The 1,153,433-nt window shown below is 43.0% G+C and overlaps 2 protein-coding genes across 2 annotated transcripts in view; one reads left to right on the top strand and one right to left on the bottom strand.

Annotated features, from left to right (window-relative positions):
• LOC126471551 (uncharacterized) overlaps positions 1 to 396,458 on the top strand; it is a 1,058,515-nt gene extending 662,057 nt beyond the window's left edge. Inside the window, exons 4-5 of the mRNA XM_050099778.1 lie at positions 140,754 to 140,815; positions 396,165 to 396,458. Of these exons, the coding sequence (XP_049955735.1) occupies positions 140,754 to 140,815; positions 396,165 to 396,298 (196 nt within the window). The 3' untranslated portion in view covers positions 396,299 to 396,458. The remainder of the gene's footprint in view (positions 1 to 140,753; positions 140,816 to 396,164) is intronic.
• A 258,458-nt stretch (positions 396,459 to 654,916) lies between these two features.
• LOC126471550 (trimethyllysine dioxygenase, mitochondrial) lies at positions 654,917 to 1,152,158 on the bottom strand. The gene is made up of 8 exons (XM_050099777.1): positions 1,152,049 to 1,152,158; positions 1,028,447 to 1,028,603; positions 967,119 to 967,212; positions 955,104 to 955,219; positions 940,699 to 940,919; positions 917,074 to 917,249; positions 845,257 to 845,481; positions 654,917 to 655,275 (listed from the first exon to the last, which is right to left on the bottom strand). Exons 1-8 carry the CDS (start codon positions 1,152,049 to 1,152,051, stop codon positions 655,008 to 655,010), a joined length of 1,260 nt encoding a protein of 419 aa, XP_049955734.1. The 5' UTR covers positions 1,152,052 to 1,152,158; the 3' UTR covers positions 654,917 to 655,007.
• Positions 1,152,159 to 1,153,433: the final 1,275 nt, after the last annotated feature.

The raw sequence follows: 1,153,433 nt of genomic DNA, 5'->3' as shown, positions 1-1,153,433 counted from the left end.
CAACATCCAATTTATGACCAAGCGCTCGTATCAGGAACGACGTTTCACAGGTGCGGTAAAACCTTTTAAACATCAAAACTGCTTCGAATTGTCATAGAACTTTAGGAGACCATATATTGTCTCAAAATCTCATGTTACAAAAATATTTAATTTTGCCTAAAGATTGCTGGAATTATTTACCTCACGGAGTTAGTTAACTAATATTCTAATCAGTATGGTAGTGATTTTGAAATGTCACTTGCTGTAATAAAATTTAGTTTACAAGCGTTAAGCACTGTCTCATATTTAATGACGCGTTTTCTAGTATTTGCAGCGCAGTAGTGTTGATTTACATCTGGACTGATTACCTGAAAGAAGTGTGTTCTCTAGCGATCTCTAATTATATCCATTTTGTACGGTTAAATGACTGTACTGCAAAGAGATTAGAGGAAATGCAAGGCAGCTACTTTATGTGAGCTGCATGCAAATCAGGCGAAACGAAATTCAGGTCATTGGGATACCTTCGCGTATGATAGTACATTGACGTCACGTAAAGTACATATTCCATTTCCGGTGTAGTGAGTTATGTTTAAAGTTTGCTGACAGCACTAAAGATTGCGTTTAAAGTTCGCTGACAGAACTAAAGATCGAACTGGTTCTACTATAGTACTTAAGTTTAAATTACAGTAGTAAATAATGACATTGATAGCGCCAAAGATTAAATTTACTGTACAACAGTACTTGTTCAAAATGGTTCAAATGGCTCTGAGCACTATGGGACTCAACTGCTGAGGTCATTAGTCCCCTAGAACTTAGAACTAGTTAAACCTAACTAACCTAAGGACATCACAAACATCGATGCCCGAGGCAGGATTCGAACCTGCGACCGTAGCGGTCTTGCGGTTCCAGACTGCAGCGCCTTTAACAGTACTTGTATCGTCCATGGTATAGTGTATTCAAAGATAATTTACAACTATTGAAAACGAAAGTTATATTCTAATCGCCTCTTTTACGGCGGTGTTTATATACATCTCGTAACTGTTCATACCGACTGAACTTTCAAAATTGGAAATATCTGTCAAAAAATACATATTTAAAAGTGCCTTTATAAATATGCAATCAAAATTGACGTCAAGTATTGTATTTTGGTTGCTTATCTACAGCCCGTCATCAAATAACAGGAAGAATCCATGGAAATTAAGTTCATTATGTTCATTTATTGAATTTTGCTGGATTTTCTTCTTTTCTACGAAAATTTCCAATTACTCCGAAACACTTAGCAGAGGAACTTTATCTGCCGTAAGGGTGACTGTTCATACGATCTCGATTCTCAAGTAATGTATGTTTAGTTGTTCTCAAATTTTCATCCAATGCTGTACAATTTGAATAAAACTTGAAATGTTCGTTATAACGTACTCGTATTTTAAGCGCTCTTCCAGACTGGCCCATGTACGTGGTGTGACAAGTTTTCAGAAACATAGATTTAACAGTCGCCCCTCTTGCAGTCAGTGCCTTCTCTACACAAACAACTGTTGTTTATAAATACCCAAACACGTTCCAGCACCGTTGTGCCATTATCAGTTCCGTAAAATGTAAACATGTTTCAAGTAATAAGTATTCTAACGAAATTAGTCCTAATAGCAGTATGTGTCTATTGTGGTTATGGCTCTAACTTTTTATACATTGTTGGGTACTGTAACGCCTTCTTTATGTTACTGGGTAGCTGTAGCTTGTCATCCGCAACTTAATGAAGTTATTCTGAGTTTGGTTGTCGAGTTAACAAATGCTGCATGTACAAACGTAGTTTCTGTAGCACGAAAATATTTGGCGACTGTGTTTTGCTATCACTAACACTAAAATTCTGACTAGTGTTTCCAACGTGTTGGACTGAATCAAAAGAGGTAACTTTCAAGGAAGAGTGCCTGCACAAGTTTCCGTTCCACATCCTATAGAAATAATTTTCAAAGCCCTTGGAGGCCATAAAAACAACTGGACGTCATCCTGCTTGTGGCAACAGTATTGTCTGTCCTGTTGAGTTGCATCTGCAGAGCTACTGCCAGATCCTTCAACGATTTCCGATGTGGTATTGGAGTAACGCCAAGACGGAAGGGGACAAGTGTGTGCGGATATTGGGAATAATTAACTTCCAAGGAGATTAAAAAGTGCTGGGACTTATTCTTTAAATTTCAAACAAAGGTTTTGTACCTATATGAAAAATGAAGGTATAACCCCATCCAGGTTCGCGATGACAGTGTCGATATATCCAGATCCGGTACTTACGGAATGATGGAAGTTATCGGCTTTAAAATGGTATAGCTACAGGAGGACATTACCGAAGAGACTTCTTGTACCCGCCGGCCGGGGTGGCCGACCGGTTCTAGGCGCAGCAGTCTGGAACCGCACGACCGCTACGGTCGCAGGTTCGAATCCTGCCTTGGGCATTGATGTGTGTGATGTCCTTAGGTTAGTTAGGTTTAAGTAGTTCTAAGTTCTAAGGACGGATGACCACAGCTGTTAAGTCCCATAGTGCTCAGAGCCATTTGTCCTTAGGTTAGTTAGGTTTAAGTACGAGGGGCGTTCAGAAAGTAAGCTCCGATCGGTCGCGAAATGAATACGACTATGAAAATCCGACAAAGCTTTGCACAGATGTGTTGGATAGTGTCTCTAGTATAACCCCAGTTAGCATCACGTCGCTCTTCTCATTTCTGAGCTCGCAGTGAGTGCGTAAAGATGTGTAGAAAATAGTGTCTCCCGCCAAGTACGAGGGCCTGGTGAGAAATTTCGCCTGAAGCTATGCAGCTAACATTACATAACTGTCGTGCTGTTTCGTCTTCACGACAATTCTCAGCCGCATTCTGCAGGGGCAATGAAGATGCTCCTGCATCGTTTTCAAATGGAAATGTGAGATGTGAGATTACCCACAATACAGTCCGCAATTGTCTCCCCCTGAGTTTCATCTCTGGTCACATGAACCGCTGTCTTTGAAGACAACATTTTGACACAGACAACGAGGTGTAGGCCAGCGTGGAGAATTGGCGGAAAGCACTGGCGGCTGCCTTCTATGATGAGGCTATTGAAAATTTGGTACAACGCTATGACAAAAGTCTAAGTCAGAACGGCGACTACGTAGAGAAGTAGCTGAAAGGTGTAGCTAATTGTTACAAGTAAAACATTTCCGATGTTCACTGTGGTTTCAATTTGACAATCAATCGGAGCCTACTTTCTGAACAGGCCTCGTAGTTCTAAGTTGTAGGGGACTGATGACCTTACAAGTTAAGTCCCATAGTGCTCAGCGCCATTTGAACTTCTTTTACCCACAAGGATTAGAATAACGGGCTCATGACTGAATGCTGTCGCACCCTGGAAAGAACTTGTTTTCAAGACAACTTTTCATTGCTACACAAAACGTCTTCGTGTCTCTTAAACAACGTTCAAACCACTTCAGTGGACGATATAAAAATTGCGAAATGTACGTCAAAATTGACAGAATAAGTTGAAAATAATCTCTAGCAATGCCATTAAAAGTAATTACTATGATAGTATTTCAGGAGGGAAGGTCAACATCCTGAAAGGTGACGAAAATGACAAATCCTTAGAGAAATTTCTTGAAGGATATCAATTTGTTGTAATGGTTGTTATAGCAAATATTAAACCATCATGATATTGTTCACTACTACGTAGTTTCAACTTTCTCAAGTTTCTGCAATATATATATCAGTCATAACGTAATTAAAATACACTGCCTAAAGGATCCATTGGTTATTTAGTCAACATAATGAAAAGAGAACTTACAGAGTGCAACTCGTGAAATGCATACATTTGGGTTGTTGTCAAAGCACTACTCTATGTCAACCAATTTTAGAAGCAGATCGTAGTTGACATGACCTACAGTAAAATAAACACGAAATAAATAAAGTTAAACACGGTAAGTAAACCTGTAGGAAGCTTAATGTGGTGATCGTAGTAGCTGAATGCTACTACTATTAACTCGGCACAACCATCCATGTCAGCAGAAAAATGTTTCCGTGTTATAGTTCTTAAACGTAGGTCGAGTACAAACTTGCTAATTAACACTTGTTTGATGGAGCCGCACTACAATGGAAATATGGCAACATAATAAGAAATCGCCAAAAACATTTATTAAAATTATTTTACGAAGTGTTGCTTAACTTTCCTGTAGTTTTATGTGAGTAAATGATCTCCTAAACGTAATAAAATGAAATACAAATAACTTTGCTGTCTCTTGACAGTCTATAATATTGTCCTTATGACTGAATTCAGTTACGCAGACACTCTGTTACCTGTCCTAGAGCTTCATAAATAGCAACTGTTCAGTCGGAATGTAGTCTTCAGAGTACTGTACTACCCTGACTGCAGGCACTGAACTGAACATTGTAATTGCTGGCATGGAACTGCCTGAGACTTCGTTGCATGTGGTGTTTTGGTGCCTGTCAGTGGAAGGATTTTTATGTTCATCAGTACAAGGCGGCAGCAATGTTATCGGCAGTTAACAGTGAGCGCTCTTTGTGACGGCTGTCCACACTGTCGGCAGACGTGCAGGATGCACCGAAGTAGATGGCGCAGAAGCAGGAAGAGGTCAAGGTTTGTGAGGGCCATCTGGAGGCTGCTGCATAGAATTGAGAGATGCCAGGCGAGTGGTTGTGTCTGTGTAGTGGAGACTTCTCGCGGTATTTCTTGTGTACCTGAGACTTGGTACACAACAGACATTACACAATAAAATATTTAACTGTAAACCATTTAACTACATTATGGGACATAAGAATTATAGGCATAACACTGGATTTTACGAAAACAATCGTTACGCACAATGATAAAAAATGCAAGGGAGTACTGAACTATGACAGCGAAACCTCATTGCTGACTGCTCAGGGATTGTTCTGAACAGAAGGTTATGCTCTATGTAACTGACAATATAATAAAGGGAAAAGAAGAAATATTTTTTCTTTGTTGTGTGTGTGACGTTCATAAGATGTTCACTGTACATATACCTTAACATACTGTAGAAATAGCTAATGTTCCGAATATTAACATTTTTGTAACAGCCATTTACACAGAATGATATAATGGGATCTATGACAAGATACCACACAACTTCTCACCTTTCTTCTTATAAACCGATAAGAAGAATCCAGATAAAATTATAAACAACATTAGTTAACTGTGACAAAATATTCATAACACAGTTTATTTTGTTTTACATATTGTTGTAGTAAAAGATTCAACACAACTCCATGAGCCATCCCCTGGCTTCCTTTTAATCAACAGCAATCATGAAGGTACCTCTGAATGACAATGAAAAATACGAAGTTAAAAGGTTTGTGTGTCTTTTGGCGGGGGGGGGGGGGGGGGAGCGGATGGGATGATGGGATGGACGTTTATGCTCTTATCCACATGAAGCTCTTCATTACTTATGCATTGACACAGATTAAAAAGTTAATATGTGACTATTCATGCTAAACACCAGTACATTGATGGTTTAATTCAAACAGTAGGAGTCAATGCTTCAACTGCCATCGTTCAAGAATTTTACCATCGCCATTGACCCTATTTCGACTAAAATATTGAAAAAGAAATCCTTTCTACTATATTTCTAACATTTCTCCAGATAAAACTTATTATAAATAGGCCTATTTAGTATCATTAAGAAATACTTCTATTTTCCTATTTATTTCCATGTGTTACTTATTATTATTGGTGTCAGTCTACAAACTGAAAATAATTCATAATGCCGTGTGAGCTACAGGAAAAAGTTTTTGTCTTGTTTCACAAAACTTTATTTTAGTACCACCTAGGTTTTTGGTAGTCAGCACATTATCCAGAACACAGCTTATTCCAAAGACGGCACCCAGCAAAGATGTATTCATCTCAAATCCCTTAATTTATCACGTCTCAACTTAAGCCATAAATGTAATCTTTGTTGAATATTTTAATTATGGAACAGTTATCGTATTGTACAGCCTCATAACATTCATTAGGGTAACATTTACTCTGTTACTGAACATATACTGCAACAGTGCTATGTACACAGTAACTGTGATGTTGGTTATGTAAATGGGTATTTGCTTAGTTAGTTATTAATGTTTGATAACCCCAGGGTTCCAAAACTGTTATCAGCTACGATCGTATATTGAATTTACATTATGTAAATGAGGTGATTAACTAAATTGAGTCACTGTAGTAAACGTGATTTAGAGGTCAGGACATGGCCCTCACTGTGACAGTGAATAAGCTAATGGCAAATCAGGATGGAGCGCCATCTCCCCATCTGAATATGGGCTGCAGGTGTGGTGGTGACTGGAATTGTACAACAAACATTCAGTAAAACATCCCTCGTTATAACTGTCTTTTATTTGTGTCAGTTACTGGATGGAGCCACAGTTGGAGAGAAGGTTATTGGCCTCGCTGACACAGGTTGGTGTTTCACCGACCTAGCAGGCAACGTGTGTGGGGACCACAGCAGCTGACGTCCGTGAAGCCAGTGAAGGCTGCCACAAGGACTGAACTGCCGGCCCTGGGTGACTGTGGTCGCTGCGCGTCCTCGGCTGCTCTGTGGCCACATTGACAGCAGATCAGGACAGCCAGTGTTTAAACCATGATGCCTGGAATGACGGAAGATGATGGTGTGCACCCACCCTTGGTGATAGTCAGCGACAATGTACGTCCATACAGCCTGGTTGACAGCAATGGTGCAACCAGGCAGCAAGCTGGTCCAGTCTTGAGCTCACAGCCCACCATGGAGGTGGCCAGCAACAGAAGGAGGTCATTTAACAGGTGATCCAGTGGAATTGAGGCACCAAGTTGACTGCATGCAGACCTCAGCTCAGAAGGGGGCCTGTGGCTACTGGCAGCAGCGTCCATGGATGGTGGCTGGTTGTGTCATCCCGTGCTGCAAGTGGTCTGTGTTTTGTAGTCATCGGGTGGAACAGACTGTGTCGCACAGCATACCGTACAAACCTGAATACTACTGTTTAACGAATACCTTAGGTTGAGGGTCTGATGTGTGTGTGTGTGGGGGGGGGGGGGAGGGAGGGGGGGGGTACATGTGTGAGCCAGTTAGTTTTTATTTCTCCAGCAGCAGTGCTCTTAGCATGGGACTCATATCAGGCTGGAGCTTTATGGTGTCGCCACTAGGAGTCACAACTCCATTTTCTCCATTTTCTTTGGTGTTATTGATCGGTGGGTTCCTCTGGTGCTCTACTGGACCAGTAAGATATTTCAACTTCGTCTTTCGGAGGTGCCAGATGGTGTATTCTCCTTTGTCAGCGTCCTGAATGGGCGGTATTTCATTCTGGATACGCCTTCTTGCGCAGTACTGCCTGAACTTTAGGCTGACGATCACGTTTATGACGTCATTCTATTGATTGATATGTAACAGTTCACTGCCCCAGAGAAGCCGTGGTGCAACTACTGTGATACACACCTTTCTTTCTTTCTTTAATAACCAATATTTCTAAACGAATCAACTTTACACCCTTTCCCTTTATCTTCAGGACATCTACATCTATTACACATAAGTGCTTCTGGTATATGAACACTTTTTGTTTCAACTGACTTTGTCCATTACCTCGTGCAGTATTGATACTTACTCGTGGAAAACTCTGTTTAGGGAGATTGACTGTTAGACATTAGCACTTGAGCTATAGTTCTGTATAATTTATGATTTCTGAAAGATACAACCATTGACATGTGACGTACAGAATCAATAAACGAAGTTCTATGTTCTGTGTTGCAAATTTCTATTTTTCTTAAAAAACTGAATTTTTTTATCTGTGATATGCAGAGAATTTCAGAATAAAAAGAAAGACAGATACTGTTGCAAGACAATTTTCATGCTGAAATAACTCTGATTTACCCTCAATTTACTGTAAGCATTAGTGTTTGTAGGATTTTCATCTCCTAACGTCTACGAGCGACCGTCCTGAAAAGCACGCAAAAGAAGCAACGGCAGTCTCACAACCTGGAGTGCCTGCTGGCATTTGTGTATTAAACAGCTCCACGCACTATGGTTTATTCACACCAGGCAACGAATTGGTCCGAATGAAACTCACAAGAGGAGCAATTTTTCATAAGCCTGAGCCCTTTCACCGAGCAGGTCTGTACTGGAACGTTTGTGAAAGCGTAAAATCTATATTACCTCATCCACCTGCGCTCTGGATGAAAACGTGAATTTGCCTGACCGCCCGTGTAAATAACAAAATAGGAATTCATTTGAAAAGGGATCGGACAATTAACTATAGAACACGAATTTATGAAATTATCTGTGCAAGTACTGTAAAAATTATATTTATTGTCTCAAGTGATTTGATGGACTATTTATCAATTTTAAATGCATTCTCTGCGTTACTAAAACGTAGAGATGTGAAAAGAACTGTGTTGTGTTCATACACAAATCTTTAAAAGTTGCAAGGCATCCCAGGTATGCTCAATAACGTTCATTTCTCGGGACTTTGGTGGCCAGCGGAAGTATTTAAACTCGGAGGGAGTGCTCCTGGAGCCACGCTGTAGCAATTCTGGACGTGTAGGGTTTTGAATTCTCTCGCTGGAACTGCCCAAGTCCGTCAGAATGCACAATGGACACGAATGGATGCTTGTGATCAGACAGGATGTTTACGTACCTGTCACTTGTCAGAGTCGTATCTAGACATATCAGGGAGCCCATATCACTCCAACTGCACATGCCCCACATTACAGAGCCTCCACCAACTTGAACAGTCCCTGCTCACATGCCGGGTCCATGGATTCATGACGTTTTCTCCATACCTGTACACGTCCATTCGCTCGGCCGGCCGCTGTGACCGAGCGATTCTAGGGGATCCAGTCCGGAACCACGCTGCTGCTACGGTCACAGGTTCGAATCCTGCCTCGGGCATGGATGTGTGTGATGTCCTTAGGTTAGTTAGGTTTAAGTAGTTCTAAGTCTATGGGACTGATGACCTCAGATGTTAAGTCCCATAGGGCTCCGAGCCATTTCAACCATTCCCTCGATACAATTTGGAACGAGACTCGTCCGACTAGGCAACATATTCCAGTCAACAGTCCAATGTCGGTGTTAACGGGCCCAGGCGAGGCGTAAATCCTTGTGTCGTGCAGTCATCAAGGGTACATCAGTGGGCCTTCAGGCCCGAAAGCCCATATCGATTATGTTTCGTTGAATGGTTCGGTAGCTGACACTTGCTGATCGTTCATCATTGAAATCTGCAGCAATTTGCGGAAGGGTTGCTCTCCTGTCACATTGAACGATTCTCTTCAGTCGTCGTTGGTCCCGTTCTTGCAAGATCTTTTTCCGGCCACAGCGATGTCGGAGATTTGATGTTTTATCGGATTCCTGACATTCACGGTACACTCGTGAAATGGTCGTAAGGGAAAATCGCCACTTCATCGCTATCCCAACTACATCACCACTTTCAAACTCACTTAAATCTTGATAATCTGCCATTAAAGCAACAGTAACTGATCTAACAACTGCTCCAAATACTTGTTTTATATATGCGTTGCCGACAGCAGCACTTATTCTTCCTGTTTACATATCTCTGTTCTTGAATACGCCTATACCAGTTTCTTTGGCGCTTCAGTGTATTAGAAATTTATAGTTATTTATTAATTTAATCGTATGGCTAGGGCCGCCCGTCGGGCAGGATGTTCACCGGGTGCCGGTCTGTCAATTTGGCGCCACTTCGGCGACCTGCAGTCGATGAGGATGATAGGATGATGATGAGGACAACACAACACCCAGCCCCAGGGCGGGGAAAATTCCCCAACCGAGCCGGGAATCAAACCCGGGCCCAGAGGATTGACAATCCGTCACCCTGACCGTTCAGCTACCGGGGCAGACACAAGTTTATAGTGAAAACTGTATACAAGACTTGGTGTAATCACGAGGAATACTTACTGTAGTTTGGGGATAAACTTTGTGATCTGAAGTATCCGGTTACCTATTGGTGGACACTAACATGGAGTGCGTCACCCTTCGCGTTCATGGCGGCTTGAACTCTTCTGGGGAGTCTTTCAATGAGGTTTCTGAATGTCTGTGCAGTAATGGTAGCCCATTACTCAAGGACCGAAACCAGGGAAGGTAGTGATGTTAGACGCTAGGATGTAGAGGGAAAGCGACGTTCAAACTGATCGCAAAGATGTGTCATTGGGCTCAGGTCGGGTCCCTGGCCAGGCAACGCCATATTAGGTACGTTACTGACCACAAGCCACTGCCTCACAAATGCTGCATTGTGACAGGGTGCACTGCCATACTGATATAAAATCGCCTACGATGGTTTCCTGTTCTCTATACAGTACACAATATTGTAAAATGTGACCATATCCTTCCGCACTTAACATTTTCTTAACGGCAATAAGAGGACCACACCCTAATGACGAAGCACACTCGCATACGATAACACCACTTCCAGCGTACTTAAGTGTTGACACTACAAATAATGGAAAGTAACGTTCTCCAGGCATTCCTCAAACTCAAACTCTTCCAACGGATTGACACAGGGAATAGCGTGACTCATCACTCCAGATCACTCGTTTCCAATCATGTACTGTCCATTGTCGCCAAGGCGCTGCTGTCATGGACTGTGCGGCTGATCCCGGCGGAAATTCGAGTCCTCCCTCGGGCATGGGTGTGTGTGTTTGTCCTTAGGATAATTTAGGTTAAGTAGTGTGTAAGCTTAGGGACTGATGACCTTAGCAGTTAAGTCCCATAAGATTTCACACACACACATCATTGTCGCCGCTCTTTACACCAGCTCAAACGTGCTCATCATTGCTAGCTATTGTAGCTTATGAGGAACTGTTAGACCAATATATCCCATTGCCGCGAGGAGTGGCCGCGTGATTTGAGGCGCCATGTTACGGATTGCGCGGCACCTGTCGACGGAGGTTCGAGCGCTCCCTCGGGCATGGGTGTGTGTGTTGGTTGGTTCAAATGACTGAGCACTATAGGACTTAACATCTAAGGTCACCAGTCCCCTAGAACTTAGAACTACTTAAACCTAACTAACCTAAGGACATCACACACATCCATGCCCGAGGCAGGATTCGAACCTGCGACCGCAGCGGTCACGCGGTTCCAGACTGTAGCGCCTAGAACCCCTCGGCCACACCGGCCTGCTGTGTGTGTTGTCCTTAGCATAATTTAGTTTAAGTAGTGTGTAAGTCTAGGGGCCGATGATGTCAGCAGTTTGGTACCTTAGGAATTCACACACACACAATATATCCCATTCTTTTTAACCCTCAAAGTACAAGTAGTTTGCTAACTGGACTGCTGGTAGCAGTTTGAAACTCTCACGTGATTTCTTCCGCTGATATCATGCGATTTTTTACACGCAATCTCTGAAATCCTCGACGCTCTCTACTTGGGCAGCTTTGGACGGATTTAGATGTCCCTAATGGATTCATTACTCAGGTAACGACAAACCTGTGTTCCACGTTCGAATTCACTGAGGTCTCCCGACAACAAATTCTGTGATTACTGCTTCTGCACTGAAATGATAATACTCCCCATCCCCTTTCATACTGGCGGGTCTGCCTCTCGTGATACCTGGTGGTCAATTTCGCATTACATTGGAGAGTCCGGATGCTTTAGATCAGATAATTTATTTTTACTACTAAAAACTGTGTCTTTTAGTTGAGCTAACGATTACCTTGAATCGAAGCGTTTACTTGGAGGTCCTGGACAGTGACATTCTGACTTTTTACCTTATATTAACGACAACCGTAACATTACCAGCCTTGTCCTCTGATATAACAGCTGTGAATACCACTGTGCTAAAATTGTGACTGTGACTGTGTGGCAACAAGAATCCTACATGTGGACCGGCAAGTAAGTTTATCCATTGCGAACGCCATCGAAATTACAGAGGACACTCTAGAACAATAGCAATATTGCGTCCCAGAACATGTAGTGCTTTTCACCAATGTAGAACTGGTGTTACCTGTGGGACGCAATCTACGTTGCCGACATCGGGGTGCTCTTCTGAAATAGGACTCACCCACCACAACATTCATAACGGATAAGAAATGGAGAAAGAATCTCCTTGGTTGATTAGGAATTTGGTAATGTCAGTATTGTCGACTATAAAGGAGTAGTGCTGCAGACAGATTCTGTACAAGTTGCAAGCTATTACTTTGTGGTTACACTTTTATTGAGCTGTATCAGTGGTCCCATGTCACTCCACCTGCACACGCCCCACACCGTTACAGAGGCTCCACCAGCTTTTACAGTCCCCTGCTGACATGCAGCGTCTATGGATTCATGAATCCTACATACCCGTACACGTCCATCCGTCAATGCAATTTGAAACGAGACTCATCCGACCAGGCAACGTGTTTCCAGCCGTGAACAGACCAATGTCGGTGTTGACAGGCCCAGGTGAGACGTAAAGCTTTGTGTCGTGCAGTCATCAAGGGTACACGAGTGGGCCTCCAGCTCCGAGAGCCCATATCGATAATTTTTCGTTGAATGGTTCGCACGCTGACACTTTCTGATGGCCCAGCACTGAAATCTGCAACAATCTGCGGAAGGGTTGTACTTCTGTCACGTTGAACGAATCTCTCCGGTCGTCGACGGTCCCGTTCTTGCAGGATGTTTTTCCAGCGGCAGCGATGTCGGAGATTTGATGTTTTACCGGATTCTTGATATTCACGCTACACTCGTGAAATGGTCTTACACGAAAATAACACTTCATCGTTACCTCGGGGATGCTGTGTCCCATCGCTCGTGCGTCGACTGTAACACCTTGTTCAAATTCACTGAAATCTTAATAACCTGCCCTTGTAGCAGCAGTAACCGGTCGAACATCTGCGCCAGACACTTTTTGTCTTATAATGGAGTTGGCGACAGCAGCGCCGTATTCTACCTGTTTACCTATCTCTGTATTTGAATACGCATGCCTATACCAGTTTCTTTGGCGCTAGAGTGTATAACTTGGTTCTTTCACTTTCCAAAATCCTGAAGAATTACTCGTCAAGACAGAGACAGGCATTCTCTGTTCAATACAATCACAAGAAATGTACAATAACTACTTATCTCGTAGTTGTTATGTGTACAGAGTCTTTCCAGTGGCTTCTCATGGCTGAACAAAACAAGTCTTCATCGCTGCTGCAGCGGCGCCGCCGCTCCGTACGCTGACTGCTCTGTACTGCAACTGATTAGTGAACCCTCTCCTTTTATATCCGTCATTATGGAATTGGTTCCACACCTTCTTCCCATGTGACCTCAATATTGTCTGGGCTTTTTCGTTAAAGAGAAACATCTGATTCTCTAACACATTTTAACGTCTATTTTTTATTGCTACTCCATCATCCGTCTCTCTCGAATGCCTTTCTTAGATGACCACATCGCCATATCTTTCCATTATTCTTAATGTTATTCTATTTACTTCTGGGGTTTGCACTACTGTCGCCCTTACAGAAATTGAACGAAAGCAGTTCCTTGTTCCATTTTCATCAAATAGCTTTATGTACAAATACTTACAACAATTACTTTTTGCACAGAGTAGAAATACAATAATAAAAATAATCAAAATTATGCTTGGGTAAGTGGCAATGAAATAAGTTTGGACCCTCTTTTCCCGTTCTAATTCGAGTTATTCTTTATCTATGAAGCTTGTGAATGTCTATCTCCTTGGGTATTACGTAAAGCCACCAGATAGTTCTTAAACTAGTCCATAGACTTCTATCTAAGGAAATCATTTTCTTTATGCAATTATTAGGGATGTGACCTTCCTGTAACAATTTCATTTCATAATCTTCTTGGCTGTACACTGAGCTTAACCTAAGGATTTGTTTACATATACTCGTTTGCTTGCCCATTTCTTTACATTTCAGTAGATCCAGTGAGAGCTCAGCATACAGTTTCTTAGAACTCTATTAATTACTCCTTCTGTGGTTGTATATGTGCATATTGGTCAGCACCAGAGCTTAATTTAATGGGTAACGGTAACATTTTATACAGAGTGAATTCCTTGTTTTTAATTAGAAGTATACTAATGACATAACCTAATGCATCAATGGTTAAGAGGACTTCAGACACCGTGACTTTTAATAATATATAACCATACTTTTCTAGTATCTTTGGTTTCTTTTATTTTTTCTTCTCTCTTGCATCCTAGCTTAGTATTGAGATATATAGTCGTCGTAATTGTAACCTACTGTAGCTGTCTCCTTTTGTACTATTCCTGGTACACTTACGTTTCTCCCGAACCGTAACTCAGATGCGGTATACCCTGTGCTACTACGTGGTGTAGTATTGAATACAAAAGTACTGTAAGGAATCCACTTACTGTGATCCTTCTTTATAAAGTGTAATAAAGTAAAATATTCTACTAAAGTTCTATCTGTTCTTTCTAACTCTCTGTTCATTTGAGGATATAACTCGGCATTCTGTAGTTTCTTTATCCTTAAGCACTTGTAGATTCTATTAAATATTTGACTTAGGAAATTCGACCCTTGGCCTGTCAGTAATACTGAGGGAATACCATATCTCAATACAAATTCTTCTACGAACTTGTTGTAGATTTTATCTGCGTCTTGTCTTTAACTGAACTACTACTGCAAACTCACATCAGTCGCCGTGGAAAATCAGAATATACGGGTTGCCTTTTGTCGTTAGGTCTAACGGACCTACAATGTCTAAATAGCATTTGTCAGATACATTTTCTGCCGCATCCGTAACCACTAAGGACGTTTTGGTCTTACCCTGTGCAGATTTATTCCGTCGGCTTTCATCACACGATAGGATGTACCCCTCCACATCTCTTTTCATTCCTTTCTACGTACTGCATCATTTTACATGCCCCAGAGTTCGGCAGATCTCTTTATGTCCACCTTGTGGATTGTCATGCAGTTCTTTCAACATTTCGGCCTTCTGTTCCACACTGAATTCTACGCTGTCTTTGCCTAGCTCGTCATTCTCGTCTACCATTCTTATTGGTTCTTCGTTTTCTCTCACATGTGCCTCTCGGTTAAGTTGTACATTTTGCTTAGTGCATCTGCATTTGTATTTAATTGACCGGGCTTATACAGGGTGGTCAATTCATAGTGACCGGGCAAAATATCTCACGCAATAAGCATCAAACGAAAAAACTACAGAGAACGAAACTCATCTAACTTGAAGGGGGAAACCAGATGGCGTTATGGTTGGCCCGCTAGATGGCGCTACCATAGGTCAAACGGATATCAACTGCGTTTTTTAAAATAGGAACTCCCATTTTTTATTACATATTCGTGTAGTACATAAGGAAATATGAATATTTTAGTTGGACCACTTTTTTCGATTTGTGATAGATGGCGCTGTAATTGTCACAAACGTATAAGTACATGGTATCATGTAACATTCCGCCAGTGCGGACGGTATTTGCTTCGTGATATATTACCTGTGTTAAAAAGGACTATTTAGCAATTGCGGAAAAGGTCGATATTGTGTTGATGTATGGCTATTGTGATCAAAATGCCCAACAAGCGTGTGCTATGTATGCTGCTCGGTATCCTGGATGACATCATCCAAGTGCCCGGACCGTTCGCCAGATAGTTACGTTATTTAAGGGAACAGGAAGTGTTCAGCAACATGTGAAACGTCAGCCACGACCTGCAACAAATGATGATGCCCAAGTAGGCTAATCCGCACATCAGTACCAGACAAATTGCGCGAGAATTGGGAATCTCAGATGCTGTGGCCTTCTCCACCAGACATCACGGCGCCTAGAGTATCAGCAACCAAACTGACACCCTGCAGCCGCAGGTTGCCCACTTCGCAGGCACACCAAAGCACTACACAACCGACAGGCAATATTGATGAACGGCCACAACAACAACAACAACACAGCAAAGACACCAGCGGCCACCAGGAGCCGCTACTAGCCCACATAAACATAAGGAAGAGATCGCTGCAGATCCCGGAACTATTTTCACGTAGCTCGCATGCGGTTGAAGCGGTATTGAGTAGCATATTTCATGACAGGTGGATAGGTCGTCGAAGCACCATACCATGGCCAGCACGTTCACCAGATCTGACGTCCCAGGATTTCTTTCTGTGGGGAAAGTTGAAGGATATTTGCTATCGTGATCCGCCGACAATGCCTCACAACATGCGTCAGCGCATTGTCAATTCATGTGCGAACATTATGGAAGGCGAACTACTCGCTGTTGAGAGGAATGTCGTTACACGTATTGCCAAATGTATTGAGGTTGATGGACATCATTTTGAGCATTTATTGCATTAATGTGGTATTTACAGGTAATAATGCTGTAATAGCATGCGTTCTCAGAAATGATAAGTTCACAAAGGTATATGTATCACATTGGAACAAGCGAAATAAAATGTTCAAACGTACCTACGTTCTGTATTTTAATTTAAAAAACCTACCTGTTACCAACTGTTCGTCTATAATTGTGAGCCATATGTTTGTGACTGTTACAGCGACATCTATCACAAAGCGAAAAAAGTGGTTCAACTAAGACATTCATATTTCTTTATGCACTACACGAATATGTAATAAAAATGGGGGTTCCTATTTAAAAAACGCATGTTATATCTGTTTGGCCTATGGCAGCGCCATCTAGTGGGCCAACCATAGCGCCATCTGGTTTCCCCCTTCAAGCTGGACGAGTTTCGTTCTCTGTAGTTTTTTCGTTTGACGCTTTTTTCGCGAGATATTTGGCCCGGTCACGATCAATGGACCACCCTGTATTTGATCTCATAGGAATATCATTCTAATTTCAGTCTCCATTTTAATAAACACGATGATGGAGCTTAACACTAAAAATCCACGTTAATGGTTTGTGATCTGTAACTATTGTGAAGTTTCTTCCAAATACACATGGTCAGAATTGTTTTGTTGGCCACACTAAAGCTAAACACTTTAGTTTTGTTGCTAAGTAATTTCTCTCTGTCTTATTCTATGACCCGGAACAGTATTCTATTGGGAAGTTGCACCCAACCTTACCTTTTGATAATACTGTGAGTATTGCGGTTCCACTAGCACCAGAGGTAATAATAAATGATAATAAATGATAATAAATAATGAATAAGTCAGGGTACAGCAAAAGGGAGGATTGATTAATTTTGTTTTTAATTCCGCAAATACTTCACTATCTTCCCCATCCACACTTTTCATTGTCCTTTAGCAAGTTATGCAAAGGAGTTGCAATTTTTCTGAAATCCTTGATAGGCTTGCGATAGTAGCCTACCAGCCAGAGATATTATTTTAATTTTTTCTTTGTCATTGGCTCTGGGAATTTCTTCGCCTTGTACTCCACTATCTGTTATTTTATGTCCAAACAATATCACTTTCTTCCTTAAAAATTCGCATTTCTCTGGCAGGAACTTCAGTATGTGTTTCCTTAGGTGGTCAAAGATCTGTCTTAATTTATAATTGTGTTCCCGCTACGAGCTTCCACAGCAGATGATGTTATCGTGATATGCTAAGCATTTTGTTCCTTGCAACGCTGCCAGCGCCTTGTTCATTAGTCTCTGGAATGTACTAGGTGCCTCTCTTAATCTCAGTATGTACTAGGTGCCCCTCTTCATCTCACACGCATCCTTTTGTACTTTCAGTGCTGATAGCGCTAAACGTTGTTTCCTCCCTCTCTTGTGGATCCACTTGCTAAATCCATTGTGGAAAAATACTTTAATTTTACCAGTTGGTCCAGAATTTTCCATATCTCTGGACTGGGAATGCCTCCCCTACTAAAATCTCGTTTACCTTCACCTAAATCTTCATCATACTTCCCAAGCCACCTAGTGGTGTGTGGCGGTAGGTACTTTCCGTACCACCATCTGATCCCTCCAACCCTGTTCCACTCGCGAATAGTGCCTGGGAAAAATGATTGTCGGTAAGCCTCTGTATTGGCTCTAATTTCTCGAATTTTCACCTCGTGGAAAATACGCGAGATGTATGGAAAAGTAATATGTTGTTTGACTCCACCTGAAAAGTGCTGTCCCGAAATTTCAATAGTAAATCTCTCCGTGATGCACAACGTCTCTCTTGTAACGTCTGCGAGTGGAGTTTGTTTAGCATCTCCGTAACGCTCTCTAACCAGCTAAACGATCCTGTGACGAAACGCGCCCCTCTTCGTTGGATCTTCTCTATCTCCTCTATCATCTCTATCTTATAGTGATCCCAGATTGATGAACAATACTCAAGAATCGGGCGAACAAGCGCCTTATAAGCCACTTCCTCCGTGGATGAGCTACATTTCTTTAAGATTCTTCTGATGAATCTGAGTCTTGTGTCTGCTTTGCCTACTATCTGTTTCATGTGGTCATTCCACTTAAGGTCGCTGTGGATATTTACGCCTAGATATTTTACGGCAGACGCTGTCTCCAGCTGTTTGTCATCAATAGTGTAGCTATGTGTGCGCAGTATGTTACTTTTATTTACGTTCTGGGTCAACTGCCAGAGTCTGGACCATTCATCAATTCTCTGCAAATTCTTACTATCTTCTGGCGTTGATACTTTGGTATAAACAACTGCATCATCTGCGAATAACCTTTAAGAGCATCCGACGATTTCTATTATACCATTTATATATATTGCGAACAGCAACGGTCCTATCACACATCCCTGTGGTACTCCGGATATTACCTTTACATCTGTCGATTAAGTTCCGTTAAGAGCAACGTGTTGAGTTCTGTCTGCAAGAAAGTCTTGAATCTAATGGCAGATCTGCTCTCATACTCCGTAGGCTCGTATTTTTCTCATTAAAAGGGCAGTGCGGGACGGATTCAAATGTCTTACTGAAATCAAGAAACACGGCATCAGCCTGAGCGCCGTTGTTCACTGCGCTGTGGATCTCATGGAGATACAGAGCGAGCTGAGTTTCACAGGATCTCTGTTTGCGGAATTCATGTCGATTTTAAAGAGGAGCTGTTCATTTTCCAAGAACGTCATAATTCTTGAGCATAAAACATGTTCCATAATTCTACAACAGATTGACGTCAACGATTTAGGTCTATAATTATGTGGATCTGTCTTATGGCTTTTCTTGAAAACGGGAATGACCTGCTCTTTTTTCCAGTCGTTAGGTACCTTTCGTTGCTCAGGCGATCTACGATAAAATACTGCTAGAAGGGGAACAAGTTCTTTCGCTTAATCTTTATAGAATCTTATAGGTATCTCATCTGGTGCTGAAGCTTTTCCACTACTGAGCGATTGTAGCTGCTTCTCAATTCCGCGATCGGTTATCTCAATATCTGCCATTTCGATGATCGCACGACGATTGAAAGGAGGGGCGGTGTTACGATCTTCCGCGGTGCAACAACTTCGGAAGACCGAATTCAGTATTTCGGCCTTCTGTCTGTTATCTTCCGTTTCCGTGCCGGTGTGGTCGCTGAGAGAATGAATAGATGATTTTGACCCATCCTATTTACTGATTTTACATAGGACCAAAATCTATTAGGGCTTACACTCAGGTCGGTTGACAACGTCTTACTTTCGAAATCATTGAACGCTTCTCTCATTTCTCTCCTTACGCTCATTTTCGCTTCGTTCAGCTTTTGTTTGTCAGCTTGGTTTTTACTTCTCTTGAATCTGAGATGAAGTGCTCTTTGTTTACGTAGCGCTTTTCTAACACGGCTATTGAACCATGGTGGATCTTTCCCATCCCTTAATACCTTATTCGGAACATACTTGTCTAGGGCATATTGAACGATGCCTTAGAATTTTTTTCCATTTGTTCTCCACATCTTCGTCCTCATCACAGAATATTTGATGCTGACAGCTGAGATATTCTGAAATTTGTATCCTGTCACCCTTGCTGAGCAAATATACCTTCCTACCTCGCTTAACATTCCTTGTAGGACCTGTCGTCATAGACGCTGTCACAGCCTTACGATCACTGATATCTTCCTCTACGTTAACTGATTCGATAAGTTCAGGTCTGTTTGTTGCCAGGAGGTCTAAGACGTTACCCTAACGAGTTGGTTCTCTATATGCTCAAGGTAATTTTCGGACAAAACATCCAGCACAATGCCACACGATTCCCTGTCTCTGGCTCCAGTTTTGATGGCATAACATCCCAATCTATACATGGCAAGTTGAAGTCACCCCCTATTACAACGACATGACCAGGAAAATTACTAATGATATTCTGCAAACTGTCTGAAGCGCTCTAGAACTACAGATCCTGACCCAGGTGGTCTACGAAGCAGCCGATCACCATTTTTGACCGTTCTTTGATACTCAATTTCACCCAGATTAATTCACATTCGGGATCCGTGATAACCTCGCTAGATTTTATCGAATTTTTTACTGCGATAAACACGCCGACACCATTGGCGACTAACCTATCCTTACGATAAATATTCCAGTCTGAACTTTGGATTTCGTTGTCATTGACGTCTGGCTTCAACCAGCTGTTCCCAATACTATCTGTGCATTATAACCTTCAATAAGCGATACTAATTCAGGGACCTTTCCTTGGATGCTCCTGCAGTTTACTAAAATCACACAGTTTTTTTTCTGTTTCTGATCTGCGAGGTCCTAGATTTTCTGAGGACGCCGTGGCTGATTTAACAGGCAAATCGTGTTTGCTCCCAAGGGAGGGGTCCTCTAACCTAAAAAAAGCCCCATGTGCGCACCACACGTACTCTGCCACCCGAGTAGCCGCTTTCTGAGTGTAGTGAACACCTGACCCATTAACGAAAACCCTACAATTTTGCACCCGATAGCGGAGGTCAAGAAATTCGCATCCGATACCGTCACAGAGCCGTCTGAGCCTCTGGTTTAGACCTTTCACTCTGCTCCAAACCAGAGGACCGTGATCAATCCTGGGTACGATAATACCAATACACAACTTAGCTTGCACCCCGCGTGCGTTGCTAAAGTGCGCGTCATTTATGTTGGCGGCCGAGTTTAAGTTCGTTCTGCGCATCTGACGTCACAAAACACAATCAGCCAATGAACAGAGAACGACGTTGCCAGATCTCGACAGCAGTGCAGAGCATGGACGAGTGTCTTCAGTTTTAGAAACGTTCAGTCATAAATAAAGTAATAGAACAAAAGCAATGTCTTGATAGCTGACTTTCTTGTATAGAAAGTTTGGAAAAAGCATTGTTTGTACGAATTGCTTCATATTCTATTAATTAATTAAACCAAACAAGCAATAAGACTCCTAATTCAGGCGATAGCAAGGAAAGGTGTTTGTATCAATCTCACGAACCGCTTTTTCGCAATAAAGAACAGCGGTAATTGTTTATTTCCTATTGTACTTCGACGAAGCGTGAGTAATTCATAGTCATACCAACAGTGTTTGTCAGTATTTTGCGTGACCCGTTACAGTCCTCGTGGCGTGGTCTAGATAGTCGAATTGCGTTAGCGCAACGGATAAGGTGTTGGGCCACTACGCGAAAGGTTGTGAGTTCAAACCTTGTGCGGTGCTTAATATTTTCATTATTCAAAATAATATCGAAGTGCCTTATTTCACGAATTATATTCGTTTGAATGCAATTTTTTTGAAATTTCTAGTGCTTTGTCTCTTCACTAACCCTTTCGCTGCTGCAGACACGTGCTCCCCGCATTCCACGCTGTGTGCGATTTTGTCATCACTGTACTGCTCGCCTGTGCAGACACGTGGTGTTCCCACTGCTTTGATACACTTATCATTCGATTTCACAAAAACTATTTGGCCCAAAAATTTGATTTTTACAAGTCTTCTTGACTGATGATACCTTTCCCCCATAAATGACTTAATTTTGTATCGATGGTCAACACAGTTATTATGCAGCATTAAATGTAGTAAACCATTGCACGAAATTTTGAAGAGTTTGCAGAGGTAGAAGTCCATAGCGTATATTTTCCGTATGGTCGATTTTAGTTGCCACAATGTTGAGAATGAAATGTGGACAAGATACCTAAATTTCATATAAAATTTACTGTATAACAATAGCTCACTTAATTTAAGTGCCACATAGGTGTCGTATGTAATATTGAGAAATATTCCGTCTTTCGCGACTGTAATAAAAGTTTTATTTACAACGGACGCGTTTGGCTTTATTTTAAAGCACTTCAATCAATGAAAACCGAGCGAGGTGGCGCAGTGGTTAGCACACTGGACTCGCATTCGGGAGGACGACGGTTCAATCTCGTCTCCAGCCATCCTGATTTAGGTTTTCCGTGATTTCCCTAAATCGTTTCAGGTAAATGCCGGGATGGTTCATTTGAAAGGGCACGGCCGATTTCCTTCCCAATCCTTCCCTAACCCGAGCTTGCGCTCCGTCTCTAATGACCTCGTTGTCGACGGGACGTTAAACACTAACCACCACCACTACCACCATCAGTGAAAGGTATGGCACATACACAATGGTACTCATGTTCTCTTTCTTATTTTTGTTCCACAGTCGCAGTTTTACCAATGGTACTGAAATATATTCCTCTTCTGCAACTGTAATAAGCGACTTATTTGGACCAGACGCGTTTCTCTCTTTTGAAGCATCTTCAGTGGACAGTACTTTGTCTCCTCCACTGCCAAATCACCTTTCGTAGTTTTGTGCTGCAGTAACACAATATTCAACGTTTGTGTTGGCTGATCAGTGTTTTAGCAAATAAATGATGTTCGTGTGTGCCACACACAAAAATTATATTTGACATAGCTCAGAGCACTTCACTGATAGACGGTATATTCAAGTCCTAATGTTTTTGTAAATCCACAGTTTTTTTAATGTATTTTGTCTACTTCCTTTTGATTGATTGAAGTGCTTTAAAATAAAGCCAAACATGCTCAGTGTATATAAAACTTTTGTTACAGTCGTGGAAGACGGAATATTTCTCAATGTTACATACGACACCTTTGTGGTACTTAAATGAGATATTGTTATACAGTAAATTTAATATGAAATTTAGGTATCTTGTCCACATTTCATTCTCAACTAAAATCGACCATACGGAAAGTTTACTATATGGACTTTTACCTCTGCAAACTCTTCAAAATTTCGTGCAATGGTTTACTATATTTAATGCTGCATAATAACTGCGTTGAACATCGAAACAAAATTAAGTCATTTATGGGGGGAAGGTATCAGTCAAGAAGATGTGTAAAAATCAAATTTTTGGGCCAAATAGTTTTTGTGGAATCGAATGATAAGGGTGTCAAAGCAGTCGGAACACGATGTGTCTGCACAGGCGAGCAGTGCAGTGACAAAATCGCGCACGGCGCGGATTGCAGGGAGCACGTCCTTGTAGCAGCGAAAGTGTTAATGCGGCCGTGGTGGCTTTACTTCATGAACTGCTCGCTCTCCCTAAACGTAAGCTTGCGAACTATGCTATACTATGTTGCTGCTTCTATTGGCACGTGTGTCGCGTGCAACTGGCAACGCAGCAATCTCCCGCGTCTGGGCGGGCATGCGCGAGCCGCCAAGATAAAAGAATTGAACTATAGTTGCCTTCACCAAATCAGCCAGCCGCCGAAAGGAGCCAAGGATGGCCTCAGAACCCAATCGGCAGGCGTTATTCGTGCCGACTTGTGCCACTACATGCAGCCGGTTGCACCCACTGCGCTCGATAGCCGCCGGCAGGGCCTCCTCCACATCACGGATGAGACCTCCCGGCAAACATACCGAATGCACACTGGAACCCTTTCTCGCCTTGCCTGCTATCTCCCTGAGGGGCTCCATCACCAACATTGGAGCTCCCAATGACTAGCATACTCACGCTCTGTACTTGTTCGAACTGGGCAGGAAAATCGACCGCTGGCTCAACAGGAGAGGCATACCGTGCTGACTCAGAGTTATCATCAACACTGGGAAGCACGTCGTACCTGTTGCTACGACGTAGGGAGCCAGCCGCACGGCCTGATCCCTCATTCACCTTCCGCCCAGTGACACGCGAACCCACAACTGTCTGGCACCCACTCTGGAGTGAGGACGGACCGGTCAGATGTGTATCGGAAGCTGCAGTGGCGTCCGGGCCACCAGGGGATTCCAGTGACACCAAAGGTGTCGCAGGTCTCGTCATTGGCGCCCTGACGTCACCGCAACTTCGAGCATTACCTAGAAGCTTGTCGACGGTAGCCAACGCAGCTTCCAGCTGTTGACGGACGGCAGGCACTTTCCTTGTGTCCGTTCACAACAATCACAGTCCCTAGCCATATCGTACGGTGAATAAAATAGATATAAGGTCACAAGTGGCGCTACTGAGTTTGAAAATATACCAAAGAAGAATAAAGCAACAGTAAAAGTTGGTGTGCAGATTTCTCACAGAACTCTGAGACCGCTAACTATAAAACAGAAATAAATTTCTCTACAGGGTAAATTTACACTAGGATGCCGCCCTACACCAGGATATTCACAAGACTTACGCAAGAAAACAAAAACTACGATTAAGTTTCTAACCACTAGTCTACACTGTAAAATACAAACGTACAGTTCACTTCTTTGCAGAAGCACGTAAACAAGAAACAATAATTGACAGTTTATCACACAAGTGCTGCTGCTCTGCTGCGCGTCCTCTCGGCTCGGCGGTTGCCGCTACACTGATACGATAATCGATCACCAACCTATACTTCGGTCTTCCACTGGCACCTACATTCTTCGGAATTAATATAGATGCGTTCCAGGGACTTTGGCTATCGATTATAGTATCACAAGCCACCATTTTTTCTATTTTCTCCCTTAAGATCTGTCTCTTTGAATCTGGTATCCTATAGAACCACACATTCACTACTTTGCCGTTGTGTTGAGGTGATATTGGGAGAGTGGGTTCACTGTCTCTGAAAAATCTTCACCCTTTAAGTGAAACACATCGCAATATGTACTACAGAATTTCTCTAACTCTTTTGTTTCTCCTCCTCGTTTAAATGTTAGGTTCGCAACGCGTCTCTCACCTGCGCTGTGCGAATTTTGTAGCCTTGTGCCCGTTTTGGCGTTTCTCTCCTGATGGTTGATTCCCTGAAAAAGTTTTCATTGATTAACTACATAGAACTAATTGTTGCACTCGACCTATTCGTGTTTACCATACTGATAATACATTTGCCCTGTATGTTCCATACTAATGCTTCCGGTATGTATACAGCCTTCATTACTTTCTGTTTCGGCACTGTTACTTCTTTGCCTTCTGGAATCCTGTCGTGACCTCCTAATCTGATTCTCATTACTTTTTCTTCCCTGGGTCCTCCCGTTTGTCTGCGATGGCGACTTTCACATTTTGACGTGTGTCCTTCTTGGTGCCCTCCCTTCGCTGGACGATTGTTTTCTTCCTTTATTTCCACACACAGATCCTTGTCCTTTTAAATTTCCGTGGCCTTGTTTCTGTTCATGTAACTCCGTTGTCGAATCCTTATCTGACTGAGCAATTGCCTATGTTACTATCAGTCGCTGTAGTCCCTTGTTTTCGGGTATTGTCTCTAACTGAGTGTCATACCTATTCACATTTGATCGTATAATAATCAGTAATGGCTCCTTGTTTTAGTAGGAAATCCCTGTCTGTAAAACAGTTGTATGGGACTTATGTTCCCTTTCATAACACATGAAACATGTGTTGTCCTAACACATTTCCAGCTATTTGTAATTGCAGCTTCACTGTATCTAGCGTACTCATTGTGCCCTGTGTTACTTATTTTAATCTTCGTACCTTTCCCGATCTAAAAGTAGTTCAATGCTGCTTCTTCGAGTAAACTGATGTATGCTCCGATCTCTATTAAAAATTTCAGTTCCTTGCCAAATTCGTTGCTCTTGGTAGTCATCACATCATTTTCAGCCTTGCAGCCATTAACCTTATCTTATGCCATCGGGCGGTGGCTACGCGTGATTGCAGCCCGTACCAGATCCTTAGTTTCCCGGCAGTTCTCCTGGGATATTTCCGTGTTTTTCTCGACGTTAGGATTCTGCATTTCCGTATTTATTGCAGATATAACATTAGGGAGGTCGACAATCCTGTGCCCTATGCCCACGCCTATGGCATTTCATACATATTATAATCTCGGTACATTTGGCATCGGTATGCCCGTTCTCATCACAGTGATAATAAAAATCCTGAAATTGTGAATGCGCAACTTCACTCCTGACGTCATGGTGAGGTCCATCTTAGCAACAGCGACACCATGCAGCGCGGTACAGATGGGCCCAATAACATGCCGAATGGACCGCTCAGGATTGGCATCACGTTCTCTACACCGATGAGTGTCGTTAATTTCAACCAAACAATCGTCGGAGACGTGTTTGGAGGCAACCCGGTCAGGCTGAACGCCTTAGACACACTGTCCAGCGAGTGCGGCAAGATGAAGGTTCCCCGCTGTTTTGGAGTGGCTTTATGTGGGGCCGATGTACGGCGCAGGTGGCCATGGAAGGCGCCGTAACGGCTGTACGATATGGGAGTGCCATCCTCCGACCGATAGTGCAACCATATCGGCAGCTTATTGGCGAGGCATTCGTCCTCACGGATGACAATTCGAGCCTCCATCGTGCACATCTTGTGAATGACTTCCTTCAGGCTGACGACATCACTCGACTAGAGTGGGCAACATGATCTCCAAACATCTATCGAACATCCCTGGGATAGACTGAAATGTCTGTTTATGGACGACGTGACCCACCAACCACTCTGAGGAATCTACGTCGAATGGCATTTGAGGAGTGGGACAATCTGGACCAGTAGTGCCTTGATGAACTTGTGGATAGTATGCCACGACGAATACAGGCATGTATCAATGCAACAGGACGTGCTACTGGGTACTAGAGGTACCGGTGTGTACAGCAATCTGGACCACCACCTCTGAATGTCTCGCTGTATGGTGGTACAACATGCAATGTGAGGTTTTCATGAGCAATAAAAAGGGCGGAAATGATGTGTATGTTGCTCTCTATTCCAATTTTCTGTACAGACTCCGGAACTCTCGTACCCGAGGTGATACAAAACTTTTTTTGATGTGTGTATTTGAGGCAGTCTGTCCTTGATACATAGACCTCTTTCTCCCTCGCATTGTTACGTTGTCAGTGCTGGGGGTCCAGCAGATCAGTAGTTACTCATCATCACTTGTTTCTGTGGCTGGACGCCTGTCCTGAAACAATGACGCTAATTTGAAGAATTTCGCGTACACGGTCTGCCTCGTAATATATTTAATATTGTTCTGTGTTTATTCGTGTTACTGGTGTTTGTGTATTGCGGTTTTGTGATAGAAATGCACTTCCTGACGCCACAACAACTCACAATCCTAAAGGAAAGAAAATCATTTTCGCCTTCCATCTAATGATTGTGGCTATCGCAACGTGTATCAGGTTACATGAAGTTTCAAGATTGATGCAGAATTATTTATTTTTTCATGCTAGTTAACAGTCGCACCCTTAAAACATAGTTCATAATGGATGCAACTGACAGACATTTACTCTAGTTTTTGAAAGTTTTGTCTGATCTCCACTGCGTGTATTTGTGTTTGAAGCGTTTCGATTTTGTATTTTTAAAATGAAGACGGAGAATTGGACCCACATTTGGTTGAATTAACACGGGTAAGTATACACTACCTAAAGTCTACTGACTGGTCTACATCAGTGTCATTAAACGTTATTCGGGTGCGTGGTGCGATTCGCATCTCACCTCTCGTTCAGCTCTTGCAACTTAATTTTCTGGATATTGCACTATACTCGTACAAGCTGATCACGTAACTTTGTACAAGAACAAAACTAAAAAACCATTAACTAAATGTTACAAATAGTTTCAACTTAGTGTAGCACAAAGATAAATAATAGCGTGCTTCACTCAAATTAACGCTTGATATCCTTTCAGTAACATGGTGAAACAAACTGTGTTTAAAACGTGATTGGTAACTGAATCAGTATCTGCAAATTTTCCTCGTCTCTCACGTAATGGAAAGCTACGCTCTGCTGTAACCACGTTCTACGTCGTTCAACACAATGTAAGCTGTGACTTCCTCCTATCTGCTAGCTTACCGTAATGTAAACATACGAAAGCGGTTTCTCGAGAACGTAAAAGCTCGCTTTATCTTGAAGTGATATATGTCGATTCACATAGACATCACCATCTTTAAGCCGTCTGAAGATAAAGCAGACTGAACAGAATCATTTTGTGTTTTCTGACTTATCACCCAAGAGGCCAAATGTGCAGTTCTGCAAGTAAAATACACAGTCCCAAATTTAGCTTTGAAATGCGTGGCTTAATAGCCCGACGAATAGAATCTGACGATTCACTACAGTTTATATGGATTTTTCCTTTGTTGGCTGGAGCAGTTTTATATTTATTTATTCGATTTTAAATTTCCTCCTCACGGATACTGGACCAGCAGATATCAGGTTGCCACTATTCAACTGTTCGGCAATAAAAGTAAAATCAAATAAATTAATTTTGTTGAAAGAGAATTTATGATAAGATGGTGATAAGAATTCTTCTGCTCTGTGGGGAGGCTAATGATCGAGCCACTTGCTACGTGTAGGTTATGAATTTGAATGAGGAGTGTACTGGAGAGGATACCATACAAAAAATGATCTGGGATGTATATGGAGGTAGCATCTGATAACTGAGACGTAGGAATCAGAAGATAAGTAGGATTGTAGTTAGACAGAAAGAGTGGGGCCGTGGAGCCTACTTCTAGAATCAACAGGTGCGATATGCTACAGTTTACAAGATGGGTGAATATCAGTTGTTATCGTCTGGCATAGCGAACAAGTTAAATTCGTTTGGAGAAACGACGTGGAGTGATCGGAGATAAGGGGCAGGAAAAATGCGCTGATGCAAGCGCTGAAGCAGCAGATCTAGGATCCCAACGACGGTGAAGAGAGTTCTGTGTTGCGACTGAAGTGTGCATAACTATAGAACACAGCATTGTCTTCTAGGAGTTTAAGGCGGTGTGAAAATTTTGACTTGCTACAGCGTACAGATGGAAGGAGGCAGTCAGATTTGAAAAAGAAACAAAAGTGTACATCGTTCAAAAATTTTGACGGAACGCTATAGCTAGGAAGTAGTGGAGGTATTACAATACTTATAAATTGGGGGCATTTGGATCTTGTTTATAGAAATGATAGTCTTGGGATTTTGTACCAACGTTCGACCAGTTAGTAGTTTTATTAAACTATGGGTTCTCGTTTGGATGTCCACTTGATTACTGACTGGAGGCTGGCTCACCTGTCCTCAAACTTGAGATTTTACCTACTTTTCTCCACTGACAGCTGATGTGTCTACCTGACCAGTGGACTGAAATTTCAAGTTGACCGAGTAATATTTCTACGGTTTTCTAGTGTTGTGGTTACTTCTTAGGCCGGTTGCCAATTATTAGATAAAGATGTTGTGCACAGAATATGCAGATGGTTTTTCCTACAATTATTGACAGGCTTTTTGTAAACTTGATGGAGAATTATTATTGTTTACACCAGCAGACGATATTGTTTCGGTAGAATTGAAGAATGGTTCGGCGGAGTGAAAGATGGGATGTACGCAGTGATGGCGCTTTCATACTCTTATTGCAGCAGGTGCGCATGATACGGGAGGGGGGAGTGCGGTCGTAAATGTCTGTTGTATATTGCAGATAAAGGAGCTGTGCTAGTTCTAGTCCTTACGGTACGCCTTCAGTTAGATGGATACTTGTGAGTGTACACAAGTGAAGATTGAACGTAACTCCAAAATACCTCACATAATCTTAAGTTTTTTGAATATCTAGTGTAAGAAGGTGGCGAGTTTGTAGGTTGACATATCCGCTGTCAGTGGAGCAAAGTACGTAAAATCTCAAGTGGATACCATATGGTGGTGAGATTCAGTCTCTGGGGTGGCACAATCTTCCGATAGCCAAGCAAAGCAGTCATGTGACCCACACGTTCTTGTGAAATGCCGATTGTGCTTGCAATTTCTCTCTGAGTGATACGACGATCGTCCTGAATCAATCTGTCAACATTTTGCTTGTGAACTCGCTGGTTGCTGTCACAGGACGTCCCACTATTTCCTTTGTCACTCCGGTCAGATGTTTCCGCATCAACATCTTTAGATTTATTCACCCGACGACGCACAGTATGCGAGCTAACATCCAAAAGATGTTCGGGCTCACATGCGATTCCTCTTCGTCGAAATGTCTTGGCTCAAAAGCGTCTAGGGGTTGAACCGCACGTGTCGCGTTACACGCCCTAAATTTGGCACTTGTGACCCTTTGGTTAATTTGTCTGGCTGATGGCAAGTTAGCGAAATACAAAGTTAACATAACATATAATAACAGTAACAGTAATATCAAGGAACTAAATTAACGCCGGCCGAAGTGACCGTGCGGTTAAAGGCGCTGCAGTCTGGAACCGCAAGACCGCTACGGTCGCAGGTTCGAATCCTGCCTCGGGCATGGATGTTTGTGATGTCCTTAGGTTAGTTAGGTTTAACTAGTTCTAAGTTCTAGGGGACTAATGACCTCAGCAGTTGAGTCCCATAGTGCTCAGAGCCATTTGAACCATTTTTGAACTAAATTAACGACCCACAAATGATGTAGGCCACACAGTAGCGATTTGGTTAGAATAATGTTTATTCAGAAAGCAAATTAATAGCGAAAGTGGTCGTATTTAGAGTTACTGTTTCACTCGAACATATATCCATTTAACACAGTTCGATCATTCACAATCTCATCGCGAAATACAAGTTATCTACGCATAAAGTTTAAGTTCACACCAGGCGGGTGGCTGCTCACCGCTCAGAGGCAAAGTCCCACGATACCACACAACGCGAAATTTTCTAAGGCGTTTCACTTCCTAACTGCCTAAAGACCGACTGCCCGCTTTCGCATCTCAATCAGAACTGTACCCTTTGGTGTCTCCAGCCGAACTGTCCGGTTTCGCGTCGGTACCATCACTTAATAATGATAACTTTCTATATAGAAGTAAATATTGCTAAAAATGAGAGAAACAAGTTTGGAAAACATAAAGAAGTTCACTTATTTTCTACAAGATAAACAGCATTGGACTAGCAACTGAGCAAAACTGGTTGCAAGTAGTAAGAAATGGTTCAGATGGCTCTGAGCACTGCACTATGGGACTTAACATCTGAGGTCATCAGTCCCCTAGAGCTTAGAACTACTTAAACCTAAGTAACCTAAGGACATCACACGCATCCATGCCCGAGGCAAGATTCGAACCTGCGATCATAGTGGTCGCGCGATTCCAGACTGAAGTGCCTAGAACCGCTCGGCCACACCGGCCTGCCAAGTAGTAAGAGTGTAAGTACACATTACATCGTGTGATCTGACTGGTATATTTAATCTGTTCGTGGTGCAAAGTGCATCGCTCCGAGTTATGAGTGAGGGGAGCAGCTGATGTGTCAATGTATTCGTGAGCATCCAGGGTTCCAAACGCACTCACCAGGTTTGGTATGACCTGTCCTTACCACTTACCATGCACGGTTAGCTCTGACAAGTTTGAAGTGCATGTGAACCCAGGCAGTAACAGGTAAGGAGATCTCAGACATTACAACATTTAGACATCAGAATAATAGCTGTTAACCATGACCTACAATAAGCCTTTGAGGGACGGATAACCACTACTTTACATCAAACAAACGAACTATTACGTGAACTTATTTTTTTATTACAATAATCATCATACATAGTGGGTTCACATCGCATATTTGGCAATGAAGGAAAAATTAACCAAGAAAATATTATAGAACGTAACTTTAAGCAAGTTAAACACGAAAATTTACCAAAACCGTTCTTACACTAACGTAATCTCATGAGAAGGAAATACAAAGGTAATTTCAAGCAAACCGAGCATCAGAAAATTTACCCCAAAAATATTACAGTGACAGTGTTATAAAATCACATAATCGATTATACACTGATTACTGTATTGTCCCCCCCACGAACCATGGACCTCGCCGTTGGTGGGGAGGCTTGTGTGCCTCAGCGATACAGATGGCCGCACCGTAGGTGCAACCACAACGGAGGGGTATCTGTTGAGAGGCCAGACAAACGTGTGATTCCTGAAGAGGGGCAGCAGCCTTTTCAGTAGTTGCAGGGGCAACAGTCTGGATGATTGACTGATCTGGCCTTGCAACACTAACTAAAACGGCCTTGCTGCGCTGGTACTGCGAACGGCTGAAAGCAAGGGGAAACCAGAGCCGTAATTTTTCCCGAGGGCATGCAGCTTTACTGTATGGTTAAATGATGATGGCGTCCTCTTGGGTAAAATGTTCCGGAGGTAAAATAGTCCCCCATTCGGATCTCCGGGTGGGGACTACTCAGGAGGAAGTCGTTATCAGGAGAAAGAAAACTGGCGTTCTACGGATCGGAGCGTGGAATGTCAGATCCCTTAACCGGGCAGGTAGGTTAGAAAATTTAAAAAGGGAAATGGATAGGTTGAAGTTAGATATAGTGGAAATTAGTGAAGTTCGGTGGCAGGAGGTACAAGACTTTTGGTCAGGTGAATACAGGGTTATAAATACAAAATCAAATAGGGGTAATGCAGGAGTAGGTTTAATAATGAATAAAAAAATAGGAGTGCGGGTAAGCTACTACTAACAGCATAGTGAACGCATTATTGTGGCCAAGATAGACACGAAGCCCATGCCTACTACAGTAGTACAAGTTTATATGCCAACTACCGCTGCAGATGATGAAGAAATTGATGAAATGTATGATGAGATAAAAGAAATTATTCAGGTAGTGAAGGGAGACTAAAATTTAATAGTCATGTGTAACTGGAATGCGACAGTAGGAAAAGGGAGAGAAGGAAACATAGTGGATGAATATGGATTGGGGGAGAGAAATGAAAGAGGAAGCCGTTTGGTAGAATTTTGCACAGAGCAAAACTTAATCATAGCTAACACTTGGTTCAAGAATCATGAAAGAAGGTTGTATACATGGAAGAATCCTGGAGATACTAGAAGGTATCAGATAGATTATATAATGGTAAGACAGAGATATAGGAACCAGGTTTTAAATTGTAAGATATTTCCAGGGGCAGATGTGGACTCTGACCACAATCTATTGGTTATGAACTGTAGATTAAAAGTGAAGAAACTGCAAAAAGGTGGGAATTTAAGGAGATGGGACCAGGATAAACTGACTAAACCAGAGGTTGTACAGAGTTTCAGGGAGAGCATAAGGGAACAATTGACAGGAATTGGGGAAAGAAATACAGTAGAATAAGAATGGGCAGCTCTGAGGGATGAAGTAGTGAGGGCAGCAGAGGATCAAGTAGGTAAAAAGACGAGGGCTAGTAGAAATCCTTCGGTAACAGAAGAAATATTGAATTTAATTGATGAAAGGAGAAAATATAAAAACGCAGTAAATGAATCAGGCAAAAGGGAATACGAACGTCTCAAAAATGAGATCGACAGGAAGTGCAAAATAGCTAAGCAGGGATGGCTAGAGGACAAATGTAAGGATGTAGAGGCTTATCTCACTAGGGGTAAGATACATACTACCTACAGGAAAATTAAAGAGACCTTTGAAGAAAAGAGAGCCACTTGTATGAACATCAAGAGCTCAGATGGAAACCCAGTTCTAATCAAAGAAGGGAAAGCAGAAAGGTGGAAGCAGTATATAGAGGGTCTATACAAGGGCGATGTACTTGAGGACAATATTATGGAAATGGAAGAGGATGTAGATGAAGATTAAATGGGAGATACGATACTGCGTGAAGAGTTTGACAGAGCACTGAAAGACTTGAGTCGAAACAATGCCCCGGGAGTAGACAATATTCCATTGGAACTACTGACGGCCTTGGGGGAGCCAGTCCTGACAAAACTCTACCATCTGGTGAGCAAGATGCATGAGACAGGCGAAATACCCTCAGACTTCAAGAAGAATATAGTAATTCCAATCCCAAAATAAGCAGGTGTTGACAGATGTGAAAATTACCGAACTATCAGTTTAATAAGTCACAGCTACAAAATACTAACGCGAATTCTTTACAGACGAATGGAAAAGTTGGCAGAAGCCGACCTCGGCGAAGATCAGTTTGGATTCCGCAGAAATGTTGGAACACGTGAGGCAATACTGACCCTACGACTTATCTTAGAAAATAGATTAAGGAAAGGCAAACCTACACTTCTAGCATTTGTAGACTTAGAGAAAGCTTTTGACAATGTTGACTAGGATACTCTCTTTCAAATTATAAGGGTGGCAGGGGTAAAATACAGGGAGCGAAAGGCTATTTACAATTTGTACAGAAACCAGATGGCAGTTATAAGAGTCGAGGGGCATGAAAGGGAAGCAGCGGTTGGGAAGGGAGTGAGACAGGGTTGTAGCCTATCCCCGATGTTATTCAATCTGTATATTGAGCAAGCACTAAAGGAAACAAAACAAAAATTCGGAGTAGGTATTAAAGTCCATGGAGAAGAAATAAAAACGTTGAGGTTCGCCGATGACATTGTAATTCTGTCAGAGACAGCAAAGGACTTGGAAGAGCAGTTAAACGGAATGGACAGTGTCTTGAAAGGAGGATATAAGATGAACATCAACAAAAGTAAAACGAGAATAATGGAATGTAGTCAAATTAAATCGGCTGATGCTGAGGGAATTAGATTAGGAAATGAGACACTTAAAGTAGCAAAGGAGTTTTGCTATTTCTGGAGCAAAATAACTGATGATGGTCGAAGTAGAGAGGATATAAAATGTAGGCTGGCAGTGGCAAGGAAAGCGTTTCTGAAGAAGAGGAATTTGTTAACATCGAGTATAGATTTAAGTGTCAGGAAGTCGTTTCTGAAAGTATTTGTATGGAGTGGAGCCATGTATGGAAGTGAAACATGGACAATAAATAGTTTGGACAAGAAGAGAATAGAAGCTTTCGAAATGTGGTGCTACGTAAGAATGCTGAAGATTAGGTGGGTAGATCACATAACTAATGAGGAGGTATTGAATAGAATTGGGAAGAAGAGGAGTTTGAGGCACAACTTGACAAGAAGAAGGGACCGTTTGGTAGGACATGTTCTGAGGCATCAAGGGATCACAAATTTAGCATTGGAGGGCAGCGTGGAGGGTAAAAATCGTAGAGGGAGACCAAGAGATGAATACACTAAGCAGATTCAGAAGGATGTAGGTTGCAGTAAGTACTGGGAGATGAAGAGGCTTGCACAGGATAGAGTAGTATGGAGAGCTGCATCAAACCAGTCTCAGGACTGAAGACAACAACAACAACAACAACAACTGTATTGTAGCTGGATAATGCCGTCTATCTGCCGAATGCCTCCCTCGAATTTAAGCCTGAAGAACAAACGCGCAATATGTGCTTGATAAGGACATGAGGGAATGAGAAAAACTACGTAAATCAATTTCAATCTAGACGAGGTCTGAAGTGAACACACCCTACTGACTCCGACACTTAGCGCCTGAGCAACGCAGTATTTACCTTGCGGAGACTGTGGCGATAAGGGTGGCTGTGGTTGCCTGTGGCGTGTTCTGGCGGCCGATATGTCGACGTCTTGCTAACCTGAATGCCTAGCAGTTCTACTCAGGCTGTGACTGGATGTACAGTCGTAAACTGCCCACAGTTTTTGTGAGGTGAAAAACTATGTTTTTCCGTGGCTAAATCAGCTCGCTGTGTCCACTCACTAAGGCTGAGCGACATGCACACTGTTGTCCTCAAATATTCCGCAGAGCTTAACTAATACAGCTCGTTGCTTGTAATACCCAATGCAGTGATATTACAGGATATCAGAGCATCGTGAACACACACAGGTGTTCACAGCACAATGTCTATTCCGGAGCCATGACAGAGTGGGATGCACTAAGTCCAGCACACGGCCCTTCTAGGAAGAGATTGTCCTCCTACTTACGCATTCGTAATTGCCTATATAGTTGCAGCCTGTCCCCACCGTTTTGTGGGTTCGCCTGCTGCCACAACTAGTTTCGGCCAATGAGCGCTTTGGCTGCGACATTTGTCGTTTCTTTGCCTAGTGGGGTTTCAGAAACGAACTGGAGCCTATGTTAGTTTCGCCCAGTCCAATGGCTTTCATCTTGTAACAAGCTCAGTCCAATCACGAGTTATCCACGTGAACATCATGTATCGTCCTCACCAATATCAAACGATTTTGGAATGTTTACCAACATACTAGTTACCCACACTGTTGTCCTTCATTCTGCATCTCAAAAAAGACCTTCCACTGCGTTCCTGAGTCCATTCTTAAGCTGAAAGGCTTGCGCAGAGCAGGTGTTGGTCTCATGCCCTATACTTGTTACTGTCACTTTCTGTGTTCTTACGTTTCCGCGTAAATGAAAGGGCTGTGTTCTTCTTTGAGACCAACCAAATGTGTCCTGTGCTGCGTTAAAATGTTTACTTTAGAACAGGTGTGAGTCAGAAGACTCACTCAACTGTGACTCACTGTTGTGCGGTTATCTCTGCTGAAAATGCCGGAAGCGGTCCAGTCCGCGTGTGGCATCCCCGATTGATCTTCCGCAGCGACAGTGCGCTGATTTATGACTTTCGCAAGTTGAGTTCCATGTTTCTGTGCCCGGGTCGGCTGTGAAGCGTCGCTTACACTTCAGTCATCTGCTACAGAAATGCTACTTGTCTATCAACATGCAAATTAGGTGAATTTTGTTAGTACAGAGTTCATGTGAGTCAGATATGAATTAATTACTCTCCTTACTATGCAAATAACGTGATTCTAAGGAAAATAATGGCTTGTTCGGTATCAAATTCATAGGCTTGATGAGTAGAATCGATTTCTTGACATAAAAATTCTGTTAGATGATAAAAATTATCCTGCCATCGTAAATGGTCAATGTTGGGATTACCAGAAGCAGTGAAAATGTCTTGGGCCATCAGGCGAAAAGATTGGCTTCATTTAATTTTTGATAAAGGGGTAAGTAAGATGGTGGAAAGCTTTGTATCAATTGTCTGATCTAGAGGACTGTGTTCTATCGATTTTAGTGCTTGTCTGTCGCCAATTATTGTGTGTTTGGCCTTGAATAAATTATGGATGTCTCTGTAACTGTCGTAAGTACATTAGTATTGTCCAGTCATTGAAGCAGAGGAAGAGCATTAGAGCTGGTGGGTTTTTCTCACTATTTCAAGGGCTCATGAATCCATTGAGAGTATCAGTTGGAGCACATGAGACGAATAATTGTACATGTAACAGCACCTACAATTTTCTTTGACCTGCGTCTGCAACAGTCCCATTATAACACATCAGACATCCCTGGAGTAACAGGTCATACTCTTTACAGAAGGACTGACCTCACTGAGAGCTGAAGCTGGTGACGTCATTTTTGTTGTTGTTGTTGTCATGGTATTTAAAAGAGGCTTAATGCAGTTCTCCATGGTAATCTACCCTGCGCAAATCACGTTATCTCTGCGTAACTACTGCAAACTACAGCCACTTATACCTGTTTAACGTAGTCAAACCAGAGAGTTACAAATGTTTTATAAAACTGGAGCAGATAAGTTTTGTCTGTTCATGGGAACAAATGAACGATCTACACTGCATAAAATTATTAAAGTGTCACATTTTTAAAACCCCATAATTGCCTTCCTTTGCGAGGCGGAGGCTGAAATTTGTCTGAAAGTTGGCTACAACCTTACTCTGTAATGGTGCAAAACCATGGCACCCTGGAAAGCCACCCTCGGTCTTCGCGACATTTCAAACAGCAACGTGAAATGAAATGTCTTGTGGTTATGAGCTCCCGTCAGTGACGACACATGAGCAAAAACGCCAGAACTTGTAAGATAATGTAAGGGTTAAGGTGGGTTAATGATATCACATTGGCACCAAATTACACCACAGTTTTGTCCAACGTTAGCGTGTTCCACTCACAAGATGGGAGGTCTCCACACCCCCATTTATTAACATTCCACCGCTCCCTTTGACGCCTCTTCGATGAGATCAGAACCGTGATTCGCAGCATTGAAAACGGGAGGTGATTTTACGAGTAGCCGAGGAAACCATTTAGGACGCATTGCCACTCTCAATGTCAATGAAACCACCTCTGGCCATCGAGCGATGGTTTTCATAAATTTCGCCGTCTAAAATGACTGTTCGAAATTCGATGATCAACGGAACGATGTTCTTGACAACGTTCGATACTGCTGACTCATACTCCTCTCTACCATTTAGAGTATAGCTCGACTGCAATTTTTTTTTTTTTTTCTGGCACGCAAAGTGGAAGCACTAGGGTCTGTTCAAAAGTATTCGACGAAATTTGAACGTAATCCAAAGCAGTGAGGGGTGTTTATGCTTTTTCCAGCCCAGCGCTCCTGTAGAGACATCGATCATAGGAGATGGGGGGGGGGGGGGGTAGCACCATTCACACATCCACGAAAAAAACAGCAAAAGATCCCTCTGAGACACCCCAGTTTGGCAACACACTCGGTGCCGCCCACTCACTTTTATTGAGCACTTTAAATCTACCTGTCAGAGACTTCAACACCGATTCTGCTGAATGGCACTCCGATGCTCCTCTAACCTCAGCTTGGGGGTATGTGGAATGTAAGCGGTGTTGAAAGGGTTGCCTGCCTTCAGGCACCAGAGCAGCAACACAGCGCCACTCAGCTGAATGGGTGTAGAAGTCTCTGTTAAGGCACATTTTTAAAGTGCTCAACAAAGGTGCATGGGTGGCAACAAGGGTGTTCCTGAACTGGAGGGTCTTAGAAGGAATGTTTGCCATTCTTTTCACTCATTTGTCAATGTGACAAAGTCCCCCTCCGCTCCCCCCCCCCCCCATCTGTCGTGATCATGCTTCACCCTCTGCTGCTTACGATCACGTACAAATTTCGTCAAATGGTTGTGAATGGTCTCCAGTGGTTCCACTCTATATACCAGAGCCAAAACTGTGGTTGCGCCACACTCCAAAGGTGTCGTATCACGTTCAGTGACGTTGCAGCCACACAGTGTTCTTTGAGAAGGGTTGAATCGTCCAGGGGGGAGGGGGGAAGTGGGGGTAGTCAGCAGTGTCGCGTACACTGTCAATAGCACCGTCCTGTTCTTCACTGCACTTTGAACTGGGGTTTTCGACCGCGAAATGTGAAGGATTCAGTACCCCAAGCAAAGGAGTGGTATCACTGATGCTCATTATACCACCGCCCGACGTCTTTTCGTGTCGATTCTGAGTGTCGGTGAGTCTGAAATGTTTTCCTTGGCCACCCTTAAGAAAACCGTGGGCATTCAACGCTGTGCGTCGTGGTTTTGGCTTCTACATCGACATCTACGTGATTACTCTGCTATTCACAATAAAGTGCCTGGCAGAGGGTTCAATGCACCACCTCCATAGCAGAGGCGACAAAAGAAGGGATGAAATGTGGGTAAGAGGTGGTGTGACGACTTTCCCATCGTGTAAAACGTCCACGGTGGTGTTGGGTATATTTGTGGCAAAATTTGGTGCCAATGTCACATCATTAACCCACCTTAAAACTCGCATGGACTGAGCTCTGTCCTATTTTCGTATGTGTCGACACACTTTTCACGATTGCAGAGGAAGGTTCTAGGCACCTTACACCCAAATATAAAACTTCTGCGTTTCAATGGGAGACAATTACGGCGTATCAGAAAAGGAGCCCTTTAATTATGTGGCACAGTGTACTTTAGTACATACAATCCATCCAAAAAAATTTCAAGACTGATTTAATTCCTGGCGTTGTATAAGCTACGTCAACGCATTAACTACGGTGATAGACTCAACTAAGAACTGTAAACAACGGATGAGCATTCAACGAGTCAGTTGTGAGCACGCAGTGATCAGCAGTGGGCGTGCTGTCACAATGTGTCGCCGCTTTTGTGTCAGAAATCGCAATGGAGCAACATCCCTAATCAAGTGTTCGAGGCGTTCTCTAGAATGTTCTGAGGAAGAGGAAAGTGTGTGCAATGTTTGCCCCACACTCCTCGACATCCAAACAAAAACATCGACGCATGGACGACTGCAGCAACTTCATGGACGCGAGAAACGCGGACAGTTCTTTCCTAGGGAAAATCGCCACGGGTAGCAAGACGTATTCTAAAATCCACCGCGAAAAAGTGCAGAAATTCACATGATGGCTCAGCAGTTTGACGACAAAACAAACATTCAAGCCAAATCCGTCACGGGAGTTGAACAATGTCCCAAAGAAAGACTTTTGTGACAGTTTCACATGGTTGTAGGAACGTTCTGCTAGTAGCAATCAAGTGAGGGGGGTGAGGGGTGGAAGACTATGTAGAACACCTGAAGGTTAAAATAACAATCTTAACTATTATCTCCTTTTTTTTCTTTTTACTAGCCCAGTATCGAAATGTTTTGGAGTGATGATTATGAAGCGCTTTGAGGTAACGACTTCTGATATTCCTCAGCTGTAGTACGGAAGTACATTACTGGTTGTAACCAAGGTCCAGATATATAACTGAAACTTTAAAAATTAAAATGTTCACACGCAGTCTGATAACTGGAAGGTTAAACAGACAACAACAATGATTAAAAACAAGGAATGTGGATTTTTTTTTGGAAACTGAAAACTCACTTCAATACCAATTGTTCCAACGCCCCCTTGTTAAGCGCGCTTGGAGTATCTTTCCTAGAAGACAGGAAGAACAACTAAAATTTGAAAAATCATCCACAAGTAAAGAGCACCGAATGTACTTCCTACACATCGCTGAACAAAATACTATATAGACAACTACAGCGAACAACACCACACTTCAACTACACCGGAGGAGACACTGGTTTCTTGTTGAAGGCAACGATACAGAACAATACCTACCCTATAATAGAGACAAGAGAGTGACGAACGTAAAAAGTATTATAGGTTACTTAAAGAACGAAGGAAACATCTATGAGGGGTACCCGCACATTACAGTTTGTAGAATAGCCGCCTCATTAGGGTCCAGCAGTATCAATGTATGAATGTTGAAATATCGTGTCCTGACCGCACATGGAAATAATTATGGACGTATCAGAAGTGTAAGAGACAGAAAACCTGGCAGCTGACCAAGCATTTCAAAACTTTTCCTGCGCAACTGGTGGCGGCAGCACTGTCTTACCTGCTTGGATAGAATTTGACCTTCACAGGTTTAAGGAGAAGAATTAAAGGAATTTCCTTCCATGTGTTAGGAAAATGTTCTGTTACTCATATTAAGTAAAAAAGTGGAGGAGGAGGTCCTCGGCACTAAGTTGCTACAATATGTTGCAATGATTTTGTGATAACCTAGTATCATATGAAGTGCTGCAGATAATACTGAACTCAGCCCTCGATTTGGGACTGAAATCTCCACTAAGCAGTCGTTCAGTAGTGGAGGTAGAGTATGACTTGGCTGCTGGTGGTGGTGGTGGAGGAGGAGGAGAAGCTTCAAGTGAAATAACATTCCTTGGTGTATGCAGAGTCTCACTAGTTTGCTAGAGTAATTCCATATTTTATTACAAGACCACCGCCAACCTTTCTCAACAATTCTTTTGATGAGAACTCAAACATCTATTATTTTAGTGTAACTGTTAATTGAGTTCAGGAACTGACTCACTGAACGCCCTTGTCGTAAATGTTGGACGTCATTTTGCTTATGACCTTCCGAACGGTTGTGGGATTCTGTACATATATTCTGCACGTGATTCTTCTAAAAGCAATGCACCTGACCTTATTTGCAGGCCGGCACTTACTCGCTGCAACATTTTACAGTGGATTTTGTTCTGAAGAATTTGGCGTGAATACATTTGCATTATGATGCGATCCAGAAATTTCTGGATGCTGTCCCAATGTTCAAAACGCCATAACCCATATTGCATGCATTTTATTTTTCTGAGCACTCACCTGGGTGGCTTACTTTAGGAAATAACTTGATCTTCTAAATCTTCTATGTGGTATCTTGAGTACGGGTCATCGACGTCTTCCTCTGCGCGATTGCGCCGTCGCTTGTGTGTGTGTGTGTGTGTGTGTGTGTGTGTGTGTGTGTGTGTGTGCGGGCACGCGAAAGATGAGAATTATAAGAACAGCGATACTATGCTGAATGTCCAGAAGGCACAGATCTTAAGACAATAAAGGGCTTCTGACAACCCGAGCTAGGGGCATATAATATTGGATTTCTGCAGCACACAACACGTACTACAATCCCCATGCAAGAGCAACGGGTTAGGGAGCTGTGTGATAAGTTTGTGGAGAACTTCATTGTCTTGAGTGTCATTATGCGGCAGGTGAAGGAAACACACCACACTGGCCGGCGACATTGAGGAGATACAGAGACAGGAACTGTCGATGACATGCATCACTCAGGCCGCCTAAGGGCTACTACTGCAGTGGATAACCGCTATCTACGCATTATGGCTCGGAGAAACCCTGACAGCTACGTCACCATGTGGAAGAATGCTTTTCGTGCAGCCACAGGACGTCGTGTTACGACTAAAACTGTGCGCAATAGGCTGCATGGTGCGCAACTTCACTCCCGACGTCATTGGTGAGGTCCACCTTTGCAACCACGACACCATGCAGCGCGGTACAGACGGGGCCAACAACATGCCGAATCAACCACTCAGGTTTGGCATCACTTTCTCTTCACCGATGAGTGTCGCATATGCCTCCAACCAGACAATCGTCGGAGACATGTTTCGAGGCAACCCGGTCAGGCTAAACGCCTTAGACACACTGTCCAGTGAGTGCAGCAAGATGAAAAGTTCCCTGCTGTTTTGGGGTGGCATTATGTGGGGGCGACGTACGCCTCTGGTGCTCATGGAAGGCGTCGTAACGGTTGTACAATACGTGAATGCCATCCTCCGACCGATAGTGAAACCATATCGGCAGCATATTGGGGAGGCATTCGTCTTCGTGGACGGCAATTCGCGATCCCATCGTGCACACCTTGTGAATGACTTCCTTCAAGATAATGACATTGCTCGACTAGAGTGGCCAGCATGTTCTCCAGACATGAACCCTATCGAACATCCCTGGGATGGATTGAAAAGGGCTGTTTATGGACAACATGACCCATTAATCACTCTGAGGGATGTACGCCGAATCGCCTTTGAGGAATGGGATAATCTGGACCAACAGTGCCTTGATGAACTTGCGGATAGTATGCCACGACGAATACAGACATGCATAAATGCAAAAGGACGTGCTATTGGGTATTAGAGGTACCGGTGTGTACATCAATTTGGACCACCACCTCTGAAGGTGTCGCTGAATTGTAGTACAACATGCAGTGTGTGGTTTTCATGAGCAATAAAAGGAGCGAAAATGATGTTTATGTTGACCTCTATTCCAATTTTCTGTACAGATTCCGGAACTCTCGGAACTGGGGTGATGCAAAACTTTTTTTGATGTGTGTATAAGGCTACACTCCCTGTCATTCTGAAAACAGCTCGTCTCTCCCTAGATTCCCCAGCAAATGTCTCCAATATAGCACAACGAACAAAAGCAAAAGGCTGTCTCTCACCAGTAGAGAAGCTAGACTGAAGTTATGTAAGTCGAAGGACATGAAAGGGAAGCAGTAGATGCGATGCGAGTGAGACAGGATTGTAGACTCTCCCCCTGATTATTCGGTTATTCAGTCTGCACATTGAGCAAACTGCAAACAATCCAGACATATTATAAAAATGGATGTATGAACGTGTGTGTGTGTGTGTGTGTGTGTGTGTGTGTGTGTCAAATTTCCTCCTAAATCACTGGATCGATTTCAACCAAACTTGGGACACAAAACCCTTATTGTCAGACAACAATTGCTGTGGGGGTAAGAACTACCTACCTATCACAGATCAGGTGATACGACGTCATAAACAATGAGATGCCTTGTAGACTGCCGCATCACGCATAGTTTCTACATTTATTGCATCATTGCTACTAACTTCACTCGCAACACTTTTTGTGGCCGGTAGTCATATATGTCGCTGAATATGTCCAGAAAATTATAGCAGTATATGACACATAGATGAGGAGATATGATGTCGTAAACACTGAGATGTGCAAAAAGACTGCCGCGTCATGAACGACGTTTAAATTTATAACTTGTTTGCAACTAGCTCTATTCGCAAGATATTTCGTATACAGTTTCCACATATGCCATTGATGTGTGTACACAAATATGTCACTGCACGACACAAAGCTAAAAAGATATGACGTAATCAACACGGAGATGAGTAAAAAGAAGGTCATATCGTGCATGAAGTTTTAACACATTTATTCTTTGCTAAAAAGACATTCGCACAGTCGAGTCGAGTTAAAGAAATCCCTGACACCTTTCTGCGCTTTTGACAGCTTTCAACTGTGAAGCGCAAACGGCTGTAGGCGAAAACAATAGCCGTCTATAGACCTATGAAGTGGCGTTACCATAGAGACGTTTTCAAAACTACGTTGTAAAACGCGAAGCAGCTGCGGCTAGCGTACAGAATCTGTTCAGAATACTGTAGTTATTCATTTGCACATTATGCATATTTCTTTGTATGACTGTTGCATAATTTCAAAGATGTTTTCACGAATAAATGTAAATGAGATGTTTTTGATATTACTCTAGAAATCCAGTTCATCTTTTGTTTTCGTTTCTCACAGAATTGATAAAGCTGTACGGCTTCCATGTACACTCCTGGAAATTGAAATAAGAACACCGTGAATTCATTGTCCCAGGAAGGGGAAACTTTATTGACACATTCCTGGGGTCAGATACATCACATGATCACACTGACAGAACCACAGGCACATAGACACAGGCAACAGAGCATGCACAATGTCGGCACTAGTACAGTGTATATCCACCTTTCGCAGCAATGCAGGCTGCAATTCTCCCATGGAGACGATCGTAGAGATGCTGGATGTAGTCCTGTGGAACGGCTTGCCATGCCATTTCCACCTGGCGCCTCTGTTGGACCAGCGTTCGTGCTGGACGTGCAGACCGCGTGAGACGACGCTTCATCCAGTCCCAAACATGCTCAATGGGGGACAGATCCGGAGATCTTGCTGGCCAGGGTAGTTGACTTACACCTTCTAGAGCACCTTGGGTGGCACGGGATACATGCGGACGTGCATTGTCCTGTTGTAACAGCAAGTTCCCTTGCCGGTCTAGGAATGGTAGAACGATGGGTTCGATGACGGTTTGGATGTACCGTGCACTATTCAGTGTCCCCTCGACGATCACCAGTGGAGTACGGCCAGTGTAGGAGATCGCTCCCCACACCATGATGCCGGGTGTTGGTCCTGTGTGCCTCGGTCGTATGCAGTCCTGATTGTGGCGCTCACCTGCACGGCGCCAAACACGCATACGACCATCATTGGCACCAAGGCAGAAGCGACTCTCATCGCTGAAGACGACACGTCTCCATTCGTCCCTCCATTCACGCCTGTCGCGACACCACTGGATGCGGGTTGCACGATGTTGGGGCTTGAGCGGAAGACGGCCTAACGGTGTGCGGGACCGTAGCCCAGCTTCATGGAGACGGTTGCGAATGGTCCTCGCCGATACCCCAGGAGCAACAGTGTCCCTAATTTGCTGGGAAGTGGCGGTGCGGTCCCCTACGGCACTGCGTAGGATCCTACGGTCTTGGCGTGCATCCGTGCGTCGCTGCGGTCCGGTCCCAGGTCGACGGGCACGTGCACCTTCCGCCGACCACTGGCGACAACATCGATGTACTGTGGAGACCTCACGCCCCACGTGTTGAGCAATTCGGCGGTACGTCCACCCGGCCTCCCGCATGCCCACTATACGCCCTCGCTCAAAGTCCGTCAACTGCACATACGGTTCACGTCCACGCTGTCGCGGCATGCTACCAGTGTTAAAGACTGCGATGGAGCTCCGTATGCCACGGCAAACTGGCTGACACTGACGGCGGCGGTGCACAAATGCTGCGCAGCTAGCGCCATTCGACGGCCAACAACCGCGGTTCCTGGTGTGTCCGCTGTGCCGTGCGTGTGATCATTGCTTGTACAGCCCTCTCGCAGTGTCCGGAGCAAGTATGGTGGGTCTGACACACCGGTGTCAATGTGTTCTTTTTTCCATTTCCAGGAGTGTATAAGACAAATTCAACATACACACTCACTCACTCATTCACTTATACAGATGATAAAGACAGAAAGCAATTCTGGGAGCACAAAATGTAGATAATGTACATAAGATTAGATATTCATTGGAATAATTGATACTTCAATGTAATTGCGTACCACTGAATGGGGACAAACCAGAAGTACAAAACTAATTTACATATAACTGAGCGCGACAGCACGAAAGACAAGTTTAATAGTATGGAACGAATTTAACAGAGACGTTTCATAACAACTGATGTCCCGTGAATAAGACTGTGCAGGGAATGTACTTGTCACGGCAGGCATTACCAAGCAGTCTTTCAAAAAAAGAAGAAAAAGAAGGAAGGAAAAAGACGAAGGACATAATAACAGCCCAAAAACTAGATATGATATGAATAAATTAGCTAAACAGGCAATAAACATTAAAAAAGATAAATAGTAATCTGAAGCTAAATTGCGTTTGTTTGCATGGCCACCTTCCGCGGCAGCTGTTAAAATCTGTTACTATTGATTATCCGTTTTGAGCTGACTGGAATTTAATTAAAATGAATTATACCGAACTTGTTTCACTTTTATTTATAAAGCATCTTCCCTTGGTTATTCTGCAAATTGGACACATACGTTTGTACACTTTTGATTAGTTTAGGTTAAAAACAGCGCTTTGTTTATAAAGTTGGTGTGCAAGATACTTATGGTGTTTCTATACATGTTCTGTTCCTTCCCTCCTTGCTAGCATCGATCGTCGAAAGACTTCGATTCACATTTGCACGTGGCAGTTTTTGACATTCCGCAGTATTTCTTGCTCTGTATTATTTACACGTCAGTTTTGTAAACTGTTTCTCATTCCGCACAGTAACAGTATTTATGTCTGTTCGTGTTTTTCGTTCACATTGTGAGTGTTGAAAACCTGTGAAACTACTGTGTGTGTGTATGTGTATGTGTATGTGTATGTGTGTGTGTGTGTGTGTGTGTGAGTGTGTGTGTGTGTGTGTGTGTGTGTGTGTAAATTTGTGAAATTTTCTTGTGTTAGGCAGAGACGTGAGACGAGTGTTGGTGGGCTGATAAGTTTCGTTTTTTGGGGAGGGGGGGGGGGGAGATGGACCTGGGCGGTGATTATAGGACAGAATCTGGGAGGAGATGCTAGTGTTAAATGGAGCCTGTGGTTATATGTTTATTTTTAGAGTTATATTAAGTGGTCTGTCAGTTTAAGGAGTGTATGGTTGGCAAATTGGTCTGATTATTTATGAGTTGTTTCTTTTCTGTTATGGTTTTTTGGATGTTGTAGTTTCCTTGTAACTTGATGAGATGCTTTTTGTTGTTGTTTACCCTTATGATTTCCACGGCTGTGTCTCTGGTTGTAATTTTATGCTGGTATTGATATAAATGTTCTGCAGAAGTTGAATGATTTGTCCTATACTTTCCTGCTCTTAAATGTTCTTTGTATGTGGTGTCAAATGTACTTTTGGTTTGAACTATGTGTCCACCATGACATGTATTGCATTTCAGTTGGTATATTCCTGATTTCTGATATAGATCAGTTTTTTCCTATTGGTTTTGGGAAGCATTTCTGAATTGAATTGTTGGTTTGGTGGACTATTTTTATGCCTTGTTTTCTGAAAATAATGGATATTCTGTGTGCGTATTTGTGGTTGTATGTCATTGTGTATCATCTTATAGTTTCTGTTTCTTTCACACTTTGTGTAGTTCATGTTCTTGTATTTTGTGTACTTGTTTATGTGTGGTTTTGTTATTGTGTTGATGATAGTTGGGTGTTTGTTATTCTGTTTCTTGGTTTTCTTGTCCAGCTTTGTTACTAAGTTTTCTTTGTATCCATTGTTTGACGGTATTTGTATTTCTTTTTTGTAATTGCCTGTATCTAATGGTGCTGTGTTTAGTCTGTGGAGCATGTATCTAAGTGCTGCTTGCTTTTGAGAACTGGTGTGTTGTGATGTCTCATGTATAACTATGTCTGCTGTTGTCGTTTTTCGGCATATTTCAAATGTATATTGGTTGTCCAAGAAATTTCTCTCTTTCTCTATTGTAAAACGTATCTTATCACGAACAGAATTTATGTTTGTGTGTAACTGGTCAATTTTATTCCATGGTTCATCTATCAGGCACAAGATGTCATCCATGTATCTAATCCAGTATATGATGTTGTACCTGTTTGGCACTATTTTGTTAAATATAATCCGTTCTGCATGGTTCATAAATATGTTTTCTATGTTTCCAGACGATAGGGATCCCATTGGTAATCCTTCACTTTGTAAACAGAATTCATTATTGAACTGAAAATAGTTCTGTTCTATTATTAGCTCTAGAAGCCTGACTGTTTCTTTGATATATTCATATGGATGTGTACTTTGTGTCTTAACGTTTTGTCCTACAATGTTTATTGTTTCAGTTACTGGTATACTGGAATACATACTCTCTATATCAAATGATAGGAAGTTGGCTGTGTACGTCTTTTATGTACTGAATCAATAGTCTGATCTTTCTTATAATTCTGTCCTTTTGTAATTTGTAGTTTTCTGATAAGATTTTCATCATGTATCTTGCAAGTGGGTAAGTGGGAGCGTTTCTGTAATTCACAATACCTTTGACAGGGAGATCTTTCTTGTGTAGCTTTGGTTGGTATCGGAGGAAAGGTGCACTGGCATTTTTATAGCCATTTTCATTTTTTATTGTTTGCTGTTGTATGTTCAAAGTCTTTCAGAGTGTTTCTCAACTTCGTTTGGAATCTGTTAGTTGGAACTCATTTTAGTTTTGTAATTTTATTTTTTTGTGATGAACTCTTGTTTCTCCTTATCCATGAGACCCACCGTGTTTCCTTTATCTTCCCTTGTGATGATGGTGTTGTGTTTCTGTATTTTCTTTCTAAGTTTTGTCAGTGTTCTGGAATCTGTATTGTTTTTGTTTCCTCCGTTTTCCTTCATCTGTGTTATTATGTTTTTGATTTCATTACTGACTAGCTCTCTCATCAGATCAATGTTTATCTCACTTGTTTCGTTTTGTTTTTCTGTGTGAGAATGCTTTCTGATTCAACTACGAGGTTTTCTACATATTTTTCATCTATTTTTGAGCTGACGTTGAGTTTCAGACCTTTCTCGAGAAGTTTTATTTCTGTAAGCAAAACAGTGTCGCATTTTGTTGAAAATGTTTTAAAAAAAGGTTTTTAGCCCTTGACGTAGGGTTTCATATTCCTAGAAATGTCTAAATGTCTTCTTCAGGAGGAGCAGGTCTTGTTACATCACATGGTGGTAAATTACATTAGCTGAAGCCGAGCGGCTCTTGTCTTATATAAACTTGTTGTAAAAACCAGAAATGTCACATGCCATGGCTTAAGACAGCAGCCAGATTACAGTTAGCGTACGTCGGAACAAACGCATAAATGTATTCGCCCACTGGTAAAGGCTCTTCTCCACATAAAATTATAACAGGAATCGAAGGATAAAATATTTGCGTAACTTAAGTATACATCATGTCAGAGATATTTCTGGTTTTTTTAACAGTTTTATATGTGACAAGAGCATCACGGCTTCAGCTAATGTAATTTACCACCATGTGATGTAACAAGGCCGACTCCTTCTGAAGAAGATATTTTTAGGAATATCAAGGCCTAACAAACCATTGTTTTGCAACTGGTTGGATAATTTTTTCAACCTCTTCAGATTTATACAGTTGCTGATTCGCTGCCATGTTTAAGAAAAAAAAGGATCAGATAATAAGTAAAGTTTAACATATATCTTGGCCTTACCCAAAGTACCAATAAATCGACAAACATGGATAACATATAATTATTTCGATGAAACATTAAATTTGATGTCTATGTCATCATCACTTTTACAGAAAATTTGCACATACGTTTTGATTACGTAGCAAGGAAATGAGCAATACTTATACACTCTTTGCACTCTCAGTCATCGCACTGAATTGGAGTCCGAAGCAAGAGGATCGCGTCATTTTGGCAGTTCATGAAGTATACACTCAGTTGCTGTGTGCGATCTCACAACTTCCGCCGCTTCCGTCATCAATCATGCAACTCGTGGCCGCGTGGGGCGCCTCCTCCGTGCGTCGTCAGTGACGTCGAATTGTAGTGCACCTTAGATCGTCTATGGTATCTCTCCGCAAGGGAGACATGAACTGGCTCTTCTGTGTGTCGCCCTCGGCAGCACAGACATCGATCGAGGTGCAACCGCCCATTGACATAAGTCGCCGCTGAGCAGCACGCCCCCTTGGCACAGAGCGAGCCAAATTTGGGTAGTCGTGTCCGCCAGCTGACATCCCCTATCGCGGACACGGGCTAGGCCGTAGGCCTCGGCTCGGCACGTAGCCACGTACCTGAAGTCTGCCGTCATCGTTCGGTACTTGAAGCATTGGTGGGCCAAGCGGCACCCTCGTGCAGGTCTGCTTTTCTCGCCACTGGACGGACCTGTCTACTATTAGCGCACCTGGAATGGAAGGGTCGTCGTACAAATGTTTATCAATGGGTGAATTGTTATCTGGAGCATGATTAGCAAACAGAAAGTGGGGGAAGTTAGTCTCTGCGGAAATTGAAGTCTACCCTAAGTTTCCTGTGCCATAAAATTTTACTGGGTCGCCACCTAACTAATTAAAATTGGAAAAATTTAATATAAGAGCTGAATTAATCACTGAACTGGTAAACATAACTAACGTGTTAATATTAATAGGTGAACATATGGAACGAACATACGGGAACAATTTAAGCTCAAACGATAAATAAAATAATTCAGAGCAAGCAGAATCTTAAGCCTCAACGAAAAAAAAAAAAGAAAAAAAAGAACCAGGCAGAAGTCTACAAATATAAGGACTGGCTTTTACGCATCAGATACGCCAGGTGGGATGTATTAAAAATATTCTTACAAAAAGGGATGGGTTTGTCTGAGAAACGGTCATTACAGATTAACATAGTTTATTAAAATAAAACATCATATTAAAAACTCACAAATTAGTTCTAACCTATGATATGTCATTGCCTGTAACTTAGTTAATTAACTCACTTGTATTATAATATTAAGTGCTGAGGTACATTGCAGTGATAAATGAAAAGGAAATCTTAGGCGTGCATGGAAAAAATTCACACAACATACACGATTCACACACAGAGGTACAGAAATAAAAAGAATTTTGCCCGTCACAATAATTCAAAGTCTCAGAGGTTCATCCCTGTCGCTATGATTGTGTTACTGTGAATACGAATACTATGGAATGCTTTCCCAAAAATGAATTTATCTGCATCACCTGGCACATGAAACTAAGTTATCCTGGCGTGAAACACCCGCAAATGTCATGAATTTTCATGAACAAAGAAAAATTACTAAGACTCGTAAAAACTTCAAGAACACAAATGTAAACTGTATTGGCACAAACAGCAATAAAATATCACGCGGAATTAAGAACAAAACTTATTCAAGATGGTACTGAAATTACACATGCTTCAATCACCACCACGTGATATGAAAAAAGCTACACACTCTTAAACCTCAAACGAAAGGAAAGATAGAAGAAATAAAAACACACACACATAAGCGCGCTCGCACGCAAAAAAAGTTCACACATACATTCCATTTAAAAGAGAAGTCAGAAAACTGAATTTTAAACCTATGCTGGCGTAACAAACTTCTTACACTACGTATTCTGCTTACACAAAGCGAGGACTGGAAAAACTTACTACTTACAGAAAAATATACTCGTGACTACGCTCTGAAAAATATAAGAATTCGACTACCGAACTTGAAAATTCACTGGCAGATGAAACACACCATCACATCTTAACACACTCACCATCGCCAAGGCGCTCTTAGAGATACCGTCTTCACTCACCGAAGGTCCAGTCCCGAGTGATGAGAGCCCCAGGAAGCCGGAAGAGACCAGATGGTTCCTTTCCACCACCAAATTAACTACTGTCGAATGAGATCCGAAAGGTTACAATTGTCTTTGCCTTGACTGAGATAGCTACGTTGGCTACACTGTTGCTGCCACAACAGACAGCCAGATGCTGTACTTCTTCTATATAGAAGACGAATTCAACATACACGCACACTCATTCTTTCATACAGCTGATAAACAAAGGCAGGAAATTTGGAGGGACAAAATGAAGGCAATGTACATAGGATTAGATGCTTACAGGAAAAATTGACACCTTAATGAAATTTTGTACCACTGAATGGGAACAATCTCGAAGTACAAAACTAAATTACAAATAACTGAGCGTGACAGTACGAAATACAAGTTAAATGGTATGAAACGAATATAACAGAGACGTTTCAACATAGCTTAGTTACATTCGGTAGATGCTTGGATTTCACTTAATTTTTCATTTGCTTTGTCTTTTACTTTGAGTGCAGTGAAAAGGCTTTTTGTTGTTTATCTAGATGTTGATGGAATTTCCCCGGGTACTGGGGCAATTCCGCGATACACTTGGAGTAATGACAAAACCTTCAAACCTAGTGAAATATTGGAAAATTTAATAAAACGAAACTTTTAGGAAAAATTAGTTCAATATGGACATTAAATTGTGGTAAAATTTACTGCTTACAACTATTATCAATTATTTCAGTGAAAAAATGTTAAATTGTTTTCTCAAGCGACCTATCAAAAATCATAAAACGTAATTGTCTGAAGAGTCAGCGCCACCTCATTCGGAGAATGCCCATTTTCCCCACCGTTTACAACTGAGTCTAAGTTCACCAAAACCGTATTCTCCAGAAACAAGAATTAGCTCATCATCTATAGGTCTTATGTAGAAATCATATTTACTATTGTCACATAAGGCTTGTCAGTCCCAATCCATCCATCAGGTTTAATTACGCAGTTGTACCTCCTTGTTTTGTTTGACTTCGAAAGGACAACGCTTTTTGTTTGTTTTTTCTTTTTTGCCACATTTTTCGTTTTAGTATGCTGAGAGGACTTTTTTAAATTCTTTTTTACGTCTATAAGATTTCTTGCTGCTTTTCTGGCAGCTAATTCTTTCTAAATAATTTATCATCTTTTCATTAGATTCACTATCTTAATGAACCGGTTTCATAGGAGTGGAAGTTAGAATAACTGAACGACCACATCTTTTCTTTCTGAAGACATTCCAGAGCAACTAGAAGCTCCAAGTTAGACATCAACGTTGTACAAACCAATCCCTTCAGCTTTCAGTCGACTGTTGTGCGTCTTATAAGCAGGTTCTCAAATGAGAGTTATTTAAGTTAGGATTAAAATCTGCAGATACATCAACAGAGTTGGAACGACTGAACTTTTCATCATCTAGGTCATCAATCGCCAAAGACTCTGCTGCTTGAGATGGTGCAATGTCACTTTCTTTGAATTTACTTGCATTTACTGGGAAGATTACAGTGCTTTCAAATCCAGAAACTCCATTTTCAGTAGCTGGCACGTTTATAGATGCAACATCGAAACTGTGAGCAATATTGTATGATGTTATCTTCCTGTAGATATCTGATTACATAAATTTGACACACTCCCTGTTGAAAGCGTTTTACAGAGGACCGAGAAATGTGACATCAAGTGATTGTATTTCGTGGGATGTATTAGGAGAAATATATCATGTGAATCTCTTATCGTTGACAAAACATAAACGAATCTAGAGATGTGTCGCTAGCATGAGTGTGAAGTAATTGCAGAATTGACACCTGTTCTGATGGTTTCACGGATTTACCAAAATGTTTTAAATCAAGAAACTGGTTTTCATCGGATCAGCCATTGTGTGAACATCTAACAGCGCACCTTATGATCCATCTTTCTCGAGTAAGTGAGTCATCCTGTTCTAGGAAAAATGAACATCGGCGGTGCACACTGCCCATAAACACTTACAGTGCACAAAGCTGTGATATTGCGGTCTCTTTCCCAGTCCGTTAAATCTCTAACTTGTTTCTGACTTTTAGGCAATAACACACGACTTATCCTCTGGGCTGATGAAATACCAGCTTCAGTCGTACTGAATTATGGATATTTTAGATACATTTTGATCCATCACTGAACTTAGGTTCTTGAAGAAACGGTCGACATCCTTTTCACTGAAGCTAGTCACTCTGCTAATGCTGGTCACAGATGGTTTACATAATGATATTCCGAGATTTTTGTGCTGAAATCCCTATATACAGGGTGTTAAAAAAAGGTACGGCCAAACTTTCAGGAAACATTCCTCACACACAAAGAAAGAAAGTATGTTATGTGGACATGTGGCCGGAAACGCTTACTTTCTATGTTATAGCTCATTTTATTACTTCTCTTCAAATTACATTAATCATGGAATGGAAACACACAGCAACAGAACGTACCAGCGTGACTTCAAACACTTTGTTACAGGAAATGTTCAAAATGTCCTCCGTTAGCGAGGATACATGCATCCACCCTCCGTCGCATGGAATGCCTGATGCGCTGATACAGCCGTGGAGAATGGCGTATTGTATCACCGCCGTCCACAATACGAGCACGAAGAGTCTCTACATTTGGTACCGGGGTTGCGTAGACAAGAGCTTTCAAATGCCCCATAAATGAAAGTCAAGAGGGTTGAGGTCAGGAGAGCGTGGAGGCTATGGAATTGGTCCGCCTCTACCAATCCATCGGTCACCGAACCTGTTGTTGAGAAGCGTACGAACACTTCGACTGAAATGTGCAGGATTGTGCTTGAACCACATGTTGTGTCGTACTTGTAAAGGCACATGGTCTGGCAGCACAGGTAGAGTATTCCGTTTGAAATCATGATAACGTGCTCCATTGAGCGTAGGTGGAAGGACATGGGACCCAATCAAGACATCACCAACAATGCCTGCCCAAACGTTCACAGAAAATCTGTGTTGATGACGTGATTGCACAATTGTGTGCGTATTCTGTCAGCCCACACATGTTGATTGTGAAAATTTACAATTTGATCACGTTGGAATGAAGCCTCATCCGTAAAGAGAACATTTGCACTGAAATGAGGATTGACACATTGTTGGATGAACCATTCGCAGAAGTGTACCCGTGGAGGCCAATCAGCTGTTGATAGTGCCTGCACACGCTGTACATGGTACGGAAACAACTGGTTCTCCCGTAGCACTCTCCATACAGTGACGTGGTCAACGTTACCTTGTACAGCAACAACTTCTCTTACGCTGACATTAGGGTTATCGTCAACTGCACGAAGAATTGCCTCGTCCATTGCAGGTGTCCTCGTCGTTATAGGTCTTCCCCAGTCGCGAGTCATAGGCTGGAATGTTCCGTGCTCCCTAAGACGCCGATAAATTTCTTCGAATGTCTTCCCGTCGGGACACCTTCGTTCTGGAAATCTGTCTCGATACAAACGTACCTCGCCACGGCTATTGCCCCGTGCTAATCCATACATCAAATGGGCATCTGCCAACTCCGCATTCGTAAACATTGCACTGACTGCAAAACCACGTTCGTGATGAACACTAACCTGTTGATGCTACGTACTGATGTGCTTGATGCTAGTACTGTAGGGCAATGAGTCGCATGTAAACACAAGCACCGAAGTCAACATTACCTTCCTTCAATTGGGCCAACTGGCGGTGAATCGAGGAAGTACAGTACATACGGACGAAACTGAAAAGAGCTCTAACATGGAAATTAAGCCTTTCCGGACACATGTCCCCATAACATATTTTCTCTATTTGTGTGTGAGGAATGTTTCCTGAAAGTTTGGCCGTACCTTTTTGTAACACCCTGCAGATTCTTCTCCCCGCATTTCGGTATCTCGATTGAACGCATGCTCCTTGTAGTTCTCTTGCCAAACCGCATTTTCATTGATAGCGCCTTAACAAATGTTAGTCAGCTCAGTGACTCATTTCGTCAGTTATGCTTCCTGTTCTTTGCTAAAAATCGAATATGTACTGTAACACCCACATCTCTGGTCAGGAGGCCAGTGGGAGTCGAGATTGGAAGGTGAGGGGGTGACGTTACAGTGTGTTGAAGGCCGAACCTCTAGGGCTGGAGAGTGTTTCATTCTTACGCCCGAAGGTGCCAGAAAAACAGCGTTTCTGAAATAAAAGTTTATGAACGTGTTTGCTAAAATGAATATTGTCTTTCTAGTGCTCAGAAAACAGACCGGGCTGCTCGCCCAAGCGTCGCGAGAAGTGTAGAACGCAGCACCGAAACAGCTTGTGCAGTGTGCGGCAGGTCAGACACCGGTGATGCAGTGCGGTGGAGGTAGCGGGACTCCGTTTAGCGGCCCACGGGTGCGCCACGATAAACTCGCAGCTCCCAGTGCACTCGGAGAGATACGCGCGCTTTGACCTGTACCCACTGCGTCTTCCGGATGGTGGTTGCCGTGCAGGCGGAATCCCGAGGGTTCCTCAGCACACGCGACGTACAGACAGGAAACCCGTACGCGTATAGCCCTGGAGGGGACACTCAGGTGCCTACCCAGCCCGTAGGAGACCGTAGCTTGCAGTGAGTCAGCTACACCCTTCACTAGAGGAGGGCCCTTCTGTAAGTCACGGCTGTGACCTATGAGGTGTGACGACGAGGAGCCACAAAGTGCACACACAGCCGGCGGGTTGCAGTAGCCTGTCTGAAGTCTGTCATTACGTTGTGATCGGTGATGCGGAAGGAATAAACAGGCACACTGAGGACGAGCTGTCCGAAACAGAGGTTTTTAAAGCCAGATATCATGTCATTATAACAGGTTAGGCAGTCACTTGCTCTCGTTTAAACAGAGGTGTTATTTATCCTCTCCGCACCGTGGTGTATCAAGCACGGATGCTTTTTTTTGCTTCTGCATTTGTCATCAGTACTAGCACATCTTGGACCGGCGGAAGACGAATGTTGGATGTTATTACTCTGTACTATAGAATTTGCTAACAGGAAACAAAGGGTGTCAGTGCAAGGGAATAGAGAATTAAGTCATCAGTCATCATCACAATGGGAAAAAATTACATGTGGTGTCCCACAAGGATCCATCTTAGGGCCATTACTTTTTCTTGTGTACATTAATGATCTCTCATCAGTTACACTGCCAGAAGCAGAGTTCATTTTGTTTGCAGATGACACAAGTATTGCAATAAATAGTATGTCGAGTGTAGTTCTAGAAAGATCTGCTAATGATTTTTCATGGATATTAATAAATGGTTTAAAGCCAACTCACTGACATTAAACTTCGAAAAGACTCACTATATGCAATTCAGAACCTGTAAGAGGTTTCCACCCAGCATATGCATAAAGTATGAAGAAGAGCATATAGAAGAGGTTGACAGTCTTAAATTCCTGGGATTACAACTTGATAATAAATTCAGTTGGGAGGAACACACCACAGAACTGCAGAAACGCCTTAACAAATCTGTATTTGCAATTCGAGTGTTAGCTGACATAGGCGATATAAAAATGAAAAAGCTTGCACACTTTGCCTACTTTCATTCCATAATGTCATATGGTATAATACACTCCTGGAAATGGAAAAAAGAACACATTGACACCGGTGTGTCAGACCCACCATACTTGCTCCGGACACTGCGAGAGGGCTGTACAAGCAATGATCACACGCACGGCACAGCGGACACACCTGGAACCGCGGTGTTGGCCGTCGAATGGCGCTAGCTGCGCAGCATTTGTGCACCGCCGCCGTCAGTGTCAGCCAGTTTGCCGTGGCATACGGAACTCCATCGCAGTCTTTAACACTGGTAGCATGCCGTGACAGCGTGGACGTGAACCGTATGTGCAGTTGACGGACTTTGAGCGAGGGCGTATAGTGGGCATGCGGGAGGCCGGGTGGACGTACCGCCGAATTGCTCAACACGTGGGGCGTGAGGTCTCCACAGTACATCGATGTTGTCGCCAGTGGTCGGCGGAAGGTGCACGTGCCCGTCGACCTGGGACTGGACCGCAGCGACGCACGGATGCACGCCAAGACCGTAGGATCCTACGCAGTGCCGTAGGGGACCGCACCGCCACTTCCCAGCAAATTAGGGACACTGTTGCTCTTGGGGTATCGGCGAGGACCATTCGCAACCGTCTCCATGAAGCTGGGCTACGGTCCCGCACACCGTTAGGACGTCTTCCGCTCACGCCTCAACATCGTGCAGCCCGCCTCCAGTGGTGTCGCGACAGGCGTGAATGGAGGGGCGAATGGAGACGTGTCGTCTTCAGCGATGAGAGTCGCTTCTGCCTTGGTGCCAATGATGGTCGTATGCGTGTTTGGCGCCGTGCAGGTGAGCGCCACAATCAGGACTGCATACGACCGAGGCACACAGGGCCAACACCCGGCATTATGGTGTGGGGAGCGATCTCCTACACTGGCCGTACACCACTGGTGATCGTCGAGGGGACACTGAATAGTGCACGGTACATCCAAAACGTCATCGAACCCATCGTTCTACCATTCCTAGACCGGCAAGGGAACTTGCTGTTCCAACAGGACAATGCACGTCCGCATGTATCCCGTGCCACCCAACGTGCTCTAGAAGGTGTAAGTCAACTACCCTGGCCAGCAAGATCTCCGGATCTGTCCCCAATTGAGCATGTTTGGGACTGGATGAAGCGTCGTCTCACGCGGTCTGCACGTCCAGCACGAACGCTGGTCCAACTGAGGCGCCAGGTGGAAATGGCATGGCAAGCCGTTCCACAGGACTACATCCAGCATCTCTACGATCGTCTCCATGAGAGAATAGCAGACTGCATTGCTGCGAAAGGTGGATATACACTGTACTAGTGCCGACATTGTGCATGCTCTGTTGCCTGTGTCTATGTGCCTGTGGTTCTGTCAGTGTGATCATGTGATGTATCTAACCCCAGGAATGTGTCAATAAAGTTTCCCCTTCCTGGGACAATGAATTCACGGTGTTCTTATTTCAATTTCCAGGAGTGTATTTTGAGGTAACTCTTCAAGTCAAACAAAAGTTTTCAGAGTCCAAAAGCGTGTAATACGTATTATTTATGGAATAAATTCACGGACGTCTTGTAGAAACCTCTTCAAAGAACTGGGTGTACTAACTACTGCCTCTCAGTATATTTACTCCTTATTGAAATTTGTCCTAAGTAATATATCTCTTTTTCCAACAAACAGCTCAGTTCATAAATACAATACCAGGCATAAAAATGATCTGCACAAGGACTTAAAAGCACTTACTTTAGTTCAAAAAGGGGTCCACTACTCAGGAACACTCATCTTCAATAATTTGCCAGCAAACATAAAAAATTTAGTTACAAATAAAGATCAGTTTAAAAGGAGTCTGAAAGACTTACTAGTGGCCAACTCCTACTCCATTGACGAATTTTTTAATAGAAACAAATGATGTATTGTATATATTCATACTATTAGTACTGTTATTTCAGCTTAAAAAAATTGACATGTTCCACATCCACGAGGATCTCCTCAGCACGGATCTATGGAACGAAAAACTAACCTAATCTAATCTAATCTGCAGGACGACGTTCTGCGTGCCGTCACACTGCACCGTTTGAGCCCCTCGCTATATCTCTACTTGTTGTGTATCAATGAGGTAGGCCACTGCCCGGTTTTTGCAGTACTGCACTCTTCACGTGCCCTAGATTACGGCTGTGACACACGATCTGAATTGGACTGGTTCTTTTACCGTATGTGGCGAGCAGGAGCTTCGAAAATTTATTAGTGCACGCAGAAGCAGGGTTGTTGTGCAACACTGCCAGTATTAGGATTCAAAGTGTTGTTGGTCTTCAATCTACCTTAAAGATAAAACCTAGGTATTTTAAATACCAAGGCAACACTTTTACCTGATTCTTCTTCAGCAACCCGTTGTATAGCAACCTGCAGCTCTCCAGTTCGCCTTCTCTATTGTCTCTTTTCGTACACGAGCACCTGAAACTCTATGAAAATTGAAAATTGTAGAAGAATAGCGACACTAAGACTTGTGGTTATGCCGCCACTTCTCGACGATGGTAAGGTAACCTCATTTTAGTGGGGCGGCATTACCCCTACTTGCAAACGAAGCGAACAATGGTAACCTACATCGAATAAGAAACAGAACTAATGACATTAACGTGTAGCTAAATAAACCTACTACACATATACCCTCACATGTTTACTATCAAGGCAATATTTATATACTTGTATAGTTTGGACGCAAAAAAAGTGAAATCTTCAAGAAAAACTATAACTGATTCCACGGACTAAACCATTTCTTACTCAAGTATGGATGCTACAGAGAGTGTTTTTGGCATTGTCCACTAGCTTCCAGCACTTGTCAAGGGAATATCTGACTGAAGACCTGAGCTATAAATCAGACGGAAGAATAACTTCAAATGGCGCTATTAATTCGGTCTTCCCTATACTTTTCAGTCCACCTCGTTTAATGGAATGCGTTTTGCAGTTTGACAAAAGGGTAGACGCTAACTCGAATGAGGACTTGCGGTCCGTATTAGCTTATGACGAAGAAAGAGTGATAAGATTTTGTGTACTATCTGGACTCTTAATAAAGTTTTTAGACTGCAGGTTTTCGTGTGTTCCGCCCCCATTTTTCGAGTAAGGATCATCCAATTCCACGCCTTTGCTCACATACTTTAAGCGTTCCTCTCACCTCGTCACAAGTTATGAAACTTGACCTAGTACATCATCTAGGACGGACATAAGGACACACACACAGACACACACACACACACACACACACACACACACACACACACACACACACACACAGACGGACACAGATGAGCCAAAACATTATGACCACTGCCCACAGCGATAATGAATGCTCTGGTTGCACTGCAGCTGCGTGACGTATTAAGGAAAATGTATAAGCAGAGCAGAGACGAATGTCAAACAATTTTAGTAACGATGACGCCCGCAAATGGGGAAATACACTGACATAGGAGACTCTGACAAACGGCAGATTGTTATGACCCGTCGCTTGCCAATGCGCATCTCGAAAATAGCGAAGCTGGTTGGCTGTTTTGCACGTTACCCCTGATACGTCTGTGAAAGTACGTAAGCATCCTGTCTGATCACGTTCATCCATTCATGTTCATTGTGCATTCCGACGGACTTGACAATTCCAGCAGGATAACGCGACACCCCACACGTCCAGAATTGATACGGAGTGCTCCAGGAACACTCTTCTGAGCTTAAACACTTCCGCTGGCCGCCAGACTCCCCGAACACGATCGTTATTGAGCATACATAGGATGCCTTGCAACGTGCTGTTCAGAAGAGATCTCAACACCCTCGTGCTCTTACGGATTTATGAATAGTCCTGCAGGATCCGTGGTGTCGGTTCGCTCCGGCACTACTCCAGCCATTAGTAGAGTCCATGCCACATCGTGTTGCGGCATTTTTGCGTGCTCGCGAGGTTCCTATACGATATTAGGCAGGTGTGCCAGTTTCTTTGGGGGGTCGCCGAGCGGTTCTAAGCGCTACAGTCTGAAACCGCGCGACAGCTACTGTCGCAGGTTCGAATCCTGCCTCGGGCTTGGATGTGTGTGATGTCCTTAGGTTAGTTAGGTTTAAGTAGTTCTAGGTTCTAGGGGACTGACGACCTTAGAAGTTAAGTCCCATAGTGCTCAGAGCCATTTGATTTGAGTTTCTTTGGCTCTTCAGTGTATTACAATAAGTAATTGATTAGCAAAATATATAGATTCTATTATTAGTATGTAGTATATTTTGTACTTACAGTTTGTGAAGAAAGTAATGATGTGAACTACAATGATGATGGTGGTGATGATGATGATGATGATGATGATGATGATTATGTCCCGCCGGCCTTTCTGGTCGAGCGGTTCTACGCGCTTCAGTCCTGAATCACGCTGCTGCTACTGTCGCAGGGTCGAATCCTGCCTTGGACATGGATGTGTGTGATGTTCTTAGGTTAGTTAGGTTTAAGTAGTTCTAGGTCTAGGGGACTGATAACCTCAGATGTTAAGTCCTATACTGGTTAGAGCCATTTGAACCATTTGATTATGTCGCTGGTGGTGCAATAATAAGTTACTACAGCAAGTATTCTGGCTTTTTATAACACTCCACTGTGCCGAGTGAGCATAAAATCATTACCAAACATTGGTCATCAATTTCTATGTTGTTTTTGATGCACCAACATATTACGGGTTTCCCATAATCGCAAGGAACATGAACTTTGAGGAATCCAAGCTCCAAGATGCCCGTATAATCAAGAAAACTCAATCTTTGCAGCAAGGAACAGACAAACGTATTCTTCATCCCTGTGCCACAATTTTGGAATAAAAATGTTTTTTCACTCTTTAAGGTGCGAGTAGGAACAATGTAGGTGCGCCTTACACAGCTCAGGACTAGTCGGCAGTTGCCTGTAGCCTCTCTTATAAGATAGCGTTCAGCTGAATTCTGTCTCAAGACACTGCTCCCTGTTATGTGTCCAGACGCTGCAGTTAAGTGAACTGTTTCCACACTTTTGCAGCCATCTATTTCAACTGATGCAGTGTTTTCAAATGCAGCTTCAGTTGAGCCATTGTTTACTTCAAGCAATAATCGTTGCTTTGCGAAACTCATCCTTCTGAACACGCAGCCTCCTTTACACTGGAGCCAGTGAGCATTTGCTCTCACATCGGAGGTATTGGCTACCATTTACCTGTAAAGCGTCTACGCTACGGGAAATGCAAGAGAACACAAGGTAATGAGCATGACTTACGAACGCTGCAACGCGCACACAACTCGTGTCAAAAACGACAATAGCACTTGTAGAGATAGCAGACAAAAGCTTTTACTGCTAGCGCTGAAACAGGTAGGATGTGATTTTCCTTTAACGCTTCGTTGAAGACCGACAGCCGGCACAACAGTAGCGCATCTGAACCGGACATGGCAGAAGTGTTCACTAACACTCGCTTACCATTTACTCCAGAGAGAATTCTCTTTCGCTGATGCTTATACACTTGCGTAAAACAGGCTTTAGAATTCGAACTCTGAGTAATCCTTGCGCTCTGTGCAATATCTGTGTGACTCATTAATATGGAATTCGTGCACTATGTATATAACTCGTTATCTCTAGCTAATAAATCTCAATGTTTAGGAACCGGTTTGTTCCAGTTTGCCTCCACTATTTTTCCATAAAATAATATTTAATGCACCGTGCCACCTCTGCTCGAGGCTTGGCATAACGAACGACTGGTGGTATCCTTGCTAGCAGCAACTGAGTGTGCTTAATTCTGGTGTGTTATCACCACACACCTTAAACAGTAGTAGTTAAGTAATTTCTTACTGCAAAACTGTGGCACCGAGGTGCATAGTATGCTTACTTGTTTACTGTTGCTTGAATTATGAAAGAGAAAAGTCATTGAAGAGAAGGATCTCCTTTCGCAACATGTCTGGAACTCGGCATTTCACACGAGATAAGAATGTCCACGCACAGGCTTCGATTCAGCAGGAACTGACACATGAACTGAGAAACTTTGGGGATATTCGGAACTACTAGGAGGTATCCGGAAATAATCACCTGGGAGGTTAGCTCATAAAAGCAAAGCTTCAACTCGAGGAAGACACTGATGTTGTATCATCGTAGTCACCAACATCATTTTTCTTCAAGAACTCGTGTGCAACGAAAAAGTGTAAGTCTGACAAATATACATTTTGCTACTAACAATCTCAAATCTTTAACTTAGTGATGGCATTTATTGACCGGATATCCCCTTTTGGGTTCGGCCTCCGTATTGCAAGTCTTTTTAGTTGACGCCGCTTCGGCGACTTGCTTGTCAATAATGGTGAAAATGATGGACGCACAACACCCAGTCCCCTGCCGGGAATCGAACCTGGGCCCCCTTGCGTGGGAGGCGGTAACGCTACCGCTGCGCTACGGAGGCGGACAACTTACTGATTATTTGTGGTTGTGTTTTTGAATGTTGCTGTTTCTACAAGTAGCTGGAGGGAGTAGAGTCGTATCCAGGAAAAATGCTTAAAATTCAGCATGCGCAAAGCAAAGAAGAAAATAGTCTGTAGCCGAGATATGTTTCTCATTCAATATTACACAGTCTAGAAGAAGTAATGTATTGAGAAGTGGAGGATAAGATGGCACCTGCACTATATGATCAAAAGTAACCGGACACCTGGCTAAAAATGACTTACAAGTTCGTGGCGCACTCCATCGGTAATGCTGGAATTCAATATGGTGTTGGCCAACCCTTAGCCTTGATGACAGCTTCCACTCTCGCAGGCATACGATCAATAAGGTGTTGGACGGTTTCTTGGGGAATGGCACCCCATTCTGCAAGGAGAGCTGCACTGAGGAGAGGTATCAATGTCGGTCGGTGACGCCTGGCACGAAGTCGGCGTTCCAAAACATCCCAGAGGTGTTCTACAGGATTCAGGTTAGGACTCTGAGCAGGTCAGTCCTTTAAAGGAATGTTATTGTCGTGTAACCACTCCGCCAGACGCCGTGCATTATGAACAGGTGCTCGATTGTGTTGAACGATGCAGTCGCCATCCCCGAATTGCTCTTCAACGGTGGGAAGCAAGTAGGTGGTTAAAACATCAACGTAGGCCTGTGCTGTGATGGTGCCACGCAAAACAACAAGGCGTGCAAGCCCCCCTCCGTGAGAAACTCGTCCACACCATGACACCACCGCCTCCAAATTTTCCAAGCTGGCAGATAACGTTCACCGGGCATTCGCCATACCCACACCCTGCCATCGGATCGCCACATTGTGTATCGTGATTGGTTACCCCACAAAACGTATTTCCACTGTTCAATCGTCCAATGTTTATGCTCTTTACACCAAGGGAGGGGTCGTTTGGCATTTACCGGCGTGATGTGTGGCTTATGAGCAGCCGCTCGACCAGGAAATCCAAGTTTTCTCACCTCCCGCCTAACTGTCATAGTACTTGCAGTGGATCCTTATGCAGCCTGGAATTCCTGTGTGATGGTCTGGATAGATGTCTGCCTATTACACATTACGATGGTCTTCAACTGTCGTCGATCTCTGTCACTCAACAGATGTCGTCGGCCTGTACGCCTTTGTGCTGTACGTGTCCCTCCACGTTTCCACTTCACCATCACATCGGAATCAGTGGACCTAGGGATGTTTAGGAGTGGGAAATTTCACGTACAGTCGTATGACACAAGTGAGACTCAATCACCCGAACACGTTCTAAGTCTGCGAGTTACGCGGAGCGTCCCATTCTGCTCTCTCACGACGTCCAGTGACTTCTGAGGTCACTGATATGGAGTACCTGGCAGTAGGTGGCAGCACATGCACCTAATATGAAAAGGTATGTATTTTGGGGTGTCCGGATACTTTTGATCACATAGAGTAGTGTCTAGTGCCCCGCCTCATTGAGCAGCAGAGAATCAACAAGTAGTACAGGAGACTCTGTGAGCAACAGCAGAGAATCTGCCATGGTTGACTCTGTCGGTAGGCTGGACTTCATCGAATAACCCGTTAATATTGTTTTAATGGGTGAACCGACACCAAAACACACAAAATTAGATGATCTTGATTGGTCTGGTGTCTAGTCTGGACTTAGGATTCAAACAGCTGGAGGTGTGATAGAAAACGGACTTGATTTTAAGGAGCCTAGACATTTATTGGCTGCCTGGTTTCAGGTTTTTGAGAACAGACTTTGTATGACTGACCAACCTCCTAAAATACATTCAGCCTGAAATTTTCTCTTGCCTAATTTAGGAAAAACAAATGCATTTCAGTACAAGAAATACGAGTTTAATGCCACGTGAAATAAATAACAACTGGTAAGCGAGTAATGTCATTCTCAAGCTGTTAAAGAAATCTGAGACTTTTCGAAGAGAGATAATGGGTGAGCATTGAAGCAAACTGTTAAACTGCATGTCAATATGAATAAAAACGACGGGTATTACACAGGAGTATACACGAAACTGCCCACAGTTATAGCAAAAAGAAAAGCAGCAATAAAGATTAAGTCAAAGAATAATGATTGTTTTAAGTGGTCAGCTCTAGCAGATTTCAATCCCATAAATTAGAATGCACAGTGTGAGTTTAATTATTGGCCACGTTTTAAGAAATTAAACTTTGCCAACACGAAGTTCCATGTAGAGCTGTAACATATTCACATTTTCGAGAAACAAAATGAAAACGGCATCCAATGTTCTGATCATGAATGGACCGTGGTGAATGACAAGAGAGATGAGAAAAAACATTGAACAGCGTTGTGAGATACAAACAAATCTATTAATGTTGTGAGACTGTAATACAGATATGTACCATTTTTATGGCATAAAACACCTTTCGATGTAAGCGCCTAGAAGCGCTGCTCCTTCTCATAAGTATACTGTAGCATGTGAGCGATGTCTGTGTGATTTTTATTCTAAACGAAGTTTCATGCATAGTCAATTGATTGCGCACAGTTTAAACCTGTCAACCTTATATTGCCTAGTGGAAAGAACGAGTAAGTAAAATTTACAAACTTCAGCAACAAGCTGAGGCCGCCTTTTGTAATTTATGCTGATACGAAATGCATGTTGGAACCAGTTGCTAGATGCAGTCGTAGTAGTACTGGTTCATATTCAGTTCAAGTACATTTTAATAAACCATCTAGCATTGTCTACTACATTCCATGTGGCTATAGTAAGGAATATTCTGATTATATATGCTAAAATTTTTATCATGCTCATTTTTATAAGGGGGAATGCGCTGGATACTTTACGAAGTAGTTATTGTAAGCTTTTATAAATAGAATCGTAAAATAATGAGTTGTCACTTAAAATATATGTCTAATTTGCATATCTGTTAATAATCAAGTGCTGGTCCATTTATTAGACTTTATGTAAAACTGTGCAGTAACAGTGGGGAAATGCAAGTTTTCGTTGACTCAAGCAGTTTCGTTTTCAAGCATTCTGATTGGTTCTGGGAAGTGGGGAAGGATATATGGGCTGTTGGAAAGACCCTTTGTGTGGGGAGTCTGGAGAGGAGACATGGTGTGATATCTGGCTGAACGATTCAGATGTAGATGAAGTGCCGGCCGTTGTGGCCGAGCGGTTCTAGGTGCTTCAGTCTGGAACTGCGCGGCCGCTAAGGTCGCAGGTTCGAATCCTGCCTCGGGCATGGATGTGTGTGATGTCCTTAGGTTAGTTAGGTTTCAGTAGTTCTAAGTTCTAGGGGACTGGTGACCTCAGATGTTAAGTCCCATACTGCTCAGAGCCATTTGAACCATTTTGTAGATGAAGTGTTGAGTTCTAAGTGGCAATTGGTCGCAAATACTTGAACTTTTGCCCATACAGATACAGGATTTAGTCCCAGAGACTCTGTTTTTGGACCATGGATGTTTAGTTAGCCTATGGTGACTGTGCTACTACTCAATTTATGTACGAACGCCAACTTTACGGCTTTTGGGAATCATTATTTTCGTTGCATATTTAAATGAAACTCTGTAGAAACACCATTTTAGCTGTTTTGATGTTTTCTCTGATTGAATAAATCAGTACATACAGCTAAAATCGTTTGTTGTCGCCTACATCAGTTATTAACTTGCATTCTATCCTTTTTCATTTTCTATTATTATTTCCACATGTTTTAAATTGTGTTACTCAATCATTCGGATTACATGCCATTTTTGGGCAATTGGACTGCAGTATCGCTGATAAACTACAAGATAGCAGTAAAATATACTGCTGGGCATGAAAGCAGATGTGTACAGCTCGACCCTATGACTACATCGAGCCACATTTCTTATTGGAGTCATACATCGCCCAAGTACCATTCACAAAAGGTACGTTACACAGTGAAGTGACGAGGCCAGAGGGACAAGATGGAGACGTTTTCCCACGAAGAGGTGAGCTGCAATGGGCTCAGACTGATGGATCATTAGACACAGTCGGTATAGAGTACAGCGTGTAGAGGGTGCTCAATGGAACTACTCCGACTAATGAACCAGCAGCAAAAGTGGCGTAGATCCTAGAGTGTACAGTAGATTCAGTGGAAGAACTCCAATTGGGGAAGCACTGGGCATGGTTGGTGTAAACCCTGGAGTGTGAAATGACTGCAGAGTAGGCCAGTGGCGACCTGAATACTCGTCCAACGAAATGATACTGGCTGAGGCACGTAACTAACGGAAACAAGGTAATGCAACGATGGCATGGCTGTTTGCAGCGATTTTTATGCCTCTGGTGCCGAGGTTGGCGCCAATGATACTTGGCGGCTGTAAATTACCCAGTGCATGTATATGTTGCTGCAGATTGTTTCTGAGCTCCAGGGGAAATGACATTGGCAGGCCACAGTTCTACCAACCCAACGTACACAACTATATGGTTTGTGCCCTAATTTGGCAGAACATCCCGCATCCCTTCCTATCCAAGGGAAGAGATCTGTTAGCCATCTCGAAGAAGACATGGCCACCAAAGGGAGGAGATGCCCCAGAGTTGGGGAGGCAGTCCCTGGAATGGGTGCTCATGCTTGTGACAGTGGAGATCTGGAGCCAGGGAGTGTTGCCCAAAGATAGGTGGCCACAGCAGATCCATATTGCTGAGATGAGAACTGTTACAAGGATATCAGAAAAAGAAGACATTCCATCCAATCGTTTTGGATGGTTGACCCAGCTGTACCTGTTGTGGTCCAGGTTTGTGAGGAAATTTCCAGGTGTGTGCAACTGGAGAGACAAGGGAGTCCAGCTGAGGGTCTGAGTGGGCTGCCCACAGGAGGAACCGCTACAGCCTTGCACGATGTAAGAGGGCTCTGGGACCAAAATCAGTGTCAACAGAATGACGAGTCCTGGGGAGGCGACCAAGAAGGGGCAAAGCACCTCCATGTCCTGCAACGCTTGGGGATGCACAGCCTCACGGTATTCTTCTGCTATTTATTTTTAACAGCGAGATACTGTTTGTGGGTGAGGAACCATGTCTCTTGTATCGACAGTGGGTTACTGTGCTCCTAATTCCGGCAGCGCCTGTGTAAGATATAGAAAGCGTTCTGCAACTTCGCTGAACGGCCGCAGTTCTCTTGCACACAATATTCACTCACTTCTCCAGAAAAATAGATTTTCCTGACGCCGGAAGGTTGCCACTACTATTGATATGACTATTTGGAGAAGCTTTGCAAGCACTTAAGTGTCGCAACTTGATACCGGTACTGCCATCTACTAAATTACAACAGCCACTACACTCTGCAAAACCTACGGACTAATTCTGCTTATCTACAACACGTGTAAGATTTTTCCATACCGTGCTATCTCCTGATTTCTTTAGACGAGTGGAGGTTCCCTCCTCCAGTTTCAGAGAAACTTCTATTTTTTTTGTCCTATACCTTCTTTAATCCTTGGACGTTGGAGGGCGTTTGCTGTTTGACGTAATAATAGTGCATGATAGCAGTAAAGGGCCTGGTCACAGTGTCTTGCGCTGACTGTCTGCACAGTGCTGCACTAGCTGGCCACATACGAAGGGAAGATAAAGACGTGTCACGGATATTTCCGGCGGGTCCTGGAGCACTTGCAGTCTTCGCCTGTGCATTAGTGGAGACACGACTTTGAGGCCGTCAGCTTGCGTTACCCGTGCGGTTCAACTTATTTTATCCGAATTAGGGGATGTAATAATTGTTTTACTAAGCGTAGGTGACAGTCGAACTCCTAAATTGTGGGAGACAGCCGTGTGCATCGGATGCTCAGCTATGTGATGCCTAATCATTCTCTTTTTTCTGTGAGATTTGGCAATCTGCCACACAAATTAGTTTAAATGGTAGTAAACAGATATTAACAGCAAATGATCGCAGAGGAAACCTAGTAATTTAATGCTTTTGAGGTGACGACCGTACAGGATGTTAATTCAACGGGGAGCGCTTAAATTCGCAGGAATGCCTAATATCAATGTTCCTCTATTCGCACAGATATAATTACTTTAAATAGCACAGCACTTTCATCATAATTAACATAATAAACATTTAATGATTAACCTGTTAAGCATTGAAGATACTTACCTACTGTGGTGGTAAAATATTTAACATTAATATAAAAATATTTCAGACAAGGTACAAAAAAGTGTAGCTCACTCAGCAATATGTGGTTAGAAATTATGTAATGTGTCCGACTTACTACTTATACCTGGCTATAACTAACACAAGCTCAGATTTTGTCACACGCCACTGATTTCGATTTGCGAAGTACACAAGCCACCAAAGTTTTCTGAAGAAAAGAAGTATAAGTTTCACTTTACCTTGTGATGTCTTCTCAACAGTAACAGCGACACACAGCATCCGTAACGAAATTTGAGTGATTTATAATTTACATGTGAAATCTCTGTGTGACTCGGCGAACAATTTTGTATTCAAATAAATACTACGGTAGGTTTTATCATTGCAAGAATCTTTGGTTTAAAACATTGAAACTATAAGGATGCTGATTTTTAAATACGTAAATAAAAAAATCAGATATGCGCTTACTTTTTAAGTGACCACCATCTTATTACTCGGATTGCAGTTTCAGTTATGCTAATATCGCTTCCCTGCTTGAAGTGCACATTACGTTGCAGCACAAAGGAAATAAGACTGTTACATATTTAACACAGACCAAATAAAACTGTTGCAGTTGTAGGATGTAAGGTCCGCCAGTTATAGGTTAGCTCCCAACAAAATTTCTCATCAACATCGTTTGGTTGCAGATGACAAGTTACCTGTAATAAATAATACACAAGTGGTCCTCAAAAATCATGCACACCAAGTGTAAAGTTATTAACAAAAGCAGACGAATTATTGTTTCAACTAAATATCCACATAATTTTGTAATAACTTAGTAGAAATGTTCACATTACAGATAAAATAAAACGGATGCCCACTGATGATTGCACAGTGGTGCTGAAACATGTTTGGTTACTTGGAAAAAGGGTGTTTTGCATAAGTGGCGGACGTTACATCCTACAGTTTTAACTGCAAACGCGGTCAACACAAGGAATCGAAATGATGAAAACTGTTGCATTTAACATGATGACGAGCCGAAATGTGAAGTGGTGCTATTTGTCGCTCAGGATCTTCAGTCGTACCTATTGCCAGCAGCATGTATCTTGTAGCTTGCAAAGCCACATCACACAATACAACTGGCATATTACTCCGCAATAAGTCAGTCCAAACCTTTTCTTCTGTAGCACATAGCTTAGCTGCACTTTTTACGAAATAGTAGCATCAGCCAGCAGTCATCCGAGGCTAAATTTACCAGTGTTTGATTATCATTACTCAAACACCATACACGAGCATTGTGTTCACACTCCTACTGACTACTTCGAGAATCTTTGTTCGAGAGCTACCAATTCTCAAAAATGGAGGGATACCGCCGCTCGGATTAATATGCGGGAATTCCCTTGATAATTATTACTTATTTCTAAGGCCATGATTGTTTATAATACGCAAAAATGGTTCAAATGGCTCTGAGCACTATGGGACTTAACTACTGAGGTCATCAGTCGCCTAGAACTTAGAACTACTTAAACCTAACTAATCTAAGGATATCACACACATCCATGCCCGAGGCAGGATTCGAATCTGCGACCGTAGCGGTCTCGCGGTTCCAGACTGTAGCGCCTAGAACCGCACGGCCACTCCGGCCGGCTATAATACGCAATACATAGTTTTACAGTCGATTTAACACTCTAAGCTTTTATCAAAATAAACAGAATAAAACATATTTAATTATTATAATTATTAAACCTAGAAACGACGGAGAGGCTCCGTCCCCGAAGCAGCCGCAACCCCACGACGACTATCGCAGTCCACTTCACGCTTCCGCCGCCCCACACCGAACCCAGGGTTATTGTGCGGTTCGTCCCCCAGTGGACCCCCCCCCCCCCCCCTCCACCAGGGAACGTCTCACACCAGACGAGTGTAACCCCTATGTTTGCGTGGTAGGGTAATGGTGGTGTACGCGTACGTGGAGAACTTGTTTGCGCAGCAATCGCCGACATAGTGTAGCTGAGGCGGAATAAAGGGAACCAGCCGGCATTCGCCAAGGCAGATGGAAAACCGTCTAAAAACCATCCACAGACTGGCCGGCTCACCGGACCTCGACACAAATCCGCCGGGCGGATTCGTGCCGGGGACCGGCGCTCCTTCCCGCGCGGAAAGCAGTGCGTTAGACCGCACGGCCAACCAGGCGGGCTATTTCTTAACATAGTTTAGTAAATGTATAAATCAGGTTGTTTGCCATTTCCGCCACGAGGTGACAGCACGTTACTGTGCTACGTAACCCACAGATTTTTTTTTTCACCCAGACTGCATCAGTGCAGCCGCTAGATGGCTTGAACGTCTACATTAGGCATGTCTCATACAGCGCCTTTTAATGCTAGGGGACCACTACCTCAGAGGTGCCAACTGTTTGTTACTTTTCAAAGTTATTATGTATGAAGACGAACAATTTACCTGATACAAATTTAGCAACTGTGTTAAAAAAGATATTGTGTAGTGTTGGAATGACCAGCAGACTGCCAGCTGCGGGGAAATACTGAGTGAGTTGTGATAAACACGGAAGCTGTCGCAGCGCAGAGGAATGACCAAGCCTCCAAGTCTGCAAGAGAAGCATAATGACGTCATAGAAGCTGAGAGATGCCGTCATAGTAGTAAAACGCACAGTTTCGTAAGAGAAGCTATGTACAACGCTACTTTAAGTATTCAGGTGTCGAGCCAGTAGAAAAGAGCCTCTAAAAGGTGAAGTTCTGGAAGTCTGAGGTCACTAGGAGAGCCGACAGCGAGGGAAAACGAGGACACATGATGTCGCAGCCATCCCCACCGTTACAGAGTGCACTGGAAGCGCCAACATAAGTATTCCACCCTTCGTAAGAAATGTCATTGCTGACTGCTGAGTGCTGACTGCCGACTGCCCAGTGTGTCGTCTCAGACCTTGTGCCAGTAGCAACTGTCCAGTGAGTGGAGACGCTACGGAGGTCGACCCTCGGCACGCCTACCTGTGTCCAATCGTCTGTCGAACTACGAGAGCTGGAAGGACGCTGCTGCTGGCAGCTCCACTGTCAATTGCTGAGACCACGCTGATGAGGCGCGGAGGCCACCACCACCATAGAGGTCTGGTGGAGGCTTCATCTCCGCGACCTGTATGATGTCCGTCATCCGCCTTCGAGTGGCCGGGCATCGCAGCTGTCTACCCCGTTCCGTTTCCGGCTGAGAAAGGAATACCAGTTTTCCTAGTTCTGGCTTCAAAATTTAGTTAAAAGCGACATACACCTCCCCCCATGAACCATGGACCTTGCCGTTGGTGGGGAGGCTTGCGTGCCTCAACGATACAGATAGCCGTACCGTAGGTGCAACCACAACGGAGGGGTATCTGTTGAGAGGCCAGACAAACGTGTGGTTCCTGAAGAGGGCAGCAGCCTTTTCAGTAGTTGCAGGGGCAACCGTCTGGCTGATTGACTGATCTGGCCTTGTAACACTAACCAAAATGGCCTTGCTGTTCTGGTACTGCGAACGGCTGAAAGCAAGGGGAAACTAGAGCCCTCATTTTTCCCGAGGGCATCTAGCTTTACTGTATGATTAAATGATGATGGCGTCCTCTTGGATAAAATATTCCGGAGGTAAATAGTCCCCCATTCGGATCTCCGGGCGGGGACTACTCAGGAGGATGACGTTATCAGGAGAAAGAAAACTGGCGTTCTACGGATCGGAGCGTGGAATGTAAGATCCCTTAATCGGGCAGGTAGGTTAGAAAATTTAAAAAGGGAAATGGATAGGTTAAAGTTAGATATAGTGGGAATTAGTGACGTTCGATCACAGGAGGAACAAGACTTTTGGTCAGGTGAATACAGAGTTATAAATACAAAAGCAAATAGGGGTAATGCAGGTGTAGGTTTAATAATGAATAAAAAAAATAGGAGTGCGGGTAAGCTACTACAAACAGCATAGTGAACGCATTATTGTGGCCAAAATAGACACAAAGTCCACGCCTACTACAGTAGTACAAGTTTCTATGCCAACTAGCTCTGCAGATGATGAAGAAATTGATGAAATGTATGATGAGATAAAAGAAATTATTCAGGTAGTGAAGGGAGACGAAAATTTAATAGTCATGGGTGACTGGAATTCGAGAGTAGGAAAAGGGAGAGAAGGAAACATAGTGGGTGAATATGGATTGGGGGAGAGAAATGAAAGAGGAAACCGTCTGGTAGAATTTTGCACAGATCAAAACTTAATCATAGCTAACACTTGGTTCAAGATTCATAAAAGAAGGTTGTATACATGGAAGAATCCTGGAGATACTAAAAGGCATCAGATAGATTATATAATGGTAAGACAGAGATATAGGAACCAGGTTTTAAATTGTAAGATATTTCCAGGGGCAGATGTGGACTCTGACCACAATCTATTGGTTATGAACTGTAGATTAAAACTGAAGAAATTGCAAAAAGGTGGGAATTTAAGGAGATGGGACCAGGATAATCTGACTAAACCAGAGGTTGTACAGAGTTTCAGGCAGAGCATAAGGGAACAATTGACACGAATGGGGAAAAGAAATACAGTAGAAGAAGAATGGGTAGCATTGAGGGATGAAATAGTGAAGGCAGCAGAGGATCAAATAGGTAAAAAGACGAGGGCTAGTAGAAACCCTTGAGTAACAGAAGAAATATTGAATTTAATTGATGAAAGGAGAAAATATAAAAATGCAGTAAATGAAGCAGGCAAAAAGGAATACAAACGTCTGAAAAATGAGATCGACAGGAAGTGCAAAATGGCTAAGCAGGCATGGCCAGAGGACAAATGTAAGGATGTAGAGGCTATCTCACTAGGGGTAAAATAGATACTGCTTACAGGAAAATTAAAGAGACCTTTGGGGAAAGGAGAACCACTTGCATGAATATCAAGAGCTTTGATGGAAACCCAGTTCTAAGCAAAGAAGGGAAAGCAGAAAGGTGGATGGAGTATATAGAGGGTCTATACAAGGGCGACGTACTTGAGGACAATATTATGGAAATGGAAGAGGCTGTAGATGAAGATGAAATGGGAGATATGATACTGCGTAAAGCGTTTGACAGAGCACTGAAAGACCTGAGTCGAAACAAGGCCCCCGCAGTAGACAACATTCCATTAGATCTACTGACAGCCTTGGGAGAGTCAGTCCTGACAAAACTCTACCATCTGGTAAGCAAGATGTATGAGACAGGCGAAATACCCTCAGACTTCAAGAAGAAAATAATAATTCCAATCCCAAAGAAAGCAGGTGTTGACAGATGTGAAAATTACCGAACTATCAGTTTAATAAGTCACAGCTGCAAAATACTAACGCGAATTCTTTACAGACGAATGGAAAAACTGGTAGAAGCCGACCTCGGGGAAGATCAGTTTGGATTCCGTAGAAATGTTGGAACACGTGAGGCAATACTGACTCTAGGACTTATCTTAGAAGATAGATTAAGGAAAGGCAAACCTACGTTTCTAGCATTTGTAGACTTAGAGAAAGCTTTTGACAATGTTGATTGGAATACTCTCTTTCAAATTCTGAAGGTGGCAGGGGTAAAATACAGGGAGCGAAAGGCTATTTACAATTTGTACAGAAAGCAGATGGCAGTTATAAGAGTCGAGGGGCATGAAAGGGAAGCAGCGGTTGGGAAGGGAGTGAGACAAGGTTGTAGCCTATCCCCAATGTTATTCAATCTGTGTATTGAGCAAGCAATAAAGGAAACAAAAGAAAAGTTCGGAGTAGGTATTAAAATCCATGGAGATGAAATAAAAACTTTGAGGTTCGTCGATGACATTGTAATTCTGTCAGAGACAGCGAAGGACTTGGAAGAGCAGCTGAACGGAATGGACAGTGTCTTGAAAGGAGGGTATAAGATGAACATCAACAAAAGCAAAACGAGGATAATGGAATGTAGTCGAATTAAGTCGGGTGATGCTGAGGGAATTAGATTAGGAAATGAGACACTTAAAGTAGTAAAGGAGTTTTGCTATTTCGGGAGCAAAATAACTGATGATGGTCGAAGTAGAGAGGATATAAAATGTAGACTGGCAATGGCAAGGAAAGCGTTTCTGAAGAAGAAAAATTTGTTAACATCGTGTATAGATTTAAATGTCAGGAAGTCGTTTCTGAAAGTATTTGTATGGAGTGTAGCCATGTATGGAAGTGAAACGTGGACGATAAATACTTTAGACAAGAAGAGAATAGAAGCTTTCGAAATGTGGTGCTACAGAAGAATTCTGAAGATTACATGGGTAGATCACATAACTAATGAGGAGGTATTGAATAGAATTGGGGAGAAGAGGAGCTTGTGGCACAGCTTGACTAGAAGGAGGGATCGGTTGGTAGGACATGTTCTTAGACATCGGGGGATCACCAATTTAGTATTGGAGGGCAGCGTGGAGGGTAAAAATCGTAGAGGGAGACCAAGAGATGAATACACTAAGCAGATTCGGAAGGATGTAGGCTACAGTAGGTACTGGGAGATGAGGAAGCTTGCACAGGATAGAGTAGCATGGAGAGCTGCATCAAACCAGTCTCAGGACTGAAGACCATAACAACAACAACAGCGACATACTGTCAAAAGGTCTTTCGTCTCCTATTTCACCCCCGTAGGAGTGGAATTTCGGACAATCCCTTCATAAACGATGCCTACACACCCTCTCTGAACTTGAAGTTTCTATCGTTAGCGGTTTGGGCTGGGCAATGATGAGTCAGTGAATCGGTCTGCCACTATTTTACCCCATTAGGGGTTGAATTTCCAAAAACAGTGAAACACGTATTTTTTTCATTCCTAACCAAATACCAACTTTCTGAGATTAAGCTTTAAAAATGCTTTCGCTATGAAATATTGTCATAAAAAGTTTCACCACATATTGCACCACCTTACGCATTGAATTTCCAAAAACAGTGGCCTGCGTATGTTTATAATAGGGAAGCCAAATACAAATTTTCATACATCTAGCTTCGAAAATGCTAGCACAATATTTCCATAAAAATTTCATCCCCTGTTTCACTCCTATAAGGTGTTGAATTTCCAAAAAACAGTGAGAGAGACACGTATTTTTTTGTGTCTGACAGAGAAGCTAAATTTAAATTTAGCTTTAAAAATGCTTTCACAATAAAATATTTTCATACAAAATCTCATCCACTATTTCACTCCCTTAGGGCTTCAATTTCCAAGAACACTAAAACAGTTTCTTTTGTTTTTTTTTTAAGAAAATCGAGAAGTCAAATACCGATGTTCATAGATGTAGCTTTAGAAATACTTTAGTACGTCTTCAGTAACGATATATTTAAAAAAATAGACGCAACGTACATTCCACTTCGGAAATCGTTAGGGAGTTCAATATTCCGAGATTCACAGTGTCAAGAGTGTGCCGAGAATGGCCGCGCGGGATAGCCGCGCGGTCTCAGTCCCCTTGTCCGTGAGGCTGCCCCCGTCGGAGGGTCAAGTCTTCCCTCGGGCATGTGTGTGTATGTTGTCCATAACCTAAGTCAGTTTAAGTTAGATTAAGTAGTGTGTAGGCTTAGGGACCGATGAGCTCACCAGTTTGGTCCCATAAGACCTTAACACTAATTTGGAAATTTTTGGTGCCGAGAATAGCATTTTCAGCTCACCACCGACAACGCAGCGGCCAACGGCCTTCAAGTAATGACCGGGAGGAGAGGCGTTTGCGTAGAGTTATCGGTACTAACAAGCAAGCAACACTGCGTGAAATAACCGAAGAAATCAATGTGGGACGTACAATGAATGTATCCGTTAGGACAGTGCAGTGGAATTTGGCGCTAATGGGCTATGACAGTAGGCGACCGACACGAGTCTCTACTTACAGAACGACATCGGCTGCAGCGCCTGTCCTAGATTCATGACCAGATCGGTTTGACCCTAGAAGACTGGAAAACCTTGATGTGGTCAAAAGAGTCCCAATTTCAGTTGGTAATAGTTGCTTGTATGGTTTGAGTGTGGCGCAGACCCCGCGGAGTCATGGACCCTAGTTGTCAACAAGGCACCGTGCGAGCTGTTGGTGCCTTCACAGTAGTGCGGGCTGTGTTTACATGGAATGGACTGGGTCCTCTGGATGTTCGACTACTTGGAGATCATTTGCCGCCATTCATGGACTTCGTGTTCCCAAACAACGATGGAATTTTTATGGATGACAATGCACCAATTCACCGTGCTACAATTGTTCGCAATTCTGGACAACCCGAGCGAATCACTGGGCCACTCAGGTCGCCCGACATGAATACCATCAAACACATATGGGACATAATCGAGAGGTCAGGTTTAGCCCAATATCCTGCACCGGCAACAATTTCGTATTTATGGACGGCTATAGAACAAGCATTGCTCAGTATTTCTGTTGGGGAATTCCAGCGACTTGTTGAGTCCGTGTCACGTCTAGCTGTTGCACTACGCCAGGCAAAAGGAGGTACTGTGGGGCGGCGAGTAAGTTACTTCACTGGTTTAGAGTTTTGATGCCGTCTTTAATCACGTGAGCCTGGCAACTAATTTGGTGGTCAGCCAGAAAGCGAAGGGAAACATACTGACCTTAGTTTCCAGTCTGCACGGCCACATTCCGGTCCATCCCACTGAAAGAAAAGTGTCTATTTCCCATTTGTTTGTGGGATCAGGACAATGACTTCAGTAAAAGTTTAAAGTTCCAATCAAGATTTAATTTAATTAAAGTGTCTCACAAACAATACTTAAAATTGCGTTATGTTCAATTCAAAACAAGTCTTTCTAATCTAACAGCACCTATAGCAGTTCAGAGGCGACCTCTACGGTAACTTCCTACCAGATTGTTTTTCGCCCTAACTAACATCACTCAATTGAAAGTTCGCAATAAATGTTCAAAATTTAATGCTCGCCATAAAAGTGGAAATAAATTCACCACTTGCCACGCGGAATTGAATTTCACACGGAAGACACACTAACAGTTTTTTACCGAATTCTAAACGATACAGGACGGTGTACAGTCCTCGCGAGTTCACTATCCGTTTTCACTGCCAAATACGCGACTGTCACAGCTCGGCTCTGACGTCGTCCGAGGCAGAGCGCGACCAGACGTTTAACTAGTGTGGACCTCACAGTGTCTGAGAGCGAACTGAACCTTACTACTGCCTCAGGGGATGTATTTATAAGGTGCCGGTGCGGACTGCCGAGAACACATCTGTTGTCTCTGTCCATTTGCATACGGCGGCAGTCTACAAACGTCCGCTATCTCGGGCACATAATCTTTAATAATATAGTTACCAATTACTTCAGAAACTTGTTAATTTTTGCTGGTATGTAGATAAGCAGTTTGAAAGCAGGTAGAAAGTTTGAGCTCGCTAGAATGAAAACTTTACTTAATAGAATTTATTTAGTGGAACTAACGGTAGATTGTTACCTCTGAACCATAACTTTGCTAAGACTTATATCAGTTGCTATTTATGTTACAAGTCTTAAACTTGGTGTAGCTCTATTATTTGATATATGTGATCATCTGATTTAACCAAAATCCTCTATCATTAAAATTTCAATTACTTAATCTACAACATTTAGGTACATTTTAGTTACAAAATTAGTTTTTATTTAATTACTCAAAAACTATAACAGGTAGATTAACGTGGACTCTCTGTTATTATTTTTGGGGTGTACTGAAGCATAAAACAAATTTTCAAGTTTCTAAGTCCATTATTTAGCGCCTCTGATTTTTCCGAAAAACGTGGATTCTGGCGTTAATTTTTGTTTTATGGTTTTGGAAACCAACATCACTTATTTATAACTTCTAACTGCAACTTCTGACCAAATTCTGGCTTCCTAGCGTCATTATTTAGCGCCTCTGATTTTTCTCTTAAAATGGCATTTTTCCGTAAACTACTAAGTTTAGAACATCAAAACTTGGTATTTGGAACATTATTACACTAAACTATAATTTAACAAAGTTTTAAACATAAATTTTGATTTTTAATTTCATACAAAATTGTGGTGTAATACTTGTGCGCTACATGCAGACGCGTTAAGGTGACGTGGCGCTACTAGCAGTGAAATGGGGTAAGTCCCTGCGCACTCGCTCGCATCTGTATCTCACACATAATACAGCGCTTGGTTTGCTTCAGTACCACGCGATATTAGGAGATATTTTATGACTTTTGTCACTTCAATGTATTTTACATTAGGAGTTATTTTTCTTTACAAAGGATTAGAACGCCCTGTTCCTGGTGTATCAAACTGTCACGATTCTCAAAGGAGTGCAGCAAATTCGCTAGGGTGTGGCCAGCCTTTGTCGCCTTTCCAGCACTGTATGTTTCCCTGTTGCACCGAGCCCTGTTGACACCCAGGTACCCTAACGAGCCGCGGTCCTCGACAGCGCATCACGTATGGCGCACTCTGTTCCCGGCACAGCTGAGCTCAACTACCGACGGTGCGGGCAACAGAATGGAGCGGTCGGTCGCAGGTGAGCAAATGTAGCGCTATGCACGGCGCAGGCCACGATGGCAGTGCTGTTTGCGGCGATGCTTACGTTTCTCGCTGGGAGGCTGACGCTACACGGTACGTGGCGGCTGGGGAGATTCACTTGTAAACAGTGGAGCGTATTTGTGTTACTGCGGAGCTTTTTTTTTTTTAATTTTAAGTTATTGGCATCCGGGAGGTGCCCATTCAGCAGGTTTAACCGTGCAATATCAGTTATGGCGATACGAACGTAAGGATCACACCCGACCGGAGAAAATCTCCAACCCGGCCAGAAATCGTCCCCGGAACCCTTCGCTTAGCAATCCTCCACGCTGACGGCGCAGCTACTGAGGCAGGCGCGTATTGTTTTCGCTCCAGAGGAATTGTCGTTAATGGTCCGGAACTGCGGCGGTCTACGGCACACAATTGTGTGGTTGGTTACTGTGACGCCACGGGATACAGAAGAGATGGCCTATGAATCAGCGATTTGTTGTCAGTTTCATAAATTCCCTTTTTTTCAAGATTCACTGAAGTCCAAAGCCGTTGGGCGACAAATTAAGTACCTCGCGGGATTAGCCGAGCGGTCTCAGGCGCTGCAGTCATGGACCGTGCGGCTGGTCCCGGCGGATGTTCGAGTCCTCCCTCGGGCATGGGTGTTATTTTCCTTAGGATAATTTAGGTTAAGTAGTTTGTAAGCTTAGTCCCATAAGATTTCACACATGTTTGAACATTTTTTGTCAAATTAAGTGGTGGGGGAAACAAATGCTGTGGGATTTTTTTTTTAGTCTAAAAAACTTCAATTGGAAGTGTACCATCGCTCTGTTAGTAACTCAGTGACACAAAATAGTATTTAAAACGAGGCACATGGCAAACATTGTCAGTGCTGTTATCTAATTCTGGGACTTGTCTTCAAAATAGGCTGGCAATTTTAATATCCAGGTATTTCTGACTACTATCGCCTCTTTGACACCGACTCTTTTAATATTTTCTGGGAATAATACTGCGTAGGCCCCTTATGTGTGCTGATAAATCATAGTACTATATGTTTATTAAGAAGCTAAATCTCCTTCTGTATCACACATAATTACAAGCTGTAATGTTGGAACTTGATTTCCTCTTGCAAACAAGACAGTTACCTCAAATTGCGAGCGCGGCCTATAGATAAGTTGTCTGATTTGCTAATCGTCTTTGAAACATAATTATTTACATTAAGAGGATCGAATTTAATTTTATAGCAAATGATATGGTAAACAAATTAGCTATGAAGACACAAATTCCTAAAAACAGAATGATTTTGTGGTAGTACTTGTATATACACACCGACGCTAAGTAAATGTATTTAATGATTCTTGGGACAAAAGATGGGGCTTTTTACACCCACACGCGTTAGTGGAAGCTGTAACAAATGTTCTTACTCAGTGAAGTATTCTACCGCGTACGATACCACGGAATTCGTATTTGAGTCCAGACCGTGTCATTTTCATTTTTACTATCATTAAGTCATTTGCTGTCTAGATACATACAATTAAGGCCGGAGTTAATTCTCGTGAAATCAGTATCGTGCAGTAGCACTTTAATCATAGGTTAAAGGTCGAAGGAATGTAAACGACGGAAGATTGAAGTTAAACGTCCTGTCGAGTTTGTTAGAGCAAATTCGGATTTGGCGAGAATGAAGAAAGAAATCGGCTGCGTCCTTTTCAAAGAACCATCTCAGTGTTTTCCTTAAAGAGTTATAGAGAAACTATAAGAAAACTAAATCTTGACGATCAGACTTATATATGAACTACTTAAAGTGGGTCAAAAGGATATAAAAAGAATAATTTTTCACAAGTTAGAAATTTATTTTTAACGGGTTAAATACTACGATCCAGACAGAAACAAAGCTGTTAAAAGTTACACAAGCAGAGATGGTGCGATTACGTCAGTATTATGACCGGTTTTCAATGGGCGAATGGAAAATGTAGTTTGACTGCAATTTTCGTCTCTGTTAAGGCTTATCTCTGCTGAACTGAATAGCACATTAGTATACGCTGAATGCACACGACGTTAACGAGAAATTGATTGCAAGCGTTTCAACTGCAGTACTGATATCGCGTGCCGCTGTCGACTACCAGACATGTTTATATATTAGTATTTTTTACGCTCTGCGTGATTCCTGCATTTCACATGGAAAATACATTTTTATCAATATTGAAAAACACGACAGTTAAGGAGAGAGTTTATAGGGAATACCTTCATCTGCTTGCGAAAAAGGATTCTGTCAGATAAAAACTGAAAATAGTATTCAATCTGTTCCATCTGAAACCAGAAATATTTTTCATTTACTTACTGAACAGACAAAAAAATATTGCTCAAGCATAAAGGAAATAGGTTCATTATTCCTAAAATGTTTTTAGCCATCAAGCAACAGAATTAATATTCGAATACAGCTCTATCAGTCAACCACGATGGGGTATTGGGATTAAAGTCTGTTCCCAATAAGTGGAGAAACAGCAGATTTAGACAGATTGCTGGCGTAAGTCAAGGAACAGGGCAAAATGTTTGGTTTCATTTCAGCTGTGTGAATATAGCATAATCTGGTAACATGTACATGTTAATTCAGCTAAGATGTTCACCTCAACTATTCCCTCAACGATTCAAGACATAATGATTCTGTTTTCGACCTTTTCATGACTATATTAAGTGCAGAGATACTGGTAACAACTTAGCTATTTATAACGGAAATATAATAATTTCTGCTGTTAATGTCATAGTTCTAAAAGAGACAAATTCAACGGCCTTCCACTTTTCAAAATTTGATTGGCAGTTTCTAATGAATTACAGTATCTACATGAGAGGATATATCTTTTTGACCATGAAACCGATGACTGTCTTATGCGGGAATTCGTGTTGTTATACGGAACTGTCGCATTAGGCTGATGAAGAGCTACAGCTTGATTCAGCTAAGAGATTCTACTTGCAAAAGCGGAACTGTGGAGAGAAGTTTAATTTAAATCTGATTCTAATCGCACATGGCTACATGTGGTTGGATCAGCACACCAACTGAAAGACATAGGACGTAGTATTATGATTTAACTGCAGTAAAAGTCGTGCACTTGTTTCCGCCAGAGTCTTGGAAGGAGATGCACATAAATAATTCAATGGATCTGTAAAACTGGGAATTGAGGTAGAAACGTGGCTAATAACAACTTCGCATTATTAGTTTAATGTCAATTCATTGCAAAATTACAATATTAACAGGGATAAAAAGAAAATCAAAAAAGCATACTGTCTTATACAAATCCTTAAAATTAAATTTTTGTCATAAACTATTCACTGGAATACGCGTTTACAGTTTCTGGTGCAAGGAATTCTGGACAGAGTGAGAAGATACCTTAGATTCCATTGCACAACTGCAGCAATGCGATGTTTTAAATCCTCTTGGGCTGTCGTAACTTGTGAATCGACTTCATCTTTGAGTTTACCCCAGAGAATAAATTTCAGTGGCTTTGAGTTAGGGAAACATACAAGTACAGGACAACTGATAACGCCTTCACGAAGTCCCATCTAGCGACAGGGAAGGAGCTGTGTAAGCGCTTTCCTGGCCACACGCTAGTAGTGAGCCAGGCAGCTCAGATGGTTCAAATGGCTCTGAGCACTATGAGACTTAACATCTGAGGTCATCAGTCCCCTAGAACTTAGAACTACTTAAACCTAACTAACCTAAGAACATCACACACACCCATGCCCGAGGCAGGATTCGAACCTGCGACGGTAGCAGTCGCGCGGTTCCGGACTGAAGCGCCTAGAACCGCTCGCCAGGCAGCCGTCATGCTGCTACCACATACGAGTACATCTATGTACTAGGGGAGCCGGTAGCATTTCAGTGCCTGTCTTTTACCCGTTAAGGTTTCTTCAATGAAGTATGGTCCACTCACGCAGTCTCCTAACAGTCCTGCTCGAAATGTATTACTCCACTGCCTCTGATGTCCTTCCTGCCTCAGCCATGACGGTTTCTCAGCCCAATAGTATATATTTCATACATTCAACTTTTCACGACTAGTAAAGGTAGCTTCTTCAGCAAAAATTATTCTTTGATGAAGGAACCAATTGTGCTGATGTCGCATCAGAACTGAACGACATAATTCCGTACGTCTTCTGCAGTCCATCTGGTTAATCTGCTAGTGAAGTACACATGATACGGATAGGAGCTGTTGGCGCGCAAAATAGGACAATGGTGGGCGACATATCCCTAAGACACTAGTAAGTTTTCTGGAGTTATTAAATGGATTACGAGCAACAGCTGCCAGAACATCTATTTTGTACATTTCGCTCCTTGCAGACTTGCTCCTTACCCTCTGCATAGTAATCCAGTGCCCTTCCAATAACAATTTTCTGTACATTCGCTGAACTGTCATGCTTGTTGGACACCGTCTGTCGGAATCCCTTTGTGAGTAAAACTCCACTGTTCTCTTTGTACTTCTTTTGCATTCTGCGCAAAGAAGCAACGTAATTATTTCTCTTGGTTTGAGAAAGGCATTTATTTTCTCAAACCAACCAAAATTCGACGCACGAGAACGGCACTGACAGAATGGAAGATACACTTCCTGTGTGCTCCTTTTAAATCAGTATCGCGGCGATTTCCAACTTATCCGCCGTGACGTATTTTCGTAGTAGCTTCATGGCTACAATTTCGATCGCATAGGCATATAGCAGTACATTTCACACATAGTTATCATATTTCAGGCATATCTGCACATATATTTCATCTGTATGTGTAGCGACCTGCACCTTGCAATTTCATCTGAATCCTGAGGAAACTTGTGAGTCTACCTGGGTAAGAACTATCCACAAAGACATGAGTCGTATACCGGGTGGTTATAATTACGGTGCACCTACTCACGGACGTCCAGCGTGAGCTTTACTTAGCGCATGGCAGGGAAACTTAATAGGTACACTAATGCGTTAATGCGGCAGCGATTTACATCGGAAAAAAATGTTTCCAACTGTGGCCATCAGGTGCAGATCTGGCGCTCTACACTCTTCGTATAAGGGTGAGCCTACTATGCTGTCATTTGACAAGCCACAACGTGAGTAAACAGTATGGTTATTGAGAAGAGAGACCGTGCACTGTTAGAAAAACTGTTTTATGTGAACTACAGCAATTCCAGTGCTGCATTGACAGAGTATCACTGGATGGAGGGTCTGAGTGGAGATCTAACGGTATTCAATGGTTTAAAGAAGATGATAATGAAATTTGAAAACACGGGTGAACTAGGTGTGGCACCTGGAAGACGAACGTGTCCTGTCCTGGTGTAAATTTGACAAGGTGATTCTTGCTGTAACTGGTCATGCAGTACATGTCTTGGGTAGTGCTACTGCTCGTTCAGCGTCAGAATAGGTGTCCATCCCATGGTCAACAATGTGAAAAGCAACCTTCCACGACCGTGTTATCTCCAGAGGTTTTCCATGTGCACGCCCTGCAAGATCATCTGATATGAATCCATGTATGTTTTGGCTCTGGGGATATCTAAAAGAACGCGTTTACCAAGGTCACGTTCGGACTCTACATGATCAGAAGGCCAGTATACAAGAACACGTTGCTCGGGTTCCACCGGAAATGCTGCGAGCAACAGTTGATCGCGGCGTCACAAAAATACAGCAGCTCGTTGACATCTGCGATGTCAAATTAAACGAATTACGTAAGTCGCCGTTACTAACATCATCGTTTTTCCTTTCTCACCTGTTGCACCTTTTCTGCCCACGTCCTGTTCCTAATCCATTACATATGCCAACATTGTTACACGTCTTTCTTGCATTCACAGCGCCAGATTTGCACCTGGTGGGCAAATTTGGGGATTTTTTTTTTTTAGAGTGACTTGGTTATGCATTAACGCATTAGAATATCTACCAAGTTTTTCTGGCGTACTGTAATTGCAGCCGACGCAAGGCCTATGTGAGTAGCTGCACTTTAATTAAAACCATCTAGCGTATACCAAATTTGTTTGAAATTGCTCCAGACGTTCCTGAGTTATGCTTTTGTATCAGACCTTTTCATATCCATTCTCAGCAGTGGGGATGCTAGGAATGCCTTACTGTCATAGTAATCTTTATGTTGGTGCCAAGTGATACGTGTGCCAAGGTAAGTAGAAATTGCTTCAGCAGCTACATAATTATATTGGTTTGTTGTTGTCTTGCACCCTCTCATCATCAGGACTGCCACCAATGAACCTAGACACATACAGAGATAAAAACCTATAATCTGACGTTACAGAATATTTTTACGTGTCTCTGCTTCTCTCCCCTCCCCTACCCCTTGGGGTGATTGGGATATATTCCTCGAAAATATTTTAAACAAATAATATAAACAATAGGTGATGTACGAGGGGCGTTCAATAAGTAGTGCAACACATTTGCTATTGGCCAATTCTGGTCAAAAAAATGCAGAATTTGTTGTGGGACAGAGCAGAACATTTCCGCTTCAGCCCGCTTAATGTCATGAAATCCCGATGGGTGATGGCTATTCATAGCCTTCAAAATGGTGTCTGCACCGGTGGTGCGTTCCAAACACAGAACTGTCATGGACTTTCTTTTGGCGAAAAACCAGAGCATCGCAGATATTCGTAGGTGCTTGCAGAATGTCTAGGGCACTGAACACTAGCACGGTGAGTTGTTGGGCGAGGTGTCTGTCACGATCGCAGCAAGGTCGCGCAAACCTGTCCGATTTCTGGAGTACCGCCGGCCGCACCCAGCTGTGACTCCTGCAATGTTGGAACGTGCGGACAGTCTCATTCGAGGTGACTGACGGGCCGCAGTCAAACGGCTCGCTGTTCAACTGGATGTCTCTCTTGGCAGACACACTCGTTCACCAGTTGGGGTACTCAGAGGTATGTGCCCGCTGGATTCCCCATCGCCTAACAGGAGACCATAAAGAGCAACGAAGGACCATATTTGCGGAATTGCTTGCGCATTATGAGGCTGATCGTGACCATTTTTTGTCGAACGTCGTCACAGGCGCTGAAACATGGGTTCATCGCTTCGAACCGGAAACAAAACGACAATCGACGGAGCGGCGCCACACCGCCTCTCCTCCGAAGAAAAAGTTCAGTCTTACCTTCAGACGGTAAAGTCACGGCGACGGTCTGCTGGGACTCTGAAGGCGTTATTCTGTTTGAAGACCTTCCTCATAGTGCAACGATCAACTATTCATCATCCACTCTACAGCCAGAATCTCTCACCTTCCGACTGCCATGTGTTTGGCCAAATGAAGGATGCACTCCGCCGAAGCAGTACGTGGCTGACGGTGAGGTCATTCATACAGCAAGACGTTGCCTTTGACGTCGCCCAGTAGATTGGTACCATACGGTTACACATGCCCTCCCAGTAAAGTGGCGTAACGCAGTCAAGTTGAACGAAGATTACGTTGAAAAATGGGGTTTTGTAGCCAAAAGTGTGGGGAACAGTACGGTGTATTGTACTCGTAATTCTGAAACTAACCTGCTTTCAGAAAGAAATGCGTTCTATAATTTTCCGAACGCCCCCAGTATATACCAAATGCAGCTGAAATTGCTGTCAACGTTCCGGAGCTATGCTTCAATGTCACCCATCCCTCCCCCCCTCCCACCCTCTTTCCCCCACCCTCCCACCCACCCACTTTCCTGGAAGGTAAATTGCACTTTCTTCTTTCCAATCGATTGAGTGATTTAGGAGCTGTGGAACTAAACACATCCATACACATATACAAATTTTTGTATACGTGATGTAGATTTTGTATGAAAGTACGAATTTCCACACAAAACAGCAATAGTTTAAGTGTTCAAAACAGGTAAGGCCGAAGTCCTAAATAGTGTGATTACTCAGAAACCACTGATCGGATTTTGAAGAGTGAAAAGCCGTTGAATTTGTCTCCTTTAAATTACTATAATTCAATTTGAAAAAGCAAAGTTGCTTCCAATACCTCTGTAATTAATATAGTCGTGAAAAGAGATTATACGTCGTTTAGTGGAGAATGTCTCACAATTCGTCTAGGCGACAACAGAATTACGATGTCCTAAAACGTGGAACGGATCAATAACAAGGTTTCTTTTAAAATCTATGATGGCTCTTAGATAGAAAGTCAAGTTACTGAAACTGGGATTACCTCTTACCTATTAAGGTATGATATCTCGTGCACACAACACTTGTGTTAGATACTAATAATTGACATTAGAATTTAGAACATGTCTGAAATCTTCGGAAACTATGAGACTTGGGTTTGGAGGCTGAGCAGGCCACTCTGTGCACTAAAATCTTTGCCACTGTATCTAATCGTCTATCCCATGTATGGAGCGGCTGTTGTCTTTTAGTACGAAATCATCACATAGTTCACTGTAATAAGAACACATACAAGCATTAATGATGTTGTGTCTATAGAACTGCCCTGTCACAGTTCTGTGATAACTGACACGATGGTTTCTATATCCTTTTGAAGAAGTACCACGTTTGCAATATCTCACGTGTATACGCATGCGCGCACGCGCACATACGCACACGCTCACACACACACACACACACACACACACACAAACACCCGATCACGGCTTCTGCCATCTCACCAATTTAAAACATTCCTGGCATAACTGTTCTAGCTAAACCAGGGCTTAATCGTAAAGACATGTGTCCGGTATACATGTTCACATGACCTTTGCAATACAGTTAGCAGTAAGTACCATACACAGAGACAGTAACCACAGTACTATATGTATCGCTACCAAGCCTTCCAGGAACTCATTTTCGACGTAGTGGATAATCCAACCAATATTTTATTTGAGGCAGTGGTTTTAGATAAACCAAGGGTAGCGAAGGAATGGTCGAAGCATGAGCTCAATTTTTTGTCATTGAGACTACAGTGTCTTCTTAAGATACATCCGTTCCGTTAGCAGGCACTTATACAGGGTGTTTCAAAAATGACCGGTATATTTGAAACGGCAATAAAAACTGAACGAGCAGCGATAGAATTACACCGTTTGTTGCAATATGCTTGGGACAACAGTACATTTTCAGGCGGACAAACTTTCGAAATTACAGTAGTTACAATTTTCAACAACAGATGGCGCTGCAAGTGATGTGAAAGATATAGAAGACAACGCAGTCTGTGGGTGCGACATTCTGTATGTCGTCTTTCTGCTGTAAGCGTGTGCTGTTCACAACGTGCAAGTGTGCTGTGGACAACATGGTTTATTCCTTAGAACAGAGGATTTTTCTGGTGTTGGAATTCCACCGCCTAGAACACAGTGTTGTTACAACAAGACGAAGTTTTCAACTGAGGTTTAATGTAACCAAAGGACCGAAAAGCGATACAATAAAGGATCTGTTTGAAAAATTTCAACGGACTGGGAACGTGACGGATGAACGTGCTGGAAAGGTAGGGCGACCGCGTACGGCAACCACAGAGGGCAACGCGCAGCTAGTGCAGCAGGTGATCCAACAGCGGCCTCGGGTTTCCGTTCGCCATGTTGCAGCTGCGGTCCAAATGACGCCAACGTCCACGTATCGTCTCATGCGCCAGAGTTTACGCCTCTATCCATACAAAATTCAAACGCGGCAACCCCTCAGCGCCGCTACCATTGCTGCACGAGAGACATTCGCTAACGATATAGTGCACAGGATTGATGACGGCGATATGCATGTGGGCAGCATTTGGTTTACTGACGAAGCTTATTTTTACCTGGACGGCTTCGTCAATAAACAGAACTGGCGCATATGGGGAACCGAAAAGCCCCATGTTGCAGTCCCATCGTCCCTGCATCCTTAAAATACTGGTCTGGGCCGCCATTTCTTCCAAAGGAATCATTGGCCCATTTTTCAGATCCGAAACGATTACTGCATCACGCTATCTGGACATTCTTCGTGAATTTGTGGCGGTACAAACTGCCTTAGACGACACTGCGAACACCTCGTGGTTTATGCAAGATGGTGCCCGGCCACATCGCACGGCCGACGTCTTTAATTTCCTGAATGAATATTTCGATCATCGTGTGATTGCTTTGGGCTATCCGAAACATACAGGAGGCGGCGTGGAATGGCCTCCCTATTCGCCAGACATGAACCCCTGTGACTTCTTTGTGTGGGGACACTTGAAAGACCAGGTGTACCGCCAGAATCCAGAAATAATTGAACAGCTGAAGCAGTACATCTCATCTGCATGTGAAGCCATTCCGCCAGACACGTTGTCAAAGGTTTCGGGTAATTTCATTCAGAGACTACGCCATATTATTGCTACGCATGGTGGATATGTGGAAAATATCGTACTATAGAGTTTCCCAGACCGCAGCGCCATCTGTTGTTGAAAATTGTAACTACTGTAATTTCGAAAGTTTGTCTGCCTGAAAATGTACTGTTGTCCCAAGCATATTGCAACAAACGGTGTCTTTCTATCGCTGCTCGTTTAGTTTTTAGTGCCGTTTCAAATATACCGGTCATTTTTGAAACACCCTGTAACTTCTTTGTCGGTAACCATGTGTTATTTTAGCAAAGCTTCCAAAGAATACATTATCACAATGTCTTCTAAGTTAGCCAAGTATTAAAGGGTTTCCCATGACATCTGTGAAAACTTCAGTGAAGTTATGAATCTACGTAATGAAAGCGACAGTTCCGACCAAGAGACAGCACGAACTACGAAAAGGAATTAATGCATGAAAAGCCGTGCCTGTAAGGCAAAATATAAAAAAAATAAAATCAATCTGTAAATACAATTATGAGACACTGGTAGACTAGTAGTTTATCAACTGTCAGGAAATGCCTTGGGAAACATGACTAGGGAAGTCGACTGCAGGGATCTGTACATCGCATTTGGGTGTTTTGGTGCATTTTGTGGAAGCGCAGAGCAAAAGTTAGTCAAGCGTGCATAACAGTTCGACGGCACCATTATGCTACGTTGTAGAGCTAAGATCTGGAGAAGGTTTTGGTCGAAGAAATGAACTTCGCAGATTTCATTAAACTGTCAAAAAAGGAAAGTAGTGGCGTTTAAAGGTCTGGAACCTTCTACAAATGAAATAGTCATTTACATAAAAGCAATATAAATGATTAATGTATTTAATTTTTCATGATGCGTCATATCTTTTAGAGAAGAAATGTATATTTGAAACTGAATAGATAGAATGAACAAAACCAGTGCAAGGTGATGAAGGAAATTGAAAAAAAAGACAGCTACATTAGAAACAGTGGTGAAATTCTTTTAACATGTCACTTTCTACCGCTATGTCAGTGATGTATGGAAGTTTACAAAAGGGAAAGAAAGAAGATTGCAGAGGGCAGAAATGAAAATTTAAATAGGAATGGTTAGTAACACAAGAGGAAACAGGAGGGGAAATATGGAAATAAGGCTGGAATTACAAACACAGGTTATAAGTCAACGCTTCCACGACTACAGAACAAAATAACTACTCAGCTTAGATTGAATAAATCATATTTGCATTCCGCAAGTAAGCTCACCGGAGAAAATGTTAGTTACCTCCTTAAATGAACACATCGGTCGTTTTGGAGTTCTGTTGATGGGGCAGAACACGTATCAGGTGGTGACGAGCATCTCCGATGTCACTCACGCCAATAAAATGATGAGTATCTACCTGTCCTGTGTGAAATAAGCACGTTAAGATAGGTGAATGTGGACACTTCACAAGATGAGCTATCGTGTTTGGACGTGTCCATTGGCATACAGTGAACAAAGTTGCCCCAATTCGTTGCGTATCAACGTGGACTGTCCGACATGTCTGCAAGAAATGGTGGACCACTCTCAGCCGCGTGACGCGACATAAGAATGGAGGTCGTAAAATAATAACTGACAGAGATCGAATGACAGTATCACGCGTTCTCATTGTCAATCAGTTTCAAATGCACAGGAATTACTGCTGTCAGGTAAACGCAGTTTCATCTAAATCAGTTTTCGAGCTAACATTGTAAAGGGAACGGCATGCGACGGACATTTAGAGTCGAGTATCTCTCATAAAGCCATTGTTCACAAAATCACATGCATCTGCACGTTTTCAATGGACCGGGCAACACAAAAACTAAATTGTAACAGACTGGACTATGTAAGGTGTCGAGTGTACCGGTCACCCAATGGGTGTTTAGCCTGCAGTGTATGGAGAGTGTCGTTCAGGCCGGCGGCGATTCTTTGATTTTTTTGGGGGGGGGGGAGGAGGGGGAGTTTTTCGTATGACGACTTCGGTCTACTCATTTGGGTTACCATATGAATCAGAATTTTTATTTCAACATTTTCAGTTACCAATTTTGCCCTTCCTTCTACATCTTTGTTATGACCGCGATGTAGATACTACTGTCTTCCATGATGACAATAGCAGTGTTCACAGGGCTACGCGCGTACGTCCTGGTTTGACGAACGCTCATCCTCTTAATCGCATTGAAAATGGCTGGTGCTATTTGGCATAGCAGGTGGAAAGTAGATATCAACATCCCCGCGGTTTGCTAGTGTATAATGCATGGCATCCGATGGATGTGACATACTTGAAGAAACTTGTGGGTTCTCTTCCTCACCAAGCTGAGGCAATAATCAAAACTAGAGGCTGCGTCACACTGTATTTGCGTGATGTCTTCCGGAGAGGAAGAGGAGGCTAATTTTTTATCCAATGTGCTTATGTGCCAGCCAAAAGGTCGAAGGCCTCAAGGACGGCCAAGGGAAAGATGGGATGGCCAACACTGTCAATGGGAGCTATCGACAGACTCAACAATGTAATGAGTCAACAAGAAGAACAATATAATTATTGTTCTTCTCTCTATCATTATTTTAACAGTTCATAATGCCAAAGTGTATGTGCTGGAACCAGGTGATCTAAGAAAATATTTTATTTGCTGACTGTATGGTACTGATGTTGAAGACTGGAATCCCGTGAGTCGTACCTCGCGTGGGCAGCGTGGTCGATGGGAGTAACCGTACTGCTTATGTTAGGGGTAGGAAATGATCATTTTCATAGATATGATCCTCGTGGAACTCTCTCCACGTCACCCAGAGGTTTCATCGCGCCGATAGCTGTTGCAAGTGTATAGCACTGAATGTAGGCCTGTATCATTGGTACCCACCGTAGTCGTTCCCTGCCACTGGACGAACTTTTGGGGGCTGATAATGTGATTAGAAAGAGTTGCCACAACCCGTGCACTTGTACCGCGTGACGACTTTCGTCTGCTTCTGCTTCCCTCAAATCTATCAATGGCGCTTCCTCATAGTCCATTAAGTAAATGAAGTCACAACGACACTGGACCAATTTGTCTATGCAACACAAATGGTATAGATGGGGGACGTCTTTCGCAAAGTTTTTTTTTTTTTTTTTTACTTTTCAACATCTGCATCTACTCAACTACTCTGAAACACACACTTAAGTGTTTTTCAGTGAATTCATACGACCACTTTCATACTATTTCTCGATCGTTCCACCCTCGAATTGAAAATTGAAAACCTAATTCATTAGATGCAAACTCTACCTTCTCTTATTTCATTAGGACCGCTGTCTCACCCTGCATAGGTTCAAAAAATGGCTCAAATGGCTCTGAGCACTATGGGACTTAACTGCTACGGTCATCAGTCCCCTAGAACTTAGAACTACTTAAACCTAACTAACCTAAGGACAGCACACAACACCCAGCCATCACGAGGCAGAGAAAATCCCTGACCCCGCCGGGAATCGAACCCGGGAACCCGGGCGTGGGAAGCGAGAACGCTACCGCACGACCACGCTGCATAGGTGGAAGTGAAAGAAATATTTTCGAATTCGGAGGAGAAAGCTGCTAATTGAAATTTGGTGGCAAGATCCCACCGTAATGAATAGCGCCATTGTTTTAATGATTGGTACTCGAACTCACGACTCATATCCGTGATACTCTTTCCCCTCTTTGGCGATAACATAAAACGAGCTGCCTTCCTGTCAATTTTTTCGGTGTCCCCCGTCAGTCATATCTGCTAAGGATCCCGTATCATGCAGCAATTCGTCTTGCTCTTTTGATGACTTTACTAGAAGGTAAACTACGGCATCGTCTGCAGATAATATAAACGTTTTTTGACTAAATCGCTACGTTTGAATTTAGTGAAACTAAACTTCTAATTGTTGTTGTTTATAGGTCCCCTAACTATGACTTCAGAGAATTCCTGCTCAAGGTAGAGAGGGTTCTTGGTTCACTTTATATGGAGTACCAGAAATTAGTTATATGTGATGGCTTCTATATTAATTTTGCATATGATTGTGCAAGAAAAATGATGTTGGCAAATCTCCTAAACTCATATGATCTGATACAGACTGTGTTTTTTTTCCAACTAGGGTGCAAGGGAACAGTAGCACAGTGATAGTTAGTATTTTTATTCATTCTTTATTACTAGATGGGCAGTCTGTTAGTAAAACGGTGAAGCCGGCAGAAGTGGCCGTGCGGTTAAAGGCGCTGCAGTCTGGAACCGCAGGACCGCTACGGTCGCAGGTTCGAATCCTGCCTCGGGCATGGATGTTTGTGATGTCCTTAGGTTTAACTAGTTCTAAGTTCTAGGGGACTAATGACCTCAGAAGTTGAGTCCCATAGTGCTCAGAGCCATTTGAACCAATTAAAACGGTGAATGGCCTTTCAGACCATGATAAACAAATTTCAACACTAAAAGGATTTTGTACCCAAACAAATTTTACGTATAATTACAAACTATGTAGGAAAGATAATCCAACGGCAATAGAGAGTTTTTTAAACCCCGTTAAGGAACAAAAGTGGCGAGATGTTTGCAGTACCGATAACATAGATGACAAATATAATGCTTTCCTTAACACATTTTTCATGCTCTTAGAAAGTTTCTTTCCATTAGAACGTTTTAAACGGGATACTAGCAGTAAATGGTAGCCTGGTTGGCTGACTAGTGGAATAAGGGTATCACGTAGACAAAGCGGGAATTATTTCAAAATGCTAGAAGTGGTCACAATCAAGCTACAGTAGCACATCACAAACAGTACTGTAAGGTGCTTAAATATGTTATTAGGAAGGCAAAGAGTATATGGTACGCAAATAGAATAGTTAATTCACAGGATAAAATTAAAATCATATGGTCAGTTGTGAAAGAAGTGTCTGGTCAGCAGCACAAGGTCGACGGTATAAAGTTAGTTCATAGTAAAAATATTTCTGTTACGAATACGTCAGATATATGTACAGTATTTAACAATCATCTTCTGAACATTGCTGGTGAATTGAATAAAAACTTAGTTTCTACAGGGAATGATGTAACTCTCTTGTAAAATGCCTTTCCGAGACTGATGTCTGAAATACTTGTGGTGTCACCGCCAGACACCACACTTGCTAGGTGGTAGCCTTTAAATCGGCCACGGTCCGTTAGTATACGTCGGACCCGCGTGTCGCCACTGTCAGTGATTGCAGACCGAGCGCCGCCACACGGCAGGTCTAGAGAGACGTCCTAGCACTCGCCCCAGTTGTACAGCCGACTTTGCTAGCGATGCTACACTGACAAATACGCTCTCATTTGCCGAGACGATAGTTAGCATAGCCTTCAGCTACGTCATTTGCTACGACCTAGCAAGGCGCCATTACCAGTTTATATTGAGATTGTTATTAATGTACCGTCAAGAGCGATGTACACCAATTATGGATTAAAGTTAAGTATTCCAAGATCCTCGTACTTTATTTGCAATTCTCAAGACATTGTCCTGTTCCAGACCTCACGCCAGTCTGCGTGAGCCTAAACGCGTGCCTTTCGGTTACCTCCGAGTGGCTTGGCTGTCTTGCCAAGTCACTACAATACTCCTCTGTGATACTGACCAGGGTGAGATTGAGTCAGTAATTAAATCACTGAAGCCTAAGTACTCTCATGGATATTATGTAGTGCGCAGGAGAATATTAAAGTGCTGTGCTACACATGGTAGCCGTGTATTTAGGCATATTTGTAATTTTTCCTTTTAGAATGATAAGTTTCCTGAACGATTAAAGTACTCATTAGTAAAGCCACTTTATAAAAAGGGAGAAAGGGATAATGTAGATAATTTTAGACCTATTTCTATGCCATCAGTGTTTGCTAAAGTTTTTGAAAAGGCTGTATATGTAAGGATAAGTGATCATTTTATATCACATAATTTGCTATCAAATCTACAGTTCAGCGTTAGTAGTCGTTTGACAACTGAAAATGCTATATTCTCTTTTCTCAGTGAGGTACTGGATGGGTTAAACAAAAGATATCGAACGCCAGGCATAGTTTTTAATGTAGCTAAGGCGTTTAAATGTGTTATCACAAAATATAGTTCCATAAGTTGAACCATAACGGAACACGGGGAGTAGCTCACAATTGGTTCACCTCTTACTTTAACAACAGACAGCTAAAGGTCATTATTCACAGTGTTGAGAATGGCTGTGATGTGGGGTCTGAATGGGGTACGGTCAAAACTGGGGTGCCCCAGAGATCAGTGTTGGGGCCACTCCTGTTCCTTATTTATATGAATGATATACCCTCTAGTATTACATGTAACTCTAAAATACGAGGTGCGGCTAGAAAAAAACCGGACTGATGCTGGAAAAAACATTTATTTACAATTTCATGTTATCTCCTTCAATGTACTCTCCCCCTCGGTCTCTACACCGCTCCATACGAATTTTCCACTGTTCATAGCAATGCTGCAGATCATTTTCGGTAAGTCCACACATTACTTCCGTCGCTTTTTCTTTTACTGCTTCAACAGTCTCAAATCTAGTTCCTTTCAAAGCTGACTTGACTTTAGGGAAAAGAAAAAAGTCACAGGGGGCAAAATCAGGTGAGTAGGGTGGATGATCTAAGATGGGAATGTTGTGTTTTGCCAAAAACGTCTTCACTGACAACGCACTGTGAGCTGGGGCATTGTCTTGGTGAAGGATCCATGACTTTTTCTCCACAAATCGTTCCATTTTCTCCGTACTCGCTCACGTAGGGTAGCCAGGACGCTAATGTAGTAATGCTGATTCACTGTTTGTCCCTCTGGTACCCAATCAATGTGCACAATCCCTTTGATGTCAAAAAAAAACAATCATCATTGCCTTGAATTTCGATTTTGTCATTCATGCTTTTTTTGTCGTGGAGAACCAGGAGTTTTCCAATGCATCGATTGGCGTTTAGTTTCGGGATCGTAAGTAAAAAACCACGATTCATCGCAAGTAATAACATTTTGTAAGAAGGTGGGATCACTTTCAATGTTTTCCAGGATGTCAGAACAAATCATTCTTCGGCGTTCCTTCTGTTCAATTGTGAGACACTTTGGAACCATTTTTGAACACACTTTGTTCATGTTGAAACTTTCATGAAAAATCTGCCTAACACTTTCCTTGTCAACTCCTGTTAACTCAGACACTGCTCTTATTGTTAAACGGCGATCTTGTCGAACAAGTTTACCGATTTTTTCAATGTTTGCATCAGTTTTTGCTGACAATGGTCTGCCAGTGCGAGTGTCATCACTGGTGTCTTCGCGGCCATCTATAAATCGTTTAAACCACTCAAACACTTGTGTTCGCGATAAACAATCATCGCCGTACACTTGTTGTAACATTACAAACGTTTCACTTGCAGATTTTCCTAGTTTGAAACAAAATTTGATGTTAACACGCTGTTCTTTCTGTACACTCAACGTTTTCCGACGCACAGACAAAACGTCAACTACTTAAAACAGACGCCACGGGCAGACTGAGTGCAGGAGGCAGATGAAACTCGAGCAGTAGGCGGAGCGAGAGTCACGTGACAGGCCACGCGACTTTCAGCCTTATTGCATTCGTTTTATTGTTTCACCAGTACTAGTCCGGTTTTTTTCTAGCCACACCTCGTATTTCTGTTTGCCCGTGACACTAGCTTGGTAGTAAAGGTGGCTGTGTGCAACATTGGCTCGGTTTCAAACAGTGCAGTTCAAATGGTTCAAATGGCTCTGAGCACTATGGGACTTAAATTCTGAGGTCATCAGTCGCCTAGAACTTAGAACTAATTAAACCTAACTAACCTAAGGACATCACACACATCAATGCCCGAGGCAGGATTCGAACCTGCGACCGTAGCGGTCGCTCGGCTCCAGACTGCAGCGCCTAGAACCGCACGGCCACTCCGGCCGGCCAAGTGCAGTTCATGACATAAGTTCACGGTTTATAGAAAATAAACTAACGCTAAATCACAGTAATACTCAGTTTTTACAGTGTCTAACACACAATTCAACAAACCCCGATTTTTCACTTTCACAGACTGGGCACATGATTAGTGAAACTGAGCAGTTAAAATTTCTAGGTGTTCAAATGGGTAGTAAACTGTAGTGGAAAGCCCACGTTCAGGATCTTGTTGAAAGACTTAATGCTGCCATTTTTGCTACTCGAACGGAATCTGAAGTAACTGATCGTTCGACACGAAAATTAGTCTACTTTGCTTATTTTCATTCGCTTATTTCGTATGGTATTATACTTTGGGGTAACTCTTCTTCTAATAGGATATATTGGGCTCAGAAACGGGCAGTTCGTCAATAAAAGGTGTAATTTCGCGAACTTCTTGTCGACTCCTGTTCACTAGTCTGGGTATTTTGACATTGCCCTCTCAATATATTTATTCTTTACTGTCGTTTCTTGTTAACAATATCAACTTTTTCCCAGGAATTAGCAGCTTTCATTCAGTTAATAGTCGACAGAAATCAAACCTGCATTTGGTTCGGACTTCCTTAACCCTTGTACAGAATGGTGTGCAGTATACTGCTGCATCCATTTTCAATAAACTACCACAAGAATTCAAAAATCTTAGCAGTAATTCACGCGCTTTCAAATAGAAACTGAAGAGTTTCCTCTTGGGCCAGTCCTTCTATTCTGTTGAGGAGTTCCTTGCAAAATTAAGCTGATTCTTATGTTACATTGTTGATTGCGTTTACTTAAACTTATGGCTGGACTTTTTTGGGTTCATAAACATTTTCTTTTATCTATTATTACTTTTATGTTGTAATTTCATGTACTGACACGTTTGCTCCTCAGTTTCGTCCTACGGAACCAGACGTGTAAATAAAAATAAATAAAACAGCGTATTTATTGTATTTGGGGAAACTAAAAGAGGTGTAACGTAATTCGGTTCAGGTATGAATCTCCTTTTTACAGTCCCATGTACGAATCTTATTACTTCGCGAAGACCTCTAGCCATTCTGAACTATGGTACTTTTCCAAATCATTTGATGAAAGTGATTTTTGAGACTGCCAGGTGTTTCATGCCAACGTATTTTGTTAACATCATTAAAATTTTGTTAACTGCAGCCAAGTTTATATCATCTTTCCTTATAATATTAAAGCTAGTAACTTCATTTTCATAAAATCATTGAAGGCATAAAGTGATGTCTTCCATTTCCCAGCAACCTACATTTGAGTGCTTCTCTTACAGTATCCCATTACTTTAGTGTCCCTGTAAGAATCGCTTTCGTGGTATCAGTCTAGGACTGAAATTAGAGATATACATTAAAACAGATGTTTAGTTGCATGAAATGTCACAGTCTTTTTGTAAACCGATACGTATTAAACAAAAACGTTCTCAGAGGTGGTGATGCTTTATGCATTAAATATACAGTAACGTTAACGTGTGATGAATAATCTCAAAGATTTTTAAAGTTATACAGACGCAAATACCCTACGGCAGTGAGGCGAAATTTTAAATCCTATTGTACTGCGCGGTCCCCTGTAAAGAACGCGTAGACAGGAGCAGCTCTGATCCTTCAGTTAATGAAATCTGCCAGACCGAATTAGCCTTACGCATCCATTTCTCTAGGAGCATCATGTGTACGCTTAAAGGAAACGTAAGCTATAAAGTGAAGTGCCAAGTTTACAGAACTTAAAATGTGGCACTAAAACTGCGGTAGCGGAGACACAACCAGCTTTTTACTCCTTGCTAAGTGCGTCGTTAAAGTAAGTCCACTTCTGTTAATAGCTGAAGGGATCTTGCGACAGAATGCCCATTAGCTCTTAAAACCTACATAAAACTAAATCCTGTGCTCGACAGAACGTAAACTCACGTTCAAAAAAACACCTTGAATGGCTGGACATATCCACAGGACATGTACATTAGTATGTTCTGCAGTAATAACTAGCATTTCAGCCACCTCGGTTCAGCATGTGTCCTGTTGCCTAGCAGGCACAGGGTCCGCCACGGGCCCTGATAAATCGTTCCCTGCGTAATAGCATCGATACGTATAAGCCGCTAATGGCGTCCTGTGGTATAGCCATCGATGTTGCATTCACCTGGTTCCACTGTTCGTATGTGGTGGTTGGCAATGGGCTACAGCGCTGCACTCGTCTTTCTCCATAACCCACACGTTTTCAGTTGCCGGCAAGTCTGGTGATATGGCTGGCCAATGCGAAAGTCGGACAGCATGTGACACCAAGAAGGCACGTATTCGTGCAGCAACATGTAGTCGTGCATTATCTTGCTGAAAAATGGGGTCCCCTGTGTTGTGCAGAAAGGGTATGGCTACGGGTCGCAGGATGTCATTCACGTAGGTCACACTGGTCACAGGCCCCTGGACACACACAAACTGTGGTTTGTGGTTGTACACAATAGCACCACACACCACAAGGCCTCGATTTTGGCGCTGTATCTATCGCCCGATGCAGACACCGTGATGCCGCTCCCTCTGTCTGCGGCGAATCAAACTATACGCATCACTTTCAAACAAACAGAACCTGGGTTCTTCCTAAAACACTATCTGTCTCCATTCCTGTCCGCAATGACTTCGTTCCATACTCTATTATGGTCTAGCGTGTTTCTGCACATTTGTCAAAGGTAGGCGGAGAAGTGGATGATGCGCACGTAATCCATGCCGTAATAAACGGCGGACTGTCACCCCTGATAGTGTACGATGTGTTATACTGTTCCACTTTTGCTCCAGAGCCGAGGAGGACGCAGATCTGTTCTGCAACGCCATTCGATGAGATGTCGATCTTTTCGAGTAGTGGTCGTCTTGGTGGTGCGTCCTGACCCATCTCGTCGTGTTCTATGGTCTTCCGTGAACCATTCTGCACACACCCGTTGCGCTGCCGTAACACTTCGTCCCACACGAGCTACAATGTCCCTGATGGATGAATCACATTCTCCCGAGTAAATAATGCGCCCTCTTCCAAACTCTTTAATTTGACGGTACGTTCGCGCATACGTCTGCGAGGCGTCCTGCACGTCTGCTCAAGTCACACCGATCCATTATAATCAGTTTATAGCGACAACGAAAGCCGCAGGTATATTTTACCGGTATATGGTGTTGCGCCGTGATATTGATGTTGACCTTGAACCCAAGGGCCAACATGGTTCAAATGACAATCATTTCTGCACAACATACTAATGTTCATGTCCTATGAATATGAACGTCCTATCTCTAGTAATTCAAGTTGTCCTCTTTCTTCTGAACGGAGTGTAGCTTAGATAACAGTACCAACCTTATTTAACCAGGCGAATTACATTTGCAATTCATTGTCTCTGAATCCACGTTAGTCTTCTGTCAAATTTTTCAACGTTTAGTGTGGTACATTAACATAGGGCTCCTTCGTTTAAAGGAAGCATGTTCATTCTGTACTCAAACATACGTGCCACATCATCTTGTATTACTGAGGACCGATGTTAGAATTCCTGTCCAGTGATTCGACTCACATCAGGTTGGACAAGCAGGGGGCACCAACTGAATACAAAGAAGGGAAGTATGTGGGCTTTCTTGGTTGACGAGAGAGTGTAAAAGAACAGTTGAAATATTTTAACTGGCAGATATCTCGCAAGAACCTTCTTAGAAAACTTCAAGATTGTATTTCAGGGCAGAAAGTACGAACCATAACAATTTCCCCTACGTATGTAAATGCATAGATCGTCCACTTCTCTCTCCCTATGCTCCTACCATGAATGAAACGGGAAGAATCTACATCTACATCCATACTCCGCAAGCCACCAGACGGTGTGTGGCAGAGGGAACCTTGAGTACCTCTATCGGTTCTCCCTTCTATTCCAGTCTCGTATTGTTCGTGAAAAGAAAGATAGTCGGTATGCCTCTGTGTGGGCTCTAATCTCTCTGATTTTATCCTCATGGTCTCTTCTCGAGATATACGTCGGAGGGAGCAATATACGGCTTGACTCCTCGGTGAAGGTATGTTCTCGAAACTTCAACAAAAGCCCGTACCGAGATACTGAGCGCCTCTCCTGCAGAGTCTTCCACAGGATTTTATCTATCATCTCAGTAACGCTTTCGTGATTACTAAATGATCATGTAACGAAGCGTGCTGCTCTCCGTTGGATCTTCTCTATCTCTTCTATCAACCCTATCTGGTACGGATCCCACACCGGTGAGCAGTATTCAGGCAGTGGGCGAACAAGTGTACTGTAACCTACTTCCTTTGTTTTCGGATTGCATTTCCTTAGGATTCTTCCAATGAATCTCAGTCTGGCATCTGCATCACCGACGATTAATTTTATATGGTCATTCCATTTTAAATCACTCCTAATGCCTACTCCCAGATAATTTACGGAATTAACTGCTTCCAGCTGCTGACCTGCTATATTGTAGTTAAATGATAAAGGATCTTTCTTTCTATGTATTCGCAGCACATTACATTTGTCTACATTGAGATTCAATCGTCATTCTCTGCACCATGCGTCAATTCGTTGCAGATCTTCCTGCATTTCAGTACAATTTTCCATTGTCACAACCTCTCGATATACTACAGCATCAGCCGCAAAAAGCTTCAGCAAACTTCCGTTGTTATCCACAAGGTCATTTATGTATATTGTGAATAGTAACGGTCCTACGACACTCCCCTGCGGCACACCTGAAATTACTCTTGCTTCGAAAGACTTCTCTCCATTGAGAATGACATGCTGCGTTCTGTTATCTAGGAACTCTTCAATCCAATCACACAATTGGTCTGATAGTCCATATGCTCTTACTTTGTTCATTAAACGATTGTTGGGAACTTTATCAAACGCCTTGCGGAAGTCAAGAAACATCGCATCTACCCGGGAACCCGTGTCTATGGCCCTCTCAGTCTCGTGGACGAATAGCGCGAGCAGGGTATCACACGATCGTCTTTTTCGAAACCCATGCTGATTCCTACAGAGTAGATTTCTAGTCTCCAGAAAAGTCATTATACTCGAACATAATACGTGTTCCAAAATTCTACAACTAATCGACGATAGAGATATAGGTCTATAGTTCTGCACATCTGTTCGACGTCCCTTCTTGAAAACTGGGATGACCTGTGCCCTTTTCCAATCTTTTGGAACGCTACGGTCTTCTTGAGACCTACGGTACACCGCTGCAAGAAGGGGTGCAAGTTCCCTCGCGTACTCTGTGTAAAATGAACTGGTATCCCGTCAGGTCCAGCTGCCTTTCCTCTTTTTAGCGATTTTAATTGTTTTTCTATCCCTCTGTCATCTATTTCGATATCTACCATTTTTCATCTGTGCGACAATCTAGAGAAGGAACTACAGTGCAGTCTTCCTCTGTGAAACATCTTTGGAAAAAGACATTTAGTATTTCGGCCTTTAGTCTGTCATCCTCTGTTTCAGTACCATTTGGGTCACAGAGTGTCTGGACATTTTTTTTATCCACCTACCACTATGACATATGACAAAAATTTCGTAGGATTTTCTGCTAAGTCAGGACATAGAACTTTACTTTCGAATTCATTGAACGCCTCTCGCATAGCCCTCCTCACACTACGTTTCGCTTCGTGTAATTTTTGTTTGTCTGCAAGGCTTTGGCTATGTTTATGTTTGCTATGAATTTCCCTTTGCTTCCGCAGCAGTTTTCTAACTCGCTTGTTGTACCATGGTGGCTCTTTTCCATCTCTTACGATCCTGCTTCGCACATACTCATCTAATGCATATTGTACCTTGGTTTTGAACTTTGTCCACCGATCCTCAGCACTATCTGTACTTGAGACAAAACTTTTTTGTTGAGACGTGAAGTACTCTGAAATCTGCTTTTTGTCACTTTTGCTAAACAGAAAAATCTTCCTATCTTTTTTAATGTTTCTATTTGCGGTTGAAATCATCGATGCAGTAACCGCTTTATGATCGCTGATTCCCTGTTCTGTGTTAACTGTTTCAAATAGTTAGGTTCTGTTTGTCACGAGAAGGTCTAATATGTTATCGCCACGAGTCGGTTCTCTGTTTAACTGCTCAAGGTAGTTTTCAGATAATGCACTTAAAAATTTCACTGGATTCTTTGTCCCTGCCACCCGTTATAAACGTTTGAGTCGCCAGTCTATATCTGGCAAATTAAAATCTTCGCCCAGAACTATAACATGGTCAGGACAATAACATGTGGTGCAATAATAAAAACCCTCTTGCATGCACTCCATTGATACGCACACTGTAGATACAAATGTAAATAAATTTAGGTTTTCAATGGTTTCCTTAAATCACTTATGACAAATGCTGTGATTGAAATTGCTCACCTGGCCCATGTCATTTTATTTACTTGTCCAGTTAGGGTTATGTCCCGTCTCTGGCCTCGTTGTCTAATAATCTTTTCTCCTTATTTGTTTCAGACGTTAAAAATGTGCGCTATATTGGCGTAAACACGAAACATCATGTAGCCTAATAAGAATTAATCGTATTATCTGATCTTTGGAGGTCATGGCAGAAACCCGTCTCATCCCACTCACCGTCCTGGTAAAGTTTCATCGAGACCAATTCGCATGTACACCACTGAATCGAACTGATTGGCGTCCTGCTGAAACTGCATGTGTATTGGCACCTGTGCACGCTATGCATATGGTAATGCTGGTCACATCTGTAGTATTCATTAGGCGACACGTGCCCGCCGAATCGTGCCGTATAGTGAGCACCTCAGGAAACTAGGTCACACATGGAATCAGTCTTTAGCGAACAACCATGCGGGACCTGACATAACACGAAATATATCAGTTGTATCAGATTTCTACATTGCTGCTGCTATTTTTGGAACATACAAGCATTGTAGTATAAAAACCAAAAATAATTAATTACTATTAGGTAGGGTCTTTCATGGATCACCAACACCCACATAATGATTAGGGCAACACGTTCACGCTTTAGACACGCGCAAGAGAAATAAAACGTTGACTATTGTAACAGGACATAACAATATCGTCTCGGGATGTTTTTTGCGATAAAGAGAGAATGTGGATCTTTTGGAAACATATACCGAACCATCAAACGAATCTTACAACGTCTTGCTATAAAAGTGAAGTCTATTAAAATACTCGTAATTAGAAGCTGTTGGTCAGAACGGCTGCATCCCACCATGCGACCACTTTTCTGCACATCTCGTAGCAGTAGAAAAACGCCACAGTTTCAGAAAATGGCATCATAAGTTGCGGGCACATGAAAGAAATGGACTCAGTTGAGATGTAAAGGGAATCGGAAGCGGAAAGTGTAACCAAATATGAGTAGGTAGAACGATTATTGGCCGAAGTCCGGCGCATTCATCCAAATTTTTAATTCCTCTTTTCTTCCTGCACATGTAGTGACCGGATTTATTCGACTGTAGTTGAGATCATCTCTATCCAACCTACAAAGCGCTATAAATTTCTGAGATATGATCGCCCCATAACAATGTGTAAGGAGAAGGTAACTTGTGGGAAATGCATGAAAGATGCCCATCTGAAAGTGTCATCGTGTTCCACGTCAGTGTAAGTTCTTCGCGCTGCCACCCCATTTGAAGCTCGAAATCAACAGTGTTTTCTTATAGAAAATAAAGTTCAGAAAATGACATGACCGAAGTAATCTCACATACTGAGACAAAAAAGATAAAAAGTTGGAGCGACCTCTATATTTGACCTCAAACATGAACAATCAAAAATGATAAAGAAGCACACTTTTCCAAGATTGGATGGCTGATTGAAACAGAAAGCGTCATTTCAGTAAACTCTTTCTGAGAAACTTAGTCGAATAGAAGATCTGAAGTCCTTAGATGTAAACAAACTTGCTGGGAAAACTACTGCAAGTATTCAAATTGTAAGACGAGATCACACTCAAGATACTTACCAAGAACAACCCACTTTCAGTTATTACCATTCAGCTCCTCGAAGACAGGAAGACAATGGACAAGACTACAACATAATATACACTGAAGCGCCAAAGAAACTGGTATAGGCATGCGTATTCCAATATATTTAAAAAGGCAGAATACGGCGCTGCGGTCGACAACGCCTATATACGACAAGATGTGTCTGGCGCAGTTGGTAGATCGGTTACTGCTGCTACAATGGCAGTTGTCATGATTTGAGGGAGTTTGTACGTGGTGTTATAGTCGGTGCAGGAGCAATGGGCCGCAGCATCTCCGAGGTAGCGATGAAGTGGGGATTTTCCAGTACGACCAGTTCACGAGTGTACAGGGAATATCATTAATCCAGTAAAACATAAAATATTCGGCAAAAGTGCAAACCTTCCGCAAATTTCTGCAGATTTCAATGCTGGGCCATCAACAATTGTCAGCGTGCGAACCATTCAACAAAACATCAACAATATGGGCTTTCGGCCGACTCGTGTACCCTTGACGACTGCACGACACAAATCTTTACGCCTCACCTTGGATGTCTGCACCGACATTGGACTCCTGATGACTGGAAACATATTGCCTGGTCGGACGAGTCTCATTTCAAACTGTATCGAGTGGATGGACGTGTACGGGTATTGATACAACCTCATGAATCCATGGACCCTGCATGTCAGCATGGGACTGTTCAAGCTGGTGGTGGCTCTGTAATGGTGTGAGGCCATGTGCAGTTGGAGTGATATGGAACCACTGATACGCCTAGGTACGACTCAGACAGGTGACACGTACGTAGTCATCCTGCCTGATGACCTGTATCTATTCATGTCCATTGTGCATTCCGCCGAACTTGGGCAATTACAGCAGGACAATGCGACACCCCACACGTTCAGAATTGCTACAGAGTGGTTCCAGGAACACTCTTCTCAGTTTAAATCTTCCACTGGCCACCAAAATCAACAGACATGAACATTATGGAGCATATCCGAGATGCCTTCCAACGTGCTGTTTAGAAGAGATCTCCACCCCCTCGTACTCTTACAGATTTACGGACAGTCCTGCAAGATTCTTGGTGTCAGTTCCCCCCCAGCACTACTTTAGACATTAGTCGAGTCCATGAAACCTCGCGTTGCGCCACTTCTACGTGCTCGAGGGGGCTCTACACGATATTAGGCAGGTGTACCAGTTTCTTTGGCCCTTCAGTCTAAAACGCTCACTAAGACTATCGAAAAATAAATATAGGAAGATCTTAGGAAATTTAATAATAACCTGATCATGTAGACGACTGAGAAACGTCGAAAAATGAAACTTTTAAACACTGTCATGTTTGAAGGAAATGATAGTTACAGACTGACATAACGTAACTAAAATCGTTGGAGATTTCACCCAAGAGCTGTCTACTGCGAACACTGACAGATCACGCGACGAATAGCACTCAATGATACATAGGAAGATACAGTGGAAATAAACGCTCTGAAGTTGAAATTACACTTAAAAAGCTAAGAAAAAGGCCCTTGAGAGGATATGGTAGCAAATGAAATGCTTAAACTAGATGGAAGTAACCCGCTGAAAGATGAGTATAGTAATCAATAAGGGCATTAAGTCTGGAATAATATCAAGAAAATGGAGAAAAAGGCGACCAGGAAAACTTGGAGAACTAACATGCGACCAAACCTGTAACAAACCACCCTTGAAACTGCCAGTATAACTGGTAGGTATAATAAAGCTCCTAAAATACGTTAATGAGCGGGAAGAAAGTCAATCAAAGCGGATGAAGATGAAACGTCCCCTTTGAACAATTATACAAGCTTGTCCTTAAACTGACATACAATATTTTTAGCGCAACGCAATCTGACTTCCAAAAATCCCTACAAAAGAATGGGCCCTGACTAACAGTAAACTATACCTTTCACAAATCACTTACCTCACAAAAATCTTCGCTGCTCAAGCTACTGCAATACAGCGAGCGCCACTACTGCCAGCTAAATAAAAGATTCAAACTATGGAAGGCACTAACTACTGATAGGGATAGTTAGCAAATGAAAGATATTAATAGAGAACAAACAATGTATTTACCTTAATATCATCATATATAAATATAGCAGTTCATGACAAATTACAAATCTCCGCCATCTCTCTCCCCACATCCACCACTGCTGGCGGCTCACCTCCAACTGCGCAACGCTACGTGTTGTTCACAGCCAGCTGCCTAACACTACAATGGCGAGTATTACAACAATGCAAAGCAGCCACAGACTGCACACAGCACAGCCAGTGATTTTCATACAGAGGTGGCGTTACCAATAAAAAACCTAAACAGCCTACTTACATAGAGAAAACATAAACAGCCTACTTACATAGAGAAAACATAAACAGCCTACTTACAGAGAGTTTACCGCCATTAAATTCCAGTCGGCAAACGAGTGCACCAAGGTGACAGTATCTCTCCAAAATTGTTCGCCCTTGCAAATCACTAGAATGGAATAGCAGTGGAATAAAAGTAAGTGCCTTATACCTGAATCATCTGCACTTGCCGATAATGATGTAAGTGAAGATTTAGAAGAACTAAGGAGCATGATCCAAGAACAAAAACCTCACGCTGGAAAGATGGGCTTGAAAACGATCATCAGCAAAATTAAAATACTTACCCTAGACTACTGACAACTTGGTTGGAACCTGTCTGCAGAAGCTGTTGATGAATATATTTACCAAAGCCAGAATATTAAACTAGGGAAAATCAACCAGTATTAAAAAATTCCTCGCAGAATGTGACTGAACTTGCCAGCGTTCCGGAAAGTAAGATTTATCCTCGCCAACAAGGATATCCTAAATAACCCGAAGGCTAAGGTCTGTAATATGTGCATTCTACCAGTTACAACCTACGGTCTGTAAACTATGGATCTTTTTTTTTTTTTTTTTAAATGTGTGAAATCTTATGGGACTTAACTGCTAAGGTCATCAGTCCCTAAGCTTACACACTACGTAACATAAATTATTCTAAGGACAAACACATACATCCATGCCCGAGGGAGGACTCGAACCTCCGCCGGCACCAGCCGCACAGTCCATGACTGCAGCGCCTGAGACCGCTCGGCTAATCTCGAGCGGCAAACTATGGATCTGAGTAAGACAAGTGCACACAATAAGCCACAGAGCGACAGATGCTAGGAGTCAGCTTCAGGGAAAGGATTCTATTAGAGGATATTAGAATGAGAACGAATGTAACAGGCGTCCTAGACAGAATTTCAGAATTGGACACGTAGCTCGACAAGACTGCAGCGAGCTCAGTGGAGACCAAGGGATCGCAGGGCTGGCTTTGGAAGACACCAAAAGATGTGGTTTGATGATGTGAAGCTGGTGACTTGAACACGGTGGTACGATGTTGCACAAAAACGAAGACAACGGAAACAGATCTGTTCAAATGGTTCAAATGGCTCTGAGCACTATGGGACTCTACTGCTGAGGTCATTAGTCCCCTAGAACTTAGAACTAGTTAAACCTAACTAACCTAAGGACATCACAAACATCCATGCCCGAGGCAGGATTCTAACCTGCGACCGTAGCGGTCTTGCGGTTCCAGACTGCAGCGCCTTTAACCGCACGGCCACTTCGGCCAGCGAAACAGATCTGTTTTTGTAAGTGTACGCACCGCAATGTCCATGTTAACAGGCGTACAGTTACTTCCAAGAACGCACAATAAAGATTACTACAGAATTAAAAAGTCTAGCTTCAGCCAAAGAATCCGACGGGTAAAATATTTCAAACACTTCTAAACACTATGTACCATCACAAAAATGGGCAAGAAATAGACCACTTCCACAGAAAGCAAGCAAGAAGCCACCGTTTTGGGGAAAGTTAGATTTAACCGAAGAAAACAACTCCGGAATGGCTCTGGAAATTTTCACTGACACTTGCTATTTTTCTACTTATTCTCCATAATGTAAGGCTAAAGAAGACACTTTGGTGGAAAGAAAATATTTTTTCAACAAATGCCACCTGTTACGCATTTTAATGTGAACAGTTTAAGAAAACTCGTAAAGACTGGAACTTCTAACGCCTAAGTGACTATGTTTCTTTGAGAAACATTGCAAACCTTCTGATAACGATGTTTTCAAAACCTACACCATTTACAGGTAGGTTGATATAGATGATGAGAGAGTAAAAGATGAGTCGGCCGTATTTCTGCATGAACACGTTCCCTTCTGTGCATATTACACTCACAACGAAGGATCAAAGCAAAAGGACAACTTCCGTTGTTCAAATTTTTCCGTAACAGTGTACTTGGGCTTTGTAGGCAAGTGATTCATAGTCTTTGAGTCGATGATGTACGGGATGGTACGACAATGAAGCAGATGAAGAGCCAGTGACTAAAAAATCTTCTCTTTTATTACTAGACTCACTGATAAAATGCGAAGTACCCAGAGAAGATGGTCGGATGACAATGTAATTTCGTACACGTGCACACCATCGGCACGTATGTAAATGATTAGAATGGGAATTCTCTGAAGCAGGTTGTACCACCTCCACAGATCATTAGTGTTGTTCGTGTTTAGTGTTGTTACCAGGCACGGTAGGATATACAGGGTGTCCCAGCTATCTTGTCCATCCAGAATATCTCTGGAACAATAACAGCTATTGGAAAACGACTTTCACCGGTATCAATGTAGGGCAGGGGCCCATGAATGTACATATTCGGAAACATTCTAAAACAAAAGCATATGTGCTTTTTAATACAAACTTATGTTTTTTTAAATGGACCTCCTGTATTTTTTCTTCAGCAATCCATAGCATGACAAAGCACATACACAATGGCGTTGATTGCATCGCAATATTCCCATTACATCCCGAGATATTAAGACGCGAAGTTGACGCTTGAAACACCCGACACGCGCTGCTAGTGCACGCCCTGAGGCTCAGGCGTGAACCCCAAGCTGCCCGTAATCGCGATGTGACTGACATGCGTAATCACACTTCCATACTTATCAAGAGGTCCGCTGCCATCCTCCATTAACGTCGTACATTCCAGCAGGTATTTATCCCATAGGCTAGGGGTGATGCGGTTCTGTAACATATCTGTGTACCGCAACGTAGTCACAAAGTTAACTTCGCTTATCGTTAATCCGTTACTAAAAAGGTAATGCCGTTCAACGTTAAAACTTTACTTTATTGTAGATCTAGCGCAAGTGACAGTTAATCATTCACTCGTAATAGTAAAATTCATGTTAATGGTTTTAGTGAAACGAGCAAGTGGACTAAAAGTTTTACCGTTGTTTAGGTAAAAATGTTTTGATTTGGGAAGTTCAGGTAGGACATAGAAGATGAATGTAAACATGTTTAACCAATTAGTTTTATTATCACATAATTATCAATGTTATGTTTATCTAATGCGTTAAATAACAAATTGTTGCAAACAAATGTTTCTTAACATCACTGGGTAAAATGGCCCTTTGTAGAAACTTCCACTGGAAACGAGCAAATGGACTAAAAGTTTTACCGTTGTTTGGGTAAAAATGTTTTGATTTGGGAAGTTCAGGTAGGACATAGAAGATGAATGTAAACATGTTTAACCGATTAGTTTTGTTATCACATAATTATCAATGTTATGTTTATCTAATGCGTTAAATGACAAATTGTTGCAAACAAATGTTTCTTAACATCACTGGGTAAACTGGCCCTGTGTAGAAACATCCACTGTGATACCAGCACTACATACTAAACATAGCGTTCACATCTCATCCTCAAAGTGATGCCCATTGGCTTGCATACATAGGGTCACTCTGCGGATGAAGGATGCCCTACTTCGTGCTACTGTTTCCTCTTTGATGGCTGTACAAGCATCAATAATGCGTTGCTTCATGTCCTCTGGCGTTGTTGGTTCATGTTGGTAAACAGCATCCTTCACTGCTCCCCAAAGAAAATAATCCAGCGGTGTAAGGTCCGGAGATCGGGCAGGCCATCTAACTGGGCCTCCTCGTCCAATCCACCTACCAGGGAACTTACGGTTCAGAAGTCGTCGTGCTCGTAAGACGTTATGTGCAGGGCATCCGTCATGCTGATACCACATGACCTTTTCTCCGGTTCATAGGTACGGTGTCCAAGAGAACAGGAAGATTGTGTCGTATAAATCTGGATTATTGTCTGCCATTTTGGATGCCATTTACAAAGAAAGGTCCGATAATGGTATCTCCAATAATCCCACACCAAACATTAACTTTCCACGGACGTTGATGCTCTACCTGACGGAGCCATTTTGGATTGTCTGCGGGCCAATAATACATATTCCTCATATTGACAATACCTTTGTTGGAGAATGATGCCTCGTTGGTAAAGAGAACATCTGCAAAAAAATTTGGATTAGTCAGAAGTTTTTGCTGAGCCCACCGACAAAATGTTACACTATTGCGGATGTCATTTCCATGAAGATCCTGGTGTAAAAGAACATGGTAAGGATGAAATTTATGACGTTTAAGAATACGCTGTGCACTTGATTTCGACACACCAACTTCACGTTCAATTTGACGTGTGCTGATTTGAGGATTCACAGCTATGGTAACGAGCACCGCAACTTCAGCACGTTCATCTGTGCGTATTCTAGGACGATGTCGAGGTCTTGGATTTCAGCTTCCCGTTTCACGTAGACGAGATGTGAGACGACCAAACATCCGGCGCGAAGGCGATGGCTTGTCAGGGAATCGTCTTCTGTACAGTCGTTCTGCCTGAACAGCATTTCGTCCACCTACAACAGGGTATAGTACAGGTATGTAGAGTAGGGTAGAAAACACACATATTAACTTAATAATCATAATGTTCGCTAAAAGTACTATCAACAAACAAGCAATGTCATAACGTATTTCCCGTCAACGTACATTCTTCATAGATCAACAGCATTTCTACCATATCTTCATGTGTGTACATTATACTGTAGAGTATAAGTTCCACAACACAGCGTTTATTCACAAAGTGTACTACCTCCGTGCCGTCACTAGATTACTCTGATGCACGACAACACTGGCAAGCGGTGTACTGCACGCCAAAGCAACAACAAATGGGATGCTCGGAGGGTGGTGGAGTACAGGAGTTTGCATGGGTCGCAAATCATAAACAAGGCGAAGTGGTAACTGTGGCAGTAGTGGGAACTACGTTGGACACTTGACTAGGTAGAGCCAGGCCCTGCGCGACAGGCACAATGGATCATATAACGCATTAGATAAACCTTATTTTGGGTGTGCAGGATAAATAAGACAACCTGACGGGTGTACACCGATCGGTACTGGTTCATATTGTGTACGTATATACGTAAAATGTGCAAGAAGGAAACCATTATGTGCTTATGAGAGTTGATGGCAGCAGACCGTATTATTCGTTTCGGACCTCTTGATAAGTATGGAGGTGTGATTACACATGTCAATCACATCGCGATTACAGGCAGCTTGTGGTTCACACCTGAGCCTCAGGACGTGCGCTAGCAGCGCGTGTCGGGTGTTTCAAGCGTCAACTTCGCGTCTCGATATCTCGGGTTGTAACGGGAATATTGCGATGCAATCAACGCGATTGTGTATGTGCTTTGTCATGCTATGGATTGCTGAAGAAAAAATATAGGAGGTCCATTTAAAAAAAAACATAAGTTTGTGTTAAAAAGCACATATGCTTTCGTTTTAGAATGTTTCCAAATATGTACATTCATGGGCCCCAGCACTACATTGATACCGGTGAAAGTCGTTTACCAATAGCTGTTATTGTTCCAGAGATATTTTGGGTGGACAAGATAGCTGGGACACCCTGTATAAGGTATGTGAATAACTTAGGACGTTAGGTGACCACTGTGAAGGAAACGGAGATGCAGCGAACTCGCGTGAGACAGTGTTACCAGCACCTGACATAGTTTGAAAGTGTCCTCATGGTGAGTCTCCATTGGTCTGGCTAGTCGAGTCGTCTAGTATCCAGATTTCTGGTGAAACTGGATATGACAGTGGCCCAATGTTGGACTGTATGGGGACATGAGGTCAGGCAAATTCGTCGTCAAGGTTGCGGTTGGCCACGTCAGAACACTACAAGGGAAGACTGGGGTACTGTGCACCAAGCACATCGAAAACCCTTAATATCTGCGTCTGACATCCAAGGACAAGTAATGGATTCCCAGTAACAATTTATGTCATAGTGTACTATTGTTCGAATGCTAGCAGCAACAGGACTAGGGGATTGCTGCCCCTGCATAGGCTGCCCTTAACACCACAACACATACGGCTGACTGTTGAGTGGTGCCGTGACAGGGAAGCATTGACTGCTGATGAATGGTGTCGGATTGTGTTTAGTGAAGAATGGCGGTATGCCGCTAGACCCTAACCATCGTCAGCGATTACGGTGGCGACCAGGTAGAGGTCACATTCTTCCAATATTTTAATGGGGCACATTGGTGTTACTCCTGGCCTCATTGTGTGGAGAGCTATCGGGTATGACTTCATATCACAGGGGGCTCTGACGGCATAATGTTACGTCACGGGAATCCTGCCTCCTCCTTTGTTACCCGTCATACGTCGGTATCGTGGTGCCGTTTTCCAACAGGACAATGCTCGTCCACACATGGCACACATCTCTAAGAACTGTCTGTGTGATGTTGAGGTACTCCTCTAATCAGCAAGATTCCAGGATCTGTCCCCAAAGAAGAGCTCACATGTCAATTCCATCCTGTTGACAGTATCAAGAATGTCAAGGACCAGTTACAACAGTTGTCGACCGTCTTGCCTCTGGAGACGATACATCTACTTTGACACTCTTGCCAACAGTCTCAGTGCATGAAACGTCGCAGTGATACGTGTGCTAATAATGCCAAGTTCTTCGTAAATGCCGGCCGGAGTGGCCGTGCGGTTCTAGGCACTACAGTCTGGAACCGAGCGACCGCTACGGTCTCAGGTTCGAATCCTGCCTCGGGCTTGGATGTGTGTGATGTCCTTAGGTTAGTTAGGTTTAATTAGTTCTAAGCTCTAGGCGACTGATGACCTCAGAAGTTTAGTCGCATAGTGCTCAGAGCCATTTGAACCATCTTCGTAAATCTGACTCGATTTTGTAATCGGTGTAACAAAATCGCATTACCTTCTCAACCCGTTAAGTTTCATTTCGTCTTCTCGTCCTCATCTGGATAATTCACCGTTTTTGTCAGGCAGTTTTTTTGTAAAATGACCTCAGTAAACAAAAAGGCACAGAATATACAAAATACGACTATGATTCTGTGAGGACAATGGATGTGTTTTTCTATTAGTTGCCAGGTCACATGGGACTGAAGGACATTAGTAAGCTGACATTATAGCAAGAAATGCTTACAGTGTAAACAATGTACGATCACGGGCTGTCGCAGTGGATGCTGTTACCTCGATTTAAGGAGACAATTAGTATACACGAAAAATAAGTAATTGAAGGTAAAAACAACAAAAACCGATTAATACAGTCTGTCTGCTACGGTGGACATTCCTTGAGTCGTACAGATGAGAAGGAGTGGTTTTATCACAATTAGGAATAGTTCAATGCTTTCTGATACACTTGCATATCCTCTGGCAGGAGGCTCTGTTAATGTGCAGTGCTTCTGTCATATCTGTTCTGCTGCGATATATCTTTACTGAATAAATTTCGTATTTTGAAATTCATGGAAAAGTATTTCAGAAGTTGTGAATGATCCAGATTTTTGCAAGATACTTCATTGTATGCCACGATAGCTGGATCACCCACTTTCAGTCAATGATTAACCAGCCACGTGTACCTGAAACACAGAGCTATTACTCAATTTTTCTCCCTTACGTTAACGAGCTCTAGAACTGTGAGTGCTTTCATCTACGCCATGCACGGCCAAGATTTGCGATCCTGTAGCGCGCTCGCGCTTTGCGAGTGCAGCCAGGCCTATTGAGTGCTCCGGCGTCCCCCACCACCGCACTATTCTGAGCAGGTGCGTGAGTGAGAGATGAGTTTGCAACATAGTACGACTACTTCTACAAGGCGAATACCGCAGCATACTTTTATGCTGTCTGCTATTTGTTAGTCTTTATATTCCACTTGTTATTTTTCTGCCAGAGCAATAAACATTATTATTTGAGTAAACAAGTAGATTGATAGTTGAGCATAACTACAGAAAGCTTTACACAGAGGCATTTAGCACTACATTGAGATGTTTATAAATTTGTACAAGTTTCGGTTTTTAGAATATGTAATATGTCTGGAACTATGATTTGTGATAGTCAGACACGTGGAGTTCTGCGGATTAAAATCTGTTAAATGCGAACGTTGAAGGATCTTTGTCAGTTTCGAAACAGAAAAAGAATTCAGACAAGTGTTGAAAGCTAAAGCTGAAAGTAATGAGAAACGTAAGTAGCAAAAAGTGAGAACGGAATGACCAATAAACCTTTAGTCATGCAGTGTCTTGGAATCTTTTTGGGAACTGAAACTCAATCAGACATGTCTGGTCCACAAATAACTGCCATGAGGTACGGTAAATGTTCCATATCATGAACTTGAAGCTGATTTTTGCGTAGGATTACTTTTTGTTTGGTAGCATCGATCTTGTCCTCCATGTCTTTTACCAAAGGATTTTCCCTTTGCTTTAAGATAATTAAATAACTAATGACTACCATAAAAGGTTTCGTCAGCACTCTATTAACCCTTAATTCAGTTTTTTCCCTAGTGAACGCCTTCGGTTCAGGCAGTATTCACTGTCGTTCGTCAGAAGATAAGTCCATCAAATTTGTTTCTGGCTGGCGTTGTAATGACGTTCCAGTCAGCGATTTTCCATCTCATAAGCCTTCGATGGTATATTAAGCACTTTACATGGCCTTTAAACGATACGAAAAGTAAGGGCATTGAACAATATGGCTTCTCAATTTTTCTTTTTTGGACAAGTGTATAGACGCTGTAGTGTTCCTTGTGCACAACGTAAATCTAATTTAACACAAGTGGTTTTCTCAGCAAACTGCTTGGTGTTTGACAAGGCTACTGCACTGCTGTAGCGGCGTCGGGCTGCAGGCTTCATTTTCCTTTCCTCCTCGTCCCTCAGAACCAATTGCAGCTGAGAGTGTTCGGCAGGAGCATGGCCAGGGCGCTCACGCTCGCGAAGTGCTGTTTGGCCAGGCCTGCTCCAGACGGTCTTTTACTGAACTATCTATAAATATTCCATTTATTTTAAACATATTATTCTGATGCTGCTCAAGGAGGAGGCACAGTGATTAAGAAACTGGATTCAGGGGGTTCAAATCCTCGTTTGAATATCTAGATTTATATTTTACGTGGTCTCCCTGAATAGGTTAAGGTTATTGTCGATTTGCAAAACTCCACATGTGCGTAAGTGAATTATACTGAATCAGAATTAATCTTGATACAGACACACCCTTGAGTACTCATTCTGAATTACAGCACGCAAACGGATTGATTGACGTTATGAAATACTTTGGCCCTAGAAATGAATCTTAAGGTGAAGAATTTGCATATTATCATAAAAAATATTCAATATGATAATGAAAACAATACTTGAACGGCCGGCCGTGGTGGCCAAGCGGTTAAAGGCGCTACAGTCTGGAACAGCGCGACCGCTACGGTTGCAGGTTCGAATCCTGCCTCGGGCATGGATGTGTGTGATGTCTTTAGGCTAGTTAGGTTTAAGTAGTTCTAGGTTCTAGGGGACTGATGACCTTAGAAGTTAAGTCCCATAGTGCTCAGAGGCATTTGAATACTTGAACGAACTCCTTAGTTTATTACAAAATAAAGCACTAAAATGGAAACGCATCTGAATCAATCTTGAAATCACCAAAAGTACAAACATAGAATTAACCGTGAGATTTAGAAAAATGTAGCTATCAGTTGGCAAAGTTACTCGAAGGGTTCGCATCCGACTTCATGTAATGTATCTTAACTTCTATACTCATCGATTACAGTGACTGTGACTTAATAGAAAACCAAAGAAGCCCCTGTCTGTAATGATGAACGGATGAAAAGTGGACAGTAGACATTATCACGAATCTGAACTACGAATTGGAGATTGTCCTAACATGCCGAAGCTGCTAGTCATGGTCACCATTATCTTCAGCGTAAAACGAGCAGAGTAGTGGATCCCATGAAGTACGACACTAGAGCAGTTCTTCTGAGGATTAGGGCATTGGGCCGGCCGCGGTGGCCGAGCGGTTCTAGGCGCTTTAGTCCGGAACCGCGCGACTACTAAGGTCCCAGGTTCGAATCCTGCCTCGGGCATGGATGTGTGTGATATCCTTAGGTTAGTTAGGTTTAAGTAGTTCTAAGTTCTAGGGGACTGATGACCTCAGATGTTAAGACCCATACTGCTCAGACCCATTTGAACCATTTGATTAGGGCATTGGAACCCAGTCAACTCTTCCAGTTGAAGGCGCAGCCTGTGGAGAGTCAATGTGTTCAGCACCAAGCCGCTCAACGAAGTCCCTTCGAAGTCAGTAAAGAATTGACTGCTCCTTCCTTTCCCCCAAGATAAACTCGACCTCCAATCCTCCTAAAAGTTATTTCTGTCCGGCAATGGCGAAATTGTTTCATTGACAAAATATCCCGCCAAGAAGAGGTGAAACATTAAAGGACCAATGGACTCAGTTTCCTCCCCTCTTTTCTGCAAAATTCCCGCTACGAGTTACGTCCTCATGACGTCACACGAATTTCACCAATCAGTTTCCTCTCACCCAGCAGCCAGCTTCACGTCACAGGTCTTGGGAAAAGCTAAAAAAACTGTGCTCGGAGCTAGCCGCCATCATTGCAACATTGCGGAAGCTTCTGAAACTGTAGTATGTCAGAGTTGTTTTTCCAAGTTTTTGGGAAACTGATGAATACGCTTTTCTTAACGTGGTCCCTACACCAGCCTCCTGCTGACAGTGTTCCATCATCCGGAACGAATTTTTTCAGTTCAGCTGTCCAGGGTGGATGACGCTCACCGAAGTGACTTTCATCCCGACAATGCGAGACCCGCTGTACCCGAAGCTTCACCTTTTCGCAGAGACTGTTACCAAATCTACGATCTGTCACGTGAAAACTACGGTAATATCGTAATAATCGTTCACTTCTAAAATATATCTCAGAATAATTAAACTTATCGTCAGTTTTTTAATTCTACTGTGTTTTTAATTCAACTATCGTTTATGAGTAGTGAGAACTTAATTACCAGACTTTTATTATTGTGACTTAACAGTATTACCGCACATCAAGATGTACTTCTATGAGTATGTATGCATAATTCTTGCCTGCTGGGAACCAAACTCAAAATTTCACGAGCTTAATCTGCTACTGTTAAAATTCTTCTTCTTTCCCTTTTGTCTTTACTATTTTCTCTACGTGGTTACCACTGTTATACATCTGTTCTTTCATTGTTGCTGGAATTTCGTGGCCGGATGCCCTTGTCGATGACACCACTCCATCCAGAAAGGATTTTGTGTACTCCATCTGCTTGTGTGTAGTGTAGACCTCATATTCAAACGAGATAACTTTTTGGTAAGTGTTTGCATAGTATGTATCTTAGGTGAGACGTGAGTACCAACCCGCCGGTTACCTGGCTGGATGAGGTAAACGAGCGAAACCAATATGACCACTGCGTACCGAGGGACTGAATGCCGCCTCATGGCGAGCTTATGTCGAGGAACGGGAGGTATAAGGGACAGTCAAATGAAAATGAGGCAGGGGGGAAAAAGTAAGTAATCTGTTCATTTTCTAAGCAATCGCCATAGCTGTTATTGTATTTCTCACACTGTGAAAAAAGACGGCCGATACCTTCACGGAAAAATGTTTATGGTGGCCTACGGGACCATGATCGTACTCAGGTGTGTATCTCTTCATGTGAAGTAAATGGATGGATACGAATGTCTTTCTTCAGGGCTCCAAAAATATGAAAATCACGTGAGGTGAAATCGAGAATGTGTTGTGGATGTGTAGGGCGTTCCAGCGAAACTTCTGCAGCGAAGTCGAAACAATTGCCCAAGTCCACATGTTGGCAAATTTGTTTCGAGTATAATGCAGAAGTTTCGTTGGGAAGCCCTTACAAATCCTCCATACAGTCCCGACGTCTCCCGATGCGATTTCCGTATTTTTGGAGCCATGAAGAAAGACATTTGTGGCCGTCAATTTTCTTTTGATGAAGAGGTGCAAGAACAGGTACATTCATGGTGCGTAGGCAACCGCAAACATTTTTCCATGAAGGCACTGACCTCCTTGTCTCTCAGTGGGATAAATGTATTAACAGTTATTGCAATTACTTACGAAATAATGAATAGTTTGCTAACTTTTTTCCATCTGTATCCCTTATACCCCTTATATACAAGCGGAACTGAGGCGAATGGGGAAACATTCTAGCGACCCAAATGGGCAAATATGCTCTACATAGGCGACTTCGACAAAGAGCAGATTTTTATGGCCCAGCACTTAGGAAGCAGCGTCTTGGAGACAGCGCAGCTGGTCGACTGTACGAATGTTACTGTCTTGAGCATTTATGGAAAGTGGTTGAAGGACGATGGAACCAAGATTAGGTGACAAGGTGTTGAATGTAAACTTCTCAACACAGACCATGGAGGTTGCAGGCTTTCCCACTTTGTGAACTAGGAGAGGTGGCGATCTGTTGCAGGTTTGACGTCAGGGTATGATGATGATGTAGGCACAGTCGTTTCAGAGGACATTGTTCACAGCACATTCTTAAACGTGAGGCTGCACAACTAACAAAACCTATATGAATACTAGGGTAAAGGGGATTCTGGGGAGTTTTGTTAGTGTGGATTGTGTACATTAGGAGAAAGCACACATTCAACTGCAAACTCGATTAATTGGTGACCACCTGGAGATAATCAGTTCTTTTGAGAAAATGCTACCCCTCCCCTTCCCCTCCCCTTAAACGTTTAATATTCTGCTTGATTTATGACCACTTGGGGTAATCCATTCCTTCCAAGAAACCCCTATTTCTTCCCATCTCCCCTTAATCCATTGTTATATTAATTGATTTATGTCCACCTGGGGATAATCCATCCTTCTGATAAACCCCCACCCCATCCAATTCCCCCTTCTCCTCCCTCACCATTCTGGGAAATCCCCAACCGCACCCTCCTTCCCTTCACCATCACAGCCACACTTCTGATATCAGATTAACTATTTGATTAAATCGATAAATTAATTAACTCCTCCCCCTCTGGGAAATCCCCAGCCCCCCCTCCCCTCCCCCACTTCCCCTCCCCTCTTCCACCTGCAAAAGACTCACTCTGTACAAAGATGCTGCATAGGAAGGACATAGGGTAGCTTATTTTCTTTATTTTTGGTGCTACACTGTTGGATATAGGTGGGAAAAGCTCAAACCCTCCCCTCCTTTCCCCTTCCCCCTCCTGGAGGAAGAGCAGTAAACGCTCAGTCTGTGCTGAGCTGTTGGACTGGAAGGTGCAAGTATTACTTTGTCCTAACTATGTAATTACATTGCTGCAGATTGATGGTGTTGGATTGTTGGAAATTTTCGTCTGTATGCTCACCGTGATGTGTAGGGACCGACTGAGCTTGTGCACAATGCCACTACCAGAGGACATCCCACCCTCTAACCCTCGACTCCTCCCACCCCACCTGTCCCAGAAAGAACTGGTTCGAAAAATCGCTCAGTTCGTGCTGAGATGGTGGACTGGAAGGATACCATGACCAGAAATTCAGCTACACTGCAGAGACCATAATAATATATTGTTTATTTATAAAATCTAGTTTGCATACCAATTCACAGTGGTTGACTCTCTTTATTTGCCGTCACTGGAAGTAGCAACAGCATCATGCAGCCCAAGTGAAGTGTTTCGATTCCAATAAACACAATCCTGGGGATTCTTGACCATATAACACTATTTACACTTTCACTAGGGTTTTGAGTTTTTTCATGAACACACTTTTACAACAGTTCAGGTGCTGCTAAGTCTCTGAAAATAGGTTTTATCACCTGCATGACCGCATCAGGTTGGTTGGTTGTTTGAGGTGTAAGGGACCAAACAGCAAGGTCATCAGTCCCTTACCGCATCAGGCAGATTATGTTTAAGAGTGTACACTTTGCCAGTTAGCAATCCCTTGTTGTACTTACACCAATTGTTTTCTTGTTTGGGACACATGTAATGATGGTGACTTTCATCGGTTGAAAAAGTATGAAAAAAGAAGAGCCCAAACAACCTTCTTCATTTCATCGGCACTGTGTATGTTTCCATTCCATAATAGTACTGTATTTTGTCAATTACACTGTCAGTTAACATTCCCTTCCCATCCAACCCTTTGCCATCATTGAGCTTTTGTTTTTTTCTACGAAGCTTTTAGTCGCCGAAGTCTTGGTCCCATTCCTTAAGGTACGTGTTCAATGCACTCAAATTTCTGCACTACGACGTCATCGTCAAATGGCTTCCCTTCTTGAATGTGTTTGAAATTTTTAGGATCACCGTCACCAGGGTAATTCACATATGGCACTTTATCATACGCAACAGAACGTTGAAATATACTAGCAACACCAGCCTCCACTACTGCCACTATGGTTAGCTGTGCAATTACACACATCAAAAAAAGTTTTGCATCACACCGGTTCCCAGAACTCCTGAAGATAGACGTTGACTGTGGATATTTTATTACGGACACAGTCCCTTTGACTGTTCAGATATGTCACTAAACCCACCCGAAGATGTAAACAACCGCGCTTGAGCAGCGCCTATGAGACGGAGGGGGTCCGACAGCCGATCAGTTCCAGTCATTCCACCAGGAAGGAGGTACACAGCTCGTGTTGTCTGTAGTTCAACCATACCTATACGGTCAATACAGCTGTTCGATCGTGTCCGCATTGTTACTTTGTGCCAGGGAGGTCTCTCAACAAGGGAAGTCTCCAGGCGTCTCGGAGTGAACCAAAGAAATGTTGTTCGGACAAGGAGGAGATACAGAGAGACAGGAATAATCGATGACATGCCTCACTCTGGCCGCCCAAGGGCTACTATTGCAGTGGATGATCGATACCTATGGATTACGGTTCGAAGGAACCTTGACAGCAATTCCACCATGTTGAATAATACTTTTTGTGCAGGCACACGACGACGTGTTACGACTGAAACTTTGCGCAATAGGCTGCATGATGTGTAACTTCACTCCCGACGTCCATGGCGAGATCCATCTTTGCATCCACGACATCATACAGCGCAGTACAGATAGGCCCAACAACATGCCGAATGAACCGCTCAGGATTGGCACCATGTTCTCTTCACCGATGAGTGTCGCATATGCCTTCAACCAGACAATCGTCGGAGACGTGTTTGGAGGCAATCTGGCCAGGCTAAACGCCTTAGACACACTGTCCAGCGAGTGCAGCAAGGTGGAGGTTCCCCGCTGTTTTGGCATGGCATTATGTGGGGCCAACGTAACGGCTTTACAATACGTGAATGCCATCCTACGACCGATAGGGCAACCATGTCGGCAGCACTCTGGCGAGGCATTCGTCTTCATGGACGAAAATTCGCGCCCTCATAGTGCACATCTTGTGAATGACTTCCTTCAGGATAACGACATCGATCGACTAGAGCGGCCTGCATATTCTCCAGACATGAACCCTATCGAACATGCCTGTGATAGATTGAAATGGGCTGTTTATGGACGACGTGACCCACCAACCACTCCGAGTGATCTATGCCGAATCGCCGTTGAGGAGTGGGACAATCTGGACCAAAAGTGCCTTGATGAACTTGTGGAAAGTACGCCACGACCAATACAGGCATGCATCAATGCAAGACGACGAGCAACTGAGTATTAGAGGTACAGGTGTGTACAGCAAACTGGAGCACCACCTCTGAAGGTCTCGCTGTATGGTGGTACAACATGCAATGTGTGGTTTTCATGAGCAATAAAAAGGGCAGAAATGATGTTTATGTTGATCTCTATTCCAGTTTTCTGTACAGGTTCTGGAACTCTCGGAACCGAGGTGATGCACTACTTTTTTCGATGTGTGTATTTTCATGGGTACTTTTATTTTTTGTGAACACCTACAATATTTATATATTACTGCTACATCTAAAAATTTTCCCTGGATACCTACTGGTGGCAGATACTACACCCAGTTTATGCCAGGTAGCATCGTATGCTGCAGTCACGTGTCTATTACCACTGTTTTCTATTATTGCCTCTTCCACGCTTTCTTCATAGATTCTATATGGATATCTTCTACTTTAGACCCTATGAATCTATTATATTTGGTAAACTTGGTTAGGTGGTCATGTATGAACACTTACCACACTTCAGTTCCATTTCACTGGCATGTCCTGTGTGATTTTTCATGAAGAGTTCCAGATCGACTTCACTACATTGAATACATCTTACACTGTTTGCAAAAATTCCGTCCAGAACTAACACAAAATGGCTCTGAGCACTATGGGACGTAACATCTGAGGTGATTATTCCCCTAGAACTTAGAACTACTTAAACCTAACTAACCTAAGTACATCACACACACCCATGACCGAGGCAGGATTCGAACCTGCGACCGTAGCAGTCGCGCGGTTCCGGACTGAAGCGCCTAGAAGCGCTCGGCTAGCGTGGCCGGCGAACTAACACATCAAATATTTCATTCGCATATGATGCGTCCATAAAACACACATACTTTGCACTAACTGAAGCAAACTTTAACTTTTTTTTTTTTTTTGGGTAGTCCGCAGCTCGTGGTCTCGCGGTTGCGCTCTCGCTTCCCGAGCAGGGCGTCCCGCTTTCGATTCCCGGGGGAGGGTCAGGGATTTTCACCTGCCTCGACAGGACTGTATATTTGTGTTGTCTTCATCATCATTCCTGAAAGTGGCGAGATTGGCCTGAGCAATGGTTGGGAATTTGTACGGGGCGTTAATAACCGCGCAGTTGAGCGCCCCACAAACCAAACATGATCAACATATTTTTGGGTTGGTCCGCCTTAAGCATAAGACAATTTTCAACAAGCATTCCCTGTCAACGTGTACAACAGGTTCAAGAAAATACATCTGAGACTCCATACGACGATACAGCATATAAAATTCAACAAAACATGCAAAAAGAACGATTTAATTCCAAGTTACATTAATGTAAAGGTTAAAAACAGTTCTACAGTGGCACAAAAGTCGAAATCATTTGCAGAACGATATTGGTTACTACATGAAATTAAGATGCTCTATTCGAAAAAACAGCACATAAACATGATGCTCTATGAGACTCATCTAGAATTGGCAATCAACGTAGGAAACGCTGCAGTTTTCATGGCACTAGTAGAAAAAACTGAACACAACACATACACAGCAATGAAACATTTACAAACCAAACATAAACAGAAGATAATGAAACTAACAGTAAAAAAGACGCAAAAACACATTTACATTTTAAATGTGAAAACACATGAACACCAACACACATTCCACCCACGCTTAGTTAACCTAACAGAGACAGAACTACACGAAAACGAAAAAATGCTCTTGGAAAAAGGTTTGAAACACTGCACCAATAGCAAAGTGAACAATCAATACATAGAAAACCTCATAGTAGAAACCGAACACATCCTTACACGTGAAGAACAACAAAATAATTGTGAAATAAACATAGGACTGACAAGAGAACTAGTAAAAGAAGAAATAAAAGGCATAATAAAACAAACACAGCAGACAGACAATAAGAACAACCAAACAGAAGCAGCTACTATGAAAAGGTTAAAACAAAAGTTAGCAGACAATAACGTATTAATAACAAGAGCAGACAAGGGAAATGTAACAGTACTCATGGATAAAGAGCAATACATCACAAAAACCAAGGAATACATACACACCAACGCCATACAAAAACTGAAGTCAGATCCAACTACACGATTCCAGGCAAATGTGAAACGAACACTGAAAAACATTGAACACACACTCACAGACAAACAGAAATACTACTTAACACAGAAAAACCCACAAGCACCGACACTCCGCAGTCAACCGGAAGTACATAAAGATGGAATGCCAATGAGAGCTGTTATCAACTTCAAGAAAGCCCCAACATACCACATAGCCAAACACCTCCAAAAGTTAGTTACAAAACACTATAAAGTAGAAAACAACAGAACAGTGATAAACACAGGAAACCTAATAGAAAACATACAGAACATACAGGTACCACACACAGCATCACTGATTTCATTCGATATAGAAAATATGTATACCTCCATCCCTATCACAGAAACAAAAGAAATCATAGAACAAAATCTCTCATCCCACAGCAACCTCACCACAGATGCAATAAAAGAAATAACAGATATGCTCAGACTGACAACTGAACAAAACTACTTTCAGTTTGAGAAAGAATATTATCTACAAACTGATGGACTGCCCATTGGGTCCCCAATATCAGGAACACTAGCAAACATTTTCATCAGTCACCTAGAAAATCAGATATTTGATAAGATAACCACAAATGAAAGTTTCAAAATCATATATTGGTACAGATACATGGATGACATTATTTGTCTGGTAGATGAGCCAAGTGAAAAAATAGATGAACTCCATTCAGAAATAAACAAAGCTCATCAGATCATAAAATTCACACTTGAAAAAGAAAAAGAAAATCAAATAAATTTTCTTGACATTACAATTAAAAAAGAAAATGGTAAACATACATTTAACATCTTTATAAAACCAACAGCCACAGACACAATAATACATTCCACATCCAACCACCCCCACAGCCAGAAATGTGCAGCACTAAGACACATGTTACATAGATTAAACAGAATCCCACTCAGCAAGAGAAACCATGAACGAGAAATGAGTACAATCATACAAATAGCTAGTAACAACGGGTATGACACACATGTGGTACACAAGCTCAATCAAAAAATAAAAACACAAATAAAAAACAAACACAACAGTTCCACAATACAAAAGAACACACAAGCTGAAAACTTACAAACACACTCAACAAACACACACAATGACAACACCACACAGAAAAGAACCAGATGGTACACCATGACCTACACACATAAACTAACACACAGAGTTGCAAACATCCTAAAAAGACAGGGCTTCAAAATAGCATATAAGCCTGGGCAAACCCTTCAATCACACCTAAGCCAGCCAGCTACCAAGAGAGACAAATTCCAACAATCAGGAATATAAAAACTTGAATGTCAAAGTTGTGATGCAGTATACATAGGCATGACATGCAGGAATTTTCAAACAAGATACAAAGAACATAGCAGATGTTGGAAGTATGAAACAAACCATTCCACATTTGCAGAGCATTTAAAACACTACAACCATCATCCTACAAACATGGAACAAGAAATGAAAATAATGAGAATAAGCAACCATGACAAACATCTTATACAAATGCAAGAAAACTTCCACATCCAGAAAGCCATAGCAGAAAACAAACAACTCTTCACCCCATCATCTGGAGACACACACACACACACACACACACACACACACACACACACACACACACACACACACGCACAGCACAAAAAATATATATCACACTAAAACACACACACACACACACACACACACACACACACACACACAAATGCATACACGAACAGACCACAGATACTTCAATAGTTACACTCATAAGTTTGGCAATAACATTCGATCTTTGGCAAAAACATTTGACAGTCGGCAACAGAAACCAAAACATTGCTTTAAAACAAGCGTTCAGTGCATCGTGTTGTGGAATGGGGGAAAAAACCGCAAATTGGCGTTCATAAGAAGAAGAACAACACCAAAAATGCAACAGGAGCGTAATATGTAAGAAACTGTCCACGCAACCTGTAAGTACAGTTCAAAACATTACTACTTAATAGGAAATACCAACCACCAGAACTGTTTATAACCTATAGGCACAGTGACAAATATGTAAATAAAATAGCTAACATATGTACATATTCCAGGCCACTGATGATGCCTTGCAGAAAATAAAGGCGAAACGCGTATGGCACTAAAATTGTGTTTTATTCAGTTGCTGTCAGACGGTCCATAAGTAAAAATTATTAATATACCGTAATAAGACAATTTTGTTTGCTGTCACAGACAAAAGAGCTTCAACCTCAAGATGAACCAAGCTTCCTCTGCGAAGGACTTTCCTCCTCACTTTCACTGCAATGGGCAGGTGTACCAGCAAGGTTGGGGTCACACACTTCGCTATTGTCTTCATTGTTTACAGTAATAACACCTACCTTTGGCTTTCCGACATTTCTCCTTTTCTTAAAAGTCTTCAGAGTATTTCTAGTCACTTTACGTTTACTCATGATTATCCTCCAATAAAACAGAAACTTCAGTGAACAGAATTCATTACGAATATTTTCAGGATTACGAAAGAGTAAATAAACACGAAACACACAACAGTCAAGCGAGCGATATATAACGAACTATCATAGGTTAGCCACAACACTTATTTTGTAACACTCACTTTCTCTCACATCACTAAAATGCACATGATGAGCATGTAGATTCAAGAGCATAACATTTGACAGCAGTTTAATAGCTCCACAATGAAGCACTTCCATGCAGAACATATTTCAAAAATATTTTAAAAATAGTTCTGTTCTAGTCTTCGAAACTGAATAAATTATATATCAATTGGAAGGGGAAACTCTTTAAATTTTTAAAATGCAAAAAATTAAATATTGAACATTTCGTGATTTTGAACCTATTCGGAGCTCCTTAAGCAATGGACACCCTGCGTCCTCATGGGTTACCCCTCATGCAGCAGTATCTAGGGGCCATTTTCAACAGGACAACGCTTGATCACACGTGGAATATGTCTCTATGAACTGTCTGCCGGATTTTTATGTACTCCCGTGGCCAGCAAGATCCAGGGTTATCAAATATCATACAATGAAAATAGCGCAACAGTCTCACAAAAAAGGCCAGAAATGGCTAAATTTTAATTTGTATGTTCAATACACAAAAATTAAAACGTGAAAAAACACTCACCTAGCAAGGATCAGTCTCATACTCCTCAACCTCATTTCCTTTGCTGGTACTACATCTTTCCCTGCTCTCCCTCGTGTGTGCAGCATTTGTATGAACAAGCTTCAGTATTTCTTTTGAGAATTCGTATGAAAAACAACATTTATGGTGGCGTCTTGATCTGTACCTTACACTCAGAATAGCACAGAGTGTATTGGTTTTAAGTCTGCTTCGTAAGAGGATTTACGCCTCCAGCATCACTGTTTTTAATAACATTTTTCCAGAATCCAGAAGTGAATGTTTGGTTTATACATCTTATGTAACTAATGTTTCGCCCCTGGTTTTCAATTTTGTCGCCATTTTTCTCAAAATCATAGCTAACGCCAAACCATTAACAGATTTTTCACGGCTTCTTTGACATTTGAGGGGCTTAATGTTAAGAGTGGGATTTATTATTCTGCACCTTGCGGACCGAATTAAATTGGCCTAACTATCTAACAGCTTGGTGGGATCCACAGTCTTGGATTTAAAAAGTTTTATCGTAGTTCAATCAGAATATTATGAATGTAGTATAGGTACACCTTATTGGCTGGAATCTTGTACATATTGTTTAAAAGTTCTCCAGTAAAGCAATGAGCCTAGTAGCGGACTAATTCTAAATTTGATGTTAGTTCTGCATACTGTTCTAAAATTCTGTTGACAGCAGGATGAATGGAAGTCAAGTGAGTGTTGGAAATTTCTGGAATGTTTCGTGGATCACGTTTATCTTGTTCACTATTAATTGTGTTGTACGTGTGCCTATAATCCAAGCGGCGCTGAGAAGAATACGAAAACTATGGGTTTCACAAATAAGAAATTCATTATTTCTGGGCATAGTTTTCTCTTTAGCATGGGAAAGTGAAAGCTGCAGTGAATGATGGACGCAATGCATGAGAGCAATAGAATTGCTTGCAAACTATTTTTTCATCCGAACATCTAATCCAGTGCTAACACCGCACATCACACTGGCTTGGTCTGTTCCGAGCCCCTGCACTTCTTTAGGGTCAAGTTTCAAATTCAGCAAAAGCGGATTTATTCCTAAAAGTATAGATGCAGCACCACATTTTTCTAACTCAACAATGTCCAAAAATGTGGATAATATTTCGTTCATTTGTGTGCTGCAATGTTCTACCGTAACTGTTTATTATCCGGATACTGATATGTCAGTCGATTCATCTATAATAAAGCTGATCATTAATAGATAAGTGAGGTGTGGGAGGCGAGTATATTCACAATTATTCCCTTCCAATTTGTCCTATGCAGACAAAGATCGACTGTGTTACTCTCACTCGAATAAAATCTGCAATTGCGAAATTGTGACAGATGATCAATACTCATTATCACGGAATATATTGCAATGTACAATGCTAATCTAGCTTCAGCCTTTTTGCTACCCGTGATATCATCAACTGTGATTAAATGTGATTTTAGTTTGACGTTTACTACTAATCGGAACATCTGCTGAAATGTGTTTCTTAGAACTTAAGTGATGTATTAAATCAAATAATTTTGCCCTTATTTCTGCTTTCCAAAACCTACAAACTGCTTTAGTTGTGTCTGATACAACTGGTTGTATCCCGTCCTGAAGGGTCAACATATTCTCCCACTTCTTTCTGGAAGTTTGTATATATTGCGGTTTCGGCATGATCTGATAATTAACTATCGCAGTTAAGAAGTACACAACATTCTTCGTTATGAACGAGAAAGTTCACAGAACACTGTTGTCACTCGTATTGCATTTCTAAGCAAGTGAAACAGTATTACTGGAAGCTCCTAGCTCTTTTGCTGATAGCTCTGGTTTCCGGCTTCCTACAGGCAGGGAAATCGCGAAGTTAGATGTCCAATGATGCAGGAGACAAGATGTACATTATCGTGCCATTGTATGGGCATGCGCGTGCAGCGAATTCCAGTGTTACACGATCCATGCGTGGTATGTATTGTATCATGGAGGAAATCGAACTTTATGAGAAATAAAAATACTTTCATAATAAAATGCAAAGATGTTTCATTTTGCTTTTTTATTGTGAAAATGATCGAATGATAAAAACTGCTATTTCATATCACAAAAATGGCTAGGAATGTCAGCAGCAGCTTTTCTCAAAAACAGTGGCTGGTTGCCACTTCAAAAAGGCTAGATCTAGCTACGCTGGCATGATCAGCAGATCTGTCCCCAATAGAGAATGTGCGTACCACCTCGGACATCAAGTTGGTCCTAGTGCCAGCCTCTAGGATATGAAGAAGACTTCAACAATTATGGGCTAGCTTGCGTCAGGAAATGATACAACGGCATTATGACGCCATTGCCAACCGAATCAGTGCATGCATGAATGCCAAAGGGAGTGTAACGTTGTACCGATAAGTGGGTTAAAACTGCCATGTTTTTTCTACTTGTGACTGCCATAACGTCGTATACCCTCTCAAATTTCTAAGCTTCATTTCTTTTTCTCGTCCGCATATGAACGATTCGTATCTTTTGTCAGTCAGTGCTGTCCATTTCATAGTTTGTCACAACTATATCATGAAACGCGTCGAGTCTTCAACGTTTGGTTGGGAGACCGGAGAACGGAATTGTCTAATTGACAGCTAAGTAATGCTGTTTAGAACAATTTTTTTCGTCTATTTTCGAGATACTTAAGCACTATTTAAATTTAAGAGAAACTCGAGGCTATATTGTTCTGAGAGATCTCTGAATTTTTTGTGGATGAAAACCTAATTCTTCAGTCAGTTCTGACGATCCTTGAAGCATCAAAAAATAAGCCGCCTTGAATACTTCCCACGCAGAGGCATAGGAAGCCTCTGCCGCCCAGCAGCGGACATACCCTCTCAGTGAAGAACGTGGCCACGCCTTCTGCCTCCGAGAAGAGTATTTAAATAACTCTGGCGCTATACTCTGGGATACAACGCGCCATTCGAATCTCCCAATATCTGGACCCACTGTCCCGTGAAATCGGTACAATTTCTATGTCAAAGACCGCAGTTGTCCGTCGTGGCCACCCCATATGTGGAAAATGTCAATATCTGTGTGGCGCTTCGGACGCAGGTCACGGAGCGAGTGTGCAGCGAACAAAAGCCACAGTCTCGCTGGCGCCACCCCTTACCGCTCTGCTGCACCCCCAACTCCAGATCGCGCTATAGAACAAAACTTTTCTCGCAAAAATACCGTATTTTCAGATAACTTGTTCAGCTGTTTAGAGGGAAACTACAAACGGAAGAGTTTTTCATTTAACGCGTTTGAACCGTTAGCCACTGATGGAATGAACGGGACGTAACACGTACTGCAGCTGTCCCCTGTGATATGCAACGAACGACTTTTGTCTTCATCGCGCGTATATCACTGAAAGGCACATGTTCAGATAAGAAAAGTCTGACATTAATAGATTTAAAACATAATTCTTCAATACAATGATCAGTGCACTGCCGTCTCTTCGACAGAGCTTTTCTGAGTTCTAAATGATTCATTTTGTATACGAAATACGTTGTTGAAATAATAACAGTAATTAATATAAAGTCCTCTAACCTTTAAGGGTTTCGTTCTGAATAGGAAACTCACTAAGAGGACATGGCCGATTGTCTTCCACATTCTTACCACGTATCAGTATGCAATCCGTCTCAAACAACCTTTAACTCAGCTGAAAGTTTAACCATATTTTCCCTGTATTTTTAACTTTCACAATATACATGAATGTTTCTGCTTAAATAACTACACTGGTGAATTTGTCAACAACAAGGAAGTTTCGTTGCACTAGACTGTAAATTTTGTTTCAATACGGGTGCTTCACTTGAGAGTGGCCTATAAAAATTTGTCAGATCAGGTCTACAACAGCAATGCACAAACCACGAAGGCGACATTTTTTCCACTGAGCTGTATATTTACTTAGATTTTTTTATTTAAAAATGAACAGTCGAGATCGCAATAATATTTCTTTATTAACCGGTTCCGGCTGATCTGCAAGCCACCCGCAGTATTTTTTTGGCCCCTATGGCTGGCGCTGGCGGCTCCACAATCGTGGTAACATGAAAAATCCGAGAAGACAGCCGTAGGGGGCCAAAAAATTCTGAAGACGGCTTGTAGATAAGCCGAAACCGCTTAATAAAAAAATATTGCTGCGATCTCGACTGTACATTTTTAAATATAGAATCGGGTCGTTGCTCTCCGTGGACTATGTTGTAAAATTTATGGGTATTTCCTAAGACCTCCTCTTACCACACAACAAGTTTCACCTTAATAAACCATTTTAGAGTGTTTACCCAGAGCAACACACATGAAAATGACAGCGAACTTCCACAATCTCTTACCGTTCTTGATGGTTTAAAAATTATATTGCTCTTGACGATTTGATTGTATAATTTGTATACAGTCACTAACGCTAGTACACCGTGTGTGTTCACTGCCATTTTCATGTCTATGGTACGTTACTCTGGGCAAACACTCGAAAATGACTTTTCAGTCCGAAAATAGTTGTATAAATAAGAAAATTTGTTAATAAATATAAAGCACAAGTGAAAAAATGTCGCATCCGTGCAACAAATGTATGTTTGTGTTTGTGGCTATGGCTATGAAGAAAATAGGTGTTATTCAGATACTTAGTACATAACGTGATCGATATAGGTCCCTCCAAAACCTCCATCAAGCATCACTCAAGTGCAATTCTAATTCGGTGGTATTTCGCCAAAGTGCAAGATATTTGTCACGTGTCGATGTGTGGTGAACACATATTGGGAAGAGAAATTGTGAATAGCGTTACTACCGTGGAACGATAAGGCTGAGAGCTGGGATCGGACAGCAAAGTTTCCAGCAAGTTATAAGTAACGTTCATCACGTAGCCGACAAAATGTAAGCTATCGTGGATACTTATCAGAATGAAGTAAACCTTTCACGAAGTTGTGAAATACAGCCACCATGCGTCCAAATATCCGTCATCAGAGTCATTACAATCTGAGACATCGCCGGAAGCCAGTGTCAGATGTCATACAGGCGTTGTTTTATATGACAGATTGACACTGACCATCCTGCAATTTGCATCTGTGATTATCATTGTAACTATGGTTGCACTCACAATCAATGTGTTAGTCCTGTGTTTTTTTTTTCTATTTTTACCTTTCTGTGAGACTTTCATTTGATAAATCTAATACCCGTATCATTAGCGTGTTATAAGAAGGTGGCGTAAGCAGGCCGTGATATAGCGGTGGAGAGGAAAAGAGGAAGAAATTGGGTTCAACTAGGTAGATGACTACTGTAGGACCCGGTTAGTCGTTCATTCTTCCACAAATGGTAACATTTTGTAAGCACACTATCGTTACCCAGATTCTGTTTACAAAAGTAGAAAAAGTAGACTAAACGTCAACGCAAATACTCAGTTCAACATTTATACCTTATATCATGAGTTAGTCTCTAGTTTCCTATGATTTCCTTGTGTCTTTTCAACTGAACTCCAGCAATTTTTTTTCAACTTAGAGGTAATTATTCCGTCTCTGGTCCTTTCCTACTGATCTAATGCATCATACCCAATTATTTCGGTGTCGATGAGACTTAAATTCTGCTTCACCTCTTGCTGTATCTCAGAATTCCTACCATGGGAAATGTCCTCTCTAAGCCGTGCGGGATTAGCAGAGCGGTCTAAGGCGTTGCAGTCGTGAACTGTGCGGCTGGGCCCGGCGGAGGTTCGAGTCCTCCCTCGGGCATGGGTGTGTGTGTTTGTCCTTAGGATAATTTAGGTTAAGTAGTGTGTGTAATCTTAGGGACTGATGACCTTATCAGTTAAGTCCCATAAGATTTAACACATTTGAACATTTTTTTTTGTCCTCTCTAATTGTGATGGATTATTTATGACGGATTTCATTGGCGAGTATATGTCCTCTCACAGTGCAGTTAAGATGCCTAATTCCTTGAAGAGGTCCGTGAACACTACATATCATTCTTACTGATCGCTTTGTGCAATCATTACTTCCTTCCTAAGTGATGAGTTGCCCTAGAAACTATCCCACAAGACATTATTGAGTGGAAATGTGCAAAATATGTCAGGAGCGTGATTCTTTTGTTTCCAAGACTAGCAACTATAAGAAGATCAAAAGTAGCTCAGTGGGTAGACGTCGTCCTGTTGGGTTCATACAAATATCCAGGAAAATCAAATTACAGATGAGCTAAATATCCCTGCATGAAAAAAATGTGCTACCTCCACCTATCCACCTTACCCCGCCAGACCACTTCAATGTATTTATGTCATTGTTGATAGTGAATTAGGTGGAGGAAGATTTGATAAGATTACTGAAGTCAGTTATTAAGAAATGCTGTTGCTCCTAGCAGCCAGTGAGGCGAGATGAAATAAAGCTAATACATTTCACGTTTAGCTTGAGGTTCTTTTAGAGGCCGTTGCTTTTAATACCCTTATTTCTGTACGTTACATTTTAACAGACTGCGTATGGGAACAGCGCAAGGGTGCAAATTATACGTTTTCAATCAATTTTAGTAATATATCGTAACTGCAGCCCCCTACATAGGAAGCCGAACAGAAGTTATTGTTGAAATCTGAAAACAAATAGGAAAAACCGCTACCATTTCTAACTCCCATCCTGTGCACGTACGAGAAAATGGTGCTCAAAAATCAATTCTTCGCCAGTAATCCTGGAAAGATAAATTCAGGAGTTTGGTAGCTACCTACCTGAGGAAATATCATTGCTTTAAAAATATGTACTGTATTCTGAACACTCTTCTGCCACAAAGCAAACCAACCTTTTCCTATCGTGCGACCGAAACAAAGTTATCGTCAAAAAGCTCTTCAATCAATTAATGTTCCAGAATGAATCAGTTTCAATCCTACATCGCTGACGAAAAACCAAGAGTAATGTTGCTGTCGAAGAGCTCAGATTATGCAAGCCAAAAGTAGATTCGAACAGTAACAAACACTCTTCTCTATCTTTAGCCTCTATACTAAAATACACTGTCCTCGCAGAAATTTACGCCGACGGCAAGCTGATAACGCATAAAATGCCTATAGCTTTCTGGGAGACAACCTAACATTTTAGAGTAAAACTAGTCTACAATTTCGCAAACGTCCAAAACGCCTTTTTTAAGTTCAGTAAGTTCAGTCCAACGTAGAATTAATATCACGCACAATATGAGTACGTAAAAACGTCGTACTGGACACCCGCCCCCAACTTTTGATGAGTTCCACACAGTTCAAAGTTGACAGAGAGAGAGAGTGCGGCGCGACACCCGCCTGGCACACTGCTCTCCCCTGCCGGATTCATCACTCGTATAACAAGTATGTGGGTTGTGCAACACTAAGTTTAGTAACTGGGTAATTGCATCACATCTCGTGATACGCCCCGGGGTACAAGTTGGCGCGGGGAATTCCCTGTCCAGCGACAGAGGAAGTTCAAGCCTGCTTCCCCATAAATCTAAGTTGATGAGTTTAAGACTTTGACGTGTTTACAGAGTGGCTGGCTCATTTCATCTCGTAGACGAGCCAACCACAGTCTCCTATTAAAGAACTTTCACTGTTGTATTCTTAATTTACTTTAACGTCAGCAATATATTTTTCAAAGCAGTTAGTGAGGGAGTTTTATGTGTCAGACACTTTTATGTGATTGTGCTTTAAAGTACGTAGAAATTTCAGAAAGTGGCCATATTTCTGATTGGGATTTTACCTATTGGAGCCCTGTTTATAATCAGAGCTTATTGAAATGCATATACAAAATACAAAATACCAATATTTATTTGGCATTTTGAATATTTTTTTCAAGAAGCTATTGTATTTTATTTGAAATACTTAAAACATAGATTTTTCCGTATTTGTAAAATGGAAAATGCTCAACCTGATTTTTTTTTAAATTTCATACTTCGTAGTTTTCATTCATTTAATGAGCCCTTTGTTTAAACAAAAGTAGTTCCACCTGTAAAGTAAATAGGACCATGGCACTAATTATTAGAAAAGGCAGTAAGACTTCAGTACACTTCATATGTTTACGGCAATATCATTATCACGCGTTCCTAAAGTATTCAAATATGAATAGTACTGAAGCTGTTCCATTCATTTCAGTGAGTGGTACTGAAATAAACACAGTGAAGTAAACCTAGTGTATTCCTGAAGGATACAAAAGGACTTTGCCTAGAAGAAAACCCTCAGCTTGAGCTGCAAACTTAATAATTGGCGGTAACAGGCTTTATGTGTCGTGAAGGCTTACTGAAAATGTTTGTAGATGTATAAAAATCATCAGCTTATTAGACTGAGGCCCGAAGAAAAGTAAAGGTAGCTGGATAAAGTACCTATAGGCTTTTTATGTGGTTTCCATGAGAGCTTACCACCCACCCTGAATACCAGGAATCTGGTGTATTATTTCATTAATCGTGCAAGCACTTAAAGAGAGAGGAATGCCATCGCGAACTGAATTGTGTGCAGGAAAGTGAACGTTTCGTGTTTTAATGCAGTACGCAGTCAACGAAGTGGCTACGACGAATTGCTTCTCTCCAGAACATAATTTCCTATATTTTTCGGTTTCAACAATTGTATTTTTTTCAATCAAAAATATGTACGGTATACAGTTAATAATTCAACGTTTAAGTAAGCAAATGTCGGCCGCCTAAGCACGTGGACAAAGCGTTAATCTTTGGAGGCGGCGGACTTTCTAAGCGCGTGTGTTGGCTAGCCTTTTACCCATGAATGGATGTCAGAGTGCATGGTGTAAGTTTTGTGAGCACGTTTTTCGTCGCAGTTTTCATTCATTTAATGAGCCCTTTGTTTAAACAAAAGTAGTTCCACCTGTAAAGTAAATAGGGCCATGGCGCTGATTATTAGAAAAGGCATTAAGACTTGAGTACACTTCATATGTTTACCATGATTGTTATTTAATGTAAAACGTACCGAAATCATCTTACAACGCCAAATGAACTGAATAAAGGCGTCAGCGAGATTTCACACATTACAGTTAATGGCATCGAAAGATATACGTGGTGCAACAATGAAGTAATGAGACTGATGTGGAAAAAAAATGTTGCTTACGGTTTTAGCCAAGTTTAGTGTTTTCTCCTTCAAAGTAGTTCCCTTCTGATTTCACACACATTTTCCAGCGCTTCTGCCATTGATGGTAACATTTCTAGAACTCATCTTCTGTAATATCCTCCAAGACCCCCGTCACAGCTTTTTGGACATCTTGTGTTGTTTGAAAAGGGCATCCCTTGACCGCCGTTTTGACGCTTGGAAATAGAAAAAAGTCGCACGGAGCGATATCTGGTGAATAAGGTGGCTGTGGTAGTACTGAAATTTGTTTTGAGGTTACAAATTGCTGTACTGACAGAGTGGTATGCGATGGTGCATTATCGTGATGCGGAATCCAATTATCAGCAATGTTGGCACGGCACGAAGAACTCTTTTATGAAGGCACCCACTCTTTATGAACAATTCCCTTCTTGTAATCAAAGAATCACACAAGCATGCATTTCACTTTTGACATTGACATGTGAGCTTTTGTTGGTCTGGGTGATCCCTTCGAGCATCATTGCGAATTCTGGCATTTTGTCTCTGGGTCATACAGAAAAAACCAACTTTCATCACCAGTGATAACACTGCTCAACAATTCTGGATTGATATCCGTTTGCTCTAACAGATAGACTGCCACATTTTTCCGTGTTTCTCGCTATTGTGGTGTGAGATTTTTGGGGACCATTTTTGCACAAATCTTTCTCATACCAAGATCTTCAATTATTCTTAGACGAACCGTTTATCGATTGATCTCGAGTTCTTCTGCAATTATTTTCACAGATGATCTTTGATCAGATAGTACGAGCTCACGCACCCTGGCCAAGTTGACTGCCGTCTGTGAGGTTGATGGTCGTCCACTGCGGTCTTCATATTCAATATCCGTTCTGCCTTCACTAAAAATTTTATCTCAACGAAAAACTTGAGCTCTTGCATTAACCTGCTCTCCAAAAGCCTTCTGAAGCTTGCTGTAAGTTGTCGTCGCGTTTTCACACAATTTAATGCAAAAAGAAGTGGCATACCGTTGCACAATATTATGTGGTTCCATTTCCGTGACGAGAGACACAAACACATGTTAACTTACTACAGCACAACTCATGACTGAGCAGTTGCATCGATGTGTCACTTGGACTAAAAGCAGCTTATAGACCAAGGACAAAGATATTGTGCCTACGCAAGCCTGCAGGGTTGCCACATCTTGCAAAGAAAATCAGTCTCATTACTTTATTGTCGCACCTCGTATATTTGTAAGGCCAGATCGCAAAGTAAGTCATGATAGAGCCACATCAGAATGTCAGACAATCTGGAATCTGTCTTGAAGGTCTCCTAAAGCTTGTGAAACCTGTTTAGAATCAACTGGAAAAATCCGCTATTTATCCTGTCCAAGACGATGGAATTCATACTACAATTCTATTCAAAATCTACTCACTGTCAATGATACTCCGAAGTAATCTTTAAGGAAACTTGGATTAGCAACTTTAAAGAAAGTTACATACTGTGGTCTGCTGATAGAATTTATTGCTGAAAGTCTTCATAGGCCTTTTGAGAGGTTCTATAAATTAGATGAACCAAAATCAAAGGATGGCATATTAGCACCCATATATTATCCTTTTTTCAGAATAAAAATGGGTACTGAAGACTAGCAGGGAATAGGTTAAGGAATTGTTTATTTCAGAAATGTGGTAGATGAAATCAGAAGAAGATGATGGAAGGACCTTGCCACATTCTGATGACAAGAAAGGTTGACTCTTATTGTGTGTTTGTTGAAGACTCTGATTCTTCTGTAGTCAGTAACATTGCTATAGATCTGGAAATACCACGATATTCAAAAGATAAGGACAGTTGTTTAGATTCCTTGAACAGATATCCAACTGTACTAAATGTTTTCCTTAAATATAATACTTGTGCACCAAGTTCTGCTCCTGTTGAACGACTATTTTCCTTTGGTAGAATAATAACGAGACCACATAGGAGGAACATGAAAGATGAAGTATTTTAACATTGTTGGTGGTAAAATCAGTGAAACGAAAGGCATGTAAAATGTTCACTAACTAGAGGTATTTTATTTGAATAAAGGTGTTTTGAAAATATGTATTTTGTATTTAAATACTTCTATTTAAAATCACTTTGTATTTACATTTGAAATAGAAAAAATAACCAAGTATTTGTATTTTTAATTTAAGTACTTTTAATAACCTATTTTGCACATTCTGTTTACAACTTGTTAATCACATTTCTATCAATATTTTAATCAGGATATTATGGCCAGTACGTTGAGCACCGTAGTCACACAGTACGCCATATTTAAAGACATGTTTCACTGCAGTGATTGTCTAGTGTCATTCAACCACACTACGCTAAATCAATAACCCCTAAAGGGATCTAACTACGGTTTAGTTCCTTGCCCGTCTCTGCCTGATATTATGAAACATTTGTGTGCACATACCAGGCCCATGGGTAATTTGAAATATAAATATTATAACCTTCAACATACAAGTTTATTCTTGACAAGAAGAAAACTGCAACCAGCCACTGTGAATAATGTTATTTATTTAAGCAAATAGCGCCGTTACCGTTTTCAAATAGATAGGATCATCTCCAGATTGCTGCTCAAGTCCATTTATTACATTGTAATGCAGTTTTCAGGAATCAACTTGTATTTTGTACACTGCCACGGTATGAAACTGTCAGTTTTAGATAAAATAGTAACAATCCTTAAACATTCTGTCTTATGGCTAAATAATTGACCCTCAAATATCAGTAATGTCAAAAGCATTGAGTGCAATTTTTGTTTCCAGGAACTGTGAAGGTGACGGCGGGTCGATGTCACTGGTGCGGTTCAGTCCAGTAACCAAATTAGGTAAGTGTAGTATAAGGATCACTGACGGCGCATAATCATTCTTATTTATTATTGTCAGTAATTATTAATCGGCAGCCATATAATTTAATGCACTAAGACGAATTCTCAACAATCACCAGCAGTTGGTCGACCCCATGCAACATAAATTGCCAGGCACCTGCTATGAATTTTTTAAAAATGCAACCTTTTCTCTATTTACATGGCCATACAGATACAACTTTTTCCCTAAACTGTAACGTTTCGTCAGACAGTATACTGAACCTTTCAAATTTTCTCTTTAACATTAGTAATAAAATGGTTCAAATGGCTCTGAGCACTATACGACTTAACTTCTGAGGTCATCAGTCGCCTAGAACTTAGAGCTAATTAAACCTAACCAACCTAAGGACATCACACACACCCATGCCCGAGGCAGGATTCGAACCTGCGACCGTAGCGGTCGCTCGGTTCCAGACTGTAGCGCCTAGAACCACATGGCCACTCAGGGCGGCGCATTAGTAATTGATATGGTCATTAGTATATGATAGTGCAAGAGCGTGTCTTAACAAAATTGTGCCAAGATGCTTATTAAGTTTCTGTTGAATATGAGTAATGACTGCTTTACATAAGAACTCGCATCTGGAGAAGAAGTTGACCGGAAGAGCGTGAAAAAATAGGGTAAGGTTAGCAGATGAGATGGAAAAAAAGGAAAACAGAAATAAAATGGGATGACCAATTTCCTATTGAAGTTAATGGATAAGAAACAGCTTTTCGGTTCCTTTCCAGACTCGTATAGCGAAAATGGAGAAGCTGATATCGAAATTATACCGTTATGCATAGGTACAACCATGATCTCGTGGACAGTTGAATCATTTTACTCTCTGCCTCGAATATTGGCTTCTTTTATGTTGAACATATGTGTATCGCAATTACTTTTCGTCATTCTCCCAAAGACTTTAATGTTAGGTTACAAAGTACCTCTGTTAAATTTTTGTACTCATAATCATACTTTTCACAAATTTAGTAGAATGCCTCTGCATTCCTTCGACTCCATCCAATTAAACTAATCGATGAGGTTTCCAGCTGCCAAGGATTATTCGGATATGGGTTGCCCCATCTTCATAATTACACTATGTTTCGTGGAATCTTTCCCAAATTTTCAAGTCATCTGTTTAACGTTGCTAATACCGGTTTCATATTACTATCACTTCTTTTTGTTTCAAATCGTCCCACATAAATACATAAACAATTTCATTATACCCACTTGTGTATCACTAATACTGTACTTTAAAAAAAATAATTAAATAAAACAATACAAGTGCTGGATTTTTCCCTTTTCCGCATTAATCAGCAACTATCTATATCTAATGGAAGCTGCAACTAACCACACTAATCGGATAATTAACTAAGTTTGCCTAACATTTCATACAGTTACCCAAATATTAGCATTCCTATAGGTATTAGGGCAAGGCAGTTCTGCCCCAGGAGGTTTCTGCCCCAGGTGGGTACAGCCCCAAAGTACCATTATCCAAGATGGCGGCGATGACGTCACCCAACCCCAAGGGGGTTTCTGCCCCAAACTGAAATCAGTTGATGACTTCATCCAAGATGGCGGCCGTAACATCAGCTGATGATGCAGGTACGATTATCCAAGATGGCGGGAAAGTGCCATGCCTCCTAGCCCTCCCCTCCCCTCCCCCATTAAAATATAAGGAAGCTCAAATTCCAACAGGATAATGCATGACACCACAGTTATCTCTACTAACACAAGAAAATCGCGGGAAGATAGGTCACTTGGGCTGGTGGGAAGTTCAAATTCCATCAGGACAATGTAACCTCTACTAACCTAAGAAAATTGCAGGAAAGAAAGATCTCTTGGGCTACCTCCACTAACCTATGTCAACCGACAGCCACCTCATCCTATGAACTGGCGCCAAGTTTGAATTTTGGTGGGAAGATAGGTCAACAGGGCTATCTCTACTAACCTAAGATAATGGTGGGAAGTATGAATTTCGGCAGGAAGATAGATAAATTGGGCTCCCTCCACTAACCTAACACCCCTCCCCTCCCCTCCCCCATCAAAATAGTAGGAAGTTCAAATTCCAACAGGATAATACAACACACCACAGTTATCTCTACTAACCTAAGGAAATCACAGGAAGATAGGTCACTTAGGGTCCCTCCACAAACCTAAGTCATCTGACCACCACCTTGTCCTAGGAACTGGGGCCAAGTTTGAATTTTGGCGGGAAGATAGATCAATTGGTGTATCACTACTAACATAAGAAAATGGTGGGAAAGAAAGGTCACCTCCACTAACCTAAATCACCAGGCCACCACCATCTCCTAGGGATTTGCAGGAAAAGAACTCGATCTGTGCTGGACATAATTCTTTATTATTTTGCTTGCACTATTTATTTAAACAATATGATGCAGTACACCCATCCAGTGTGTTCATCATGAGGTCCAGACTCCAACTGACATAGTACACAGTACTGACACCAGAGTGCACTGTCCTCCATTCTGTGACGTAATCCAAGACAGTGGGGGAAAATGGCAGGAAACAGTTTAGTCGCAATAAGGTTGGTTGGTTTTGGGGAAAGAGACCAAACAGCAAGGTCATCGGAAGTCGGCCGTGCCCTTTCAGAGGAACCATCCCGGCATTTGCCTGGAGCAATTTAGGGAAATCACGGAAAACCTAAATCAGGATGGCCGGATGCGGGATTGAACCGTCATCCTCCCGAATACGAGTCCAGTGTGCTAACCACTGCGCCACCTCGCTCGGTAGTCGCAATAAGGTACAGAGCTAGTACACATTACTATCACCAGAGTTCGCTGTCGTCCATTCCGTGACATGCCCCAAGATGACTGTCTGGAGGGGAAAATGACTCAGCCTGCACTAGGCTCCTGGAGAGAGTAAGGAGTGTACTATATTTATTTTGGAACAACTTATTTAGGGATGGATTTGAGATAGTATATTTATCACACTTATACAAAACACACACTCTGACATGCTTGGAGTCCCGCCACACAGCACACAGACCTGTAAATTACTCCTAAACAACGCTCTGCAGACATGCAAACCACTCCTGAATTACTGAAATAATTTCAATACAGACATGCAAACTGCTCCTAAATAATGCAGTACACTGATGAGCGGACACGAAATCAACTCGCCAACTGTCCAAATAACGTATAGCACAGCCTACAGACCCACGTACAAAATAGTGCAACAGACACGCACAGACACCGCCAGACGCGCCCTGTCCACTGGACCACACAGGAGGCCACCGGCAGCCCCCACAAAGGGAACCTGCCATCAACTGCCACTACCATGCACAGATGCTCATTCGGTCCCTCAAGCATGAGGAGGCTGCACCTTTTTCATTCTTGACATCTGAGAAATTCCTCTTGAAATATGTGATCACCTAGGCGCCATTGATGACGCGACTGGGGAGGAGCGAAGACCTATTTACAAAGCGCAGATACTCCAAGGTGGGGCGCATGTGTGTGTGTTCGCCACTGCTGGTGTTAACCCTCCCTCTACCTGTGGCCTGGCGAAGAGATAATTGCTGAGTGACGCTGCAGAGAGCCGTTGCCGAGTAGCACAAGCTGCTTTCACCTTAGCGATTCTAACGGATCATTGTGACATGAGGGTGATGCACCACTGTGCGTAGCTACATACCATCACACGTGCATCTAGCAACATTCCCAATGTTATACTGAAGCTACATGGCTGTCTAATATAATAACCAAGTCGACCTCTTGAAAATTGTATAGTATCCCAAAATAGTTAACACTCGCTTTCTTTATGTCTCAGCTTGTATACCTGGAAACTCTTGCCCTGACAGAACCTGTTTACGAAAATCTCGCAGAATAACATAAAATGTGCCTTCCTAGCGACCCTACCGCAGCATCCCGACCACCATGTCTTATCCTTCCTGCTTTCAACACATACATAAACGTTCCCACCACTATGTAGAGACTCCTATATACCAGGATAAAAGAATGTCATGTGAATGAATCGAGCAATATGATTGGCTCATACTGAATTTACCAGCAGAATTACTGATACCTCTGGTATTGTAGCACTGTCCGCCTTTTCTTCCTTCTGCAGATGAGACTTTCAGCAGCAAAAACTTTTGTACATTGGTCGCCATATTGCACAGACAATTAAACCCTGAAAAGTGCCCCTACATATCGCCAAATACAGAAACATGCTTGCTCAATTACACTGATCCCCCATCGAGGACAGGAGCTTGAATATTAGAACGTGAAACCAATCTCTGACCCATCAGTATATCACCGCATACCGTATTGATCTAGGAAACATGCAATTCGTATCTTGTGCCATACAAAAATCACCCCTTTTACATCATTCGTACATATACCATGAACACAGACAGCACAGTACATATACTCACAGCACAAGATATTTCTCTGCAAGGTCAGTGGGCATCCACTCCCGACAGGTGACCAGAGCGCCCTCAGCAGGACGAAGTCACTCTCACAACTGTTCTACAAAGTCGGCCTCGTTTCCGCCTCAATACAAACGTGTTACCGCTTCTGGTCCAGACCTGCTTCCTGCTTGCTTTCTTCTACACCCATCTCCAGAGTCAGGGATTACAAGAACAAATATATTTTCGCATGGTTTACACACAGCAGTACCCTACCGATCGCCCACGCAACATAATTCCAAATATATGGACTGGGAATTATTTCTAAACAAACCCCAAACTTTAGCTAGGTGGAGCGTGCTCTAGATCATTGAATAACTAGGAACTTATCCGAAATTAGAATTATATTAATACCTTCAGCTGCTGATGGGCGTTGATGTATTTCAACAGGAAAGGTGAAAATGTGTGCCCTGACCAGGACTCGAACCCAGGATCTCCTGCTTAAATGGCAGATGCTCTATACATCTGAGCCACCAAGGACTTGGAGGGCATGGAGGATAGTAAGACTGCAGGGACTATCTCATGCTCGCCTCCTGCGAGACCAACATTCTTACGTTGTATGTCCATACACAACTTTCGTAATGTCCCACACCAACACACTTGTTACTCGTGGAAGACATTCTTATCAACTCCAAAAGAGTTCTGGGAATATGTGTGCACCCACACAGAAGAAGAAGGTCATGGCTCGTATTGCCAGAACTATACACTTACATGGATATGGTGTCTGTTCTTTCGGACACATTTTCACCTGTCCCCGTTGAAATATGTCAACGCCCGACAGCAGCTGAAGGTATTAATATAATTCTAATTTCGTTCTAGATGGCTGCAGGTCATCAATGGTGTCTGTTCTTTCAGACATGTCCAAAAGAACATATCCACATAAGTACAGAGTTCTGACAATACCGGCCATGACCGTCTTCTTCTGTGTGGATGCACACATATTCCCCAAATTCTTACTGGACTTGGTAAGAATGTTTTCCACGAGTAACGAGTGTGTTGGGGTGGGACACTACGAATGTAGTGTGTGGACATACAAGGTGAAAATGTGGGTCTCGCGGGAGGAATGTGAGATATAGTCCCTGCACTCGTAGTATCCTCTGTGCCCTTGGAGGCTCAGATGGATAGAGCTTCTGCCATGTAAGCAGGAGATATCGGATTCGAGTCCCGGTCGGGCACACATTTTCACCTGTCCCCGTTGAAATATATCGACGCCCGACAGCAGCTGAAGGTATTAATATAATTCTAGTTTCGTTCTAGAGGGCTGCAGGTCATCAATGGTGTCTGTTCTTTAGGACATGTCCAAAAGAGCGGACACCATATCCATATAAGTATATAGAAAAATCCCGTCTGCGATGGCCTTTACATGAGAACTCGAAACAAATCGAGGAAATAGGTATTACCACTCACGAATACCGATGCCGGTGATGTAATAGATCCCAAATCATCCCTACAATTTACAAACTCAATTGAAGTGTTTCTAATGTCTAGAGAACCGACAAACGTGTCTTCCACACACTAGATGCACAAACCAATATCGATCTTCTCTCAACTAAATAAAGGCGCGAAATGTGCAGAAGCAGTCAACCAAAAATTTACATTGGATGGAATAAAGGTCCAGCGCAAACACACCTCCATATTCAATCTTCTCACATTTACACGCTATCACGAAAGCTATCCAACACATACTACGTATTTGTTCGCTATTCGGTTGTCTAGAGGACAACATGGTTAATTCATCTACATTCCTACACTCCAACAGACCTCTCCAGTCTGACACCTACCATTAATCAGAAACGTGAATCACCCTGTACAGATCACCGGCACTGCAGGCCGAGCATGCACAGGTAGAATGTTTATCCTAAGAACTCGGTCACATATATATTTTATCCCTGTACTTACAACTAAATGTTACAATCGTGGTCTCAGGTGAACAGCATTCGACAATGAGCAAAGTATCGGAAATACATTCTATTGACAGGTGTGGTTCTTTAAACAGAAATATCGGTACCATTTTTATGACTTGACATACTCTTCCCTTTGCATATTTAGGAACACAAACATACTTTATAAGCCTGAGGCTCAGGGTGAACCTATTACGCAGCCCCTGCTACTAGTAAATATAATACTTTGTCAATAACTGATTGCTTACGATACGAAATAATACTGATAGAAAATCAGGGTTTGGGTGGACATGTCCCATAACTTTTTCTTGCGAGTGCTACCACTGCGTCTCAGAAAGAAATACGTAATCGTCCAAATGTTAAAAAACGCGATCACAACAACTACTGTATGTTACTGTCACAAGTAGTTGTAGTTCAACAGGTGCACGCAAGTATCGATGTTGAAAGCTTTACTGGCTTTATAAATCGAAGTACGACATTACCTCTGAACGAGGTGGTATTTTCTGGACAAATACCGAGACTGTGATCATAGGAGCGTATAGTATCAGACCAGCACTCCGGTTACACGTAGCCCGTGATGCAACCTCATGATAAAATTACCGCATTTTGAAAGTGATTCAGCTAAGGATCGCGGTATGTAAGCGGTATTTGCGACTTCCTCACACTGAAACAGCTAGATATTTCTATAGTGTTTGTAACGCTTTCTATCTCGATGCAATGTCAGAGGGTTGGTGATATATCCACTGGGCTATAGGCAATGGTTGATTGAGAAGGATCACAAACACTAATAGATGGTGTGATGATTGAGGTCGTAAGAAAAGTACACATGCTTTTCAGATCTGTAATGCCACGTTATTCGCTAGAAATACTGCCTGGGATTTGGAATCAAGTCTGTCCATTCAAGCACATACCTGCGTTGGATCCTATGGAGAAGTCCATTAATGATTACAGCCACTAGTGAATCATATTTCTGGCACCCTCATATCTCGAAACGAGGCACTCTTCTCGAATCTATCTGCTACAGTAAAACTGTTGCCTCGTTTTAGGTAGCCCCTATTCATCCTACAAATGCCTCCTCAGACTCTACGCAACCATATCTGTACCTCTGCGCACGTGATCGTTCCAGTGGAAGTCGGAACTGAGTAGGGATCAGAGGAAATTACATCTGCCACCTCCTGCAGTCCGTGCAGAAACAGGCAAAGCTGAGTTACTACGACAGAACTGTGTTTTAACCATTCAACGGAAACGAAGCCTGCCCCTCCAACACGAAGTAGTATAAGAGACAGTACGGAAACTGGGGGAAGGATGTGGATATTGCTACTGCATTGTGGTGCTTCTCTAAACTACATACACATACTACCAATCCATGCCCGTTCAACTCTATCTCCCCAACATGCTATCTTCGTTATTCTGTACCATCCATCAGAGAAAAATTACGACCTATAAAAGCTCAACTAACTCCATCCGGTAGATAACTAGATAAGATTTTTACTGCACCTCCCTCCTCCCATATATCGAAAACAAATACCACATGCGTGCAGGCATCGAGCACATGTTAAGATCCTATTAAATATACAAGTATTGATCATCTGCACACCTGTACTGTAGGAGAATGGCCGTATCCCACAGACCATACTGTAAGTCGCAAGGGACGATCCCTGTGACTATGTCTTGTTGTTTGAAACAGTTTTTTTTCTGCTCTAATACCCTTTGTACACTGCCAAATATTTTGTTTTGCTGCCATGACTTCGAGGTCTTTGTCAGGTTCTAAATTGACACTAAGGCGCTCTGATCTACAGCGTCTCGTTGGCAACAAGGACATCACCCCAAAGTATAATTATCCAAGACGTCGCAGGGTGACGCTATTCACGTCATTCAAGATGACTGCCATGAGGTCGGCTGATGACGGGTATACTGCTACCTAAGGTGGCTGGAAAGTGCCACACTTACCCTGCCAAGCCCCCCAAGGCGGGAAGTTTGAGCTTTGGAGGGAAGATAGGCCAATTGGGCTACCGCTAGACATCGCACTGTGTAAACCATATTATTACTGCTGTTACCATAACACATCACACACACACACAGGATGATTTTAAATGAAACTCATTTACAATATCAGAAAATTGGAAGAGGTTTAAGGCTTTGGCGTGGGCTTCCAAACTACATTTAAACTCATCTGTCACATTGACCGAGTAGCTGATGGCTCTGCATTCCGTTTCAACTGATTCCTCCTATTGCAGTCATGTATGCGATCACTGATTCGATGATACCTATCCTCAAAAGGTGTCACCGCCCCAAAAAACTCCTTCTCCAACTCAAACAAGCGCTGTCAATCATTATATCGTAACCAACAGCATGCCAGTGAACAAATGGGATGGAAAAGACACCATCAATGTACTCTAGTAATAAGCATCACAGTTGATAATGTGAACAATTTTAACAATTTTACAGTAATTTCAACATCGACCAATGATGCTACAGCATGTTTCCCAATTTCAGTATCATAGCTAAACCACCCCTTCTCCACTTTGCGAATAGCATTGCGAACGTTGATAGATGACTGTGCAGTACGTCCATTCATTGTAAATTTTCGAGCACATACACAATCAAAGTATATCAGACAGTGCTCTACATATTTCTAACACATCGATCATAGTGATTAATTTGCGATCTATCTCCCTGCATATGGGAGTCACAGAGAATTCTCGCTGTCTTAGGGTAAAATTTAGAAAGATCCTTCTCACACTGTCATTGACCAACCCGCTCTGCAGCACCGAGGTGTGTTTGCGCTGGACCTTTATTCCATTCCATGTAAATTTTTGGTTGGCTGCTTCTGCACATTTCGCGCCTTTATTTAGTTGAGAGAAGATCAATTGTGGTGTGTGCATCTAGTGTGTGGAAGACACGTTTGTCGGTTCTCTAGACATTAGAAACACTTTAGTTGAGTTTGTAAATTATAGAGATGATTTGGAATCTATTACATCACTGATATCGATATTCGTGAGTGGAAATACGTATTCTTCTATTTGTTTCAAGTTCTCATGTAAAGGTCTTCACTGACAGGATAATATAGTTTTGGATAAGTTTCGAGTTACTCAGTTGTGTTTGCGCTGGACCTTTATTCCATTCCATGTAAATTTTTGGTTGGCTGCTTCTGCACATTTCGCGCCTTTATTTAGTTGAGAGAAGATCAATTGTGGTGTGTGCATCTAGTGTGTGGAAGACACGTTTGTCGGTTCTCTAGACATTAGAAACACTTTAGTTGAGTTTGTAAATTATAGAGATGATTTGGAATCTATTACATCACTGATATCGATATTCGTGAGTGGAAATATCTATTTCTTCTATTTGTTTCAAGTTCTCATGTAAAGGCCTTCACTGACAGGATAATATAATTTTGGATAAGTTTCGAGTTGCTCAGTTGTCTGGAGCACACTCCACCTAGTTCAAGTTTTGGGTTTGTTTAGAAATAACTCCCAGTCCACATCTTCAGAATTATGTTGCGTGAGCGATCGGTAGGATATTGCTGTGTGTAAACCATGCGAAAATATATTTGTTATTGTAATCCCAGAGTCTGTAGAAGGGTGAAAAAAAAAGCAAGCAGGAAGCAGGTCCGGACCATAAACATTTATGCGTTTGTATCAAGGCGGAAACAAGGTCTGATCTGTAGAACAGTTCTGAGAGTGACTTTGTCCTGCTGAGGGTGCTCTGGTCACCTGTCGGGAGTGGATGTCTGCCTACCTCACATGGAAATATCTTGTGCTGTGAGTATACATACTATGCTCTTTGTCTTCATTGTATATGTACAAATGATGTAAAAGGGGTGACTTTTGTATGACGCAGGATACGAATTGCATGTTTCCTAGATCAATATGGTACATGGTGATATACTGATGGGTTGGAGATCGGTTTCACGTTCTAATGTTCAATCTCCTGTCCTCAGTGGGACAGCAGTGTAATTGAGTAAGTCTTTCTGTATTTGACGATATATAGGGGCACTTTTCAGGGTTTAATTGTCAGTGTGATATGACAACCAGTGTACAATAGTTTGTTGCCACTGAAATTCTCGTCTGCAGAAGGAAGCAAATGCAGATAACGCTTTGATACTGGAGGTATCAGTAATTCGGCGGGTAAATGTGATAAGAGCCAATCATAATGCTACATTCATTCACATGATATTCTTTTATCCAGTGATAGAAGAGTCTCTACATAGTGGTGGGAACTTATATGTATGTGTTGAAAGCATGAAGGTTCAAATGTTTCAAATGGCTTGGAGCACAATGCAACTTAGATTCTGAGGTCATCAGTCGCCTAGAACTTAGAACTAATTAAACCTAACTAACCTAAGGACATCACACAGACCCATGCCCAAGGCAGGATTCGAACCTGCGACCGTAGCGGTCGCCCAGTTCCAGACTGTAGCGCCTAGAACCGCATGGCCACTCTGGCCGGTGAAAGAAGGAAGGGTAAGATGTGATGGATGGGATGCCACGTTAGGGCCACTAGGAAGACCATGTTCTATTTTATTTTGCGCTATTTTTGTAAACAGGTTCTGTTAGGGCAAGAATTTCTGTGCATACATGCTGAGAGATCAAGAAAGCGAGCATTAACTATTTTTGGGACACTAGACAATTTTCAAGAAGTCGACTTGGTTATTATTTTGGATAGCCATGTGGCTTCAGTATAACATTGGGAACATTGCCAAATGCACATGGAATGGTATGTTGCTACGCATGGCGATGCTTCAGCCACACATTAGAATCGCACTTTGTGGGGGCTGCCAATAGCCTCCTGTGTGGTCCAGTTGACAGGGGGCAGCTGGTGGTATCTGCACATGTCTGTTGCATTATGTTGTGAGTGGGTCTGTAGGCCGTGCTATGCGTTATTTGGACAGTTGGCGAGTTGATTTCGTATCTGCACATCAGTGCACTGCATTGTTTAAATGCAGTTTTCATGTCTGTACTGAAATTATTTCAGTAATTTAGGAGTTGTTTGTGTGTCTGCAGAGCGTTATTTAGTTGTAGTTTACAGGTTTGTGGGCTGTGTGGCGTGACTCCAAGTGTGTCAGAGCATGTGTTTTGTATCAGTGTGATAAGTATACTATCTCAAATCCATCCCTAAATAAGTTGTTCCAAAATAAAGTGCACACCTTCCTCTCTCCAGCAGTGCAGCACAGGCTGAGTTATTTTCCCCTCCAGACAGTCATCTTGGGCTACGTCACGGAGTGGACGACAACAAACTCTCGTGATAGTAGTGTGTACTAGCTCCATACTTCTTGGTGACCACACTGTTTCCTGCCACTTTCCCCCACTGTCTTGGATTACGTCATGTAATGCACCATAGTGCTCTCTTTTGTCAGTACTGTGTACTAGGCATGAACCTCGTGGTGAACGCACCGTTTCCCCCCATCTCGTGTTATCTGCTGACGTGACATCCATCTTGGATGACAACACCCTGTGGTGGCAGTACTGTGTGGAGTCCAGACCTCATTTTGAACACACTGAATGGGTGTACTGCATCATATTATTTAAATAAATAGTGCATGCAAAATAATATACGTATATACAGCACAGATCGACTCCTTCTCCCGCGAATCCCTAGGAGGAGGCAGTGGTCGGGTGACTTAGGTTAGTGGAGGTGACCTTTCTTTCCCACCATTTTCTTAGTTTAGTAGAGATACACCAATTGGTCTATCTTCCAGCCAAAATTCAAACTTTGCGCCAGTTCCTAGGATGAGGTTTCAGTCGGATGACTTAGGTTACTGGAGGTAGCCCAAGTGACCTTTTTTCCCGCAATTTTCTTAGGTTAGTAGAGGTTGCATTGTCCTGATAGAATTTGAACTTCCCACTAGGGGGGTGGGAGGCGTGGCACTTTCCCGCCATTTTGGATAACGTTATTTGTGTCATCAGCTGACATCACAGCTGCAATCTTAGATGACATCATCAACTGACATCAGTTTGGGGCAGAAACCACCTTGGGGTTGGGTGACGTCATCGCTGCCATCTTTGATAACGGTTCTCGCCAGGGGGTGTGGCATTCTGCCCTCCAAGTACGGCATTTTTTCTTCACCCTGTATATTTGTATGTAAAAACATATAGCATACGTCCATCCGATTGCTGATTACAGTATGGTATAAAAAGTAAGTGAAACAAGTTTTCGAGATCTTTGGTAACCACATTTCCCCTTCATGTATTACGTACGTATTTATGTATTGTATGTATTAAAATATATAGCTTATGTCCAGCTGTATGTTCATTGGACTGAATTAAAAATATCTGCCGAAACACAAGAGAAAATGCTCCTGACGGTTGTTAGTAGAGACACCCTATATGGCTTGGTCTTAGGTCCCGAAGAACGTTCACAAAATTATTCTTTCCCTGCAGTGCTCATTCGTACGACCTGGTTCACACAATGAACAGCGCGCGCTGCGACCGTCAAAGGCGCCATCCCGATAAGAATGTTTTTCGTCACCTGGAGCAACGCCTGACATTTCAAGAGTGCATGTGTAACTTACTAAGCTTTTTGATAGTTGGTCAACATCTCGTCATGTTGCATTTTACATTTCCCCATTGCCACATTTGGTACATGAAAGGATCTAGTGTAAGAAATATGCATTTGTAAACCAACAAATGTTATAATTTTTTCTTCCGGCTGATGATGGTTGAAACAGCAGAAACCGGTCGAACAAATGCAATTTATTCAGCCGATTGGCAAATAAAAATACTTTTCTATCCATGTAATGTGACATGGAGCTGACACTAGTTTCTAGTATCATGCTTTATCTTCTACATTCACTTACTGCATCGTGCACCATTACTCTCGATGGACTTGAAGAGTATCCCCAGATGCTGTACTTGGTTTACGTGACATTGGCGAAGCTGAGTACTTTATAAAACTTTGGTTAGGATAGGCGAGGCGCAGATCGAGGTGTATACCATTATGTATTTACATAAATGTGAAAACGCTCTGATATCTCATCACTATTTTCCGCTATTACGTGGCTACACTGTAACCTCTCCGTGACCAGAACTTATCGCTACTGTTCCCAGATCCATTGGGCGGGATTCAAATACTTGTCTGGTCTTCCTGAATTATGTTTTCTATGGTTTGTCAACGGTAATTAAAGTGAACACCGATTCGGTCACCTTGGGAGGGACTCAGTCGATTTTCTCCTCCATCCTTAATTAATGGGAAGCTATGCTCCACGACTTGTAACTCGTCATCGACAGGACGTTGACTTTGATTTTTCTTGTTCTAGGTCTAGTCATAGTAAGTATGACACCACATTTAGCGTGCCAGCCGTTGGCTTTGTGTGAGGTCGAAGTAAGTGGCTTGTAGCCGAGGATACAGAGCAACTCTTTGAAGTAGGCGATACACTATCGCGGCAGATGCGTAACTCTGAAGCTGCCTCGAAGTCTCAAGGCAGGATCGGTGCTTCAGGTAAGGGAACGCTCTTGGCTCCGGAGCGTAGGACGTGTTCGACCTTCGCCATACTGCCGCTGGATGTTTCTCCTGCACCTGGAATCATCTCCACAGCCGTAAAATGACGCTTCTGGCGATATCAATTTTGCGAGGCGTTTCGCGTTCGCTGTGGCTCGCCGCTAATAGACTAATGATACGGCTACGCGTCATGTAATTAAAATTAGCTCCCTCTGCCGCTGCGTTACCATACAACTCGAATTCCGTCTGCGAAAAGTGCATAACATGCAGTGAGTCGCAATACCCATCACCTCCGCCCACTGGGACTGTTGCAGACACTGTAAGCCGTCTCCAGCTGTTGTAGCTGGCGGGTGTAGGATTTTGCGAGTCGTATCGCCTCGGTTGAGTCGGCTCGGTGTCGTCAAGACTTAAGTAAGTTTTGTTGTGAATCCTGGAAAACTCTGAATTTAGGGAGTCAACTGTATCACAAGTCTACTGCTAAGCTAAAGTTGTACACTACTGGCCATTAAAATTGCTACACCACGAAGATGACGTGCTACAGGCGCGAAACTTAACCAACAGAAAGAAGATCCTGTGATATGCAAATGATTAGCTTTTCAGAGCATTCACACAAGGTTTGCGCCGGTGGCGACACCTACAACGTGCTGACATGAGGAACGTTTCCAACCAATTTCTCATACACAAACAGCAGTTGACCGACGTTGCCTGGTAAAACGTTGTTGTGATGCCTCGTGCAAGGAGGAGAAATGCGTACCGTCACGTTTCTGACTTTGATAAAGGTCGGATTCTAGCCTATCGCGATTGCGAGATCCAGTGACTGTTAGCAGACTATGGAATCGGTGTGTTCAGGACGGTAATACGGAACACCGTGCTGGATCCCAACGGCCTCGTATCACTAGCAATCGAGATGACAGGCATCTTACCCGCATGGCTGTAACGGGTCGTGCAGCCACGTCTCGATCCCTGAGTCAACAGATGGGGACCGTTTGCAGCAGAATGGACTATCAGCTCGGAGACCATGGCTGCGGTTACCCTTGACGCTGCATCACAGACAGGAGCGCCGGCAGCGGTGGCCGTGCGGTTCTAGGCGCTCCAGTCCGGAGCCGCGCTCTTGCTACGGTCGCAGGTTCGAATCCTGCCTCGGGCATGGGTGTATGTGATGTCCTTAGGTTAGTTAGGTTTAAGTAGTTCTACGTTCTAGGGGACTGATGACCACAGCAGTTGAGTCCCATAGTGCTCAGAGCCATTTGAACAATTTTGAACAGACAGGAGCGCCTGCGATGGTATACTCAACGACGAACCTGGGTGCACGAATGGCAAAACGTCATTTTTTCGGATGAAACCAGGTTCTGTTTACAGCATCATGATGGTCGCATCCGTGATTGGCGACATCGCGGTGAACGCACATTGGAAGCGTGTGTTCGTCATCGCCATACTGACGAATCACCCGGCGTGATGGTATGGGGTGCCATTGGTTACACGTCTCGGTCACATCTTGTTCGCATTGACGGCACTTTGAACAGTGGACGTTACATTTCAGATGTGTTACGACCCGTGGCTCTACCCTTCATTCGATCCCTGCGAAACCCTACATTTCAGCAGGATAATGCACGACCGCATGTTGCAGGTCCTGTACGGGCCTTTCTGGATACAGAAAATGTTCGACTGCTGCCCTGGCCAGCGCATTCTCCAGATCTCTCGCCAACTTAAAACGTCTGGTCAATGGTGACCGACCAACTGGCTCGTCACAATACGCCAGTCACTACTCTTGTTGAACTGTGGTATCGTGTTGAAGCTGCATGGGCAGCTGTACCTGTACACGCCATCCAAGCTCTGTTTCACTCAATACCCAGGCGTATCAAGCCCGTTATTAAGGCCAGAGGTGGTTGTTCATGGTACTGATTTCTCAGGATCTATGCACCCAAATTGCATATTTGTCCAATGACTACCCGTTTATCGTCTGCATTTCTTCTTGGTGTAGCAATTTTAATGGCCAGTAGTGTATGTACATCGTAGGATTTCATTTTTGTTTCCGCAATACTCTAAAAATAAAAAAAAAGTTAAGCAGCGAATATGCCTCTAGCACAGTATATAATTGGAATTTTATTCACACTGAGCTGCAAATAATTATCGAGTCGCATTTCGATAAAAAAATTCAAAAGAGTAAACAATTAGTTATAAATCAACTTCCATTTGGTCAGCGGATGTCAGCAGACTCATGCAATCGGTTCTGAGATCGACCAGGCTGCGAGCGGAGTCATGGCTGCGGGAGGACAAGCAGAGCGCAGCTGCCGCCTGCACGCCGGCGTGACTGACACGTTAATTCCCTTAAAGCGATGTCCTCCGTGCAAGAGCGCTCCCGGATGCACTTGCCGCTTGTTCCCTCTTGCCCCACTGGCGGTTCCAATCTAGATTTCCCATGCGAGCTCTGAAAGGCTTCGCAATTAACGTACTTCAGCGAATGTTCTCGCGGTTCTCGTTTAAAATATCGATGACATTTCGTAGTCCAACGTTTCGATATGTGGGCGCCATCTTTTTCGCAAGAAGGTCACAATAAATTACATCCTCCGTTCGTTTATCAAAGTGATACTAGTGAGATGATGTTTGGTTTATGGGACGCTCAACTGTGCGGTCATCAGCGCCCGTGCAAAGTCCCAATCTTTACTCAGTCCATTGTTTTTCACAATTCAATTTAGCCACTGTCACGAATGATGATGACCATGATGAAATGATGAAGACAACACTAACACCCAGTCCCCGACCAGAGAAAATCTCCAACCCGGCCGGGAATCGCACCCGGAACCCCGTGATCCAGAGGCAGCAACGCTAGTTACTAGACCACGAGCTACGGACTGATACTACGGAGACTCGAAAATGTGAATTGCACGCTTCGCGACTATTCACCACGGTCCAGTGTACTTCACGGCAGTTAACGGCAGGCGTGTGAATGATGTTGAGGTATCAGAGCGTTTCTACCTCTTCTAAACACGTAGCTAGATTTTCCTTGATCTTCGTCTCACTTACCAAACCCAAAGTCTTGCAAAATACATTTACTAATGTGACAGTCACAAAGTACTGCATCTACGGAACTCCTCCAACTCCTTCGAGCGTAATGGTGGCCAATAGACAGCATAGCTCCCACCCATCTCGCGCCCATGTCATGCAACTACATTTGCATTACTGGCGTCCAAAGACACGCTTGAGGACTGGCCCTCCTCTCCTCACATTGGAAAGTTTGATTTGTAGCTACGTATCATTCGCCATGAAATATTAGAACGAATAGATAGCATATTTCTATATAAATAATTAAAAACCAACTCTGGCCTGAAAAATATAAATTACAAAATAGGAATTCGTCTTTTTTTAACATGATTTTTAATTTAAATGCTAAATGGTTCAAATAGCTCTGAGCACTATTGGGCTTAACATCTGAGGTCATCAGTCCCCTAGTACTCAGAAGTACTAAAACCTAACTAACCTAAGGACATCACACACATCCATGCCCGAGGCAGGATTCGAACCTGTGACCGCAGCGGTCGCGCGGTTCCAGACTGTAGCGCCTAGAACCTCACGGCAGAAGCGGCCGGCTGAAAAACTACAATGTTTACGATAATGCTTGAAGTTAATACATGATAAACACTGTTTGATGCCATAATATCGCAAGAAAGTCTGCAAGGCACGAGTTAATGTCCACATTTACACATATTCTCCAAATTAGGGCCCAAAATTCTGAAGTATGTGTCCCAAAGGTAGATTTAATTAGCTGACATTTTGTAAGTTAGGCTTAAAAATTCCATGCCATATAGCTACCCTGACCAGGCCTCTAACTACAGAAAAATAGGTGTTAACTAAGCAGGTATATGCAACTACTCACAACCCAGAACGGAAATATATATCTCATCGTTTTTAGACAGTTCTCGAGCACCATTTTGTGAGGGGCCAGAGATAATGTATCGCGTTACTTTCTCCATTGCTATAAATGCTAAACAAATGCTACAACACGTACCAAAGTGATGCTATTCTCTATAACGTACAGATATGTAGATGCGAAAGTCGTTGTGTTCTAAAAAAAACTAGTGGCTCACAACAGGTAATGACATTAGAGATACTTCCAACCCATGATGCTACCTCAGCTAGAATCTGTGCTTCATATCAAGCCCTCAACCACATCGCTCGTGTTAGGACTCCCAATAATCAAAGCTAAAAATAAGGCTATAAATATTATGAGCTATGGTGCCTCAGCATTGCTGTGTAATACCATGACAGTGCTGGTTTGAAAAACGAAGATATCGACGACGTAATACGCGGAAAATAATGTGATTACAGCGGCGCGGAATTACCAATAATTGCTGAAGCGATATAATTATATTCCACAAGAGAGTAGCTGAAAAGTCATGAAGTACATACACAAACAACTTTGCACAGGGATCAACACACGATCCATTATGCAATGGTCTCCAGCCAGGTAATATCATGTTGAACGACGTGTCTGGTCACTTTATCAAACCTACAAGGTTGTTACCAATATTGTTGCCCGCTACCGGGCTTGAGATTTGACATATATAATATAGAACATAATTTTTGCCCTACACTTGGATATCATCCACATCAAAAAGTTAGCCCTAACTGTATTATTGTGTAGTATAATGATAGGAGTCGTATATGCGAGATGTTCCGTCCAGCTGAACATTACGCTTTAGCCTGGAAAAATTTTGTAGAACTACCAAAGCAGACTGGTTCCATTAATTTGGATTCATAGTTTAGTTTCGTGAGGTAGAATACGTGCTCTGTGTATAATCAATCAAAGCATGTTCTAAAAAAAAGAAAGACCTGGCAATGGGATAATTTAATGATAAATATCGCGATTTGTCTGACAGAGTACCAAATAGCGACATACTGACTGTACTGCCGATGGTATTGTGGAACATACAAGTGTACTTCTACACATTGCCCGAATACAATGAATGGAACTTGCTGTAACTGAATGAAGATAAATGGTCACCTGTCGTCCAGTTCTGATGTGCTGTAAACAGTTCGACTGCAGCAGGAAGCGGTGCTCTGCAGCAGTGTTTGTGATCAACAAACCGATACTGCTGACAAGTGATATCAAACCACATCATTCTACGTATAAAGTATCATAACGTTCGCATACATAGGCCTTTAGAAAGCCTACCGGCTTACATGACAACAGTACCATATATCGGTGGTGATGTAAATGCGGCTTGCTAATGCGGATTTCCAAATACGATTTCTACCTCATAGTGTGAGCATTGCTGTATGTGATTCAGATTGAACTGCAAAATTTAAAAGCATGCAAAGAAAACTGTTTGCTGATACTGCCTGTTGGATGTAGGTGCTATAGACACCATGCAAATACTACAGACACCCAACATGCAAGACACGAGGAAATGGATAGTGCAAATTTAACACATGCAGTATTACACTGATGAGACAAAACATTATGATCACCTGCTTAACAGCTTGTTTGTCCGTCTCTGGAACGAAAGTCATCACCGATTTTGCGTATCCGGCACTTTGTTGCTACGTTTGTGGAGGCATGTGGCATTAGACGTCTACGCACAGGTCACGTAATTCGCTTAAATAACGGGTCGCTGATTTGCGAAAGTAGTGGTGGCGCCCGATAGCTACCCAGATAGATATCATAGGACTTACATTAGGTTAATTTGATCGCCGAGACGTCGACATGAGTTCACTATAATTTTCCTCAAATCACTGTAGCATGTGATTCTTGAGTTTCTCCCGGCGTATTTGATAGTCAAAATATCCACGGGTGTGCTGCCGGTCTATAGTGTCCAACGGGCACAATATTTCGGCGATCATACATGTCGCCATCATCAGGTGAACTGACGGACACTATAGACCGGCAGCACACCCGTGGATATTTTGACTGTAGCATGGTTCCGGCTCAGAGACATGGACAATTACCGCGTAATACATCAAGCATGAAGGGATGCAGGTGATTCGCAGATATCAGTATGTCTTTTATTACTAACACACGTAGCACAGGAGAATGTCTCCCATAGCATAATACTGCTCCATCAGCCAGCATCCATGGCTCATGCACGTTTCGAGCCGCTGTTCACCTCGATGAAGGCATTTATGGAGACGACCATCGACCTAGTGTAGCAAAAAGAAGATTCACACGAAGAGCCAACACGTTTCCGTTTATCGACGGTCGAATCCCGATGGTGCTGTGCCCACTGCAATCGCAGTTGATGGTGTCGTTGGCTCAACACGAGAACACACAGGGTAATGTGCTGCGGAGTTCCATGTTCAACAATATACGATGAACGGTGTGCTCCGAAACTGCTTTGGCAGAGATGCCAAAGATCACCATCTATCCTACTTTACAGAGGAGACAAGCCTCTGAGTCGTTGGCGTCGAACCATTTAGCGCCTAGTGGCAGTTTCACTGTATTTCTACCTCTTTGTAGATGCTCACGATAGTGTTGTTGTTATTGTTGTTGTTGTGGTGGTGGTGGTGTTCAGTGCAGAGACTGGTTAGATGCAGCTCTCCATGCTACTCTATCCTGTGCAAGCTTCTTCATCTCCCAGTATCCACTGCAACCTACATCCTTCTGAATCTGTTAAGTGTATTCATCTCTTGGTCTCCCTCTACGATTTTTACCCTCCAATTCTAAATTGGTGACCCCTGATGCCTCAGAACATGTCCTACCAACCAATCCCTTCTTCTAGTCAAGTTGTGCCACAAACTTCAGTTCTCCCCAATTCTGTTCAATACCTCCTCATTAGTTATGTGACCTACCCATCTAATCTTCAGCATTCTTCTGTAGCACCACATTTCGAAAGCTTCTATTCTCTTCTTGCCTAAACTATTAATCGTCCATGTTTCACTTTCATACATGGCTACACTCCATACAAATACTTTCAGAAACCACTTCCTGACACTTAAATCTATACTCGATGTTAACAAATTTCTATTCTTCAGAAGCGATTTTCTTGCCATTGCCAGTCTAGATTTTATATTCTCTCTACTTCGACCATCATCAGTTATTTTGATCCCCAAATAGCAAAACTCATTTACTACTTTAAGTGTCTCATTTCTCTCTAACTCCCTTAGCATCACCAGACTTAATTCGACTACACTGCATTATCTTCACGATAGCAGCAGGTGAATATTCGAACAGCTTCGCCCTTTGCGAGATACTCGTTCAAAAAATGGCTCTGAGCACTATGGGGCTTAACATCTGAGGTCATCAGTCCCCTAGAACTTAGAACTAGTTAAACCTAACTAACCTAAGGACATCACACACATCCATGCCCGAGGCAGGATTCGAAACTGCGACGTAGCGGTCGCGCCTAAAGCGTCTAGAACCGCTCGTTCACACCGGCCGGCAGATACTCGTTCACAGGCTCTGCGCAGTAATAATCTTCCCCTTTTGGAAGTCGCTTATTTCAATGTATTTCCCATTTGCAAGCCATATCTTTGCTAGGATGATCAACCGTCTGTGTCTGCCCCACTTTTATACCAGGCGTCGCGTGGATAGTGGTCAGAATGTTTTGGCTTATCAGTGTACGTCCACATGGACGGAACATTGCACCCATCTCTTCCTGCAAACAAATTTAATACAAACGAATATCCTCAACCACATCTGTTCAGATGACACAGCTGTGTTTAGAATATGTGCCTCAAATTTAATATTTAGCTCATCGTTTGCTATAATTATCACATTTATCGTTAGACAGATAATATCCGCAAAGTCAGTGCTCCTTACACGAAAGAGAAGCATACATTTGGCGAACAACAGAGCGTGTGCTGTCCGCGTCCGTGAACCATCATTTTCATGCCAATGCTTCAAACCATTACCACAATGAAAATACGCTGTTTCATCAGTATTATCAGCATAAAAATATCCGATTCTCTTAGCTCATCTAGTCACTACTTACAAGGGAACCTCCCCATCGCACCCCCCTCAGATTTAGTTATAAGTTGGCACAGTGGATAGGCCTTGAAAAACTGAACACAGATCAATCGAGAAAACAGGAAGAAGTTGTGTGGAACTATGGAAAAAAAAGCAAAATATACAAACTGAGTAGTCCATGGCAAGATACGCAACATCATGGATAGTGTGAGGTCAGGAGCGCCGTGGTCCCGTGGTTAGCGTGAGCAGCTGCGGAACGAGAGGTCCTTGGTTCAAGTCTTCCCTCGAGTGAAAAGTAAATTTTTTATTTTCAGACAATTGTTATCTGACGAACTCTTATCTTTTCATCACTTTTTTGGGAGTGATTATTACATCCACAAGAAAAGCTAAATCGGGCAAGGTAGAAGAATCTTTTTACCCATTCGCCAAGTGTACGAGTTAGGTGGGTCGACAACATATTCCTGTCTTGTGACGCACATGCCGTCACCAATGTCGTATAGAATATATCAGATGGTTCAAATGGCTCTGAGCACTATGGGACTTAACATCTATGGTCATCAGTCCCCTAGAACTTAGAACTACTTAAACCTAACTAACCTAAGGACATCACACAATTCCCAGTCATCATGAGGCAGAGAAAATCCCTGACCCCGCCGGGAATCGAACCCGGAAACCCGGGCGTGGGAAGCGAGAACGCTACCACACGATCACGAGCTGCGGACAGAATATATCAGAGGTGTTTACCTGTGTAGGAATCGGTTTTGACCTATGACCTTGCGATCAAGTGTTTTCGGTTCCCATTGGAGAGGCACGTCTTTTCGTCTACTAATCGCACGGTTTTGCGGTGCGGTCGCAATACACAGACACTAAACTTATTACAGTGAACAGAGACGTCAATGAACGAACGGACAGATCATAACTTTGCCAAAATAAAAAAAAGTAAAATTTTCACTCGAGGGAAGACTTGAACCATGGACCTCTCAATCCGCAGGTGCTCACGCTAACCACGGGACCACGGCGCTCCTGAGCTCTCACTTTTCATGATGTTGCCTATCTTGCACAGGGACTACACAGTTTGTATATTTTGCTTATTTTTCTTCATAGTTCCACACAACTTCTTCCTGTTTTATCGATTGATCTGTGTTCAGTTTTTCATGGCCTATCCACTGTGCCAGCTTAGAACTAAATCTGAGGGGGGTGCGATGGGGAGGTTCCCTTGTTAGTGGCAGGAGGCCACTTATCAAATGTTGCTAATCTCGCCTCCTGCTTGATATACTAGAGCCACACTGGTCCCAGTCTGAATCCAGCTGAATCATACTGAGGCATTGTTTCTGGAAATAAATTTGAACGTATTTCCAATCTTCGCAGGTCTGCCCCCTACAACTATGTAAGTAACCAGGATGGTTATATGACAATTATCGATCTGCAACTGCCATGAACTCAAATCACAACGCACACTGCTGTGTCACGTGCAGCTGCAGTGTAGTCGGAAAATCGACGACTCAGCGCAGCAATCCTATGTCTGCTGCAAGCTGCTGGTGCTACCTCAGAGACAGGTCAGTTCCGCAAGGCTCTTCTTTGTGTTAGCCGATGGGCGACTTGGTACCGTGTCTGTTGGGACTTGCTGGTGCAGTTGGAGAAAGGAAGAAGCAGTCCTTCGACTTGGAAACAACAACTATGCTTCACCGGCAGGAGGCCTGAACGCCAGGAAGCGAGTTCACTTTTTTGACCCTGTGTGCGTATCAACTTACGTATTGGACGATTTGGATTTTGCAATATGCAGAGGAGCTCGCGAGGCACCCTGGATCCTAGCAGCAATCCATTACTGGCACTTTGATCGTCGCCTTGACGACATATCTAAAATTACTCCCCCGTTCTTCATGTGGAGCACAGACGATGTATATTAAATACTAAGTCAAGCCTGTAAATGAGGAGGTGGACGACAGGAAGTGAATAAATAAATTGTTTGCTTACAAAATGTGTATTTATTGGTGGACATGTAATTGATACTGCCACTATCACGAACAAGATTGTCCATGTTCTCCAGTAATAACCAAAACCAAAGTGTCGCCAATTGGCATGTTCTTCTGCACTAATAACTAAGGGATGTTTAGCACATTGTTAACACTTTCCACTACCACTGAAGCCTCCTTTCACATCCTAAAGATGAGAGATGGCGTTTCTTCTGATCACGTGATCTTCCGCTCATCCTTCTAAATTTGATTTTACTTGCTGTCAAATTGTAAACTCCTAGCTCAATTGCACTGTCGTATGTGCACTCGCATGTCAGTATCTCACAGGGCTCTCAGAGATCGTTCATCATGCATCAGGTGTCATGTGTCGAATGTCATCAGTCGGACGTCAAGCACCGGATGTCATTCATCAGGTGTCAGGAGTCAGGCAACTAGCACACCTAACGCACACCGGCACACCATGACGCATGATGACTGACGCATGACGTCCGATACCTGACAACCCTGCAAGTAACTGCCCCACGCACAGACACACGATGGTCCAACTGAGCTTGGAATTTACAATTAGACTGAAAGTACAAGCCAATGTAGAAGGAATGTGCATTGTGCTAAACATCTCTCGGCTATGAGAAAGGAAGAAGGGACCAACTGCCGAACGCTTTGGTTTGTGGTAATTGCTGGAGAACATGAACAATCTTGTTAGTGATATTGGTAGTATAAATTACATGTCCAACAATAACTAAAAATAAAACTTTGTATTTATTTATTCACTTCCTATTGTCCACCTCCCCATTTACAGGCTTGGCATAAGTATTTAACGTATGTCGCCTGTGCTTCACTTGAAGAACAGGGGAAATAGTTTTGGAGACATCAGAGCGTCAGCAGTTGATTGCTACTAGTATCCAGGGTCCCTAGCGAACTTCTCTGTATATTGTAAAATCCCAGTCGTCCAATACGTAAACTGATGTGCACACTGGGTCTGGAAAATGAACTCGCTTCCTGGCGTTCATGCCTCCAGCAGGCGCAGCCCAGTTGTTGTTTGTAAGTGAAAGACCCGCTTCCCCTCTTCTCTAATTGCAGCAGCAGGTCCCAAAAGACAGGGTGTCAAGTCATCGATTCTCAGGTTCTCAACCTTGGGTAATACCAAGAAGAGCCTTGCGGATCTGACATATCTCTCAGGTTGCACCGGCAGCTTCCAGCAGACATGGTATTGCTGTGCTGAGTCGTCGTTCTCCGATTCCACTGCAGGTGCACGTGACGCAGCAGTGTGCATTGTGATTTCGAGATCACTGCAGTTGCATATCGATACTTTATATAACCATCCTGGGTATTTGCATAGGTGTAGAAAGGAGACCTGCACAAAATAAAAATACTTCCAATTTCCTTTCCAGAAACAACTCCTCAATTTAGTTCAGCTGATGCCATGCGGGGACCAGTGTGGTCTAAATACAGCGCGGGAGAGGCTAGATTAGCAAAATATGGTAAGTGGTCACTTGCTAGTAAGTAGCGATCAGATGAGCTAAGAGAAACGGGGTATCTTTACACCGGCACTGGCGATGAAACAATCGTTTTCATTGTGGTTTGAAGCATTGGCGTGAGAAGGATGATACATGGACAGTACACACTCTGTGTTTCTCCAAATGTATGTTTCTGTTTCATGTAAAGGGCACTGACTTTGTGGATAGTATTTGTCGAACGAAAAATGCTATAATTACAGCAAACTATGTGCTATACAGCAAATTTGAGGCAGATATTCTGAACAAAGCAGTGTCACGTGAGCAACAGGTGGCTGAGGGTACTCGTCTGTGTAATATATGCTCCCAGAACGAGATGAGTGCAATGTTCTATTCACGAGGACTCATTACTACCTGTGTTAAATATGCACTATCCATTTTCCCGTATCTTGCGTGTTGGGTGCCTACAGAATCTACAGTTACAGTATTCATTCAACGTACTTAAGACAGTGTCAGCAAACAGTGTATTTTTTTGGCCTTTGCGACATTTTGAACTGCGCAGTTCACAAGTTAATGTCTCTCTGTTTTAAAGCACAATAGATGTCTTTATTTGTAAGCAAGTTCACATATGCTGTTCATAAGCCTATCTACGAACTTTATACATTACTGGTCATTAAAATTGCAACACCGAGAAGAAATGCAGATGATAAACGGGTATTCATTGGACAAATATATTATACTAGAACTGACATGTGATTACATTTTCACGCCATTTGGGTGTATAGATCCTGAGAAATCAGTACCCAGAACAACCACTTCTGGCCGTAATAACCGCCTTGATACAGAGCTTGGATGGAGTGTACAGGTACAGCTGCCCATGTAACTTCAGCACAATACCACGGTTCATCAAGAGTAGTGACTGGGGTATTGTGACGAGCCAGTTGCTCGGCCACCATTGACCAGACGTTTTCAGCTGGTGAGATATCCGGAGAATGTGCTGGCCAGGGCAGCAGTCGAACATTTTCTGTATCCAGAAAGGCCCATACAGGACCTGCAACATGCGGTCGTGCATTATCTTGCTGAAATATAGGGTTTCGCAGGGATCGAATGAAGGGTAGTCGTAACCCATATGAAATGCAACGTCCACTGTTCAAAGTGCCGTCAATGCGAAAAAGAGGTGACTGAGACGTGTAACCAATGGCACCCTATACCATCACGACGGTGATACGCCAGTTTGGCGATGACGAATACACGCTTCCAATGTGTGTTCACAGCGATGTCGCCAAACACGGATGCGACCATCATGATGCTGTAAACAGAACCTGGATTCTTCCCTAAAAACGACGTTTTGCCATTCGTGCACCCAGGTTCGTCGTTGAGTACACCATCGCAGGCGCTCCTGTCTGTGATGCAGCTTCAAGGGTAACCGCAGCCATGGTCTCCGAGCTGATAGTCCATGCTGCTGGAAACGTCGTCGAACTGTTCGTGCAGATGGTTGTTGTCTTGCAAACGTCCCCATCTGTTGATTCAGGGATCGTGACGTGGCTGCACGATCCGTTACAGCCATGCGGATAAGATGCCTGTCATCTCGACTGCTAGTGAACCGAAGCCGTTGGGATCCAGCACGGCGTTCCGTATTACCCTCCTGAACCCACCGATTCCATATTTCGCTAACAGTCATTGGATCTCGACCAACGCTAGCAGCGATGTCGCGATACGATAAACCGCAATCGCGATAGGCTACAATCCGACCTTTATTTCTCACATACGTCGGAAACGTGACGGTACGCAATTCTCCCCCTTACACGAGGCATCACAACAACGTTTCACCAGGCAACGCCGGTCAACTGCTGTTTGTGTGTGAGAAATCGGTTGAAGACTTCCCTCATGTCAGTACGTTGTAGGTGTCGCCACCGGCGCCAACCTTGTGTGAATGCTCTGAAAAGCTAATCATTTGCATATCATAGCATCTTCTTCCTGTCGGCTAAATTTCTCGTCTGTCGCACGTCATCTTCGTGGTGTAGCAATTTTAATGGCCGATAGTGTATATTCGTATATGTAAGTGCTGCAAGGAGTGTATTAATCAAATACAACAACTCTCAGACTACAAGGTAGAGAAAGTTTTTGGAAATCCACATTAGCAATCATTATTTGCATCACCAGCGGTATTTGCTACTATTGTTACGTAAGCTGGTTGTCTTCCTAAAGTGAGGGGGGGCTGCTTCATGCAAAATTTGCAGAAGCGCACGGAGCAGGGACGGTGCGGGGATGTCAGCGAAGCATGACATGCATGCGAACTACAGTCGTGTCTTGCTCCGATAAATGCAGGGGAGCGGCGGTGGCGCTTGTGGTGTGGTGTGCTTCATGCAAAATTTGCAGAAGTGCAGTGGGTGTGGGGAGTTCAAAAATGGTTCAAATGGCTCTGAGCACTATGGGACTTAACATCTATGGTCATCAGTCCCCTAGAACTTAGAACTACTTAAACCTAACTAACCTAAGGACATCACACAACACCCAGTCATCACGACTAGTGTGCGGAGGTCCTCCCCTTCTTTATTCTGGAACTTGAAAGGGTGTCATGATTTCTGGAATGATCTTGGTGATAAGGAAGTGCTAATATTGACATCAGCAAAATGTGATACCGCAGTTGTCTCAGGTGTCAGTTGACACCACTGATAAAATAGCGCTGACGCTAATGTCAGCACTTTTTCTACCTGGAACCTGCAATGCCCTACTGTTGGCGTTTACTTGATCAGAAACGTATTTTTCAACGTTCATCTGACAACTGGAGATCTCTATTTGCAGATATCATCGTAATGGACGTAAACGGAAACCTGAATTATCAGTGCATTTCAGTAGAATGCCCTGTGTCTCCTATAGTGAATGGGACATTCTAACCTGTGTAAGCTGTTTAGTCAGATAATATGTCCTGAACGACCATTTGAAATTCAGAACATGTTCACATTGTCACTTTACGGCAAGAAGGGTTGTCAGCACTGGTTTGTTACCCGCCGAGCAGGCGTAAATCACAGTAATGTCTTTCGCACATTCAAACAGCTATCATGACATACTAAACGGTGATGATCTGTCTCGTTGTGGTCGCCTGTAGACGACATCAGCTGATGATCACGACCTACAATCTATGGTTTGTGAGTATCTAGAGAAGACCTCAGCAGTGCAAATGCCATTATACCTGGCGTATACATCATCGTTGGAGGTATGTGGCACGTTTGTACCATATGCTTACCTCCACAGGATGGCGCACAACTTACCTACAGCTATTGGCACCACCAGGGAAGAGTTCCAGAGATACGAGGGACTGGAAGAAGAGGAATGTACAGAAATAATACAGAGGCTACAGGAGTGAATAAAGATAACATTCCATAAACTGTATCAGACCCAGAATGGGATTTACGCCTATATTCAGCGCCAGGATTTGTACACAGAGGTTTTTGGACCATCTACTTTGAGCGTACACACAGCGGTGGCTTCTGTAGTTGACGGCGTTACGCAATTGGTCGATCTATAAAAGCAACTAGGAGGCATGTGTTCATCACGACAGTATGCAACCGTCAAAACAAGATCAGTTTGGTATACAGCCGTCCATTACAAACAACAGCACAACCCTCTGCCCGCCCCCCTACACCCCCCCCTCCCCCTCCCGTCTTCTCATCGCGTGCAGCAAAACGTGAAGACTTCTGATACTGGAATGATTTGAATTGATCTAGGTCAATGGTGTTGGGTTTTCCTCATCGACGAATGTAGAATTTTTCTGACCCCGGGCGACAGTCGTTGAAGAGCATGGAGGCGGCTAGGTTCCATTGTGTATTTCAGGCATGCAGTCCTACTGTTTCAGCAAGGAGGAGAGTCAGTAACCATGGGAGCCTTTATCAGAGCAGATGTCGCACTGTGATATACTCGGCAAAGCAGAGGGTGACTGATCAGGATCTTCTACTCTATTGTCCCTTTTGGCATTTCGAGAACGAGTTTGTCTTGCAAAGTGTTAATACATGGCCACGACGCGCTAACCTCGAAAACACATTATTATGGAGCGAGGTCAGCAATAAACCGAATGGAATAGCATTCGGTATCTTCTGACATCAATCCAACTGAGCATGACAGGGACAAGTTGACATCAGAAGAGGCGCCATCCAAGAGTGGCACAGGCTTCAGCACCATCTTTGATCCATGGTGTGGATAGCATGCCAAGGGGGATTGGAGCATTTTATCGTGCACTGGCTGGAGCAGCACAGTACTGATTGTTATCCAACAGCAGATTTTTATTTGGCTCAAAATGGCTCTGAGCACTATGGGACTCAACGTCTGATGTCATTAGTCCCCTAGAACTAGTTAAACCTAACTAAGGACATCACACACATCCATGCGCGAGGCAGGATTCGAACCTACGACCGTAGCGGTCTCGTGGTTCCAGACTGCAGCGCCTAGAACCGCACGGCCACTTCGGCCGGCCAGATTTTTATTTCACAGCTAAGTAAATATGTACAGTTTCCGTGAACTGCCTGTATTTTGCGTATTGTTTCGTTTTATTTCACAGTGAAGATAATACTTTTATTTTCTTTGACTTCCTCTTGCATTCCACACTCGCCTTGGGACTAAGCCTACACGTGTGTGCAGACAATACAAAACTATTCTTGTGCGAATTACTCTACTGGCCATTAAAATTGCTGCACCAAGTAGAAATGCAGATGATAAATGGGTATTCATTGGACAAATATATTATACTAGAACTGACATGTGATTACATTTTCACGCAGGTTGGGTGCATAGATCCTGAGAAATCAGTACCCAGAACAACCACCACTGGCCATAATAACGGCCTTGATACGCCTGGGCATTGAGTCAAACTGAGCTTGGATGGCGTGTACAGATACAGCTGCCCATGCAGCTTCAACACGATACCACAGTTCATCAAGAGTAGTGACTGGCGTATTGTGACGAGCCAGTTGCTCGGCCACCATTGACCAGACGTTTTCAATTGGTGAGAGATCTGGAGAATGTGTTGGCCAGGGCAGCAGTCGAACATTTTCTGCATCCAGAAAGGCCCGTACAGCACCTGCAACATGCGGTCGTGCATTATCCTGTTGGAATGTATGGTTTCGCAGCGATCGAATGAAGGGTAGAGCCACGGGTCGTAACACATCTGAAATGTTACGTCCACTGTTCAAAGTGCCGTCAGTGCGAACAAGAGGTGACCGAGACGTGTAACCAACGGCACCCCATACCATCACGCCGGGTGATACGCCAGTATGGCGATGACGAACACACGCTTCCAATGTGCGTTCACCGCGATGTCGCCAAACATGGATGCGACCATCATGATGCTGTAAACAGAACGTGGATTCATCCGAAAAAATGACGTTTTGCCATTCGTGCACCCAGGTTCGTCGTTGAGTACACCATCGCAGGCGCTCCTGTCTTTGATGGTACGCATTTCTCCTCCTTGCACGAGGCATCACAACAACGTTTCACCAGGCAATGCCGGTCAACTGCTGTTCGTGTATGAGAAATCGGTTGGAAACTTTTCTCATGTCAGCACGTTGTAGGTGTCGCCACCGGCGCCAACCTTATGTGAATGCTCTGAAAAGCTAATCATTTGCGTATCATAGCATCTTCTTCCTATCGGTTAAGTTTGGCGTCTGTAGCACGTCATCTTCGTGGTGTACCAATTTTAATGGGCAGTAGTGTATATGTTCAGTTATCTATCGCTCCTCCATAAACGTTTTTACTACTGCCACTACCGAGTCACTACATTCTACCAAATTTTATGCAGCTTGCATACAAAAGCATAAAACTTAGAATTTAATTTCATTATCGCTCTCTTACAACTGAAATGAAAGTGGATGTATGAACACATCTTTCATTAAAGTCTAAATAAACTAGGAAGTTTCAAACTTCTTCAGCGTTCCAAAATTTTCCTTACTTGTCTTTACAAGAAACCGCACAGTCTCCTGGGTCAAGATTCAATCCTGCTTCATTTTCTGTGTCTGGATCAGTGTTAGCCAGCCACGTGATGTGCCTCGCAAACAGATCAAGTCAGTTTAGGTGGTCACAGACAACAGCTGACCTTTCTAATAAGATAGAGTCCTTTAGTTGCTCCATCCACAAGGGGATAGTGGAATATTTGAAAATATCTTACGAATAAAATATACGCCGTGTATCTCACTGTTATTTAATGAATGTAGTTTCAGGTGATAATCCTCGTCACATAGCATCGAACAGCCCCAAAGCTTCCTAATAGATAGTGGTTAACGACAAGGGAATATTTTGTTCACCTAAAAGCTGTACTGTGGTTTGTTTTGAATTTCTTTGCTCAGTAGTTTAAATGATTGTTTGATTCTAAATTCGACAATTATGGGACTACAATTTTTCTTCGAAGATTCTGCACAGAGTACCAAAACATTTTGCAATGAACATTCTTGAAGAATTAGAAATCTATATGTACACGACAAAATACCCACAAGAAATATTAGACACAAATACTACCTCAAATACTTTATTGAACTCTTAGAAAACGAAAAAGGATAAATCGGAAGTAACATATGCAACAACCAAAGACAATCCCAACAAATTTAAGTTAATAAAATAATATTGCTGTTTATCTGCACAATCTTTTAAAGACTGAAACTGTCAAATTAACGTCACATCGTAATTAACGTTTTATTTTCTAACTCTTGACATCATTTAACATTTTATTAAAACAGTGACAGTTCGAAGACAGCCCACTAACGGCGTAATGTGGACGTCACATCAATCTAGATGAGAGTACAATACAGATACTTTAATAAAATGGTTCAAATGGTTCTGAGCACTATGGGACTTAACAGCTGTGGTCATCAGTCCCCTAGAACTTAGAACTACTTAAACCTAACTAACCTAAGGACATCACACACATCCATGCCCGAGGCATATACTTTAATACAAATGACATTAACATCCATACCTGTTCTCACCAAAATTGTTAATCGCAGGAATTTGAAAATGGCAATAAAGCCGAAACAGTTTGTCGTAAATAGGCCGGCCGGAGTGGCCGAGCGCTTCTAGGCGCTTCAGTCTGGAACCACGCGACCACTACGGTTGCATGTTCGAATCCTGCCTCGGGCATGGACGCGTGTGATGTCCTTAGGTTAGTTAGGTTTCAGTAGTTCTAAGTTCTAGGGGACTGATGACCTCAGCTGTTGAGTCCCATAGTGCTCACAGCCATTTGAACCATTTGAATTTTGTCGTAAATAAAGATTACTTATTATAAGCAGTTATTTGGTGCATCTGCTCTAGTAATCATGTCGTTATGGAAGTGCCTAATGTGTCGTTCGAGAATACCGTTATAAACACATTTCACTGTCGGCACAAAATTAGCAGCAGTAAGTAATGTCTTTGGTTCTAGTTTCTGCATAGGTAGCACGCAATTGAACACAGAGAAGCAGGTATATTAGCCTACCTTATGAATTTTCAATATTACAATCTAGTGACAGAAATTCGTAGAAAAAGTGCAAGTGCTAACCTCTAAATAAGATATGATAGCATCCCTCAAGGTAACAGCATACTCTGTATATTTTAAAACGTTTAATGCAGCAGTCGCAGATCTAAGTGGCGAATTTGGACTATAAGTACTGTTGGCGGATTAACAATGCAAAAAGACGCCTTAACCCACTGGAACGTGAAGAGCAGGTTAAACATCAAATGACAAACACGGCTGCGCTAAAATGTGCAGTGAGCGCGCTAATGTGCCTTCTGTGCGTGGCTGCAACAGGTCGGTCGGTAGTTATTCAGCCTTGTGGGCCGCCCTCTGAGAATATCCATTGTCCGTCTGGGCAGGCGCTTTCAGAGCGACCACGCTTTGCGTTCATTGCACCACTTTGTGTTCCCAAATTTCGTTTTATTAAGCCATTCGCCTTTGATTAAGCAATGTAGAACCTATCGGACAAGCACACTTCAGTTACAATTAACATGTTGGCTTTCTAAAAAGTCTTATGTTCCTAGTAATAAAGAAAATTACCTAAATCAACATATAACACGATATCGGACATCCGATTAATGTTACAGCAAATTGTCTCTGATGGAATTCTGAGAATTTCAACGGCGTTTGTTGGCTAGGGTTACCATACGACTCGGTGTACCTGTCAGTGAAGATTAATCAAATGCCAGTCTAGATCGCAGATTTTGACATGGCGACCCTTACCGTTAAATATGCACCCTTGTAATAAAATTAATTGTTTGGTAATATGCCAAGAGGTCAATGGAACGATATGCGATCATTCTGCTAATTCGGGCTCATTGAATAACTCCACCACAAAGTGTTCCTGAAACTGTTTCTTTGCAGATGTCAAGGTTCCAATTTAAAATTATAGAAACCAGCTTATGGTTGAATATACACACGTAGAATAAATGGTCAATACAGCGTTTTATTCAGTTAACATAAAACAAAACAGTAAACTGATACTGGTGAATACTTAATGTTAGGCTTAGCGGTTATTAATTACTAGTTCGATAGCGTGAAAACAAATTAGCAGTCCTCTCGAACCTGGTGCTACAATTCACAATTTCCAAGTCAGTGTTCAACATGCTTAAATCTCAAATTCATGCAGCGCTAGTAATCCCATATGCAAAGTTACTGATATAATTTTAAGACAAAATGAGCACCACATATTTAAAATTCAAAGTCTAGAGGTATGCGACACTATGAGTATGCTGACGTCCCGATCACAAGGATACTAATTACATAATTCTTATTATAAAAATGGTTCAAATGGCTCTAAGCACTATGGGACTTAACATCTGAGGTCATCAGTCCCCTAGACTTAGAACTACTTAAACCTAACTAACCAAAGGACATCACACACATCCATGCCCGAGGCAGGAATCGAACCTGCGACCGTAGCAGCAGCGCGGTTACGGACTGAAGCACCTAGAACCGCTCTGCCATAGCGGCCGGCTTCTTATTATTAAAAGGTGTTCTAGTAGACAGGTAATTTCTATTACTGACTTTTTCAATCAGCAAAGGAATGTTGTTTGACAGGAATACAATATGGTATTTTGGACGAATTTTTCATAGCCTTTCTTGTGGTATGATCAGTAATTAACTATGTGCATTATTTACTTGTAGTTAAGGTAATCGGTATCATATCGATTCCAGTCAGTAATTATATCGACAACATACAGACATGGAAGGTGTTTAAACAAGAAGTGTCGCATATTAGTATAGAAAATAGTCTTGTATGCTAAACTTACGGACGAAAGTAACTTTAACATTATGTGTCTCTTGAAAAAAGAGACAGCATTGGTCGTATATTTTTTACTATTGCAAAATCGATTTTCTGTCACTGAGTGACCATCTTCAGTGCTAGAACTTAAAAATTTTTTCACATTACGATCAGAGAGTACAACATAGAAAATCACAATTACATCTGCATATGAACATAACACTTGTTAGAAACAAACCTATATTGTATAACTTAAATTGGGATGCACTGTTGTCACTAAGCTTACGGCAATCACATAGACTGAGGTCGCTGTTTACCTGCACTTGTTCAGCAGACCTCGGTGTGACGGGGCTTGACACGCCTTCTATGTGACATGTGTCACGTGAAGACATAGTGTTATTGGTTTTGCGAATTATTAACACTAAATAACTCTTGTACTTTTGTGAATGGTGTAGTAATTCAAATTTAAAATGTGCGTACAACACATAGCAGACGCAGGAGAATATCTAAAATACATTGGCATATTGTTTTTTATAAACTATAAAACATAAAATAGATCGATGATAAGTTGTTAGAGTGCAGAACATATACAAAGCAAAAGATAATGCCAAAGAATAATAAATGAACAACATAAAAAGAGGCGCAACACAGGTCTTTCTTAAAAAACGTAACACCCACCATCTGGCGTGGGAAGTCAAAAGTACAACTTTCGTAATTTATGTAACAAACGTTAATACCAAGGAGTCAATATATAAAAAATAATAACGTTAATACCAAGGAGTCAAATACATAAAAAATAATCACAGTACGAAACTGCCGTTACTTAATAATTAAAATGCCGTGCAAATGTAAGGTGCGAACAAGTAGTATACAGCAATCATCGAGAAACCATCATGGAAAACATACATTTGACATTTACAGAAAATCAACATTCACAGATATCATCTTAGATTATCGTTCACAACACCCAGACCAACACAAAAAAGCGTTCTTCCACTTTGCATTTCATCGTATGTTCCGATTACCATTATCTAAGGAAAACCATGAGAAAGAGTTAAATATAGTTAAACAAATTGCAAGAAATAATAATTACCCGATGAAATATGTCATGAACATTTATGAGATGACATCCAAAAAATATAGTAAAGACAATTTAAGGCGGAATGAGACAAGCGAAACTAAAAATCAAAAATTTTTCACATTGCCTTTCTATGGTCCCATTAGCAATAAAATTGCCAGTGTATTCAAGAAGAGAAATATTAATGTAGGTTTCTCGACGGCGAACAGACTGGGCGTGCTTTTAAGGAATAACATTCATGAACGCAAAGTCTTACATGAATCAGGTGTTTACAAACTTGTGTGTGCCACGTGTAATGCAAGTTACATAGGGCAAACAGGACGAAAATTAGAAACAAGGTTCCGTGAGCACGTTGCACTTGAGAGGAAAGATATTGCTGAAAAATCGAATTTCGCAGCCCATCTGGTAGCAACTGGTCATACAACTCCAGATTTGACATCGCAATTGAAATTGTTGCACAAGGGTAAAAAAGGTCGCCTTCTCGACCTTATGGAAGAGATGGAGATCTTTTTTCATAATAAAGCTCCAGATATCACGCTGCTCAACGAGCAAACGATATCGAGAAGCACACATTTTTGGAAATGCTTCTCCGATTTACTATGAAATAAATTCAACTTGTGGTCATTTATCACAATTTGCAATTCATAGTCAGCTGCTTGTTATCCCTTATATACAACCCCTCAGTCATAGTCGCTACGAGAACACGTATAATGGCCGCTATTTCAACTATCTCAACACATTGACACACATGTTTTCAGTTTGATTTAATAACATTACTAATTTCGGTTTTTTAAATGATGATCTTTCTTTTTTGTTCTGTAATTTACAGAACTTATGGACGCCTATTGAACATAATTTTACGACAGTCGACATCTCGTAGGCGTTGACACAAAGTAATACAAACCGGTTATCACTTTACGTAATTATTTTTAATGTATGTTAACAATTATTTTGCTATTTGAATAAGTGCTGGATATCGTGCATAGTCTATGTTTAATTTCTCTAAAGTACAATGTACATTTTGGTATAAGTGACACTATTACTTGTCCTTCCTCATGATGGTTTCTCGATGATTGATGTATACTACTTGTTCGCACCTTACATTTGCATGGCATTTTAATTATTAAGTAACGGCAGTTTCGTACTGTGATTATTTTTTATGTATTTGACTCCTTGGTATTAACGTTATTATTTTTTATATATTGACTCCTTGGTATTAACGTTTGTTACATAAATTACGAAAGTTGTACTTTTGACTTCCCACGCCAGATGGTGGGTGTTACGTTTTTTAAGAAAGACCTGTGTTGCGCCTCTTTTTATGTTGTTCATTTATTATTCTTTGGCATTATCTTTTGCTTTGTATATGTTCTGCACTCTAACAACTTATCATCGATCTATTTTATGTTTTATAGTTTATAAAAAACAATATGCCAATGTATTTTAGATATTCTCCTGCGTCTGCTATGTGTTGTACGCACATTTTAAATTTGAATTACTACACCATTCACAAAAGTACAAGAGTTATTTAGTGTTAATAATTCGCAAAACCAATAACACTATGTCTTCACGTGACACATGTCACATAGAGGGCGTGTCAAGCCCCGTCACACCGAGGTCTGCTGAACAAGTGCAGGTAAACAGCGACCTCAGTCTATGTGATTGCCGTAAGCTTAGTGACAACAGTGCATCCCAATTTAAGTTATACAATATAGGTTTGTTTCTAACAAGTGTTATGTTCATATGCAGATGTAATTGTGATTTTCTATGTTGTACTCTCTGATCGTAATGTGAAAAAATTTTTAAGTTCTAGCACTGAAGATGGTCACTCAGTGACAGAAAATCGATTTTGCAATAGTAAAAAATATACGACCAATGCTGTCTCTTTTTTCAAGTATACCTGTTACCTGGTCGTAGTGCACAAGACAACATGGATTCGCCAATCAATTATGTGTCTCTGCCACGTAACATAGCTCTATGGAACTTGGACTACACATAGAAAGAACTTTTACACAATACCACAGAAGGTAACTGAAAGAAATACCCAGTGAGACGAACAGACATATCACTATTACTCGAGAGCAATACTTATAGTGAAGTCACACAGATTTGTGATTGTCTCCTGAATATTACAGAAGACGGAACATGGTACTTAATAGGGTGTGTGATCAACACGGACAGCAATGCACGTTCTGAAAGGTGCTTCCATACTAGCCACAAGGTTGGTACGAAGTTCTTTAGGGAGGACGTTCCATTCCTCCATCAGTGCCGTTGACAACTGCTAAATGGTTGCTGATGAATACGTACGTGATGCAATATGTCTCCCCAACGCATCCAACACGTGCTCGATGGTATTCAAGTCGGGGGAACGAGCAGGACACTCAATATGCGCCGGCCGCGGTGGCCGCGCGGTTCTGGCGCTGCATTCCGGAACCGCGGGACTGCTACGGTCGCAGGTTCGAATCCTGCCTCGGGCATGGGTGTGTGTGATGTCCTTAGGTTAGTTAGGCTTAAGTAGTTATAAGTTCTAGGGGACTTATGACCTAAGATGTTGAGTCCCATAGTGCTCAGAGCCATTTGAACAATTTTTTGAACTCAATATGCCGAAAAGCCTCTCTTTACAAGAGCTCCTCCATATGCGTAGTTCGATGCGGTCGTGCATTGTCATCCACAAAAATGAAGTCAGGGCCGAATGCACCCCTGAAAAGACGCACATGGGGAAGGAGTATAATGTCGCAATGACACTGACAATGAGTGTACCGTGTTGAAAAAATTTGGAGGCCAGTATGTCTGTGCAAAATTATGCCTCCCGACACCATAACAACTGAATCGACAAAACGATCATGTTTGATCATGCTGGTTGTACCCTTGTATGGCGACACATGAGAAAATTTAATGCACGCAGGAACATTGTCGAACATGATCGATTTGGTGGTCCAGGTATTGTGATGTGGGAAGGCGTTGCGTTACATGGACGTAGTGCCTCTATATCTTTGAACACAGTACACTCACCGATCAACGTTGTTTGACACTGCAACCCTTTCCAATGTGCGTGTTTCCTCTCAGGGATGCATGCGGCCCTGACATCGTTCGTATGGATGACAGTTTAGTTTCTTACTAGTTGTACTACTGCGACATTAATGAAAAATGTTAATTAAATATATACGAAGTGTGACAATAAAGTAATGAGACTGATTTTAAAAAATATGTTGCTTACCGTTTTAGTCCAGTTAATGTTGTCTCCTTCAAAGTAGTTCCCTTCTGATTGTACAGACTTTTTCCAGCGCTCCTACCATTGATGGTAACATTTCTGGAACTCATCTTTTGTAATATCCTCCAAGACCCTTGTCACAGCTTTCTGGACATCTTGTGTTGCTTGAAAATGGTGTCCCTTGACTGCTGTTTTGACTCTTGGAAATAGAAAAAAGTCGCACGGAGAGATATCTGGTAAATAAGATGGCTGTGGTATTACTGAAATTTGTTTTGAGGTTAAAAATTGCTGTACTGACAGAGCAGTATCGGATGGCGCATTATCGTGATGCAGAATACCAAAATCTTCAGTTATTATTAGACAAACCATTTCTCGATTGATGTTCAGTTCTTCTGCAATCATTTTCATGGATAATCTTCGATCTGATCGTTCGAGTTCACGCATCCTGTCCAAGTTGACATCCGTCTATGAGTTTGATGTTCGTCCACTGCAGTCTTCATCTTCAACACTCGTTCTGCCTTCACTAAACATTTTATGCCAACGGAAAACTTGAGCTCTTGACATAACCTCCTCTCCAAAAGCCTTCTGAAGCTTACCGTAAGTTTTCGTCGCGTTTTCACCTAATTTAACGCAAAAAGAAATGGCATACCGTTGCACACTATTATGTGGTTCCATTTCCATGACGAGAGATTCAAACACGTGTTAACTTATTACAGCACAACTCACGACCGAGCAGTTGCATCGATGTGCTGCTTGGACTAGGAGCAGCTTATAGACCAAGGTCAAACATATTGTGCCAATGCAAGCAAGCAGGGTTGCCACATCTTGCAAAGAAGATCAGTCTCATTATTTAATTGTTGCACCTTGTATGTTCAAAAAAACAAGTTATAGCAATAACAGAGATATTTAAACAAAACTTAATTGAGGCAGTTAAGTCTATTGTTTCAAATTATGCTGGTCATAATTCTAAGTAGAGAAAAAGCCACTTGTTTGTGATGATTTCGTAGAAGTGGATTGAGTGACATGACGCCAGGCAGCTCTGTACCTGCTCAGATATCGCTCCTCGCTAAATTCTACGGAATAAAATTTGCAGTGGTGGGCATAGTTATTAACTTACAGTGGCTTCAGGAAATAATGACTCATGAATTCAAATATTTTTTGTCAGTGATGAACTCTTAGCAAACAGGTTAGCTTACGTAAATGTAATTCTGAACCATTGAAGCAGCATTAAGAGCTGTTAATAAAAACGTCCTCCTATCACGAATATACAGGCATAATTTTACGAGACTGTAACTGTCCTTGTGTCTAGGAATCCTGCATACTCGGTTCGCTAGACAAACAATCAAACAACTCTTTATTAATGAGTTTTATTGCAACACGTCAATACAAATACTTACTTTTATAGATGTGACGCAAGCAGAGGGCGACTACAAAATAACGTCTTCTTCGAAAAAGACAAACGCAGGTCTGTGCTACGTAGAGATTTCTACTGAGAGGCTACGATGTATCGGCTAACGAAGTGGCTAACGTTGAAGCTGCTATCGAAGTGGGCCCCAACCAGTCGGGCATGGCGCTTATGTCCTCTTCAACCAGGGGCCGTTGCTGTCCCGTTGTCGTCCTGAAGGAACGTCGGTCAGCGTGCGATTGGCTGACCTCTTGTAACAGCTTTCTCTTCTCTGTCGTCCCTGACTGGCGTGCCAGGGCTGACTTTACGCTGGAACACCTTGCTTTACATGGCACATCAACAAGAGAAATCTTTCTTCTGAGACTATAATCCACATATTGCTTGCAGCACAGCTGAATTCAACTTTAATGGACAAAAAGGGCATTTGCACTACCTCTACTAACCTAAGAAAGTGGCGGAAAAATTGGTCACTTTGGCTAACTCCACTAACCTAAGTCATCCGATCACCACATCTTTCTTGGAATTGGTGGAGGACTCAGCCTGTGCTGGGCCGCTGGATAGGATGGACGTAAGTCCTTATTTTGCATGCAGTGTTTATTTGAACAATTTGAGTTGTCACAGGCAGTAGCTCCATCTACTGTGTTCACCATGAGGTCTGGAATCCAACTGACCTAGTACACAGTGCTGCCACCAGAGGGCGCTGTTGCCCATCGCAGCCTGGGAGAAAAATGGCAGGAAAAGGACTCAGTCTCTGTCCAGCTGCTGGAGAGAGGAAGGGGTGTACTGTTTTTATTTTCCGTGGGAAGTTCGAACAATTTATTTAGAAACGGATTTTACATAGTTTATTTACTACACTGATACAAAAGTCTCGCCCTGGCGTGCTGGGGGTTATAGTAAATATCTTACAGACCTGCAAAGTACTCCTAAATCACCGAAATAATGCAGTACACTGACGTACAGGCATGCAAACAACTAATAATTGTCAAAATAATCAATGTATAATGCTCTGCAAATATGCTCACTAATTGTAAACTGTTGAAATAATGCATTGTAGATCCTTCACACCTGCAAAATACTCGTAAATTACCGAAATAGTGCAGTACATTGATTTACAGACACGGCAACAACTCTTAAAATTATCAAAAATAATGCATGTAAAACACTCCGCAAATGCGCTCACAAATTGTAGAAAAAATGCATTGCACAGCTTACAGACCTGTTCACAAAATAATCCAACAGACTCGTTCACTCCCATAAAATAGGCGAAATAATGTATGTATAAAACTCTGCAAACACACACACAACATTTAAACAGCTGAAATAATGCAGTGCACAAACACTCATTGCAAGGAAAAACGCCTCCGGACTATCTCTACCGTGAGATATCAGAGAACTGTTCCCTACAGAGGTCCCAAGGCGCACACGCCGTGGCGGCGAAAGTACATCGCTCCAGCCTGCAAGATGCCTCCAGCCGCCACGTGTTCACCTAACAACCATTGCTGGAACAATGATGAATAGCCTTTGTACCTGCGGTCCAGCAAAAACCTAATTTCCCAGCGACTCACCATCGCAAGTGCATCTAAAAGATTATCTATGTTATACTGACGTCACATGTTTATGTAAATAAGAGCCAAGCCTCTCATTGGATGCGCTATAGAAATCTTTTGGAATGCTTCCCAGAAAAGAACAGGATGCAATAGCAATCCTAATGGGACAAAGTTCCCACATGTGAGACACATCAGTTGCACACACATGTTTACATGCCCAGTATGCCTGAAACATAGACCCGAGACGTTTGTGCAGCATGGCTGGAATTTTTGGTGTCCTGGAGCTACAGATCTGCAGATATACTAATGCCACAATGGCATATGAGGGACAGCATCATGCCAGAGATGGATGGTTTGCTTCAACTTGTCTTTGAACACTTCAACAAAGAATACATCACCTTACTTTCAGAACATTCCGTAGACACCATGCCCACATCTTGTTCAAACCAGACTGTAGAAGCTCCTCTGTCCCAGCAGAAAGGATGTCTTGTGAATGAATGGAGCATTCTGATAGGCTCTTACTGAATGTATCCGACAAAATGCTGCTGCTGCTGGTGTGAAAGCGCTGTCTGGCATTTTTTACTGCAGACGAGACTTCTCGCAGCAAAACTATTTTGTACAGATCGCCATATTGCAATGACACTTAAATCTTGAAAAAGTGGTCTACAGATAGTCAAATGCAAAAAGACACTTCCTCAATTACACTGCCCTGACACTGACGAAGGAAGCTTCAATATTTCAGATTGAAACTGATCTCCACGTACCATATCACTGTAGTAAACACACACAATTTGCATACAAAATCGCCACTTCTGCATCCTGTATATAGCTATCGACTGTCAGTCACTCATGCATATACCGTAAAGACAGATTGCATAAGCATCTGCAACGTACATACTCCTCACAGCACTAGATATCACCCTCGAGGAAGGGCAGTCATCCACCGTAGCCGATCGTCACAAGTCATCCGCCGCCACTCACACACTGGCCCGACGCATAACCACAGTGCCCTCAGCAGACCGAGGTCACTCTTCAAACTGAAACTGCCTGGCAGATTAAAACTGTGTACCAGACTGTGACTCGAACTCGGGACCTTCGCCTTTCACAGGCAATTGCCCGGCCCCAAGTTCGAGTCTCGACCCGGCACACAGTTTTAATCTTCCAGGAAGTTTCATATCAGCACACAGTCCACTGCAGAGTGAAAATCTCACTCTTGAAACTGTTGTACAAAGGCAGGATCGGTTCCCCTCAGCACAGAGGCGTTACTGTTTCTAGCCCCTACCTGCTCGCTTGCTTGCTTTCTACACCAATCTAGAGACTCTAAGATTACAAGAACATACGTGTTTTCATGTGGTTTGCCAGAATACCAAACCATTTTCTCGATACTTCTCGATATCAAGCACTTAACAGTATGCTAAGACATCCAGTCGCCTCCACCCACATATTCTAAATTTGCAGTGCGTTTGCTCTGTTTTCTGTATGTCTCTGTATGTGCATGTGTTGCAGATGGCTTCCAAGACCCACAGTAGTCCAGGGTTAGAGTTCTGGTGTGGATCTGCTGCATGTTATATCTGGAGCAATATTGGGATGCAAATCCTAAATATTAGGGTATGAAGGTGGATCTGCCATGCACAATGTCCAGATCGATGTTGAGATGCAGATCCCCAATATACCACAGCCAAGTTAGTGTTTGAGTGTGCATCTGCGGTGGTGAGTCATTCGGAAATTAGGTTTTCCCTGGACCACAGGTACAAAGGCTATGCATCATCGTGCCGGTAACGGTTGTTAGGTGAATACATGCATGGCTGGAGGCATCTTGCAGGATGGAGTGACATTCTTGCGCCACCCCGTCATGCGCACCTTGGGACTTCTGTAGGGAACAGTTTGCCAATACCTTGTGGCAGAGATAGCTTGAAGGTGTCTTTACATGCAATGAGTGTTCGTGCACTGCACTATTTAGGCTTTTTAAGCGTTGTGAGTGTGTTTTCAGAGTGTTATACATGCATTATATCGCCTTTTTATGGGAGTGAACATGTCTGTTGCATTATTTTGTGAACAGGTCTGTGGGATGTGCAGTGCATTAATTCTACAGTTTACAATTTGTGAGCATGTTTGCAGAGCGTTTTATATTCATCATTTTTTATAATTTTACAAGTTGTTTGCATGTCTGTATATCTGTGTACTTCATTATTTCTGTGATTTACGAGTACTTTGTTTTTTTTTTTTTTTTCTTCCTTGATTGAGTTTCGATTCCCCCCAAAGGGGGTGGGCTGGTAGCAGCTTAGTATGCTGTTCTTCAGCCTACAGAATTTTTAAAACAGGAGAAGAAGATAATAAATAATAAAAGCATGTGATAGAAATTGTGACTTAAATTGTAAAATGGTGGAAAACTGTGGAAGGTAAAACATAAAACAAAGTGGCAATGCTAATAAAATACACAGGAAGTAGACAGGTAAAATACTAGACAGACAATTAAAAACACAGTGACAGAGTGGTTTCTGTTCGCAAAAAATATAAAAATCACACCCAGTGACAGTATGATTTCTGTTCACAACACTTTGGAAAAGACACACAGCACTGAACACTCACTTAAAACACTGCCCTACAAAGTTGGCACGAAGATGTCACACCACAGCCAGGGGCAGATGGGGGGGGGGGGGACCTGTATAGATGAGGGTAAAGGGAAAAAGGGGAAAGGAGAGGAAAACCGAAGTAGGGGGGGAGGAGCTGACAGAGGGAGTGGACTCATAAGGGGAGGGGGTCAGAGCAGATATGAGAGGGAATGGGGAAAGGCAGAGGAGCCTGTAGGCTACTTACTGTGACCCCCAGCCTACCAGGGCGAGTGTTTTGTATCAGTGTAATAAATAAACTATGTAACATCAAGCCCAAAATAAATTCTTGAAACTTACCACTGAAAATAACTAAAGTACAGTCCTTCCTCTCTCCAGCAGCTGGACAGAGACTGAGTCCTTTACCCACCATTTTCCCCCAGACCACTATGGGACGACAGCGTTCTCTGGTGGCAGCACTATGTACTAGGTCAGTTGGACTCCTGACCTCATGGTGAACACGTTGGATGGAGCTACGGCCTGTGACAACTCAAATTGTGTAAATAAACACTGCATGCAAAACAAGAACTTACGTCCCTCTTACCCAGCAGCCCAGCACAGGCTGAGTCCTTTTGCCACCACTTCTAAGGAAGAGATGGTGAACAGATGACTTAGGTTAGTGGAGGTAGCCCAAGTGACCTATTTTCCTGCCAGTTTCTTAGGTTTGTCGAAGTAGTCCAAGTGCCCTTTCTTCCACTAAATTTGAACTTCCCACTATTTTCTGGGGGAGGGTGGAAGGGAAGAGGGGAGGGGAGGGAGTTAGGTATGTGGAGGAAGTCCAATTGACCTATTTTCTCACCAAAATTTTAACTTCCTGGCATGATGTCACTGCGATATTGCCACATCTATCGCCGCCATCTTGGATCCGCTATCTTGAATAAATTTGGCAACCATGCAGACTGGGGCCATGCCCCCCTTATTCCACTACTTCCATCCTCACAGCTTTCCTTACAACATTACATCCCCTACTTTCCAAGCATTACTTCCCTTGGGTAGCTGAGCCGGTAGAGCATTTCCCTGCGAAGGGCTAAGGTGTGGTACACTCTAGATTTGTATGGTTGTTTTTGAGGTTGTATTCAGCAACAGCAGATTTGTCAAAATCGCCATATTTAGTGTGGTGTGTATACTCTGTGCAGCATTCTGACGTCATTCGCATACGCTAAACGATATACCTGCATTCACAAAGAATTTTATAAATTCCAAGAACACTGAGACCAAAGCCATATTTTACTGGGCGCAATATCTCTCTAATTGTTTGAATGGTCGGTATATGGAATTAACATCATGTTCCCCAGGATTCTGCGTATTTCATTTGATGTAGCTATGAAGAACGGTAGAAATACTACAAGGTGATCACCTTGTGATAGAATATCCCCCTGTTTTAGTTCCTTAGAGATGCCAAACTTAATATTCCTCCGTTATTCCGGAACACCGTTTGCAGACATCTGATACTGGAGTTGAAGTGATCATTGAGAGAAACAGTTGTATTCCAACGTAACAGCGTGTTTAAATTTGATCTCTTTTGGGATCGACGATGAATTCTTTTGCCCCTGAACCATTGGTCAGTGCCTATTTGCTTGCGGCAAACAGAAAGGCCGAGCCGCTGGACTTGATGCTTGTTTGCATATTATTCATGTTGTCAATGAAGAGCTTCGATCCCATGTGACCAGTTTGGATCAGTTCGGATGTGTATAATTAGGCCAAAGAACATTTGGGTTTTTTTAATATAATGTTTACAGTGACGAACTATTGGATCTAGTAATTTGTTTGTGTATGTCGCTGGACATTATGTCGGTGAGTATGTGTTGTCAACGATCGATCGTAACTGAATGTCATCTTTGTGGATGAGAAGACCACGTTCACTGATTCTCTGTCACATTGTATGACAGATCAAAATTCTTGGGTCGCTTCGCCGATTTTCTGTAGGATCGCATTTCACAGGTTTACAATTATGAAGTATCGTCCCGAAGTAGCGACACTTTATGCTGTGGCATTAAGAAAGAGCTTGGCATTTTCACTGGCAGCGAGCAACGTTGTTAAATCTTCGTCTCACTGCAACGGACAAAATATTGCTCTCTCTTCTTCTAATGCCTGATGTTGGAGCCTTGGTTGTTCTTAATACGTGACTTGTAGCGAGCCTTACATCATCAGACACGTAGGCCTACTGTGAGAGATGCCACTCTGTTTGTTCCATTCGACTGATGACATCAGAAATAGATAGTATGAGTGGAGTACAAGCAACATTCAAACCCCTATTTAGAGTATCTTCTTCGAGATTCTTGTTCGATAAGGTGGTAACCGTGTATGCTACCTCGCTAGGTAACACCCATCCTTGTGTTGCGCAAAGAATTGAAATTTGTTTCTCCGTTTCGCCGTCTTTTTGCTGAGATCAGCGCTTTCATGGTCTGCTGTGGTCATATCAATTAATTCTCAATCCAAATGTGAAAGAAGTGTAGACGGAAAAAGATGCCAATTATACGGAATCCAGAGACATTAATGTGAAAAAAAGCAAATGCTAAGATGACGATGTGAAAAAGACGGTCCAGCTCATTAATATGAGCACCGCCTATGTTCGACATCAACGTGCAATAGGTATTCAATGACGGCCGGTGGCAGCACTAGCGGTGGAGGGAATAAAAAAAAATAGCTGGGTGACGCGGAAAACAGTGCAGTCGCTGTTATGTGGAAACGGAGCGATTTATCTAAAGTCCAATAGGGCATGTTCATTGACTTTCGGGCCAAGGGTGAAAGCATTTCCGAAGCGGCTAAGTCCGTTACGTGTTTGCGTGTCGCCGTTGTTGAATTATACCGTGAATGGCAAAATGGTCCTATCCGGAAACTGTGCTGCACCACGCAGTATAGACAGCAGGGGTGTTGGCCAGAAAGTCTTAAATCCAATCGCGTAACTGTGCCGATAATTTGTATGTCTGTGTTATCGTTACTAGGGCTTTTTGGAAATCAAGATACGCAAATCAACGTGTTACCTCACTTTTTTGACTTGTTAACACTGTGGGTGAAAACTGATGAAATGAGGTTATTAATGTTGAAACTTCCGGGCAGATTAAAACTGTGTGCCGGACCGAGACTCGAACTCGGGACGTTTGCCTTTCGCTGGAAAGTGCTCTAACAACTGAAGTACCCAAGCACAACTCACGCCCCATCCTCACAGCATTAATTCCGCCAGTACCTCGTCTCCTACCTTCCAAACCTCACAGAAGCTATCCTGCGAACCTTACAGCAATGTCCTCACATATGCGAACCTTACAGGAGAGCTTCTGTGAGGTTTGGAAGGTAGGAGACGAGGTACTGGCGGAATTGAGGCTGTGAGGACAGGGCGTGAGTCATGCTTGGGTAGCTCAGTTGGTAGAGCACTTTCCAGCGAAAGGCAAAGGTCCCGAGTTCGAGCCTCGGTCCGCCACACAGCTTTAATCTGCCAGGAAGTTTCATATCAGCGCACACTCCGCTGTAGAGTGAAAATTTCATTCTAGTTATTAATGTTATTAAGAATCTATTGATGATGAAGATGATGACAATGACGACGACGACTATGATGATATGAAAATGATAATGATGATGATATTGCTGATGTAGGTGTTGTGGGTGATAGTTTTGAAGGTGCTGCTGCAGTGTACCTAAGTGATGCGATTGCGCAAGAGGCATCATAGACTGCAGATGAGCAGCTTCTGATGGTCACGGATAAATATAATAGGAGCAGCTCCCGGAGAGACTGTAAGTGTGCGGCGAAAGGATCTATATGTTGTAAGGTGTTGGATCTCTAGGGATTTCTATGAAAGGACTGGAGTATTGGAGTGACATGCAGATGTTTCGCTAAGGATGGAAACGGAGGGACTTACGATGAGGTGCTAAGTCAGCGGAACATATCACGAGAATTGAGATTTAAATGGAGTCGGCTGTAAGATTTATTCGGGATAGGGTATGACGCTTGTAAATGGAATTTATGTTCAGAAAGGCAATAGTTATGAAACTCGTGCCTGCAGCCATGGGTGGATGGCAGAGGGAGTTGGTTGAATGGAGTGCAACAGCGACTAGCTGGATGGATACAATGATTTTGGATTCATTTCGGCAGGTTTTGAGTCACATTTGTGAGAGACGGTAGATCAATGTCCTCACGTCTGGCAGGTACTCGGATTGGAAGAAGGTAGGGAATGAAGTTAGGTCATTGCCTGTGGAAATGCGGTTCATATGAAGCTACTCTCTAAGACTCGACCCTACGCATGTGATGATACATAAATGTGCCATCTTAAATAAGATAGTCACTAATGCTTGATGAGCATCTAAGCATCATGACTTGATGTTGTAGCTGCATAATTGCTATGTATGTAACCGACTTTACTTATTTGAAGACCTGGGTCTACTTTGAGTTCATTTTCTCTTTCTTCGTTAGTGATTTCAAGTTAAATCTCCTTGATGACGGTCGTTCATATATGAGGCTGTCGTGGTGATTAGTGTTATCAGGGAGGATTTGGGAGGTAGATTTAAGGAAGCCCTGAGAAAGGTAATAGGTATTTTGGTAGAAGACAAGAATGGTTGTCAGAATCCAGGTTTTGTTAAGATTTGAGACTTTATGAGGAATTACACACATTTTCGGAAAAACACAGAACACCTTGAACTACTAGAGGTAGGGCGTTCATATTCATAGGACATGTACATTAGTATGTTCTGCAGAAATTATTGGTATTTGAACCATGTCGCCCTACGACTTCAAGTCCAAAATCGATATCGCGGCGCAACACCACCTACCGGTAAAATGTGCCTGCGGCTCTCGTTGTCGCTATAAACCGAAGGTAATGGATCAGTGCGACTTGAGCAGATGTGTAGGGAGCCTCACAGACGTATGCGCGAACCGTACCGTCAAATCCGCGAGTTTGAAAGGTGGTGGTGGTGGTTAGTGTTTAACGTCCCGTCGACAACGAGGTCATTAGAGACGGCGCGAGTTTGAAAGAGGTCGCATTATTGGCATGAGAGAATATGATGCATCCATCCGAGAAATTGCTGCTCGCGTAGGACCAAGTATTTCGGTAGTGCAACGGGTGTGTGCAGACTGGTTCACGGAAAGACGTAGAACACAACGAGATCGGTCAGGTCGCACCACTCAGACCACACCCCGAGAAGATCGACACCTCAGTCTAATTGCATTGCAGGACAGATCTACGTCCTCCTCGGCTCTGGCACAACAGTGGAACAGTGTAACACATCGTACACTATAAGGGGTGACAGTCCGTCACCTTTATTACGGCAAGGATTACGTGGGAGTCGTCCACTTCTCCGGCTACCTTTGACGAATGTGTAGAAACATGCTAGACGCCAATTATGTCTGGAACGATGCAACTGTGGACAGGAATGGCATAAAATACTGTTTCCTGACGAATCTAGGTTCTGTTTGTATGAAAATGATGGCCGCATTTTGGCTGGCTGCAGACAGGGGGAGCGGCATCACAGTGACTGCATTCGCACAACACATACGGCGCCAACTCGAGGCCTTATTGTGCGGGGTGCCATTGAGTACAACTATAAATGACAGATGGCGCGCTTCCAGGGCACTGCGACCAGTCTGAACCACGTGAATGACATCCTGCGACCCGTAGCCATACCCTTTCTGCGCAACAACCCAGACGCCATTTTTCAGCAAGACAATTCACGACCACACGTTTCTGCACGAGCACACGCCTTTTTGGTGTCACAGGATGTCAGCCGTTTGCCCGGTCCTGCCAGATAACCAGACTTGTCGTCAATCGTAAATGTACGGGATATGGTGAAACGAGGGTTGCAGCGCTGTGACCCAATGCCAACCACCACAGATGAACTTTGGAACCAGGTGAATGCAGTATGGATGGCTATACCACAGGACGCCATTCGCGCCTTATACGTTTCGGTGCCATCAGGTATGGAACAAATTATCAGGGCCCATGGCGAACCCTGTGCCTACTAGGTAGCAGGACACATGGGACACATGCTGAACCGAGGTCACTGACATGCTAATCATATCTGCAGAACATGCTAATGTACATGTCCTGTGAATACGAATGTCCTATCTCTAGCCGTTAAAGGTGTTCTGTTTTTTCTGAACGTGAGAGTATTTTGGAGTTGTGGATATTTGGGGTTTCAAGGGGAAAACAAATTAGAATGCATGAATTATCGTTCAGAGTGTGATACAACGGTGGAAGGCAGTTGTGGTACCATGAATTGGACTGTTGTAGCTGCCTAACTGCTTACAGGTAAGACTCCATGATCCTACCACTGGCGTGGAATCTTTCACCTTTAAGAGTTCAATAGCCCGCCTCGGTAGTCGCGCAGACAACGCGTCCGATTGCTAACAGGAAAGAGCTCAATACACCGCATTCAACTAGCAACTCCCGCAGATAATCACCACTACAAGAAACAAAATAGGAACACAGTTAAAAATTAATACGGAAAGAGTCATACAAAAACATCACTCTCAAACTTGCACGGAAAATAATTAAGTTTATTGACACAAATTACCCCTAGTCAAGTATGTCTCGTCTTGTCAAACACTGCCACCTAGCTAGTACTGGCAACACGCTTTTCTCTGAGGTCTCTCTTTCACAAAACTAGTCCCCGTTCACTAAATCACAACACTTGCTGAGAAAAAACAGGAAACTGGCAAAGCCAAATTCGACACACTTTCGAAAGCTTTGTATGCTTCCGTACCGGAGAAGTAATCTCGTTGCTCACGGATGATCACTAACTTGAGAAGTCTGCGATAACTACATTAAAACACAGCCCAGAGCGTCAACGATTTGCCAGCCAAGCCTAGACGGGCTGGTGGCCAACCTCTCGATTTCACGAACTCCAAACCGCTCAACAATATTATTTAACGTTCAGGTCATACAGCCAATATGAATCAGGAACAGAAATGTAGGCATTCTCTTAGGACACTTTCTGCTCCTTCTTACAGCGCTCTTGTAAGCTGCTGCCTTCTGGCGGGAGTTCAAGAACTTTTTCTTAAATGTGTGTTGGAAACATCCGCTGGCATGAGGAAAATGATCACTTGCTAAGCGCGCCAAGTAGGCTCCGACCAACACATTTAGTAGGACTAATGGGAAACCCGGCCCAACAGCTACAGGCTGAAGCAAGCCTTCTTCCCCCAAAACACAGTCATGTCGTAGATAATATGCTGTATCCGGACAAGATACAACCAGGACAAAAGTACCACACGGGCAAAGATGCGAGCTGGTGCGAGTGCCATAGAGACTCGCCACTTGCGCGAGTTCCACCACCGCCACGGGCGACGCTAAGGATGAAGATATCGACTTCGGCTAGACCAATTTCTGGCCGAGTACAATCCGCCAATGACCGGACGATAACGGACAGAAGCCTACCCGGAAGATAGAAGAGCAGCTCTCACCCACTTGGTTCTAGATCATCATCCAGGGCCGACTTAGACAGGGAACATCTTCTAGTGAACTCTTAGAAGTGAACAGACAGTTGTTGTAAATTACATTTGCAATGTACTGTGAAGTTTACGTACTGTTATTTGGAATTTGCCATTGAGGGCCTTTTTTGTGTTATATTACATGCAGTTTTTCAGACTTCATATTTCAACTAGTCACAACGATAAGTAGACCTTTTAACTCATTTGTGTGACTTTGTTACTAATTTGTTGGAGTGTTATAGAACCTTCGTTCTCCTCTCCTATTACCTGACCCTGGGCCAAGCTGTGTAATAGCGGCAGGGAGAAATTGTCTTACCCGTATACTGCACCAGAAACCGTTTCACGAACTCACAAGCTCGGCCTGCAATAAGAACAGTGGCAACTCGGCCTCCACAGCAGTAGCAAAGAGGCCTTTACAAAACTGGTGACGAGGGTTTAAAAACATTGGCTAAAGGGAGGGCACAAAGGCACGGCCAGGGAAATCATATATTACACAGCCTCCAATTTCACGACGATGGATGAAATTCCTCCCACTCAGAATAATGAGAATATGGAGCTGAAAAATTTATGTACGATGTTGGAGCCATTGATCGGTGGTTAGTGTTTATAGAGACCAAATATATACCCTCTCAACTGTTGTTCGAAAACGGAAGCTTGGCATTCATTTTTACATTACACATACATATACACTATTTCCATGACATCAGTACATAATTTATGATTCACAAGACAAGTATAATTTACAAGGACTCAGAAAACCATCGTCTGTAAATGCAAAAAAAGAAAAAGAAACTAGAGACAAATCGGTTGAGTGCACCTGGCCTCTATTCTGCTATTGCTTTCATAATCAAAAACTTTGCTGATAATAAAAACGAGGAAATCCTAAAAAATCTTCCATTTGAAGTTAAAAGGAATCTAAAGTGGCAGTATTTTAGAAGAGTCCCAAAACTCATTAATAAACTAAATAGCTTCGTAAGGCATCTGTCAATGCTGAAAAACAAGGGACTTTGAAGATAAAAATATTAATCAACGAACACATACCAATATATCGAAGTAAACAACTTGAATGAACATGTTTTAAAATCTGATAGGAAACAAGATAAATTGTCATGTCAAATATAAATTAAAATGAGCAATAACTCATCAGAGCACAAAATTTCAGTCTTCCTGTGTTAGCAAATACTGAAATAAGCATGTGAAAGTCCAATTAAAACCTCGTTCCTAATTTAAATAAAATTATTGTAATAATTATTTATTCGATGAAGTCACAACTCAAGAGAGGAAAATTTTGTCGTATCAGTGCAATAAAGCAAATTAAAATTATTCTCACTAATGAATATTATTCACCAAGCCCGTCATTAGCATGAAACCGTAGACAACAGTACGATACGAAAATCGTGGACAAGGCATAGGATTTAGATGAACATTAAGTCACCCTTATAATTTCACGTTCCGACCTACAGAACGTTTGTTTATGTATACTTATCACTGACACTGTTTACATATTTATCTATTTTCTGTCACCTCTGCATATTCGATGAACACTTAACCATTTAGCCGGCCGCGGTGGTCTAGCGGTTCTGGCGCTGCAGTCCCGAACCGCGGGACTACTACGGTCGCAGGTTCGAATCCTGCCTCGGGCATGGTTGTGTGTGATGTCCTTAGGTTAGTTAGGTTTAAGTAGTTCTAAGTTCTAGGGGACTTATGACCTAAGATGTTGAGTCCCATAGTGCTCAGAGCCATTTCAACCATTTTTCAACTTAACCATTTAGTAGAATTACTAAAGGGGTTCTTCTTTAGTCTTTTTCTATACTTTTGGAATTCATGCTGTCTACACATTTCAGAACATCTTGGTTTTATTGGATATAGGTTCCGCCTTTTATGCAAAACACTGTTTTTTTCTTGTTACCTAAACATGTTTCGGCACCTCTATGCCACCATCGGCGGGTTTTGTATATTGAAAAACTGTAAAAAGTGAACATATTTTAGATTGTAACTCATGTAACAAGTCAGAAGTCCAATTACGTTTTACACGCTGATCATGTTGTGCCGCCAATAGACTTAGTCGTAATTAAAACTGACAATTGTAAAAACTGTCTTCTGGCTTTTTGATACATAAAATAATACACATATTAAATGGGGCATGCGAGACCAGTAACTGCTAACCATGCAACATGCGCTCTAACAAAATGAGGCCTAAAGACAGTTTTTGTTCGTTTTTGTTCTTACCTTGATTTTACGTTATATGGTTTTGCAGGACCATCTGTATGGTTTCCTGCTCTGATAACGTGTCATCTGCAAAGAAAACGACGTAAATGTGAATTTTATCAGCGAGTTAACACATCCATTGATTTTTAAAAGCATGATTTTGGTGTGGCAAAATGTTTTGCGTACATATTTGTTACCAGCTGGGGTACCCGACTTCTCTCAGAAAATTGATATTAGATTGTGTGGTAGTTGGAATAAAACGATAAACTTTATATTCGTGTAAGACCCTCTGTACATCTAGGACTACTTCTCGTCTCAGTTCACTTGTATCTGTGCGTTGATGATCAGTTTGTGTTTCTTCATTTCCGATGAAATATACCTGCAGAAATTCATGGTCTTCGTTCGGTAGAGGTAGTAATGATCCCATGTTGTGATAGATGTATCCTTGGATTAAAAAACGGAATCGATTTCATCTCTGTTAGTGTTGATCAAAGTGACACCGAAAGAAGTCGTTTGAAAGCAGGCCTTGTACCATTTTATATTTTGAGGAAAGTGTTTTGATATTGGGGGTTCTCAGGTCATGTTATGTAAAAATTACCGCGGAGGTGCTTCCAGTAGTGGTAATCGAATTTTTTCCATTCAGGCAACAGTATCCAGGTGTTTCTCTACTAATTTCTTTCACGCAGCAGAATTGGCAGATCTGATCCATTTTTCCGATTACGACGTGTATGTGTTTGTTATACTATTTCGTCGGGTCTAATGGAGTGGTTCATTTGTTAGGTTGTACTGTTTACTTGTCCGCGCTTCTCGTAGGATGAGATTTTCATGGTTGGCTTGAGTTTGCAGTCTTTTATTATAAGATTGTGTTGCAATTCTTCATTCTTCAATGCGTTCACTCCGTTGTTCTTCGGTTTCTCTGCTTCTCACGGTGCTCATTCTCGTTCGTTGGCTACTTAAACGTGCTCCGAGCTCTTCGTTTGTTTCGTTTTTTCGCTGTTCATTTTTTTTCGCCGTTTTGCTTCAGAGGTGGCAAGATCTCCTCTTACGTGTGAGCATTGTTTAAAATACAAATTAAATCAACTTTTTTTAACAAATAAACTAAGTACACTTTACACACTTTTCACACCTTATTTTCGATTTGTATTCGGTCACTCTATCACTTTGACTCCTCACATTCCACTGTTTATTTTTATTCCCTCACTGCACTACCGTTTCGGTTCCTCTCTTCGTCACTGATAAGAAACTGACGTTCGAACCCACAACGGGTCTTGCTTTATATACCACTGCCAATGGGTAGCCCAACCAGTAACCAATTTCAGAACATAACAAAAAGCTTTCGAATGGTACACAATATTCCAGAACACTCCATAACACTCGAGAGTGTTCTGGAATGTTCCACAATGATCTGAGATATTCCTGAATGTTCTAGAACATTTTAGAACCTTCCCGAATGTTCCAGACTATTCCCGAACATTCCAGAACATCCCGGATCATTGTGGAACACTCTGGGACACTCTAGAATGTAATGGAATTCTCTCGAATACTCTAGAATGTTCTTGGATGTTCTAGAAATTTCTAGAGGGCCAAACTTCCCAGCCCTTATATATTCAAAATCATGCCCTTGAGGTAAAATGGCAACCTTTTTCATGAATGGGAGATAGAGGGATACCGCACCATATAACTAACTTGTTCGTACCGGAACCCGTTTCTTGACTTTGAGCGGCCCGCACGTTGTACACTTGCTTTGATAACATATATTGATTACTTCTTTGTCTTTCGCTTTCTGAAAGCACTGCATAGACATATTGAATGTACTTTGCGTAATTTTCGCTTATCAAACGCCTTTTCACTTTGCAAAACGCGGTTCAGGAACGTATGCCTTCCCATTGGCCATTTCCTGCGCCTTCTTACAGCGCTCCTGAAATGTGCTGCCTCATGTCAGAAATTAAACAACTTCTTCTGCTATGGACGTTGGAAACACCCACCGAACTGGGGAAGATGTTCACCCGGCATGTCCGCCAAGTAAGCTCCAACCTACACACTTAGTACGATTAGTGGAAATCCTGGCCTGTCAGCTTCTGGATGAAACATGCCTCCTTCCCCAGGAACATAACCATGTCCAAAGAGAGGGCATGCAGAGACAGCCAGTTAATAGGATGTTACCAGATAGTTCATGTAGACCTTCCAGTCAGAAGTATGTAACCACCTGTCAAAAGCTTGAATAACCACCTGTTGCAGAGCGGACTGTAGCGACACATACTTGAAGAGAGTCAATGAGGTTCTGGGTGGTACCGATACGGATGTGGAGCCATGCCGACTCCTGGCCAGCTGTGCTCGGTTTCTTGGTCGGGGATCCATGGCACCAACAGCTCCATAGAGTTGGTCCCTCAGATTCTCGATTAGGTTTAAATCCAGCAAATTTGATGGACAGAGATTCCGTGGGCTGAGTGACACGTTGCATTGTTCTGCCGGTAGATGCCATAGCGCCGAGGAATAACAAACTGCACGTAGGAGTGGACATGGTCCCCGAGGATAAATGCATACATATGTTGAACCATTGTGCCTTCCAGAATGACGAGATGACGAGGAAAATGCCATCCCTAGACCATAACTCTCCCTCCTTCGGCATGGGCCCTTCCGACGACTACTGCAGGGTGTTTGCTTTCAGGCGTTTCACTCCGTACACGCATAAATCGTGGTTCATTTCAAAAGGCCACCTGTTAACATTTATTGGACGTCCAGTTGTGGTACTGGCGTGCAATTTCCAGCCTTCGTTGCAGTTGAACAGTCATCGTTGGTGCATGAACCTCACGCCTGTTGCGAAGGCCCATACGCAGCGACGTTCGCTGAACAGTCATTGAGAAGACACTGTTGGTAGCCCATTGGTTATTCTGAGCTGTGAGTTGTTCAGTAGTTACACGTCTATTCGCCCGTACAAGTCTCCGCTGCCGTCGTTCACCCTGTCATCTTTGCCCCGTTGTTTGCCACAGTTACCTCGGCGCCGGTTATACACTATGTGATCAAAAGTATCCAGACACCTGGCTGAAAATGACTTACAAGTTCATGTCACCCTCCATCGGTAATGTTGGAATTCAGTATGGTGTTGGGCCACCCTTAGCCTTGATGACAGCTTCCGCTCTCGCAGGCCTACGTTCAGTCAGGTGCTGGAAGGTTTCTTGGGGAATGGCAACCCATTCTTCACGGAGTGCTGCACTGAGGAGAGGTATCGACGTCGGTCGGTGAGGCCTGGCACCAAGTCGGCGTTCCAAAATATCCCAAAGGAGTTCTATAGGATCCAGATAAGGACTCTGTGCACGCCAGTCTATTACAGGGATGTTATTGCCGTGTAACCACTCCGCCACAGGCCGTGCATTATGAACAGGTGCTCGATCGTGTTGAAAGATGCAATCGCCATCCCCGAATTGCTCTTCAACAGTGGGAAGCGAGAAGGTGCTTAAAACATCAATGTAGGCCTGCGCTGTGATAGTGCCACGTATAACAACAAGGGGTGCAAGCCCCCTCCGTGAAAAACACGACCACACCATAACACCACCGTCTCCGAATTTTACTGTTGGCACTACACACGCTGGTAGATGACGTTCACCGGGCATTCGCCATAACCACACCCTGCCAACGGATCGCCACATCGTGTTCCGTGATTCGTCACTCCAAACAAAGTTTTTGCACTGTTAAATTGTCAAGTGTTTACACTCCTTACACCAAGCGACGCGTCGTTTAGCATTTACCGGTGTGATGTGTGGCAAATGTCCCTTCAAGTTTCCACTTTAGTATCACATCGGAAACAGTGGACCAAGGGATGTTCAGGAGAGTGGAAATCTCGCGTACAGACGTATGACACAAGTGACGTCCAATCACCTGACCACGTTCGAAGTCCGTGAGATCCGCGGAGCTTCACATTCTGCTCTCTCACGATGTCTAATGACTACTGAGGTCACCGATATGGAGTACCTGCCAGTGGGTGGCGGCACGATGCACCTGACATGAAAAAAGTATGTTTTTGCGGGTGTCCGGATACTTTTGATCACATAGTGTAGATAGCGCTATTCTGCTATGCATGATATACTTTAACCACGGTAGCTCGCGAACAGTTTACGAACTTAGCCGTTTCGTAAATACTTCCATCCTTCGCCTGACAGCCAGAGATCATGTCCTTTTGAACGTCAGTTAAAGCTGTCCGTTTCCGCTTTACGACATCTACTGCGCTGTTTTCTGCGTCCTCCCGAGACGCTTTATATATCAGCGACTGCTCGTTCTACCAGCAACCGTCTGTGGTGGTCATTGCACTTTGACGTCGAACATAGGCGGTGGTCACGTTAATGTGCTGGACCGTGTTTTCATATCATCAACTTATCATTTGCTTTTTCTGGATTGTGAGTTGTAACAGTGTCTCTGATATGTCGTTCCTTTTTTTGTTCTGGTATTTTGCTTAGCATTTGCAGAATAATGGAAGGTAGCTGATGTTTGATTTGTGAGCCGTTGTATTTGGTATAGCAACGATCAGGTAGCACTGACGGAAGTTAGGTGCGCGGATTCTGTAGGCTCTCCAGTAGTCACAGGTACGTGTCCTGGTCTGCTGGTGTTGCTCCTAGGGGTGCAGGTGGCTGGTTTGGGTCTTCATCACTGTCAGTTTGATGTGCAGAGTAGAGACTGGTTCTGATGATTGAATATAGTTATAGTGGGTGGAGACGAGAAGGATGCTGCTGTTTGTGAGTACGGTCAAAGGGTAAATGGTAGTGGAACTATTGTGCACTCTGGTATTACAGTAATGAGAAGGGAAATTATGCATTGAGTGAAATACGGAAGTGATAATCATACAAACGGGTTAGGTTGGAAAATAATGATCAGTAGATCAGGATAAGAAACAGAGTTTAAAAGTGTAAGTTGCTTTAGGACTGACGATGTTAGATGTAGACTACTGTTAATGTGCCAGTCTCTCGGAACGGCGACGATTAGTAGTGGTGAAAATATCGAGTAATGATAGGTAATTATGTTGACAATGCCAATAGATAAGGTGGAGACGACTCGCTAAAAAATATAAGCTAAGTGCAATGAAAGTGATGATGACGCTCAGGCGCCCTAGGCTGTAAACGATCGTCACCGACAACAAACGAGATGACAACACAGGCGATGCAGGTATCGGTGAACCAAACGACAACTCAGACGATGATGTAGATAGTGTTTCCATGGTGGTACATGTGCTGATTCTTGCGGGGAAATGGAGAGCGCAGAATCTTTTTTTTTAAACACGGCAATGACACTGAGAGAGGCATAGGCATACAACTCAGTGAGTGAATGAACGTTCGAGAAGCCTGAGGAAATACCTCAAATGCGTGTACGAGCACTGACTGAATACCGTGAAGATAGCGGAACGAAAAATATTATGCACAGTAGGTAAAAATTCTCGTCTCTGACTTATCGACTTCTGTCACTCATAATATTCTATTAGAAGGGATGACTTTTATGGGAAACATAGCTCAGCACATGCCTGGTTTAGTTCTTATTTTACAAAATGATTTCAGAAGGTTACTCTAGGCTTTTCGAGTAACATAAAGACAGGCAAAACATTATCAGCGTAGGGAGCTATTATAGTGGGAATCCCATAGCGTTCTATATATGGCCCACTAGTGTTCTTTATTTCTGTTAGTGAGCTGCCATGTCATGTAAATGAGGAGGCAGAACTAGTACTGTTTGTGGTTGATGCAGGCTTTGTGGTGGGACCGAGGGAAGAACCATTAACAGATAAAATTGTAAATGATGCTTTTGTGAAAGTTACTGACTAGTCTTAAACAAATGGGTTAGCTTTAAACTTCGAGAGAACACAGCTCATTCAGTTTTATGGTGTCAAAAATATACCACCTCCACTTAGTCTAGTGTACCAAAAAGCAATAATGAAGAAACTAGAAAATTCTAATTTCTTAGCTGTATATTATGGTGAAATTTATGGAAAAACTGTGTAGTGGGTCTGCTAAAACATTTAGGTTCGACTTTATTTCGTAAGAATAACTGCCAGCTTTGGGGTATAGAAGTCTTTAGTGTATTCTGAATATTTTCATTCATTGATGTCTTAGGCGATAATGTTTTCTGCGGCAACTCCTCATTAGGCCAAAAGCATTCACTGCCAAAAGAAAGTAATAAGAAGTATGTGTGAGGTTCACAGACGCACATCTAGCAGGCATCTGTTTAAACAGCTGGGAATAGTAACCAGTCTCACAGTACATTTGTTCACTTAGGAAATTATTATCAACAATCCATCTGAGTTTGAGATTAACAAAGATATTCAAAAATTCAACACTAGAAGGAAAAATTCTCTACATTACCATCTAACTGAGCCGACTTTAGAACAGAAAGGGTTGAAATATGCAACTACAAAAGTGAGTCATTCTTATTGAAAAATAGGCTTGCAAATGGGCAGTAAGTAGCCATATAATTATTTTCTTCAATACATGTATCCAGAAGTAATGGTCAATATACCGGAAAATGAGGGGAAGCCCATATTTACCAGGCTCTTCTGCTTCGTGTGATCGTTCGTGTCATATCCCTGAATATCGACTATTCCTACTGGGATACCGTGTACATTTTCTTTGTTTGTTCTGCTGACACGTTCCACGTCATAACGTGTGCTGTAAACATGAGATATGGAACAGGTATAACTAACTAACTAATTACATTTTGTCCCATAAGGGAAGCGTGCCATGCGCAAACACTTGAACAAGTTGAAGATGAACTGTAAATATTTACATTGGAGTACGGCACAGATGACAGTATTGCTGATGCAGAGACACCTATGAAACTAGAAGCAGGCTCTCGCCAGAGTCCAGAGGAGCGGCGAACGTATCGCAGCCACTAATTTCACGGTACACAACGTGTCATGTAGCCCTAGCGTGTAGTTCAGAGCCGTCTGTTAAAGCTGGGCCCGCAGTCCTTTGTGTTTGCTCTCCATCTGCTGCTATCCACTGTGTACATTTACGATGACTTCAGCACTGCCCCTGTGATTGCTTGGAGAAGTTGTGTGCTAACGTTGCTTGTGGACCTGGCTCAGAATGGATTACGCTCAGGAGCGACTTTCGCGTTACTGCTGACAACTGCAGTCTGTTGGTTATTGTTCGCACACTGTGACTTTGTTCTTCGTCATTCGCTTCAACGAATTTCGGTATAGGGCCTTAGGAACATGAATCTAAGGGGGTAGTCCACTATTAAAGTTTCCACTCTACGTGAAATGAATCGAACGTCTGTTCATTGGCAGAAATAAAGTTCAATACTCGTATAGTTGTCAACAATCATTTCGTGTTCACTACATGATGAAATTAGATATTGCTATAGTAATAGAGATGCTCTGGTGGTTTTAAATAGTTCGGTAAAATTGGTTTAAAATCAGAAGCTTGTTTCATAGCAACTTTATGTGATATAATTGAATGTATTGCGGAAAGAACAATGTGTGCAGAACTTAAAGAATGAAAGCAAATTTCGCACGATGTGTCACAGTCAAATAACATATCTCGACGAAACTGGAACCATAGAGAGAAAGAACTGCTACGGTGTAGTACAGATGGTTATTGAACGAAATAAGCAATGAGAGGAACGGGACTTTGTGTGAAATAGAGGATGGGGAAAGAAAGGGACGGGATGAGTGGGAATTCGTGGCTTCTAGCCGCACAGGGCATTGTGGTAATGCAATGGCGAAAGTTCAAAATTTGTGACCGTCCAGGGCTCGAACCCGGATTTACCGCTTCTCATGAGCGGTTAGCTTAGCCGATTATTCCCCTTAACCATATTTTTTTTTTATTTTTACACCTAGCGGGGCTTGAACTTCATTTTAAAAAAATTCTTAACAAGTACTGTAGTCTGCTTCAGGCCGGTGGATACAGGTTGGGCAGGGGTCGAAACCTGAGGCCTGGCCGCTATTTCTCCCCCTTCTCGTCCCTGAATCATCCACTCCGATTTTTATTTTTATTTTATTTTATTTATTTACTTACTTGTTTTTTGAGTAGGAAGAAGGTTAAACAAAATATTTTTATTCGTGCAATTGTGCCCGTCTAGGGGTAAAGAAAGTATTTAAACAACAAAACAAAATTGAAGTATAAATATAACGTAAAAGCCTCCCTTTCGACGAAACCACAATTAGACACTACGCTCGCAGCTACTAGCGACAACATGTCCGCGGATCCTTGTAACCCACCACTGAGGCCGGGCACGTCTTTACAATGAAAGGGTCAATGTTGTTCTGTCACTTGTTCCGATCAGTAAAACTAACATGTACGTTAAGTTAATTTCTCATACCCATCACACCTCAACTGCACGGAGGCACCAAGAAGACCCTACCCAGATAGTTAGCGAAGTATCTGTGGTAGCGCAGGTGGCATCGGAGATGAGGGAATCGTTTCAATAGGAAGGCCAAAAAATTGAGAAAGTGCTTGTCATCATCCTAGTAAAGACACAGTATGGTCAAAGCCCTGATCCGTATCACTGCATACATCTTAGTACGCGGATAAAACACATATCCTGGAAAAGAAAAAATGTCGTAGTCACTGCAGTTGGGTTCGTGTGCTGAATGAGGGCCGACATTAGTGGTGTTCATCCATAACAGGTAGATGGCACTGGAGCCATAACGAAGAATCTGCCGAACGTGTGATATGGTTTATGGGGAGTCATATGTTTGTGGTTGACCACCAAACATCAGGCCGCTCTAGAGTCGGAATCGAAGAGAGTGCGGCGCACTGAATGCCAGACCACCAGCCAAGTAATCAAGGGTAGACGGAGATGGTCTCGCGTCATCTGGCAATAAACATCAAGATCTTCTGCAGCCGATCACTCGTCAGGAAGCTTTTGACTTAACTGAAGTCCACAAAAAACTCCTAGGTGACAGAGTGTCAAGAAAATATGCGCCACTGCTATTGGTAGCTCGCGAAAGGCGGGGACCAGTTCTTCAATCAGACTTCCCGTGAAGCAGCACTGGCGGCGAGTTTATATCTTCATAATCGTGGGGACATATAAATCAGTTGGTCTAAAATGTCCATTGACCATTCGGAGACCGCCCTTTGGGGTAAGGATGGTAAGCATATCGTATCGCACTTTTATGATTATTCCCTCACTGGCGAAGTAACCAAGACAGCCTGTCATCAGGAAGGCTGTAGCTAGATGGGGTATCCTGGACACCAGATAGACGCTGACATAAGCCACTTGCTTTGCCATATTCTAAGATGGCAGCAAGTAGCTGCGAACATCCGTATCTATTCCTTTTAGGAGACGAGTATAGGTAAGGTGCGTCCACCATCGATTGTCGCGTACAAGGATGACACCGAAACATTTGTTTGTATCTCCAAGTGGGTATGGGGCCAAGCTCCATTACAGAATTGAGTCTCTGGTGAGAGGTCACAGCGAAGTCGGCCCCTAGGATGATGTGATCGTAGAACCCCTAAAATAATGGCACAACCTCCTCCACACAAAACCTCAAATGATTTTTCCTCTTGTCCATACTAGACGGGGCCTACACGTTTATGATCATGGCCCATGATTTGTGATAGCAAGTGCTCGTGTTGATGGATGGTAGGTCACACCATCGATCACAATGCCTTCCTTCACAAGTATGTCCATACTGCTGCTGTTGTTCGTTCATGGCACCTGGTAAACGTCATATCCATAAATAGATGGGAAATGGTCGAGGCGCACATTCCGTAGGCGCGCTATGTCAAGATACGGCGCTCGCAATATGTCACGAAACATCTGCAGCATGACCTTGGCACTGGTGATTTTGGGGCCAGGCATGACGAGGCAGTATTGTTGGTGCCCGTTGAGAGGGGTGGAAATGGGAGATCTGAAGAAGGGCCCTCTGTCAAAAATGTGTCCCTATATCCGTCGGCATTTAACTGTCGTGATGTGAAACAACTGCAACCGATTTAGCTGCGGCAGTAGACGCCACGTCCTTGAAATCGTCGGCCCATGTAGGCAGGCTTGTGTAGTGGTGATCCTTCGGAATTAACTGGGCAGCTGAATGTTGCAGAACGTCCGTGATGAGGGTGGAGACTGCATCAGTCTGCTATCTATCATTCAGAAGCATGGCATTTTGGAGGGTCTCCTGCGAATCCGCTGCCGATTGAATCCCGTCAGGGAACCGAGGATCATGTCTTCCTGCTGTAGATGGTAGCCAATGTCGAGATCTTCATCCTCTATAGACATCGTCACGCAGGTAGCCAATCGGCATTTCTTCTGACACTTCAGAGCCCATTTTTTTCGGATATGAGTGTGTGTGTGTGTGAATTCCTGAGGGACCAAACTGCTGAGGTCCTCCGTCCCTAGACTTACACACTACTTAAACTAACTTATGCTATGAACAAAACACACCCATGCCCGAGGGAGCATTCGAACCTCCGGTGGGAGGGACCGTACAATCCGTGACATGGCGCCTAAACTGCGGGGCAACTCCGCACGGCTACAGCATTAGTAGTGTCCTGTTTGACACTATCTCGTCTTTTAAATATCTGGGTGTAACGTTGCGAAGCTATATGAAATGGAACGAGCATATGAGAACTGTTGTAGGGAAGTCGAATGGTCGACTTCGGTTTATTCGGAGAATTTTAGGAAGGTGTGGATCATCTGTAAGGGAGACGGCATATAGGACGCTAATACGACATATTCTCGAGTACTGCTCGAGTGTTTGGGATCTGTAGCAGGTCAGATTGAAAGAAAACATCAAAGTAATTGAGAGGTGACATGCTAAATTTGTTGCTGGTAGGATTAATCAGCATGCAGGTATTACGTGTATGCTTTGGGAACTTAAGTGGGAATCCATAGAGAAAAGAAGTCATTCATTTCGAAGAACACTACTGATAAAGTTTAGGGAACCGGCATTTGAAGCTGACTACAGAACGATCCTACTGCCACCAACGTACATTTCGCGTATGGTCCAGGAAGAAAAGATACAAGAAATTAGGGCTCATCCGGAAGCGTATAGATAGTCGTTTTTTCCTCGCTCTATCTGTGAGTGGAACAGGAAAGGAAACTACTAGTTTTGGTACAGGGTACCTTCGGCCAAGCAGCGTACAGTGGCTTACGGAGTACGTATGTAGATGTAGATTTTGATCTCAGATGTCCCTCTTGCACACATCTCGAACAGATCTTTGGCTAACGGTCATCAATTACGATGCCATGGCATCCGCCTATGTTCATATAGGATGGGACATGCCTAGTAAGGCCGATGCGCACCTGGCGCATCCAATTCAAAACTCAGTATGTGGTTAAGTGTGCCCATTTTACAGTCGTAAGGCTTATCGCACTGCCAAAGGGTCTCAATGCTGTGCTCAACATCTGTGCTGGCACCTCAAATTGCAGCTCGAACACACAGACCAACCTCTGACTGAGACCTGCATATTCCGCTCTCACGGGGCCAATGAGTCCATCCAAACGTCTTAACTAAAGGTTTCTTATCTTACTGAGGATCTTTTGACAAGCCGTGTCATCTACTATTTTCATGTAGACCAAGTATGTGAGTACAGCACGAAGGTCAGCCAGCCCATTCTGGATGTGATATTGTGCAAGTACTGAACATCAGATTACCTGGAAATGGCTGGAGTGCCATGCTCCACAGGAATGGCCCACATGGTCGCCCAATTTAACACCAGTAGATTACCTGAAGAATCGTGTTTATGTCACTGACCCCACAATCCCACATGACTTCAAATAGTGAATTAAGGAAGCACGTCACTCCGTGACACAGGCAATATTACATCACGTCTGCGACTCGTTTAGAAGACGCATTGCGTCGTGGATTCAGGAACATGGGCACACATCTGAACACCTCACTTTCTTCAACATTCCGCCACCAGAACATCTATTTACGCACAGCCAAATATTATGTACAGCATTTTACATCCACTCCTAACGCTTTGAAGGTTTCTAGCTCCGAAACTATACGTGATAGAAATGTGATTTAAACTGATCTGTACACAGCTTGTTTAAATACATCGCTACTTGATGTAAAAAACTAATGTTCTGTTTATAAATTGTATCTCGTTGCTTTAACTCTCAGGAAATAACTCAATAATCTATGTTCATAACCCCCCGGAAAGTGTAGCATTTCTTATGTGGGCCTATCTCAATAAATATTCCTGGCACGTATTATTTTGTAAGTTACAGAAGCATGTACTTTATCCTAAACGCCCTTTATTTGAGTAGTGTCTGTTCGACAGAACAGTCACCACTCAAATACGGGGTGTTCAAAAAGTCTCTCCGCAGTGCCGTATGATTGTTAGCCGCGGCCGGCATCAGTGACTGATCGGTTCTAGGCGCTTCAGTCTGGAACCGTGCGACCGCTACGATCGCAGGTTCGAATCCTGCTTCAGGAATGGATGTGTGTGATGTCCTTAGGTTAGTTAGGTTTAAGTAGTTCTAAGTTCTAGGGGACTGATGACCTCAGATGTTAAGTCCCGCAGTGAATATACCGAAATGAATCTCAGTGAAATACAAGTTATTAATTTACTGAATATCCATTTTTACTTACAAATTTTCACATTAAATGTTGAAAGTGTCCCCCCTCTTGTGGAATACACAATTCAATTCGTTTAATCATATTTCCAAACACAACTTGTAACATTTCTTCTGTAACAGAAGCAGTGAAAGTGGATATTGCAGTTTTCAATTCATCGATGGATTTTGGACGGTATTTATAGACAGTTGCTTATTCTGCACCCCAGAAGAAAAAGTCGGGTGGTGTTAGGTCAGGCGCTCGTGGAGGCCAAAATCCCTGTGAAATTATGCGATCACCAGAAACATCAGCAAGCAGTGACATTGAAACGCGAGCTGTATGCGTGGTTGCACAATCTTGTTGAAAATAACCGTTCAGTATTTCGCTTAACACATTTCTTACTGACTTGTTCCTACTCATGGACATTTAATCGGAAATGTCGAGTAGTTTATCCTCAGACAAAACGCTAGGACGACCACTTCTCGGTGCATCTGTCACTGAACCCGTACTTCGAAATTTGTTAATCAAAGCTCTCACAGTATCGCGATGTGGGAGTGTTGTCTCAAAGAAAACTGAATGAAATGTTTGACGAACTGAAACTGTGTATTTACCGCCAGCTTTGTACACTTGTTCGACTAAAAGCACAAGTTCTTCAATGGTTATTATTTTAACAGTGAGAAAAACGAAACAAACGAACAAAGGAACTAAACTTAAACGTTCACGTCAACACTTAACTACACACACCAACGATACTACTGACGCTGGCTGAGATAAACGAAACAGAGGAATTTTTGGAGAGTCCATTTGAAGGGAAGTAACCCAGGCAGGCGAACAATCATACGGCACGCGCGGCTAACCATCACACGGCACTGCGGAAAGACTTTCTGAACACCACGTATATACGAAGAGGAATAACACTGTTATTCAAAGACAATTAGTACACAGAGGTGACAGCGATTGATGATGATCCCCTGACATTAGAAAAGGAGGGCCATGCTTCTTAATGGAGTGTACGATCACCAGAGACGGCAATGCGTGTTCTGTAAATTGAGTTTTCGTGGTAGGGTTTTTTATTTCTCTACCAACGCGTTTGACAACTTCTGGATGGAAGCTGGTGCATGTGGTCGTGCTGCAGTACGTGTCCACAACGCATTACACAGGTGCTGATTGAGTTTTAAGTCGGAAGAACTGGCAGGGCAGTCCATTCGCCGAATATCCTCTCGTTCCAAGAGCTCTTCTACCTGCATCGTTCGATGCTCTCACATATTGTCATCCATGAAAGTAAGTCAGAGCCGAATGCATCCCTTATTAGACGCGTAAGTGGAAGCAAACAGTGAAATAATAACGCTGACCAGTGAGTGCACCGTATTGTAAGATTTGGAGGTCGGTACACCCATGCAACATTATGCCTCCTCACACCATAACACCTGGACCACCAAAACGGCCACGATCGACAATGCTAGATGTACCCTAATATGGCGAGTGGTGGGAAGATGTAATGCACCCAGTAACATTGTCGAACATGACCGTTTTGGTGGTCCCGGTGTTATCATCTGGGGAGGCATAGTGTTGCATGGGCGTCCTGACCGCCAGATCTTTCAACACGGTACATGTCCTTGTGACACTGTACTCTTTCCCCATATGCGTCTTTTCAGGGATGCATTCGGCCCTAACTTCAGTTTCATGGACGACGATGTGGGACCGCAACGAAATGCAGCATATTGGATGGATGGTCTCAACGTGAAATATATACAGGATGGTCCATTGATAGTGACCGGGCCAAATATCTCACGAAATAAGCATCAAACGAGAAACCTACAAAGAACTAAACTCATCTAGCTTGTAGGGGGGAAACCAGATGGCGCTATGGGTGGCGCTGCCATAGGTCAAACGGATATCAACTGCGTTTCTTTTTTAAATAGGAACTCCCATTTTTATTACATATGTGGTGTCACCGCCAGACACCACACTTGCTAGGTGGTAGCCTTTAAATCGGCCGCGGTCCGGTAGTATATGTCGGACTCGCGTGTCGCCACTATCAGTGATTGCAGACCGAGCGCCGCCACACGGCAGGTCTAGAGAGACTTTCTAGCACTCGCCCCAGTTGTGCAACCGACTTTGCTAGCGATGGTTCACTGACAAAAGACGCTCTCATTTGCCGAGACGATAGTTACCATAGTCTTCAGCTACGTCATTTGCTACGACCTAGCAAGGCGCCATTATCAGTTGCTATTGATATTGTAAATAATGTACAGACAAGAGCTACGTTCAACATTAATGGATTAAAGTTAAGTATTCCACCATCTGCGTCCGTTTTTCTAGGTTCTAATTTCCTTGCCCTGTTCCAGACCTCACGCCAGCCTGCGTGAGCTTAAACGCGTGCCTTTCGGCTTCCTCCCTTCATACGGGTTGGCTCTCCTGCCAATCCACAACAACATATTCGTGTAGTACGTAAAGAAATATGAATGTTTTAGTTGGACCACTTTTTTCACTTTGTGATAGATGGCGTTGTAATAGTAACAACGTATAAGTACGTGGTATCGCGTAACATTCCGCCAGTGCGGACGGTATTTGCTTCGTGATACCCGTGTTAAAATGGACCGTTTACCAATTGCGGAAGAGGTCGATATCGTGTTGATGTATGGCTATAGTGATCAAAATGCCCAACGGGCGTGTGCTACGTATGCTGCTCGGTATCCTGGACGACGTCATCCAAGTGTCCGAACCGTTCGCCGGTTAGTTACATTATTTAAGGAAACAGGAAGTGTTCAGACACATGTGAAATGATGGTGCCCAAGTAGGTGTTTTAGCTGCTGTCGCGGCTAATCCGCACATCAGTAGCAGACAAACTGCCGCGAGAATCGGGAATCTCAAAAACGTCGGTGTTGAGAATGCTACATCAACATCGATTGCACCCGTACCATATCTCTATGCACCAGGAATTGTATGGCGACGACTTTGAACGTCGTGTACAGTTCTGCCACTGGGCACAAGAGAAATTACGGGACGATAACAGATTTTTTGCATGCGTTCTATTTAACGACGAAGGGTCATTCACCAACAGCGGTAACGTAAACCGGCATTGGGCAACGGAAAATCCACGATGACTGCGAGAAGTGGAACATCAGCGACCTTGGTGGGTTAATGTATGGTGCGGCATTATGGGAGGAAGGATAATTGGCCTTCATTTTATTGATGGCAATCTAAATGATGCAATGTTTGCTAATTTCCTACTTAATGTTCTACCGATATTACTACAAGATGTTTCGCTGCATGACAGAATGACGATGTACTTCCAACATGATGGATGTCCGGCACATAGCTAGCGTGCGGTTGAAGCGATATTGAATAGCATATTTCATGACAGGTGGATTGGTCGTTGAAGCGTTCAGCGGATCTGACGTCCCCGGATTTCTTTCTGTGAGGAAGTTGAAGGATATATGCTATCGTGATCCACCGACAACGCCTGACAACATGCGTCAGCGCATTGTCAAGGCGTGTGCGAACATTACGGAAGGCGAACTACTCGCTGTTGAGAGAAATGTCGTTGCACGTATTGCCAACTGCATTGAGGTTGACGGACATAATTTTGAGCATTTATTGCGTTAATGTCGTAATCACGTTGTAACAGCATGCGTTCTCAGAAATGATGAGTTCACAAAGTACATGTATCACATTGGAACAACCGAAATAAAATGTTCAAACGTATATAAGTTCTGTATTTCAATTTAAATAACCTACCTGTTACCAACTGTTCGTCTAAAATTTTGAGCCATATATTTGCGACTATTACAGCTCCATCTATCACAAAGCGAAAAAAGTGGTCCGACTAAAACATTCATATTTCTTTACGTACTACACGAATATATAATAAACAATGGGGGTTCCTATTTGAAAAAACGCAGCTGATATCCGTTTGACTTATGGCAGCGCCATCTAGCGGGCCAACCATAGCGCCATCTGGTTTCCCTCTTCAAGCTAGACAAGTTTCGTCTTTGTAGCTTTTTCGTTTGACGCTTATTTCGTGAGATATTTGGCCCGGTCACGATCAATGGACCACCCTTTATATTTCGGGCTCTGTATTGAAAAAAATCTCTACCAATATTTGGTCGCCAAAGAGAGGATAGGTGGTGGAGTAAATGTCTTGGTACCAGTCTGTGCCAGTGTCCTGGATTAAATTCCAAACCTCTTCGTAGTGTCTCGTGAAATGAGGGTATGTGACGCTGTTGATGGTGATCTGTCCATCGGATGGAGGTGCTAAGATTGGCGGTCCCCTTGGCGCTATTCGAGAGAAGTAGGCTCTGTGCTGATACAGGATTTCACCCTCTCCCTACCCTTCATTCAAGACAACACACACCCAACACTACACCGTACAGGCACTCATCACAATCATCCACACAACCCAGCCACACACGTGACACTTAATAACAGGCCTGAGGAAGGCAATGGCAAACCACTTCCACTAGGATCTTGGCTAGAACGGCGAACCAGGATTCCTGCATCTGCTCCCCTACGCCCATTCCCTGAGTATAAGAACTTTGCCTCTGATTCAAAATTATTATGCAACGTAATTATTTTAACTTCGCTAGTATTATTAAAATGATTTCCATTGTTCCAGGAAACGATTTTACACACGAAATGGACATAATTTCAGGAAACAAAAGATAATAGTCTCTCCTCAGTGCTTGAACACGGAGGGTACTTTATGGTTCAAATGGCTCTGAGGACTATGGGACTTAACATCTGAGGTCATCAGTCCCCTAGAACTTAGAACTACTTAAACCTAACTAACCTAAGAACATCACACACACTCATGCCCGAGGCAGGATTCGAACCTGCGACTGTAGCGGTCACGCGGTTCCAGACTGAAGCGCCTAGAACCGCTCGGCCACAACGGCCGGTTGACAAAAAGGTCTCCCACTTAGGCAGTTAAAGTTCTTTATTGAAAAGTCACGACCAGTTTCATGTTCTTAAATCGCGTCACCAGAAGCTATTAACTTTTAAATCATTACAGTGCCCAGGGAAAATAGTTTGGGCCAAGTACCATCATTCATCGCCAAATCAGTAAAAATAAGTCACTCGCTATATCGCTATAAGGCGGTGGTCCAAGTTAGGCGGTTTTTCGGGGGCATTATTTTAACTTGGACCTGAGTGGAGGACTTTTATTCCACATGCAGAATTTCGACTGGGGTTGCCCTCATTTTGAAGATACCTGATCGATTACAATTATATCGGAGGTTCCATTGCAATGTTATCAGTTTTTCTGTGCTTACTGAAGCCAAACTGTTTCAGCTTTTATATGAATCCGATCGCTGTTTTCGTTGATACATTTAAAATCTGGGCGCCAAAGTAAATGTAGGTTGCTTAGTGCACTGTTCTGACCACCACATAGATGAAGACACATCGTTTTCAACATACAAGATATTTCGAAGTAAAAGAGACATCAGTTTTAAATCCTGCCAGATAAGCCAGAATAATTCCTGATTCAAAACGAAGCAATTTGGTTACTGTAAAAGAGTAAATCCAAGCAAAAGACTACACAGTTAACGCTCAGTATTTCTTACTTCTACATCTACGTCTCCATGCACATATATACACCGTACGTCGCTTTATAGTGCATGACTGAGTACTTCGTATTGGTACTAACGATTTTCTGTCGTGTTTCACTGAGCCAGGAAGAATTGACTGCATATATGCCTCCCTATCTTATTCACATAGTCCCCATGCGAGATACACAACGGTGGGAGCATTATGATCGCAAAGTCTTCTTCAAATATAGGTTTTCTAAGTTCGTTAAACAGGGTTTTGCGGGGACTACGTTGTCTTTCTTCCAAGAATTCCTGCTCAATTTCCCCGAGAATTTCAGTTACAGTTTCGTATGGACTATACCGACTTGTTACGATTCTGCCAGCCGTCTCTGAATTCGCTCGATAGGCTGGGTCCAAAGGGTTTCCAGCGGAGTGGAACGTTTCGCATGTAAACGCTTTCCTACTTTCACGGCTCACTTTATAGCTGATTGCTCTTCTGCAGAAAACACTTTACTTTCCTTCAACCCTGCCTCTACGGTTCCTGAAATGGCAGTAAAATTCTCTCCAAATAAAATAAAAAAAGGTAATGCTTCTGCTCGCCTTATAGCGCCAGACATAGGTTTCAGTAACCACAAAGCTTCTTCAAGTTGCATACCATAGCATGGTGGTCTTCACGACCTATTAGATCAGCATATTCGGTCAAACTACTGTTTGCAGTATAGCTTATCTGTTCTTTAACAAGCTATTAAAACGCACTACTACCGAGTTGGACGTGGAGGTTTGACAGCGGCGGAGGATGTGTTCTATATTCCTTTCATTATCTCCTGTAAATACTGCATTGGGAACAAGGGTACTCTTCAAAGACTTAATTATGTACTTGTTTCTATGCTTAAAATCATGAAGTATTTCTAAAGACCTAACGTCTTTTGTCATTAGGTTAACGACGTGTACTGGGAAGTCCATACTGACTATATTCGGATACCATTGGTGTATATTATTCTCATTATTATGCTGCCAGCAAATTTCTGGTATTGTCAATTGTAACTGCGATGAACATTTCATTACCTTTTTTTTCAGTAACGATGGTGATAGTATCGGCATAATATAGAGTAGTTAGCTCTCCGGGGCGAATCCTCCCACAAAAAAACTGGACTAAGTGTGTTTGTATCAAATTAACCTTACTATGGGCCATAATAGCCGTCCAGCCATCGACAACTAGTGCGAACAGTTATTACATCTATGAGTTTTGTACAACACTTCCTGTACACATAGGTGTTCAGCGTCTAGAAGTCCTCCACATGATTAAGACAGATCATCGGGAAGCCATCTCGCTAATGTTTGGATTCTAACAGTTGGAGACTCTCTGTTTCTGTCTTGTAGTAGTCTATGACGGAACCTTCTGTTTAATACACTATTGAGATACCTGAACCACAAAATGTTGACACAGTCGTCACGCTAGTGAATAGCGATACATCTACTGTAAATACAATGTTGTTCAAAATTAAAGTAACAAACTGCAATTTCCCCGCTGTGTAACTAATTAGCGATATAATCATACAAACCGTCAACAGATGTCCGTATGACCGTGTTCTGCACGGAAGATGGCATTTCAGTCAACGGGCAGACACACAAACGATAACGTCAGGGCACCTATCAAATGTCGTGGTGTTTGCCGGTTGTCCCACATTCACAGTCGCTGCAGACACAGTCACAGACGGTGCAGTATGGTACAGAGAAGACGCCTACCACACTCTCTGCAGCGTAGGGCCGTAGCCGGCCAGAGTGGCCGAGCGGTTCTAGGCGCTTCAGTCTGAATTCCTGCCTCGGGCATGGATCTGTGTGATGTCCTTAGGTTAGTTACGTTTAAGTAATTCTAAGTTCTAGGGGGCTTGTCTCCCCACGTTAAGCTTATCAGAAACTTTATCACTCGTGGAGAACGTACGCTGCCTTAGCAAATATCTCCTCTTGATTGAGGTCAGTCTTCATTTATGACATATCTTAGAGACACTAGTTTGCGTTTAATTTGCGTATTTATAACACCAGATCACCACTATTATTCTGTGCGGCTAACAATGTTTTTATGGGAACTGTCAATAAACCTCTCTTTGGATCGCAAACTTCGAAGGTAATCTGTAGCTGGAAGGCTTCCGTGGACCCCTGCCCCTTCATGAACTTACTACACTACTGGCCATTGAAATTGCTACCCCAAGAAGAAATGCAGATGATAAACGGGTATTCATTGGACAAATATATTATACTGACATGTAATTACATTTTCACAGCCGGCCGGGGTGGCCGAGTGGTTCTAGGCGCTACAATCTGGAACCGCGCGACCGCTACAGTCGCAGGTTCGAATCCTGCCTCGGGCATAGGTGTGTGTGATGTCCTTAGGTTACTTATGTTCAAGTAGTTCTAAGTTCCAGGGGACTGATGACCTCAGAAGTTAAGTCCCATAATGCTCAGAGCCATTTGAACCATTTTTTTGAACATTTCCGCGCAATTTGGATGCATAGATCCTGAGAAATCAATACCCAGAACAACCACCTCTGGCCGTAATAACTGCCTTGATACGCCCGGCTATTGAGTCAAACAGAGCTTGGATGGCGTGTACAGGTAGAGCTACCCATGCAGCTTCAAAACGATACCACAGTTCATCAAGAGTAGTGACTGGCGTATTGTGACGAGCCAGTTGCTCGGCCACCATTGACCAGACGTTTTCAGTTGGTGAGAGATCTGGAAAATGTGCTGGCCAGGGCAGCAATCGAACATTTTCTGTATACAGAAAGGCCCGTACAGGACATGCAACATGCGGCCGTGCATTATCCTGCTGAAATGTAGGGTCTCGCAGGGATCGAATGAGGGGTAGAGCCACGGGTCGTAACACATCTGAAATGTAACGTCCAGTGTTCAAAGTGCCGTCAATGCGAACAAGAGGTGACCGAGACGTGTAACCAATGGCACCCCATACCATCACGCCGGGTGATATGACAGTATGGCGATGACGAATATACGATTCCAATGTGCGTTCACCGCGATGTCGTCAAACACGGATGCAACCATCATGATGCTGTAAACAGAACCTGGATTCATCCGAAAAAAATGACGTTTTGCCATTCGTGCACCCAGGTTCGTCGTTGAGTACATCATCGCAGGCGCTCCTGTCTGTGATGCAGCGTTAAGGGTAACCGCACCCATGGTCTCCGAGCTGATAGTTCATGCTGCTGCAAACGTCGTCGAACTGTTCGTGCAGATGGTTGTTGTCTTGCATACGTCCCCATCTGTTGACTCAGGGATCGAGATGTGGCTGCACGATCCGTTACAGCCATACGGATAAGATGCCTGTCATCTCGACTGCTAGTGATACGAGGCCGTTGGGATCCAGCACGGCGTTCCGTATTACCCTCCTGAACCCACCGATTCCATATTCTGCTAACAGTCATTGGATCTCGACCAACGCGAGCAGCAATGTCGCGATACGATAAACCGCAATCGCGATAGATTACAATCCGACCTTTATGAAAGTCGGAAACGTGGTGGTACGTATTTCTCCTCCTTACACGAGGCATCGCAACACCGTTTTACCAGGCAACGCCGGTCAACTGCTGTTTGTGTATGAGAAATAGGTAGGCAACTTTCCTCATGTCAGCACATTGTAGGTGTCGCCACCGGCGCCAACCTTGTGCATATCACAGCATCTTCTTCCTGTCGGTTAAATTTCGCGCCTGTAGCACGTCATCTTCGTGGTGTAGCAATTTTAATGGCCAGTAGTGTACTTTGACAACATATGTACTATATCAAAGTGTCATACATCAAAATACACCTTGATGCAAAGCAGCCTCACTATTTTTTCCGTGTTATGAAACTGGATAAGTATTTCAACATGCAGTTGTCACCTTCTAAAGTGCCGCAAGGTAGTAAGAGTGTATCGTAAGTTAGAGACACTGGTACGCTGTTTCGTCCCATCACAGTATGTATATTGTAGCGCCTTTAGAATGGCGGTTAGCTCCACAGTCACAATTGTGATATCAGATGAGAGATTACGATTATCTAAATATCTGCCACTCTGACTTTCAGTGTCTTAGAATAATTTTTTTGTCTGTCGCAATTTGAGGGATACTCTACGAGAGTAAATTGTGGATGACCTTCAAGTCCGTCTATCTACGAGGCTGTGGTTAGGTAGCTTGAGTGAAAGCAGCAAAATCTCTCAGCTGATTGACTGCTCAATTGTTGGTGCTACATGTGTTTACGTACATATATTCGTTGTGAGTACTAGTAAGTTTCCGTTAGGCCGCAACGTAGCAATGACATTGGCTTTTTCATTCATTTCCACCAATAGAACATTCGTTAGATTGGAGACGATGACTCGCAGACGGATTCAAGGAGCCTAATGTGAGTATCTGCCACATCACTGGAGAGAACATTTGGATATTGGGCTGTAGCAGAACCAAGCATACTCGAAGTTGGACGAGACTAATGATCAGTAGATCATTAAGCCACTGTTTTATTCGGCAGCTTAGGTAGTTCCCTTCACTGCATGCAAGATAACTCATTTACACTGTTTGATAAATTTATCAATATGTCCATTCTAGATACTTGTTTCATCGATTTGTAGTCCCAAGTAGCTGACAGCATTTTTAATAAGCAGTTCATATAAGCACAGTTTCAAATAATGCGTGACAGCAACTCGCTGCCTATAAAGATCACTGCCGAGGATTTCGATCAAATATGGAGAACCCACACGTGTACAAACACTTACATATTTACGTAGATAGTATGAGAATGACTTGGCCTGCTTTTTGCAGTCCCTCTGTCATTTGGGCATTTTTTGCATACATACGTATTTCATCCTTGTATTGTAGCATTTTTGCATGGGTGCCTATTTCTACATTTAGGTCTGCTACATGGATGGCGAATAAGAGATACATCATAATGGGTCCTTGTAGCAGACCCTTACTTGTTCTTGTGAGACCTGCATCATTATAGAGCGATTAACTGTTTGTATTCTACTCATACATAAAAAGGCAACACTAAAGTGTGTGGCGCAAGCCCATGTCCGAGTTATTGGTCTGACGTCAAGTAAGTGCAGCAGATATTCGCAGTGGAACTAGAACGGGAACGATGGCAAATCGCCTCAGCCGCCGTTTATCAACTGCAGAAGTTGCTAGTACTTATATCATAGCACGTTGAGTGGAACTGAAACCGTCTTGGAGAGACCGGAACGAGGAAAAATCCCATACCCTATACGGGATTGACCCTCTACCTGGAGGTCCGAAGCCTAGCGCTCTATTCGCTAGAGTACGAAAGCCCCACTCTACGGAGCTATATGTGAAACAAGGTTTTATAAAGTAATTTGGTAAATTGTGCTTTTCCGTTCCTGACCTTGTAATCGCAGCTTGATGTTGCGATATATGTTGACAACACCCATCAACACAGTTGCAAGATAACAGATCGTACCAAATGTGATTTGGACATCAAAGATTGGTTGTATCAACGTTTCATTTGGTAGTGACATGGTTCCGTCTGGCGAAGCGGACAGCTCTTGTGACCGACTCACCAAAACAACATCATTATGTGGGATCTTAAACCACCTTCCTAACTAAGTGCACGGACGCTAGAAAATGTTTCCAGTAAGCTGCCATTACAGCTAACATTGCATAAGACGCTGCCAGAGCATCTGAAAGGAGGAATTGCTACACATAACAGCACTGAAGGCGTTTCTGGAGATGTTAACATAGTGGGAAGGCTCTGGCAAATGATGACACGGTTGCCCAAAGATTACGGCCAGTGCGTCTGGTCTATTATAGCTTAGTGGCCAGGAGTGCTGCCGTTTTAGAAATACTAGCAGGCCAGACTTTCATATATACTGCCTCATTTACACACGCTTTTTTCAGTCATATTCAGTCGCTAGCCAAAAGGGAAGGTCCCCACCAGTCTTTAAGCTAAGATGAGTCGGCAAGCTGCCACCGCTAGGCATCCTCTTCCCTAGCAACAGGTCGTTGCATAAGCCAATTTGGATGCTAGTGACTCCGTGCCTTCCCACCAGCTGACCACCTCCTGGGTGATCGTCATCTACTACCCTGATGGACTGTAGTTCGAGCCTGGGCCAGCTACCTTTCCCGCTGTGGTCCCCAAGTGGCCAAATCCTGCCGTTGTTCATCACCCTATCAGGCACAACTGTCACTGTTCACCATCGCCTTCTATGAGAACACACTACCGCCATTATCCATGCTGTTGGCCATACACCCATGCTGATCCTGCTTACTCAGTAGCCATGTGCTGTCGGACATACACCACTCCGATCTGCTCCCGAATCAGCAGTACAGCCGCCGTGCTGACGGCATGACCTGATCGGCGACCGCCGTCGCCTCGAGGAAGACACCGTGAGCTGTCTGTCCGCTGGGCCGCTGCTGACATCAGCATGTTTCGTCGGCCTATGCATTGGCGGCCTTCCCAGTACTGTCTTCACTGCTGTAGCTTGCTATGAATTAGCCAATACCTTTTCCAGAACGGAACCGCCTAACACCTGCCACCACATTAATGCAGCCACGCCCATGATGGTGAACTGCAGTCATCTGGACCTGTTGTAGCCAACCTCTCCACCCACCATAGTGGTCACTCACGCTGGCCACTACAATTCGCATCACAGCCTATCTGGAAGCCCAAGGGCATCCCAGGGAGCAGGTATGATGGTTACACCATCACCTAAGACTACACTTTAGTACTCTTTCCAAGTTTTGAGTAAACAAATTAGTAATCTTATTGTTTTATAAGTTGCCAGACCAACGAAAAGATTTCCTTGTGTCTTGATTGGAACGATTCTCACTATCTTTCACTCAAAGAGTTCTACATTACTTCCTCATTTTTCGATAGGTATGTGGTGCAGAACAGGTTTTATTCTTGTTGTGACAGATGCATCAACACGGCATAGCACATACTATTGATCCCTGGGTCAGTACTCTTTCCCCTCGTAAATACTTTATTAAGTTAAAATTCAGAGAAATGTTCGTTTATAAGATGGAAAGCAGGTTCAGTATAATGTCTCATCAATGACTAGATCATTAGAGACGGGTCACAAGCTCGGTTTGGGGAAGTATACGATAGGAAATCGCCCGTGCCCATTTTCAAACGAACCATGACGCGGGTTGCTTTTCATAATTTAGGGAATCCATTGGATATCTAAATCTTGTCTCTCTCTCTATTGAGACTTTTGAGCACGCCCTGGTCTTATGATGAGAAGATGGAGGTAGTGAATCCTGGTGACGGCATATAGACTTCTCCTTTCGATGGTACCAAGGAGGCCTCCTGACAGCTGGGCTAAAAGGAAACCGATGTCTTGAACAATGTTGTCTGGATCACGACTTAGAGCGTCCAAGAGCTTTAGATGGAGAGTCATATTAGCTCTTGAGCAACATTTGTGTGGGCTTATGTCATGTATCATGTTTTCTGCCTCTTCAAAGCCCCAATTCTTGGACAGTATTAACTGTCTGATACTTCTTTGAGTGCATACAGCTCCTGTAGTTTGACGTGTGTCACTCTCGACAGCGTACACCAATCGGCGGTGTTTGTTTTCCGCGCTAATTAAAGTCGTATGGTCTAGGGAATTACGGTCAACGTTTGTGGCTGTGGCATTACCCGCTAGATTGGCTACAGTGTAAGCAATTGCAGCACTGCAGGACTAGTCGTAAGTGCGGCTCAACGGGACTTCGCACGCCGGCACGCCAGCTGCTACTGTGGCTTGAATGTGACCAAGCGCATGAGCAGTAGCATTACTTTAACCTGCTCACCTACGTTGGATTTACACACAAAATTTTTAAAAGATATTACGCCATTACACTGAGGTGGATAAAGTCATGGCATACCTCCTAATATCGTGTTGGACCACCTTTCGTTCGGCATAGTGCAGCAACTCGACGTGGCATGGAATCAACAAGTCGCCGGAGGTTCCCTGCAGAAATGCTGAGCCACGCTGCCTCTATAGCCATCCACAATTACGAAAGAGTTGCTCGTACAAGATTTGTGCTCTAAATGACCTCTCGATTATGTTCCATAAATATTCTATGGGAGTCATGTAGGGCAATCTGAGTGGCCAAATCATTCGCTCGAACTGTCCTGAATGTTCTTCAAACCAATCACGATCAGCTGTAGCCCCCTGACATGGCGCATTGTCTACCATAAGAATTGGCTGCAAAAAGTCTCCAGGTAGCCGAACATAACCAATTCCTATCAATGATGGGTTCATTTGGACCATAGAACTCAGTCCATTCCATGTAAACACATCCCACGCCATTATGGAGCCACCACCAGCTTGCACAGTGCCTTGTTGACAACCTGCTGTTTGTGCCATACTCGAACCATACCGTCAGCGCTTATCAACTGAAATCGGGGCTCATCTGACCAGACTACGGTTTTCTAGTAGTCTAGACTCCATCCGATGTGGTCACGAGTCCAGGAGAGGTGCTACAGGCAATGTCGTGCTGTTAGAAAGGCATCAGTGTCAGCCGCATGCTGCCATAGCCCATTAACGCCAAAATTCACACCTTTGTCCTAACTGATACGTTCGTCGTGCCCCTAACATTGATTTCTGCCCCTATTTAACGCACTCTTGCTTGTCTGTTAGCACTGACCACGCTACGCAAACGCCGCTGCTATCGGTCATTAAGTGAAGGCCGTCGTCCTCTGTGTTGTCCTTGGTGAGAGGTAACGCTTAAAATTTGGTATCCTTGGCACACTGTGTAAGGTGTCAGACAAATCCAACACCTTCCATGAAAACCCTGACATGATAAGCAAATCCAGTAGTATGTCACATAGCTCGCGAATAAATCGTCACATTAAATTAACCAAAGTAAAACGAGTAACGAGTGAGCAAATGGAATACCACAGACTAACACAAGAATGCCTAAATGCATGTCTTACCTTCCCACCGTGAGACAGACGCAGTTCCGAGGGGAGAAACGAGAACCAGAAGCCGAGAGCAGAACCGTGTTAAGCTGGAAGGCCCTACGATAACGGACGGACATCCACGTCGCCAGCAAACCGCTAGGACCACCCCAGTCGCAAGTCTTAGCGTGAGACTTTTTCGCGTCTCTGTTACATCAGGACCACCCCCCAGCCCATGTTAAAAGATAGAGCCCTCCAGAAGAACAGTATAGATCTTACGATAACACTAAAAGGACCACACCAGCTGCAAGTTTTAGTGTGAGACTTTTTCGCGTCTCTGTTACGTTGCAAACTTTAAAAACATTGCCCCACCACGAAAAGTATAACGTTTCTCATTGGATGGACAGAATTTTTGTAGGCAGAGATTAAGGTTAACATTGAGACCCTGATTGGGCAGATGAAAACACAGCCAGATAGTTTTTTTAAACCAACTTCGGTAAATTGTAGTAAGGAGAAGTTAGGAGAGAGTTGCTTCCGAGATGGCGAGGTGAGCGGCGCTGTGCTGCCCGCCGCCCCCTGACGAACACCGACAAGGTAATGAACAAACGCGATGCTGCATAACAGCGCATAAAGCTTCACTCAGAACTGCAGAAGTCTCATCTGTTACACCCCCTTTTTGCGTAATACTAGTGTCGATGGCAATTAAAGCTCATGGTGTTCACATTTGCCACTTGAAGTAAAAATCTGAAACGCGATGATTTTTCTGTTATATAGTTAATGAGAAGCCACATCAGCCACTGTAGTTTACGACAAGTTAGATAAGTAATTAAAGATAATTGAGGGTTACTGTAGCCCATTTTGATAGTTTTCTCTTTTGTGAAACTTAATTTAAACCTAGATTATAGATGTGATAGGGCATAGCTTCGATCCATTGTATAACTTGGAAACCCATTCAGGGAATATTCGTTCACATTTTTGTTGAACGCAGTTGGTTTTTACCATCCTGTATTAAAACATTTCCTTTTATCAATAGTGCAATTTATAAACAATGTTTTGTGAGTAGAATAAAATTTCCAATGGTAAACTTAACTGCTTTTTCGACGTTATTTTACCATTTAACTAAAAATAGGAAAGCCTTGAACCCCTTCCACTAAATTTAGTTAGTATTAAGATTCTTTTACAGGGAGTGCAGTGGAGCTGGCGCTGAAATCATTAAGTATTTGGTTATATCATCGCTACTCTCGCTGAACTCTTCTGAACTCTACATGTCATGTGTGGTCTGGCGTCTCCTTACCAGCAACAGGTCCCAGGTTCAAACTAGTCAATTCCCTAAAAAACACGCTCAGAGCGTCGTTGCGCGAAAGTGGTAGGGAGACACGATATAGAACAAACAGACACCACGCAGAATGTTAGAACTGTTAACACTGTGGCTCTCGCAACATTGAATTCTCTAACAATTTCCGAAATGGAATGTCCCATGCTTCTAGCGCCAACTACCATTCCGCCTTCAAAGTCTGTTAATTATTGTCGTACGGCCATAACCAAGTCGGAAATCTTTCCACATGAATCACCGGAGTACAAATGACAGCTCCACCAATGCACTGCCCTTTTATACCTTGTGTACTTGCGACTATCGCCATATGTATATGTGTATATCGCTATCCCATGACTTCCGTCACCTCAGTGCAGTCCCACAGTATTACTACTAGTATACCGTCGTCGGGCAAATCTCTTCCTGAGTATAGGCTATACAGTGTTGGAATCTGTTCACCAGAACCATTTCCCATAAAAATGGCGTTCTTGACCTTTAACATCTTTAGCGGAAAGCGTTTGTTGGTCCTTCCCCAATTTTAATTCTTGTGGTATCTTATGGTGTCATTCCTTGTTCTTCAGTTCTGCTTTGGAATTTTAGTAGTGTTTTCACCTTCGTCATGCTTCGCTTTAGTGACGCGCTTGCTCTTAAAGAAACAGTGAAAGAATTTTCCACTTCTCCAGCGGAACTGTATCGCTTCGTGCTAGAGTTGAGTTTATAGAGCACTCCGTCTTCAGGCCACAAGTGGCCCATCGGGACCATCCGACCGCCGTGTCATCCTCAGCTAAGGATGTTGATAGGAGGGGCGTGTGGTCAGCACACCGCTCTTCCGGTCGTTACAATGGTTTTCTGTGACCGGAGCCGCTACTATTCGGTCGAGTAGCTCCGCAATTGGCATCACGAGGCTGAGTGCACCCCGAAAAACGGCGACAGTGCATGGCGGCCTGGATGGTCAACCATCCAAGTGCCGGTCACACCCGACAGCGCTTAACTTCGGTGATCTGACGGGAACCGGTGTATCCACTGCGGCAAGGCCGTCGCCGAGGTTATAGAGGGTGTGTCATAATTAATGACATAATCGCATACAGTGAAAAGTACACGATAATGGAAGCAACGAAGTCTTAGTAAACATTGGTCCGCAAACTAACGTTTTGCGAAATAATTGGGACTTTGTGGCTACCAACCACCACTGACTCCATTCTGTGTAAACACCGCATGCCAATCCGCAGTGCGGTCTTTGTTTATATTTTCGAGACTTGGAGCTGTAAACAAAATGGATATGACAGTACATTACACACTCAAAGTGTCACTCAGGCCAATTTTTTGCGGAGCGTCAGTTGTGTTGCACGAGTGTTAGTGGTAACATAAAACGCTACAGTAACGAGGAGTATGTCGGTATTTACATCTTGTATGGTAGAGTCAGTTGTGTTGCACGAGTGTTAGTGGTAACATAAAACGCTACAGTAACGAGGAGTATGTCGGTATTTACATCTTGTATGGTAGAGTCAACGTCAATGCACGGGAGACCACGTGTTAACACCAAGAATCATACCCTGACAAAGCACCCCGAAAATCCAGCGTTTACAACGGTGCGTCAGTGCCTCCGGGAAACTGGGAGCTTCGCACGTGCTGCATGAGCGGGTAGGCCCGCAAGAATTGCACATTTGCCTGAAGATGTGGTGCTGAAACAGTTGAATACACTCCAGGGATCTCGACAAGGACACCTGTCACACACATTCATGAAATGAGCCATAATAATGAATGCATCGCATTGCAGTGTACCCGTTTCACATCCAACGAGTTCAGCATCTTTGTGAGGCGGCATTTGGTCAAGACTAACGTTTTGTCAGTGGATGTAAGAACAAGCTAGAGGCAACACTACGTTTGACAATACAATTTTATTTACAGATGAAGCAGGGTTCACTCGTGATGACGCGTTTAATTATCACGATTCTCACGTTTGCAGTCATCTAGGCTCCAACCCACATGCTGTGCACGAGTCTCCACATCAGCGACGTTTCTCATTGAACGTGAACACGGTTGAAGAATTGGATCAGGGTCTCAATACTTGTTAAGAATTTCAAAATGGTCAAGACGTGTTTGAAAGGATTCGAAACTCATTGCGGCGACGGGTACAGGCCAGCATTCGGGTAGGAGGATGCCACTTTGAACATCTCCTTTAACTACGAGTACAACCAGCTAATTGTTGTCGTGTTCATTCAAATCTTCTGCACTTCAGCGATAATATCTCTCATAACTTCTTTTTGGTGGTGTACAGTATTGTTACCTTTTCCTGATTGGAATGACGTTTTATACAGAAACAAATCAGTGATGGCTGGTAACCACAAAGTTACTAATATTTCAGAAACTGTTATTTACGGACCTAAGGTTACGGAGACATTTTTGATTCTGGTATCGTGTACTCTCAACTCTATGTGTTTACGCCATTAATTATGATACACCCTGTATGTTCGTCATTAACCGTTAACCTGACAGGAACATGTGTAGTGACAAAACTGACTGACTCTGTGTCGTCTGAAGCACCTGCGGCCTAATTGGGGTCGCTTGGTGTACTCATTGGCTCTCCCGCACAGATCTTTCCGTCCATAGTACCTTCTTAAAGTGAGTTATTTATTTCAGTGCGTAATGCAAGTTAATGAAATGAACTAAATGTTACATTAAGGAAGTTCACTACACTAAGATTTTTTTCATTAATTGGCTTTTTGGCAGGGCCCATTCAGCCATCTCAATAGTAATGTCTACTACAGCGATACGAAAGTAAGAACAACACAACAGCCAGTCCCCGAGCGGAGAAAATCTCGAATCCGACGGGGAATCGAACCCGGCCACCTTCGTTTACCAATCCGCCGTGTTGACGGGGCAGCTACCTAGGCGGATATACCACAGGAAGTTGGATTATTTACTCCCGGAGCCTCCTCCACACACGTCTGCACTCTTCCCGTGGGAACAGTGCTGTAGCATTTCCTGTTATCTGTTTTTATGCGTCTGTGGGTATCCCGTTATTCCCAGTGAGCACTGGTTTTACAGGTCGCCGCGATATGAACAACCACATAAACCAGTTTAAAGTCTTTTAAAACCACGACTACTACAGTACAATTAAACAGTGAAATTCACTATTTTTACAACTCAAGATACAAAAATATTCCACAGGGGACATTCGTCAAGTCAACACATTCTGGAAAGGAAATGAAGTTACTAAGTTCACATTCATTACAGATCGTAAATTATATGCGGTCCTGGCTGGAAAATTACGTACGGCGTTCACCGGTGTTCTTGAAGATGAAAACGGGTTGGCGAGGATAAGTTATTGTGTCGTCCCATAACATTTTGTCCTCTTTCATCCATTCACAAAATTTTTTACCATAAAACGTTTCGAGGCCCAAAATCATATTTACATAGTACTTCAGCCTCCGTGGACGACGTAAAATACGTCTTCAACACACACGGGGAACATGTGAAGCTATAAAGTGTGTATACTATAATCATGATGATGACTGTACACTAAAAAGTACATGGAATTCGTTTTTTGCAAGCCAAAAGGTGGTAGTGACTCGTTCTGGTGCTATATGTCTCTAACGCACACTTTTTTCAATCAGCTGAGTAACGTTTAACAGTGTGAAAGCGTTAATTAGGTCGGAGTGTTTTGTTTTTGTAAGGGTCGTTTTGCGTGTTCAGTGATAACGTTTTTGTGGACTTAACAGGAGAACGCAATATAATAAAATTGTCGGCTACACGCAGAAATCAAGCAACAATCTTTCCAGCGCGAGACTGCTTCATAACCATGGCCGATGGAAATAAAATAGACGAGTACCAAAGTGAGAACATTACTTTGTTTTTGGAAATTACAGATATATTCAAACCCATCAAACAGTACACCAAGGTATGATAAATAACCAGCATGACTGTCTTAAGATGCCAAAATGATTTCCTGAACCGATCGACGTGACACAGTAGGAAGACACCGAATCTATATTTGGGAGGTTGATGATTCAAATCTTGTCCGGCCACTCACATATAGGCTTGCCACTGCTCTTGTCGCTTGCAGGTATCCTCTTCATTTCAGCATAACTACTGATCCCACATTATTGAAGATTTGCCATTTTTGCTCATACGTGCTCCTACCACTGTAATTCCTGTCTGCCTTTCTGCCACAACCGCTTCAGCTACAGTTTCCAGTAATGCATATGTGGCAAACAGTACCATATCTTCTATTCATTATGTTCATTGTTAGACATTTTTCGGTGTTACCAGCTGTTCCATTTTATAAAAAGCTATTGTGTCTTGAGTGCACCCTGCTACTATGTCCTTATTATCTCCTTTTTTATGTATCCTAATTCCAAGAAAGTAAAATTCATCCACCTCTCGAAGAGTCTCATGTCCGAGTTTAAAATTTAGCTATGCAGCATGTCGACCTCAATTTTCCTTTAGTTTAGGAGCATATCATAGCCATTAAGTAGCAAACGTTCAGTTAATTCTTTCGGTGACCAGTGCAATCACATCAGCGAACCATGTCTTGCTGATTTTGACTTCTGGTCCTATTGTCAGTGTTGATCACTCCAGCTTTCATACAAAGAGAGTGAATCGCCATTCTATAACTATACCTGATACCAAACTACCTTATAATGTAAAATACACCACCTGACAAAAAAAGGGAAGCACCTAGAAGTCATGACCAGATGTCAAAGTGGCTTCGTACCCATACACACCATCGGCGGGTACGTAAATGATTAGTGTTGCAATTCTATGAGGCAGGTAAGCGGCCACCAGAGCAAGAGCGTGATTCATGTTTAGTGGTGTTACCAGGCACTGGAGCGTATATAAAACTAAACTAAACTCCACACGAACAGGTCATGAAGGTCCAACGGTACCGACCGGTCGCCGTGTCTCCCTCAGGCCACAGGCGTCACTTGGCGCGTATATGGAGTGGCATGTGGTCATCACACCGCTCTCCTGGCCGTTTTTTCAGTTTCCGAGACTGGAGCCGTTACTTCTCAATCAAACACCTCCTTAATTTGTCTCACAAGGGGTGAGTGCACCCCGCTTGCCTACAGCGTTGCCGGCCGGAGTGGCCGAGCGGTTAAAGGCGCTACAGTCTGGAACCGCACAACCGCTACGGTCGCAGGTTCGAATCCTGCCTCGGGCATGGATGTGAGTGATGTCCTTAGGTTGGTTAGGTTTAAGTAGTTCTAAGTTCTAGGGGACTTATGACCACAGCAGTTGAGTCCCATAGTGCTCAGAGCCATTTGAACCAACCTACAGCGTTCGGCGGACCGGATGGTCACCCATCCAAGTGCTAGCCCAGCCCGACAGCACGTAACTTCGGTGATCAGACGGGAACGAGTGTTACCACTGTGGCAAGGCCGTTAACTTTGTAGGGTATATAAGGTGCGTGAACAGTATCAGATGTTGAGTCACGTTTGCGAGGGACACGGTGACGCCACGTACTCGTGTGACAAAGTGCGTTAGCACCAGACAGAGAATGAAAGTAGCCTCAATGTAAGTCTCCATTTTGCTGGCTGGTCAAATCATGCGACACCCAGATTTGTGGGGCATTCGGATATGACAGTGGCCTGACGTAGAATGCAGGGGAACCTGAGGGCAGTCATACTCTTGGACAAGGTTCCGGTCGACCACGTCAGACCATCTCAACGGAGGACCGCAGCATTGTGCACCGTTCACTTTGGAAACCTTTCGCATCTGCACCCGCCATCCGAGAACAAGCAATGGACTCCCTGTAACGTTGTGTGTCATTCTGCACCATTGGTAGGAGATTACCAGCAGCTGGACTACAGAATTACTATCCCATACGTAGGCTGCAATTAAACCCACATACAAATGGCTGCTGATGAATGGCGTCATATCGGTTCAGTGGCGCTCCCGGGTTCTACACCACTCCAGATGACCATCGTCAGCGAATATGGCAACCACTTGGATGAGGTCCCATTCTTCCCATGTGTTGGAGAGAAATAGTGGTGTTACTCCTTGCATCATGATGTGGTATAACGTCAGGTCGCGGCTGGTTGTGATTGACGGAACTCTGATGACACAATACGTTATGTCTACGCCTTCATGTGTTATCTCTCATGTCAGTATCTTGGTAACATTTTTCAACAGGAAAATTCTCATCGAACCATGGTACGTTCCTCCATCAGTTGTCTGCATGATGTTAGGTGCTCCCTTGATTAGAAAGATCCCCACATTAGAACATGTGTGAGACCAGCTCCCATGTCAACTCCGTCCTAGTCCACGATATCAAGGAGTAGTTACAACCGTTGTGAGCCACCTTGCCTCTGGAGAGGATGAAACGGCATTATCATAATCTTCCCAAACGAATCAGAGGATTTATCCAGACCAGAGGGGTTGGCACGTCATACTGATAAATGGGCTCATACTGCCGAGTTCTTTGCAAATTTTAGTCGCTGTTATAATAACTGAAATAGCTTCACATGCCCTCTCAATCTGTCTAGCTCCATTTCACTTCCTTCTCCGCTTCTACGTGCTTCCCTTTTTGTGAGAAGCAGTAACTTTTTTACGTTTCACACACATCCCTCCTTCAAACTACAGAAACAATATATTTCCTTTTTTCCAACATCTCTCTTATATTACTAATCACGGAAGTGTAAGACATCAGTTCCTTCCTCAGCTTAGCCGAAGTGCCACGCTCTTATACACTGAAGCACCGAAGAAACTGGCATAGACATGCGTATTCAAATACAGAGATATGTAAACATGCAGAATACGGCGCTGCGGTCGGCAACACCTACATAAGACAACAAGTTCAAATGGTTCAAATGGCTCTGAGCACTATGGGACTCAACATCTGAGGTCATCAGTCCCCTAGAACTTAGAACTACTTAAACCTAACTAACCTAAGGACATCACACACATCCATGCCCGAGGCAGGAATCGAACCAGCGATAGGGCGGTCGCGCGGTTCTAGACTGAAGCGCCTAGAACCGCTCGGCCACCCCGGTCGGCTAAGACAACAAGTGTCTGGTGCAATTGTTACATCAATTACTGCTGCTACAATCAGTATTTAAGAGAGTTTGAACGTGGTGTTATAGTCGGCGCACGAGCGATGGGACACAGCATCTCCGAGGTAGCGATGAAGTGGGGTTTTTCCCGTACGACCATTTCAGGAGAGTACCGCGAATTTCAGGAATCCGGTAAAACATCAAATCTCCGACATCACTGCGACCGGAGAAAGATCCTGTAAGAACGGTACCAACGACGACTGAAGAGAATCGTTCAACGTGACAGAAGTACAACCCTTCCGCAAATTGCTGCAGATTTCAATGAAACACCATCGATATCGGCTTTCGGAGCCGAAGGCGCGCTCGTGTACTGTTGATGACTGCACGACACAAATCTTACGCATCACCTGGATCCGTCGATACCGACATTTGACTGTTGATGGCTGGAAACATGTTGCCTGGTCGGACGAGTCTCGTTTCAAATTGTATCGATTGGATGGACGAGTACGGGTATGGAGACAACGTCATGAATATTTCGCTGCACGCTTCTTACGGCCATGGCGGGCATGACCCTCGTGAGCCGGTGCGCCCAGACTCCTGACCCATGTACAACAATCGAAGTTAAGATACTATTGCGGTATAGCTTTATTAGGTCCGGTGGCAGGTGGAAACGTTTGTGACCGATTCCAATTAAGTATAAGAGTGTTTAAAGCGACCTCTGTGTTACAGTATCAATATGTGTTGCGTAATTCCACATTTCGTCAACGACTATTCCTAAGCATCGGGCCTCGCGGAACCGAAGAGCTGGTGAGCCGTCTATTCTAACTGTGGGATTTCTAACAAGTTGTCCTTTTAATAATAAATAAGTAGACTTTCTAGGTCCTACTGTCATTTTCGCTCTACGGCACCATGCGGTCAAGACTGACATGGCCCTTTTCACATTTCGCTCTAAGTCTTCGCGGCTACGACCGGCAACCAGCTGGAGTAGGTTATCTGCATAGGCTATGACCTATAGTACATCATCACTGCTCTTTAAGCTGTCCAAAAGGTGTTCCACATTGACGTCCCAAAAGAGTGGCCCCTGGACAGAGCCCTTGGACACCCCTTTGTTATTCTATTACTGATTTTCCCGATAGGGGACGATAGCCAGATCTCTCTTTCTTCACAATAGCTCCTAAGACAGCCATATAGCGGCCCTAGACACTCCTTCTCCCTCAAGCAGGAGAAGAGCGAAGGCCACCACAGGTTGTCAAAAACTGCCACTGATATCCACAATGATGCCGGCAATGTATTTGTGCGGGGCTGTGGCAAAGACCTCCGCCGCCGGGGCGATTGTGTCAGATGCCGATCGCCCCGACCGAAAGCCGAACTGTCTGTCATTTATCCCGCACAGCACGCGGTGTACTGTCAGTCTGTCGACCAGCAGAGCTCAAAAAGTTTCCCCAACAGGTCCAGAAAGCAGATGGGCCTGTATGATTTATCTTCTTTCGGGTCTTTGGGTCAGAAGCTTTGCCCTTATTAAGGGTTTTTATTTGGGCAGCGACTTCCCGGAGGAGGACCTCGGCAGTCTCCCGCCAAGTTCCTGTCATCCAGTCCTCATCGGTGGACAACATCGTCGGCGATCTTATTTTCTCCCGTACCAACTTGTACGGGACGCCCCATGGATCAGTAACCAATTGGCCTTGTACGTACTTCTCCCAGCTCCTTAACCCGACTGCCCTTAGCTTCTTTTGAAATTGTTCTTTTGCTTCTCGGTAAACATGCAACCAGCATTGCTTTTCCTCCCAGACGACACTTCGCTGGTAGTACCTCCTCGCCCTCCTTACAGACTGGCACATCTGTCCCAGTTCGGCTGACCATGGTGATGTAGAAGCCACGATGACTCTCCTCCTGGTTGGTACGGCTGCCTTCGCAGCCCCAATAACTGCTTTCACCAGTTCCTCGGCGTACTCCTCTACATTTCCATCTCCCTCTGGCAATGTCGGTACCTCGCAATCCCTCACTAAGCGGTCCCAATCAGTCCTGTTATAGTTAAGTTGTAATTCCCACCCCATGTCTCAGTGGTACTCCCTATCAACCAATGAGAAAGTTATGGTCGCTGGTAGTAATTTTGTCCCAGACAGACCAATCTTTTACTTTATTTTTACTAATGTAACGTCAATATTTTTTGCCCTCTCCCCTCCACCAGTGTAGGTAGGGGTGGGGTGGGGGGGTCCCTTGTTTGTTGGCGACCAGACTGCACTCCTCCACCACTCTTCGAAGTTCCTGCAGTTCTAATTTACTGTTGTGTGCGTTTATCTGTCCAATGTTTAACTTAACGGTCATGGGAAGTATGTGCGAATATGAGAATGGCGACCAGTAGTTGGTAGCTGCAGCGCCATAATGGTTTCCTGCGCTTTTTCTCCTCTTTCGCCCCGAGTGCCGCAGAGCCTAAAAGGGGACTTGGTATTTATGTCCGCTGTCACAACAGATCTACGCCCCCGCAACGCTGTGGCCACATGAACTAGTTTATCTAAGAACTGATCAATTTCTCTGCCGTGCTGGAACTACATGTTGATGAGATATAGCACTCCAACAGCAGTTCCAGGACACGTCAGTGGTCATCGGAAAGCTTTAAGAGGACCGTAACTTTTAGGGCCCTATTTGTGACTGCTATTGCAGCTCTTGGTTCCGCTTCACTGTGAATCACTTGCCAGTTCGCTGCAGTAAAAGGGATCCGCCCAGCTTGGGAGTAGGGCTCCTGCAGACAGAGGACGTCCAGACTGCACTCCTCCACCACTCTTCGAAGTTCCTGCAGTACTAATTTACTGTTGTGTGCGTTTATCTGTCCAATGTTTAACTTAACGGTCATGGGAAGTATGTACGAATATGAGATTCCGGACAATTTTTCATCCAAGAGTATTTGTGGAATACAAATCTTACTGGTAGTTGGTAACACATTGCGAGTAGGTGACACACTTACAGGTGCCATGTTTTTTAGCTGATAATAGCGGAAACACGACAGCTGAGCCGCCTATACTCTTTGTCAGACGTTCGTAATAATGTTCAGTGAGGTCGCTGTCCAGCGTTCACTCGCGCTTCTATACTGACGCGCCAAACAAACTGGTATAGACATGCGTTTTCAAATACAGAGATATGTAAACAGGCAGAATACGACGCTGCGGTGGGCAACGCCTATATAAGACAACAAGTGTCTGGCGCAGTTGTTAGATCACTGCTGCTAAAATGGCAGGTCATCAAGATTTAAGTGAGTTTGAAAGTGGTGTTATAGACGGCGCACGTGCGATGGGAATAGGCGACAAAGGGATAGAGAAACAATTAAAATCGCTCAAAAGAGGAAAGGCCACTGGACCTGATGGCAATTCGATTTTACACAGAGCACGCGAAGGAACTTGCCCCCCCATCTTGCAGCGGTGTACCGTAGGTCTCTAGAAGAGCGTTGCGTTCCAAAGGATTGGAAAAGGGCACAGGTCATCCCCGTTTTCAAGAAGGGACGTCGAACAGATGTGCAGAACTATAGACCTATATCTCTGACGTCGATCAGTTGTAGAATTTTGGAACACGTATTATGTTCGAGTATAATGACTTTTCTGGAGACTAGAAATCTACTCTGCAGGAATCAGCATGGGTTTCGAAAAAGACGGTCGTGTGAAACCCAGCTCGTGCTATTCGTCCACGAGGCTCAGAGGGCCATGGACACGGGTTCCCAGGTAGATGCCGGGTTTCTTGACTTCCGCAAGACGTTCGATACAGTTCCCCACAGTGGTTTAATGAACAAAGTAAGAGCATATGGACTATTAGACCAATTGTGTGATTGGATTGAAGAGTTCCTAGATAACAGAACGCAGCATGTCATTCTCAATGGAGAGAAGTCTTCCGAAGTAAGAGTGATTTCAGGTGTGCCGCAGGGGAGTGTCATAGGATCGTTGCTATTCACAATATACATAAATGACCTTGTGGATGACATTGGAAGTTCACTGAGGCTTTTTGCAGATGATGCTGTGGTGTATCGAGAGGTTGTAACAATGGAAAATTGTACTGAAATGCAAGAGGATCTGCAGCGAATTGACGCATGGTGCAGTGAATGGCAGTTGAATCTCAATGTAGACAAGTGCAATGTGCTGCGAATACATAGAAAGATAGATCCCTTACCATTTAGCTACAAAATAGCAGGTCAGCATCTGGAAGTAGTTAATTCCATAAATTATCTGGGAGTACGCATTAGGAGTGATTGAAAATTGAATGATCATATAAAGTTGATCGTCGGTAAAGCGGATGCCAGACTGAGATTCATTGGAAGAATCCTAAGGAAATGCAATCCGAAAACAAAGGAAGTAGGTTACAGTACGCTTGTTCGCCCACTGCTTGAATACTGCTCAGCAGTGTGGGATCCGTACCAGATAGGGTTGATAGAAGAGATAGAGAAGATCCAACGGAGAGCAGCACGCTTCGTTGCAGGATCATGTAGTAATCGCGAAAGCGTTACGGAGATGATAAATAAACTCCAGTGGAAGACTCTGCAGGAGAGACGCTCAGTAGGTCGGTGCGGGCTTTCGTTGAAGTTTCGAGAACATACCTTCACCGAGGAGTCAAGCAGTATATTGCTCCCTCCTACGTATATCTCGCGAAGAGACCATGAGGATAAAATTAGAGAGATTAGAGCCCACACAGAATCATACCGACAATCCTTCTTTCCACGAACAATACGAGACTGGAATAGAAGGAAGAACCGATAGAGGTACTCAGGGTACCCTCCACCACACACCGTCAGGTGGCTTGCGGAGTATGGATGTAGATGTAGATCTCTGAGGTAGCGATGAAGTGGGGATTTTTCCGTACGACCATTTCAAGAGTGTACCGCGAATATCAGGAATCCGGTTAATCATCAAATCTCCGACATCACAACGGCCGAAAAAAGATCCTGCAAGAACGGGACCAACGATGACTGAAGAGAATCGTTCAACGTGAGAGAAGTACAACCCTTCCGCAAATTGCTGCAGATTTCAGTGCTGGTCCATAAACAAGTGTGACACGACATAAAGCTTTACGCCTCGCCTGAGCCCGTCAACACCGACATTGGACTGTTGATGACTGGAAACATGTTGCCTGGTCGAACGAGTCTCGTTTCAAATTTTCCCATGCGGATGGACGTGTACGGGTATGGAGACAAGCACATGAATCGATGGACCCTGCATGTCAGCAGGGGACTGTTCAAACTGGTGGAGGCTCTGTAATGGTTGCGGGCGTGTGCAGTAGGAGTGATATGGGACCCCTGATACTTTTAGTTACGAATCTGATAGGTGACACGTACGTAAGCATCCTCTCTGATCACTTGCATCCATTCATTTCCATTGTGAATTCCGATGGACTTGGACAATTCCAGCAGGGCAATGCCACAACCTACACGCCCAGAATTGCTACAGAGTGGCTCCAGGAACACTCTTCTGAGTTTCAACACGTACGCTTCAGCATATCTGGGATGCCTTGCAACGTGCTGTTCAGAAGAGATCTCCACCCCTCGTACTCTTACGGATTTATGGACAGCCTTGCAGGATTCACAGTGTCAGTTCCCTCCAGCACTACTTCAGACATTAGTCGAGTCCATTCCACGTCGTGTTGGGGTACTTCTGGGTGCTGCCGGTGGTCCTACACGATATGAGGCGGGTGTACCAGTTTCTTTTGCTCTTCAGTGTAGTACCGGGATCACCAACAGGACGTCGGGTGCCTGTAGCCGTCTTTTCTGTTGAAGTTCTTACTCTGCTTCAGGACTGTATCTGGCTCTTGTTTTGCGCGTGTGCATCCCGATCATCACGCAGTTTGCAGCCTTGCCGGAACTTGATAGCCTGCGCGATAGCCTATCAAGTTTCACGAAGCTGGTCGCTGGGCAGCAGCCTCAGGGAGAAAAGTGCCGGGACCTCTACACTATACTGAGGGAGCTGGTGTCGTATATCTGAGATTACTAGCTATAAAACACGGCTTCAACAAACGTCTCGCAGAATCATAGTGAGCTATCGGTTATGAGTAAGCTTTCAGTGCACGAACAGTTTCTCACACATTGTCTCCCTCTACTTTTCCGTGGTTCTCTAACTCGCTTAAACCAACCACGGAACGATTCCTTTGGAAAGGATGTGGCCCCCACCACCTTCCCCATAATTTCCCAGTCCGAGTATGTGATCGGTCTGTAACCAACTCGTCGTCTATGTGACAGCCTTGGTTCTGGCTCTGAGCACTATGGGACTTAACTTCTGTGGTCATCAGTCCCCTAGAACTTAGAACTACTTAAACCTAACTAACCTAAGGACATCACACACATCCATGCCCGAAGCAGGATTCGAACCTGCAACCGTAGCGGTCACGCGGTTCCAGACTGAAGCGCCTTTAACCGCACGGCCACACCGGCCGGCACCTTGGTTCTGACCAATGACTTTTAGAGCCAATAGAAGCTCGGAAAACTGAGGATGATGTGTTATGACATTGTAATAATCATTGTACTTTGACGTACCCACCTGAAAAAAAAGGTGTACACCCTGAGAAAGACGCCGCAACATGGTCAAAACGTAAGTAAATTTAGTGTTGTAAGTATTTCATATAATGACGCGTAGCAGATTCCGAATGATTTCAGCTTGCAGACAGCTCATTGACTAGCAGCATAATAGGACATCATTGTTTTTGTCAGACATGATGTGCTGCCAAGAGCGAATGATAACTAGCAAGTCGGCACCGAAAATCATTCATATACTCGATTGCTGTTGCTTTATCAGTATACACAGACGCGTAGCCGACTCGACCATTTTATCTATAGCTATCCATATACGCGATCTCATCAAAAGCGTTCGGACATCTATTTGTGGACATTAAAATTGAGTGTGTCCACCCTTCACCTTTATGGTGGTTTGAACAATGCTGAGGATACTTCCAATGCCATATCTGAATGTCTGTGGAGGAGTGGCAGACCATTGTTAATCAAGGGCCAAAACAGAAGGTTTTGATCTTGGAAGCTGGCGTCTAGAGCGAAGTAGATCTTTTAACTCATCCCACAGGTGTTCCATTGAGTTCAGTCCGGGACTCTGGGCAGGCTGGTCCATTTCAGAAATGTTATTGTCAGCAAACCATTACCACACAGATGCTGCTTAATGGTAGTGTGCGTCGTCATGCAGATACAGTCATCGTCAATGAAGTGCTCCTCTACTGTACGCAGAGACAATGCTGTAAAACTTGTTCATGTACTTCCACGTTTAGCGTTTCCTTAAGGGCAATAAGGGGACCGCACCATAGCCACGGAGAGCACCTCATATCATAACACCACAGCCTCCGTACTTCGCTATTGGCACTACCCATGGTGGCGGATAAGTTTAATCGGGCATTCGCCAAGCTCAGACTCTTCCATCAGACTTCCACAAGAGATACAATATTTCATAACTCCAAATCACTCGTTTCCAGTCATCCACTGTCCAGCCGCTGTTTATACCACCTCAAGCGTCGGTTAGCAGTGACAACAGAATTATGTGGCTTATGAGGAGCTCCTCCACCACTTCATCCAATTCTTTTTGACACTCGACTCACAATCACTGTGCTCGCTGGTACTTCTTTGTAACTCACGAGTGGTTACTTCCGTTGATTTCATGGGATTTCTTAGAACCACCTTCCACAATGCTCGACTGCAGTACATGAGGTCTTTGTTGTCTTGGCTCAGCTGTGATTGTTTCCACGTCACAATCTCATCACCAACAGTCGACTTGGGTAGCTTTACAAGTGTTGAAATGTCACTTAGGGTTGGTTCAAATGGCTCTGAGCACTATGGGACTTAACATCTATGGTCATCAGTCCCCTAGAACTTAGAACTACTTAAACGTAACTAACCTAAGGACATCACACAACACCCAGTCATCACGAGGCAGAGAAAATCCCTGGCCCCGCCGGGAATCGAACCCGGGAACCCGGGCGCGGGAAGCGAGAACGCTACCGCACGGCCACGAGCTGCGGACTGTCACTTAGGGATTCGCTACTCAGTTGAGGTCCAGTGAGCAGTCCACGTTCCAATTCACTGAGCCCTACCGACCGACCCATTCGCCTGTTACTGCTTCTGAACTGACAACACATTACTCCACACCATCTTTTATACTGGCGGGTCCACCTCTCGTGGTATCTATTGGTCACTTCTGCACTACATAGGATACTTTTGATCAGTTAGTCTTCAAGGTGTTTTATTTAAGAAAGACAGACATAAACAGTATCAGCAGATTGTAGGTTTTCCAGAGGCTCATATAAGCAGACAACGCGTACCTCTGAACGATCTAAACTCCAGTAAGATATTTGAGGCTGGGGATCTGTTTATGCAGTGTAGCGGAAGAAGATTAAAGTAATATCTTGTAACATGAAATTGTCATAAATTTTAGGTATTGTGATGTACCTTCCTCTTTTTGAGTCGTACGAAACGCCGCATTCACCGTACCCGAGATCCTTGCCTTTAAGAAACAATGGACTGTGAGTAGATTTGAATGGAGTGCAATTCACGTCGTGTATGGAAACCCCGAAACTGGGTGCACGCAGCGAATCGCTACTCTGCAGAGCAGTTTATGTTGATTGTGAAGACAATAACCATGAAACGATTGTACCTACAGTAGCCTTTCTCGTTTTTGCATGTTCTACCGTTGAGGGATCTCCAGTGCTGGAATGTGAGATATACAAAATTCGAATGCAATGACTAATTAGAGGTGTTATTACTGATACTACATCCCACAGTACAACACCAATTGTTTCCATGAGGCCCATATAGCTAATACTTCGGTGTAGCTGTAGTGTCAACTGTGATGTGACAGTTCATATGGAATAAATATCTGCTTGTCAAACTTCCGCTGTTCAGGCAGAAGTAATAACGTCGAGTGACACTATCTCTGTACCAAGAAGTCCCTGCTGGGAAAAGTCAGGAAAAGCAGATTATGAGCATCCCTGGCTTTCACATAAATCAAGTAGGGCAGGCGGAGGCTGTAAAGCCTTTATGAGTTTACGAAGAAAGTCGACCCGGGATGGGCGTGTAGCGGCACAGGCTGTCACTGCGCGCCAGCCAGCTGTGTCGAGAGAGCGCAGGAGTAAGCCTCACCTCACCTAGCAAGCGTTTTCCACCACAAGCCAATGTTGGAAGCTGGCTAATTACGGCGATTAGAATCGCAGTTTAATGGAAGCAAGGAGCAAACTACGAACACATCCTTCTTCTCGGAGACGTGAAGTGTAGATACAGCGACGGAAAAAAAATGACAATACCACGATGTTGTGCGACATAAACGAAAGTTGGTAGGCGTGTTTCTACATCTGAGAAAACGTCTACTCAAATTTTGCACCAGTCGCCTAAGAATGGCGCTAGTAGCGCCCCTACGAGGATTCAAATCAGGTTTGCTTTAAATAGACTCTGTAACTGTCGTCAGCGTTAGTTACCGTTGAGAGTAGGCGTGGTAAGGTGATGTTACTTAAGAATGCCTCTAGGGCGACAAAGACGCCATTACCAACACCTCACTGAGTTTGAACAAGGTCGCGTAACAGGGTACGAAAATCTGGATGTTCGTTCTGCGATACTACAGAAGGACTTGGCAGGAGTGTAGCCACTGTACTCGACTGTTGGCAGTGATGGTAACTAGAATGTACGGTCGCAAGAGACCGGGATTCGGCGAGCTACGTGGCACTGCCGAGAGGGAAGACCATCGTATTAGGCGTATGGCTCTGGCGCATCATACTGCAGCAATTTGACAACTAGTTGGCACCACACTGACGCAGTGAACTGTTATAAATCGGTTACTTCAATGACAGCTGCGTCCCAGACGCCTTGTAGCGTGCATTCCACTGACTCCAAATCACCGTCATTTGCGACTTCAGTGATGTCAAGTCAGAGTCATTGGAGTGCAGAGTGGAGGGCTGTTGTGTTTTCTGACGAAGGCTGTTTCTGTCTCGGTGCCAGTGATCGCCATGTGTTCAATCTTGGCTCTATGAACCAACGTGTTCAGGACCGCTTTCCTGTCTCTGACGACGACCACCTACAGTCTGAATTGCAGAACTTAATACGTGTTTCCGGGGAAAATGGATACAGCAAAAAAGACATCGCAAACGCTTTCAAGGGACGCCGACGAAAGACACCTGGTGAATCAGTAGAAGAGGCCAAACGGACTGGATTCCTGCCATACTGTGGAGCAACTAGCAGCAAGTTAGGACGTCTGCTGCAGAAACATGGGCTAAGACCAGTGTTCCGGCCCGCCCCCAAGATACGAGATATGTTGCGCCCTGTTAAAGACGACATTGCTCTTCGAGTGTCCGGCGTGTATGGTGTACCCTGTGAATGTGGCAGCATGTATATCGGACAAACAATTCGCACGGTTGCGGAGAGTTGTGCTGAGCACAAGCGCCATATAAAACAAAGGGAGCTTGACAAGTCGGTCATAGCGGAGCATTCCCTAGAAAATGGACATAAAATACACTTCGAAAATACAAAAGTGTTGGTTCATGCATCTACATATTTGGAATCCGTTATAAAGAAAGCGGCTGAGATCAGCTTTAACAACAACAATTTCAACAGAGACCAGAGGTACACACTCAGCAGGGTATGGGGACGAGGGTAGAACATCGAAAGAAAGCAAAGACAGATGCGCGACGCGGGAGCGGCAGTTTCAAACGTGGCGCCTGCCCCTGGCGCCACCTAACGTCACCGGGTCGACTTAGGCGCGCGCGCAGCAATGGGTCTATCTGATTGGCTGCTGATGAAGTTATCATGCCTATGTAAGCGAGAAACCGTAGCAGGCCCGGCAGTCAGTGAACTTCTGACGACGATGGCGGAGATGGTTATCGAAAGCTCGAGGATTTTCTTCGAGCTGACGCGGCTTGAAAACCGAGAACGTTTTATTCAACCTATCTGCGTGCTAGACACACTGGACCCACACCTAGAATTATGGCCTAGGATGTGAGTTCGTATGAGAGTAGGAGCACTCTCGTGGTTACCCCACGCACCCTGACGCAAATTTGTACGTCAGTCTGGCGATAAGATCTGTTGTGCTACCGTTCATGAACAGTATTCCAGGGAGTGGTTTCCAGCAGTATAACGCTCGTCCACATACCGCTTTTGTAACCCAGTATGCTCTACAGACCGTCGATGTTGCCTTGGCCTGCTCGATCACCAGATCTGTCTCCAATAGAGGACATATGGGACATCACTGGACGACAACTCCAGCGTCATCCACAAACAGTATTAACCATTGACTGACCAAGTGCAACACCATTGACTCTATCCCACAAACTGACATCCGGCGTCTGTATCACACAATGGATGCACATTTGCATTCTCGCACTCAACATTCTGACGTTTACATCGGTTATTAATGTACCAGAATTTCGCATTTGCAATAGCTTATATCGCGCCTACGTTAATCTGTAATCTTGCAATGTTAATCACTTACTTATTTTACCTAGAAATAAGTTTTCCCGCAATTTCATAACTCTACATTAATTATTTTTTGGTATTGCATTTCTTTTCATAGGTGTATTTCTGTTAAGAAAAATGAAACCGATTCTCTAAGTTACGACGTAAAACATTATATCAGTGAGCTCAAACAATTGGTAGATTATGAGCGATTCAGATATCCATATGTAAACATAACCATGTATTATAGATGGCACACTGAGGGCTTCGAACCAAAATGACAATTAATTACGAGTTTGTTATGTGCGTTTTGCCTTAGTCGCAGGCATGGCTCATACAATACTGCTTCAAAAAGATATGTTCCTGTACATCAAAATGATCTTCGCTGTCGTGAAACGCCCTGTATACAAATAACGAACATATCTACGTGCGCTATGAAACAGATCGTTGCAGGCGATGTCCAGCGGTAAAGAGAATTGTACACGTAAATCTGCGAAAACCCAATACAGAGGCTGCGTAGTAGTATTGTCTGTTGAAATGAGCAAACAAGACCTATTCTGAAGTGTTTACAGATACTAACTGTCAGATCTGCTTTCACAATGTCCGAGAAAACGTTGACAGAGTCACCTTCGAACATTAAATGGCAGAAAAACGAACTGGAAAAATCAATTAAATATGCAGCTCGAATTTTTGGATCTCTGTCAGTAGTAGCCTGATTTAAACAAACTTTCTACCATAAATATTATCAGATTGTTATTGTCTCCTTTACTTCTTGTTTATACTCTGAAGAGCCAAGAAACTGGTACACTTGCCTAATGTCGTGTAGGGACCCCGGGAGCACGCAGAAGTGCCGCAAACCACGTGGAATGGGCTCGACTAATGTCTGAAATAGTGCTGGAGGGAACTGGCACCATTAATCCTGCAGGGGTATCCATAAATCCATAAGAGTACGAGGGGGTGGAGATCTCTTCTGAACAGCACGTTACAAGGCATCCCAGATATGCTCAATAACGTTCATGTCTGGGAAGTTTGGTGGCCAGCTGAAGTGTTGAAACTCAAAGGAGCGTTCCTGGAGCCACTCTGTAACAATTCTGGGCGTGTGGGGTGTCGCATTGTCGTGCTGGAATTGCTCAAGTCTGCCAGAATGCACAACGGACATGAACGGATGCAGGTGATCAGACACGATGCTTACGTACGTGTCACCTATGAGTCGTATCTAGACGTATCAGGGTTCCCATATCACTCCAACTGCATACGCCCCACACCATTACAGAACTTCCATCAGCTTGAACAGTCCTCTGCTGAGACGCAGGGTCCATGGTTTCATGAGGTTGTCTCCATACCCGTACACGCCCATCCGCTCGATAGAATTTGAAACGAAACTCGACCGACCAGGCAACATGTTTCCAGTCATCGGCAGACCAATGTCGGTGTTGACGGGCCAAGGCGAGACATAAACCTCTGTGCCGTGTAGTCATCAAGGGCACACGAGTGGGCCTTCAGCTCCGAAAGCCCATATGGATGGTGTGTCGTTGAATGTTTCACACGCTGACACTTGTTGATGACCCAGCACTGAAATCTGCAGCAGTTTGCAGAAGGGTGCACTTCTGTCACGTTGAACGATTCTCTTCAGTCATCGTTGGTCCAGTTCTTGCAGAATCTTATTCCGGCCGCATTGATGTCGGAGATTTGATTTTTTGCCGGATTCCTGATATTCACGATGCACTCATTAAATGGTCGTATGGGAAAATCCCCACTTCATCCCTACCTCACGTCCCGGGCATGACGTTAAACTGTGTCCAAAACCGAGTGACCACCAGTATAAGTGGTCCGCTTCTACCAAGTGGCAACGGCCTTCTTGGAGGACGGGTGAGCGGGTAAAGGATAGGGAACTCTGTTGTCCTTGGAATGAGAAATCGTCCCTGAAGGCGGAAGAACCAGATTGGTCAACGTTATCAAAATGTGGAAGGCGACGAGAAACCACCACATTAAAGATCCAATGGATTTCTCTAGTTACACATCATGGCTGTGTTCAAAACCAAATTTTCCGGAGTTTCAAGTCCCAAAACGGATCTGCGAATGGGGGGGGGGCAGAGGGAACAGTTTTTGAGCAACGCTGTCACAAAGAAGAGATTATCATTGAAAGATAGCATAAAGATAAGTACATGGAATGGGAAGACGATGGCTCAAGATGGAAAAATCACCAATGCAATCCAAGAAACGGAAAGAATGAGCATTAAGATCATGGACCTTAGTGAAATGCGATGGCCAGGTTCAGATTCTTGTAACATCAATAAACACAGAATTTACTACTCAGGAACATCTAATGGACGGTATAAGTCTGGAGTAGGATTTATAGTATCGAAAGCAATTGCAGAATGTGTCAATAATTGTGTACCTTGTTTTAGAGAGAGTGATGTTACTCCAAATAAGTACTCTACCCGTACAACTGAACGTTATTCAGGTCTACGCTCCAATAACAGATCGTAGTGATGAAGTTGCAGAATTTTATTCCCAAATATCAGATGTTTTGCAACAACTACCGAAGAAAGATCTTACAATAATTATGGGAGATTTTAATGCCAAGCCACTATGGACTTGGTGAAAGGAATGAGAGAGGCGAACTACTCAGTGCATTTGCAGGAGAGTGGAGATTCGTAATACCTAACACATTCTTGACACTACCACCCACACGTCTCTACACCTGGAAGTCCTCAAGAGATTCAGACGAAAATACTACCCGGAATCAGATTGATTATGTCTTGATAAATCAAAGATATGCTGTCTCTCAATGTAAACCCATCCAGGTGCCGACATTAACTCAGACCACGTTCCCCTAGTTAGTGTCTTTAAAATCAGAATGAAGAGAGTTCAAGAGAAAATAGTCAAAATGCATGATATCGCAAACTGAAAGAATCTTCCATAAGAGAAAATGCAGGAGTCCATCTTAATAATGAACTAAAGTCTCTGACAGGTAACTTGTGCACCGAAGAGAAAATAAAAAATAAACTCTATAGTGGACTCAGTTAAAGAAGAACATCTGAAATCCATTGTCACCAAAAATAAGTCATGGATGACTGAAGAGGTACTTAAAATTATGGACAGAAAGAGGAAAGTGAAAAGTAATCCTGATGATTAAAAAAATATTAACACGGGGATCAGGAGACGGATACGAGAAGCTAAGGAAAGAGAAAGACAGGAACAGTGCAATGAAACAGAGAAATCACAATTGAAGCGTGATTACAGAAAAAGGACAGGAAACATGTTGGTGAATAATGAAGGAAAAATAATAGTTGGACAAGATGAGCTTAAAAAAACATGGAAAACATACACAAAACAACTCTTTTATGACAACCGGCCAGAACGTCCTCAAATATATTGCGAAACAGGACCTAGAATCCTGCTGGAGGAAGTACAAGCTGCCATAAATGGTGGTAAACCACATGGTCCCGACAATGTGAATGCCGAAATTCTCTAGCTGCTCAGTGAGGATAATTTGAAATGGTTGGCTGCAATATTCAGTGACATCTACGGCTCTGGTAACATGCTACAGGAATGCTTTAAATCCTAATTTATTACATTGCCCAAAAAGTCCTGAGCTAAGACTTGTGGTGAATACAGGACCATCAGCCTCATGAGCCACCTGCTAAAGATCTTTCCTGAGGGTCATTCACCAAAGAATTTACAAGATCTGTGAAGAGCAAATTTCTTCTGCACCGTTTTGTTTCAGAAATGCATTTGGCACGCGCGAAGCATTATTTAGTATCCAAATACTATTTCAAAGGCGCAGAGATGTGAATTGCGACGTTTATGCTTTATTGATTATCAAAGGCTTTCGACATAGTAGAACACCAGAAGATTGTTGACCTTTTAAGAAGCATTGGTTTGGATGATAAAGACCTACTTATAGTTGTAAACTTATATTGGAACCAGTCGGCTTCTGTGAGGCTGGACAGAGGAAATACAGAAGACATAGACATCTATTCAGAACACATCTTTAAGAAATCTGTTGATGAAGCAGAGATGGGAGTGCTCTTAAACGGAAAACATATCAACAACATCGGATATGCTGTCGACGTAGTAACATTTTCTGATAGTGAGGATAATTTGCAATACCTTGTCGATAGACTTGCACCAAAAAGCTCTGAATATAGTCTAGATGTCAACACTCAAAAAACAAAAACAATGATAATCAGTAAAAACAGAGTCCCTGCGTGTCACATTAAGATAGGCCAAAATCACATAGAGCAAGTACATAAATACACGTACCTTGGCACTACAATAAATGACCAGTGGGATCTTTCTGATGAAGTGAGAACTCGAACAGGAAAAGCCAGGGCTCTCTTCAATAAAATGGGTAACCTTTTCAAGAATCATGGCTTAGCAATGACGACGAAGATCAGACTTCTGCGCTGGTACGTCTTTTCCACCCTTTTCTATGGTATTGAAACATGGACTCTGACAGAATCGTTGGGTAAGCGGCTGGAGGCTTTTGAGATGTGGCTGTACAGGAGAATGTTAAGAATATCGTGGACAGCGCATGTCACAAATGTCGAGGTTCTACGAAGAATGAAGAAAGAGAAAGAGGTACTGGCCACCGTGAAAGCAAGAAAGATCCAGTACTTGGGACACATCATGCGGAACAAAGACAGATACCATCTCCTCCAGACCTGCAAGGAAAAATACCAGGGAAAAGAAGCGTTGGCCGGAGTAGGATATCCTGGCTTAAGAACATCAGAACGTGGACTACCAAAACATGTACAGAGCTATTTAGAGCTGTAAGTGGAAGGAAAAACACTGCCAAGATGGTTGCCAACATCCGGAACGAATAGGAACCAGAAGCAGAAGAAGAATCGCTACCTCGGAGATGCTGTGTCCCATAGCTCGTGCACCGACTGTAACGCCACGTTCAAACTCTCTTAAATCTTGATAACCGGTCTAACAACTGCGCAAGACACATGTCTTATGTAGGCGTTGCCACCCGCAGCGCCGTATTCAGCTTGTTTATATATCGCTGTATTTGAATACACATGCCTATACCAGTTTATTTGGCGCTTCAGTGTAGAATACTTATATGAATGTGTGGTGTCTGCTCCTTCAGAGATGTTCGAAAGAACAGACACCACGATTTAATGTAATTTATTCGCCTCGATGAGCAATGAACTCACGATCTTGAGTGCGGATGCATATTTCGTTCAACCTCTAACAGGAATCTAAAAATTACAGAGCATGGACATGGACGGAGAATGCGGGCTGGTGGTGCTAGGTGGGAATTTCAGGCATCGGGGCAGCGTACTGAGATATTCCGCACATTTGCGATAAACATTGTGTCCGGATGGTGCAGTGATTAACGCAATTGTTTAGTAGATTGTTGGCACGGTAACTCAACGTGTTCAATAAAGAGGGCTGGCTGCTCTTCGTACTTTTAAAAAAAAAAAAAAAAAAAAAAAAAAAAAAAAAAAAAAAAAAACTGAGTAAGGTATTCAGTGATCAACTTGAACAGTTGTCATGTGACGTCCACCCAGACCAAATACCGATAACAATAATGATCAAACTGAAGAGCAGAAAAAATAAGCAGGAGATCTCGTGTTCGAGTCCCGCTCTGGCAAACATTTTCACTCGTCGTTGCTGATTCCGCATAAAGTCCCCATGCAGCTGATATCGTTGGTTGCTTCCCTTTCCTTGTCTTTTTCCCTCTCCACATTCAATTTACGTAATATTTATACACTAATGTTTCTGAAAACTGAAGTACCTAACGGATCTAAACCTAAAGATTGCGTAGAATAATGTACCAGCCGAACGATATTAGGATTGCAGAGACGGCATACTTGAAGGACCAGAAACATTCATTTTAGTGCGTGTAGAAAGATCGATGTTTAGCCAGGCTCAATCAGTAAAGAGCCATGAAACGAAGCGGGAATGTGCAGACAAATGAAGGCGTCCCTAGACGACGTCAAAGGGCACAGTTAAGCATACATGTGAGGGAGGCTTTTCTGAAAGACAAGAAGTATATAATGGAAGTCGCAATAACTTTCCAAACAACCATTCATAAATTTCGCTGCTGTGAGAGACTGAAGGAATGATTCAAGACAGGGACCGATCGAGTTGGCAAATTGGTTAACAGACCGGTATCGCATTCGGAACGACAGTTCAAGTTCCCGCCCGGCCATACAGATTATATTTTCCGTGAGTTCCCTAAATCTGTACGGGCAAATGCCGGGATGGTTCCTTTGAAAAAGGCAAGGAGGAGTTTCTAATCCGACACGAATAGCTGGTGTCATTGAATGCAGGTCCATCTTAACGACTTTCTGAGAGAACATTGCAAAACAGAACTGCGCGCGACGGGCATTTGGAGCCAGGCTCCTCGCAAAAGTTCATTGGTCATAGCGGCACATGTAGGTGCGCGTCCACAATGGGCCAAAGAACACAGTGGCTGACTGGAGATGTCTAGTGTAATCCTAAAGTTGTGATTTCGAATCTTTTTAAATGACACTCACGGCGCTGAATGCATCCACATCTCAACGAGATACTGAATCAGCAGTCTGTGACGGTATATTTCAGTCCTAAGGTGACCCTGTGATGCTTTAGTGTTGTTTTCGTACCATGACTTAGACCCACTCATTCAGATCACCGTGACCATGAACGATGATGTTTATTTCAACATGCTCTATGGCCAAATGTTGGTCTTCCCTCTACATCCTCATGATGAGTGTGCTGTGGATATCATCCTCTTGCACGATGAAAACTGCTATGCTCGCAGGGCTATACGTTGCTGGTTTGACAAAGACTCATTAACCCTATCGCACTTAAAATGACGCGCTAGATCACCCAATCGTTAGCCCATAGGAAATGTCTGTGATGATTTGGAACACTCTGTGAACAGTAGAAATCAACATCTTTACAATTTGGAAGCTCTACAGGATCTAATCATAAATTTGTTCGCTCAGCTGGGTATATCATACCTGAAGTAACATGTGGATGTGTTCCTCGTCGAAATGTGAGACATTATTGAGACTAGATGGAATGTTACACGGTATTAGCAGGATGTGTCCGGGGCCTGACAAATTTTTGCTCAGTGTGCTTGTTTGCATCCCGCTCCTCTCGAATGCGAATCCTATGTCTTAGCACTGCGGCATCTCACTCCGTCACTTTACGTAATAGGCTGTGTAAACGAGTAACTTATGCTAAAAGGCACAGGCAAACCAGTCCACATTGCGGAACAAAGATTCAAATAAATGTGGGTAGATAATCCTTGAGTGAAAAAAGTGTGAATCATCTAGTTCAACACACAATAATAGTATCTTGTCCAGTAATTAGCGAAAGAGTCTGGACAACATAACAGCTTTAAAACTTCTTCCACGCTCATGTCATTGATACCGAAAGTAGAGAACATATGAAGGGCTTATTTCAATAGTGGTACAAGTCCATTACCTCCACTTTTCTGCCTATAATGCTTCTGCAGTTAATGATCCAAACAAACAGAAAGAAAGGTTCATCTCTAGCAAGAAGCCATATGCTTGAATATTTCTGGTATCTCAACTGCAGATTTTTTAGCGCTCATTTAACTTTAGGACTCTGTATCTCACAATGATCAAAATGGACTTGTACCACTATTGAAATAAGCCCTTCATATCATCACCAATACAGATTCTATCCCTGTTATATCTAGTGATATTCATAAATATTTCTGTAGTTTCATAAGACGACAGCGCAAAATATGCAAGATATATATAGAGAATTTACACGTATCAATGGATGAAGAAACTCTTCAAGTTTTAACTCAAATTGCAGGTACTCAGTAAGGAAAATGAAACGGCAAATGAAAATAGGGGCAGGAGAGCACATGTATACAATTCATTGAATTCGTAACGACAGCAACGCACTTTGGAAATCAGTTCGTTTGAATGCCTATATGCAGGCGCAAATTACTTCGATGTGGCAATACAGAGCGGATGATTTGTCGACATCAGGCATTGCAACCTTCGCTTACCCACAGGCCTGATTCACATTCCTGCCGCTTCGTCATATGAGATGACAGCAACGCTCCTAGTACATAAAGCCAAAACTATCGCTGTTTAGGGTGTACCACACAGATGTGAATGGCACCCGTTTACCGACACGCCACACCAACAAATCATCCTCAAAACACGTACTTTCCAGAGTACATTCGTTTTATGGTCACCCTATCTTCAGATGTGCACATTTATTTACACGACAGGAATATAGTTTTTATACTATGGGCGTTGTACAACTGCTGTCTTGACAACGTTCACTGAAAATTCTGCAACGCCGTTAGTAAAGGAACAGTGGTCAGAACTCGTAACTAAATGTAAACATCTGAAGATGGGATGCCAGGCGGCTTGAATGTCACCATGGTAAAATAAATGACTATAAAGACAACTCTTTGCAGCTAATTCATTATAAATTACCTCCATTTTCGAGAGGTGCATTGTTCTATTAGTCCACTACGGACAACAATTTACTAATGTTAATACGAGAAAGAGCAGAAAAACAAAATACGGCAATGAGATAGGCAATTCCAGTCGCCTTCAATAAAGAGTAATATTGTGATTTTTGGCCACAGGCAGATTATCCGAGTGTTTGAAATATAGTGTGTTAATATAAACAAACAATTACCAAGCAATTTTTTAAATTGTTGTTCAGAAATCCTTTTGATGACTGATCGCATAGGCATGGGTTGTCTCCGTAAACACTAACTAAATGAAGCCATCATTTCTTTGTTCGTTTTAAAAAGTTTAGAAATCTAAATCGATTGATATGGCTGTATTATACAGAAACAAAAGTGCGAAATTTCGTGCATCGCTGCAAGCCCGAGGCGCATCGAGCGTCGGCGGAAATATTCGAAAATACGTCCCGGCCGGAGTGCCAGGCGGGTGCCTCGTTCTCTCTCCCGCGGATTTCTCCCTCGAGCTGGATTGAAACAGCGGGCCGGACCGTCCGTTGTCTACATGTTCTGATACGTCTGCCTCCTAGTGCAACTACTCCACGAACCGAAACTACGAGAAATGCTTTATACACGGATATGTGACTATTCTGTGTACGTCTGCTAATTTCCGCGCTTTTGTCTTCTGAAATCCTGTAGATACGGTACTTTTCAATAATCCTATATATGACAAAAAGCTACGGGATAATTCAGCGACGTGCTTTAGATTTCGTATTGGACGTTCCATTCACAGCCCGTCGACGACGAAATCATTAGAGACAGAGCACATTCTCGAATTGGTCAAAGAAATCGGCTATGTCATTTCAAAGGAACCATTTGCCTTAAGCATGTCCTATGGCAAGAGGGGTGAGTGGGGGGGGGGGGGGGGGGGAGGGGGAGAGGGGCACTGATAGCTCCCAGGGAAAAGAATAAATATAGCGAAGTCAGTTGCTTTTCTTTCAAGAGAAAGATTTAGAAGTCGCTACTGCGTAGGTTTTCAACAGAGTTGGAAGGGACACCTCTTTATGGCTACTTAAAATCGCTTTTCGTCTTCCAAGGTATTACAAATACTCCATACTCCAATGTCTAGCCTCCCCCCCCCCCAAAAAAAACTGCATTTACATCAAAGTTTATCTATAGTAAGAGAAAAATTATAGCCAAAAGATATCATAAACATTGTCACAATGTTTGCTAAGTAAACTCATTAATTGTTCCGCATCATTTGCCACGTATATCAAGTGCTCATTGTAAAACTTTCTTTTGTTGAGCTATTTTGTCTCTGGGTCATAGATGCAAATACTCCTGGCCCAAACTGAGTGCTGCACAACACAGGGAGAGGTACATTTTCCCATATTACAATCTTAATGAGCGATTCGTTTTGAATTCTTAACAGAAGACAAGCAGAGAGGAAGGGTAGATATTAGGAACTGTTTCATTTCGGCATTCACCAGTACAGCGTTTCACAAAGTCCGTGACGATACAGCTGTCTTGGAAAATTACCATAGTTATTACGCTAGCAGTGTTCCTTCTGCAGTAGTTGGTTTTGTGGGATCTCGTCTTCAATTGCGCCATAGTAGGTTCCTTGGTATGTTACAGTTTTGTCACCACAGTAGTTTAATTTGGGGTTTAATGGTCTTATAAAATTCTTTGTAGTGTAATTATGTATTCAAAAATATTCCTTTTAATACTGCTTTCTTCGTAAGTAAATCTGATTCCTCCTTCTGTCGGGCTCCGCAGTGTGTTTTCAGCCAAGTAATTTCTATGAGTTTGTATTTTCTGTTACACTAAATAACAGACTGTTATATTAACTTTGTGCTGGCGTAAATCACAAAAGTTGTCTTTTCTTTTGTTGCCATTGACTTAAATGCAATGCAGGATAAGCGAGCATCAACATTCTGCTTCTCGTTAGCGATTTCCGTGCTTCAGGCATTTAGACTGATTTCACAGTAAACACTGACGTCTGTTACGGTAACTCACTTTTTTTGTACTCTTTTGACTGCAAGGAGAGAACGGATAATCTTACGCAGTCATTTAAGATTCGACTGAATCCGCCGATTTAGATGAAATAAAAATCAGGCCATTTATTGTCTGTCTTCCAGTATGTACTTATTTGACTGAATAGTGACAGCTTCCTTCTCTAAGCTGATTATTGGATTTTTACAGAAATTTTACGTTACGACGGGATAATCGTATCGTAAATAAAGCGGTGGCAATTTATTAGCAAGATTTTTCATTTTCAAAAGCTACCGTAACCTGCGAGTATGGCATAAGGGCGGGATGGCATGTGATCTGCAATCTTGTTTGACCATAGCAGAGAATGAGGATATACGTAACGCAGTCGACATTCTCTGTGTTTAACATTCGTAGTCGATTTTGGCCCTTTAAGTGCTCTATAGTAGGTGATTATTATTCTAGGATTGGCTCCCCACCACACGCACATTGAGCTCTAATTTTATTTACTGTTAACTCGCCGGATCGCCCCAAATTGCTTATATGTTAAATAGTAATCGGACGTCTGTCTACGAAATTCAGTTTACATTACCGTAAATGGCGGATATCCTAAAATTATGTTTGTTACTGAGTAAATGACGTGTCGCCTTGAGAAGTTTATTATTGTTGATTTTTCAAGTGATGTTACTAATCCATTATGAGACATCTTTCCATTCGAGCATTTTAAGTGTCATGTCCAGGCCCTCTTCCTTGTAAGTGTTGTTCCAGCAGGAATACGTAGAAATATTCGTAGTGTAGTATTTTCGTGAACGGAGGAATGATTATTTATTTACTTATTTATTTATTTATTGATGCACTAATTTTGTCTAGTAAGATTAGGGGCTTGAAGCAGTCTTTTATATTTAACCACACTTCCTTAGAGACAACAATACAATTAAGCCTAGCACATGATCAGTACATAACAGTAATAATAGCAACAGTAGACATAGTGATAAATACATTCCTCATTAGTACCTGTCATATATGAATAATGATAACTAACAGAAATGTATAGTAGCGATACAAAAGAAAGCAAATATGAAGAAGAAGTTGACTGGTCAGCTGAAGTCCGTCACCCTTTCACAAACAACGTACTCCAACACCGTTGGTACTGCGGGTAATATGTTCATCCGACAATAGTCGTCTAATGATTTTCGTCGATCTTTCTTGGGTACTGATCGAATTAAGTTTTGCTTCCAGTCAGTAAAATTATACCACTAACAATACAGGGACTTAAAATTACTTAAGGTATTTGAAGCAACTCTTTGCAACTATTAAAAACTCCAACTTGCAAACTCAGATTTCAAATACCTTAAGTAATTATGCGGCAACAGCGGACACTGTGTCACAAATAAAGACTAAAGTTGCTTATGAGAACTGGAATGATAATATCTGGAACATTTTTAAACTATCTAAGCTCACTCCATCATTACCAACACCCTCAGAGGAGATTCCCATGATTGCTTTCTGTACTGTGTGAGTAGAAACACGCTTAAAAAAAAAACACGCTTGTCGCGAAGGATCTTCTCCATTTTGAAAACTGACTCAGTTTCTTAAGGTCTCGGCTCTCTGCCTACAACACAGCCTGATTTTGGCTTTGAACACGTTTCACATCGCTTTGTTCCACAGCTTCCTGCATACTTCATAAAGTCATGTATTGGATTCCACTTGAGTCTCGTATTCGGAGTTCGTTTATTCATTATGTTTCGTAGCTTAACAGAAGCGAATTACTTTATCTTCCCTCTTCATTGTCATTGGGTGTTGTGACTACGTAGCGTGTGATGGAAAGGACCCACAGGTATAATACTCTTACACTGCCTGACAAAATAAGTGGGGCGCCCAGAAGACATCGTCAGATGTCAATGCAACTTCGTACTCGCACACATCAGCAGTGGGTATGTAAGTAATTAAAGTTGCAATACTCTCTGACAAGTAGAAAGACCACTAAATTGCATTAGCTTTGTTCAGTGTTGTTACCAGGCCCGGTGGGGTATATAAGGGGCGTGATCAGCGACAGATGTCGAGAGACGAGTGTGAAAACGGAGATGCTGTGCCCACGTATGAAACACCATCACAATCTGGCAGAGTTTGAAAAGGGTCTCATTGTGAGTCTCCCATTGGCCGGCTGGTCGAAATCGTGCAAGATCCATGTGAGGAGCATTTGGAAATGACATTCGTACGATGTTGGACTTCATGGGAACATCGCAAAGGTTCCGATCCGTAACGTGTGACCATCAGAAGGGACGGTCACCGTATTGTGCATCGAGCACATCTTAAGCCTTTCGCATCTGCGCCTGTCGTCGGAGATCAAGTAATTGACTCCCTTCAACAATCTGCCTCATACCACACAATGTATAGAGGACTGTCAGCAGCCAGACTAGGGAATTACCGTTCCGTGTGTAAGCTCCCATTAATATCTACATATGCATCTACATGGATACCCTGTAGCTCACTCTTAGGTGCCTGGCAAAGGGTTCATCGAAACGCTTATACCTTCCCGTGGTGATCGTTTCTCCCTATGTAGGTCGGCGTCAACAAAATATTTTCGCATTCGGAGCAGAAAGTTGGCGATTGAAATTTCGTGATACGATCTTGCCACAACGAGAAGTCCTCCCAAAATCTTTTATCATTTTCCGTGACACACTCTCACCTATTTAGCGATAATACAAAACGTGCTGCCCTTCTTTGAAATTTCTTGACCTACCCCGTTAACCCTATCTGGCAAGGATCCCACACCCCGCAGCAATACTCCAAAAGAGGACGGACAAGTGTAGTATAGGCAGTCTCTTTAGCAGATCTGTTGCATCTTATATGTGTTCTGCCAATAGAAAGCAGTCTTTGATTCGCCTTCCACAAAACATTTTATATGTGTTCTTTCCAATTTAAGTTGTTCGTAATTGCAATTCCTAGAAATTTAGTTGAACTTACGACCATTAGACTTGACTGATCTATCGTGTAACCGAAGTTTAATGGATTTATTTTAGCACTCATGTGGATGATCTCGCACTTTTCGTTAATTAGCCGGCCGGAGTGGCCGATCGGTTCTAGTCGCTACAGTCTGGAACCGCGCGACCGCTACGGTCGCAGGTTCGAATCCTGCCTCGGGCATGGATGTGTGTGATGTCCTTAGTTAGTTAGGTTTAAGTAGTTCTAAGTTCTAGGGGACTGATGACCTCAGAAGTTAAGTCCCATAGTACTCAGAGCCATTTTTTTTTCGTTAATTACGGTTCATTGCCAATTTTTCCACCATACGGATATCTTTTCTAGATCGTTTTTCAAACTTATTTTGAGCTTCTGATGACTTTACTAGGCGACAAACGATAGGGACATCTACAAACAAACTGTGACTGCTGCTCAGATTTTCTTCTGTGTCAGTTATATAGATAAGGAGCAGAGGAGGGCCTATAACATTACCTTGGGGAACGTCAAAAATAATTTCTGTATTGCGTGATGACTTTCCGTCAGCTACTACGATCTGTGACCCCTCTGATAGGAAATCATGAATCTAGTCGTACAACTGAGACGATATTCCATAAACACGCAATTTGATTACAAGCCGATTGTGAGATACAATGTCAAAAGCCTACTGGAAATCTATAAATACGGAATCAAATTGAAATCTCAGATCGATAGCACTCAGCACTTCGTGTGAGTAATGAGCTACTTGTGTCTGACAAGAACGATGTTTTCTAAATCCGTCTTGACTGTGTGTCGATAGACCGCTCCCTTCGAGGTAATTCATAATGTTCTAACATAATATATGTTCCAAAATCCTGATGCTTATCGACGTTAATGATATGGGTCTGTCGTCTAGCGAGCGGGTGTATATGATTGGTAAGTATGGAGCATCAGTATACTCTAAAAGGAATCTAATTGGTGTACAGTCTGGATGGGAAGACTCGCTTTTATTAAGTGATTTAAGTTGCTTCACTACTCCGAGGATATCTACTAATGAGTCACTCATGTTGGCAGCTGCTCTTGATTCGAATCGCGTGATATTTACCACGTCTTCTTTGGTGGAGGAATTTCGAAGGGCTGTGTTTAGTGACTCTCAGTAGTACGGGCGTTGGAACTTTAATAGTGGCAACTATTTATTTACAGCTCGTACAAAATATATACGTGTTGAAAAGTTTTACTGACCTTCACAGTAGTCACCAGCATTGTGTATATAACCCGTTGCTAGCGATGTGGAAGTCGCAGGATACTCTTATCAGTGCCAGTTGTGTTGACACTTCAAGCAGCGCGGTCTATTGGTTCAAATGGCTCTGAGCACTATGGGACTTAACATCTGAGGTCATCAGTCCCCTAGAACTTAGAACTAATTAAACCTAACTAACCTAAGGACATCACACACATCCATGCCCGAAGCAGGATTCGAACCTGCGACCGTAGCGGTCGCGCGGTGCCACACTGAAGCGCCTAGAAGCGCTCGGCCACACCGGCCGGCGGCGCGGTCTGTTGCCCGACGAATATAGAGCAGTTCTGAAGTGAATGCCGTGAAGTGTTTCCTTCAGTTTAGAAATCGAGTTGAACTTACGAGGGCTTAAGTCAGGGGAGTGCAGTAGATGGTACAGCACATAGCAGCTCCATCAGTCAAACAAATGAGTAACAGCTTGCACTGTACCTGGTTGAGCATTGTCCTGCAAAATGATGGTCAGGTCCTGCAGAATGTGTCACCACTTCTGTCTCTAAGCTGGTCGTAGGCTGTGTTCCAAAAATGAACAGCATAGAGACAGAAGTGATGACACATTCTGCAGGACCTGACCATCATTTTGCAGGACAATGCTCAAACACGTACAGTGCAAGCTGTTACTGATTTGTTTGACTGACGGGGCTGCTAAGTGCTATACCACCTACTGCACTCCCCTGTCTTAAGCCCTCGTAAGGTCAACTCGATTTCTAAACTGAAGGAAACACTACACCGTATTCGCTTCAGAACTGCTACAAATTCGTCGGGCAGTAGACTTCGCCGCTCGAACTGTCAACACAACTGGCACTGCTAAGAGTATCCTACGACTTCCACATCGCTAGCAACGGTTTCTACACAATGCTGGTGACTACTTTGAAGGTCAGTAACACTTTGAAACACGTATCCATTTTGTACGAGCTGTAAGTAAATAATTGCCATTATTAAAGTTCCAACCTTCGTTTTTCCATTGCTATCGCGCAGAGAAGTCGTTTATTGTGCCTTTCCGCTAACATACTTTACATACCATCAGAATATCTTTGGGTCATCTGCTAGGTTTCGAGACAAGGTTTCGTTGTGGAAACTGTTATAAACATTTTGCATTGACGTCCGCTCCAAATTTGGAGCTTCTGTAAAAGATTGCCAATCTTGGGGACTTTTCGTTCGTTGAACTTTGCATGTTTATTTCATTTTTTTCTGCAACAATGTTGTGACCTGTTTTGTGTACCATGGGGGGTCAGCTCCGTCGTTTGTTGTTTTATTTGGTATACATCTCTCGATTGCTGTCGATACTATTCCTTTGAATCCAAGCCACATCCAGTCTACACTTACATTTTTAATTTTGAATGAGTGAAAATTGTCTCTCAGAAAGGCGTCAAGCCAATTTTTACCTGCGTTTTAGAATAGATATATTTTTCGTTTATTTTTGGAGGATTTTGGATTTACGGTATTGAATCTCGCTACGACAACCCTGTGTTCACTAAACACTACACCCGTTTTGATGCTCTTTATTAGATCAGCAATTGCATCAGCTGAGTTGGGAGGCCTGGTAAGAGGATCCAATAATTATTTTATTCCTGTTGCCAAGAATGACCTCTACCCAGACTAACTCACAGGAACTATTTACTTCAATTTTGCTACAAGACAAACTACTTCTAACAGTAACAAACACGCCACCTCCAACTGTATTTACCCTGTCCTTCCTGTACAATTTAATGTCCTTCGCAAAATTTCCAGTTGAACCTATCTCCGGCCTTAGCCAGCTTTCAATGTCTATAACGATTTCGGCATCAGTACTTTCTATTAGCACTTGGAGCGTTAGTACTTTCCCAACACAGCTACGACAATTTACAACTGTTATACCGATGGTCCCTAGATCTTCCTGTGCTCAAGCTGCATTCTTTGAGAGTGATGCTGTGACCAGGAAGCATGGATTGCTAATAAATTGCACCGCATTGTCTTTAACGTTGAATCGTGGTTCTGCACTATCCCGGATGACCATCGCAGGCGGGCAAGGTGGCGGCCTGGGGAGACGTCCCGTTCTTCCATTGTTTTGAAGAGACCAGTAGTGTTAGTCCTGGTGTCGTGGTGAGGGGAGCCGTCGGGTATGACTTCAGGCCATCGCTGGTATCGACTGAGACGTCTCTGACACCACATCCTGCGTCCTCATGTATTACCTCTCATACGACACTATCATGGTGCCATTTTTCAGCACGAAAATTCTCGTCCACACATGGCACGTCTCTCTCTGTACTGTCTGCGTTATGTTGAGGTACTCCTGTCGCCAACAAGATTCCGAGATCTGTTCGCAGTGGAACATGTGTGCGAACAGCTCGGACGCCATCTCTGTCTCAATGTCAATATCCTTGACATCAAAGACCTGTTACAACAGTTGTGGTCCAGCTTGCCTCAGAAGAGGTTACAACGACCTTATGACACCGTTCCGCACACAGTCGGTGCATGTGTACAGGCCACAGGGAGCGCAACGTCACACTCAAAAGTGGACTTATACTGCAAATTTCTTTACAAATTTCACTCGATTTTGTAATCTCTGAAAGAACATCACATACCCTCTCAACCTGTGAAGTTTCATTTTGTCTTCTCTTCCCCTTCAGCGTGTTTTACTTTTTATGTCAAGCAATATGTCTTTACAGTGAAAGATTCTCCATAAATTCTCCGCAGTGCGAGATTTTAGCTGCCGGGCTATTGTTCTCTCACAACGATTACATGTTCGCACTGCGACATTTGCGAGGATAATTCTGACTGGACAGATGATAGCACACTAATTGTGGATGGCTTATAGATTACTGTGGTGTTGCTTCTCTGCTATTAGTCTAATTGGGTCTGTGGCGGCGAACAATTTCTATTATAGTTTGGAGAGCTAGCTTATTATTTATGTATGGTAATCGGCTAAGTATCGTTCCGTGTTGTAGTGTCTAATCTTAGATGACTAACTCTCATAGCTTTTAACCATTATCTTGAAACTTTCGTCCTCAGAATTTCAACGTAGTTTTATTGGACATTAGTATGCGGATAAGTAAGAGAGGTTTACCTTCTGCTCCAATTACAGACCGATCAGAAATCACAGCGCTATAACGCAACACATAATGAAATAAAATGCCCCACCGGCTTTTGCAGTCTTGTGTGAAAGTTAATCTCAGAAACCACTGTAGGGATTTTGATACGGTTTCCACTAATAGATAGAATTTACCACCGCAACAACAGACAGGTTTTTCCGCACATAGATACTAGCTGCTACCAGTGTGAAGCACTTTTATTACACGATTAGGTGTTTTAAATATCTTTGTCTCATGAGTCAAAGTGACTCCGATGACGCTCAACTAGTAAAAACTTCACAAGTAACGTGTTACCAATGTCGATCCACGTCGACTAATTGCTTCTTTCATCGGCGGTAAAGTAATTACGTCGTATAGTAGATTGAGGTAAGTGTACTTGTCGGGCAAGACTACACAACGTCTAAAATTCTTGTTTATTCTATTTTGCTTCTTACACTTATCCTCCTCCAACCATGTTTCGAGCTCGTAAAAAATCTTATACTGACAAAGTAACCGATAGCTTAGGCAGTAATGAGATTTCGAAGTTTAACTATTCAATGAGGTGACAAAAGTCATGGTATAGCGACATGCACGTATACAGATGGCGGTGGTATCGATCACACAAGCTATAAAAGGGCACTGGATCGGCGTAGCTGTCATTTGAACTCAGATGACACACGTGAAGAGGTTTCCGATGTGATTATTGTCGCACGACGGGGACTTACAGTCTCTGAACGCGGAATGGAAGTTGGAGCTAGTCGCATGGGACATTCCATTTCGGAAATCGTTCGGGAATTCATTATTCTGAAATACATATTGTCAAGAGTGTGCTGAGAAAACCACATTTCAGACATTACCTCTCACCACGGACAACACACTGGCCGATGGCCTTCGCTTAACGACCGATAGCAGCCGCGTTTTCGTAAATTTATCGATGCTAATAGACAAGCAACACTGCGTGAAATAACTGCAGAAATCTGTGGGGGATGTAGACGTACGTATCTGTTAGAACAGTGAGACGAAATTTGGCGTTAATGGACTATGGCAGCAGGCGACCGACGTGAATTCTCTGCTAACAGCACGACACCGCCTGTAGCGCCTCTCCTGGACTCGTGACCGTACCGATTGGACCCTAGAAGACTGGAAAACCTTTACCCGGTCATATGAGTCCGGATTTCAGTTGGTAAGGGCTGATGTTAGGGTTCAACTGCGACGCAGGCCCCACGAAGCCATGGATCCAGATTGTCAACAAAGCTCTCTACAAGCAGATAGTGGATCCATAATGCAGTGGGCTGTGTTTACATGGAACGGACTGAGTCCTAAGGTCCAACTGAGCCGATCAATGACTGTAGATGGTTATATCGGCTACTTAGAGACCATCTGCGGCTATTCATGGATTTCACATTCCCAAACAACAGTTGAATTTTTATGTAAGACAATGCGCTATGTCGCTGATCCACAGTTGTTCACGATTACTTTGAAGAAAAGTCCGAACAATTCGAGCGAATGATTTGGCCACCCAGATCGCCCAACATGAATCCCAACAAAGATTTATGGGACATAATCGAGAGTTCAGCTCGTGCCCAATATTCCGCACCAGCAACACTTTCGCAACTATGGACGGCTATAGCGGCAGCATGGCTCAATATTTCTGCAGCGGACGTCCAACGACTTCTTCAGTCCATGCCACGTAGAGTTGCTGCACTACGCACGGCAAAAGAAGTCCGATACGGCATTAGGAGGTACCCGATGACTTTCGTCACCTCTGTGTATACCGTCATGTATTATGACGTATTGTAATTCTTGTCCATATACAGAGTCACTGTGAAGTTCATGACATAGGATACTTAGCATTGAGAGACATGGAAGAATTTCTTCCAGTTCCATTCACAAATGGAACACAGAGTGATATATTACACATGGAATTTGGTACAACGTGTTTCAACGTGCAGGTAAAACTCAAGTGGCATAGTACTCGGAACATTTAAGAATTGCAAGTCGAGTAAAAATGCACAGTGTGTGTAATCTTACCCCATGCGTTACAACTATCAGGTTATGTCTTGGGTTGTCGGGTGTTCTGCCGGATATCAGCGTCGTACTTGCACGATATTTCGGTCACGTTGCTCGTGGCCTTCATCAGGTGCGACCTGAGACTACTCCTCGAGTGGATCTGGTCCAGTATTTATGCCTATGGCCTTTCCCCTCCACCAACGGCTGCAGGCGCTTCCTCAGTGGTCCGCGGCCATTCCCTGCGACCTGCTGGAGCGTTGCTGCTCCGTTTTCCGTCCGCTGCTGTTCTAGGTGTTCCCTCTGCGGTCCGCGCCCACCAAACCCGCTCCTGGGGGTTTCATCTATGGTCTGGGGTACAAAGTGTTCCCCCTGAGGTCCGCGCCCGCTCACCACGACCTGTTGGAGCGTTGCCGCTCCGTTTTTCGTCCGCTGCGGCTCTGGATTATGATGAGAAAGTACGCCAACTTCTGGAGGACCCTACATACAGAATTTTGGAGTGTGACCCCACGGACAAGGTGGCCAAGAAGACTAGTGCTCTCTTGAAGGAAACAGGGATGCCCGATAAGATCATCAGACAACTACGGGAAAAAGCGCCAGTGCCACCTAGACAGTATGGTCTACCTAAAATACACAAGGAGGGCGTGCCCCTACGGCCTATTGTCAGTAATATTGGGGCACCTACGTACACAACAGCCAAGTACTTGAAAGGTCTCCTGTCTCCATATGTGGGGAAATGTATTCACCACATCCGCAACTCAGAAGATTTCCTGCAACGCCTCAAGCAACTGCACATCACAGATTCGGACATCATGGTTAGTTTTGATGTGGTATCGCTGTTCACCAGGGTCCCACTGAAGGACTCACTAGATCTGATTGCAGAGAAATTTGACGGTGCTCTGTTGGACCTGCTCAGTCATACACTGACATCCACGTATTTCCTGCACAGAAACCAATATTACGAGCAAACTGAAGGTGTAGCTATGGGCAGCCCACTGTCCCCTGTGGTTGCCAACATGTTTATGGAGAGCTTTGAGGAGAGGGCATTGGAGACAGCTACATTTAAACCCACATACTTCTTTAGGTATGTGGATGACACCTTCGTGATCTGGCAACATGGGATGGACAGGCTCAATGAGTTTCTTGAACATCTTAACTCATGACACCCTAATATCAAGTTCACCATGGAACTGGAGAAGAATGGCAAGCTGCCATTTCTGGATGTACTAGTCCAGAGGAAAGCAGATGGATCAATTGGCCAGAGTGTGTACCGAAAACCAACACACACTGATTTATATCTGCAGGCCAGCAGCTGTCACCACCCTGCACAGAAGAATGGGGTTCTGAAGACTTTGGTCCACAGAGCATGTGCCCTATCAGACCAAGAGAATCTACCTATAGAGATAGAACGTCTCAAAACAGTTTTCTCCAAGAATGGATACACGGACAGACAAATTGAGAGAGCACTCCAACCAGCCACTATACCACAGGTTCCTGAAGAAGACCAAGATGAAGCAAAGAAGGTGGCATATCTGCCCTATGCTGGCTCTATTTCTGCCAGAATCAGTAGGATCCTCCGTAAACACAATATCAAGTGTGTTTTCTGTCCATCCAACAAGATCGGGGGACTGCTGGGGAGTGTCAAAGACGACCTGGGGTTACGAAAACCAGGGATTTACAATTTACCGTGACAATGTGGCATGTCCTACATTGGCCAGACGACAAGAACTGTGGAGATCAGGTGCAAAGAACATCAGAGGCACACTAGATTAAGACAGGTGACTAAATCAGCCATTGCTGAACACTGTCTAGAACTAGACCATGCCATGAAGTATGAGGATACCAAGATTCTAGCACAAACACCCAGATTTTGGGACAGTGTTATAAGAGAACAGATAGAAATTAAAATGGCTGACGATCTTATGAACCGTGACACAGGGTACCAGCTAAGCAGAGCCTGGGATCCGGCTCTGGAATTGTTAAAGGAGCAACGGGGCCAGCTGCAACACTACACAAACAGAAGAACCAGAGACATGGAGATGGAAAACGAGCCCCTGACGGACTGCCAGGCGCACCAGACCGAAGATGGAACACCCAGAAGTGGGACTGGTGGGCGCGGACCGCAGAGGGAACATCCAGAGCTGCAGCGGACGAAAAGCGGAGAGGCAACGCTCCAACAGGTCGTGGTGAGAGGGCACGGACCGCAGGGGGAACGCTTGGTACCCCAGACCGTAGATGAAACCCCCAGGAGCGGGTTTGGTGGGCGCGGACCGCAGAGGGAACACCTAGAACAGCAGCGGACGGAAAACGGAGCAGCAACGCTCCAGCAGGTCGCAGGGAATGGGCGCGGACCACAGAGGAAGCGCCTGCAGCCGTTGGTGGAGGGGGAAGGCCATAGGCATAAATACTGGACCAGGTCCACTCGAGGAGTAGTCTCAGGTCGCACCTGATGAAGGCCACGAGCAACGTGACCGAAATATCGAGCAAGTACAACGCTGATATCCGGCAGAACACCCGACAACCCAAGATGTCATTAGATCGCCTGGAAAGCCTGAAGAGTTATAACTATCAGGTTTCTTATATCAAAATGGACGGGCGCTGATAACCTCGTTGTTGTGCGCCCTAAAACACTAATAATAATCAAAATGGAACAAGTTATATGTGGATATTACAAAATTGTTGCTACTTTGGCGTCTTCGAAGGAAAAGCTAAACTGAATCCATGCACTCTAGAAATTATGGAAACAGCAAAACAGGAGCTGAAAGATGGGAATTCTGGATAAATAGTGATGGAATTTCGAGTAACTGAAATTGCTTTATGAAATCGCGTTAAAGGGGTACGACGTCTTTTCAGGTGTAGGTTTCTAAATATAAATTTGTTTTGGGAACATCTGCATATGTAATAACAAGCTTAAAATTAACGCTCATTCCATATATTCTCTCAGATTTTTGGAAAAAATAAATAGAGAGGATTCGGAGAAACATGTAGCCGTGAGTAGCAACTACAATTCGCGGAACATGGCAGATTTTTGAACAGAAGTTTTTAATGATATGACAATCAAAGCATTCCGAAGATTAATTTATGATTAAAATGAGCATTAGCAACCTCGGCCGCAAGAAACCTTTATTTTTGAGGTGACTGGTTTCGGTCAGGTTTTGACCATCTTTAGATCTCATACTGGAATATGAACATAGAATGGATTTAGAGGGATCTCTGAAGAGAGTAGTAACATATAAAATACATCTTATATAACAAATAATAAAAGAAGAATTATACCCATGATGGTAGGCTGTGGCTGTCAACGGAGCAGGCGTTAGGACTCCACGAACGTCTACTGCTAAGGAGAGGAATAATCCAGTTGTTGCTTAAATATGCGATGCTCCGCCCACCTTACCACGAATTACAGCAGTGATAGCCAGTCAGGCTTTCAGGACGTAAAATAGTTGTTACAATAAAGAGTATACCGAACGGGTACACGAAAGCTAATAACACATGAAGAAATAGGTACCTTGTATTAATCTACTGGCCATTAAAATTGCTACACCAAGAAGAAATGCAGATGATAAACGGGTACTCATTGGACAAATACACTCCTGGAAATTGAAATAAGAACACCGTGAATTCATTGTCCCAGGAAGGGGAAACTTTATTGACACATTTCTGGGGTCAGATACATCACATGATCACACTGACAGAACCACAGGCACATAGACACAGGCAACAGAGCATGCACAATGTCGGCACTAGTACAGTGTATATCCACCTTTCGCAGCAATGCAGGCTGCTATTCTCCCATGGAGACGATCGTAGAGATGCTGGATGTAGTCCTGTGGAACGGCTTGCCATGCCATTTCCACCTGGCGCCTCAGTTGGACCAACGTTCGTGCTGGACGTGCAGACCGCGTGAGACGATGCTTCATCCAGTCCCAAACATGCCCAATGGGGGACAGATCCGGAGATCTTGCTGGCCAGGGTAGTTGACTTACACCTTCTAGAGCACATTGGGTGGCACGGGATACATGCGGACGTGCATTGTCCTGTTGGAACAGCAAGTTCCCTTTCCGGTCTAGGAATGGTAGAACGATGGGTTCGATGACGGTTTGGATGTACCGTGCATTATTCAGTGTCCCCTCGACGATCACCAGTGGTGTACGGCCAGTGTAGGAGATCGCTCCCCACACCATGATGCCGGGTGTTGGCCCTGTGTGCCTCAGTTGTATGCAGTCCTGATTGTGGCGCTCACCTGCACGGCGCCAAACACGCATACGACCATCATTGGCACCAAGGCAGAAGCGACTCTCATCGCTGAAGACGACACGTCTCCATTCGTCCCTCCATTCACGCCTGTCGCGACACCACTGGAGGCGGGCTGCACGATGTTGGGGCGTGAGCGGAAGACGGCCTAACGGTGTGCGGGACCGTAGCCCAGCTTCATGGAGACGGTTGCGAATGGTCCTCGCCGATACCCCAGGAGCAACAGTGTTCCTAATTTGCTGGGATGTGGCGGTGCGGTCCCCTACGGCACTGCGTAGGATCCTACGGTCTTGGCGTGCATCCGTGTGTCGCTGCGGTCCGGTCCCAGGTCGACGGGCACGTGCACCTTCCGCCGACCACTGGCGACAACATCGATGTACTGTGGAGACCTCACGCCCCACGTGTTGAGCAATTCGGCGGTACGTCCACCCGGCCTCCCGCATGCCCACTATACGCCCTCGCTCAAAGTCCGTCAACTGCACATCCGGTTCACGTCCACGCTGTCGCGGCATGCTACCAGTGTTAAAGACTGCGATGGAGCTCCGTATGCCAAGGCAAAGTGGCTGACACTGACGGCGGCGGTGCACAAATGCTGCGCAGCTAGCGCCATTCGACGGCCAACACCGCGGTTCCTGGTGTGTCCGCTGTGCCGTGCGTGTGATCATTGTTTGTACAGCCCTCTCGCAGTGTCCGGAGCAAGTATGGTGGGTCTGACACACCGGTGTCAATGTGTTCTTTTTTCCATTTCCAGGAGTGTATATTATACTAGACCTAACATGTGATTACATTTTCACGCAATTTGGGTGCATAGATCCTGAGATATCAATACTAAGAACAACCACCTCTGGCCGTAATAACGGCCTTGATACGCCTGGGCATTGAGTCAAACAGAGCTTGGATGGCTTGTACAGGTACAGCTGCCCATGCAGCTTCAACACGATACCACAGTTCATCAAGAGTGGTGACTGGCGTGTTGTGACGAGCCAGTTGCTCGGCCACCATTGACCACACGTTTCCGTTGGTGAGAGATCTGGAGAATGTGCTGGCCAGGGCAGCAGTCGAACATTTTCTGTATCCAGAAAGGCCTATACAGGACATGCAACATGCGGTCGTGCATTATCCTGCTAAAATGTAGGGTTTCGCAGGGATCGAATGAATGGTAGAGCCACGGGTCGTAACACATCTGAAATGTAACGTCCACTGTTCAAAGTGCCGTCAATGCGAACAAGAGGTGACCGAGACGTGTAACCAATTGCACCCCATACCATCACGCCGGGTGATACGCCAGTACGGCGATGACGAATACACGCTTCAAATGTGCGTACACCGCAATGTCGCCAAACATAGATGCGACCATCATGATGCTGTAAACAGAACCAGGATTCATCTGAAAAAATGACGTTTTGCCATTCGTGCACCCAGGTTCGTCGTTGAGTACACCATCACAGGCGCTCCTGTCTGTGATGCAGCGTCAAGGGTAACCGCAGCCATGGTCCCCGAGCTGATAGTCCATGCTGCTGTAAACGTCGTCGAACTGTTCGTGCAGATGGTTGTTGTCTTGCAAACGTCCCCATCTGTTGACTCAGGGTTCGAGACGTGGCTGCATGATCCGTTACAGCCATGCGGATAAGATGCCTGTCGTCTCGACTGCTAGTGATACGAGGTGTACACGGTGTAAACGATGTAAACATTAAACGTATAATAGCCTATGTTAAAGTTGCCACGAAAAGTTCCCATCTAATTTACTCAAATTAGATGTTTGCAAAAATGCCTTAAAAACTAAAGCCACAATAATCATAGAAGAAAGTAAAAGTAAATGAGATAGTGTATCTCAAGTAGTTAAAAATAATAATGACCAACTTACAATTAAAAAACAATTGCAACAAAGGTCGATAAAGATAATGCATTGGTACTTGTTAATGGAAGTGATCGTATCACAAAGCCTTTAATGTTTTTCAGTTAAAATGATATTACCGAAATTAACAAAGATTCAACTTCGAAATATCAATATACGATTAGAAATCTGATTGATAATATTAATTTCCTTCTTTTACCGAAAGAAAAACCTTCATTCAACATAATGAATCTTCGATTACCTACATTAAGATCCCACTTAAACAACATAAGCCTAGTACGTCGATTCGTCCAATTGTTAACAGTGTGAATTGTCCATTATACAACCTGAATAAAAAGTGAATGATATTTTGAAAGCTCTTTATTTGAGAGAAATTTTGCTTAAAGAACACCTTTGAACTACCACAGTCAATCTACAACACAGAAATTCTTGACGATGCAAGATTTGCTTCATTAGACGTTACGTACCTGTACACTAACGTACGAGTCACCGAAACAGTAGCGATTATTAAAAATAATTTACTTGAAAAATGATTATAAGTACATAAGAAATAAGAGAGTTCAGAGCTCACTGAGTTACTTAAAAATACTCTTGCTTTCAACTACTTCTCATTCAACGGCAAAACCTATTTCGAAAAAGACGGATTAGCAATGGGCAATTCACTGGCAAATACCATTGTGACATCTTTGTTAATCATGTAGATTTACAATTTTTCAAAAATAATCGACAGATCACAAATAAAATTTTGTATTATAAGAAGTATACTATGATACTTTATTGCTTTATAAAGGTTCCAGAGATGAGATGGACCCACTCACTAACGTTTCAAATAACGTTCATCCTAATCTTGTTTCTATAGTGGAACACGAAAACAACAGTGGCATTAGCTTTTTAGATCTAACCATTTTAGACTACAGCGGTAAATATCGTTTCACCATTTACAGGAAACCGACTACCACTGATGTAATTATTAACGCAAGTTCATATCATACTTATAAATACAAAAAAGCGTTTTTTCTAATCTATGATTCACAGAATACTCAAATTACTTCTGGAACCAGACGCAATTCAAGACGAAATAAACATTTTAAAGCAAATTGCCAACGCTAACTGTTTTAACAACAGTGAAGTTGATTACTTGTTTCGTAAATTACAACAACCTGACAACAGTCTTACTACTCCTAACAGCAAATATACGAAAATGACATACATGGGCTCAGTTTCTGGCGGAATTAATAAACTGTTCAGGAACACCTTTAACACTACCGACTACCATTAAAATAGGACTGTACCGGCAATGTTATTCCTGTGAAGGAATTTTTGTGACCGTGTCTGTTCGTAATGGAAAGGTATCGGACTATTTTTCGACTCTAGAAACATTGTTATTGTGAGGAAACAACAGCAAAACAAACGGAAATCGAGCCAATGTTCTATCAGCAATCAAGCAAACTACACTAAAACGCCAAAGAAACCGGTATATGCAGCGAATTCAAATACAGAGATATACACTCCTGGAAATCGAAAAAAGAACCCATTGACACCGGTGTGTCAGACCCACCATACTTGCTCCGGACACTGCGAGAGGGCTGTACAAACAATGATCACACGCACGGCACAGCGGACACACCAGGAACCGCGGTGTTGGCCGTCGAATGGCGCTAGCTGCGCAGCATTTGTGCACCGCCGCCGTCAGTGTCAGCCAGTTTGCCGTGGCATACGGAGCTCCATCGCAGTCTTTAACACTGGTAGCATGCCGCGACAGCGTGGACGTGAACCGGATGTGCAGTTGATGGACTTTGAGCGAGGGCGTATAGTGGGCATGCGGGAGGCCGGGTGGACGTACCGCCGAATTGCTCAACACGTGCGGCGTGAGGTCTCCACAGTACATCGATGTTGTCGCCAGTGGTCGGCGGAAGGTGCACGTGCCCGTCGACCTGGGACCGGACCGCAGCGACACACGGATGCACGCCAAGACCGTAGGATCCTACGCAGTGCCGTAGGGGACCGCACCGCCACTTCCCAGCAAATTAGGGACACTGTTGCTCCTGGGGTATCGGCGAGGACCATTCGCAACCGTCTCCATGAAGCTGGGCTACGGTCCCGCACACCGTTAGGCCGTCTTCCGCTCACGCCCCAACATCGTGCAGCCCGCCTCCAGTGGTGTCGCGACAGGCGTGTATGTAGGGACGAATGGAGACGTGTCGTCTTCAGCGATGAGAGTCGCTTCTGCCTTGGTGCCAATGATGGTCGTATGCGTGTTTGGCGCCGTGCAGGTGAGCGCCACAATCAGGACTGCATACGACTGAGGCACACAGGGCCAACACCCGGCATCATGGTGTGGGGAGCAATCTCCTACACTGGCCGTACACCACTGGTGATCGTCGAGGGGACACTGAATAGTGCACGGTACATCCAAACCGTCATCGAACCCATCGTTCTACCATTCCTAGACCGGCAAGGGAACTTGCTGTTCCAACAGGACAATGCACGTCCGCATGTATCCCGTGCCACCCAACGTGCTCTAGAAGGTGTAAGTCAACTACCCTGGCCAGCAAGATCTCCGGATCTGTCCCCAATTGAGCATGTTTGGGACTGGATGAAGCGTCGTCTCACGCGGTCTGCACGTCCAGCACGAACGCTGGTCCAACTGAGGCGCCAGGTGGAAATGGCATGGCAAGCCGTTCCACAGGACTACATCCAGCATCTCTACGATCGTCTCCATGGGAGAATAGCAGCCTGCATTGCTGCGAAAGGTGGATATACACTGTACTAGTGCCGACATTGTGCATGCTCTGTTGCCTGTGTCTATGTGCCTGTGGTTCTGTCAGTGTGATCATGTGATGTATCTGACCCCAGGAATGTGTCAATAAAGTTTCCCCTTCCTGGGACAGTGAATTCACGGTGTTATTATTTCAATTTCCAGGAGTGTATAAACAGGGAGAATACAGCGCAGCTGTCAGCAACGCCTTAATGTGTAAGACAAGTGTCTGGCGCAGTTGTCATATCGGTTACTGTAGCTATAATGGCACGTTATCAATATTTAAGTGAGTCTGAAAGTGGTGTTATAGTCAGTGCGCGAGCAATAGGACACAGCATCTCCGAGGAAGCGATGAAGTGGGGATTTTCCCGTATGACATTTTCACGAGTGAAAAACGTCGTCCAACTGTTCGTGCAGATGGTTGTTGTCTTGCAAACGTCCCCATTTGTTGACTCAGGGATCGAGACGTGGCTGCACGATCCGTTACAGCCATGCGGATAAGATGCCTGTCATCTCGACTGCTAGTGATACGGGGTCTTTGGGATCCGGCACGGCATTCCGTATTACCCTCCTGAACCCACCGATTCCATATTCTGCTAACAGTCATTTGATGTCGACCAACGCGAGCATCAATGACGCGATACGATAAACCGCAATCGCGATAGGCTGCAATCCGACCTATATCATTGTCGGAAACGTGATGGTACGCATTTCTCCTCCTTACACGAGGCAGCAGAACAACGTTTCATCTGGCAACGCCGGTCAACTGCTGTTTGTGTATGAGAAATCAGTTGGAAACTTTCCTCATGTCGGCACGTAGTAGGTGTCGCCACCGGCGCCAACGTTGCGTGAATGCTCTGAAAAGCAAATCATTTGCATATCACAGCATCTCCTTCCTGTCGCTTAAATTTCGCGTCTGTAGCACGTCATCTTCGTGGTGTAGCAATTTTAATGGCCAGTAGCGTAGCTTCCGTGTAACCATTCTGTATATACCTTATTGTAACAACTGTTTTACGATCTGTATGCTTGACTGGCTATCGCTGATGTAATTCGGTGTGAACTGGGTGGAGCATCGCATATTTAAGCAATAGCTGTATGGCCCTCCTTAGCAGTAGACGTTCGTGGAGTCGAAACGCCTGTATGTTACTACTTTTTTTCATAGATCCCTCTAAATCCGTTCTACGTTCATCAAAAAAATGTGCCCCTCCATGATCACCATCGATGTGGTCATACACTGGACACATGGATTCAGATCTATAGCTCTCTTTCCTACTACATTTTGAGAAACATACATAGCCAGCTGGTGAATCACAAATCTGTTAATTATGGATAGTCACCTGTCACATTTTCATCTGAGTTCTGTCGTTTACTGCTTGGACCACAGCATTCATGTGCTTACAATTCAACTACACAGCAACCTCGAAATGCAGCCACTGTGCCGCTGCTTCTTTAAGCAGAACGATTTTTTCTCACCAGAATGCGACCAGTGGTTCACTAACCAGCCTGCGCATGTAACTTTGCAACAGTTTATTGCTGGATTGTTTCAACTGCTTGTTAAAGTGTGGGCACAATGACAAAGGCAACAAATGCGTTTAAGGTATGCGGTACTTATCCAGCATGTTCCAACATGTTCGCTGAGGAAGATTACCACCTTTCAACGCCGTTATTATGAAGTCTTGTTCCTGCTAACGGAACAACTGCAAGCTGACGAAGTATATAGGAATCTACTACCCACCCACGATATTATTGCAGTTGGTTTCTATCGGAAACACGCTATCACGTTACAGTAAGCTAGTACAGTGGTGATTACGAAAAACGCATAGCACTGCGCACTGTCATTGTTTTCAGGACAATTTTGCATATACTACCAACCTCGATTAAGCGCTGATTCACGATAAGCCGATCGAAACACCCTCACTCCAATGTGCAATGTAATCGTGGTCGACTAATACACGGAGCCACCCATCTATTTTCGTTTGCCAAGAAATGTCGCCATTACAGGAAGAGACTCAGTGCATTGAAAGTATACGTCCTGCTGTATAATAGACGACCCAGCAGGCTAACGCATTACGTGAATAACACGATCAGTAAATGTCCTGGACACGGTGTTCTACCTCAAATACGGGAGTTGGAGATTTATTGCTCATTTGCCCGTAGAGAGTATTCAGTGTAGTGGATACCTTTCACGTCGTATCGTGCTTCTCAGCTTTATAGAGATATGGAAAACGGTTGACGACTTACATTCAGGCGACCACTTCCCCATCTCAGCACTGGCTAAGGTAGGAGAACTGACAGACAAATTCGGGGCTGTGAATGATTTTATTTTTTACCATTTCTTGAATTTAAAGGTTTACACCGTTGTTTAGATGAAATCTCTCCATCACGAACCGTTACCGAAGATTCAGAAAGATCTCCAATGCACGTGATGTGACTGCCATTACCGAAACTTTATTGCAATGTGGAGCTCAAACGGTATCCAATACAGTCATCGAGTCTGTCAATAGAAAGATGAGATACGGGAGCAGATTTTCACATAGCTACGTCCAAGACGGGTGACTTTTTCCACTGATATATTCCACGTTTCTCTTTGGCAGTTCGTCGCTTTTCTTGCATTCTTCATATGATTCAGCCACTTGGCTTGGCTTCAAAAACGTCTGATCAGTACTCCAACTGTTCAAAATTAGACGGAACTTTGCTATCGACTACGGAGCAGGAGCTCTTCTCCGTTGGCCTGAAATTAGGAAATATGCTTATATTGGAGAACTTTGTTGAAAGAGCTCATATGTTTTATTATGTATTGATGGCTTCTTACTTGCTGCCGTTTAGAATTTTAACATTAAATATATACAGAAGAGGTTAATTTTCTGTAAATTATGTTACATTATTAAGCCCTATATTTCCATAACGGTTGCAAAGAGCAGGTTACGTCACCACGTTTTCTGTTCTGTGTGAAGGTCATTTTTTGTCCACTTTTTGCAGTTGAACCCTTCCTTCTTCAGTTATTTACGATTATCCATTAAGAAGAGCATCCTGAATATGAGATCTATTGAGCCTTTGCCTTCTCCTCCTCTCCACATAATGTGTTCTGGGCCCGGAATACTCGCACAATCAAACATAAGAGAAAAGGTCTGTCTCAGCTTAATAGCAACGTTTTCCTCGACATAACACAAATAGTCTCCTTTGATCAACACCGAATCTCGAGACAGACGAAGTGCGAAAGTATCAGTAATCTTAGACTAAACTGAAATTTCAGTGAATGCTTGATAACACCATTACTGAAACACTCAAAAATAATCTCAGTGATACAATAGAGTCCTACCACTTGACTGAACACTTCGAAATCTTGAAGCACACGCCAGCACTGGAGGCGTAAGTCTGAACCGAACGAAACTTAAGGTTCCGACAGAATCGGGATAATTCGAAAGTCCGTTCACTCTCGTCCGAGGAGTCTGACAGTAAGTAATGATACCAACAGTTCCCGCAAGCTGGTCGCCGAACATAGTGATGTCCATTAAAGGCGAACCCGGCATGCCGCTGGAAGAGGCGCCGGTGCTGGGTCCGTAGGAGAAGAAATTAGTGCCTGGCTGCGACGGAACTGCCAGGATCGTGGCCGGCTTGGTTCTAAATACTCGCATGGCTGAGGTATACTACTATTCGGCTCGTAACACGGCAGATGTAGCAAAACGTCAGCAGCGAGAGCGGCGTCTGAACCTTCCTGAAGAGGACCACAGAAAGTTGGCTGAAACGTAGGCAATTTACACTACCGGCCATTAAAATTGCTGCACCAAGAAGAAATGCAGATGATAAGAGGGTATTCATTGGACAGATATATTATACTACAACTGACATGTGATTACATTTTCACGCAGTTTGGGTGCATATATCCTGAGAAATCAGTACCCAGAACAACCACCCAGCACAACGGCCTTGATACGCCTGGGCATTGAGTCAAACAGAGCTTGGATGGCGTGTACAGGTACAGCTGCCCATGCAGCTTCAACACGATACCATAGTTCATCAAGAGTAGTGACTGGCGTATTGTGACGAGCCAGTTGCTCGGCCACCATTGACCAGACGTTTTCAGTTGGTGAGAGACTTGGAGAATGTGCTGGCCAGGGCAGCAGTCGACCATTTTCTGTATCCAGAAAGGCCGTACAGGACCTGCAACATGTGGTCGTGCATTATCCTGCTGAAATGTAGGGTTTCGCAGGGATCGAATGAAGGGTAGAGCCACGGGTCGTAACACATCTGAAATAAAGCGTCCACTGTTCAAAGTGCCGTCAGTGCGAACAAGAGGTGACCGAGACGTGTAACCAATGGCATCCCATACCATTACGCCGGGTGATACGCCAGTACGGCGATGACAAATACACGCTTCCAATGTGCGTACACCGCGATGTCGCCAAACATAGATGCGACCATCATGATGCTGTAAACAGAACCTGGATTCATTCGAAAAAAATTACGTTTTCCATTCTTGCATCCAGGTTCGTCGTTGAGTACACTATCGCAGACGCTCCTGCCTGTGATGCAGCGTCAAGGGTAGCCGCAGCCATGGTGTCGGAGCTGATAGTCCATGCTGCTGCAAACGTCGTCGAACTGTTCGTGCAGATGGTTGTTGTCTTGCAAACGTCCCCCTCTGTTGACTCAGGAATCGAGACGTGGCTCCACGATCCGTTACAGCCGTGCGTGTAAGATGTCTGTCATCTCGACTGCTAGTGATTCGGGGCCGTTGGGATCCAGCGCGGCGTTCCTTATTACCCTCCTGAACCCGCCGATTCAATATTCTGCTAACAGTCATTGGATCTGGACCAACGCGAGCAACAATGTCGCGATACGTGAACCGCAATCGCGATAGGCTACAATCAGTCGGAAACGTGATGGTACGCATTTCTCCTCCTTATACGAGGCATCACAACAACGTTTCATCAGGCAACGCCGGTCAACTGCTGTTTGTGTATGATAAATCGGTTGGAAACTTTCCTCATGCCAGCATGTTGTAGGTGTCGCCAACCTTGTGTGAATGCTCTGAAAAGCTAATCATTTGCATATCACAGCATCTTCTTCCTGTCGGTTAAATTTCGGGTGTGTAGCACGTCATCTTCGTGATGCAGCAGTTTTAATGGCCGGTAGTGTAGTTCTTTTAAGAGTTACAATGACGCAACACAATACTGAAAATTATTTTGTGCAAAATTACGCCGGTCGTGGATGCCTACGAACTTATATCATTTATAATGTTGTCCATTTGTATGACAAAATATTCATCATAATTGAATTCTATCTGATTTTTGTTAGTTCAAATGAGAACTTTCTGAAGCCAAAGCACCGTGTTTTGATCTCAGCGAGCTTTCGAAAATTTATAATTTTGTAGTTACTGGTCGTGGTGTCGTTCAGGTCGTTAAAGAATCTGAAAAATCCTTCGGGTTGTCTCCTTTTCTTTCCACGTTTAATCCAAATTTGCGTTCTGAATCAAAAATTAAATCTGGGTATCATCATAAATTTCCAGATCATAAACAGAAATGTTGTAAGTATCTTCGTAAGAATATTTGTTTTTTCCATAATTTTTTGACTGAGAAACATTGTGCGCTCTAAAGTGTATTATGAAAGTTTACCCAAAAATATTAATAATCACGTGAAAATAGCAAATTTATTAGGGAATGGCTGGCCGGAGTGGCCGAGCGGTTCTAAGCGCTACAGTCTGGAACCGCGCGACTGCTACGGTCGCAGGCTCGAATCCTGCCTCGTCCATGGATGTGTGTGATGTCCTTAGGTTAGTCAGGTTTAAGTAGTTCTAAGGTCTAGGGGACTGATGACCTCAGATGTTAAGTCCCATAGTGCTCAGAGCCATGTGAACCATTTTATTAGTGAATGAGCTACGTTTGGACAGTATTTACTGAGATAAAGGTAAATAAGATTCTTTTGCTATATGGCCTTCTTTTCTTCTCTATTCAGGCACCCCTTGTCCATTTTTTATCGAGATCAAATATCAAATAACTCACTTTTGTGCAACAGAAACCAAACTATAGCAGAGTGGGGAAAGGGATGGGTGGGGGGGGGGGGGGGGGGGTAGCACGAAGGAAAATGAAACGGGAAAGATAAGGGTTAGCACTGCAGAATGGTATTAGGTACACGAGTGCCTGATACATCAGTGACGTCGGTGAGCGGCAGATTGTTCGACACAGTTCTCCAGCAATCAATACCGTGCTTTACATGAAATGCATTCGCTGTTGCGAATATGGACTACCATCAGTTATTTAATGGAATGACGAAAGTGAAAATTTTTGCCGTACCTGGACTCGAATCTAGGTTTACCGCTTTTCGCTAGCGGTCGCCTTACCAGTTGGCTATCCGAGCACGATTGACCACTATACCCAAAAGTCCATACGTCGTCATCAATTTGTCTACAATCTGTACTCGTACATCCATAATGTATATTCCCGTACAGGCGAGACATTTTACTTGACAGTCGCTTGCCCGGTGTCGGCATAGACAATATTTCAGTGTCTGCGTTAACCTGAATTACGATTTAAAGTTCCTTATGACATGTATGCATGTCCGAAGGAACTTTACATCGTAATTCGTATTAACACAGACACTGCAATATTCTATGGTGCTTAGTGCGTTCGTATTCTAAGTGCATGGAGAAAAATTCCCCATAAATGTATCCAGGCTCTCTTTCAATCCATTGCCAGAACGCTTAGAGGCTCTGATTGCTGCTCATTGGTGCTTCACACAATCCTGAATGCTCAGAGACATTGCAAGAGTCTATAATCCTAATAATTGTAGTATTGCGACTTAACCAATCCACGCTATAAATTTCGGTTGTATGTATTCATCCTGGCGCCCTCTAAAACCTTGTTGTAATTTCCAGTGTAGCTTCAGGAACGATTATTTCTGCATTCTACAGTTGTAGTCCGCAAGACATATTATGGTTTGTGATGGAGGGCACTATTATAGTACCACGTCAGCATGAATTTAAGAATATCGATACTATATTTTGCAGCTGTTTGTACGTTGTTGATTATATAGTTTCCAGTGACATTTATATACCTGCTACTTTGCCCTTATTAGGCTGGGAACACAACCATTTATATTCATTTGTATTACATTTGATACGGATTCTTTCACTCTCATCCATTTATCACTGCACAGAACAGAAATTGTCCTTAGTCATGTCTGTTTACGCGTACATCATTCCTCGTGCCTTATTGTAATTGTTTCGTAATTCCTTTCTCTCTGGATTCTAGATAAGTCAAAATGTATTATTTTTTATTTCAAGCACTGGTTGGGAAGAAAGCTCTGCGATGAACACTGTGAGATGACTGCGGCTACGAGTTGGTGTCGTCGTTCCGCGACACAGCCGGCCAAAGTGCTGAAGCAAGCTTAAGTCTAGCTACACAGAAATATACTTCGCAGGTTTTACTCGCTCATGTCAGTGTCAAATCCCTAACTTCTCGCTTTGACGGATTTCTCTTTCTAGTCCAGTAATAAACTCCATGCCAGTGTCCTGCCTGACGTATGGCCAAATACACATTTCGGACTCTGCTTATCCATAGACACATACCTTTTCTGAAGTTTAACGGATACGTATGTGCTCAACGAACTGGATTTATTTGTTTATTATAATTCAAAACATTAAGTGTTGAGCATGTTCCATCCTGTAGGTCAACGACAGACCAACTACGGGTGCAACATCAAAACTCTTAACTGGAACGATCAATAAATCACTGAAAATCAGTACGCAACACACTTTCCAGCCGACACTATCTCCACTTAGCTGAAATTACGATAACGTTACCATAAAACGAGATAGACGAATTACTATGCAGTGCCTGTTCTTTAGTAAAACTTAAACATTTATGTACCTCTAGCAATATGAACTTAAAATGCCGCAAGTGTATAACCAGCACATCCAAGTTAGTCATACTTGTATAGACATTTCCAAAACAGGAAAAAAATAAAAATGAACATATTCTACTCAGCTAGCAGTGGAATGAGGAGGTAAATATCTGTAGCCAAAGAATATAGTGTTTGAAACTTGCAGATGCTATGATACTTCCAAAAAAGGGTGCCAAGGAACTCCAATAAATGACAGAGAAAACCGAAACTAGTGGAAACGATTATGGAAACGGAAATAAAAGTAAATACAACAAAACTGAGTAATTTTAATATATGCATCATTATAAGTACCAGTGATCTAGAATAGAAAGGAACAAGGTGCAGCGCATCTGTTACACCGACAATAGCTATAGTAATATTGACATTCACTAAGTAAAGGATTTTCTGTAAGATTATGAAGATATGATTAAGATAAAAGGTGATGAAGCGCTTTTTCTGGACTGTCCTGTGCAGTGCCGAAACGCGGATGAATAGGAGGGAAGACAGAAAGTCTTTGGACGTGTTTTAAATACGGGAATGGAAAATTTTGGAAAAAGGGTAGGCACACAGACTGACAAACGAAGAGCTAATAAGAAGAATCTGAGGCGTTACTGGTTGTTAGTGAATGCAGGGAAGCATATAGGGCTGGGCATGCACTGAGCAACCATGAAAGAAATTTAAAAATTGATTTTAGGTGGCGTGTTGCGGAAGTTATCAGGCGCCGACGCCACCCGGCACCACACCACTGCCAGGCGGGGTGCAGGAAGGCCAACCCCTGCGACTCAAAGATAGCTCAGTTCAGCGAACCAAGAAATTTGCAGCTCGACCCGCAGAGGGTCTTCGCGTACAGTAAACACGAGAACAGGATGGCTGTTGTAGCGCTTATATCGATTAGGAGCAGGTTTATTTTAAGTAACTGTATCTACAGTTTATGAAGTGTGCATTCTGCGTTGTTTGAACTCCTTGATGTGTGGCAAGAAAATTATATTTTTGTAATGTATTATGAAAATGCAAAAGAATATGTTGAAATTTTAAATTATTAAAATATGAATTTGTTTATGAAAGAAGTACGAGGGCTATCCACAAAGTACATTACGTTTCGGAATTAAAAATAAATAAAGTATTGGAAATTTTTTTATTATATACAGATGAAAGCCACATTTAAATACTACTTTTCTACATAGTTCCACAATCGTGGAAGGCCACATGACACCTGGTACCAGTTCCATACCGTCTACAAGGCTGCAGAGCAGCCAGTATTGTGTTTTAAGAGAATGACAAATATATCGACCGGTGAGCTAAAATCCATTAGGATGAATAGCGGGATGATTTCTATTCAAAAGGACAAGACCGATTTCCTTTCCACCCGTCCAGTCAAGTGCGTACTTTGCCACTAGTGATGTCACCGATGGGACATCAAACCCTAGTCTTCCTTTTCCACCTTTCGATGTCAATCAGTATGATGACATTAATTCAATTTATAATATTTATAGGTATTACAGCGTTTGCTAGAATTTCACACGTAAAGAAGTCAGATAACACTTTTCTACTGTGGTTTTGAAGTACAAATGAAGTAGTTAAAAGTATAAAAGTCCCAACTTGAGCTATATGTAACAGTACACCCTGCTCGGTCTCGCATTCAGTATTTCAGGGCGGTGTCATACTCCTTTATAGTCTCCATAGTTCTAATTCTGATGACTTACTTTCCATTTCAGGCCAATTTCGGGACGACTGCGAATTGAAGAATTTTCATTTCCTCCCCCGAGATATGTCAACTTGGTTGTGTAGCTACCATGTCCTTAAAGCCCTCTGTGCCAACTAACGTTAAATCATAAAATAAAGAAAGTCAGAAAGAAATAAATGGAACAATTCGAGATATTAAATGCAGCTGCTTGAAGTGTGCGCTGTGCTAAGCCGTATGTGAAAAACTGTAGTGCTGACATAACTGAGCCATAACTCAGCCTTCCAGAGGAATACTTACTGGAATAACTTGGGCGGAGCGTGAGGCGAAGTTACGTGACGGCGCAAAGCAATGTACGGCTTCGAATGGCTTCCTTCTGCAGCTGGCAAGAGACGGTGAATATCGGTCACATCAAACAAGGAATTCTATCCAGAAACTATAAGTTCTGTACGGGACCATTCTTTTAGAAACAATATTTTTATACCTCGTCTCCTTAACTACGTTCTTTGGAAGTAGTCATAATGTAATTCCGTAATTTGCCGGGCTAACATTTGATAGAGAGTGGTTCATAAAGGGAATAGACTTCTCAGAATACCGTATTTGTAGAAGTACTCTTCAGATAATTCCTTAAAATCTCAGAACTACGGAGGCATCAACAGTTTTAGCTACTGTTACACATGAGCCTCACGTAGTCACACAGTGTCTTCAACATTCGTTAAGTTGTCTTCTTCCTGATAAGTGAAGGAAGTTCATCATTATTCACAACCTTTCTGCCTTCAACGAATTTCTTACGGCCATCACACGGTCTTATACGTGACATGCATCTGCTTCCGACCAATTACTTTAACAGTTCTGGCGATTCAGCGGCGCTTCTCTTCAGTTTTGCAAGGACTTCTAAGTTAGCCCTCGACTTCGTACGGGCAAGATGCAGAAAGTGACAGACCTTGAAAATTTCTCAGCTACCACGTCAACACACCAGTGTTATAAGTGCATGAGAAAGATGCATGTTGTCTTGGAATAGAGGAGGATCCTCCCCTCAATTAGGTGATATTTGATTCTCGTCTGTATTTTAACTGTTCCGCGGCTACGAAGCCACCGGTTAGATACTTCCTCCTGACCTCGCAAAATTCTGCAGCTTTATAAGCCATGAAATTGTATGAAATACGTACGTATATGTGCCACGCATTTACATCAGTTTTATTTTTTATGCCTATATGCTACCAAACGAACCGATAACCTCTTTATCCTTATTCAGTAACTATGCAAAGCGAATGGGCCCTTACTTGCTGGCTTTTACGATTCTTTCTTAGTAGATATTTATTTTGGCCCACTCTAAGGAGGATATGATGGATCTTCATTTCCCATGAGGGATGAGATTTCGTGACTATTCTAAGCTGTAGTGAACTGTTTTACTTGGTGAAAATGAATTGCTACTTAATTTAATCTCATCTATCAGACGCAGTCAAATGAAAACGAGAATGATGGAAAAATAAGTAAACTGTTTATTATTTCAGAATAATCGCCATAATGCTAATATATTTATCCCACCATGCCTTCATGGAATAATGTTTCCTGTTGCTACGGAACCATGATTGTACACAGGGGTGCACCTCTTCGTCCGAAGCAAATCGACGGCCACCTTTTTCCAGGGCTGTAAAAATATGGGAATCGCATCCGGAGACGTCGGCGATGTATGGAGAATATGTAATAATAAACAGTTTACTTACTTTTTCCCATGTGTCCCGTTTTCATTTTACTCCCTCTGATGCCGCGCGGGATTAGCCGAGCGGTCTCAGGCGTGCAGTCATGGACTGTGCGGCTGAGCCCGGCGGAGGTTCGAGTTTTCCCTCGGGCATGAGTGTGAGTGTTCGTCCTTAGGATATTTAGGTTAAGTAGTGTGTAAGCTTAGGGACTGATGACCTTAGCAGCTAAGTCCCGTAAGATTTCACACACACTCCCTCTGATAACTTTATATATGAGTTCACAACGTTTTTGTTACTACAGATGGCGAATATAGCTACTTGAGAGAAAAGGTTATAATTTTTGGTTGGAAACCAACTTCTTACCTAAAACCGACAATTTAAATATGGAAGATGGCCGAGGGACTGGACGAAGTACCTTAACATAGACGTTGGAGGGAACTTTGAGGCTGGATCCTCTTTCTACACTCCTGGAAATGGAAAAAAGAACACATTGAAACCGGTGTGTCAGACCCACCATACTTGCTCCGGACACTGCGAGAGGGCTGTACAAGCAATGATCACACGCACGGCACAGCGGACACACTAGGAACAGCGGTGTTGGCCGTCGAATGGCGCTAGCTGCGCAGCATTTGTGCACCGCCGCCGTCAGTGTCAGCCAGTTTGCCGTGGCATACGGAGCTCCATCGCAGTCTTTAACACTGGTAGCATGCTGCGACAGCGTGGACGTGAACCGTATGTGCAGTTGACGGACTTTGAGCGAGGGCGTATAGTGGGTATGCGGGAGGCCGGGTGGACGTACCGCCGAATTGCTCAACACGTGGGGCGTGAGGTCTCCACAGTACATCGATGTTGTCGCCAGTGGTCGGCGGAAGGTGCACGTGCCCGTCGACCTGGGACCGGACCGCAGCGACGCACGGATGCACACCAAGACCGTAGGATCCTACGCAGTGCCGTAGGGGACCGCACCGCCACTTCCCAGCAAATTAGGGACACTGTTGCTCCTAGGGTATCGGCGAGGACCATTCGCAACCGTCTCCATGAAGCTGGGCTACGGTCCCGCACACCGTTAGGCCGTCTTCCGCTCACGCCCCAACATCGTGCAGCCCGCCTCCAGTGGTGTCGCGACAGGCGTGAATGGAGGGATGAATGGAGACGTGTCGTCTTCAGCGGTGAGAGTCGCTTCTGCCTTGGTGCCAATGATGGTCGTATGCGTGTTTGGCGCCGTGCAGGTGAGCACCACAATCATGACTGCATACGACCGAGGCACACAGGGCCAACACCCGGCATCATGGTGTGGGGAGCGATCTCCTACACTGGCCGTACACCACTGGTGATCGTCGAGGGGACACTGAATAGTGCACGGTACATCCAAACCGTCATCGAACCCATCGTTCTACCATTCCTAGACCGGCAAGGGAACTTGCTGCTCCAACAGGACAATGCACGTCCGCATGTATCCCGTGCCACCCAACGTGCTCTAGAAGGTGTAAGTCAACTACCCTGGCCAGCAAGATCTCCGGATCTGTCTCTCATTGAGCATGTTTGGGACTGGATGAAGCGTCGTCTCACGCGGTCTGCACGTCCAGAACGAACGCTGGTCCAACTGAGGCGCCAGGTGGAAATGGCATGGCAAGCCGTTCCACAGGACTACATCCAGCATCTCTACGATCGTCTCCATGGGAGAATAGCAGCCTGCATTGCTGCGAAAGGTGGATATACACTGTACTAGTGCCGACATTGTGCATGCTCTGTTTCCTGTGTCTATGTGCCTGTGGTTCTGTCAGTGTGATCATGTGATGTATCTGACCCCAGGAATGTGTCAATAAAGTTTCCGCTTCCTGGGACAATGAATTCACGGTGTTCTTATTTCAATTTCCAGGTGTGTATATATTCTAATGCCACACTTATTACTGACACATAGGTGTAACCGAGCGTCTGTAACCCTAGATCAGTGCCTGGTGGATCAGTCTCTATGTAATTTAAATGCCGCCACATTCCTATACTTACAGGCAACGTTTGTAAATGTGCTAATGATTTATTGTGATATCTAGGTTATATGATAAAACGAAAAACTTATTAGTAGCGTTCGTACTTACCTAGCATCATGATTTAGATACGACATCTGTATGGTGCGAAAAGTGGAAACTGACGCTGAATAAAGAGAAGTGTAAAGTTATTCATATGAGTACTAAAAGAAATCCGCTAAATTTCAATTACGCGATAAGTCACACAAAAAATTCAACTAAATACTTGGGGATTACAATTACAAATAATCTAAATTGGAACGATCACATAGACAGTGTTGTGCGTAGAGCAAACCAAAGACTGCGATTCATTGGCAGAACACTTGAAAGGTACAACAGGTCTACTAAAGAGACTACTTACACCTCGCTTGTCCGCCCTATTCTGGAGTACTGCTGTGCGGTGTGGGATCCGCATCAGGTGGGACTGACGGATGACATCGAAGATGTTAAGGAAGGGCAGCTCGTTTTGCATTATCGCGAAATAGGGGAGATAGTGCCACAAACATGATACATGAATTGGAGTGGCAATCATTAAAACAAAGGCGTTTTTCGTTGCGATGGATCTTCTGATGAAATTTCTATCACCAGTTTTCTCCTCCGATTGCAAAAACATTCTGTTGGCACCCACGTACATAGGGAGAAATGATCATCACGATAAAATAAGAGAAATCAGAGCTCGCACAGAAAAATTTAAGTGCTCGTTTTTCCCGCACGCCGTTCGAAGTGGAACGGTAGAGAGACAGCTTGAAGATGGTTCATTGAACAGTCTGCCAGGCAATTTATTGTGAATAACAAAGTAATCACGTAGATGTAGATGTAGATGATTGTTGAACATGCACAGATTTCCCAGTGCTGTGCAGAGATTCACTATTGTCGGTTGCTCGGCGTACTGCCATCATCTGGCAATGTGGTAACGCGATGAATCCTTTTTTTGGATGCACACCAACTGAAACGACGAAATTTAATGCCCGACTGGATCGCTGCGGCTTGTTACTAGTTATCAAAATATTAAATATGTCAAGTGTAAGATAATTATGGAAGAAATCTTACCTGCAACGTAGCTAACATAATATCAATAAAAATGCTTTTTTGGATGAAATACTGCGTTTCCCTTTTGCTAATGAGAGTAAAGTCGTCATAAAAAATAACTGTAGCATTAAAACTTCGTTAACGCTGCTATACAACGGAAATTTGTTTCCGAGAAGTAAAATAGGAATCAAATACATATGATCCTACGCTGACTTCCTTCTTTTGTAGAGACTCTCAACCAGCAGTTCCAATAACAACACAGAATTTTTATACACATCTGAGACCGTCAACCAATACTGACAAGATGTGATCAGAAGCAAAGGTTCAGCGCTCCTACTGATTGCTACCGATTACACAATTACAACAGCCGCGGATACTCTGTCACTGGCAAGCACATACAATTTCTCTTCACATCGCGCGATAAATGGAACGTAGACTTACTTTCAACATAATATTATTTATTTCAATATTAATTTCCTTAGTAAAATAAAGAAAAGTTAATGTGTCTATAAACACACGACAAGAAGCCATAAAGCGCATTAAGGTGGCCAGCCTTGCTATTTTCGTTTTACTACATTTGAAATTGGTAACATTGCCAGCCACTGAAATTTGTCTGCAACGTAATAACCCATACGTTAAGAAGGAGCCAGCGAAACGGGGAACAGTGTGGTCATCGATAATAAACACGTGTGAGTATTCTAACAATACATCTACATGCTCACTCCGCAGGTGGGCTTACGCTGTGTGACAGAGGGTATTCAGCGTACCCCTGTCAAACGCCACCGACCCTGCTTCACGTTTCGTTTGAGAACGGTGTGCGGGAAGACCGACTGTCAGTAAGTCAGTAAGACATGCTCTGACAAGGAAAGGTTTGGACATGTGGCTCACCGATTTTGATCGAGTTTTGCAAGGACATTCTCTATCGAAAATAAAGAGACACGTGCTTCGGCTTTTTGCTGGTCATTCCCTAGTTTTTGAAAAAATCGGTGTCAAAATTGATAACGGAAAAATCGTATTTTCAAAGCTATACAGGGTGATTCAAAAAGAATACCACAACTTTAGGAATTTAAAACTCTGCAACGACAAAAGGCAGAGCTAAGCACTATCTGTCGGCGAATTAAGGGAGCTATAAAGTTTCATTTAGTTGTACATTTGTTCGCTTGAGGCGCTGTTGACTAGGCGTCAGCGTCAGTTGATGCTAAGATGGCGACTGCTCAACAGAAAGCTTTTTGTGTTATTGAGTACGGCAGAAGTGAATCGACGACAGTTGTTCAGCGTGCATTTCGAACGAAGTATGGTGTTAAACCTCCTGATAGGTGGTGTACTAAACGTTGGTATAAACAGTTTACAGAGAATGGGTGTTTGTGCAAAGGGAAAAGTTCTGGACGGCCGAGCAGCCCGTGACAGAGCACTTCATCACTGGTTTCCAAGAAGCCCTGATCTTACCCCCTGCGATTTTTTCTTATGGGGGTATGTTAAGGATATGGTGTTTCGGCCATCTCTCCCAGTCACCATTGATGATTTGAAACGAGAAATAACAGCAGCTATCCAAACTGTTACGCCTGATATACTACAGAGAGTGTGGAACGAGTTGGAGTATCGGGTTGATATTGCTCGAGTGTCTGGAGGGGGCCATATTGAACATCTCTGAACTTGTTTTTGAGTGAAAAAAAACTTTTTAAATACTCTTTGTAATGATGTATAACAGAAGGTTATATTATGTTTCTTTCATTAAATACACATTTTTAAAGTTGTGGTATTCTTTTTGAATCACCCTGTACATCAAAATATCGTCTAAAAAAAACATTTTTTATTAATATAACATGGGGTTTTTAATGCTGTAATATGGATACCCATCATTCTACGTGTTTAGCAGAGAGATGGCGGCAGTCGAATGGTTGTGCGAGGCCCAGTTTGACATTCCGTACAGAATGTTCTGAATTTTAAGCAGTGAAGAAGGAAAGAGATTGGCTAATAAAAGAAATTAAAAAATAAATGAAAAAGCGGTCAAGGCTAACAAGCTGCTGATCTGTGTTCGATTCTTGGCAGTGGCTTCCTCTCATTCGATATTTTTCGGTGTATTAGGTAATATTTTGATAACTGGAATACTTTTCGTCGCCCTTTTTTTAGGTAAAGCAGCAGAAGGTGTGATTAATAATCAAATAAGCATATATAATATACTGACAGTTATTTTCATTGTGATACATAGTACAAAATAAGGACTTAATGTAAATTTTTTCGTAGTCCTAATTGATCGTCTATTCGTGAACGATCTCTCAATCAGTGAGATAAAACTTATAGAAACAGGCAGAGCATAAATATTGCTCGCACAATGAGCAACACACGAACGAAATCTCACCACATTGACATTTCTTCCGGTACATTGTTCGTGGAAAACATATCCGATTCACGTTGCTAAAAACAGATCTGTCGGATATCAATTTGGATTTGCACCAAGCGTATAAAAACAAAACGGCTCTAAGCACTATGGGACTTAACATCTGAGGTCATCAGTCCCCTAGAACTTAGAACTACTTAAACCTAACTAACCTAAGTACATCACACACATCCATGCCCATGACCGTAGCAGCAGGGCGGTTCCGGATTGAAGCGCTTAGAACGGCTCGGTCACAAAGCCGGCGAGTGTCTAGCAAAAAGCCGAAACATGTGTATCTTTATTTTCAATAAAGAATGTTCTTGCAAAACTTGATCAAAATCGGTGACCCACATATCAGACCCTCCCCTTGTAAGCTCGACTTTCTCTTATTTTCTCGTAATGGTCATTTTCCGAGTTTTACATAGAAATAAGTAATATTTGGCTTGATTCTTCCTTGGGTGTTCGCTCTCAGAATTTAGACAGTAAATACGAGGGTTGGAACTTAAATAGTGACAACTATTTATTCACAACCGATGCATAAGAGTTACATGTTTGCACCTGTTACTGTCCTTCAAAGTAGTCACCAGCGTTGTGTACAACCCATGCCAGCGATGTGGAAGGCGTAGTATACCGTTATCAGAGCCTGTCCTGTTGATTGTGCGAATGAAGCGGTCTAAAGTTATGGTGATTCTCGTGTACAACTGTGATGATGTTATCCTAACGCTTTACGTTCCTCCACGGCAGACCGTCAATGCACAGTATTACTGTTCGTTTTTGGAGAAGCACCTGCGACCAGCTTTGCGAAAGAAGCGGCGACATTTTCTGCGCAACCCACCCATCATTTTGCACAATGCGCGGGCGCATACAGCGCAAGCTGTGGCTGATCTGTTCGGTCGATGGGACTGGGAAGTACTGTACCATCCACCATACTCCCCGGGCTTAAGTCCTTTTGACTTTGATTTGATTCCGAAGATGAAGGAACCACATCGTGGCATTCGCTTCAGAACTGTTCCAGATATCTGACAGGCAGCAGACCGCTCCATTCTCTCCATCAACAGAACAGGCTCTGCTAACGGTATACGACGCCTTCCACATCACTGGCAACGGGTTCTACACAACGCTGGTGACTACTTTGAAGGACAATAACAGGGGTAAACATGTAACTTTTTTGTATGGGTTGTGAATAGATAGTTGCCACTATTTAAGTTCCAACTCTCATATCTACACTGTAAAATTCTCTCTTGTAGCGGCTACCAGTGGAGTTTCTTGAGCATTTCCTTGATGCTCTCGCATTTTCCAATCGAATCCGTGAAACGCCACTCTTTCATTTGGATTTTCTCTATCTCTTCTACTAACTCTACCTGATAAGGGTCTAAGGCTGACGAGTATCATGCAAGAATTATTTTGTAAGCCACTTTGAAATTACATTTTCTAAGGATTCCTTTTTCAATCGAAGCCTGGCATCCAAATTTCCCACGAGCCGTTTTATGTGGTTATTCAACTTAAGGTCACTACGGACGGTTACTCCTAGATACTTTGCGATTCTTACTGTTCCATCTATTTGCGCATAATACATCAAATACATTCATGTTGAGGGTCAGCTGCTAGCTACTGTATCAGTCATTGGTCTAAAATCGCAAAACCTGTATAGACATTGCAAGCTGCCCGTTCTACTGTTAAATTCGGATTACGTGCAAACACGTCTCCTGAAATGTGCCCTAAATAAAAATGCCCTCCTCAACATACAGTGCAGACCCCAAAACTGAAAGAAAATAGCCGAAGAGGGCTGTCGACTGCACTTTTGAGAAACGTGTATATTGATTGTAATAATACCTCAGTAAGACTGGTATAAATGCTGACGGCAGAAAATCTATAAAATATGTAACTGTCTTCAGACAGTGGCAAGAGATAACAGATAAACCATTTAAACTTTGACTGAATATCTGAACCATAATAATGGCCACACTGAAGCAAACAACCGTGCCTGTATGAAACACAAGGTACAATACATCACCACAAAGGAAAGATTTAAACAAAAGAATTTCATATGCATTAGAAAGTGTTGAAAACAGTTCGCTAGACGAGAATTCGATGAATTCCACGTCCCTAGAATTGGGATGGTCTAATGTAAATCTGTGTATCATGCGTCGAAAACGGACCATCTCACTGGACAACGAACGTAAAGCTGGAACATAGGTAAATGCACAATAAAGATGTGGAATTGCTACAGATACTAAAAACCCAAGTCGCGCAATGCACGCCATAATCTCGGCAAACGTTTATAACACGAGATCTGAGAATGATTAACAGAAAGTGACTTCAGTTCTCCTTAATACATCACTCAACCCTAGCAGCGGCTCTACACTCCGAAACACGCCGACCACAACCCCAAGCAAGATTAACCTAGATTAGCTTTCGCTTTATCCGTTTAAGCCGAAAATTCCGAGCTGAAGGTGTGGCGCTCTCGCCACTGATTGGCTGGCGTTACATCGCGCCAAAGTGTTTCAGCTCATACCGGCTGGATATAATTAAAGTGCAGCTACTCACAGAGGTCTAGAGTGGATTGTAATTATCTTGTAGCAGCGTTGTGTTTCACCTCGTACTGGATTGTTATAATGGAAGTGCACCTACTAACAGAGGTTCATTGTGGACTGTAATTATCGTATGGCAGCGAAACTTGGTAGATATACTTACGAGTTAATGTGGAACCGATTTACACAGGAAAAATATTAGCTCCAGTTTTGACCACCAGGAGCAAATCGGGCGGTGCAAATGCAAGAAAGATGTATAAAAATGTTTCCATATGTAATGGTTTAGGTTCGTGGCGTGGGCAGAAAAGTTCAAAGAAGTGAGAAGGTGATAATGTCGATTTTATTATTAACCGCCGTTTACACAGTTTGTTCAATACTAGCACCAGAGATGCCGACGAGATCTTGTATCCGCAAAACTACGTGACCAACAGTTGCTCGTAGCAATGCCGGTGGAATCTGGACAACGTGTTCCTGTACACTGGCCTTTAGATCAGGTAGAGATCGAACTTGTCTCTTGTAAACGCGTTCTTTTAGATATCCCCAGAGCTAAGAGTCACATGGATTCTGATCAGGTGATCTTGCCCCTATTGCATGAAAACGGTGGTTTCCACACAACTGCACTCTTCCAAAGCAGGAATCACATGCTGTACAAGGAGTTCCCGATAACATGCAGACGTCACGGTACACCTACCAGGCCCTCCGCGTGTATTCTCTTCAAAGAAGATCGGACCAAGAATAAAGGTGCCTGTGAATCCACACCACACAATCACATCTGGAGTGCAATGGCTCTTCGAGCACATCAGGCGGTTTACCTGTACCCCAAATTCGGCAGTTCTGTGTATTCACTGCACCTTGTGCAAAATGTGCGTTGTCACTCCATGGAATATTGCTCACACACATGTTATCAATTTCGGCTCTTGTCAGAAACCGAAGAAAAAATTCATGGTGTTGCTGCGAATCATGATGTTTCAACTGCTGCACCGTCAGGATCTTGTACAGATACCAGTGTAAAATTCATCTCAAAACTTTCCATACTGTTGACCACGGCCTCGACAATTCTCGTGACACTACCCAAGCACTGTCACTATACGGCGCACGTGCTACGTGGGCAGTTACAGCAACAGCAACCACGTCGAAACTTGCACTGGGATAAGACTATTGACTCATGTTATTGCTTGTCAAATGGCTGCTTGATGTCATACCGTTATACAAACAGTGCATAGCGCCAGATTTGCACCCGATGGCCACAACTGGATCTAATATTTTTCGTGCGTGATTCTGTTGCATATTAACGCATTAGCCTATCTACCAAGTTTCCCTGCCATACGTGAATATACCACGCTAGTGCTCCGTATTTGCACGTATCCACATTGAATTCGCCAAAGACAGTAATACTTTCAGAAATCGATTGCTCTGAACAGAAATATTTTTGCAGAGTGTCTACTATTTAGAATACGCGGAAGAAAAATAGACTCTGAAAGTTATGGTTGTGACAGACAAGTTTCAACACGCCTCAAAACTTTTTTTAATACACGGGTCCTCCTAACTTATGATAGCCGTATGTGTGTGGACACTCAAAAGGTTCTACTGTGAGTAAAATTCATTCTGATATATCCTTCAGTTTGCTTTCTCAAAGTGAAACGTGTACGTTTTTGATGGGTGTCGTATGCACCAATGCCTTTAAATGTCACCATGACAGAAATCTAAAAGATGGAAACCAGGTGGACAGGGAAGCCAAGGTACAGGACCTCCTCGAACAATTCTTCTCTCATTAAAGGTGTTATTTTTTGACAGAGGTGCAGCTAATGCCGTGGTGTCTCATCGCACAGAAAATAACTCCAACGTTTATCTGGAAATATATTCAAACTTCCTGGCAAATTAAAACTGTGTGGGACTGGTCCCGAGTTCGAGTCTCGGTCCGGCACAGAGTTTTAATATTCCAGGAAGTTTCATATCAGCGCACACTCCGCTGCAGAGTGAAAATCTCATTCTGGAAACATCCCCCAGGCTGTGGCTAAGCAATATCTCCGCAGTGTCCTTTCTTCCAGGAGTGCTAGTTCTGCAAGGTTCGCAGGAGAGCTTCTGTCAAGTTTCGAAAGTAGGAGACGATGTAGTGGCGGAAGTAAAGCTGTGAGGACGGGGCGTGAGTCGTGCTTGGGTAGCTCAGTTGGTTGGTTGGTTGGTTGGTTGGTTGGTTTTTTGGGGGAGGAGACCAAACAGCGAGGTCATCGGTCTCATCGGATTAGGGAAGGACAGGGAAGGAAGTCGGCCGTGCCCTTTCAGAGGAACCATCCCAGCATTTGCCTGGAGCGATTTAGGGAAATCACGGAAAACCTAAATCAGTATGGCCGGACGCGGGATTGAACCGTCGTCCTCCCGAATGCGAGTCCAGTGTGCTAACCACTGCGCCACCTCGCTCGGTAGCTCAGTTGGTAGAGCACTTGCCCGCGAAAGGTAAAGTTCCCGAGATTGAGTCGCCGTCCGGCACACAGTTTTAATCTGTCAGGAAGTTTCATATCAGCGCACACTCCGCTGCAGAGTGAAAATCTCATTCTGCAAATACCTTATTTTTCATACTGTAGGGAAATTGTTGCACAGATATTGGTGATAAAAAGCACTTTTTAATTTGTCTGATATAGGCTGTGGCAATAAGAGGTTGCTACCAACAATTGCTACTCATATATTGGTACTAATTAAACCTCGTCCCTTTCTTCGATCGTCATTTATGTTAAACCCAGTCTAGTCGTCAAGTATGGCATGTCTAGGAAAGCTACTTTCTCGGATCGCTAGACAACATTCAAACAAACCGTATTAATGAGTTTTATTACAAAAGGAGAAGATTAAAATACTTAAATTTGTCAGTTACACAGATGTGCCGCAATAAAAGGGTGACATGCAAAATAAGTAATGTTCTTCAGTATAAAAAATTTCCAAGTCCGTATTACATAGATTGTACAAGCAAGGTAACTAGTATCGATGCTGCTATGGAACTCGCTAATCTTGAAGCTACTCTTCAACTGGCCGCGACGAGTCGGGCGCGGTGCAGCTGTCCTCTTCGTATAGGGGCTGCTGCAGTCGCGTTGTCGTCCTGGAGAGGGGTCGTTCAGCGTGCGACTGGCTGACGTTTCTCACAGCCATCTCTTCTCTATCGTTCCCGACCGGCGTGCCGGCGCTTGACTTTACGCCGTAACAATTTAAATCTCCCACACGTGTTTATAGTGGTCCTTTATTAACCCACTCTTTGTGAATCCCACCTCATCTTAAATAAAATGCAAGCTGTGAAGTGCAGATCTGCAGCACCCAGTTTTAGAACCCAATGGCACAGTTGCAACCCAACTGGTGGTCTTGTGACATGGATACAATAAGTGCTTGCGCAAATTGACCTATATCTGTTTCGAAACATACATTTACGTCTGTACTCTGAAAACCACCGTGAAGGGCATAGCAGAAGTTACTTCTCACTGCACCATTTACTACGGCTTTTTCCCGTTCCATCCTCGTATGGATCGCTGGAAGAATAACTGCTTAAACGCATCTATACGTGCTGTCTTTACGGTCCCTATAGTAGCGACACGTAGGATCTTGTAGTATACTACCACGTTCCTCATGGAATCCTGGATCGTGGAACATACGTTGAAGTTCACGGGATAGCTGGTGTCTACCTTCAACCGTCTGCTAGTTCAGGTTCTACAGCATCTCTGTGAAGTTTTCCCATCAGTCAAAAACAAAGCCGTGAGCATACGTAGTGTCCGTTTTGTTCAAGTTCAATATCCCCTGCTAGTTCTATTTGATATGGGTTACGCACACTTGAGCAGTATTCTAGGATGTGTCATACAAGAGTTTTGTAAACAGCATCTTTTGCAGACTGACACCATTTTCCCGGTATCCTGCGAATGAATATATTCCACCTGCTTCACCTAGGACTGAACCTATGTGGTCATTCCGTTTTAGAACCTCGCAAATTGTTACACCCAGGTATCTATATAAACTGACTGATTCAAAAACTGATTCATTTATAATGTAGAAACTACGTTTTATTTGTCTTACATACAATTTTACATATATGGAAATTTAAAGCAAGTTGCCAATCTTTGCAGCACATTGAATTACCATCAAAATCTGTGTGAACATTTTGCACTTTTATCAGACAGTACTTCATTACAGACAACTGCCTCCTCTCAGTAAAGTATGGGTATCTATTATTATTGTCTACCGGGTCATTAATGAACAACTCGAAAAGCACAGGTCCCAAAGTACTTCTCTGGGGCACGCCTCAAGATACCGTAATTCTCCACAGTACGATGGCTCTCCATTCAAGATACCATTTAAGCGTTGGTGTGGTACTAAGTCAAACGCTTTTCAGATGTCAAAAAATACTGTGTCTCCGTTATTGCCTTGACCAATGCCTTTCTGACTGTCATGTATTAAAAGCACGAGATATGTATCGCATGACCAGTTCTTGCAGGATCCATGCTGGTTGGCATGGAGGAAGTCATTATGTTTGCGATATATTATTATTTTTGAGCTCAGAGTGTTTTAAGATCTCGAAGATGTTGTGGATCGCATCTTCAACCCTTCTCATTGATATGTGGGCACAGCTTTTTGTTCCCGGGATTGACGGTATACTGTCATAAAATGAGGGTATCACTCAGCCGCAAATTCTGTGTACTCGTAGAATCTGATACAGTTCCATAGGGCCATGGAGCTTCGTTTAGTTTTAGTGACTTTAGTTGTTCCTCGACGTCACTGATAATAATATCTCATCTCGTTGTAGTACTAGCACGAGAATTAAAATTGGATAGCATCCCTGACGTCTCCTTTGTGAAGGAACATTTCTAAGAGGAGTCCAGGATTTCTATTTTCGCTTTGCTATCCTCAGCTTCAGTTCCGGTGTCATCTATGCGACTCTGGACACTAACTTTAGCTCAACTGACAGCCTTTACATATGTCCCTAATTTCTTTGGGTTTTGAGAAAATTCTTCCGAAAAACTCTGCCACGATTGTCGGTCAGGTCTACAAGACTGCCCTTTTGACAGTCAAGAGCGTTTCATCTAGTGTTTCTCTGTCTAATGACCTACGGCTATTGCGTAGTAGGCGCCCTTTCCTTAGGAGTTTCTTTGTTGAGACTGTCTACCATGTAGGATCCTTCCCATCACGAATTGTTGTGATGTGTACACTTGTATTCAGTGCTTTATCAACCATTCTCCTGAACTTCAGCTACAATTCCTCTACATACTGCAGCCCAGAGAAAAATGTTTCGAGTTCCTCCTTGAAATATGACTGTTAGTTGTGGTCTTCAGTCCGAATATTGGTTTGATGCAGCTCACCATGCTACTCTACCCTATGCGAGCCTCTTCATCTCTGAGTAACTATTGGAACCTACATCATCCTGAATCTGCTTACTATGTTCATCTCTCGGTCACGTTCTACGATTTCTACCCTCGCCTCTAGTACTGAAATGATGATCCCTTGTCGTCTCAGAATGTGTCCCACCAAGCGACCTCTTCTTTTGGACAGGTTGTGCCACATATTTCTTGCCTCCCCAATTCTATTCAGCACCCACCTAATCTTCGACATTCTTCTGTACACCACATTTCGAAAGCTTCTACTCTCTTTTTTGTCTAAACTGTTTATCGTCTATGTTTCGCTTCCATACATGGCTAGACTCCAGACAAATACTTCCAGAAAAGACTTTCTAACACTGAAATCTATATTCGATGTTAACAAATTTCTCTTCTTCAGAGATGCTTTTCTTGCTATTGCTAGTCTACATTTTATATCCTCTCTACTTCAGCCATCATCAGTTGTTTTTATGCCCGAATAGCAAAACTCATCTACTACTTTAAGTATCTCATTTCCTCACCTTATGCCTTAGCATCACCTTGCTTAATTCCACTGCATTTCATTATCCTCGTTTTGCTTTTCTTGATGTTCATCTTATATCCTCCTTTCGAAACAGTGTCAATTCCTTTCAATTGCTCTTTCAAATCCTTCTGTCTTTGACAGAATTACATAGTCATCGGGAAACTTCAAAGGTTTAGAAGGAGACGAGGTATTGGATGGAATTAAAGTTGGGGGGAGGGGGGGGGGTGCTTCGGTATCCCTGATGGTGGAGAACTTGCCCGCGAAAGGCAAAGGTCCAGATTTCGAGTCTCGGTCCGGCACACAGTTTTAATCTGTCAGGAAGTTTCTCAAAGTTTTTGTTTATTTTATCTGAACTTCTGTTCCTACGCTAAATGTTTCTTTGGTTTCCTTTACTGCTTGCTCAACGAACAGACTGAACAACATCGGGCTTAGGTTACAAACCTGTCTCACTCCCCACTCAACCACTGATTCCCTTTTATGACCCTCGACTCTTATAACTGCCGTCTGATTTATATACAATGTGTAAACAGCCTTTCGTATTTTATTTCTGCTACCTTCAGAATTTCAGAGAGAGTATTCCAATGAACATTGTAAAAAGCTTTCTCTAAGGCTACAAATGCTATAAACGTAGGATTGCGTTTCCTTAGCCTATCTCTGAGATAAATGGTAGGGACCAGTACTGCTCAGGTGTTCCTACATTTCTATGTAATCCAAACTGATCTTCTACGAGGTCTGCTTCTACTAATTTTTCCATTCTTCTGTAAAGAATTCATATTAGTGTTTTGCAACCATGACGTATTAAGCTGATAGTTCGGCAATCTCACACATATCATTAACTGCTTTCCTTGAAAATACAATTATAACATTCTTCTTGGAGCCAGAGGGTATTCTGCCTGTCTAATACTTCTTGCACACCATATGGAAAAGCTGTGTCATGGCTGGCACTCACAAAGTTATCAGTAGTTCTGGCGGAATATCGTCTACTCACGGGGCTTTGTTTCGGCTTAGCTCTTTCAGAGCTCTGTAAAATTCTTCTTGCAGTATTATATCTCCCATCTCATCTTCATCTGCGTCCAATTCCCTTTCTAGAATATTGTATTCAAGTTTATCTTCTTTGTGTAGACCCTCTATATACTCCTTCCATCTTTCAGCTTTCCCTTCTCTGCTTAGGGCAGGTTTATCATCTGAGCTCTTGATTATTGATTTATTTTTATCTGTTACTACTCATGTTCTGACACGTTCCATGACCTTTCCAGATTTGCTCCTCAATTTGGTCCTACGGAACTTGACGTGTAAATAAAAGGAAAAAAATATTCATAAATCTGCTTCTCTTATGCCTAAAGGCCTCTTCAGTTTTCCTGTAGGCGTCATATGTCTTTCCCCTAGTGAAATGTGCTTCTAAATACTTACGTTTTTTTCTCTAGCCACCCGTGCTTAGCCATTTTGCATTTCCATTCAATCTCATTAGAAGATTAGAAATGAAGAAAAAAGCTGAATCTGGGACGTGGCAGTACAAAGACGGACAGAAGGGCGTGCCGTTTTATTAACGAAAAATGCGATAACTTTTGAAAAGTCGTAGTCTCCTTTGTAGTAATAATAAAAGAGTTATGATAAAGGACAATGTACCACTACCAGTCACTGTCTTCCCTTTTCCGTTTGCAAATAGAGTAAGGGAAAATGGCTGTCTATATGTGAACCCCAATTTCTCGTATCTTATCTTCGTGGTCCTTACACGCAATGTATGTTGGTGGCAGTAGAATCTGTTCTGCAGTCAGCTTCAAATGTCAGTTCTCTAAATTTTCTCAATAGTGTTTCTCAAAAAGAATGTCGCCTTCCCTCCAGGTATTCCTATTTGAGTTCCAGAAGCATCTCCGAAACACTTACTTGCTGTTCAGATCTACCGGTAACAAATCTAGCAGTCCACCTCTGAATTACTTCGACATCTTCCTTCAATCCGATCTGGTGTGGCTTCCAAACACTTGAGCAATACTCAAGAATAGGTCACATTAGCGTCCCATATGCGGTCTCCTTCACAGATGAACAACACTTGCCTAGAATTCTGCCAATAAACCGAAGCTGACCATTCGCCTTTCCTACCATAGTCCTCACGTGCTTATTCAGTTTCACATCGCTTTACAACGCTACGCTCTGATATTTAAAGGACATGACTTTGTCAAGCAGGACGCTACTAATGTTGTATCCGAACATTACTGGTTTGTTCTTCCTACTCATCTGCATTAACTTACATTTTTCTTCATTTATAGCGAGCTACCATTCATCACAGCAACTAGAAATTTTGTCTAAGTCATCTTGTATCCTCCTACAGCCACCCAATGACGACGCCTTACTGTACACCACAGAATTTCAGCAAACAACCACAGATTGCTACCCACCCTCTCCACAAAATCATTTATGAATATAGAGAACAAAGATTGCTGCCCATCCTGACCGCCAAGTCATTTATGTACATAGAGAACAACATTGGTCTTATCACACTTACCTGGGGCACTCCTGAAGACATACTTGTCTCACTCCTGAAGACATAATTGTCTCTGATGAACACTCGCCATTCAGGACAACATTCTGGGTTCTATAACTTAAGAAGTCTTCGGCCCACTTACGTATCTGTGAACTTATTCCGTATGCTCATACCTTCGTTAACAGCCTGCAATGGGGCACCATTTCAATCAACTTCAGGAAATCTAGAAATATTGTATCTGATTGTTGCCCTTCATTCATAGATGCAGTGTATCATGTGAGAAAAGGGCAAGCTGAGTTTCTCACGACCAGTGCTTTCTAAATCCATCCTAACCATGGACAAAAGCATCTCAGTCTCAAGAAAGTCTATCATATTCGAACTGAGAATATGTTCAAGGATTCTGCAGCAAACCGAGGTTAGGGATTCCAGTCTGCAATTTTGCGCGTCCGTTCTTCTACCCTTATTACAGTCTGGACTCAGCTGCGCGTTTTTCTAGTCTCTTGGGACTTTGTGCTGTGGAGAGATTCATGACTGACGCAGGCTAGGTAAAGGGCTAATGGCATCAAGTACTCTTTGTTAAATCGAACTGGTATTCCATCCGGACCTGGTGACTTTTTTGCTTTCAAACCTTTCAGTTACTTCTCTCGTAGTAATAATTTGCAACGGTTTGCCTAAGGAATTATTATTGTACCAAGGACAGAAAGTCTTCATCCGAAGCAAATGGAAGGCCTCCATGTCTTCCCTCGACGGCTTGAAAAATATGGAAATCGCATGTTGAGCGATCGGACTAAGTAAGACTGTTAAAATGAATAATACTGCAACACACACTTTAGTACTGCTGAAACACGCATGAGTAACACTGGGTAACACTGGACAGGGGTCACTGACGACGAATACTAACGAAATGTTTCCTCCGAACCTGCTACTGTCTCGCCAAAGTAATTCGGTACTGGACAAATATTTTCACGTAACCTACACGTCGCTAGTCTCAACTGTGTTCTTGCCTATGACGTATAACTTGATTTCACACACACACACACACACACACACACACACACACACACACACACACACAGAACGGAGGTACAAATGTAGAATCATAATAATATTCATGTAACTATTTAGATAGACAAGCAGTTTCTTTGTTTTGACTGAATTGCCGTGTGTGAACACTATTAGTGTGACTTTTCATCTGTGATCTGAGAATATATAAATTAATAACAATTATTGAAATTATTGTGCAATGTGATGTTAAATAACAAACGTGAAACATTAAATGTTTATCGAAACTTTATGGTTGCAGTTTGTGGGATCGTATTAGTAAAATTCAGTTTTAATAATACAGTTTCATGTGGAGTGATAAAATGAAGCAAGTTTCATAAAACACATTTAAAGAGAAAGATTATTAACAGCAGCTGATGGGAATAGTAATGTGTCATTTCGCCCTTTGCTTTCAAGTAAGCACAATTCCGCTGTCATAAATACTGGGACAAAGCATGTGACTGCAAGACAAATTTTTCGTTTTACTGTAAAGCCAGAATATCTTTGAATTTATTGATATTTTTCTGAATTTACTGTATAAGCTTCGACATCATTCGTTGTCTTTTATCATTACTATTTAGTTATTACTACAGATGAAACTGCGTCGTTTCAAAAAATTACCGCACTTTTCATTAACAAAACGACATGCTGCTTCCGACCCGCCTGATACAGAAACGTCACAGCTTCAACTATCTTTCATTTATCACTTCCCTCTTAGTAAACATTTGCAAAAATTTACCTAAGAAATGATGATTGCACCCATGCACGTATTTCTCCATACAAAGCAAATCGACGATCACGAATCTCTTCCTCCAGGGCCCTATAAGCACAGAAAACGCATGGGGAGTAATCGGACTAAATAACATTGACAAAATGTATAATACTGCAATCCTCACTCTAGTTCTAGTGAAGGACGCTTGAGTATTACTGGACGGAGGTCACTGTCGATGACCACTAACCAGATGCTTCCTCCGAACCTGCTACTTGTCCACAAAAATAATTCAGTACTAGACAAATACTTACACATAACCTGCAAGTGACTAGCCTCATGTCCGACCTTGCCCAAGACAGATGATTTCCCTCCATACACACTCATACAAACAAAAATACATAAAACAAAATCAAATATCAAATCATCATAATTTTGATGTAATGATTTCAATAGAAAAATCATTTCTCTCTTTCGAGTGAACTGCAGTGTGTCGGCACAATTAGCGTGACTTTTCATCTGTAAAAATAAGCATGTATCAGTTAATATGAATTAATGAAAATTATTGGGTAATCTTATGTAAAATGAAACTTGAGACATGAAAAATTTATCGAAAGATTATTGGACCGTTTAGTGAAGTTTAGTTTTGATAATACAGTTTTCTTGGAAGTGACAAAATTACGAGGTTTTATAAAACAAATTTAACGTGCAAAATTACTAACAGCAGCTGCTGGGAATAATAATTTGTCATTTTACACTTCTCTTACAAGTAAAAGCAATTTCACTGTTTCATTTAAATACTGGGGCAAAGCATTTGATTACATGAAAATCAGGCTCTTTAGTTATTACTAGAGCAAGGACTGCGACTTTTCACAAAATCGTCTTATCTTTTTAACAACGGAATGACGCGCCCCTTCTGTACGTCTTCATACTGCCACATCTCACGTTCAACTGTCTTTTCACTTATCCATGCTGTTGTAGCAAAAATTATAAAGATCTGCTTAAGGAATCGTGGTCACACATCTTCGTCTGAATTACAGGGACAGCCACGAACTTCTTTCTTCAGGTCTCCAAAAATAAGGAAGTCGCATTCCGAGAGATCGCTCTAAGTAACAATGATAAAATGTGTAATACTGGAATACTCACTGTACAACTACTGGAGCACGCTTAAATATCACTGGACGTAGGACACTGTCCATGAACACTCAAGAAATCCTTCCTCAAAGCCTGCTACTGTTTCTCCACAATAATTCAGTAATACATAAATACATTCACCTAACACAAACAAGTGGCTAGTCTCACCTATGCTCTTACGTAAGACAGAACACTTCCTTCCACACACGCTCGTAACATGCATTCACATAAAATAAATACAGATACAGAATCATAATAAGATTCATATACCTATTTAGTTAGATAAATTACTTCTGTCTTTCGAGGAAATTGATATGTGTCATCATACTTAGCGTGACTTTCCAAGTATAGAACTAAGAATGTATAAATAATCATGAACTATTAAAAATGTTTGATCACTCTGTCTTAAAATGACTTTCAAACTAAAACTTGCAACATGAAATGTTCACCGAAACCTTTAGGTGGCAGTGCATGGAATCATGCCAGTTATGTTCAGTGTTGATTCTACAGTTGGGTATGAAGTGGTCAAGTTAACGAAGTTTATTGAAACGCAGTTAAACCGCAAAATGGTAACAGCAGCTGAAGGGCTATCAAGAAAGCACGATTTCACTACGTCATGTAAACAGTGGGACAAAGCATTTGACTGGGAACAAACTATGCGTTTTAGTTTATATTCGAGTTTGTTGGTATTCGTCTGAAACAGCATTATCAGCTTCAACATTATTTATTGTATTTTATCATAACTACTTAATTATTACTGCAAAGAAAATTGCCTGTTTCACAAAATTATCGAATTCTTCACTAACAGAAAGACACTGTACTTCTGTCCCACTTGGTAAACACGCGTCGCAGCTTCAGCTGTCTTCTTCATTTACCACTTCCCACGTAGTAAGGATTTACTACGTTGTCCTAAGTATTCATGATTGCACTCGTGCCGGCACGTCTTCTAGCCTAATAAATCAAAGATCTAGAGTGACTTTCTTCAGGGCTCCAAACATGTGGAAATCGCGCTGGAATATATCGACCTAATCAACAAATACAATGATCAAAACTGGAATACTAACTGTAATACTACTAACATACCACTGACAGAGGTCACCGTCAACGAACACTGACGAAATGCTTCCTCCGAACCTGCTACCGTTTCGCCTAAGTAATTCAGCACTAGACAATAATTTCACCTAACCTACACGTCGTGCGTCTCACCTCTGCTATTGTTTATGACGGATGACTTGATTTGTCTCTCTCTCTCTCTCTCTCTCTCTCTCTCTCTCTCTCTCTCTCTCTCACACACACACACACACACACACAAGTACAGATGTAGGATCACAATAATATTCATATAACTATTTAGATAGACAAGCTATTTCTCTATTTCGACTGAATAACCGTTTGTCAAAACAATTAGCGTGACTTTTCATCTGTGATCTAAATAAATGCGCTGCCTGATGTAAAACAACAAACCTGAGACATTAAATGTTTATCGAAACATTACGGCTGCAGTTTATTTGATCGTGTTAGTCAAGTTCAGTTTAGATAACACAGTTTAATGTGAAGTGATAAAATGAACGTAGTTTTATAAAACACATTTGAAGAGAAAAATTATTAACAGCAGCTGGTGGCAATAGTAATGCGTTATTTTACCCTTTGCTTTCAAGTAAGCACAAACCCGCTGTTTTATATAAAGATTCGGACAAGGCATGCGACTGCGAGACAAAATATTCGTTGTACTGTAAAGCCGATTACGTCTGAATTTATTTATATTTTTCTGAAATAGCTTTATCAGCTTCAACTTCATTCATTGTCTTTTATCATAAATATTTAGTTATTACTACAGAGAAAACTGCGTCTTTTCAGAAAGTTATCTCACTTTTCACTAATAAAACGACACGCTCCTTCCGTCCCACTTTATACAGAAATGTCCCAGCTTCAACCGTCGCTTTCATTTATCACTTCCCTCTTAGTAAAAATTTGCGAAGATTTGCCTAAGGAGTGATGATTGCACTCATTCCTGTATCTCTTTCTCCGCCCGCCGCTGGTGGCCGAGTGGTTCTAGGCGCTTCAGTCTGGAACCGCGCGACCGCTACGGTCGCAGGTTCGAATCCTGCCCCGGGCATGGATGTGTGAGATGTCCTTAGGTTAGTTAGGTTGGTTGGTTGGTTGGTTGGTTGTTTCGAGGAAGGAGACCAGAGAGCGAGGTCATTGGTCTCATCGGAGTAGGGAAGGACGGGGAAGGAAGTCGGCCGTGCCCTTTGAAAGGAACCATCCCGGCATTTGCCTGTAGCGATTTAGGGAAATCACTGAAAACCTAAATCAGGATGGCCGGACGCGGGATTGAACCGTCGTCCTCCTGAATGCGAGTCAGTATCTAACCACTGCGCCATCTCACTCGGTTTAGTTAGGTTTAAGTAGTTCTAAGTTCTAGTGGACTGATGACCTCAGCTGTTAAGTCCCAAGTGCTCAGAGCCATTTGAACCATTATCTTTCTCCGAAGGAAATCGGCGGCCACAAATGTCCTCGTCCAGTTCTCCAAAAATACGGAAAACGCATGGAGAGGTATCGGATAAAATAACACTGATCAAGTGAATAATCCTGCAATACTAACTGTGGTGCTACTGAAGCATCCTTGGATATCAATGGCGAGAGGTCACTGTCGATGAAAACTAAAGAAATTCTTTCGCCATACCTGCTAATGTTTCTCCTAAGTATTACAGTAGTAGACATATACTTACTAATACTTTCACCTGACTGCACTTCTCTAGTCTGTGATGGATGACTTGACACACACACACACACACACACACAATCATATAAGATTGTTAAAGATATAGAATAACAATGATAATAATCTAACGGTTTAAATTATTTCTCTGTTTCGGCTGAATTGCTGTGTATCAATACAACTAGTATGACTTTTTATCTGCAGAATTAAGAATTTGTAAATTAATATGTGTTATTGAAAATTATTTGGTAATCTGATATACAATGACAAACCTGAGACATGAAACATTTATCCTTCGATTATGGCTGCAATTTATGGAATCGTGTTAGTGAAGTTCAGTTTTGAGTTTAATGTGAAATGATAAAAGGAACGAAGATTTAAAACACATTTAAACTACAAAATTACTAACAGCAGCTGAAGAGAATAGTAATGTTTCATTCCGCTCTTTGACTTCTTTTCATTTTAATCTTTCAATCAACATCTGAAGGAAATTGTGGGCTGTAGGATAGCGTAGCAGTTTCGAGTCTATTGTTTAATTTGTGCTGTTGTGACATCACTTAATTAGGACAGTTGGATGCTTATTTCATTTTCTTGGATTTTAGCTGCATATGAACGGATAGTTGAGAGAAAGATTTTGTTCATTATTTTTTAATTCCCCCCAATGCTGGCCTTTGTCTTATGGCTGAGGGAAAATCCTTTTGGTCGAAAAACTCGCAGGTTCGACTGGTTGCCTGTTTTTCGGCTTCATATTATGTCAGTGGTCTTGACAATGTTACATTGTCATCTTGGAACTTTGTCGATCTAGAAAATTTCCGTCTAATTCTGTGGAAGATAGAAATTGAAAATCTAGTCGTGATAGAAAATATTGTCGTCTTCTATAGGAATTGATTGATGCAATTTTGCTCAATAAGTTGTTCTTTCTATATCTGGCTGCTACATCTTCCCAAATCCTACTAGGTATTCCTGATCTGTTCACAATTTGATTGATTTATTCATTTTTCAGGGGATTCTGTTGGAGTGAATTCAGTTTTGTTTCGAAGATGACATAGGGAGAAAATGCATATTGGATTTTTTGGAGAATTAAACGTTACAGTATCGTACTGCAGGAGTGATTTTGCAAATCCATTGTTATGGAGCCTGTTGATCCCACATGGTTTTTTTTTTTTTTTTTTTTTTTTTTTTTTTTTTTTTTTTTTTTTTTTTTTTGTAAGCACGATGTCACAGATGGTGTTAAAAATTGGGACAAAGCATGTGAATGCGAGAACAATTATTCGTTTTTGTTTAAAATCGAATATGTCCTATCGTTCTGGAATAACATTATTAGCTTCAACAGTATTGTCTTTTATTGTAACTGTTTCATTGTTACTAGATGGAACACTGTCTTTTCACAAAATTATCGCAGTTTTCACTAATGAAGGACGCGCCCCTTCTGCTTGTCTTTCTACTGTCATGTCTCAGCTTCAACTGTCTTTTTCATTTATCACTTAACTCGTAATAAAAATCAGCAAAAATATTGTCTAAAGAATTTTGTTGTATCCAGGCCCGAACCTGTTCGTATGAAGCAAATCGACGCCCTGCAGTGTCTTCTTCCAGGGCCCCAAAATATATGGAAATCGCTTGGGGCATGGGGAGGCAGCGTGCAAAGTAACACTGACAAAATGAATAATACTGGTATACTTATTGAAGTACTCCTGAAGCACGCTTGAGTATTACTGGACAGAGGTCACTGTAGATGAATGCATGAAATGTTTCCTCCGAACTTGATAATGTTTCGCCGCAATAATTCCGTACTAGACAAATACTTTCAACTAACCTACACGTCGCTAGTCTTATTTCTGCTATTGTCTATGACAGGTGACATGAGTTCTCTCTCTCTCTCTCTCTCTCTCTCTCTCTCTCTCTCTCTCTCTCTCTCTCTCTCCACACACACACACACACACACACACACACACACACACACACACACACACACACACACACACACACACACACACACACACACACACACCGAATTAGAATAGTATTCATGTAACTATTTAGGCACATAAATAATTTCTCTATTTAACTAAATTGCTGTGTATCAACACAGTTAGCGTGACTTTTCATCTGAGAACTAAGAATGTATAAATTAATATGAATTATTCAAAGTTACTGAGCATTCTGGTACAAAATGACAAACATGAGGCATGAAATGTTTATCGAAAGATTATGGCTACAGTGTATGGAATCATGTTAGTAAAGATGAGTTTTGCTAATACAGTTTGGTGTAAAATTATGAAATGAACGAAGGTTTGTAAAACATTTAAATTGCAAGATTACTAACGGCAGCTGATGAGAATAATAGTGCTTTATTTCACTCTTTGATGTCAAGTAATCACGATGTCACTGATGAATTTAAATAGCTGGAGAAAGCATTTGACTGCGAGGAAAAATTGTGTTTTAGTGTGAAATTGAATTTGTTTGAGCCTACTCTTATTGTCCTGAAATAACGTAATCAGCTTCAGCATCATTCATTGCGTTTTTTCATTACTATTTAGTTATTACTACAGAGAAAACTGCGTCTTTTCGCAAAATAACAGCATTTTTCACTAGTAAAACAAGACTTTATACTCCCACGTCATAGGTACAACTGTTTTTCATTTATCCCTTCTGTCGTAGGAAACATTTGAAAGTTTTGTCTAAGGAATCATGATTGCACCCAGGCAGGTACATCTCCGTCTGGAATAAATCGAAGGCCACGAACATCTTTCTTCAGCGCTCCGAAATATGGAAGTGGCTTTGGGAGAGGTCGGACTAAATAACACTGATAAAGTGAATAACACTGAAATACTCACTGCAGTACTACTGAAGCACGCTTAAATATCAGTGGACAGAGGTCACTGTCAATGAACACTCACGAAATCTTTCCACCAAACCTGCTACTATTTCTTAACAATAATTCAGTCAGACAACCGCGGCCAGCCGAGAAACAGCAGCGACAGGGTAGTAACCGATTTTGTGACATAAATGTTCCAAACCAGGAGAGAATTATATAGATTCATCTGTTTGCTTTGGTAGATTAGTTTTTGAATTTCTACGTGTTAATTTAATATTTAATGAACACAGTTCTCGCGTTTTCGTTTGTGTCGCAAAGTAAACTCATTTTGTGACATTTTTCCAGTTCCTAAGAAGAAGTTAATTATTTAGTCTCAACTGTGTGCTTTGGTAGCATAGTTTCCAAATCTCTGCATGTTAATCTACTTGATACAGTTCTTGTGCTTTCTTCACTGTTTACAGTAGAGTTCCACAGCATGTGTCGATGGTCTTTTGTTTGTCTGCATAGTGTAGTTTTCCACGGTCTTTAGTATAGATAGGGACTATTACTGCTGTGTACAGATGCGAGCTGAGGTGGTGACACTTCGCTCTCAGCTCCAGGCTGTGTTGGCTTCAGTTTCACAGCTTGAGATTGCAGTGAATGGGCATCACTGTTGTCGGCCTGCCGTGGGGATCCAACGGACGTCCAGCACGACCCACGTGTCTGTCGATCAGTCTGCACCAGTGGCCAGCCCAGCTACTGCTCGCAGTGAGGTTAAATCCTCAGCTGTTGTCGAGTGGAAGGTCGTCTCCTGATGTGGCAGGCTGTGAAAGATTTCTTGGAAGGCCGAAAGTAAGGCCTCACCAGTGAGTCTTACAAATAGATTTCAGGTGTTGTCTGTGCCTGACAGTGTCCCTCAGTTGGATGGCGTCGCTTGTCTTGTTTCAGAGGAAAACTCTCAGCCTGCAGGTTTCGGCAATCACAGAAGGTATGATTATTGGTAGTTGGGGGCTCCAACGGGGCACGTTATGAGCCCCTTAGGGACATGGGTGCCAAGGGGGGAGTGGAGGGGGTGAAGAAGCCAGCGTGCACTCCATGTACATACTGAGTGGAGTCATTCCAGACATGGAACGGATCCTTTCAATTGCCAAGAACAGCATAGGGTGCTCCCAACTACAGGTGATGTCTCATGTTGGTACCAAAGATGAGTGTCGCTTTGGATCAGAAGAGATTCCCTATTTTTTCGAGCGGTTATCTGTAGTGTTTAAAGGCTACTATTCTTGCTTGTGAGATAAAAGCAGAGCTCCACATTTGCAGCAAAGTCGACAGGACCGATTGCGGACTTTTGGAACAAAGCCCAATGAAGGGTCTGAATCAGAGGCTCAGACGGTTCTGTGACCGTGTAGGCCGAAGATTCCTTGACTTGCTTTTTTTTCGCTAAATAGGTAGACTCCTTAGTCCATTAGACGCAGGAGATGACTACACTGGTAGCAGGGTCTGTGTGGCGTGGACTGGCTTGTTTTTTTACATCAAAGGGTCTCTGGGAAACACGAAAACATGTCCAGTATCGAAGGGTGCAGATCGAACACAGGAAGAGCGTAGGTCTAGGAACCATTGGAATAACAGTTGTAAATTATCGTAACTGTGTGGGGAAAGTACCAGACCTCCAAGAGCTAATAGAAAGCACTGATGCTCAAATCGTTATAGGCACTGAAAAATGGCTAAAACCGAAATTTTTGCGAATGACCTAGCAGTGTTCAGAAATGGTAGGCTAAATACAGTTGGTGATGGCGTGTTTGTTGCTGTTAGAAGTAGTTTATCTAGTAACGAAATTAAAGTAGATAGTTCCTGTGAGTTAGAACGGGTAGAGGTCTTTTTTGACAACCGGAGTAGAATAGTAATAGGATCCTTTTTCCGACCTCCCAACTCAGATGATGCAACTGCTGAGAGATTCAAACAAAACATGAGTCTAATTTCAAACACGTACCCAACTCATACAATTATAGTTGGTGATGACTTCAATTTACCCTCGATATGTTAGTGAAAATACGTGTTTATATTCGGAGGTAAGCACAGAATATAGTCCGATATTGTGCTAAACGCACAAAATTATTTCGGGTAATTAGTTTATAAGCTTACTCGAATAGTAAATGGTTGTGGAAACACACTTGACGTCATAGCAACAAATAATCCTGAACTACTAACGAGCATCAAAACGGAAACAGGGATTAGTGGACACAAGGTTGGCGTAGCGAGACTGAATACCGTAATTCCCAAATCAACCAAAAATAAATGAAAAATATATCTGTTCAAAAAATCAGATACAAATTTGCTTGACGCCTTCCTGAGAAGCAATCTACAATCCTTCCCAATTGACAACGTAAGTGTGGGCCAGGTGTGGTTTGAACTCAGAGAAGTAGTATCGACAGCAGTTGAGAAATTTATACCAAACAAATCGACAAACGACGGAGCTGATCCTCTCCATAGTACCCAAAACAGGTCAGAAACAATGAAGAAAACATGCCAAACAGGAGAACCAGAAATCCCCAAGATTGGCGATCTTTTACAGAACCTCTAAATTTAGCGAGAACTTCAATGCGAGATGCATATGATAGTTTTGAAACTTTGTCTCGAAATCTTGCAGAAATGCCGAAGATATTCTGGTCGTATGTAAAGTATACTAGAGGCAAGACAATCAACGTCTTCTCTGCAAGAAAGCACGATGCTTTTGGTTAAAGTGCTACTAAAGCAGAGTTATCAAACGCAGCCATCCAAGATTCCTGCACCAAAGACGACGAAATAAATATTCCATAATTCGAATGAAGAACAGCTGCCAACATGAGTAACTTACAAGTAGATATCCTCAGAGTAGTGAAGCAACTTAATTCACTTAATAAAAGCAAGTCTTCCAGTCTAGACTGTACCAATTACGTTCTTTTCAGAGTATCCTGATTCAATACCTCCATACTTAACAGTCATGTACAATCGCTCGCGCGACGAAAGATGCGTACCCAAAGACCGGAAAGTTGCACAGGTTGCACCAATATTCAAGAAAGACGACAAGAGCAATCCACTAAATTTCAGGCTTATATCATTAACGTAGATATGCAGCAGGACTTTGGAACATATATTATGATCGAACATTATGAATTACCTGGAAGAGAATGGTCTATTGATACATAGTCAATACGAATTTAGAAAACATCGTTCTTGTGAAACACAACTAGCTCCTTAAACACACGAAGTGTTGAGTGCTATCGACAAGGGATTTCAAATTGATTCCGTGTTTGACAATCTGATCAGTCTTAAGTTATTTGCAGATGATGCTGTCATTTATCGACTAGTTAAGCCATCAGAAGATCAAAACAAATCGAGGAACGACTTAGAAACGTTATCTGTGTGGTGCAAAAATTGGCAACTGACCCCAAATAATAATAAGTCCGAGGTCATCCACATGCGTGTTAAAAGGAATCCGTTAAATTTCGGTTACACGATAAATCAATCAAACTAAAAGGCTGTAAATTTAACTAAATACCTAGGAATTACAATTACGAACAACTTAAGCTGGAAAGAACACATAGAAAATGTTGTGGGGAAGACCAACCAAAGACTGTTTTGTAGGCTGAACACTTACAAGATGCAACTCTTCTACTAAAGAACGTTCCTGTACTACGCTTGTCCGTCCTCATTTGGACTACTACTGTGCGGTGTGGGATCAATATCAGATAGTATCAACGGAGTACACCGAGAAAGTTCAAAGAAGGGCACCACCTGTTGAATTATCGAGAAATAGGAGAGTGTCACGGACTGTCGAAAGCTATTCCCCAGCAGCAGGTTGCCTGTTTGCACGTGTAGGCAAGCGGCAGAATGAGGCGCAAAGCAGTCTTTAGCGACCCATTCTCCATCCTCTGCAGGGCACCAACATGTTTGATGACACACAGCCCCAGACCACGGCCGCGTACTCTTAGAATCGTCGAACCAGCGCCAGGTACGAGGAAATGCTGTGGTGGAGGTGGGGGACTCTAGGTGGGGGGGGGGGGGGGGAGGGGGCAGCGTCGACTTCGGGTTGAGCAGAGAGTACAGGATACAAAGAGTATCTTATAGCTCTGCTCCTACTGTCCTAAACGTCTTGTCTCCAGGTAAGCTTCTGGTCGAGTGTGACACCGAGATATTTTCCAGTCTTGCGTAATGGGACAGGACCTGCCAGGATCGTGACTGGCGGGAGATGGTTCAAATGGCTCTGAGCACTATGGGACTTAACCTCTGAGGTCATCAGTCCCCTAGACCTAGAACTACTTAAACCTAACTAACCTAAGTACATCACACACATCCATGCCCGAGGCAGGATTCGAACCTGCGACTGTAGCAGCAGCGCGGTTCCGGACTGAAGCGCCTATAACCACTCGGCCACCCGGCGGGAGATCGGGAGCAGTAATCTTCTTGTGAAGACCACCACCTGGCTTTTTACGGTGTTTTATTTAAGCAGCCACTTCGTGGACCACGTGCCCATTGCATAGCAGCCTGTCTGTAGAAGACGCCGCATTTCTGCCGCGTTCATGCTCTGTGTGAGCAGCGCGGTGTCGTCAGCATACAACGCCAACTTCACGCACGCCACCCACGGAACATCCGAGAACGGACCTCTGCAACACTCCAGCACGTATCGGCTGATGGGTAGAGGTCCCATCGTCTAATCGGACGTAGAAAGTCCGATCAGCAGATTACGGACGGATCAGGACTCCGTGTGACGTCGACTTACTGTACAAAGTTTTAGTAAAAGAGGTCATCATGCCACACAGTGTGAAAAGCCCTAGAGACATCGATAAATACCACCTCAAGATACTCTCTGTGGGTGGTTGATTTGAGTGGAGGAGACCAAACAATGTCATCAGTCCCATCGGATTAGGGAAAGATGGGCAAGGAAATCGGCCATGCCCTTTCAAAGGAACCATCACGGCATTTCCTTGAAGCGATTTAGGGAAATCACAGAAAACCTAAATCAGGATGACCGGACGAGGTTTTGAACCGTCGTTCTCCCGACTGCGAGTCCAGTGTGCTAACCAGTGCCCCACCCCGCTCAGTCCAAGATACTCTCCAGTCATCAATGCTCGCATAGCCTTTTCCAACAGCCGCATGAGCTGATGAAAGGTGAAATGGCGGCTCCGGAAATCGAATTGTTCATGAGGAATTATACCTTCGGCGTCCACATTTCGTAGCAGTCTCTTGACCTACAGTAGCTCGTGAACCTTCGAGCGAGATAGGAGCAAGCTGACAGGTCGGTAGTTGGCAGTGTGGCGTGGATCCTTGGATTTTTGGGAACAGCTACCACTTCTGTGTGTTTCCACACCGAAGAGTGGATCCCAGAGCTAAGGACCTTGTTGAAAATGCCGAGTAGGGCCTAGTAGACTCCCGCCGGTAACATCTTCAGGAGGATGTTGTGGACGCCGTCAACTCCTCCCGCCTTCCAGGTGTTGAGCGATTGCATTTGTGCAGCCACCTTCTCAACAGAGATGGAGTCGATTGTGTCCCTCTCTGGTCTGGCGGAAAGAAACGTGAGGAGCTGTTCATCCAAGCAGAGGATGTGTTCTCCGTAGACGTCTTTCACCTGTGTGAAAAACGCCGCAAATTGGTCCGCCAGCTACCCTTGGAATTTTTGCTGAATGGTTTTGTAGGTGTCATCCCAGGATATGGTGATCAAAGGGAGATCAGGTGCATGCCTGATTTATGGCTGCGCCGTCTCTGCGTCCTCCGTTTCGGCGGCGCAGGACAGCGGTCTCTTCAGCGGTTACTACTTCCGGGGTAACCAGAAAGACATTGACTTCTTGGATAGCCAAGCCTGATGGTGTGACACCCGCTGTTTCCGCCACCGGACGACAGTGTCGCCTTGAGTCAACACGCCGCGCGGGGCATCTGATGTCATAGGACGCCTTTCGTTATCCGAAAGTTTTGAAAGGCATGAAACGCCCTTTCATCAGCCTCTCTTCCGTCATAGCAGCCTCCAGATGCTATATAACAGCGTACAACTCTGGTGCTGTTAGTTGTCGAAAAGCCGTGGAATCATGCATCGCGTGGTTATTTGATGCCACAGTATTAACGCTGTCATGTATGCTGTCGAAAAATAACTTTCAGATATCAGAAAGTGATCTGTTGATGGAAACCATTTGTAGATAATTATTTATCATCCGGTCATGGTGGTTTTGAAATATAACGTTTTCCATTTCGAAGAATATTTCTTTTCGTCGTTTCACGAGTTTTTTCTTGTGATACGACGTATGTCAGTAACTTCTTCCTCTAGTTTTGGTTCCTCTGAAAGTTCTTCGTCCGTGAAATTGATATTTATGTTTACTACCAAGCCTTCTATTCCGACGGAGAATTGATGGATATAAAAAGTAACGGACTTGGGGCTTCCAATTTCCGCCAAACTGTTCGCTCAGTGCGCCGACTTCATTTCAATCTGCATACGATTTTTGCGTTTTGTAGATATATTGATAATGGCAACAGCGATCCAAGCGCAGGGGACACAGATTAGTTTGTCTACCGCAAACTGGTGCAGTCGGCAGACGTAACGCTAGTAACTGTGCAGTTTCTGGAGCACATATCAGGAGACCACAAAACTCAACAGCAGTTGTTTCCACACACACTTATAATATGAAGATACTCTTGTTTCCTTCATTCCTACTAATTTCTGCTAATCCTACTTACCATAACTGTTAGCATTTCCGCCGGCCTGAGTGGCCGTGCGGTTCTAGGCGCTAGAGTCTGGAACCGAGCGACCGCTACGGTCGCAGGTTCGAATCCTGCCTCGGGCATGGATGTGTGTGATGTCCTTAGGTTAATTAGGTTTAATTAGTTCTAAGTTCTAGGCGACTGATGACCTCAGAAGGTAAGTCGCATAGTGAACAGAGCCATTTTTTGTTAGCATTGCCGGTCGCTCAGTGAGGTTTCCTGTTACCAACACTGACATTCAATCATTAGTACTAATGAAGTCGTTACGTCGTATTATGCCCTATTTCCCTACATGGACTTAAAATCTATGCTTGTTACAACCACCAAACCGTTCGTTCTTTCGCTGCTACACACTTTATACAGTGTGCTTATAATTAAAATTTCGCTACTTCGTACATTTCTGTCACCAGGAATTTTATCTTATTCCATCTTACATAGAATACGGTCAAGAGCTCTGCAGTACAGTAGTGCTAAGAATATTCGTCTGTAATTTTTCGAGTCCGTTCTTTTACCTTTCTTATACAGGGTGTTAGAAAAAGGTACGGCCAAACTTTCAGGAAACATTCCTCACACACAAATAAAGAAAAGATGTTATGCGGATATGTGTGCGGAAACGCTTAATTTCCATGTTAGAGCTCATTTTAGTTTCGTCCACCTACGCTCAATAGAGTACGTTATCATGATTTCATACGGGATAATCTACCTGTGCTGCTAGAACATGTGGCTTAACAAGTACGACACAACATGTGGTTCATGCACGATGGAGCTCCTGCACATTTCAGTCGAAGTGTTTGTACGCTTCTCAACAACAGATTCGGTGACCGATGGATTGGTAGAGGCGGACCAATTCCATGGCCTCCACGCTCTCCTGACCTCAGCCCTCTTGACTTTCATTTATGGGGGCATTTGAAAGTTCTTGTCTTCTTGTCCACGCAACCCCGGTACCAAATGTAGAAACTCTTCGTTCTCGTATTGTGGACGGCTGTGATACCATACGCCATTCTCCAGGGCTGCAGCGCATCAGGGATTCCATGCGACGGAGGGTGGATGCATGTATCCTCGCTAACGGAGGACATTTTGAACATTTCCTGTAACAAAGTGTTTGAAGTCACGCTGGTTCGTTCTGTTGCTGTGTGTTTCCATTCCATGATTAATGTGATTTGAAGAGAAGTAATAAAATGAGCTCTAACATGGAAAGTAAGCGTTTCCGGACACATGTCCACATAACATATTTTCTTTCTTTGTGTGTGAGGAATGTTTCCTGATAATTTGGCCGTACGTTTTTGTAACACCCTGTATATAGGAGTAACACTTTTTTCCCAGCCGCTTGGAACTCTACGGCGGGAGAGAGATCTGCTATAAATGCAAGCTAAGTAAGGGGGCCAATGGCGAAGAATGCTCTCTGCCAAACCGAATTTGGATTCCATTCGGACATGGCAACTTATTTGTTTTCAACTCTTTCAGCTGCTTAACTATGCCAGGGATGCCTATCAATATGTCCTCAGCACATAATTCTCCAGTATGTGATTTACATAATTGACCACAATTCCCTACGTCCATTATATTGCAACCGAAATTTTGTCCATTGACTGTATAATTAAGACGCTAATAGCACGCCCGGTTAGCCGTGCCGTCTAACGCACTGCTTTCCGGGCGGGAAGGCGTGCCGGCCCTCGGCACGAATTTACCTGGCGGATTAGCGTCGAGGTCCGGTGTGCCGGCCAGTCTGTGGATGGTTTTTAAGGCGGTTTTCCATCTGCCTCGGCGAATGCGGGCTGGTTCCCCTTATTCCGCCTCAGTTACACTATGTCAGCGATTGCTGCGCAAACACAGTTTCCACGTATGCGTACATCATAATTACACTAGCACGCAAACATTGGGGTTAAACTTGTCTGATGTGAGACGTTCCCAAGGGGCTCCGCTGGAGGCCGAACCGCACAATAACCCTGGGTTCGGTGTGGGGAGGCGGTGGGGTGAGTGGTCTGCTGTGGCCTCTTGTGGGATTGTGAACCACTGAGGGCTACGGCGGGGACGAAGCCTCCCCGTCGTTTCTAGGTCCCCAGTTCCATACAATAAAAAACGCTAATGACTTCTTATCAACTCCTGGAAGCATAAATACTGTCCTTCACTAATCTTCTTGATGGATTTATTAACTTTAGTAACCATAGTCAGTCTGGCGAGATAATGATCCCTAATCCCTGTCTCTATACTGATACTGCCGATAAAATAAGACCTAGCTTACATTGCATTTAGATGATTTCGTCATTTACCCCCTAGTAAAGTCATCAAAAAAACCCAAAGCGAATTACAAAAGTATTTAGGGAAGATATATGCATGCAGTTGACACTGAAGAATAAAAAAAATGTTAGGTTCTTCAAGTGAGTATTATGAAAATTCCGTTACATTTCCGTCACACGACATATCATTAAAATTTAAAGTTTATAATTTTAACTGAATATCTATAGATACAATTACAAAGAACTTAAGTTGGAACCATCACATACAAAATTTTGTGGGGAAGGGGAACCAAAGACTGCATTTCATTGCTGGAACACTTAGAAAGGTCTACTTAAGACACTACATACGCTACAGAAAGGAATATGCGGGTTTAACGTCCTGTCGACATAAAGGTCATTAGAGACAGAGCACAGGGTCGGGAAGTTAGGAAGATGGGGAAGGAAATCGGCCGTGCCCTTTCCAAGGAACTATCCGTGCATTCACCTGCAACGTTATAGGAAAATCACGGGAAACCTAAACCTGGACGATCGGACAGGAATTCGAACCGTCGTCTTTCCGAATGCGTGTCCAGAGAGCTGACCACTGAACCACCTTGCTTGGTACAGATTGTCCCTCCTCTTTGGGGTACTGGTGCGGGGTGTGTGTGTGTGTTCCTTACCTGGTGACTGATGGAAAACATCTAAAACGCTCAAACAATGGCGGTTCGTTGAATACTACCATGAAATAGAGGAGAGCTTGTTACGGACATGGTAAGCGAATTGGGGTATCAACATGAAAACTTACGTGTTGTTTGTTGCGGCGAGGTTTTTCTTCTCCGAATGTCAAAATGTCTCACCTGCATACGGAGAGATGTCCGTCGCGATAAAATAATCAGAGCTTACAATGAAAGATTTAAGTATTCACTTTTACCAAGTGCTGTTTGAGAAGGAATTATAAGGAAGCGTCTGAAAGTGGTTCTGTGCACCATCTTCTAAACACTGAAGTGTTAACTGTAGAGTAATGACGGAGACGTAGCTGTACTTTAAACAGGACCATTATACTACACCATCGCTCCCAAATCCTTTGTCTATCTTTGTGAACAAAAAGAGTTCATCAAAAATGTCACTGATTTACATTGAACGAAAAATCTTGTTGTTTACATTTATCACTCGGCTAAGCATTTTAAAAACTTAAAATTCGCCTTACCTACAGTTGTTGTTGTGGTCTTCAGTCCTGAGACTGGTTTGACGCAGCTCTCCATGCTACTCTATCCTGTGCAAGCTTCTTCATCTCCCAATACGTACTGCAGCCTACATCCTTCTGAATCTGTTTAGTATATTCATCTCTTGGTCTCCCACTACGATTTTTACCCTCCACGCTGCCCTCCAATACTAAGTTGGCGATCCCTTGATGCCTCAGAACATGTCCTACCAACCAATCCCTCCTTCTTGTCAAGTTGTGCCACAAACTCCTCTTCTCCCCAATCCTATTCAATACCTCATTAGTTATGTGATCTACCCATCTAATCTTCAGCATTCTTCTGTAGCACCACATTTCGAAAGCTTCTATTCTCTTCTTGTCCAAACTATTTATCGTCCATGTTTCACTTCCATACGTGGCTACACTCCACACAAATACTTTCAGAAACGACTTCCGGACACTTAAATCTATACTCGATGTTAACAAATTTCTCTTCTTTAGAAACGCTTTCCTTGCCATTGCCAGTCTACATTTTACATCCTCTCTACTTCGACCATCATCAGTTATTTTACTCCCTAAATAGCAAAACTCCTTTACTACTTTAAGTGTCTCATTTCCTAATCTAATTCCCTCAGCATCGCCCGACTAAATTCGACTACACTCCATTATCCTCGTTTTGCTTTTGTTGATGTTCATCTTATATCCTCCCTTCAAGACACTGCCCATTCCGTGGGTCGTGCGGTAGCGTTCTCGCTTCCCACGCCCGGGTTCCCGGGTTCGATTCCCGGCGGGGTCAGGGATTTCCTCTGCCTCGTGATGGCTAGGTGTTGTGTGATGTCCTTAGGTTAGTTAGGTTTAAGTAGTTCTAAGTTCTAGGGGACTGATGGCCATGGATGTTAAGTCCCATAGTGCTCAGAGCCATTTGAACCCATTCCGTGGCTCTACCCTTCATTCGATCCCTGCGAAACAGCTACATTTCAGCAGGATAATGGACGACCGAATGTTGCAGGTCCTGTACGGGCCTTTCTGGATAGAGAAAATGTGCGATTGCTGCCCTGGCCAGCACATTCTCCAGATCTCTCACCAATTGAAAACGTCTGGTCGATGGTGGACGAGCAACTGCCTCGTCACAATACGCCAGTCACCACTCTTGATGAACTGTGGTATCGTGTTGAAGCTGCATGGGCAGCTGTACCTGTACACGCCATCCAAGCTCTGACTCAATGCCCAGGCGTATCATGGCCGTTACTACGGCCAGAGATGGTTGTTCTGGGTACTGATTTCTCAGGATCTATGCACCCAAATTGCGTGAAAATGTAATCACATGTCAGTTATAGTATAATATATTTGTCCAATGAATGCCCGTTTATCATCTGCATTTATTCTTGGTGTAGCAATTTTAATGGCCAGTAGTGTACGTATTTTTTCGATTTCATTGCGTAACATCTGCCGTTTTCTTTAAAAAAAAAAAACTGTCTTCAGAAGTGGGATAAGCTAACTTCGGACTGACTTGAGGTAAAGCAGAACCGCAGACAGCAGCTTACAGCGGCGGAGCGTGTAGATAGTGCTGACACACAACCTCGTCCTCGTAGCTGGCTGGTGGCCAGGATACACCGGCACTTAACAGGCCGCGTGTCAGCCGTGCTGCAGATTACAGGCCATTTCCCACACTCGTCTTGGTCTGTATTAAGATTCAATTCAATAGCAAAACAAGGAAATTGCTGGCTCGAAAAAAATGGCTTCATCTATTTCCAAGCGGGAGCGGCTGGAAGAAGAAAGTGACTGCTCATCAGCCGCACTGATTTTTGAAATCCGATTTAGTTAAGTAGCAACATTAAAAAATGAAAGCATACAGATTACAAAAAAATATCTGTACCCATTTCGCGTCTGCAACGTAGATTTTTATTATACTCTTTTCTCTGTTGTGTGTTGACTCACCGCTCGGTTCGTGCACTAGTTAAGTTACAATACAATCCTTCTCTGCGTTAATTTCGTTTCTAAGTCGTAACAATCGCTCCGACCTGTTGAATGCGCAGTGCTTTGTTAACTTCACTTGCCATTATAATTACCACAATTCCAGAATGATATTTTCACTCTGCAGCGGAGTGTGCGCTGGTATGTAACTTCCTGGCAGATTAAAACTGTGTGCCGGATCGAGACTCGAACTCGGGACCTTTGCCTTTCGCGGGCAAGTGCTCTACCAACTGAGCTACCCAAGCACTTGCAGTTTCGCAGGAGAGCTTCTGTAAAGTTTGGACGGTAGGAGACGAGATACTGGCAGAAGTAAAGCTGTGAGGACGGGGCGTGAGTCGTGCTTGGGTACCTCAGTTGGTAGAGCACTTGCCCGCGAAAGGCAAATGTCCCGAGTTCGAGTCTCGGTCCGGCACACAGTTTTAATCTGCCAGGAAGTTTCATTACCACAATTGTCTGTATACACTTTTATTTTCGAAAATATTCCTATATTACGACAGAGACTGGATCACATGTATATTTATTTCACACGGGAAAAGGAACAGCTACTTAGTTTGGAAAATAATAGTAAAATTTCAGAAATGTCAAAATAAAATTGTAGAAAAACTATCTTCTTAATACAAGAAACATGTCATGGTGCAGTAAAAATTAAAAAGAACAAGGTGATAAGGTATTCACACAGCGCAGTATTTTTATCCATGACTGTGTTGAAATATTATGAGGTGGGAAAAGTCATGGGATAACTCTTAATATAGTGACGGACATTCTTTTGCCCGCTGCAATGCAGCAACTCGAGGTGTGATGGACTCAACGTTCAGATTCCCCTGCAGAAGTATTTAGCCACACTATTTCTATATCCGTCCATAATTACGAAAGTGTTGTCGGTGCAGGATTTTGTGCACTAACTGAACTCTCGATTACGTCCCATAACTCTTTGATGGGATTCATGCTGTGCGATCTGGATAGCTAAATCAGTCGCCCGAATTGTCCAGAGTGTTCTTCAAAGTAATCGCGAACAACTGTCGACCAGTGACATGGCGCATTTTCTTCCATAAAAATTTCATCGTTCTTTAGCAGCAAGACGTCCATGGATGACTGTAAAAGGTCTCCAAATAGCAGAACATCCAGAGGACATAGTCCATTCCAAGTTAACACAGCCTACATCATTATAGAACCTCCAGCAGCTTGCACAGTGCCTTGTCGGTAACTTAGGTCCATGGCTTTGTGGGGCCTCGCCGCACTCCAAATCTACCATCAGCTCTTACCAACTGATATCGGGACTCGACTCATTTTGCCACGGTTTTCCTGCTGTCTAGGTTCCAACCGATATGGTCAAGAGCCCAGGAGAGGTGCTACAGGCGATGTCGTGCTGTTAGCAAAGGCACTCGCGTCAGTCGTCAGCTGCCATAGCCCATTAACGCCAAATTTCGTTGCAGTGTCCTAATCGATACGTTCATCGTACGTCCCATATTGATTTCAGCGTTTATTTCTCGCAGTGTTGCTTGTCTGTTAGTACTGATAACTCTCTGCAAACGCCTCTTCTGTCAGTCATTGAGTGAAGTCGTCGGCCAGTGCGTTGTCCGTGGTGAGAGGTACTGCCTGAAATTTGGCATTCTCGGCACATTCTTGACACGGTGGATCTCTGAATATTTAATTCCCTGACGATTTCTGAAATTGAATTTCCCATGCGTCTAGCTCCAACTACCATTCCGGTTTCAAAGTCTGTTAATTCCTGTCGTGCGGTCATAATCACGTCGGGAAACTTTTGACGTGAATCACCTGATCACAAATGACAGCTCCGCCAATGCACCACTGTTTTGTACACTACTGGCCATTGAAACTGCTACACCAAGAAGAAATGCAGATAATAAACGGGTATTCATTGGACAAATATACTAGAACTGACACGTGATTACATTTTCACGCAATTTGGGTGCATAATTCCTGAGAAATCAGTACCCAGAACAACCACGTCTGGCTATAATAACGGCCTTGATACGCCTGGGCATTGAGTCAAACAGAGCTTGGATGGCATGTACAGGTACAGCTGCCCATGCAGCTTCAACATGATACCACAGTTCATCAAGAGTAGTGACTGGCGCATTGTGACGAGCCAGTCGCTCGGCCACCATTAACCAGAGTTTTTCAGTTGGTGAGAGATCTGGAGAATGTGCTGGCCAGGGCAGCAGTCGAATATTTTCTGCATCCAGAAAGGCCCGTACAGCACCTGCAACATGCGGTCGTGCATTATCCTGCTGGAATGTATGGTTTCGCAGCGATCGAATGAAGGGTAGAGCCACGGGTCGTAACACATTTGAAATGTTACGTCCACTGTTCAAAGTGCCGTCAGTGCGAACAAGAGGTGACCGAGACGTGTAACCAATGGCACCCCATACCATCACGCCGGGTGATACGCCAGTATGGCGATGACGAACACACGCTTCCAATATGCGTTCACCGCGATGTCGCCAAACATGGATGCGACCATCATGATGCTGTAAACAGAACCTGGATCATCCGAATAAATGACGTTTTGCCATTCGTGCACCCAGGTTCGTCGTTGAGTACATCATCGCAGGCGCTCCTGTCTGTGATGCAGCGTCAAGGGTAACCGCAGCCATGGTCTCCGAGCTGATAGTCCATGCTGCTGCAAACGTCGTCCAACTGTTCGTGCAGATGGTTGTTGTCTTGCAAACGTCCTCATCTGTTGACTCAGGGATCGAGACGTGGCTGCACGATCCGTTACAGCCATGCGGATAAGATGCCTGTCATCTCGACTGCTTGTGATACGAGGTCTTTTGGATCCAGCGTGGCGTTCCGTATTACCTTCCTGAACCCACCGATTCCATATTCTGCTAACAGTCATTGGATCTCGACCAACGCGAGCAGCAATGTCGCGATACGATAAAACGCAATCTCGATAGGCTACAATCCGCCTTTTATCAACGTCGGAAACGTGATGGTACGCATTTCTCTTCCTTACACGAGGTATCACAACAACGTTTCACCAGGCAACGCCAGTCAACCGCTGTTTGTGTATGAGAAATCAGTTGGAAACTTTCCTGATGTCAGCCCGTTTTAGGTGTCGCCACCGGCTCCAACCTTGTGTGAATGCTCTGGAAAACTACTCATTTGCGTATCACAGCATCTTCTTCCTGTTGGTTAAATTTCGCGTCTGTAGCACGTTAATTTCGTGGTGTAGCTATTTTAATGGCCAGTAGTGTATCTTGTGTACGCGATACTACCACCACCTGTATACATGCATATCGCTATCCGCGGACTTCTGTCACCTCAGTACATACGGTCTTACTTCAAATCACTTGCTAACAGCCACATGGTGATTAATAATGATTTAATTAATTAAGATACCAGTTTAGATTTCCACCCATCGTCAAGCACAGTACCTCCATAATGACAACCGATTAACAAACGAGATGAAAATTTTAATTAAAAACACTGTCTGTGCAAAGGTATACTTTTTGTGTGTTATACCCTTCTGTATAAATAGTAGGTGTCAAATTATTGCACTAAAACGAGAGATTTAACATATTAAGTTTCTCTAGTTTTTCGAGAAATATCATGCAGTGTTCGTATCACTGTAAAATGAAGGTAAAGTTTTATTTCTATGCCTTTCGTTCCTCAGTTATTAGTGCAAATGCTTATTCTCGTATATGTACTTCCATATCATAGCGAACGATGTATTCGCTGGAATCTACTGCAAAAGTAATATATTAGATAGTTTACAAAGGGTGGTCAGAAACAGTCTGAAAATCTTGTAAGGGTGTCGCAGGGTAGGCTGCGCTGACAAGTAACTGTGAAGAAGAAATTAGATACATTTAGCCGTTTCCGAGTTAACTGCCATTTAAATTAGCCAGTCAGGCCGTTGCGTGCACGAATTCAAGCGCCCCCTACAGATGGTATCGACCGCCGTGTTCTTCTTTTGGTTTCCCAAAATCCAGCAGGAGAGCGATAAAAAAATGGTCATGGGACGGTAATAAGGATCGAACCCGAGCCAAAGACAGAGCAGTCTCCTGCGCCATCGGTTACACTATGAGAACAACTAACATTAATTTTATTTGACGGGACACTTAAATCTGCGCGCGCAACGACGTGATCGGCTAACTTCAATAGCAATTAACTCTGAAACGGCGCAACGGTTTTCTCATAAATTATTTCTCAGAACAATCTATCTTGCAACTCCCTTACAAGCTTTTCAGATTCTGGCCAACCTGTACAGTTAACTGAATTGCTTCCTAGGATTAGAAGTTGAAATAATTTCATTACTTGTTGTATTTACTCCTGTAAGGTTAACTACAGTGCCATATGGGGATCTGACAAACCGTCACATTCATAAATAATACCTGACATGACAATCACAACTGTACTGATGTTGGAACATTACTTAACTACCTCTCACTTGCTTTACCTTTGTCCTTGTTTTATGAGGCAGTTTTCAAGGATGAAGTTAACAGCGTTAATGAGAGAGTGCATAATAGTTCATCTAAGTAGGAACCCTACGCCGTGGCACATAGTCTTTTGAATCTGATATTGACATCCACAACGACTGGATTGGGTGCCTAAAACTGTGGTATATGTGGCTCTAACCAGAAAGGACATCTTTCAGAGCTGTATCAAAAACGTTTTATATACGATTATATTCCCAAATCGGCTTAAAATAACACGGGAATATGACATACTGTTGATAGAAAGTACATTTGTTGTGACTGGTTTCATACACTCGAATTATCATGTTGAAAATATTAAACCTTCATTGACGCAAACGATAGGCGTGGCGCGACTTGTGAGAGACGGGACTTGCGTTCGGGAGGAGTGTCCCGCCCGGCGATCTTCATTTAGCTGTGCCATGAATTCCCTAGATCGACCGTCGCGAATTCCATGATGGTACCTTTGTAAAGGACACAGCCAGTTTCCTACCACTTGCTTGTGCACATTGAACTTGTAATCCGTTTATTACGACGTTACGTCGCATTTTGTTCCGTATTCCATTACAAGGTGTCCGAGGTACTTGCTATTTCGGATACCACAATTAAAAATTCGAAGTCGCAAAACTAAATTCTGTACTGTCTTTGCAACACTAGACGTTGTTAGGGTGCTTAGACATATTGACACCAGTGAGATTCTCTATATATTCAACGGTCTGACAATTTCAGATAATCGTCCTTGTATTTAATAAATGATATGCTTCGATGTGTCTGCTAAAAGAAGGAAATTTTGTTTGATCTGTGTGTTTGCAGCTGTTCTTTTACTTGTAATTAGCTACTTCTTGCTGTATCAATTGAGACTCGGCCGATAATTTAGTTACTGAGACAGTATTTCGAAAATTGGTTTAACTTCATCAAGCTTCACTAGGTAACATCCTATTGGATGGGCGGCCAAAATAAAACTAGCCTGGAAAATGTCTGACCATCCTTAATATGCAGGAGAACTGCTCCCGAATGTTTCTAGGATATTCACTCGGGTGCCGTCGTCCAGAAGACACGATATTTCGGCAACCCGACTTTTTGCCAACTGCGTCAGGAACTCCTGAAGATGGCAAGAAGACGGCTTACCCAAATATCGTGCCTTTTGAACGACTCGGCTCGGTTTTCCTGCGCCGGGAAAACCTAGTCACACAGGTCAACTGTCGTTTACATAAGACCCTAAAATTGGCCATCGCTGATACCGAAGCAGTGCTGTACTCTATTTATCAAACTGTGAGACATACATTAGGAAGGAAGATTATTGTGTAACGTCCCGTCGACAACGACGTCCTTAGAGACGGAGCACAAATTCGGATTGCTTTGTTAAGAATGGGAAAGGAAATCAGAAGTGCCTTTTCACAGAAGGGATACTGACATTTGCCTTAAACTATTAAGGTGAATCATGGGAAACGTAAATGAGGATGGCTGGACGCGGATTTCAACCGTCGTCGTCCTGACTACGAGTACAGTGTGCTGTCGCCCGCCCAGTTTGCCGTGCGGTCTAACGCACGGCTTTCCGGATTGGGAAGGAGCGCCTGGTTCCCGGCACGAATCCGCCGGGCTGTCTTGTGTCGAGGTCTGGTAAGCCGGGCAGTCTGTGGATGGTTTTTAGGCGGTTTCCCATCTTCCTTGGCGAATGCGGGCTGGTTCCACTTATTCCGCCTCAGCTACACTATGTCGGCGACTGCGTAAACAAGTTCTCCATGTATGCAACACCACCATTACTCTACCACGAAAACATAGGGGCTACACTCGTCTGGTGTAAGATGTTCCCTGGGAGGGTCCACCGGGGGCCGAACCGCACAGTAACCCTGAAAGAGTGGTTCGTTGTGAGGCGGCGGAGGGCTGAAGTGGACTGCGGTAGTCATCGTGGGGTTGTGGACCACTGCGGCTGCGGCGGGGACGGAGCCTCTCCGTCGTTTCTAGGCCCCCGGTTAACATACAATGCTGTCACTGCACCACCTTGCTCGATTTGAGACATATACTAACTGATGTCCACCCTTCGCCTTTATGACGGCTACGCTGAGAACACTTTCAAAGAAGTGTCTCAATGTCTGAAGGAATAGCAACCCATTCTTTCTCAACAGCCGGACCAGAGATGGTATTGATGTTGGCCACTGGGGTCTAGACTGAAAACCACACTAACTCATCACAAAGCTGTTTCACTAGGTTCAGGGCGGGACTCTGAGCAGACCAGTTCATGTCAGGAATGTTATTGTCCACAAACAATTGACCCACAAATGCTGCTTTATACCTAGGTCATTGTCATGCTAATAAAAAAAAAATCATCGTCTCTGACTTGTTCCTCCACTGTACGCAGTACGCACTGCTGCAAAATGTGTTCACGTTCTTCTTTCACTGAAGCCCAAAACGAGGATCACACCTAAGACCACGAGAAACGCTCCTATACCGTAAAACCACCTCCTCCACACTTCAGTGCTCTGCATATTATGGCACAGAACATTTTCCAGACATTCGCCAAACCTTCCATCGTATTGCCATTGGGTATAGTGTAATTCGTCACTCCAAATCACTCGTTCCCACCCATCCACTGTCCACTGACGTCGCTCTTTACACCATCTCAAGCATCGCTTAGCACTGACAACAGAAATGTGCTGCATATGAGGAGCCTCTGAGCCATTTACACACATAGTCCTTGCTGGCCTACTAATAGTACTTTGGTCTCACGGGTGATTCCCTCCGCTGATTTCAAGTGATTTTTTATAACCTCTCCGAAACGCTCGATGGTACCTTTCCGTCAGCACATGAACACTGTCATGTCTTCGTTTACCGGTAGTTGTTCACCCACGTTTCCACTTCACAGTCACATCACAAATAGTCGAATCGAGCACCTATAGAACGGCTGAAATGTCCCTGATGGATTTGATACTCAGGTGTCATCCAATGACTAGCCTACGTTCTACCTCATTGAGCTCCCCTGACAGACCCATTCTGCTGTTCCCGCTTCTCCATTGACAACCCAATACTCTCCGCCTTCTTATACACCATGTGATCAGAAGTATCCGGACACCCACAAAAGCATACGTTTTTCGTATTAGTCGCATTATGTTGCCACCTACTGCCAGGTACTCCATATCAGCGACCTCAGTTGTCATTACACAGCGTGAGAAAGCAGAATGGGGCGCTCCGTGGAACTCAGGGGCTTCGAACGTGGTCAGGTGATTGGGTGTCACTTGTGTCATACGTCTGCACGTGAGATTTCCACACTCCTAAACATCCCTAGGTCCACAGTTTCCGATGTAATAGTGAAGTGGAAACGTGAAGGGACACGTAGACCACAAAATCGTACAGGCCGACCAGGTCTACTGAGTGACAGATATCGCCGACAGTTGATTGTAATGTGTAATAGGCAGGTATCTATCCAGACCATCACACAGGAATTCCAAGCTGGATCAGGATCCACTGCAAGTACTAAGAGTTAGGCGGGAGGTGAGAAAACTTGGATTTCATGGTCGAGCGGCTGCTCATAAGCCACACATCACACTGGTAAATGCCAAACGACCCCTCGCTTGGTGTAAGGAGCGTAAACAATGGACAATTGAACAGTGGAAAAACGTTGTGTGGAGTGACCAACCACGGTACATAATGTGGCGATCCGATGGCAGGATATGGGTATTGCGAATGCCCAGTAAACGTCATCTGCCAGCTTGTGTAGTGCCAACAGTAAAATTCGGAGGCGGTAGTGTTATGGTGTGGTCGTGTTTTCCACGGAGGAGGCTTGCAAGCCTTATTGTTTTGCGTGGCACAATAACAGCACAGGCCTACATTGATGTTTGCTTCCCAATGTTGAAGAGCAATTCGGGGATGGAGACTGCATCTCTTAACACGATCGAGCACCTGTTCATAATGCATGGCCTGGGGCGGAGTGGTTACACGACAATAACATCCCTGTAATGGACTGTCCTGCACAGAGTCCTGACCTGAATCCTATAGAACATATTTGGGATGTTTTGGAACGCCGACTTAGCGCTAGGCCTCACCGACCGACGTCGATACCTGTCCTCAGTGCAGCACTGTGAAGAAAGGGCTGCCATTCCCCACGAAACTTTCCAGCACCTGACTGAACGTATGCATCTACATCTATACTCCGCGAGCCACCTTACGGTGAAAGAGTGGAAGCTGTCATCAAGGCTAAGGGTGGGCCAACACCATACTGAATTCCAGTATTACCGATGGAGTTCGCCACGAACTTGTAAGTCATTTTCAGCTAGGTGTCCGGATACTTTAGATCAGATAGTGTAGACTGGCAGTTCAGCCTCTTGTGAAATCTAGTGGTCAGTTCATCATTACATAGGGTATCCGTATACTTTAAAAAGTTAGTGTACGTAGCGGCTCAGCCTGAATGATGATGGCAATAGCAATGAGATTATGGTTTATCGTCCCATCGACGACGAGGTCATTACAGACCGAGAAAAGCACGGGTGCGGGAAAGAAAGATTTCAGCTTTGCCTCTTGTAAATAAACCTCCTGCATTTGTCTTAAGCAATTTATGAACGTCATGAACAACCTAAATCTGGACAGTCCTACAGCGATTTGAAGTGCCGCCCTTCCAAATAGGACTCTAGCGTTTTACGACCGCTCTGCGACTCCCAATGTGGCAGTTGCCTTTCCATTATTGTGCTGTTGCTCCTTCAGTGTGTGCACGTTATTTGAGTACACCTGCCACTACAACCTGTCTCACAAGTAAAAGTCATAGGCGATACCAGACTATCTTGGACAAAAGGTGATTCCGCTGCCTTCGCTAACTTCCCCTCCTCCCTGAACACTAATTGAATTCTTGCTAAAGGTGCATGTGGGTGTGTCGAGTTGCTCCATCTGGCTGAAAATGTCCATACAGTTCCGATTCTTAGTTATCCATTAGGTATTTTGATTACGTCGACACGAAATACAGAAAACATTTCGGATCAGTTTTATTTTGGCCACCCTGTATTATGTGTTTTCCAGCAACTTGTAAATCGGTTACCCGTCCAATTCACGAGGTAATGTGTAATTTATCACTAAATAAGAACTAAAGTGCGACTTGTTGCTGCTGAACTCTATTTCGAAATATTTGTCATTTGGTTACAGCTGACGCTGGTTTGCTTGAATATTAGTGTACATTTGAAAGTAGGCGGTACACCAAGAATGGATCAAATTTGCTTGTGAAATCAACGATTTGCGACAACGGTACACTTCCACGTGTGGCATTTCTGTTACTGAGCTCGTGCTACTGCTGTTGCTACGTAGCGTCACCGTGTGATTAATCAATTAACGGGATTGCCAATTATGGCAGAGACCGGCGTATTGAGTTGATAACGCGATTTAGTAATTCTGTATAGGGGCTTTTACGGGCAATTTATCATTACCTTCAATGCTAGTTGACGTGCATAGTCGTTCGAAATGTACGAAACTGAACAGATAACAGATTTTTCGGGTATACCCCTAAAGAGTGTTATTGGGCCTTTACTGTTCGTCATATATATCTCAGTGATTTGGTGGATGCTGTCGAAAGCTCAGTGGCCTATTCGGTGATATTTTTCTACATATGAACGCAATATCGTTAGGAAATTGTAGACAACCATGAGAACCGCAGAAGATCGACTCATGATGCTGGTACTTACAGCTGACACTCAAATATATTGCGCACAAATAGGTAAAAGGATCCTTTATTGTTTGATTACACAATCTAAGATTAATCACTGAAACCAGTACGAACCATAAGAGATATCTCCTAGTATGCGTCCAAAGGGACGTAAACTGGAAGAACCACACAAAGCAATCTGTAGGAAAAGTAAATGCCAGACTGAAAGTGATTGGAATAATGAACAGGATATGTAGTTCGTTCTCGATGGAGGTAGCTTACAAAATCGTCTTTAGACCTATTCTTGAGTGTAACTAATCCTTACCACGTAGGATTAATATATGAGGCAGAAGAGATCCAAAGAAGAGCTGCACGTTTGGTACTGAGCTCGTTTAGCAAGCGCGAGCGCATCACAGCGACGCTCCTCAGACTTTGGTGCTTTACGTCTCAAAGAAGTTTACTTTACTACCTTCCAATAGGAGCCTGTCAACGCATTCCTTCCTCACACAAACATCTCGCAAAATGAAAGTAACAGGAGAGTCAAAGACATTCGAACTCCTACGGAATCCTTCCGACTGTCGTTCTTCGTTGATTACATGCTCATTGAAATTCAAACCTCCAGTTGCCAATATGGTTCATATGGCTCTGAGCACTATGGGACTGAACATCTGAGGTCATCAGTCTCCTAGAACTTAGAACTACTTAAACCTAACTAACCTAATGACATCACACACATCCATGCCCGAGGCTGGATTCAAACCTGCGACCGTAACGGTCGCGCGGTTACAGACTGAAGCGCCTAGAACCGCTCGGTCACTCTGGCCGGTAGTTGTCAATGATACAGAAATTTCATTCTGTTAACGCGTTTCGACTTATTCTTTTGAAATGCCACAGTCTGTAAGGTAACTTTGGTTGTATCGATGTAAAAGTAAGAGGCCGCGCTGAAAAGTAATGCCTCCGAATTTTTTTACTCTCCTCTCAGCATCGGCTGAGGTATTACACGTCTTTCATATTACTCGGTCGACTTTCCCGCTTCGTTGACTCAATTTGCAGTCATCTGCCGCTAGGGGGCTCTGAACTGTAGAGTGTAACATAGATGGTGTCTAACGTAACTACACTGTGACAAACGTCATGGCGTACCTCCTAATATCGTGGCGGACCACCTTTCTCCAGGCGTAGGGCAGCATCTCCACGAGGCATGGACTCAACAAGTCGCTGAAGATCCCTGCAGAAATATCGATCCATGCTATCTCTACAGGGCCGGCCGGTGTGGCCGAGAGGTTCTGGCGCTTCTGTCTGGAACCGCGCGACCGCTATGGTCGCAGGTTTGAATCCTGCCTCGGGCATGGATGTGTTTTATGTCCTTAGATAAGTTAGGTTTAAGTAGTTCTAAGTTCTAGGGGACTCATGACGTCAGATGTTATGACCCATAGCGCTCAGAGCCATTTTTTGTCTCTACAGCCGTCCATAATTACGAGAGTGTTGCCAGTTCTGGGCCGGCCGAAGTGGCCGTGCGGTTAAAGGCGCTGCAGTCTGAAACCGCAAGACCGCTACGGTCGCAGGTTCGAATCCTGCCTCGGGCATGGATGTTTGTGATGTCCTTAGGTTAGTTAGGTTTAACTAGTTCTAAGTTCTAGGGGACTGATGACCTCAGCAGTTGAGTCCCATAGTGCTCAGAGCCATTTGAATCATTTTTTGCCAGTTCTGGGTTTTGTGCACAAACTGACCTCTCCATTACGTCCCATAAATCTTTGATGGGATTCATGTTGGGCGACCTAGGTGGCCAAATAATTCGCTCGAACTGTCCAGAGTGTTTCTCAAAGTGACAGTGAATAATATTGGACTAGTGACATGGCCCATTGTCTTCCATAAAAATTGCATCGTTGTTTGGGAACGTGAAGTCAATGAATGGCTACAAATGTTCTCCAAATAGCCAGTATAAGAATTTACAGTCAATGATCGGTACAGTCGGTCCAGAGGACCCAGTCCATTCCACGTATACACGGCCCACACCAGTATAGAGCCACCGGCAGCCTGCACAGCGTTTTGTTGACATCTTTGGTCCGTGGGGTCTTCGCCATTCGATCCGTACCATCAGCTGTTACCAACTGAAATCTGGACTCATCTGATCAGGCCACGATTTTCCAGTCTTCTAAGATCCACCGATATGGTCACGAGCCCAGGAGAGGTACTGCAGGCGATGTCATGCTGTTAGCAAAGGCATTCGCATCGGTCTCCTGTTGCCATAGCCCATTAACACCAAATTTTTAGCAAGGAATCGTACTACGACCAACACATACGAAAGTACAATTATTCCTATTGATATCCATGTGATTAAAATTGATTTCTGCGGCTATTTCACCAACTGGCAACTCTCCGCAAACGCCCCTTCTCTCAGTCGTTAAGTAAAGTCGTCGGCCACTGCGTTGTCCGTGGTGAGGGGTAATGCCCGAAAAGTGGTGTTCTCGGCACACACTTAACACTGTGGATCTCGGAATACTGAATTCTCTAACGATTTCCGAAATGGAACGTCTCATGTGTCTAGCTCCAACTACAATTCCGCGTTCAAAATGCCCGTCGTGCGGCCATAATAACGTCGGAAATCTTTTTCACATTTATCACCTGAACACAAATGGCAGCTCCATCAATGCACTGTCGTTTTATACCTTGTGTATGCGATACTATCTCCACCTGTATATGTGGATATCGCTGCCCTGTGATTTGTCGCCTCAGTGCATTTCCGTGCGTGAGAAACAGCATGCTATAATCAAGTTCTTAACCGCAGAGAAAGTGCCCCAGTCCAGATCTACAGAAGAATGGAAGGTGTGTACGGTGGTGATTGTATCGAGATCAGTTATGTGCGACGTTAGGTTGTTTGTGTTCAGAAGAGAACCGCGGTGTAACCTCGGTGTGCACAGTAGAACTCGTAGTGGACGGCAACGTACGGCAAACGACGAGACTCATCGGGACTTGGTTGATGAGAGAAAATCGTCAGATAATAGACACAGTTCTCAGGTAAGCGTGAGATATCACAAGAGCGTGTACAGACCATCATCGAAGAACTGCAGTACGCAAATCTGTGTGCGCGGTGGGTGACTCGAATGCATAACTCCTGAAATGAAACAGAGCAGACTGTATAGCTGTCATCAATTTCTTTTGTGTTTTGAGCCTGAGAGTGATGGGTTCCTTAACAGCATTGTGACAGATGATTAATGCCGTGTTCACCTTTTTGACCCTGGAAACAAGAGAGTATCTGTTTCCTATAATTAAAGAACACCTTCGAGGACTTTAACAGTGATGAAGTGGTAAAGCAGTGGTGAGGTTGCAGCTTCGTCAACAAAGTCAAACATTCTACAGTGACGGTATCAAAAAAACTGGTCTATCATTCGGAAAAAAATGTGTTTGTCGCTAAGGTGACATTGCTGAGAAATAAATATGTAGACATGAGAAAGATTTAGAATGTTAATGAAATCTGTTTTATTTTCAAAGCTGTAAGAGCTAAACACAAGAAATTCGGAGGCATTCCTTTTCAGCCCGCCCTCGTATATGTTTTACCTAATGGAAAGTGCCGCAGAAATTGCCTCCTAGTCAAGCTGTTGCAACGGTATCTTCCAGTGCAATGCAATCTTTCTTGCGTCTCCATTTCTAATACTCTCACATCAGACACTACTACCGGGATGTCCGCAATCCTCATAGACATCGTATCGCTTTTCACAGAAGTCTTGTGGAATACGCATATCAACGCATTACTCTGCTGAGGATGGTTACAACTCTGATACTGCATTCGTGAGAGCACCAGTTTTGTGGGAACTCTTGACAGTTCGAAAATCCTTCACCATTCCAGCTCCTACGGAGCACCTGAATTCTTTTCATTCAGTCTCTGCTGTGTGGATGAACGTTTCTCGCAACACATCGTATCTACTTGTCCTGTCTGCAGCACGAAACGCATAAAATACGAAGATCGTTTCAAAAACACCCATTATAACACTTACATGGTAGATACACAAGCAGTACACCATATTTGCTTTCATGGAAACACCGGAAAAAAAACATTACTCACTCTCAGGAGACATCACGCTAGCCTCTATGCTGACTTCTAGTCCAACGAAGTTTTTGTCATCTCGGAAGACGGAAGCGTCCATAGCTTACTTGTAGTTAAGATTTAGAAGTAAGGCCATACCTGCGCAACGGGAATGGTGAAATAAGCATCCTGGTTCATGTTCACGGTGACCAGAATGAGTGGGCCCAAATCACTGTGTTAAAGACATCCCCAAAACATCACCTGCGGCCTGAACTACACCCACCACACATTTACAATTAAACACCTCATTTGGTCATAGGCACATTCGACGTCCTAAATCATTTGAAAAGAGGAAGAACTGCGAATCGTCACACAGCATTATACGCCCGCCCCCCCCCCCCCAGTCAGCTGCTGTCTAGTTCCTTTTTTTTTTTGGCCCACTGAAGATATGTAGTTTTGATGGCTGCTGTAAGCAGTAACCTTTTGCAACTTGTTTGACTCCAAATGCACACTGTATGCAGTTCCCGTCACAATGTTTGCTCAGAAACTAGCTGTTATGGACCTGTTTTCACTGACAACAGCGATTCCTCTCCGTCCCCTATCACTTGGGGTCTTTCCACAACATCAGCTCTTACGCCGCGTTACGTGGTTGTGAGTGTTTTATCATTCTTTGTAGACACGTTGGACAGCCCGCAATGATGTTTGCAGATGACGCTATCGTTTATAGACTAGTAAAGTCATTAGAAGATCAAAATAAATTGCAAGACGATTCAGAAAAGATATCTGTATGGTGCGAAAATTGGCAATTGACCCTAAATAACGAAAAGTCTGAGGTCATCCACATGAGTGCTAAAATGAATGGGTTATACGTTAAATCAGTTAAATTTAAAAGCCGTAATTTCAAATAAATGCCTAGAAATTACAATTACGGACAACTTAAATTTGAAGAAACACACACAGAATGTGGGAAAGCTAACCAAAGACTGCATTTTATTGATAGAACGCTTAGAAAATGTAACAGATCTACTCGGGAGACTACCTACACTGCGCTTGTCCGTCCTCTTTTAGAATACTGCTGTCGGCGTGGCGTCCTTACCAGATAGGATTGACGGAGTACATCGAGAAAGTCCAAAGAAGGACAGAACGTTTTGTATTATCGCGAAATAGGGGAGATACAGGATTTAGGGTGGACATCATTAAAATAAAGGCGTTTTTCATTGCTATGGAATTTTCTAACGAAATTTCAGTCACCAACTTTCTACTCAGAGTGCCAAAATACTTTGTTGACGCCAACCTACATAGGGAGAAACGATCACCATAATAAAATAAGGGAAATCAGAGCCGCATGGAAAGATATAGGTGTTCGTTTTTTCCGCGCGCTGTACGAGATTGGAACAACAGAATTACTGCGAAGGTGGTTCGAAGAACCCTCTGCCAGGCACTTAAATGCCATTTGCAGAGTAGATGTAGATACACCAAGAAAACTGCCACCTTCATTCGCGGTGTGACCATTAGCATGTTGAAACACGATGGCTTCCTACTGTCGTTCTGTTATGCTTCCACGTGGCCTCACCTTAATATGCTAACTGCATACAACTGCCTGGCACAGAAGCACCACTTAGCTGCCAAGACGTACGTTAGTGGCGGCGAGTTACATGGCCGACTGACACCAGTTCTGCACCATCTAGAGCACTCCAAAGCGACTTACGTGCTATTTTAAGATGTGACTAATATTTTACCTGGTAAACTCATGATTCCCTAGTGTGGTCATAACTTCAACCGAGTCAACGAAGAAAGGACGCTCAGACGAAGCTTTACTCAGTTGAAACTATATGGTTCCAGAGACCTTTTCAAATCTCAAGCATTTATGAGGTATAAATGAAGACTGAAGCGACGAATGAAATTTTTTTACCAAAGCCAGGATTCTGACATGGGTTCTTCTGCACAGTAGACAGATGCGCTAACCACTATCCCACACTGGACAGTTGCACAGACCACTCTTGCACACATCCCTCTTGAACCCTAATTCCCATTCACATTTACAGACGTTTGTGACTTGAAGAGGTCTCTGGAATGATACAGTTTCATTTAATTAGAACACATATCCATGGGTTTCAGGCAGGATCCCCCCCCCTATCATTTGACGCTGAGGTGCTCTTCCAATACAGCTGGCGAGCGCTGCAAAGGAGGCGTGTTAGGGCAGTCCGTGCAGTTGTGCAAAGTCACTGTGTCAGGGTGGCGTAGCGGTTAGCGCATCTGCCTAGTAAGTTCGAATCTTGGCCTTGGTACAAATTTTCATTCGTCGCTTCAGTCTGCATATATCCATCTTAAAGGAAGGAAGGGGGATAAAATTCCTCGCAGATAGTCTACATCTACATGGTTAGTCTGGTAAGCCCCTACGTTATTTGATTTTCAAACAGCTGAGCAGAACTGAACGTACTCAGACATTTCGCATTTCGCTCTTTACCTACTCTGATCAACACTAAAATGGCACACAATATTTTTAGCGCAACGCAATCTGACTTAATAATCTCTACAAAAGAATGGCCTTGACTGACATTAAACTATACCTTTCACAAATCACTTACCTCACAAAAATCTTCGCTACTCAAGCTACTGCAATACAGCGAGCGCCACTACTGCCAGCTAAATAAAAGATTCAAACTACTGAAGGCATAGTTAGCAAATGAAAGATTTTGATAGAGAAAAAACAATCTATTTACCTTAATATTGTTCAAAAGTCATATATATATATATATATATATATATATATATATATATATATATATATATATCAGTTCATGACATCCAGTCTTACAAATTTACTGTCTCTGTCCAGATCATCCGCTCTCAAAACTCCGCCAACTCACTCCCCACATCCACCACTGCTGGCGGCTCACCTCCAACTGCGCAACGCTACGCGCTGTTCACATCCAGCTGCCCAACACTACAATGGCAGACAACAATGCAAACTAGCCACAGACTGCACACAGCACAGCCAGTGATTTTCATACAGGGCGCTACGTGGCGTTACCAATAAGAAAACCTAAACAGCCTACATACAAGTTGATCGTCTGATGACTTTAGTAGACGGTAAATTACAGCGTCATCTGCAAACAGTCTAAGGGGGCTGCTCAGATTACCACCTAGATCATTTATATGAATCAGGAACAGCAGAGCGCCTATGACACTACCTTGCGGAATGCCAGGTATCACTTCTGTTCTACTCGATGATTTACCAAATATCACTACGAACTGTGACCTCTCTAAGAGGAAATCACCAATCCAGTTACACAACTGAGACGATACTCTATATGCACGCAATATGATTAATAGTCGCTTGTGTGGAATGGTATCAAAAGCTTTCTGGAAATCTAGGAATATGGAATCGATCTGAGATCCCTTGTTGACGGCACTCCTTACTTCATGGGAATAAAGAGCTGTGTTACACAAGAACGATGTTTTCTGAATCCGTGTTGGTTATGTATCAATAAGTCATTTTCTTCAAGGTGATTCATAATGTTCGAGTACAGTATATGGTCCAAAATCCTACTGCAAATTGAGTTCCAGTTATGTAATTTAGCAATGATCTATTGCTGTTGATGTCCTTTCTAATGACATCTGAAGCTAAAGGAAGAAATGAATGTAACGTTTTAAATATTCTTTGTGGATTTTAGCTTAAGCTTGAAATATTGAGTTTCAAGGAGAGTTCAGACATTTCCCGAAACCGAGCCACTGGGCAACAACACATTGGAAACAAGGTAACACGTACGGCTCGCCAACTGGGTCACCCAATGGCCATATACGGAAACTGTAACGGCAAACACCAAGACACCAGTTCGTCTTCAGACATCCCGATATAGCTCTCTCCTGTTTTCTCCAGACTGCTCCGGGCTATTTCTAGAATCCTTCTCAGTGCAACGCTACGGGTGATTCATTTCCCGATACTTGTCAAATCTTTGCGAATACTTCCTCTCTAATGACCTCGCCGTCGACTGAACGTTCACTCTGACATCGAGAAAGTTTCGCGGGCCGTAAGACTTGGGGAGGGGACGAGGGGGGGGGGGGGAGGGACTTCTTTTTCTTCTTTACAAGCAGAAGGATCAGCGGCATCGTTGGCTATCGATTAGCGAGTTGGCGGTGTAGTGGACCGCCAGACAGCGGGACCGGCCTTCCGGAAAGCAAAACAAAGGGCCGCGGGCTCAGTTCGCCAAAATGGCAACAGAGCCCAGCTTCAGCTCAGGCTGGCCGAATGCTGAAGTATTCTGCTTCACTTCAGGCAATGCCCACTGTGGCGTAGCGATGTGCGAACGTCTAGCACACCCTTTCATGTAGCTCAGTTTCCGCAGAGTTACGGAATTGTCACAAGAGCGTGAATTTCTACCTCATACGTATCCACTCCCTCTCCCGTATATATATATATATATATATATATATATATATATATATATCTTACACACACACACACACACACACACACACACACACACCGAACCATTAAATAACACAATTATCTGTTAAATTTTTTTAACCTGGAACGCCGGTCGCGGTGGTCTAGCGCTTCTAGGCACTTTGTCCGGAGCCGCGCGACTGCTACGGTCGCAGGTTCGAATCCTGCCTCGGGCATGGACGTGTGTAATGTCCTTAGGTTAGTTAGGTTTATGTAGTTCTAAATTCTAGGGTACTGATGACCATAGATGTTAAGTCCCATAGTGCTCAGAGCCATTTGAACCATTTTTAACCTGGAACGAAGTCAGTGATCTAAGACATTTAAAATACATTCGTTAATATGAATGGAGGATTGATGACAAATCATACCTATTAATTTACTATATTAAAATGGAAATAAATTTTTTAAGAAATATTTAAAAAATAATCGCTTTCCCTACTTCTTATGTGTTATTCTGCTGCAAAATTGTGTAGGAGTTTACACAATTTTATGTGTTCTGTCGCTAAAAGGATTTGAATTTCTGTTGGTGAACCACTGCCAAAGGTCACCAGATGCTGAATTAGTTCCGTAGTTTCTTGATATCTTTTGTCTTACTCCATGGAAATGAGGTTAAAATCTTTGTCATTCCCGAATTCACATGAAGATGTGGTCACTCAGACGGTAGAGATGTTACCGGAATCTCCCGTGATTGAGGTGAAATCATGCCATTGTCACTAAAGTTTTTGCAGTATCTGCCAAGGACATAATAGGACGTTAGGTACCACTGCAGCATAGTGTCTCCCTTTAATTTCGTAAGACTGAGGGAGGTTTTCCTTCCATTGGGCCCTGAGTCTGGTTCTTATGATATGTAGGAGATCGTCAGGCGGCACTTTAGCATATTTCACTGAAGCAGAATACAGTTTCCTTTTTCAGATTATCTACTCCTTTATCTCTCTTTATTTTGCTATGCGCCTTCAGCCGAAACGTTAAAATGGCTCTGAGCACTATGGGACTTAACATCTGTGGTCATCAGTCCCCTAGAACCTACAACTAATTAAACCTAACTAACCTAAGGACATCACACACATCCATGCCGGAGGCAGGATTCGAACCTGCAACCGTAGCGGACTCGCGGTGCCGGACTGAGCGCCTAGAACCGCTAGACCACCGCGGCCGGCACACCCGAAACGCGATAGAAGTCTTATATAGATGAGAAAGCTCCAGAACTGTTTCTATAAAACGGTATACTATTTAGTATTTGTTGTTGTTCACATCATAGCGTTTTCACAGCATGTGTTCTCACCGTAAATCTGATAAAATAATGATTGTTTCGTCACGAACTTCTTTTGCACATTTAAGTCCCTCTATGATAGTTGCATGTTATGCAATGGGTACGGATCCTCCTTCCGGGAGTTGAAATTTGCACCCTCGATTAGTTTTGATTTCCGCGAATGCACTTCATTTTCCGTCTTTTTGTTAAGATCCCTGTCCGTTAACTTTCATTAAGGAAGACCATGCTGCTAAATTGTCAGCTAAGGCTCTCTCATTTATTATACCTTGGATGAATGTAAGGTGCATCATAATGTTCAGCTTCACTCTTACAAGACTGGTTAACGATTAGACCAGAAGTCCTAAGAGAATGGACTAATTCATCACGGGAGTTCCATGTGCGTGATGACTGGGTGTTGTGTGATGTCCTTAGGTTAGTTAGGTTTAAGTAGTTCTAAGTTCTAGGGGACTGATGACCATAGATGTTAAGTCCCATAGTGCTCAGAGCCATTTAGTTCCATGTGGTTGACAGATCACTAAAGGGAAAAACTGAGCACACACTATAGCCTGAAAGCCGTTAGTTGACACTGAAGTCTGAAAAAATTCACAAAATGTTACAATCCGTATCACACTTACCTCATCATTACGTAACATTGAGGCAGTTGCCGCTCAAGTTGGCTTCTCGTCAAAATATAAAATGCACTCAAAATGTAGTTTACCGAAATGTGTACGCAATAGGAAGAGGTTTGTCCTGTCAGCAGAGTAGGTACCAATCTGTCAGAGGGCAGTTTCTATACAGATGTAGCTTACTGCCACTTTATCCAGTCTGTGTGACAAAGGATGGACATCTCCATCTACATCTACATGTACATGGTTACTCTGCAATTCACACTTAAGTGCCTGTCAAAGAGCAGGTTTCATCTACTGACTGTGTCAGTTCGAGCCACTCTTCCTCAATAGTAACGTAACATATCACATGGGGATTAAGCAATGTATTTTAATGCCTTCTCTACAAACATCCTTGACTACCGCGTCTGCTTCCTCGTTTCTCTAGCTCCCAATTTGCGTGGTACCTAGAAAAAAGCTACAACTTTCTCCTGGGTCCGCAAAAGGAGAAGGGAGTCGTATAACATTTCAATAGCTTTCTATGCTTGGAACGTGTGTCACTTTGGTTAGAGAGTACTGAGGAGATCCGAGCAGACGAGAAAATTTCTCCCACGATTATGCTGTAACGACTTGTGAGGTACCAACTGCAGGCTTTTTCCAAAGGAATATATAAATAGCCACACCGTCCAGACGTTGTGTAACTGTGTTACAAATGATTCAGCCTTCTTTTGACGTATAGCGATGTGGTGTAACGTATGGATGACTTAACTGATTTGCAGTTCGGTATTTATTTTTGTCACAAGCAACGTATAGTTAAGTTTTCTGGGAAACGATAGTAAATCTAATTAAATTAAAAATTAGAAACAAAACTTTTGCTCACCGTTGTCAAAGATATAAATGTAATACTCTTCGTAAATTTAGCAACGGTTGTTTATTTTGAGCTTTGTGTAAACATTTTCCGAACGGTGGTCAGATCACAGAGAGCGAATGATTTCTATACTCCGATAAAAGAGAATATATGCATGATGCCAATCTGGACGAAACGTCAGTGTCCAGTAAAAAGATTAATCGGAAAATTTTATTTGAATTGAAAGCAGAAACTTAATTTACTTTTACATCACAGCACGCCGAAACGATACAAATCGTCAATGTAAATCCAATGTTACGGCACCGCTGGCAAGATATTTGCATCATAATTCTCTCAAACTACGAATATCCGGTATAACTATAGAGAACAGCGATTTAATACTTTCACGCTCGCGTGACTGCTCATACGAGTAAACTACATGCTCTATTGCTTCAAAATGGCGCTACGTCTGGCACTGATTAGAAAGAAATAGTGCTAACTCAGAGCACTCAATGAGTAGTAACACAAATGGCTCTGAGCACTATAGGACTTAACATCTGAGGTCATCAGTCCCCTAGCACTTAGAACTACTTAAACCTAACTAACCTAAGGACATCACACACATCCATGCCCGAGGCAGGATTGGAACCTGCGACGTAGCGGTCGCGCGGTTCCCGACTGACGCACCTAGAACCGCTCGGCCACCCCGGCCGGCGAGTAGTAACATTTCACTTAGTTTGCCATATGATAATTCTTGGTGCAAATAATTCGAATCCGTGATTTCTGACTCGGGGTATTGCGCCATTTTATCCTAATGCATCAATAGGACGCGTGTGCCGCTATTCTTGTTTGACGGAGCCTCACATTCTTAAACTAAGGATAAACCTGCTACATAACTGGGAAAATTCTCATCCGTCATAACAATAATCTTTACTGTCACGTTGTCAAGTAGAAGAGGCGTGATGTCAAAATGAATGGATTCCTTAACGATAAACCCGCATAAATGCTACTGTATGATTGAGCTGTAACGATGATGCATCCTTTCCAGTGAGTTGTTGTTGTGGTCTTCAGTCCTGAGACTGGTTTGATGCAGCTCTCCATGCTACTCTATCCTGTAGAAGCTTTTTCATCTCCCAGTACCTACTGCAACCTACATCCTTCTGAATCTGCTTGGTGTATTCATTTCTTGGTCTCCCTCTACAATTTTTACGCTCCACGCTGCCCTCCAATACTAAATTGGTGATCCCTTGATGCCTCAGATCATGTCCTACCAACCGATTCCTTCATCTAGTGAAGTTGTTCCACAAACTTCACTTCTCCCCAATCCTATTCAACACCACCTCGTTAGTTATGTGATCTACCCATCTAATCTTCAGCATTCTTCTGTAGCACCACATTTCGAAAGCTTCTATTCTCTTCTTGTCCAAACTATTTATTGTCCATGTTTCACTTCCATACATGGCTACACTCCATACAAATACTTTCAGAAACGACTTCCTGACACTTAAATCTATACTCGATGTTAACAAATTTTTCTTCTTCAGAAACGCTTTCCTTGTCATTGCCAGTCTACATTTTATATCCTCTCTACTTCGAGCATCATCAGTTATTTTGTTCCCCAAATAGCAAAACTCCTTTACTACTTTAAGTGTCTCATTTCCTAATCTAATTCCCTCAGCATCACCCTACTTAATTTGACTACATTCCATTATCCTCGTTTTGCTTTTGTTGATGTTCATCTTATATCCTCCCTTCAAGACACCATCCATTCCGTTCAACTGCTCTTCCAAGTCCTTTGCTGTCTCTGACATAATTACAATGTCGTCGGCGATCCTCAAGGTTTTTATTTCTTCTCCATGGATTTTAATACCTACTCCGAATTTTTCTTTTGTTTCCTTCACTGCTTGCTCAATATACAGATTGAATAACATAGGGGAGAGGCCACAACCCTGTCTCTCTCCCTTCCCAATCACTGCTTCCCTTTCATGCCCCTCAACTCTTAACTGCCATTTGGTTTCTATATAAATTGTAAATAGCCTTTCGCTCCCTATATTTTACCCCTGCCACCTTCAGAATTTGAAAGTGTGACTTAGTGATGTTAAATCTTCTTCCTCCCTCCAACGTAGCATTCTCTTCTTTCCTTTCCACTTTTTCTGGCTTACCCCTGTCTTATAGGATAGTTATTTGTGATCAGTCCATCGCTTATCATAGAGTTTGGCTTTTCTTTGAATATAGGAGATGTTTTATCACACAAAACATTGCACCACATACTAATGTAAGTACCAAGCGCCCACAGTATTCAATAACACGATTTAGAAGTATTTTTCTCGAGGTAATACCGATAATCCAAAATGGCATTTGTAAGTTCATATAAGGGGCTTGGGAACACTCGTAGGAGACCATTGGAGGAACTTATTGGCTGTTTCTTGATATGTGTAATTCCTCAATGATCATGATGAAATTGTCAACTCCGTGACGTCCTGTTGAAGCGCTCCAGAAAACTGGTTTTATCTGATTATTTCGTAAGGCCCTTTCTGAAGCACAGTTATATCGCCAGGTGGTTCGTATAGGATTCTCCTACAAATTTCCTACAATCGATGACTCATCCTCCTATTCAGGAGTTTTCTCCTTCTGTTCTGATAATGATGGCATCTGTAGAGGGACACTATACCCATATTATCCGACAGTATTTTTATCAGAAGTCTTTTTTGTGGTTTTAGGGCGCACAACTACAATGGTCATTAGCGCCCAATCTAAGTTAGGAATGCACTGCGAGGCACAAGGTTAAAACCGCAACTAAAAGGGACAACACTATAAAAGACGTATTAACAGGCATAGGATTAAAAAAAAACAAAAAACAGCAGAATCAAATGTCCTTATACAGGTTTGCCAAGTGGATAAAACGAAGAACGCGAGCAGCTACTCCTGGGTCATCCGCTAAAATGGCATCCAGAGTACATGGCACGCCAAGATCAACGCGCAGTGTATTAAAATTCGGACGTTAAAATGTGGCGTACCGTCAGCAATTGCCCACATGGGCAGAACGGCACCGGCGCAGCCATCAGCAGATGGCGGTGGCTGAACCGGCAGTGTCCAATTCGTAACCGGGCCAAAACGACCTCCTCCCGCCGAGAAGGGCGTGAAGAGGTCGTCCAAGCCGTGGTAAGAGGTTTCAAGGCCCGAAGCTTGTTGTCCGTAAGTGTAGCCCAATCGGCATGCCACAGCGATAGAATGCGCTGACAAATGACCCTGCTACAATCGGATAAAGGGACACAACGAGAAGCTGTCCGAGGCTGGAGGAACGCAGCCTTGGCCGCGGCATCTGCAGCTTCGTTCCCAGGGATACCGACATGGCCAGGAACCCACATAAAGGTAACCGGAGAACCGTCGTCCACCAGCTGCTGAAGAGAGCGTTGGATCCGGTGCACGAAAGGGTGAACCGGATACGGATCACTGAGGCTCTGGATGGTGCTCAGGGAATCAGAGTAGATGACATAAGCAGAATGTCGGTGGCGGCAGATGTAAAGAACAGCCTGGCACAGGGCAAATAGCTCAGCTGTGAAGACCGAACAATGGCCATGGAGCCGGTATTTGAAACTGTATGCCCCGACAATAAAAGAACACCCGACACCGTCATTGGTCTTAGACCCATCTGTATAAATGAAGATCGTATTAATGAACTTCGAACGAAGTTCGACAAACCGGGAGCGGTATACCGAAGCTGGGGTAACCTCCTTTGGGAGCGAGCTGAGGTCAAGGTGAACGCGAACCTGAGCCTAGAGCCAAGGTGGTGTTTGGCTCTCGCCCACTCGAAAGGTTGCAGGGAGTGAAAAACCAAGGTGCTGAAGGAGGCGACGAAAGTGAACTCCAGGGGGTAGCAGGGCAAATACACTCCTGGAAATTGAAATAAGAACACCGTGAATTCATTGTCCCAGGAAGGGGAAACTTTATTGACACATTCCTGGGGTCAGATACATCACATGATCACACTGACAGAACCACAGGCACATAGACACAGACAACAGAGCATGCACAATGTCGGCACTAGTACAGTGTATATCCACATTTCGCAGCAATACAGGCTCCTATTCTCCCATGGAGACGATCGTAGAGATGCTGGATGTAGTCCTGTGGAACGGCTTGCCATGCCATTTCCACCTGGCGCCTCAGTTGGACCAGCGTTCGTGCTGGACGTGCAGACCGCGTGAGACGACGCTTCATCCAGTCCCAAACATGCTCAATGGGGGACAGGTCCGGAGATCTTGCTGGCCAGGGTAGTTGACTTACACCTTCTAGAGCACGTTGGGTGGCACGGGATACATGCGGAAGTGCATTGTCCTGTTGGAACAGCAAGTTCCCTTGCCGGTCTAGGAATGGTAGAACGATGGGTTCGATGACGGTTTGGATGTACCGTGCACTATTCAGTGTCCCCTAGGCGATCACCAGTGGTGTACGGCCAGTGTAGGGGATCGCTCCCCACACCATGATGCCGGGTGTTGGCCCTGTGTGCCTCGGTCGTATGCAGTCCTGATTGTGGCGCTCTCCTGCACGGCGCCAAACACGCGTACGACCATCATTGGCACCAAGGCAGAAGCGACTCTCATCGCTGAAGACGACACGTCTCCATTCGTCGCTCCATTCACGCCTGTCGTGACACCACTGGAGGCGGGCTGCACGATGTTGGGGCGTGAACGGAAGACGGCCTAACGGTGTGCGGGACCGTAGCCCAGCTTCATGGAGACGGTTGCGAATGGTCCTCGCCGATACCCCAGGAGCAACAGTGCCCCTAATTTGCTGGGAAGTGGCGGTGCGGTCCCCTACGGCACTGCGTAGGATCCTACGGTCTTGGCGTGCATCCGTGCATCGCTGCGGCCCGGTCCCAGGTCGACGGGCACGTGCACCTTCCGCCGACCACTGGCGACAACATCGATGTACTGTGGAGACCTCACGCCCCACGTGTTGAGAAATTCGGCGGTACATCCACCCGGCCTCCCGCATGCCCACTATACGCCCTCGCTCAAAGTCCGTCAACTGCACATACGGTTCACGTCCACGCTGTCGCGGCATGCTACCAGTGTTAAAGACTGCGATGGAGCTCCGTATGCCACGGCAAACTGGCTGACACTGACGGCGGCGGTGCACAAATGCAGCGCAGCTAGCGCCATTCGACGGCCAACACCGAGGTTCCTGGCGTGTCCGCTGTGCCGTGCGTGTGATCATTGCTAGTACTGCCCTCTCGCAGTGTCCGGAGCAAGTATGGTGGGTCTGACACACCGGTGTCAATGTGTTCTTTTTTCCATTTCCAGGTGTGTACATACAACCCGTACTGACGGTCGAGAGAGTCGTCAAAAAAGGAACGATAAGACGGGTGGTCGGGCATTGACAATGGCCGACAGGCATACCGACAAAGCAGTATATCGCGCCGGTAGGTTAGTGGCAATTCACCGGCTTCAGCATGAAGACTCTCGACGGGACTAGTATAGAACGCTCCGATCGCAAGACGCAAACCCCGATGTTGTATAGTGTTGAGGCGGCGCGAGATGGACGGCCATGCAGAGGAGAATACGAAGCTGCCATAATCCAGCTTTGAGCGGACGATCGACCGATATAGGCGAAGTAGGACGGTTCGATCCGCTCCCCACGACATACCGCTGAGAACATTGAGGTCATTTAGAGAACGGGTACAACGGGTAGCCAAATATGACATGTGGAGACCAGCTAAGTTTTCTGTCAAATGTAAGAACTAAAAACTTTGTCGTCTCCACGAATGGGAGAGCAACGGGACCGACATGTAGGGACGGTGGGAGAAACTCTTTGTAGCGCCAGAAGTTACTACAGACCGTCTCCTCGGCAGAAAAACGGAAGCCATTGGCGACACTCCAGAAGTAAAGGCGGTCAAGAGAACGCTGAAGACAGCGCTCCAGGAAACATGTACTCTGCGCGCTGCAATAGATGGTAAAATCGTCCACGAAAAGGGAGCCTGATACATCAGCTGGGGGGCAATCCCTTATTGGATTGATCGCTATGGCGAAGAGAGCGACCCTCAAAACTGAGAACTGTGGCACCCCATTCTCGTGGCGAAAGGCGTCGGACAGGACAGAACCCACACGTGCCCTGAACTGTCGATCCATTAAAAAAGGAACGAATAAAAAGAGGCAGGCGACCGCGAAGGCCCCATGCATGCATGCATGCATGCATGCATGCATGCATGCACGGTGCGGAGAATGCCCGCCCTCCAACAGGGGTCGTAAGCCTTCTCCAAATCAAAGAACACAGCCGCGGTCGGGCGCTTCCGCAAGAAGTTATTCATAATGAAGGTCGACAAGAGCGGCGCCTACGAAATCCACATTGTACATTGGTAAGTAGGCGTCGATATTCGAACAGCCAAACCAAACGAGAGTTAACCATTCGTTCCATCACCTTACAGACACAACTGGTAAGGGAGATTGGTCGGTAACAGGAAGGCAAGTGCTTGTCCTTTCCCGGCTTAGGAATCGGGACAACAATAGATTCGCGCCAGCATGCGGGAACATGACCCTCAATCCAGATGCGATTATAAGTACGAAGAAGAAAACCTTTACCCGCAGGAGAAAGGTTCTTCAGCATCTGAATATGAATAGAATCCGGCCCTGGAGCGGAGGACCGTGACCGGACAAGTGCATTTTCGAGTTCCCGCATGGTGAATGGGTCATTATAACTTTCATGATTCGAGGAGTGGAAGTTAGGTGGCCTTGCCTCCTCTGCCTGTTTTCGGGGGAGGAAGGCAGGGTGGTAATGAGCGGAGCTCGAAACCTCTGCGTAAAAGTGGCCGAAGGCATTGGAGACATCTTCAGGGGCCACAAGGCCGTCATTCACGACCGTCAAGCCAGAAATTGGTTAGTGGACCTTAGTGCCAGATAGCCGGTGCAGGCTACCCCAGACAACAGAAGAAGGAGTAAAACTGTTGAAGGTGCTTGTGAAAGCAGCCCAGCTGGCTTTCTTGCTTTCTTTAATAACACGACGACACTGCGCACGTAATCGTTTATAATTGATACAATTCGCCATCGTAGGGTGGCGTTTAAAGGTGTGCAAAAGCACGTCGACGAGCACGTAAAGCGTCTCTACATGCTGCGGTCCACCGGGTGACTGGCACGTGACGTGGAGAAGAAGTAGTGTGAGGGATGGAATATTCAGCAGCAGTGAGAATGACTTCCGTGAGGTGTGCGACCTGACTATCGCAGCTTGCGAAGGTTTGACCCTGAAAGGTCGCCCTGGAAGAGAAGAGCCCCCAGTCTGCTTTGGAGATGTTCCAACTAGTTGAACACGGAGAGGGGGTATGATGCAGGAGATGGATAACACAAGGGAAGTGGTCGCTTGAATACGTATCAGAAAGTGCGTACCACTCAAACTGGCGTGCAAGTTGGGTAATACATATAGAGAGGTCTAAATGGGAATAGGTGTGAGTTGTGTCCGAAAGAAAAGTAGGGGCGCCAGTATTGAGGGGAGAGCCCCAAAGGGGATGGTGAGCATTGAAGTCTCCAGTCAACAAAAACGGTGCTGGTAGCTGAGCAATAATTTGCATCATGTCTGCCCTGGTAACGGCAGACGATGATGGAGTGTAAACGGTAGAAATGGAAAATGTAATAGTGGGGAGAGTAATTCGAACGGCAACTGCCTGCAGGTCGGTGTCCAATGTGATGGGATCGTAGTAAATATCATCCCGGACCAGCAACATAATCCCTCCATGAGCCGGAATACCTGCCACAGGGGGTAGGTCAAAACGCACAGAGGCATAGTGTGCCAAGTCAATTTGATCGCTTGGGCGTAGCTTCGTTTCCTGGAGAGCTACGACGAGCGGACAGTGCAAGCGTAGCAGCAACTTAAGTTCTCTCGGTTGGAGCGAATGCCGCTAATATTCCAAAGAAGAAGTGCCATCGTGAGAAGAAAAAGAAAAAGGAGGAGGAGAAGCAAGAAGGGGTCACCTCGAAGGCCGCCGAGGGCCTGGCTTCCAGCGAGCACTGCCGCCGCTATCAATTGACGGAGAGTCATCGTCCATTTGTTCAATAGGTTCGTCGGGCATGTTGTTAAAATGGCCGGGAGGGGGAGCTTCCTCCGCCGGTGAACGGCCAGATGTTCGGCTACCAGCGGTGCGGCCAGGCGAAACGGATGACGGCCTGGGGCGGCAACCGCTGGGTGGCGCAGGAGAAGAAACGCGCCGTGGCGGAGAAGGAGAACTTTGCTTCCTATGAGCCTTCTTGGAAGGTCGTTTAGTGGAAGTACTGGTCGATGGCTGGGAGTTCGAGGTACGTAGGAAGTCTTCACGGGACGGTTCCTTCTTGAATTCCCGTGCGTCTGACTTCTGGGTCTTAGTCTTGGCAGAAGCTGATGGAGGTGCTTGTGTCTTAGGTGTGACAAGAGGAAGAGGAGACGTTGACCTGGCGATCTTAGCACTGGCCGAACGGACGACCGTAGTGCTAAAGGTCAGATTGCATGTCTGCGTCGACACCTCCCTGGTAGTCCGAGGAGAGGCGTGGACAGAACTGTATTTCCCCGCTGGGAGCAGCGTGGGCTTCCTACTAGCAAATAGCTTGCGAGCAGCCGAGGTGGACACTTTCTCTTTGACCCGAATTTCCTGTATACAGCGTTCATCCTTGTAGATGGGACAGTCGCGGGAGGATGCTGCATGGTCACCCTGACAGTTCACGCAACGAGTAGACAGAGGTGGACAGTCACGCTCATGGGCGTCCTTGCCAGAAGTGACACATTTAGCCGCATTAGAACAAGACTGGCGAGTGTGATTAAAACGCTGACACTGGTAGCAGCGCGTAGGTGTCGGGACAATAACCTCATAGCTCGCTTTGATACGCGATGGCAGCTGAACACTATCAAAGGTCAAGAAAAGTGTCCGGGTCAGTACAAGGTCATTGTTGACCTTTTTCATGACCCTGTGGTCAGCCGTCACGCCCCGCTCAGCGAGGAAAGACTGAATCTCCTCGTCAGTTAATCCGTCGAGTGATCTAGTATATACCACACCATGCGACGAATTCAAAGTGCGGTGAGCCTCCACCCGGACAGGGAACGTTTACAGGAGTGTGACCCGAAGCAGTTTTTGCGCCTGAAAGGCGCTCTCAGTTTCTAGCAACAAGGTACCGTTACGCATCCTGGTACAAGACTTGACAGATCCGGCTATGGCATCTACGCTCTTCTGAGTAACGAAAGGTTTGACAGATGAAAAATCCTTTCCTTCCTAAGATCTAGAAACTACGAGGAACCTTGGGGCAGGCGGTAGTACTTTTGTCACTGCTGGCTGGTCAAGTTTCCGGTTTTGGGCAGAAGTCGAGAGAGAAGAAGAGAAATCCATTGCGGAGGAATCCCCCATGATTTCCAGCGTCTCCGATGGCGCGCTCCTCCCTTGTGGGTACCCTCTCAGAGGGCACTCCCGCCTTAGGTGAATGTTTACACCTCAGGTCACACCTCCCGAGAAACGGACGGAGGGACCAATCGGCATGGTCAGAAGGTGTCAGCACAGGCAATCACCCCTCCCTGGGCCTGGCCTTTACCAGGCGTGTACGTGCGTGCCTTACTTGTCTACCCAGGGCGGCAAATTACGCGTTACCCCGTCACCGGCTACGCGTGCGAACGCGTGGGTCGGCCTTCAGGCACGCACAGGGAGGAAAGAAGAAGAGGAAAAAAAAAGGGAGAGAGAGAAAGGACAGACTGTCTCAAACGCCGAGGCTGAGACCAGAGGGTGGAGAAGAAGGCAAGGAGAAGAAGACAAGGTAAGAAGTAAGGAAGACAGTGAGAGAGAGAAGGACAAAGAAAGGAACCAAACAAAGGAAGGAAGAAACCAGAGTAAGCGAAAAACCAAAATGACCACAAATATAAGTCGTGGAACCGTCCGTCTCCGGACGCAGGCGCAAACTACCCCCTTACCCCCTTGAGGGGGAAGGACTCCTTTTAGTCGCCTCTTACGACGGGCAGGAATACCTCGGGCCTATTCTAACCCCCGGACCCGCAGGGGGGATCAGAAGTCTAGCTAACCGTAATATCTGTATTGAGTTTTACTGTTTCGTTACAAATTTATCTGCCACCAGTGAAAGGAAGATTATTAAATACCATTAGTTACCAGTTTCCCGCCGGAGACGGCTGTTGGCACTCGTCAGACCTGCAGTGTCACGTGCCATGACGTACGCGCTACAGCCTGTCTTTCTCGTGGGCCTGTCTGCACCCAGGCTAACGCGGATGTACTCCTTCTGCTGACTACAGCCGACAACATCCGTTCACTGTGGAGACCTCTCGCCGCACGTTTAGCGCAATTCTGCGGTATGACCACACAGACTCCTCGCTCAAATTCCGTCAGTTGCACAAAGGGTTTACTTACACACTGTCCCGGCATGCTAACAATGTTTCAGACACGGACGGAACTCCGCATGTGACGGCATAGTCGCTGCTGCTCGCTCTGGAGGTCGACGACTGCTGCGAAACTTGCAACATTCCACGGCTGATAACGTTGTTTATGGTTTGCCCGCAGCGCTGCGCGTTTCATCATCGAATTAACTGCCCTCTCGTAGTGTCCCGTACAGACATGGCGTGCCTCAGTCGCTTGCGTAAAGTGTTCTTTTTTCATTATCGAGTAGCATATTTCTCTACTGTTCCACTATAAAGCCTTTCTGAGCAAGCTCCGATTTCTCTTATTTTATCACAATATCGTTTCTCCCTATTTAGGAGGGCGCAACAAAATATTTTCGCATTCGGAGGAGAAATTTGTCGATTGAAATTTCGTGAAAGATCCTGACGCAACGAGAAAGGCCTATGACCTGATTCCTTTCCCCCCATCTGCTTCTTTTCTTCGAACATATCGGCATCCTCTGCACCTCCCACCACATTGATCCCCTCATTCCCTAGTTGCTCCTCTCAAACCCCCACCCTCTGCCGCGCCTTTACTGATGTGTCCCCCCAACCCTCCACCTTTACACCCTTCATCTCCTTTCCCAAGGTGGCTTCCGTCCACTCCCCCTCCCAGATGATGCCCTCTCTCCCTCCACTTATCCCTCCTATCAACTCTGATCCTCACCTCCCTCTCTCTTCCTCTGCCCTTTTCTCAGGCTCCCTCTCTCCCTCTTCCATCCTTTTTCCCCCCACCTACCCTCTCTGTGCCTCCCTTCTCTCCCCCCCCCCCCCCGAGTCCTTTTTGCTCTCCCCTCCACTGCCTTTCCCACTCCTTCTGGGGTTCGCCCAGCCCCCCCCCTTTTTCTATGTCCCCTCCCTCCACTGGCTTGTCCCTTTTTTCCTTTCCTCTCCTCCCTCCCCTCCTCCTCGTCAGTCCAGATCCTTCCCCCTTCCCCCATCTGCCACTGTGTCGCCTCTATAGTGCTGTTTTAAGTGAGTGTTCAGTATAGTGTGTCCCCTGTCAGTGCTGCGAACAGCCACCATACTGTCGCTAGTTGTGTTTTTTTATCTCGTGCGAACAGAAACCACGCTGTCGCTGTGTTTTTATAATTGTGTGTTTATTTACTATATGTTTTTATCAGCATCACCGACTGTTTTGTTTTTATATTTTTCTTCGTATCTTTATCTCCATCTCTCAGTTTTTAACAGTCACCGTTTTATCACCTGCTTGTTTTGTTTGATATCTGACTGTTTTTCAACTTTTCTCTAGGCTGTAGAGCAGCGAATTGTGCTGCTGCCAGCCTGCCCCCCTCTGGGGGCGGGGGGAATCGAAATCAAATAAAGAAAAGAAAAAGAGAGACGCCTTTGGTTTAATGATTGCGATCCCAACTCGCGTATCATGTAGGTGACACTCTACCTCCTATTTCGCGTATACAAAATGAACTGCCCTTCTTTGAACATTCTCTATGACCTCAGTCATTCTTACATCTGCATCATTACTCCGCACATCACCTGACGGTGTGTAGCGGGGGATACTTCTGGTACTACTAACTGATCACTCCTTTCCCTGTTCCACTCGCGAATGGTGCGTGGGAAGAATGATTGTCGGTAAGCCTCTGTATTACTCTAATTTATCGATTTTTACCCCATGGCAATATTTCGAAATGTATGAGGGAGGATGTAATATGTTGCCCAGCCATTTCCGTGAGGTATTCTCTCAAAATTTCAGTAACAAACCTCTCAGTGATGCACAACTTCTGCCACTGGAATTTGTTGAGAATTTGTGTAACGGCCGCGCGCGGACTAAACGAACTTGTGACGAAATGCGCCGCTCTTCGTTGGATCTTCTCTGTGTCTTCTATCAGTCCTACCTGGCAAGTGTCCCAGACTGATTAACAGTAGTCAATAATCGGTAGGATAAGCTGGTTGTGAGCTACATCTTCGTGAATGAGTTACGTTTCCTTAAGATTCTTCCCGCGAATCTCCGTCTGGCGTCCGCATTTCCTACTATTTGTTTTATGTCGTCATTCCATTTAAGGCCGCTCTGAATCTTACGCCCAGATATTTTACGGTAGATACAGTTTCCAGAAATTTGTCATCAATAGTGTAGTATAATAGTAGTAGATTTCTTCTCCTGTGTCTGCTCAATACGCTACATTCATTTACCTTCTGGGTCAACTGCTAGATACTGCACTATCCATAAATCTGTTGTAGGTCATTTTGCAACTGGATACTGTCTTCTGGCATTGCTACTTTCTTGCAGGGAAACGCATCATCAGCGAACAGTCTAAAAGAGTTCCGACACTTTCTACTAGCTCATTTATGTACATTGTAAACAAGAACTATCCTATCATATTTCCCTGAGGTATTTCGGAAATTACCTTAAGATCTGTAGATTTTGTTCCATTAAGAGCGATATGTTGAGTCCTATCTGCAAGAAGGTCTATTTTTTTCCCTCTAGACGGCAGTTGAAGATGTCAAATGCCTTCTTGAAGTCTAAGAACACGGCATCAACTTCAGCGCCGTTGTCTCACCGCTATGGATCTGAAGGAGCAAGAGAGTGAGCTGAATTGCGAAAGATCTCTCTTTGCGGAATCCATCTTGATTTTTATACAGGAGATTTTCGTTCTTCAAAATCGACATAATTCTTTTGCATAAAACATGTCCCATAGTTCCACAACACATGGAGGCCAACGATATAGGACTGTAATTATGTACATCTGTCATACGACTTATTTAAACGAGAATGACCTGCATCTCTTTGCAGTCACTCGGTACCCTTCTTTGCTCCAACGAATTACGATAAACTATTGCTAGAAAGGTAGCTAGTTATTTCGCATAATCTTTTTAGAATTTTACATTCATCTCATCTGGTCCTGACATCCTTTCACTACTAAGCTATTGTAGATGCTTTTCTATTCTAAGATCGTTTATCTCAATGTCTGTCGTTTCCACGTTCTTACAATGACTGAAAGGAGGGGTGGCATTACAGTTTTCAGCGGTGAAACAATTTCGGAAGATCGAATTCAGTACTTCGGTTTGATCTCTGTTATTTTCCGTTTCGGTGCCTGTATGCTCACTGACTGAGTAGATGATTCCTGACAGCTCACAGATTTTATGTAAGACGAAAATCTCTTAAGTTTTTTTAGTCATATCGGTTGACAACATTTTACATTCAGGTTCATTTCCGCTTCGTTCAGTTTTAATTTGTCTGCTAGGTTTTGACTTCTGTTGAATCTGTGCTTAACCTCCCTTCGTTTACGTAGCAGACCGTGCTTGGAACATAATTTCCTAAGGCATATTGAGCGATACTTTGAATTTTCTTCATTTGTGTTCCACATCTTAGTCCTGAGGATTGAATATCTGTTGTTGACTACTGTGGTACTTTGCAATTTGTATCCTGTCAGTCTTGCTACTCAAAAGTATTTTCCTACATTTCTTAATATTCCTTGAAATACCTGTAGTCATAGATACTGTCACAGCCTTATTAACACGGATATCTTCCTCTACGTGAACTGATTCGGTAAGTTAAGGCTCGTTCGTTACTAGTAGGTCTAAGACTTTCCCTTCACGAGTTGGTTCTATAATTATCTGCTCGAAGTAAGTTTAGGACAAGACTTTAGAATAGTGTTACATAAACTCCTGTCTCCGGCAGCAGTTTAGATGGCGTGACTCTTCAAAGCTACACCTGGCAAGCTGAAGTCACCATTTATTACAACGGTATGATCAGGAAAGTTGTTAACAAAATTCTGCAAGTTTCTTCTGAATCGCTTTACCACTAAAAATCCTGAACCAGACGTTCTATACAAGGATCCGATTGCTGTTTTTGACAGACCATTGATGCTTAACTTAATCCAGATTAACTCACATTCGAGATCGCGATAACCTTGCTAAATATTATCGAATAACTGCAATAAATATACCATCACCAATGGAAACTAACCAATCCTATTCTAGTCTGAACGTAGGATTTCGTTGCTGCTCACTTCCAGTTTCAACCAACTTCTTGTTCCTAACGCTATCTGTGTTAATTATAACTTTCAATAAGCGATACAAATGCTGGGATCGTTCCTTGGAAGCTCCTGCAGTTTACTAATATCATATCAATCTTATATATATATATATATATATATATATATATATATATATATATATATATATATATATATATATATGAATGATCTGCGAGGATGAACATTCTCTGAGAAAATTGCGGTTGATGTATCTTCAGCTTTGGCAGGCAATTCGTCTCTGATCCTCTAACCTAAACGACCTCCATGTTCACGCCACACCTTTTCCACTGTCCAAGTAGCCGTTTCCTGCGTATAGTGGAGAGCCCTACAGTTCTCCACCCTATAGCGGAGGTCGTTAAATTCGCATCCAGTACCGCGAAAGAATCGTCTGACAAGGGAACCCCCCATCGCACCCCCCTCAGATTTAGTTATAAGTTGGCACAGTGGACAGGCCTTGAAAAACTGCACACAGATCAACTGAGAAAATAGGAAGAAGTTGTGTGGAACTGTGAAAAAATAAGCAAAATATACAAACTGAGTAGTCCATGGGCCACATATGCAACATCTAGGACACTAGAAACGCAGGAGCGCCGTGGTCTCGTGGTAACGTGAGCAGCTTCAGAACGAGAGGTCCTTGGTTCAAGTCTTCCCTCGAGTGAAAAGTTTACTTTCTTTATTTTTGCATAGTTATTATCTGTCCGTTCGTTCATTGACGTCTCTGTTCACTGTAATAAGTTTAGTGTCTGTGTTTTGTGACCGCATCGCAAAACCGTGCGATTAGTAGACGAAAGGACGTGCCTCTCCAATGGGAACCGAAAACATTTGATCGCAAGGTCATAGGTCAACCGATTCCTCCACAGGAAAACACGTCTAATATATTCTATACGACACTGGTGACGGCATGTGTGTCACATGACAGGAATATGTTGTCGACCCACCTAACTTGTACACTTGGCGAATGGATAAAAAGATTCTTCTACCTTGCCCGATTTAGGTTTTCTTGTGGATGTGATAATCACTCCCAAAAAAGTGATGAAAACATAAAGAGTTTGTCACAAACTGAAAATAAAAAATTAAAGTTTTCACTCGATGGAAGATTTAAACCAAGGACCTCTCGTTCCGTAGCTGCTCACGTTACCACGAGACTACAGCGCTCCTGCGTTACAAATGGCCTTGATGTTGCATATCTTCCCATGAACTACTCAGTTTGTATATTTTGCTTATTTTTTCACAGTTCCACACAACTTCTTCCTGTTTTCTCAATTGGTCTGTTCAGTTTTTCAAGGCCTATCCACTGTGCCAGCTTATAACTAAATCTGAGGGGGGTGCGATGGGGAGGTTCCCTTGTGAGCATCTGGTTTAGACTTTTCACTTTGCTCCAAACCACGGGAGAGCGAGCCATCCTGGGCACGATGCTACAAATAGTCAGCTTAGCCTGCACCCAGCGTGCGATGCTGTTTGCCTCTATCAAATCCGTTTAAGCTGTTTCCCTGTGGGCTCCATTAGCTACCTAACGTTAGAGCTTCCAATGAGTAGCATACGCGCCCTCTCCATTTGTCCTGACTGGATAGGAACATCGGCCTCTGGCCTAACAGGAGAGGCATCCTGTAAAGGTCAAACGTACTCAATGCTAGGTAGTACTTTGTACCCGTTGCTAAGGCCTAAGGAGCTCACAACTGTCCGCGACTCACTGCCGAGTGAAGACGTACAGGTCAGACGTTGCGTATCTGAAGACGCAGCGACCACCAAAGGGGATTCTAGCGGCACCAGTGGTGTCGCACGTCTCGTCACCGGTGCCCAGATGCCGTTGCAGCCTTGAGCAGTAACCAGAAGCCCGTCGACCGTGGTCAACACAGCTTCCAACTTCTTACGGACAGCAGCCAAATCTCCCTTCGTAGTCACAGCAAGCAGTCCCTATCCATTTCTTACGGTATAAGAAAATTGTATAATATCTCAGAAAATGCCGACAAACCAAACGATGTATACTCTGTGCACTACACTACAAACTAAACACATTCAACACAAACGATAGAAATATACGCTAACTCCAATAATAAAAATAAACAGCATTACTACAAACAGCTAACTAAGCACAAACTGTTCATTTCTAGCCCGCATCTCGTGGTCGTGCGGTAGCGTTCTCGCTTCCCACGCCCGGGTTCCCGGGTTCGATTCCCGGCGGGGTCGGGGATTTTCTCTGCCTCGTGATGGCTGGGTGTTGTGTGATGTCCTTAGGTTAGTTAGGTTTAAGTAGTTCTAAGTTCTAGGGGACTGATAACCATAGATGTTAAGTCCCATAGTGCTCAGAGCCATTTTTTTTTTTGTTCATTTCTACTCAGAGGTAAGTTAAGATAGAACTAAGCTAAACAATGTATACAATCTGTGTACAGCAGATAATCTGGTGAAGATCCCATACCGTACAGCAACACCCCAGAAGAGGACGGACAAGCTTAGAGTAGGCAGTCTTTTCAGTAAACCTGTAGCATTTTGTAAGTTTCCTGCCAATAAGTCGCAGTCTTTAGTTAGCTTGCCTCACAACATTATCTATGTGTTAGTTCCAATTCAAGATATTCGTAACTGTAATCCCCGAGTATTTATTTGAATACACAGCCTTTAGATTTATGTGACTTATGTAGCCGATATTTTAGGAACTATGAGCCCTTGTTAATCCTCGCTACTGTGACACACATCTTCTCTATCCAACAAGAGCTCAGAGCTATTGAGATATGCATTTTAGAGTCCATGTTTACTGGAATTTGTTTTGGTCCATAGTACCACCTCTGAAAGTTGCCTATCCTACGAGGTATGTTTTTTAAGTAAGTACCGTTTTGAAATTAAAAATGACGTGCTAAGATATCTCAATTTTATTTTTACATGAAAGCCTGTACCTTAATCTACGCACTGAGGCCATTAAAGTCTGATTCTTCCTTGTTTACGTTGTGTACCGAGTGTTTAAGATGCTTCCGATAATCTTGAGTCCCGCCGACTGAAGTACGGGCCGTTATAAGATTTCTTAGTTCTAAAGGCCTAAAAGCGATCGATATGCATCGTGAGATCTGTGCAGTTTACGGAGAAAACATTGTGAGTGATGGAACTGTAAGAAAGTGGGTCAGAGCATTTAAAGATGGCCGCACAAATGTGCATGATGAACAACGGAGTGGGCGTCCTTCGGTCGTTAATGAAAGTTTGGTGCAAGAAGTGGACAATTAGGTGAGAGGAAACAGACTCTTTACGATTTCCTCCTTGCGGGATGACTTCCCTATGTTTCTCGTAGTGATTTGTATGGCACTGAGACTGAGAACTTGAATTACCGAAAATTGTGCGCACGTTGGGTACCGAAAATGTTGACGGATGTGCACAAAACCAAACGTTTCGACAGTGCACTGACTTTCCTTGAGCGGTACCACAACGACGGTGATGATTTCTTAAGCCAAATTGTTACCGGTGATGAAACATGGGTGGCCTACGTCACACCAGAATCAAAGCAACAGTCCAATGAGCAAGGGCATCGTTTTACTGCAAGATAATGCCCGTCCGCATGAGACGAATCAGGCCAAAGATCACATCTTTTCGATGAGAAACTCGAAATCATCCTCCGTACAGCCCCGATCTTGCACCCAGCGACTACCGTCTGTTCCTGCACTTGAAGAAACACCTGGGCGGTCAACGTCTTCAAGACGATGACGAGGTCGAAACAGTGGTGATGCAGTGGTTAACAAGTCAGGCGGAAGACATATGAGGAGGGTATTCAAAAACTGGTACAACGTTATGATAAGTGCCTCAATATTGACGAAAACTATGTAGAAAAGTAGATTAAGGTACAGGCTTTCATGTAAAAATAAAATTGAGATATCTTAGCACGTCTTTTTTTTTTATTTCAAAACGGTACTTACTTGAAAAACGCGTCTCGTATAATCTTAGAGTCGCGCGGGATTAGCCGAGCGGTCTTAGGCGCTACAGTCGTGGACTGTGCGGCTGGTCCCGGCGGAGGTTCGAGTCCTTCCTCGGGCATGGGTGTGTGTGTATGTGTCCTTAGGATAATTTAAGTAGTGTGTGAGCTTAGGGACTGATGACCTTAGCAGTTAAGTCCCATAAGATTTCACACACGTTTTTTATAATCTTAGCGACAACAGTACCAATGCTTACATTCCGCTGTCAGAGGTACAAGCACGGTTTTCGCTAATAACTATAGACTCGATCGCTTGCGGCACAGGGACCCTTACTTCTAATTTATAAATTTATCCTCCATCATCCTAAAAAGTTTGTAACATCATCACGGGATCACCCTGTGTATACATACTTTTACAGGCGTCGGCATCTATAACTTTGACGCTCTGTAGCGTCATTGGATGACGTTTCTGAACATAGGTTCCTATGTAAACTTGATCTAATAAGTCTCCTCTACAACCTCTAGAACTTTGTAACATGAATTACGAAACACCCAGTAGATTAGGAACGGCAGAGGGCCGGTAACACTTCCTTGGCGAACGTCAGATGTCACTTCCGTTTTACTCGATGATTTTCGGTCACATACTACGTACGAACTGTGACCTTTCTGACAGGAAATCACGAGTCCAGTCGCACAATTGAGACGATGCTCTGCAGGCTAGCAATTTCATCAGAAGCCGCTTGTGAAGAACGGTGTCAAAAGCCTTCTGGAAAACTAGGAATATGGAATTACTCTGAGATCCCCTATCGATAGCACTCATTAATTCGTGCTGGTAAGGAGCTAGCTGTGTTTCACAAGACTGACTGTTTCTAAACCCGTGCTCGCAATTTGTCAATAAATCATTTTCTCCGAGGTAATTCATAACGGTCGAACACAATACCATCCAAAATCTTACTGCAAACCGACGTTAATGATACGTGTCTGCAATTCAGAGGATTACTCCTATTTCCATTTTTGAGTATTGATGGGACTTGTGCAGTTTTCCAGTCGGTTCGAATATTCCACCTAACGAGTGGTTGTATAGGATTGCTGAGTATGGCGCTACTATTTCAGCATATTGTGAAAGACAATCTGGTCCAGAGGACTTGCCTTTACTCATATTTTAAGTTTCTTTACTACATCGAGGGTATCTACTTCTGAGTTGCCGGTACTCATCTTGACAGCTGTTCTTAATTCGAATTCTGCAACATTTACTTGGTCTTCTTTGGTGAAGGTATTTCGGAAAACCGTGTTAAGTAACTTTGATTTAGTGGCACTGCCATAGGTAGCATTATCATTGCTACCGCGCAGTGGCTGTATTGATTGTGTCTTGGCTCTGGTGTACTGTACGTATGACCAGAATTTCTTTCGATTTCCTGCCTGATCTCGAGATAGAGTTTCGTCGTGGAAACCATTAAAAGCATCTCGCATTGTAGTCCGCACTACATTCGAGCTTCAGAAAAACATCGCCAATGTTGGACTTTCGTGTTCTCTTAAATCTGACATTCTGTTTTCGTTGCTTCCGCAACATTATTATTACCTGTCTTTGTAGCATGGGGGATCAGCACCATATATCAGTTTATTTGGTACTCATATCACAGTTGCTGTCGAGACTATTTCTTTAAATTTAAGCGTCATCTGGTCTACACTTCCATAGTCAGTTTGGAAAGACTGGAGACTCTTAGGAAAGTGTCAAGAGGATTTTTATCTGTTTTTTGAAACATACTTTGCGTTTAGTTTCGCATGTTACGGTGACTAGTCTTGTTACAATGACCTTGTGGTCATTAATTCCTGTATGCGTCATGATATCTGTTTGCTCAGAATTTGGTGCAAGGAGGTTAAGTACGTATTCGCAACCATTTACGCTTAGAGTGGGCTCGTCTACTACCTGTTCAAAGTAATTTTCGAAGAAAGTACGATTTCGGACTTTGTTTTATGCCTACCACCAACTTTAAACATTTGTTTTCGCTAACATATCGAGGAAGACTGGAGTCACCACCAACTATAATTCTATGGGTGGGGTGTCTATTTGAAATGCGACTCAAGTTTTCTTTGAAGTGTTCAGCAATTGTGTCATCTAAGTCGGGGTTCGGTAATAGGAACCAATTAAGAATTTCTTCTCGTTGTCAGGTGTAACTTCTGCCCATACTAACTCGCAGGACTATATATTTTGGTCCTTTTTTGCCATCCTCCATTTTAGTGCCATTATGATCACAGAATGTCTGGACAAAGGTTTTAGTTTTTTTTAACTTATTTAAAAATGGTTCAAATGGCTCTGAGCACTATGGGACTTAACATCTGTGGTCATCAGTCCCCTAGAACTTAGAACTACTTAAACCTAACTAACCTAAGGACATCACACACATCCATGCCCGAGGCAGGATTCGAACCTGCGACCGTAGCGGTCACGCGGTTCCAGACTGAAGCGCCTTTAACCGCACGGCCACACCGGCCGACTTAACTTATTTAACATAAGACCAAAACTTCCTATGTTTTCTGTCAGATCGGTAGATGAAATTTTGCTTTAGAATTTATTAATCGCTTCACGCATGGCTCTTCTTACGCTAATTTAGCTTCGTTTAGTTTTTGTTTGTCGGAAAATTTTCAATGAAGAACTCTGTGTTCGCAACAGCTTAAAATACGGTCATTGAACCACATCGTGTCTTTCCCATCCATCACAACTTTGCTCGGCACATACCTGTCAAAAGCCCATTATACAGTGCTCTTGAGCTTTGTCATTTGATGCTCAATGTTGTTAGTGGTGGTGAAAAAAAATTTCATGGCGAGCACTCAGGTAATCTGAAATCAGTTTGTTGCCGCTGTAGCCAAGCAGAATCATGTACCTACCTTTTTTTTGTATTCTTCTTTACAGCCGTAATAAATGATGCTGTGACGACCTTATGATCACTGACTATCTGTTCTAAGTTAATAGAATCCAAAATTTCGACCGAGTGAGGAGGTGCAACGGTTATCACACTGGCCTCGCATTGGGGAAGACGATGGTTCAAATCCGCGTCCGGACATCCAGATTTGAGTTTCCTGTAATCTCCTTAAATCACTCCATGCAAATACCAGGATGGTTCCTCTGAAAAGGCGCAACCGATTTCATGCCCATTCCTTGAAACTATCAGAGTTTTTGCTCCTTCTCTAATGACCTCGATGTCGACGGGACGTTAAACCCTAATCTGCCTTTCTTCCTTCGAAAAGTTCGTTCTTGTTTGTCACCAGCAGGCCTAAGATGTTACCTTTACGATTATCTTCTACGCTTCACTGCTAAAGGTAATTTTCGAGTAAGCTTCGGTGTAACGAAATCATCTTCCTTTTCCAGTTCCGGTCACGGATAGCGCGAGAATTGAAAGATTAAATATACATTTCAGTAGACACCTGAATTTATCTAAATTTTCCCTTGTAGTCATTGCACGAAATAAGTCTAATATCCTGACATTCTAGCGATAAGAATACTGACTCCCAGATCGACAGGAATAACATTTGAACGACTCACAGTTCCGCATTTCGTAACCCTGTCGTGGCGAACAGTTCACCTGGGAATAGCCGTTACCTCTCATATATTGTAAATGAATATCCGACACGGTGTACAGCTAGAGCAGTTCGTATTTCGTCACTGACACCGTAACTACGCCAGTCCTCTAAATACAGCTATTACGTCGATTGCTGCACGAGAACTTATATTGGATTCTATCGGGTTGTGTATTGTGTAAGACAATTCTGGCTTTCGTTCATCGGTACTGATTTGGGTTTACGTTCATGCAGTCGGTGCTATTAAATGACCGTGATCTTGGTTCCCATGTAGATAGCGGTAGCGACCCGCTTAGTTAGTGCCAGGCAACGACCCTTACTTATATACTATCTAATCAAAAGTATCCAGACACTTATTAGTGGACATTAATATAGGGGTGCTGCTGCTACGGTTGAAGGATCGAATCCTGCCCCGGGCAGGGATGTGTGTAATGTCCTTAGGTTAGTTAGGTTTAAGTGGTTCTAAGTCTAGGGGACTGATGACCTCAGATGTTAAGTCCCATGTAGTGCTTTGAGCCATTTGAACCATTGGAATATAGGGTGTGTTCACCCTTCACCTTTATGATGGCTTTAACTCTGCTGTACACACATTCAGTGAGGTGTCTGAATGTCTTTGGAGGAATGGTAGCCTATTCTTTCTCAAGAACCGATACCAGGGAAGATAATGATGTCGTACGCGGGGGTCTGCAGTGGAGTCGACATTCTGACACATCCCAAACGCATACTATTGGTATCAAGTCGGGATTCTAGCAGGCCAGTCCATTTCAAAAATGTTATTGACCACAATCCATTGACACTGATTTTACTTCATGACAGAGTGCATTGTCTTGCTGATACATACCACCATCGTCTCCGAACCATTCCTCCAGAGTAAACAGTGTACATTCTGTAAGATGTGTTGGTATACTTCCGCATTTAGCGTTTTCTTGAGCTCGACAATGGGACCATACCCTAAGTACGAAAATCACCCCCATACTGCAAAACCACATCCGTACTTCACGTTGGCACTACACACTATGGCAGGTAAGGTTTATCAGACACTTCCATTGGATTGCCACAGATTATAGCTTCCTGGTTCATCACTACAGTCATTCGTTTTCAGTCTTTCAGTATCCAGTGACGTCGCTCTTTACATCATCTTCATTGTCGCTTAGCACTGAATACAGAAATATGAAATTTATGATAAGCTGCTCGACCATTGTAACCCATTCTTTTTAACTCACTACGCATACTCATTGTGATAGATGGACTGCTGGTAACACTTTGGAGCTCACGATAATGCCTTCTGCTAATCCTACCCCATTTTTACAACCATTCTCCGTAATGTCAGACAGTCCCTGTCCATCAGTACGCGAGGTCTGCCTATTCTTGGTTTAGTTGTTGATGTTCCTTTGCGTTTCCACTTCACAACAACTTAACCAACACTTGACGTGGGCAGCTTTATATGGGTTGATAGGTCCCTGGTGGATATGTAATTCAGGTGTCAGCCAATGACTTAGCCACGCTCGAACGCACTGAGCTCTCCCAATCGATCTATTCTGCTGTTATTGGTTTTCTACTGACAACACAATGCACCCCGCCTTGTTTCATACTGGTCATGACTTGACCGAAATAAGCCTTGTTAAACCATACTTGTGGCTGGTTGTTGTTGTTTCAATTGTAAACATATATATATATATATATATTTCTGGAAGTTAAATGCAACTGCCTATGGCCCACTACTGTTCTCTTGACGTGTCGATTTCATATATGTAATGACTGCACAGTAAGGACAATTGATCTTTTTTCGTAAGGGTTTTCGATCAAAACAAATGCATTGTGACTATTTAATGCTGTCGCATAAAAAACTAATGCATTAATACGGCACAGAAAACTCCATGCAGCGAGAATTTTGCCTATTCTTCTCCATATAAAGTTCAAAATTAGAACTGTGCGTAAAATTAATATGGATTGAGTAGTAAAAGAGGGTGTTTGACATGAGAATAACATTTACTCTTGTCGAAAAGTGGATTTTAAGCTGTGTGATGTGTGTCTTGCGATGCGGCACGCATGTCATATTACGCTGATTGGATGTCAGTAGGGGAAGACTTGGGTAAGCAAAACGTTCAGTCAACAAGTTTAGCCTTTCCTATTCCTGCCTGCTACCTTGTGACAACTGACAACAATTCGGATGAGCCAAAGGATTGATTCGAGCCTCTGTTCAAGTTTTGCTCGTACGCAAGTGCTACCTTACATAACTTTGTTGGCTAATTACTTTTGAACATATTGCCAAATTCAGAGCGCCCGGATACTTACGAGAACTCTGTAAAGTTCTTTGAATTACTGCAAGTTACACCCTTTACATAATTCTTTTTTTGGATAAATACTTTTGATTATGCCTCAAAAGGAGCTTTCGGATACTTTTGAACACTAAGTACTTTTAAACACTACAACATACATCTTTTATGTAATCATTTGGATAAATATGGTGCAAGATCGAACATTTGGATACCTAGAGGGCACCATAAAGTACCTGCCAATACTCTAATTCACACCCATTACGTAATTTTTTAAAATTAATATTCTGATTATGCCTTAAAACGAGCGTTCGGATATTTCCTGCACCATGTAAGTACTTCCAATAACCGTAATATTAACCTTTTATGTAATCATTCAGATAAATATGATGCAAAAAAGATTGTTCGGATACTTTAGAGCTTTACGGCAACTTACGTAATTTTTTTGGGTAAATACTTTTGATTATCCCTTAGAAAGAGCGTTAGAATACTTTCGAGCACCCTGTAAAGTACCATTTTTGGATTATAACTTCGAGAAAGACGAGAAAAATTCAGAGCTTTCGGATACTTTCGAACTGTCTGTAAAGTATAATTTTTTGAATAAATATAGCGCAAAAAGAATTCAGAGCGAAAAAGACTTTTGAACATCCGGTAAATACTTTGACATACTGTTGCGACAAATATTCCGTACTGCCCTTTTAAGATCACGCACACGAGAGAGAATAGCAGGGGGGCAGAGCGCCTCCGACTTCTCGCAGCGCGATAAATAATTTTCCAGTCATTTACCACCCAGATTAACAGTCTGCATAATTGTGCACGAATGCGTTAAGGCGTTGCTGTTAGTTGATCTTGATACAACTATTATATTTCTTATTTCCAGGGTTCCTTTCATATGAATTTCCTCTTCAAGTCCTTACTAGTTGGAAAGAAATTTCTCGCTGAACGATGGGATAAGTTTGTTTATTTCATCTACGGTTTTTCGGACCGATTCAGCAATTTTCTGTGCGTTGTGAAGTTGACGTTTTATTTGAAACTTCGTTATCTTACGTCTTGCAGTTCTGTAGCACTGTTTTAAGTTACGTAGCCATCCACTGCTTCCCTTAAAATCACTTTAATATATGCCGCGCGTAATTTGGTGTGCATAGTGGTGTAAGTCACCATCATGCACATCGTGCTTATTGTATTTAGCATTTTCGAAAGACGAAAAGCCCAGTATTTCAAACAAATGCACCTTGTCCTTCCTTTAATATCCGTAGTTTTCTTGGTCACTACACCGCCATATTGCAGTAGCCTTATTCGAAATCTGTTCATATGATGCGGATGACCTTTCATGTACGTAATTATGTTTAGTACCCGCTCTTTGGACAATGATGGTCCTTTACTTCGTTTCGCTGGGACGGGATTTGTGGCCCCCTCTCCGATAAGGATGATCAATTACGTGGCTCGAGCACGTGTCGTCATCATTGTACACCTCATGTACGTTGTGTACACAGTCGAGCATATTCAACACCACACCTTCCACTGACTCATCTTGCAGAAACACTAATATTTCATCTGTCACTTCTCATTCCGCGAAATTCCTATGGTTCCTTTCTGACGAAATGGCAAATTCTGCAACTGTTGCTGCAAATACAGGGTGTTTCAAAAATGACCAGTATATTTGAAACGGCAATAAAAACTAAACGAGCAGCTATAGAAATACACCGTTTGTTGCAATATGCTTGGGACAACAGTACATTTTCAGGCAGACAAACTTTCGAAATTACAGTAGTTACAATTTTCAACAACAGATGGCGCTGCGGCCTGGGAAACTCTATAGTACGATATTTTCCACATATCCACCATGCGCAGCAATAATATGGCGTAGTCTCTGAATGAAATTACCCGAAACCTTTGACAACGTGTCTGGCGGAATGGCTTCACATGCAGATGAGATGTACTGCTTCAGCTGTTCAATTGTTTCTGGATTCTGGCGGTACACCTGGTCTTTCAAGTGTCCCCACAGAAAGAAGTCACAGGGGTTCATGTCTGGCGAATAGGGAGGCCAATCCACGCCGCCTCCTGTATGTTTCGGATAGCCCAAAGCAATCACACGATCATCGAAATATTCATTCAGGAAATTAAAGACGTCGGCCGTGCGATGTGGCCGGGCACCATCTTGCATAAACCACGAGGTGTTCGCAGTGTCGTCTAAGGCAGTTTGTACCGCCACAACTTCACGAAGAATGTCCAGATAGCGTGATGCAGTAATCGTTTCGGATCTGAAAAATGGGCCAATGATTCCTTTGGAAGAAATGGCGGCCCAGACCAGTACTTTTTGAGGATGCAGGGACGATGGGACTGCAACATGTGGCTTTTCGGTTCCCCATATGCGCCAGTTCTGTTTATTCACGAAGTCGTCCAGGTAAAAATAAGCTTCGTCAGTAAACCAAATGCTGCCCACATGCATATCGCCGTCATCAATCCTGTGCACTATATCGTTAGCGAATGTCTCTCGTGCAGCAATGGTAGCGGCGCTGAGGGGTTGCCGTGTTTGAATTTTGTATGGATAGAGGTGTAAACTCTGGCGCATGAGACGATACGTGGACGTTGGCGTCATTTGGACCGCAGCTGCAACACGGCGAACGGAAACCCGAGGCCGCTGTTTGATCACCTGCTGCACTAGCTGCGCGTTGCCCTCTGTGGTTGCCGTACGCGGTCGCCCTACCTTTCCAGCACGTTCATCCGTCACGTTCCCAGTCCGTTGAAATTTTTCAAACAGATCCTTTATTGTATCGCTTTTCGGTCCTTTGGTTACATTAAACCTCCGTTGAAAACTTCGTCTTGTTGCAACAACACTGTGTTCTAGGCGGTGGAATTCCAACACCAGAAAAATCCTCTGTTCTAAGGAATAAACCATGTTGTCTACAGCACACGTGCACGTTGTGAACAGCACACGCTTATAGCAGAAAGACGACGTACAGAATGGCACACCCACAGACTGCGTTGTCTTCTATATCCTTCGCATCACTTGCAGCGCCATCTGTTGTTGAAAATTGTAGCTACTGTAATTTCTAAAGTTTGTCCGCCTATAAACGTACTGTTGTCCCAAGCATATTGCAACAAACGGTGTATTTCTATCGCTGCTCGTTTAGTTTTTATTGCCGTTTCAAATATACCGGTCATTTTTGAAACACCCTGTATAATGGAATGTTTGCTTTATTTATTGTTTCCACTGCTCTCCTTTGTATCAACACCATTAGCACTGTAGCGCTGTTGTGAGTTCCTCGTCGATAAAGCAGTTGCTATGCTCATCAGTGGATACCTCCAGTCCCACTCCCTGTTGCCATTAGCAGCCAATATTGTGGTTGCATAATAGACAATATGTAGCGCGTCGAATGCCGTAAACGTCTCTCGTCTTTTGAGACCTCGCACTCAAGGGGGTCCATGTGAGAGCTCCTACCGTAGCTGCCCTTCCACTTTTTTACTTTTTCCGCAGTTTGTCTATCAACAGGTATACGATTTTATTTGAATACGCTGCGTTTGTAGTATCTTTCTAATACTGTTATTGAATCGTCACAATTTCTCATGGTAAATGCGCTTCTAGAACGTGACCGACAGTATTTCTGAATTTGCGCCAAAGATCGTCCACATCAGTGCCAGTGATCGCTGTTTTAACAGTCTTGCGGGCGCTGAGTCCTGTCACTGTAGTAGAGCTAGAGGGCGCCGAAGAACATTGTGGAAAATGGGAGTGACAATATCTGTGGAAAGCAGAGGTGTGACCTGGCAGAAAGTGGAGGAAGAAAAGTGGTGGGAGGACCGAGCCAAATGGAGAGGACTCGTCAGTACCCAGAACCGGCAGTAGCTGGAGCGAGATCCGGATACAACACCAGCAACAACAACAACAAAATGAGGAACTTTGTCTGTGCCACCAGTCCTAAACACACGGATCTCCCATTCTGCGGTCTTCTAGGATGAAACCTGCACTTATCACTACGGTTTCATCAGAATATTTACCAATGACATTTTGCAGAATTTCGTGGCAGCTTTCTATCGCTTTGATATTGTAGTGAGTGGACGATGGTCAAATCCGATTACTATAGGCCTATTTGGCTTACATTTTGCATTTAGCTTCAGATTATCGTGCATTCCGACTGTATATTCCTTATTAGACATGACAGTTCTTCTCTGTAATGAACACAGAAATACTGATGGGGTATCATCTTTACTTTCGGTATGTTTTTCATTCGGAATTTAGCATTTCGCTGCTGTTTTTTCTCGCTTCAGCTGGCCTTTTCCATAATTACATGCCTGTTCCTGCAATTAACAAGTGACAGCATTTAGTCACTTGTCAATTCTATGTAACATCGTACCAGGGTACGACTTAAATAACGTCTACCCAATAAATTGTCAACTCCCATTGTAATATGGTATTTCCCATGATAAGTAACCGAGAGAAATACAAGAGTTTTTTATCAATCTTTCCCAACGAAAACCTATAGTATCCCATGACCTTACAATAAATCGCAACCGGTTATTTGTTCGTAAATAACCGAGTCTACATGATCGTTACATTTTACACCCCAACTTCTTGCTACTCCTAGCTGCTTGTATTACATACCTAACTCCGGTTGTGCTTCATTAAAGCTGTAGCAACCTCACATATTATTAAGTCTCTTCAAGAGCACACATCTACATTTTTTTTGTACATTAAAAGCTATCTGACTGCCTGTCGCAATCGTCGAAACATCGTAAGCGATGCTAATCATTTCAACCTTGTGTGTGTCACCTAAGTGAGCCAAGTACGATCTCAGGCCTCAGCGATGGGAAATCATGCTTTCTAACCATCGACGATTAATAGAATTCTCCCCTTATGCCCTTCCTTTAACATAAATATGAGAGACAGCTGTTTCTACGATGTGATTCCATGACGACATTACAAAATTTCAAAGATAATGGAGAATGGTGAAGTATCAAATGGTTCAAATGGCTCTGAGCACTATGGGACTTTACATCTGAGGTCATCAGTCCCCTAGAACTTAGAACTACTTAAACCTAACTAACGGTGAAGTATCAATTTGAGGCAAGGTGTCCAGTTCTAGAAATGACGGAGTCTAAATTCTTAAGTGGAAATCATTCTTATGTGTAACAGTGGAATACATGTACTGGTACTGTTGCTGCTAAGATTATAGGGTAGGCAGCTTTCAGAGGTGGTAGTATGGACCAAACCAAGAAAAAAAATCTCTGGTAAACATGTGCTCTAAAATGCATGCCTCACGAATTATAGCCCCCAGCCCCACCACGCCCCGTCCCGTCCCACCCAACACGTTCACAACTTGTTCAGTAGAAGACAAATGTTTTTACAGCCGCAAAGATAAACAAGTGCTTATGCTCTTGAGGTATACATTATAGAGCTCATGTTTACTAGGTGGTTTCCTCCTTGTTTTGGTCCATACTAACCAGCTCTGCAAGTTACCTACACTACAGTTATAGCAACAACACTACTGGTACATGTATTCCACTGCCGGAGGTATAAAAACGATTTCCGCTTACAACTTCCGATTTCCTCTTTCCCGGAACACGGTCTCTTACCTCAGATTAATATATGTACCCTTCATCTCTGAAAGCTTTTAATATCATTAGACAACTACCCTGCATATAGGCATTGAATGGTTTATATTTTTAATGCTGTCATTTATGTAATATGTTCATACAATAAGGCCCCGCAGAATGCAACTTGTTGGAAGAAATTCAACGTAAAATCCAAAGCAGAAGGCTTGCTGATCTATGCAAAATATAAATTTAAACATCTTTATCCTCTTTGATGCTAAGGGTGAAAACTCTCTAAATGTTTTGTGGAAACTTAACGAAAGGATGTTACTGATATCCGTTTTATTTTTTTTTTAATATCATAAAAATTCGCAGATTCCATCAAACAGCTCTACATGGAGGAAATAAGGTGTTGCAGTGTATGAGATTCACAGTCATTGTCAGATTTATTTATTTTTTCCCCCTAGTGGATGACTGGTCGGTGTAGTAGCACAGGCCTCTCCTAACTCTGCTTCTTAATACAGAGCAACCAGGTTTCTTACGGACACTTCACATACCGTGATGCGGACGGGGCCGGCCGCGGTGGCCGAGCGGTTCTGGGCACTTCAGTCTGGAACCGTTCGACCGCTACGGTCGCAGGCTCGAATCCTGCCTCGGGCATGGATGTGTGTGTTGTCCTTAGGTTAGTTAGGTTTAAGTAGTTCCAAGTTCTATGGAACTGATGAACTCAGATGTTAAGTCCCACAGTGCTCAGAGCCATTTAAACCATTTTGATGCGGACGGGCATTTTAGCGCATTTGCTCTGGAGGAGAGGCATTGCCTATGACAGGGGATAAAGCTATACGTACACTGATAATCTCGAGCTGGATATTTTACCCAACAGTTTCTTGTAGCAGCTTATAATTGTTCAGTAGCAACCAAGAAAGGTTTCAAAGAATTTTACCCATTTTAATCTGCATCTGGAAACAGCGACTGCAGTGCATTACATTCTGATTAAAATTACACAGTCCAGTCACTTTAATGCGACAGCCTGTCAAAAGCACGAATAACCACGTTTTTCAGCGCAGACGTGGAGGAATACATTAAGTGAGGTTCTGGAAGGTACAGACAGAGATATGGAACCATACAGACTCCAGTGCCGTGGCCAGCAATGCTAAATTTCTCGGCTGAGGATCCGTACCACGAACAGCCCGATCGAGGTGGCCCCACAGATTATCGATTGTGGTTCAGTATGGGGAGTTTGGTGGCCAGGGAAGTGTAGTAAATTCCTCCTGCGAGCCGTGTGACACGTGGTATTGCCCTGCTGGTAGGTGTCAACGTGCCGAGGTGAAAAAGTACGTGTAGGGGTGGACATGATGCCCAAGGATAGATGCATAATGGTGTTGATCCATTGTGCTTCCAAAACGACGAGATCACCCAGGGAATGCCACGAAAATATTCACCATACCGTAATGCTCCCTTCACCGGCCTGGACACTTCCGACGATTGTCGCAGGGTGCTTGCCAACCGTACACGCCAACGGCCATCTTTGATCAGAAAAGGTCACTTGTCGCCACTCAGTGCACGTACATTTGCAGTAATGGATTGCAAATTCCAGCGTTCGTCACCAATAAAAGAGTCAACATGGGTGCGTGAACCAGGCAGCTGCTGTGGAGGCCCATAAGCGGCAACGTTCGCCGAACGCTCGTTGAGGAGACACTGTTCGCAGCCACTGGTTCATCTGGGTGGTCAGTTCTATTCGCCTGTACACATCTCAGTAACCGTCGTTCACCTCTGTTTTATGGGGCCCATGGTGCACCACTGTTGCCTCAGTGCTAGTTGTGGATAGCGCCAGTTAGCCATGCACAATGTACTTTAACCACGGAGGCACGCGAACAGTTTACACAACTTAGCCGTTTCGAAAATGCTTACTTCCTTGGTCCGAAGGCCGATGACCATACCATTTGAACGTCAGATAAATCACTCCGTTGCCACATTATGACAATGACTGAGCTTATCCCGTATCCCCCGGAAACTGTCTATATAGCCTCCACTCCTAGTACTTCCACCTGTCATCTGTGAGTGGTTATTGCACGTTGACTAATATAGGCGGTGGTTACATTAATATGACTGGACCGTAATTTACCTCCCAAATCTATGCTAGACCAAATTAAAAGAAAGTTTATGACGCTGGACATATGGATGGGCATTAGTTGAAGATACATGGTTTCAGTGGAATCTGCTACCGGCAGTAAAAGAACGGCAGTTCTACAGAATGTCCCGATTCTGAATGTATTTATCGAAAACAAACACACCGTAACATAGCTATTGGATAAAAGGGTGAAAAAGCGAATATCCGTCGCCAATCAAATTAACACACATTGCGATTTAGGGGAATAAGTATCGGAAACAAGATAATTTAGTTACGATTTTGTAAACTACACAAATCTCGGCCTCACCGCTCGGTTGCATGTGAATTACGTTCACTGCTATTATCATAACTTCCGACAGTTCGTAAACAATAAACGTAATATATAGCTACACAAACATTTACGTGCAGGAAACCAGAGATAGTAAGTGTATCGTATCAATATTACTTCTGAACTTCACGTCAGATGGTTAAATTCGGTGGTTTAACTATTTTATCTGACCACAGATAAAATATGAGAGGAGCCGAAAGGGTACAGAAATTATGAGATAAGAGAAATGTCTGAAAAACACCTTACACTTTGTACACGGTCAGTGACACTCTTTCCATTTCCATATATAACATTAACTTGCCGTGAAACAAGCTAATGTTACCCTCAGAGGATTTCGAAAATTGACCGCGCGTGTGTCTAATGGACAGAGGTATTGGACCATAGTTTTGAATATAGTGAAATTAACAGAAAAACTGAACGGACTTTAACCTTGGGAGTCAATGAAAGTGGTAAAATCTTAAGAGAATGAAAAAATGAACGATCGCCAGCCCAATTATGCACATTTATTTGCAAACATATGTTCAAGAAAATTGGATATTGGTTATTGAAGTTTCTTTTGTTGACATTTCTTTGAACATCTCACAGGATACAAACTGATAGTGCACTGTCAACTGTGTGGAGCAGTAATTAGCAATAACGCACGCACCAGTGAATTATAGGAAGCAAATTTGCACCAAGCTCATTAATGACAGCTACACTCAAGATCATTTCTCAATCAAACACTGAAATGTTACTGCATGAAGCGCAGACCTAAATTTGGACACGAAGGTCTTTTATTTTAACTGATATGAAAAAAAAAAATAAAGATGGATAATATCATAAATACACTGTTTAAACTCTTCTAGATATATCAGTTTTCCCAGGCAACCTTAATAGTTCAGTTTATTCCTAGTAAGTGGAAAATATGATAGGGGACCCATAAACTAGTACAGTTTTAGTCAATGCTCTGATTATTACAGTGGAAAAGACTATTTCAAAAATCTAATCATTCACATCATTTGGAGTAGTTAATAATTTACTTTGTAAGACACTAAAATACAACAGTGGGCTTAATTACCTTCAAAAACAAGGAACCATTCATGATAGAAACGGAAATATCACTATTTTTGAAAATGAACTTAACCTACTTGCCTTTTTTATCGACTGTGAAGCAGGTATTTTAGACAATATTTACACAATCTTCCACTGTATTCCTACAAAACTAAGGATACTTTAGCAAAATCCTGTCGAACTTCACTTTTGTTGTTTTAACTTTACCTTTTACTATTCCTTTTACATTAACCACTTGAATACAATAATTGTTCATCTAAATCAGGATATTTGGTTGTAGTAACACTTAGGTGAGGACCCTGCATAGGTTTGTGATGAGGATAGAAAATGTGGTTCTGGACACAAATTTGTATTTGTGATTATGATTAAAACCACATGCAAATTAACTGGTCCATGCCCAGGTACATTACTGAATGTATGAAGTGAAGCAGTGGCCAAGATCGGTGACAAGCGACAAGGCGGCTAACTGTACTCACGGCTCTTGATGTTCGAATGCTCTGTAAGTCTCTTCTTGGCTTCGGATTTTCACCATCTTAGAGCCATTCCTTTTTGCCGAGAATACCAAAAAACAGCTAGATACACATCCTAGGCAAATCCTTTTTAAAGTAGCTTCCAATTGCTTCCCTTAGCACCGTCGAAGTGTACCGTGCTGCGGCTAGCCACATACTGCGTACCGTTCATACAAAGGAGCCGCTCAGTTCGACCGCCAAAACCACCTTTTACATCGCGCCACGCCACCTCCGTTGTGAAATGACTTCCCTACATCTATTACACATTACAAATACAAGTGCTTTAAACATGAACCAGCTTTCAATAAACATTTCCCTTTTATGAACATACGGTACACATATTTTATCATTTTAACAAATCATTTTGCTTTGTTCCATATATACGTTACAAAACTAAATTTCCTGTCAAATCAAGGACTCTGAATAACAAAGAATACACACTCCATAATTGCAGAGACACAGTTACACAATATAAACCTACTTCTAATATATATATATATATATATATATATATATATAAAGTGTTACACATGCACACGATGAACACTGCACCTTTCGTTTATACCAGTAAAAACTTCAAAAACTAAGCACAATCGACGTTTGTTCCTCCCCATTTGAAAGTACTAACCAAATCAGGCTTGGCAGACCTCGACGGTCAAGTTCTTGCCCTTCTAAATGTTTTAAACCTAATAGCTACAAACAAGCCTGACCTTGTCGACAAGGTCATTATAGGCAATGAGATTAGTGATCATAATGTCGTAACAGCGAAATTGGTAACTAAAGGTAATAAATTCCATCAAGAAGTCCAGGGAGTATTTTTCCTGGACAGTGTAGGTAATCAGTTGTTAGCATCCCATTAAGAATGAATTGACATCATTTTGTTCAAATATGATGGACGCAGAGGAATTATGGGCAATGTTTAAACTGATTGTAAAACGCTCTGGAGAAAATGCGTCCCGAGTTAGTGGATTAAGGACGGAAAAGACCCACTGTGGTTTAATAAATAAAAATTGGAAATAGTGTTGAGGAATCAGACTGATGTACTCCGGTTCAAAAAATAATGCGCAAATAACGGCAGGCAAAAGTTAATAGAAATTCGTGCGTCTGTAAAAAGATCGATGCGTGCAACATACAACTTCTACCATCACACCTTCGCAGAAGATCGTATTAGAAATCTGAGAAAATTATGGTTCTAGGGAAAATTGCTAAGCGGGTAGAAGGTTTACATTCGGCCACTCGTTGACCTGTGTCAATAGAAGACAACAAAAGGAAAGCCGATGTATTGGACTTTGCGTTTAAGGAACCATTCACGCAAAAGTATCGTACAAACATACAGTCGTTTAACCGTTGCACAGACTCCCAATTGGTGGACGTAGGGATAGGTACCTCTGACGTAGAGAAGCAACCGAAAGGTTTGAAAGCAAGTTACCAGGTTCCTATCGAACCCCAGTTACTCTACGGTAATACCCATACCCTTCGCTTGCACTCATTGCGAATCTCTCGCCAAGCGCAAAGTCCCAAGCGACTTGAAGAAAAACGCAGGTGACTCCAGTACATAAGAAGGTTAGAAGAATGTACCCGCAAAATTAGAGACTAATATCCTTAAAATTGGTTTACTACAGAATTCTTGAACATATTCTCAGTTCGAATATCAAATTTCCATCAGACCGAAAAGCTTATGTCATCAAATCATCAAGATTTCAGAAAGCATCGCTCGTGCTAAACTCAGCTTGCTCTTTTCTCACATGATATATGCCCAACTATGGATGAAGGACAACAGGCAGATTCCATATTCTAGTTTTCCGAAAAGCATTTGACACGGTGTCCCACTGCAGACTTAACGAAGTTATGGGCTTATTGAATACTTCAGATACGTGAGCTGTTCGAGAAGCTCTTAAGTAATAGAACCCAATACATTGTCCTCTACGGCGAGAGCTCATTAGAGACGATGGTATCGTCAAGAGTGCCTCAGGGTATATAGTGGCAGGACCACCGATATTATTTTACACACACACACACACACACACACACACACACACACACACACACACACACACACACACACCGAAGCATTCAGAGGCGTTCTGCAAGATTTGTTACTGGTATGTCCTATCAACACGTGACTATTACGGAGGTGCTTGTGTACTCAAATGGTAATCCCTGTAGAGTATTAGACATTCCTTTCGCGGAACACTATTGAGGAAATTTATAGAACTGCGATTTAAAGCAGACTGCAGAAGTATTATACCGTCGCCAACGTTCATGTCTCTAAGGACCACGAAGATAATATACACTAATGGCCATTAAAATTGCTACACCAAGGATAAATGCAGATGATAAACGGGTATTCATTGGACAAATATATTATACTAGAACTGACATGTGATTACATTTTCACGCAATTTCGGTTCATAGATCCTGAGAAATCACTACCCACAACAACCGTAATAACGGCCTTGATACGTTTGGGCATTGAGTCAAACAGAGCTTGGATGGCGTGTACAGGTACAGCTCCCCATGCAGCTTCAACACGATACCACAGTTCATCAAGAGTAGTGACTGGCGTATTGTGACGAGCCAGTTGCTCGGCCACCATTGACCAGACGTTTTCAATTGGTGAGAGATCTGGAGGATGTGCTGGCCAGGGCAGCAGTCTAACATTATCCTGCTGAGATGTAGGGATTCGCAGGGATCGAATGAAGGGTAGAGCCACGGGTCGTAACACACCTGAAATGTAACGTCCACTGTTCAAAGTGCCGTCAATCCGAACAAGATGTGACCGAGACGTGTAACCAATGGCACCCCATACTATCACACCGGGTGATACGCCAGTATGGCGATGACGAATACACACTTCCAATGTGCGTTCACCGCGATGTCGCCAAACGCGGATGCGACCATCATGTTGTTGCAAACAGAACCTGGATTCATCCGAAAAAAAAAAAAAAAAAAAAAAAAAAAAAAAAAAAAAAAAAAAGTGACGTTTTGCCATTCGTGCACCCAGGTTCGTCGTCGAGTACACCATCGCAGGCGCTCCTGTCTGTGATGCAGCGTCAAGGGTAACCGCAGCCATGGTCTCCGAGCTGATAGTCCACGCTGCTGCAAACGTCGTCGAACTGTTCGTGCAGATGGTTGTTGCCTTGCAAACGTCCCCATCTGTTCACTCAGGGATCGAGACGTGGCTGCACGATCCGTTACAGCCACGCGGATAAGATGCCTGTCATCTCGACTGCTAGTGATACGAGGCCGTTGGGATCCAGCACGGCGTTCCGTATTACCGTCCCGAACCCACCGATTGCATATTCTGCTAACAGTCATTGGATCTCGACCAACGCGAGCAGCAATGTCGCAATACGATGAACTACAATCGTGATAGGCTACAATCCGACTTTTATCAAAGTCGGAAACGTGATGGTACGCATTTCTTCTCCTTACACGTGGCATCACAACAACGTTTCACCAGGCAACGCCGGTCAACTGCTGTTTGTGTATGAGAAATCGGTTGGAAACTTTCCTAATGTCAGCGCATTATATGTGTCGCCACCGGCGCCAACCTCGTGTTAATGCTCCCAAAAGCTAATCATCTGCATATCGGTTACATTTTGCGTCTGTAGCACGTCATCTTCGTGGTGTAGCAATTTTAATGGCCAGTAGTGTAAGAAAAATTAGGGCTAATTCAGAGGCATATAGATTGTCGCTTTCCACTCGCTTCGTCTATGAATGCAACAAGAAACGAAACGACTAGCAGTAGCGCAAAGTATCCTCCGCCATACACCATACGGTGAATTGCGGAGTATGTATACAAATATGGATGTAGATCCAGATATAAACGTGTTTTTTTTTTGGTAGGTCGTACACAGAGCACTGGGTTCACTGGCCTATTACAAGGATGCAGGTTCATAGAACCAAGCTCGTGGCAACAAGGCAACAGATTCAGCCATCACGTTTGTTGACTGCACATTTCTTTAAGCATGGGCGTGTACTAATATGATTCAAAGGCAGACTCCTCTCTGATTGCAGTAGCTCCAAGCACTTGAGGAGGCTATCAGCATTTACGTCTTTCTTGTAAGAAGGTCAGCGAGAAACATTTCATCGTTGTCGAATCTGTTTGTTAAAGAAACACAAACAAACGCTCCACTTCATGAGAGATTACCCAGTCATGCCGTTCGTTTACAACTAAAACGTTGAAATGTTCGTATTTTAATGTGAAGTTGGAACCTTTCCAGCATCCTCTCGTAGTCAGATCAATTTTACTCTGAGTTTAAGACTCGCGCTGGTAACGGACACATTTCAAATTACCGCCCGACTGTGAGTAATTAGAGCATTAAACCCTAATTTACAACATACTGTTGGACATAACGCACTGTGGCAGTAAACGGCAGTTTACAGGGGTGTGTGGCGCTGTATAGACATTCACCTACCTGGCCATACTGCGTCCTCGAAGGCCAGCTGCACTTCCCCCAACCAGTCAAACTCACCTTACCGTATCCCTAGTGCATTATCAGTACGCTGCGCATCGGAATGTAAATTCTGCCTAGTTAAATTTTCAGCACAATCGTACTTTACGAATTTTTTGAAATATACCGATAAAAAAAAAGAATAATTTTGGTAGATGTCATCCATATTGTCGAGGCCCAGTGTCCTTAGAATAAGCAGTTGTACATTGTTAATTACATCGAAACAAAATTAAGGATGGCGCTTATCAGAATCTACAGAACTTGTTCAAAAGCGAGTGTGCCAAAACCAGTGGCACAAAGGCCAGACACGAAATTTCACTTACGTAAGAATTTGTGTCTTATAAATGCCACAACACAGCTAATCTATGTTTTATCAATTCCGACACAAAGCTAGTGCCCTGTTCCATGATTACTGAAACACCGAAATTCAACAACCAATTATTGATCAGTGTAAGTACTATAACGTTAGCTTTTTGATTCAAAAATACTGATCGTTGCTACATAGCAAGAACAAATGCTCAACAATCTGGGTGTAGCATTCCTTACTAGTGTTTGGCCAAAAGGTCCGAAAATACCCATTCTGATCTTCTGAACAGGCTTACGTTCGTCTGGCAACCTCTGTAGTGATATGTTGATAACCTAAATCTGTACATTGCACATATGGCACAGTTTCTCTCTTACTGTTATATGTTTGCTTCGTGTATTCTCCACCAGCAACACTCAGCTGCTCTCCTGTCTGTTGTCCACTTCATGTCTAGATAACTTGTGATTGTGCACTTTAATACTTCTTCCTGTAGCACAGCAGGCACTACAATGTGTGGCCCATGTCCTTCACAATAAACCATCATGACTGTCAAACTGGGACTCCATTGCAAGTAGCTTGCTCTCTGCTTCTGCAGCCTTCTGTCCTTGCCACTCCACGAGGCTATTATCCAGTGTTGCATGACACCAAGAGATGAGATGCGAAGTCAGATAGGAATCCACATGCACAGGCGTAGAGAGGGGGTATGCGTGAAAAAATTCGGTGCAGTTTCAGTCTTGTGATGGCAGTACTTACTGCGTAAGTGCTAGGATAAAATGTATGTTCTGATATTGTCTTCCGCCAAGTGGTAGGTTCGTGCAGTTATCCGAGTTTTTTTTTCACACTCGGAAGCACTCTAGCAGAGATACATCGCCAATAGCGCCACATGTGTGGACACGACATGTGAGCGACAGTATGGTAGACGATGGTGCAGGAAATTCGCTGAAAGACTAACCAATATTCACAACGAAGACCACAGAGGCCGACTATCCCTGGTGACATCAGAACTAATGGAAAGTGTGCGGCAAACAATTTTGCACCACCGGTGCTTTACACTTTCAGAACTCTCCTCAATTCCATTACAAGTCTCCCTTGCTGTTGTATGAAATTCTCTCCTGGTGGCGTTATTTTCATAAATCTTGTGCAAGATGGGAGCCAAGGCAACTGACAGATGAACAAAAAAAAAAACCCAATGTCTAGCCACAGAATTGACATTCCTACAGTGGTTGGCAGAGAGGGGATGAGTTTCTCGACCATCTCACTGGAGATGACACATGGGTGCCGCATGCCAGAGTAAAAACGAAACAGCATTCCATCCATTAGCGGAATAGCGGTTAACCTGTGAAGACCAAATTCATACAGTCTGTTAAGAAAATCATGTTAATTACAGCTGTAGCATGTCGTCAAGTAAATAAAGGGCTCAAATTAACTGCGTGATGTGATAAAACCCAAGAACTGGCTTACAGTAACGTTTGTTAAACCTGTCTTCAACTGTATTTCAGATGGACATGTTTATTTTGTTTCGTCTAAACTAGTGGGTCCTCGGACGCTCCACTATATTTTCATGCATAATTCTGAGACGCCGTCTCGTTTCATTTATATCATACCTGATTAAAAGCTTTGCACTATCCAAAGGCAACTTGAGTAGCCGAGTAATGAACATTGTCAGGAATTTTCCCGTCTCCTCCCACCCTCTCGGTTGCCTCTAATGAAGGGAATAAACGTAATGAAGGAAATAAACGTGACTCAATATTCACTACACTCTCCTCAGCATTGATAGAGGGACCCAAAGGTCTGTTTACGTTTTAAAACACACTATTTCAGGGAATAGGGTAGACAGGGAGGTAAAACTTGACACAAACCTGAAGTGACATGGAGTTTTATTGAAACAAGATACAAATGCAAAAATTGGGGAACACATGGTGCTAGACAACAAGATGTCAGTTAAGCCGCATGAGAATCGTGTATACAATGTCAGCGTGATTGGTGGGAGGTACGCCGATGTGTTACAGGGTCTCATCATCCCTAGCCTGGCTGATAAATATACGCTGGAATGTACGACTTATGTTGTATGCCGCTCTACTCCACATTACTACCCATGTGAAAGATCACATTCGCACGTCACTTGCTTGGGATCTCGTGAAGATCCGCCTCCCAGATCCCCATATTTCAATCTGTGTGATTATTTGTTGTGTGGATACGTGAAGTCCCAAGTCTACCGCGATCGACGGACCTCATTAGGGATACTAAAAGACAACATCCTCTGACATTGGCGGCTACTACTAAATTAGCAATATACCGATACTGTTATTCCTGTGAAAGCATTTTTGTGACTGTGACTGTCCAATGAAAAGGTACCGGACCGTTTTCCCATTCTGGAAATGGTGTTATTGAGAGGAAACAATAGCAAAACAAACGGGAATCGAACCCAGGTTCTATTAATAATCACCTCATTAGGGTGTAATTACGTAAAAGGAAACGGTCGACAGCCCAGTTAGGCAAAATTGTACCCAGTATTATAGTGGTTCATGAAAAAAAAAGTTAACTACATGGGTTCACTTAACTTGATCCTAAACTTGTTTTGCTGATAAGATACAAGGCAGCAGCAAAATTCAGCAAGTAATGTACCAGTGAGTTGTCTTGAAATGCACAGGACAAGTATTAATGTGTTCAGGCACAACTGTGTCAATAATAGTATCTAATTTACAGTAGGACAGTGATAGTTACAGGTAAATTATTAAGTAGTTTCACTGCTGTGTTTATTATTTGGATTCTCGAATAATATTCAGTACCTCATTTTATAGCTCAAATGGAGTATGTGACACCTGTATCTAGTATAGTCTGAATAATTGAAGCCAGTTACTTATTCTTGATTGCATTTATTTTAATATGACATTTAAATCTGGTTTAACAATTTTGAAGGTGACCCAGAAACTAATTCATCGGTAAACTGAGATCGCGCCTGAACACTTTAGTCATAACACAATATGGTAAATACTGTTAACTACGTAATACATGAAACTGTAAACACTTTTCAATAAAAGAATCTGAACTAAATACTTGAACTGTCCATTCACGAAACCTATGTGGAATATTTCAAAACTTATACTCACTAAATAATTGTGTACTTTATAACTCCACTTTGCTAACTTTTGTGAACGAAAACAATTGCTTTTTCAGTTCATTGAAACGGGATACTTTGATTCATTGTAGCACTTCGGATAAGACCCTCTCTTAGTAAATGATTAAGTATAAAATATGGTGGCTGACCACAAAGTTTATAGAACACAAATTATTGCAAACAACAGTGAAGTATCCGCGCTAACAGAATACAAATGCTGAAAACCCAAGTTCTAAAATAGTTTATTACACTCACCAAAACGAAACAATAATATAGTTTCCAAAAGAGCGACAGACTCAATCCTAACTGCGGATCGTCACCAATATAGTAACAAATAAGGGAAAAAAAAAAACAAAAAAGTGGTTCTGAGCACTATGGGACTTAACATCCGAGGTCATCAGTACCCTAGACTTGGAACTACTTAAACCTAACTAACCTTAGGACATCACACACAGCCACGCCCAAGGCAGGATTCGAACCTGCGACCGTTGCGGTCACGCGGTTCCAGACTGTAGCGCCTAGAACCGCTCAGTCACTCCTGCCGGCAAATAAGGGACAAGAGCCGACTCTTCACAGAGAGAGGTCACAATCATACAATGTCAAGATGTTCGTCGATTATACCAACTCCATCGGAAAGCGATCTCCCAGCTAGAAGAGGGGTCTGGCCGTGGCTGCTGGGGTGGTAGTTCAGCATACGTCCAACCAGTGGGACGAACTGCCCTTCGCCGGCGGTGCGCCTCCCTATAAAGCCCGTTTGGCGTATTTATCTGCCGGAACTATTTGCGATCACGTGCCTGGCGTAGCAAAGTAGTTCCTGGGCTTGTTGCGACCTCTGGAGAATCTGTTCTGCAGGCCCCGCGAACGGGTAGCGGCCCCTGGCGGCCTTTGGTGGAGACCTGGTGTTGTGCTGTGTTGTGGCTGCCGGTAAATATTTGTTTTGACAACACAGACGACGTAGGTTTTCCTGGTGAATATGCGTACTGTGATGCAGGAACATCCTTGTTGGTTGGTCGGGAAGTGAGATGCCGATGCAGTAGGCACTACGATGTCTGAAGTCGGCGGCCACAGCAAACACCATACAACTAGTCCATGCAGATTATACAGTACTAAACTGATAATTTGATTTGAAGGTGGAGACAGCGTCGATCTCCTGTGCTATTAAAAAAAAGGCGGCATCAGAGGCTACAGTATGTAATCCTGCAGTTCTTCTCGCCTCTTTCAGTTCACAAGATGCACACCAATTGCCTGCTAGCCACCGACTGACTCACACCACACAGGAGCCTTGCAGTTCGGCCGTCAGATCCACGTTTTGTATTCCCACCAGTTCCATTGCGGAGGGACTTCCCTCCAAGTTTTACATGATTACAAACCTACTTTCCTTGTGCACGAACCAGTATTAGACTTACAGTATTAACTTAGATTCCTTTACAGTACATTACTCTTGAAAGTACATTCATAAATTAATTAGTATTTCATAATTTATCATAAATAAAGAATAAAATACTTACCTCAAAGAGCATAGTTATACAGAAATCTCAGTAAGGAAAAACAGACAAAGAAGTCAGATAAGACCATTATATGTAATATCGATAATTGTGTTATAATCGGACTGCAATTTCTCACAATACCTACTGGTATGCTGTATAGTGATGTTCACAACGTTGTACCTCGACTACAGATATACGATGGCCGACATGATGCACATTTGTTGTATAGAATATCGTCTTCACTAAACATCAGTTGTTACGATAATTATTGGTTTTGTATCATATAAAGAGCCATCTGTTGGTCATTTGTGCACTTTATTTCGTTTTCAGTAAAACCCTATATCATTTCAAGCATGTGTGCAAATTTTTACCTCTGTACCTACTTTCCTATGTGAAGTATTGAGTTTTCAAATGTTAACGGACTTTTGGGTCACTATGTAAAACTAACGAAGCGTAGTGATTTCCGTTGGGTATTATAACATGCAGGAAGTAGGGGTATTATTATCATTTACTCAGCAGCAAAAAAAGACTCTAGGGATACCGCTGTTCAGCATCATTCTATGTACATGCTCTCGTCTCATTTGCAAGAAAGAAAATGATGAGTCAGTGATTAAAAGAACGGCCTCATGTAAATAACAACAATATATCTCAAGTAAAACCCACCAAAATACTTGATGTTTTTCCATCCTTATAGTAAGAGTACGTTATCCACACTATGCGTAGAATAGGCCATTGGGATGTGACTCAACTACCTTCTTAGACAAGAGCACCCACCAACACTCAGTGCTTGAAATGAAATACCACCGTACATCATAATTTAAAGCGATGTATTTCATACGCTGATTCGATAGCAACATTTCGAATTTCGAGGAACTACCATCAATTACATATGACAACAAAACAAACCTTAAACTTCTCCAATTTGACATTGATCAAGATCTCCTGATTAACCTGCCTAGTAAAGAGATTTTAATGCGCAAATAACTGACTGATTCGTCCGTTTGTGGCAATAGATCAATCGATATTAATTTGTCTCTAGTTTTTCTTAAGACTGGGTTTATTTTAGATTTATTTTGTTTACCTTAAGAGTGTGTGCTTGCACTTGCAAACAAACATACATATTGAGGATTTTAAACAATAAGTTTTAAACAAACTGCATCCCTTACTTCACCATTATTTTTACATCCGAGACCTATTACAGAAAAATGATTGATAAACTGATTATGTGTGATCTGTATGAAATCTGACCTTTGCAAATCATTTTGAAATATCTAGCAGAGGGAACATATTTTTGTGCCATATAGCAAAATTTCTCCCAGTTCCATTCACAGACTAAGCGTGAGAAGAATGATTGCTTCTACATCTTCGTGCGAGCTGTTATTTACCTAATATTAACAGAATCTTCCGTCGGTTCTTGGTAGAACAACATTATAATAAATGAAAAGCAGCAGTTTGCTTTTGTTCTACAATATTAGGTACAATAAAAGTAATAAAAGTAATATTGTAGAACAAAAGCAAACTGCTGCTTTTCATTTATTATTTACCTAATTTTATCTGCATGGTCTCTATGGGAAGATGTGTAGGAGCTTGCAGCTTGTGCCTTGTTACACGGTTCTTAAAGTTTGCTAAGTACTGTCTTTACTCGAATTAAGTTTTTTCAGCATTTCTTTCACATTCACATTCTCCTGCCAGTTAAACAATCCTGCACCATTTGCACCAAGTTCCTTTGTATACACTCAATGTTAAGCCGTCCTCACATGGGACGTGTTTCCATGATGAAGCATATCATGGTTGGTGCACGCTTAGAAACGAGCTGATGTTCCACACAACACATGCTTCTCATTATAACTGCAGTGTTCGCCAACAGCAGTTGTCGGCTGAATCTGGCTTGCAAATCACAATTTGTTCACGAAAATGGAAGCGCATAAAACTTCTAATTAGCTCTGTTAATAAGCACATTTCCCCCTTTGTCCATACCATACGCTAGACATTTTTTTCAATTGTTATATACATACAAAAATTTATATGAATAAACATTTTACAAGTCAAAAAGGAAAGTTCCTTGCCCAGTCAGTAAGGTCGACAAGGACATTAAATTTTAAGACTTCCATTACAAATACAGGGTGTTTCAAAAAGAATGACCTTACTTCAAAACCACACATTTATTAATAAAAACATACTACAAACATAGGATACATTCTAAAATACCCACAAAATCCTAAAGTTGTAGATATGCTAATATAAATGCTAGATGTGTCCACCACCAGCAGCATGAAAAACATGTAGACGATAGCTAAAGCCCTTGCAAACTTCTCACAACGTATCAGCTTTTACAAAAGTTATGGCGGCTGTTATTCAGTTCTTCACTTCTTCTGCGTACATGTTAAAGAGGAGATGACCTCATTTTCCGTCACACATCCCACAAGAAAAAATCGCATGAGGTCATGTCTGACGATCCTGGAGGCCAGGAATACAAGGCAGTGTATCGAGGTCCCATGTTACCTATCCAGAGTAGAGGAAGAGTGTCATTGAGAAAATGATGTACGTTGTTGGAGCTACACGGAAAATGCCAGTTGTGCAGAATTTGAAGATATCTCATTCATGTCACTGTGGGACCATACACTTTTTTGCGATAAACGGCACAAAAAGCGTTTACTTTCGGTCATTCTCTTTCGTGATTAATAATATTAGTCGGCTGATTTGGGAGAGGGGACCAAACAGCGATGTCATAGGTCCCAACAGATTCGAGAAGGATGGGGAAGGAAATCGGCCGTGCCCTTTCAAAGGACCCATCCCGGCATTTCCCAGTAATGATTTCGGGAAATCACGGAAAACGTAAATCGGGATGGCCGAACGCAGGTTCAAACCGTCGTCCTCCCAAATGCGCTTAATAATGTCGTGGGGTTTCTGGAGTCCCCATATGCACATGTTATGTCGGTTTACTTTACTGCTAACGTGAAATGTTGCGTTATCATTGAAAATGAACCTTGGTAAAATGTATTGTCTTCCATGTCCTCTAGTACAGCACTGCTGAAGTCAGCCGTTTCCCTTTCATCACCAACCTGTAGAGCTTGCACTAATTGTAGTCTATATGGTTTATAGACCAAAAGACGCCCTAACATTCGCCAGACAGTCGTATGAGGTGTAGCCAGTTCTCTTCTTGGGCAGCGAGTAGACTTTTTTTTTCCTTTATTGAATTTCAATTCCCCCCTTTGGGGAGGAGCTGGCAGCACAGCAGCTTAATATGCCGCTCTTCAGCCTACAGAAGAGTTAAAAACATAATGAGAAGATAACAAACAATAAAAAGAGGCGATAAAGCGGTGACTTTTGAAAGCAGTAAAATGCCGGAAAGTTGTGGAAGTGAAATGTAAACACCAAGCGTTGTTGATGCTAATTAAGACACACAGTAAGTATACAGGTACAATTAAAAAACACAGCGACAGTCTGGTTTCTGTTCGCAAGAGATAAAAAAATTACACCTGGTGACAGTATGGTTTCTGTTCGCAACACTTAAAAAAGGGGACGCACAACACTGAACACTCACTTAAACACTGCACTATAGAGTAAGACACAAAGATGACACACCACAGCCTAAGGCAGATGGGGGGGGGGAGGGGGGAAACCTGGGCAGATGAGAGGAAAAGAAAAGGGGGGAGGTGAGGAAAAAGCAAAGGGGGGGGCAACCGATGGAGGGAGGGAGAGCACACATAAAAAGGAGGGCAGGGCGGATGCGAGAAGGAGTGGAGAAGGCAGAGGAGGGGAAAGCAAAAGAACTCAGGGGAGAGAATGGAGTCAAAGATGGGGTAGGCAGGGAAAACAGGATGAAAGGCGGGGGGCGGGGGGGGGGGGTGGAAGAGGGAGCCCAGCAAAAGGACACAGGTAGGGGTGGGAAGTGAAGATCAGAGCTGATAAGAGGGATAAATGGAGGGAGAGAGTGCATCATCCAGGTGGGGACTTGACAGAAGCTATCTTGGAAATGGATACAAAGAATGTAGAGGTGGAGGGTAGGGAGGACACAACAGTGAAGGCACAGCAATGGGCGGGGGTTGGAGATGAAAGGAGCAACCAGGGGATGGGGGGGGATCAATGTGGCAGGAGGTGTACAGGAGTCAGATATGTTTGAGGAAAAGGAGCTGATGTGGGAAAGGGATCAGGTCATAGAGAATCCATGTGGGAAACAGGAGGCATATATGGAAAGCGAGGCAGAGTGCATGCATCTGAGGTTCTGGAGGGACTTAAAGAATTTAAGCGGGAGGGGGGGGGGCAGATATCCAGACGGGACTGGCATAACAGAGGATGGGACGGATCAGAGATTTGTAGGTGTGGAAGATGGTAGAGGGTTTCAACCCCCATGCTAGGCCAGAGAGGAGTTTAAGGAGATGGAGGCAGTTGTGGGCTTTGGACTGGATAGAGTTGAGATGAGGGATCCAGGTGAGGTGGTGGGCAAGGGTGAGTCCAAGGTAGGTGAGGCTGAGAGAGATATAGACAGGACAGGCACAGATGGTGAGGGAAAAATCAAGGAGCCAGAAGGAGCGAATGGTATGACCTACAATGATTGCCTGGGTCTTGGAAGAATTGATTTTTACAAGCCACTGGTTACACCATGTGGCAAAAAGGCCAAGGTGATTCTGGAAAAGGCGATTGGACCGTTTAAGGCTAGGAGCAACGGCAAGGAAGGCGGTGTCATCAGCATGCTGTAGGAAATGAACTGGGGAGGGGGAGAGGGGCTGGAGCATATCCACTGTGTGGAGGAGGTAGAGGAGAGGGGAAAGGGTAGAGCCCTAGGGCACACCCGCAGAGGGGTAAAAGGTGTGGGAATCTGTGTTATGGGTGGTAACGTAAGAGGGGCGGCGGGAGAGGGAGGAGGCAATCAAACAGACATAGTTGATAGGAAGGGCATAGATCTGGAGTTTAAACAGGAAACTGGGATGCCATACGCGGTTGTAGGCCTTTCTGAGATCTAGCGATACGAAAATGGTGGAGCGACAGGAGCTAATCTGGAGGGAGAGGATATGGGTGACGCGTAGGAGCTGGATGTCAGCAGAGAAGGAAGGTCAAAAGCCACATTGGGTGTTGGGCAGGAGGTGGTGTCGGTGGAGGTGGTGATGGATGCGCTGGGTAAGGATGGACTCCAAGAGATTGCTCAACACTGAGGTGAGACATACGGGGCGATAGGAAGAAACATCGGGTGGTGGCTTGTTAGGTTTGGGGAACATCAGGGTGCAGGAGGTTTTCCACATGTTGGGATAGAAGCCGGTGGAAAGGATTACGTTGTAGAGGGCGGCAAGAACTTCAAGGAAGGAGGGAGGGCAGTGTTTGAGATGCCAGTAGGTAATGCGATCGTGGCTGGGAGCGAGTAGACTTTCGTGGACTCCTCTAAAATATTTGCCGATTTCTTTCCATCATGCCATCAGAAGTTCGAGGTCGACTTGGACTCATATCTTTGCACAAGCATCCTCTCTCTTCGAATATTTTTGGGTACAGGCGGATCAATATCAAAACGCCGACGTAAAGCACGCTAGACCGAAATCATTGTCTCATTATTTGAAAACTGCAGCACACCAAACACCTTCTGTTGAGCTGACGCCATCTTATTTCTGAATGTTTGCGAACTGAGAAGATGCATCGAATGACATCTAGCGACGATTTTCTGAAACCCTAGGCTACACCCATTGAAACAACAAAAATTTCCTTGACAGCACGCTCCATGTTTTTGAAACAGCATGTAGTGTGATACAAATTTACAATTGTCAGCCACATCAGATAAATATTATTTCACCATTCTCAGCTTTTAGTAAAACCTTAACGTCATTTTTACTATATCACTGCTTCCATTCAGTTGGTGATTTTTTTTTTTTTTTTTTTTTACATATGAAATATAAGGCTTCAAATTAGCAAGTGCAAAATATCGTTTTAGAAGTAGTAAAAGCTCTCTTTCTGATCAAGCCAAAAAGTCATTTATTTACAGCAATATTACTTTTAAATTTTCTGTACTTCATGTAAGTGTGTGTACATGTGTGTGTGTGTGTGTGTGTGTATGTGTACGTGTGTGGTGTACGTGTATGCATCTGTATGCACTCACGTTCTTCACCTAATAACACAAAAAGTTTACAGAATAATTATGTTTCCCACATTGTAGCAAGATTTTGGATGAATAAGTAAATGGTGTCTTACGATCAAATCAGGCGGTGAAGTAGAAAGCAACCTTGCAACTCGTTGGTCCATATTCTCTGGCATGTTCACAAAATCGAACACATTCCTGAGAGAGAAAGCGCTCTTATACAAGCTGTTTTGCTAGTACAGGTACGAACGAATGGGGGAGAAGGGGACAACGAAACATTCAAGTAGTCCTAGTAAACACGGGTCCGGAAACGAGTGGTTTCCCCGACACAGCTTATGCACAAGTGGAGTCATGCCAGTGTCCCAACACTGAGAATGCCTAATGCTACGTCTATGCTACAAAAAAATGGCTTAAATGGCTCTGAGCACTATGGGACTTAACTTCTGAGGTCATCAGTCCCCTAGAACTTAGAAGTACTTAAACCTAACTAACCTAAGGACACCACACACAGCCATGCCCGAGGCAGGATTCGAACCTGCGACCGTAGCGGTCGCGCGGTTCCAGACTGTAGCGCCTAGAACCGCTCGGCAACTCTGGCCGGCGTCTGTGCTACAGCTTCGATTGCTGTCGGTTGGTTGAGTACGCTACATTCATTGGTGCGAATTTTAGAGTGTCCTTGAAATAATCAGTCAATGTTCAAGTTTCAAGTCTTGCCGGCGGTACGTGACAGCGAGGCTGCGGTATAAAGCCAATCTTACGTTCCAGTTACCAGCACCCACAGTGAACTCCAACGCCGTGATGCACTTGTAGCATTTAAAGCGGTTACCATGGCTCCATACACATTTTCAGATGGAGAATATAGCTGACATCCACTTCATCTGTGGGCGTGCTAGTGCCAGTGCAACGGGAGGCAGCACGATTGCATCTCGACGCGTATTTGCAGAAGACAGCCAGACTACAGAGTGTCCCCTAGGTCCCATCAGCATATGCGTGAGACCGGTTCATTTAAGTGCAACATGAAGGTAGACCCAGAATGGGCACAAAAACCAGAAGGCTGGTGCAACAGAACGCGTTTCGCCATCCGCTATTTGGCGGATACTACCTGACGGACAGTTGAACCCATCTCATGTAGAAAATGTGCTCCTGACTTTCCACCATGGGTTGCCTTCTGCCAATGGATCCTTAGACAATGTTGAAATGATCCATAGTTCCTCGTGCACATGTTATTTACAATTGAAACATGCTTTAGCCGAGACATGAGAATCCATATACTATCCTTGATACTGCACATCAGCAGCGATTTTCCGTTAACGTTTGGGACGGTGTCGTTCCAGATCCACTGATAGCGCCACATTTCCTACCTGGCTGATCGTAAGCACCTGCACTTCCTGCAACACAAGCTAATCGAGTATTCGGATGATCTTCCTTATGGTATAAACTTGCATATGTGGTATATACATGAGAGTTCAAATGGCTTTGATCACTATGGGACTTAACTTCTGAGGTCATCAGTCCACTAGAACTGAGAACTACTTGAGCCTAACTAACCTAAGGACATCACACACATCCATGCCCGAGGCAGGATTCGAACCTGCGACCGTAGCGGTCGCGCGGTTCCAGACTGTAGCGCCTAGAACCGCTCGGCCACCACGGCCGGCTACATGAGAGTGCACTGGCACGCTTTCGTGTGGCTGTTTGGGCATAAGTAGCACGAATCTTTGACAAGTGCATCGGTTGTGCATCACCAGTACCATGTCCTCCCTGACTTGAACCAAAAAAATGGCTCTGAGCACTATGGGACTTAACTTCTGAGGTCATCCGTCCCCTAGAACTTAGAACTACTTAAACCTAACTAACCTGAGGACATCATACACATCCATGCCCGAGGCAAGATTCGATCCTGCGACCGTAGCGGTGACTTGAACCAGTTGGATTATTTTGCGTGGTAATATTTAAAACATTTGGTGTATTCCATCTCTGTTGATAGTGTCGATGAGCTGTGGGAATGCATGGTTGTCAATGCAGTCAGAAAATGCCTGGAGTTTTCGCCCATATACAGGCTCCGATGAGGAAGGCTGCATGAACAGTGGCCATCTGGAACACTTATAGTAATTCGTTTCTATCATAGCCTGTTGTAATACATCGTGTCAGCGGAAACACTGGCTCCTGGACCTACGTTTATTAGGATTAATTTCTTGTTTCACTGTCCTCTACTCGCCTCTTCATTTTGTAACTATAATAGTCACACTTCCTGTATATATATATATATATATAAAATCGAATATTACGGTACATACTTCCTTTACATTAATAAGAAAATCCCAGAATCTTTTAGAAAGCTGGAAGATGAATGAAAAATATTTCGATGTATCAGGACGGGAATCAACTACATTTCACTTCGCAACTCCGCAACTCTGTCCACTACACTACAGTGAAACTTTATATGCAGGACTACGTGTTTCATATTACGATATCCTGAAGGCTTTAACTGCTGATATGTCATTTGCTGACATTCAGTTATAAGAAGTCGTACCAAGAACGACGCGATTTCGATAAATCTTCAATGCGCCGTTGTCTTGAAACAACATACCTTCGTAGTATGCAAAATTGTAATACGAAATTAACCAAATATGGAAATTATTTACCCACCAATGTGATTTTTCCAGTCATTTTCTTACAAATAATTGTACAATAACGACACGTTTTCCATAAACCCTCAATGTCCTGATGTTCTGAAACAAGGCAAGGCGTTTTTCAATGTTATAACCATGAACCTCGAAAAGTACTTCGCCGATTTACTTCGAATTTTTTGACGATACTCTAACCTCTAATGAACATTCTGACAGACATTGACTATATATATATATACAGGCGCCGGCGTGTGTAACTTTAACGCCCTGCAGCATCGTTGGCTGACGTTTCCAGATATGGGTTCCTCGTATAACATGTACTCACTCCCCTCTACAATCCTAGAAGTTTGTAACGGTAAGTTCCGAACACCTTGTATATATATATATATATATATATATATATATATATATATATATATATATATATATATATATACAACACCCATGTTAGTTGCAGACCCTCAACTGGTCTCCTTTCAACCAACACACGACCATCACTGGCACAGAGACAGAACCGGCTTTTATCAGCAAACGCTGCAGACCTCCACCCTGCCCTCGAATGAGCTGGTCTCCTTCCAACCAACACACGACCATCACTGGCACAGAGACAGAACCGGCTTTTATCAGCAAACGCTGCAGACCTCCACCCTGCCCTCGAATGAGCTGGTCTCCTTTCAACCAACACACGACCATCACTGGCACAGAGACAGAACCGGCTTTTATCAGCAAACGCTGCAGACCTCCACCCTGCCCTCGAATGAGCTGGTCTCCTTCCAACCAACACACGACCATCACTGGCACAGAGACAGAACCGGCTTTTATCAGCAAACGCTGCAGACCTCCACCCTGCCCTCGAATGAGCTGGTCTCCTTTCAACCAACACACGACCATCACTGGCACAGAGACAGAACCGGCTTTTATCAGCAAACGCTGCAGACCTCCACCCTGCCCTCGAATGAGCTGGTCTCCTTTCAACCAACACACGACCATCACTGGCACAGAGACAGAACCGGCTTTTATCAGCAAACGCTGCAGACCTCCACCCTGCCCTCGAATGAGCTGGTCTCCTTTCAACCAACACACGACCATCACTGGCACAGAGACAGAACCGGCTTTTATCAGCAAACGCTGCAGACCTCCACCCTGCCCTCGAATGAGCTGGTCTCCTTTCAACCAACACACGACCATCACTGGCACAGAGACAGAACCGGCTTTTATCAGCAAACGCTGCAGACCTCCACCCTGCCCTCGAATGAGCTGGTCTCCTTTCAACCAACACACGACCATCACTGGCACAGAGACAGAACCGGCTTTTATCAGCAAACGCTGCAGACCTCCACCCTGCCCTCGAATGAGCTGGTCTCCTTCCAACCAACACACGACCATCACTGGCACAGAGACAGAACCGGCTTTTATCAGCAAACGCTGCAGACCTCCACCCTGCCCTCGAATGAGCTGGTCTCCTTTCAACCAACACACGACCATCACTGGCACAGAGACAGAACCGGCTTTTATCAGCAAACGCTGCAGACCTCCACGCTGCCCTCGAATGAGCTCTCGCTTGACAACACTGAAGTCGAAAATAGCGGTGGTTTTGGGGTCTGGCTCGGAGCTGTCCGATTTGTAACTGTGGTGCCAACTGCTGCTCAAACTGCTGCTGCAGATGCAGTACGATGTACAGCCGTACGCCGAATATCATAGTCTTCCCTCTCGGTAGGGCGACGTGGCTGTCCCGAGCCCGGTCTTCTGGCGACAGTACATTCCAGTGACCACCGCTGCTAGTAATCAAGTACCGTGACTACACTCCTACCAAGTTTTTCTGCAACATCGCAGAAGCAACATCCACCTTCTCCTAGCCCGAATACACGACCCCGTTCAAACTCAGTGAGGTGTTGATAATGGAGTCTTTGTCGCTTTAAAAGCGTTCTTGACTAACACCAACTCACTGTGTCCAGTCTCAAAGGTAACTAACGCTCACAACCGCTACAGCGTGTAGTTAAAGCAAACCTGATTTGCATCCTCATAGTGGCACTGCTAGCGCCACTCTTATGCGACTGGCGTAAAATCTGAATAGAAATCATCTTCCTGATGTAGAAAAATGCCTACCAAATACTGTTTATGTCGCACAACTGTTCTTGGTGTCGCTGTTTTCCGTCAGTGTATTTGTCCTCTTCGTCACTAGGCTTTGAGATCTCGCACTGCGTCGAGTGAGTATCGTCTCCCTGAAACCATCGATGTGAAAAGTGTGAAGTTATTCACATGAGCCGGCCCGAGTGGCCGAGCGGTTCTAGGCGCTACAGTCTGGAGCCGAGCGACCGCTACGGTCGCAGGTTCGAATCCTGCCTCGGGGATGGATGTGTGTGATGTCCTTAGGTTAGTTAGGTTTAATTAGTTCTAAGTTCTAGGCGACTGATGACCTCAGAAGTTAAGTCGCATAGTGCTCAGAGCCCATTCACATGAGTACTAAATGAAATCAGCTAAATTTCGATTATGCGATAAGTCATACAAATCTGAAGGCTGTAAATTCAACTGAATACTTAGGGATTACAATTACAAATGACCTAAATTGGAACGATCACATAGATAATATTGTGGGTAGAGCAAACCAAAGACAGCGATTCATTGGCAGAACACTTAGAAGGTGCAACAGGTCTATTAAAGAGACTGCTTACACCACGCTTGTCCGCCCTATTCTGGAGTATTGCTGTGCGGTGTGGGATCCGCATCAGGTGGGACTGACGGATGACATCGGAAAAGTACAAAGAAGGGCAGCTCGTTTTGTATTATCGCGAAATAGGGGAGATAGTGTCACAGACATGATACGTGAATTGGAATGGCAATCATTAAAACAAAGGGGTTTCTCGTTGCGACTGGATCTTCTCATGAAATTTCAATCACCAGTTTTCTCCTCCGATTGCGAAAACATTCTGTTGGCACCCACCTACATAGGGAGAAATGATCATCACGATAAAATAAGAGAAATCAGGGTCGCACAGAAAAATTTAAGTGCTCGTTTCTCCCGCGTGCCTTTCAAGAGTGGAACGGTAGAGAGACAGTTTGAAGGTGGTTCATTGAACCCTCTGCCAGACACTTTATTGTGAATAGCAGACTAATCACGTAGATGTAGATGTCATACCAGCACAGTTATGAGATTCCAGCTGAAGCGAGCAGCAATATCGCGGAGCGACAGACCACGAGCCTACCACTGTTTGATTCCGACACATTCTGGCATACGTTTTCTCCTTCGACACGATATTCTAAAGTAACCACCAACATTCAGATACGATTTCTGAATCAAAGCTTATATATAGTCGATGAAAATGGCGTTACCCCTACGTATTTTGTGCGGTTGCCTCAAAATGCTAATCATTTGCACATGAAAGCATATGCAGATTTGACGGTGTTAAATGCCAGCTTCGATGTGTTACAATTTTAACGGTCAGCATTGTACCCATTTTACATAAGAATGTAAACAATAGCTTTTACGTGTTAAAATTAAAATTCTGAAATAACTTTTTCTATATTATGTGTGTTGTCAGCTGTGCCATCTAAAAATTTGCCTGTAGAAACAAACGGTGCCTGCCACCCGTTCGATAATGTAAAATGTGCTCTAAAATACAAAATGATTCGAAACTCTCGTCCTACAGGCTCCGAGTTCTGCCGTCGCAGCGTTATCCCAGATAAAAGACATTCCATTTTTGACACTGTCTTACTCATTTGCAATGTCTTCCTGTACATTTTGTATTGTAATGCACTGAAGAGCCAAAGAAACTGGTACACCTGCCTAATATCGTGTAGGGCCCCAGAGAGCACGCAGAAGTGCCGCAACACGACATGGCATGGACTCGACTAAAGTCTGAAGTAGTGCTGGAGGTAATTGACACCATGAATCCTGGAGGGCTGTCCATAAATCCGTAAGATTACGAGAGGGTGGACATGTCTTCTGAACAGAACATTGCAAGGCATCCAAGCGCAAGCAGAAGTGTTTAAAATCAGGAGAGCGTTCCTGGAGTCACTTTGTAGCAATTCTAAACGTGTGGGGTGTCGCATTGTCCTGCTGGAATTGCCCAAGTCCGCCGGAATGCACGATGGTTCAAATGGCTTTGAGCACTATGGGACTTAACTTCTGAGGCCATCAGTCCCCTAGACTTAGAACTACTTAAACCTAACTAACCTAAGGACATCACAAACATCCATGCCCGAGGCAGGATTCGAACCTGCGACCGTAGCGGTCACGCGGTTCCAGACTGTAGCGCCTAGAACCGCTCGGCCACTCCGGCCGGCGAATGCACGATGGACGTGAATGGATACAGGTGATCAGATAGGACGCTTACGTACCTGTCACCTGCCAGAGTCGTATCTAGACGTATTAGGGTCCCATATCACTCCAACTGCACACTCCCCGCACCATTACAGAGCCTCCACTACCTTGAACGGTCCCCTGCTGACATGCATGGTCCATGGATTCATGAGGTTGTCTCCATACCCGTACACGTCCATCCGTTCGATACAATTTGAAACGAGATTCGTCCGACCAGGCAACACGTTTCCAGTCACCAACAGTCCAATGTCGGCGTTGACGGGCCCAGGCGAGGCGTAAAGCTTTGTGTGCAGTCATCAAGGGTACACGTGTGGACCTTCGGCACCGAAAGCCCATGTCGATGATATTTCGTTGAATGGTTCGCGCCGGCAGGACGGACCGAGCGGTTCTAGTCGCTACAGTCTGGAACCGCGCGACCGCTACGGTCGCAGGTTCGAATCCTGCCTCGAGCACGGACGTGTGTGATGTCCTTAGGTAGTTAGGTTTAAGTCGTTCTAAGTTCTAGGGGACTGATGACCACAGCAGTTAAGTGCCATAGTGCTCAGAGCCATTTGAACCATTTTAAATGGTTCGCACGCTGACACTTGTTGATGGCCCAGCTTTGAAATCTGCAGCAGTTTGCGGAAGGGTTGCACTTCTGTCACGTTGAACGATTCTTTTCAGTAGTCATTGGTTTCATTCTTGCGGGATCTTTTTCCGCCCGCAGCGATGTCGGAGATTTGATGTTTTGTCGGATTCCTGATATTCACGGAACACTCATGAAATGCTAGTACGGAAACATCCCCACTTCATCGCTACCTCGAAGATGCTGTGTTCCATCGCTCGTGTGCCAACTATAACACCACGTTCAAACTCACTTATATGTTGATAACCTGCCATTGTAGCAGCAGTAGCCGATCTGACAGATGTGGCAGACAATTGTTGTTTTGTATAGGCGTTGCCGATCGCAGCATTCTATTCTACCTGTTTACATATCTCGTATTTGAACACGCATGCCTGTAACAGTTTCTCTGGTGTTTCAGTGTCAATGAGCTGCAAGAAATCAATGCTCGTTGTTTTACAGGGTCGGACCGTTCGTCACGAGCGGTGAGCCTGAGGAGCGAGAGGGCGCTCAGCCGTGGTTTCCCCTCGCTGGAGCTGGACACCGTGGTGGAGGAACGCTCGGACCCCGAGACCACGGAGATCGCAGACACCTAACTCCACGCCGCCTGCACTCACACGTCGGATTCTCAATTATAATCCGCATCTCTCCAGTTTACTCAAAAGTTCTGAAGATCAGTCACCAAAGAGATGGCAAAAGCTTTAAATTGTATGCATATACAATAAACCAACAAAAGTTCTATTTTGACAGTCTACTGCGGAAGAACTGTAAAAAAATGAAAAATATAAGCAATTTGTTCCTTTGTACTTATGTCGGAATAGTACGCCTACAATCAGATTTTCAAATTTTGAGGAGAAAAATAATGTCGATCGCATAAATAATTGCTTTATTCGGTATTTTATGGAGCTTGTCTGCAGTGCCCGGAGTGTATTTGTTTGGTCGAAGTATGTTAGACCACAGTGCGAGTACAGCATGCAAGCATCTGGTATTGTTTTCTCATTCTAGCCCTGTAACTACCGAAATGTGTGTTGTTTACTCTTTGTTTTTAAACGTATCTCTTGTAGACGAACGTATTGTCAGTTTTACTTAGGCAGTAATCAGTACTGGCTGTCGTCGACTTCTCAACCGGTTTTGGTCAAACCCATTTATCCTCGACACTAAAAATGGTGGCTACACTACAAAGAGATTTTTTACTGAAAATGGTGTGTAATTAGCCAAAGTCTGTGACGCGATAATATGGACAGTTATAATCCACTACTGAATTATATTGGTACGTCATCATTTCCTCCCAAACGACAGAATCGTAGTCAATTTTTTATGTTATAACAACAAGCTATCGTAATTACGACGCGTTTGCGGTTTTACTTCATATTAAACACATAATCAGATCGATTGGCATAGAAACTACACGTAAGTGCTGCAAATGCTACGAGGTTACAACTTTTTATTTATTTATTTACATTGGCTTTTCGTTTCGAGGTCTTATAACCAACGGTAGTTTAAACACATCAGTAACAAATATCAGATTTGATTATTATCCATGCAAATATTTCAGTACAGTTGATTATTATCCATGCAAATATTTCAGTACAGTTAATAGTAAAAAGACGTATAAATTTTATAAAATTAGTATGTATATACCAGGCTTATGGATGTGCAGGTGTCTGCTGCGGTAGGTAACAGGTGTAATCCTACTGAGAAAGTTGAACTGATGAATAATGAGCCTGATTAAGTCTGCTGACACACAAATGACGAGGGTGTTTAGAACGGATGGACACTTTCAAAATATTTTTAGTACTGTCTGAAATATCAACATTCATATCATGTACCTCTAAAACACTATTACAAATATGTTACTTAGCAGTAATCCTTTTAACAAAGCAACAAAGGAAATACTAAACTTCAGTGAAAGTAATTCTGGTACCCTAAAACGTGTTGTGCAACACAAATAGCATAAACCCACTAGGGTGACCCTTATTTTAAATTTTTGAAACATTAAGCACCCAGACCCTTCTACTGTTCGAATCAACAAAAAACCAATCTTTGCAAAGGTGTTGCTAAATCAAGCACCTGCAAGGCGACCCCCAACGACAATGAAGTTTTGATATTTTGACGCGGAACGTAATTTTTTCCGATAACTTTACTGTTATTTTATTTGCCTTTACTTTGAGACACAAGTAATGCAATTAATGTGAGTTTTCATTAATTTAAGTAAAATGCGATATTTATTTCCAGCAGTATGTGATTTGCAATTTCCACGGAAATCTGAGATAACACTTAATGTTTTCAATACGATTCACGTTACGCAGTTTTCACAAATATTATTAGATTAAGTTATACTGTTATTAATAGATTTACACTGTTATAATTTGATAGTTTTATTTGTCGGTTTACTTACTTTGCTATCAAAGATGAAATTGTTTTTCATGGGTGATTCTTCAGTTATTGTTTTAAACAGTTTTTGCTGTCGGTGCTAAGAGATTTATTGGGGTCTATTCTTCCTTGACTTATGAAATGGCATCAGCTTCTTACGGTAGTTCATTATACAAATTAAGAGAACATGCACCAAGGGAAAGCGAAGCATTAGTGATTCTGAATTGGATGAATCGATTAGTATACTATTTCATAATATCGAGGCTGCAAAACCCGTTCTTATACATTTGACAGTGGAATGCATGTACCGGTAACGTTGTTGCTAAGACTGTAGGACAGGCAACTTCCAGAGGTGGTAGTATGGACCAAAACAAGGAAAAAAGTTCAGCAAACATTGGCTCTGAAAATCAGTCCTGAGGAGATAGGAACACTTGTTCATCTTCGCTACTGTGGAACACATCTCCTCTATTGAATAAGTGCTCGTAGCTCTTAAGGCATGCATTTTAGAACCCATGCTTACTGGATATTTCTTCTCTTATTGTCCATACTACCACCTTTGAAAGTTGCCTACCCTAAGATCTTGGCAATAACGGTACCAGTACATTTACTCCACTGTCGGAGGTATCAGAACAGTTGCGCTCATAATTTTCGATTCGTTCGTTTCTGGTACTGGAACTCTTACCTCAAATTGATAGATTTATCATTCTCCAACATCCCTGAAAGTTTGTAACATCATCACGGAATCTCCCTGTATATACACACATTTACAGGAGCTGGCGCCTGGAATTCTGTCGCTCTGTAGTGTCGCCGGATAACGATTCTAGACAATGGTTCCCATGTGAACCTTGATCTATTGAGTCCTCTCTACAACCGGTAGAAATGTGTAGCATGAATTGTAAGATGCCCTATATTTACTTACTCTTAGTGGGTGGAATCAGCAAAATTTTATCTTTCAAATAATTACCAGTGGCGAACTACAAACGTAACACTTACTGCTCTCAACACATGACTTTCTCTCCCTTTCTCTTGTCTCTTCAAATGACATAGTTAGTTTCAGTTTCTGCCACTAATGATTCGTCAGAGGAGTTATACTATCTGGACAAAAAGCAAAGGCTGGAAGGACATCGTGCCAGTGACTCACTTTGTTGAATGTTCTAGTTCTAAGACTATTTTAACTTACTACATGCGAGAGATTTTTCGAGAACGACAGGACAGATCTGTTGCTGTGCCTCTTCTCCAACAATTTTTCTAGTGGTGTTGCTTTATTCGCCTTACGGGCGACGGTGGCCGAAAGGAAACAAGAGCAAGCGCTAAGCGCTGGAGTGTGTGCGCCAGCCGCAGCCGAAGTTGCCCAAGGAAGCGGCCTTCTGCCGCAATCGACGAGGTAACAGCCGTGGCTTTCCAGGCCCACTTAAAGGGCACACGCTTTTTCCGCTTCCCACACCAGCAGAGAGCTGCAGTCTCTATTTCCTTCTTCTGGAAAAGCTGTTCCAACACTCAATCCACACGCTGTGTCACCAGCCAAGGAAAATAGCACGAAAAAGCCCAGACAGTATGTATTTGATGAGGGCCATTCCTCCGATATTTTAAAATAGTTTCGTATTTATCAATTTTTTTGTGACTACTGATTCCCCACGCTACTAACATTTGAGGCGTTGCTACATTTCTTTCCGTTCCTTCGCTCTTTTACATACAGAACACTTAGATGACCTCATATTAACATTAACATTATGTGCTAAAATCTGTCTCAGATCCACGAGAAGTAATTATAACCGTGATGTCAGTAACCATATTGAACAAAACTAGTCTTAAAATTACCAAATAAGCAGCAACCAGTCGCAAGATCATGTTTTCTTTATTTAACTTTGCATATCGATTTCGACTGATTAACAGCCATCATCGGTGCTTTCAACGTGTATGTTCCATGAGTAATAACACTGTCTTAAACAGAAGTCAAACATGGAGTCTACGGTCGCTGCACAACTTGGGAACCATGTGGAGCCCCCCATTCAAAACTAGTCTTTCTCCTTGTCAGTGTGCTATAGGAACACGTTGTTCACTGAAGTCTACGTAGCGTGAACCCAGTGTGAAGTTCCAGAATCCAGCAGTAAATTAAATATCACAAACTGAGCAGTATGATGATGGATTGGTTTGGTATCTCAGAGGTCAGCTGCAGAACATCAGCCATTAAAAGTTGTTTCCAGCTTATAAAACCGCAAAAACTCTCACAGATGCTATAAATCTCCTGTTACCATATCTTTTTATTCTTTGTTTATATGCTTCTGTATATCTGTCTTCTGAAATGGACGACATTTCCAGTGCTGAAAGTTGCACTCTGAAGTTTCAGCCTCTCATGAATATGTCCCACAAGTTCGTTTGCACCTGGACACGTTAATTAGACAAGCTTTTTGCAGCTCTTCTCACAAGGGCTTTAGAACCTTTGATTTTTTCTGGAGGACGAGAATAAATGGCAATAAAAATGTGTGCAAAGCACTGCTACCTTGCCCCACACATCCTTCCGTGCAACAACTCCCATGCAGTAGGCCCTCATGTCAACCTCTCCTCTATTGGTCACATTTTGTTTATTGTGTATCATTTACCGTCAGAATAATATGTCAGAAGTTTTTGGGTAATACATTACGGAATATTTAATTACAGACAAAAATCCAATAAAATAACTAGAAAATTTTCCTTGAGAACCTCAAGAAGACATTACTTGCAAATCACATTTGTTTTTACTCCGTTTTTGAAAATGTGCAAATGTATCTGCGTTGATACACCTATTCACCCAAATATGAAATTTAATCACTTATCGTGGCGTACTGTGTTATCTGACTAAGGAATTTCAAAGGAAATTATAGTGAAGTTCGAAAATTGTTAGAATAGTTTCCATTTATGCGTAATACCGTAATATTGGGTAATTCGCTGTTCGTTAGGTAGACAAACTTATTTATCAGGAAAGAAGAGATGTAATAGAACTATGCTTAGTTATAAATAATGCTGTAACATTACAATTACTTTTAATTTGAAACGTTTCCAGTAATCAGATAGTCCCACTGACTGCTGAGAAATTTTTCACAGTTTGTTTCTGAACGTGATTTATTGCGTTCTTTTATATCTCTGTCTGTCTCTTTTTAAATTTCGTTCAAGTGCGTTGCTGCATAAAACTCTCGTCTACATCCACCCTTTATACGTCAGTTATTTTTTATCCTCACAGTACATGCAATATTCTGCTACTTCCTCATCACTAATTTCGTTTCTAATCGTCCATTGGAGATGGGAACTTAAACATCTACATCGGCTTAGGGGTATCCAATCAAAGACAATGGTCCTGCACATGTTTTTTGTCGTTAAATACCTTGACAATTACTTATGAAAATCACGAGCACAATTAAGTATTTAACATAGCTATCCCATCCACATTTTATATCGTACTTAGGAACTTCAGATTTTGATAAATAAACAGTCGTCATCGGCTGCGTAGGATTTGCTTTAAATTTATTGTGCTGTCCGGTATCAGGCCACGCGCTCATCTTCAGCGGTTCACTGTAAGAGTATCATTATGTTACATAAACGGTATTTAACACATATACTGTAAGCGTCAGTGTGTACATGTGTAGTAGCAAGTGCTTTATGCTGTTGAGAACAACGTTCGTGTAGTTGGCCACCGTTTGTTTTTAACAACGTGAAACACGTGCTGCCGGACAGTTACATACGAACATTTGCAGCACATGTCTTCAAGAATTTTCATAGGATACAATTATGTTTACTATGCGGCGCTATAGCCGCATAACAAACTTTAAATGATTTCTATGTGGTAGATGACGACATTTTAGCGATCAAAAAACCAAATTCCCGAGTTTCATACTAGCTCCAGAGCACTAAGTGTGTAAAAGATTTGTATCGAACGTATACCTGCAGATGCCTTTATAACGAGTATGGTGACAAATATAAGATGCGAGTACTTACTTATTTCTGCAGATACCGGTCGAAACAATTGTCTCATAATTTCATCATTTTTTTCCGAGCATATATGATGTAGCGAATGTTAATTCGATTTATAGCACTATCACATGAGGCGTCACGGAGGAACAGCTACGATACGTCACTGAGTACCCTTCATGTATCCACATAAAAATTTGTACCAAACTGGGAAGCTTTAACAACAGTTATAAAAAAAATTTCGCGCGAGTGAGACAGTTGGTCAGTACGTCCAGCAGATACCGATTGACTCTGACCCGAAAGCCCTATTGAACTGCCTCATCTCCTGCTCCGGAAAGTAATCACCTTCCCGTTATTAGGTTACACACTAATTCCCCATCGGCTGATCGTCGACGAGGGCTGATACGTGTCGCAAGATTGCCCTAGAGAACAAGGACTACCTATCTTTCCCTCGGCGATATCGGTCGAGTCCTATGTGGCATCCACTATCGTCGTTATTAAAGGCATTAATGTGCTTGATTTGCAGGTAAAGGTATCGCACAAGGACTAGACGCTTTGCGAGATAAGTTCAGCATATCTTTCTGTGTTTGTTTGCAGGTAATACGCATAATTTTATTTTCACGTGATGCGATCTGTAACACGGTAGTTACTTTAATGTCTTTCTAACAAAAATATGTTTTGTTACCTAACACAGAATCGTACCTTACACAATACTGTCACTCTACATCTGAAATAATAACCTCTAAAATAAAAGATTGCTTTTCTGGCACAGACAACAATTTCGATAACATTAAGAAAGTATTAAGGACGTAAAAATTTTGTGTCACTGAATGAAAAACATATCTTTACGTGTGAGAGTAATATATCTTCATAAGCAGATCAAATGCCGTTTCTTCTAAATCCACTGCAAGACGCTGTAAGCGATACTCTGTCTCGTGATTTCGAATAAAAGAGGCGGCTGATATTCGTGCTCCTTGCCTCATCCAGAGCCCTTGTTCTTTGGTAATGACAACGATAAAGATTGTGTATCAGATGACTATAATGCATGGAGTCCTGTGGGATAAATTTTTATTATTGTTTTGAAACGGCAATTGTTTCCTTTTATTACCATTAGATATGTATGAGATTAGTTTCATGCTACCCAAGTGATCCATTCATGGTGCAGAAATTATTTGTCCACCACTACAGCATTAGTTCAACATTGTAGTATATTAAGCTACAATTGTTTATCAAAATGTCTTCAGTAAACAAGTTTTGATTCTCCTTGAAAAAGAACCGAGCACTTAGGACTTTTCCAGTTATTTCTGTATTTTTCTAAATGCCACTTTTACAACCCTTAAGCATCTCCAATGCGCGAACGAAATAATAAGCTACTTATTAGACATACTTAGAATCAACTAGCTATATGTACATCACAGTCCCTTTCTACACGACTCCTTGGCCGAGGTCGCACTGCTGCGGAGGCGCGCAGCTTCTGTATCCGGTTGTATTAGATCCGAAACATAGATCATCAGATAGTTTATCAGCGCCCCAATAAATATCAGACGTTATGGTAGTGCATTATAGGGAGGAGCAAGACACGTTGGTGCTTCGGCCTCCAGATGGGAACGTTAAGCTTGAAGGCCCCATCGGTGCTTTTAGAGAGAAATAATTTAGTTACTATCAACATGTTTCTTCTTCTTGTCTTCTAAGGGACTCGAAGCTCGCGTGCCGATCTAACATGTAACCCCCGAATGCTTCTATCTTGTGCTGCTTTCAGCTAATTATTTACGCCCTTCCCGTCACATGTTGTATAAATTTCATTTGCCCATGTAGTCTCCCATGTGGTCTCTTACCAAATGACTTCTCGATGAATATACTTGAAACCACTTAACCCTCTTTAATTCTCATAAGATGGCCTGGAATTTATTATGCTTTTGTTGTTGCTTGTTGTTGTGTCTTCTCTTCCAGCTTTGCGATTAATTATCACATTATGGTGTGAATATTTTCCTATAAGCTTTGTTTTCAAATACTCATAATTGGTGTTCTTCTATTTTATTTGAATTCCATGTTTCTGCTCGATGGGTTAAGATTGGTCTGATGATTGTGTTATTAGCTTCATTTTAGCTTCCCTGTCAGCGGTTTAGACCTTAGATGCTTTTGTCCTAAGTAGCAGGCTTTATTAGCATTTTTGTAGTCTCATTTTTACTTCTACTTTTAGTTTTATGTTTGACTATAACAACGAAAAACACAACAATATCTTTAACAACCATTCACTTTAATCAAAACAATTTTACGACATCGCATCAACTACGTGATAGTCATAGCAGAAGTACATGACAAATCATGTTCACTATACGTTAGAATAAATACCTTTGGATGTTCATATCACTTTGCTATATTCAACCATCAAATAATGGGCTCACTTCAGATTACCTTTTTAGTAACAAGATTATCTTTCTCCACAGGCAAGATTGATAATGGACAATTGTCAGATGTAACACTATCCTAAGATACCTAATAGTAACGCTAACGGCAGAAGACAGCCTCATTAGAATTTAAAGTGTCGCACATTGCACATTGGGTCTTCCAGCTGTTAACGTCCTTGGCAATTGCAAATCCTGTAATATGCACCACTGGCACTTACCATTTATACTCATGACAAAATTTGCACAGAACATCGTTTTTATAGCTTCTTGCCAAATATTTATCGAGGTTGTTTTCTGACGGTTATAGAAACACCCTAACACGAAAGCAGTTATTAAATCACACTACAGACAGATGCAGCAGAATGTCGCTGTTACCTCATACGGTAGGATGCGTTTTGCTACAGCATATTTCTCCACCTCCCACCCAATCATATGTTCACATTGCTACTGCGTTTGGCTAGAAGGGGAAGGAAAGGTGGTGAAGTACAGTTATTTTCTGCGCACCTTTATCAAAAGTTAAGTCCAAAACTTATCCGTAGTGTCTAATGGAATGAGAGCACGTAGCGATTCGCCCGCCGGATAAAGCTCAACGGTCCTCTGGCGTCTAGAGAATGGGGAAACATTGGGTTTCACCCTTCCTTCCTCCATCCCTCCCTCTCTTACTCTTTCTCTCTCTCTCTCTCTCTCTCTCTCTCTCTCTCTCTCTCTCTCTCTCTCTTTTGCCGTCATCAACAAGACGAAAAACACGCTGTACTCTACATTCGCTCAACAGAATCGCCTACACTAAACAGTTACATTTACTGCTCTAGAAACGCAATTCACAAAGTATAATCCTTGCATCTGGGCATGAACCACATTTAATTGCATTTCAGTGAGGAAAGTAATTAATTTAGCAGAAACTAATTAGCCTCGACCAGCCACTTCTGTTTTTATTTTATTTATCCAAACATATTCATTAACCCAGGCAGTTTTTACAAATAGGACATGGCAAATGGTGCTTGAAGTAATGATCAGAAGTTTTGTGTTATTGTACTGCTGTGAGGGATTATTGACAGGTTCGCCTACAGTCACGGAATTCTTGGAATTTAACTTTTCTACAATATCTTTTGTTGTACTCTTAGTGTGTGAGTTAAAGTTTTATAAAAAAATAGTTGGCACGTTGCAGTTTCTACTAATGTCAGAGACTATCTTACGCAAAATGTAAGATATATGTGTGACACAAAGTTTTGCGGAAAAGCTTTGGCGATTACTAGAACAATTTACGTTAGTTCAGTCAAATATTATAAGATCTATCGAAATTAATATTGTCAGTAGAGCGTAACATTATTTTCTTGCACATTTCGTCGTTATAAATGATTCCTACTTGAAGAAATTATATATGTATTCTCATATATACCCGCACTGTATTATTTCAGTAAGCTCATTTTTATTGATGCCATGTGATAAATGAATGGTCACCGAAGTCACAGGATAATGTAGCTGTCCCGTAAAGTAGGGGTTCGAGTTCTGCCACAGTTTATTAGTATTTGGCAGATTATCAATAATGGCAACTTGTTATTTTTCAGATCTTCTCCATTATTTTCCACAGATAATAATTATTTCTGGAAGTTTCAGTCATCCATCGGACAGAACTCTAACCCAAGACCTTCATTTTGTGAGTCACCTACGCTACCCTGATATTACAGATGCCGGTCTTTCTCCACATGGCATCATTAAAAATCTCCTCGTGTTCTAATTAACACTGATTCCTTCACACAGTAGAAAGTAACCGTCACTGAGACATTGACGTGTTGCCACAGGGAAAGTTTCACCTCTGAATAGGTAGCAAGTAAAACGGCATAACACCTCAGTTGGAAAGTTAGAACCCTGTTTTATATTTATCAGAACAAGAGAACCAGCAGCGCGAGTGACTCCTTTCTTCTGTTGCCAGAGCTGCGGGACAATATTTTCTAGGGCAATAGAACTGACAGCAACAGGATTTCATCGAGGCAGAAATGTCTGACGTAGCCATCCATCAGAAACACTGACAAGGCACGCGTATTTTTAGTCACGCGTTCCTTGGTAGCCTCGAGAGATCCCATATACGTTTGCAAACTTCACAGGCTTCAGTTCAATAGTGTGTGACGTTATTTGTTCGATATACTTTGCTGATTTAAAGCGCGACACTCATTTCTCTTATTTGAACTGTGGTAGACAGTGAAAAAAAATCTTCTGCGCCGCCCTGTTTTGGACGGACGTCATTTGTCGTTAACGATAACCATTAATTTCGCTGGCCCTATTGAAATGTGGCACTGTTGCATGTATTGCACGAAGGATTACATTGAGCTGTGCTCTTTTTCACTTCAGTTAAATTTAAAAAATCATACTATATGCTGAGACTGCTCGCTATCCATCAGACCATCAAATAAGCAAATGAATTTACTACTTCGTGTTTATTCTAAGTACAAGGGGTAGTTAGTTATAAAGTTCTAATTATCATACCACAAAATAAAGTTATGTTATTAATTGTTTTTGTTTGTAGGTATATGTCTGCAGTGCTTCTGCCAACCGAAATACCCAGGCCACGATTCTGTAGCATGCGTCTAGATGTGATAAACCAAATGGACCAACCCATCCCCACTTTATCAAGGTGCTACGCCACGTCTTAGTTCATGTAGGGCGTACTACGGCACTGTGACGTCGGGGTTTCAGTGTGTACCAGGAATGCAGATATGTACATCGAAACAAAAAAATAATAACCTAACTTCATTTTTTCGAGATGATGATGAAAAATTCATGACTACATCATTTAAAATTTGTAGAATCTATGTGAGGCAAAAATTTCTTCGATTGTAACAAAAATAATGTTCGTTGAGATAGAATATCCTCCTTCTCTATAAATATTGGACGTGATGTAAAGAGACCCTTGGTAACTAAGATAAAATAGTTATGAATGCGTTAGACTACACCGACTTCTTTATAATACTACCTTTACCAGTAGAAAAACCATTGCTATAGTCACAGTAAACAGATTTTGATGTATACACGATGAGTTATGTTGTACAATGTTGAAACGGATCCAAGAGGACATTGTGACACAGGCTGGGTGTCATTTTCATTGCTTTTAGTAATTTCTTCAAACTGGGTCCAGAGGTTCTGCAAAATTATTGAGTTAAGTCATTTTATCCTTTGTACATATGGTGTCGTTTGATCAACAGTTATTAAATGCCTAACTTAAGTCCAGAAGAACCCGTTATGTGGATTCCCCTTCGTAAATTCTAATTCTTATGCCCAGTGAAGAACGGCAGAATTCGTGAACGGAATTCCGTTGTGGATACCTAATGACTGCATTTGTAGATAAGACTCTGGACCGTCAAAGAATTTACATTGGTGGTTAGCCTGGAATGGGATGCATCTCGCCTCATGTAGGTAACTGAAGAAGGTGTTAAAAATAGAACTAGTGACCCCGGTTTCAAATGCATGCTTTAGCAGCTGACAGTAAGCTCTGTTGAACACCTTTACGTCCAGTAAAGCAGAACAGTTACACCTCAAGCAGACTGTGAACCATCGAATGTTGATTTACTATTGAAATATAGTCCCACCGAGTCTACCAGATCATTTCTGTTACACATTACCATTTGTGTTGAGATGAACAGCTGTAACGCAGCTGTTATTAGTAAAATTGACAGGGAAGCACGAAATACCCAACACTAGTCAGTCGTCTGTCGTCCAACGTAAGTCGTTATTAGTTAAGAAGTGTCCAACTTTGAAACAGAAAACCTTTGGCTAAAATTATAACACCAAGAGACAATTCAGAGCTGCTGCGAAATGTTGCAAAGCTGTCATGCATTTAATATATACGAGGAGCTCGCTTTAGATACGACTCAGATTGATGCCATGAATCTGGATGGATTAATTTTTTCCAGAAATACAGTCGAGCATATACATTCAGGCTTCATGAAGGTACATCCTCTTTAAAGATAAATGCACATTAAAAAGAAACTCAGAAATGAAATGCAAATTTAGAAATCAAATTACTCTTCACAATACATTACGTGTACATTTCTCTCCATCCTGGTCATGAAATTCAACATTCTTTGAGAAAAGCAAATCCAAATGGGAAGCAACATGTGTCAGTTTCTAGCCGTACAATTCAACCTGAATTGCAAAAAATCTCGAAAATTTGGAGAGCGCATTCTTTTTCAATCAATAATAAACATCTTGAAATTCGAAAATTCCCCATGCCCTGTTAAGCCACAGATACCTTTCCATGCTAAAAGCTAATTATGACGTACTAACGAAGACAAAATTTCGGCCACATAATTATAGCACAACAATTCTGTGAACTCTCGGCTGAACTAAAAGTCCCAGAGTGCCGCACTATCGATTTGGCTACTCTGTGAAAATTGTATTAACTTACGTGGTAAAAGGGCTACCACCACATTACCACATAGTCTAGAGGGATAGTGAATAATTGTGACTCATATCTATAATGCGAACCACTGGAAATTCTGTCTGACATGATCTTTAGCGCGACTTCGTCTATGCTTTCCCTACGTCAAGGCCAATAAGAAAACGTCAGAACGAAGGTGCAGTGTGACGTTAAGTTTCTTTGTATGTTTAAGATCATGGTAAAAGCAGCTTCGCACGGAGCTCTCATTCAGGTGGTAAAAGACATCAAGAAGTACATGCTGCTGTTTCACGGAAGGAACAATAGGTATATTTGTTAAACAGCAGCCAATTTAAATTTTTTCGTTTGAAAGATGTTTTTGTCTCAGGTAGCCACATAACAAATAAAGTCATCAGCCATTCAGGATTTACGTCTTTCTCTACATCTGCACTCCGGCAAGCCACCAATTGATGTGTAGTGAAGGGAGGCTGCTGTACCTCTGCTATTCTATTTGCGAACAGTATTCTGGAAGGAAGACCTCCAGTAAAAAAGCACTCCTTCTTCGGGCTACAAGTGGCCCATCGGGACCATCCGACCGCCGTGTCATCTTCAGTTGAGGATGCAGATAGGAGGGGCGTGTGGTCAGCACACCACTCTCCTGGTCGTTATGATGGTTTTCTGTGACCGGAGCCGTTACTATTCGGTCGAGTAGCTCCTCAATTAGCATCACGAGGCTGAGTGCACCCCGAAAAATGGCAACAGCGCATGGGGGCCTGGATGGCCAGTGAAGAAGGTAAAGTAAAAATAAAGTATGCGGCGCAGAACCCGCAAGCGGGCTAGTGGCCTGACTATAGGTAGAATGTAGCCTTTCGTTGGCGCCGCACTGGGAGGGGGAGGTTGGCGAGTGCATTGGCTCGGCCAACTTTTAAGTGCTGGAAAGATCCCACTTATTCATCCGATAGCAGACTGAGTGAACCTGAGGCAGTCCTGGAGGAACTGGACAAGGAAAAATACCTGCTTGTACCCGGTCCTTCAGGGTTGGAGTCTGGTAGTGCTGTACCCGTTTGACCACTGCGGACATTGGCATCCTTCCGTCTGAGTCCGAACTTACCTCAGTCTGCCGTCATTGCTATTACGCGAAATATATGTTAGAAGAAAGGTATGTTTCTTGTCTCCTTTTGACACCTGGGATCTTTAAACGTCTCTCATTGCTATTTTTCAACATTCCATGACACTCTCACGCTGTTTGAACGAACCCGTGACAAACTATGCAGCTTTTATTCGTCTTGCCTATTTTTTTCCGTTGATACCACGTTTGTATGGGTCGAAGACCGTCGATCACTAGAACTTGCCAAAAGAGAGCCTTTCCAGCGACCGATGTAGTGCGTGAATTACACCTTCTTAGGATCCTTCCAATAAATATCAGGCTGGACCCCAATTAGATTCCTATGGTTATTCCACTTTAAATCATTCCAAACAGGAATTGCTAATCACTGACCACGCAGTCAGACAATATCGGATCCAGAAACATGTCTTCTCTGCTACAGAGTGCGTGTTAATTTGAAATTTCCTGACACATTAAAACTATCTCCCGGACCAATATACTAACATGGAAGCTTTGCGTTTCACTGGCAAGTACTCTACCAACTGAGTTATCTGCACACGATACTCGGCTCTTCCTCGAAGCTTAACCTCTGTCGGGAAGTTTGAATCGTTTTGCATGCATATACGACTTTACAGCTATATCACGTGAACTGACTTGCTCTAATTCCGGTACTAGGTTACTTTAATTGATCCTCACAAAAACATGCCGCTAGACTGTGCCACGAAAAATACTTGAGCGGGTGGTGCTCATGGTGGTGCGCCTGGGTTACAGAATGTGGCACGAGGCTGTAAGTATGGCGTGGGTACACAGGGCGCGCCCACTCGTGTATTATGGAGAGCGAGCCCGCAGCAGCCCGTGTTTGAACAGTTGGCAGCGCGCTATTCGCCATCAACGGCGCTCGTAGCCCGCGGCGACAAGCGAAAAATTCAGTGCGCATCGTATCACATTGCGGCTATTAATACCTGCCGAGCAGTGTGGCCACAGCTGCGAAATTAAAACGCTCTCTCACTGTCACGAGTCTTCTGAATTTGATATTACTGGCATATTATCAATGTACAAAGTCAAATATCGGAGGGGCACGCGAACGTTTATACAACAGAGCTCGCAGTTTTCCACCACCGACGCTTTCAGGCGAGTGTGGCTATTTACAACCCTTTGCTGGATCCACGTGCAAGACCGCTACTATCAGTCAGAGCTCTGAAAGTACACCGTCCATTGTTTAAAATTAACTAATTCAAACGAAACTTTTAGTACTGACGTATTACCTGGTGAATTTAAAATCAACATCCTTCGGGTCTTTGATCATACGTGGAGAGAAAAAAAGATTTCTACAATTTTTTAAAGTTATCAATAAGAATTATTAAATTCAGTAAATAAAATTCCACCCCTGCTTCAAACGCCTGAAACATCAAGCACAGTCGATCACAGAATCTCACACAGTTTGACTCATAACGTTCGTTCTGTGTTGGAGCGAGACACAGGTTCCACTTACATCCTGATCGTCGTCGTCTTTGTCTACCTCACATGTGTACAATACTGCAGGCTTATTCCGCGTACTGCGGAACAGCATTTAATATGCTTAACGCAGTCCCAAAACCAGATATGCAGCAACACCCAGGCGACAGAGAGGTACAGAATGTAGTGTACAGTATCAATTCAGCGTTACAATTTGTAAACGACTAAATTGCTAAATTGTAACTTGCAAGTAAGACTGTATACTACATACTACATTCGAACCACTCGCTGTTGCTCCGAGCCAGTACAACATTTATTACCAAGAACGGAAGGTACGTCCAGACGTCAAAACGTTACCTAAATCCAAAGCAACACTCTAAATCCCGTGAAATTACGTAAAAATAAATTGCCATAAGCAACGCATATGAGACAGCTGACCTTTATATTTGTTTCGCCTTGATGGTTTCAGGATTTGATTATCCGTGTGTGCAAATAAAAACCAGACTTTTTACCCTGAAGTTGTCGAATATCAAAAGATATCGAATGATGATTTCATTTATTTAGCCCCCGACGTTGGTTCAGATTTTATTATCAGCCATTTTCACTGAATGTCAACAACGTAGGATGCTTTTATCTGCATTAACACAAAGACACGCGGATGTTCATTTTTGGTTGTATTTATATTTCAAATAGTCCTTTACGCAACTCGTGCATCCATAAAGAATTTGCGTGAAACTGTGAGCAGTAGTAATCGATTTATAATGTTTCATTTTCGATCTTCACCTTTCCGAGTATTTTCAATAGGATATTCGCCTACGAAATTCATTTGCTGGTCCCTGGTATTCCATGATGCCACAATGAAATTGTTCGACTTTGTTTCATGGATACTATTTGTTGACGCGCAGAAGTTAAGAAACCACTAGTTGATACCAGTAAAAAAATTTTTATGATTATAAGGCACGTTTGTTGCCAGGGTGTTTGATGTACAAGGGCGACGAGTTCAGTTTCTATCCTACTGAAGGACAGTACATGATTTACAGATCCAGGGTGTTTTAAAACAGCTTTATGTTTTCCATATGGAACATGATTTTAGCTGAGAGGACAGGACTTTGAGTACATTCGTTCCACGCAGAACTACAGTGTGAATCTATTTATTGGTCATGGTTTCCGAAAAAGTCACAGTTCTGCGGGATATTTTTATGCAAGCTGTTCTATCCCACTTTTAATAAGTGGAAAAATAAATAATGACATCCAAATAACAGATTTCTTTTAATTTTTCTGCATAGGGGTACGTACGAGTAGGGGCTTACTTCACACGCAATAGTACTCGTCCGAGCAGCTATAGATTCTTGCAGTGTTACACTATCTGCTCTTCCACAACGTCAAGTTTCTAACTTCTGAAAATCTGTAACTACTTCCCTAAGAATTAAATATTTTACATTCATCCACCAAAGAAGTGTGAAAGACATATACTACGAAGAGTGTCTATTGGAGACCTCTGCTACACCGGGCAGTTGATGCAAGGCATTGCACTTACTCACGTTTTTCAAAATCCTTCTTATGAGAAGAAGGAAATGATTACAGATAGTACAAAATCGTATTACTGAAACAACAAATATATGTTGCTGATAAGTTAGCAGTGCGTAATGAACTGCAAGCCTACTTATGTGTCACTAGAAACAGCAGGTGTAAATCTTAAGACCCTCTAAAAGTCTTTCCTTAGAATTTGTTTCCTCTGAAACTGCATAGTTAGTGATATATTCCTACAAAATCTGTATATTTCTTATTACAACTTCCAGACTTAATGTTTCAGTTGATAACGCATTGAAAAAATTTATTATTGAAAATAACATAAGATTTTTCTTTAACTGGAACATTACTGTAATAATCGATTAATTAACGGGAATAGCTTTCAGTGAACTGAGAGAAAAGTGCAGCAGTCAAAGGGAGGCCATTCATTACAAGGCTCTGGTTTCAAATCCCCATCTTGAAACGTAATTCTGATGCCGGTTGTATTCTCAATTTGTTGTGTGGATGTGTCTAATTAGAACTTTCAGGAAACCAAGTTAGGTGAAATATATGTATACATACTGGACTTGAATTAGTGAGGCGTGTGATTCTATTCTGATTCTGCCCATTCCCATTTAATTTTTCGTAGCTTTTCCTGAGTTGATTAAAATGAATGACGAGAGAGAATTTTGGGAAAAGTCTGGGATGATTTCCAAATTTCCTGTTCAAACGATGTCCGCCAGTGTTAGCCCTCCACCTATAACGTCGCCGGAGGAATGTTAACTCTGGTTCTTTCTTTACTTTAGTTCGTCAACAGGGTCAAGAATGAATATTTGCCCAGCTCTTGACATGTGAGTTATTTAGCCCAGACGTGAAACGCTTAAGAAACGTCGAAGTAATTGGAGCGCACAGACATGCTGACGGTGATATGGTACACACTATTTGGGACCAATTATCGATCATGAAATGCAGGGTTTCGTGTTATTATTTTTGAAAACTTTAAAAACCGTAAAATTCAAGTCATTATATTATTAGTGTTATTCACCACTCCATGGAAAGACAAACATCTTCGAATGAATGTAAATTAAAGTTTTTAAACAGTAGGTGCTGTAATTAGTCTTAGATTGGTTAGAGCTCGAGTTTCAGTCTCCAAATTAGACGGCATCTGATGCAGCTAAACAGTTTTCACTATCAATAATATTGCAAATGAGTATGTTGCTGAAAAGGTGGAATGAAAGTCAGTCTCACCCTTGAAAAATTCAGTGGGCAAATTGTTTAAGAGAAATAATAATAATAATAATAGTAATAATAATAGTAGTGATAACATATGAAAACATTTGACGTAAGTATTAATGTGTATCGTTCGGTTCAGTCACCTCTGGTGACACAGGTTAACACACCTGACATAAATTTAACTGTGTGGAATGATACAAATAGTGCTGTTATTTCCAACCAGTCTATCATAGCATACTGTCTCGTTTGCGCAACGTATTTCACACAAAACATCTGTGTGTTCTATTAGTAAACACTGTGTAAAGTGAGAGTATATACCTTAAAGATATTGGCTGAGAGAGAGAGAGAGAGAGAGAGAGAGAAAGAGAGAAGTCGGGCTTAACGAAATTATATCCACCTTCTACCGTATTTTCTCGATTTAATCAGTATAAAGAGTTTGGTAATGGGTCTGGCACCAAATAACAGAAACATTTTGTTAGAACCGTCATGAAGACGTAGTGCCGAAACCCTGAAAACGACTTTTTTTACATTGAAATTGTAGACTTCATCAGTTTCCATGTTTCATACAATTAGAAAGTAAATGTTCTACGCTTCCTACCACAGATTACTGAATAATAGTGTATATGAGACCCTATCCTTTGCAACGGACTCTGTCTGCAACGCCTATTGTGATCCTCAGGACCTATTCCCGTGAAGTACTACCAGCAGTAACGTTCTTTGTGAACTCTCATCCACTATTATGTGTCTGCTAATATCGCCCTTCTGCTTTTAATGCTCCTTTTTCTCCTATTTTCTCCTACTCTTCTTTCCGTTTCGCTCTTCGCAATCTACAACATTTTTGCAAGCACTTCTGAACCGCAGCTGTTACTTTTCCTCTGCCTCTCTTTTCTACCATTTTTCAGATGCACGAAAAGCAATTCTCTAAACATAGTCATTATTTTGTTTTTTGTTTGAATAAACAAGTTTCATCTCTACCATCAGAAACGTTCGTGACCTTACTTGTGCGACAGACAAAATCGGTCGCCCTCGAATTGTTTCAGTTTTCGATAGCTAACTTTGGTGTGAAACCTTTTCATTGTTTCATATAATTTAATTGGCTCTTGAAACCTTCTATCAGGTCTGTCTTACCTTCTGTGTCTCCAAATTAGATCATACATGAAACTGCCCTACGTATCTTTTCGCCAGTGTGCGTTTCTTTCGAAATGATAATTACTTAATTCTAACTGCAGGTATTACAAAATACTAATCTCTGGATAATACTGCCTCTGATTTCTATTCTTTTTGCTTTTTAGATCTCAGTTTTGAATTTTTCGCTCATTATTTTTCTGTACACTGTATTCCCAAATTACTTGAAACTGAATTTCAACAGAAAGCAATCGGAATTTTGGACAGCATTAAATAAATTTCACCCATGGGGCAAAATACACCCACTGCTATGTACTCACTCTATCAGTCTTGGCGTCTCACAGATGTGATAAACTCACATCTGCGATCAGATTTAAAATTAAAGTAAGGAAAATCGTTAGGCATGCAATTCGTCACTTATTACATTTATATAGTGACGATTTTTATCTCGTTCTGAAACTTCTTGCAGATATATAAACAAAACACTGTACAGAAAATATTATTCGCTTGTTCTGTACTCTGATGCAGATCGTCGATTAGTTGGTATTCGTGTACAGTACGCTTAACCTGTTTTGATATCACGACAATAATCTCACAAACTAAATTGAGATATTTTATTAGTGACTGGGTGCAACTGCTGCAGAAATGAGTTTCCGCTGGGTTGTATTAGAAACACTGCTACTAACGGTTGCCCTCGGTAGAAAACAAAGAACCACGGTAGTTGGGGAACGTGTTGGATAGTTGCACAACGTTATCAGAGCCACAGTTCTCAACAATTAGAATCGAAAGCCTCTATAGCACAATAAAGACGCAACATTCTACCAGTCATTTAATATGCGAATGAAACTCTGAGAAAGACGATGCGAAATTTAAAGCGGCAAAAACAACCGTAAATACGAATCTTCAACATTACTCACTTCATTTTCTCCAAAGCCATCGCAACCTCTTGCAGCATCATTGATGATTAAGGGTCAGTCTCGGTTTCTTTTTGTGTGAGACCTCTGAATTTAGCTACTTCATACAGAGGGGCCAGCTATTTTTAAACGAGAATTTTTTTGAATGCTCGTGAAATGTTCTGTTTAGTACCTCCGCTAAATTTAGACTGTAACTAACCTACCAATAGCTATCGCCTTTAAAAATCAGAGAAAATAACTCCAGTCTTTCGCAGACAAGCCAAACATTTTCATTCCTGTAATCGTTCATTATGTTCATTACTTTGTGACAGTTAAAGAAAGACCCAAATATCGATTACTTTAGGCATGGGATTGTTAGTCTCGTTGTCAAGCAATAATGCGTTATTTTATTAAATTAATGTAGTATTTACTGGAGTGGCAAGTATAATATAAAATTATTGTAGTTTTTTGCGCGCAGAACGCATATTTTCGTTCCGCAAAGTGAAATGAGTGTGGTAACGAATGTGGTAACCGAATATAGCCCAGGAAAAAGGCTGATCATAATGAAAACGATAAATATTTTTCGCTACCGGTGCTGTGTGTTGTGCACACACGCAGCAAGCCACCCTGTGCCACGTTTCATCGTAACCTCCCCCTGTTCAGAGCAAGTTCGCCAACACTAACAAATTGCCTTAATTCTGGTGGAAAACAACACGTTTAGGAGTCTGCGCAACCTAATGCACCGCATGGCGTTTCACTAGATTAGAACGGAACTTCTTACAGTTGTTGCGCAGTGCATCTGTTAGTGATCCGCTTCTACGGAAATCCCAGAGGGAAAGGAGTATACTGGATACAGAAGACCCTCAAAGCTAACATCTGTCGAAACTGTTTCACGGAGGGTTGAAGCAATATCATTTTGCAACAGAACCCACATAGACATGAATCCACGCCATTTCGATTTGATTGCCAGTGAAAGAGAATATAATAGGAGGCCTGAATATGATCACTAGAGGTAGCGCTCGAAGAAGATACCTTTCTCGTTCCAAAACATGAGCGGCATAACCTTCCGTACTGATAGCTATGTTCGGAACTTATTTTGTTTGGTGATTAGAAATGACATCATTATTCACTCGCTCTCTCTGTTTCTAGTTAGTGATAGCGCAGTCTCGTTTCGTACCCATGTCGATTCTTGCGATGAAGGCATCATCTACCTGTTAGACAAATTGCAGAAGTTACCCACACGTATCAAAAGATCGCTATTTCGTTTCAGAGTTCAACATAGGGACATCCGCCTTGTAGAATTGGAAAAATCATGCACAGCGTGGCCTGCTAAACCGTCACCAACGTATACAGTTGCTGCAATACCATACATTGTCACTCGCCAGTTTCCCATCAGAATGGATTTAGTGGCTGCACAGTTTTCTGGGGTTACATCAGCCACCGACACCTGTTTCAAATCGCAGACTTGCAACTATGGCAAACATGTATCACCATAATGAATGTTCATTCTGCGATAAATGCTATTCGCTTTCATATCTTCAGCACGTAGAAGCTCCATGCTATTTGTGCAGGTTGCTGAAGTGTCCGTATTCACGCTGTTTTGTGTGTCGGTATTTGTGCTTCTGTACGACGTTGCCACCCTGTCATAGGGTAAGGAAAAAACTTGCTAAAATATAGGATACTAAAGATATTTATCAGTTACTTATTAGTCGTTTAAGGCTTTCATTTGGCTCACTCAGATGTACTGACTCTCACGAAGCTCTGTTCTCTGATTTAATATATCTGTCAAATATTCACAGTGACTGCCTAGGCAAAATCTGCACAACGCCAATGTCAGAGGAATTCTGCATACTGCTCTGGTAGTGGAGACTGTCAAAGTCAATAAAAAGTATTTTTTCACCGTTCTTGTGATTAAAAATCTCTCTCTCTCTCTCTCTCTCCCTCCCTATACTTGTGTCCATAACTTTCTTTTCATTGGAGACCATGTGCTGAAAACGCTACGCGTGTGCTTAGTATGAAAACTTAAACCACTTTTCTGTATCAAGTATATATGTATATATATGTGAAATAAGAAAGATTAACAGGTAAATCAGACTCTAAAAAGCACAAGGATGCTTCACCAACATCATTACGATCAGAGAGAAATTCTGCAGTTTTGAATACAACGGTTCCTACTATCAGCATTGCTATTTTAACGTTTCTCATGTTAAATCACTCGATCTGTTTTCCCTTCTCCATTTCATTTTTTTAAAGATATCTGTTGGTAAGCAGAACTTTACTCCCTGTAGTCTCTTTTTCTCCAATACAGCAAGTATTCCCACTTTTCGTGTTTCTGGCATTCGCTGAAGAAGTCACCCTTAACTACTCCAGAATTTAATGATAATAGTTGAATACTCAAGTACAATGTACTAATACTATGAAAACATCCATTACTAATATATATATGACTTTCGTCGTGTAGCTGATTATTCTTTTTAAACCTTCTCCTGCTCTTAGTCATGGATGCATCAAGTTCATATGTATTTACTGTTTTATACTCCATTGCTTAAATAGACAGCTCCTTCGGAGAAAACGGCCAAATATTTATAACAAGCAAGAATGCAAATGCCATTTCTGGTAATATCTCTCTCGGGAATTAAATCTATATTTTTTAATCAGACTGAAGTTACAAGCAAAATATTAACAAATAGCAGGACGCAACTCCGTAATTTCGCATCCCTAGCCACAACACCACGGAGAACGCATACAATTCTCAACATTATTATCATTCATCTTATCATCTTCTAAGGACTTTATCAGCGTGTTATATCGATGTATAGCATAACATTTACATTCCTAGTTACTTCTAAAAAACAACAGTAGAAAACGCTTGGTAAGACCGTTTACCTTATAGGGATTAACGAAGCAAAATTGTTAGAATAGATGCACAAAATAGCTGCTTATAATAACTAATCTTCATTCACAACAGACTGTTTCGACATTTATCGCCGTTGTCAAGTCTTTCGGCATTTATCGCCATTATCAAGTACGTCTAGACTGACGTGACGTCAATACTACGTCGTTAGTGAACTCTCTTATAACGGTCACTTGTTCAGTAAAATCGTAAATAATGTAAATACATTGAAAATAAAATGTTAATTACGGTGTAACAACAGTTTGACAGTTCCACTATATTTTCTATGTCTTATTAAAACAATAACTCTTAGAGGACAGTTGACTAACGACGTCACATCAGTCTAGACATACTTGACAAAGGCGATAAATGCTGAAACAGTTAGTCGTGAATAAAGATTAGATATTATAAGCAGCTATTATGGTGGATATGTTCTAATAATCACGTCGTTATCAGACACATATTATGCTGCCGGCCCTTAAGAAGAAAAGAAAGAACCAAAAGCTTTTAGATGTCTCAGTTTTCCCCTATGTTTAGTCCAAACATAATATCTCAGAGCATATCAACCAACTCTGAAACGTTGTTTCGGAACTGTTGTTCTGCTCACTTTCCTGAGATAAATACAGCAGTGATTTCTTAGTGAAAAAGTTTACGTTCTTGTAGATAGAACTCACTGTGAAAAGTAATTCAGATTATGATGTTCCTGAGAGACTCATTTATGCTTTGTGCAGTCGAATGCCTAAATGTTGACGTGAATATGAAAATGAACCTTAGAGGCGTAAAACCAAACGTTTTAGCAACTACACAGTCATATCAGTGTTCTGACTCCGAAATCAGAAAATTTTATGTGTCAAGCATAAAGAAATACTTCTCTATTAAACTTCCGTATCTACTAATTGCTAGGCGTCTGATGTCCGTCATGATTTTCCATACACCGTTCAGAAGGTCTCATCTATGGAAAATGCACCTTTTGTTTAAAGTATTAAAATGTTTCCTGTAGCTTTCATCTAAATGATCCACATTCCATATACAGCGCGGCTAGTGCTGTAGGCATTCCACGATAGTTTCGAAGGGAGTGTCAAACTTACACTTCCCCGTATTGCCATCTGTCGCTACAAAAGTACAGAATCTACGGGAACGGAAATCGATCTTTACAGACGTAGGAGGGCTGTTACTGTTAAAAGGAATAAATTATATGCAGGAAACCAGCACGTACACGGTGCAACCCAGTTAGAGGTATTATGTCGTCTACATTGCTTAGCTAGACACTATACACTAGTTTTCGATGGAAATTGACATTTCGTAATTTGATAAAAAGCCTTATGTAAAACGTCGACCAGTTTCACTTGAGAAAGTTATTCATACGCTTTTTATTGGAAGTATAGTGCACTAAATGAATCAAACATCTGCTTTAACCATAAGGATAATGAGACACGTAAATTAGTGCTGTCTTAAACTTTGTTCACACAGAGAAATATTTTTTAAAACTGAATTCACGAATAACAACAAAAGAATGAATTTATTTAGAGAAGTTTATTGATAGTTGCAGAACCAGAACTACTGCTGTATACACTCGAGTCTCATTTCCTACAAACATTTGCCGCTGATATTAGGCAGGTGCATGACCAAATAAATTTTTCTATACGCCTTTATTCTCTAAAAGATTACCTATAGCTGAGGCTGCCGATTGTCTATATCCTCGTACCCTACTCTACCCACATTACCAAACCTAAATCACTTAAACGAAAAGTAACTCAATTTTGATAGCTCTTACACTTCCGAAAACCACTGACATAGCCTTAGTCGATGTCTTCCTTAGAAATAGCATGCGTTTGTAATATTTCTGTGAAAAATGAGTGAATACTTATTTGCTGGTTTCCAGTTGTGGTATATTCTACTTCGTTACCTATCTGACATACTTGACCAGGATAATACCGAATTCTAATATTTTTTGAAAAATAGTAAAAAATGTATTCTGCGCCACACATTGTACCACATTGTTAGAAAATAAGATGTTAGAATTTAATAAATAAAACAATTTTAATGGAAATTTCGATTAAACTTATGATGGGTGTTGTCAAACATGTTTTAAACTGTTCTCAAGGTTGTACAAATTCTCATGACGTTGTTAACTGTGAGTATTAAACTGTTCTGTTATTACTTCTGTACTGTCTTTCGTAAAACTAAACCAAATTTTCCTTTGTAAGAAACAAATGGACTCTGTTGTCGCCATGAATGAACATTTATTATACTGAAGTATATACGAATTAATGTCTGTCACCTTCTTTTAAAAAAAAATCCATAGCTGTTATACACAATGTTGTCAACAAGAGAAAGAGACATCAAACTACTGTTTAGAGGAAAGAGTGTTACTGGAACTGTGGAAAACTGAGCTTGTTGACAGGTTAGGTATAATCTGTGTAACTTTTAGCATGGAAAGTACTAGGTGTCTTTGAAATTAATGGTAATACTATATAACGACATTGTACGAATAAAGCTTCTGCTTTGTGAGATTATATAACTGTCAAGTATTACGTTCGCATGTCGCATTTTACATGGAAAGAGATGTCGGTAATATAAATGACAATTCGATGCAGATGATGGCATATACCTAATGCTGTACAGATCTTGAAGGAAAATCCTTATTACTCATAATATGCGCCTAGAAATAAATAATTTGCTTGATATTTATGTAACTTTAACTATTGAATTTTGTTTAAACAATAAATATTACACAATTCATTGTTCGTGTATCTTTGTTGGAATCATCCCTATGACCTTCCTTACTTACATGCAATGTTGTGACAAGACCTCAGAACAAGCGTTGACTTCCTGGAAGTGCGTCGTCCGTGGTGGAAGGAGTCTTCATTAAAAATATTTGGCCAGCAAAACAAGTGTTTTCAGAAGGAATTTTCACTCGCAGTGGAGTGTGCACTGATTTGAACCTGGACTCTTTGCCTATCTCGGGATACAGCACTACCACCTGTGCTACCCAAGAGCGACTCACAGCATTACTTGCACCGGGGAGCTTCAAGAGAGTTGCTATGGTAATATGCTATCATCAAACTGTGTGAAATATTCTGAGTTAAATCACATTTTTCTCCGCAGTGTCTCATCCACTAAGAGCATGTGACACTGTTCGTGGTGTCGAGTGTATCGGATTTGTACGTTAATCTCGGTGACAGCCTTCGTTCTAATCTAAAAGAATGGGCTATATGCCGCCACCACATTTCAACCTCTTCCTTCTTCCACTCATTGTTATCAACAAAATATACTCGACAACACATTCCATGAGCCAATGTCACGGCTATCTACACGAAAACATCAAGAGATGGCACACGCAGTTGATAAAGACAAGTATCCAGAGCGTGCGAATAAAGGAAAACTTTCGATGTAGACGCCAGTGCCCCCAGGGTGCTTCCCACTCGATATTTCATTAACGTTACTTCATATTTTATAATAAACTAATTTTCGATTATCATAGTCTCAAAACGATCAGTACTCCTCCCAACCATGTTACTTAGTGCTCATGAATCAGTTCGTCCCTATGAGCTGTCAACGTACAAAATTCATATAAATTCGTACACCGGGTAAAAAGTAAATTACGAGGTCGGAGAAAAGGCTTGTAAGACTAGATCCTCAAGACCTCCAATAACGCGGTGCCTCATTAGTTTTATTTCTCTTTAAATTTGATTCCAAAGCAATTTCTGAATTAAATAATGTCCTTTAGAGGAAACATACAGTAACGGCACATTTAAAAACGGACATCCATGCCGATTTTACTCTACAAGTAGCGACATTACTATGACGCAACAGCTTGCCTCAGTGCTCTTGTGAATCTCTCACGCAGTACCGCCATGTGCGTCATAATGAATGCTCCTTTCGGGAAGGAGGCTCTTGCTTTTGTAGCCATAGATCTTACCATCTGACCTATGCATACATTGTAGTACTTCTCTCTTTCTACCCAAATTCCACATAATGCTCTCCTGCATACCTTGTTACAGTTCCTACGTAGAGATAAAGGCATAGCTTAACTACAGTTCAGAGGTATTTTCCAAACCATTTTACTCCGCAACGTATGCATCAGTATCTATTGTTGTTGTAGTGCCGGCCGGGGTGGCCGAGCAGTTCTAGGCGCTACAGTCTGGAACCGCGCGACCGCTATGGTCGCAGGTTCGAATCCTGCCTCGGGCATGGATGTGTGTGATGTCCTTAGGTTAGTTAGGTTTAAGTAGTTCTAAGTTGTAGGGAACTGATGACCTCAGATGTTAAGTCCCATAGTGCTCAGAGCCATTTTTGTTGTTGTAGTCTTCAGTCCGAAGAAGCTCTCGGCACTAGACTACCCTGCGCAAGCCTCTTCACCTCTGAGCAGATACAACAACCCACCTCTGTTTGAACTAGCTTACTGTTTTGAAGACTTTTTGTCTCTTTAGAGTTTTTACCGTCCACACTTGCTTCCATTATAAAATTCTCGATTCCTTGATGCCTCAGCATGTGTTCTATGAACCGATGCCTTTTTTAAGTTAAGCTGTGCGATAAATTTGTTTTTCCCTACTTTGATTCAGTAACTCCTCGTTACTTATCCGATCTATCCATCCAATCTCCAGCATTTTTCTATGGCATCTCATCCGAAAACCTTCTGTTTTGTTCTGTTTATCTTCCACGTTTCAGTTTTGTACAAGGCTACACTCAATACAAATAACTTCAGAAAATACTTTTTAACATTTAAATTTATATTCGATGTTATTGGGTCCCGGGTTCGATTCCCGGCGGGGTCAGGCATTTTCACCTGCCTCGAGATGACTGGGTGTTTGTGTTGTCCTCATCATTTCATCATCATCCAGGAAAGTGGCGAAATTGGGCTGAGCAAAGGTTGGGACATTGTACGGGCGCTGATACCCGCGCCGTTGAGCGCCCTACAAACCAAAACATCATCATCATCATCGATGTTAAGATATTTCTCTTCTGCAGAAAAGCTTTTTTTTCTGTTGCCAATCTGCAGTTTATGCCCTCCCTACTTGAGCCATCGTCAATAATTATTCCTCCCAAATAGTAAAACTCATCTACAGCCTGCAGAGTCTCATTTCATAATCTAATTCCCTCAGCATCGCAGATTTTAATTCGACTGCATTCCAGTACCCCTGATTTACTTTTGCTGATATTAGTCTTATAATCCCTCTTCAAGACACTATCCATTCAGTTCAATCGCTCTTCTGAATCCTTTGTCGTCCCTGAAAGAATTACTACGTATTCGGCGAACAGCGAGCTTTCTATTTCTTCTCTCTGAACTTTAACTGAATATATCTTCTTGGAAATTCTGAAGATAGGACTGCTATTTAACATCATATACATATAGAGATGGAACCAAAACTCCTCAGACAAAATTTGGGAAGTTGTTCATAGATATTTTCGTAGTATTTTGGTATAAGGGTTCGGTGGTCTCTGATGATTCGTTACAGAGTAATTGTATTTCGGTTGGTTTCTTATCGCCATTTATCTTTGTATCTGTGTTGTACTGAAAATATCTGTACAATATTAAGGATGTCTACCACATGCACTTGTGTTGTGTCTTGTTTGGAAACAAACTCGTTCTATACACTCAATGTACAAGGTGACAATTGTTGAACTATATGAAAGGAAATCGTCATAACTTCTGAACGGTTTGCACGATTGGTCGCGGGGCACGATGGGAATTAGTATGCGCATGCGCAAGCGCATTGTTGTTGTCGGCCATTTGCACGTGAAAATGTCACAGTACAGCGCGCATGAGCGCATAGCGCTCGTGAAGGCCAACTATGCGAGCAATAACAGCCCAACTGCGGCCCAAAGGAAGTAACCGAGTTCAAGCTAAAGACAACCAGTCGAAGTGTGTTAACAGTAAAGAATTTGATTCGCAAGTCTGAGTGAACGGGTAGTGTTCGTGATGACAATTTTGGCAATGTCGGTCTTCCAAAAAGACCTGAAAACATCGATAAGACACGCGCTGAGTTTCAAACAAGCCCCAAGAAATCGATCAGACGAGCTGCACAAAAGGTGGGAATCAAGCAGGAGACACTGCGACAAATTTTTGTTCAAGACCTACATCTCTTCCCACACAAAATACAAACCTGTCAGCCATTAAGCCCCAGGGCCATGGAACAGAGTCTGTGTTTCGCCAACACTATTGTCCACAAAATTAACGAACAGGACTTTGATATGGATAAGGTTTGGTTTAGCAACGAAGCCCACTTTCATTTGGATGGGTTCGTCAATAAGCAAAATTGGCGCATTTGGGGAACTGAGAACCCGCATTTCGCGATCGAGAAGTCTCTTCACCCTCTATGGGTGACTGGGTGGTGTGTAATGTCCAGTCAAGGGAAAATCGGTGCAATATTCCTTGATGGGAGATGAAGGTTTTGGAAGATGATTTCATCCCCATTATCTAAGGTGACCCTGATTTCGACAAGATGTGGTTCATGCAAGACGGAGCTCGACTCCACCGAAGTAGGAGAGTGTTTGACGTCCTTGAGGAGCATTCTGGGGACCGCATCCTGGCGCTAGGGTACCCAGAGGCTACTGGTGTGGGCCTTGATTAACCGCCATATTCTCCGGACCTGAACACATGCGACACCTTTTTGTGGGATAAGTTAAAAACAAGGTATACAGCAATAACCTCAAAACCACTGCTGAGCTGAAAATAGCCTTTCAGGAGATCATTGACAGCATCGATGTTCCGACACATGAGCGGGTTATGCAGAATTTCGCTATTCGTCTGCGCCACATCATCGCCAAGGATCGCAGGTACATCGAACATTGTTTTTTGTTGTGGTCCTCAGTCCTGAGACTGGTTTGATGCAGCTCTCCATGCTACTCTATCCTGTGCAAGCTTCTTCATCTCCCAGTACCTACTGCAACCTACATCCTTCTGAATCTGCTTAGTGTATTCATCTCTTGGTCTCCCTCTACGATTTTTACCCTCCACGCTGCCCTCCAATACTAAATTGGTGATCCCTTGATGCCTTAGAACATGTCCTACCAACCGATCCCTTCTTCTGGTCAAGTTGTGCCACAAACTTCTCTTCTCCCCAATCTTATTCAATACTTCCTCATTAGTTATGTGATCTACCCATCTAATCTTCAGCATTCTTCTGTAGCACCACATTTCGAAAGCTTCTATTCTCTTCTTGTCCAAACTATTTATCGTCCATGTTTCACTTCCATACATGGCTAGACTCCATACAAGTACACTCCTGGAAATTGAAATAAGAACACCGTGAATTCATTGTCCCAGGAAGGGGAAACTTTATTGACACATTCCTGGGGTCAGATACATCACATGATCACACTGACAGAACCACAGGCACATAGACACAGGCAACAGAGCATGCACAATGTCGGCACTAGTACAGTGTATATCCACCTTTCGCAGCAATGCAGGCTGCTATTCTCCCATGGAGACGATCGTAGAGATGCTGGATGTAGGCCTGTGGAACGGCTTGCCATGCCATTTCCACCTGGCGCCTCAGTTGGACCAGCGTTCGTGCTGGACGTGCAGACCGCGTGAGACGACGCTTCATCCAGTTCCAAACATGCTCAATGGGGGACAGATCCGGAGATCTTGCTGGCCAGGGTAGTTGACGTACACCTTCTAGAGCACGTTGGGTGGCACGGGATACATGCGGACGTGCATTGTCCTGTTGGAACAGCAAGTTCCCTTGCCGGTCTAGGAATGGTAGAACGATGGGTTCGATGACGGTTTGGATGTACCGTGCACTATTCAGTGTCCCCTCGACGATCACCAGTGGTGTACGGCCAGTGTAGGAGATCGCTCCCCACACCATGATGCCGGGTGTTGGCCCTGTGTGCCTCGGTCGTATGCAGTCCTGGTTCAAATGGCTCTGAGCACTATGGGACTCAACTGCTGAGGTCATTAGTCCCCTAGAACTTAGAACTAGTTAAACCTAACTAACCTAAGGACATCACAAATATCCATGCCCGAGGCAGGATTCGAACCTGCGACCGTAGCGGTCTTGCGGTTCCAGACTGCAGCGCCTTTAACCGCACGGCCACTTCGGCCGGCTTATGCAGTCCTGATTGTGGCACTCACCTGCACGGCGCCAAACACGCATACGACCATCATTGGCACCAAGGCAGAAGCGACTCTCATCGCTGAAGACGACACGTCTCCATTCGTCCCTCCATTCACGCCTGTCGCGACACCACTGGAGGCGGGCTGCACGATGTTGGGGCGTGAGCGGAAGACGGCCTAACGGTGTGCGGGACCGTAGCCCAGCTTCATGGAGACGGTTGCGAATGGTCCTCGCCGATACCCTAGGAGCAACAGTGTCCCTAATTTGCTGGGAAGTGGCGGTGCGGTCCCCTACGGCACTGCGTAGGATCCTACGGTCTTGGCATGCATCCGTGCGTCGCTGCGGTCCGGTCCCAGGTCGACGGGCACGTGCACCTTCCGCCGACCACTGGCGACAACATCAATGTACTGTGGAGACCTCACGCCCCACGTGTTGAGCAATTCGGCGGTACGTCCACCCGGCCTCCCGCATGCCCACTATACGCCCTCGCTCAAAGTCCGTCAACTGCACATACGGTTCACGTCCACGCTGTCGCGGCATGCTACCAGTGTTAAAGACTGCGATGGAGCTCCGTATGCCACGGCAAACTGGCTGACACTGACGGCGGCGGTGCACAAATGCTGCGCACCTGGCGCCATTCGACGGCCAACACCGCGGTTCCTGGTGTGTCCGCTGTGCCGTGCGTGTGATCATTTCTTGTACAGCCCTCTCGCAGTATCCGGAGCAAGTATGGTGGGTCTGACACACCGGTGTCAATGTGTTCTTTTTTCCATTTCCAAGAGTATACTTTCAGAAATGACTTCCTGACACTTAAATCTAAACTCGATGTTAACTAATTTCTCTTCTTCAGAAACGCTTTCCTTGCCATTGCCAGTCTACATTTTATATCCTCTCTACTTCGACCATCATCAGTTATTTTGCTCCCCAAATAGCAATACTCCTTTACCACTTTAAGTGTCTCATTTCCTAATCTAATTCCCTCAGTATCACCCGACTTAATTCGACTACATTCCATTATCCTCGTTTTGCTTTTGTTCATGTTCATCTTATATCCTCCTTTCAAGACACTGTCCATTCCATTCAACTGCTCTTCCAAGTCCTTTGCTGTCTCTGACAGAATTACAATGTCATCGGCGAACCTCAAAGTTTTTATTTCTTCTCCATGGATTTTAATACCTATTACGAATTTTTCTTTTGTTTCCTTTACTGCTTGCTCAATATACAGATTGAACAACATCGGGGAGAGGCTACAACCCTGTCTTACTCCCTTCCCAACCACTGCTTCCCTTTCATGTCCCTCGACTCTTATAACTGCCATCTGGTTTCTGTACAAATTGTAAATAGCCTTTCGCTCCCTGTATTTTACCCCTGGCACCTTCAGAATTTGAAAGAGAGTATTCCAGTCAAAACGGTCAAAAGCTTTCTCTAAGCCTACAAATGCTAGAAACGTAGGTTTGCCTTTCCTTAATCTTTCTTCTAAGATAAGTCGTAAGGTCAGTATTGCCTCACGTGTTCCAGTGTTTCTACGGAATCCAAATTGATCTTCCCCAAGGTCGGCTTCTACTAGTTTTTCCATTCGTCTGTAAAGAATTCGTGTTAGTATTTTGCAGCTGTGACTTATTAAACTGATAGTTCGGTAATTTTCACATCTGTCAACACCTGCTTTCTTTGGGATTGGAATTATTATATTCTTCTAGAAGTCTGACGGTATTTCGCCTGTTTCATACATCTTGCTCACCAGATGGTAGAGTTTTGTCAGGACTGGCTCTCCCAAGTCCGTCAGTAGTTCCAGTGGAATGTTGTCTACTCCGGGGGCCTCGTTTCGACTCAGGTCTTTCAGTGCTCTGTCATTTCATATTCATCTACATCCTCTTCCATTTCCATAATATTGTCCTCAAGTACATCGCCCTTGTATAAACCCTCTATATACTCCTTCCACCTTTCTGCTTTCCCTTCTTTGCTTAGAACTGGGTTTCCATCTGAGCTCTTGATATTCATACGAGTGGTTCTCTTTTCTCCAAAGGTCTCTTTAATTTTCCTATAGGCAATATCTATCTTACCCCTAGTGAGATAAGCCTCTACATCCTTACATTTGTCCTCTAGCCATCCCTGCTTAGCCATTTTGCACTTCCTGTCGATCTCATTTTTGAGTCGTTTGTATTCCTTTTTGCCTGCTTCATTTACTGCATCGAACATGTCATACCCTAAATCCGAATATCTGTAGTGACGTTTACCTGTTGAATAAAGTGTGTAAACGCTGTAGTTTGTAACTAATTTTTTTCATATAGTTCAATAATTGTATCACTGTATATGTGTTGCACTGAAAATATCAGTACAATATTAAGGATGTCTACGATATTCACTTTTTGTCTTGTTTGGAAACAAACTTGTGCTGTTCGCTCATTGTACTTGCCCTTGACAACACAACGCACACTTTCACTTTCGCCCTCTATCTTACATTTAGTACTGCTAGGTTCTGTCTCTGCTTTGTGTGTCTGACAATGTTATTTGTGCGTTAAAAGTGATATACAGGAAAGCGAATTGGTTTAAAGAGGAACAGTTGGCCGATATGCACATTGAGTATTAAATTCAATGGACAGCGACACAGAGGCGTCATACCGAGCTGTTCCCATAACGACAGCAACCACGTCATACCTCGTTCGCAGACGAGGCTTGTTGTATTACTGTATGTCTTTGTTGTATGTTTGGATGATTGCATATTACTGGATTTATCACTGCTGTGACGGTATTTTCGTAGAAACAAAGGTAATGAGACAACAAACCCAAAAAATCGTAATTACGTCATTACGCTGTAACGAGCCACCGAAGACCACGGGTCCCTAGCACTAAAAAAATCAGAGAAAATCCCTGAACAACTTCTGAAATTTTGCTCAGTTTCTCTCCATATCCTCGTCCTGATCTCTGTTGTCAGCGCCTCTACAACATCTTAGATGTTCTAAGAGTTTGCACATCAGGAAATGGCGAAATAAATATTTTATCCTTAAAGTAACCTCACAAAAAAGTCAAGCGAGATTACGTCTGTTGAAAGCGGAAGTTATGATGGACCGTCCCCATCGATCCATGTACTTGAAAAAGTTTCACCTAAGAAGTGGCGAACAAACAACCTCCAGTCCACACTGGTGGTTGTTCGTTCGCCACTACTTAGGTGAAACTTTTCCAAGTACATGGATCAGTAGGTGCATCACCTTGTTGAAACTCTGCCCATAGTTGAAATTCCTGTAACTGGGATTGAACGCAAAGCGTGTAGAAGTGTGTCCATAAAACTTCAGGAATAAAACTAATATTTGCAAAATAAACGTATTGACATGTGAAAGTGTATCCGTAACAGACTTCATGAGTTAAGCTACCATTTTCAACAAACAGCTTAGCTATATCTCTCATAGTTCCTAAGAAACAAATTTCTGCAATCAGGGAAAGAATTTATGCCCGCCATGTATAATAATAATCTCAATGCGAAATACTCCTTTTAAGTTTCCTTAACATTTCTGCTAAACTTTCTTGTGAGTAAGATCCCGTAAGATCCTAGCGGCGCATATCTGAATTGGTTTGCTGTCTGCTGTCATGCATGTTTCATAAGGACTCAAAATGATGGAGCAGTGTTCTAGAATTGGTCGCACTAGCCTCTCGTATCGAATTTCCTTGCCAATGCACTGCATTTTCTCATAACCCTTCAAAAAAACCAAGCTAACTATTCGCCTTCCCTCCAACAGATTTTGCGTGTCCGTCTTGTTCCATATCGCTTCTTAGCCCTGCCCCTAAGTATGCAAAAGCATTTCTGCACAGTCTCTGCAGATTCTACAGAGACACTGTGGTATGGGGACTTCGAAAAATGGCTGGAAGCTTCTGGCAGACTGTATCGTAACAGACGCACTGAACGCTATGCATATAGTAGGTGAACAACGTCAGCAAGAATTGCTTAAACGCCAATATAACCACCGGGATAACAATCCGGAAATGCACTCATGAAAGCCATGTTAATTAGCTTTTCACTGGTTTAAGCGCCCCATTTAAAATTGCTTTAGGGAACCACAAATCTCATTCTAATCATACAAGACGCATACGTTATCTACAACACTAATTGCTTAAGATAGCTACACTACTGGCGATTAAAATTGCTACACCACCAAGATGACGTGCTATAGACGCGAAATTTAACCGACAGGAAGAAGATGCTGTGATATGCAAATGATTTAGCTTTTCAGAGCATTCACACAAGGTTGGCGCCGGTGGCGACACGTACAACGTGCTGTCATGAGGAAAGTTTCCAACCGATTTATCATACACAAACAGCAGTTGACCGGCGTTGCCTGGTGAAACGTTGTTGTTGATGCCTCGTGTAAGGAGGAGAAATGCGTACCATCACGTTTCCGACTTTGATAAAGGTCGGATTGTAGCCTATCGCGATTGCGGTTTATCGTATCGCGACATTGCTGCTCGCGTTGGTCGAGATCCAATGACTGTTAGCAGAATATGGAATCGGTGGGTTCAGGAGGGTAATACGGAACGCAGTCCTGGATCCCAACGGCCTCGTATCACTAGCAGTCGAGATGACAGGCATCTTATCCGCATGGCTGTAACAGATCGTGCAAACACGTCTCGACCCCTGAGTGAACAGAGGGGGACGTTTGCAAGACAACAACCATCTGAACGAACAGTTCGACGACGTTTGCAGCAGCATGGACTACATCAGCTCGAAGACCATGGCTGCGGTTACCCTTGACGCTGCATCACAGACAGGAGCGCCTGCGATGGTGTACTCAACGACGAACTTGGGTGCACGAATGGCAAAACGTCATTTTTTCGGATGAATCCAGGTTCTGCTTACAATAACATGATGGTCGCATCCGTGTTTGGCGACATCGCGGTGAACGCACATTGGAAGCGTGTATTCGTCATCGTCATACTGGCGTATCACCCGGGGTGATGGTATGGGGTGCCATTGGTTACACGTCTCTGTCACCTCTTGTTCGTATTGACGGCACTTTGAACAGTGGATGTTACATTTCAGATGTGTTACGGCCCGTGGCACTACCCTTCATTCTATCCCTGCGGAACCTTACATTTCAGTAGGATAATGCGCGACCGTATGTTGCAAGTCCTGTACGGGCCGTTCTGGATACAGAAAATGTTCGACTGCTGCCCTGGCCAGCACATTCTCCAGATCTCCCACCAATTGAAAACGTCTGGTCAATGGTGGACGAGCAACTGGCTCGTCACAATACGCCAGTCACTACTCTTGATGAACTATGGTATCGTGTTGAAGCTGCATGGGAAGCTGTACCTGTACACGCCATGCAAGCTCTGTTTGACTCAATGCCCAGGCGTATCAAGGCCGTTATTACGGCCAGAGGTGGTTGTTCTGGGTGCTGATTTCTCAGGATCTATGCACCCAAACTGCGTGAAAATGTAATCACACGTCAGTTATAGTATAATATATTTGTCCAATGAATACACGTTTATCATCTGCATTTCTTCTTGGTGTAGCAATTTTAATGGCGAGTAGTCTAAACCATTGATGCGCTGTCAGGCCTAGCATGTTCCATCCATTACTAATCCCTTCCTTTAAAACTAAATAAGCCACGAGTCGATAGTTAAGAGGAATACAGAAAGCTGAAGAAGTAAGTTACTGGTTATGTGGCACCTCAACCAGTGTAGAAGATTATTCAAACCTGACGTTCTCTCTACACATCTGCATTTGTCAAGATCCCAGCAACAGTGTCTTTTCGAAATCCTCCTCTCCAGACAGCCTTACATAATCAGTGGTAGCGTTAGCCAATAAGGTGCCGGCACATCCCTTCGTCTTACTCAAGCCTTTAGTATTCATATTCATATCAACATGCTTCTGTACGAGACAAAAAAAAAAATTCGCCAGGCAACATGCTGGAACACAGCCCTTATTAGCCTCCGAGTAACGAAGCTAAATACCCTTTTTATAGTAAAGAGAACATTCGCAATTCAAGTGTCGGCTTGCCATTTTTCCATTTTATGGTCCGACGGTTGACACCGTATTTTTAGCAGCAAGCAAGGAGGCGGCGTAGCCAGCCGTTACGTCTGTCTGCACGGAAACAGGGCCCCCTGATGGCGACAGCTTCTCGTTCCTTTGTAATCCTCGGACGACGCTTTCGCTTTACCACTCACGCTGCTGAAAGTGATTTTCTGCTCCTAGGGCCTGAACCGGCAATTTCTCTTAGCTAAAAGGACTTATTACATTCCAAGAAAATTTATTTTCCTAAGTTAACTTTAATTAATCACTTGACCTTTTTCACACATTACATCTTTGTAAATGATATCCTACGAAATAAATAGATACCGAGAAACCACTAATTCGAAAATCTGTGTTCTGCTGTTGTGACTAAATTATTTCCAGATAACAACAAGAGCTACGAACTGAATATAGCGAAATGGGGCTTTTCTTACCTTTAACGCACGCACAGCCTTCCGAACGCCGGAAAAAAATTGTTTGCACGACTGCTCCCCACGAAATGACTTTTGGCGTTGCCGCACCAGATATCCTGATCTCTCTCCACTTTTGTGTGCGATATCGCATTACAGAGCCCTTTGTCGCCAGCGTCAGCTGAGAAAACAATTGGACATCGGATCCGGCGTCGCTCTGTCGCTTTGAATGCTGCCGTACACCGCGGCGTCGATACTGTGCGGAGGCGAAATGTTGACAACGTCGCCGCCAAATTCAGTATTTGTTTTTGCAGTTAGCCTTTCGGTTTCTGTGAGGCCACATTTCATAGAACTAATTCATCACACACAGGTTTAAAAAGTGGTTAGCTTGGAAAATGCTACAAGGTTTTACGTTTGTTCACAAACTGAATCTGTTCGTTGCTGTTTTTTAAAAGACACTCAATCCTCACAAACCGTGTTCGTCTCCTATTTATTGATGTTAATGTTTCTATGGCTTAAAATGAAAGCATGCTACGACATAATGTTCTTCCAAGCACAATAGCACCTCGCTGCTACGAGGAACAGGAAACTATCGTACGATTCATTATCCGAACCATATGAGAAACGCTACGAGTAAAACCTTAGCTGCAGTTTGTTCCCGAAAAAAAAACTGGACTTAGGACGACATACATGAAAATCAAACAACCCATCGTGTTGTCTTAGGCTCGCGGAAGCCTGCGACAGTTGAAGCTATTCCTGCAAAATGGAAATATCAGAATTTCAGAGTTCTTTATCTTCTTGTCTCCACACAAATTTACACCTGTGTCGATCTTACGTAGGTCGCCATAAGAGGAGAAGATACAATTTTTCATAGAGAGATATCCGTAGGCATTCGACATTTCACAGATGAAATCTATGTGCTGCAATTTGGACATCTGATTTTCACTGGTAACTCGCTAATAACAGGGATACACGAGTACTACGCCTCATGAGCTGTTAAGTCGTTAAGTAGATGATCATTAGTCATTTATGGAATATGCATTCAATTTTCAGTGAAATAATTTTTATTTTAATTGTAAAGAACTTCTTAAATCAAAATTGCTCCTTCCTTATCCGGAATAAGTTAAAGAAACCAACACATGTAACAGTGTGTTTCTTTTTTATAAAAGTACTCCTTGAACGACGTTATAATACTCGTATGTTAATCAAACTTCTTTATTTCACTCGGTATACGCTGGTATACAGGCCTTTTTCGGAAACCACTCTTGGCCCTTCCTCTGCAAACTTTCGTACTTTTTTTACACGGCCCCATTTCGGTATCCGTTATGAGGCCATTTGAGGTTGGTTCATGTAGATTTGTCTCCCACAACGCAACTAACGCGTTCATTGTACTGTCTGGTATCACTGCGATGCCTCACAATCTGAAGTACGGAAAATGGAAGAGGAGCAAGAACTGCTGATTAGCACAGTACTGTCTGGCCTAGAACACCTCCTTCGCATGTCCCAGCCATATAGAAAAAAAAATGCAACACCATCAATTTACTTCTGATAAGAAATCTGATGCAACTTCACTTTCGTCAGTTTATCGCAACAACATTTGCTGCGCCTTGAGATACTACTGCCACTCACTGCTACCTTGCCCACATTCATTTATCTCGGTAGGTACATAGAAAAGTGCAGACTGGCGCCAAATACGATTCTGTATCCTGTTCAGGGACGCACAGTTTTCTCAATCGACAAGAAATGGATATCCAGGTGTACTAAGAAGAAAAGATACAGATAAGTGCATTGCTGCTTAATTAATTACTAACATGAGCGTCGTAAGTACCTAGCTGTACGTGTCACCCACATTTTGCAAATTAAACAAATTAATTTATGCAATAAAATCAAAACATTAGTACACACCATTTTCTATTTATTAATTGTCTGACAACATTTCAGGAAAATTGTTGGATGTCCAAAAGTTGAAGCAACGATATTTCAGGACATCTGTCAGTTTTCCGAAAGCTTCATTGGAAAATCGTCACACTTGAAAAAATTTTAAATGTCGCAGGTGTACTCTTCGCTACAAACTGTGTAAACACCAACATGAACGTTGTCATCATATATTTTTCATAGAATGTTGAGTAAAGATCTCTTTCAGACTTCGCAACTTACTTCCATGTTTAGTCATACGTATCTTGATACGTGCCGCCTGCTTCCAAATGCCACCTTACAAATAGACTGTTCCTTAAGAAGAGGAATTCAGCAGAGTGCTTCCTTAGTCCGCCTCATTTTGATTACCGTTCATTTTATTCAACTAACATTTTTTATTTGGCTTTTTATTCAAGAACACACATACGATGTACGTTTTTAAACAGAAGCAATTTTTGAGAAGGGAGAGAGAAAGGGTTGTAGAGTATCTCCGAAGTTATTAAATCCGTGCATTGAGAAACTTGTGAAGGTAACCAGGGAAAAATTTGAACAGGGGAATAAGGTCCAGAGAGAGAAAATGAAATCTTTGAGGTTCGCCTATGACATTTTAATTCTGTCATAGGCACCAAACAACTTGGAAGATCAATTGAAAGAATTGGAGAGTGTCTTGAAACGAGGTTTTAAGATGATAATCAACAAAACTAAAAACAGATTAATGGAATGTAATAGAATTAAAACAGGCGATACAGAAGAGACTAGATTAGAAAATGAGAGACGAAAAATAGTGGACGAGCTCATTTACTCGAGCAGGGAATTGACTGACGATGGCTGAAGTAGAAGATATAAAATGCAGACTGGCAATAATAAGAAAAGAATTCCTGAAAATGAGAAATTTGTTAACATCGATTACTAATTGAAGTTTGATGTTTTTCTAGAGGGTAGGCTTGTTTGGAAGTGACATGTGGACGATAAACTGTTCAGGCGACAAGAGGATAGAATAAACTTGTGGAAATTAGTGTAAAGAAACATGGTTATTTTTGGAAAAAACATGTTTATTTACGTATTTGGTAATGCACGTATTTTTCCCGTGCAGTTAGCAATCAAGCAAAACAAAATATATTCTCATTCCACCATTAAAATTAGGATGAGTACTTAAAAATTGAAAAAAGGCAGTCTTTCGGTTAGGATGGGGCGGAAGTTGGTATATAGGCCGGTCCGCTAGATAACGCGCACAGTGGAGAATGTCAACAGTTCGTTACAGTTAGAGTCTGGAGGTGTGTCTTCTAACGTCATACGGCAGCTATTGTGATAATGCTGAGTGGAAATCCTCTATGGCGTGAAGAGCAAGCGAATAGTAACGCGTACAAAGAAATGATCCTGTCTAATAGCCAAATTACTAATAAATTATGGCATTCCAGTTGTGTTATTGATAATATTGTCGGATTATGCGCACAGTAGGGTACAAATGGCAAGACACGAAAACTGTCAGCATCAGATCTTCGTTTGATTCTGTGTAAAACAAAAGTCAAATCGTGGCTAATTTGAGGTTATCAGTTACTTCCAGAGGCGTTAAATAAATCCTGGCATTCCAGAAACGGCTTCATAAGCTACCTTTAGGTAATTTACATAAGAAGGTTCGACCGAAGTGTGAGGAAGAACATATGTCGTGGGCAGTAGAATGCATCAGAGTAATTTTCAGTTAAGAGAAGAAGTTTAATTTGAATGGACCAGATGATTTTCAGTATGACTGGTGTGATCTCCGTACAGAAGAACATGTTCGGCTAAGCAGAAACTGGCGGCGGCAGCATTTTGTGCTAAAGGCACGTCAAACATAACAACATAGCATGGTTGCATCCCAAAATTAAGTCCTATGGTTATACAGAAATGCTGTAAATTTAATTGGTTTGTATGAATGAGGAATTTGACGGTAATAAATGACTATTCCAAACGATAACGTTGGTATTCACAGATGTGCCAAGAAAAAGTCGTGGTTTCAGGATAAAGTAATTCCATTTCTGAGCTGCCCATGGAGAAGTCCGGATTTAAGTCCCATGGAGAATCTGTGGGGAATCCTAGTATGACGTGTTTATCGCAATGGACGACAGCCTGACACTGTGGCCAGCCGAAAACTGCAATTCGAATGGAGTGGACCTCAATCTCGGAACAAGAGATCACTGCCCTTATGTAATCAATGCGTAAGAGTATTTTCGCACTTATTAAGAACAATAGAGGTTCGATTAAATACTAGGTCCTAATTGTGATCTATTTATTGTATACGTTAGGTTATTCTGATAATTCGTAAGTGCCTTGACATCAATTTCTACCCGTAATGTTGTCTCATTTCTTTAAATTTCTGAAGTAAAAATGCTAATGGTAAAATAAGAATGCATTTTGTTTTATTTTGTTGTAAACTGTACGGGAAAAATGGGTGCAGTACCAAATACGTAAATAAACATGTTTTTCCTCAAATAACCACGTGCTTTTATACAAATTTCCACCACTGTAGTGCGAAATTCGGTGCTACAGCAGAATGCAGAAGAAGATGGATAGATCGGATAGCTAATGAGGTGATACTGAATGGAATGGGGAAAAAAAGAAATTTATGTCAGAACTTGATTACAAGAATGGATCACTTCACACGAGATATCCTTGGTATCAAGGAATCGTCAATTTGGAAATGGATGGAAGGGTGTGGGGTAAAAGTTGCAGAGAGACTCCAAGGCCTGACTAGAACAAGTGGCTTCAAAGACAATGAGATGACAAAAAGTCAAGAGATAGCGATATGAACATGTGCAAATGGCGGTAATACCATGTACACTCGGTATAAAAGGGCAGTGCATTGGCGAAGCTGTCATTTGTACTCAGATGATTTATGGGAAAAAATTTCCGACGTGATTATAGCTGCAAGATGGGAATTAAGACTTTGAACGCGGAATGGTACTTGGAAATAGACACATGGGACATTCCATTTGGGAAATCGTTAGCGAATTCAATATTTCGAGATTCACAGTGTCAAAAGTGTACCGAGAATACCAAATTTCAGACATTATCTCTCCCCACGGACAATACAGTGGCCGACGGCCTCCATTTAACAACCGAGAGCAGCGGCGTTTGCATAGAGTTGTCCGTGCTAAGGGACAACAAACACTGCGTGAAATAACCGCAGAAATCAATGTGGGACGTACGACGAGCGTAGTGGGCTATGGCAGCAGAATACTGGTACGAGTGATTTGCTAACAGCACGAAATCGTCTGCAGCGTCTCTCCTCGGTTTGTGACCGTAACGGTTAGACCCTAGACGAATGGAAAACTATAGCCTGGTCGGATGAGTCCCGATTTCAATTGGTAAGAGCCAATAATAGTGTCTGAGTGTGGTGCAGACTCCACGAAGCCATGGACCCATGTTGTCAAGGCGCTGTGCAAGTTTGTTGTGGTTCCATAATGGTATGGGCTGTCTCTGCATGGAATGGACTGGGTCCTCTGGTCCAACTGAACGGATCATTATCTAGAAATTGTTATGTTCAGCTACTTGGAGACCATTTTCAGCCACTCATGTACTTCATGTTCCCAAACAACTACGTCACCGGACCAAAGTTGTTCACGATTGGTTTGAAAAACATTCTGGACAGTTCGAGCAAATGATTTGGCCACCCAGATCACATGACGTGGATCCTATCGAACACTTATGGGACATAATCGAGAGCTCAGTTCGTGCACATCATTCTGCATCGTCAACAATCTCGCAATTACGGTCGGCTAGAGAGGCAACATGGGTTAATACTTCTGCAGGGCACTTCCAACGACTTGAGTCCATGCCAAGCCGTGCTGCTGCACTATGCTGGCAAACGGAGGTCCGACACGATGTTAGGAGGTATTCCATAAGTTTTGTCACCTCAGTGTACATGTAGACTGCAGGGTAAAAATTGTAAAGGGACACTAAGACTTCACTACAGTAAGCAGCATATGATAGAGGCAGATTGCACCATTTATATACAAGTAAAAACGGCTTGCATAGGCTAGAGTAGTGTGGAGAGGTGTATCAAACTAGCCTTCAGTATGAAGACCACGACGTAATTATGTTATTCTCAGATAACTCCGACTGCGTCCATCTTATATCATTTTTGCTATCAAATCTCAAATTTCGTAGGCAAGAGCAACTTTAGAGTTTTGACCCTCGTTTTGTATTTAACTTTCCTTTCTTACTCTGTGATGTAGCTTTCATGTGGAAGGAACATTTCCATAAAATAATCTGCTGAATCTTACCATTCTCTTGTCATGCTACCGTCTCTTTTACGCATAGTAGACAAGGTCGTTAGAAACCTTATCTTTTCTGTCGCCAGCTTATGCGTAGCTCCACAGACATTCCTGTTAAGGTATTCGTTACGAGGTATTCCAATCTTTCGCTTTTAGTATGCTTCAGTATTGCTTTGTATTTCTGTTTAGCATTCTTAAATATCTGTCTTCGTTTCACACGCCCTTCAGCACCTATTACCGTATGGTAGTATTTTCCCTCTAGGCTGGATTTTTTTCTCAGTTTTTGCAGATTTTTAATTCACACTACCTTTCGGCCTCTAGACCTCAATTGATTGAGAAGAATTACCACCTTTTCCTCTAGGGTGGCCGAGCGGTTCTAGGCGCTACAGTCTGGAACCTTGCGACCACAGGTTCGAATCCTACCTCGGGCATGGATGTGTGTGATGTCTTTAGGTTAGTTACGTTTAAGTAGTTCTAAGTCTAGGGGACTGATGACCTTAGATGTTAAGTCCCATAGTGCTCAGAGCCATTTGAACCATTTGCCCCCATGAGTTGTCAATCAGAGATTTAAACCCTGGCTTTAGAAGGTAGTAGTTCCCTCTTTATTATTTGGGCTCTATTCTTATTGATATTCGGTTTGTTATTTTTCGGACAATATCTGTCGGAAAGAAGTATACTAGATTATTTTTACTGACAGCAAGGCTCTCCCTCCATGTGAGTTTATATGTTAAATATTCCAACTCCAATCGTCTGTATTCTGTTTCTTTGCTCACACACAGCCTGACAAAAAAAGTGAAGCATTCAGGAGGGAGAAGGAAAGGAAACGTCACGGTTTGAGAGCGTATGTGGTGTTATTTCGGTGATTACAATATCGATCAAGTTTACAAATAACTTGGAAATGTGAGCCCACTTATCAGGATGACGTTGCACCGCCTCTGGTCTGGATATATGGACTGATTTGGTTGCGAAGTGTATCATAAAGCCGTTGTACCCTCTCCTGAGGCAAAGCAGTTCCTGATATCTCAGAGATTGGCACTCGGACGGAGTTGACGCCCAAGCTGGTCCCACACAAGTTCTGTCGGGGACAGATCAAGGAGCTTGCTGGCCACGGGAGTACCTCAACATCAAGCAGGCAGGTCATAGAGATACATAACATGCGGGAAAGATAATTGTCATGTTGAAAAATGGCACCACGATACTTTCGCATACGATGTAACACATGTCTGCGCAGGATATTTGTGACATACCGTTGTGCCATCAGAGTTCCGTCAATACCTACCAGCAGTGACTTCAAGTCATAACATATTGGTCCCCACACCATGACGCCATGAATAACACCGCTGTGCCTCTCAAAATCATTGGAAGAACGAGACCTCTCCCCAAGTCGCCGCCATACTCGTCAACGATGTTCATGCGGTGCGATTCATCGCTGAACATAGTGCTACGCGTTTCATCAACAGTCCACGATTCCTGGTCACGGCACCATTCCAATCTAACCCGTTTGTATTTTGGTGCTAATGGCAACCTACGCATCAGACGGTAATTCCCTAGTCCGGCTGCTGTAGTCTCCGATCAATGGTGCGGGGTGACACAAAATACTGCGGGGAGTGCCTTACCTGCTCTGGGATGACAGGTGCAGATGTAAAGTGGCACAATATGCTTGGCACTTCTGTCTTGTGGAGGTCAGAACTGGTGGACCGGAACCTTGACGATCAGTACGCCTGGCTTCACATTTCCATGCAATACAGCATCGAACCAATGTAACATCTGAATGCCTCACAAATCTGGACATTGCACAAATTGACCAGCTAGGAATAATGGCGAACCACAATGAAGCCCCCTTCATACTGTGTCAGATGATGATAGCGCTGTCTCACAGGAGTACGTAGCACCTTCCTACCCTTCATAGTGATCACTCAAAATCTGAAGCTGTTCTTGCACTTATATACCATATCAACACTAAACACGAACAACACTAGTGCACTCTGGTGGCCGTTTCACCTATCACAGAAAATTACAGCTCGATACCGCTTCATCCCGAATCATTTCGCTCTAGTCTTAACTACACTTCGTTCTTCACGTCAAGAGGGTCAAGGACTTACCACACTGGATTCGCTTTCTAGATGATCGACCTTCTGGGTACCCAGATTTAGATTTTCTGTGATTTTCCAGTGTCGATTAAGAAAAGCTGTTACTGTAGAAAGACCATGGCCGACCTCTTGGAGGGTCCTTCTTGGGTCCGAGCTTGAGCTCCTTCTCTAATGACTGCGTCGCCGGTGGGACGCTAAACCCTAATCTTCTGCCTTTTAATCTTCCTTCCTTTAATCTTCCTAAGAGGATCAAGCCGCTCTAACGCACTAATTACTCCGCCAACGTCCGACCAAGAAATCACCTCTCCTGTCGTTCTTCTAGCATAATCATGACTTTTACTCTCGCGATATCGTCTGGCTTGAAAAGTTCTGTCAGGTACAGTTTCAGGTCCCAATAACAGATAAAAAAGTTTCACGCTTGGGATGTAGCACATCACGAAGTTCTTTACCCGCAGTGCCCTCTGAGATGCTTCAGCAAAATTTATCAAGAAATTTCTACATAAATTCGTGATGTATTCTATAGAATGTAGCCATATGCAACCCCACGCTAATAAATCTTCGTGGATGTTACTTATTACATAGCTAGTTTGCTTTAGTTCATCCTAGTTTAAAAACACAGATCATGCAAAACATAGCTGGTCTTTTCATACACAATATCCTCAGTGTCATGGGTAGAGGAAGTCAAGATCATTTTATATTCCTAGACTTTCGAAATGGCTCTGATTTATTGCCGTATCGATGCCTTGTAAATGAAATAAGTACCTGTGAGATATGTAACCAGATTTGCCACAAGCAAACTTTTTCTCAGAGGCATGCTATCCTGAATGGAGAGTCATCTACAGACGCTAAAACAATATCGAGCACGCCCCAGGGATCTATAATAGGACCCTTGCCGTTTATGTTATAAATTAATGACGTAGGGGTACTATTAAGAGGGCACGCTGAAAAGTAATGCCTCCGAAATTTTTATGTGAAAACTCTTCAAGCTTTTTGAATAAAACAATCGTTATTAACATTATAAATCATTATCGCTATGCGGCGTGGGATCCGCATCAGGTGGGACTGACGGATGACATCGAAAGAGTACAAAGAAGGGCAGCTCGTTTTGTACTATCGCGAAATAAGGGAGATAGTGCCACATACATGATACGTGAATTGGAGTTGCAATCATTACAGTAAACGCGATTTTCGTTGCGACGGGATCTTCTCATGAAATTTCAAGCACCAGTTTCCTCCTCTGATTGACAAAACATTCTGTTGGCACCCACCTACATAGGAGAAATGATCATCACGATAAAATAAGAGAAATCATGGCTCGCACAGAAAAATTCAAGTGCTGGTTTTTCCCGAGCGCCGTTCGAGAGTGGAACGGTAGAGAGACAGCATGAAGGTGGTTCATTGAACCATCTGCCAGGCACTTTATTGTGAATAGCAGAGTCATCATGTAGATGTAAATGTAGATTTTTCATGTCTACGTATCTGCAGTCCTCTGCAGATAGAGGACTCGGAATTGTAACGTGTAACATGGCGGTATGTAACGTATCTATGTTGGTGCTTGAGAAACAGCGTTCTGTGATCCAGTTTCGAATTCGAAGAGCGCGTCCACACGTGGAACTCCGTCTCCTTCAGCATGACAATGCCCGACCACGCATGAGCGCTGCGACATCTGCAACAATCAGATGCCTTGGATTCACTCTCAACGATAGTGCTTCATAAAGTCCTGACTTGACCCTATCCGATTTTCATCTGTTTCTAAAACTTAAAAACCAGTTCCGAGGACCTCTGTTTGATATTGATGAAGTGGTGGAAGCAGACATTCTACAGTGATAGTGTCAACGTACTGGTCCCTCGTGGGGAGGAATGTGTTCGTCCCCAAATCACTACGTCGAGAAATAAATACGTAGACATGAACAATAAAGATGCAGAATGTTAAAAACAACTATTTTATTTACAAAGTTTTGAGAAAGAAACTCGGAGCCATTACCTTCCAGCACGACTTCGCAATTATGATACCAGGTATATTGCAGATGACGTAGTTATCTATCAGGAAGTTCTATCCGATGAGAGTTGCTCAAATATCGAATTAAGTTTCAAGAAAGTAACATCCTGGTGCAAAGATTGGCAGCTAGCTCTTAAGGTACAGAAATACAAAATTGCACAAAAGTTAAAACCGTGTTACGTTTTGACTAAAGGATTAACAAGTCACAACTAGTGCTAAAAATCTGTGCGTAACAATCTGGAGAGATATAAAATAAAACGACCACAATAGCCTCAAAACGGTCCTTACTTTCTTCTGCTCCTCTTCCGACTGTGACTATCACGACTACTTCCATTATAGGGTTAGTGAAGAAAGTTTTGCGAAATTTTGATTAAATATTAATTCGCTGACGTAAACCAGAGTACCTCTTATAGTAAATGGTAAGTATGAGTGAACCCATTACTCTCCGCCCCCCCCCCCCCCCCCCGCTCCGATCCGATAGGAAGACTTCACTATGCGACCAAATTTAACTTGAAGTATAACGCTCCTTTCACAGACTTGCCTTCACACTGAATGCTTCAAATGTAGCTAAATAAATCGCTTAAATAGTCTTATTGCTAGCGTTCCTTTCTTCCCTGATTGAGTTAAGTAAGGCAACCCACTCACACACTCGCAATCACTCTTAAAAACCAGTAGACATAAATATATACGTACGTAGATATGAGTATACATGTATCAGAAGATGTATTGTGATGTTGATTACTAAGAAGTTAACCGTCTGCTATTTTAAGTGGATACATGGACAAATATCTCAGTTAAGTTTGTTACAATTGCTATGCAGTGGACTAATGAACGGGAACATTCTACTGAAGTGTATTGGGTGTTATGTGCTGCGGAAGATAATCAGATCGAACGTAACAACATGCTGTTGCCTATTATAAATATCGATCGCGTATGATTGTGCGAAGCCTGACTGAAGTTAAGTTATCGTGGTACAGAAAGTCTTTTAGTGGAGTGAACCACAATCACACGCCTGTATGAAATCTAAAATCAACGTTGTTGTCACTTGAATGTAATCTTTTGCTATGTTTCACCCTCCTATCTTTAATCTCGTTTTGTCAAACAAAAAACACTATTATTGTTTTCGATCTCATATACAACTCTCTCAAAAATATTTGAGCGAATTATTTCAGTAATGATTCCTATTTTATTTTAATCACAAACTCGCACACTTACACAGATGTAGTCAAAACGTAACACGGTTTTAACTTTTGTGCAGTTTTGCACTTCTATACATTAAGAGCTAGTTGCCAATCTGTGCACCAGGCTGTTACTTTCTTGAAACTTAATTCGATATTGGAGCAATTTCATCGGATAGAATTTCCTCATAGATAACTACATCATTACTGTTAATATAATTGATATGCCATGAAATATTGTTAATCATTTTCTTAAAGAAATGCTAACAACGCTACCCTCTCTTTGTTCAGTTTAACGTAATATTTTTTTCAAATTCTTCATCTCTTTGGTTAGTGTGATTTAACGATTTGTCAAAATTCTGTTTTTCGCACGGTATAACAACGAAGATGGCGCATGAATGATAATCGCTGAATCGCTCACCTTGAGATGCGGTGCAATTGAGGAATGTCTTTGCTATCGTCGCGAAGCTAGATGATCACTGAACCACAGCAAAATGGAGTTTGCTATCTTGTCAATTAAAAAATTAGTTAGCAAAATTTCAATAAAATGTCCGCGGCTACTCCAGTGCGTAACTCTGTTGTAGAACATTGAGTATGGAACTGGCAATTACTCAATGATTTATGCGGGTGGCAAACCAAATTATTTTTTGTTAGTTGGCACAGAAAAAAGACTGTGAATTTTACTGTTCCATGGACTGTTTTACGAGGGGTGACCAAGCGACCTTGTTTTGTGCGTTGAAATGAGGGCCTAAACTTTCAGACGTCTTAAAGTGAAATTAATAAACCGTCGACATGCCAAAGGAATACATCGTTACGTAGTCGTCACTGGGACTGGACTCGCATTCGGGAGGACGACGGTTCAATCCCGCGTTCGGCCATCCTGATTTATGTTATCCTTGATTTCCCTAAATCGCTCCACGCAAACACCGGGACGGTTCCTTTGAAAGGGCACGGCCGACTTCTTTCCCCGTCCTTCCCTAACCCGATGAGACCGATGACCTCGCTGTTTGGTCTCTTCCCCCTAAACAACCCACTGTGGAACTTTAAACTATTTTGGACCAGTATGCGAGACTGGACTATGTCGGATTATAATTCGCAGCCATAGATCTGCACTTTCAACAGTGACGACTGCGTAACGATGTATTCCTTTGGCATGTCGACGGTTTATTAATTTCACTTTAAAACGTCTGAAAGTTTAGGCCCTCATTTCAACGCACAAAACAAGGTCGCTTGGTCACCACTCGTAAAACAGTCCATGGAACAGTAAAATTCACAGTCTTTTTTCTGTGCCAAGTAACAAAAAATAATTTGGTTTGCCACCCGCATAAATCATTGAGTAATTGCTTTCCCTTAACGTGATAGCTTCTGGTTCTAGACTGTTCGATTTATTTTCAGTTTATGCGCTGAATCTTCAAAAAATATCTCTTTTAGATTCTTGGTTCTTCTTTGGGCTTCCCCTCTTCCGCTTTCCTCTGCCGCATCGGTCTTCAGAATGAAATCTTCTTCTCTGAATATTAGTAAATTATTACAGGAACAGTGAATCAATCGTTTTCCAGAAGGTTCTGAGTTCCACTCGTCTCTTTCTGAATTACCGCATTCTTCGTCTCAATACACTGTTTATGAGATCTTCCAATGTTCTCTTCCTCCCACTATTACTAAAACGTTTTTTGTCATAATAAACTAATTAATTTTCCATAAATCTAATCTCTGCTCGCGCCCGACCATCCAAGCACCTTCGTGTCCCGCTGTGATCTGTCCGCTTATCAACTGTCAATTCCGCATTCACAATTTTTTACATAGATGACATGTTTCCTACCGGTCCAAGACTTCCAAGAATACACAGAGGTGCCATATAATTATAATTAAAAATAATATTACACGAAGTTGCGGAATAAATAAAGAAAAAGTACATATATGTTTTACAATATATTCCTGTCCGCCCCATTAGCTGAATGGTCAGCGCGTTGGAATGCCACGCACGGGGGCCCGGGTTCTGTTCCCGGCTAGAGTGAAGATTTTTCTCCCCTCTGGGACTGGGTGTTGTGCTGTCCTCATCATCATTTCATCCCCATTGTCGACGTGCAAGTCGCCAAATGTGGCGTCGCACTCAATAAGCCTTGCACTTGGCGGCCGAACTTCCCGCCTGGGAACTCCCGGCCACTGACACCATACGATCATTCCTACGAAAAACTAATTTGGTGCGGAGGCTGTTGCGTATTCAATGACGACGCTGAAATATGTCCGTTAGAGGCTCAGTTGTAGATAAGTCAAATGCCAAGCTATGATTCACTGGTAGGACACTGGGGAATTGCTGCTTGCCTGCAAAAGAAATTGCATAAAAAACATATAGTCCTTACTCGAATAATGTTAAAATACTCGAAGAACGTGAGCTGTAAGTTTCACGACAACCTGCTTAGAAAGCGTCAACATCCATCTTTCAAGGTAAAAACTTCTAATACTCTCGAGTGCCCTGTGTATCTATTCCGTGCCGGTCGGGGCGGCCGAGCGGTTCTAGGCGCTACAGTCTGGAACTGCGCGACCGCTACGGTCGCAGGTTCGAATCCTGCCTCGGGCATGGATGTGTGTGATGTCCTTAGGTTAGTTAGGTTTAAGTAGTTCTAAGTTCTAGGGGACTGATGGCCTTAGAAGTTAAGTCCCATAGTGCTCAGAGCCATTTGAACCATATATTCCGTAGAGATTTTGAAAACAAGATTAGGCTAATACCAGCTCGCACAGAGACGTACAAGCAGTCATTTTTCTCGCGTAACACCGTGAATTGAAAGGCAAAAAACCATAATACGCGGTGCAATAAAAAGTAGCGTCTTCCAAGCTCTTCTTAGTATTTCACGGAATACAGAAGTAGATGTAGGCGTAACACGCTCTCGAAGTAAGTGACTTCCCATACTTAGGGCGACCTAAAGTGATGTGGCGCGCAAATTGTTTGGTAACTCTCATATACAGCATGGTCTGAACTGACTCTAGTAATCATCTCTTTTTCGTAGAGCTATTTTAGTTTTTGTTGTGGTCCTCTGCACTAAAAACGGTTTTTGCGTGGGTATTCGTATCTTTTTATCGGGTCCACATATCTGGCTCTGTAATTTGGCTGCACCTTCGGCCACCCGCGGGCAGATTGTTCGTTCGACTGCGGCCAGCGTTTCGTTTATTTGCCAGCTGTTTCGCATTTGGAGAGCCTCAACGGCATTTTCCATTCTCATGGTAGGTAATTTCGTATCGAGAAAAAAGTTTACTACAGCAGCATATACTATTACGTATGTGTCCTTACACTTTTGCTAGAACTCCTCAGTCAAACTTCTAAAATCATACATAGACAGCAGATTATCATTGTATCCACCATTGCCAACAAGTAACATAAAACTTTATCGAGTGCTAATGATCCATCGGTCAACTTACATGCATTCTGTGGACCTGGGCTCTTCTCATCCTTCACAGATCGTTAACAAAGTACGCAGTTCGAAGCCCGTTTGTAATATGGAGGGCGACATGCTACTCATATTGGGTTTATTTACGTCACTAAACCCATCTTATATTTCGTCGCTCTCCAACGACAATCCGTGCGTTTCCGGATATGAATTCCTCCTTGAAAACCGATCAGTGTGTCTACCAGCCCAACATAGTAAGGGTTGTCGATTTATCTTTTTGCCACCCTGTATAATGTACTAGATTATGTGCGCGGAGAATTAAAAAAAACATGGCTACTAGTGTTTGCAGCATAACTGAGAATACTATCACTAATTCTGGTAATAAATTATAACTGTGGACCACTAAACCTCCGCCTCTACGGGCCTTATATCAGCAATGAAAATTACTAGTACACTACATACGCGACGAAGTTGAGAGTATGTTGAATGAAACCACAATACAAAAACGTGTGTCACAGATCGGCACATGTGCCGAACACCATATTACATTCACATTCAAAGTAGTAGGCCCAGATAATACTTACCGTAAATGTCATGGATTATAGTCGGACTCTAAGCAGCATTTTGGGGATTTTATGTATATTTCCCGATGATAGCCTGACAACACAAACACGCAGCGTAATGTTGATATTTCATGGTCATATCCCGAACTCTTTCAGCAAAATTGAATAAAAGTGTCCCAGACCTTGAGAACCTGAATTATATTTACGCTGGTCGGTCCCAATAAGAATATTTTGAGAAAATGTATCAAAGGTTGGAAGTGAGTGAGAGTGATACGAGTTCTTGAAAGAGAAATGTGCGTGAGGCACTTGTTTGTAAACTGTTAAATCTTCAGAAAAACAACTGACTGCTGCAGTGGCGTCAGTAGCCCTATCTTGAAAAAATGCACAATCGTCTGTGCAGCGTCTGTAGTGGAATTTACCAATGTGTACAGTTCATAAGTGTATGTGGACAATGACTCACTATTCATTACAGAATCTTGTAGTCAAGCAACAGCCTGCAGTTCCGGGAAAGCTGAACGAATACACAGCGAAAATTTTCGCAAGAGACGGAATCCTAATTGGAAGAAATTAATCACACTCTCTAGAAACTTATGTCGTTCTAGTCATAAAGAACCGGCAAAGTTCTCGACAAAGAATTTCCTACATAGCTGAATTTGAAGAGCTGGTGTTGGATCCTGTGGGAGAACTTTCATCAATAAGCACCCGTCAGGTTGCCCATAAAACACACTCTCCGAAGAATACCGAGTGGGACGTTCTTATGGAGCAGCAGTTACAGCCCTATCATAAATAACGTGGGCTATTCGTTATGCGTGATTCCGCGGTAAGAACAATTTCGTAACAGACAGTGAATCCGTCGTTAAAAGGGCTCTCTAGGACTGAGAATGATTAATGCGAAGAATTACTCAATAGTTGTAGCTACACATATCAACTGAGTGGAAGAAGCAATTGCAGAGAATCACGTACGTACATCCTGCAGTTGGTAAACAAACTGTGGTACAGTTATCCTTTTAAGACAATGAACGTTTTAAAATATTGAAAATAATAAATCATTAATAATTATGGATTAATTTATTTTGAAAAAACCTGTCCAGACAGGTGGATTCGATACAAAGCCACTGTATTGAATTTTAATGTAAAAGCACGGAAACAAACTCTTTATTACAGTATCTGAACACAACATGTGTTCCTGGTAATGTTAGAATACTACCACGGTGAAGGGGAAGAAATAAGAATTCGTTCTCCATGAAGACGGGATCTTGCTTCATTCGCATATAAATTTCAGCGGAATTGCCATGTCGTGAAAATTTTCGTGTATTTGTCGCATAATGTGCCATCCGCGCAAGGCCAGACCAAACGCCGGTTCTCTTAATGTGTACTTCCTTCCTGTGGAGTTTAGTAAAGGACAAAATAGTCATCTCTCCACCTAACCCTCAATATTGTACCAACTGGTAAGTCACATCTTGCTACCTGACTTACAACGTTTGATGCTTGGGGCGAAAAAAGGATTCAACGTGATATCGAAGGCGAAGTCACTGAAGACGGAGCACAAAATTAGATAATAAAAGGCTAAAGGAACCATTCCAACTTCAGTCTCAAGCGATTTATGGAAATCGAGGAGACTTTAAATCTGGGTGGCTGGTCGGGGATTTGAACGCCACTAGTCTCGAATGCGAATTCAATGATTCCACTGCGCTCATGCGGTCTGAACGTAAGGTCAGTATGGAAACTTCGTGTTCCCCTTTTAGAGATGGTGGTAAGACAACGTTTTAAGGTTGATTGATGAGGATCAGATATACTACCTGACAACAAAAGGTGAAGCATCCAGTAGGGAAGGAAGAAACGAAGTAAAACTTCACGTGTTGATGAGAGTGAATGTGATGTCAAATTTTCAAATAATTTGGATGTATGAGCCCCCTTATCACTATGTCGTGGCACCCCATTTGGTCTGGATGTATACACTGATTAGATTGGGAATGGCATCATAAATCTCCTGAGGAAAAGTGGTGCTTCATTTCCCGGAGGTTGGCTATTGGACGGAGTTAACGTCTGAGATGGTCCCACACATTTTCTGTAGATCTGGGTATGTTGTTGGCCTCAAAATCATGCAGACAGTCCATAGAGACACGTGTCATCTGTAAATGAAGACTGTCCTGTTGAAAAATGGCACCACGATACCGTCGCACGGTAAGTAACACATGAGGACGCAGGAAATTCGTGACGTACCGTTGTGCCGTCAGAGTTCCCTCAATCACTTCCAGCTGTGACCCGAAAACATACCCGATGGCTCCCCACTCCATGACGCCAGGTGTTATACTGCTGTACCTCTCCTGAACACTGGAGGAATGCGACCATACTCTTTGACGATTTTCATATGGGGTAGCGCAGAAACGCAATTCGTCGATGAACACAACGCGAAGTCATTGATCAGAAGCCCTTGCTTCCCGGTTACGGTACAATGCAGCTGTTTGTGTTGCGATGTTAACGGCAACCTAGGAGTGGGACGGTAAGTCTGTAGTTCAGCTGCTGCACTAATTTTGCTCAGTCCTAGAGAGTCCCTTAACGACGTGCAAAACTGAGTGAGTCCATTCACGTGACTTGTATAAATTAACTAGTTGCAGGAGATCGGCACGAGACTGGTTCATACTGTGCGAAATATTTTGTTTATTTTTAAGCCAGGGAAAAATATCCGCTTTTCTGATGTTTATACATGGTGTTTTCTCTGTAGAAGTTGAATACTGGCAATGATCGATTTCGAACCAAGATATGACAAGAATTGAGAACGACGTCACGTAACTGATAACGTTCGTCTCCAAATGGTAGTCACTGCTGTTTTTATTACAGCCAAATACAAGTTTACTATCTGGAGCGAAACCAGAAGAAGAGCCAGCACGCAGAATAATTATCTGAGAACCTATTCCTGTGAGAACTTTAAAACCGCCAGGACCATCACTCATTTTCCAGCAGGCCTTCCTGGAATGGTTCTGATTGACCTATGTTTCATCAAGGTAATACATTTCTGAACTACCCCGTTCTCTTGTACCTTGAATCTTTATGTGGGGTGTAGTTTGTGCTGCACCTACGTCACTTCTTTGAACTAAAAACTCTCTTCTTAACACATCTTGTCTTTTAAAACGTTTTACATTAACCCTCGCTTTACCAAGCTTTTTGACACGTCTATTTTACCAAGCGGGGTATTTGGACTACCCCGAAAGAGTTTTGTATTTTATTGTAATATCTGTTCTCAGATTTCGTTATTTCCATTGAATTGTTTTATTTAGTATTTAAAAACCACTTTTCAGGTTATTAGAAGTAATTAATCAGATCACAGATACAAAGTACAACAAATTTTTATATCTTTCACTAAATTCAGTACTCAACGAACATAAAATTAATAATCTATGTACCTTAACAGTAACTACAGTAAAATAACACAAGACTTTTTTCAACTTTTCAGTCAAGTACATTTTTGCACTGTGTGCACTTCACAGTAATAGTTTCTTCTCCGTGTAGATTACTAACAGGTTTCTTGCACGTTACACAACAGAATCTTGTTTTCCGATCTTCGTTTCTCTTGCAATCTTGACATCGTTGTGGCGTTGGTAACTTGGAACACTGGGTCTGGATCACTGCTGTGGGAATTGCAATACCACAAGCTTTCAGTGCATCTTGTAAATCTTTATGAAGACCGTTGACATTTCTCGCGCTTTCTTCCATGTTGCCTTTGCTGAGCCCAAATGCCAGTTCAGTCGTCAAGAGTTTACGTCGGCTTCGGTTATTCTTCTGCCATTCAGGAAATCTTTGAGTGTACATAATATATGCATTCAGTGCTGCAATATCTATCATTTCCATGAAGATTCTTAGTGGCCACCGCCTCGTTCCTCTAACATAACTGTGTTCTCTTGTCATTTTGTCCCCATTATCTACAGCACCTTTGGTTTTGTTGTAGTGCAGTATGATTTCGGGTTTGTGTTCACTATCTTCACCACTCACTTGTCTCTCACTATGCTGAGTAGAGAGTAGTACTACTGGCTTTCCCGTTTTTGGAACGTAGGAAACTAGGATAAAGTCATTTGTGAAACCAAACATTGAAGAGTGAACTGCTCTCTTTCTGTTTGGCAAAATTTCCTTCGGAATCTCTTTCTTATTGGAACGCAAGGTACCTACCAATGTCGTGTTTCGTTTTAGTAGTTCAGCAGCCATTGGAAAACTGGTTAAAAAATTATCAGTTGTTACAACATGACCGTTATTCAGAAATCGTTCCATCAGATCCAAAACAACTCTCTGCTCTTGATTCACTTCCCGAGTATTGTCCACCATTCCTGTGTAAATTTGGATCCGTAGTAAGTAAGATGTCTTCACATCAGCACAAACCCAAATTTTAATGCCATACTTGCCAGGCTTGCTCTTCATATAAACCCTAAAAGGGCAGTTTCCTCGGTACGTTGCTAATCGTTCGTCAATAGTCACGTATTCATAAGGATAGAAATTCTTGCACTAGTTAGATTGAAATTTGTCGAACACTACCCTGATGGCTTGTAGCTTGTCCTTGGTTTCTTCAATTCTCTGTGCTCTTGTGTCTCTGCTGTCAAATCGCAAGAATTTCAGTGAAGACAATAATCGGTTTCTTGACTTGGCAGCAGAAAAAAATGGTTGCCGAAAGGCAACATTACCTCCCCACAGATCGGAAGCACTTGTGCGATGTCCATGAGTTCGACCAGCTCCTATTAGAATTGCTAATACAGCGTACACTTCAGTTGCATTTATATCTCTCCATGTCGTTTTGTTCGAAGAATGAGCTGCATTCCACAAAGAAATTACCCGTTTGACTTCCCTGTTCGTTTCTTGTACAATGATGCTCACGATTTCCGGTGAGATAAATAAAAATATGACTCTGTTATTGTTTTGATTGTTTTTCCATCATTCACTGGGCCAGATGTTACGTTCAAAATGTTGCGACGTCGACGCCACCCACCTTTTGTTGCTTCACTAGAAAATTATAGTCCACTTCTAGAAACAAACAAATCTCCAGTGTCTTCGTCTTCGTCTTCTTCTTCTTCATCCTCTTCTTCTTCTACTTGTTTCATCATCAGCTTCATCTGATGCTATGATATGGTCTTTGTCAAGAGGTTCCATATATTCATTCAGTTCATTATCAATGTTCCATTCATTTTCTTCGTCACTGACATCAGAATTGTATAGTATTTCCATGATCTCTTCGCTAGAAAGTCCTTTGGACATCCTTACCTGCAGATGAAATACTGACTCGTGTAATGTCAGCTCAACAGTGAACGTCAAATTCAATTCAACAATAGTAACCAGCAACAATAACAAACATTGGATCTATGACAAAACTCAACAAAGAAGATGAATGATAGATATATTTCCCAAAATCTTATTTTTCTACAAATAAGAAAATAATACGTTTCATACCAAGCGGGGTAGTCACACAATGCCACCAATGAATGACTTGAATAACAATGATAAAGCCAAAAAAATTAGACAGTCGTGAGTGTGAATTCAACGTCAATCATTTTGTACAAAGTCATGAAACCACAGGCATGTCGCCCTTCAGATAGTATTATAGGGAAAAAATCAACCTGTGGTAGTCAGAATACCCCGTTTGGTAATGCGAGGGTTAGCGAAGCCCTTATCTTTGAATCCGATTTTCTCTTGCATAACTGTTACAGCATTTTAGGAAGTTGTGCATTCACCATTCATATGGAGTACTTTAAAACATCGTTGTTAAAGCCATCAATTTGTGTTACATGCTTCTTGAGATTTCGATGCTTCCCGTGAGACCCGAAACCCACTTTTTCTACGGTTCCTACAGCTCTGACACTTTCGCTTACAATTATCTTTATAGTTCTGTTGCCGACACCACATGCTTCTGCAGTCCGTTCCTGAATCTTCAAACGTCAACAGTAGGAGACCTGTCTTCAAATTCACGTTTGAAAAAATTGTAAATGCGGTAAATAATCCCCTCACCTGCTTGTGAAGCATTTCAAGTTTATTGCTGTCATCTGACTTTTCTTAAATCACACCAGAACATTTACAGATATACATTCACAGCTATATTACTACAGAAAAAAAATAGAAAACAAAAAAAACTGGCAGTTGAATGAATAATTCGGTTGTCTCATGCACGAGCGAGATTCTCGCCGTCTAGCAGTAACTTTCTGCTAGCCGCTCGGAAAGAGAATGAATATTATTAGCTGCCAACGATTAATGGAGGGGGGTGCGCAGAACGGCTGAAAATTGGGCCGTCCTCGTACATGATGCGGACTACAGTCTGTGCACAGTGGTGCGGGATAGTACAGAATGTTCTTGGATGGCAAGCACAAATGTGAAGGGGGTACGATGTGCTTAGTGCACCATACAGAGATCATCCCTTGTGGACGCCAAAGGTGGTCGATTGGAACTGTAACGACGAGGACGCCTGCCCACATGTTCCAATGCAATCCACCATCGGACCACTGCCACATCCGGTTGTACCACAAATCTGAGTGTTGCACGATTCGACCAGCCGATCAACAGGAGTCCCACAATGACACCCCCTTCAAATTCTGTCAGCTGCTAATAATTCTGTCCCACACAAGTTCCCGGCATCTCATTGTCCTTCACATGATCACTCAGTATCTGATGTTATTCTCGTCCCTTATACAGGGTGTAAATTTTAAGATGACAAACCAGAATAACTCGAAAAATAAGCTTCACACGAAAAACTGTGTAGAATGCAAAGTTGATTATTTTCGAGGGGGACATCTGCTGGTGCTAAAATTAGCCAGCCACCCCAGCCCAGCGTGGAAAATAGTTACGGATAAATAAAAAATACTTAATTAGTTCGTAAATTTTGATTCGCTAAAACTAAAACTCTCCCCATAGGGTGGAGTTTGAGAGAGAGGAATTAGAGTTTTACAAATGTTGACCACAAAACAAACAAAACTCATCCGAATCTGCGGAAAAACTTAATATTTGTGTCAACATTTGTAAAACTCTAATTCCTCTGTCTCAAACCCCACATTATAGGGAAAGAGGGAGAGTGATAGTTTTAGCGAATCAAAATTTACGAAGTAAATAAATATTTTTTATTTATCCATAACCGTGTTCCACGCAAAAATGAAAACATGGATTGTCTTTAATTACTGCGCCAACCACCAAGAACCAAAACAAATATTTAACACAAAATGTACGTATTTTTTTATGTAGAATCTGATTCCGCAATAAAAAATGGGGGTTTCTACTTGAAATTTTAAAGTTGCCTCCCGCCCCACCTCCAGGGGGCTGTGGTGGCGGGCTAATTTTAGCACCAGCAGATGGCCCCCTCGAAAATAATCAATTTGGATTCTACACATTTTTTCGTGTGAAGCTTATTTTTCGAGTTATTCTGGTTTTTCAACTTAAAATTTACACCTTCTATACGCTACTGGGCCTGTAACAGCACTAAACACCAATAACACTAACGCACCCTGGTGGCCGTTGTACCTGTCATAGAGAATAGCAACTATTATGATTTACATATCCACCGATGGTGCACAATGTTACATCGACAGCCGATCATGTCTTGTGGGTGATTCACTTTCTTTGTCAGGCAGTAGAGCTTCAGCTTATGCCTTAATAATTTTACGCAGGCTGATTTTATTATCTGCACTGGCATCTCCACCAGACAGTGCTAAGGCACCTTTGTTCTATGACACCTAACGCCGATGATGCCAATTTCAAACATTGGTGATGGAATAAATTTTATTTAAAGTATTTTGCTGGATGCAAAGATGGGAGTACGAAGGCTCCTGGCTAGAAAGACTAAATACCAAACCTCTCTTCTGCGTCTCAAAGAGTCAGAGCACGTGTCGCTGTCCTACATCTACATCTATATGGATACTCTGCAAATCATATTTAAGTGCCTGGCAGAGGGTTCATCGAACGACCTTCACAATTCTCTATTATTCCAATCTCGTATAGCGCGCTGTTGATGATGAGTGCCATATATTTCGCCTTTGGGTTTCACATTCTCATTTGCTTCAGAACAACACTTAACGCTACATAACACTGAAATATTCAAGCCATCTCTAAAGCCGTTTTCGAAGGGCCTTGTCCTCGTCATGTGCGACAGCACATACGACACGACGCTTGCTGGAATATGCAATGAAAGTTTCCGCCTAAAGATGAGAGAATAGTTTTAATCGGCTACTGGCAGTGTCCGTGTTCCGACGTCTCATTCAGTGTTGCCCTGGCTAATGAGGTGAATTTGCGTTCTAATGGGCGGTATTAAGGAAAGTAGAAAGATTAGAGCTCAGCGTCCCGCCGATGACTAGATCAGTAGTCAGAGCACAAACTCGGAATGGGGAAAGATGAGAAGAAACATCGGTCATGTCTTTATGAAAGGAACCGTCTCTGCATTTTTCTTAAGCGATTTACTGAAGTCACCAAATACACAAATCTGTATGGGCGGACGATGATTTGAACTGCCACCCACTCAAATACGTGTTCAGTGTCTTACCACTGCGTCACAAGTATTGGACCACACACAGGGTGTTTGGAACTTCCCGTCACAAACGTCTAGGACTTGGAGAGGGGAGTAGGCACATAATATTTTGAATAAGAACGAATATCGGAAAACGTATCGTTTCTCTTCTGCGACGATTTCAAATTCACATGTTTCACTCATCCAGTTCTGCTTGATGATTCTATGCGTGACGCGGTACAATTATCAGGTAACAATTCGAAAGAAAACATAACGAAACACCAATTTATCATTTAAGCACATTTGTTTGTATTAACACACTACGTGTTCACATTATTCCAGAACAAAAATGAACAGAAAAGTACTGATCCATTACAACAGTGGCCCGATGTGTCGACCACCAACGTTTTTGCAGACATTGTACCTACGAAACACGTCCTGGTACACACTTTCCAAGTCACCTGGTGTCTCTACAGTTTCTAGTGCGCCGGCAAGAACTCGTGCCAGCAGATCTTCTTCTGTCTCTACAGGAGTCTCGTAAATTAAACTTTGCATAGGACGTTAAGAGGCGCCAGGTGACCGTTTGACGTAGTACACGTAACCCTGTCTGCCCTATTGCATACCAGGACAAGCAACCCTGAGACTTTTCTCTTTCCCTCAGGAGACATGGACGCGATACACGTCCGAACTGAAACTGCCGTAAAACTGAAACTTAATGTTTCTCGATACGGGTTCCCATTCAAAATATTATTTAGATTTTTCGGACACCCTGTATACAGGCCGAGTCACTAACTATTGCCACCTATTATAACTCCGAAAGTATGATAGTAGCTGAAACGTTTGTGGGAAAATGTTGCATGCGACAACGGGGGCCATAACAAGAAGTTGGCTTTTTGTTGCTTGGTGGGGTCGCGACAGAGATACGAAGGTCAACTTTGTTTTTTGAAATGGGATTCTACAGTTTGGTACTTATTTTCTGATAGCGGCTATTGAGACTAATCCATTGATGTGTAACAGTAAGAACTCTCAAATTAAGCGTAGATCAAAAAGGTGGCATGAACGTCCATTTACAGAAGGTGTTCGAAGTGATGACCATTGGTATCAATGCAGTACTTCAATCTTCTTATCATGGATTGAGTGGTATTCCTTGTCTCTTCGGCACTTATCGAAGCATATGCTCTGAAAATTCTCTCTCGTATATCGTGCAGATAGTAAATATTCGCCGAACACGCCGTATCCATCTACCTTGCCATTGACATGTAAACTCTATTCGACGGTTTCGCAACACAACACTTATAGGAACTGTAAGACTAGTATCGTCGAAACAAGAAAATGTGAATGATGTATTCCCTCGAAGAACAAGTCGATATGCTTCTCATTTACAAAGAATGCCAAAGAAATTCAGTGAGAGCAAGAGACTTTTACGCTGAAACATACCCTCAACGAATTCCCCTACACGTCGTACATTCAAATATGTGTATGATAAATTGAGAACAACTGGATCTTCAACGCATCGGAAACATATCCGGCAAAGGAAAGGTACTAACGAGGATACTGAAATTGGTACTCTTGCCACTGTGGTTCGAGTGCCTTGTGTAAGTTCGCGTCAAATTGCAATGGAATCTGACATGAGCCAGAGTAGTGTTTCTCGTGTTCTGCATCGCCATAAATATCATCCTTATCATATCAGTCTCCATCAAGAATTAACTGGTACCGATTGTATGCGTCGCATTGAAGTCTGCCGATAGGCTCAACTTCAGATTCAGATGGATGACACATTTATTAATTTGATTTTATTTGCTGAAGAGGCTACATTCACGAACCAGGAAAATCTTAATATGCATAACACGCATTGTTGTATTGGGCAACTGAAAATCCATGTTAGCTGCGGCAAGTTGCACACCAAAAACCGTTGTCGGTGAATGTATGGTGTGGGATTCGGGAGGATAGAATTATAGGCCCCTATTTCATTGGAGGAAATCTTAATGGTAGAAAGTACACCACATTCCTGCAAGAAACATTAGGTCTGTTATTGGAAGAAATACCTTTAGGAACTGGGAACACGATGGGTGTCCGGCACATTTTTTGCTGATGGCTAGAAATGAATTGCAGAGACAATTCCCCAATCGTTAGATTGGACGTGGAGGAGATGTGTCGCGGCCGGCTCGTTTGCCGGATTTGACGCCTCTGGATTTTTTCTTGTGGGTGTTCGTAAAAGACATTGTTTATAAAGACGTTCCAAGAGAGGACTGTCAGAGCATGTGCTTCGATAAATGCCGATGTGATAAGGAATACCACTCAGTCCATGATAAGACGATTGCAGCACTGCATCGATACCAATGGTCATCACTTCGAACACCTTCTGTAAATGGACGTTCATTCCAACTTTGTGATCTTCGTCTACCCTCAAAGACCCCTACTGTTACACATCATTGGATTCGTCTCAATAGCCGCTATCAGAAAATAAGTACCGAACTGTACTATCCCATTAAAAAAAACGAAGTTGACCTTCATATCTCTGACGCGATCCCACCTAGCAACAAAAAGCCAACGTCATATTCTGGCCCCCGTTGACCCATGCAACTTTTGTCCCACAAACTTTTCAGCTCCTATCATACTTCCAGAGTTATTCTATGGTGCAATAGTTAGTGACTCACCCTGTATAATACATCCGCAACCTCTTTTTCAGAAGCTTCCCATTGCAAACCACGACAAGCGTTAATTAGCACACTGATTCATCCAAGGGTTCCTGAAAGTTGATAAAATAGTACATAGTTATACTTCAGTATTAATTTCACATTTCGAAAGTGAGATATGCTTAACTATACAGCAAAATATTAACTGCTTTGCATAAGATCACCATCGAAAACTATATTTCAATAACGTCAACGATTCCGTAATTGTTTGTGGTTAAGAGCTTACAAGGGGACCTCGGCTACCCGTCTTCGTCGATTTCGTCCAGATTGATGGTATGTGCAAGGCTTGATCAGAAATGAAAATGAAAGCGTTCTTGGTTCGTATCGGGAGCGTTATGAGTCATTTATGTTTGCACAATTCGCTTACAGTGGTTGGACTAAGCAGTAGGGGTAGAGACCGATAATGCGAGTATCGCGTGGTCGACTCTCAACGTGGAAACTTTTTATTTTCAATTTTTACATTATTTACACTGCAAATAAACCGAAATAATACTGAATAAACCTATGTCCTATGAGTTTCATAAAAGGCATGAAAATGAAAGGCAAAGGAAAATTTAACATTGCAAATAAATTTCCAGGAAGGGGTTATAGAGCGAACACGAGTACTTCGTATTTAAAATCAGACACTTTTATTGTTTCACAGTTGATGATTTACAGTTGCTGGGGTGATATTCATCGCGAATCAGGAGACGCGGTAATATTCTTGGCATCTTGAAGGCGTTATAAACGTCCCCTTTTTTATAATCATGTGGTTGTTTCAAAATTGTTTATGCAAAAAGAAACGTGGTTTACTTTTATAAAGCAAACCACTCGTAACAAAGTCCTTTACCCTTGAATTGCAATTCCTTCTTGGAAACACCGGACTCGCAGTCGGGAGGACGACGATTCAAACCCGCGTCCGGCCATCCAGATTTAGGTTTTCCGCGATTTCCCTAAATCGCTCAAGGCAAATGCCGCGATGGTTCCTTTGAAAGGGAACGGCTGATTTCCTTCCTCATCCTTGACATAATCCGAGTTTGTGCTCCGTCTCGAATGAACTCGATGTCGACCGGAGGTTAAATCCAATCTTCTCTCCTTCTTTTTCCTTCTTGAAAAGTATTTTCAATCCCAAACTTTCCTTTGCCTTTCCATTTTTCTTCCCTTCTATGAAAATGTTAATAAATACAATATATTAAGCATTATTTCGGTTAATTTGTAGTATAAGAAATGTTACAATTGAAAATTTTAAAAAAATTATGTTGTCACACAGGGATTCGACCCAAGATTCTCGGATTACAGTTCTGCTCTCTCTCCGCGGCGCCTTCCGCTGCCTGCGACCTAGGGTAACGTAAGTGGCTGATGCCTCGCCTGACCCGTGCCGGAAGCGCTATTTTTGATTCGCGCTCGGTCATCCGGAGCTTCCACTTCTTTCACTTTCATTTCTGGTTAAGCTCTGGATACAACACAAATTTGGACGAAGTCTATTATGACGATTATGAGCAGTCCCCTTGTTAGATAATTCAAACAACTTATCGGGCGGTGCGGTACTTCGTCGATGCAGAGCGAAGCCCGGAATAATATTTTCAAGATCCTCACAGTAGTGAGACTATTACAGCTACTGTGACTAATATATCACCGACTGGTTCTTCGTTGCGGCGTTAATTAAGGAAAGAAAAGAGTAGCAAGAGTTTTAGCGCTTTAGCGTCCTCCGCAATTAGGATGCAACGAGCTGCGATATGGGTAATAATTAAAAAGGGCAGGCTTGCAGCGAGCGGGAAATGCGGGCGCAGGCGGCTGCGGCGGGCTCGCTGCCCGCTCTTGGTATCGATCCTGCCAGCCCGCCGCCCGACAGCCTACCGACTACCGCCTTTGTCGAGAGGCGCAGTCCGACGCTCCAGGCGCCGGAGAATGGTGCACACACAACTTCCACGGTTGGGGGTGGACCGCAGGCTCTGCCTCCGCGGGAGAAAGCTGCGCACGGTCGTTTCACAATACTTCTGGGGCATCTACCGCGTCTGATTGACGACGAGAAGGAAAGGGAGGAATATTAACTTAAACTCGGGCTGAAGAGGAATGTTCGACGAAATCTTTTCAAAGGACCCATCCCGACGTTCGCCTTCAGAGATCTAGAAAACCTTAACCTCGGTGACTGGAAGGGTTGGAACCACAGTCATCTCGAAAACACCACCTCGCCTCGGTTCAGCAGAGAAGATAATCGGGCCTGACATAAACTATCGCAAATCGACTCTGATGTACCCCTGAAATTGTTTTCGGTAAGCTATGACGTTCAACATAGTGTTTCAAAATACCGGGTGATCAAAAAGTCAGTATAAATTTGAAAACTGAATGAATCACGGAATAATGTAGATAGAGAGGTACAAATTGACACACGTGCTTGGAATGACACGGGGTTTTATTAGAACCAAAAAATACAAACGTTCAGAAAATGTCCGACAGATGGCGCTCCATTTGATCAGAATAGTAATAATCAGCATAACAAAGTAAGACAAAGCAAAGATGATGTTCTTTACAGGAGCCGGCCGCAGTGGTATCGCGGTTAAGGCGCTCAGTCCGGAACCGCGCGACTGCTACGGTCGCAGGTTCGAATCCTGCCTCGGGCATGGATGTGTGTGATGTCCTTAGGTTAGTTAGGTTTAAGTAGTTCTAAGTTCTAGGGGACTGATGACCACAGAAGTTAAGTCCCATAGTGCTCAGAGCCATTTTTTTTCTTTACAGGAAATGCTCAATATGTCCACCATCATTCCTCAACAATAGCTGTAGTCGAGGAATAATGTTGTGAACAGCACTGTAAAGCATGTCCGGAGTTATGGTGAGGCATTGGCGTCGGATGTTGTCTTTCAGCATCCGTAGAGATGTCGGTCGATCACGATACACTTGCGACTTCAGGTAACCCCAGAGCCAATAATCGCACGGACTGAGGTCAGGGGACCTGGGAGGCCAAGCATGACGAAAGTGGCGGCTGAGCACACGATCACCAAACGACGCGCGCAAGAGATCTTTCACGCGTCTAGCAATATGGGGTGGTTCTAATAAAACCCCATGTCATTCCAAGCATGTGTGCCAATTTTTACCTCTCTATCTACATTATTCCGTGGTTTATTAAGTTTCCAAACTTATACAGACTTTTTTTTTCTACCAGCTATATCCGACAAGAGCCTGAAACTTACAATGTTATTGGCTGGAAGAAATCACAAAAATACAGATCAAATATTTTATTTTAATGCTCGCATATTTACCATTTCTGACCTATTTCTTTGTGATTACCAATATTCTCCAGGCACATTTGATGTCACATAATTATCTTTCTTAGACCTTTGGGACAGAATTGGAACAAATAAGACTCAGTCACTGCAAAACTGAAATTTTCAGGTGGGAGGGGAGGGGTGTAAGTGAAGGGAGAATTAAGAAGTTTGTAGCCGAAATTTCGAATCTTCTGGCAAGTGCAGGTGCCAGTGCGTGGTCGAGCATCCAGTTCTTAAGAATACAGACTGCTGTGTAACAATTCGATGTAACCTAGAAATTCTCACTGAGTTGTTCAGGCATGAATCACGAACTTGTCAAAGCTTCAGTTCCTCCTGTACCTCTCTCCTAGTTTCTAATCTTCCCTACCACCTCCAGAACTACGGTCGTTGACTTTTTCCTACTGCTCTCCTTACTTTTTCCCAAAAGTAAGATGCCACTCCACTTGTGTCTCCTTAGTTCCAGAAGAATTTTGACACCGTTCCTCACAAGAGGCTTCTAATCAAATTGCGTGACTATGGAGCAACGTCTCAGTTGTGCGGCTGGATTCGTGATTTCCTGATAGAAAGGTCACAGTTCATAGTAAATGACAGAGATATGTGACGTTGCCCAAGGATGTGTTACAGACCGTCTACTGTTTGTAACCTACATAAACGAATTAGTAGGTAATGTGAGCAGCCCTCTTAGATTCTTTGCAGACGATGCTGTGATTTACTGTCTAGTAGAGTCATTAGAAGATCAAAACCAACTAAAAAATGTTTTAGACAAGCTATATATGTGGTACGAAAAGTAGCAATTTTCTCTAAATAACAAAAGGTGTGAGGTCATACAAATGAATGCTAAAAGGAATCCGCTAAATTGCGGATACACGTTAAGCCACATGAATCTAAAGGCTGTAAATTCAACTGAATATTTACAGGTTACAATTACGAACAGCTTAACTTTGAACGATCACATAGGTAAAGCTGTGGGGAAGGCAGAACAAGAGCTGCGTTTTGTTGACAGAACACTTAGGAGGCGCAACAGGTCTACTACAGAGACTGCCTACACTACGCTTGTCCGTCCTCTTCTGGAGTATTCCTGTGTATATGAAATCCTTATCAGATAGAACTGATGGAGGATATGGAAAAACTTCAAAGGGGAAAAACTCGTTCTGTATTATCGCGGAATACAGGAGAGTGTGTCACGGATATGATAAGCGAATTGGGGTAGCAATAATTCAAACAAAGGCGTTTTTTGACAGCCACCTATATAGGGAGAAATTATCATGGTGATAAAATAAGAAAAAATCAGAGCTCATAGGGAAAAATTTCAGTGTTCGTTTTTCCCGCGAGCTGTTGTACAGTGGAACTGTAGAGATACTGTACAGTGAGAAGGCGGTTCGATGAAACGTCTGCCAGATACTTAAGTGTGAATCGCAAAGTAATCATATAGTTGTAGATATAAATGTACGATTGATATATGAGAGGTAGTTCAGGGCGAATTTCAGCCGTATTTTCAGTCTTTCGCATTGTGAGATATAACGACTGTCCGGTTTCCACACATGCTGTGATTGTACATTTTTCATCAATTTTATTTTGCTGTCACAGACAGAGAAAGAAACGGCAGCACAATGAAATTTAACTACTATCGCTCTGAAAATTGGTATGTGACACATGAAATAAATGTTGTACGTTCGCGTCCACATAACAGTGTCTTGCAAGAGTTCCACATCCCACTGTAATGAAAAGAATATCTAGTAAAGTTGATGTATATTCCGCGTGGCAGCTACTTAAGAGCGATCGACGGGCCACGATCCAGCTGTTGCAGCGGTTGAAAGAAATACCTGTAAACTAGATGTGCGGTATTGAAATTGTCAAGTCAGCCAACATTTCCGCTGACCACAGTTACCCACAATGCAGTTACGTAATATACGCGACACAGTTTCGTAACATGGAATGACCCATAGTGGACACCATGAGTGATTCCTCTTTCTTATTTCCCCCGTTCCCCCCTCCCTCTCCGCCTGTGTTCCACAAGCATGTAGGACAGCTATAATTTTCTTCTCAAAATAGCACTTATCCAGTATCTTCAGCCTCTTTTTCATGCAGTCTTCCAATCTGCCTATGACTAACTTCAACCATTGATAAGTAATCTGCTATAGTATCTAGACCGTAAGAACACGGCTCTTCGTAAAAGATGGAATCCCGTCTTCCTATTCCCACTCAAAACTGTAACTGTAACTGATATCATGTCCGAATACCTTATGTCAAAAATATACAGACGGTAAATGACCCTAAACCAAACACACAGAGGTAAGGGGCAAGTGATCGGAAATGAATATTCAAATTTTTATGGACATAAGAAACCTACACCTTACAGCTGCAACCTACGCTCACAGAAACTATTCAGAGGGACGACTCCAACTCGCATGCGCTACGATAGCTCATTACATTGTGCCACACTCTCTCAGTCATCCATATTATCTGTTACCGATCAAGATGTGTAGGAGTGGTAAAAGTCGTACTCGGAAGACAACGGTCCAAATCACCATCAGGGTATCCAGGTTTAGGTTCTTCATTGTTTCCCTAAATCGCATAAGGTGAATGTTAGGATGATTCCATTAAAAGGGTCGGGCCAATTACCTTCCCTAGTCTTTAACGATCACGCGGTAGACAGTACGTTACCCTAATCCTCCTCCCATCCCTCAGTATGTTGTACGACAACAAACCGAGCTAGGAGACTACCAAATAGTCCTTCTTCAATTTCTACTGGTGCTTCATACATCAATGTTTATCAAAACTTCAAGTAGAGTGAGATTCAGTGTTCACAGTAATCATGGAACACGGCCTACCATGGCAATCAAATCTACATCTACGTATATAGTCCGCAAACCACCACTCGGTGCATAGCGGAGAGTACATTGTACCATACCAGTCACTTCCTCTCCTGTTCCATTCGCAAGTAGAATGATGGAAAAACAACCGTCTAAAAGTTTTCATACGAGCCGTAATTTCTCGTATCTTACCTTCATGGTCCTTTCACGGAATGTACGCTGGTGGCAGTAGAATCGTTCTGCATTTGGCCTCAAATGCCGGTTCTCTAAATTTGCGCAATAGTGCTTTGCAGAAAGAGCATCTTTATTACTCCAGGGATACCCATATGAGTTCAAAAAGCATCTCCGTAATACATGCGTGCTGATCGAAACTATCGGTAACACCTCTGAATTGTTTAGATCTCTTCCTTTAATCGCACCTGTTGGCGATTCCAAATGCTCGAACAGTACTCAAAACTGGATCGTACTAGTGTTCTATACGCCGTCTCCTTCATGAATGAGCTATACTTTACCAAAATTCACCCAATAAACCGAAGTCGACCATTCGCCTTCAACGTTACCAACGTCACGTGCTCATTCCATTTCATATCGCTTTGCAAGGTTACGCCTAGATATTTTATCGAAGTGACTGTGTTAAGTTGCACTCCACTAATGCTGTATTCGAACATTACGACACTATTTTTCCAACTCTTCCTCATTTTTCTACATTTAGGGCAAGCTGCCGTTCAACAAGGCATCTAGAAATTTTGTCTAAGTTATCTTGTATATTCCTAGAGTCACTCAAACGACGACACCTTCCTGTACACCGCAGCGTCATCAGAAAACGGCCGTAAATCGTTGCTCACCTTGACTCTGAGTTCATTTATGTATATAGAGAATAAGAGGAATCCTAACGCATTTCCCTGGAGCACTCTAGAAGATACCCTTATCTCTCATGAATACTCGCTGTCGAGGACAATGTACTGGATTCTATTACTTAAAAAGTCTTCGAGCCACTCACATATCGGGGAACCTAAACCGTATGCTCGGACCTTCATCAACAGTCTCCAATGGGGCACCGTGTTAGTGAGGACATACACTGATATGGCACAGGTCATGGGATACCTCCTAATATCTTGTCGGACCTCCTTTTCCCGACGTACTGCAGCAGCCGACGTCGTATGGACTCGACAAGTCGTTGGAAGTCTCCTGGAGAAATAATGAATTCTCTCGAATTGTCCAGAATGTTCTTCAAACCAATCACCAACTATCGTGTGGGAACATGGAGTCCATGAATGGTTGCAAATGGGCTCCAAGCACCCAAACATAACCATTATCATTCAATGATCGGTTCAGCTAGACCAGAGGACCCAGTTCATTCCATGTAAACACGAGCCACACCACTGTGGAGCCATCACCAGCTATTACAGTGCCTTGTTGACAACTTGGATCCATGTCTTCGGAGGGTCTGCGCCACACTCGAACACTAACATCAGCTCTTAACAACTGAAATCGGGACTGCTCTGATCAATCCTCGGTTTTCCAGTTGTCTAGGGTCCAACCCAAATGGTCACGAGCCTAGGAGAGGCGCTGCAGGAGATGTGCTGTTAGCAAAGGCACTCGCGTTGGTCGCCTGCTGCCACAGCCCATTAACGCCAGGTTTCGCTGCACTGTCCTAACGGAACGTTCGTCGTACGTCCCACATTGATTTCTGCGGTTATTTCACACAGTGTTGCTTGTCTGTTAGCAATGACAACTGTACGCAAACGCCATTTCTCTCGATCGTCAAGTGAAGGCCGTGATGAGAGGCAATGCCTGAAATGTGGCATTCTTGGTACACTCTTCACACAGTGGATCTTGGAATATTGAATTTCCTAACAATTTCTGAAATGGATTGTCCCATGCGTCTAGCTCCATCTACCATTCCGCGTTCCAAGCCTGTCAGTTCCCGTCGTGCGGTCCCGTTGGAAACCATTTCACATGAATCACCTGACTACAAATGACAGCTCCGCCAATACTCATCCCTTTCATACCTTGTGTACACGACAAACTGTTATCCGTATATGTGCATATCGCTATAAAAAAAAAAAAAAAAAAAAAAAAAAAAAAAAAGCACTCCATCTTCAGGCCACAAGTGACCCACCGGGAGCATCCGACCGCCGTGTCATCCTCAGCTGAGGATGCGGATAGGAGGGGCGTGTGGTCAGCACACCGCTCTCACAGTCGCTATGATGATTTTCATTGACTGGAGCCGCTACTATTCGGTCGAGTAGCTCCTCAATTGTCATCACGAGGCTGAGTGCACCCCGAAAAATGGCAACAGCGCATGGCGGCCCGGATGGTCACCCATCCAAGTGCCGACCACGCCCGACAGCGCTTTTCGGTGATCTGACGGGAACCGGTATATCCACTGCGGCAAGAACGTTGCCTGCATATCGCTATCCCAAGACTTTTTTCACCTCAGTGTATGTTCTTGAGATTGTATGCCAGGCGTGTGAGCCCAGCTTTTAGCCCTCCCGATGCACGTGGTGAGTCATTAGCAGTTAATACTTTTCCTGACATAATTGTTAACACAACACTTTCAAATGGGCCTTAACAAAGATTCAACTTGCAACCTCGCACCCAAGGGATGCATCTACATCTACATCTACATGGATACTCTGCAAATCATACTTCAGTGCCTGGCAGAGGGTTCATCGAACCACCTTCAAATAATTCTGTGTTATTCCAATCTCGAACAGTGCACGGAAAAGGGGTCGGCGTCAATAAAATATTTTCGCATTCAGGGGAGAAAGCTGGTGATTGAAATTTCGTGAGAAGTTTCCGCCTCAACGAAAAAGGCCTTTGTTTTAATAATGTCATCCCCAAATCCTGTATTATGTCAGTGACACTTCCTCCTCTATTTTTGGATAATACAAAGCGTGCTGATCCTCTTTCAACCCTCTCGATTCAGTCCATCAATCACATCTGGTAAAGATACCACACCACGCAGTAGTACTCCAAAACAGGACGGAAAAGCGAAGTGTAGGTAGTCTCATTAGTAGATATGTTGCATATTCTAAGTGTTCTGTCACTAAAACGCAGTCTTGGTTTCGCTTTCCTCAAAACATTTTCTACGTGTTCTTTGCAATTTAAGTTGTTCCTAATAGCAATTCCCAGGTATTTAGTTGAATTTACGGCCCTTTGTTTGATTGATTTATCGTATAACCGAAGTTTAACGGATTACTTTAGCGCTCATGTGGATGACCACACAGTTTTCATTATTTAGGGTCAGTTGCCACTTTTGGCTTGTAAGTCATCTTGTATCCTCCTATAGTCACACAACGACAACACTTCGCCTTACACTACAATGCCATCAGCAAATAGTCGTCAATTACTGCCCAAGCTATCCCCTATCCGTCAGATCCTTTATGTACATAGAGAAGAGTGCGGCCATCTCACACTTCCTGGGACGCTCCTGACGATATCTTTGTCTAATGAATATTCCCTGTTCAGCTCAAAGTACATGGTTATATTATTAAAAACTTTTTCAGGACTCATATTTCTAAGAACCTCTCTCGCACAGTCTGACCTTTGTTGAGATACAGCAGGATGTCACTATGTGTAGTCCCTTCCGGAACTCTAGGCGCGTGGAATCTGCACGTTTTTTTCACCGATGGTTCGCCCGGGAACCGATGCAAAACATTTTTTGATGTGTGTATAACGAATGTCAGGAGCAGAAAAGGAATTACAAAGTTAGTTAGAACGGTAAGATCTTCCCTCACTGGCAGAATAATTTGTTACTCCTAAACAATAGCTCGAAAGCGTAGGAAATCGGCTGTCTCGGAAGGTACAGAAAAGTATTAGCGAAGAATTAAGAAAGGCTGCACATGCCGGAAGTAATATTGTGATACGTCTCATGTTGCTCATTGTTAATTTTCTGGATGTTCCATTGCCTCATTCGCCTGCTAGCTTCCTCTTACGATTAGCGAAGAGCGAATATAGTCTGGCTGATACCTTATGGTATAATTTTGTTGAACTCTCCGCTTTTTTTGTCAACATAAGATCGATTGATAACACTCGATCCATACCTAACGTGTTACTTCGAACGGAATACTCTTTGTTCATTATAACGAAAATGTTCACGTAATAAAAATTTGTATCTGGTGAAACATAGCATACAATTTTGACTACATCTGAAATTTGATTAAGACTACCTGTCTGCTTTCAGAAAAGTCTCTTGAATTTTATTTACTCTATCAGCTCTCATCCAGTGATTCATGTTTTGGCACTTAGTTTCCTTTTAGAAATTATTCTCAACATTACTAACATGTTTTAAATGACACTCTGTATATTCGATTCTGAGTATTGGTATCCTGCCAACACTTATGGCGGGCATGTTGGAATTCAGAAAATGCTTTTTTTTTTAATTTTGTGCTGAATAATAATAATAACAACAATAATGAACAAACATTAATAAATTTTCTGTTTGTTATCAAGCCTTTAGCACCACCACAGACATCATAAGGAGCCGTCGTCTTGAAACCCTGAGCGACGAAAGATAAAACAAGTATAACTGCGGGAGTTGTGGATTTGAGAAATTACTGATGGAGGCTCGAATCCTACGTCTGAAAGTATACACAGGTAAATGGTAACCTTTACGACGGTCTTCTCACGGACATGGCCTCTTGCCACACTAGGTGATGAATGCCTCTCTGACTCCTCACCTAGGCCAACTGAACACAGAGCGGCCGGTATAGAACTCTCGCTTCTTACTGGACCGAACTCTTCGCTTGGCCGCTTAACGAGCATTTGTAAAGTATAATGTACCTCTATTGAGAGGCTGACACGGAATAATTAACATACAGTTTATCTTACATACAGGATAAACTACCTTGAAATGTAACAGAGAGCTGTTCATTTCGTCGTCTCGGGTACAATAGAAATTAACAGTACATTTATCTGATTTATTGTATATAGCTTCCTCTGGCCAATAGTACACAATTAATTGTCGTTTACCTTCAGCAGTCAGGTGTACAGCAGTAACTAAAAATCGCTGACACATCGCGAGAGCCACCACATAATTGCACCTCATTGTAAAATAATCACTTTGCTATTACCGCCCAGTAGTAGTGGGATGGTGCGTCATCGCAACAGAAGTCGCATTTCCTCGTGGTAAGTGAGGATTACAGTTTACAACAACTGTGGCAGCAGTCACCCTTGATGATCACGCAGTATGAAAACGAAACTGCAGACAGAGAGGAATAAAGGAAATAAAAACCACCATCCAGTGCCTTATGCCGAGGACAAGAATTTATATATAGGATGATCCAAAAGTCCGTTAAGTTTTGTAAATACAATACTTCACGGTATAACGTAGGTAGAAAGGTTAAAGTTGACTCACAAGCTTGGAACGACATGGGGTTTTATTGAAACCAAAAATATGCACAAAATGACCAATAAATGGCGCTTCATATGATACCAAAGCAACAATTAGCATAAAAATTGATTTTCAGCACAGACGATTTTCTTTATAATAAATGCTGAAAATGTCTGCTGTCATTCATTAACAATACCTGTAGTCTAGGGAAAATTTTGTGAGCAGCACTGTACAACATTTCAATGGGTAAGATGAGAAAATGACGTCGGATGTTGTTGTCTGAACAAGTCGAACCATCGCGGTAGATCAGTTAACACCAGAACCAATAATCACACGGACTGCGATCTGGGGAGCTGCGAGGCCAAGCATGGTGGAAGTGGCAGCTCAGCACGCGATCGTTACCATACAATGTGCGCAATATGTGGTGGAGTGCACATGTGTGGCAATATGTGGTGGATTGCCTCTCTGCGTGAAAGTCATTCCTTCCCCCAGGTGTTCACCAACCAGGCTAGGGATGATATGATTCTGTGACATACTGGTATACCTCGCACCCGTCACGCTGACAGTTTGAGAAGCAGCACCCCGCATTTCCTCGAAGAAAAAGAGTCCGATCACGATTGATGTGGTAAATTTACACCATAGCGTGCCTTTGTCGTCATGCCATGGGGTTTCCATGGCAGTTATAGGATTTTCGTAGCCCAAAATCTGCAGTTGTGGGTGTTGACCGACCCTCGGGATATTGAAATGGGCATCGTCTGTCCACGACACGTTAGGCAACCAATTTCCCCCATTTTCTAGGCGCTACAGTCTGGAGCCGGGCGACCGTTACGATCGTAGGTTAGAATCCTGCCTCGGGCATGGGTGTGTGTGATGTCTTTAGGTTAGTTAGGTTTAATTACTGTAGATCTGAGTTCTAGGCGACTGATGACCTCAGAAGTTAAGTCGCATAGTGCTCAGAGCAATTTGAACCATTTTTGAACCCCCATTTTCCCCCATTTTTGAAGTGCTCACTCAGCAGATGCTCTCTGCACCACAAAATCGGTGGCTAGCAGTTGATGATGACTCTGTATTTTGTACGGATATCATTGGAGAGTACCCCTTAGCGTTCTTGAAACATCAGTGTGTGGAGTGCTGACTTCACCATGCGAAAATGAACCCGCTAAATTAGCCATTTGTTTCTGAACTGTCCGAACAGCAGTAGGACTTGTGTCTGGTCGCCCACAACTTGGCCGATCGTTTAAACAACCCGTGACTTTGAGCTTCGTGATCATCTTCTTCGCAGTGACACTTGTCACAGGACCTTTACGCATTCGAATACCCTTATTATGGCAATAGCATCGAAAAGCTGCTGCAGTGGATTCTCCATTCTGATAGTTAAGTTACAGTAACAGTGACTTTTCTGGTAAAGTCAACATGGCGCGACTGCTGGCGCATCGGACTCCCTATGTCACTGCAGTTCATTCTACAAGCGATGCTCATGCGACGTAACTTTGCTGACCAGCGGTACCTGTTTGCAAGTTTTTGCACTCTTTTTGGCTTCAGTAAAACCCCATGTCAATACAGGCATGTGTGTAAATTTTTACCTTTCTCCTTCTATTATTCTGTGAACTGGTGCATTTTCAAGCCGGCCGGTGTGGCCGAGCGGTTCTAGGCGCTTTAGTCTGAACCGCACGCCCGCTACGGTCGCAGGTTCGAATCCTGCCTAGGGCATGGACGCGTGTGAAGTCCTTAAGTTAGTTAGGTTTAAGTAGTTCTAAGTTCTAGGGGCTGATGACCTCAGATGTTAAGTCCCATTGTGCTAAGAGAAATTTGAACCTTTTTTTTTTTTTTTTTTTGCAGTTTCAAATGTTGACGGACTTTTGGGTCACTCTGCATATCGTTACAGTTGCACAAATTCACTACATCCTTCTCTTCAATAATTGTGAAGGCTGTCAGTGAAATCCAGAAACTGATCACAAGCTGACTTAAAGTTGTAAGGAAACCTCTACTTCTACCCCAATAGTTAAAAGGTCAGTCGGTCTGACTACCGATTTGGCCTCATTCTATACCATAAAAAGAAGCAGTACAAATTCTAACAAGCAGGGCGCACAGACACCCCCACCCTCAGTATCGTCACTGAAAGAAAAACACCAGAAAATGAACTGAAACCTGAAAAAACTGCTGAAAATACACTCCTGGAAATTGAAATAAGAACACTGTGAATTCATTGTCCCAGGAAGGGGAAACTTTATTGACACATTCCTGGGGTCAGATACATCACATGATCACACTGACAGAACCACAGGCACATAGACACAGGCAACAGAGCATGCACAATGTCGGCACTAGTACAGTGTATATCCACCTTTCGCAGCAATGCAGGCTGCTATTCTCCCATGGAGACGATCGTAGAGATGCTGGATGTAGTACTGTGGAACGGCTTGCCATGCCATTTCCACCTGGCGCCTCAGTTGGACCAGCGTTCGTGCTGGACGTGCAGACCGCGTGAGACGACGCTTCATCCAGTCCCAAACATGCTCAATGGGGGACAGATCCGGAGATCTTGCTGGCCAGGGTAGCTGACTTACACCTTCTAGAGCACGTTGGGTGGCACGGGATACATGCGGACGTGCATTGTCCTGTTGGAACAGCAAGTTCCCTTGCCGGTCTAGGAATGGTAGAACGATGGGTTCGATGACGGTTTGGATGTACCGTGCACTATTCAGTGTCCCCTCGACGATCACCAGTGGTGTACGGCCAGTGTAGGAGATCGCTCCCCACACCATGATGCCGGGTGTAGGCCCTGTGTGCCTCGGTCGTATGCAGTCCTGATTGTGGCGCTCACCTGCACGGCGCCAAACACGCATACGACCATCATTGGCACCAAGGCAGAAGCGACTCTCATCGCTGACGACGACACGTCTCCATTCGTCCCTCCATTCACGCCTGTCGCGACACCACTGTAGGCGGGCTGCACGATGTTGGGGCGTGAGCGGAAGACGGCCTAACGGTGTGCGGGACCGTAGCCCAGCTTCATGGAGACGGTTGCGAATGGTCCTCGCCGATACCCCAGGAGCAACAGTGTCCCTAATTTGGTGGGAAGTGGTGGTGCGGTCCCCTACGGCACTGCGTAGGATCCTACGGTCTTGGCGTGCATCCGTGCGTCGCTGCGGTCCGGTCCCAGGTCGACGGGCACGTGCACCTTCCGCCGACCACTGGCGACAACATCGATGTACTGTGGAGACCTCACGCCCCACGTGTTGAGCAATTCGGCGGTACGTCCACCCGGCCTCCCGCATGCCCACTATACGCCCTCGCTCAAAGTCCGTCAACTGCACATACGGTTCACGTCCACGCTGTCGCGGCATGCTACCAGTGTTAAAGACTGCGATGGAGCTCCGTATGCCACGGCAAACTGGCTGACACTGACGGCGGCGGTGCACAAATGCTGCGCAGCTAGCGCCATTCGACGGCCAACACCGCGGTTCCTGGTGTGTCCGCTGTGCCGTGCGTGTGATCATTGCTTGTACAGCCCTCTCGCAGTGTCCGGAGCAAGTATGGTGGGTCTGACACACCCGTGTCAATGTGTTCTTTTTTCCATTTCCAGGAGTGTATATCAGACCATCCCAAGCCCGCACTACATCACGAGTTCATGGAGAACCCGCCCACAGTGGGAGGAAACCGTTAAGTTCCTCGTCGGAATTCTTAGCTACCACATGATTACACCCTCAGTAGGAAGAAATAAGGCTAACACACACAAACCAAAACTAAGAAGTGTCTCCCATACTACAGTTGAACATAAATAGGTTCATAACGCATGTGGAGGCGATGTAACTACTGACACAAGGAAAACCATTGTGTCTATTTCTCCAAGAGACACATTTAAAACTAGTGACGCTTCTGTATTAAGAGGCTACGGCCTCCTCTGAAAGGATGCTCTTTGTAGGAAGAGGGCTAAGGGTGGTACAGACATCTTTGTTACTGTAATTCATCACACCTCACCTCTCCAAATTATCACCAAGTTTCATGCAGTTACTTTATAAGAGCACGTTCACTACACGGTAATTAAATGTTCCCTGTATCTGATTTCTAAGCATTATACAGTTCTCCCACCCACTTCTCTGATGTTGGGACTTTATTGCAGTGATGCGCTACGAGGTTTTGTCTACGCCAGTCCCAAGGGTTTAGCTGTTGAAAATAATGACTTCAGAAATCCTATGCCTTTTGCACATAAGGCATATTACTCACTTTACCAACATTATTTACTGTTTCTTCTCTTTCACAGGTATATCACTATGTTCTCCAGCACTTACAAAGTATACATGAGGAAATGATAGACGATTTGCTCGCCACTGACCCATGATACAGAGAGTTGATCGAAGAGTATCCATAATAAAGCTGCCAAAATGAATGGTCTGCTGCAGTAACTACACATTTTACGAACAAATGGCTGCATTTTTACATTACTGCGGTTTCCAGGAATGGATGGTTCACATTACTAGTTTGATCCACCTTACCCTTGATGCTTGTACTATACAATCTTTAGGCCAGCTTCGAAGTCAGCGTGTTTCGAGGTGAAGTAAGGTGTGCCACTCAGAAATCAGTGGCAGGCGTGTGGCTCTTCGACGTTTCGAATACCGACCGACCCCAGAGAACCTCTGTGCTTGAAGGCCAGTCTCCTGTGAACTTTCAAGTACTGCCAAACATAGTAGTGACAAGATTTACAGGATTCAGTCACTCGTTCCCCTAGTTCACTGGAAGTAAAGCAGTCACCAAATTATTTTAAGGCGACACAATGGGCCGGCTGTAACAAGTGTACGGAAGAAGCAATACCTGGAGACATCACCAGTCGCTGCCACTCTGAGTCGGGGTATTGTACCCTGTCACCAGCATTAGATAATGGATAGCGATGGGTTGAGCTTCACATCCAGCATTTGTTAATCCTTTAACTGTCCCTATTTCATCTGAGCCCTGAATTTAGCTCTTTCTGTATCTCGCGAAACTGTGCCTGGTCATGACCGAATTAAATACAATATATTACTACATATTGGCAACAAACCAGAAGGGATCCTTCCAGAACATTTTAATAAAATATTGCAGATTCCTCAGCTTCCCAGCTCGTAGAAGGATGTATTTTTGTTCCTCTCTTGAAAAGAAAAAAGGAAGAGCAAAATGTGTCCACTAGGTTTTCAAACGCCACTTTAACAAGATGTGTCAGAATCCATGAGACGCCGGCCGAAGTGGCCGTGCAGTTAAAGGCGCTGCAGTCTGGAACCGCAAGACCGCTACGGTCGCAGGTTCGAATCCTGCCTCTGGCATGGATGTTTGTGATGTCCTTAGGTTAGTTAGGTTTAACTAGTTCTAAGTTCTAGGGGACTAATGACCTCAGCAGTTGAGTCCCATAGTGCTCAGAGCCATTTGAATCCATGAGACCAGGAAGCAACTTAGCTACATTCAGTGCTTGTTCAGGAAATATCGATCCGCCATTAGGAACCTGACCTTGCCGGTTTTGCCTGACAACGAAGGCAACATTTAATAGGCAACCCCATCTACCAAAGCAGGCGAAGGATGTATTGTTCTGTTGGTTACTATTACGTGTGAGAATTCAGGGAAACGAGATAGCAGAATAGGTAATCAGGCAAACGCGTACAGCAAATATTGTTTAATCCTCTGGCACCTTTTATGCTTTATCTTGCTTGTGTTAGTGTGAAGCCAAGAGGATGGGAGCGATGTACAACAAGCTGTGATTTGTAAAAAGTGACATTTAAAATTATTTACATAATGTTTGCGGAGAAATTTGTACAATGTTGTAACTGATCTACTTTACAAGAAAGGAGACAGACAAGACATTGAGAAATTTGGACTTATCAACCTCGTCTCCGTGAAGTACACGACATTCACGACATTTATCATCAACTTATTTGAAAGAAAAACATTGGAATTTAATTAAACTAACGGAAATCTGTCTTTAGAAGTGGGTATGGCATAATGGGCCACTTCCAAGGCGGCACAAATTTATAGAACGGAACAATGAGTTTGAATTAACCCTTCCATAGGAAAAATTTATTTTAAATTTATTTGTTAAAGGTCGAAAACTGTCTTCCTTTGTGAAAAATAATACGCTTTCGCTACCAAAAACTTTTGAGATGATCGAATTTTGAAAATCGGTGAAGTGGGACACATGCGTCCCATGAACCTAACTACATCTATGACTTCGTGTGAACCTATGATTTTTTTAGTTAATTTTTTAACTTATGAATTAATTTATCAGGATGGTAGTTATGGAAAAATATAATAAATTAGTACCAAAATAGATTTATTCTCCTGGCAGTGAAACACATGAAATATCACACACTAGTTTTCAAGATAGCATTTTAAGATGGCTTCGAGACACCACGCAACAATGTTTTCTACAGTCTATGAAATTTTATGGGGCATATACGTCCCACTACATACCAGTTATGTACGAAGCACCACAATTACTGTAGTGTGAAGTAATGTTTCAAAAAAGGACTGTTATGTATATTTATTTATTTCATTAACAGTACAGAGTAACCCATCGCCTTGAAATGTAAGGTTGGCCGAATGCTTCTAAATTCAACAGAAAATACCTCTCATTATTACAATCTTATTGGTATACAGTTGTTAATGCTTCTTTACATAATATAAAGAACATAATACATAAAAATTTCTGTAAGGTTACAGCGAATTGAGTGCTTAACAAGTGTTAAAAGGGTACTATATAATTTGTTTCTGCCTAGTTGATGAGAATATAATGTATATAATGCAAATGTCAAAGAAAAATAAAAAGTTGTAGGTAATACAATAAGTGTGGTGAAAATAATTTGCAGTATATAGAGGGAAGTGATATAATGTATCTGGATATGTAATACAGCCTATGTAGCATGTTGGTGGTAATGGCCTATTTCTACCTATTCCAGGTGAGAAGGTCTCGGTAGAACCTCGAGCTATTCTCATCTGAAATTGTTTGTGCTTATGTATGTTTACTCTGTTTGTGTGTTTTTATTTATTGATTTATTTAACTTGGCAAGATTAGGGTCATCAGGTCCTCTCTTACATCTAACCAGGCATTCTACTTATTTTACATTCATACGTTTTGTAAGTAGGCTGTTTCTGTTTTCTTATTGGCAACGATACGTTACTCGAACTACTGCAGTACAGCCAGCTAAATAAAAGATTCAAACTATGGAAGGCACTAACTACTGATAGGGATAGTTAGCAAATGAAAGATATTAATAGAGAACAAACAATGTATTTAATAGTGTTGAAAAATCGTAATACACATAGCAGTTCATGACACCCAGTTTGAAAAATTTCACAACTCCGCCATTTCTCTCCCCACATCCACCACTGCTGGCGGCTCACCTCCAACTGCGCAACGCTACGCGCTGTTCACAGCCAGCTGCCGCTGCCCAACACTACAATGGCAGACAACAATGCAAACCAGCCACAGACTGCACACAGCACAGCCAGTGATTCTCACACAGAGCGCTACGTAACGTTGCCAATAAGAAAACATAAACAGCCTACTTACAGTTTTAGTAGGCATGTTAAACTCAAAAAGTGAAATAAACAATTAGAAAGGTACATCTGGAAAAATACATACATATAGAGTTTATATTCGTAGATCATAAGTACTGTTATAATTAGACATTATTGAAGAGACAAATTTTAGATAGGAGTGCTGGCAGCAGGGAGTATGAGGGAGACTCATGGTGAAGGGAGGAGAAGAATAGAAATGATGAAACATAATTAAGTAAATATAAAGGAAAAGAAGATTGCGTGGCTAATAGAGATAGATGAAGAGGAAGGCATCTCAGGAGCAAGATAGGAGACGCTAGCTTTGCTATTTGACAGATGAGAGGATTGGCCTGGTACATTAATTTTGTGGAGAACTTTATGAGGATGATAGTAGGAAATGCTTCAACTTCTTCTTAAAAGCAGCAAGAGATTGAATTTTGCGCAAGGTAAGGGGCAGTTTGTTCCAGAGGCGGACAGCGGCAACTGAGAAGGAGTTTGCAAACGTTTTTGTTTTGTGAGTGAGCGCAGTTAGGATACCAAATAAGAGTGACCTCGCGTTTCGATTATGATGGCATGACAGGTTTTTAATCTCTGAAGCAAGGTACTGGGGTGCTTGCGCGACGAGGAGTCTGTGAAGTAGACATAGAGTGTGGTAGTCACGCAATTTGTCCGGCCGCAGCCACCCTAGTTCGGAGTATGAAGCACTAACATGATCATATCGGCGAATGTTGCAGGTGTAACGCACACAGGCATTCATGGTTAGCTCTAGCCGTCTTTTGTTTTCACTACTGGTGCCTTGTTGAATCACATCACAATAGTGGAGGTTCGGTAGAACGAGTGCTTGCACGAGCTGGCGTTTCAAGTCCTGTGGAAATATGTTCCGAAACTTTTTGAGAGCATAGAGACAAGCAGACGTCTTTCGGCACACTGCGACTGTATTCTCCGCCCAGTTGAGATGCTGATCCAAAGTTACACCCAAGTTCTTCACTGTTTTCTGATATGGTATTGGAGTACCGTCGAGCAGAATAGGAGGTAGCCGTTCGCGGAAATCTGAACTTATTAATTTCTGATGGGCTATTAAGATTACTTGCGTCTTTTTTGCATTTAGTTTAAGCCCCAGGCTTTTCGCCCATGTCACTACTGAAGACAGATCATCATTCATCTGAGCGATTGCAGTGTTTACATCTTCAGGTCTGACGCTTAGGTAGAGCTGGAGGTCGTCGGCATAGATATGATATTTACAGTAGGACAGAACCAACGAAATATTGTTGACATATAAAGAAAACAAAAGTAGTCCTAAGACTGATCCTTGTGGCACTCCCAAGGAAACATGTTTCCAGGAAGATTTTTCATTTACGCAGACAACACATTGCTGTCTGTCTTTTAAGTAGCTTTCAAACCATCTCATTGCACTATCAGAGAAATTAAGCTGTTGCATTTTTCTGAGCAATATGTCAAAGTTAACAGTGTCAAAAGCTTTGCTGAAGTCCAGTAGCGTCAATATTGTTGCCTTTCGATTGTCGATGGCACATTTCAGGTCATCAGTTACTTTAATTAGAGCAGTGTTTGTGCTGTGATGTTTACGGAAACCGGATTGAAATTTGTCATACAGGCTGAATTCACGCAAGTGTTCAGTGATTTGGTCATGAACTATATATTCGAGTGCTTTGGAAACAGCAGGCAGTATGCTAATTGGTCGGTAATCACTAGGCAGTTGCGGGTTTTCGATCTTAGGGATGGGTCGAATTATGCTTCTTTTCCATGCAGTGGGGTATATTCCGTTCACGAGGGAAAAATTAAATATGTCAGTTAAGACAGGTACTAAGATATCGGCAACATTCTTAATCATGGTTATACCGATACTGTCATTGCCTATTGCATCAGAAGAGATTCTCATTATTGCTTTTCTTGCCGTATTTGTTGTTACATGTTTTAGATGGAAGCTATCGTTGTTAGTTATCCTGTTTGGGGATTCTTGTGGACAGTAATTATCAGCCATGCTGGTATTCAGAGGTGCAGAGAAGAATTCATTTAATTCGTTAGCTGACACATGAAAAGTAGTTTCCGATTTTGCCTTTCCGACCCCCAAGCTACGGAGATTCTTCCATAGAGTCGTGGGCGTCAGATCGCTGCATACAAGGGAGCGAGCGTGCCTGATTTTAGCATTGCGAATGCATTGTTTCACTCTGTTCCGTAGCTTTCTGTGTTCTTCGAAACGCTCGGGTTTCGGATCTGCCTTGAAACGCATATGGGCAGCATCCCTATTAGTCATCATTTGACGTAATTCAGCTGTCAGCCATGGAGCAGGAGATTTTCTTACACGGATTGTGCGTACAGGTGCATGTTTGTCATAGAGGGCAGTGAGTTTATCACCAAGTTCATTAATTTTGCTGTCGATTGTAGGTTCTCTGATTATTTGATGCCATGAGATTTCTGAGCAATCGGCTGTTAGAGCGTCAAGGTCAATACGTTTCATGTTCCTACAAGTTATGTAACGCGATTTGATCCTTGGGGGCTGCACAGAGTAGGCCAGGAATATTACATCATGTGCTGAGAGGCCAGGGGCCGATGTTTGACCAACATCTCTTACTTTGTCAGTCTGTTTCGTTGCGATTACGTCTATAAGAGTATGACTGTGCGCTGTATGGTGTGTAGGTTGTAATGGAAGAATGTTCATGCTATGCAACTAAACAATCTTCTTAGGTTTATTGCGGAGGGAGTGTCTCTTAGTAGGTCTATGTTCAAGTCACCCATTACGATGACATGTTCGTATTGACACTGGAGTGAATGTAATTCCGACTGGAAGGAACTCATTGAGTTTATTTTTGGCGGCTTGTACACGACGCCAGTCAGGAATTTCCGACTTTGTATATTTATTTCAATGAACATGAATTCAGCCTCTTTTTCTTCAGTGGGATTTGACGTACATAAGACTTTCGCTTTGAGATCTGTTCGTATATACGCGCCTACCCCGCCACCTCGCTTTTTTGATCTGTCTGCCCTAAGAAATGTGTACCCTGGGAGATGAATAGATGCATAGGATATGTGTGGTTTCAACCACGTTTCGGATAAGAGGATTACGTGGTAGTTTAGTTGGTTGAAAAGGAGGCTAAGTTCTTCGTAATGTGCAGGTAAAGACTGGATGTTGCAGTGAACTGCTAAAAGCTCTGACGCGTTCCGATGAGCAGCCTGGAGTAGGGTGGCAGACTGGTTTGTCCCTTTGTTAGGCACTACCTGCTGCGAGGGGCACTGGCCGGTGCTTCCGCCAAGTGACATAACACAGGGGTGTCCGAGATTTTGCGCGCTCTGTTTGTGACTCCGCGAGTGCCGAAAGAAAGGTGACTGCAAGAGATTTCCTGAGGTTGCGGGAGTATAGAAAATGGATTAGTGGTATTCGGTGCAAGGAGAATATGACCAAAATAGTGACGGCTGTGTGTCACTGTGTATCCTATGTCGTAAGAGGAGAAATGTAATTAGCGTATTTGAAACAGGTTAGGGTGGAAATAAGGAAAAGGGGAGTGATTTAAGAGGACGATGCTGCCAGCAGAGAGAAGTAAGCTTAATAATTAATAGATTTTCGTAGGAAACTAGAATTAAATTGAAATTTACTAAAGTCATACTGGTAGTGATTATCGTAGGAAGCTAAAATTAGATTGAAATTTGCTAAAGTGATACTAATGTTGATTTTTGTTATGAACAATTTAAACCGAAGAGATGGGTGGTTAATGAACTAAAGGAGAGACCAATAATTGCAATAGAACTATTACAGAATGGAAGAGAATAAACTGAGAAAATGAAAAAAGTATTAGCAGTAACTAGAATTAAGTAATGGTTAGAGCTACAGACACAAAAAAATAGTGAAAAGTTCATACAGTTACAAAAACAATCAGTTGAAGGTACAAATATGGGTATAATTGAAAAGTTAATACAATTACAAGACTATATCTGAGTATAGGGCTGTTACAATTTGCAAATGGTGTTAGGTTTGCACTTTTGGCTCGAGTAGCTTCACTTAATACTATTCAGTTCTGTCATGTTTGTGACTGTCTTCTTTCCAGCTGCTGTCTTAATGATTACTCTGCCATCCTGAGTCCACACTTTCTGAAGACCGAAATGGGATATGGCACTGTTTAAAATCTTTAGCCGTTCGTGTGTCAGATCTTCCCTTATTGTAAGCCCTGTCCTTGCTAATTTCTTCTTCTGGGTAAAGATCTCTGCCCTTTTTCGGTAAGAGAGAAATTTAATTATCATTGGACGAGGTTTGGTAGCATCTGGTAGTTTTCGTCCCACCCGATGGCTCCTGTCAATGTCTGCCTTGGTCACTTCAACACCTAATTTTTCACGCGCAACCTCTATAAGCAGGTTGTCTGTGTCTTCTTCCTTATTTTCTGCTACTCCAAACAGTCGTAGACTATTTCGCCTTTGGCACTGTTCTAGCTCGTCTGTTGCGGCAGATAGTTTCACTTCCAACTCTCGTGTCTTTTTCTCGTATTCAGACACAGACTTTTTTAGTGCTGTAATTTCGGCAGTATTGGCCTCAACACTTTCACGCATTTTGGCCAATACTGCTGCCGTTACAGTATCTGATATAGTGCCCGCTATCAGATCGAGATTGTTTTTATCGCGAAGCGCAGCGTTTACCTCAGAGCGGACCAGCTCCGCTATACCGGGAGCCGCGGCCGCACCTTCCGCCAAGAGCAGACCCGCCGCACCTGCGGCTTCCCCGCTGCTGGACGCGCTGCTGTTAACTTTTCTGTTTACCATTTTCTCAAAGATATTGGCGGAGCACAGAAAAAAAAATAGCACTACTGCACAGAACACTGTTGTTTACACGATTTCCACTTGTACTAGACAACAACACCTGCGAGAACACCTTCGAAATCAACTAAATTTCGCGAGCCGAACTTAACACGTGTTACACTGCAGCCGCCATGACACACATTGTATTGGTATATCACTGGGAGTGTTGCAAGTCAGGACACTACATGATATTCAGCAGTTGTTTGTACGTCCTATTGTTGGTAGCTGCGTCGTATTCTATGTGATATTTTACATACATACACCAGGTATTAGACACATTAAATACTGACTGAGCATTTGATACATAGAATACATGAATTTTAGCTTTACATGAGAAATACACTTATGTTTCTAAATTTGTCAGTAGAAATAGTATGTAGTTCATTGCTACTTGAATGCATTATTCCTTAAATAACTTAATACATTACTTTTCTAGTTTTATACATACTTTATACAGAAACTACATTTGATATATAAAATTTATTCATTGTAGCTTTAAATAGAAAAGAGAATACCCTTCTGTCTACACACAATAAGACGAACATACATTACTGCTTGTGTGCAGTAAACTTTAAACACTACGCAGTATGTCGTTGGGGAGTAGGAGCCTCGGAATAAAAGTTCTTCGAGCCTTCTCCTCCCAAGCGACGTTACGTTATTACTAGAGTCTTCGTATGTGGTGTCGGTGTTTGTTTGTTTTATGATTGCTGCTGCCTGTTGTGTTGTTTGTGACTGTTACGTTACGTTATTACTAGAGTCTTAGTATGTGGTGTCGGTGTTTGTTTGTTTTATGATTGCTGCTGCCTGTTGTGTTGTTTGTGACTGTGTTGTGGCATGCAATGTCATGAGTTGTTGGTTCGGGTCCCTTACGTGCTGATCCCTTCTGAGTTATGTTCACTTAGTGTGGTGGTTCCTTCCTCGGTTTCGGAATCTGTGGTCATGCTTGTGTCCTCCCATGTCGCTTGTTTTGTTGTTTGTGCTTGTCTACACCTCCTACCATATGGGTTTTGGCGCTTGTATTCTTCATGCAGTGTGTTCGATACAATATCGGCTACTCTGTTTATATTGTGTTCCAATCATCAGGATTATGTATTATTCTGGCGATGTCACTATCGTTCTGTATAGGCCTCACTCGTACCAGCGTGTTGCATAGCAGTGTGACATGTTCTGGTGTCCCAGTTTCTCCGCTAACGCATATTTCATTGTTAGTTAGTCCCATGCAGTTTAAGTGTACCGGATACGGCCGGTGACCTGTCAGAAAATCGACCATCCCCCGGCTTGGGTCGACATTTTTCAGTTGTAATCTTTCGCGTACGTCAGGAAACAAAGAGTGTACTCGGCGACCCTTGTAGGATGCGTCCAACTCTCTCTGCCATGACTGAATCCGCCATTGTTTCATTTGTGTTTTGTTCAAAATATTGGTTCCTGTAATTTCGGTTACTTTATCGAGCCTGTCCCTCTTAAATCATTAAAGAGCAGCTCTATAACGTATTGTCATGCCTGTAAGACAGGTCCCCATCACAACGCAAAGTGCCTCTAGTGACGTGGTGTTGAAGGCTCCGCTCATTCTCAGGAGTACACTACGCTGACCTCGTCTTGCGATTGTCTTGTTAGTCTATATGTTCAGTCTGTGAGTCCAAGCACTTGTGGCAAAGCAAGCGATGGATTTAAATATCACAGTGTGATCGGTCCTTATCGTCTTAATAGGTAATTTGTACTGAGTTGTGTTGAGCCTTGCTAGTTTGTGCATAATTTTGGAGGCTTTGTCAATTGTCAGTTTGATATGATAGTTAAAAGACTGTTTTTAGTCAAGATGCAGTCCTAGATAACGTGTGGCTTGCTTCCTCTGTATGCTAGTATTGTCTAATTTTAGAATTGGATTCCTCTGTAGTGTCCCTCTGAGCAGTAAATATACTTTTTTGTTGTGAGCGATTTTTAATTTATTTTCTTTGCACCAATTGTTAATTTTCTGAAGCAGTTGCGTGCCTTTTGTCTCTAGTGCTGCTCTCGAGTTGGCTGACACCACTACGAGCAGGTCATCTGCTTACGCCTATTACCCTATCGTCACCGTCCAACGTGTTCAGCAAGGGCTCGATTGCGATATCCCAGAATGTTGGTCCATAGATCGAGCCTTGTGGACATCCCTTCGTTATTCTGTTGACAACTTTGCGTGTACCAGCCCTCTATTCCGCCACTCCGCCTCTGCAGTACTCGAGGAGGCTATTGCAGACGGAAACTGATACCCTCAAGTCCCTTACTCTGGCGAAGAGGAACGGCCACCACAGGTTGTCAATAGCCCCGGCTATGTCGGTTATTATGGCGGTCACGTATTTGTCACTGATGCTATTTATAACTGTCAATGCTTGGTTGACGGCGTCTTCTATTGATCTACCTTGCCTGATGCCGAGTTGATGGGGGGTTAGCCCGAGGAGGCGTCTGTAAGCGGTCACACAGGCGCCTTTCCTGTGCCTTGGCGAGAGTTTCTAAGAGCCAGATCGGTCGATACGTTTTGGGGTCTGTTGGCTCTTTGTCTTGTGATTTCTTGATTATTACTACATTAGTAGTTTTCCAGAGGTTTGGAATTCTGCCTGTTAGTAGTGCCTCGTTGAACATGTTAGTAAGAAAAGGCGTGATTTGTGTTACTGTTTGTTTTCATGTTTCTGAAAGTATTTTGTCTCGACAGGGTGCTTTTCGGTTTTTAAGCTTGCTGATTGCCGTCGCGACTTCTTGTGACAATGGTATGGTTACACTGTCACTGACGTGTGGTTGCCTCATGCTCTCTCTTAGGTCAGCGTGGTGTCGCTCGTCTTGTGTGGGGTCGTGATCTGGAAGTAGCCTGTTCAAGAGATCTTCTGCTGTGCCGTCAGCTTGTTTTAGTGTTGACAGAACTGTCAGTGTCTTAACTCGTTCTGAAAGGCTGTCCCCAGATGTCGTTCTGTAGCTGGCTTTTGACGAAATTGGTTCAGTAGTCTAGCCCTGTTGTCTTTAGTTGCTTTTGGTGTTTCTGTTTAGCATCACGATACAGGTCAAGTTTTATCTCTCTTTCAGGAGCTGTATTTGCTTGTTGGTAGTACTGTCTTTTGCCCCGTAAATCATTGCTTAATCTTGCCAGTTCTGTCGACCACGGTTGTTTCTGTACCCACCCAGTTGTTGGCCGTGGTATAGCTGCTACCTGTGTTCTTTGTAGGACCTCTGTCAGTACGTGTGTTTTGTAACCTATATTGCCTTGAACAGTATCCTGAACAATATCTCGAACTTTTTGCCAGTCGGCTGTTGCTATGAGTAAATGCTGCTGTTCATGGTCCATGTTATGTGTACTGACATAGAGTGGTTATGACGATTGAGTTGTGGTCGCTGTGTGTGGCTCTGTCCAATACCCTCCATGTGTTGACTAGTGGAAGAGATTTTTCTATCCCTAGAGACTTGCGTCACTGGCACCTCCGCGGTAGGTAGGTGGCTGACCCTCCCTATTCAATATGAAGAGGTTGCATTCATTTACCACGTCAGTCACCAGTTGTCCTCTGACGTCAGTTCCATCTGAGTTCCACAAGGGGGACTTTGCGTTGATATCGGTTAGAATGAGCAGCCTTTACCTTTCTGAGTGACGTGCAATGTCTTTTATTTTCTCTAAGAAAGGTTCTATATCATACGAGTACCGAGCGTAAATAGACGACACTAGCCATACAAAACTGGGTGATCTGTGTTACTATGAGGTTTTTATTAACTACTGTTTTCGTGGCTCCTGCTATTGTGATGTAATGTAAGGGGAGCCCTGAAATCTTCCCGTCTCGCAGAAAAGGTTCATGAACGCAGGCGATGTCTGCTTTTGTTTCTTCTACGGAAAGACACTTGGGTGTGGTTTCTTTAAAATCCAGAAACACACGTCTATGTGCTCTCACGAAGTCCTTGTACACTTTTTCTAGGTTCAGGCCCTCTCCCCTTCGCGCACATGCCTCCCCTGAAAGCTTACATAGTTCTTTGGGGTTCGTTGGCAGATTTTCAACTCTTAGGAACATCCTGTCAGTTTGTTCTGTAGTTAGGAAGCAGATTTTATCCCCGTTTTAATGCTTGGTTCGTATTACATAGCGAAGACCTGTTTGAAATATATTCTTGTTTTCTAATCCGTAGGTTAGCTTCTAAGTTTTCGTAGTTTATGTGAGTGCCGGTCGGGGTGGCCTAGCGGTTCTAGGCGCTACAGTTTAGATCCGCGCGACCGCTACGATCGCAGCTTCGAATCCTGCCTCGGGCATGGATGTGTGTGATGTCCTTAGGTTAGTTAGGTTTAGGTAGTCCTACGTTCTAGGGGACTGATGACCTCAGAAGTTAAGTCCCATAGTGCTCAGAGCCATTTGAATCATTTTTTTATGTGAGTAACGGTATTCAGCTGGGAGTGCTTGGTTGTGTCTGGTTGGTGTTCTTGACTGTTTGTTTGTTGCTCCGATTTCGAGTAATTTTGTAGTGTAGTATGTTTTTCCTGGTTTATAGTTTCTGGTAGTGTGGAGTTTGATGTGTTTTGGCTGGGCATTTCTGCTGGTAGTGACTTGTTGTTTTTGACCTCTTCCGCGGACTTGTTCGTGAAAGGTGACTTTTGTATGTCCGTTTCTGGCGTGGTTGTTTCTGGTGTTGTGCCGGTGCAGGATGTGTCTTTCTGTTCAGCTACCTTACTGTTTTGTTGTTCGTAGTGATAGCGTGTTCTACCCCTGTAGGCAAAACGAACTGGTGTAATATAGGGTCTACATTTGGTTGTATCACATTCTACTTGTTTCGCGGGTAGTGTGCAGTTGTCTTTGGCTGTGTTTGCCTGTGGTGTTGGATTTCTTGTGAATTCCGTGACATCTTCATTAAACGACGTCGTTACATCTCTCTGTACTATCTCGTAGTATTTTGTCTTTCAGTTCGTCAACTCCTAAAAGGAGACATACATGGAAGAAGGCCCAATCAAAAACGTGATGTTTCAGGTGCCTGGCCACATCATATTCAATTGCTCTCTGCATGCACATATCGTCTATGTAGTCGGTAATGCTGAAGCACCTATATTGTATTGTCTCCCACAACTGAGGCACTGCATTAGTATTAGTATCTGCATTTGGCGCATGTAATAACCCCATGTGTTGCCGCCAGGCAACGGCTCGCCGCGAGCCTCTCGTCCTAGTCGACGGCTATTTGTATCTTTGCCTGTTTGTGCTATTAGTTACGTCTGTTCCTGCGTGTGTTAGGGGGGTGGATTTCTGACAGTTGTGGTTGTAGTTGTTGTGGTCTTCACTCCTGAGACTGGTTTGATGCAGCTCTCCATGCTACCCTATCCTGTGCAAGCTTCTTCATCTCCCAGTACTTCTGCAACCTGCATCCTTCTGAATCTGCCAAGTGTATTCATCTCTTGATCTCCCTCTATGATTTTTACCCTCCACGCTGCAATATAATGCTAAATTTGTGATCCCTTGATGCTTCAGAACATGTCCTACCAACTGGTCCCTTCTTCTTGTCAAGTTGTGCCACAAGCTCCTCTTCTCCTCAATTCTATTCAATACCTCCTCATTAGTTATATGATCTACCCATCTAATCATCAGCATTCTTCTGAAGCACCACATTTCGAAAGCTTCTAGTCTCTTCTTGTCCGAACTATTGATCGTCCATGTTTCACTTCCATACATGGCTACACTCCATACAAATACTTTCAGAAACGACTTCCTGACACTTAAATCTATACTCGATGTTAACAAATTTCTCTGCTTCTGAAACGCTTTCCTTGCCATTGCCAGTCAACATTTTATATCTCTCTACTTCGACCATCATCAGTTATTTTGCTCCCCAAACAGCAATACTACTTTACTACTTTGAGTGTCTCACTCCCAAATCTAATTCCCTCAGCATCACCCGACTTAATTCTACTGCATTCCATTATTCTCGTTTTGCTTTTGTTGATGATAATCTTATATCCTCCTTTCAAGACACTGTCCATTCCGTTCAACTGCTCTTCCCAGTCCTTTGCTGTCTCTGACAGAATTACAATGTCGTCGGCGAACCTCAAGGTTTTTATTTCTTCTCCATGGATTTTAATACCTACTCCGAATTTTTCTTTTGTTTCTTTTACTGCTTGCTGAATATACAGATTGAATAACACCAGGGAGAGGCTACAGCCCTGTCTCACTCCCTTTCCAACCACTGCTTCCCTTTCATGTACCTCGACTCTTATAACTGCCATTTGGTTTCTGTACAAATTGTAAATAGCCTTTCGCTCCCTGTATTTTATCCCTACCACCTTTAGAATTTGAAAGAGAGTATTCCAGTCAACATTGTCAAAAGCTATCTCTAAGTCTACAAATGCTAGAAACGTAGGTTTGCCTTTCCTTGATCTTTCTTCTAAGACTTAAGGTCAGTCTTTCCTCACATGTTCCAATATTGCTACTGAATCGAAAGTGATCTTCCCCGAGGTCGGTTTCTACCAGTTTTTCCATTCAAAAAATGGTTCAAATGGCTATGAGGTCATCAGTCCCCTAGAACTTAGAACTACTTAAACCTAACTAACCTAAGGACATCACACACATCCATACCCGAGGCAGGATTCGAACCTGCGACCGTAGCGGTCGCGCGGTTCCAGATTGTATCGCCTAGAACCGCTCGGCCACTCCGGCCGGCAGTTTTCCCATTCGTTTGTAAAGAATTCGTGTTAGTATTCTGCAGCTGTGACTTGTTAAACTGATAGTTCGGTAATTTTTACATCTGTCAACACATGCTTTCTTTGGGATTGGAATTATTACATTCTTCTTGAAGTCTGAGGGTATTTCGCCTGTCTCATACATCTCGCTCACCAGATGGTAGAGTTTTGTCAGGACTGGTTCTCCCAAGGCCGTCAGTAGTTCTAATTGTATGTTGTCTACTCCCGAGGCCTTGTTTCGACTCAGGTCTTTCAGTGCTCTGTCAAACTCTTCAGGCAGTATCGTCTCTCCCATTTCATCTTCATCTACATCCTCTTCCATTCCCATAATATTGTCCTCAAGTACATCGCCCTTGCATAGACCCTCTATATACTCCTTCCACATTTCCGCTTTCCCTTCTTTGCTTAGAACTGTGTTTCCATCTGAGCTCTTGATATTCGTACGAGTGGTTCTCTTTTCTCCAAAGGTCTCTTTAATTTTCCTATAGGCAGTATCTATCTTACCCCTAGTGAGATAAGCCTCTACATCCTTACATTTGTCCTCTAGCCATCCCTGCTTAGCCATTTTGCACTTCCTGTCGATCTCATTTTTGAGACGTTTGTATTCCTTTTTGCCTGCTTCATTTACTGCATTTTTATATTTTCTCTTTTCACCAATTAAATTCAATATTTCTTCTGTTACTCAAGGATTGTTACTAGCCCTCCTTTTTTACCTACTTGATCCTCTGCTGCCTTCACTACTTCATCCCTCAGAGCTACCCATTCTTCTTCTACTGTACTTCTATCCCCCATTTCTGTCAATTGTGCTTTATGCTCTCTCTGAAACTCTGTACAACCTCTGGTTTATTCAGTTCATCGAGATCCCATCTCCTTAAATTCCCACCTTTTTGTAGTGTCTTCAGTTTTAATCTACAGTTCATAACCAATAGATTGTGGTCAGAGTCCACATCTGCCCTGGAAATGTCTTTCAATTTAAAACCTGGTTCCTAAATCTGTGTCTTACCATTATATAATCTATCTGATACATTCTAGTATCTCCAGGATTCTTCCATGTATACAACACAGTTATGGTAGCACTCTTTATTAATAGACGTTGCCCAGAACACCGTACTCGGTGCGCTCTATTTGTCTTTCGTGGAGCTGTTTATATGTAGGACAGTCTGGCCACCCTCCCTTATCACATGTTCTATTTCTGTGTTTGCATGGTATACAGCCTACAGGATTCTCCTGCCTGCATTGTGACATTTTCTGCCCCGGTTTTGCACATCTCCCGCATACTGGGCCCTTGTCGCATCGCTTCGATGGGTGACCGAAGCCCCCAACAGTTAAAACAATTTTGTACAGCAACGGAGTCGTTGATATACAAAGATTCAAATTGGATAAAAACCTTTTGTTTTTTAAGCAGCAGTAACCGTACTCTTGGCGACACTTGTAAAATACACACATCAAAAATTTTGCATCACCCCAGTTCCCAGAACTCCTGAAGATAGACGTTGACTGTGGAAAATTGGAAATTTGTGGTAAGTTCTTATGGGACCAAACGGCTGAGGTCATCGGTCCCTAAGCTTACACACTACTTAATCTAACTTAAACTAACTTACTCTAAGGACAACACACACTCTAATGCCTTGACTGTGGGTATTGTATCACAGACACAGTCCCTTTCACTGTTCAGAGATGTCACTAAACCCGCCCAAAGTTGTAAGCAACCATACATGAGCAGCGCCTATTAGGAGGAGGTCCGACAGCCGATCAGTACCAGTCGTTCCACCAGGAAGGAGGTACACTATTCGTGTTGTCTGTAGTTCAACTATGCCTAGACGGTCAACACCGCGGTTCGATCACGTCCGCAATGTTACTTTATGCAAGGAAGGCCCCTCAACAAGGGCAGTGAACCAAAGCGATGTTATCAGGGCATGGAGGAGATACAGAGAGACAGGAACTGTCGATGACATGCCTTGGCCAGGCCACCCAAGGACTATTACTGCAGTGGATGACCGCTACCTACGGAGGAACCCTGACAGCAACGGCACCATGTTGAATAATGCTTTTCGTGCAGCCACAGGTCGTCGTGTTACGACTCCAACTGGGCGCAATAGGCTGCATGATGCGCAACTTCATTCCCGACGTCCATAGCGAGGTCCATCTTTGCAACCACGACTCCATGCAGCGGGTACAGATGGCCCCAACAACATGCCAAATGGAACGCGCAGGATTGACATCACGTTCTCTTCACCGATGAGTGTCGCATATGCCTTCAACCAGACAATCGTCGGAGACGTGTTTGGAGGCAACCCGGTGAGGCTGAACGCCTTAACACACTGTCCATCGAGTGCAGCAAGGTGGAGGTTACCTGCTGCTTTGGGGTGACATAAAGTGTGGCCGAAATACGCCGTTGGTGGTCATGGAAGGCGCCGTAACGGCTGTACGATACGTGAATGCCATCCTCCGACCGATAGTGCAATCATATCGGCATCCGTCTTCATGACGACGATTCGTGCCTTCATCGTGCACATCTTATGAAGACTTCCTTCAGGATAACGACATCGCTCAGCTAGAGTGTCCAGCATGTTCTCGAGACATAAACCCTATCGAACATGCCTAGAATAGTTTGCAAAGGGCTGTTTACGGACGACGTGATCCACCATCAACTCTGAGGGCTCTACGCCAAGTCGCCGTTGAGGAGTGGAACCTTCTGGACCAACAGTGGCTTGATGAATTTGTGGATAGTATGTCACGACGAATACAAGCATGCACAAATGCAAGAGAACGTGCTACTGGGTATTACAGGTACCAGTGTGTACAGCAATCTGGACCATCATCTCTGAAGGTCTCGCTCTATGGTGGTACAACATGTAATGTGTGGTTTCAATGAGCAATAAAAAGGGCGGAAATGATGTTTATGTCGATCTCCATTCCAAATTTCTGTAAATGTTCCGGAACTCTCGGAACCGAGGTGATGCGAAACTTTTTTGATGTGTGTATTATTTACTGTCTTTTTGCCCTTTGGTCCAGTTTGAAATTTTATTTTAACCTCGCTATCGACCTCGTCTTTAGTAATGTGTTCACACGGGATTATTTCGTAGAGCTCTACTAAGATTCCAGGCCAACTAAATATGTTGAGGCATGGTGCACTGCCAGCAGGGGTCTGAACTTCTTGGGTTCTTCACACCTAATGTCCTGAAGCTGTGCCGTATTTCTATCATCTTTTTGTAGTCTACTTGTGATTCTGTTTCAATTATTACAGTGTTTGCTGTTGACCTGATTGATTTTATTTTTAGTCTGTCTTGCTTGGCGTTAATTGTTTCACTTATGTTTTCTCTAATGAATATTTATAAGGAAACACAATTAGCTACTTCAGACACTTTTGGAATGTGGAAGATAGTGATCTGGTCCGATTTCTGTGAAACAGGGGCACTGTGTCACCTATCAACACATTGTTGTACAGTATTTTTCTCCAAGTTTTGAAAGAATTTCGCTAAATGTTACCACCAGACAGATATGAGATCTACAGTGTGTTCCACTATTTATGATACAATCATGTCACCCTCTTCTGTATGTTGTGGAAGGGACTTAGTACATCAAGTTTTATGTAGGAACCCACGTCCGGGGTTAGACACTGGACTCGCATTCGGAAGGACGACGGTTCAATCCCGCGTCCGGCCATCCTGATTTAGGTTTTCCGTGATTTCCCTAAATCACTCCAGGCAAATGCCGGGATGGTTCCTCTGAAAGGGCACGGCCGACTTCCTTCCCCATCCTTCCCTATTCCGATGAGACCGATGACCACGCTGTCTGGTCTCCTTCCCCAAAACCAACCAACCAACCAACCAACCCACGTCCGGAAACGCCATCCAACGACGCTACAGAGCCTCAAAGTATTGGCGCCGGTGCCTGTAAATATGTGTACATACACGTCGATTCCGTAAGAATCTGCTATGATGGAGAAGGATAAATGTATCAATTTGAAGTAATGGTCCCTGTACCGGAAACGAACGAGTCGAAAGTTACTTGCGAAAACCGTTCTGATAACTCTGACAGTGGAATATCTGTAACGGTACTGTTGTTCCTGAGATTGTAGGGTAGGCAACTTTCAGAGGTGGCACTATGGACCAAAACAAGAAAAAAAACATCTAGCAAACATGGGCTCTAAAATGCATCTCCTCTACTGAACATGTGCTCATAGCTCTTTTTATTTATTTATTTACAAGTCAAGTTCCGTAGGATCAAAGTGAGGATCAAATCTCCAAGGTCATGGAACGTGTCAGTACATGAAATTACAACATAAAAGTAATAACAGATAAAAATAAAATGTTTATGAACGCAAAAAAGTCGTCATAAGTTTAAGTACACGCAATCAACAATCTAACATAAGAATCAGGTTAATTTTTCAAGGAACTCCTCAACAGAATAGGAATGATCCACGAGGAAACTCTTCAGTTTCGATTTGAAAGCGCGTGGATTACTCCTAAGATTTTTGGATTCTTGTGGTAGCGTATCGAAAATGGATGCAGCAGTATACTGCACACCTCTCCGCACAAGAGTTACGGGAGTCCGATCCATCTGCAGGTTGGATTTCTGCCTAGTATTAACTGAGTGAAAGCTGCTTATTCTTGGGAATAATCTAATATTGTTAACAAGAAACGACAGTAAATAACATACATATTGGGATGCCAATGTCAAATTACCCTGACTAGTGAACAGGAATCGTCAAGAGGTTCGTGAACTTACACCACTTACTGCACTTTCTGAGCCAAAAATATCCTTTTAGAATGGGAAGAGTTACCCCAAAATATAATACCATACGACATAAGGGAATGAAAATAAGCAAAGTGAAATAATTTTCGTGTCGAGCAATCACTTACTTCAGATGCCGTTCGAATAGTAAAAATAGCAGCATTAAGTCTTTGAACAAGATTCTGACAGTGGGCTCTCCACGACAGTTAACTATCTATGTGAACATCTAGAAAGTTGAACTGTTCAGTTTCACTAATGCCCATTCTGTGAAATTAAAGTGTCGGGTCTTAAGGTATGCATTTTAGAGCCCCTATTTTCTAGATGTTTTTCTTGTCTTGGTACATACTACCACCTCTGAAAGTTGCATGTCTTACATTTTTAGCAGTAACAGAACCAGTACACGTACTCCACTCTCAGAAGTATCAGAATTATTTTCGCTTGTAACTTTCGAGTCATTCGATTGCGGTACAGAGAGCCTTGCTTCAAATTGATGCATTTATCCGTCACTACATCATCCTTAAAAGTTTGTAACATCATCACAGACTCACCCTGTATATACATACATTCGCAGGCAGCGGCGTCAATAACTTTGACGCTCTGTAGCGTCGTTGGATGACGTTTCCGAACATAGGTTCCTGTGTAAAACTTGATCTACTAAGTTCCCCCTACAACCGCTAGAAGTGCGTAACATGAATTGTGAAACACCCAGTAGATGTCATAATGCCTAAAACTGTGCATTACTTTAATGGGACATATGTATCCCATCAACCACGAAAAGATTAAAACTTCCTCTGGAATCCACCGATTTTGAGTTAAGTAATTGACTTTTATACTGACTGACTTATATGTCAATACCATATTTTTGCATACAGGGCAGTAGGAGACAGTGACACAGGAGTAGACATGTCCTGGAGAGCTTTCGATAAATTAAACAGTTCTCATATTAAAGATTGCGAAGAGCTTAAAATGAAAAATTTACGGTGTGCATTAGTAGTTCTGACATGTGGTAAAGAATCATGGGCTTAATGCGTAAACATTTCAAAATCTGTTGCTTAACAGTGAGCAATAAAGAGACAAGCATTGGGAATTTCTGGGAGAGAAAGGAAAACGAACAAATGGATAAGAAAATACAAAAGAGATGACATAACGGATGGTAGTTTCAAGATAGACAACATTAGAAAACGTGCAGGAGCAGCATGGCTGCGCTTTCGAAGTTCGTAGTTCATGGATAAGTCTAGAGGAAACCAATGTCCCACAGAGGACGTCAGCGTCTGGTTATGACGATGATAATGATACTTAATACTAGGAAGCAATATGAACGGAAATAAATTCGTGCAGTCAGCGAATGGAAGGCCTGGGTTTGTTGGGAATATTCTGAGAAAGTACGAGGTATCTTCACAGATAACGGGGTTCAAGAAGACAAGGTGGGCGAGGTAAGCACTACTCCAGGCTATGGAGTCTTTATCGAGCAGGCACGACAGCAGACGTCGAACGAATTCAAAGACAGCTGTTACCGTCTCCAAAGGGCAGTAATGTCCATACGAAAGTGTAACAGATGTTCTCGGGAAATCTGAATGGGACCATTGGAAGAAAGGCGACCTTCTTCTCTGGAAACTATGCTTTGGGGATTAAGGGAGTTGGTATTCGAGGAGCCGCTCGGAGTGGCCACACGGTTTAAGGCGCCATGTTACGGAATGCGCGGCCCCTCTCGCCGGAGGCTCGAGTCCTCCCTCAGGCATGGGTGTGTGTGTATTGTTCTTAGCATAGGTTAGTTTAAGTAGTGTGTAAGTCTAGGGACGGATGACCTAAGCAGTTTGGTCTCTTAGTAATTCACACACATTTGAACGTTTTTGGTATTCGAGGAATACTTCACCTACATCTACGTACACATTCCTCAAGCCACGGTATGGTGCGTGGTGCGGGTACCTTGTACCACTACTAGTCATTTCCTTTGTTCTTCCACTCACAAACAGAACAAGGGAGAAACGACAGTCTATACACCTCCGTACGAGCCACAGCTTCTGCAATCCCTGTGGTCCTTACGCGAAATGTAGGCTGCAGGCAGTAGAATCGTTCTGCAGTCAGCTTCAAATGCCTGCCGGTTCTCTAAATATTCTCAACAGTGTCCCTCGAAAAGTATGTCCCCTATCCTCCAGAGATTCCAATATGAGTTTTGAAAGCATACTGTGCAACAAGCCCACTATATCCATAGTATTACTCGCGTAAGTAAGATTGAGAACAAGATATGAGAGATTTTAGGATTTATCGAAGACTATACACAGTTATTTTTTCAACTCTCCACGCGTGAATGGACATTGACAGAAATTTACTGATATGGTTAGCAGGTGCTCTACCCCACACACATTATAGTTATTTGGAGATTATACGTAGATACAATTCAACCGGCTAAGTTACCCTCTATTTCAGCAGAAGAAGGTACAATTGGTGAAAGATCTTTAAGATTTAGCGAACTGCCCACCCTGAGCTCTAAAACACTAGCGAGTAGGTTTTAATGTGTTACCAGAGTAGTAGCTTACCCTAGATTTTGTAAGTGGTCAACAAGACACACGTACCTGAGTTGTTATATAATCTTGACTGCGTTATTCTGTCACCATTTTAACATCGTTTTACTACAAAAGCTATGTTCAGACTTTTATACTCTGAGTGACAGAATGTCATTGCATGGTGGAATGTGGGCCAGAGGGGGACGGCTATCTCAACTTAGTTTCTGTTTCTTGTATATTTAAGTTCTTTATGTGGTCTTCAGCCCGACGTCTAGTTTGATGCAGTTTTCCAAGCTATTCTATCTTATGCGAGGATTTTCGCCTCCGAATAACGACTGCAACCTACATCTTTCTGAATCTGTTTACTGTATTTATTTTGACCACCCACACTTCACTGCAATACTAAACTGGTGATCCCTTGAAAGCTCAGAATGTGACCTACCAACCAATCCCTTCTTTTGGTCCGGTTGTGCCACAGATTCTTTGTATCCCCAATTCTGTTCAATACCTCACCATTAGCTACGTGATCTACCCATCTAATCTTCAGCATTGCTCTGTAGCACCACATTTCTACAGCTCATATTCTATTTTTGTCTAAGCGTTTATTGTACACTTTTCTCTTGCATACATGGCTACACTCCATACAAATACCTTCAGAAAAGACTTCCTAACACTTAAATCTATGTTCGATGTTAATAAATTTCTCTTCTTCAGAAATGCTTTTCTTACCATTGCCAGTCTACATTTTATATCCTCTCTACTTCGGCGACCTTCAGTTATCTTGCAGTCCAAATAACAGAACTCATCTACAATTTTCAGTCTCTCACTTCTTAATCTAATTCCCTCAGCATCATCTGATTTAACTCGACTACATTCGATTGTTCAAATGGCTCTGAGCACTATGGGACTCAACATCTTAGGTCATAAGTCCCCTAGAACTTAGAACTACTTAAACCTAACTAACCTAAGGACATTACACACATTCGATTGTACTCGTTTTGCTTTTGTTGATGTTCATCTTACATCCTACTTTCAAGACACTGTCCATTCCGTTCAACTGCTCTTCCAGGTACTTTCCTGTCTGACGGAGTTACAATGTCTTCGGCAAACTTCAAATATTTTAGTCTTCTCCATGGATTTTATATCCTACTCCAAATTTTTCTTTTGATTCCTTTACTGCTTGCTCAATGTACAGATTGAATAACATCGGGGATAGGTTACAACCCTGTCTCACCCCCTTCTCAATCACTGCTTCCCTTTCGTGTCCCACGACTCTTATAACTCCCACCTGGTTTCTGTACAAATTGTAAATAGCCTTTCTCTTACTGTATTTTACCCCTGCTACCTTCAGAATTTCAAAGAAAGTATCCAGTCGACACTGTGAAAAGGTTTCTGTAAGTCCACAGATGCTATAGACGTAGGTTTGCCCTTCCTTAACCTATCTTCTAAGATCAGTCATAGGGGCAGTATTGCCTCGTGTCGTCCTATACTTCGCCGGAATCCAAAGAGATCTTCCCCCGAGGCCTGATTCTACCAGTTTTTTATTGTTCTGTAGAGAATTCGTCTTAGTACTCTGCGCCCATGATTTATTAAACTGATTGTTCGGTAATTTTCCCACCTGTAAGCAACTGCTTTCTGTGTAATTGGAATTATTAAATTCTTTTTAAAGTCTGAGTTTATTTCGCCTGTCTCACACATCTTGCACATCAGATGGAAAAGTTTTGTCATGGCCGGCTCTCCAAAGGCTATAAGTAGTTCTAACGGAATGTCGTCTACTCCCGGGGCCTTGTTTCGACTTAGATCTTTCAGAGCTTTGTCAAATTCTTCTCTCAGTATCTTATCTCTCATCTCATCTTCATCTACGTCCACTTTCCTTTCTATGAATGGCTTTCAATCTCATCTCCCCTGTATAGATCCTCTATATATTGCTCCCTTCTTTCAGCTTTCCCATCTTTGCTTAGGACTGGTGTATCATCTGGGCGCTTGATATTCGTGCAGCTGCTCGTCTTTTCCCCAAAGACCCCTTTAATTTTCCTGTAGGCATTACCTATCTTTCCCCTAGTGAAACATTTTTCTAAATCCTTACATTTGTCCTCTAGCCATTCCTGCTTATCAGTTTTGCACTTCCTGTTAGCCTCGTTTTTAAACGTTTGTATTCCTTTTCGCCTGCCTCACTTGCTGCATTTTTAAATTTTCTCCTTGCATCAGTTAAATTCAATATCTCTTCTATTATCCAAGAATTCCTACTAGGCCTTGTCTTTTTGACTATTTGATAATGTTCTGCTTTCACTATTTCATCTCTTACAGCTACCCATTCGCCTTCTACTGTATTCCTTTCACCTGTTTTAGTCAACGGTTGTATAATGCTCCCCCTGAAGCTCTCTACTACCTCTGGTTCTTTCAACTTATCCAGGTTCCATCTCGTTAATTTCCTACCTTTTTCCAATTGCTTCAACTTTAATCTACAGTTCATAGCCACCAAATTGTGGTTAGAAAACTCTTACGATTTAAAATCTGGTTCCTAAATGTCTGTATAACCATTATACAATCAATCTGAAACCTTCCAGAGTCTCCAGGTCTCTTCCACGTATATAACCTTCTTTTATGATTCTTAAACCAAGTGTTATCGATGATTAAGTTATGCTCTGTGCAAAATTCTACCAGGCGGCTTCCTCTTTCATTCCTCTCCCCCGGTTCATATACATCTACTATTTTTCTCTCTCTTCCTGTTCGTACTATAGAATTCCAGTCCGCAATCACAATTAAATTTTTATCTCCTTCAACTATGTGAATAATTTCTTTTATCTCTCCATATATTTCTTTAATGTCCTCACTATCTGCGGAGCTATTAGCATGTAAACTTGTATTACTGTGGTAGGCGTGGGCTTCGTGTCTGTCTTCACTACGATAATGCGTTCACTATTATGTTCATAGTAGCTTACCTTCATTATTATTTTCTTATTCATTATGAAGCCCACTCCTCCCTTACCCCTATTTGATTTTGTATTTATAACGCTGTATTCATCTGACCAGAAGTCCTGTTCCTCCTGCCACTGAACTTCACTAATTTCCACTATATCTAACTTCAACCTATCCATTCCCCTTTTTAAATTTTCTAACCTACCTGCCCGATTAAGGTATATAACATTCCACGCTCCGATCCGTAGAATGCCAGTTTTGTTTCCCCTGATGGCATCTTCCTGAGCAGTCCCCGCCCGGAGATCCGAATGGGGGACTATTTTACCTCCGGATTATTTTACCCAAGAGGACGCCATCATCATTTAACCATACAGTAGAGCTGCATGCCCTCGGGAAAAATTACGGCTGCAGTTTTCCCTTGCTTTCAGCCGTTCGCAGTACTAGCAAGGCAACGCCGTTTTGGTTGATGTTACAATGCCAGATCAGTCAGTCATCCATATTTTTGCCCCTCTTCAGGAACCACACGTTTGTCTGGCCTTTCAACAGATACCCCTCCGTTTCGGTTTTACCTACAGTACGGCTATCCGTATCGCTGATGCTCGCAAGCCCCCCACCGACGGCAAGATCCATGGTTGCAATAGGGTAGTTGTGGTGGCGGTGATGTCATTCAACGTCTGTCCTACCTTTCTGACCTGGTTCGGCCCTCATCCACGTGTCCATGATTGTTAAAGCAAGATGGTTGAGTGCACGTTTGGGAATACACCGACATGATAATTCTGAATGACGAAGCTCACGGTAGTGGAAGCGCTGTTGGTCGCCTTTATCAAGATCGTCTTCCACAAAGGCTGACAGCATCGCATACAGTTCTCGCCACAATTACGGAACGGCTTCGAGAAAGAGTACCTTCACCGTGAGCAGGCGCGACTGTCGTGCTCAAAGGAGAAGCCGCACTACCGAACAGGAACAGGCCGTACTGCATCACGTTGAAGAGAACTCGGCAATGAGTACGCGAGCAATTTCTTTGGCTATTAATGAGTGGAATTGTAAAACAGGTGCTGTGGCCGAGCGGTTCTAGGCGCTTCAGACCGGAACCACGCGGCTACTACGGTCGCAGGTTCCAATCCTGCCTTGGGCATGGATGTGTGTGATGTCCTTAGGTTAATTAGGTTTAAGTTGTTCTAAGTCTAGGGGACTGATGACCTTAGATGTTAAGTCCCATAGTGCTTAGAGCCATGTGTGTGTGTGTGTGTAAGACAAGTGATGTACTGGGTCACACCTAATCAGTTACTTGTAAAAGTGGTCGCGTTGCCAGCATGTTTTCAAGTGATTGTAGCAAGGAAACGGTACGTTTCGAACGTGGGTTGCAATTCAAAATATTGTCTATTCACTCTCCTCTACAAGTCCGAGAAGTTTGTAACGAGAATTTCCGCAAACTTCTAGGGTGTATCTCCTAAGAGCCGTCAGGCTCGCTTTCTCTGTTGTTCCCGCAGATATCTGCAATTTGGTTTTTACAGTGTATGGATGAAATCGGTCGAAACAAATGCTGCTTATAACATGTTTCATGCGACGCCTAGTGTCAACGGAAAGCGTCGGTTTCTTTCCGGTTGCAAAAAGAAAAAGAAAAAAAAAAAAGAAAAAAAAGATTTTTAAGCTGAAATTTTCCATATCCATTCGACAAAGCGCTCCCAAATTAATCTAGTGAGATATTCGGTTCGCCGATATGCATTAACACGAAGAATAAACAGCAATCCAACATCTACTCAGCAGCGCTGCATGATTGGCGGTAGCAGACAGCGCAGGCAATGACGGTGCTGTCACTACTGGAGTGTTGGTTATTCTTCGTGTTTGAGTGTCCCTATTAACAGAGACCGTGTTGTGTACATAGTTCCGCGTAGTCAGCGCGTACACAACTTTCCCACTAGAGCGCGCCCTGCTAAGCACAACAGCGCAGGCGCAGCGCTCGTCCGTCTCCGCACTACGAGATGGCGCTGCCATAGAGACAGACCAAATTCTGCTTCCGCCGATCCGCGTATTAATATGTAACGCAGCCAATGAGATTGCTGCTAACGTAGAACCTTTCCTCCTCACGGCCTCACGGATCACACTCGCGCAGTGATACATGAACGCGCGACGTATTATAACGAGTGTACAGACCTCCGATTAGTCAGTCTGCATTTGTCTGCACCAGCCTGTACCAGTCAGCATTAGTCTGTACCAGTCTGTTCGAGTCAAGTTTCAATCTGCGCCTAATATGATTACCATATTCCTGTACCATATTCCTGCCATGAAGATAAATGTATAGACACTTTTGTCAAGTATCAGAGATATACAGGGTGTTACAAAAACGTACGGCCAAACTTTCAGGAAACATTCCTCACACACAAAGAAAGAAAATATGTTACGTGGACATGTGTCCGGAAACGCTTACTTTCCATGTTAGAGTTCATTTTATTACTTCTCTTCAAATCACATTAATCATGGAATGGAAACACACAGCAACAGAACGTACCAGCGTGACTTCAAACACTTTGTTACAGGAAATGTTCAAAATTTCTTCCGTTAGCGAGGATACATGCACCCACCCTCCGTCGCATGGAATCCCTGATGCACTGATGCAGCCCTGGAGAATGGTGTATTGTATCACAGCCGTCCACAATACGAGGACGAAAGGTCTCTACATTTGGTACCGAGGTTGTGTAGACAAGAGCTTTCAAATGCCCCCATAAATGAAAGTCAAGAGGGTTGAGGTCAGGAGAGCGTGGAGGCCATGGAATTGGTCCGCCTCTACCAATCCATCGGTCACCGAAGCTGTAGTTTAGAAGCGTACGAACACTTCGACTGAAATGTGCAGGAGCTCCATCGTGGATGAACCACATGTTGTGTCGTACTTGTAAAGGCACATGTTCTAGCAGCACAGGTAGAGTATACCGTATGAAACCATGATAACGTGCTCCATTGAGCGTAGGTGGAAGAACATGGGGCCCAATCAAGACATCACCAACAATGCCTGCCCAAGCGTTCACAGAAATTCTGTGTTGATGACGTGATTGCACAATTGCGTTTGGATTCTCGTCAACTGGGTCAACTGGCGGTGAATCGAGGAAGTACAGTACATAGTGACGAAACTAAAATGAGCTCTAACATGGAAATTAAGCGTTTCCGGACACATGTCCACATAACATCTTTTCTTTATTTGTGTGTGAGGAATGTTTCCTGGAAGTTTGGCCGTGCCTTTTGTAACACCCTGTATGTGAGAGTAAGATTAACGTACCGGTACCAAAGGAACTTCAGATTGTCAATTGTAAATAGCATCCAGAACAAAGCTAAGTAATTTTTATGCTTGTTATTATTTTAATAAATGTGTGTGAAAATTAATCAAGTTCTGTTCCATCATCTTTCGGGCGTGCACTCGGGACAGCGACAATTCTTCTTGCGATATTTCGGCTAGAAACCTCCCAGCCATCTTCAAGGCGAGTCGGAGACTGAGTTCATTGCGTTTGCGCGTGCAAGTTCTGTTTAAATTTGGTCACCGTCAGGCTGCTACTCTAAGCGTGCAAGTGGCATTTCTATCGTCTGACCTAACGGCAGAAGATAAACACGCCACGATAAGACCACGAGACATATTGCTGACACTCGCCTACTTCCGTTAGAGCGACAAGTCAAATAACCTGATGGTGTGTGTACCGAAGGTCTTACAGTACGCACACCACAGACCGATTATACAAATATCGCACTAGACTAATCTGGACCCGTTCTACAGAATGGACACGTAAAATTACGCTTTCAAAAGCATTTTCATTGTAACGGGAAACAAAATGACTCTTTCCGTAGATATTTGGCGTCGCATGGGAGACGTCATAAACTCTGACTGAAACTGCAGATCATAGATATCTGCTGAAACACCAGAGAAAATACGCCCGACGAGTCGTAGGAGAGATGAACTGCTTCCTGAATCTTAAATCAAGTAAGTACACCGTTTTCTTTTGATGTTATAATGTTAATTCCCGAAACACTGCACATACGTAGTCACTCCAAAAAGAAAAATAAATATCTTGTGTTACAACATTAAGTAAAATACATAAGGTGCATACGCCAGTTGGAGGTAAAAATGATAAGAAATTGAGCATGAAGGAACACTCATAAACAGTGTAATCGTAAAGCGTTAACTGAAGCAAAACAAAAATAACATATATGGCTATTGTAATTTTACTGGTTAGAAATTCAAATCCACTATTAAATGTGCTTAAGACACGAAGACACTTTGTATGCTTCACCGTTTCACATATCCATCTAAGTCGCTAGCGGCTATTATCGTACGTTTGAATACATTTAGTTTATGTTACTCTCAAACAGGAAGCAACGTTACAATATATGGAGCAGATAATGACACTAATAAATGTCCGCCAGTTGATGTCGGTCAGATTATTATCGATATTGATAAAACGGCCCGTCCTTCAAAACGACGCAATTAAAGCGCCAACATGAAATGCAGGCCGTGTGAAATAAAATGTTTTGTCGATTAAAAACGCAATTACAAGGCGTATTAACGTTACTACGAGGCATGAAATTTTATTAGGCTGAGTGTTTATTGGACGACGTGGATGCTCGTATTTCACGCAGAGTTTGAAATGCTATGTTTTGATGTGTTATTGGTCTTGTCGTAGAATAAGATTTATGTGAATTTAAGTGAAGTTACAACTAAATGTTAGAAGTTCACCTACAGAGCAACGTTCCAACATTTCTTGATTAATCAGAGAAAGAACTTAAATATTTTACGATTATATTGAAAACGCGACCTACAACGAGATAAGAATATTCTACATTTCATATCGATCATCATATGTGTATCACTTCAGTAACACAGGCTTACAAGACTCATAAAACAATCACAACTCAGGTAAAAAATCAGTTTCTTTAGTTGCAGCACAGAGTTAAACTTTATGTATATTAAACATTTTTGTTTAGTGGCCATAAAATAATTACTACATCCGATTTTCAAAATACGTAAAAGACAATACTTTATTCCTTCACTGCCTCAGATGGGAAAACAGTTTATTATTCTGCTTATTAAAGAGAATTGAAATTGTTCCACGCATAAACAACTGATGTAAAATTGGCGATGAGTTATGGTAACGCCATAATAAGCGTATAATAAAATATTAATGTTGGAAAACAACTGGTAAAAAAGAGACAGCAATATTCTTAAATACTATTTTTAAAGAAAATGGTTCAAAACTTTCACATTCATCACAATATCATCCTTTCTTTCTGCGTCGTACCTTCATTCGAAATGCTAAATATCTGCAGCAATAGAAATGACTGACTGCCAATTGTGAGGGTTCAGGTTTAACCTCAGGTACATGCGTAAGTTCCAAGGCTAACCAATTTCTACCAGAAGAAACACACAGTGTCAAGGTCAAGCACAGATTATTTCTTCGGAAGACACATAAAAACTATGATTTTTTACGACAGCGTTTATATTCCACTCTTCGTAGAAACTTACAATGAACTTCTCACTGAAATAACTGAATATCTGTTCAACATCAAACAGAGTGTTAGTTCGACCAAAGCTGAATAATAGCCTCTCTAGCGGCTATGTGGTGATGTTCCTGAAAAGGATAACTTAATCTAATATACAACATCAGAATCCAAGATCGCTTGCTATGAAATAGTTCATTTCATGACCAGTTTTGACAGTAACTAGCTGTCATCCTCAGATTCTCAGATCTTCAGAAATATAACTATAAATCAGTCCTGTTGACATACTGAGAACACGTTCCATTTATAATAAAACAGTTCCATCATGGTTTGTCAAATACAAGTAGTATGCTAAGTGAAATATCCGTAGCACCAGCAAGGAGTACAGGAAAAAAACAGGTAAGTCTGTGAAGACGATGCGTCGACGGCATCTCAGGAAAACTGAGCTCGCTTGTTGGAATAATGTACCACGAGTCCATTAAATCTGTAGTTCTCCGTAATTTTCCTTCATAGTCCCATGAGTGCTGTCATGTTTCCGTTTGGGTTACTGAAGACAGACCTTTATTATTTTGCATATACAGGGTGTTCAGAAATTTATGTTACAAACCTCTAGCACTTGTAGAGGGGAGTGAGTACATACTATTTTGAACAGCAACCCATGTCCGGAAACGTACCGTTTCCATGCTACAATTGTTTGAAAATATGTTAGTAACGTCACCACTTTTGCAAGTAATTTGTTAGGTATGTCCCAGTACATCACTTGCTTTGCAATTCCACTCATTAATAACCAAAGAAAAAAAGGAATATTAATCACTTTTCACAAACACTGTTCAACGTGATGCAGTACGGCTCCTTACAGCGACGAAGTAAATTTTCCTGAATTCCAGTCAAGAACAACTGCCAAGATGAGAAACACAGAAGTAGATATCCTCGGTGTAACAAAGCAGCTTAAATCACTTAATAAAAGCAAGGCCTCCGGTCCAGATTGTATACCAGTCAGGTTCCTCTCAGAGTATGCTGATAAAATAGTTCCATATTCAGCAATTACATACAACCGCTCGCTCACAGAAAGATCCGTACCGAAAGACTGGAAAACTGCTCAAGTCACACCAATACCCAAAAAGAAAAGTAGGAGTAATCCGCTGAATTACAGGCCTATATCACTAACGTCGATTTGCAGTAAGGTTTTGGAACATATACTGTATTCGAACATTATGAAGTACCTCGAAGAAAACGATTTATTGACACATAGTCGGCACGGTTTCAGAAAATATCGTTCTTGTGAAACACAACTAGCTCTTTACACTCATGAAGTAATAAGTGCTATTGACAGGGGGTGTCAAATTGATTCCATATTGTTAGATTTCCAGAAGGCTTTCGACACCATTCCTCACAAGCGTTTTCTAACCAAACTGCGTGCCTATAGAGTATTGCCTCAGTTGTCGACTGGATTCGTGATTTCCTGTCAGAAAGGTCACAGTTCGTAGTAATAGACGGAAAGTCATTGAGTAAAACAGAAATAATATCCGGCGTTCTCCAAGGAAGTGTTATTGGCCCTCTAATGTTCCTGATCTGTATTGACGACATAGGAGACAATCTGAGTCGCCGTCTTAGATTGTTTGCAGATGATGCTGTCATTTACCGTCTTGTAAAGTCATCAGATGGTCAAAACGACTGGCAAAATGATTTAGATAAGATACTTGTATGGTTCGAAAAGTGGCAATTAACCCTGAATAAGGAAAAGTGTGAAGTTATTCACCTGAGCACTAAAAGAAATCAGCTAAATTTCGATTACGCGATAAGTCATACAAATCTGAAGGCTGTAAATTCAACTAAATACTTAGGGATTACAATTATAAATAACCTAAATTGGAACGATCACATAGATGATATTGTGGGTAGAGCAAACCAAAGACTGCGATTCATTGGCAGAACACTTAGAAGTTGCAACAGGTCTACTAAAGAGACTGCTTGCATCTCGCTTCTCCGCCCTATTCTGGAGTATTGCTGTGCGGTGTGGGATCCGCGTCATGTGGGACTGGCGGATGGCATCGAAAAAGTACAAAGAAGGGCACCTCGTTTTGTATTATCGCGAAATAGGGTAGATAGTGTCAGAGACATGATACGTGAATTGGAGTGGCAATCATTAAAACAAAGGCGATTTTCGTTGCGACGGGATCTTCTCACGAAATTTCAATCACCAGTTTTCTCCTCCAATTGCAAAAACATTCTGTTGGCACCCACCTACATAGGGAGAAATGATCATCACGAAAGAATAAGAGAAATCAGGGCTCGCACAGAAAAATTTAAGTGCTCGTTTTTCCCGCGCGCCTTTCGAGAGTGGAACGGTAGAGAGACGGTATAAAGGTGGTTCATTGAACCCTCTGCTAGGCACTTTATTGTGAACAGCAGAGTAATCACGTAGATGTAGATGTAGATCAGTGTGATTACTCCACGATAACGACCCAGCTCGTTCTGCATCTGACGCAGTCACACTTGCGGCACTTTTTGCAATCCATCCCAGCCCCATCCCCTTCGCCCTGGTCCACCGTATTCTTATTATTTGGCACCAAGTGACCCTCTCCTCTTTCCTTGGATGTAGAATCCACTGCGTGGTAGGCATTTCCGGAACGCCGACCAGGTAATTTTCGACGTGAATGGATCTTTAACTCGGAAACATATCCGGCAAAGGTAAGTTACTAACGAAAAAACGGAAATTTGTACTCTTGCCACTGTGGATCGAGATCCTTGTGTTAGTTCGCGCCAAATCACAAGGGAATCTGGCATGAGCCACAGCAGTGTTGTTCCTGTTCTGCATCGCCATAAATATCATTCTCACCATATCAATCTCCACCAAGAATTAACTGGTACGGATTGTATGCATCGCATTGAATTCTGCCGATGGGCTCAACTTCAAATTCATAGGGATGAAACATTTATTAATTTGATTTTTATTTACTGAAGAGGCTACATTCAAGAATCATGGAAATGTTAATTTGCATATCACATGATGGGCAACTGAAAATCCATGTTGGCTGCGGCAAGTTGCACACCAAAAACCGTGGTCGGTGAATGTATGGCGTGGGATTCTGGAGGACAGAATTATAGGCCCCTATTTCATTGAAGTAAATCTTAATGGTAGGAAGTACACCACATTCCTGCAAGAAACATTTGGTCTGTTATTGGAAGAAATGCCTTTAAGAACAGGGAACAGAATGTGGTATGAACACGATGGGTGTCCGGCACATTTTTTGATGATGGCTAGAAATTAGTTGCAGAGACAATTCCCAAATCGTTGGATTGGACGCGGAGAAGATGTGTCGTGGCCGGCTCGTTCTCCAGACTTGACGCCTCTGCATTTTTTCTTGTGGGTATTCGTAAAAGACATTGTTTACAAAGACGTTCCACCTACACCTGTAGATATGCGAGAGAGAATTGGCAGAGCATGTGCTTCGATAAATGCTGATGTGATAAGGAATAGCACTCAATCCATGATAAGACGATTCGTCTCGATAGCCGCTATCAGAAAATAAGTACCAAACTGTAGCATCCCATTTAAAATAAAACAAAGTTGCACTTCATACCTTTGACGTGACTCCACCTAGCAAGAAAAAAACCAACGTCGTATTATGGCCACCGTTGTCCAATGCAAGTTTTGTCCCACAAACTTTTCAGCTCCTATCATAGTTTCGGAGCTATCCTTGGCGGAAAGATTAGGGGAGGATGGGGAAGGAAGTCGGCGTGCCCTTTCAAAGGAACCGTCACGGCGCTAGCCTGAAGCGATTTAGGGAAATGACGGAAAACCTGAACCAGTATGGCAGGACACGGGTTTGAACTATCGTCCTCCTGAATTCGAGTCTAGTGTGATAACCAGTGCGCCAGTTTTCTCGGTTTTCCTTTGTGATTTATCCCCAGTCGCTAAAATTTTCTGTTCTTCCAACGCTGTTAGAGTTAATCACCACGGCTTTTTGCATTCTGTTTGTCAAGTATTGTTCAAACCAGATTTGTGTAAAGCTGTTAATTCCATAAAACCTGAGTTTTCCTAAGAGAATAACATGGTCTACACAATCAAACGATTTTGAAAAATCACAAAAATACCAACTGGAGAGTTTATTATTTAAGGCTCGTAGTGTCTTGTGATCGAACGCAGAAACTGCACTATAAGCTGAGCAACCCTTTTGGGACCAAAACTGTGACATGCTTATTAAATAGTTTCTACAGAAGTGTGAGACTACTCTTGAGTACATTACTTTTTCGAATATTTTGGAAAAAGGTGTCAGTAAGGAAACTTGAGGATAATTTTTCAATTCTTCCGTGTCACCTTTCTTACGAAGAGGTTTACGATTTCATATTTTAATCTGTCTGGAAAAATTCCCTGTGCCAATGATGAATTACATTTATCACTCAAGACATTGCTTATCAAGTTGGTACAACTTTTCAGAATTCTGATTGATATTCCAGAAACACCACATGAGCTTTTGCTTTATAGAATTTTTAGAATTCTGTTGATTTCAGTGAAGAATGCTTGTCTACTTCTAGTTGCTTTGTGTAATGATATTTTTATATATTCTGTTGCTTATTCAACTGAACCACTTTACCATATTTTTGCTGCTACATTTTGATAGTGATCGTTAAAAGTTCTCGCAACTAGTGAATTATCAGTCACAAAGTTGTCATTTAGTTTAGCTGTGATGGTATCCTTTCCAAATATTACACAAATTTAATATAAAATAAATAGAATCTGTGTCGTACATCCGACCTTTGTATCTGCACAGTGAGTGTATTAATGTGTGCAAACTTAGCTTACCACTTAGCGCGCAAATGGACAAGACATCTGTACTGTCTTCTCAAGCCCAGGGTGTCAAACAGACATTCTAAATAAATATGACCCAGGCCCTGTAAGGCAGCTAGTATCAGGTGCGGATAGTAACAAAAATCATTAGAAATGCTGATTCACGTACATAGAATGCATGAATTAATAAAAGTGAATGGGAATGAGCGTATGGCGTCAGTGGCCGGGAGTTCCCATTCGGGAAGTTCGGCCGCCAAGCGTAGGTCTTATTGATTGTGACGCCACATTGGGCGACCTGTGCGAACACAATGGGGATGAAATGATGATGAGGACCCAGTCCCTGAGGGGGGGATATATCCTTCCCCAGCCGGGAATCGAAGCCGGGCCCCAGTGCATGGAAATCCAATGCGCTGACCTTTTTTTTTTTTATCATTGTGTTTGGTCGTTACGGACGTCACATGACACCCGGCCAAGTTCGTTTGTTGATCCTTCTACTGAGTTTTTTATTACAGAAACCAACAGGTTCTCTGACCGAACACGCTGAGTTACTGAGCCGGCTACCATTCAGCTAATGGGGCGGACAATAAAAGTGAATGTTTTGGGTCTATCCTAGAGTAACAACACAGCTATTCCCTTTATTATTCTACATATTATAACACTAGTCAAACTTCGTTATACGACACTAACTTGCCTGTCGTGATACAAAACTAGTTTCATCCTCTGGGAGAACTTTTGGTTTTAACCGTGTGTTTTTCTAGTAGAAAAAAAGCGTATCGGAGAGTAATTTAAAATATAATGCAATCAATATAGAAACTAAACCAGGCTTTAGTTTGGGGATAATGAAAGTAGAAACGTTCATGCGAATGAAACAATAAACGGTCGCCAGCCTAATTAGGCATATTAATTTGAAACATTATATTTGAGGGAATTGAGTGTTATTTGTCGTAGTGACTTTCATTAAGACTCCCTTTGACTAGCACAGGAATACAGGGCGATCTAAGTTGTGGGTTGCAGTAGTTACCATTAATGCACAAATCAGTAATTATAGAGAGCAAGATTGTACCCCATTCATAATATTAACAGTAATAATCACTATCATTACGTGATTCAATACTGAGGCGTTACTGCAGGAAAGTTGAGCATGCAAACATTACTGACTTAACTGACATACAAATACCACAAATAAAATTAAATATTAATCTACATTTACACTGTTTACATTCTCATTTATGGAAATGCATCAGATTTCTTTAGTAGTGACAATATTCCATTTATCTTTCTAATAAGAGAAGAATATAGTGGGCACCCATACACTGACCCTGTCTCACTAGTCTAACTCTACGCTTATTTCAGAATCAAAGTTCAATTCAACCAAAATTAATGCTTATCCATCCATTAAAGCAAACTACTCAACACTGAGCTCGATTAACCTCAAAAATTAATTGTGTATGATAGCAATCAAGGCTAAATTACAAATAAGTTTAATTTATGTGTCCTTTTCATCACCGGTGAAACAGGTATTTTAGACAGTAAAATATACACACTCTGGCACAGAATTTTTGAACATTTAATACACAGAAATAAATCACTATTTTGTTAGAAACAGGATACTCAGTTTTCTGCACACTTAGGAGGGGATCCTGCATCGGTTCATGATTGGGATAATGTTAGGGTTCAAAACACAGACTTATGGCACTTGGATTATTATTGGAAACACTCACAGAAATTATGTGGTCCAAGCTATTATACATATCTGTGTGCCTGAATTTGGTGGAGCAGTGGCGAAATAGTGGTGCCAAGCGACGTGGTGGCTAACTGTACTCACGGTCCTTGATGTTGAATGCTCTTCATAATTTCTTCTTGGTGACGGATTTGTATCGTATTAGAGCCATTCCTTATTGCCAAGAACACCATGCAATAGCCAAATCCACATCTGAGGCAAAATTCCATACAAAACGGCTTCCAAATGCCTCCCTTGGCACCCCCGATGTGTACTGTACAACGACTAGCCACTAACTGCGTACCATTCCCACCAAGGAGCCGCCCAGATCGACCGCCAAAGCCTCCTTTTACCTAGTGCCAAGAAACTTCCGTTGCGGACGAGCTTCCCTACAGCTTTTACATTTCACAATACAAGTTCCCTAAGCATGAACCAGCTTCCAATATACAAATTTTTTCTTTATGAACATACATATATTATAAAATTTAATTACTTTAAATATCATCTATCTTTTTACCATACATACATTGCAAACTTTAAATTTCTTGTTACAAACCAATGACCTTAATTAACAAAGAACAAACATTTCATAATCACAGACACATTTAGATAGTATAAACCTACTTACAATCGATATAGGTGTTACAATATAATTTATCAACTGTTGCTTTCGGTGGACGAGTGATAAACAACAATCATGTTCAATTATTTTGACACGCAGTAACTAAATTATTGAATTCTTGGATATTTTGAAATGATGAATATTAAAATCGTTTTCTCCACACATGAAAATTATTTATCACAGGAAAGAATGATTATTAAAACTCCTCATCAGCTCATTTAAATCTACATTGTCATAGCTGGTCAGTGCACTTAGTTGGTGGAGAATAAATTTACCTTTTGAACAATTGAAAAAAACTCTCATGTACTCAATGTGAGGGTATTCTAGCTTTTGATATTCAATGGTCAAAGAGCACGCAAGTTGGAGTGAGCAAAATCTAGTCTCAACATTTACTGTGGCCTAATGCGTGATGGTACTTTACCAAGCAGCATCTGCAACGGTGTTGTCTCCATACTGGGACTGAAACACTAATTCCCTACTCGGCTTACTGAATTCACTCAGTCGCAACTTTCCTGCGTTCTATAGAGCGTTTATCTTTCCCTAGTCGAAATAGTGGCTATTGCACACTCACTATGGGTTGGAGCGATGTGCACAATTTCTTTGCCCGCAAAAATTCCCACAGGAATAATTAACTACCGCTTTGCTATCTGTCACCAAGATACGTGAAGCATATTGTCCTCACTTTGCAGAAAGCAAAGCTCTCAGTGCCCTCGCTTATTTCCACACATTTATGCAGTCCACTGTGGGATGAGAGAAAGAGAAATATTTTAGGTTTCAAAATGCTTTTATATAATGGGGATCTCCCCACTGTGTCACATCTGCATCGCCAAGTATGGCTTCAGCCAATCACCGACGCGCTAGAGGTGAATAAACATTTGTATTTTTCTTGCTGAGTCGCAGCCTAGCCCTGTTAGTGACATGCAGCCACTTACCGTCGGTCCTGGTCTTATTTACATTAAAAGGAATATAGTTTTGTTCTGGCCTTATCCCTTTCTGCGCTGAAGCTCGCCGTTCTCTTGCAAAATGGGAGTTTTACGACATCATTAACCACCTGCTCGGTTCGTCCCCAAAATGCGTTTGCTTTAACTTGTTTGTTCCATGCCACTGTCCACATTGGTAGAGACTGTCTATTTTTTTTTTTTTTTAGTTTTTGGTACATGAGATTAACTGCAATTGCCTTTTGTTGACATAATGTAATTATTATTTTCTATGGATCTCATACTGTATCGTCCTGTCGTTACGGATCAAGCTCATGTAAGATCCATAAAATCCGGATGCATTACATCTGTCATTAGCAACTCTTTCTGTACATACCACATACCATACCACAACTTTCAACTTACTCTTGCTGTTCTCAGTAATAAGCTTCACTGCTCTGTATGAGCATGCCTCAGGGCTGTAAGGTGCCATATTTTTTATTTCCAGTAGTTGTATATCAGGGTCAGATAGTCCATTAACAACTGGGTACACATTAATTGTGTGAGCCTGAGCAGTGTCTATAAAAATATTATCAGTCAGAGTCTTACGGTCTTGCTGCACACGAGTAGGAAAATTGACAACTGAAATTAGATTGAATCACTCAAAAATTGATTCCAGTTCATTTTTTCTGTATCTTTAACGAAATCTACATTAAAATATCCACAAACTACTGGTTCTTTTTGTGTGACAGGAATTCCAATAATGCGTCTTGATATCTCACTCATAGCTGAAAGTTTTCTGGAGGGAATGTGTAGACTGTTACAATTACCAGAGAAGTGTTCTGCAGCATCAGGCCACAAATACATGCTTCTAGGTTCTGATTTTAAAAAATTGTGTCGAAATTTTTGTTTTAACTTTGTGTCCAACTTCTACGTATGTTGCAACTCATCGTATTTCTACTTTAATTCCAAACGAAAATGATACTAGTCTATAATCCATAATATTTAAATTTTCTATCAAATTGGTACTTTCTCCCTTCTCCATCAGCCCTGAAAGTTTGTAATACCATCATTGGAATCACCCTGTATATACGTTTTTTTAGTGGTTTTGCACAAACTCTCATTCACGTTTACATCGCCCTCGAAAACAACAGTGGAAGAAGAATAACTGACTGGCCTTGCCTTTTAATATATTCATCAGAAAGTTTGGATTGATACTGGCGCAGTTATTATCAGAGTTTTTATGAGCAACATGAGGCCTTTCCAGTTTGTCCTCTAGCTTGTATATACAGAGTGATTTTGCTAAATGGGAACCAATTGCAGGTAACTATACTCTACAGGATATGGAACAAAAAAGATCATATGGATATATGACCAGAATTGCGCTCCGAGGGAGGTACACCCACTCGAAGGTGGAGGTAAAAGATTTGAGACTTTTCGGCAGATTAAAACTGTGTGCCGGACCAGGGCTCGAACTTGGTACTTTTACCAATTACGAGCAAGTTCTCTACAGTTTGAGCTCTCCAAATACGACTCCACAATCGCCCTCACAGCCATACACCCACCAATACCACATCTCCTACCTTCCAAACTTCACGTAATTTCTCCTGCATATCTTCCGAGACTAGCACACCTGGAAGAAAGGACAGTGTAGAGACTTGTCTTAGCCACAGCTTGCTTTTTTCTATTTACTCTGCAGCTGAGTGGGCACTGATTTTAAACTTCCTGGAGGATTAGATATATGTGTCGCACCGTGACTCGAAACTTATTTTACCTTAAAAGAAACAAAATTAACTCAAGATCTTATTTCATAAAACATAATTTTTATCCAAGTAATTTAATATCTTCTCATAGGTATATACTCATTTTATGTACTATATAGAGTTCCCTTCAAGAATTAAACCTCTCTCCTTTGTGAAACGTAAAATAAAGTTATTTCTTGTGTTACTTCTAGGATTCAAAAAGTAAATGAAATAAACTAGAACCTGAATAGCAGTTCATAAGTTCAAAGATAAAAGAGCTTACTTTTATCTCCTTCCTTCCCTTCCGTTCTATTTGTTATTCTTTTTTTCTTTGTATTTGATCGTACTACTTTTTACTTTATGGTGTTCTTTAAAAAGTTTGCGTAAATTACATTGTATTTTCTCTTCTTTGCTAATCTGTGATACTCCGTTGTAAGATGTATCTAGCAATCTTCAGTTTTGCCCTTTTATCCCGTTGACTGCATTTTTCTTTGCGTTAGGGTACGGTATTTCGTCAGGGTTTAAGAAATTCGACGGTTTTATTGCATTTGGAGAAGTCTTCCACATTTTTGCACTCGAGTATGTGTTCCTCAGTATCGTTTAATTTGCAGGTGGGACATCTTGGTGAATCTGCCACTTTTATCTCGTCGATTATGGATGTTTCTCCGAAACTCCCACTTATTATGTGGGAATTTAAGTTCGACATAATTCCTTTTATTGCTTTTCATTAACTTCCTGTATGCTTCTGTAACACTGATTATTTTCTTTTCTGTAATCTGTGATCTGAATTGAATGTAGCTGCATTCGATTAGGAAATGTTTCTACATCTACATTTATACTCCGCAAGCCACCCAACGGTGTGTGGCGGAGGGCACTTTACGTACCACTGTCGTTACCTCTCTTTTCTGTTCCAGTCGCGTATGGTTCGCGGGAAAAACGATTGCCGGAAAGCCTCCGTGCGCGCTCGAATCTCTCTAATTTTACATTCGTGATCTCCTCGGGAGGTATAAGTAGGGTGAAGCAATATATTCGATACCTCATCCAGAAACGCACCCTCTCGAAACCTGGACAGCAAGCTACATCGCGATGCAGAGCGCCTCTCTTGCAGAGTTTGCCACTTGAGTTTGATAAACATCTCCGTAACGCTATCACGCTTACCAAATAACCCTGTGACGAAACGCGCCGGTCTTCTTTGGATCTTCTCTATCTCCACCGTCAACCCGATCTGGTACGGATCCCACACAGATGAGCAACACTCAAGTATAGGTCGGACGAGTGTTTTGTAAGCCACCTCCTTTACTGATGGACTACATTTTCTAAGGACTCTCCCAATGAATCTCAACCTGGTACCCGCCTTACCAACAATTAATTTTGTATGATCATTCCACTTCAAATCGTTCCGCACGCATACTCCCAGATATTTTACAGAAGTAACTGCAGCCAGCGTTTGTCCAATTGGAAGAGTCTGTTAGGTATGTACTGGACGTTTATTGGAGAGATAAAACTATCTGGGACTATTTCACTTAACGAGTGTACCGTTAGACTATTTGGTGTCATTTCCATTGTATATACATATTCCACACATACAGAGCTGCAGATTTATTACTAACGCCAGTAAGGTTTAATCCTCCAGTAGCAGTAGCCACGATAGTGTACCATTATTGAATTTGAATATGTGACATCCGTCCAGGAAGTATCCTATCGCAGACATGTTTCGTCTTTAGGTCGTTGGGGGTAATGGAAGAATTTGTGTCACGATTTTAATTTTGTTTCTTATATACATGTTGACGACTATTGATTTCTGGATCTCGTCCAATTGTGTGTGACTACTTTCTTGTATAGGTGCCCATATGTTTCTTTAGTTATTTGTTATTTGGGCAATGGTGTGCTGTAGGTTGCTTCTGAAGTCGATGGCAAGGCATTTCATTTTTAGTGACTTGACTAACTGCATCTAATTTTGCGTTTGGACTCCTTCCCCTATATTTATACAGACAAACATTTTAAAATTTAGTTTAGCTCCAGACGTTTGCTCACATTTGTGTATGATCTAAATGACTTCATCGTCTTCATCTACTTCCTTTTCACATATTCTAAACATCTTAAGTCGTCTGCGTATGCATTGCCTAATATCTTCCTCCCTTTTATGTGTAAACGGTGTAGTTTTTCCGTCAATGTGGTGAGTAAAGGTTCGATCGCAGAAATAAAGAGTGACATTGGCATTGGATAATCATGTCTCACTAAGGTTTGCATGTTGATTTCTTTAGTTAGCCGTCCGATAACCATTATTTTTCTTACACCATTGATGAAATTGATAAACTGAGGTGAAAAGACCATGCCCTGCACGATCTTGTATAGAATTTTTAATATACTGCTACTCAGGTCGGTTGATTCCCCGTATACATACAAAAACATTTCCATTTGTGGTAAGAAAATCCGGTGAAATTCAGCAGGGATTTCGTTTGGTCTGGGGGAGTTACTTTTGGGGCTTTGTTCGATCGCATCTCCCACTTCGTAGATTTCTGTAGCTAGACACTCTTTTTTCTTCTCTGATCTGAGTCGTCCTTGGAGGTTTCTTGCTGCATATTTTTATCAGTATGTTGATTGGTCATTATAACAGTGACATAATTGCATATTGCTTCCTTAATTTCTGTTCGTTGCCGCGCGGAGTGGCCGCGCGGTTTGAGACGCCATGTTACGGACTGCGCGGCCCGTCCCGCCGGAGGTTCGAGTCCTCCCTCAGGCATGGGCGTGTGTGTTGTTCTTATCGTAAGTCAGTTTAAGTAGTGTGTAAGTCTAGGGACCGATGACCTAAGCAGTTAGGTCCCTTAAGAATTCACACACATTTGAAAATTTGAACATTCTGTTTGTCTTGATATTGTTATCTCATCGCCAATTTTTGTAGTGTTTCTCACGGGGACACTGGGAAAACAGTGATAAAGTTTCAGGAAGTTTATCGACAGCAAAAATACGTCTGCCTCGACGGTAAGAACAAAAAGCGCAAAACATAGCGTCTCCATAGGTACTGGTACAGAGACTTGACAGAGCTGCTATCAGATAGTCTCCTGATTGTTTATAGTATGTGGTAACACCGCTAGGAACTTCGTACGAAAATACACTTGCAGGGAAACAATTCAAGTTTCGGCTCGGGCACAGAAAAGTCTATCCTTAATACGGTCTAGGGCTACAGAGGACACAACGATGAAAGCTGAAAACACCGGCGTTGGTCTCTACGATGGGCTTCGAGAGCATCCTCAGGCGACGATATGCTAGGAGGCTAGGAGTGACTCTCGAAGCCAGAAGAACTGCCTCGTGTAGCTTTTTTTCTTTATTGTTATTTCATTTCCCTGCCCCTTATTTGCAGGGGAGGGCTTTCAGCGGTACAATCTGTCGCTCTCCAGCCGAGTGATACATTCAATAAAAAGATGAAAACGAGACATATCAAAGGCGACGAAAGGGGACATAAGAACATAGTAAGGGGAGACAGTGGGGATTAAAATATACAGTTACACGGAGACGTTTATGTGGGACAGTTAAAGAAGCCCACATAAAGATGAAAAACACAGTTGGTGATTTGTGCAGCAGGTAAAAGACACTGAAGTCACATGCACAAGTTAAAAGTTGACCATAGTATTAAAACAAACCAGAACGTCGACATTTCAAAACCGCTGCACGAGACAGAGCACGCATGACGAAGAGCAAAAACTGTGGGGAGGGAGCAACCTCCTGTAGTACATGTGCCGGTCTTTATAGCTGCCGGCGATAGAATACTCATGATACTATTTTCTTATCACGTGTTGTGCGGACGCGAATAGGTCCCTCGGAGGTGGTGGCCTCTGTCAACGTTGATGCCGCCGCCTGATGTGTCTAAGATCATTATATGTACTGACAAGGACGTTGAATAATGTCTGTACAAATGTCAAGCAAACCATGTGCTGCCACATACAACAGAGTTAACCAGTAGCTGACTACAGTTACACCGCCAAGGCACCGCTAACAGAGCCACAACGTAAGCTTGTATCGCTAGAGGGCAGCACTTCAGATGACGTATAAAATAGAAATGTTAATCTAAAATAATAAAAGCTCAATCAGCATTAATGTGCAAGAAGGTCAGTTGTAGAAACAGTATAATAGTAAATACCTAGGAATTACAATTACAAGCAACTTAAATTGGAAAGACCACATAGATAATATCGTGGGGAAGGCGAAACAAAGACAGCGCTTTGTTGGCAGAACACTTAGAGACAGCCTACATTACACTTGTTGGTCCTCTTGTAACGTCGCAGCTATTTACACGGCTGCAGAGTTTTGGAGTAAGTTTTATTCCGTTACGTCAATCTGGCTGGCAATGAAGCCTCCAGCCGCGGCCGTTGTGTAGTCGGCTGCTGGCGCCATAATGCCATCTGTCGCGGTGTGCGGACCATGAGAACTGCTCTGTGTGGAGCGTACTAAGATTACTTATTCATCGCACCTAAGAAACTAAATAACTATGATAAATATGATCTGTTTGTTTCCAAATTTGGTAAAGGAACTTCTATAATTTAGAAGAACTTTAATAGTTTTGAAAATATAAAAAACCTATTAAAAAGTACTTAACCTTTAGTAGGTTCCCGGGTTCGATTCCCGGCGGGGTCAGGGATTTTCTCTGCCTCGTGATGGCTGGGTGTTGTGTGCTGTCCTTAGGTAAGTTAGGTTTAAGTAGTTCTAAGTTCTAGGGGACTTATGACCACAGCAGTTGAGTCCCATAGTGCTCAGAGCCATTTGAACCATTTTGACATTTAGTAAAGTAAATTAAGATAGGAATCACAACAGTTTAAGTTTCTTTCTCATTTGAAAATACTAACAGCACTCTCAGTGCGCACAAGTTTTTTTTTTTTAGAATTTTAATTCTAAACTTTTAATTATTTTTCTTTCTAAAGGAAAATAATAGACGATAAAATTTGATATATATATTTTGTGTTAGGCTGTGAGTAGATGGGAGTGAATGTGAGTGTGTATATGGGGACATACGGCAAATTTCAATTTTATAATGTATTACACCATCCGTAATTACTAAGTGTTACGTAACCAGGATGTTCTGAAAACGGTGAATCCCCCTAACTGGTGGATGACATATGTCTAGGAGCGTTTGCTTTTGTAAGAAGGCAGCCAGGAAGATAGTAAGAGGATACTTAGCTCTAAAGTATATTTGAAGCATAGTTTTCTATTAATTTTCGTTTCGTTTGGTTTTGTGGAACATTTTGTGAATTTTTGCAATATGAAATGACGTACATGCATCTGCGAATGCTGATTGGAGTAAAGCGGTCTGCGCTCGAAATTGGTCATGAAAGGTTAATGTGATTGTATGATCGTTTTGATCAACCAATGAGAGAAAAGTCTTTCCCGCGTAATTGAATGAGTTATATGCCCTGTGAGCGGCGGCATTCGGACAGGCGTGGAGTCGCTGTCCCAAAAAATTATGTGTAACATAAGGTTTTGGAATGTTGGTTGCAGAATAAACCGCGTATGAAACTATCGGCCTTTGTGAGTATTCTGCGTGGCGCGTTCCGTATGCATGTACAGAACATTTTGGCGAGCATCTTCTTTCGAAGAATCCACTGATAAGGACCGAATGTGAACTCGTTTTGTAACAGAATATTGCTCGTGTGAATCTCGTAATATTTCGGGTTGGACTTAGCACATTTCTGGCTGTCTTACGTGTGATGTATGTTGCACGAACTAGTAGTAGATGTACTACGAACGTAGATGTGGGCTTGGTGACACCATAAATGAACAGGACTGTGATAAAACATCAGTATCTACAAACAAACATTTTCAGTGAAGGGAGGAATCACCCACTTTGCCCGTTATTAATAGAGATTTACAGGTTTATCTTGTTACTTGAGTTACGCGCACTTTGTAAGTATGGACGGTGGTTTTCTTCAACGATGCTTTTCTCATCGTCTACAAAGTACCTACGATTGCAGAGCAACGGGTGGTGAATGGCCGCTATACCGAGGTAGGTGAACATCAATAACTAAATCGCAACGCAGCCCGCCAACCCCGCCCCGCCGCACTCTGCTGGAATATTGCTGCCGGCCGGAGTGGCCGTGCCTTTCTAGGCGCTACAGTCTGGAACTGCGAGACCGCTGCGGAGGCAGGTTCGAATCCTGCCCCGGGCATGGATGTGTGTGGTCTCCTTAGGTTAGTTAGGTTTAAGTAGTTCTAAGTTCTAGGGGACTGATGACCTCATAAGTTAAGTCCCATAGTGCTCAGAGCCATTTGAACCATTTTTTTTTTTTTTTTTTTTTTTTGCAATATTGCTGCGCGGTGTGGGATCCTTACCAGGTAGGATTGACGGAGGATATCGAAAAAGTGCAAAGAAGGGCAGCTCGTTTCGTGTTATCGCCCAAAAGGGGTGAGAGTGTCACTGATATGATACGCGAGATGGGGTGACAGTCACTGAAGCAAAGGCAGTTTTCTTTGCGGCGAAATCTATTTATGAAATTTCAATCACCAACTTTCTTTTCCGAATGCGAAAATATTTTGTTGACAGCCACCTACATAGGGAGAAATTATCATCATAATAAAATAAGACAAATCAGAGTTCGAATGGAAAGATTTAGGTGTTCCGTTTTCCCACGCGCCATTCGAGAGTGAAATGGTAGGAAAGTAGTACGGAAATGGTTCGATGAACCCTCTGCCAGGCACTTGCAATTGCAGAGTAGCCATGTAGATGTAGATGTAAAATATATCCTTTTTACAACAATCTCATGTAGAAAAACATTGGGTATGATTCTTCGCCGGCCGAAGTGGCCGAGCGGTTCTAGGCGCTACAGTCTGTAGCCGCGCGAGCGCTACGTTCGCAGGTTCGAATCCTGCTTCGAGCATGGATGTGTGTGATGTCCTTAGGCTATTAGATTTAAGTAGTTCTACGTTCTAGGGGACTGATGACCACAGCAGTTAAGTCCCATAGTGCTCAGAACCATTTGAACCATTTATGATTCTTCAGTTTCTCCCGGTGTATTTTTTCATCGAACAGTCCACGAGTGTACGGAGACAATATTTCGGCGATGTGACATGTCGCCGTCGTCTGGTGCGCCAACGAACTGAGCTCCTGAGAGCGTTGGCCTTCTTATGGGTAAAATCGGCTGCCACCCAGATAACACCATCAGTCCAATCCCAGATGCAGGAATTAACATGATTGGCCAGTTGTAAATGTAGGCTGAAAGTTGCAGGGAATTGTACTCAAGGCTGCGGCGGATAAAGCGCACTCTCTCACGAACCAAAGCAAGGCTGGCCCGATTCTTAATCCTCCTGGCTGCTGCAGAATCGATGTGATGCGTGACCTTAGTAAAGTTCGACACAACATGCTGGGCTCGACATCTCTTCAGAAATATAAGAGCACTCGGCAAACGGTATCATCGGTGGTTCAGGTTGTCGAATTTCTTCTTGCTGCGATACATCTCCTCCCCGTAAGGGTATATTATGCGTTTCTTCAGTTTCTCCCGGCAGATTTGTTGATCTAATAGTTCACAGATGTAGTGCCCGTTCATAGTTTCAAACGGGCACAATATTTTGGCGATCAGACATGTCAGCGCACATGACGAACTGAGCTCCTGAATGCGCGCAACCGACTAATATCCCTTGCCCCCGAGAGCCACTCCGTCCGCGGTGCCGGCCGGAGTGGGGAGTGGCCGTGCGGTTCTAGGGGCTACAGTCTGGAACCGAGCGACCGCTGAAGTCCCAGGTTCGAATCCTGCCTCGGGCATGGATGTGTGTGATGTCCTTAGGCTAGTTAGGTTTAATTAGTTCTAAGTTCTAGGCGACTGATGACCTCAGAAGTTAAGTCGCATAGTGCTCAGAGCCATTTCACCATTTGAACCGTCCGCTGTCCGCGCTCGGGGGCGAGCGTCGGCTGTCGCTAAGATGCTAGTTATGGCGTCTGTACTAGCATTGATGTAGGTGCTCTGTCCGCCCTGGTCACCGGATCGTTTTGTTTGCTCAAAGGCTTTTCAATTAAACTCTGTGCTGGGTCCCGAGCATTGCTAAGATTATAGCCGCATTCTCGGTTGATGAGATCGTCCCTGGTGCGAATTTCTGTGGCTTCTCTAATGACGCTGCCCTGTATTTGGAAGTCTGTGCTTAGATTCTGGCAAGTTCGTACTCCTTCGCGTAATTCTCGGACGACCACTGACTTGATGGGATACATCAGTCGTGTATGCATCTGGTGTTCCCGGCAACGATTTTCGACTCTGCGCACTTTCTCTCCAACATATGTCTTTCCACACTGGCATGGAATCTGGCATTCGCCGGCGTTCCGCAAACCGAAGTAATCTTCGACGTTTCCCAGTAATGCTCGTGTTTTATAGGGCGGGAAACAGACAGTTCGTACTCGGAGCTTCTTCAATATTGGTCCAATTTTTCCGATAGTGAGCCAGTGCACGGTATAAAAGCCGTGGCTGCCTCTTCCATCATGACCTCTTCCATCTCCACAGATTGTACTGTTGTGGTGGGGTGGATAGTGCGCCTATTCTGCCACTCTGGATACCCGTTTATTCGGAAAACAGTTCTGACGTGTTCCAACTCCTGGGGTAGAATCTCTGCGACTGAAATGATACTCGTCCTATATACTAGAGTTTTCAGTACCCCATGCCTCTGCAATGTCTAAGATCATGTTCTCCAGGTTGTTCAACATCATCACACAAAGATTAAAACAACAAGGAAACACACCATACACATCAATGAAATAACAACCATACTCAAGACCATAACATCACAAAATTATTTTGTATTCAACAAAGAATTTTATTCTCAATATGAAGGACTGCCAATGGGATCACCAATAAGTTGTCTCCTAGCTAATATATTCATGAAAAACCTGGAGAACATGATTTCAGACACATAAGAAAACCAAAAAACTACAAAGTTATATACTGGTACCATTATGTTGATTACATAATATACCTGATTGATGAACAGCACACACACACACACACATAGAACAGCTACGCAATGAAATAAACAAATTACACCGAAAAATTAAGTTCACATTAGTCACAGAAACTAACAACACACTACATTTCCTAGATCTCACCATACATAAGACAAACAACACACGCGACTTCAGAACATTCAAGAAACCGACAACCAAGAACACCACCATTCACAACCTATCGAACCACCCATTGACACATAAGCAAGCAAACTTCAGATTCATGCTCCACAGATTAAACAGAGCACCCATAAACAAACAAAACTACACACAAGAACTAAACACAATAAAACAAATAGCAGTAGAAAATGGTTATACTACCCATATGGTAGACAAGTTAAATAAAAAAATATGCAAACAGTACAAAAATGAATATACCACACACACACACACACACACACACACACACACACACAAATCCTCACCCATCACAGAACAACACAAAACACAAACAATGACTACGCACAAGACACAACAGAGCAACAACACACACACAAAACGAAATGGCATATACTCACCTACAATAACAAGATTGTTCACAGAATAGGGAACATAATAAAGAAACAGGGGCTCCAAATAGGATGCAGGACGGAGAACACATCGCAGAAAAAGATCAGAACACAAGAAACACCCATTGATAAACGTAACAGATCAGGAATATATGAACTCACATGCAACACTTGCCAGTCAGTGTACATAGGACAAACATACAGAAACCTCAAAACGAGATATTCAGAACATCTCAGATCTGTAAAAAACAACAGATCCCATAGCACATCTTCTGGCCACCTTATAGCCCACAATCACCACCCAACCACAGTAGAAATAGAGTAAGGAATACTAAAACCCAGCCACAGTCTATACAGCAAACTGACCATTAAGGAAAACTTCCATATACAGAAGGCACTAGCAGAAGGAAAACAGGTCTTAAACGAATACACTACACTCTGCAAGGGCACACTATTTAACACATTAAAGGAACTTTACAAATAAAAACAGATAAAGTCTACACACACACACACACACACACACAAAGATAAAATGCAAACAAAATTCAAATTTGGCGCCGAACTCTTTGGTGAACAATGGAACACTGACTGGGCTGGGACACACAACAAACCACAATCACACTATGTTTTGGTGAAGTGAAAAGTGTTTTACGACGTTATTTGTGGAAAACACTTGTTATAGTTAAGTGTGCATCACACAACACCTCAGCACGATGTGGAGAATTTAAGTGCTTGCCACACGAAAAAGTAAGTAAAAACGAATATAGGGACGAAAACATCGCGACAAACTACATTACATTCTAGAAGATAGGTTAACTCCCAGCAAAAAACTTTCTCATCAACATCGTTTGGTTGCAGATGACAAGCTACCTGTAGTAATTAACACACAAGTGATCCAGAAAATTTATGCTCACCAAATGTAGAGGTATTTACAAAAAGAAACGATCTATTGTTTGAACTAAAGATGCACATAATTTTATAATAATTTAACAAAAATGTTCATATTACAGAATAAATAAAAACGAAAACCCACTGACGATGGGACAGTGGTGCCGAAATATGTTAGTGTACTGAGATAGAACGGTGTTTTGCATAACTGGCGGACCTCACATCCAACTCTTTTACAAAGGATGGTATTTTTGATTATCTCTCACATTCCAGTGTGAGATTAACAAATGTGCACCCCCCATGCATCACAGACACTCACCCACTAATCCTAGTGACAGCTTATTGATTATCACCCAGTGACTCTCCATTATGTTATCATTACAATGATTTACGTTCATCCTTTAACTGTACAGTTTCATATTTGGTCAACACTTAATCACTACCAAACATCATAAAAAAATTCATAGGCAATTATTAATCTAAACTGAAACAAAGACTACTGAAACGCATTTATACATATACAGCGAACAATATATAAGTAAGAGACGTAACAAAAATGTCTTTGAGCTTTATGAATTGCATTGAGGTCACTCAATACTTCCAGCGAAAGCAACATAGTACCCTCAAGAAAAAGAAATACACAAGAACTTGCAACATTCAGTCACGGTTACGTGAAACGAGGGTGTAACTGCCTATCAGCTTAACTAATTGTAATGCAAATATTCTGGATAGTAAGTTAAAACATAATGTCAAATATTTCGAACATCCCTAACTGATGTATATCACTACATTACTTTTGTTCATGTGACTATAGGTGGAGCTATAAATGAGAATAACCTAAAATTTCATAAGATCAGTTTCGTGTGATATGTACGGAACCAATGGTTTACGTAACACGTCTCAAGTTGGCATACGCGTGGCATCTACAGGCACTGGCATATGAGACGTGGAGAGGACGTAGATAAGTTTAGTTATCGTGGCTGACTGTCGTCGACGTCCACTGGTGGCTGCTTCCGTTGTCTCAGGCAATGGCAGTCCATTTCTTTTGAGCAGGGCTCTTCTCGCAGAATATTCTAGGCTAGACAACTCGTCCTTCCTCTCGATGTTGCGGTAGGATGACTACTGTCATGACCGAACCAATATGAAAGCCTCTTCTTCGGATGCTTTTATCGTTTCTCTTGATCTCGCTTCTCGCTTTCTGTCATCAGTCTCTCTGTTTGGTCTGGTAGGCTGCATACAGATATTTATAGGTAAGAAGCTGCGTCACGAATTGTTAACATCAGTGAGAACCTGGTTTACTCTTAGAGAACATAGGAAAAGACTTGTTTTGGGGGACTGCATTACCAAACACAGTATGCCGTCCACGAGTCATGGTAAATCAGGATTTGCTTCTCGGGCTATTGGTTCATGGCTGTGGACTCAGGTGTCTTCCATAAAGAAATAAAGATTGATAGCGATAGAGATAGAGAGAGAGAGAGAGAGAGAGAGAGAGAGGAGAAAAAGAGAATGTTGTTTTCAATAGAACACTGTCAACTGAAACAGAATGTCCAAGTTTGTTATTTTCAGAAGTTACCGTGTTAAAATAGTGGCTGGCACTCCAACTGCTTATCTCAACCATTCTTGTAAAGATATTATCAATGTCCATCCTAAACAGCTAAGAATACCGCAATGTCTGTCCAAGGATTGGCTCGCCAGGGGCAAGCCCTTCCCTTGTCCACCGGTACGGCTGTCCTGGATGATGGTTTATTGTGGTTGTGCTTTTGAACGGAGCGTACAGGCGGCTCCAACCTCGTTGCCACCTCTGCGTGACCCCATCTTTCTTAATCCCTTCCTTTAAAGTGAAAGGACAGGTCGCCGTCTGCCCTCTCCGACAGGTTCGCCGGGTTTCGCTGTCTCGTCCCTGCCTTTAGCCAACAGCTTTCCTGTCTCTAGGGAGGTTTCCGTGGCGCGCTGTCAGGTTGCGTCCGCTGAGCCAATATCTGCCTCCCACCAGTGCTGTACATCCACAGGCCTCAAAATGGCTATTACAACTTTGTTTTTTAAATCATTACTTACACATTAACACAAAAGAAACAGTTATTCGTAAGTACAGGAGTTAAAATTAACAGTAACTATCCATGTGTTCACATTAAAAAAAAAAGAAACGGTGGAAATGATTTTGATCGATCCTTTTTCTTATACAACAAATAGTGGAATCCAGGCAAAACAAATATGCTTAATGAACAACCATCGGAAAAATAAAAAAAAAATAATTTAATTTTAATGTCAATGGCATCATCATGTTCCATATTCTTTTCAAACAAGAGAGAAGTTTGCAGGTTGCTTCATAATCTTCCTCATTATCTACTGAATTTACCACTTATTCACCAAAACTTCTCCTCATCTTAAGTACGTCAGAAAACCGTTTCTAATACCATCATTGTTTGTTGTTAGTATGATAGTTTAGTCTTCTATCTACGTGACTAGCTACATTCAACTTCACAGCATTCTGCCTAACGTATTTTTCTAAATACTACTAATAAATACGGAATTATACTCTTCATCCTCCCAGTCGTCTGCGCCCGAGTAACATGTGTCAGTCTCCATTTCGTATCACCCTCGATTTCTTCCTTTTCTCCCTAGGAATAGCCTCTTACCCATCGTCTCGGCTTTCCCTTCGATGGTAGAGCATATCTGAGATGCCTTGCAATACGCTGTTCAGAAGAGATCTCCGCCACTTCGTACTCTTACGGATGTATGTACATCCCTCCAGGCTTCATGGTGTCAGTTCCCTCCAGCACTACTTCAGACATTAGTTTGGTCCATGGCACATCGTGTTGCGTCACTTCTGCGTGGGGACCTACACCATATTAGGCAGGTGTACCAGTATCTATGGCTCTTCAGTGTGCGATTCCCTGTAGAAACTAACTTCTATTTTATTCACCAGTTATGTTCAGAAGGTGATTGTTAAATACTGTACTTCTATCTGACATATCAGTAACAGAAACATTTTTACTGCGTACTGACTTTATATGCTCGTCCTTGCCCTGCTAACCAGACCCTACCTTCACGATTGATCATATGGTTTTAATTTTATCCTGGGAATAGTTATTTTATTTGCGTAACACATAGTCTTTGCCTTGAAACGAGCTTCTGTAGCTCGATTGTGATTATTTCTAACATTTTTATTTAATTCCCACTCTGTTCAAGTCTAAAAATGACTTAAATACTATTGTGATGTTGTTCAGTACACCGTACTCAGTCATAAAAGAAATATCTGCACTTGTACCCATTACACCCTGTATGTATAATTTAGTTCACAAAAATTATTTTACAAACATTTATAATACAAATACAAACACCTGACTAAAAATGAACACATTTCATAAGCTACGATGGCAGTGTAGATATGTTTTTTATTCCAAGAGCAATAAAAATGTCTACACTGCGATCGTGTGGAGTATGAAGTGTGTTCATTTTCATCCAAACCGACCGTCCCACAGCACAGCTTACAAAATACGCGACATATAGTTCTAGTGCCTGGCATAATAATGAAAGAAGTAACGATTCAGAGCTGCCTGTGACTGCTGAAGGCACAGTCTTTGTCGAAAGATGTGACGTCACGGCCCCCGTAGTGGGAGCTACAATTGCGGAGAACGCATCACAGCCTTCTGCTCCTGGTATCACCGACTCCATAGACGGCCTCGGCGCTCGTTTGTGATGCCACGTCGAGTAGGTCAGGCCTAGGTATGAAGACCACTATCTCACGTAAACGTCTTATTTCTTGACTACTGCTTTGGTATTTATCTGGATTTAGTAGTTCTCCTTTGTGAAACAGATTTTATTACTATGATAAACCTATAGCTGAAAGCCATACATAGCATAGTACTTCCACGTCCTGTTGAAAGTAATGCAGATCAGTACGAGAAGATGCATTACAGCATTGATAGTTTCGGAAGATTTACAGTCATTGTGTAGTATACACTACATCCAGTACGTTGTGGAAACAAATTTCCATTCACAATACAGTTTTCTTTCGTTTGACGTCGTTACTGAAAAGGCGAATACCTAATTTACATGTGTGAATGTTATCAGTCATTAGACTTCTTATCGTTGAAAACGATTGCAAACAGGAAATAAAACAGCTTCATACATCGAAATAGCTTCCGAACTGAAACTTCTTGAAACTCAATCAAATAGACAAGTGTGAAAACTTTATTTAGTGCTATAACTTATGGAATAGTTTACGATTCATTTACATGCCACATAAAAATAAAAAAAACAACATATACTTAAATTTTAAATAGTAGCGAAAGCAAAACTGAACCCATCTCTAAGCAAGATCTCAGTAACAGTTTAAATTGATCTTTGGAATGGTGACTGCAGAGAATAGAACATAACTGAGAATAAGGTGAACAAATACTAAAACAGAACTGAAAGAATAGTAGCACTCAAGCAGTAGTCATCTGTTTTGATAAAGGCAACACCACAGAAGCCTATAAAGAAAATGCACACAATAAAAATTAAATATTCGCATCTTACAGCTCAAAGGACAAACTTTATGAGCTAACACGATTTTATGACATAAAATCTTTCTCCCCCCCCTCTCACTCTCTCTCTCTCTCTCACTCTCTCTCTCTCTCTCTCCCTCCCTCTCTCTCTGTTTCCTTCTTCTCCCCCCCCCCCCCTCCCTTACAAAACTGTACAGTCACAAGAAATCTCATTTCATTAACATCCAAACCTCCTCATTTCATGGATCAGACAAGATACCTGAAGAAGAGCACAAAGTCTGTTGGTATTGGGCTACGAAATTTAAGTTAAGCGGTTTGTGCTTTGCAAAGAACTGTAATGAATTATGTGGTGTCACCACCAGACACCACACTTGCTAGGTGGTAGCCTTTAAATCGGCCGCGGTCCGGTAGTATACGTCGGACCCGCGTGTCGCCACTATCAGTGATTGCAGACCGAGCGCCGCCACACGGCAGGTCTAGAGACTTCCTAGCACTCGCCCCAGTTGTACAGCCGACTTTGCTAGCGATGGTTCACTGACAAAATACGCTCTCATTTGCCGAGACGATAGTTAGCATAGCCTTCAGCTAAGTCATTTGCTGCGACCTAGCAAGGCGCCATGTTCAGTTACTATTGATATTGTAAATAATGTACAGACAAGAGCTACGTTCAACATTAATGGATTTAAGTTAAGTATTCCGCTATCTGCGTCCGTTTTTTCTAAGTTCTAATTTCCTTGTCCTGTTCCAGACCAGACGCCAGCCTGCGTGAGCTTAAACGCGTGTCTTTTGGCTTCCTCTAACATTAGTGGGTTGGCTCTCCTGCCAATCCACAACAAATTACATATTTCATTGGTTTAACGAGTCACTCAGAACAATATGTGTTGGTCGCTTACACGAAACGTTTCAGAGGGAAGAGACATCATCACAACATCAAAAAAATTCTGAGTGCTAAGACTTCAAAAAAAAACTGCAGATTTTGACTTACTACTACTTCACCAATAATTACCATAAGCTATGAAACACAGTACCCACGTGAGACATTTTCAGTGGCCTAAGTGATAGAAGCGTACAGCGTGTGCAAACTGAGCAATAAATTACAAATTAATCAATCACATAAGAAAACAATAATTTGTTTTGCCACACACTCCGTCAGACATTGTTCCACTACCCACCTGTAAAGCAAACGTTTTCGGTATTTAAGGTGGCATTCAGCATTCATTGTATGTTTTGTGGAAAACATTTTCTGGCAAAGTACTTACATCATATTAAAGCAGCAACTACACACACACACACACACACACACACACACACACACACACACAAAACCAACCAAAAACCACACTTGTTTTTAGTAACTAGTTGAACAACAAAATTTCATAACAGATTTGGTTTCTTACATTCATGTTTCAAAGAATAATCACTGTTGGTGATCCACAAGTGTAATACCCAATAGCGATATACAAAAATTTGTGCCAGACCGGAACTCGAACACGAATTTCCCATTCATAACGAGCAGTCACCTTGACCATTTCAGCTTTCCATGCTAGCTCACTAGACCGCTCCGAACCCCAATGTGTCACAATCTCTACATCCTTATATAAATATATTATAAATCCAGGTTCGAGTCCCAGCCTGACGCAGATATTCATATGGCACTACTGCGTAATAGACCTATACCTAACATGGATTCTGTCAAGGAATTCTCAGCCAGGAAATTAATTTAGAAATATTTCGTACAGCTTTGGATCCTCAACAGTGTCTGTTTATTCAGACTTGCATCTAAATATTAGAAGCCTCGCTGGGACATGACGTTAACAACATTGGTCTCGATTCCTCGTTGTCTCATTTTTCCCTCTTGCGGGACTCCAAGTAATATTGTGAGCATTAGGTGATGAATATAGTGGATTCGATATAAGTATGTAGACAGTGTGATATACGGAAGGTTATGCTGGTATGGGGAGCGTGCGCGGATAGGCGATTTGGTTAAGGCGACTGGTCGCGATAAGGGGGAAATCCGCATTCGAGTTCCGGTCTGGCACAAATTTTCATATGCGACCATTAGGTAGAAGATCTATAGGTAATAAATCTTATGTCAAGGAATCCACAGTTAGAGAATTAAATTCGAAACGTGGTTTCATTCACACATTTCTCTCAGCAGAGGCATTTAAGAAGAGGGGGAAAAACGATTCTCCACTATCCTAGCGTTTAAGCAAATGACTTATAATATAATATTTTTAATTTAAGACATTCAGTGTCAATTTTATTGATAATGCAGTTACAATTACATTCACAGCATTTCTTAATTTAAAATCTGAGGTTTCCTCTTCTTTTTAACGTTAACACCATAATCTACGAATAATATATATCAAAACAAAAGTTTATCATAACTGTATCGTTACAGATCCCACTGATGAGGCCTTAAAGTGAAAAAGGACGTCTGGGAGAATAAAATACAGTGCAGCAAGAGAAGGCGATTTTTACTTGCAAAACAAACTAAGAGGCATAACTGTAGAAACAAATAGCAACTGACGTAGCATTCTGTCTTTTGACTGTCCATTTTTACAAATGAAGTGTGATAGGAAGAAACCTTATCTTTTCACTCTGATGTCATCTGACTTACATGTTTCCTCTGATTGTTATGCCTCAGCAATTCAGTCTCCCTACTGCTTTTAATCAGCTTCTGTCCTGTCATGTAGTTCTACATGACAGCATTCACCATAATCAAGCGTGGGTACAGCATTCATCCCATATCCATGTCTGTTTTTAAAGTACACTCTAAGAAAAAAAAGAACATGACGCACAACGAAGGAATTATCCGAATGGAGCGCAAATTGGCACATGTGATGTACAGTCGTGGACAAAACGAGCGAGACCCCTCGCCTTTTCGTTATGCTGATCCGCACAGCTTTAAAGTCTGCTACACAGCATAACACGCAAGGCGACGAAGTGCTACCAACATACTATACACAGGCGTGATATTGAAAAACTTTCCGAAATTCGTCAGACTGTTTTCAATCATGTGTAAGACTATATTAATGGTGATTAGTGTTTTAAAAAATGGCTCTGAGCACTATGGGACTTAACTTCTGAGGTCATCAGTCCCCTAGAACTTAGAATTACTTAAACCTAACTAACCTAAGGACATCACACACATCCATGCCCGATGCAGGATTTGAACCTGCGACCGTAGCAGTCGCGCGGTTCCAGACTGTAGCGCCTAGAACCGCTCGGCCACTACGGCCGGTGATTAGTGTGTTAACCACAACACCTAAACATAAGATATAAATGAAAGAAGAAAAGCTAATTAATATGAACTGTACTAGTAAAAATGAATTTCACCTTATCGAGATAACATAACATAACAGTTTTAGTAAGACAAAGTACCCCAGATCGTTACGAATTAGCAAAATATTATGCTCATTCGGTCGCGAAATGGTCTGTGTCAACGCTCAGACCAGTCATACTGGATTACCGTTGCTGACCTACCATGAAAGTGTGCAAATTCAGTTAAAAATCATTCAGAGTAACACTTAAGGCAATTCAGTTATTGACAGAAGAGGAAAAAGTAGGCAGTAACAAGTATGAAATTCTACAAGAGTTTGCCGGCCGGTGTGGCCGTGCGGTTCTAGGTGCTTCAGTCTGGAACCACGTGACCGCTATGGTCGCAGGTTCGAATCCTGCCTCGGGCATGGATATGTGTGATGTCCTTAGGTTAGTTAGGTTTAAGTAGTTCTAAGTTCTAGGGGACTGATGACCACAGATGTTAAGTCCCATAGTGCTCAGAGCCATTTTCTACAAGAGTTTCATATCGACATCCACAGGGCGCGATACAGAATAAAGGTAACAATAAAACGTATTGGGGGAGCGAGAATTTCTTAAAATTCCTTTACTGATAGTCTATCTGCCTCCACCGAGATTAGAACCGAAAACAGACCAGACCTCCCTTGCAGTAGCAAACACCTTTCACTACGCTACCAGACAACCCAGGTAAACAGCCCTCTATTATTACCCCAGACATGAATTAGCAAGAGATTTCGCAGAGAAAATGGCAAAATGATCTGCAGTTTCTGTTGTATAGAGCTTTCTGAACTCAAAAACATGAACTGTCTACCTTTATGTCACCGCTTATGTGAAATAAAGAGAGTAAATTTAGTAGGATAATTCTGCACCACCCCAGGAAATAAACGGCGACGTAGCTGCCAAACGTTTTCTACAATGTTTCGAATTCTCCATTAGACGTGCCACAGCCAGAAAACGTTCATTAGCCGAAGTATTCCTTAAGGTAGCTAGCAATGGGAATGCTCGCACATCTAAAACGCGGTGGCATTAATAGTGGGACCTATTGTGCACAAATGGATTTTATTTGCATTCCTGTAAACGTGATTTGGATCGAAAGCGTAGCTACGGTTAATATGCTGATGTATCGACTGCAACTGGAACATTTCGAATAAAGAGTAGGGGAAATTATTATGCGGCCCTCATCTTCACTAACTGTGGTAGCTATTTTCGTTGTTAGGATTTCGTCACGTAAATCGGTAAAAATGGAACCCTACTAGTCTCACTTAAAACCCGTTTACCTCGAGTACGGGTGGACATAATAAGCGGAAATGTATCACACGTCCTGCAGTATACGGTCCCTTGGTGGTGTAAAAAAGTGAGCTATGTCAACGCAATCTAAAGGTACGGCCGTTTATGTAAAGAAAATTTACGCGAAAGGTCAAAAAATGGCTCTAAGAAGTATGCTACCAAACTGCTTAGGTCATCAGTCCCCTGGATCTAAAACTACTTCAACCTACCTAACCTAACACACATCTATGCCGGGGAAGGATTCGAACTGACGGTGCAAGGAGCCGCGCGGTCCCCGATACGACGCCGTTGAGCGCTCGGCTAACGCGCGCCGGCAAGCTGTTACTATCATCTGGTGTTGCTAAAAAGTTATTCACTTCTGGTGTATGATTTTCTGCGCAGTTCATTTAAGAAAAAATAACTGAAATATATTTGATGTTACGGAAGAGGAAGGACGCCTAATTCATTTCCCCTTGTCTTCATTCATGATGTTAGATTCGCAATCTGATCATATGTACTATCCATAACCACAGTTTAGATCCAAGTCATAGTCACCGATATGCGAATACAACACATTGGCTTATACTTGAGGTATTTCGTTTCGCACGAAGTGGTGGCAGACGATGCTATGGCGTCTTCGAAACGCGAGTTTCGCCAGTGCTAGCTATCTCAGCACATCAGCTGAGCCAACTTGCATAGTATGTTGGTAGCACTTCGTCGCCTTGCCTGTTATACTGTATAGTAGACTTTAAAGCTGTGAGGATCAGCATAACAAACAGGCGAGGGGTCTCGCTCGTTTTGTCCACGACTGTACGTGTACAGACATAAAAAAGACTGTTAGAAACTTAGAATTTTTTTCAAGTGAAAGTAAACAGTCTCGACCGCAGGAAACTTTTATTTTTGTGGTTACCGGTTTCAGTCAGTGAGTGGCCATCTTCAGATCTCATATTGAAATATGAACATAGAATGGATTGAGAGGGGTTTGTACAAATAATAGTGACATATAAAATACATCTCATATAACAAGCAACAAAAGAAGAAATTTAACCCCTGTTAGTAGGCGGTGGCGGTGAACGGAGTAAGGCGGTACGAATTCCACGAACTTCAACTGCTAAGGAGAGCAATGGAGCTGTTGCTTAAAAACGCGATGTTCCACCCACTGCACACCGAATTACATCAGCGATACCCAATCAGGCATACAGAACGTAAAACAGTAGCTACGATAAGGTATATACAGAGTGATGAGACGAAAGTTAGTAACAAATACACTGAAGCGTCAAAGAAACTGGTAGGCATTCGTATTCAAATACAGAGATGTGTAAACAGGCAGAATACGACGCTGCTGTCGGCAAAGCCTACATAAGATAAAAGTGCCTGGCGCAGTTGTTAAATCGGTTACTGCTGATACAATTGCAGGTTATCAAGATTTAAGCGAGTTTTAACGTGGTGTTATAGTCTACGTACGAACAATGAGACACAGAATCTCCGAGGCAGCGATGAAGTGGGGATTTTCCGGTATGACCATTTCACGAGCGCACTGTGAATATCAGGAATCCGGTAAAACATCAAATCTCTGACACCGCTGCGGCCGGAAAAAGATCCTGCAAGAACGGGACCAACGACGACTGAAGAGAATCGTTCACCGTGACAGAGGTGGAACCCCTCCACAAATTGCTGCAGATTTCAATGCTGGACCATCAACAAGTGTCAGCGTGCGAACCAGTCAACGAAACATCGTCCCAGTGTTTTATAAGAAAGTAAGATCTATATTTATGTTGTCATGTGTCCACTGAATATTGGAACTCATGGATAGAAGCAATTCTAAAATAACATTCGGCTGACTAATATCCCGAATCTTTTTCTTGGGAATATATGACTACCCGTAGTTTTTAGACAATGATAAAAATGGCAAAAAATTTGACATGTCAATAAAAACATACAATCCACATTCCTTTTTCTTCACTACGGTCTGATCTTCACTATATTTTTCCCTTTCCAAGCAATCAATAAATTCGCTAAATGTCGCTAACCTTCTCCTTTTCTCAAACAGTTCATGTGTCGAAAGGGACGCAGATTCTGTAGCAGACGAAGTGTTGTTGTCCATTCTTTTCCTCCTTGCCCCAGGATCCTCTCGATTATTCTTATCACTGTCTAATACTGAGGACAGTTGGGAAAAGCTGATGACACAGATTCAACTCCAAGTCGTGGTGTGTAGAGTGGAGCTACTATTTTCCGTCCAGAGTTTTTATCAACGCACTCGATATATTTAAAAACATTCTCTTTCGGAAAATGTAGTTCACATACCGAAAATCTTTTCGAAAATAACGATTGAAATTAAACACTCTTTAGACTGTGTTATTTCTCACAAGCTACGAACTACATACTACTATTTTTAGGAGAAATATCTGAAACGTCCCCTTTTGAACAATTATACAAGACTGTGCTTAACCTGACACACAATATTTTTAGCGCAACGCAATCTGACTTTCAGAAATCCCTACAAAAGAATGGCCCTGACTAACATTAACCTATGCATTTCACAAATCGCTTACCTCACAAAAATCTTGGTTACTCGAACTACTGCAATACAGCGAGCGCCACTACTGCCAGCTAAATAAACGATTCAAACTATGGAAGGCACTAACTACTGATAGGATAGTTAGCAAATGAAAGATATTAATAGAGAACAAACAATGTATTTACCTTAATATCATCAAAAGTCATAATATATATAGCAGTTCATCACAAATTACAAAACTCCCCCATCTCTCTCCCCACATCCACCACTGCTGGCGGCTCACCTCCAACTGCGCAACGCTATGCGCTGTTCACATCCTGCTGCCGCTGCCCAACACTACAATGGCAGACAACAATGCAAACTAGACACAGACTGCACACAGCACAGCCAGTGATTTTTATACAGAGGTGGCGTTACCAATAAAAAAACCTAAACAGCCTACTTACATATCTTGCTAAAAGCTGATATAATTTATGACAATAAAACTGACTATTGTATGATGTCTAGTCAGGAAAGCTTTCGTTGTCAATATGCACGACAAGTCATGCCTTCGAGTTATTCAAAAGTAACCTGAAAAATGCGGTTGCATCCACGTAACTGTGAATTACGACATGATGAATGACTACTGAAAATTCGTTTATCAAGTAAGGCTAATGACACAAAATCAGTACTGATACAATAATTCCTGTTCCAAGGAAATCAGGTGGTGGATAATGTGAAAATTATCGAACCATCTGTTTAATATGTCATGGTAGCAAAATACTAACACGAATTCTTTCCAGTAGAATGGAGAGACTGATAGAAATCTACCTCGGGGAAGATCAGTTTGGATTCCGCAGAGAATTTGGAACACACGGGGAAATACTCACTCTACGACTTCTCATAGCAGATACACTACTGGCCATTAAAATTGCTACACCAAGAAGAAATGCAGATGATAAACGGGTTTTCATTGGACAAATATATTATACTAGAACTGATAAGTGATTACATTTCCACGCAGTTTGGGTGCATAGATCCTGAGAAATCAGTACCCGTAACAACCACCTCTGGCCGTAATAACGGCCTTGATACACCTGGGCATTGAGTCAAACAGAGATTGGATGGCGTGTACAGGTACAGCTGCCCATGCAACTTCAACACGATACCACAGTTCATCAAGAGTAGTGACTGCCGTATTGTGACGAGCCAGTTGCTCGGCCACCATTGACCAGACGTTTTCAATTGGTGAGAGATATGGAGAATGTGTTGGCCGAGCCAGCGGTCGAACATTTTCTGTATCCAGAAAGGCCCGTACAGGACCTGCAACATGCGGTCGTGCATTATCGTGCTGAAATGTAGAGTTTTGCAGGGATCGAATGAAGGGTAGAGCTGCGGGTCGTAACACATCTGAAAAGTAACGTCTACTGTTCAAAGTGCCGTCAATGCGAACAAGAGGTAACCGAGACGTGTAACCAATGACACCCCATACCATCACGCCAGGTTATACGCCAATATGGCGATGACGAATACACGCTTCCAATGTGCGTTCACCGCGATGTCACCAAACACGGATGAGACCATCATGATGCTGTAAACAGAACCTGGATTCATCCGAAAAAATGTTTTGCCATTCGTGCACCCAGGTTCGTCGTTGAGTACACCATCGCAGGCGCTCCTTCTGTGGTGCAGCGTGATGGGTAATCGCAGCCATGGTCTCCGAGCTGACAGTCCATGCTGCTGCAAACGTCGTCGAGCTGTTCGTGCAGATGGTTGTTGTCTTGCAAACGTCCCCATCTGTTGACTCAGGTATCGAGACGTAGCTACACGATCCGTTACAGCCAAGCGGATAAGATGCCTGTCATCTCGACTGCTAGTGATACGAGGCCGTTGGGATCCAGCACGGCGTTCCGTATTGCCCACCAATTCCATATTCTCCTAGCCGTCATTGGATCTCGACCAACGCGAGCAGCAACGTCGCTATACGATAAACCGCAATAGTTCAAATGGCTCTGAGCACTATGCGACTTAACTTCTGAGGTCATCAGTCGCCTAGAACTTAGAACTACTTAAACCTAACTAACCTAAGGACATCACACACATCAATGCCCGATGCAGGATTCGAACCTGCGACTGTAGCGAAACCGAAATAGCCATAGGCTACAATCCGACCTTTATCAAAGTCGGAAACGTTATGGTACGCATTTCTTCTCCGCACACGAGGCATCACAACAACGTTTCACCAGGCAACGCCGGTCAACTGCTGTTTGTGTTTGAGAAATCGGTTGGAAACTTTCCTCATGTCAGCACGTTGTAGGTGTCGCCACCGGTGCCAACCTTGTTTGAATGCTCTGAAAAGCTAATCATTTGCATATCACAGCATCTTCTTCCTGTCGGTTAAATTTCGCTTCTGTAGCACGTCATCTTCATGGTGTAGCGATTTTAATGGCCAGTTGTGTAGATTAAAGAAAAGCAAACCTACGTTTATAGCATTTGTAGACTTAGAGAAATCTTTTGATAATGTTGAGTGGAATACTGTCTTCGGTTCAAATTGTTCAAATGGGTCTGAGCACTATGGGACTTAACATCTATGGTCATCAGTCCCCTAGAACTTAGAACTGCTTAAACCTAACTAACCTAAGGACATCACACAACACCCAGTCATCACGAGGCAGAGAAAATCCCTGACCCCGCCGGGAATCGAACCCGGGAACCCGGGCGTGGGAAGCGAGAACGCTACCGCACGACCACGAGCCGCGGACACTGTCTTCGGAATTCTTGAATTAGCAGGAGTAAAGTATAGGTAGAAAAAGGCTATTTACAACTTCTATAAAAACCAGACGGCAGTTGTAAGAGTCGAGGGACATGAAAAGGAAGCAGTGATTGAGGAGGGAGTGAGACAGGGTTCTAGCCTATCCCCGATGTTATTCAAATATATTCTCAGCTAGTAGTAAGGGATACCAAAGAAAAATTTGGAGTAGGAATTAAATTCCAGGAAGATGAAATAAAAATTCTGAGGTTTGCCGATAATACTGTAATACTGTAATACTGTAATTGGAGGGCAGCGTGGAGGGTAAAAATCGTAGAGGGAGACCAAGAGATGAATACACTAAGCAGATTCAGAAGGATGTAGGTTGCAGTAGGTACTGGGAGATGAAAAAGCTTGCACAGGATAGAGTAGCATGGAGAGCTGCATCAAACCAGTCTCAGGACTGAAGACCACAACAACAACAACACTGTAATTCTGTCAGAGACAGCAAAGGACTTGGAAGAGCAGTTGAACAGAATGAACAGTGAGGACTTTTAACATTGCAGCGCGTCGGCAATCGTGAATAATTTAATGATTATAAAGAATCCGCCTCGATTGCAAATAAGAATCGCATGTTGACATACGTTTCGGTGCGGATAACCACGCCTTCTTCGGAACACAGTAAAATTACGAACTGCCTAAACAGGCATATTCCAACATTAATACAGAACGCCCAAAACGGCAAAAGACTCGCATAAAATGTAAAATAAACGGTAAGTGTGGACCATGTCTATAGCTGTACTTAGCTCAAACGTCAGAAGGGTGCTTACTCGCCCCAGCCAACGTTCGGTAGGCAGCGGGCTTTCAGGTAAACCGCGGTGAGGCCGGCAGCTAGGCTGTGAGAATGTCAGAAAGGAAAGCGCATACGCAAATTGAGAAATCGTCTTCTTCCATGTGACTGGCATAAAATGTGCTACGAAAGTGATCCGATGACCGGGTCAAAGGCGCAGGAAGTTAATGCGTATGTATGTATAATGTCCTAGCTCGAGGACATGCGCTCACGGACCTCACTTGATTAAGCTTCATGGTTCAGTACCTCAAGTACCTGATTTTAAGAAACTAGTTTAGCTTTAGGTTCTTTCTACACTATTTTGGTACATATCCGACAGCACAGTTAAAATGACATCTGTCGGTCACTAGAAATTAAGGTTGATGAAGGCGACGTTGTGCGTCCTTTCACGCAATTACATTAAGCCTGTCATACTAATTTGACCCGTTTTTGGCCAATAGTGCTTAGAATTTAACATAGTAACTTGACACGTTTATCCAAGCGTAGTCATCAAATACTATCACCGAGGCCGGCCGGGGTGGCCGAGCGGTTCTTGGGGCTACGGTCTGGAACCGCGCTACCGCTACGGTCGCAGGTTCGAATCCTGCCTCGGGCATGGATGTGTGTGATGTCCTTAGGTTAGTTAGGTTTAAGTAGTTCTAAGTTCTAGGAGACCGATGACCTCAGAAGTTAAGTCCTACAGTGCTCAGAGCCATTTGAACCATTTGAGCTACCACCGACCCCAAGTAATTGAAAAATGGGTTATTCATCCGCCATATTTTTAGTCTTCTTCTAGCTGATGGTATTTTGTCTGTTCTGCGTACATGCATTCTGACCATCCGTGGAATTTGCTATCCCACATACATACACTCCTGGAAATGGAAAAAAAAACACATTGACACCGGTGTGTCAGACCCACCATACTTGCTCCGGACACTGCGAGAGGGCTGTACAAGCAATGATCACACGCACGGCACAGCGGACACACCAGGAACCGCGGTGTTGGCCGTCGAATGGCGCTAGCTGCGCAGCATTTGTGCACCGCCGCCGTCAGTGTCAGCCAGTTTGCCGTGGCATACGGAGCTCCATCGCAGTCTTTAACACTGGTAGCATGCCGCGACAGCGTGGACGTGAACCGTATGTGCAGTTGACGGACTTTGAGCGAGGGCGTATAGTGGGCATGCGGGAGGCCGGGTGGACGTACCGCCGAATTGCTCAACACGTGGGGCGTGAGGTCTCCACAGTACATCGATGTTGTCGCCAGTGGTCGGCGGAAGGTGCACGTGCCCGTCGACCTGGGACCGGACCGCAGCGACGCACGGATGCACGCCAAGACCGTAGGATCCTACGCAGTGCCGTAGGGGACCGCACCGCCACTTCCCAGCAAATTAGGGACACTGTTGCTCCTGGGGTATCGGCGAGGACCATTCGCAACCGTCTCCATGAAGCTGGGCTACGGTCCCGCACACCGTTAGGCCGTCTTCCGCTCACGCCCCAACATCGTGCAGCCCGCCACCAGTGGTGTCGCGACAGGCGTGAATGGAGGGACGAATGGAGACGTGTCGTCTTCAGCGATGAGAGTCGCTTCTGCCTTGGTGCCAATGATGGTCGTATGCGTGTTTGGCGCCGTGCAGGTGAGCGCCACAATCAGGACTGCATACGACCGAGGCACACAGGGCCAACACCCGGCATCATGGTGTGGGGAGCGATCTCCTACACTGGCCGTACACCACTGGTGATCGTCGAGGGGACACTGAACAGTGCACGGTACATCCAAACCGTCATCGAACCCATCGTTCTACCATTCCTAGACCGGCAAGGGAACTTGCTGTTCCAACAGGACAACGCACGTCCGCATGTATCCCGTGCCACCCAACGTGCTCTAGAAGGTGTAAGTCAACTACCCTGGCCAGCAAGATCTCCGGATCTGTCCCCCATTGAGCATGTTTGGGACTGGATGAAGCGTCGTCTCACGCGGTCTGCACGTCCAGCACGAACGCTGGTCCAACTGAGGCGCCAGGTGGAAATGGCATGGCAAGTCGTTCCACAGGACTACATCCAGCATCTCTACGATCGTCTCCATGGGAGAATAGCAGCCTGCATTGCTGCTAAATGTGGATATACACTGTACTAGTGCCAACATTGTGCATGCTCTGTTGCCTGTGTCTATGTGCCTGTGGTTCTGTCAGTGTGATCATGTGATGTATCTGACCCCAGGAATGTGTCAATAAAGTTTCCCCTTCCTGGGACAATGAATTCACGGTGTTCTTATTTCAATTTCCAGGAGTGTAGTTTCAGCCTATCCGCGTTCTATAGTTCTATGAAATCGTCCTCGAGCTAGGACATTATACATACACACGCATTAACTTCCTGCGCCTTTGGCCCGGTCATCGGATCACTTTCGCAACACATTTTATGCCAATCAAATGGAATGAGACGATTTCTCAATTTGTGCATGCGCGTTCCTTTCTGACATTCTCACAGCCTAGCTCCCGGCCCCACCTCAGTTTACCTGAGAGCCTGCTGCCCACCGAACGTTGGCTGGGGCGAGTAAGCACCCTTCTGACGTTTGAGCTAAGTACAGCTATAGACATGGTCCACACATACCGTTTATTTTACATTTTATGCGAGTCTTTTGCCCTTTTGGGCGTTTTATATTAATGTTGGACCATGCCTGTTTAGGCAGTTTGTAGTTTTGTGTATTCCGAAGAAGGGGTGGTTATTCGCACCGAAACCTATCTCAACATCGGGTTTCTATTTGCAATCGAGGCGAATTCTTTATAATCATTATAATGGACAGTGTCATGAAAGGAGGATGTAAGATGAACATCAACAAAAGCAAATCGATGATAATGGAATGTACTCTAGTTAAATAAGGTGATGCTGAGGGAATTAGATTAAGAAATGAGAGACTGAAAGTAGTAGATGAGTTTTGCTATTTGGGCAGCAAAACAACTGATGATGGTCGAAGTAGAGAGGATACAAAATGTAGACTGGCAATGGCAAGAAAAGCTTTTCTGAAGAAGAGAAGTTTGTTAACATCGAGTATAGATTCAAGTGTCAGGAAGAATTTTCTGAAAATATTTGTATGGAGTGTAGCCATATATGGAACTGAAACATGTATGATAAACAGTTGAGACAAGAAGAGAATAGAAGAACGCAGAAGTTAGATGGGTATACCACATAACTACAGAGAAGGTACTGAATAGAACTAGGGAGAAAAGAATGTCGTGACGCAACTTGAGTAGAAGACGGAATCGGTTGATAGGACACATTCTGAGACTTTAAGGGATCACCAGTTTAGTACTGGAGAGAAGCGGGGAGAGTAAAAATCGTAAGGGATTCCAAGAGATGAATACAGTAAGCAGATTCAGAAGGATGTACGTTGCAGTAGGCAGTAGTTACTCGGAGATGAAGACGCTTGCACAGGACAGAGTAGGATGGAGAGCTGCATCAAACCAGTCTTCGGACTAAAGACCACATCAACAACAGTTTTCTATCTGCTTGCACAAACTTCAAAAAAGAAAAAAAAAGTGAATGAGCCAGCGGTACAAACGGCAACCCTTGCGTATAACAAAATAAATGTTCCCTAGATGAAGTTACAAATGAAATACTTGCCCGCGTTCTTATTGCAAAGGTATTTGTGTGTACTCGCAAGTCTCTGATCGTAACATACGGTAACAATGCAAACAGATGTAAAGATAGATCTAAATTACTCTAAACGTGGGTTTATTCAAGTCGCCGATGCTGTGTGCACCTGGACGTAAATGATCATTTTTTACGTCCACACGCACTGACACTAAGAATGTAACATAAACATGAAAATATATAAAATCATAGACACTATGACTTCTCTGCAAACGTTCCTGCAACTTTTAAGCTCCAATTTATATAAAACTGATCTTTAGAGTTACTGTTCCTCATTAATATACAAGCAACAGTATGGTGAATTGGTTATTACTCATTTGACATCATTTTTAGTTTCCCCCCAAACACATTTTCAATTACTTAATGACAACTGTCGGCAAATGGTGCTCACTTTAATGAATCGCTATTCCATGGCAAAATCAAATGCGACTGATCAAGTAACTAAAGTTCACGGTAAATGCTTAGGAGCATGAATCATTCATGCTATAGCATTCTACTAACGGATCAAACTACAAATGACAAAACTACATCGGAACAACATCAATTAATCTATAGTTGCACGTGTGCACACATCACGGAATTAATTCCTGCAATGTCGAATGTCCCCTCTTTGTAGGGATTCCCTGACATAAGACTGTTTTCGAACTCATATAGTCACCTTACACTTCGAGGCTGTGAGGGTTACATTTTCTTGAGCGAATCATCTTCCTCTTTTACTGTTTCATCTGGTGGCCATGTGATTCCCTTTTGATTCGCGACGAGATACTGTCGTAAGAATCCTTAATAGGTGCTGCGTACATTTCAAAATTTCACTCCACTTAACTTCTCAAAATTGGATTCATGAATTCTCACACTCAAATTTAGTACTACGTATGTAGTTTATTTTTCATATTTCCATAGATTTGGAGCGAAGTTTTCCCTCCTTCCAGTAACTGTGCTATAAAGCCATGCATTTTAAATTTAGCACCCTTGAAATACACTGGTGTCTGAAATTAAAGCAACAAACCGTTATTTCCCCGTCCTGTGTCTAATTCACGGTATAATCATACAAACTGTCATCGGATGTCCGTACGATCGAGTTCTGCCCGGTCCACGGACAACCATGCCAATGGTGACGGCAGGGCACATATCAAGTGGAGTAGGGTTTGCTGGGTAGTCTCACGTCCACAATTGTGGTGTACACAGCGACAGACGGTGCAGTGTGGCACAGAGAAGACACTTACCAAACTCTCTGCGCTGGAGGGCCATAAGAATACTGGAAGCAGGACAGTCGCAAACTGTGTAAGGTGACAACGGTCTTGCACCTTACATGAGTCCATTTAACGTGACTGTAGTCACTTTGCAAGCACTTTAGGTCAATAAAAACGTCTGTACGGTGGTGCAGTCGCTTTGTAGATAAGTAGTTGTAGTTTGTTCGAGTAATACTCTAAATTACTGTGTAGGAAATCTATGTGGAAACGCATCGGCACGCTGGCTAGGTAATATAGTGAGAATTATGCGATTTTGCAGTTATAAGATTTTGCGGGGCTGCAGTATTCGAGACAGAGCTCGGCTTCCTCCCCGGCTAGCCGCCGAAGGCCACAGCCTAACGGCATGAATGGTGAACTGGGGAAGTTCTGTAATCCGTTTAGAGAAGCCACAGCGGCCGCCAGCCTCTGAGGGACGCGCGGCTGCAGGTGTTTACCAAAACAGAGCAGTGGATAGCTGAACGCTGGACGGGCTTTCCTGTGCGTGCTCTCGCCTATGTCCCACTAATTTCACGCCTGCGAGTACCCTAATTGGGGCAGGCCAGGAGTTCCGAATAACAAAAACTTTCAATGCAGGAGTCTGTGTTCGCTATGACAGGGAATCTTGTCGGGGAAAATCTCGAGTGGTCTCTTAGGAGAAAAATTGCAGTAAACGTGTTATTGCCCACAGCTGTGGTTCTTCCCAGCCGGCGTGGGCGGAGTTTACTTGTGAAATTTTGTAGTTCTACTCCCAGATAGTACATTGGTCCGCACTGGCAAACGGGGTATGTTGAGAGCTTCCAGTGATGTGATTCGCTCGGTAAAAATTGAAGTGGGAAAACAGAGGTGAAGAGCGATCTTGCTCGACTCTCTGTAGGGGAATTCTTCCGTTCTGGGTTCTGGTACTGGAAGGACGTTAGCCAAGTCGTCTCCCGTCTTGGTCTTTCACTCTGAGAGGACATTAGCTGCGCCAGCTCTTTGGTGCCGGGAGGATTGTTGCAAATAGAGAAGTTTACAGACAGTGGTCTGCTGTCCGAGTATTGTAGGACTGTACTTTCCGAAACACCACACGCTAACCGCACAGCCGCGCCGTCGCCGTCGGAGACCGCCGCTGCAACAGGAATATTACGGTGAGATTGCTCCCGCTTTGACCTGTGTTAGGAGTAACGTTAAATAGTTGGATGACGTGCAATGACGTGCAATTGCTGTTTCCACAGAGGTTTCACGGTAATTTGGGGTGTAGTGGTTCTTCGTATTTTACGTTTTGTGTCGATGTCAGTCGGTCAGCCAAGTTATAAGACATCGCGTTTTGGACCGATTTTAACACAGTTCACTGTCAATGCCAGTTAAGAGGATACTTTGTAAATTGTTCATTGTGTTTTATTCAGCATTGATCTGAAGGTTATAATAAAATTATTGTGATTTAGTAGAGCCTTTACTTTCAGTAGTTGATCCTGAATTCACCCTTTTGCTTTATTTTATATTCTGTGTATGTGTTTGATGTCATTGAACACCCTAAGTGTTCGTGATCGTTCATGTTTCGAAGTAAAAATAGGTGTGATATATCGTCAACACTACCACCACAGATTAATTAGGAGTGACAGGGCCACATTTGAATCTAGGGTTATCCATTTCTGCGTACAGTTCCACTCCCTATTTCTCTGTAAGTTGTTTGTCAGGCGCGAACACACGCAAAAATTGGACAAGCAACGGGTGGGGTGTTACAACTGATATGGCCCTATGGCTTAATGTAAATCGTTCTGTTGTCCCTCGGATGAGGCGACAATTTATAGAGATCGAAACTGTATCCCGAAGACAAGGGCAGGGCCGCCCACGTGCGACATCAGAAAGAGAGGAGGGCTGTAAGGGCACTACGGTACCACCTTAGTATTGCACTGCAGCTGGCATCTGACCTCGCAGCATCCACTGGACGTGTTGGAACGAGGCAAACTGTATACCGAAGGCTTCGGAAGAGTGACCTTTATTGTCGGACACCTGCTGTGCCTGTGACGCATCTTCACGAAATGGACGCCTCGAGTGAAGTAGTCAAGATGCCACAGGGACGGTCGAACAGTGAGCCAATATTCTTTCCACAGATGAGTCCTGATTTAGCCTGGAGCATGAATCTCGACGGATTCGCAACTCGAGGAAAAGCGGAACACGATTTCGGGACACAAACGTTGAAGAAAGAGACCGATATCCAAGAGCATTTCTAATGGTGCGGGCAGCTATTATGTTGACCACTCGAATACCTCTTCATGAAATTGTACGGGTGAATCGGCAAGATTTAACTGCTGTCGTGATGAGATCTTGGGACCTCATGTGAGGTTGTTGCGAGATGCTGTGGACCCAGACTTCTTACTGATGGACGATATGCTCGACCTCACAGAGCACAGGTGGTTGATGTTTTTTCGAAACGGGAGATATTACTCACATGGCATAGGCTGCACGCACTCCCGATTTGAATCCCATAGAGCTTGTCCGAGATCCACTAAGGAGAGGAGTTGCATCACGTCAGCATCCACCAACCACTCTGCCGGCCCGTGTGGCCGAGCGGTTCTAGGAGCTTCAGTCTGGAACCGCGCGACCGCTACGGTCGCAGGTTCGAATTCTGCCTCGGGCATGGATGTGTGTGATGTTCTTAGGTTAGTTAGGCTTAAGTAGTTCTAAGTTCTAGGGGATTCATGACCTCAGATGTTAAGTCCCATTGTGCTCAGAGCCGTTTGAACCATTTTTGAACCAACCGCTCTCCCAGACTTTCAAGCAGGTCTGCAGGAAGAAGGGGCGTTATTGCCTCAACAAGAGACTAATGACATCAGTCACATCATTCACTGTGATTTTATTAGCTGTATTGCTGCCAGAGGTGGTCACACCCCATACTGTGCACATTAACCAGTTGTCGGAATGTCTGTGCAAATCCATCGAGTTGGCTAAAACGAAGAACATTATTGTCTACCGTTATGCATGTTGCAGTTGTTTACGTTATGTATTCCTCACATTGTTTCTACTTTACTATCACCAAAATACTGTTTTGTGGAAAAATATACGCAACTTTGTAAAATTTCCGTTTGTTGCCCTAATTTTGGACACCAGAGTATACAGCATGAGATGAGTAACAGTACCAATAGAATTCCGAATATTATTTCAAACCAGAAGTACAGGAAAAGAAAGTCAGTTATATGTAAATATAGTAAAAGAGTGGCTGAAACCCACGTGCATTAAAGTAACATGAGAAATTAGACGATATGTGTTATTCCTGTTGTTGTATGTGGAAAGGAACATAGCACACATCGAAACGACAAAAGGCTAAATTACTGGGTTATTACTGGAGATTGTAACTTAGCTCTCTCTCACGGTACCATAAAAATCAAATGTATTCAAAATGGTTCAAATGGCTCTGAGCACTATGGGACTTACCTGCTGAGGTCATCAGTCCCCTAGAACTTAGAACTACTTAAACCTAACTAACCTAAGGACATCACACACATCCATGCCCGAGGCAGAATGCGAACCTGCGACCATAGCAGTCGCAAGGTTCCGGACTGAAGCGCCTAGAACTGCTCGGCCACTCCGGCCGGCAAATGTATTCAAATGGAACATAAATTAATAATTTGGCCCACACAGCTTGTAACACCCCATCCGTCACTTCTCTGGTTTTGGCGTGTGTTCGCTCCAGCTAATTGACTAACAGACCAACAGAGAGTGCAAAACTGCCGCAATATCGGATAACGCAAAAAAAGTAATAAGGCCTTGTGATTCCTGATTGAACTGCGGTGGCAGTGTTGACATTAATTGATTCAGAATTGATCACTTTTAATTAAAAAGGGGTGCACATTGATGTTATATTCAGCTATTGAACACCAGATGCAAATGTTGAACATAAAATTAATTAAGAAAATGACTTGGGATTTCAACTACTTGATTGAAAACAGATGCAGTCGATTAGCACTAATTTATTTTAACTCCCGACCTTCAATCATCACATTACAAGACTCTCCTATCAGGCAGTGGTAATAAATTGCGTTTGCGTGGAGTAAAGCGCGATAACTCAAAAGTAATTCCTATCGACTGACCCAGGCGTATTGCGAAGAGCGAGAAGAATTCTACAATACACGCCCCATGAAACCCTTGAGGAAACTTTGCTGACGTGATCCAACAAATTAATCAGTGGCTGGAGCGGGTGCAATATCACTGAATACAGCGTGGCGGAGCGGCGTCGTTGTGCGGATGTCGGCCGACCTCATGGTGCTGCAAGACTACGCTCGTCCATTCACTCCTAGCTATCTTGCTCAGCACATAGCTGGACCAAAACTTCCTATCTCCAAGCTCAATCATTCCATTTGCTAAGTCCTAAACTGCAGAGATGCTCAATCTTTCTCAGGTAAGCTGAGTAAAGAACACCACGTCCGCACTCAAGGCAAGCTGGGAACGGAAGACCACTACGGGGACTTCTCCCAGTCTTCTCTTCGCCTCGGTTTTCCCTCCAGCAAAATCACTTACGCCAATTGCAGCGCAAGTCGCGTTAATTATGCGTCACTTCCCTGCGCCAACCAATGCCTGCTCTGGGAAGTGAACAAATGTCGACAAAATTTCCCTTCCTCTCAACTTCTGCTATTTAGTTCCTCCCAGGCCACCCATCAAGGTTAACGTCTGCACAAAACACCAATTTTTCCGGAATTCTGACTCCCAGGAGAGTACTTCAAATTCCTTGGTCCTACGTTCCCATCGGAGGCCGGCGTATTTCATTCTGTCGCTCTTCACCTGATTTACTTCACACTTGGCAGACCGTGAATTCAGCATGAAGTTGCTATAGTCACGAACATGCGTATTTTGACCTCTGTTGGCTGCTCCACCGTAGCTTTGCACAGCTTTCTCGCATGTTTTACTGAAAACCGAATGACGGACATTTATCAACAGGCATACAAGTTCTCCATCTGCTTCCCGGTACACCAGCATGGGGTCAACCACCCACTCACTGTCACTCATCTTAAGGCAGCTGGAGGCCATGCCCCGTTACTGCTTTCTCAGAGCTAGAGCTGCCTTAAACTGCCTATTGTCGCTTCCCTACACCGCTCCCCCGCTGGCCACAGTCAATTCTGAATCTTTCCCTGGGATAAACTAGTCTCCAGTAAATTGACGCGTTTCCACAAAGTTTTCATGTCGTGTGAATTGCTTTAAAACCATCACCCGACATTAATTACTCCACTACGTCCATACTATACCCTCTACAAGATGCAGTGTGCCTTGTCAGTCATTTTTGTTCAGCCCTACTGTTCGCTCAACGTGAGTTAGGTGATCTTTAATGATTTCATGTTAGGGGCATAGTTCTTGGCATCTTACAAGCTAGCTGCTTGTAATCGATTGATTATCATTCTTGGAGCTGATAAGTTAGGTATGCGATGTGAATGAGCTGAAAACACTGTCCATTAACGTAACAGGTCTGTAGGAAATATTCTTACAGACTTTGGGAGCAGGTTTCACACAGTAAAATAAGCGAAGATGTACATGTAAATATATTTTCGAATGTCCTTTTTTTAAGTTATTAACGAAAATTTTAGAAAATTATCAACTCATATACATACTCACGTCCTATACGAATCATGGCCCATCGAACACCCTGAACTGAATCGAATGACTCACAGGCTTCCATAACACATCAATGAAGTGTCTATACATCATGAATGACTATAACATAAATCAGTTTTTTGAGGTAACTCCACAAATTGTGATGCAAAGTATAAATGATTAGTATCAGAGAAATGTTGGCAAGGACATTTATTCTCCTTTACTTACCTATCAGTCATGGCAGATATAATCCAGTGCATCTAGAATAGTTTAACGGAAATGCATTGTAGCCCTACTACGCATAAATCGGATGATTGCTCTTATTTTCAAACTCACAAACCGTACCTAGCCTGAAAGGGAGTTCTGAATATATTCCTAGTTGACAGCATATGTAAGACATACTGGGATAATAATGTATGGGCCTACCTTACAGTTGCAATAATGTATGGGTCTACCTTACAGTCACCTAAAATTACTGTCCACGCATTAAAATACTGTTAGCGGCCAGAACGAATTTTATCACGGTAATCTTCACCCGCTCACAAATGTCAGTTATGAAAATTTTCTATTCGCATCATCCAAATGTTGTCTCACCTGTAAACATAGTCGCACATTCGAACAATGGCATCGCATTTTGTGTCACAAACCATATGCAGGAGTTCGGTGTCCAAGAGAAGATGTACGTTAGACAGTATGTAGTGAAGATTATTGTCTGGGGTAACTAACAACATAGAAAGAAAGCATTGGTTACACAAAAGAGAGCAATGAGAACAATATGTGGTATTCACTCTCGAAGGTCATGAAGGTACCTTTCCAACGATCTAGGCATTTTAACTTCCCGTTTACAATACATATATTCGCTGATGAAATTCATCATAAATAATCCATCACAACTGAGAACAACAGTGATATCCATACCTACAACACTAGGGGTATAAATGGCCTCGGTTGTTGTTGTGGTCTCCATTCTGTAGACTGGTTTGATGCAACCCTCCATGCTTTTCTATCCTGTGCAAACCTCTTCATCTCCGAGTAACTACTGCAACCCACATCCTTCTGATTCTGCTTACTGTGATCATCTCTTAGTCTCCCTCTACGATTTTTACCCCCTACGCTTCCCTGCAGTACTAAATTAGTGATTCCTTGATGTCTCAGAATGTGTCCTATCACTGATCCCATCTTCTATTCAGGTTCTGCCACAAATTTCTTTTCCCCCCAATTCTATTCAGTACGTCCTAATTAGTTACGTGATCTACCCATCTATGGCTCTTATTATCAGTTATTAAAGCTGTCATCGGCTGAGAAAGGGGTTCGATATGCAGCAAGAAAAATTTTGGATAATTTGCCTATTAACGTAAAATGTCTGGTAGATAGCAAAGTAAATTTTAAATCTAGTCTAAAATCATTTCTCTCGGGGAACTATTCCTAGCTCATGGACGAATTTCTAGTTAAAAAGTGGTAGCCCGTAAAAATATCAAAAAGTTTGTTTTTAAACAGTTGTGTGAGTAGAAAAAAATAATTCGTTCATTAAAGTTAACACTAATCATGTGTACATACCCTGTAAACTGACTCGTACCACATCATTTCGATACAAGAAATGTTCGAACGCCATATGCAACACGTAACTTACTAGCTAACTACCTCAGTCACACGAAATATCCATGAGGTTCCCAAACTATGGCACTGTGTCGCATGCTGACACAGAGACCCTCTTCGACCTTCTACCTGGTCTGAAGACGAATGTAAGCGTCGCCTCGCTCCATCGTATACGGTTCTGAGAATACTGTGTCAACAACTTGGCGATAGACAGTAATAACAGTTCTGTCTAGAAACGCGTTTTATGCAAGCATGCCACCTGGGATCATTTACGTTCCGCAAGTATATACAAAAATCATATCTTCCTGTTCAAAAAACTGAAAGGCTCCTCACTATCTTTCAACTGGACTGAGTGCATTAAACATTTGACTTCAGTAAGATGCCCTGAAAGTATGCAGTCTAATACAAAATATTGACCGAAAATAATTACTAACGCAATCGGAATACGGTTTAATGGAAATACTCAAGCGTAGGGGATTCTTTCAATGAGCAGTGGGGAAGAAACGGGGGTGTGAACGAGTGTCTTCATGAGTAAGATAGCGATTATGCAAAGTACTGACGTAGCATGACTGATAAGTGTGAATGCGACCTCCCTTACAAGCAGATAATGTGCAATGCGGATTTACAACCTTACACTGCAGGCCTAACGTCCATCCAAAAGCACCATGAAATATATTACAGTTACGTCAAACGCAATCTTGGATAGTATAGGCCCGTAGTCTCTGCAATACTGAAAATGTATGAAAAGAATTTGAATCATTCCTGCTAAAAGCAGTTGCTATTGCTTAACTAATAGCTACACTACAGGCATAATTCAGTGTAAGGTTCGTGATCAACGCAATTACACTCGCAAGGAAGAATAAAAAATAACGTGTGCCACCTAAATATTGTGCTGATTTCATAAATGAGTAGGGAAAAAATAAATCAAAGATGTTTTAATGAAATTCTTGATTATTAATAAGCAAATCAATGACAAATGACAAACAATGAATTTATGTATGAAAACCAGAACAAAAGAAAACCCCAACCACACACCAGAATACTTTAAACGATATTAAATCAATGGGAATTTAACAAAACCAGTACGCTAACCTCACTGATGGACATGTGAAATAACAATACCGTACCACGGTTATTCATTTATTTGGAACCGAGTGATTCCCTAATGAGTTTCTTTGCAGAATGTTTTGTGGTGAAATTGTTGTTCATTTATTTTTTACTCCATGATTTGTTTATTCATGCATTTTATACATTTCAGCAAGCATGTAATGCTTCACTGAATTTGTAAGAGAACTGGGGTAATAATTACTTTATTTTCTACTGACTGCAAAAGTTTAATTTGTCGTTCATCAGGCATGCCAGAATATATCGTGATTTGGATTAAATACGCCGTAGCTAGTACAGAAGTTTTATACACAAGAGGATGTCACTTTATTAATTACAAATATATCAAGAGGAACTACGCTGTGAGGAGAATAACTGTTAAACTAGAGACAGGCCACACACTTACTTAAAATAACTTTGTTTATTTGCGTGAGTTTGATCAAACCGTTTATTCCCGTTAGAATATTTGCCACTGTGGTTCCAATCAACTGTACAATACTGAAAAATTAATAATTTTATTTTCATGAAATTCCATATTTATTATCCTCATACGGAATACAATATGGCGAAGCCCATATTGATCTATAATGGTACCAAAGATGCTCAAGCTAATTGTTACACCTGCAAGCACTTGAATTTCAGTCTCACAGCCAAGTAATTGATTTTTTGCAAATAAAACAGAAAAAATGACGAATATCTTCCCTTAAAAATTTTATGATACGTTAATACCAGACTGAAAGTTTGTTCTTCAGTGAGTCGACAAAAGTCATAGTATACCTCCTAATATCATGTCGGACCACCTTTTGCCCGGTTTAGTGCAGCAGCTAGACGTGATATGGACTCAACCAACCGTTGAAAGTCCCCTGCAGAAATATTGAGCCATGCGGCCCCTACAGTCATCCATAACTGTTGAAATGTTGCCGGAGTGGGATATTCTACACGAACTGACCTCTCGATTCCGTCCCATAACCGTTCGATGGGATACATGTCGGGCGGTCTGGATGTCCAAATCATTTGCTCGAATTGTCCACAATGTTCTGACATAGCGCCTTGTCATCCATAAAAATTCCATCGTTGTTTGGGAACATGAAGTTCATGTACGGCTGGAAATGGTCTCCAAGTAGCTGAACATTACTATTTCCAGTCAATGATCGGTTAAATTGGTCCAAAGGACCCAGCCTATTCTAAGCAAACTCAGCCCAGACCATTATGGAGCCATCACCAGCTAGCTCAGTGCCTTGTTGACAACTTGGGTCCATGTCTTCGTGGGGCCTACAATCAGCCCTTACCAAATGACATAGGGACTCAACTGACCAGGCCATGGTCAGATGAATCGCCTGCTGCCATAGCCCATTAACGCTAAGTTTCGCAGCACTGGCCTAACGTATACATTCTTCGTACATCCCACATTGATTTGTACGGTTATTTCAAGCAGTTTTGCTTGCCTGTTGGCACTGACAATTCTACGCAAACGCCGCTGCTCTCGGTCATTAGGTGAAGGCCGTCGGCCACCACGTTGTCTGTGGTGAGAAGTAATGCCTGGAATTTGGTGTCCTCGGCACACTCTTGACACTGCAGATTTCGAAATATTGAATTCCCTAACGATATCCAAAATGGAATGTTCCATGCGTCTAGCTCCAACTACAGTTCCACGTTCCAGGTCTGTTAATTTCCGCCGTGTGGCTATAATCACCTTTTCACATGAATCACCTGAGTAGAAATGACAGCTCCGCCAAAGCACGGCCTTGTAATACATGTGTATGTCACTATCCCAAGACTTATGCCAACTCACTGTAGAAGTATTACGTCGGTACTTCGATAACGACCAGTACATACAAATAGGTATGTAATTTAATTTCTTGTATATCTTAACAGCATCGTGTACTCGATATAGGTATTTACGTCTAGCAGTCTTACAGTATCGTAAAAACTGTCATACAATAAACATTTGTGCTCCAATATTGTTACCAGGTTCAAAAGTAGAACATTTCTGTTCTAGGAGTATAGCAGCTGATAAGCAACGTGTCATGTATTTCTTGTGAGCACATGAGTAGTAAACTTATCTGATTTATTCCCTTATGCAAATTCACACAATTTAAGGTTACCTGTGAAACAACATTTAACACAGTGACTGCCATGGTATAGTTGGGTTACCGACCCTTGGGGCCATTTACTTTTTTTCAATATCCTGCTTTAGTTTGCTCCAAGTAAACTTGTTAAGTGCAAATAAAGTGAAAATATGACATTTTAGTACCTTTTTTTTAAATTTTTTGTGTGAGTTACATATGATTCACATGGCCCCAAAGTAAAGGTACCAGGTGTGTCTTTTACTATGTCGCTAATAATTTTAGATTTGTACTCCTGTCAGTTTTTAATTCCACATCATTATTTGTGTACAATTCTATTATTGCTTTCCTGCATTGTTGCTATAGTCTTTATTCAGTGTTGTTTGCTCCGTAACAAAGTGATATTGTGGCAGTAGAAAATGTCTCGTAGAAGTTATGAAGATGAGCAAAGGCATGTAAAGCAGCTTTTAGATGAAGTTATGGACATAAGTGATGAAGATTCTGTGTCTTTATTTGGTGATAGCTCAGGCGAATTTTTACCAGAGAAGGCCGGAAGCGAAACCGGAAGTTTTGATGATTTAATCACATCCGTGAAGGTAGGAAGAAGAGTTTTATGTCCACACTCAGTCAAAGAACCAGACTTCACAGCTGTAAAAACCAGGCAACAAAGCACCTCTAACAGTGTTAGTGCCATAACTACTGCAGTTGATTCAGATTCAATTGAAGTAAGTGTAATATCAGAATCAGATTCAGAAAATTCTGAAGATGAAGATGACACACTTAGAACAAATTCTAATGAGATTGTTTGGGTGCCAGTTGCGGGTAAAAATATGAAAAACTTTACATTTATTCATTCCAGTTCTGGTGTAAATGCTTCTGTTGCACTAACTCTCAAAGGCAAGACACCATACGATTTCATCAAATATTTTGTAACTGATGGGATTTTAGAATATGTGACTCAACAAACTAATTTGTACGCAAAACAAGTCTTAGAAAGTGATTCATTAACACATCACGACTGAAAAAGTGGACTGATGTCAGTAAAAATGAAATTGAACGATTTTTAGGATTTTTGTTATGGATGTCATTAAATGTAAAACCGACGATTCCAAATTATTGGTCAAGAAATATGCTCTATCACAACAATGTAAAAAATGTTATGTAACGCAATCGCTTTGAACTGCTTTTACGTATGTAGCATTTTTCCGATAACAACCAGTGCCCACCGGGAAACCGCTTATTAAAAATTCAACCTCGTATTGATAAATTACTGCAGAGATTTCAAAGTGCAGTTGTGCCGGAGAAAGAAGTTTGCATTGACGAAACACTTGGGCCATTTCAAGTAAGACTAAGTTTCATTCAGTATATAAAGGATAAGCACCATAAATCCAGAATTAAATTGTTCAAACTTTGTCTAAAGGGTGACTACACCTAGAACATGAAAGTTTACTGTGGGAAGAATGCGAATCCTGGTGTTCCTCTTCCCACTTCTGTTGTTATGAGCCTTATCAGTGGATTCTAAATGAGGGCAGAATCTTATATACAGACAATTTTTACACGAGTTTTCATCTAGCACATCAGCTTCTTGAATAATCAACACATTTAATTGGTACACTAAGATCAAACAGAAAACTGAATTCTCAAAATGTTGCACAGTCAAAACCTAAGAAGGGGGAACACAAAACAAAGGAAAGTACCACAGGTGTAGTACTATTGGAATGGAAAGATAAGAGGGATGTTCTGATGCTGAGTACTGTATATGGAGAAGAAGAAGGAGAAGTTCAAACCATGAAGGGCACAAAGAAAAAAACAGTAATGATAATTGACTATAATCAGTCAAAGTCATTTATAGATCTTTCTGACCAAATGAAGTCATACTGGCACTGTCTAAGGCAGGGTATAAAATGGTACAGGAAGCTTGCAATTGAATTGTTGACAGGGTCAGCACCGGTAAATGCTCATGCGATTTACCGATACATTAACAACAAGAAGATCTCAATCACAGAATTCAAAAAGGAAGTGACTTTGGGACTACTCCATACAGTAGCTGCCGATGATCCTGAGACATCTCTCACCAAAGCCACCGCGTTACCTGCAGATTGTGCACTTGTGAACATCGGAGTAGCCAGACGTAGGTGTACAGTGTGCTACGAAAAAATTAAAATTTTATTTTGGACGAGAACAAGCTGTCAAGAAATGCAAACAAACTGCATGGAAATGTAAAAATTGTGACTCATATTTTTGCGTTAGAGTGTTTTTTTTTCATAAAGTACAGTTCATACAAGTGTTAGAGAAACAAAGTGGATTGACCCAAATTTTTCAGTTTCATTGTTGTTGCAATTAGAGTTGAAGAATGTAAAAAAACTTTATGTCATTTTCAATCTACTGTGTAAGTAGTACGTCAAACTAAATAATAAATAAATAATAAAAAGAAGAAAAGACCAATACGACTGAACCATATGAGTTGTATTTAACTCACGAATTCAAATGTCAATAACTACTCTTGAGCTCTTGAAAAACGTAGGCCACGAACATGCTTTGTTACTGGGGCCATAACCTACTATAACACCGACTCACAGCACGCTCCTGTGAGTTACAGCTGCACCACGGAGCTTTAAATGGAAAAATGTCCGTGAGTTGTATTTACTTCACGTGGCCCGAAGAGAACACTTCCTGTGAGTTATATTTAACTCACGTGGCAGTCAATGAGTAGTAAACTTATCTAATTTATTCCCTTCTGCAAATTCACACAATTTAAGGTTACCTGTGAAACAACATTTAATTGCACTGATTCTCAATTTAAGTCCCATGGCATATCAGTACCAACATTTGAACGTTGTTGTATTTCAATGTTCAGTTCAGCTGATTGGCAATTATCAAATAATACGTGTCTTTTACACGTCAGGTATTTTGGTAAGGTGCCTGGCTATGTTTGGTATTTTGCCGCCTGATTTATACGAGTAAACAAAAAGGGGTCTTTATTATCGTACAACATAACCCTTCCTTTGCTCGCGCTTACTGCTTACAGTATCAATGACTCATTTTGGCGGGTTCACCTCTCGTCATCTTCAACTCCAGTTCTTCATGTGCAGTGTCCTGACTAAGCTCTTAAGTGTGTATTTTAAGCGGACGAAGGATGTACCATTTATGAATATATCTTAGAATGTAGTAAAATTTCATTTTACTTGATTACAAATGACACTCTGAATCGTTTAAAATATGGTTCTGCAGGCAAAGGAATTTCATACCAGAGCACTACTGTGATGGCGCACTACGAAGATCATTTCTTGCACACTATAAAACTTCTTCAACTTTTCTTTGTTTGCTCGATAGAAAGTCTGGAAAATACTACGCTACAGGCTCTTAGTAGTTTTTAACGAAGAGTACAACAGTTACTCAGGGTAAGGAAATATTTATCACAAACTTATCACCATCGAAGAGAGTGAATAAACTGCATCTGTCACGATAGTAAGAGAAACGGGCTGCATTTTTTGTTCTCAATACCTATAAGCATCAAAATAACACAGGCAAACATCTTAGTGGTGCCCACTGCGAATAAATATGACACTGAACGGATTTTTTTCATCGGAGCTGCTTACGGAGTAAATGCTTGCGGAAAGGACTGAACCACTCGTTAGAAAGGTGCTGTCCCAAAAAGTGTGTAGGAATTCTAGATCTGTTCATGGATGCGAGACGTCAACTGCCTCATCTCCGTAAGCGCTGTGGTTCGAATGGCTCTGAGCATTATGGGACTTAACAGCTGTGGTCATCAGTCCCCTAGAACTTAGAACTACTTAAACCTAACTTACCTAAGAACATCACACACATCCATGCCCGAGGCAGGATTTGAACCTGCGACCGTAGCAGTCGCACGGTTCCGGACTGCGCGCCTAGAACCGCGAGACCACCGCGGCCGGCAAGCGCTGTGGTGATTCTTCAGCGACAGGTATACAAGGGCACACTCAAGCCGACCACAAGCAGTAACTTTGCACACGGCACGGAAAAATTATGTGTGGTTCTACGCTAACACATGCTATGATAATGCTGTTGACGTGTGGCCCCATTGTCAGCGTACCTGATGTGATGCGACGCGTTCAGCTACGTATTCCTGTTCCCGCAACTGAATGTCTTCCTGTCATTCATATCTACAGGATAAGGACAAGGGAACAAGTATAACGGTAGTTCGTAACTTCGAACACTCGGAGTTATACGGAAATGTGCTTAGAAAATAAATCGCTAATCTCAAAAACAGTGGCATGAGCCACTCGCATGCTAAACTACGCGTCTATCCACGGGAGTCATTTGGATGATCACCTGTTCAAGGTCTAAGACAGGAACTACGGTAACTAGAAGAAAGGCGGTCGGTGTGGCCGTGCGGTTCTAGGTGCTTCAGTCTGGAACCGCGTGACCGCTACGGTCGCAGGTTCGAATCCTGCCTCGGGCATGGATGTGTGTGATGTTCTTAGGTTAGTAAGGTTTAAGTAGTTCTAAGTTCTAGGGGACTGATGACCACAGATGTTAAGTCCCATAGTGCTCAGAGCCACTTGAACCATCTGAACTAGAAGAAACAAAATATCGTTATAATAGGACCAAAAACACATATATTTCAATATCATGACTTATTGCTACATTTCCCTCTGCCTGAAATAATTACGCTATCTGAATATAAAACTTTTCCTACTGACCTTATAATATTGCACTCTTATTCAGTCTTCAAAGTGCAGGTGTGGGAAATGGAAATATAGCAATAAGTCACGATATTGAAATGTATGTATTCTTGGTCTTATTGTGTCGCTATTTTGTTTCTTCCCGTTACTGAAATTCCTCTCTAAGAGATTTTGAATAGGTGATCATTCATACATCTCCCATGGTAAGACGCGTCATTTTGCTTGCGAGTGGCTTATGACACTGCTTTTTGAATGGGCGATTTATGTTATAAGCACATTTTCGTGCAGTTCTGAGCTTTAGAAGTCACGCAGCTCACTTGTTTAAAAATCACCTACAGGAAAACCTTGTAAAACTGCACGTTCATTGACATCAGAAAAATACACATAAATGTGGGCGCCACTTTTCACAGTCTGTAGCCACCTTTTGCTTTAAATCTGATTGTTGACAGATAATATTTTGGAAATAATAAATATTTTCGTTCCGACATACAGAGTTCACAGTAGTTGCGTAACGCGAAGTTCGTGTTCACGAGCGTGCACCTGATTATCGTGATGTGCATGAATGCAGTCTCCACGACACGATAAGGAAGTGAATGTTCACCAACTATTGGAATATTCGCATGTAATGGGCAATTTCACTTATATTGACATTTCTTAAGAAGGTTCCAAATGGTTCAAATGGCTCTGAGCACTATAGGACTTAACTTCTGAGGTCATCAGTCCCCTAGAACTTAGAACTACTCAAACCTAACTAACCTAAGGACATCACACACATCCATGCCCGAGGCAGGATTCGAACCTGCGGTCGTAGCGGTAGCGCGGTTCCAGAACGTAGCGCCTAGAACCGCTCGGCCACCCCGGCAGGCTCTTAAGAAGGTACCAATATGTGCGTGATCAGGTCACCCGAAACAGTCTCGGAGAAGGTAATTATCTCCACGCCACGACACAAAAAAAAGTGGTCCAAATACCTCTGAGCACTATGGGACTTAACATCTGAGGTCATTAGTCCCCTAGAACTTAGAACTACTTAAACCTAACTAACCTAAGGACATCACACACATCCATGGCCGAGGCAGGATTCGAACCTGCGACCGCAGCGTCGCGTGGTTCCAGAACCGCTCTGCCACAACGGCCGGCACGACACACGTTTTCGAAATTTAGTAATACTTATATAACTGTTCACGCATTTATTCCAGTAGGAGCACACTTGAGGAGGTGACACGCAAAGGCGAACAAGTCCACAATTTATAACAAAAGAGACATTAAGTGGAACGGTACATACGGGCTAAGCAGAATCTAAATACATCACGCAGTATAAGCGCTTTTGAACTTGGTCCTTGATACAAGTCTGTGAAGATACATGTTTCTGAGCACACACGAACCTGCATACATATACATCTCGTCAAATAGGAACTAGTCCATTACCACTAATAGGAGACGCTGATTCCAGCCATGTGATTTCCACTCCAGTCACGGCCGGACCTTACCAACCAGAGCAGCTGTTAGCATCAGTTTGTGCTTCTGTGCTTCCTCGTAATACTATTGCATAGTACTAATATTAATAATTATTTCTACGGGGTCACAGTTACCTACCTGCTGACCGCGTTTTCGGTCGAGTAGTGAAACTTCTATGTAAAAGGCCAACAATTGAAAAAAAAAAAAAAAAAAAAAGAATATAATAAGGTTCACCAGTCAGTGTGTGAAATAAGAAACCTTGGCGATGACTATGATAACTGAAATGAAACGAATTAGTATATACAAATATGAAACTGTGGGAAACGTTCATACTGATATGGAGGCAACTGCATTCTATAGGTCCCAACAAGGTAGAGAAGAGCGGAAGTCTTTTCTGAAACGCATTTAGACCATTACGAAACTTCTCTCTTAACCACGAGCTGAAGTACTTCTCGGACATTCAATCTCAGATGACAGAAAGCAAGATGTTGATGGTTTACTGAAAACTATTTTCGGAGAAGACTGGCGGAATCAAGAGTACTTAAGTTGATATACATAATTCATTGACGATACACCGATCTACATCTACATCTACGTGATTTCTCTGCTATTCACAATAAAGTGCCTGGCAGAGGGTTCAATGAACCACCTTCAAGCTGTCTCTCTACCGGAACGGAGTGGAACACTCTCGAACGACACGCGGGAAAACGAGCACTTACATTTTTTCTCTGATTTCTCTTCTTTTATCGTGATGATCATTTCTCCCTATGTAGGTGGGTGCCAACAGAATGTTTTCGCAATCGGAGGAGAAAACTGGTGATTGAAATTTCATGAGAAGACCCCGTCGCAACGAAAAACGCCTTTGTTTTAATGATTGCCACTCCAATTCACGTATCATGTCTGTGACACTATCTCCCCTATTTCGCGCTAACACAAAACGAGCTGCCCCTCTTTGTACTTTTTCTGTCATTCGCCAGTCCCACTTGATTCGTATCCCACACCGCACAGCAATACTCCAGAATAGGGCGGACAAGCGTGGTGCAAGCAGTCTCTTTAGTAGACCTGTTGCACCTTCTAAGTGTTCTGACAAAGAATCGCAGTCTTTGGTTTGCTCTGCCCACAATATTATCTATGTGATCGATCCAATTTAGGTTATTTGTAATTGTAATCCCTAAATACTTAGTTGAATTTACAGCCTTCAGATTTGTGTGACTTATCGCGTAATCGAAATTTTGCTGATTTCTTTTAGTACTCAAGTACTGTATTTCTTCAATACAGACGTAGAGAAAATTGCTTGTGATTGTTTAGAAGATTATTCTGATTTATGTGTTTAAGAGTGAAAGTTACCTCAAAGAATCTTTCTAATAATAGGTAATGCCATTTTTACATCATCCTATTCTGTCTGTAAAGGCATTTGCATTGCAGTATGTTATTTTCGCTCGTATGCATGCCTGAAATTAGTTTTAAGTTGATCGGGAAAAACTACGTTTAGTGGACATGTTCTTGTTTCCATGTCACCTCCAGTCATCTGGTGTCTCAATACATCGTCGTTTAGCATGATTGCGACGGTCTGCACAGCGAGTCTCTTGCTCATGACGAGTTGGCGGTTAATACTTCCGGTTGCGAGTATGTCTTAACCCTCACTACATCATATCCGTAAATTCTGTGTACAACGCTCACATCCGGGTTACCAGAGAGAACACTGTATCTATACGGGAAATGTTTCCAGCATCAACACTTTTCCAAAGGTCGCCATCTCTATGCTCCCCGCCAGTGTTCGAAGTTTTCACGTTTGGATAGTGATTTGTTGTTCACTACAACACGTCTGCCACAACTGTTAGCACTCTCAAATGGCTCTGAGCACCATGGGACTTAACATCTCAGGTCATCAGTCCTTTATACTTAGAATTACTTAAACCTACGGAAATCACACACATCCATGCCCGAGGCAGGATTCGAACCTGCGACCGAAGCAGTAGCATGGTTCCGGACTGAAGATCCTAGAACCGCTTGGTCACAGCGGCCGGCGTTATCACTCTCAAAATTAGTCATTTGCCTGATTATATCATCACTGTCTTTGTATTTCACAGTAATATACCTCGCCTGGTTTCTCGTGGCAGAAAGCTGCTTTATCGATTGTTGTTCTTGTGTTTGCTTCTGTTTCAAGAGGACACCTAGTTCGTCTTTGACTTTTGTGAATTGAATTAAATGTTATTTTCCACTCTGAAAGTGTTTCTATTACTTTTGTGAGGCTGCAGCAGTCATGTGCGACTATAAATCCCTTCTAATGTGAGCTCATGGCTGTAGAAATTAAGTTTAATTTACATTGGTACAATGATACATTTGTTCGCAGAGCATTCAGTTGGAACAAACCGGAAAGATGATTCGCGCACGTCTCAACTTTCTGAATTGTGCTAGCAAATATCCTGTTCCACCTCTTGAAGTATGTGGCGAAGGACGCGAAAAATCAAGTAAAAATAGTGATTGTACAAGACAATTACATTTGCTTACACTTTCCTCTTTTCAATCTCTTTCCCCGTACTTACCTTATCAGTATACTACAACTTCTTGGAAGTATTGCGATCATTTCTTAGAAAGAGGTAAAGTAATGGTCACGGAATGGTGTGAACTAAGGCTACTTCCTTGTTGTAGTTTGCGATAAGACGTAAATCAGCGACGACAAATTTCCGAAGAAGCTAGTTTACACACAAACCTTTCGTTTCCAAGGTAGGGCTTATCTTTCAACAGGAAAGCAGTTCACTTCTAACGACACTTAGAAATATGTATTTTTTATCATCTCTGTTAAAACTAATTACCTGTTAGCCTTTGGAGTCGTAATGATCGTAAAAATGGAAAGGGGTCACTAAAATTGCGTTTGAAGTTTCTAGAATTTTTGCATCGTGATACAAGGCAGTGCGAACTATTTGTCTTTTCACAAGTATATAAGTGACAAACGCAAAAGGATGTGAATTTTCGATCTTGATATGCCCATATGGAATGGTATGTTTGCCGGCAGGTTTTCAGTTCATTTAATGTAAGACAAGCTTATCATTCCCCGTATTTTATCCTCTGTGTTAAAAAATATAATAAGTTTACAGTTGATCAAGCACTCCACTTTTAAATAACATGGGAAACATATTTCCCTTCTATGAATTCATTTTAAATTATGTTGTTGCTGTCTCCAGTCCAAAGCTTGGTTTCATATACTTTTCCATGCTACTCTCTCCTGTGCAAGCCTCTTAATCTCCGTACAATTACTGAGACTTATATCTTTCTGAATCGGCTTATTGTGGTCATCGCTGGGTCTCCTACGATTTTTACCACCCACTTTCCCTTCAATACTAAATTGTGATCCCTTGATGTCCCAGAAAGAGTGCTATCAACCGATCTCTTCTTCTAGTCAGGTTGTGCCACAATTTTATTCATTACCTCTTCATTAGTTATGTGATCTACCCATCTAAACTTCAGCATTCTTCCTTATCACAACATTTCAAAATCTTCTATTCTGTGCGTGTCTAAACTGTTTATTGTCTTTGTTTCACTTCTATACATAGCTACACTCCATACAAATACTTTCAGAAAATACCTCCTGACACATAAATCTATTCTCAATATTAACAAATTTCTCTACTTCAGAAACGCTTTTCTTGTCATTGCCAGTCTGTATCTTATATCCTCCCTCCTTCACCTATAATCAGTAATTTTCCTAGCCAAATAGCAAAGCTCATTTCATTTTTTTTTTTTGTTTTTTTGTTGATGATCGTTTTATTTTCACCTCTCAGGGCACTGTCCATTCCGTTCAACTGCTCTTCCAAGTCCTTTGCAGTCTCTCACAGAATTACAATGTCACGGGAAAACCTTGAAGTTTTCAGTTCTCTCTGTACCTTAATTCCTTCTCTAAATTTTTCTTTGGTTTCCTCTACTGCTTTCTCAATATACAGACTGAATAATATTAGGGATAGGCTACAACACTTCCTCACTCCCTTCTCAGTCACTGCTTTCATTTCATGCCCTTCGGCTCTTACAACTGCCATCTGCTTTTTATAGAAGTAAATAAATAGCATTTCGCTACCTGTATTTTACCCTTGCTACATCCAAAATTTCAAAGACAGTATTTCAGTTAACATTGTCAAACGCTTCCTCTGAGTTTACAAATGCTATAAACGTAGGTTTGCCTTTCCTTAACGTATCTTCTAAGATAAGCTGTCGGGCAGTATTGCCTCGCTTGTGTCTACATTTCTTCGGAATCCAAACTGGTCTTCCGTGAGGGCAGCTTTTACCAGTTTTTCCATCCTTCTGTAGAGAACTCGTGTTAGTATTTTTCAATTGTCAGCACCTTCTTTCTTTGTAATTTGAGTTATTACGTTATTCTTGAAGTCTGAAGGCTTTTTACCTGTCTTATGTGTCTTACACACCAGATGGAAGAGTTTTGTCACATCTCCCAAGGCTGTCAGCGCTTCGTGAAGTTCTTCTAGCAGTATCATTTCTCCCCTCTTCTCTTCATCTACGTCTTCTTCCAGTTCTATAACATTGTCTCAATATTCATCTCCCTTGTATAGACCCCCATATACCCCTTCCACCTTTCAACTTTCCCTTCTTTGCTTAGGACAGGTTTTCCATTTGAGCTCTAGATATTCATACAGCTGTTTCTGTTTTCTGCATAGACCTCTTTAATTTTCTTGTAGGCAGTATCTATCTTTCCGCTAGTAAAATATGTCTCTAAATTCTTACATCTGTCCTCTAGCCATTCCTGCTTAGCCATATTGCACTTCCTGTCAATCTCAGTCTTTAGATGTTTGTATTCCCATTCGCCTGTTCCATTTGCTGTAATTTTGTATATTCTCCTTTCATCAGTTAAATTCAGTGTATCCTGCGTTATCCAAGGATTTCTACTAGGCCTTGCCTTTATACCTATTTGATCCTCATCGGCCTTCACTATTTCATCTCTCAGAGCTATCCGCTCGTCTTCTACCTACCCTGCTCTAGTCAATTGTTGTCCAATGCTCCCTCTAGAACTCGCGACAACCTCTGGTTCTTACAAATTATCCAGGTCCCATCTCCTTAATTTCTTACCTTTTTGCAGTTTCATTATTTTCAATCTACAGTTTATAACCAATAAATTGTGGTCAGAATCCACACCTGCCCTGCAAATGACTTTCTTATTAAAATCTGGTTCCGAAATCTCAGTCCCATCATTATATAATCAGTCTGAAACCATCCAGTGTCTCCAGGTCCCTTCCACGTATACAGCCTTCTTTCATGATTCTTAAACCAAATGTAAGGGATGATTATTTCATGCCCTGTGCAAAGTTCTATTTGGCGCCTTCCTCTTTCGTTCCTTTCTCCCAGTCCATATCCACCTACAATTTTTCCTTATCTGTTCAAATGGTTCAAATGGCTCTGAGCACTATGGGACTTAAGATCTATGGTCATGAGTCCCCTAGAACTTAGAACTACTTAAACCTAACTAACCTAAGGACAGCACACAACACCCAGTCATCACGAGGCAGAGAAAATTCCTGACCCGCCGGGAATCGAACCCGGGAACCCGGGCGTGGGAAGCGAGAACGCTACCGCACGACCACGAGCTGCGGACTCCTTATCTGTCTTTTCCTACTATCGAATTCCAGTAACCCATCACAATGCAGTTTTCGTTTCCCTTAACTTATGAATAGTATCTTTTATTTCATCATACATTTCCTCAGTCTCTTCATCTGCAGCACTAGTTGGCATATAAACTTGTAGTACTCTGGTGGGTGTAAGGTTAGTGTCTATCTTGGCTACGATAATGTGTTCACTATGCTGTTCATAAGATCTTACCCGCTTTCTTATTTTCTTATTCATTATTAAACCTACTCCAATTGTAGTCTTTATTTATATCCCTGTATTCACCTGAAGAGAAGTTCTATTCCTCCTGCCACAGAACTTCATTAATTCCCACTGTATTTAACTTGTCCATTTCGCTTTATAAATTTTCTAGTCTACCTGCGCTATTGAGGGATCTAACATTCCACGCACCGATGCGTAGAACGCCAGTTTTGTTTCTCCTGGTGACGACATCCTGATGAATAACCCCGCTCGGATAACCGAATGGGGGACTATTTTACCTGCGGTATATTCTACGCAAGAGGATGCCACCATCATTTTACCATACAGTAGAGCGGCATGCCCTCGGGAAAAGTTACGGCTGTAGTTTTCCTTGCTTTCAGCCTTTCGCAGAACCAGCACGGCAAGTCCGCTTTTGTTGATGTTACAAGGTCAGATCTGTCAATTATCCAGACTGTTGCCCCTGCAACTACTGTAGAAGCTGCTGCTCCTCTGCAAGAACCACACGTTTGTCTGGCTTCTCAACAAATACCCCTCCGACATGGTACGGCTGTCTGTACCGCTTAGGCACGCAAGCCACCCCACCAACGACAAGGACCGTGGTTCATGAGGGCAGGGGCTGGGGGATGGGGGGCGGAGAAAAGGGGGGGAGTGGAAATAGTAAACATGTTGTGAGTAATGGCTGCTTTCTCATTTTGAACGTATGTGAGTGAACGGTCATACAAAAACCACTATTTTTCATGACAGTCGCCGAAATTTATCTTCCAATATAGTAAAAAAGTGTTATTAAATGATGCAGATTGCTATCTGATATACTGTCCGCTCAACCACAACTTCATGAAAGCCCCATCAAGCGATGAAATTTATGAAATGCCCCGACCGGTATTGATTTAAAGTCCGTTGTAATATTTCTGCGTCGCGCAGGTTTTTCAGACATCCTGAAATTGCTGACATAGCGTTCGGGCTTTTGGTATTCTACATTAAAAAATAAGTGTTAGGTGAGTTTACATGTTAATGTTGTTAGCACTTTCATTCAGTGGACCATTATCAGGCATTTAAGCTAGCGACGACGAGGGCTTCAAAGTAATACCGAATGCTAATCGACCTATATGTGACTGATACCAATCGGTATTAGTACGAAGAGCGCGCCGCCATAGTCTTAGATACCTGATGATATTCTACTGACCGAAAGTGCTAACAAAATTAACACAAAAACACGAATACGACAGTATTTTATAGGAAAGATATAATAATCGCTGTAGTTCCATGAACATTATATCTAAAATTATGGATTGCAAATGTAATGTATTAATAATTAATTATTAGAATGACATATTTACAATTTCTACAAGCTACAGAGTATCAAATTTTATTTATTTATTTATTTATTTATTTATTGTTCCGTGGGACCACATTTAGGAGAAGTCTCCATGGTCATGGAACGAGTCAATACATGAAATTATAACACGATTGTAGAAACAGATAAAATGAAATATAAGAAACATATTCAGGCGACAAGTCGTTAGTTTAAATAAAGAAAATCAAGAATGTAACACTGGAATTTGCTTAATTTTTTAGCTCTTCCAGGAGCTCCTCGACAGAATAGAAGGAGTGAGCCATGAGGAAACTCTTCAGTTTAGACTTAAAAGTGTTTGGGCTACTGCTAAGATTTTTGAGTTCTTGTGGTAGCTTATTGAAAATGGATGCAGCAGAATACTGCACTCCTTTCTGCACAAGAGTCAAGGAAGTGCATTCCACATGCAGATTTGATTTCTGCCTAGTATTAACTGAGTGAAAGCTGCTAACTCTTGGGAATAAGCTAATATTGCTAACAACAAACGACATTAAAGAAAATACATACTGTGAGGGCAATGTCAAAATTCCCAGACTATTGAATAGGGGTCGACAAGAGGTTTTCGAACTTACACCATACATAGCTCGAACAGCCCGTTTTTGAGCCAAAAATACCCTTTCTGAATCACAAGAATTACCCCAAAAAATAATACCATATGACATAAGCATATGAAAATATGCGAAGTATACTACTTTTCGTGTTGAAATGTCACTTATTTCAGATACTGTTCTAATGGTAAATAAAGCGGCATTTAGTTTCTGAACAAGATCCTGAACATGGGCTTTCCACAACAGCTTACTATCTATCCGTACGCCTAGGAACTTGAACTGTTCCGTCTCGCTTATAACATGCCCATTCTGTCTGATTAAAATGTCAGTTCTTGTTGAATTGTGGGTTAGAAACTGTAAAAACTGAGTCTTACTGTGATTTAGCATCAAATTATTTTCCACAAGCCACGAACTTATATCATGAACTACATTATTTGATAATGTTTCAATATTACACACAAGATCCTTCACTACCAAGGTGGTGTCATCAGCAAACAGAAATATTTTTGAATCACCTATAATACTAGAAGGCATATCATTTACATAAATAAGGAACAGCAGTGGCCCCAGCACCGACTCTTGGGGAACGCCCCATTTAACAGTGCCCCATTGGGACTGAACATCATTACCACTCTCAATATTGCGGAGGATTACCTTCTGCTTTCTGTTCTTAAAGTAGGAGGCGAACCAATTGTAAGCTACTCCCCTTACTCCATAATGTTCCAACTTCTGCAGTAATATTTTGTGGTCAACACAGTCAAAAGCCTTCGTTAAATCAAAGAAAACACCTAACGTTCGCAACCTTTTATTTAATCCGTCCAAAACCTCACAGAGAAAAGAGACTATAGCATTTTCAGTTGTTAAGCCATTTCTAAAACCAAACTGTACATTTGACAGCAAATTATGTGAATTTAAATGCTGCAGTAACCTTGTATATTGAATTCTGATTTGCAGTGAAGCACTGGCATTCTATTAGTCAGTGGTGGTGTTCAGAATTTTCAGTGTGGATATTTGGCCAGCATGTTACCAGAAGTGGTGGTGTGCTGTTCCTAAATTAGCTTTTTCATAAATGTCCTCTTTTAAATACCAGAGCTGTAAATCACGAAATGAGTGTGGAGGATACTTAATGGTGATCCGTCTTTGTAGAGTCGTGTGCCGGCCAAAGTGGCCGAGCGGTTCTAGGCGCTACAGTTTGGAACCGCGCGACCGCTACGGTCGCAGGTTCGAATCCTGCCTCGGGCATGGATGTGTGTGATGTCCTTAGGTTAGTTAGGTTTAAGTAGTTCTAAGTTCTAGGGGACTCATGACCACAGCAGTTAAGTCCCATAGTGCTCAGAGCCATTTGAACCTTTTTTTTTTTTTTTTTTTTTTTTTTTTTTTTGTAGAGTCGTGTAAACGCGGTAAATTTGTTGGCGTTTACCGGCAGGAATATGTCAATCACCTTTTAACTCTTATTACACTTCAAAATGTTTCTGTAATAACACAAACAAAACAATAAACTTAGTATTTATCTTAATTTTCTTTGCTGCCTCTTGCTCCGTTGCCCAGTGGCGTGACTTTCATAGGGCACTTTTGCCGTCTATGATTCTGGTTGTTTGGTTGTGTTTGTGGGTTGGTTGGGTTGAGTTGTTAGGGGAAGGAGACCAGACAGCGAGGTCATCGGTCTCATCGGATTAGGGAAGGACGGAGAAGGAAGTCGGCCGTGCCCTTTGAAAGGAACCATCCCGGCCTTTGCCTGGAGTGATTTAGGGAAATCACGGAAAACCTAAATCAGGATGGCCGGACGCGGGATTGAACCGTCGTCCTCCCGAATGCGAGGTTGTGTTTGTGCTCTGTAATATTATTAGGGGAATCGCAATAGTTATTCATCACAACAATGGTTTTTACACAATTTTTCACTACCGTTGCTGATACTTTACTTTTGTTTACAGTTTAGTTCCCAACAGTCTCATTAGAATTCCTCGGTCTTGTTTCGAAGTTCACTTCTTAAGTAGGTGGGCAAGGACGTGAAAAGTGAAGTAAAAATAGAAATTGTACAAGAAAATTACGGTGCTATTACTTTGTATATAGCGGGTGGTTATAATTAAACTGACGGTGTTTCGAGTGCTTCAGAGCGGGCTGTATACATTACAGGACGCTCGTAGATATGTTCATTAACCGGTGAGCTCTCCGAGGATGCTGAAAAAATAGTAGTTCCACTTTCTGCGGTGCTGTAAGCATTCAGAAATTGAAATGTTTCTTGTTTTGGCGCCTGTATGCTGTTTGTTGTTTGGCGGCGCGTCTTGATTTTTTTGTGAAGTGGATGTTGGTGTAAAGGATTAAGACTGTTGAAGTTTTCAGTGCGAAATGCCATAGTTATTAAGAAAAAAAGACCTTGCACTGCTGGTAAAGTTGTTTTATTAGAAGGGTAGCAATAAAAGCGCTGCAGTAAGGAAATATCGCATACAGAAACAGCTGTTAAGAGGACCCAAGTCAATAAATGGGTTAAAGGATATGATGAGAAATTTTAAGAAACAGGTGAAGTAGCTGGTGCAGTGGAGAGAGGGAGGCGGCCCACTCCCATGTCAGTTGTTGGTGAAGTTGTTGTAGCTATAACCCTCTGGCCAACAGCTGAAAAGACTTTGCGGCGCCTTCACACTGGTAGCCCTACAAGATTCAGAACATGCACCATGCAACGCCGTGACATTGCCATTCGTTTCTTGACACTCGTGGAAACGGATGACATATAGCCCAAGAACATTCTTTGGACGGACGAAGCACCGTGCCGTGAATGTACAGACCTGTCGCATATGAGGTTCTACTCCGTTACATGTTGTGCAGGAATATCCACTGCACTCAATTTATGTGACTCTTTCATTCTCGGTCCGTTTTTCTCGGAGAAGATGACACCTTGCGGACCTGATCTGCACGTTATAAGATCCCCCTTGAGCAACTCGTGATTCCAGCTTTGCAAGAACACAACTATGTTCACACCACTATTTTCATGCAAGATAGGCGGCACCACATATCGCTTGTCAGGTGAAAATTTTGCTTCGAGAAATCTTCGGTAACCAACGTATCATCTCTAGGCAATTTAAAGATGTGTGGCCTTCCAGATTACCAGACCTAAATCCATGTGACTTCTGGTTGAGAGAATACCTAAAAGATCGTGTCTGTCCTGACCTGAAGGGTAGCATATGATAACATATCGCTCTGATTACACTGAATATGCTGTAAGCAACAGTCGAACACGTAGTGTCACTGGTGCAACATGTTGTTGAATCGCGAAAACATACTGAACACATGTTGTAACTTGCGACCATAGCCCAATAATCGTGACGGAACGACCGTTATCATGAGTTTGATCGGTCCTTCCCTTTTCCTACAACCACACCACATTTTGAGTGCTTACAGCACGACGTTTTCGCCTGGTAGCATAAAGTGAAACTATCATTTTTTTTCAGCATACTCCACAAGCACACCGATTAATGGATACAGTTATGATGTTTCAACGTCCTGCGATGTATACAGCCTACACTGCAGCGGTCGGAACACCGTCAATTTAATATAACCTATGTATATTTGTTGATGTTTTCCTGTTTTCGCTGTCCTTTTCCCCGTTTTTTTCCATTATTTTCATTTTACTTTTTTATTTCGTTAGACAATAGTAAAAAATGAGAGCCTTTAAATAATAAAAGGAAACGGTGAAGGGAAACTTCGTGATCTGCGTACACAGATTTATCACTGACGATCATCTAAACAATAATCATAAAAACGAAGACGACATACTATAATATTTTCTTCTGTCTGTCTGTATTCATTTTGATAGTAAGGAACCGCCATCATGGAGAGCGCGTGTTGGTTTTTTCTAAGAATCAAATAGAAAACATCGCTTAGTTGGAAACAGCAGTGCTTAGAATGAAGTAGCTTTTACGATAGATCAAGCAGAAAATCTACCTGACATCTTAGAAAGATGATTTATAAATATATTTCTAGCTCCCAGACTCCAACATGGTATGTAAAAACTAAAGAAGAACTGTAAAAACGCTATAGCGTTTTGTATAAAATGAGACCGCTATGCAATAAATACGCGTGTAAAACAAAAACGAAACTTGTTCACCTCACTGTTCGTTACTGACTTAGTGGGGCACACAGAGTTAATCGCGAATCAGATTCCTGTTATTTCTCTGAGTATGTGCTGCTCGTCGCACAGCTTTTTCTAATTGCCACGCCCTTCTACCGTTTGCACTCAGCAGGCAATTATCTGCGCTCCTGTTTGTATTGGCAATTTGGCCTTCCACAAACACAGACGAAATCGTATTACCGGCTTTTATTGGTAGAATCGTGAAGCTTGGAACAAATCAAGTAGAGATGGATACAGATCGAAAACGAGCAACGGTCACGTGACAAGTTGTCTGCTACGCTACGAGACAGGCTACAGTTTTCATACACTGCTATCTAGTAAGTACGTATGAGTGCCAGACCACCAACGAGCAAGCACTAAATACATATGGACACTGGAACGGAAGAGAAAGAATGTCAGGAGCAGTAATCAGTACGTTTACTTCGCCTTGTTACATTAAGAGATGGAAATCTTCGCTGAAATTAATAGTAACGAAAGGTCTGATTTCACGCGGTATTATGATTCGGAATTGTTTTTCATGATTTGTCGCCACAGCCCGGTTCAGGAAACGCATACGCTAGGGCGCATTGCTAGAACATCAGCATTTGTGTACTCATAATTTGTTTATCACCGTCATATGTGATGTTTACCCTCTTCTGACAATTGAAAACCATGCTGGCTACTACAGACAAGCAAAGGTTAGCTGTAGTTTTATTATAAAATCCCAGCTGTTGGTCGATTTCTAGCGCAATGTATTGTCGACGTACTTTAAAATGCATTCTACAGTAAATGCATTCTACAGTAACGATAATCTACATCTACATGGATACTCTGCACGCCTATATCTTTCCGTACGAGCTCTAATTTCCCTTATTTTATCTTGGTGATCGTTACTCCCTATGTAAGTCGGTGTCAACAAAATATTCGAAGGAGAAAGTTGGTGATTGGAATTTCGTGAGAAGATTCCGTCGCAACGAAAAACGCCTTTCTTTTAATGATGTCCATCCCAAATCCTGTATCATTTCTGTGATACTCTCTCCCATATTTCGCGCTAATACAAAACGTGCTGCCTTTCTTTGAACTTTTTCGATGTACTCAGTCAGTCCTATCTGGTAAGGATCCAACACCGCGCAACAGTATTCTAAAAGAGAACGGACAAGCGTAGTGCAGGCAGTCTCCTTAGAAGGTCTGTTACATTTTCTAAGTGTCCTGCCAATAAAACGCAGTCTTTGGTTAGCCTTCCACAACATTTTCTATGTGTTCCTTCCAATTTAAATTGTTCGTGACTGTAATACCTAGATATTTAGTTGAATTTACGGCTTTTAGATTAGACTGATTTATCGTGTAACCGAAGTTTAACGCGTTCCTTTTAGCACTCATGTGGATGACCTCACACTTTTCGTTATTTAAGGTCAACTGCCACTTTTCGCACCATTCCGTTATTTCTTCTAAACCGTTTTGCAGCTTGTTTTGATCTTCTGATGACTTTATTAGTCGATAAACAACAGCGTCATCTGCAAACAACCGAAGACGGCTGCTCGATTGTCTCCCAAATCGTTTATATAGATAAGGAACAGCAAAGGGCCTATAACACTACCTTGAGGAACGCCAGAAATCACTTCTGTTTTACTCGATGACTTTCCGTCAGTTACAACGAACTGTGACCTCTCTGACAGGAAATCACAAAAAAATGGTTCAAATGGCTCTGAGCACTATGGGACTCAACTGCTGTGGTCATCAGTCCCCTAGAACTTAGAACTACTTAAACCTAACTAACGTAAGGACATCACACACATCCATGCCCGAGGCAGGATTCGAACCTGCTACCGTAGCGGTCTCGCGGTTCCAGACTGTAGCGCCTAGAACCGCACGGCCACTCCAGGAAATCACAGTTCCAGTCACATAGCTGAGCCGATATTCCATAAGCACGCAATTTCACCACGAGCCGCTTGTGTGGCCCAGTGCCAAAAGCCCTCCGGAAATCCAGATATGCGGAATCGATCTGAAATCCCTTGTCAATAGCACTCAGCACTTCATGTTAATAAATAGCTAGTTGTGTTTCACAAGAACGATGTTTTCATAATAAAAAACTGTTTAAAGATACAGCTCCTACCTCTAAAGGGTTCTCGTACTAGCCGATGCTGTTACATCCAAAGCAACCACAGCTCAATTAGTAGGCTTAACCGCATAGTCTGTCACTGGTTCCCTGACATGCGTATGTACCTGAAGTACATTTATCGGGTAATCCATATAAAGGAGTTCTGCTGTTGTTGCTTTTGTTGTGATCTTCACCCAAAGATTTGTTTGATGCAGCTCTCCATGCTGCTCTCTCCTGTGCAAGCCACGTCGTTTCCGAGTAACTGCTGCAACCTACATTCTTCTGAATCTGATTAGTGTATTTATCTCTTGGTCTCCGTCTACGATTTTTACCCTCCACACTACCCTCCAATACTAAATTGGTGATCCCTTGATGCCTCATAACATGTCCTGCTAAACGATCACTACTTCTAGTCAAGCTGTGCCACAAACTCCTCTTTTCCCCAATTCTATTCAGTACCTCCTCATTAGTTATGTGATCTACCCATCTAATCTTCAGCATTCTTTTGTAACACCACATTTCAAATTCTTCTATTCTTTTCTTGCCTAAACTCTTTTTCGTCTATGTTCCACTTCCGTACATGGCTACACTCCATACAAATACTTTCAAAAAGGTTTTCCTGACGTTTGAATCTATACTCGATGCTAACAAATCTCTCTTCTTCAGACACGCTTTTCTTGCCATTGACAGTCTCAATTATATATTCTCCCTACTTCGACCATCATGAGTGATATTGTTGCATAAACAGCAAAACTCATCTACTACTTTAAGTTTCTCATTTCCTAATCTAATTTCCTCAGCATCACCTTATTTAATTCGATTACATTCCATTATCCTCGTTTTGCTTTTGTTTCTACATCTACATATATACTCCGCTAGCCACCAAGCGGAGGGCACAATTCGCGCCGAAGTCATATCCCCCCCCCTATTCCACTCACGCGGATCGCGCGAGGGAAAAACGACTGTCTGAACGCCTCAGTACAAGCTCTTATTTCCCTTATCTTTGAATGGTGATCATTGCGCGATTTGAAAGTTGGTGGTAATAATATATGCTCTACATCCTCGGTGTAGATCGAATTTCGGAATTTAGTGAGCAGCCCTTTCTGTTTAGCGCGCCGTCTATCTGCAAGTGTGTCCCACTTCAAACTTTCTGTGAGATTTGTAGCGCTCTCGCGATGGCTAAATGAACCAGTCAATAATCTTGCCGCTCTTCTTTGTACCTTCTCAATCTCTTGAATCAGACCCAACTGGTAACTAACGTATTGTAAGCTATTTCCTTTGCTGAAGGACTGCATCGCTTCAGGATTCTACCGATAAACCGCAATTTAGAGTTCGCCTTACCTGTTACTTGTGTAGTCTGATCATTCCATTTGAGATCATTTCGAATAGTCATACCTATATACTTGACGGACGTTAGCGCTTCCAGAGACTGGGCATTTATTTTGTACTCGTACATTAATGGGAATTTTCGCCTTGATATATGCAGTAGGTTACACTTACTAATATTGAGAGATAACTGCCAGTCATTACACCACGCATTTATTTTCTGCAAATCCTCATTGATTTGTTCACAACTTTCGCGTGATGCTACCTTCCTGTAGACTACAGCATCATCGGCAGACAGTCTAAGGCCCCTGTCAGTACCATCAACCAGATCGTTTATGTTGACGTTCATCTTATATCCTCCTTTCAAGACCCTATATATTCTGTTCAACTGCTCTTCCAAGTCCTTTGCTGTCTCTAACAGAATTACAATGACATCGGCAAACCTCAAAGTTTTTATTTCTTCTCCCTGGATTTTAATTCCTACTCCAAATTTTTCTTTTGTTCCCTTCTACAACATTAAATTTACCTCATAACCTAGTTTATTTCTTGCATCCCATTTGTAAATTTAATATTATTTCTGCACATACTCGTTTTTATTTCTGCACATACTCGTTATTAAAGTACGATTTTCTGATCAAATATTACATATCTGAGCACAATTTTCCGGTTCAGCGTAACTGGTAAAACAATGTATTAACCTGAAACAACCTAGAAGAGACACTGAGCTACTCCCGCTGCGTTAGGCTCCATCTCTATCTAAGGCTATTTTCATAAACAAGTTTAACAAATTAGAGCATAAACGAATTTTCATCTACTGACAACTTGAGGCATACAAGAAAAATCTACATTATGAACATAAACACAAGTCTACACTCTCAATGCATTCATTAAAATCATCAACACTAGATATCTAACACGACGCACACACAAGCAGCCCAATGGCGTCCAGTTCTAAAATCTTCACCAGCCAAGGAGGCACACCGAAAATACGGCACACAAGTTGTAAGTACAGTCAGAATCAGAGTTTTAGATACTTTCAGAGCCTACTCTACACTTTATCTCAAGTGAAACCACTACCATCAGATCCAGCAGAGCGTTCTCTGGTTCCACTATCACCAAATTCAGCTGCTTTTTCAGTCTGCTTTAACTAGCCACAGAGAGTAAGTTCATTACAGATTGTAGCACCGATGTACAAGGACAGGAAAGGACGTCAAGATAAGAAAGTTAAGGATTAATGTCCCGTCGAAAACGACTTCATTACAAGTGGAGCAAAAAATCGGCTTTGATCTTGTTCAAGGAGCCATCACAGCATTTCACACGTACGCCCGAGCGAGTCGAGTGCGCTAAGTTGCACACAGCGGATTCAGTTACTGCTAAAGTACAACTCATTTCTGTTCTTTAAAATCACTCCAAACAAGTGATAACAAATATGCCTGGAAACTCGTGACGTTATCTTAATAAACTATTGATCATCACATGGACGTGGTAAGGCTCGGGCATAAAATTGTTCTCCATGAGATGAAATTTTATAGTAATCCCTGAACTTACAACTCTCAGACCAATCATTTGTTTAGCAATTCAGTGATTAGTACATTCATTGTCACTGCTGAAAATCCAATTAGACTGTATTAAAAAGATCGATTTATCTATTCCTCTGAAACAAAATGGAAAACAAACTAGGTATCTATGCAGATGTGGTACCGGTTGTCGTCATTGTAGTGTGCCGACGGAATTTATGGTCAGATAATCTAAGGAAAGTGCATTATAGTCATTTATTTATTTGATTTTTGGTGATATCCACCAAATCTCCAGCAACGTTTTGTTTGTAAATCAGCGTATGATGTACTTTTTTCAATTTAGATGTAACATACGCATGTATAGATGCTTACATATACAGGGATAAACATTCAAAACAAAATGAAACTATACACTGAAGCGCCGAAGAAACTGCTTTAGGCATTCGTATTCAAATACAGAGATATGCAAGCAAGTAGATTCGGCGTTGCAGTTGGCAACGCCTATGTAAGCGTCTGGCGCAATTGTTAGAACGATCACTGATGCTGCAATGGCAGGTTATCAAGATGTAAGTGAGTTTGAACGTGGTGGTATAGACGGCGCACGAGCGATAGGACGCAGCATCTCCTAGGTAGCGATGAAGTGAGGATTTTCTGGTACGACCATTTCAAGATTGTACTGCGAATATCAAGAATCCGGTGAAACATCAAATCTCCGACATCGCTACGGCCGGAAAAAGATCCTGCAAGTACGGGACCAACGTCGACTGAAGAGAATTGTTCAGCGTGACATAAGTGCAACCCTTCCGAAAATTGCAGCAGATTTCAATGCCGGTCCATCAGCAAGTGTCAGCGTGTGAACCATTCAACGAAACATCATCGATATGGGCTTTCGCAGTCAAAGACCCACTCGTGAACCCTTGACACGAAGCTTTACGCCTCGCCTGGACCCGTCAGTACCGACGTTGGACTGTTGATGACTCGAAACCTGTTGCCTGGTCGGTCAAATCTCTTTTAAAATTCTATTGAGCGGATGGGTGTGTACAGGTATGGAGACAGCCTCATGAATCCATGGACCTTGCATTTCAACAGGGGAGTTCAAGCTGGTGTAGGCTCTGTAATGGTGTGGGGCGTGTGCAGTTGGAGTGATATGGGACTCCTAATACGTCTAGATACGACTCTGACATGTGACACGTACTGAAGGATCCTATCTGATCACCTGCATCCATTCATGTCCATTGTGCATTCCGACTGAGTTGGGCAATTCCAGCAGGACAATGAGATACACCACACGTCCAGAATTGCTCCAAGAACACACTTCTGAGTTGAAACACTTCCGGTGGCCACCAAACTCCCCAGACATGAACCTTATTGAACATATCTGTGATGCCTTGCAATGTGCTGTTCAGAAGCGATCTCCGCCCCCTCGTAATCTTACGGATTTAAAGACAGCCCTGCAGGATTCATGTTGTCATTCCCTCCAGTACTACTTCAGACATTGGTCGAGTCCTATGTCCGCACAAATGTTTATTGGGGTAACGTGTTAAGCCGGTATTTCCACTTTTGGCACGGGTAACAGTGGCAACGTATCGTGGTATGGAAGCAATGTGGACCTGGAAGTTCGCTGGAGGGAGATGGCACATACATGTCACAAAATTTCCGTAAAGTCTGGAAAAGGGTGTGTGTGTGTGGGGGGGGGGGGCGATGAGCTCTGACGCCATGTTGAATCACGTCCCATATATGTTCGATCGGGTTCAGATCTGGTGAGTTGGGGGACCAGCAAATAAATTGGAAGTCGGCAGTCGCCACTGTGTTCCTCGAACCACTTCATCACACTCCTGGCCTTGTAATACGGCCCATTATCTTGCTGAAAAGTGCCATTGCTATCGGGAAACATGATGAAGAGTGGTCTGTTAAAAGTGCACGATTCACCTTGGCCGTCATAGTGTATAGCACGAGCTCCACTGGAGCCATGGATGTCCATGTGAATATTCCCCAGAGCATAATGGAGCCGCCGCCAGCTTGTCTCGGCCCCTCAGTACAGGTGTCAAGGAGCTGTTCCCCTGGAAAACGACGGATTCGCGCCCTCTCAGCGGCATGATGAAGAAGGTTTCGGTCGTTAGGAGTGTTCGGTGCGCTGTGTGTTCAGACACACTTGCACTCCACCCAGCATAAAAGTCTGATGATAGTACCACCACAGTTTGCCGCTTGTCCTGTTTCACTATTCTGCCAAGCCTACGACGTCTTAGCACATTGGACTCGCATTCGGGAGGACGACGGTTCAATCCCGCGTCCAGCCATCCTGATTTAGGTTTTCCATGATTTCCCTAAATCGCTCCAGGCAAATGCCGGGATGGTTCCTTTGAAAGGGCACGCCCAATTTCCTTCCTCGTCCTTCTCCAATCCGATGAGACCGATGATCTCGCTGTTTGGTCTCCTCCCCCAAACAACCCAACCCTAACCAACCCACGACGTCCGACACCTGTAATGAGGGGTGGCCGCCCAACAGCACGACGTCTGGACATGTTTTCATCACGTGGTGAAGACTCTCAGCGCAGCATTCCTCGATCACCTGACAAGTAGCGCAGTTTCCGAAACGCACGTGCCGCGCCTTTGGGCCATCACAATGTGCCCTCGGTCAAACGCCTTCTCCGTTCTACACACGCACAGCGCGCTCACTGATACTACATGCACCGTGTGTCATTCCTCGCCAGGTGACGCTGCTATCGCCTGGACGGGCTTATGTCGATAATAGGTGGGTGGTCGTAATGTTCTGGCTGATCAGTATATGAAAAAATATGTGGCCTGCGTTCGTCCGAATGTTTCTAAGAGTATTGTATAAAAATCTGAAATAAATTGGTCAAAAACTATTCGAGAATTTTGGTAACAACATTAAATAACAACTTGTCTTTATACAGTGATATAGATATCTTAGGGTTTAGGTACATTCCTATGATTTTATAGATCCTTGCGTCATTCGTGCTTAATAGTACAGTAATGGATGTAGATAATGGAACCCCGAGCAGGTTCAGCTGGCGGAATAATTTTGTTTCCTGTTTTCAGTATTTGGTGCATGCTAACATTACGTGGTTTAAACCTGTATATTCTTCGCAGTCATGACTGCACATCGGGGAGTCTACATCTTTACCCATTCCGACTCCATTAGCCCACAGTTTCTTCAGCGGTTTCGGCTGAATACGGGTATTAAAACTTTCCCAGGTTATTTGAGTTACTATTCACTCTTGCATTTCCGTGCAAAGTCTAACTCCTTGTACTTTGCCTTGAGTAATACTTTATTTAGCACATATGTTACCTATTTCGTTTCCAATCATAACTGAGTATACTCTGATCCACACGTCAATGTCAACATTCTTGAAGTATCAATCAATCTCAGTAGATCTGTAAATAGTCAGGGTGAACCCATTCTGATATTATGTTTCTATGCTGTGTATGAGTCTTTTAAGACACGATTCTTTGGAATTCCTTTCTTATTCCACAAGTAATCATTTCTTGAACTGCCAGTATTTCAGTAGTGTAATTGGACGCTACATTAGGTATACCATACCTCCCGCACCTTCTGGTGTCTTGGAGCCATCAAAATACACTCCTGGAAATGGAAAAAAGAACACATTGACACCGGTGTGTCAGACCCACCATACTTGCTCCGGACACTGCGAGAGGGCTGTACAAGCAATGATCACACGCACGGAACAGCGGACACACCAGGAACCGCGGTGTTGGCCGTCGAATGGCGCTAGCTGCGCAGCATTTGTGCACCGCCGCCGTCAGTGTCAGCCAGTTTGCCGTGGCATACGGAGCTCCATCGCAGTCTTTAACACTGGTAGCATGCCGCGACAGCGTGGACGTGAACCGTATGTGCAGTTGACGGACTTTGAGCGAGGGCGTATAGTGGGCATGCGGGAGGCCGGGTGGACGTACCGCCGAATTGCTCAACACGTGGGGCGTGAGGTCTCCACAGTACATCGATGTTGTCGCCAGTGGTCGGCGGAAGGTGCACGTGCCCGTCGACCTGGGACCGGACCGCAGCGACGCACGGATGCACGCCAAGACCGTAGGATCCTACGCAGTGCCGTAGGGGACCGCACCGCCACTTCCCAGCAAATTACGGACACTGTTGCTCCTGGGGTATCGGCGAGGACCATTCGCAACCGTCTCCATGAAGCTGGGCTACGGTCCCGCACACCGTTAGGCCGTCTTCCGCTCACGCCCCAACATCGTGCAGCCCGCCTCCAGTGGTGTCGCGACAGGCGTGAATGGAGGGACGAATGGAGATGTGTCGTCTTCAGCGATGAGAGTCGCTTCTGCCTTGGTGCCAATGATGGTCGTATGCGTGTTAGGCGCCGTGCAGGTGAGCGCCACAATCAGGACTGCATACGACCGAGGCACACAGGGCCAACACCCTGCATCATGGTGTGGGGAGCGATCTCCTACACTGGCCGTACACCACTGGTGATCGTCGAGGGGACACTGAATAGTGCACGGTACATCCAAACCGTCATCGAACCCATCGTTCTACCATTCCAAGACCGGCAAGGGAACTTGCTGTTCCAACAGGACAATGCACGTCCGCATGTATCCCGTGCCACCCAACGTGCTCTAGAAGGTGTAAGTCAACTACCCTGGCCAGCAAGATCTCCGGATCTGTCCCCCATTGAGCATGTTTGGGACCGGATGAAGCGTTGTCTCACGCGGTCTGCACGTCCAGCACGAACGCTGGTCCAACTGAGGCGCCAGGTGGAAATGGCATGGCAAGCCGTTCCACAGGACTACATCCAGCATCTCTACGATCGTCTCCATGGGAGAATAGCAGCCTGCATTGCTGCGAAAGGTGGATATACACTGTACTAGTGCCGACATTGTGTATGCTCTGTTGCCTGTGTCTATGTGCCTGTGGTTCTGTCAGTGTGATCATGTGATGTATCTGATCCCAGGAATGTGTCAATAAAGTTTCCCCTTCCTGGGACAATGAATTCACGGTGTTCTTATTTCAATTTCCAGGAGTGTAGATCTGGACGTAATTGAGCAAACCGTTTTCTATGACAGACATTGTTGCCTCGTCGTCTTACGTACTGTTTGTTAAAGGGGATCTATAAAATACGAGGCGCGTTTTTTAAGTAAGTACCGTTTTGAAATTAAAAAAGGACGTGCTAAGATATCTCAATAATTTCATTTTTACATGAAAGCTTGTACCTTAATCTACGTACTGACGCCATTACAGTCTGATTCTTCCTTGTTTACGTTGTGTACTGAGTGTTTAAGATGCCTCCGATAATCGTGAGTCCCGCCGACTGTGAAGTACGGGCTGTTATAAGATTTCTTAGTGCTAAAGGCCTAACAGCGATCTATATTCAACGCGAGATCTGTGCAGTTTACGGAGAAAACATTGTGAGTGGTGGAATGGTAAGAAAGTGGGTGAGAGCATTTAAATATGGCCGCACAAATGTGCATGATGAATAACGGAGTGGGCGTCCTTCGGTCGTTAATGAAAGTTTGGTGCAGGAAATGGACAATAAGGTGAGAGAAAACAGACGCTCTACGATTTCCTCCTTGCGGGATGTTTTTCCTAATGTTTCTCGCAGTGTTTTGTATGGCATTGTGACCGAGCACTTGAATTACCGAAAATTGTGCCCACGTTGGGTACCGAAAATGTTGATGGATGTGCACAAAACCAGTTTAGACAGACAAAACGTTTAGACAGTGCATTGACTTTCCTTGAGCGGTACGACAACGACGGTGATAATTTCTTAAGCCAAATTGTTACGGGCGATGAAACATGGGTGGCCTCCGTCATACCAGAATCAAAGCAACAGTCCATGGAAGTTGAGCAAGGGCATCGTTTTGCCGAAAGACAATGCCCTTCCACATGTAGCGAATCAGACCAAAAATCTCATCACATCTTTCCGATGGGAAACTCTAGATCATCCTCCGTACAGCCCCAATCTTGCTCCCAGTGACTATCATCTGTTCCTGCACTTGAAGGAACACCTGGGCCGTCAGCGCCTTCAAGACGATAACGAAGTCAAAACAGTGGTGATGTAGTGGTTAACAAGTCAGGCTGCAGACTTCTATGAGGAGGGTATTCAAAAACTGGTACAACGTTATGACAAGTGCCTCAATATTGACGGAAATTATGTAGAAAAGTAGATTAAGGTACAGGCTTTCATGTAAAAATAAAATTATTGAGATATATTAGCACGTCTTTTTTTAATTTCGAAACGGTACTTACTTAAAAAACACGCCTCGTAAATGTTTTTCATGAAAACTAGCTCGTACGTACAGCTGCATTCTGGTACCGTTGTCCTGTGCGAGGGGATTTCAAAAAGTAAGTTACTCATAATTATGGCAGGCCAGGTAACTTCGACCGAATGCTGCACTACACTTCAAAGCGACGCAAATACATGTCATTATTTTCTAACAGTCATTAAGTTTCTGTAAACTACGGTTGTAACGTTCTACCGATCGTTTTATTTCCCGACGATAGGAATGCGCTCACTGGTCACAGAGGCATTCGAGAACCGCCGTGTGAACATCCTCATCTTTGTAAATTCTCTCTCCCCGCAGCTGTTCTTCAGCTGGCCGAAAATATGGCACAATTTCTCGGTGAATCTATATTCAATCTAGACGTTTTGCCCACAATATTTGTACTGTCCCACGTACTTTAAAGTATGTTTATAGTTATCGCGCCGTTGCACTCCCACATTGTGATGTACTTGATATCCGTATCACAGCAGAAATGTGTGTAGGAAAACCAGGAAAGTAGGACTAACGGTAGTAATGCTCAGAGTTGTTGATAAGAATAAGAGTACTAGCGTATCATTAGAATCTGATATAACTGTTGAATTTCCCTGATCGTTACTGATCCGTGTGTCGTTTTACTAAGATATCATTTGCTATTAACTGTTGTCGAATGGGGAATGATGATTCTTTGCATTTTCAAGGAGTGTATTGGCCGGCGATATCGATATGCCACCCAAACATATTCTTGTTGTTCTGTACACTGAGCTGACAAAAATAATGGCGTATCGATCTCCACACATACAGATGGCGGTAGTGTAGCATGCACAATGTATAAAAGTGCAGTTCATTGGCGGAGCTATCATTTGTAGTCAGGTGATCCATGTGAAAAGGTCTCCGACATGCTTGTAGCCACACGACGGAATTGGAAATCAACAGACTTTGAACACGGAATGGGACATTCCAGCCGGCCGCGGTGGCCGAGCGGTTTTAGGCGCTTCAGTCCGGAACCGCGTGACTGCTACGGTCGCAGGTTCGAATCCTGCCTCGGGCATGGATGTGTGAGATGTCCTTAGGTTAGTTAGGTTTAAGTAGTTCTAAGTTCTAGGGGACTGATGACCTCCGATATTAAGTCCCATAGTGCTCAGAGCCATTTTAACCATTTTCGGGAGATTTTGTTTTGGAAATCGTTAGAGGATTCAATATCGCGAGATCCACAATGTCAACAGTGTGCCGAAAATACCAAATTTAAGGCAATAGCTCTCACGATGGACAACGCAGTGGCCGTCGGTCTACACTTAACGACCGAGAGCAGCGGCGTTTAGATAGAGTTGTTAGTGCTAACAGACAAGCATCACTAGTTCTCGCGCCGTTTCACTCCCACGTTGTGATGCACTTGATATCCGTATCGCGGCAGAATTGTGTGCAGGAAACACAGAAAATTCCCCTCGTAGGTCTAATGGTAATAATACCCAGAGCAATGTAGAACATAGAACGACCGTATCTGTTTGGACAGTGCGGCGAAATTTAGCGTTAATGGGCTACGGCAGCAGACGACTAACGCGAGTGGCTTTGCCAACAGCACGGCATCTCCTGCAGCGCCTCTCTTGGGCTCGTGACCACGTTGGTTTTTACCCTAGACGACTGGAAAACCGTGGCCTGGTCAGACGAGTCCCGATCTGCCGGTAGGATTCGAGCGTGGCGCAGACCTCAAGACGCCCTGGACTCAAGTCGTCAACGAGCACTGTGATGATGTTTGGGTTGTGGGGCGCTCAACTGCGTGGTTATCAGCGCCCGTACAAGTATCCAATCTTTGCTCAGTCCAATTTCGCCACTTTCCTGGATGATGATGAAATGATGAGGACAACACAAACACCCAGTCATCTCGAGGCAGGTGAAAATCCCTGACCCCGCCGGGAATCGAACCCGGGACCCCGTGCGCGGGAAGCGAGAACGCTACCGCGAGACCACGAGCGGCGAACGAGCACTGTGCAGGTTCGTGGTGACTCCATAACGCTGTGGGCTATGTTCACATGGAATGGATTGGATCCTCTGCTCCAACTAAACCCATCATTAACTGGAAATGTTTATCTTCTGCTACTTGGGGACCATTTGCAACCATATATGGACTTCACGTTCTCAAACAACGATGGAATTTTATGGATGACAATGCGCCTTGTATCCAGGCCACAACTGTTCGCGACTGGTTTGAAGAATGTTTTGGATAATTTGAGCGAATGATTTGCCCACCCAGATAGCCCGACGTTAATCCCATCGAATATTTAAGGGACATAAGCGGAGAGATCAAATGCGCACAAAATCCTGCACCAGCCACGCTTTCACAATTATGGACGGCTATAGAGGCAGCAAGTCTCAATACTTCCAACGACTAGTTGAGCTCATGTCACTTCGAGTTGCTGTATTACGACGGGCGAAAGGAGATCCGACACGATTTTAGGAAGCATCCCATGACTTTTGTCACCTCAGTGTCTTGTAGCCTTTGTAATTTTTCAAATACGTTGTTTGCAGTGTTATCGTAGGATATATACCTATATTCTAGTACACAGCGTATTAATGACCTGCAAAAGACCCGAAGATACTCTGGCTCAGCTCCTCAAAATGTGCGTGTGGTCGAACGGAGAATATTCATTCCTTGATCGACTCTTAACGTTATGTATTCGACGTTTCGGCACCATGATAATCTTCTATCTAGATACAGCCCTAGGAATTTGACAGGTAATTTGTTAGAGAAGGTATACGGACCTCGTATAATATCTGCTGTCGACATCAGCTTCTTCCTTATGTATGTAAGTACCTGTGATTTATCTGCTGATAGTATGAGTCCTGCGTCCAGTGACCGTTCATGGACTGCTGTCTTTACATCATTAAGGCCCAACTGATTAGCCCATTAGGATAAAAAGTTAAGGTAATGGACCTAATATCTACGTACTGGAGGACTTTGATACTAGGAGGAAATATATTTTCGAGGTCGATTGTGTACAACATTAACAATGTAAGGCTCAGATAGGCCTTTTGAGGTAATCCTTTAATAATGCTGCGTGGGTCAAAGAATGCGTTACCGTGCTGCAGTACACAAAATATCCGTTCGGGCAGCATTCCATAGATACCACGGTGTGGCCCTACAAATCGGAGTTTTTGCAATAACATTATCTCCACTTTGTCCTATCCTCCATTTACAGCGAGGAATACCGCTGTCAGATATCCTTGTGAAACAACTTTACGACGACTGTGGTTTCAATAATTCTTTTACTGCTACAGCAAGTATCTTACCTTCCAGGATTGTAGTCTTTCGATATGAGAAACCATCACAACTACTGCAGGTGTTAATGCTTGTGACTAATGAAAGCATTGCTTTATACTCGGTCTACAGGCACAGTATTGCACATAAATCCGAGGGTACTACCCCAGTTAAATTCTCGTGTCACTGCAAAGGTAAATGATATAGATATTAGTGTCAAGGATGTTGAGAAACAGTAAGAATCGCAATAAGTTAAAAAGGCACCCAGGGTCCGATAGACTTTGTCAGATTCTAAACGGAATTGGCAGCTGCGTTAATCCACGTCTTAACCCATAATATACCCTAGATCTCTCGAACCTAAAACACTAAACCCAATACTTGTAAGGAACAGGTCACATATCCCTGCAAGATGGGTTTTCTGTCAGTTTCAGATTCGAATGCATAATCCGCAAACAGAGCCAAAATTGTCGTGAGCTTGGCCCAGAACAGAAACCAATAACTGGAACAAGAAAGCGAATGTCCGCAGTAGGGTCATTATCCGAACAGCAGTGAAGCGTAATGGGCAATAACTCATGCAGCGTACTATATAAGACTGAGCTAATGGTCGTCTGCGTGGCCTCGGTCCCACAAGAGCGAACTGCCCACGCGACACGCTGCGTTTGCCCCTAGCAGCTATCGTCCATCACTAGGTACACTGCCTGTGAGCTGCGATCGATATACGTCGTTGGCAGGGGTACCGAATCCCTCCCCCCTGAAATCGGCACGTAGATGATGTCAGAAAAGCCTTTTGCATCTGTGTTTTAAAAATGCAGACCATCCGCTTGGCCTCTGTGCTGGATGTGGGATGAAATGTGGAGGCGGACAAATGGCTGGTGTCATTATGATGAAAGAAGGCACAGAACTGTGAGCACGTGAACTGGGGACTTGTCTAACACCAGGGAGCATGGTGAGTATCATCAAGAAGACACAGATGGTAGTGGCAAGTGTGTTAAATGTCATCATCAAAGGCAGGCAGAGTAGATATGTGATAGGGACAACGCCTTTATGCGCCTCATCCGCCAATGTGAAGTACACTACTGGCCATTAAAATTGCTACACCAAGAAGAAATGCAGATGATAAACGGGTATTCATTGGACAAATATATTATACTAGAACTGACGTGTGATTACATTTTCACGCAGTTTGGGTGCATAGATGCTGAGACATCAGTACCCAGAACAACCACCTCTGCCCGTAATAACGGCCTTGATACGCCTGGGCATTGAGTCAAACGGAGCTTGGATGGCGTCTACAGGTACAGCTGCCCATGCAACTTCAACACGATAACACAGTTCATCAATAGTAGTGACTGGCGTATTGTGACGAGCCAATTGCTCTTCCACCATTGACCAGACGTTTTCAATTGGTGAGAGATCTGGAGAATGTGCTGGCCAGGGCAGCGGTCGAACATTTTCTGTATCCAGAAAGGCCCGTACAGGACCTGCAACATGTGGTCATGCATTATCCTGCTGCAATGTAGGGTTTCTCAGGGATCGAATGAAGGGTAGAGCCACGGGTCGTAACACATCTGAAATGTAACGTCCATTGTTCAAAGGGTCGTCAATGTGAACAAGAGGTGACCGAGACGTGTAACCAGTGGCACCCCATACCATCACGCCGGGTGATACGCCAGTATGGCGATGACGAATACACGCTTCCAATGTGCTGTAGGGAAGCAGCCTACTCACGCTGTAGTAAATTCACATCAGTTCCATTGTGTGCCAGCCAGTCTGCTGTAACTAGCTCTGACGTCATAAATGTTGCGCAATACCTTAAAAATCAAGCAAATGACCTAAAACTTTTCTAGCATGTCAGGAATAATACTAAATTAATGTGTGTTAAATATCAGTTCGATAACTTCAGCCATTTTCGAAATTTGGACGTTTTTCTGAAAAAATCATTGGCGCAACAGAAAAGAGCTAGAGACTTCAAAATTTATATTTAGATTCATCTTTCATAATGATTTAATAAAAACAGTACTTTGGATTTCACAAATTAAGATTTTAGTGGAAATTCATGATTTTCTGGTTTTCATCTCAAAACTGAAGGAAGCAAGATAGATTAAGTAGGCTAATAAATAAGGCTAGGATGTTTAGATTTAAATAGGTTGGAGGTCCGCTATGACTATGAAGATGTGAAAAGTTTCTTTTGAATACCTATAAAATAATAGCGATAGCGGATCTAAAAAGGGCCAGTTCAGAGCTCATCTACTGCGTGCAGTGTAATTTAATTAATTCTCTCGCCCAAAATATTTAACTTAGCCACGTCAAAATTTTATTATCAATACTTACCTGCGTGCTGAATGCACGTTTAAATTAAGAGCTTCATCGGCCATCAGCAAAAGAAGCTATAATTTATTATGTAACTTGAAGTGATGCGTTACTAGCCCAGCGGCTAGTCGGGAGAGCCGATTTGATCAGGCGTTCCCTTAGCCGTCCGCACCGCGGCTTTATATATAAGAACGCTGCGCGAGGAGGAAAAGGCCCAGTTCTCTCCAGACGCTGAATGACACGCCATCTGTGTCGGGAGTCGCGTCGCATCGGTATCACTGCTACAAACAGCCTCGGGTGCCGTATTAAGTTACTAGAGATACGCGGAACCATGAAAACATTTCAAGTGAAGTGTTAATTCTGGGATGATTTTCATTATCTAGCTTCAGTTTGCGTATTGTCGTATTTTCACGTGCCGTCGCGGGACAGACATTCTACCAATTATTTAGCGTGGCGTTTGATGAAATAATCTCATCAAATTATGGCGAGCATTCTTTTTAACATTTAATTCGGACATTTATAGTTGCATCAGCGCATTAGACTCTGAACCGCTCTGTTAGTTAGGTTGTAGGGATACTTGTGTTTTTTATCAGTGAATTTCAGAATATACTCAGCTATTTTGGAAAACCGTTTTTGATTAGAAATCCCGGACAATCTCCTAATTCCTCAGAGCTATAAGCTGCAGCTATAATGGTATTCTCAGATGAAGTGGGCACTAGGATCTCTAATTACTGGCTCCACGTTTTGTTAAATCACTTTCTGGGTGCTAAAAAGTAAATAGAGAGCCAGTGTTGAGAACGGCGAAACACAGCATTAACAACATTCTAAAAGCCAGAAACTGATTCAACATGCAAGCATTTATACAGCAATTAGATTTTTGTACAAATTATTCGCCGCCCCACAGTGCGTTCACCGCGATGTCGCCAAACACGGATGCGACCATCATGATGCTGTAAACAGAACCTGGATTCATCCGGAAAAATGACGTTTTGCCATTCGTGCACCCAGGTTCGTCGTTGAGTACGCCATCGCAGGTGCTCCTGTCTGTGATGCAGCGTCAAGGGTAACCACAGCCATAGTTTCCGAGCTGATAGTCCATGCTGCTGCAAACGTCGTAGAACTGTTCGTGCAGATCGTTGTTGTCTTGCAAACGTCACCATCTGTTGACTTAGGGATCGAGAAGTGGCTGCACGATCCGTTACAGCCATGCGGATAAAATGCCTGTCATCTCGACTGCTAGTGATACGAGGCCGATGGGATCGCGGATAAGATGCCTGTCATCTCGACTGCTAGTGATACGAGACCGTTGGGATCCAGCACAGCGTTCCGTATTATCCTCCTGAAGCCACCGATTCCATACTCTGCTAACAGTCATTGGATCCCGACCAACGCGAGCAGCAATGTCCCGATACGATAAACTGCAATCGCGACGGGCTACAATCCGACCTTATCAAAGTCGGAAACGTGATGGTACCCATTTCTCCTCCTTAAACGAGGCATCACAACAACGTTTCACCAGGCAACGCCGGTCAACTGCTGTTTGTGTATGAGAAATCGGTTGGAAACTTTCCTCCGGCACCAACCTTGTGTGAATGCTCTGAAAAGCTAATCATTTGCATATCACAGCATCTTCTTCCTGTTGGTTAAATTTCGCGTCTGTAGCAATTTTAATGGCCAGTAGTGTATTAAGGAGCTAGAGGATGCAGGCTACAGCAGAAGCAGTATAACTATCCAGCAATCAGAGTTCGCTGTGGCCAACGTTAAGAAGTACTTCATGGCGTTGCGCTGTTAGTGCAACGCGATATAATATTGTGAAAGGCCGGATCGGCCTGGCTGGAAATATGCTCTGACCATTCCTTCTGAGCTGCAGACAATACTTTCGGCAGCACCAAATGTTCAAATGTTCAAATGTATGTGACTTACTAGGGGACCAAACTGCCCTAGACTTACACACTACTTAAACTAACTTACGCCAAGAACAACACACACACCCATCCCCGAGAGAGGACTCTAACCTCCGGCGCAAGGTCGGCAGGACCAGGTCACAGGATGGCGCCATGGCTACCTCGTGCACATTCAGTTGGAATTCATGCAGGGCTTGCTATAGACGTTGGACCAGGACTAAACAAACTGTTTCCTGGTGATCAAATTCCACATTGGGGGCCGAGACGAAGGCAGGACAGGGCGTCTGCATTGACGTATTGAACGGCGACGCTAAAGAACATCTCATAGTGGTACCCACATTAAAACATCGTATCGCACTGCAGACTGACGCTTTGCTATCTTTTCTGAAAGCTTAGGATGATGCCCGAAAAACGAAAGTAAGGTTCTGTGGTCTGCTAACAGGTGTTATTTGCTGTCATATAAATACACATGAAATTTCTTGACCTCATCAATGGTCGCTAAATGCTCCTTCTAAATTGGTAACAATGGACCTAAGCTACCTTCGAGGTTTTGTGCTGAAGGTGATTGGTCGTAAGACAACTTATGAGCCAAAATCGTGACAGTTCCACATTGGGAGATGCCTGTCACGAGTATGAACGAATATCCCGATTTATATGGCACCACTAATGGCGCCACCGTGAGACCGTCCTTAAGGCGCTGAGAAACCTGTTGACAGGTGGCTAACCACACAAATTTGACGCCTTTCCAGCTCAGCTGAAAAGAGCGCTGCTCGATTTGCGCTAATTGGTGAATACACTTGGCTTAATATATGATTTTACAAAGGAATGACTCCAAGATTATATTCATGATAGAATTTATGTGGTTGCAGGTGATGGTGATACTCTTGCGACTGAGAATGTGCCTAGGTATTTGATACTAGGGGCGAAGAAACTGCACTTCTCCAACTGACAGCATAAGCCATTTCCCTGGAGCTGTTTGAAATGGGTATCAAGGTTCCTGTGGTGTTAAGCATGTGTCGACCCGTAACATTGATATCGTCCAAATAATTAACACAATGCAGAACACCTCGAACCAACTGTTCTACATATATTTGGGAAATGGCGATTGCATTAGCAACCTCAAATAGTGATTGTTCCTGTATAAGAAATGGGAAGTGGTTGTACCTGTACAAGCCGAATGGCGCATTTAAAACTAGCAGCTCACATGCATGAGCGACTGGCATTTGTGGATAGCTTCCTTTAGAATTGTCTGTGAAAAATAGTGGAACAGGCCAGTTTAGCTAACAAATCCTCTGGGCAAGACATAGGACAGAGATCAGTGTTGTACTGACCATTTATAGTGGACTTAAAAACACCACAAATGCGTAAAGGCCCTTTAGGTTTTTTAAGGACTGCCATAGGTGTCACCCGTTGACTGGTCAAATATTACCTAGGTCGTGAAGCTGTGCGCGTTCTGCTCGAACAACCTCTCTAACCATAAATGGTAGCGGGCGAGCTCTACAAAATTTTAACACTCCTGAAGGTTCATAGAGACTAGAGCAATAAAATTACGTGCACACCAAAATGATGATTCAGAAAGTTGCTCGCATGAATTGCACAGAATGTGAAGGCCAGAAAAAGGAACCATGACGGTCGCTAAATTGACTCGGTCCACTATGTTGAAGTAAAATCTCGTAAAGACTGCAAATATTAACAGCAGTAGCGGAGCGTGCAACTAAGGTTAATACAAACCCGCACGGCTAGCCGTACGGTCTACGTACAGCTTCCCGAGCGGGAAGGCGTGCCGGTCACCGGCACGAATCCGCCCGGCGCATTAGTGTCGAGGTCCGGTGTGCCGACCAGCCTGTAGATGGCTTTTAAGGCAGTTTTCCATCTGCCTCGGCGAATGCGGGCTGGTTCCCCCTATTCAGCCTCAGTTAGACTATGTCGGCGATTTCTGCTCAAACACTTTCTCCACGTACGTGTACACCATTATTACTCTAGCACGCAAACGTTGGGGTTACACTCGTCTGGTGTGAGACGTTCCCGAGGGGCGAGGGGGTCCCCTGGAGGCCGAACCGCACAATAACTGTGGGTTCGGTGTGTGGCGGCGGTGGAGTGTGTGGACTGCTGTAGCCTGTTGTGGGGTTGTGAACCACTGAGGGCCAAGGCGGGGACGAAGCATCTCCGTCGTTTCTAGATCCCCAGTTCCATACAATACAATACAATACAATGCCTAACTTCAGAAGCAGCCTCAAAAGCCTTAGCGATCTTAACTACACGAAGACTAGTGCTTCAGCCATGACCTTTTTGCTGGAGTCTAGGCGCACAACCACAACCCGAATCAATGATTCTGCGTAGCACACATTACACAGAGTTGACAAAAGTCATGGGATACCTCCCAATATCGAGTTGGACTTCTTTTTCCTGGCGTAGTGCAGCAACTGTACGTGACATGGACTTAGCAAGTCGTTGGAAGTCCCCTGCAGATACACTGAGCCATGCTGCCTCTACAGCTGTCCATAATTGGGGAAGTGTTGCAGGTGCAGAATTTTGTGCACTAACTGACCTCTCGATTATGTCCCATAAATGTTCGATGATTGGCCAAATCATTTTCTCGAAATGTCCGGAATGTTCTTCAAACTAATCGCGAACAGTTCTGGCCCGGCGACTTGGCGCATTGTAATCCATAAAAATTCCATCGTTGTTCGAGAAAATGAGGTATGTGAATGGCAGCAAATGGTTTTCAAGTAGCAGAACGTAACCATTTCCACTCAATGATCGGTTCAGTTTGGGGGAGGATCCAGTCCATTCTATGTAAACACAGCCCTCATCATTATGGAGTCACCACCAGCTTACACAGTGCCTTGTTGACAACTTCAGTTCATGCCTGCGTGGCGTCTGTCCATGGCTTCGTGGAGTCTGCACCACACTCGAACACTGCCACCAGCTCTTACCAACTGAGATCGGGTATCAACTGACCAGGCCATGGTTTTCCAGTCGCCTAGTGTTCAACTTATATGGCACTGGAGAGGATGTCGTGCTGTTAGCAAAAGCACTCGCGTCGGTCGTCTTCTGTCATGGCCCTTTAACGCCAAATTTCGCCGCACTGTCTTAAAGGATACGTTCGTCGCACGTCCCACATTGATCTGTACGGTTATTTCACGCAGTGTTGCTTGTCTGTTAGCACCGACTACGCAAATTCCGATGCTCACGGTCGTTAAGTAAAGACCGTTGGTCACTGCGTTATCCATGGTGAGAGATAATGCCTGAAATTGGGTGTTCTCCGCACACTCTTGACACTTTGGATCTCGGAATACTGAATTCCTTAACGATTTTCGAAATGGAATATCCCGTACGTCTAGCTCCAACTACCACTCCGTATTCAGATTCTGTTAACTCCCATCCTATGGCCAAAGTCACGTCAGAAACCTTTTCACATGAAACACTTGTGTACAAATTACAGCTCCGCCAACCCACTGCACTTTTTTACCTCGTGTGAACGATACTACCGCCATCTGTATATGTGCATATCGCTATTCCTTGACTTTCGTCACCTCCGTGTACAATGAGAGCCAAAAAGATTGCCGGCCCGAATAATATAAGAATCCAAGAACAGAGAACTGTCCATGCCTAAGATCGGAAGTTTCTGTGTTCACAACGTTACCGATCTGTGGAGCTTCAGCTTGGCGTTTACATCGTCAAATAGAAGCAATATAATAGATAGGATACAGCATACGTCAAGACCCATTTCAGTTTAACTCATCGTATCATTTCTTTTTCAAAATCATTATTCGAGCACTTAGAAATGGTTGAAATACAAGAAGAACTCCACTTCAGTAGGACTACTACAACGAGGAGCTTTTCACTTCTGTTTCAGTGGCTGAGTAGACAGCCGGCACTGTTGCTCAGCGTGTTCAGTCAGAGGGTTAGCTTTCCTCCGTAAAAAAAAAAAAAAAAAAAAAAAAAAAAAAGTCTGAACGGGTGTCATGGGACAACCGCACCGAAAAAATGCAACTGATAGTAAAGGACGAGTGTTCGAATCTAACTGGAGTCAGCTGTCATTTTTTTATTTAGACCTGTGGAGGTAATATGTTAAACCTTAATTCGCTACAAATTGTGCAGTTGTAGGCTTCTCAAGGTTCCATGTTCTTTCAAAAGATCTCATTTCATAATAGCCTAATCTTTAAACAGACAAATGGTCACAGTAAAAATATTGAAAATGGATGTATTTATTTATAATTACTTGGATTGCCACCTGGTGTGTCTATAGTTTTCAGCTTGGAGAAACGTATCAGCTGATTGGCATAGTCAAAGGTCTGCTTCAAAATGGATGGTGTGAATGCTCTCGAGCGAATAATGGCTCTCTTTAAAAACGATGTTATGCATCTGAGGCAGTACGTCGTTATAGTGCTGATGTTTCCACAGCAATGAGATGGATTTCACGACTTATAGATAATGTTGAGGTAGAGAGACGTCCAATACCTGGAAGACCACAAGTCTCTACATGAAGACAATATGAAGAATTGGTCAGGGCAACTCAGAATGCTCCTTTGTCACTCATCCCCGAATTAAGGAGAGCTTCACATTTCCCGGTCTCGTCGAGAACTGCTCTGAGAAGATTAAAGGACCATGGAATCAGGTGCCGTCGTGCTCTTATCAAAGAACCGTTGTCTGAAAAACAAGGCGTGGATAAAATAGCAATTGTGAGTTCGTGGGAAGATGTCGACTGGATCAAAGTCATTTTCTTCGACGAATGCACAATTGAGTGCACGAGCAGAGGTACTGCTCTTGTTTACCGCACAGATGGACAACAATATGACACACGCTTCGTGGCCACACGCGCTAGAAGCTGACGCATAAGTGTGATATTTTTGGATCTTTATGTCTTACACGCATGCACGAACTTTAAAACGTTTCCAAGACAATTTCAATTCAGCATGCCATGAACATTTCCTTGAAAATGTAATCATCCCTGGAGCTCGACTTCGGTAGCCCGAAGGACGTCTCACTTACTAAAGTGATAATCATCCACCATACATTAGCATTACTATTCAGAGCTGGTTTCAAAGGACGAAGAATATTCAGCGCCTTCCGTGCTCTTCAAAGTGACCTGATCTCCATCCCATTGAGCACGAATGGGCTCAACTTAAGAAGACTCTGAGGGACAACTGGCCAGACCATCCTCCCGAAATTGTGAATGCCCTATGAGATTTGGTTCATTCTTCATGGGAGAGAATTGACATGGATGAAGACTTTTTCCATAGACTTGTCAATTCTATACCTCGAAGGATCGAAGCTGCTCTTGATGCCAATGGCATGTCGACAAAATATAGAAGCTTGTAATGCCACTTACATGATTATGCGCCCGCATCTCGTGGTCGTGCGGTAGCGTTCTCGCTTCCCACGCCCGGGTTCCCGGGTTCGATTCCCGGTGGGGTCAGGGATTTTCTCTGCTTCGTGATGGCTGGGTGTTGTGTGATGTCCTTAGGTTAGTTAGGTTTAAGTAGTTCTAAGTTCTAGGGGACTGATGACCATAGATGTTAAGTCCCATAGTGCTCAGAGCCATTTGAACCATGATTATGCTCCAGTTTTTGATATTTACCCTGGTGTGATTAGAGGATTTAAATATAGAATGCGTGTGAGACCTCATGACACCTATTGTAAGACAACATATTCTATACCCCGGTCAAAACGTGAAGCTGTTAGGCTAGAAATTCAACGGATGTTGGAATGGGGTATCATTGAACCATCCAACTCGGAATACAGTAGTCCACTCTTAGCAGTAGTAAAACCTAATGGAGACGTAAGATTGGTACTTGACGCCAGGAGTATTAATAAAATCTTAATACCTGTCCAAACCAGGCCAGAAAATCTAGAGAAATTGTTACAGCGTTTCTATGGTGTAGAGTACCTGTTCTCCGTCGACCTCCGTAGTTCCTATTGGCAGGTCCCCTTAGATGAAGAATCTAGGAAGTATACAGCTTTTATATTTGTGGGTAAGAGTTATCACTTTGTAGTTATGCCATTTGGTTTAAATATGAATGGTGGAGTTTTTATTTCCGCACTCGATACCGTGTTGACCCCGGACTTGGTGAATGAAGTGACATTGTACGTTGATGATCTCCTAGTGGCTACTGATACATGGGAGCGTCACATGGAGTTGTTTTGTAGGTTTCAAAATTATGGAGTAACGGTGAACCTTTCAAATCTCAGTTCGGGAAAGAGAGGGTCAAATTTCTTGGCCATATTGTCTCTCCTTTCAGCATAACACCAAATCCTAAGAAATTAAAAGTAATAAGTGAGTGCCCATACCCTGGTAATCGTAAGCAATTAAAAACATTTCTTGGACTAGTATCCGTTTTTAGAAAATTTCTGCCAGATCAGGTACTGAACCAGGACTGTTTGTTAAATTTGTTACGGAAAAACACTTCGTGGCATTGGACACCTGAGTGTTGCGAAGCATTTGAAAAAATACGACACGCGTTATTAAATGGCCAAATACTGTACATCCTCAGATGGATAAGCAATTTTATATAGCCACTGACGCTTCAGACACGGGTCTAGGGGCAACATTGTTTCAAATGGATATTCCTGAAGTTATTAATACCATTAAAATTATGAGCTTCGCAAGTCGCACGCTCACCAGTTGTGAAAGAATGTATACCACTACAAAGCTGGAATCCTTAGTGTGGCCATTGAAAAAATTTAGGTGTTTTATATATGGTAAACCAATCATTGCATATTGTGACCACCAAGCAGTAGTGACTTGTAGGTTATGGCACGTCAGATTAACTCCGTGGGCCTTGATATTGCAGGAATATTTATTAGAGATAAGGCATATTCGTGGCAGAGACAACGTAATAGCAGACGCACTGTCTAGACTACCGCGTAGCGTCGTAGGAACCGTTGCAGTCGCGAAAAGAACCGATAACTTTCGTGTCATGTTGATTCAACATACTTTGTATGAAAAGGATGTAAAATTCATGTGTAAGAATATTTTTTATTTACAAGAACAAGATTTTAAATGGAAATTAATTTGACGATCACTTTGTGACGATAAGGAGAGTCGTAAAAATAACAAATTTTACCTTAATATTTTATAAAAATAAGGATTTATTTCGTCAATGGAAATTTTTTATTCCTTCTGGTTGTGTGATAAACTTTCTTTGGCACACACATTTATCGTGGGGTCACGCCAGTGCTGGTAAATGTGTTAGGTTAATAGCAACTTATGCCTATTATCCTAACCTGAAACGTATTGCGCAGAAAGTATTCAGAACTTGTATGATTTGCCAGAAATCGAAGCCAATCAATTATTCTACTAAAACCGAGCTTCGACCCATAGTAGTACATGATGTTCTTAACCTAGTGTCATGTAATGTAATGGGTCCTCCAAAGATAACTTCAAATACGTGCTAGCATTTTATGATCTATTTGCTAAGCTAGTGAAGGTATAACCACTGAGACCTGTAAGAGTGAAACCCGTTGTGAGAATCTTGAAAGAAAAGTACGTTGTCAAAGTTGGAAAACGAAAACCTTACTAACGGACAATGCCTATTATTTCTCGTGTAGGGCTTGGAAGAAGTGTCTATCTGGGGAAGGTATTGGCCACATCCAGATTGCCAGGTTTAACCCAAAGAGTAGCCCTACTGAACGAGTGTTTCGTGAGTTAAATCGGTTTATGAGGACGTATATTTCTCACCAACACTGTCGTTGAATTGAGTATTTGCATAAATTTGAAAACGTATACAATCATTTACCACACTCATCCACGGGGCTTCCTCCTTATGATGTTTTCTTTGAGTGGAATGAGGATTTACCTAAATTAAATGAAACTATACCAGTAGACAAAACTACACTCCATAATCAAGTACGTGTTGCTATGCAGCGCCACGCTCATTTGAGAAAAGCACATTATGATAAGTACATAATAAAATCTATTAAATACCGAGTAGGAGATAACATTATTCTAAGATCTTATCCAAAGTCACCTGCTGTAAAACGACTAAATAAGAAGTGGTAACTAAAATATGAGGGTCCTTTCAGGATAACAAAAATACCTCATCCTGGGAGTTATATTCTGTCGAATACAAAAGGTGTGACCATAGGAATGTTCAGCCATCAAGATTTAAAACACTTTTAGTCGTAGATGTGACTTGGAATATAGATAGATATATATATATAAGTGTCAATTGCCACATTATTTAGAAACTGAATTACAGAACAGTATGTAAGTACTTCATCTATGTACTTGTGAGTGAAGGAATGCGTGAAAATAATGTTAGCGGCTCATGTATATTGTGTTGGCAGTTTTTAGAAAGGAGAGATATGAAAATGTTAACAATGGACTAAAAAATCGTCTCCTGGACGGCATTATGAGTTGCCAGTAGTTATATATATATGTATATGTACATTTGATGTGAGATTTGGATCCATTATCCTTAAAAAAAGAAGAATAGCAAGAGACTCAAGCTTTGTTATTCGGTAATTTTATGAATTATGCCAGAAAAGACATCTATATTAGTTAGTAGTTCTACTTTTACATGCCTGTTTGTTTGCAATGATAAGAGAAATAACATAAGGAAGAAAAGATATTCGGAACATGATCCATGCTGCTGGAGAAATAATTATTAGAGTGTTTTGTGTTTGTTGAAATGAAATTTATTTATACAGTTATTAATAATATATATAGTTGTAAGTTATGATTTATGTAAGTAAGAATGATGATAGCGTTTCCGTGTTAAGTCAGAAAAGCATTATCAAGTGCACGAGATGTTGGTTTATTATTAGATGTTTCTACCTGTTGCACAAGTTTCAGAGTATACAATGATCTCATAGAGCTATCTGACTAATCACCTGCTTTATGAACTCAAGGGTAATTTCCTGTGTAAGAAAGAGACACTCATATGTGTATACCTTATTTATGACTTAAGTAACTATTAGTAACCGGAGATTGTATGTAACCCTACTTGTGAACATTTAATGGTACAACGATTTCCGTGTTACGATTGGCCACTAAAGAATGGTAGGACTAGGTGTGTTTTCATTGCGGTAAACTGACTAAGTTGAAGCAAATACCTCATCCTGGGAGTTACATTCTGTCGAATACAAAAGGTGTGACCAGAGGAATGTTCAGCCATCAAGATTTAAAACGCGTTTGGTCGTAGATGTGACTTGGAATATACATAGATACATATAAGTGTCAATTACCACATTATTAAGAAATTTAATTACAGAACAGTATGTAAGTAGTTCATCTATGTACACAGAGAAAAAGAGTTGAATAATGTTGAATAATGCTGACTAACACGTGTAAGTGAAAAGTGTCGTGTGTTAATTCGTGTGACGTACTGAGGTAGGCGAACTGTAAGTACAAGTCGCTGATAGACGTCATCTCCTTGAACTAGAACTCGATGGTAGGCGAGTCAAAGTTCTATGCCCAGACAAATTTATACACTTATGAAATTAAATCAAGGACTGAAGGCAATGTATTCTTTAATAAACTTGTGTGATTGAATCCCATACAGATGGAACACCCGAAAATATCATGACTGTTGTGCACTAAATGTGATCGGGTATATTAATGAGATTTTTGTTCCATATCAACTGTTCGAGTATGGGAGGCCAGTAGCAGCCGTCAGATGACCGCTGGTGCCTTCACGTCGCGCCAACCCTGCCGGTAATGGAGGTAAAACTGCTGGGGGGCGCTGAAGTATGCGGTCAACCTTCGAGAAGGAAAACAGCTGTTTCCTGCTGCGCATCCGAGACTTTGAGCCGCTGTCGAACGACCATTGCTCATTTGAAAGAAGACACCGTGAGCAGAGGAGGGTCGCCTGTTCATTCAACACACATTCATACTCTTATGGATACGAAGAGTAATGTCGGTTGCTAGCCATTCAAGAGGCAACCGACAAGAAGCAGCAGATACGAAGAATAATGTTGGTTGCTAGTCATTCAAGAGGCAACCAACAAGAAAAAAATATGTCGGTTGATAGCCATTCAAGAGGCAGCCGACTGGAAGAACTGTGTCGACTGCTAGCCATTCAAGAGGCAGCCCCAATAAGATATATGTCTGTTGTTAGTCAATCAAGAGGCAGCAGACGAGAAGATCTACGTCTGCTACCCGCCAATTAAGATGTAGCATATACTGAAATGATACGTCGCTTGGGTTCCTGCTGCCTAGACAACTGGGACACGGCAGAGGTAGCAGATGATCTGGCTGTGATCCCGGCCCGCATAGTCTGGTCCAACTCTTTTCGTGCTAAACGTCCCGATGGGGAGCTGACCACCACTTGCAGACCATCGTTCCAGGCGCCGTGTCTGCACACTTTCCGAGCGTCGCAACGAAGAAAAAACCGGAATTATAAAATTGAATATTTTGTAATGATTATGATGTAATGAGGTTAATTTTCGGATGCAATTCATGGATATCACAATGAAATCAGACCAATTTTAAATTATTTGATCGTGCATGATGAAAATACAGTATTTAATAATAGTTCTAAATTACTTTATGCTTTAAATACTGAAGTGTGAAATTTTTAGGCCTTTGTAATATTAGTGGTGAAATATCTAAATTATTAGTTTAGAATTGGTGAAATTTTTAGAGGGCAATATTGTTAGGACCATATTTAAAAAAAAATTCAAATATTTTTCTGTTATGGCATAGAATGTATTGAGCCATGAGGAAGCAACCAGTACCAATACTTGTCCGATAATCATAGCACCCTCTTCTGTATGCAAAAGGGGAATGCACTGATAATCATCCGGGGGGCGGATGTAGTGCCACTTCCTTCGACGAAAAATGAAAAAAGAAAAAATAGCAACCAATAACCCAAAAATTTCCCCAAAACCAGTTCCAAATTCCATGAAAAGTGAACAAGTAGCCTTAGTTCCATTTAACACTATTATTTGGATAATAACCAGTAACTGAAACAAGAATCTTATACATAGTAATTTATCAACTTACAAAAGAAAGATAGAATATTAGTAAACTCAAACTCAAAATCATAGTAAATCCCAAAATCATTATCATTAAAATTAGAAAAGTAGAACCAACGATCTCAAAGAATACTTTGTCTGAGTACCCTTTGAGAATCGTGAATAATGGCTGAGGAAAATTTGATGCATTGTCACTACGTTACGAGAGAGAGCCGAAGCTGATCAGATATGTTTGAATACTCGTACTTGAAGGCGCGGTTAGATTGTTTTTCGAGGATTGATAATTGCGACCTACTATGACGCAGTGAAACGAAACATTGACTTCAACTATAACATCGTTTAGAATTCAGATAGAGGACTACCTTATATTAGACTGAAGTGAACTTTTTAATTATATAACTCGAACTCTAGTTAGGCATTGAACAGTAATAGACAATTAACTTCATTCGTAATTGCAAATGGACTCTGTAACTTGGCAATAGTTTTAGAGCATATAATTTATAAATTCCTCCCCCCCTCCCCTCCCCCCCCTCCACCACCACCTGGGAAAGCTTCTTCCTCACGGCTTTGTTAGGAAGTGATTGTTATTGTGAAATAAACCACCCTTTCGTGCCAATTTACGCATCTGTGATTTCAAATTATAAAATTGTTTATAGACATAACTGTGATCTTTTGCGTGCTGCGATAATATTTGACTGAAGCGCTCGGCGCATATATAGAAACTCTTTGACGTTAGGAAGCAATCGCAATGTTACGACTTACTAGAGATTTTAAATTACAACCAAACTATGGGGAGGTTGGTGTCGGTGGAACTAAATTGAACTTATCATTAATATTTTTATTGCAACTGTTAAACAGTCGAATATAAACGAATTAATTACGACGAGTAGCGTAATATTGGTCACAATTGGTGAAGTAAATATCACGCACACGTCGAGAGTTCAGTTCAGCACTGTTTTTTGTAACGTCGTCTTTACCTGATAATAGTATCATCGCTCTACCGACTTCGCTGAGTTCTAGCCAGAGCCAGTCAATACTAATCTATCAACTACCAACCAGAAAAACCGGCAACGTTACAAGCTATACGTAACCTAATCTTCATTTTACTTTATTTCATTTTTCTGTAAAAGGCCTACATATTTATTACGCCAACAATATTAGTTTCAAAATGAATATCTACTTACTACCATATTATAGATAATTTTATGGGAAGTCAGATGAATATCACCCTCCAAGGAAGATTATTTGTATTTTTATGAGAGGTCAGATGAATATCACACTCCAAGCGCCATTATTTTTATTTTTATGAGAGGTCAGATAAATATTACCTTCCAAGGAAGATTATTTTTTTACATCAAATTGACAAACCATTATCAGTTACTTACTGAAGAGAATAAAAAAAGAAAATATAACTTAATAACAAAAAGTAAATAAACCACGAAACATTTGCGATGCGATTAAAAAAGAAGACTGGCGCGAGCCTCGATCCGAAACATACTACAGGTAGGAGTACAGTAAGCTGACACGCTATCAAGGAGCTAACGATGTCTTGCTTTTAGCAGAACGGTCAAATAGGCCTACCTTAACTGAAGACTGGAATCACTCAACAGAGGAAAGTCCACTGGACCTGACGGGATACCAATTCGATTCTACACAGAGTACGCGAAAGAACTTACCCCCCTTCTAACAGCCGTGTACCGCAAGTCTCTAGAGGAACGGAAGGTTCCAAATGATTGGAAAAGAGCACAGGTAGTCCCAGTCTTCAAGAAGGGTCGTCGAGCAGATGCGCAAAACTATAGACCTATATCTCAGATGTCGATCTGTTGTAGAATTTTAGAACATGTCTTTTGCTCGAGTATCATGTGGTTTTTGGAAACCCAGAATCTACTATGTAGGAATCAACATGGATTCCGGAAACAGCGATCGTGTGACACCCAACTTGCTTTATTTGTTCATGAGACCCAGAAAATATTAGATACAGGCTCCCAGGTAGATGCTATTTTTCTTGACTTCCGGAAGGCGTTCGATACAGTTCCGCACTGTCGCCTGATAAACAATGTAAGAGTCTACGGAATATCAGACCAGCTGTGTGGCTGGATTGAAGAGTTTTTAGCAAACAGAACACAACATGTTGTTATCAATGGAGAGACGTCAACAGACGTTAAAGTAACCTCTGGCGTGCCACAGGGGAGTGTTATGGGACCATTGCTTTTCACAATATATATAAATGACCAAGTAGATAGTGTCGGAAGTTCCATGCGGCTTTTCGCGGATGATACTGTAGTATACAGGGAAGTTGCAGCATTAGAAAATTGTAGCGAAATGCAGGAGGATCTGCAGCGGATAGGCACTTGGTGCAGGGAGTGGCAACTGACCCTTAACATAGACAAATGTAATGTATTGCGAATACATAGAAAGAAGGATCCTGTATTGTATGATTATATGATAGCGGAACAAACACTGGTAGCAGTTACTTCTGTAAAATATCTGGGAGTATGCGTGCAGAACGATTTGAAGTGGAATGATCATATAAAATTAATTGTTGGTAAGGCGAGTACCAGGTTGAGATTCATTGGGAGACTCCTTAGAAAATGTAGTCCATCAACAAAGGAGGTGGCTTACAAAACACTCGTTCGACCTATACTTCAATATTGCTCATCAGTGTGGGATCCGTACCAGATCGGGTTGACGGAGGAGATAGAGAAGATCCAAAGAAGAGCGGCGCGTTTTGTCACAGGGTTATTTGGTAACCGTGATAGCGTTACGGAGATGTTTAACAAACTCAAGTGGCAGACTCTGCTATAGAGGCGCTCTGCATCGCGGTGTAGCTTGCTCGCCAGGTTTCGAGAGGGTGCGATTCTGGATGAGGTATCGAATATATTGCTTCCCCCTACTTATACCTCCCGAGGAGATCACGAATGTAAAATTAGAGAGATTAGAGCGCGCACGGAGGCTTTCAGACACTCGTTCTTCCCGCGAACCATACGCGACTGGAACAGGAAAGGGAGGTAATGACAGTGGCACGTAAAGTGCCCTCCGCCACACACCATTGGGTGGCTTGCGGAGTATAAATGTAGATGTAGATGTAGATGAAGAACGTACATTAAACTGGAAACAAGAAATACTGGAAGGCACATTCACTCGCTCGTGTACACCGCGTGTAATGACTTAGAGAAATATGACAATCAGCTGATACGTTTCTCTTAGCTGAAAATTACAAAGACAGCAGGTGGTGGTCGAAGTAATTACAAATAAATACATCCAGTTTCAATATTTTTACTAAGACCATTTGTCTGTTTGTTTAAAAAATCGCCGGCTGGTGCGGCCGAGCGGTTCTAGGCGTTACAGTCTGGAACCGCGCGACAGCTACGGTCGCAGGTTCGAATCCTGCCCCGGGCATGGATGTGTGTGATGTCCTTAGGTTAGTTAGGTTTAAGTAGCTCTATGTTCTAGGGGACTGATGACCTCAGAAGTTACGTCCCATAGTGCTCAGAGGCATCTGAACCATTTTTAAAAATTAAGATATTATAAAATGGAATTTTTTAAAAAGATATGGAACCTAGAAAAGTCTACAACTGCACATTTAGTTTGTAGCGAATTAAGATTTAAAATGTTACCTAAAAAGATCTAAAAAATGATAATTGACTCCAGTTAATTCAAGCTCTCGTCCTCTACTTTCGTAAACCATCCGCCTACCCAGTTAGCTATTTTTTTAAAGGAAGGAGGGCAAGGAGGTGCGGGGGGGCAGAGTTGGCAGGTGTAGTAACCCGAGGCCTGGCCACAGTGTCCACTTGACGTCAGGGTATTAGGAATGGTGAGAGGAAATCGATAGTGATAAATTCTTTGTAACTTTTATTATTTGTATTTCCTTTATACCACACCTAAAATACGTGTCACTAGCGCCGCATTGTGCACTAAGTAAACAAAAAAAATAATTTTAGGACTTTCCTACACCGAGGTAATACATATGGGGAAAGAGAAAATGTGCTTCGTACACGATGCAGAAGGGTGCGCCGCTACTCTTCTTACTCTTCATCATCCAGTTACGTCTTCGTGTATGTCGTGTGTTATTCCACAGTAATCGGTTGTGTTCTTGTCATCTAAGTCAATGGGTATCTTCTCCTACCTGCTGATGATCCAGCTGCGTGGAGTGTCGCGTAGGGCACTCTTCAAGAAAGATGCAAACCTGGTTCTTTTTGCCGATGATACAAGTACAGCTATCACACCCAACAGACACGAATTAACTGTTGAAATTGTAAACGGTGTTTTTTCAGAAAATCATTAAGTGATTCTCTGCAAATGGGCTCTCATTAAACTTTGACAAACACAGTACATGCAGTTCCACACAGTAAATGGAATGACACCATTAATAAACATAGACTTCGATCAGAAATCGGTAGCTGAGGTAGAATATTCAAAATGTCTAGGTGTATGCATTGATGAGGGGTTGAACTGGAAAAAAACACACTGAAGATCTGCTGAAACGTTTGAGTTCAGCTACTTATGCTATTAGGGTCATTGCAAATTTTGGCGATATACATCTCAGTAAATTAGCTTACCACGCTTATTTTCATTCTCTGCTTTCGTATGGCATCATATTCTGGGGTAACTCATCATTGAGTAAACGAGTGTTCATTGCACAAAAGCGTGTAATCAGAATGATTGCTGGAGCTCATCCAAGATCACCCTGCAGACACTTATTTAAAGAGCTAGAGATCTTCACTGTAGCCTCACAATATATATATTCACTTATGAAATTTGTTACTATCAATCCGAACGAATTCAAAAGTAATAGCAGTGTACACGGCTACAACAGTAGGAGAAAAGATGATCTTCACTACTCAAGATTAAATCTAACTTTGGCTCAGAAGGGGGTAAATTATGCTGCCACAAAAGTCTTTGGTCACTTACCTAATAGCATCAAAAGTCTGACAGATAGCCATATGGCATTTAAAAGTAAATTAAAAGAATTTCTTAATGGCAACTCCTTCTGCTCATTAGATGAATTTTTGGATATAGTAAGTGGGTAATTTCCCCAACCCCACCAAAAAAGAAAAAATTAAAAATATTAAGTCATGTAATATTTTGTGTAATGTAATATCTTGTATAGACACCTATATTAACCTGACCAGTTCCACATCATTACGAAATGGTGTATACATGATCTATGGAACAAGTACTAATCTAATGTAATCTAATCTAATCTCAAGTAAGTAGAAAAATAATGCCTGTATTTTATGTTCCGTACAATCTTACAACGACTTTCTTGTAGGTAATTCCAAAAATTCACTACATCTTTAGGTCCATTGTAAAATAAATAATTCACCGCGTGCCCACGGACCCACGTGACTGCGTTGGTTTCTGTGCGCGAGGAATATAGTTCATCCTGAAAAAGAAGAAGCCGAGGTGCGATATGTTCCGGCGTTACATACGTCTTCTGCCGTGCCACATCTGAGAAGGTGGTCGTCCGTGTCCGGTACTTGGCATTCCGCCCATAGAGATGAGTCCGCCATATTTGTTTTGTGGAGGCGTGATCGGGTGATATGTCTACCGTTGGCTGTGATGTACCATGTTGATCGGACGTCTGTATCCCGTGTAACCGCGTTTATCGTCCGCTACACCACCTTCCAACTGACATGAAGGTTCTTGGCTTCCACGACGTTTGGTGGACGCCTCTGTTGTAGGACGCGATATATCTCCCTCCTGTCGCCTGTTTCGTCGGTGGTACTACGATGCGGACATAACTGCTCAATGTATGACTGCCCGAAGTAGTAGAAAGGTAGGGGTATCTCTTGTCAGTGGGGGCGTAAGGGAGGGCGGAGCTAAGGACTCAAGCAGCGAACTCATCAAATTTTCAGGGCGGTGGCGCCACAGCTTGATGTGCGAGCTAACAAACAGGACCATCGCCCTGTCGTGGACATGGACTAGGCCAAGATTTACGCTGTCTGGAGGAAGGGTCAGTGATTCATAACCGACTTTCAAGAGCATGCCTGTAATGACGTAGGCTCCGAATGCAGCTAATATACGACGAGTCATCAGTAACAGTATTGGAAGTACATGTGATATGTGTGGAAGGCGTGATGCTAGGTAAAAACAGACGAAGTGTCTCATTTGAAGAACGTCGATGGTGCGCTGATGAAGGTTGGGGGTCTGGACCTGAATTTGTTGTAATAAGCGGCGGTAATTAATGGCCTCAGTGTGTAGTATATCGTCGTGGAACTTGGACATTTGATAGTACCAATAATGTGTAGGGGGTCGATACACGATGGGGTCGATCCGTCTCCTGTGTTCATGGTGACCCATTTCCATTTGGAGACTTTGAGACGGCTGCCTGAAGCCACACCGTATTTGGCAACCCATTCTCGTGCTCTGGTTACATCGTCACGGTTGCAGAGCACGAGAACCAGGTGGTCTGCATATGCTGTACAGCGAAGGAGGCGCCGACGCAGTCCACAGAGGAGCGGTTCCAGTGCCAAATCGTAGAGTAAGACCGACAGGGGGTAGTGTTGTCGCACCGATCTGGAAATCGGGAGGGACTACGTGAGACGCCCGTTAACGAGCACCTCGGAGGTGGCGCACCACGACGTCTGTGAATTGCTGTAGGTGCTGCATGTGTAGGAGAACGGACATCAGGTACACGTGATTCTATCGATCGAAAGCTTGGCTAAAATTTAGTGATGTCAATGCTCCGGGGATGGGGCGTGCTCTTACTGCAGCTATTATGTCACGGTATCGATAGAGTGCTGTGTGGAGGTTGCTGACACCTCCTAGGAAAACCTGACCTAGTGAGATGAAGTGAGGCAGGGTCGGTCGTATACGGTTTCCTAAAAGTCTGGTGGGTATCTTCATGTCGCAGTTGACAAGTGTCAGCGGGTACTAATCATGTATCCGAGCGCAATCTGTCAGTTTGTGAACCGGTATAATCATTCCATCGACGAAAGCTGCGGGGAGCGACACCGCGAGGAACATAAGATTAGAACAGATGTCCGTCAACTTTGGGGCCGTAAATACTGAAAAGTTGTACAAAACTCCACAGGGGGCTCGTAGAGACCAGGAGACTTGTTCGACGCTGCTTTACCTATGGCGTCGATAACTTCGCCTTCCGTAATTTCGTTCAATAATTCAGTTTGTATGTCTTGTGGAACAGTGCCATAAACCAATACTGAGACTCCTATCACCGTCGTCGGATCGGAACATTGAGCAAAATAAAGTCGTCTGTAATGGTCGAAGAAGGTTGCACCAAGGCGGCGTTGTGTGGCGAGGCAACAGTCGTCCACAGTGGTGATGACCTACATCGCCTGTATCAGCGCCCACCTTCGCAGTTTACGTTCTCGAATGACGTGGAACATGGTGGGTCTACATCAACATCTACATCCATAACCCGCAAGCGACCTGAAGGTGTGTGGCAGAGGGTACCTTGAGTACCTCTATCGGTTCTCCCTTCTATTCCAGTCTCGTATTGTTCGTGGAAAGGAAGATAGTCGGTATGCCTCTGTGTGGGCTCTAATCTCTCTGATTTTATCCTCATGGTCTCTTCGCGTGATATACGTAGGAGGGAGCAATATACTGCTTGACTCCTCGGTGAAGCTATACTCTCGAAACTTCAACAAAAGCCCGTACCGAGCTACTGAGCGTCTCTCTTGCAGTGTCTTCCACTGAAATTATCTACCATCTCCGTAACACTTTCACGATTACTAAATGATCCTGTAACGAAGCGCGCTGCTCTCCGTTGGATCTTCTCTATCTCTTCTATTAACCCTATCTGGTGCGGATCCCACACCGGTGAGCAGTATTCAAGCAGTGGGCAAACAAGTGTACTGTAACCTACTTCCTTTGTTTTCGGACTGCATTTCCTTAGGATTCTTCCAATGAATCTCATTCTGGCATCTGCTTTACTGACGATTAATTTTACCAGTATATGGTCATTGCATTTTAAATCACTCCTAATGCCTACTCCCAGATAATTTATGGAATTAGCTGCTTCCAGCTTCTGACCTGCTATATTGTAGCTAAATGATAAAGGATCTTTCTTTCTGTGTATTCGCAACACATTACACTTGTCTACATTGAGATTCAATTGCCATTCCATGCACCATGCGTCAATTCGCTGCAGATCCTCCTGCATTTCAGTACAATTTTCTATTGTTATACTACAGCATCATCCGCAAAAAGCCTCAGTGAACTTCCGATGTTATCCACAATGTCATTTATGTATACTGTGAACAGTAACGGTCCTACGACACTCCCCTGCGGCACACCTGAAATCACTCTTACTTCGGAAGATTTCTCTCAATTCAGAATGACATGCTGCGTTCTATTATCTTCAATCCAATCACACAATTGGTCTGATAGTCCATATGCTCTTACTTTGTTCATGAAACGACTGTGGGGAACTGTATCGAACGCCTTGCGGAAGTCAAGAAACACGGCATCTACCTGGTAACACGTGCCTATAGCTCTATGAGTCTCGTGGACGAATAGCGCGAGCTGGGTTTCACACGATCGTCTTTTTAGAAACCCATGCTGATTCCTACAGAGTAGATTGCTAGTCTCCAGAAAAGCCATTATACTCGAACATAATACGTGTTCCAAAATTCTACAGCTGATCGACGTTAGAGATGTAGGTCTATAGTTCTGCACATCTGTTCGACGTCCCTTCTTGGAAACGGCGATGATCTGTGCCCTTTTCCTATCTTTTGGAACGCTACGCTCTTCTAGAGACCTACGGTACACCGCTGCAAGAAGGGGGCAAGCTCCTTCGCGTACTCTGTGTAAAACCGAACCGGTATCCCACCAGGACCGAATAGTTGTTCCGTTACTAGTCCGTCATATGTTCGCTCTCGGACGCTCGTCCCTTCGAGCTGTTGGCGCATATCGGCTACTATCTGTGCCTTCGCACGGTGTGCTGTCATCTGTCGTTGTGGTGTGAGTGGTAGGGAGGCAAATTCGCGGCGGACAGTAAAATATAAACCGAGCTTACGCCGCTTCCAAGCAGCGGTCTCACGACCATACATGATCAAAGTTCTCGGCAGGACCGGCTCCGCGCAGTTTAACCACCAATTGATCGATGTACGATACGTTGGGAGTCGGTGAACGCACGAACTCCATGTGTCCTTGATGGCTCGTCGACAATCCAGAGAAGGGAGGTGAGCGAGGTTTGACATCCACGGATGTCTGCTGGGTCAACCGTTGGCGACGAAGGGTCACGGCATTTAAATATAGTCTCGTGATCAGAAAAGCCTACTGGCCACACCTCCTCTTCACTCACTGTTGCCGCGAGAGAATGGGAGACGTAAATCCCATAAATGCGACTAGACAAGTGGTACGTGAAATGAGTGAATCCCTGTCGATTTTCTTGGTCATGTTCCCTTGTATCTACCAACTGAAGATGGCTGATGAGTGTCCCAAGTTCAGGGGACGGTGAATGGCGTGGCAGCTGATCTTTAAGAGCCTGGATGTTATTTAAGTCGCTCCTTGACTCTTAAGTCGTCGTGCGTACCCTGAAAAAGCGGTGCTACATCTTCTGTGTAGAAGAACGATCGGCCACGACGGCGATTCTTTCCGAAAAGGGCGTACACATTAATAAATGTGTGCTAAAAGGAACTCGTTAAACTTCGGTTACACGATAAATCAGTCTAATCTAAAAGCCGTAAAGTCAACTAAATACCTGGGTATTACAATTACGAACAACTTAAATTGGAAGGAACACATAGAAAATGTTGTGGGGAAGGCTAACCAAAGACTGCGTTTTATTGACAGAACACTTAGAAAATGTAACAGACCTACTAAGGAGACTGCCTACACTACGCCTGTCCGTCCTCTTTTAGAATACTGCTGTGAGGTGTGGGATCCTTACCAGATTGAACTGACGGAGTACATCGAAAAAGTTCAAAAGAAGGCAGCACATTTTGTATTATCGCGAAATATTGGAGAGACTGACACAGAAATGATACAGGATCTGGGCTGGAAATCATTAAAAGAGAGGCGTTTTTCGTTGCGACGGAATCTTCTCACGAAATTCCAATCACCAACTTTCTCCTCCGAACGCGAAAATATTTTGTTGACACCGACCTACATAGGGAGGAACGATCACCACGATAAAATAAGGGTAATCTGAGCTCGAACGGAAAGATATAGATGTTCATTCTTTCCACGCGCTTTACGAGATTGAAATAATAGAGAATTGTGGAGGTAGTTCGATGAACCCTCTGCCAGGCACTTGAATGTGATTTGCAGAGTATCCACGTAGATGTAGATGTAATGTAAACGGGGCGCCTAGTACCATTACGGCCAATCCTCTGGCTTTGGGGAGATACAATGCTTCATCCGCCTCCTGAGGAGGACTGTGACACCGCTGTTAGTTGGCGAGACGTGGGACACATGAGCCGTATAACCATATACACCCGGGAAATTGCCGATGAAGACCTCTTGGAAAATGACACTGTCAAAATCTGCTGCATTGAGCATGTCTTGGAGCAGCAAAAACGTCTTACGTGTCTGAATAGTGTTAACGTTGATGGTCGCTAAGCAATAGCTCTGTAAATCGTCTCCTGCAAAGGGAGCAGCCGTCGGCGTCGCCGTAAATGTTGGAGCCTGTGATCAGCAGGCCGTGTCCGCGCCGTCATCTGCTGCAATTCGGGAGGGGGCAAGGTGTGTGCGGTGACACCCCTCTCCTCATCCACCACGGCAGGCGTAGACTCTTCTTCAGTGTCGTCCGCCCAAGATCCATAAGTTAACCGTGGATGCGGTAGGACACTTGGGAGCTGGGTGACCAAGCAGTTGTTTGTGGGTTATTGTTCTTGTGATTTGTTTGCCCGAGAGAGCAGAAACGGCTTTGTCGAAGTCAGGAAAAGCAACAGATGATGGCGACCCTGTGTCATACACGTTTCCCGTCTCGTCAGCCGTCATGTCGTCAACCGGAGAAGACGTCCACAGAAGGCAATACTCTGAGAATGTACGACGTCGCTTTTTATGTTTCTTCGGTGACTTGTGTTTTGGTCGTGAGTTTCCGTGTCCGAAAGAGTGCGTGGTTCCCGAACTGCATGCCCCTCAGGAAGAAATGCAGAGGTTGGTACAACACCAGTGTCGAGTTCCATTCTCTCTTTCGAATCTGCTTGTGAAGTCGATGGGCGACCTCTTTCAATTTCTGTCGATTCTGTAATGGTGTCGGCCAATCCTGGACGTGCTACGGGTGTACAATCTAACATTGCCTGTCTCCCATGTAGTCCTTCGTCTGCCATGACGATCGATTGTGTCACCCTTGTGTAACTGATGGGCAGGCCCGTTATCGTAGAGGGTGGCACCGTGTCACCTAATGGGATCTGTACGTTGTATACAAGCTGAACATACATGACCCTCTTGGTCGCAACCAGAACAAGTACGAGGCTGTCCATCGAACATCACGACTGCTTGACATCCACCTAGGTAGGACGGTACGTGTTTTGTTAATTCAATTTTAACTTGCCACACGCCGAGGACAGAGTACATCTCGAAGATGTTCCCTTTCTCGGCTACGTGGCTACTTACCGTCCCATACAGTCGGGAAGCCGTGGTGACTTCGGCCGGCGGCACTTCATACGGAAGTCGAAGACTCGAGTGTGCATAATCCTGTTACTGCATGGTCAATAGCAACCGCTCCGATGTGACCATCCGAGTGTTTGAACTTGTGAGTGTTTGCACACTGCTCACAACAGCGGGACATAACGCGTCATCGATCATCTTGACGTGGACGACGCTACTTGTGATGGATAGGTGGATACCGACGATGTGCTGTGGTGCTGTTTGAACTTCGTCACGGATGAAGCGTTCGATTTCAAAGGTTCGAGGTCTTGCGTAGTCAGGCTGGAAACTGACCTTGATGGTAGCTTCTCTGTAGGAATGAGCCACAGCTACTCAGCGTGAACGAACGCATGTAATAGTTACGGCGAGGAAGGAAGCAAACTACACGCGCTCGCTACTCTGCGGACAGGACACAAACAAGACGTACTCGCCGCTCACCTGCCGAAAGCAGACTGCCATTGAAACAAACGTGAAACTCTCGTCGTCTTAGTAATTCTACCGACGTGGAGGTCTCGTATTTCAACCTTTTCTACGTGCTCGAATAACGATTTTCAAAAGAAATTATACGATGAGTTAAACTGCAATTAATCTCGACATATACTACATCCTAACTATTATATTGCTTCTATTTGTCAATGTAAACACCAAGCTGAAGCTCCACAGACAGCTGAAGTTGTGAAGACTGGCAGTTCTGAACTTGGGCGTACGCAATTCTTTGTTCTTGGACTCTAAATTTTTCTTGCCGGGCAATCTTTGTGCTTCCCATTGTACAGTCAGAGAAGTGAAACTGAACTTGCGTGCGACACCCTGCATGTCGGGAGCCCGTTCATTGTAAAGCTGTCCGAATTTGTTTATGACATTGATTAAATTGGTGCCTAGAAGCAACAAGATGCCTCTGATGACCGTAGTATTTAGTTAACTGAGCAGATACTTCATCGAAAGACAGATCACTAGTGTTAGAGAGTGATTGTAACTTTTGAACCACTTCATACAAGTTGCTGCTGGAAGACAGGAGCAAAACACTTTGCAGCTTACTGAAAATGCTATAAGCAAGACACTGCAGTTGAAAACATAGGGAGTATACCTCCATGCTCTCTGAAGCCCGTTCAAATCAGGCGAACTGTATAACAGTTACCTACCAATCAGTATTAATAGTAAGCGCCGATGTTTGCAGAGGATACAGATCTCAAAAAATGCAAAAATATCCTATTATATTTTGATAAGATTTCAAATTGGTATAAAGACAGGCAAGTGCTTATAGAAAATGTCATGATGTCATTAAATTGTAGAATTTAGCCAACAGAACAACATACCCCTTCCAATTTCCCAGTCAAACACTGTAATGTCAAAGTGTGTTACATCATAAATAAATATAATATTTAGTGCCATTTTTAAGTAGGGTAACTCTGTAGATGATATCTCCAATGACCCCTTCACCGCTGCGTACAGACCTCGAACGACGAAACTCATACAGTTGGATTATAGGGAAAAGGAGGTAGGAGAAGGGGAAACTTGATTTCCCGCCATTTTTCAGTCATCCTATTGGCCTAAATCAATGGGGGAGGGGGGCGGGGGACTGAACTTGACTTTAGGGGCAGAACTGGCGCAGTGGATGGGCGACCTTGGAGGGGATGATCTTGTCACTGACATGTAACAGCGATCGTGACCTTGAGTTAAGACCATATCTGGACCCAAAATGCGAATCTTCTACTTACTTAGTTCCATGTCTTATTTTTAATCTGCAACAAATGAACAGAATGAGAAAGCTGAGAAACACATAAGCAGTCACGAGCTTATTATGTCTGTCAGCGAATTCTAAAAAAAAATGTTCAAATGTGTGTGAAATCTTATGGAACTTAACTGCTGAGGTCATCAGTCGCTAAGCTTACACACTACTTAACCTAAATTATCCTAAGGACAAACACACACACCCATGCCCGAGGGAGGACTAGAACCTCCGCCGGGACCAGCAGCACAGTCCATGACTGCAGCGCCCTAGACCGCTCGGCTAATCCCGCGCGGCAGCGAATTCTAATGCCGACACGGTAGTATTTTAGCATCTCATCTGTACACCACCTATATCGGAAGCCAGGTATGGAGTCTCTAGGCAAGAGTGATATGTCGCTATCAAACATTGCCATCGTAACACTTGTCCCCCGCATTTCAGCGTGCCTGAAGAATCGTGTACCATCTGCCATACTGCAGTTAGACAAAATCTTTCCATCGGTTTGACTGTGTTTAAGGATTATTTACTTATTTCTAGTTATAGCCCTTACTTCATTTACTGTAACGATCTCTGAGGCAGGGAACTATGAGATGATACCCATATAACAAAAATAGTTCCTTCCTTTCCATAAGCTGATGAGATTGTAATTTATGCTGTGATTTTGTTGCTGTAAATGGCAACAGAAAATTATGAATGATTTAGTAAATTAAAACTGAGAAGGCACATATTCCGCGTAAATTCTGCTGGAATTTGATAATCATTTGCAACACTATTCCCAACATCATTTATCTACCACGTTACTCACCTCACACTGTTGTCAAAGTAGATGCATGTAGTACCCAAACATGCAGAATATCTTCCGAAAACTCGATATCGAATGTACTGCCAAGAGGAGTATTTGTCACGTTTGCAGAATGCGTCTCCTCAGAAGTAACATAAATGCTTTTACACAATGCATCACTTCAGATACCAGGTACGTAGAGGTAAAGAAGTAGATTCTCTTTTGTATGTTTATAGCAGTTTCTACTTAAAAATAACGAGCATAGATCATTTGTACTCGTAATTTTCGTTATTGTCACCATACGAAATGGCATGTCGGAGAGAACCATATCAGCTTTGTTCGAGAGGTGTCTGCGTTTTCTGGGACACTTCATACATATACTGAAAGATTTGGCTAATACAGTATCTAATTTATCTATTGCATCTCATGACTTTTGCACTATTTTGGAGTGAATGAGTAGAGCGTAAAAGAAGTCAGGATCAGTTCCTAAAAATACTGTCAAGGAGTGGATGACACTTGAGTTTTGAAATGTTACAAGAGAACTGTCTCCGTTTTTGCACTGGTCGTAGTGTTCCTTTTTCTCCTCTCTATGAAATATAGACATCTCAGTTTAATAGACTGATGTGGGCGTAGAATGTCTATTGACACTTCGAGAACGTCAGTTCATGGATAGACACGAAATGAATAACGATTATGTATGGCCGACACTTTCAGACTGCTGCAGTTAGATGTTCAGTTTAGGGAGGCCTCAGAGCTTCCGCCGGGTAAGTTAAGGAGTGCTCCCTTCGGATACCGGTTAAAACGGGGATCCCCGTCCTGCTTAATGGAATGCTCTTGTCTCTATTAATGAAATTACCCGCCAACCGAATTTCAATCGATCCGTCGAGGCCGCAGTCCCAATAACGGGAGGCGGCAGCAATTATCTTTGTCTCGTCATATTTCATTCCATGTTACTCGGTTACGCAGTGTTCCGCCAGTGTGGATTTCTCGCTCTGTTAGTAACATTGTGTGGCACCGTCGTCAACGCACTTGTCCCGAACAGTGCGAATACTCTTATGAGGTGAGGTTTGCCACGGCGACAGGAACTTTTGAATACATTCCTGTTCCTTATCCCAGAAGATCTTTAACGTATGTAAAAGGAATACTGGTACAGAAAACACGCTGTTGATTTGAAACCTTTCTTTAACCCTCCCAGTTTTCGGAAAACCTTTTTAGCATAAGGTAAGAACGCAATAAGTTACATTCGTCTTCGTTTGTGTACAAACTCACAGACTCGACACAGCTGCTTCTATGAATGGCCGTTCTGTTTAAACAGAAACTTTACGTATTAAGTTTTCAGCGTAAGAAACTTCGTTGTAACGTCCGCAGGACCCCAGTGAGCTGTACGGCAGGTTGTTGCATATAATTATCGTTACGAGTAAATTTGCGATAGATTCCATGTGTCAGAGTTCCATCATTCCTTTGCAAACCAATACATGAAAATTTCCTCGTAAACGTAATGCTGGGAAGGCGAAAATATTCAAGAAAATATTCATTAAATAATCAAAATATTCAACAAAAGCTTAAGAGCAGCTAATCAATGTGACCAGATAACAAACGTATCTCTAAAAAAGTTGGCTTTGAATACGTTACTGGCAAGGGAAACTACCTGTAGCACACCCCCCCCCCCCCCTCATTTTTAGTAGTAAAATGTAGTAAAATGGCCTAGTGGACTGCCCTTGAAAAACTGAATACAGATCAAGCACGAAAACAAGAAGAAGGTGTACTGAATTGTGAAAAAGAGAAGTAAAATAGAAACAGTTAACGGCCCAAGCTGAAGATCTGCCCATCGAGCGAGCTGCAATAACCACGGCGTCTCGGTTGTATGGTCATAGTGTTGTACTGCAAAGCTGGAGATCCGTGTTCGAGCCTCTCTGGTGCGCTTTTTTTTCACAAATTTATGAACTGTCAGTCCGGTCATTGATGTGTCTGCTCTCCTTCTTTAGTCTTGGAATGTGCCATACTGTGCATTGGTTACAGAATACGAGTAATGTGGTAAGGATATATTACGATTGAAAGTAAATTTTATGAATAGTGAGACCTGGCGAAATGCCTCATGCACCTATCATAGAAATGAAAACAACAAAAAAATGGGTGTGAACTATGTTACAACGTAGGAATTCAGGAGTCAAAACTTCCAAAATGGAACGCAAGAGGCATAACATGTGATTCTTGTAGTAGATTGGAAGTACGTAATTCTGGATAACCCTTCGTTACACGTCGCTGTTGCAAACGGACGTTACACCACGATACTGGCACAAATTTGAATACAGCTAATAGACACGTCAATGACCGGACGGACAGTTAATGATTTTGTGAAAAGAAGGAGTGTGGGACAGGAGGGAGGTTTGAACACGATCTCGGTGTTCGCAGCCCAACACCATAACCAGATGATCCTGACGCCACTGTCCTTCAAAGCCACTCGACGTTGTACATGTTGATCTTGAAATGTTCAATGTTTCTATTTTGCTTCTTTTTCCACAATTCAGTGCATCTTCTTCCTGTTTTCATGCTCTATTTGTGTTCGGTTTTTGACGGGATATCCAGTGGGCAATCTTACCGCTAAATCTGAGGAGCTGCGTGCGATGGGGAGTTTCCCTTGTGGATAATACTATCCTCCCATAACCACTCCGTACGTATCCAGATACTTGTTCTTAAAAAGTAATAAGTTTGAGGCCAGATCTTGGTCTTCGACAAAAAGAGCCAGGTCCTGCGTTAAGTGTTTTTTGGCTAAAATTCAGTATTCAAGGTATTATGCCATAATTTGTAAGATTAGCTCAATGTATTATTATCAGATCTGCTAATATCTATAAGAAGTGGGATATTCTCATGCTAATTAGAAAATCAATAATTTTCAAACGTTTTGACAGGATTCCATTTGGAGCTGCTGTCAGCACATTCAACATGTAAATGTTCGTTTGTTCAAAGTCTTAAGTCTCTGGAAGTTCTTCACCAACTGCTTTGAAATTTTGACACAACCTTGCTTTCGAAAATGCGCGTTTTTTATGCACCTAATGGAGCGCCATCTGTTGAACATATATAATAGGAAAAAATTGTTAGCAAAAATCTTGAAAAGCTCTTGACCGATTTACTTCATCTCGAATAGTTCTTGACAGATTCACTTCAAATTTTGCACTATAGTATATTTTTAAGCAACAATGTACTGGTTTTCTATCACAACCAAAGAAAATTCTGCGCTGTGAAAATGTACGGTTTCGTTTTCTTCCCCCCAGTCACTTTTAACTACGAGATCATGGAATTTAAACCATTAGACAAATTGTTTCTCCCACGTATAATCGTTTTCCTTCTATATATACATATATATTTTTTAAAGTGTATACAGACCACTTTACTGGTTTTTTTTTCCTTCTTCCCCGCTGTCAATTTTAACAGAATACAGAAAATTTGTATCTGCAGGTTATCGGTATTCCATTAGAATACTACCACGGAATCTGAATCGTCCGAAAGTTTGTAATGCTACGCATTCGCACATTAAAACTACGCGAAATACTGTCGCTGAAACCACTATCCTCACACAACCAGCAGCCGGAGAGGTCTCTCTCATATCCTGTAATCAATGATCCCAACGATTTACTCGTTCATTCTAAGCGACTTCAATTCCCACTCAAGATTTTGTTTTCAATAACAATGAACAAGAGTCAAGGTCAGAGAAAGGGAGAAGAGTAGGTGGACGGAGAGGGGAGAGAGGAAATGAACGCAGAGAGAGGGAAGAGGGAGATGAACAGAGAGAAGGTGGACGACAAGATGGAGAGAGAGCGTGGGGAGGAGGGGACTGGGAGAGGAGGGACGATGTGATGGGCAGAGATAGGGAGGAAGAGAATATTATGACGTATATACAGTTCCTATACATATTTAGTAATTGTGAACCTAGTAGAAAATAAAATTATACAGTTTATATTAGAAGATGTAGAATGGAATACTTTTTACACAGTTATAAAATGTGGCATAATCAGTGTATTTAAAAAGTTAGTAAATTTTCCATATCTAACAGCTATTGATGGGCTCGCTTCATGCGTGATGAAAGACTGTACTATATTATGTAAGACTAAAATATAAAAACAATTTAAAATACAATTGAAGACTGTTTCGATACAGTCAGATTGCAAAGGCATTACGTGAAATGCGGAACATCGTACCACAGCTGCCACGGAACTTTATACATGATGCAACATAGTGTCGGACATTGCACTGCTGGACAGTTACTAAGGAACAGAGACATTATTGTACAGTAATAATGACAGGTAGTGATGGACGACATGAAATACAGTACATACATAATAGGCGTGGAGTAGCATATTTATAGCGAAAAATGGTACAGATTTCACCACATGGAAAATCAGGATAAAAGACATAAATAATGTTCATGTTTGACACAGGACAGACTGACAACATAAAGGTCGACGTCGGACTCTCAATAAGGAATATGCGCTCCTTGGGCACTAATCCACATTTTGCACCTGTTATTCTTGCTACCAAACTATTGGGGATTCCCTGGGGGATATTGTCCCACTCCTCGCTCAAGGTGGTTTCCAGCTCTTGCACGATTCGGGGGGGGGGGGGGGGGGGATATTCGTAGCCATAAACTTCTGCCGAGAGCATCTTGGCAGTAGGCAGGCCATTCTACATGTTCAGTATCTTCACTTTCCAGTGTGTTGGACACCTCAGCTGTCCAGTGTGGTATAGCATTATCGTCCATAAAAAGAAAGTTCAGACCTACCGCACCCCTTAATAAACGGATATGATCCAGAAAAATCTCCCTGCAGTACCGCTGTGTTGTAACGGTACCTCGTGCAAAGATATGCTGCAGTATTAGGCCACTCTACATAACTCCAGTCCACACCATGACATCTAGCCCTATCGATAACGTTCGTGAACATTATGTGGTGTATAACGTGCTCCCGTCTTTCTCCACACTAGCTGGTGGCCAGAATCACTTTCCACAGCAAAGCGAAATGCGTCGGAGAACATCACTCTGGACCACAGTTGCTGACCGCAACCAACATGCTCCTTCCACCAACGAACTATTTCTCGGCGATGGCGTGGCTGAAGTCGGATGCATTTAACAGGCTTCCGAGCATACAAACTAGCCTCATTTAACCGCAGCCAAATGGTTATGCCCGAGACACTTGTACTGGAAGCGCATGCAAGGTCTGCAGCGACTGGAGTGAGATGTCTCTTTCTTTTCGCCGCTATGATTATGTGCGGATCCTCTTGACGTGTGTTGGCCCTTCTAGGACCACCGACATGCTTTCGCGTAATGTTTCCGCTTTGAGCCACCTTGTTTCATCACGAGATGGCAGTTTTGCGCACTTCCATTACTGTGGCCTCAGTAGTGACACACTGACAGGCTTCGAGCAGTGCAACCGCTCGCCACGATCGTCAGCATTTGAATGATGTCTCGCAGACATAATTCCGTACCACACGGAGGGTCGCACTAATCGCTTCAACAACAACCTCCGTCGCACACCGTACTGCATGAAATGTCGAATACATACAGAGTGTTGGTGCATAGGCTTCGATGCAGTAAACACGTCCCGCCCTCCACAGGAGCTCTCAAACCTTTTGAGCCTAACTGAAACAAGTGAAAGTGGGTTAGCAACCGATTGCATTGAGATAAGGAACCAATGGTTGGAAATGCTTATTTATTGTGTTACGGACATATACAGCGTACAACGCATAACAACAATGTAGCTCATAGTAATCCGTCAAAGTGACGACCGCCAGTTTCACTGCATGCGTGGCAACGGCACATTAAGTTCTGCCGCACTTTCTCAATGATCTGTGGTGTCTGTCGTACCAGGAGACAGGCAGCTTGGACCCTAACAAGCAGGTCTTCATTCGTTTCTACGGTGTTTCGTACACAAACGTCTTGACGTAATCCAAATGAAAAGTCCAGAGATGTGAAATCTGGCGATCGCGCTGGCCATGGGACAGGACCTCCCCTTCCAATCCAACGATGAGTGTACGAGTTGTTCAGGTGCTCACAGAAATTAACGTCAAAGTATGCTGGTGCACTATCTTGTTGAAACCATGTCTTTTCACAGACAACAAGGAGTATAACCTCCAAAAACTGTGACAGGAAATGTCGCAATAACACCAGATAACGTGGATCTCTCAAACGGTGAGGCAACAGATAAGGTCCTATTACGTATTCTTGGAGAATGCTCGTCCATACGTTGACAGACAACTGTTGCTGGAGGCCACTGACGTGGGGGATGTCGGGATTGTCTTAACTTCATAAATGGCTGTTGCGTCTGTGGATAACACTGTGCCGGCCGGAGTGGCCGAGTGGTTCTAGGCGCTACAGTCTGGAGCCGCGCGACCGCTACGGTCGCAGGTTCGAATCCTGCCTCGGGCATGGATGTGTGTGACGTCCTTAGGTTAGTTAAGTTTAAGTGGTTCTAAGTTCTAGGGGACTGATGACCTCAGAGGTTAAGTCCCATAGTGCTCAGAGCCATTTGAACCATTTTTGATAACACTGTCATGGGTGAACGAAGCCTCGCCGGCTGCTGTGACCGGGCGGTTCTAGGCGCTTCAGTTCGGAACCGCGCTGTTGCTACGGTCGCAGGTTCGAATCACCCAGTTCAGTAGTTCAAAGTCTAGGGAACCGATGACCTCAAACGGGCCAACTTGGAGCAGGAGAGGCATCACAGGACATTTTAATTTCCAGTGTCTATAATTTTGGAAATAAATTCATAAAACTTTGTCAGCAACACCAGGAAGGATTCAGGATCGACACTCATTGTAGTGTGTAACGCCGGAAATGCATATCCTCCTATTTCCATCTATTGTACTATTATTTTTTTTCCTTGTTTTGTTACCTCAAGATATGACATTTCTGTCTCTTTATATATTGTAATTGTTTTACTGTTTGTATATATATATTTATGCACTCATGTCGATGTATAATTGGTTTGTTTCGTAAATATTATTTGTATTTTTACGCTGGGTCTTGCCTAGGGAAAACTGCTATCGAACGATTACATCGATGGGTCGTGTGAAGAATCACAGTGTGTAGGATCTTTGGTAGTGTTAACTCTGCCGCGTGGAGCGCGGGCAGAGAGAGTCTGGCTGGAGTAGCGAGTGGAGCAGGTGTGTTGTGTGACGCTCCCGCGAGTTGCCGCGCTTTCGGGGTTTGGCAGCATGTAATTGCGCTCGACTCGCGATGATAGTTTCTGGCATGGTGTCGCGGACGGGAAGCATTAGCTGGCGCACATCAAGAGCCCGTTTCGCCTGGTGACCGTGTAGAGAAGAAGGCGCGCCAACATCCAGCTTCTGCAACAGCGACGGCCGACAATGAGTGACTGTCGCCACCTCCTCGATCGACGGCTTCAAACCTTCAATCAACCAAGAAGGAAGACTAAAAGCACGTAAAGTTTCAGAACTGTATGGCAGACCTCAGCTTTTCAAATTGTTCCATTTGCCTCGCAAAATTACAGCAACTTAGCATGAACCTTTGTTGCTCATTGTCCCAATTGCATTGCCAAGCAGGGTCCCTTCCTTTTCCGAAATGAACCCGAGTGTCGTTGAAATTCAAACGCCAGCATAATTCCATTTCACTGCTTTAATTTCAAAGTTCAATTTAAGTAACAATAGTTAGATTACACAAGCACAAATTAAAAGTGCGAGTTTTGCTACCGTATTTTAGCTTACCTGTGACTGCAGCTCAGCTTGGTACGTACTAAATTTCACTATTGTTAATTGTTCAGAATCGTTTAATTCAAGTTCAAAGTTAAATCTCTTCTTTCTAAATTGCGTAGATTCAAGTAGCTTTAGAAATGATTGTTGAGGTAGTCCAAGACTAACTGTATTTCGATGTGCTTCAGAAAGAAAGCTCACTATTAACTTCAGTCACTAAATTAACTTTCGATTTTCCGGTTTCATTAATTCTTTTGCTAAATTAAGTGTAGCGAAATGTATTGCTTCTGACAAACTTTCAGTTCTCACACTACACGTGTCAACCTTCAGTTGCCACGCTTCTAGTGCTAATTATATGTGTAATAACCTTTCCTTTTCAGTTATTATAGTAATTGTCCATAGGACTGGCGACCGTAATTTCCCCCAAATCTCAAATATCTAATTACCGCTAGTTGATTGTTAACGTAACGGCGGCACATTTACTTTCTTTATTAACTTTATCCCTATTTCAAAATTAATTTCCACCAGTTTCACTTGCATTTTTCCTTTCATTTAGATGTAACCCTTTCCTCCCTCTTTACCGACAGGTTAACTTCGGTGACGATTGCTTTTCCAAAATTCCCATTAGGTACACGCGGTTTCATTTTTCACTGTCCTTAAGGTCGATAAGTGAGGGGGAGGTTACACGTGGCGACCTGGTGACAGGACAATCTTCAAATTTGAGGTTGTTCTGGACACGAATTTTGCATTGTACAAATCTCGTAACAAAGTACTGGTTACGAAATGGTCGATACGTCAGCGAGAATAAGTAGTGGGAGTAATCCTAATTATATTTGAGATTTGGCATTTATATTGAAAATTATTAAAATGAGTGAAGGCAACAATTACCAAAATTTGGTAGACTTGGATACGGAACAATCGGTCGAACAGTGGGAAACGCGCACCGCGGTACCCATTGTTCAGGGGCAGGCGGCGAACATGAAAGACGCGACCGCCGAAACGCAACAAAGAGCAGAAATGGAATTCCAAACTTTAGAAAATGTTTCGGAATCGGAAGTGAAAATCAAATCTGAATCCCTTGATGACGAATACGGGGGGAAAATTAAAGAGGATGCCGCTGCGGAAGTAAAACCGGTAGTTTCCGGGAATTTAACTGATTTATTGAATGTTTTGATTAACGAAATCAAGAGTCAATCGGCCAAGCAAGAAGATCAGGCTACCAAGCAAGAAGCTCAGTCTGAAAAATTTGAACGGATGCTAGACAGTCAGAACAAAGCTATTAACGTTGTTATCAACAATGTTGGATTTGTTAACACAAAAGTTGATAAAATCAAAGAAGATATTGTTGTAATTAATACCGAAATCGGTAATCTTAAACAGGAAATGATAGGCGTTCAGGCGGAAATTGCGAGCATAAATACTCGTTTTAATTCTGAAATTAGCAGAATCGAGAAAAGTGTAGGAGAATCAGTTGCTCCGATCATCGAGAATAACGTGACGGAACAAATTCAATTAGTGAAAAAAGAGGATCAAAAGAAGGTGGAAACTTTAAAGGCTTTAGTATCCGAAGTAGATACCAAAGTGACGAAGCAGGCTAATACCTGCGAAGAGAAAAAAAGGGAAGTAGAAACGCTTGCGACAACCACTTGCCAAGTAATTACGAGAGTGTCGGAATTAGAAAAGAAACTTGACGAAAAACAGAGCTATGTGCCAATCTATGCACATAGTTCGGAATTGTTGACGAAAGAGGAGCGGTTCGACCCCTTGAAAAAAGGCGGTATACACGCGACGGATTTCATTAAGAATTGTGAAAGAGTTTTACCCAGATCATGGACTGATGAGAGAAAAATTAATGCGATTATTGATGTGTTGGCTGGTGATGCCAAGCGTTGGGGCTTAAACCTCAACATTACGAACCTGACTTTTGCCGAATTTAAAAATTTGTTTCTGGCTGAATACTGGTCAGAGCAAAAACAGCAAAGTGTCTGGCGCGAATTTGTCGTATCGAGGCCTTTCGATGCGAATTCGCGCGGTTCGATGAAGGAGTTTTGTGAGGGCTGGATCCGCAAGTTGGAATATTTGCGTGACCGCCGCTCGGAATCCGAAATAGTCTGGGAACTCTACAAGAAGCTTCCAGATGATACAAAACGATACGTAGGAAGCAATTACAGGACAATCAATGATTTCCTGGAAAGAGTGGAGGACGAGGACAATTGGCGCAATAATCGCGACAGTGGCAGAGGCCGTGGTAACAACAACGGGTACCACAGCAACCACAACAACGATAACCACGGGAATAATGCATACCGCAACCATGGCAGCAATAACAATAATGGTTCGGACCGTAATAACAATCGGTACAATGCAAATAATAACAGGAATGACGGAAACCAGTATCATACTAACGTGATACGGGCTTCACAGAATAGTAATAACGCCAGAGGGTGTGATCAGCCGCCTCAGCAGCATCCGGGGAGCGTATCTGCTGGGACGAGACAGGGAAACCATTAGCCGCGCCGGTGAGGGGCCGACCAGGCGTGGAGAAATTTTGGCGGCCCAATAACAGGAGAAAACCCAGGTGTCGTCGTTATGAAAATTCCGTGTGGAATAATCAACGGCGGGAGAGTGTGCCAGTGTTAAGAGAAAGGAGTGCGCCCACAAGTAGTAGATCAACTTTATACACGGCAGTAGAAAATACATTCACTGTCAGTGAGAACAATTTAAGTAGTGTTCCGGAAATCGATTATAAAGGGGCAGCTGTAATACTCACAGCGGAACTGGAGATTGAGTTTAAGAATGATTCGCAATTGTTGAGAGAAGATCAGATGTCGGATAACACGTCCGTCATTGAGCGAGGGGATGCAGAGAGGGATGAGGTCTGGTTAAGGCAGTTCGGTCGCTTATACGACGAACTAAGAGATTATAGGGGCCTGTACGGGAGAAGCATTTATGGAGAGCGCGGGCAGAATTTGCCGCGTCTCGTCCCACAGGAAGATAGTATTTGTGAAGTGATGGAAAGTTCTGGCCCTAACCGGCAGACTTTACCAGAAATAGTTGATGTTAATGGGAAGCACGAGCAAGATTCGTCGTGTTTCGTCCCGCAGGAGTTAGATGTTGAAGTAGTAACGGAAAGTTCTGGCCCTAACCGGCAGACTTTACCGAAAGTTATAGTGATAGAAGTAGCCGACCCATCCGACGCAAACCTCCAGTTTAAACGTTGCGAGAGTATTAAGGAGAAAGATTACGAAAATTTTAGTGATAGCCGGACACGATTGGTAGAAAAGCACATAGATTACAGCGTGTATGAGGTTAGAGCTGACATTATACAGTCAGACGATAGCAGTGTGGGTTGCGCAGATCCAGAGGAAGTAATTTCAGATGCTACTGGGCACATTCCTCCAGGTAGATTGGCAGATGAGATCAATCTGACCAAAGTCGAATCAACGAAGGTGACAATTAGTGAATTGATAGTAAAGCAACACTCACTAGTTGACGAGTTACAGGAAAAGGTTTCGGTATTGGAGGCGAAGCTAGAGACTAAGCCTCAGGACAAACGTGTTGAAATTAAAACTGTAAGTGAACAGAGGCTGAAAAAGCCGCCAGATAAGCCGAATTTAGGATCAAAGCCGGATGGTTTTTTCTGGAATGACCTGGATATAGACGAGGATTTACTGTGGGAAAATAATGAAACAGTCGAGGACAAGTGTAGACGGGTAGTAGTGTCTGTTAATATGCACGACCTACAACTAAACGTGTTGATTGACACCGGTGCAGAATTGAGTGTTGTATCTGGGAAAATATTTGAGTTACTGAAAGACAGACCTGGCATCGTAGTTATGCCAGTAACAGGAGTGAAAATTATCGGTGCTACTGGGAAGGTCAGTAAACCGGTCACAAAAGAGATTTTTGTCCACTTCGAGATATGTGGGGCACGATTTGAGCAAGAGTTTGTCGTCGTGCCAGACTTAACTACGGAAGTAATTATCGGGTTAGATTGGCTATTAAAGTACCGTGCAGTGATTAATTGCGAAAGCAAAACTTTGACATGTACGTCACAAGATAAAACAATAGTAGTTAGTTTTGACGAGGCAGGAGACGGTGTGCATAGGCAATACCAGCCTATACACATTGTTAACTGGCCGGATGGTACTGACGTAGGTATGAATCTGAACTACTGTAATGTGAAGAATCTCGGCATTGACGATAATGTAGAAAGTGAATTGGAAAGTATTGTAGACGGTGTGTCAAACGTAACACACGAACAAAGACGAGGCCGACTTTCCCGTACCTATTGCCATCACAACCATAGGGCATGGGGCAAATATGAAGCAGAATTTAAGAGAATTATGAACACCTTGAGACATGAATCGACGGGATTTTCTCCAGAGGAAATCCTGTTGGATGACAGAAGTAAAAGTTTAGTAGAAGAGATAATCAAATTCCCTCCACGGATTAACATTAGTATTGGTGTGAAAAAAGATCGTTTGCGAGAAGTAATGAAGCTAAAAGCCGATGCTCGCACACGTCGTCATGACGCTAAAGCGCGTTTTGCTAAGTTTACGATCGGAGACTTAGTACTTGTAAAAGCTCATGAGAAATCGAGCGAGATAGACAATGAAATCTCTAAATTTAAGTTTGTTTATAATGGACCATATAAAGTCATTGGTATACCTCACACAAATGGTTATTGCTTAGAGTATCCAAGCTCTGGAAAGCTATTAGGTATACGAAACATTGTAGACCTGAAATTGTACCAACCAAGGATTGATTAGTACCACAGATAGGGTAATTTGTACAGTATGTAGATATAGAGTGTAAGATTTAAGGATGTGCCATGTGGCGATGCTTTTGCCTGACCTAGAGGTCATTAAAGAAGTTGTAATTAATAAGTAATTTATGTTGATTAAATGATTTAAGAGTTACTGAATATTAATCAATTTAAAAATCCAAGCTGCTAGTTTAAGTTTTCAGCTGAGTCACAGTAGATTAAGCAATGTAAATATGATTTTGTAACTAGCTGTAAGATTCCATGAATATGTGTTTTACTAGTCATTGCCGATGTATTTAGACGCTGTTTTAAGTTTCAGGCTTGTACATGTGTGATGATGGACAGTGTTGAGTTATCGACTGTGATAGTGTTAATGGACTACTTGAGATTACTCGGGAGTGAGTTTTTCCGAAAGAATTCAGTGAAACGGACGTTCTGGAAATGCCGTTACACAGGCGAGTGATATCGAGCGTGCCGCACAGGCGGGCGCAACAATACTGGCTAGGCGGTGCTGCTGTCGGCTCTTGTGCCGCTGTCGGCATTCTTTGTACTTGCGGGTACGGAAGGCGGAATTGTTTTTCTTCCCGGACAGATGATGTGAAAGAATTCTGCTGTCAATACTTATGTTTTTTTCGATCTACTGAATATTATTTTCTTGTTTAGCATTAAGTGGACTCTCATGGCAAGCGTATTAATTACGAAAAGGTTATATAACATTTGTATTCTATGTAATTAATAATTAATTTGCGTATTTTGATCTACCTGTTTTTATGACCATGTACTCTGATTAATTTTGTAAATAGTATTCCATTTCATGATAGTGTTACGGATTTTGACGATTTTGGAATAGCTAAACCATTTTCTATATCTTCTATGAATTTTAATATGTTGTCAACCTGTTTTATTTTGTGCAAGATGACAGAGTGGAATAAGATTAGGAGTGTCTCCACTTAATTATTATGGTCTAAAAATTGATTTATGATTAATTAGACGAATGCTAAATTTTGTTGATGTTTTGAGCATATGCATTTCCACTGTTTCTTTTTTGGGACATTTTCTGAGTCTGTTTACGTTACACGAACATCCTCAGACAATGTGGGGCACGTGTAACGCCGGAAATGCATATCCTCCTATTTCCATCTATTGTACTATTATTTTCTTTCCTTGTTTTGTTACCTCAAGATATGACATTTCTGTCTCTTTATATATTGTAATTGTTTTACTGTTTGTATATATATATTTATGCACTCATGTCGATGTATAATTGGTTTGTTTCGTAAATATTATTTGTATTTTTACGCTGGGTCTTGCCTAGGGAAAACTGCTATCGAACGATTACATCGATGGGTCGTGTGAAGAATCAAAGTGTGTAGGATCTTTGGTAGTGTTAACTCTGCCGCGTGGAGCGCGGGCAGAGAGAGTCTGGCTGGAGTAGCGAGTGGAGCAGGTGTGTTGTGTGACGCTCCCGCGAGTTGCCGCGCTTTCGGGGTTTGGCAGCATGTAATTGCGCTCGACTCGCGATGATAGTTTCTGACATGGTGTCGCAGACGGGAAGCATTAGCTGGCGCACATTAAGAGCCCGTTTAGCCTGGTGACCGTGTAGAGAAGAAGGCGCGCCAACATCCAGCTTCTGCAACAGCGACGGCCGACAATGAGTGACTGTCGCCACCTCCTCGATCGACGGCTTCAAACCTTCAATCAACCAAGAAGGAAGACTAAAAGCACGTAAAGTTTCAGAACTGTATGGCAGACCTCAGCTTTTCAAATTGTTCCATTTGCCTCGCAAAATTACAGCAACTTAGCATGAACCTTTGTTGCTCATTGTCCCAATTGCATTGCCAAGCAGGGTCCCTTCCTTTTCCGAAATGAACCCGAGTGTCGTTGAAATTCAAACGCCAGCATAATTCCATTTCACTGCTTTAATTTCAAAGTTCAATTTAAGTAACAATAGTTAGATTACACAAGCACAAATTAAGAGTGCGAGTTTTGCTACCGTATTTTAGCTTACCTGTGACTGCAGCTCAGCTTGGTACGTACTAAATTTCACTATTGTTAATTGTTCAGAATCGTTTAATTCAAGTTCAAAGTTAAATCTCTTCTTTCTAAATTGCGTAGATTCAAGTAGCTTTAGAAATGATTGTTGAGGTAGTCCAAGACTAACTGTATTTCGATGTGCTTCAGAAAGAAAGCTCACTATTAACTTCAGTCACTAAATTAACTTTCGATTTTCCGGTTTCATTAATTCTTTTGCTAAATTAAGTGTAGCGAAATGTATTGCTTCTGACAAACTTTCAGTTCTCACACTACACGTGTCAACCTTCAGTTGCCACGCTTCTAGTGCTAATTATATGTGTAATAACCTTTCCTTTTCAGTTATTATAGTAATTGTCCATAGGACTGGCGACCGTAATTTCCCCCAAATCTCAAATATCTAATTACCGCTAGTTGATTGTTAACGTAACGGCGGCACATTTACTTTCTTTATTAACTTTATCCCTATTTCAAAATTAATTTCCACCAGTTTCACTTGCATTTTTCCTTTCATTTAGATGTAACCCTTTCCTCCCTCTTTACCGACAGGTTAACTTCGGTGACGATTGCTTTTCCAAAATTCCCATTAGGTACACGCGGTTTCATTTTTCACTGTCCTTAAGGTCGATAAGTGAGGGGGAGGTTACAAGTGGAAGTTCGAAAACATAACAAAATAAATTTTTTTTTACGTGCCAAATTTCATCATTTTTTCACTTACTAATGGCTGCATTTGTTGCTATAGGTACACTTTTCTTCGTAAGTTAGAGAGATTCTTCGATGAATTTTGCACAGCATACATACCCTACTCACAGGTGTATGAAACTCTAGAATTTATTTAATTTATGAAAAAACGATTGAACTGTTGTATTTTAAACTTCATGTTTGGAAAAAACACAAATTTTATAGTTAATTACCTCAAATTTTACCACAGTTTTTAATAGATTTGGAAAATTCTAGAGTTTCATACCCCTCTAAGTATGGTTTGTATGCTGTGCAAAATTTATGAAGAAAAGTGTACCTATAGCAACAAATACTGCCATTAGTAAGTGAAAAAAATGAAGAAATTTCACGCGTAAAAAAATCATTTCGTTACGTTTTCGAACTTCCACTCCTATGAGTGTGAATTCTGAATCCTTTCTGGTCATGCTGACAAAGTTTTATGAATTTATTTGTGAAAGTATAGGCAGTGGAAATTAAAATCTCCTGTGGTGCCTCTCCTGCTCCAAGTCGGCCCGTTTGACGTCCAGCCCCCCTTAAGTCCCATAGTGCGTAAAGCCATTTGAATGAGGCCTCAACCATGAGCAATACGAGCTGTATGAAGTTCGGCAATACAGCAATGCAGTGGATAATCCTTTGATAGAAGTGAACGTGGGGCTCAAAATCCGTTGGTACAATGCTTGTCCACGTTCTTAATTATAAGGGTGTAATACCTGACCCACCAGTACCCTCCACACTGCAGCCTTCAAAGTGTGCGTTTCACGGGCAAGTTGAAGAAGGCTGCCTATTGCTGGGTGGTCGGTCACACGATCCAACACCATCTTCTCAAAGTATGGTGTTCGGACATGTTTTTGGCGGGAACCTTGGGCGGCTCTCTGTGGCGTGAACGACACCGTCTCTCGAAAGTTGTTATCCTGTTATCCACGGAGGCAAACTTCTTCCAATTAGAATGACGCCATTTGGGAAAGCGTTATCTGTACAAAATGGTTTAAATGGCTCTGAGCACTATGGGACTTAACTTCTAAGGTCATCAGTCCCCTAGAACTTAGAACCACTTAAACCTAACTAACCTAAGGACATCACACACATCCATGCCCTAGGCAGGATTCGAACCTGCGACCGCAGCGGTAGCGCGGTTCCAGACTGTAGCGCCTAGAACCGCTCGGCCACTCCGGCAGGCTGTTCTCTGTACATTCGTGCTGCTTTAGCAGTACTACATCCTGCTGCACCGTACATTACATGCATGTCTGCCAACTCTCGTGACGTCTAACGTTCCATCTTTGACTACGCGTCTTGCACTGTACACAATAACACCCTCACGACGGACACATCACAAGCTGTCTGATGCAATGGACAAATGACACAATGGATTGTGGTGCGGGTGCGACACAGGTTAATTCGCCGGTGCAGTGAATACAGTCGTCACATGACACACGTGGTATAAGCTAAGCTGTTTACAGTGGTAAGGGGTGTACGCTGTTTATTAGCTGCTACCCATTCCAGTGTACAACAGACGCCCAGGATCTTTGCAAGTGTGGGGCGGAACTGCATGTATCGTTGCAATTCATGCTCTGAGACTGGCTGTCGTCGCTTTGAATAGTTACTAAGAGCTACGTTGTTATTATGCGGTGTACGCTGTGTATCTCCATAACACAGTAAATATGCGTTTCCGATCACTGGTTCCCTACCTCATTATAATCGGTTGTGGAGCCACTATCTCATGTTTCAGTTTGACCCAAAAAGTTTGAAACAATCTGTATATTTCCTTTTACTATCACTGGTAGAGTGTTCCGAAGTAGTATTCGGTTGTCCCGTAGCAGCTGGCAGTTGTTCCTTAGCTAGCGCCAGCTGTTCCTTAGGAACAGTCAGGCGGTGTATGTGCAAAGCGAATAAGGTTTAAAATAAGCTTGAACATGAGATAGCAATGTAAGGTGGTTTGAATAAGAATATAAGAAAGTAAATATTGGCATAAAGATAGAATTAACGATCGACGGCTCTCAATGTAGGAGTCGGCGAAGCAGTCGATGTGACGCCAGTACTCGATTGCTCTCAGGCTGGCCATAGGCAATAGTAGCGACGGCACAAGCAGTGTGTCGGCTACGTTGACAAACAGCGAGCGGCGAGTTTGCTATCGGCAAAAAGCACAGTTCTCACAATAAACGTAGAGCCAATTACGATGAGCTATCGTGCGCCTAGAAGACATCCAGAAGTGCTTTGTTACAGAAGATCTCTAACGATGTCGATCGTGTGGCACTGATGGCCGGGAGGCCCCATTTGGGGAAGTTCGGCCGCCGGGTTGCAGGTCTTATCTCAGGTGACGCCACATACACTCCTGGAAATTGAAATAAGAACACCGTGAATTCATTGTCCCAGGAAGGGGAAACTTTATTGACACATTCCTGGGGTCAGATACATCACATGATCACACTGACAGAACCACAGGCACATAGACACAGGCAACAGAGCATGCACAATGTTGGCACTAGTACAGTGTATATCCACATTTAGCAGCAATGCAGGCTGCTATTCTCCCATGGAGACGATCGTAGAGATGCTGGATGTAGTCCTGTGGAACGACTTGCCATGCCATTTCCACCTGGCGCCTCAGTTGGACCAGCGTTCGTGCTGGACGTGCAGACCGCGTGAGACGACGCTTCATCCAGTCCCAAACATGCTCAATGGGGGACAGATCCGGAGATCTTGCTGGCCAGGGTAGTTGACTTACACCTTCTAGAGCACGTTGGGTGGCACGGGATACATGCGGACGTGCGTTGTCCTGTTGGAACAGCAAGTTCCCTTGCCGGTCTAGGAATGGTAGAACGATGGGTTCGATGACGGTTTGGATGTACCGTGCACTGTTCAGTGTCCCCTCGACGATCACCAGTGGTGTACGGCCAGTGTAGGAGATCGCTCCCCACACCATGATGCCGGGTGTTGGCCCTGTGTGCCTCGGTCGTATGCAGTCCTGATTGTGGCGCTCACCTGCACGGCGCCAAACACGCATACGACCATCATTGGCACCAAGGCAGAAGCGACTCTCATCGCTGAAGACGACACGTCTCCATTCGTCCCTCCATTCACGCCTGTCGCGACACCACTGGTGGCGGGCTGCACGATGTTGGGGCGTGAGCGGAAGACGGCCTAACGGTGTGCGGGACCGTAGCCCAGCTTCATGGAGACGGTTGCGAATGGTCCTCGCCGATACCCCAGGAGCAACAGTGTCCCTAATTTGCTGGGAAGTGGTGGTGCGGTCCCCTACGGCACTGCGTAGGATCCTACGGTCTTGGCGTGCATCCGTGCGTCGCTGCGGTCCGGTCCCAGGTCGACGGGCACGTGCACCTTCCGCCGACCACTGGCGACAACATCGATGTACTGTGGAGACCTCACGCCCCACGTGTTGAGCAATTCGGCGGTACGTCCACCCGGCCTCCCGCATGCCCACTATACGCCCTCGCTCAAAGTCCGTCAACTGCACATACGGTTCACGTCCACGCTGTCGCGGCATGCTACCAGTGTTAAAGACTGCGATGGAGCTCCGTATGCCACGGCAAACTGGCTGACACTGACGGCGGCGGTGCACAAATGCTGCGCAGCTAGCGCCATTCGACGGCCAACACCGCGGTTCCTGGTGTGTCCGCTGTGCCGTGCGTGTGATCATTGCTTGTACAGCCCTCTCGCAGTGTCCGGAGCAAGTATGGTGGGTCTGACACACCGGTGTCAATGTGTTTTTTTTTCCATTTCCAGGAGTGTAGATCGACTTACGCGTCAGGACACAACACCCAATCCACTAGCAGAGAAAATCTCCAACCCGGCCGGGAATCTAACCCGAGCCTGCTGCATGGTAGACAAAAACGTTACCACTCAGCGTTTTTTTTTTTTTTCTAACCGCAAAATATTATTTTCGCCTAGGGAGTATAAAAGGGATTCAAAAGTAAGGAAGGAAAATTTCCGCCGCCACTTTTGCCCTAAATAAAAAAAACACTAATTGATTTGATCCATTATGAATGGTTTTTGAAAACCTGCGACTGTGAGAACAACAGGTTTGTTTATAAATAAATCTTATGCTACCAGTCACGATTTTTCTTTGTTTACTTTTCGCATGACGAGTTTCGAGAAATGATTCCCACTTTCAAGTGCGTTTTTTTGTGTGTATTAAGCCATTTCTATTTGTTTTGTCAAAGTGTGAGAGTCTGCTTCATTTAGTTGACTTTTACTGCAATATATAGGAAACACGCTAATTTTTAGTTGCTTATCATTTCTTTTGGTGAAGTTAGTGGCGAAATTTAGAAGAATTTGTACTTACAGTTTTCTAATGGGCCATTTATGCAGAGTCTCACACACACTAAACGTCACACACAACTTGCTGTACACTTTACACATCGCAAATATCTTAAATAAACAAAACAGTTACAAAGATCTTCTTACAAGTAGTCCACAGAGACAACACTATAAGTCTTCCACAGATTATGATATGCTTTTGTACAGAGGTTATTTATCTTCACAATTTGGCTCATAAATTAATTATAACGATTTTACAATTGTGCTTATTTCTATGTTTTACTATTTCTATTTAAGTATACTACCCAAACATCTGAAGAAATTCACTGATCCACTTTCAAGCTTTTCGTTTTATCTTCATATTTTCTGTAATGTGAATATATCTCCAGTTCTTCTAGCGAATCCATTTTATTTCCTTTATTTAGTCGGTGGAATACTTTGACATATTGCTCTATTTTTCCAAATGGGTGCCCTATATTATCTATGCTGACGTAGTATACTTGTTATGTGTGTGGGCTTCAATGTGGTCTGTGTACCTGGTGTTGAAATTGCAGGAATTGTGGTGTCAGTCATTGTGTTTTTCTTATAAATGTCTTATAAAAGACATCACAGGCATTCTAAATTATTTCAGTAATCTACATGAGAAAATCAAATTTACAGTGGAACATGAACAAAATAAAAGCATCAACTTTCTGGACCTAAATATTACAAGACACAACAACTCATGCACATTAAAAATTTATAGGAAAAACAAAATGGCTGAAACCACAATCGCCGGCCGTAGTGGCCCAGCGGTTCTAAGTACTTCACTCTGGAACCGCGCGACCGCTACGGTCGCAGGTTCGAATCCTACCTCGAGCATGGATGTGTGTGATGTCCTTAGGTTAGTTAGGTTTAAGTAGTTCTAAGTTCTATGGGACTGATGACCACAGATGTTAAGTCCCATAGGGCTCAGAGCCATTTGAAACCACAATCCCTGCAACCTCATGCCACCCAAATATTCATAAACAGGCAGCATACAGGTCAATGCTAGACAGGGCAACAAAAATACCATTGAACCAAGAAAACAAGCAACAAGAAATAAACACAGTGAAAAAGATTGCAGTTGCCAATGGTTAAAATGTTTCCATGGTTGACACAATCCTACACAAAGTGAAGAAAGACCCAGGTGCAAACTGCACCACGAAAGAAAAAGAGAAAAACAAATGTATATATATTATCCCATGCATAGGCAATATATCACAGAAGATTGCAAATATTTTCAAAAATCACAAAGTAAAAATCGGATTTTCTACATCTAATAAACTACAACAAAAACAAATACATAACATAAAGTGTAATCATGATCCATATTCAGACTCCGGAATATACAAAGTAATATGCCAGGAATGTTCCATGTTCAACCTAGCACAAACAGGCCGAAATTTCAACACCAGGTACTCAGAGCACATTAAAGCCTATACCTACAACAAACACACTATGTCAGCAATAGCAACACACATACATAATACAGGACACCCATTTGGAAAAATAGAGCAGAATGTCAAAGCATTCGACCGATTAAATAAAGGACATAAATGGATTTGCTAGAAGAACTGGAGATATATTCACATTACAGAAAATATGAAGATAAAATATTAAACGAAAAGCTTGAAAGTGGATCAGTGAATTTCTTCAAATGTTTGGGTAGTATACTTAAATAGAAATAGTAAAACATAGAAATAAGCACAATTGTAAAATCGTTATAATTAATTTATGAGCCAAATTGTGAAGATAAATAACCTCTGTACAAAAGCATATCATAATCTGTGGAAGACTTATAGTGTTGTCTCTGTGGACTACTTGAAAGAAGATCTTTGTAACTGTTTTGTTTATTTAAGATATTTGCGATGTGTAAAGTGTACAACAAGTTGTGTGTGACGTTTAGTGTGTGTGAGACTCTGCATAAATGGCCCATTAGAAAACTGTAAGTACAAATTCTTCTAAATTTCGCCACTAACTTCACCAAAAGAAATGATAACCAACTAAAAATTAGCGTGTTTCCTATATATTGCAGTAAAAGTCAACTAAATGAAGCAGACTCTCACACTTTGACAAAATAAATAGAAATGGCGTAATACACACGTATTTGAAAATGGGAATCATTTCATGAAACGTGTCGTGTGAAAAGTAAATAAAGAAAAATCGTGACTGGTAGCAGAAGATTTATTTATAAACAAACCTAAACAAACCACCACTTCAGGATTTGGCCCCTACCTAATCCTACTCCCAGTACGACTAACCTAGAGCTATGGGGGAGGCGAAAAAGGATAAAGGAAAGGAAACCACGGGGGAGCCATGAAACTTTAACAAATAGTTTTTGTCTTTATTAATTTATTTATTTTTTCCATTATCTATGAGCGTCTTGAGTAGCGGATCCTACGTCAGCCAGCAAGTCCAAACGTGTCTTCTCGTTGAATCGGTTCTGTTCGGTTCTGGTTGGTTCAGATCAGTTCAGATCAGTTTTCAGCCTCTCATGTATTGGACGTTCCAGCTGCGAGGCACGTGATTAAAGGTGCTTCCTAAGAAATTGGAGGAGTATTGCTGATAGCGTGGTTTGCATGTTAGGACGCAGTATCGTTCGTTGAGGCCGGCCGCTGTGGCCGAGCAGTTCTAAGCACTTCAATCCGGAACCCCGCGACCGCTGCGGTCGCAAGTTCGAATCCTGCCTCGGGCATGGATGTGTGTGATGTCCTTAGGTTAGTTAGGTTTAAGTAGTTCTAAGTTCTAGGGGACTGATGACCTCAGATGTTAAGTCCCATAGTGCTCAGAGCCATTTCAACTATTTTGTAGTTCGTTCAGGTAATTCCAATATCATAGTACTGACTTCTGGCCAGAATTAAAAAGCTAACTGATTGTGTGGCCACAGCTCTAGTTCACAGAGTGAGCTTTGGTGGTGGTGTAAAAAGTCCCCTCCGGGAATAAAAGTGTGTGGATGTCGATCTAAGCGGGTGTTTGGCGTGTAAGAAACGCCAAAATACGCCGCACAAGTGTCCAGACATCGGACGCTGGACCACAGTGGAACCGGTGGTCGCCTGTGTCGTCCACTCCACAGCGGGTGCAGAGGGGCAAGTCGGCTAGATGCATGTGACGCAGTCGATATCGGTTAAACTGTTTGCCATTCACCGTGATATACCACACTGATTGGACGTCGGATGCGACAAAGCGGGCGTGGACCGCTTTCCGTATGCGCCGCCACACATACTGGGGACACTTAATTTCGATGGGGTTGGGCGGGCGGTACAGTTGTAAAACTTGGTAAACTGTTTTCGTCTGAAGCAGCCGTGTAAGTGGTGAAGACCTGCAGACATAACTGAAGTCCAGGAAAAAGTGCTGGATATGATAAAAGGGCGATGGGACGGTCGAGACCAAAACTGTGGCGGACAAAGATACCGGCGCAAGGTCTTGGAATAGGGGTCCAGTGAGTCTCTGTGGGAAATGGTGCCAGAGTTGAGATGAGATCTGATGTACAGCGCCATGACTCTGGTCGGCACATGTATTAGTTCCACCCCACCACGGTCCCGTGCGAGTACAAGAAAGCATACTGCACTTTGAATAACATCCCTGAGCTAACGAAGGAGCCCAATGCCATCAACAGACGTCGGGACAGGAGAGTTGGGACCGGTAGTATCTGAGCCACATGTGGCATACGGGAGGCATGATAGATGTTCACATGTTGGGCGCATTGTATAATGTCGAGGGCTCATACCCAGTGATCCGCAAGGCTAGCTCTGATGGTCTGTAGCAAACGCCTACCGTTAATAGCCGCTGATCGACGGAGATCGGCTGTGAACTCAGTACCAAGACATCGAACCATGGCGGCATGCTTCTCTCCGGTAGGCCCTCACCAATGAGCAAGACCATGGATTCAAAATGGTTCAAATGGCTCGGAGCACTATGGGACTCAACTGCTGTGGTCATAAGTCCCCTAGAACTTAGAACTACTTAAACCTAACTAACCTAAGGACATCACACACATCCATGCCCGAGGCAGGATTCGAACCTGCGACCGTAGCGGTCGTGCGGTTCCAGACTGTAGCGCCTTTAACCGCTCGGCCACTCCGGCCGGCAAGACCATGGATTTGGACACGTTGAGGGAGCTGCCCGATGCTTCGCCGTAAGTCGCCACCCATGTCAGGGCTGCTCGAACTTCATCCTCACTGCGCAGACAAAGAACGAGATCATCTGTATAGCCCATGCAACAGAAACGGTGCCCCATGCAACGTCCTACCTTCTAAACATTGGCGCAGTCCCTGGAGCAGAGGTGCCAAAAGCGAAAGCATATAAAATCGTGGAAAGGGAGCAGCCTTGCCGGACAGATCGTGTTATGACCAGGGGGGGCGTGAGACGGCTGTTGTACATGATTCTGGAATTTGCGCAGCTCAAAAGGCACAAAATTACCGTGATAAAAACGCCAGGGAAACCCATATGTTGAACTGCCCGCAAATAAGAGTGATCTACGTGGTTGAAAGCCTGGCTAAAGTCCAGCGATGCCAAGGCACCAGGGAGACGTTGGTGACGAGCGAATTCTTTCATGTCACGGTAACGGCAAAGGGCCACACGGATATTGTTGTCACCTGCTAGGGAAGTCTAGTCCCTGGAGAGGACGTAACCTGCGACCTTCTTGAGTCGCGATGCCAGCAGTCGTGTAAATATTTTCGTATCGCTGTTTAGCAACGTGATCGATAATCATGGACGCTTGATCGCCCATGCGGTTTGTGAATGGGTATAATGATGCTCTCGAGAAAGGTGTTAAGGACCACTGTCACTGGGAACATCAGCTCTTGCACGATGGTCGGCCATGTGGAAGCCAACAAAGAGTTAAAAATTTTGTAAAATTTGATGGGGATACCACTAGGCCCTGGGGATATGTTATCAGATCCCGCCTTGATAGCATCGAGTACTTCATCTGTGGTCCCGTCTTCTTGGAGTTCATGTGCCACCTCCACCGGGAGAGGGCTCGTAGTAAGCCGTGCGACCTCTGTGATCAGTTCCATGGAGTGCGGTACAGTTGCATACAATCTGGCGAAGTGATTGTGGTGTGCATGGCCGATGGTTTGTTGGGTCTCATGCCAGTGGCCTTCTCCATCAGTGAGGACGTGGATCAGAGCCCTGCGTCGTCGTTGTCTTACGTCGAGGAGGTAGTACATCGGTGGATGTTCTTGAGGTATACGATTAGAGGTCCGAGATCGGACTACATTGCCTTCCAGGTGACGGCGCATGATCAAGAAGATCTGCGCCTTTGTTCGGTGTACCGCCGTCTGCTTGGCTGGCGAAAAAGGCATCGTTGCACAGTCCCAAGGAATGAATAATAAAAGAGCAAGGTATTAGTACGACACGCCTTGGCTTCCTTATCATAGCTCATCAATGTTTTACGGAGGGTCGGCATTGCACAGGAGAGCCACCAGCATAAGGTAGACCCATTGGCGTCACGACGACGCCAGCATCGTACCCATGCTTCCTCGACAGTCTGGGGAGGTCAGATGGGTGACACTGAATTTCCATTTATCACAACTATGCCAACAACGCTGTCAGACGAGAGTGACGTCGTAGATGTATGCTTCATGGTCTGAGAAGGCCATAGGTCAGACTTCTGATTGGTAGGTGCCATCAGCAAGCGGTCGAGTGAGGTAGATGCAGTCTGTGCAGCTTGATGAGTGATAGGTGTAAAATGTGTAACCCGGTTGGGTTCCGTGGAGAATTGCCCAGGTGTCAGTGAGTCGCAGATGATCGATGACCATAGAGAGAGCCGCACAGGGTAAATGCCGTGGGAATTGTTCAGCGTGATCTTGTGTCGATCTGAAGCCCCCACCGATCACCAAATCGTCTTGTGAGCCTGTGACCTCCTCGACGCAGAATGTATGTCGGCCATGACGGCGACTAGAGCCAGACGGTGCGTAGTTGTTAATGATACGCAGGCCAAATAGAGCGAGGGCCATGCCCTGTGCAGTGGGGAGTTATGCGACAGCCTCTGCAGGGAGCGTGTCGCGTAGGAGGGTAGCGATGGAACTACCAGCGTCGTAAGAGTGAGAAACGTAGGCGGTGTACCTGGTCGGCACTTAAGTCAGCGACGAACACCTCCTGTAGAAGCCCAATATCAGCATCCGCAGAGTAGATGGTGCCTCGGAACATGGCCAGTTTGTGAGGGGCTCGGATGGTGGTAAGATTCGTTGTGGCTACACGATATTGCCGTGTACGATCCCTCGCAGTCGATGCAGAATGCGTGATGGAAGCATCCTGCGGTTGTAGACCCACCGGGTCTGCCGCACTTGTCATGATTATTAGCAGGGTGCCGGCTCCGGCGCCTCCCTCGGATGCTCTCACTCCGATACGCTGGTGATCTGATCCACTCCTTCTTCAACATCATCGGTCCAGGACGCTGACGCCGAAGACATGTAACAGTCGTTTGCTGTCGGAGTGGGGGAAGCAGGAACTGCGACAATAGCTGCAGGGGACCTGTCGTCTTCATGTACTAGCAACACTGAGTTCGTGTTCTGGATTGAGAGAAGATTCGTCACAGAAGTGGCGTCAGAAGTGGTGGTATCATGTGACTGGACGCAGTATGCAAGGTCACTATCAGACATCTGATCGTCATCTCGCGAGGCCATTTGAAGGAGATCGTCATCGGAGGGTGTTCGTCGGCGTTTTGTGCGTTTCCTGAGCGACCGCTGTTTCCTAATGTGTTTTCCGAATCAGGATGTGGTCGCACAGTCGTGTTGTGGTGTGGTGGATGGCGTTCACGAGGCTTCAGGCGTATCCTAACTGGCAGGGTTCCGTGCTACCGTCGCGTAGGGGTCAGGTAGGGACGTGAACGTCGATACCGGGGTCACTTCACCCAACGCTGTCTGTATCAAACGTCGGAGTAAACATTGAGACCGGACATGTCCTTCGTGACCACATCCCGAGCACGTTCGTAGCTACCCATCGTCCATGACGACGGCCCGCATACCACCAATCATCTGGTACGATGGCACGTGTTTCGTCAGCTCAATTTTGACCTGCCGGGCGCCATTGGGTAGGTCGTAAATGTTTGCCACTTCTCCACGACGTAGCCCAAGACGTTTTCAAATGGCTGGAAAACGGCAAAGACCACTTCTCGAGGCACCTCGAAAGGGAGCTCAAACACTCGCAAAGTTCGGTGACCGAATCCCTCATGGTCCACTGTCACTGCACCTCTGTGTCCATCAGAGTGTTTAAATTTGATTCCGGCTACGTGTCGGTGGGCAACTTCAGCGCATAGCGTCTATGTCGACGTCTTGATGTATACAACACTTTCTGTGATGGGAAAATGTATTCCAATCACGTCCAGAGTGTTCAAACGTAGGTCCTCTCGTATGAACTGTTCAGCTTCAAAAGCTCTTGGTCGTGGATGCTCGGCCTGAAAGGTTGCTTTGATCATCGCACGGCGGTAAGTGTGCGCCATGAGGTACGGTAGTAGAGGACTATAAACACGAGCATCGCGACGCAGAAGTAAACAACGAGAGCGGAGCACTGGCCGGCGCGCTGGGCAGTTCCGCATGCCACCACAGCTGAAAGCCGACTCCTACAGCTAAGAAGGCGGACGTCGAACAAAATGCTGTGGCGGAACTCGCATTATTCGTTTAGGAAATTCGCATAGATATTTTTTCAGTCGGTATATATTTCGATTTCTTCCAACATGTTAAGTAGAGCACGTTTTCGTTCTCGATGCAGAACTTTTAAATCGGATTGGATGTCGTTCATAGCGTGGCCAACAAAAATGTCAACGCAGCATGTCTTGCTTTCTAGCCATTGTTGTTGCTAGAGGTGACAGTATTTAGTAGATTTTTTCGCATGATGCCTTTTTTTAACTTTCTTGTATGGTGATTCATCTATACTATCAGGATTATTGTTATTAATCGCGACTTGATTTAGAACTTCTAGTGCTTTACTGGTCACACTACGAACGGTATCCAAGCTGGTTAAAAAGTTCTGCATCGAGAACAAAACACTGGTCTACTCAACGTGTTGTATGAATTGAAATATGTGCCAACTGCAAAAAATAGCCACACGAACTCCCTAAACGAACAATGCGAGTTCGCCACAGCATCCATTTTGCCATCGTTAGATTTGCGGCGACAGAGCACTTCCGGATAACGTCTAGGCGCTTGAGAGCACATTATACAATGAAGAGCCAAAGAAAATCGTACACCTGCACCTGCCTAATATCATATAGGGCCCCGTGAGCACACAAAAGTGCCGCAACACGACGCGGCATGGATTCGATTAATGTCTGAAGTAGTGCTGGAGGCAATTGACACCATGAATCCTGCAGGGCTGTACGTAAATCCGTAAGAGTACGAGGTGGTGGAGATCTCTTCTGAAAAGCATGTTGCAAGGCATCGCAGATATGCTCAACAATGTTCATGTCTGTGGAGTTTGGTGGCTAGCGGAAGTGTTTAATCTCAGAAAAGTGTTCATGGAGCCACTCTGTAGCGGGTGTCGCATTGTTCTGCTGGAATCGCCCAAGTCCGTCGGAATACACAATGTACACGAATGGATGCAGGTGAACAGACAAGATGCTTACGTACGTGTCACCTGTCAGAGTCGTACCTAGCCATATCGGGGGTCCCATATCATTCCAACTGCACACGCCCCATACCATTACAGAACGTCCACCAGCTTGAACAATCCCCTGCTGAAATACAGGATCCATGGATTCATGAGGTTGTCTCCATACCCGTACACGTCCATTCGCTCGATACAATTTGAAACGAGACCTGTCCGACCAGGTAACATGTTTCCAGTCATCAGCAATCCAGTGTCGGTGTTGACGGGTCCAGGTGAGGCGTAAAGCTTTGTGTCGTGCAGTCATCAATGGTACACGAGTGGGCCTTCGGCTCCTAAAGTCCATATTGATGATGTTACTTTGAATGGTTCGCACGCTGACACTTGTTGATGGCCCAGCATTGAAATCTGCAACGATTTCCTGAAGGGTTGCACTCCTGTCACGTTGAACGATTCTCTTCAGTTGTCGTTGGTCCTGTTCTTGCAGGCTCTTTGACCGGCCCCAGCGATGTCGGAGGTCTGATGTTATGCCGGATTCCTTATAATCACGGTACACTCGTGAAATGGTCGTACGGGAAAATTCCCACTTCATCGCTACCTCCGAGATGCTGTGTCCCATCGCTCGTGTGCCGACTATAACACCACGTCCAGACTCACTTAAATCTTGATAACCTGTCATTGTAGCAGCAGACACTTGTTGTCTTATATCGACGTTGCCGATCGCAGCGTTATATTCTGCCTGTTTACATATCTCTGTATTTGAATGCGCGTCATGGACTGTGCGGCTGGTCCCGGCGAAGGTTCGAGTCCTCCCTCGGGCATGGGTGTGTGTGTGTGTTTGTCCTTACGATAATTTAGGTTAAGTAGTGTGTAAGCTTAGGGACTGATGACCCTAGCAGTTAAGTCCCATAAGATTCCACACACATTTGAACATTTTTTGAATGCGCATGCTTATATCAGTTTCTTTGGCACTTCAGTGTTATTGCTGCCACGTTTATTATGAGAACTGTGCATCATGGCCGGCCGGGGTGGCCGAGCGGCTCTAGGAGCTACAGTCTGCAACCGCACGACCTCTACGGTCGCAGGTTCGAATCCTGCCTCGGGCATGGATGTGTATGATGTACTTTGGTTAGTTAGGTTTCAGTAGTTCTAAGTTCTAGGGGACTGATGACCTCAGAAGTTAAGTATCATAGTGCTCAGAGCCATTTGAAGCATTTTTTGTGTATCACGCCGAAAAACTAGCGGCCCACTGATGTCAACACAGCGGACAGACCGCCCGCTACTTTCGCCGATAGCCTCAGCTCATTCACCTAATGATGGCACATAGACTGCTTCGTCTACCCATACATTTAGTGCAGTCGATTTTTAATAATATCTGCGTACCTGTAGTTACTTTCTTGTATTCTTATTCAGGTCACCCTACATTCATATCTCATGCTCAATCTTATTTTAACCGTCATAACTTCCCGTAAAATGCCCTACACTATGAGGTATCATATATAAATTTCTGTGACATCTGCGGTGCGGTGTACCGCATTTTAAGCTATACCTTTGTAATCCAACTGCATCGGTAGAGCCTTCAAAAGCATTTTAAATTATCTTCATATTTATAACTTTTATCTCATATAATTTATTACTGTCTTTCATCACGCATGTAATGACCTGATTGATAGCTATTACACACGGTAAATTTAGTAACTGTTTCTGTACCGATGATGCCACGTTTTACAAACATCAAAAGGTTGGATAAATGGAGGTAAAAGTACGAGCGGGGCAAGAGTACACCTCAGTTCTGAGGTCCCTCAAGCAGAAATTTACCATTTTCCCACCAAGTGGCGCACACGTCATCATCTCCTCTGGTCTACTATGGAACTTTGCGCCAGTCAGACGCTTTCAGCTGAAAAAAATGTGGTAAGTCACTTTTGTACGTTTCCAATGTAAAATTTGTGTAGTATTGACTGAGAATTAGGTGAACCTAAATCTACACTCCTGGAAATTGAAATAAGAACACCGTGAATTCATTGTCCCAGGAAGGGGAAACTTTATTGACACATTCCTGGGGTCAGATACATCACATGATCACACTGACAGAACCACAGGCACATAGACACAGGCAACAGAGCATGCACAATGTCGGCACTAGTACAGTGTATATCCACCTTTCGCAGCAATGCAGGCTGCTATTCTCCCATGGAGACGATCGTAGAGATGCTGGATGTAGTCCTGTGGAACGGCTTGCCATGCCATTTCCACCTGGCGCCTCAGTTGGACCAGCGTTCGTGCTGGACGTGCAGACCGCGTGAGACGACGCTTCATCCAGTCCCAAACATGCTCAATGGGGGACAGATCCGGAGATCTTGCTGGCCAGGGTAGTTGACTTACACCTTCTAGAGCACGTTGGGTGGCACGGGATTCATGCGGACGTGCCTTGTCCTGTTGGAACAGCAAGTTCCCTTGCCGGTCTAGGAATGATAGAACGATGGGTTCGATGACGGTTTGGATGTACCGTGCACTATTCAGTGTCCCCTCGACGATCACCAGTGGTGTATGGCCAGTGTAGGAGATCGCTCCCCACACCATGATGCCGGGTGTTGGCCCTGTGTGCCTCGGTCGTATGCAGTCCTGATTGTGGCGCTCACCTGCACGGCGCCAAACACGCATACGACCATCATTGGCACCAAGGCAGAAGCGACTCTCATCGCTGAAGACGACACGTCTCCATTCGTCCCTCCATTCACGCCTGTCGCGACACCACTGGAGGCGGGCTGCACGATGTTGGGGCGTGAGCGGAAGACGGCCTAACGGTGTGCGGGACCGTAGCCCAGCTTCATGGAGACGGTTGCGAATGGTCCTCGCCGATACCCCAGGAGCAACAGTGTCCCTAATTTGCTGGGAAGTGGCGGTACGGTCCCCTACGGCACTGCGTAGGATCCTACGGTCTTGGCGTGCATCCGTGCGTCGCTGCGGTCCGGTCCCAGGTCGACGGGCACGTGCACCTTCCGCCGACCACTGGCGACAACATCGATGTACTGTGGAGACCTCACGCCCCACGTGTTGAGCAATTCGGCGGTACGTCCACCCGGCCTCCTGCATGCCCACTATACGCCCTCGCTCAAAGTCCGTCAACTGCACATACGGTTCACGTCCACGCTGTCGCGGCATGCTACCAGTGTTAAAGACTGCGATGGAGCTCCGTATGCCACGGCAAACTGGCTGACACTGACGGCGGCGGTGCACAAATGCTGCGCAGCTAGCGCCATTCGACGGCCAACACCGCGGTTCCTGGTGTGTCCGCTGTGCCGTGCGTGTGATCATTGCTTGTACAGCCCTCTCGCTGTGTCCGGAGCAAGTATGGTGGGTCTGACACACCGGTGTCAATGTGTTCTTTTTTCCATTTCCAGGAGTGTATTTAGAAAATTAGATAGACTCGATACCGGAACTGGCGGCTAAAAGTTTCCAATATCCTCCCCCAACTCCACGACTTTAGTTAGTTATGTGTGTTTCTTGTAGACTGGAAAAAAATTAAAATAGCAAAATGAGTTTCATGCGGTAGAAGTTTGCAGGGCGTATCTTTACCCCATTAGGAAACGATTAGCAAACTTTTGTCCTATAACCTGTGCTTTGAGTTGTATAGTCTCTTCTAGCTTATTCAAGCATCTTTTTTGGTGTTTATTTATCTTATAGCCTCATTATTCACCTTAGAGAAATTGTATTAATTTTTCCCTCCTATAGTTTTCTTTCGTTGAATAGTGTTTTTTTTTCATACATACCTACCTCTCAAACACACTTCGAATATAATCACGTCTTTCATGGAATTTTTGTGCATTTTTTTTTTTTTTGCCAGAAACTGACCGAAAACATCAACTTAACGGCCATTAATACAGCCGCTCTACCACCAAGCTCTTGGCCTTATTAAACGCAGGAGCTCAGTATGGCAAGCATCCAAAGCTACCGTGCTTTCAGAGGTTACTTTAAGAAAACGTCTTAAAACCGGCAAAAGTAGTGCGCGCCTCAACCGAGTCACTTTTTCATTAGAGGAAGAGCAAGCAATACTGCAGCGCTGCATTTTCCTCGGTAAAGGTTTTTTCGGCTTTACTCTCAGGTCATTACGACATTTACTTTTACATTTCGCCGAAAAATAAAGATGATAAAAGAAATATCCGCCATTTAGCTGCAGTGCGACATTGAGCTAAATCAACGACGACAGATGAAAATTTGTTCCGGACTGGGAATCGAACCCGAATTTCCTACTTTAGGCGAACGGTCGCCTTAACAACCTTGGCAATCCGAGCACGTCCCCCGTCCAACCAAAAGTTCCATATGGTTGCCCGAAAGAATAGACATCACCAGGCATAGGGATAATAATAATAATAATCGGATGACCTTCAAAGCTTAACATAATGTTACCAAGATGTCGAAACAGATGTTTCACGCGTAATTGGCTCTGAGCACTATGGGACTTGACATCTGCCGTCATCAGTCCCCTAGAACTTAGAACTACTTAAACCTAACTAACCTAAGGACATCACACACATCCATGCCCGAGGCAGGATTCGAACCTGCGACGTAGCGGTCGCGCGTTTCCAGACTGAAGCGCCTAGAACCGCTCGGCCAAACCGACCGGCTCACGCGTAATTGATACAGTATTTCTTGCAAGTTTTTTAAAAATATTTAGTAAAACCAAAAATGTGTTCTTTTACTCCCACTTACCCTATTCAATTCTACATTTTATAATATACACTACGTTTGTTTATGTTCTGTATTATATTTATGTACTTTCAATCATCAGTAACTAATATTTTACTAGCTCCATTATCGGCGATGATTGTAAATTTTACTTAATCTATAAACATGCGCTCGATGCTCTTGTTCTTTTATGTGCAGACTACATTCCCAAGTGTCGTTGCTGTAAGTTTTAGGCAATTTGTTCATTTCATTAGCATATTTAACGTACATTTCCTTGTTTTATAAATCTGTTGATAGGTATTTATTTATATTTTCTCATTTTTCAGATCTGATGATAGCTGTAAAGCCGAAATAGGTTATCGATTTTATTAAAATATCTTTTGATAACTACTTACACTATTATGATCTAACCGTAAACCCACGATCCTTTAAAGAATGGTACTGCCATGTATAAAACAACTTCAAACGTCTGATTGCTTTAAATATGAGCTAATGTGTTATGTACGTGACTTTCAGTGTGTAAGCAAGCAAAAGTTTAGAAATTATGCTTAAAATTTGTTGGAAATCGCTAAGTGTTCTCATTATGAAGCACTGGATGAATATATTCTGGGTGATTTGCACTCCATTTTAAACAAAAGCTAGTTTTCCACGCATCTCAATGCTTATAACGTCATATCTTTCTGAACTATGTGTTGTACATTGATACCATTTTGCAGGTAAATTCAGTGACGTATGTCGATACTGTCTCCAAAGTATGTTGCAAATAGAGTTAGAAGTAAAGAATTAATAAATTAAAACGTCATGTCTGGAAGTGAAGTTGTGCTGTGAGCTAGTTTAAGCAGAAGCTACCGGTAGTTATTGCGCATATAAATGTCTATGACGTCATATTTCCTGAACTATCTGTCATGTTATGATACAATTTTCCAGGTAAATACAATGGTAGTGTAGGGAAGCAGCCTACTCACGCTGTATAAAATTCACATCAGTCTTTCCATTGTGTGCCAGCCTAGTCCGCTGTAACTAGCTCAAAAAAATGGTTCAAATGGCTCTGAGCACTATGGGACTTAACTACTGAGATCATCAGCCCCCTAGAACTTAGAACTACTTAAACCTAACTAACCTAAGGACATCACACACATCCATGCCCGAGGCAGGATTCGAACCTGCGACCGTAGCGGTCACGCGGTTCCAAACTGACACGCTTAGAACCGCACGGCCACACCGGCCGGCGTAACTAGCTCTGACGTCATAAATGTTGCGCAATACTTTAAAAATCAAGTAAATAACCTGAAACGTTTCTAGCATGTCAGGAGTAATACTAAATCAACATGTGTTGAATGTCAGTTCAATAACTTTAACCATTTTCGAAATTTGGACGTATTTCTGTAAAAATCATTGGTGCAACAGAAAAGAGCTAGAGACTTAAAATTTATATTTAGATTCCTTTTTCATAATAATTTAATAGAAACAGTACTTTGGATCTCACAAATTAAGATTTTAGTTGAAATTCATGATTTTCTGGTTTTTGTCTTAAAAATTAAGGAAGCAAGATAGATTAAGTAGGCTAATAAATAAGGCTATGATGTTTATATTTAAGTAGAATGGAGATCCGCTATAACCATAAAGATGTGAGAAGTTTCATTTGAATAACTATAATACTACAGCGATAGCGTATCTCCAAAGGGCAAGTTCAGAGCTCGTCTACTGCGTGCAGTGTAATTAAATTAATTCTCTCGCCCAAAATATTTTAGTTAGCCACGTCGGACTTTTATTATGGTTACTTGCCTGTGTGTTGAATGCACATTCTTTTTTTTCATCTGTGACTTTCAGAATATAGCGAACGTTTTTTCACGATCGTGTTTGATTATGAATCCCAGACAATCTCCTAATTCCTCAGAGCTATAAGCTGTAGCTATAAGTGTATTTCTCAGATGAAGTGGGCACTAGGAATTCTAATTAAGGGCTTCACGTTTTGCTAATTACTTTCTGGTTGCCAAAATTGTAGTTAGAGAGCCAGTGTTGAGAACGGCAAAAGACAGCATAATTAATAGGAACATTTATATAACAATTAATTCCAACCAGCCGCCCCACATATGGTTAAACGGCAGGGAAATGCATTCTTTTCTACATTACATTATAAACCAAACATTATATAACAGCAACCTAAATTTCCACCAGCCTCCCCACAGTAGGTGCGGATACTGCCTGCAAGCTGTGTGGCAAATAGAGGCTGTGCTAAAGAAGTAATAAATTAAAATGCAATATCTGATGCTGAAGTCTTACTTGATGAACAGCGAAATTTTAGTACGCGATATACTATTTTCCTTTCATCGTTTGGTGCTGGGTGTCAGTGACAGAAAAGTTCACAAATATTGAAATTATGTATAATGTTTGATCAGAAGTCGCTAAGCGCTCTCATTCTCAAATACTGGATCCATATAATCCGGGTATTTGCGCGCCGTCACTTACATTGCCTCAAGGCAAACACACAGTTTATAAGCGAAATACTTGTGTTATTGTGTTAAACTTTTACCATATTGTTATACCTCTTAATAAATAGATTATGAAAGCGTTTTAATTTTTTAAATTCGGTCAATAATATATGAAGATAGTAACTGTTCTCGAAAGAAGAAATACCATTGATGACCGTGCAGCTTCTCTAGAATAAATGAATTATTTGAAACCCTCAGCTGCCGACAGGTGTTGTTGATATACCTCGATGGGGACAGTTGAAAATGTGTGCCCCGACCGGGACTCGAACCTGGGATCTCCTGTTTACATGGCAGACGCTCTATCCATCTTTTTTTTCTTTTTTTTCATTTTGTTCGATATAGTTTGTTGCGTTTGGTCTGGGTGGACGTCACAAGACATCCGTTCAAGTTGCTCTTTGATTCCTTGACTCAGTTTTTTCACAAAGAGCACGCAGCCGTCTGACCGAACACGCTGAGCTACCGTGCCGGCGCCACTCAGGTATTGAGGTGGACGTCCATCTGAGCCACCGAGGACGCAAATGAATATCGCGATTGCAGGAACTTATCCCTTGCACGCTCCCTCTGAGACCCACCTTCCCAACTAAAAATGTTCAAATGTGTGAAATGTTATGAGACTTAACTGCTAAGGTCATCAGTCCCTAAGCTTACACGCTACTTAACCTAAATTATCCTAAGGACTACCACATACAACCATGCCCGAGGGAGGACTCGAAACTCCGCCGGGAACAGCCGCACGGTCCATGGCTGCAGCGCCTGAGACCGCTCGGCTAATCCCGCGCGGCACTTCCCAACTGTCCATAATCTATCTATTAGGTACATTACGCATGTAGATTGTGAACAGCTGGGAATGTGGGTCTCACGGGGAGCGTGCAAGGGGTAAGTCCCTGCAGTCGCACTATTCATCTGTGTCCTCGGTAGCTCAGATGGATACCAGCATAGTAGCTCAGCGTGTTCGGTCAGAGGGTTTAGCTAGCCTTTGTAATAAAAAAAACTGAGTAATCGGATCAACGAAAAACCTGAACGAGTGTCATCGGACGTCCACCACGAACAAATTCAACGAACAATATAGAACAAAATAGAACAAAATGAGATAAAAAAAAAGGATGGATAGAGCGTCTGCCATGTAAGCAGGAGATCCCGGGTCCGAGTCCCGGTCGGGGCACACATTTTCAACTGTTTTCATCGAGGTATACCAACAACACCTGTCGGCAGCTGAGGGTTCCAACTAATTATCATCGGTCAATAATTACGTGAAATATTGAAAATTAAGTTTTTGCCACCCCTGAAGGCCGTTAGATAGGTAACTCGCAACTGGAACCGTGTACTGCGATAGTGGTTTAGTAATACAGATTATTACGTCACTTTGGCTTTAAAATCTGACGGTGACCCGACAAGAATACCGTGAATCATTAGGCAGCGACAATCTCTGAAATCACTGTATGAACAAGAATCTTACATCGTCAAGCAATTGTGTATTTTGAACCTGGAAAGAGTTCCGAAATTGTTTCAGCGCATATATTCAAGAGTTGTATACATCAGAAAAGTCTTCTTGTTCTTGTTTCATTTATTTCTCTATTTTGAGATTGGCTTGGCACACATTTAGGAAAGTGCTGAATGTTCACACCGTCGAGTCTTCTTCAGAGTACTCCGAGAACTCTTGCCTTGCTGAGAAAATCTGACCGACCGATGTAGCAGCCAGTCAGCTTCCTGTAACCGGAGAAGGCCTCTCTTCCGTGAAGAACCCTCCAGTTGTCTATGAACAGTACCAGTCCAGGAGACAGCTTGATCCACATTTCGCCTTCAGGCTTGCTTATTTCCGATGCCAGTATACGAATATCTTCGTAGAACTGTTTCACTTCTGCTGTCGGAACACTGCTGAAAGGTGCACGATCCAAAAGATTGAATCTGAAATGAAAAAAGTGCAGTGATTTTAAAAATAAAATTTACATTTAGCCCAAATAATAGGTTAAAAATGTCTTTTGCGTACAGAAATATTTCATTGAACTGTTGTCAATCTATCAAAACATTATAAGCGTCCGCGATGGGAGATTCAGCAACAACACTTTTAAAACCACTTCAATCCCAACTACAGGGGCTATGTTTTTTGAGAAAGGAAGAGATCTTCACAACATATGTTTACAAATTTTCAGCTATCACATTTTTATAGGTCGAGGGTCTGGTACAACCATCTGAAATTAAACTGTTCATGGATACTCCGTAATATCGAATAAAAAACTTATGTATACACGAAATGGATTCGCAGGTGTGAATATGGACAACCATCAGTTGTACACTACTGGTCATTAAAATTGCTACACAACGAAGATGACGTGCTACAGACGCGACAGGAAGAAGATGCTGTGATATGCAAATGATTAGCTTTTCAGAGCATTCACACAAGGTTGGCGCCGGTTGCGACACCTACAACGTGCTGACATGAGGAAAGTTTCCAACCGATTTCTCGTACACAAACAGCAGTTGACCGGCGTTGCCTGGTGAAACGTTGTGATGCTTCGCGTAAGGAGGAGAAATGCGTACCATCAAGTTTCCGACTTTGGTAAAGGTCGGACTGTAGCCTATCGCGATTGCTGTTTATCGTATCGCGACATTGCTGCTCGCATTGGTCGACATCCAATGACTGTTAGCTGAATATGGAATCGGTGGGTTCAGGAGGGTAATACGGAACGCCGTGCTGGATCCCAACGGCCTCGTATCACTAGTAGTCGAGATGATTGGCATCTTATCCGCATGGCTGTAACGGATCGTGCAGCCACGTCCTGATCCCTGAGTCAACAGATGGGGACGTTTGCAAGACAACAACCATCTGCACGAACAGTTCGACGACGTCTGCAGCAGCATGGACTATCAGCTCGGAGACCATGACTGCGGTTACCCTTGACGCTGCATCGCAGACAGGAGCGCCTGCGATGGTGTACCAACGACGAACCTGGGTGCACGAATGGCAAAACGTCATTTTTTCGGATGAATCCAGGTTCTGTTTACAGCATCATGATGGTTGCATCCGTGTTTGGCGACATCGCGATGAACGCAAATTGGAAGCGTGTATTCGTCATCGCCATACTGGCGAATAACCCGGCGTGATGGTATGGGGTGGCATTAGTTACACGTCTCGGTCACCTCTTGTTCGCATTGACGGCGCCGGCCGGGGTGGCGGAGTGGTTCTAGGCGCTACAGTCTGGAACCGCGTGACCGCTACGGTCGCAGGTTCGAATGCTGCCTCGGGCATGGATGTGTGTGATGTCCTTAGGTTAGTTAGGTTTAAGTAGTTCTAAGTTCTAGGGGACTGATGACCTTAGAAGTTTAGTCCCACAGTGCTCAGAGCCATTTGAATAATTTTTCGCATTGACGGCACTTCGAACAGTGGACGTTACGTTTCAGATGTGTTACGACCCGTGGCTCTACCCTTCATTCGATCCCTGCGAAACCCTACCTTTCAGCAGGATAATGCACGACCGCATGTTGCAGGTCCTGTACGGGCCGTTCTGGATACAGAAAATGCTCGACTATTGCCCTGGCCAGTACATTCTCCAGATCTCTCACCAACTGCAAACGTCTGGTCAATGATGGACGAGCAACTGGCTCGTCACAATACGCCAGTCACTACTCTTGATGACCTGTGGTATCGTGTTGAAGCTGCATGGGCAGCTGTACCTGTACATGCCATCCAAGCTCTGTTTGACTCAATGCCCAGGCGTATCAAGGTCGTTATTACGGCCAGAGTTGGTTGTTCTGGGTACTGATTTCTCAGGATCTATGCACCCAAATTCCGTGAAAATGTAATCACATGTCAGTTCTACTGTAATATATTTGTCCAATGAATACCCATTTATCATCTGCATTTCTTCTTGGCGTAGCAATTTTAATGGCCAGTAGTGTATAATGGATTGACGGCAATGGAAATTTGTGCCGGACCACAGTCGAACCCGGATTTCCCGGTTATCGCGAGCGGTCGCCTTACAATTAAGCTATCCGAGCACTACTCGCAGCCAGACCCATTAACTTTGCATCGTACTTCTGAATAACACAGCCACTGCAAAATCGTATTTACCCGCCGACACCGGGCAAGCAACTTCCAATTGAAATGTCTGCCCCGTACGGAAATATATGTAATGAATGTATGAGTACAGGTTGTAGACACATGGTTGATGACATATATAAGTTTGCGTCCAGCCGCAGGTTGTGCTCGGATAGCCAGTCGTGGTCGGGCACTCGGCCAGTGCACATCGCGCGGTGACGGGCCGTTGCGCGGGCATTGTTTACATCGCGAGCGGTGCCGAGGTGGGGAGCCGAGCAGCGTGTGGGAGCGCTGCTTACGTCTGTTTTCAAATCAAATGTGTGTGAAACCTTATGGGACTTAACTGCTAAGGTCATCAGTCCCTAAACTTACACACTACTTAACCTAAACTATCCTAAGGACAAACACACGCACCCATGCCCGAAGGAGGACTCGAACCTCCGCCGGGACGTCTGTTTTGTTTATAACTGTTCTAAGGACGTTTCAACAATTACCGCCCGCATCTCGTGGTCGTGCGGTAGCGTTCTGGCTTTCCACGCCCAGATTCCCGGGTTCGATTCCCGGCGGGGTCAGGGATTTTCTCTGCCTCGTGATGGCTGGGTGTTGTGTGCTGTCCTTAGGTTAGTTAGGTTTAAGTAGTTCTAAGTTCTAAGGGACTGATGACCATAGATGTTAAGTCCCATAGTGCTCAGAGCCATTTTTTCAACAATTACCAGAGCCAACAGCGTTCAGTGTGTTTTCGATAGCGATGCACTGCGGTCGATGGCGTTTGAAATTCACGAGTGGATTTTTGTAGATTTGAAATTGCCTGAAGATATAGTCGACACGTGTCAGTTGGACTTTGTGCAATACTCGTTATTTGTCAAATTTATTTCGAGTGACGCTTACGAGAAATTCGTTGAGGAGCATACTGGCATGAGACAATTTCGTTAAACTTAACTTTGTGCTCTGCTTTACGGCAGGTCTTGTGGGGGAAGCCTCGTCAGAGAGGTCCACCGCATGAGCGTCTAGGGAAGTGATTCCAGTGGTGGTTTCCCGTTGCATTCTACTGATGATGGTGAAATGATAATGAGGACAACACAACACCCACTTCCTGAGCGGAGAAAATCTCCGACCCAGCCGGGAATCGAACCCGGGTCTCTTGGCGTTTCGTCAAACAGACTGTAGTATTAGCAATGTCCAGATCGTGCCTTCGGGATACGGAGTGAGAACCGACAGGGTATTTAGTGTCCTGATGAGCTCACTGCACGTTCTCTGTCTCTGTACGGCGCTGTTTTGTCTGTTACCAATGAAAAATGGTCAAGTGCATATCTTTACCAAGTTAACACCGGTGTGAGAAGTATACGTAAAGACTTAAAAAAGCATATACCTTCGTATGTTGTCATTCGTGGCTGTCACGTGCAGGTAACTTACATGGGTCAACCTCCTACCTGTTCGATCTGCCATTCAACAGAACATCTGCAGATGAACTGCACACGTCGACGTCCGGTTCACCTTCCGCGGGAACGTCTTGCAGACGGTAGTGAAAGTCTTGTTCATTATTGAGTGAGGTAATCGCGGGGACTGTACCACAACCCTGGCAGCCGGAACATGTTAACGAAGCGGCAATGCCAGTACAGGTGGAAAGCAGTGAGAAAGGCATTCCCGATGGGATGGACAGCACTTCGGCCCCTCCATCCACACCAGGACAGTTACCGCTGGATACCGACACACAACAACTTATGTCGGCAGAAACTCTTCTACAAGCATTCACGTCTCTTTCAGGAGCAATATTAAATAGAAATAAAACCACAGTTTTGCCCATCAGAGGCGGTATCGGAGATATATCCCGTATTACCTGGTGCAATGTGAAAGATTGTCACAAAACTTCCGGTGTAACCTTTGAGGCCATCCCAGGCAAACTCCTGACGAAGAACTGGCCACAAATGCTTAATAAATTACCTACTGCTTTGATACTCCACTCCGACCGTGATTTTAACATACTACAGAAAGTTAAGACCATAGGGTTCGCCATTACAAGAATGATGAATTATTTGGCGCAAATTATCCCTATATCCGACCATCTAGCAAAGAGTATACAACAAGCGCTATGCTTGTTTCTTTTTAGAGGCACATTTTCAAAGTTCAATTTGATACATTAACTTTAACTACGTTCAAAGTTGGCCTTAAACACTTTAAGGTACACCAAAAATGTGTCACCCTGCCCGTAAATCGCATCAGGAAGAAAGTTCGTACCCGGAGGATCAGTATCATCACAAACCTCATCCAGCGGTGGAAGCCTCATAGCCTTGACCCACCCGTTGATATCACCGGCATTCCGTTTTATTACTTACATGTGCGACTGTACTACTTGGAACTGAGTCACATCCGACACAACATCGTCGATACCGGCAGTCTGACCAAAAGAAAACTTTATAACCTTCCTATGACAACAAACCACAGGAATCGTCTCGAAGACAAATATCAACATAAAAAAATGGTTCAAATGGCTCTGAGCACTATGGGACTTAACATCTGTGGTCATCAGTCCCCTAGAACTTAGAACTAATTAAACCTATCTAACCTAAGGACAGCACACACATCTATGCCCAAGGCAGGATTCGAACCTGCGACCGTAGCTGTCTAGACTGAAGCGTCTAGAACCGCACGGCCACAGCGGCCGGCTATCAACATATAACATGGAGTATACGAGTATGGTAGTATGGTGGAATTTGCATAGCGACATGTTACCGTCACGCATCATAGCCGACTGGTATTTCACAGTCAACGATAAAGTAGCAACGAATGACAAGCTACATAAGATAGGCCTTCATCCGACGCCCAACTGTGACGCATGCGGGAGAGTCGATACATTAATTCATAGGCTCACGTGCAGACATGCAGAAGAAATTACAACGTTTCTTCTTCAAAGAATGTCGGTGATAGACCGCATGACGCCCAATAGTGTAGACCTTTTAGAGATCATTCAGCCACACAAACTCAGGTATCCACGAGCAAAAAACAACGCTACAACGTGGATCATGGGGCACACAGCATCGTTTGTTACGCAGAATAGGCAAGCTAATTTCCTAGGTTATTACTCTTACATCGAAATTGAACACCTTAAAATAAACCAACATCGTGACTATAGGAGATTATTTGGAAATTTGTTGGACATCATAATCAACGGTTAAATACTTCAAATTCAGTATTTCGGATAGCAGAGGTTGACACTGTTCTATATATAAGAATCCTAGTTGCCTCCTGAGACTTTAGTTATTGTTGAAATGTTAGGATATTATCCTAGGCGCTTACCATTGCAGAAGGCAGTTTTATTTCCCATTTAATGTTCTTACATTTCCTGTCTCTCGCAGAACAGGAGAGCAAATTGGTTCAAATGGTTCAAATGGCTCTGAGCACTATAGGACTTAACATCTGTGGTCATCAGTCCCCTAGAACTTAGAACTACTTAAACCTAACTAACCTAAGGACATCACACACATCCATGCCCGAGGCAGGACTCGAACCTGCGACCGTAGCAGTCGCGCGGTTCCGGACTGAGCGCCTTCAACAATGAAGTGATAGTCATTCGTGTCATATAAGTTTCTCTGTTTACCACTTAGGAAAGAAGAAATATCAAGAAGAAATTTCATTTCATATATTGCACAACGGAGGGCTGCAAATAACACATACTTGTGTTAATTCTACTCACATCACAAATTGGAGATAATGTTTATTTTTCCTTCCTCATCAATGGAATTCCATCCTTTTCCGATTTCTTTTTTCAAATAGAATGTAATGATTTATTTGCAAGTACAGCTTAGAAGCTGGACGATAAAAAAAAGATTGCCTAATGGTAAGGCTAGCGCTAACGATAAGCGGGAAATTCAAGTTCCGGTCCGACACTAATTTTAATTTCCGTCATTCCATTATACAGCTGATGGTCGTCCATATTCGCAACTGCGAATACATTTCATGTATTTCATAACCGCTGTAGCGTTCTGACATGCGTCATTTTTCATAACAACACAGACACTACAGTATCGTACTTACGTATACAGTATACCAAAGGAACCTTCGAGGGCATACTCGTATGTGGATTTGAAAATGATGTTATGCAATGTAATCAGTCTTAAACGTACGGTCGATAAGTTTAAGTATGTGTATTAAAGTGGATGGGCAAAGTAAACGACAACAATCTGCTCAAAAACATTTAGCACCAGTTGTATATGTGCAAACATGTGCGAGCTTAGATTCGAGAGTAATAGGGAATTAAAGAATAAGTCATATGAAACTAAAGAATTAATACAGTACAATGTGATTGAGACGTTGTTGCACAAACCTTCCCTGGTTGACAGGCCGCCTTGCTGTAAAATGACAATGAGCGATTACAAGCGTTCTGAAACCGAATAGACCCCACCATAACGAAAATAACATATTTGATTAGGTTATTCATATTCCATTACATGATGGGAAGCAACGCGGCATGCTTTCTTCCAGAGTTCAGGAGAATTGTTAGTAGTCGGTCTTATTCAGTAGGAAAACTGCCCATCTTATCGAAAGAGCAGAGAATGAAAACCACCAAAATTATGCTGACTAGAGCCTTTACTTATAAAGTGGTTTTCGTAATTCGCGATGTAAATCTATAAAGCACATGACAACTGCCTGCTTCCGAACTAGATAACTTTTGAAACAGGCCCATAGCGCATTTTTTTCTTAATAAATGGTGAGCCACTAGCAATTGCTGTCTACATTTAAAGAATGGCGTACAGATGCAAAAAAGGATCTGTGATCCCAGGAAGGTATTCAGAAAATGAGGGGCGGATTTATCGTTATTACTATACTTAAGACAATTGGTAAATAAATGTGGAAAAGAAATACATAGATGATGATGATATTTGATTTATGGAGTGCTTAACTGTGCGGTTATCAGCCCACGCACAAATTCCTAATCTTTACAGAGTCCAGATTTACCCCTTTCACGATTGATGAGTAAATGATGCGGACAACACAAACACCAAATGCCGAGAGGAGAAAATCCACGACCCGGCTGGGAATCGAACCCAGGACCCCATGATCCAGAGACAGCAATGCCAGCCACTATACCACGAGCTGCGGACAGAAAGACATAGAAAGGGAGAAGAAACAAGAATAGAAAATGGCATCCGAGTATCTGGAACAGAGAAGATACACGGGTAGATGAGCAGCGAAGAAAAGAAGAGGAAAGTGAGATGAGGACAAAAACTCTTAGGTTCAAACATTTCAGAAGCTATTCGGTATGATGAAAGTAGTGTAAAGGAAAGTAGTTATTAAAATGGAGAGCAGAGATGGAGAGCAGTGATGAAGAGAACAGGGTGAATAAAAAAGTAAAAGGAAGGAAAGTTGCTGGGAACAGAAGAGAGAGAAAGAAGGAGAAAAGCTGCAGTTGAAGGACACCAGATATAACAGAAGATTAATGATGAAAAGTATTCCACAAATGACGTGGTAGAACGTACAGACACCAGATATAACAGAAGATTAATGATGAAAAGTATTCCACAAATGACGAGGTAGAACGTACAGACGAAAATGACATAAGAACATGGTAAAGGAAGAAAAAAATGGAGAACAAGAAGAAGGGAGAGGAAGACTGGATGATTTTGGTTTGCCAACTTCAGAAATAAGAGAAAATAAATTATGATTAGTGATAGAGCAACTTTAGACAGGAGAGAAAGTAAATTATTCGTTGATGTTAAGAGTGAAAAAGAATGAACAGAAATGATAAGCAAACATTTAAAATCAATGGTGAAGTAAAATCGCAAAATAGATCTGCTGGAGGGATAGATGCGAAAATAAATGCAGAAAATATACAAAAGAGGAAAGTGGAAGATATGATTGTCGAACAACAGTTTTCAGACATGTGTATGCAAAAGTAAGTATTATGAAGAAGCCACTTCGAACATCTAACGATACTTTCGTAGATCTGGAGGTAAAACACGTAAACAATAATATCAGTTTCAGGCCAGAATTTTTTTCTGGAGGAAGGAAAATTTTTCTTTATGTGGTTAATGCTCTTAGGTGATTTTTTAATGATTTTAAGTGCAAGAATTATACAAAAATATGTACCCATTTTGTACACTTGGCTTCATTTATGGACTAAAATAACTAATAACGAAATAATCTCTAATATAATAAACAGTGAAATGATCATTCGATAACTACCTTGCTAAACCACAACAATATTCAATTATACAGTGGAATACAGCGAACGAATCACATCCGTATAGTCAGGTGGTCACGAGCTGCTGCGCATTGCAACACTGACTTGCTGATATTTTCACAGTGACGCCCAACAGTTGGCAAGACTTGCGCATTGTGAGTTAACCAGCACTGCGCTCTCATTTAAATATATGGTCGAAAGAGTCAGCCTACACGAAATGTGAAACGAACCCTATCGTCCAGGACTGCGTACCACAGAGGGCGCAGATTCGCCACGAGATGGGGAAACTCACAGGCGTCTATTGTCTATTGAGGCCTAAGCGCTGTGGTGTGCGAGTGAGACAGACGATAACTTACGTCACAGGGAAACCCAGTACAAGCCGTTTGTGGGCAAGGAGACATAGCAGTGTTAAATATGGCTGACCTAAGATCGGCCATAAGGAGAAACATTTATGGAAACTATTTAATTCCGTAGTAATGCAGAGAATGAAGCCACAGTAATTTCAATCTACCATCCTTCATAAATTCTCATGGTGATTCCAAAAAAACTTGAATATTGATCGTATCTGTAATAGTTTAGGATTTACTGTTAAAGTGAAATGTACAAGTTTTGTAACAAAGACCTGAATACTAAAATCTGAACGCTTTGGTCGATCTTAACGATCGACATTTCATGTAGAAGCGCATCATTAAAATGACAGACCTTGTAAATATCAACTCTGTAACTTTATTTAGAACGTGAAAGTGGTCAACCTTTGATTGTTTAAATATGTTAAAATGAAAAATAATGTAGAATAAGCTGTAGCCAATCAGATCGACGGCTTCATGAAAGGGAACTGCCCTAGTCAGTTGAGCGAAGATATTCGGCGCGCGGGAAACGCGGCTGGGGACGGACAGTGCTGGTACAGACGCGGAAGCGGACAGTTCGGCTGGAGACGCCAAAGCGGACGGTCGGTCTTTAGGCAGCTACGAAGTGAAACCACTTAGAAAATTTCGCATTATGTGGTATCGCGGGACTTGGTCTCTGAGCGGTGAGCAGCCGGGCGCCTGGTGTGAACTTTAACTTTTCGTATAGTCAACAAGGTGGAGTATCGGAATTGTAATTCGCGACGAGATTGTGAATGGTCGAACTGTGTCAAATGGATATGCACTCGAGTGTACAACAACTCTAAATACGACCACTTTCGCTATTAGTTTCCTTTCTGAATAAACATTACTCTAACCAAATCGCAACTGTGTGGCCTACATCATTTATGGGTCGTTAATTTAGTTCCTTTAGTTCCCGATATTATTATTACTGTTATTATATGTTACATTAATTTTGTATTCCATAAACTTGCCATAAGCCAGACAATTTAGCCAACGGCTCACAAGTGTCTAATTTAGGGTGTGTAATGCGACACGGGCGGTTCAATCCCTAGACGAGTTTGAGCCAAGACATTTGGACGAAGAGAAACTGCATATGAGACCGAACAATTTGAGATGTTAGTTCGCAGCATGATGAAAAAGTTAAATATTCACAAATGTGTACTTCAGGTTTCCAGTGGGAAAAAATCCTCCTATTTCAGCTAAGACACAGTAAAAGTTAACGTACACAGTTGTAGCCAGAGGGTCTGAAAGGGATGTAATTATCACATGAGAGAAAAGAAAGCATATAAATTGCATATGTGCATGGGCTTGATTTTCACAGAATATCATTTCAAAATTATTTATCGCGCAGACATAGAAATTGTTGAGGATGACTCGTTAACTCGTCCATACTGTGGCGGTCGACTGAGGAAACTTTGATTACCAGGAATGCGAGTTCCTCTTGGTTACCATGAAGAAGGCAACGCATAACAAAAGGAAATTAAGGGCGACCAATGAGCAAACACAAAGCTAATAACGATAAAGAAAAAGTAGAAAAGAGAATGAGAAGGTGGTCTATAAAGGGGAGAGATAATGCCGAGCTAAGTCGTTCAAAGGAGTTATCGATGGTAGAAATAATCTTTGTGAGGGGCATAGTCATTATGGACTCATTCCTTCTATGTGATCGGACGGCCTCAGAATTACTTGAGGAACAGTTAAGGCTTCTCTGTTAGCTGCAGTCTTTCACAGCCTCCGGCAGCCCGTCCAATTACTGAGAAGCCACTCCCTCAGGTAGCAGCAGGAAAGCACCGGCATTATCTGGCGCCAAGTGAGCCAGCAAAACCTACCACTCTCTGATAAAGTATTAGCAGCTAGTGTCTCCCTACGTCTTGTGTGTTTTTGATGAAGGAGCTGGGTTATTATGACAGTTGCAACTGTCTGTATGCCACTAACAATATACAGTGGTTTAAGCTGCTTCCGTCTACCGACAGAGCTTGGAACAGGACATCCTCCTCTAGCATTACTTCTCCTCATCAGTAGTTGTCCATACCAGTATTATTTTTCGAATTTCTGGCAGGTCGGTATTATCTCAATTGTTTTATAAACAGTACGTTATACTTCAAGCTGAAATTTATGAAAATGTTTTAGTCTCAAGGTTATAATCGATAAATACTAGTTCTGAATGTACAGTTAATCTTTTTTAGAAACATTTGAAATTACAAACTACTGGCATACTTAAATTTTCTATTATTAATCACGCAATACTGTACTGGTTACTATGTTTATTTCTGGATTCATTTATGAAATAATAATCGAAAGGAAAAATGTAATAGAAACTAGTAGAGATTCATTTGTTAAGAAAAAGTGTAAACCCTTTGGAATACGGTTATTTCTGCAGTGTGGGAGAGTCGTAAGCATGCCTCTGATGTGATAGGACGTATTTTTGTATTTTGTGCGAACAATGTAATTTATGCTTTGTTAATGTGAAAAATCAAAAGCTTGCATGATATACTAAAATGTGAAAAAATATATTTATGTAAAAACAGAAATTCTGGAACAACACTCTTCAAATTTATTTAGATCAATTCAACCGTGAGGACCTAAAATGTGACATTTTCAGCTTCAATAGTCAGACCCTAGACATCACAACAACGTTTCACCAGGCAACGCCGGTCAACTGCTATTTGTGTATGAGAAATCGGTTGGAAACTTTCCTCGTGTCAGCACGTTGTAGGTGTTGCCACCAGCGCCAATCTTGTGTGAATGCTCTGAAAATCTGAATTTGCATATCACAGCATGTTCTTCCTGTCGGTTAAATTTCGCGTCTGTAGCACGTCATCTTCGTAGTGTAGTAATTTTAATGGCCAGTAGTGTAATTTACATTGCCGGCCGCTGTGGCCGAGCGTTTCTAGACACTTCATTCCGGAGCCGCGCTGCTGCTACGGTCGCAGGTTCGAATCCTGGCTCGGGCATGGATGTGCCGGATGTCCTTAGGTTGGTTAGGTTTAAGTAGTTCTAAGTCTACGGGACTGATGACCTCAGATGTTAAGTCCCATAGTTCTTAGAGCCATTTGAACCATTTTGTAACTTACATTAATTAGCTGTAGTCCAAAACAGGACATCCTGTGAAAATAAAATTTATTTTTCTGTACACTACGTACCTATTCCTTTTACTTAGAATAATGAGCGATCAAAGTTTTCGTTCTAAGACCGTAAAGTCCAGAATGAATCAATCAAGAAAAACCGTCGTGAGCATTGAGGCAATTATCTCACCTTCGCAACAGGTTGAAGATACACGTTTGATAAAACACCCTATCGTGCTGCGTGAAGAAGTCCGTAACTGCCTACTGCACATCCTCGTCCGACAGGAATCGTCGACCCTTCAATGACTTTTTTAGGGAACCGAACGAGCGATAATCGCATGGGGAGAGATCAGAACTATAGGGCGGGCGCTCGAGCGTCTCCCTTTTGAGTTGGCGTAACTTCTGCTATAGAGGGACGTGCGTTGTCATGAAGCAGCCGCACCTCTTGCAGTTTTCCACAGCAGTGATTTTCGACAGACATGCTGTCATATACACATTCCTCATTCTCCGATGGATGTATACCGGTGTTTGTCCTTCGGCATCCAAAAAAAGAATAAAAATACGTTGGTCATGTTGGACGCATTTGGAAATAATGTCGCCATAGTTCACGTTCCCGCATTTGCCTCACGCATGTCGGAAAGACAAAAAAGCCGTACTAATTCATTGGCTACATGTCGGTGCTTACCGCATCATGGTCGCACTACGTTGCATATACGCTGGAGCAACGCCTTCAAACGGAAACTTTTTCATCTTCCCCTGAATTAATTGGAATTTACTCACTGAAGTGCAGTTCAAAATCCATCACTACAGATATAATAACCAGTATGAGGCTTAACAAAAGAAAGAAGAAAGATTAAGAGCTAAACGTCTTGTCGACAACGAGGTCATTGTGAAACGTCCCCTTTGAACAATTCTACATGACTGTGCTTAAACTGACACACAATGTTTTTAGCGCAACGCAATCTGACTTTCAAAATTCCCTACTAAAGAATGGCCCTGACTAACATTAAACTATACCTTTCACAAATCACTTACCTCACAAAAACTTCGCTGCTCAAGCTACTGCAATACAGCGAGCGCCACTACTGCCAGATAAATGAAAGATTCAAACTATGGAAGGCACTAACTACTGATAGGGATAGTTAGCAAATGAAAGATATTAATAGAGAACAAACAATGTATTTACCTTGATATCATCATATACAAATATAGCAGTTCATGACAAATTTCAAAACTCCGCCATCTCTCTCCCCACATCCACCACTGCTGGCGGCTCACCTCCAACTGCGCAACGCTACGCGCTGTTAACATCCAGCTGCCCCTCTACAATGGCAGACAACAATGCAAACTAGCCACAGACTGCACACAGCACAGCCAGTGATTTCATTTTGAGCGCTACGTAACGTTGCCAATAAGAAAACATAAACAGCCTACTTACATAGAGAAAACATAAACAGCCTACTTACATAGAGAAAACATAAACAGCCTACTTACATAGCCCCCATGCTCCCCACAAAAAATTTTTACAAATGGTGTTGGGCACTGGCCAATACAGATTTGACAAAAAATTTTCACAATTACAGTAACAAAGATATAGAATGCACACACTTATTGAAACAATGTTGGTCAAAAGCTAAAATTTTTTCACAGTCCATAAAGATAGTCCTGATCATTCATCATAATAGTAATTACACTTTCTCATTAGTAAAAGAAATTGCACATAGAAGTAGTGGATTTCCATACAGTCTTGAAGAAGTAGTGTTGTCCTTCCAACGGAAAGACAGTGCTGACTCTCGACATGCTGACAGGTAATGGGCCACAACAGAGCAAACCCACTGCAGAGTCAGTCGAAGTTTTGATGAATATTGGTAGGTCATCACAGAGCAGACCCACTGTAGTCCTGGGTGAAATAATGGTATTGATGGATCATCAAAGATGTAGACCCACTGTAGTCCTTGTAGAGATAATGGTATTGGTGGGCCACCAGAGATATAAATATAGCAGTTCATGACAAATTTCAAAACTCCGCCATCTCTCTCCCCACATCCACCACTGCTGGCGGCTCACCTCCAACTGCGCAACGCTACGCGCTGTTAATATCCAGCTGCCCCTCTACAATGGCAGACAACAATGCAAACTAGCCACAGACTGCACACAGCACAGCCAGTGATTTCATTTTGAGCGCTACGTAACGTTGCCAATAAGAAAACATAAACAGCCTACTTACATAGAGAAAACATAAACAGCCTACTTACATAGAGAAAACATAAACAGCCTACTTACAATTGAAGTCGGACCACAAGCTCGGATTAGAAAAGGATGAGAAAGATCAGCCGCGTAATTCCTAGTATTTGCCGCGAGTGGTTTAGGAAAATCACAAAAATCTAAATTTCGATGGGAGATTTGAATCGCGGTCCTCCTAGTTACAGTTCCATTATGCTGACCACTGCGCCACCTAGCTCGGTTTTAATAAAATTATTCATCACAAAGTTTCGTTTCATTGTATCTGTACTCTTATTTTTCCGTGATCATTAAGAATTTTTTTTTTCGCTGTCATGGTTTGCTTGACTCCTTCCATTGTTTATTTAATTTTTTTTTATTTTGCCGCGCGGGGTAGTCGCGCTGTCTGGGACGTCTTGTCACTGTCCGAGCGGCTTCCCCCATCCGAGGTTAGAGTCCTCCCTCGGCCATGGATGTGTATGTTATCCTTACCGTAAGTTAATTTAAGGTAGATGAAGTTGTGGGTAAACTTAGGGACCGATGACCTCAGCAGTTTGGTCCCATAAGACCTTGCCACAAATTTCCAATTTTTTTCTTTTATTTTGCCTCTCTCTCGTGTTTGGAGCTTTTAGTCCATTTAACAAAGGAAAATTAGGGACAAAAATTGTGTAGTCACAAATTTTCGCACATGCTGTCCTGAACAACGTAATACAAATCCTGACAGGTGGGATGTGGCTGGGTCTGAAAGTCACTTTTTTCTCTTTTTCTTGAATAACTCGAAAACCGCAGATTTTACATTAAATTTCCCACGAAAGAGGTAATATTCATTTTTTCTCTTCTAGGACTAATAGCTTCCGCATTCAGAGTATGGAAAAATCGCAGATCATTAAAAACATTGTTCTAAAGATATAAAACTTGTGCTTATCTTTAAATCAGATGCGTTAAAAACAAATTGTAAATATGTATACCACTTCTAAGTGGTTGGTTGGTTGATTTGGGCATTTGCCTGAAGCGACTTAGGGAAATCACGTAATACCTAAATCAGGATGGCCGGACGCGTGTTTGAACCGTCGTCATCTCGAATGCGAGTCCAGTGTCCTAACCACTGCGCCAACTCGCTCGGTGATGTAAGAGGAGTATAGCCCTATTGAGGGGTAAATTGTGTTCCCTGGGTGTAACAAGGTGGAGGGGAGATGTATGTGATAGAAACGCAAGGGAAGATAGGTCACTAGATGGTGTTCAAGCGCTTCCTTCCTTCATAGGTCTTCAAACTGAAGACTCTGTCTACCCCACTACGTCACAAAAAGCAACTACAAGTTGTCTCACAAAGTTATGCGGACGCTGCACGTCTTATGTATCACTGACGATGCAGTGCGCAGATGTGCCCGGGGAGTGTTAATTTTGCACAAAATGCGTTAACAGTAGATGGAATGCAGATAGGAGCTACTAATAACACTAATTCAGGTAATGTATACGGACAGAATCTTCATAAATCTCCGCACATTGTTCTACACCGTTAGAAGAGAAAATAATTCTTAGTCATCCTGTACAACCATTTATAATGTTCTTCCAGGAAAGGTAAATATCCCCACTGTGAACTCTGCTCGCATTTCAGTTTACAGACGGATTATACTTCCCCAGAATTTCCTGCTCAGTTCTCTTGTGTGAATAAACAAAATCATTGAGTACATGTTTATATGCTGGAGTTATTTTCAGTTTATTTAGTACTTATTTGCAGTTGTTAAGTGAGTGACTCTGTAAGCTACGTACCTGTATGTTTAATTCGTGTGATGTTGTCAGTGACCTATGTAGCGTTGCTGGGAAAGGAATTGGATTGATAAATGTGGCACCTTGTTACTTTCTATCGTCGATAGCATATTGTAGGAGCCGTGTAATTGTTTTTTAGTCTCTTGGCGGTGATTTCATGAATGACCAAAAAGTTTCTGCACTTTTCTCACCATCAGTAGCGTTATTGGTAGGCTATATATCTTTTCCATTCAGATATTGCTAACACTTGTCGAGCGGGCTGCACTGAATGGAGCCACTGATTATATTCAAATCTAGAACAGTAAGCTGCTGTGGTGCATTGCTTGACTTGTACTGAAATATCTGAAGTTCCACAACACCTAGGCGACCTACTTCTATTGAAGTAGACCATTTGAGCCTCTGAGCCTCGTAAGATGCTAGCAGAGCTGAAGCGGGGCTCATACACTTGATAACCCTCGTACTGTACAAAGTATCCCAGAAAGTTATGGCGGGGACAATGAAATCGATATTTTTGAATACATATTGACAGCAAGTTACAAATGGTTAAAAATGGTTCAAATGGCTCGAAGCACTATGGGACTTAACTTCTGAGGTCATCAGTCCCCTAGAACTTAGAACTACTTAAACCTGACTAACTTAAGGACATCAGGCACATCCATGCCCGAGGCAGGATTCGAACCTGCGACCGTAGCGGTCGCGCGGTCCCAGACTGCAGCTTCTAGAACCGCTCGGCCACCCAGGCTGGCGGTTACACTTGGAAAAGGCTCTTTTGTGGTAGACAGTTGACAGGTCCACCTACTGAGCTTTTTCTCATAATAACTCACTTAACAACTGCAAATAATTACTCATTTAATAAACTGAATGTAACTCTAGTATATAAACAGGAGCTCAGTGATTTTGTCTTCTCACACAAGAGAACTGGACAGGAAATGCTGGGGATGTATAGCCGTCTGTAAACTGAGAAGCGGTGGGACAAATTGCCTTTCCCAGAAGAACACTACAGCTGCTGTGCAGGATGGCTAAGAATCAATTTGTGCTGTTTGAGGCTTTCCCGGCGCTGCATCTGCTTGATAGGTTCCCGGGACTTACGCCGGATAATATTGTAGAAACCGCACAATATTTCAGCGAGACAACTGCCCGCCATCTTCAGGTGCTACTGTCGCGTCGCTGAGAAACGCGCCAGTTTATATGCTGGCTTTCTAGAACAGCGCAGGCGCCAGCGGGGCATAACGTCATCGAAGACCAATCGTAGACAGCGTCGAATACCAGAGTCCTCTGCTGGAGAAACGGGTCGCGGTCTGCGGAAGCGCGCCGCGGCGCGGGAAAATGCGGCCGGGAGCGACGGACCCCGTTCGCGCGCGCGAGGTGTTGGCGCGCGATTTAAGCATCTACGCTAAGGCTTCCCATCTGCTTTGACTCGGTGCGGTTGCTAATCTGTGCCTGACGATTCCTTAGTGCCGCCAAGGCTGGTTCCCAGGCTTTGCTCAGGTGAAACCCCGTGTCTCTGTTTATTAGGTCACTGCTTATACGTATTTCGACCGCCTCTTTGATGATGGAGTCCCAGTATGTGGAAGCATGCGAGAGGATCTTGGTTTCTTCATAATTCATGCCGTGTCCCGTGTCAAGGCAATGTTCAGCAACCGCAGATTTCTCTGGCTGACCCAACCTCGTGTGACGTTTATGTTCGTCGCATCTGTCTTTGACCGTACGACACGTCTGGCCAATATAAGATTTCCCACACTGGCACGGGATTTTGTATATTCCTGGTCTCCTCAGGCCGAGGTTGTCTTTAACAGAGCCCAGCATCGATTTCACTTTTGCTGGAGGCCGGAAAACACATTTAATCCGGTGTTTCTTGAAAATTCTGCCCACCTTAAAAGACACGCGACCGACATACGGTAGAAAAACCAACCCCGTGGTGTTATCTTCTTCTTCAGGATGTTCTTGAGGTTTGGAGCGTGCTGGTCGAAACGCGTTCCGGATCTCCTTCTCGGAGTACCCGTTCTGGGCAAATATAGAGCGGAGATGGTTGAGCTCTGCCGATAAGCTGTCCTGATGTGAGATGGCTCTAGCCCTATGCACTAGCGTCCGTAATACACCGCTGCGCTGTGAGGGATGATGACAGCTCGTAGCTTGTAAATACAAGTCTGTGTGCGTAGGCTTCCGGAACACACTGTGACCCAAGGAGCCGTCTCCTTTTCTACGCACCAAAACATCCAGAAACGGGAGCTCACCATCTTTTTCTACCTCCATGGTAAAACAGATACTTGGATGGATGGAGTTCAAATGTTCCAGGAAAGAAGGAAGCGTTTCTGTCCCATGCGGCCATACCACAAACGTATCATCTACATATCTCCAAAAACATTTGGGTTTCAGAACCGCCGTCTGAAGTGCTTTGTCCTCGAAATCTTCCATAAAAAGCCTGGGAACCAGCCTTGGCGGCACTAAGGAATCGTCAGCCTCAGATTAGCAACCGCACCGAGTCAACGCAGATGGGAAGCCTTAGCGTAGATGCTTAAATCGCGCCAACACCTCGCGCGCGCGAACGGGGTCCGTCGCTTCCGGCCGCATTTTCCCGCGCCGCGGCGCACTTCCGCAGACCGCGACCCGTTTCTCCAGCAGAGGACTCTGGTATTCGACGCTGTCTACGATTGGTCTTCGATGACGTTATGCCCCGCTGGCGCCTGCGCTGTTCTAGAAAGCCAGCATATAAACTGGCGCGTTTCTCAGCGACGCGACATCTCCGGCGGTACACCGCAAGGTTACCGCCCTTCGATAGTGCCATTTTCGCGCTAATCGAAGTGCTAGGGTTACAGGTGCCAGCCAGCCAGCCAGCCAGCCAGCCAGCCAGCCAGCCAGCCAGTCAGCCAGCAGCAGCAGTTCCCGGTCCCGGTCCCGGCCTGCAGCAGTGGTCCCCCAGCCAGCCAGCAGCAGTCCAGCCAGCAGCAGTCCAGCCAGCAGCAGTCCAGCCAGCAGCAACAGCCAGCAGCAGCAGCAGCAGCCGCAGCAGCAGCCGCCGCCGCCGCCCCGGCCCCGTCCGCGGCAGCAGCGTCCCTGCCTCTCGCCGTCGCCGTCGCCGTCGCCGTCGCCGTCGCCGTCGCCGTCCGTCGTCTCCCAGTGTGTGTCCTGTCCTTTTAGTGCTGTGTTTTTCTTTCTTCTTCTTGTCGTCATGTCCGCCCCCACCACCACCGTCACTACTACCACCACCGCCATCGTGTATACGTCCCCTTCCGCCGCCTCCACCACTATCACTTGGTGTGCCCAGTCCCACCCCCCTCCTTCCATCCCTCCCCTCCTCTCTATCCCTTCGCCCTCGCTCTTTGTCGCCCCCTCTCCCGCCTCTTCCTCCCGTTCTGATCCTTTCCCTCCACTCCCCCAGCCTGTCACTGCAGCTCCGGCTAGGGTGGTGGCCCGTCGGGCCACTGCCCACGCCCAGCTCTCCCCGTCGCCGTCACCATCACCACCGCCACCGCCACCGCCGCCGCAACCGTCATCGTCATCGTCGTCACCATCACCATCACTGCCACATTCACCTGCACCGTCACAGTCACTATCTCCGGCGCCGACTGCTGCGTCCGTGCCGGGACCTGTCCCTTCCCACCACCTCCCCATCGTTCCCGTCCCTCCTGTCACCACCCGCCCCTCTGCCGCTGTCAAACGCCCTAGTGGCGCCTCCACTTCCTCTGCTCCTAAAAAGGCTCCACCCCGCCCCCCATCCCCGCCCCACAATGCCATGGACGTCTCCCCACCAGGCCCCGCTCATTCCTCCTCCTCCTCCCCACCCGGTCTCTACAAATATCTCCTGTCCCGTCCCGATCCTTCCTTCCTCGAGGCCCGGAATCTCTCCCTCCTCCTCCGCCAACATTTCCCTGGCGCCCCCATCTCTCTCCTTACTCCCAGACGGGATTCTGTCCTTATCTCCTCCCCCAGCCCAACCCTCCATACTGACATCCTCTCCCGCCTCCCCATCACCCGTTTTGGTCCTCACGCCTCCCTTACCCCTGCTCCCTCCCCATCTCCTACCCGCCAACCCCAACCCCCGTGTCGCCCGCCGACCCTCACCGCCGTGATCACTCGGCTTAGCCCGTCGATCACGGAGGAGGAGGTGCTGGCGGAGTTGAAGGCCCATCCCACCCTGGAGGTGCGGGCAGTCCGCCGCATTTTCAACGCGACCGGCCCCACCCGCCTTATGCGGGTTTTCTCTGAGGACGCCCCCTCCATTGACCGTCTCCTGAAGGAGGGTGCCCTCCTCTTCAATCAGCGATACCAGGTCGACCCCTCCCGTTCCCCCCCTCAATCCCTGCGCTGCCAGAGGTGTCTGCACTACAATGCACATCCAACAGCAGAGTGCCGCGAGGCCCCCACCTGCCCGCATTGTCGGCAAGCGCACTTCCTCCGGCAGTGCCCCAACCTCCAATCCCCTCCCTCCTGTAATACCTGCAGCCTCCCCCACCCCACCTACTCCCAGAAGTGTAAAGCCCGACCCCCTCCCACCACTCCCGAACTCCCCGTCCCTGTCCGTCCCCTGGACGCCCCCACCCCTCCTGGCAATTCCCTTCGTCCCCCCCCCCACTGCTGAGGACATCATCAGGTTCCTCACCATTGTCCTCCAAAACGTCCATCCCTTTCAGCGCCCCCACACCTTACAACAGATCTCCCTCGCCGCCCGTTCCATCTTCCACCTTAAAATGTACGCCACCTTTTCCAATAACCAGGCCCATTTCACCTTCTCCCGCCTTGACACCCTCGTCTAAGTCCTTATCATGGCGCGACAGCATCGTATCCTTTTCAACAATATCCGCTCCCTTCCCGCCAACAGGAACCTCTTCCTGCACACCCTTGCTACCCACCGTGTGGATGCCTTCCTCCTCAATGAAACCTTCCTCCAACCCCACCACTCCATCCACACCTCCCCCTATCTCCTCCACCGCTCCGATAATCCCCTCCCAGTTGCGCGTGGCGGAGTTGCCATTGGCCACCACCGCCAGATCCCCGTTCGGCTCCAGCCTCTCCTTCCCGACCCCACCGAACACCTGATCCTTAGTCTCTTCTTCCCCGGCCTTACCATTACCTGTGCCACCATCTATGTCCGCCCCAACGCCCCTCTTCCTTTCGACTTCCTCTCCCACATCGATCGTACCTTCTCCTCCTATGTGATCGCCGCCGACCTCAACATCCATAGTCGCTCCGCTGCCCAGTTACGGCGGTGGCATCGGTTCCTCTCCTCCCTTCAAGGCGACCTCATCCCCATCCCCCAGCACACCCGTCCCGAATCCAACTCCACTCCCGATGTTATCCTCTCCTCCCCCAACCTCCTTGGTCGCATTACGGTGGATGTCCTGGAGCCTATTGGTAGCGACCATCTCCCTGTCCTCCTCACCGTTTCAGACGGCCGTCGCCCCCGCCCTGACCCTCGTCGTGACCCTCCCCCTAAGTACATCCATGACTATTCCCGTGCCAACTGGAATGCCTACCGGGATACCCTCTCCACTCAGGTCGATAGCCACCCTCTCGCCTACCGCCGTCCCAATGATGTCACCCATGCTGCCTCCTTTCTCCAGCAGACCTTGTCTGAGGCCGTGGAGGCCCACGTCCCTACTGTTGCCATCCACCCCCACCGTCCTACCTTACCGCCACAGGCCGTCCTCCTCCTCCGTGAATCCCGTCGTCTCTACCGTGCCTTCCTCCGCACGCATGACCCGGACACCCTACGACGCCACCGGCAACTACAGCGACACATTCGAAATTTGCTCGCGGCCAAGAAACGCCGGGACTGGCGACAGACATGCACCCGTTTAAACGCTACCCTCCCTATCAACTCGTCCAAGTTCTGGACCGCCTTCCGTCGCCTTACCGGAACTAAACCCTCCCCCTACTATCCTCTTCTCCACGATGATCACCCCTTCCCTGACGCCCTTAGTAAGGCCAATCACTTTGCCTCCTACCTGTCCGATGTGTTTTCCATCCCTGATGATCCCCAGTTCGATTACTCCCTCTTCCCAGATATCCGCGATCGAACTGACACCTCTGTCCCTCCCCTCGCTCCTGGTTTCCAGTACTTGGACAACATTCCACACACAGACCTTAATGCCCCCATCACCACACAGGATCTCATCAATACACTCCGCACCAAACGCAACACCGCTCCTGGTCACGATCGTGTTACCTACCGTCACCTTCGTGAAGCTCCTGTCTCTTTTCTCTCCACCCTGGCCAGGCTCTACAATGTAGTCCTGTCCACCGGTTACTACCCCGACCTGTGGAAAACCTCCCGTATCCTCATGTTCCTCAAACCTGGCAAACCGCCGTCCGCCGTCTCCTCCTACCGTCCCATCAGCCTTACCTCGGTCTTCAGCAAGGTCCTGGAATCTATCCTCACCCGCCGCATCCACCTGCATCTCCGCCAGCACCGCCTCCTCCCCGTTACCCAGTGTGGCTTTCGGCCGTCCTTCTCTTCCGACGATCTTCTCCTTCACCTCACTCATCTCCTTTCCGAACAGCTCAATTCCCGTCGCTCCGCAATCTTCCTCTCTCTTGACCTCGAACGCGCATATGACCGCGTATGGCATTCCGGTCTCCTCTTCAAGCTCCAAACCTTCGCCCTTCCCATTAACTACGTTCGTCTGATCGGTTCCTTTCTCTCCCGCCGTCCTTCCCATGTCACCATCCATAATACCGATTCCTACACCTTTTTCCCCTCCGCCGGTGTGCCCCAAGGCTCCGTCCTCTCCCCCCTTCTGTACCTTTTGTACACGGCGGATATGCCGCCGCCGTCACCCCCCGTCCACCTTCTCCAGTTTGCCGATGACACCGCCTTCCTTGCCCTTGCCCCCACCCTGCAACGCTCTCAACGCCTTCTCCAATCCCATCTTGACCGGTTCACCGCTTGGTGCAACCAGTGGTTGCTCAAGGTCAATCCTTCCAAAACCCAGGCGATCATTGTAGGCAAAACCACTCCCTCCTTCCGCCTCCTTGATTTCTATCTCACCGTTTATGGCCGTCCCATCGCTCTCACCCCCACCCTTAAGTACCTTGGCGTCACCCTCGACCGTCGCCTCTCCTGGACTCCCCATCTCCAGACAATCCAAGCCAAGGCACGTTCCCGCCTCCGTCTCCTCAAACTCCTTTCCGGCCGAACGTGGGGTCTGGACCCCTCCACCATCCTCCACACCTATAAGTCCCTTATCCGCCCTCTCCTCTGTTACGCCCATCCAGCCTGGATCTCCGCCCCCCCTTCCTTTTATAAATCCCTCCTAATCCTTGAACGCCATGCTCTCCGCCTTGCCTATCGCATCCGTCTCCCTTCCCCCACGCGGATCCTGTATGACCTTATCGCCTTCCCCCACCTCCTCCTCTTCCTCGAAAGGATACGAATCCTATACACCTCCCGTAAACTCGATCCCCCTCACCCGCTCGTCTCCCCGGTCCTCTCCCACCCCCGCCCGCTGCCGCGCCTGTACTCCCATGTCCCACCCGGTCTCCATCTCTCCACCCTCCTTACCCTCTCCCAAGGTGGCTTCCGCCAGCTACCCCTCCCTGATGATGCCCTCCTCCCCTCCATCTACCCCTCCTACCAACTTTGATCCTCCCGCCCTCCTCCTGTGCTTGCTCCTCCGGGCACCCTCCCTCCCCTCTCTCCCTTTTTCCCTCCCTCCTCCTTTTCTCTCCCCTCCTCCCCCGGGCCTCCCCTCCCCTCCCCTGTCCCTCCCCTTCCTGGCCCCGTCTCCTCCGCCATTGGCGTCCTTTTCTCCCCTCTCCCCCACCTCACCCCTGTTCCCCTCTTGGCAGGTCCCCGGACTCGCACACGCTACGTGGACTTTCGCGCGCCGGAGATCACCGCCATCAGTGTCTTGTGTGTGCCGTCGTGTTTAGTGTTCAGTGTTCACCGTCACTCCATCGTTCGCCAGTGCCATCGTCTCCTTCAGTGTTCGTGCGTCGTCTCAACAGTTTGCAGTGTGGCTTATCGTCGAGTGTGAACGGCTCCGTGTTTGTTTCTCTATGTCTCCTGTTTATTGCCCACCATTTTGTAACCTTTATGCTTTTCTCCTGTTTTTGCTGTTTGTATCGTCTATGGCTGAAGAGCAGCGTAGTATGCTGCTGCCAGCCTGCCTGCTGTACAGGCTTTAAAATAACAATAAAGTAAAAAAAAAAAAAAAAAAAAAAAAAAATCAGCGACGCGACAGTAGCACCTGAAGATGGCGGGCAGTTGTCTCGCTGAAATATTGTGCGGTTTCTACAATATTATCCGGCGTAAGTCCCGGGAACCTATCAAGAAGAATCAATTTCTCTTCAAGCAGTGTAGTACAGTGTGCGCAGAGTTACGTAGATTCTGCCCACGTGCATTACCTTTATTAGTGTTATCAGTACCTTATATCTGCATTACATGTAGTGTTAAAGCATTTTGCGCAAAATAAATAGTTGCTGGGCATGTCTGCACACAGCATCGCGAGTGATTTGTAAGGTTCGCTATCCTTACACTTGGTGTAACACCGTGTACTTATTTCTTGGGGCGTAGTGGGGCAGATAGAGTGGCGAATCACGTGTTCGACGTTCAGTTAGAGACCTATGAAGGAGAGAAGGGCATGAACACAATCCAGCGACCGTCCTTTCTTTGCGCATCTACCACACACCTCACCTCCCCTCCATCCTTTTACACCCCCAGAACACACTTCAATCCCAAATACGGCTATACTGCACTTACATCTGATACATACATTTAAAATTTGTTCTTAACGCACCTGATTTAAAGATAACATTAATTTTGTGCCGTTAGAACAGTGTTTTTGATAATTTGCGCTTTTTCCATTCTCTGAACGTGAAAATTATTAGTTCCAAAGAAAAAAATTACTAAGACCTTTTTCGTAGGAAATTTAACATAGTTTAATTTTGTACTGGGAAACGTTTTCGCTAGAAGCCGCGTTTTTGAGATATTAGATAAAAACAGTAAAAAATGAATTTTAACCCTCCCACATCGCAACGTTCACACCCCACCAGTCAGGATTTTTGGAGTGTTGTTCAGGACACTCACTCCTAGCACTGTGTAAAAATCTGCGACTACACGATTTTTCCCCTATTCGATTTTTTTTTTTTTTTTTTTTTTTTTTTGTCGTCGTTGACTGGGCTATTTTGAAATGTGGTGCAGAATGATATGCTACCGTTGTTCCTTTCTAGGAGGATTTTGTGAGCTGATAAAATGTAAGATGGTTATAGTTGATGTTCGTTCTATTGCCTTGAGAGTTTTCTTGTTTGATTTACAGTAGGCCGGGCGCTGTGGCCGAGCGGTTCTAGGCACTTCAGTCCGGATCCGCGTGACCGCTACGGTCGCAGTTTCGAATCCTGGCTCGGGCATGGATGTGTGTGATGTTCTTAGGTTAGTTAGGTTGAAGTAATTCTAAGTTTATGGACTGATGACCTCAGATGTTAAGTCCCATAGTGGTCACAGCCATTTGAACCATTTTTATTTACAGTATTCGTTTTTCTCTAATAAATCCACTTAGTGAAGGGTGTTACACTGATATGCATTTATATATGTTTTTAGAAGACTTAGTTATCGCTATTAGGTATTTTTAGAGAGATAGTCTCATGTAAAGCTGTATTATGGCTGCAAAGAATTGTTTCACTTATAAGGTCAGTAGACAACGTTATCAGTATAACTGTTTAATTGTTTGTGTTGTTTTGGCAGAAGAGCCAACACCGTGTTATAAATGGAGGCCGAAATGCACGCGTTTAGCTCACACAGGCTGGCGTGAGGAGGGAAGAACTATACTGACGTGAGGTCTGGAACATGACAAGGAATGAGAATTCAAAAAGCGGACGAAATTAGTTTGATACTTAACTTTAATCCATTAATGATGAACGTCGCTCTTGACGGTACGTGATTCACAATATCAATATCAATAGTAACTGAATATGGCACCTTGATAGGTCGTAGCAAATGACGTAGCTGAAGGCTATGCTAAACTGTCGTCTCTGCAAATGAGAGCGTACGTAGTCAGTGAACCATCGCTAGCAAAGTCGGCTGTGCAAGTGGGCGAGTGCTAGTGAGTCTCTCTAGACTAGACCTGCCGTGTGGCGGCGCTCGGTCTGCAATCACTGATAGTGGCGACACGCGGGTCCGACGTATACTAACGGACCGAGGCCGATTTAAAGGCTACCACCTAGCAAGTGTGGTGTCTGGCGGTGACACAACAGTTTGACCCAGGCCAGAATAACGGTATGAATGGCTAGTCATCACTTCATCTATATCAACAGACATACATGCATACACCCATATACATCAACAGAAGTTTTGCATCACCCTAATATTTCATGTAGGTGTGTCATTGTTGCTGTTCCTGTACTGATCGGAAGGTCTCCCTTGATGTTATTTGTAAATATACAAACAGTTACGATGAGCGCTTCTTGCGAGTGGAACGCCGCACTCGAATGCATTGTAGAATTTCATTCAAAATAAAGCACAGGTTGATACATATGTATTACAGATGTCTGTGAAGCAGCAGAGTGAACATCCATGCTGTCATGAAGAACAATTGCGACCATTGATCGGGTTCGCATCATCACACTGCCCGCAAAAGGCTTGTCAAGCAGGAAAGTTGCTCGATGTGTGCACCGCAGTGAAAATGATATGGTGCGGACATGAAATCGGTTCCAATTGCAGGTAGTGTTGAGGAGTTACACTGCACGGCTCTTCCGTGTTCGACAGATGCACAGTATGATCGATATCTACGGCCTTAGAGTGAAAGTATCCTTGGGCTGAGTGCTCCAGAACTGAATTCGGTGTTCGAAGAGGCTAGTGGACGTCATGTATCGCATCAAAGTGTTATGAGACGAACGCATGATGCTGATCTCCACCGCCTCGTACACCACAACACCATGGATTCCGTCACAGATGGGCAAGTAATCATGCAGAAGGGACGCCCCAGGATTGGCGTCGGGTGTTGTTTACAGACGAGACCCGGATCTGTTTGTAGCCTGATAATCGCAGGCGATGTGTTTGGTGACAACCTAATGATATCGAACGCCTCCAACACTGTATGATGGATGATAATTCGTTTGTCCATCGTGTTGTTCTCGTGAGCTCAGCATGCCAGTATCACCCGAATGGAGTAGTCTGTCTGTATCCCGGTCATGAATTCAATCGACCATGTCTGAGATCGATTGAAACGAGAGGTTTTTGGACGTCGACAGTGGCCGCGTACTCTGCGCGGCTTGCGTAGAATCGCCATTAAAGAGTGGGACAATATGGATCAGGGCTGACTTGATCTCATCGATGGTATGCCACGAGGGGTTCACTATTGCATCCAGCAAGGAGACATTCCACCACGCACTGACGTTGCTCAGAAGTGTTGAGAAACGACCAACATCGAAAACAGGCGAATTTTTCGTTACACCTTTTTAGTAGTGATGATCACATTGTTCTAGGTGCATTGGGCAAGCGGTCTATTGCGCTGATCGTACCAGAGCTTATTGGATTTCGTGTTTTTTTTTTTTTTTAGAAACTGACAGAGACCAGACATTAGCCTGTAGCTGAATACGGAATTTTCTCACTTACTGATTGGCAGGAAAACGTTTGAATTCTGTTTTGCACAAACTGGTAGCCTTCTAGCAGTTTCACGTCTATGAGACGATGGCTATAAGAACACAGTTTGGCTTCTTTTGTAAGCGTGTCAGGCGGTAACCACCTACCGCTATCAGCCAACGAATACGGAAGTGAATGTTGACCTCATCTCGCTGTTGACTCTGTGAGCACATGTCAAACCAACGTTGGGGGTGGACAGGGAGAAAAGGGCGATAACTGAGCGTCTCGTTAGCAGTCAAACTTTAGAGCGTGGTAGCTGTAGAAGGCAGTGTCAGAGCGAAGATAATCGTGAAGCGGTGCCAAAGGGAGGCGCACGCAGAAAGAATTTGGAGAAAGAACTTATGTAAGTCTGGTGTCCGTTGAGAAGAAATAGAAGAGCTGTAAGTGTGAGTAAAATGATTAGACAAGTGCAATGTTAGTGATCATCAAAGGGTGAAGCTAGCATACTACCATAAATCTAATTAAAAACTGAAGGTACTATGTGTGATTGCGTTATCTGAGAGCGATCTGGAGCAAAGAAACTTTTTTCCTTCAAAGGATTGTATTAAGGCCACCTTTGTTTAGAACCCATATAAATAATCAGCTCCTACCGGAAGGAACCAGAAGTTGCAATCACTTTTATAAATATTTTGTCCTCAATAAGCTACCTCGCACTATGTAGATGAGGGTGCAAATTCTAGCGCTAGCTTTTTAACCCTCTCCTGTTCCATTCACGAATATCGCTTAGGAAGAAGGACTGTCGGCAAGCGGTTAAATACACTACTGGCCATTAAAATTACTACACCACGAAGATGACGTGCTACAGTCGCGAAATTTAACCGACAGAAAGAAGATGCTGTGATATGCAAATGATTAGCATTTAAGAGGATTCACCCAAGGTTGGCGCCGATGGCGACACCTACAACGTGCTGACATGAGGAAAGTTTCCAACCGATTTCTCATACACAAACAGCAGTTGACCGGCGTCACCTGTGAAACGTTGTTGTGATGCCTCGTGTAAGGAGGAGAAATGCGTATCATCACGTTTCCGACTTCGATAAAGGCCGGATTGTAGCCTATCGCGATTGTGGTTTATCGTATCGCGACATTGCTGCTCGCGTTGGTCGAGACCCAATGACTGTTAGCGGAATATGGAATCGGTGGGTTCAGAAGGGTAATACGAAACGTCGTGTTGGATCCCAACGGCCTCGTATCACTAGAAGTCGAGATGACAGGCATCTTATCAGCATGGCTGTAACGGATCGTGCAACCACGTCTCGATCCCTGAGTCAACAGATGGGGACGTTTGCAAGACAACAGCCATCTGCACGAACACTTCGACGACGTTTGCAGCAGCATGGACTACCAGCTCGGAGACCATGGCTGCGGTTACCCTTGACGCTGCATCACATACAGGAGCGCCTGCGATAGTGTACTCAACGACGAACCTGGTTGCACGAATGGCAAAACGCCATTTTTTCGGATCTTTCCAGGTTCTGTTTACAGACTCATGATGGTCGCATCCGTGATTGGCGACATCACGGTGAACGCACATTGGAAGCGTGTATTCGTCATCGCCATACTGTCGTATCACCCGGGGTGATGGTATGGGGTGCCATTGGTTACACGTCTCGGTCACCTCTTGTTCGCATTGACGGCACTTTGAACAGTGGACGTGATGTGTTACGACCCGTGGCTCTACCCTTCTTTCGATCCCTGCGAAACCCTACACTTCAGCAGGAAAATACACGACCGGAAGTTTCAGGTCCTGTACGGGCTTTTCTGGATACAGAAAATGTTCTACTGCTGCCCTGGCCAGCACATTCTCCAGATCTCTCACCAATGGAAAACGTCTGGTCAGTGGTGGCCGAGCAACTGGCTCGTCGCAATACGCCAGTCACTACTCTTGATGAACTGTGGTATCGTGTTGAAGCTGCATGGGCAGCGGTACCTGTACACACCATCCAAGCCCCGTTTGACTCAATGCCCAGGCGTATCAAGGCCGTTATTACGGGCAGAGGTGGTTGTTCTGGGTACTGATTTTTCGGGATCTATGCACCCAAATTGCAGCAATTTTAATGGACAGTAGTGTACGAAGGGTCTTCAAAAAGTAAGTTACACGTTATTATGGCAAGCGAAGTAGCTTCTATTGAATGATGCATTAAACTTCATTGTGTCATAGATACGTGCCACTATTTTTTAACATACTCGTCAAGTCTTTGGAAACAACGATCGGAATGTTCAAACAGTCGTTCAGTTACTGGACGGTAGAAATCCACTCATTGTTCACGGTGCCATTCGAGAACGTCTGTGTGAACGTTCTTATCGTTGGAAAACCTCTTTGCCCACACATGATCTCTCTGCTTTCCGAAAAGAATAAATTCGCTTGATGCAAGATCTGGACATGTCGAACAGCATGACGCGCGTCTGACCGTCCATGGTTGGCAGCTTTTCACTACGGCTAGACTCCACATTGGACTTGGTCCACATACCGCCATAATTTGACGAAGACACTGTGTGAAACGCAGACGGTTTACTACCACGTACTCCATCTTTGGAGTACGTTTCCAGCTGACACCCCATTTTAACTGCACGACTGCGGCGTATCATTTATCAGCCTCACTGCAGAGCTGTGTCCGAAGGAAGCCCGGAACAAGTACTCACTTCTGACAATGCTCCACTCTTGTTGCGTAGTGATCTTAGCGTGGGACGAGAGATGTAGCTTATTTTCTGAATTCCTTAAATCAGCCCAAATTTCTCTGACGTAACAGTCATAGTCACCTTTTAAGATACACAGGGAAGAAACTTACACTACTGGCTATTAAAATAGCTACACCAGGAAGAAATGCAGATGATAAACGGGTGTTCATTGGACAAATATATTATACTAGAACTGACATATGATTACATTTTCATGCCATTTGGGTGCATAGGTCCTGAGAAATGAATACCCATAAGAATCACCTCTGGCCGTAATAACGGCCTTGATACGCCTGGGCATTGAGACTAGCAGAACTTGGATGGCGTGTACAGGTACAGCTGCCTATGCAGCTTCAACACGATACCACAGTTCATTAAGGGTAGTGACTGGCGTATTGTGACGAGCCAGTTGCTCGGCCACCATTGACCAGACGTTTTCAATTGGTGAGAGATCTGGAGAATGTGCTGGCCAGGGCAGCAGTCGAACATTTTCTGTATCTAGAAAAGCCCGTACAGGACCTGCAACATGCGGTCGTGCATTATCCTGCTGAAATGTAGGGTTTCGCAGGGATCGAATGAAGCGTAGAGCCAAGGGTCGTAACACATCTGAAAAGTAACTTCCACTGTTCAAAGTGCCGTCAATGCGAACAAGAGGTGACCGAGACGTGTAACCAATGGCACCCCATACCATCACCCCGGGTGATACGACAGTATGGCGATGACAAATACACGCTTCCAATGTGCGTTCACCGTGATGTCGTCAATCACGGATGCGACCATCATGATTCTGTAAACAGAACCTGGAAAGATCCGAAAAAATGACGTTTTGCCATTCGTGCACACAGGTTCGTCGTTGAGTACACCATCGCAGGCGCTCCTGTCTGTGATGCAGCGTCAATGGTAACCAAAGCCATGGTTTCCGAGCTGATAGTCCATGCTGCTGCAAACGTCGTCGAACTGTTCGTGCAGATGGTTGTTGTCTTTTAAACGTCCCCATCTGTTGACTCAGGAATCGGGACGTGGCTGCACGATCCGTTACAGCCATGCGGATAAGATGCCTGTCATCTCGACTGCTAGTGATACGAGGCCGATGGGATCCAGCACGGCGTTCCGTTATACCCTCCTGAACCCACCGATTCCATGTACTGCTAACAATCATTGGATCTCGACCAACGCGAGTAGCAATGTCGCGATACGATAAACAGCAATCGCGATAGGCTTATCAAAATCGGAAACGTGATGGCACGCATTCCTCCTCCTTACACGAGGCATCACAACAACGTTTCACCAGGCAACGCCGGTCAACTGCTGTTTGTGTATGAGAAATCGGTTGGAAACTTTCCTCATGTCAGCACGTTGTAGGTGTCGCCACCGGCGCCAACCTTGTGTGAATGCTCTGAAAAGCTAATCATTTGCATATCACAGCATCTTCTTCCTGTCGGTTAAATTTCACGTCTATAGCACGTCATCTTCGTGGTGTAGCAATTTTAATGGCCAGTAGTGTACATATTATTTGATTCTTCTTAAAACGTGCGCTCTCATAATTTTAACACTGGGGCTCTGAGTGAGTCACATTCCTGCATACTGACGGCGATATGAACAAGGATTGTTTTCGTCGCCCGCTAGTGGCTGTGACAAGGGCAATCCGCCGCCATTACTAGAAGCGCAACTGTAAACACACCGCTAGTCCCAGCAAACTTCGACACCAGATACGAAGGCGCCCTGGAGCTGCTGAACAGTAAGGCGCACTTAGTTCCATACATAAAATGTATTAGCAGTTGCAAATATCTACATCTACATCTTCATAATAGTCTGAAAATCACACTTAAGTGCCTGGTTGAGGTTTCATCGAACTACCTTCACAATACTTGTCTATCATTCCACTCCCGAACAGCGAGCGGAAAAAACGAACACCTGTATCTTACCGTGCGAGTTCTGATTTCCCTTATTCTATTATGGTTATCGTTTCTCCCTGTAGATCGGCATTAACGAAATATTTCCGCATTAGGAGGAGAAAGTTAGTGATTGACATTTCGTAAGAAGATCCCACTGAACGAGGAACGCCTTTGTCTTATTGATGTGCACCCCAAATCCTGTATCATGTCCGTGACACTTCCTCCCCTATTTCTCGATAATACAAAACGTGCTGCTCTTCTTTGAACTTTCTCGATGGTCTCTGTTAATCCTATCTGGTAAAGATCCCACACCACACAGTGTTACTCCAAAAGAGGACGGACAAGCGTAGTGTAAACAGTTTCTTTAGTTGATCTGTTGTATCTTCTGGCAATATGTTTGCAGTTCTTGGTTCGCCTTTCCCACAACATTTTTTTTTCCAATTAAAGTTGTTTGTAATTGTAATTCCAACAGATATAGTTGAATTTGCGGCCTTAAGATTTGATTGATTTATCGTGTAACAGAAGTTTAACGGTTTCCTTTTAGCACTCATGTGGATGTCCCCACACTTTTCATTATTTAGGGTCAATTGCCTATTTCCGCACCATACAGATATCTTTTCTAAATCGTTTTGCAATTTGTTTTGATCTTATGATGACTACAAGACTATAAACGACAGTATCATCTGCAAACAACCTAGGATGGCTGCTCAGATTGAGTGCTAAATCGTTTATATAGATACGAAACAGCAGATGGCCTATAACACTACCTTGGGGGGGGGGGGGCGTAATAAATCACTTCTGTTTTACGCAATGACTTGCCTTCAGTTATTACGAACTGTGACCTCTCTGATCACGAATCCAGCATAACTGAGACAATATTCCGTAAGTATGCAATTTCATTACTAGCTGATTGTGAGGTATAGTGTCAAAAGCTTTATGGAAACCTAGAAATACGGAATAAATTTGAAATCCCTTGTCAATAGCACTCTACACTTCGTGTGAGTACAGGGTATCAACTGTTTAAGGGAATGGCGACAGTGAAAACTTGCGCCGGACCGGAACTCGAACCCGTATTCCCCGCTATAAGCGAGTGGTCGCCTTAACGTCTTTGGCTATTCGTGCATGGGTCACGGAGAGACGCAAACTTCTACACTACTGGCCATTAAAATTGCTACACCACGAAGATGACGTGCTACTGACGCGAAATTTAACCGACAGGAAGAAGATGCTGTGATATGCAAATGATTAGCTTTTCAGAGCATTCACACAAGATTGGCGCCGGTGGCGACACCTACAACGTCTGACACGAGGAAAGTTTCCAACCGATTTCTTGTACACAAACAGCGGTTGACCGGTGTTGCCTGGTGAAACGTTGTTGTGATGTCTCGTGTAAGAAGAAGAAATGTGTACCATCACGTTACCGACTTTGATAAAGGTCGGATTGTAGCCTATCGCGATTGCGGTTTATCGTATCGCGACATTGCTGCTCGCGTTGGTCGAGAACCAATGACTGTTAGCAGAATATGGAGTCGGTGGATTCAGGAGAGTAATACGGAACGCCGTGCTAAATCCCAACGGCCGCGTACCACTGGCAGTCGAGATGACAGGCATCTTATCCGCATGGCTGTAACGGATCGTGCAGCCACGTCTCCATTCCTGAATCAACAGATGGGGACGTTTGCAAGACAACAGCCATCTGCACGAACAGTTCGACGACGTTTGCAGCAGCATGGACGATCCGCTCGGAGACCATGGCTGCGGCTACCCTGGACGCTGCATCAGAGACAGGAGCGCCGGCGATGGTGTACTCAACGACGAACCTGGGTGCATGAATGGAAAAATGTCATTTATTCAGATGAATCCAGGTCCTGTTTACAGCATCATGATGGTCGCAACTGTGTTTGGCGACATCACGGTGAATGCACATTGGAAGCGTGTATTCGTCATCGCCATACTGGTGTATCACCCGGCGTGATGGTATGGGGTGCCATTGGTTACACGTCTCGGTCACCTCTTGTTCGCATTGACGGCACTTTGAACAGTGGACGTTACATTTCAGATGTGTTACTACCCATGGCTCTACCCTTCATTCTATCCCTACGAAACCCAACATTTCAGCAGGATAATGCACGACCGCATGTTGCAGGTCCTGTACGGGCCTTTCTGGATACAGAAAATGTTCGACTGCTGCCCTGGCCAGCAGATTCTCCAGATCTCTCACCAATTGAAAACGTCTGGTCAATGGTGGTCGAGCAACTGGCTCGTCACAATACGCCAGTCACTACTCTTGATGAACTGTGGTATCGTGTTGAAGCTGCATGGGCAGCTGTACCTGTACAAGCCATCCAAGCTCCGTTTGACTCAATGCCCAGGCGTATCAAGGCCGTTACTACGGCCAGAGATGGTTGTTCTGGGTACTGATTTCTCAGGATCTATGCACCAAAATTGCGTGAAAATGTAATCACATGTCAGTTCAAGTATAATATATTTGTCCAATGATAACCCGTTTATCATCTGCATTTCTTCTTGGTGTAGCAATTTTAGTGGCCAGTAATGTATATGTCGTCGTTTCTGTGTCTAAAGCTATACTCATTCACAGTTCCTATAATTCCTGTATAGAGGAGGACTCGTTCAATTGAAATTCACTGCCTAGTATCGGCAGATTAATACAACATTGCCGCGGCTGTGATGAGTCGCGGGTGGGAGCTCCTATCATCGAGCGAGATTTAAGGTATTGACCGCTCTCGTCCTAACTACTCCATCGACGACCACTTCCTCTGTATTACCCATCTTATTTTCTATCAACTAAATAGACTAAAATCCGTCATATTTGTCTCCTCTCTAAGCAAGTAATTTCTGACTGGGTATGATATTCTGGATTGCTCTTCAATAGTTATCACACCATGATATTAATGTCCACCGTAAAGCATCTTTCCTTAATCACCATTCTACATACGTCACAATAAACCACACCTGCTCCCACATCATTCATCCAACTGTAGGTGTGCGTCAAAGTTCTCTTCTGTTCCATCTCCTTTACATCCTGTACTCTGCAGACTAAACCTCCAGCCCCCCCACACTTACCTCCCTCAACAAGCTGACGTCATCGTCTAATGAGTTCTCCACCAAACCCTCCAACTTTTCCGTGCCTCCCTCCAACGTCACTTTCATCCCATGGTCGAGTGGTGAATTACATGGAAACCTGAAGTAAAACCACAGAAAAGCCAAGTCACCATCTTTGGCTGCGCAACTCGATGATCCCCTCGTCCTGATATCCATCATCCCATCCACAAGCAACCCATTCCTCTCACTAACACAGTGAAGTATTTAGGATCAATTCTTTACAGAAAACTAACATGTAATATACCCGTAATTACCCTTCAACATTAAGCCAAAAACTGACCACAACTAGTAACAGTTCGCACATGATGTCTGCATCATTCTACCACTATTCTTATCTACAAATCTCTTATTTTCCCTAGCTTGACTTATATCAATGTTGACTGTATTTACGCCTCTGCTAAATTCTAAAAATCCCTTTAAATCCTAGGAAGACATGCACCCTGCCTCATTCACATACCTTGCAAACTCGCATTCTACGCCAACATCCATTTCCCACACTTTTTACCTTCTTTGAGCACGTTTAGACGCGGGAAGTCAGTCGGAAAACGTAATCCCAGAACTCAGTAACCTATCCACTGATCGTCAATCCAGTAAACCTACTGTGTCACTACACCCATACACCAACTTTCATACACATTTATGTCTTATCCATCCTGTCCCTCTTCTCAACAGTGAAACCTGTCCTTCGATATAATACTCTTCCTTCAAGCACTAGTCAACAACTCTCGACCTCTTCCTACTCATTCGTTTCTTTCATCTTCCATTCTCCCCTTCAGTAACCATTAGTTGCTTCTCGCACTTCCACGAGGTTTCCTCGTAGTACTCATAATTTCATCTGTATCATGAACATAATTATTTTCATGCATCACCAGCACTACCTTTATATCATAGCAGTATCAGTAGTTTCTTACATTTTAACTGTTCTGCAAAAAAATAAAAAATAAAAATCAAACTTTTTCAGCAATGTATACCTTAAAATCAATGTTTGCTTCATCTGTTCTAATAATTAAAACTCTTAGTTTGAGACGTAAAACGTGTGACTGGGAACTGAAATAACATTGTAGAGAAAAAGCTTGTCTCAACTACGCTCGCTACAGTTCAGCAGCTCGTTTCGATCGCTACAAAGACCGGAACAGACTAAGAATCTGCAACTCTTGTGGATTCTACGGACGTGGCATTTCGAGGTATTCCTGGAGTCTTGTTGGCTGCGTCCCTTGGACTCGCAAATAATGTGCTAGACTCTGTACCGGCATTGCGATCACATTTGTACCTAGTGTCCAGAATGTCAATAACTTTCATTGTTGCTTTAAAAAAACAGAAATTCTGTCTTGCGGCGTCTGGTGTTGGGGTATCGTGGACATCTTCATGACTCTCTCACGCTAAGTGAACGCGTGACGTAGAAGCGTTCTTGAAATTTTCTCTGTGTTAATCTTGCCTAGATATGGTTCCAGAATGATGAAAAATTCTGAAAAATTGGTTATCACTGTTAGCATTCAACCGCGATTCTTATACATATATTTTAACAACGCGTTTCAAGAGACAATGCTCTCATCATCAGGTTGTAAAGTCTATGTCATGAAATTAAACGGACTAAAAAGACAAAATACCATCACAAACAGTTGGGAAGTCCATATAGTAAAACAGAATTAAAAGTATATTGGACTGTGGGTCCTCGTCTTACATTGTTGACACAAGTCGATGGCCGTCCCATAGCTACCAAGTATGCTGTCGCACTGTGTCGGCTCGGGAACTGTTGTGGACTGACGTGCCTAGGTGTTGTGGCGTGGTTACAGCCGTGTGCTTGACAGTAACGCTATGCTGTTGGGCGCCTTATTTCCTTATTGCATTGGTCTGCCATCGTTAGCCTCTAGCCACTCCGTCAGTGACATGCTACCAACTTAAAGTCGCATGTTAATAGATCTGAGAGCAAAAACTTTATTAGCTCTTAGAACCAGTCGGTTTCCTGGAATGACAGTTAGAACGTTCCTAAGGGTGTAGACCAGGGCAGAAATTGTTTTAGCCCAACTTTTTATGGGCTTAAACTGTTTCTTACAGAGTCCGTTTTTTAAGATTCGTTGGTATAATGTGTGCTATCAATGTTAAAATATGTAATACAATAATAATTACCGACGGAATAGGAGTCCTATTAGTTTCAGATAGTATCACATAAGGCATTAGTAGCAACTAAAATACTATTCTTAACAGGTTTCTGTTCGAAACACTATTCGTTAGGGTAAACAATCAGAAAGCACGTGCTTGTCTCACGTCGACTTAACTTGTCACTTCCCTTGTTTCTTACACGAAGTAAAACGTGGGTGCTTAAAAATGAAAAACAAATGTAATTATACCGATAGGAAATGTTCTAAAAGTAACCTCAGTCGTGTAAAAAATGTTTCGATTGGTAAACGCAAGCCAGTTGATCGATATAATTTCGTCAAAATGAATCTGTTTCGACCTCGGCGAAAATTACCAATAGCACGGTGCTGGCATTCCTAAGTAAACATTTGTACAGTTTCAGTATTGAAAAATTTAACTTGAAAGCAGAAAACGTTTGTAAAAAAACAGATGTATAAGATTGGCAGGAGCTATAACTCGTGAAATGTACATGCCATTACATTACACCTTTTTGTAAGTTGCGGGTGGGCCTTTTTTCCTACTGTAGTACTTACGATTTTTGCGATATATTTTAATTCCGATCTTTGGTATACCTTTTTGTAACGGCTTTTTTTGACAAAAAACTTTACTTTCATTTCAGACTGCCACCATTTTGCTAAGAACGACTTTTAAAACAGTTGCATCAGCGAATGCCTTTTGTCGATGTTGTGTAGTGTCCTCCGAGTACACGCTCTTTCACTAAAAAAATATGCAGTACAATCTTAAGGGTGTTCAATAAAGGACTCAAGTCACTTTTGTAATTTTTTATTGTATTGGAAAAAATAATGAATATCAGCTCAAAAATCGAGGTCATACTGGTCAACCGCTTTTATAAATTATTTATTTTCTAACTTGTCTCTTTCTTTTTTTTTTTTTTTTTTTTTGCAGTGACGAGATGGACAGCAGACAGCATAATTCTTTGGTATCAGAATAACTTCTGAATTTTTTCAATATACATACGTTATGTACAAAAAGAGAGACAGTGTTCTTCTATTGTCCTGGCCACTGCGAAATTCGGCACTTAGAACGTTTTGCACTTTCACTCTTCATTCCTTCTCTTATAGTAATGTTCAAAAATGGTTCAAATGGCTCTGAGCGCTATGGGACTTAACATCTGAGGTCATCAGTCCCCTAGAACTTAGAACTACTTAAACCTAACTAACCTAAGGACAAGACACATCGATGCCCGAGGCAGGATTCGAATCTGCGATCGTAGCAGTCACGCGGTTCCAGACCGAAGCGCCTAGAACCGCTCGGCCACAACGGCCGGCTATAGTAATGTTAAGTACCCCGCTGCTTTAATATGCATTCTTGTGATTGCGGATATCTGATAACAGCTGACCAGATAGCAAAAAGGGTCTTATTGCTTTCAATTGCAAAGTAGAACTAACTTCTGTGGCAACGTCTCCGTCTTCGAAAAGCGGCAGACAAAAGAATGCATAGATAATAATATGAACCTTTTCTCTTCTTTACTGTAGCTAGTAAAATCTATTTAATATTTAGGTATCAATATAAATTCTACCTTCTTTGGGGGCAACGTAGTATCTCTAGTTTATTGCCTCCGACGTAGCAATAAATCATATTGATACTAAATATTAAATAGATTTTATCCCCTACGATGAAACAGGGCAACGGTTCACATTATTTTCTGTATATTCTATTGTCTCTCTCTTTTCGAAGACTGAGACAATGCCAGAAAAGTTTAATCTAGTTCATCACTGAAAGCAGTAAGTCATTTTTAGTTAATTGGTCCTCCATTATCAGATATCCGCAGTTACAAGAATGGATATGAAAGCGGCGACTTACTGAACCCTACTGTAAAAGAAGGAGTGTATTTAAATGCTGCATAATATTGCGAATCAAACAAAAACAAACTCTAAGATAATCTCAAAAGTTATCCTGTGTCTTATGTATGTTATTGATACAAAAAATTTAATGTTCACAGAACTATATTGACAGATGGTGAATGGTATTCCAAGTCCTAAATAAGAGGCGACACAGTGCATCATGTAGTTTATATAGGGCAAACAAAGTAGAAAACATTACTAACTGCTCCTACGAAATTCATAAAGCAGCAAAAGAAAAATTCCTGTACGCGCATTTCAAGTTCGCGCCGCAGATCTTTTGTAAAAACGTCGGGATAAAATAATATCAAGTTTTTCCTATTAGTAAATAATTTGATTATCAATCTCTTTAATACAGCGGTTTCACGGAGTAGTATATTGGTTACAGAATAGATACATCAAAAATATGGGCTGTCGCTGGCCTCTGTATGCCCGACGGGCCCGCTTTGTAGATGCTTTGTGGCGTTTTTCATTTCCTTTTCGACGCTGCCGTAGTTCTCGCATTTGCTGGGCACTGGATTTTTTAGACTCTTTTGAACTCCCTTCCAGTCGAGTTTTCGTCTGAATTGCGTTTTCTGTAATTCCGAATATATTTACGAGTCATACGAGATGATAATTTAAGGGGAGTCGGAGGTGCCTATGCTGCCCATGTTAAAATCACTAAGTTTGAGGAACATTTATGAATAAACTACCAAATAGAAAAATTTGAATTTTTTTTACATATAGAGTAGTTTGGTATTGCAGTTATGACAGAGGGATTTTGGAGTATCTTTTCTAGTTTCCTTCCAACTATTTTTTTTATTAATGACCCAAATTTTTTACAAATAATTGCTTTATAATTAAACTGAAATGAAACTACTGAACATATTGCCAAATGGCTGTGTTACAATGTAAGTTTGACCACTAGTAGTGCTGTATAAAAATTTCATCTCTCTAGCTTGAGTGGAATTTGAGAAAATGTTCCTTGTATTCGAAAAATTCTAATTTATGGGAAATGGCTATCAAAGTTTCTCAATACATTCCTGCACTATAGGATGGATTATCAGGGTCTTCTTCTTCATCCTCCAAAATCTTCCTCTTCTGTCTTCTTTTCTGGCCTGTTGTTCCATCATACTTCATATGCCTTTCTCTTCTTTCTGCTCCTCTTATCCTTTCTCTGTCAATATTTCTTAGTGCTCGTACAGTGTTCACCCCAGCTGTAAATCCTAATGCCTTCAGAACTTCACACTTCACACTGTTCCCTTCGTTGTAGGTTGCTATTGCATCATAAATGCCAAAGTTCAGTGTATTTATGCTTACAAACACCCTTTTAGGAATCACTTTCCAAATCAAATTCTTTACGCTCTCATTAGGATTCTGCGTCTTTCCGTGTAGACATTTGTGTAACAATTCTGGCTGTGCTAAGTCAGGAAAAATTGGTTTTATTGCATTTATCACAGCTGGTGCACCCTCCTATTGCGTGATCACGCTGCAGCGCAACATTAACATGTGCGCGAATGAGACGGCGAAGGTTCCCACTAAGAAACTCGAGCTCGGCAACACCCTCGATGCCATCCACGCAACTTTGCTGAGCACCTCGAGAAAGTTCGACACAAAATCAGCCTGGTGTCTGCTCTATCGTCGGAGGCAACACGTTCGAGGCACCTTTGGTGCAGTTTGCTTACTTTCAGGCATACGGCAGACGCCTAGCTCACTTGGCGTCGAATTTCCTGACAGGTACATATGCAATGAGCTCAGCCAAGTTGCGTGGGTGGCACCGAAGGTTTTGCTGAACTCGAGCGTCTTAGTGGAACTTTGCAGTTTCATTCACGCACATGTGAATGTTGCAATCCCGCTTGATCACGCTACAGGACGGCGGAGAACAGGACGGTTGAAAAATCAGAAGAAACATTTAATGCTTTGGATCACGTTCAAATTTCGTCGAATGGTTTTGAACGGTCCGTAGTGGTTCCAACGTGTACACAAGACAAAAACTGCAGTCGCTCTGCACTCCCAAGTGGTGCGACACTTTCAATGGCGACAGAGCCCAACAGTGACCGAGGGTATCAGCAGTATCAAAGGTTGTCAAGAACATATTTCTGTTACTCATCGCACTGTGAATAGTCATTTTCGACCGCGAGACGAGTGGGAATCAACGCCCCAAAGGACGGGGTGGTTTCACTGACGCCACCCCCTGGGGCCTTTTCCTGTCGATTCAGAGCGGCGGTGTGTCTGAAATGTTTTCCTCGGCCATAGATAAAGAAACCGTGTGATTTCAGCGCTGGGTGTCGCGGTACTGACTTCCATCGCAGAGGCGGCGAAGGTTCCTACTAAGAAACTCGAGTTCAGCAACACCCTCGGTGCCATCCACGCAACTTTGCTGAGCACCTTGAGAAAGTTCGACATAAAATCAGCCCCCCTTTTAACAGCCGTGTACCGCAAGTCTCTAAAGGAACGGAAGGTTCCAAATGATTGGAAAAGAGCACAGGCAGTCCCAGTCTTCAAGAAGGGTTGTCGAGTAGATGCGCAAAACTATAGACCTATATCTCTGACGTCGATCTGTTGTAGAATTTTAGAACATGTTTTTTGCTCGCGTATCATGTCGTTTCTGGAAACCCAGAATCTACTCTGTAGGAATCAACATGGATTCCGGAAACAGCGATCGTGTGAGACCCAACTCGCTTTATTTGTTCATGAGACTCAGAAAATATTAGATACAGGCTCCCAGGTAGATGCCATTTTCCTTGATTTCCGGAAGGCGTTCGATACAGTTCCGCACTGTCGCCTGATAAACAAAGTAAGAGCCTACGGAATATCAGACCAGCTGTGTGGCTGGATTGAAGAGTTTTTAGCAAACAGAACACAGCATGTTGTTCTCAATGGAGAGACGTCAACAGACGTTAAAGTAACCTCTGGCGTGCCACAGGGGAGTGTTATGGAACCATTGCTTTTCACAATATATATAAATGACCTAGTAGATAGTGTCGGAAGTTCCATGTGGCTTTTCGCAGATGATACTGTAGTATACAGAGAAGTTGCAGCATTGGAAAACTGCAGCGAAATGCAGGAATATCTGCAGCGGATAGGCACTTGGCGCAGGGAGTGGCAACTGACCCTTAACATAGACAAATGTAATGTATTGCGAATACATAGAAAGAAGGATCCTTTATTGTATGATTATATGATAGCGGAACAAACACTGGTAGCAGTTACTTCTGTAAAATATCTGGGAGTATGCGTACGGAACGATTTGAAGTCGAATGATCATATAAAATTATTTGTTGGTAAGGCGGGTGACAGGTTGAGATTCATTGGGAGAGTCCTTAGAAAATGTAGTCCATCAACAAAGGAGGTGGCTTACAAAACACTCGTTCGACCTACGCTTGAGTATTGCTCATCAGTGTGGGATCCGTACCAGGTCGGGTTGACAGAGGAGATAGAGAAGAGCCAAAGAAGAGCGGCGCGTTTCGTCACAGGGTTATTTGGTAAACGTGATAGCGTTACGGATATGTTTAGCAAACTCAAGTGGCAGACTCTGCAAGAGAGGTGCTCAGCATCGCGGTGTAGCTTGCTGTCCAGGTTCCGAGAGGGTGCGTTTCTGGATGAGGTATCGAATATATTGCTTCCCCCTACTTATACCTCCCGGGGAGATCACTAATGTAAAATTAGAGAGATTAGAGCGCGCACGGAGGCTTTCCGGCAGTCGTTCTTCCCGCGAACCATACGCGACTGGAACAGGAAAGGGAGGTAATGACAGTGGCACGTAAAGTGCCCTCCGTCACACACCGTTGGGTGGCTTGCGGAGTATAAATGTAGATGTAGACGTCAAAATAACAGGTGACATGTGAATAGGAGGGTTGGTGACGACCTTCTCAGCGTGTGGCACGTCCACGGTGACATTAGGCAGAATTATGGTGAAATTTGGTGCTAACGTGACGTCATTAGCCCACCTTACAGTTCACATTAACTTCTGAGTTGTGGCTTTTTTTTTTTTTTTTTTTTGTCATGTGTCAACACCTTGCTGTCTGAAGCTTCGCCGAGCCCGAGGTGACGTCGCAGTGCGCCACGATTTTGCACCTTTACGGAGGAAGGTTGTAGACACCTTTGTGCCAAATTTGAAACTCTTGCGTCGCAATGGGAGGCATTTACCGGGTTTCGAAAGAGTGATGCTGTAATTCTGTTCCGCAGTGTAAAAGAGAGGTATAAACCCGAGATAAGGTCTGCCAGGCGAGCTAGCTGGGAGAGGTTCGTTCTTGAAAACCTGTCAGTAGATCCGTGGGGCACGCCCTATAAAATTATAACTGAGAAAATAATATTTCCATCCCTCCTGTTCTATGCACAGTCCAGACTGAAGTACGGGTGACAACAAACTGGAGGGAGTCCGCGGAATTTCTTGAAGCTCTTTTTCCAGATGACGACGAAAAAGTGGACACTGAATATCACAAAAGACTGAGAGAGAATTTCAGTGAGCCTTATGACAATACAGCTGCTGTATATACGTATACTGATACAGAGGTTGCTGAAATCATGTGCGATATGAAAGTAAAAGCAACACCTGGTCCTGATGGCAAACCAGGTGAGGTAATACAATCAAGTTCCTTATATGATCAGATTGTGTCTGAAACCCTAAGGGACCAAACTGCTGAGGTCATCGATCCCTAGACTTACACACTACTTAAACTAACTTACACTAACTTATGCTAAGAACTACATACACACCCATGCCCAAGGGATAACTCGAACCTCCGGCGGGAGGGGTCGCGCAATCCATGGTATGGCGCCTCTAACCGCGCGGTCACCCCGTGCGGCTCAGATTAATTAATGAACGTATTGTCTAGGGGCGCTTTCCAGAATGTTTGAAAATGTCAGAAGCAGTTATTATAAATAAAGGGAGAAGATTAAGGCCTCAACTTCCCAAATCACACTAATCCATTTGCCAAATAAATATACTGGGTAAGATTGTGGGGAAAGTGCTATCAACAGATTAAAATACCACAGGATTCTAACGGGGTTAAATAACGCTCTGCATGGTTTCAAGAAGGGTAAATGTACTGAAGATGCAATTAATGAGGCGAAAAAGTTGGTATACGAGGCAGACAAAAAATATGTAATAGGTATATTGATGGACATATCTAGGGCCTATGATAACTTATGATATCCCTCATTCTTTAAATGAATGAGGGAAGCAAGCTGCCCAAACATGTTATACTACTGCCTACTGGATTACTGCAAAGATCGATATGTGATGGTATCAAGTCCCATTTCAACAGTCATCAAACACATTACGAAATTATGCTTCTAGGCTCTGTTTGCAGTCCCAAATTCTGGGACGTTAACTTAGAATCACTTCTCGACAGATTACAAAACAGTCAGGAATTGTTAGAAGTTGTTGCATATAACGATGATTCGATAGTTTTAGAGCACGCCAACAGTCGAGATTCGCTAGAAAATAAATGTGGCAGACTCCTTGGAATCTTGCATGACTGGTGCTCGCAGGTGCTACTCAAGGTAACTTCACAAAAATCGACAAACATGTTACTTAAATCAAGTGTTACTAGGGATCTATCGATTAAAATAAATCAAGAGATAAATCGAAGGTATACCGGTATACCGTCAACCGGTATTAGGCGTACATCTGAACGAACGATGAACATTCAATGCCCACATTCGTAGACATTGTAGCAGGGCGAGGGAACAGGATATTGAAAAAAAATTATTAATGTAGGACAAAGAAAGTTTCCATTCCAACTGAATATAATTAGACTGAATGATAAATCTATATTAGCTGCGATTGTGGGCTATGGTCCCAGTGTTTGGGCGCACAGATTACGACTGGTCAAACCTGCCGCTATAGTAAGAATACTACAGCAAGGAATTCCGTTTCGATGCCGCGGAGCATTCAGAACCGCATGTACAGACGTCCTAGCTACGGTGAAGAGCGAAAGAAACTGGTTCACCTGCCTAATATCGTGTAGGGCCCCCCGAGAACGCAGAAGTGCCAAAACACGACGTGCAATGGACTCGACCAATGTCTGAAGTAGAGCTGGAGGACATTGACACCATGAATCCTGCAGGGCTGTCCATAAATCTGTAAGAGTACAAGGCGCTGGAGGTCTCTTCTGAACAGCACGTTGCAAGGCATCTGACATGTCTGGGGAGTTTGCTGGCCAGCGGAAGTGTTTAAACTCAGAAGAGTGTTCCTGGAGCCACTCTGTAGCAATTCTGGACGTGTGGGGTGTCGTATTGTCCTGCTGGAATTGCCCAAGACTGTTGGGATGCACAATGGACACGAATGGATGCAGGTGATCATACAGGATGTGTTCACTTACGTGTCACCTGTCAGAGTCCTATGTAGACGTATCAGGGGTCCCATATCACTAAAAATGCACCCGCCCCACACCATTACATGGCCTCCACCAGCTTAAACAGAACCCTGCTGACTCGCAGGGTCCATGGATTCATGAGGTTGTGTCCATACCCGTACACGCCATCAGCTCGATACAATTTGAAAGAAGTCTCGTCTGACCAGGCAAAATTTCCAGTCATCAACAGTCCAATATCGGCGTTGACGGGTACAGACGAGGCGTAAAGCTTTGTGTCCTGCAGTCATCAAGGGTACACGAGTGGGCCTTCGACTCCGGAAGCTCATATCGATGATGTTTCGTTGAATGGTTCGCATGCTGACACTTTTTGATGGCCCAGCATTAAAATCTACAGCAATTTGTTGAAGGGTTGCACTTCTGTCAATTTGAACGATTCTCTTCAGTCGTCGTTGGTCCCGTTCTTGCAGGATTTTTTTCCGGCCGCAGCGATGTTGGAGATATGTTGTTTTACTGGATTCCTGATATTCATGGTACACTCGTGAAATGGTCGCACGGGAAAATCCCCACTTCATTGCTACCTCAAAGATGCTGCGTCCCATCGCTCATGCGCCGACTATAACACCACGTTCAAACTCACCTGAATCTTGATAACCTGCCATTGTAGCAGCAGTAACCGATCTAACAACTGCGCCAAATACGTCTTTTCATATAGGCGTTGCCGACCGCAGCGCCGTATTCTGCCTGATCACATATCTCTGTACTTAAGTGCGCATGCCTATACCAGTTTCTTTGACGCTTCAGTGTATATTAATGCGCGTATGTCCGTTGGACCTACAAATAATAAAAAAGGTGGCCATCTATTGGTAGAAGAAGAATGAATATGCAAAATACACGTAATTCCCGGAGGACCGGCAAACATTTCCAATAGCAATGAAGAAGTTAATGTTTGCAACATGGCGGCAGAGATGGATGTCGTCAGTCACAGGTAGCTGAACATTTCAGTTTCTTACTGTCGTAATTGAAAGTCTTCGTAGACCCATTTTGAGCCAAGTAGGGGACTGGTCGACTACCTTTCCGGACATGGGCCATATCTTACATATCTGAATAGAATTAGCATAAGGGCAATGATCAACTGTGACCGTGGTGAAATCGGCATACCAGAGCAGTAATCCCCTAATTAAAGACAAAGCAAGGACGGCTGGGTAGGCTTTAAGAGGTACAGCTGTTTATGACGTAATTAGAGTAAAAGAGGATTTTGATATCTAACATATTGTACCTGATGCTGTCTCAGAAAAATCAAGGCGTAACTACAGCCAATAGACATCATAGCAGCGTTCAGCAAGGCCTGTGTACGATTCTACGGAACGTGAACGAAGCCCGACAGCTCTACGATCACATGGACCTGTAACGGAATGAGTGAAGGGAGTTGGTCACAAGCGTACGCAAGAAGACTGAGAAGAATCAGTGAAGTATAAGCGATATGTTCTGATCCGTCGCCATGCAGTCTGGCGGCAGCGAAATACTGATGAAACCTCAGGGTGTCCCATCTGGCACGCAACGTAGATTGAAACTAGATATGACTTGATAGTACTAAATTTTATGTGTGTATCTGTGTCCATCTCAGACAAATAATAATCACATGTAATCATAACAGAAATATTGAAATATTAGTATTAGGTTTAGGAGTAAGTGAGCAAACAGTAAATGAAATAAAAGAAATAAAAACTCAGAGATTGCCGATGACGTTGTAATTCTGTCAGAGACAGCAAAGGACTTGGAAGAGTAGCTGAACGGAATTGAAAGTGTCTTGAAAGGAGGGTATAAGACGAACATCAACAAAAGCAAAACGAGGATAATTGAATGTAGCCGAATTAAATCAGGTGATGCTGTGGGGATTAGATCTGGAAATGAGACACTTCACTTCAAGTAGTAGATGAGTTTTGCTATTTGGGGAGCAAAATAACTAATGATGGTCGAAGTAGAGGGGGAATTAGATGTAGAATGGCAATGGTAAGAAAAGCTTTTATGAAAAAGAGAAATTTGTTAACATCGAGTATAGATTTAAGTGTCAGGAAGTCGTTTCTGAAAGTATTTGTATGGAGTGTATGGAAGTGAAACATGGACGATAAATAGTTTGGACAAGAAGAGAATAGAAGCTTTGGAAATGTGGTGCTAGAGAAAAATGGTGAAGATTAGATGGGTAGATCACGTAACTAATGAGGTACTGAATAGAATTGGGGAGAAGAGAAATTTATGACACAATCTGACTAGAAGAAGTGATCGGTTGGTAGGCCACATTCTGAAACATCAAGGGATCACCAATCAGTTTAGTACTGGAGGGAAGCGTGGGGGTTGGGAGGGTGGGGAGGGGGGGGAGGAAGGGGTAAAAATCTTAGAGTGATACCAAGAGATGAATACATTAAGCGGACTAAGAAGGATGTGGATTGCAGCAGTTAACTCGGAGGTGGAGGTAGCACAGGCTAGAGTAGCATGGAGCCAGGAAGCATCAAACCAGTCTTTGGACTGAAGACCACAACAACGACGACAGTAGTAACATAATTTTCAATAGCAGCAGCATTTTCTGAAATAAATAATTCAAACTGAATTTTTAAAAAAATTTGATGATGGTAGTGGTGTTATTGACTTATTTCATGTGTAAATTGTTTCAGTTGTGGTGTTCGTTATTGTAGCAACAGTATATGGTATTGTAACAGTAGTAATAGCAGTACGTACAATGATGATTGGAAATTAATCAGGACAGTTTGACGCAATCCGAACTTAAGGCTTTCTTTCTGTCATAGGAAGACCCGACTAGAGGTGGACAGAGACGCCACATGAAAACGACAGGTAGGCATCTAAATGTTAGAGTGATAGTAGTGGAAAAAATGAAAGATAATAAAAATAGTATTATACATAATGTAAATTTAACTCTTGCTGTGAACAGAAAAAGAGTAGGATAATAAGTAGATTATCATAAAAATTCACGCACACGTAATTGTGTGTGTAACGGTCCATTGATGTAATGAAGAAACTGGACTGTAATAAATATGCCATACGAGGCGACATTTTTTATTGTTGAACTTCTTAATTTTCAGATTAATACTGATTCTCGCTAATATTCCGGCCAATATTTTTATTGTCTCACTCTGGGTCTTGTAGTGCTCCTCAAGCTCTTCACAAGGACAGCCGAATCAGTGTCCTAGCTAAAACGATCCGTCATTGCAGTAGTTGATGCAAGGGACTATAGAAGCAACCAATTATAACGTTACAACCAACTTTCACTTTTATCTCCTCCGAAATTATCACCTATTTGCAGTCAGTAATAAATTCACTAGATACTACCGAGTCATTTATGGCAATAAATTGGTCTGAAACGAATGCCGAGACCTTACCGTTGATGATCTGGCCATTACCTAACACAATATTAACAATTCTTCGTTCCTCTCTCCAGGTGACATAGTATACTTCCCGGATTCAGTAAATAGCTGAGCATCAGCCTATGGAGTAGTCTCCGATCTAAATAGCTCACGTGTGTACTCCACACATACTGCGCTGCCCATGTGTTTGCCTCCTGCAAATGACCTGTAACTGCTGTGTTGCGTCACGGCTCTGCGTGACGTAGTGGGCGACTTGGCAGAAAATATCATAGCAGGGCGAGGCAGAGAACGTCGGTGGCGGTGGCCAATTAGGTGTTCTTGTGCAAGAAGCCATATTAAGACTATTATGACATCTCGGAAGTCGTTACCCAGGTCTCCTGAAAGGTAAAGCTGCTTCTCCGTCATGGTTCAGCAAGGGCTGTGATATCGCTGGGTCACAGCGGCGGTGATGTAATGATTACCCAACGACCACGCCTCAAGCCTCGATTTCTTTGTGACTTAGAGGAGAAAGAGCACTGCCGTTTCAGAAAGAGTGGCGAACTGAGCTCGCATAAATGCTGCCCATATTAGACGGACAGCATTATTCATCGCTCGGAGCCAGCAACAGTAGGAAGTCATCAGCCTGAAATAGGTGCTGTCGCCACTAGACGCGGTCTTTGCTTGCTACGAGTCGAGCAGCCGCGCCTAATTCCAGATGCCGCTGACTTGGTCCTTTCCAGCTGGAGGGCCAACTGCCAACAGCCTTGCATCCACTGTAGGTCCGCGGTTCGCACCTTGGCCACCTATCTGTCGAGCATCATCGCACTGTGCGGGCAAACTCTGCTGCTGCTCATTGCCCTATGCAGGCACATCTCTCGGCTGCCAGTACTGATGTTGCTGCCCGCACTGGGGTCCACGGTTCGACTCTGCACACCTTGGCGCTTCCCGCACTGACTTGGGAGCTTACGCCAGCAAGCGTGGCCGCCACAGCTGTAGGCCAGCGACGCCTGAGCCCTGGCATGGCAGTTCTTCACTCCACACTGCTACATACACCAGGCACCGTCCGTGCCTTCGAATCTGCTCGCTAAGATCAGCATTCTCGACGCACACCAGGGCTGATGCCCGATAGTGCTCGCAGGCTACGACTTCATTATTGCTGAAAACTTGCTAATAAATTTATGCCAACCTTACGCTCTTTATTTATCGGAAGGTACCCACTTGGTGCTTATCCACCGCATTGCTGCAACCACACCCAGGGTAGAGAGTTGAACACCTTCCTGACCTCCAGAACGCAGGTCAGCAAACGGTTTTCACAGCGGGCGCTATAACTGACAAAGTGACGACCGCAGTCTGGATCACCATAAAGTGCAGTACCTAGATACAATATCTAGATACCATAATTTAAAATTGAACGTAGTAAATTCCAAGCACATTGCAGCTAAGTGATCTCCACAAGTGTGAAGATCTCCTTGCATTCTAAACACAATATTTAAATTGTATCACAACGTCTCGTGTTCCATACTTTGTGTGAGGCAAATGCAAGTACCGTCGGCTGGCCGGATATGCTGACATCGCGGGCTGGATCTGTCCCGCAGGCCGTAGTTTGGCGACCTCTGCTCTAGAAGGACGGCTGCACCACCCACCGTAGTGGTCATTCAGCCCCGACCCCTCCATTTGGCGTCAGAAGTGTTCCGGCCATGGACAGTTGCACCGAGGATGAGTTTAGCAGCTGCAACTTGCAGCATCGAGAACGCAGTGTGGTGAATGCAGTAACTGGTCTTCTCGTGTTGCATCTGCGAGTGTAATGATGCTGTGGCGAAAGTGCCATAAAAACGTGAGGGTGGAATTTGTTACGAATGAGGAAGCCGTACACCTTTCACAGATTCTGGGTAGTTCTAGCGAAGTCTACGCTGGCATCGGTGCACAGAGAGCAGACCTTTAAGGCACCTTGTGCCATGTATACGGTCAGCAGGAGTTACACTTGCCGAAGGTCTGGCTGTTACGCGAAGCACTGTGGTTAGTCTAGATGGCTCAATTATTCGACTTACAGATTAAAAGTAGTGTGTAATGTCAGTATTGCCATGTTCCTATCGTTTTTGTTTTATTTTCCCTATCTGAGTCAAGGACACAGGGGGGTTAACACGCAAAGTAAGAGCAATCTTTGTTAGAACAGATAACTCAGCCCAGAACTGATAATAGGGAACTACATAGACAACTGAATGCTGTGACGGAGGACGGGGACTTGTCCAATTTGACCGCTGACTCAATAGATTCAGCTGCCGCTTGGTTAGTCCTTCTTGGGGCAGAGCAACGGACGGTGTGTTAGCATTTGTAGATGACCTATTGTCAGCTGCAAAGCTGGATTCCTGGAAAAATAAGCGGTTGTTTCAGATTACCAAGTTGCGCTGGATGGGGGAAGAAAAGGTATATGTTGTTTATCTAGAAGATTTAAGAAATACTCTGTCATTCGAGCAACTTAATGAGGGTTTGGTGCAGCATTATAAGACGCAGAATAGCTCCAAATTCTTTCGCAAACAGATAAATAGGATATCGCGAAGGCACAATGAATAATAGAAAGTTTTGTGGATGGAATACGAAAAATTTATGCCATTACCTATGAACTGATAAGGAATGGCGAAGCGAACGAAGTTATTTTGCAGGAAGCAGAACATTGGGCGCTAGATGCGTTTCTAAGAGGACTTCCTCCTGCATGTCCAAAGAAACTTCGCACCGTAATTCAGAGTAACACACGCTTTACCAGCCTATTGCAAAAAAGTTCAAATGTGTGTGAAATCTTATGGGACTTAACTGATAAGGTCATCAGTCCCTAAACTTACACACTGCTTAACCTAAATTATCCTAAGGACAAACACACACACCCATGCCCGAGGAGGAGTCGAACCTCCGCCGGGACCAGCCGCACAGCCTATTGCTTGAGGCCCTTTCACCATACTCGCTCTCACCACCTATCCAGCTTTCGGACGTCCCACCGCCATTCTTTTACTTCCGCCACTTTTTCCTCGAACTGAGCTACGTCCACACTGCGATACTGCCAACGCTCTTGACATGTAAGAAGGCGATCTATGGCTTTCTGCAGCAGCACAGATCACCGAATGTGGTTGTGGCGAAGCATCCACATGTGGAGTGGGTTGCCGTTTAGCAGTCAGTGTGCACTCATTACCTTGACACTGATGTCCAATCTGCATGGTACCTTACCGTCAATGGGAAGCAAGAACGCCGGCCACGCCTTCACGGGATTCGCAGACACCTCGTTGTGTGTCGCCTGTTACGTTTATGGACACGGAGGAGCATCGCCTGGTGTGCGGATGTCTGGTTCTTGGTGCGACACATGCTGACCCAAATTACTCTTACGACTACTCATCAGATACCTACTCACCTGCTCCTCTTTCCGGACGCATGATACTTCCCGCAAGCGAAGGCGAATCCATGAAGTGGATTTGTGGACATGCAGTCATTACTTGTATGCTGATGCTTTTGGCACTTCCTTAAAGAAGGCCATTGTGCAGTTGTCCGCAATCCCAAATACAGATATTTTTTCTCCAATTTCCTTTGTATTGTCTTCCTTAACACACATCAAGAGTTGGGCTCTTGCTGCAGTGAGTTGATCTACGCCATTACCACTCTTAGAACCGGTTATCCTCTGTTCATCGAAATGTTCTTCTGCACAAAACTATGCTTCTATAGATTTAAAAGAGAAAACGGTAAGGCGACCACTCGTGATAAGCGGGAAATCCGGGTTCGAGTCGCCATCTGGCACGAATTTTTATTGCCATCATTCCATTCTATAGCTTATGGTTGTCCATAATCGCAGTTGCGAATGCATTTAATATACTCCTCAATATAGGTTACCTTTTCTTTCCCAGTATCCGAGAGTGGATCAATTTTAGATACATAAACCCAACCCATCCCCCCCCCCCCCCCCCCTCCAATGGATTTTGCCGTTGGTGGGAAGGCTTGCGTGCCTCAGCGATACAGGTAGCCGTACTGTAGGTGCAACCACAACGGAGGGGTATCTGTTGAGAGGCCAGACAAACGTGTGGTTCCTGAAGAGGGCAGCAGCCTTTTCAGTAGTTGGAGGGACAACAGTCTGGATGATTGACTGATCTGGCCTTGTAACAATAACCAAAACGGCCTTGCTGTGCTAGTACTGCTAACGGTTGAAAGCAAGGCGAAACTACAGCCGTAATTTTTCCTGAGCTTTACTTTATGGTTAAATAATGATGGCGTCCTCTTGGGTAAAATATTCCAGAGGTAAAATAGTCCCCCATTCAGATCTCCCGGTGAGGACTATTCAATAGGACGTCGTTATCGCCGGCCACTGTGGCCGAGCGATTCTAGGCGCTTCAGACTGCAACCGCGCGACCTCTACGGTCGCAGGTTCGAATCCTGCCTCGAGTATGGATGTGTGTGATGTCTTTAGGTTAGTTAAGTTTAAGTAGTTCTGAGTTCCAGGGGACTGATGACCTCAGATGTTAAGTCCCATAGTGCTCGGAGCCATTTGACGTCGTTATCAGGAGAAACTGGTGTTCTACGGATTGGAGCGTGGAATGTCAGATCCCTTAATCGGGCAGGTAGGTTAGAAAATTTAAAAAGGGAAATGGATAGGTTAAAGTTAGATATAGTGGAAATTACTGAAGTTCGGTGACAGGAGAAACAAGACTTCTGGTCAGGTAAATACAGGGTTGTAAATACAAAATCAAATAGGGGTAATGCAGGAGTAGGTTTAATAATAAATAAAAAAGATAGGAGCACGGGGAAGCTACTACTAACAGCATAGTGAACGCATTATTGTAGCCAAGATAGACACGAAGCCCACGCCTACCATAGTAGTGCGAATTTATATGCAAACTAGCTCCGCAGATGACGAAGAGATTGAGGTATGATGAGATAAAAGAAATTATTCAGATAGTGAAGGGAAACGAAAATTTAATAGTCATGTATGGCTGGAATTCGATTGTAGGAAAAGGAAGAGAAGGAAAACTAGTAGATGAATATGGAATAGGGGTAAAGAATGAAAGAGGAAGCCGCCTGGTAGAATTTAACACAGAGCATAACTTAATCATAGCAAACACTTGGTTCAAGAATCATGAAAGAAGGTTGTACACCTGGAAGAGGTCTGGCGACACTGGAAGGTTTCAGATAGATTATATAATGGTAAGACAGAGATTTAGGAAGCAGGTTTTAAATTGTAAGATATTTCCAGGGGCAGATGTGGACTCTGACCACGATTGATTGGTTGTGAACTACAGAATAAAACTGAAGAAACTGCAAAAAGGTTGGAATTTAAGAAGATGGGGCCTGGATAAACTGAAAGAACCTGAAGTTTTAGAGAGTTTTAGAGAGAGAGCAATAGGGAACGATTGACAAGAATGCGGGAAAGAAATACAGTAGAAGAAGAATTGGTAGCTTTGAGGGATGAAATAGTGAAGGCAGCAGAGGATCAAGTAGTAAACAGACGAGGCTAGTAGAAATCCTTGTGAAACACAAGAGATATTGAATTTAATTGATGAGAGGAGAAAATAAAAAAACGCAGTAAATGAAGCAGGTAAAAAGGAATAAAAATGGTTCAAATGGCTCTGAGCACTATGGGACTTAACTGCTGTGGTCATCAGTCCCCTAGAACTTAGAACTACTTAAACCTAACTAACCTAAGGACATCACACACATCCATGCCCGAGGCAGGATTCGAACCTGCGACCGTAGCAGTCGCGCGGCTCCGGACTGAGCGCCTAGAACCGCGAGACCACCGCGGCCGGCAAAAAGGAATACTAACGTCTAAAAAAGAAAAGGCAAAATGGCTAAGCAGGGATGGCTAGAGGACAAATGTAAGCTTGTAGAGGTATATATCACTTTTGATAAGATAGATACTGCCTACAGGAAAATTAAAGAGACCTTTGGAGAAAAGAGAACCACTTGTATGAAGGTCAAGAGCTCAGATGGAGGTGGAACGAGTACATAGAGGGTCTATACAAGGGCGATGTACTTGAGGGCAACATTATGGAAATGAAAGAGGACGTAGATGGTCATGATATGGGAGACATGATAGTGCGTGAAGAGTTTGACAGAGCACTGAAGGACTTAAGTCGAAACGAAGCCCCGGGAGTAGACAACGTTGCACTGGAATACTGATAGCCTTGGGAGAGTCAGCTATGACAAAACTCTACCATCTGGTGAACAAGGTGTATGAGACAGGCTAAATACCCAAAGACTTCAAGAAAAATATAATAATTCCAATCCCAAAGGAAGCGGGTGCTGACAGATGTAAAAATTACCAAACTATCAGTGTAATAAGTCACGGCTACGAAGTAATAACACGAATTCTTTACAGACGAATGGAAAAACTGGTAGAAGAGACTAAGTGCTGATTTCGAGACTGTCGCCAATCACTGGCAAACCGGATGTGTGATGAATAGCTTCTTTCCCACCCTCTCCCTTTCGTTATGACTATTGTATTACATCCTAGAGCCAATAAAGTTTCACAAATACGATATATTGATACCGGTCATGTGCAATATGTAGAGGCATCTTCCATTCGCTACAATCAGTCTTGCCCTCAGGAACGCCATTGCAACATGGTCAATACGTTGGTATTACTGCTTACAATTAAAGTATTTTATACAATGACGCAGCATAACATCCAGAAGAATTTTAACACGACACACACACTGCCACAAAATAATTAGTACACCTGTGAAGACAATAGCGATTTTGATTTATTGACGGCACGTGCCACCTGGGGGTAGCAGATGTAGATAATTGTCTCAACATCGTCCGCCAACAGGTAGTGAAGTGGCACAGCTTCCACAGCGCCATCTCTGTCTACCCTTTAATAGGCAAAGCTCATAGCCAGAAGGCTCAGTGTGTTGCAAACGTGCGAGGCAAGCAGGCAAACATGCTACGGAGACGCATTTGTGCTTCCTGCAGTCACCTGAGCAAGTTTGAAAGGGGATAGATTGTGCCCTTCCCAGTGGTAGGAGAATTACCACCCAAGTTGAACGTGCTGCGTTAGTTGTGCAACGATGCTGCTATCAGCGGTCACGTGAACATCCTCACATCCGAAGACGAGCTACTAGACGTCCACCAGCACTTATGTCCACCAGGATCGTCTATAGTAAGGGCAGCAGTGGTTCATAATGGTTCAAATGGCTCTGAGCACCATGGGACTTAACTTCTGAGGTCATCAGTCCCCTAGAACGTAGAACTACTTAAACCTAACTAACCTAAGGTTATCACACACATCCATGCCCGAGGCAGGGTTGGGTTGTTTTGGGGAAGGAGACCAGACAGCGTGGTCATCAGTCTCATCGGATTAGGGACGGATGGGGAAGGAAGTCGGCCGTGCCCTTTCAAGGGAACCATCCCGGCATTTGCCTGGAGCGATTTAGGGAAATCACGGAAAACCTAAATCAGGATGGCCGGACGCGGGATTGAACCGTCGTCCTCCCGAATGCGAGTCCAGTGTCTAACCACTGCGCCACCTCGCTCGGTGCCCGAGGCAGGATTCGAACCTGCGACCGTAATGATCGCGCGGTTCCAGACTGTAGCGCCTAGAACCGCTCGGCCACTCCGGCAGGCCCATACACAACTGCAACAATAAATCTTGAGTGAACTGGAAACCTCTAAAAGGGTGTACTAATTGTTTTTCCAGCAATGTATATACGCACCCAATACAATCACCTACTATCTGCAAGTACACATATTACAGAACTCTCGCGTACGTGCAAGGAAAGGTGTCAGTGTGCGCTGGGGAAGAACACACATTCCAACAGGCTACTGAATCTACCCCGCCAACAGTGTCATGCGACAGATTTGTGATTTTATAAGGAACACATGCTTATTTTTGTGAATTAATATATGTAACTGATATGTGACATGCTTCCAGTTTCCTGAAGATGAGTAATAATCGAAACTGTAATCGAAATAAATAAAATAAAAATTAATGTTTGGCAATTGTAAGCGGAAACTATCACGTCTTACAATTACATGAAGGCTATGAGCCATTTCACATCAATCTACTTTGCATTTGTTGTTATGACAATTGTGTTTGTAACTGAGGATACTGCAAAGCTATTTCCATATGTATTCTGTAGTTTAGCAGTGTATCAGAGCTATTTCGCAAGAGAGGTTTAATGTTTTCTCAGCCTTTCTATTTCTCAGATGTAAAAATCAGGTTTAAGTTTTTATTAAGTTCTGTTGATTTCGTTCGTAGTATGTCGAGATGGTTTCTAAAGCGAAAATTGTCCTCAGCGGTACAGTCTCACATTTGTTGTCTTGGTCAATAACAAAGTCGTAAGTGTAGATAAGCAACATGTCAAGAGCACAAACTCTGAGTTCTTCTGTTTTCGTATTTCGCTGTTTCTATTTCAGCAACATAACTTTGCGCTACGCATAGGCCTGCAGTAACGTATTTTGGACATAAAAGGAAACCCCGAGATCAAGCCCTACAGACCACGTGACAGTCGGTCGACGGCCGTGTCGTCCTGTCATCCTCAGTCATTCATCATCGAATGCAGAATGGAGTGGCATGCTATCAGCACACTGCGCTCCTGGCTGTCGGCGGCGTTTCGACCTTGGAGCCGCAACCTCTGTCTGGTAGCTCCTGAAGTGGCATCACGTGGCTTAGTGGACTCCGGTCCAGTCTTTCCACCAAGGAAAAATTCCTGGCAGGAATCGAATCCAGATCCGTCGCTTGAGGGTCTGTCGCACTGACCATTCGGCTTCGGAGGCAGACGTATTTTGAAAGTAGTAGGGTTAACTTTTAGAGTTACTGTTGTAGTTTACTGACTGTATTTCTTCACCAGATCTCCGTTTGCTTCGTTTAGGGATTCCTTTCATGTACTTCCAGAAGCGCATTTAGTGAAAGGAGGACAGGGACTGTGTTTGTTGTAGGTGGAAATGGCCACTGTCCGCAGTTAACTAGAAATCTCACAGGCTAATATTGAGTGCCTTTTGTGTAACGTGTTCTCTTCGTGCTCTTTCGCATGCTTAAACTGGTAAGTTAATTCTCACCCGAGCGTTAATGGCGGATAGTCCCGAGATCATCCTTCTCTGGGCGGATGGTTAGCGTAGGTACTGGCTGTACGACTGTCCACATACGCTTTCACAACATTCATCAGGACATATTGCCCCTTACCGAATGTGCTACAGAACCAGGTAGATATGCCTCGTCTGTTGGATCCAGCATTCTGAACGGTCCACATACGTGCATATATGCTAGTCACTTCGAGCTCCAAGTGAAGGCGGGAAATATAGTCCCTCAGGTTTATAGGCAATCAGGCCATGTGTACTCGATGCATTTGACAGGCCTCTCGTCTAACAAGGAAGCTGTTCAATCGGACGTATCGAAACCTGCCCTGAATTGTTTTATACAGGAAGAATACACCGAAAGAAACACGATGTCAAAACTTTAGCAGCTAAGAGACACCGCAAGCAATTTTTAAAACAGTTGAAACTTGCCGAATTCGTAGCTTGCCAGTCAACTGTAGAAATGTGTACCCCTGCAGTAGCTGTAGCAGACAGTGACTGCGCCATACGGCTGGCCCGTCGGTTGATGGCACATCGGTAAACAGATAACGCGGCACAAAGCGATCGTAATTTGCAAAGCGAACTCCAGTTTTCATTGATAGTTTCTCTGACAACTGTTCACAGTTACTTTTCGCTCGAATTTGCTACTCATTTAATATCTCCAAAAATTAGCAGTATATATTGCGGTATCGCTAAGTGTTAACGATGGAGATGAAACAGAACTGATTTTCTGTTTAATGTCTTTGTATAAACTCGCTAGTGGTATCTGTATTCGTGCACGTTCCAGAGACTCGCAGTAATGTGGAATCCAGTTAATATTTTCAATCTTGCAAAGATGAAATATGAAGAACGTGGTATGCGATCGAAATCCCCTACTTCTCCTGAAGACCTACCTACTCTTATATGTTATTTATTAGTTAATCTGATTGATATTCATTCCGTGATGTCGACATTTCGTTGAAAATTGTGGCTACATCAGAAGAAACAAGAAATAACTCTAATATTTCCACGATGATTATTGTGCTAAACAAAGACCACAACAGGAATAGAGTTCCTTCCACGCCCAAAGAAAACACGTACAGCAATATCTTTCAGTGAGAAAGAAAAGCCTGTAAATCTATTGCTTAAACGAAGGCGGGAGAAATTAAGTAGTGTGCAACGGCGGTTTCGTTTCGTAAAAAAAGAGCGCTAAAAGGAACTCGTTAAACTTCGGTTACACGATAAATCAGTCTAATCTAAAACCCGTAAATTCAACTAAATACCTAGGTATTATAATTACGAACAACTTAAATTGGAAAGAACACATAGAAAATGTTGTAGAGAATGCCACCAAAAGGCTGCGTTTTATTGGCAGGACACTTATAAAATGTAACAGACCCACTAAGGAGACTGCCTACACTACGCTTGTCCGTGTCCGTCCTCTTTTAGAATACTGCTGCGCGGTGTCGGATTCTTACCAGATAGGACTGACGGAGTACATCGAAAAAGTTCAAAGAAAGGCAGCACGTTTTGTATTATCGCGAAATATGGGAGAGTGTGTCACAGAAATGATACAGGATTTGGGCTGGTAATCATTAAAAGAAAGGCGTTTTTCGTTGCGACGGATTCTTCTCACGAAATTCCAGTCACCAACTTTCTCCTCCGAATGCGAAAACATTTTGTTGCCACCGACCTACATAGGGAGGAACGATCACCATGATAAAATAAGGAAAATCAGAGCTCGTACGGAAAGATATAAGTGTTCATTCTTCCTCGGCGCTATACGAGATTGGAATAATAGATAATTGTGAAGGTGGTTCGATGAACCCTCTGCCAGGCACTTAAATGTGATTTGCAGAGTATCCATGTAAATGTAGATGTAGATGACACGTCGGATTGGACAATTCCCTTGCAAGAATTGAAGACGATTCCTCAGCGCCTAATGAGCATACAGGGTGTAACCAACTCAACTCATGGGTTATATGACAACAATGACGATTGCGAGATACTTTATTTCTGACATGTGGCAATAAACCTCAATATCAATGAAAATGGCGCAAATGTCAAATTTGCAATAATGAATAAAGGAAGTAGTCCACCCAAAGGTAGATTTCTAAAATGTTTGTTTCGTATTTATTTCATTAAACAAAGATTCGGTAAGACTGAGAATCGAAACCAATAAAAGTTATTAAAAAGATTCTTCGACAAATTTTAATGTACAACTTATAACACTTCTGACAAACGTATGTCATTGGTACCGAAATTATCAACACTGATGGGTACCAATCGCTCGCCATCTACGTCCTGTACAACACTCCTGAGTGCAATACAACTAAGCATGGAAGATAACCACTATGTGTTCAGGTGCGCCATTCTCACCACAGGAACGAATGTGAGCTGTTCTAGGCCAAACCTGTGGAGATCCACAGGATACGGGCCGTGGTCCGTGATAATGTACGCCAAGCCGCGTGTTGGGTTTGTTGTTGTTGTGGTCTTCAGTCTAGAGAGTGGTCTGATGCAGCTCTCCATGCTACTCTACAAGTACCTACTGCAACCTACATCATTCTGAATCTGCTTAGTGTAAACATCTCTTGGTCTCCCTCTACGAGTTTTACCCTCCACGCTGCCCTTCTATACTAAACTGGTGATCCCCTCAGAACATATCCTACCAACCGATCCCTTCTTATAGTCAAGTTGTGGCACAAATTCCTCTTCGCCTCAATTCTATTCAGTACCTCCTCATTAGTTACGTGATCTACCCATCTAATCTTCAGCATACTTCTGTAGCACCACATTTCGAAAGCTTCTGTTCTCTTCTTGTCTAAACTATTTATTGTCCACGTTTTACTTCCATACATGGCCACACTCCATACAAATACTTTCAGAAACGACTTCCTAACGCTTAAATCTATACTCGAGGTTAACAAATTTCTCTTCTTCAGAAACGCTTTCCTTGTCATTGCCTCTCTACATTTTATAGCCGGCCGCTGTGGCAGAGCGGTTCTAGGCGCTTCAGTCTGGAACCGCGCTGCTGCTACGGTCGCAGGTTCGAATCCTGCCTCGGACATGGATGTTTGTGATGTCCTTAGGTTAGTTAGGTTTAAGTAGTTCTAAGTTCTAGGGGACTGATGACCTCAGATGTTAAGTCCCATAGTGCTCTACATTTTGTGGGGCGGCAGGTGGAATAATAGAATAAATGTTTTGTATTTATGCTGTTTGCCGTTCTCAACACTGTCTCTCTAACTACAATATTGGCAACCAGGAAGTGATTAGCAAAATGTGAAGCCTGTAATTAGAATTCCTAGTGCCTACTTCATCTGAGAAATATATTTATAGCTACAGCTTACAGCTCTGAGGAATTAGGAGATTGTCTGGGATTCATAATCAAAAACCATTCTCTCTAAAATGTTCACTATATTCTGAAAGTCACAGACCAAAAAGAATCCACACAATCCAAATACCAGAGCAGTTCAGAGTCTAATGCGCTGATGCCATTATAACTGTTCAAATTAAATGTTTAAGTGAATGCTCGCCATAATTTGATGATAATGTTCATCAAACGCCACGCTAATAATGGTAGAATTTCTGTCCTGCGGCGGCACGTGAAAATACGACATACGCAAACTAAAGATAGATCATTAACGTCATCCCAAAATTAACACTTCACTCGAAAACGATTTCATGGTTACGCGTATTCCGAGTAACTTATTACTACATCCGAGGCTGTTTATATCAACGATACCGACGCGACGCGACGCGACGCGACTCCGGGCACAGGTGGTGCGCTAATCAGCATCTGGAGAGAACTGGGGCCTTCTTCCTTCTCGCGCAGCGTTCTTACATATAAAGCCGCGGGTGCGGACGGCTAAGGGAACGTCTGATCAAATCTGCTCTCCCGACTAGCCGCTGTGCTAGTAATGCACCACTTCAAGTTATCGAATAAATCATTGCTTCCTTTGCTGATGGCCGATGAAGCTTTCAATTTAATTGTGCAATCAGCACACAAGTAAGTAATCATAATAAAAGTCTGACGTGGCTAAGTCAAATATTTTGGGCGAGAGAATTAATTTAATTACACTACATGCAGTAGACCAGCTCTGAACTTGCTCTTTTGAGATACGCTATAGCTATAGTTTTATAGTTATTCTGTTGAAACTTCTCACATTTTTATGATTATAGCGGATCTCCCTTCTACTTAAATTTAAACATCCTAGCTTTATTTATTCGCCTGCTTAATCTATCTTGCTTCCTTAATTTCTAAGACAAAAACCAGAAAATCATGAATTTCAACTAAAATTTTAATTTGTGAGATCCAGAATACTGTTTCTACTAAATTATTATGCAAAAGGGATCTAAATATAATTTTTTAAGTTTCTAGCTCTTTTCTGTTGCGCCAATGATTTTTGCAGAAAAACCTCCAAATTTCGAAAATGGTTAAAGTTATTGAACTGATATCCAACACATATTGATTTTGTATTACTCCTGACATGCTAGAAACGTTTCAGGTAATTTACTTCATTTTAAAGTATTGCGTAATATTTATGACGTCAGAGCTAGTTATAGCGGACTAGGCTGGCACACAATGAAAAGACTCATGTGAATTTTATAAGGCGTGAGTATGCTGCTTCCCTACAATTTCATATCCTATCTACTTCGAACATCAGTTATTTTTCTTGAAAAATAGCAAAACTCATTTACTACTTTAAGTGTCTCATTTCCTAATCTAATTCCTTCAGCATCACCTGATTTAATTCGACTACATTCCATTATCCTCGTTTTGCTTTTTTTGATGTTCATCTTATATCCTCCTTTCAAGACACTGTCCATTTCGTTCAACTGCTTTTCCAGGTCCTTTGCTGTCTCTGAGAGTGTTACAATATCATCGGCAATCTTCAAAGTTTTTTGTTTCTTCTCCACGGATTTTAATTCCTACTTCAAGTTTTTCTTTTGTTTCCTTTGCTGCTTGCTCAGTATACAGATTGAATAACATCGGAGATAGGCTACAACCCTGTCTCACTCCCTTCCCAACCACTGTTCCCCTTTCATGCCCCTCGACTCTAATAACTGCAATCTGGTTTCTGTACAAATTGCAAGCAGCCTTTCTCTCCCTGTATTTTACCCCTGCCACCTTCAGAATTTGAAAGAGAGTATTCCAGTCAACATTGTCAAAAGCTTACTCTACGTCTACAAATGCTAGAACGTAGGATTGCCTTTCCTTAACCTATCTTCTAAGATACGTCGTAGGGTCAGTATTGCGATGTGTGCTGAAGTACACTAACAATCAATCTAGAGCTGTTTTTTAGGCTGTCGTGTCCGTGCTCTGTGGGGCTTCTGCCCCGCGAGCGCTCGGGGCCCTGTAGGAAAGGGATAGCTGGCAGTCAATACGGCGGAAATTGTAGCCATCGTCTCTATTGATGATGTCAGGCTGCTTTATGATTTCAATCGCTTCTTGAATTTTACGGTGGTGTGTCCACGACTCGTTTGCCAGCACACGGGTTTCCTGGGACAAGGTAGGCCGTGAACAGCCTCGGCGGAGTTCCGCTATGGCCGATTTATTATGCTGTCTTAAAACGTACATATCGTCCATGTTCTGCTGCTCATGCGCTGACTGCTGGTCTCACTCTCTCAGCTATATAGGCAGCTCCACCAAGAATGCAGTCCAAAAACTAAATCCTATGGCTTCTGTGGAAAATTTGTTTGGAAACTCCTCGTTGGTGGAGTACTTTACCTACCCGTACATAGACGCCTTTCTCATACAATAAATGCACTAGCAGAAGCTTATCTTCCTTGCCTTCTTCACTTGTTTTGTTTCGGTTAGCCTTGGCTACCTTTGTTATAATATTGTTGTCACAACTATTGGCGCGAAACGTGTGGTGTACTTCCTTCAATTCTTCTTTGATGTTGTTAGCGTCACTTACCCACTGGGCACGGGCAGTCAGCGTGTGCAGAACTGAATATTTCTGAGCTGAGTGACGTTGACTCTCCGCGTGCAGGCACCAATTTGTGTCGTTTAGCTTCCGGTACACTTCGTATCCCAGTGTCCCATCGGCAGTTCTACATACCTGCATGTTCAAAACTGGTAATGCTAAATAGTTTTCGGTTTCATGAGTCAACAGTATATTTTTACTCAGGCTGTTTAAATGCTGAAGGAAGCGTCCCAATCTCGCCTCCACGTGTGGGCAGATACATACCGTAGCTGGCAACGGGAGCGTAATTGTACAGAAGCTACAACCGTTTGCTCGAAAGCTTCCATGAAGACGTCCGCAGCTGCCACTCCATCTAATTGCTCGTAAAATTTTCTCTGCCAGGCGAAGTAAATTGATGACCTGCATAAGCGCATCAATTCACAAATATCAGGTGGGATCTGCTCCTGTAGGATGCGAATGGTCTCCTCTATAGGTACATTGGTTAAGAGAGATTTGATACCAAAACTAACCATGATGTCAGTTGACTATCTGCTGCTCCCTAATCAGTTGTACAAAGTGGAAGGAATCCTTCATGTACGATTGTATTTGTCCCACAAGAAGACGTATTTTAGACCCCTGTAACACATGGTGTGGGTTGCCATGGGACGACTTTCCGGATGTCCTGCTTCCTCAGGTGTTACCTATCCTGTAACAGTAACGTGATGTCACAATGCTCGTAAAAACATAGCACCTGTCTCTATGATCCGTCTGAGTGGTGATGAGGTACTCCAAAAAAAATGGTTCAAATGGCTCTGAGCACTATGGGACTCAACTGCTGAGGTCATTAGTCCCCTAGAACTTAGAACTAGTTAAACCTAACTAACCTAAGGACATCACAAACATCCATGCCCGAGGCAGGATTCGAACCTGCGACCGTAGCGGTCTTGCGGTTCCAGACTGCAGCGCCTTTAACCGCACGGCCACTTCGGCCGGCTGAGGTACTCCCATGGTTATAAAGGTCACCAGGCGCATCCCCGATAGCACATAAATGAAGCGCCAAAGAAACTGGTACAGGCATGCATATTCAAATACAGAGATATGTAAACAGGCATAACGCGGCACTGCGGTCGACAACGTCTATATAAGACAAGTGTCTGGCGCAACTGTTAGCTCAGTTACTTCTATTACAATGGCAGGTTATCAAGATTTAAGTGAGTTTGAACGTGGTGTTGAAGGCGGCAACGAGCGATGGGACACAGCATCTCCGACGTAGCGATGAAGTGGGGATTTTCCCGTACGATCATTTCATGAGTGTACCGTGAATATCAGGAGTCCAGTAAAACATCAAATCTCTGCAATCGCTGAGGCTGGGAAAAGATCCTGCAAGAACGGGAACGGGACCAACGACGACTGAAGAGAATCGTTCAAAGTGACAGAAGTGCAACCCATCAACAAATTGCCGTAGATTTTAATGCTGGGCCATCAACAAGTGTCAGCATGCGAACCATTCAACGAAATATCATCGATATGGGCTTTCGGAGCCGAATTCCCATTCGTGTACTCTTGATGATTGCGCGCCACAAAGCTTTACGCCTCGCCTTGGCCCGTCAACACCGAAATTTGACTGTTGATGATTGGAAACATGATGTCTGGTCGGACGAGTCTCGTTTCAAATTGTATCAACCGAATGGACGTGTACGGGTATGGACACAACCTCATGAATCCGTGTACCCTGCATGTCAGCAGGAGAGTGTTCAAGCTGGTGGAGGCTCTGTAATGTTATGGGGTGTGTGCAACTGGAGTGATATGGGACCCCTGATAGGTTTAGATACGACTCTGAAAGTTGACACGTACGTAAGCATCCTGTCTGATCACTTGCACCCATTCATGTCCGTTGTGCATTCTGGCGAACATGGGAAATTCCAGTGGTACAATGCGACACCCCACACGTCCAGAATTGTTACAGAGTGGCTCCAGGAACACTCTTCCGAGTTTAAACAACATTATGGAGCATATCTGGGGTGCCTTGTAACGTAATGTTCAGAAGAGATCTCCACACCCCCTCGTACTCTTATGGATTTATGGACATCCCTGCAGGATTCATGATGTTAGTTCACACCAGCACTACTTTAGATATTAGTAGAGCCCCTGCCACGTCTTCTTGTGGCACTTCTGCGTGGTCGCAGGTGTCCTGCGCGATATAAGGCAGGTTTACCAGTTTCTTTGGCTCTTCAGTGTATGTCGGACCAGCTCGGAAGTCAACTCTGTCCCAGTGCCAGTACCCAGAATGTCAAGGACCTGTTACAACAGTTGTGGGCCAGCTTGTCTCGGGATATGATAGAACGAGTTTATAACACCCTTTCCAACCGCATCAGTACATGCATCCAGTTCACAAGAGGCAGCGACGTGATACTGATAGTGGGCTCATACTGCCAAGTTCCCTGTAAATTTGACAGGATTTTGTAATCACATACCCTCTCAACCCGTGAAGTTTCTGTAGGTTTCCTCCTCCACTTCTTGGTGCTAAACTCTGTTGTCATGCAGTGTATATAGAACAAATGCTTATTTTTGGGAAGAACTTTACATTACTGATAGTGTGATACGCTTCCAATTGCCTGAATACGTGTAACTGAAATCGCAAGAAATAAAAATTAAAATTGAAACTTCTTGGCAGATTAAAACTGTGTAGTGGACCGAGACTCGAACTAGGGACCTTTGTCTTCCGAGGGCAAGTGTTGTACCTACTTTTTATCTCATTTTATTCGTTATTGTTCGTTGTATTTTTCGGGGCGGACGTCCCATGACACCTATTCAAGTCAGCGTTGATCAAATCACTTTTTTTTTTTTTTTTTTAATTACTGAGAGCAACTAACCCTGTGACCGAACACGCTGAGCAACCGTACCGGTTACCGATTGAGCTACCGAAGCACAACTCACGACTTGTCCTCACAGCTTTAATTCTGCCAGTACCTCGTCTCCTGTCTTCCAAACTCCTAGAGGAGTGCTAGTTCAAAAATGTTCGAATGTGTTTGAAATCTTATGGGACTTAACTGCTGAGGTCATCAGTCCCTAAGCTTACACACTACGTAACCTAAATTATCCTAAGGACAAACACACACACAGCCATGCCCGAGGGAGGACTCGAACCTCCGCCGGGACCAGCCGCACAGTCCATGACTGCAGCGCCTCAGACCGCTCGGCTAATCCTGCGCGGCAGTGCTGGTTCTGCAAGATTCACAGGAGAGCTTCTATGAAGTTTGGAAGATAGGAGGCGAGGTACTGGCATAATTAAGGCTGTGAGGACGGATCTTCAGTTGTGCTTCGGTAGCTTAGACGTAGAGCACTTGCCCGAGAAAGGCAAAGGTTCGAGTTTCGGTCCGGCACACAGTTTCAATCTGCCACGAAGTTTCATGTCAGCGCACACTCCGCTGCAGAGTAAAAATTTCATTCTAAAAATTAAAATTATTTTTGTGAGACGTAAGCGGAAATGTCCATTTTTAAGAAACAGTAGCTATTACGACCAATATTTTGCGTAAATTAATGGGAGCATCAAAAAGAGTTTAACAAGAGGCTATGAAGCACCTAGCAGACACGCTTCATCATTGCAGATTGTCTATGAGTCACCCTTCTTTAGAAGTTATATTAACTCGCTGTTGTATCTATCTGAAGCTTTAACGCCGAGAAGCAGCCAGAAAATAATTGATTAAAGGAATAGCGTTAAAGCTCATGCTCTGTTTGGACACTATCAAATGTACACACGACTGCAGTTGAGAAATATAGTGATGTTAAAACAACTGAGGTATTAACATGACCATCATAACAAGAGCAAATACGATACTAGAGTACAACCACTTAAAATGTGGATGACAACAAGCGAAGATTTCCCTTGCTGCATTGAAGAAATAGTCCACATGTAAATCACTCAAACGCTCTATTCAGGCGTCACCAGAAGTAAGAATTATCTTCAGACACAAGACTTCAGCAAGGGATCTGTGGAGAGATTTGGGGGATGAGCAGACCTTAATGTTGATTACACGCAACCTCGTGTTCCATTATGACCTTGACAAAAATGTTATGCGTTACTATTCCGGAGTTGTGCAACATTTATGGTCTTGCGCTTTTTGTTCTTCGTTACGTTTCGTATATTTGTGTTTTATACTATGTGCGTCTGACATGGCAGATATATAAGTACATTTGTCAATTATAATAATGATGCATCCAAATAGCAGCGCCGGCCGCGGTGGTCTCGCGGTTAAGGCGCTCAGTCCGGAACCGCGCGACTGCTACGGTCGCAGGTTCGAATCCTGCCTCGGGCATGGATGTGTGTGATGTCCTTAGGTTAGTTAGGTTTAAGTAGTTCTAAGTTCTAGGGGACTGATGACCACAGAAGTTAAGTCCCATAGTGCTCAGAGCCAACCAAATAGCAGCCATGCGGTTTGAGACGCCATGTCACGGATTGCGCTGCCCCTCCCGCCGGAGGTTCAAGTCCTCCCTCGGGCATGGCTGTGTGTGTGTGTGTGTGTGTGTGTGTGTGTGTGTGTGTGTGTGTGTGTGTGTGTGTTGCTCTTAGCATAAGTTAGTTTAAGTAGTGTGTAAGTCTAGCGACCGATGACCTCAGTAGTAAGTTCGCTGGAAATAGTTGCTCTGAAAGAATCTCTGAAGTTATTTATTGTACAGGGTGTTTCAAAAATGACCGGTATATTTGAAACGGCAATAAAAACTAAACGAGCAGCGATAGAAATACACCATTTGTTGCAATATGCTTGGGACAACAGTACATTTTCAGGCGGACAAACTTTCGAAATTACAGTAGTTACAATTTTCAACAACAGATGGCGCTGCAAGTGATGTGAAAGATGTAGAAGACAACGCAGTCTGTGGGTGCGCCATTCTGTACGTCGTCTTTCTGCTGTAAGCGTGTGCTGTTCACAACGTGCAAGTGTGCTGTAGACAACATGGTTTATCCCTTAGAACAGAGGATTTTTCTGGTGTTGGAATTCCACCGCCTAGAACACAGTGTTGTTGCAACAAGACGAAGTTTTCAACGGAGGTTTAATGTAACCAAAGGACCGAAAAGCGATACAATAAAGGATCTGTTTGAAAAATTTCAACGGACTGGGAACGTGACGGATGAACGTGCTGGAAAGGTAGGGCGACCGCGTACGGCAATCACAGAGGGCAACGCGCAGCTAGTGCAGCAGGTGATCCAACAGCGGCCTCGGGTTTCCGTTCGCCGTGTTGCAGCTGCGGTCCAAATGACGCCAACGTCCATGTATCGTCTCATGCGCCAGAGTTTACACCTCTATCCATACAAAATTCAAACGCGGCAACCCCTCAGCGCCGCTACCATTGCTGCACGAGAGACATTCGCTAACGATGTAGTGCACAGGATTGATGACGGCGATATGCATGTGGGCAGCATTTGGTTTACTGACGAAGCTTATTTTTACCTGGACGGCTTCGTCAATAAACAGAACTGGCGCATATGGGGAACCGAAAAGCCCCATGTTGCAGTCCCATCGTCCCTGCATCCTCAAAAAGTACTGGTCTGGGCCGCCATTTCTTCCAAAGGAATCATTGACCCATTTTTCAGATCCGAAACGATTACTGCATCACGCTATCTGGACATTCTTCGTGAATTTGTGGCGGTACAAACTGCCTTAGACGACACTGCGAACACCTCGTGGTTTATGCAAGATGGTGCCCGGCCACATCGCACGGCCGACGTCTTTAATTTCCTGAATGAATATTTCGATGATCGTGTGATTGCTTTGGGCTATCCGAATCATACAGGAGGCGGCGTGGATTGGCATCCCTATTCGCCAGACATGAACCCCTGTTACTTCTTTCTGTGGGGACACTTGAAAGACCAGGTGTACCGCCAGAATCCAGAAACAATTGAACAGCTGAAGCAGTACATCTCATCTGCATGTGAAGCCATTCCGCCAGACACGTTGTCAAAGGTTTCGGGTAATTTCATTCAGAGACTACGCCATATTATTGCTACGCATGGTGGATATGTGGAAAATATCGTACTATAGAGTTTCCCAGACCGCAGCGCCATCTCTTGTTGAAAATTGTAACTACTGTAATTTCGAAAGTTTGTCTGCCTGAAAATGTACTGTTATCCCAAGCATATTGCAACAAACGGTGTATTTCTATCGCTGCTCGTTTAGTTTATATTGCCGTTTCAAATATACCGGTCATTTTTGAAACACCCTGTAGGTACGCGTTGACATACTTGGAAGTTGAAATGCGTTAGCCTGTACCCAGCCTCGTATTTAACTTTTATTGTGCACAGTTGCTTAATTCGTAGTACTATAGGGCGCTAACATTTATAAAAGCAGGAGTATATGCAAAATTGAGAATAGAAGTGAGTGATGATTGCTGAGTTTAACCTTTCTTCTCGTCAGTTTTAAAGCATATGGCAATTTTAATTCCTGAACAGCTAGCTGGGATTGCAGTGTCGTTGTGGCCCAGAAGTTCCTGTTAGCCACCGAGACAATTGAGGTGAGCTCCCTGGGCGCCGAGGGGCGGGGGGGGGGGGGGGGGCAAGAGAGGCGCTTGGGGGGGGGGGGGGGGTCAGCCGGTCTTTAGCCCCGTACGCACGGAGACACCGTGGCCATTCTGCCGATTGGAGCACGACCTTTGAACGGCTTAGTAGCTATGTGGGAAAATTGTGGCCGGGAGGACGTGTGCCGACGTCTGATCTCGCGGTAGTCGCGGATGTGAATATAGTGTTTTCCATAAGAACGCCTGGCACCCGCGTGGTGTGTAGATACGTTCGGTGGACGTGATGAGAGCGTTTATCGTTCCCAACGCCTAGGACAAATAGCGTGGGATGAATATCATCCGTTAGACTCTGTTTTGTGGCGTGCCAGCCCCTCGCCGGCGACGCCATGAAAACATTACTTACGGAAAATTTAGGAAGGAAATGTGGGACTGCATTTGGCTTGTCTTCATTCGCAAACTTGGAGAAAGATGACTTGATACAGCTAGGCACTAGCAATCTCTCTAACTTGAAATTGCACAGAACATTCTGGAATATGAGAGCGGTAATCTTGTAACAACATTTCCTATTGAGAGGATTAGAGAGGCAGCCGCAGGGTGGCTCAAAATGCAGTTTTTGGCACGCCTGAGCCACGAAGGAGTGGAGAGCACATGCTCTCTAACATTCGGGCCAAGACCTTCATACGAGTCAGATGTATATTCTGGTTAGAGACTCCATGTGAGCCGATTGACGCAGCAGAGCAGATGCAACGCAGCACACCAGAGTCCAACAGCACCTGCAATTTAGTCTCAACTAGGCTCACCAGTTTCATTTAAGTGTCGCAGTGATGTGGCGAATGAAACTCGTTCAAGATGATAGACGCGTTTTTACAGAATAGCTAATTATTCTCTTTCGAGGTGACGTCTTAGCCATGACGTTGCTGTTTTCTACTAACTTACCGATGTAATCTTCACAATTAACTTTACACTGCGTTTAAATTCAATTAGACAGATCGGCACATTCATTACCAACTCAATGATTATACTTCTAGATAAACTGCGCTCGTTCATTTTCTCATGAGCTTCTACAATTTTATTTAGGGTTTTAGTATCCGCACTCATTTCCTCTAATTAAGATATTTATTTAATTCTTCATTCTTGGATATTATTCACGATCCCGATCAATTCAGAATGCCTGTCTCATTCCAGTAGTCAAAAACCCCTTTACTACTCGCTGACTGATTAATGTTTATCAGGGCATATAGGGACGGTTCGTATGTCAGGGCCATTCTTCCTTCCGTTTCCTTGCGCATACAACATTTTCATACATCTAGACCATAGCGCTCGGAAAGTGACATACGGCCGGGAGAGGGGTGTGCTAACCACATGCCCCTCCATATCCGCACCGAGAGACGCCTTTGGGCTGAGGATGACACGGCGGCCGGTCGGTACCGTTGGGCCTTCATGGCCTGTTCTGGAGGAGTTTAGACCATAGCGGGTTGGCAACGGCCTTGCCGCAGTGGATACAACGGTTACAAAAAAATGGTTCAAATGCCTCTGAAAAGGGAACCTCCCCATCGCACCCCCCTCAGATTTAGTTATAAGTTGGCACAGTGGATAGGCCTTGAAAAACTGAACACAGATCAATCGAGAAAATAGCAAGAAGTTGTGTGGAACTATGAAAAAATAAGCAAAATATACAAACTGAGCAGTCCATGCACAAGATAGGCAACATCAAGGATAGAGTGAGCTCAGGATCGCCGTGGTCCCGTGGTTAGCGTGAGCAGCTGCGGAGTGAGAGGTCCTTGGTTCAAGTATTCCCTCGAGTGAAAAGTTTAATTTTTTATTTTCAGTTTATGTGACAAATTCTTACGTTTTCATCACTTTTTTGGGAGTGATCATCATATCCACAAGAAAACCTAAATCGGGCAACGTAGAAGAATCTTTTTACCCATTCGCCAAGTGTACAAGTTAGGTGGGTCGACAACATATTCCTGTCATGTGACGCACATGCCGTCACCAGTGTCGTATAGAACATATCAGACGTGTTTTCCTGTGGAGGAATCGGTTGACCTATGACCTTGCGATCAAGTGTTTTCGGTTCCCATCGGAGAGGCACGTCCTTTCGTCTACTAATCGCACGGTTTTGGGGTGCGGTCGCAGAACACAGACACTAAACTTATTACAGTGAACAGAGAGGTCAATGAACGAATGGACAGATCATAACTATGCGAAAATAAAGGAAATAAACTTGTCACTCGACGGAAGACTTGAACCAAGGACCTCTCGTTCCGCAACTGCTCGCGCTAACCACGGGACCACGGCGCTCCTGAGCTCACTCGATCCTTGATGTTGTCTATCTTGCGCATGGACTACTCAGTTTGTATATTTTGCTTACTTTTTTCATAGTTCCACACAACTTCTTCCTGTTTTCTCTATTGATCCGTGTTCAGTTTTTCAAGGCCTACCCACTGTGCCAACTTATAACTAAATCTGGGGGAGGTTCCCTTGTGAGCACTATGGGACTTAACATCTACAGTCATCAGTCCCCTAGAACTTAGAACTACTTAAACCTAACTAACCTAAGGACATCACACAACAACCAGTCATCACGAGGCAGAGGAAATCCCTGACCCAGCCGGGAATCGAACCCGGGAACCCGGGCGCGGGATGCGAGAACGCTACCGCACGACCACGAGCTGCGGACTACACCGGTTCCCGTCAGATCACCGAAGTTAAGCGCTGTCGGGCGTGGCCGGCACTTGGATGGGTGACCATTAGGGCCGCCTTGCGCTGTTGCGATTTTTCGGGGTGCACTCACCCTCGTGATGCCAAATGAGGAGCTACTCGACCGAACAGTAGTGGCTCCGGTCAAAGAACACCATCGTAACGACCGGGAGAGCGGTGTGCTGACCACACGCCCCCCCTATCCGCATCCTTAGCTGAGGATGACACGGCGGTCGATGGTCCCGATGGGCCACTTGTGGCCTGAAGACGGAGTACTTTGCTTGTAGCCGGGTGATTTGCATTTCGAGAGGAGATACTCGGTGCATATCAGAGGAATATGTGTTAGAATATAGCCAGTCCCAGTGGCGCCTTGCAACGTATAAAAAAAAAAAAAATTTAAAAAATCGGCGTTCAAGCTGCGCTATTGCTGAGTTACATTTCATGCTTTAAAAGCTATTTCTTGTATCTTTGCCTACGGTAGACGTAGACTTTTCTTTTTTTAGTTTAATCGTATGGCTAGCGCCCCCCGTCAGGCAGACCGTTTGCCGGGTGCCGGTCTTTCAATTTGACGCCATTTCGGCGACCTGCAGTCTATGAAGATCATAGGATGAAGATGAGGACAGCACAACACACAGTCCCTGGGCGGAGAAAATTCCCCGACCCATCCGGGAATCGAACCCGGGCCCAGAGGATTGAAAATCCGTCACGCTGACCATTCAGCTACCGGGGGCGGACAAGGTAGACGTAGATGTATCGATGACAGACACCATGGACGTTCCAAATTTCGCGGCTCCGCCCAAAGCGCCGATAAGAAAGCCACGTTACCGCTGGCTACATGGTGAACTACGTTTATCTTAATACAACCGACCACAGTGATAGCGGAAGTCAGTTATCTTCGGGTAACCACCTCAAGCAGATCGTCGCCAGCTACGCTACGTCACTGGCGCTGGATGCTGTTGACGACAGCAATTTGACCTTTGGGCTCTACCGAATTCGTCGTCCCGCCCCGCTGTACTAAAGCGGAATTCTGACACCGTCAGCAATGCTCGACAACGGATGATAGACTCAGAAATATTTCCGCGGGATATCTGTATTAGCGAGGCCTACGTCACATGGAAAGTTATGAACTTCGTCTCATACCAAATATCGCCGACTGCGTCTTTCAGTATAAGCTGAAATACTGGGACTTAAAGTGTCAGGTCCTCCTAATTCACTTTTCCTCCTACGTTACTTATTTTCTTCTGAATGTTAATTTTTGTTAGATACGAGGAACCGGCGATTCAGGTTGTACAGATTTTTGATGCGGCGGCCGGAGTGGCCGAGCGGTTAAAGGCGCTACAGTCTGGAACCGCACGACCGCTACGGTCGCAGGTTCGTATCCTGCCTCGGGCATGGATGTGTGTGATGTCCTTAGGTTAGTTAGGTTTAAGTAGTTGTAAGTTCTAGGGGACTTATGACCACAGCAGTTGAGTCCCATAGTGCTCAGAGCCAGCCATTTTTTATGTCCAGTAAATACTGTAATCGTGAAGGCGTTTATTCGTTTGGTGTACAGTAATATTCACCATTTTCATCATCGGGAGCCCAGAGACTATTGAGGCCGATACGTTTCTCTTACATACGCTGTCAATTCACTTTGTTAGCGTTGGGTTGGGTTGTTGGGGGGGGGGGGGGGACGAGACCAGACAGTGAGGTCATCGGTCTCAACGGATTAGGGAAGGACAAGGAAGGCAGTCGGCCGTGCCGTTTCAAAGGAACCATCCCGGCATTTGCATGGAGCGATTTAGGGAAATCACGGAAAACCTAAATCAGGATGGCCAGACGCAGGATTGAACCGTCGTCCTCCCGAATACGAGTCCAGTGTGCTATCCACTGCGCCACCTCGCTCGGTGGTCACAAAGTGCGCCTGAACAACAACCTTTTGCAGCGCAGACAGCTGCGAGACGTGCAGGAAGAATGTCCGTGTGGTTCTGAAGGGTACCAACAGGGAAGTGGAGTCATGCTGACTCTAGTTCCGAGGTCAGCTGCGCTATGTTTCTCGGTTGAGGATCCATGGCGCGAGCAGCCCGATAGAGGTGGCCCCACAGACTCTCGGTTGGGTTTAAATCTGGAGAGTCTGGTGGCCAGAAGATTGTGGCGAATTCATCCTGGTGCTCTTCGAACCATGCACATACACTGTGAGCTGTGTGACATGTTGCTTCCTACTGCTTGTAGATGCCATTCTGCTAAGGAGATACAAACTGCATGTAGGGGTGAACATGGTCCCCTAGGATAGATACAAACTTGTGTTTATCCGTTGTGCCTTTCGGAATGACGAGATCATCCACTGAATACCCAGACCATAGCGCTCCGCCTTCGGCCTGACCCTTCCTGTTGCAGGCTGTTTGCTTTCAGACGTTTCATGCCGCACACGCCAAAGATCATCTGTCCGATGGAGCGTATGATGTGGTTCCTCTCAAAAGGCAACCTGTCGCCATTGGGTGGACATCCAGTTGCGGTTCTGGCTTCCAAATTCCAGCCATCGTCACCGGTGAACAGCAGTCAGCAAGGGTGCATGAATCAGTCTCCTGTTGCAGAGGCCCATAGGCAGCAACGTTCGCTAAACGGTCGTTGAGTGAACGTTGTTGGTAGCCCATTGGTTCATCTGGACGGTCAGTTTCTCAAAAGTTGCACGTCTGCTAATATTCGCCCGTACATATCTCCGCAACCGTCGTTCAACTCTGTCAACTATGGCCGATGGTGCAGCACAGTTGCCTCGACGCCGGTTTTGGATAGCACCATTTTGCCATGCACGGTATACTGTAACCACGACGGCACGTCAACAGTTTACAAACCTAAAATGATTCCACCCTTGGCTCGAAAGCCAAGGATCGTGCCATCTTCGACGTCAGATTAATCGCTACGTTTCCGCATTACGACGACTGAACTTTTTTCCGCGCTCCCCGACACGTTTTATATACCCTACACTGCTAGAGCTGCGACCTGCCGTCTGTGAGTGGTTATTGCACGTTGACGTCGAATGTAGGTGGTAGTCACATTAATGTGACAGGACAGTGTAGTAGTGGCCTGACTTGGTATTACTGGAATGACGTCTTGGTTGCTGCTGCGAAAAGTCCGAGGCCATATACATGATAACGAGGTCGTAAGTAACTTCTGTGAATATCAATTGACGAAAGCTATGAATTCAGTACTGTCCTTAAATGAGTAAACCTTATAAAGCAGTATTAAAAGGACTCAGACGTCTCCTAGACATAGATTCGCGATGAAACACTTGCAGATAACTGCGTAAGCATTGAAATATCGGTAGCAGGATAACGGTCCACTCATTTAGAAGCTTCACATGAGATTTATGACTTTATACGAAATACGTTACATACTGCACTGAAATCCTTACTGTATTACTTGAATCATTTTAACCCATCATTATATTACTTCACTAAATAATGACGCACGTATCATGTCATCGAAGTGAACTATCAATCCAGGTGGCGTAGCGGCACGACACTGGATAAGTATTCAGAATTATGTATGAATGGGATGAAAGAAAGGAAGAGAAGGAAAAGTAGTAGGCGAATTGGGACTGGGGGAAAGGAAAGAAAGAGAATGCCGCCTGGTAGAATTTTGCACAAAGCATAATTTAATCATAGCTAACACGTGGTCTAAGAATCGTGAGAGAAGGAGCTAGAAACACCGTAAGGTTTCAGATTGATTATATAAAATGATTGATTATATAAAATGATTGATTATATAAAATGATTGATATATAAAATGAGACACTTGAAGCAGTAAATGAGTTTTGCTACTTGGGTAGCAAAATAAGTGATGATGGTCGAAGTAGGGAGAATATAAAATGTAGACTGGCAATGGCATGAAAAGCGTTTCTGAAGAAGAAAAAATTGTCAACATCGAGTATACATATAAGTGTCACGAAGTCCTTTCTGAAAGTATTTGTATGGAGTATAGCGATTTATGGAAGTGAAACATGGACGATAAACATTTTAGACAAGAAGAGATAAGCTTTTGAAATGTGGTGCTACAGAGGAATGCTGAAGATTAGATGGGTAGATCACGTAACTAATGAGGAAGTACTGAACGGAACTGGGGAGACGAGAAATTTGTGGTACAACCTGTCTAAAAGAAGGGATCGGTTGGTAGAACACATTCTGAGCCATCAAGGATCACCAGTTTAGTACTGGAGGGAAGCTTGGGGGTAAAAATCTTAGAGGGAGACCAAGAGATGAATACAGTATGCAGATTCAGAAGGATGTAGGTTGCAGCAGTCACTCGTAGATGAAGAGGCTTGCACAGAGAAGTGTAGCATGGAGAGCTGCATGAAATCAGTCTTTGGACTGAAAACCACAACAACAAAAATAATACTTTGTCGCTCGTCACCACTGATTCCGCTTAAAATCCCGATGCAGCTGATATCAGTAATACCTTTCCTTTCCTTTCTCCCCAACTCCACCTTTAATTTGCATGTAAGTATTCAAGACTTCGGCGATATTTAGATTTTCGCTGATTTCCCTAAATCGCTTAAGGCAAATGCCAAGATGATTGCTTTGGAAGGGCACGGCCGGTTTTCTTCCCGAATCCGCCCCCGTCCGAAGTTGTGCTTCGTCTCTGATAATTTCGTTGTCGAAGGGAAGCTAAACTCTACTCCTATTTCTCCCATTCCTTTGTGAATGTAGTTGTCCTTATCACAAAAGCAGCAGTTGTTAAGAGACGAACCACCACTGTAATCACTTCAGGAAAACGAGGGATCTTTTGTGACTAGGTTAAATCGCCATTAAACTTATTTTAATTGGTTTTGTGACCTCTAAAAACTGCATGGATTTTTTTGTGTTGAGAAAAAAATTTGTAGGCTGCAGGAAAAGCGTCGACATGCAATATACATATCGTAACGACAGACAACGATCGTTTTTCTGTACAACGGGTAACAGTGTGACCCGAAATATCAAAAATTGTTGTCGATTAGGTTGAAGTATTTTGCTAAATACAACACTGCAAGTATACTGCAGCTCTTGCTTCTTTCTAAAAGCTCTCGGATATTAATAACTGCAAGTACCTTTGTGATATGTGACAATAAGACCTATAGTTGAATACGTTTAGTTTTTGTAGTAATAAAAATGGAATATGGCCAGTATGTTTTTGGAGAAATTACATATTCAAAAACTATTCCATAGTGAAGGCTGGTGTAGTGATATTCTAAGCTGTGATACAGATTATTGCCATGTAACTTAGCACTTTATCCGGCGAGGTTTTCCACACAATCAGAAAAAAGTTTATGACATTTAGTTTCATTGAATGACATAGAAACTAGCATCCTCACCCCGTCGCGGGCCTAAGAAACATGAGTTGGTGCCACCGAAGCTAGATTCGGCAATAAATTTTAGATGTGAAGCGTAATGTAGAACATACCAGAGAATGATCGGTCCATGGAGACCTCTAGCGTTGTCCAAGTTTCCAGAAGCTCGTAGTAAATGCGTCTTCAGAGACCGGCAAAGAGGCGCAGAAGTTTTGCTTCCCGTACCCATGCATCTAGGATGTCGGCTTGCGAAAGAAACTGTTGGAGAACGACAGAGCCGTCGATATCTCATGTAGCGTCTAACAAGTGACGTGTCGGATCGAAGAGAAGCCTACTGGATTGGTTCAAACAGATTTAGGTACTTATATCGATAAGACGCGAAGTGTTTCATACACCACTGGCCATTAAAATTGCTACACCACGAAGATGACGTGATACAGACGCGAAATTTAACCGACAGGAAAAAGATGCTGTGATATGCAAATGATTAGCTTTTCAGAGCATTCACACTAGGTTGCGCCGGTGGCGACACCTACAACGTGCTGACATGAGGAAAGTTTCCAACCGAGTTCTCATACACAAACAGCAGTTGACCTGCGTTGCCTGGTGAAACGTTGTTGTGATGCCTCGTGTAAGGAGGAGAAATGCATACCATTACGTTTCCGACTTTGATAAAGGTCGGATTGTAGCCTATCGCGATTGCGATTTATCACATTGCGACATTGCTGCTCGCGTTGGTCGAGATCCAATGACTGTTAGCAAAATATGGAATCGGTGAGTTCAGAAGGGTAATACGGAACGCCGTGCTGGATCCCAACGGCCTCGTATCACTAGCAGTCGAGATGGCGGATCGTGCAGCCACGTGTCGATCCCTGAGTCGACAGATTGGGACGTTTGCAAGACAACAACCATCTGCACGAACAGTTCGACGACGTTTGCAGCAGCATGGACTATGAGCTCGGAGACCATGGCTGCGGTTACCATTGACGCTGCATCACAGACAGGAGCGTCTGCGATGGTGTACTCAACGACGAGCCTGGATGCACGAATGGCAAAACGTCATTTTTTCGGATGATTCCAGGTTCTGTTTACAGCATCATGATGATCGCATCCATGTTTGGCGACATCGCGGTGAACGCACAATGGAAGCGTCATCGCCATACTGCTGTATCACCCTGCGTGATGGTATGGGGTGCCATTGGTTACACGCCTCGGTCACCTCTTCTTCACACTGACGGCACTTTGAACGGTGGACGTTACAATTCAGATGTGTAACGACCCGTGGCTCTACCCTTCATTCGATCCCTGCGAAACCCTACTTTTCAGCAGGATCATGCACGACCGCATGTTGCAGTTCCTGTACGGGCCTTTCTGGATACAGAAAATGTTCGACTGCTGCCCTGGCCAGCACATTCTCCAGATCTCTCAACAACTGAAAATTTCTGGTCAAAGGTGACCGAGGAGCTGGCTCGTCACAATACGCCAGCCACTACTCTTGATGAACTGTGGTACCGTGTTGAAGATGTATGGGTAACTGTATCTGTACACGCCATTAAGGCTCTGTTCGACTCAATGCCAAGGCGTATCGAGGCCGTTGTTACGGCCAGAGGTGGTTGTTCTGGATACTGATTTCTTAGGATCTATGCACCCAAACTGCGGGAAAATGTAATCACATGTTAGTTCTAGTATAACATATTTTTCCAATGAATACCCATTTATCATCTGCATTTGTTCTTGGTGTAGCAATTTTAATGACCAGTAGTGTACAAGTCCGCACTGTCGACTAGCAAAAGTATACAAGGCTACGGAATATTGCCCAAAGGGTGTGGCTATCCTAACAAAGACAATGTGAAACTGGCTCTGAGTGTACTCTATTATACGTTATACGGCCGACTCTTTAGTGATAATATAAATGAGGCAGCCGATAACGTCGGAAGATCCATTGGGCTGTTCGTTGACGACGCTGTTCAGACACGGAAGCGCCGGAAAATTGGAGCTTAATGCCTGGAAACCTGCAAAAGTTCGATACTTGTCCAAAAGTTAGATAGCTAGCTACCAATGTACATAAATTTGACTATTAAGCATAAATCGGTGGAGAGCCTCGTTATTCTTTGAGTGCACGATTGGTGATCAACCACTGGAACAAAGTCAAAAGTGTTAGATATCCAGAAGTAAATACAGAGGACAGATTCACTGGGAGAATCCTACGGCAGTGTGACCCACCCACGTAGGAGGTAGTTTACAGAACTCTCGTCCGATCGATTCCTGGAAGTGCTCGGCAGTCTGGGACTCCTACCATGTGGAATTAATAGAGAAAATAGAGGACATCCCATGAAGAGCAGCAGATTTCGTCATAGGTTCGTATAGAAAATGCGAAAGTGTCGCTGATTTGCTCTTCCACAACCGGTGGCAGGCGCTACACGAAGTGCATGGTGCATCACTGAGTGGTTTCAAGAATGTGTTCAAATGTGTGTGAAATCTTATGGGACTTAACTGCTAAGGTCATCAGTCCCTAAGCTTACACACTAATTAACCTAAATTATCCTAAGGACAAACACACACACCCATGCCCGAGGGAGGACTCGAACCTCCGCCAGGATCAGCCGCAGAGTCCATGATTGCAGCGCCTTAGACCGCTCGGCTAATCCCACGCGGCCACCGATTGGTTTACTGTTGAAATTACGAATATGTATGCTGTGAGAATAGTCTCCCAAATACACTACCTGACAAAAAATGAGAAGTACCCAGAAGACAAGGCCAGATGTCAATGTAGCTTCGTAGCTGTACACACCATTGGCGGGCATGTAAATGTTTAGAGTTGTGAATCTCTGTGAATAATAAAACGACCACCCGATCACACTAATATTGCTCGTATTTAGTGTTTTTACCAGGCCTAGTAGAGCATACAAGGAGCGTGAACAGCGTCAGATGTTGAGTGATCACTGTGAACGACACGGAGATGTCGCATACTCGTGTGAGACAGAATCATCGGTACATTACCGAGTTTGAAAGTGCCCTCATTGTGGGTCTTCATCTGACCGGCTCGTCGAATCGTGCAATATCCGGATTTGTGTCCCGTTCCTATACTGCATGGGAACGTGAGAATAGGGAAACACATCGTCAAAGTTCCGGACGACAGCATCTGACAACAACAAGGGAGGATCGCTATATTGTGAACCAAGCATACCGTAACCCCCTCACATCTGCGTCTGTGGAATTACCTTCATATCTACATCTACATTTATACTCCGCAAGCCACCCAACGGTGTGTGGCGGAGGGCACTTTACGTGCCACTGTCATTACCTCCCTTTCCTGTTCCAGTCGCGTATGGTTCGCGGGAAGAACAACTGCCGGAAAGCCTCCGTGCGCGCTCTAATCTCTCTAATTTTACATTCGTGATCTCCTCGGGAGGTATAAGTAGTGGGAAGCAATATATTCGATACCTCATGCAGAAACGCACCCTCTCGAAACCTGGACAGCAAGCTACACCGCGATGCATAGTGCCTCTCTTGCAGAGTCTGCCACTTGAGTTTGTTAAACATCTCCGTAACGCTATCACGCTTACCAAATAACCCTGTGACGAAACGCGCCGCTTTTCTTTGTATCTTCTCTATCTCCTCTGTCAACCAGACCTGGTACGGATCCCACACTGATGAGCAATACTCAAGCATAGGTCGAACGAGTGTTTTGTAAGCCACCTCCTTTGTTGATGGACTACATTTTCTAAGGACTCTCCCAATGAATCTCAACCTGTCACCCCCTTACCAACAATTAATTTTATATGATCATTCCACTTCAAATCGTTCCGTACGCATACTCCCAGATATTTTACAGAAGTAACTGCTACCAGTGTTTGTTCCGCTATCATATAATCATACAATAATGGATCCTTCTTTCTATGTGTTCGCAATACATTACATTTGTCTATGTTAAGGGTCAGTTGCCACTCCCTGCACCAAGTGCCTATCCGCTGCAGATCTTCCTGCATTTCGCTGCAATTTTCTAATGCTGCAACTTCTCTGTACACTACAGTATCATTCGCGAAAATCCGCATGGAACTTCCGACACTATGTACTAGGTCATTTATATATATATTGTGAAAAGCAATGGTCCCATAACACTCCCCTGTGGCACGCCAGAGGTTACTTTCACGTCTGTAGACGTCTCTCCATTGAGAACAACATGCTGTGTTCTGTTTGCTAAAAACTCTTCAATCCAGCCACACAGCTGGTCTGATATTCCGTAGGCTCTTACTTTATCAGGCGAAAGTGCGGAACTGTATGGAACGCCTTCCGGAAATCAAGGAAAATGGCATCTACCTGGGAGCCTGTATCTAATATTTTCTGAGTCTCATGAACAAATAAAGCGAGTTGGGTCTCACACGATCGGTTCATATCCTTAGGCTGCCGTTAACACCACAACAAATACGACTGTGTCTGGAGTGGTGCCGTGATTGGGAAGTATGAACTGCTGATGAGTGGCGTCGCAGTGTGTTCAGCGATGAATCGCGGTTTTCCGCTATCCCGGATGATCATCGTTGACGAGTATGGTGGCTACCTATTCTTACTATGTTTTGAAGAAGCATAGTGATCTTCCTTCTGACATCATGATGTGAGGAGCGGGTATGAATTCAGATAACGGCTGGTAGTGATTTAAGGATCTCTGAACAACGGTACATCGCGAAAATCCTGCCTCCTCGCGTGTTACTCTTCATGCGACAGTAAAGTGATGCCATTTTCCAACAGGACAATGCTCATTGACACATGGCACGTGTCTCTATGAACTGTCTGCGTGATGTTTAGGTACTCCAATCGCCAGGAAGATCCCCAGATCTGTCCTAGATAGAATATGTGTGGCACAAGCTTTGAAGTCAGCTGTGTTCCAGTGTCGGTATTCAGGATATCAAGGAACAGCTGTGGGCCAGCTTGCCTCAGGAGAGGATGCAACGGCTTTATAACAACATCCCAACCGAATAAATGCACGTATGTATCCTGACCACAGAGAAACGTAATATTGATAGTGGGTCACTCTGCCATGTTCTTTGTAAATTTGACTATTTTATAATCACTGAAATAACATCACATATCCTCTCAACTCGTGAAGTTTCATTTCCTTTCCTCCTCCCCTCTAGGCACTTCACTTTCGTTCTCAGGCAGTGTACATTATTTCCTCCTAGATATTTCTCACGAAATGATCGTAATGGAAAAAATTTAGGGACGTTCCAGCTCACCTGCAGGTTGTTCTACTCGCGCACCATTCGTAGTTGGAACAGTATGGGCAGAATGAGGAAGGGAGTAAGGGATATGGTACCGTGTGAATTATGGTGGAGTGGTTATGTTCCCCCCCCCCCCCCCCGCCACACACAGTAATGTGTCTATCGGAATATAGATGTAACTGTATACAAAAGCTGAGTAAAATTGTTGTTGCTGAATGAAACAATGTGCTGCACCGCAACTGCAGACCCTTGTCTCTCATAGGGCTGTGTTATTACCGACTGTCTTCCCGAGATATTTCTCTCAGCATGGCTTAAAATCACCAATTTTCTAGCGCTAGCGTCCAGTTGTCAAATTCCACGTGGGCTCTCCTGCGCGACTTACTGAACAGGAGAAATTATGTGGCAGTGCAGTTTAGCCGCGGGGCTTGTACATTTTCACAATAAATCTTTCTCTCAGCCATGTAGTTTATATTTAGTGGTCCCGCAAGGTATGCACGATAGCCTCCCACGCGTCTGAGAATAGAAGAGAGGTATTGGCAGACTGATGGCTATGACGCGTTCCTGGTAAGCACATAGCCCATGTAAGTGAAGAACTCGTTCGAATCCCTACCGGGTCAGTGGCTTTACTCTGTTAGGAAGTTATAATGAAGTGTATAGAACACTTTAAAGTGAAAGATGAAGTTGAGTACTATCGAATTGGACTTTAAGACGTCAGTGCAGATTTTAAGCAGACTCGGCCATTTTGTGAAGAAAAATAAAGCCCCATTTTATTATATGATTCGACGTAAGAATTAAGTCCACTGTATAGGAGTTAACCCCGATTCCACTACGGGAGTTGTTCAGTAGCTTAGAGCACTGACCATTAGAACCAATTTCCTAACAGTAAGACCCAGGCAATAAGAAATTTCTAATTATGTGTTCTACATCTACATCCATACTCCGCAAGCCACATGGTGGTGTGTGGCGGAGGGTACTTTGAGTACCTCTGTAGTGATTACGGGTTCCGAAAACCAACAAAATAGAACCGAGGTCCTATTCCATTATGGCAGCAGATGACCGACGCGAGTGCCTTTGCTAAAAGCACGACATCGCCTGCAATGCCTCTGCTGGATTCGTGACCATATCGGTTGGACCCTAGACGACTGGATATCCATGGCCTCGTCAGCTGAGTCCCGATTTCAGTTGGTAAAAGCTGATGGTAGGGTCCGAGGGTGGCGCATACCCCACGAAGCCGTGGGCCCAAGTTATCGACAAGGCACTGTGCAACCTGATCGAGGCTTCATAATGGTGTGGATTGTGTTTACATGGAATATACCGGGTCCTCTGGTCCAAATGAACCGATCATTGTCTGGATATGGTTATGTTCGGATCCCTGGAGACCATTTGCAGGCCGGCCAGTGTGGCCGAGCTGTTCTAGGTGCTTCAGTCTGGCACCGTGCGACCGCTACGGTCGCAGGTTCGAATCCTGCCTCGGGCATGGATGTGTGTGTTGTCCTTAGATTAGTTACGTGCAAGAAGTTCTAAGTTCTAAGGGACTGATGACCTCAGAAGAAAAGTCCCATACTGCTCAGAGCCATTTGAACCACTTTTCGTGGTGTTGACATTGGAACATGCATGGGTCATCGGCTGCGGAGGCCCATCGTTAGGAGCGTTCGGTGCACTGTGTGTTCAAACACACGTGTACTCTGCCCAGCATTAAAGTTTGTTGCTAGTTCCACCACAGTTCGTCACCTGTCCTGCCTTAGCAGTCTGCCCAGCCAACGATAGCTGGCATATGTTACGAGGGGTGGCCGCCCAAGCACACGACGTCTGAACGTGGTTTCACCTTCGTTTCGCCACGTGCTGAAGACACTCACCACAGCACTCCTCGAACATCCGACAAGTTCTGCATTTTCCGAAATGCTCGTGCCGATCCTCCGTACCATGAGAATCTGCCCTAGGGCAGACTCAGATAGGTCGCGCGTCTTCCCCATTCTACACGCGGACAGCACGCTCATTGTTACTACACTACTGGCCATTAAAATTGCTACACAAAGAAGAAATGCAGATGATAAACGGGTATTCATTGGACAAATATATTATACTAGAACTGACATTTGACTACATTTTCACGCAATTTGGGTGCATAGATCCTGAGAAATCAGTACCCAGAACAACCACCTCTGGCAGTAACAACGGCCTTGATAGGCCTGGACACTGAGTCAAACAGAGATTAGATGGCGTGTACAGGTGCAGCTGCCCATGCAGCTTCAACACGATACCACAGTTCATCAAGAGGAGTGACTGGCGTATTGTGACGAGCCAGTTGCTCGGCCACCACTGACCAGACGTTTTCAATTGGTTATAGATCTGGAGAATGTGCTGGCCAGGGCAGCAGTCGAACATTTTCTGTATTCAGGAAAGCCCGTACAGAACCTGCAACATGCGGTCGTGCATTATCCTGCTGAAATGTAGGGTTTCGCAGGGATCGAATGAAGCGTAGAGCCAAGGGTCGTAATACATCTGAAATGTAACGTCCACTGTTCAAAGTGCCGTCAATGCGAACAAGAGGTGACCGAGACGTGTAACCCCATACGTGCACCCCATACCATCACGCCGGGTGATACGCCAGTATGGCGATGACGAATACACGCTTCCAATGTGCGTTCACCGCGATGTCGCCATACACGGATTCAACTATCATGATGTTGTAAAGAGAACCTGGATTCATCAGAAAAAATGACGTTTTGCCATTCGTGCACCCAGGTTCGTCGTTGAGTACACCATCGCAGGCGCTCCTGTCTGTGATGCAGCGTCAATGGTAAACAAAGCCATGGTCCCCGAGCTGATAGTCCATGCTGCTGCAAAGGTCGTCAAACTGTTCGTACAGATGGTTGTTGTCTTACAAACGTTCCCGTATGCTGACTCATGGTGCGATGATTGGTAGTTGACCCTAAGTAATGGAAAGTGTGATGTCATCCCCATGAGTGCTAAAAGGAATCCGTAAAACTTCAGCTACACGATAAATCAATCAAATCTAAAGGTCATCAAATCAGCTAAATGCCTAGGAATTACAATTGCAGACAACCTAAATTAGAAAGAACACACAGAAATTTTTTGGGAAAGGTAAACCAAAGACTGCGGTTTATTGGCAGATCTACTAAAGAGACTGCCTGCACTACGCATGTCCGTTCTCTCTTGGAGTACTGCTACGCGGTCTGCGATCCTTACCAGATAGCATTAGCGGAGTACATCCAGAAAGTTCAAAGAAGAGCAGTACGTTTTGTATTAAGTCGAAATAGGGGAGTGAGTGTCACTGATATGATACAAGATTTGATATGGATATCATTAAAACAAAGGCGTTTTTCGTTGCGGCGGAATCTTCTAAAGAAATTTCAATCTGCAACTTTCTCCTCCGAATGCGAAAATATTTGCTGACGCCGACCTACATAGGGAGAAACGATCATCATAATAAAATAAGGGAAATCAGAGCTCGCATGGAAAGATATAGGTGTCCGTTTTTTCCGTTCGCTGTTCGAGATTGGAATAATACGGAGTTATTGTGAATGTAGTTCGATGAACACACTGCCAGGCACTTTAGTGTGATTTGTAGAGTATCCATGTAGGTGTAGATGTAGAAATGATGCTGTATGACGTAGAATGTTACAAGGAGTCCACTACTTGTTCTCGGGTGGCAGGCGCAGGTTTGAAGGGGTTACCATTCGTGTGGTGTACAATACAGCGATCCAACCTTGTGGTCGTCAGACGAGCTGGACCGGATTCTTGACGAAGAGTACGCCCGCCATCGCGTTCTCATGCGCTCCAACTCAGGTTACTACCACACACGAATGTCCCACAAACATGTATATTGCACGATTCGATCAGCCGTCAAAATGGAGACCCACAGCGAGGCATTCTTCCTACCTCAATCAGCTGCTCCTTGCGCTGTTTCACAGGAGGACGTGGCATCTCCTTGTCCTTCAGTGATCACACTGTTGATGCCTCTTATATACCCTACCAGACCTGGTAACAACAGTAAACACAAACAACACTAACAGACTCTTGAGGCAGTTGTACCTGTCACAGAGATTCACAACTCTAGTCAAATACATACACGCCGATATGTTCCAACGTGCTACTCCAGGAGGGTGTAAAATGAATGTGCGCAACGGAAAATGATGATTTGGCCCTGTCTGACTACCCCCTGAAGCAGATCTTAGGATCTCTTAATGCTCTTTTTAACATATAAATTACAATCTAAACATAAACGAATTATGAAGGCAACTAATACTACTTAATGATAAACGTTGTTGTTCAATATATATTTATTACAGATTAAAATCAACCATTTAAGTACAATTGTCTATATTTCCTAACTAAAATTATTAATCAACTGCCCCTTATTATGACTGTACGGTCTAATATCACAACGCGAAATGACTGACATCATCTACGTACCAAACGCTAGAAGATGAAAGATGATCTACGGTGGTGTGGAACCTCAGTGGAAATAAACTAACGTGATCGCAGCTCTTTAGCTTCATAGCCCTAATAAGCTGAAGCAATTTGCGATATCACCATATGTACTGCATCCGGTATGTCGAATTGATGGTTCTCGTACTCGTCTGCGACATTGGAAGAACTCCAGCCACTCTTTCAAACACTAGGACGGCAGAAAACGGTCTTCTGACTAATATACTCTAATACTGTCTTCTCCTCTCTGTGTTCTACAGACGAGAAATTCGAAATCCCAGCCACAAGGATGGAGTTAAGATAACGTCTCAACGTAAGTATAGGCAGAAGAAGTGCTCTCAATTACTGAATGCTCCGTAATCAACGACGACTTCCAGCACGGAGGTGAAGTCCAGAATCGTATAGGTACACAACAGTACAGTGCGTAACTGTTCTAACTATAAACTCTCGTGAGAGCAAAGACAGCACGTCCATCTGTACCAACAAAGCCGATACCGAGCGACCGTCAGACACGGGCGCTCACAACGGAAGACCTCGTCTCTCCACCGCTGGCTTCCCAGCAAGGCTCGGCTCGGCCCAGCAAGGCTCGGCTCCCCACCCTCGTAATTCTGAAAACGAATCATATTCCCGAAACCACGGAATATTCTCCCTCTCTACTGTTTCTACCGAACGCCGACCAACCATATTTTAGTCTTTTGTTGACCAGTGCGGAAAGTTTGCGAGGAAAAACCTATACTCGAACAATGGTACGCTTCTGAGTAAAAATCGTTGGAAATAACCCAGTCTACGTGGTTTCCGAGGTGCCGCTTCTTCGTTCCTCTCACCTGCGTCCAAGATTTGCAGATATCCCGATTATCCTTCCGGTCCTGCTACAATAGCGGCCGGCCGTCACTCTATTGTGCTCCAGAGCTCAGGTGCCACGACGTCCATCTAGCTACTTCCTCTTTTTAAGCAAGACCAACACCTGTGCGGGCCTTCCACCCAGAGCTTGAGTTCTGCTTGCCGTTTCATCTCCACTGGCGTTCCAATCTCTACTAGCATAGGCAATCATTCATTTCGTCGTTCTGTTAATAAAGACACTGTGCCACCCTTCATGCAATAAGCGTTATCAATTATTTACAAGGCCCACGTGACAATGTCAGTCTCCTTTAAATATTCATATATACGATGTACAACCTATCAAATGATACCTAATTGTGGTTGTAGTTCACGGCAAAGTATGTGGATGAGTGCTTGTAAGGTGCGAAATTATAGCCACCTTACAATGTGTACGAAGTTACATTGACACCCAACCATGTCTTTCAGATCCTTCAATTTTTTTCCTCAGGCAGTAGATTCTTACATGTAGCTCACAATATCCAACAGACAGTGTTAGTGGCAATACTCATTTATATAATATTACAATTATTATCATGAAAAACACATAAATACGTAGACCACATAATTTATTTTAGTTACGACCTAGCACAGTGGTTCAGCGGTTACAATACGGGACTAGCGTCCTACTGGCCCACACTTGTCCATTCCGAGCTAGTGCGCCGCGTCTACAGTACAGCGTGTTTCTGTTATGATGATACGAAGTTTGGGGGTGAATGATGAATGGAAAATCCATTAATTTGAGAATGAAACGCTGTTCTGGAAGCGACCGAGTCGAAAGGTAAAATCCAAAATTACAAAATTTCTTGTGTAATATTTATCTGCTGGAGATGACAAAAATCCATCTACACAGCTTGATACTGCTAAAGAACAGAGACACTGTTGGACAGGACTAATCATAGGTAATGATGGACGGCATGAAACAGTACATCCATAACAGAGGTAGAGTGGTATATTTAAAACGAAAAATGGAACAGATTTTACCACATGGAAAATTACAATGACAGACATAAGTAACATTCATGTTTGAAAAAGGTTAGATTCCCAATAAAAAGGTCAGTAAGCAATACGCCCGCCTCGGGTTGCAGTAAGAAAGGAGGAAAGAAGATTAGGGTTTAATTTCCGTCGAGGACGATGTAATTATAAATGGTTCAAATGGCTCTGAGCACTATGGGACTTAACATCTGAGGTCATCAGTCCCCTCGAACTTAGAACTACGTAAACCTAACTAACCTAAGAACATCACAGACATCCATGCCGGAAGCAGGATTGGAACCTGCGACCGTAGCTGTCGCGCGGTTCCAGACTGAAGCGCCTAGAACAGCTCGGCCACACCCGCCAACTACAAATGGACCACAAGCTACCATTGGTGAATAATGGGAAAGAAAGTGGCCGTGTCATTTAGAAAGAAACCATGCCGGCATTTGCCTTTAGTGATTTAGGGAACTTATGTAAAATGTAAATCTGGATGGCCGGATGGGGTTTGTACCGTCGTCCTCCCGAATACGAGTCCAGTCTCTAACCACTGCACCACCTCAAAGCTACTCTCTCTTATTTTACGATTATGATTACACTACGGCAACCAACGTGTGTTCTGCTACTCCCACCTGAACTGTGTATAATAATACATGATCTGCTTATTGGGATGGATGTGGAAGGCTGAAATGAGTGAGTGCAAGGGCCGGGTGCGGTTTGTGTGGCCAGCATAAGTAAGTTGATATCCACTATCAGTTTAGCATCCTCGCCGAAATCTAACGTCGAGATACAGATGGTCGCACCAGCGTTGACCATCAAGAACTGTTTTGCTTCGTGTCCGTACTCGTGGGTGGAGTGGAGTTCGTGGCAGTTGACGGGATCCTCTGACGATGTAAGTTACGAGGACAGTGTGCCCGCTTTCGTCGTCCAGTTGCGTTAACATTTCCGAAGCTTTCCGATCGCCAACGCTGGTTTCACACACGGTTACTTGATTGGTCGTGTTTTTTCGCTCGGTTTGGTATTGTGGCCTTGTTTTTATGCTGCTGACAAATCAAGTTTTGGATTACTCCCGATTTGAGCTTCCGGATTTGTGTAGGACATTCGCCGTCGAGCACTCTGTCCCTTTAGCCACTCGCCGTTTTCTCAGAAACCAACTCGTGGCACTCTGACACCTGGGTACCTTTTTACTAAAAGCAGCCTGCTGGAAGCGGCAGATAAAAAGTTCAGTGGTTCCATTCCGGCAACACGATTAGCTACGTACGAATGATACACCTTTACAGAGTCTCGTTTGAGAGTTTTTATGTAGAATTTTGTATTATCCTAACGATTCGTGTTGTTACAGCAATATCATCGCTTCTACATCTACATCTACATCTACATCCATACTCCGCAAGCCACCTGACGGTGTGTGGCGGATGGTTGATCGACGTTAGAGATAAAGGTCTATAGTTGTGCACATCTGCTCGACGTCCCTTCTTGAAAACGGGGATGACCTGTGCCCTTTTCCAATCCTTTGGAACGCTACGCCCTTCTAGAGACCTACGGCGCACCGCTGGAAGAAGGGGGGCAAGTTCCTTCGCGTACTCTGTGTAAAATTGAACTGGTATCCCATCAGGTCCAGAAGCCTTTCCTCTTTTGAGCGATTTTAATTGTTTCTCTATCCCTCTGTCGTCTATTTCGATATCTACCATTTTTTCATCTGTGCGACAATCTAGAGAAGGAACTACAGTGCAATCTTCCTCTGTGAAACAACTTTGGAAAAAGACATTTAGTATTTCGGCCTTTAGTCTGTCATCCTCTGTTTCAGTACCATTTTGGTCACAGAGTGTCTGGACATTTTGTTTTGATCCACCTACCGCTTTGACATAAGACCAAAATTTCTTAGGATTTTCTGCCAAGTCAGTACATAGAACTTTACTTTCGAATTCACTGAACGCTTCTCGCATAGCCCTCCTCACACTACTTTTCGCTTCGCGTAATTTTTGTTTGTCTGCAAGGCTTTGGCTATGTTTATGTTTGCTGTGAAGTTCCCTTTGCTTCCGCAGCAGTTTTCTAACTCGGTTGTTGTACCACGGTGGCTCTTTTCCATCTCTTACGATCTTGCTTGGCACATACTCATCTAACGCATTATGTACGACGGTTTTGAACTTTGTCCACTGTGTCACAAAATGTCCCACAGCAGCGCTTCACGAGGATCGCTGAAACGGGCACAGAGAACTGACGGGGCTCACGAATTCCCAAGACCAGTGTGGTGTCACCGCCAGACACCACACTTGCTAGGTGGTAGTTTTAAATCGGCCGCGGTCCATTAGTACATGTCGGACCCGCGTGTCGCCACTGTGTGATCGCAGACCGAGCGCCACCACAAGGCAGGTCTCGAGATACGGACTAGCACTCGCCCCAGTTGTACGGACGACTTTGCTAGCGACTACACTGACGAAGCCTAGCTCCTTTGCCGAGCAGATAGTTAGAATAGCCTTCAGCTAAGTCAATGGCTACGACCTAGCAAGGCGCCATTAGTAACATTGCATGTATCTAAAGAGTCTCACTTGTATCGCCACAATCTCCAGATGTATCAAAAGGATGGATTAAAGTTAAGTATTCCAGAAGCTACGTACTTTTCTTTATAGCATTCATTACGTATCCTGTTTCAGACCTCACGCCATCCAGCTTTAGCTTAGCGCGTGCCTTTCGGCTTCCTGTCATTGTGTCTAGGCTGTCTTGTCTAGACATAACAACCAGAAACCCTAAGCTGGTTAAGCCTAGCCCCAACCAGCGAAGGCTAAGCTCCTCGACCTGCTCGCTATTTGACAAGACCGATGGGGCACGTGTGCCTTACATTAGACCATAGAGAACGAAAGTTCTTACACAGATGAAAGCCCAGTCAGAGAAACAGTAAGCGCGGAGCTGAATGGAATGCCACGAAAATTAATACCATCAACTAGCTCGCGCAGCGTAGCTCCATTGAGGAAACCCCAAGTATGAATACGCAGACAGACTTGTCTCATTTGTACAGTGAACTCACTAAGCAGAGACAGAGGCGTAAATTAATGCCGACATGTAACAATTACATATGCTTGCAATAGTCGTTGTTAACAAAATATCGGCCTCTACCAAAGTGCTTAACTTCCAGTGTTAATTATGTCCGCGCTGGCGACCTCGATGCAGCTGTGTTCCAGGGCATCTCGGACCCTAAGGTAGCCAATATATCTGAATACGTAGCCATTATCAGCGACGTCCTGTAATGCGCTACAGCGCTACTTTCTTCTGGGCGTGGAAATGCCCTCAAGTTTATACGAATACAAATTATGAGACTATATGAGCCGTCTGGAAGTAAGATGAAGAAAGCGAGAAGGGAGTGTTATGCGAAAGCAATGTAAGTTTTACTCATGGATCTATAGATATCAGCTCTGCTAGCCAGTGATTTTAGCGGTCTCTCTCAGGATCAAACACCGAATATGAGTTACTACAACGAGTCGCACAGCTTCATCTGTGAGCTTCGCTTAAGGAACACTTGGTTGCCCAAACTGCTAGCTACCGTGGCTTACTCATACGCGATTGCTACAACAGTAATCCGTTCAACCGATTACATGACCAGCAATCACTTATTGACAATATTTTGACGGCGTAATTCTAGATATTTGTCTTCTCAGACTAGAACTTACTCTTTGTCCATACACCGCAGAATGTGTTCGGGGGTCCGAGCAAGAACCCTGTTACAGCAGCAGTTCTTGGAAGACAACATGGAACAAGCACAGAACTGATTGCAAGTGATGCAAACACAATTTGCTATGTGTTTTTTGACAAGACGTACAAACTCTAAGATCATAGCGTGGCTCTAATCATATGTTAAAGAAAGAGCGAGCTGGTAATGACACTCTTTAGGATCTATTTTTGAGCGTTGCCTCAATGGACAGAGCTCAGTGGACATTTTATCCACGAGGCATGAAGACAAAAATCTGAAGCCTTTCTAGAAGACGCACAGCAGGACATAGCGTACGTACGCTGGATTTTGCAAGCATGAGGCATCAGATCACAACACCATCTTCATACTCTCACTTCTGGAGTTACTCACAGAGCGTAAGCACTTTACAAAGCTTCTACAGACAAATGACGGTACGCGCCCCAAGCCGAAATGAAGAAAGCTGTAAAAGAATATTTGAATAATAATACACTGGTAAACATAAAGACAAAACTGTAAAAAATACGGACGGTATGAGATTATCTCAGGACAACAAAATCGAGATTAATTGCCTATTTACTAACGAAGAATTGTGCGGTACACTCAAATCCGCACAGCGAAATAGGCATCCACTCCTGACAGACTGCTCAAAAATGGTTCAAATGGCTCTGAGCACTATGGGACTTAACATCTGAGGTCATCAGTCCCCTAGAACTTAGAACTACTTAAACCTAACTAACCTAAGGACATCACACACATCCATGCCCGAGGCAGGATTCGAACCTGCGACCGTAGCAGTCGCGCGGTCCCGGACTGAGCGCCTAGAACCGCTAGACCACCGCGGCCTGACGGACTGCCAACCGAATTCGGAACACTTAATAGATGAGCACCTTATCACGACTTGCAGAATGGGCGAAGTAAAACTAGCTCGGAAAATATCTGCGATAAGACTGACACGGGATTAACCCTTGTTAATGAACATAATAGAGGATTCTGGAAATGACCAACGATGACGTCGAAATGGTTCAAATGGCACTGTGCACTATGGGACTTATCATCTGTGGTCATCAGTCCCCCTAGAACTTAGAATTACTTAAACCTAACTAACCTAAGGACAGCACACAACACCCAGTCATCACGAGGCAGAGAAAAGAAAGCGATGACGTCCATATAGTGCTGTGCTCGATTTAGGAACTGTGATACACGTGTAGCAGCTGTGCCTGAAGGACAACAGAAATTGCGTTTTCAGTGTTCTGCTATAGCTCTTTCAGTGCGTGTGGACTATTTGAGTACACATGACCCTTCGATTTGCCCCAAAGATAATGACAACAGGGAGAGAGATCATGTGATGGACGTGGCCAGGAGATTGCGTGGCCTCGGATTATTGTCTGCGCCTCACCGACAATCTCACGCACCAGTGTCAAGGTGGTGGCTGCTATTGCTGAGTCAAGCAGAAAATATCCGTACAGTCGTTTATATTATGTAAGTTGATGCATATATGGATTAAACAGTTTCTGGACCTACCGGTAAGCATTGACAATTTCGTGAAAGTACCGTGTTACTATGCAGACAAAAGACACTGCGCACAAAACGTGTGTAATGGCGCATGGTATGAGTTAATATATCCTGACAGGTTGAACTAGGCCTCATCTGAAGAAATGAAAAACTGAGGGTCCTAAAGTCCCGATTCCACGTCACTCGGAAACCACCGGCAGAACCAAACGCGTGGAAGCTCGTCTGAATGCTTAAACTCATGCACAAGAGTAAATTTGTAAAGATATTGATGCAGCTCCATTTTGATAATGTTTCGACGCGATGGTCTCTTAAGTTCCACTTGCACAGATAAATAGTGCTGAGGTTTCGCCGGACTTTGTTCCCGGCATTCCTTCACTCGAGCAACGTTTTCTGGAGTTCACACTCTTTTCAGATACTTACATTTTCTATTCACTGCAAAGAACTTTTCGCGACACATTGTCACTAATTTTTGCATTGAAAAATTTTCTGGGGGTTTTCCAAAATATTTCCAGTCTTAGCCGCTTCCGCAAATATTTCTGCATACGTTTTGCTGTCGAAATGAATGCACGCTGTTTATTGTGAGCACCATTTTGGATTGCATTCAAATGATCAGTAAACACGTCTATTCCTCTGTCACTTAGACTTAACCATACAGCAAAGTATTCGGTACAGAGCATGCGTGAGATGTGCATGGACAATCGTGTGACAGCGACCCACTGGTCCATCAAATGACGGATTCCAGCATTTTCTGCGATGGGCAGTTCTCCTGTTCATTAAAAAGAGTTATATCTGCATCAGCCTTAAAAATATTTCCTTGGCCTGTTTTGTTTTGGCCAGGCTGTACAATTAAATCCTTCAGGGTGTACCACTGCCGCCAGAATTCCTTGAGACGATAACTGCACTTATTCCTAAGAGCACTAAAATCATTTACGTCGACAACATGAGATTAGTATGTCAGGTCAGCAGGGATTTATGATATTAACAAGCACTAAGAGTACTCGTACTGAGATAGTCTTGCCATACATAATAGCGTTAGATACCTGAGTGCTACTAATGTCAGTCCGTAGAGGGCAGTACCCAATTACATCGAGCTACTCTATTTAGAATCTACTTACACTATGTCATCAAAAGTATCCGGATACCTGGCTGAAAATGACTTACAAACTCGTGGAACCCGCCGTCGGTAATACTGGAAATCAGTTTGGTGCCGGCCCGCCCTCAGCCTTGATGACAGCTTCCACTCTCGCAGACATACGTTCAGTGCTGCACTGAGGAGAGGTATCGATGTCGGTGTGGGAGGCCTGGCACGACGTCGGTGTTCCAAAACATCCCAAAGGTGTTCTATAACGACCCTCTTCAACTGTCGGCGATCTCTGTCAGTCAACAGACGAGGTCGGCCTGTACGCTTTTGTGCTGTACGTGTCACTTCGTTTCCACTTCACTATCACATCGGAAACAGTGGATCTAGGGACCTTTAGCAGTGTGGAAATCTCGCGTACAGACGTATGACACAAGTGGCACCCAATCACTTGACCACGTTCGAAGTCCGTGAGTTCTGTGGAGCGCCCCATTCTGCTCTCTCACTATGTTTGATGACTACTGTGGTTGCTGATATGGAGTACCTATCAGTAGGTGGCAGCACATTGCACCTAATATGAAAAACGTATGTTTTTGGGGGCATCCGGATACTTTTCATCACATAGTGTATATTGGAGATGTTTTTAATGACATCAGTGAGCAGAGAAACCTCATATCAAACTAGCCAAAAAAGTAAATCCAAGCTTTTCAGACATATAGATAGTTATAATATGTTTTTGACAAAAAAACAAGAAGGAAAAATTTTCGAAACGAGAAGCAAGGGGGGCCACGAAAGAAAATACTAGAAGATCAGTTGGAGGAAACAAAGTGTCAAAATTATCAAAAATAAATAAATTAAGAGGAGATTCGTTGCAGATACAAGGCTCAGCATTAGGTAATGATGATGGTTATGATGAGTATTACCTCAGAGGAAATCTTTCAAAGCTAACATCGCCGCAGATTTACTAAATCCTAATTCAGGGTACGCCGCGACACCCAGTGCATATTAAGTACCCACGAAAAGATTGGCTTCACGTTTGGCAATTCAATATTCAATCTCCGTCCCTCCCCACAAATGTCAGAGCTCCGGCCGGTGTGGCCGTGCGGTTAAAGGCGCTTCAGTCTGGAACCGCGTGACCGCTACGGTCGCAGGTTCGAATTCTGCCTCGGGCATGGATGTGTGTGATGTCCTTAGGTTAGTTAGGTTTAAGTAGTTCTAAGTTCTAGGGGACTGATGACCACAGATGTTAAGTCCCATAGTGCTCAGAGCCATTTGAAGCATTTGAAATGTCAGTCATGAGGTAGGAGGCGATAAAAGAGACGTTTCTCACCATGGTCCATGAGTACAGTGCTCATTTGATTCCCAGCTCAGTCTGTAGTGCTTATAATTGGAAGCTACTTTAGGCCACGTCTCTCTATACCAAGAACCTATACTTACTTGGAATCCAAGCAATCCTTGATAACCAAGACGATGTCTCAAGTAACTGGAATCACGGATATCCTGCGGCCCGGCTGGTAGCTTTTTCCTAACTCAACATATAATAGCTACAATAAGATCTCTGGACACGTTGCACACGACGCAAATCGGACAGAGTCCAAACCAGCAAGAGTTTCTAGGTTACATTCATCCGTTGCGTTGTATTTTAAAGAATCAGATGGTAGATAATCCAGAAACAAATTCAAGAAATATGTACGCGTAGTTTACACACCAGAAAAAGGATAATAACCGATTAGATTTCAAGAAGGCTGTTAGGTTTCAAGAATAATTTCGGTTTACAAGATGGCTTTTATCTTTGATAAGATTGTTATATCAACAAAAGATTTTTTGTTTTCTAGAGTAATTCAATGCGTTTTTGTTTGCAAGTGGAGTTTTAGCTTTCAAGGAGACTCCCTGAGCTTTTCGAAGCAGCATTTTTCCTAAATGGATTTAATTTTACTAAGGAAATATTTTAAAAAGAAAATTACAGCGATGGAAGTTCATCAAAAATGGTATTAATGACAAGCGCAAGGCTGGGTTCTAAGAAGTGAACAGAGGCAAAAAAATAAAAAGTCATCTCAGCCGACATGAGGCATCGCCGTAAAAGGCAAGGCCCCTAGTTCGAGACCCAGCCTGGAAAACAGTTCTAATTTGCCAGGCAGTTTCAAATCGGGCTCACGAGTGTTTGATAGTCTTATTAACTTATTATTGCGTAATGTTTGATTAAACATAAAATAACTGATGTATCGATCACTAGACTTTTTGCAAACCACACTACCATTCCACACACTTTCTTCGAATTTCATCACTGTGAGGAATATCATTAACTATTTCCAACGTCAAATAAATGTGATGGTGACTTTTTACGGGGAAAATCAGTTACTAAAGTTAGTAAATATGGTCCAATATCCACTTTTTGTGATTTCATTAAAAATAGTATTATATATGTAATATCATCAAGCCGTTTTTGTAAATATAATCTGCATCTACATCTACATGGATACTCTGCAAATCACATTTAAGTGCTTAGCAAAGGGTTCATCGAACCACCTTCACAATTCTCTATTATTCCAATCTCGTATAGCGCGCGTAAAGAACGAATACCTATATATTTCCGTGAGAGCCCGATTTCCCTTATTTTATAGCAGTGATCGTTTCTCCCTATGTATGTCGGTGTCAACATAATATTTTCGCATTCGGAGGAGAAAGTTGGTGATTGGAATTTCGTGAGAAGATTCCGTCGCAACGAAAAACGCCTTTCTTTTAATGATGTCCAGCCTAAATTCTGTATCATTCCTGTGACATTCTCTCCCATATTTCGTGATACTACAAAACGTACTGCCCTTCTTTGAACTTTTTAGATGTACTCGTTCAGTCTAATCTGGTAAGTATCACACACCGCGCGGTAGTATTCTAAAGAGGCAGTCACCTTAGTAGATCTGATACATTTTCTGTGTCCTGCCAATAAAACGCAGTCTTTGGTTAGCCTTCCCCACAACATTTTCTGTATGTTCCTTCCAATTTAAGTTGTTCGTAATTGTAATACCTAGGTATTTAGTTGATTTTACGGCTTTTAGATTAGACTGATTTATCGTGTAACCGAGTTTAACGAATTCCTTTTAGCACTCATGTGGATGACCTCACACTTTTCGTTATTTAGGATCAACTGCCAATTTTCGCACCATTCAGATATCTTTCCTAAATCGTTTTGCAATTTTTTTTTATCTTCTGACGACTTTATTAGTCGGTAAACGACAGTGTCATCTGAAGACAACTTAAGACGCCTACTCAGATTGTCTCCCAAATCGTTTATATAGATAAGGAACAGCAAAGGGCCTATAACACTACCTTGGGGAACGCCAGAAATCACTTCTGTTTTACTCAGTTACTACGAACTGTGACCACTCCGCCAGGAAATCGCAAACCCAGTTACATAACTGAAACGATATCCCACAAGCACGCAATTTCACTACAAGCCGCTTATGTGGTACAGTGTAAAAAGCCTACCGGAAATACGGAATCGATGTGAAGTCCCTTCTCAGTAGCACTCAACACTTCATGCTAATAAAGAGCTAGTTGTGTTTCACAAGAATAGTGTTTTCTAAACCCATGTTGATTGTGTGTCAATAGACCGTTTTCTTCGACGTAATTCATAATGTTCGAACACAATATATGTTCCAAAACCTTGCTTCATATCGATGTTAACGATATGGGCCTATAATTAAGCGGATTACTCCTAGTACCTCTCTTGAATAATGGTGTGACCTGTGGAACTTTCCAGTCCACGGATCTTTCTCCGAGCGAACGGTTGTATATGGTTGTTAAGTATGGAGCTAATGCATCAGCGTACACCGAAAGGAACCTAATTGGTAAACAGTCTGGACCAGAAGACTTGCTTTTATTAAGTGATTTAAGTTGCTTCACTACTCCGAGGATATTTACTTCACGTTACACATGTTGGCAGCTGTTCTCGATTCGAATTCTGGAATATTTACTTCGTCCTCTTTTGTGAAGGCATTTCAGAAGGCTCTGTTTAGTAACTCTGATTTGGCAGCACTGTCTTCGATAGTATCTCCATTGCTATCGGGCAGAGAAGGCATTGATTGTTTCACATACGACCAGAATCTCTTTGGATTTTCTGCCAGGTTACGAGACAAAGTTTCGTTGTGGAAGCTGTTATAGCAATCTCGCATTGAACTCCGCGCTATATTTCTAGCTTCTGTAATAAGATCGCCAATCTTCGGGATTTTGCGTCTGTTTGAATTTGGCATGTTTTCTTTTGTTATTTCTGCAACAGTGTTATAACTCGTTTTGTGTACCAAGGAGGTTCAGCTACGTCGTTTGTTAATTTATTTGGTATAAATCTCTCAATTCCTGCCGATAGCCGGCCGCGGTGACCATGCGGTTCTAGGCGCTGTAGTCCGGAACCGCGCGACTGCTACGGTCGCAGGTTCGAATCCTGCCTCGGGCATGGATGTGTGTGATGTCCTTAGGTTAGTTAGGTTTAAGTAGTTCTAAGTTCTAGGGGACTGATGACCTCAGATGTTAAGTCCCATAGTGCTCAGAGCCATTTAAAAGCCTACCGATAATATTACTTTGAATTCGAGCCACATCTGGTCTACACTTATATTATTAATTTGGAATGAGTGGATATTGTCTCGCAGGAAGGCGTCAAGTGAATTTTTATCTACTTCTTTGAATAGATATATTTTTCGCTTATTTTTGGAGGGTTTGGGGATTACAATATTCAGTCTCGCTACGACAACCCTATGTTCACTAATTCCAGCATCGGTTTTGATGCTCGTTATTAACTAAGGATTATTTGTTGCTAAGAAGTCAAGTGTGTTTTCACAACCGTTTACTATTCGTGTGGGCTCAGGGACTAACTGCTCGAAATAATTTTCATAGAAGGCCTTTAGCACTATTTCGGATGATATTTTTGCGCACTTCCGGAATTAAATACGTATTTTCACCAACATATCGAGGGTAAATTAAAGTCACCACCAACTATTATCGTACGAGTCGGGTACGTGTTTGAAATCAAACTCAAGTTTTCTTTGAATCTTTCAGCAACTGTATCATCTGAATTGGGAGGTCGATAAAATGATCCAATCATTATTTTATTCCGGTTGCCAACAATGACCTCTGCCCATACTAACTCACAGGAAGTATCTACTTCAATTTCGCGACAAGTTAAACTATTTCTAACAGCAACAAAGACGCCACTGCCAACCGTGTTTAGCCTATCCTTTCGGAACACCGTTAGGTTCTTCGCAAAAATTTCGACTGAGCTTATATCCGGCTTTAGCCAGCTTTCAGTGCCTATAACGATTTGATCATGAGTGCTTTCTATTAGCTCTTGGAGATCTGGTACTTTCTCAACACAGCTACGACAATTTACAACTGCTATACCGATGGTTCCTGTATATAGGTTTTTGCTGTGTTCGGCCTGCACCCTTTGTGACTGAAGCCTTTCTTGTGTTTTCCCGAGACCCTCTAACCTAAAAAACCACCCAGTCCACGCCACAGAGCCCCTGCTACCTGTGTAGCCGCCTGTTGCGTATCCTGACCTATTCAGCGGAACCCGAAACCCAACCACCCTTTGGCGCAAGTCGAGGAGTCTGCAGCCTACACGGTCGCAGAATCGTCTGAGCCTCTGATTCGGACCCTCCACTCGGCTCTCTACCAGAGGTCTGCAATAGGTCCTGTCGACTATGCTGCAAATGGTCAACTCTACTTTCATCTTGCAAGCAAGACGGGCAGCCTTTACCACTTCTGTTAGCCGCTCGAAAGCAGAGAGAATCTCTTCTGATCTAAAGTGACACACATCATTGGCACCGACGTGAGCAACCACCTGCAGTTGGCTGCATCTTGTGCTCTTCATGGCATCCGGGAGGACCCTTTCCACATCTGGAATGACTCTACACTGACTGCACATTGGTTTTCTTTCCCTTCTTGTCAGCCAAGTCCCTAACGGGCCCCATAACGCGCCTAATGTTGGAGCTCCCCACTGCCAATAATCTTACCCTCTGTGATTGCCCGGATCTTGCAGGGTGAGAGGTTTCCTGTGAAACATGACAGGCGACAGTATCTGGCTCAGCGAGAGTGTCAGCCACAGACAGCTTCTGGAACCTGTTTGTCAGACAAATCGGGGAGGCCTTACGTGCGTCCGCCTGGGGAGTCTTTCGCCGGCTGCTTCACTCCAGGGTAATCTCCCACTCGAGCACAAGTGAGGGGGTCAACCTCAGTGCGAGCAGTAACTGGGTTGGCCACTGGTGAGGGCCGATCGGAGGATTCGGACGTGCTGGACGTTCGTTGGATCTCCATGGCCGGCCCTCAACAAAAAAATGGTTCAAATGGCTCTGAGCACCATGGGACTTAACAGCTATGGTCATCAGTCCCCTAGAACTTAGAACTACTTAAACCTAACTAACCTAAGGACATCACACAACACCCAGTCATCACGAGGCAGAGAAAATCCCTGATTCCGCCGGGAATCGAACCCAGGAACCCGGTAGTGGGAAGCGAGAACGCTACTGCACGACCACGAGCTGCGGACGGGCCCACAACAGTGGTGCCCATCCACTGCAGCTTCAAGCTGTGTAACCGAAGCCATCACAGCCTGGAGCTGAGAGCGAAGTGTCATCAACTCGGCTCACATCCGCACACAACAGCCGCAGTCCCTGTCCATACTAAAGACAGTGGAAAACTAAACTATGCAGATAAACGGACTATCGACACGTGCTGCGCAATTCTACTGTAGACCCTGACGAAAACGCAAGAACTGTGTCTAATAATACGCAGATATTCAAAAACCTAACTACCGAAGCACTCAGGTGAAACTAAATAATTCGCCCCTGATTAGCAACTTGTAATATGTCACAAAATCGGTTTACTTTCCGACGTAAACGAAAACGCAAGAACTGTGGCTATTAGATATTACATTTACACGCAGAAAATCAAGAAACTAAACTATTAAAGCACACAGATGATATAATAAAATTCGCTCCTGGTTAGGAACTCGTAAATGTCACAAAAGGGGTTACTTCCCTGTTGCTGCGTCTGTCTCGGTCGGCTACCACTGCCTGCCTGCCTGCCTGACTGACTGTACGAAAAAAGCATCATTGACATTGGTATGGAATAACATAGGCGCAGTACAATCCGACTGGCTTTATCTAATGAAGGTAGAAACATTAACCGTGACGATCAGAACAATGACGATCGTTCTCCTGGTTGCCCTACATCACTTGACTGTTCTGCCAGTTGTTCATTACATTTTGTGCCATTACGACAGAGAGAATAAAGTCGTTTGCTCCGAACAATGTGCCATCACCCAAGTGATAGGGCACTACTCTGCAGCGTTCCTCTTGCGGCGAAACCGCCGGTTTAATAAGACTCACAGCGTGAGAAATGGCGGCTTCCCCTTTAATCGCATTACTTGCGCTGCGGTAAAGTGCTCGCCATATCGCGGCAAACAGATGCAATTATGCAGTGGTAAATAGCATCTGTAAGGGAGATTACTAACGCCAAGCAAACAAAACACCAAGCGCAGGAAAATCTGTCAAATTCTTTGACAGATATTATTAACACTATATGTCATGGAGGGATAGGAGTTGCTAGTGCAATAGACGGACTGACTCTGGACTGCACGGTTCCCGCTTCAGCTCCAAAACGGGCCGTTTATTTTTTCCTTTTTCCTCTCTTATCTCGTTCTCGTCAGGCGCTTCCCAGATCGACGATGCCTGCTTTTCGCACGAGTGTCAGACCACGTCTGCTCACCACTTTCGCAAAATACTACCTTCTTCTTTTACCTGGCCTTAAATCGTGTCTGCATGGGGCGGACATGTTCACACAAATTTGGCAATGTTATATAGTAGTAAACCGTGATGGGATGCTTTTTCCTGTCGCCACCCCTTTCCCTGGGAAAATGTTCAAATGTGTGTGAATTCCTAAGGGACAAAACTGCTGAGGACATCGGTCCCTAGACTTACACACTAATTACACTAACTTAAACTAAATTATCCTAAGAACAACACACACAGCCATGACAGAGGAGGACTCGAATCTCCGGCGGGAGGGGCCGCGCAATCCGTGACATGGCGCCTTAAACCGTGCGGCCACCCCGCGCGGTCTTCCCCCGAGACAGAATATGAGTACCCCATCTGTCTGTGACTAGGCTATCCCATGTGAAAGTGTGAGAACGTTTTCGAAATATTTGTGAGTGTTCTAAATGAGGTGGGACGTGGGGACCAGGCCGGTATGCTTATAATCGAATGTGAGAAACCGTCTAAAGACCACATCTAGGCTGACCGACATACCGGCTCTGTCGTCGTTAATCCTCCGGGCGGTTTCGATCCGTGGCTGGCGCGTCTCCCCGATTTCGGGAAACGGCGTGTTAACGTGCACAAGACTATCCACGGGACTTAGTGTACACAACTATCATCACCCAGCAATCCGCTACAAGTACACTACTGGCCATTAAAATTGCTTCACCAAGAAGAAATGCGGAAGATAAACAGGTATTCATTCGACAAATATATTATAATAGAACTGACATTTGATTACATTTTCATGCAGTTTGGGTGCATAGATCCTGAGAAATCAGTACCCGGAACAACCACCTATGGCTGTAATAACGGCCTTGATACGCCTGGGCATTGAGTCAAACAGGGCTTGGATGGAGTGTACAGGTACAGCTGCCCATGCAGCTTCAACACGATACCACAGTTCATCAAGAGTAGTGACTGGCGTATTGTGACGAGCCACTTTCTCGGCCACCATTGACCAGACGTTTTCAATTGGTGAGAGATCTGGAGAATGTTCTGGCCAGGGCAGCAGTCGAACATTTTCTGTATCCAGAAAGGTCCGTACAGGACCTGCAACATGCGGTCGTGCATTATACTGCTGAAATGTAAGGTTTCGCAGGGATCGAATGAAGGGTAGAGCCACGGGTCGTAACACATCTGAAATGTAACGTTCACTGTTCAAAGTGCCGTCAATGCGAACAAGAGGTGACCGAGACGTGTAACCAATGGCACCCCATACCATCACGCCGGGTGATACGCCAGTATGGCGATGACGAATACACGCTTCCAATGTGCATTCACCACGATGTCGCCAAACACGGATGCGACCATAATGGTGCTGTAGACAGAACCTGGATTCATTCGAAAAAATGACGTTTTGCCATTCGTGCACCCAGCTTCGTCGTTGAGTACACCATCGCAGGCGCTCCTGTCTGTGAAGCAGCGTCAAGGGTAACCGCAGCCATGGTCTCCGAGCTGATTGTCCATGCTGCTGCATACGTCGTCGAACTGGTCGTGCAGATGGTTGTTGTCTTGTAAACGTCCCCATCTGTTGACTCAGAGATCGAGACGCGGCTGCACGATCCGTTACAGCCATCCGGATAAAATGCTTGTCATCTCGACTCCTAGTGATACGAGGCCGTTGGGATCCAGCACGGCGTTTCGTATTACGCTCCTGAACCCACCGATTCCATATTCTGCTAACAGTCATTGGGTCTCGACCAACGCGAGCAGCAATGTCGCGATACGATAATCCGCAATCGCGATAGGCTACAATCCGACCTTTATCAAAGTCGGAAACGTGATGGTACGCATTTCTCCTCCTTACACGAGGCATCACAACAACGTTTCACCAGGCAACGCCGGTCAACTGCTGCTTGTGTATGATAAATCGGTTGGAACTTTCCTCATGTCAACACGTTGTAGGTGTCGCCACCGGCGCAAACCTTGTGTGAATGCTTTGAAAAGCTAATCATTTGCATATCACAACATCATCTTCCTCTCGGCTAAATTTCGCGTCTGTATCACGTCATCTTCGTGGTGTAGCAATTTTAATGGCCAGTAGTGTAAGTGACAGCGGTTTTCCACTTTCGTTTGCCACGTTAATTCTTTTTTACATACTCATATTAACAATAGCTGGGCACTAAAGTTCCACAGAACTAATTATTAACTTCATAGTGCAATAAAATAATTATTGTAGAAACCCTGTGGTCGAGAATGCTCACAGTTCCAAACTGCAGCTGCAAATGTGCCTATAAGTTCTTCAGCCTCTCGGCAGCGAACAATGCTGCCAGAAACTTGTGCTGAAACTGAAGAAAATGCTGGGAACTAATACTGAAATATATGATCCAGTCACAATGTGACCTTCGCCTTGAGCCGTACATCGCTTGTGTTCGCGCCATCTCTTATTTTACATCCGGTTTCTTTATTATTATTATTATTATTATTATTATTACCATATTGCCACCTTGTTATGTTGTCACTGAGCTGCTGCTTTGCCTCCATGTGAGCGACAGCAGCGGCGCTTATCGTTATAAGCCCTGGCGTATTATCTTTGCTGACTACTATTGCTTTCCGGTTGTCGTGTATTCGGAGCAGAGTTCGGATCTGCCAGGAAGTGGGAACGCGCCCGTTGTGCAGTTCGGTACCTGGCAGTCGTAGAGTTGGGACGCGGAGGAAGTCGGGCGGGTTGGAGCAGTAGTGAGGCGAAGATAGCCATGACTCGCCCGACCGTTGCCGGCACACATGATTTGAACTGTGGACAGTCTTGGTTGATCGGCGGTTGGTCGTCTTACTGGACGACGTGTAGTTGCTCGCCGGTTCACCGATTTTAGCATTGGTTGCGTTCTTCGTCCTAGTGTTTGTGAAATTCTGTGTAGCTTGTGATGTCGACTGCTCAGTTATTTTAGAGCTGGTTCCATGCTGGTGTGCGAGCAGTCGGTCGGTTTGCGTGGAGCAGCTAGGAAATCTCCGCGGGGCGTAGTTTGGCCCGGCCCGCTGGCTGTCTGGTTCAAATGGCCTTGAGCACTATGAGACTTAACATCTGAGGTCATCAGTCCCATAGACTTAGAACTACTTAAACCTAATTAACCTAAGGACATCACACACATCCATGCCCGAAGCAAGATTCGAACCTGCGACCGTAGCGGTCGCGCGGGTCCAGACTGAAGCGCCTAGAACCGCTCGGCCACACCGGCCGACACTGGCGGTCTCTACGCAGTATTGGAGTGTGTGCGGCTGTTCCCATTGCTACGAGGTCTGTGGCTCACCGACCCTGGACATGAAAGTTGAGTTTGGGTTTAATTTATCAGCAAGTCAAGACTGTTCACATTGTGCCGTCTGGTTCTCGTTGTTGGCTGTTAGGACATTCCCGCGAGCAACAACGTGTGTGTTCGAGTTGGTGAAGGTTTAGCCAGCGTCCGGTGGAGTCTAACTGTATTTGGTTAATTGCAATTGAAGTGCACCAGCGGAAATTTCTGCCTTGTGGCTGTTAACGTTCCGGTTACCTGTCCTGGCCGTTGACGTAATTTTAGGCAGTGCCCTTTCCTCACAGTGTTGTCGCTTTCCAGCACGGTGCGTAGTTAGACAGCTGAACGTATGCTTGGTTGTGGGCGTCCATGCCTTTTACGCTTGCATTGAACTCCCGCTTATGTGCTGGTAGAGTGGAGCGCAAGTTACCTTGTCGGTGGGTCCGTTGACTGTCTGTTGATTGGGTTGTCGTCGGATCGAGAACGGTTTGGCCGACTGCCTGTCTCACCTAAGTGATCGTTAGTATTTAAAGTGCTGGCCGACCCCCGAAACTTCTGAGCTCCGTTAGCTGCACTGCCTTTTCTTATTTTCTGTTGTGTGTATTTGTATGGCTCATAGCCGATGATTTTGAATTAAAGTTGAATTGTTTTTAGTGGTCATTTAAGTCATGGGCTTTCAGCTGCTTTAAGATTAAAATTCCTTCCTTGTAAATTGTTAGATTGTTTGGGCCTTCAGCCTGATTAATATATTGTTTAAAGATAAAGCCTTTGGTCTTCCGCCTACTAAAAATTATTTTAGTTGTGTTTTGAGCCATGGGCCTTCAGGCGTTTTAAAATTAAAGTTCCTTGCTTGTCAAGTATTAGATTGTTTGGGGCCTTCAGCCTCATTTAATATAAGTCTTTGTTGTTTAAATTTATTTTACCTTGAGTTTTAAGTCATGGGGCCTTCAGCCGTTTTTAAATTAAGGATCTTTGTCTTTAGAGCATCAGACTGTTTGGGGCCTTCAGCCTAATTGAAGATAAGGCCTTCTGCCCTGTGTTTTTTTTATTTAATTTTACCTTGAGTCTTAAATCACTGGCCTTCAGCCGTCTTTAAATTAAGGGTGTTGCTTTTCAAGTGTTAGATTTTGGGTCTTCAGCCAAATTATAGAACTTACTTAACGTGAGGCCTTATGCCCTCTAATTATTCTCTTTAGCACCTGAATTTTGAGTTAATGGCTTTTAGCCTCTTTTAAAATTAAAGTGGTTGTGCCCTTAAGGCATAAGATAGTGTGGCGTATTCAGCCGATAACTAAGTTCAAGAATTTGTACTGTAATGTTTGGTCAAATAAAAAAAGTTATATGTGTTCGAGTGTAACTGACAGCGGTTCATTTTGGCCCCTTTCCACAATTCCAACTACCCGTCCCGTCCTACGGGTTTAGCAAGGCGTCTCACGCGTTTCTCGGCGTCAATCTGCAATAGCTACTTGCAGATGACGAGTGGCAGTACTAGCAATGCAGGGTGTGTAAAACGTTTCGCGGGGACGCGGAAATCAATGCAGTCATTGTAATGCGGAAACGGAACGAATTTCCTGTCATCCAAGAGGACGCGATCATTGACTTTCGGACCAAGGGTGGAAGCATTTCCGAAACGGTTAAGTCTGTAAACTACACTCCTGGAAATGGAAAGAAGAACACATTGACACTGGTGTGTCAGACCCACCATACTTGCTCCGGACACTGCGAGAGGGCTGTACAAGCAATGATCACACGCACGGCACAGCGGACACACCAGGAACCGCGGTGTTGGCCGTCGAATGGCGCTAGCTGCGCAGCATTTGTGCACCGCCGCCGTCAGTGTCAGCCAGTTTGCCGTGGCATACGGAGCTCCATCGCAGTCTTTAACACTGGTAGCATGCCGCGACAGCGTGGACGTGAACCGTATGTGCTGTTGACGGACTTTGAGCGAGGGCGTATAGTGGGCATGCGGGAGGCCGGGTGGACGTACCGCCGAATTGCTCAACACGTGGGGCGTGAGGTCTCCAAAGTACATCGATGTTGTCGCCAGTGGTCGGCGGAAGGTGCACTTGCCCGCCGACCTGGGACCGGACCGCAGCGACGCACGGATGCACGCCAAGACCGTAGGATCCTACGCAGTGCCGTAGGGGACCGCACCGCCACTTCCCAGTAAATTAGGGACACTGTTGCTCCTGGGGTATCGGCGAGGACCATTCGCAACCGTCTCCATGAAGCTGGGCTACGGTCCCGCACACCGTTAGGCCGTCTTCCGCTCACGCCCCAACATCGTGCAGCCCGCCTCCAGTGGTGTCGCGACAGGCGTGAATGGAGGGACGAATGGAGACGTGTCGTCTTCAGCGATGAGAGTCGCTTCTGCCTTGGTGCCAATGATGTTCGTATGCGTGTCTGGCGCCGTGCAGGTGAGCGCCACAATCAGAACTGCATACGACCGAGGCACACAGGGCCAACATCCGGCATCATGGTGTGGGGAGCGATCTCCTACACTGGCCGTACACCACTGGTGATCGTCGAGGGGACACTGAATAGTGCACGGTACATCCAAACCGTCATCGAACCCATCGTTCTACCATTCCTAGACCGGCAAGGGAACTTGCTGTTCCAACAGGACAATGCACGTCCGCATGTATCCCGTGCCACCCAACGTGCTCTAGAAGGTGTAAGTCAACTACCCTGGTCAGCAAGATCTCCGGATCTGTCCCCCATTGAGCATGTTTGGGACTGGATGAAGCGTCGTCTCACGCGGTCTGCACGTCCAGCACGAACGCTGGTCCAACTGAGGCGCCAGGTGGAAATGGCATGGCAAGCCGTTCCACAGGACTACATCCAGCATCTCTACGATCGTCTCCATGGGAGAATAGCAGCCTGCATTGCTGCGAAAGGTGGATATACACTGTACTAGTGCCGACATTGTGCATGCTCTGTTGCCTGTGTCTATGTGCCTGTGGGTCTGTCAGTGTGATCATGTGATGTATCTGACCCCAGTAATGTGTCAATAAAGTTTCCCCTTCCTGGGACAATGAATTCACGGTGTTCTTATTTCAATTTCCAGGAGTGTATTCGCGAACTGCCGCAGTTAAAGTACACCATACATGGCAAAACTGCGCTATCCAAAACCGCCGCCGAGGTAACTGTGATGCGCCATGAGCCATAGGTGACAGGGTGAACGACGGCTGCGACGACGTTGGCAGGCGGGTAGACGTGAAACAGTTAAGCAACTGACAGTTCAAAAGGATCAGTGGGCTATCAACAGTGTTTTCTCAACGACCGTTTAGCGAATGTTGCAGCGTATCGGCCTCCGCAACAGGTACCTGGTTGAAGCTCCCAAGCTGATCCCTGCTCATCGGCGACGAAGGCTGGCCATTGGCTTGTACGGCCCTGCAACAATCGTCTCAAAGATCCAGGCCGGAGGAGGAAGCTTTATGGTCTCAGGAATGTTTGTTTTCGGGACATTACCATGGTGATCTCGTCAATGTGTAAGGCATAATGGATCAACGCAAGTACCCATCTATCTTTGCGGACCATTTCTATCTCTACATGCAGTTACTTTTTCCTCGGCACGATAACTCTCAGTGTATGTACGTGGTTCGAAGGGCACTAGAATGAGTTTGCCGTACTCTCCTAACCACCAAACTCCCCGAATTAAAACCCATTTTAAAATCCGTGGGCTTCACAAATGGTTCAAATGGCTCTGAGCACTATGCGACTTAACTTCTGAGGTCATCAGTCGCCTAGAACTTAGAACTAATTAAACCTAACTAACCTAAGGACATCACACACATCCATGCCCGAGGCAGGATTCGAACCTGCGACCGTAGCGGTCACGCGGTTCCAGACTGAAGCGCCTTTAACCGCACGGCCACACCGGCCGGCTGGGCTTCACATCTCTGTCGTACCTTCCAGGACATCATTGACTCTTTTCATGCACGTCCGCGCTGCAAGACGTCGTTATTGAAGCTTTTGACAGGTGGCGGCATTAATGTGACTGGACCGCGTATCATTACTATATACAGACGCAAGAATGGTTATTTTTGTTAGACTCCGCCCAGCCTCTATACTTTGTGGGTACAATTTAACAGTTTGCTTCTCTTTCTTTCTGCATTCTGTGTGAAGAAGTAACACATTTCTTTTCTCTTGGTTTGTGAAAGACATTTATTTTTCTAACTAACCAGCACTCGCAACACGACGCAGACAGAGTGAAGGCTACTCTACCCCTTTCATACACGCAGCGCTGCGGTGCAACACACTTTCCCCGTTCCGATATGAGGTATTTCCCTATTTGGGTATGAAAGCACGAACTTCCGCATAAGACAGAAACCGGTTTCGTGTTCAAAACAAGTGAATCCTAAATTCTAAATATTTTAATTAGTCCGGAGCTAGTAATTGCATTTTTAAGAGTGAAACGTCGTTGAATTAGTCTCTTTTAAAACTCCAGTACTAACAGCAGAAATTTCTGTAGTTCCATTTGAAAACATGAAGTCGATACCCGAACGTCTGTAATCAACATAGAGATGAAAAGAGATTAAGCGTCGTTTAGTGTGAGTTCTTCGCAACACATCTGGAAGAAAATAAAATTGCGATATTTTCATCGCTTCCGGAATAATTTGAGCTGAATCAGTCTATATACTGGCGTTATACTTTGATCGTTTACTCATGATTAGTTATTTTCCTTTTTAAGCAATATTGCTGCTTTCTTTTTAACCATACTATTTTAGTTAAGTGCAATAATTTTCTTACAAAATATATTCCTGGTATCATGTTTCCACAGACCGATTTTACGTAAGATGATCTCAATTTTCTTATCTATTTTGTTTTGACAATTTGAAGTGTTCGTTTTACTTTACTTTCCTGTTTATATATGTACGCCTCCAAGCACCCTGTATTTCTTCTATCAGGATCACATAACTTTGTACGAGATGGGCCTTGGTTGTTTTATGTTTTTAATGACGTGTTAATTTTGCCTTATGAGGACTGTTGGCACAACTCGCGCTACAGCTTCCCTGGTAATGCATTTTGTTTTTCCTATATTTTTCAAATCTTAAGGTTACAATTAAACATTTTCTATCTCTTAATGCTCAACATGAGTTTACCAAGCCTTTGTTATTTTTACTGTTCTGTCAGTTTTGAAACACCCGGTCATATTATAGCTACACTTGTTTAAATTGTTACTTCGTCTGGTTGCATTGATAACAAATCATATATCGATTTTGATCACTGAGCGGTAGGGTCGTACTAGGTTTGAAATTGTTATCACCTGTGAAACGGGACTTTATGAACATAATAAATATATTACTGTCGTGGTTTCTAGCTGTTTGTTCGATTAATCATGCACCTTAGGACTTCTGATTCCGTTTGTACCATCTGCTTTGTAGATCACAGAAAATGCCTAAAACAATTAGTGAAAGAATTAGTTAAGATACGAAACAAAATTCAGTTTCAAAAACCCGGTACTTTTTATTCTTATCTACAAGATAAATAGTAACAGACTATGATTATAAATTGCTATGTGAACAATTATTGCTGCGCTGAAGCGACAAAAGTAAATTCAGTGTAACATACTATGTTAGGCCATATGTGCAAGCAAGTGGTGAAGTTCCATCCTTTGTGACAGTTCCAATGTAAAGTTAAACCTCTCTCTACACTCTGGAAAATGGGACATAAGGTCTATCATAGCAGTCCTTCCAGAAATATCTACGATACTTTATATAGGAAAATTATATTGTACGAAAGTTTATCTTATTTCCTCAATATATACTTTTCCCTTTGCACATGAAGTGGTTCGTTGCACTGCAAGATCATATTAGAACTATCCCTTGATGACTTCGATCCTAAACATTTGATGTCCACTGCAAGTGTGTATCCTCTCCTTTATCCGCTGTTCTCCTGTGCCAGCTACTCTGATCATTTTGCATATATTCCCCTCATTTTAAAGTGACTAATATTTTCCTCATTTTTGAGCTTTAATTGTACGTATCAATGAGTGGAAGAGAAGCAGACAATCGGATTCTCTTTCTGCAACAACTTCACAGATTTTTCTAGTATTATTTTAGTGTTTTATAACGTGTCACCTGGTTCACGCACATTACTTCTTAATTTTGTGTAAGTATATATACGAAGCTGAAACTACGCGTGTATCATCCATTATAGGTATTATAACAGGGTATTTAAAATTATAAAGATATTAAGCAGCAAAATTTCTAAATTGATATAGTCTTACAGCAAAACAAGGAAATCTATAAAAATCAGTAGTCTGCATTGTTCTATATTTTACAATCCTGAAAAAGAATCTTATATTTTCACGTATTGTAAGATAGCTCTGCCAATAAACAACAAAATAGAATGAAACAACTAAATAGAATAAAATACGAAACTTGTATAAAAGGTAATGCAGTTTTGAGTACTTTGATGGCTTTAAGAACACACTGTTCATTATAATTACTGAATATATATGACACTGCCAGAATAGCAAAAAGAGACTGTAAGCAGATAACCAAAATAAAATTTTAAACATTTTAAAAACTTTCTATGAAACTTTTACTTTCACATATTTTGTACTCATTGTCTCAATTGTAATAAACATTATTTTTTTGTTTTATTCTTTTTTTTACAAAGTGGTGACATGTTTCGACAGCTTAACTACCACCTTCAGATGACCTGAAGATGGTAGTTAACCTACCGAAGCTACTACCATCACTCAGTAAAAAATAAATAAAAAATTAATGTGAATTGCGATTGAGACAATATATAGAAATTTCTGAAAATTTTGAAAAGTTTTTTGGGAGTTTTTAAAATGTTTAAACTTTTATATTTGGTTATTTCACTATAATTATGTTGTAACAGTTGGACAGATAAGCGAAGAAAAACAGTACCTACTCCCACGCGGAAAGCAATAATAAAGGGAAGAACAAAATAACCTGAAAGATAATACGTACACCGACAGCAGCAAACATTCTGCAAACGTTCTTGTCTTCAAACCAAAATTCTAGGAATTACTTGTGCTCACCCCCCCCCCCTCTCTCTCTCTCTCTCTCTCTCTCTCTGTTATCTGATTTTTTTCTCATATCTGCTCTACAATATATTTTTTAGTATCCACGCCAAAGGACATCGAGATAGATGCAGAAGAGCTGGCATAGGTATCGCAGCTGACAGTACAGAACGCTGCCACGGAGGACGCGTGCGAAGCGTGGCATGAGCAGAGCCACTGACCAGGTCTTTACCTGCCAACGGCAATATGCTTGGCTCGGAAATTATAACACTAATTTCATTGCTCCCAGACCAAGCCTTAACTCGCGCAGTGCTCCGTTCCGTGTGCTCCCTTGTCAGTTTCTCGCACTGGTTGCGTGTTTTCTCCCCTGTGAGCGTTCTCTATGCGACGTCCGCACTCTCCGCTCTACCGCAGATTAACTCGCATGTCGAGGTTCGTTCCCTCTTGCGGGGTTCAGGTCCCCGGCTTGTGGTCGAGGCACCGTAGTGTCGCTAACCTAGTTAACAGTCCTACAGACAGTGACGATTCCTCTGCGTTCTCACGCCCGTGCCGACACCAGATTTGATCTTGGTGGATGCCTGCTACAGTGAGAGAAGTGAGACATGCTCTTCGTACGTTCTCGTATCTTCATCTTTCTTACATAAACATGTGCTGTGCTTATATCGTCATAATCTATGTTCGTCCTGATGAATTTCAAATATTTGCTGTATCTCTGTGGTTTAATATATCAGCCAACATCTGTAAACCTAAAATTTTTGAGAACATTATCAGCGATCTTATATTAATATGATAATTAAGAACAGCCTTGATCGCACATTTATTTTAATCGGAGAGACCGGTTTCAATCCTTAAGGATCATCTTCAGACTCTGAAAAAACATACGTATATATAGAGGTTAAAAAATGGCTCTGAGCACTATGGGACTTAACTTCTGAGGTCATCAGTCCCCTAGAACTTAGAACTACTTAAACCTAACTAACCTAAGGACATCACATACATTCGTGCCCGAGGCGGGATTCGAACCTGCGACCGTAGAGGTCACTCGGTTCCAGACTCTAGCGCCTAGAACCGCTCGGCCGTTAAATAGCAATAGTCCCGCTCACCGTTCTGTGTATGACATCAGTGCTAACCAATCAGAAGTATATCTACATCTACATCCATACTCCGCAAGCTATCTGACGGTGTGTGGCGGAGGATACCTTGAGTACCTCTATCGGTTCTCCCTTCTATTCCAGTCTCGTATTGTTCATGGAAAGAAGGATTGTCGGTATGCCTCTGTGTGGGCTCCAATCTCTCGGATTTTATCCTCATGGTCTCTTCGCGAGATATACGTAGGAGGGAGCAATATACTGCTTGACTCCTCGGTGAAGGTATGTTCTCGAAACTTCAACAAAAGCCCGTACCGAGCTACTGAACATCTCTCCTGCAGAGTCTTCCACTGGAGTTTTTCTATCGTCTCCGTAACGCTTTAGCGAATACTAAATGATCCTGTAACGAAGCGCGCTGCTCTCCGTTGGATATTCTCTATCTCTTCTATCAAACCTATCTGGTAGGGATCCCACACTGCTGAGCAGTATTCAACCAGTGGGCGAACAAGCGTACTGTAACCTCCTTGCTTTGTTTTCGGATTGCATTTCCTTAGGATTCTGCCAATGAATCTCAGTCTGGCATCTGCGTGTGTACTATTAGCAAAAATGTATTACAATATTCTATATTACTAAGCTCTGAAGAAGAGTGTTAGTTAAAATACATCGTAGAGCTGCTATGAAATAGCTATTCGTCAGAACATAATTAGCTTAAAATGAACTAGTCTAGCCTGCCCTCTGTTATCCGTTCCGTAAAATACGTGCTGTTGGCAAAGATATATGAAATAGCTGTCAAAGGTTGCTATAGCGTTAGAGAGAAGCTACTAGCAAAGATAATTTATATAGTCGTTGAAGGTTGCCGTAGAAATGGCGTCCTCTATCGATGCGACATTCTGAAAAGCTGGCACAGAGTGCTGTAACGACAGCAAAGACGATCTATGTAGACGTTAAGGGTTGCCGTAAAGACGGCGTCCTCTATCAATGTGACACGTCAAAAATAAAAATAAAACATAGTAGTGAATATAATAGTCGTTAAAGATTATTCATAGTAATATGAATGGCAAAAAAGTGAAACATAGGGCGTTAGTTAACAAGCAATCTTGCGTAATGTGTAGGAAGGAAACATAGGTACAAAGGGCAGCATAAGGCTTTAGATATACAGAGCTCCGTTGCATCTCGTGCTAAACACGAAATAGTTATAAATTCATATAATAGATAATATTATGTAAAGTAATGGTGAAGAGAAATAACCCATACAAAATCCGTTAAAAGGAGACTGTTAGTGAAGAAACAGTTTGTGAAGAACAAAAGGGGGGGGGGGGGGTTGGGAACAAAACACTACGATTACTAACATAGCAGTGTTAAATATGAAGACACTATAAAGTCATTAATCATATAAAAATACTAATGATAAAATCACGAGTCAGCATTATTTGTATAAAAAGAAGGTAAACTAAAACATAGACAGGTTGCTCCATGAAAGTCCACCTGCCGTTCTTGGTATATGTAGTTTGTAATTGAATTTCAGTGTATATACGATACTGTAAGGATCCCTCTATCTGTACGTATGTTATTTCAAAGTCTGAAGATGATCCTTAAGGATTGAAATCGGTCACTCTGATTAAAAGAAATTTGCGATCAAGACTGTTTTTAATTGCCATCTGGAAACCTACTTGAAACACGCGAATTGACTAAGTTATGATGTTGCGAGCAGTGCGCCCACTATGCAGTTGTATTCAAATACCAGAATATTCTGTTGTGCGACGTCACGTGGCTGGCAAGTTGCCGTGTAGTGGCCGGGGCAGATAGGTGAGCGGGCACTGAGCAGAATTCCGAGGCATTGCAGAGAGCTGTGGAAGGACGTGAGGTAGGTGTTTGGTTGGCCAAAGTGCGCTCGCCACTTGGAAATTACGCGCGGCGGTTGGGGTAAACTTTGCCGCCACACGCTTATGGACGCAAAGTAAAATCGCCATGTTCAGACTGCGCTAAAACTGAAGCTTAGAATATTCACTAAAAACCCAAGAAGCAGCTCCAAACATGCTACAGAAAATCTGAAGACAGTATTCAAATCGCAATAACGAGACGAACTCTCTAAAATTATTGGCATATGCACAAAGTAATAATTAACAAAGTTATTAACATTTATACTGAAAATTGTTTATAAAATTAATAACAGAGAGTACAGACCACACAAAAAGGATAGGGTTTGATGGCATCTAAAAGAGGATCATGGTTTTATTATTGTTGAACAAATACACGAATTGTTAAATATAATTTACTTATTAATTTTTGAAATAGCGCCAAAGCCAAGATTTCTCCACGTTTACACTGAAGATTAGTAACAACATGCGTCATCTGTCACTAATGGTTACGTTTATTTAATTAGAATTTAGTACTTGACTATCTTTAAATGACCATATGAACAACGTAGTACTGGAGCAGCAAGCTGAATAAAGATATGAACGCTATCAAATTGTTCAAATGGCTCTGAGCACTATGCGACTTAACTTCTGAGGTCATCAGTCGCCCACAACATAGAACTAATTAAACTTAACCAACCTAAGGACATCACACACATCCATGCCCGAGGCAGGATTCGAACCTGCAACCGTAGCGGTCGTTCGGTTCCAGACTGTAGCGCCTAGAACCGCACGGCCACTCCGGCCGGCTGAACGCTATCAGTTTCTCGCCGTTGCATTTATGATGTATAAAGTTTAAATAAAAGTTGATCATTCAGCAATGTTCAGCATTCAATAATGTAGTATCAGACTGAAAATTAACTAAAAGAATGTGCAGTATATATCTGAAACATGTAAAAGTTGTAATACGTATAATAGTAAGAATTGTGGGCTAGTTGTAAATTTCTCCACGGAATCTAGTAGGTCACATGACTAAATTTTTAAAAGGCTGAATGATGGGCTACCACCATACTGTTTAATTTTTATATTGGCAATAAGCCCAACGCTAATGTTAAAATGATCCAACTTGCTGTCGACCTAGCACTAGCTTATCAAGCAGAAAATCTGAAAGAGTTTGCAAGATCTTTGACCACAGATTTACACTCAGTGGATGATTATTTCAATAACTGGAGACGGAGGTAAGTGCTTACTATCTTAATAAACGTGAGGCGAACCGCAAATTAAATTTGGTCTTTGACAATTTTCCTCTTAAACGTAACCCGTGTCCTAAACACTTGGCAGTCATTTTGGACTAGGCCCTTACCTTTAATAAGACCCACTTTGAAAACATGTAAAAAATGTGAATATCAAAATTCATATTACTAGGAAATCAGATGGGACAGGATGGGATTCAATTTCAGACACTTTTCGTATGCACCACCATCAATTAGACGAGAAGCGAGAGGTGTAAGAGAGTTTCGAAAGTGTACCACTCATCAGAACTAACTTCTATATAACCGCCGGCCGGGGTGGCCGTGCGGTTCTAGGCGCTACAGTCTGGAGCCGAGCGACCGCCGCGGTCGCAGGTTCGAATCCTGCCTCGGGCATGGATGTGTGTGATGTCCTTAGGTTAGTTAGGTTTAATTAGTTCTAAGTTCTAGGCGACTGATGACCTCAGAAGTTAAGTCGCATAGTGCTCAGAGCCATTTCTATATAACCAGTTACAGAATATACCTGTCAGCAGGCTTACGTTTAGAATACAACCGTGGCCAACACAAGATGCGCTTCTTGTATATGATGTGTGCCAAGAATGGCTAGAGGTTTGCCGGAAGTTTCCTCCAGCAGATTCTCACCTTATTACTGATCCTACCGAACGTGTGAACTGATTTGGTCTTCACAACTAGGAACAGCTATGAATCGATTTCTTAGAGGGCACGAAAAGTATGAAGCCTGTTCGTATTAGTGGGGTTCAAGAATGCCGCGACATGCGGCTGTAGGGTCGCAGTGGGGACTGCACAGCCTCTAATTGAAGAATGTTTATTACGAAAATTCCTTGGTGGACTCAAAGAATTGAATTTGACGACACTAAGATCTGTGGTCTGGTTGAGACAGGTAGATGTTATAATGGTCGCCTAGTCGTAGATATTGCTATAATCGCACTATTTCACTCCCATTTACGGAGCTTGTTAGCACTTTGTTAGGTTGGCGCCATTAAAATGCATTGTGGTAATCGCTGCTGCTTCCTGGATCGCTGCTGTGTCTCGCTGGCTCTAAATCTGGTTGTCTAGGGGTAAAAAGATGAGGTCCCGTGTTTTTGATGATAAATAATGAGCGAAACCTACAAATATTTAAACTTCAAATATTTATTACTCTGGTGGCCATCTTAATTCGACTGTCCACCGAAGACAATGTCAACACAAAGTAGCACTTCTTTTACATGTTCTTTGCAATGTTTATCCACCTCGAACAATAACACACATAGACTTTACCAAAGTGACATTCAGACTCCGTTCCGACACTTCTTGCTGCTTGTATTTATAACCTTATCAAAGAACTACTAAAAAGAGATATAGCTTATAAGTCACATGTACATCTGTTATCGTAATTTGTGCAGAAAAGTTATTAATTTATATCGAGTGACATAATTTAACAGGTTATTAAAATGACAGACAGATTTGTTGACTTGACAGAATAATTCTTTGTTAGATGGCTCTGAGCACTATGGGACTCAACTGCTGTGGTCATAAGTCCCCTAGAACTTAGAACTACTTAAACCTAACTAACCTAAGGACGTCACACACATCCATGCGCGAGGCAGGATTCGAACCTGCGACCGTAGCGGTTGTGCGGTTCCAGACTGTTACGCCTTTAACCGCGCGGCCACTCTGGCCGGCTCTTTGTTAGAAAAAGGCCGTATTTTAGAAGTTTGTCAATTGGCTTCTCTAATTTGCGTAAATAAGTAAACAACATGAATTATTAAGAATTACATTGGTTTTCGTCTAAAATAGGAGTATTTACGTGAATACTGAGTGAAAATGGTCCTAGTGAACAAATAGGTTTCACTGGGTGATTTTTATTTAAGGATATCCAAAATACGTAAGTTGGCCACTATTTTTCGTACTTCATATTAATTATTTAAGATGACCTTAGTGTTTTTACATGATGACATTTGCTGTATCAGTGATCAAGTGATATTAACTTTTGTGTGGGTCAATTATTCAGCATAATTTAATGGGTTGACTGTTCTATGGAGACATGTTATGCAATCATTGTTAACATACACAATAACTTTTCTATATTCATAAATACTCGTTAAACTGGTTGAATTTGGAAGGTATCGCATACTTCGGTAAAGTAAAGCCTTTAATAGGTTCCGTTACAATGTTCAGTTATAAAATTTTTGGTTGTTTGTTTTTATATTATTGATTTTATGTACATTTAACCCTTTGTTTAGAATGAAAAATGACAATGTAAACTATACGAATAATTATATTTTGACTAAAGTTCAGTCTTGATCACATCATGTATGTTTTAATGATATAGGTAACCGGTTTCGGTTCTTTCTACAAAACCATCATCAGACCCATGGCTCCCTTAGGATGGTAGGCGGAGCTCTCCTCGCTGCTACACAGTCAACTGTCAACAACCTATATCAACAGTCAACAACCTATATCATTAAAACATACATGACGTGATCGAGACTGAACTTAAGTCAAAATATAACAATTAATTGATCACTGCTTTCCAAAAATGTTTACCAAAATTATACGAATAATAATAATAATAATAATAATAATAATAATAATCCCCGTGGAGGCCCGGGATAGGCCTCCGGTATGTTCTGCCAGTCGTAAAAGGCGACGAAAAGAACAAACCACTAATAGGGCTAACCCCCCTTTTAGTGTGATTACTTGGTTCAGGACAGAAGTAAAGAAGCCTCGGACAAGCGCCGTCATGGTCGAGGACGACGCTTGAACCCTATGCCCGCTCACAATGGTAATAACACTGCTAGCCAACTGGAAAATGATTTAAATCCAAATAGAGGTGTTTTGCAGGATATGCTTCCTACAACCACCCTAGAAGGAAAACAAAGACAGAGGATGAGATGGTCAGATGAAGTTAATCGACACCTCATGTTCTGTTATTACCAAGCAACAAACCTAGGAACCAACACAACTGGATACAGATCACAAGTATACACAACATTTATTACCAGGTACCCGGAATTAAAATTTTTAACAGAACAACGACTAGCTGATCAGATCCGTGTAATAATAAAAAATAACAGGATACCCCAGTCAGAATTAGAAAACATCAAACAACAAGTACAAGAAATACTGGAACAAAATAATGTGCAATCAGAAGAAGAAGAAAATACAGTAATGGACTCAAACATCCCAGAGCAAACAAACAAAGACCAACACGCATCAATTAAACAATCAGAGGAAAACGAAATCTTAAGACAGCCACCAGAACAAGCACAAATAGAACACGAAGAGACACACGTGTTAGATATAGAAGCGAAATTTCAGCTGACATATATAGAATACAAAGATACAAATACAGACATCAGACCATTCTTGCATAGACCGCCAAATAACCCACAAGTCGAAACAACAATAAAAACTATCAACACAATCATACACAACAAAATAAATGAAAATACAACTATGGAAGAGTTACAACTACTGGTTTATATAGGAGCACTCACTACACTAAATATACACACTAGGCAGAGATCAGAACAAACCAATACACAGAAGAAACCCACAAAACCAGCATGGCAACACAGGCTACAGATCAGAATAGAAAAACTGAGAAAAGACATCGGACAGCTAACACAATTTATAAGAAATGAAATATCAGACAAAAAACGAAACAGGTTAGGTAAAATCTCACAACAAGAAGCAATAGAGCAATTAGATGAAAAGAAGCAGAAATTACAAGCATTGGCCAAACGACTTAGAAGATACAAAAAAAGTGAAAATAGAAGGAAACAAAACCAAACATTCAACACAAACCAAAAGAGATTTTACCAAACAATAGATAACACACACATTAAAACAGACAGTCCACCAAACATAACAGACATGGAACACTTCTGGAGCAACATATGGTCAAACCCGGTACAACATAACAGGCATGCACGGTGGATACAAGCAGAAACAGACACATACAAGATGATACCACAAATGCCTGAAGTGATAATTTTGCAACATGAAGTCACCCGAGCAATTAATTCTACACACAATTGGAAATCCCCTGGAAATGATAAAATAGCAAATTACTGGCTAAAGAAGTTCACCTCAACACATTCACATCTAATTAAATTATTTAACAGTTACATTGCAGACCCATACACATTCCCTGATACACTTGCACATGGAATAACCTATCTGAAACCTAAAGATCAAGCAGACACAGCAAACCCAGCTAAATATCACCCCATAACATGCCTACCAACAATCTACAAAATATTAACTTCAGTCATTACACAGAAATTAATGACACATACAACACAGAACAAAATTATAAATGAAGAACAAAAAGGCTGCTGCAAAGGAGCACGAGGATGTAAAGAGCAACTGATAATAGATGCAGAGGTGACATATCAAGCTAAAACTAAACAAAGGTCGCTACACTACGCATACATTGATTACCAAAAAGCCTTTGATAGTGTACCCCACTCATGGTTACTACAGATATTGGAAATATACAAAGTAGATCCTAAATTGATACAGTTCCTAAACATAGTAATGAAAAACTGGAAAACCACACTTAATATCCAAACAAATTCAAGTAATATCACATCACAGCCAATACAGATTAAGCGTGGAATATACCAAGGAGACTCATTAAGTCCTTTCTGGTTCTGTCTTGCTCTGAACCCACTATCCAACATGCTAAATAATACAAATTATGGATATAATATTACTGGAACATACCCACACAAAATCACACATTTGCTATATATGGATGATCTAAAACTACTGGCAGCAACCAATCAACAACTCAACCAATTACTAAAGATAACAGAAGTATTCAGCAATGATATAAATATGGCTTTTGGAACAGACAAATGTAAGAAAAATTGCATAGTCAAGGGAAAACACACGAAACAAGAAGATTACATATTGAATAACCACAGTGACTCCATAGAAGCGATGGAAAAAACAGATGCCTATAAATATCTAGGATACAGACAAAAAATAGGAATAGATAATACAAATATTAAAGAAGAACTAAAAGAAAAATATAGACAAAGGCTAACAAAAATACTGAAAACAGAATTGACAGCAAGAAACAAGACAAAAGCTATAAATACTTATGCTATACCAATATTGACCTACTCATTTGGAGTAGTGAAATGGAGTAACACAGACCTAGAAGCACTCAATACACTTACACGTTCACAATGCCACAAATATAGAATACATCACATACATTCAGCAACAGAAAGATTCACATTGAGCAGAAAGGAAGGAGGAAGGGGATTCATCGACATAAAAAACCTACATTATGGACAGGTAGACAATTTAAGAAAATTCTTTCTAGAACGAGCAGAAACTAGCAAAATACACAAAGCAATCACTCATATAAATACATCTGCTACACCACTGCAATTTCATAACCACCTTTACAACCCTTTAGATCATGTAACATCAGCAGATACGAAGAAAGTAAATTGGAAAAAGAAAACACTACATGGCAAGCACCCGTATCATCTAACACAGCCACACATCGATCAAGACGCATCCAACGCATGGCTAAGAAAAGGCAATATATACAGTGAGACGAAAGGATTCATGATTGCAATACAGGATCAAACAATAAACACCAGATATTACAGTAAGCATATTATTAAAGATCCCAATACCACAACAGATAAATGCAGACTTTGCAAACAACAAATAGAAACAGTAGATCACATAACAAGTGGATGTACAATACTAGCAAATACAGAATACCCCAGAAGACATGACAATGTAGCAAAAATAATACATCAACAACTTGCCATACAACATGAACTAATAAAACAACATGTTCCCACATACAAGTATGCACCACAAAATGTACTGGAGAATGATGAATACAAATTATACTGGAACAGAACCATTATAACAGATAAAACAACACCACATAACAAACCTGACATCATACTCACCAATAAAAAGAAGAAATTAACACAACTAATCGAAATATCCATACCCAATACAACAAATATACAAAAGAAAACAGGAGAAAAAATTGAAAAATACATCCAACTGGCTGAGGAAGTCAAGGACATGTGGCATCAGAATAAAGTTGACATCATACCAATCATACTATCAACTACAGGAGTCATACCACACAATATCCACCATTACATCAATACAATACAGCTACATCCAAACTTATATATACAATTACAGAAATCCGTAATTATTGATACATGTTCAATTACCCGAAAGTTCCTAAATGCAATATAACATATACCGTACAGTTAAAAGGAAGTGACGCTTGATCAAGGTCCGCGTCACGTCCCATTTTTAACCAGACTTAACGTCTGAGAAAGAAAAGAAATAATAATAATAATAATCCAGTCTTGTTTTCCCACGTACAGGTCACTCTCTTGTGGAGTCTCCGGCAAGAAGATATTTTACCACAGACTCCGTCTTTTCCTAGCCGTTAACTATCATAAAGTGCACCATGCGTACAGTCTTCTCCAAATGCATTATAAGCACAATGTACGTCGGGTCACAGTGGTAGGAGGGATGAAGAACATCCGCTGCTGCTGCTGCTGCAAACACTTACTGAGAGAGGCTAATGGATTCGGCTGCAGACCGGGAAATGGATTTGCATAAAGTGCTCCCTGACGTAAACGGGCGAGGACAACCCACACAGAATCTGCATGCGACACAGATACCACTGGAAAGAGCGCTACTCACGCAAAAACCAATCTTTGAAAAAGGTCACATCTCTATTCCGCAAACCACCTTAGGTTATATGGTAGTTAGCACTTTAGATGTACCATTATCAAAAAATCCCTTCTCCCCTCTCTCCCCGAATGGCGCCGGAAGAGCTTCTGTTGGCAAGTCTTCAAATTTCGCTGATTTAAACGTCATAAAATGGAGGATATTAGAATTTTTGTCCGTCGACGTTGATATCATTGGAGGGGGGGGGGGGTAATAGCTTGAATTGTCGAAGTATAGGGAACGAAACAGCTGTTCCGGCGATAGAGTTAACTCTGTCTTGGCAGTACTGTGAGGAGAGTTAATACAAAACTTGCGAGGGCACTGGTGACTACTGAGAAGACATACGTATCGGTGATACGAATTGAGAGTACACACAAATTGAATTTTAGTAGGGACGTCACTCATCTGAATAGGATTGGGAAGGAATAGTTATATAAGCTTATAAGTGCCAGTATATAGCGGCCGAACCCCACTCATTAGAGGCTAAATTCCTGTGATGACGCACAATAGGATGAAGTCTTTACACCTCGTTCGAAGTCCGTTTGGAACTGAGCTGCCCACTCGGAAAACGGACACTCTTTTGAACATCTTACCCTTTCACGAGAATATTCATCATAACACGGCCAATTATTTACAGCATGTTGCATTCACCTCTAAAATTTGAACGTTTCTAGCTCCATAACTGAAACCGGTAGAATTCTGATTTTAACACAGTTGGTTTAAGTACATAAGCTCCATTTTAGAATAAAACTGTTCTATAAAAAAATATAGCTCGTCGCTTTAACTCTCTCGAAAGTAACTGAGTGAACTATGTTCATAACTATGCACAAAGAGTAACGTTTATTTAAATGAATATTCCTTTCACTTATTGTTTTGTAAGTTACAGAGTACAACACCTTGTCTTAAACACACATCCAAAGAAGAGCGGAGCGTTTCGTCACAGGGTTATTTGGTAAGCATGATAGCGCTACGGAGATGTTTAGCAAACTCAAGTGGCAGACTCTGCAAGAGAGGCGCTCTGCATCGCGGTGTAGCTGGCTGTCCAGGTTTCGAGAGGGTGCGTTTCTGGATGAGGTATCCAATATATTGCTTTCCACTACTTATACCTCCCGAGGAGATCACGAATGTAAAATTAGAGAGATTCGAGAGCGCACGGAGGCTTTCCGGCAGTCGTTCTTCCCGCGAACCATACGCGACTGGAACAGGAAAGGGAGGTAATGACAGAGGCACGTAAAGTGCCCTCCGCTACACACCGTTGAGTGGCTTGCGGAGTATAAATGTAGATGTAGATGTATATGCAGGGTGATTCAGGCTAAGCTGTTAACCTCAAATATTTCTGGAACAGTTTAAGACATCACAGTGCTGTTCCCACTCAGATGAATTGTGAGAAAGTCGTTACTAAACGACGTATAGTCTCGTTTCACAGCTGTATTAGCTACAAAGATATGTTTCAGCTTCAGTTTTTCAAATGGCACTGTAGTAATTTCTGCTGGAAGTATCGTAGTTTTAAAAAGAGATGAACTGAACGGCGTTTCACTCTTAAAAATACGGTTACTAGTTTCGGAGCTTAGAACTTAGGATTTAACTGTTATGGATACGAAAACAATAGCTTTGGGCTGGCTCTGAGCACTATGGGACTCAACTTCTGAGGTCATTAGTCCCCTAGAACTTAGAACTAGTTAAACCTAACTAACCTAAGGACATCACAAACACCCATGCCCGAGGCAGAATTCGAACCTGCGACCGTAGCAGTCTTGCGGTTCCAGACTGCAGCGCCTTTAACCGCACGGCCACTTCGGCCGGCACAATAGCTTTCTTATGCAGAAGTTTATGATTTCGTACTTAAGTAAGGAAATACGTCACGTCAGACAAGAATGAAAGTGTGTGTTGCACCATTGCGAGACCAGTATAAAATGGGCACAGAGGAAATGCAGCATTCACGCTGCCTGTGCAGTTGAAGGTTGTCGAGTTCTGGTTAGTCTGAAAAACAAATTTTCAAAAAACAAGAAAAAATACAGGATGGGGAGGAGGGGTTGGGGTCAATGATATGAAAAGAGCAAAAACACATTGCCATGCCTATTACTGTGCAGGAAAACCGTTGGCATTCAATACAGTTTCCAGTCATCACGGAATGAATAAATACAGTTCCTGTATGGTTTTCATCTTATATCATTCTTCCTGCAAAATAATGGCAAGTTCAAGTAACAGCGATGACGCAGCCTTCTCTCCAAAGTAGATCACAAAGTATAGGTGGCAAAACCGACGGGCTAAAACCGATACCAGTATTTTAATTTTGTACAACTGGTATTTTTCGATATTTGTTTGGTCTCAGTTATAACAGGTTTTTTCCATTTTTTACTAACAACCGGGTAAAATCCGGCATATTTGTTTGCCATAGCAGCAGTGCTAAAATTTTTTGTTTTTAAATAAACATTTTTTAAATTAGTGTTTATTTGTAAAATTTCCGTTGCTCTGAAATATTGGATTAATATAGAAACTGGGAAAACCGATCCGCTCTATTTGAATAACAACGTCTAAAGTTATAAATTAGCAACAAACACTTGACATAAAAACTGATACAGTATTACAGAGGCAATGCTTTATCACCGTGTGCCGTAGCCACTTAGATGGTGTGCATGTTCGTGCAGTGTGCAAGACTTGCCCTTGCCTGGTCTACATTGTACTTTCTCGCTGTTGTCCTGGGACATCCAGTGTGTTGCAGAATGGAATTATTTTACGGATTGCGGTAGCAATGGAGTACAATGCTCAATTTACTTTAAGTGATTAAAAACGGGAGCAGGTACAACAGTCTTGCGATATCACATACGGAGAAAACATCAACAATGTTCTTTGGAAGAGAAGGTAATTTTGGCTGGTACATATATAATTGTATTAAAGTGCTATGAACTTGGGATAATAACTGAACCCTTAATTTCTTGGTTGCTTCAGGGTAAGAAAGTGATATACCATCCAGAAGTGACGAACGAGGAAATTCATCAGCTTATCACCTTTCGCTTTCGCTGTCGCCACGCCCATTTCCTTAATCTTCGAAAACTATGCTGGAGGCAATGAGACAAGATTTCTGCAGCAGCGTCAACCCCATAACGGTCGCCACCTGCTATTCCTTCGCCTTCATTAGAGCTTTTCGATCTTTATGCGAAGTCTATGTTTATTACTAGAAACAACAGCAATAAAAAAACCGAATATCGGCCATTCCAGAAAACGGTTCTTTGAGCGGTTTTAACTGACAGGTAAAATTGGAGATGAAAAGAACCGGCGTAACCCAAATACGGTTGTTTCAGTGATAACGGCCATCTCTACCACATATGCTCATAATACTGAGATCTACTGACTGTGATGACCAGGTGAGATCTGAAAATTCATCCTTGCGCTCAGGAAACCAGTCCTGAACGACGTGAACTGTGTGAACAGAGGCATCAGACAACTGCGCTCCATCAGTCAGACGCGACGGTTCCATTTAACAACACCAACTTCTGCAAAAGACATCAATCGGTTTCATGTTTAAAACAGATAAATCACAAGTTCTAAATCTCGTAGTTTATCCGAAACTACTATTAGGATTTTTAAGAGAGAAAAGCCGTTGAACTCGTCTCTTTTACAAGTGCGGTACTTTGTGTTCTGCCTCACGGCAGGTCTTGTCATGGGGGAAGCCTCGTCAGAGAGGTCCACCGCATGAGCATCTACTAGGGAAGTGATTCCAGTCGTGGTTTCCCATTGCCTTCCACTGGTGATGATGAAATGATCATGAGGAAAACACAACATCCAGTCCCTGAGCGGATAAAATCTCCGACCCAACCAGGAATCGAACCCGGGCCTCTTGGCGTGACAGATCGCCACGCTGACCACTTTTTTTTTTAATCTCATTTTGTCCGTTTTCGTTCGTTGTATCTGCTCTGGGCGGACGTCGGAAGACACCCGTTTCAGTTCATTGTTGACCCATTAACTCAGTTTTTTTTATTACAGAGGGCAGCTAGCCCTCTGACCGAACACGCTGAGCTACCGTGCCGGCACCACTCGGCTATCGGGGCGGACACTGCGGTACTAGTAGCAGAAATTACTACCGTTCCATACGAAAAAGCGAAATTGATCTCGAAATCTCTAAATAATATAGTGACGAAAAGAAACTATACGACATTTAGTGAGGACGTTTCACAATTAAATTCGATGAAAGCAGAATTACGTTATCTAAAAGGGCTCACGAAAGATCTGGGGTGGACAATGTAGCTGAGACATATCAATGATCTGCCGCGAAACATGACAGATGATTCAATATTTTTTCCTCTGTGTAGATGAAAAGACGTGGAATGTAATTTACACTGAGGTAACAAAAGTTGTGGAACAGCGGTATGCACATATACATAAGACGGTCGTATCTCGTACACAAGGTATAACACTGGAATGGCGGAACTGTCGTTTGTACTCATGTTATTCACGTGAAGAGATTTCCGACTTTACTGTGTCCGTACGACGGGAACTATCAGACTTTGAGGGCAGAAACGTAGCTGGAGCTAGACGCATGCGACATTCCATTTCCGAAATCGTTAGGGAATTCAATATTTCGAGATCTGCAGTGTCAAGAATGTGCCGAGCATACCAAATTTCAGGTATTATCTCTTACCACGGACAACGCAGTGGTCGACGGCCTTCACTTAACGACCGACAACGGTGGCGTTTGCGTTGAGTTATCAGTGCTAACAGACAAGCCAGACAAACAACACTGCGTGAAATAACCGCAGGAGTCAATGTGGGGCGTACGACGAACATATCCGTTAGGACAGTGCGGTGAAATTTTGCGTTAATGGGCTATGGCAGCAGACGACCAACTCGAGTGCCTTTGCTAACAGCTTGTGGCGCCTCTCCAGGGCTTATGACCATATCGGACTATAGACGACTGAAAAACCGTGGTTTAGTCAGGTGAATCCAGGTTCATTTAGTAAGAGCTGATGGTAGGGTTTGAGTGTGGCGCAGACCCCACGAAGCCACGGACATATGGTGTCAACAAGACACTGTGCAAGCTACGAGGTGCATTCAAGTTCTAAGGCCTCCGATTTTTTTTTTCTAATTAACTACTCATCCGAAATCGATGAAACTGGCGTTACTTCTCGACGTAATCGCCCTGCAGACGTACACATTTTTCACAACGCTGACGCCATGATTCCATGGCAGCGGCGAAGGCTTCTTTAGGAGTCTGTTTTGACCACTGGAAAATCGCTGAGGCAATAGCAGCACGGCTGGTGAATGTGCGCCCATGGAGAGTGTCTTTCATTGTTGGAAAAAGCCAAAAGTCACTAGGAGCCAGGTCAGGTGAGCATGGAGCATGAGGAATCACTTCAAAGTTGATATCACGAAGAAACTGTTGCGTAACGTTAGCTCGATGTGCGGGTGCGTTGTCTTGGTGAAACAGCACACGCGCAGCCCTTCCCGGACGTTTTTGTTGCAGTGCAGGAAGGAATTTGTTCTTCAAAACATTTTCGTAGGATGCACCCGTTACCGTAGTGCCCTTTGGAACGCAATTAGTAAGGATTACGCCCTCGCTGTCCCAGAACATGGACACCATTATTTCTTCAGCACTGGCGGTTACCCGAAATTTTTTTGGTGGCGGTGAATCTGTGTGCTTCCATTGAGCTGACTGGCGCTTTGTTTATGGATTGAAAAATGGCATCCACGTCTCATCCATTGTCACAACCGACGATAAGAAAGTCCCATTCGTGCTGTCGTTGCACGTCAACATTGCTTGGCAACATGCCACACGGGCAGCCATGTGGTCGTCCGTCAGCATTCGTGGCACCCACCTGGATGACACTTGTCGCATTTTCATGTGGTCATGCAGGATTGTGTGCACAGAACCCACAGAAATGCCAACTCTAGAGGCGGTCTGTTCAACAGTCATTCGGCGATCCCCCAAAACAATTCTCTCCACTTTCTCGATCATGTTGTCAGACCGGCTTGTGCGAGCCTGAGGTTGTTTCGGTTTGTTGTCACACGATGTTCTGCCTTCATGAAACTGTCGCACCCACGAACGCACTTTCGACACATCCATAACTTCATCACCACATGTCTCCTTCAACTGTCGATGAATTTCAATTGGTTTCACACCACGCAAATTCAGAAAACGAATGATTGCACGCTGTTCAAGCAAGGAAAACGTCGCCATTTTAAGTATTTAAAACAGTTCTCATTCTCGACGCTGGCGTTAAAATTCCATCTGCCGTACGGTGCTGCAATCTCTGGGACGTATTGACAATGAAGGCGGCCTCATTTTAAAATAATGCGCATGTTTCTATCTCTTTCCAGTCCGGAGAAAAAAAATCGGAGGCCTTAAACTTGAATGCACCTCGTAGCAGTGGCTCCCTAATGATATGGGCTGTGTTTGCATGGAATGGACTGGATCATCTGGTCCACATGAACCAATCATTGGCTGAAAATGCTTATGTTCGGTTACCTAGAGACCATTTGCAGTCATTCATGGATTTCAAGCTCCCAAACAACGTTGGAATTGTCACTGGGCCACAACTGTTCGCGATTGGTTTGAATAACATTCTGGAAAATTCGAGCGAATGATTTGCCACTATGATCGTTCGGCGTGAATGACCAACAGTTATGGGACGTAATCCAGAGGTCAGATCGTGCGCAAAACGCTCCACCGCCAACACTTTCGCAGCTGAGAACGGCTATAGAGGCAACATGGCTCAATATTTCCGCAGAGGATTTCAAACAACTTGCTGAGTCCATATCATGTCGAGTTGCTAGACTACACCAGGCAAAAGGAGTTTCAACACGATATTAGGAGGTATCCCATGACTTTTGCCACATCAGTTTAAGTGATCTATCTTTCTGGGTAGTAGATACTATCGGAACTTGGAAGTACCATGTTCAGGATCTTGTGCAGAAACTGAATGCTTCTGTCTGCACTGCAAGAGTAATCTCCACCCTCTGATGATGAAACATGAAGGCTTGTTTACTTTGATACACACGCTCTATTATCTCTAATGGTGTCATACTTCGAGGTAGCTCTGTGCTTTCGACAAAAGCATTATTAACCCAGAAAAGGGCGGCGAGATAAATCTGCATTGTAAGTTCGCGAACTATGTGTCGTTTGTTGTTCAGATATCTCAGAATTGTAACTCTGTCATCGCTGCACATATACTCTAATAGGAATTGTTGACAGCCGGCCGGGGTGGCCGAGCGGTTCTAGGCGCTACAGTCTGGAACCACGCGACCGCTACGATCGCAGGTTCGAATCCTGCCTCGGGCATGGATGTGTGTGATGTCCTTAGGTTAGTTAGGTTTAAGTAGTTCTAAGTTCTAGGGGACTGATGACCTCAGAAGTTAATTCGCATAGTGCTCAGAGCCATTTGAACCATTTGTTGTTAACAGTGTCTCATTCAGAAGAAACTGCAACAGAAATTCAGCGTACACTAGTCGGAAAAACAATTTTCACTTGGATAACATGGACCTTAAGGGGATAGTTCTCTTTGGAAACTTCAGGAAATCAACTTATTTTTGGGGCGCGAACAGACTTAAAATGTCTACTTACTGTAGTGTTCATGCCAAGTTCTCTAGCAACTCCTTATCGAGTTACAAGGCGATTTGTATAAAAGCGTCCCTAGACGCTGAGCAGGCGTCGAACTCGACGGATAAGTCAGTTACGGATGAACTGACAATCCTTTTAAGATAAGACCGCACTGAGCGGAACTGCACCGCAGCACAGCAACCCGGCACGAGGCACCTCTATTCAATACACTGGATTTGACCTGCAGTGGCGCGACAATACGTAGCAAATCTTCTGTGTAAGTCATTTGGCAATCTTCGAGCAAAATGGTCGAAAGCGTCATGGATGTGATAATAGTTTCTTTGTTATGTGATGAAGAAGAATATATACACTATGTGATCAAAAGTGTCCGGACACCCTCAAAAACATACGTTTTTCATATTAGGTGCATTGTGCTGCCACCTATTGCCAGGTACTCCGTATCAGCGACCTCAGAAGTCATTAGACATCGTAAGAGGGCAGAATGGGACGCTCTGCGGAACTCGTGGACTTTGAACATGGTAAGGCGACTGGGTGTCACATGTATCATACGTCCATACAAGATTTCCACTCTCCTAAACATCCCTAGGTCCACTGTTTCCGTTGTGATAGTGAAGTGGAAACATGAAGCACAAAAGTGTACAGGCCGACCTTGTCTGTTGACTGACCGAGACTGCTGACCGTTGAAGAGGGAGAGAGAAGACAAGTTATTCTCTCACCTATTTCTCGCATACAGAAAATTAATATAGGTTTCATTACAACATGACGCACCTTGAGCAAGACTCTAGCAAGTTAACAGCCTGAGCAGATGTCGATGGACCCTGGTAGGGAGCTAAAAGCACGAGGTATTTTTATGACTCTTATCTCGTAGAAACGGCATGTTGGGAGTTGAAAGCAATTGGCAGAGATCCCATCCCTTAGTAAATCTTGCTGGGCAGGTCCACAGTCATACAGGGCAGCCCCTCATCGAGACAGGTCTCCAACAGAACAATGTCGCGATACCTGCCGTGGCGCCAGCGGAAGCCTAGGCTGGGGCAATAGTCTGAAGGAACACATCTACACAGTGGAGTCATAAACTGGCCACTGTGGGCAGAGCCACACATAGTAAAAATTCACCTGTTTTGAAGCTCGCTGAAAGTGCAAATAGGCCAGTGGACCACTTCCCCCGGCCGCCTCGGTTGTATAAGAAAAATCCGGCGTCTGAGAAACGTTTAGAGATAGACCTCATAGCTATGACTAACAAGCTCCAAGGCACAGGCAATTCAGATAAAGATCGTTAAGATTGTATCCGTTCGCCAGTTGCTGTGGGAAGCGACACAACTTTGGAGAAAATCCTCTTTTCACCCTCTGCGAAAACTTAAAAAAGCCAGTAACTGGCGTTTTCCTTTTTTTCTGAGATGCAGGTTTCTTAACTCTTGCCCTGGTTCGACATGAGTTTGTGCTGTCATGTGGGATGGGAGTCTTAGCGTCTCTAGAGCCCTGTGATAGGCTCAAGATGGGGTGAGGGCAGTGTCGTTCGTGCACTTTGCAGAAAAGTGGATTTTTTTCTTGAGAGGTGCGAAGCACTCGGGTGAGGAACTTTGGTCTGGTAAGGACTTCTGGTCGTAGCTATGGCATGTGTGGTTGGTACTTGGGACCTGTCCTGAGATTGACTTCATTTGCGAGTAGTTTAGCCTGTGGTGAAGTTCTTACTGTACCGACAGTGTGACTTCAAATGTCTCGGACTATTCATTTGCCGAGGGCACATTTATTCGTTTCTGGTTTGCCAGTCTTGACGTTTGGTATCCTTGTGCGCTCTATTATAAAGTGAGCCAAATTGGTCCTTGGTACGACCAGCGAAGGGGTGGGTCACACACTGAAATCTACCGCGATTTCAGGGCTCTAGCAAAGAGTAAATTGCGATACGTCTGCCAGATCGCTAGACTGTGAGATTTTTACATTTCTTTCGTGGCCGCGATCGATTCACAGGTGCCGCCTCCATTTCTCACCTCCGCCGCAAACATCTCGCCAGCTGCAAGTTACACAGCCGCGCGAAGCAAACAGGGTAACGTACTGCCACTCCGGCATTGTCAGGTCATCCAGATATCAGTCCCCACTTGCTCTCAGCTGCACCTATGTAGAGAAACTTTAGAATATTTGATCAATCAAAGGCTGCTCAGCGTCATATCAATTCAGATTGCGCTATCCACATTTTTAGGGCCAGAGTACTTGACCGACGCCACTAGTAAAACTGCCTCTGCCACCGAGTATCCTTTTCAAGTGTAGTCTTAAGTCACCCTTTAGTTGTTTACAATATTCAATCCATAACTTGTTTAGCATAATTTATGTCTGTTTTTTAAAAAAATAAATGTTATTAGGACACTAAAATTATGTCAACTTTCTCAATCATTTAAACAGTCCCCACTAGGGTTACCCTTTCAAGGGTCGTTATGTGTAATAGGCAGACATCTGCCCAGACCATCACACAAGAATTCCAAACTGCATCGGGGTCTACTGAAAGTCCTATGACAGTTAGGCGGGAGGTGAGAAAACTTGGATTTCATGGTCGAGCGGCTGCTCGTAAGTCACACACATCACTCCTCTAAATGCCAAATAACGCCTCGCTTGGTGTAAGGAGCGTAAACACTGGACGACTGAACAGTGGGGGTGTGGGTATGGCAAATGCCCGGTGAACGTCATCTGCCAGCGTGTGTAGTGCCAGCAGTAAAATTCGGAGGCGGTGTTGTTAGGGTGTGGTCGTGCTTCTCATAGAGGGAGGCTTGCACCTCTTGTTGTTTTGCGTGAGGGTTCGAGTCCTCCCTCGGGCATGGGCGTGTGTGTTTGTCCGTAGGATAATTTGGGTTAAGTAGTATGTAAGCTTAGGGACTGATGACCTTAGCAGTTAAGTCCCATAAGATTTCACAGACATTTGAACATTTTTTGTTTTGCGTAGCATTGGCTAAAAAAAAAATGGCTCTGAGCACTATGGGACTTAACTGCTGAGGTCATTAGTCCCCGAGAACTTACAACTACTTAAACCTAACTAACCTAAGGACATCACATATATCCATGCCCGAGGCAAGATTCGAACCTGCGACCGTAGCGGTTGTGCGGTTCCAGACTGTAGCGCCTAAAACCGCTCGGCCACTCCGGCCGGCTGCGTGGCATTATCACAGCACATGCTTACATTGATGATTTAAGTACTTTCTTGCTTCCCACTGTTGAAGAGCAATTCGGGGATGGCGATTGCATCTTTCAACACGATCGAGCAACTGTTCATAATGCACGGTCTGTGGCAGAGTGGTTACAAGACAATAATACCCCTTTAATGGGCTGGCTTGAACAGAGTCCTGACCTGAATCCTATAGAATACCTTTGGGATGTTTTGGAACGCTGACTTCGTGCCAGGCCTCACCGACTGACATCGATACCTCTCCTCAGTGCAGCACTCCGTGCAGAATGGGCTGCCATTCCCCAAGGAACCTTCCACCACCTGACTGAACATATGCCTGCGAGAGTTGAAGCTGTCATCAAGGCTAAGGGTGGGCCAATACCAAATTGAATTCCAGCATTACCGATGGAGGGTGCCACGAACTTGTAAGTTATTTTCAGTCAAGTGTCCGGATACTTTTGATCACATACGCTACTGGCCATTAAAATTGCTACACCAAGAAGAAATGCAGAAGATAAACTGGTGTTCATTGGACAAATATATTATACTAGACCTGACATGTAATTTGCAATTTGGATACGTAGATCCTGAGAAATCAATACCCAGAACAACCACCTTTGGCCGTAATAACGGCCTTGATACGCCTGGGCATTGAGTCAAACAGAGCTTGGATGTCGTCTACAGGTACAGCTGCCCATGCTGCTTCAGCTCGATACCACAGTTCATCAAGAGTAGTGAGTGGCGTATTGTGACGTGCCGGTTGCTCGGCCACCATTGACCAGACGTTTTTAGTTGGTGAGAGATCTGGAGAACGTGCTGACCAGGGCAGCAGTCGAACATTTCCTGTATCCAGAAAGGCCCGTACAGGACCTGCAACATGCGGTCGTGCATTATCCTGCTGAAATGTAGGGTTTCGCAGGGATCGAATGAAGGGTAGAGCCACGGATCGTAACACATCTGAAATGTAACGTCCACTGTTCAAAGTGCCGTCAGTACGAACAAGAGGTGACCGAGACGTGTAACCAGTGGCACACCATACCATCACGCCGGGTGATACACCAGTATGGCGATGACGAATACACGCTTCCAATGTGCGTTCACCGCGATGTCGCCAAACACGGATGAGACCATCATGATGCTGTAAACAGAACCTGGAATCATCCGAAAAAATGACGTTTTCCATTCGTGCACCCAGCTTCGTCGTTGAGTACACCATCGCAGGCGTTCCTGCCTGTGATGGAGCGTCAAGGGTAACCGCAGTCATGGTATCAGAGCTGATAGTCCATGCTGCTGCAAACGTCGTCGAACTTATCGTGCAGATGGTAGTTGTCTTGTAAACGTCCCCATCTGTTGACTCAGGGATCGAGACGTGGCTGCACGATCCGTTACAGCCATGCAGATAAGATGCCTGTCATCTCGACTGCTAGTGATACGAGACCGTTGGTATCCAGCACGGCGTTTCGTATTACCCTCCTGAGCCCACCGATTCCATATTCTGCTAACAGTCACTGGATCTCGACCAACGCGAGCAGCAATGTCGCGATACGATAAACCGCAATCGCGATAGGCTTATCAAAGTCGGAAACGTGATGGTACGCATTTCTCCTCCTTACACGAGGCCTCACAACAACGTTTCACCAGGCAACGCCGGTCAACTGCTGTTTGTGTATGAGAAATCGGTTGGAAACTTTCCTCGTGTCAGCACGTTGTAGGTGTCGCCAGCGGCGCCAACCTTGTGTGAATGCTCTGAAAGCTAATCATTTGCATATCACAGCATCTTCTTCCTGTCGGTTAAATTTCGCGTCTGTAGCACATCATCTTCGTGGTGTAGTATGTGTGAACGTTAGTGAACTTTGAAAGAATAGTGATGAAGGAAAATTTTCACGGCCAGATTTAGCATCAGAACTGGAAACAAATAAGATGAATATACCAGGTCCAAAAGAATTACTAGACACTATTGTTTGCCTGCCTCACCTAATTGTTGGAGACGAAGCGTTCCCATTAACAAACTATTTGACCTGGTACACAACTATATGACCAATCGAAAATAGTATACGGTTAAGACATAACAGAGCCTGAATAGTTTAAGAAAACGCTTTTGGAATATAGTGCCAAAATTTAGGATTTACTTTCGCAATATCTGTCTCAGTCCAGAACATGTAAAGAACGGGATTCTTGATACTTCCATCTTGCATAATTTTCTCAGGCACGAAACAGTGTTGTTTGACAATGAAGAGACTGAAGAGGTACAATTACCAAACCTTCTTCATATACGAGGCAATGTCGTAAATAATACTACCCAGAGACGGGATAGACTCAAAAATTAATCCAGTTCCTCGTAAGGCAGTTTGGTTTCGCAAAACGAAAAGGTAAAAGCGGATGTCGTCAAACTGAAAATATGTAGTAAAAATTTAATAATAAGGCTGTGGTCATAAAAATAAAAACCTAATCATCCGTCACACAAAATAAAAAATATTTAAGTTCATGTGTTATGTTTACTCCTATGTCCTAGGCAAGTACTTCCCAAACGTTGCTTTGTCGGTTACTATTCATATAATCTTCATATTGAAGGTCATATAACTCTTGATATTCAGTTGCTTACTTACAGTTGACGTACGTACAGCATTTTGGTGAACAAACTTTCGTTTGGCACGTCAGAACCGCTATGATTTGAATGACGTAGCGTCGCGACACTCGCTATACCGCACTACCGACAACGGAAGTACGCGACGACGCACGGTGCTTCATAATTGGCTAATTAGTCAACGTTGCCTTTCAGTGCTGAACCGCGCAGTTGCGTTGCGTTCTGTCTGATACGATTTCATACAAACAGTATTTCGTCACGTTGTGTCGCGTCCCTCTGCTGCAGTGCAGTTCGTTTAGTTCGACATTTTATCGCATGACGTCCTGGTATTATGTCAAAGAAAGTTTTAACTCTTGCATCTGATCGATGTTTCCGAGAACCGTTCACAACGGGAAAAAATAGTCGACATCGTGACCAGTGTGCCAGCAAGTAAATTCAACAATGACGAGCTAACAGCCGCGCGGGATTGGCCGAGCGGTCTCAGGCGCTGCAGTCATGGACTGTGCGGCTGGTCCCGGCGGAGGTCGAGTCCTCCCTCGGGCATGGGTGTGTGTGTTTGCCCTTAGGATAATTTAGGTTAAGTAGTGTGTAAGCTTAGGGACTGATGACCTTAGCAGTTTAGTCCCATAAGATTTCACACACATTTTTTGAACGACTTAACAGTAATGATAAAAATTGTGCTCGAACTTGAATCGGACCAGCCTGTTACCACTTCTGCACCGAAGCGAACTTCAAGGGTATCGAACGAAAAAATTAGCGCCTGACAGAAGCTGCCATAGAGGCCTGCAGAACCACCATGATCATCTACATCTACATACATACTCCGCAATCCACCATACGGTGCGTGGCGGAGGGTACCTCGTACCACAACTAGCATCTTCTCTCCCTGTTCCACTCCCAAACAGAACGAGGGCAAAATGACCGCCTATATGCCTCTGTACGAGCGCTAATCTCTCTTACCTTATCTTGGTGGTCTTTCCGCGAAATGTAAGTTGGCGGCAGTAAAACTGTACTGCAGTCAGCCTCAAAAGCCGGTTCTCTAAATTTCCTCAGTAGCGATTCACGAAAAGAACGCCTCCTTTCCTCTAGAGAGTCCCACCCGAGTTCCTGAAGCATTTCCGTAACACTCGCGTGATGATCAAACCTACCAGTAACAAATCTAGCAGCCCGCCTCTGAATTGCTTCTATGTCCTCCCTCAATTCGACCTGATAGGGATCCCAAACGCTCGAGCAGTACTCAAGAATAGGTCGTATTAGTGTTTTATAAGCAGTCTCCTTTACAGAGGAATATAGAGGAGGACTTCCTTTTGAATCTAGAAATATTGCTGTATGGTCCAGGGATAGCTGACTGGAGGTATGTTTAACGTAACAGCAACGAATGAAACACAAAACTTTGAACGCATTTTTCTCAAAATCGATTTTTTTTTCAAATCGATGGAAAACATAATTTGAGAAAGATAAATAAAAATTTGGTCGGAATTTTAATGCCAGCATACTAAATTCAACTCTCTATCAGCGTATCCAGCCGTTCTACGATATCTTCAAAAGTTTACTTTCAGTGTACGCTTTTGCCTCGATTTTGTGAGCAAAGAAAATGACATTTGTTTCAACACGTCATCGTTCTATTAGGACTTAATATATATCAATTATTCTTTGTATGCTGATAGAAAAGTATTGAAAATAACTTGAATAATACTATTTCGTTACAGGTTCAATAGGACGGCTAGAGAATTCCCGCTGATAACTAACGTTCCAACTGCAGGGGGTCCTTCCACCTGGTTCTGCGGTTATAGGGAGCGTCTGATGTGGACACAAAAAATAATTTCTTAAACACAAAAGTGTAAGGAATAAAACTCTATGATAATATTTAGCAGTATTTTTTTACTTGAAAAATCACCTATTTTTCATACGTTCAAAGAGACCTATTCCCCTTCACCATTGTATAGAAAGGTGTGCACTGTTCAGAAGGTTTTATTTTCCATAGGTTTCCAGCAGAAATAAAAAAAACGGAGTGATAAATCCTAATTCCTCTACATTAAGTTGGAAGGTTTTCTTGTCTCACATTCCTCATCTGATTTCTCGCGGTAGTTGAGAACTTTTCTCTGTAACGTGTTACTTATCCGTATAATCACTAACAATTTGTTGAGTTTCATTAATTCTTTGGTTCTGTTTGTTTATAAATTTTCTAATCAGTATGTAGTAAAGAATATACAGACTCGTTCCATAACCAAGAAGCTTTGGCTTGCGGGGTCAAACTTAATCTGATCCAAAATCAATAAACAACCTTGCACTAGGAGCGGATGGAGAAGAATATCAGCCTCACCCTTTCAAAGAAACCGTCCCTGCATTCGCCTTAAACTATTTAGGGAAAATACAGTAAACCTAAATATCGATGTCTGGACGGGGACTTGAACTGCCGTCATGCCGAATGTGAGTCTATTGTCTTACCAGCGCGGCACTTCGTTCGGTAAATTTTAACGTCATGATCATTTCTGGAGGTATATGTAAGAGTAAGTACAATTTGCACATACAGGGTGGCGCACGAAATGTGTTACCAATTGTTTATTTCACAATTTACGACGCACATTAGATATCCCGCTGGGATCTCTACAGCACATACCAGCAGACATTAGAAAAACAAATGAGTTACGAAATGACGTGTAATTCACGATACTGGCGCTAGGAGACTATTAAGCAGCAATGGCTGACAATGGATGACTGACGACACATCAACGATCGGCAATTGTGTTACTTTTTCATGAAACGAAAAGCCTTGTTGTGACTCAGGGGCGTTTTCGACAACAGTTTAACACACGATGGGTCCCTTGCAAGAATTCCATCCACTGGTTGTACGATAAAATTGTACAGGAAGGAACAGTATTGGAAGCGAAGCGACCTCGGCATAAGCCTTTTTGTTCGCCGGAGAATATTGAAGCTGTACGAGTTGCTGTACAGAGAAGTCCCGGGAAATCGTGTAGAAAGGCAGCAGTGCAACTGGGAATATCCGGACGCTTCGTTCAACGCATTCTTAAAAGTGACCTCCATATGTACCCATACAAGATGACCTGTGCACAGAAGCTCACTGAAGAACACAAGCAGCAGAGACTACTGTTTGCTCAGTGGGCTGAGGATAGGGAAGAAACTCTCAACAACGTTCGGTTTTCAGACGAGGCGCATTTTATCTCGACGGTGTGGTCAACAAACAAAATGTACGCTTTTGGGCCACTGAAAACCTACAAGTGCTTCATGAACGACAACATTATGCTCCGAGGATTACAGCGTGGGCAGAAATTTCCAGTCACTGACTTATTGGACCCTTTTTCTTTGAAGAAACTGTGAACAGCGAGCGTTATTTGAGCATGCCTCGCAATAGCTTCATTCCACATCTTACCTTTCAACACGCAGTGGTTCATGCAAGATGGAGTAAGGCCACATACTGCAAACATTGTGTTAGAGTTTTTACTCGAGCATTTCGACATGCGGATCATTTCACTCAGGTTTCAAGGTCGCTTCAATGACGGACAAAATTGGCCCGCCAATAGTCCAGACTTCCATGTGACTTTTTCTTTGGGGGTACCTAAAGGAAAAAAATTTCCCGAAACGTCCACGTGATTTAATGCAGGTCAGAAGAATTATTCTTTAAGCTTGCAGTGAAATTACGAAAGACATGTGCCTTAGGGTAATCACTAACTTCAGTGTTCGTTTGGAGCAAGTTAGGAAACGAAATGGTGGACATATTGAGCATGTGCTGAGTTAGAACAAATCTCCATGGACGGCTCTTCATTGTAGTATATGTTACTTTCAGATTGTATTGACAATAAAGTTTATATTCAAAAACAAAATGGTAACACATTTCGTGCGCCACCCTGTACAGTATGGGGGGGGGGTGGGTTGGGTTGTTTGGTGGAGGAGACCAAACAGAGAGATCATCGGTCTCATCGGATTAGGGAAGGACGGGGAAGGAAGTCGCCCGCGCACGTACAAAGGAACCATCCCGGAGCAATTCAGGGAAATCACAGAAAACCTAAATCAGGATGGCTGGACGCGGGATTGAACCGTCGTCCTCCCGAATGCGAGTCCAGTGTGCTAGCCACTGCGCCACCTCGCTCGGTGCAATATGGGAACGCACAATTTGGAAACATTAATAGTAAACCTCTTCGAAATGCAGCACATATCTCTCGTCTCATCTACCACTGGGGTTTGATAAGCGTCCCCGTGAAATATGATGGTTACCAAAAAAAACCTGAGACAAACCTCTTCCTTGGAGCCTCTCTGTCTTCTCCATCAGTCCTCTACATCTATAGCTACATAAATAACCTGCAAGCCACGGTGTTGCGTCCCACATACTACGGTTAGTCATTCCCTTTCATGTTTCACTCGCAGATGGGCCGTCGGGAAAACAATTTTCTATATGCTGCCGTAGGAGCCTTGATTTTCTTGTCTTGCCTTCGCGCTCCCTACGTAAGATATAGATTGGTGGCAGGATAATCATCCTGCAGCCTGTCGAAACTGCAGATTCTCTAAACTTCCTCAGTAGTGTTTCCTGAAAAGAACGTCTTCTTCCCTCTAGGGATACCTATATGAGTTCACGGAGTACTTCAATGATACTCGCGCGTTGACAGACCATAATGATAACAAATACATGCAGGGGCAAATAAGTGTCCCGCACGAGGTGTACGGCCACCACGTGATCCACTTTGGTTCAGAGCGTTGTGCGGGCTCTGTCAGTGTGAGTTGGAACACTGCAAAGGGGACGATGGTAGTCACAGTGGAGGAGCGGGTGTTCGTTGTGGTAAGTTGGAAAGTTACTTAACAACCAAGTCGTGGAAACAGCGTAGTCAGTTGATTACTGAGAAGCTTACTGGCAAGCTTACCGGCCTAAGGTGTATCGTAACAGCTCTCATACTCTTCAAGAACTGCGGCAGAACGTTTCGGATGAGACTGCAGCAATTCCAGCAGTCCAGCTTCGATCCGCCTTCACCAGAAGTGCCAAGAGATGAATGGTGGACACTTTCAACATCTGCTGTAGTTAGGTTAGTACTGTTATTCCTTTCCTCTAAATGGTTCAAATGGCTCTGAGCACTATGGGACCAGATATCTGAGGTCATCAGTCCCCTAGAACTTAGAACTACTTAAACCTAACTTACCTAAGGACATCACACACATCCATTCCCGAGGCAGTATTCGAAACTGCGACCGTAGCGGTCGCGCGGTTCCAGGCTGAAGCGCCAAGAACCGCTCGGCCACACCGGCCGGCATTCCTTTCCTCTCCGGTGTTTCTTTTTACCCTGGAATTCTGTTCTCCGGGCAGCTTTTATTTGCCTCACCTTGTATAGCAACACGACTATGAATTGCTTCGATGTCTCGCTTTAATTCGTCCTGGTAGAGATCCAAACAACTCGAGCAGAACTCAAAAATAAGTCGCGTTAGCGTGGTTCAAATGGCTCTGAGCACTATGCGACTTCACTTCTGAGGTCATCAGTCGCCTAGAACTTAAAACTAATTAAACCTAACTAACCTAAGGACATCACACACATCCATGCCCGAGGCAGGATTCGAACCTGCGACCGTAGCGGTCGCTCGGCTCCAGACTGTAGCGCCTAGAACCGCACGGCCACTCCGGCCGCGCGTTAGCGTGCTATAAATGGTCTTCTCTATAGATGAGCTACACTTTCCAAGAATTCTTCTAAGAAACCGAAGTCGACCATTCGTCTTCACTGTTAGAGATCTTATGTACTCGTTCCACTTCAAACTGCTTTACGATGTCACGCCCAGATATTTAATCGTAGCGTCTGTGTCAGGCAGCACACTACTAATAATATATTGTAATATTACAGGACTGTTTTTCGTATTCATCTGCATTAACTTTCATTTTTCTACATTTAGAGCAAGCTGCCATTCATCACACTAAACAAAAATTTTGTCTGTCATCCTGTACCAGATGTGACTTTTCAGGCTTTCCCGTCGGAACTGTTGCAAATACATTTCTGGGGTTTGCCACCGGATTGTACTGTGTAAATCGCACAATATTTCGCGGAGCAACTGCTCGACATTTTTAGGTGGTGGTAATTGCTGCTGTCACTGCTGCAAGGCGCGACTGATGATAATCGCGCGGCGGCGTCCAAATTTGTCAAGCCGGGAGCAGGCCATACGCGTGCGCGGGAAGACGCTCGCAGATGCAGGAAAGCGGCGCTTCTAGTGCCCCCTGCTGGGAGCTGCAAAAGGCCTTCCGCGAGTGCGCTGTGGGCAATAACTGTGCTGCCGGTTGGTTGGTTTGTGGGATTAAAGGGGCCAGACTGCAACGGTCATCGGTCCCTTGTTCCAAAACTTAAAAACTACCACACAGAGTAAAAAAAAGAACGGATAATAGAGACAACAGACAACACAGGACAAGAAAACCTCAGACAAAGAACAGACATAACAAATTAAAATCACACGAAGTGTGGCGGTGGTTGGCCGACCATAGAATAAAAAAAGGAAAAGCCAACCACCGAGAACACATCAAAAACTCAGTTTAAAACCGTAGGCCAAAGGCCACAATCAACACAAAACAATAAAATAAAACAAACACTCAAATTATATGCTAAAAAAAACCCTGCCCGAATAAAACGTAAAACTAAGCCAGCCATCGCAGGGTCATCAGTTAAAAGTGCAGGGAGCGTATCAGGCAGCGCAAATGTCTACCTGACCACAGCTAAAAGGGGGCAGGCCAACAAAATGTGGGCCACTGTCAAAGCCGCCCCGCAGCGACACAGAGGAGGGTCCTCCCGACGCAGTAAGTAACTGTGTGTCAGCCAAGAGTGGCCAATGCGGAGCCGACAAAGGACGACTGAGTCCCTGCGGTTGGCTCGCATGGATGACCGCCACACAGTCGTCGTCTCCTTAATGGCACGGAGTTTATTGGGGGTGATCCGATCGCGCCATTCAGCGTCCCAAAGCGCAAAAACTTTTCGGCGGAGGACTGCTCGCAAATCAGTCTCTGGGAGGCCAATGTCCATAGATGGTTTACTGATGGCCTCTTTCGCCAGGCGGTCAACATATTCATTGCCCAGGATACCGACATGACCGGGGGTCCACACAAAGACCACAGAGCGGCCGCAATGGGCAAGAGTATCCAGGGACTCCTGGATAGCCATCACCAGACGAGAAAGAGGGAAACACTGGTCGAGAGCTCGTAAACCGCTCAGGGAATCGATGCAGATCATGAAGGACTCACCTGAGCAGGAGCGGATATACTCTAGGGCACGAAATATGGCGACCATCTCAGCAGTGTAAACGCTGCAGCCAGCCGGCAATGAACGTTGTTCGGAATGGTCCCCTAGAGTAAGCGCATAACCGGCACGACCAGCAACCATCGAGCCGTCAGTGTCCACAATGCCAGAGCCCTGATACATTGCAAGGAGGGAAAGAAAGCGGTGGCGGAAGGCCTCCGGAGGGACTGAGTCCTTCGGGCCCTGTGCCAATTCCAGCTGAAGGCGAGGGTGAGGCACACATCATGGGGGTGTACTCAGAGGTGCCCTGAAAGGAGGCGGAAAAGGTAAAGCCCCAAGCCCGGAGAGAAGCTCTCGGATGCGGACCACGATCGTACTGCCAGCCCTGGGTCGACGTTCTGGAAGATGGACGTGCGACTCTGATAATAGTAGCCGATAGTTAGGATGCCCGGGCAAGCTGAAAACATGGGCAGCATAAGCGGCCAGCAAACGTTGGCGCTGTAACTGCAGTGGTGGGACACCTGCCTCCACTAGTATGCTGTCCACAGGGCTGGTACGGAAAGCACCAGTGGCAAGGCGTATCCAGCTGTGGAGGATTGGGTCCAGCACCTGCAACGCAGATGGGGATGCTGAGCCATAAGCCAGGCTCCCATAATCCAGACGGGACTGGATTAACGCCTAGTAGAGCCGTAACAGGGTAGATCGGTCGGGGCGCCAGAGGGTGTGGCTCAAGCATCTCAGAGCATTTAGATGCCGCCAACACGCCTGTTTAAGCTGCCGAATATGAGGCAGCCAAGTCAGTCGGGCATCAAAAACTACACCCAAAAACCTGTGGGTCTCCACCGCAGCAAGGATTTCGTCGGCAAGATAAAGCCGCGGCTCAGCATGGACCGTTCGGCGCCGGCAGAAATGCATAACGCGAGTCTTGGCAGCTGAAAACTGAAAACCATGCGCTACAGCCCAAGACTGCGCCTTGCGGATAGCGCCCTCTAGCTGACGTTCAACAGCTGCAATTCCAGTAGAGCTGTAGTAAAGGCAGAAGTCATCAGCATACAGGGAAGCGGAGACAGAATTTCCCACCGCTGCAGCGAGCCCGTTTATTGCGATTAAAAACAGGCAGACACTGAGGACAGATCCCTGTGGTACCCCGTTCTCCTGGACTCGGGAGGAACTATGAGATGCCGCGACTTGCACGCGGAAGGTACGATACGACAGAAAATTTCGGATAAAGAGCGGCAGAGGGCCCCAAAGACCCCATCCATGAAGCGTAGAAAGTATGTGATGACGCCATGTCGTATCGTACGCCTTCCGCATGTCGAAAAAGACAGCGACCAGGTGCTGACGGCGGGCAAAGGCAGTATGGATGGCCGACTCCAGACTCACCAGATTGTCGGTGGCGGAGCGGCCTTTACGGAATCCACCCTGAGACGGAGCCAGAAGGCCCCGAGACTCCAGTACCCAATTCAAGCGCCGGCTCACCATCCGTTCGAGAAGCTTCAAAAGAACGTTGGTGAGGCTAATGGGGCGGTAGCTGTCCACCTCCAAAGAGCTCTTGCCCGGTTTCAAAACGGGGATGACAATGCTTTCCCGCCATTGCGACGGAAACTCACCCTCGACCCAGAGACGGTTGTAAAGGTCGAGGAGGCGTCGCTTGCAGTCCACTGAAAGGTGTTTCAGCATCTGACAGTGAATGCGATCTGGCCCAGGAGCGGTATCAGGGCAAGCGGCAAGGGCGCTGTGAAATTCCCACTCACTGAATGGAGCATTGTAGGATTCAGAAGGGTGGGTGCGAAAAGAAAGGCTCCGACGTTCCATCCGCTCTTTAATGGAGCGGAAGGCCAGTGGGTAATTGGAAGAAGAGGAAATAAGAGCAAAATGCTCTGCCAAGCTGTTGGCAATTTCGTCGGAGTCTGTACAAACTGCTCCATTCAGTGAGAGCGCAGGGACGCTGACAGGGGTCCGATAGCCATAGAGGCGTCGGATCTTGGCCCAGACCTGCGATGGAGAGACATGGAGGCCAATGGTGGACACATACCGCTCCCAGCACTCCTGCTTGCTTTGGCGGATAAGGCGGCAGGCCCGCGCACGCAGCCGTTTGAAAGTGATGAGGTGTTCAATGCAGGGATGTCACTTGTGACGCTGTAGCGCCCGCCGGCGATCTTTAATCGCCTCAGCGATCTCAGGCGACCACCAAGGCACAGTCCGCCGCCGAGGGGACCCAGAAGAACTGGGAATGGCAGATACTGCGGCAGTAACGATGCTGGTGGTGACTGAGTGAACCACCGCATCAATGTCGTCACTAGAGAGAGGCTCAATAGCGGCAATGGAGGAGAACAAGTCCCAGTCAGCCTTATTCATAGCCTATCTGCTGGGGCGCCCAGAACAGTGACGCCGTGGCAGTGATAGAAAGATTGGAAAATGGTCACTACACACAGGTCATCATGCACATTCCATTGGACAGACGGTAAGAGGCTAGGGCTACAGATCGATAGGTCAATGGCGGAGTATGTGCCATGCGCCACACTGAAGTGTGTGGAGGCACCATCATTTAAAATCGAGAGGGTTATGGGCGTTAAAGTCGCCCAGTAACAAGAAAGGTGGCGGCAATTGGGCTATCAGCGCAGCCAGGACATGCTGCGCGACATCACCATCCTGTGGAAGGTAAAGACTGCAGACAGTAACAGCCTGTGGCGTCCACACCGAACAGCGACAGCCTCTAAAGCTGTATGTAGAGGGACAGACTCGCTGTGAAGAGAGTTAAGGACGTATATGCAGACGCCACCAGACACCATTTCATAAGCTGCCCGGTTCTTATAATACCCCCGATAGCCATGGAGGGTGGGGGTTCGCATTGCTAGAAACCAAGTTTCCTGAAGTGCAATGCAGGAGAAAGGGTGAAGGCTGATAAGTTGGCAGAGCTCAGCTAGATGGTGGAAGAAACCGCTGCAGTTCCACTGGAGGATGGTATTGTCCATGTCTGAGAGAGGCGTGACGGGACTGGTAAGGCAGATTACGCCGCTGGGTCACCTGCTGCCTCCAAATGAGCACCTGTGCTAGTGCTTTCCATGGCGTCTGAAGGACCGGCGAGATCGAGGTCCTCAGCGGACGCCAGAATCTCCACCTCGTCCTCAGACGCAGTGCTTGTAGGAAGCGGTGGGATGGGTGCCACCGCAATGTCGTTAGCCTTGGGGACTTTCTTCTTCTTCTTCTGTTTCTCTCGCTGTGCCTTCGGTGGTTCAGGCTTGGAGGGCTTCACTGGGTCAGGGACGGACGACGACCGTGAGGCCCTACGACCAGGGACTGGTGGTTGTTTCAGACACTTGCGGGTTTCCGCTTTTCCGCTGGTCGGAACTTGCGAAGGTAGGTCCCCAAGGGACCCCTTCCTGGCGAGAGTAGCCGAAGAAGTCTAACTCTTGTCCGGCTGGGAAGGGGGAACTGATGTCCCCGATGGTTGGGGGGGTGTTGCTTCTGAAGAAAATGGAGCAGGAGCAACAGGGAGTGAAGTGCCCCCTCATAACCAAGGGGGCCAGTGGATTCTGACAGATCTTAGAGCCAACGATAAGTGAGGATGGGAGAACCGTTGTTGCAGCAGCGGCGTAGGTCGACGTCATTGCCACAGGATGGAGGCACTCATACTTCCGTTTAGCCTCGGTGTAGGTCAAGCGGTCCAGGGTCTTATAGTCCATTATCTTTTGTTCCTTCTGGAATATCCTACAGTCCGGCGAGCAGGGGGAATGGTGTTCTCCGCAGTTAACACAGATGGGAGGCGGAGCACATGGAGTATTGGGATGCGAAGGACGTCCACAATCTCGACATGTGATGCCGGAAGTACAGCGAGATGACATGTGCCCTAACTTCCAGCATTTAAAACACCGCATCGGAGGAGGGATATATGGCTTCACATCACAGCGGTAAACCATCACCTTGACCTTTTCGGGTAAAACATCACCTTCGAAGGCCAAGATAAAGGCACCGGTGGCTACCCGATTATCCCTCGGACCCCGATGGACGCGCCGGACGAAGTGAACACCTCGCCGTTCTAGATTGGCGCGTAGTTCATCGTCGGACTGCAGAAGAAGATCCCTGTGGAATATAATACCCTGGACCATGTTTAAACTCTTATGGGGAGTGATGGTGACGGAAACATCCCCCAACCTGTCGCAAGTGAACAACCTCCGTGACTGGGCAGAGGATGCTGTTTTGATGAGAACTGACCCAGAGCGTATTTTGGACAAGTCCTCCACCTCCCCAAACTTGTCCTCTAAATGCTTCACAAAAAACTGGGGCTTGGTCGACATAAATGATTCCCCATCTACTCGCGTACACATGAGGTACCGGGGTGAATAATCTCCACTGAATTCTTTGGACAAACGTTCCTCCCATGGAGTGGCCAGGGATGGAAATGATCTCTGATCAAATTTCTTTCCATTGAGGTTAGACCTCGATCGCTTAGAGACTGCTGGTGGAGGCCCACCAGCGAGAGATGATGTACCACGCTTCATTGCGGGTCATCCGCCCTGATGCCACCCACTCCGACCAAGGGCTCTTCCCACAGGCGCCACCCAGCCGCAGCAAAGACCACCTGGCAGGATGGCCTTTGCCGGGAGTCCCGATGCCCCAAAGCGATAGGCATCTACTCCTCGGCATACGTGGGGAGGTAGCAGCTCAGGCATCAGCAGTGCGATCCCTGTGTAGTCAGGGGGCTACCACCAAGAGGGTACATGACGACCCCACCACAACGGACTGGCTACCGTTCTGGATGTCGGGTGTCGAAATATCCATGTACATCACGAGGGCAAAGATGGAAGTGCACAGTGGAGGGAAGGGATGCTATCCGGAACACACTGCAGCGGATGTGGCCGGAAGCTCGATGTAAGTCCAACTCCATGAAAATATCAGGTGTGCCAGATCTTAGGGCAAGATGGATTTAAGATGCACCACGTAAGGTGTCCTTCCCCAAATGGTACGCACTAACGGAAAAATTTGGAAATAGAGTGGTCAAACCCCTCAGGGGACCATCACATTAAAGGCCGAAACAGTTGAGACTCCTTTTAGTCGCCTCTTACGACAGGCAGGAATACCGCGGGCCTATTCTTACCCCCAAACCCGCAGGGGGAACTGTGCTGCCGGACGCTCATGTTGTTAAAAGCTATATTAAATCTCAGCAGCGCGTTGCGTCACGTCATGAATCGGAAAGTCTTGTTTTCCGCCGGCCGAAGTGGCCGTGCGGTTAAAGGCGCTGCAGTCTGGAACCGCAAGACCGCTACGGTCGCAGGTTCGAATCCTGCCTCGGGCATGGATGTTTGTGATGTCCTTAGGTTAGTTAGGTTTAACTAGTCCTAAGTTCTAGGGGACTAATGGCCTCAGCAGTTGAGTCCCATAGTGCTCAGAGCCATTTGAACCATTTTTCTTGTTTTCCCCGTTTTGATTTAATGGTAGCCAGTGTTGGATTCCAGGCGGCGCTTAGTTGCAAACCTGTATCCCTGTTGATAAGAGTGTCCGCCGTACGGATATGTATGGCCAACTTAACAACGCAGTCCCAGGAAGATGACAATGGGGATAAAATTTCAGTCTTTTCGTAAAACATACGATGCCCCGCTACTGCTGATTTATCAGGCTGCCCCAGGCGTGTATGATGATGGTGTTCGACGCAACGTTCTTGCACAATTCAGCATGTCTGCCCAATATAAGATTTTCCATATTGACATGGGATCTTATGTACGCCACGGTTCCTAAGGTCAAGGTCGTCTTAGGCTGAGCACAACAGATTCCTCAATTTTTCTAGTGGCCGAAAAACACACTCGATGTCGTGCCTTTTGAGGACTCTTTCTGTTCTCGAAGACATGCCGCAAAAATAGAGCAAGAACGCCGTTGCAGTGGGTGCCTCTGCATCTACATTTACATCCCTGTTTTGAATTTCGCAAGAACAGAATGCAAGGCGTATCCGTCTATCGGAATAGATATTCTGTTAGAATACAGCTCTTACGTGTTGTAGCTCACCAGGTAGACTGTCGCCATCTGCTCTATGCACCAAAGAGCGTAAGAAACTGCCGCGTTGCGCAGGGTGATAACCTGTGGCCTGAAAATACTGCTCTGTATGAGTTGATATGCGATAGACACTATGTCCCGGTGTAATATCAGCTTTTCTTCTGACTATGGCATCCAGGAATGGTAAAATTCCACTTCCATTGTGAATTGTGTATTGCAATGGAGCGAAGTCAGATGCCGGAGAAACACAGGTAATGTCTCTATTCCGTGGGGCCACACCATAAATGTATCGTCTACATAATGCCAGAAGCAAAAAGGTTTGAGACTTGACGACTGCAGTGCATTTCCCTCAAAGTCTTCCATAAAATAGTAGGCCACCATGGGAGACAAAGGACTTCCCATGCCGACACCGTCCACTTGTTCAAAATCTTGCTCGTTGAATAAGAAATAAGCACATGTTTAAACAACGCCACAATATCCTTCTAAGACCGGCTGCTGGTAAGCACTAACTAGTCCTGCAGAGGTACAACGTTAAAGCTAACCAAAACATCCGACAGCTGTAGCTTAAGTGTCTTCAGGCGTCCTATGAAGTCCTCTGAATTCCGGATATGATGATCACACTTCTCTATGAGAGGTGCGAACAGTGTAGTAAGATGTTTGGCCATAAAATAGGTAAGAGCTCTAATGTTGCTCTCTGTTGGGAGAAGAGGAGTCCCATCCTTACGTATCTTGGGTAGGCCGTACAGTCTTGGGGTGACTGCAGCCTGCTCTTAATCACTTCAGACGGAATAGAACTCTTCTCGCGAAGATCTAATGTTTTTCTCTGGATTTTGCCATTCGGGTCCTTTCTTAGACTGCGATAAGCAGGATTGTCGAGCAGCGCCTCCATCTTGCTGTTATATTCAACTCTTAAGAGAAAGAAGGTGGCGTTCCCCCTGTCGGCAGGTAATAACAAAGTCTTTTTCTGCTCTCAAGTCGCGCAGAGCCTTTCTTTTTGCTGAGCTGATGTTAAACTTTCTTGATGGGGATCATGTTAAAATTCTGTAGGTGTACCTCCTAATCTTATCTGTAATGTCACTGGGAAACTTCAAACTTGCTTGTTCTATGCCAGCTATGACATCTCGGATTGGAGATGTCTATGGTGTTGGTGATAGTGCAAACCTTTCTCCAGCACTGCAACAGCTGTGTCGTCCAGGATTCTGTCCGTTAGACTAAACACGCTGTGTCGACGTGGTGCATTCCCTTCTTGACGCTGGGTCTTGAGACGAGTATGTTTTGACATTTGGCGAACCTTGGGTTGTTGTTTTCACCAGTCAACTAGCGGGCAGGTGACGCTCTCTATCCAATTCCAGGATACAGTTGAGAGTTTCGAAGAGATCTTCAGGTGAAGTGACAGTAATTTCGTGGAGCCATGTGCAGCTCCCATCATCCTGTATTATTCTACAGTCACTCAACGGCGACACTTTCCTATACACTGCAGCGTCATCAGCAGAGTCACCGATTGCTGCTGCCCCACTCATCAGATCGTGCACGTATATGAAGAATAAGAGTAATTCTATCAAACTTCCCTAGGCGCTCCTGATGATATCTTTGTCTCTGATTAACAATTGCCGTCCAGGACACCGTACTAGATTCTATTACTTAAGAAGAAGGTATCAGATAGATCATATAATGTTAAACAGAGATTTAGGAACCAGGTATTAAATTGTAAGTCATTTCCAGGGCCAGATGTGGACTCTGACCACAATCTATTGGTTATGAACTGTAGATTAAAACTGAAGAAACTGCAAAAAGGTGGGAATTTAAGGAGTTGGAACCTGGATAAACTGACTCAACCAGAGGTTGTACAGGGTTTCAGGGAGAGCATAAGGGAACAATTGACAGGAATGGAGGAAAGAAATACAGTAGAAGAAGAATGGGTACCATTGAGGAATGAAGTAGTGAAGGCAGCAGAGAAGCAAGAAGGTAAAAAGACGACGGCTAGTAGAAATCCTTGGGTAACAGAAGAAATATTGAATTTAATTGATGGAAGGAGAAAGCATAAAAATGCAGTAAATGAAGCAGGCAAAAAGAAATACAAACGTCTCAAAAATGAGATCCACAGAAAGTGCAAAATGGCTAAGCAGGGATGGCTAGAGGATAAAAGTAAAGATGTACAGACTTATCTCACTATGGGTATGATAGATACTCCCTACATGAAAATTAAAGAGACCTTTGGAGAAAAGAGAACCACTTGTATGAATATCAAGAGCTCAGATGGAAACCCAGTTCTAAGCAAAGAAGGGAAAGCAGAAAGGTGGAAGGAGTATATAGAGGGTCTATACAAGAGCGATGTACTTGACGACAATAATATGGAAATGGAAGAGGATGTAGATGAAGATGAAATGGGAGATATGATACTGCGTAAAGAGTTTGACAGAGCACTGAAAGACCTGAGTCGAAACAAGGCCCCGGGAGTAGACAACATTCCATTAGGACTAGTGACAGCCTTGGTAGAGCCAGTCCTGACAGTACTCTACCATCTGGTGAGCAAGATGTATGAGACAGGCGAAATACCCTCAGACTTCAAGAAGAATATAATAATTCAAATCCCAAAGAAAGCAGGTGTTGAAAGATGTGAAAATTACCGAACTGGCAGTTTCAGAAGTCACGGCTGCAAAATACTAACACGAATTCTTTACAGACGAATGGAAAGACTGGTAGAAGCCGACCTCGGGGAAAATCAGTTTGGATTCTGCAGAAATGTTGGAACACTTGAGGCAAACTGATCCTACGACTTATCTTAGAAAATAGATTAAGGAAAGACATACCTACGTTTCTAGCATTTGTAGACTTAGAGAAAGCTTCCGACAATTTTGGCTGGAATACTCTCTTTCAAATTCTGAAGGTGGCAGGGGTAAAATACAGGGAGCGAAAGGCTATTTACAATTTGTACAGAAAGCAGATGGCAGTTGTAAGAGTCGAGGGACATGAAAGGGAAGCAGTGGTTGCGAATGGAGTGACGCAGGGTTGTAGCCTCCCCCCGATGTTATTCAATCTGTATATTGAGCAAGCAGTAAAGGAAACAAAAGAAAAATCCGGAGTAGGTATTAAAATCCATGGAGAAGAAATAAAAACTTTGAGGTTTGTCGACGATATTGTAATACTGTCAGAGACAGCAAAGGACTTGGAAGAGCAGTTGAACGGGATGGACAGTGTATTGAAAGGAGGATATAAGATGAACATCAACAAGACAAAAACGAGGACAATGGAATGTAGTGAATTAAGTCGGGTGATGCTGCGGGAATTAGATTAGGAGCAAAATAACTGATGATGGTCGAAGTATAGGGGATATAAAATTTAGACTGGCAATGGGAAGGAAAGCGTTTCTGAATAAGAGAAATTTGTTAACATCGAGTATAGATTTAAGCGTCAGGAAGTCGTTTCTTTAAGTATTTGTATGGAGTGTAGCCATGTATGGAAGTGAATCATGGACGATAAATAGTTTAGACAAGAAGAGAATAGAAGCTTTCGAAATGTGGTGCTACAGAAGAATCCTGAAGATTAGATGAGTAGATCACATAACTAACTAGGAGGTACTGAACAGAATTGGGGAGGAGTTTGTGGCACAAGTGGACTAAAAGAAGGGATCGGTTGGTAGGACATGTTCTAAGGCATCAAGGGATCACCAGTTTAGTATTGGAGGGCAGCGTGGAGGGTAAAAATCGTAGAGGGAGACCAAGAGATGAATACACTTAGCAGATTCATAAGGATGTAGGTTGCAGTAGGTACTGGGAGATGAAGAAGCTTGCACAGGATAGAGTATCATGGAGAGCTGCATCAAACCAGTCTCAGGACTGAAGACCACAACAACAAGAAGTTTTCGAGCCAATCACATAACTGACAATTTATTACATATACTCGGAGCTTACTTCATAGTCTGTATTGGGGCACGGTGTCAAATGCTTTCCTGAAATCTAGGAATATGGAATCTACCCGTTGACCTTCATCCGTGGTTCCGTGGTTCATCCATGGTGTGAGAAATGGACGAGTTCTGCAAGAGCGATGCTTTGTAAATCTATGAGAATTTGTGGATGTATGCTTTTCTTCTTCAAGGAGACTCAGGAACGAAACCCAAGAATCGGTCGAACCAGAGTTTTACAGGCTAGCTCCTTCTTGGATAATTCGCATTTCCTGAAAAATCGTCCAACGAATCCAAGCCTGATATCCACCCTTCGTACTATGTTTTATATGTTCAGTCCACTTTAAAAAGCTCCAAGTACGTACTCGTAAAAGTTTAACAATTGTAACTGTTTCTAGTTATTGGATGACAATCGTAGACTATAACAAAAATTGATTCCGTTGCCGGTTTATGCGCAATATTGTATTCTTGTTTTTTTTATGGGTCAACTAGCAGTGCTTACTGCAAGCGCAGATCCTCTGCACGTTGTACAGTATTTCGTTACAGTTTTCTGGTACCTAGACTCCTCATCTATGAACTACCTCATCTGGCTTCTAACGCTACCCTTCAGGACCTTCATATACGCCGCCACAAGTTCAGACATCCTTCGTACGCTGTACACAAAACAGGGAATGGTCTGACAAAGTGCCACTCCTGTGTCCAGTGTTGGCGGTGAGCGTCTCTTGTTGCTCCACATCAAAGCAAGCCTCAATAATGGCCACCATCCTGACAGTCCGTAGCATTCCAAATGTTGTCGCCTTGTCCACCTAGATACTTTCCTTCCTGCTTAAAGCCCCATTTCCTGACACTATCTACGTTCTGTGGCTGTACGATCCTTCAAAGGACGAGCGGAAATTATGTCCTCTCGGACGCTAGTCGCAGGAGACCGCTGAGTATGGTTCTCCTGAACGCAAGCTAGACGTTTGATTCCGGGCAACGCGAACAGCGATGTTGTGGAACGACAAGCTGCAGTTGTGCGCATTCTTTTATTCCAATATGCCACCATTCCAACAATATGGAGACGATTTCAGAGTGGAAACAATATTCATTGTTCTGTTCATGGCTCCGCCTTCGGCAACCACTAGCCTTGGAATACGACAAATATGTCACGGGACAGCCGTTACACTCCTAACGGGAATATATATATAAGGGGCAGTCAAATGAAAACGAAAAAGATGGAAAAAAGTAATCACCATAACTGTGAATACACTTATCCCACTGTGAGGCAACACCGTCAATGCCTTCATGGAAAAATGATTCCGGTTGCCTATGGGACCATGACTGTACCCAGAAGTGCACCTCTTCGTCCGAAGCAAAAAAATGGTTCAAATGGCTCTGAGCACTATGGGAATTGACTTCTGATGTCATCAGTCCCCTAGAACTTAGAACTACTTAAACCTAACTAACCTAAGGACATCATACACATCCATGCCAGAGGCAGGATTCGAACCTGCGACCGTAGCGGTCGCGCGGTTTCAGACGTCCGAAGCAAATCGGCGGCCACGAATGCCTTTCTCCAGGGCTCCAGAAATATGTAAATCGCAGAGGGAGGTATCGACATGTATGGATGATGTGTAAGGGTTTCTCAGCGAAGTTTCTGCAGCGGGAAAGTCATAATTACCTTATCCTCTGACTGCAAGGGCCCGCTGCACATCGACCTTCTGGAACATGGTGCCACAATGAACGCACAGCGGTAGCTGGACACTTTGCAAAACTTTTATCGAGCCGTCAGGTCCAAATACCCAGGCAAGTTGACGGAGGGCATCACTCTGTTGCAGGTTAATGCCTGCCCGCATGTTGCCAAGGTCGTTTCGATCACGCTGCAGAAGTTTCAGTGGGAAGCCCTTACACATTCTCCATACAGTCCAGCTCTCTCCCCAAACAGTTTCCAAATTTTTGGAGTCCTGGAGAAAGACATTCGTAGCCGTATATCAGCTTCGGACGAGGATGTGCTCGGCAGCGTACAACCATGGTTCCGTAGGTAATCGCAAACATTTTTCCATGAAAGCATTGACCGTCTTGTCTTACAGCGAGATAAATGTATTAACAATTACGGCGATTACGTTTAAAATGCACTGAAGAGCCGAAGAATCTGGTACACCTGCCTAATATCGTGTAGGGTCCCCGCGATGATGCAGAAGTGCCGCAACACGACGTGGCATGGACTGGACTAATGTCTGAAGTTGTGCTGGAGGGAACTGAATTCATGAACCTACAGGGCTGGTCATAAGTCCGTAAGACTACGAGGAGGTGTAGATCTCTTCTGAACAGCATGTTGCAAGACATCCCATATATGCTCAATAATGTTCATATCTGAGGAGTTTGGTGGCCAGCGGAACTCAGAAGAGGGTACCTGGAGCCACTCTGTAGCAATTCTGGACGTGTGTGGTGTCGCATTGTCCTGCTGGAATTGCCCAAGTCCGTCGGAATGCGCAGTGGACATGAATGGATGCAGGTGATCAGACAGGACGGTTACATACGTGTCACCTGTCAGAATCGTATCTAGACGTATCAGGGGTACCATATCACTCCAACTACAGACGTTCCACACCATTACAGAGCCTCCACTTGCTTGAATAGTCTCCAGCTGACATGCAGGTTCCATGAATTCATGAGGTTGTCTCCATACCCGTACACGTCCATCCGCTGGATACAATTTGAAATGAGACTCGTCCGTTGAGGCAACATGTTTCCAGTCGTCAACAATCCAATGTCGGTGTGGACGGGCCCAGGCAAGACATAAAGCTTTGTGTCGTGCAACCATAAAGGGTACACAAGTGAGCCTTCGACTCCGAAAGCCCATATCGATGTTTCGTTGAATGGTTCAAATCAAATGTTCAAATGTGTGTGAAATCTTATGGGACTTAACTGCTAAGACCATCAATCCCTAAGCTTACACACTACTTAACCTAAATTATCCTAAGGACAAACACACACACCCATGCCCGAGGGAGGTCTCGAACCTCCGCCGGGACCAGCCGCACAGTCCATGACTGCAGCGCCCCAGACCGCTCGGCTAATCCCGCACGGCGTTGAATGGTTCGCACGCTGACCCTTGTTGGTGGCCCAGCATTGAAATTTGCACCAATTTGCGGAAGTGTTGCACTTCTGTCACGTTGAACGATTCTCTTCAGTCATCGTTAGTCCAGTTCTTGCAGGATCTTTTTCCGGCCGCAGCGATGTCGGAGATTTGATGTTTTACCAATTCCTGATATTCACGGTCACTCGTGTAATGGTCGTACGGGAAAATCACCACTTCATCGCTACCTCGGAGATTCTGTCACACATCGCTCGTATGCCGACTATAACACCTAGTTTAAACTCACTTAAATCTTGATAACATGCCACTGCAGCAGCAGTGACAGATCTAATAACTGCGCCAGCCACATGTTGTCTTACTCTGTATAAAGCGTTGCCGACCGCAGCGCCGTATTCTACCTGTTTACATATCTCCGTATTTGAATACGCATGCCTATACTAGTTTCTTTGGCGCCTCATTGTAATAAATAGCTTACTTTTCTCCATCTGTCTTGTTTTCATTTGACATCCTCTTATACCAGGCACAGTGGGCAGTTCGAATTTAACTGTGACGTTACGCCGACTCTCGAACACAGCTATTACTTACCTGTTTGGACTGGACTTCGATTTGGAACTCTATTCAATTGTGTATTTTAGTGGTAAGACGCTTCTAGCTTTCGCTGATCGGTACTGACTTGAGCTCACGCTACTTGCAGTCGTAACGTTCGCTCTCTACTGCGTTTTCGGTCGTCACCTTAGCGTCAGTCTGTTTCCAGATGCTACGTGGTTCGCGACACTGACCTCCAAGTTAGTAACAACGTACGACACTATTCAAACTCAAACCTTTGCATGTTTTTAGTGTATCGTGAGCCCAAGCTGATGTTAGAACAGCAACACCCAATTCAGAGACAGTTCGAGATAGTCCAGAAACAGCAGAGTGACCTTCTGGAAGGAAGCGGAAGATTATGGCCGTCGCCTTCAATTTCGTATCACAATGCAGGAAGCACGCGAGGATGAACATTTCACCTCTAAGCTGATATTCAGCGACGAAGCAAATATCCATGTACTTGAAAGCTTAATCACCACAATGTGAGAGGGAGAAGGGGGGGGGGGGCACTGAATATCCTCATGAAATTGTGGCGCATTAACGAGATTCGGGGAAGTTTAACGTTTACTGTGCTACGTCACAGACGAAATTCTATGAGCCATTTTTCTACTCTAAGAACACTTTGACGAGTATCTCTTACCTTGAAGTGTTGCTGTTGTTGGACTACCGATTTCGAGAATTTCAACTTCCAACAAACCGGTACACCCTCTCATAATGACGAACTGTCGTATAGCTGGACTGGGCGTAGTGGTGAAGATGATGTGGCTCTGTTTTCTTGGCCGCCAGGTGGCCTGACCTAACTTCTTATGACTTTTTCGTTTGGGATACATTAAGGATCGTGTTTACGTATCTACACTGCCAAGAACACTTGAAAATATAGTAATCTGAAAACGAACGAGTCGTTTATAGTAGTCCTGCACATCTGTTTAAAACGGCAGCTAAAGCATTCTTCATAAGGGATGCACACTACATAGTTAAAGATTACTTAGAGGATTCAGAATTCTGTTTAATAATGAAAGCGGAAACTATAACCCTGTCACGTCACAATACATGATCACAATGTAATGCTTTTAGTACAAGTAAATTGTGTGCAAATATCTATATTGCAAGACGGTAATGTCTTGTCATTCTCCTGAGTTCAACATCTCACTCATCATGGAGGATGCTCAGTCAGTTTTTCAGGGTCAGTTTTTCATGTGGATGGAGGGGAGTGGATGAATACGTGCGTGGGGCATACTTACATGTTTGCGGACCTGGAGTCAGTTTTCTGAACAGACTACAGTTATTGCAACGGGCATAGCTCCGTGTTCATGGTTCATGAGTCACCAGCAGATGGTCTTGGTGTGCTAACACACACACACACACACACACACACACACACACACACACACACACACACACACACACACACACACAGAGAGAGAGAGAGAGAGAGAGAGAGAGAGAGAGAGAGAGAGAGAGAGAGAGAGAGAGAGAGAGAGAGAGAGAGGGAGAGGGAGAGAGAGAGAGGGAGAGAGAGAGAGAGAGAGAGAGAGAGAGAGAGAAAATTAAATCTTTAGGTTCAGAACAATCCCTGGATGACTTTAATAGGGTATAACGCCTATAACAATTATGAATTTTCAGCAAGATGGAGGTGACCGTTAAAAATGTTTTTGGACGAAGGAAAAAGCTATGTGCGCAAATAACTAGCTATTGATATATATATATATATAATTTTAATGACCAGTAGTATATATATATATATATATATATATATATATATATATATATATATATTACTGGCCATTAAAATTGCTACACCAAGAAGGAATGCAGATGATAAACGGGTATTCATTGGTCAAACATATTATAGTAGAACTGACATGTGATTACATTTTCATGCAGTTTGGGTGCATAGATCCTGAAAAATCAGTACCCAGAACAACCACCTCTGGCCGTAATAACGACCTTGATACGCCTGGGCATTGGGTCGAACAGAGCTTGGATGGCGTGTACAGGTACAGCTGCCCATGCAGATTCAACACAATACCACAGTTCATCAAGAGTAGTGACTGGCGTATTGTGACGAGCCAGTTGCTCAGCCACCATTGACCAGACGTTTTCAGTTGGTGATAGATCTGCAGAGTCTCCTGGCCAGGGCAGCAGTCGAACATTTTCTGTATCCAGAAAGGCCGTACAGGACCTGCAACATGCGGTTGTGCATTATCCAGCTGAAATGGATTTCGCAGGGATCAAACGAAGGGTAGAGCCACGGGTCGTAACACATCTGAAATCTAACGTCCACTGTTCAAAGTGGCCTCAATGCGAACAAAAGGTGACCGAGACGTGTAACCAATGGCACCCCATACCATCACGCCGGGTGATACGCCAGTATGGCGATGACGAATACACTCTTCCAATGTGCGTTCACCGCGATGTCGCCAAACACGGATTCGACCATCATGATGCTGTAAACAGAACCTGGATTCATCCAAAAAGTGACTTGTGCCATTCGTGCACTCAGTTTCGTCGTTGAGTACACCATCGCAGGTGCTCCTGTCTGGTTGTTGTCTTGCAGACGTCCCCATCTGTTGACTCAGGGATCGAGACGTGGCTACACGATCCGTTACAGCCATGCGGATAAGATGCCCGTCATCTCGACTGCTAGTGATACGAGGCCGTTGGGATCCAGCACAGTCATTGGATCTCGACCAACGCGAGTAGCAATGTCGCGATACAAAATCCGCAATCGTGATAGGCTACAATCCGACCTTTATCAAAGTCGGAAACGTGATGGTACGCATTTCTCCTCCTTACACGAGGCATCACAACAACGTTTTACCAGGCAACGCCGGTCAAGTGCTGTTTGTGTATGAAAAATTGGTTGGAAACTTTCCTCATGTCAGCTCGTTGTAGGTGTCGCCACCGGCGCCAACCTTGTGTGAATGCTCTGAAAAGCTAATCATTTGCATATCATAGCATCTTCTTCCTGTCGGTTATATTTCGCGTCTGTAGCACGTCATCTTCGTGGTGTAGCAATTTTAATGGCTAGTAGTGTGTATATTTCTTTCTGGCCTGAAGTTGCAAAATATGCCACGTAGTGACATGATTGCGATAAAGATATACTGGTTACAGTGCTCTCTATATAATATTCATTGGGTGAATCAAAATGTGCTCACTTCAGTATACTGTCATCGTCAGGTGTTCTGTAAGTACAGTAATAGGTTGTAGTCTTGATTGAACCTACTACAACCTAAAATGAACTTCTTCTTAGACCACGAAATTAATAAAACAATTAACTTTCACAACTTAGCTATCAAATACACGAACAACAAACATTGTTTCGAAATTTATGAACAGCCTACCACAACGGACTGTGTTATCAGTGCTCACTTATGTCATCCCAAAGCCCGCAGATTCGCATTCTTTCACACAATACTTAACAGATTCATAAATATACCACTTGAAGACAAAGCAATTCAGAAAGAAATAAAAATCTTAGAGTACGTACCCAGTAGAATTGTTATTACTCCAAAATTATACTACTATACTACGGTAAAACGCAACCAAAAAAAGCTGAATATACATAAAGGAATAACACTAAATACACATACAACGAAAAACAAGTAAGCAACATACGCAACCACAACTTATCCAGGAAACATCTCAAACAAAATTTTAAAAAATATTCAACAAAACCAATACCGCCTTTGTATATCAAAAGAAACACGGCCTCAAACACAAAATCTAATAAAGGTAACTCGACAGTTGCTACACGTAACAACCATAGCTTTTACAAAATTTCATGTAACGCATGCCACAAATTCTACATAGCACAAACCGTCACAAATTTCAATATCAAACACAAAGAGCACACTAAGGACACTGAAAGCAACCCACCCACGTTTTCTTAACATCTACAAACAGAAAAACACGACGTAAAATCCATAAACGAAGTACTGGAAATCCTCCAAACTACGCAAATGGGAGCAATCATGAACATCCTTGAAGAAATTGAGATATCTTTACACCCAAACAAATAACTTTCTAAATCTACTGAATGAACAAACCGACCTCTAGTACAAAAAATGTATTGAAAACTTTCATGATATTATAAAACAGGAAAATGAGTAAAAATCAGAGATACTAAGGAACACAAATCCATAGTAACAGCATAAACAGCGTACAACAAATACATAAAACCGGGAAAACATGAGAAATCATAGAACATGACGAAATTATTACGCAAAAATAAAAAATAAAAATAAAGCATAAAAATCTCACAGAAAACCAAACGAAATTTTATGTAGAAAACGTAATTAGAACTAAACCTGAGAAAATAATCAAAACAACCGAATGTAAACATGCAATATCGCTGATCCACTCTTAACAAAATTGTTAAGCGGAGAAAAACTGGCTAATCCATATCTAAAAGGCAGATATAACATTACATCAACAACGAACATCCAAGTAACGTCTAAAGACAAATTCCAACATAGACACCGTATTGCAGTATCGATGTTACTAGTAAGGTAAAAATACCAATCGAATGCATAATATATTTCCAATCATAGTTATAGTTTATCATATCAAGACTATAACATATTAATGGATTTACAGACCACCTGGCGATGGCAGTATATATTTATACTAGTTATTCAAATATTAATACTTGTTTAACTTTTTCACGAAACAAAATATCACATTTCTATTTACTTAATTCTTCTTAAATTTCAGACATGCAATTATAGTAAAATCTCCTCTTCTTTGGGTGTCACACTACATGGGGCCGTCTCTAACACATTTATACTCGTATATGTGTGTGTGAAAGACGCGGTTCGAGGTGCCAATCAGTCGGTTTGGACGGTTTATCAGGGCTGGTAAGAGACTTCCCATAACGAAGTTCATTTTCCAAGTCACTATTTGTGTCAGATTCAATTTTGAAACTTTTGTTAGAATTAACATCGACTATTTATTGTGGCAGAAGCATCACCGTAAGTTGAAGCACATGTGTTTCATAACGTTAAGACTCCTAATACGTAATTAATCTTGATTACGGTGAGCGACCGCTTAAATACCCCCAGGATAGCTAACATACATTACTCACACAAAAAAACATTACGGTAGTCTTCGACTGAAGTTGGCATATTCTGTCCTTACCTATCATCTTTCTCTTGTTTTATTTTAAATGTCACCAGTATGTTATAATTTATAATTTAAGTGACCTCATAGAATCCATGGCCGCTGTCAATTGCATTAAAACCCTTATGAGAGTTCTGCCACCTCATAAAACACTTAAAATGCTAAAGTAACGAACGTTTTGGCCGTATTATGGTCTTACGTTAGCAGTGGGGAACAATGTACAGTAGTACATCAAGCTCAAACCGTCTATTCTCTCTAAATTATTCCAATTTGTTAATGATCGTGAAAGAAATCACTTGATAATCATGAACAGAGGTAGGGAGTCTATTGGATCCTATTCATAGATTTCCTTGCTTTCTGATGACTGCTAAAGAACTGTCAAGCCAGTTAACAGGCAGCCGGCCGCGGTGGTCTAGCGGTTCTAGGCGCTCAGTCCGGAACCGCGCGACTGCTACGGTCGCAGGTTCGAATCCTGCCTCGGGCATGGATGTGTGTGATGTTCTTAGGTTAGTTAGGTTTAAGTAGTTCTAAGTTCTAGGGGACTGATGACCACAGCAGTTAAGTCCCACAGTGCTCAGAGCCATTTGAACCACTTTTAGTTAACAGGCATGTAACAGAACACGAACGCCGTTGGGACAGGACAGGACAACAAATCGTCTATTAATAGAGGACGGCTACGGTCTCCCGACGTCCTGGTGGCCGGCGATCTCAGCACGGCAGACCGTGATTGATCGCTGTCCAATGTTATCACGGGACCTTCCGCAAAATACGTAAGCTCATTGTCATAGCATTTGTGCGGCTACCAGTTTACGCAAGCCACTCATCTATTCGCAAGGAACTGTCAATTGCCAGCAAGCTTGGCACTCGGCGAACAGCCTTCTACATACCTTTCCCTCTACTCACGAGAAACAAATGATAGTTTAGGGCCAATAAAAATGCAGAATAATGATATTCGTGATCTCATGACACAGAGACCGAGCGAGGTGGTGCAGTGGTTAGCGCATTGGAGTTGCAGTCGGAAGACGACGGTTCAAACCCGCGCCTGATCATCCTGATTTAGGTTTCCTGCCATTTTCCTATATCGCTGAAAGGGCACGTCCGAATTCCTTCCCTAATCCGCTGGGACCGATGACCTCGCAGTTTGGTCCGCTCCCCCAAATCAACGAACCAACCTTATGACACACACCATAACGTAATTTGCTACCTCTATCGCAAATAGTTTACAGCAATGGAATGGCGTTGTTATTCGATCGCAATTTTGGTTACAGTAGTATTTTAAGTTTTTTTTTTATTATGACGCGATATCACAAGAATGTTAACCCATTTATGAGGAGTGTGGCGAATCCGTTTTATACCAAAGAGAAGCTAATAAATGCAAGGCTGATTGTTTCTGAGTGGCAGTGACGGTAGGTGTAGAATGTACACGAAGCTACCAACGCCTCTGACGTGTGCTTCCGTTTGCTGAATGTTTCAGGTACTTCTAGAACGACTTGCAATTCATTCCTTTGCTCGTCTCACACACACACACACACACACACACACACACACACACACACACACACACACACACACACACATTATATATATAATCCGTGACATATAATTAACTAGTTCCACGTGCACGTGAATTCCAAAATACTGTTTATGTAAAATGTGCGTCATTAGGCGTTTGTATACCTTTGTCGGCGCATGCAAGAGATGAAATCAAGTGAAGTTAAACCGAATATTTCAGTTGATTTGTGGCACCAGAATACTTTAGCGACGTATTTGTTGTGGTCTTTAGTCCTAAGACTGGTTTGATGCAGCTCTCCATGCTACTCTATCCTGTGCAAGCTCCTTCATCTCCCAGTACTTACTGCAACCTACGTCCTTCTGAATCTGCTTAGTGTATTCATCTCTTTGCCTCCCTCTATGATTTTTACCCTCCACACTGCCCTCCGATGCTAAATTTGTGGTCCCTTGATGCCTCAGAACATGTCCTACCAACCGGTCCCTTCTTCTTGTCAAGTTGTGCCACAAATTCCTCTTCTCCCCAATTCTATTCAATACCTCCTAATTAGTTATGTGATCTACCCATCTAATATTCACCATTCTTCTGTAGCACCACATGTCGAAAGCTTCTATTCCATTCTTGTCCAAGCTATTTATCGTCCATATTTCACTTCCATACATTGCTACACTCCACACAAATACTTTCAGAAACGACTTCCTGACACTTAAATCTATACTCGATGTTAACAAATTTCTCTTCTTCAGAAACGCTTTTCTTGCCATTGCCAGTCTACATTTTATATCCTCTCTACTTCGACCATCATCAGTTATTTTGTTCCCCAAATAGTAAAACTCCTTTACTACTTTAAGTGTCTCATTTCCTAATCTAATTCCCTCAGCATCACCCGACTTAATTCGACTACATTCCATTATCATCGTTTTGCTTTTGTTGATGTTCATCTTATATCCTCCTTTCAAGACACTGTCCATTCCATTCAACTGCTCTTCCAAGTCCTTTGCTGTCTCTGACAGAATTACAAAGTCATCGGCGAACCTTAAAAGTTTTTATTTCTTCTCCATGGATTTTAATACCTACTCTAAATTTTTCTTTTGTTTCCTTTACTGCTTGCTCAATATACAGATTGAATATCATCGGGAGGAGGCTACAACCCTGTGCCACTCCATTCGCAACCACTGCTTCCCTTTCATGTCCCTCGACTCTTACAACTGCCGTCTGCTTTCTGTACAAATTGTAAATAGCCTTTCGCTCCCTGTATTTTACCCCTGCCACCTTCAGAATTTGTGTGTGTGTGTTGGGGTTTATGGGCGCTCAACATCGTTCAGAATTTGAAAGAGAGTATTCCAGCCAAAATTGTCGGAAGCTTTCTCTAAGTCTACAAATGCTAGAAACGTAGGTATGTCTTTCCTTAATCTATTTTCTAAGATAGGTCGTAGGATCAGTATTGCCTCAAGTGTTCCAACATTTCTGCGGAATCCAAACTGATTTTCCCCGAGGTCGGCTTCTACCAGTCTTTCCATTCGTCTGTAAAGAATTCGTGTTAGTATTTTGCAGCTGTGACTTATTAAACTGCCAGTCCGGTAATTTTCACATCTGTCAACACCTGCTTTCTTTGGGATTGGAATTATTATATTCTTCTTGAAGTCTGAGGGTATTTCGCCTGTCTCATACATCTTGCTCACCAGATGGTAGAGTACTGTCAGGACTGGCTCTACCAAGGCTGTCACTAGTCCTAATGGAATGTTGTCTACTCCCGGGGCCTTGTTTCGACTCAGGTCTTTCAGTGCTCTGTCAAACTCTTTACGCAGTATCATATCTCCCATTTCATCTTCATCTACATCCTCTTCCATTTCCATATTATTGTCGTCAAGTACATCGCTCTTGTATAGACCCTCTATATACTCCTTCCACCTTTCTGCTTTCCCTTCTTTGCTTAGAACTGGGTTTCCATCTGAGCTCTTGATATTCATACAAGTGGTTCTCTTTTCTCCAAAGGTCTCTTTAATTTTCATGTAGGGAGTATCTATCATACCCCTAGTGAGATAAGTCTGTACATCTTTACTTTTGTCCTCTAGCCATCCCTGCTTAGCCATTTTGCACTTTCTGTCGATCTCATTTTTGAGACGTTTGTATTCCTTTTTGCCTGCTTCATTTACTGCATTTTTATACTTTCTCCTTCCATCAATTAAATTCAATATTTCTTCTGTTACCCAAGGATTTCTACTAGCCGTCGTCTTTTTAGCTACTTGATCCTCTGCTGCCTTCACTACTTCGTCCCTCAGAGCTACCCATTCTTCTTCTACTGTATTTATTTCTCCCGTTTGTGACACTTGTTTCCTTATGCTCTCCCTGAAATTCTGTACAACCTCTGGTTTAATCAGTTTGTCCAGATCCCATATCCTTAAATTACTACCTTTTTGCAGTTTCTTCAGTTTTAATCTACAGCTCATAACCAATAGATTGTGGTCAGAATCCACATCTGCCCCTGGAAATGTCTTACAATTTAATACCTGGTTCCTAAATCTCTGTCTTACCATTATATGATCTATCTGATACCTTCTAGTATCTCCAGGATTCTTCCATGTGTACAACCGTCTTTTATGATTCTTGAACCAAGTGTTAGCTATGATTAAGTTATGCTGTGTGCAAAATTCTACCAGACGGCTTCCTCTTTCATTTCTTACCCCCAATCCATATTTACCTACTATGTTTCCTTCTCTCTCTTTTCCTACTCTTGAATTCCAGTCACCCATGACTATTAAATCTTCGCCTCCCTTCACCACCTGACTTATTTCTTTTATCTCATCATACAGTTCATCAATTTCTTCATCATCTGCAGAGCTTGTTGGCATATAAACTTGTACTATTGTAATAGGTGTGGGCTTCGTGTCTATCTTGGCCACAATAATGCGTTCACTATGTTGTTTGTAGTATCTTACCCGCACTCCTATTTTTTTATTCATTATTAAACCTACTCCAGCATTACCCCTTTTTGATTTTGTATTTATAACCCTGTATTCACCTGACCAAAAGTCTTGGTCCTCCTGCCATCGAACTTCACTAATTCCCACTATATCTAACTTTAACCTATCCATTTCCCTTTTTAAGTTTTCTAACCTACCTGCCCGATTAAGGAATCTGACATTCCACGCTCCGATCCGTAGAACGCCAGTTTTCTTTCTCCTGATAACGACGTCCTCTTGGGTAGTCCCCGCCCGGAGATCCGAATGGGGGACTATCTTACCTCCGGGATATTTTACCCAAGAGGACGCCATCATCATTTAACCATACAGTAAAGCTGCATGCCCTCGGGAAAAATTATGGCTCTAGTTTCCCCTTGCTTTCAGCCGTTCGCAGTACCAGCACAGGAAGGCCGTTTTGGCTAGCGTTACAAGGCCAGATCAGTCAATCATTCAGATTATTGCCCCTGCAACTACTGAAAAGGCTGCTGCCCCTCTTCATGAACCACGCGTTTGTCTCGTCTCTCAACAGATACCCCTCCGTTGTGGTTGCACCTACGGTACGGCCATCTGTATCGCTGAGGCACGCAAGCCTCCCCACCAACGGCAAGGTCCATGGTTCATGGGGGTATAGTGTTCATTACTTACGTACATATACTTTAATTTATCACGCGTCTCAAATAATTACTATTGACATCTGACTTCGACACTGTTTTGACTGATAATGTTTCAGTTTTATTGTAATATGTAAATCCTAATGACTGCCAACACTCTGAATCTTTTATTCTACTAACAATAGATTCCCGAGGTTTTATGCTCCACGAAATACAAGTAGAGATTTCAGAGCTCGTCTACCACCAGCGGAGACAGGCTGTGACTGTTCAAAATTCCCGTAACAAACAAAATAATCTACTAGAATTCAAATCCAGAATAGCAAAGGCACTCTGCAAGCAGCGGAAAAAGACAAAACAAATAAAATTGGAGATGGGCCTTCAGCCTGAGTAAAGACAGAACAACTTTGCAAGAAGCATCAGGGCCAGCAGAACCTATTCCAGATAAATCTGCCCGAACTAGTGTGAGTGGGTCATCGGCCTCAGACTAAAAACAAGGCGAAAATGTAAAAGACCAATTTGCGATTGACAGGCAGAACACAATGCAATGTTCATCTGTGTTTAAACCAGAGAACAAACTGTTTCCGAGAGTTTCACGAATAAGGCTATATTGTATTACAGCATATTTAATTATTTAAAATATATGCCAAAATGTATTTTTCATTTTTATTCATTTAAACCCTATCAACGTATCGTCAAAATGTTAAACAAAATCTTTTACTAAATGAGTTGCAAGTGTTAAATTCTCAATGCTTGTTGCCGCAAATATGCAACTTTCCCAGTTATTTCCACACGTATAACATATCTTAGATTTTATCTTATGTACTCTGTAACGCTTCAGTACTGGTCACAAAATGCGATCGTTTACTTTGACTTTCAAGTAGAAATTTACTGCTGTATTAAGGGAGTAAATAAATACCAAGTAACTGTAACTGAAGTCAGGGAATGTTTACCCTTTGGACATTTTACATGTTATTGCTCTCTCGCGTTTTCACACGACGAGCAACGTGCCCGTTCCGTTCAAGTCACTTAGTCACTTCATTCTAGGTCTTACCTGTTGCAGACTTCGAGACGCTACGTTCCTGCATGTCTATGCTAAAGTGGAAACCTGTCGCTCCACGTGTGTGCTATGTACTTGCAACGTTCCGGGGGGGGAGGTGGGGGGGGGGGGGAGGGAGGCGGAGGAGAGGCTATCCAGCCCACAATGAGCAAGTGCACAACGTAAGAATATTGTTAGATGGCTCGTCTACACAGGGATTCGGTTCAATGCTATTGCATTATCCCCACAGGTAAGCGTCATCTATTTTCTTGACCATCATTCCTATACAAAAATTTCGCAAGCTGTAAACAATTCAAGCATATATACTTTAAATAATATTGTTCACACGTATTTAAAAGTAGTATTTTCCTATAATTCACTTTATTTCGTTTTCAGCATTACACAAATCAGAACAGCCATTCCTAGTCAACCCTGCTCCTTTATTCATTCTCGACGTGTCAGCAATTAGAAATATTAATATGCAAATTTATAATCAAATAAACACGGAAAAATAAACAATTATGTCACCTGTCCATGCAGAGGCTAACTGTTTCGTGTATTTGTGCAGAATTTTGCTTTGGGCACACACCAATCTTTATCCAAGATTTTTATTTATAATCGAACGGTACTTTTATTTATCCTTATGTGAAACATTCACTTGTTAGAGGATTTCACACACGACCAGTAGCTATATAGTGTGCACACGCAATGTGTTTATGTATATCGTTGTATTTGTCAGAAAATTTTCATATAAACAGTTGTCAATAGCTTAATCTATAAAATGATGCAAGCATGTTGATTTTTCTAGATACTGTCTTTATCTTGCGATTTTAATATTCTACTCTTTTTCTGAGTATCTTACCTTCAAATCCAGTCAGAATCTCATCATTTTAGCGTGATGTAACAAGACTGTTCCGCAGTTCTCCCCTTCCGGCAACATCTGCTCACCCCGCTTTTACCATTTCTATTTATTGCTTAACAGCAGACAACACAGCACCGTCGCTGTCAAAGCTGTCACATTACGCGACACTGTTGCCTGTTATCTTATACATTTCCACACAGTAATATACCTGTGTTAGCTCCGGTTGGAGGACCACGTGTTAATTTTATGGTTAGATTCGTGCCTAACTAAGTTGAAAATAAAGAGCAACACCCTGTGACAGGTCTCGTCACATGTTCTCCATTGAGATAGTTTTCCAAATTAGCGTTTTCCAGGCAGGAAAATCAGTTTGGAAAATAATATACGCGAGTGACCGGCGCAGCTCGTATAATTATAACATACAGATATCCATCGTTTATTATAAGCTGACTTGCCTAATCGTATAGAAATGAGAACAACATTAAATGTTACAAACGAATAAAATATGAAATTATTCCTTTTGAAACAGTAATGTTGTATCAGCATAAGGTAAAATTTTACAAATTGTTCCCGTAAACCATACACAAGCAAATCATAAAACAAAACACTTTAGACAATCATTTCATCTCTGGTACAGAGAAAGACATTGAGATTACTTTGGTTCAGTAATAGATAACAGATGATGTTAACTGAATCGATCACTGCCTCAAGGCATTCTTCTAGTTCAGTGAGCATAAATTTTTTTCTCATACTGCACCAATACCACAAGAGTCAGCACCGCACTTCACACGTGACAGCTGCAGCCCTTTTGATTGTTGCTGGTAATAGTGCTTCGACGTCGGGGTGCATGCGTTATTAGCACGTTCCAAGCTGACATTGGGCGCAGTAACTGAGGTGAGCGACCGTGATGGAATTCCCCATTTACGGTCGCTCCCATCAGTCACAGCACCGAGCGCGCGCGAATAGTAATTTGAGCCTCAACTGGTGGCTTTATCTAAGCGCGGTATAAGCTGGTTTCCTGCACCGAGAATAGCTGCTTTTCACAACACGTTCAAAAACAATGTCACACTTTGTCTTTAACTCATCGCTATACCTTACACATAATTTTAACCTGTCTCAGACCATGAACCTACGGCCAGTGTTAATATTTAAGTTTACTACACATTAATGTGAATACCTGTGAACAGCATGAGTAACCACCTTTCGCTGCGCAGACCTCTGCGAGACGTGCAGGGAGAGATTCAGTGAGGTTCTCAAACGTACCGACGGGGATGTGGAGCTATTCCGACTCCAGCGCCGTGGCCAGGTGCGCTAGGTTTCACGGTTGAGGATACATAACGCTTACAGTCCAACAGAGGGGGTCCCACAGATTCTCGACTGGGTTTTAATCCGGGGAGTTTGATGGCCAGGAGAGTACTCTAAACTCATCCTGGTGCACTTAGAACTACGCTCGTTCAGTGCGAGGTGTGTGACATGTTGCGTTGTCCTGCTGGTAGATGCCATCGTGTCGAGAAAAAAACTGCATGTAGCGGTAGACTTGGTTCCCAAAGATAGATGCGCATCTGTGTTGATCCACTTTGCCTTCCAGAATGACATCATCAACCAGGGAATGCCACAAAAACATTCACGCAATCAATACCTCCACTGCGCGATAACAACGGTGAAGTCACTGATGACAGTGCCACTAAAGCAGAGTTATTGAACACGGTTTCCCGAAACTCCTTCACCAAAGAAGACGAAGTAAATATTCCTGAATTCCTATCAAGAAGAACTGCCAAGATCAGAAACATAGTGGTAGATATCCTCGGTGTAACAAAGCAGCTTAAATCACTTAATAAAGGCAAGACCTCCGGTCCAGATTGTATACCAGTCAGGATCCTCTCAGAGTATGCTGATAAAATAGCTCCATATTTAGCAGTTATATACAACCACTCGCTCACAGAAAGATCCGTACCTAAAGACTGGAAAGTTGCTCAAGTCACACCAATACCCAAAAAGGGAAGTAGGAGTAATCCGCTGAATTATAGGCCTATATCACTAACGTCGATTTTCGGTAGGGTTTTAGAACATATACTGTATTCGAACATTATGAAGTACCTCGAAGAACACGATTTATTGACATATGGTCAGCACGGATTCAGAAAATATCGTTCTTGTGAAACACAACTAGCTCTTTATACTCATGAAGTAATAAGTGCTATCGACAGGGGATGTCAAATTGATTCCATATTTTTAGATTTCCAGAAGGCTTTCAACACCGTTCCTCAAAAGCGTCTTCTAACCAAACTGCTTGCCTACGGAGTATCGCCTCAGTCGCGCGACTGGATTCGTGATTTCCTGTCAGAAAGATCACAGTTCGTAGTAATAGACGGAAAGTCATCGAGTAAAACAGAAGTAATATCCGGCGCCAAGGAAGTGTTACAGGCCCTCTATTGTTCCTGATCTCTATTAACGACATAGGAGACAATCTCAGTAGCCGTCTTAGATTGTTTGCAGATGATGCTGTCATTTACCGTCTTGTAAAGTCATCAGATAATCAAAGCGACTTGCAAAATGATTTAGATAAGATATCTGTATGGTTCGAAAAGTGGCAATTGACCCTGAATAAAGAAAGGTGCGAAGTTATTCACATGAGTACTAAAAGAAATCAGCTAAACTTCGATTACGCGATAAGTCACACATATCTGAAGGCAGTAAATTCAACTAAATACTTAGGGATTACAATTACAAATAACCTAAATTGGAACGATCACATAGATAGTATTGTGAGTAGAGCATACCAAAGACTGCGATTCATTGGCAGAACACTTAGAGGGTGCAACAGGTCTACCAAAGAGACTGCTTACACTACGCTCGTCCGCCCTATTCTGGAGTATTGCTGTGCGGTGTGGGATCCACATCGGGTGGAACTGACGGATGACATCGAAAAAGTACAAAGAAGGGCAGCTCGTTTTGTATTATCGCGAAATACGGGAGATAGTGCCACAGACATGATACGTGAATTGGAGTGGCAATCATTAAAACAAAGACGTTTTTCGTTGCGACGGGATCTTCTCATGAAATTTCAATCACCAGTTTTCTCCTCCGATTGCGAAAACATTCTGTTGGCACCCACCTACATAGGGTGAAATGATCATCACGATAAAATAAGAGAAATCAGGGCTCGCACAGAAAAATTTAAGTGTTCGTTTTTCCCGCGTGCTGTTCGAGAGTGGAACGGTAGACAGACAGCTTGAAGGTGGTTCATTGAAACCTCTGCCAGGCACTTTATTGTGAATAACAGAGTAATCATGCAGATAATGCTCCCTCCTGGTAGCAGGGTGTTTGCTTTCAGACGTTTCACGCCGTACAGGCCAACGGTCATCTTTCCGATGGAGCACAAGGCATGATTCATGTGGAAAGGCCACCTGTCGCCACCCAGCGGCGTCCAGTTTCAGTATTTTTGTGCAAAGTCCAGCCTTCGTTGCCGAAGAAACAGCAGTCAGCATCGGTGCATGAACCAGGCGCCTAATGCGGAGGCCCATACGCAGCAACGTTCGCTGAACGGTCGTTGAGGAGACAGTATTGGTGGCCCCTTGGTTCATCTGAGCGGTCAATTGCTCATCATTGCAATTCTGCTCGCCCGTACACAACTCTGCAGTTGTCGTTCACCCCTGTCATATATGGCTCATAGTGTACCACAGTTGCCTCGGCGCCGGGACAGCACCATAATGTCATGCACGGTATACATTAGCCACGGCGGCAGAGGAACAGTTTACAAACTTACCCGTTCCGGAAATGCTTCCACCCATGGCCCAAAAGCCAATGTTCATGCCCTTTTGGACGTCAGATAAATCGCTCCGTTTCCACATTATGACGACAACTACACTATTTTCCGCTAGCCCCCCCCCCCCCCCTACCCTCAACTGCTAGTGCTCCCAGCTGCCGCCTGTGTGTGTTAACTGCACGTTAACGTCGAACATAGGCGGTGGTCACATTAATGTGACTGAACCGTGTATTTACAAATGAATTAAAGTAACTGATGCTATTCAAAATATTCAGGTTCTAATGTCTGTCTGTCCTTAAGTAAGGTAGAGTGGTAAATAGCAAAATTTTAATCAGGTACTAGCATTATGTAAATTACACTACTGGCCATTAAAATTACTACACCAAGAAGAAATGCAGATGATAAACGGGTATTCATTGGAAAAATATATTATACTAGAACTGACATATGATTACATTTTCACGCAGTTTGGGTGCATAGATCCTGAGAAATCAGTACCCAGAACAACCACCACTGACCGTAATAACGGCCTTGATACGCCTGGGAATTGAGTCAAATACAGCTTGGATGGCGTGTACAGGTACAGCTGCCCATGCAGCTTCAACACGATACCACAGTTCATCAGGAGGAGTGACTGGCGTATTATGACGAGCCAATTACTCTCTCACCATTGATCAGACATTCTCAATTGGTGAGAGATCTGGAGAATGTGCTGGCCAGGGCAGCAGTCGAACATTTTGTGTATCCAGAAAGGCCAGTACAGGAACTGCAACATGCGGTCGTGCATTATCCCTCTGAAATGTAGAGTTTCGCAGGGATCGAATGAAGGGTAGAGCTACGGGTCGTAACACATCTGAAATGTAACGTCCACTGTTCATAGTGCCGTCAATGCGAACAAGAGGTGACCGAGACGTGTAACCAATGGCACCCCATACCATCATGACGGGTGATACACTAGTATGGCGATGACGAATACACGCTTCCAATGTGCGTTTCCGCGATGTCACCAAATACGGATTCGACCAACATAATCCGTAAACAGAACCTGGATTCATCCGAAAAAATGCCGTTTTGCCATTCGTGCACCCAGGTTCGTCGTTGAGTACACCATCGCAGGCGCCCCTGTCTGTGATGCAGCGTCGAGGGTAACCGCAGCCATGGTCTCCGAGCTGATAGTCCATGCTGCTGCAAACGTCGTCGAACTGTTCGTGCAGATGGTTGTTGTCTTGCAAACGTCCCCATCTGTTGATTCAGCGATCGAGACGTGGCTTCACGATCCGTTACAGCCATGCGGATAAGATGCCTGTCATCTCGACTGCTAGTGATACGAGGCCGTTGGGATCCAGCACGTACGATAAACCGCAATCGCGATAGGCTACAATCCGATCTTTATCATGGACGTAAACGTGATGGTACGCATTTCTCCTCGTTCCACGAGGCATCACAACAACGTTTCATCAGGCAACGCCGGTCAACTGCTGTTTGTGTATGAGAAATCGGTTGGAAACTCCCCTCATGTCAGCATGTTGTATGTGTCGCCACCGGCGCAAACCTTGTGTGAATGCTCTGAAAAGGTAATCATCTGCATATCACAGCATCTTCTTCCTGTCGGTTAAATTTCGCGTCTGTAGCACGTCATCTTCGTGGCGTAGCAATTCAATGGCCAGTAGTGTATTATACACTAAATTACTGAAAATGAACACTGCAGCATGTGAATAACTATTTGATACCCGGAAAGTTAACTTGCTGCTGCTCATCAGCAGTCTCGCGGTCGGCAGTGTATTTATAAAAACAACCTAACGGCCTAATGACCTTCTGGCAATCTCCCAACAGCAGTGCGAGTCGCCACACGTGGCACATAACCACGCTTTGGCTATCCCTGTGAACGTCTGACTGGTCTTTCTACCTCCATTCACTTAAGTTTGTGTTCATTGATTTGCCCTGGTTCGTTGCCTTCGTCAATAACGTACTTCGTTCGCATACGCGTACACACCATCAGAATGAAATTGAAATATACTGTACACAACAGGACATTTCTGCCAACGTTCGCAGAAACTGCCCTCTCACTTTTTTAGCATGGCTTCCTTATTTCCCCACTGTTTTTGACGTAAGTAAAAACATTATACACAACATATTACACAAGCGTTGTGCGTTTTTCATTCACGTTCAACCACGAACCAACGGAACAGTCAGTTAACGCGAAAACATTACTCTTACTAATACGAATAAACACTAAGAGGGCGATGAAATTAACTGCAGCGGAAATTATTCGGTATTTCCTCTTAAATGCTATGCTAACGTAAATACGACGAGAAAATTCGTGAAATTAGAGCTAATGCAGAGGCTTATCGACGTTATTCTTCCCACGCGCTATTCACGTGTGGAACAGGGAAGAGGGATCAGTTAGTGGTACCAGAAGTACCCTCCACCACACACCGTCAGGTTGCTCCTGAATTTTCTCTATAGACGTAGATTCTCGTTTTTGAAATATTTGAGCAATTTAAACTTCCTGGCAGATTAAAACTGTGTGCCGGACCGAGACTCGAACTCGGGACCTTCGCCTTTCGCGGGCAAGTGCTCTGCGACGAAGTTTCATATCAGCGTACACTCCGCTGCAGAGTGAAAATCTCATTCTGGAAACATCCCCCAGGCTGTGGCTAAGCCATGTCTCCTCACTATCCTTTGTTTCAGGAGTGCTACTTCTGCAAGGTTCGCAGGAGAGCTTGTTTAAAGTTTGGAAGGTAGGAGACGAGGTACTGGCAGAAGTAAAGCTGTGAGGACGGGTCGTGAATCGCCGGCACGGTAGCGCATTGAGGCGGTGTTTCGCGTCCATACACTACCAAAATTTTTTTCCCTAACAAAAAAAAACAAAAAAACAAAAACAAGAAAAAAAGCGTGTTCGGTCAGAGGGTTACGTGCCCTCTGTAATAAAAAAAACTGAGTTAATCGATCATCAACGAACTTAAACGGATGTCTTACGACGTCCGCCCATAGCAGACGCAACGAACAAAAGCGAACAAAATGAGATTTTTTTTTTTTTAAAAAAAAAAGAAAGTTGGTGGAGCACTGCCCGCGAAATGCAAAGGTCCCGAATTCGAATCTCGGTCCGGCACACAGTTTTAATCTGCCAGGAAGTTTCATATCAGCGCACACTCCGCTGCAGAGTGAAAATCTCATTCTGCATTTGAGCAATTGTTCACAAAATATTATTACACGCTAAATACCCTTACAAATTATGCTTGTAAAGTAGATCATTCAATCCATTATCTTTGCACCAGCGTGACTCTCCGATTTAATAGTTATACTCTATATAAATTTTGTCTCTCGGCTTCTTTCTCCGCTTTAATAACGATGTACTTTGCTTCAATCCTGCTACGTGTTTCATTCATGCTAATAAAATAGTTGCCGTCATTCGCAGTACACAATGACGATGATTCCTACTGCACAGCACTTCACACAAACTTGACAGATTCAGACAATCACGGTCGTCTGTCTACATTATTTAATTACATCGAACACTTACTTCTTTCATTTAAGTTTACCTTGCTCAGTACTTCTTGTATGTGATTGTTGCGAACATATACCTAGTACTTTGCGTTAATACTTAAATATAACAACATATTTGCGATTTGACAATGAAATAGTGTTTGTTGCCTCTCATTTATCATTATCCCTTAGTACATTCTTATGCATATCATCGTCACAATTAATTACATCCATCCCAACACCTATATAAGAATTTCTCTGATAACATTCATCTACTTTATCATTTGTTTCACATTTCCACATAAACAATTCATTGTTGAAACATTTCCTTCCACGCAACATTTCGAGGTACATTTTAGCATTACTCTCGGTACTGTCAATATTGAAATTGAACAATTCGTGTTGCCTTCAGTATTTACTTCCTTAGTTTCGTGAAAAATTTGAACTTTCAATGCGATATGAATTTTTTGCAAGGCTCGCTCCCCAATCTAATCTGTAGCAGATATTGTTACAGATAATCTGATTTCTTCTTCTTCAACTTGCGATTGTACCCTATCAAACTTTTCTGAAGTATCGACTTTTGCACTTGAGCTTTCTTCGATTTTTCGGTTAGGTCTTTCGACGTTTTCACTCGCACCCTTTCCGTCTTTGCCTTCAATCTTTATTAGTTCCACATATATTCCTTCGTCAGTCCTTGTAAGGCTGTTTATAAGGGGCGATCAAAAAGTTTCAGTTTGAGAGCTTTGCTGCAGCGTATATACATCGTATCGCGAGTTCGATGCGGATATACATGCACCAACATGTGGCCAAGGGATTAATTTGGCATTCGTCTATTACCGACGTGGGTGCGGCAAATGCACAAACGTGAATTATGGCAGCGTTATTATCAAAAGCGTCCAAACAGAACCAACGTGCTGTTATTCTTTTGTTGGCTACCGAAGGACAAACACCGGTAGACATCCATCGGAGAATAAAGAATAGATATGGGAAAGCATGTCTGTCGAAAACCGCCTTCGTGGAATGGTGCACCAAGTTCATGATACCGCACGTCCCTGTATTGCAAATGCTGTAACGCAGTAGGTACGGCAGGGCCGAAGATTCCTTTCGGGCGAGGATGTGCAGAAGGCAGGCTACGATTTTCGGGCTGAAACGACGGTTTCAGTTTTTCGCTGATGTTGCTGAGGGATGTCGCCACTGTGTTGACTGTCTTTTCCTTTCAGGGGCGGCGTGGGCCACTCACGTTTCGCCGCCAGTCACAAAAGAGTCAATTAACTGTTCACCTTCCAGTTCGAAGTGCTCGAGAAATTCCCATGTAGATGCGATTCTGTTGACTTTTTGTTGATCTATGAGCTGTCCTATTATCTATTTCACACACAATTTTCGGTAACGAAGTTTTCAGTAATGATTTCTTGCAGAAGATACCTGCAGATGATTGTGGTCAGCTCGTCGAAAGACAGTTGACGATCGCCACGAATAATTTCTTCCATCTGGTTCACTACTTCACCAATCACGATTGAGGGACGCCCATTCTTTTGTTCAACATGAACATTCATTCTGGCAACTTTAAGCTCTCGACACAATTTGTACACATTAGTTCGTAACAGAGACACTCATTTCAACACGGCTATACAAAAGAGCTTTCGGCCAACTGAGACAAGGCAAAATATCGGCGAACCAGCTTCTTACGCAGTGCTAAGTACCATCCAAGAACACCTGCAAGAGGCGCGTAGGGTCACTCTGGAAGCACCACTCACGATCGATGACACTGAGGAAGCAACATTCTGCACAGCTAAAGTTCAAGTGGCTCTGAGCACTATGGGACTAAACATCTGTGGTCATCAGTCCCCTAGAACCTAGAACTAATTAAACCTAACTAACCTAAGGACATCACACACATCCATGCCCGAGGCAGGATTCGAACCTGCGACCGTAGCAGTCGCGCGGTTCCGGACTGAGCGCCTAGAACCGCTAGACCACCGCGGCCGGCGCACAGCTAAGGGAAAGTCGCCAGGGCTTAATGTCTTCGGAGCAGAATTCGCAGAATTCTACCAATGCTATTGGGACATCCTCGAAGACACTCTTCAAGTTGTTGCTAATGACGTGTGGTGTGGTGCAACAGTGTACCTAACACTCTGAAAGAGGGCATATTACCACTTCTCCCGAAAACTGGTCGGACCACGCATGTATGCAACCAGCGTCTTTTCACACTGCTTAATGCAGATTTCAGAATCATTACGCACATGACCAAGATTCGTATGGAATCATTCTTGGGAAAGACTTTAGGCAGGTACCAACATTGTACCGTCCCTCGTAGAAGTATGCTTACTGCACCATGTGGGCTAAGGGACGTGATATGCTAAGCAGCAGCGGCCGTAACTGAAAGAGAAAAGCAGTTGTATTTTTAGACATTTTTTAAAGCTTTTGACCGTGAGAACTACGAGTCTGTAATAGAAGCGTTGAAGAGGATGGCCTATGGCGATCGTATTACGACAATCCTCCATGGAATGTTATCAAATGTTTCTTCTTGAATTTCATTCAGTGATCACCTCACAAAATCTCTCCGCAATGGTCGGTCTGTCTACTAAGGATCCCCGCTGTCCATAGCTCTGTACGCTATTGCCACTGAACCACTACAACGTCTCATTTAAAACAGAATTAGAGGATTGGTAGTGCACAACACGGGGATCCGCTGCACAGTACATGCAGACGATGTATCCGTTGTTGTGTCTTCCCAACAAGACGTGGCCTCCCTGAAAGACATACTTAAAATCTATATGAAGGCATCTGGCGCTCAGATCAACAGCACAAAGGCGACCGTACTTCCCCTAAGTAGGAGCTTTGTTGAAACTTCTGAAGTGACACGGGCTGAGCAACAGACCTCGCACCCTTCTCTGGGCGTCTGCTAGGTGGTTGCTCGAGGTCACGTGATAACTAAGAACTGGTCTGACCACCTGAACCGCATCAGTCCAAATCTCAGTCCGACGGTTACCTGAACCTCCTGTGAAAAGTGCAAACAACTCGTGTATCCGTCGCAAGAAAAATGTACTTCATGTCCCAAGTATTTCCGCTCCCTGAAGCTTTGGTGGCGAATATGCAGCGAGTATTCAACTGGTTTCCCCTCCTTGGTAATATTTTTAAAATTTCACGGCAGTCATTCTGGCTCCCTCACGGGACGGCCTTGAGCTCATCAGCGTCCGACAAATTCGCAACACTCCTTGTCAATCGAAATGAGAAAAGAAACACAGCGATAGAGCGCATACCTTCTTCACAGTCTCTTAACCAACATGAGGCAAAGGAGCCGATCGCCACTGGTACACCTCACGCCAATTCCTCCCGAATATCAGGACACCCAGAAATATTTTCTTGAATTTAGTCATGTTCGCTCCAGTATATCAATCACGTCATTGCTGCTTAACAAGGCTTTAAACACAGTCATGACAAAGGCCGCACGGGGAAACTCCATTGAAGAAAGGGAATCACATGTGAAGTAGACAGTACTGTGGTGAAATATTCACCAGACTTTCCTGCCTTCACGTATTCGCTCACGACGGTATCTAATTGTCAATGACAAAATCCCTACAAACTACAAGCTGCACAGAAAACACCTCAGCGCAACAGCCACCTGCCACAAATGCGGAAACTGACTCGCTCGCGCATAGATTTGTTTGTGGACCAGCGCAGGACATGTGGAATTTTCTTAGCCACCGAGTAGCCTTCGCGCTATCTGAACGTTCGAGAACTGATGCGACCTGACAGTACGCGATACCGTTACTAAACAAAATGCAGCACTATGAATGATCACCTACATTATTGCGAAACGAGATGCTACATTATAGGAATATTTGCCCAATGATGAAGGGGAATATTTTCGTATTGCACGGGATGGGGATGATAATCACAAGAAAACATTTGGCAACATGCTGCATATCGTGATCAAAGAATCCACCCAAGTACTGTCTATAATGACAGTTCGTAGATAATCGACACAATGAGAAAGCAGGAACCACAGAAGAATCTCTTAAATTCCTATAGCTATTTCGTGTAAGTGAGAGAGGTGTGTGAAAAGCATTAGAAGTCACCAAACAAAGAATAGATATAAAAATAATTATAAAGCTTATAAATATCCTCAAAAATACAGTTGACACACTCATTTGGAAAATGAACTTTGTATTATTTCATGATAATCAACTATAGAAGATTGCTTTTATTTAATTAGAAAAAATAATTTTATTTTATTGAAATGAAAAGCATTTCGCTGGCGAGCAGAGAACTTGTGTTCGATTCCTAAGCACATAAATTTTTGTTATTTTTTCCGTTTTGCAATTGATATGAATAGTAGGGTTAATATGGAAAGTAAATCGATGTGAAATAATAAGGTAAATAAATAAATTTTTCAAACGACTTGGATTAGCAAAAAAATTAAAAATTTAATCCTGGCTCTTTCACTCGCACTGTTACATGTCCTCCATTTTTTCGAACGACTAGATGGATGGTACTTGTTATATGAATATTGGAAGCAAATATACTGGTGAGCGCAATTACACCGTTCCTTTCGAAGATTCAACAGAAAACAGACGTGGTTTACATTTTAAAATATTTATTTTTCGGGAATTATTTTTGATGCATACCAGAAATACAATGATATAACTTGAAAATTTGGTGCTAAAAGTTGAACATGAAATATGCTGTGAATCGTTATTGTACCCGCGCGATTGTGCAATTCCCGCTGCGTTTCTAGAAGCAGGCTACAATTGTCGACTAATTATAAGATACGGTCTAAGTGCCAAAAACAAAAAAATCGTTTTATTGTTAAAATATGGGCTATGTGCCTAACCTTCATCAGTAAAAACCGGGCTTTCTATTAATCAGTATGGAAGTGGTTTAAAACATTGCCACCAGAATGCGCCATGTGCTAAGTGCCACCCGTTCTGAAACAAAACCCAGGCTATGCGCCTGTGTTGATGTTTTTAGTTTGAGATTCGATTGTGTTCAAGCTGCAGTGATCAGTCCTGTCTTTGTGTTTACTATTGTGGTTTATGTGATGGATGAAACAAGAAAATGTCGGAAAAGGGATGAAGGTAGTGTTTCCCAAATAAATAAGAAGCTAAGAACCGAGAGAAAACTATATAAGAACAATAAGAAAGTTACTGTACCTCAAAAGCGACCTACACCTGATGAGGTAAGTGTATATGATAAATTTAACGCCTTAGGACTAAGGCTTTTTTGAAGAACTTCGATTGATTATGATTTTTCTGTGGCGTTTTAAGCTAACCTACGTTTAGTTTATGCAGGCCACGTTAGGTTATGTTGGACTTTGTTCCTGGACTACAGTAGACCTACTAACTGTGCAGAGTGGCAAACAAGTTATTCGTGGCAGTCACAAATTACTTAATGCCTCTAATTCCCATAGTTGTTTATTGTAAATTTCATGCCACCGCCACTATCAATGTAGAGACATTGCATTGGAATACAAATGAAACATATTCAATCAGTTCTACAAACTAGGCGAACTAGGTGATAATGTTAAGCAAAACTCTTATTTGATGGGAAACGTAAGTGTATGCAATGTTAGAAGAAGGTGTCATGGTTCTTACAAAGAACCCGAGGAGAGTCGTGGACAGGATAGTGTTTTTTATACAGTTCCTGATGACAAAGGCGGACGTTTTGAAGTCTGCAAAAAAACCTTTCTGGAAATACACAAAATTACGAGGCGAAGAGTGGAAACCTTGGTAAAAGCAAAAAAGAGTGACGATGTTACCTACATTGAACATAAGGGAAATAAAAACAAAACAAAAAACAAATGTACAGCTGCTGATGTGAAACGCATTGTTCATCATAGACGTGCCGAAAAAGCTAGAGAAGAGATGAAACGTGATCATGTATATAGAATGACATTTTCACTCTGCAGCGGAGTGTGCGCTGATATGAAACCTCCTGGCAGATTAAAACTGTGTGCCGGACCGAGACTCGAACTCGGGACCTTTGCCTTTCGCGGGCAAGTGCTCTACCAACTGAGCTACCCAAGCACGACTCATGCCCCGTCCTCACAGCTTTACTTCTGCCCGCCTAAGGCAAAGGTCCCGAGTTCCAGTCTCGGTCCGGCACACAGTTTTAATCTGCCAGGAAGTTTCGTGATCATGTATATTCTACCACTCCTACAAGTGATACATGCACAGTATCCACAGATTTACAATAGGTTTTCTGTTTGCCAACACTGTCAAACTGCCAAATGTATTATTTTCTCAACTTCCTTGTTAAAATTTGGGATTGCATATAGCAGATAATAATAAAGGTTGTATATTTCTTTGGCATGACGGCATGAGTGGCAGGGGAGGCAAAGAAATTGCGAGCTGTGTGTTAAGGAAGATTAAAAGTAAAATTACCCAGGAAAAAAGTTAATAGTGTGGTCTGACAACAGCTGCGGCCAAAACAAAAACCAAATGGTATTTTCCTATGGATATACTTGGTCTGTAATGATTTCTTTGACGAAGTTCACCCCAAGTATGTCGTCTCTGGACACTCATACTTAACATGTGACTGAGACTTTGCTCTAATTGAAAAAAGAAAAAGAGTAGAAAAATGTGAAGTTTCTTTGGATCTTGTGAGAGTTTTGTGTAATGCCAATAGCAAAACTCCTTTTCTAACCACAATGATGAACGATGATGATTTTTATGATTTCTCCAAAGCAGCTAAAGAACACATCACAAAAACGTTAGAAATTTCCAAGGCCTTTTGGCTCAAAGTTTCCAAAACCTACCCAGGAAAGTGTTTACAACAAAAAAATTCAATGAAGTTGAAACGTGGATGCAAACGAATATGTTCCAAAAGGTGTGAAGATGGAAACCATAAAAGACTTATATCTACCCCAGCTTGAACTAACAGCCAGGTTGAAAACTGAGAAGCAGGAGGACTTAAAAAAGATGATACCTAATCTCAAACAAGAAAACAAACTGTTTTACCAAAATCTAACTGAGTAAACACAGCAGCTGTTTATAGACTGTAACGCTGCAATATTTTGTTTATAAAATAGTGTTAAATTAATACAAAATGTAACTTTTTAAACTTTGTAAAAGGCATTTATTTTGAAATAAAACTTGTAAGAACACAGCAACGTGCTTGACTTTGTCTTTGTTCTTTAACTAGTTTGTCTGCTAACACAGCAGTCCTGCAGGCCTAACTGAACTGACTTTTCATAACAATATAGTTATTATATAAAAACTGTAAAGAGTAGTTTCCAGGTTTTTATAATAATAAAGTTATTTTATTATCCTTCCCACACCCCTTTATTTACAGATATAAGAGTTAAACTTAGCCCAGTTTTTATGTTAGAGAGGTTGGCACATAGCCTTGTTCTTGTTTTGTTCCATCAACAATTTTGTTGTTGTTGTTAAGTGTTTTACGGTAACTTTACTCTAAAAATGTTTGTAGATTAACTGTCTTCATTTCTTTAGGCTATAAAAAAACAAGTATATCAAAAAGGAATGCTTTCTGGAAGTTTTTTGCGATTTCCTCAAAATAGCAGTTGTGGCACTTACCACGGATTTTATTATTAGTAGACAATTTTTAAGCCTTGAAATAAAGTTTTTAAGTAGGCGATAAAAATAAAGTCACGCTGTTGGCAATCAGGTGGGCAGTTTAGCGGTATTACTTCTACCGCGCAAGTCGGTTGACATTCGCTATCTATAAACTGCTATCATACATGAATGTAATTTAAAAGATTCTCAAGATACGTTTTGTAAATTTAACTTGTCGGTTTACTGCATTTGGTCTGAGTGATGGAAAAAAGATTTTTAGCGAGTCGGATAAACGATTGTCTTCATCTATACCCCGAGGACTAAATTAATCATTTATTCGTTATAAACGCAGAACAACTTTAGGCAACAGACGCTGTTCTGGAATATTGCGCCATGTAGAATGCGCTATTTTATATATACTACCAACTGCAACAATGATTTTCCTCCCTTATGCGATAAATAAAGTCGAATGCCCGTCTCCAAAGCACTCTTACTAGGAGTTATTTTCTTGTAACAAATCTGAAAATTTTAATTCTTTACTAATCCAAATGGCTTGAGAAATTTATTTGCTTACTTCGCTATTATTTCTTATTTATTTACTTAGCTTATTAACCCTCCTATTCCTGCCACTTTTGAAACGGATAAAATACAAATGAAAAAATTAATATACTTGGGAATCGGAAGCAAGTTCTCTGCCCCTAAGCCAAATGCTTTTGGTTGCTGCGTCAGCGACGGTTTCATGAAACAGCTTCTAGCTGATGTATACATAAGCGGTAGTCGTAAAGGTTATTTCCTTGCCTTTTAGGAAAATGTGTTTGCATATCCCATGTATTATGATGAAAAGTACTCAGTTTTCAATTATCTACTGGTTTTGTCAATTTTGGGCCGTTTGCGCGTCGTGAACTTAGGGGTGATTTTTTCATAAACGGGGGTGGAATGGAGCGACAGGGCCGTTGAGCCAAAATATCTTAAAGTTTTCATTTTAGGTTGTCCTGCCAAATATGGGCCGAATGAGTTGGCTGTGTCTAAGCCCTCCCCCCCCCCCCCCCCCCCCCCCTTGTAAGATCTATACAGGGTGAACACGACCATCATTCTTTCTTCTTTCACAGTATTCAAAAGAAGTCATTCTAACGTAGGCCTATTTCAGACTGCACGGCGAGAGCTACCGGAGTTTGAACTCGAAATGATAATTTCGACAAGACAAACTGGAAATTCTATTTCGATAACTGTTCAGGTTCGAAAATTTCTCCACCCACATTGTAAGTAGTAAACTGGAAGTAGGTTTCTGGAGGCATCAGACACTCGTAGAAAACGCATTTACTGTCATTTGAGCAGAATCATCCTCGCAGGTTTACAATCATCACTGAATGAAATAATTTCCCCTTCTTTTAGTGAGATATGTGTCGACTAGGTGGGGACAGCAACATCTGCCATTTATATAAGACATCAAAGATGTAAGAACTAGAGATACTACGCGCGTGCAGACAAGTTAATTGGACTTTAGATCATGAGAAAAATGCATTTTGGTATGGTGAATGAAGTTATCTAGTAACTGAAGCTGGTTCTCGTGTGGCATCACCAACAGGAAAGCATTAACTTCAGTTTCAACAAGGCACTGAAGAACAGGTCGGGTACGTAATGGCGTATCGTATATTGACATTGATTTCTCTTGTGAAGTTGACTCAGTCAGGACTTCAGAATCACCATTTCCAGTTACTACGTGATTAATTCATCACTTACTATACTTCATGTTCCCTATAAACATTTTCTATGTCACCAATGTAGCGTCTACCAGGTCACAGGACGATTATCGTTTGAATTGGGTTTGAAGAGCATTCTCAACTATTTCATTCCTCGCTTTGGCCAACGTACTACTTCACCCGGCACAAAGTGAGCCTAAAATTTTGCTGGCATTGTCAACGTTCTCAGTTGTAATCAAACTCTTACATCCGCAGTTACGAGCAACTATCGAATGAGCATGGGCAAAAATATCTGTTGGGAACTATCAGCTTTGCTTTGAAAGACATCAGCGGGCTAAAGGATATCCTGCACAACATTAGGTAATTATCCCATGACTTTTGACATTCATTACAAATAAATACTAGTATTCAGTTTGTTGAAACAAGTAAATTTAGTGTATGTAACCGCTAATAACTGCGACCATAGGAACGTCACGTCAGCTACAGAGAGTATTTATAATAGATCAATCATTAACTATGGATTTCGCTGAGAGGAGACTCTAGGATATGTAAGAAAGTGAATGGTGTGCGTTTGAGATCAGTACAGTATAATTTATGCTTTAACTGTTGACAGCCTTACCTTAAGTAATAATAGATAACAGTGTTTTTATGCAACAAACCTGTTACCTATGAGCAAGTCTACAAGTATTTCTTCTGAAAGAATGATCCTTTGTTCAACGAAAGGATTATACAGATCACCACAAAAATATACTTAGTAACTACAGGGTGTTTCAAAAATGACCGGTATATTTGAAACGGCAATAAAAACTAAACGAGCAGCGATAGAAATACACCGTTTGTTGCAATATGCTTGGGACAACAGTACATTTTCAGGCAGACAAACTTTCGAAATTACAGTAATTACAATTTTCAACAACAGATGGCGCTGCGGTCTGGGAAACTCTATAGTACGATATTTTCCACATATCCACCATGCGTAGCAATAATATGGCGTAGTATCTGAATGAAATTACCCGAAACCTTTGACAACGTGTCTGGCGGAATGGCTTCACATGCAGATGAGATGTACTGCTTCAGCTGTTCAATTGTTTCTGGATTCTGGCGGTACACCTGGTCTTTCAAGTGTCCCCACAGAAAGAAGTCACAGGGGTTCATGTCTGGCGAATAGGGAGGCCAATCCACGCCGCCTCCTGTATGTTTCGGATAGCCCAAAGCAATCACACGATCATCGAAATATTCATTCAGGAAATTAAAGACGTCGGCCGTGCGATGTGGCCGGGCACCATCTTGCATAAACCACGAGGTGTTCGCGGTGTCGTCTAAGGCAGTTTGTACCGCCACAAATTCACGAAGAATGTCCAGATAGCGTGATGCAGTAATCGTTTCGGATCTGAAAAATGGGCCAATGATTCCTTTGGAAGAAATGGCGGCCCAGACCAGTACTTTTTGAGGATGCAGGGACGATGGGACTGCAACATGGGGCTTTTCGGTTCCCCATATGCGCCAGTTCTGTTTATTGACGAAGCCGTCCAGGTAAAAATAAGCTTCGTCAGTAAACCAAATGCTGCCCACATGCATATCGCCGTCATCAATCCTGTGCACTATATCGTTAGCGAATGTCTCTCGTGCAGCAATGGTAGCGGCGCTGAGGGGTTGCCGCGTTTGAATTTTGTATGGATAGAGGTGTAAACTCTGGCGCATGAGACGATACGTGGACGTTGGCGTCATTTGGACCGCAGCTGCAACACGGCGAGCGGAAACCCGAGGCCGCTGTTGGATCACCTGCTGCACTAGCTGCGCGTTGCCCTCTGTGGTTGCCGCACGCGGTCGCCCTACCTTTCCAGCACGTTCATCCGTCACGGTCCCAGTCCGTTGAAATTTTTCAAACAGATCCTTTATTGTATCGCTTTTCGGTCCTTTGGTTACATTAAACCTCCGTTGAAAACTTCGTCTTGTTGCAACAACACTGTGTCCTAGGCAGTGGAATTCCAACACCAGAAAAATCCTCTGTTCTAAGGAATAAACCATGTTGTCTACAGCACACTTGCACGTTGTGAACAGCACACGCTTACAGCAGAAAGACGACGTACAGAATGGCGCACCCACAGACTGCGTTGTCTTCTATATCTTTCACATCACTTTCAGCGCCATCTGTTGTTGAAAATTGTAACTACTGTAATTTCGAAAGTTTGTCCGCCTGAAAATGTACTGTTGTCCCAAGCATATTGCAACAAACGGTGTATTTCTATCGCTGCTCGTTTAGTTTTTATTGCCGTTTCAAATATACCGGTCATTTTTGAAACACCCTGTATATGCTGCACATATTTACAGTATATCAGCTGATGTCTTATTGTCTTACACTTTCATATTGTGATTCCGAATGTTATTTGCCAACTTAACGAGGAAGATGGGCGAATCATCCGCATTTTATCAAGAACAGGTTTTGACGTACGGTGTTCTCTATGATGAAAGTATTTAAACATTTTGACGAAACTCACCTGATGTGCTCGATATCCTTAGTGACTGCATTTAGGCTCAGTATTGGTCCGGTAAATGAATAGTGCCTTCCTTTCTCCAGATAACGGAATTCCACAGGTGTCGTGCATAGTCTCCTGTAAGACTCTGGGTGCGTCTTTTTCACATCTTCTGCAGCTCTAAACCCATCCACTAACAGCGTTCTGCCTCCTTCACCGTCGTGGTGTAGACAGTGGAATACCTGTAAACTGAAAGTCACGTCTGTCAGATCACAGAAAATGGTTGAAGATCCATCACGACAGTTCGCTGGGTACCTGTAACTTCCACATGAAATGAGTGAAATGAAAACCGACTCAGAGACATGCCGCATGAGACCAGTCATGATGAAAATGTTGCGGATTTACGGTGTCCATCAGTATAGCTATTATTGCTCTTACTTAAAAATTCGAAGACAAATGTGATGAAAATTTTTAAATACAGAAATTAGTATCCTATCAAAAAACCTTCGTTAAGAGCATACTCATTACGTACTTGCAATTCAGTCTCACATTTACGCCTACATTCACCGTCTTCTAAACAAATCACAAAACTGTGAATATGTAATTGTCTTAAAACATATTTTTAAAATACAAATTCTTAAACAGAAGAGGCTGCAACAGTAATACAGGATATTTAGCTGGATGATCACTTACATAAAAAAAATTATGTTGATTATCCTGCCACACTGGGAATGAACTAAAATCTCCCTTCTGTCCTTCTAAGTAGAAGGCTTGACACAATACAAATCCTTAAAATCCATAACACATTTGCTTTATCGTTAGATGATGAAACGAATGTGCCACAGGAGACTGTCCTGTTCAAAGCTTGTCAGAGCTACTTAGTCTCTTCTTAGTGACTGGAGAGAAGGAAAATATAGCTGTATTTTGGTTTATGGCAACATCTTGTCATCTCTCAACCCAGTCTACTCTTCTTCCATTGACGCATCCTGACGTTCAGCAGAAACGAGAAAGGAATCATGGGGAGTCTATACTTTTTTGTCAAGTACAAATGCCGTATAGGTTCAAGAGCATCTATGCAGTCAAAACAGACGAGGAATTTCATAGTTCGATAACGTCTCATCACCTCTAGTATCCTGAAAATAATATGAACACCAACACTACACACTTTAAATTCAATTGGTAAACGAACCTTGAGGACATATTAGGGAAATATAATAGAGCGACCGATAGACTCTCCCTTTTTAGACGCATCCATGTGTACAACGTTACAGCGGTGCTTGGCTAAAGTGTTATTTAAAAATGTTGTTTTTGCCAGAGCTTTTCTTGTACGTCAATAGTTTTAAACTTACCCTAGGGCTCTTCCGAAATCAAACCGTTACTGCCCCTGCCCTCAGTTTAGGACAGTGATTTCAGTCACACCGAATGTCACTACTTATTGCATAGTACGATTCCCGAATGGTCCATCTGCTCACTGCAGGACGAGAAATGGTGTAGGAGGTTGGTGACAGATGGTCTGTGGGTTGTAGACTAGGTGCATGATGTGCAGCTATCACCAGACGGCAAGATGCGTCTCGCCAGCCTCAGCATAGAAGCTGGATACTATAGGAGTAGTCTTAAAGGCGCCTGTCGCAAGCCTAAATCCGTCATGGTTAACAATGTCATTCGCTGTACATACAGTATACCTTCGTGACCCATAAATTTTGCACTCACAATCAAGTTGGCATCAAATAAAAGTTTTGCTCCTCTTAAGTAACTGGACTGTTTCTGAAGTAACTGTGTATCGATCTTCTAACGTGCAATTGAACTGCAGCTGCTGTATTTATGTGCAATAATGATACCTTCACTTGTATGTATTAGTTTTATTTATGTGCGACCGGTTTCGGTGATGATGATGACCATCATCATCATCATCATCATCATCATCATCATCATCATCATCATCATCATTGGTTTGTGGGGCGCCCAACTGAGCGGTTATCAGAGCCCGTACAAATTCTCAACCTTTGCTCAGTCCAAACTCGCCACTTTCATGAATGATGATGAAAAATGATGAGGACAACACAAACACCAAGTCATTTTGAGGCAGGTGAAAATCCCTGATCCCGCCGGCGCCAGGTTCGGTGATACAGTTCACCATCTTCAGGCCCCTCTACAGTTCATGGTGATTACGTTTTCAACAGGAAAAACTATTATAATTCCTATAAAGATCCAGAAACATCGGTGTCCGAGAAGCTTTCGTCTGTGGTGTATATGGCTGTTTCACATCAACTTAAATGTTAGTAGAAAGTAAGGCTTTTTGATATCGGAATGAGAGATTCATGTATTACATTGCTTGTATCTCTGATAACATAGTCGTAAGCCCATGTTTTATCATCTGTTGCGAAACGTTTCAGCAGTTCTCCACCGTCGTCGACTTTATCTATCGACTGCTGAGTAGCTTGCATACGTCGCTGTGTTTTTACGCAGTTCGCCAATTTTTGCACAAATTTTGTCACACGTTTCATAAAAATTCCCCTGACACCTTCCTAAGAGACTGTCTCCATCCCTCGAATTTAACTGTGTAAGTATAGACCAGATGTGGGTTAAATTCAAAGAAATCGTATCAGCGCTAATTGAGAGATTTAAACGGAATAAATTACAGTGAAGCGCCAAAGAAACTGGTATAGGCATGCGTATTCAAATACAGATATATGTAAACAGGCACAATACAGCGCTGCGGTAGGCAACGCCTATACAGGGTGTTACAAAAAGGTACGGCCAAACTTTCAGGAAACATTCCTCACACACAAAGAAAGAAAATATGTTACGTGGACATGTGTCCGGAAACACTTACTTTCCATGTTAGAGCTCATTTTATTACTTCTCTTCAAATCACATAATCATGGAATGGAAACACACAGCAACATAACGTACCAGCGTGGCTTCAAACACTTTGTTACAGGAAATGTTCAAAATGTCGTCCGTTAGCGAGGATTCATGTATGCACCCTCCGTCGCGTGGAATCCCTGATGCACTGATGCAGCCCTGGAGAATGGCGTATTGTATCACAGCCGCCCACAATACGAGCACGAAGAGTCTCTACATTTGGTACCGGGGTTGCGTAGACAAGAGCTTTCAAATGCCCCCATAAATGGAAGTTCAAATGGTTCAAATGGCTCTGAGCACTATGGGACTTAACATCTGTGGTCAGCAGTCCCCTAGAACTTAAAACTACCTAAATATAACTAACCTAAGGACATCACACACATCAATGCCCGAGGCAGGATTCGAACCTGCGACCGTAGCAGTCGCGAGGTTCCGCACTGCGCGCCTAGAACCGCTAGACCACCGCGGCCGGCTAAATGGAAGTCAAGAGGGTTGAGGTCAGGAGAGCGTGGAGGCCATGGAATTGGTCCGCCTCTACCAATCCATCGGTCACCGAATCTGTTGTTGAGAAGCGTACGAACACTTCGACTGAAATGTGCAGGAGCTCCATGAACCACATGTTGTGTCGTACTTGTAAAGGCAAATGATCTTGCAGCACAGGTAGAGTATCCCGTATGAAATCATGATAACATGCTAGATTCAGCGTAGGTGGAAGAACATGGGGCCCAATCAAGACATCATCAACAATGCCTGCCCAAACGTTCACAGAAAATCTGTGTTGATGACGTGATTGCACAATTGCGTGCGGATTCTCGTCAGCTCACACATGTTGATTGTGAAAATTTACAATTTGATCACGTTGGAATGAAGCCTCATCCGTAAAGAGAACATTTGCACTGAAATGAGGATTGACACATTGTTGGATGAACCATTCGCAGAAGTGTACCCGTGGAGGCCAATCAGCTGCAGATAGTGCCTGCACACGCTGTACATGGCACGGAAACAACTGGTTCTACCGTAGCACTCTCCATACAGTGACGTGGTCAACGTTACCTTGTACAGCAGCAACTTCTCTGACGCTGACATTAGGGTTATCGTCAACTGCACGAAGAATTGGCTCGTCCATTGCAGGTGTCCTTGTCGTTCTAGGTCTTCCCCAGTCGCGAGCCATAGGCTGGAATGTTCCGTGCTCCCTAAGACGCCGATCAATTGCTTCGAACGTCTTCCTGTCGGGACACCTTCGTTCTGGAAATCTGTCTCGATACAAACGTACCGCACCACGGCTATTGCCCGTGCTAATCCATACATCAAAGGGGCATCTGCCAACTCCGCATTTGTAAACATTGCACTGACTGCAAAACCACGTTCGTGATGAACACTAACCTGTTGATGCTACGTACTGATGTGCTTGATGCTAGTACTGTAGAGCAATGAGTCGCATGTCAACACAAGCACCGAAGTCAACATTACCTTCCTTCAATTGGTCCAACTGGCGGTGAATCGAGGAAGTACAGTACATACTGACGAAACTAAAATGAGCTCTAACATGGAAAGTAAGCGTTTCCGGACACATGTCCACATAACATCTTTTCTTTATTTGTGTGTGAGGAATGTTTCCTTTAAATTTGACCGTACCTTTTTGTAACACCCTGTATAAGACAACAAGTGTCTGGTGCAGTTGTTAGACCGGTTGCTGCTGTTACAACGGCAGTTTGTCAAGATTCAAGTGAGTTTGAATGTGGTGTTATAGTCGGCGCACGAGCGGTGGGAAACAGCATCTCCGAGGTAGCGATGAAGTGGGGATTTTCCTGTACGACCATTTCACGAGTATACCGTGAATATCAGGAATCCGCTAAAACACCAAATCTGCGACATCGCTGGGGCCGGAAAAAGATCCTGCAAGAACGGGACCAACGACAACTGTAGAGAATCGTTCAACGTGACAGAAGTGCAACCCCTCCGTAAATTGCTGCAGATTTCAATGCTGAGCCATCAAGAAGTGTCAGCGTGCGAACCATTCAACTAAACATCATCGATATGGGCTTTCAGAGCCGAAGTCCCACTCGCGTACCCTTGATGACTGGTCCGTCAGCATTAGACTGTTGACGACTGGAAACATGTTGCCTGTTCGGACGACTCTCGTTTCAAATTGTGTAGAGCGGATGGACGTGTGCGGGTGTGGAGACAACCTCATTATTCCATGGGCCTTGCATGTTAGCAGGAGACTGGTGCAGGCTCTGTAATAGTGTGGAGCGTGTGCAGTTGGAGTGATATGGGAACCCTCATACCTCTAGATATGACTCTGGCAGGTGACACATATGTAAGCATCCTATCTGATCAGCTGCATCCATTCGTGTCCATTGTGCATTCCGACGGACTTGGGCAATTCCACCCGGACACGACCAGAATACTCTTCTGTGTTTAAACACTTCCGCTGGCCACCAAACTCCCTAGACGTGAACATTACTGAGCATATATGGGCTGCCTTGCAAAGTGCTGTGAGAAGAGATCTCCATCCCGTCGTACTCGTACGGATTTATGGACAGCTGTGCAGGATTCATGGTGTCAGTTCCCTCCAGCACTACTTCAGACATTAGTCGAGTCCTTGCCACGTAATGTTGCGGCACTTCTGCGTGCTCGCGGGGGCTCTACACTACATTATGCGTGTGTACCAGTTTATCTAGCTTGTCAGTGTAATTAAAGATAGTACTAATCCCCCGGGGAACACGAAACAGGCAAAATCACTGTTGCATGAGGCAACGAATAAGACATGCCAAATTAAAAAGAATTCAATATCGCCAAGATTGGCGATGTTGTTTGTGGTGATGTTTACTGAGGTTCGAAACGTAGCGCTGACTTCAGTACGAGATGCTTTTAAGAGCTTCCACAACGAATCTCTGTGCTGTGGCGCGCCTATCACGGAACGCCAGCGGCTGAATGTCTGCTGGCCGCAATATTGAAACGCCCACGGCTCCGCTCGTACAGCGGAGGGGAGAGGAAGTCAGTAGGGAAGGCAGCAGAGGGCGATTCCGGCGGTCGCGCCGATACCGCAATCGTCACACACAGCTAGAATCTACATGCGCAGATCGGCACTACGTTTTGCTACAGCGACCCAGCTCTGCAGCCAGACAAAGCGAAGTAATCCTCCGTGAAGCGAAGATATAAGCTCTCGCTGAAGCAGCAAGAAGGAGTGACATCGCCTGCCCGGAACTGACGATCATCACCAGAGCCGCCGCCACTCCAGCTGTCGTCTCCAGTCCACCGTTCACCGCCGCTCTTCTGATCAAGACGTCAGATTGTCGGGGACCAGACACTGCAAGCCAGGGGGGTATGGATTAGGACATCGTTTCGGACATTGAAGTAAGGTGGTAAAAGAACTTAGCATTCAAGACGAGTGGACTTGTAGCGTTTCGGAACTTAACTTCTATATCCACTATCTAGCCAAGCAAATGACTTTATTCTTGAAACTCCCTGGCAGTTTAAAACTGTGTGCCGGACCGAGACTCGAACTCGTGACCTTTGTCTTTCGCGGGCAAGTGCTCTACCAAATGAGCTACCCAAGCACGACTCACGCCCCGTCCTCACAGCCTTACTTCTGCCAGTATCTCGTCTCCTACCTTCCAAACTTCACAGAAGCTCTCCTGCGAACGCAGAAGATCTAGCACTCTTGAAAGAAAGGATATTGCGGAGACATGGCTTAGCCACAGCCTGGGGGATGTTTCCAGAATGAGATTTTTCACTCTGCAGCGGAGTGTGCGCTGATATGAAACTTCCTGGCAGATTGCCGCGAAAGACAAAGGTCCCGAGTTCGAGTCTCGGTCCGGCACACAGTTTTAATCTGCCAGGAAGTTTCATATCAGCGCACACTCCGTTGCAGGGTGAAAATCTCATTCTGGAGACTTTATTCTTGGCAGTAGCAAGAATAGCCTTTTATGCCGTCTAAGAATTACGGAAGAAGTGTTCGTTTATTTGGTGTTTAATCTGGAAGACCCTTCTAGTATACCTACATTTAAGTTGTTTGTCCAAGTATCACAATCGTGTGAATAAACAATTAGACATCTCAGTCGAGCGGGTGTGTCTTGTGTTGGACATAAAACTCTGTTATCTAGCTGAAGATCCAAAGAGATTCTGGTAATATGTAAACCACAACATCGGCAAGACACAATCAATATGTTCACTGCGCGATACCGATGGTAATACACTGAAGAGCCAAAGAAAGTGGTAAACCTGCTTAACGTCGTGTAGGGCCCCCGGAAGCACGCAGAGGTGCCGCAAAGCGACGTGCCATGAATTCGAAGTAATGCTGGAGGGAACTGACACCACGAATCCTGCAGGGCTGTCCATAAATCCATAAGAGTACGAGAGGGTGGAGATCTCGAAACAATTTGAAACGATACTTGTCCAACCAGACAACATATTTCCAGTCATCCACAGCCCAATGTCGGTGTTGACGGGCCCAGGAGAGGCGTAAAGATTTGTGTCGCGCAGCTGTCAAGTGTAACGAGGGGGCCTTCGGCTCCGAAAGCCCATATCGGTGTTGTTTCGTTGAATGATTCCCACGCTGACACTTGTTGATGGCCTAGCATTGAAATCTGCAGCAATTTGCGGAACGTTTGCACTTCTGTCACGTTGAACGATTCTCTCCAATCGTCGTTGGTCCCATTCTTGCAGGTTCTTTTTCCGGCCGCAACGCTGTATTCTGCCTGTTTACATGCCTCTGTATTTGAAAACGATGCCTATACCAGTTTCTTTGGCGTTTCAGTGTATTACCAATAACAGTGCCACTAAAGCGGAGTTACTAAACATGGTTTTCCAAAATTCCTTCACGAAAAAAACGAAGTAAATATTCGAGAATTCGAACCAGTTACAGCTGTCAACGTGAGTAACTTAGAAGTAGATATCCCCAGTGTAGTAAAGAACCTCAAATCATCTAATAAAGGCGAGTATTCCGGTAAAGACAGTGCACCTGTTAGGTCCCTTTCAGAGAATGCTGATACAATATCTCCATACTTAGCAACTATATACAACAGCTCGCTCGACGTAAGATCGATACGTGAACACTGGGAAGTTGCACAGATCACACCAATACTCAAAAATGGTAATGGGAGTATTCCCGTGAATTACAGGCCCGTAACACGGACGTCGATTTTCAGTATTATTTTGGATACTGTGTTCGAACATTATTAATTACATCTAAGGAAACAGTCTACGTACTATAGACAGAGGATCTCAAATTGACTCCATGTTTCTAGATTTCCATAAGGCTTTAGACACCGTTCCTAACAAGAGACCTCTAATCACATTGGTTACATATAAAGTTTCGTTTCAGTTGTACAAATGGATTCGTGATTTCCTCTCAAAAATGTAACAGTACGTTGTAATCGACGGAAATTCATCGATTAAACCGGAAATGATATTTGGTGTTCCCAAGGAATCTACAGGGTGTTTCAAAAATGACCGGTACATTTGAAACGGCAATAAAAACTAAACGAGCAGCGATAGAAATACACCGTTTGTTGCAATATGCTTGGAACAACAGTACATTTTCAGGCAGACAAACTTTCGAAATTACAGTAGTTACAATTTTCAACAACAGATGGCGCTGCAAGTGATGTGAACGATATAGAAGACAACGCAGTCTGTGGGTGCGCCATTCTGTACGTCGTCTTTCTGCTGTAAGCGTGTGCTGTTCACAACGTGCAAGTGTGCTGTAGACAACATGGTTTATTCCTTAGAACAGAGGATTTTTCTGGTGTTGGAATTCCACCGCCTAGAACACAGTGTTGATGCAACAAGACGAAGTTTTCAACGGAGGTTTAATGTAACCAAAGGACCGAAAAGCGATACAATAAAGGATCTGTTTGAAAAATTTCAACGGACTGGGAACGTGACGGATGAACGTGCTGGAAAGGTAGGGCGACCGCGTACGGCAACCACAGAGAGCAACGCGCAGCTAGTGTAGCAGGTGATCCAACAGCGGCCTCGGGTTTCCGTTCGCCGTGTTGCAGTGCGGTCCAAATGACGCCAACGTCCACGTATCGTCTCATGCGCCAGAGTTTACACCTCTATCCATACAAAATTCAAACGCGGCAATCCCTCAGCGCCGCTACCATTGCTGCACGAGAGACATTCGCTAACCATATAGTGCACAGGATTGATGACGGCGATATGCATGTGGGCAGCATTTGGTTTACTGACGAAGCTTATTTTTACCTGGACGGCTTCGTCAATAAACAGAACTGGCGCATATGGGGAACCGAAAAGCTCCATGTTGCAGTCCCATCGTCCCTGCATCCTCAAAAAGTACTGGTCTGGGCCGCCATTTCATCCAAAGGAATCATTGGCCCATTTTTCAGATCCGAAACGATTACTGCATCGCGCTATCTGGACATTCTTCGTGAATTTGTGGCGGTACAAACTGCCTTAGACGACACTGCGAACACCTCGTGGTTTATGCAAGATGGTGCCCGGCCACATCGCATGGCCGACGTCTTTAATTTCTTGAATGAATATTTCGATGATCGTGTGATTGCTTTGGGCTATCCGAAACATACAGGAGGCGGCGTGGATTGGCCTCCCTATTCGCCAGACATGAACCCCTGTGACTTCTTTCTGTGGGGACACTTGAAAGACCAGGTGTACCGCCAGAATCCAGAAACAATTGAACAGCTGAAGCAGTACATCTCATCTGCATGTGAAGCCATTCCGCCAGACGCGTTGTCAAAGGTTTCGGGTAATTTCATTCAGACACTACGCCATATTATTGCTACGCATGGTGGATATGTGGAAAATATCATACTATAGAGTTTCCCAGACCGCAGCGCCATCTGTTGTTGAAAATTGTAACTACTGTAATTTCGAAAGTTTGTCTGCCTGAAAATGTACTGTTGTCCCAAGCATATTGCAACAAACGGTGTATTTCTATCGCTGCTCGTTTAGTTTTTATTGCCGTTTCAAATATACCGGTCATTTTTGAAACACCCTGTATATAAATGGTTTAGGAGACAATCTGAGCAGACCTCTGAGATTGTTTGCAGATGATGCTATCATTTACCGTCTAGTAAAGTCATTATTAGGTTATAAGCAACTGAAAAATGAGTTAGACAAGATGTTTTTATGGTGCTGAATGGGGAAGTTGACTCTAAATAATAAAAAAGTGTGAGGTCATCGACATATGATTGAAAAGAAGTCCGTTAAATTTCGGTTACACGGTAAATCACACAAATGTAAAGGCTGTCGGTTCAACTGATAACCTAAGAATAACATTTACGAACAAATTAAATTGGAACTATCAGACAGATGACGTTGTGGAGAAGGGAAACCAAAGATGGCGTTACGTTGGCAGAACACTTACAAGATGAAACAAATCCACTAGACAGTATGCCCCTTGTCCGTCCTCTGCTAGAGTATTGCCATGCGTTATGGAATCATTACCAGACAAGGAGAAAAAGAGAACCACTTGTATGAATATTAAGAGCTCAGATAGAAACCCAGTTCTAAGCAAAGAAGGGAAAGCAGAAAGGTGGAAGGAGGAGGTCTATAAAAGGGCGATGTACTTGAGGGCAATGTTGTAGAAATGGAAGAGGATGTAGATGAAGATGAAATGGGAAATATGATACTGCGCGAAGAGTTTGATAGAGCACTGAAAGACCTAAGTCGAAACAAGGCCCCAGGAGTAGACAACATTCCATTAGAACTACTGACAGCCTTGGGAGAGCCAGTCCTGACAAAACTCTACCATCCCGTGAGCAAAATGTATGAGACAGGCGAAATACCCTCAGACTTCAAGAAGAATATAATTATTCCAATCCCAAAGAAAGCAGGCGTTGACAGATGTGAAAATTACCGACCTATCAGTTTAATAAGTCACAGCTGCAAAGTACTAACTCGAATTCTTTACAGACGAATGGAAAAACTGGTAGAAGCGGACCTCGGGGAAGATCAGTTTGGATTCCGTCGAAATACGGGAACACGTGAGGCAATACTGACCCTACGACGTATTTTAAAAGCTAGATTAAGAAAAGGCAAACCTACATTTCTAGCATTTGTAGACTTAGAGAAAGCTTTTGACAATGTTGACTGGAATACTCTCTTTTCAAATTCTGAAGGTGGCAGGGGTAAAATGCAGGGAGCGAAAGGCTATTTACAATTTGTACAGAAACCAGATGGCAGTTATAAGGGTCGAGGGACATGAAAGGGAAGCAGTGGTTGGGAAGGGAGTGAGACAGGGTTGTAGCCTCTCCCCGATGTTGTTCAATCTGTATATTTTGCAATCAGTAAAGGAAACAAAAGAAAAATTCGGAGTAGGTATTAAAATCTATGGAGAAGAAATAAAAACTTTAAAGTTCGCCGATGGCATTGTAATTTTATCAGAGACAGCAAAGTACTTGGAAGAGCAGCTGAACGGAATGGATGGTGTCTTGAAAGGAGGATATAAGATGAACATCAACAAAAGCAAAACGAGGATAATGGAATGTAGTCGAATTAAGTCGGGTGATGCTGAGGGAATTAGATTAGGAAATGAGACACTTAAAATAGTAAAGGAGTTTTGCGGCGTGGAGGGTAAAAATCGTAGAGGGAGACCAAGAGATGAATACACTAAGCAGGTTCAGAAGGATGTAGGCTGCAGTACGTTCTGGGAGATGAAGAAGTTTGCACAGGATAGAGTAGCATGGAGAGCTGCACCAAACCAGTCTCAGGACTGAAGACCACAACAACAACAACAACCAGACAATATTGATGGAAGACATCGAAAAAGTCCAGAGAAGGGCAGCTCGTTTCGCATTACAGTAGAACCCTCCTAATCCGACCTTGGATGGTCCGTCACTGAGGTTAGTCCGACCATGCTCAGGCTCGCGAGCCTGTGCCGACTTGTGACTGACTGGACGTCTGTCGGGCCATTGTTGAGGTGTCTATCGCTGTGCATATTGTTATACTGTACGTTATTGTGCAGCTTTATCTTTTGTTGGGATTAAAAAACGCCGTTGTTTGCTTTATTCCGTGTTCTCTACAGTACTTATTACGGTAGGTTCATTGTGTGTACATTTGTCTGTTTTTCAACATGTCTGGATTCAAACGTAAACACGTAACTCTTTCACTAAATGAAAATTAGCAGTCCTACAAAGACTGGACGAAGGAGAATCGCTCCAAAAAATTGAAAAGGAACTGAATGTAGGTGTTACGACAATTAAGGATTGGAGGAAGACTCGAAAAGACATTGAATCCTGTACAGTTACGATTGATGGTGAAAGCACTCTGAAGAATCGCAAAACATTAAAAGAGCCTAAACTTGAACTGCTTGATAACGCATTGTGGATGCGGTTTTGTCAAGAAATAAGAAAAAAGAACTCCAATATTCGGGCCAATTCTCAAAGAAAAAGCGATAGTATTGCACAAAAAACTGGAAGCCGAAAGTAAATTTGCTGCCAGTGAAGGCTGGATTGATCGTTGTGAGGCTTAGCGCCATATAACGATCCTGCCTTGGAGGCGGTTAAGTGGGAGATGTGTCTCAGAGCTGGAGAGTGACAGATGACGCGAGACTGGATGCGCACGTAGTTGATGTATCAGCCGATAGAGGACAGTATTGGATAGGGGACTGATTTAGTTTCGATTGTGCCCAGTAGAGTGCACTAAAATAATAGAATGTTTTTCATAAACTGTTCTAGTATTTTCATAAAGTATTATTATGTCTTTTTGTGAATGTAAAATGTTATAAATGTGTTTTAGCAGTATGAATGATGCATGAGTATGGATTAATGTTAATATGAAGATAATTGTTTAACGAGTTATGTAGTAGGATTTAGTGTGGGAACATTTCGAAGAAGTATGGATATGAACAAAGGGGATTTTTGTAGAATATATTTGTAAAGCAAGTTTATGGTAAAGGGAAAGTTAATTCATGTATAAATAACATTAGTAAATAACTTTATGTATAAGCAAAACTTCAGCATATTAGATAATTACGCCGGTAAAAAGTGCAGTAGTTAGGTTTACTATTTTGCGATTGGTTATTGAGGAAAAGCGCGGACTGACGCGGGAGAATGTTGTTTTGCTATTGGCTGTTGAGTAAACTGACCAATGGTAAAGCAATATTCTTCGCGCGCCTTTCTCTGCTGGTAGAGAAGACAGAGTATAAAATAGAAAAGTCGAAGCCTAGCCATGAAAAAGATCGGACGTGTGCAGTAGTAGTTCCGATGGAAATGATAAGTTGCCGGATCTAACAGTGTTTCATACATCAAAAGTGTTTGAAAGTGACGGCATAATTATTCCGATGTGTGTGTAGAAATTTCGGAATTTTTAACCGAATTTTGTGACGAGATACGACATATATTCCGCGTGGCGTATTGAGCAGGTCGGTGGGTAAAAACTGTGACTGAATTTGGTACCGACAGACTTAATATTTGGCGAGCATTATCGATCTAAAACAATCAGTATTTTGTAGCTATTACGTTTACGGGAAATGCAACACCATAAACTTGCTAACGTGAGTGAAAGGGATTGTGAGTGACTGTGTTAAGACTAGCACGGGCTTGGCAGTGATACTTGTTCACCTAAGTTTCAGAATATATTAATTGAGGACAAAATTTCCTTTCATTTCATATGAAAACTCTCTCCCGAAACGTAGATTAGTGACTTTAATTGCAGCCTGGTTCACGTCGAAGTACAGTAGGTTTCACTCGGCTTTCCTACTGACGATCTGCTGAGACAATGTTCACAGATAGGTGCAGGTTCTTCGTAAAGGGACGGAAAGAACCGCGCCGCCGCAGTTGGAAAACTCGTCTTGGTGTCCGATTTGTTTCTATTTCCGGTGAAAAACTATCTCCCGCTGCCGCAGCTGCTAAGGAGTTTTCTGTTAAGTTTCAAGAAATTGTAGAAGAAAATGAACTGTTACCCTGGCAAGTGTATAACACCGACGAGACGGGGCTGAACTTTAAAATGTTGCCAACAAAAACACTCGCAGCTTCAAATGAATCCGTGGTAGGAACGAAACTTGTAAAAGATAGAATAACAATCATTCCTTGTAGCATCGCAGATGATACCCACAAGCTCCCCTTGTTCGTCATTGGCAAATCTAAGAAGCCAAGGGCATTCAAAAATATAAACTTATCTTCCTTGCCCGTTTATTACCGCAATCAAAAATCTGCTTGGATGGACTGCTACCTTTTTAAATCCTGATTTTTCGCCGAGTTTGTGCCATCGGTCAAAAAAGACTTGAAGCAAAAAAATCTGCCTGTTCGTGCTCTACTGCTGTTGGATAACGCAGCATCACATCCATCTGAGGAAGATTTGGTGAAAGGGGACATAAAAGCTCGCTCTCTCTCTCTCTCTCTCTCTCTCTCTTTCTGCCTTCTAATGTGACCTCACTCATCCAACCAATGGATCAGGGCGTTATCGAATGGTTAAAAAGGCGATATCGCAGAAAGTATATCAGCTCAATCTTGGAAAAATTAGAAGGAGGTCATAACTTACTTGAGTCAATGAAATCCCTGAGCATCAAAGATCCTATCTACACAATCACTGCAGCATGGGATGAACTGAAATCTGACACACTGCGGAAATCGTGGCGTAAACTTTGGCCGCAAGCTACGACTGAAAATGAGCATGTCGAAGATTAGCAAAACAACGACGCACTGGGAATCGTTAACGATCTACAAACTCTGGAGCCGAACGTCCCTGCCAATGAAGTAGAAGAGTGGATCAACGAATGTGACAAAGACTGTGACACTTTTGAAGAGCTCAATGAGACCAGATTGTTGCCGCTGTTAGCCAGGAAATTGTGAATGAGGACTCGGACGGCAAAGACGAACCCCCCTCCCGGATTTCACACAACGATGTAAAAAACGCTTTTGACATCGCCCTTCAATACATCGAGCAGAACCCAACTTCAGCTCCAATAAACGTTTTGTGGATAAAAAAAATGGAGGGACACTGCAACTAAATCTAGAATAATATCTGCTAAACAAAAATGTTTCTCTGATTTTTTTCCAAGTAATTTGTTTTCGTTTTTATTGTAAAAACAATGCATACAGTATAATCATTTCTTAGTTTATACAAACAGTAGTTTATTTCTCTGTAAAAAATTTCTTTTTTATATACAGTGCTATAAACATTTTTTAGTTTACAGTATATATCGTTTATACGTTATTAAGTACAGTACAGTTCTGTAATATGTTTGTCGTTTTTCCTTTTAAAACCAACACGTATTATAGTGTGTGTAGACGTTTTTTAGTTAATATATTGTTTAACACTGTGTAAAAAACATCTTTTTATATTACTCTAGACGTCTTTTAGTTCTTAAATCGTTTAATTTTTTGTACTAAATGTCTTTTTACATTTTTTGCAATAAATATTAGATTTTTCGGATAATCCGACCTTTTTTCGTTCCGACTATGGTCCCAGTCCCGAAGGTGACAGATTAGAGGGGTATTGCGAAACAGGGGAGAGAGCGTCACCGATACGATTGCGAGTTTGGGTGGCAATCATTAAAACAAAGACTTTTTCGTTCCGGCGAGATCCATTAATGAAATTTCAATCACCAGCTTTCTCCTCTGAATGCGAAAATATTTTATTGATGCCAACCTACATAGGGAGAAAGGACCACCATAATAAAATAAGACAAAGCAGAGCTCGCACGGAAAGATTTAATTGTTCACATTTCCCACATGCTGTTCGAGAGTGGAACTGTAGAGAAGTAAGCTGAAGTTGGTTCGTTGAACCCTCTGCCAGGCACTTAAGTGCGAGTCGCAGAGTAGTCATGTAGATGTAGATACCCAAAATACCCGAAAAAGTTCAGGACATGACACAAGAGACATACCAAAACTATTTGCAACTTCTCTTATTGTGATTCGGTGAGCCGGTCGGTGTGGCCGAGCGGTTCTAGGCGCTTCAGTCTGGAACCGCGCGACCTCTACGGTCGCAGGTTCGAATCCTGCCTCGGGCATGGATGTGTGTGATGTCCTTAGGTTAGTTCGGTTTAAGTAGTTCTAAGTTCTAGGGGACTGATGACCCCAGATGTTAAGTCCCATAGTGCTCAGAGCCATTTGAACCATTTTTTGTGATTCGGTGATCTTTGATAACCATTTCTTTCACTTTCAGCACAATTTCATCGGCTGAAAATGTGCTGGGGCAGCCAGGGCGCTCGTCATTTTCAACGTCTCCACGATCAGCTTCGAAACGCTAATACCACTCGTAAACCCTTGTTTTACTCGTAGCGGATTCACCAAAAGCAGTATTTAACATTTCTAGATCCCCGATACACTTTATGCAGCTCTTGTAGGGGAGTTTAATACAAAATCTCTTGTGCACTTTTATAAAAACACCGATGTCACTAAGATACCTGCAACTTTTATAACGTTTGACAACAGACTCAATGTGTGATATGGATATCACGGGACAGAAACTTTTCAGACGGGCCTACCAACACAACAACGAAAAAATCGCGCGAATCGGACTAATACAACACGCGAAATTACGAAATGTCTCTGTTACCCTTTGAATTTTTTGAATACACGACGCTAGACAAAGCCAAATGTAGACTCGACCATTCCAAGAACTATATTTGGTCACCACCATGTTATCAAATGAAGAAAAGCGATCAGTGTATATGTCGTTCTGAAGTATTCAGAAATGTTCAATCTTAACTGCAGTTGTTTCATATACTCATCACAACGTTATCCGTTTCGGTACAAGACTCAGACATTGGCGTACTCAGAGCAGTGAGAGAGAAGGAGGGAGGAAGGGCGGAGGGGGGGGGGGGGGGGGGGGGGAAGTGGGGAAGGTTAGCAGGTGCCTCATTCCTCTCTCCTCCCCTCCCACTGGCAAAAGAATGGTCTACACAAATCGAACTCCACTCTTGCCTCGCAGCGCAGACGGATGTAACAGTTTAGTATCATTGTGAAGCAAGTCGTGTAAATGATACTGTCCTGTAGTAAATGTAGCCAGAATTATTTGGAATGAAATCTCAAAACAAAACGATTTCACGACTGACCGTGAAACTAATGAGCTGACCTACCCCTCCCACTCCCCCCCCCTCCCCCCCCCCCCCCCTGTCCCGCCGTCCCAATGCTCAGATCGTGGATACGCATTTGTAATCAGACTGTGTTAAAATGAAATGAAAAAACCAATAACGAATGAAATCCGTGGGACGTGATATAATAATACACAAAAGACTCATATCACATTAACATGGCATAATCGACAGATACAAATTATTATCTAAGTGTTATCATGAACATGTACTGACGGTAGACACAGTGTCGTATCATTTGACATGGTACTACGTACAAGGGCACACTGAAAAGTAATGGTTCCGATTCTTTTATGTGAAAACTCTTGAAACTTTTTAAATAAAACAAACGTTATTAACAGTCTGCATCTTTATTCTTCATGTCTAAATACTTATTTCTCAACATAGTCACCCTGGCGACGAACATATACAGGGTGTTACAAAAAGGTACGGCCAAACTTTCAGGAAACATTCCTCACACACAAAGAAAGACAATATGTTATGTGGACATGTGTCCGGAAACGCTTACTTTCCATGTTAGAGCCCATTTTATTACTTCTGTTCAAATCACATTAATCATGGAATGGAAACACACAGCAACACTTTGTTACAGGAAATGTTCAAAACGTTCTCCGTTAGCGAGGATACATGCATCCACCCTCCGTCGCATGGAATCCCTGATGCGCTGATGCAGCCCTGAAGAATGGCGTATTGTATCACAGCCGTCCACAATACGAACAGGAAGAGTCTCTACATTTGGTACCGGGGTGCGTAGACAAGAGCTTTCAAATGCCCCCATAAATGAAAGTCAAGAGGGTTGAGGTCAGGAGAGCGTGGAGGCCATTGAATTTGTCCGCCTCTACCAATCCATCGGTCACCGAATCTGTTGTTGAGAAGCGTACGAACACTTGGACTAAAATGTGCAGGAGCTCCATCGTGTATGAATCACATGTGTCGTACTTGTAAAGGCACATGTTCTAGCAGCACAGGTAGAGTATCCCGTATGAAATCATGATAACGTGCTCCATTGAGCGTAGGTGGAAGAACATGGGGCCCAATGAAGACATCACCAACAATGCCTGCCTAAACGTTCACAGAAAATCTGTGTTGATGACGTGATTGCACAATTGCGTGCGGATTCTCGTCAGCCCATACATGTTGATTGTGAAAATTTACAATTTGATCACGTTGGAATGAAGCCTCATCCGTAAAGAGAATTGCCTCGTCCATTGCAGGTGTCCTCGTCGTTCTAGGTCTTCCCCAGTCGCGAGTCATAGGCTGGAATATTCCGTGCTCGCTAAGACGCCGATCAATTGCTTCGAACGTCTTCCTGTCGGGACACCTTCATTCAGGAAATCTGTCTCGATACAAACGTACCGCACCACGGCTATTGTCCCGTGCTAATCCATACATCAAATGGGCATCTGCCAACTCCGCATTTGTAAACATTGCACTGACTGCAAAACCACGTTCGTGATGAACACTAACCTGTTGATGCTACGTACTGATGTGCTTGATGCTAGTACTGTAGAGCAATGAGTCGCATGTCAACACAAGCACCGAAGTTAACATTACCTTCCTTCAATTGGGCCAACTGGCGGTGAATCGAGGGAGTACAGTACATACTGACGAAACTAAAATGAGCTCTAACATGGAACCGAGCGGGGTGGCGCAGTGGTTAGCACACTGGACTCGCATTCGGGAGGACGACGGTTCAATCCCGTCTCCGGCCATCCTGATTTAGGTTTTCCGTGATTTCCCTCAATCGCTTCAGGCAAATGCCGGGATGGTTCATTTGAAAGGGTACGGCCGATTTCCTTCCCCATCCTTCCCTCGCCCGAGCTTGCGCTCCGTCTCTAATGACCTCGTTGTCGACGGGACGTTAAACACTAATCTCCTTCTCCTCCTCTAACATGGAAATTAAGCGTTTCCGGACACATGTTTCCTGAAAGTTTGGCCGTACCTTTTAGTAACACCCTGTATATCTCAACGACAGACCAGTTTGTTGATACCGTAATTTCCGAATGTCCGACGTCATTGGTGGAGCCACAATCTCACTCCTATTTGCACTGCTTCATCGCTATGAAAGTGAAGTCCTCGAATGGGTTCTTTAAGTCTTGGACAAAGATGACAGTCGAGTCGGGACTGTATGGAGGGTGATCGATGACAGTGACGCAAGGTGTCGGATTGTTGCATATGTAGTTCGTGTGTGGTCTGACATTGCGATGCTGAAGGAGAGGATGCTCCATGTGTGTATGAACTCTTTGAATTCAAAACTCGATTACAGCACGCTGTTTTCACGGATTTAAATTGTTATGTTACACACCTGCATGTTACGCGCTACCATTCGGAGCCCCCTAGCGGCTCAGAGCTGCAAATATGTAGACATGATAAATAATGATTTAATTTTAATAAAGGTTGTTTTATTTAAAAGGCAATGAGAGTTTTCACAAAAACAGTTCGGAAGCATTACTTTTTAGCTTGGCCTCGTAATTATAAGAAGTAATCCCAAATAACTGTTTTATCTGATCAGTACCTAAACTAACAATAGGTATTATTGACGTTACTGTTAAATGGTTTAAGAAAGAGGTTTAGCCCTCTCAAAAGGAAATACATCATGATATCACAAATTCCTTCTTAAGGCCCAATTCTAATTACTCTATGGTGTATACCTAACACTGAGTCGTAATCAAGACCGTACAAGCCGAAACAGTAATAACATAAATAATGTGGTAATACAGCTGAATTTCTGAAACAATAAAAGAAATATATTACATTTTCAGGGGATACAAGACATCTCAGGTTACTTACATGAAAATTGTGTGTAACAAAACCTTTAATCGTTTAACCAAAATCTCAGCTGTTAACAATGTTAAGATGCTCCAGCGGAAGACATCTTAAGGCCATCCTTAGAACTCTTCCTTGTGGCGCTCTCTGCGGCATAAGATCCACTTGAGATGTCGCAGGCAGTCATTGCATATAACCATATGCTTAAACCTGTTCAATACATTACAGCAGATCGCAGTCCCACGTGCAATAAGTCAGGTTTGGAAGTGAATATTTATCAAAAAGTGATCACGGGGCAGTGAATTATATTTTGAGGTCGGCTTCAGGTGGGTACACAATGTCATTTTTGGGCGAGCTTAGAGTTCAGTCTTTGTGCCATGTCTTTAGCTTTGTTTATACACATTGGTATCTTAGTTCACCCAGTGGACACAGTGAAGTCAATAGCAAGCGGAAGAGGGCATCATCAAATACCCAGCGACACTTGGAGCTGGGGGCCCAGACTGGGAAACTGTCTGTCACATGTCCTGCCAACAGCTGAGCCTCAGACAAAGATTTCAGATTTTCTCCCAAACAGTGAAGATATTATTCACACAATAACTGAAGGCTTCCTACAAGAAAAGAACGTTCCCTCTTCCTGGAAGTGCGTCACAACAGCTGAGAGGGAGGTATCGAATGCTTGATGACGATTCTTACATTAATGATCAGCTCAGAACAACACAGCCTAGCTTTGTTACTAAGCTTAGAGGCTGTTGTTGACATTTCTCCGTATTTGCAAACAAAATTCGCCATTTTTTGAAAACTCGTTCTACAATTAAAAACGTTTTGCGTTTCCCAATTATTAATGTTTCGAAAACTACGTATCATTTTCTGTGGGTCTCGAATTTATTTCTGTATTATATCACACACCTTTAGTTGGTTTTTCTATCATAAGCCTAAAACTCTAACATGTGCGCCCATTCTGTTGTGATTGCTCATCTGAAGCTGCATTAATTTAGAGGTTGAGTTTTACTGTTTGACTCTGTGTTGTGCAATTCATGGCTTCACAGCATGTCTCCTACAAAGTAGTGGGAAAATGTATGTTTCTTTGAACAAAAAAGTTATTGTTTTGTACAATTTTTTTATAGAGTAACAGTTGTAGATGTTCTGTACTTACGTATTTTGTCATACTGTGCATACTTCTCATTTTTCTGCAGAATATAACCATACATAGTGTGTTCTACGACTTTTGCCACTTAGTGGTATCACAAGTTTTCATTAATAAACGAATTTAGAAAAGTTTAAGGTGCCAGAATTGTCAAGAGATACAAAATGAATTAGTTTTTGAGAAAATAAACAAGTTTTTCAACTTCTTTACGCATAAAACGTATTGATAAAAACACGAAAATGGTTTTTTTCTAAAATTTTCACATCTTAAACCACAGTAACTGGTATTTGTATGTTCCATACGAAACAGAAATCCCAACTCTGAATATTTTAGCATCGTGTCCTACCGTACTCAGAAGTATCCAAACGACCTGAATTGCGTTTCACGTTATTTCTATGAAGCCCACACAACGTAAGTGTCTTGCAGGTCCTCTAACCTCTTTGCAGTACAGTCATTTGACTATTCAAAGTGGGTATCCCGAGAGATCGCTAGAGAATACTGTCCTTAACGTAATCAGTCAAGATGTAAATCAAAATCACAATGTTGCAAATACTATCAAATGCATCATCACAGATAAGACAGTCCTTAACACTATTTAACGCAATTACATTACAGTAAATGACATTCAAGGATCACGACCACACTCATCAGAATTTAACTACCTCTATCACGTAAGTCATTCCAGCAATCTTTAGGCGTAATTAAATACCTTTGTGGATAAGATATTTTGAGACAATTTCTGGACTCCTAAGGTTCTATGAAATTTCGAAGTATTTTTGTTCTTTAAAAGGTTTTCCCCACACATGTGAAATGTCATTTCTATAACAGGTGGTTTGCCATAAACTGGATGTTTAATTAACCAGTTAAAAGCAACGTGATTAAAAGTGGCAAGTGCTCTATGGAAACCTCAAAACTAACATTGTGTCACAAGTAATTTCTCTATACTCATGATTGAGCAATTATTTGTCCACATTCTGGACTTTAGACAACAGGATGAGTAGTGGGACAGAGAAAGAATCAGGGTAATTTGTTAGTCCAGGTAGCCTACATTCAGGGGCTAGTGTACATTCAGAGGCAAACCTCTTTTGATTGACAACTCCTTAACCTATTGTTCTGCTAAGAGGATGACAACCCCCTGGGGGTAATCCTTCCTTTTTCTTGACAGGTTCTTAACTTATTGTTCCCCAACCTATCCCCCCCCCCTTCTCCTCCTCCTCCTCCTCCTCCTCCTCCTCCTCCTCCTCCTCCTACATCCCTCTGTGAACTCTCATCATGGATACAAGCTCACTTTTGACATCAATTTGATTGACTAATTAATTAAATCGATCAATTAATTTACCCCTCCCCATCTGGGAAACCGCCAGCCCTCCCCCTACCCTCCCCCACCTGGATGTTCGTGAAAAAGATTCAATCGATTGGTGATTTGGTGGGAACCCGATTACAGTGTATGATATATTGTTTATTAAAATAGTTAATGGGATAAAAGGCGTGTTTGGGATATAGTTTATTCATTTAGTTTAAGAAATTGTCAGGAAATCGATTGCAGTATGGTATATCTAAACAACTGCAGCGCTCTTTCATTCTGATGGGTCATGGAAACGCTTAGTTGGCTTAGTTTATATTTGCTGCCAGAGTCAGGAATATTAAGGCTCTTACTATTTATTTTCCTCACTTTTCGGAGCATACTGGTGTTTACGCACAGATGGGAAAATAAACACAACTACATACCTAAAACCTTATCATGTATTTCGAAACCGAATGCCACTTTCTGCAGACAGACAAATTATTAGAATCTCAGCTACAAATTATTTTGTAGAGATCGAGAAACATACAGCAGTCATATTTCACGGACAGTTAAACGTTAAACCCTGCAAAAGGGGTCGACAAATCACAAATGGAATTCAATGCGGTAGAGTGACCACTATTTGTTGTCTCCCGTGCGTGGGTATATCATCAGGACACCGCCAAAAAGCTCAAAACCTAATTAAGGATCATGTTATTAAATACCACTGACTACGGACCACATATCCGCCTCCTTTGATCTCGTGGCCGCCAAACAAAACATCAACTGGTGACATTCTGTTGATAGGGAAATTCCAGAGTAGCTTCCAGTATCTGTCCTTCTCAAGAGTCTGTCTGTGTGAACCAACGCCCTGAAACATGCAGCCAGAGGCTTTCATCTCTCCTCAGAATACATGTTTCCTATTGGCTAATGCTGGAGACAAAGTGAGAGCTGAAGCAATTCTGATATCAAAAATAGAGTGAAATAAGCTATTTGCACTACCCTATCAAATTAATTGTTTTACATTTTACAGGAGCCAAATAGATCACTTAAAACACTAACCTCCACCTTATGATGATCCTTCTTCATACTAAAACATATTTTCAACGTTTGAGTATCACACGCAAACATTATGCACACCAGGTAATGAAATTCCCACCACAAATAAATCGTAGCACTAAATGTATCTGAGGCCTTGTACGTACCAATGTTTGAGAGCACAAACACATTCCTCCACCACAACGTTTCCACTGAACTTATCTGGTGAAAAAAATTCTCCCGTTACACAACCAATCAATTGTGTGATGATTTGGAACACTACCCACCTTCGACCATTAACAGTAAACCTCTCCATACCACAGTCATCAGAGGACTTCCAACTCATGTATTACGAAACCTGTCCATCGAAGGAAAACCTGTTTTGGTACCATCCTCTAGACGAATGAAGATTATTTGAAGTAGCCCATTTCTCTGCCACATCTTGGGAGCAAATCGAGTCTTCAGTTTAATATACATACTTATCATGTTCGCGCTGTCCTAAATGCATGCATGGAAGTGGATTATTGGGGTGGGTGTAAGTCTCAGAATTTTTTAGTAGACTGGTGTATAAGATGCGCATATTTCCTCTTAGAAAATCAAACAGCACAAGGGTATGTCAGGAATGTGACCATATACATATGGAGAACTATGGGAAAAATTTGGAAGATGACATAAAATCGGTAAAATTTGAGGATAACAAATTATCATCAAGGACAACTGATTAGAGATACGTAAAAATTGACGTATATACTATAAAATATGTAAATTAGTGAAAACATTTTAAAATTACGCAAATTCACTGAGAATACATAAAATTAGAGACAAATACCATGAAAAAGAGTCCTGTGGAAAATCAATAAAAATGTGTGTTCTGGATAAGGAGAGTAGACATGCTACTGATACACACCTTAATAGTGGAGAGAGGAGGCATTCTAGACACATGATGACAAGGCAAAACAGCACATGAACAATACTGCCTAACATCCGGCCATGACTTCTATGTGCGGAAAGAAGATTACATTACCAAGGGTGGTGGTAAACTGGTAAGGCTGTTACATCACCTCTGGCTACTGATCGTGGAGTGCATTTCCTTGTAAGGTGTCACTGTTCCTTTATATGCATTTTCGACTGTCGACGATCATTTTATAGGGCTGTTGTGAACACATCGTAATTTCTGAACTGTAATCGCTCTTGCGCTTAATAACAGCAGGTGTCAGACACGTCTGGAAACTTACGTAGAGTTTGTGTTACAAAGAATCGATGTTTTCTATGGTGTACAAGCTAGTAGTTTTATTACTTTACAGTTCGTCATGATAGTTCATCCTAGAGAAACTTCCATGGAGAATGTGTGTCATACACAGGGAACATATTTCTTACACTGGAATATTAACAGCGTTGCATTCTGCATGACTAATAGGTCGGAAACCGCACTGCTCTAGCAATAGCGTGTTTTACGTGCAGAACTGTGTAGCCTTAGGAATGCATGTGTTTATGTTCCATGATCATATCTCTCTTACAATACTTTCTTCGTACTGACCCCAGATACTTAGAACTGTACTTCTCAACTGATGGTGAAGCTGATTTACAAAAAATGTTTCAAACTACGTCCATCTGGAGCACCCCACAAGCTGCTTCTTCATAACTGTCTCTTATATCATCACAACACTTTCATATTTACACTACTGGCCATTAAAATTACTACACCACGAAGAAATGCAGATGATAAACGGGTATTCATTGGACAAATATATTATACTACAACTGACATGTCATTACATTTTCACGCAATTTGGGCGCACAGATCCTGAGAAATCAGTACCCAGAACAACCACCTCTGGCCGTAATAACGGCCTTGATACGCCTGGGTATTGAGTCAGACAGAGCTTGGATTGCGTGTACAGGTACAGATGCCCATGCAGCTTCAACACGATACCACAGTTCATCAAGAGTAGTGACTGGCGTATTGTGACGAGCCAGTTGCACGGCCACCATTGACCAGACGTTTTCAATTGGTGAGAGATCTGGAGAATGTGCTGGCCAGGGCAGCAGTTGAACATTTTCTGTATCCGGAAAGGCCCGTACAGGACCTGCAACATGCGGTCGTGCATTATCCAGCTGAAATGTAGGGTTTCGCAGGGATCGAATGAAGGGTAGAGCCACGGGTCGTAACACATCTGAAATGTAACGTCCACTGTTCAAAGTGCCGTCAATGCGAACAAGAGGTGACCGAGACGTGTAACCAATGGCACCCCATCCCATCACGCCGGGTGATACGCCAATATGGCGATGACGAATACACGCTTCCAATGTGCGTTCACGACGATGTCGCCAAACACGGATACGACCATCATGATGCTGTAAACAGAACCTGGATTCATCCGAAAAAATTACGTTTTGCCATTCGTGCACCCAGGTTCGTCGTTGAGTACACCATCGCAGGCGCTCCTGTCTGTGATGCAGCGTCAAGGGTAACTTCAGCCATGGTCTCCGAGCTGATAGTCCATGCTGCTGCAAACGTCGTCGAACTGTTCGTGCAGATGATTGTTGTCTTGCAAATGTCCCCATCTGCTGACTCGGAGATCGAGACGTGGCTACACGATCCGTTACAGCCATGCAGATAAGATGCCTGTCATCTCGACTGCTAGTGATACGAGGCCGTTGGGATCCAGCACGGCGTTCCATATTACCCTCCTGAAACCACTGATTCCATATTCTGCTAACAGTCATTGGATCTCGACCAACGCGAGCAGTAATGTCGCGATTCGATAAACCGCAATCGCGATAGGCTACAATCCGACCTTCATCAAGCTCGGAGACGTGATGGTACGCATTTCTCCTCCTTTCACGAGGCATCACAACAACGTTTAACCAGGCAACGCCGTTTAACTGCTGTTTGTATAAGAGAAGTCGGTTGGAAACTTTCCTCGTGTCAGCACGTTGTAGGTGTCGCCACCGGCGCCAACTTTGTGTGAATGCTCTGAAAAGCTAATCATTTGCATATCACAGCATCTTCTTCCTGTCGGTTAAATTTCGCGTCTGTAGCACGTCATCTTCGTGGTGCAGCAATTTTAATGGCCAGTAGTGTACTATACACCTATAAGGGGCGCTAACCTCATCGACGTAAGGACATCTGGAGAGATGAACAGCAGTTACAGACTCAGTTCGCTCTGCTCCTTCATAAGACGTGGAATGTAGTGGTCTACTTCTGGCCAGCTGCGAATTAAATCTGTGACAGTGTTGCAGGGAAGGTTGGCGAAGCACAATGTGAGGAGGTCTTTTAATTTCTAACTGTATCCTAAGAATGCGAGAAAGCTCTGTGACTCCCATCCACGTAGGGAAAGATTGGCAATCGTAATAGTAAATTACGTGCTATGATCAAAGTGCTAGAAATACGTAGATTGGTATAGGATGCTGCCTGGTATACTTTGGTGTGTGTGTGTGTGTGTGTGTGTGTGTGTGTGTGTGTTTGAGATTTAACAATGAATGGACTACTGCACAGCTATCTTTCTACATTTGCAATTTAGTATATGGTACTCACAAAGTAGTGGAAGGGTAATTTAGTGATGATACAGAAACTGGCAAGCATGCTGCCACATCATTGGTCAGTGTTGAAATTACGGAAAAACTGGTAAAATGGCTAACATTGATTGCACTATCAACTTTGAAGCTTATTACAGAACATCACTGGTGTCTTTTCCATGCCATCCAACCACTGGTATGCTGTTGTTACTACATAATGATTGACTGACATCACTCGTTTGAGGTGAAGAGAGAGTCTTTGTGGGAGCAACATCCTCTGGGGATGGCCTGCGCAGAAACAGTGATCGTGTATATGACTGCAGTATGAGGGATCAATTAAAACGGGACACCTAACATCTGCTACCACATCACTGTGAAAGATGAAGGTAGAGGTCATCAATCCCCCTCAGACAGCTGTTTGGAAACGCTCCACAATGCCACAAAACTCTTCCAGTTTCCTTATGTCGTGGTGTCTTCTGCATTTTTATTGTCAATAAGAAACACTGCCTGTGTCTTTTATTTCAATCGTCCTGTATGTGTTGTGGAAGCAGCAGCAGCATATTTACAATGTGCAATGTCCGGTTTTCTGCAAGAGCCAATGAATCAAGACGTGTTAGTATTACGTTAGAACCTGGCACAGACCTTGAAGTCATGATGGAAAGAATAAAATGAATGGCGGTGTATGTAGCTGTAGTCATACACTGTTTGGATGTACTACAGCAGAAAAAAACAATGTATCAAACAACAACTCATGGACCCTCTCTTGCGACTAATAGTCTGTGGGACATAGGCATCCTACAGCACAGGTCACAAAACTTTGCATTGGCCTGTGGAAGCCACTTCGATCATGAGCCACGTGCTCCAGTGAACCAATACCTGTATATTTAATAGAATCGCCACATATGCTCGATGCCGACATGTAGACGGAATTTGTTTTTGATATATCGGAAGATGGGGCATGGTAATATCTTACTGAATTCTCTACTGGGTGACATAAGCGGAGATTTTATACTAGCTCATAGGTCTTCTCTATTGTATGGTACAAAACAACAATAAGGGAGAGAATGGGCGACAGACAAGAATGCACCATGAGAGACGCAGATCTTGTTCGGACTGCATTACCTGTATGTAGTTTGGGGCCACACCGCAATGCAGTAGCAAAATCCTCATCCCTCTTCCACTTCCCGTGACTGCTCGTACTGTCTTTCCTACAACTTCATGTTTCAGGAGAGAGAAAGCTTCGTTTAGTACTGGCCTTACACATTGTAAACAGCTATTGGAGCTACGACAACATGTTCCCATTTCCACCAAGCGGTCAAAACCCAGTCCTGTCGCATTAACTCAGCTCACCCTGTCTCTCCACGGGATGCAGAAGATCTTAGATATACCACTCTCCGACTTCCGTTCAGTTCCGACTTAAATTGGGATGATCACATGGATGAAGGTGCAGGGAGGGCGGGGCAGATGCTGAGAAACAGTTACAAAATACAGAGGGACTGTCTAAAAAACCGCGCTAGAGATTTTGCTGTAGCAGATAGGTTCGAAAAAGGTGTCTCATTTGAGATATGAAAGTGGCACAAATACGATTCACCAGTGGCTGTAATCATTAAATGATGTTTCCATAGGATCCAAAACAAGCATGTGGTTGAATGGATAGACATGATTCCAAATTTCAGACAGCATTTCTACCAGAAAGCATAATGTTATTAAGACACTTGTGCGTGCCTGTGCAACCAAGGCCACTATTTTGCTGGGTGATGGTAACATGCTCATTGTGATCGTGCTTTTAATATTGCGGTCCTTATGCGAAATTCTGTGGTCAGCTTCTAATGTAGGTTTTCGATTGTGTTCCTCGAAAAGAACATCGTCTTCCCTCTTCAGATTCCCATTAGAACTACCTGGTGAGTGTAATCTGACCGCTGAAAAAGAAACACTATTGGCCACGCAAAGTGACTCTATGATCAAATTAATTAATTAGCCTATCAATCTGACATCAATGACATGTCGCTTAGTGAGTGGAAGCATTGGCTGGGGCAACATGGAAATGATTCTTGACTTGGAATGGTAATCGGGCGTTTCTATCGATGCAGCGATATCTTTTACCGATATTTCTCTCTGCACAGGGAGAAACGACCGTCGTAATGAACTCAGACGTATTACCAAATTTATGAAGTGTACATAGTGTAAACCTTATATTTACTACTACTCTATGCTTTTACCTTGAGAGACTTTGCATGTCATGAGAAATCTAGTTACCTTAAGAGAGAGTGCGAAAGTGAGGAGGCGCCCTATGACAGTGGTCGTCGTAGCACTCTGTCATGAGCCAAAAATGAGTTTAATATTCTAGTCCTGTGATGCCTGACGTAACAGATAAGAAAAGGTTTTTTCCTACCCGATGAGAAAATACTTAGAGGAAATATAGCCTATGCCATACGGTTACGCCGGCCGAAGTGGCCGTGCGGTTAAAGGCGCTGCAGTCTGGAACCGCAACACCGCTACGGTCGCAGGTTCGAATCTTGCCTCGGGTATGGACGTTTGTGATGTCCTTAGGTTAGTTAGGTTTAACTAGTTCTAAGTTCTAGGGGACTAATGACCTCAGCAGTTGAGTCCCATAGTGCTCAGAGCTATTTTTGAACCATACGGTTACGGGATTTTCATAACAAGTAACCTTACTTCAGCGATGTGAGAAAGCGAGTATGCTTCGATTTCTTCTGTCTTCGAAAATTACTTGTATAAAAGGGGGGAAATCTACATTTCACATCAGAAATTCGAGGTGTATGATCAACAAAATCGCTCCTCAGATTGGGTAAAGTGGATTTTTTAAACTGGTGGGTCTATGTCAGGGTGGAATTGTTTAGAGCTACCTGTATACGTCCAAGCTGCAGCTGCTCGTTTCACAGTGCACCGCAGCTTGCTGCAATTGCAATCATAAGGCTTCGGCGACCAGAAGTTGCGGATTAGCTCAGCCTGTGAAGGGTACAAAGAATGCGCCGACGTGTCTGATCTTCGCCACGACAACGAGGGCTGGCGAAGTGACCCGTATGCTGTGTGAGTGCGACAGAACCGGATGTGTGCGTGTTGCATGAGAGAAGATAAAAAATCATGGGTGTTTGCACTGAACGTATTAATAACATCCGAATGCCTACCACTCCAATCATCCCTGGACGACCTTTACGGCCGAGGGTGGTGGACTCTGGCATACATGCATGTCCACAACTGCAGCTGCAGTCACAATGCTAGATTTCACCGACCTCTGACCGCTGGCGCCGGCGGTGTACAAGGGGACAGGCACGCTGCACGTGGACATCTGGTAGGTGAATGCACGGAATGTGCGAGTGTTTTGATCAGTCGCCGGCATATAGCCATGACAACTACTACTACGGACTGGATCATGTTTTAAGCGTATCGTGTTTAGTGCTTTTCAATTCATCACAGTGGACTCTGTCTTGTAGTGGTATTTGCTGTCATCTCTATTCTGCCATGCCGTATGCCTTCCAAATGTAGCGGAGAGAACCAATTTAGAAACCTTATAGTGCTTGAAAAACCCATTTGCGACATCAGATTCCTGATTGATAGCAATCTCTGTATGTAGCCATGGCAACAACTACTACTACAGATTGAGTTGTGGTTGATGTGTGTTGTGTTTAGTGCTCTTGAATACTTCACAGCATTCATGCATTTGGTACAGGCAGGCATGGCCTGTGTGGGTGCTGGTCCCTCCCCAGCCGGTGCACACGGAGCTGCCCTGTAGTCGGTGGCTGGCATGCATATCGGGATTGCTAGTTTGTGTGATCAGTACGATTTTTTTTTTTCACCAGATGTGTTTAGTGGAAACGTTTGCTGGAGGAAGGTGTTTATGCTTTCAAATATCGGTGCATACAAGATATCTTGTATATTTAGCACTACGATGTGTTTGTGGGGAAAATTTCATTACTTGATTTGCATAATGTCTGCGTGTGATACTCAAACGTTGAAAATATGTTTTATTACGAGGAAGAATCATCATAAGGTGGAGGTGAGTGTTTTAAGTGATCTATTTGACTCCTGTAAATTGTGAAACAATTAATTTGATAGGATAGTGCAAATAGTTTATTTCACTCTATTTTTGATATCGAAATTGCAGCAGCTCTCACTTTGTCTCCAGCATTATCCAATAGTAACACTGTATTCTGAGGAGAGATGAAAACCTCTGTCTGCATGTTTCAGGACGTTGGTTCACACAGACAAACAAGGAGTGGCCTCTTGAGAAGGACAGAGACAGGAAGCTAGTCTGGAATTTCCCTATCAACAGAATGCCACCACTTGATGCTTTGTTTGGCGGCAGCGAGAGCAAAGTCCGTGGCCGGTGGGTTTTTAGTAATGTGATCTGTAATTGGGACATTTGGCGGTTTTCAGCTTTTGGGCGGTGCCCTGATGATAGATTCACGCATGAAAGATCCCAGATAGTGGCTCTACACCGCATTCGTTCCACTTGTGATTTGTAGACGCCTTTGGCAGGGTTTAACTGTCAGTACAAAATGACTGCTATTTGTTTCTCGATCTCTACAAAATAGTTTGCCACTGAGAATGTAGTAATTTGCCCAACTGCAGAAAGTGGCAGAGGGTTCCGACATGTGTCATGAACTGATTTTCCCATCTGTGCTTAGACACTAATATCCTTCGAAAAGTGAGGAAAATAAAAAATAAGAGCCTTAACACACCTGACTCTGGTAGCAAATATAAACTAAGCCTACCCAGCATTTCCATTAGTGATCAGAACAAAAAAGCGCCGCTATTGTTTAAATATTCCATACTGCAATCGATTTTCTGACAAATTCTTGAAATAAACTATATTCCATACTCCACCTTGTATCCCATAAATTGTTTCAATAAACAGTACTCCATACACTACAGCCAATTTCATAACAAATTCCTTAACTAAATGAATAAACTATATTCCAAATCCGCCTCATATCCCATTAACTATTTAAATAAACAATGTTTCATGCACTGCAAACGCTTTCCCGCCAAATCATCAATCAACTGAATCTTTTTCCCACCAATTTCCAGGTGGGAGAGGGTAGGAGAGGGGCTGGGGGGTTTCCCAGAGGTGGTTAATTAATTGATCGAGTTAATTAATTAGTCGATCAAATTGATATCAAAAGTGTGCTTGTATCCATGAGGAGAGTTCCCAGAGGGATGGGGGAGGAGGAAGGGGAGGGAGATGGGTGGGAGAACAGTACATTAAGGACCTGTCAATCAAACGGGAGGATTATCCGTAAGAGGTCATAATCCTCTTAGCAGAATCTTAGGTCAAGGAGTTGTCAATCAAAAGAGAATAATACGTTTGCCAGTGAATGCATACTTGTCCCCAAATGAGGGCAACCCACATTAACAAATTGTTCTGATTCTCTGTTTGTCCTACTATATCTTGAGCTTTTTTTGTTCTAGATCCACATTGCAACCAAGCACTTTTAGCGATTGTAACTAAGCAAAGTGTTCATGCCTGACTAATACTCGATCACAGCAACATTCGTCACTCGCGATTAGGCATAAAGAGTCGTGAAATATCGAAGTTTTCACCAGTATCAGGTAGCAAATCTTAACTTGCAAATTTTTGTGCTCTGCCTGGAATCCTGTCAAGACACTTATCTCCCTGTTAACTAACCACAAAAAACGTTTAATGTAATTTCAAGTAACAAAGTTTGTACTTCTTTAATACGAAGTACCATGTTGTGAAGTGTTGTGACTGGAAATCGAAACCAGCACATATTGAGACTGTTAATTAAGTAAAATCATATGTTAGATATCGAATTTTGTCACCAGCAGCGAGATATTCGAATCTGAAGTGGGTATATCAGTTTTTTGCCTGACCGAGAATCGAACTTGGCGCCTACCGCCATTGTTTTTTATCCATGAATTGTTTGCCCACCAATAGTGAGCTGCGTGCATGTTTAAACAGAAATAATGGCACCTGTCGTTGACAACAGAGGAAGAGACATTAAAAAAGAAAGTCATTTATCACTAGTAGTTCGGTGTGCATATCCTGGGGCTTGAAATGAAACCATGAATGCTTTTGTGCTGAACCAAGATTCGAACCCACATACGTGCCTTTCGTGCAGACCTATAAGAGTTAGCAGTCTTGAGGAACTCGACGAAATGATCGAACTATATCGTTCCGTGTGGGTCAGATACAACGAAAGAGGAGATCCGATTTCGAATGAGAGTCCTCGTCCAGCATCAAATTTTTCAACTTTTCAAACTCAAATAAAATATGAGCCCTGTTATCTAAAGCAGGGCTTCCTAACCTTTTCAGCTGGTGGACCCCTTCTTTAGTCGAAAATCCATGGCGGACTCCTAGTCTGTTCCCAATGACCCCCCCTCCCCCCCCCCCCCCCCCCCCCCCGCGAAGTATCAATAGTCTTTGGTTTAGAGATGAATGTAAACAACTTGAAGGTCAAAAATCAACTTATGAAATAGGTAGTGCACTGACAAAGCAAGTTTAAAATTTAATGATGCCTGCGGCCGCATACGTGCCAGCGAGTGATGTGATTGGTCGACAAAGCTCGCTCCGCGCATGCGTGAAAGGTTTCAGCGCATCTACCGCCGTGAGCCGGCGCACAAACGACCCCCGTATTGTTGCGAAACAGTCGATCAGAGAAGCCACATTCACCGGCACTAAACTGTGTATGTGTTCTCACTAAGGAACGGCAAATGCTGCTTGGAAATACGACCTGAAGTAAAACTACACATTTTTTTTCACACGAAAAAAAAGTGATGAATTTCATTTTCACATTTTTATTCAACAATTTTACTGATTATTTTACACGATTTGGTGAATGGTTGCCGCGGACCCCCTAGAAAGAGCGGACCACACGTTGGGAAGCCCTGACCTAAAGTAACCACTGGCTCATTAAATAAACTTTCTAGTGTAAGGAAACTCACTGGCGACAGAGTTTCTGTTTGCCGCGACTTCCGTCTCTGCTATGGTCCAACCTAGACCGGCTCTATCCCAGTTGGTAGCTAAGGGATATGATGTTTGTAATGCGATTTCTGAACAACGGTGAAACCTGACGTTCTTCACTTGGCATTACTAGACGAGAAGGAGATCTGTTCGTCTTTGATTAAAATACATGACGAAAGTGGGAATCGAGCCCACACTTTGCAACTGGGATCAGTCCACGAGACCACTGAGGCACAAATTTGCTACGTTCATGACTGTGTAGTGACGTATGATACGCTTAACTTAAACACGGTGACAAAAATTCACTATTCTGTTAACTAGTTAATTATAAGCAAGCTTCTCACACGGAAATTATACTAGCCTCGTGTCAGTGGGATGTAAAGACGCTTTCAGCCGTCATAGCCTCGATTAGAAGCCATTTTGAAATTTTACTATTTCAAGAAATTTCTTATATCGAGAAATACCATTACAAAGTATGAAGCTACGAAATACTTCTATTATTACTGTAATTATTGCTACTAACGTCCTCATTCTGCTGCTGCTACACGAGTGCTTGAAGGAAGTATTTAATGCTTCTTGGTCATTTTTAGAAGTAATTGCCGAAAAATAGGTAAATATTTTGTCCACAGTAAATGGTTGCGGTATTCTATGTGGGCCGTAATATTTCTGGGGAATACTTTTCAAAGTAATATCAGACCTCTCCAGCCATTCGTAGATTACATTAAAGCTAAATTAACTAATGAAGACATTAATTCGGAACGGAAATTGCGTTGCACTACTTCATTTACTTTCACTTAGCAACGACGCTTGTAAAATGCTAAAACTGGCAGTAAACACCTTCTGGCCGGCCGGAGTGGCCCAGCGGTTCTAGGCGCTACAGTCTGGAACCGCGCGACCGCAACGGTCGCAGGTTCGAATCCTGCCTCGGGCATGGATGTGTGTGATGTCCTTAGGTTAGTTAGGTTTAAGTAGTTCTAAGTTCTAGGGGACTGATGACCTCAGAAGTTAAGTCCCATAGTGCTCAGAGCCATCTGAGCCAAGCACCTTCTCAAGGCTCTGTTAAATGTTATGATCATTCTCTCCAGATGACATGATCAACGTTACCTTTTAAATAGGAAAAATACTTCGAATTTTTAGAGAACTTTAGGAGTCCAGATTTGTCTTAAAATATTTAATTTTCCCTAAATGTTGCTGGAATAACTTACGTGACACAGTTATTTAAAATCTGATGAGTGCGGCCGTGATTTTGAAATGTCACTTACTGTAACAAAATTGAGTTTCCAAGCGTTAAGGACTGTCTCATCTCTAATGGCACGTGTCCTTGTATTTGAAACACTGTGATTTTGGTTCAAAAATGGCTCTGAGCACTATGGGACTTAACTTCTGAGGTCATCAGTCCCCTAGAACTTAGAACTACTTAAACCTAACTAACAACCTAAGGACATCACACACATCCATGCCCGAGGCAGGATTCGAACCTGCGACCGTAGCGGTCGCGCGGTTCCAGACTGTAGCGCCTAGAACCGCTCGGCCACCCAAGCCGGCGTGATTTTGGTTACATTTGGACCGATTACCTAAATAACAGTGTAATCTAGTGATCTCTTGTGGTATCCACTTGGTATAGTCATACGACTATACTGTAAAGAATTAGAGGAGCAAGACAGCTACATTGTGTGGGCTGCATGCAAATCAGGCGAAACACTATTCAGATCGTTCGGATACTTTTGGGTATCACAGTGCATTACAACTTTGAACAGTTAAATAAAAAATGGTTCAAATGGCTCTGAGCACTATGGGACTTAACATCTGAGGTCATCAGTCCACTAGACTTAGAACTACTTAAACCTAACCAACCTAAGGACATCACACACATCCATGCCCGAGGCAGGATTCGAACCTGCGACAATAGCAGTCGCGCGGTTCCGGACTGAAGCGCTTAGAACCGCTCTGCCACCGCGGCCGGCCAACAGTTAAATAATTTTTGTTATTCACCAAGTCACAAAAGTTGTAACCTGCGGCCCCCACGCTAGTTAATTTAAAGACAAAGCTAGTGGAAAGACAGAATGAGTGCGAAAAGTGACTACATAACGTTTGTGGCGAAACAAGCGCTCTGTCATTGAGAGAGATCCAGAGGCGGGCGAGTGTACCGGGACATACCCCAGTTCACTACTACTAGCGCCACATCATCATATACTCCTCCTGCACAGGCAATGAAAGCCGAAAGGTACCGACCGGCCGCCGTGTCATCCTCAGCCCACAGGCGTCACTGGATGCGGATATGGATGGGCAAGTGGTCAGCACACTGCTCTGCCGGCCGTATGTCAGTTTCCGACGCCGGAGCCGCCACTTCTCAATCAATTAGCTCCTCAGTTTGCCTCACAAGGGCTGAGTGCACCCCGCTTGACAACAGTGCTCGGCAGACCGGATGGTCACCCATCCAAGTGCTAGCCCAGCCGACAGCACTTAACTTCGGTGATCCGACGGGAACCGGTGTTACCACAGCGTCAAGGGCGTTGGCTCCACATCATCATAAAGCTCTATAACTTAAGAATGAACTTAAAAATTAAAATAACTTTTCTAAACTTTGTCACTGTATGCTTTAGCACATTAACGTTAACACTGTTATATCTCAGAATGATCAAGTAAGTATTGCTAAACACATTATTTTAAGAAAAAACTAAGTGGCGCTAAGTAATGAAGTTAGAAAACCAAAACATGTTCAGAATGAGCAAATGTATGTCGCAACCGAAAGTTACAAGTCTCAACTTAATCGGAACAATATTTTGGACAAAATCGGCGTTTTTACGAAACCTTGAAGGCACTAAATATTAGACTCAGAAAGATGAAAATTCGTATGGAGCCTCTGTTTGATATAACATCTACTATTTCACCCTATTAAGATACCTCAATAGTTTTCAAGTAATTTACTAAAAACTGAATTTGGAACACAAACGTCTTTATTCATAATAGATTAACTACCGTTTGTATTTATGATAGAACGTTCTAATTTTAGCACTTTATTACCTTCATAAATAATATAGTTGTACCAAGTTTCAAGACATAATTTAAAAACAATCAATACAAGGACTCTTGAAGAGGTAGTCCAGAAATCATGTTCTACTGTCGATTCCGTTTTAAAAATTCTAGCATGCAAAGTTTAAATGCAGTCGAGCTAACACTTTTTACTAACTAAAACTAACTTATCTCCATTCATATAAAAATTATGAAGACTGTAAATTGTTCCACGGCAGAGTTATTAAATAATATGTGTCCGAGAAATGCGGCCGTTTAGATGCTGCTACTTGTGCCTAGGACTCTTGATAGCAGATGTTCCGTTCGTTGGTCCGCTGCGCCCATATATAAATACGGCCAGACGGGCAATAAGAGAGACGCTTCGCACCCAGCTATCAATCCGTCCACGTCAGGTAATCGCCGGAACACGCTGTGCTTCGGATGACGTCACAGCTAGGCAACTACCAAAAGTGTTTTGGTAAAGGCAGAGAGTGAACTCGCGAGGTCTGTACACCGTCCTGGATCGCTTACATTTCACGAAAGTAACTGTGTGTGCCGCTCGTAATGTTAACAAAACTGCGTGACAAATGATGAGATTATTTTTCACTTGTGTGGTGAGCCATTAACTTTGATGATTAGAAGTCAGGGCGATAGACCATTTACTTGGAACTTACCGCAGAGGTCGCCTCTGAGCTGCTAATAGTGCTCTTTCTGATAAGAACATTATTATTACCAGGAATATTATTAAGCTGGTACGTGTGAACCTTTACTGAATATGTTGATCAGTTACAACTCGATTCTTTTATTTATTATCTTAGTTCCTGATCCCGCTGTGTAAATAGCAAGGAGTGAGCACAAGAATAATGTGGACATGCAGGGTGGATATTATGGGCACTACGTTCGCCATCGTTTTCTGGCAGACCGCGAAAGTAGTTTTCAAGCTCTTCCAAATACGGCGACGATTAATCCACCCGCCGCCCACATATGGTGCAGCGGCCGGGAAACTGAACAGTGAAAGTGATCGGTACAAAAAAGTGAACTTGGTGGGCACTGGCAGGATACTGAAGTGAAATATGCAGAAACCAGTGCGAGAACGGTGCTAAAATCTGCTCGTGAGTTTGGAAATTAAACTCTGAATGTTAGCAACAATAACCCTGATTGTGACAGGAGTTCAAAAATGGTACAAATGGCTCTGAGCACTATGGCTCAAAATGGTTCAAATGGCTCTGAGCACTATGGGACTTAACATCTGTGGTCATCAGTCCCCTAGAACTTAGAACTACTTAAACCTAACTAACCTAAGGACATCACACACATCCATGCCCGAGGCAGGATTCGAACCTGCGACCGTAGCAGTCGCGCGGCTCCGGACTGTGAGCACTATGGGACTTAGCTTCTGAGGTCATTAGTCCCCTAGAACTTAGAACTACTTAAACCTAACTAACCTAAAGACATCACACACATCAATGCCCCGAGGCAGGATTCGAACCTGCGACCGTAGCGGCAGCGCGGTTCCAGAGTGTAGCGCCTAGAACCGCTCGGCCACACTGGCCGGCGTGACAGGAGTGAAATGTGGAAGAAGACAACAGTAGATCGCGCCGACCAACGGTGCTGAGGCTACCATTACACTATCATATTTCTTTGACAAAGAACTATGATCAAATATTCGTCAAATTTCTTTGACAAAGGTCTTTGACGTGGCGCTAAAAAGGGGTATTACACTGTCGTGATATTTTACGCCAAATTTCAAGATGGTGGATAACAACTTGTTATGCGCCAAAGTTTCTAGTACCACAATTTCATTGTGTATGTATTGTACAAAAGCGGTGGAAAAAAAGGAAACATAATTGGATGAAGCCATAAGTATTACGTCGATATCATAAAAGCATTCAGCAAAATTTGATACGCGAGCTGCAAGTGGAGGAAGTCAACTTTTATACAGGGTGGTCCATTGATCGTGGCCGGGCCAAATATCTCAGGAAATAAGCGTCAAACGAAAAGACTACGAAGAACTAAACTTGTCTAGCTTGAAGGGGGAAACCAGATGGCGCTATGGTTGGCCCGCTAGTTGGCGCTGCCATAGATCAAACGGATATCAACTGCGTTTTTTTAAAATAGGAACCCCCATTTTTTATTACACATTCGTGTAGTATGTAAAGAAATATGAATGTTTTAGTTGGACCACTTTTTTCGCTTTGTGATAGATGGCGCTGTAATAGTCACAAACATATGGCTCACAATTTTAGACGAACTGTTGGTAACAGGTAGGTTTTTTAAATTAAAATACAGAACGTACGTTCCAATGTGATACATGTACCTTTGTGAACTTATCATTTCTGAGAACGCATGCTGTTACAGCGTGATTACCTGTAAATACCACATTAATGCAATAAATGCTCAAAATTATGTCCGTCAACCTCAATGCATTTGGCAATACGTGTAACGACATTCCTCTCAACAGCGAGTACTTCGCCTTCCGTAATGTTCGTGCATGCAATGACAATGCGCTGACGCATGTTGTCAGGCGTTGTCGGTGGATCACGATAGCAAATATCCTTCAACTTTCCCCACAGAAAGAAATCCGGGGACGTCAGATCCGGTGAACGTGCGGGCCATGGTATGGTGCTTCGATGACCAATCCACCTGTCATGAAATATGCTATTCAGTACCGCTTCAACCGCACGCGAGCTATGTGCCGGACATCCATCATGTTGGAAGTACATCGCCAATCTGTCATGCAGCGAAATATCTTGTAGTAACATGGGTAGAACATTACGTACGAAATCAGCATACATTGGACCATTTAGATTGCCATCGATAAAATGGGGGCCAATTATCCTTCCTCCCATATTGCCGCACCACACATTAACCCGCCAAGGTCTATGATGTTCCACTTGTCGCAGCCATCGTGGATTTTTCGTTGCCCAATAGTGCATATTATGCCGGTCTACGTTACCGCTGCTGGTGAATGACGCTTCGTCGCTAAATAGAACGCGTGCAAAAAATCTGTCATCGTCCCGTAATTTCTCTTGTTCCCAGTGGCAGAACTGTACACGACGTTCAAAGTCGTCACCATGCAATTTCTGGTGCATAGAAATATGATACGGGTGCAATCGATGTTGATGTAGCACTCTCAACACCGACGTTTTTCAGATTCCCGATTCTCACGCAGTTTATGTGCGGATTAGCCGCGACAGCAGCCAAAACACCTACTTGGGCATCATCATTTGTTGCAGGTCGTGGTTGACGTTTCACATGTGGCTGTACACTTCCTGTTTCCTTAAATAACGTAACTATCCGGCGAACGGTCCGGACACTTGGATGATGTCGTCCAGGATACCTAGCAGCATACGTAGCACACTCCCGTTGGGCATTTTGATCACAATAGCCATACATCAATACGATATCGACCTTCTCCGCAATTGGTAAACGGTCCATTTTAACACGGGTAATGTATCACGACGCAAATACCGTCCGCACTGGTGGAATGTTACGTAATACCATATACTGATACGTTTGTGACTATTACAGCGCCATCTATCACAAAGCGAAAAAAGTGGTCCAACTAAAACATTCATATTTCTTTACGTACTACACGAATATGTAATAAAAAATTCGGGTTCCTATTAAAAAAAACGCAGTTGATATCCATTTGACCTATGGCAGCGCCATCTAGCGGGCCAACCATAGCGCCGTCTGGCTTCCCCCTTCAAGCTAGACGAGTTTCGTTCTTTGTAGTTTTTTCGTTTGATGCGTATTTCGTGAGATATTTGGCCCAGTCACTATCAATGGACCACCCTGTATATAAATTACTTACGAATGGATGAGAAAGTATTTCAGTATTTGCTCAGTGAAGTGGCTTCTCATATTACAGAACAGAATATTCTCTTCAGAAACGTTGTACCTACAGAAGACAGGCAACTGTGACACTGGAATTTCTTGATACAGGAGAGAGCTACTCTAGTTTACAACACCGTACTCGATTATCACATTGCACATTAACCAAAATAATTCCAGAAACGTGTGAAGCAATTTATAAAGCACTGAAGGGGGAATGTGCAAAGGTAAATAAATGTTTAGTACACTGTATCGGCAATAAGAACTATTTTTATTTTGGAATAATTTAATTAATAGGATTAGTGTTGCAACAACTACAAAATTAATAAAAAGTACGTAATAGGTGAAGCGCTTTTTAACTTGCAGCTTCCAGAGTTCAAAAATAGACAAAGTTGAATGGAAAGCTAAGAAAGAATTTTTTTATTAATGTGACCACAACCTCCGGCTTGCTGAAAAGCTGACTGCATGTTTCCAGATGTAGAGGTGGATGGCTGTAGCTGTGATTGTGGACATACGTCGCCTGTAGCACATTCCACATGCCCATCAATACATAGTTAGTAGCATGCACTGTGCCCCTTGCTCACTCCCTTCACCCTAGTAGAAGCACGTTTGAGTCGAAGAAACACATCAACTTTGAAGCCATGTTTACAAACACACTACGGAGACGTCAAATAGCTGAAGCAACGCCAACGCTCCAAGCGGTTACATTTCACATTGCAGTGACCAGAAGACGAACGACTTTTATGATCAAATCTACGGGGAGGCCCTGGATTGGATAATATTTATTTGATGACAGGCGACATTTGACCAAGTTCCCTATTACACCATCAAATTTCTTTGACATATACAGGGTGGTCGGATATTCCAGTTACAAACTTCTAGGACATGTAGAGGGTAGTGAGTACATAACATTTTGAATAGGAACTCATGTCCGGAATCTTATCGCTTCCGTTCTACGACAGTTTCAGTTCAGATGTGTACCTCGTCAACGTCTGCTTAGGCAAGAGAAACGTCTCAGAGTTCCCTGCTATGGTATGCAACAGGGTAGGTGTGCTACGTCAAACGATCCCCAGACGTCACTTATTGTCTGCTTTGCTGTGAGACCGAGTCAATACCTATGCATCGCCGATAGAGGAAACATGGTGCAGTACACGTTTGCGGAATACACAGACATGCTCCTTGTGTATGGCGAAGCTGGAGGTAACGGAAGAGCTGCTAGTCGGCTGTATCACGAACGTTTTCCACACCGTCACACTCCATCGCACAAACTGTTTGCCCAAGTTACACAACGGCTACGAGAAACGGAAACCTTTACCGTGAGGAGGCAGGATTGTGGTTCTCCACGGCGACGCCGCACTCCCAAATTTGAAGGTGTACTGCGTCGCATTGAAGATAGCCCGTCAACGAGTCCTCGAACAATTGCGCGTGCAATGGCTGTTAGTCACAGTACCGTCTTGGAAGTCCTGCATGAGCAATAATTACATCCGTACCACTTGCAAAGGGTACACGCTATGGGTCCAGCAGACTTTCCACAACGCGTCGCCTTCTGCACATGGTTCCTGCACCGTTGCATAAACGCGCCCCTGTTTCCACGTCGAGTTCTCTTCTACATCTACATCCACTCCGCAAGCCACCTGACGGTGTGTGGCGGAGGGTACCTTGAGTACCTCTATCGGTTCTCCCCTCTATTCCAGTCTTGTATTGCTCGTGGAAAGAAGGATTGCCGGTATGCTTCTGTGTGGGTTCTAATCTCTTTGATTTTATCGTCATGGTCTCTTCGCGAGATATACGTAGAAGGGAGCAATATACTGCTTGACTCTTCGGTGAAGGTATGTTCTCGAAACTTCAACAAAAGCCCGTACCGGGCTACTGAGCGTCTCTCCTGCAGAGTCTTCCACTGGAGTTTATCATCTCCGTAACGCTTTCGCGATTACTAAATGATCCTGTAACGAAGCGCGCTGCTCTCCGTTGGATCTTCTCTATCTCTTCCATCAGCCCTATCTGGTGCGGATCCCACACTGCTGAGCAATATTCAAGCAGTGGGTGAACAAGTGTACTGTAACCTACTACCTTTGTTTTCGGATTGCATTTCCTTAGGAATCTTCCAATGAATCTCAGTCTGGCATCTGCATTACCGACGATCAATTTTATATGATCATTCCATTTTAAATCACTCCTAATGCGTACTCCCAGATAATTTATGGAATTAATTGCTTCCAGTTGCTGACCTGCTATATTGTAGCTAAATGATATGGGATCTTTCTTTCTCTGTGTTCGCAGCACATTACACTTGTCTACATTGAGATTCAATTGCCATTCTCTGCACCATGCGTCAATTCGCTGCAGATCCTCCTGCATTTCAGTACAATTTTCCATTGTTACAACCTCTCGATACAACACAGCATCATCCGCAAAAAGCCTCAATGAACTTCCGATGTCATCCACAAGGTCATTTATGTATATTGTGAAAAGCAACGGTCCTACGACACTTCCCCGCGGCACACCTGAAATCACTCTTACTTCGGAAGACTTCTCTCCATTGAGAATGACATGCTGCGTTCTGTTATCTAGGAACTCTTCAATCCAATCACACAATTGGTCTGATAGTCCATATGCTCTTACTTTGTTCATTAAACGACTGTGGGGAACTGTATCGAGCGCCTTGCGGAAGTCAAGAAACACGGCATCTACCTGTGAACCCGTGTCTATGGCCCTCTGAGTCTCGTGGACGAATAGCGCGAGCTGGGTTTCACACGACCGTCTTTTTCGAAACCCATGCTGATTCCTACGGAGTAGATTTCCAGTCTCCAGAAAAGTCATTGTACTCGAACATAATACGTGTTCCAAAATTCTACAACTGATCGACGTTAGAGATATAGGTCTATAGTTCTGCACATCTGTTCGACGTCCCTTATTGAAAACGGGGATAACTTGTGCCCTTTTCCAATCCTTTGGAACGCTACGCTCTTCTAGAGACCTATGGTACACCGCTGCACAGATGAATGTAGGTTCACAAGGGATTGTGTTCTGAATCCTCGAAATAGCCATGTCTGGACGGACGAAAACCCTCGTGCCGCGCATGTTCAGGGATTTCAAGACAAGTTTGGAATTAACGTGTGGGCAGGTATTCTGGACTGTAATGTGATTGGACAGCACCTCCTTCCATCCAAGCTCACGCGTCTCGCATACTTAGTCTTCCTATGACACGTAATGGACCCGTTCTTAGAAGCTGTGCCACTGAATGTCCGTCAGGAAATGTGGTTTCAGCATGGTGGAGCACCACCTCACTTTTCACTGGTTGTCCAGAGACATCTCAACAGACGGTACGGTGAAAGATGGATAGGCCGTGGTGGTCCAACAGCGTGGACACCACGATCGCCCGATTTGATCCCTATGGACTACTTATTGTGGGGTTGTATGAAGAGCCTAATTTATGGGACACCTGTTGAGACAGAGGAAGACTTGCTGGCACCAGTTCTGGTCGCTGCACAAGACATTGAAGAGATACCAGGTGGGATGGAGAGAGTGTACCAGAACATGCTTCGGAGGTACAATGTGTGTAACAACTTTGGTGGTCGCCACATCGAGCCGCTGCTGTAATGCATCGCTACGTTGCGGCTGGTGCCTTAGATACTGGGTTCTTGTTGTTTTCGACTAATGTAAACCATAAGGTGTACGTTGTAATGCAAATGCGTAAGTAATAACGGAACGAGTCAGTATTCTTTTCAAATCGACTGCAACAATTGTACATTCGTCACGTGGGTGTGGATGACATAATCACCTGCATTGAAACTGTCGTAGAACGGAAACGATACGTTTCCGGACATGCGTTCCTATTCAAAATGTTATCTACTCACTACCCTCTACATATCCTAGAAGTTTGTAACTGGAATTTCCGATCACCCTGTATATTTGACATATCTACTTTGACAAAGAAGTATGACAGTTAAATATCGGCCTCAGGTTAGAAGAAGACGGTACGCTTCGCCCTGGAGGCACTGCAGTAGGCGATAACCGCCACCATCTTCACAGCCACAGCTGCTGCTGCTGCTGCTGCCAGCATTACGCCGCCACGCGTCGCATCACGTTTGCTAGTACACCATGTTCGTCGAGGTCAAGCAATTAGGTTAAATCAAGAATATTTAAAGTATTTGTTAACTGCTTCTACAGGCTGCTGAGAATGGCATCTAACGATAAGGATAATGTGAAATTTAAGATGGAACTAGTCTCTGGCGATGAATCCTCAGAATCTGAAACTGAAATTAACAAGGATGGCTCCGTCAACCAAATAAATCCAGAATCTGAAGGTAATTTGTCAAAAGTAGAATCGAAGGTAAATTTCAATGTTAGGCTACTGCGAAGTTAGTACCAGTGTTTGATGACGATGTAATTGAATTATCAGATAATTAAACTGGTTTCAATGCTTCTGAAATTCAGCTAAGTCCAGGATTGCTAGAAAGTCATTTAAAAACTGTGGAAATGCCAAGTTGCTAATTAGAGGCATCAAATTGGATACAATTATTGTTTTCTAAACTTGAATCGTATCATAAAGAACAAGAGGATAGTAATAAAGAACTGAACAGTAAGACTGAGTCTAGTAATAAAGAACTAAAGGATACTAACAAAGAATTAAACAATAAGATTAAATCTATTAATAAAGAACTAAAGAACAGTAGCAAAATACTAAAGGATGAAATGACCTCAAAGTAAATAGTTTAAATTATAAGATTGATTTTAAGTACCATGATCTGCAAATCAAAGTAGGGCAACAGCTCAATAAATTGAATAATATTTTTAAACCGAAATTAGCGGAATTCGCAAAGATTTCAAAGACGCGGATGAACTTATGGAATGGAGGCTGTCAGAAAGAATAGGTAATGAATCCAAACTTTAATCGAGTTGAAGAAGTAACTACTACACTACATGCTTGTCAAAAACATATTAAGAAAATAAAATCTGACTGTGTTATATGAGGTTGCTGATAAAGACTTTTCTGACAGAGTGGCAGGAGTAGAACTACTAGTAGAGGAACAAATACTAGTACGTATTACTAACATAGAAAATAGAGTATTCTCTGGTAGCTCTTGTAATACTACTGTATAGCATGTTGCTTCAGTTGACGCCGCTTTCATCGTATGTTGTCATTTTTTACGTTTTGATACAAACAAATTCACCCATAAGAGTTCTAGAATAATTTTGAGGATATTTTGCCTAACTCATGGTCAGAACGAGAGAAGATTTCTTTCATAAGAAGTCATTTGTCAGGAGATGCTTTTCGATGGTCAGCTGACGTAATGAATAGATACAAAACTCTTTCTGATTTTAAAACTGCATTTCTTAATGACTACTGGTCACAAAACAAACAAAACGATGTTTTGATAGAGTTCTCAAGTCGTAAAAAGTTTAGTCCATGTCGTGAATCAGTGAAAGAGTTCTACAGAAAATGGATTTCATGGCTGTCATGTCTGACAGAAAAGATGAAACCGAAAATGATTATCATGGGACTCGATGGTAAGCTGCCTAGGTATTGGCAAAAAAGAATCATTTCCCCACGTAGAGATAACGTGGATAGGTTGACTGAGTATCTGGAGCGAGTAGAAAGAGTAGCTGCCGTTGAGGTACTGGTACAACATAATAGTAGGCCTTCTAACAACCATGTAATCAACCGAAGTAATGACAATGGGAACGTGAATGTTAGAAATACGGAGGTTCAGAATACAAGATCTACTTATCGTGGTCGAGGAAGACGAGGTAGGCAATAACCATACTTTCGCAGTAATTATTATGACGAAGGCAGAAATGTAAATAATGTACCGTTGAGACAAGACAAAGATCATACTGCTACCCTATCTCATTCTGTGTCGAATGAACACAACAGGCCGTGTGTGGGGAAACTTAAGTCCCGTCTATGACAAAAGTGGCTCTCAGCAGGCGGAAAGAATAACACAGCCAGTAACAAAAACACAAACCATAGTCAATCAACACGGGTAGACCGATAACATGGATGATGAAATAGGAACAGAGAGAACCACAGATGTGCAGCGCTACTCGCATTATATAGTTGGCAACATTTTGGACACACAACAAAAATAGGTCAAGAAGGAAAAGGAAAAGGAAAAGGAAAATGCTACTGATAATAAGGAGGAACAAATTAATGGGTCTGAATCAGAAAGATAAAGTCTCGCATCTTCAACAATAATGGCAATCTGAAGGCTGAAGTTTCGATAGAGGAAGGAGAGTCAGTTCTGCAAGGTTTTGAAGAAGAAGAGTAGATGGATGGATGAAAGGGCAGGCAATAATAATGAGGTCAAGGAACGTATTACCTGTATTGATTTGCCGCAAACTGTAAAAGCCGACTACAGTATTATAGATAGCAATGTTGCGGAGGGACGCAGTTACTCGGGGATTGAGAGCAGTTTACCTGATGTGCAGCAAACGAAAGTAGAGCAAGTCGTCAAGTGCTGTGATTTAAAACTGGTGGACAGGTTGGAAAATGCAGATGAGAATGTAGAGATTGATGACCCCGTGAAGCTGAGTGTAAATGTACTTGCAACTGATCAAAATTACTGCATCTGGAAACAGATGGAAAAGGATTTATTAGAAGACTTTTATGAGGAACCTGTTCAAACTAGAATAACTCACCCTATTACAAAAACTAATATCTCGGGAGTAACAGTGAGCTGTCTTCTTGATAGTGGCACTGAACCAAGTACTTTGTCCCAAGCATTCTTTGATTCTATTCGTAATAAGTAAGTGTTAACGGTCATGAACGTAAGTGGTTTGAGAATAATAGGTGCTACTGAAAAAGTTTCTAGCCAGTAGAGCACGAAGCTTAGATACCAACGATACCACCTTTTTTTATGCATCCTGGTGGTTTTCGGACGATTTAGTGCTTCCTGGAGACTTTTGTGTGTGTTTTGGACGCATTATTCAGTTCAATTTGTCAAAATACAGTTCTTTATTCTGGAACGGCATATATTATCGTAATTGTCCATGGATTGTTGTCATTAACAAAATTTTGTACAGGTTCCAAATCAGAAACCTAGTTGAGAAGTTGAAGTAAGAGATATTTAGTAACAAATGTTACGAGTGGCTGGCGCCTCTAATTGCCTTAATTGCTGTTGATTGGTGGGTTGACACAGAGAACCTCATTATCTTGGGAAACCACGTAAAAGTTATTACCAAGTGATATATTTTCATTTGTTATCTATTTTTATGTCCTCCTCTGTAATTAATATCCTTTGTAATTACATTTCTAATTAACTCTCCAATTGTTTACATCACAAAACCTTACAATTTTCAGAATTTGAGGCCTTATTTGTAACTTTCTCGTATGCAGTCGGATAAAACACAAGATTTGTACTGTCATTGAATGTTAGTAGCCAAATACAAACTGTAGTTAATTATGTAACTAAAGTAATAGAAGAGACATTTTTGTAATTACAGTTCAGATCGATTTCCATATTGAAAACTAGTGACGATTCTATAAAAATTAATGTAATATGATATTGTATTTTATACCATATTTGGCTGTAACATTAGTTTCTTTACGTTTCATAAATTTTAATTGTAGCATCAGAATTGTAGAAAATTAATAATGGGTTATTTTGAAATTTATTGCTACAATTCTATATAAAGCGATGCAGCGAGGCTGCAAGTTAATTGTTGAGTTGTTGTTTTATCAGTCAGTCAAAGAGATCTGTGAAGTATGTCAGTCAGTGTTTTACTAACGTGACGAGAATGCAGTTCAGTTGTCAATAAATTTTGAGAAGTTGGAAACTCTTATATTCTTTCATCAAATGAGCTCCAGGCCAAGTTAAGTTAATTTAAGTAACGTTCAAGAATATAGCATCGTCACAAGGTGACATAATAATAGATCAACCTTGTTTAATCGTGTTGTGTTGAGCACTGAGATCTTAATTGGCACAGATATTTTAACGAAATATTAAGGAAAGACTGGCTTTTATCAGAGCCACTTATTAACTTTACCAGATTCTCGAGTGATTACAGAGCTTTTCATAGGAAATTATATGGGCAGTAATAACGAAGCATGGGAACTGCCTATTAGAGTAGGAACAGGTGATACTTGCAGGAAGATGCTGAATTCAGTAATATAATAATCCTCTTATTGTTGCGCTTAAGCGTGACGGAAGTGTTAGGTTAGTACTGGACGCACGCTAACTAAATGAAATTGTAATAAGAGAGGGAGGGGGGGGGGGAATATATCTTACATCATTGGACAGAGCTTGTGGATACTGGATTTTGCCCCTGACGAAAGTATCACGTAAAGGATTCAGCTCTTTGTAAAAAGGAGTGTGCTACCAATGTAAACTAGTACCATTTGGATTAAATATTTCTCTGTGTGCCTTTTTAAGAGTGATGGCTCATGTGTTTGGGCAGGAATTATTAGATCAGGTAACTATTTGTGTAGATGATATACTGTTGGCAACTTCCACATGGGAAGAACACACCAGTCTAGTAGATGGGGTGCTAGATAATATAGAAAAGGAAGTACGAAATAAAAGTTAGGAAACACAGTGTGTAAGAGACAAAATAAAATTTTTGGGCCATGAAATTAGCAGGGAAGGTATATTGCCTGATCCTTTCAAAATATCAGTCATTGTAAAATTTGAAGCGCCCAGAAATAAAAAGCAGCTCAGATCAATGTTCAGTTTGTTCGGATTCTACCGCCGTTGTGCTGAAGGTCGCTTGTTTAATGTACCTTGTCTACTCCACTTGTTGAAGAAAAATACTTCCTGGGTTTGGCCTGAAGAGTTCCAGTAAGCTTTTGAAGAATTAAAAAACTGTCTGATGAGTAGTCCGCGTTTACATCACCCAAATTTTTCGAATCCCTTTTGCATGTTATTTTACGCAAGTGGTTATGGGATTGCAGTACAGGTTTTTCAGATGGAAACAGAAGGCGACCAAGAGATACACAAACCAATCGCGTTTGCGAGTCGTTCACTACAACATGCTGAGCGAAATTATGGACTTCCGTAATTAGAGGCACTGGCTATCGTGTTTGGTATGCAAAAATTTGACCATTATTTGTTAGGGTAGAATGTGATAATCTGTGTTGATCACAAGGCAATTTACGTTTTTAAAAACTTGCAGACTGAGACATCCAAGACTAATCAGATGAGCCATGTACCTCCAGCAGTTCGACCTTGAGGTTAAACACATACAAGGGAAGAACAATCTGGTAGCAGACGGGCTATCAAGAGGTGCTGCGTTATGCAGATAAACAGAAATTCCGTTAGTACATAGGAATGAAGTGAGCATGCTGGCCATACATGAACTAGAGGAGGAAAGTACCTTGAAGAAAGTATGTAAAAATTTAAGAAGGGAGGAAAATAATAATGATTAATTAGGCTTGGTCAAAAGCCATTTAGGGGTCTATAATTATCCAAAAGTAGCGCAGTATTGTTACATACATAACGGAATTTTATTCCGAAGAATGAAGTTAGATTCAGCAGAATGGAAAAAAAGTTTTCCATCACAACATGTGTATCTGCTATAGATTACGTGTATATTACGTGAATCTACGATATGGCCATTATGAGGCCAAGTGTTCTGAATTAAATCAGAAAGTCGTTATCGACAATGAGCATCGTATCGTAGCTAGAAGACTAGCATCCTGTGCTGTTTGTCAGAAAGTATGTCCATTAAATAGTATTGTGCAGGGAGATATGCACAATGTAAACCAAGTGAACACCTGGAATTACGTGCAGCCGATCTTTTTGGCACCCTCCCGACATCTAAAGAAGGATGGACCCATGTTTTTGTGCCGATTGACGGTTTTAACAAGTATGTCAAACTATATCCAATAAAGAGAGCTAACGCCAAAACGCTGGTAGACAGGCTAGAAAAGGACAATTTTGTAAGGACTGGTAAGCCTAAGAGTCCTCAATTTGTGTCTGGGATAAGCTTGTCTAAAAAGGCCGGAATTCGCCATATGAGAATCTCGGCGTATTTTCCACTGGTAAATATGAGCGATATGGCCATGTGTGAGCTAACCAGATTGTGTAATACTTACTGTCCCAGAAAGCATTCGACTTGGGCCGATCGTATCAAAAACTTCGAAGATATCATCAACAATCTTAAACATGATGCAACAGGGTTTGCTCCTTGTCAACTAACGTTTAATCAGAAACTCTTTAACATCCTTTCAAACAGGGTTGATTTTTCAGTCATATTTTAGAAGTCTACGGATGAGAAGAAGGCACAGGCTAGGGCAAACATATGTAAAAGAGCGTTAGACAGAAAAAGAAAGCATGACGAAAAAGCTTCCCCCACTAGTTTTAACATTGGTGAACTAGTTTTAGTCAAAATTGAAGAGAAATCTGAGCAAACTGCAGCGAAAACAAAGAAGTTTAAGCATGTTTATCAAGGACCATTCAGGGTAATAAGTAAGCCTCATGCAAACGCAAAGCACTAGGTCTACGAAGTGTTGTAGACTTGAAGTCTTTCAGTAATTAAATTCTTTAGGGAGTCTGGCACCCAATGGGGATACACAGTTTGGCTTACTGTGCAGTCCCAGCTGGATGAAGCTTTATTTTCCTTTCACGTTTCATTCTCTTCTTCTTTACTGTCTGTAGTAAGCAAGGAATATATGTCTTCATGTTGTAGATATGCTATTAATTTATAAAAGCTTCCTAGTGAATAACAATAATTCCCGAAAATGACTACACCTGAATGACTACTTACAAGACAATATGAGAGATAGTTTGCAGTAGTAAATTCTAAATATTAAAATTACACTGGGTAACTTTTGAGCACCAATGAGGGAAAAATAATGGCTAAAGTAAACAAACAATAAATAAGATCCACAAAAAGTATTAGTAACAGAAAAAGACAGATACTTTGCGGCAACAGAAGTAATTGAAGCTGAAAATTTCTAAAAATCTAAAACAATAGACTCTGCGTGAATTAACAATTTTCAGTTGGAAGTAAGTTTGTCTGTAGGTAAAAAAGGGAAATAAAATGATACCACTAGAACTAAGCCAAAGCGTTTTGGTACTAACTAAATGAGATGTGTGGAGGTGGAGTGAGGATCACACGAAAAATATGTGAATATTGAGGTCAGTAGGCTGACAAGCATAAAAGGGAGAAACAAGCTTCGAAATATGTAGAAAAGTGGAAGATATGGATAAATGAAAATAGGGAGAAAGAGGAGAAATGAAGTTGGTAGGCTGGCACATATGGTAAAATGGTAGAAAATTGATGAGTAATTCCCTCAGATCTCGTAAAAAGGTTGAGAAACGTGTAATCTTGCTTAAGACAGATGATCAGTTAACAGATAAATATTGACACATACAGACAACAACACAGGTAAACGAATGTGTTAAAAAATGCAAACTGTAGAGTATTGGTATATAGTTAAAAAAACTTTTTGATTATGTGTGTGACAAAGCAAAGTAACTGCTGTCGAACAAATGACTTCTTTAGTATACTAATCCGTACGATAATTGAACTATACAAAGATAGAACATACAAAGGTTACTCAATTTTCTAAGTAAAGCAACATCTAAGGTAATGAAGAAACTTGCAAACTGGGCCAAGACGTAATTATTTTAAAAGTCTATGATGACTTTCAGATCATAATAGCTATGGTTAGAAAGGAATTGCAAAGTTTGTGATTCAAGCTTAATAATGAAGTAAAATGTCACGACTTTCTGAAGTAACGTATTGCCAGTAATCATTTTGAAAAAGTTAATGACAGTTTTCCAACTAATAAATTTTAAGAAAAAAATCCTTTCTGGTAATTTCTCAATTGTTTATTTAAATTGTAGAAGGAAAACAGAATATAGAACGTGTTTTGTCCTCCCTCAGACGAGAGGCTGAGAACAAAAGCTTAGACTATGCTATCTGTTTCTCAGGGACATAGAAGCTTCATGAAAGGTAGCCACAACCTGTATTGGAGAAGTAAGCGAGAAGGACGCACACTACAGCAACTTTTCCCCTTTGCTTTTTGGAATAGAATATCGTGAAGAACGCCACACTTAGGGACTTCCCTCTCTCTATCTTAAATGTTTTAGTGGAAGTGGTTCATACAGACACAAACATCGTTGCCTACAATTGTGATTAACTGAGTGAATACTGCAAAGCGAAATATTTTTGTGTGCTTCTCTTTCAGGTAAAGACTGAAAAATCTAAACCACAAAGGTAATCACCTTCAAGTGGAGTCATGTATCCAAGTAGTGAAGGAATTAGCATATTTTACCAAAATGTAAGAGCTATGAGAGATAAAGTTAATGAACTGCTTACAGATGTTGACTCTGACATTATTGGTATATCAGAGCACCACTTAAATCATTTGACATTTCAGAGGCTTCCTTTACTAGGATACAGATTAGCTGGCTGTTTTTCAAGGAGTTATTTGCCGAGTGGCGGAGTGACCATGAACCTAAAAAAATGGTATCCCATTTGAGTCCGTAGACATATCACAGCACTGCACTGAACAGGTATCTGAATGTTGTGCAGGGGCAGTTGAATTTCGTGAAACTAAATTTCTCATTGTTGTTGTTTATAGATCTCATAACTCTGACTTCAGACCATTCCTGCTCAAGCTAGAGAGGGTTCTTGGTTCACCTTATAGGAAGTACCAAAAATTAGTTACATGTGGTGACTTCAGTATTAATTTTGTATGTGAATATGCAAGAAAAATGATGTCCTAAATTCATATGAACTGATGCAGACTGTATTTTTTCCAACCAGGGTGCATGGGAACAGTAGCACAGCCATAGATAGTATTTTTATTCATTCTCCATTACTAGATGTGTATTCTGTTAGTAAAAGGACGAATGGCCTTTCAGACCATGATTCACAAATGGTAACACAAAAAGGTTTTTGTGCTAAAAAAAATGTTATATACTCCAACAAACTATGTAGAAAAGCTATTCCAATGGCAATACAGTTTTTTTAATATCTTTAAGGAACAAGAATGGCAGGATGTTCATAGTGGTGATAACATAGATCACAAATATAATACTTTCCTTAACACATTTCTCACGCTCTTTGAAAGTTACTTTCCAGCAAAAAATTCTAAACAGGCTACTAGCAGTAAAAGGCAGCGTGGGTGGCTGACTAATGAGATAAGGATATCACGTAGAACAAAGTCGGAATTAGATAGTAGTGCCAAAGAAACTCGTACAGGTATGCGTATTCAAACACAGAGATACGTAAACAGGCAGAATACGGTGCTGCAGTCAGCAACGCCAATATAAGACAACAAGGGTCTGGCGCAGTTGTTCGATCGGTTACTTCTGCTACAATGGCAGGTTATCAAGATTTAAGTGAGTTTGAACTTGATGTTATAGTTGGCACACGAGCGATGGGACACAGCATCGCCGAGCTAGCGATGAAGTGAGGATTTTCCCTTACGACCATTTCACGAGTGTACCGTCAATATTCCGAATCCGGTAAAACATAAAATCTCTGACATTGCTGTGGCTGAAAAAAAATCTTACAAGAACAGGACCAATGATGACTGAAGAGAATCATTCAATGTTACAGAAGTGCCACCCCTCCACAAATTGCTGCAGATTTCAATGCTGGGCCATCAGCAACTGTCAGTGTGCGAACCATTCAACGAAACATAATCAATATGGGCTTTCAGAGCTGAAGGCCAACTCTTGTACCCTTGATCACTGCATGACACAAAGCCTTAAGCCTCACTTGGGCCTGTCAACACCGACATTCGGCTGTTGATGACTGGAAACATTTTTCCTGAGGCCCTATTCTGTAAGCCGGCCGGAGTGGCCGTGCGGTTCTAGGCGCTACAGTCTGGAGCCGCGTGACCGCTACGGTCGCAGGTTCGAATCCTGCCTCGGGCATGGATGTGTGTGGTGTCCATAGGTTAGTTAGGTTTAAGTAGTTCTAAGTTCTAGGGGACTGATGACCACAGCAGTTAAGTCCCATAGTGCTCAGAGCCATTTTTGAACCCTATTCTGTATATTTCCGCCGTTCGGTATGCGACCGCACTGAACGGTCTTGTTTTCGAAGGAGGGCCCCAACATTATTCTGTAAGCATTTCGGAAGCGATACCGAACAGTCCTACAGAACCGAAACGCTGTTGTCAGTTCTCCTCGCGCCAACAAATCAAAAGCAATCTGCCTCATACCGGCGCATGCACACTGCAGCGCCACAGCGGAAGAACCCAAAGCGGCTAGCAGCCAACACCGGCATGCTATTCTTCACAGTACCGAACAGCGTGGTTTGAGTACATAGTAATGTTCAAATTTCGCTGACCACGTGCTTCCATGAATGCATCATAACGATAGAATATTGACTATGTTCTGGAAACTGTCATAAAATTCACATTATGTCATTTTATTCTCGTTCACATCGACGTCTTGTTTCGGATTTTTCGTTTCAGAATATGAGTTAGGAACGGAGTGTAGTAGCACATTGTACAATTACGCGTATAGACACACGCGAAAAATTCGTCTTTTTTCTGTTTTTCGTCGTTACTTAGTTGCTTCAAAATTCATGGTGGTATGTTCCGTCTATGCAACTAATTGAAAGCAGTTTGTTTATTGCCGTACACGTTTCGCTTTTTTTATTCGTGTAGACGCTTCACAAATAAAAGAAGTGAAACGCGAACAGCAATAAACAAACTGGTTTCAATTAGTTGCATTCCATCTATAGACAGAACACATCTCCACGGACTCGAAAAATTGTTTAAGAGAGTGTCAAAGAATAAGAAAATACATAGAATGTGGTTGTACTTGCTCCTAGAGATCCAAATGATGAAGCAGCCTACATCCTTAAATGATAAATTAACGATTTGGTTCATAAAAGCAAAATTTAGAAAAAGAAATACACCTGTTCGAGAGTGTGTGGCGTGTGCAGCAATAGAAGTTCCTTGTAGTTCGTAACATGCATCTGATGAATCAAAATGTTTCATATGTGATGGTATAGTTTAAAAATATTGGGGTGGGAATCTTTCATCTCTGTCTACTGTTGTAAAGGATTCGATCGCAGATAAATAATTGTGACAAGGTAAAATATAATGACAATTGCTGCTAGTTTCATTTGCAAATAATTTAAGTTGTGCTCTTAGGTTCCTGTCTGACCACACACTCGGAAATCGCTACGTATTCAGAAAAAATGGTGAATTATTAGTGACAAGAGAAAATATAAATGTCGCTGTGAGTTGTTTCACACAGCAATTTCATCTTTCATTTCTTACACATATGGAAGTCACGAAATCGAAGATACTCATTACTGAGAAAGCAGGCTCTTACGCGTAAATAACAACGGACATATTAGAAAAATGCTTAACTTTGACGATTAACGAAGTCTCAGAATGTGTTACAACAACGAAGAGGAAAAAATGTGTTTTAGTATGCAGCAGTAGGCGATCCTAGTGCCTTTGACACTGTGGTTCGTTGCCTTACCCACTGCACTACCACAACTCGCTTGCCTGCAGCGCTTTATTCCACATAATTCAAATCGAGAGAGACGCAGGCTGACTTCTCAATTGGTTCACCTTTTACTTTAACAACAGACAGCAAGACGTCATTACCCACAGTGCTGAGAATGGGTATGATGTGTGGTCTGAGCGGACAAGGTCAAATGGGCCGGAAATGGGGGGGGGGGGGGGGGGGGGGAGGCCCCAGGGATCAGTGTTGGGGCCACTCCTGTTCCTTATTTATATAAATGATGTGCCCTCTAGTATTAAAGGTGATTCTAAAATATTTCTGTTTGCTGATAACAATAACTTGGAGTAAAGGATATTGTGCATAACATTAGCACTGTTTCAAATAGTGCAGTTCATTGCTTGTAGAAAATAGACTAATGCTAAATCACAGTAAGACTCTTACAGTTCCTAATACACAATTCAACAAAACCCGAAGTTTTAATTTCACAGAATGAGCATATGATTAGTGAAACTGAATAGTTCAAATTTCTAGGTGTTCAGATAGATAGTAAATTGTCATGGAAAGCCCATGTTCAGTATCTTGTTTAAAGACTTATTGCTGCCATTTTTACTATTCGAACGGTATCTGAAGTAAGTACAAAGATATGAATAGCGGTATGACTTTTTTAAATGGCACCCTGTATTTTTATTCGGTAATTCATTTCCTCTCCCAAACGCCTATTCAAAAATGTATCACAGTGTACCATTCACTGAAACACAACGTTATTAATTACCTAACACAACACTGACGTTGACGCTCACAGCGCTTAGTGCAGGTACTGATAATGGAACACTTCCAGTGCCGACGTTGACAGAGGACAAATGTAAACATAAGTAGGATGCACACCCATCATTCCGTCAACCATAGTCAGTTGAAGAAACTCATCTATAGGGAATGTAAGTTAGCAGAACAGTAATTGCAATAGTGTTTTCTTATGTACGGGTACATTTAGTACAGTAGTTTAGTCTCTTAAATACTGTTGTGTAGAGTAGGCATACAGTAAAGGCTGTCCTTCCAACAAACTGCATCGACATAACGTTTCTTTTATTGTTGATGATGATGATGATGATGGTAGGCGAAATGCTACGCAGGCAGCGGAACTGTATAGAGAGCGATATCCTGACAAGAATCCACATTCCCGACTGATGTTCTCTCGTCTTGTTGCGACGCTTCAGGAAACGGGAAGTTTCAACGCACGACAATGCAATCGTCGTAGCATTCGCACAGACAAAGCTGCCGAAGTTACTGTTCTCGCTTCCGTTGCTATGAATCCACACGTGAGCACATGACAACTTGAACACGATACTGGCATTCCTAAAACCAGTGTACATCGTATTCTTACACGTCACCGGTTCTTACCATGTACATCTACATCAAGAATTGTATGAGGATGATTTCCAGTATCGTGTACAGTTATGTCAGTGGATACAGCAACAAATCCTCGCCAACCCGAACTACTTCTCCAATGTTCTATTTACCGACGGATGATCCTTCTCAAACAAAGGACAGGTAAATACAAGGAACATGCATTATTGGTCCAGTGACAACCCACGATGGCTTAAACAGGTGGAACATCAGCGTCAGTGGAGAGTTAACGTCTAGTGTGGGATGCTTGGTACTACAATTATCGGCCCTTATTTCATCAATGGTAGTCTAAACGACACAGCGTATGCCAACTTCCTCAGACGAATTCTTCCTCCTCTCCTGGATGAAGTGCCGCTAAGAACCAGAATGCTAAAGTTGTATCAAGACGATGGATGTCCAGCACATAATGCCTTGCGTGCACGTCGTGTTCTGAACCGAAGGTATCCTGCCAGATGGATTGGTCGAGGAGGAACGGTTGGTTGGCCTGCTAGGTCTCCTGATTTAAATCCTATGAACTTTTTTCTTTGGGGATGCATTAAACACATTGTCTATAGCGATATTCCAACAACTCCAGAGGGCATGCAGGAACGATCGTGCTTGCTTGTAATTCCCTTGAGCAGGCAACACTGAAAGCAGTAAATAGTTCTTTCATTCAACGAGTGCACCAGTGTATCGGTGTCCAGGGTCACCCCTTCGAGCACCTCTGAATGTTCTACTCCTGGGCAATGGTACAGGAGAGTCAAAGCCAATTTTGTGTTATATTTTTACTTGGTTTCCATTTGTTTTCCGACAACTCCAGCAAATGGACGAGTTTGTGATCCCGAACTCAAAGTCAACGTTGTGTCATGTAATTAATAACGTTGTGTTTCAGTCAAAAGTACACTATGATACATTTTTGAGTAGGTCTTTAGGTGAGGAAATGAATTACCGAATAAAATATACAGGGTGCCATTTAAAAAAAGTCATACCGCTGTTCATATCCTTGTAAAAAACAAAGCTACAACGAAGGCAATCATGATGATTGATGTGCCTTGACGGCTAAAGAACATTTGCTTGAAACATTTTGTAATTTGCATCTGGACAAACAGTTATTTTGCGCCTGGTCCCAGCGGAGGTTCAAGTTTGGTGTGAATGACGCTGCGAGTGTGTGGGCCATTAGTTCTACTTTCTCTTCCTCTGAGTATGCAGGTCCATCAGGTCCTTGAATCATTGGGGTGTACATTTTCTCCCTGGTGAAGTGACGGGCTAGTTGCCACATGCCAGGTCGCGCGGTGTCCAGCCCTTCCAGTTTTTGGTTCCACTGTTGTGTTCTATGTGTTTTGTATTTTGTCATGTATGATGCCCTGTAGCATGTTAATGTGCCGTTTGAAGTACTGACGCCTGATGCCCTGCCATTGTCTCCTGAGGCGATTCCTCATTGAGATTAGGCCCAGGATTTACTAGGGCAGGGTCGCACTGTGTTGTTGTGAGGTACGATCAGATATGGTGCCCGCCATTGCGTCCTGGACGGCGTTAGTGAGAGTTTCTACTGCCTCGTCAATTTGTGCTGTTTCGTTAATTTCGTGTATGGGTGGGATGTGGCTATCGAGCGTTTCCTTGAACAATGTCCAATTCCACGCCCGTAGTCCAACATCCTGCGTTGTTCCATATGCTGCAGTGTTTCCTCAATGTATAGTATTACAGTTTGGTGGTTTGAGGGTAGATAGTTTTCAACGGCAACGTTGAGTGTCGATGTAATGTCCTTGATGAGGGCCATGTCTAACACGTCTGGCCTGTGTCCCCTCTAATAGGGAATGTGCGTCGGTTCAGCCGGCGCTAGTATAATGTAGTTTCTGCCTAGTGAATGTTCATACAGTTTTTTGCCGTTGGGATTTCGTATGTGTGAATTCCATTCTGGGTGTTTTGTGTTCAGATCTCCAGCGACTATTACTCGCGGTGAGATGTTGAGTAGTGTGCTGATATCGCGTGTTGGGATGCCTGCAGGACTGTTGTATACCGATATCAGTGTGGTGTAAGCTCCGTTGAACTTGACTCTGACGGCCATAGCCTCCATTTTTTCAAGTTCAGGGAGCTCTATGTTTGTGTGCTCAATGTCTTTGTGCACAACGATTGCAGTTCCACCTGCCACGGCGCCGCCCGGTCGGTCGGTACGATAGACGCAGTAGCCAGGAAAGTTTAAAGGCCGGTTCCCACTAGGGCTGCCGCGCGTCAAAACCGCGCGTCAGCGGCGTGGTTGCCATGGAAATGGCGTCAGCGGCAAGGCGCGGCGGGCTCTGCGTCGCGGTTTGACCATGTCGAACCGCTTCCGCTGCCGCGTGACGCGCTCCAGGTGCGCGCCGCCAATCACAGAACGCGCTGAGCGTGACGTCAGGTACGGAACCCCGGGGCAACACGAACTTTCGCCGAACCGCTGGCACGGCCGCGGCGGCAGCTATGAAATACTTATCATCCGATTCCGAGGAAACTATTGGGTAGAAAAATTTGATTCTTGGTCATGTTACAGCCTGATATCTTCTCTCGATAAAGGACCGAATTTCTTTTCGTTATTCGTCGTGGTTACTTACTGTATCGCATTTACGCAAACCTTTACACGAAATTTGAATGAGTGTGCAGAGGTAAAAACGCATTGCGTGGACTTTGCGTACAGTTCATTTTAGGTAATACATTATTGCGTATGAAATTTAGTCAACATATCGAAATTGTTTTTAAAGGTGAGATCAGATCGATAGCTATCACCGTTCTCGAGATATTGAATGATATGTCGGCGGATGGACTGTGCCGTGTCCGCGCGCAGGTTGCTCGCGGCGCGACCGGTACTTCGTCCTGCTCATCGTAAACCGTGTGGTTGTATCAACCGCAAATTTCGTAAACGGTTCAAGAAATCGAAACGTGTTTTTTTTGCAAACGATAACTTGTGAAAAGTCATGTATTTCATCGCATGATAAATATCCTAAATCTGTTTATCTACCGAGATATGAAAGTAACTACAGTTTTTCAGAAGGGATAGATGAATTGTTCTAAACAGCATTTAATAGCATGTGGAATGAGAAGTTAAACCGAAACTAATTTGCTGGTATGTCATAAAATGTAATTTACTAAATATCTACAGCTATTGATTATTTCCTTTGGTAAGTAACAAACCTTTTTTTCTTTATCCAGTGAACTTTACTGATTCAACGCGCGTTTCGCCTTTTACTTTAAGGCATCTTCGGTGGAATCTAGAATGATTCAGTTTTGTTTTGATATGTGATACTTGCAGATTATAAAACAGTTCACATCTTTTTTTACGTGAATGACTGATTACTTACAGTGAATCGAGTTTTTGGCGGACATATACGTTTCGCCTCACCTGGTCACATGCTGGAGGTTGAACTAAAACTTAGATTATGGAACATAAGCACATTTTCACGTTCGCTCTTTTTTCTTCTGTCACTAGCTGTAGACGTTTTACCGAAAACTCTGATTTGAAGTCGTAACTACAGTGTGTTCACCTCATGTCCCTTCCTGTCTGGTTTGTTTATGTACATGTTGCCAATCTGCAGAATTATATGCTGAAAACTAATGTTTGTTTATTTTTGTTCTCTTTATATCTGTATGTATGTGTGGCTAGCCAGTGATAATTATAGAAAGTTGAAAGTAAATCCAGTAGTTGTCAGACAGTGGTTGAAAGATTTGGTGCTCAGTTGATTTCAGTTTTGGTTTAAATGTTTTGTGGAGGAGTGCATGGAAGAGTAAATTCACTGCTTACAGTAATAGATAAAATAGTACAATAGCATTTCAACAGATGATTATTATCAGAATACTATCACCCAATCCCTTTGTCCTCACTCTTTGACGCCCCATAATACATCCTGTCAACTAAACCCTATTGTTGTCAAGGTTGTGCCGTAATTTCCTCTTCTTCCTCTATTTAATTCCGTACTTCTTCTTTAGTCACACGATCCTCGTATCTAATCATCAGCATTCTTATTGATCACCACGTTTTGAAAGCGTCCATTGTCTTCTTGACAGAACTGTTTATCGTCCACATTTCACTTGCATACAAGGCTGCACTCCACACAAATACCTTTGTAAAATAGTATCCAACCATTAGAATTTATATTCGATGTGAAAAAATTTTCTTTTTCAGAACGCTTTTTTTGCTATTGACAGTCTTCAGTCAGGTTTGCGTCTGCACCAGGAAATACCTTACAATTTAAAATCTGGTTTCGAAAACTCTGTTCCAAATTTATATTATTCTTTCGTGATTCTTACGCAAGGTGCTGGCGATGATTACATTATGCTCTGTGGAAAATTCTATCAGGTGGCTTCCACTTTCATCCCTTCCACCTAGCCTTTGTGTTCTTACTGTTTTCGTGTACCTGCTACCGTATCACATTTTAAATTTTTGTCTTGCTTAACTATCTGAATAATCTCTTTTATCGTACATTGTTTCAATATGTTAGGGGATAGTGAACAATCATGAACGGTAGTCATGACATCTGTTTATGTTGAAATGAGAAAACATGAATAATGAAATATGTGAAAGAGTACATTGTACAGAAAATGAAAAATTGGTATGTCTTCACCCAACTTCGTCTTTCCTTCATGTAGGTGTAAGATATCGTTATTCAAACACACCGGTCGTTTCGGTGGGTCCCAGCCCGTACCTCAGTGGCTGTCCGTCATTGGCTACCGCTAGCGTCTGCCGCTTCCAGGTGGGAACGCCAATTCCGCGAGCCGCTGCGTCAACGCGGAAAACGCTTGCCGCTGCCGTTGCCACATGCCGCGCTGCCGCGCTCTAGTGGGAACCGGCCTTAAAGGCCAGTTCCCACTAGGGCTGCCGCGCATCAAAACCGCGCATCAGCGGCGTGGTTGCCATGGAAATGGCGTCAGCGGCAAGGTGCGGCGGGCTCTGCGTCGCGGTTTGACCATGTCGAACCGCTTCCGCTGCCGCATGCCGCGCTCCAGGTGCGCGCCGCCAATCACAGAACGCGCTGAGCGTGACGTCAGGTACGGACCCCCGGGCCACACGAACTTTCGCCGAACCGCTGGCGCGGACGCAGCGGCAGCTATGAAATACTTATCATCCGATTCCAAGGAAACTATTGGGTAGAAAAATTTGATTCTTGGGCATGTTACAGCCTGATATCTTCTCTCGATAAAGGACCGAATTTCTTTTCGTTATTCGTCGTGGTTACTTGCTGTATCGCATTTACGTAAACCGTTACACGAAATTTGAATGAGTGTGCAGAGGTAAAAACGCATTGCGTGGACTTTGCGTACAGTTCATTTTAGGTAATACATTATTGCGTATGAAATTTAGTCAACATATCGAAATTGTTTTTAAAGCTGAGAGCAGAACGATAGCTATCACCGTTCTCGAGATATTGAATGATATGTCGGCGGACGGGCTGTGCGGTGACCACGCGCGGGTCGCTCGCGACGCGACCGATACTTTCGTCCTGCTCGTCATAAACCATGTGGTTGTATCAACTGCAAATTTCGTAAACGGTTCAAGAAATCGAAACGTGTTTTTTTGCAAACAATAACTTGTAAAAACTCGTGTATTTCGTCGCATGATAAATATCCAAAATCTGTTTAACTACCAAGATATGAAAGAAACTACAGTTTTTTCGGAAGGGATAGATGAATTTTTTTAAACAGCATTTAATAGCATGTGGAATGAGAAGTTAAACCGAAACTAATTTGCTGGTATGTCATAAAATGTAATTTACTAAATATCTACAGCTATTGATTATTTCCTTTGGTAAGTAACAAACTTTTTTTTCTTTATCCAGTGTACTTTATTGGTTCAAGATGCGTTTCGCCTTTTACTTTAAGGCATCTTCGGTGGAATCTAGAATGATTCAGTTTTGTTTTGATATGTGATACATGCAGATTATAAAACAGTTCACATCTTTTTTTACGTGAATAACTGATTACTCTGAATGGAATGGACAGTGTCTTGAAAGGAGGATATAAGATGAACATCAACAAAAGCAAATCGAGGATAATGGAATGTAGTCGAATTAAGTCGGGTGATGCTGATGGAATTAGATTAGGAAATGAGACACTTAAGGTAGTAAAGGAGTTTTGCTATTTGGGGAGCAAAATAACTGACGATGGTCGAAGTAGAGAGGATATAAAAGTAGACTGGCAATGGCAAGGAAAGCGTTTCTGAAGAAGAAAAATTTGTTAACATCGAATATAGATTTAAATGCCAGGAAGTCGTTTCTGAAAGTACTTGCATGGAGTGTAGCCATGTATGGAAGTGAAACGTGGACGATAAATAGTTTAGACAAGAAGAGAATAGAAGCTTTCGAAATGTGGTGCTACAGAAGAATGCTGAAGATTAGATGGGTAGATCACATAACTAATGAGGAGATATTGAATAGAATTGGGGAGAAGAGAAGTTTGTGAGACAACTTGACTAGAAGAAGGGATCGGTTGGTAGGACATGTTCTGAGACATCGAGGGATCACCAATTTAGTATTGGAGGGCAGCGTGGAGGGTAAAACTCGTAGAGGGAGACCAAGAGATAAATACACTAAGCAGATTCAGAAGGATGTAGGCTGCAGTAGGTACTGGGAGATGAAGAAGCTTGCACAGGATAGAGTAGCATGGAGAGCTGCATCAAACCAGTCTCAGGACTGAAGACCACAACAACAACAACTGATTACTTACAGTGAATCGAGTTTTTGGCGGACATCTGCGTTTCCCCTCACCTGGTCACATGCTGGAGGTTGAACTAAAACTTAGATTATGGAACATAAGCACATTTTCATGTTCGCTCTTTTTTCTTCTGTCACTAGCTGTAGACATTTTACCGAAAACACTGATTTGAAGTCATAACTACAGTGTGTTCACCTCATGTCCCTTCCTGTTTGGTTTGTTTATGTGCATGTTGCCAATCTAAAGAATTATATGCTGAAAACTAATGTTTTTTTATTTCTGTCCTCCTTATATCTTTATGTGTGTGTGGCTAGCCAGTGATAGTTATAGAAAGTTGAAAGAGAATGCAGTAGTTGTCAGACAGTGGTTGAAAGATTTGGTGTTCAGCTGATTTCAGTTCTGGTTTAAATGTTTCGTGGAGAAGTGCATGGAATAGTAAATTCACTGCTTACATTAATCGATAAAATAGCAGAATAGCATTTCAACAGATGATTATTATCAGAATACTATCACCCAACCCCTTTGTCCTCACTCTTTGACGCCTCATAATATGTCCTATCAACTTACCCCTCTTGTAGTCAAAGTTGTGCCGTAATTTCCTCTTCCTCTTCCTGCTCTAATTCCGTTCCTCTTCTTGAGTTAACGATCCTCATATCTAATCTTCAGCATTCTTATTGATCACCACGTTTTGAAAGCGCCCATTGTCTTCTTGACAGAACTGTTCATAGCCCACGTTTCACTTACGTACAAGGCTGCACTCCGCACAAATACCTTTGTAAATTTGTACCCAATCATTAGAATTTATATTCGATGTGAACAAAGTTTCTTTTTCAGAACGCTTTTGTTGCTATTCACAGTCTTCATTTTATATCCTCTCTACTTCTGCCTTCTCAATTACTGCTTCCCTTGCAAGTCATTAAAGTCTTGGAAATGCAGTTTGGTTTCTGTACAAGTTGTAGATAATCTTGTGGCCCTATGTTTTAGAGCTTCAAAGAATGTTTTAATTAAGATTGCCAATATCTTTCTATAAACATGCAAATGCTATAAACACAGTTTCGCAGTTCTTCAGTGTGTCTACTTAACTAAGTGGTAGGATCAGTATTGCCTTGCGTGTTCAGACATTTCACAGGAATCTAACATTGTGCTTATGTTAGTTTGTACAACCCCTCCCCCTCTCCTCTCTACATATTCCTTCCACTTTCTAGCCTTCTCTTGTTTGCTTAGTTCTGGCTTGCCAGATGAGTCCTTGTCAGTTGCTTCTCCTTTGAGCAAAGTTTTCTTTGTTCTTTCTCATTTTCATTCCCCTGTTTTCCAAGTGCAAAATCGCGTTGCAATTTTGGACTTTCTGTCAACGTCATGTTTAGACATTTCTATTTCCCATGGCCTACTTTATTTGCTGCATTTTTATATATTTCCCTTGTGTCAAATTTAATATATAACGTTTTATCTAACGATTTCTACTGTACCTTCTTCCCGTTCACATACTCTGCTGCACTCACCACTATTTCTCTCAAAGATATCCATTCGTATTCTAGCGGATTCCTTTCTCTGTTTCAGTCAGTTGTTGCATTACGGTAACTTTAAGATTATCGAAAAACTGTGGGTCTTGACTTATTCAAGTTCAATTTCCTTAATTTGCTACCGTTTACTGTCTCTTTAGTTGTAAACCGCAGCTCGTAGCCAATAAATTATTGTAGGTTTGCGTCTGCACCAGGAAATATCTTATAATTTAAAATCTGGTTTCGAAAACTTTGTTCCAAGTATGTATTATTCTTTCATGATTCTTAAGCAAGGTGCTGGCAATGATTAAATTGTGCTCTGTGCTAAATTCTATCAGGTGGCTTCCACTTTCATCCCTTCCCCCAAGCCTTTGTGTTTTTAGTGTTTTCCTGTACCTGCTACCGTATCACACTTTAAATTTTTGTCTCGCTTAACTATCTGAATAATCTCTTTTATCGTACATTGTTTCAATGTGTAAGGAGATAGTGAACAATCATGAACGGTAGTCATGAAATCTGTTTATGTTGAAATGAGAAAACATGAATAATGAAATATGTAAAAGAGTACATTGTACAGAAAATGAAAAATTTGTATCTCTTCACCCAACTTTGTCTTTCCTTCATGTAGGTATAAGATATAGTTATTCAAACACACCGGTCGTTTCGGTGGGTCCCACCCCGTACCTCAGTGGCTGTTCGTCATTGGCTACCGCTAGCGTCTGCCGCTTCCAGATGGGAACGCCAATTCCGCGTCAAAGCGGAAAACGCTTGCCGCTGCCGTTGCCGCATGACGCGCTGCCGCGCTCTAGTGGGAACCGGCCTTAATGGTTTGTGCGGTTTAAGCTTCGTCTCGCTCAGTAGCTCGACAAGGATTCCCTTGCGCTCCATGAACGCGGCAAATTCTGCCCTTTTGTTGTGGATCGAGTCTGCATTCCAGAACAGGATCTGTGATAGTGTGTGTGGGTTTGCGTTACGGGCCTGGTGTGGTATGTTATTAATGTAAGAGTGTGAAAGAGTGTTTTGGTGGCAGTGTGTATGACATCCCAGTATTGCCCAGGTTCGGCGCTCATGAGCTGGGTGACGAGTGTAGTGACGGCCGTTAGCACCTTGGTAAGGATTTGAACGGTCGTATGGCGTGGAGCCGAGCTCGCGGCCGCAGACTATATGTAACTGGCGCGCCAACGTGCGAGGGCTTCGCCGCGGTCATTTCCGGTGCGGTTCTCCTCTTGCTACCTGCGACGGTCGTTCGCTGCAGTACGGGAAGCCAGAATCCGTTTGCCGTAAGTCTGCGGCCGCGTTCTCGGCTCCAATTCACCACCGGCAATGAAGGGTGAAGCTTCGACAATGCCAGCCACTTGTGCTGGCGAAACGTCAGTAAAAACATCAGATGAACGTCGGCCGAAGAACCTGAGACAGAGGCCAATAGACAGTCTGTCAACAAGTGGCCACGAAAGCCTTAACAATTTCGCATTTAGCTGCTGCTACTTGTGCCTAGGGCTGTTGATAGCATATGTTCAGTTCGTCTGTCCGCTGCGCCAGAGAGGTAGTCAGAGAGACACTTCGCACGCAGCTATCAATCTGTCCACGTCAGTCAAACGCCGGCATACGCTGTGCCTCGAATGACGTCACAGCCAGGCAGCTACCAAAAGTGTTTCGGTAAAAGTACGAAGTAATCTCGCGAGGACAGCACACCTCCCTGGATCGCTTAGGATTCACGGCACTAACTCATCGTGTGGCGCCCGGAATATTGATAAAACTGCGTAGCAAGTGGTGAGATTATTTTCCACTTTTGTGGCGAGCAATTAACTTTGATGCTTAGAAGTCATGGCAATAGACCATTTTACTTGGAACATACCACAGGGGTCGCCCCTGAACTGATAATGGTGCTGTTTCTGATAGGAACATTATTATTATTATCATCTTCTTTTCTTTCTCAGACCTTAGGTCTGGTTAAATATGGAAAGTGACGCGGACCTTCATCAAGCGTGACTTGCTTTTAACTGTACAGTATATGTTACATTGCATTTAGGAACTTTCGGGTCATTGAACATGTATCAATAATTACAGATTTTTGTAGTTGTATATATATGTTTGGATGTAGCTGTATTGCGTTGATGTACTGGTGGATATTGTGTGGTATGACTCCTAAAGTTGATAGTATAATTGGTATAATGTCAACTTTAACCTGATGCCACATGTCCTTGGCTTCCTCAGCCAGTTGGATGTATTTTTCAATTTTTTCTCCTGTTTTCTTCTGTATATTTGTTGTATTGGGTATGGATATTTCGATTAGTTGTGTTAATTTCTTCTTTTTATTGGTTAGTATGATGTCAGGTTTGTTATGTGATGTTGTTTTATCTGTTATAATGGTTCTGTTCCAGTATAATTTGTATTCATCATTCTCCAGTATATTTTGTGGTACATACTTGTATGTGGTAACGTGTTGTTTTATTAGTTTATATTGTATGGCAAACTGTTGATGTATTATTTTTGCTACATTGTCATGTCTAATGGGGTATTCGGTATTTGCTAGTATTATATATCCACTTGTGATGTGATCTACTGTTTCTACTTGTTGTTTGCAAAGTCTGCATTTATCTGTTGCGGTATTGGGATATTTAATAATGTGCTTGCTGTAATATCTGGTGTTTATTGTTTGATCCTGTACTGCAATCATGAATCCTTCCGTCTCACTGTATATATTGCCTTTTCTTAGCCATGTGTTGGATGCGTCTTGATCTATGTGTGGCTATGTTAGATGATACGGGTGCTTGCCATGTAGTGTTTTCTTTTTCCAATTTACTTTCTTCATATCTGTTGATGTTATGTGATCTAAAGGGTTGTAGAAGTGGTTATGAAATTGCAGTGGTGTAGCCGACGTATTTATATGAGTGATTGCTTTGTGTATTTTGCTAGTTTCTGCTCATTCTATAAAGAATTTTCTTAAATTGTCTACCTGTCCATAATGTAGGTTTTTTATGTCGATAAATCCCCTTCCTCCTTCCTTTCTGCTTAATGTGAATCTTTGTGTTGCTGAATGTATGTGATGTATTCTATATTTGTGGCATTGTGATCGTGTAAGTGTATTGAGTGCTTCCTATTTTTTGTCTGTATCCTAGATATTTATAGGCATCTGTTTTTCCATCGCTTCTATGCAGTCGCTGTGGTTATCCAATACGTAATCATCTTGTTTAGTGTGTTTTCCCTTGACTATGCTAGTTTTCTTACATTTGTCTGTTCCAAAAGCCATATTTATATCATTGCTGAATACTTCTGTTATCTTTAGTAATTGGTTGAGTTGTTGATGCCAGTAGTTTTAGATCATCCATGTATAGCAGATGTGTGATTTTGTGTGGGTATGTTCCAGTAATATTGTATCCATAATTTGTATTATTTAGCATGTTGGATAGTGGGTTCAGAGCAAGGCAGAACCAGAAAGGACTTAATGAGTCTCCTTGGTATATTCCACGCTTAATCTGTATTGGCTGTGATGTGATATTATTTGAATTTGTTTGGATATTAAGTGTGGTTTTCCAATTTTTCATTACTATGTTTAGGAACTGTATCAATTTAGGATCTACTTTGTATATTTCCAATATTTGTAGTAACCATGAGTGGGGTACACTATCAAAAGCTTTTTGGTAATCAACATATGCATAGTGTAGTGACCTTTGTTTAGTTTTAGCTTGATATGTCACCTCTGCATCTATTATCAGTTGCTCTTTACATCCTTGTGCTCCTTTGCAACAGCCTTTTTGTTCTTCATTTATAATTTTGTTCTGTGTTGTATGTGTCATTAATTTCTGTGTAATGACTGAAGTTAATATTTTGTATATTGTTGGTAGGCATGTTATGGGGCAATATTTAGCTGGGTTTGCTGTGTCTGCTTGATCTTTAGGTTTCAGATAAGTTATTCCATGTGTAAGTGTATCAGGGAATGTGTATGGGTCTGCAATGTAACTGTTAAATAATTTAGTTAGATGTGAATGTGTTGAGGTGAATTTCTTTAGCCAGAAATTTGCTATTTTATCTTTTCCAGGTGCTTTCAAATGGTTCAAATGGCTCTGAGCACTATGGGACTCAACTGCTGAGGTCATTAGTCCCCTAGAACTTAGAACTAGTTAAACCTAACTAACCTAAGGACATCACACACATCCATGCCCGAGGCCGGATTCGAACCTGCGACCGTAGCGGTCTTGCGGTTCCAGACTGCAGCGCCTTTAACTGCACGGCCACTTCGGCCGGCCCAGGTGCTTTCCAATTGTGAGTAGAATTAATTGCTTGGGTGACTTCATGTTGCAAAATTATCACTTCAGGCATTTGTGGTATCATCTTGTACGTATCTGTTTCTGCTTTTATCCACCGTGCATGCCTGTTATGTTGTACCAGGTTTGATCATATGTTGCTCCAGAAGTGTTCCATGTCAGTTATGTTTGGTGGATTGTCTATTTTAATGTGTGTGTTATCTATTGTCTGGTAAAATTTCTTTTGGTTTGTGTTGAATGTTTGGTTTTGTTTCCTTCTATTTTCACTTTTTTTGTATCTTCTAAGTCGTTCGGCCAATGCTTGTAATTTCTGCTTCTTTTCATCTAATTGCTCTATCACTTCTTGTTGTGAGATTTTACCTAACCTTTTTCATTTTTTTTCTGAAATTTCATTTCTTATAAATTGTGTTAGCTGTCCGATGTCTTTTCTCAGTTTTTCTATTCTGATCTGTAGCCTGTGTTGCCATGCTGGTTTTGTGGGTTTCTTCTGTGTGTTGGTTGGTTCTGATCTCTGCCTAGTGTGTATATTTAGTGTAGTGAGTGCTCCTATATAAACCAGTAGTTTTAACTCTTCCATAGTTGTGTTTTCATTTATTTTGTTGTGTATGACTGTGTTGATAGTTTTTATTGTTGTTTCAACTTGTGGGTTATTTGGCGGTCTATGCAAGAATGGTCTAATGCCTGTATTTGCGTCTTTGTATTCTATATATGTCAACTGAAATTTTTCTTCTATATCTAACATGTGTGTCACTTCGTGTTCTATTTGTGCTTGTTCTGGTGGCTGTCTTAAGATTTCGTTTTCCTCTGATTGCTTAATTGATGTGTGTTGTTCTTTGTTTGTTTGCTCTGGGATGTTTGAGTCCATTACTGTACTTTCTTCTTCTTCTGATTGCACATTATTTTGTTCCAGTATTTGTTGTACTTGTTGTTTGATGTTTTCTAATTCTGACTGGGGTATCCTGTTATTTTTGATTATTACACGGATCTGATCAGCTAGTCGTTGTTCTGTTAAAAATTTTAATTCTGGGTATCTGGTAATAAATGTTGTGTATACTTGTGATCTGTATCCAGTTGTGTTGGTTCCTAGGTTTGTTGCTTGGTAATAACAGAACATGAGGTGTCGATTAACTTCATATGACCATCTCATCCTCTGTCTGTTTTCCTTCTAGGGTGGTTGCAGGAAGCATATCCTGCAAAACACCTTTATTTGGATTTGAATCATTTTCCAGTTGGCTAGCAGTGTCGTTACCATTGTGGGCAGGCATAGGGTTCAAGCGTCGTCCCCGACCATGACGGCGCTTGTCCGAGGCTTCTTTAGTTCTGTCCTGAACCAACTAATCACACTAAAAGGGGGGTTAGCCCTATTAGTGGTTTGTTCTTTTCGTCGCCTTTTACGACTGGCAGAACATACCGGAGGCCGATTCTTTTCCCGGGCCTCCACGGGAATTATTATCATTATTATTATTATTATTATTATTATTATTATTATCAGGAATATTATTAAGTTTGTGAATCTTAACTTTTAATGAACATATCACTCAGCTAGAACTCAATACTTTTTAATTTATAACCATACTTCCTGATCCCGCTGGATAAACAGCAAGCGGGAACATTTTCTTTCAGAGAGCACAAAAATAACGTCGACTTGCAGACTGGAAATTATGTTCAGTATGATCGCCATCGCTTTCTGGCTGACCACAAAAATAGTTTTCAGGCTCTTGTAAGTACTGCGACGATTTATCCACCCGTCGCCCCACACAATCACATTATTTCCTTACTTGTGTACTGGCTCTGAGCACTATGGGACGTAACTTCTGAGGTCATCAGTCCACTAGAACATAGAGCTACTTAAACCTAACTAACCTAAGGACATCACACACATCCATGCCCGAGGCTGGATTCGAACCTGCGACCGTAGCGGTCGCTCGGCTCCAGACTGTAGCGCCTAGAACCGCACGGCCACTCCGGCCGGCACTTGTGTATTAATGGGTAACATGTATAAATATTAATCACGCACGTAGAACTTTTTAATGACAATTTTGATGTCCAAAGATTATTATTAATCTTATTACCAAGTATTGTGCTACTTTAGTCTACATGAAAACGTTTCACATGCTAAACAAACTAACGGAAATGACCTTCAAATTCTTAAGGTGTGAATGCTTGTTACACAACCGACTGAGTAAGGTTATGCTACTTACCCAGCTGGTTCTGTAAAATAGGTATTATCGGTATGAGCACACAGTGACTGCTTTGTGTAGGCTGTATCACTGTGGACCATCCGGTCATCAAGCACCCACATATCTCCAAACATAGTTCGCTGAACATGCGAAATTCGCGTCACGACTTTCTCTGTTGCATCCACCGTTGCCGGTACCTGTCAAACGTTTGCTAGTTAATATTGATTATACAAAAAAGACACAATTTCCCAAAATTCAAAAAACCAAGAATTTTTTACACATATTTTATGGCATTGTGCTTAGTTTGTGATTAACTGAGAACAACGATATTACTCAAATGTTGGCACACTCAACTCTATTGGTACATTCTCACTCCTCCAGTAAAATTTTAAACAACTACACTACTACTTTAGCAATTACATCTTGAAACTTTACTTTAATCTCAGGAATTTATTGTGGTTTATTGGTACGTACATCATCTGATAATAACTTGCTAAGAAGTCGAAACTATTATTAATATTTCTGTGACTGGAATTTCAATTATATATAATTCGATTAAAAAACTGTCAGTGTGTCAATTAAGACAGTATGCGTAGCCTGTGTCAAGTTCAGAAATCCTTTAAGAAAGAAGTCATTCAGTATCAAATTATCATATATGATCCATGTGACTAATTCACAACTTCAGTAGCTATGAAACCTCTCTTTCCAGACTGGCAACTGACCGAATCCTATCGAAACTCTGCTGGAGGCGACTAGATTAAAGACTTTCCTTTCCTGTGTAGAGCCACCAAATACATATCTTTTTTGACTTTGAGAAGGGCTACGACACCACTTATCTGCAGAAATTCACAACAACATCATGTGAAATTAGTAGCTATGAAATCTCTCTTTCGAGAATGGTAATTGGTGCAGTCCTATTGAAGTAAGTAACTTCTCATTGTGCAGCAAAAGTATAAAATATATTCACTACCGCAGTCATCTGTACTCCCTACCATAGCCCGTCCACACAAGGAGCAACGTTTTAAAAACCGTCTAAGAGCAAATAAGCCGTTTGGGATTCGTGCTAAGGGCTACTTCCTAGAGATAGGTGTGGAAAATATCAATATTTTACGCCAAAGCTGGAACAAATCGTGCGTCACTGCATCTTATGATACACAATACCCTACCAGTCTGTCTTAAATCGAGGATGAGTGGTGGGCAGTTCCGGGTTCGCTCCTATCTGGTTGGAATGCAATAGTGGGAACTGGCCACACAACTGCCCCCTTACGTCTTATAGCCCAGTCAACGAAGTAAAATGAGGAAAATAGCTCGTGTAGTCGCAAATTTCGGCGCAGTGATAGGAGAGAGTGCCATGAACAACATACTAAAAATCCTGACCGGTGACGTGTAAGTGTGGGTGTAGGGAAAAGTTCAAACGGTATTTTTTGTGTATTTTTCTTGAATGACTCAAAAACCGCGGCCTCTACCAAAACTGAGTCCCAGTACCAAATTAATGCTGTTTTAATGGCATAAAATTATGTTTATTGTTAAATGAAGTGGGTTAACACCAAATATTAGATGTCTGAACCACATCTAGGGGCAGTAGAGGCACAATAAATAATAAACTGTGTCCTAGGGCTGTGTCAGGTGGTAAGGGGATGCTGGAGGGTGGGTCTTGAGGCAAGGTAGGTAGTTCGAAAGTGGTCGAGCACTTCTCTCCTTTGAACGTCAGCTTACTGAAGAGCTACAGATGGAGTCATACTCTCTCTATCCTGCTACGTCACAGGAAACAACTGAACGCCGTTTTACTGTTCTGCTGGTCCTTTCTCACTGCGCCTTGTAAATCAGTGGTGTCGCACTGTGCTGGCATGCCGGGGAGTGCATTCTTCACAAAATGTGTTAACATTACATGGAACATTGATATAAATTATTAATAATAAGATATGAACAGAACCTACATAAATCTCCGCACACTGTTCTGGACTAGTAGATAGGAAAATAATTGTCAATTATCCTGTACAACAGATTAACAAGAAACACGTGTCCCAGAACATCTCTACTAAAAATATATCCAGTGGCACCTTGTAAACTGAATTTGCAGCATAACTTAGGCTTAACGTTTCTATCAGCCCAGACCTTCCCATCGTATGACCAATGCACCCCATGAAGCACATGAGTGCATTAAATGCTTCCAATTTCACGGTAATTATCCCAAACTGGACTTCACGAGCCTTTAAGAACAACGGTTGTTGGAAGTAATAGAAGAAATCGTTACATCTTCCTGCTGGCTATCCTTGGCAGCTTATTGTAAACACACGTACAATGTATTGTAATCACTTGGGGGCGAATTCATGAACTGCAGGGAAGTTATTTCCTTCCTTTCACCATTAATTGTATTACTGGCAGCCTGCATAAATCCCTCCGGTTAAGGAATTTGCCGGAATTCCTAGCATCGACTGAATGGAGCCACTTAACACACACGACAGTGGCGAAGATTTCCCGGGGTATCAACCCAGTCAAGCTGTCGTTCTGTGACAACGTTTCGACAGGTTTCCTTCTCGTCACCTTCTGGCAAAGTGTCGAATTCAAGTATGGATGGTATATTTATAGACGCTGGACCGTAGGCTCCTCTGCCTCGTCTACAAATGGTTCAAATGGCTGAGCACTATGGGACTTAACTTCTGAGGTCATCAGTCCCCTAGAACTTAGAACTACTTAAACCCAACTAACCTAAGGACATCACACACATCCATGCCCGAGGCAGGATTCGAACCTGTGACCGCAGTGGTCGCGCGGTTCCAGACTGTAGCGCCTAGAACCTCTCGGCCACTACGGCCGGCGCCTCGTCTACAACGGCTGGGCCAACCACACGCCTCCGGAAGGGGTGTCATGGACGATGGTTGGTGCGGGGGAAGGCAGGGGGGCGGAGGGGGGGGGGACGTTGAGCAGTTGAGAGCGGTGGTGATGGGTAATTCCCAGCGCGTTGGAAGGACCTGGTGCTGCCTGTCTATTCCATCCGCTGCCTTCACCACTTTCACATCAGACCACTCTTGACCTATTCTTGCTAGCGCTGCATCCTATACAGAGCTCAGCTTGAAACCATCCCTGTTGACAAAAATCAGTAGTACCTCTTAGATGAGTGAGTCCCAGAACCTGCTCGTCGGGCACAACACCTCTGTCTGTTCAACATCAAACATATGACCTTTGTTGAGGCTGTACTCTGCCACTGCAGATTTGTCCGTTTGGCCGGGGTGCACGCTTCTCTCGTGTTCTGAGCGGCGCTACGAAAGACACCGTTGCGTCTGGCCAAGTCGCAGCATCTGAGGGAAACCTTTCTCAAGAACGGCTACTCAGAGACACAGATAAGACGCGCTCTCCATCCGAGCAAAAACAAGAAAGAAGGTGATCCGGAAGAAAACAGGATGTCTGGTGTTCCTTCCGTATTCGAAGCCACCCACGGCCATGACTGCCAGGATACTGGAGAACAACAACATCAAAAATACTTTCCGCTGATCAGCTAAAATAAAAAACACGCTTGGCTCAATGAAAAACAAACTAGGACTACAAACACTTTGCCGGCCGCTGTGGGCGAGCGGTTCTACTCGCTTCAGTCCGGAATCGCACTGCTGCTACGGTCGCAGGTTCGAACCCTGCCTCGGGCATGGATGTGTGTGGTATGCTTAGGTTAGTTAGGTTTAAGTCTAGGGGACTGATGATCTCTGGTGCTGTCCCATAGTGCTGAGAGCCATTTGAACCATTTTGAACAAGGAACACTTTGAATCTACAGCATCACCTGCGAATGTTGCAAGTAATATATTGGTCAGACGCAACAGTGTGTTCAGCAGCGCCGCTCAGAGCATGTGAGAAACGTTCACTTCGGCCAAACGGACAAATCTGCAGGGGCAGGGCACAGCCTCAACCGTCATACACTGACTGAAAAAATCGCAATACCAAGAAGGAGTGGAGCGACATAAACGAAACTTGGTAAGCGTGTTACTACACTACTGGCCATTAAAATTGCTACACCAAGAAGAAATACAGATGATAAACGGGTATTCATTGGACAACTATATTATACTAGAACTGACATTTGATTACATTTTCACGCCATTTGGGTGCATAGATCCTGAGAAATCAGTACCCAGAACAACCACCTCTCGCCGTAATGACGGCCTCGATACGTCTGGGCATTGAGTCAGACAGAGCCTGGATGGCGTGTACAGGTACAGTTGCCCATGCAGCTTCAACACGATACCACAGTTCATCAAGAGTAGTGACTGGCGTATTGTGACGAGCCAGTTACTCGGCCACCATTGACCAGACGTTTTCAAATGGTGAGAGATCTGGAAAATGTGCTGGCCAGGGCAGCAGTCGAACATTTTCTGTATCCAGAAAGGCCCCTACAGGACATGCAACATGCGGTCGTGCATTATCCTGCTGAAATGTAGGGTTTCGCAGAGATCGAATGAAGGGTAGAGCTGCGGGTCGTAACACATCTGAAATGTAACGTCCACTGTTCAAAGTGCCGTCAATGCGAACAAGAGGTGACCGAGACGTGTAACCAATGGCACCCCATACCATCACGCCGGGTGATACGCCAGTATGGCGATGACGAATACACGCTTCCAATGTGCGTTCACCGCGGTGTCGCCAAACACGGATGAGACCATCATGATGCCGTAAACAGAACCTGGATTCAACCGAAAAAATGACGTTTTGCCCTTCGTGCACCCAGCTTCGTCGTCGAGTGCACCATCGCAGGCGCTCCTGTCTGTGATGTAGCGTCAAGGGTAACCGCAGCCATGGTCTCTGAGCTGATAGTCCATGTTTCTGCAAAGGTCGTCGAACTGTTCGTGCAGATGGCTGTTGTCTTGCAAACGTCCCCATATGTTGACTCAGGGATCGAGACGTGGCTGCACTATCCGTTACAGCCATGCAGATAAGATGCCTGTCATCTCGACTGCTAGTGATACGAGGCCGTTGGGATCCAGCACGGCGTTCCGTATTACCCTCCCGAACCCACCGATTCCATATTCTGCTAACAGTCATTGGATCTCGACCAACGCGAGCAGCAATGTCGCGATACGATAAACCGCAATCGCGATAGGCTACAATCCGACCTTTATCAAGCTCGGAGACGTGATGGTACGCATTTCTCCTCCTTTCACAAGGCATCACAACAACGTTTCACAAGGCAAAGACGGTCAACTGCTGTTTGTGTATGAGAAATCGGTTGAAAACTTTCCTCATGTCAGCACGTTATAGGTGTCGCCACCGGCGCCAATCTTGTGTGAATGCTCTGAAAAGCTAATCATTTGCATATCACAACATCTTCTTCCTGTCGGTTAAATTTCGCGTCTGTAGCACGTCATCTTCGTGGTGCAGCAATTTTAATGGCCAGTAGTGTACATATGAGAGATGATGCCTATTCAAATTTAGCGCCAGTCGCATAAGAGTGGCGCTAGTAGCGCCACTATGAGGATGGAAATCAGCTTTAACGCAAACACTGTAACGGTCGAGCGCGCTTGTTACCTTTGAGATTCGACGTGGTGGGTTGATATTAGTCAAGAATGCCGCTGAGACGGCAAAGAAGCCGTTATCAACACCTCACTGAATTTGAGCGAGGTCGTGTAATAGGGTTACGAGAAGCTGGATATTCCTTCCGCGATACTGCAGAAAGACTTGGCAGGAATGTAGCCACTGTACGTGATTTCTGGTAGCGGTGGTCAGGAGAAGGTACGGTCGCAAGAAGACCAGGCTCCGGATGGCCACGTGGCACTATCGAGAGGGACAGCCTTCGTGTTTCGCGTATGGTTCTGACGCATCGTACTTCATCTGCAGCAGCAAGCCGCGTAGCAGTTGACACCACAGTGACACAACGAACTGTAACAAATCGGATACTTCAAGGGCAACTCCAAGCCAGACGCGCTGTAGCGTCTTTCCACGGACTCCAAATCACCGCCATCTGCGGATTCAGTGGTGTCTAGCAAGAGCAAACAAATGGTTCAAATGGCTCTGAGCACTATGGGACTTAACTTCTGAGGACATCAGTCCCCTAGAACTTAGAACTACTTAAACCTAACTAACCTAAGGACACAACACACATCCATGCCCGAGGCAGGATTCGAACCTGCGACCGTAGTGGTCGCGCGGCTCCAGATTGTAGCGCCTAGAACCGCTCGGCCAGTCCGACCGGCCTGAGCAAACAGGAGGGCATGGTGGAGAGCTGTTGTGTTTACTGATGGAAGCCGTTTCTGCCAATTATGGCCGTGTGTTGGTTAGGAGGTGGCCTGTACAGGTTCTGTAACCAATCTGTCTGTGTGCTAGACACACTTGAGCCACGACTGCAGTCCTGATCTGGGGAGCGATTTCTTATGACAACGGACGCAGCCCCTAATCCTCCCGAATCCAGGTAAGTAAGCAGGTAATAGGACCGAATCCTCCCAAACTGACACATTGTATGTTGTATTATAGACAATAATATAATTATCTCTGCCATGTTCCTTATCTCCTTCCCCTACCCCTCCCATGTTTTAAACAAAAAATATTGATTCACTCACGCACGCTTTGAGCGTGTTCTTGAGCGGGACTCAGTCGCTGGCGCTATGCCGGCTGGACTTTATCTCAATAACATAAAAGATAAAACTTTTAAACATACAATACACGCGAAAATTTGTTACATCTTCTACTGTAACTTCATACGCTTTCATTGGCCTTCTTGGAGTATTAGTAACGTTTAGAACTGCTACCTGCTTCAAACAGGAGGTTTCGGTCCCATCGTTTTTCAGACCCTTGCGGGCTTGGGAGGATTCGATACCATTTTTCTGACCGCGGGAGGGTTCGGGGCTGCGCTCATCTACATCTACATCCACACTCCGCAAGCCACCTGACGGTGAGTGGCGGAGGGTACTTTGAGTGACTCTGTCGGTTCTGCCTTCTGTTCCAGTCTCGTATTGTTCGTGGAAAGAAAGTTTGTCGGTATGCCTCTGTGTGGGCTCTAATGTCGGCGATTTTATCCTCATGGTCTCTTCGCGAGATATACGTAGGAGGGGACAATATACTGCTTGTCTCCTCGCCGAAGGTATGTTCTCGAAACTTCAACAAAAGTCCGTAGCGAGCTACTGAGCGTCTGTCCTGCAAAGTCTTCCACTGGAGTTTATCATCTCCGTAACGCTTTCGCGATTACTAAATGATCCTGTAACGAAGCGCGCTGCTCTCCGTTGGATCCTCTCTATCTCTTCTATCAACCCTATCTGGTACGGATCCCACACTGGTGAGCAATATTCAAGCAGTGGGCGAACAAGTGTACTGTAACCTACTTCCTTTGTTTTTGGATTGCATTTCCTTAGGAATCTTCCAATGAATCTCAGTCTGGCATCTGCTTTACCGACGATCAACTTTATATGATCATTCCATTTTAAATCACTCCTAATGCCTACTCCTAGATAATTTATGGAATTAACTGCTTCCAGTTGCTGACCTGATATATTGTAGCTAAATGATAAAGGATCTTTCTTTCTATGTAATCGCAGCACATTACACTTGTCTACATTTAGATTCAGTTGCCATTCTCTGCACCATGAGTCAATTCGTTGCAGATCCTCCTGCATTTCAGTACAATTTTCCATTGTTACAACCTCTCGATATACCACAGCATCATCCGCAAAAAGCCTCAGTGAACTTCCGATGTTATCCACAAGGTCGATTATGTATATTGTGAATAGCAACGGTCCTACGACACTCCCCTGCGGCACACCTGAATCACTCTATGACAGCAGGAGCACTCTGGTGGTTATCCCACGCATCCTGACTGCAAATGTGTACGTCAGTCTGATGATTCGACCTGCTCTGCTGCCGTTCATGAATAAGAGTCTAGGGAGGTTTTGAAACAGGATAACACTGGCCCACATACCGCTGTTGAAACCCACCATGTTCTACAGAGTGTCGACATAAGGGACGTCATCGGATGAAAACTCCAGCGTTATACATAAACAGCATTAACCGTCCCTGTATTGATCTACCAGGTGCAACAGGCAAAGAACTGCATCCGACAAACTGACGTCTGTCACACATGCAACACAACTCATGCACGTATGCATGCTTACATTCAACATTTTGCGGTTACGTTGGTTACTAACGTAGCACATTTCAGATTTGCAATGGCTTATCTCGCACTTACATTAACCTGTGATCTTTCAGTGTTAAATATGTCACCTAGATAAACGTATTACCGAAACTTCATTACTCCACACTAATTTTTTGGTGCTGCGATTTTTTGCCGTCAGTGTATGTTTGATTTTTGAATAGAAGGGGTTACGGTACTCGATCATCAAAGAAGCAGTGGTGATATGAGTCCATGATGATCTTGTCAACCGGGATAGCAATTTCCAACTGAGTTGTGTATGTGGGGACAGAAATAACATGTCAAAGGCGTTCTGATGTGAAATCGGCGAGCACAGTGGATCAAATAAACAGGCAGCACAAGGACGCGACGCCAGGACCCTCCAATACGTAGGAAGGCCCTCACACCACCGTTCACGATTCCTCCACCACCACCACCACCACCACCACCACCACCACCACCGTCCGTGAAACCCCTTCTGGAGATGCAAGATTGGTCCAGGCGTTGCAGAGGTGCAGAGGAGCCTGCAGTAGAGTGTCTGTAAAGCGCAAACTGAACTTGAACCCGACACTTCGCCTGAAGATGAAGAGTAGGAAACTTGACGAAACGTTGCCACAGAACGACGTCTAGACTCTGCTTATATCCCGAGAAGACTTCATCATTGAAATTCTCCGAGAAAGCCTGCATTCCCATATAACACACCACAATGTATATTGAAAGGGAGTTTCAATATGACAGATGGAATTCAACTTGTCCCATGTTCAAATATCTTAAGTTCCCTGTCACCAAGGTGGCCTACTTCTGTTGCGGAGGGACCAACTTAAGTCACTGGACCTCTTGAGATGGAGGGAGAGCTGAGACTTGGGTGGTGCTTTGTATACCCCCATATGCTGTGAAAAGTATTCCAGCCATCGGTAGCGGAAACACTGAATTCAGTATTGTTAAATACACATTCACAGAGCGTTTCACTTGGAGCAGGCTCTTCAGTGTCGCACACAGTTGATAGCTCTAGCTGTTGAGCCACGTAATATGTTCCGCTGAATCCCGAGCCAGCAAGTAGATTGATCGAATTTTTTGATCTAAACTTCCTGTGGATGAAAAGAACAGCAGCATGTAGTATTAGGTGATATGAATGATTGAGGGAGAATGGCAGCAACGAGGGCATCAGATAAAGACAATCTCTTTTCAATTTTCTATGTTGCCTCTTTTTCGGCAAAATCCTCAGCCCCAGTGCAGAATTTCTCATAAGGTGGAAAAAGAGAATTGTCATACACAATTGACTCATTATTTTATAAGCTCATTGTCGTAGCTGATTTTACGACTATTTCCCATTCTGCTTGTTCGTATCTGCACTTTGAAGAATATCAAACACCTTTCAAACATTTTTCACCTGAACTACCAAAGTACACAAAGGTTTTTCTGGTGCGAATTGTGCTGAAAGCAATGTTGTCCACATACTTTTCTTTCGTCTGGCCTTGACTGGCTATATGTGAAGAAAACTCGCTGCAACAACTCATCTGAGGTGAACTGGCAGTCGTCGTGTCCTTCTATGTAACCGAACATCTCCTCCATTGATACAGAAATTCCTTCACCTTCAGGGCGCCCTCTTTTTCTATATGTAGGTGCTGAGTCTATAAAGATCTTTTTTAAATCAATCCACTTGATACCTTGCCTCTACAACGTAAAGATCCGCAACAGAGGAGGTACGTCCTCGGATGGTGTCCGCCCATTCATCCTTCCTTTCCTATACACGAACTGTAATTGTATTCCAGAATTCATTTTCCCTCTGCAGCGTAGTGTGCGCCGATTTAAAAATTCAGATTAAAACTGTGTGTCGGACCGGGCCTCGGGCCTGTGACCTTTGCCATTCCTAGGCAATTGTTCTGCGGACTGAGCTACGCAGGCACGACTCACGACCCGCCCTCAAAGCTTTACTTCCGCCAGTGCCTCATCTCCTATCTAAACTTTATACTATCGCAACTGAAGAAGCGTAAATTGTAAACCTTTCAACGAATTTGTTGAGTTTTTTGCTTCTATTATCAAGAAATTCATTGTGAACAACATTCACATAAAACACACTGTTTTAGAATTAAATTTCGCTTCACTTGAACACAAGTTTTGGACCCCATGTTATGTTGAAGGCTGTATCTCTGAAAGACCAATACATTTTCTAAAGCAACTTTTAACTAAGTCGCCTCTGGTGACTTACTTTCTGCAAGATGCATGGACAGTACTGTGTTGTTCGTTCCTGAAACATAGAACTTTCCCTTCTTTTCTGCCGGCCGGCGTGGCCGAGCTGTTCTAGGCGTTACAGTCTGGAACCGCGCGACCGCTACGGTCGCAGTTTCGAATCCTGCCTCAGACATGGGCGTGTGTGATGTCCTTAGGTTAGTTACGTTTAAGTAGTTCTAAGTTCTACGGCACTGATGACCTCAGAAGCTAAGTACCATAGTGCTCAGAGCCATTTGAACCAACCCTTCCTTTCTCAAATAATTTACCTATACCAATTCACGTATCACTTCCCCCACCAGCACTACACAGATTATTGAAAACATCACACTCACAAATTAAATACCTCTAAACCATTGTTTATAGGAGCTTATTTCACATACACGCTCTCTTACTAACTGGAATTAAGTACTCAATGAAGTGACAGTAACTCCCTTATGTTACCATGAACATGATGAAGATATTTTGTGTACTCACAAAAGAGAGCAAGACAGTAAATGCTACATAGTGTATAGTCTGTGTACAAACCGAAGAACGATCAGTGCTCGAGGTGATGGAAGTGGCCTTCCCCAGAAGAGCGGGATAACTGTTGCACAGGTTGACTAAGAATCAATTTCCCATTTAGCATTGCAGAGCTGTGTGCGGAGATTACGCATAATCTGTTCATCAGATTTCTGACTTGATTCAAGGCTTCCTTGCAGACAGAATTCAGTACGTCGCCCTTAACGGAACAAAATCGACACACGTAAAGGTAATTTCTGGCGTGACCCCGGAAAGCGTGACAGAACCGTTACTGTTACCAATGTACAGGATATTACTCCTAAGAGGTGTTAGGCGCATTTTCTCTTGTGTTTCAGCAGATATTCGCAATTTCTTTTTTTTTTTTCAGAGTGTAGCTCGAGCGAGCCCAAACAAATACTTCTCATCAAGCCTTTCATGCGACGCCCAGCGCCGACCAAGAGTGCCGGTTTGTTGCCCATTACAGGCAAAACGATTTTTAAAACAGAATTTTACGTTCCCATTCGTTTGAGCGGTCACGAATTAGTCTAGTCCCATATTTGTTTTATCGGTATGCATTAACAGGGCCAGTAAAACAGGAAGGAAAACCGGTACTGCAGCAGCAGTTACTGGGCAGCGCTGCTGCATGGTGAGAGCAGTCAGTGGGGCCGGGGCAGTTCTGTCGCTGCTGAACTACTGGCTATTCTTCGTGATTTGCTGTCGCGAATAGCACTAATCGATAAAATCAGTATCGCACTCAATCGAATGAGCACGTAAACTTCCGCTTTAAAGTTAGTTTTGCTCGTAACGGGAAATAAACTGACGCTTCCTGTCGATAGTGGGCGTCGCATGAAAGACTACATGTTTTTATTTGGACTGATTCCAGCTACACACTGTAAAAACGAAATTGCAAATATCTGTCGAAACAGGAGAGAAAATGCTCCTGACGACCCATACAATAGACACCTTGTTTACAAATAATATGGTGGATAACGTCGGAAGCTCCCTGAGGTTGTTTGCAGATGATGTCGTAGCAACTCCAAAAGACTGAAGCGAACTCTAGGCAGAAAAAATGTTCAAATGTGTGTGAAATCTTATATGACTTAACTGCTTAGGTCATCAGTCCCTAAGCTTACACACTACTTAACCTAAATTATCCTAAGGACAAACACACACACACACACACACACACACACACACACACACACACACACACACACATGCCCGAGGGAGGACTCAAACCTCCGCCGGAACCAGCCTCACAGTCCATGACTGCAGCACCTAAGACCGTTCGGCTAATCCCGCACGACTCTAGGCAGACCGGCAAAGGAATGATGAATGGGGACTCGCAGTTGACACTAAGTGCAAGTGTTTCTTTTTCTTACTTTTTTAGCGGGAAGTCAAGAGCGCAAACGTCGTGAAACTTAGAGATTGTTTGGAAGATCGGAAACGGCGAAAAGACGTAAATCAGGGCAATAGTAAGTTGTTGACGACCTGGGTAGGATTGAGCTCAACACGTGGAAATTAATTAGCGTCAATGTCACGTGAAGAGACAGGCATAGTTATACGACAATTGCACCTGGTTGCAGATGACGAACATGGGGAAGGGGGTTTTGAGTGAGGTAGATATGGATTCAGATGGTGTTTAGTTAGAGAATATAGAATCTAACATAGTCGTACTGAACCAACCGGCACAGTTTAGGCCCGAAAGAACGAGTGTTAGTGCACCAGCACTCTGTTCCGAACTCGATGAATAGGCACCGGAAAGACAGAATAGGGAAAGGCTGCATCAAACGGCTACAGGGAAAAGCACGAGCGTACCATATAATACGTTTCCAACGTTTCAATACTTGACTCAGACCGTGTAAATCCAAAAGGAGCTGCAGGAAACCCTGAAACAAACGAATATGGGGATACGAAACCTTGAAAAGGAACAGAAAAAATGCGCAAGGATATCGGTCACGAAATCCAGCACACGCGAATAGATCTAAATAAGTAATTAGATCAAATTCGAAAGGACGCGAAAGAATCACGACACATGATTGAAAGGCTCATTGCTGGTCACAAACAAATGCGAATGACTGTAGATAAGGTACTAAGTGACATGATCACGTTCGGTGACTATACTCAACAGACTGTCAAAAAAGTTAACCAACAGGTCGAAGTACTTGCAACGAGGGCAACTTGTAAAGCGCAATATGTAATCGAGGAGACAACAGTACAGAGAAGGGTTACGATGGCAGTTTCAAAGCGATTTGATAGCCGAATTCTAAAAATGGAATTGGAAAACAATTCCAACGGCTCAGATTGGAACTGTTGCAGAGTATTAAAGCTCGGAGGGATAGTGGTAGCGTGTGTTCAGAGTCAACAGTAGGTCCGAACAATAGCGCTGATAAGAACGCAGTAAAATCACCCGCATGTGGTAATGATCGAGAAGCAATTAACAGGCGCGAATGTGGGAGTACGTCTGGATGCACGAATCTACAAAGGGAAAATGAATACTAACAATCAGTACGTCGCAGGGACAAACTATTCCTCAGATAGGAACGGAATTACTTGCAGCGCACCATAGTCCGACATGTCAGGCGCCAAAAGGAACTTAATGCTCACAGGTGTCAAACAAATCAATACACAGCTTCATAAGTGTCGAATCACGTAGCACCAGGTCACTATACACGACAGTACATAAGGCGCAATAGTCCAGTATCACTGGTGAGTCAGGACACAGACGGTGCAATGAGCAGTATGTACCAAGGTCGCGAAGCATTACCCGTGACAGACAGTCCAGTACGTATGGCGCAATTTGAGGCACGTAACTGCGTACAGTTGCTACGATGTAACACACGTCTCGATGGCAGTGGGAGTCTGCAATACCCTATGGCGGTACAACGTACAGACGAGAGTAATGTAGATATGACAGGAAGGAGGAGTGGTGAATTAGATAAAACACCCTTTGGTGCCACGACGAAATTTAACAGTCCCTCACTCTAAGAAAATGTCAACATTGCAAACAGGATGGAAACACTTCCATCGCCGAACATTTATATATCTGTGTCAAATGGGTTTACCAGAACATTCGACCTTAGCTCATAAATTGGACTTTATGTGTGCTCATATGGAGTGTGCAATTGCCGAAATAATGTAAAGAGTAGCATCAACCTCCAAGTCATATGATGAGTTTAGATCTATCTTTCTGTCGCGTTGCTGGTCAACTGAGGCACAGAATACAATGAAATATGAACTGCTTCACAAGACATTACACGAAAATTCGGGAGAGAAAAGCCTAGTAAAATTCTTAGAGAACATGGCGAAGAAGATCAGTGTCTGGATAATTTGTAAAGTGATGGAGAATTGATCCGTCTCTGTAACATGATGCTCCCATTACGGTACCGACAACCATTGGTAGGAAGAGGAGATAACGTACAAGCCTTTAAAGGAATCCTTCATGAATTAGATTTCATACTCAGTGAAGATGATCCACGTAAACGTAGAAATCAACGCGAAAGTAACAGTGACAGTCCGAGAAATGGAAACGGGTACAACAGGAACAATGATAGTATTGAAAGACAGAGTAAAGGGTTGAATTATGATCGAAATGGAGTAAATTGTAACCCAGTGGGTATAATAATGGTTCGTACAGAAGTAATAATAATAGCAAAAACGGTAACTGGAAGGAAATGGCAATAGACCAAGGAGTTCCCAGCAATATAATCAGAATAATCTGAACACTAGTAACGCTACGAGCGTTGCAAGAGAGCAACCGAATCCGAACTCATGAGGTGAAACGAACCACAACCTGAAATCGAGATTAGACAACCCAACCCAGGAAAACGGCAAGGCTGACAAGTGGTGGAAGTGGGAAACCAGGAGGATAGTGCACGATCCACTAAAAATTGCCAGTAAACAGATTAATAGACTCATTAATGATATAGAAAACAGTACCAAAGGTGGAACAGATAGGTCGAAAGTCACAATTAGCATGTTGGGATACTATTGATTGGGATTCAACCGATGATGATGGAGAATTCCCACCACTAAATGTAACACAACCTGAAGATAGTTATGGGTTCAATTGTTTGCAAATGTTTGACACAGAGGCTAATGAGAGCCAAATTCAGAAAGATAACGCGTGACCACCTGACACACAAGCCTGTGTGCATTTGGAAACAGAAACAAATGTTTATAATTCAGGGGATTACGACGCCATAGTCGTAGCATACGATAATCAAAGTTAAAACCGGGAAAATTGTCGTTAACGTAGTGCTTGATAGTTGCAGTGAAATGATGGCCATTTCCAAACAATAGTTCTATTGGCGTAATGCTGAAAGTGAACTGCTAGTGTTAAAAACCAGGAAAATAAAAGTGAAGAGACCCATTGTTGGTCATTCCACTGACGTCACCAAGCAGATGAGAATTGCATTTACATGTCGGGGGAAGACAATAAAAACAACTTTTTTAATCATACCAAAATTATCAGTTGATAGATTATTGGAGCTGACTTTCTAAACCAACGACAGGCCATACTAGACATGGGCAAAGGAGGCGTGACTTTGTGCAATATTACCCTTCTCTTTGAGGACAAACTAAAACATGAAGAGATTCTGGAGGTGTATACACAATTACATATGCAAATCGACGATGAAGGGCCACAGAAAAACATCTGCGGTATGTTTGGACAGACAAACCAGTTCCCATAGATGATGAACTTATACATGAGAGTCATGAGGAGATAAAAAAGTAAAGCAGTTAAGTGACATCTCTGATCATGGGAAAGCCGGCCGGTGTGGCCGCGCGGTTCTAGGCGCTTCAGTCTGGAATCGCGAGACCGCTACGGTCGCAGGTTCGAATCCTGCCTCGGGCATGGATGTATGTGATGTCCTTAGATTAGTTAGGTTTAAGTAGTTCTAAGTTCTAGGGGACTGACGACCTCAGATGTTAAGTCCCATAGTGCTCAGAGCCATTTGAACCTTTTCTTTTATCATGGGAAAGGGGAATGAGAAAGGATACTACATGGTAATGTGGAAGTATTTCTGCCAAAACCGGGGGCCATTAAGTATTTCCAGTATAAATTTCAGGTGGAATACAATTCGTTCAGAGTCCCGCCACACACTATACGGTTTTGCTTTACGTGAAAGGTATTTCTTGAGTTACACAAATTGATGAAAGGTGGGATTGTAGAGCCAACGTCATCAACATAGAAATAGTTCCTTGCAAGTTGTAGACAAAAAAGACGGTACCATTCAACCTGTGTTAGATGCTAGGCAAATCAACACAATAATAGTCACAGACACGGATCAGCCAAAGAAGTTGGAAGAATTGATTCAAAAAATTGATGGTGTAAAGATTTTTTTCATCTCTAGATCGGATGTCCAGCTTTTGATAAATATAGTAAGCGCCAGAATGTAGCAATTGCACAGCCTTTAGAGCATTTGGCTGATGGTATCAGTTTACCATTCAGACTCATCAGCAGCAGCATTTATAACGAGTTTAAGGATTATATTAAATAAAGAGCTACAACAGAAGCTAACATACTATGTGGATGACACATTAATAGCTGAATCATCACGAAAATAGCATAACGAGGTTTTAGATAAACTCCTCCAAACTCTAAAAGATTATGACGTCACAGTGAATATTGCAAAATCCACATTGGGAACAAAGGAAGTACAATTTTTGGACCACATTATTTCGGGAAAGGGGATAGAGCCAAATCCAGACAAAATTGAAGCTATTAGGAATTTTGAAATGCCATACAATAGGAAAACACTTAATGGGTTTTGAGGAATTATAAATTTTTACATAAAATTTATTTGTATTGACATCTTGGCAACACCACACTTATTTGTTCTTACCAGCAAAAACATGCCATGGGTGGGAGACCAGCAAGTAGTAGAAGAATTCTGCTAATTAAAAAAAACTTGTTAGAAGCACCCATATTAGCACACCTAGATCTGACACAGGAGTTCTGTATGGGAGCCGATAGTGCCAAAACTGGACTGGGAGTGGTGTTGTTTCAACAGTATGAACACGCAGGCCAAATGACTCAAAAAATCATTGCGTTTGCAAGTTGGGTCCTAACTAAGAGTGGAAAAAAATACTCCATCACATAGTTGGAGGCTTTAGCTGTTGTATGGCGCTTTCAGAGATTACAGTATTTTGATTTTGGGAGAAAGACCAAAATATTTACAGATAATAAGGCCTTGGAGTTCCAATTAACTGCTAAATTTGCCCACGATAGACTTGCTTGGTGGATATTACTCCTGCAGGAATACGATTCCACAATAACTTATGTACCAGGACCACCACACATATTGGCTGATGCTCTCTTGAAATCTCCGCAAGGTGCTGCTAACAACAGTAGAATAAATAATGAGGACGAGCAGTTCGTAATTTATACGGTAATACGAAAAAGGTTCCGTTTGAGAATTATATCACCTCAGCATTTAAACAAACAGCGAAGGAGCAAAATAAGGATCCTGAAATTTTGAGGATCAAACGTAAGTGGAAGGATAAAGATTCCACTGAAGTTCGGCAGCATTATCTGCTGAGGGATGACATCTTATTTAATAGATGCAATGTAAATACCACTTCATGCGTGGTGTGCATTCCAGATGAACTGATAAATAAATACATTTGGTATACACACCTCAGTAATGGTAATTTTGGGACAAGAATTTACTTTTTAATGTTGAAGCGGTCAGGTCACTTTCCAAACACGGAAAGCCGAATTAGAAAAGTTTTACCCAAACGTAAAGATTGTCAGCGGGCTCAACATATGACAATTCAGACTAGACCACCCATGTTCCGGATAGTTCCAGAGAAACTAAGACTCATCACAGCAACTGATTTGATGGGTTCTTTGCCACATACAAGGAAAGGTCATGTATTGATTTTTGTGGTGACAGAACTAACTTAAGTACATCACCCTCACACCTCTGAAAAAGGCAACATGGTTCAGTGTCAGTAATACCCTCAAACAAGATTTCTTGGTTCAAACTGGACAGGTCGAAAATATACTCTCGGATAACGGGACTCAGTTCAGATCAAAACAATGGCACGCCACACTTAAAAGACACAAGATGAAGCCTATATACATTTCCAAATATAAATCAGGTGCACATCCAGCAGCACGTACAATGAAAAATCTAACGACATTATGTCGTTTATACTGTAGCAAGAGACATAACATGTGGGATGTATATTTACAAAAATTTCAAGCTGTAATAAACGAGATATCCCACAGTATTACTTTACTACCACCAATTACAGTGTTAAAGAAGAAACCAGCTCCAAATAAGATTAAGGAACTCATAAAATTTCCTACAGTTCTAAGATAACACCGGCATATAGTCTCAGTAGCACTAAATAGCATTCGTTGCGCAGTCAGTAAGAGCGGAGCTGACGAAAATACCACCAATCGAGTGTTCACCGTAGGACAGAAGCTCCTCTCGGACAAACTATTAGTCTAACAAACAAAGGCAACAATGCCACAAATTCTTTGCGGCACCTAGGGAACCAATGGAAATCAGCAGAATTTTCCATGCAAATGCAGTGGAATTGATAAACTCAAAGACATGGAAATGACTAGGTATGCACCACTCAAGCCACTTGAAGGCTTACGAAGGATAAAGTCGAAGGGTAAGATAAAATCCATGGAATAAGTTAATGAATAAATAAGAGGTCAAAAATCAATGTAGGCTGGTTATTTACTTACAGAAGGTCAAAACAAAAGAGGTGGTTTGATTTAAAACTGAATGGAACAAAATAAAAGAAATATAGTAGTTCTTACTAGGATGGATCTCTGAGCTGCATAGAAAGAGAACAAGGATATATTAATTTGCTTAAACATAGCATTAAACATGATTGTACTGAACAACTGTTTTATCCTTTGTATATGAAACAAAGGACGAAGTAGGTAATGCAAAAAATGGTGAAGAAAGTGAGTACAGGCATGTATGTTTAAATCAAGGCTTAGAGTGAACTGTAGAAATAAGATGTTGCTATATGATGGCATTGTGAATTGATTAAAAGTTGAGTAAACATAACATCAAAGATAGACTATGAAGCTGAAGCTGATATCTCTCCTATCGAAGGACGGGACGTGTTGTTGTGATGGTTGGTTGACTTAAGATCTGCAAAGTTTAAATTGAGGAAGGTGTAAGATGAGGTTCCATACGCAGAATGCGATCGAATCATTAAAGATATTTGGGCTCATAGCAAAGGAGCGTGAGATCCTGTCATTTTTTGTAGGATTCGGCAAAGATATGAGGACCTTTCATTACGATTAATAGGTTTGACAGGAAGGGCCATAAGCAGTATTTTTGGATTGGTGTCTAGGAACGCACATCGTACAATTCGCGACAGATAACTTGTTATATGATGGAGAGAGGTTAACTAAGGAGGAGTAAGCCAGTGACGTTGTAACTATCATGTGGCATTAATAAGTATTTGTTCCGCAGGTGAAAAAAAATGGGTATTGCAGTTTTACACATAATGAAGGAGAAGTGGAGTAACTACCTGGACACTGGTACATATATCGCCCAGAAAAAATTACTACACAAAAGATAAAAAGGCAAGGAAGAGTTAACAAAGGTTCAGTTAATCAACCACAGGTATTCGAATTATAATAACATAATAATTCTGAGATACTTATAGAGTGAAAGAAAAAATCAAATTGATAGGATGAAACACCTACGCTTCGAAGATCTATGTTTCAGGGACCAACAGGAAAGATAGAATACTGACCGGAAATTACAATGCTGTTACAGAGGGAAAGTTCAACCAGTAAAAAAGTGATATTACTAGGCATGACCGTAGTAACCTTTTCGTAGATTTAGATTATAAGATGAAGAAAATAAATTATGGGGAACTAACCGTATGATATGACTAATCTTCCACATCGTGCATCACCATTATTTCGTGCTTGTACTTTGTCTATGCAGCCGAGGAAACTAATTAGATCCTCCCCAGTTTTTCAGAATTGTAAGAGGTAAGGAAAGTTTTCGATTTTATAATTTATTGTAATATAATCTACATACAAGTATCAACACTGAAATTATTTCAAGGTAGCACCAAAAAAGATATTTTGGATGAGAGTTAAAATTTCATTATGATATTACCGTAAGTCTAAGTTTGAAGTGGCTGATAATACAGGGTAGAGTTCAATTACCAAACTGAGTTTTGTAGTTTTCCGCTGAGTTAATCAATACCTCAACCATCAATTATACGCAGTCCCAAAAAAATGGTTCAAATGGCTCTGAGCACTATGGGACTCAACTTCTGAGGTCATTAGTCCCCTAGAACTTAGAACTAGTTAAACCTAACTAACCTAAGGACATCACAAACATCCATGCCCGAGGCAGGATTCGAACCTGCGACCGTAGCGGTCTTGCGGTTCCAGACTGCAGCGCCTTTAACCGCACGGCCACTTCGGCCGGCTTACGCAGTCCCAAATTCACTCAGAAGGGGGAAGACACGTAAGGTGGCTGGGTATTTTACCACCTCACATGTGATTCTCCAGGACACGCGGATTCGATTGATAAGGCACATGCCATACTTTGGACGTAGCTTGCTTTTCATAACGAGGAGTGCAATGAACAGTGGGCATATGCGTGGCTTTCGTGTGCATGGTATTATTAGTCCCTTCCTAATTTGCATGCAGATAAATGCGTATTTATTGTAGCAAAGTAGAACTGAAGTGAAAGGGGCCAGTTGCTCACGTTAGGACACAGAAGTGCGGGATGGAAATAGACTTTAGGAAACATAAGCGAGGCACAACAAACCGATCCTCACCAAAGGGAGCCAGTCTAAGACGACTATGGTCGGGGCCCTTGCCTCTTGCATTTCTAATGCAGATGAAAAAAATCCCCTGCGTCGCAGTTTTAGTAAACAGTTGGATCACATGATCCTGTCATGAAGAGCACATGGTCTTCACATGTAACATGTCGAAACTTAAATATAATAACCAAAAATTGGACACTGACTGAAAAAAAGGAAGACAAGGTGGGAGAAGGCGAGGCTATTGTGATGCAGAAGTTTACTAGGAAAATTCTGATTGTCTTGAAAAAGCAAGTATGGAGAATACGGAGGCTCCCATTGACCGATTCGGATCTCCGGGCGGGGACTACTCAGGAGGACGTTGTTATCAGGAGGAAGAAAACTGGCGTCCTACGGATCGGAGTGTGGAATGTCAAAGCCCTTAATCGGGCAGATAGGTTAGAAAATTTAAAAAGGGAAGTGGATAGGTTTTGTTAGATATAGTGGGAATTAGGGAAGTTTGGTGACAGGAGGAACAAGACTTCTGGTCAGGGTTATAAATACAAAATCAAATAGGGGTAATGCAGGAGTAGGTTTAATAATGAATAAAAAAGTAGGAATGCAGGTCAGCTACTTCAAACAGCATAGTGAACGCGTTATTGTAGCCAGATACGAAGTCCACGCCTATCACAGTAGTACAAGTTAATATGCCAAGTAGCTCCACAGATGACGAAGAGATTGATGAAATGTATGATGAGATAAAAGAAATTATTCAGACAGTGAAGGGAGACGAAAATTTAATATCATGGGTGACTGGAATTCGGTGGTAGGAAAAGGAAGAGAAGGAAACGTAGTAGGTGAATATGGAATGGTGGTAAGGAATGAAAGAGGAAGCCACCTGGTATAATTTTGCACAGAGCATAACTTAATCACAGCTAACACTTGGTTCAAGAATAATGAAAGAAGATTGTATACATGGAAGAAGCCTGGAGATACTGGAAGGTATCAGATAGATTGTATAATGGTAGGACAGAGATTTAGGAACCAGCTTATAAATTGTAAGACATTTCCAGGGGCACATGTGGGCTCTGACCACAATCTATTGGTTATGAACTGTAGATTAAAACTGGAGAGACTGCAAAAAGGTGGGAATTTGAGGAGGTCGGACCTGGATAAACTAAAAGAACCAGAGGTTGTAGAGAGCTTCAGGGAGAGCATTAGGGAACGATTGACAAGAATGGGGGAAAGAAATACAGTAGAAAAAGAAGGGTAGCTTTGAGAGATGAAGTAGTGAAGGTAGCAGAGGATCAAGTAGGTAAAGAGACGAGGGCTAATAGAAAACCTTGGGTAACAGAAGAGATATTGAATTTAATTTATGAAAAGAGAAAATATAAAAATTCAGTAAATGAAGCAGGCAAAAAGGAATGCAAAAGTTTCAAAAATGAGATCGACAGGAAGTGCAAAATGGCTAATAGATACTGCCTATAGGAAAATTAAAGAGACCTTTGAAGAAAAGAGAACCACTTGCATGAATATCAAGAGCTCAGATGGGAACCCAGTTCTAAACAAAGAAGGGAAAGCAGAAAGGTGGAAGGAGTATATAGAGGGTCTATACAAGGGTGATGTTCTTGAGGACAATATTATAGAAATGGAAGAGGATGTAGATGAAGATGAAATGGGAGATATGGTACTGCGTGAAGAGTTTGACAGAGCACTGAAAGACCTAAGTCGAAACAAGGCTCCGCGAGTAGACAACATGCCATTAGAAGTACTGATAGCCTTGGGAGAGCCTGCCCTGACAAAAGTCTACCATCTGGTGAGCAAGATGTATGAGACAGGAGAAATACCTTAAGACTTCAAGAATAATATGATAATTCCAATCCCAAAGAAATCAGGTGTTGGCAGATGTGAAAATAACCGAACCATCAGTTTAATAAGCCACGTCTACAAAACACTGACTCGAATTCTTTACAGAAAAATGGAAAAGCTCGTAGAAGTCGACCTCGGGGAAGATCAGTTTGCTTTCCTTAGAAATGTTGGAACACGTGAGACGATACTGACCCTACGACTTATCTTAGAAAATAGATTAAGGAAAGGCAAACCTACGTTTCTAGCATTTGTAGACTTAGAGAAAGCTTTTGACAATGTTGACTGGACTACTATCTTTCAAATTCTGAAGGTGGCAGGGTTAAAATATAGGGAGCGAAAGGCTATTTCAAATTTGTACAGAACCCAGACAGCAGTTATAAGAGTTGAGGGGCATGAAAGCGAAGCAGTGGTTGGGAAGGGAGTGACACAGGGTTGTAGCCTCTCCCCGATGTTATTCAATCTGTATATTGAGCAAGTAGTAATGGAAACAAAAGAAAAATTCGGAGTAGGAATTAAAATCCATGGAGAAAAAATAAATCTCTGAGGTTCACCGATGACATTGCAATTCTGTCAGAGACAGCACGGGACCTGGAAGAGCTGCTGAACAGAAGGACAGTGTCTTGAAACAGGGGTGTAAGATGAACATCAACAAAAGCAAAACGAGGATAATGGAATGTAGTCGAATTAAATCAGGCGATGCTGAGGGAATTAGATTAGGAAACGAGATGCCTAAAGTAGTAAACAAGTTTTGCTATTTAGGGAGCAAAATAACTAATGATGGCCAAAGTAGAGAGGATATAATATGTAGACTGACAATGGCAAGGAAAGCGTTCTGAAGAAGAGAAATTTGTTAACATCGAGTATAGATTTAAGTGTCAGGAAGTCATTTCTGAAAGTATTTGTATGGAGTGTAGCCATGTATGGAAGTAAAATGTGGAAAACTTGGAACCCACTAGCAACAGACAGCGGCAGACTGTTGAACATGTTTCTAAAATTTTAAACTAGCTGTATCTTTGCCTAATAGAAGTTAATTAAAGAATAAAACAGCATATTTATTTAGTTGTCTCTTGTTCTGTCCCCTAATCACCAGACATACACTATGTGAGTATTTCATGAAAGTAAAAATATTAAGTTGAATTACTTCTTTAACAGAAAACAAATAGCCTGACGTTATTCACATTATTATTACTTACATTTTTTACAAATCCAACACCAAATCTTGCAAGAGACTGAAGAACCTTTTTCACATAATTTTCGTCTTCTAAGTAAGCTGTTGCATCAACTGCATCATCTAAAAGGTTCACCGTATTATTCCACAAAACTGGCTTCTGATCTTTTAGTTTCTGATAGTGGGTGTTGTAATTATTTTTGTAGAGCCATTCAAGGGAGAATTTAGAAAGATGTTTATCTGCCCCTAAAATGAGAAGGAAAAATGAAATAAAATATTGTAATTGTAAATATGTCATATTATTAATTAATTATTCAACAAAAGCTGCTTTGTGGCAGTATTTTATTTCACTGGACTAGTTTCAGGAATTGCCCATCATCAGTGGTGCATCTATTAGACAAAATACACATATTTGTTATAATAGGTTAATACTATAACACTACTTCTAATTTGTAACACCTCTGTTAGCAGAACTGAGACATGTGCTTTTATCAAAGTATACTAGTGAAATTTTTGATATTTTTTTTTTTTTTAGCTCAGTCTGTTTCTTTAATATAATGTCAGGATGTTCTGTTATACATTTCAAAAATTTTATTTCTCCCAAACTGTTTAGTAACAATATTATGGAAAGGATATTAAGCTGCACTTTTCGGGCATTGTCGCGTCTCTGTCTGTGAGGTTTTGTTCAAGTTTACAAATATACTAAATGAAGACAGGCTCATGCAAGTTATGTTCAGATGTTCTTTAAATACTGTGCTGAAATTTCCTTCAGTTTGTCCTATGTAAGTTTTCCTCACAGTTATCACATTTTAACTTATGAACACCTGAACATGCAGATTTACAGGATTGTTCTATGTTACGACAAATTTGTGATCACTGTGTGTCCTGTGTTGCCAAACCTAGGTTTATGTTGCTTCTCTTGAGTGCAAATCTGATGTTATCTGAAATTTTTCGCTAATATGGTATGAAAATGAACCGTGTGTGTTTGCTGTAATTTATCCCTGTTAAGATAATTCTGTCTTTTATTTTATTTTCGTTTGTGTGTAGTTTCTGGTATAAATTTTGTTGACTATGGTGGGGTTGTATTTCTTTGTGTCTTTAATTCAGATGTTATTTTTTGTTTAGTCAGTGGATAACTTATTAGTATCCCTAGACAAGTTCCAAAATATGCTTCTTTGTGTGCTTTTGGATGATGAGCTATTATGTATTATACATCCTGTGGTTGTCATTTTCAGTAGATTTTGAATTTGTTCAATGTTCCATTTCTTGTGATTTCAAGATCAAGGAAATTTATTTTATGATATTGTTCACAGTTGATTGTTAACATGATATTTTTATGTAGAGTATTCCATTGTGTGTGGAAGATATGTATTTCATTTTGTGTTCCTCTAAATAACATTAATGTATCAGCTGCAGTAGTATTGAATTTTATTAGTCCATTCTGGAATTTTCTTAACTTCTTAGTATGGAGAAGAAAACTATTAGCATGTCCACCAGCAAGGCAATGACCCATTGCTAAATTGTGTTCTTGTATATACAGCTGGTCATTGAACTTAAAATAGTTATGCGACAGTGTCAATTTCAATAAAATAATAAATTCTTCTATTTCAACTGCACACATTTTACCACATGTGTGTAAAGCACATTCAATAATTTCAATAGTTTCACTAACAGGTATGTTAGCACACATGTTGGATATATCTAAGGAAATAAGTTTTGCATTCTCTACAATGTGAACATCTTTAATTTGTTGTATGCAGCTGCTTGAATTCTTTACCGCATATTGATTAACGTACACATACACCGCTTGTCAGTTGCTAAGGAACAGTGAAATTATTGGACAGGAATAATCACAGGCAATGTTTGATAACAGGAAACATAATACTTACATAGTAGAGGTGGAGTGGTATATTTATAACGAAAAATGGTACCAATTTCACTACATGGGAAAGCAGGATGACAGACATAGATAACGTTCATGTTTGACACAGGTCGGACTATCAATAAAAAGGTCAATCGAACTGTCAGTAAGGAATATGGCCTCCTTGGGAACTAATGTACATTTTGCGCTTGTGATTCATACTGTCTACCAAACTGTTGAGGCGTCCTTGGGTGATATTCAAAAATGGCTCTGAGCACTATGGGACTTAACATCTGTGGTCATCAGTCCCCTAGAACTTGGAACTACTTAAACCTAACTAACCTAAGGACAGCACACACATCCATGCCCGAGGCAGGATTCGAACCTGCAACCGGAGCGGTCACGCAGTTCCAGACTGAAGTGCCTAGAACCGCACGGCCACACAGGCTGGCTCTTGGGTGATATTGTCTCACGCCTCTCTCAAGGGAGTTTTCAGTTATTGTGCAATTTGGGGAGGGGTGTTCATTGGGAAACATATCTGCCAAGAGCATCCCAGGCATGCTTGAGAGGGTTTAGGTGCAGGGAGTATGCAGGCCATTCCATATGTTCAATATTTTCACTTTTCAGCATGTCAGATACCTCAGCAGTACTGTCTGGGTGGGCACTGTCAACCATAAATGGAAAGTCGGAACCTACCTCACCCCAAAACAGATGAGTATGATCCAGAATAATCTCCCTGCAATACTGCTGTGTTGTTATGGTACCTCACACAAAGATATGCAGTAGTGTTTGGCCATTGTGCATAATGTCTGACCACCTCATAGTGCTCAGCCCATACTGATGTTGTTCATGACCATCCTATAGTGTATAACATGTTCCACTCTCTCTCCCCACTAACTGGTGGCCAGAATAACTTGCCACAGTGAAACAGGATTTGTCAAAGGACATCACTCTGTACCACTGTTGCTGACCCCAATCAACATGCTCCCTACACCAACAAACTCCTTTGAGTGATAGTGTGGTTGAGGTAGGATGTATTTAACATGTTTCCAAGTATACAAGGCAGCCTGATTTAATTGTCAGGAAATGGTACTGGCATAGACACATGTAGTGATAGCAGTTGCAAGGTCAGCAGTGATCTGGCTAGTGAGAGATGTCTGTTCCTTTTCACCACTAGGGCTATGTATCAATCCTCTTGCAGGATGGCAGTCCATCTATGACCACCGGCAGGCTTTCAGATAAAATTTCCACATTCAGCAGCCTTTTTTAATCATGAGAGGACACTTGTGGACACAACCATTACTGTAGGCACAATAGTGACTCTTGGACCAACTTCAAGCCATCCAGCTGCTCGTCCATGATTGTAAGCACTCAAATGATGTCTTTTAGAGATGTTGCCATACCACAAGCAATGTTGCACTAATCAGTTTCATATCAACCTTCATCAAATACAGTACTGCACGAACTGTCAAATGCACATAGAGCATTCATGAACAGGCTTTGCTGGAGTAAACACATCCTGCCCTCTGTATTTTCTTTTACTGTCATTGGGTGGGTGTTCCATAGCAAATGTAAGTTGGCCTGTAGGAACTGGCAGTTGTAGCTTTCCAACTGTTAGTTGTTCTTTAGCAATTGTCAAGCAATCTAGTCTTAAGTCAGAATAAAATTTTAACTTTTTCTAAGTTGCTATGCTGGACTGCTTATACAAATAACTGTTGGTTGGCATCATAATTTGGGTGTAGATGGGTTTTTCAAGGAGCAGTATGCTTTTTCTCTTTTATCAACCAAAAATTGAGCTTTATTTGCTTTTTTTTAAATTAGGGCTTAGAATCGTTTGTTTGGGTTTTTTCTACACCACTGATATTGTTTTTGCTGAAAAATTCTAAGCTTTTATTTATATAGTCTGACCAAAACATGATCTCTACTGCATTTCTCTTGCCTGCTTTGAAAACTACAGCATTGTATGTTTCTATTTATTTACAAACTGCACATATATTTTTGTTTTCTTTTTTGTAGAATTTATTATTTTTACTTTTATAATTGTGTTTGCTAATCACTTTGGATATCTTTTCAGTAATGTAGTTTTGATCTGTAACTCAAAGCTTAGCAGTATCAATTGCTATTTTAATATATGGAATAATGTTTGCTGTATTAGACTGAGCTGATCTATGTGATAAATTATATGCTAGGCTTTTTTGTAATAAATATGCTTCATTATTATTAAATTCTGTTTCTGTCAAATTTTTTGTTCTATTGAAAACTTTAAATTTTTTGTCACATTCTACTTCTGCTATATTTTAATTACAATTATGGATTAATGCCTAATGTTTTTTTCTAATGCATAAGTTTAATTTTTTATTTTCGTTTTTTTAATATTTGTTAATCAATTTCTTAATTATGTCAAATACAGAAATCTGTAGTAGCTTCACTATTGCCTGATGTACTTATTGTAGTTCTGTTTATAATAAGTTGCTGTTTTGATATTTGTCTCGGATCTCTTCTTTTATCCACACCACTTCACTTTTTTTGTTTTATGCACATGGCTACCTTTGTCTTTTTTTATATTCACATGTGCATATTTCAGTAACTTGATTGGACAGACATTTTCCATTGAAACATACACCTTCAATGTTTCTTGTTAACTTTGATTGTGTCTTCTGGTATGAGAAAACAGCACCACTCATCCTGTCTGGGAGTAATAAGAATGGCTCACAAGTTTTGTGCTCTGTGGTTTGTTGTTATTGTAAATATGTGAGGTTATTTATTAATTGTTTGACAGTTAAACAAAGAGCCAAGTGGATTGTTTCTGACTGAAACAAAGTCTCATATCTGTGCCATTCCTGTTACTGCAGTTGGGAGATGGGATGAACAAATGATAGCCTTCACCTGTGTGGGAGAGGGAAGGACAAATTATCTGAGCATCTTGCAGAAAGTGAACGGGGGCACACAGGATAAAGTCCATGTGATTACTAGAGTCAGAGGGGCCCATTTTTTGATGGTTACAAACAGACAGCATTGGGAAAAAATTAGAGCAGAAGAAGACCACAATATATGTAATAGTTTCCAGAAAAATAAAATTAATTTGTTTTGCCAGAATAATAGGGAGTTGAAAAACAAGACAGATAAGCTTCTGGTACGCTTAAAGATAAGGAAAATTCTGAAGTGGTAAGTGTCCTGTGCTTCTCTGAACACCATGTAATGGGGCAGTTATATACAAAAGATTATAGAATAGCATCATTTTTGTGGAGAGTTAACAAGGAAAAAATGAGGAGCTGCAACAAATGTAAAAGCTGGACACAAAGTCAAAAATATTGAAACAAATAGTTTTTGTATAGATCGGATCATACAAGCATGAACTTATAAGCTGTTACTGCAGAATACTTCTCTGGTTTTTGCAACAGTCTACAGATCCCCTCTATGAAACTTTCAGATATTCATGAGAAATCTAGATTCACTGTTGATCTACTTGCCAGGCAAGAAGAAACGGTTAGTGGTTTGTGGAGATTTCAATACAGTTTCTTATGAGAGACAGATAGGGAGAAAGAGCATCATTATTTTAATGTTTCAATCTAATTTCAGTTGTCAGTTATCCATGTCACGTGCAGCAAGATAGTAGGAAACTGATTGATAACATCTCTATTGACAGTGCTCAGGCCAAAAGAACTAATGTGTACCCAGTTGTTAATGGACTGTCTGATCATGATAAACAAGTACTGGAAGTAAATGATATAGTACTTACAGCCCTGAGGCAGGTTCCTGCAAAGCAGTGAGGCTTGTTAATGAGAACAGGAGTCCTTGGTTTAAGAGTAAGTTAAAGGAGGTGGTATGGGATGAGGTGTGTATAGAAAGAGATGCTAATATCAAATTCAATTTATTCCTTAGCAAATTTGTATCAACATTTGAAAGTTGCTTTCCTAAAAAGTTATCCAGAGAATCCATTAGAAAATAGATAATCCACGGATAACTAAGGAAAGGAATTAATGGATAGTAGCACTGCTGATAGAGAAACTTTAGATATGTTTATGCAGGTGGGACTGTTAACCCACCAAGGGCAGTGCTTCACATTGTTGATGTGTGGTCATGTCCATATGGGCCACATTCAGTTACATGGGCATCTCGAGTAACAGCACACTGCAAATAAAAGTGTCTACAGCTGAGCTCATGGCCACTTGTGGTCAACACCTTCTAACAAGATGTTCACTTCCAGTACTCAATGGATGGATTCTTCTACCACAACTGTTGTGCTGCATGGGCTTGCAATTCTTAGTGACTGTGTTGCTGAAAAACTGTGGCTTCAGTTTACTTTCTGAGTGAGGAGTGAACATTACAAACTAGTATCTAGCCGCTGATGTATGTACTGTGCCTTGCGAAACAATAATTTCATATTGTATGGGCTCTCAAACTGTTTACCTTGGTTGGTATTAGCACAGACCACATATCAGATCATGTACCTCACTGTGTGTTTCTAGTGCATGACTGATATCAGTATTTTGCAATCTACAGAATATAAATGTACTAACTTACTAAACTATGTGCCCAGCTCCACTCCTCAGCCAGATGAGTACACTGGAGATTCATTCAGGGTGAGAGGTATTTCCATCACAGTCTGTTCATCCAGACTTAGGTTCTCTACTGTTCCCCTAAATCAATTAGATGAATGCCAGAAGAGTGGTTTTATCTACTGTTTCCCTAAATCAATTAGATGAATGTCAGAAGAGTGGTTCCTTTGAAAAGTAAATGTCTGATATCCTCCCCAAACTTTATAAAATTCAAGTTGGTGCTTCATTCTTAATGACCTTGTTCTTCATGCAATATTAAGTCCTGATCTAAATTTTCTTTTATTTTTCAACTTTAATCAAATGTTCAAATGTGTGTGAAATCTTATGGGACTTAACTGCTAAGGTCATCAATCCCTAAGCTTACACACTAATTAACGTAAATTAGCCTAAGGACAAACACACATGCCCGGGGGAGGACTCGAACCTCCACCGGGACCAGCCACGCAGTCCACAAATGCAGCTCCTTAAACCGCAACTTTAATCATTTTTAACAAACTCATATCTGATTTTTGTGATTTTCAGGTGCATTCTTGAAATGATAAACAATATGATTCTTTTGATTGTTCTCCTTTTACTCTTTGCCAGTCTATGTGGACAGTAGAAAAGTATTTAACGAATCAATATCTTGACAACCATGGGCCCATCCATTTTCTGACTACTTTACTTTCAGCCTTATGAAGGCTTCAGATGGAGATACTCTTTTGCTCTTACCACATATGTAGGTACCACTGGCCTTTATATCACCTTTTATGCTGTTCTTCATCTGGTTAAGTCTCATGCCATTCAGTGAGTTATGTGAAATGTTACACAACTCTAATCACATCTGAGAAAAGTTATCAATTCTATGAAAAATATTCCATGCTTCCTACATGAACCACCATAGAAACTGGTATAGGCATGGTTATTCTATTACAGAGATATGTAAACAAACAGAATAAGACGCTACGAACAGCAATGCCTGTATAAGATGACAAGTGTCTGGCACAGTTGTTAGATCGGTTAATGCTGCTACAACGGCATGTTATCAAGATTTAAGAGAGTGTGAACATGGTGTTATAGTCAGCACATGAGCGATAAGGTAGTGATTAAGTGGGGAGATTCCCTATGACCATTTCACAAGTGTACCGTGATTATCAGGAATCGGGTAAAACATCAGATCTCCGCACTGCTGCAGCCAGAAAAAGATCCTGCAAGAACAGTACCAATGATGACTGAAGAGAATCATTCAATGTGACAGAAGTGCAACCCTTCCACAAATTGCTGCAGATTTCAATGCTGGGCCATCAACAAGTGTCAGCATGCAAATCATTCAATGAAACATCATCGATATGCACTTTTGGAGCTGAAGGTCCACTTGTGTACCATTTATGACTGCACAACACAATGCCTTACACCTTGCCTTGACCTGTCAACACCAACATTGGACTGTTGATGACTGGAAACATGTTGCCTGGTCGGATGAGTCTTGTTTGAAATTGTATCAAGTAGATGGACATGTATGGGTATGGAGAGTCCATGGACCTTGCATGTCAGCAGTGGATTCTTCAAACTGGTGGAGGCTCTGTAATGGTGTGGGGCGGGTGCAGTTGGAGTGATATGGGACCCCTGATATGTTTCGATACAACTCTGACAGGTGACATGTACGTAAGCATCCTGTCTCATCACCTGCATCCATGTGCATTGTGCATTCCGACGGACTTGGGCAATGCCAGCAGGACAATGCGACACCCCGCATGTCCAGGATTGCTACAGAGTGGCTCCAGGAACACTCGTCTGAGTTTAAACACTTCCACTGGCCACGAAACTCCACAAACATGAACATTATTGAGCATATCTGGGATGCCTTGCAACATGCTGTTCAGAAGAGCTCTCCACCCCCCCCCCCCTTTCCTGTACTCTTATGGATTTGTGGACAGCCCTGAAGGATTCTTGGTGTCAATTCCCTCCAGCACTACTTCAGAGATTAGTCTGAGTCCATGCCTTGTCATGTTGCGGCACTTCTGAGTGCTCCTGGGGGCCCTACACAATATTAGGCAGGTGTACCAGTCTCTTTGGCTCTTCAGTGTATTTTCAATTTTAATATTGATTGCTTTACTATTATGCCTTACAGTACCATGTATGTTCTGGCAAGTGAACACAAAGTTCTGTATTGGCATTCAAACAATTCACACAAAAAATATAATGACTCGCTATATAACTGTGCCACTGAGTGGCAGAAATCTATTTAAAGGCGACTGAATTTGTAGTTAATGTTTCTGACAATGCCTTCTTCAGAGCTAATAACACCTACACATTCAGCTACATTGTCTTGAAACTGAAACCTGTCATCTTTTGAATATGTGTGAGTCATTTGTATGAACTACTGACTAAGGTCTCATATTTTCTTTAAAATCCAGTGGCACATGCTATTAAATCACTGATCATGTGAAAGTTCTGCAATAAATATTACTAAAAGAAAACAAATAATCCTTTCAAATGTATCTCAATTATGTGATGATGGCACAAACATAAATGTTAAATGCAAAACTAAAATATCCTACAGGAAATATATGACTATAGATATACTCTAATAATAAGCCTAAAAGTGAAAATTCTGAAAGATAAAACTATTATCACCTTAATGCACATTGTAGTCCAATAATTTTCAGTTGCATTAAGTAATTAAAATATCTATCTAACATTCAATTTAGAATAAGAAATTGAAAATAATGGTAGTTGAGGTGTGAATGGTCAATAAGATATGCATACAAGACACAAAATATTGCTAAGCTTTCTGAACAATGTTCTACTACTGAGGTAATCACATAACACTCATCCACACACATACTTACAGACACATACACTTGCACTGTTATGTTATCCAAGTCAACTGCACTGCACCAGCACTGCAGCTCAACTATGGTGAGGGGTTGTATCCAATGGTGTAGGCCACAGGAGAAGGGGGGTGGGGAAGGACAGAAAGGGCTGAGGAGTAGGGTGGTTGATAGGATAAGAATGTTACACCAGTGGCCTTTATGTGACACAGGCAGGAGGAGCTGTGTGTGCACAGTGGTGTGGAGTAGAATGAGAAGGAGAGATAGAACAGAGGTAGAGAGAGATTGCAGAGTGGATGATATGAGTACAGACTGAGTGACGTAGTGGCCACAGTGACAGCGATTGAGGTGGGTGTGGGACAGAGGCAAGTGGAGATTGAGGTCAGGACAATTTATGGATCAAAGGACAACACCCAATTATGTAATTCAAAGATGTTGTTATTTAGAAGAGGACGGGTGTTTCAAGATTGTGTGGGCTCTGTAGCAATCACTGAAAACAAGCATGCTGCACTCAGGAGAATTCTCTGCCACAAGGTAGTCAACTTTGCTCTCACTGACCACTTAGTGTTGGCTGTTGATATTAGTAAACAGATAACTGGCATGCATGCCCACATAAAAGGATGTGCAAAATTTACAGCAGAATTGCTTTACGATATGGCTGCTATTACAGGTGCCTGTGCTTCTGACAGGATAGGATATGGCTATGACTCGAGTGAAACAGAATGTGCTAGGCTGGTGTTTAGAACAACTCCTGCTCTTTAGTCTTCCACAGAGATATAGCCCATGTGACAAGGAGTTTCGAATAGGAGCGGTGTGAGGCTGGATCAGGGTATGTTATAGATTGATTTAATGGTGGAACACCATTTTGGAATGGGTGGGAAGGAATGTGGGTAGGATATTCCTCATTTCTGGGCATGGCAAGTAGTCAAAACCGTGTTGAAGCACATGAAATATGATTAAGTGGTTACGATATGGAGTTATTTGGATAATGGCAGGGTTGACCCTATGCAGCTAGTTCATAGTGCTGATTGGAGAATTTAGGGTCATGTGTCCATATGGCATGTGCACAACATGCTTGATTACAATAGCTGCTTCACAACCCCTGTCATCTGAATCCTCCCAATCCATACCAGCATCACTTAACTATGTAGATGTGAATCATTTGTACAACACATCCTATTAGCCTACAATCTATCTAACTTCAATTTTCACTAGCCCCTGTCTCACATCAGACTCCACCCCTGTGCCCTATTTCCCCCTCCCAATCCTCTCTACTACGTCAAGATCTTCTACACGCAACCCCTCATCTGCACCAGAGAGAGCTCACCAGTGCCACATTACTATCCTATGTGTTTGCTACCTCTCCCTCCCTGTTATCAACTCCCCATCCCTCCTGCCCTCCCTCCCCTTCCTGCTTCCTGTCCCCCTCACATATTTCACCTAATAAAATCCCTCACCCCAGTAATGACTTAACATAGTTGACTAAAACAATGTCACATAAATATGTATGTTCATATGTATGTGTTTTTATGTCTGTTCTGTAGCTAGCTATGAAGGAGTAAATCATCTGAAAGCTTAGCATTGATTTTAATCTTGTTTATGTACCTATTGATCACTTAATGCCTCACTTAAATAATCAGTTGTTACCTTCATTCCTTCCATTATTTATTTTACACCAAGGACTTTCAGTTGCCATATTTAAAGAAGAAATTGTGTAGTAAGATAAACCATTTACTTTTGCCTTAGATTATTAAGGCAGTATTACAGCACATATTCAACTCCAGCAAAATCCCTTCTTGTTCTGAGTATCAGTCTCCAAACTGCATGATACTGATATTTCAGTAAACAAATGACTTAGAGAACTTTCACCAGTACACATCTGAAAATCGTCAGAAGACTCTGGACCTAAATACTGAGTCAATAGGTTATGGAAATACAGAAATTTTCATAAAATTCTGTTTATGTACATTATATTTTATGCGCTCAGCAACCATGTATGCAATTATATAAAATTTAAGTCAGCCGACCAGTTGCACACCATTTTTTTAAAAAATACATAAAACAGGTTCTGATAGCTGTAAGACTATCTTCATCAGAATGGTAAAACTTTTACTATTCTGATGAAGGCAGTCTTAGAGCTATCGAAACCTGGTTATTGTGTTTTTTAAAAGATTGTGTGTAACCAGTTGGCTGACTGTTAAATTTTGTACATGCTATTATCTGTAAGAAATTTCAGATGCTCTTGTATTTCATTCATAAATAACATTAGTTTCCCTTTGACTTTTTATTCAGAACAAGACTGTTGCAAAATTATTGTTGAGATACTTTTATATTCTTAATCATCATCTCATGGTCAGTCACAGTGTTGATTTTGTTCACAGATACACACAGAGTAACAGAATCAACAGTACTTATTTACTGCAGTTATAATTCATATGCAGCAGAAGATGACTGATTACTTATTCACTTATCTTCATTTAAAATTTCTTATTCAAAAGTTGTTACAGCAAGCATTTTTCACTGTATGTTATTAACCTGCTGCTATACAGTCTATGAAATTAACTCCTATGTGGGCTATACATTCTATGAAATTAACTCATATGTAGGTTCTTTTGAAAATGCAGTATTCCCTTTCTTTGTACCATTTTAGTTATTGATCTCAATAAGCATTTTAGATTACCTTTTAGACACATTAACACTTTTCTGTTATTGTCATGCAGTTAGTATAACACAGATAAATCCTTTTCTTTACATTTCAGTAAAGTGTGCATATAAGGACAGATCACTTTTGCCAGTAAATTGTGTCTGGTAACTTATTTGGTAATTCGTAAGATATTTCTGCAATATGGAACTAATTACTTTTAAAGAAAAAATTACAGAAAATACTTTAGTATGTGTCAGTGCAAGTGCATAAGCTCCCATGGGTGTAATGTCTTCCTCCTGCCAACATATTTACTTGATTATTTGGCCAACTGTTTATCTACATGGCTTTCTCACAGACCTTTCTGGTATTTTCTCATCTATGAAAAATTTTGTTTTTATGAGAAACAGTAACTTTAATTTAAGAAGAGAGATTCTATCCAATTAAGAGAAATATCCTCAACGATTTTTAAATGTGGTTAATTAATTTTCACAATTTGCTCTAAGTGCAAAATAAAACACAATATAATAAACATTACTGAATATATGTTGTTGTTGTTGTCTTCAGTCCAAAGACTGGTTTGATGCAGCTCTTCATACTGCTCTATCCTGTGCAAGCCTCTTCATCTCAGAGCAACTACTCTAACTTAAACCCTTGTGAATCTACTTACTGTATTCATCTCTTGGTCTCCCTCTACAATTTTAACTACCCACACTTCCCTCTAACACTAAATTGGTGATCACTTGGTGTCTCAGAATTTTTCCTATCAACTGATTTCTTCTTTTAGTCAAGTTGTGCCATAAATTTCTTGTCTCCACAAGTCAATTCTGTACTTACCCATTAGTTACATGATCTACACATCTAACCTTCAGCATTCTTGTGTAACACCACATTTCAAAAGTCTCTATCCTCTTCTTGCCTAAACTGTTTGTCGTTCACATTTCACTTCCATGGTTACCCTCCAGACAAATGCCCTCAGAAAACGCTTCCTAATGCTTAAATGTAAATTCAGTGTTAACAAAATTCTCTTCTTCAGAAACTATTTTCTTATCATTGCCAGTCTACATTTTATGTTCTCTCTACTTCAGCCATCATCAGTTGGTATGCTGTCTAAATAAAAAACCTCTATTACTTTAATTGTTTCATTCCATAATCCAATTTCCTCAGCATCATCTGATTTAATTGGACTACATTCTATTATCCTTGTTTTGCTTTTGTTGACGACCATCTTATATCCTCCTTTCAACATGCTGCCCATCCGTTCAGCTGCTCTTCCAAGTCCTTTGCTGTCTCCCTGACAGAGTCTGCCTGCCTACCTGGGTGGTAATGTGCTCGCCTCCCATGCAAGCGGGCCTGGGTTCAATTCTCAGTTGGGTTGGAGATTTTCTCCTCTTGGGGACTGGGTGTTGTGTTGTCCTCATCATCATTATATCCCCATCACCGGCATGCAAGTTGCCCAATGTGGCACCGACTGAAATCAGATTTGCATTTGGTGGCTGAACCTCCCCAGATGGGGCCTCCCGGGCAACAATGCCATACGCTTATTTCCATTTTTCACTGACAGAATTACAATGTCACTGGCAAACCTCAAAGTTTTTATTTCTTCTCTTTGAACTTTAATTCCAACTCCAAATTTTTCTTTGGTTTCCTTTACTGCTTGCTCAATGTACTGATTGAATAACAAGGGGATAGGGTACAAACCTGTCTCCCTCCCTTCTAAACCACTGCTTCCCTTTCTTGCTCCTTGATTCTTACAACTGCCATCTAGTTTCTTTAGAAGTTGTAAATAGCCTATAGATTCCTATATTTTACACCTGCTACATTCAGAACTTCAAAGAGAGTATTCAAGTCAACATTGTCGAAAACTTTCTGTAAATCTACAAATGCTATAAGTGTAGGTTTGCCTTTCCTTGACCTCAGTCAGTACTGCCTTGTGTGTTCCTGCATTTCTCTGGAATCCGGAGTCATCTTCCCCAAGGTTGGAATTCATGTTAATATTTTGCAACTGACAGTTAAGTAACACTCATACATGTCAGCACCTGCTTTCTTTGGAATTTCAATTATAATATTTTTCTTGAATCTTGTCTCAAACATCTTGCACACCAGATGCACTAGTTTTGACATGGCTGGCTCTTTCAAGGCTATCAGAAATTCTGACACAATGTCTTCTACTGCAGTTGACTTGTTTTGACTTAGGTCTTTCTGTGCTCTGTTGAATTCTTCTCGCAGTAGGATATTTCCCATCTCATCTTCATCTACATCCTCTCCCCTTTCTATAATACTGCCTTCAACTTCATCTTCCTTGTATAAACCCTCTATATACTCCTTCCACCTTTCATCTTTCCTTCTGGTTTTCCATCTGAGCTGTTGATATTCATACAGCTGCTTCTCTTTTCTGCAAAGGCCTCCTTAATTTTCATTCAATATAAGGAGAAACAAAATACAAGAATTACTTAAGAGTGCTTGTTTGAAAGATACAATACAGATTTTTCATACAATAATGCCATCATGAGATACTGTGGGCATTATAGGTAAACAAACTAACCGAATACTTACATTCCACAAGAAGTTGGTCATTTGATATCCAGCAGTTCTGAGGTTTAATGTCACTGGGAACTGTAAGTATATTTAAGTTTCTTTGGTGAGTAGTATGGTTATAGCACAGGTCACATCTGAAATTCAATTTTTTTATGTAATTTCCAAAAGCATGTAAAACAACATACATGTTTTATATAGCATTTTAAAGCATTTGCAAAAGATGATGTCTCTCATCTGGACAAAATAATTATTTATTAGTTTACTTCAACTGGTTAATAATATCATACCATGACAAAATCAAATGAGTCATCAAAAATTATTACATAAAAGCAATTTGCTTGACTGTCATTGGCCCACTATGAGACAAGATATCCAGTCTGCTTTCAATAGGAGTATTATGTGATATATATTCTTGCATATACCTGGATATACATATGCTTATCCATACAACAGTACCACATCCAAGAATATCAGTTGTTTTATACCAAAAATCTAAGTAATAGGCTATAAGTTCTCTGCTTCAGGGCATATACTGAAGTTGAAACATCTTTAGATACTGATGAAGCCATTGTCTCTCCTAATAATAAAATCCACCTACATATTTCATATTTATGTCATTATACCATCTAAAAGAAACAATAACATGTACAGCTGGCTCAAATTCTAATTCTATTAGTGTCCTGAAAATATCTGTGGAACACAGTTTGACTACATAGCCTCCTGGTAAGATAAAAGTGTTGAGTTACCTAGTTAATTAGTTTTCATGGATAATTTTGCATGATAAATCATAATGCATGATAAATCATAATTAACCAGTTGAAGTAAACTAATAAATAATTATTTTGTCCAGATGAGAAACTTCATCTTTTGCAAATGCTTTAAAATGCTATATAAAACATGTATGCTGTGCCATTATATATTAACATTAAAAATTAATAATTAATTTGTAAATACGGCTACATACTGAACATTTTATTTAATATGCAGATGTACATCTACATCTACATACATACTCTGCAATCCACCATACGGTGCGTGGCGGAGGGTACCTCATACCACAACTAGCATCTTCTCTCCCTGTTCTACTCCCAAACAGAACGAGGGAAAAATGACTGCCTATATGCCTTTACGAGCACTAATCTCTCTTATCTTATCTTTGTGGTCTTTCCATGAAATGTAAGTTGGCGGCAGTAAAATTGTACTGCAGTCAGCCTCAAATGCTGGTTCTCTAAATTTCCTCAGTAGCGATTCATGAAAGAACGCCTCCTTTCCTCTAGGGACTCCCACCTGAGTTCCTGAAGCATTTCTGTAATACTCGCGTGATGATCAAACCTACCAGTAACAAATCTAGCAGCCCGCCTCTGAATTTGCTTCTATTTCCTCCCTCAATCCAAACTGATAGGGATCCCAAACGCTCAAGCAGTACTCAAGAATAGGTCATATTAGTGTTCTATAAGCAGTCTCCTTTACAGATGAACCACATCTTCCCAAAATTCTACCAATGAACCGAAGACGACTATCCGCCTTCCCCACAACTGCCATTACATGCTTGTCCCACTTCATATCGCTTTGCCATGTTACGCCCAAATATTTAATCTATGTGATTGTGTCAAGTGCTGCACTACTAATGGAGTATTCAGACATTACAGGATTCTTTTTCCTATTCAACTGCATTAATTTACATTTATCTATATTTAGAGTTAGCTGCCATTCTTTACACCAATCACAAATCCTGTCCAAGTCATCTTGTATCCTCCTACAGTCACTCAACGACGACACCTTCCCGTACACCACAGCATCATCAGCAAACAGCCGCACATTGCTATCCACCCTATTCAAAACACCATTTATGTAGATAGAAAACAACAGCGGACCTACCACACTTCCCTGGGGCACTCCAGATGATACCCTCACCTCCGATGAACACTCACCACCGAGGACAACGTACTGGGTTCTATTACTTAAGAAGTCTTCGAGCGACTCACATATACTTGGGAACCAATCCCTTATCCTCGTACCTTAGTTAGGAGTCTGCAGTGGGGCACCAAGTCAAACGCTTTCCGGAAGTCAAGGAATATGGCATCTGTCTGATACCCTTCATCCATGGTTCGCAAGATATCATGTAAAAAAAGGGTGAGTTGCATTTCGCAGGAGCGATGCTTTCTAAAGCCGTGCTGATGCATGGACAGCAACTTCCCTGTCTCAGGGAAATTCATTATATTCAAACAGTGAATATGTTCGAGAATCCTGCAACAAACCAATGTTTAGGATATTGGTCTGTAATTTTGAGGATCCATCCTTCTAACCTTCTTATATACAGGCATCACCTGCACTTTTTTCCAGTCACTCGGGACTTTATGTTGGGCAAGAGATTCACGATAAATGCAAGCTAAGTACGGAGCCAATGCAGTAGAGTATTCTCTGTAAAACCTAATTGGAATCCCATCAGGACCTGGCGATTTATTTATTTTCAACCCATTCAGCTGCTTCACAGCCCCAGGGATGTCTATCACTACATCCTCCATACGGGAATCTGTACAAGACTCAAAAAGTGGTATGTTTGTACGATCCTCCTGCGTGAAAGATTTCTCAAATGCTAAATTTAAAATTTCAGCTTTTGTTTTGCTGTCTTCCGTTGCCAGGCCAGACTGATCAGTGAGTGACTGGATGGAAGCCTTCGACCCGCTTACCAATTTTACGTAAGACCAGAATTTCCTTGGGTTTTCAGCAATATCCTACCCACCACCTTTCATAGATTACAATAACAAAATTTCTTTTATGGCATAGAATGTGTTGTCAAGCAGTAACATTATCAGTTTGTTTTCAAATTTTACTTAGTTGTCTGTCAGACATTTTATATGACAGGATAAGTAAATTTTTGTTGCTGCATTGTGCACCCCTTTTGTGCTAAGTACAACATTAATGTGGACTAATTAATATCATTTTTCCTCCTGATATTGTAATTATGTACTGTGAACTATTTGTATATGTTTTTGTTGCCTGTACTGTGTCCACTGAAGATAACTACTGGGCAGGGTTCTAGTCCCTCTGAGTTTAACAATTTCCTCATTTGAATTTTCTCTTTCTATCCTACCTCCCTTTAGTAAACTACAGTTTCTTTCATGGAGGTGAAATCGCTTGTTCTGGAAGTAAGGAGTGTGTTAATCTACTTTTATGTGTTTCTGTCATCAGTGTACTTAATATTTGTACATAAATAAAAACTACATTCCATTTTGTGAATATTCCAGTTTTAATTACAGCTATTATAATTAACAGCTAATCAATATTACATTAATGAAGGATTACCATATTTACTAATACAATGCCACTTACAAAGGAATGAATATTTATGCATAGACTCATTGAAGCTGGTTTCTGGCAGCTAGTCTCCAATTTACTCAATGGGATGTGTAGGACTGCCTAGTGCTCATCGTAACATAGACCTTGTGAGTGTAGGAAAGAAATACTATAGGTTTTTAGATTGCGAGGGAGTCACTTAGTAGTCCACTTAAAAGAATGAGATGTACAACAACATATTATGTTGCACATCATTGTCACATTTTTTCAACTATAATGAAATATGCAACAATGACATGCAATATAATATGTTGTTGTACATCTCATTCTTTTAAGTTGACTACTGAGTGACTCCCACTCATTCTAAAAGCCTATCGTGTGTCTTTCCTACACGTGTCCTTCTTATGATTAGCACTAGGCAGTCCTACTACACACACCATTGAGTAAATTATATACTTGTTGCCAGAAGTTAGCTGCACTGAGTCTATGCAACAATATTCATTGCGTTTTTAAATGGCATTGTATTAGTGAACACAATAATCCTTCATTAATAAAGATTGATTATTGCCTTGCAAATTATTTACGTTAATGTTAATTGTAATAATTGCAAATAAAAGAGAAATATTCATAGAAGAGAAGGCTGTTGTTATTTATCTACAAATATTAAGTTTATTACAGACAGAAATACATAGAAGTACATTATATTACCACACTTATTACTTTCAGGACAAGAGATTCCACCTTGTGGGAAGAAACTGCAATTTATTAGGGGAGCTTAGACAGAAAGAGAAAATTCAAAATTCAACTAAGAGAGACTGAAAGCCTAGTCAGTACTTATCTTCAACAGACACAATACAACTGATAAAAACACATACAAATAGCTCACAATAACGTTCAGATTAATACTCTATGGGATTCGTGAGTTATGAAGGTAAATACAGATCAGTCTTTATGTTCCATTTGATTTGAATATTCTGCTGAATTGAATTTTATTTTTATACAAAAGGTAAGTGTGCACAACACTTGAATCTAAGCACATAGAAGTGAGATATGGCAAAAGTTCAATTTAGATGGAACATTGTAAATGTATTGTCACAGCCAAAGCTGAGTAGCATGGTGGTATGGTGGATATAATACTAAACTGTTGCATGGAGGGTTCTGAGTTCAAAACTCACAAGAAGTGAAAAATTTTAATTTCTATATGCGGTTAGAGTACATTCTAAACGTATCCACAAATGTCAGGAATCATTGTACTGGAATGTTCCCTGTATACAGGGTGTTACAAAAAGGTGCGGCCAAACTTTCAGGAAACATTCCTCACACACAAATAAAGAAAAGATATTATGTGGACATGTGTCCGGAAACGCTTAATTTCCATGTTAGAGCTCAGTTTAGTTTCATCAGTATGTACTGTACTTCCTCGATTCACCGCCATTTGGCCCAATTGAAGGAAGGTAATGTTGACTTCGGTGCTTGTGTTGACATGCGACTCATTGCTCTACAGTACTAGCATCAAGCACATCAGTTCGTAGCATCAACAGGCTAGTGTTCATCACGAACGTGGTTTTGCAGTCAGTGCAATGTTTACAAATGCGGAGTTGGCAGATGCTCATTTGATGTATGGATTAGCACGGGGCAATAGCCGTGGCGCGGTACGTTTGTATCGAGACAGATCTCCAGAACGAAGGTGTCCAGACAGGAAGACGTTCGAAGCAATTGATCGGCGTCTTAGGGAGCACGGAACATTCCAGCCTATGACTCGCGACTGGGGAAGACCTAGAACGACGAGGACACCTGCAATGGACGAGGCAATTCTTCGTGCAGCTGACGAGAACCCTAGTGACAGCGTCAGAGAAGTTGCTGCTGTGCAAGGTAACGTTGACCACGTCACTGTATGGAGAGTGCTACGAGAGAACCAGTTCTTTCCGTACCATGTATAGCGTGTGCAGGCACTATCAGCAGGTGATTGGCCTCCACGGGTACACTTCTGTGAATGGTTCATCCAACAATGTGTCAATCCTCATTTCAGTGCAAATGTTCTCTTTACGGATAAGGCTTCATTCCAACGTGATCAAATTGTAAATTTTCACAATCAACATGTGTGGGCTGACGAGAATCCGCACGCAATTGTGCAATCACGTCATCAACACAGATTTTCTGTGAACGTTTGGGAAGGCATTGTTGGTGATGTCTTGATTTGGCCCCATGTTCTTCCACCTACGCTCAATGGAGCACGTTATCATGATTTCATACAGGATACTCTACCTGTGCTGCTAGAACATGTGCCTTTACAAGTACGACACAACATGTGGTTCATGCACGATGGAGCTCCTGCACATTTCAGTCGAAGTGTTCGTACGCTTCTCAACAACAGATTCGGTGACCGATGGATTGGTAGAGGCGGACCAATTCCATGGCCTGCACGCTCTCCTGACCTCAACCCTCTTGACTTTCATTTATGGGGCCATTTGAAAGCTCTTGTCTACGCAACCCTGGTAACAAACGTTGAGATTCTTCGTGTTCGTATTGTGGACGGCTGTGATACAACACGCCATTCTCCAGGGCTGCATCAGTGCATCAGGGATTCCATGCGACGGAGGGTGGATGCATGTATCCTCGCTAACGGAGGACATTTTGAACATTTCCTGTAACAAAGTGTTTGAAGTCACGCTGGTACGTTCTGTTGCTGTGTGTTTCCATTCCATGATTAATGTTATTTGAAGAGAAGTCTTAAAATGAGCTCTAACATGGAAAGTAAGCGTTTCTGGACACATGTCCACATAACGTATTTTCTTTCTTTGTGTGTGAGGAATGTTTCCTGAAAGTTTGGCCGTACCTTTTTGTAGCACCCTGTACATACAGTATGTCTTCTGGCTGGAAGCACTCTTGTATGTGCAAGTGCTGAATAAACCTTTGGTAAGTGAAGTTATTGTTCGTCATTCATCTAATTACACCTTCTTCTACGTGACACTATTCTGTTGGAGTGGCCGGGTATTGGAACTTGTGATAGTGCACATTATCGACGACACAGTGGCTCCCATTAGGCCACGATACAGTCGCTGTTTACGTGGCAAGAAACCCGAGTTGGAGCCATATTCAACAGATCGCAATCTATCAGGGACAGAAGAAGAAGAGGATATTACGATGACAGCAACTGTGTGCCATCACATCAGACATCCTTCCGGGTTCTCTGGTGACGATAGCCAAGATCCAAACAAGTGGCTAAGGTATATGAGCGCATAGCCAAATTTAATAAATGGGATGACACCGTCCGTTTGGCTAACGTATTTTTCTACTTGGAGGGCACTGCCAAGCAATGGTATGAGAACAATGAGGAGAAGTTCAAAAGCTGGGAAGTATTTTCGGTGGAACTGCACAAGTATTTCGGAGACACACAATGACACAAGTACAAGGCTGAATATTAAGTGCAGGGCACAGCGTCCAAAAGAAACTACAGCATCTAACATTCAAGACGCCTTGGAGCTGTGGAAAATAGTGGATTCTAGAATGAAGGAGGAAGATAAGGTTGCACATCTCATGAAGGGTGTTGCTGAGGATATGTATCGAGCCTAACTCCTGAAGGAGGTTTCAACAGCAGACGACTTCATAAAATGGTGCCAGTATATCGAGACAATGCATCAAAAAAGAATTACACGCAACAAGTTCGAACGGCTTCCAAACGTCGTATTAATGTCTGTGATGGAGGAAGCAACTGATTTCACAAGTGTTCTTAGTCAGATAGTGAGAGAGGAAGTTCAGAAGGCACTTGGATTGCATGGCGAGCAAAATAACCGAAACGCTTCAAGAGGTCATAAGGGAGGGAGTGGAACACACATTGAACCCAATCTCTCGTCCTTCATTTACTTATATTTTGACTAAAGTTCAGTCTTGATCACATCATGTATGTTTTAATTAAAACAAATTTATATTTTGACTAAAGTTCAGTCTTGATCACATCATGTATGTTTTTAATTAAAACATACATGATGTGATCAAGACTGAACTTTAGTCAAAATATAACAATTAATTGATCACTGCTTTCCAAAAATGTTTACCAAAATTGTGCTTCATTTATTTAATTATTTATTTATTCCTTTAAAATGGTGAAAAATTCGAGACCCAGGTGGAGTTATGTTCCTACAATGCCGCATGAGGAACCTGTTTGGGCACCAAGGAAGACTGACGTCTGGAGGACCCAGGATAACCAACCAGTACGTTTCTACTGTGGGCGACTGGGACAAGTGGTGCGCTATTGTCAAGAAAGGCGGCGGATATTTGCTGACGTCCGCGCCAGAAGACGGCAGACCGATCTTAGCTGACGCCAACTTCGGGACGACGAAGATGAACAAGAAGATGTGGGTGCAGCACGACGTAGGTCACCATCGTCGCAAGCTAGCCGCTGGAGACGATGCCCCCCAACACGCCGATCAAGGTCTCTATCGCCGTTTAGAAGCTCCAGCCGATTACCTAGCCGCCGCAACTTAGGAAAACTAAAGAGTGCGACCTTCCTTGGAGGTGAGGTCGCCGAAGAGAAAAATCCTCCGCCATCGATCACTACAAAAATGATAGGAAACTATGTCGTAATTATCACGGATGACCGACCAGCCCAAGCTCTTGTGGACTCTGGAGCATCATATTCAGTCATTTCGGAGAAGTACCGTCGCCAGTTGCAGAAAAACGTATTCGTCGACAACAAAACATCTCTGCTGAAGGTGGCTAATGGGAAAGATGTAAAAGCTACTGTAAGACGTGTCATTCGTGTGGGTATAAGTGGCCATACACAGCCCTTAGAATTAATCGTCTTATAAGAATGTAGTCATGACGTCATTCTCGAATGGGGCTTTTTGAAAGCGTCTCAGGCAATTATAGATTGTGGTCGCTCGAAGATTGTGCTACACGAGATGAGATACTGTGGACAGAAAGATGCGCATCCGAGTGTGTGGAGACTATGTGTGCTGGATGAAGTGATCATTCCTGCAGTCAGCGCTAGAGAGGTAACTGTCATGTGTCAAGCCCTGCAGTTGCCTAGAGAGGTAACTGTCATGTGTCAAGCCATGCATCAACCCCTTGGATCTTGTAGTGGAACGTAAGAGAAGCATATCACTGAAGACTAACTTGGTCATCCCAGCCTCTGTCGTCTTGTTTGAAAACGGATTCGGTGACTTGTGGATAGTTAACTGTCGCCAAGAACCGCAGATCCTTCCAAGATGCATGTGCGTAGCAACCGCTGAGCCGTTAATTGAAGAACAGCTGAGCGTCACAGAAACATCCCGGGAACAACAGAAGCAGCTACTTGCCCTTCTTCAAGAGTTCTCTGAATGCTTCAATCCACAGGTGAAGAGCAAATTAGACAAACCAACGGTGAAGCACCGGATTAGCACTGGAGACCATCAACCAATAAGTCAGAGAGCATACCGTGTGTCAGCAACGGAACGTCGAATAATTAGCGACGAGGTAAAGAAAATTATGAAGAATGACATCATTCAGCCTTCGCAGAGCCCATGATCGTCACCAGTGGTCCTCGTCAGGAAGAAGGATGGCAGTTGGCGCTATTGTGTTGCTTACAGGAAGCTTAATAAGATAACTAAAAAGGACGTTTACCCTCTTCCACGAATTGACGATACACTAGATTGTCTGAAGGGGGATAAGTTTTTCTCAACCATGGACATGTACTCAGGATACTGGCAAATCGAAGCAGATGAGGCTGATCGTGAGAAAACTGCACACGATACCCCAGAGGGCCTGTATGAGTTTAAGGTAATGCCGTTTGGTTTGTGTAAAGCACCAGCAACCTTTGAACGGATGATGGATAATCTTCTTAGTCACCTGAAGCGGACGATGTGTCCTTGTTATTTAGATGACGTTATAGTGTTCTCCGAAACAATTTATGAACACGTAAAACGACTGAGGGCTGTTCTTAAGTGTCTCCAACAAGGCAGACTGAAACTTAATCCAAGAAAGTGTCTCTTTGGAGCAAAAGAAATCAAAATACTTGGACACCTTGTGTCAAACGAGGTATGCGGCCAGACCCAGAAAAGGTGAGATCTATAACGGAATTTCCTATTCCTGAAAGTATTAGAGATGTGAGAAGCTTCCTCGGATTGTGTTCTTATTACCCTCGTTTTATCAAAGACTTTTGTATCGAAGCCAGGCCACTCCAAGAGTTGTTGAAAGCTGATGCTAAATTTATCTGGGGTGGTGCTGAACAAGATTCTTTCGATGTGCTGCAAAAAGCTCTGACGACTGACCCTGTACTTGGTCTGTATGATGAGAGAGCACCTGCAGAACTAACGCAGATGCCAGTGGGTATGGGATCGGTGCTGTTCTGGTGCAGATTTCGGATGGAGAAAATAAGGTTATAGTCTATGCTTCTAGGACACTTACAAAAGCCGAAAGAAACTACTCAACTACAGAAAGAGAATGTCTTGCCGTGATCTGCGCCATGTGGAAATTTCGACAGTATCTCTGTGGAAGGCCATTCACAGTTGTTACAGACCATCATTCACTTTGTTGGTTGACAGGTCTTAAGGATCCAACATAACAACTCGCCAGGTGGGCACTACGTTTTCAAGACTACGACATTACCATAGTGTACAAAAGTGGAAGAAAACACCAAGATTCCGACTGTCTCTCAAGAAACCCTGTGCAAGACCATCAAGACTGATGAAGGAAGCCGGCCGGTGTGACCGAGCGGTTCTAGGCGCTACAGTCTGGAACCGCGCGACCGCTACGGTCGCAGGTTCGAATCCTGCCTCGGGCATGGATGTGTGTGATGTCCTTAGGTTAGTCAGGTTTAAGTAGTTCTAAGTTCTAGGGGACTGATGACCTCAGAAGTTAAGTCCCATAGTGCTCAGAGCCATTTGAACCATTTTTTGATGAAGGTAGTGACCGTCTCGCTGCACTTCACGTTCTCTCTGCTGAGCAGAAGAAGGACGCCACGATATCTCAAATTATGCTTGCCTTTAATCGGTCAGAGGATGTGAAAGGACAATTAAGGTAGTTAATGGATTGCTTTGAAAGAAAAACTTTGATCCGTTTGAAAAGAGATGGCTACCAGTGATTCCTAAACACATGCGATTAAATGTTCTACAGAAATTCCTTGACGCACCTGAGGCCGGACATTTAGGATTTATTAAGACAAACGATAGAATCCACAAGAGATTATTCTGGCCAGGTTTATTTAGGAGTGTCCATCATTATGTGTCGCACTGTCGAGAGTGCCAGAGGAGAAAGGCAGATCCTCAGAAACGACCTGGCCAACTCACACCAATTCCACCAGCTGAAACGCCTATCCAGCGTGTTGGGATTGACCTCCTCGGACGATTTCCAACGTCTGCTAGTGGCAATGGATGGATTATTGTTTGCACTGATAATCTGACACGCTATGCCATTACAAAAGCCGTGACAACAGCCGAACCATCCAAGGTAGCCAAATTCATCGTGGTAGACATTGTATTAAAACATGGTGTCCCAAGGTCGTTAATTACGGATCGAGGGGAAGTTTTTCAATCGAATCTTGTGAAAGAGATAAACCGTTAGTGCAGCATACTCATCACATGACGATTGCCTACCATCCGCAAACTAACGGGCTTACTGAACGCCTTAATAAGACCTTGGCCGACATGCTATCCATGTTCGTCAATGTTGAGCAGAGCAACTGGGATGAGGAGCTACCTTTCGTGACGTTTGCCTACAACACCGCCAAACAAGAAACCACAGGATTTACGAAGTTTTTCCTGGTGCATGGGCGTGAGGTGACTACGGCGATGGACACTGTGTTTCCGTTACATCCTGATGACGTGGACGACGGCTGAATCGGCCAGGTATTAACCAGAGCTGAGGAAGCTCGACAGTTGCTCGACTCTGCACGCTGCAGGCTCAAGAAAACGATCGCCGAAGGTATGACGGGAGCCACCGCCCTTTTGTCTACCAGCCTGGTGACCTCGTCTGGACCTTCACTCCTGTACAGAAGGTTGGTCTCTCTGAGAAGCTCCTCTGGCGCTACTTTGGACCTTATAAGGTTGTAAGACAGTTGTCTGATATTACTTATGAAGTTGAAGATTTCGACCCCGACACAAGACGACGAAAGATCAGAGATACGGTCCACGTCCATCGAATAAAGCCCTATATGGATCCTGCAGCTGCAACCCAGGGTAAATTCGAAGCTTCAGCGACAGGCAACAAGCGGAAAGGTGACGAAGAGGGCAGCGACAAAACAAGTTCTAGGGAGATCACCGCCAGGGTGAGCATCAGTTATCAGGAGCCGGAGTACGCAGGACCGATTACTCGGCCCCGGACTAGGACGACGTAACACCGAGACGCTGTTCGCTTAAGGAAGGATGTCCCAGCAGAAGTTGAGTAGCATCGTGGATATGATACTAGACTGTGGAATGGAGGCTCGTGTGTTCAAAACTTTTAATTTCTATATTCGGTTAGAGTACATGCTAGAGGTATCCACAAATGTAACAAATCATTGTACTAGAATATTCTGTATATATATATATATATATATATATATATATATATACTGTTTGTGTTCTGGCCGGAGGCAGTTCGCTCCACGCTCTTGTATGTGCAAGTGCTGAATAAACCTTCGTTAATTGAAGTTAGTGTTCGTCATTCATCTAATTACACCTTCTTCTACGTGACAGCGTTTGTTGAATTAATATTGCATTACTATCAACTGCTGCATTCTTACATTACGAGGCAAGTAGTAAAAAGAAGTGATTTACTTACTGACAGTGATCCCTCAACCATATATACCAAAACTGAACTGGCTCTGGGAAATAATCATTAAGTTCCAGATGACTCTCTTGTAATTTCAGCTGCCCTGTAATTAATACATAACTGTCATATTTTGTAGTTAATGATTGACACTGTTGTGCCTGTTCATCAGTATTACGTTAAAAAACTTAAGATCAGAAAGCAAGCCCACGAGTGCTTTCCTTACAGCAGTCAAGCTCAAAACAATATTTCCTAAACTGTGTTCACAGATATTTCCTTTGTTCTCTTGTGTTTTACAATGAGAACTTAGTAATCCTAATATGGTAAATTAAATACTATTGGCTTCTGATGTACGTTTCACAGCTACTGTAAACTTATCATTGGTGCTTGATATATATTAAAATAAGCAAAAAACGTGGGGAGTAGGAAGAAAAAAATAAATACAAACACCAAACACGTTCTGTGAATGTGTTATCCTTGATATTTATGTAAGTTTTCCCACCATATCTTTATGTCTCTTACGATCAGGAACATGTTAACTGTAATTCCGTGAAGAGCATGATAGGATCAAGATTCCTGTGAAGCCATTTTATTACCTCCAGAGTCCGCCCCCGGTAGCTGAGTGGTCAACGCGATAGAATGTCAATCCTAAGGGCCCGGGTTCGATTCCCGGCTGGGTCGGAGATTTTCTCGGCTCAGGGAGTGGGTGATGTGTTGTCCTAATCATCATCATTTCATCCCCATCCACGCGCAAGTCGCCGAAGTGGCTTCAAATCGAAAGACTTGCATACGGCGAATGGTCTACCCGACGGGAGGCCCTAGTCACACGACATTACCATTAATTACTTCTACGATTTTTAACTTTTCATTTATTTCACCTCTGGCAGTGTTTATGTGCAAAATGCTGAGTTACGCCATGGTTCAGAATCCGTGTACGTCCCCTTAACAAAAGTAAGTCACTTCAAAGGTCGGAGGAAGGAGACATCATCACCAATTCTAACAGAACATTGCCTAGTAAAGTACTTTGGTGTTCAAACCATCCTTAGATTGGTGACAGCATTACCTTTTATTGTTCAGTAAAATCAATAAGTGGTTGACACACCTCAAATTACTTGTGGGAATAAATTTGGGTATAAGTAAGTTATAGCAAAGAGTGTACCACCTTAAAACTAAGTACATTGTAAGTAACTTAAAAACAAAATACATAACATATGTTACAGAGCAGAAACCATTTCATGAGTTCAGGTTAATGAAAATAAATGTTCAGTTGGGTATGTGCTGGACTGGACAAAGAAATGACTCTGATGGTAGAAATGTTGTGTACCGTACAAAGGAGGCAGCAGGAAATTAACAGTAGAGACTGCTCCTTGCTGGTTTGTTTCTCTGTTGGTTGCAAATGAGTTGCTTCAGGATAATTTCTTATGAAACCATAATCTGGTATCTGACTGCAGTTATTCAAATGAAGTGCAGATAATTAAATGTAGCGTAGTATTATCAGCTGTTGCACACTGCTAATAATGTAAAGTTAAATCAATAGTTGGAAATATCATCATGAAACCATCATGGCATGAAGGACTATGCATCACCTTCTCTTGCTCACTAAGGTATTACGAGTGTAACACTAGAAAATAGAAAATACTGATTTACAGGCATGCTGAAATGCGCTTTCAAATTAAGCAGTTCATTTATAAAGTATATTATATCAAATCAAAACTTTACTCAAGGTTGCATCAATGTGAAGGTTGCATCAGTATTTTCACACTCAAATAAAAATAAAGGTGTTAAAATTTACTGGGCAGAGAAATAATGCTCATGGAAGCTGATATTATATCAACAGGCACATGCATTCTATTTTTAAGAAAATTACCATTAGGATGCAATGGATGTCTATGAGCCCCTTGCCCCATACAAATTGAAACACAAAACTGTTTCACTAAGATTAAAAATTAAAACCATTAAATACAGTTTCTGTGAGGAAAACAAGGTCACTGGAATTTGAAATAGAGGTAAAAATACATATTAAATGAGCAGCTGCCTGTCACATAGAATTAGCATGGATCATACCCTGAGGAAAGCAAGGGACAAAAACGTACTTACGGATATGAATGACTTCACCGATCAGTGCATGATTTGTCAAATGTCTGACGATTGTTTCAGAAGATTGTGAGGTGATCAGGTACCAATGAATGTCTCATACACGCAATCCTGCAGGTTCAGTATGGAGTGTCAAGTCATGGTTTCAGCCAGTATCATATGGAAATTGGACAGCTCTCAGCATTATCGAGGACAGTTTGAGCACTGTGCAGCATTGGGACATGACTGTCAAACCTACCGTGCAACCCTGAAACTGATCGTGCGTCGCAGTAACCATCCATACATAATGAATAATCTCTGGAGAACTTCTTCTGAAAAGTGGCCCAGCTGTAATAACATCACAAACATTTTGAGGACAAGCAAGCTTAAGAGAAGTAGAGCATGTTACAACACATATGGTAGAATGTTATCCAGTAGCAGATTTTGATTTCTCATAGTTAGTTTCATGTTCCATGGATCATTTGTGAGATTAATGGTAATACTGTGGAATGAGTCATTTTACATTCAAATTACACATTCACATGTAAATATGGTTACACGCTGATGATCTACATTTTTTAATTATTGTTCCGAGTCAATAATTCCTACACATCACATTCTACACATTACAAAATTATAAATTATTCTGTGGAATAGAAGGAGCTGTTAAGGACAAATTTTTTCACTTTGTTTTCAAACTTAACTTTACTGTCTGTCAGACATTTTGTATCATTGATCATGTGAACAAAAATTCTATCCTTGTGTGTATACTTGGATCAATTAGAATACTGGAGTCATCTGCAGAAAGAACTAATTCTGCTTGTTGTATATAACACTGCAGGCCTTTTACATTTATGTGAAACAATAGTGCATCTAAGATTGAGCTTTTTCATACCCCATAAGTGACTTCTCACCAGTCAGAAGAATCTCCCCTGCTTACATTGGTTGAATTATTAAGTATAACTTTTTGCATTCTTTTAGTTAGATATGACATTATCCATTAATTTTCTATACTGATACCATAAGTTCCATAAAATCTCAGTTTCTCCAAGAGAATACTGTGACGCAGACAGTCAAAGTCCTTAGATATGTCACAGAAAATAACAAATGGCACATTTTTATTAGTTAGTGCTCGTAAAATTCGCTGAGTGAATGTCTAAATGGAATTCTCAGTTGATCAATTCTCTTGAGATCCAATAGTGATTTACTGAAGATATTATTGTTGCTCATGCGGCATAATATGTAGGATATGACCACATTGAAAATTTTGTAAAATGGTGTCAGTAGTGAAGCAGGTCAATAGTTATTGATATTCTTCTGTCATATTTCTTATAGAGGGGTTTGAAAATGGCATATTTCAATCTCTTTGGAAAAACGCCCTAAGTTAGTGGTGCATTTCATATTTCAGTAAACATATTTCATGTAACAAAGATGTTTTGTTTAGGTTATCGTTTTGTTTTCATTTCACAGTAAACTTATATTTTATTAGTTTTATGAGTCTAATTTTATTATTCAGCGCTCTACTAGAATTTAAGCCTACACAAATTTGTAAGTATTTACGGGGCGCAAAATGTGTTTTGATCAGTTGAGTATGACACCAGGGACGACTCATTCCTGGTGTGCATCCGTTCACACAATGATTACTGTTATGTTCAAAATGGTTCAAATGGCTCTGAGCACTATGGGACTCAACTTCTGAGGTCATTAGTCCCCTAGAACTTAGAACTAGTTAAACCTAACTAACCTAAGGACATTACACACATCCATGCCCGAGGCAGGATTCGAACCTGCGACTGTAGTGGTCTCGCAGTTCCAGACTGCAGCGCCTAGAACCGCACGGCCGCTCCGGCCGGCGATTACTGTTATGTATCGTATGTATGACACACAGGTTCTATTCATGCAATGTAACTATTTGATAGTCCCTTCAACAAATTTATTCTGTAAATTTAAACGACATCAATTCATGAAAAGACAATCTTCTTTTTCTCAAGATTCCTATTCAAGTGTGTATGCTTGTACAGAATGGATCAGAAAATTATTGACAGTCTCTTAGCATGAGACATATTCGTAATTGAAGATATGGACAACCATCAGCTGTATATTGGAATGACAACAGAGAAAATTTGTGCCGGACCAGAACTTCAACCCGGGTTTCCCAATCATCGAGAGATGTTGCCTTTGCATTAGGCAACCCGACCACAATATACGCCCTGACTCAAATTTCCACATGTTGTCAAACATGAGTCTACAACCTGTACTTATACATCCATTATGTACACTACGTGATCAAAAGTAGCTAGATACCCCCAGAAACATATGTTTTTCATATTAGGTGCATTGTGCTGCCATCTACTGTCAGATACTCCGTATCATCGACCTCAGCAGTATTTACACATCGTGAGAGTGCACAATGGGGTGCTCTGCGGAACTCATGGACTTCGAATGTGGTCAGGTGATTGGGTGTCACTTGCGTCATACGTTTCTATGCGAGATTTCCACACTCCTAAACATCTCTAGGTCCACTATTTCCGATGTGATAGTGAAGTGGAAACGTGAAGGGACACGTACAGCACAAAAGTGTACAGGCCGACCTCGTCTGTTGACTGACAGAGACCACCGACAGTTTAAGAGGGTCGTAATGTGTAATCGGCAGACATCGATCCAGACCATCGCGCAGGAATTCCAGACTGCATCAGGATCCACTGCAAGTTCTATGACAGTTAGGCAGGAGGTGAGAAAACTTGGATTTCATGGTTGGGCTGCTGCTCATAAGCCACAAAATGGTTCAAATGGCTCTGAGCACTATGGGACTTAACATCTATGGTCATCAGTCCCCTAGAACTTAGAACTACTTAAAGCTAACTAACCTAAGGACAGCACACAACACCCAGCCATCACGAGGCAGAGAAAATCCCTGACCCCGCCGGGAACATAAGCCACACATCACGCCAGTAAATGCCAAATGACGCCTCGCTTGATGTAAGGAGCGTAAACATTGCACGATTGAACAGTGGAAAAACGTTGTGTGGAGTGACGAATCACGGTATACAATGTGGCGGTCCGATTGTAGGGTGTGGGTATGGCGAATGCCTGGTGAACGTCATCTGCTAGCGTGTGTAGTGCCAACAGTAAAATTCGGAGGCGGTGGTGTTATGGTGTGGTCGTGTTTTTCATGGAGGGGGCTTGCGCCCCTTGTTGTTTTGCGTGGCACTATCACAGCAAAGGCCTACATTGATACTTTAAACACCTTCTTGCTTCCCACTGTTGGAGAGCAATTCGGGAATGGCGATTGCATCTTTCAACACGATCGAGCATAATTCACGCCATGTGGCGGAGTGTTTACATGACAATAACATACCTGCAATGGACTGGCCTGCACAGAGTCCTGACCTAAATCCTATAGAACACCTTTGCGATGTTTTGGACCGCGACTTCGTGCCAGGCCTCACCGGCCGACTTCGATACCCCTCCTCAGTGCAGTACTCCATGAAGAATGGGCTGCCATTCCCCAAAAAACCTTCCAGCACCTGATTGAACGTATGCCTGCGAGAGTGGAAGATGTCAACACGTCTAAGGGTGGGCCAACAACATACTGAATTCTAGCATTAGCGATGGAGGGCGCCACGAACTTGTAAGTAATTTTCAGCCAGGTGTCTGGACACTTTTGATCACATAGTGTATATTACCGTATAGGCGAGACATTTTATTTTGAATGTCGCTTGCCGTGCGTCGGCAATAAATACGATATTGAAACCTAATTCGGAATAACACAGGCACTGTAATATTGTATCTCTTAGCAATACGTCTCTGGATTGCTTTGGTCTTTTTTCTTCAGGCAAAATTAATTAGGATCTCAAATAATAGAGTAGGACTCCCGAATGAATTTCACGCGGGACTTAATATGATCTCCTTCACAAATAAATTTGTACTTTTCTCTAGAACAGTTGCAACATTTTCAGTCCTTCCTTTGTCCTACCAATAAATGATATCGCAATTTATTTCCCATACATAATGGTTCATAGCGTTACTCCCTGACGTTACACTGAACTATCAAAGTCAGTTTACTCCGTTACCGAATATTAAGGCTTTTTATACCTGACGTCGTACAATTAGTGGTAAAGTGCGGGCCTGGAAACTGAAAATTTACGGGATCAAATTCCGATCTGACCATGGAATAATTCAGTCTGCCTTTGTCCTGGCCTTCACCTATCAATGATGTGAAGTATCGACAGGAACGGCACGTGCTTGTGAATACACGTTAAATTATAGCCTAGGTGCCCCTTCCCCTGCAGTATTACTGGGATATGGTAACTTAGCGACACTCAAGCCGCAGAAGTGGTTTCCTATTGAAATTTCTGCACCAGGGGGTTGAGCCACACGGAATTATTAAGGTTTCAGTCCCATGTGTTATTGCTTCTCGTCTCTTATTCATACAAGCCATCGTCTATTGCGCCAAGTGGAATTCCTGCATAAGAAAGACTGTCTTCTTACTGTTGTCCGTATTATGATGCTTTCCTACAGACAATGGCATTGTCAGTGCACTATCTCAACATCTGTTACCAACAACCTTTTCTTCACAAAGTGTGAGGAAGGCGGCTGAAACTACCTCTCGGATTCTCCCAGCCAACCACGCTATACGACTTTTTTTATCAATCGATAGCATAATATTTGTTGAATGCCTTTCGGAAATGTGGGAAACACAATCAGTCTTTTCACCTGTGTGCGTTATTAGCAATGCAACATGTGAATGGGAGCTTATTGTATATGACAAGATGGTTACTTTTAGAGGATAGAAACAGTACCAATTGTAGAGAAAAGATGGTTGAATATCCTTACAAGGGAACCTCCCCATGCCCCCCCCCCCCCAGATTTAGTTATAAGTTGGCACAGTGGATAGGCCTTGAAAAACTGAACACAGATCAAATAGATCAATCGAGAAAACAGGAAGAAGTTGTGTGGAACTACGAAAAAAATAAGCAAAATATACAAACTGAGTAGTTCAATGCGCAAGATAGGCAACATCATGGATAATCTGAACTCAGGAGCGATGTGGTCCCGCGCTTAGCACGAGCAGCTGCTGAACAAAAGGTCCTTGGTTCAAGTCTTCCCTCGAGTGAAAAGTTTAATTTTTTTTTTTAATTTCAGACAATTATTATCTGTCCTTCCGTCCGTCCGATGCGAGGTAACTGCGCCGTAGTATGGGGACGCTACACCTAAACAAACATCGAAACACACGACGTCAGTCGACTACAGCGCACGGAAGAGAGAGTATTTCTGGCTGGCAGTTGACTGATCGCTACTTTGGACGAGAGTGCATCAAATACGTGAGATGTATTTCGTGGGCAATACGAATCCAGCAAATATAGCTCGCGACTTCAATAAACACAGACAATAAACTTATTACAGTGAACAGAGACGTCAATGAATGAACGGACAGATCATAACTTTGCGAAAATAAAGAAAGCAAACCTGTCACTCGAGGAAAGTCTTGAACCAAGGACCTCTCATTCCGCAGCTGCTCACGCTAACCACGGGACCACGGCGCTCCTTTTTTTCTTTTATTTTTCATTTCGTTCCCTTTTGATCGTTGTATCTGCTCGGGGCGGACGTCGTAAGACATCCGTTTAAGTTCGTTGTTGATCCATTAACTCAGTTTTTTTATTACAGAGGGCAGCTAACCCTCTGACGGAACACGGTGAGCTACCGCTCACATTATCCTTGAGTTGCGTATCTTTCGCATGGACTACTCAGTTTGTATATTTTGCTTATTTTTTTCATAGTTCAACCCTAATTCTTCCTGTTTTCTCGATTGGTCTGTGTTCAGTTTTTCTAGGCCTATCCACTGTGCCAACTTATAACTAAATCAGAGGGGGGTGCGATAGGGAGGTTCCCTTGTTAGTATTGCTTTTCACTCAAGTTTGGTACTGGGCAATATTAATTTCCCGAAGGTCTGTACAAGAGTAGAGGGGTAACATCTTTCTTCCGACTGCAGTAGGCAGTGGTTTGCTGGACACAAGAACTGTGATTACATTGTTTCACAAAAAAATCTCACCAAGGGCTGGTTATAACACTCATAATATTATGGCACAATGCTGAAACTGCCTGATACGTGAACTGAAGAGCCTGAAGAAACATCCAAAGCCCAGCAGCAGTACAAACGCAACCCCAGCAATCTCCTAGTATACGGATGGTCTGCATGAGAGAAACCAACAAGAAATACCTCGACAACGACAAATGTCAGTACTGTGAATGGAGTGAAGCTGCTTCTACGGGCTTATGTTTCCCGTATTGAGGTGGAATTCAAGCCTTGCAGATGAGTTTCCAGGTCTAGGTAAGGTGATGGTGTTGGCCTTATTTTGGAGTGGCATTTCGTTTTCCTCATTTCCTCTTTATTCCTCTTTGTTGACAGGCGGAGCAACTGCCAACAGGTCAGACCAGCCTGTGGTCTGCAGCCGATGCACCTTCTGTCCCAGGATTCAGATGCAATGTGGCGGCAGCATGGCATCTTGTATGCTAATGGCGTGGTCCATATTCTCGCTGGATCTGCAAGACGGGCAGTTGTGGCGTATAGCCTGTCGTACTACCCACCGTACTCGAACTGCTTCGAATTTTCATAGAGTATAATATTGAATTGTTATATACTGTAACGGAGAATGAGCACACAAATCTGGAAAATAATGAACCGTAATTTTGTGGGTTTGGGGGTCTCCAATCTGTGTGGGTTATTTAGATTACTCTTTCTTTGGTAAAATACTAATAAACTGCATTGAGCTTAGAACAGAATCGGTCATCATCTCTGGTAGAGCGTCACTGAGGCCACAGAACGTGCTATGCATTTTATTCAATTTTATTTTCACTTTATTAATTCAAAATCACATCCTGACCTCCTCAAATAGGACATTAGCTTATCGTACCAGTTGAGAACACTCGTTCCCTTGGAGTACTAACTTACGTCATCAGCAAGCGGCAGAATGCTGAAAAGTAGGCATTCAAAACAGAGTATCTATTCAATCTTTGTGAAAAATAGGTGGACGAAGCACCGATACTGATGACTTCATTGCTTGCATTAATATTGATGAAAAGGAAAGCGAAGGGCCATCCGCTATAGTCTTAAGGGGTTATTCAAACTAACTAAACTCACGTCGAGATCAGATCCTGACGATTGCATGACACTAACGGCCGCCGAAACATCCTTTGCCGATGGATTCAGTAGAATGCATCTGGTGGGAAACGTGGTCAGCCCTTTGAACGCTGAGGCCGATACTTCTTATTCAAACAGCGCCTCATTTAGCCTCACGAGGCTGGCTGCACTCCGTTCCTCCTATGAACGAAAAATTCCTGGTAGTACCGGGAATCGAAACTAGTTTCTCCACATGGGCGTCAGACACAGTGACCACTCAGCTAAGTACGTATACAAAAACAAGATTCAAAGAATTTAATTCTTATAATTTGTCCATAAATGATATGAGCTGGAAAAAGTGTAAATGGATGTGAACTCTGTTCAGCGTTAGCAACTATTGTAATAGAAGTACGACAACTTACCGCTCCCCACGAGAGACTGACCTCAACCTTAATATATTCAACCACAGAGACAAGCGACAAGGAACATGAGTTCACAGTTACAACCTGTAAACAATCAACTGGTAGCTTCTTACGAGAAACATGTGGAATGATATAAACTGTTAAAAAAATGTTACACCACCGTTATGACTTGCATAGTTCGTGTGCGTATTTTTCGTTTTTTCCCTTTTTTTCGGAACCTCTTTCTCAACACCCTTTTGACGACAGGGAATAGCTATGTACAACCACCTATGTAATCGAGTCACAAGGTAACCTGATTCTCAGTGCACCCCAGTGGAGTACAATCTTTCCCTCCAATAGAGAAAGCGTGAATCGGGTTTATGTAGAACTTCAGTCTTGTCACCTTGTGCGGCTGAAGTGGGCGAGCGGTTCTAGGCGCAAGAGTCTGGAACTGCCCGACCGCTATGGTCGCAGGCTCGAATCTGCCTCGGGCATGGATGTGTGTGGTGTCCTTAGGTTAGTTAGGTTTAAGTAGTTCTAAGTCTAGGGGACTGATGACCTCAGAAATTAAGTCCCATAGTGCTTAGAGCCATTTGAACAATTTTTGTCACCATGTCTCTTAAGAGCCATTTCAAGATTAAAAAGTATGCACTTTATCGCCCTACAACAAGAAGAGTTGTCAGAAAGAGAAGTTGCTCATCGAATTGGCGAACATCACAGCGACGTCATGCATCCATAGACAACCTCGATAGGCGAGATGGTTTAGCACGCCTTTGTGCTGGCGCTGACTCGGAGGTAAGGTCGGTCGAATCGCGGGATGGATGAAATTTTCACTACCAGTATTTTGCCGGCAAGGGGAGGGGAAGTGGTACCATAAATTTTCTGATCCCCAGTCTTTGCACTAATGTCCTCGGTTTAATTGCCAAACTCTCCGCAGTGTCTTACGACCGTCAGATGGGGATGTTAAACACGGCAGGGCTCTTGATGCAATTCGAGAGGATTAGGCTATGTGCCGGAATCGAGGTTCACCGTCTCCCTTCTCTCCATATCATCATCATCATCATCATATAACTTAAGCAGAACACAATAACTACTCTACAAAGATAACTATGACGCAACTCTCCTATACGAACAAGGAGAGGGGCCTGAGTGGGCGAGGGAAGAACACCCCTGTGGGACATCCCAACCAACAATGCCATACGACATTTACGAGGGTTGCCCAGAAAGTAATGCACCGCATTTTTTTTCAACAATTCTTTATTGAACATAATGAGAATCGCAAACATGAAAGAATGGTGAAACTTCCTGGCAGATTAAAACTGTGTGCCCGACCGAGACTCGAACTCGGGACCTTTGCCTTTCGCGGGCAAGTGCTCTACCAACTGAGCTACCGAAGCACGACTCACACCCGGTACTCACAGCTTTACTTCTGCCAGTACCTCGTGTTTCATCCACACACCCTATTTTTCCACGTAATCTCCATCCCGTTCTATGGCCTCCCTAAAGCGCGAAACAAGGGCGTGTATGCCCTGTCGGTTCCAATATTTGTCCTGGGGGCGGAGCCAGTGCTTCACTGTGTGAATCACCACCTCATCGTCCTCCAAATATGCTCCACGATTGTCTGTCCTCGCGAATGATATCAGCACGTTGCAACATGTCAGATGTGACAGCCGTGGATGGTCTCCCCGATCATTGCAAATCGTAGAGCTCCGCCAAACCGCCTTCTGATGACCTCAGCCTCCGTGCCCAGTGACTAACTGTACTCCTATCGACAGCAGATGCTCCATAGACTTTGCACAAGCGTTTGTGTATATTCCCCACAGTTTTTTTCTCTGCAGCAAGAAATTCACTGACGGTACATTGCTTGTAACATACATCACCTTCAGACGCTATTTGAAACTGTCCTGCAGCTACGCTATCTGTTGGAACTAACAGAAACTTGGTGTGTTCCCTCAGGAAACTTCAATTAATACATACGTAACGTTTCACTTTCGTAGCATTGTTTTGTAACACAAGTGTGCACTGTTGTTTTGGATGCAATTGCGAGGGGTGTGCCAAACAACTGGGCCACTATAGACAAAATGACAGAAATTTAGACAATTTCGCAATAGCAGCAGAAAATCTGGTACAGGACGTGATGTCAGATAGAAAAGTGAGTCACCGTTACAGCAAACGTGAGATATCCAAAGTTCACTCTGTAATTGCCTGTGCCCCGTGTGTAAGGATTGCTTACTGCTCTATCTAGGAGACGACGATCCAGAACGCTTGGTGGCAGATTATGGATCTGAGCAAATGTTCGAATAGCGCGGACAGAAACCGAATACCAATAATTATGAGGAACGAACGCTATAATACTTTTAAGAATCTTTTTATAATGAATCAGTATCTACTACTCAGGCTCTATTGATGAACTGGAAATAACTAAAAATAACAGTCTCAGTATACCTACATGTTCTTTGCTAAAAGCGCTAATTTTCGTCTTTTGCAAACTGAAATAATTACAATTTTTCACGTTTCGTAATGTGGATTAATGCCAAAAAATTACTTGCTACGAGTGTATGGACTCTTGTGGTAATGAGAAAACTCTCTCGTGTCTGTTTTACCCCGGAGTAATGGTTTGAGCAGTGGGGTAATGTAAAAATGCATAGTATCATTCAAACGAACGAATTCACTAGAAAGAAAGCGACTGTGAAATTAAGGAGAATGTATACCCAAACTGTGAAACTCACTGTGGGAGTAACAAAGAGTAAATCCATATCGGCCGGCCGGAGTGGTCGAATGGTTCTAAGCGCTACAGTCTGGAACCACGCGACCGCTACGGTCGCAGGTTCGAATCCTGCCTCGGGCATGGATTTGTGTGATGTCCTTAGGTTAGTTAGGTTTAACTAGTTCTAAGTTCTAGGAGACTGATGACCTCAGCAGTTGAGTCTCACAGTGCACAGAGCCATTTGAACCAGCCAAATCCATATCAGCAGCACTACAATTCAAATATTGTTCTAGAGAAAGTAACATATGGTGTCTTATGACAAAGTATCCAGCCACTATAAGATTTTTTCAGTGTGTGATTCTAACAATAAAAAAAAAGCTTGTACTATCTCCATCTCTCTCTCTTTCTCTCTCTCTCTCTCGTTCTCTCTTTCGTATACTGTCTCCTCTTTTTCTCTTTTTATTTCACCCTTCCAAAAATAATAAAAAAGTCATTTTATTTCCTTTAAATTTACTTTTAATTTCCCTCTCTCTCTCAAACATAGAAACTCTTTTACTTTCCTCCTCTGTCATTCCTCCTAAACCTATCAAATAGCTCTATTTTAAATTACCTCTTTCATTACCTATTGTTTGTTCTCCTAACATGCTTTCGTTGTAGTCTTTTTTCTCTTCCCTAACTTACTTACTTACTCCTCTTTTAGATCTACTTTTCTTGATTTTTAATCTTTTATTTTGAACTGACATCCTCTTCCCCATTCCTTGCTCTCTGATGTGTAACCCCCCCCCCCCAAATGCATGCCAATATTACCCATACAACTCTCTTGTCACGTGTGGCAGCCTATATGTTAGGGGTTGAAACACTTTTTCACCTGATCTTTGCTCCTATGCGAGCTAGAAGGTTCTGACCCTATGATACTGAGTCCCAGGAGGCAAGTGGTATGTGTACCACGTTTGGTTGAATCGATTAAGTGATTTAATAGAATTCTGGACATAAATGCATACACATTCAGATTCATATGCATTCAACACATACACTGCACATATCTCCTGATCCTCTGTCTATTTGTCCACCTCATTCTCCCTCCTCTGTCTATTTCCTCTTTTACACTCTCTGTGCCTCTTCATCCCATCCTCCCTATGCTCATTGTCCATCCCCTCTGCCCCCTTTTTCTGAACATATCTTCCCGTCCTGTCATTCTGTCCATCTCCTTTCCCCATTTCTCTGATGATGATGATGATGAAGATGATGATTGGTTTGTGAGGCGTTCAACTGCATGGTCCTCAGCATCTGTACAAAGCCCCAATTTTTACACAGCCCAGTCTTGCCACTGTCACGAATGATGATGATGAAATGATGAGGACAACAAAACGCCCAGTCCCCAGCAGAGTAAATCTCCAACCCAGCCAAGAATCGAATGCAGGACAGCATGATCCACAGGCTGCAATGCTAGTCACTAGACCACGAGCTGCGGACCCCTTTCTCTGACCATCTGATCCTCCCCCTTTCACACTCCATTTCCTCCTCCCCCTCTCTCTGCTCAGCTGTACACATCCACACACGTAGTCCCTGCAACATATGCCAATTCTACCTGTGCCACTCTTGTTGTGCAAAGCAGTCTACATGTCAGGGGTTGATAACACTATTTTTTGGTCTATACCCTCGCTTCTATGTTAACTATGAGATTCTAGCCCCACACAGTACTTATTCTCATGTAGCAAGAAATATGTGTACCAAATTTGTTTCAAATTGTTCCATTGGTTTAGAAGGAGATGCTTGACATACACATATAAATGCATACATATATACAAGGCCTGCTCAAAAAATTCCAGAACTTTGTCCACAAAACTTTTCTACGCTTACCTTTTACTTATTGTGCATGATGATCTCTGAAATTCTGTCCTCCACAATTTATACACCGCTCCCAATGCAGTTTCCACTCCCAGAAGCAGTCTTTGTATTCCTCTTGCTGGGTTTGCGTGAAATGCTGTCTGCAAATTTTTTTACCTCGTCTATCGGTGCTAATCTTCGTCCTTTCTATGTTTTTCAACTTTGGAAATAAAAAGGCAAGATCTGGAGAGTACGGAGGATGAGGCAGCACAGTGATTTCGTTTTTAGTGCAATAGTCACGCACCAATCGCGCTGAAAATTCAGGTGCATTATCGTGATGCAAGAGCCAGGAATTACTTCGCCATTTTCAGGCCATTTTCTTCTCACATGTTCTCACAGGCGTCGCAAAATGTACCGATAGTACTATCGTTTAACAGTCTGTCCCTGTAGCAAGAATTCATGATGAACTAATCCTTCAAAGTAAAAAAAAATTATCAGCATGGCTTTGACATTTGATCTGACCTGACAAGATTTTTTTGGTCGTGGAGAATCTTTGAATCTTTCTTGACCCTTTGTGAAGATTGAACCTTGATATCAACATCATAATCATAGACTCACGTCTTATCACCAGTTATGATTCTCTGAAGGAACATCTCGTTCTCATTTACACAATCCAAAAGCTCTCCACAGATTGCGGGGCGAAGGTCTTTCTGGTTTTGACTCATGAGCCATGGGGTGAAGTCTACGGCAACACGATGCATTCTAAGATGCTGTATCAGGATTTCATGACACGAGCAAATTCAAATGTTACATTCTTCTGCAATCTGACAATCAGTCTTCGATTGCCAGCACAATTTCGTTGATGTTCCTGACATGAGCATTGTCGGTAGAGGTCGTAGGTCGTCCTGAACGATGGTCGTCTTTAACTTCTGTTTGACCATTTTTAAACTGTTTGAACCATTCTTAACACAACATATGGCTCATGCACTCCTCATCATAGGATTATTGCATCATTTGGCGTTTCTCTGTAAAATAATTTTATACAGACGCATTGCTCCTCTAATTCTGCCACGTCGAAATTCGCAAAGCGACACAACGTTCTTCTCAATACAGCACTGAACAATAACTGACAGACATACAAAAATGAAACTTCCGGCAGTTACAAATTAAACACAGGCGTGTGCAGGGGTGCCAGCTGCATTTCGCTCCAACAGACCTATTGGCGCAAAATTACGATTGTTCCGGAAATTTTTGAACAGACCTCATTCATCTTATATAAGGACACTATATATACTATCCTTTCATCCACAGTTTTACCCACAAATGTGTGAGGCACATATATTGCACTCATCTTCTTCTTCCCCTGTCTCTGTCCATCTCTTCCTACCCCTCTCACAGTCCATTCTGTCCTGCCCCCTCTCTCTTTCCATCTCCCCATTTCCCCTCTTTGATCATCTTCTCCTCCTCCGCCTCTTTCTGTTCTTCTCCTTCCAACCTCCCCCTCCCCCTTTCTGTCACGGATCATTACGGGCGATGAAAGATGGGTGCACCACTTTTCGCTGGAAACAAAAAGGTAGCAATATCCTCACTTACCACAAAAGAAGAAATTCAAGACAACTCCCTCTGCTGGAAAAGTTGTGGTGACAGTCTTCTGGGATTGTGATGGCGTCATTATCGTGGATTTGATGCCAAGAGGGTCAACCATCAATTCAGGGTCTGAGTACCCGGGAAAAGATCGCCAAATTGGGTTGGACATCATTGCCTCATCCACCCTACAGTCCAGACCTGGCACACTCGAACTGGCTCTGAGCACTATGGGACTTAACATTTGAGGTCATCAGTCCCCTAGAACTTAGAACTATTTAAACCTAACAAACCTAAGGACATCACACACATCCATGCCCGAGGCAGGATTCGAACCTGCGGCCGTAACAGTCTCGCGGTTCCGGACTGAAGCGCCTAGAACCGCTTGGACACCGGGAACACTCGGACTTCCATCCCTTTGGGCCGCTTAAAGATTCTCCGCGGGGAACACACTTTGAAGATGACGAGAGTGTCAGTCATGCAGTGAAAACATGGCCACGCCTACAGGACAAGAGCTTTTACCATTCTCCCTCTGTCTCTCCACGTCCTCCAACCTTTCTCCATCTTCAGATCCCCTCTCCAAACTGTCATTCCATCTCTTCATCCCCATTTCTCTTTCAGTCTTGTCATCCTCCTCCCACTATCGATCACCTCCTCTCCGTTCTCTCTGCTCAGTCATGCCCATTCACAAGTGTAGCCACTACAATGCATGCCAATACTAACTGCTCAGCTCTCCTGTCATGTAGGACAACATAGATGTTAGGGTTGTAAACCCTTTTCACCTGTATCTCCACTTACATGAGAGGTAGGAGGTTCTAACTATACAGTGCTGATTCCCCAGTAGCAAGTAGTAGGTGCACCAGATTTGACTGAAATAGATCCAGGTGTTTAGTAAGAGATGCTGGACATTAACAAAGATAAATACACATACATCCTCATACATGTTCAACACATATGCTGCACACATGTCCTCCTCTGTCTCTGTCCACCTCATCCTCCCAACTCTATCTGTCTATCTCCCCTCCCCATACACTCTGTCTCTCTATCTCCTCCTCCCCACTCTCTTTGTCCATCCTCTCCATGCCTTCTACCAATCAAATCTACCTGCTCCATCCCTCTGTCAATCTCCTAGTCCCCATTTCTCTGTCCATCTCCTCCTCTGCCTTCCTCTGTCCATCTCATTTTCCCCCTCTATCACCCCCACACGCATTTGACATGTATGTTGAACACACCTTTTCCTCCCCTTCTCTGTTGCCACCTTTTCCTCCCCTTCTCTGTTGCTATCTCATTCTCCCACCTCTATCTGACTCTCTCAGTCTCCCCATCTTTCTCTCTCTTCATCTCCTATAATGAGCAAGGGCTTTACATTGCTAGTGTGTCGACAAGTTGAGAATTTGTGTCAGACAGGAGGAATGGTAGCGCAGTCTGTGCATTTCTGATCACTGATGGGTCCAGGCTGGCACAGTAGCTGAGCGTGTTCGGTCAGAGGGTTAGCCGCCCTCTGTAATAAAAAAAAAAAAACTGAGTGAATGGATCAATTACGAACTTTAACAGGTGTCAGGGGACGTCCGCCACGAACAATTACAACGAACTATAATTAACAAAATGAGGTTAATAATTTAAAAAAAAAGATGGCTCAGTGGTCAGCACATTTGCCTAGTAAGCAGGAGACTCGGGTTCGAACCCCTGTCCAGCAAAAATTTTCACCTTTCCCCATTTATTTAAGTCAATGCCCACTGGAGCCTAATGTCTTTAATTCTCTTATGTCCTGATTCTTAGTGGTTGCAGGATCATATATATTTATTCTTTTATGAATAATGTCATTCGCCTTCGTGGGGCATCTAGATATGGTGATATGAAGACGTCCCAGGAAGGCGAAACTCGTTAATAGAAGACTAAACTGCAAGCAAGACTGTTTTTATCTTATAGATGCGATTCACTTGTTTGGAGCATGTGCAGTGATAACAGAGTGAACATTCGTCGTAGTTGACTTTTTCTATCATTCTAGACTAAAAAAGGGTTTTCCTTAAGAATGCTGTCTGAATACTATCTTCAAAACAGAGGAAGCGTACGGAATTGATCACTTACCGGGCTTTGGCTCCTGGGTTCATACGCAAACGTTCTGAGTGTATAGTTTGAGAATTCATTACCCTGCCAATATCTCCACTCAAATAAGTTACAGGTACACAAATTAACTGATATAAAAAGTCATTATTGTGTTTATTCTCGTAAGTGGGTTACAAGTTGAACAAGCCTGCTCACTGCACCGCCAAGCTGGCTGAGAGACACCTCCCCTACCGCCCGCATCTCCAACCTATGTTCTTGGCCTGGAGAAAGGGCCAGATGGTTCTGGTACATGCATCCAATGCAATTACAACAAAAATATGGTTCAAATGGCTCTGAGTACTATGGGACTTAACTTCTGAGGTCATCAGTCCCCTAGAACTTAGAACTACTTAAACCTAACTAACCTAAGGACATCACAAACATTCATGCCCAAGGTAGGATTCGAACCTGCGACAATAGCGGTCGCGCTGTTCCAGACTGTAGCGCCTAGAACCACTCGGGCAATTCGGCCGGCCCAATTACAACAGTTCTGGGCAGGGAACAGATCACACTGAACAGATTGGACTGCCCAGTTTTACAAAAAGCAGCAATAAATGCCACCAGGAATGGCAAAAGTGAGTGGTAGAACCCAACTCTAAAATGAGTCTTCCCATTTTACGAACTTAGCATAAACTTAACAAAGGAAAAAAACTAAAAATGTAAATTCCAAATCATCTAAAACAATAAAAATAGATATTATTACGCACAATATAAAGACGTATAAAATGTGAAGGTCATTAACATTTAAAACACATAAGACAATTAAGAAATTCATAACAACAACAGTTAGTCCACTAGAAAACAGCTAACAGCTTCTGAAACTAAGGTACTTTGTCATAAACAGTAGTTTGACGATGGGCTTTCATTGTGTACCATAACACAAATGGGAGAGAATACATAACTGTTTCACTGCTTGGGAGAGGACAGAATTTTACTACAGACTTCTTAATCCGCTCACTGGCGGTGTTCTCAATTACCACACCAATTTGTTCATAACGACCAGGAGAAAGCTACTCATTAAGACCCATCCTTCACACAATAACAGGCCGACTGAGGCTAACACGCTCCTTCCGATATCCATTTACTGCATTGCTGTAGCTATTGCAGGTGCTCAGTGGATCGCCTCTTACAATAGGACTGACTCGGTTTTTGTACAGGTTGCCACCTATGCAGTCTGTTGGCGTGAATCGCATGGACAGAGGGTTTAGGATAAGCACAAATAGGGTTTCCCATTAAATCTCCTATGTTTCTGTCACCAAAAGGCTTGCCGTTATCTCCAAATCGACCTACAAATCTCCAGTTTCCATCGTGACCTGTATGTCGCTGAATGTGTGACTCAGACGATTTATCTAGTTTCCACACAGCCTTGCGTGGTATTCAAGGAATCCTATCCGACGAAACCCAACCAAATTTTGTGTCAATTATTGTGGAGCTAGTTGACTTTCCCCGTCTTTCTTAGCCTAATATTTCTAAGAAAATGTCTGCCACCATAACCACATCCGTTCTAGTAGGCTTGTAGAAGTGGAGATCAGCAACTGGCAGACAAGACGGAATGTTCCAACCTCTTGGATCTGTATGCCTAAATGGTAACTCACTGATCACATTAACAACAATAGCACAAGCGGTTTTATTTTGAGAATCATGAAGCTTGAAAGACTCATCAACGTTACAAGTTTTTGACACCGGGGTTGCAAAGCTATTATTTAGTTTATTTGTTGGGACTGACGGTTTGCTGGGCTTCAGATTCAGTTTCTTGGCCATACCATTAGATATAAAAGATAACTGGCTTGCGCTAGTAACAATATGCAAGATTCCTGGCTTAAATGTCAACAACAGCTGTCATCCGATTTTCCTATGGTATGGAGGGGACAAGAAGTAGCTTCTACAGTTATCTGACTGACTATACCTTGTGTCAGCCGATTTGTGAACTAATGTATTGTGCTTTTTGCTACATGCCTTGCAATTAGAAGCCTTGAATTTGCCAGCAAAATTACCAGCGCAGATGCACAAAAAGCACAGCATATTTTTTGTGACAAATGGCCATCGATAGTCAATAGCTAGTGTTACATGTCGTGACAGCATGAGGTCCTTTACAAAATTTTCATGTCTCCTCAGATCAGCATTAGCCTGATGAGCTCTTCTTGCATGTCTCGTGTGATTTAACTTACTGGCATCTCCTTGTGGATCCTTTGAGGTGATGCCCCTGATTCCGATCAATTCAAAGGCCTGACATTTTCTCTCCAAAACGTTAATCAACTGATGCTGCGGGTTGCAAGATAATCAAAATGGCTTCTGAAAGAAATACTTCGTGAAATGGTACTTTAGGATAAATTACTGCAGACATTGATTAAGTGAGTATAATCGCTAGCCATGCCATGAACGACTATACGGAAGTCCAATGCCTGGCTACGATTACTTTAGGATTATCATTCGTGATTAGATTCAGAAAGGCATTCCCGTACAACGATCACGTAAGGTAGCCCCTTCAAAATTTGACAGAATAATAGAGGATACTTGCACTGTAATGACATTTCCTGACAAATTCCATGCCTCCACAGGCTGTGACATATGAACATGTCTCTTCATTAAACGGTTCATAGTGGAATCATTGATGTCCCAGGAATCCTCGAATTCCGCCCTGTCCTTACTATGATACGCGGTTCCTTCTTGAATTTGTAGCCATCCTGAAGATGACTCAAAATTATTCTGAATCCATCTCAATGTATTTAAATCTTGCTCCCAGTTTTTCAGTGCTAGTACTACATGCAGCTTGCACAAAATTAAGCATACGTGTGAAAGTAGCCCTTGCAACACATCTCTGTTTAACCGATCTTGTCCTCTCACAAGAATCTTTTCTGCAAATGGGCAGATGGTAACAGGAGGCCAAAATCTGCATTTATCAGCACTATGGCGGGAGCACGTTACATCACAGATGATGCTTTGCACTTTCTTTGTTCCTATTCTTTGTGTTTGGGGTTCAGTAAAACACATTAACCATAGGCGAACAAATATCTTCGAAAACTGGTGTTAAGACTGTTGTTTCCGAAGTTCTTGACAGGCCTTAAAACACACAGAAACACTTAGAAATGGAGCCGAGAACATGTTCCACTCACAAATGCTTAGTTTCTTGAGGTTTTGTACATGCCTCCCCCCCCCCCCCCCCCACACACACACACATGCTGGAACGAATAAACACAAACAAACAAACAAACAAACACACACACACACACACACACACACACACACACACACACACACACACACAATATCGAGACTGGAAGACCAGTCAATGTTTGCAGTGGTCGCAGATGGATATGTTTCGATGATTGTGACGATAGCATACCACCCCAATGATGGAGCTGGCTACTGATTCATCTTTAATTAATCAAATCACCGCTCCTAAAGCATGGGGGTGTCTGGGTAAGTATCAGTCCCTTGTGTGTGTGTGTGTGTGTGTGTGTGTGTGTGTGTGTGTGTGTATTTTTCAAATGATGATTATAGACTGTTGTGCTTTTTTTTTTTCAGAAGTGTCATCTGATTTCGACCTGCCATCCTTACCACACCACTGCAGTCATCACCACATGCACATCCAATCTGTAGCACTGCCACTGGCGTTGTCACCGACACCTGAATTTGTCGCAGGCAGCTGCACCTCCACCAACATTTTTGTTTACAACAGGACCACTCCAAGCAGTTGCCTCACCAACATCTGGATCCTCAACCTAAAGATACGCACCAGCACCATCGGCATCTGGATAGGGACTTCGTTAGATTCTGTGATAATCATCTGTCCGCCAGCAGCAGACTCTCAGCCCATTCTGATCGTGATAGCGAAGATTAATGTTTTCCGGTATGCCATGCAGAATTACCATGCTCAGTGATTAGAGGTGCACCTGGGGATATAATATTGCTTGCTCACATCTATAATATGGTAGCGTTTCGAGAGCTGATACTCTTCCTAAATACATGTCTACCAATTCTGAAAAGGAAATTTTCCTAGATCTTAAACGATCCATGATATACCATCATTAAGTGTAGCACAACAGTAGGCACCTAATTCGCTATTCTGTCTGAGGAAGACGTCTCCAAAAACGTAGTTATACATAAGAAAGGTGATAATGGCATGGTATCAGGGGCACATTAATCTCTGAGTGATTTGAGACCTACACCCTGGAGCCATTACAGGATCGGATCTCTCAATTCCAAGCAAGAGATTCGGGGAAGGATCTTACTAGAATCTAGTATCAGGGTATTCACAGCCGGACGCGGTCGCCGAGCGGTTCTAGGCGCTTTAGTCCGGAATCGCACGACTGCTACGTTCTCAGGTTCGAATCCTGCCTCGGGCATGGATGTGTGTGATGTCCTTAGGTTAGTTAGGTTTAAGTAGTTCTAAGTTCAAGGCGACTGATGACCTCAGATGTTAAGTCCCATAGGGCTCAGAGCCATTTGAACCATTTTTTGGGCATTCACATGCTTTTGTTCGATTTAATATCTGGAGTGTCTTCCTATTTCCCTTTTCCAGATGATATAGCTAGAAATCAGAGTGTTATTAATGTCTAAGACTGCGATGATGACTACTGCTTTGAGTGGTCACTCCTGGCTTGCGACAGAAGTTATAAGAAACATGCAAGACATACAAGTAAATACCGAGTGGGTGATAACATTCGTGGGCATTATAACTTTGATGGGATTTCATGAAACAGCAGGACATACAAAAATTTAAGGTGCAGAATTCCGATACGTCGGTTCATATACACAGCCTGAGGGAATGCAAGTCAAACGATGGTGTTGTTACACACAAAGTCGCTGTACCTCTCCAGTTTTCCAGACTCGCTGGTCAGCTTGCAACATATGTAGATTCGTTGTAAATCTCCCAAGGTGAGGAACATCACCACTACTGGATCAAAAAAAGTCCCGCCTTCTTTCCTTACAATTGTCAATACATAAACGTGCGCACCCTTAGTGTTTGAATCCGTTTACTAAAAGTGAGTGATTCAAACACCATCTGCTGCATTGTTCTACCCACGACCCAATTTGTGCAGAAATGCCCTCTAAGACAAACAAGTTCTCAGAATTTCAGAATTTTCACCACCAAGAGTGTGTCCCCTTTACTGTCCATGGCAATTTTGAATGTCTTCTCGTTCCCGTGTTGGGTTGTGAGGGTGATCTTATTGCCTCACATACTGCTCTCACAGAACGTCACATGCCTTTTGTGACAGCATATCAAGTTGTATGCGCATATAATTCCCATCTTAATCATTTTGATCCATACATTGGCGGTTACACTGTGAGATGGTTACCCTCTGAGTTGAAGTACAGGCAATTGATGTGATTTATAGCACCAACCCGCCTATAGCCAAAATCTGGGAAGATAAATGACTGTACAAGAACGGAGTTGAATGTTATCTTTGAGGGTAGCCATTAGATAAAAAAAAGCTGAAAAACAGCGTGGCGATCATTGTCACATAACCGGTAAAATCCGCAGTTCTGAACATACTTCATGCAACTTGAATTATCGACTCCCACAACACATACCCATAGTCATTCGCAAGTTAAGAAGGTATGATGTCGCTTTGTGGTTGAGCCATTGGCTTATTTCAGTCTGCGCAAAGATCAGATTAGTGTCCTGCCTGGTAGCACAGAAAAATATCTCATTTTCCAAGCAAATCATCCCAATATTATGCTGCACTTCCCTGACTCGGAGCGATTTATACATGTATCACTACAGAAACTTGCTGAAACCATGCAGCAGGATGATTTATATCTCATTTGAGCTGCATGTCCTGATTGTGCTAAGTTTCATCTCATAACAAAATGGTTCAAATGGCTCTGAGAACTATGGTGCTTAACTTCTGAGGTCATCAGTCCCCTAGAACTTAGAACTACTTAAACCTAACTAACCTAAGGACATCACACACATCCACGCCAGAGGCAGGATTCGAACCTGCGACCATAGCGGTCGCGCGGTTCCAGACTGTAGCGCCTAGAAGCGCTCGGCCACTCCGGCCGGCCCTCATAACAAAGAAAGGGGTTTTCCTCATACGAATGTCTGGATTCAGAGGAGAAACTCAATGAAACTATATTGTCCGACATAACCACATTCTCGAGCAACCTCACTGGCACTGCAATGTCGGATGTGGAATGTGGACGCATAGTGACTGTACGTCAGGAGTTCAACATCTCTAATTTAGGGGAGTATGGAAAGCTTTATATGGACACAGATATACGCTTTCTTGCAGAAATTTTCGAATGGTTCTTGAGTATATGCCTGGAAACATACTCTCTGGATCCTGCCTTCTACTAAACCATTCCACGGCTTTCGCGGAATGCCATGCTCTAACTTACCCACGTCAACATCGAAGTCTTGGCTGAGATCCGGCCGGAGTGGCCGTGTGGTTCTAGGCGCTGCAGTCTGGAGCCGAGCGACCGCTACGGTTGCAGGTTCGAATACTGCCTCAGGCATGGATGTGTGTGATGTCCTTAGGTTACTTAGGTTTAATTAGTTCTCAGTTCTAGGCGACTGATGACCTCAGAAGTTAAGTCGCATAGTGCTCAGAGCCATTTGAACCATTTTTTGAACTGATAATGGCATGTTATTTTTCGAGTGCGGGATTTGCGGGGTGATTTGCTAATGTGTTCATAGGCACAACCGAAGAAAATAAGCCATGTACGGATGAAAAGTTCAACAAAGCATCAGCAAATTTTAAGTGACACCGTGCACTTAGATGTTAACAACTTCACAACTTCTAGGGGCATGCCATGAATAATCTCGAAGTATTGGATGGTTTGATGACTGTCTACTAAGGAAATCGCCAGATTGGGTAAATTCTGTGGCGGCAGATTCTGGATATGTTTTAGAGGTAGATGAACGTATCCTGATAAGTGATTTGTCAATATGTTCAGAGCACCTAGTTCTGCGCAGCAGTTTCCACCTCAAGCTGTCAACAATGCTGGAGGGAAAAAGAATATACATAATACATTATTGTAATCTCCTGCAATTTTTCAAGTTTGGGGCTGAAACTGGATAGTCACCTGCACTAATTCCCTCAACCAGCATACCTGGTTGAAGGAACAGATTAATTTAAATACCGAAAAGAGGGCTTCAGTGTTCGTTTATGAATGATTTTTTAGGAACCTATGAATAATGTAATTTTCAGCAAAATTATGGAAAATGTTATAGACTACCGTGAAATTCACTTATTTACCCTTTTGGAGGGGTTTTACATGGCAAGGGATTGCATCAGCAGGCTGAATTTTAAACTGTCCATAATCTTCAATAAAGAATCCGTCACTCTAGAGATGGCTAAGGTTTTAATAGAGATTACGAAACCTGTCTATGTCAGTATGTGTATATTTGACCTTTCCAAGCCCCACATGTACCATTCTCATTACGAGATTGCCAAAACTCATTTTACAGATCCAAAGTTACTTTATATGAATCTGGACAACAGTTGTGGAGGCTAAAGTAATGAGTAACCAACAGCGTGAGTGGGGGTGGGGGGGGGGCGGTCATTTAAAGTACTTTTTTGTGTTCTTCTTGATTATATCGAAAACCGCGGCTTCTACCGAAATACTTCCCAAACCAAAATTAAACTACACTCCTGGAAATGGAAAAAAGAACACATTGACACCGGTGTGTCAGACCCACCATACTTGCTCCGGACACTGCGAGAGGGCTGTACAAGCAATGATCACACGCACGGCACAGCGGACGCACCAGGAACCGCGGTGTTGGCCGTCGAATGGCGCTAGCTGCGCAGCATTTGTGCACCGCCGCCGTCAGTGTCAGCCAGTTTGCCGTGGCATACGGAGCTCCATCGCAGTCTTTAACACTGGTAGCATGCCGCGACAGCGTGGACGTGAACCGTATGTGCAGTTGACGGACTTTGAGCTAGGGCGTATAGTGGGCATGCGGGAGGCCGGGTGGACGTACCGCCGAATTGCTCAACACGTGGGGCGTGAGGTCTCCACAGTACATCGATGTTGTCGCCAGTGGTCGGCGGAAGGTGCACGTGCCCGTCGACCTGGGACCGGACCGCAGCGACGCACGGATGCACGCCAGGACCGTAGGATCCTACGCAGTGCCGTAGGGGACCGCACCGCCACTTCCCAGCAAATTAGGGACACTGTTGCTCCTGGGGTATCGGCGAGGACCATTCGCAACCGTCTCCATGAAGCTGGGCTACGGTCCCGCACACCGTTCGGCCGTCTTCCGCTCACGCCCCAACATCGTGCAGCCCGCCTCCAGTGGTGTCGCGACAGGCGTGAATGGAGGGACGAATGGAGACGTGTCGTCTTCAGCGATGAGAGTCGCTTCTGTCTTGGTGCCAATGATGGTCGTATGCGTGTTTGGCGCCGTGCAGGTGAGCGCCACAATCAGGACTACATACGACCGAGGCACACAGGGCCAACACCCGGCATCATGGTGTGGGGAGCGATCTCCTACACTGGCCGTACACCACTAGTGATCGTCGAGGGGACACTGAATAGTGCACGGTACATCCAAACCGTCATCGAACCCATCGTTCTACCATTCCTAGACCGGCAAGGGAACTTGCTGTTCCAACAGGACAATGCACGTCCGCATGTATCCCGTGCCACCCAACGTGCTCTAGAAGGTGTAAGTCAACTACCCTGGCCAGCAAGATCTCCGGATCTGTCCCCCATTGAGCATGTTTGGGACTGGATGAAGCGTCGTCTCACGCGGTCTGCACGTCCAGCACGAACGCTGGTCCAACTGAGGCGCCAGGTGGAAATGGCATGGCAAGCCGTTCCACGGGACTACATCCAGCATCTCTACGATCGTCTCCATGGGAGAATAGCAGCCTGCATTGCTGCGAAAGGTGGATATACACTGTACTAGTGCCGACATTGTGCATGCTCTGTTGCCTGTGTCTATGTGCCTGTGGTTCTGTCAGTGTGATCATGTGATGTATCTGACCCCAGGATTGTGTCAATAAAGTTCCCCTTCCTGGGACAATGAATTCACGGTGTTCTTATTTCAATTTCCAGGAGTGTATATTAAATTTCCTGCAAAACGTGTCCTATTCATTTTTCTTTAGGGGTATTATAGTTCGCACGTTGCAGAGGATGGAAAAATTGTACATTATTAAAAATAGTGTTTTAGTGATCTAAAACTGATGTATATTGTTAAATTACAAGGGTTGCCAACAAGTACACTACTGGCCGTTAAAAGTGCTACACCAAGAAGAAATGCAGATGATAAACGGTTATTCATTGGACAAATATATTATACTAGAACTGACATGTGATTACATTTTCACGCAGTCTAGGTGCATAGATCCTGAGAAATCAGTACCCAGAACAACCACCTCTAGCCGTAATAACGGCCTTGATACGCCTAGGGATTGAGTCAAACAGAGCTTGGATGGCGTGTACGGGTACAGCTGTCCATGCAGCTTCAACACAATACCACAGTTCATCAGGAGTAGTGACTGGCGTATTGTGACGAGCCAGTTGCTCGACCACCATTGACCAGACGTTTTCAAGTGGTGAGAAATCTGGAGAATGTGCTGAACAGGACAGCAGTCGAACATTTTCTGTATCCAGAAAGGCCCATACAGGACCTGCGACATGCGGTCGTGCATTATCCTGCTGAAATGTAGGGTTTCGCAGGGATCGAATGAAGGGTAGCGCCACGGGTCGTAACACATCTGAAATGTAACGTCCACTGTTCAAAGTGCTGTCAGTGCGAACAAGAGTTGACCGAGACGTGTAACTAATGGCACCCCACACGATCACGCCGGGTGATACGCCAGTATGGCGATGACGAATACACGCTTCCAATGTGCGTTCACCGCGATGTCGCCAAACACGGATGCGACCATCATGATGCTGTGAACAGAACCTGGATTCATCCGAACAAAATGACGTTTTGCCATTCGTGCACCCAGGTTCGTCGTTGAGCACACCATCGCAGGCGCTCCTGTCTGTGATGCAGCATCAAGGGTAACCGCAGTCATGGTCTCCGAGCTGATAGTCCATGCTGCTGCAAACGTCGTTGAACTGTTCGTGCAGATGGTTGTTTTCTTGCAAACGTCCCCATCTGTTGACTCAGGGATCGAGACGTGGCTGCACGATCCGTTACAGATATGCGGATAAGATGCCTGTCATCTCGACTGTTAATGATACGAGGCCGCTGAGATCCAGCACGGCGTTCCATATTACCCTTCTGAACCCACCGATTCCATATTCTGCTAACAGTCATTGGATCTCGACCAATGCGAGCAGCAATGACGCGATACGATAAACCGCAACTGCGATAGGCTACAATCCGACCTTTATCAAAGTCAGAAACGTGATGGTACGCATTTCTCCTCGTTACACGAGACATCACAACGTTTCACAAGGCAACGCCGGTCAACTGCTGTTGGTGTATGAAAAATCGGTTGGAAACTTTCCTCATGTCAGCACGTTGTAGGTGTCGCCACCGGCGCCAACCTTGTGTGAATGCTCTGAAAAGCTTATCATTTGCATTTTCTTCCTGTCGATTAATTTTCGCGTCTGTAGCACGTCATCTTCGTGGTGTAGCAATTTTAATGGCTAGTAGTGTATTAAATGTTTATACTATATCTAAGTGCAGTAGAACTGTATTATGGTAAGAATTTTGTTCTGGGGGTGTAAGTGGGTGGAAAGGCGTGGGTGAAGGTTAGAAGCGTGAGGGAAGACAGGTCGCCAGATTTTAGCCACGCACTTGCCTCCTTCATATGTCTGCAAAATAAAGGGAACATAGATGTGAATTAGTACTAATGCAAACGCAAGAAACGCATATGGACAGAATCTACATAAATCTCCGCACATAGTTCTACAATGCAAGAGCGAAATTTATTCTTGGCCATCCTTTACGACACTGTAGCGTTCTTCCACGAAATGCAACTCCCCCCCCCCCCCCCACTCGCCCCCCACGAATGCTGCTAGTTTTTCAATTTATAGACAGACTATACCTCCCCAGAGTTTCCTGTGCAAATCTCTCATGTGAGCAGACAAAATAACTTCGCTGAGCTCATGCTTATATAGTGGAGATGTCATCAGTTTATTAAGTGAGTATTTATTTGCAGTTGTTAAATAATCCATTGCGTAAAACGCTTAACTGCTGGAACTGTCAACTGTCTTCCACACTGAAGAGCCTGTCTTAAGTGTAACATGCTGTCAATATGTATTCGACAGTGTCGATTTCATTGTCTCCACTATCAATGGCAGTAATACCTTTCGTAGTTTGAGGGTATCAAATGCATCAGGCCATTCTCAGTTCTCGAAATATCAGAAGAGGCCCAGAGGCTTACATTTGTTCCCACTGTAACAGAAGTAGGTCACTTAGGTATCATGGAACTTCAGATATTTCAAGATACGTCAAGCAATGCATTACAACAAATTACTCTTCTAGATTTAAACAAAATCAGTATTCCATTTCATACACTGACACCCCTCTTGCACGATATATTGTGGATGTGTGGTAAGTGTCCCCACTTGATATTTATGCAGTCTTTCAGTAGCACAGTTAATGATGAGAGAAGTTTAGTACCTTTCTGGTCATATATTAATTCACCACCAAGTGACTACAACATGGTTACATGTCTATCTACATCTACATGTACATCTACATGGATACTCTGATAATCACATTTAAGTGACTGGCAGAGGGTTTATCGAACTACCTTCACAATACTCTATTATTCCAAACTCGTACAGCGCGCGGAAAGAACGAATACCTATATATTTCCGTGCGAGCTCTGATTTCCCTTATTTTATCGTGGTGATCGTTTCTCCCTATGTAGGTCGGTGTCAACAAAATATTTTCGCATTCGGAGGGGAAAGTTGTGACTGGAATTTCGTGAGAAGATTCCGTCGCAACTAAAAACGCCTTTCTTTTAATGATGCCTTCCCCACAACATTTTCTATGTGTTCCTTCCAATTTAAGTTGTTCGTAATTGTAATTCCTAGGTATTTAGTTGAATTTACGGTCTCTGGATTAGACTGATTTATCGTGTAACCGAATTTTAACGAATTCCTTTTAGCGCTCATGTGGATGACCTCACACCTTTCGTTATTTAGGGTCAAATGCCAATATTCGCACCATTCAGATGTCTTCTCTAAATCGCTTTGCACTTTGTTTTGATCTTCTGATGTCTTTATTAGTCGATAAACGACAGCGTCATCTGCAAACAACCAAAGACGTCTGCTCAGATTGTCTCCCAAATCGTTTATATAGATAAGTAACAGCAAAGGGCCTACAACACTACCTTGGGGGACGCCAGAAATCACTTCTGTTTGCCGCGCGGGGTAGCCGTGCCGTCTAAGGCGCCTTGTCACGGCCCGCGCGGCTCCCCCCCTCGGAGGTTCGAGTCCTCCCTCGGGCATGGGTGTGTGTGTGTGTTGTTAGTTTAAGTTGGGTTAAGTAGTGCGTAAGCTTAGGGACCGATGACCTCAGCAGTTTGGTTCCATGAGACCTTACCACAAATTTCCAATTTTTTCCACTTTTGTTTTACTCGATGACTTTCCGTCAATTACTACGAACTGTGACCTCTCTGACAGGAAATCACAAATCTAGTCACATAACTGAAACGATATTCCATAGGCACCCAATTTACTACAATCCGCTTGTGTGGTACAGTGTAAAAAGCCTTCCGGAAGTCCGGTAATACGTAATCGATCTGAAATCCCTTGTTAACAGCACTCAACACTTCACGCGAATAAAGAGCTAGTTGTGTTTCATAAGAACGATGTTTTCTAAACTCATATTGACTGTGTGTCAATAGACCGATCTCTTCGAGGTAATTCATAATCTTTTAACACAATATATTCTCCAAAATCCTGCTACATATCAACGTTAATGATATGGGGCTGTAATTTAGTGGATTACTCCTAATACCTTTCTTGAATATTGGTGTGACCTGTGCAACTTTCCAGTCTTTGGGTACGGATCTTTCGTCGAGCGAACGGTTGTATATGATTCTTGAGTATGGAGCTAATGCATCAGCATACTCTGATAGGAACCTAATTGGTATACAGTTTGGACCGGAATACTTGCATTTATTAAGTGATTTAAGTTGCTTCACTACTTCGAGGATATTTACTTCTATATTACTCATGTTGGCAGCTGTTCTTGATTCGAATTTTGTAATATCTACTTCGTCTTCTTTTGTGAAGGCATTTCGGAAGGTTGTGTTCAGTAACTCTGCTTTGTCAGCACTGTCTTCGATAGTATCTTCACTGCTGTCGCGCAGAGAAGGCATTGATTGTTTCTTACCGCTAACATACTTCACATACGACCAGAATCTCTTTGGATTTTCTGCCAGGTTTCGAGATAACGTTTCGTTGTGGAAACTGTTATAATCATGTCGCATTGAAGTCCGCCTTAAATTTCGAGCTTCTGTAAAACACCGCCAATCTTGGGGATTTCCCTCTGTTTAAATTTGGCATGTTTGTGTCGTTGTTTCTGCAACAGTGTTCTAACCCGTTTTGTGTACCAAAGAGGATCAGCTCCGTCGATTGTTAATTTATTTGGCAAAAATTGATGCCGATACTATTTCTATGAGTTCAAGCCACATCTAGTGGAAGGAGTGGAGATTGTCTCTCGGGAAGGCGTCAAGTGAATCTTTATCTGCTTTTTTGAATATGTGTATTTTTCGTGTATTTTTAGAGGATTTGGGGGTTACAATATTCAATCTCTACGACAACCCTTTGTTCACTAATGCCTGTATCGGTTTTGGTTCAAATGGTTCAGATGGCTCTGAGCACTATGGGACTTAACAATTGAGGTCATCAGTCCCCTAGAACTTAGAACTTCTTGAACCTAACTAACCTAAGGACACCACACACATCCATACCCGAGGCAGGATTCGAACCTGCGACCGTAGCGGTCGCGCGGTTCCAGACTGAAACCCCTAGAACCGCTAGGCCACACCGGCCGGCGCATCGGATTTGATGTTCGTTATTAGCTAAGGATTATTTGTTGCTCAGAGGTCAAGTGTGTTTTCATAACAGTTTATTATTAGCATAGGCTCATGAACTAACTGCTCGATTAATTTTCAGAGCATGCGTTTAGCACAATTTCGGATGATATTTTGTGTGTACCTCCGGAATTAAACATGTATTTTCGCCAACATATCGAGGGTAAATTAAAGGCAACACCAACTATAATCGTATTAGTCGGAGTACGTGTTTGAAATCAAACTCAAGTTTTCTTTGAACCTTTCAGCAATTGTATCATCTGAATTGGGAGGTCGGTAAAAGGTTCCAATTATTATTTTATTCCGGTTGCCAACAATGACCTCTGCCCATCCTAACTCACAGGTCGTATCTACTTCAATTTCGCGACAAAATAAACTACTTCTAACAGCAACAAACACGCCACCGTCAACTGTGTTTAGCTTATCCTTTCGGAAAACCTATAGGTTCTTCGCAAAAATTTCGGCTGAGCTTATGCCCCGCTTTAGCCAGCTTTCAGTGCCTGCAACGATTTAAGCATCAGTGCTTTCTATTTGGGTTTGGAGCACTGGTACTTTCCCAACACAGCTACAACAATTTACAACTCTTATACCAACGGTTCCTGTATCCTTGTTCTTCCTGTGTTCAGCCTGCACCCTTTGTGACTGAAGCCCATCTTGTGTTTTCCCGAGACCCTCTAACCTAAAAAAAAACCGCCCAGTCCACACCACACAGCCCCTGCTACCCGTGTAGCCGCCTCCTGCGTATAGTGGACACCTGACCTGTTCAGCGGAACCCGAAACCCAAGCACCCTCTGGCGCAAGTCGAGGAATCTGCAGCCTACACGGTCGCAGAACCGTTTGAGCCTCTGATTCAGACACTCCACTCGGCTCTTTACCAGAGGTCTGCAATCGGTCCTGTCGAGTATGCTGCAAATGGCCAGCTCTGGATTGATCTTGCAAGCAAGGCTGGCAGCCTTTACCACTTCTGTTAACCGCTCGAAACCAGAGAGAATCTCTTCTGATCCAAAGTGACACACATCATTGGTACCGACGTGAGCAACCATCTGCAGTTGGCTGCACCCTGTGATCTTCATAACATCTGGGAGCACCCGTTCCACATCTGGAATGACTCCACCCGGTATGCACACAGAGTGCACATTGGTTTGTTTCCCTTCTTGGCAGCCATGACCCTAAGGGGCCCCATAACGCGCCTAACGTTGGAGCTTCCAACTATCAACAATCCCACCCTCTGTGATTGTCCATATCTTGCAGGGTGAGAGGTTTCCTCTGGAACAGGTCAGGCGACAGCATCAGCCACAGACAGCACCTGAAACCTGTTTGTCGGACAAACTGGAGAGGCCTTACGTGAGGCCGCCTGGGAAGTCTTTCGCCACCTCCTACGCCCTGGGGCGACCTCACTCGACCACAGGTGAGGGGTCAACCTCAGTGTGAGCAGTAACTGGGCTGGCCAGCGGTGAGGACCGATTGGAGGACACGGACGTGCTGAACGTCCGTTGGATCCCCAAGGCCGGCCCACAACAGTGATGCCCATCCACTACAGCCTCAAGCTGTGTTACCGAAGCCATCACAGCCTGAAGCTGAGAGCGAAGTGTCACCAACCATCGTTAACAACAGTAGACAGAGATGAAAGATTCCTCTCACAATATTTTCAGACTACACCACCATATACGTAATATTCTGATTCATCAGATGCATATTATAAACTGCAACGAACTTCTTTAGCTGCACACACGACATGCTCTTGGAAAAGAATTCTTAAAATTTATTTTTATGAGACAAATCATTGATGTATCATATAGGGAAGTAGGCTACTTCATCATCTGAATCTCTAGAAGCGAGCTACAACCACATTCCATGCATCTTCTTAGTCTTTGACACTCTCTTAAACAATTTTTTGGTCTCTTATAGATGTGTTCCAGGTATGCAATTAATAGAAGGCATTTTAATCCCATACGGGTTTCGCTTCTTTTATTTGCGAAGCGTCATCACGAATAAAGGAAGCGAAACGCCAATGGCAATAAACAAACTGCCTTCAATTAGTTGCATAGACAGGATGTATCTCCATGAATTTTAAAGCAACTAAAGAACGACGGATAACAGAAAAAAATGACGAATTTTTCGGGTGTTTCTATAGATGTATTTGTACACTGTGGTACTACACTCCATTCCTAACTCATATTCCGAAATGTAAAATCCAAAACAAGATGTCAATGTGAATGAGAATAAAATGATATAATGTAACATTTACGACAGTTTCCAAAACACAATCAATACTCTATCGTTATCATGCATTCATGGAAGCCCATGGTCAGCGAAATTCGAACAGAATTACATACTCTAATCATACTTTTCGGTACTGTGTCGGCTGCTAGCCTCTTCGAGTTCGTGCCGCTGTGGCGCTGCAGTGCGCATGGGCGGATCTGAGGCTGATTGCTTTTCATTGGCTGGCGCGCGGAGAAGTGACAACAGCGTTTCGGTTCGCTAGGACCGTTCGGCATCACTTTCGAAATACGTAATGAATAATGTTGGGGTTCTGTTTCGAAAACAAGACCGTTCGGTGCGCTAGCGTACCGAATCGATCGGCAATATGGCGGAAAGATACAGCATAGGGCCGCAGGCAACATGTTTCCAGTCATCAACAGTCTAATGTTGGTGTTGACAGTTCCAGGTGATGCATAAAGCTTTGTGTCCTGCAGTCCTCAAGGGTACACGAATGGGCGTTCGGCTCCAAAAGCCCATATCGATGATGTTCTGTTGAATTATTCACATGCTGACACTTGCTGATGACACAGCACTGAAATCTGCAGCAATTCGCTGAAGGGTTGCACTTGAACGATTCTCTTCAGTCGTCGTTAGTCCTGTTCTTGCAGGATCTTTTTCCGGGCGCAGCGAGGTTGGAGATTTGATGTTTTACCGGATTCCTGATACTCAAGGTACATTCTTGAAATGGTCGTTCAAACTGACTTAAATCTTTATAACCTGCCATTGTAGCAGCAGGAACCAATCTAAAAACTGTTCCCGACGCTTGTTGTCTTATATAGGCGTTCCAGACTGCCTGTTTACATATTCTGTATTTGAATATGCATGCCTATATCAGTTTCTTTGGCGCTTCAGTGTGTACAAGTTGGCTCCTTTAGATATGGTTTAATTGAATGCTGATTGGTGCAGTATTCTTCCTCAGTACCAGTGAGCCGTGAGTTATACGTATTTATAATTGTAAAATACTGGAAGTAATTATCCTGAGGGAGCTAATGTGGAATGACTACATAGAGCTTATAGTTATAGAAGCATATGCCTGACTCAAATTCATTGAAGGAATCCTGAAGGTATGTCATTCATCCACGAAAGGAGGAGCCTGCAAAACACTTGTCCAACAGATTTTTTGAATATTGCTAGACAGCCTGGAACCCTTATCAGGTCATATTAACAGAAGGGAGAGACAAGGTCCAACGAAAGGCGACATGCAGACGATGATTTAGTTAGCGTGACTCTTGTGCTAGATGCTGTAAGAGGGATGCATTGTGCATCATGGACATGACTTCTGTTGAAAGATCGAGAGAGTAGTTTCTGGGCAGTTTATTACTTCCTGCCACATACGTCTCACGAAACGGCCGCCATGAGAAGTTAGATCTAGTGCGAAGGTTTACCAACAATCATTCTTCCCACGGAAGCGGTAGGGGCATGGGCTAGTGTACTCTCAGTCACACATCATAAGGTGTTACGCATCTCATTTTTCAGTATAGACAATAGCTCCACCTTAAAAAAAAGCTTACGATGTTGTCTGTTGTAATACAGTAAAGAGGGTGGTAACTCGGTCGTGTCCTTCACTAAGGAATTATCGATCCTATCTGCTAGGTATTCCATACCACACAGCAATACCACAAAAAGATTGACGGGTGTAGTGTCGCCAATCTCTTTTAGTACAGATTTACCATATCTTCTTCCATGTGGTTAGCAGTCTTTGGTTCACTCTTCCACGCAATCTAAGTACTGTTGTACGGAAAGATAACCGTATTTCGTTGTATCTGTGGCTACATATGGGGTGATTCAGCTGCCACAACCTAGGGGTTTTATGCAACCCACACCGCCGTCAAATACCGTGCACATGATTTTCATACTATCTCGCTCGCTACACGCAAACTATTAGTCATACAGAAAAAATGAGAACGATATTTTTGTAGGAAATTTAATGTGGTTAAATTTTGTACTGAGATACGTTTTCTCTCGAGGCCTTAGTTTAGGAATTATGCAAGAAAAATGTACAAAAGTGACCTTCAAACGCGTTCTTCATGAATAACCGGAAACCATGGCCTCCAGCGAAAACGTATCCCAGTGCAAAATTTGACTAAATTAAATTTCTTACAATAACGTCCTGTTCATTTTTTGTATGGGACTAATAATTTACGTGTTAGAGAATATTAAAATCTCATGCACGGTTTTTGAAGGTGTTGTGGTGTGCATAGAATCCATAGGTAGGGTCAGCTAAATCACCCTGTATATACTATTTAGAAATGTATGATAGTTTCCATACGGACCACAAATGAGTAGAGGATATACTCTTATTGGACAGGATGACGGCTGTATTACACATCCGGTTTTATTTGGTAATTAGTTGACAGGGATCCATCAGTGGCTGTAGGGTGTTAATATCTATGGAAAAATTTGTGGAAAGGTCTTATGGGACCAAACTGCTGAGGCCATCGGTCCCTAAACTTACACACTACTCAATCTAACTTAAACTAACTTACGCTAAGGACAATACACACACCCATGCCCGAAGGACGACTCGAACCTCCGACGGGGTGTTAATATCTACGCTTGCGTGGCGATCGTAATGGAGTGTGCTGTGCTTTGCTCTGATGGAATACTGAGTTTCTTCCTGTTTTAATGTCCCTGTTAACACATTTCGATTAAAAGAATATCACATTTCACTAAGCAGAGACAGCTCTATCAAATGGGTACGTAAAATCCATTTATTATGGACGACTCCAGATATTAACTTCAAAAACGTAACTTCAGATATCTAGCAAAACGAAGAGAAAATGCACCTGACGACTCTCTCTGATCGCTACAGTAGTGGTAGCATTATGGAACTTAAACGAGAAAAGCCATCTGCTGTAATTGGAGCGTCAGTTCTTGAAGTCCAGTGCAGTAGGTTGACTAGGGCAGCTGAGTTGGATATCTAAAATGGTCTCTACAAAACATGGTGTCAGGGTAAAAATATCATTTCTTATACATGACGAGGACAATATGATGGCAAGCAGAATGCTGGGAAACACAAGAAAGCATTTCGATTAGATAGAAAAGTCCTGTCAAAGTGTATGAGCAGCCATTATTTGACGGTGACATCATTTTTGGGTCACAACTCATACTAATTAAGATAAAAACAATGTATATGTAGACACAGCCATGTTGTGATCGTGGGTAATTAATTATAACCATTAAGATGAGGCTAAATATACATTTGGCAGTTGGTGGCTATTTTGAGTCATAAATTATTGCAATTAAGATAAGGTACCTGTGTTATGATAGTGGGTCATAAATTATGATAATCAAGAAATCTGGCACCCATGAAGGCTGTGGCAGTTCCCTCTGCTAATAAAATAACAGCCTTTTGAACTTCTTGTCGTTTATACCTCACTTGCCCTAGAGAAGTGAGGGGAGGAGAGACTGGAGTAACATTTATTTATTTATTTATTTATTCATTAATGGCTATTTTGTTTTAGTCTATTATCCACATAAAAACAGACCGAATGTTGCACATGAATGGGCATGAATAAAGCACATAATATTTTAACATATGTATTAGTAATAACCAAGCATTGTGATGTTTAAGGGGGAGAAATCTACATAGATTAACTACATTAAAACAAAAAAAACAATAATAATAACAAAAAAGAAGTTTTCATACTACCATTTGATAATCTGGCCATTTGGCGCGCAGATATCTGTTCATTCGGAATCCAGAAAGAACACACTACTTATCTATTACACTATGTGGCATTGGTAGATCACAAATTTTGTAATTTATGATTCTGGACTACACTACTACTACTACTACTACTACTACTACTACTACTACTACACTATACTACACAGCACTACACTACACAACACTACATTACACTGCTGTACTTGGTACTAGAATCAAGCTGGATCTCTCACTCGTCTGGATGGTTAGGCCTTGGCCCGCTGAGGCGCAATTCAGGATTCACAGTGGCTATGCTGATGTGCCATCCAAAGTGTAGAGATTGGGAGAGGGGTGTCAGGGTCTCATTAAGTCCTTATTCCCTGACGCCCATTGCCTCACTGCTTGCAGATTGTTGAAGGTGGGTGTTCTGCCGTGGTGCCTCTCGTTGCTATGAACGAAAGCCCCTTCCTGGTTGTCCCTCAGCCATGTAGGCCTGCAGTTCATAATTAACTGTGAGTGAGTTCAGCTTATGCCACAGTTCCTCATTCCTTGTTGTAGTATAGACTGTTGCATTTCCAAAAACGATACTGTCCTGCACTGTAATATCTTGTCCCAGACGATGTGATCCGGGCTACAAATTGCTCCACACCCCCCCCCCCCCTCCCCCGTTTCTGCCCTTCCTCAAATTTCTTGTCATTCCCTATCAATGCATGCATTTATTTCCTTATTCAATACGGCTCTTGTGCCCAGTATCTCCTTTAGCTTATCATATTTGCGCTTTTTTTTCTTACCTCTCTGGCTCTATGAGCCCAAACGCTCGACTCGTAGCCCACAATAGCGAGTAAGATAGCGTTGTGGTACGTTCTTATTGCACTTAGTGGCATCTGAAATCTTCTTTGGACAATTCTTGCTATTTCATTTAGTATTTTAAAGGCTCTCTAGCAGATGATTTCTACATGTGCATGAAGGTTTCGTCGATGTTAATTCCAAGTTACCTACATAATCCTTTTATTTTCACAAGTTGGTAATTCATTCTGCTTGTGGAACATCTCGTTCTTGATAATATCCCTTTTAGTAACATATAGATTGTTTTGTGCACTGCTATCTTTAGTGTCTTCCCTGCACGCCACCTGCTTAGTCTTTCAAAAACTACGCTACTATTTTCCTCTAATCTAGCCCTTGTGTTAGCAGATACTATAATAAGCAGATCCTCTGCGTAGGCGATGCAGCCTCTACTGTTTGTTATACTCTGAAGCTGGTTCCATAATGGCTCTACGCCTACATCCCAGCGCTCCGGACCACAAACAGCGCCTTTGGGTAGCCTTTGGTGATGTCTTTCACAGTTTTCTTTCTAGGATATTGTAATTACACCTTCCTGCCTGTGCAATAATCTAATATAGAGACGCGTTGAACAGTCCACCTGTTTCAGTCCTTTGAACGCCCCAGCAATATCAATCACTATGCCTAAACATACCGGGAGATCAAAAAGTCAGTATAAATTTGAAAACTTAATGAACCACGGAATAATGTAGATAGATAGGTAAAAGTTGACACACATGCTTGGAATGACATTAGGTTTTATTAGAACAAAAAAAAAAAAAAGCGAAGTTCACAAAATGTCCGACAGATGACGCTGGACAGCAAAACGTCAGTGACTGCGCATGACAATCATGTATAAAAGGAGCTGTAATGAGAGAGAGTATCAGATGCGCCAGCAGTCACAGCATGTTGACGTTACCTGAAAAGGCGCTTTTAGTGAAGCTGTATTATCAGAATGGGGAATGTGCTAGTTCAGCGTTACGGAGGAGGAGGAGGAGGAGGAGGATATTAGTGTTTAACGTCCCGTCGACAACGAGGTCATTAGAGACGGAGCGCAAGCTCGGGTGAGGGAAGGATGGGGAAGGAAATCGGCCGTGCCCTTTCAAAGGAACCATCCCGGCATTTGCCTGAAGCGATTGAGGGAAATCGCGGAAAACCTAAATCAGGATGGCCGGAGACGGGATTGAACCGTCGTCCTCCCGAATGCGAGTCCAGTGTGCTAACCACTGCGCCACCTCGCTCGGTTTAGCGTTACGGTCTTATCGCCATAGGAAGGGGATTCGAACGGGTAAAGGCCCGTTGATAAATGCAGCTGTGGCGAGAATGATTTCGAAGTTCGAAGCCACGGGTTGTTTAGACGATAGACCCCGTAGTGGCCGCCCGAGCACAAGGCGTAATGTTGCTAATTATTTCTATTCTGATCAGATGAAGCGCCATCTGTTGGAAATTTTTTGAACTTTTGTATTTTTTTGGTTCTAAAAATCCCTATGTCATTCCAAGCATGCGTGTCAATTTGTACTTCTCTATCTACATTATTCCGTGATTTATTCAGTTTTCAAATTTATACTGACTTTCTGATCACCCAGTACTTGTCGTCTGAGGTGTTCACAATATTCATGGCGTGATTTATCGCATCCTCGGTGGATTTCCCTTTCCTGAAATCGTACTGCATGGGGCTCATGCCTACTAGCTGACTTTGGTCCCTCAGTCTGCGGCACAGAAGTATTTCCTGTACCAAGAATGTTGGTCTGGAAGATTTCGGTTCTCTTTAGTCTTTGTCTTCCCCTTTTTTCAGTATAACGATATTCAAGATTTTCCATATTCTGGGCACCCGACCCTGCAAAAGACATGATTTGAATAACACTATTATATATGGCACAATTTGGTCCACTAGCTGATGAAACATTGCTGCCCGTATTCTATAAGGTCGTGGTGATTTCTTCTCCCTGAACTTCGTTATTGCCAATCTCACTTTCACCCTGACACATGTAATTACAACAGTTATTCACATGCTGCTCTAGTAATTCAGAGCGAAGATGTTGATGGAATTCTGTCTTCCATCGTTGTATCATCCGACAACAAAGTTCTGAGTAGGAACTGCATTGATGTTTCCCAGTCTGTCGTCATCGGGGTTGATAATACAGTGCATGATCTAACCGTATTTGTTGGAACTTAGCATGGAAAACCCCAAACATCTTTACCATTTGGTTCTTAATGTACGGGTCCCGTTTTTCTACTCCCGTTTGGTGTAGAAGTTGTTTATATTGTTGTTTGACTGTTCGGTTTTGGAAAGTAGGTGGACTGAGTGACGTGTTGATTACATGAAGGTCAAGTTCTTGTATAATGTCCTGATGGCAGAGTCCTCTTTCTTCGCCGCCCCTGTGGCCGAATGGTTCTAGGCGCTTCAGTCGGGAGCAGCGCTGCTGCTACTGTCGCAGGTTCGAATCCTGCCTCGGGTATGGATGTGTGTAATGGGTTGTTACGTTGTTTTTTGGGGAGGAGACCAGACAACGAGGCCACCGGTCTCATCGGATTAGGGAAGGAAGAGAAAGGAAGTCGGCCGTGCCCTTGCAAAGGAACCATCCCGGCATTTGCCTGGAGCGATTTAGGTAAATCACGGAAAACCTAAATCAGGATGGCCGGACGCGGGATTGGACCGTCGTCCTCCCGAACTCGAGTCCAGTGTGCCAGCCAGATGTGTGTGATGTCCTTAGGTTAGTTAGGTTTCAGTAGTTTTAAGTCTAGGGGACTGATGACCTCAGATGTTAAGTCCCATAACGCTTAGAGCAATTTGAACCATTTTTCCTCTTTCTTCTGTTACTCTACTATGCCACAATGTTGATTTCGCGTTTTCATCCATTACGAAAATGTGTCTGTCGTGTCGGTTCAATATTGCTGCTGTTTTTTAAGATTTCTATGTGTGGCTGTATCAACTGACCGTACTGAAAATATTGGTTAATTATGTAAAATTTTACTAAGACAGTCATTATTTCTATTGTCACCCCCTGTTTGTCTCAGAGTTGATGCACCTTTGTCACTGTTATGTCTTTATCTGGCACCATAATCGCGGCCATTGGATGCTGACTTGATGTTATGATCTGTATTGTAATTGCCATGTGGAGTAGTGCCCCGTTTCTGGTATATGGCTCGTGTATACATAGTATGTGTAGGTCCAACTCCTCCAATACGTTTCGGTGTTCCTGCACCACATTGGCACTGCGCATCGTATTTATCTATCTGGCTGATTTCAATCATTTGTATCTCTTCCATTGCCATTGTTGGGCTATTTGATTGTAAGTGAACGCAACGGGCACATCGCTATGGGGCCTGTGTAATTTGGAATCATATCCAATTCTGCTATGTGTCATCACTAATTGCCTGTACAGATGCTCAGTATCAATAGTCTTCTGTCTCATGTTAAAGACGACATCAAGTAGAGTCTGCAGTTCCTTCGTATTTGTAAGCAAGCTGTTGACACTGAACTGAATAAGATCAACTTCCTCCATGACAGGAAAATTTATGGTACAGTCTTTTGGATGACTGGGCCTAACCAGGTGCTCTATTGCTATGGTTAACACATTCATATCTTCTGATTTAGCCAGTCTCATTGCATTTTCACACATTTCGTAAACAGGCCGCCGGTCTGGCCATAAACTACTCCCATTTTTAATGTCATGTCCATCACTGTTTGTATCCTTTTCATAGTTCCCATCGCCATCTGTAGGTTCTATGATCTTCTCTTGGCTGTTACGTGCTATCACGCTCCGCTAATACGAGTTGCGTGCTATCACACCTTGCATTTACTGCACTTTCAACTTTTTCTGAATTTGATATTACGCCGTTATTTACGTCATCCTTGTCTAGAGGTAGGCATGCTACTCGTTTTCCTCTCTTCTGAACCACTTCCAGAAACTCCACACTTTCTCTCCACTATTCTTACTATTGGCGTTTTTACTGTCCATCTTGCTTTCATGCTTGTCTATATTATCAGCTACGTTTTCGATTTGTGTCGTTATGTCTGTTCTCATTCTGCCCTTCACATTGGACCAGAATATTTTGGCTTTCTGCATCACGATTGCTTTTCTGTGGAGGTTTCCGTTTCTTAAAAAGAAGACAAGTAATTTTGTAATCCATTTGAGCAGCGTGTAACATAGCAAATTAGTACGAGTTGTCTCCTTGCATTGAAAGCGTAGCTTGCTGTGGAGCCGGGAGGTTAGCGGGTGTTCTCACGCTGGCACAGCTGACGCTGGCTATTGGGCCCAGTGGGCGGTGTATTTGCTTAACGCTGCATGCAATACGTTACACATACCCTCTATGAATCTGAACAAATACTATTAAATATTAATCGATCTTTTTCACACTTGGTGTATAAAATTCTATTGATAACAGGACCATACTGCTAAAATTTCAAATCAATAACTTCAGTACTTTCGGAGATATAAATTTTTACCTAAAACACATGATAACTAGGCTGGCATCGTGAAACAGTGTTAGGGACTGTAACGTATTCATCTAAAGTATCAATTGAAACTACAACCAAGAGTATAGGTTCATATAATCTAATTTTTTGGAATTTTCCTTAGTTCCGTTGCCACAGATTTCTGACGTAATTAACAGTACATTGGAAAATTATTATTTCATTTTGTTTGTGAGAGACAGAGCGTGAATGGAGGACATACGCAAAGTGAGAATGTGATAGTTTATTAAAACTATGTAAATGTAAGTGTGAGAAAGTAGTTGTGTAATAGGAGAACTTGTGCCCAAGTAAGCTTGATTTTGTAAAAGGCAGCCAGAAGGGGCATGGAATGTTAAATTTATTAGTAATTTATTTTGTAGAAAGGAGTCGTATTTTGTTTTCATTAAATTTCATTCAGTTTCGGAATTACGAAATTTCTAGCCGAAATTACGTGTGGTAATCTGATTGGCTGATGTTCAAAATACCGCGAGTATAGAAGTGCTCGAGTTATCTGATTGGCTGCTTAACGTACTAGCCAATAGGAATTCAGCATTTCCCGCGCGTTTGAGTACGGCTTTGTGCCTCAGCTCTATAAATCGATATAATCGCTCGGGAGCCGTCTTCTGGTAAATACCAAAGGTAAATCGCGCTGATGAAATTTGTACCAAAACGAATAAATCTGCTCGTTTGATCTTTTCTCATGTAGATGATGAATAGTAAGTACAGTGTTGAGTATTTTGAGAAAGTTTGAGCAATGTGAGTGATTTATTTTAGGAGATTTCGCGTGTGAACATTTTAAGTCGCATATAAACTCCACGTCGCGTGATTCGTGCAAATTACGAGACATTATGGGGAGCACTTCTTCATAGGAAGACTACTGAACGACTGAATGTGTTAACTCGGAAGTAGTCGTGGGTCAGTGAATGTTCAGGAGGTTTGCAATATCGGGTCGAACTAAATATCTTCTGGCTGCTTTTGGGTGTGAACTAGGTACAGAGACAGTCAGTAACATTGCATAATTAGTGTCGGGATATTAAATACGAATTTGATAGCTATTTTCCTGGTTTTAGAGACAATAAACCAACTTTAAAGAAATTTTAGACATTTTTTTTTTTTTTTTTTTTTCAAACAAGTCATGCAAGATTCCCGAACGGTCGTTAGTTTAACTTACTTTTAGCTACTGCCCTTGGCCGGCCGTGGTGGCCGAGCGTTTCTAGGCGCTTCAGTCCGGAACCACGCGGCTGCTACGGTCGCAGGTTCGAATCCTGCCCCGGACATGGATGTGTGTGATGTTATTTAGCATTTAAATGTCGTTTGGTGAATAGAAGCTTAATGTTACAAAATCTTCTTCACGTATCACCCAAGTTATAACGATTATGTTTCTTCCAGCCCCTGTATTTGAAGCTGCCACTCCCAAGTAAAGAGAAATCGAACAAGCGTGCGTTAATATCATGAGGAACAGCGGTCTATAGCTCAGTATCATCTAGTGATAAGCCTGTGGCATGTCGAAACATGCAAATAAGAAATAATGAAACATAACTGAGCGTTTTAGAACAACACACTGCATATCATTTATGAAATCAGTGGGAAGAAGTGACCGACTATTTTCGAAGTTGTTTAAACACTTGTTGATAGTCTTGTTCGAAAACAGTATTCCCGATAGCCGATATTCTTAAAGGTCGTCAGATTCCGTTCAGTTCAAACAACGTATCGAACTCGTCGTCCGCAAGCATATTTTTGTCCGATCACGTTGCTTGGATCACACAGCAGTGTCAATAAATCGTTGCCAGACCGCCAGCAAGGGCAGCGTTGTCGGATTGGACACAACAGCAGGCCTGCGGTTGCTTTGATCGCGGCTGTGGTTATGCTGTGCAGCAGCAGCGGCGGCGGCGGCGGCTGCTCGCAGTATTTTCTCGCCCGGCGATGTGGTTGCTATCAGATTAATTTCAAAAAATTATTTGACACCCACCAATAAATAGTAATTGCCTTCGAGGACAATATTTCAGTATAAAGGGGGCAAAACAAGCAATGCCTATTGTTTTGTTTATGGCCTATTTCTCTTTTACAGGGCAAAACACACCCCAAAAGGTAATTTGGCATTGTAGATTTAGAGGGAATATCTTCGAAATAATGGTATATAAAAGATGTCTTTCAAATAAAAACTGATAGGTAATTAATGTTATTGAAAACTGTATAATGAACTCTTGTAATAATTTGAAATTTTGCAATATATACAATTGTTAATTAATTTTGAAAAATGAAAACTTTTGTTACAACGTAAGTTAAAGAAGCCTTCAAGCTACGTACATCTCGGTGTAATAAAGTTGGTTTCTGTAATACCATTTTTGGAAAATATGCTGTACACATTGTGCTGTCTGGGTATTTTCAACATACCTAATTAAAATATCTAAATATTCGTTACTATTCTAATTATTTATTCTTTTATATTTGATTCATGTTCCAAATTGTTCAGTTACCTTTTATATTCATGTTTTTTTTTTGTTTTTTTAGTTTACAGTTTCACATATATGTATTTTGTTAATCGAAAATAATAAGTAACTCATTAATATGATAGAAAATAGAAAATTTAAGCACTCCTCTGTAAGGGAGTGCTTAAATATGTCTTTTACACTACGCACATAAAATGAACGAAATTTCTTCATATAATATACAGCACAGAGAAGACATATAAAACAAAACTCAGCAGGATTTCAAATTGTCACTAGATATGGAAGTCTTATGACAAAGCTCTTCCAACATCGAAAGCTGTGTACAGGCGAATTTTTAAGTTATTTAAAAACTGTTTTATTATACATCTGATTTCCAAATTTTTTTTGTCTTGTTGGTACACATGTTCCTGGTGTATGTTTGCATTTTAGGCTGATTTGAAAATTTAGTTTACTGTTGACAGTCGGAAAGGTTTAATAGGTTTTCGAGTGATCGGTGAATTTTCCTTTCGAAAAAGGGAGTCAAAGAATTTGCTTTAAAGCTTTCTTGAAAAAAGGAATAAAGTGCAGCAGCGGATTCGAAATGTTGACTGTGGCTTTTGGCGCAACTACTATGTGTAAGATAAGAGTTTATGAGTGGTATAAACGTTTCAAAGAGGGTCGAGAAGATCTTGAAGACGATGACTGCCCTGGACGTCTGTCACATGTTGGTCCTTACTATGAAATCAGCTGTTTTCTGAAGGTCCTCGTACGTGAACCTAAGATCATATGCATGTTTATGAAATTCTGTTTCGTCTTCGATAATGGAATACTGAAATAACTTATTTCTACAATCATAAACAATACATAAAATATTAACTGATAAACAATCAGCATCTCTTTTTAATGACAGCAGTGCGAAATTATCTGATTGGGAAGATGGCGAATTCTCGTTTTTGACTGAAAATTCTCCTACTGAGTTTGATGAAACTAACTGGTAAACAATAAGAACGTTAAGATGTGCCAGTAGCTAGGAGAAGAGGATTCCTCTGACAGTGAAGATTTAGCTGCTGCAGAAAATGTGAATAAAAAGCCAAGAAGATCTGTGTTGTAGTCAGTTTCAGAAGTTACGTTTTATAATGTTGGACAACTGCCAAAATTTGTTGAGGCAAGGAATGCCTCAAAATGTAGGAAACTTGGCTGTAGTTTCAAGATAAGAGACATCTGCGTCGATTATGGAATGTACATTGATCAGCGAGGACATTATAACCACCGACCTGCTATCGTTATAAGCCCGTCCACGTGATAGCAGCGTCACCTGGCGAGGAATGTCTGCTATTAAGACACATGAACAGTGCATGTAGTATCAGTGACTTTGCTGTCCATGGATAGAATGGTGAAGGTGTGTGATCTATTTGAGTTTGACCGAGGACAGATTGTGATGGCCTTGAGGCTCGGCACGAGCATTTCTAAAACTGCACGACTTGTTGGGTATTCGAGGAGTGCTGTGGAGAGTGTCTTCAACACATGGCGAAACAAAGGTGAAAACACATCCTGACGTCGTGGGGTTCGGTGACCACCCCTCATTACAGATGACGGACGTTGTAGGCTGGGCAGACTAGTAAAACAGGACAGGCGGCGAATTGTGGCGGAACTAACATCAGACTTAAATGCTGGGCAGATACAAGTGTGTGTGAACACACGGTGCACCGAACACTCCTAACGATGGGCCTCCGCAGCTGACGACCCACGCATTTGCCAATGTTAAAACCACGACATCGACAACTGCGACTGAAATGGACATGTGTCCATCAGCACTGGACGTTGGCGCAATGGCATAGCGTTGCATTGTCTGATGAATCCCTACACCTTCTTCATCATGGCGGTGGGAGCGCGCGAATCCTCGTCTCCCAGGGAAACAGCTCCTTTATACCTGTACTGCAGGACAGAGACAAGCTGGTGGCGGCTCCATTATGCTCTGAGGAACATTCACGTGGGCATCCATGGGTCCAATGAAGCTCGTTCAAGGCACCATGACGGCCAAGGAGTGTCGTACACTGACTGCAGACCACGCACACACCTTCAATGATGATTACGTACCCCGACGGCAGTGGCATCTTTCAGCAAGATAACGCGGCAGTGGCATCTTTCAGCAAGATAACGCGCCATGTCCCAAGGCCAGGATTGTGGTGGAGTGGTTCGAGGAACACAGTGGCTAGTTCCAATTCATGTGCTGGACCCACAATTCACCAGATCTGAACCCGATCGAACATATCTGGGATGTGATTGAACGTATCGTCAGGGCTCATCGGCCCCCTCCGCAGAATTTACGGGAATTAGGTGGCGTGTGTGCAGATGTGGCGCCAACTCCCTCCAGTGACCTACCAAAGCCTCATTGGTTCCATTCCACGACGCGCCGCCACTGTTATACGTGCCAGATGTGGACATACTAGCTACTAGGTAGGTGGTCATAATGTTTTGGCTGATTATTGTAACATCACCTGTGAACAGTCTTAAAGAGCTTCTGACGTTGTGCATTGTGTTATAAGGGATCCGTGGCCACCGGTGGCTCGTTACAGGGTAATAATGTATATACGACTTATTCGATTTCCTACTCAATTACCTTTTTATCTGGGATAATACTATCTCAACATTGTAACGGCCTGTAATATGCCATAACCAAGCTGTACAACACAAACACAAAGCAACGCAACAGTCCTCAGATGCAGAGGCGGCTCGTGCAAAATTTTATTAGTGTGCTACAATATTACAAAAATGAAAAGAAAATAAATTCACAAAAATATATTAACATAAAAAGTGGCACACTAGACTCTTGTTAATCAGGCCATTCCTTGCACATATCTGTGCCGGATTAGCGGAAGTGCTGCATTTCTGAGAGCGTCTGAAATTTAGATTTAACACATAGGGACTATACCTTATTAAATCCAAAGAAACATTCATTTTCATGGAAAACTTAATCCTTGAGTGTGTACATATACAGTAATATAACTCACAATGAAACATGACCAGAATTTTTAGTTGCCGTTATAATGATACCGGGACGGCGGCATGCTTTATCACGCAACCTCTTTACAATCATTAACATCGGTGCTGCGTGTACATGGTTCTTGCACAATGTACTCTACGAAAATGTCTGCTGCTTAATCACCAGTAGTGTGAGAAATCTTTGTGCTCCTCTTGTGTCCTCTTCATCACCATTTTGATCATTACTTTCCGCCCGCAGCTCGTGGTCGTGCGATAGCGTTCTCGGTTCCCACGCCCGGGTTCCCGGGTTCGATTCCCGGCGGGGTCAGGGATTTTCTCTGCCTCGAGATGACTGGGTGTTGTGTGATGTCCTTAGGTTAGTTAGGTTTAAGTAGTTCTAAGTTCTAGGGGACTGATGACCATAGATGTTAAGTCCCATAGTGCTCAGAGCCATTTGAACCATTACTTTCCTTCAAGCTTTTCATTATTTCTTCATTTGTTAAAGTTTGGTCTAGCTCCAAGTTCTCCTCATTCAGCCGCTTAGCAACATGGTCTTCAGAATTTCTTCTCATCCTGGAAGCGTATGGAAAATGTCAATTTGCAAAGCGTCATCAACTGATGATTCCGAATTGACCGACTCATTGCTGTGCTCAGCGTTGCCTCCGACTTTGCTTCAACGGATGGAAAAGTGTTGACTTTTCTCCAGCTCTTCATTAAGGTAGTTCCTTCACTTTATCCCATGCGTCTGCTATTTGGAAATCAACATCATGTAAGTTGATTTCTTTCCACACCCTCAACATGGCCTTGGCAGACTCGTTATAACAGTGGTTCATTAAGAAACAAGAAATGCTTCTGAATGTAAGTATTCAAAGAACTGTGACTGACGCCCGAACAACAGGCACTTACATTCACTGAGAATAGAAAGTAGTGCATTGAAAATGGGTAGCTACTAGCCGAAATCTGGATTTGCGTAATAATATCTAAGAAAGGACGACTGGTTGCTGCACTCTATAAGTCACATGACAATCACTGAGTTCACACACTTCCCAAATGGAAGGTAACATGAAAAAGAAATGCATGCCAAAAGTGACATTTAATGGAGTCCAAAAGTCCTGGTCCGTGGACTGAATCAGGGCTGTCACATTGGGTGGAAGAAAGAGTGCTTGCATACCACCGGATTTTAGAGTCACATTAGGATGACTGTGAGCATTGTCAGTGATAAGCATAGTTTTCAGTGGAAGCTGTTTTTCTTCTTCAGCTCTTTCGTTGCAGCTGGTACAAATGTTTCGGGGAATCGCCGCGACAATATTTCTCCCTGAATTTCACAAGGTGCGACATCGTCGCGAAAAAACACAATGACCCGTATATGTAATAAGTTTCTTTAATTTACGTCTATGGCCACAGTCTATTTTGTTTAACAGATTACCGGTTTCGGTTTTTGTGAAACAGATCTGATAATGGTCATTAAAGACCAAAACTGGTAATCTGTTAAACAAAAAATAATTGTGACCATAGACGTAAATTAAAGAAACATTTCTCCCTGCATCCACGCTTTCTTCAGAACACAATATTACGCTGTTGGCGTAGTTCTGTTCCTCTGTGGGGGTCAACGTAGATGTTGGGATTTTCTGTCACCATGACAGGCAATTTATGAGTCCTATTTGCGTCACAACACGCCATTAATGGTACGCGCTTCTTCTGTTTTTTGTTTACAGGAACTTCCTTCTCGTTCTTGGCATCAAACATTTTAGAGCAAAGCATCTTACAAAACAGGCCCATTTCATCAGCATTGTGCAAAGCATGAACAGTTACATCTTCTTCCTCTATTATCTTCCGTACCTTGTTTGCAAACTCGTCTGTGTCTTTTGTCGTTAGCTGAGCGACTTTCTCCGGTGACTGGTACACTATGTGATCAAAAGTATCCGGACACCTGGCTGAAAATGACTTACAAGTTCGTGGCGTCCTCCATCGGTAATGCTGGAATTCAATATGGTGTTGGCCCACCCTTAGCCTTGATGACAGCTTCCAATCTCGCAGGCATACGTTCAGTCAGGTGCTGGTAGGTTTCTTGGGGAATGGAAGTCCATTCTTCACGGAGTGCTGCACTGAGGAGAGATATCGATGTGAGAAGCAAGAAGGTGCTTAAAACATCAATGTAGGCCTGTGCTGTGATAGTGCCACGCAAAACAACAAGGGGGCGCAAGCTCCCTCCATGAAAAACACTATCACACCCTAACACCACGGCCTCCGAATTTTACTGTTGCCACTACACACGCTGGCAGATGACGTTCACCGGATATTCGCCTTACCCACACCCTGCCATCGGATCGCCACATTGTGTACCGTGATTCGTCACTCCACATAACGTTTTTCCACTGTTCAATCGTCCAATGTTTACGCTCCTTACGCTAAGCGAGGCGTCGTGTGGGATTTGCCGGCGTGATGTGTGGCTTATGAGCAGGCGCTCGACCATGAAATCCAAGTTTTCTCACCTGCCACCTAACTGTCATAGTACTTGCAGTGGATCCTGGTGCAGTTTGGAATTCGTTTGTGATGGGCTGGATAGGTGTCTGCCTTTTCCACATTACGACCCTCTTCAACTGTCGACGGTCTCTGTCAGCCAACAGACGAGGTCGGCCTTTACTCTTCTGTGCTGTACGTGTTCCTTCACGTTTCCACTTCACTATCACATCGGAAACAATGGACCTAGGGATGTTTAGGAGTGTGGAAATCCCACGTATATACGTATGACGCAAGTGACACCCAGTCACCTGACCACGTTCGAAGCCCGTGAGTTCCGCGGAGCGCCCCGTTCTGCTCTCTCACGATGTCTAATGACTACTGAGGTCGCTGATATGGAGTACCTGGCAGTAGGTGGCAGCACAGTGCACCTAATATGAAAAACGTATGTTTCTGGGAGTGTCCGGATACTTTTGATCACGATGCCGAACGCTATGTCGATTTTTCCAGATTGATAATCAACTTTAGCTTGCTGCAAACAAGTTACTACCGCCGAGTTGTCTGTTAACTGCAACTGCTGTTTCCTTTCTTATCGGGCCACTGACGGGAATTCCTTTACTGTGCTGTTGTATGAGCCATCTACAAACAGCTACGTCCAGTTCTTCATTCGCACTCATTCATAGAACCTTCCGTTTTTGCACCTAGCTCTCCATTTGAGTAGAGTACTGTCGAATAACAACATTTTTTCTTGATCCCATAAGCACTTGTTCGTCCAACGTTGTATTCAGCAGGAATGGCTTTCTGCAAAGAACCTCGGTTCAACTTATGTACAATGTCGAGTTTCTCTTTGTAGTCTATCATATTGCGTTTCCTCTTAGAAACCCTGCTACTAAGCTGCAAAGAAAGACACAGTTTCAGATATATATATATATATATATATATATATATATATATATATATAACATTGTTTAAAATTGTTGCGCTCGATAATTAATTGTTGTGCACGTCATTTCTGCTTGACCGACTAGAGGCCAGATTACTGGCAGTGAGAGGCCGGACTACTGACGGCCGTATTACTGATAGTTTAATGTACTTAATCAGCAACGAAAAATTAAGTCCATTCGTCGCTGTTTTCTGCTGCAGAATTTATCTGTAACTCTAAAGATGAAACCCTCAACGTTGGTTACCATATTCTTCTCAGATGAGAGCCTTGTGAGGGCATGGTATTCTGAAGAAAGGTCTTGGTCCCCGTCACAGATGAAAAACATCTTTCAGGTTCAGCAGTTGTCATCTGTGTTGTCACTAATGTTTTCCGAAGTTTTGTTATCTGAGAGAAGCTGTCTTGCAGAATTGGAGATACTGCTCCAACAATATTCCCGAAGTCTGGTCGTTGGTACAATACCGAGAGCTCTGTCTTGGTTTCTTTAACGTGGTGGAAGCCTGGACAACAACATTAAGTTCTGTCTCTGGGAAACGTCTTGAGTATTCGTCCAACTTTGAGGAATCCAGCAGCATTGCTGCGTCTACATGATATAGGACTTGGAAACGTCACGGGCTTCTCTGTTAATCCTACTGCAGACTCTCTTTCATCAGAACATCGACAAAAACTTGTCTTCTGGCGCTTGCTCTGAGAAGTGGCTGTTGCTGTGACTGTGGTATCAGTGTAGTCGATGGAGGCTCTTATATTATTTGAGCCGTACCGTGTCGACAGGTCTTCTGCATGCCATCTTTGCCTCTAGCGGAGGGTGTGCCGTTCTGACGTATACAAGTGGCAGTGAGAGGAGTGAGTCGAGCGGTGGCAGGCGGCGGAGCAGGAAGTGCTCGTCACGCACGGCGTGTTGTGACCTGAGCCGTGCGAGTTCTCATTCGGACGACTGGACTTCAATATTCCGCTTGGGGTCGCGTATCCGAAAATAAATTTTCATCCTGGCGGCTACGGATGACACGAGCCGGCCGAAGCTAGTCCTGCTGCGGAAGGTTGTGACTGCGTCGCCTTGATTAAGAGGGAAGCTTGACGTCTTAGAACTATTAGAATTATATCAATACCTTAAGCTGCTGACGGGCGTTCATATGTATCAACGGGGACAGGTGAAAATGTGTGCCCTGATCGGGACTCGAACCCGGGCTCTCCTGCTTACATGGCAGACGCTCTATCCATCTGAGCCAGCGAGGGCACAGGGGATAGCGCAACTGCAGGGACTATCTCGCGCACGCCTCCCGCGACACCCACATTTTCACGTTGTATGTCCACATACTACATTCGTAGTGTCCCACCCCAACACACTCATACTCGTGGAAGACATGCTTACCAAGGCCCGTAAGAGTTCGGGGAATATGTGTGCATCTGCACAGAAGAAGAAGATCATGGCCGGTGTTGCCAGAACTATATACTTATATGGATATGGTGTCTGTTCTTTCGGACATGTCCGAAAGAACAGATACCATATCCATATAAGTATATCTTAGAACTATGGTGAGGTATCTTCCTTCTGTTGAGTGAATTTGGGGGCAGTGTGAGGTTTGCAAAATGTTCCTTTCTATTGTCGCCGTCTGCTTATGAGCCTTCACGACTATCAGAACTCTGAATATACCGACCTGGTAGTGGTTACGTTGAGCGCGAGTTCAAGAGGCCTGTACATGTTTGTACAATTTTACCTGGTATAATAAAAATTGTTTGTACCAATTTCATTATTAATAAATAAGTAAATAAATACTATATAATAAAAATTGGTAGAAATAATTTTTATCATACCAGCGTAAAATTTTGACTTTCTGTAATTAAGACACATTGTGTTTTTACCTTTTTATAAATGATAGCTTTGTGGACTTTGATTTAAGTTACCTCATTTATTGCTGTGAGTGGCTTTGATGCTTTCTAGTTAATATGTTAATTCTGGGTGCAAGGATTCGTGCCAACACAGGAGCGTTTTTTCAAAACTCGATAAATGCAACAGATACAGTCTCTCATAAAATGAATTTTTGTGTTTTCACCTAGATAGATATGTTAGAGCCTTTGAATTTTTACATGACTTCTACATCTGAGTGACATTAATCCAGCGTTGTAATGAAATATATTAATATTAATTTTGATAACAATATATTAAGGTGTGATTTTCCAGTTTTTTTTTTTAAAGTCGGTAAATGCTTACAATTATTGCTGATATCAGTTATGCTGCCTTCTTTAATTCCGTGTAGTTTTTCACACAACAGATTTATTTATGCGCTGTAGTGTTCATTAAATGCCTGCATTGTTGTAAAATGCATATTTTTGCTTATCTTATATATCTTTATTTTAATTTATAGTTTTTGACTTTATAGAGAATACAAACAATAATAAAAATGCAGTGGCATAACACAATAATAGCAGTGATAATTATTATAACATAATTGTGTAGCTTACATCATTATCATCACTACTACATCAAGTAAGAAATGAATAATACTAGAAGTGTTGTGTGTCAGTCACATTTTTGTTAAGTTTTCCCTCTTACATCCATGCATTATTCGCCTACGACATCTTTGTAAAACTCCTTTACATCACCTGGAATTTCAAAATACTTTAGGAAGGCAGACACATCTTTCTTCTTTTCTTTACGTATCACACTTTGTTTTGATAAAAGTGTACATGTTAGTACTGTTGGATAGCACAGTTGCTTTCGTCTCAGGATGTCAGCTTGTACTGGAACTCCAGAGTTTGTATCACTTACTGACACATGGTGGCTCTCAGTGCATTTATATTTTGCATTTCATTGTTAATGGCAATGGTTACTTCCTTATGAACCCTTCCTGTTGTGTCGCCTCGTCTCCTTTCCTTTGGCAACTTGCTTCCTTGATGGAACCTGCTTGCTAGGTAGGATACTATCCTTTGACATGCCAGATACTCAAAGGAAAGTGGCAGCACAAACAGGCACTATTTCATCATCCCTTTTTCTAATGATATACTTAACTGTCACTGTTTTCTTCCTTTTTGCATTCTGGGTGTGTATTACTCTCCGCTGAGGTGAAGAAATATTAAGAAATTTGAACTGAAACTTATCTTGATCCATTTTATTTAATAATGTCACGTGATGATGAAAGTAGAAGAGATCATTTTTTCATTCCTTTAGCTTTTGAAGGCGAAACCTGAAGGCCATGGTTGCATTTAATGATATTTCTTGCCTTGCGTTTCAGGTCGATGTAAGCTCTTCTTGAATCGGGATTTTCTCCCATCGGAACATTCTTTGATCTCTATGCTGTTTTCAGGATCACAAGAATCATCATCCATTCTGCTTGCACTTGCAAAACTTCTTTGTAGACGTACACGTGATTGTCAAGTGAATATTTGTCTAAAAGTAAACTGCAGGTGTTACGACGACAATGAAGTCTGGTTGCAACCCTCTTCCCACCAGTAAACATTGTTACAACTATGTGTAACAGCGCTTAAAGCAACCAGTATACTCTATTATCGTTAACTGCTTGCTGCAGAAAGAGAGCGGAGACACTAGAGAGTAATTATATTACATTTGTCAACTTTTGCAATAACTGTAAGAATGCATATATCGCGTTTGGTTAAAACCTTGCGATTTGGAGTGTTCATACACGCAGCAGTAGTCGACGTTTGGTAAATGTTGGTTGAGGGGTTGATGTAAAAGGCCAACATTATGCCATTACCATGCATAACTCAATTTTGATTTTTTTTGCATTTTAATGTACTGTCTGCTAATGTAACCCATGTTCGTCTGCCAACAGTGTGCATCCATTCAAATCTTGTTGACTCTCCGTCCCACGTGCTGGCCCATTGCTACCATTACGCCATTGGGCGTTGTTTTGAAAATGAATTGCTGTTGGCGGGCAAATCATCTTGTCTCTTCATTGAGATTTTGGTGTGTGTGTCCAATAATAAAGCCCCGATTCTTTTTCTTATCAATGCTGGAGGACTTGGTTTCTGCCACTTTATTGGTATGCGGGTGTGTAACTACGCTGTTGCCATATTGTGTTCAGTTCCATGACTGAGGTGTTAAAGATAATTTACAATCTGATTATTTCTTGAACATAAAGATCCTTTTTCATGTCAGGTGATACTGGCAGTTACTAGCGCCATACGCAGAATTGTCGATTATCCGGGAGGTATCTACGTCTGATTTACGATGGATAACTACGTGGGTGCAGCCGGTTGGATTCGGAGGTCGCGGGTTGAGCTGCCTCTTGATCAACAGTACTCGCGTGGGTAAAAAAAAATACTTGACGCATCATTTTACCTGTCTTGTTTTTTTCGAAATTATGTATTTTTTAAATTTTGTGTTTTTGGGGAACTGAATGTAAATTTTAAGGTCATTGTTTTAGTATGTTTTCAATCCTTTGGTCAGTAGTGCAGTGGAACATTCTGTGATACCATGCAACAGTAAGTCAGTGAACAGCCTGTCGGAAAATACGATAAGGTGAATTGCTAAGTTGTTTGTGACACACAAATATTTCTTTTCGTTGCTGTCGTTTCGAAGCATAGATACTGTATTAAATTATTGCGGCCTTCTACTGTCACATAAGCTTGTCCAAAAAAAGTTTTCTGTCTTAATAATTCTATGGTATCTCACTATAGGAATTGAAACTAAGAGATAGTGATTAATTTTCATGGAAATGTGACAAATTTCTTTGCCTCTGTGATGTGAGTTGTTGAAAGTATTTGCTTCCATAACTGTGATAGTTAAGAGCAGAGCTCATTTGTTGTCTTTGAACACATACTTTCATAACCATGCAAAACATTTTGGGTTTCCTATATTTTTAACAGTACAATGTCGGCCAGTGTGACTGTGTATTAAAGTCATACTTGAATCCAAAGCAAACACTGTAGCATATGTTCGTGAGTGTGCACATTTACGAAACTTAATAACTTCTGAGACTTCTTATTGTTCTTAACTTGTTTTTTAATTAATTGTTGAAAGCTTACAAGTAAATTTTTCTTAATTGGTTTAATTGACCTTTTAAGCATATATTGTTCACTAAATCTTTTGGTCACGGATGACGTTCAACCCTTACTTAGGCCTAGTCCTCTCCCTCCTAGACGACCCAATGCAGTAGCTGTGTACCATTATTAATAACATGTATGAGACGAGATACCGAACTTTTTACTTTTACAACATCGACCAATCTTGCTTGAAACCGACTGTACATGGTCTACACGTGAGGCATTACTTTTTGGAAGAATACTAGCCAAAATAAAAATTCATCTTGTACAATGCAACGGAGTTAAACTGCTTGACAGCCCGTTTGGTCGGATGGCGATTTTTCTAGCGACGATGAACATTCCATTAGCAAGGATTTATTCCCGTAATCACATTTGTGGTGCGTGATTTGAAATTCTATCTAATCCACTAGGAATCCTTCGGTATATGCCTCTACTGCGGAAAGTCGCTCCGACGATCTTGAAAAGAACGCTGAAAAACATGAGATATTTTAAAAGAACACCGTTGTCGACAGCTTTTGGGAAGCAGCTTGTTCCATTGTTAAATTTAACTGCGCACATTACAAGGCACACAATTAGCATTACCCGGCCGCGGTGGTCTCGCGGTTCTAGGCGCGCAGTCCGGAACCGTGCGACTGCTACGGTCGCAGGTTCGAATCCTGCCTCGGGCATGGATGTGTGTGATGTCCTTAGGTTAGTTAGGTTTAAGTAGTTCTAAGTTCTAGGGGACTGATGACCACAGCTGTTAAGTCCCATAGTGCTCAGAGCCATTTGAACCATTTGAATTAGCATTAGGATTCACCATTTCAATTTTTGTCTGCACGTCACCTATGCAACCCTCATTACAGCTGCACCATTGTTTGTTTATGCGATAATTTTGTGTGGCATATCTTTAACAAAAGATCTATAGCATTCAAAATACATGTCAGAGTATCAGCATTACGCCCTTGAAAAATCCCCAGAACCTTTCATCTAGCGCACTGTTCTTTTCATAGTGCAACACTAATGTTGTAACTGTGTCTTTTCGGAAACATCTATTGTTTCATTTGTCGTTGTTTCAGCATACTCAATCTGCTTTATTTCTTTCCAGATAACTTCAAGGCATTTTTCCAACATACAGTCCAGCAGCTGATTTTGGATGGATTTTGAAAGCCCCTTAGAAACTTTATCACCATCTACGTGTTCTTTCGCTGCACTGTCTCTCAGAAATTAAGTCTTCAAATCCAAAAAGACACCTGGATTTTGTAGTGTTTCTGTCTCGTTGTGCCTCTCAAAGCTAGTTAGAAAATATCACAGAATTTTATACAATCAATGATTCTAGAGAGCACGTATCTGCTTTTTTCTACCTGCTGATTGTGTTTCACTATGTCATCATATAGGTGCGACTTAATATCGTCATTTTATTATCTTTAGCTAATGTTCTACGATCAAGTATGTTACTTACTTATTTATGATTTCCGCTATGTTTTTAATGCATTAATACGTCCTAGATTTTTCACTCCCACTCTACCTCACACATTACTGTCCCCAAATAACAAAGAAAGCAAAAAAGTGCATCGTGAATGTCACACATGCAGATACAACTGTTTCCAGACACTTTCACACTAAATTTCCTCATACACACTCTTTTTCACCACCATCTATAACCTTTTGATATTGATTTAAATTTGGAGTTGGTCCACCTTACTGTTTAACTCTCACTTTCTCCTCCAAAGATTTACTGGAAAAGCATATCATCTACGAAACTCGCCATGTTGCCTGCACAATACTTTACGCGAACTTTCAAAGACAAAATAGACTGTAAAACACTTCGTCGACGAACCAACAGCACTCCACAATAGTGGTCTACTCAGGTGAAGCAATGAGGTGTGTAGCACTGTTAGTGCTAGCAGGGACGACGTCACACCAGAGCATGCACGGTCTAACACAAACAGCTGCGTCCCTTCTCTGAGCGGACAGTAGCATGACTCAAATCAAAAATGTGTGTGAAATCTTATGGGACTCAACTGCTAAGGTCATTAGTCCCTAAGCTTACAGACTACTTAACCTAAATTATCCTAAGGAAAAACACACACACACCCATGCCCGAGGGAGGACTCGAACCTCCGCCGGGACTAGCCGCACAGTCCATGACTGCAGCGCCTTAGACCGCTAGGCCATGACTCAAATCATTACAGCACTCGACACTGTGGTTTCTAGATATCTCGGAGAGAACACTGAAAAACATGGTTTCGTCCGTTTTGTTTGCATACAAGCACGTATTCCAAGAAAAATTGCGTAATTTTAGTGCAAGTTCTGGTTTGCACTCTAAGAAATTCGAAATTTGCGGTAAGGTCTTATGGGACCAAACTGCTGAGGTCATCGGTCCCTAAGCTTACGCACTGCTTAATCTAACTTATAGTAACTTACTCTAAGAACAACACACACACACCCATGCTCGAGGGCATACCAGCGGCCAGTGCTCAAATGCAAAAGTACTTTGATGTGGTTACTGTAGTGTAGGAACAGCACAGTGCCGCCCTTCCATTGCATTCGCTAAACCCGTACACGACGTGCACTAATTCCTATCTGTACTGCTGTAAATCACTGTTCACGTACAACTAACGTTACCAGAAAAATAAACCCGAGGAAGAACTGAGCAGTACTGAACGAAGCTTGAGAGTTAAGAGTTAATTGGGCATTACTGTTATCAACAGCAAGTACCGTTAGTTAAAGTAATAAGACTGTTTCCAAACTAGACAGCGCATACCACGGACATGTGCTCATTTGCGGAAGTATTTTCACTGCAATACACATAGGAAGTTATTGCGGCATAATAAATCAAACGAAATCTAATTTCTCTGTAACCAGTCACCAGCGACCATGAGTGGATTACACCAAAATACTTGTAAAATATCCCTGAGCTACCTTCGAAATTTTATCGGTTAAGTTACGGTTCACACCATTTTTTTTTCAGCAACTGAGAGTTTGCTGTTATTGCACCTCAACTGTACTACACTACTACCACCATTGCCAACAACAACCACCGACACGTCATCCGTAACAGGTATGACAACCCATTCGGTTTTCTCATAATACATACTTTACACATCGAGGAGGATTCAATACCAAATAGTTTAATGTCGTTCTCCAGAGTTTGGTAAGAAACAATACTGTCAAAATGTGGTGCTTTTTTTCAGCAAGTTGTGTGTGTGTGTGTGTGTGTGTGTGTGTGTGTGTGTGTGTGTGTGTGTGAGGCGGGGGAGGGGGGGGGGGGAGGGTGCAATTAATTCACTACAGCAACTTGAAGTGTAGCCAGTTCTTACGGTTACTCTGTCTTACCCAGTTATATATAAATGTAATGTATTGCGAATACATAGAAAGAAGGATCCTTTATTGTATGATTATATGATAGCGGAACAAACACTGGTAGCAGTTACTTCTGTAAAATATCTGGGAGTATGCGTGCGGAACGATTTGAAGTGGAATGATCATATAAAATTAATTGTTGGTAAGGCGGGTACCAGGTTGAGAATCATTGGGAGAGTGCTTAGAAAATGTAGTCCATCAACAAAGGAGGTGGCTTACAAAACACTCGTTCGACCTATACTTGAGTATTGCTCATCAGTGTGGGATCCGTACCAGATCGGTTTGACGGAGGAGATAGAGAAGATCCAAAGAAGAGCGGCGCGTTTCGTCACAGCGTTATTTGGTAACCGTGATAGCGTTACGGAGATGTTTAATAAACTCAAGTGGCAGACTCTGCAAGAGAGGCGCTCTGCATCGCGGTGTAGCTTGCTCGCCAGGTTTCGAGAGGGTGCGTTTCTGGATGAGGTATCGAATATATTGCTTCCCCCTACTTATACCTCCCGAGGAGATCACGAATGTAAAATTAGAGAGATTATAGCGCGCACGGAGGCTTTCAGACAGTCGTTCTTCCCGCGAACCATACGCGACTGGAACAGGAAAGGGAGGTAATGACAGTGGCACGTAAAGTGCCCTCCGCCACACACCGTTGGGTGGCTTGCGGAGTATAAATGTAGATGCAGATGTAAATTTTGTTTGCATTTGCTAAGCAACATGAATGATTATTTTTGGCGATGTTAGCTAGGTAATGAACAATGAAATTAGATATTTGCTGTGTATGGATAGAGAATGCACCTTACACATAAAACATACTCATTTTTGGAAAATTATTTGCATACGATTTATGATGGATAATATTGATCTCTTTCCATCTCTCAGAGCTCAAAATCTCATTCCCTTAGGATTTACATTGAACTATACTACAAACAAATGGGAAAGCGCAAATGACGTAACAGACAGGCAGCAGTATCGTTGTAACTTTTCTGAGACATGAATAAATACTGTAACGTTAACTCTGATAATTTAGCCAGATATATATACAAAAGAGAATTATACAAAACACTCAAATTCTTCTCAAACTAGATCTGTATCTAACTACATGGCTGGATGCATGTGTAATAAACTTTTATTTCTCTGTCTTTGGTTTTAGCTAGTATGTTTACTATAATTGCTAATATGATTTTTGGGTGAATACGCAACAAATCCACTCACCTTTTTTGACATGCGTGCCACTCTGCTGGCGTAATGCAGATCCACTATGGAAATGAAGCCTTGGGACAAACGCTAAGCGACTTGTCTTTAAGAGATTATTTGATGGTTTCTGCAGGTGCTGGAGGAAGATTGCTGCCAAGCGCATCTTCAAAACTTTCTGAAAAGAAAGAGAAGTGAAAATACATATAAATTCGTGGTAGAGATGACGTGACATCTAATTCAAGTTTCTCGAATCTCCATGCTTTTCGCAACGCTTTGCCACAATTTATTCCAAATTCACGGAATTACACACATCAAAAAAAGTTTTGCATCACCCCGGTTCCCAGAACTCCTGAAGATAGACGTTGACTGTAGATACTGTATCACAGATACAGTCCCTTTGCCTGTTCAGTGATGCCACTGAAAGATGTAAACAACCATGCATGGGGTTGGGTTGTTTGGGGAAGGGGACCAGACAGCGAGGTCATCGGTCTCATCGGATTAGGGAAGGATGGGGAAGGAAGTCGCCCGTGCCCTTTCAAAGGAACCATCCCGGCATTTGCCTGGAGCGATTTAGGGAAATCACGGAAAACCTAAATCGGGATGGCCGGACGCGGGAACCATGCATGAGCAGTGCCTATTAGACGGAGGGGGTCCGACAGCTGATCACTTCCAGACATTCCACCAGGAAGGAGGTACACGGCTCTTGTTGTCTGTAGTTCAACCATGCCTAGACGGTCAATATCGCGGTTCGATCGCTTCCGCATTGTTACTTTGTTCCAGGAAGGGCTCTCAATAAGGGGAGTGTCCAGGCATTTCGGAGTGAACCAAAGCGATGTTGTTCAGACATGGAGGGGATACAGAGAGGCAGAAACCGTCGATGACATGCCTCGCTCAGGCCGCCCTAGGGCTACTACTGCAGTGGATGACAGCTACCTACGGATTATGGCTCGGAGAAACACTGACAGCAACGCCATAATGTTTAATAATGCTTTTCGCGCAGCCACGGGACGTCGTGTTGCGACTCAAAATGTGTGCAATTAGGCTGCATGATACGTAACTTCACTCCCCATGTCCATGGCGAGGTCCATCTTTGCAACCACGACACCAAGCAGCGCGGTACAGATGGGCGCAATAACATGCCGAATGGACCGCTCAGGATTGGCATCATGTTATCTTCCCCGATGAGTGTCGCATATCCCTTCAACCAGCCAATCGTCGGAGACGTGTTAGGAGGCAGCTCGGTCAGGCCGAACGCCTTAGACACATTGTCCAGCGAGCGCAGCAAGGTGGAGGTTCCCTGATGTGTTAGGGTGGCATTTTGTGGGGCCGACGTACTCAGCCGTAACGGCTGTAAGATACGCGAATGCCATCCACCGACCGATAGTGCAGCCATCTGTAAGATACGCGAATGCCATCCACCGACCAATAGTGCAGCCATAAAACGGCAGCATATTGGCGTGGCATTCGTCTTCATGGATGACAATTCACTTCCCATGGTGCACATCTTGTGAATGACTTCCTTCAGGATAACAACACCGCTCCACTAGAGTGGCCAGCATGTTCTCCAGAAATGAACCCTATCGAACATGCCTGGGATAGATCGAAAAGGGCTGTTTATGGACGACGTGACCCACCAACCACTCTGAGGGATTTACGCCGAATCGCCGTTGAGGAGTGGGCAATCTGGACCATCAGTGTCTTGATGAACTTGTGGATAGTAGGCCACGACGAATACAGGCATGCGTCAATGCAAGAGGACATGCTACTGGATATTAGCGGTACCAGTCTGTGCAGCAATCTGGACCACTACCTCTGAAGGTCTCACTTTATGGTGGTACAACATGCAAAGTGTTGTTTTCATGGGCAACAAAAATGGCGGAAATAATGTTTCTTGATTTCTATTCCAAAATTCTGTATGGGTTCCGGGACTCTTGGAACCGAGATAATGCAAAACTTTTTTGATGTGTGTATTTTTAGATGGTATAATAATCCAGGCGTGGCTGTGGTAGTCCAGTGGACAGAGCACCAGATTCTGACAATGGAGGAGCTCCTGGGCTCAATCCTGGTTAGGGTTCAGAATGGTTCAAATGGATCTAAGCACTATGGGACTTAACATCTGAGGTCATCAGTCCCCTACACTTAGAACTACTCAATCCTAACTAACCTAAGGACAACACACTCATCCATGCCCGAGGCAGGATTCGAACCTGCGACCGTAGCAGTCGCGCGGTGCCGGACTGAGCGCCTAGAACCGCTAGACCACCGCGGCCGGCTCTACTTATTTTACATTCATATGTTTTAGTAGACATGTTAAATTACATCTAGTACAAAAAGTGAAATAAACAATTACAAAGGCACACCTGGAAAAATACATACATATAGAGTTTATATTCGTAGATCATAAGTACTGTTATAATTAGACATTATTGAAGAGACAGATTTTAGTCAGGAGTGCTAGCAGCAGGGAGTATGAGGGAGACTGATGGTGAATGGAGGTGAAGAATAGAGACGTGATGAAACATAATTAAGGAAATATAAAGGAAAAGAAGATTGCGTGGCTAATAGAGATAGATGAAGAGGAAGGCATCTCAGGAGCAAGATAGGAGACGCTAGCTTTTCTATTTGACAGATGAGAGGATTGGCCTTGTACATTAATTTTGTGGAGAACGTTATGAGGATGATAGTAGGAAATGCTTCAACTTCTTCTTAAAAGCAGCAGGAGATTGAATTTTGCGCAAGGTAATGGGCAGTTTGTTCCAGAGGCGGACAGCGGCAACTGAGGAGTTTGCAAAGGTTTTTGTTTTGTGAGTGGGCACTGTTAGGATACCAAATAAGAGTGACCTCGTGTTTCGATTATGATGGCATGACATGTTTTTAATCTCTGAAGCAAGGTACTGGGGTGCTTGCGCGACGAGGAGTCGGTGAAGTAGACATAGAGTGTGGTAGTCACGCAATTTGTCCGGCCGCAGCCACCCTAGCTCGGAGTATGAAGCACTAACATGATCATATCGGCGAATGTTGCAGGTGTAACGCACACAGGCATTCATGATTAGTTCTAGCCGTCTTTTGTTTTCACTACTCATGCCTTGTTGAATTACATCACAATAGTGGAGGTTCGGTAGAACGAGTGCTTGCACGAGCTGGCGTTTCAAGTCCTGTGGAAATATGTTCCGAAACTTTTTGAGAGCATAGAGACAAGCAGACGTCTTCCGGCACACTGCGACTGTATTCTCCGCCCAGTTGAGATGCTCATCCAAAGTTACACCCAAGTTCTTAACTGTTTTCTGATATGGTATTGGAGTACCGTCGAGCAGAATAGGAGGTAGCCGTTCGCGGAAATCTGAACTTATTAATTTCTGATGGGCTATTAAGATTACTTGCGTCTTTTTTGCATTTAGTTTAAGCCCCAGGTTTTTCGCCCATGTCACTACTGAAGACAGATCATCATTCATCTGAGCGATTGCAGTGTTTACATCTTCAGGCCTGACGCTTAGGTAGAGCTGGAGGTCGTCGGCATAGAAATGATATTTACAGGAGGACAGAACCGACGAAATATCATTGACATATAAAGAAAACAAAAGTGGTCCTAAGACTGATCCTTGTGGCACTCCCGAGGAAACATGTTTCCAGGAAGATTTTTCATTTACGCAGACAACACATTGCTGCCTGTCTTTTAAGTAGCTTTCAAACCATCTCATTGCACTATCTGAGAAATTGAGGTGTTGCATTTTTCTGAGCAATATGTCAAAGTTAACACTGTCAAAAGCTTTGCTGAAGTCCAGTAGCGTCAATATTGTTGCCTTTCGGTTGTCGATGGCATATTTCAGGTCACAGTTACTTTAATTAGAGCAGTGTTTGTGCTGTGATGTTCAGGGAAACCGGATTGAAATTCGTCATATAGGCTGAATTCATGCAGGTGTTCAGTGACTTGATCATAAACAATATATTCAAGTGCTTTGGAAACAGCAGGCAGTATGCTAATTGGTTGGTAATCACTAGGCAGTTGCGGGTTTTCGATCTTAGGGATGGGTCGAATTATGCTTCTTTTCCATGCAGTGGGGTATATTCTGTTCACTAGGGAAAAATTAAATATGTCAGTTAAGACAGGTACTAAGATATCGGCAACATTCTTAATCATGGTTATACCGATACTGTCATCGCCTATTGCATCAGAAGAGATTCTCATTATTGCTTTTCTTGCCGTATTTATTGTTACATGTTTTAGATGGAGGGTATCGTTGTTAGTTATCCTGTTTGGGGATTCTTGTGGACAGTAATTATCAGCCGATTGGGTATTCAGAGGTGCAGAGAAGAATTCACTTAATTCGTTAGCTGACACATGGAAAGTAGTTTCCGATTTTGCCTTTCCGACCCCCAAGCTACGGAGATTCTTCCATAGAGTCGTGGGCGTCAGATCGCTGCATACAAGGGAGCGAGCGTGCCTGATCTTAGCATTGCGAATGCATTGTTTCACTGTGTTCCGTAGCTTTCTATTCTTCGAAACGCTCGGGTTTAGGATCTGCCTTGAAACGCCTATGGGCAGCATCCCTATTAGTCATCATTTGACGTAATTCAGCTGTCAGCCATGGAGCAGATTTTCTTACACGGATTGTGCGTACAGGTGCATGTTTGTCATAGAGGGCAGTGAGTTTATCACCAATTTCATTAATTTTGCAGTCGATTGTAGGTTCTCTGATATTTGATCCCATGAGATTTCTGAGCAATCGGCTGTTAGAGAGTCAAGGTCAATACGTTTCATGTTTCTACAAGTTATGTAACGCGATTTGATGCTTGGGGGCTGCACAGAGTAGGCCAGGAATATTACATCATGTGCTGAGAGGCCAGGGGCCGATGTTTGACCAATATCTCTTACTTTGTCAGTCTGTTTCGTTGCGATTACGTCTATAAGAGTATGACTGTGCGCCGTATGGTGTGTAGGTTGTAATGGAAGAATGTTCATGCTATTGCAACTAAACAATCTTCTTAGGTTTATTGGAACGATCACATAGATACACTACTGTTATAGACCCTGTATTGTTCCTGATCTATATTAACGACATAGGAGACAATCTGAGTAGCCGCCTTAGATTGTTTGCAGATGATGCCGTCATTTACTGTCTTGTAAAGTCATCAGATGATCAAAACGAATTGCAAAATGATTTAGATAAGCTATCTGTATAGTGCGAAAAATGGCAATTGAGCCTGAATAAAGAAAAGTGTGAAGTCATTCACATGAGTACTAAAAGAAATCAGCTAAATTTCGATTACGCGACAAGTCACACAAATCTGAGGGCTGTAAATTCAGCTAAATACTTAAGGATTACAATTACAAATAATCTAAATTGGAACGATCACGTAGATACACTACTGGCCATTAAAATTGCTACACCAAGAAGAAATGCAGATGATAAACGGGTATTCATTGGACAAATATATTATACTAGAACTGACATGTGATTACATTTTCACGCAATTTGGGTGCATAGGTCCTGAGAAATCAGTACCCAGAACAACCACCTCTGGCCGTAATAACGGCCTTGATACGCCTGGGCATTGAGTCAAACAGAGCTTGGATGGCGTGTACAGGTACAGCTTCCCATACAGCTTAAACACGATACCACAGTTCATCAAGAGTAGTGACTGGCGTATTGTGACGAGCCAGTTGCTCGGCCACCATTGACCAGACGTTTTCAGTTGGTGAGAGATCTGGAGAATGTGCTGGCCAGGGCAGCAGTCGAACATTTTCTGTATCCACGAAGGCCCGTACAGGACCTGCAACATGCGGTCGCGCATTGTCCTGCTGAAATGAAGGATTTCGAAGGAATCGAATGAAGGGTAGAGCCACGGTCGTAACACTTCTGAAATGTAACGTCCACTGTTAAGTGCCATCAATGCAAACAAGATGTGACCGAGACGTGTAACCAATGGCACACCATACCATCACACCGGGTGATACGCCAGTATGGCGATGACGAATACACGCATCGAATGGGCGTTCACCGCGATGTCGCCAAACACGGATGCGACCATCATGATGCTGTAAACAGAACCTGGATTCATCCGAAAAAATGACGTTTTGCCATTCGTGCAGCCAGGTTCGTCGTTGAGTACACCATCGCAGGCGCTACTGTCTGTGATGCAGCGTCAAGGGTAGCCGCAGCCATGGTCTCAGAGCTGATAGTCCATGCTGCTGCAAACGTCGTCGAACTGTTCGTGCAGATGGTGGTTGTCTTGCAAACGTCCCCATCTGTTGACTCAGTGAACGATACGTGGCTGCACGATCCGTTACAGCCATGTGGATAAGATGCCTGTCATCTCGACTGCTAGTGATACGAGGCCGTTGGGATCCAGCACGGCGTTCCGTATTACCCTCCTGAACCCACCAATTCCATATTCTGCTAACAGTCAATGGATCTCGACCAACGCGAGCAGCAATGTCGCGATACGATAAACCATAATCCCGATAGGCTACAATCCGACCTTTATCAAAGTCGGAAACGTGATGGTACGCATTTCTCCTCCTTACACGAGGCATCACAACAACGTTTCACCAGGTAACGCCGGTCAACTGCTGTTTGTGTATGAGAAATTGGTTGGAAACTTTCCTCATGTCAGCACGTCGTAGCTGTCGCCACCGGCGCCAACCTTGTGTGAATGCTCTGAAAAGCTAATCATTTGCATACCACAGCATCTTCTTCCTGTCGGTTAAATTTCGCGTCTGTAGCACGTCATCTTCGTGGTGTAGTAATTTTAATGACCAGTAGTGTAATATTGTGTGTAGAGCAAACCAAAGACTGCGATACATTGGCAGAACACTTAGAAGGTGCAACTGGTCTACTAAAGAGACTACTTGCACCACACTTGTCCGCCGACCGCTACGGTCGCAGGTTCGAATCCTACCTCGGGCATGGATGTGTGTGTTGTCCTTAGGTTAGTTAGGTTTAAGTAGTTCTAAGTTCTAGGGGACTGATGACCTCAGATGTTAAGTACCATAGTGCTCAGAGCCATTGGAACCATTTTTGAACTTGTCCGCCCTATTCTGGAGTATTGCTGTGCGGTGTGGAATCCGCATCAGGTGGGACTGACGGTTGACATCGAAAAAGTTCAAAGAAGGGCCGCTCGTTTTGCATTATCGCGAAATAGGGGAGATAGTGCCACAGACGTCTTACGTGAATTGGAGGGGCAATCATTAAAACAAAGGCGTTTTTCGTTGCGACGGGGTCTACTCATGTAATTGTAATCACCAGTTTTCTCCTCCGATTGCGAAAACATTCTGTTGCCACCCACCTACATAGGGAGAAATTGTCATCAAGATAAGATAAGAGAAATCAGGGCTCGCACAGAAAAATTTAAGTGCTCGTTTTTCCCGCGTGCCGTTAGAGATTGGAACAGTAAGAGACAGCTTGAAGGTGGTTCACTGAACCCTCTGCCAGGCACTTCATTGTGAATAGCAGAGTAATCACGTAGATGTAGAACAACGTTGCTAAATAGTGCTGAAAGATATCTAGGTGTGTTACTGTGATGAATAGAAAATAGGAGATCAGAGACGTCCAGAATAGTGGCTATTCCAATTACAAGACGTTTCAGTAACAGTATAAAGAGGCCTAAAATCGAACCAGCACGTAGGTCTGAGGCAGATGGGGATCCCTCAGGACTCATCTGCAGCGAGAGGCACTCATTCCCACTCCTGACACCCAGAAACCGTGAGGTGTGCATAAATCAACGAACTAACAAATAACACCTTTCTAAAACGATGAAGGCGTAATTGGAGAAGACATGGGAACACTGAAAATGCTAAGAGTTCAATGTAATTACAGAAAAGACAAAAAGGCTAGATATACAGCTGGCGAGTAGATCTGAGGCACATGGAGACCACTTGCAGCTCATTGTAGTAAGAGGCAATCCCTGGTTAACCTGCCAGAATCCAGTCGAAGCGAAACGAGGCTATTGGCGTTAGGATGTCAAAAGGGTTTAAAATTTCCCAGAGTCCCAACCTACAAAGCAAGGCAGGCGAGGAGATACTACCAAAGATCTTTAGGGGAAACAGTATGACAAAGAGGGCTGATTTTCTGTCGGCCAGTCAAAAACCGTATAAAGAACTACTATACCAAATGAGGGTAGAAAAATGGGAGACATACATTAAGGACCACATGGTAACAGATCTTTTATTTATGAGGATCACTGCGACTGTGATGAATAAAGGTGGTTGAAATTACTGCAACCAGTCGCCTTTTGTTTTGTTCTTCAATTTGTATTATCCTATTACTTGTTTCAGACCGCTTAGATATCCATCATCAGATAGTATACCACGGTAACCCCAAAAGTAAGGTCTCCTATTTTTTTTTATAACTGCATAGACCTGTTTATTTCTACAATGGTTTACATCAGTTTACAGCTTGAACATTTAGCTATTTTTCGACATAATCACCATTTCTGTCGATGCATTTTTGTAGACGCTGGGGCAGTTTTTGTATGCCCTTGTCATACCAGCCCGCCGCCGTGCTGTTCAGAAAGTTATGAACCTCTTCTTTCACCTCGTCGTCGGAGCTGAATCGCTGGGACCACAATTAACGCTGACAGGTACTGTGAGTCTCTGAAAAAACTCAAACGGGCAATTCAGAACCGAAGAAGAGGAATGTTGAGCAAGGGCTTATACATTCTCTATGACAACGCTCGCCCACACATCGCTCGGCAAACCGTTGTTCTCCTGCAACAGTTTCAGTAGAACTTAATCACCCACCCACCCTATAGTCCTGACTTGGCGCCATTGACTATCACCTATTCCCTAGGTTAAAAGAACATTTGACCGGAAAGCGATTCAGCTCCGACTACGAGGTGAAAGAAGAGGTTCATAACTTTCTGAACAGCATGGCGGCGAGCTGGTATGACATGGGCATACAAAAACTGCCCCAGCGTTTACAAAAATGCATCGACAGAAATGGTGATTTATGTCGAAAAATAGCTACATGTTCAAGCTGTAAACTGATGTAAACCATTGTAGAAATAAACAGGTCTATGTACTTATAAAAAAATAGGAGATCTTACTTTTGGGATTACCCTCGTATATTTATTGATGGTCTGCAGCAGTGTGGGGGTCGTGTAGGTTATTAGTATCCGTTGATTGGTTGTTGGTGCACACAGTATTGTGGAAAACATAATGAATGTTTTCCAGTGACGTTAACTTTATTGATTTTCACACACTTTGCCACAGGTAACATGTTCGACATGCTTTACAAAAGGAGGCTAAGTGTGTGAAGCGCAGTAAAATTAACGTCACTGGGAAACATTCATTACGTTTTCCGAAATACTGTTTGCACCAACAATCAACTAACAGATACTAACAACTCTACATGACTCCCACACTGCTGTAAACAATCAATGAATATATACCATCTGATGATGAATCGCTAGGCGGTCCGAAACCGGTAATGGGATAAAAAAATTGAAGAACAAAACAAAAGGCGACTGGTTCCAGTGATTTCAAGAAACTAAATGGTAACCGGGCAATGGCCTTGCCGCAGTGGTAACACTGGTTCCCGTCAAATCACCGAAGTTAAGCGCTGTCGGGCTGGGCGAGCACTTGGATGGGTGAGCATCCAGTCTGTCTAGCACTGTTGGCTAACGGGGTGCACTCAGCCCTTGTGAGAAGTAGCGGCTCTGGCCTCGTAAACTGACATACGGCTAGGAGAGCGGTTGCTGACCACATGCCCCTTCATATCCGCATCCAGTGACGTCTGTGGGCTGAGGATGACACGGCGGCCGATCGGTACCGTTGGGTCTTCCAAGGCCTGTTCAGACGGATTTTAGTTTAGCTTAAATTGTAACTGACGTTTCGGGTTTTTCACGCAAACTTGCAACAAATAAGGCTCGATCACACACGGTATTACAGCCCTGAAAGATCCGACAGTGCGATGACGGCAGACTGGGATATATCAATTCAGTACCTACTAACAACTTTGTTGCTGGTCAATACAACGATGGAAGACAGAGATCCAACAGCATCTTTGCTCTGAATTACTAGAGCAACATGTGAATAAGTGTTATGATTCCATTTGCTCAGGAGGAAGTGAGATTGGCAATATTGAAATTTAAAGTAGAAGACAACACTAGAACACGATAGAATACTTGCAGAGGTGTTGCACCAGCTAGTGGACCAAATTGTGCGATATGTAACAATGTTATTAAACAAATGTCTTTTTGTAGGGCCGGTTGTCCATAATTCGGAAAATCTCGAGTATCATTATACTCAAAAAAGGAAAGGCCAAAGACCCGAGAACCAAAATCTTACAGACCGATTTCCTTGGTAAATGCTGTAGCCAAAGTACAGGGAAAGCTTCTGTGCCGCAGCCTGAGGGACCACAGACAGTTAGTAGGCATGAGCCGCCTACAGTACAGTTTCAGGAAAGGGAAATCCACCGAGGATGCGATAAATCAGGCAATGAACATTTGTAAACACCTCAGACAAGTAGGTTTTAGGCATAATGATCGATATCGCTGTGGCGTTTGATAATTTTTGGTGGCCTGCCCTGCTCAGATTGAAACAGGTGGACTGTCTAAGGTGTCTCTTTAACATACTACAAGATAGTTGTCGCACAGGTATGTCCTGGAAAGAGAATTGTGAAAGATATCTCCAAAGGCTGTCCACAGGGCTCTGTTTGTGATGCAGAGTCCTGGGATGTTTGCATAGAGCCATTACCGAACCAGCCCCAGAGTATAACAAACACTAGAGGCTGAATCGCCTACACAGACGATCTGTTCATTATATTATCTGCTAACACAAAGGCTAAATTGGAGGAAAACTGCGGAGTAGTTATTGAAAGACTAATTAACTTGTGTGTAGAAAACAAACTAATGGAAGCAGCGCACAAAACAGTCTATATGCTACTGAAAGGAACATTATCAAGAGCGAGAAATTCCATAATAATAAATGACCAACCAGTGAAAAGAAAAGAACTACATAGGTACATTGGATGCACAGTCAAGGTTTCTGGCTACATACCACGTAACACCAGACAACAGGCACAGTCTGGGGAAATGTTTGCGTGGGCACCAGCCGCGGGGTGTCCAGGATTTGTTGTACCCTGGATCGCATGCCACGGACCACTGTAGCCAGCCGTATTTCCTCCTGAGGCCGCTGTTTGGACCTGGTCCTTCGACCACCGTCTGGTGTGGCTACCTAGTGTCGTGATGGGCCACAAAAGTTTGCAGCTGTTTATGGGGGATGTTGGTGGTATGAGGTGATTCGTCATGTCCATCAGTTGCACCCACGACCTGTTGGGGCGTCGCCACTGCCGCCTTCCAGTCAGCTGAGCGTCAGGGTTGATAGCGGCGTTGTTCCTGGAGTGCACTCCCACTGGCAGCAGCATGACTCACTGTTGCCATTCCCTCCATGACCTCCACCATCCTCCTGTCGCCAGCAGCCTTAGATCCCCGTATGGCTCGCCCTCTGCCTGCCACGGTGGAGTACATGGTTTTCGACCTACCTCCTTCCATTCTGCCACCTCTCCTCCATTGTCGATTTAAGTGGCCTCGCACCCACTGCCACCAGTCGATTCATTGTTGCCTCTGTGTCCCACCCTTCCGATGGAGCCAGTGGCATTGGCGTTGCCTCTTTCGGTGGTCAGTTTCACCAGCGCTCTCTTCAGTATTGCGCCGGAGGTTGCGGCCCAAGCCTACCCATTTTCAGCCCTACATGGGCTTTTTAGTGTGTGTGTGGGGGGGGGGGGGGGGAGTAAATCCCACCAGAGGGTGCCCCAGTGGAGGCAGATGAGCTCATGTGGGTAGAACAGTGGGCGTGTCACAGATTGCGCGGCCTCTCCCGCCGGAGGTTCGAGTCCTCCCTTGGACCTATGTGTGTGTATGTTGTCTTTAGCATAAATTAGTTTAAGTTGTGTGTAAGTCTAGCGACCGATGACCTCAGCAGTTTGGTCCCTTAGGTATTCACACACATTTGAACATTTTGGTAGAACAGTGGGGTAGTTCAGAAACCTAACATGGGGGGCACATGCATCATGTCATTTCAGCCGAAATGCAGATGGAGGTGTTTAGTTGCGGCCGACAGTGAGTGGAGCAGACCAGTGCTCCTGTGATGTTTAAACACCATGGACGTAGCTTCGCACATTTATTGAGAGATGTCATCTGCTCATTCGATAGCTGCCTGTGCTGAGTATATTATTGTGTATGTATCTATGTGTGTTCAGATGCTCCACTTCCTGCCATAGTTGAATTAGCATGATGAGTTCTTTCCACTCATGGGGTTCTGTTCCGAAGTTGTTCCTGAGTCAGTGTCTGCCAGGTAGACCTGTGCCGACTGTGTAGAGTAGTGGCGTTGTCACGCCTACTGCTGATCTTTCATGGCCTTTAGAATGTGCAGAAGTAATATCCGTCATTTCTGGATCATTAGAGCCATTAGAATAAATTATTTTAGCGCCTTGAAATCCTACATAACTAAGAATAAGTTTTGGTGGAAAAGGATGGGAGTGACAGAGATTTTTGGCCTTTGGAATAAACTTCCCCTGGGAGGTTCGCATACGGACACCCAGTCAGTACTTTCAGAAGAATGAAGCTGTTTTCATTTGCTTGACAGCCATTGTAATCCCGCGTGAGTAACTTGGTGTCAATGATGCTCAGGTATGTTGGTAGGTTAATCATTCAGACATTGTCAGGGAAAGTGATGGAACAGGCAGTTGAGTCTCTTTGCTTTGAACAGCTTGTGTGAATCACCGCTTCATTACAGTGCTAGTTTAAAATACAAAAGTTTGGTATCATCCAAAGATCGTGGCACTACATCAATGTCAGCAACACATATCGCTACCACAGACATTAGCAATGTCTCGCTGCAATCCGCAATGGGGAATGGGAGGTGCTCCAGAAGACACACCCTCTCTCTTAACATTGCAGTGCCCTCGCACAGAGGTTAGTAAAGAGCCAAGCATGGAAGAGCTCTTCTTAGCTTGTGACCTCAGTTGAAGCAGATAACTTCGCAGAGTAAGACTAAAGAGTTATTCAAGTCTCAGAAGGAAATGCGCTTTTGTAAATTTTGAAACTTGTACTTCAAGAGAACAGTTTCTTAATTAGTGCATCAAGTGATGCTTTAATAGTCAATGGCAGTTTTAAATTATCAAGCACTTCGCCAAACAATTGTATCAAGTTAAGTAAGTCTTTTTAATTAGGCAAGTAATATAGTGAACTAAGATTTCATATGTTGTACTTCTAGTGAATCATCTCACAGAGCAATCATAGGATCCACAGCTATGGCCAGACGATTGTAGTTTCGTCTAGTCACAACAAAAGGAATGTACGCCAACAGATAAAATTTGCGGTATTGACTTTATGTGCAGGTGATTATCCAAAATTTATCCAGGGTCTCTTTACCAGTTGGGTAGCTACTTTCTCGAACACTCTTCCAGAACCTTGATATCTGGTGTGTTTGAACGACATGTGCTTTCGCCCAGTTCCCTAATGGTTTTATGGTTCATGAGCAGTTTAGGAATAGTCACTCTGCTGGAAGGTGAGTAATTATAATGATGGATGCCGCAGATTGCTTGGTGTACTTAGCTTTAAAGGTATATTTTATAGTCATCATTTTGAGACACTTTGTATTTTCATAATGTTCTATACCAATGGTGCACACTTTATCCGCTGTACGTTATGGGAAGACTGCGATGGCCTCATTCATTTAAGTTAAATCCTAATTAAAAATGACAGCTCCAATGACGATGTTTGGCTATCGGACTCGAAGAAACAGGAAACAGTTGAGAGCAGTAGCTGCTCAGCATTAAAGCTACTGATCGCTCTCCATCTTAGAGACTGCACACTACCATACCATCAATTATACGTAAATAAATAGTTATTCCTAACTCAAAGTAAGGGAAACCTGACTAACTTTATATGAAATGGCTTTAAGGTGACGAGGGAGGGAAATGGTTATCTAACATGAACAATATGTGTGCATCAAACACACACACACACACACACACACACACACACACACACACAAATAACTACTCTGAATGTAAGACACTTTACGAACACTGATTATAGAAATATTACATTAACTAACCCGCAAAGCATGGAAGAGGCTTAGCTGACTGTGGTGGAAGATTTTGTAACTGTATAATTATGAACATTTGTTTCACACCAAAGCTGAAATTATTTAGCTCATTTCATCTGAAAAGAAATTACACTTTGTTTCAGCTATCACCCTAGTTTAACTCCGAATAAGCAGAGTATTTTTTCGTCACACACGCGCTAATTGGGAATTTCCGTAACATACAATCCACCACAGCATTTCTAATCCTTTCGCCGGGGCATGTTTTTGTAGCAACTTTTGCTGGCTATTAGAATAGCAGTCAACTGAATATATTTTCTGATCTTTTTTGTGATTTTGGATCAAAACTGTGGTGGTACAGTCTTAGACATAAAAACTGACCGCCGGCCGGCCGCCACAGAGACTAAGTCCGAGCCGTTCACTTAAGGTGGCCAATAAAACTGACAGCCCCTGACAACTGTACGTCCGGCCATCTGCACAATCTGGCAACACTGTATGATGCGGAAGTGTTGTCTACTTCCGAGCTGATATGGATGGAGTGAGCCCGTGGTCTTGCGGTAATCGTCGTACATTCTAAACTTAGAGTCCCATGTTCGGTCTAAAGTTATGAGTCTCATTGAACATCGAAGACAATTCGCTTAACATTCTACCCACCCGCAATAACAAGTATTCCAGAAACAATTCCGCAGTACAGCTCGTAGCTGCATCGGGATCATAAGGGTTTACGCTCGAGCGTTTCCTCGCGCTGCAGCGGCTACCGGCCAGACGCCACCCGCCGCCTGAAATCCGGCGCCGCCCATGTGAAGGCGGCGCCACGCTGTCAGTGTATGTATCAATGCCATTTTCGAATTTGAAGTTCTAGTTATCATCTTGCAGTTAAGCATTGGATTTTACATACTTGAAAATCATGAACTACAGTTAAGCATTGTAACATTGAGTCGCAAGTGGAAAAAGGTGTAACCTCTGCAACACAACGTTCACTTTTGGTATAACAGAGCGGTGAATGTAGAGGAGGCAGCTAGAAAGATTTGGACTGTGTGTGGAGCGAGTGCTTTTGGGAAAAATACGCCAGCAAAAGACATTCTTGTTTCAACAAAGATCGTTCTGGCATGAATGATTTTCCACATTAAGGAAGTCTCGACTACTGATATATGTGACTACCATTTTACCATCGTGCGACATTTGCATTCAACAGGCAATGTTCAGAAGTCTGGTGTAGGAGTACTGCATGCTCTAATTCGAAACAACAAAAATCAACGGAGTGACTATTATTGAATGTCGTCAGGTCGCTCATTGAGCATTCCTATGAAGTACTGTTACTGGTGACGTGTTATGATGCCTTTATCGTTAACTTCCTAAGAAGAAATGAAAGGCTGAGCCCCACCAAAAGACGTAGACTAGAGCAAAGAGTAGTGTGAACATAATGTTTTACATCTGATAGCTCCAAAAGTGTGTTTTGGACTACGAATTCTGCCCAAAGAGGTGTGTGCAACACAGCTGGAATTTGTTGTCAACAACTGAGACACCTTTCGGTCGCAGTGTAAGAAAATCTAGCATCAAAACTTCATCACCTATGCTACTGCATGATAAATCACTCTGTTGATTTGAGAAACAAAACTATCCAGGAGATTGATAGGAAAGTCGCCTCTCAGGCACTTGTATTGATAGGGAAGTCCTCTCTCAAGCACTTGTCCCTCTCGTCATATATTCGTAAAATTTTACCTTTCCCGTTCTTGATCGATCAACCGTCAAGGCAATTCATTTCTAGACGAAAATACTCTTAAAACTACACTGGCTTAATGAAATCGTTAGAACCAGTAGGTTTCTACAGGGATAGAATTTGTAAACAACTTTAGGATTGTCAGATTGTTTTAGATACCGTGAAAGAAAATTCAGCTGCTGATTATTTTCTCTTTGATGATTACTGTTGCGATTAGTAAACGAATAGAAAATGCAATTAAAATATTCACTGTACTAATACAAATTAAATTCAGCTTACCACAGAAACATCATGACGGCAGTCTATCTTAATAAAGCATTAAGTGTCTGTAAGGCGATTGACCCTATTTTAACACGAATTAGTAGGATATTACCGACTTTTGACTTCGAAAAGATCTGTATTTACTTCCTTTCCCGTATCATTCGCAAGTATTATGAAAATGTAGCATTTCAACGATGAAATTATGTATTCACAACAACAAAAAATATCTCGGCAGAAAACAAAAGTGGCATTATGAAATTGGCAGTACCGTAAGGTTTTCGCTCTGACACTAATGGTTACTGTAAGTAGCAAGACGAATTTTGCTCGAGCGTTATCTTACGATTCCCTTATTGAGCTTGTATCTGCCTGCTTGTAGCTCTACTACGAAAGAATTAAAAATCTGGCTTTCAGCGAGTCTCGAAAGGCGAACGAAAGCAGCTGGCACCTGGTAGTGAATCATGTTACCTAGGAACTGGATTTTTCCTGAAGTGGGAAGACATCCGTTTGTGGTTGAATTGTTGGCAAATGTCAGTCAGACGTGTGCCGTTGGTCTAAGCGTTTCGGTATGCTGAATTTGTACCAATGATTTTTCTACAGGGTTTTTCTGTTCCAAATAGAGAGTTGAAGTCTCCCATTAGTATTTTCACGTCATCTTGGTGAATTTTGCTCATAGTATTTTCGAGTGTGTTCCATAATTTTTCGACATTTTTGGTATTTTTCTTATTTTCGATGTTGGTGGGGGCATGTGCATTGATGAGTGTAAATTTTTTACTGGGGCTCTGAATGAGCACACAGTCATAAGTCGATTTTTGATGGGTGTGATTTCTTTGACAGAGATGATGATAGATCTGTGTTCGAGAAAAGCAGTGCCAAAGATTGGTACGCCTTTCGCTACCTTTTGCTGTATTTTGCTCTTGAAGATGCAATGGTTTCCGTAATGCAAGGTTTCACTGTCACTTAGCCGTAGTTCGTGATTAGCAAGGATGAGAATTTTTTGTTGGTCGATTTCTTTTATGAGATTATTTAGTATTCGTGCTTGGATCAATGTATCGATGTTTAGTTTTCAAATGCATGTTTTCTGCTTGTAGGAAAATTTACCAGAGATCTTCGATATTCTCTGCCGTGCTAACTTGGGCTCCCCAGATTCCGAAAATCCAACTGCCGCCTGTCGACAGCCGGGTTGTGTACCACCTGGGGTAAAGCTGACTTTGCTTGCACAGTTCATGTTTGCTTGTGTTTCGTTGGTTTGGCTTGGGTGATATCAGGACCGGACAGGACCAGAGGGTGTTGAAACCTTTGGAAGCAAATATTTTCAGCCGAGCTCATTGAGCTAACAGACGGTGACCAGAGTAGCGGTGATTTTCACTCAGACGTGCGTGGATTTCGGGTTCAACGGATTCAGTAGCCGTTCAGGATTGTGTTAGTATTTGGTTCACCCCAAGTATTTGATTTCCTCCGTACCACCCATATGGGGGAGGGTTTCCCCTATCGGCCCCACGGGATTTTTGTTATTATTATTGTCATTATGTCATCAGCAAATCCGATATGGTGCATCTTCCCACCACTGAAATAGAAGTGCATTGCTCGATTCAGTATTTCCATCGCATAAATATGGGTTATAATTACGTTACATTGCTGCTAGTAGACATATTTCTCACTTTTTCTTGGGCAGTTGATGCCTGTTATTCCATCATAGGAATTTATGTGCGCAGCATTGTTGCAATACAGACGTTCAAATTATCCGATTTCTGTAATTTCATTTCGATATCAGATCGTTCTAATTGGATTCAGCCAGTCAGGCTTAATGTGGATGTCCGAATACGACTCTCATCATTTGATAGACTGGGTAAACCACATTCTTAATCGGACGATTGAATCTAAATCACTTATTTATGACAGGACCTGAATTCTTCATCTCTGTGGAAAATAGTAATACAATGTGCTTATTACTAATATGTTATTTAAATATAAATATATGAACGATGAGATAACAGTTTATTTACAGGAGCAGAGCCCCATCCATCACATCAGAGCAGTGCGAGATTGGTTTCAGGGCCAAGAGAGGATAAAGCTGTTGCCGTTTGTTCCACGATCACCGAACATCAACCAGATAGAGAATATGTGGGCAGAGGTAACAAGGTCATTGCCATGTGGACCTGCAAATGCAAGCGATCTTTGGACGAATATAGAAAACGTATGGTGGAAAGTAAACCAGCACGCTACACTGTCGACGACTTAATGAAATCAATGCCCCTACGCCTTCGAGAAATCTTACGTAATGATCGTGGGTGGGTTGGTTACTAAAAGTATACTCGTCCACAAAACCCATGTGGACAATTATCTGATAGTCGGTCAAGCTACGCTTTGTCGCAGCTCTTTAGAGACAAGTCCATTTACTTTCAGTCTCCTTCTTACCATTCTTGCAATGCAAGGTAATTGAAAAATCTCATCCACTCGACGCCAACTGAGGAATTGTCTGGTGGATGTGTTGTTCAACACACAGTAGTTGTCACCCTCAATGGAATCAATGACTGTGTGCGTGTGTGTGTGTGTGTGTGTGTGTGTGTGTGTGTGTGTGTGTGTGCGCGTGTGTGTGTGTGCGCGTGTGTGTGTGTGCGCGTGTGTGTGTGTGCGCGTGTGTGTGTGTGTGCGCGCGTGTGTGTGTTTCGTGTTCACGCACAATCTGAATCAATACTATTAACATTAGAGAGACAACCAACAATACATATTGCTTCAAATATGACTGTAAAGTATTTTAATGCGATGGGAAGTTACAAACTGAATTTTTACCAAACCCGCGACCCGCATATTACGTTAAGTAAGATGTATTAACTCCATATTATCGTTAGCAGAGACAGTGCGCTCTTGTTGTCGAGGCTCGCGACAAGTGCAGCGATTAGCAGTGGCCAATGCTGCCGCGATTTGTTTATGTTGGCTGAGCGTGGACACTGCAGCAGACGCTTCGCCATAAACAGAAATAAATCGCCTTGGCTCTGACTGCAGTGAGCGGATATCACTTCCTGCGTGTTCTTATAGTAACCAAAGTGAGACTCTACTCAATCAGAATATTAACCAGTGATGAAATGTCCCCTCTGTTTGAATCCCAAGAAAATAGGAACCTTCTCACAAAGGAATGAGAGGTGATATCAAAATTTATCCAACATACAAAAATTAACTGCAGGGCTTTCATATAAGCAGTAGTAGCACACAAGGAAATATTATGTCTTGGAAGCATATATTTCATTTCCTCTTCTCATATTAACGCCCTTGTTTTAGTATGAAGTGAGAAAATAAACACGAAAAATCTAAAGTTCCTGAGAAGCATATCAGTGATCTCTTCTTGTATCATAACTTCTTTTAGTATGAAGTAAAAAAAATAAACAGGTTAAGGCTGTGAAGCATAATATGACACCAGATTCTTATCGTAGGCGCTATTGGAAACGCAAAAAGCAGGGAGCTGTCCGTTCTTTTGTCCAACAGTCTGTCTCCTTCCATGCATTACTCCCGCTAGGAGATTCTTATTTAAGGACTTGTGGCATCAAGTTCTTCAGCAGAACAAGCCTTATGTTATTGTGCTAATTACGGTATGGAAAAAAATGCAACAAAGACGATTTCCCCTACAGCAGTGGGGATATTTGCAAATGTCTGTATGCAGCAGTGACTGCCAGCTGCCAGAACACTGCGCAGAATCCATGCGGCAGGCAACACAACTGTGCGTGCACTTCAGACTTCATTCAGTAAGAGTTCAGGAGATGGATGGAAACGTCGAATTATTGTCGCTTTCCGAGTCGTATTCAATCCAGAATGAGGTGTTATTAAGGTAGTTGAGCGTTCTAGCAATTACACGTTTATAATTCCCGTATGAGTATTCCGATAGCCAAAAGAACCCGTTAGTGTGAAACTATCGGGAACTGCATTAATATCAAACTGCAAGAACTTGAGACAATACGTGGACTCTCCTCTTCGCTGGGTGACCTAGCCGGCCGAAGTGGCCGTGCGGTTAAAGGCGCTGCAGTCTGGAACCGCAAGACCGCTACGGTCGCAGGTTCGAATCCTGCCTCGGGCATGGATGTTTGTGATGTCCTTAGGTTAGTTAGGTTTAACTAGTTCTAAGTTCTAGGGGACTAATGACCTCAGATGTTGAGGCCCATAGTGTTCAGAGCCATTTGAACCATTTGGGTGACCTATTACTGTTGTTGAGGATTCTCTCCGTCCTAGGCGTAATGCAAATGGAACTTCAGCTGCGCTTTCCGTTATACTTGACAAACATCAGCAACTTGTAATCACTGCGAGTTACAACTGCGTGATGATATGGCTCAGGTTGTCAGTAGTTGTGGTAGTGTTATGCTCTCAAACTGCTTATAGTAACGTTAATGGTGGCACACATAATTTAGTGCTGACTACCTATTTAAGTAAAGACAGTGTTGTGGCGTCGTCGCTTCTCTTTATTTGGCCTCAGCTTGAGTAATCCGATTTAACGAACATAGTACTCCATTCGTGGGCTACTAATGATACAGTATGACCACAGAGATCATCGTGCGGGTATTACATTAATTGTGCAATGAACTGCTTAACAAATATCACCCTCAGCTATGTAGCTGGAATGACTCATTACACAGGAACTCTATGTTGCACTTGGTTAAGGGATCAGTTCGCTGCAATCTTGCTTCTACTGTTCCTAAATACTTATATACTTCATAAATGGTTCAAATGGCTCTGAGCACTATGGGACTTAACTTCTGAGGTCATCAGTCCACTAGAACTTAGAACTACTTAAACCTGACCAACCTAATGACATCAGACACATCCATGCCCGAGACAGGATTCGAACTTGCGAGCGTAGCGGTCGCGCGGTTCCAGACTATAGCGCCTAGAACCGTTCGGCCACCCCGGCCGGCATACTTGTATACTGACCATTCGTTATTTGACTGAATATGAACTACAATCTGATTCGCATGTATATGACATGGGTTAGCGCCGGCACAAAGCATAACTAACGGTTGGATGCCGTTGAAGTCCCGTTACACTGATGGCAAGACAAATGTTCGCAAATCACCTCTATTGCCTCAAAAAACAATTGCATCTTAAATATCGAAGGACCGACGTCCACACTGTCACAGCGCGTTGAAATACAGCTAAGACGGCAGATGAATATTTGTGACCGACTGGGCTTCGAAACTGGACCTCCTGCTTACTAGACAGACATGCTGATCACTGCGCTATTTTTTTTTTTTAAACAAGTTTGAGACGACTTTCAGCACCAGGTAGGCGGAGGCAAAGAGGGCAGGGGTCGAAGATCCGAGGCCTGGCCTCAATGCCTCCGCTATAACTGTCACTGAGCAGCTGCATTATTCCCATGTATTCCATGTTTGCACCCATATATGCCTTTAAATTGTGGAACAAAACTGAAGTAGTAATTAAGGTGAAATAAATTACAGATTTCCGCCTCCAATGGCGTGCGTTCCTTGTAGAACATAACTTATAACAGCGAAAAGGGTGACGGAAAAATACATAACAAACATTCATTCAGAAATATAATCACAATTTAAGTTATTATGCCCTTAACCACAATCCGAGTTTGAGTCTCTCTTCAGTTACAGCTAACCAGTGCGCACCTATTGCACTGTTGTAAGAACCGAGATGCAGTATTTTGGACTTAAAATTTTGCAAATTCGTTGTAAGAACTTATGAGACCAAGCTGCTTAGCTCATCCTTCCCTAAGCTTACACATTGCTTACTCTAACTTAAACTAACTTACGCTATGGATAACACACACACCCATGCCGGAGGGAGGACTCGAACCTCCGACGGTTGGCACTGTCGGGACACAGCAGCCAACCTCTCTGCAGCACCTATCTACACACGCTCCTCGTCATCAGACAAGAATTCCCATCTTTGCCGCATACCACATGCTCGGTACCCCCCCCCCCCCCCCCCCACCGCCACCCGCGGCCATTAGTCCACTCGCTCGCGGCCACACTGTATTCCCGTTAGGGTTCGGACGATGATGTGCGTCTAGCACTGAAAACTTTCGATGACCCGTCGATACCCAAATAATTATACAGGATGTTTGAGGAGGAATAGTAAATATTGTAGGGGGTGGTGGTACAGAAAATTGCAGAAAAAATGCCGTACAACCCCCTGTATATGGATATATGAGTGGTGTCTGTTCTTTCGTGAATGTCCGAAAGAAAAAAACACTACGAAAAGTGAGAAATATGTCTACTAGCAGCAATGTAACGTAATTATAACCCATATTTATGTGATGGAAATACTGAATCGAGCAATGCACTTCTATTTCAGTGGCGGGAAGATGCACCATATTGGATTTGCTGATGACATAATGACAATAATAATAATAATAATAATAATTATAACATATTGCAGGAAACCAGCCACCCAATCTTTGCTTCAAGAAACCGGATGGTTCACTAGAAACTAACACGAAGAATAACTGCCAAATCCTCGCAGACTACTTCAACAAACTTCTCAACTGCGAAAGACCTACAGAGGACATTCACTACGAGACGTCTACACGAAATCCTGACGCTAAACCACCAACCATCAACGAAATAGTAGAAATTATCAAGACACTGAAAAACAATAGAGCCCCAGGAGAAGATGGAATTATTGCAGAACTATGGAAACTAAATGATGAAAGATTAACAGGAAAAATTCACAAAATCATATTAAACATTTGGGAAACAGAACAGATCCCATCTGAATGGAAATGCGCCCTCATCCATCCACTCCACAAATAAGGTGACAAAACTGAACCAAATAATTACAGGGGTATCTCACTCGTACCGGTCACATATAAAATCCTATCAAAAGTTCTCATGAATAGATTAGAAGAACAAGCTGACCCACAAATAGAAGAACACCAGGCTGGTTTTCGCAAGGGACGGTCATGTATAGAGCAGATCTGGAATCTGAAAATGATTCTCCAGATGAGAAACACCCGAAACACAGTGGTTACTTTTGTAGATTTTAAAAAGGCCTACGACTCAATAGAGAGAGTAGTGCTCTGCAAGACGCTGGAAGAATTCAGCATTGACAGAAAGACAAGAGAAATCATTCAGGAAACATTAACTGACACAGTCTCCAAGGTTAAATTTATGGGGGATATCTCGGAACCATTTGTAATCCAAACTGGAGTGCGACAGGGTGACGGACTTTCACCATTACTCTTTAATATCATTCTTGAAAAAATCATCAGGACATGGGCAAAAAGAAGTCAAAGGAATCCAAATTGGCATTAGAAAAGATAATAGATTCAATGTGAAGTGTTTAGCTTTTGCAGATGACCTTGCAATCCTCACAAATAATAGAAAAGAAGCCACTAACGCCATAGAGAAGTTACACGAAATTGCACAAAGAACTGGCCTGCAAATCTCATATGAGAAAACCCAGTACATAGAAAGAGTGCCACAAGACAAATTGCCTATTGTGACAACCCATGGGAAAATCGTACAAGTACCACATTTTAAGTACCTGGGAGAAATCATCCAGCCATCAGGGATCAACCTAAAGGCCAATGAGGAAAGAAAACTACAGAAAGCATATAAACTCACGTGGAACTATTATAACAAAAAGTCCATATCCATTAACGAAAAATTGAGGCACTACAACACGGTCGTACTTCCGGAGGCACTGTATGCATCTGAAACAACACAAATAGGTGGGCAAACTAAAATCAAAGAAATAGAGAAACAAGAAAGGAAAATTCTCAGGTAAATTTTTGGCCCAATACAAGAGCAAGGAATCTGGAAGAAGAGACCAACATCAGAATTATATAAATATACAGACAAGATTACGGATACAATAAGGAAAAGAAGAATGCAGTTCTACGGACATATCCACAGGATGAATGAAAACAGAATTTCAAAGCGAATTCTTAAAGTCATCAACTCAGGCAGGGGAAAAACAAAATGGATGAAAGAAGTTGAAGAGGACCTCAGACAAGCACACATAACAGTAAACGATGCAGAAAATAGAACTGAATTCAGGAACATCATCAAAAAACATAAATTTGACACCACAACACAGAAGAGACCAGGATGCAAATGGACAGCGGAGCGAAAGAAACAACACAGTGAACACATGAAGAAAATTTGGGCTCAGAAAAATCATAAACAATCATCATAAAGGAATTCAAGTGCAAACACTCTCTTAAATGGGAATAATAATAATAATAATAATAATCCCGTGGGGCCGATAGGGGAAACCCTCTCCCATATGGGTGGTACCGAGGAAATCAAATACTTGGGGTGAACCAAATACTAACACAATCCTGAACGGCTACTCAATCCGTTGAACCCGAAATCCACGCACGTCTGAGTGAAAATCACCGCTACTCTGGTCACCGTCTTTTAGATCAATGAGCTCGGCTGAAAATATTTGCTTCCAAAGGCTTCAACACCCTCTGGTCCTGTCCGGTCCTGGTATCACCCAAGCCAAACCAACGAAACACAAGCAAACATGAACTGTGCAAGCAAAGTCAGCTTTACCCCAGGTGGTACAGAGCCCGGCTGTCGACAGGCGGCAGTTGGATTTTCGGAATCTGGTGAGTCCAGGTTAGCACGGCAGAGAATATCGAAGATCTCTGGTAAATTTCCCTACAAGCAGAAAACATGCATTTGAAAAATAAACATCGATACATTGATCCAAGCACGAATACTAAATAATCTCATAAAAGAAATCGACCAACAAAAAATTCTCATCCTTGCTAATCACGAACCACGACGAAGTGACAGTGAAACCTTGCATTACGGAAACCATTGCATCTTCAGGAGCAAAATACAGCAAAAGGTAGCGAAAGGCGTACCAATCTTTGGCATTGCTTTTCTCGAACACAGATCTATCATCATCTCTGTCAAAGAAACCACACCCATCAAAAATCGACTTATGACTATGCTCATTCAGAGCCCCAGTAAAAAATATACACTCATCAATGCACATGCCCCCACCAACATCGAAAATAAGAAAAATACCAAAAATGTCGAAAAATTATGGAACACACTCGAAAATACTATGAGCAAAATTCACCAAGATGACGTGAAAATACTAATGGGAGACTTCAACTCTCTATTTGGAACAGAAAAAACCTGTAGAAAAATCATTGGTACAAATTCAACATACCGAAACGCTTAGACCAACGGCACACGTCTGACTGACATTTGCCAACAATTCAACCACAAAAGGATGTCTTCCCGCTTCAGGAAAAATCCAGTTCCTAGGTAACATGATTCACTACCAGGTGCCAGCTGCTTTCGTTCGCCTTTCGAGACTCTCTGAAAGCCAGATTTTTAATTCTTTCGTAGTAGAGCTACAAGCAGGCAGATACAAACTCAAGAAGGGAATCGTAAGATAACGCTCGAGCAAAATTCGTCTTGCTACTTACAGTAACCATTAGTGTCAGAGCGAAAACCTTACGGTACTGCCAATTTCATAATGCCAATTTTGTTTTCTGCCGAGATATTTTTTGTTGTTGTGAATACATAATTTCATCGTTGAAATGCTACATTTTCATAATACTTGCGAATGATACGGGAAAGGAAGTAAATACAGATCTTTTCGAAGTCAAAAGTCGGTAATATCCTACTAATTCGTGTTAAAATAGGGTCAATCGCCTTACAGACACTTAATGCTTTATTAAGATAGACTGCCGTCATGATGTTTCTGTGGTAAGCTGAATTTAATTTGTATTAGTACAGTGAATATTTTAATTGCATTTTCTATTCGTTTACTAATCGCAACAGTAATCATCAAAGAGAAAATAATCAGCAGCTGAATTTTCTTTCACGGTATCTAAAACAATCTGACAATCCTAAAGTTGTTTACAAATTCTACCCCTGTAGAAACCCACTGGTTCTGACGATTTCATTAAACCAGTGTAGTATTAAGAGTATTTTCGTCTAGAAATGAATTGCCTTGACGGTTGATCGATCAAGAACGGGAAAGGTAAAATTTTACGAATATATGACGAGAGGGACAAGTGCGTGAGAGAGGACTTCCCTATCAATACAAGTGCCTGAGAGACGACTTTCCTATCAATCTCCTGGATAGTTTTGTTTCTCAGATCAACAGAGTGATTTATCATGCAGTAGCACAGGGGATGTAGTTTTGTTGCTCGATTTTCTTACACTGCGACCGAAAGGTGTCTCAGTTGTTGACAACAAATTCCAGCTGTGTTGCACACACCTCTTTGGGCAGAATTCGTAGTCCAAAACACACTTTTGGAGCTATCAGATGTAAAACATTATGTTCACACTACTCTTGGCTCTAGTCTACGTCTTTTGGTGGGGCTCAGCCTTTCATTTCTTCTTAGGAAGTTAACGATAAAGGCATCATAACACGTCACCAGTAACAGTACTTCATAGGACTGCTCAATGAGCGACCTGATGACATTCAATAATAGTCACTCGGTTGATTTTTGTTGTTTCGAATTAGAGCATGCAGTACTCCTACACCAGGCTTCTGAACATTGCCTGTTGAATGCAAATGTCGCACGATGGTAAAATGGTAGTCACATATATCAGTAGTCGAGACTTCCTTAATGTGGAAAATCATTCATGCCAGAACGATCTTTGTTGAAACAAGAATGTCTTTTGCTGGCGTATTTTTCCCAAAAGCACTCGCTCCACACACAGTTCAAATCTTTCTAGCTGCCTCCTCTACATTCACCGCTCTGTTATACCAAAAGTGAACGTTGTGTTGCAGAGGTTACACCTTTTTCCACTTTCGACTCAATTTTACAATGCTTAACTGTAGTTCATGATTTTCAAGTATGTAAAATCCAATGCTTAACTGCAAGATGATAACTAGAACTTCAAATTCGAAAATGGCATTGATACATACACTGACAGCGTGGCGCCGCCTTCACATGGGCGGCGCCGGATTTCAGGCGGCGGGTGGCGTCTGGCCGGTGGCCGGTAGCCGCTGCAGCGCGAGGAAACGCTCGAGCGTAAACCCTTATGATCCCGATGCAGCTACGAGCTGTACTGCGGAATTGTTTCTGGAATATTTGTTATTGCGGGTGTGTAGAACGTTAAGCGAATTGTCTTCGATGTTCGATCAGACTTATAACTTTAGACCGAAATGTGTTAAAAAAATACAGTTGCACGCGAACATGGGACTCTAAGTTTAGAATGTACGACGATTACCGCAAGACCACGGGCTCACTCCATCCATATCAGCTCGGAAGTAGACAACACTTCCTCCTAACACTTCCGCATCTTACAGTGTTGCCAGATTGTGCAGATGGCCGGACTTACAGTTGTCAGGGGTGGTCAGTTTTATTGGCCACCTTAAGTGAACGACTCGGACTTAGTCTCTGTGGCGGCCGGCCGGCGGTCAGTTTTTATGTCTAAGACTGTACATATATCACCATGGCACCTTTATGAGGTATTAAAACTGTGGTGGTAAATGGATTTCCCATATCCCTTTTGCGAGCTGTGGTGTGTTGCCTTTACACGTAAAAAATAATGAATAGTGTTTTCTGTTTTTATTTTATGGTTTCTTTTACTTTATTTAAAAAATATTTGTTACCACAATGTGAAAAAATCCTTGAAACCTTACCACACAGTAAATGTATGAGCTGATTCAGGTCACAACAATGTACATTGCAGAAACGATGATGATGATGATGATGATGATGATGATGATGGTGATGATGATTGGTTTGTGGGGCGCTCAACTGCGAGGTTATTAGCGCCCTTGCAAATTCCGAACCTTTGTTTAGCCCAATCTCGCCACTTTCATGATGATGATGAAATGATGAGGACAACACACACACCCAGTCATCTCGAGGCAGGTGAAAATACCTGACCCCGCCGGGAATCTAACCCGGGCCACGTTCTCGGGAAGCGAGAACGCGACCGCGAGACCACGAGCTGCAGACTTGCAGAAGCGAAGCAACGTGCTCCGACAACAGTAGTACTCCCACGTCAAACGGAAACTGATTGTTGTAGCAATTTTCAGACACCTGCCACGCATAGACAGAGGTGGTAAAACGTATTCCCGAAAGCTTTAGGATACCCTAAGTTGGTGGGTAAGTATGCTTCCTAAAGACCACAAATGACAAATTAATTTTGTGGTAAGTATACTACCCGAAACTACTTTCGTGGTAACCATACTTCCCTATACCACTAAAACACCACTGGTTGGTGGGATATATACTTCCCACAGTCCTGAAGGCTGTAATTTACAACAAACAGAAAATACAGCTATTGCAGACGACTGCCACTGTGGTAACACACATTACTTTTAACCGCTGTTCAGATATACATGAGTGGGAATTATATCTCCTATGGCCCGCGATAGGGTTAACAAGAACAATAAAAGTTTTGCAGTGCAGTCTTCTGAAGTTCAGCATCAGCAACACATATCACTGACACGAGGATTTAGCTGGCTCATAATTTATATATTAGCTTAATTTAAGTATTTGGTAAATATTTATTCTCAGATTCTGCCAGCTTTTATCACTGCAAAAGGCAATCAATTTGACACTCACTCTCAAAGGAGAAAAGGATCATTTCCTATCTACATAAATAGTAACATTGTAAAAGTGTTTGCTTTTAGGCTCACTAAAATAATAATTACGTGACCTGAAAATCAGAATAGTGCTTGGCTTTCACAACTGAAATATAGCTTTCCTGTATGAAGTCGAAATTACACAAAAGCACACACGAAAATAAACTGAAGTCTTCCATCTGTGGGGTGAGCTACGTCTAAGCCTCTTTAAAATGCTACTATAAAATGGACTTCACAGCTTACACTTTTGTACCTCTGAATAACATTTCTTCGTGCTTTGTGCTAATAGCCAGTACCATGTATCTTCAAGTTTCGCAGAAGCCACGACTCCACAACCTACCTGGCATAGATTTTGTAATAAATCAGAGCCCGTTATATGTTTGTTTTCCTGCTCTTCTTGTAGAAATGCAGCATTCTACCATTGTCTTAGAAGGCTTTCACTGATAATTACACTACTGGCCATTAAAATTACTACATCACGAAGATGACGTGCTACAGACGCGAAATTTAACCGACAGGAAGAAGATGCCGTGATATGCAAATGATAAGCTTTTCAGAACATTCAGACAAGGTTGGCGCCGGTGGCGACACCTACAATGTGCTGACATGAGGAAACTTTCCAACCCGGTTCTAGGCGGTTCTGGGCGCTACAGTCTGGAACCGCTCGACGCTACGGTCGCAGGTTCGAATCCTGCCTCGGGCATGGATGTCTGTGATGTCCTTAGGTTAGTTAGGTTTAAGTAGTTCTAAGTTCTAGGGGATTGATGACCTCAGATGTAAAGTCCCTTAGTGCTCAGAGCCATTTGAACCAAAGTTTCCAACCGATTTCTCAAACACAACAGTTGACCGGCGTTGCCTGGTGAAACGTTGTTGTGATGCCTCGTGTAAGGAGGAGAAATGCGTACCATCACGTTTCAGACTTTGATAAAGGTCGGATTGTAGCCTATTGCGATTGCCGTTTATCGTATCGCGACATTGCTGCTCGCGTTGGTCGAGATCCAATGACTGTTAGCAGAATATGGCATCGGTGGGTTCAGTAGGGTAATAGGGGACGCCGTGCTGGATCCCAACGGCCTCGTATCACTAGCAATCGAGATGACAGGCATCTTATCCGCATGGCTGTAACGGATCGTGCAGCCACGTCTCGATCCCTGAGTCAACAGATGGGGACGTTTGCAAGACAACAACCATCTGCACGAACAGTTCGACGACATTTTCAGCGGCATGGACTATCAGCTCGGAGACCATTGCTGCGGTTACCCATGACGCTGCATCACAGACAGGAGCACCTGCGATGGTGTACTCGACGACGAGCCTGGGTGCACAAATGGCAAAACGTCATTTTTTCGGATGAATCCAGGTTCTGTTTACGGCATCATGATGGTCGCATACGTGTTTGGCGACATGGCGGTGAACGCACATTCGAAGCGCGTATTCGTCATTGCCATACTGGCGCATCACCCGGCGTGATCGTATTGGGTGCCATTAGTTACACGTCTCGGCCACTCTTGTTCGCACTGACAGCACTTGGAACAGTGGACGTTACATTTCAGATGTGTTACGACCCGTGGCTCTACCCTTCATTCGATCCCTGCGAAACCCTACATTTCAGCAGGAAATGCACGACCGTATGTTGCAGGTCCTGTATGGGTCTTTCTGGATACAGAAAATGTTCGACTGCTGCCCTGGCCAGCAAATTCTCCAGATCTCTCACCAATTGAAAACGTCTGGTCAATGGTGGCCGAGCAACTGGCTCGTCACAATTCGCCAGTCATTACTCTTGATGAACTGTGGTATCGTGTTGAAGCTGCATGGGCACTTGTACCTGTACACGTCATCCAAGCTCTGTTTGACTCAATGCCCATGCGTGTCAAGGCCGTTATTACGACCAGAGGTGGTTGTTCTGGGTACTGATTTCTCAGGATCTATGCACCCAAATTGCGTGAAAATGTAATCACATGTCAGTTCTAGTATAATATATTTGTGCGATGAATACCCGTTTATCATCTGCATTTCTTCTTGGTGTAGCAATTTTACTGGCCAGTAGTGTACTAGTACCACACACACCTTACGTCTCCATGTAACTAGGTCTGAACTAAGAGTCTTTTATTGCATTGTTCTGGAACTGCAGTTACTGAAAATGGCGGGAAGTAGCTGGGCCAATACATCTCTGGGGATATCCCTACAGAATATTCTTTACTACTAAAGCTACGTCTCCGTACAATGAGAAATACATAACTTTACAATTCACTTTAAGAGGCAGCACAAGTTAACACTCCTCCCCCACCCCCCACCCCTTTTTGCCTTCTGTCAACTTCTTGAACTTCAAAAACCTAATTTGCTAATTTGTGAAAATATTTCGTGCTCACAGTTGGCTGCCCTGTTCGTGCGCTACATTCACTTGTTCCTTGTCATTCCAGAACTCTAATCATTTAAGAGTGCCATATGATCTAATATTCCTAAAATAGTATTTGTAGGTAAAGATATATTTATTTTAGGTGTTTATGATGCAGTTCTTTTATTTAATGATGCCAATGTGGGGAGAGTTAGGCTGCTTCAAAATTAGTCATATAACCTGGGGAAAATATGGTGATGGCATGTTCTGAACTGGATGTTGTCTGTGTGAAGAAAGCAGATTATGAAGTGACTGTGATAGCTAGGAAGGCAAGAATGCACTCAAGGAATGCTAAGAGAGCCAGGGAGGATGAAGAAAATGCAGATGATCAAGGATATGGTGCAGGGATGTTCTAAGGTCAGTAACAAACTATGTTCAGCTTTAAAGCCAGATTCCTGAGATTTTATTTTTTAATGATTAGGTACATTTTTTCAGAATCTTACCATCATGAAACTTACACAACTTACAGAAACTGGGCTGAAAATCAATGACGCATTTTTAAGAGAAGTTCAGTTTAATATTTTAGAAATTATGAATTAATAAATCTTAAATATGTGGGACAAATTTTACAACTTGTAAAAAATTCCCTCAAAAATAAATTATGCAGGCGACTTAGCTACAAAAATAGGTCAATGGAGGAAGACATTTCCACCACCAGCCATTAAAATTATATAACATTATCATGAACCATTCGAGAGATAAATGTACCTAAAGTTGACAAATTTAACATTGTTAGTATATAAGGTACAATCTTCCTTTAAACGCTGCCTGCTGTTACAATGCAATATTATTATCAAAACAGTTTATATGGGGGGGAAGTTTACTGTTTACGGTCGTAAAGATACTTATATCGTTGTAAGGCCTATCACATACCAACTGTGCACTACTTGCAGCGGTAATTACGACTACGACACAAACCATCCAAATAAGACGAGAAAATATTCTAAACGGCTAATAATTTAAATAATTAAATTCTGTGTAACAAATGTAATTGCTTATAGCATTTTCAGTACAGCCCGTATTTCAGTATAGTTGAAGAATTCTACCCATCCACTATGGACAAACTGTAATTACAACAGTGTGATTCCACCAGGCGAAATTTAAAAGCATTTCCTTTACTCGTTTATACTTTGTCTAAAATTACTGTATAACCACACACTGGCCTTTCAAAAGAAACCACTGATATTTTTAAACGGGCGGTTCGATTGTCATTACGTCAGCGGTTAATTTCACTGTAGGCGAAGTTTTTATGAGAGGTTTCATTATTTCATATCATGTTTTTTTTCTTTTACTTCAAAAATATTTGTTCAGTTCTGGACTTCGCAGAAGCATGGATCTGTCAACTCCACTTCATGCAGCGCAATACTCTGACTACAAATCACCGATATCACAGAGTTTTACAGAGAAATCTCTCAACTCCTTCGAGTTCTAATTGCATCATCGTAAACAGATGTACAGTGTTGAGCAATTAGGTATCTTACAGGCAGGTTGCTTCTGGTGCGCAAGGGCAACTCGAGTACAAATAAATAGCTTCGAATGTCAAGAGGTCTGGCTCTGAGCCATGGAAACAGAATCTCCGCGCAGCCACCCAGCCACCTTTAAGTGAACCAAGCAGTCACTAATTGTGTTCAGAGTACAGTATGCAGATCAGTCATTTTTTGCGCTGCCTACTAAAAATTCTATAATCTGACCACTTGCCGATCCTCCATGCCACCATGACAAATATTCCCAGTGTTCAGTGTGATTCAATCCAAACTTAATCCATATCCTACGCAGATATATATCGCTTCAAAAATTAAAGTAAACAACATAAAAGCTGCATAAACTTTTCTTACACAAATCTGAAGAAGAATTTAGTAACCATTTCAAAGAATATTCAAAAAACGCTAAGGTAGCATTACTAATAATAGTCTACAAGCGATTTTAAATTGTTATCTACGCACAGGGGACGTACCATTTAAAAAAATACCAGTTAGCCATCAAAATTTCGGTTTTCCGTGAATACCCTAAATCGTTTGAAATTACCCCTAGGATACTTCCCTCAAGAGCCCTGACGGATTCGCCGTATTATCCCTACAAAACCACAGCTCGTACTCCATCTCTAAAGGCTCGACACAGATGGAACGTGAAATCCTAATCTTCTTCCAATCAAAGTGGTGCAATGATTAAGATCTTAGACTCGCATTCGGTAGGGCAGCACTTCAAACCCACGATCGACCATGCAGATCGCAGCCTCAGTTTGTCCAGGTGTGAAGAGCAAAAGCTGAGCAGAGGGATGTTTGGGACAGGCACAGTAAAAAGATGAGAAACTTTTACTCCTATACTCCGAAAACCAAGTTGCGGTGTGTGACGGAGGGTACTTTGTGCAGCGCTGTCACTTCTCTCATCTCCTCTCCCCTCCCCTTCCCCCCGCCCTTCCTTTTGCTGTTCCAGACGCGAATAGTTGCCGGCAAACATCCGTGAGGGTTCGAATCTCCCTAACCTTATCTTCATGGTCTTTTAGCGATATTTGTGTGTGACGAAGTAGTTAATTTGCTGACTCTTCTAGCAACGTACACTCTTGGAACTTTAGCAACAGATGACACAGTGATTCATAACGGCTTTCTTCAGCGTCTGCCACTGGAATTGGTTGATCATCTCTGTGATGCTTTCTTGTTTACTAACATGTAAGGCACGCCTTAGTTGCTCATTTTTGACAGTTATATACTTAGCTGATAACGATCTCTCTGAAGAACAAAGAAACATTTTGAGTAACTGATTGCACTGTAATCGACAGCTAAACTTGATCTAGAAAGATGAAATACACTGACGGCAAAAATCGCAGCACCAAGGAGGAGTTGTGCGACGTCAACAAAAGTTCGTAGGCGTGTTTTTACATCAAAAAGATGTCTCCTCGAATTTCATGTCACTCGCGTAAGAGTGACGCTAGTAGAAAAGGATGCAAATCAGGTTTGCTTTTTAATTACACACTGTAACTGTCGTGAACGTTAGTTACCTTTGAGATTGGACGTAGTGAGCTGACATTAGTCAAGACTGCCTTTAAGGCGACAAAGACGCCATTATCACCACCTCACAGAGTTTGAACGAGGTCGTGTAATATAGCTAGAGATTCTGGATGTTCCATCTGTGATACTGCAGAAAGACTTGGCAGCAATGTTGCCACTATACGTGACTGCTGACAGTGTTGGTCACGGGAATGTGCTTTGCAAGCATCAGTTAAATCATATTTTCAAAATAAATTATCAAAAGTGAAATCACCTATTGAAGACCTTAAAGAAAGTGGTAGAGATAAGTTAGAAATACAGGAAACTAGCTAGCTCTAGTTGCACTTCTTGTTCCCAGTCTGATGTGGTCGTTTCAGAACATAGGCAGAACTGTGTTAAAGCTTCTCCATTTCAAACAGCATCTGTAAAAAACGATATTTCTTCGTTTATTGACGAAAGTAACTTAAGCAGTATTGTCAGATTTGAAATACTATGACTGATATATATATATATATATATACAGGGTGGACCATCTGACCATCTGAAGTTTCTGATGAGATCATCTCGAACATGGCTCACTATCCTCTTACAGAGATTGTTGATATGATGATTTTAGGTGAATGCCATAACAAGTACGTAAGCTCAAAGGGAGACATCAAATGATACTACACGTGACCTCCAGCCCCCACCCCCCTTGGGTGGGGCAGGGTGCAACTTGTAAATCTTAAATGGAAACACCTATTTTTATTGCAGATTCTGATTCTCAATAAAAAAGTAATGAAGTTTTGTCTGAAACATTTTTTAAACCATTGACAGATGGCACTGAAATCGAGAAAAATTAAAATTGCGGAAGGACTCCGATTTATCTAGAAAGATCCGAGAACGGCCCATCAAATCCAAACAAAATGTGCACCAATTCTTTCATTACACCAAATCAAGCTAATTTTTTTTACAAAATGTATCCTACCCGCCACAGTTTTTGATGGATGGAGGCGGAATGGTATTAAAATCTGTTAGGGAACTCTTCACAATTGCATTACTCACCCACCTGTGGCGCTTCCGTGGCCAAACTGCGAACTATGGCTCAGTATAAAGGTCGGTGCAATGCGATCAGACGTTACTTCACTTTCAGATTGTGAACCGTAAACATCACCTGACGAAAGTAAGTTATTCTTCAGCGAAACATGGCTCACTATCCTCTTACAGAGATTGTTGATATGATGTTGATTTTAAGTGAATGCCATAACAATTACGCTGCAGCTGCACAATTGTATGCAGATCGTTTCCCAAACAGACGACATCCAAGCGAAAACGTTATTTGAAATTGCACTCAACAAGCTCGAAATGGATACATGCACCGTTCACCTCGTCATCGCGAATACAATGGAAATGACGCTCATACCCTTACCGTTTTCGCTGTGTTAAACTGGATCCCTAAATAATTAGTCGTGCGATTCAGAGACAAACGGGAATACCGAAATAAACTGTTTTGAGGATTTTGAAGGCACATAAAATTGTTGAAATGGCCCTGAGCACTGTGGCACTTAACATCTAAGGTCATCAGTCCCCTAGAACTAAGAACTAATTAAACCTAACTAACCTAAGGACATCACGCATTCGAAGAGCGAGTGCAGCCATACCATGGGATGTGCTGCTCAAAACTGTGGACAACTTTCGCAGACGATTGACTTTATGCATTGAAGTAAATGGGGATGATTTTGAACAATTTCGTCGTGGCTAATTTCATTCATTAAGCACCCCAAATTGTGAGAGGCAAGGAGACTCAAACTAATGAAGCATCCCATGGGATCATCATCCTATTACGCCCATATCGCTGTATCGTTGTTCCTGGGTAACGCTAAAAGTAGGATACAATACATTTTGTACAAAAATAGCTTAATTTGGCGTAACGAAAGAATTGGTACACGTTTTTTTATCGATCAGATGCGTCTGTGTCTTTCTCGGATCATTCTAAATAAATCGGAGTTCTTCTCCAATTTCACTTTTTTCTCTATTTCAGCGTCATCTCTCAATGGTTTAAAAATGTTTCAGACAAAACTTCATTACTTTTTTATTGATAATCAGAATCTGCACTAAAAATAGGTGTTTCCATTTAAGATTTACAAGTTGCACCCTGCCCCACCCAAGGGGGGTGGGGGCTGAAGGTCACGTGTAGTATCATTTGAAGTCTCCCTTTGAGCTTACGTACTTTCTTACCCGATATTTTTACCCGATGTATAGCTCTCGAGATGATCTCATCAGAGTATTTCAAATCTGACAATACTGCTTAAGTTACTTTCGTCAATGAACGAAGAAATGTCATTTTTTACAGATGCTGTTTGAAATGGAGAAGCTTTAACACAGTTCTGCCTATCTTCTGAAACGACTACATTAGACTGGGAACAAGAGGTGCAACTAGAGCTAGCTAGTTTCCTGTATTTCTAACTTATCTCTACCACTTTCTTTAAGGTCTTCAATAGGTGATTTCACTTTTGATAATTTATTTTGAAAATATGATTTAACTGATGCTTGCAAAGCACATTCCCGTGACCAACACTGTCAGCAGTCACGTATAGTGGCAACATTGCTGCCAACTCTTTCTGCAGTATCACAGATGGAACATCCAGAATCTCTAGCTATATTATACGACCTCGTTCAAACTCTGTGAGGTGGTGATAATGATGTAGATGGACCACCCTATATATATAAATTGCGGGGCTTATCGATTATGAGGTAAATCGCTCGTTAAATTGTGATTATTTGGCGCCTGTAAACTGCGACGGTCCACTTCAAATAAATTCTTTCTTGGGTAACTACGCCGAGAAGAAAGAATTTGAAGTGGACCGTCGCAAAACATGCAGTTTACAGGCGCCAAATACTCGCAATTTAAGGAGCGATTTACCTCATAATCGATAAGCCCAGCAATTTTTCCGCTAAAGTGTTTCCTAGTGAATCAGTCGATCTATTAGTGAAAAACGTATCAAAATCCCTACAGTATACCTGAAATTAGCCATACATACAGATAGAAAAACGTCGTGGGGGACTTAAATTTAGTAATATGCGTAGATGAGAAAGCATAAGTACTAATAGTTCTCGTATGTTAAAAATGTGGCAGACACCATTTGAAAAAAGGTGGATGGCTTTCCCTGGACGCGCAACACGAATGATCTCGAATACACTGATCGAGCTGGTTTTTATCTGTTCTCTGGGCGAGAAAACCAAGACGAACTGATTCACTGAGGTCAAGCTGGATCTTCAAGAAATGAAGATCATAATTAAGACGTCCAGTTCCGTAACCTACTCAGAAAGGAACTTTGAACACCCCAGGGTTTCCTAACCTACTCAGAAAGGAACTTTGAACACCCCAGGGTTTCCAAGAAAACCCAAAGTTGAAAACTGTTGAGACATGAACTGAAGAAAGAAATAAGGCTCACTGAAAATGAAAGAGTAGTGGCTGCAAATTAGAGCCAGAAAAGAAACGCCACTGAAATAATGAGGTCGACAGCTGTGAAAAATGAAACAAGTTAAATAACGAAAAAAATTAATTGCGGTTAGCGTGTCGCGAAAAAAGTTATATTATCGTATGTCGAACCAGTTTCCCAAAAAGTTACGACGTGCTTACCAACAACTAAAGCAATTTCATTTAGGGCGGAAGGCCGTATTAAGCAACGGCTAAGATATAGAGTAAGCAATACAAGAAGAAAATGCGCAAATTCTGGTGCTTAGAAGATTCATTGCGTAGGCTGTGACCAGTTTTATACAGGACAAATATAAATGCAAATTAGAGTAGAAACACAGCGTACAATCTGCATTACAACTTCTAAGGGCACGAATTACAGGAAATTAGCGGAAACAAGTAGGTAGTGCCTAGTTCCCCGAAAGCTCTGTCAGAATGTTTTGGAGCAGCTCGAAATACAAACTTCCCATCGAAAGTAACCGGACAGGTTATTAAATAAGGTGAGTTTCAGCAAAATAGATACTCCGGTATATTTAGGGCTGTTCTGTGTTGGTGGTTGCATTTACCTGATATGAACATCGCCACACATGGAGACGCGGGCGGTACGCGGCGTGTTTACGACGAAACACAGTGGAAGTTGGGTGCATACCGACAGCTCTTGCCTTGTTAACTGCAGAAAGAATACTGGACACAGCGCAAGTCGGCACAGCGACCTCTATGCGGGCAACATAAGAATGCTGACTCTCAGTTTCAGAGGTTAATTCAATGCACTAAGATGAAATGAATGGGGATGAAATTCACCAAGATGCAATGACGTAGCGGAGCAAATCGTTTAGATATGCTGAATCTGCTCATGTCATTTCATTCATTTTGTATCAACCCCTTGGGGCAGGATAATTCATGGCCCGTTCCTCCAATGGCGCCATTCTCACACACACTGCGGAGGAATCTCTGGTAAGGGTTTTCGGGAAACTTCAGGTGGAAACGTCGATGACAATGAAAGTTTAAGTGATGTCTGAAGGCTCAGATAGCCTAATGGTTAAACCGACTGATAGTGATGAACAGCCGGCCGGTGTGGCCGAGCGGTTCTAGGCGCTTCAATCTGGAACCGCGCGACCGCTACGGTCGCAGCTTCGAATCCTGCCTCGGGCATGGATGTGTGTGATGTCCTTAGGTAAGTTAGGTTTAAGTAGTTCTGAGTTCTAGAGCAGGGGTTCCCAACAAAATTTTCTCGAGGACCCCCTCATCGAGTATGATTGGTACCTTGTCATATCCCAGTATCAAGTACCTAAAAAAACCAAATGAAGAATCTTTTTATACCTTTTCTCTTTTTGGTACTTAGCAAAAACATTGACATATTCATTACTGAAAAAATATTGAGCTTAAAAGTTTTTCAATTTAGCCATCATTGTTATTAACTATTTGCCTCTATCTAATTCTAGTTTTGCGCCAGAGTGTGCTAGTGTCAGTTGGCTCTAGGTAGACGCTAGAAGCAGAAGTTAGCGTTCGTTAAATCTCTGCTCATGCAGGAAGCGGCCAAAACAAAAAGATATGTTATCATACGAAATATATTTAATGTATTTTTTATTCTAATAGCATCTTGCTGACCTCTCTGGCATAGCTCGCGGATCCCTGGGGTTCCGCGGACCACCTGTTGAGAACCACTGTTCTAGAAGACTGATGACTTCAGATTTTGAGTCCCATAGTGCTCAGAGCCATTTGAACCATTTTTTTAAAGTGATAAACAAGAAACCGAGTCCCGGCCTGGCACAAATTTTCGGTTGTCACTACATGTTATTTGGTCTCAGTTTAGTAGCTAAGACCTACTAATGATTTTTATGTAATTTTATAACTAGCTCCTGCGTAAAATTTTTAAAAAGTATTATTTTATGCGTAACTGGATGTAAACATAGGATGTAATGCTCTGTGTAGAGGAGAAATCGTTCTCGACCATCCCACACCTTTCTTGCTATTTTTAAACGATTTTAGGTAGATGTTCCTCACTCAATTATAGTAAACCACTATATAACTCGTTGAGTTAGGTGCTACCATCATTTCCTTGGATATATGTAGGCTGTTTAGCTTCTAAATTGACAAGGTTTTGTGTGACATGAAGAGGTTTGTATTACTTTGTAAGTAGTATATCAAGTCAACTTAATTGCCTTTTTATATACAGACCTGAAGATGTCAGAATGGATGTTCAATGTGCAACGGCGTGTGAGCTGATTTGAAACTTCCTAATAGATTAAAACTATGTACCTGATGGGAACTCGAAGCTGGGTCCTATTTTTTGCGTTGTTGTTCCATACCTGTGGTTGAATGGTAAATCCGTCATCTCAACGGATAGCTTTCAACCAGTGTTGACGGGAGCCTTTGTCAAGATGATTTGAGATTGTACGATATTGCAGTGCCTATGTTATTCTGATTACAATGGAAAGTTCCTTTGGACACGCACTGCAGCTATCCGTGCATGCATCCCGGATCAACCAAAACATTCACATGTCACGTTATTTTCATCCCTGTACCATAGTCCCCAACATTCATCACTTAATACTCGCAGCGTTACTCCGTATTCCCGCAGTAGTGATAACGAAACTATGAAGAATTGAGGCCCATTTTATTACTATTTTGTGCCCCTCTCAAAAAGTAATACTTACTTGCAAGTCTGGATGAACGGTGTTAGGTACAGATGCACTACCTATTAGCCACTTATAAAAAATTGTGCTATTTCCAAGATACTCGCATTTAGCGAATTTGTTTCGAATTAATTTCGGACAGCTGTCAATCTTTCATTCAGACATGGCAATAAATATTACATGCCGAGGCAAATACAAGACGATAATGTCATGGATCTGGATTCATCATAATCTCGTTCTCACTGGTGCAGGAGTACTGAGTAAAGCTGCGAGCATTAAGTGATTACTATAGGGACGATGGTGTAGGGATGCAGACAGTGTGACATATGAAAGTTTGCGTCAGTCCAACAGGCGTGTGTGGAAATCGGGGTTCGAGTCCCGGTCCGGCAAAAAATGTTCGTATGTCACTGATAGATAGTACATTTGAACGTAACACAGCTGATTCCAAGATATTCGTATTTAGAAAATTTAATTCGTATCTATTTTGTTCGTTGGTGATATTTGTGAACTGATGAGGTATATCTGGACAGGACTCGATGTGAGTGGGTTCTCTGATTTCCTTATAATATAATGCAATGTAGTGCTCTGCAATGAAAGCTTTTATATCAGCCTGCCTACTGTGTTGGATGCCCATGTTATCGTGTGTAGTGGCGATTAAATGAGTGCGGGCCCGCCGCGACTCTTGAACCACATGGTGAATGGATGATGTGGTGTACAGGCGTCCAGCATTGTCCCAGGCGCTAACCTTGAAACCGGCGGAAGACTGACGTACTGTAGTCTGGATCTTTGCCTTAATCCGTTTGATTGAGGCTATATTTTGGATAGAATGTACGGGTTCCAAACACCCTTGCCGCAGCACCAGAAAATAATACTCTTTAGTTGTCTTATTCCATCTGCCTCGATTAAGTGCGTAGGTTTGTAAGCAGTTTCTCAGTTTCACCTTAGTGTGTTTGGTCCACCAAAGTATGCCTGACTGAAATTTTGGTCGTGCAGCCATGGCTGATCGCCAAGTTTCCTCAACTTAGGCTTCCATGTCTGTGTGCTCTAGAAGACTGCAATTGAGATGCCAGAGCCCTCGGTCCCTATACACTTCCTGAGCCAGGTGGTGTACCGATATGTGGAAAGCAGTATGAGCTGAAAAACTGACAGGAGCCGAGAGGCTATGCCTCTCCCAGAAATGAATGGGGTCTGCTGGATACATATGGGATCCCTTGACTGAACATGATCATAGTACCTGCATCGGATCCAATATTGATAAAAATTTGGTCGTGGCCTGTCGTGACTGCTAGTTTGTTATTGGCGGTTCTTGAAGAAAGGTGAAATATACTTCAGCAGCATACAAATATTGATGGTACGAGGGTCGTTCAGTAAGTAATGCCCCATATTTTTTTTAAGAAGCCATTAATATACGTAACCAAACGTTCTTGTTGCTGCTTCACATTTGATGTTTGTTCTATGCACCGTTCTGGCAGATGGCAGAGCCGTAGTACAGCGTCAAAGTGGCGTCTACATACGACTCACGTTACAAGCAGCGTGTTGTTATTGAATTCTTGTGTGCAGAAAAAGAAACCGTGGTGAACATCCATAAACATTTGTGTGCAGTGAATGTATGGTGATGCTGCAGTTGATAGGAGTACAGCTAGGCGATGGGTAAAGAAAGTTACAGCCTCAGGAAATGCAGAAGCAGAGCTCCATGATCAGCCAATCTCGGGACTTCCTGTGACAGCCACTGCTCCAGACATGCTGAATTGTGCTGATGCCATTATTCGTGCCGACCGGCGCATCACAACTCGACAATTGTCTCTACAGTCGTCGGTCAGCATTGGAAGGGCGTCTGCAATGATCGAGACTCTCGGATATTCAAAGAGGTGCTCACGATGGGTTCCACTAATACTCACAACGGACCACAAGATTCAAAGAAAGGCCATTTCATCTGAATTGTTAGAGCATTTTGAGACCGACAGAGAGGCCTTTCTCTCACGGATCATTACGGACGACGAAAGATGGGTCCACCACTTTTCGCCGGAAACAAAAAGGCAGTCCATGGAGTATCATCATCCTCATTTACCACAAAAGAAGAAATTCAAGACAACCCCCTCTGCTGGAAAAGTCATGATGACAGTCTTCTGGGATTGTGATGGCGTCATTCTCGTGGATTTGATGCCAAGAGGGTCAACCATCAATTCAGGGTCTTAGTACCCGGGAACAGATCGCCAAATTGGGTTGGACATCATTGCCTCATCTAGTCTACAGTCCACACCTGGCACACTCGGATTTCCATCCCTTTGGAACACACTTTGAAGGTGACGAGGGTGTCAGTCATGCAGTGAAAACATGGCCACATCTACAGGACAAGAAAATGGCTCTGAGCACTATGGGACTTAACATCTGTGGTCATCAGTCCCCTAGAACTTAGAACTACTTAAACCTAACTAACCTAAGGACATCACACACATCCATGCCCGAGGCAGGATTCGAACCTGCGACCGTAGCAGTCGCGCGGTTCCGGACTGAGCGCCTAGAACCGCTAGACCACCGCGGCCGGCTACAGGACAAGAGCTTTTACCAGCAGCGAGTACATTCTCTTCCGCAACGTTCGCGTACTGCCATAGAACGTGATGGAGACTACGTAGAAAAATAGGACATGAACAAGACATTTTGATGTATATTGTCACCAAATTCAGACTCTTAACAATAAATATGTTCTGAGAAAAAATGTAGAGCATTACTTATTGAACGAAACCTCGTAATTCAATATGTTGATATCAGACGCTATCCGATTGAGATTTAAGGTGGCATATCATATTTGTAGACATGCATGTGGAGATTCAGTTAGCCCTCTGTGTCTTCAGCCAAAGAAATGTTGTGGCCTAACCTTCGAGTCTGATCTTGATCGATTCCGTGCTCTGCTTCTGACGGACGTTATCGTGTGTCACTTGCATCGGACCTGGGGACACTGCAATGCGCGCCGACCGGAGTGGCCGTGGGGTTCTAGGCGCTACAGTCTGGAACCGAACGACCGCTACGGTCGCAGGTTCGAATCCTGCCTGGGGCATGGATGTGTGATGTCCTACGGTTAGTTAGGTTTAATTACTTCTGAGTTCTAGATGACTGATGACCTCAGAAGTTAAGTCGCATAGTGCTCAGAGCCATTTGAACCATTGGAACCACTGCAATGCGTTCCTAATCATCTGTGACCATTTTGTTAGAATTTTTCCTAGTTTTGCGTGCACGTCTGTTGTGTTGGCCAACAGTGGAATCCAAGAACTCCTGCGGGCGTTCAGGCCGATTTGCTCGGGTATTTCCACATCACCTGCCTCGTTTGGGAGATACAAGGAATGAGGACGAGCCCTTCTTGGTGCTGAGGGTCACGTTTGTGAGAGAGACTAATTTGGCTTCTCGGTTGGCGCTGAGTCACGTGCCGCCTCTAAAGAGGTCGATGTTTCGGATGAATGTCTATTTTGGCCCTCTCTCTCTCTCTCTCTCTCTCTCTCTCTCTCTCTTCTCCTGCAAGGTGCATGTATCTAGAGACTTCGCGATTGCCTTCGAACTACTGGAGGACGAACCGGTTCTTGTAGCTTGTGTAAGCTCACCTCTTGACTCAGCAGTGGGTTCGAGTCCTCATGTCGTAGGTGCATTCTGCCTCTGCGAGTCAACCGCCTCCGATGACAGGGCACCCCTTAATCTAGCGACCTTTGCAGGATCTGCCTGTGAAGTTTAATTTCGTTGGTTTTCGCGAGAGTTGACAACATGTCTGGCAGCAGTGGTAGTTGGGCACTGGACGCATAGATGGTCTAAACTACTGCATGCCACACCGATGCAAGGCTATCCCTCGTACATCATCAGAGCTTTTCATCAAGTAAGAGGGTATATGCTTCTTCAAATCTATTTGTACCGCCCGCACACCATTATACACATTAAAATGTTTGTTCGGGGACCTTTTCTCCTGCTGAATTTATAGAGCAGTTCCGAAAAGATCTCTCTTTCTCTCTCTCCCTTTCTTTGGGTCATCAGTCTTCTGACTGGTTCGGTGTGGCCCGCCAAGAATTCCTCTCCAGTTCTAAAGCCCTCAGTTATTTGCTGGAAGCATCCCAGTTTCTCTCTTCCTCTACAGTTTTACCCATTGCAGCTCCCTCTAGCACCATGGAAGGTATTCCCTGATGTCTTAACAGATGTCGCTTCTTTTTATCAGTATTTTCCATATATTCCTTTCCTCTCCTAGTCTGCACAGCACTTCCTCATTCCTTACCTTATCAGTCCACCTACGTTTCAACATTCGTCTGTAGCATCATATCTAAAATGCTTCTATTCCGGATTTGTCACACTCCATGTTTCACTAGCATACAATGCTGTGCTCCAAACGTTTGTTCTCAGAAATTTCTTCCTTAAATTAAGGAAATCATCTAGCGTTTGTTTGACAGCCTCACTGGATGTCTTAAAGCGCAAGTTGTGCACCTTTATGTGCGGAGACCTATATTGGCATAAGTCACAGGTACTTTCTAACGTCTCTCCTGTGAAAGTAGGCAAATAGTGGTGCTATCGAAGCGGCTTACCACTCGAGCACATACGTCACCGTTAATTGCTTTCACGTAAATCGAGCTGGCAAGAAACTCGAACTGAGAGCTGTACATTTTGTGTTCAGGAAGACCGATTGTTTCCACTAACCACCTGTCAACAGTATCGATGCGGTACTAACAAGGGAAGCTCTTGCCCATGTGGGAATCCGAATCTAACCATGAATTTTCTGGTGTATGTCTGCACATTGTCGTTGGCGTTATTCTAAGTCTGTATACTCCTTATTGTCGTTTCTTGTTACCAATATTAGTTTATTCCCAAGAATAAGCAGCTTTCACTCGGTTAATACTCGGCAGAAATCAAACCTCCATTTGGATCGTACTTCCTTAACTCTTGTGCAAAAAGGTGTGCAGTATACTGCTGCATCCATTTCCAATAAGCTGCCACTCGAATTCAAAAATCTTAGCAGTAATCCACGAGCGTTCAAATCGAAACTGAAGAGTTTCCTCATGGGTCACTCCTTCTATTCTGTCGAGGAGTTCCTTGAAAAATTAAGCTGATTCTTATTGTATTGCTGATAGCGTTTACTTAAACTTATGGACAGACTTTTTTTCAGGTTCATGAACATTTATTTTTATGTGTTATTACTTTTATGTTGTAAGTTCATGTACTGACACGTTCCATGACCTTGGAGATTTGCTCCTCAATTTGGTCCTACGGAACTTGACGTGTAAATAAATAAAATAAATAAATAGAAGGAAGTCGTCCTCCTGCGAGCTGCGCTGACTCAGTTTTGGCGTTATTTACTCCGACACGACGTCATTTGGTCACACGTCCTTTCCTGGTAGTGGCCAGTATTAGACTACGCTATCCGAGCACGACTCACATTCCGCCCTCACAATTTTACTTCCATCAGTGCCTCATCTCCTATCTTTCATACTTCACAGGAGGTCTCTGGCATACCTTGCAAGACTAGCACTCATGGAAGAGAGGAAGGTAGGAGATAATGAGGTACTGGCGGAAGTAAATTTGTGAGGGGGAGGGGGGGGTCATTAGTCGTGCTTGGCTAACTCGGTCGGTAGAGCACTTGCCCGCGTAAAACAGAGGTCCCAGTATCGAGTCCCAAGCCGGCACGCAGTTTTAATCCGCCAGGAAGTTTCAAATCTGAAGATGGGTTGTTTGTAATATTTTAATAGACTTTGCCACACCAGACTGAAAAATAAAACCCTATTATTGACACAGATGTCTTGGTTCTCTATACGACGTAAAAATATCCAACTCTCGAATAATTTTAGGACTTCGATAAGGATAGCAGTTGAAGTAATGAATTAAAATTTGTGTCACGGCCGGGACTCGAACACAGGTCTCTTGCTTGCCGTGACACAAATTTTAATGCATTGCTTCTCCTTCTATCCTTATGGAAGGTAAAGTTGACACTCATACGTCTCCAGGAAAATGTAATACCATCAGGTCAATTTTTAGGGCTGTCCAGTATTCCAGTTTATCCATTTGAACTGAACACGCATGCACAACCACTTTAAAGTACCATACAAGCAAAACCATTCCGCAGATCAAGTTGACTCTTGATTTCCATACAAGCAAAACATTTCTGAAGATCAAGTTGACTCTTGACAGAAGTTATTGCATATTACGTATCATCATAAAATAATTATTTCAATAAAAATAAATTTTTAATATAACTCATTTTAAAATCAGGCAACAAAGTATAAAGTAATTTCTTCTAGGCCCATACAGATTCCTGGCTCCATATGAATATTACTCAAAATTTGCGACTGTAGGATTTCAACAGTTGTGAAAATACTTATAATATTTACAACGAAAAACGTGGAATGCATGCAGTACATAATTGATGAAACGACAGATTATATCAAAACTACTGTACTGCTTGTGCCCCACGTTTTTCGCTATAAATCTTACAAGTATTTTCGTAGGCTATTAAAAATTTACAATCACATATTTTCAGAACTATCTACATGGGATTATGAATCTGTATGGTGCTTGGAGATATTATTTTACACTTTTTATCTTGATTTTAAGATGTGTTGTATTAAAAATTCATTTTATTTTATTAATTTGTTTTCTGCTTTTTAGTTGTGTGTCATTGTTTGCAAACTGTTTTTACCGGAATGTGACAAGGCGAATAACAAAGTTCAAAATGAGTAATCCAAGAGCGAAAAACTAAGGCACAACGAAATCCGAGACTAAACCAATGGTGGTAATGAGTATGGTACAAGAGCGCAGCGAATTCACAACCGAAGGCCGAGCCGCAGCGCAACTAGATTTATAGTGTGGCTGGGAGAGCTAATTGGCTGGCAAGGTTAGGTTACTCTGTGGCCTCGTAACGCCAGGGCTATAAAGGCGATACTAGCGCTTGTAGATGTAGAAGTGCCATCTAGCGCCCATCATGGCATTCCATGCATACCGTCTAGAATGCATTGCAATACCACCCAGGCAAGAAGCCAGTCCTGCAGGCAGCCAAGATGTCAGACATTACCAACCCTTTTCACCACCCCCCTCCCCATGGGACATAGATCAGACACTGAGTTAATATTTTATTGTCATTCAGTTCTGGGCTATGTTTAAAATTTCAGGTCTTTAGCTCACTGGGAAGTTAGTTTAAAATCAACTGTAAAATTTCTACTCAGCAGAGAGGCAGACGAGAAAGAAACCTCATAAACATGTGTAAAAAAACTCTCACTGTAATCACTGTACCTATTGCTGGAACATCTACTTCATGTACCGGATTTCCCAGCTTCTCACCGACACTTGTACTTGATAATGTTAATCACAGGTGCACTCTGCGTGAGTATTATTACGTCAAAAATGTAAAGCTCACCATAACGCCTACAATTGGAAAATTAAAAAATTAGGACGCACACTTAACTTACAAATTACCTTACAATATATATTAGAAGCAATCTTTGATTGTCATACAGTTTGATTTACAAAGAAACATCGAACTTTCAATCTGGATCGGAAAATGCTATTATCTAGAAGTTTTTGTACTTTTCCCAAAACTTCTGATTTCATACATGTATTTTTCTCAATATTACAACGCCTTTTTTCGGTGTCATCCACGAGAATCCGTTTATCGTTCGTGTAACGGCCACCAATTGATGAAACAATGGTGTAAATTCACACTGTTCCTGTTCGAACTGCTGAACTTCTGTCATTGGGAACTGGTACGGAATCTGCGCCCGTAACAGTAGACAAGAATGATACGTATGTGGGCTTCCTGTGTGAGCTGTATTATATGAATAAAACTGCCACAACGAATCTCAATCACAATCTGCTTGCCGAGTATTTCCTTCAACTTCCATATCATACACTGCATCTAAAAGCCAGTCAGCGCTGTCTGTCACATAGGCTATCAAAAATGCCTGCAGTTCCTCATAATTGGCTTCCGCTGAGCCATTTTCCGCAATCTCATACCTTCCACGATACAAGGCCGCTAAGGATTGCGGCAGAGCGGCTATGGATCTTGTACGAGAGAGGTACTGGCAGATTGAAACTCACGCCGTGTTGTGACTCGTGCATTAATAGCTGTTTGTTAAGAGCACTGCACACAGGAAACGCTGCAGTTCTGGTCTCTGTCCGCTGCTGAGATTTAATCCGTCAGGATGTTTATCTATGGACGCCGCAATAATTATCAGATCACAGGTCGTGTTGGTAAGCAACTGCTACGTGTTACGTTCAAATGGTTCAAATGGCTCTGAGCACTATGGGACTTAACATCTATGGTCATCAGTCCCCTAGAACTTAGAACTACTTAAACCTAACTAACCTAAGGACAGCACACAACACCCAGTCATCACGAGACAGAGAAAATCCCTGACCCCGCCGGGAATCGAACCCGGGAACCCGGGCGTGGGAAGCGAGAACGCTACCGCACGACCACGAGCTGCGGACTACGTGTTACGTACATAGGCTTACACAGCCAGTGTCAGTTTCATTAAACAAGCTAAATGCCACAGTGGTAAAATACCGGACTCTCCCAGGATGAAATTTTCACTCTGCAGCGGAGTGTGTGCTGATATGAAACTTCCTGGCAAGTTAAAACTGTGTGCCGGACCGAGACTCGAATTCTGCCTTTCACTGGGCTCTTATTTGGGAAGATGGCATTTCTAACACCCGCCTCTCACTCTAGATTCAGGTTTTCAGTGTTTTTCTAAAGTTACTCAGAGGAATGCCAGGATAGTTCTTCTGAAAAGGCACGGCGATTTTCTTCTCAGTATTTCCCAAATACAAACTTGGGCTCGGTCTCTAATGACCTCGTCGTCGACGGGATATTAAACCCTAACATCTCTTTCTTTTTTAATTTCATTCAGATCCTTCTAATTGTACCTTCGCATCATCATAAAAGACTACCAGAATAATTCTTATGAAATTGTGTCGTAGTCGAATGGACATTGTGCTACAAATTAAGTCGATCCCATAACATACTTGCCAAAGAAACTCTCGATGTCACGTGCATTTTTTACGTTCTTCTCTGGTCTGCAAGTAACTTCTTGCCGTATTCCATGTAGTGTCGTATTCTGAAGGTTGTTCCTTATCAACACTATTTGCCAGCAACTGATAGTGTGACTTTGTAACTGATATCTGCATAACCGTTTTTTAATCCTTTTACAATTATCAAATGTAAATACAGAAAATGAAAAACACTACCTCTGTGCAGTAAAGCGCTCGTTCACTGACACCGAGCTGATTGAACTAGACGAAATACGTTACGTCTTAGCCGGCCGCTGTGACCGAGCGGTTCTAGGCACTTCCGTCCGGAACAGCGCTGCTGCTACGGTCGCAGTTCTTATCCTGCCTCGGGAATGGATGTGTGTGATGTCCTTAATCTAGTTAGGTTTAAGTAGTTCTACGTCTAGGGGACTGATGACCTCAGATGTTAAGTGCCATAGTGGTAAGAGCCATTTGAACCATTTGTTACTTCTTAAGGCCCATTTACAGTTCAGAGAAAATCTGAGTCTCGTAATAAATAAATACCCTACTCATACGGTTATAGTTGGTGGGGACTTCAACCTTCCCTCGATATGTTGGCAAAAATACTTGTTCAAAACCGGTGGTAGGCAGAAAACGTCTTCCGAGATTGTCCTAAATGCTTTCTCCGAAAATTATTTCGAGCAGTTAGTCCACGAACCCACGCGAATTGTAAATGATTGCGAAAACACACTTGACCTCTTGGCCACAAACAATCCAGAGCTAATAGAGAGCATCATGACAGATACAGGGATTAGTGATCACAAGGTCGTTGTAGCTAGGCTCAATACCGTTTCTTCCAAATCCACCAGAAACAAACGCAAAATAATTTTATTTAAAAAAGCGGATAAAGTGTCACTAGAAGCCTTCCTAAGAGACAATCTCCATTCCTTCCGAACTGACTATGCAAATGTAAGACGAGATGTGGCTCAAATTCAAAGATATAGTAGCAACAGCAATTGAGAGATTCATACCTCATAAATTGTTAAGAGATGCAACTGATCCCCCATGGTACACAAAACAGGTCCGAACGCTGTTGCAGAGGCAACGGAAAAAGCATGCGAAGTTCAGAAGAACGCGAACTCCCGAAGATTGGCTAAAATTTACAGACGCGCGAAATTTGGCACGGACTTCAATGCGAGATGTCTTTAATAGGTTCCACAACGAAACATTGTCTCGAAATTTGGTAGAAAATCCGAAGAAATTCTGGTCGTATGTAAAGTACACAAGCGGCAAGACGCAGTCAATACCTTCGCTCCGCACAGCCGATGGTACTGTTACCGACAACTGTGCCGCTAAAGCGGAGTTATTGAACGCAGTTTTCCGAAATTCCTTCACCAGGGAAGACGAATGGAATATTCCAGAATTTTAAACACGAACAGCTGCTAGCATGAGTTTCTTAGAAGTAGATAACTTAGGGGTTGCGAAGCAACTCAAATCGCTTGATAGGGGCAAGTCTTCAGGTCCAGATTGTATACCGATTAGGATCCTTTCAGATTACGCTGATTCAATAGCTCCCTACTTAGCAATCATATACAACCACTCGCTCACCGATAGATCTGTACCTACAGATTGGAAAATTGAGCAGGTCGCACCAGTGTTTAAGAAGGGTAGTAGGAGTAATCCATCGAACTACAGACCTATATCATTGACGTCGGTTTGCAGTGGGGTTTTGGAGCATATACTGTATTCAAACATTATGAATCACCTCGAAGGGAACGATCTATTGATACGTAATCAACATGGTTTCAGAAAACATCGTTCTTGTGCAACGCACACTTTATTCGCACGAAGTAGTGGCTGCTATCGACAGGGGATCTCAAGTTGATTCCGTATTTCTAGATTTTCGGAAAGCTTTTGACACCGTTCCTCACAAGCGACTTCTAATCAAGCTGCGGGCCTATGGGGTATCGTCTCAGTTGTGCGACTGGATTCGTGATTTCCTGTCAGGAAGGTCGCAGTTCGTAGTAATAGACGGAAAATCATCGAGTAAAACTGAAATGATATCAGGTGTTCCCCAGGGAAGCGTCCTGGGATCTGTGCTGTTCCTGATCTATATAAATGACCTGGGTGACAATCTGAGCAGTTCTCTTAGGTTGTTCGCAGATGATGCTGTAATTTACCGTCTAGTAAGGTCATCCGAAGACCAGTATCAGTTGCAAAGCGATTTAGAAAAGATTGCTGTATGGTGTGGCAGGTGGCAGTTGACGTTAAATAACGAAAAGTGTGAGGTGATCCACATGAATTCCAAAAGAAATCCGTTGGAATTCGATTACTCGATAAATAGTACAATTCTCAAGGCTGTCAATTCAACTAAGTACCTGGGTGCTAAAATTACGAACAAATTCAGTTGGAAAGACCACATAGATAATAATGCGGGGAAGGCGAGCCAAAGGTTGCGTTTCATTGGCAGGACACTTAGAAGATTCAACAAGTCCACTAAAAAGACAGCTTACACTACACTCGTTCGTCCTCTGTTAGAATATTGCTGCGCGGTGTGGGATCCTTACCAGGTGGGATTACGGAGGACATCGAAAGGGTGTAAAAAAGGGCAGCTCGTTTTGTATTATCACGTAATAGGTGGGAGAGTGTGGCAGATATGATGCACGAGTTGGGATGGAAGTCATTAAAGCAAAGACGTTTTTCGTCGCGGCGGGATCTATTTACGAAATTTCAGTCACCAACTTTCTCTTCCGAATGCGAAAATATTTTGTTGAGCCCAACCTACATAGGTAGGAATGATCATCAAAATAAAATAAGATAAATCAGAGCTCGAACAGAAAGGTTTAGGTGTTCGTTTTTCCCGCGCGCTGTTCGGGAGTGGAATGGTAGAGAGATAGTATGATTGTGGTTCGGTGAACCCCGTGCCAAGCACTTAAATGTGAATTGCGGAGTAATTATGTAGATGTAGATGTAACAGAATAGGAATAATGCACCACCACATACACTTCCTTATTAATGCGAGCTGTCAGTCATTTATATAATCATTATTATTTCGAGGATTTTTTTTTTTTTTTTTTTTTTTTTTTTGTACGTAACAGCAACGATAATGGAGGCGAGATCAGCTCCCGAGTCAGTGAAACTCATGAAACCCATCAGCCCTATTGCCGCTGCCGTTATTTGCTAATCGTACTAATGTTAATAACTTATTGATATCGCTTCCGTCTATATGTACCTCTTTCGCTCGTGGCATTCGGTAGGACCAGGGCTCAAATCCCAGAGCATATACTCAGATTTTGGCTATCTGTGTTTTCCGTAAATCGATTAAGGCGAACTTGTGATGTGATGATGTGCCGTGACTCGCGTTTGGAAGGTCGACGGTTCAAGTACCCGTCCGGCAATCCAGATTTAGGCTTTACGTAACTTCCCAAAATCACTTAAGATAAATGCCAGAATGGTTTCTTTGAAAAGAATACGGCCGATTTCCTTTCCGAACCGTAGCTTATTACCCGCCACTAGAGTCGTCACCAACGGGACGTTAAATTCTGATCTACCTTCCTTCTCCCGACATTGTACTTCCTCTCCAATGATCTTGTCATCGACGGGACGTTAAATCTTAACTATCCTTTGCCTTAACAACAAGTAAGTTATAACAGCGCGGAATGTAAATTACAGTGGGCGATACTCGTATGTTTTTGGAAAGCTGGTCAACTCATTCGTTATTCCTTATTCCAGTGTGATTTGGTACTCACTGAAAACAGTTTCGTTGTAAGCAGCGCAATATGAAAAACATGTCTCTGACTGTTAAGCCTTCTGGAAACCCGTTACAGCTGTACTCCATTGGAGCTACATCCTTACATGCTTAAGATTAGCTGTTACCTGTTTGAAACACGTCACTCGATATCAACAGTTGTATAAACGTTGACTGTTGTTGTTTAAATGTGTTGAAATTATTCAAAATGCTTCCTGTCACGCTTTTCGAATGCTATGCCGAACTTATATTGTTAACGTACTGTTTATTATCACAAAGTGGAAACGCCAAGGTACAAACGGTTGCAGCTTGTAAAATTATAACACTGATCATTCGTGTGCTATGCCTGTCTTTGTTATTGCAAGGAAAGTAAGATGTTAACGTTTCGTCGATGCAGAAGTAAATACAGATGGAGCACTATCTCAGTTGAACAAGGATATTGGAGGAAACCCACCAATAGACTCGTTAAAGGAATAATCTGAGCATCCGCCGCAGGTACTTCGGGAACCCAAGGTAAATCTACGAGGGTTATTCGGAAACAAAGGAAAGATCGGTCGCGAAATGGAAACCACAGTGAAAATCCGACGAAGAAATGCACAGGTGTGTTGGGCAATGTCTCTTGTATGCCCGTCGATCGCGTTACGTCGTTCTTTTTAGTTCACAACATTTTGGCACAGACAACGAGCTGTAGGCCAGCGTAGAGAATTGGCAGAAAGCACTGGCGGCTGCCTTCTATAACGAGTGTATTGGAAAGCCGGTACGACGCTACGCCAAACATCTAAGTCGGATCGGCGACTATGGAGATAAGTAGCTGGAAGTTTGTAGCGAACTGTTGCAAATAAAACAGTTTTGATTTTCACTGTGGTTTCCATTTCGCGACCTATAGTTCCTTACTTTCCGAATAGCCCTCTTAAATATGGATAGCCAGACGGGGTATGAACCTCTCCTCTGCCGACTGCACTTCCAGTTACTGGACTGCAATTCCTCTGCAATGAGCGAGGCGGTGTACTACGATTTCATTCGAGCAGTTGGCTAGACTTGAGGGAGATAAAACGGGAGAGCACTCTGTTCCCCCAAGAAAGCATATTACTGGAGCGAAGTTACCTGGAGCAAATGTATCGAAGACTGCCAGTGTCTTAAGTTGAAAAAGTTCCTTCACTGGTCCTCTGTTATGCAGTGCCGTCGCGAGAAGTTTCACGCCCGTTCCTAGCAGTAACGCACGCGCTTGTAGTGATGTGCCAAATTACACGACGCTTTACACAACTGGTTACAAAAAGAAATGTTTATCGGCCGGAACGAATTAATCCACGACACTGTTACACTTGTAAAACAGTGTTAATGTGGGTTGCCAGCCTCGCTTTGAATTGCGAGGAAAGTTTTAGGAAAGTTACTATTCCAACATTAATGATAAATAGGAGTATTGGTATGTATGTTCTGGCACACTTTGTTTATATCACGTAGCCCATGTTACTGACATCCCCGTGACGTCATGAGCCATACCATCAAGCCCTGCCCTCTTTCCTCTAAAAATGGTTCAAATGGCTCCGAGCACTATGGGACTTAACATCTGAAGTCATCAGTCGCCTAGAACTTAGAACTACTTAAACCTAACTAACCTAAGGACAGCACACACATCCATGTCCGAGGCAGGATTCGACCTGAGGCCGTAGCGGTCGGCCGGTTCCGGTCTGAGGGGCCCTTTCCTCTCCCCTCCCCCTTCCCCTACCCATCCCCACATCCTCCCCCTTCTGCTAATCTTAGCATATTATTAAAATGATGCAGCCATTCGGAACGTAGTTTCAATAATTAAATAAATAAAATAATTTTCAAAAAAACAGCGGAATTAATCGAGTAAGCCACAGGTTATCACAAGCATTAAAATGAAGCAGCCCAGTCAGAACGTAAGACTAACTTTCATCCAACAGCAGTGAGACACATTTGACAACCAACTATGGAAGTTGTAATACCGCCTTATGATGCGCTACTGTTGGACGAAACATTACTCTTAAAAGTCAGGTGTTGGAATCTCGGCGAAGAATCCGCAGGAAACTAAAGTTGTTGCAAAAATAGCAAGCTGAAGTCCACTCTGTACTGAAAAAATTGTTTAAATCCATTTCTCTACCGCTACACAGTTTGAGACAATTATTCTGAAAGGAGGGAAAAGAGAAGACAGAAAAAGAAGATGAAGACAAATAAAACAACATCCTCAAGAAAGCAGAATGAAGAGGAGAAGAAGAAGATGAACATGGAAATAACAATGATGATGATGATGATGACGATGATGATGATGAATCACGAAAGAAAGTGACAGCAGAGACAGGGGGTAAATTAGCAGCATCATTTTTTAGTAAATCACCAGAGAGAAATTGGGATAATGTGTACAACATCGGATTTGAACTCACTGCAAGAGTGCTTATGATTCCTGGTTCACACGTAACTGTCAAAGGAGATGATTTAATAATTCGTGGTGCGAGATACCAAGGAACACTAGGATTTCTTAACCTATTGTTTAAAATTAGACCCCCTAGTTAGAGGTACACAATATGAGATCCTCAAAACTTTCATGTAATTCTCAGGACTATAAATCCTTATAAAGAGAACTATCTCTCCTACAGACCAGCAGATCCCAACAGAATCTATAAATATAAGCTTACCCTTAAGCCTACATCAGAAAAAAACTGGTGGATCGTTATTGAGAGATGATGGTATACACCAGCAAAAATTCTGTCAATATAAGAAGCCAGACAAGACCAGCCGGTGAACATCCTGGCTTATATTTTCTACTGGAGAGCTTGGACAATCTTGTTACTGATATTGGTAACATATCGAAAATGATATGCACCTTAGCAAGAAGAATTTAAATGTGCTTACGCCTATTACAGAACCGTCTTGTGACAATATTATTGTGGTTAAAATCTGTGATCTAGTGGACTTTCAAGAAAAGTCAGAGCAAGGACGGTCTGTAATGCTAAAAAAAGAAATGCTTCCTGCATTTAATAGTTATCCACGTAGTGAATTCTCCAAGTTGATCTCTGCAAGACACAACGTCAAGGCGAAACTACCATTGCTCCTACACAGGTACAAAAATGTAAAAGCGAGGAGAATATTGAAAAAAATCCGCATGGGAGCACTGGAAACCATGTCCAGGAAATATACACACATCAAAAAAGTTTTACATCACCTCCGTTCCAAGAGTTCCAGAACCTGTACAGGAAATTGGAATAGAGATCAACATAAACATCATTTCCGCCCTTTTTATTGCTCATGAAAACCACCCAGTTCATATTGTATCATACAGCGAGTCCTTCACAGGTGGTGGTCCAGACTGCTGTACACACCAGTACCTCTAATACCCAGTAACACGTCCCCTTCCATTGATGCATGCCTGTATTCCTCGAGGCATACCATCCACAAGTTCATCAAGGCACTTTTGGTCCAGGTTGACCCACTCCTCAACGGCGATTCGACATAGATTCCTCACAGTGGTTGGTAGGTCACGTCGTCCATAAACAGCCCTTTTCACTCTATCCCAGGCATTGTCGATAGGGTTTATGTCTGGAGAACATGCTGGCCACTCTAGTCGAGCGATATCGTTATCCTGAAGGAAGTCATTCAGAAGATGTGCACGATGGAGGCGCGAATTGTCGTCCGGGAAGACGAATGCCTCGCCAATATGCCTCCGTTATGGCTGCACTGTCGGTCGGAGGATGGCATTCGCGTATCGTACAGCCGTTACCGCGCCTTCCGTGACCACCAGCGGCGTACGTCGGACCCAGGAAATGCCACCCCAAAACAGCAGGACACCTCCACCTCGCTGCACTCGCTGGACAGTGTGTCTAAGGCGTTCAGCCTGACCGAGTTGCCTGCAAACACGTCTCTGACGATTGTCTGGTTGAAGGCATATGCGACACTCATCGGTGAAGAGAACGTAATGCCAACCCTGAGCGGTCCATTCGGCATGTTGTAGGGCCTATCTGTAACGTGCTGCATGGTGACGTGGTTGCAAAGATGGACCTCGCCATGGACGTCGGGAGTAAAGTTGCGCATTATGCAGCCTATTGCGCACAGTTTGAGTCGTAACACGTCGTCCTGTGGCTGCACGAAAACCATTATTCAACACAGTGGCGTTGCTGTCATGGTTCCTCCGAGCCATAATCCGTAGGTAGCGGACATCCACTGCGGTAGTAGCCCTTGGGTGGCCTGAGCGAGGCATGTCATCGACAGTTCCTGTCTCTCTGTATCTCCTCTATGTCCGAACAACATCGCTTTGGTTCACCCCGAGACGCCTGGACACTTCCATTGTTGAGAGCCCATCCTGGCCAAAGTAACAATGCCGACGCGATCGAACCACGGTATTGACCGTCTAGCCTTGGTTGAACTACAGACAACACTTGCCGTGTACCTCCTTCCTGGTGGAATGACTGGAACTGATCGGCTGTCGAACTCCCTCCATCTAATAGGCGCTGCTCACGCAGGGTTGTTTACATCTTTGGGTAGGTTTATTGACATCTCTGAACAGTCAAAGGGACTGTGTCTGTGATACAATATCCACATTCAACGTCTGTCTTCAGGAGTTCTGGGAACTCGGGTGATGCAAATTTTTTTTTATGTGTGTAAAAATCCTGAGGCTACACCACATAAAGTGGAACTATCTGGAGTTAAAATGGTTGTTCTGCGGGGCACCTGCTCTATAGAGGCGACTATTAGCTTATGGACCTGGATATAATGCAAGAGTTTGTTGGAATTTTTAGCAAAATGGAGGTATACAACTTCATAAAATCAAACCACGACTTTTGTGTGGAAGGAGACTATCAGGAAAATAGCAACGTAATTGTAAACAACGGCAAGACAGCCAAATTGACTGTTTGAAATGGATTTCCTCCAATTGTAAAGCAAAGGTATATAGCAAACTTGTGTGTCAAATCACAAGCCCAGGGTGAACAAAGCTATCGATAACAGTCTTGTGGATTTTATAAAATACCCTGATATATGTGTAGAATAAACTTTTACATCTTCCCTGGATAAAGTACATAGTATTACCAGACTGGATACTACAACATACAGATACAGAATGGATGGTTTGTTTGAACCTGTGGAAGGTGTATTAAATGCCAACAAACTGTATTTACAATATGTTCCTCTTTAGTCTGCTCCAATTTCTTCTGTATGGTGTAAATTATTGGATGGCTTGTAGAACACCTGTGTTGCGTTTAGCAGTGTTCTGTAATTTGTCTACTGGAGCAGTAAGAATACACAAAAGTTGACTGTTATACAAGTAAACCTTCCAGACAGTCAAGACTGAGGAAGATTATGAAATATGTTCTGTCTACCTGTAGTTTTAATCATTGCTCTGTAAAGTATATGGAGTTTTTAACAGACTCCAACAAAGGTGACATTAGTAGTATACATAAGTGTTATATGAAATCTGGAGAAACGTCTTTCTCTCAATCCTGGAAAGCTTTCTCCCCACTACTGCCAAATATAGATATTACCGGTTAGGACTGGTTTCAACCAATAATGTTATTCCACAGATCTCAAGAAGAAGAGTAAATATACTGCACAAACTTTAGCTATTCCCTACTAAAGACATGATTTCTTTATGCACAATTTATGCGTTATGCATTGTAAAAGAAAACTAGAAACAGAAGAGGTTGAATTAAAAAAAACTGAAATAGGAAAAAACGTCAAAAACAATTGCCATAACAAGCGAATATAAACTGCAGTGGGAAAAAGAAGAAGCCATTGCAGACATGCAAGCAAGACTTACATATTGCTTTAGACACAGTGTAAGGAACAAAATCTGGTTATTGCTTGTGAATACAAGATATCAGCACTTACTGTCTATACCAAGGGAAAGTGGTCAAGTGTCGAAGTACTCACGGAAAACAATGCATTCAAGGAGCTTACTGCAATAAAGGAAAGACGAAAAATCTGTTTATAAACATCAAGTTCAATTTGGATCTACTTAGAAGGATGGTTACGTTGTATCTAAATGTGGTGGAATAAACCTAGCAATAGAAAAGCTGTTTGCGGGGTTTAAAACTGATGGGATAACGACATTTAATGAGCATTCCACTACAAAGATTGTAACTTTCGAGTTTTATATGAAAATTCTGCAGAATGTGGTAGAGCAGAGTTGATAACGTATACCCAAGAAGATGTGGAGAGCTATAACAATAATATAATGTATAAAATAAAAGGCAAAATTAAAATCCATGATTGCTCTGGGCTAGAAAGAATTGCAAGAAGGGACAGAGCTAATTTTTAAAACCATAAAAAGATAACTTGTGGAGAACTGTTACATATCTTTAGGAATTAGAGAATTTACCTTCTTAGTATTTGTCAAATTACTGGTTGGAAAAATACGAGGGTTGTCCAGAAAGTAAGTTCCGATCGGTCGCGAAATGGACACCACAGTTAAACGCCGATGAAGCTTCGCACAGATATGTTGGGTAGTGTCTCTAGTATGACCGTCGATCGCATCAAGACGCTCTTTTCAGCTGTGAGCGAGTAAAGGTGCCTAGAACAACGATATCTCCTGCCAAGTAGGTGGACCCACTGAGAGGCTTCGCCTTAATGAATGCAGCCCACCTAACACAACTGCCACGCACTTTCTTCTTCACGGCAATTATCAGCCGCTCTCTGCAGGGTCAGTGAAGACGCTCCTGCAGCCTTTTCGATGGGAAGTGTTCGATCACCCACAACACAGCCGTAATTGGCTCGTCCTGATTATCATCCCTGTTCACATGAAACGCTGGATACGAAGACAACACTTGGGCACAGGCTACGCACTATAGACCAGCGTAGAGAATTATCGGAAAGCATAGGCGGCTGCCTTCTATGCCGATGGTGTTGGAAATTTGGTATAACACCCCGACAAATGTCTAAGCCGGAGCGGCGACTATTTAGAGCAGTATCTGGAAAGTGTTGCTAACTCTTGCAAATTAAATGTTTCCGATTTTCACAGTGGTTTCCATTTAGCTACTGATCGGAACTTACTTTCTGGACAACCCTCGTAATTAGATGATTCAGGTGTAGATTTAAATTATAAGTTAAAGTTAAGCTGGATGCCATGACAAACATTAAGAAAGAGTGTAAATGTTAAAATTAATAAATATTTTGTACAGAAATATTTTAACCTTTGGATGGTGATCTTCCAAAGTAGCCAGAAGTGGGTAGTTGGGTGGCCTTGAAAAGTAGTCTACACTAGGTAGGCAAAAGCGTGGCAACCCTCGTTTCATACGTATATGAATTCCACCACCTAGAGCTTAAAGTACCAGTTGATTCTAGTTCGCATTTTCGAAGTTTTGTTGAATAGTATTTAAAGTGAATCTCATCCTTGACAACTACATATTACTAATTCTTTAATTATATTGCATAATAAAATGCTGGCTTTTTATCTATTTATGTAGAGAACGTTTTATACTCATTCTCATATTCCATAAGAAGATTACCTGTCTCTTTAGCTGGCCACATGTGAATAGGTATGACAATAGGATTGGGTTACTAACTTTAGAGGTCGCAATCATGTAATTTGACGTAAACGTTACACTGTTTTGCGTTGTTGACGTATTTTTGCAGATTTTTAGATATGGAAATAACATTGTGATACATGCCAAGCATCTTAGATGTGGAAATTAATTTATTTGAGAGGGTCACTACACACGATTACTTTGTAAGAGAGATATCATGTGTAAGGATTACTTTTCTAATTTATTTTATTTAGTTACTGAAACTACATTCTGAATGGGTTGCCTCATTTTAATCTTCACTGTGACAGGCTGGAGAGGTGAAAATGGGGAGGGGGCCTTGGGATACAAAGCATGATGGGACTCGTTCCACTGATTTTGAAACTTTATTTTATTTATCTAGTTATTGAAACTACATTCTGATTGGCTGTCCCATTTTAGTACTATGCTGAGATTGGCTGGAGATGTTGAGGGGAAGGAGAGTGCGATATGAGGGAGGGTAAAGGAGGTGGGGCTTGATGATATCATAGATAAGGGGATTTTGCTTGTGGAATCATGGAGAGGTCAATGATCTGGGTCATGTGTTGTAAAGAGAGTGGGTCAGATTGTGTATCAGGACATATATTCCTATATTACTATGAATGCCCTGTATTTATCTAACCGCACTTTTAAAAAATGGTTCAAATGGCTCTGAGCACTATGGGACTTAACACGGAGGTCATCAGTCCCCTAGAACTTAGAACTACTTAAACCTAGCTAACCTAAGGACATCATACACATATATGCCCGAGGCAGGATTCGAACCTGCTACCGTAGCGGTCGCGCAGTTCCAGAGTGAAGCACCTAGAACCGCTCGGCCACACCGGCCGGCGCACTTAAAATAATTCAAAGATCCGACAACTGGAGTGTAAAAAGTACACTGTTAACAGTCAAACTCGCCACCTCCAAATGATTTATAACAATTTACGCAAAAATCTCAAAGACAAAATATGGAAACAGCATAACCGCCAGGAAAGCCAGTTTAAGGCCCAAATGATGCAAGCGGTCGCTTGGGGCTGACACTAGTGAAAGTTTACGATAATAGAAGCAAGAACGCTCAGGTGAACATAGCTCAACAAATGAGCCGTTTGCGAAATATTTGCGAATGTGTGGTTACGAACTGTCACCGACTTCAGTACGAAGGACTGCCCTGGTTAATATAGATGTATTCGAAATGTAAACATTTGTATCAAGTCCCCATCTAATTGGTTTCAAATTTCACGATGTCAGCACGTTACACATTGCAAATTACGGTATACTAGCCACTGTTAACGGAGTTGTTCCACGTGTCGTCCTCGCATTTAGATGAATTACTGCAACAATCTCTGCAGCGAGGTGCGAATTTTGTCAAATGTCCTCCTATCATCTCGTAAATAATAACAAGACTGTACAATTCGCTGCTACATTTCTTCGGCCTATCAACGGGAGTCCCCTAGACTTCAATTATTAGACGACCCCATGCAGAAAAATCCGGAGCATTGAGTGGTCATATACTTAAAAGAAAATAATAAACCTTGTGGCTCAGTACTTGATGCAAATATTTGCATCTGACGCCACTTCATTGAGAGGTGTGTCAGTTTAAACTGGTGCTGTCACCAGTAATCGTACCTAGCTCCATAGCACGAAAAGCGTGAACGCTACCTTTCTTAGACGGAAAATAATAATTGTGGAGAAAGTTCGCTAGCTGGCACTGCTCAGCACGGAAACTAATACTACTTATATACTTTAATTATTCCTTACGAAATCCGTCTCTCCTGTCAGCACCATTTCCAGTCAGCTAATACCTCCTCTATCTAATACGAGGCCTCCGACTAGCAATCCTGTGCGCACACAATAAGCCTCAACACACTCCTAGAAAACGCGGAAAACAGATCAAAATTCCGTTTTTATCGTCTTTCAGTACCGAAAGAATAAATTTGTCGGTCACTGAGGATGACTAACTTCAGATTTCAGAAATACCAGGTGATCAAAAAGTCAGTATAAATGTTGAAAACTGAATAAATCACGGAATAATGTAGATACAGAGGTACAAATTGACACACATGTTTGGGATGACATGGGGTTTTATTAGAACCGAAAAAAGACAAAAGTTCAAAAAATGTCCGACAGAGGGCGCTTCATCTGATCAGAATAGCAATAATTAGCATAACAAAGTAAGACAAAGCAAAGATGATGTTCTTTACATGAAATGCTCAATATCATCATTCCTCAACAATAGCTGTAGTCGAGGAATAATGTTGTAAACAGCACTGTAAAGCATGTCCGGAGTTATGGTGAGGCATTGGCGTCGGATGTTGTCTTTCAGCATCCCTAGAGATGTCGGTCGATCACGATACACTTGCGACTTCAGGTAACCCCAAAGTCATTAATCGCACGGACTGAGGTCTGGGGACCTGGGAGGCCAAGCATGACAAAAGCGGCGGCTGAGCACACGATCATCACCAAACGACGCGCGCAAGAGATCTTTCACGAGTCTAGCAATATGGGGTTTTTTTCGTTCTAATAAAACCCCATGTCATTCCAAGCATGTGTGTCAATTTTTACCTCTCTATCTACATTATTCCGTAGTTTATTAAGTTTTCAAATTTATACTGACCTTTTGATCACCCGGTATATGTGAACAGCATGGAACATCACTTCCACCCCTGAGGGTCCATGCTTTGCCCCCTGCTCTGCCGGCGGATTCCCAGATTTCGCGAGCCCCGAACAACCCCACCGAAGTTGTTTTTAACTCTACAGCATTCCAGCCAGTTAGGTCTGAGGTGCGCAATTACTGGAGTTTGACTCTAATGCGGGCATTCATATTTGTCATCTTATTTCTCCTGCTAAGGGCCCATCGCTGTTTGATGCTGTCTCCTGACAGAAATCCTCATAATATCATTATTACGCACTTAATGATGATGAGCAATACCTAAAGTTTCTATCACTTAAAAAGGCCGAGTAGGCCTTAAGTAATTCGGAACGGAACAATATGTTTTCCATTCTTAGGCACTGAGGTATCAGTTACATGGATAGAAGTGTAATCCAGTCTCTTTAATTAAAAGGCTGAAGTAGTTACCATTGACGAAATGAGCGACTGAGTCGCGTGCTTAATGAAGTGGAACGGTGCTGGATGACAGCTATAATATGAACATAAACTAAAATAAAACTCGGATAATGGTATGCGCAGCAGTTGGAGATCCTGGGTGGTTACATGTTAAACTAGGACAAGGGATTTTTGAACTGATGGGCCGGTAAAAAAGGAAGTTGCAAGAAAGACAGAGTAGCAAAGATCGCACAAGGCAGCAACGTTTCCTATAAAACAAAAAAGTCACTAACATCCGAAAATATCAACCTTCAGACTAGAAAAAGGCTCATGAAGAGCTCTGTTTGGGCTAGCTCTGTACGGGTGCGAAACGTGGACACTAGAAAAGTCAGAAATGAAACTATTAGAAGCCTTTGAAATGATACACTACGAGAGATTACTGAAGATCATTTGGATTGATCAAGCGAAGAAAGAAGATTCTCTGCAACGAGCCAACGAGAAAAAGTACCTAACAAAGAATATAATTTTTGTATCCCGCCTGGAAGGCGGCGCGTGGGTCTGCTGCTGTAAACTGAAGGGTAGGCCGAATGTAGGAAGTGAATAGGAGCAGCAAAAGGTGAAATGCTTCGGTACTGCGTATGGATTATAACTCTTTTACTTAACTTTGCGTACAGATGAGCACTTAGGTGCGAAGCCGTTCATCAATCAAACATCGGCTAGAAGATACAAAGGCAAAATCTGTAGTGGCTCGCCCACTGCGAAACAGAAACAATGTTGGTCGGTTGCTTGGCATCAAATGGGCAGACGACGCAGACGCACATGACTGAGGGCTGAACCCTCTGCTGGGGACGAAGTCCTAGCGCGTGCTGCGCTTCGCCTTCTTGCATGGTGTGGTGAGGATGAGTGATGACTTGGTGGTTGTGGCTGTTACTTGACAGCTGTGCTGACATCAAATGGGCAGAATCCGGAGCTGTACAGCGCCGGCTAGAGGGCGTTGTCGTCGGTGTCAGTGTCGTAGTGCCAACCTACGAACTTGCTCCTATGCCGTGGAGTCGTAGTTATCGACATCACAATAATGAAACGAAGAAATGTAATGGTTGGACAGATGTTGCAACATGAGTCGTTCCTGAAAACTGCAGCTGAAGCGAAAGTAGAAGGAAACAATCCCAGAGACAGGCCTAAATATTAGTACGCAAGGCGCATCGTCAGTGATGTGAGATACAGAATGAAGAGAATAGCTGCAAGCGATAGGAATGGAGAGCTGCATCATAGCAACCTTAGAGTTGCTGATAGAATGATATGCTACAAAGGGTATGGAATACAACGGTGCAGCTGATGACAGCAGCTGAAAGTGATGAACAGGCGACGACTCAATTAGTATCCCAAAGCACGTCACCACCGCGAATACAGTTCGAGCAAATATCTAAAAGATGAGCATCTTCGGACGGGTGGAAATCCTCAAACTTATTATCGTCACCAAGAAGAAACCTGCATGGTAAAAATGTGCCGAGATCCTGCAACATGTACTGACGTTGTTAGGAACAGAGCAACATTTTTCTATGAGTCATTCTCCACCTAGTTCTCAACAATACGTCGCCCTGATAGAGGACAGAAACGTACACGGACTGTTTTCTGCCAAATGTTATCTCTGGAGTGGTTCTCTAGTGATGTGGGTGGAACTTCCGTGGCATTATTTTGGAGCTGCTGTTGCTCTCAAAGGAATAATTACAACAAAGATTTATGTGGTGTTTTGGCTGATTGTCCTATTAGTCCAAAAAGTTTCGAGACTGAATTAATAAAAAAATAGAATTCAGTTAGGATAGTGGTTTTAATGCTTCACATATTCCATATACTACATGAATGCAATGCACAGAACGTTCATACAACCATGTGAAACTAACAGAGAAGTCCTTTTTTGAGATGTTGTTCGACCTGCATGTCACATTGGCTTCAATGTCGGTTACGTCGTCAGAGCGTTGATCCTTCATGTGAATTTCAGCAGTTTGTCTCTTAGTGGCAGGTTCGCATTTATGACATCAGTTCTCGTCACCCATGATAATTTTTTCCAGGAATGCGTTGTCTGCACTTTGCATTTCAGTCAAGTTGCGGCAGGGGCGCACACGCCATTGTTTTTGTTCCGGACTCTAGGTGTGCGGGGTAAACCTTACACATACTTTTCTGTGCTAAAAATATTCTGGAGAATGTGTTGAACACATTAGAAATGTTGCTTCATTGCGATTTGTTACAAATTGACGTTGACACACTACGGCCGCACGTACATCAATTAATACCTCCTGCTCACAACTGATTAGTTGCATTAGTGTTTCCGCTTACGACTTTGGTTTTTCTTAGTTTCTCTCGGAATTATCCTGTAAAAAATCCTAAGAAATATTAAATATCCATAAATTTAGGCCTATAATTATAATAAATTATGTGTGTTTCACGTATTTAATAACATAAAATAGCTATAGTACACTGCATAAAACACTCTTAGACTTACAGGATCAAAAGCTGAAGCGTTACGTCTACGGTTTTTCGCTGCATTTAGCATGGAACTCTTGTGTTCTGAAATACAGCAATTGTTTGCTAGCATTCCCAGTTCTGTATGAAGTCGTTGTTAAATCTATTTATTTTCTGTGTTTTTACATTTTTGAGAGCACTGAATAATCTTTCTACCTCAGTATTTGTCGACAGAACTGCTATTAAAAGTTAAATGAGCAATTCTATTGTGGCTTTTGTCTTTAAATCTTCCGATACTGCATGTGCTTCCAGTCCATCGTAAATATCGTCGTTATTTGAGTGAATTTCTGTTTCGGTGACGTCCAGTTTCATGAGGCTGTTTAAATGCTCTTCTTTTGACAAAGCTGCACAGAAAAGTTTCCAATATCTTCCAAACCATCTAAGGCAGTGTGTACAACTGTCGTGATTTTCGCTGAAAGAAGGTATTAAAAATCATTGGTTACAGAGAGGCAGTAACCCTTGAAGTGTAATAATGCATTATTTAACAGCTTATTAAGACTGTTCAAGAGAGAATCATTAATATTAGAGGGCTCCTCAGAAACTTTCGTGAAAAATAATTTCAAGGCATCGTACTGCTCTAGTATCCCGTCGATACAAGCTTGAACTGATAGCCATCCCGTACTGGCTGCACGAAGTAATTTACGTTGATCGGTCTTCAGAAAATCTTGAAACTGCTATAATGATTCTGTTTACTTCGGGGTCATAGAAAAGTATGCAGGTATATTACGACATGAAATTCTAAATTTCTAGAAGTTTGAGAGAGGCGTGTGATGTCACCAGGTGAATCAAATGGCACTAGCACTCTATAACGACCACATGTGGAATTTCCTTTTTTAGCAAGGCCTTTAGAAAGCCCTGAACCCATGAAATGCAATGAAACGTCGTGTGGCTAGGGCCTCCCGTCGGGTAGACCGGTCGCCTGGTGCAAGTCTTTTTTCAGTTGACCCCACTTCGGCGACTTGCGTGTCGATGGGGATGAGATTATGATGATGAAGACAACACCCAGTCCCTGAGCGGAGAAAATCTCCGAACCAGCTGCGAATCGAGCCCGAATCCCTTAGCATTGCATTCTGTCGCGCTGACCACTCAGCTATCGAAGCGGACTGCTTTCCCCTCATAACGTACGTTGAATCCCATGTATATCTTGGGACATGAAGGAGTAGTATTTCTTGTTTTGCAAATTCATCTTTTATCGATTGGAAGATGCCTTTTACCGTCCCATCAATGAGTCCGATCATACGATCCTAGTATTCCACGACCAGTGTCATTTGTAATAAAATAGTTTCGAGTATTAGTTCGCGTTATTATAAAAACGGTAATTTGACTGCATGGGTGTTTTATAATGACGCGGTCTCATACCCAAAATTATTTAGTTGAAAATATCGATTATATCGAAAAATCTGAATTCCATTGTCAAAGCAAAAACAGATCTGCTGTTTCATATATTGTAATATTAAAATACGTAGTTGTTCTTCATGATATCAGTAACTTCTTGTCTGTAGGTCGATCCTGTGAGAGGACATAAAATATTTGTTGGTTTTTGCTTGCCTAGATTCACTTCTTCTAAACATGTCAACTCTGGAATTAAGTTTCGTGTTAGTGCTACAAATTCATCTACTAATGAAATAGGTAAGTCACGTTTTACAAGAAATAAGCACATTTTAATTCAGTTTTTAACTCCTTAGAGGTATAAGTCTGATGTTCCTTACAGTATAATGGTAATGTGTTTTCACATTTTGATATAACAGCCATATGTTAGAGAGTGCTTGGTACTTTTTCGTGTTTCAATAGTTCAGACATTCCACACACAGAAACACAGATGTTACAGTAATCTTTTGTCTCACCTTTGCCAGATCTCTTCAGCCAAGCTTTAAAAGCGGTATGCCCCAACCAATAAGTTTTAAGTTTTTTCCCCTTTTTTATCTCCTTTTGAATCAAAGAAGGTGCCTGGTCATCATTTACTTCCAGTTGTAATTATAATACCAAACAAACGAATAATAAATAAAATATTTTGCCGCTATTTTTCCCCGAAACAGAATGAAAAACAAACAATTTCTACAATACTCACACGAGAGGTTGGTCGTGATCGCCAAGAAATTGAGTGTTACCTGTGGAAAAACTTCGAGTCGACTACTCTCTTGTCCCATGCCAGCCAACTCAGCAACCTAACAGTTGAGGCATTAATAATTGCGTGGTATTACAACAGCTTTACTTGAATTTGATATTCCTTCCTTCAAATAAGTACCACATTTGAAGATGAGAGTCTGCATAATCCACAGTCATGAATATGTCTCACTTACGAGCGTTATTTTTCCCATACCAGCTGATGCGTACGAGCACGCACAGCCGCAAGTTGTCAGTCAGGAAGACAATAACGAAAACGTTTCCTTTCTCGCGTCCCGACACCAAACAGCGGAATATCTGCTTTTTCTATATACACTCCTGGAAATTGAAATAAGAACACCGTGAATTCATTGTCCCAGGAAGGGGAAACTTTATTGACACATTCCTGGGGTCAGATACATCACATGATCACACTGACAGAACCACAGGCACATAGACACAGGCAACAGAGCATGCACAATGTCGCCACTAGTACAGTGTATATCCACCTTTCGCAGCAATGCAGGCTGCTATTCTCCCATGGAGACGATCGTAGAGATGCTGGATGTAGTCCTGTGGAACGGCTTGCCATGCCATTTCCACCTGGCGCCTCAGTTGGACCAGCGTTCGTGCTAGACGTGCAGACCGCGTGAGACGACGCTTCATCCAGTCCCAAACATGCTCAATGGGGGACAGATCCGGAGATCTTGCTGGCCAGGGTAGTTGACTTACACCTTCTAGAGTACGTTGGGTGGCACGGGATACATGCGGACGTGCATTGTCCTGTTGGAACAGCAAGTTCCCTGGCCGGTCTAGGAATGGTAGAACGATGGGTTCGATGACGGTTTGGATGTACCGTGCACTATTCAGTGTCCCCTCGACGATCACCAGTGGTGTACGGCCAGTGTAGGAGATCGCTCCCCACACCATGATGCCGGGTGTTGGCCCTGTGTGCCTCGGTCGTACGCAGTCCTGATTGTGGCGCTCACCTGCACGGCGCCAAACACGCATACGACCATCATTGGCACCAAGGCAGAAGCGACTCTCATCGCTGAAGACGACACGTCTCCATTCGTCCCTCCATTCACGCCTGTCGCGACACCACTGGAGGCGGGCTGCACGATGTTGGGGCGTGAGCGGAAGACGGCCTAACGGTGTGCGGGACCGTAGCCCAGCTTCATGGAGACGGTTGCGAATGGTCCTCGGCGATACCCCAGGAGCAACAGTGTCCCTAATTTGCTGGGAAGTGGCGGTGCGGTCCCCTACGGCACTGCGTAGGATCCTACGGTCTTGGCGTGCATCCGTCCGGTCCCAGGTCGACGGGCACGTGCACCTTCCGCCGACCACTGGCGACAACATCGATGTACTGTGGAGACCTCACGCCCCACGTGTTGAGCAATTCGGCGGTACGTCCACCCGGCCTCCCGCATGCCCACTATACGCCCTCGCTCAAAGTCCGTCAACTGCACATACGGTTCACGTCCACGCTGTCGCGGCATGCTACCAGTGTTAAAGACTGCGATGGAGCTCCGTATGCCACGGCAAACTGGCTGACACTGACGGCGGCGGTGCACAAATGCTGCGCAGCTAGCGCCATTCGACGGCCAACACCGCGGTTCCTGGTGTGTCCGCTGTGCCGTGCGTGTGATCATTGCTTGTACAGCCCTCTCGCAGTGTCCGGTGCAAGTATGGTGGGTCTGACACACCGGTGTCAATGTGTTCTTTTTTCCATTTCCAGGAGTGTACTTCACAAGCCCAGGTGCAATCAGACAACTTTTCGTCTGATTACTGTGGTATAATACGACTATGCTCCGATTGTCGCCCTAAACAACTGTAATAGCACAATTAATGTACTAAGCTAAAATTAGACGGATTATATTCAATAAGCGTTTAAGGAAATCCCCTTAAATAAGTCATGAGGCCATAGAGTAAAGTAATAAACTGAGTGGTGCCTACTATTTATAACAAGGTTACCACCTGAAATTCAATTTTACCCCAATTTTCCTAAATCCCTGTTAAAATAAAATAACCCTAAACCACACTAATATGTTTCGCCCTAAAACAGGGCGAAATCCCTTAAAGTGAAAACACTGGGTCGAATGCACATCTGTTGTTTACAGTTGTTAGCTCAAGCTGCCACTGTAGTTACACCACTGACGTTGCTTATGCGCCAGGAATAAAATTAGTCTCGGAACTTTTTGGACAGATGGTTTATGTGCGGCCTATGACGTAGATGGTGTTCCGTAGCTCGTGTGCCCTCTTCTAACATGACAGTTCCTGATTTGATACGAATAGCTGTGTTAAAAGTCTGACAGACAGTCACATACACTTCACCACCTCCTCTTTTATGCCTACTAACATGAAAACAGCAGTATAGAAAATAAATGGTACTACTTCCTTCCCCTTCATTGGTGCATGAAGGAAGGCACAGAATATCTCTGTAAATAACTGTCAAACTGTTCGCACAGAACGTCAAGTTTGTACAAGAAACTGTTGTGACCAGGCGAACTACTTTCGTCCAGCCACAACTCTGGGTTCTTGGACTGGTTGGTGAGATGGCACATCAAACTAGAACACATGAAATATTAGTTCATTGTATTACATAAATGAATAAAAGATGTTCTTAACTGTGACACATTTGTTTGCCATAGGAGTACTGGATAATTAACGACTGTCATCGACTAGCAAATAATCACTTGATGCACTAGTTAACAATCTGTTCTCTTCAGATACAATGTTCAACATTAAAAACACTACAAGTTCAACTGAACTGTCACTGTCCTACACTATGATGTTAACTGCTGCAGCTGGGGCCTGAATCTGGGGAGAACTCTGGCTATCTCGACACTATATTGACCTCAGTGTGAGGACGCTGCTATGCTGAGTGGAGAGGCGTGGTTTTCATGAGCGCCTCCCATACGTCGTTACAGATTGCAGCGAGCCCTTGCTAATGTATATGTTATTGATTAGCGTTTCAAAATTTGGTGTGGCAACACGACCTCTGTAGAATACAATAGAAACTACAGGTGGTTAAAGCTGTAATCGCCTTCTTTCTAGTGTTGGTATTATTCTGAGAGCTACTTGCTGATGACAATTAGATGCACCCACCGGCAAGTTTAAGATAAATTGGTAAACTCTCTATGGGCTGATTACTTCGTAACCAAAATCGGTGTCCATCATTGGAACCATTATAACCCAGGTCGGGCAAAGTAAAACTGACCCGGAAACTATTTGTAAGACTAATGCCGAATGGACCCTTGTCGGTGAATAGAACTGTCCATCACAGAAAATGTTGGATACCATGATTTCAATACAGCAATCGGTTGCTGTCACATGTCTGCCTATGCTCCTCTCCCACATGCTCTGTCCCGAGTACTTCGCTGCGTCGTTGTGTCTTAGAGAGTCAGAGGAGCAGACGTGTTTAGTGGCCAGTTGAATGTAACAGAAAACGATGCTCACGATAGAACAACGGTTGTTCATTTTCGAGTGTAATGCAAAGCACAATTCGTGAAACGTGTGCGGAACTATTTGCTCAAGAGTTTGACTTGAAGTGTTTTGGCAAAACCTCCAGCGAAGGCTGCAACACAAAACTTAGTGGCAAAATGATGTGAAACGGATTCTGTAGCGAATAAAAACCGTAAAGGAGTTCGAACATCACAAAACATTGCTCAAGCGAAGGGAAGCCTGGAACGAAGTCCGACGAAATCTCAAAGCCATTCAAAAATGGTTCAAATGGCTCTGAGCACTATGGGACTTAGCTTCTAAGGTCATCAGTCCCCTAGAACTTAGAACTAAACCTAACTAACCTACGGACATAACACACATCCATGACCGAAGCAGGATTCGAACCTGCGACCGGAGCGGTCGCGCGGTTCCAGACTGTAGCGCCTAGAACCGCTCGGCCACCCTGGCCGGCTCTCAAAGCCATTATCCGTGCAAATGGGAATTACGTGGTCGTCGTGTCGAAACATTATCAAAAAGGGCCTGCATCTGCATCCTTACAAATTTCCTGCTGCATATGAGTTAAAACTTCCGGACGAACTTTCGCCTGCTGAGTTCGGCTGTTCATTTACAAGCGAAGTGGAATCTGGGCATTCGGATCCTCAGTTTTTCATTTCTTCATCTGAGGCCTTATTCAGCCTATCACAGTATTTCAGCACATAGAACATGCGCCATTATGGAAAAGAAAATCCCCATCTTATTGTAAATAAGAGCCAGTGTTATTTTACCTACCATTTATTTGCAGCAGATGAAATCAGACGTGCACTATTGGTTTGTTTCTCCGTTTTTGCTGGTTGTCACTGAAGGGGAAATGTTCAGAGGTAATTTTGGCTAAATATCGTAATGACCTCTACAGTGTACACTTTGTCACCTGTGTTTTAACTTTTTTAAATATTTACTGTCCATTTTGTAAAGGAATACGACACGCTTCTTAAGAACTATTTTGAGCGAGAGGGGAACTTCAAAGACTACAAAGCAGAATTCGAATTCTGGAGTACCTAGCTAGTATTAATTGTAATTTCCGTTGTTGCTGACGGCAAAGTTGTTAGAATCATTACTGAGACAGAGAAAGAGTGTGTAGAAATTAATCGTGATATGAGTAAGGAAAACTTACTTAATTTAACTGGAATCACTCAGAGCAACCGCGGAGAACAAAAGTAAGGCAACCAAATTAAAATTCAAACCACAGCCTTCACCAGAATTTTCTGTAGAGACTCGTCATCCTACTTTAGCGAATCTAAAACTTCTAAAATAACAAGGGATGATAAACACCGCCGTGTATCCTCAGGATGTCCTAGATGACTATTTACCTTCTCTAAATGGCGAAAACACTAACAATAGAAACGGCAATCTGATAAGAATAATAATGTACGACATTATGACCTCAGCGATGGTGGTATGCAAGTAGGTGTATTTCTCTCGTTTTTAGTTCAGTTTCAACTCACTGGGTTCAACACTAAAATATTATCAGTTTGGCTACGGAGAATAACTTTCTATATCTACATCTACATAAGTACATCGCATACCACCTGAACGTGCGTCGCTTCCCTGTTCCACTTGCAAATGGTGCGTGGGAAGAATGATTGTCGGTAAGCCTCTGTAATAGCTCTCATTTCTCGAATTTTCTCGTCGTGGTCATTTCACGAGATTTATATGGGATAAGGTAATATGTTGTCCAACTCTTTCCGGAGAGTGCTGTCTCGAAATTTCGCTAGTAAACCCCTCCTTGATGCACAATGCCTCTCTTATAACGCCTGCCACTGAGTTTGTTGAGCATCTCTGTAACGGTTTCGCGCCGACTAAACGATCCCGCGACGAAACGTGCCGCTCTTCGTCGGATCTTCTCTCTCTCTCCTGTCAGTCCTACTGTAAGCCCCTTCCTTCTAGGATGTAGTACATTTCCTTAAGATTCTTCCTACGAACCTCAGTCTGGCATCTACTTTTCTATAACTGGTGCTTACTTTATGTGCTCATTCCACTTAAGGTCGCTCTGGATAGTTACTACTACATATTTCAAGGCAAATACTGTTGCCAGTAATTTTTCATCATTCGTGTAGTTGTAGCGTAGTGGATTCCTTTTCCTATTTATGCGCAGTATGTTACAGCTATTTACGTTCACAGTCAACTGCCACAGCCAGCAACATTCATCAAACCTCTGCAGGTTATTTTGCAAATCAGTATTACGCTAATGGCCATTAAAACTGCTACACCAAGAAGAAATGCAGATGATAAACGGGTATTCATTGGACAATTATATTATACTAAAACTGACTTGTGAATACATTTTCACGCAATTTGGGTCATACATCCTGAGTAATCAGTATTCATAACAACCACCTCTGGCCGTAATAACGGCCTTAATACGCCTGGGCATTGAGCCAAACAGAGCTTTGATGGCGTGTACAGGTACAGCTGCCCATGCACCATCAACACGATACCACAGTTCATCAAGAATAGTGAGTGGCGAATTGTGACGAGCCAGTTGCTCGGTGCTCGGCCACCATTGACCAGACGTTTTCAATTGGTGAGAGATCTGGAGAATGTGCTGGCCAGGGCAGCAGTCGAACATTTTCTGTATCCAGAAAGGCCCGTACAGGACATGCAACATGCGGTCGTGCGTTATCCTGTTGAAATGTAGGGTTTCGCCGGGATCGAATGAAGGGTAGAGCCACGGGTCGTAACACATCTGAAATGTAACGTCCACTGTTCAAAGTGGCGTCAATGCGAACAAGAGATGACCGAGACGTGTAACCAATGGCACCCCATACCATCAAGCCGGCTGATACGCCAGTGTGGCGATGACGAATACACGCTTCCAATGTGCGTTCACCGCGATGTCGCCAAACACGGATGCGACCATCATGATGCTGTAAACAGAACCTGGATTCATCCGAAAAAATGGCGTTTTGCCATTCGTGCACCTATTTTCGTCGCTGAGTACACCATCGCAGGCGCTCCTCTCTGTGATGCAGCGTCAAGGGTAACAGCAGCAATGGTCTCCGAGCTTATAGTCCATGCTGCTGCAAACGTTGTCGAACTGTTCGTGCAAATGGTTGTTGCCTTGCAAACGTCCCCATCTGTTGACTCAGGAATCGAGACGTGGCTGCACGATCCGCTACAACCATGCGGATAAGATACCTGTCATCTCCACTGTTAGTAATACGAGGCCGTTGGGATCCAGCACGGCGTCCCCTATTACCCTACTGAACCCACCGATTCCATATTCTGCTAACAGTCATTGAATCTCGACCAACGCGAGCAGCAATGTCGCGATACGATAAACCGCAATCGTGATAGGCTACAATCCGACCTTTATCAAAGTCGGAAACGTGATGGTACGCATTTCTCTTCCTTACACGAGGCATCACAACAACGTTTCACTAGGCAACGCCGGTCAGCTGCTGTTTGTGTATGAGAAATCGGTTGGAAACTTTCCTCATGTCAGCACGTTGTAGGTGTCGCCACCGGCGCCAATCTTGTGTGAATGCTCTGAAAAGCTAATCATTGACATATCACAGCATCTTCTTCCTGTCGGTTAAATTTCGCGTCTGTAGCACGTCATCTTCGTGGTGTAGCAATTTGAATGGCCATTAGTGTATTCTCTGGTATTGCTACTTTCTTACAGACAACCGCATCATCTGCGGACAGTCTTAAAAAGCTTCCGACCCTATGTACCAGATAATTTACATACATTGTAAGCAGTAACAGTCCTATGAGTTCCATCTGCAATGAAATCTTAAATCCAATCACAAATCTGGTCCGGTACTCGGTAAGCTTCCATTTTTTTTCACTTAACGATAGAGCGGGACGGTGTCAAATGCCTCCCTGAAGTCAAGGAACACGGTACAATCTGAGCCACGTTGTCTACGGCGCTATGGATCTCATGGAGGAACAGAGCGGACTTGACGTTCAAATAAAGAATATTTTGCGAATGTAATTGGAAATGCTACAATATGACTGAAATGCAGTGACAATGGAAGTAGATATCTGATAATGGGCAACTTTAATGGGAAACATTAACAACAAAATGGTTCAAATGGCTCTGAGCACTATTGGACTTAACATCTTAGGTCATCAGTTCCCTAGACTTAGAACTACTTAAACCTAAGGACATCACACACATCCATGCCGGTGGCAGGATTCGAACCTGCGACCGTAGCAGCAGCGCGGTTCCGGACTGAAGCGCCTAGAACCGCTAGTACACACCGGCCGGCCATTAAAAACGTAACATGGTAAGTGTGAAAGGATTCGTTAAGTAAGACAGGCTATGTTGCAGTCTTTCACATATTTCTCTGCATGATTTAAATCCCTATGGCAAGCTCCAGATAAATCAGACGTGCATAAAAGAAATGATCGAAGCATTTAAAGATGAAGAGGAGCTATTACTTCCGAATGTTCCTCCGTGATCTAAATAAAGAATACCATGATAATTGTGTAAGAATTTTTAGTTTTGGTAATGAACAAGTGTAACGGCGACGGACGTTTTACTGATTTGACTGTTATTTGAATATTTGCTCCTGGGAAGCGACTTTGATGTTAAAATGAACACTCTTGAATGGCACAGATGCTGGATCCTACTGAATATCGGCCAACCCTTCCCCATGGATTCGTAGCTATCACATGTCACAATGGTTTATGACGTGACAGACGGTGTACTCCTGCTAATGAAGGTCAATATAAACATTTGTAGCTGTAATATTTTCTGGAACGGTTATTGGCTGTGGCATTTTGGATTGTAATTGAGAATGGTCAGAGAGTGTAAATATTGATTTTGAGCATTTGGTATTAGTACAAAGACTCGGAAATGCGATAACAGTTGCGCTGCTGCGTAAATTAATGAAATGAGATCATTATACCGTGAATATAATCAGCTATGGTAACGCAGCGGGCACAGAAATTCCAGTAACAATTTTCAGCATTCCGCTATAGAGTTCCGGTCTAATGATGGATAACTTTTATGTCAAACACCTATTTAAAGTGACGCTTGCGGACCATAAAATAATACGTGGAGTTAGAGCATAATTCTGCAATTTTTACATTTTTTCCTTACGTAGTACATCGCTAATTACTGTGCTTTTTTATATACTATAGTATTAAAATTCGTAAGTAGACAGTCCGCGCTTGGAGTAGGTGCGGCTAACTAAATGGTTGGTACTAGCATTCCTGCTATATCCATGTGGGAATCTGAATCTAACACTCTTCGTCTCGTGGTCTTCTGTGTTCCCTTTTGGTGACGTGAACATACAAGACCACAGATATGAATGTCATATTTAAAGTAATATCTCTGTTCTATCAGCCGTTTAATTCCAGCAATAGCTGTATGGCATGGCCTCGCTTGGTTAGAAATCATTCACGAAAGCGAGCAAAGCTGTACACGAACAAAATTCATTTATTTACTTTTACTAACACATTTGATGTTATGTTAAAACATTACGAGCTATGTTCACGACAATTCATTTCCAACAATGTTCTGTTCTTGTATCTCGATAACAGATTAGAGCGCGACCGCTACGGTCGCAAGTTCGAATCCTGCCTCGGGCATGGATGTGTGTGATGTCCTTAGGTTAGTTAGGTTTAAGTTGTTCTAAGTTCTAGGGGACTGATGACCTCAGCAGTTAAGTCCCATAGTCCTCAAAGCCATTTGAACCATTTTGAACAGATTAAATGAAAATAGCAAATAAATAAATAGCGAGAAAATAATGTCAGTGAAGAACGCGCGACAACACACTAGTCCAAAAGAATTGAAGTACACAGTTACTAATCTTCTTATCGATCAGGACTTCGAGCTGGAACTGGCTAATTTAGGAGAACGTATTTCTGTTCATTTTTATGTTTTAACTTATATATTATTGTATATTATTTCTTTTCACATGAAATATGTTATTAATTTTACGTGACATACGAGTTTACATGTTACTTACTACTTATAGATTCTGAGAAGAAAAATCCAAATAAGTTCCGCAATAAAAAATATGTATTCATCTTATGTGGTGGGTAGTTAAGTCATTATTTTTCTGCGTTATTTTTAGTATTGTGTTTCATCTTACACGTGTCGCACCCCGGCAAGAAAATGAGGTAAGTCAAAAAACGGTAATTTTTCGTTTATGTCACTGAAAATACGTGTGACGTGTCCCATGGAGCACGAAAAACTCCACTTCTCTGTTTCGTAATTTGTCCACTTCAGGGCAGTTATGAAAGTTTTGTTCTAGGCTAATTCATGATTCGCCACAGCATGAATAGTGTCGCTTCGGCTTTGCTATTGGCAACACTCAAGAAGAGCGGCACATTCTGAGTTGTGACACTTTTCATTTACGAGGTAATTCGAACGCTATTTTTAAGATCATTGATTATTACAACGTCAGTGTTTTTAAACAGTATCTGTATCTTACATTACAACGTCCTTCATTCATGCATAGATGTCTGAGGGAACAGACACTGTTTTTACGATTACAGCGAAAGAAATGACAATTTCTACTATAAAGAAAGTTCATACAGTATCTCTTTTCTACTAGAAAAGTAATCCTACGTTAGAGAAATCCATTTAAGTTTCTATATTTTCGCGCATTTGTTCCTTAAATTGTACCTAATTGATGTTTCTTATTAAACTGTATTAATTTTTATACATTATAATTTTGCGTTTTGTATTTTTCTAATAAAACAATTTCAACTTGTTTTTCATTTTTTGGTCTAACTTAAGTACTAATTTTCCATGACTGAGGTTCTAATTACATTACAATAAGTAAAAAAATATAAATTGTTTGGGCGAAAAAGTGGCAAAAGTATTACGTGAAAGGTCACATCAAAAACAAAATTTTTAGGAAAGCAATAAAAGTGACACAAATCAAAGAATTAATTAAGAATCACCTGACAAGACTTCACATTCAACGATAACAGAACTACTGCTCCGTATTACTATTTCATTGAATATAATGGAATTTATTGCCAACAATATTTACTTGAACTTTAAAGAAACTTATACAATCCAACATAAGCTTTATAGAATTCTTTAAGTCGATTTTCCTCAAGTATTGCTTTTTTGAGTTGTGTCACTGTTCTTGCCGTGGTGTGACATGTCAGTACACCATTGCGCTATCAATTGTAACAATAATTTTTATTATTTCACTCCGTTATAAATCGACAGCTTACAATGAGAATAAAATTAATTGATCATCTCAGTGAAGGTATTCTTACACACTGGTAGCCAAAACATTGTGACCACTGCCCACAGTGACATTCAATGCTGCCTGGTGTCGTTTTAGGCGTGTGGCGGGGTAGGACAAGTACAGGGGTTGAAAAAAAATACGTAAACACTAAGAGAAATGCATGCTTGGACATACACTATATGATCAAAAGTATACGGACACCACCAGAAACATACGTTTTTTTTTCATATTAGGTGCACTGTGCTACCACCTACTGCCAGATACTCCATATCAGCGATCTCAGTAGTCATTAGACTTCGTGAGAGAGCAGACAGAATGAGGAGCTTTGCGGGAACTAACGGACTTCGAACGTGGTCAGGTGATTGGGTTTCACTTGTATCATACGTCTGTACGCGAGATTTCCACACTCCTAAACATCCCTAGATCCACTGTTTCCGATGTGATAGTGAAGTGGAAACGTGAAGGACACGTACAGCACAAAAGCGTACAGGCCGACCTCGCCTGTCGACTGACAAGAGACCGCCAACAGTTGAAGAGGGTTGTAATGCGTAATCGCCAGACATGTATCCAAACCATCACACTGGAATTCCAAACTGCATCAGGATCCACTGCAAGTACTATGACAGTTAGGCGAGAGGTGAGAAAGCTTGGATTTCATGGTCGAGCGGCTGCTCGTAAGCCACATATCACGCCGGTAAATGCCAAACGACGCCTCGCTTGGTGTAAGGAGCGTAAACAGTGGACGATTAAACAGTGGAAAAACGTTGTGTGGAGTGACGAATCACTGTACACAAAGTGGTGATCCGATTGCAGGCTGTGGGTATGGCGAATGCCCGGTGAACGTCGTCTGCCAGCGTGTGTAGTGCCAACAGCAAAATTCGGAGGCGGTTGTCTTATGGTGTGGTCGTGTTTTTCATGGAGGTGGCTTGCACCCCTTGTTGTTTTGCATGGTATTATCACAGCACAGGCCTACATTGATGTTTTAAGCACCTTCTTGTTTCCCACTGTTGAAGAGCAATTCGGGGACGGCGATTGCATCTTTCAACACGATCGAGCACCTGTTCATAATGCACGGCCTGTGGCGGAGTGGTCACACGACAATAACATCGCTGTAATGGACTGGCCTGCACAGACTCCTGACCTGAATCTTATATAATACCTTTGGGATGTTTTGGAACGCCGACTCCGTGCCAGGTCTCTCCGACCGACATCGATACGTCTCTTCGGTGCAGCACTCCGTGAAGAATGGGCTATCATTCCCCAAGAAACTTTCCAGCACCTGACTGAACGTATGCCTGTGAGAGTGCAAGCTGTCATCAAGGCTAAGGGTGGGCCTACACCATATTGAATTCCAGCATTACCAATGGAGGGTGCGACGAACTTGTACGTCATTTTCAAGCAGGTGTCGGGATACTTTTGATCACTTAGTGTAAATTTAGATGCTTGCCAAGCCACCAGGTTACGCTGTCGTATCTGACCACGAACGTCAACTGTGCGATGTCCCAATACGTTCCAAGTGTCATTCGTGCTCAGAACAGCGTTCTGTGTAGTCGTGGGTGGATTAGGTCACAGCTAATGGAAGTGGAAAGTGGGAAAATTTTGGTGTTGGCATAGCGGATGCTTCCGTAACCAAGGTAGCCGAAGTGTTTCGTATTTCAAAAGGCACCGTATCGAAAATTTATACTGCAGAGAAGGAAATCAGAAAAACATTATCCCCTAAGTCACAACGAGGACGAAAGGGTGTGTTGAGTGATCGTGGCAGAGGAGAGTATTGTGACACAAAATAAAAGGACGACAGCTACAAAAGCCACTACAAAACTGTATGTCACATTCGCGAACCCTGTCAGCACCAAAACAACACAAAGGGAGTTCCATAAGCAGTGAATTTCAGGGCGAATTGGAATTCCAAAACCACTCATCAGCAATGCAAACGCTCGTAAACTAGACTATGGAGCATTGGAAGAATGTTATTTGATCGGATGAGTCTCGGTTCGCACTGTTTCCAACTCCTAGCCGAATTTACGATCCAAGAGTGAAATATGGTGGGGGTGCGGAGATGATTTGGCCAACTATAACGTGGTATTCCATGAGCCCCATGGGTACTCTGTAAGCTCGCATTACTACCAAGGATTGTGTGACCATTTTTGCTGATCAGTTCCATCTCATGGTACGATGTTAGTTCCTCAATGTTGACGCTGTGTTCCAAGACGAGAAGTCCCCTGTTCACAAAACTCGCATCGTCCAGGACTGGTTTTGCGAGCACGAGAATGAACTGCCGCATCTCCCCTTGGCCACCTTGCTCACTAGATGTCAATATCATTGAGTCTTTGTGGTCTACTTTGGAGATAAGGGTGCGTTATCGCTATCCATCTTCATCATCGTTACCTGAACTTGCCACTGTTTTTCAGAAATAATGGTATAAGATTCGCTTCAAAATTATACAGGATCTGTATTTACCCATTCCGAGACGACCGGGAGCTGTTTTGTATGTTAACGTTTTCCTTCGCCTTATCAGACATGGTAATGTGTTGGGCACACCCCCTGTATACAAGCGGAGCAGAAACTATTGGGGAATCATTCATCCTGACGACGTCATGGACGACAAATCGGGATATCCACTAACATAAGCGACTACGGCAAAAGGCAGATCGTTGTGATCCAGGAACTGTGAATGAACATTTCGGAAACAGCGAAGATGGCGGCTGTTCACTTTGATAGATGGTGATCCGTGGCATATCTGACGACAGAGTACAATACTGATGCAGGCACAAGTTTTTAGGATCACAGTGTTCACCGCACATTGTTGAACATAGGCTCTGCCGCTGACACCTATATTTTCCCATATTGACCAAATGACATCGTCAGTTACCATTGATGTGGGAAGTATATCATCGAGATTGGTCTGTGGATCAAAGGAAACGTGTCTCCTGATCGGATGAAAAATGGTTCTTGGTATACAAAGTCGACGGTTGTTTCTGGATACTGCATCATCCAATCGAACGGCTGTCCAAAACATGCAAACTGACAAGGACGTAGTCAGGTATGGGCAGTATTATGCTATGGCGGACATTTACGTTGGCTTTCACTGGGCCTGTTGTGGTAATTGAAGGCACTATGAGAGCTGTTGGCTAGATGAATGTTATTCCGGACCGCCTGCATCCATTCGTGCTTGATGTGTTCCAGACGGCAATGACATTTTCCAGCAAGACAACTGTCTGTGTCACAAGACCAGAATGGTGGTACAGTAATTTAAGGAGTTTGTGGAGCATGATAATGAACTCATGTTGATTTCTCAGCCACCAAACCCGCCTGATCTGTACCCGATGAAACAAATCTGGGACGCTAACAAACCACCGGCTTGTAATTTACGGCAGTTACTTGACTTGTGCTTAGGCGTCAGGAGCCACATACCTTCAGAATCTACCAACGACTTGTCGAATTCACGTAGAATCGCTGTTTCAGAGGTGTAACAACACGCTAATAAACTGGTGGTTATAATTTTTGGGGTCCTCAGTCCATATTACTTCACTCAAAACATATCGTCTGAAAATGAAGAAATAATAGAAGGAAGGAATTGGAACTTTGACAGCAGGGTTTCATTTTTAAAACGAGAACATTATGATTTCTGATGTGATTATTATATAGCATTCCTCGAAAAATACAGCTATAGTTCTTGATGGTAGGTGATTGTCCCGTTATTAGAATAAAGCCCAAAAATAACAAGTGTAGCTGATGACTTCTCATATTGTAAACTACTTTGGTTTATAAAACAAGTGCATCAGAACAGTTAAGCTTCGTCGTTTATTAAATGGTGGAGTCTCTAACCATTTATGTAGTTAGGAACTAGAAACGAAAATACACAAAGTGAACGAGCACCAAGAAATCACAAATTTTGTGTGTATCGGCCGGTGTCGCATCATGCTTGCCTAGTGGAGTTTGTTGTTGGTTTGTTCCCTGGCGACGGTGTTCTGCGCCCTCGCCATGATGTCTATCGTCTCTCCCAAGAATATTCCTCGTTGGGGTACCGTTCGTTTCAGTTTTGACGCGAGTACGTGTCATGTTCAATCAGCTTCTTTAGAAGTTCACAACTAGGTGGTCGATACGATTCGTATTCCTTATGATCATGTAGATAACGCTTATTTTGATTCTGACTTCTATGCATCGCTTGTGAAATTTCAAGATTCCTAGCATGCAGACCGGCTTCTCTCTCCGATTGGTTCTCAAATGATGTTTACACATAGTGATCATTCGATCAGTCCAGTCCTTCTTGCAAATGCGGCGATAGAGTATATTCTGTTTAGAGTTTATAATCTTCCATCCGAAATGGACTATCCATTTCTTAAGGTGGTGTTACTTCCTTTTGGAGTCGTTCGGCATATCCGGCGGGAACGCTGAGCGGGACAACATCGCTTGCAATGTTACAGTAGTATCCGAACCGCAGACGAGTGTGTTCAAAATCATATTCCTTTAGGTCTGAATGTTTTTGGTTACCGGATTAATGTTATGTATGCAGGGCAAGAAGGAACCTGCTTCCTTTGTAATGAAAGTTGGCATCTCAGATCCAGTTGTCACCAACGTCGTCCGTTGACATTATCTGAATTAGTGTCATCGCAATCTACTGTCAATACTTCTCCAGCTTTAGAGGCCGTTGGGGAGACATTACCCCCCACATCCACACTTGCCTGCCAAAGGCGAAGGTGACGAGTTCTAGTCTCGATCCAGCACACAGTATTAATCTATCAGGAAGTTTCATATCAGCACACACTCCACAGCAGAGTGAATATTTCATTCTAGGTCAATCACAGTCGTTTTAAAAAACATTTCCGTTACCTAAGACTGATCGACAGCCATTTCTGTACTCGTGGAGAGATGCAAGACATGAACCTTATAATATTGGGATGTCCCGAAAGGACCGACATTATAAACGGGACACTAAATCAGCTGAGTACTATGGGGTACATAGGGCCCCACTGCGTTACCACGCCGGCCTGAGTGGCCGAGCGGTTCTAGGCGCCTCAGTCTGGAACCGCGCGACCGCTACGGTCGCAGGTTCGAATCCTGCCTAGGGCATGGATGTGTGTGATGTCCTTAGGTTAGTTAGGTTTAAGTAGTTCTAAGTCCTAGGGGACTGATGACCTCAGCAGTTAAGTCCCATAGTGCTCAGAGCCATTTGAAACATTTGTGTTACCACTCTTTTGGCAACAACAAACATTAGGGTGCGTAAATTCATATATACAGCCCTCAAGGAATGAGGAGTATCCATAAAATCAGCCAAGTCTAAACCTAGATCCTACGAGTACGGCAGGGAGGAGACCGGCAACACGAGACCATAGGAGAGGGCGGCCAATCCGAGGGGGCAGAGCAGAAACGAAGAACTGCATTGCCTGGAGGACATAAATTGAAGTATGTTTGTACACAGCTAATTAGTGTAAATAATATACTGCTGGCCATTAAAATTGATACACCACGAAGATGACGTGCTACAGACGCAAAATTTAACCGACAGGAAGAAGATGCTGTGATACGCAAATGATTAGCTTTTCAGGGCACACACACAAGGTTGGCGCCGGTGGCGACACCTACAACGTGCTGACATGAGGAAAGTTTCCAACCGATTTCTCGTACACAAACAGCAGTTAACCGGCGTTGCCTGGTGAAACGTTGTTGTGATGCCCGGTGTAAGGAGAAGAAGTGCATACAATCACGTTTCCGACTTTGATAAAGGTCGGATTCTAGCCTATCGCGATTGCGGTTTATCGTATGGCGGCATTGCTGCTGGCGTTGGTCGAGATCCAATGACTGTTAGCAGAGTATGGAATCGGTGGGTTCAGGAGGGTAATACGGAACGCCGTGCTGGATCCCAACGGCCTCATATCACTAGCAGTCGAGATGACAGGCATATTATCCACATGGTTGTAACGGATCGTGCAGCCACGTCTCGATCCCTGAGTCAACAGATGGGGACGTTTGCAAGACAACAACCATCTGCACGAACAGTTCGACGACGTTTGCAGCAGCATGGACTATCAGCTCGGAGACCATGGCTGCGGTTACCCTTGGCCCTGCATCACAGACAGGAGCGCCTGAGTTAGTGTACTCAACGATGAACCTGGGTGCACGAATGGCAAAACGTCATTTTTTCGGATGAATCCAGGTTCTGTTTACTGCATCATGATGGTCGCATCCGTGTTTGGCGACATCGCGGTGAACGCACATTGGAAGCGTGTATTCGTCATCGCCATACTGGCGTATCACCCGGCGTGATCGTATGGGGTGCCATTAGTTACACGTCTCGGTCAACTCTTGTTCGCACTGACAGCACTTTGAACAGTGGACGTTATATTTCAGATGTGTTACGACCCGTGGCTCTACCCTTCATTCGATCCCTGCGAAACCCTACATTTCAGCAGGATAATGCACGACCGCATGTTGCAGGTCCTGTATGGGCCTTTCTGGATACAGAAAATGTTCGACTGCTGTCCTGGTCAGCACATTCTCCAGATTTCTCACCACTTGAAAACGTCTGGTCAATGGTGGCCGAGCAACTGGCTCGTCACAATACGCCAGTCACTACTCCTGATGAACTGTGGTATCGTGTTGAAGCTGCATGGGGAGCTCTACCTGTACATGCCATCCAAGCTCTGTTTGACTCAACGCCGAGGCGTGTCAAGGCCGTTATTACGGCCAGAGGTGATTGTTCTGGGTACTGATTTCTCAGGATCTATGTACCCAAACTGCGTGAAAATGTAATCACATGTCAGTTCTAGTATAACATATTTGTCCAATGAATACCCGTTTATCATTTGCATTTCTTCTTGGTGTAGCAACTTTAATGACCAGTAGTGTACATATTTGTTGTAACTGACATTAAATTAAATTTTGCATCTAGGTAAGTGTCGTGTATGCACACCAATTTTATAAAATTTATACTTATTTTGCTACACTGCACTGAAATTTTTACGTAGATAATAATCAAAACCGGCAGTTTTTACTGATCTGTTCAAACAATGATTGGTTGTATGGTCATGAAAACCAAAAACCAGATTAAATAATTTTAGAAAATATATCGGCTTCCTTTATACTTTTATCGCTCCCCATCCCTTTCCTCACTCACGGGTCGTACGTCGCTTCGGGCGAAGTGGTAGGGGAACGCGATCGCCGAATGCTGGGCTCCAACTGTTGTCCCTCGGTGCTTCAGCCGCTCTTGATAGGCTTTCTTCGTCCGATGTGGATCAATGAACGTAGCACGCCTTTACGCCTACCAAAGGGAGCTCAGCCACCTTAACACGTATTCAAGAGGAACGTGTGCGACAAGAGAAAAATCCGACATCCTTTGAGGCGGAAGGTACCGGCCAAACAAACAGAACACGACTAGGAGGATAAGACAATGACAAATCATCCGTACGCCGGGAAAGTATTGAACAAAGTCGGCAGAATCGTGGCTTGACATACCATTAAATGAGTTTTCCGCCCACCTACGAAAACGCGTTTACTCTGAGGTACTGTGAAAGATGACTTGGAGCTCCGGACACCGGGTGTCTACCGTATTCCGCGCAAATGCTATAAGCCATCCATTGGGCAGACTCTGAGGAAAGTAGAAGAAAGGTGGAAGAAGCACAGGAGACACAAATTGAGCATCCAACAAAATCTGCGGTTGCAGAAGAGTGCACGACTACAGGGGACTCAATGAAACAAGAACAGACAAAAGATTTGCGACTTTGTTCTAAAGGAGACTACTGAAATACGAGTGGCCGAAGGTCTGATCAACAGAGGCAGTGGCTTCACTCTCCGTAAAGCGTGGGACCGAGCGCTCAGCCAACTGAGGCCAAAACGGCGGCCGGGATCGACTTCGGCGACCGATGGGAAAGAGTCTAAAGGAGGCGCGATGTAGCAAAGACGCTCATTGTGCAGGTATCACCTTAATATGACGACAAGGCACGCTGTCCAAATATCATGTTACGTAAATGAATGCACCCGGCGCGCCATCCCAGATCTATACAAACAGTTGATTCGTCGGGAAAGCTTAAGATCACACAGTCTTTAATATGTCTGTCTGTCTCCAAGTACCGACGCAACATTCCATTAAATTTTATTTACATGATTACATAGTAAACATTCAGACAATAAATAATTTTAATGTAACCACTTCTGGGACCTACTAGACACATTTTGATGATACCACGTATCTGTCTGTGCATAAAGGGAAAGGCAGTTCTGTAGGCGTTAGTAAGCTCGAAAACCGCTTAACCATTGCTTACTTTGTTCCTCATTCAAGATATTAAACAAAATTAGCTACAAACAAAAAATTAGCATTTTTATGAATAACTTAACAAGTGAAGTTATGTTAACAGCTTGCAGCTAAGAATTTTCGGGAAGGAAGGAGGCTATAAAGTCAGTAATATTACCTAGCACATTTTCTTTTTTTTCTATTTAGTTTTTGTTTGAGTGCTGTGCATAAATATGTACATAATGTACCACACTATGTAAAATGTAATTAGCTCACCTGATTGATTTTATGCTCTAAATGGTCAGGAAGATTGAATAAACTCAGTTCACTGTCACTTTCCAGCAGCTTTGTTTCAGCTCCTAGTCGTAGCACATATCTGTCACTTGCAAAATGATCGCTACGAATGACACTGTTTCGATGGTGGCCAGTATTCCTAGCGTGCAGACGTTTTCTTAGAAATTCTGAGGCGAGTGAGGAAACCTGAAAATATTTTACTTTTCTTTCCGACATCATTTCTGTTTGTGGAACATCATTGTCATTCAGTCAGATTGCATAAGACGTAAGTAACTTAACTGTAGGCGCATCGATTACTGCGTCGCATGCAACACAACTACTAAGCATTTTGGTTTCAACAATAAGAGAAAGTCTTCTTTGTAGTGGGAATCACAACCATAAATTTACTATACGAAGCTGGCGTTTCTCCATTAATGCTATATTTATTTAGAGCTCTTGTTCGTTTCACAAGTACAAGTAGGTTCGGCTTCTTAAGCCATTATCGCGTATTTAACTGTATACAAAGCTAATAACCGGGAACACATTTACCTAGAATAAGGTGTCATACGTATGAGAACACTTAAGAGAATGCGCATCATGTACTTCTTTGTCTGACTGTTCCACATAAAGGCGGGAAAAAGTACAAGAACCATACGTCCCGAATCATTAACGATAAGCTCCAAATCATTTATTATGGAAAGAAAGGGAAGAAATGAATATTGTGGTGTTTTAAAAAAATAAATTTATATTTTGATTAAATTATTATTCTCTTGTGAAGATTCAGAAATCTGTTGTGAGTTTTGCACCACTTCTTGGTGGGAACAGCAAAAACTTTTCAAAAGCTTAGGTACTGTATGTGATAGTTTATGTGTCACCTGAAATCGTTTGCAGAAGGCGTAGCGTTCTCAAGATTAAGAACATTGTGTCGTGATCATGTTCGATCACGATCGGATATGAAACATAGCAACTTTGAACAGAGAAACCTAAGGGACCAGACAGAGCTGGAAATTTTCTTTGCTATACTACACCACACGTTAAAAGAAATTGGATTTAAATCACAAACAAGGTAAATGGCAATGCGCCTTCTACCTTAAACGACGTTTGCCGACATGCAGTCGCTCCCTGGTAGCTGTATGAAAGCTATAAAAACACCGTTATTTCTGTTGCCACTAATAGGAGATGGATAGCATGGAAATGCTTTAAGTAATAAGCAGGCACTACAACATTTTAGAGCACAATAACCAATTTAATTACCTTTGTCAGTATTGCTAACAATAGGCTCCGTACAATTTCAATTTTCTATCTTGCTGGCTGTTCCTTTAAATAAAGTCCCTTAACATCTTCGATATTTCATCTTACATAGCACTGAACAATAGTAATATTTTATAATAACTAATTAGTGACTGCGGACCACGCCACATACGCGTCCGTCGTCATTAAAAAATATATCAGGACTATGGTAACAGAAGAGGATTACAATTCTTCAGCTGTCAAAAAATAAGAAACACAAAATATCGTTATCGATACAATTTATGAACAATGCTTATTCTGCGCCGTGGCGCGTAAGATATTCTTTGAAATATCAGGTGGTCGCTGCTCAGCGACGATCTAACAAGGGAATCTCCCCATCGCACCCCACTCAGATTTAGTTATAAGTTGGCACAGTGGATAGGCCTTGAAAAACTGAACACAGATCAATCGAGAAAACAGGAAGAAGTTGTGTGGAACTATGAAAAAAATAAGCAAAATATACAAACTGAGTAGTCCATGCCCATGATAGGCAGCATCAAGGGTACTGTGAGCGTAGGAGCGCCGTGGTCCCGTGGTTAGCGTGAGCAGCTGCGGAACGAGAGATCATTGGTTCAAGTCTTCCCTCGAGTGAAGAGTTTCATTTCTTTATTTTCGCAAAGTTATGATCTGTCTGTTCGTTCATTGACGTCTCTTTTCACTGTAATAAGTTTAGTTTCTGTGTTTTGCGACCACACCGCAAAACCGTGCGATTAGTAGACGAAAGGACGTGCTTCTCCAATGGGAACCGAAAACATTTGATCGCAAGGTCATAGGTCAACCGATTCCTCCACAGGAAAACACGTCTAATATATTCTATACGACACTGGTGACGGGATGTGCGTCACATGATAGGGATATGTTGTCGACCCACCTAACTTGTACACTTGGCGAATGGGTAAAAAGATTCTTCTACGGTGCCCGATTTAGGTTTTCTTGTGGATGTGATAATCACTCCCAAAAAAGTGATGAAAACACAAGAGTTTGTCACATAAACTGCAACAAATGAATGCAACAGTTTCACAATCGCACAGTTTTCCCTGTGCTCTGTCAAAACATATGTTTTTAACGTTTTCAAATTTTTCCGTGTGTAGACCGTCAAATGCTGCATATGTCCAAGCAAATCTGAACATGTCCTGGAATTTTCGAGAGCGAAGTTGATTATATGTGAGTGCCTGAACTTTGATAATTGACACACGATCACGTAAACAATACTGCTCTATGTACCTGTGCAGCTTCGAAAAATCATAGAATCTTTTCACAAAGTATTTCATTTGCCGAAAACCAAACACATCTAACGGTTGCACAGTAGGTGTACAAACTGGAGGAATGGTAATCACGTCTAGTCCCATACTAAAATTGTCTCCAAATAAAAAATAGTAGTTACACCCCAAGGAAGACTTGAACCAACGTCCTCTGGTTCCGCAGCTGTTCACTCTAACCACGGGACTACTGCGCTCCTGAGTTCATGATCTCCTTGATGTTGCATATCTTGCGCATGGACTACTCAGTTTGTATATTTTGCTTATTTTTTCATAGTTCCACACAACTTCTTCCTGTTTTCTCGATTGATCTGTGTTCAGTTTTTCAAGGCCTATCCACTGTGCCAATTTATAACTAAATCTGAGGGGGGTGCGATGGGGAGGTTCCCTTGTAAGAAGTTTTTACACAAATTGTATGGCTTTTATGAGCCTGCATAGTTAGATTACCGAATGTAAGTTTATTTAAGCTATCGAAACAGATACTAATATTACAATATTCTAGAAGAGACCAAAATTCTTCGTCATTTTAATAATCAGTTTAATGAACAAACCGATCTACAAAACTAAATTCTTCTCAATAATTTTAGTTACATTAGTCTTACGGATAATCAGAATTCAAATTAGTAATTCCATTCGTAATCTGCACGCCGATAATTAAGATTATTTATATTGTCTGTACACTAAGTGAATTTTTTAAATTTTCTAATATTTTCATTTTGTCACGCAACTCGATCTTGCATGGATTCAACAAGTCTAGCGCGTCGCCTGCAGAAATATTGAGCCATAGTGCCTCTATAGCCGCCCATAATTGCGACAGTGTTACTGGTGCAGAACCTCTCGCATGTCCCATGTCGGGCGGTCTGAGTGGCCAAATCATTCGCTCTAATTGTCCAGAAGGTTCTTCCAACCAAACGGGAAAAATTATGGCCCCGCGAGATGGCGCATTGTCATCCACAAAAATTCCATCGTTGTTTGGGAACATGCTGTTCATGAATTGCTGCAAATGGCCTCCAAGTATCCGAACATAACCATTTCCAGTCACTAATGAGTTCAGCTATACCAGAGAACCCAGTCCATTCCATGTAAACACAGCCCACACAATTATGGAGCCTCTATCAGCTTACACAGTGCCTTGTTGACATCTTGGATCCATGGCATCGTGGGTTCTGCGCTACACTCGGACCGTACCTCCAACTCTTACCAATTGAAATTGGGACTTATCTGACCAGGTCACGGTTTCCTAGTCATTTAGGGCCCATGTATGGTAATGAGCCCAGGAGATGCGCTGCAGGCAATGTCATGCTTTTAGCAAAGGCCCCATCAGTCGTCTGCTGCCATAGCCCATTAATTGTTGGTAAGGCGGGTGCCAGGTTGAGATTCCTTGGGAGAGTCCTTAGAAAATGTAGTCCATCAACAAAGGAGGTGGCTTACAAAACACTCGTTCGACCTATACTTGAGTATTGCTCATCAGTGTGGGATCCGTACCAGATCGGGATGACGGAGGAGATAGAGAAGATCCAAAGAAGAGCGGCGCGTTTCGTCACAGGGTTATTTGGTAACCGTGATAGCGTTACGGAGTTGTTTAGCAAACTCAAGTGGCAGACTCTGCAAGAGAGGCGCTCTGCATCGCGGTGTAGCTTGCTCGCCAGGTTTCGAGAGGGTGCGTTTCTGGATGAGGTATCGAATATATTGCTTCCCCCTACTTATACCTCCCGAGGAGATCACGAATGTAAAATTAGAGAGATTCGAGCGCGTACGGAGGCTTTCAGACAGTCGTTCTTCCCGCGAACCATACGCGACTGGAACAGGAAAGGGAGGTAATGACAGTGGCACGTAAAGTGCCCTCCGCCACACACCGTTGGGTGGCTTGCGGAGTATAAATCTAGATGTAGATGTAGATGAACACCAAATTTCGCCGTACAGTCGTAACAGATACGTTCATCATACGCCCTCTCCGCCCCCGGTAGCTGAGTGGTCAGCGCGACAGAATGTCAATCCTAAGAGCACGGGCTCGATTCCCGGCTGGGTCCCAGATTTTCTCTGCTGAAGGACTGGGTGTTGTGTTGTCCTAATCATCATCATTTCATCCCCATCGACGCGCAAGTCGCCGAAGTGGCGTCAAATCGAAAGACTTGCACCTGGCGAACAGTCTACCCGACGGGAGGCCCTAGTCACACGACATTTATTTTTATCGTACGCCCAACATTGATCTCTGCGATTGTTTTAAGCAGTGTTGCTTGTCTGTTAACACTGGCAACTCTACTCAAACGCCGCTGCTCTCGTTCATTAAGTGAAGACCGATTGTTGCACGTAGCGTTGCTTGTCTGTTAGCACTGACAGATGTACTGAAACGCCGCTGCTCTCGGTCATTAAGTGAAGACCGTCGGCCACTACGTTGTCCGTGGTGAGAGGTAATGGCTGAAATTTGGTATTATCGGCACACTCTTGACACTGGGATCTAGGAGTATCGGAACTCACTAATGATTTCGAAATGGAATGTCCTATGCGTCAAGCTCCAACTACAATTCCGCGTTCTGAAGTCTGTTAATTCCTGTCGTGCGGTCATAACCATGCGCGTCGAAAACCGTCTCACATGAATCACCTGAATACAAATGACAGTTCCGCCAATGAACTACTCTTTTATACCTTGTGTACGCGATACTACCGCCCCTGTATATGTGCACATCGTTGTCCCACGAGTTTTCGTCACTTCGGTGTACGTGCATAGGTCTCAGGAAGTCTTAGTCCATCCTCAGCATTACTCTCTGGTCAGCGATATATCTTGTACATTTCCCGTCCCCTAAATGCACAGACTGCCTGTCAGATCATCAAGAATATTAAAAGTTACAAATAAAAACGAATGGAAGCACATCCTATGAATACGCTGTCATTTTCATAAGATTGGAACCTTAATCTAGGTAACTGTTTGCCCATTAAGTTTGGATCCCACCACTGTGCTTCAGTTACGTGACGGTAATGTGGTGTGCTTTTTATACAGCTAAACACACGATAATGGTTTAAAAAAACGGAAACTAATTGTAGAACGAAGAAGAAATATAAATAAATTCCGCCTAATTGAGAAAATGTCGCCGGCCGTGGTGGCCGGGCGGTTCTAGGCGCTACAGTCTGGAACCGCGCGACCGCTACGGTCGCAGGTTCGAATCCTGCCTCGGGCATGGATGTGTGTGATGTCCTCAGGTTACTTAGGTTTAAGTAGCTCTAAGTTCTAGGAAACTGATGACCTCAGAAGTTAAGTCCCATAGTGCTCAGAGCCATTTGAACCATTTTTTGAGAAAATGTCGCCTTGATTTAGTAAGAGAAAGTGTCGCTCGAATGTTACAAGCACAAATCGAACTGCCCCTCGTTAATATAACAGATCTACTTAAGATCGCCATGGGTTTCCATCCAAAGACGCCTTTACGTAGTCGCTCTAGTTTCATATTGAGTTCACTGGGTCCATCCGTTGAGACACTGTGATGATCCTTGAGTCTTATAATATTACTTCCGGCTGCAGCTCGCTCTGCAAACGGAAAGCAATTACCTCTGCCAAACGACGTGCATGTGGGCGGTAACGCACCAAGAATGTGCCTGATTCTGTGAGGGGCCGGAGGCTGACTCGGTGAGTCTTGGTCGGAGAGGGATTGATCTACTAGAATTGGCGCCGTAGAAATCCCAACCTCAACGTCGCCGTGTAATGCCGTTGGCGGTGCTGGACGGTGTCGGTGAGGAGGGGGAGGGGGGGGAGGAGGAGGGAAAATGGGGGAGGATGGTCGGCGTCCGCGGCAGTGAGAAACGACGGTTGCGAGTCCACTTCCGAGAGCATCGGTGTTGGCCGAGATTGCGTCTGCCGACACATGTTGGCAAGGTGCCAGAGAGCTTATGAAGGCTGGGGCGACGGCGATGTCAGCTCCGGATATTCCGTGACGAATCTCGGTAAAAGCTACTGCTTCGGCTAGCGGGTCTGGATAAGACTGCTGGCGCCCAACTCGCGTACGCAGCTGTTTTGGGGCTGCGGTGGCAGCTGCTGGCTATAGCGAACGCCCGTCCGGAGTTGAGAACACAGATCGGTGCATCGGAGGTATCGTGCGTGTGCCTGATATCCCAAAGATCTCAAAGTCAAATGTAACAGGTGCAAGAGAAGGCTATGGCCGCCCGAGAAGAATTTTTCTGGGTGTCGTCTTTCCTTTTGGCAGTGGCTGATAAGTGTTTTATTAAAAAATCCATGTATTTCGGATTTTAACTGAAGAGAGGAAGAAAATAGTCATATGGCAATTTGGCTGCGATACTGTGAGGTGTAGGTTTCTGTTCCTCTGAGCACAATGGCCACATTCCAGGGGACGCGCGGAGGCGAGTTTTTAACCCAGTACTACACAGACAGCCTTCCACAAAATTGAGAAAGGTGTTACTTGTGTTTCAAAGTCTCAATTGTTATAGTCACTTTGCTAGTTGCTCTGGTGCCCCAAGGCGCAGCTAATTTGCGAATCCTGCTTCAACTCTATATCCTTTTTTTTCTTTTGCAGATCTTTTCTCGAAGTAATCAGAATTTTATTGTTGAAAACAGCTTTATTCGTTCGACAGTCAGCTAGATACTACGGGTAAATACTGAAACAGAAGATGAGTCACAATGAGCCATAGGCCTATATAAACAGACTCGGTCACTACAGAAAGGAGATATGTCGAGGAATGTAACTTTTGAGATAGTGAAAGAAAACGTGATTTCTCTTCCAATAATTAAGAGATATTTATTGTCTTTTTCCGAGACTTTGTTTAGTGCTCAAGATGCTTAACTGTTCATGTTTGAAGCCTGACATGATTCCAAAATATTCTTTAATCCAACCTTGACTTAGCCCCTTTCTGCAATGAAGTGTCGGATATACAATAAGAGTACACTGAAACACATGTGCTATCAGTAATTAGTATTGAAAAACCCTAAATTACAATAATAGAAAGTATGAAAACGATATACCCTAAATTTCACACTGTTTACGATTTATAAATCTTATTTCTCCTTAAAAAAAAGTGTAAGGCACCGCATTTCAATCGGTTATTTCAGATCGATTATTTCAGAAAGAACACATTAACCATTTTTCTCATTTTGAGAAAACTAAAAAAATTGTTTGAGTGCTTGACATTGTTTTTAGCTGATATGTACATAACATATGCATGCCATATTTTACCATCGTACTGACTTGCTGTTTCTTCCCTTATTCTATTCTTGATTTTGTGTTTTTAAAACTTTTTTACATGTGTTGTTTCTGTAATAAATGACCTTTACGAACTTTAACTACTACTTTTCTTTCCGAAATCAGTGTCTTGAGCACACTAAATTAAAGTACCAAAAGACCTACGATCATACCATATAAATTGGCGTTGGCTGGCAAAATTGATTTTCTGATGGAACAGCTTTCTGGAATATCACAGTAGCTCTCGGTTCTTTGTCGACGTAGCTTTGTCTTGCCCCTTGAGAATCCAATCAACTCACTCTTGAACTTAAAAAAATGGCTCTGAGAACTATGGGACTTAACTGTTGTGGTCATCAGTCCCCCAGAACTTAGATCTACTTAAACCTAACTAACCTAAGGACATCACACACATCCATGCCCGAGGCAGGATTCGAACCTGCGACCGCAGCGGCAACGCGGTTCCAGACTGTAGCGCCTAGAACCGCTCGGCCACCCCGGCCGGCACTCTTGAACTTAGATTCTAATTGGTTCTTCTACATATTGTTCATTACAGTACTTCCCCCATAGCCTATGCTTATTTTTTCTTAGAACTTCAATCTCATTTTCGCTGCCTTATCGAAAATCAACCTTCTTGATAGTCGAATGTGTCATAGATTCTTCCTGCCACAGCAACAATGTGGTCATAAGTTGGAAGAAACTGCGAGTAGCTGTACCAGAACATCTAACTCTTAGACCTTTCACTTCATGGCAATTCATATACCGTGGGGATTTCGGGCTTTATTTATCAAAATATTTTACTACTTGTCGTATAACATTATCAAGCGCACATGGGGTTACTACTGAGCTAATTTACAGGATAAAGTGCACTTGGCGGTGACTGACTTATGCTCTCATTACAGTGGAAAGTGTAAGACAAATCGACGAAACAAGTCTGCGCAGTTTAGTACCTGAAGCGTAACGTCATATAAATACCGTCATCCTACTAGGTGTTACATTCCAGGTGAGTGAATAATGTTTTTGTAGACGTGAAATAATATTGCGGTGGAAGTAGGACAGCTATAAACAGCTGGTGGAATGTGCTTCTGGTTTAGACATGCGCATGTTGCATACCACCTGTAGGGTACGATATAGGGGAAAGCAGACTACAAATAGCATGCTTCGTCTAAGTAGTTTGCTCTGTTGGAATGTCACATGTGAATAATACGGTAGAAATTCATAGCAAAAACTTCTTTTAAAGGGTGAGCTCTATAAAGCTTCACTTTTAATTCCATAAAATCTGTACACATAAGCGTATCACAAGTTGAATGGTTTTCTTTATACGTGTCAGGTTCCTGAAAGTTAGTGCACTGCGTGGTATTCTACTCGCCGATGCATATTTCACTGTTCTTAGGTAGTTCTCACACATTTCAGTTACTTCTGCCAAATTCTGCCGTCATTGATATCAACCATTTAATCTGACAGGACTATATTCATGCTAGAAAATCGGGGATTTTCAAAAACTAACACTGCATTGAACTCTCAATCTGACGACAGTCCTATAACAACACATTTAACGTTGAAGAGAGTAACACCACATTCATCTGTCCACCATGCAATGCTAGAGGCATACATGATGGAGGTAGTGCAAACTCTGTTTGTGTCCTGCTCCAATGTATCATCGAGCATGTCTGAAACCAGTTCTGTGTGCCGCTCTAATGTATCATATGCTGCAACTGCTATGTTGATTTCTGATTTTTATTTATTCTTCCCATATTATGAGCCCCAGGAACTACGTATGGCCGGCCGCTGTGACCGAGCGGTTCTAGGCGCTTCAGTCTGGAACCGCGCGACCGCTACGGTCACAGGTTCGAATCCTGCCTCGGGCATGAATGTGTGTGATGTCCTTAGGTTAGTTGGGTTTAAGTAGTTTTAAGTTCTAGGGGACTGATGACCTCAGATGTTAAGTCCCATAGTGCTCAGAGCCATTTGGACCATTTTGAACTACGTATGTTGCAGTAACACTAGACACAGCATCTCTATACACTGAGGTGACAAAAGTCATGGGATATCTCCTAATATCCTGTCGGACCTCCTTTTGCCCGACGTAGTGCAGCAGCTCGACATGGCATGGACTCAACAAGTTGTTGGAAGTCCCCTGCACAAATATTGAGCCATGCTGCCTCTATAGCCGTCAATAACTGCGAAAGTGTTGCTGGTGCAGGATTTTGTGCACGAACTGACTTCTCGATTATGTCTAACATTATAAATGTTGGATGGTATTCGTGTCAGGCGGTTTGGGTGGCTAAATCATTCGCTCCAACTGTCCAGAATGTTCTTCAGACCAATCAGAACAATTGTGGGGCGGTGGCATGGCTCGTTGTCAATGGATGTATGCGGTAGTAGCCGAACATAACCATTTCCAGTCAATGATCTGTTCAATTGGACGAGGGGACCCAGTCCATTCCATGTAAACACAGTTCACACCATTATGGAGCCATCATCAGCTCGTACAGTGCCTTGTTGACAGCATGGGCCCATGGGTCCCTGGGGTCTGCGCCACACTCGAACCATACTATCAGCTCTTATCAACTGAAATCGGGATTCATCTGACCAGGCTACAGTTTTACAGTCGTCTAGGGTCCAGTTGCTATGGTACGAGCTCAGGAAAGGCGCTGCAGGCGATATCGTGCTGTTAGCAAAGGCACTTGCGTCGGTCGTCTGCTGCCATAGCCCATTAGCGCCAAATTTGGCCGCAATGTCCTAACGGATCCGTTCATCGTGCGTCCTAAATTGATTTCTGCTGTTATTTCATGCAGTGATGCTTGTCTGTTATCACTCATGATTCTGCGTAAACGCCACTGCTCTCGGTCGTTAATTGAAGGCCGTGGTTAGATGCAATGCCTTAAACTTGATATTCTCGGCACACTCTTGACACTGTGGATCTCAAAATATTGAATTCCCAAATGATTTCCAAAACGGATTGTCCCATCTGTCTAGCTCCAACTACCATTCTGCGTTCAAATCCTGTTAATTCCCACCATGGGTTCATGATTGCGTCGGAAACCTTTTCATATGAATCACCTGAATACAAATGACGCCTCTGCCAATGCACTTCCATTTTGTACCTTGTGTACGCTATACTACCGCCATCTGTATATGTGCATATCGCTAGCCCATGACTTTTGTCACCTTAGTGTATGCTACTAGCAGATTTGTGACGATTGGCACGTATTTTAGCCTAGTTCTAGTCTGTCCATTCTGCTATTACGGCTTGTTAACTGCAACAGACGTACCGACAGTTTCAGGTCAAGTGTGCACCTAATGATAAGAAAGTACACTCCAGAGAAGAGGTCAATTAAAGTCAACTGTTTTAACACACTGTTTTCTATTAGTTAAATGCTCCTCAACTAAAGACTCAGAATTTTGTGAAAATGGTGGTCTATAAGGTCTCAAACTCTATCAGATGTACGATTTACCCACTCAATATTCAGCTCTACTGACCTATATAACAACTGTTCGCATGTCTGTAAAGTGAATATGAGAGAGGACAAGTTACTCTCTCACCTATTTTTCATATACAGAAAACTATTAAAGATTTCGTTACAACTTTATGCACCTTGAGCGAGACTCTAGAAAGTTAACAGCCTGAGCAGACATTGATGTAGCCTCATAGGTCGCTAAAAGCATAAGGCATTTTTATGGTTCATAGCTCATAGAAACGGCATGTTGGGAGTTGAAAGCAATTGGCGGCGAGCCCATCCCTCAGTAAATCTTGCCAGACAGGTCCACAGCTGTATAGGGCAGACAGGGCAGCCCCTTATCGAGACAGGTCTCTAGCAGAACAATGCTGTGCTACCTGCTGCGGCGCCAGCAGAAGCCTGGGCTGGGGATGATGGTTTGAAGGAACATGTCTACACAGTGGAGTCGTAAACAGGGCGTTGTGTGCAGAACCATGCGTAATAAAAATTCACCTGTTTTCATGTTTGCCGATACTGCAAACGGACCAGTGAACCACTTCCATTGGCCGCCTCAGTTGTATAAGAAAACTCCGGCATCTGAGAAACGATTAGAGATAGAATCTTTATTACACCTCATAGCTAGGACTAACAAGCTCCAAGGCACAGGCGATTTAGATAAAGGTCCTTAAGATTGAATTTGTTCGCTTGTTGCAATGGGAAGCAACACAACTTCGGAGAAAATCGTCCCTTCCCCCTCTGCGAAAACTTAAAAAGCCAGTAATTGGCGGTTTCCTTTTTTTTCCAGGGACGCAGGTTTCTTAATTCTTGCCCTGGTTCGACATGAGTTTGTGCTGTCATGTGGGGGGGAGGGGGAGATTTAGCGCCTCTAGAGCCCTGTGATTGGCTCAAGATGGGGTGAAGGCGGCGTCGTTCGTGCGCTTTCCGGGAAAACGGAATTTTTTCTGGTTAGGTGGAAAGCACTCAGGTGCAGGACTTTGGTCTGGTAAGGACTTCTGGTCGTAGCTCTGGCATGTGTGGTTGGTACTTGGGACCTGTCCTAAGACTGACTAAACTTGCGAGTAGTTTAGCCTGTGGTGAAGGTCTTACTGTACCGACAGTGTGACTTCAAAAGACTCGGACTACTTGTTTGCCGAGGGCACACTTATTCGTGTTTCGTTTACCAGTCTTGACGTTTGGTATCCTTGTGCGCTCTGTCATATAAGTGAGGCAAATTGGACCTTGGTACGACCAGCGAACGGGTGTATCACACACTGAAATCTACCGTGATTTCAGGGCTCTGGTAGAGAGTAAATTGCGATCCTTCTGCCTGATCGCTAGACCGTGAGATTTTTGCATTTATTTCGTGGCCGCGATGGATTCACAGGTGCCGGCCGCCTCCGCGTCTCATCTCCGCTGCAAACATCTCGCCAGCTGTAAGTTACATCGCCGCACGAAGCAAACAGGGTAACGTACTGCAGCTCCGGCATTGTCATGGCGTACAGATCTCAATCGCCACTTTCTCTCAGCTGCACCTATGCAGAGAAACTTTGATCAAAGTCTGCTCAGCGTCAGATCAATTCAGATTGTGTTATCGACATTTTTAGGGGCAGAGTACTTGACTCACTCCACTAGTTATACTGCCTCTGCCACCTAGGATCCTTGTCCAGTGTAGTCCTGAGTCACCTGTTAGTTGTTTACGGTATTCAATCAATCACTTATTTAGCATAATTTATATTCGTTTTAAAGAAAAATAAATGTTGTTAGAACACTAAAATTATGCCAACACAATCAATCATTTAAACAGTCCCCACTAGGGTTACCTTCCTAATACGTCCACTCAAGAGACACATACATCTCGATGGATGTATGCCTCCGATCTGCATGTTTTCTTCGATTGCAAAACTATGACAGTTCTCTATTCATCTAGTATGCAGCAAGGCACGAATGTCACCATTAGTAAAGGCTGCTCTGTCACGTCCAGAACTATTTACAACACCTACGGATGAGGCCTTCACGCTTCTTCTAAGCTATACGGACTTTGTTTGCTTTAGGTGGGATACAAACAACTGTAAAACCGTTTTCAGCGTTAAATTTCGTTATTTTCAACACAAAATTGAAAAATCAAGTTGCATTCTCTATTACAATCAGAATATGCAAAATGAAGAAAAGAATTGGGGGGGAGGGGGGGGGGGGGAGAGGTGTGAACCATACCATTTCTCTACCGCATCTGGCATACTTCCACAACATTGAAAGAATTTCTCCAAGTCACACGCGATCGTTTCACAGACATCTCCTGACACTCACTATCGTGGCCATCAAAAAAACATCCCGCAAAAGCGTCTTGTTGAAGGAGTCATACCAGCATGCCTCAGAAAATGGTTCAGAAATCCTGTAGAAGAGTGGAAGCTTGCAGATACACTGACGGAAAAAAATCACAGCACCAAAAAATAATTAACGTAGAGGAATGAACTTTTGGGAATCCAGTTGCCTAGGTAACATGTTTAAGTGTTCAACATTACAAGATCGCAGTTTAATAGAAGCGTGAGATAAATCATTGCAAAAGTGTAATGCTGGTACATTAATAACCGGTGTATAGAATGTTGAATGTAAGAACGAAAACGTGCATGCATTGTGTTGTACAGGTGCCGGATGTCAGTTTGTGAGATAGAGTTCCATGCCTGTTGCACTTGGTGGGTCGGTACAAATATGGTTATTGCTGTTTGTGGATGACGCTGGACTTGTCGTCCGATGATGTCTAATATGTGCTCAATTTTAGACAGATATGGTGATCTAACAGGCCAAAGCAACATGTCGGTACTCTGCAGAGCGTGTTGGGTTACAACAGCGATATGTGGGGAACGGTATCTGGTTGGAATGGCTTTTCATGAATTGCAGCTCACCAGGTCGAATCACCAAACTGACGTACAAACTTTGCAGTCAGAGTACGTAGTATAACCACTAGAATGCTCCTGCTGTCATACGAAATCGCACCCCAGATCATAACTCCAGGTGTAGGTCCAATGTGTCTAGCACACAGACAGGTTCATCTACATCTACATGCATACTCCGCAAGCCACCGTAAAGTGCGTGGCAGGCCCTAAACTGGCCTCCTTCTAACCAACATATGGGCATCACTGGCACCGAGGCAGCACCAGCTTTCACCAGAAAATGCAACAAACCTCCACCCTGCCCTCCAATGACCTCTCCCTCGACACCACTGGAGTCGAAAGTGGCGGTGGTTTGGGGTCAGTGGAATGCACGCTACAGGGCGTCTGGCTCGGAGCTGTCCTTGAAGTAACATATTTGAAACAGTTCACTGTGTAACCGTAGTGCCAACTACTGCTGAAATTGCTGCTCCAGATGCAATATGATGAGACAGAGCCATACGCCAAACATGATGGTCTTTCCCTCGGTAGTGACACGTGCTGTCCGGAGATGGTCTTCTTGCGACCGTACTTTCTCGTGACCGCCACTGCCAGCAATCATGTACAGTGGCTACATTCCTGCCAAGTCTTCCTACAGTACCACAGAAGGGACGTTCAGCTTCTCTTAGCATTATAACACAACCTAGTTCATACTTACCTGGGGACTGACAATGGCCTATTTGTCCCCTTAAAGGCATTCGTAATTAACATCAACTCACCACGACCGGCCTCAAAGGTAACTCACGCTCGCGGCGTTACAGCGTGTGTTTAAAGTAAACTTGATCTGCATCGTCATAGTCACGCTACTGGCGCCATTCTTATTCGACTGGCACGAAACTGGAATAGACATCATCTTTCAGATGCAGAAACACTCCTACCAGCTTTCGTTCATGTCGCACAACTTCTTCTTGGTGCTGCGATTTTTTTCTGTCAGTGTAGATGTACCTCTACCCCACCAGTCGATTACAAACATATTTCACATATCACTCAGATCTTCAGCTTCCTCAACTATCATTCGTTAGAAATCCCCTGGAAGTGCTGGGTGTGAATATTTACAATTTATGTGTGGAATCACTTAGCAATTACCTTAAAATGTAGTGCTTACCATGTAATCGGAAATTACGCTCTGGAGCCTGGCTATAACCATCTGTTCTATGAAACTGTGGGAATCTGTATAAGAAAGTCTGTTTCCTTACACCATTCATTTGATGACTATGCATATACATACTGATAACAGTGTTGAGAGGTCCCTACGTAATGCTATAATACGCTGACATTGAGCTCAGAGGCTCAACTGGTGCAACTGATGTTAAATCCCAGAACACTGTACCGTAAGAAATTCGCGGGAGAAAATTTTCTGTAGAAACACATTTGTAACTGACTACGGTATAAGACTCAGTCGTGTTACTGTGGACCAATCCAGCTAACACCGGTGTTCACCACAAATGATTTAGAAATCTCTTGAAACAATTGTCTGTCGTTTATGTATATTGAGATGTGGGATATTCGCAGTTCAGTATAACGAACTGTATTCTGTGTTCCAGTAGGATGAGACTCTGTGATAGGAAGTTTGAATTATGCTACTTTCGTTTGAGTGCACTACAACAGTCAGATTATACATAAAGTCATTTTACTTCTCCTAAATTAACTAAGTGCAGTTGTCTGCAGGGTGGCGCAGATATGTATAAACTAATTGCAGGCAATGACGTAATGTGAAAGGCTGTATCAGACTTTTAAAAGTCACATCTGATACACTTCGCGACCTTGACCAGCAAAAAAAGTCCAATGCAAGCGTGTTGTTGAAGGGCATAAAATAGACACAATCTTCAGGCCTCCGGCAAAGATCCGGCAACTAATGATATCTGTGAAAGACGATGTAGGCCTCAAAACGCCAGGAATTCACAAGATACCGTGTTGATGTGGGCAGTTTTATGTCGGCCAGACTGTTCGCACTATTGAACAGCGCCGCATAGAACATGAAGGGTGTTACCGTCTGCGCTATACCGAAAAGTCAGCTGTAGCAGAACATGCTCTGGAAAACGGACACCAAATTGCATTCGATGAGACGTCTATTATCAAATGGACTAATGGATCCTGGGATAGCGTGATAAACGAGGCCATAGAGATCAGAATTTCTGACAACACCTTCAATAGAGACGGTGGATTGCAGCTGAGTAGAGCGTGAGATCCGGTGTTGAGGGAGTTGAAGCGGTCCCGGCAGTCGCGCGCCCAAAACATTACCATATATGGTGCGGGACCGAGCACCAGTGACGTCACGAACGACGGCGCGGCTATATAAGCACGGCAGTGACAACCACACGACAGTTATCTACTTGACAATGGCAGAGGAGATCTCTGCCGAAAGCTCGTGGGCAGTAAGCCACTTGACGCGACTTGAAACCCGAGAATGTTTTATTAACCTTCCTTGTAGCTTTCGCAGAACGATAGTCACAGCATTGGAATATAAATACGGTGCGCGTTGGATAGATAGAAGTACCTGATGCATTGAATGAGGCCTGCTGGTATCGCGTGCACTAGCGGAGGGGTTATAGACTGCGGCGTCCATCCTCCAAAGTCTGCTCTGCTACAACATGCGCTTGGTACACGACCGTGGAGGCCGCGTGTCAGCACATCGACGGATGTTGGGATCTGCTGACGTCTCCTACAGTTATTCAAATAAATTGAAAAAACATTTCTACCTTACTACACACATGACGCAACAGTTGTGGCTGTGATGCGAGACTTTGCGGCGGTCAGCGTGGACTGTGCAGCCATCTTCGTACACAGCTCGCCATGCGGTGCTTGCATTGATAAATAAACGTTCCTGTCATAATCTATCCTACAACATACTGACCGATGGTCTTAGCTCTCATACCTCCTCCTACATTCGCTGTCTAACATCGTTGTGTCGTTACACTTGTGTGAAAACATATCAAACCATCAAATAACGGTACTTTGGCGACGGGAAAACGAGTGTGTGCTTCTGCAAAAATCCTGATTTCTTCTGTCTTCGAGCTTTTTACGTGAGATGTAACTCATTATGCTTCCCGTCACAGCTGAATGTTGTTTAAGCCCTCGCATTAATGTTTCACAATGGAAACGTGGTACATCTCACTGGAGTGACGTACCACTTACCGCTGTTTGCCTGCATGGTTGTGGAGGGCGCTGGCCGCCAATACTTTGGGCCAAACTGCGTAATTCATTGCTTCACTATTCTGACACAGTTTTAGAAAACATCGTTCTTGTGAAACACAACTAGCTCTTTTCACACAAGAAGTGTTGACTGCTATTGGCAAGGTATTTCAAATTGATTCTTTATTTCTCGATCCTCAAAAGGCTTTTGACACTGTACCATACAAGCGGCTTGTAGTGAAATTACGTGCTTATGGAAAATAGTCTCAGTTATGTGATTGGATTCTGTGATGCCCTGTCAGAGAGATCGCAGTTCATAGTAATTGACGGAAAGTCATCGAGTAAAAGAGAAGAGATTTCTGGCGTTCCCCCAAGATCGTGTTGTAGACCCTTTACTGTTCCTTATGTATATAAACGATTTGGGAGGCAATCTGAGTAGCCGTCTGAAGTTGTTTGCAGATGACGCTGTCATTTATCGACTAGTAGTCATTGTTGTTGTTGTGGTCTTCAGTCCTGAGACTGGTTTGATGCAGCTCTCCATGCTACTCTATCCTGTGCAAGCTTCTTCATCTCCCAGTACCTACTGCAACCTACATCCTTCTGAATCTGCTTAGTGTATTCATCTCTTGGTCTCCCTGTACGATTTTTACCCTCCACGCTGCCCTCCAATGCTAAATTTGTGATCCCTTGATGCCTCAGAATATGTCCTACCAACCGATCCCTTCTTCTAGTCAAGTTGTGCCACAAACTTCTCTTCTCCCCAATCCTATTCAATACCTCCTCATTAGTTACGTGATCTACCCACCTTATCTTCAGCATTCTTCTGTAGCACCACATTTCGAAAGCTTCTACTCTCTTCTTGTCCAAACTGGTTATCGTCCATGTTTCACTTCCATACATGGCTACACTCCATACAAATACTTTCAGAAACGACTTCCTGACACTTAAATCTATACTCGATGTTAACAAATTCCTTTTCTTCAGAAACGATTTCCTTGCCATTGCCAGTCTACATTTTATATCCTCTCTACTTCGACCATCATCAGTTATTTTACTCCCTAAATAGCAAAACTCCTTTACTACTTTAAGTGTCTCATTTCCTAATCTAATCCCCTCAGCATCACCCGATTTAATTTGACTACATTCCATTATCTTCGTTTTGCTTTTGTTGATGTTCATCTTATATCCTCCTTTGAAGACACTGTCCATTCCGTTCAACTGCTCTTCCACGTCCTTTGCTGTCTCTGACAGAATTACAATGTCATCAGCGAACCTCAAAGTTTTTATTTCTTCTCCATGGACTTTAATACCTACTCCGAACTTTTCTTTTGTTTCCTTTACTGCTTGCTCAATATACAGATTGAATAACATCGGGGAGAGGCTACAACCCTGTCTTACTCCCTTCCCAACCACTGCTTCCCTTTCATGCCCCTCGACTCTTATAACTGCCATCTGGTTTCTGTACAAATTGTAAATAGCCTTTCGCTCCCTGTATTTCACCCCTGCCACCTTCAGAATTTGAAAGAGAGTATTCCAGTTAACGTTGTCAAAAGCTTTCTCTAAGTCTACAAATGCTAGAAACGTAGGTTTGCCTTTTCTTAATCTTTCTTCTAAGATAAGTCGTAAGGTTAGTATTGCCTCACGTGTTCCAACATTTCTGCGGAATCCAAACTGATCTTCCCCGAGGTCCGCTTCTACCAGTTTATCCATTCGTCTGTAAAGAATTCGCGTTAGTATTTTGCAGCTGTGACTTATTAAACTGATAGTTCGGTAATTTTCACATCTGTCAACACCTGCTTTCTTTGGGATTGGAATTATTATATTCTTCTTGAAGTCTGTGGGTATTTCGCCTGTCTCATACATCTTGCTCACCAGATGGTAGAGTTTTGTCATGACTGGCTCTCCCAAGGCCATCAGTAGTTCTAATGGAATGTTGTCTACTCCCGGGGCCTTGTTTCGACTCAGGTCTTTCAGTGCTCTGTCAAACTCTTCACGCAGTATCTTATCTCCCATTTCATCTTCATCTACATCCTCTTCCATTTCCATAATATTGTCCTCAAGTACATCGCCCTTGTATAAACCCTCTATATACTCCTTCCACCTTTCTGCTTTCCCTTCTTTGCTTAGAACTGGGTTTCCATCCGAGCTCTTGATATTCATACAAGTGGTTCTCTTCTCTCCGAAGGTCTCTTTAATTTTCCTGTAGGCAGTATCTATCTTACCCCTAGTGAGACAAGCCTCTACATCCTTACATTTTTCCTCTAGCCATCCCTGCTTAGCCATTTTGCACTTCCTGTCGATCTCATTTTTGAGACGTTTGTATTCCTTTTTCCTGCTTCATTTACTGCATTTTTATATTTTCTCCTTTCATCAATTAAATTCAGTATTTCTTCTGTTACCCAAGGGTTTCTATTAGCCCTCGTCGTTTTACCTACTTGATCCTCTGCTGCCTTCACTACTTCATCCCTCAGAGCTACCCATTCTTCTTCTACTGTATTTCTTTCCCCCATTCCTGTCAATTGTTCCCTTATGCTCTCCCTGAAACTCTCTACAACCTCTGGTTCTTTCAGTTTATCCAGGTCCCATCTCCTTAAATTCCCACCTTTTTGCAGTTTCTTCAGTTTCAATCTGCAGTTCATAACCAATAGATTGTGGTCAGAATCCACATCTGCCCCTGGAAATGTCTTACAATTTAAAACCTGGTTCCTAAATCTCTGTCTTACCATTATATAATCTATCTGATACCTTTTACTATCTCCAGGATTCTTCCAGGTATACAACCTTCTTTCATGATTCTTGAACCAAGTGTTAGCTATGATTAAGTTAAGCTCTGTGCAAAATTCTACAAGGCGGCTTCCTCTTTCATTTCTTCCCCCCAATCCATATTCACCTACTATGTTTCCTTCTCTCCCCTTTCCTACTGACGAATTCCAGTCACCCATGACTATTAAATTTTCGTCTCCCTTCACTAGCTGAATCATTTCTTTTATTTCGTCATACATTTCATCAATTTCTTCATCATCTGCAGAGCTAGTTCGCATATAAACTTGTACTACTGTAGTAGGCATGGGCTTTGTGTCTATCTTGGCCACAATAATGCGTTCACTATGCTGTTTGTAGTAGCTAACCCGCACTCCTATTCTTTTATTCATTATTAAACCTACTCCTGCATTACCCCTATTTGATTTTGTATTTATAACCCTGTAATCACCTGACCAAAAGTCTTGTTCCTCCTGCCACCGAACTTCACTAATTCCCACTATATCTAACTTTAACCTATCCATTTCCCTTTTTAAATTTTCTAACCTACCTGCCCGATTAAGGGATCTGACATTCCACGCTCCGATCCGTAGAATGCCAGTTTTCTTTCTCCTGATAACGACGTCCTCTTGAGTAGTCCCCGCCCGGAGATCCGAATGGGGGACTATTTTACCTCCGGAATATTTTACCCAAGAGGACGCCATCATCATTTAATCATACAGTAAAGCTGCATGTCCTCGGGAAAAATTACGGCTGTAGTTTCCCCTTGCTTTCAGCCGTTCGCAGTACCAGCACAGCAAGGCCGTTTTGGTTAATGTTACAAGGCCAGATCAGCCAATCATCCAGACTGTTGCCCCTGCAACTACTGAAAAGGCTGCTGCCCCTTTTCAGGAACCACATGTTTGTCTGGCCTCTCAACAGATACCCCTCCGTTGTGGTTGCACCTACGGTACGGCCATCTGTATCGCTGAGGCACGCAAGCCTCCCCACCAACGGCAAGGTCCATGGTTCATGGGGGGTAGTAGTCATAGAAGACTGAAACAAATTGCAAAACGATTTAGAAAAGATATCTGTATGGTGCGAAAATTGACAGTTGACCCTAAGTAACGAAAAGTGTGAGGTTATCCACATGAGTGCTAATAGGAATCCGTTAAACTTCGGTTACATGATAAATAAGTGAAATCTAAAGGCCGTAAATTCAACTAAATACCTAGGAATTACAATTACGAACAGCTTAAATTGGAAAGAACACATAGAAAATATTGTGGGGAAGGCAAACCAAAGACTGCGTTTTATTGGCAGGACATTTAGAAAACGTAACAGATCTACTAAAGAGACTGCCTACACTACGTATGTCCGTCCTAAAGTACTGCTGCGCGGTGTGGGATCCTTATCAGATGGGATTAAATAAGTATACCGAGAAAGTTCAAAGAATAACAGCACGTTTTGTATTATCGCGAAATAGGGGAGAGAGTGCCACTGACATGATACACGGGCTTGAGGTGGACAAAGGCGTTTTTTGATGCGGCGGAATCTTTTCACGAAATTTCAATCACCAACATTCTCCTCCAAATGTGAAAATATTTTGTTGACACCGATCTACATAGGGAGAAACGATCATCATAAAAAAATAAGGGAAATCAAAGCTCAGACTTAAAGATCTAGGCGTTCATTTTTTTCCACGCGCTGTTCGAGATTGGGATAATGGAGAATTATTGTGAGCATGGTTTGATGAACCCTCTGCCAGGCACTTAAATGTGATTTGCAGACTACCTATGTAGATGTAAATGTAGATGTAGATGACAGAGTCATACCCCATTAGACGGATGCTATGGAACCCTATTCGCCTGCAGTCGCCAGATCATGGTGACGGGATACGCTGTGGTCTATCATCTGACACTGGTGACGGTTTCTTCATGTTGAAATGCCGTGGGTAAGAAGGGAACGGGCCATACTCTTGTAAGATGTTGGTGTTTCGTCACATACCTTTACAGTCGCCAAGGGAATGACGTAAAATACCACAATTTCTGTACCGTAATTGGATGTGAATTTCGTAAACAGCTGACGATCTGTGCCTGAGGAAAACGATAAATGATTTGTGTCATACGGAAACGATGTTCCATTTGGAGTAAAAGGTAGCAGTCTCACCTTCTCAAAATTTGCAACCACTGTGTATGGGACTTCCTAGCTGAACGTATTTCAGGCGCTGGAAATAGATTTCCTACAATGAAATGTTAACAGCGTCGTATTCTAGACGACTAAGAGGTTAGAAATCGAGCAGTTCTAAATTTTCCAGTGTGTTTAAGTGCAAAATCGTGTAGCCTTAGGAATGTGTCTGTCAACTGTGTCGCCTTATAAAGTGCGTCAGTTATGGTGGGGCACACAGCCTGTATGGGACAAAAGGCAAGGGATGTCCACTAGCATTCAAACTGTATGACACGACACAGGATGCTTCAGACCTTGCTCGTGCCAGAGAGAGCTGGAGATGCATCGCACATCATGTCAGGTGCTTGCAGCTTGCAGTTCAACACTAGCCAGCCTTTGGAGTCATAGTGTGATGTGATTAACACGTGTGTTGCCTACCGTACAGACATCCCTCTCCACGCAGTGTGGTGTGGCAGCTGTTCGTTACCATACCCAGCCTTCCTGATGCAGCCAGTGCACGCAGACAGCTCTCAGCGGCAGTAGAATGGGGGAGGGGGAGCGATGGAAGGCTCTTCCCCCTTTCCTTTCCTATTCCTATTAAACATGTTAGTGATAACCGTATAGGATCCATCCACGTCCATTCAGCTTTAAAGTTAGGCCAAGTGCTCTATTTCTGACAACCAGCAGACTTCCTATCATTGTAAACTTGGGATAAGTGACTTTTCTCAAAATTTTAAACTTATGGTTAGGGGTGTGGAAGGAAACTGTGTAAACTGTAACGTCATAGGGGTGGGGAAATTGTTTAAGCATAGCACATGTGGACTTAGGGAAAAGTGGGCTTGCGGTTTTTGAATTTAAATAACACTATGCTGTATGGTACATGTGTTGATCATTTTGAATTTCCCACCAGACTAATACTCAGGGTTGCAAATGTTTACATGGTGACAACAGAGCTCAACTGTTTAGCTTAGAACAGGCAGTATGGAATTCCACACCTACAACCACTGACCTGACTGACAGAAATAGCAAAACATGTCTCTACAGGACTGTCCAGCAGGCAATTTACTTCATTTTGTCCTAGCATCTTGGATTCTGACGTCATAGAGCTGCGCCAGTGTTACAGGTCAGCCAACTTGGATTCTGACGTCTTAGTAAGGCTGCACCAGTATCCCTGGTCCATCATCTCGGTTTCTGAGGTCATAGGGCTGTGGCAGTATGCCCTGCCGCCATGCTGGATCGCCATCTTGGATTCTGACGTTATAGAAGGGCTGCATCAGAATTCCAGGTCAGCCATATTGGATTACCATTTTGATTTCTATATTTAGCACAAGTGCCCTATTTCCACCAGCATGACAGTGTTCGATCTTGGATTTTTTGATTTCCCGACAGTTTATACTTAGGACAACAGCCCACATCCACAGTAACATCAAAGGTGTGGGACAAAGCACAGACTATTTTTGAATTTATCACCAAAATTTTCATTTTCCGCTGTTTTATATATAGGGCAATTGACCTATATCGGAGTCGTGCAGGACGGAGGGTTGGGGAGGTAAGATGACTCATCCGTGCACAGTCCATCCCTACATCCAGTGTAAAATCGATGTGCCCATGGATGTTGTTGATCTGGTACAACAAGTCTTCCAAATTTTCACGTCCCTGAGGCCATACGACGCTGTGTCGTTGATGTAACGTCAAAAGCAACTAGGCTTTGCAGGAGTCATGTCCAGGGAGACGTCCTCAAAGTGCCCTATAACTGTAGCTAATAGGTTGCCCGTCACGACGCCGACAGTCTGATTAAAAAATTATCCACTACACAAAAAGTGTGATGAGTCAGAGTGTGCTTGAATAAATCCACAACCGTCTCTTCAAAGATCTGAGAGGGCAGATCAGTAGTCCTTGATGAGAATGCCCATGTATAATGAGATCACAAAAAAACCGACCATCATATCTCCTTCTGCACGGCGCAGACGTTTAATTCGGGTGATGAAGACGGTTTATTGTTGTTATTGTGTACACAGTGACTAACGTGCCGAGTAAGGAGGCTGGCCAGATGTTTTGCGAGTCTGTAAGTCTGTCAACCAATGGTGCATACGATAGGTCGTAGGGATGTATCCTTTATTTTGCTGGTCTTAAAATGTAGGTGGCCGAGATGTTTGAGGGAGAAGACATTTAATGACAATCTTGCAGTGATGACCGCTTGAGAAGCTCCGACGTCTTCCTCATTACTTTGGATATTGGGTCCTGTGAAAATTTTTGGTACGTTTCCTCCTCCAACAATGGCAGGATCTTCATGCCATAGTCGGCTTGATCCACTATGATTGCTCCACAGCCCTTGACAACTAGCAACACTGCGATGAGAGGATCGTTGCGGAGCTCGCTAAGGAGTTGGCGGGTTTGCTTTTGACATAATGCAGCTCTTTTCTCAACGAATTTTCTCTAAAGTTTCACTGCGAATCTTACAAACTGTTTGCTCCATACCACTTGGTATGTCAGCGAAGGGGATACGCCGTAGCGTAAGTACAAAGTTATGTCTCCTTTTAAGAGCTGAAACAGTACCTGCGTCGCTGTATCTCGCCGACATGTTGATAGAGATGCGTCCTGTTCTTTTCTGTTTTGCTCATGTTGCTGTTCTTGTGAAAACTGACTGAATTTCCCTTCCTGCCTTTCCGTGGTTTGCCTCGGCGATGTCATCTTTTGAGCTACTGTCACTGCATCAGTTTAGTCCCCCTCTAAAGCTGAATGTGACTGTTAGCTGCATGTGCGTGGCCATAGGATCGCGGCCGTTTGTATTCAACTAATTTCCAGTGTAATGTACCCTCTCTCGCAGCAGGGTGAAGCTGACAGGACGAACTATTCATCTGGCCACAGCAGTGTCGATACGATGGCTCACGGCTTTGCAGGAAGGACGCTAAGCTTAACAAATTAGCCTTCTTAACGCGCAGCTTTCGCAGGAGTTTAATGCTGCGCAACGCTCCCTCCCTGTAAAGAGACGTTATGCATTCAGCGGAAAGCTCGTAGCTTTTTAATCACTTGACGCGGCTGGAAGTTCGAGAGAATTTTATCAGTATACGCCGTGAAGCCATGCTTTCGAATTTATGATGCGTCACTAAATGAAATTTTTAACCAATAAGAAGATATAACATGCTCGCGCCACTTATTCGCTTGCCAACCTTTTCTTTTTATTTGTGCATAATTTCTCAGCGTCGGTGTGTCTTTCATGATCGGATCCCTCACATTCTCTTAGCGATGAGGCAACCATGCTGAAATTCGTCGACAGCTAAGATTAATGTTTCGTCCTGCAAGTATATGGCCAGGCACTGTGAGAATTTTACGTGTTTTTTTATTTATTTCATTCATAAGCAGGGCTCCAATTCTATGTACTTCAAATGGTTCAAATGGCTCTGAGCACCATGGGACTTAACTTCTGAGGTCATCAGTCCCCTAGGACTTAGAACTACTTAAACCTAACTAACCTAGGGACATCACACACATCCATGCCCGAGGCAGGATTCGAACCTGCGACCGCAGCGGTCGCGCGGTTCCAGACTGTAGCGCCTAGAACCGCTCGGCTACTCCGGCCGGCATCTATGTGCTCCCCTTGTTTCGTAATACTATAATGTGGTGTGATATTTTCGTCAATAGTTGCAAAAAAAAGAAGAGGTATAGTAACTGTCGACGAGGGTATAAGCATACGGAATAGGTTCCCAGGTACGTGAGTGCTCAGACTTCTGAAGTAACAGAACCCAGTAAGTTGCCTCAATGGCGAATGTTCATCAGAGACAAGAGTATCATCAGGAGTATCGCATGGAAATGTGACAGGACCACTGTTATTTCCTATATATCTAAATGATCTGTCAGACAGAGTAAGCAGTTGTCTGCGGCTTTTTGCTGATGATGCTGTGGTATATGGGAAGGTGACGTCGTTCAGTAACTGTAGGAGAGTACATGACTACTTAGACAAAATGTCTAGTTGGTGTGCTAAATGGCAGCTAGCTCTAAATGTAGGCAAATGTAAGCTACTGTATATGAATAGGAAAAGTAAACCCATAATGTTCGAATACAGTATTGGTTATGCGCTGCTATCTATCTAGGCGTAATGTTGCAAATCCATACGAAACGGAATGTGGATGTAAGGACTTTAGTAGGAAAGGCGAATGGTCGACTTCGGTTTATTGGAGGACTTTTAGGAAGGTGTGGTTCATCTGTAAAGGAGACAGGGTATAGCAAACTAGTGCGACCCATTGTTAAGTACCGTTTCAGATCACCACCAGGTCGGATTAAAGGAAGACATCAAAGCAGTTCAGAGACGGGCTGCTAGATTTGTTGCCAGTAGGTTCGAGCAACACGCAAGTATTACGGAGATGATAATTAAATCGACACCCTAGCTGCAAACAGGCTTTGATATACACCATTGGGGACACGTTAAAAATGTGTACCCCAACTGGGACTCGAACCGGGGATCTCCTGCTTACATGGCAGACGCTATATCCATCTGAGCCACCGAGGGCACGGAGGACAGTGCGCATGCAGGAACTTATTCCTTGCACGCTCCCCGTGTTTGTCCATCGCACTCATTATTCGTGGCAGATTAGTCTACCAAGTTCCGTTCGAGTTGGGCCATGGCGTGTGCGTTCGCACAAGGTCAATGGCCGGGTAGCCATATTTTAACTACACTCCTGGAAATGGAAAAAAGAACACATTGACACCGGTGTGTCAGACCCACCATACTTGCTCCGGACACTGCGAGAGGGCTGTACAAGAAATGATCACACGCACGGCACAGCGGACACACCAGGAACCGCGGTGTTGGCCGTCGAATGGCGCTAGCTGCGCAGCATTTGTGCACCGCCGCCGTCAGTGTCAGCCAGTTTGCCGTGGCATACGGAGCTCCATCGCAGTCTTTAACACTGGTAGCATGCCGCGACAGCGTGGACGTGAACCGTATGTGCAGTTGACGGACTTTGAGCGAGGGCGTATAGTGGGCATGCGGGAGGCCGGGTGGACGTACCGCCGAATTGCTCAACACGTGGAGCGTGAGGTCTCCACAGTACATCGACGTTGTCGCCAGTGGTCGGCGGAAGGTGCACGTGCCCGTCGACCTGGGACCGGACCGCAGCGACGCACGGATGCACGCCAATACCGTAGGATCCTACGCAGTGCTGTAGGGGACCGCACCGCCACTTCCCAGCAAATTAGGGACACTGTTGCTCCTGGGGTATCGGCGAGGACCATTCGCAACCGTCTCCATGAAGCTGGGCTACGGTCCCGCACACCGTTAGGCCGTCTTCCGCTCACGCCCCAACATCGTGCAGCCCGCCTCCAGTGGTGTCGCGACAGGCGTGAATGGAGGGACGAATGGAGACGTGTCATCTTCAGCGATGAGAGTCGCTTCTGCCTTGGTGCCAATGATGGTCGTGTGCGTGTTTGGCGCCGTGCCGGTGAGCGCCACAATCAGGACTGCATACGACCGAGGCACACAGGGCCAACACCCGGCATCATGGTGTGGGGAGCGATCTCCTACACTGGCCGTACACCACTGGTGATCGTCGAGGGGACACTGAATAGTGCACGGTACATCCAAACCGTCATCGAACCCATCGTTCTACCATTCCTAGACCGGCAAGGGAACTTGCTGTTCCAACAGGACAATGCACGTCCGCATGCATCCCGTGCCACCCAACGTGCTCTAGAAGGTGTAAGTCAACTACCCTGGCCAGCAAGATCTCCGGATCTGTCCCCCATTGAGCATGTTTGGGACTGGATGAAGCGTCGTCTCACGCGGTCTGCACGTCCAGCACGAACGCTGGTCCAACTGAGGCGCCAGGTGAAAATGGCATGGCAAGCCGTTCCACAGGACTACATCCAGCATCTCTACGATCGTCTCCATGGGAGAATAGCAGCCTGCATTGCTGCGAAAGGTGGATATACACTGTACTAGTGCCGACATTGTGCATGCTCTGTTGCCTGTGTCTATGTGCCTGTGGTTCTGTCAGTGTGATCATGTGATGTATCTGACCCCAGGAATGTGTCAATAAAGTTTCCCCTTCCTGGGACAATGAATTCACGGTGTTCTTATTTCAATTTCCAGGAGTGTATATATGGAGGTAGTATCTGTTCCCGAAAGAACAGATACCATTGATGACCGTGCAGCTTCTCTAGAATGAAATGATAATTAAATCGACACCCTAGCTGCAAACAAGCGTTGATATCCATCATTGGGGAAATGTGTGCTCCGACCGGGACTCGAACCCGGGATCTCCCTCCTACATCACTGAATGGTAATCATTGAAGGAAAGGCAACGTTCTTTTCGAGAAGCACTATTGTGAAAATTTAGAGAACCGGTATTTGAGGCTGACTGCCGCCAATGTACATTTCACCTAAGGACCATGAAGATAAATGAGAGATTAGGGTTTGTACTGGGGTCGTTTTTACATCGCTGTATTTGCGAGTGGAACAGAAAAGGAAATGACTAGTAGTGGTACAGGCTGCGCTCCGCCACGCATCATGGGGTGGCTTGCAGTGTATGTATGTAGATGCAGACCATTCCTAGGAACGATTGAAATTCCTGACGAGCTTTCAGTCATGGTAAGTGAACTCATATGGCTCTAATTAATAAGTTCGCATAGGGCCGTTGACATACTTGATTTACAGACTTGAATTTAGATCATCAGCTCAATCCCTGTAGATCAGTTACCCAGGAAATATAAAAATGAGCAGGTACTTTCAGGTACTGATTAATCTCGAAATGCACAGACACCACATGAGCTCTTGTAGTATGAAGGAAGGAAGATTAGGGTCTAATGTATCGTCCACGACGAGGTCTCTAGAGACGGAGCGCGACCTCGGATTGTGAGGGCATCAACGTTCATCGAACGTACACAATAACAGCTGAGCGTCGGGCAGTTGTGTGTCCGCAGTTCGTGGTCGTGCGGTAGCGTTCTCGCTTCCCGCGCCCGGGTTCGATTCCCTGCGGGGGTCAGGGATTTTCTCTGCCTCGTGATGACTGGGTGTTGTGTGATGTCCTTGGGTTAGCTAGGTTTAAGTAGTTCTAAGATCTAGGGGACTGATGACCATAGATGTTAAGTCCCATAGTGCTCAGAGCCATTTTTTTTTTTTTTTCGGGCAGTTGTGCCTGTATCTCTCGTTCGAGAGGTGTGGCCACAACGTCAGCCGCTGCGGTAGTCCAAAGTCTTGCGATAATCATTCTGGCGGCGACTCCAGTGTAGGAATATCTATAGAGATCCGTTCCACGCCTCGCTGTCTGAGGAAAGCCACAAGGAAAATTAAATAGGGTAACGATGCGAAAGGAAATCGGCAGCACCCTTTTCAAAGAACCCATTTCGATATTCAATTTGATCGAATTAGCAAACCACAAAGAACCTAAATCGGAATGGTTCATCATAAACTGGAACCACCCTTTCCCCAAAAGCGAATTGGTTCATCAGGAATTGGAACCGCACAGCGCCATTTCGCTCAGTGAGTCTGACGTTATTAATCCGAAATTTCCTTCCTATCAAAAATAACCTTCACTCTTCCTTAGATATTTGAAATCGGGAACAGCGAGAAGACTCAGAATCGATTCGTTATCATATAAAAATGTTTAATTGGTCATTAGTTACAACCAATACGTTGCGTCCCATATTCGTGGGTGTTCGTAGATTACAGAAATACTAAGGTAGTGTGTCCAACGCGTGTCGCGCAGGTAACTGTCAAAATTTTTCACATCATTTGTTGTTTGTTGTTACATATTGTTTTCTAAAGGAAAGCAGTGGACGAAAAGAAAGAAGATTGTGATTTGTGATCCCTTGTCGATATGGGTCATTAGAAACGTGGCAGAGACAGAGGTTGATACTAACGGGGAATGAAATATACAGTGAACTCTTTTTTTAAAAAAAGAAAAAAACCATCTCGATATTTGCCATAAGAGAAAGCACAGAAAAACTAAATCACTATGTCTGAGCGGGATTTGAACCGCATATCTCCAGAATGCGACTCCACTGTGCTAATGGTTCAGGACCAAGCCCAGTGTCAGGACACAGACTAATTGTCTATAAGTGCATTAGGGCAACGGAGCTCCAAGTCCCCATCGGACTGACAGATCGCCGTCAAAACTATCACCCTACGATATGCCGCAGATATTTTTAACTTAAATCAGTACGTTGTTCTAGAATCTGGTATTCATAAAATGTAATGTGACTCCCAGTCAGAAAAGTAATAAATGACGGAGAGTCATCGAGTGAAACAGAAGTAATATTTGGTGTTCACCAAGGAAGCGTTATACGCCCTTTGCTGTTCTTGATCTACATAAACGATCTAGGAAATAACCTGAACAGCCCTCTTAGTTGTTTTTTGCAGATGATACTGTCATTTACCGTCTTTTAAAGTCATCAAGTTATCAAAACAAAGTGCAATATGATTTAGACAAGATATGTGTACGGTGGAAAAAGTGGAAATTGACTCTGAGTAACGAAAATTGTGAGGGCATCCACATGAGTACTAAAATGAATTACGATTACACGATAAATTACACAAATTTAAAGTCTGTAAACTCAATTAAATGCTTAGGGATTACAATTACGATTAACTTAAATTGGAACGATCACATATATAATGTTGTGAGAAAGCAAACCAAAACCTGCAATTTATTGGCAGAACACTTAGAAACCGTAATAGGTCTACTACAGGGACTGCTTACATTACGCTTGTCCGCTCTCTTCTGGTGTATTTCTGTGCGGTGTGGGATCCGCATCAGAGAGGACTGGCAGATGACATCGAAAAAGTTCAGAGAAGAGAAGCTCGTTTTGTATTATCGCGAAATACGGGAGAGAATGCCATGGATATGATACACAAATCGAAGTTGCTGTCTTAAAAACAAAGGCGTTTCTCGTTGCCGCAGGACCATCTTCTGAAATTTCAGTCACCAACTTTCTTCTCGTAATGTTTTTTTTTTTCACCTACATAAGGAGAAATGATCATCATATTAAAATAAGGAAAATCAGATCTCGCATGGAATGATTTAAGTGATCATTTTCCCCGCGCTGTTCGAGAATGGGACGGTAAGGAAGTAGTCTGAAGGTGGTTCGAAGAACCCTCTGCCAGGCTCTTAATTGCAAATTACAGAGTAATCATGTAGATGTAGCTGTAATACACCGTCATCACTCTCCCACATCCACACCTGATAGTGGCGATTAAATACTTTTTGCTGATACTGGGATTCGCACTGAGTACCTATGATACTAACGCAAGCTACTATTAGCGTTTACGTAGGTGCGTCATGTTACAAGACTGCAAGATTTTAAATAAAATTTCTCATAGTGCAACTAACCATACTTCAAATAATTTCAAAAATCACTTTCATTAGCAAGCAACTAAAACGACAACTTTTAATAAGTTAGTTTCCACATTTGCACGCAATTTAGTTTCTGTTTTTCACTGTCTCACGCAATGTAAATGGCTCACATGAATAGAGCGTTCCCGAAATTCAGTGAAAGAAGGGAATGGTAAATGTTAAATGATAGCGAAGAAATAGAACGTGATAGTATTGATTACAAGGTTAGTTGTAAATATCTTGAGCACGTCACGTCTTATAAGTATTTATGGGTAACATAAGAAGAGATATAAAAGGGATGACCACGTAAAGCCGGTGTTAGGGAAGGCGAATGGAAGACTGGTTAGATCAACGGATTCTGGGAAATCCAAGGGATCTATAAAGGAAATCACATACAATACGCTAGTATAACGAATTTTAGAGAACTGTTCCAATGTTTGTAGCCCATATCAAGTAATGAAAACATACATCAGACGAATTCAGAGACGCGCTAGCAGGATCGTAACGGTTTCATAAAGCCAACACGAAAGTGTAAGAGAAATTCTCGAGGAGATGAAATGGGAATCCTAGAAATAAAGACGGAGTAGTTTTCGTGAAAGTCTGACGGGTAAATTTAGAGAACTTGTATTTTGTGCAGGGATCATGAGGAAAAAGTAAGAGAGATGCTGTGCTGTGCTGAGTAAGTTTTCAAAGAAACCGAACAGCTAATACATATACATAATTTCCACAATTTTGCTGTTCTTCTTAAGATCTATTTTTAACGATATATTTTAACGATTTTACAAATGACACCTATACATAATTTCCACAATTTTACTGTTCTTCTTAAGATATATTTTTATTCTAATCTCCAGATGTTTCTAAATTATTTGCAACGAATCGATTCCTCTTGTGAACAGTGATGTTTTTCAGATTATCTACGACAACATAGCCGCGCGAGATTAGCTGAGCGGTCTAGGGCGCTGCAGTCATGGACTGTGCGGCTGGTCCCGGCGGAGGTTCGAGTCCTCCCTCGGGCATGGGGGTCTGTGTTTGTCGTTAGGATAATTTAGGTTAAGTAGTGTGTAAGCTTAGGGACTGATGACCTTAGCAGTTAAGTCCCATAAGATTTCACAGACATTTATTTTTTACGACAACATAATGTGGCTAAACTGGCGCGACTTCTGTAAACAACACCTCTTTTATCTTTGGTGAGTGATATCGGCCTCCAGTGTTATACAAGTGTCAAGTACATTTTTGATAACTGACAGACACATAAACCTGGACGTCTCCATGGAAACGGCGTCCTAATACATTATTACGGGCAGCAAGAGATGGCACACATATACAGCGATGTATTTAGTTCTTTCTAGTGACTTTTCGAAGACTTTAAGTAACTGACTACTCATACAAATAAGTCAATATGTATCATTTTCATATTAATACGTCATGCATTTGGTTTCATTACCAATAAACAGCAGTAGCTAACAATCTTATAGTGCTAATTATTTCATCCAGACGACGCTCTGGACCTCACTTAACGAATTACACTACATTGTCATGCAGTTTATGAGGCTAGTTGTAACACACATTATGAGCCATAAATGAATATAAACTCGTTTCTTGATTAATGAAATTTAAAAGATAAATATTTAAGAATGAAGACTCAAATGATATGTAAGTCGTTCCCCCTTGGCTGACAGCTCTGGATCGCCCTCTCTCTACCCTATACAATTCATGGCTGCTTAGCTATCAGCACCACTTACAGTAACTGAGGCATCCACAGCGGGTCAGGCGCCATTGCCGTCATCCACATGGGTAATGATAACAACGGTTTAGAGTATACTTTTATAACATTGGCTTCTCTATGTAGTATAGCACTGTTACTTTTGTTATTACAATGCAAACTCTGAGGAAGGCCCGTAATTAAGAAGTTAACATCGACTGCGATCAAGACTGCTTTTAAATAATTCCAAACAGCTAAGGTCATCTGTCTCCTTTCAACTCCCCCCTCCCTCCCCCCCTCCCCCCCCCCCCCCCCCCCAGGGCAGAAGCTGTGTACCCAATCTGAAATTGTGTGTGCAAATTGAGAAAGTGTTCTAAATGTTCGCGTAGCTTGTATCTGAGGTGGAACGTGGCTACCAGCCCGGTATTCACCTAGTGGCATGTGGGAAACAACCTGAATATTACATCCAGGCTGACCGGCACACGGACCACTATCCGTTAATCCGCCACGCAGATTCGATTCGGGGCCAGCGTCCCTTAAGTCCCGAAAGCTGTGGTGTAACAGGTGTGCAACCGGGACGGGTTTTAGGGCGCATACAGAGGCATATAGACTGTTTTTTCGTTTGATACACAGGGTGCTCGGAAATTCCCGTTACAAACTTCTAGGACTTTAGAGGCGAGTGAGTAGATAATACAGGGTGTATTTGTAATAATAATCCGATTTGGCACGTCTATATTTCTGAAACAAATAAACATATACAATGAATTTTGTTTTTTTGATGAACTCGAAAATGTTTTTCATGCCTTTTCGTAGGTGTTCAACATGCTCCCTTGAGATGCATGACATATGTCAATGCGGTATTCAAATTGCTCTCACACTGCAGCGAGCATGTCTTGAGTTACAGCTTCCACAGCTAGTGTTATGCGATGTCTCAGTTCTATCATTGTTGTTGGTAACGGAGGCACATAAACAGTCATTTATAAACCCCTACAAGAAATAATCACATACCGTCAGGTCCGGTGACTTTGGAGGTGAGTAAGGCTGAATCTTTTGGTCCAGTGCGACCGATACATCGTTCAGTAATCCTTTGATTTAAAAATTTCCCACTTCCAGATGCCAGTGTGGCCGTGCCTCACCCACTTGGTAAATGAAGTCTCCAACTGTGTGAAAAAGTTCTCAAGCATATCGAGATACGTGCTTCCTGTAACAGTGTTCTCGGCAAATAAAAATGGACCGTACACCTTTTGCCGTGAAACTGCACAAAACACGTAAGACTTTGGAGAGTCCTTCTCACGTTTTACGACTTCATGTGGTTGTTCCGTACACCATATTCTCACATTATGACGATTCACCTTTCCATTTGAATGGAATGTTGCCTCGTCACTAAACACTAAGTGTGGAAGAAAACTGTAATCCTCCATCTTGCCAAGAACGAAATTACAGAACTCCACACGTTGTTTGTCACCTTCAGGAAGACCTTGAAGTAGCTGAATTTTGGATAGCTTCATGTGTAAACGTCGACGCAACACACGCCATACGGCCATCAGGGGCATGTTGGGCTGTCGAGCTGCACAACGAACGGATTTCTGCGGACACTTTTTTGAAACTATGACGGATGCGTTCGACGTCTGTGTCAGACACTTGGGGACGGCCCGGCGATTTGCCTTTATACAGACAACCTGTTTCTCCAAATTGTTCATCCCATCGTTTAATGCTAGGTGCTGCAGCAGGATCCACACCATACCTAGTACGCCGCGCGGGGTAGCAGCGCAGTCTAGGGGGCGTCTTGCCACGGCACGCGGGGCTCCCCACGTCTAAGGTTCGAGTCCTCCAAAAATGGTTCAAATGGCTCTGAGCACTATGGGACTTAACATCTGTGGTCATCAGTCCTCTAGACTTAGAACTACTTAAGCCTAACTAATCTAAGGACATCACACACATCCATGCCCGAGGCAGGATTCGAACCTGCGACCGTAGCGGTCACGCGGTTCCAGACTGAAGCGCCTAGAACCTCACGGCCACACCGGGCGGCTCGAGTCCTCCCTCGGGCATATGTGTGTGTGTGCGTGTGTGTGTGTGTGTGTGTGTGTGTGTGTGTGTGTGTGTGTGTGTTGTCCTTAGCGCAAGTTAGTTTAAGTTTGCTGAACAGTTATTACTGACCCGCGCTGCGCAAAACGTATAACAGTACGTTGTTCACGCACTTATCTCAAATAACATTATAGTTTTTTTTTAATCGGATGATTTTTTTTATACACCCTCTATTTCAGTGCTACAACCATTTGAAAACATGTTGGTAACGCGAGCCCTTTTACAAGTAATTTATTAGGCGTGTGATGTCCTTAAGTTAGTTAGGTTTAATTAGTTCTAAGTTCTAGGGGACTGATGACCTCAGAAGTTAAGTCCCATAGTGCTCAGAGCCATTTATTAGGCGTGACCCAGTACATGACTTGTTTTACGGCTTCACTTATTAATAGGCAAAAAGTAGCTCGTATACTCGTTGACGGGTTATCTTCAATGTGACGAAGTAGACCCTATTCCAATTGGGGTGTGCGTTGTCTCCTTGGAGCAACGCAGTCACGCCTGCTGACGGTGAAGGTACCCTTTCTCGAAGCCGTTGCAAAAAGGGTATGCGATGGAGTCGGACGTTGTGGAGAACGATCTTGGTAAAGGCGACGAGCAGCTCTTCGATTACCGCGAGCTTCGCCATTCAGAAGGATCATGTCGGTGTATTTTGCAAACATATGCTCAACCATGTGGCTCCAACACTCACAGACACCTGAATGAGGCTCGAACCAGATGAGAGAGGTAGGACAGACGTCAAATGACATCACCTGGTCCGACGTAACCACCAGCCCCCCTTTCCCCCCTACCATGATTACCCTGTTGCATACCTACCTATCAAACATGTTTTCAAATATCTGCCGACATGGGTTCCTATTAAAAAAAATATTATCTACTCACTTCCCTCTACAAGATACAAGACCTAAAAGTCCGTAACGGGCGTTTCCGAACACCTTGTGTGTGTAGACGTCATGTATATACCTTTTGAGATACCATAGAATTCAAAATGTCTCATGGTGGTCCACATACATTCTTGAAACGGTAGTATTCAAAATTGGTTCAAATGGCTCTGAGCACTATGGGACTTAACTTCTAAGGTCATCAGTCCCCTAGAACTTAGAACTACTTAAACCTAACTAACCTAACGACATCACACACATCCATGCCCGAGGCAGGATTCGAACCTGCGACCGTAGCGGTCGCGCGGTTCCAGACTGTAGCGCCTAGAACCGCTCGGCCACCCCGGCCGGCAAACGGTAGTATTACTTGACAGTTGATTGTGTTTAACAACAGCATCGTATTTCATTAAATGTGCCGACTACTCACCATTGCCCTGATTTGTGTATGATGAAACCTCACTCACGTGTGCGATGTCGACTGCCCAGCAGACGCGCAGCATAGAGCAGGCGGGACGAATGTTTACATAAGCTGATAACGGCCACTGAGAATAATCTACGTCTGCTGCTGTCAGAAGTCCGCTGCACAGCGTCAGGAACATTCTCACATACGTGATAACGCTTCTGTTCCCACTGCCTACTTTTATTGCTTAACGCCAAACAGAAAATATTCCCGGCGTATAATGAACTGCAGCACAAAAATCGTACCCCTCTTAAAGAAAGTTAAAAATCAATAATTACTGTAGCAAATCGTTTCTGTGAATGAACAGGACTCTTAACAGAATAGATAACAAAGTCGCAAACAGTTGGCCGTATAGCTGTGAGTTTTGCAGCAGTCCAAAAAAATCTTCTAATGTGTGTGAAGTCTTATGGGTCTTAACTGCTAAGGTCATCAGTCCCTAAGCTTACACACTACTTAACCTAAATTATCCTAATGACAAACACACACACACACACACACACACACACACACACACACACACACACACACATGCCCGAGGGAGGACTCGAACCTCCGCCGGGACCAGCCGCACAGTCCATGACTGCAGCGCCTTAAACCGCACGGCTAATCCCTTGAAGCAGTCATTGCTTCCTAGAAGACTAAAAGATGACTCGCCACGAAGGAATTATCCGAATGGGGCGGAAATCGGTAGATGTGATGACCATGTACTAACAAAACAGCCGATTACAATTTTAGAAAAACTGGCTGGTTTATTCAAGAGAGGGAGTTTCACAAATTGAGGAAGTCAACAACTCACTGGTCTGCCTCTGGCCCTTATGCAGGCAGTTATTCAGTTTGGCATTCATTGATAAAGTTGTTGGATGTCCTCCTGAGGGATATCGTGCCAAATTCTGTCCAATTGGCGCTTTAGATCGTCAAAATCTCGAGATGATTGGAGGGCTCTGCCTATAACGCTCCAAACGTTCTCAACCGAAGAGAGATCTTGCGACTTTACTGGCAAAGGTAGGGTTTGGCACGCACGAAAAAAAGCAGTAGAAAATCTCGCCGTATGCAGGCGGGCATGATCTTGCTGATATGTAAGCCTGGGATAGTTTACCATGAAATCCAACAAAATGGGAGCAGTGGGGCTAGGGGGCCTCTAGTACAGATAATTTATTCAAAATGGACGTCACACCCCCTTCACCCCCTGGAGATGGTGAGAAATTTTGGCAGGACATAGGGCAATTGGGCTATCACCACTAACCTAACTCCACCACCCTTCCTATGACATCCTCTGGAAATGTTGGGGAAACAGTCAGTCCTAGTCCAGCTGCCAGAGAGGAAGGTTAGCTTAGGTTAGGTTAGGTTAGTGT

The sequence above is a fragment of the Schistocerca serialis genome, chromosome 3 (genome assembly GCF_023864345.2).
Source record: "Schistocerca serialis cubense isolate TAMUIC-IGC-003099 chromosome 3, iqSchSeri2.2, whole genome shotgun sequence".
Lineage (NCBI taxonomy): Eukaryota > Metazoa > Arthropoda > Insecta > Orthoptera > Acrididae > Schistocerca > Schistocerca serialis.
This window is presented reverse-complemented; position numbering and strand designations above follow the sequence as displayed.

Excerpts from the sequence above, each read along its gene's own strand:
- LOC126471550 (XM_050099777.1), bottom strand. Across the intron at positions 940,920-955,103 it reads TGACCAACTTCTTGTGGAAT|GGGCAGATAAACATCTTTCT; the intron begins GTAAGTATTCGG and ends TTCTCATTTTAG. Across the intron at positions 917,250-940,698 it reads GTGTTGGATTTGTAAAAAAT|GTACCGGCAACGGTGGATGC; the intron begins GTAAGTAATAAT and ends AACGTTTGACAG.